Below are 1,081,787 nucleotides of genomic sequence, written 5' to 3' on the forward strand. Positions count from 1 at the left end.
CACAAGTGAACTGCGCCGTCGGGAACTCGGCCCACCAGAGGTGAAGAATCACGGAGGCCCCGGAGAATACCGGATGGGGCCCGCTAATGATATGCAAATGGTGTCTACTGTACATGCGTTCCGGAACGCATTGGCATTGCTGCCGAGGGGATGGAGAATTGCGATTTGGTGTCAAATCGGCACCTGCCGCCATTTTGGCATCAAAAATGATTCTCCTCAGTCGGCCAATGGAGAATCCCATGCATGATTCCCCACTATTTTTGATATGTTTTTGGATCTTCTACTGTGAAGACAGAAAATATTTCATTCATGTCGTCCCCCATTATAATTTCTCCTGTCTCCACTTCTAAGTGACCATGTTCACTTTCACTACTCTCTTCCTTTTAACATACCTGGAGAAGTTCTTCCAATCTGTCTTTATATTTTCTGTTTGTGGTAGCACAGTGGTTAGCAGTGTTGTTTCACAGCGCCAGTGTCCCAGGTTTGATTCCTGATTTGGGTCACTGTCTGTGTGGAGTCTGCACGTCTGTGTCTGCGTGGGTTTCCTCCGGGTACTCCGGATTCCTCCCACAAGTTCCGAAAGACATGCTGTTAGGTGATTTGGATATTCTGAATTCTCCCTCTGTGTACCCGAACAAGCGCCGGAGTGTGGCGACTCGGGGATTTTCACGGTCATTTCATTGCAGTGTTAATGTAAAGCTACTTGTGACAATAATAAAAGATAATTGCCACTTGTGAACTGCAGCCGGTGTAGGTCAGAACATAGAAAATAGGAGCAGGAATTGGACCTTTGAGCCTCCTCTCCCATTTAGTAATATTATGGCTAGTCTAATTGTGGCCTTACTCCATGTTCCTGCCTGCCCCCCATATGCCTTTACTCCGCCCTTGTTGATCAAAAATCTGCAAATCTCAGCCTTAAATATATTCAATGACCCAGCCTTCACTGCTCTGTGGAAGGGAATTCCTTAGACAAACAAACTCTCATTCCTCCTCATCTCCATCTTTCTCCCTTCTTCTGAAACAGTGTCCCTTTGTTCGAGATTGCCCAATGAGAGAAGCACTCTCTCAGCACCTAACCTATTAAGCCCTCTCAGAATCTTATGTTTCAATAAAAGCACCTCTCATTTTTCTAACCTCCGATGAGTATAGGCCCAACCTGCTAAACTTTTTTTCATAAGACACCTTCATACCAGGAATCAGCCTAGTGAACCTTCTCTGAACCGTTTCCATTGCTAGTATATCCTTCCCAAAGGGAAACAAAAGTTACACAAAAAAACAACATTGCATTTACCTTCCTAATTACTTGCATGGTAACTTTTTGTGATTCAGGCAAGTACAAGCTAGTGAGTGGGACAGTGCATGATGGAGGACATGGGCAGCAGAGTTTTGGTTGAAACAGAAATGATCGAAAACTTTGGCACAGTGAAGTCTAAAGCTGAGAAAGGCATGTAACAGGATGGAGTTGGATGATGTTATGGAGGTGGAAATAGATGACTTTTGGCGACAGAGACAACCGACATGAGGTTGGTAACTGAGCTCGGATTTAAGCTGAGTAATCAGAGAGACCAGATTCAACACTCAAATTTCAATGAAGTCTTATAACCCCCACAGCAGCAAATGTGGGTGGCACGGTAGCACAGTGGTTAGGGTTGTTGTCGCACAGCTCCAGGGTCCCAGGTTCGATTCCCAGCTTGGGTCACTGTCTGTGCGGAGTCTGCACATTCTCCCCATGTCTGCGTGGGTTTCCTCCGGATGCTCCGGTTTCCTCCCACAGTCCAAAGATGTGCAGGTTAGGTGGATTGCCTATGTTAAATTGCCCTTAGTGTCCAAACAGGTTAGGTGGGATTGCGGGGATAGGTTGGAGACACGGGCTTAAAAAGAATGCTCTTTGCAAGAGCTGGTGCAGACTCGATGGGCCAAACAGCCTCCTTCTGCACTGTAAATTCCCATGATTCCCATGGAAATGACTGCCTGATGAAGTTAGATGCACCACTCACAATTCTCACTTGCTAAACTTGGCAGACCATAATTCAGTTTACCCCCTCAGCACAAAAAATGGGGATTATTTTAGAACAGGTATAATAAAGATATATTATTGCTGCAGTTGTCAGATAGGGTAACTGTGCAGAGTCTGCACATTCTCCCCGTGTGTGCGTGGGTTTCCTCCGGGTGCTGCGGTTTCGTCCCACAGTCCAAAGATGTGCACGTTAGGTGGATTGGCCGTGATAAATTACCCCTCAGGACGGGGGATTTGGCCGAGGTAGTTTGGTCGTTGAGAAGGTCGGTGCAGACTCGATGGGCTGAATGGTCTCCCTCTGACTGGGACAGGCCGGGCTCGGTGTGCGCGCATGCGCGCTGCTCCTTGCCACGTCCAGACGGAGGGGCGGGATTTCCCGTTTGAGGGAAACAGTCCGAGGGACAGGCACCGAGCTCGCTGCAAACCTCCTGCCACAGGTCTGTACTCAGACATTTGTGCGTATCTGTGTTAGTTTTGAAAAGCCACCAGGCCACCGAAGTCGCTGACTGGGGTATGAGCCGGGCGGCCAGTTACAGAGCGAGGAGCGGGCTCCGGGCCTACTCCATCCCCGGGCCGGCGCCTGTCACTCGCTTCACACTCAGTCAGGGAGCCTTCCGCTCACCCTGCGCCATTCAGTCCCCTCTCCGGGGAGCTCCGATTCAGTACACCGGTTTGGGGTTTTATTTTGAACCGGGTAATTAACTAGCAGGAAATAAATCTGCGCCAGTGCGCAGGCGTGTTACCGATTTGCGGGCGCAGGGGGATTTGCGGGTGGGGGGGGTGAGGGCAGGGGGATTTGCGGGTGGGGGGTGAGGACAGGGGGATTTGCGGGTGGGGGGGGTGAGGGCAGGGGGATTTGCGGGTGAGGGCAGGGGGATTTGCGGGTGGGGGGGGTGAGGGCAGGGGATTTGCGGGTGGGGGGGGTGAGGGCAGGGGATTTGCGGGTGGGGGGGGTGAGGGCAGGGGGATTTGCGGGTGGGGGGGGTGAGGGCAGGGGATTTGCGGGTGGGGGGGGTGAGGGCAGGGGGATTTGCGGGTGGGGGGGTGAGGGCAGGGGGATTTGCGGGTGGTGGGGTGAGGACAAGGGGATTTGCGGGTGGGGGGGGTGAGGGCAGGGGGATTTGCGGGTGGGGGGGGTGAGGGCAGGGGGATTTGCGGGTGGGGGGGGTGAGGGCAGGGGGATTTGCGGGTGGGGGGGTGAGGGCAGGGGGATTTGCGGGTGGGGGGGTGAGGGCAGGGGATTTGCGGGTGGGGGGGTGAGGGCAGGGGGATTTGCGGGTGGGGGGGGTGAGGGCAGGGGGATTTGCGGGTGGTGGGGTGAGGGCAGGGGATTTGCGGGTGGGGGGGTGAGGGCAGGGGGATTTGCGGGTGGTGGGGTGAGGGCAGGGGATTTGCGGGTGGGGGGGTGAGGGCAGGGGGATTTGCGGGTGGGGGGGTGAGGGCAGGGGGATTTGCGGGTGGGGGGGTGAGGGCAGGGGGATTTGCGGGTGGGGGGGGGTGAGGGCAGGGGGATTTGCGGGTGGGGGGGTGAGGGCAGGGGGATTTGCGGATGGGGGGGTGAGGGCAGGGGGATTTGCGGGTGGGGGGGTGAGGGCAGGGGGATTTGCGGGTGGGGGGGTGAGGGCAGGGGGATTTGCGGGTGGGGGGGGTGAGGGCAGGGGGATTTGCGGGTGGTGGGGTGAGGGCAGGGGATTTGCGGGTGGGGGTGGTGAGGGCAGGGGGATTTGCGGTTGGGGGGGTGAGGGCAGGGGGATTTGCGGGTGGGGGGTGTAAGAGCAGGGTGATTTGCGGGTGGGGGGGGTGTAAGGGCAGGGGGATTTGCGGGTGGGGGGTGTAGGGGCAGGGGGATTTGCGGGTGGGAGTGAGGGCAGGGGGATTTGCGGGTGGGAGTGTAAGGGCGAGGATTTGCGTGTGGGGGGTGTGAGGGCAGGGGGACTTACGGGTGGGAATGTGAGGGCAGGTGGATTTGTGGGTGTGGGGTGTGAAGGCAGGGGATTTGCGGGTGTGAGGGCAGGGGGAGTTGCGGGTGGGGGGTGTGAGGGCAAGGAGAATTGCGGGTGAGGGCAGAGTGTGTTGCGGTGGGGGCTGTTGAGGGCACGGTGATTTGTGGGTGAGGGCAGGGGGATTTGCGGGTGGGGGTGAGGGCAGGGGGATTTGCGGGTTGGGGTGAGGGCAGGGGGATTTGCGGGTTGGGGTGAGTGCAGGGGGAATTGCGGGGGTGAGGGCAGGGGGATTTGCAGGAGGGGGGTAAGGGCAGGTGGTTTGCAGATGGGCGGCGAGGGCAGGGGTATTTGCAGGTGGGGAGTGAGGGCAGGTAGATGTACGGTGTGGGGGGTGAGGGCAGGGGGATTTGGGGGGTGAGGGCAGGGGGAATTGCGGGTGGGGGGTTGGGGAGGGGATTTGCGGGTGAGGGCTTGGGGATTCGTTATTGGGAAGTTTGTGACGGGGAATTTGTGGCTGGGCGCTGTGGAGGTAGGGGGATTTGCGGGTAGCGGCAGAGGGATTTGCGGGTGGGGGCTGTGAGGGCAAGGGCATTTGCGGGAAAGGGCTGGGGGATTTGCGGGTGGGGGCGAGGGCAGGGGTATTTGCAGATGGAGGGTGAGGGCAGAGGGATCTGTGGGTGGGGGGTAAAGGCAGGGGGATTTGGGGGCAGGGTGATTTGCCGGTGTGGGGTTTGCGGGTGGGGGTTGAGGGTGTGGTGATTAGCGGGTGGGCGGTGATGGTGGAGGCATGGGATTTGTGGGGGATGGGGCTTTGCGGGGGTGTTGGGGCAGGGGATTTGCAGTTTGGAGCAGTGTTTAATAGAAATGGCTCAAAATCAGTGATTCAAAACTCTCCTTAGCAAGAGTTAGAAAATAGTTTGTATGTTGCTTTCCACAATATTGCATTTCACTTTATTGGTTAAACTATTTTTGAAGTGCTGAATGCAATTAAATATGAATGCCTGACCAACTGACAATTCTGGATATTTGATGACGTTGGGTAAGATGAATCAAAAGTATATTTGAGGTGTCAGTTGCAGTTTGATTTTTTATCTCATTTAAACCTATATTCTTGCTGCTTAGACTTCCAGGGGTGCCTTTGAATTAATGTGAGCCTTGTTCTTTGAGATGGTCTAAACATGTTTATTAACTGCCCTTGAACAGAATATCAAATATTCCAGACTTTTCAATTCTATACTGTCTTTTCCCAAATTGCCAACCTGCACATGACTCAGATAAGCATAGTGATATGATGGTAATTCTATATGTGGGCATATAGAGAGATTTATTTTCTTTGGGAATGGCAGCTAGAGAAACTTAAGAATTTTGACACTGGCGCATTTTTCAAAATTTTGGGGCATATTTTTCATTTGTATTTTTTTGATAGAATATAATCTGGCTTGCATGTGCCTGCAGATCCATATATCATATATATCCCTTTATGACTCTTGGATCTTTGTGTAGCACCACTATAAACCTACAATTATCTATTGGTAATATTGTTGGCACATACCCCCAACTATTTTGACACTGTTGTTAACTCATTTATTATAAACGATTGACACCTTTGTTAAAATTGTGGACAAAGGAGTGGAACATTAATGTATTAAGCATTTCTCCGCAAGTATTCTTTATGCCTGCGTCTCACCATGAATCAACAGTATTGACAAAATAGCTGTTGGTTACATACAGTAACTGTCACAGAGTCTTATGTTTCATCAGATAATGGTTGACTATGTTGCCTTGACTTTGAGTTATTTGCTGAGTTGTGTTCTTACAACTAGGATCTGAAGCTTTCCTGCAGATGTGCATAGTATTTGATCATAATGGATATCAGCGATAGATAAACGAACATAAGTGTTTGTATGTACGTGACACATACAATATAAAGAACTGAACATGTTGGCATATTTAGTCTGTACTTGAGCCTCCAAGAGACTGAGTATGTTCAGTACATATCAAAAACTTTTCAATCTGTTAGTCATATCCAAATTTTTGGACCATGTTTCATGAAATCTCAGGGTCCACATATCATAGAATCATAGAATGTACAATGCAGAAGGAGGCCATTCAGCCCATCAAGTCTAAACCAGACCCTGAAAGAACACCCTACCTAAGCCCACACCTCCACCCTATCCCTGTAACTCAGCAACCTCACCGATCGTTTGGACACTACGGAGCAATTTAGCGTGACCAATCCACGTAACCGGCACATCTTTGAACTGTGGGAGGAACTGGAGCACTCGGAGGAAGACCACATAGACACGGGGAGAATGTGCAGACTCCGCACAGACAGTGACCCAAGCCGGGAATCAAACCTGGGTCCCTGGCGCTGAGAAGCAGCAGTGTGCTACAATGCTGCCCCATCTTGTTTAAATCCATGTTCCTATTAGTTTTACATATACGTCAAGTTGTTGATAATAGATTGTCATAAAGAACAAAGAAAAATACAGCACAGGAACAGGCCCTTCGGCCCTCCAAGCCTGTGCCGACCATGCTGCCTGTCTAAACTAAAATCTTCTACACATACTTTAAGGGGTGATGGTAGTGTACTGGTAGTGTTGCCGGTCTAGTAATCCAGAGGCCCAGGCAAATGCTGTGGAGACATGGGTTCAAATACCACATGGCAACTGTGAAATCTAAACCCTTCTGGATTGTAAAGCTAGTCTACCATTGAATGATGTTAAAAAAACCTATCTGGTTCATCTCTTTTCAGGAAGGAAATTTGCCATCCTAACTGCTCTGGCCTACATGTGACTCCAGATGCACAGCAATGTGGTTTATTTTTAACTGCCCTGAGATGGCCTCGCAAGCCCCTTCAAGGACAATTTGGAATGGGAAACAATGCTGCCTTGCCAGTGGCACTGCATCCTGTGAATGAATAAAGAGAAAAAGAATTTTGGGATTTAATCCCCAGTGAAACAACATGAGTCTTTTCAATACTGTAGGATATGCAAAATTAAAACATATCAGCAAATGATCACAAATTGGAGTGAGTTGCACTCCAGCCTAACTTTACCCTCTTGCATCCCTGGACAGCCTTCCTATGCCCTAGCCAAACTTCAAAGCTGTCTTTATGACATCAACCATTAAGATGTTGCCATTGTGTTTCTGCAGACTGAAGATTATAGTTGAAGTTGAAACTAGGAAGATAATTTGAATTTCTTCTCTTTTTTCTGTTGTATTGACTGTACCTCAGGACAGAAAATGCAAACTGCAAAGTTCCCATGTTTGATATCAATGCTGTTTTGCAGTAGGATGAACACCTTGGACTGCGGTGATGGGAGTCATGATTTCCAGCCTTCTTGTTTTAAGATGTCACAAGGTTGTCAGGAATTTCAGTGGCTGTTATTTTTTCATATTTTGGAAAGTTTGTTCCTTGAGAAGGAACAAACGTCCTTCTAATATAGTTTTTCATGCCCTTAATATACAAAGCATTTCACAACTGAAGGATCACTGCTATGCATTAACCATGGCTCAATTGGTAGCGCTCTTGCCTCTTAGTCGGCAGTCAAACTCCCACTCCAGGACTTGGTGTAGAAATCAAGGCTGTCGTTCCAGTGCAATACTAATGGAATACTGCATCATCAGAGGTGTAGTCATTTGGGTGAGATGTTGAACTGAGGACCTGTCTACCCTTGCAAATGTATGTAAAAAATTCCATGGCACCATTTTGAAGAAGAGCAGGTGCCCTGGCCAAAATGTATCCCTCGATCAAGATCACAAAATCAGAATGACGTTTGTGGGAACTTGCTAGTTCCAAATTGGCTGCCCAATTTGCTACATTGCAACAATGACTACATTTCAAAAAGCACTTAATTAATTGTAAAATGCTTTAGGATATTTTGTGGCCGTGCTATACGAATGCAAACATTTCCATATTACAGCTGCTTAGGCATAGAAGTATTCAACTTTTTGAAGCATTTTTATTGCATAAATCCCGAGGGGCGATTTTCAAAAAATTCATTTACAGGATGTGGGCATCACTGGTTAAGCCAGCATTTATTGCCCATCCCTAGTTTCCCTTCAGAAGGTGGTGGTGAGCTGCCTTCTTGAACTGCTGCAGTCCCTGAGGTGTAGGTACACCCACTGTGCTATTAGCGATGGAGTTCCAGAATTTTGACCCAGCGACCGTGAAGGAATGGCGGTCTACTTACAAGTCTGGGTGGTGAGTGACTTGGACGGGAACCTCCAGTTGGTGGGGTTCCCAGGTATCTGCTGCTCTAGGCCTTCTAGATAGTAATGGTCATGGGTTTGGAAGGTGCTGCCTAAGGAACTTTGGTGAGTTACTGCAGTGCATCCTGTCGATGGTACACACAGCGGCCACTGTTTGTCGGTGGAGAAGGGATTGAATGTTTGTGGAAGGGATAGCAATCAAACAAGCTACTTTGCCCTGGATTTCTCAAGTGTAACCACAACAGTTTGATACTTTAGGCATCATAATAAGCTGATAAACCTTGTTTACAGGCAAAGCAGTTGTTTGCAATTTGGGCGAGGGGGAAAATCAAGTCAGTTTGTGTTGTGAGAAATGGCGTTACCCCAACATGATTATGTTTTGATTAATATTTCATTGCCTTGATCATTACAATTTAATAGCAGATAGTAATATTGAATAATGGAAAAATAGATTTAGATTTATTGTCACGTTTACTGAGGTACAGTGAAAAGTATTGTTCTGCGTAGAGTCAGGGCAAATCATTCCATACATGAAAACATAGAACATAGGATAAATACATGAGAATACATAATGAAAATATATAAACATAGACAGTGGGTGAAGTATACGGTATATAGTGCTACAACTGTAGAGAAGATGCGTAGAAAGATCCGTTCAGTCCATAAGATCAGTTCAGACAAGAGGGCCATTCAGGAGTCTGGTAACAGCGGGGAAGAAACTGTTTTTGAATACATTGGTACGTGTTCTCAAACTTTTGTATCTTCTGCCTGATGGAAGAGAGAATAGCCCAGGTGGGAGGCGTCTTGGGTTTGAGTATGGTAAAATCTGATAAAGGAAGATGAAAGAAGCTAAGTAAAACACTCCTGAATTGGATCCACATGGCATTTATTTTGTTTATTTTCTCATTGAACTGTTTCCCACCATTTGGAGTTAAGGATAAATTTCAAACAATACCTGGCAGTTAGCTGTCAACTGGTGCATTCTCCATTGCAATACCTGCAGCAGTCAGCATCATCTTCTCATACAATATAACGTTGTTGGTTCCCCTGTATTCTTGTGATTGTCCTGATGAGTGCAAGATGATTTGCTTTGACAATGGAAAAGGAAGAATAAATAATCAAGGTTCTTCATACCTTGTCCAATTCTGACACATAAATGGAGTGTTTGAAGTACTGCCGTATCAGACTAGTTATGGAATCATAAATTGATAAAGCAGAGAGGGAGACTATCGAGCCCATCATGCCTGCATTGGCTCTTTAAAAACAGTCTCCAGTTAGTCTCATTCCCTTGGCTTGCCCCATGGCTCTGCAATTTTTTCCTCTTCAAATAATTTTCTTTTGAAAGTTATCTTTGAACCCTTGTTTGCTTAAATGTTAGGAAGTGGACCGAGTGAACAATGTAAGAAAAGTGCTTTTTCAGCATTAGTATGACATGATGGTAATAGAGACAGAGTGCAACAACTACTTGCATTTGTATTTAATCTTGGAAAATGCCCAAAACACTTCACCATTGAAATCCAGTCAGACCATGAAATGGAAAGACCCATAATGCAGGGCATCACCAAGACTGAAAAGAAATTGAACAATTTAGGAGTGGTGATTAAAAGTGCTAAATGCTTGAACTTTCAAGGATTATTGAAGAAAGGGAAGAGTTAGAAAGATAAGATCCTGGTCAGTTTTGAAATTCTCAGAAAAGAACAAAGACCAATATGGCCCACCAGCACTTGTACCTGTCATGATATCACTCTTGGCCAAAACCTTCAGCACTTCCTAGTCCCGTATCCCTCTATACCCATCCTACTCATGTATGTGTCGAGATGCCTTTTGAACGGCGTTAATGTATCTGCGTGGATTGGATTTGTTTATTTTCACGTGTACTGGGGTGCAGTGAAAAGTATTGTTCTGCATGCAGCTCAGACAGATCATTCCGTATCTGTCTTTATATTTCCTGCTTGTGGTAGCACAGTGGTTAGCACTGTTGCTTATCAGCTCCAGGGTCCACATGCTGCTGTGCAGAGGGACCTGGGTGTGCTAGTGCATGAGTTGCAAAAAGTTGGTTTTCAGGTGCAACAGGCGATTAAGAAGGAAAATGGAGTTTTGTCCTTCATTGCTAGAGGGATGGAGTTTAAGACTAGGGAGGTTATGCTGCAATTGTATAAGGTGTTAGTGAGGCCACACCTGGAGTATTGTGTTCAGTTTTGGTCTCCTTACCTGAGAAAGGATGTACTGGCATTGGACGGTGTGCAGAGGAGATTCACTAGGGTAATCCCAGAGTTGAAGGGGTTGGATTACGAGGAGAGGCTGAGTAGACTAAAAACTGTACTCGTTGGAATTTGGAAGGATGCGGGGGAATCTTATAGAAACATATAAAATTATGAAGGGAATAGACAGGATAGATGCGGGCAGGTTGTTTCCACTGGCGGGTGAAAGTAGAACTAGTGAGCATAGCCTCAAAATAAGGGGGAGTAGATTTAGGACTGAGTTTAGGAGGAACTTCTTCACCCAAAGGGTTGTGAATCTATGGAATTCCTTGCCCAGTGAAGCAGTTGAGGCTCCTTCATTAAATGTTTTTAAGATAAGGAAAGATAGTTTTTTGAAGAATAAAGGGATTAAGGGTTATGGTGTTCGGGCCGGAAAGTGGAGCTGAGTCACAGAAGATCAGCCATGATCTCACTGAATGGTGGAGCAGGCTCGAGGGGCGAGATGGCCTACTCCTGCTCCTCGTTCTTATGTTCTTATGTTTGATTCCTGGCTTGGGTCACTGTCTGTCTGGAATCTACACGTTCTCCCTGTGTCTGTGTGGGTTTCCTCCGGGTGCTTGGTTTTCTCCCACATGTCCCGAAAGACGTGCTGTTACGTAATGTGGACGTATGAATTCTCCCTCCGTGTACCCGAAGAGGTCCCGGATGTGGCGACTAGGGGCTTTTCACAGTAATTTTGTTGGAGTGTTAATGTAAGCCTACTTGTGACAATAAAGATTATTTAAAAAAAAACATCCTTCTGGTAGTGTGGCGACCAGAATTGTGCGCAATATTCCAAGAGCACCTGTACCAAGGTTCTCTATAACTGTAGCATGACTTGCCAGTTTTTATACTCTGCCCCGTCCAATGAAGGCAAGCTTTCCATATACTTTCTTGACTACCTTGTCCATTTGTGTTGCCACTTTCAAAGATCTGTGGACCTGTACGCCCAGGTCTCTTTGAATTTCTATATTCCTAAGAGATTTGCCATTTACTGTATATTTCTCCTGTGTTAGACCTATCAAAATGCATTACCTCACATTTGTCCGGATTAAACCCTATTTGCCATTTCTCTGTCCAAGTCTCCAACCTATCTATGTCCTGCTGAGTAAGAAACACTGGTTGATTTGAATCTAGTGGATGCAAATTAGGAGCAGGAGTAGGCCCCTTGAGCCTGCTGAACTGATTGTAACCTCGATTCCATGTTCCCTACCTCCGGATAACCTTTCACCCCATGGTTATCAAGAAAGTGAGTAGAATGATAGGTACATTTTGAGTGTTAGAGATATGTGGAGAGACCAGAAGATTACTGACGTTGCATTTTTGATACAAATAACCAGTTTGTGGTAATTAATTTACTTAAATGTTTCTCACAACTCAAATTGTGACTCAATTTTTCTCCTCATGAACTGTAAAATTGTAGCAGAGATCAAAGTTGCAGGGTGGAATGTTAGATGTTTAGCTGCTGTAGTATGAAGAATTAAAGGTTCTGCTGCTTTTCCACAAAACACCTTTAATTAGGGGCTGTTTAGCACAGGGCTAAATCGCTGGCTTTGAAAGCAGACCAAGGCAGGCCAGCAGCACGGTTCAATTCCCGTAACAGCCTCCCCGAACAGGCGCCGGATTGTGGCGATTAGGGGCTTTTCACAGTAACTTCATTGAAGCCTACTTGTGACAATAAGCAATTTCCATTTCCCTTCAACAGACTTTGCACAAAACTCCAACATCACATCATCTGACACAAGGGCCACCTGAAGCCCCTTTAACTTATCAGTGTCAATTATTGGATGCTCAACATAAATGAGACAACGAATTGGAATGTCTCTTTTAAAAAAAAAAAAAATGTTTATTCAAATTTTTCCAACAAAACTTTTTCACAAACAAACCCCCCCCCCCATAACAAAAAGAAGAAAGAACACAAACACCACAATCAAAAATAATAAACTACTTATACATTGGGTTTCTCCCGCATATATTAACCCCCCCATATGACATTCAAAAGTACCCTTGGGGAACCCCCCGCTACCCGCCGAAATACCCCCCGACAGAGACAACTCCCCCCCCCCCCCCCTCTGGGTTGCTGCTGACCTCCTCCTAGCGCTCCGCGAGATAGTCTAGGAACGGTTGCCACCGCCTGAAGAACCCCTGCACAGACCCTCTCAAGGCAAACTTTATCCTCTCCAGCTTAATGAACCCTGCCATGTCATTTATCCAGGCTTCCACACTGGGGGGCTTCGCGTCTTTCCATAATAGCAAGATCCTCCGCTGGGCTACCAGGGACGCAAAGGCCAGAATACCGGCCTCTTTCGTTTCCTGCACTCCCGGTTCGTCCGTTACCCCAAATAATGCCAACCCCCAGCTCGGCTTGACCTGGACTTTCACCACCTTGGACATAGTCCTCGTGAAACCCCTCCAGAACCCATCCAGTGCCGGGCACGACCAGAACATGTGGACGTGATTCGCCGTGCTTCCCGAGCACCTCCCACACCTGTCCTCCATCCCAAAGAACCTACTCAACCTCGCCCCTGTCATATGCGCTCTGTGAGTAACCTTAAATTGTATTAAGCTGAGCCTGGCGCAAGAGGAAGAGGAGTTAACCCTACTCAGGGCATCAGCCCACAGACCCTCATCAATCTCCTCCCCAAGCTCCTCCTCCCACTTGCCCTTTAGCTCCTCTACCGAAACCACCTCCTCTTCCTTCATCTCTTGATAGATCGCCGAAACCTTGCCTTCTCTGACCCATACACCCGAAATCACCCTGTCCTGAATCCTCTGTGCCGGGAGCAACGGGAATTCCCTCACCTGTCGCCTCACAAACGCCCTCACTTCCATATACCTGAACGCATTTCCCGGGGGTAGCCCAAACTTCTCCTCCAGCGCCCCATGGCTTGCAAACATCCCATCTATAAACCGGTCCCCCATTCTTCTGATCCCTGCCCGATGCCAGCTCCGAAATCCCCCATCCATCCCTCCCGGGACGAACCGATGGTTCTCCCGAATCGGGGACCAAACCGAGGCTCCCAACTCGCCTCTATGCCGTCTTCTCCACTGCCCCCAGATCTTCAACGTTGCCGCCACCACCGGACTCGTGGTGTACCGTATCGGCGAGAGTGGCAGCGGTGCTGTCACCAGCGCCCTCAGGCTCGTACCCCTGCAGGACGCCACCTCCAACCTCTTCCACGCGGCCCCCTCTCCCTCTTATTACCCACTTACGGATCATCGCTACGTTGGCTGCCCAATAGTGGCCGCACAGATTCGGCAGCGCCAGCCCTCCCTGTCCCTGCTACGCTCCAGAAACACCCTCTTTACCCTCTGGTCTTATTTGCCCACACGAAACCCATGATACTCCTACCTACCCATTTGAAAAAGGCCTTGGGAATCATAATGGGAAGGCACTGGAACACAAAGAGAAACCTCGGGAGGACCATCATTTTAACCGACTGTACCCTGCCCGCAAGCGAGAGTGGCAGCACATCCCATCTTTTGAAATCCTCCTCCATCTGCTCCACCAACCGCGTCAAATTAAGCTTGTGCAGGGCCCCCGAGCTCCCAGCCACCTGGATCCCCAAGTACCGAAAGTTCCTTTCCACCCTCTTCAATGGTAGGTCGTCTATCCCCCTTCCCTGGTCCCCTGGATGCACCACAAAGAGCTCACTTTTCCCTACGTTGAGCTTATAGCCCGAGAAGTCCCCAAACTCGCTTAGGATCCGCATGACCTCCACCATCCCCTCCACTTGATCTGCCACATACAGCAACAGGCAGTCCGCATACAGCGACACCCGATGTTCCTCTCCCCCTCGGACCAACCCCCTCCATTTCCTGGACTCCCTTTGTGCCATGGCCAAAGACATGCCAATGCAAACAACAAGGGGGACAGGGGGCACCCCTGCCTTGTCCCTCGGTACAGCCGAACGTACTCCGACCTCTGCCGATTCGTAGCCACACTCGCCACCGGGGCTCTATATAGGAGCCTGACCCAACTGATAAACCCCTCCCCGAACCCAAACCTCCGCAACACTTCCCACAGATACTCCCACCACCCGGTCGAAGGCCTTCTCCGCGTCCATAGCTGCCACTACCTCCGCCTCTCCCTCCACCGATGGCATCATAATCACGCTGAGGAGCCTCCCCACATTAGTGTTTAGCTGCCTGCCCTTTACAAATCCCGTCTGGTCCTTGTGAATCACCCCCGGGACACAGTCCTCTATTCTCGTAGCCAGCACTTTTGCCAGCAACTTAGCATCCACATTAAGGAGCGAGATCGGTCTATACGGCCCACATTGCAGTGGGTCCTTCTCCCGCTTCAGAATCAGCGGGATCAGCGCCCAGAACATTGTCGGGGGCAGGGTCCCCCTCTCCCTTGCCTCATTGAAAGTCCTCACTAACACCGGGCCTAGCAGGTCCACATATTTCCTATAAAACCCGACCGGGAACCGATCTGGCCCCGGGGCCTTCCCCGCCTGCATGTTCCCCAATCCTTTAACCAGCTCCTCCACCCCAATTGGCACCCCTAAACCAGCCACCTCCTACTCCTCCACCCTCGGGAAGCTCAGTTGATCCAAAAATCGTCGCATCCCCTCTTCCCCCGCTAGGGGCTCAGATCTGTACAGCTCCTCATAGAAGTCCTTAAATACCTCATTTACCCTCACCGCACTCCACACCGTATTCCCCCTGCTATCCTTAACTCCACCTATCTCCCTCGCTGCCACCCTCTTACGGAGCTGGTGTGCCAGCATCTGGCTCGCCTTCTCCCCATACTCGTACGTCGCCCCCTGTGCTTTCCTCCACTGTGCCTCTGCTTTCCCTGTGGTCAACATGTCAAACTCCATCTGGAGGCTTCGCCGCTCCCTAAGTAGTCCCTCCTCGGGGGCCTCTGCATATCTCCTGTCCACCTTTACGATCTCCCCCACCAACCTCTCCCTCTCCCTGCCCTCTCCTGTCTCCCTGTGGGCCCTAATGGAGATTAACTCTCCCCTGACCACCGCCTTCAACGCCTCCCAGACTACCCCCACCTGCACCTCTCCGTTGTCATTGGCCTCCAAGTATCTCTCAATGCACCCTCCCGCACACCACCTCATCCGCCAGTAATCCCACATCAAGACGCCACAGCGGGCGCTGGTCCCTCTCCTCTCCTACGGCCGAATACTCCGTTCCTTCCACTTTCGGGATTAGCGCCCTTCTCAAAATAAAAAAATCTATCCCGGAGTAGGCTCTATGTACATGGGAAAAGAATGAGAATTCCCTGGCCAGGGGCCTAGCAAACCTCCACGGATCCACTCCCCCCAACTGGTCCATAAACCCCCTAAGCACCTTGGCCGCAGCCGGCCTCTTCCCCGTCTTGGATCTGGAGCGATCTAATGCTGGATCCAGCACCGTGTTGAAATCCCCCCCCCCTATTATCAAGCTTCCTGCCTCCAGGTCCGGAATCCGACCCAGCATGCTCTTCATAAATCCGGCATCAACCCAGTTCGGGGCGTATACGTTTACCAGTACCACCCACACCCCCTGCAACCTACCGCTCACCATCACGTATCGACCGCCATTATCCACTACAATATTCTTGGCCTCAAACGACTTCCCCACCAGTATTGCAACCCCTCTGTTCTTCGCATCCAGCCCCGAATGGAATACCTGTCCTACCCATCCCTTTCTCAACCTGACCTGGTCTGCCACCTTCAAATGTGTCTCCTGAAGCATGAACACGTCTGCCTTCAGTCCCTTTAAGTGCGTGAACACTCGGGCACTCTTAACCGTCCCATTCAGGCCCCTCACATTCCAAGTTATCTGCCGGATCTGGGTGCTTCTCACCCCGCCCCCGCCGACTAGCCATCTCCTTTTCTAGGCTAGTCACGTGCCCGCGCCTCCCGAACCCTCCAGTCCCCCAGACGGCGGACCCCCGCCCCGACCACCTCTCCTATTTCCAGTTCCCCATTGGCCAATGCAGCAGCAACCCTATACCCCCCCCGCTAGATCCATATCTAGCTCTTTTGCTCCCCCATAACACTCCCGTAAGTCTGCTGACCCCGGCCTCTCCCGCATTCCCATCGAATCCCTCAGTGTGGGAATCCCCCCTCCCCCTCCTCCCTAGCAGTCAGTGTGCGCGCTCCTCCGACCCCCACCGCCGTCCTTCCCTAGCACGGGAAAAAGCCTGCGCTTTCTTAAGCCGGCCCCGCCCCCTCTGACGCAGCTCCTTTCCCGGCCTCATCCCAATTCCCCCATCCCCGGGCCTCCCCTCCCTCCAACACCGGCGCCCACACACTCCCACAGTCTCCCCATCAAATCCCTTCACCCATCCCCATCCAGCACCCAACCAAGGGAACATTCCCTACACGTAGTTAAAACCATATATACAGCAGACATCCCCCCACAACCACAGACCCTCAATTTGAGTCCAACTTTTCAGTCCATATAAAGCTCCAAGCCTCCTCGGGCGTTTCAAAATAGTGGTGCCGATCTTGGAATGTGACCCACAATCGCGCTGGCTGCAGCATACCGAACTTCACCCCCTTCCGATGGAGCACCGCCTTGGCCCGATTAAAGCCAGCTCTCTTCTTGGCCACCTCTGCACTCCAGTCCTGGTAGATTCGGATCTCCGTGTTCTCCCACCTGCTGCTCCGCTCTTTCTTGGCCCATCTCAAGACACACTCTCTATCCATAAAGCGGTGAAACCTCACCACTACAGCCCTTGGCGGCTCGTTGGCCTTGGGTCTCCTTGCCAGGACCCGATGGGCCCCATCTTGGGAAGGCTCCCGCACCCATCAGCGAATTGAGCATCGTGCTCACGTATGCCCCGGTATCGGGCCCCTCAACTCCTTCAGGGAGACCCAGAATCCGAAGATTCTTCCTCCTCAACCTATTTTCCAGGTCCTCAAATCTTTCCACCCACCTCTTGTGTAGCGCCTTGTGTGCCTCCACCTTCACCGCCAGGTCCAAGATCTCATCCTCGTTCTCCGAGGCTTTCTGCCGCACCTCCCGGATCGCCGCCCCCCCTGGGCCCTCTGGGTCTCCACTAGCTTCTCAATCGTCGCCTTCATTGGCGCCATAAAGATGCCAGAAAGATTTCCTTTATAGTGCCAGTAAAACATTGCCGGATCTGCTTTCAACTGGCACCAGCCTAACTTTAACAAAACTGACCTTACTGAAAAGTACTAGACTCTAGATGCATCATTCATTCCATATACACATTTGTTCAACTTCCAGAGTACCCCTTCTGTGTTCGCTGCCTCTTTCGGAGGATGGAGAAAAATGTCTCTTTGGAGCTGATGCCCCTGCAAAAAGGCAGCTTTTATATCTATAGATTTGTATTCCCATGCCTTTGTGGCTAATAGAGCCAAGAAGATCTTTAAAATAACCTTTCCTGCCGTAGGTGAATCTACCCTTAAATCCCGATTTTCTAAGTTTTCTTCAAATCCCCTTGCCACAAGCCTGGCCTTATAATCCGCAAGAACCTTTTCCGTACAAATCCATCTGTGGGATAGAGCTCTTTGCCCCCTATCCGGCATTTCCGTGTATACCCCAAATTCACTCCAACTGTGCAGTTCTTGCTGTTTGGCATCTTTGATAACTTTTTCATCTAATTTATTGGAAGCCACCAAAATCTCACGTGCATGTGGGCTTCTACTATTTGTATTCGTAGTCTTACTCATGTTCCGAGATCTTGATAAACTACGTCCCCTCTCCTGCCTGGTATCTCGTTCTGTACTGCTACTGCTTGATCTTTCCCTTCTGCTGTGGGATGTCCTTTCAATAGTTCTCGACCTTTTCCTGCGGACCTGTTCACTATCCGATGTACTATCAGAACTGGCACTGCGTTTCTGTGCCCTCCATTTTTGAACTTCGTTTTTCCAATCCATTGTCTTGACTCCCTCCCCTGAATGCTGTACATTCAACCAATGTTTATACTTTCCAGTGGCCTTCCCTGCTCTACTAATAACAGTTGCATCCTTCCATTGACTAGACCCTTCAGGTAAGTCTGTCACTTTTAGACCAACTTTTGGCATTTGCCCTTTTGGCAAAATGGCCTGTTCTAATTCATCAGAAGTGTTGTGTTCCTCTACAGAAACCCTGTCTATATCAGTTAACTTATCCTCATAGTTCTGCAACATGTGCGTACCAGATGACTCTGGTTCCTCGTCATGTCTGTCTGCTCTGTCTAAATTTGAAAATTTGTAATCTGTACCCATTATCCTTGATGAATGTACCCTAACAGTTTAATTACCATGTTGCAAAATAATTGTTTTGCCATCTATGCCTATGATCTTCCCTGGGCCTTTCCATTCATTAGAATTGTCTCCCTTATAGTATACCATGTCTCCTTGGTGAAAAACGGTATCTGATGGCCGTACATTATGTCTTAAAGCTCTGCGAATTCTTTCAGAGACTTCTGCTTCCAGAAAGGCTTTTCTACTGCTATGTAATGTGTTTAAATGCTCAGCAAAAGCAGAGCTAATTGTAGTTCCTTCCCAAGCTGGAGGCTGGTCATCTAAGATGGACTAATTGATAGGGACTATAGCCCCAACCATCTGCAATGAATTCTTTGCATGTACCGCCCATGCTAAAGCTGAATTTAACTTGCAGTTTGGTCTATCTGCCAAAATTTTCCAGAGCATGTCATCTATTACCGCGTGGTTTCTTTCACACACACCATTACCAAAATGGGCTTTCCGCAGCTGTATTCATAACTGTGATATTCACATTTTCACACACATCCCTAAACTCATCATTCGCAAATTCTCCCCCATTGTCCGTAAGGAATTTTGCCGGTGGGCCCATTCCTGTCCCTAGCCATTTTTCCATGATTTGATCCAGAATTACGCTCTTTTCTTTACTTTGTACAATCGTTGATTGACTAAATCTGGTTGCTAAATCTACAAAATGCAAAATAAATATATTATTGGCTTTATCCCAGATCTTAAGGTCCATGGTCACAATGTCGTTAAAATCCTTGGCCAAAGGTAAGGTTACTATCGGTCGTGCTGGTGTCCTGTACTTCCTACAAACTTCACAGCGATCACTAACCTGATCTATCAGTTTAGTATAGTCTTCATCCCTTACCCCTGCATCCTTTAATACATTTTTCAGCCTCCGAGGAGACGGATGCGCAAATTGCCTAAGCAGTTTTAATACAACAAGCTTTTTACCAGCTAAAGTCCCATTTTCAACTGCCATTAACACATCCTTAACAACTGTACGTGAAATATTTGTCAGTAATGGAATACAATAGTGTCCCGACTGTGTAAATTGTAAGTCCACCGTCTTTCCAAAAACTGTTGCCTTATCCTGTTCCATATCCAGTTTCATGTGTGCTTTCTTCGTTGACGGTCTGCTCAGAAGCAAAGGTATCTCACTTGATACAACATCCAGGCTACTGAAATGATTCACTTCGGCTATATTGCAAGGGATCACCACTCTTTTCAGCGACTTCAGAGTATTATCATCCCCAAACCTGAAACTTGTGGAACTTTCAAATTTCTTAACCTTGTTACGATTTCAGCATTCAAGGAGTCCAGGTAACATTTAAAAAAAAATATATATTTTTTTTTATTCTACATTTTCCTTCAAAAATTTACATCCCACCAACAAACAGTAAATGGTAACAAATACAAAATAAATCCCCTTAACAATACCAATGATCCCATCCTCCCACCACCCCAAACAACAGCCCACCTGTCAATATATGCATCCAATAAACCAAAACCTCCCACGGTGGAAACAAAAAACAGAGGAGAAAAAGGAGTCCGGGACCGCCCATGGTCACCATTGACCTAAATAGTCCACTCCCCATCCTCCCCTACACTCAACGCCATCCAGCCTCTGAAAGAGTACCGTACATGATACCCAAGAGTTGTACCCCCCCCCCCCCCCCCCCTTCCAAGTCTCCAACTCCTCCCGTCCACTGCCTCTTGTAAAACTCCTCCTCCCAACCTCGGTTCCTTCCCCCCAACTTTCCACCCCGGCTAGACCACTCGGACCCTGTTCTGCCAAGCTCCGATGGCCACAGCCCCTCCCCCCACCTCACTCCCGTTCACTGGCCGGCTTAAACCGGCCAGCAGGAGGCCCCCGCCCGGGTCCCTTTTCCCCTTGCCTGGCCCTAGGAAAGCCCAGAGATCCCCTTTTAGCACACACACCCTGCATATCCACCTACACCCCAAAGAGCCCTCATTTTGAGTGAAAGTCCCATCCCTTCCCTTGTCCAAATATGTACAACATTGGCTTCTTTAACCCCTACACCCACACACACTGAAACAAAAAAGAAGAAAATACAGTCATGAGGTTACATCGGCACATGGCCATTTCTCAATTTGTCAGTTCTGCACAGTCCTTCTGCCTTCGCAAACTCCTCCGCTGCTTCCGCCGTTCGAAAATAAAAGTCCCTGAGCTTATAAGTCACCCTCAGCTTCGCTGGATATACAATGCCGCACTGCACCTTGCTAATGTACAGTGCCCTCTTCACCCGGTTGAAGGCTCCTCGCCAACTCCACCGTAAAGTCCTGGTATACGCGTACACCAGCTCCAGCCCACTGCACCACCCGCTTCTGCTTGGCCCAGCTCAAGACCTTCTCCTTCACACTGTACCTACGGAAGCACAGAGTCACTGCCCTTGGCGGCTCACTCGCCTTTGGTACAGGCCTCCATGACCGATGAGCCCGATCCAGTTCATATCGGGAGGGATCGTCCCCCTCCCCCAGTAGTTTTGCCAGCATCGCGGCAAAATACTCAGTCGGCTTCGGTCCTTCAACTTCTTCGGGCAGCCCCACAGTCCTCAAATTCTGTCGCCTGGATCTGTTTTCCAGGTCTTACACTTTTCCTCGCAGATCCTTGTTAATGTCCATCACCTTCCGCATCTCCTTCACCATCGAGGCAAGTTGATCACCGTGCTGCAATAACGTCTCCTCCACTTCCTTCAGCGCCTCCCCTTGCTCTCGCACCTCCGCCACTGCGCTTGCCACCGCCGTCATCACCGGGGAAACCACCTCCTCCACCAGCGCACTCAAAACCTCCCTCATCTCCTTCCTCACCGTCTCCATGCATTTTGCAAACTGCCTTTCGAATTCCGCAGCCATCACCTTAGTTATTTCTTCAGCCGTAAGCAATGCGGCCTCCCCTGGTGCTCCAGCCTCCATTTTCTTTACTGACCCCGCGGTGACCTTTCCACTCCCCGACGGACTTTCAGCCACTTTTTTCACGGCCGTTTTTTTTGATAGTCTTCGACATTCCCCTCCTCTGTGCTGTCTCCCGACTTTTACTGCCTTCGCTGTCCCGAGGACCGGACGTTAACCCCCGACAATGCCGTTCCCGAACGGGAGCCCTCCCAACGTGCGGCTGTCTCCCGCTCGCCTTCACCGGAAGTCAGTCCAGGTAACATTTTAACCAGTCAATTCCACACACACTAGATGTGCAGCCACTGTCCAATACAGCACAATTGAACGATTCTGCAACCAACACCCTCATTACCGTGTAAAACTGCTTGTTAATAGGACAATGCCTTTTTTCAGGTCACTATCTTTTTCCTCTTCTGACTCCTCCGTGTCATGTGTCGCTTCAAACACTATTATAACGTGTTGGGCAGTTGAAAGCATAATGGTATTGAGAGTCGCATTGAAAACATCGATTTATCATACCCCGGATATTTCTGGGGTTCATCTTCCTATTGTATGTTCTAACTGGGTTTCTGTCTTCATACTTTTCGGGCCCCGATCTCCCTCTATAGTCTTGGAACCTGATTGTAGTTGTGCGATTTCGCCAACCTGTTAATAGTGTGTCTTCTATATTCTGCTTTATTGCAGGCTGACCTATTTGGGTCATCAGAGCCATCGGAATCGAATGTTCCCCCAGAAACTTTTTTAAAGCTTCTGTCATCTGATCGAATAAGGTATCCTTATCCGCAAACTGATCTCCTGTCAAAACCAGGAGCCTATCCATGTTGCTGACTCTAGCACAGTCAAGTAATTTAAAGGCCAACACAGACTGTGGAAATTCCAGGTTGTGTTTCTGCAGCCTTTTATATAGTCTGCCAAATTCCATTATATAGTCCTCCATGGAGAATTCCTCTATTTTCCAGAGCCTATCAAAATCCGACCATGCTTCATACGCACTTAACAAGTCATCCTTTTTATAAATCTTATCCATGTAACGTAATGGAATCTCCAGACCTCCTTCTCTAGTCTAACTCTTCCAATTCCAGCTCAGAAATCACTTTGCTTCAGATTTTACTGTCATAAGGTAAAGAAAGAGCCAATGCCATACCTTGTTTTCTCTTTCCCAAGGCAGTTATCTTAGTCCACATAACTACTGCACTTCTCCATTGAGCGTACAATCCCCTTTCAGAAAATAAGGGGGGTAGTCATATCTAGCCATCTTTATCCTCGGTTCAGCCATATTTTTGTTTTGTTTTTTCGGTGTAGATTCTCAGTAAATTAGTTTGTTATACTTTTAATATCTTTAACATAACTGATTTTAAAATAGTGTTGTTCGAATTCATGTTCTTTGATTTAAAACGTAAACCTTGTGGTTTCATTCTTTTAGAATCCAAAACCCCAGATATTTACTAAAAAATAACTTTACATGTTACCAGTCTCCACTGAGATCATAGCACTGAGTGTTACTTTGGATTTGGAGAGAAGGGAGTTGTCCTGGACAGTGATTGTCACAGTGTTCAATATGGTGGACCCCTCTCTGAAATTCCATAAAGGTGTAAGCTACTCAAAGGAAAACTGCTTTTGTTACAGAAAAAGATTTGAAACTGGTACAAAACTAAAACAACTTGTTATTAAATAATCAAACAAACAACAGATAATTGAAATACAGTACACTGAAGAGTTTATGTTTGCACCCAGAACATTGCATACTCAGCCGAAATGTGCTAAAGAATTGATGACCCTTTAGAACCGAGAGCAACTCTCAATTTCATGCTATTTTTTTTCTTTATATTGCTGACATTCTAATTTTGCTCTTTTTTCAGTCTCTTGTTTTACTTGGGTTTTCTTAATTTTCTCCCCATTTCTTGTTCCTGTACTCACTTTCCAATTTTTACTCTCCCATGCTGACATGCTTTCTGCTGTTTTCTCAATCCGTTCCCGTCACCCTCCATTTCATTGTTTGTACCACAGATCCTTTGGTTTTGTTGTTAGATGCAGGAAGATAGACTGAACACATGCAATTTTGGACAGTTGAGAATTGTCAGCATCTCTCAGTTGACAGAACTTTCTTCTGGCTCGGGAATTTTAGGTTTCTCTGGAGAATTGTTTCAGTTGAGACAAGACCATTTGTGTTTGACCCGATAAATCAGTTTCTTATGCAATTGGTTTATTTTCAAGCTGGGACCCAATTTCATGGAGGCACTGTCAACTTTGAGACAGAAGATTGTGGATTCAAGTGCCACATCATTAAACTGCTCCACAAATTCCCAGTTGATTACCAGTAATATGATCAAAAACCAGGTCCAAGAGAAAGATGGTGCATTTCTATTACTCCTTTTACATCCTCTAAAGAGTGTTTTGCAGTCAATGTAGCACTTTTCAAGTGCAGCCATTGTTGTACTGTTGTAATTTGTACACCACAAAGAGTTATATGGTCAGGAAATCAGTATTGGATATTGGTGAGGGTAAATATTGGTCAGGCCACTGGGAAAACACTTCTGCCTTTCTTTGAATACTATCATGGGAACCTTTACATCCACCTGAGAGGATAAATAAGGCCTTGGTTTAACGTCTCATCTGAAAGAAGGTTCCCTGCAGTCCTTAACTAAAAGAGAGGTTCAACTGATTGTAGAAGACGTTAACCATTAAAAAAAACATTTAATAAAATGCAAGCTGCACTTCAGTTCAATATTATTACTTTAAAATTGAGAAATATAATGTATCAATGGGTTCCAGTTTGAAAATCTATGATTTGAAACTAATGGAAAATCCAGAGTTGCTTGATACAAATTTACGTCAGTCCGTCTCCACTGAATCCTAACCCAGATTCTGGGTGGCAAAACAACTTGTCCTTGACTGATGTCATGGGCCAGGGTTTAGAGGACCCCCAAAGTGTATCATGGAATTCAGCTGACCCACAACTTTTAATAGATTGTGATATGTGGAGCACACGGCCCACTCTACAGGTGTGGTTGCAGCAGAAATGGAAAAGTATATTTTAAAGCAAAACAATGTTTATTCTATAAACTCAAGTTAACCTTTTTAAAACATACAGTGAACATCTTAGCAACCATTAATTCAAATACAACCCCCAAAGAATACACCAAGTACTCCTTAAGCTGTCCTTTTAACATCCATAAGACTTAAAAAAGAACTTTTAACAGAAGCACATCAGGTTAAAGTCACTACTGAGAGCAGTTATTAGGTTTAAATCACCAAAGGATCGATTTACAGTTTTTAAGATTACAGAGAGACTAATACCCCTTCTGGCTGTGACTGCAGCTATGCAGCTCTGATAACGAAACTACAACACACTCCGCAGCAAACTGCCTAAAACGAAAGTAAAAAGCTGACAGACAGCCCAGCTCCACCCACTCTCTGACATCACTGCAGTAATAAACACCCATTTCTTAAAGGTACTCTCACTACAGATATTTATATACACACCCATTTATAAACACCCATTTCTTAAAGGTACTCTCGCATGACACTGATCACATTACTGGCAATAAGCTGGGAATTTGTGGAGCAGTTTCATGGTGTGGTACTTGAATCCACAATCTTCTGGCTCAGAGGTGACAGTGCCATGGCTAATGCTGTATAAATTCGTTATGTAGCCTAAATGCTGCCTTTTATTCAAACATATCTTACAATTAACCAGTTTGGAGAGTTGCTGCATCGGTGTAGTGACATGCCAAGTAATTATCCTCTTTGTGTCTGTCGTTTCCTGCGCTGAGAGTGGTTGGATCAATCCTTGACCCTATCTGATGCAGCTTGATGTAGTCTGCCCGACCTGACATGGCCCTAACCATCAGGATGAAACAGCCTTTCAACGATCTTTCACAATGAATGTGAGCCACATGAATTGTTAGCCCTTTCTCTACACCTTCATCATATAGATGGGGGCCGGTTTAGCTCAGTTGGCTGGATGGCTGGTTTGTGTTGCAGCACGAGGACAACAGTGCGGGGTTAGTTCTCGTACCGGCTGAGGTTATTCATGAAGGCCCCGCCATCTCAACCTTGCCCCTCACCTGACGCGTGATGATTCTCGGGTTAAATCGCCACCAGTCAGCTCTCCCCCCTCAAAGAGGAAAGCAGCCTAAGGTCATCAGGGACGATGGCAACTTTATCTTTTTTTTACATCAAACAGATCTCCAGTCAAAACTAAGAGTCATGAGTGACCTGCACAAATCAATCTGACTCACCAGATTTCCAGTCTACTAGCTGATTCTTTGAGATCCGATCTCACAACTTGTGAAGTAGGCTGCTGATGGCGAGGTATTGGTGATTTTGCATTATACATTAATAACACTCTAGGAATACAGGGCAAATGGAATTTAAAAGTTAGATTACTACTTCTGTAATCAAAGTGATGCACGTAACTACAAAAAACTAGCCCTCAATGCCAGCAAAACTAAAGATCTGGTCATTGACTTCAGAAAGCAAAGTACTGTATCCACCCCTGTCAGCATCAACGGGGCTGAGGTGGAAATGGTTATCAGTTTCAAATTCCTAGGGGTACATATCTCCAAAAATCTGTCCTGGTCACCCATGTCGACGCTTCCACCAAGAAAGCACAACAGCGCCTATACTTCCTCAGGAAACTCGGGAAATTTGGCATGTCCACATTAACTCTTACCAACTTTTACAGATGCACTATAGAAAGCATCCTATCTGGCTGTATCACAGCCTGGTATGGCAACTGCGCGGCCCAAGACCGCAAGAAACTTCAGAGAGCCGTGAACACAGCCCAGTCCATCACACAAACCTGCCTCCCATCCATTGACTCCATCTACACCTCCCGCTGCCTGGGAAAATAATCAAAGACCCCTCCCACCTGGCTTACTCACTCTTACAACTTCTTCCATCGGGCAGGAGATACAAAAGTCTGAGAACACGCACCTCATCGACCGGTTTATAATCTGTTGATACTTCCCCAGTGTCCATTGACTCCCTCAATCGTTCAGTTGTTAGCATTTCTCCTCTCTATCCTTTCTTAACACACACTGCCACAAATGCAATTTCTTTCTCACCTCTCAAAACGATTATTTATTACATGACCTATTATGGAAATAGAAAATACAGGAGAAACTGAGCAGGTCTGGCAGCATCTCTGGACAGAGAAAAACCGAGTTTCCGAACTAGAGTCATATTGGACTCAACATTAACTCTGTTCTCTCTCTGTCTCTCTCTCTCTCTCTCCCATTCAGCTGTTGTCTGCTTTGCTGTTTTTTCATCATTTTCTGTTACTTCAGATTTCCAACGTCTATTGTATTTTGTTTTTATCGGATTACCTATTAGTGATTTGTGCATTCTAGGTTGAGAGGAAATGACCATGAATGGGCAACTGGATCTAAGTGGGAAGCTCATCATTAAAGCTCAATTAGGTGATGATATTCGCCGGATCCCGATTCACAATGAGGATATCACCTATGATGAACTAGTACTGATGATGCAGCGGGTGTTCCGTGGGAAACTTCAGAGCAATGATGAGGTCACAATCAAATACAAGGATGAAGGTGGGTGATGGATTTTTATCAAAAATATTAAGTGTTTGGAATTTCAAATGGGACCAAGCGGCCAGCTCGCTTTGGGTTATTTGGATTCCCTAACAGTAATATAACATTGCCCAGCTGGATTTTTAGGTTAGAAATGGTATACTAAGATGGCATTTAATGCAAGAAGGAAGAATAGACAATAGAACATTACAGCGCAGCACAGGCCCTTCGGCCCTCGATATTGCGCCGACCTGTGAAACCAATCTAAAGCCCATCTACACTATTCCATTATCATCCATATGTTTATCCAATGGCCATTTAAATGCCCTTAATGTTGGCAAGTCTACTCCTGTTGCAGGCAGGGCATTCCACGCCCTTACTACTCTCTGAGTAAAGAACCTACCTCTGACATCTGTCCTATATCTATCTCCCCTCAATTTAAAGCTATGTCCCATCACCATCTGAGGAAAAAGGCTCTCACTGTCCACCCTATCTAATCCTCTGATCATTTTGTATGCCTCTATTAAGTCACCTCTTAACCTTCTTCTCTCTAACGAAAACAGCCTCAAGTCCCTCAGCCTTTCCTCATAAGATCTTCCCTCCATACCAGGCAACATCCTGGTAAATCTCCTCTGCACCCATTCCAATGCTTCCACATCCTTCCTATAATGTGGCGACCAGAACTGCACGCAATACTCCAAATGCGGCCACACTAGAGTTTTGTACAGCTGCAACATGACCTCATGGCTCCGAAACTCAATCCCTCTACCAATAAAAGCTAACACACCGTATGCCTTCTTAACAACCCTATCAACCTGGGTGGCAACTTTCAGGGATCTATGTACATGGACACCGAGATCTCATCCACACTACCAAGAATCTTACCATTAGCCCAGTAATCTGTATTCCTGTTACTCCTTCCAAAATGAATCCCCTCACACTTTTCTGCATTAAATTCCATTTGCCATTTTTCAGCCCAGCTCTGCAGCTTATCTATGTCCCTTTGTAACCTGCAACATCCTTCCGCACTGTGCACAACTCCACCGACTTTAGTGTCATCTGCAATTTTACTCACCCATCCTTCTACGCCCTCCTCCAGGTCATTTATAAAAATAACAAACAGCAGTAGCCCAAAACAGATCCTTGTGGTACACCACTAGTAACTGAACTCCAGGCTAAACATTTCCCATCAACCACCACCCTCCGTCTTCTTCCAGCTAGCCAATTTCTGATCCAAACCGCTAAATCACCCTCAATCCCATGCCTCCGTATTTTCTGCAATAACCTACCGTGGGGAACCTTATCAACGCTTTACTGAAATCCATATGCACCACATCAACTGCTTTACCCTTGTCCACCTGTTTGGTCACCTTATCAAAGAACTCAATAAGAACCGTAATATGTTTACCCTTGGGTTGAGTGCTTCAGATTTGGTGCGTGGGTAGGAACAGGAGGGTGCGTCGATGAGGCAAGTATAGGGTTCCAGAAGATAGCACTGCAGGAACCTCAGCCCTTGTGTTTGCCTAACAGGGTACGAGTTTCTTGCGCCTTTGTGGATGAGAGCAGGCAATGCACTCACTGGAAGGGGGGTGAGCAAACTTACTATAACACTGGTGCCCAGCGGGCCTTTCAAGTTGGGGTAGTAAAAATGATGTTGGAATAGGCACAATGTAGTTAGTGGAAAGATGCTATTCTCTGCAGCCAATATTGAGAGTCCTGAAGGCTGTTTTGACTGCCCTATGTCAGGGTTAAGGATATCTCCTTGGGGCTGGAGAGGAATGTGGAGGTGGAGGAATATTATCTATTTGTTATGGTTCATGTGGGTACCAATGACCCAGATAAGGCAAAGAAAGAGGTTCTGCTGTTGGAGTATGAGCAATGAAGGATAATAAAGTAATAGACTCTGGATTACTACCTGAGCCACAAACAATTTGGCATAGGATAAATAAGATCAGACAGTTGAATGCATGGTTCAAAAATTGGTTGGGGAGAAATGGGTTTGAATTCATAGTGCATGGGTACCAGTACTAGGAAAGCGGGAGCTTTCCCTTGGGAAAGGCTTCACTTGAACTATACTGGAACCAACTGAATCTAGAGAGAGCTTCAAACTAAACAGTGGGGACAAAGTTCAGGAGTGGGGGAATTTAGACAATTAAAGAAAAAGGACGAGGCAATAGTGCATGTAGAGACATAGGAAATGATAACCTGTTTATGACAGGAAGACACAGATTGTACAAAAATAAGAGTGCTACAGCAATTAAAGATCTTTATCTGAATGCATGAGGCATTAATTACACGATATATTAATTGACTGCACGTATAGAAATGAATTGATATTGTACAATATCCATTATAGAGATGTGGTTGCAAAGTCACCAAGGCTGAGAACTAAATGGTAAAAGGTCTCTAACATTTGGGGAAGTGTTGCGACATCCTGCTCTAGTGCATGGTCAATTCCAGTCCCACGTAACCTGGAGTCGCAACACAATTGAATTAACCAACAATTCTAAGAAGAATTTGGCCCTTGGCTGCCTAATAATTATGTTTTTTACGTTTAAACACAATTACTGTTTATAACAAGACCTACAATGAAATTAGGCAGCACGGTAGCACAAGTGATTAGCACTGTGGTTTCACAGCGCCAGGATTCCAGGTTCGATTCCGGCTTGGGTCACTGTCTGCGGAGTCTGCATGTTCTCCCCGTGTCTGCGTGGGTTTCCTTCGGGTGCTCCGGTTTCCTCCCATAGTCCAAAGACGTGCAGGTTAGGTGGATTGGCCATGATAAATTGCCCTTAGTGACTAAAAACGGAGGGGTTAGGAGGGGTTATTGGGTTACGGGGATAGGGTGGAAATGAGGGCTTAAGTGCGTCGGTGCAGACTCGATTGGCCGAATGGCCTCCTTCTGCACTGTATGTTCTAGGTTCTATGTTCACATTAGAAATATGCCGTAAATACAACTGGTTAACTGTTATCTAATTCCTAATACCCCTTTAACTCCCTCCCCCCACCTTCTATCTATACTATAGATACACGACAGACAAACACAGAGGGGAAGTAAGGGGTAAAAAACTTAAGTAAAAGAAAACACAGAGTCTTTGTTTTTCAGCACATTAGCCCTCTTCAAACGTTGTTTTCAATTCGAGGCTTTACTGTAAATTCCATCAAGTCTCTGTGGTTTCAGAAATACAGCACTCACAGCCTTTCTTGAGCAAGAGAGAGAAAGAGAAGCAGGTCCTTCCTCTGAGTGTCCAGGGTTCAAAACTGAGCTCCTTGGGTCTCTGAAAATCATTCCACTCAGGCAGGATTCAATCATCACCTATTACCAGGCAGAATACTGCCTTTTGGCCAATTCATTGGCCACCAGCCAATCAAATAAATCTGAGTCTATACTCGATGGAGTTTAGAAGGATAAGGGGGAAACGTACAGAATACTGAGAGGCCTAGATAGAGTGAACATGGAGAGGATGTTTCCACTAGTAGGAGAACCCAGGACACAGCCTCAAACTGAAGGGACGATCCTTTAAAACAGATGAGGAGGAATTTCTTCAGCAAGAGGGTGGTGAATCTGTGGAACTCATTGCTGCAGAAGGCTGTGGAGTTCAAGTCACTGAGTGTCTTAAGACAGAGATAGGTTCTTGATTAATAAGGGGATCACTGGTTTTGGGGAGAATGCAGGAAAATGAGGATGAGAAACATATCAGCCATGATTGAATGGCGGAGCAGACTCAATGGGCCAATTGGCTTAATTCTGCTCTTGTCTCATGGTCTTATGGAGTCAGACCGAGCACTAAGAAAGATGGTTGTGGTGTTGGAGGTCAATCATCTCAGACCCAGGGCATCACTTCAGGAGTTCCTCAGCATAGTGTCCTGGGCCCAACCATCTTCAGCTGCTTCATCCAAGACCTTCCATTATAAAAAATGGGTATGTTCCCTGATGACTACACAATGTTCATCACCATTCTCGACGACTCATACTGAAGCTGTCCATGTCTCTGCGCAGCAAGACCTGAACACTATCCAGGCTTGGACTGATAACTGGCAAGTAGCATTTGTGTCACACAAGAGCCAGGCAATAACCATTGCCAAGTGGAGAGAATCTAACTATCGCTCCATGACATTCAATGGCATTGCCATATCAAGAGGGTTACCATTCGCCAGCTATGTAAATACTGTGGTTACAAGAGCAAAACAGAGACTGAGAATTCTGTGACGATCAGCTCACTTCTCGAGTTCCCAAAGCTTGATGGCCATCAAAAAGGCTCAAGTCAAGAATACTCTCTATTTGCATGGATCAGTGCAGCTCCAACAACACTTGTTAAGCTCAACACCATCCTGGACCAAGCAGTCCACTTAATTGACACCCAATTCACCACTTTAAACATTCACTCCTTCCACCATCACCGCACAATGGTAGTAGTGTGTACCATCTATAAGCTGCCCTGCAGCAACTTACCAAGGCTCCTTTGACAGCATCTTCCAAACTTGCGACCTCTACTACCTAGAATAACAAGGGCATCAGATGCACGGGAACATCAAAGCTGCAGTAAATCCTCACTTGGAACTCGCTGTTCCTTCAATGTTGCTATGTCAAAGTATTGGAGCTTCCTTCCTAATAGCACATGAACTGCAAAGGTTCAAGAAGCTAGCTCACCACCACCACCTCAAACGCAATTAGGAATGGGCGGTAAATGCTCTCATCCCTGCTTTAAATCTGCTACCCCTTATCCTAAAACTGTGACCTTTCATTCTAGATTGTCCCACATCAGAAAGCATCCACCCATACCTCTACATTGTCAATACCTTTTATCATGTATACCTCCATTAGATCTCCTCTCATTCTTCTAAACTCGAGAGAGTATAGCCCTCAACTGCTCAATCTGTCTTCATAAGACAAACCGCTCAACTCTGGAATCATAGAATCATAGAAGAATCATAGAAGTTTACAGCATGGAAACAGGCCCTTCGGCCCAACCAGTCCATGCCGCCCAGTTTTTACCATTAAGCTAGTCCCAGTTGCCCGCACTTGGCCCATAACCCTCTATACCCATCTTACCCATGTAACCATCTAAATGCTTTTTGAAAGACACAATTGTACCCGCCTCTACTACTACCTCTGGCAGCCCATTCCAGACACTCACTACCCTCTGAGTGAAGAAATTGCCCCTCTGGGCCCTTCTGAATCTCTCCCCTCTCACCTTAAACCTATGCCCTCTAGTTTTAGACTCCCCTACCTTTGGGAAAAGATGTTGACTATCTACCTTATCTATGCCCCTCATTATTTTATAGACCTCTATAAGATCACCCCTAAGCCTCCTATGCTCCAGGGAAAAAAGTCCCAGTCTATCCAGCCTCTCCTTATAACTCAAACCATCAAGTCCCGGCAACATCCTAGTAAATCTTTTCTGCACTCTTTCTAGTTTAATAATATCCTTTCTATAATAGGGTGACCAGAACTGCACACAGTATTCCAAGTGTGGCCGTACCAATGTCTTGTACAACTTCAACAAGACGTCCCAACTCCTATATTCAATGTTCTGACCAATGAAACCAAGCATGCCGAATGCCTTCTTCACCACCCTGTCCACCTGCGACTCCACCTTCAAGGAGCTATGAACCTGTACTCCTAGATCTTTGTTCTATAACTCTCCCCAACGCCATACCATTAACTGAGTAGGTCCTGGCCTGATTCGATCTGCCAAAATGCATCACCTCACATTTATCTAAATTAAACTCCATCTGCCATTCGTCGGCCCACTGGCCTAATTGATCAAGATCCCGTTGCAATCCTAGATAACCTTCTTCACTATCCACTGTGCCACCAATCTTGGTGTCATCTGCAAACTTACTAACCATGCCTCCTAAATTCTCATCCAAATCATTAATATAAATCACAAATAACAGTGGACCCAGCACCGATCCCTGAGGCACACCACTGGTCACAGGCCTCCAGTTTGAAAAACAACCCTCTACAACCACCCTCTGCCTTCTGTCGTCCAGCCAATTTTGAATCCAATTGGCAACCTCACCCTGGATCCCGTGAGCTTTAACCTTCTGCAACAACCTACCATGCGGTACCTTGTCAAAGGCTTTGCTAAAGTCCATGTAGACAACGTCTACTGCACTGCCCTCATCTACCTTCTTGGTCACTCCCTCAAAAAACTCAATCAAATTTGTGAGACATGATTTTCCACGCACAAAGCCATGCTGACTGCCCCGAATCAGTCCTTGCCTCTCTAAATGCTTGTAGATCCTGTCTCTCAGAATACCTTCTAGCAACTTACCTACTACAGACGTTAGGCTCACCGGTCTGTAGTTCCCAGGCTTTTCCCTGCTGCCCTTCTTAAACAAGGGCACAACATTCGCCACTCTCCAATTTTCAGGCACCTCACCTGTGGCTGCCGATGATTCAAATATCTCGGTTAGGGGACCCGCAATTTCCTCCCTAGCCTCCCACAACATCCTGGGATACATTTCATCAGGTCCCGGGGATTTATCTACCTTGATGCGCTTTAAGACTTCCAGCACCTCCTCCTCTGTAATATGCACACTTCTCAAGACATCACTATTTATTTCCCTTAGTTTCCTAACATCCATGCCTTTCTCCACCGTGAATACCGATGAGAAATATTCATTCAGGATCTCACCCAACTCTTGTGGCTCTGCACATAGATGCCCTTGTTGATCCTTAAGAGGCCCTACTCTGTCCCTAGTTACTCTTTTCCCCTTTATGTATCTGTAGAATCTCTTTGGATTCACCCTTGCATTATTTGCCAAAGCAATTTCATGTCCCCTTTTTGCCCTCCTGATTTCCCTCTTAACTCTATTTCGACAATCTCTATACTCTTCAAGGGATCTACTTGATCCCAGTTGCTTATGTACGTCATATGCCTCCTTCTTCTTTTTGACCAGAGTCTCAATATCTCGAGTCATCCAGGGTTCCCTACTTCTACCAGCCTTGCCCTTCACTCTAAAGGGAATGTGCTTACCCTGCACCCTGGTTAACACATTTTTAAAAGCCTCCCATTTACCAGCCGTCCCTTTGTCTGCCAATAGTCTCCCCCAATCTACCTCTGCAAGTTCCTGTCTGATACCATCAAAATTGGCCTTGCCCCAATTAAGAATTTTAACTCTTGGGCCAGACCTATCATTCTCCATAGCTATCTTAAAACTAATGGAATTATGGTCACTTGTCCCAAAGTGATCCCTCACTAGCACTTCTATCACTTGCCCTTCCTTATTTCCCAAGACGAGGTCAAGTTTTGCCCCCTCTCTAGTCGGTCCATCCACATACTGAATGAGAAATTCCTCCTGAATACACTCAACAAATTTCCCTCCATCCAAACCCCTAATGCTATGGCTGTCCCAGTCAATGTTGGGAAAGTTAAAGTCCCCTACTACTACCACCCTATTATTCTTGCAGCTATCTGTAATCTCCTTACATATTTGCTCCTCAATTTCCCGCTGACTATTTGGGGGCCTGTAGTACAGTCCTACCAAGGTGATCTCTCCCTTCTTATTTTTCAGTTCCACCCATATAGACTCAGTGGGCGAACCCTCGGATATATCCCCTCTAAGTACTGCTGTGATGTTCTCCCTAATCAAAAACGCCACTCCCCCTCCTCTCTTACCTCCTGTTCTATCCTTTCTATAGCATCTGTACCCCGGAACATTGAGCTGCCAGTCCTGCCCCTCCCTTAGCCATGTTTCAGTCATAGCTATAATATCCCAGTCCCATGTGCCCGTCCATGCCCTGAGTTCATCCGCTTTGCCCGTCAGGCCCCTTGCATTGAAATAAATGCAGTTTAATGTAGACCTTCCTTGCTCTCTGCCCTGCTTTCTCTGGTCATGCTTTACACACTCTCCCTTCCTGCCTTTTGTTTCTGTCCCCACTGACTTCCTACATCGGTTCCCATCCCCCTGGCACATTAGTTTAAACCCTCCCCAACTGCACTAGCAAACACCCCCCCGAGAACATTGGTTCCGGTCCCACCCAGATGCAGACCGTCCGATTTGTACAGGTCCCACCTCCCCCAGAATCAGTCCCAATGTCCCAGGAATTTGAAACCCTCCCTCTTGCACCATCTCTCAAGCCACGTATTCATCCTAGCTATCCTGTCATTCCTACTCTGACTATCACGTGGCACTGGTAGCAATCCTGAGATTACTACCTTTGAGGTCCTACTTTTTAGTTTAACTCCTAACTCCCTAAATTCAGCTTGTAGGACCTCATCCCGTTTTTTACCTATATCGTTGGTGCCTATATGCACCACGACAGCTGGCTGTTCACCCTCCCCCTCCAGAATGCCCTGCAGCCGCTCCGAGACATCCTTGACCCTTGCACCAGGGAGGCAACATACCAACCTGGATTCTCGTTTGCGTCCGCAGAAACGCCTGTCTATTCCCCTTACAATTGAATCCCCTATCACTATAGCTCTGCCACTCTTTTTCCCACCCTTCTGTGCAGCAGAGCCAGCCACGGTGCCATGAACCTGGCTGCTGCCAGGTTCAATCGAGTGAACCTCTTCTGAACTCTCTAATGGAACTACAGATTAGTCAAACATGATTTACCCGTCATAAAACCACACTGATTCTGATGGATTGCGTTTTGACTTTCAAAATGTCCTGTTTTTACTTCCTTAATAATGGATTCTAACATTGACTTTCCAAATGTCCTGTTTTTACTTCCTTAATAATGGATTCTAACGATTTCCCAATGACGGATGTTAAACTAACTGGTCTATAGTTTCCTACTTTCCGTCTCCCTTCCTTTTTTGAATAATAGTGTTACATTAGTATTTTTCCAATCCACTGGAACGTTTCCCGCATCCAGGGAATTTTGGAATATTACAACCAATGGATCCACTATCTCCATTGCCTCTTCCTTTAAGACCATAGGAAGTAGGCCCTCAGGCCCGGGGAACCTGTCAGCCTTCAATCTCAACGCTTTGATCAGTACCGTTTCCCTATTGATAAGTGTTGAATGTTCTAAGTTCCTCTCTTTCTATCACTTCTGCATTACCTGTTATCATTGGGATGGCACTTTAAAAACAAGGGCAAAATACTGATTTAGAGTCTCTGCCATTTCTGTGTTCTCCTCTATTAACTCCTAGGTCTGATCCTCCAAGGGACTAACATTCACTTTAGCTATTCTTTTCCCTTTTATATACTTGTGGAAGCTTTTGCCCTCATTTTTTATATTTTGCTCTAGTTTTCTTAATTGGCTGTTGTTCTATTAATAAATGTTTTAGTAACCCCTTGTTGATCATTAAACATTTTCCAATCTTCCAGCCTGCACTGACTTTTGCAATATGGTATGCTTTAGTTTTTGTCCTTGTGCTATATTTAACTGCTTTGCTTAGTCATGGATGTTTTTCCCCTCTTGCAATCTTTCTTCCTCTCTCGAATATATTTTAGTTAAAATGAATTAAATATCTCCCAAATAAATTGGGTGTGAGATTCCATGGCAATGAGAGGAGGATTCTATTGTTCTTGCAACTACTGATGGTAGATTGCAGAATAAAGGGTAAACCCTGTTGTCATGTGACTTGTATCAGCCATCATTTTTGGTTCAGCAGAAAGTCAACTTAAGAAAAGAAAAAATAAGTAAGTTTTTATACATTTTTGGATTTCTTTTCATATATAATAATAATAATCGCTTATTGTCACAAGTAGGCTTCAATGAAGTTACTGTGAAAATCGCCCAGTTGCAACTTTCCGGCGCCTGTTTGGGGAGGCCTGTACGGGAATTGAACCAGCACTGCTGGCATTGTTCTGCATTGCAAACCAGCTATTTAGCCCACTGTGCTAAACCAGCCACAGTCATATATTGACATAACATGAGTAAAATTAATTAGACAAGTAGGTAAAATAATAGGGCTTCATGGTGCATTATATCATAAACAACTGGGATCAAGTGGATCCCTTGAAGAGTATAGAGATTGTCGAAATAGAGTTAAGAGGGAAATCAGGAGGGCAAAAAGGGGACATGAAATTGCTTTGGCAAAAATGCAAAGGAGAATCCAAAGAGCTTCTACAGATACATAAAGGGAAAAAGAGTAACTAGGGACAGAGTAGGGCCTCTCAAGGATCAACAAGGACATCTATGTGCAGAGCCACAAGAGTTGGGTGAGATCCTGAATGAATATTTCTCATCGGTATTCACGGTGGAGAAAGGCATGGATGTTAGGAAACTAAGGGAAATAAATAGTGATGTCTTGAGAAGTGTGCATATTACAGAGGAGGAGGTGCTGGAAGTCTTAAAGCGCATCAAGGTAGATAAATCCCTGGGACCTGATGAAATGTATCCCAGGATGTTGTGGGAGGCTAGGGAGGAAATTGCGGGTCCCCTAACAGAGATATTTGAATCATCGGCAGCCACAGGTGAGGTGCCTGAAGATTGGAGAGTAGCGAATGTTGTGCCCTTGTTTAAGAAGGGCAGCAGGGAAAAGCCTGGGAACTACAGACCGGTGAGCCTAACGTCTAGTAGGTAAGTTGCTAGAAGGTATTCTGAGAGACAGGATCTACAAGCATTTATAGAGGCAAGGACTGATTCGGGGCAGTCAGCATGGCTTTGTGCGTGGAAAATCATGTCTCACAAATTTGATTGAGTTTTTTGAGGGGGTGACCAAGAAGGAAGATGAGGGCAGTGCAGTAGACATTGTCTACATGGACTTTAGCAAAGCCTTTGACAAGGTACTGCATGGTAGGTTGTTGCAGAAGGTTAAAGCTCACGGGATCCAGGGTGAGGTTGCCAATTGGATTCAAAATTGGCTGGACGACAGAAGACAGAGGGTGGTTGTAGAGGGTTGTTTTTCAAACTGGAGGCCTGTGACCAGTGGTGTGCCTCAGGGATCGGTGCTGGGTCCACTGTTATTTGTGATTTATATTAATGATTTGGATGAGAATTTAGGAGGCATGGTTAGTAAGTTTGCAGATGACACCAAGATTGGTGGCACAGTGGATAGTGAAGAAGGTTATCTAGGATTGCAACGGGATCTTGATCAATTAGGCCAGTGGGCCGACGAATGGCAGATGGAGTTTAATTTAGATAAATGTGAGATGATGCATTTTGGCAGATCGAATCAGGCCAGGACCTACTCAGTTAATGGTATGGCGTTGGGGAGAGTTATAGAACAAAGAGATCTAGGAGTACAGGTTCATAGCTCCTTGAAGGTGGAGTCGCAGGTGGACAGGGTGGTGAAGAAGGCATTCGGCATGCTTGGTTTCATTGGTCAGAACATTGAATACAGGAGTTGGGACGTCTTGTTGAAGTTGTACAAGACATTGGTACGGCCATACTTGGAATACTGTGTGCAGTTCTGGTCACCCTATTATAAAAAGGATATTATTAAACTAGAAAGAGTGCAGAAAAGATTTACTAGGATGTTACCGGGACTTGATGGTTTGAGTTATAAGGAGAGGCTGGATAGACTGGGACTTTTTTCCCTTGAGCGTAGGAGGCTTAGGGGTGATCTTATAGAGGTCTATAAAATAATGAGGGGCATAGATAAGGTAGATAGTCAACATCTTTTCCCAAAGGTAGGGGAGTCTAAAACTAGAGGGCATAAGTTTAAGGTGAGAGGGGAGAGATTCAGAAGGGCCCAGAGGGGCAATTTCTTCACTCAGAGGGTAGTGAGTGTCTGGAATGGGCTGCCAGAGGTAGTAGTAGAGGCGGGTACAATTGTGTCTTTTAAAAAGCATTTAGATAGTTACATGGGTAAGATGGGTATAGAGGGTTATGGGCCAAGTGCGGGCAACTGGGACTAGCTTAATGGTAAAAACTGGGCGGCATGGACTGGTTGGGCCGAAGGGCCTGTTTCCATGCTGTGAACTTCTATGATACCCCTCTGTGATTTTAATTATTATACATCCGTGAAGTATTTGGATAATTAGTTCATTACATATGCATACTGGTAAGGATGTTCAAATCATGAAACATTGTATCTACATTTGTATTCAAAAACAGTTCGAGTTCTCGATCTAATTTGATGTCGCCTTGAGCACATGATTTTAAAACATTTGGATCCTGCATCTTGGTTGTACATTTTGATATCTTCCATCTTGCTAAACAAAGACTAGGTGAAAGGTTACTGAATACGTTTGATTGAGAGGAAAAAACAGTATGGGAGGCCCCTGGACCCCAATATGAGGAACGTGTTAGATTTTCAAACATTTTAAAACATGAAGTGGCTTTTTGTATTGATTTGTTTTCTAAATATTAAGTTCAATTAAAATGGGTAATGGTGGGCAAACTATTCCAAATACACATTGATTTGCTAGAATTGACTTGTGAATTTAACTTTTTATAATCTTTATTAGTGTCACAAGTAGGCTTACATTAACACTGCAATGATGTTACTGTGAAAATATCCAAGTCGCCACGCCCCGGTGCCTGTTCGGGTATTCCGAGGGAGAATTCAGCATTTCCAATTCACCTAACAAACACGTCTTTCGGGACTTGTGGGAAGAAACCGGAGCGCCCCGAGGAAACTCACGCAGACTTCTGTTGTTCATTTGTTTCATTCTCTGCATACCTTCTGAAAGTCTCATTTATTTCCTTAAATAATTGTAGGGGATGTTCAGTTGAACATATACTTTGCTGATCTTGGCTTGAAACTACACTCTAGAGATTTGAGCACATAATCTTGGCGGACACTAAATCATCCACTCCCTCAATGCTGCATTGTTTGAGATGTCATCTTTTGGATCAGACCTTAAACCATGAATGGCCTCTTCTGCCTACTCAGAAGCAAGATGCCATGGTGCTATTTGAAGGCAAGCATGGGGGGCCTCCCTGTCTTGTACTGCTAATGTGGTCCCACTCTTCCTGTTCTTTTACCTTTTAAGAATGTGTTTTGTACTTTGTTTGCTGCATTCCAATGCCGTTAGAGAGGAAGTTCCAGGATTTTGACCCAGCGACAGTGAAGGAACCGTGATATATTTCCAAGTCAGGATAGTGAGAGACTTGGAGGGGAACCACCAGGTGGCGGTGTTTCCAGGTATCTGCTGTTCTTATCCATCTAGATGGTAGTGATTATGGGTGTGGAAGGTGCTGCCTAAGGAACCTTGACGAGTTCCTGCAGTGCATTTTGTAGATGGTGCACAGGGCTGTCATTGTTGGAGGAATTGGATGTTTGTGGAAGGGGTAGCAAGCAAATGGGCTGCTTTGTCCTGGATGGTTCAAGTTTCTTGAGTGTTGTTGGAGATGGTCATTGTCTGGCACATATGTGGCAGAATGTTACTTGCCATTTGTCAACCCAAGCCTGAATATTGTCCAAGTGTTGATGCATTTGGGCATGGGCTGCTTCAGTATCTGAGGAATCACGAATGGTGCTGAATATTGTGCAGTCATCAGCGAACATTCCCACTTCTGACCTTATGATGGAGGGAAGGTCATTGATGAAGCAGCTGAAGATGGTTGGGACTAGGACACTACACTGAGGAACTTCTACATTGATGCCCTGGAGTTGACCTCCAACCACCACAACTCTCTTCCTTTGTGCCAGGCACGACTGCAACAAGTGGAGAGTTTCCCCCTCATTCCATTTATTCAGTTTTGTTCGGGCTCTTTGATGTCATACTCGATCAAATGCTGCCTTGATATAAAAGGCAGTCACTTTCGCCTCACCTCTGCCATTTGGTTCTTTTGTCCATGCTTGAACTAAGGCTGTAATGAGGCCAGAGCTAAGTGACTCTGGCGGAACCCAGACTGAGCGTCTGCTGAGTAAGTATCCTTTGATACACCTGTTGATGAACCATTCTTCTACCCCATTCCAGACCTTTTTGTTCTTGATCCAATCTCCCCAATTTCACTTACTTAAAACCTATTACATGCCTGACTTTTGCCAGTTCAGATGAAGGTTTTTGACCTGAAATATTCTTTCTCCACAGATTCTTCCTGACCCTCTTGAGTATTTCTAGTGTTTCCTCTTTTCATTTCAGATTTCCAGCATCAGCATTTTCCTGTTTTATCTATTTCTTTTCTTGCTTCGTGCCAAAATAATCTCAAGATTTTATCTAATTCCAGCAGTCTTTCTGGCATTTTCTATGTTACAACAGGAGATACGGCACCTGTCGCTGTGCTTCCTCTCCTACCACTGTCCAGAGACATTAACTTTCTCATGCGATATGACAATTTAGTATACTATTTCTAATCTAATGTACTATATTTGTCACCCACGATGCAGTCTGTTCTTTTCTGGGGATATATCAATTTACTGGTTAGGCAACTGCTTTGCTGAACATCTGTTCTGTCACATTTTGCTTCGAACTTATGGAGGCTTTCTATTTCCTCCTCCTAATTCTGCTTTGATGTTTCCACCTTTGGTATCCTACACTTCTCAAAACAGGTTCAACACGGGCTTCAGGAACAGTGTCTCATCTTTCTACGGGGCACTTTGCATTGGTCATGAACATTTGTGACTTTCAGACTTTAGCTTGTCATTCCTTTTGTATTGGCATCAGCAAAATGTATTTTCTGTTTTAATTTCTGATCTCTTTCATTTGCACTTTTTCTTTTACCAACCTCGTGTGTGTTCGTTTCAACCTCTCCCAGGTCTTTTCAGCCTCTTAATTTGCACGAGGTTTGTTTTGATATCGTTCCTTCACCCTCATGGATGATCTTTTTATATCATCTAGCAGTTTCTGTTAGGCAGTTTGGAGGCCATTCAATTAATCCATTTCCTCACTATGAATTGGAACATCTGTTGCTGTCTTCAGTTTTCCTCTTTTCCCAACTTTGCTAAAATTGCTTGAAATGTGGAAGGTATATATACACCTAAACTGTTAACCCATCTTTCTTTTTGTTTTTAAACATATACTAACTGACACATTCATGTCTAGAAATTTCTGGGGTTTTTTATTCTAAAAAGTGTGCTGTTTCATTCATTTAGTCTTTTCTGTTTTCCTTTTTGCAGATGGCGATCTTATAACCATATTCGATAGCTCGGATCTCTCCTTTGCTATCCAATGTAGTAGGATACTTAAACTTACATTATTTGGTGAGTAGGGGTATATCTTGGTAAGTTATTGCATGTTGTTCCTGTTAAAGCATTCTTTTTAATATACAGAAACTTTGAATACACAATATTCCAGAAACGTAAATGATCGGGATAGTTGTGTGTCTTAACGAGAGCACGACAAATAAAGCAAAAGTTTTAACAACCGCCCCCCCCCCCCCCCCCCCGATAATTATAATTATTTTCTGAAGGTAGTGATGGAGAACCTGGTGCTGGATATCCACTTGATGGAATGACATCAGGACTTCATGGCATCCTGGAAATATTGATGTGTTGCAAAGATAAAGTCATAGAATACTAATGTGCTGTGCTTGCGTGTACAATTTCCCTTTTTAAGAGCCCTCTATCAGACAGCCAACTATGGAGAAAATAAATGTTGCTCAAAACATTGACCGTGTTGGCATTTTGTTTTTGTCAGAAGATATGGCTGATGCATTCATTTTCAAAGTTTTGTGCATGTTTGAATATTTTCTTCGAAGGAGTATTTGTTATTTGATGCACAATAAAATCACTTCAATATAAATTTTCATGGATGAATTGCGAATCTTTCAAACATTTATTCAATTATTTCAGTTACCTGACCCTGTATGACTTAGCTACTAACTAGTTAAATATATTAAGTTATTTGGAGGCCTGTTTTAATAGCTTAGTATAGGGAACACTGATATTGACTTTCTAAACCACAAAGCAACAAATAAGGTGAAGCAAAGATCCCACTCTATTCTGATTTTGGTGTCACCTGGGATGCTTGTTTGCCCAAAAATGTATAGATGAAAAAGAATGTTTGTTGAACAGTTTCTCACTTTACTACAACCACAGGCTATCAAGTATTAGATTTAAGTACAGCATAAAATAGATTTGGGTAAGATGATACATACTCCCCATCATTTCAGTGTGGTATTTCTGTTTCCCATTCTAATCTCTTGTGAGTGAATCTTTAGGATTGAATTTCCTGCTTTGAAGTAATGGATATATTTTGGGGGTTTGTGGTGTGGGGAGGAGCAAAAAGTCTAAATCAGGACCCCAGAATTAACCTTCAGTTTAAAAACTCAGCAGGCCAAAATTTCAATGAGGTTAAAAAAAATTCCTAATGAGTGGAAATGCCAGCAAAGGCCATTGTAACCAGTGACCAGGGTACTTGTCACCCTGGCAGTTTTAGTTGGATTTGAACTCTGATTCTAGAAGTGGAAGGGCTATAATATAAATTCTAACCAATTCCTTGTCCATTTTTGAAGTTCATTCATGTGGTTATTTCGGTATAAGTAAGAAGCCTGCTTAACTAATGACCAATATAGTGGAAGCTGACTTTTCATTTGCTTTTACCTACTTTCCACTTTATGTATTTTCTAAACCTTCATTTTCCTTTTCTGCACTCTTCCTAAGCATGACATTTGCTGAATATTGTTTTGTTTCCCTCAAGTTACAACTCCATTTCCAACCTTGCATTCCTCCTCAAAGTTCTTGAGCATATTGCTACTTCCGTAAATGCATACCAATGTTTCCCATCACCCATAATACAGTAATTCAAATCAAGTTCCTACCGCTGCCACATTGAAAATGGATTCAAATTAGAGTCCGAAATAGCACCCTTTGACTGCAACCATTATGCACCATCTCTCCTCACCCACTTCAAATCCCCAGTGGTGGAATTTTAAGCTCATCTCTGGCTGCTGGAGCATGCTGAATTTAGTTCCGCCTGACTAACTGGCTAAGGAGGTGAACATGCCAATGGCAAAGTATCAAAGTTTTTGGCAGAGTTCAAAAACTCTGCCTATTTTCTGACTGTAAAATGGAGGAGCGTGTTTCAAAATGTTTCAGGATTTTCTTTTAGGCGAAAGGATTGTCAGTTTATTACAGCAAGAATTTGTGAACATCAAAAGAGATAAATGTCCTGGTAATCTGTTCTTGCTGGTGCTGCTTGAGGGCTGAGCGTTGGCCAGGACACCGGCAGAGCTCCCTTCCTCTCTTCAAAAAGTATTATGGGGTAATTTTTGTCTTATTGTCTTGACTGAAAGTTGGCAATAGCAATGCAGCATTCCTTCAATACAGTTCTGTAGTACGGCAGTAGGCTCGAAGGCCTGTATTGAGTTTTTAACCCGTGACTTTCTCGTTTGGAAATGACAACTATCATCTTGACTGAGATTAGATTATAGTATTTGTACTCGGTATAATTTTATATTCTGTTTGATGTGGATTTTTAGTGAACTTGCTTGAATATGCTGTTAAATTCACATGCAGGTTATGAATGTGACATCTTTATTGCAGTATTGAGAAAACAATAGTTCTAATCCTTTAATGTGGCTTTGAGATGGGGTAAAAGTTTGGGTTTATTTAAAGGAAGGATGACTTAATTTTTATTTTTTATAATTTTTTTAATCGCCTCCTTTTTCACATTTTCTCCCACATTTACATCCATCAACAATAAACAATAGTCAGCAAGATATGTCAATCCCCATAATAACAACGATCCCATCTACCCCCGACCCCCAAACCTCAACCCGCATGTTTACATAAACAAATGACAAAAAGGAATCAGGAATTACCCGTAGCCACCCTTAATCTTACGCAGCTTCCCCCCCCACCCCAAGTCTCCAGCTCCTCCCGTCCACTGCCTCTTGTAAAACTCCTCCTCCCAACCTCTGTTCCTTCCCCCCAACTTTCCACCCTGGCTAGACCACTCGGACCCTGTTCTGCCAGGCTCCGATGGCCGCAGCCCCTCCCCACACCTCACTCCCTTCACTGGCCAAAGCTGGCCAGCATGGAGGCCCCCGCCTGGGTCCCTTTCCCGCCTTGCCCGGCCCTAAGAAAACCCAAAGATCCCCTTTTAGCACACCAACCCCGCATATCCACCTACACCTCAAAGAGCCCTCATTTCGAGTGAAAGTCCCGTCCCTTCCCTTGTCCAAATATATACAACATTGGCTCCTTTAGCCTCTACACCGTGCGCAGTGATACAAAAAAGAAGAAAATACAGTCATGAGGTTACATCGGCACATGGCCATTCCTCAATTTGTCAGTTCTGCCACAGTCCTTCTGCTTTCGCAAACGCCTCCGCTGCTTCCGCCGTTCCAAAATAAAAGTCCCTGAGCTTGAAAATCACCTTCAGCTTCGCTGGATATACAATGCCGCACCGCACCTTGCTAATGTACAGTGCCCTCTTCACCAGGTTGAAGGCAGCCCGCCTCCTCGCCAGCTCCACCGTAAAGTCCTGGTATACACGTATACCAGCTCCAGCCCACTGCACCACCCGCTTCTGCTTGGCCCAGCTCAGGACCTTCTCCTTCACACTGTGCCTGCGGAAGCACAGAGTCACTGCCCTTGGCGGCTCACTCGCCTTTGGTACAGGCCTCCATGACCGATGAGCCCGATCCAGTTCATATCGGGAGGGATCCTCCCCCAATAGTTTTGCCAGCATCGCGGCAAAATACTCAGCCGGCTTCGGTCCTTCAACTCCTTCGGGCAGCCCCACAATCCTGCAATTCTGTCGCCTGGATCTGTTTTCCAGGTCTTCCATTTTTCCTCGCAGATCCTTGTTAGTGCCCATCACCTTCCGCATCTCCTTCCCCATCGAGGCAAGTTGATCACCGTGCTGCAATAACGTCTCCTCCACTTCCTTCAGCGCCTCCCCTTGCTCTCGCACCTCCGCCACTGCACTCGCCCCCTCCGTCCTCACCGGGGAAACCGCCTCCTCCACCAGCACACTCAAAAGCTCCCTCATCTCCTTCCTCACCGTCTCCATGCATTTCGCAATCTGCGCCAACTGCTTTTCGAATTCCGCCGCCATCACCTTAGTTAGTTCTTCAGCCGTAAGCAATGCGGCCTCCCCTGGTGCTCCAGCCTCCATTTTCCTTGGTGACCCCGCGGTGACCTTTCCACTCCCCGACAGACCTTCAGCTGTTTTTTTAACGGCCGTTTTTTTGCTCACCCTCGACATTTTTCTTTTTCTTTCCTGTGCCTTCACTGTGCCTCCTCCGTGCCTTCTCCCTGCTTCTGGCGCCTCCGTGGACCCTGGGACCGGGCTTAAAGCCCCGAAAATGCCGTTCCCGAACGGGAGCCCTCCATTGTCACCGGAAGTCGGAAGGATGTCTTTATGTTGACACATGTACATACATCCTCTCTTGATATAAAACAAAAACATGAAATGCTGGAAAATCTCAATGGGTCTGACAGCATCTGTGGAGAGAGCCATCATCCAGACTCTAAACGTTAGTTCTGTTCCTCCACAGATGCTGTAAGACCTGCTGAAAATTTCCGGCATTTTATGTTTTTCTTTCAGATTCCAGAATCTGCAATAATTTGCTTTTATCCTCTCTTGATATAGAACAAAGAACAAAGAAAATTACAGCACAGGAACAGGCCCTTCGGCCCTCCCAGCCTGCGCCGATCCAAACCCTTTATCTAAAGCTGTCACCTATTTTCCAAGGATCTACTTTCCTCTGTTCCCCGCCCGTTCATATATCTGTCTAGGTGCATCTTAAATGATGCTATTGTGCCCGCCTCTACCACCTCCGCTGGCAAAGCATTCCAGGCACCCACCACCCTCTGCGTAAAAGACTTTCCACGCATATCTCCCTTAAACTTTCCCCCTCTCATCTTGAAATCGTGACCCCTTGTAATTGACACCCCCACTCTTGGAAAAAGCTTGCTTTCAATTAGATAATTAAAATACTGATAAATGCCCTCGGTTATGCTACACGTTTCCTCATTTATGCTTGTATATTAGTATTCTAAAACATTAAAACATACATTCATTGGATGCATAATCAACAGTAGAAGATAAAATGCATTTTTTCTATAATGAAGTAATGTGTGAGAGAATGTTTGTAAAACAAACTTTTTTTTTCTTTTCTATTTCGGGCCGTTGTATTTGTTAAACAATTGTTAAGAGTTTTGCACTCCCCTATAACCATTTTTGTTAACAGGAACAAAAATAATAAGAATTCCAGTTATGTGGAGCCATTCACAACCTTATTGCTTTCGGCCAATGAAATACTTTAGAAGTGTTGTCACTCTTGTAGTCTAGAATGTTGCAACAAACGTGCACACCATATCCTACACATATTTTAAAGTGTTGATGAAGGGGTAAATGTTGTCGATGATACTAGGTGAACTTTCCTGTTCTCGTTCACATAATACATGAGAATCTTTTATGTCCATCTGAGGGGACAGATTGGACTTCTGTTTAGCGTCTTATTGGGTTGAAGGCCCCTCCCAACAGTCTAGCATTCCTTAGTACTATCCTGAAGTAGATTGTGCTCCAGTTTTTAGAGAGATTTTCAGACTCCGCAGTGAGAGTGCTGCCAGCTGAGACAGGTTTAATACTTGACTGGCTCTTATTAAATTTATTAAGACTTGAAAATGTAATATATTGTGTTAACATTGAAACATCTTCTTCCGTACAAACCAAGCCACAAAGAAACATTTTCTGATACTAGCTCAGATTTTCTGAATTTCAATATCAATATAACGTGACCAGAATAGTATTAAGACTAAGGTTAGCTGACAACTATATTCTACAGTATTATCTGATTTATAAAGTCCTCCCTTGGAATGTTTTCAAACACTACCATGGGGTTACCAGTAGATACTGCCAGAACTTATCGGATACTTGAGAAGAATTGAATAATTGAATAAACAATTTTGGAAATAAATATAAAAACCATTCAGCCTGAGGCTGAACAGGATGTTAGTTTTAAACTATTGAGCAAAGAGCAATTAAAATGACATCCTCAAGATTGCTTCATTTAATCTCGCTACTGAGCAGAACGATTTGCAAAGTCATACAGTGCAGAAGAAGCCCTTCGACCCATCGGTTCTGCACCGACAAACTACACTAAATCTCCCCTAACCCCACTTTCCAGCACTTGGCCCAGGTCTTGAATGCTATGACGTTTCAAGTGCTCATCACTGTACTTTTTGCCGGTTGTGCGGGTTCCCTCCTCTACTACTCTTCCAGGCGGTGCATTCCAGACTCCCAACACACTGGATGAATTATATTTCCTTCAAATCCCCTCTACACCCCCTGCCCCCCACCTTTAAATTATGTCCCCTCATTATTGACCCTTCAACTAAGGGGAACAGCCATTTCCTATCGATCCTGACCATATCCCTCTTAGTCTTATACAGCTCAAACACCTCATGCAATGAATTATTTTCCTGCACACAAATAGAAGCCCTTGCTATCCTTCAGGCGAGATGTTCAAATGATGGGAACTTATCTTCGTGTCCTGATTAACATTCTGCCCTCGACCAATAATTAGCACCAGAGATGCAAGTTATTCACCTGCTTTTGAAAGTATCTTGACAAAGAATTTTTATAGTACTTGCATCTATATAGTATTGTTTTTTAAAATTAAGCAATTCTAATGTTTTCATGGAATCGTAGAATTCCTACAGTGCAGAAAGAGGCCTATCAACTCTGCACCAACCCCCTGAAAGAGCACCCTACCTAGGCCCACTCCCCCGCCCTATCCCAATAACACTGTAACCCTACCTAACCATTAAATACTAATTTAGCATGGCCAATCCACCTAACCTGCACATCTTTTTGTCACTTGGCTTTAAAAAAAATAAGAATGAGAAACATAAAAGTTCCATGTTCTGTGAACTTTAGTAATCTGGTTATTTATCGGAAACCTGGGCTCCACGTACCTGAAGGAGCTGGATCTTTCACTATTAAAACTGCCGAGTAGAACTGAGTTGGCTTGTTTATTCTTTTGTCGCAGTCAACTTAAAAATGAAAAACTAAAGTTGCATCCAAGTGCAGGTGATGGACCTCTTGAAATGTAGATGACCTACATTGTTGTTTCCTGGAGTTCCACCAAATGACACTAGAACATAGAACATAGAACGATACAGCGCAGTACAGGCCCTTCGGCCCACGATGTTGCACCGAAACAAAAGCCACCTAACCTACACTATGCCACTATTATCCATATGTTTATCCAATAAACTTTTAAATGCCCTCAATGTTGGCGAGTTCACTACTGTTGCAGGTAGGGCATTCCACGGCCTCACTACTCTTTGCGTAAAGAACCCACCTCTGACCTCTGTCCTATATCTATTACCCCTCAGTTTAAAGCTATGTCCCCTCGTGCCAGCCATTTCCATCCGCGGGAGAAGGCTCTCACTGTCCACCCTATCTAACCCCCTGATCATTTTGTATTCCTCTATTAAGTCTCCTCTTAACCTTCTCTCCAACGAAAACAACCTCACGTCCATCAGCCTTTCCTCATAAAATTTTCCCTCCATACCAGGCAACATCCTGGTAAATCTCTGCACCCGCTCCAAAGCCTCCACGTCCTTCCTATAATGCGGTGACCAGAACTGTACGCACTACTCCAAATGCGGCCGTACCAGAGTTTTGTACAGCTGCAGCATGACCTCCTGACTCCGGAACTCAATCCCTCTACCAATAAAGGCCAACACTCCATAGGCCTTCTTCACAACCCTATCAACCTGGGTGGCAACTTTCAGGGATCTATGTACATGGACACCTAGATCCCTCTGCTCATCCACACTTCCAAGAACTTTACCATTAGCCAAATATTCCGCATTCCTGTTATTCCTTCCAAAGTGAATCACCTCACACTTCTCTACATTAAACTCCATTTGCCACCTCTCAGCCCAGCTCTGCAGCTTATCTATATCCCTCTGTAACCTGCTACATCCTTCCACACTGTCGACAACACCACCGACTTTAGTGTCGTCTGCAAATTTACTCACCCACCCTTCTGCGCCTTCCTCTAGGTCATTGATAAAAATGACAAACAGCAACGGCCCCAGAACAGATCCTTGTGGTACGCCACTTGTAACTGAACTCCATTCTGAACATTTCCCATCAACCACCACCCTCTGTCTACTTTCAGCTAGCCAATTCCTGATCCACATCTCTAAATCACCCTCAATCCCCAGCCTCCGTATTTTCTTCAATAGCCTACCGTGGGGAACCTTATCAAACGCTTTACTGAAATCCATATACACCACATCAACTGCTCTACCCTCGTCTACCTGTTCAGTCACCTTCTCAAAGAACTCGATAAGGTTTGTGAGGCATGACCTACCCTTCACAAAGCCATGCTGACTATCCCTGATCATATTATTCCTATCTAGATGATTATAAATCCTGTCTCTTATAATCCCCTCCAAGACGTTACCCACTACAGACGTGAGGCTCACCGGTCTATAGTTGCCGGGGTTGTCTCTGCTCCCCTTTTTGAACAAAGGGACCACATTTGCTATCCTCCAGTCCTCTGGCACTATTCCTGTAGCCAATGATGACATAAAAATCAAAGCCAAAGGTCCAGCAATCTCTTCCCTGGCCTCCCAGAGAATCCTAGTATAAATCCCATCAGGCCCCGGGGACGTATCTATTTTCAGCCTGTCCAGAATTGCCAACACCTCTTCCCTACGTACCTCAATGCCACCTATTCTAATAGCCTGGGTCTCAGCAGTCTCCTCCACAACATATCTTTTTCCTGAGTGAATACTGACGAAAAATATTCATTTAGTATCTCGCCTATCTCTTCAGACTCCACACACAACTTCCCATCCCTGTCCTTGACTGGTCCTACTCTTTCCCTAGTCATTCGCTTATTCCTGACATACCTATAGAAAGCTTTTGGGTTTTCCTTGATCCTACCTGCCAAATACTTCTCATGTCCCCTCCTTGCTCGTCTTAGCTCTCTCTTTAGATCCTTCCTCGCTACCTTGTAACTATCCATCGCCCCAACTGAAACTTCACACCTCATCTTCACATAGGCCTCCTTCTTCCTCTTAACAAGAGATTCCACTTCTTTGGTAAACCACGGTTTCCTCGCTCTACGCCTTCCTCCCTGCCTGACCGGTACATACTTATCAAGAACACGCAGTAGCTGATCCTTGAACAAGCTCCACTTATCCAGTGTGCCCAACACTTGCAGCCTACCTCTCCACCCTACCCCCCCCCCCCCCCAAGTCACGTCTAATGGCATCATAATTGCCCTTCCCCCAGCTATAACTCTTGCCCTGCGGTGTATACGTATCCCTTTCCATCATTAACGTAAACGTCACCGAATTGTGGTCACTGTCCCCAAAGTGCTCTCCTACCTCCAAATCCAACACCTGGCCTGGTTCATTACCCAAAACTAAATCCAACGTGGCCTCGCCCCTTGTTGGCCTGTCAGCATATTGTGTCAGGAAACCCTCCTGCACACACTGTACAAAAAACGACCCATCTAATGTACTCGAACTATATCTCTTCCAGTCAATATTTGGAAAGTTAAAGTCTCCCATAATAACTACCCTGTTACTTTCGCTCTTCTCCAGGATCATCCTCGCCATCCTTTCCTCTACATCCCTAGAACTATTTGGAGGCCTATAGAAAGCTCCCAACAGGGTGACCTCTCCTTTCCTGTTTCTAACCTCAGCCCATACTACCTCGGAAGATGAGTCCCCATCTAGCATCCTCTCCGCCACCGTAATACTGCTCTTCCTAAGTTCCTAAGACACTAAGTTGCTTTTTAATCTACCGCCCAATCCTGAAGTCATAGTCCTGAAGTGAAACACAATATGGAAATATTCAGATTTCGCAGCATCTGTGGAGAGAGAAAAAGAGTTAATATTTCAGATCACTGATAAAAGTCATGAACTGAAATATTGGCTTTCTGTTCCCTCTCCACAGATGCTGCCAGACCTGTTGAGTATTTCCAGTATTTTTTCTCTTATTTCAGGTTTGTAGAATCCCCAGTGTTTTGCTTTTGTAATAAATCCTGGGGTTTTCCTTGTCAGAAAATCTGATTAGCCCTGGAGCGGCAGGAGTTTTCTAAAATCTACTGGCTGTCTAAGGGTTAAAAACTAGATAAACTATATTAAATAGTCAGAAGTAGATTAAAAATGAACACGTGCAAAATATTGCTCTTTGTCCTGAGCAATGCCTACAGAATGTAACTTTAATATAGTGATTTGTATGTTGCTTCCAGATGAACCAGACTTTTCTTCCTGTCATAATCATTAGGATTTGGCATAAAACAGGATCATTAACGCCAACCACATGTTGGTACAGGAAAGCAGACTGGCAAGAAAGATGTGCGGCAGATGGAAGTTCTGGTCAGTCTTACATAGTTATGTCTTAGCTCTTGAGACAAAGCTTAAAAACGTTTGTTTATAATTTTGGACTTCTGAGGCTGTTTAAGGCTGTGGTCAGACCCCATTTGGAATATTCTGAGCAGTTTTGGTTCCTGAATCTAAGGAAGGATACAGGAAGGACGTGCTGGCCTTGGGAAGGGTCCAGATGGGTTTCACAAGAATGATCACTGGAATGAAGAACTTGTCATATGAGGAGTGGCTGAGGACTCTGGGTCTATACTTGTTCGAAGGATGAGGCAGGATCTTATTGAAACTTACAGGATACTGAGAGGCCTAGATAGAGTGGGCGTGGAGAGGATGTTTCCACCAGTAGGAAAAACTAGAATCTGAGGACGCGGCCTCAGACTGAAGGGATGATCCTTTAAAACTGAGATGAGGAGGAATTTCTTCAGCCAGAGCGTGGTGCATCTGTGGAATTCTTTACCGCAGAAGGCTGTGGAGGCCAAATCACGGAGTGTCAGAAGATGGATAGCTCCCCAATCTAATGCCAGATTTTCACGATATATATAAATGACCTGGATGAAGGAACCAAATGTAACATTTCCAAGTTTGCTGACGACACAAAACTGGATGGAGTTGTGAGGAGGATGCAAGGAGTCTTCAAGTGATTTAGACAAGTTGAGTGAGTGGATAAACATGGCAGATTCAGTACAACGCAGGCGAAATGTGAAAAACAGAAAGGAAGAGTATTATTTAAATGGTGATATATTGGGGAATGTGAATGTACAAAGGAATTTGGGTGTCGTTGTACACCAGCCAATGAAAGTAGAGAGGCAGGTGCAGAAAGCAATTAGGAAGGCAAATGATATATTGCCCTGGATTGAAAGACGATTTGAGTTCAGAAGCAGAGATGTCTTACTGCAGTTGTACAGGACCATAGTGAGGCCACACCTGAAGTATTGCATGCAGATTTGGGTCTCCCTACCTGATAAAGGATATACTTGCCATAGAGGGAGTGCAGTGGAGGTTCACTAGGCTGATACCAGGGTTGATAGGACTGTCCTATGAGGAAAGATTGATTTGACTGGGCCTCTATCTATTAGGAAGATGGGAGGAGATCTGATTGAAATGTGTAAAATTCTAATAGGGTTGGACAGACTAGATGCAGGAAGTTTTCCCTGTTTGGGGATTCGAGACCCGGGGACACAGTCTCAGGGTAGACCATTTAAGTCTGAGATGAGTAAAAATTTCTTCACTCAAAGGCGAGTGAACCTGTGGAATTCTCTGCCACAGAAGCCTGTGGAAGCCAAATCACTGAATATATTCAAGAAAGAGATTTTTAAAAGAATTTAATGATGTCAAGGGGAATGGGAAGAAAGTGGGAATATGGCATTGAAATTGAGGATCACCCATGGCCATATTGAATGGCGGGCAGGTTCAAAATGCCGAATAGCCTACTCCTACTCCTAGTTTCTATATTTCTAGTCTTTGTTTTCAATTGCTTCTTTATTCATTGTTTCTGCATAGATGCAGAAGAGAGTTGGTGATAAACAATACCCTTATTAAACTCCCCTTCCAATTACTCCCTGTTGGCTATTTTCACTGTTGCTGTTTGTCCCCTGTATAGATTTCTTGAGTTATCTATCTCTCCGGTCTTCCAGTGCCTTTCAAAACTGTCATGATTCTGTCAATCCTAGCTAATGCTTTTTCAAAAGCTACAAAACAAACATATACTTTGTGTGCAAACTTTGTTCACTCATTAATCGTATAATACTCCTCTTATCCCTGGCGCTCTCTGGAATCCAAACTGGTCATCTCCAATGTAGTTTTGGGCCTTCCTACTACCCACTTTCTTCATTACAATTCTCAGTGCAACCGTTGCAGTCAGATAAAATACCTGCAGAGTTCACTTAAAAACCAGGGAAATAACGTAACATCATTGCACAGCTTAGTAAACAAGGATGTTTACTCATCAGGAAAATGGCCAGAGGACCTCACTGAGACAATAATGATCACCTAAGATAGAAGCCAGTGGCATGTCGATGTTCTGATGTGTATATGCACAAGATTGTCGAAAGTGGCAGGGCAGGTTGCAAAAACAGTTAATCAGGAATCCTGGATCCTGGGATTTATAGATAAAAGCATTGAGTAAAAAAAGCAAGCAAGATGTAATGAATCTTTATAAAATACTGATTTGACTGTAATAGGCTGGGTGGTGCATTTTAGGAAGGATGCAAAAGCTTTTTAGAATGTGGTAGCATAAGGTTCCAGGTATGAGGGATTTCACGGACATGACTAGAGTTGTAGAGGTTTACAGCATGAAAACAGGCCCTTCAGCCCAACTTGTCCTTGCCGCCCAGTTTTTACCACTAGGCTAGCACCAATTGCCCGCATTTGGCCCTTATCCCTCTAAATACATAGATTTCCCATATAACTGTCTAAATGCTTTTTAAAAGGCAAAATTATATTCGCCTCTACTACTGCCCCTGGCAGTTCGTTCAGGCACTCTCCACCCTCTGTGTGAAAAAATTGTCCTTCTGGACCGTTTGTACCTCTTCCCTCTCACCTTAAACCTATGCCCTCTAGTTTTAGACTCCCCTATCTTTTGGAAAAGATGTTGACTATTTACCTTATCTATGCCCCTCATTATTTTATAGACCTCTATAAGATCACCCCAAAGCCTCCCATGCTCCAGGGAAAAAAGTCCCAGTCTATCCAACTTCTCCTTATAACTCAAACCATCAAGTCCCGGTAGCATCTTGGTAAATCTTTTCTACACTTTTTCTAGTTTAATAATATCCTTTCTATAATCGTGGAATTAGCTAAATTGTTGTTTCAGAGAGCCAGCATGGACACACAATGCCAAACGTCCTCCTGTGTTAGCCATTCTATGATTCTATGTAATTCAACATTTTATGTGAATATCATGTTGCTAATAAGGCTCTTGTACCACTAAGTTCCAGCCCTACCTTTCAGCAGGAAATGTAATGGTTACTGTGAATATGAAACAAGTTTTAAAAAAGAACAGGGAGGCTAAGGTGAGATGCCACTTGTGCGAAGCAAGTGGTGGAGCGGTGTAAATTGCCCTGCCAGTTGGAGAGTTGCAATTTTCACCATATCTCTTCATCCCTTGAATTTGCTGGCTGATTTGCACATTAATAGCAACATGAGTCTTTAATACTCATTATTCTTCAAGCAAGGTTTGACCCAAAATTGAAACCACTATCATCTTGAAATTCTGGGATTTTTTAGCTGCAGACATGTGCCAATGGATAAGAGCAAAGTAACGTTAAGATTATGAAATGAGTAAGTGAAAGATGCCAATCTATCTGTCCATTTAAATATTTTGAAGAAAAAGTGAAATCATGAGCGATTTCATTTTTGACATTCCAGTAAAATGCAGGGTATAGGTGATATGTTGGCTTAAAATGCTCAACTTGATTAGTTTGTTTTATTGAAGATCTAAAGCAGTTTTGTGAATACAGTTTTCAGATTAGTTTTGTGATCCGAAAGTTCTTGGCTAAATTAACATTTTGTGCCACTAGAAGGAAGCAGTGAGCTGTACGATGTATGATAGAAACTTAAAATAGATTTAATAGCAATACTGCTTCCTGATGAACAGCCATAACAGAAACTAACTCCTGCCTGGTTGTCATTTGCTGAGTAAGCATGTGAAATTAACCTCCACAGGCAGTATTTAAATCTTGCTTATAGTCAACCATATTTGCTTTATGTTTTGTACCATCAAAGCACGTTTAGCCATGGTATTGCTCATCTAATTAATGAATGGATCATTGGCAGATTGGCAAACTGTAACGATTGGAGTGCCACAGGGATTTGTGCTGGGACCCCAATTATTTACAATCTATTTAATGACTTGGATGAAGGGACAGACTGTATTGTGGGCAAATTTTAGCAGGAAAACAAATTTTGAGGGGGATACAAAGAGTCTGCAAAGGGAGAGATGGGTGAAGTGAGTGGACAAAAATTGGCACATGGAATATAATGTGGGAAACTGTTACGGTAGAACAAAGAAAGAACAAAGAAAAGTACAGCACAGGAACAGGCCGTTCGGCCTTCCAAGCCTGAGCTGACCATGCTGCCCGTCGCAACTAAACTCTTCTACACTTCCGGGGTCTGTATCCCTCTATTCCCATCCTATTCATGTATTTGTCAAGATGCCCTTAAATGTCATTATTGTCCCTGCTTCCACCACCTCCTCCGGCAGTGAGTTCCAGGCACCCACTACCCACTGTGTAAAAAAAAATCTTGCCTCGTACATCGCCTCGAAACCTTGCCCCTCGCATCTTAAACCTATGCCCCCTAGTAATTGACCCCGCTACCCTGGAAAAAAGCCTCTGACTATCCACTCTGTCTATGCCCCTCATAATTTTGTAGACCTCTATCAGGTCGCCCCTCAACCTCCTTCATTCCAGTGAGAACAAACCAAGGTTATTCAACTTCTCCTCATAGCTAATGCCCTCCATACCAGGCAACATCCTGGTAAATCTCTTCTGCACCCTCTCTAAAGCCTCCACATCCTTCTGGTAGTGTGGTGACCAGAATTGAACACTATACTCCAAGTGTGGCCTAACTAACGTTCTATACATCTGCAACATGACCTGCCAATTCTTATACCCGATGCCCCGGCCAATGAAGGCAAGCATGCCATAAGCCTTCTTGACTACCTTCTCCACCTATGTTGCCCCTTTCAGTGACCTGTGGACCTGTACACCTAGATCTCTCTGACTGTCAATACTCTTGAGGGTTCTACCATTCTCTGTATATTATCTACCTGTATTAGACCTTCCAAAATGCATTACCTCACATTTGTCAGGATTAAACTCCATCTGCCATCTCTCCGCCCAAGTCTCTAAACGATCTAAATCCTGCTGTATCCTCTGACAGTCCTCAACGCTCTCCGCAATTCCACCAACCTTTGTGTCATCCACAAACTTACTAATCAGACCAGTTACATTTTCCTCCAAATCATTTATATATACTACAAACAGCAAAGGTTCCAGCACTGAACCCTGCGGAACACCACTAGTCACAGCCCTCCAATTAGAAAAGCACCCTTCCATTGCTACTCTCTGCCTTCTATGACCGAGCCAGTTCTGTATCCATCTTGCCAGCTCACTTCTGATCCCATGTGACTTCACCTTTTGTACCAGTCTACCATGAGGGACCTTGTCAAAGGCCTTACTGAAGTCCATATAGACAGCATCCATTGCCCTACCTGCATCAATCATCTTTGTGACCTCCTCGAAAAACTCTATCAAGTTAGTGAGACACGACCTCCCATTCACAAAACCATGCTGCCTCTCGCTAATACGTCCACTTGCTTCCAAATGGGAGTAGATCCTGTCTCGAAGAATTCGCTCCAGTAATTTCGCTACCACTGACGTAAGGCTCACCGGCCTGTAGTTCCTGGATTATCCTTGTTACCCTTCTTGAACAAAGGAACAACATTGGCTATTCTCCAGTCCTCTGGGACATCACCTGAAGACAGTGAGGATCCAAGGCCTCAGCAATTTCCTCTCTTGCCTCCTTCAGTATTCCGGGGTAAATCCCATCAGGTCCTGGGGACTTATCAACCTTAATATTTTTCAAGACGCCCAACACCTTGTCTTTGTGGATCTCAATTTGACCCAGGCTATCTACATACTCTTCTCCAGACTCAACATCCACCAATTCCTTCTCTTTGGTGAATACTGATGCATAGAACATATAGTGCAGAAGTAGACCATTCGGCCCATCGAGTCTGCACCGACCCACTTAAGCTCTCACTTCCACCCTATCCCCATAACCCAATAACTCCTCCTAACCTTTTTTTTTTTGGACACAAAGGGCAATTTAGCATGGCCAATCCACCTAACCTGCATGTCTTTGGACTGTGGGAGGAAACCGGAGCACCCGGAGGAAACCCACGCAGACATGGGGAACGGTGCAGACTCCGCACAGACAGTGACCCAGCAGGGAATTGAACCTGGGACCCTGGCGCTGTGAAGCCACAGTGCTAACCACGTGTGCTACTGTGCTGAGTATTCATTTAGTACCTCGCCCATTCCCTCTAGCTCCGCACATAGATTCCCTCCCCTGTCCTTCAGTGGGCCAATCCTTTCCCTGGCTACCCTCTTGCTTTTTATGTACGTGTAAAAAGCCTTGGGATTTTCCTTAACCCTATTTGCCAATGACTTTTCGTGAACCCTTTTAGCCCTCCTTGTTCAAATTCCTTCCTACTTTCCTTATATTCCACACAGGCTTTGTCTGTTCCCAGCCTTCTAGCCCTGACAAATGCCTACTTTTTCTTTTTGACGAGGCCTACAATATCTCTTGTTATCCAAGGTTCCCGAAATTTGCCATATATATCCTTCCTCACACAAACATGCCGGTCCTGAATTCCTTTCAACTGACACTTGAAAGCCTCCCACATGTCAGATGTTGATTTACCCTCAAACATCCCCCCCCCCCCCCCCCCCCCCCCCAATCTAGGTTCTTCAGTTCCCGCCTAATATGGTTATAATTAGCCTTCCCCCAATTTAGCACATTCACCCTAGGCCCACTCTTATCCTTGACCACCAGCACTTTAAAACTTACTGAATTGTGGTCTCTGTTCCCGAAATGCTCCCCTACTGAAAATTCTACCACGTGCTCATTCCCCAATATCAGGCCCAGTACAGCCCCTTCCCTAGTTGGACTATCTAAATATTGTTTTAAGAGGCCCTTCTGGATGCTCCTTCCAAACTCTGCCCGTCCAAGCCCCTAGCACTAAGTGAGTCAATATTGGGGAATTTAAAGTCTCCCATCACAACAACCCTGTTGCTTTTACTCCTTTCCAAAATTTGTCTACCTATCTCTCCCTCTACCTCCCGCTGGCAGTTGGGATGCCTGTAGGAAACCCCCAATATTGTGACTGCACCCTTCTTATTCCTGATCTCTACCCATTTTATTATAGAAAGAATAAAAAGAGGCTAATAAATGGACGACGGGGAATGCCGAATACTGCAGTACAGTGAGATCTCTGTGTCCTTGCACATGAATCACAAAATGTTGGTTTGCAGGTCCAGCTAGTGATTAGGAAGGCAAACAATGTTGGGCTTTATTGCAAAAGGAGTGGGGTATAAAAGTAAGAATGCAAGGAGTTGGATTGGCAACTTTGGTCTTCCAGACACAGATTATGGAGCAAAATCTTGAGACTCCACCTTCCATCAACATTGACAACCTCACACTGGAGGTTGTGGTTGACTGGCAGCTTCACACACCTTGGATCGGCAATTATCAGCAACTTGTCCCTTGATGCCGAAATCAGCACCAGGGATTGCCAAGGCTGCAGCTGTCATATTGAAGTTGTGTGGCTCAATAACAAACTGACTGAAAAAAACAAAGATCTGTGTGTATCAAGTTTGTGTTTTTGCCACTCTACAGTCGTGAGACATGGACAACTTATGCAAGCCAAGAAAAGCAGTTGAACAGCTCCCATCTCTGATGCCTCAGATGAATATGAGCATCTCCTGGCAAGACAGAGTGCTGAATATGGAGGCACACCAGTGTGCAGGGATCCCCAGCACATTTATCCACTTGAGTCAGCAGCAGCTCCATTGGCTGGGTCATGTGAACTAAATTGATATTGGCCACATCCCCAAACACATGTTGTATGATGAGCTTGCTCATGGCATGCGACCAACAGGTTGCCCACGTTCGTGTGTAAGGATGTCTGCAAGCGTGCATTTAAGTTGACCGAGATTGGATCAATATGTGGGAAGTCCTCACTGCTGACAAATTGCCTGAAGACAAGCAGGAAGGGCATGAAAGATACAGAAGACAAAAGAACTGTCCAGGAGGTGGAAAAGAGGCCACTGGAAGGAAAAAAAAAACATTGGTTGACCTCAGGCCAATGCTATTTACCTGTGCCAGGGACTGCCATTCACAAATCGACCTCTACAGCCACAACAGCCAGCCTTACAGAGTTACATATACCCTCGGTACAGTCCATCATCTCTGGAGGTGATAGATGCCAATAATAACCTGACTTTGCTACAACTGCACAGTGCAGTGGTGAGACCACACCTAGAGTACTGTGCAGTTTAGGACTCCTTACTTGCGTTGGAAACCATTCTGAGAAAGTTCACCGAGGTTGATTCCTGGTACTCGAGGTGTCTTTGAGGAATCGTAGAGCAGGTTAGGCCTGATCTCATCGGTATTTGAAAGAATGAGATGTGATCTTATTGAAACATACAAAATTCTGAGGGGGCTTGAAAGGGTAGATGCTGCCAGGATGCTTCCTTTGTGGTGGAATCTGGAACTAGGGGCACAGTTTCAAAATAAGGGGTATATTAAGATGGAGATGAGGAGGAATTTATTTTTTCAGAGTCATTAGTCTTTGGAATTCTCTTTTCTAGAAAGCAGTGGAAGCTGAGTCATTAAGTATACTCGAGGCTGAATTGGTGAGAATTTGAGTAGTTGAGACATGAATGAGGTGGCGGCGAAGGCCGGGTGACGTTAGGTGATGTTACAAGTGAGAGTAGTGATCTAAGGTTCAAGGTTTGTAAACTCTTGACTAGATCAAGTTGCCATAGTTTTATCCTGCTGTCATTTAACAGCAGTGCTATTCCCAATTGGAGACGGTACAGAAAGTAAATGTACATTCTACCCTGTAAGCATATTTCAGAAGTATAACGGCGATAATGCTTATTAAACTTGGCAAATGTTGTGCTCATTCATGGACAGGAAATGAAAAACATACAGCGTTGACGCCGTATCTTGGTCATGTTTATAGAACTGAAAATTGTATGTATATTTGTAACATTTAAGATTTCACCTTGTAAGGGCGGCACGGTGGCACAGTGGTTAGCACTGCTGCCTCACGACGCCAAGGTCCCAGGTTCGATCCCGGCCCTGGGTCACTGTCGGTGTGGAGGTTGCACATTCTCACTCTGCGTGGGTATTGCCCCCACAACCCAAAGATGCGCAAGGTAGGTGGATTGGCCATATCCTTTTATTAAAACAGTAAAAATATATATATACAAGGCCAAACAGTGCAAACACTAATTTTGTGTTGAAGAAACAGGGCACCCTTCCCTCAGTACCAATGTACGCGGGGGGCGGGGAGGGGGGGGGGGGGTGGGGGGGGGGGGGGGGGGGGGCGGGCGGGCGGGGATGATACTCTGATTATTAAAACTGTTCACAACATATTTCTGCAAAAATCAAATCGTACAAGCACTAAACTTTCCACACTAAATTGTCCCTTAATTGGAAAAGAAATTGGATACTCTAAATTAAAAAAATGTCACCTTGCTTGTGCTTTGCTTCAATGTAGATGATTTCTCGAGCTCTGTAATTGCAAGGAAAAACTCCCTAAGCTAAACAAATAGGGCCCCATTCAAAATAGAATTTAGCTATGCCTGTCCAGCTGAGTGATAAATTTTAACTGTGGGGTTCTTTATATATGTGGCTTTTGTACTAAAAATGGATACTGAGGTATGCGCATGCCTCTACATCGAGGCGACTTATTATTTGGTGCATTTGGGCTAACATTTCGAGTTGATTTTTTAAAATCTCTTTATAATTGGAAGAAACTAACTTTCATATTACCAATTTGTTATGGATAGGCATATTAATATGACAGTTAAATTAAATGTTAGGCCTTACACAGATTCCATTTCAGAATTTTTGTCGTCATAATCAAGTTCACCCGACATTGCACCAACTAAAATGTGTTTGTCTGATTAATATCCAGAGTAAGAATTGACCCTCGAGTATCTTGCTGTTGAGGCGATCTGTTACAACATATGGGAATTCAGCACGATCTGTGATTTATTATCTGTACAAAATTGTAATCAGAATAATTTGGTTGTTTTAAGTTGATTTGACCAAGTAAACAGACAAATTCAGCAAAAAATAAATACATCTTGGAACAATATTTTATTTGAACTGCAAGTGCATACTGCAGCTTTGTGTACCGAGACGATTAGTTAATTGTACATCATGTCTAGTATCACTAGAGGGTAGTATTGCATAATAAAAAAACCTGAAACTTTGAATTATTGATATGTACACAAAAAATGTACCCTCCGAATATGAAAAGTGCATAGCTTTTTAAAAAAAAACTTAAGTAAGAATATAAATGTTGAGTTTTAATAGCTTTCACCAGAAAGATGATCTTTGGGCCATCTCGTTTGTCATTTACCGTCTTGATAGTCTCGTGTTGCAATTATGATGGAGGTGTTGACTAATATCAGTTAGTTTAAAACAGACCCCGAGATGAGTGAGGGAAAAACCCTCTCCAGGCATGTTACAGCTACTGTATATCATTTCTCAAATTGCTGAAACAGAAACAGAAAATATTGGACAATCTCAGCAGGTCTGATAGCATCTGTAAGGAGAAAAGGGAGCTAACGTTTCGAGTTTGGATGGCTCTTTGTCAATGCTCTAACAAAGAGTCATCCAGACTCTGAACATTTGCTCCCTTTTCTCTCCACAGATGCTGTCAGACCTGCTGAGATTGTCCAATATTTTCTGTTTTTTCAGATTCCAGCATCCGCAGTAATTTGCTTTTATTTCATGTATCCTAAAATGTTATTTTATGGAAGTAATCTATTTACATTACATTTGAATGAAGCTGGTTCCACTGTCCTCCCTTGTCTGCTCGACAGGTTTACCACTTGCTCACTGAAATAATGTGTCCACAGATTTGAGTTTATTTCCGCTCTTAAGTGTAGTCCATGTTACCTACACTTGCTCACTGAAATAATATGTCCACAGATTTGGGTTTATCTCCGCTGCAAGCGTAGGCCATGATGCTTGGTTTGACTGTCCTAAACAGGATAAGACAGTGTGTTATCTAGGTCCTTTAGAATTCTAGAAGCGGCACTTGTGGGAGTACGCTCAGTTTACAAAATTCATCATAATTCAATCCTTCCATCGACTCACCCGTTCTGGTTGCTCTCCTCCATATCCTTTCAGTACCTTAAAATATCCCTTTTGCACTCTGGTAACCGGACTGTGCACTGATGATTTATGAAGTGACAAGATTACCTTGCTATTTGGTACAATCCCAACATCTGATTTGCTTTACTCACTGCCACTGAGCATTGCTATGATACTCTAAATTTGTCAGTCAGGACCGTTTGTTCTTTTCCACCGTTATTTTATTTCCATTGCTTCAATAGTCCCTTACTGGATTTCTTGTCCCTGGGTGAAGTACTTTACATTTCAGGACATTGAATTTCATCTGCCACTTCCCTGCCTAATTCCCAAGTCCCTCCTGTAGCTTGTTCTGTACAACTTATTAATTTCCCATCTTCCTTACCTTTGTATTATCAACAAACTTGACCACTGCACTTGTGACTCTGTACGTCAGGTATGAAGTTACAACTTCCGGTTGTGGCGATGCACTGCTAAGCCGCATGTTTCGGCAGCTCCCGTTCTAACGGACTTTTAGGCTCTTTTTGGGAGCCCCAACGGAAATTTTTTCAGACCAAACCCAGTGTGGGGTGACGAAGGAAGGTGCCCCCCCGGGTATGTATGGAAAAGACCAGTGGCAGTGGCCAGATTGCAAAGGATCCTTTGGAGCAGCGGCAGAGAAGAGAAGGAAGAAGCAAGATGGCGGCGGATGGAGTCCAGGCGACATGGGGCCCGGACCAGCAGGAATTCCTCCAACGGTGTGTGGAGGAACTAAAGAAGGAGGCGCTGGCGCCGATGTTATTGGCAATCGATGGGCTGAAGGAAACACAAAAGGTCCAGGCGATAGAGCTCCGTGGAGTGAAGGCAAAGGCAGCCGAAAACGAGAATGAGATACAGGGCCTGGTGGTAAAATCGGAGACGCATGAGGCGCTACATAAGAGATGTATCGAAAGGCTCAAAGCCCTGGAGAACAGCTCGAGGAGGAAGAACCTCCGGATTCTAGGTCTCCCCTAAGGAACGGAGGGAGCTGACGTTGGGGCTTATGTGAGCACGATGCTCCATACGCTAATGGGAGCTGAGGCCCCATCGGGCCCCCTGGGGGTGGAAGGGGCTCACTGGGTCCTTGTGAGAAGACCAAAGGCGGGAGAACTACCAAGGGTGATAGTGGTGAGATTTCACCGCTTCACGGACAGAGAGGCTGTTTTGAGCTGGGCCAAGAAGGTACGGAGTAGCAGGTGGGAGAATGCGGTGATACGAGTGTATCCGGACTGGAGCGCGGAGGTGGCGAGAAGGAGGGCGAGCTTCAATCGGGCCAAGGCGGTGCTTCACAGGAAGAAAATAAAATTTGGGATGCTGCAGCCGGCGCGATTGTGGGTCACGCATCAGGGCAAGCACTACTACTTCGAAACGGCGGATGAGGCATGGATCTTCATCCAAGAAGAGAAACTGGACTAGAACTTAGAGACTGAAGTTGGGTGGGAAACAACGAGGTTATGGTACAGAAGTGTAAATTGGGGAATGGGAGGTTTATAATATTGAAACGATAGATGGGGAATTTCTCTCCTCTAGATGGGGGGACACGGAGAAATGTGGGTGCCGGTGGAAAAAGGGACTGATAGGGGGGATGGGGAATGAGGGAGCTGCGCCATAGGGGCTGGGGCTGATAGGAAAGCGCGGTTTTTTTCCCGCGCTACGGAGATGATGAAGATGCATGGCATTGAGGGTAAAGTGGTAGCATGGGTAGAGGATTGGTTAACTAACAGAAAGCAGAGAGTGGGGATAAATGGGTGTTTCTCTGGTTGGCAACCTGTAACTAGTGGGGTCCCTCAAGGATCAGTGTTGGGCCCGCAGTTGTTCACAATTTACATAGACGATTTGGAGTTGGGGACCAAGTGCAATGTGTCAAAGTTTGCAGACGACACTAAGATGAGTGGTAAAGCAAAAAGGGCAGAGGATACCGGAAGTCTGCAGAAGGATTTGGATAGGTTAGGTGAATGGGCTAGGGTCTGGCAGATGGAATTCAATGTTGCCAAGTGTGAGGCTATCCATTTTGGGAGGAATAACAGCAGAATGGATTATTATTTAAACGGTAAGATGTTAAAACATGCTGCTGTGCAGAGGGACCTGGGTGTGCTGGTGCACGAGTCGCAAAAAGTTGGTGTGCAGGTGCAACAGGTGATTAAGAAGGCTAATCGAGTTTTGTCTTTCATTGCTAGAGGGATGGAGTTCAAGACTAGGGAGGTTATGCTGCAATTGTATAGGGTGTTGGTGAGGCTGCATCTGGAGTATTGTGTTCAGTTTTGGTCTCCTTACCTGAGAAAGGACATATTGGCACTGAGGGAGTGCAGAGGAGATTCACTAGGTTGATCCCAGAGTTGAGGGGTTTAGATTATGACGAGAGGTTGAGTAGACTGGGACTGTACTCATTGGAGTTTAGAAGGATGCGGGGGGGATCTTATTGAGACATATAAAATTATGAAGGGAATAGATAGGATAGATGCGGGCAGGTTGTTTCCACTGGTCGGGGAAAGCAGAACTAGGGGGCATAGCCTCAAAATAAGGGGAGGTAGATTTAGGACAGAGTGTAGGAGGAACTTCTTCACCCAAAGGGTTGTGAATCTCTGGAATTCCTTGCCCAGTGAAGCAGTTGAGGCTCCTTCTTTAAACGTTTTTAAGAAAAAGATAGATGCCTTTCTAAAGAATAAAGGGATTCGGGGATATGGTGTACGGGCCGGAGAGTGGAGCTGAGTCCACAAAGATCAGCCATGATCTCATTAAATGGCGGAGCAGGCTCGAGGGGCCAGATGGCCTACTCCTGTTCCTAGTTCTTATGTTCTTATGGCGGGAAGATAGGCGCAGGAAGGAAGAGAGTTCCACATGCACGGGGTCAAAGAGAGAACGGGGGAAGCCGGGGTCAGTTAGAGTTAGCTGACTTTCGGAAGCATCATGGGGGGGAGTAACCATGCTAGATGGGGATCTAGCGGTGGGGGGGGGGGACTAACTGGGTTGCTGCTGCTGAGTGCAATGGGGAGCTGGCAAGAGAAGAGGTGGTCGGGACGGGAAGGCGCCGCCTGGGGGATGGGTGGGTGCGCGGGACCCGGACGGGGGGCTGGCCCAGAATAGGGGATGGCTAGTTGGCAAGGGGGGGGTCCCCGATCCGACTGATCACGTGGAATGCGAGAGGCCTGAATGGGCCGATTTAAGAGGGCCCGGGTGTTCGCGCACTTAAAAAGACTGAAGGCGGACGTAGTCATGCTTCAGGAGATGCATCTGAAGGTGGCGGGTTAGGTTAAGGAAAGGATGGGTGGGACAGGTGTTCCACTCAGGGTTGGACGCAAAAAATAGGGGGGTGGCGATACTGGTGGGGAAACGGGTGTCGTTCGAGGCTAGGAATATAAGTGGTGGATGACGGGGGTTGATAGGTGATGGTGAGTGGTAGATTGCAGGGAAAGTAGGTCGTGCTGGTAAATGTATATGCCCCGAACTGGGATGACGCGGGATCTATGAAGCGGATACTGGGACGTATCCTGGACCTGGAGGTGGGAAGCCTGGTAATGGGGCGGGGGGGGGGGGACTTCAATACTGTGCTGGATCCAGGGCTAGACCGGTCTAGATCCAGGACCGGAAGAAGGCCGGCAGCGGCCAAAGTGCTTAGGGGGTTCATGGAACAAATGGGGGGAGTGGATCCGTGGAGATTTGCTAGGCCGTTGGCCAAAGAGCTCTCCTTTATCTCCCATGTCCACAAGGTATACTCCCGAATAGATTTCTTTGTTCTGAGTAGGGCACTGATCTCGAAGGTGGCAGGAACGGAGTACTCGGCCATAGCCGTTTCAGACCATGCCCCGCACTGGGTGGATCTGGAATTAGGAGAGGAGAGGGAACAGCGCCCACTCTGGCAACTGGATGTGGGACTATTGGCGGATGAGGGGGTCTGTGGAAGGGTGCGGGGATGTATTGAGAGATACCTGGAGGTCAATGACGATGGCGAGGTCCAGATGGGGGTAGTATGGGAAGCGCTGAAGGCGGTGGTTAGGGGAGAGTTGATCTCCATTAGAGCTCACAAGGAGAAACAAGAGGGCCAAGAAAGGGAGAGATTAGTGGGGGAGATTTTGAGGGTGAATAAAAGATATGCGGAGGCCCCGGACGAAGGACTATATAGAGAAAGGCGACGACTTCAGACGGAGTTTGACCTGCTGACCACAGGAAAGGCAGAGGCACAGTGGAGGAAGGCACAGGGGCTGAGATATGAGTATGGGGAAAAGGCGAGCCGGCTGCTGGCCCACCAACTTCGCAAGAGGATAGCGGCAAGGGAGATTGGGGGAGTTAGGGATGAAACGGGAACTACGGAGCGGAGAGCAGGGAAGGTAAACTAGGTGTTTAAGACCTTTTATGAGAGGCTATACAAGTCCCAACCCCCGGAGGGAAAAGAGGGAATGCAACAGTTTCTGGACCAACTAAGGTTCCCGAGGGTGGAGGAGCAGGAGGTGGCAGGTCTGGGGGCGCCAATTGAGGTGGATGAGGTGACTAAAGGACTGGGGAACATGCAAGGAGGGAAGGCCCCGGGACCAGACTGGTTCCCGGTGGAATTCTACAGGAAATATGTGGACCTGTTGGCCCCGCTGCTGGCGAGAGCCTTTAACGAGGCCAGAGAAGGGGGGATACTACCCCCGACAATGTCGGAGGCGACAATATCACTAATCCTGAAGCGGGATAAAGATCCGCTGCAATACGGGTCATATAGGCCTATCCCACTCCTAAATGTAGACGGCAAGCTGCTGGCAAAAGTGCTGGCGACGAGGATACAGGATTGTGTCCCGGGGGTGGTGCATGAAGACCAGACAGGGTTTGTAAAGGGGAGACAACTGAATGTCAACGTTCGACGGCTGCTGGGGGTGATAATGATGCCCCCAGCGGAGGGGGAGGCAGAGATAGTGGCGGCGATGGATGCGGAGAAGGCATTCGATAGGGTAGAGTGGGAGTATTTATGGGAGGTGTTGAGGAGGTTCGGGGAGGGGTTTGTCAGATGGGTCAGACAGGGACCCCAGTGGCAAGTGTAGTCACAAACCGGCAAAGATCGGAGTATTTTCGGCTACACAGGGGAACAAGGCAGGGGTGTCCCCTGTCCCCATTACTGTTCGCGTTGGCAATTGAACCACTGGCCATAGTGTTGAGAGACTCTAAGAAATGGAGGGGGGTGGTTAGAGGGGGAGAGGAGCATCGAGTGTCACTCTACGCAGATGACTTACTGCTAAATGTTGCGGACCCTGTAGAGGGGATGACCGAGGTTATGCAGATATTGAGGGAGTTTGGAGATTTTTCGGGATACAGGCTAAATATGGGGAAGAGCGAGCTTTTTGTAATACACCCCGGGGACCAGGGAAGGGGAATAGACGCCCTGCCGTTAAGGAGAGTGGAAAGGAGCTTCCGATATTTGGGGATCCAGGTAGCTAGGAGCTGGGGAACTCTACACAGACTTAATCTGACGCAGCTGGTGGAGCAGATGGAGGAGGATTTCAAGAGGTGGGATATGCTGCCGCTCTCATTGGCGGGCAGAGTGCAGGCGGTAAAAATGATGGTTCTCCAGAGGTTTCTTTTCATGTTTCAATGTCTCCCCATTCTGATCACAAAGGCCTTTTTCAAGAAAATAGACAGGAGCATTATGAGCTTTGTGTGGACAGGGAAGACCCCGAGGGTAAGGAGGGGGTTCCTGCGGTGTAGCAGGGACAGAGGGGGACTGGCGTTGCCGAGCCTGGACGACTACTATTGGGCCGCCAATGTGGTGATGGTTTGTAAGTGGATGAGTGAGGGCGAGGGGGCGGCGTGGAAGAGGCTGGAGATGGCGTCCTGTAAAGGAACGAGCCTAAAGGCGCTGGTGACGGCGCCGCTGCCGCTCTCCCCGAAAAGGTATACCACAAACCCAGTGGTGGTGGCAACCTTAAGGATCTGGGGGCAGTGGAGGCGATACAGGGGGGTGACGGGTGCCTCGGTGTGGTCCCCGATCAGGAATAACCACAGGTGTGTCCCAGGAAAGATGGACGGAGGGTTGCAGAGCTGGCAACGAGCAGGAATTAGGAGACTGAGAGATTTGTTTATAGACGGGACGTTTGCGAGCCTGGGAGCGCTGGAGGAAAAGTATGAGTTGCCCCCGGGGAACAATTTCAGATACATGCAAGTGAGGGCGTTTACGAGGCAACAGGGAGGGAATTTCCGCTGCTCCCGACACAGGGGATCCAAGATAGAGTGATTTCCGGGGTATGGGTCGGGGAGGGCAAAGTGTCCAAAATATATCAGGAGATGAGACACGAGGGGGAGGCGATGGTAGAGGAGCTGAAGGGAAAATGGGAAGAAGAGCTGGAAGAGATTGAGGAGGGTCTGTGGGCTGATGCCCTAAGCAGGGTAAACTCCTCGTCTTCGTGTGCCAGGCTTAGCCTGATTCAATTTAAGGTTCTACATAGAGCACATATGACAGGAGCAAGACTGAGCAGGTTCTTCGGAATGGAGGACAAGTGCGGGAGGTGCTTGGGAAGCCCGGCGAACCGCGCACACATGTTCTGGTCGTGTCCGGCACTGGATGAGTACTGGAGGGGAGTGGCAAAGGTGTTCTCAAAGGTGGTGAAGGTCCGGGTCAAGCCAGGCTGGGGGTTAGCGATATTTGGGGTAGCGGAAGAGCCGGGAGTGCAGGAGGCGAAAGAGGCCGATATTTTGGCCTTTGCGTCCCTGATAGCCCGGCGAAGGATCTTACTCATGTGGAAGGAAGCGAAACTCCCCGGCGTGGAGGCCTGGATAAACAATATGGCAGGGTTTATAAAACTAGAACGAATAAAATTTGCGCTGAGAGGATTGGCTCAGGGGTTCTCCAGGCGGTGGCAACCGTTCCTTGACTATCTCGCGGAACGTTGAGGGAAAATAGATCGTCAGCAGCCCGGGGGGGGGGGGGGGGAGCACTATTTTTTTGTTACTTTGTTAGTTCACTATATTATTTAAATAATGTTATTTATCAGTTACTGTACTATTTTTATGTTGATTTGTAAAATGGAAAAATTCTGTTTGAAAACTTTAATAAAATATATGTTTTTAAAAAGGTATGAAGTTACGAAGCAAAGTGATTCAGCCAACCAAGTACATTCTATGTAAAATATTTTCACTGATTGCTGTTTTCAATACCAGCCTTTCCAGAGAAACTGTATCAGTGGCTTTACAGAAGAACGCATACACCATATCCACCTCCCCTATCAAGCTCTTTTGTCACCTTCAAAGAAAACATTTAAATAGGTTAACAGCGGCTGCCCACGTGAGCCCATTTGGCTGTCTTTTATTATTTTTCTTCTATTTCGAGTCCCTGTGATTTTATCTTTAAGAATTTCCAGAAGTTCATCCTCCATGAATGTCAAACTCCGTACCCACAGACCACGAGGCACACAATTTTAGAGAAACTATTGCACGCGGGCAATCTGGGAGGGGGGAACTGCGGGGAGCAGTATGGACAACTATTGGAAAGGCACTGTCACCACTGAACGAAACACGGGAAAAGTGGGAGGAAGAACTAGGGTTAGAAATAGGGTGGGGGACTCGAGTGAAGCACTGAAGAGGGTCAACTCCACCTCCACTTGCGCAAGACGAAGCCTCATGCAATTGAAAGTGGTATACAGAGCGCACCTAACAAGAACCCAAATGAACTGGTCCTTCCTGGCGGTGGAGGACAAATGTGAACGGTGCCAGGGATGTTCGGCCAACCACACCCACATGCTCTGGGCATGACCTGGACTTGTCGGGTTCTGGACAACTTCCTTTGAGCAATGTCCATCGCTGTGAGGGTGACGGAGCCAAGCCCGAAAGTGGCAGTCTTCGGGTTATGAGACCAGCCCTTGGCTTTGCTTCCCGAATTGCCCGTCGAAGAATCCTGCTCGACTAGCAATCAGCAGCACCACCCAAAGCTGCAGACTGGTCGGAATTTCTCCACCTGGAGAAAATCAAATTCGGCATCCGAGGGTCAGAGAGGGCTTCCACAAAACGTGGAGACCATTTACCAATTTGTTCAAGGACCTGTTTGAAGCTCACAGCCAGTAGAGCGAGGAGAGGTGGAGGGCCCCACAGGGGCCAACAAGACACCGGGGAACACAAAGAGGGAGGAAAGGAGGGCAAGGAGATCGGAAGGGGGGTTGGGAACAGCCAGATTAGACAACGGGGCCAAGAACAAGGCCTCAAAGACGGGGCCCTCTGACGAAGGGCCCCAGGACAAAATGAGAGCCAGCCTTGCCTGCAATTTCCTCCTCTAGCCTGTTCAGGATCCTCAGGCGCATCTTATTTCATTGACGTTTGCACAGCTGTTCGGTTACTATGCTGGTAGTAATGTAAATTGTGTCTCAACCTACCTCCGAAACATCCTGTAGTGTCCTTTGCAGGTCAGGTACCTGTCTCTCCTTTCGTAAAACGGAGACAAAGAATATACTTGGCTCTTTTGCAGCCTGTGCAGCATCAATTGTCATGCACTCAACTGATCCCATTTTGCGGCCCCGCTCTAGCCCATGTTTGCTTTTTCTCTGAATGTAACCTAATTATCCATCGCATATTTCTATAGACGATTAGAAGTTTTTTGTTTAGTCTGAACCTTTTATGTACTGCTGTAATGCCTTTTGATATTGAAAGTATCTTGATTCTGTTCCATTTCACCGATGTAAATCTTTTTTTTTCTTCAGTGAGTTGCTGAGTAGTCTTGCCCAGTCAAGCAGAGAGTGCCTTTAAGCTTTGACACCTTTGCTTTGCATCATCACAATGCATTCAGAAACATCTTGTTGGAGTTCCATATTTACTCCATTCTTCATCATTCAAGCTTGCCAAGCATACTCTGTTGACAAGTTGCCTTGTTTATAAAATTGATCCTTGCTAAAATTTGCTTTTAATTGGGTTATTACAACCTCTCCAATTCTTGTAATGTCAAACATGGTCACATTATGATCACCTAGCACATAAAGCATCATCCACGTTTGAATTGGAAATTTGGTAATTCATCTTACCTATAATCAAATCCAAGGTTTTTTTTAGTCCTTTTTTTTAGTTCTTGTACAAACTGAGTCAAAAACAGAAATCCCTTGCCTCTTATTGTTGAAATATCATCCTAGTCAATTTCAGGTAAAGTGAAATCTCCAAAGAATCTCGTTGGCTCCTTTGTCGTTGCCTTTTCACAGTTCCAGATCCAGGCTTTAATGTGGGTCTGTACATACCTCCGGTATTGGCTTACCTTTGTTATCATCTGTTAGTTCTTCCTAAGGTGTCTGTCTTTTTTGCTATGATATTCTCTTTCGGTGTCTCAGTTTTGGATCTTGTATATACTATCTCCTTTTCTCCTGCTAAGGTCTCTACTAAGCAACTTGTATCCTTCTCGATAAGTATTCCGGTGTCTCTTGATACTGCTAATAAAAAATAAATAAAACAGACGTGTCTGTCAAGTGGCTCTTGCTCCTATGTCTTGACAGAACATCAATATTCTATGCAATTGTTGGGGATTGCATCCTATTCTCACCCATCACCCATTATGGACACACTTGCATGCCCAGAGGTACATGCAATAGCATTCAATTGTAAGAACCATGGTAAATTTCCTTATTTCTAACCCAACGCTACTGAGATTGATTATAAGCCCCAGTAGTGTGGATCTCAACAAAGATCTTTTCTAATCTGTACAGCATAACTATTCATTGGATAACTTCACTGAGCCTTGGGGATCCTCTACAAGAGTTGATACTCATAAAAATTGAGTTAGCTTGTGTGCATATAGGTTCTATTTCCAGTGGCTAACTTCAGATGTGAAAGAGAGATGTGTGTGAAAGGACCTTGTTGCTTGTGCGTTCACAGCTCGCGTGAACACGTACCTTTCTCCTGGCCAGGTATATCACCATTTTGTTAGTCTGGTGTGGTTAATGTCTCTGCACAAGTGTACACGAGCTGGGAGCCTTGTCTAACTTGCCTGATGTGTCTACAAAATGCTTCCACATTGACTGAATATGAGTTCATATTTGCTTGATTTTGTTAACAATGACGCCTCATCAATTTTCTAATTTCCTGCCAAAAATAGGATATAATAAATATTCTTGCAGTATGGTCAGCAATAGTAAGAGTTTTGGTGGGAGGAGGGAGACTTGTGGTAAAAAAGCTTTGGATCATTGATACTACCTTTTAAAAATTATCATGTTGTTTCATATGAAAATTGGCTAGAAATACTATTTATTTAAATGTGCCTTTGCATCAATATAAATATTTTCACCATATATAAAAATCTAGATATATAATCCATATATAAAATCTATAAAGGCAGTTTGTTTATTTTCGCTGAGTGACCATGTTAAGTCAGTAATAGGTGTTGCTTCAGAATTGAGAATTCATCAATTTTGTAAACCGTGAATTTCATCTGATGCTTATTAAAATCATGCTGATTCCAATTTTAAGTAGGCTGATCTATGAGCTGTGTAATTGTCAACAAGTTAGATAATGGATTATTTTCTCAGCTAGCTGGCATGTGGGTGGTAAAGTACAGACAGCACACGCAGGAACCGTGGTAGGTTCTTAATGTTACAAATATGAAGTTAAAATTGAAATAAAGCATATTGAGCGTTCAAACTGAGAGAAATATTGGATTAACGAGATTGCCTCCGAAACATCTATTAATCTAAGAAACTTCCTTTTTAAAAAAAAAAAAAGTTTTATTATATGACGAAGTTGTGAGCAAACCACTTTTTTCCATAAAAATTGTATTAGTGACTTGGCTGCCATCTGTACAGCATTTGAATACCAAGACCTGCTTTTGTTCAGTGGGGGGCATTTATTGGAAACCATTGCCGAATAAGCACAAACTGGATTCTCTGTATAACCTATGGTACTTGCCAAATTTTTGTTTGATACCTGTTTTATTCGTTTAAATGATGTGCTGTATGTTCTGTCTGCGTTTGTATATATTACAGCTGAGAAATGTGTTCTGTTGCTGTCTAAACCTCTGACAAGAAATAATATCTTATTGGTTAAGCCGACACCATAAAATTGATTTGTGGAATAATAGAACTATCTTTTGACATGTGAATTAATTGTGAATTATCCTCGTGATGCTGCTGGACTGCGTAATGCATACAAAACGAGCTTTTTATTCACAGAATATACTGCGTCGAAACAGATTAATCAGCCCAAGTATTCTGTTGATGGTTTGTATACCCCATGATTCTGCTTTTATTCCCTTGTTATTATCTCTGACTTTGAGCATATCTTTCTGTTCCTTTTTTCTTTGGGTGGCACGGTGTTTAGCATTGCTACCTCACAGCTCCAGGATCCTGGGTTCAATTCCAGCCTTGGCTGACTGTGTGGAATTTGTAATTTCTCTCCGTGTCTGCGTGAGTTTTCTCCGGGTGCTCCGGTTTCCTCCCACAGCCTAAAGATGTTCAGGTTAGGTGGATTGGCCACGCTAAATTGCTCCTTTGTTATGGGCCAGGGTTTAGAGAACCCCAAAGTGTATCATGGAGTTCACCTGACCCATAACATTTAATAGATTGTGGTAAGGGGAGCACACGGCCCACTCTACAGATGTGGTACAGCAGAAATGGAAAAGTGTTTTTTAAAAGCAAAACAATGTTGTTTCTATGAACTCAAGTTAACCTTTTTAAAACATACAGTGAACATCTTAGCAACCATTAATTCAAATACAACCCCCAAAGACTACAACACTAAGTAATCCTTTAAGCTTTCCTTTTAACATCCATAACACTTAAAAAACAAAACCTTTAACAGAAGTACATCAGGTTGAAGTCACTACTGAGAGCAGTTATTAGTTTCAAATCACCAAAGGATCGATTTACAGTTTTTAAATTACTGAGCGAGAGACTCATACACCTTCTGGCTGTGACTGCAGCTATCCAGCTCTGAACACAAAACTAAAACACACCCTGCAGCAAATAGCCTAAACTAAAAGTAAAAAGCTGACAGACAGCCCAGCTCCATCCACTCTCTGACATTACTGCAGTAGTAAACACCCATTTCTTAAAGTACACTTACTACAGATATTTATATACACACCCATTTATAAACACCCATTTCTTAAAGGTACTCTCACATGACACCTCCCCCCAAGAAAAATAAAATAAACCATCAACTTCAAAATGGGTTCATTTTTCACCTTTTCACTATCCTTTAAGAAATGCACACAGTAAATATACTTTTTTGTTTAAAAAAAACAACACCACACGCAAACAGGTACAACTATATAGTCCATTTTTTTGTTTTTCCTTCAACTGGAATCCTTCTCGATTGACAGTCTCTTTGAACAAGAAGGCCTTTGCACGATCCATCCATTTTTCTGCGCCTCGGCATTTCTCTTTAAAGTCAGATACTTTAGTTCAATCTGATCACAGAGTCCCTTGTAATTCTCCAACACAGGAGCATTAGTTATCACAGCTTTCAGGCAGTCAAATGCCTGTTGAAAGTCCGCTGTCCACTGAAATTTTCGACGTTTCTTCAAGTCTATCAGTGGAGCAACCTCGCTACAAAACCTTTTCCCAAATGTTCGATCAAATCCACTCATGCCAAGAAATCGCATTCTGTCCCTTTGTGTTGAGGGTATCGTAAACTCCTCAAGGAAAGTGACTTGGGCTTTTCCAAATTCACTTTTGGCTAGGTTTATCACCAAACCCGCCTCCTGAAGTCGACCGAATAACTCCATCAGATGTTTTAAATGTTCTTTCCATGTCTGGCTGAAAATTACCAGATCGTCGATGTATACCGCACAATTGGGTAATCCTGAAACAACTTTGTTAGTTAACCGTTGAAATGTGGCTGGGGCGTTTTTCATGCCAAATGGCATAACTTTGAATTGATACATGCCATCTGGAGTCACAAAAGCTGAAATTCCCTTCACCCTTTCGGATAAAGGTACTTGCCAGTAACTTTTTAAGTAAATCCAGTTTGGAAATAAAAGATTCTCAATGCAATCCTCCAAACGTGGGATAGGATAAGAGTCCGTTCTTGTAACTGCATTAACCTTTCTACAGTCCACACACAACCGTTGGGTACCGTCTAGTTTAGGCACCATCACTATGGGTGAGCTCCATTGGCTGCAACCCACTTCAATTATGCCATTTTTAAGCATACTCTCAATCTCTTTGTAAACCTGTGCCAATTTTAAAGGGTTAAGTCTATATGGATGTTGTTTGATTGGAACAGCATTTCCCATATCTACATAATGTACAACCATTTTAGTACTTCCCAATTTATCTCTACAAACTTGCCCAAACTTGCCCATGTGATATCAATAACTCTTTCAGGTGAGTTAGTTTTTCCTCTGGAAGTTAACTCAACAATTTATCCCAATTTTTAAGAACATCCTCATTTTCCAATTTAATTTGAGGTATGTCAAATTCACAGTCATCTGGATTTGGTTCGTCACTTTGAGTTAGAATCATTAAAACCTCCTCCTTTTCCTCTCCCCTTTCAAAGTACCTTTTAAGCATATTCACATGACACACTCGGTGAGTCTTCCTTCTCTCTGGTGTTTTTACCACATAATTTACCTCATTCAATTTCCTTTCAATCTGATAAGGTCCACAAAACCTTGCTTTTAAAGGCTCTCCTACCACTGGTAACAATACTAAAACTTTATCTCCACTGGCAAAACTACGAACTTTGGATTTCTTGTCCGCTACCCATTTCATCACATTTTGTGCAACTGTTGTTGCTAACTTTAGCCTTAGTTTAATTGCTCTGTTCTATCACCTTTGCTCTTGAGTCGCCAGGTATCCTTCTGATACCGCTACGTGGTTCAAGTCCGAGTAATGATCAATAATCCAATACACCGCTTAGTAAGAGTTAAATCAAAGCACATTTATTATATACAGTAATCAATACTCATGCATAAATTCTACGTCTAAGCTACTTCCTACAACCAACAGGCCAATACTTAACTTGGAAATGGCCCACCAGGTCAGGGAAACGAATGGCCTTTTGTTCGGGTTCTGAGCCTGCGGGATTCGAAGCTGGTACAGATTGATAGCTAGGAGCACCTATCTCGTTGCGAGCGTTGAAGTAAGACTTACGGGATGTTTCGCGATGGCTGGTTCCGGTCACTGTCAAGGGTTGGTCTGTGTTGCTGAGTGACCCAGTCAGAAGAAGAAGCAGAAGGGTGCAGGAGGATGCAGAAGGTGTGCAGAAGGGTCGATTTGAACTTGGACTCTATTCTTATAGTCCCCAGGGGCTTCCCGCCTTTCGGGGCGGACCCTGTACCTGGTTCCAAGTGATTGGACATTGTCCCAATCACTTGGTTCGATATTCTCCAATGCTGGAGCGATTCCTTGATAGATGGGCGGCCTTGAGGTGATCGTTCACCTCCCTTTGTGTAGGCTTCTGTTGGCCCCGAAAGGTCTGGGTTGGCTTTGTGTGTCTAAATTGTTCCACATTGTTCCCGGGAATTGCTCATTAGTATGCAGATAGCTGGTGTTTTGTTGTGCTGATGGTTCCTGGTATCGATCTTGTCTGACCTCCCCAGAGGTGAATACACAGTCTACCTGTAGCTGCTTGTTTTAGTCCTGTTGGCTGATTTTCCCATCAGCCTTTGCCGTTCGCCATTTTAAATCGGGGTTAGCCATTCTAAATCGGGAATTAGCCATTTTAACGGGCTACACAACTTTCAAATGTTGACTAGCCAATTGACCTGCTCTATTTAATCGTTCCCTAAAATTTGACACATAATCCAATAATATAATTTCCGATTTCTCACTCACCAATTTTTCCTCAATCAATTTAAATGGTCCTCTTACCTCATGACCAAAAATTTGTTCAAAAGGACTGAATCTGGTTGACTCATTAGGTACATCCCTAATTGCAAACAGTACGAATGGAATTCCTTTATCCCAATCCTCTGGATAATCTTGACAATAAGCCGTCAACATTGTCTTTAATGTCTGATGCCACCTTTCTAATGCTCCCTGCGATTCTGGATGGTATGCAGTTGATTTAAATTGTTTTATTCCAAAGCTATCCATAACTTCTTTGAATAACGTTGAGGTAAAATTTGATCCTTGTTCCGATTGTATTTCTGTGGGTAGTCCATATCTTGTAAAGAATTTAAGTAACTCCTCCACAATCTTTTTAGCTGTAATATTACGTACTGAAATGGCCTCTGGAAACCTAGTACACACACCCATTATAGTCAAAAGATATTGATTCCCACTTTCTGTTTTAGGAAGCGGTCCTACGCAATCAATTAGGACTCTTGTAAAAGGTTCCTCAAATGCTGGAATGGGTATTAGGGGCGCTGGTTTTATCACCGCTTGAGGTTTCCCTATCACTTGACATGTGTGACATGATCGACAAAATTTAACTACATCTTTATGTAGTCCAGGCCAATAAAAATGTTTTTGGATTTTAGCTTGAGTTTTCCTTATTCCCAAATGACCTCCCACTGGTACCTCGTGCAACTCGCAACACCTCCTTTCTATACCCTACCGGCAATACTACTTGATGAACCTCTGCCCACTTTTCAGCTGTGCATATGTAACGGTCTCCATTTTCTCATCAAGACATTACTTTTACGGTAATAACACTCTAGTATATTGAATTCATTCCAAGAATTCCATGAGGGAGATGCTTTGTTCCCAATGTAATTTTTATAATTACAGTCGATCATCCCCATCTACTAATGGAGGCAGCACAGTGGTTAGCACAGTTGCTTCACAGTGCCAGGGTCCCAGGTTAAATTCCCGACTTGGGCCACCGTCTGTGCGGAGTTTGCACGTTCTCCCCAGTGCCTACATGGGTTTCCTCCGGGTGCTCCGGTTTCCCCCCACAGTCCAAAGATGTGCAGGGTAGGTGGATTGGCCATGATAAATTGCCCTTTGTGTCCAAAAGTTTAGGTGGGGTTGCTGGGTTACGGCGATCGGGTGGAGGCTTAGGCTTAAGTAGGGTGCTCTTTCCAAGGGCCGGTACAGACGCGATGGGCCAAATGGCCTCCTGCACTCTAAATGCTATGATTCTATGAATATCCATGTGCATTTCAGAGACCCCTGAAGACCATGGTAGAAGTCTTGCATTTTTGGTTTTGTGATTCCATTTGATAGTGATGCATTTCTGACAAAGTCAATAGCCAATTTTGGTTTCCTCAGGATTTGAGATGCAGGCTAAAGGTGGTAAAATTACCACTAAGATGGCAAAAATAATGATTAATATGGCTGTTAAGTAAAAAGAAATGAGATATTTAATGCACAAGTGCTTTTCTAGTATGGCTGCCAACATCCTCAACTTCCATTTGTGAATATTGTTTGTGAGAACAATGAGGAGCTGTATTGACATTAATGGTCATTGCGGTTGATGCTTAATTATGTTGTTATTATGTAAACTGTGTTTTGTAACAACAAAAGAGAGAGTTTGAATACTTTGCTCAGTTTTGAGGTGGAGAAAATGCAATGTTTTCCCCTAAGCCCCTATGCCTTCAAAAGGAGTCAAGCACTCCATTAACTATTGTTTTGTGAAGCTAAGAATGCATGTTATTTTTGTAAATCCATAATGAAGTAATAATAAATGCATATGAGAGAGTTGCCTTGTACATGTTTTTAATGTGTGGCCACGAGCCTGATGGTGGGAGTGCAAGATCATCAGTTTTCTGTCCATCTAAAGTTGGACATACTGTATTTGAGCATTATAGCCCATGTTCTGTAGTTGAGTTGCTAGCATGTTATTTCTATTCCAATTTTAAAATATATATTTTTTGTGGGAGGGACGGGAGGAAAGAGAATTTTCAGCTCTGCGAATATGGTTTCCCATTGGATAGTTTTATGTAAATTAGGAGAGTTTGCTGTTTGACATTCCAGAATAAAGAGCAAATTACAATGCAGTACATTTAATCATGCTCCCACTGCTTGGCACCAAGGATGCATGTGCAGATTATAAATGGTAATCCTGAGAAATTTATTACGATATGAAATGTATCATCATGTTCAAATCACAACGGCTGTGCTATTAGCAGACATATATTTAACCTATACCAAATATGCCTTTTCTTTGATCACAAATGATGTTATGGTATTGTTGATAATTTAGTGAGGTTTTTTTCTATTTTTGTAATAGTAAATGGGCAACCACGACCGTTGGAGTCTAATCAAGTTAAATATCTTCGCCGGGAACTCATAGAACTTCGGAATAAGGTGAATCGACTGCTGGATAGCTTGGAGCCACCCACCGAACCAGGTCTTTCTGCCAACATCCCAGAAAATGGTACGTAAGATTCCTGGCCTTGCTTTTGTGCTCCTCTCAAACATCTGTTGTGTCAATGTCTATAGCCTACAATCCATGTGTTTTGTAAAATAAGTACTTCGTTCATTTTCTTTTCACTGAGTACATTAACACAAGCTTTATGGAAATCTGAAGGATTTCATAGTTGTGCACATTTGTACTGTAATTCCCAGATGTACAATAGGTACATAATGACTTTAGCATTGTGTAAAATCACAATTGTAGGAGAGAATTTTGGTGCCCTGGGAGGTATCCAGATTCATCAAAAATAAAGCTTGCCAATCCACTTCATTCACTGTTCCTTGCTGTTCTGATTTCTTCACCTGATAAAATAATAAAGTCGGAACTTTTGGATGCACAATTAAGTTTTAAAGTAGACTGTTATGGAGGTGCGGTATTTTTGATTTTCAATAGTATGCATGTTCAGGATACGCTCCAGCATATACGGTGGCCGATTTTTATAATGATTATATCTCTCCTCCCAATCACAGCAAACGGGTACTGTTACTTTTACCAAATCCGAACAAATCTTCAGACAGGTGTTTTGAAAAATATGCCTCAGCAGTAATATTTTTGTTGGAATGAAATGTCATCTGAAATCACCACGATTAAACTGAGGAATTGTTTTTGTTGTAGCCAGCACTAGTCATCCTTTCGGAACAATGCTCTTCTACCTCAAAGTATTTTGGTTTCACCAGCTGCATTGTAAAACCTAAAAACTATTACTTTGTCTACGTTTTAAGCAGTGGAGGTAAAACCTCTTTGCAGCACTGTATTTTTACCAGCCCGAGCATTGGAATCCAACCAAAATGTGCAGTGTGCAATTTTGTATTATTTTAAGCTTAAATCTAATCAGTTTTATTTCTTTATTTTCAACTTTTTCCACTTCCAGTTGTTATGAAACTGTAATTAAATAACCAAAAAGCAATTCGCTTAAAATAAGTTAAATGAAATCTGATCAACTTCTGTGACTGTGAAAATGACATTGCAAGTATGCTGTAGAACAGGGTTTCCAAAATGTTTCCAAAATTTTGCGGTACCCATCGTCCATCAGCAAGTGCATCAGCGAACCCCAAGCATTCCCATGATGTTGACGCCTGTTGCTTTGCTGCAAAATAGCTGCGAACACAGAAATCAAAGAGGAGTGGGTAATCTAAATTTTCTCATTAAAATAAATTGAAGTCTTATATGTTTCGTTTTTAATGGGAGTGAAGATGGAAAGTTGATAATCATATTGGGCATGCACGTTTCCCCACATATACACACGTCTTCTCATACACTAACGTGTGTCCCCCCCAATCACACAAGTCTCCCCTTCTCTCACACAGATACACAGGTTTCCCCCCTCACACACAGGCACGTGTCTCCCCCCACACACATTCCTCTCCCCCACCCCCAACACACGTCTTCTCCCCTCACACACGTCACCCCCTTCACACACTCATCGCCCCCTCCTCTCCAACATAGGTTCCCCCCCAACATGCATGTCTCCCCGCCCCCTCACACACCTCTTCCCGCCTCCTCTCACACACCTCTCCCTCTCACTCACATGCGCACACCTCTCCCGCCCCTACACACATGTCTCCTGCCCCCAAAACAGACATCTCCCCTCCACACACATGCATGTCTACCCACCCTCACAGACATTTCCGCGCCCCTCTCTCACACGCGCGTCTCCCCCCCTCACGCGTCTCCCCGTCTCTGGCACGCGTCTCCCCGTCTCTGGCACGCGTCTCCCCGTCTCTGGCACGCGTCTCCCCGTCTCTGGCACGCGTCTCCCCGTCTCTGGCGCGCGTCTCCCCGTCTCTGGCGCGCGTCTCCCCGTCTCTGGCGCGCGTCTCCCCGTCTCTGGCGCGCGTCTCCCCGTCTCTGGCGCGCGTCTCCCCGTCTCTGGCGCGCCGCTCCCCGTCTCTGGCGCGCCGCTCCCCGTCTCTGGCGCGCCGCTCCCCGTCTCTGGCGCGCCGCTCCCCGTCTCTGGCGCGCCGCTCCCCGTCTCTGGCGCGCCGCTCCCCGTCTCTGGCGCGCCGCTCCCCGTCTCTGGCGCGCCGCTCCCCGTCTCTGGCGCGCCGCTCCCCGTCTCTGGCGCGCCGCTCCCCGTCTCTGGCGCGCCGCTCCCCGTCTCTGGCGCGCCGCTCCCCGTCTCTGGCGCGCCGCTCCCCGTCTCTGGCGCGCCGCTCCCCGTCTCTGGCGCGCCGCTCCCCGTCTCTGGCGCGCCGCTCCCCGTCTCTGGCGCGCCGCTCCCCGTCTCTGGCGCGCCGCTCCCCGTCTCTGGCGCGCCGCTCCCCGTCTCTGGCGCGCCGCTCCCCGGCTCGCCCCGCCCCTCGCCCGCCCCTCGCCCGCCCCTCGCCCGCCCCGCGCCCTGCCCCGCCCCTCGCCCCCGCCTCACCCCTCGCCCGTCTCGCCCCGCCCCTCGCCCGCCTCGCCCCGCCCCTCGCCCGCCTCGCCCCGCCCCTCGCCCGCCTCGCCCGCCTCGCCCCGCCCTCGCCCGCCTCACCCCGCCCCTTGCCCGCCTCGCCACGCCCCTCGCCCGCCTCACCCGCCCCTCACCCACCCCGCCCCTCGCCCGCCCCGCCCCTCGCGCGCCTCGCCCCGCCCCTCGCGCGCCTCGCCCCGCCCCTCGCGCGCCTCGCCCGCCCCTCGCGCGCCTCGCCCCGCGCCTCGCCGTGCCCCGCCCCTCGCGCGCCTCGCCCCGCTCCTCGCGCGCCTCGCCCCGCCCCTCGCGAGCCTCGCCCCGCCCCTCGCGCGCCTCGCCCCGCCCCTCGCGCGCCTCGCCCCGCCCCTCGCGCGCCTCGCCCCGCCCCTCGCGCGCCTCGCCCCGTCCCTCGCGCGCCTCGCCCCGTCCCTCGCGCGCCTCGCCCCGCCCCTCGCGCGCCTCGCCCCGCCCCTCGCGCGCCTCGCCCCGCCCCTCGCGCGCCTCGCCCCGCGCCTCGCCCCGCCCCTCGCGCGCCTCTGCCCCGTCCCTCGCGCGCCTCGCCCTGTGCCTCCATTTTACAGGTTGTCCATTCAGTTTTGGAATTACCCAGAACCAATGCGATTCACCTTGTACGGATACTGTATTCAACTTCAGTTCTTCAGCAGAACAATGTGCTCTATTTTCATTGTTGTTATTCTTATTTTTTTCCACATTGTGGATTTTCTTAGTTGAATTAGTTTTATTTCTTCGTTTTGTCACTGGGTTTCTCAGGTTGGACCAAACATGAGTAAGATTGTACTAAAAAAAAATCATGGAACGGAATATCTTCTGAAGTTTTATTGGTTAGGATATAATAATTGAATCTCTGCATATGATTTCTAGTTTTGAGTCTTCCTCAAATGGATCAATCGCACCATAAGTTCCCTGAAATTTTTTTGCGATATCGGAATGCTCTCACAACTTCCCTTATATCATTTTGAATATGTATGAATGAATCAATTGTACCAGATAGCGATGCCCGTCCATTTTTTTTCCCCCCTCCACCTCTGAATATCTGCAGCTTGAACACCTCGGGTTGCCAGTTTAAATTTGGAATGGACCTTTTTATTTACGCCCAAAACCTCACTGGTTCCGATGCTGGGTGCGATGTGTGAAGTGCGATCGTTTACTCACTATTGATCTGCCTCAACGTCGGCCATCAACAACTTCAATTTTCTTTTCACTTCGAAAAGTATTTTTTTTTCTGAGCTGTTGCTTGTCGCCATTTTAATTTTTCCTGTTGTGTAATGTACTTGCAGGATAAAAGAGAGCAATTGCTGAAGCACATGGGTTGAACACAATGAGTAAGAGGTTTATTGGATGGTTGGTAACTGTACAAAGACTAGGTCTAGACTGACTCTAAGCTCACGAAGTAGCGGATGACTATCACGTGACTCAACTCTTAAAGGGGCCATGCAACAGCACAATAGGATATATAAATAACATTAAGTGTTCTCTGAATGGTACCTGAATAGAAAAGGGAAAAAACTTAATCATGATTCAGTAATTTTAGCAGCTTAATCTATATGGCCCACACCTATTGGGGTTTTGAAGAATGAGAGATGATTTTATTAAAGCACATAAGATCCTGAGTAGTGTAGATACCAGGGGGATGTTTCCACTTGTAGGAGAGACTGGGTTTTGAAGAATGAGAGATGATTTTATTAAAGCACAAAAGATCCTGAGTAGTGTAGATACCAGGGGGATGTTTCCACTTGTAGGAGAGACTAGAACTATGGGATATAGTTTAAAAATAAATGGTCTACTTTTTAAGATGGGGATGAATTTTTTTTTTCTCCGAGGGTTGAAATTATGTGGAATTCTCTTGCCCAGAAAGCAGTGGAGGCTGAATCATTGTATTTATTCAAGGCAGAGTTACAGAATTTTGATCAGCAATGGAGTTGAGGGTTATGCAGGGCTGCGGCTATATGAAGTTGAGACCACAACCAGTTCAGCCATGACCATTTGTTCCAGTCACTGTGAGGCACAATTCAGCAAACCGTATCAAATGCTGAACTATATTCCGAAGACAGTATGTTACAAATTCAGCGTTGAATTTTAATTGCTGGTGGTTACATGTTTACTAGTGTATCCAATTTGTGGTTACTCCAGACAAATAAAAAACATTGAAAGCCAGCTGCTGATTCCAGATAATTGGCTTCTGATGGATCCCTTATATAATTTTTAATTAAGGCCCCTGTTACCTGGGTGGGTGTCTAGCAACCACGAGCAGATATTTCTAAATGAGGAGGAAGAGAACGACACAGCATGTGAGGGAAGCCAAAGGTTCGACAAATATGGAGTGGATTTGTTAAGCTACTGAAGGCAAAATATTGATGATTTAATAATATAATGGTTTAATAGCTTGACATCAAGAAATGGCTGACGGGTTCCGGCGGCGGCCATGACCTGCTAGGTCGCGCGTTCACGGCAGCTCCCGCCGAGGTCGGTATTTCGGGCCACTAAACGGGGCGGCGGCGGCATTTGGAGGCTGAGACGGGTGCAGGAAAGGTTCCCCCGGGGCTGCATGGAGAGAACGAGGAGTAAAGAGCGGCAGACGTACAAACGCGGGGGAGAAGGTCCGGGAAAACAAAATGGCGGCCGGAGAAGATCGGGAGTGTGGGCCCAGTGGGCCAAAGAACAACAAGAATTCTTAAAAAGTTGCTTTGTGGAGCTTAAAACGGAGATGTTGGCCTCCATGAAGAAGATTGTGGTTGCCCAGAAGGCGCAGGAGAAGGAGATTAAAGAGGTGAGGAGGAAGGTGGCTGAGAATGAGGACGGGATCCTGGGCCTGGCGGTGAAGTGGAGGCGCTACATAAGAGATGGCAAGAGAGGCTAGATGACCTTGAGTACAGGTCTCGGAGCCATAATCTGCGGATCCTGGGCCTTCCCGAAGGAGCGGAGGGGGCGGACACGAACACGTACGTGACCACTATGTTGGGGACGGTGATGGACACGGGGGCCTTCCCGCGGTCCTTGGAGCTGGATGGGACGCACAGGGTCCTCGCCAGAAGGCCGAGGGTGAACGAGCCACCGAGGGCGATGGTGATACGGTTTCATCATTTGACAGACCGGGAACGAATCCTGTGGTGGGCGAAGAAAGTGCGGCGCAGTAAGTGGGAGAACGGCGAGATCCACGTCTACCAGGACTTGGGAGCTGAGTTGGGGAGGGGGCTTGCGGGGTTCAACCGGGCTAAGACGATCCTCCACAGCAAAGGGGTGAAGTTTGGGCTCCTTTATCCGGCGAGACTCTGGGTAACATACCAGGACAGGCACCATTACTTTGATACGCCGGATGAGGCGTGGTCGTTCATCAGGCACGAGAAGCTGGACCTGAACTAAGGGACAGTTGTATGGGGGTGAAATGTGCGGGTGGGGGTGGACCGGGGGTAAGATGGCGGGTAAAGCATAAGATTATTTGCTTGTCTGCTCCAGTTTGGTCGGTTGTTTAGTTGTTTGTTTTGTTTTTCAGTGGTTTGGTTTTAGGGGGCGGGAAACACCCGGGGTGGGCTGTCCAGCGCAAGGGAAGGTCCCGGTAGGCGCTTGCCCCTCCACCCTGTGGGGGAAGGGGGGGGTTGGGTGGCCTGAAGAAGGCAACATGTTTGGGGTCGGCATATAGGGGCGGGAGCGGCCGGGGTCAGCATGGGTGAGCTGACTCACGGAAGTATAGTGGGGGGGGAAATCTTTAAAGGAGTAGAAGGCGGACGAGGCCATGTTGCAAGAGACGCACTTAAAGCTCGCGGACCAGAGGAGGCTGAGGAAAGGATGGGTGGGACAGGTGTTTCACTCCGGGTTAGACTCAAAAGACCAGAGAAGTGGCAATTTTGTTCGTAAATGAGTGGCGTTTGAGGCGGGGAGTATCGTGGCAGACAAGGGGGGCAGGTACATAATGGTGAGTGGCAAGCTACAGGGGGCCCGGGTGGTGCTGGTGTATTGTATGCCCCAAACTGGGACGATGCGGACTTCATGAGGCGGGTGTTGGGTAGCATCCTGGACTTGGAGTCAAGTAACCTGATCATGGGAGGGGACTTTAATACGGTCTTGGACCCGATTTTGGACCGTTCCAAGTCCAGGTCGGGAAAGAGGCCGGTGGCAGCCAGGGCCCTGTGGGAGTTCATGGGCCAGATGGGGAGTGTGGACCCGTGGACGTTTGCGCGGCCAAGGGCGAAGGAGTTCTCCTTTTTCTCCCACGTTCATGAAGTCTATTCGCGGATAGACTTCTTTGTGTTGAGTAGGGCGCTGATCCCGAGGGTGGAGGGGGTTGAATACTCTGCCATTGCGGTCTGGGACTATGCCCCGCACTGGGTGGACCTGCGGCTGGGGCGGAGCGGGGTCAGCGCCCTCTCTGGAGACTGGATGTGGGGCTGCTGGCAGATGAAGAGGTGTGTGGGCAGATAGGGAGGAGCATTGAAGGAGCGAATGACAGGGGAGGTAACGGTGGCAGTGATGTGGAAGGCTTTGAAGGCGGTCATTAGGGGAGAGTTAATCTCTATCAGGTCCCACAGAGAGAAGAGGGAGAGGCTGGTGGGAGAGATACTCCGGGTAGACAGGAGATTCGCGGAGGCCCCAGAAAGGTGGGGGGGGGGGCTGCTGAACGAAGCCGGAAACTGCAGGCGGAGTTTGATTTGCTGACCACGGGGAAGGTGGAGGTGCAGTTAAGGAAAGTGAAAGGGGCAGTCTACGAGTATGGGGAGAAGGCGAGTAGGATGCTGGCGCACCAACTGTGCAAGAGGGAGGCGGCTAGAGAGATTGGGGGAGTGTGGGATAAGGAGGGCAACATGGTGCTGAGCCCAGAGAGGGTCAATGAAGTCTTCAGGGAGTTCTACGGGAAGTTATACGAGTCTGAACCCCCTGGGGAGGGGGAAGGGATGAGGCAGTTCATGGATCGGTTGAGGTTCCCGAGGGTGGAAGTGGAGCGGGTGGAGGGATTGGGGGCCCCAATTGACCCGCTCCTGCTAAGAACCTTCAATGAGGCAAAGGAGAGAGGGACCCTCACCCCGACGATGTTGCAGGCATTGATGTCGCTTGAAGAAGGAGAAGGATCCGCTTCAGTGTGGGTCCTACAGGCCGATATTGCTCCTGAACGCAGATGCCAAACTGTTGGCAACAATTCTGGCCACCAGAATAGAGGACTGTGTCCCGGGAGTGATTGGGGAGGACCAGACGGGTTTTGTTAAGGGCAGGCAGCTGAACACGAATGTGAGGAGGCTCCTGAATATTATCATGATGCCCTCGGAGGGGGGGGGGAGATGCGGAAGTGGTGGCTGCAATGGACGTGGAGAAGGCCTTTGACAGGGTAGAGTGGGAGTATTTGTGGGAGGCGTTGGCAGGTTTGGATTCGGGGAGGGATTCATAGGGTGGGTCAAGCTGCTGTACCAGGCCCCTGTAGCGAGTGTGTCCACGAACCAGCTAAGGCGGAGTATTTCACGCTGCACCGGGGGACGAGGCAGGGGTCTCCCCTGTCCCCGTTGCTGTTTGCCCAGGCAATTAAGCCATTGGCCATTGCGCTCAGGACTTCAAGGGATTGGAGGGGACTGGTGCGCGGGGGGGAGGAACACCGGGTCTCCCTCTACGCGGATGACCTGTTGTTGTACATTTTGGACCCGCTAGAGGGGATGGGGGAGGTCATGAGGATCCTGAGGGACTTTGGGAGCTTCTCGGGGTATAAATTGAACGTGGGGAAGAGTGCGCTGTTCGTGGTCCACGCTAGGGGCCAGGAGGAGAGACTGAGGGAGCTCCCACTCAAGATAGTGGAGAGGAGCTTTCGGTACTTGGGGATACAAGTGGCCAGGAACTGGGATGCCCTGCACAGGCTCAACTTAACCCGGCTCATGGAGCAGATGGAGGGAGAGTTTAAAAGGTGGGATATGCTCCCGCTTTCCCTGGCGGGGCGGGTGCAGACTGTGAAGATGACGGTTCTACCCAGGTTCTTCTTCGTCTTTCAGTGCCTCCCCATTTTCATCCCCAAGTCCTTTTTTAAGCGGGTGAATAGGATTGTTACGGGGTTTGTGCGAATAAAACCCCGCGAGTTAAAAGGGCATTCTCGGAGCGTAGCCAGCGGGGGGGGGGGGGGCTGGCTCTGCCGAACTTCGATTATTGGGCGGCCAATGTGGCCATGTTTAGGAAGTGGATGATGGAGATGGGGCGGCTGGAGGCGGCGTCATGCAAAGGCACCAGCCTAGGGGCACTAGTCACGGCTCCGCTGGCATTCTCACCGGCGCGATACACCTCAAGTCCGGTGGTGGCGGCGGCACTGAGGATTTGGGGGCAGTGGAGGAGTCACAGGCAGGAGGAGGGGGCCTCTGTGTGGACCCCGATACGGAATAACCATAGATTTGCTCCAGGTAGGATGGATGGGGGGGTTCCAAGGCTGGTATAGGGCAAGTATTAAGGGGATGGGGGACATGTTTATAAACGGGACTTTCCCTAGCATGCAGGCACTGGAGGAGAGGTTCGGCCTGCCCCCGGGGAATGTGTTCAGGTACTTCCAGGTTCGGGACTTTCTTAGAAAACAGGTGGGGACATTTCCGCTGCTGCCCCCGCGTAGGATCCAGGACAGGGTGGTGTCTGGCATCTGGGTATGGGAGGGGAAGGTGTTGGACATATATCAGGAGCTGCAGGAGGTGGAGGAAGCCTCAGTGGAGGAGTTGAAGGGCAAGTGGGAGGAGGAGCTGGATGAGGGCCTGTGGGCCGATGCCCTGGGCAGGGTGAACAACTCCTCATCATGTGCCAGACTCAGCTTAATTCAGTTTAAGGTGGTGCATCGGGCGCACATAACGGCGGCAAGGATGAGTACGTTTTTTGAGGGGTGGAGGACAGGTGCCCGAGATGTGCTTGGAGTCCAGCGAAACATGCCCATATGTTTTGTGGGGGGGGGGACGACGACTCTTGATATAATGTAGGTTTTATAGGAAGACAACACCCGCCTTGTTTTGTTTAATAATCCTTGTTTATTTTTATTATTACTTGTACTTTTATTTTTGTTATGTAAAGAACGTTGGTTGGAAAAGCTTTAATAAAACATTTATTTTTTAAAAAGTGACATGGCTGAAGAGAGGGGCGGCACAGTGGCTGGCACTGCAGTATCACGGCACCGAGGACCCAGGTTCGATCCTGGCTCCGGGTCACTGTCCGTGTGGGTCTGTGTGGAGTTTGCACATTCTTCCCGTATCTGTGTGGGTCTCACCCATTCTCCCTGTATCTGTTTGGGTCTCACCCCCACAACCCAAAAAGATGTGCAGGGTAGGTGGATTGGCCACGTTAAATTGTCCCTTAATTGGGAAAGAAAGAATTGGTTCCACAAAATTTAAAAAAAAGAAATGGCAGAAGGCACTTGATAGAGCAAACATTCTGCGCCCAAGGAACATCCTGGCAATACTACTGGAAACTTGTGCTCCGGCACTATTCATACCTGTTGCCAAGCTGTTACAGTACAGCTACAACACTGGCATTTACCCAACAATGTGGAAAATTGTCCAGGAATGTGCTGTCCACAAAAATCAGGGCAAATTCAATCCCACCTAACAGTCTCATATTGATCATCTGCAAAGAAACATCATCCTGGCTTTGAACTATATCACCAAACCTTCACTGTTACTGCATCAAAATCATGGACAGCACTGCGGGTGTATCTGCACCACATGGAGTTTTGTGGTTCAACAAGGTGGCTCACCACCATCTTCTCGCGGGTAATAAGATTTGGGCAACAAATAGTGACCTTGCCGGTGACACCAACATCTCATGGAAGAATTTTTTTTTAAAGCAGCTTCCTTTTGGGATGCATGAGCAAAGTTAGAGCAAATGGTCTTAATCTGAATCTACTGTGTTTAAACAATTAACTCAGGCAAAACTTAAAATATGCCTTTTTTTTGACTTGTCTAAAACATCTATTTTAATGTGAATTTTAGTTTCCAGGTAGAGTTTTTTCATTAGTTTTGGTCAAACTAATCAACTTTATGGCAACCTTCCTCTTGTCTTTCATAGGCTTCATTACTCTCCGCAATGAAACATTGGGACATGAAGCACTCTGCGTGGGGAAAAGTTCCAGTTTAAAATTATATGCCAACTCCATAGGACCATAAGACATAGGAGCGGAAGTAAGGCCATTCGGCCCATCGAGTCCACTCCACCATTCAGTCATGGCTGATTTCAACTCCATTTACCCGCACTCTCTCCATAGCCCTTAATTCCTCGAGAAATGAAGAATTTATCAACTTCTGCCTTAAAGACACTCAACGTCCCGGCCTCCACCGGCCTCTGTGGCAATGAATTCCACAGACCCACCACTCTTGCTGCAGAAATTTCTCCTCATCTCTGTTCTAAAGTGACTCCCTTTTATTCTAAGGCTGTGCCCCCGGGTCCTAGTCTCCCCTGCTAATGGAAACAACTTCCCTACGTCCACCCTATCTAAGCCATTCATTATCTTGTAAGTTTCTATTAGATCTCCCCTCAACCTCCTAAACTCCAATGAATATAATTCCAGGATCCTCAGACGTCATCGTATGTTAGGCCTACCATTCCTGGGATCATCCGTGTGAATCTCCGCTGGACCCGTCTCCAGTGCCAGTATGTCCTTTCTGAGGTGTGGGGCCCAAAATTGCTCACAGTATTCTAAATGGGGCCTGACTAATGCTTTATAAAGCTTCAGAAATACATCCCTGCTTTTATATTCCAAGCCTCTTGAGATAAATGACAACATTGCATTTGCTTTCTTAATTACGGACTCAACCTGCAAGTTTACCTTTAGAGAATCCTGGACTAGGACTCCCAAATCCCTTTGCACTTCAGCATTATGAATTTTGTCACCGTTTAGAAAACAGTCCATGCCTCTATTCTTTTTTCCAAAGTGCAAGACCTCGCACTTGCCCACGTTGAATTTCATCAGCCATTTCTTGGACCACTCTCCTAAACTGTCTAAATCTTTCTGCAGCCTCCCCACCTCCTCAATACTACCTGCCCCTCCACCTATCTTTGTATCATCGGCAAACTTAGGCAGAATGCCCCCAGTCCCGTCATCTAGATCGTTAATATATAAAGAGAACAGCTGTGGCCCCAACACTGAACCCTGCGGGACACCACTCGTCACCGGTTGCCATTCCGAAAAATAACCTTTTATCCCAACACTCTGCCTTCTGCCTGACAGCCAATCGTCAATCCATGTTAGTACCTTGCCTCGAATACTATGGGCCCTTATTTTACTCAGCAGCTCCCGTGAGGCACCTTATCAAAGGCCTTTTGGACGACTAGATAGATAACATCCATTGGCTCTCCTTGGTCTAAACTATTTGTTATCTCTTCAAAGAACTCTCCTAACAGGTTTGTCAGGCACGACCTCCCCTTACTAAATCCATGCTGACTTGTCCTAATCCAACCCTGCACTTCCAAGAATTTAGAAATCTCATCCTTAACGATGGATTCTAGAATCTTGCCAACAACCGAGGTTAGGCTAATTGGCCTATAATTTTCCATCTTTTTTCTTGTTCCCTTCTTTAACAGGGGGGTTTCAACAGCGATTTTCCAATCCTCTGAGACTTTCCCTGACTCCAGTGACTTTTGAAAGATCATAATTAACGCCTCCACTATTTCTTCAGCTATCTCCTTTAGAACTCTAGGATGTAGCCCATCTGGGCCTGGAGATTTATCAATTTTTAGATCTCTTAGTTTCTCTAGCACTTTCTCCTTTTTGATGGCTACCATATTCAGCTCTGCCCCCTGACTCTCCTGAATTGTTGGGATATTACTCATGTCTTCTACTGTGAAAACTGACGCAAAGTACTTATTTAGTTCCTCAGATATTTCCTTGTCTCCCATCACTAGATTACCAGCGTCATTTTGGAGCGGCCCAATGTCTACTTTTGCCTCCCGTTTGTTTTTAATGTATTTAAAGAAACTTTTACTATCATTCCTAATGTTACTGGCTAGCCTACCTTCATATTTGATCCTCTCTTTCCTTATTTCTCTCTTTGTTATCCTCTGTTTGTTTTTGTAGCCTCCCCAATCTTCTGATTTCCCACTGCTCTTTGCTACATTATAGGCTTTCTCTTTTGCTTTGATGCATTCCCTAACTTTCTTTGTTAGCCATGGCTGCCTAATCCCCCCTCTGATAACCTTTCTTTTCTTTGGGATGAACCTCTGTACTGTGTCCTGAATTACTCCCAGAAACTCCTGCCACTGCTGTTCTACTGTCTTTCCCACAAGGCTCTGCTCCCAGTCGATTTTCGTCAGTTCCTCCCTCATGCCCCTATAGTTACCTATATTTAACTGCAACACCTTTACATCTGATTCTACCTTCTTTCTTTCAAATTGCAGATTGAATTCTACTATATTATGATCACTGCCTCCTAAGTGTTCCCTTACTTTAAGATCTTTAATCAAGTCTGGCTCATCACATAACACTAAGTCCAGAATGGCCTGTTCCCTCGTGGGCTCCATCACAAGCTGTTCCAAAAAGCCCTCCTGTAAACATTCAATGAATTCCCTTTCCTTGGGTCCACTGGCAGCATTATTTACCCAGTACACCTGCATATTGAAGTCCCCCATGATCACTGTGACCGTGCCTTTCTGACATGCACTTTCTATTTTGTGGTGCATCTTGTGCCCCTGTTAGGAGGCCTGTACATAACTCCCATTATGGTTTTTTTGCCTTTGTGGTTCCTCAACTCTACCCACACAGACTCCACATCATCTGACCCTATGTCGTTTAGTGCTATTGATTTAATTTCATTCCTAATTAACACGGCAACCCCGCCCCCTCTGCCCACCTCTCTGTCTTTTCGATAGGTTGTGAATCCCTGGATGTTTGAATGCCAGTCCTGAACCCCCTGCAACCACGTCTCTGTGATGCCTACCACATCATACCTGCCAGTCACAATCTGGGCCACAAGCTCATCTACCTTGTTCCGTACACTGCGCGCATTTAAATATAGCACCTTTAATTCTCTATTGACCGTCCCTTTTTGTTTTCTTCGTGTGGTGGACCTTGGTTTACTGAGCCTTTCCATACACTTAATGGCACAACACGTGTGACATTCTGACAATATTCTTTTGTTGTTTTTGTAAAAAAAAATGTTTTATACCTGCAATATCTTCTGTATTCTGTTTGGTATCTGTTCTATTGGATTCTTACAAAAATGTATTAACCTCACATAGATAAATCTTTATCTGTTCAACTTTAGAATGCATGCTGAATACTTATTGTCGGGAGGTTCGCTTTGCAAGAAGTAAATTATCATGCAGTTAAAACTGCTAGATTCTGAAGCAGCTGGAGTTAATACAAAATAATTTACAATTGGTGTTCTCAATGTTTTATGAGGTTAGCAACTGCACAGATCAGTACCATGATGTCATCAACGTTCATTCACGATATCAAAAATTCAAAGTAAAACCTTGGGAGGGAATCCCTTGAATTTTTCCTGAGACGATTAAACTGCCCCATCAAAATAAACTAGAAAGCCAACTATTGCACATGCATGTCAGCTGAAAGCTGAAATTGGAGATACGCTATCTCATTCATAAAATATTGCTCACCATTGAGGGCGCAATGCCCTGACATGAAGACACTTTAGATATTTTTCTGAATAATTGTTGCATCCACTTCTTGCTTTGCTTAAGGAATGCTACAGGTTAGAAAATGGGCCCACTGATCTATGATAAATGTGACAGTTAAAAGATGGTGGCAATAAAGGATACAAACTGCAAAGGTGTCCAAAAGCGTTTTGTTATGAAACAAATTCATCAGATGTCATTTTGTATCTCCTTCTTTTGTCATCTGTTTTTGTCTGATTACGCATCCATGAAGTCCCATAGTCTTATTTTGCTGTGTTAAAGGCATTATAGAAATGCAAATTGTTGAGTATTTCTGTTCTGCGAAAGAGATTAAGGATATTAGAAGATTTAAATTTTTAAGGAAGCAATGGCTGGGAAGTTTGCAATGGTGATTCCCACCCTTCAGGATTGGTATTGGGCTCTTTGATGTACATCAGTGGGTACAAAAAAGGTGTAATTTCAAGGTTTTCAGAAGCTGCAGCGATTGGAGCAGGTCTTGTGGTGAGAGGTAGAATCCCTACCTGCCGGCCGTGTTCAAGTCCCACTTCAGGATTTTATGGTGATATGTCTGTGAATAGTATGTACGCAGTTAGCGATGCAACCTCCAACCTGCTGGTGGTGTCAGACTTTGGTCATGTGATGTGGGAGACTCATCAGTTGGTAGTAAAGCGTATAATAGGACAGTCACACATCGGGTAGTTCCAGAACAACCTAGTCTGTATCATACTGTATGTTATCCTTCCACGTGTTCATCAATAAATCATCATTCTAGTTAAGTCACCAGCAGTTCTGTGAGCATCATTGCAACGACAAGACAACAGAACACATGGTACAGAGTGTTGAACATTTAAAGGTAACAGCAGAAAAGACGAAGTACAACTGGCCGAAGGATTAAAAAAAGGGAAGATTCTTCAACCGAGCTGATAAACTATGGCCTGTGGTGACACAACGCAATAAATAACCAGTGAAGATCAAGATGGAAGGTTTAAAGGCACCCCACCAGCTTCAAGTATCGGGTAACGTAGACAAAAACTGGCACGTTTTTAAACAGCAGTTTAAGCTCTATGTTTCAGCCCTTGGCGTGCAGACACAGGCTGACGAGAAGCGCGTTGCGTTGCTGCTCACGGTGGCAGGTCCACAAGCAATCTAAATCTACGATACTTTCGCTTTTGATAGGGAAGAGGATAGCAAGACATTCGATTAAGAGTACTTCGATCGGCATTGCTCTCTGAAAAAAATGTGACCTTTGAAAGATACATATTTCGTTATCGCACCCAGAAACCAGGCAAATCTTTTGACAGTTTTGTCACTAATTTAAGGCTGAAGGCCCAGTCCTGCAATTTCAGTAATCTAAAATCTTTGATGATCCGTGACCAAATAGTATTTGGCATATCAAATGACAAGCTCTGAGAGAGATTGTAGCGGGAAGAAGATCTGATATTGGAAAATGCAATTAAGATTTGCCATGCGACTGAGTTGGTTGCACAGCAAATCAGTACGCTCAGCTCAAAACATTTTGGTGCCAGCATAGAAGAAGATGCCAGTGTCATCAGCACTTTGGCACAGTTCAATAAAAAATATGGTCTCAGTGCGGGCGGCCATTTTAAGCGGCCGACCGGGTCCACTATTTTATGCCAGAAATGTGGCAACCGACATGGCCCATGGCAATGTCCAGCATATGGAAAAGTATGTTAGAGGTGTGGCCGTATGAATCACTTTGCGAAACAATGTTTTTCCCATCCTTCAGTGGACCAAATCAGAGCAATTAACGCAGTGGAAGAGATGAACCTAGAAGAGCAGTTCATCATTAATCTAATTTCAGAAAAGGACCAGAGCAGTCCAACCGAAAAAAGTGAAGAAGTCCTCCTGAATAGTCGTGAGCAGCTGTTCGGTCCAGACAGGGAGTGGCCAGACTGTTACTATGGCGCTCAACAAGATATGCTGGTGCACTGACTCGATGAGAAACAAGGTCCAGGTGAAAGGTGACAAATCCGATGAGGCGCTGGAAGAGCCAAAGGAATTCCAGACTTCTGGTTAACAGTCTTTAAGAATGTGTATATACTCAGTGGTATGACACAGGAACATAATGAACCTATATTAAAACATCTACAAGATGTGAACGTTAAATATTCAGAGCGTACACAGCCAATGAGCTTTCCTCTGGAGTTTAAATTTGAGCCAAATGAGTATTTTACAAGTGACGTAATGACAAAAGCAAAGCAGCTGGAATTGCGGCCTGACGAGCGTGAATTCTCATTCTGTGACTAACCAGAAATCACGAGATGCACAGGGTGCCAGATCGATGGGAAGAAAGGAAAAAATGTCACATTGAAAATTATTAAAATGAAGCTGAAATATAATGGTTGGAGCACTCTCAAAGCAGTTATTAAAACTGTTCCAAATGATTCATTCTTTAATTTCTTCGCCCTCCAGAAACCCCGCAGCATGGAATGTTAAAGAAACGTTCTGCAACAAGACTCGCTGCTGACTTTGAAATTGGACACCTGTGTGAACACGTTTCCATGTGCAATGTCGTACTTTACAGAAGTCTTTGCTGAGGATACTGATTCCGAGGATGAGTACCTTGATGATATTTACGAAGACGATGAAGAAAGCAAAGATTTGGAGAATGATCCAAAGCAGGACGAATATGAAACGCTAGTAAGGTTGTTTCGCGAGAGAGATGGCAACCTCAGTGAGGGAGCCTGTGCAGCGCTACGTCGGTGTTTTGATGGAAATGACGAGGTGATCACAAGGGACACCCAGCCTGAGCTGGACACCGGGGCGGGCGAACGCTCTGAGATGGTGCACGTAGAGATGGAAAATTAGATTGCAATAGCAGATACCTCGGAGAAAAACCATGTAGCTCCGAACAAACTAAACATCGAAGACATAGTACCCATTCTGGAGAAACCAGCTCCTGAAGCATAGGGGAATCATCGCAGCCCTATGAAAAAGTTTAGATAGTGGACTCCCCGACACTCGAGGCCACTCCACTAAAGGATGAGTTAAGAGGAGCAAATGTCAGCATCCGTATGCAGCTCCACGGCGATGGATTCTACGTACATAATAGTTCATGACAAGGATGAGCCAGTATCTGTATGCAGCTCCATGAAGACAGTTGATACTGCTTCTGGATGCAGTTCCACGGCATTGGATGATACGTATATACTGTCACAAGTTGAGGATCACTCACTACCTGGTCTCTCTGGAAAAGATGATTTGTGCATATTAATTTCAAATGACGAGGAGCCATCACTTAGGGTTCAAGCACAAGATGTAGGGACAGCGCCCAACACTGGGGATGCTAATCCAACCCAGATACCAGAGTGTGAGGCTCTACAGCTGGTCGTTGAAGGTGCTGACTTAACCACCAACGCACAGTCCCTTGGAAGTACGCCAACACGAAACGGCTCTGCAGACGACCCATAAACAACCGCTTCCATGGTGCAGGCAAGATGGGTGCTACCAGAACCAAATGATAAAAGAGAAGTAGTCACAAAATCACTTGCCGGAAAGAAAGGAGCGGAAATAGAATCAGTCCCAAAATCGCATTCAAAACAAAAAAGAGGAAGAGAAGGAGAGTGGGGGTACAGTGAGTCCCACCGAGGACACCAAGCAAGAAGACATCGGTAACGTGGCCGACATGCCGGAGACCACACAACGCAGCAGCAAAGGGCATTGTGAAAGCACACAATGCAGCAGCAAAGAGCATCGTGAGACCACACAACGCAGCAGCAAAGAGCATCGTGAGAGCACACAACAACGCAGCATCAAAGAGCAACGTGAGAGCACAACAATGCAGCAGCAAAGAGCATCGTGAGACCACAACTACGCAGCAGTAAAATGTAATGCATAAAGTAATGGAAGAAGCTGAAGATGTAAGGATTATTTTTTTTAAAATTTAGAGTACCCAGTTAATTTTTTCCAATTAAGGGACAATTTAACGTGGCCAATCCACCCACCCTGCACATCTTTGGGTTGTCAGGGCGAAACCCACGCAAACACGGGGAGAATGTGCAAACTCCACACGGACAGTGACCCAGAGTCGGGATCGAATCTGGTACCTTGGTGCCGTGAGGCAGCAATGATAACCACTGCGCTTCAAGGATGGCCCACAAGAATACCGGGCTTCAAGGCACATCACCTCAAAAGGCTAAGGCACAAAAGACTGGCACGGAAACCAGTCTTCCAGAAAGCTGACAAGACCTCAGACAATCAGCGGGGTGATCCTGTCAGAGGTTTATAATGAGCTGTGCACAAGGGACATATTTGGTCGGCATATTATGCAAATTAAAGCTCAATTAAATCTGTACATACACATGCCACATGTGTTAAAAGATAATAAAAATAATGTTTCTGTGTATGATAAAAAATGTTTCTATATATAAATATTAACATTTCTAAAGGAAGGGGGATGTGGTGATATGTCTGTGAATAGTATTGTACGCAGTTAGCAATGCGATCTCCACCCAGCTGGTGGTTTCAGACCTTGGTCACGTGACGTGGGAGACTCATCAGTTGGTAGTGAGACATACAACAGGACAGTCACACATTGGGTAGTTCCAGAGCAACCTAGTCTGTTTAGTATTCTGTATGTTATCCTTCCACATGTTCATCAATAAATCATCATTCTAGTTAAGTCACCAGCAATTCTGTGAGCATCATTGCAACGGCAAGACAACAGAATATAACCGATTTGTTGGCCACGGAAGGTTCGTTCATAACATGGCCAAGTAGACTTCCGGTGACGGCGGGCGGGAGGCAGCCGCACATTGGAGGGCTCCCGTTCGGGAACGGCATTTTCGGGGAGTAACGCCCGGTCCTAGGGCCAGCGACGGCAGTAAAAGTCGAGAGATAGCGCAAGGAGAAGAAGGATGTCGAAAAACACCAAAAAAAACGGCCGGGAAAAAAGCGGCTGAAAGTCCGTTGGAGAGGGGAAAGGTCACCGCGGGGTCAATAAAGAAAATGGAGGCTGGAAAACCAGGGGAGGCCGCAGTGCTTACGGCTGAAGAACTAACTAAGGTGATGGCTGCGGAATTCCAAAAGCAGTTGGCGCAGATTTAGAAATGTATGGAGATGGTGAGGAAGGCGATGAGGGAGGTTTTGAATGTGCTGGTGGAGGAGGCGGTTTCCCCGGTGAGGACGGAGGTGGCGAGTGCAGTGGCGGAGGTGCGAGAGCAAGGGAGGCGCTGAAGGAAGTGGAGGCGACGGTATTGCAGCACGATGATCAACTTGCCTCGATGGGGAAGGAGATGCGGAAGGTGATGGACACGAACAAGAATCTGCGAGGAAAAATGGAAGATCTGGAAAACAGACCCAGGCGACAGAATTTGAGGGGCGTGGGGCTGCCCGAAGGAGTTGAAGGACCAAAGCCAACTGAGTATTTTGCCGCGATGCTGGCAAAACTACTGGGGGAGGGGGAGGACCCCTCCCGATATGAACTGGATCGGGCTCATCGGTCGTGGGGGCCTGTACCAAAGGCGAGTGAGCCGCCAAGAGCAGTGACTCTGTGCTTCCGTAGGTACAGTATGAAGGAGAAGGTCCTGAGCTGGGCCAAGCAGAAGCGGGTGGTGCAGTGGGCTGGAGCTGGTATACGTGTATACCAGGACTTTACGGTGGAGCTGGCGAGGAGGCGGGCTGCCTTCAACCGGGTGAAGAGGGCACTGTACATTAGCAAGGTGCAGTGCGGCATTGTATATCCAGCGAAGCTGAGGGTGACTTACAAGCTCAGGGACTTTTATTTTGGAACGGCGGAAGCAGCGGAGGAGTTTGCGAACGCAGAAGGACTGTGGCAGAACTGACAAATTGAGGAATGGCCATGTGCCGATGTAACCTCATGACTGTATTTTCTTCTTTTTTTTTGTATCACTGCGCGCGGGTGTAGAGGCTAAAGGAGCCAATGTTGCATATATTTGGACAAGGGAAGGGACGGGACTTTCATTTGAAAGGAGGACTCTTTGGGGTGTAGGTGGATATGCGGGGTTTGTGTGCTAAAAGGGGATCTTTGGGCTTTCCTAGGGCCGGGAAAGGGACCCGGGCGGGGGCCTAAACCGGCCAGCGAACGGGAGTGAGGTGGGGGAGGGGCTGCGGCCATCGGGGGTGGGGGGTGCGGGGTGCGGGGGTGGGGTCGGGGTGGGTGGGTGGGTGGGGGGGGTGGAGAGCCGTGTAGATTAAGGGTGACTATGGGTAATCCCTGATTCCTGTTTGTCATTTGTTTATGTAAACATGTGGGTTGAGGTTTGGGGGTTGGTGGGCGGATGGGATCGTTGTTATTATGGGGATTGACATATCTTGTTCATTATTGTTTATTGTTGATGGGTGTAAATGTGGGAGAAAACGTGAAAAAGGAGGAGAATAAAAAAATAAAAAATTTAATCAAACAAAAACAAAAAACATGGCCAAGTAGATTAATTATTAGCTGTAAATCCTTCCAGAACATCTGATGTACTTGTGGGTAAGTTCAGCGTGTCGGCGGCATTTGTGTTGAGTGCAAACAACTAGACTTCCTGCATTAGACTTCCTCCACTGGTGTGGTTGACAAGGTTTATGTCAGCTCAGGATTGTGTCGGTTCGGGTCAGGTGAGGTTTTAAAAAAAGTGCAGATTTATGATTTACACATAAAGGATACTCGCCTTGTATTATACTGGTGCCAGATTTATCAAGGTCGCCTTGTTTCATGTGGATCATATTAAGCAAACCACTAAATTCCTACAACACTTTACAATTTGTTGATCTCGAGGCTGGATATAATGTGTAGCGTTGGGCGTATTGCAAACACAAGCTCAGTTTCTACACCCCTGCTGGCATACTCCGACTAAAAGATAAGCACAAATACCAGTTCTCTTGAGGAATAGGTTGAGGGGATGCTGGATGCTGTCCAGGATTGGCAGTAGGTGCAGTCTAGAAGTTGGCTCAACTGCCCATGTTATTGGTGCCCACTTTCTGAAGAAAGATAGAGTTTATTTTGATTGCTTGCATTTTAGTTCAGATAATAATAATAACCTTTTATTGTCACAAGTATGAAGTTACTGTGAAAAGCCCCTAGTCGCCACATTCCGGCGCCTGTCCGGGTAAGCTGGTGCGGGAATTGAACCTGTGCTGCTGACTTTGTTCTGCATCACAAACCAGCTGTCTAGCCCATTGAGCTAAACCAGATGTATTAGACTATGATTGAAGAGAATACTATTAAAGTCACTCACATCGGCATGGCACCAGTTCCCTCCCTGCCCTCTGTACCAGTGGGACCAATGTGGACATCTGCGATTTTCAAGATGTTTGGACCCACAAAGTTTTTTATTTAAATGTTTTGCAGAACTCCCAGGTGGCTCAGTAAAATGGTTTCCTCAGGATGGTGGAAGGCTGGATTTGGCACAACTGCCCACAGATCTTTGATTTGACAGTGTTGTACTAATGACCATTGGCTAATGATTTTTGTCATTATGTAGTGAATGCTTTGCCGTCTTTTCTCTAGTTTTGTTATCCAGTTTAACAATTTATGGGAGAGGATTTCCAATGTTACGTGTAATAAAATTTCAAACCTGTTAAAGATTTCATTTTAGCCATATCAGAAAAGCCTGAAAACTCAGTTTAAAGTTGGGACCCAGTGTCCAGCAATATATAAAATACTAATGGAAGGTTAATAGTACATGTGTAACATCGTGTCCATGGTATTTTATTTTCAAGTACGTGTCCATGCCTCCCTTTTTCCTCTCCCACCAACCCTTTAAATTTTTCTTAGTTTTACCCAAAGTTGCATATTTTTAAATAGGCTGCTGGAAAAACTGGCTATGGCCCTGCTGTGATTAAGTGACTCTCTAAGTAGCCAAGACATTCTTTTAGTTTTGTGCTTTGTTACAGATGCAGTTGAAGGAAGAGATGGAAAGCCTTTGGCACCGGATTCCACAATTAAGCAGCCAGTTCCTGTTAGTGCGGCCAGCATGTCTGCCTTTGATCCTTTAAAAAATCAAGATGAAATCAACAAGAATGTAATGTCATCATTTGGTCTGACTGAAGACCAGGTTTCGGGTAGGTGTATTGAATTAGACTTGCGTGAGTAATTTAAAAAAAAATCTTTCATTAAAATTTCATAGTTCCAGTTTTGCTGATACACATGACCAGCTAAAGAAAATGATTAAAACTACACTGTAAAATAATGTTCAAACTTAGCTTTTAGAGAAAATTGGATATTTAAAATCTGTATCTTTGTACAAATACCTATTTATCCTTCATGTTTTTTAAAAAATAAACTAATTAAATTAGCCCTGTACCTCATTATCACTTCGTATTATTTGGGGGCGGCCACTCTGAGAATCATTTGCGTGTCCATGTCTCCCAGCAAAATATATTCTCTAAGTAATTGGAACCGTCTCTTTGTTCATATGTTTAGTTACCATGCAGAGATCAAATAAACAATCCAAAGCATCTTGTCATGGTAAGAATCACGAACTGTGAACATTTTTATTGACTGAACATATGGAGAGATTATGCTGGCGAAGTCCGGATGGTCCTCCAATTTATACTGCTGGAATTTTTATTTCTGTTGCAATAAAACTCATGTTTTACTATTTAAATGGCTAGTTGATCTTGTGGCCTCAAATTCTCCTCAGAGAAACATGCTTCAATTGGAGTTAAAGATCACTTATTCGCACCCTCGTTTCTTCTTTGCCTTTGTATCATTGTTATTGGATTTGCTAGCTAAGCACTAAGAACTGTTGGAGACGGACCTGCGGCTGGCCCTGGAGTCGGACCAGGCAGAGGTTTAGCTGAGTACAATCTGGAAACTCGTTGTACTTGTTTGCCATGGAAAATGATCTGTGGGAGAATCTGATTCATCGAATCACACAGCTGACCAGAATTATTTGAATATAGTTGTGTATATTTTTCTCAGGTAGCTATAACAAGTGTGGGTGTAAGACAACATCCAGCAGCCTCCTCTCTTCAGTGTGCGACTCGTGAAAAGGGTCTCACTGCTGTGTACTAGCAAATTATCTAAAAGTATTGTTCCAAGTTCTTGCCTTTTAAGTCGCATCTGAGAACGCTGAACATTTAAAAAAGTTTTTTTGGGGAATTCGTGATGCCATTTTGCCAGCACTTGTTTCGTTATGTGTTCGAATTGATTTTCACCAAAGTTAAATTTGTGACTTTGAATATTTGAGCTTTAAATATAACCCTGAGGACAGTACAACATGATAGAATTCAACATAGCAAAATACTCCAAATGCTAGAAATCTGAAATAAAAATAGAAAATGCTGCGAGTATTCCGCAAGTCTGACAGAATCTGTAGGGAGAGAAATAGTTTTACTTGTGATCGAGTCGGAGCTGTTTAATACACTCGAGATGTACACATTAGGATTTTGAGATATATATTCAACTAAGTGCCTCGAATTAGAAAATAAGGTGGCAGGAGGGATATTGGCAATATGGGTTACCCCTCTGGCACTTTCACTTTTGATCACCTTAGCGTAGTCCACTCCTTGTTTCCTCTTAAAATTCCCATTTGACCACATGATGCAGGAGCGGGCTCTGGAGCTACTTGCTTATAGTCCACCAAATATCCTTATTACCTGGAACACATCTGCCTAATCCTCGAATTAGAAATATATAGTATGTCCCTGGAAGACTCCTGGTTGAGTATTGGCAGAAAATATGCCGAAAAATGTTAAGTCATCTGGCGTTAAAGCGGCACAGATGGATTCAGCGGGGTTGGAGGCGGCCTTTCAATATTGCGGCCTGATCCCCGAGAGCGGTCTCAGCCCAACGCATTCGGAGGCGGTGAAAATGATGACTGCCGACATTACTGTAATTTATCAGAGGCTTGGTGTGCTGACTCTGAACTTCTGTACTCGTGAAGCCAAGTTGCAGAATACTAATAAGAGGCTTGATGATACAGAGGCAAGAATCCTGAACGTCAGACATGTTGCTTCCTTGGCAGAGGTTCAAATCTAATCCTTGGAAAACCAGCTACGTGGTATCTCAGAAGTACTGGAAGATTTGGAGAACTGTGGTTGGAAAAAGAGTATCTGTTGCTGGTCTGCCTGACGAAGTGGAGGACAAGCTCCTATTAAGTTCTTTGAAAACTGGCTCCCAAGTTTTCTTAAGCTAAAGCAAAGCTTTAATCCAGACTCTTTCCCTATCATTGTGTTGTTTGTCTAAATTTATAGTCTCTTTTTCTGTTTAAGGGAGATGCTAATATTTGAGCACTATGGAATATCATCTTCTTCCCCTTGACTGTTAAGGGACTCTTCTCAGTTTAGTCATGGTAGATGTGCCATGTGTTCATTATTCATCATTCTTTCTCATCATCTATGTCTTAATCATGGCAGAATTGAGTGATGCCATTACCGAAGGGAGCGTGGTGGATGCAAGTCTTCAACTGTGGGCTTAGAATGCGGGCGATGCATTTGATTTCCATTCCGTTGTTGGCATTTTTTCTCTCCTACTTGTTGAGTTTCATCCTGGTGGTAATGATAGCATGGCCATGGGGTTAATCCTGCCTGATTGTGGTGTGAAAATTCAGCCTTATTCTTCTTCTGCTTCCTGAGTTGGTGGGCCATCATCCTACTCTGTACTCTCCCTGTACTCATACACTGCCCTACTGCCGTTCCCGTGGACACCAAGCCGAACTCCATCTGGAGCTTCTGCCTCCTTCAACAATCCCGCTTCTGGGGCCTCCCAATACATTCTGTTCACCTGCAGAATCGCGCACGCCAACCTTGTCATCTCTGCTTGTTCCACCTTTTCCGTATGCCCCCGGATCGTTATGAACTCTTACTATCAGGAACCTCCCTCCTGAATCTCACCCCCTTAAAAAGGGCAGCCTTCACCTGGTTGAACGCGGCTTCCTCTTCGCCAGATCTGCACCCAGGTCCTGGTACACCCGGTGCTCATTGCCTTCCCAAGGGCACCTCCTCGTCTGCCTTGCCCACTTCAATATCTTCTCCTTATCGAGCAATCGGTGGAGCCGCACCACCATCGCCCTCTGCTCATTCTCCAGCGGCTTCCTTATCAACGCCCTGTGTGCCCAGTCAACCTCCAGGGGCCGGCCGAAGGACCCCTCCCCCATCAGCTTCGCCAGCATCTTAGCTACGTACGAGCCAGCGTCCGCACACTTGATGCCTTCAGGCATCCCCATGATTCTTAAGTTTTGACTCCGGGAGCGATTCTCCGGGTCCTCCGCCTTCTCCTTTAGCTGCTTTTGGGTCTCGAGCATCATTCCAATCTCGGCCACCAATGAGGTAAGATACTCTTCGTGCTCCACCACCGCCTCCTCCACTTTCTGAATGGCTTGGCCCTGGGACTCCAGTCTCTGTTGCACATGATCAATTCTCGCTTTTAATGGTTCCACCGCCTTGGCTCGGGCTTCCTGGGCATCCTTCCTCTGCCGGCTGAACTTCTCGTTTAAGAAGTCCATCAGCTGCTCCGTTGACCACTGGGCAGGCAGGGCTGGCCCTTTACCCTCTGCTATCTTCACCTGTGGCGCACAAAGATTCTCATGCTCCAGCTGCTCCCTTCTTCTTGACCTACCTCTGGTCTATGGATCCATCCACCAGCCCCACCAGTGAAATTTAACTTTCTTCAGTCACCTCTTCACCTTTTTTCACCAAAGCATCCGCCCAGCAAACTGGGAACAGGACCAAAATCGCCACCTCGAGCGGGAGCTGCCAAATGAGCGACCATTCACTCCATGGCCGCCACCGCAAATATGAAATTTCCATTTGTCATTTAGTATTTAAAAGTAATCCATTTATTACATTGCTGTTTCATTTTGCAATCTGGATTAGTGCTGAGATTTGATTTTGTAACATTTTGCCCATTTGAAAATTCAGTTTACTATTGGTATTTTCTTTGTGGGATCAATGATGACTTGCTTCCACTCTGATTCGATGGGTTCTGAGATGGCTAATTTAAATTCAATGTGTGATCTGCAGGGTCTTCCACATGTGGAGCTTAATGGGCTCTTTGGTGGTTTGTGAGCTCGCCCTGACTTACCCATAAAGTATTTCCGATGTTCTCCTGGGACATTCCTGCAGCGAATGAGTTCCAAGTAGAGCAGTTGCTTCGGGAGCCTGGTGTTAGGCATACACACATGCCCCGTCTAGCAAAGCTGGTGTTCAGTGATTAGCACCTCGATGCATGGCCTGGTAGAGGATGCCACTTAAGGATGAATTTTGATAGGAATAGTAATTTGTCTGCTGCCAAAGAAAAACCTTTGCTATAGCCTTGTGAAAACGTTTTTTTTAAATCCCAGGGCATTAAATTTGATTTCCAATACATATAAAGTGTGAAATGAAAACAGTATTATGCATTTTTAAGAGTAGTGAATATACAGAACTGATATAGTGAGTTTTGACATTTTCTGCAGAAATCATCTTTTAGAAATTATTCGGGCCAAATTGATGGGCCCTTCTAGGTCGATTTTAGTCTGATGTTCTGAGCAGGCAGGGAGAAAACTAATGGGTTTCTTCTGTAAATATGCAGATTGGGTTCCCAATCATATCATCAGGCCCAACAGCTATTTTCACAATTGGTCAGTTGGCAAAGCTGTTTGGGCTTTTTTGACAGACCAGCCTCGTGTCAAGTGGAAGCACAGCCAGAAGAGGCCCAAAGCGTCAACTCTTTTTAAATGTTCTCTTGTTTCCATGTCATGTCAAAAGGAGGATAACTGCTCCTCTGGACCCTACAAGGAAAGTTTAGGCTCACACTGCACCACCGCCTTATATTGATCATGAAGGTTTCCTTAAATCTCCTCCATGCAACTGAGTGATGGGGTGTGTTCCTTTAGCCTAAGGTAGCAATCTCTTACTGCCTGACATTGCACGCCTGCCTGTTGACCAATTGTTGCTGTCTGATGATATTAAGAGGGCAGTGGACAACGAGCATGCAATTGTGGTCTGGGAGTTAAAATTTCCTGGGTTCCTCATTGCTGAGGTCAGATTGGTTTCCTAACCAATTTGACCCAAGCTTTTGCATTCCTACACATAGTTAAAATTTGGGCTCTGAAGTTTTCCCCTGTCCATATGGTAGAAAACTTATGCACAATAAATATGTTGTTGACCCCAATACCTTTTTAGCACAGCCAAGGAATGCATGTTTTTGAAAAATGGGACTTTGCCACAAAATCTGTTTTTGAGGCTGAGAGGAAATGGTATGGGGATGGTCACTGTAGGGAAAGGGCACAAGCAAAAATACATAATTGATTGTAGAGAAATTTGGATTCTCGAGAAATTGGGTTTGTAGTAATATAAATAAAATTAAAACTAGATGTAACCCTGCATTATTATCGCTTTAGCATGAGTATCGCTTTTGCTTAAATGATTACTATGCTCTACATTGATGTGCAGCATAATTAATAAATTGTAAATAAGTGTTTCGAGATATCTTGATGTGCACACCAATGAAGATCAACCGTGATATGCAAATTTGTAATTTCCTCACGCTGCCATCAAGTGATTTAACTTTGGTCAGATATTAAATGTACATGTTTACGCATGAATATTTGTCGTTGAAGGTAGAGGTATGGACATGCAACTGCACTTCAGTGAAACAAATGAAGAGGGCACGCAATCGAGCTCATTGCTGAGCCACGCTGTGTTTACTCTATGTTATTACACTTATGCAGTCCTTCCTTGAGATTTTTCCCTGCCTGGTTGGTGCTTTGTATCTACAGGCTGAAAAAAATAAATTATTTTATTAAAAGAGCTTCCCTCTCACTAAAGTACTTCAAGTCAATCCACATCTGACAACCTGCTCTGAAAAGTCTGCTCACATTCTGACAGCTGTAATAAATCCCCCCATTGCAGCTGAGACAATCCACAGCATTGTTGGAAACAAATGACAATTTGCCCTATCTCGCAATGCTAACGGAACCTTTAAAAATAATTCTGGAATCAGGATCTGCATCTTCGCTAAAAACAATCAGTTCTTCCTTGGTTCATAGCCCTACCAGTGTGCCAAATGCCATTGAAATCCACCCATTAGTTTTGGAGTATATTGTTTACAGGCATCCAGACTAACAAATGGTCAAAAAGATTATCTCTGCCCACCTTCAGTGATGGAGGCAACAAGGGAGTGATGGGAGGAGATTGGAAAAGAAAAAAATAATCATTTTGCAATGGCAGCTTTCTGCAGTCCTTGTTGGCAAAGAAATTTAAACAACGTTTTGCCTGACTTTCTCTTGACCTAAATTTTATTTGCAGTGGTGGCTCAAGGGACCCGAGGTAAATTGGTCGCGATACAGAGCTTCAGCTGTGTATAAACAAAAGCAACAAAAAAATGTTTGCAGATGTTGAAAATCAGAAATAATAACGCTACATTCCGGAAGCAGCAGGACAGGCAGCATCTGTGGAGAGAACATTGGGATTAGGCTTGCACATTAAACATTCATTCCTCTATTCTCTTCACAGATGCTGCCTGACCCAACAATGGTTTCCAACATTTTCTGTTTTTGCTTCAGCTCTGTGTTGACTTCTGTTGTTTTGTTTTATTTATTTCAACCGTTTGTGGATTTAAGGCATTGTGACAGTGGCAAGATGAAATATTTTTTTTTTCCATTCTTAGCTGACAATTTTTTATTCAAAACTGTGAGGAGTGTTGATGCCAGAGGAAAGCTCATTTCTACTTTTATGGATGTCCAGATGTACAGTAGTGTTTCCTGTGCTCCATTCTAACCTTCAGCAACTTACATTCTATCCCCTTCATTTATTGCCCTCTTTTTCCCATGCTGATTACTCTTATGGCTGTTCTGAACAAAGTTGGATAGTTATCTGCTGCGACATGTTAAAGAGATCTGGTACATTTAGAACAATGAAGGGAAATCCATTATGTCATTCAATAAATAAGGCAAGGAAAATGTTTTAAAAAAGGAAATTAAACTTTGATTTGGGAATTAAGCTGTAATTTGCGATATATAGGTTTGGCGTCTTGAATTGGAGAATTGTCAAAGAGACGCAGCAAATTGAAAAGCCATTCAGGAAATGGCCCCACCTTAGTACAATTAGGGTTGCAAGGACTGTGTGAGTGCTGCTACTTCTGAACAATACTAGGGCAGCAACGCTGATCATGTTGAGTCCTCAACATCAAGTGTGTGTGTGGGAAGGGGTGCTCATGATATTCAGAGCAGCACCGATCATTAGGCTTACTTAATTCAGTCAGTGTAACTTGTATAATAAAATACGCACTGCATTTTCTCACATCAATGGTTTGTCTTGCTTGATGTAAACAAAGTAATTGCTAAGTATCTTCTTTTATTTCCCTTCTGAGTCTAGCCAAAGCTAGTCCCTGTAACTTTCTGTTCCCTCAAATCCTTGCTGGACCTGAACTTCTGTTGTTTTAAAGAAAATGTTTTTTTATTAATTTACCGGATGTGGGCTTTGCTGGTTAAGCCAGGATTTATTGCCCATCCCTAGTTGCCATTCAGAAAGTGGTGGTGGGTTGTCCCTGTGGTGTAGGTACACTCACTGTGCTGTTAGGGAGTTCCAGGATTTTGCCCCAGCAACAGTGAAGGAACGGCGATATATAATTCCAAGTCAGGGCGGTGAGTGACTTGGAGGGGAGCCTCCAGGTAGTGGTGTTCCCAGGTATCTGCTGCTCTTGTCCTTCTAGGTGCTGGTGGTCATGTGTTTGGAAGGTGCTGTTTAAGGAACCTTGCCGAATTACTGCAGTGCATCTTTTAGATGGTACGCGTGATTGCCACTGTTCGTCGGTGGAGGAGGGTTTGAATGTTTGTGGAGCAATCAAGCGGGCTGCTTTGTCCTGGATGGTGTCGGGCTTCTTGAGTGTTGTTGGGGCTGCACTCATCCAGGCAAGTGGAGAGTGTTCCATTACACTCCTAACTTGTGCCTTGTAGATGGTGGACAGGCTTTTGGAGATCAGGAGGTGAGTTACTCGCTGTAGGATTCCTAGCCTTTGACCTGCCCTGGTAGCCATAGTATTAATATGGCTAGTTCAGTTCAGTTTCTGATCAATGGTAACACCCCAGGATGTTGATTGTGGGGGATTTAGCGATGGTAGTGCCATTGAATGCCAAGGGGCAATGGTTGGATCCTCTTTTTTTAATAAACGTTTTATTGAGGTATTGATGGTTTTATAATAACAGAAGAAACAATGTACAGTTAGATCCTCTCTTGTAGGAGATGGTCATTGTCTGGCACTTGTGTGGTGTGAATGTAACTTGCCACTTGTCAGCCTACGCCTGGATATTGTCCAGGTCTTGTTGCGTTTGGACATGGACTGCTTCAATATCTGAGGAGTTGCGAATGGTGCTGAACATTATGCAGTCATCCGCAAACATCCCCACTTCTGACCTTCTGATGGAAGGGAGATATTGATGAAGCAGCTGAAGATGGTTGGGCCAAGGACAGTACCCTGAGAAACTCCTGCAGTGATGTGCTGGAGCTGAGATGATTCACTTTGTATCACCACAACCATCTTCCTTTGTGTCAGGTATGACTCCAACCAATGGAGAGTTTCCCCCCTGATTCCCATTGACTCCAGTTTAGCTAGAGCTCCTTGATGCCATTCTCTCTCTCTCTCTCTCTCTCTCTCTCTTCACAACTGGAAAGGTGGATCTGTTGGATGAACCCAAAAATAAGAGGGCCCAGGAACTGAGACCTCTCATCATAATGGGTGAGGTGTTTATTGAGATACGCAAATACTTTCCTTATTGTTTACGTCATACTTGTTCCATCAACATGGATTGGATTTAAATCCAATGAAATGGCCTTGCTCCAATCTGGTAAAGAACCAGCTTCATTGAAGGGTTTAAAAAATACATTTGAATGTTTAGATTAGCACAACTGAGAGAGCAACTTTGATTTACTGACTTAAATGACATTTACTCATGAATATGAGATTGATACATCTAGAAGCAAGCTGAGATTGAAATTGAGATTTGCTAAATGTATTTTAACTAAAACCTAATATTGTTCTGCTAGAATGAACCCTCATGCTTTCAAAATCAGTACTGGCATACTTTATGGATCGTCTGAAATATTGAACTTATACTGGGTAAAATGGTTAATGTGCGTTTTACTGATTATATTACCCTGGGTAATGGTAGTAATTTTAATCACTGGAATAGTTGGTGAATTGCTCACTGTAATAACGCGCACGGGACCCAAAGGGTGGGAATGCTTATCTTCCCTGTGCTCCTTACAAAATACGAGCTCCCATGCAAGGGGCGGTATCTCAATTAACCAATGTATAATAGTCTCAATTTGTTCTCACTGTACCATGACTCAATTGTTGAATTGCTTATTTACCATGGTTCACCATCAGATTTTTAAATTTAGCTAAAACAGCATAAAATTAACCGTAGTAATTTGCAATGCTGTTAACAACTGGAATTGCAAGCTAATTAGCCAAGCACAAAATTATGATGCGTGTACACAATAAGACTTCAATTTTATTCACCTGCATTCATTTGTTTTGGCACAAAGCTAATCCGTTTGTGTTGCCCGTGAAGAAATGCATACTTTTATGCTTAAAAAGAGAACCTGAAATTTGAGCTAGCCTGATGTTTCAAAGATTGTTTTAACCATATCAATATGGAGAACCCTTCAAAAGAATAGTGCCCTATTGGTGCATTTAGAGCAATTTTATTTATAGATCTGGACAAAAAAGTAGCAGTTCAAACAAAGTTGTTAATGAACCTTGCATTATTTAAAGTCTGTAATAATTTGGTTGTTCTATCCAATAGATTTAATATTTGTTAGTTTTGGATTTGAGCCTCGGTGGCTTATGGAATGGGATGCAGTCTGTTTAGACACATCTATTTTGGACCAAATAACTGTCAGAATAAGTTTAATAAGACCATAGAAATTCAATGCTCTAGAATTATAAAGCCAGAAGTATACTGAATATGGTGCACAGCTGGTAACACATCACATGGAAAGGTCCTTGTAATAGCAATCGCAATCTTTAAAGTCCAACCTTTCATTTGACCTTATTAAAATAGTCACTGAAAAAGAATGATGCACAGCATGACTTTTTCCTTTCAAAATAATGAGTTTAATTTAATTGGTGGCATGCTTGCATCTCTGCGTTTAATCTAAAGTTATTGTTGAGTATTTGTGGAAACTGCAGGGATTTATATCACGTGATCAGAAGGATCTTTATTATATTGACAATGTTACTTCTAATGATTTGTTCAGTTGGATGTTTAGATCATGAAATATTCTGCAAATATAATAAAGGGGAGGTGGTGATGTAATGATAGCGTCATTGGACTAGAAGACACGGGGTTTGAATCTCTCAATGGCAGATGGTGGAATTTGAATTCAATAAAAATTAGGAATTGAAAGTCTAATGATGACAGTGAAATAATTGTTGACTGTTGTAAAAACCCATCTGGTTCAATAATGTTCTTTTAGGGAAGGAAATTTACCTGGTCTGGCCTACATGTGACATCAGGCCCATAGCAATATGTTTTACTCTGAAATGCCCTAGCAAGCCAGTCAGTTGCATCAAACTGCGTCAAAGCCATTCAAAAGGAATGAGACAGGAATGACCACCCAGCATTGACCTAGGCACCGGAAACAATAACTGCAAACCCAGCCCTGTCAGCTCTGCAAAGTCCTTCTCACTAATCTCTTGGGGCTTGTGCCAAAATTGGGAGCACAGCCTGACATCGTCATACTCACAGAATCATACCTTACAAACAATGTGCCAGACAGCAACATTACACCCCTGTGTATGCCCTGTCCCACAGGTAGGGCAGATTCAGCAGAGGTGGCGGCACAGTGGTGTAAAGTCAGACAGAACTGTCCTGTAAGTCCTCTGGACTCCACAAAGTTTAATGGCAACAGATCCAGTATGGGTAAGGAAACCTCTTGATTACCATGTAACCCCCCCTCCCCACACCTCCGTGGATGAATCAGTACTCCTCCATGCTGAGTACGCCTTGGGAGAAGCATTGAGGGTGTCCAGGACACCAAAATGTACTCTGTGTGGGGGACTTTAATATCCATCACCAAGTGTGGCTCGGTAACACCACAAATTAGCTGGCCGAATCCAAAAGGACATAACTGCGAGAATGGGAATGCGGCAGGTGGTGAAGGAACCAACAGTAGGGGAAAGAATACGTGAGCTCATCCTTGCTGCAGTTGCATCTGTTCTTGGCAATGTTGGTAGGAGTGACCACCATACAGTCCTTGTGGAGGCAAAGTTCCATATACATAATAAGGATATCCTCCATCGTGTTGTATTCACTATCACGGTGAACAGATCTAGCAACTCATGGTGTGGCATCCATGAGGCGCTGTGGACCATCAGTACCAGCAGAATTGCAATCAACCACAATCGATAACTTTGCAAACCCGGCATATTCCCCACTCTACCATTAACACCAAGTCACTGGATCAGCCATGGTTCAATGTAGAGTGCTGGAGGGGATGCCAGAGGTAACACCAGGCATACCTAAAAATGAGGTGTCAACCTAGTGAAGCATGTCAAAGTCAATATTTTCCCGCTTCTGTAGTAGAAAGATTCAACACACTCGTTAAGACAGAATAACAAGCTTTATTTTCAAAAACAACTGCATGCAGTAATGGCTGAAACTTGAAGTCAGAGAGCAGTCAACAAAACTGCTGAGTCTTTCACAAGTTCTGCGCTTTCGCGGAGAATTAGCTCAATATTTATACATTATCAGTATCAAGATTGTGTGACAACAGTATAGTAAGGAATTTGATCGGAAATACAAACGGAAGCATAGACCAGACCATGTTTGGTCATATCACTCATACCATTATTTAGTCTCTGCAATATGAAAGGGGAGGGATTGGAGAGGTATTCCGTCCCTCAAATGGACGGGGATGTGGGTACAACCCAACACTTGCTTACGTTCAATTTTTCGGCATAAAGATATGACATATATAAATAGGTATTGGAAGGCAGGTCTCGTTTAGGTTGTTTTTTTACTACCGAGTGGCCATTAAGGCTAAATAGTCCAAAGAGTCCAAAAATTATAATGAAGATCTTCATCCTGTGTTCTCGTCTGGGTTGGAGACTATCTTCTTGCAATCAGAGAGATGTATCCAACTTGAACTTCCTTCAAGCTTGACGGAAGTCGGTGTAGTCAGCAGTACGAGGAACGGTCCGCTCCAGCGTTGTCCTAGTTTCTTTCTGTCCCAGTTTTTCACCAACACGTGGTCTCCGAGTTTGATCATTGGATATTGAGGGATGGCTGTTCCTGCCATTACTGGGAGATGTGCCTGTTTTACCCATGAGTGGAGAAACTTCAGAGAAAGTGTTAATTGCTTCAAATAGTTCTGCATTTGTTCCCCCATCACATGGAGGTCTACTCCCTCTAGGGGTTTTTCATGGGCATCCCAGGGAGTCCTCATTGGCCGACCATAGACTATCTCTGCAGCTGACAGTCCGGTCCGCGAATGGGGAGTCACTCGTGTGTGAAACAGTGCCAAGGGTAATACTTTTAGCCAATTTAAACCAGTTTCTTCAGTTAATTTAGATAATTTTTCTTTTAAAGTCCCGTTGGCTCTTTCCACAATTCCTGCTGCCTGCGGGTGATATGCGCAGTGCAGTTGCTGTTTAATTACGAGTGCTTCGCACAATTCAGTATTGATCCGAGCTACAAAATGTGGTCCATTGTCTGAGCTCACCATTTTGGGTACCCCAAAACGAGGAATGACTTCCGTTAACAACAAGTTCACCACTGTATGTGCTGTACAATTAGTGGTGGGGAAGGCTTCAATCCATTTACTAAACACATCGATTATTACTAAACAATATTTATAGCACTGTGCTTTTGGCAATTCGATAAAATCAAGCTGTATACAGGCAAAAGGGCCATCTGGCAAGGGAGTGGTTCCTGGAGGGCATTTAATGCCTTTACCCTTATTATGTTTCACGCAAATAACGCATCGATCCAGCCGCGTTTGCGCTGCTTTATTCAAATCTGGATGCCACCAAGTTTTTAGGAGTAGCTGTACCATTCCCTCCTTGCCAAGATGGGTACAAGAATGCAAATAATCAATAAGTACCGGCAATAAAGAATTCGGAATACAAATTTGACCAACGGGAGTAAGCCAGAGGCCTTGTGTCAAGGAGTGTGAACACACCATTGACTTCCATAGTGTGCGCTCGGAATCAGAGGCGTCCCTCTGTAAATTTTGAACCTCAGTTATCTCTGGCTTGCCCTTTGTTCCTAATGCAGGTACCTGGTTTAGAGCCTGATTAGCCCCACTGGGAACAATCAGAGAGGCTGATATAGCCGCTGCCTTAGCAGCTAAATCAGCATGGGAATTTCATAATTGAACAGGAGTGTCCCCCCTTTGTGTGCGCAGCACATTTAATAATTGCCAATTGATGGGGAAGCTGAATAGCATCGAGGAGATTTTTATCCCAAAGAGTATTTTGAATGGGAGCTCCCGCAGAGGTGAGAAAGCCTCGCTGTTGCCAGAGGCGACAGAAATTGTGGGTCATGCCAAAGGCATACCTAGAATCAGTGTAAACATTCATACTTTTATCTGTGGCCAAAATACATGCTCGAGTAAGGGCAAATAGCTCGGCTTTTTGTGCGGAGACGGGGGTCTCGAAGGCTGCTGCTTCCTGCACGTCAGTGTCGGTTACCACGGCATATCCCGACTGTGGGATGCCAGTGAGAGAAATGGAGGAACTACCATCAACATAAAAAATTAGATCTGGATTATCAATAGGCCGGTCCGTTAAATCCGGGCGAGGCGCTGTGAGGAAGTGATTCCGAAGCAAAGAATCGTGTGGCGGGTCCGCAAGGTTATCGGGGGGCTGTTCGAGGAACACAGCAGGATTTAAGGTAGAACAGTAATGAAAAGAGAGGTAGGGGTTTTGCAATAGTGAAACCTCATAGCGGCTCACGCGTGCTTGAGTCAGATGCTGGGTTTGATGAGACGTTAGGAGAGCCACAATAGAGTGCGAGGTATGCACTTGTACTGGCTGGTGAAGGGTCAGATTAGAGGCTGCCTGTGCTAACAAATGGACAGCCGTAAGAATTTGGGTGCAGGGAGGTAGACCGCAAGCTACAGGATCCAATTTCGTAGAATAGTAGGCAACCGGGCGACGCCGGTCACCGTGTTCTTGTGTTCGAACACCAGTGGCACATTCATCAAGAACATTAACGTACAACTGAAAGGGTCTGTCATGCATAGGTCGTCCTAGCGCTGGGGCGGTAGCCAGGGCGTTTTTGAGAGTAACAAAAGATTGTTTTGCTGAATCAGGAAGTTCAAACTTAAGAGGAGCATTTTGAGAGGAGTATGGAGTTAAATTTTTAGTATGGACAGTAACATTCAGAATCCATTGTCTGCAAAAGTTCACCAATCCTAAAAAGGCTCGCACCTGCTTGGGCGATGTAGGAAATGGGATCTGCAGTATAGGAGTAATGCGTTCCTGAGTAAGGGAGCGATCCGTACCACTAATTAGGACACCCAAAGATTTGACCTCCCGTTGGCCTTTATGAACTTTAGCGGGCGGGATCACATATCCCCATGAATGGAGACGGATGAGCAGGTAAATGGTGTCAAGCTGGTTAGCGTTAAAGTGAGGGCTGGCAAGAAGTAAATCATCAACATATTGGATGATTGTGGAGCCACCAGGAGGTGATAATGTCGCTAACTGGGCGTGCAATGCTTGTGAGAAAAGGGTTGGAGTACGAATGAAGCCCTGTGGGAGCCTAGTCCAAGTGTATTGGTTGCCCTTAAATGAAAAGGCAAACAAATACTGTGATTCATGGGCGCGGGGTATTGCAAAAAAGGCATGTTGTAAATCAACAAGGGTGAAAACAGTCGCTTCCGGTGGGACATTACTAAGGATTGTCGCCGGTTTTGGGACAATAGGATGTAAGGGTTCCACTATCTGATTAATACATCAGAGATCTTGGACCAAACACCATTCGGATGGTCTTCCTATCTTAGGAACTGGAAGAATCGGGCTGTTACAGGGCGATTGGCATGGTACCACAATTCCGTGTTGAAGGAACAATTGAATCATGACCGAGACTCCTTCTTCAGCCTCGGGGCGCAAAGGGTACTGTGAAATCGAGGGCAAGGGCATGTCAGGTTTAACTTTAATAACAACGGGAGGGACATTAGTGAGACCAACTTCGTGTTTGGAGGCCGCCCATAAATCTGCGGGTAGTTAAGAAGTCATTGATTGGACTGAACGATGGTGGTGCAGTGTGCCAATGAGGACAAATGGGCGTTGAAAATATTCTAAAGTGCCTGCGGGTAGGATCTGACTTCCATTAAAGAAAGGATCAGCTTGTCCTCGTAGTGCAGCTGCCAGAAATCCCAAGGACTTGGCACTGTAGCCTTCGTTCACAGAAAGGGTCACATGGGGTGACACAAGTCCCGACTGACGCCAGAGGTCGTGGGGTAAATTGACAAGAAAGGCAGACCCTTCTTTTCCCTTAGCGAGGCCAACAAAGGAAACGGATTGTAGAGAACCGAGGGCGTCTTGGTAAATGCTCTCCAAATCAGGCGAGCATCCTGTATGATCGTAGCAAAGAGTGACATGTGGATTGGGAATATCTAAGGGAGATGAAACATGTAAGGGATCAAAATCAACCAACCACCACTGTGGAGTAGTGAAAAGGGGAAAATTTCGAAGCTGGGCCTGCGGGATAGCTGATATAGTAATGCCGTTATCAAGGCAAACAATTTCCACCTGCAAGGGGCACAGCAAGTCACGTCCGGCCAGGTTGACACCGAGGACGCGGGTAACCGTGAAAGGATGCAACATTCCCGGCCCTCAAATTGAACAGAGAGCGGCTTCGTAAGCGGATAAACAGCACCTTCCCCCATGAAACCAGCAAGTTCCACATGCTTATCAGGAAGGGGAAAGCAATGTTTCTGAATTAATGTCCAGTCTAGCGTAGAATGAGTTGCGCCGGTGTCAATCAGGAAGGGGATAGGCACGTCCTCTCTGTAAATCGTAGCGGTGGGCTCGTCAGAGTGGTCTGTTGAGAGGACCGGAAAATTCGATCTGGCTAGTCAGTTGGGGTTAGAGGTAGTGAAGGGTGTCTGCCGACGGGGTTGAAATCTACCTTGTCGTCGGGGTGGTGGACAATCTCTAGCGCAGTGGCCTGTACGTTGACAGTTGAAGCAAGTGACATTATATTTGGCAGGAGGACGACGCGGAGGAGCGCTGTCGAAATCCTCCATGTGTGGAGTGAAGGAGTAAGGAGCCTGTGAGCGGTAACCAAATTCAGGAGGGTCCGTGCAATCTGGGCGATAGTAACGTGAATCTGTCTGAGAGTTCTGACCTTTAGGAGCTCTTCTTTGAGAGGGACGTTGGATGAATTCGGATTTAATTTTGGGCGAAGTGTCTTTGTAACAGGTCTCACGGTTGCGGCCATTGCTCCAATAATAAGACACAGCACGTTTCATTTGAGGTTTAGAATTGTCAGACCAGTCCATATTATTAGTTTTAATACTGGATGCTACACTGTCAGGCAAAACCTGCATTAATAATGCATTAAATTGGGGAGACTGTGTGCCTGCATTGAAAGCAATGTCCCCGGAGTAAAGAGTGTACACGCCACAAAAGCGGTCAAAAAATTCTGGACTATCTTCCTTAGAAGTGGGGGTTTGGTCCAAGATCTCTGATGTATTCTAGGAGTTTGGCGATGTCAACGGGTTTACGGAGAGCCCGCTTTAGTGCAGGGAACATTAAAGTACGCTGATTGTCCTCCGTTTGATGTGCGGCGCTGAAGGCTGTCCACGTGTCCCCGTGAAGTCCTAATTCATTTTTCCATCTTTCCCCTAATTCTGGGGGAAGGGATGAATAAATCAGTGAATATTGATCATGTGCGGTAGCACAGTACATGGTCGCAGTTCTCCTCAAAACTTAGTGAACCCCTCTGGGTCATCTTTACAGGAGGGACATTGGGCCATAGCTCATGGGGTTTAAAAGCCTGCCACACCTCAATGAATGGGTCGTCATTATCACCAGCGTGGGGGTTAATAACACACCTAATGGGATAATTTGCCGGGGGGGGGGGGGGGGGAAAGTTTCCTCCTCCTTGGGTTGGAGTGATAAATCAAGAAAAGCCTGATTAACAGAGGTGAGTGAAGGGTTGTTCCATATTAACGGCTTGCGTATGTGACTGAGTGCGTGTTGCTACGGGGGATGCGTTAGCAGGAGTTTTCTTGGCAGTGGGACCATAAGGGGGAGTCTGGACTTGGGACGGTGGAATTGTAGGATCGGGGTGTGCAGGATGAGGGTGGGGTACAGGGGTTAAATCCTCCTCCTCTTCCGTATTGCCTGAATAGGGAAACATCGGCATGCCAGAGCAACTGGGAGGATCCTCCTTTCGTTTAATTTGATGGGCTAGCCCTCCCTGCCTATTGGTTGGAGATTTTTTATTTTCGCCTTGTTTATGCTTTCTATCCCAAAGTTCACATTCCAATTTTAAAGTCTCCCAATTTTTTGCTTTACCATCCACACAATCATCAATCCCTTTTCTACGGGCGTTATCTCTCCAACTCATTAATAATGATTGTTCGTGGCGATTAGTGGAAGCTGGCGTTTCTCGGCCAAATACTTTTCTCAGCAGAAATGCAATTATCGTAGTTCCAAGTGCCCCCTAGTAGCCAAATATCGTTACTCAATTTATTGTTCAGCACTGCAGATAATCTCCGTAAATTAGTTTCTTGAGACGGGTTTTCAGAGCACATGAAAAATAGAGGGGAATTGCCCTCTGTTTTGTCTAAACTCTGTCCCATAATGTCAATAAAATATGCCCCTGGCAATCAAAAAATGATCAAAAAAAATCCCTGGTACCAAATCAAATTGCAGGGTCCCTGACCCAAACTTAAACCTGTAAAACAAGAGGTCCCTGACCTAAGGCTAGCCACAATTGGGGTCCCTGACCCTAAGTACTCTACTAACAGTACAATTTAGATTCGAGCACCGCCACCTGTTTAGTTACTTCCATCAGGGATGAGTGGTCGAACCACCAATCCGAGAGAGAGAGAGAGACCAAGGTTAATCTTACCTTGTGCCGGGGTCCGTCTCTTTCCTCCGGGCCTGGCTCGATCACTTCTTCAGCCCCCCACAGAATTCACTCAGGATATTGGTAACTGCTCGCTTGCGCCAAAATGTCAAAGTCAATATTTTCCCGCATCTGTGGTAGAAAGAATCAACACACTCATTAAGACAGAATAACAAGCTTTATTTTCGAAAACAACTGCATGCAGTAATGGCTGAAATTTGAAGTCGGAGAGCAGTCAACACAACTGCTGAGTTTTTCACAAGTTCCGTGCTTTCGCAGAGAATTAGCTCAATATTTATACATTATCATTATCAAGATTGTGTGACAACAGTCTCGTCAAGAGTTTGATCGGAAATACAAACGGAAGCATAGACCAGACCATGTTTGGTCATATCACTCATACCATTATTTCGTCCTTGGAGGGAACATTGAAAGGTTGGAATAGACTTGTTTCTCCCTGAACTTACCTTGTTTTAAATTCCTACGGCCCTGGGTTATGACGAGTTAGTTTTATCAGGAGTTGCTGAGGTCCGGTGTTTTGGAATGGCTCGACCGTTGCTGATCTTTTCAGACTTCAAGTTATGCAGAGTTGGCCTTATCAGTCTTACAGTCTGAAATGGTTAGGGCAGCATTCTTTACATGGGTCTGGTGAGCTGGAATGAGTAGTTTCAGCCTTTCTTACATTGTATCAAACCTTTTGACCAGTCTTCCCATTGACCAGTTTTCCCATCATGCCATTACTTAATTCGTACCATATCACACCTTGTGGAGGCAAAGTTCCATATGCATAATAAGGATATCCTCCATTGTGTTGTGTTCACTATCACGGTGAACAGATCTAGCCACTCATGGTGTGGCATCCATGAGGCGCTGTGGACCATCAGTACAGCAGAATTGCAATCAACCACAATCGATAACTTAAAGAACCCGGCATATTCCCCACTCTACCATTAACACCAAGTCACGGGATCAGCCATGGTTCAATGTAGAGTGCTGGAGGGGATGCCAGAGGTAACACCAGGCATACCTAAAAATGAGGTGTCAACCTAGTGAAGCTACAACACAAGACTTACCTGCGTACCAGACAGCATAAGCAGCAGGTAATAGAACTAAACAATTCCACATCCAGTGGATCAGATCTCAGCTCTGCAGTTCTGCTACATCCTATAGTGAATGGTGGTGGACAATTAAACAACTCTCTGGAGGAGGAGGCTGCACAAGTATCCCCATCCTCAATGATGGAGGAGACCAGCACATCAGTGCAAAGAATAAGGCTTAAGCATTCACAACAATTTTAGGTCAGAGGTGCCGAGTGGATGATCCATCTAGGTCTCCTCTGGGGGTCCCCAGCATCACAGGTGCCAATCTTTGGCAAATTCAATTCACACCACATGACATCAGGAAATGGCAGAAGACACTGGATACTGCAATGGCTACAGGCCCTGACAATAATTTTGAAAACCTGCGCTCCAAAGCCTGCCATGCTCCAAGCCAAGCTGTTCCATTACAGCTACAACACCGACTATTCGGCAGTGTGGAAAATTGCCCAAGTATGCCCTGTAGACAACAATCAGGACTAATCCAACACGGCCAATTACCGCTCCATCAATCTATTCCCGATCATAAGTAAAATGATGGAAGGGGTAAATCAATAGCACTATCAAGCGGCTTAGTAATAACCTGATGCTTTGTTTGGGTTCCACCAAGGTCACTCAGCTGCTGACCTGATTACAGACTTGGTTCAAAAATGGGCAAAAGATCTGAATTCCAGAGGTGAGGTGAGAGTGACTGCCCTTGACATCAAGGCAGTAGTTGATGGAGTATGATATCAAGGAGCCCTGGCAAAACTCAACTCCGTAGATATTGGGGAAAGTCATACCTGACACAAAGAAAGATGGTTGTAGTGGTTGCAGGTCAGTCATCTCAGCCCCACAACATCATTGTAGGAGTTCCTCAGGGTAGTGCTCGAGGCCCAACCATCTTCAGCTGCTTCATCAATGAACTTCCTTCCATCATAAGGTCAGAAGTGTGGATGTGCAATTATCAGTGAACAATGTCCAGCATAATTCACTCCTCAGTTACTGAAGCTGTCCTATCTCCAAATGCAGAAAGACATGAACAATGTCCAGGCTTGGGCTGCCAAGTGGCAAGGAGCATTTGTGCCACACAAGTGCTGGGCAATGGCCATCTCCAACAAGAGAGAATCCAACCATCGCCCCATGACATTCGATGGCATTATAATCACTGTATCACCTACTATCAACATCCTGGGAGTTATCATTGACCAGAAACTAACCATATAAAAATTGTGGCTACAAGAGCAGATAAGAGGCAAGGAATCCTACGTTGAGTAACTCACCACCTAACTCCTCAAAGTCTGTCTACGGCCTACAGGGCACGAGTCGGGAGTGTGATGGGATACTCTCCACTTGCCTGGATAAATGCAGCTCCAACAGCACTGAAGCTCGACACAATCCAGGACAAAGCAACCCACTTGATTGGCACACCTTCCACGACCCTTCTCTCCCTCCAGCACCGAACAGTGGCAGCAACATGTATCATCTACATGATGCACTGCAGAACTCGCCAAGGCTCCTAAGGCAGCACCTTAGGTGGGTTGCTGCTGTTGGTGCCAGTGGGGAGACGGTCCAGCCAGGTAGGGGTAGAGTTGGCACAATGAGGCCCGGACACAATGGAAAGAAGCTAGACATAGCAACCAGGGACAGGCAGTGAGGCCGCCTGTACCACGAAGGCGGCCCAGCTTCCCCCAGCAGCAGGAGGCCGGGCCGGGGGAGCCAGGAACGGGGAGTAAACCCCTGGAGATGTCCAGCAGTGGCTGGAGGATCAGAGGAGGAGAAACATGAGAAAGGAGAAGCCAAAGGCAGTGATGCAGGACGAAGATCAAAAAAGGAGGGGAAAGAAAACAACAGGCTGTAGCTGGGTTTAAAATTGAATTTTGTTTCCTCCCAAGATGGCGTTGCAGTCTGCCGACTTCCTGCGAGCTCTCCCCTACAGATCCTCTTCCTAACTGTTATTTATAGTTATGTTCTATGTTTTCATGTGTGGAGCGATCTGCCTGGACTATAAGCAGAACAATACTTTACACTGTCCCTCGGTACACGTGACAATAAATAACTCAAATCAAATCACCTTCCAGACCCATGACCGTTACTATCCAGATCAGTGGTGGGTACCCTGCATCCTGGGGGCCACATGCGGCCCATCTGGGTTCTGACTGTAGCCCACAAGACATTTTGTTGGCTGTTGCCCATGCGCAGGGTTGCCATTTTCTGCTAATTTCCGTCTGCTGAGATTTTGTTCCTACCAGTATGACTGAAATGATATGCACGTGATGTGAGGTGCATGCTCATTGCACACAGCATTGACTGAGAGCTGTGTGCTCTCTGCATCCAAAGTGCAAATCTTTCTTTTGTTTTTACCATTTGAAGCTGAGAGTTCTATTAATATATAAATGATTAAGCATTTTCTATAACTCGTTATGAAATATATAGCATGTATTAAAAGTATTTAATCTTAATCTAGGGGTCATGGTTAATGAACATGCCCGATTTCAACCTTGCGGCCCACTGGGATGAAGGAGGGTCCTTTATGAGGCCCACTCACTTGCCTAGTTGCCCATCACTGATCTAGAAGGACAAGGGCAGCAGATACATGGGAACACCACCACCAGTAAGTTCTCCTCTAAGCCACTCACCATCCTGATTTGGTACTATATTTCTGTTCCTTCACTGTTGCTGGATCAAAATTCTGAAATAACCTCCTTAACAGCACTGTGGGTGTAACTCAGTACTGTGAGCAGTTCTGGGCATCACACCTTTAAGAAGGATAATTTGGACTTGGAGGGTGTGCAACTTAGGTTTACAAAAATGATACCTGGATTGCAGGGGTTAAGTTACAAGGAGAGATTAATCAAATTAGACCTGTTTTCGCTAGAATTTAGACATTTAAGGCGTGATCTGATCGAAGTATTCAAGAAAAACCGGGTCAATAAAGACTATTTCCACTGGTTGGAGAATTCTAAAACTAGGAGGCATAGTCTAAAAATTACAGCTAGATCGTTCAGGAGAGATGTTAAAAAGAACTTCGTAGAGGTTTGGAACTTTCTCCCACAAACAGCAGCTGAAGCTAGATTAGTTCATTTAAAATCTGAGATAGATAGATTTTCGTTAAGCAAAAATATTAAGGGATATGGGCCAAAGGCAGGTATATGGAGTAAGGTTGCAGATTAGCCATGATCTCATTGAATGTTGGGACAGGCTCGAGGGCTGAATGGCCTACTCCTGTTCCTATGTACCTACACCACAGGAACTGCACCAATTCAAGAAGGCAACTCACCATCACCTCAAGCAATTAGGGATAAGCATGGAGGCACAATAGTTACCACTGCTGCTTCATAGTGCCAGGGTCCTGGATTTGATTCCATACTGTGGTGACTCTGTAGGGTTTGCATGTCTTCCCTGTGTCTGCGTGGGTATCCTCCAGGTGCTCCAGTTTCCTCCCACAGCCCAAAGATGTGCAGGTTAGGTGCATTGGCCATGTTAAATTGTCCCTTAGTGCTCAAAGATGTGCAGGTTAGGTGCATTGGCCATGTTAAATTGTCCCTTAGTGCTCAAAGATGTGCAGGTTTTATGGGGATAGGGCAAGGGAGTGGGCCTAGGTAGGGTGATCCCTGACAGGGTCGGTGGTTCTTGATGGGCAGAATGGCCTGCACTGTAGGGGTTCTATGGACTAAATGCTGTCCTAGTCCACATCCATTTAATAAATAAAAATAATTTGAATAAGAACATTGTGCAGCAGCAGTACATATTATAGAAGATCATGATATTTTAAATGATAATTAAATAAATCAAATGCATTCAAAGAAAACCACACAATTTGAGGGAAATACTTGGAACTGTGCAGCCTTAGTTACACAGTAAAGTACTGTTGCTTATAGATCTGTCAGTGGTTGGAAAATATTTATGCAATGAATAGAGATGGCAGCTGAAGAAGTATGCGAACAACATTAAATGTACTGACTGAAGTCTAACTTTCTTATAATCACTATTACTACAATGCTAAATATGCTGAAGGACAACACTATGCCACCCTTTTCTAAAGAGACTTCTACCACTAAACAACACCACCACTCACTCACCACACATACATCGTGCAGACTCATTTTTCTCACATCAGAAAATTAATGTGACTTTTAAATTAATTCTGATTGGATAGCTGGATGAAAGAAAATGGCAGAAGGGATATGGCAACAGGGTAGGTATCTGTGATTGAAACTATTTGTTCGCTTGGGAGGGGGCGAACACCACACAGACTGGTTGGACTCAATAACTTGTTTCCAAGTTGTAACTTTTATGTATTTCTGATGTGGATTGTGTTTTGCAGAATTTTGGAGAGAATATTTGCAATATAAATCCTGCCTTTGCCACTGATCAATGCATTTTTGCTCATTAATTTATCTCCTGTGTTTCAGGCCCTCCAAGTGCTCCAGTAGATGAACGATCAGGAACACCTGACAGTATTGCTTCTTCATCATCTGTAGCTCATCAGTCTGGTGCTCCCCAGCAGCAGCAACCCTACACAACAGTTCAGCCTCAAGCTGGCCAGATGGAAGGTAAAGAGTCCACTGCCTTGCTATCAAACCTCAATTAATACCAAAGTGACCCACAAACACTCTTGTGGATTTTAAATTGCAAACAAAGTATATTTTGATTTCAGTTACACTTGCATACAGTTGTCATCAAACCCCTAAGACATTTCAGAGGAAATATTGACACTGAACAGTAATAAAAGAGTCATAAAATGATCCTTAAGCATGGTTAGGAAGGCAGATTTTAAGGAGACCCTTAAAGTCAGGAAAGAAGTAATAGGATGATGTAGTTGAAAAAGAGTTCAAAGGATCAAGTTCTATGAAGGCTGCATATATTGGTTGAGTGGGGAAAAGTGAGGATATACGGGTAGCCCGAAACAGAGGGCCCGATTTACCGGCTGCGTCCCGCAGGAATCAGGACGGGAGATCCCGAGAGAGGCCAGCCTTGGGATTCTCGACGGCCGTTACGCCTTGCGAGATCTACTCAAATCCCGCGAGATGTCGCGGTGGGCGGGACCCAGTCTTCTACAGTTAAGTGAATTAAAAAACCCACTTAGCCGTGTCGCAGCTGGATCGAACCTTACCCGCCATTGAGCGGCTTCGCTGAGGAGATCTCAGCCGAGTGCCGATTAGTACTGGTCCCACCGAACGGGAACCAAGTGTATCAGCACTTGAGGGTCTCCCAGGCAATCGAAAGCCCCTGGGTGGTCAGCCTCTGACCAGGCAGGCACCTTGGCATGGTTGGTGCCATCCGGGTACCTTGGCACTGCCACCCTGGTAATGCCCCGGTGCGCAGGTGTCATTGACGGGGGCAGTGGCAGACTGGCATTTTGCCCACACTGGGGATCAGACATGGTGGTGCCCTATCCGTGTGAGGGGGAGGGGTGGCCCAAAATAGTAACCGGGTGCTGTTGGATCGCGGGGTCGTTTTGGTGCTTGTAGCGCTATTCCCGCCCAGAACTGACTTTTTAAAGAACAAAGAAAAGTGCAGCACAGGGACAGGTCCTTCAACCCTCCAAGCCTGTGCCGATCATGATGCCCTAACTAAAAAAAAACCTTCTACCCGTACTCAGTCCGTATCCCTCTATTTCCTCCCTATTCATGTATCTATCTAGATTCCTCTTAAATGTTGTTAATGTGCCTGCTTCTACCGCATCCTCTGGTAGCGCATTCCAGGCACCTACCACTCTTTGCGTGAAAAGCTTACTCCTTACATTTTCCTTAAACTTTCCCCCTTTCACCTTGAACCTGTGTTCCCTTGTAATTGACACCCTTGGAAAAAGCCTCTGACTGTCCACCCTGTCTATGCCCCTCATAATTTTATAGACCTCTATCAGGTTTCCCCTCAGCCTCCATCTTTCCAGTGAAAACAATCCGAGTTTATTCAAACTTTCCTCACAACCAACACCCTCGAGATCAGGCAACACCCTGGTGTACCTTCTTAACACTATCTCCAAATCATCCATGTCCTTCTGATAATGTGACCAGAACTACACGCAATACTACAAAAGCGACCAAACCAAGGTTTTATATAGCTGCAACATGATTTCCCAACTCTTGTACTCAATGCTCCGGCTGATGAATGCAAGCATGCCATATGCCTTCTTAATCACCTTGGCCCCCGTGTTGCCACTTTTAAGAACTGTGGATCTGCATGCCCAGGTGCCTCTGTATTTCAATGTTCCCAAGGGTTCTGCCATTTACAGTATAATTCATACCTCGATTTAATCCTCCAAAATGCATCACCTTGCATTTGACTGGATTAAACTCCATCTGCCATTTCTGTGCCCAAGTCTCCAATCTACCTATATCCAGTTGTATCCTCTGGCAATCCTCAGCACAATCAACAACTCCGCCAATCTCCGTGTCATCCGCAAACTTACTAATCAGATCACCCACGTTTTTCTCCAGATCATTTATATATACTACAAACAACAGAGGCCTCAGCACTGATCCCTGCAGAACACCACTAGCTACAGATCTCCATTCATAAAAGCACCCTTCCACAGCTACTCTGTCTTCTATAATCAAGCCAGTTCTGTATCCATCTAGCCAGCCCACTCCAAATCCCATGTGATTTTAGTTTTTGTACCAGTCTGCCATGTGGGACCTTGTCAAACGTCTTACTAAAGTCCATATAAACTACATCCACAGCCCTTCCCACATCAATTTTCTTTGTCACCTCTTCAAAAAACTCAATCAAGTTGGTGAGACATGGGCAGCACGGTGGTGCAGTGGGTTAGCACTGCAGCCACACGGCGCCGAGGTCCCAGGTTCGATCCTGGCTCTGGGTCACTGTCCGTATGGAGTTTGCACATTCTCCCCGTGTTTGCGTGGGTTTCGCCCCCACAACCCAAAAATGTGCAGGCTAGGTGGATTGGCCACACTAAATTGCCCCTTAATCGGGAAAAAAATGAATTGGGTACTCTAAATTTTTAAAAGAAAAAAAAAGTTGGTGAGACATGACCTTCCCCATACAAAATCACACTGTCTGTCCATGTGCATACATCCTGTTCCTCAATATCTTTTCCAATAGCTTCCCCACCAATGATGTCAGGCTCACCGGCCTATAATTTGCTGGATTGTCCCTGTTTCTTTTCTTAAACAAAGGAATAACATTGGCTATTCTCCAGTCCTCTGGAACCTGGCCTGTGTTCAAAGAGGATGTGAAGATATCTGTTAAGGACCCAGCTAATTCTCCCCTTGCCTCCTGTAGTGAGCTGGGGTAGACCCCATCCGTCCCCGGAGACTTGTCTACCGTAATGCAATTTAGGATGCTCAACACTTCCTCATTTGATATATTGACATTTTCAAGAGAGATCACACTCTTATCCCTGATCTCAATATCCATCATGTCCTTCTCACTAGTGAATACCGATACAAAGTACTCATTAAGGATTTCACCCACTTCCTGTGGTTCCATGCATAACTTCCCTCCATTGTCTTTAAGTGGGCCTACTCTTTCTCTTGCTCCCCTCTTGCTCCTAATATATGCATAAAAAGCCTTGGGATTCTCCTTGACCATGTTTGCTAAAGTCATTTCATTGCCCTTTTTAGCCCTCCCAATTCCACATTTAAGTTCCTTCCTATTTTCACTGTACTCCTCAGGGCCTTTGTCAGTTTTTAGATACCTAGACCTGTCGTATGATTCCTTTTTCTTTTTGACTAAGCTTACAATTTCCCTTGTCATCCATGGTTCCCGAATCCTGCCATTTCTATCCTTCATTTTTGCAGGGACATGTCTTTCCTGCACTTCAATCAACTGGCCTTTAAAAGCGTCCCACATGTCAGAAGTGGATTTGCCCTCAAATAGACGCTCCCAATCCACATTCCCCAGTTCCTGACTATTTGGATGTAATTGGCGCTCGCCCAATTAAGCACCCTCACCCTTGGGCCACTCTTGTCTTTATCCATGACTACTCAAAATCTTATGGAATTATGGTCACTAAGACCAAAATGCTCCCCCACTGAATCATCACCTGGCCTGGCTCATTCCACAAGTCCAAGTATAGTATGGCCCCCTCCCTGGTTGGATTGTCAACACACTGTATCAAAAAACCCTCCTGAACATATCAAACAAATTGCTCTCCATCCGAAGCCCCTGATTGTAAGGGATTCTCAGTCAATATGGGGAAGTTAAAGTCGTCCATCTCAACTACCCTGCTTTTTTCACACCTTTTCAGTATCTGACTACACAATGGATGGGAGGTGGGTTCGAGCGACTCTCTGTAGTTTCTTAAGGTCTTAGGCCGAGCAGTTGCCATACCAAGCTGTGATGCAGCCAGATAGGATGCTTTCTATAGTGCATCTGTAAAAATTGTTAAGAGTTAATGTGGACATGCCGAATTTCCTTCGTTTCCTGAGGAAGTATAGGCGCTGTTGTGCTTTGTTGGTTGTAGCTCACGCCCCACTTCACAAACTTGACATTGTATTCTAAACTGGCACTGCCACTGCAGTACTGAGGGACTGTTGTACTGTCTGAGGTGCCAAGTATTAAATCCAAGTATTTAATGATGGTTGTTGGATTTTGCTGTGCTTGAATTGATTTCTTACATCACACCAGTTACAGATAGATCCAATTTAAAATGGCTGGCATGTGAGAAGATATTTGGAATCCAGAAGTGAAATCCAACACACGGAGCATATGTGCAGCCAACTTCAGGAGTGAAACTCCACACAAAGCACAATAGAGCTGATTCTAGGAGAGAACAAGTTTGCAGCTGACTTCTGGGGTGTAACTTTGCACAGGTAGCACATGTGCCACTGACTCCTGAAGTGAAATCACACCAAGGGCTTGTTGGATTTGAGGCCAAGATTTGATCAGGGACAGTCGTCATGATTTTGTCAGAGGGAGGTCATGCCTAACAAATTTGATTGAACTTTTTGAGCATGTAACCAAGTGCGTAGATGAGGGTAGTGCAGTTGATGTAGCTTACATTGATTTCAGCAAAGCCTTTGACAAGGTCCCACATGGGATACTTATTAAGAAGGCAAATGTACATGGGATACAGGGTGATTTGATAAGGTGGATTCATAATTGGCTTTGCGGTAGGAGACAGAGGGTGATGATAGACAGCTGCTTTAGTGACTGGAAGCCAGTGTCCAGTGGTGTACCACAGGGATCTGTGCTGGGCCCCCTATTGTTTGACATTTATATAAATTACATCGCTGACTCTGTGGGGGGTAGGACTAGTAAGCTTGGGGAAGACACAAAGATTGGCCGAGGTGAGGTTGAGTGCCTTGGGTTCCAGGAAGATGTAGACGAGATGGTCAAATGGGCAGATAGGTGGCAGATGGAATTTAACGCTGAAAAGCGTGAGGTGGTACACTTTGGAAGGAGTAATTTGACAAGGAAGTATTCAGTAAATGGCCTGACACCGTGAAGTTCCAGGGAACAAAGGAACCGTGGCGTGTTTGTCCATAGATCTCTGAAGGCAGAAGGGCAGGTTAATGGGGTGGTGAAAAAGGCACATGGGACACTCACTTTTGTCATTCGGGGCATAGATTGCAAAAGCAGGTAGGTCATGCTGGAGCTGTATAGAACTTTGGTGAGGCCGCAGCTGGAGTACTGTGTGCACTTCTGGTCGCCACATTATAGGAAGTATGTGATTGCACTGGAAGGAGTGCAGAGGCGATTCACCAGGTTGTTGCCTGGGATGGAACATTTTAAGTTATGAAGAGAGGTTGGATAGGCTTGGGTTGTTTTCTCTGGAGCAGAGAAGACAGGGGTGTCCTGATTAATGAGTACAAGATTATGAGGGGCATGGACAGGGTGGATAGGGAGCAACTGTTCCCCTTAGTTGAAGGGTCAGTTACGAGGGAACACAAGTTCAAAGTGAGGGGTGGGAGGGCATTTGAGGAAAAACGTTTTTACCCAGATAATGGTAAAGGTCTGGAATGCACTGCCTGGGAGGGTGGTCGAGGCAGTATGCCTCAGATCCTTTAAAAAGTACCTGGATGAATACATGGCACATCATGACATTCAAGGCTATGGGCCAAGTGCTGGAAAGTGGGAGTAAGTGGGCAGGTCAGCAGGACCTTTCATGTGTTGGTGCAGACTCGATGGACTGAACGGCCACTTCTGCACTGTAATGTTCTGTGATTCTGTGAAGAAGAAAATGTTTAGATGGAAGAGATTCAAACAGAGAATTGAGAGAATAGAAGGAGAGTGCATTAGTGTAGGACAAGATGGGTAAGTGGCCAGGAGCCAAATCTGGGTTTTTCCAACATTTCCTGTTCTTATTGACAATTGAGAAAGTTAAGCCTGGGGTTTGGTGGCGACTGTAGAAATATTCAGTTTATTACAATTGTTCTGAATGACCATGTGCACAGTCCCCACCACTTAAAATGTATTTATATTGCTCAAAATGCAACAATCAATAGTATTTGTGATAATGTCAATTTCAAAGTTACCTGTTAGTGTCCATTTACTTTGAGCAGCAGCAGCTGTACTTACCTGACATACTGTTTTAGTGAAATACAGGTGGGAAACTGATACCTTTTTAAAAATTGGTACTTAACAAAAATAACAATGCATTATAATCCCAACCCCTGTACCATTGCTCTGCTTAAATGGATCAAATGTTGAAATGGTTATACTTCTTCAATTTCCTGATGACTGTATCCAGGTGAAATTAGAGCAGTAGTACTCAGTCTAGGGGCCAGCAGTCAGGAGGTTCATTGAGGTAGTGGTTCAGGGAGCTGTAGGTGATGAGCAACAACAACATTCTTTTAACACTACCATTCAATGATTTGTGCACCCTCTTCTCTATCACCAACAACACCCAATCATACTCAGAAATCAGTAATAACTGCCAACTCTACACTGCACTTACACTGTAGGCAGATAAAGGAGAGAAGCTGACTGGTTGGCTGATGGGTTTCAGCAGTAGTCCCTGAGGTTGCAGGCATTGGATCAATAGCATGATTTACAAACTACATATGGCTTCTAGTGGCCATCACATTAAGTGGCAAACCTCGATCACACATATATGCCCACTGGTAACTGGGGACCAAACCTACAAACTATGAACATAGCTTTATAAATTGTAGAACATTGCCATCATTGGATGTATCTCAAGTACAAGCTGGAGTAAATATGTAATCGTTTCAGTATGTGGTAAATGTATAATTTTTGCTTCACTAGAACTACATTAAATTTGCACTATCCCCTACAAGGGGAAAAAAAGTTTGGCTAGTATAGTTTCTTGTTTTATCTAGATTGTGGGTTTGAATTCAACCTAGAATGATGGAAAAGAAATAACAAACTTGTAATTACATAATGACTTTCATAACCTCAGGATGTCCCAGAGGGTTTGCAGCCAAGGAAGTGCTTCTGAGGTATTGTAACCATTGTAGTGTCGGAAACAAAACCGGCAGTTTGCTGCTTGTGGGAGCTGCTGAACGCATTATGTTAATGGCCACATAATCTCAATGATATTGATGGCGTTTTATTCAAGAGACATGTTTCAGTGCAAAGGCTGATTTGGAGTTGATGTAAATGAAGTGCATCTAAAAATCATAAACAGACTAAGTGATCAAGTTTAAAAACCTGGAAATGCATAATCATGTAACAACAAAATTAGACAAATTCAGCAGGTAACGCAATTTGTGGGCAGAATATTAAAAGAAGGAATATTAAGGGAAAATTATATTCAAATTAAAATTCCATTCATGAGTACAGAAATGAAGTGTTGCTATAAAATGTCAGATAACATTTGAACAGACTTTTCTTGGAGACAGAAGAATAAAATTCTTGAAAGCGTTGTATTTTCCCCATTCTTCTCCATGCTTACTATTAATTGTCCACATGGTATTACTTATTTTTACAAGAGGTTCAACTTGAAGGGGCAGTTTTTTGTTATGAGCTGATGTGCATCGTGATCCTTTTCTCCACCCATGAGAATTTCACAGCAACCATCTGTAAAGAACTTTGTTGTTTCAGACTGAGCTACATTGCAGCTAAATTCCCAAAGATGAAAGAACAGTAGAACTTGCTGTACCGCAGGGTGAAAACACTTGAAGTATTTTGCGCTTGCTAACAGTTTGCTCAATAAATGACCAATACTCTTTCTATAAGTGGGACCAATGATTTTCAAGTCTATTCAATTGAGTTAAACTTTCATTTAAGTAACATTCAATTTTTTAATGTTTGCTCTCTTTTATCATTTCATGGAATGTGAGCATCGGTAACAAGGCCAATATTTGTTGCCCACCCCTAATTGCCTCTGAGAAGGTAGCGGTCAGCTGTCTTATGAACCTTAGCACTCCATGTGGTGTAGGTGCAACCACACTGCTGTTAGGTTGGAGTTCCAAATTTTTGACCCAGTGATAGTGAAGGAACAGCGATATACTTCCAAGTCAGGATGGTGTGTGGCTAGGAGGGAAACTTGCAGATAGCGGTGTTCCCATGCATCTGTTGCCCTTGTTCTTCTAGTGGTAGAGGTTGTGAATTCTTAAAGTTCTGTCGAAGGAGGCTTGGCAAGTGGATGCTGAGCATTTTGTAGATGATGCATATTTCTACAGCTATGTGCCACCGATGGTGGTGGAAGACATTAATGTTTAAGATGGTGAATGGGGGTACCAATCAAGCAAAACTGCCTTGTCCTGGATGGTGTCAAGATCCTGAATATTGTTGCAACTGCAGTCGTTCAGGAAAGCGGAGAGTATTCCATCACACTCTTGACTTCTGCCATGTGAATGTTATCCAAGCTTTGGGTAGTCAGGTGAGTTGCTCAATGCCAAATTCCCAGCCTCTGATCTACTTGTGTAACAATGGTGTTTATATCCTTTGAACCTGTTAAGTTTCTGGTCGGTTGTAACTCCTAGGATGTTGTTAGTAGGAAAATTAATTCATGGTAATGCCATTGAACATCAAAGGGGGAGATGGTTAGATTCTTTTTTGTGGGAGATAGTTGTTGCCTGGCACTTGTTTGTGAAAATATTGCTTTTTGAGTATCAGTCTAAGCCTGAATATTGTCCAGGTCTTACTGCAACCAGGCATGGACTGTTTCAGTATCCGAAGATTCGTGAATGGTACTGAACATTGAGTAATTGCCACTGGGCATCCATATTACATCTGATGGCAGGAAGGTCATGTTTGAAGCAGCTAAAGATGATTGGGCCCAGGATACAACCTGAAGAACTCGTACAGCAATATCCTAGGGCTGAGATGGTTGATTCCAGCAATCACAACCAACTTCCTTTGTATGAGTATGACTCTAATCAGTGAAGTGTTTTCCCTGTAAGTCCCATTGACTTCAATTTTGCTAGGACTCTTTAATATTTGACTCTGTCAAATGCCACCTTATCTCATGAATTCAACTCTTTTGTCCATGTTTAGACCAAGGCTGTAATGAGGTCTGGAGCTGAATGCTCCTTGCGGAACTCAAACTAAGCATCAGCAAGCAGGTTATTGTTGAGTAAGTGTCACTTGAAAGCTAAATGACACCTTATATCACTTTACTCAATATTGAGAGTTGGCTGGCGGAGCGGTAATTGGCTGAAATAGATTTGTCCTGCACTTTGTGTTTAAGTTGTACCTGGGCAGTTTTCCACATTGTTGAGTAGGAACTAGATTTAAGACTGTGCTGAAACAACTTATTTTTTAATGCAAAAGAGTGTTAAGTTTCTTAAATTGTATCATGTGAGAGTCCTTTTAAGACATGGATGTTTAAGCACTGTACCTTTAAGAAAACAGTGATGTCTGAGAGTGGGTGGGGCTGAGGTCAGGTCAGCCATTTTGCAGGTTTTTAGTTGCATTCTAAAAAGCATTGTGTGTGTCTGTGTATTTCCAGAGAGCTGCAAGTTTTGCAGTTTAGTTTTGCAGTTGGAGAAAGCAGGTTGTGTGTGTCTTGTGTGTGTCCAGAGAGCTGCAGGAAAAAAACAAGGTGCTGGAGCTGAAATCAACCAAGCTAATATATCTCTGCCATTCTACAGAAAATATATATATCCTTTAATCTGATGTGATACTGTTTAAAGGTGTTACGTCTCTTGGAAGTTTGAAGGAACATTTAAGGAATTATTTACTGTTGCAATATTTTCTGAGTTATCTTTGAAGTAAAGGGTGTTGAGCGATCCAATGTTTATTTAAAATGTTAAGTTGGACTTCCGGGTGCGGCGATGACCAGCTGAGTCGCACGTTTCGGCAGCTCCCTGTGAAACGGACTTTTGGGCTCTTGATAGGAGCCCCAACGGCAATTTTAACGGCTGAAAACACCGTGCGGTAAACCAGAAGGGTGTTCCCCCTGGACACGGATGGAAAAAGGAGAGGAAAGTGGCCGGATTGCAGCGGATCCTTTGGAACAACGGCAAGGAAGGCAAGCAGAAACCAAGATGGCGTCGGAAGGTGGCAGTTTCATATGGGGCCCTGAACAACAAGAGTTTTTGAAACGCTGCGTGGAGGAGATCAAAAAGGAAATGAAGAAAGAGTTGTTGGCCCCGATATTACAGGCGATTGAAGGGCTGAAAGAGGAACAAAAGACCCAGGAGCAGGAGCTTCGGGTCGTGACGGCGAAAGCAGCAGAGAATGAAAACGACATACAGGGCCTGGTGGTGAAGTCGGAGATACAGGAGGCACACCAGAAACGATGTGTGGAGAGGTTGGAGGCACTGGAAAATAACGCAAGGAGGAACAACTTGAGGATTCTTGGCCTTCCCGAAGGTGTGGAGGGGGCGGACGTCGGGGCATATGTGAGCACGATGCTGCACTCGTTAATGGGAGTGGAGGCCCCGACGGGTCCGTTGGAGGTGGAGGGAGCATACCGAGTTATGGTGCGAGGACCGAGAGCAGGAGAAGCTCCCAGAGCCATAGTGGTGAGATTTCTCCGTTTTAAGGATAGAGAAATGGTCCTTAGATGGGCGAAGAAAACTCGGTGTAGTAAATGGGAGAACGCGGTGATCCGCGTCTATCAAGATTGGAGTGCGGAGGTGGCGAGAAGGAGGGCGAGCTTTAATCGGGCCAAAGCGGTACTTCACAAAAAAAAGATAAAGTTTGGAATGCTGCAACCGGCAAGACTGTGGGTCACATATCAAGGGAGGCACCACTACTTTGAGACGGCGGATGAAGCGTGGACTTTTATTGTAGAAGAAAAATTGGAATGATTGGACTACGAAAATGAACGTTTGGACAAAGTGGTGGGACGAGTGGGGGGGTGGGGGGGGCGAAGAGGGATTGTATGATTAATCCTGCGGTATGGTAACTTTTCTTTCTCCCACAGGTGGTGATGGGGGGAGGTGGGGAGGGAGAGGAGATGGGGCGTTGGCCATGGGAGGCGGGGCCGAGGGAGAGGCGTGGGCTTGGTTCCCGCGCTATGATAATTATGGCGGGAATAGAGAAGCAGGAAGGAGGGGGCGCCGCACGGGGCGAGCCGTGATCACGGGGGGGAAGCCGAGGTCAGCCAGAGTTTGCTGACTTCTGGGAGCAACATGGGGGGAGTAATTACGCTAGCGGGGGGTCTAGCGGGGGGGGGGGGAGGGGGGAATTACTGGGTTGCTGCTGCTGGGGAAAGGGGGGAGTGGGTGCGGGAAAGGATGGGCGGGGGGGCACCGTCTGGGAGAAATACAGCCGCGTGGGAACTGGGCGAGAAGCTGGAAAAAGATGATGGCTAACCGGCAAGGGGGGGGGGTGGGAAGCCCCCCAACTCGGCTGATCACGTGGAACGTGAGGGGGCTTAACGGGCCGATAAAGAGGGCACGAGTACTCGCACACCTTAAGAAACTTAAAGCAGATGTGGTCATGTTACAGGAAACGCACCTGAAACTGATAGATCAGGTTAGGTTGCGCAAAGGATGGGTAGGGCAGGTGTTCCATTCGGGGCTGGATGCGAAAAACAGGGGGGTGGCTATATTAGTGGGGAAGCGGGTAATGTTCGAGGCAAAGACTATAGTGGCGGATAACGGGGGCAGATACGTGATGGTGAGTGGCAAATTACAGGGAGAGATGGTGGTGTTGGTAAACGTGTATGCCCCGAATTGGGACGATGCCAATTTTATGAGGCGAATGCTAGGAAGCATCCCAGACCTAGAGACCGGAAAGCTGATAATGGGGGGAGACTTTAACACGGTGTTGGAACCAAGGCTGGATAGGTCGAAGTCCAGGACTGGTAGGAGGCCGGCAGCAGCCAAGGTGCTTAAGGATTTTATGGAGCAGATGGGAGGGGTGGACCCGTGGAGATTCAGTAGACCTAGGAGTAAGGAGTTCTCGTTTTTCTCCTATGTCCATAAAGTCTATTCACGCATAGACTTTTTTGTGTTGGGTAGGGCATTGATCCCGAGGGTGAGGGGAACGGAATATACGGCTATAGCCATTTCGGATCATGCCCCACACTGGGTAGACTTGGAGATAGGGGAGGAAACAAGAGGGCGTCCACCCTGGAGAATGGATATGGGACTAATGGCGGATGAGGGGGTGTGCTTAAGGGTGAGGGGATGCATTGAAAAGTACTTGGAACTCAATGACAATGGGGAGGTTCAGGTGGGAGTGGTCTGGGAGGCGTTGAAGGCGGTGGTTAGGGGGGAGCTGATATCAATAAGGACACATAAAGGGAAGCAGGAGAGTAAGGAACGGGAGCGGTTGTTGCAAGAACTTTTGAGGGTGGACAGACAGTATGCGGAAGCACCGGAGGAGGGACTGTATAGGGAAAGGCAAAGGCTGCATGTGGAATTTGACTTGCTGACCACAGGCACTGCAGAGGCACAATGGAGGAAGGCGCAGGGTGTACAGTATGAATATGGAGAGAAGGCGAGCAGATTGCTGGCACACCAATTGAGGAAAAGGGGAGCAGCGAGGGAAATAGGGGGGGTGAGAGACGAAGATGGAGAGACGGAGCGGGGAGCGGAGAGAGTGAATGAAGTGTTTAAGACATTTTATAAAAAATTGTATGAAGCTCAACCCCCGGATGGGAGGGAGAGAATGATGGAGATTTTGGATCGGCTGGAAATTCCCAAGGTGGAAGAGCAGGAAAGGATGGGATTGGGAGCACAGATCACGGTAGAAGAAGTGGTGAAAGGAATTAGGAACATGCAGACGGGAAAGGCCCCGGGACCGGACGGATTCCCAGTTGAATTTTACAGAAAATATTTGGACTTGCTCGCCCCGCTACTGACGAGGACCTTCAACGAGGCAAAGGAAAGGGGACAACTGCCCCCGACTATGTCAGAAGCAACGATATCGCTTCTTTTAAAGAAGGAAAAGGATCCGCCAAAATGCGGGTCCTACAGACCAATCTCCCTCCTCAATGTAGATGCCAAGGTCTTGGCCAAGGTAATGGCAATGAGAATAGAGGAATGTGTCCCGGGGGTGGTTCATGAGGACCAAACTGGGTTTGTGAAGGGGAGACAGCTGAACACGAACATACGGAGGTTGTTAGGGGTAATGATGATGGCCCCACCAGAGGGTGAAACGGAGATAGTAGTGGCGATGGATGCCGAGAAAGCATTTGATAGAGTGGAGTGGGATTATCTGTGGGAGGTGTTGAGGAGATTTGGGTTCGGAGAGGGGTATGTTAGATGGGTGCAGCTGTTGTATAGGGCCCCAGTGGCGAGTGTGGTCACAAATGGACGGGGATCGGCATATTTTCGGCTCCATAGAGGGACAAGGCAGGGATGTCCTCTGTCCCCATTACTGTTTGCACTGGCGATTGAGCCCCTGGCGATAGCGCTGAGAGGTTCCAAGGGATGGAGGGGAATACTTAGGGGAGGAGAAGAACACCGGGTATCTTTATATGCGGATGATCTGCTACTATATGTGGCGGATCCAGCGGAGGGGATGCCAGAAATAATGCGGATACTTGGGGAGTTTGGGGATTTTTCAGGGTATAAATTGAACATGGGAAAGAGTGAGCTGTTTGTGGTGCATCCAGGGGAGCAGAGTAGAGAAATAGAAGACCTACCGTTGAGGAAGGTAACAAGAGACTTTCGTTACCTGGGGATCCAGATAGCTAAGAATTGGGGCACATTGCACAGGCTAAATTTGACGCGGTTGGTGGAACAGATGGAGGAAGATTTCAAGAGATGGGATATGGTAGCATTGTCAATGGCAGGGAGGGTGCAGGCGGTTAAGATGGTGGTCCTCCCGAGATTCCTTTTTGTGTTTCAGTGTCTCCCGGTGGTGATCACGAAGGCTTTTTTCAAAAGGATAGAAAAGAGTATCATGGGTTTTGTTTGGGCCGGGAAGTCTCCGAGAGTGAGGAAGGGATTCTTACAGCGTAGTAGGGATAGGGGGGGGCTGGCACTACCGAGCCTAAGTGAGTATTATTGGGCCGCTAATATTTCAATGGTGAGTAAGTGGATGGGAGAGGAGGAAGGAGCGGCGTGGAAGAGATTAGAGAGGGCGTCCTGTAGGGGGACCAGCCTGCAGGCTATGGTGACAGCCCCATTGCCGTTCTCACCAAGGAACTATACCACGAGTCCGGTGGTGGTAGCTACACTGAAGATTTGGGGACAGTGGAGACGACATAGGGGAAAGACCGGAGCACTGGGGGGGTCCCCAATAAGAAACAACCATAGGTTTGCCCCGGGGGGAATGGATGGGGGATATGGAATGTGGCAAAGAGCAGGTATAACGCAATTGAAAGATCTATTTGTGGATGGGAAGTTTGCGAGTCTGGGAGCGCTGACCGAGAAATATGGGTTGCCCCAAGGGAATGCATTCAGGTACATGCAATTGAGGGCTTTTGCGAGGCAGCAGGTGAGGGAATTCCCGCAGCTCCCGACACAAGAGGTGCAGGACAGAGTCATCTCAAAGAAATGGGTGGGGGACGGTAAGGTGTCGGATATATATAGGGAAATGAGAGACGAAGGGGAGACTATGATGGACGAACTAAAAGGGAAATGGGAAGAAGAGTTAGGGGAGGAGATTGAGGAGGGGATGTGGGCAGATGCCCTAAACAGGGTAAACTCGTCGTCCTCGTGCGCCAGGCTAAGCCTGATTCAGTTTAAGGTATTACACAGGGCACATATGACTGGAACACGGCTCAGTAAATTTTTTGGGGTGGAGGATAGGTGTGCGAGGTGCTCGAGAAGCCCAGCGAATCATACCCATATGTTTTGGTCATGCCCGGCACTACAGGGGTTTTGGATGGGGGTGACAAAGGTGCTTTCGAAAGTAGTAGGAGTCCGGGTCGAACCAAGCTGGGGGTTGGCTATATTTGGGGTTGCACAAGAGCCGGGAGTGCAGGAGGCGAAAGAGGCCGATGTTTTGGCCTTTGCGTCCCTAGTAGCCCGGCGCAGAATATTGCTAATGTGGAAAGAAGCCAAGCCCCCGGGGGTGGAGACCTGGATAAATGATATGGCGGGGTTCATAAAGTTAGAGCGGATTAAGTTCGTCCTAAGGGGGTCGGCTCAAGGGTTTACTAGGCGGTGGCAACCGTTCGTCGAATATCTTGCGGAAAGATAGATAGGGGAGAACAAAGAAGGCAGCAGCAGCGGCCCAGGACTTGGGGGGGGGGGGGGGGGGTGGCCTGAGACAAGGCAGTTGCCAATTAGGGCTAGTTTTTATTTTTTTGTTATTTAATATTTATTTATTTGTTGTTGTTTTTGTTTAAATTTAAAAAAGGTCATTATTATCTGTATTGTTACAATGTTGTGTAAAGGATGCACAATGTACTGTGTTGGTTGACCAAACATTTTCAATAAAATATTATTTAAAAAAAAAAAAAAAAAATGTTAAGTTGAGTTCATGGAATAAACAGTGTTTTGTGTTTAAAAACCCACGTGTCCATAATTGTAAGCCCACACCTAGGGAAAAAAGCCGTGAGCTAGGAAAAGCAACAAATCCATTAAAGGGAGAGGTTGGTTAAATTCAATGATACATTTTGGGGTTCTGAAACTGCCTCGGCCATAACAATTGGGAGCTCGAGGGGGATAAAAGTCTATCTATTGGATTGGCTTTTGTGAACTTTAAGACAGTGAAGTGTTGTTGCTTTTCCGTTGTATTTTAGTTTAAGTGGGGAGAGTGTTGTGAACAATGGCTCTTTCAGAGGCTCAAAAGTTTTTGGGGGTGGAGAATGTTACACGTAGTACCTTACGGACAGAAACGAAAAGCTGACTGTTAGATTTGGCAAGAACATTGCAGTTATCATTACCTGACAAAATGCGAAAAGATGAGGTAATTATGGCGGTGGTTAAGCATTTAAAGTTGCCTGAGATAGAGTTTGACTCATTGGAAATGGCAAAAACGCAGTTGCAAATTAAACAAATGGAACATGAGAAAGAATTAAAGCGGCTGGCATACGAGAGTTGAGAGAGAGGAAAGAGAGAGAGAGAGGAAAAGGAAAGAGAAAGAGAGAGAGGAAAAAGAAAAGGAAAGAGATGAAAGGAGAAAAGAAAGAATAGTCCGAGCAGAATAAAAAGAAAAAGAAAGGGAGATACAGATCAGGGAAAAAGATAAAGAGAGGGAGTTTGAACTTCAGAAAATGGCCATGAAACATGACAATCCGTTAAAATTGGCAGACGTAAAGGGAAACGTACAGTTGGATGATAGTGATGAGGATAGTGAGAAAGAGCGTCATAGTCGAAGGCTTGGTGGGAATCTATTTAAATATGTCCAAGCATTGCCAAGGTTTGACGAGAAGGAGGTGGAACCCTTTTTCATTTCATTTGAGAAGGTAGCTAAACAAATGAAATGGCCATAGGACATGTGGGTGTTACTGATTCAAACAAAGCTGGTCGGTAGGGCTAGTGAAGTGTTTGCATCACTACCAGAGGAGGTATCTGGAACGTATGAGGAGGTGAAGAAATCCATCTTAAGTGCATATGAGCTTGTGCCTGAAGCTTACAGACAAAGGTTTAGAAATTTAAGGAAAGAATTTGGTCAAACATACATGGAGTTTGAAAGGCTCAAACAGAGGAATTTTGATAGGTGGATAAGGGCTTTGAAAATAGACCAAACGTATGAAGCTCTCCGAGAAATTATACTTTTGAAGGAGTTTAAAAATTCAATTCCTGATGTAGTGAGAACTCATGTGGAAGAACAGAGGGTTAAAACTGCGAGATTAGCAGCGGAAATGGCAGATGATTATGAAATAGTTCATAAATCAAAGATTGGTTTCCGACATCAGTTTCAGCCAGTGAGGGATAGAAACTGAGGACATGAGAAATACTCAAGTGATAATGGTAAAGGTGATCTGATGGGAGACAATAAAGAGAGTGTACCTCAGATTAAAAAAGAAATCCAGGAGGGTGAAAAAGAAATGAAAAGTTTCAGATGTTTTCACTGTAATAAACTAGGCCATGTAAAGTCACAGTGTTGGTGGTTGAAGAAAAGCACTGGGAAGGCTGATGTGGTAAAACAGGATAAGACAGTGGAGTTTGTTAGAGTGGTGAAGAAAAGCCCAAGGGAAGCGAAGGAGGTGCAAACAATTGTACAGCCTGTTCAAGAAGTAATTGTTAAGAAGGTGCCAGATGTCTTGAAAGAATTTACTTGTGTGGGTAAAGTTTACTCGTGTCTCAGGAGGAGCAGGTAATGAAGTCACAATTTTAAGAGATACAGGGGCTAGTCAATCTTTAATGGTAAGAGATGAGGAATTATGTAATTTGGGAAGAATGTTGCCAGAAAAGGTGGTGATATGTGGAATGCGGGGTGAGAGGAGTAGCGTTCCATTATATAAGGTAAGTACAGTGAAGAGTGGTGAAGTGGTAGTAGGAGTAATAGATGAACTATCTTGTCCAGGAATACAGTTTATCTTAGGTAATGATATAGCTGAATCGCAGGTGGGAGTGATGCCTACTGTGGTTGATAAGCCAGTGGAAAATCAGTCAACTGAAGTGTTGAAGGACAAATATCCTGGGATTTTTCCGGATTGTATAGTAACAATGTCGCAAAGTCACAGGTTAAGACAAGAGGAGAAATCAAAGAGTGACGTTGAAGTGCAATTAGCAGGAACGATTTTTGATCAGATGGTTGAAAAAGAACAAGAACAGGTGGAGGATCAGGCGGATATTTTTAGTTCAGGACAATGGGCGGAGTTACAACGGAAAGATGTAGAAATAAAACGGATATATAAGAAAGCATATACGGAAGAGGAATCTGAGAGTATACCAGAGTGTTATTACCGTACAAAATCATGTCTTGATGAGAAAATGGAGACCTGTACATATGCAGGCGGATGAAAAGTGGGCAGAAGTTCAAGTAGTATTGCCGATAGGGTATAGAAAGGAGGTGTTGCGAGTTACACATGAGGTACCAGTGGGAGGTCATTTGGGAATAAGGAAAACTCAAGCTAAAATCCAGAAACATTTTTATCGGCCTGGACTACATAAAGATGTAGTTAAATTTTGTCAATCATGTCACACATGTCAAGTGATAGGGAAACCTCAGGCAGTGATAAAACCAGCGCCCTTAATACCCATTCCAGCATTTGAGGAACCTTTTACAAGGGTCCTAATCAATGGTGTAGGGCCGCTTCCTAAAACAAAAAGTGGGAATCCATATCTTTTGACTGTAATGGATGTGTCTACTATGTTTCCAGAGGCCATTCCAGTACGTAATATTACAGCTAAAAGGATTGTGGAGGAGTTACTTAAATTCTTTACTAGATATGGACTACCCACAGAAATTCAATCGGATCAAGAAACTAATTTTACTTCAAAGTTATTCAAAGAGGTTTATGGATAGTTTAGGAATAAAACAATTTAAATCAACTGCGTACCATCCAGAATCGCAGGGAGCGTTAGAAAGGTGGCATCAGACATTAATGTTGAGGGCGTATTGTCAAGGTTATCCAGAGGATTGGGATAAAGGAATCCCATTTGTATTGTTTGCAATTAGGGATGCACCTAATGAGTCTCCCAAATTTAGTCCTTTTGAACTAATTTTTGTTCATGAGGTAAGAGGACCACTTAAATTGGTTAAGGAAAAATTGGTGGGTGAGAAATCGGAAATTGCACTATTGGATTAAATGTCAAATTTTAGGGAACGATTAAATAGGGCAGGTCAATTGGCTAGACAACATTTGAAAGTTGCACAAAATGTGATGAAACGGGTAGCGGACAAGAAATCGAAAGTTCGTAGTTTTGCCAGTGGGGATAAAGTTTTAGTGTTGTTACCAGTGGTAGGGGAGCCTTTAAAAGCTAGGTTTTGTGGACCGTATCAGATTGAAAGGAAATTAAGTGAGGTGAATTATGTGGTAAAAACACCAGAAAGAAGGAAGACTCACCAAGTGTGTCATGTGAATATGCTTAAAAGGTACTTTGAAAAGGAAGGAGAGAAAAAGGAGGTTTTAATGATTCTAACTCAAATTGTTAAGTTACCTTCCAGAGGAAAAACAAACTGACCTGAAAGAGTTATTGATGGGCAAGTTTGTAGAGTTAATTGGGAAGTACTAAAATGGCTATACATGATGTAGATGTGGGAAATGCTGTTCCTATCAAACAACGTCCATATAGACTTAATCCTTTAAAATTGGCACAGGTTAAGAGAGGGATTGAGAGTATGCTGAAGAATGGCATAATTGAAGTGGGTTGCAGCCAATGGAGCTCACCCATAGTGATGGTACCTAGACCAGATGGTACCCAACGGTTGTGTGTGGACTATAGAAAGGTGAATGCAATTACAAGAACGGACTCTTATCCTGTCCCACCATTGAAGGATTGCATGGCGAAAGTGGGACAATCTGCTTTTATTTCCAACTTCCAGACATGGAAAGAAGATTTAAAACATCGTATGGAGGTCTTCGAGCGACTTCAGGAGGCAGGTTTGGTGATGAACCTAGCCGAAAGTGAATTTGGAGAAGCCCAAATCACTTTGCTTGCGGAGTTTCCGTTATCCTCAAGACAAAGGGAAATAATGCGATTTCTTAGCCTGAATGGCTTTGATCGAACAGTTGTGCATAAGTTTTGTGCGTGATTACTCCACTGATGCAATTGCTGAAGAAACGTAAAAAGATTCAATGGACAGCGGACTTTCAACAGGCATTTGACTGCCTGAAAGCTGTGATCACCAATGTTCCTGTATTGGAGAATTGCAAGGGACTCTGTGGTCAGATTGAACTAAAGTATCTGATTCTAAAGAGAAATGCCGAGGAGTAGAGGAATGGATGGATCGTGCAGAGACTTTGTTCAAAGAGACTGTCAATCGAGAAGGATTTCGGTTGGAGGAAGAAGAACAAAGAAAAATGGGCTATATTATTATACCTGTTTGAGTGTGTTTTCTTTAAATGAAAATGTATATTTATTGTGTACATTTCTTAGTGGATGGTGAAAAATGAAACCATCTTGAAGTTGATGGTTTATTGTTTTTTCTTGGGGGGAGGCGTCATGTGAGAGTGCTTTTAAGACATGGATGTTTAAGCAATGTACCTTTAAGAAAAAAGTGATGTCAGAGAGTGGGTGGGGCTGAGGTCAGGTCAGGTCAGCCATTTTGCAGGTTTATAGTTGCAGTTTAAAAAGCATTGTGTGTGTCTGTGTATTTCCAGAGAGCTGCAAGTTTTGCAGTTTAGTTTTGCAGTTGGAGAAAGCCGGTTGTGTGTGTCTGTGTGTGTCCAGAGAGCTGCAGGAAAAAAACAAGGTTGTGGAGCTGAAATCAACCAAGCTAATATATCCTCTGCCATTCTACAGAAAATATATATGTCCTTTAACCTGATGTGATACTGTTTAAAGGTGTTAAGTCTCTTGGAAGTTTGAAGGAACATTTTAAGGAATTATTTACTGTTGCAATATTTTCTGAGTTATCTTTGAATATCCAATGTTTATTTAAGATGTTAAGTTGAGTTCATGGAATAAACAGTGTTTTGTGTTTAAAAACCCATAATTGCAATCCCACACCTCGGGAAAAAGCCGTGTGCTCGGAAAAGCAACAAATCCATTAAAGGGAGAGGTTGGTTGAACTTCATGAGACATTTTGGGGTTCTGAAAATGCCTTGCCCATAACAATTGTTATAGCAATCAATGGATAATAGCAAATGAAAGTACTACACAAATGTGTAAGGTAGTACTTGAAATTGCTCCGCAATTCAAATGAATAAAGATAGCTGCAGATGAAAATCAAATGGCAAAGGAAGGCCAGAAGCTAGAACAGCATTATTATGGAAAAATTCAATGGCAACAGTAGTTATTCTTGAATCTTCAGCATACTTCTAAATTTGTCAAGAAATAGCAGAAATGTATTCATTATTTGCAAATTGCTGAATGGCTGATGGCGCTGCTATTCTGGAGCACAGGTCTTCAGTACTACAGTCAAGATGTTGTCACGGTCCATAGCCTTATCTGTGCCCGGTGCCTTCAGCTGTTTATCATGTGGAATGAATCAAATTTGCTGAAGATTGGCTTCTGTGCCTCAGGTCCTCAGGAGGAGACCAAGATGCATCATGCACATGGCATTTCTGGCATAAAATGGTTGCGAGATACCTCCACATTATCTTTTGCACTGACCGCTGGACTCTGCTAAAGTTGAGGATGGCGTGTTTTTGAGCAACCGTCTTCAGTTACTTGTATAATATTCCACCACCATTCGTGACTGGACATGGCAGGGAGATTTGATCTGATCTACTGTGGGATTGCTTAACCCTGTCTATGGTGTACTACTTCCACTCTTTAACATATATGTGTTCTTGTGTTGTAACTTTACCAGGTTTACTCCTCGTTTTTATGTATGTCTGTTGCGGCTCCTGGCAAGTTCTCCTATACCAGTGTTGATCCCCTGGCTTGATGCTAATGAGGAATATGCAGGGCCATAAATTTACCGATTGTGGTTGAATACAATTCCAATGTCCAGGATTGCCTCATGGATGCAATTTTCAGCTGCTAGATCTGTTCTAAATCAACCCATTTAGCATGATAGTAATGCTACACAACACAATGGTGGTAACCTTTGTGTGAAGGTGGGACTTCCATCTCCACAAGGCCTGTGCGGTAGTCATTCCTACCAATACTGTCATGGACAGATACCTCTGCGGCAGGTAGATTGGTGAGGAAGAGATTAAGTAGGTATTTCGTTCCCTCACCATCTGCCACAGGCCCAGTCTGGCAAGTACATCCTGGAGGAGTTGGCCAGCTCGGTCAGTAGTGGTGCTACCAAGCCGCTCTTGGTGATGGATGCTGAAGACACTAGAATGTACTCTCGTGCATTATCTTCCTTTCCTGCCTTTAGTGCATTTTCTACATGGTGTTCTCTTGGATTCAACAGCTGGGGCAAGGCAGTAGGAGGTTATCAGCCCATGTTTGACCTGATGCCATGTGACTTCATGGAGCCTGGAGTCAATGTTGAGGACTCACAGGGCCACTCCTTCCCAACTGTATAGCACCATCCCCAGTGGGTCTGTCCTGCAGGTGGAATAGCGCACATCCAGGGATGTTTGGAGAGATGTCAGGCTTTGCTTTTAAGGTATGATTTAGTGAGGCTGTTGTTTGACAAGTCTGTGCTGGGCTGCTTTCCCTAATTTGACACCAGGTGTTAAAGAGGAGGACTTTGCAGGGTTGACTGGGTGAGGTGTGCCTTTGTCATTTCCCACGCCTAGGTCAGTGGTGTGTCCTTTTTTTAAAAACATTTTGTTTTTAACTTTACGTTTGCGGTTTGACTCAACTAATGTTTTTTCCCCCAGATAATTTCAGCGGACAGTTAAGAGTTAATGACGTTTTTTGTTGGCCTGAAGGCACATGTAAGCCAAACTGGGTCAGGACGGCAGATTACCTTCGCTGCAGGATATTAGTGAACCAGATGAGTTTTTGTGACAGTCTAGTAATTTCATGACTAGCTATTTTATTCAAAAATTATTAATTGAATTTAAATTTCCCCACTGCCATGGTGAGAGTTTTACTTGTGCCTCTGGAGTATTACTCTGTGCCTCTAGATTACACATCCAGTACCGTTACCACTTAGCTAATGTCCCCTGTTTAATACTGGACAAATGAAGATTATGTTGCATCAAATTCCAATGGACACAAGTTCTGTTTCTTTGTGATGGTATTGTGATTTAAATGTAGGGCAGTGATTCTTGGATAGCTGTATCAGAGTTTACTGTACGCGCAACTCACTCCCTACCACCCTTCTCAATCCATCTACTACCTGTGTGCCAATTGTATGCTTGTTTAATGTCCAAATTTGGGGAGGTCCAATTTCCTAGGTTTAATATTGAGAAAGCCAAAGCTTTCATCTTTGGCTGCACTACAATCTTCATCACCCATTCTCCTAGATTGGAGTCAACTTTTTGCCATTTATCACTTATTGCCATTTTGGTGGATTGCTTTTTATGCTGGATTCTATTCCTGCAATTTGAGATTTTGCAATATTCTGGTTTAAAGGACAAAAATGAAGATAATTGTCCAACTAGCGTTTTGGGTAAATGTTTCCAATAGCTCAATTTTTAAAATTTTATATTTTAAAAACATTTAATCTAGTTATGGTACAGGAAATACTTTTGCAGCCTGTGGAAATATGTAGTTTGTTTCACCTGAACTTCCTGGCCTGAAACTGGCTCCATAATTAATACAATGTTCCATTAGTGATAGCAAATTAGTGGTACCAAACACGAGGTTAAAACGTGTTTTTGATGAGAACTGTCAGTCAGTAAAAAAAAAAACAGGGCAGCTTCAGATGTTGGAAAATTGCCGTGGCCCAAACAAAGTTTTGTTGTTTAAAGAAGGCAAGTTTCATTGTATATTGATGATGCCATATTTTAAGCCCCTCTTTGGTTAACATTTAATTGTTTATTTTAATCCATGGAAAGTATTTAATGTTACAAATTTTGAACCGGCTTCTTACATGTACTGTTTTGCCTGTTGATTGGAACATCTGTACCGACTACATGTTTCCAGGAACATGCTGGCTGTTTCATAATTATATTGACTTTGGATTCTGTGATGTGCAGTATATAGTCTTCGTTATACAGGCCATGCCTGCATATTTATAATAAAATTATTATTGAAGCAATTTATTTGAACAGATTGATCTGTCTCTTGCTTTTTGACCTGAAAATGGAAAAGTCAGTATTCTTTATGGGGGGTTGATGATCGCTTCATTCAGGGATATTGTATCAAAAGTGCTGTAGATTGCTTTACTCCTACTGTCATGTTTCAGGATTGTTTGACCATTTTGTCACCTAAGAATTTGACTCTGGATCCCATGAGGTCTCTGGTATCAGATCAAATATGGGCACTGTAACCTGCTGAATATTGCGTACTGCTCCCCACCCCAGCTGTCAAACCTGTACTCTTCCATGTTGAGCACCATTGTATTGAGAGTGACAAGGGCACAGAATGTGGATGGGGGGACGTCAGTATTCATCAGCAAGACTTGTTTGGTAGCACCACTACTGACTGAGGTGGCAGAGTCGCAAAGGATGTAGTTGCTAGACTGGTCCTGCGGCAGGTAATAAGGCAGCCAATAACAGTGGAAAATCTCCTTGACCTTGTCTTCTGCAATCTACTTGTCGCAGATGCATCTGGTAGGAGCGACCACTGCATAGTCCTTGTGGAGGCGAAGTCCCATCTTCACAATGAGGATGCCCTCCATCATGTGTGGCATTACCACCATGCTAAACGGGATAGATTTTGAATAGATCAATCAACTCAGAACTGGGCATCCATGAGGTGGTGTGGCCCATCAGCAGCAGCAGAATTCGAATGGTGCTGAGACCTGGCCGAATGGCCAAGGCTTGTTTACATGCAGTTGTTGACTTTTCAACCAAAATGGTTGGGAGCTTAGTTGCCTGGTTGTTAATACAGCTTTCTAAGTCATAATCTAGACTACTAAAGTTTACAAAATTACCAGGATGGTATCAATTGTTATGATTTTTTTCCTGAAACCTTCACTTGCATCTTCAGTCTCAGAGATCTTTTACCCATTTCTCATTTATGGAAATTCCCTGACGTCCGTGGTGATGGCAACTTATTAACCCCAAATCATAATCAGTTCATCAAGGTTTGGAAAAGGATGTACATCTAGAACCAATTGTAAAATCACATGGTCAATTTTCAGGCTTCAGAATTTCCTAAGACACTTGAAGACCGGTTTTTGAATTTAAAAATGTTACTTTCGGGTGTAAGCAAGGGAGACTAGAATAGACACATTTCTGAAAGGCAGTGAAATAGCTGATGTGTGCTGGGATTGCCTTTCAGTAAATTGGCCATATTCTTGAAAAAGTGAGAATTGCCAGTCTACTGTAAATCATTCTGATGAGAACTGGCAAGATTGATCCTGCACAAGAGAGAGTTTTATTTGCAACGTCTAATTGCCAGGTTGTTACTTGTATGGGGCTTTTCTCCATGTTTTAGCTTGTATTTATAACTGCTTTCTGATCTGAAACTTGTACTCTTGTCCATGGCCGAGATAGCAATAGTTTGGAATTACACACTGGAGGTCATGTGGGATGTTCCCCTGACTCTTGCAAGGCAGAAAATGGCACACATTGATGGTGTAAAACCGAGAAATAAATTTATTGGTGGGCTAATACGTAGAAGCAACTCAACAAAGTAAGATCCTAAACACAAAATATGGAAACAAAAGAAAATAATTTGTCTGTAAGATTGGATTGGATTTGTTTATTGTCACGTGTATCGAGTACAGTGAAAAGTATTCTTCTGTGTGCAGCTCAAACAGATCACTTAGTACAAGAAAAGAAAATACGTAAAAGGGCAAGACAAGGTACACAATGTAAATACATAGACACCGGCATCGGGTGAAGCATACAGCAGTGTAGTATTAATCAGATCAGTCCATAAGTGGGTCGTTTAGGAGTCTGGTAATAGCGGTCAGAAGCTGTTTTTGAATCTGTTTGTGCGTATTCTCAGACTTTTGTATCTCTTGCCCGATGGAGGAAGTTGGAAGAGTGAGTAAGCTGGGTGGAAGGGGTCTTTGATTCTACTGTCCCCTTTCCCAAGGCAGCAGGAGATGTAGATAGAGTGAATGGATGGGAGACGGGTTTGTGTGATGGACTAGGCGGTGTTCACGACTCTCTGAAATTTCTTGCCGTCTTGGGCCGAGCAATTGCCATACCAGGCTGGGATGTAACCAGATAAGAGTTAAAATACCACCTCTGGAATGTATTACTTGCACAGATTGATTAGCGGGAGGATTGTAGAATTAGTGTTTTGTACATTTCCATGATTGGTGTATATTTCCATTCCACTGAGTTTAGATCTCTATATGGAAATCAGCCCATTTGGGAGTGAAAGGATGTTGTGAAAATAGGCATTTCCTCATGTATACCTGAAGCCATATCTTGGAAATAGTACATTTATGCCCAATATTTATGGCTCCATGTTGGAATTGACAGAAGGAGAAAGGTGCATTTTAATTAAGGGTGGTTAAATGTGCTAAACAGGAGATGCCCCTGTCATGACTCAGAATTCACTATTTGTAATCTACCAATATTTGTGCTGGCTAAAACTCTATTTTGCTCATTGGAAATAAGCACAATCTGTTTTTCTGAACACACCACATTTACTTTACGTAGTAACTAACAGTTACTAACAAAATAATAAAGTCAGTACAACTTTATTTCACAGCAAGTGCTACTAACTATAAATATACACTCTGTTAAAGGGGCAGATGTCTTGTAAAATAGCATGTGCTAGCATCACACCTTATTGAAAAGTGATTTCCAGACTGAAAAGCTCCATTTTCTACTGAGCCAGCCTTGGTGAATGTACCATTAGGCTTTTTAATCGATTTATATTGACTTCACATCAGTTTTCTAGGTGCTGTACATGGAAGTTCATGGGTCTTTTGGTATAAGAAATTAATTTTACTGAGAAAATTAATAACTACACCTCTCTAATTTGAATCCAGTTCAGACACGTGGGCTGGTTTTGTTTTCTGCCTCAGTTACATCATGTGCTAAATGAAATGAGTGTGGGAAGTCTGAATCCAATAAATGTTCACAATATGGAACTGCCCGTAACTTAGCATTGAGTTTGCAGCCCACCCACAGAGATTAGAATTTGCACTTCATCTCGATTTCTGTTGGAAATGCAACTCAGTTGCAAAACAGGGCATTCTGCTGACACTATGATGAAGGTATCTTGTTAGTGAGATTTTGTAGTATCAGAGTTGCTCAGTGTCTGATTTGGGCGTGCTTGATGGTGATGTGTGATGTAGATCACTCAGCATAAAAGTTGCTACGGCAACATGTACTTTTACATGCATATTGTAGTTTGGAGCTATGGATAGCGATGGTCAAGGCTCCAACTTTCTTTCCATCCCATGGCTGACCAGGGATCTCACACACACTGCCTGCCATTGGCATGTATTGGATTTGCAGGTTAATAATTAACCTGTTTGGCGATGTTATGAACGCACCTTCCTTAGCCATCAATTTCCGGGGTGGGATTCTCTAACCCGGATCTTGCTATCTACTCCATCACAAGACCTCTAATTGATGGTGATAGTGGGTGTTAAAAGAAAAAACAGTTCCCCAAATATCTTCCTCTTGAGAACTGAATATCTATGCAAAAAAAGAGAAACTATCTGGAATTGCTATATGTGACTGAATTTGTGGCTCTGTATATATTTGATTCCCTGTTCACCTGATTTACCATTTCATCTTTTCCAGGTATTCTAAATTAACTTCAACTGTGATAAGTTAGCGATGTTGTAATAGTTGATGCACAAGATTTGCCTATCGACAAATAAGTGGTGCATCTCGGTGGAAAAACAAACAGTTGAGCCCCAAGTATCTGCTTTAATTTCTGAAACCATCTGAAAAGGTTTCGGTTTATGTTATGCCTCCAGTGATTCACAAGAGACGCAGGGAAAGATAAGTCTGAGGCTGACCATGCTTATATTGATAATATAGAGAAAACAACCTTGCTTTGAGTCTTGATCTATTGTAATCTGGTATCAATTATTGATTAGTGGTAAGCATGTTTGGGTTTCATGAACAGAAGAGCTGAAGTTTTTAAAAAAATGATTTAACATTTTCAATTTTATACATAACAATAGAGAGTAACAAACAACCCAAAACCATCTCTCCCATCATCCCCAACAGAAAGATCCCCCCCTCCCAAACTGCTTCCTCCCCCTCTCTCCTTTCCCCAGCAGCTAACTGGTGACCAGCCCTTTAAAGTACAGAATAAACGGCTGCCATCTCTGGTAGAACCCCTCAATTATCCCCCTCATGTTGTACTTGACATTCTCGAGGTATAAAAACTCCATAAGATCCCCTGAAATATGGCCCCCAAGGGACAGGGATTCAGTTCAATTTACAGAATTGCTGACATGGTGCAAAAGAAGGGGACCAGAACCTCACGCGCTTAGGACACGACCAGAGCATGTGCACATGGTTAGCCGGACCCCTCCCACAATGCTCACACTTGTCCTCCACTCCTGCAACCATCCTACTTACCCTAGGCCAAGACAAATGAGCCATATGCACAACCTTCAACTGCTATTAACCCTAATCTTGCTCGCAAAGACCCTCCCCAGAGCCTCGCATCACGCCTCCAACTCCAACCCCTCCTCCCACTTTACCTGAACCCCCCTCCACTGATGTGGAGGCGTCCTCCGCATATCCTTCTATAAGTCCCTGTGATACTCCCCTCCTCCATCCCTGCAAGAGACAAAACCTGCTCCATTAACGAAGATGGCAGCACCACAGGAAATGTTGGAAAGACCTTGTTCGTGAAATTGCGAACCTGTACATACCAAATGTGTCCACTGCGCAAGCCCAAATTTATCCAACAACTAATAAGATAAGAACTAGGAGCAGGAATAGGCCATCTGGCCCCTCGAGCCTGCTCCGCCATTCAATGAGATCATGGCTGATATTTTGTGGACTCAGCTCCACTTTCTGACCCGAACACCATAACCCTTAATCCCTTTATTCTTCAAAAAACTATCTATCTTTATCTTAAAAACATTTAATGAAGGAACCTAAACTGCTTCACTGGGCAAGGAATTCCATAGATTCACAACCCTTTGGGTGAAGAAGTTCCTCCTAAACTCAGTCCTAAATCTACTTTCCCATATTTTGAGGCGATGCCCCCTAGTTCTGCTTTCTCCCGCCTGTGGAAACAACCTGTCCGCATCTATCCTATCTATTCCCTTCATAATTTTATATGTTTCTATAAGATCACCCCTCATCCTTCTAAATTCCAAAGAGTACAGTCCCAGTCTACTCAACCTCTCCTCGTAATCCAACCCCTTCTGCTCTGGGATTAAACTAGTGAATCTCCTCTGCACACCCTCCAGCGCCAGAACGTCCTTTCTCAGGTAAGGAGACCAAAACTGAACACAATACTCCAGGTGTGGCCTCACTAACACCTTATACAATTGCAGCATAACCTCCCTAGTCTTAAACTCCATCCCTCTAGCAATGAAGGGCAAAATTCCATTTGCCTTCTTAATCACCTGTAAACCAACATTTTGCGACTCATGCACTAGCACACCCAGGTCTCTCTGCACTGCAGCATGTTTTAATATTTTATCATTTAAATAATAATCCATTTTGCTGTTATCCTACCAAAATGGATAACCTCACATTTGTTAACATTGTATTCCATCTGCCAGACCCTGGCCCATTCACTTAACCTATCCAAATCCCTCTGCAGACTTCCAGTATCCTCTGCACTTTTTGCTTTACCACTCATCTTGGTGTCGTCTGCAAACGTAGACACATTGCCCTTGGTCCCCAACTCCAAATCATCTATGTAAATTGTGAACAATTGTGGGCCCAGCACTGATCCCTGAGGGACACCACTAGCTACTGATTGCCAACCAGAGAAACACCCATTAATCCCCATTCTTTGCTTTCTATTAATTAACCAATCCTCTATCCATGCTACTACTTTACCCTTAATGCCATGCATCTTTATCTTATGCAGCAACCTTTTCTGTGGCACCTTGTCAAAGGCTTTCTGGAAATCCAGATATACTGCATCCATTACGGGCAGCATGGTAGCATAGTGGTTAGCACAATTGCTTCACAGCTCCAGGGTCCCAGGTTCGATTCCCGGCTTGAGTCACTGTCTGTGCGGAGTCTGCACGTTCTCCCCGTGTGTGCGTGGGTTTCCTCCGGGTGCTCCGGTTTCCTCCCACAGTACAAAGAAGCGCAGGTTAGGTGGATTGATCATGCTAAATAGCCCTTAATGTCCAAAATTGCCTTTAGTGTTGGCTGGGGTTACTGGGTTATGGGGGTATGGGCTTGGGTAGGGTGCTCAGCTGGTGCAGACTCGATGGGCCGAACGGCCTCCTTCTGCACTGTAAATTCTATGAAATTGGCTCCCCGTTATCTTACCACACTGGTAATGTCCTCAACAAATTCCACTAAATTAGTTAGGCACGGCCTGCCCTTTGTGAACCCATGCTGTGTGTGCCCAATGGGACAATTTCCATCCAGATGCCTCGCTATTTCTTCCTTGATGATAGATTCCAGCATCTTCCCTACTACCGAAGTTAAGCTCACTGGCCTATAATTACCCGCTTTCTGCCTACCTCCTTTTTTAAACAGTGGTGTCACGTTTGCTAATTTCCAATCTGCCGGGACCACCCCAGAGTTTAGTGAATTTTGGTAAATTATCACTGGTGCATTTGCAATTTTCCTAGCCATCTCTTTTAGCACTCTGGGATGCATTCCATCAGGGCCAGGAGACTTGTCTACCTTTAGCCCCATTAGCTTGCCCATCACTACCTCCTGAGTGATAACAATCATCTCAAGGTCCTCACCTGTCATAGCCTCATTTCCATCAGTCACTGGCATGTTATTTGTGTCTTCCACTGAAGACCGACCCAAAAAACCTGTTCAGTTCCTCAGCCATTTCCTCATCTCCCATTATTAAATCTCCCTTCTCATCCTCTAAAGGACCAATAGAGATAGTCAACACGGTTTTGTGAAGGATAGGTCGTGCCTCACAAACCTTATTAAGTTCTTTGAGAAGGTGACCAAACAGGTGGATGAGGGTAAAGCAGTTGATGTGGTGTATATGGATTTCAGTAAAGCGTTTGATAAGGTTCCCCATGGTAGGCTACTGCAGAAAATACAGAGGCATGGGATTCAGGGAGATTTAGCAGTTTTGATCAGAAATTGGCTAGCTGGAAGAAGACAAAGGGTGGTGATTGATGGGAAGTGTTCAGACTGGAGCCCAGTTACTAGTGGTGTACCGCAAGGATCTGTTTTCGGGACACTGCTGTTTGTCATTTTTATAAATGACCTGGAGGAGGGCGTAGAAGGATGGGTGAGTAAATTTGCAGATGACACTAAAGTCGGTGGAGTTGTGGAAAGTGAGATGGATGTTACAAGTTGCAGAGGGACATAGATAAGCTGCAGTGCTGGGCTGAGAGGTGGCAAATGGAGTTTAATGCAGAAAAGTGTGGGGTGATTCATTGTGGAAAGAACAGGAAGACAGAGTACTGGGCTAATGGCAAGATTCTTGGTAGTGTGGATGAGCAGAGAGATCTCGGTGTCCATATACATAGATCCCTGAAAGTTGCCACCCAGGTTGAGAGGGTTGTTAAGAAGGCGTACGGTGTGTTAGCTTTTATTGGTAGAGGAATTGAGTTTCGGAGCCATGAGGTCATGTTGCAGCTGTACAAAACTCTGGTGCGGCCGCATTTGGAGTGCAATTCTGGTCGCCGCATTATAGGAAGGATGTGGAAGCATTGGAAAGGGTGCAGAGGAGATTTACCAGAATGTTGCCTGGTATGGAGGGAAGATCTTATGAGGAAAGGCTGAGGGACTTGAGGCTGTTTTCGTTAGAGAGAAGAAGGTTAAGAGGTGACTTAATTGAGGCATACAAGATGATCAAAGGGTTGGATAGGGTGGATAGTGAGAGCCTTTTTCCTCGGATGGTGATGTCTAGCACGAGGGGACATAGCTTTAAATTGAGGGGAGATAGATATAGGACGGATGTCAGAGGTAGGTTCTTTACTCAGAGAGTAGTAAGGGCGTGGAATGCCCTGCCTGCAACAATAGTGGACTCGCCAACACTAAGGGCATTCAAATGGTCATTGGATAGACATATGGATGATAAGGGAATAGTGTAGATGGGCTTTAGAGTGGTTTCACAGGTCGGCACAACATCGATGGCCGAAGGGCCTGTACTGCGCTCTTATGTTCTAATATTTACCTTAGCCACTCTTCCAAGCTCGCAAATTGCCCCTCCGTAAACAAATTCCTTCCACCCCCCTTCTCCTCCCAGCCCCTAAATCTGACGTCAAACATCTGGAAGTGCTGCCGAAATTGCCTCCAATGTGGAGACCACCACCGGTTTTGCTGAATATTTCCCTCGAAAAAAACAGAAGCGAGGCTGTCACGAATGCCCTCAACTCTGATCCCATACTCGTACACTACACCAAAATGGATGTCACTCTTATAAAACGCTAACTTTGCCCTGCTAAACGCCGCACGCGTCCTTGTTAATTCTGCCATATTATTCTGAAATATACGAATGCTGCTGCCTTCCCACCAGAGTTCCCAATTCTCCTTGGTCGACTTCAGGACCCTGTCCTTCATCCGATAGCTATAAAAACATACTGTCACCGCTCGTGGTGGCTTATTCGCCCATGGTTGGTTTCGCCCGGAGCAACCAGTGGGCCCTGTCCAGCTTGATGGGGGGGACCTGATCCTCCTCTCCACCAACTTGGTAAACATCGGCGCAAACTACTCAGTCGCCTTAGGTCCTCCACCGCCTCGAGCAACCGCACAGTCCTAAGGTTTTGCCTCCTCGACTTATTCTCCAGGTCATGGAATCATAGAATTTTCAGTGCAGAAGGAGGCCATTTGGCCAATCGAGTTTGCACCGGGCCTTTGAAAGAGCACCCTCCTTAAGCCCACACCACCACCCTATTACCGTAACCCAGTAACCCCACCTCACCTTTTTGGACACTAAGGGCAATTTAGTCCTCGACCTTCGTCCTCAGGCTCTTGTTCCTGTCCTTCACCCTCTGCATCCAGTGAGACGAACTGTTCACTGTGTCACGATAGTGTCTCCACCACCCCCTTCAGCACATTACCATGCTCCCACACTGTCTCCGAAGTCTTTCCAAATGCCGCCTTTATCGTGACCAATGTGTCCTCCACCAACCTTTTGAGGGTCTCTAGTTTCTCCCTCCTTTGCCTTTCAAAATGCTTGCCGAATTGCCTTTCAAATTCAACTGCCAATACTACCATCAACTTATTCACCGTAAAGGGTGTGGCCCCACCCGACAAGCTTGCCTCCGCCATCTTTGATTCCACTGGACTCCACAACTTGCTGAGCTCCTTAGGTTGGCTACTGTTCACACCTTTCTTCCCAGTATTCCAACTTGCGTATTTGACACCTTGTTACATATGGCTTTCAAATGGGATGGGCCTGTGCACCAATCCCCCCCCCCCCCTCTCCCCCGGAACCGGGTGAAAAGGGCCAAAAACCAAGGACTCTAGTGGAAGCTACCTTATGAATGACCTCCTTCTACACGTTGCAACCAGAGGTCACGAGCTGAACTTGCATCATTTCACTCACATGGCTTGTAAAGTGAAGTTGCATATTTCACTCATGACTTGAAAAGTGAATGTGTAGCGTTTAGAAAATTAAGAATAAAAAGAGCTGGCTAAATGTTAAGCATTGGATTCTTGCCAATAAACAAGGGGAAATTGTTTCCAGGAAATTAAGCTGTTTGCTAATAGAACATAGAACATTACAGCGCAGTACAGGCCCTTCGGCCCTCGATGTTGCGCCGACCTGTTAAACCACTCTAAAGCCCATCTACACTATTCCCTTATCGTCCATATGTCTATCCAATGACCATTTGAATGCCCTTAGTGTTGACGAGTCCACTACTGTTGCTGGCAGGGCATTCCACGCCCTTACTACTCTCTGAGTAAAGAACCTACCTCTGACATCTGTCCTATATCTATCTCCCCTCAATTTAAAGTTATTTCCCCTCGTGCTAGACATCACCATCCGAGGATAAAGGCTCTTACTGTCCACCCTAACCAATCCTCTGATCATCTTGTATGCCTCAATTAAGTCACCTCTTAACCTTCTCTCTAACGAAAACAGCCTCAAGTCCCTCCGCCTTCCCTCATAAGATCTTCCCTCCATACCAGGCAACATCCTGGTAAATCTCCTCTTTCCAAATGCGGCCGCACCAGAGTTTTGTACAGCTGCAACATGACCTCATGGCTCCGAAACTCAATCCCTCTACCAATAAAAGCTAACACACCGTACGCCTTCTTAACAACCCTCTCAACCTGGGTGGCAACTTTCAGGGATCTATGTATATGGACAGCGAGATCTCTCTGCTCATCCACACTACCAAGAATCTTGCCATTAGCCCAGTACTCTGTCTTCCTGTTCTTTCCACAATGAATCACCCCATACCTTTCTGCATTAAACTCCATTTGCCACCTCTCAGCCCAGCACTGCAGCTTATCTATATCCCTCTGTAACTTGTAACATCCATCTCACTTTCCACAACTCCACCGACTTTAGTGTCATCTGCAAATTTACTCACCCATCCTTCTACGCCCTCCTCCAGGTCATTTATAAAAATAACAAACAGCAGTGGCCCCAAAACACACCCTTGTGGTACACCACTAGTAACTGGACATTTCCCATCAACCACCACCCTTTGTCTTCTTCCAGTTAGCCAATTTCTGATCCAAACTGCTAAATCACCCTGAATCCCATGCCTCCGTATTTTCTGCAGTAGCCTACCATGGGGAACCTTATCAAACGCTTTACTGAAATCCATATGCACCACATCAACTGCTTTACCCTCATCCACCTGTTTGTCACCTTCACAAAGATCTCAATAAGGCACGACCTACCCTTCACAAAACCGTGCTCGCTATCTCTAATCAAATTATTCCTTTCCAGATGATTATACATCCTATCTCTTATAAACCTTTCCAAGACTTTGCCCACAACTGTAGTAAGGCTCACTGGACTATAGTTACCGGGGTTGTCTCTACTCCCCTTCTTGAACAAGGGGACAACATTTGCTATCCTCCAGTCTTCTGGCACTATTCCTGTAGACAATGATGGCATAAAGATCAAAGCTAAGGGAGATTTATTTTATTCCCCTTCTTTATCGTGAGTTGTGAACCATTTTGATTAGATGGATTATCTGCTCTAATCACATTGCTCTTTCTAACATTCCCCATGGCAGGTTTTCTCATGGAGGAGGTTTGTGAGATCTTAATTTCTGTTGAACTCCATGGCCATTCATGTTGTTCACCAGCTATGCCATGGAGGTTGCTTTTGCCGGGATCTTCCGGGACCGCTGGCAGGAAGGGTCAGAAAATCCGGCAGTTTTATTTGGTTTGCTTTCTTTGATTTTTAAACTGTTTATATAGATCAATTCAACTTTTAAAAAGTCACCAATCATTTGCTCAGATTTGCTGATGGTACTGGTATTTTTATTTTTGTAGCTTAAAAGTCTTGAGCATAGAACAGATGTTCTGTATGTGTCTCACGGTTTCTTTACTGCCATCAACCTGGTTAAGGTTTCAAGCCCCCGCCAGACGCACATGGCAGACTGATGCATAGATCGTGGCATTGCTGATGTTGTCACCTCTAGGATGAGATAATAATCTGAGACTTTGTCTACCCTTGCAGGTAAAAGATCTCAATCAACCATTAAAAAGGTTGCTAGACAATTCTTCTGGTGTGTTTTTTAAAAAAAATATATTTTATTGAAATTTTTTTTCCCTGAGCAACATTTTTCCCGCTTACAAAACAAGCGAAACGATAACAGTAACAAAACAGAAATTTTTAAACTTTTTAACAATAATAATAATAATATACAAGTAATAAAACCTCGTACTCTATTGACCTATACTCAACTGCCCCCCCCCCCGGGTTGCTGCTGCTGGTCACCTGTCTTCCCTCTAACGTTCCCCTAGGTAGTCGAGAAATGGCTGCCACCGCCTGGTGAACCCTTGAGCCGATCCTCTCAGGGCAAACTTTATCTGCTCCAGTTTAATAAACCCCGCCATATCGTTTACCCAGGCCTCCAGTCCGGGGGGTTTCGCCTCCTTCCACATGAGTAGGATCCTGCGCCGGGCTACGAGGGACGCAAAGGCCACGACATCGGCCTCTTTCGCCTCCTGCACTCCCGGCTCTTCCGCAACTCCAAATAGAGCTAACCCCCAGCCTGGTTTGACCCGGGCCTTCACCACCTGCGAAATCACTCCCGTCACTCCCTTCCAATACCCTTCCAGTGCCGGGCACGCCCAAAACATATGTGCGTGGTTTGCCGGGCTCCCGCCACACCTCCCGCATTTGTCCTCCACTCCAAAGAACCTGCTCAATCTTGCCCCCGTTATGTGTGCTCTATGTAGCACCTTAAATTGAATCAGGCTAAGCCTGGCGCATGAGGAAGAGGAATTTACCCTGCTTAGGGCATCAGCCCACATACCCTCCTCTATCTCCTCCCCTAATTCTTCTTCCCACTTTCTTTTTAGTTTGCCCACCGACTCCTCCCCCTCTTCCCTCATCTCTCTATAAATCTCTGACACCTTGCCCTCTCCGACCCACACCCCTGAAAGCACCCTGTCCTGTATCCCCTGTGTCGGGAGCCGCGGAAATTCCCTCACCTGTTGTCTAGTAAACGCCCTCACCTGCATATATCTCAAGAAATTCCCCCGGGGTAACTTATACTTTTCCTCCAGTGCTCCCAAGCGCGCGAAAGTCCCATCTATGAATAAATCTCCCACCTTCCTAATTCCCAACTGGTACCAGCTCTGAAATCCTCCATCCATTCTTCCTGGGGCGAACCTATGGTTGTTCCTGATAGTGGGCCCCACCAGGGCTCCCCGCACCCCTCTCTGTCGCCTCCACTATCCCCATATGTTCAGTGTTGCCGCCACCACCGGGTTCGTGGTGTACTTTTTCGGTGAGAACGGTAGCGGCGCCGTCACCAGCGCCTCTAGACTCGTCCCTTTACAGGACCTTCTCTCCAGCCTTTTCCACGCCGCTCCCTCACCCTCCATCATCCATCTACGTATCATTGCCACATTGGCGGCCCAATAATAATCTCCCAAGTTCAGTAGTGCCAGTCCTCCTCTGTCCCTACTGCGCTGAAGGAACCCCCTCCTTACTCTCGGAACTTTCCCTGCCCACACAAAGCTCGTAATGCTCCTATCAATTTTATTAAAAAAGGTCCTGGTGATTAAAATAGGGAGACATTGAAATACAAATAAGAACCTCGGGAGGACCATCATCTTAATTGCTTGCACCCTGCCCGCCAGCGATAAAGGCTGCATGTCCCACCTCTTAAAGTCCTCCTCCATTTGTTCTACCAGCCGTGTCAGATTAAGTCTGTGCAAGGTTCCCCAGCTCCTAGCGATCTGAATCCCCAAGTATCGGAAGTTTCTTTCCACTTTCTTTAGCGGTAAGCCTCCTATCTCTCTACTCTGGTCCCTGGATGTATCACATATAATTCACTCTTCCCCATGTTTAACCTATACCCCGAAAATTCCCCGAACCTCCTCAAGATTCGCATAACCTCTATCATCCCCCCCCGCTGGGTCCGACACGTATAGCAATAGGTCATCCGCGTATAACGAAACTCGGTGTTCTTCTCCCCCTCTAGTCACCCCTCTCCATTTCCTAGAGTCTCTCAGCGCCATGGCCAGAGGTTCAATTGCCAGCGCAAACAACAATGGAGACAGCGGGCATCCCTGTCTTGTTCCCCTATATAATCGGAAATACTCCGATCTATGTCGACCTGTAACTACGCTTGCCGTCGGTGCCCCATAAAGTAGTCTAACCCAGCGAATAAATCCGTTCCCAAACCCAAACCTCCTTAACACTTCCCATAAATACTCCCACTCCACCCTATCAAATGCCTTCTCTGCGTCCATTGCCACCACTATCTCTGCCTCCCCCTCCACTGAGGGCATCATTATCACCCCTAATAGCCGTCGCACGTTAACATTCAATTGTCTCCCTTTTACGAACCCTGTCTGGTCTTCGTGCACCACCCCTGGGACACAGTCGTCTATCCTCGATGCCAGCACCTTTGCTAGCAGTTTGGCGTCCACGTTCAATAGTGAAATAGGTCTATAGGACCCACACTGCATCGGATCTTTGTCCCTCTTCAAAATTAGCGATATCGTCGCCTCCGACATTGTCGGGGGTAGTGTCCCCCCTTCCCTGGCCTCATTGAACGTCCTCGCCAACAACGGGGCCAACAAGTCCACATATTTTCTGTAGAATTCGACCGGGAACCTGTCTGGCCCCGGGGCCTTCCCTGCTTGCATGCTTCCCAGTCCCTTAATAACCTCGTCCACCTCAATCGGCGCCCCCAGGCCTGCCACCGCCTGCTCCTCCACTTTCGGGAACCTCAACTGGTCCAGGAACTGCCGCATCCCCTCCTATCCCTCTGGGGGCTGAGACCTATACAGTTCTTCATAAAAGGTCTTAAACACCTCATTTATCTTTCCTGCCCTTCGCACGGTGTCTCCCCTTTCATCCCTAATTCCTCCTATCTCCCTCGCTGCTGCCCTCTTTCGCAGTTGGTGCGCCAACAGGCGACTAGCCTTTTCCCCATATTCATACCTTCTCCCCTGTGCCTTCCTCCACAGTACCTCCGCCTTTCTGGTGGTCAGAAGGTCAAACTCGGTCTGGAGTCGTCTCCTATCCCTGTACAGCTCCTCCTCCGGGGTCTCTGCAAATTCCCTGTCCAGCCTTAAAATCTCCCCCAGTAATCTATCCCTTTCCTTGGCCTCTGTTTTCCTTTTGTGGGCCCCAATAGAAATCAGCTCTCCTCTGACCACCGCTTTTAGTGCTTCCCAGACCACTCCCACAGGGACCTCGCCGTCGTCATTGACCTCCAGGTATCTCTCGATACACCCCCTCACTCTTGCACACACTCCCTCATCCGCCATCAGTCCCACATCTAATCGCCAGAGTGTTCTCTGCTCCCTGTCCTCTCCTACTTCCAGGTCCACCCAATGTGGGGCATGATCCGAAACTGCTATGGCTGAGTATTCAGCTTCTTCCACCCTAGAGATCAACGACCTTCCTAAAACAAAAAAATCTATCCGGGAGTACACTTTATGGACGTGGGAGAAGAAGGAATACTCCCTAGCCCTGGGTCTAAGAAATCGCCATGGATCCACTCCCCCCATTTGGTCCATAAACCCCTTAAGTACCTTGGCCGCTGCCGGCCTTCTTCCAGTCCTTGAGCTGGATCTATCTAGCCCCGGGACCAGCACCGTATTGAAGTCCCCTCCTAAAATCAAATTTCCTGCCTCCAGGTCCGGAATACGCCCCAGCATCCGTCTCATGAACCCCGCATCGTCCCAATTTGGGGCATACACATTAACCAACACGACCTCCATTCCCTCCAGCCTACCACTCACCATTACATATCTACCTCCACTATCTGCTACGATATTCTTTGCTTCAAATGCTACCCGTTTCCCCACCAAAATGGCCACCCCTCTGTTATTTGCGTCCAGTCCTGAGTGGAACACCTGTCCCATCCATCCTTTCCTTAGCCTAACTTGGTCCGCCACCTTTAGGTGCGTCTCTTGGAGCATAACCACGTCTGCCCTTAGTCCTTTCAAATGCGCGAGCGCTCGGGCCCTTTTTATCGGCCCATTCAGGCCTCTCACGTTCCACGTGATCAGCCTCACTGGGGGGCTACCTGCCCCCCTCCCGTGCCGACTAGCCATTACCTTCTCTAGGTAATTACCATTACCATATCCCGCCTTCGCGCTCCCGCTCGCTCCCCCAGCGTCGCATTCCGCCCCGACCACCCTCTCTTTAGCCATTTCCTTTTGGATTTCCGCAGCAGCAACCCAGTCTCCCCCCCCTCCCCCCCCCCCCCCCCCCCCCCCGCCAGATCCCTATCTAGCTTGATTGCTCCCCCCATATCACTTCCGTAAGTCAGCTGACTTCAACTGACCCCGGCTACTCCTGCTCGCTCCTCGGCCTCCCCGGTGTGAGGGAACTCCCATCCGCCTTGCGCCTGTTTTCCCGCCTTATTCTTTCTGGCGCGGGAACATCCCTTTACCTGTCCCGCCTCTTAAGGCGCAGCTCCCTTTCCCCTCCCCCTCTGTCTTCTTCTGGTGTGTTAGCCAACATTTATCCCTGAACTAACATCACACAAAAACTGATTGAGACATCCTGAGAACACGAAAGGTGCTAAGGAAATATAAATTCATTCTTTAATTCACCATCGCACTTTGTTCATAACACCCAAAATGTTATAAAATAATATTTTCTCAACTCGCTCGGAGTCACGAGCGATGTAAACTAACATTATAAAGTGGGAACAATTGTTCTTGGGGAAATGCACAACAGTAATGTGGGGGTTTTAAAGAGCACTTGCTGCGAGTGCTGGATAGTTTTGACCCACTGAGACGAGGAAGGAATGGTAAGGTGAAAGAGCCTTGGATGACAAGAGAAGTGGAGCTTCTAGTCAAGAGGAAGAAGGAAGCTTACGTAAGGTTGAGGAAACAAGGATCTGACTCGGCTCTAGAGGGTTAAAAGGTAGCCAGGAAGGAACTCTAAAATGGACTGAGGCGAGCTAGAGGAGGGCATGAAAAAGCCCTGGCGGGAAGGATTAGGGAAAACCCCAAAGAGTTCTACACTTATGTGAGAAATAAGAGGATGATCAGAGTGAGAGTAAGGCCGATCAGGGATAGTGGAGGGAACTTGTGCCTAGAGTCTGAGGAGATGGGCCAGGCCCTAAATGAATATTTTGCTTCAGTATTCACTAGAGAGAGGGACTATGTTGCTCATGAGAACAGTTCCCTTCACTATCTGGAATTACACCTATCTTAAGCGTCATTTGCAAACTTGCTAATCAGACCATTTACGTTTTCCTCCGGATGACAGTGGGCCCAGCACTGATCCCTGTAAAACACCACTAGTTACAGATCTCCATTCTGAAAAACTCCCTTCCACTCCCACTCTAGTTCTTTATCCATCTAGCAAGCACATCCCGAATCCCATGAGACTTTACCTTTTGTACCAGTCTGCCATGAGGACAACATCTGGATGAAAAATTAAAACCAAATCCTGAGGAAAGATTAGGGAGATATTGCGGTCTGAAATTGTTTAACTTTTGTTTAGGGTCTGTAGAGTACATAATCGAAAGATGAGGTGCTGTTCTTTGACCTTGCATGACGTTCCTTGAAACACTGGAGGAGGCTGAGGACAGGGATGTTGGTGGGAGAGCAAATTGCAGAATTCTAATGACAGGTGACCAGGAGGTCCAGATCATGCTGACCAATTAAACAGAGGTGATGCTCAATATAAAGTTGGCCTCCCCACATTGTAGAGCAGGCCACATTGTGAGCAGTGAACATTGCATTCTAAATTTAAAGAAATGCACAAATAGCTGTTTCAACTTTGGGACCTTGGATGGTGAGGCGAGAGGAAGCAAAAGAGCAGATGTTGCAGCCTTTTCCCCTTACATGGGAAGGGGGAAATCTGTTCAGGATGATTGAAGACCAAGGTGACATGGATGGAATGGTCTCTTCAGAATGCTGAAAAGGGAGGGGAAGATGTGTTTGGTGGTGGCATCACAATGGACTTGGTGTAAAGTGGAGGGTGACCCATTGAATATGGAGATTGGAGGTATGGAAGGGGAATCCTATCATGGTTCTGGGAGAGGAGAATGCAGAAAAGGGAACAGACATGATTGCGGGCCCTGTCAACTATGTTCTGGGGGAGGGGTAGTGAGTGCGGAGTTGAGGATAAAGGAAAATACAACAGCAGCACTCTCATAGAAGATGCCATCGTCAGAACAGATGTGTCTAAAAGATTGGGAGAATGGAATGAAGCCTTTGCAGGAAGCAGGCTGTAAGAAAGTGTAGTCAGGGTAGTTGTGGAAGTTAGTGAACTATAGTAAATATTTATTGATAGCTTAGCTACTGAAATGGCAGAAAAGTTGAGGAAGGGAAAGGTTGAAGGTGGATAATGTGAAGTGAGAGAACGGTAGAAATAGTAACGTTTATTAAAATAAATAAAAAATATTTCTTTATTCTCCTCTTTCGCATTTTCTCCCAAATTTACACCACCAACAATAAACAATAATCAGTAATAAACAATAATCAGTAACAAATATGTCAATCCCCATATCGATAACAACGATCCCATCCTCCCATCAAACCCAAAACATTCGCCCACATGTTCACATAAACAACTGACAAAAAGGGATCAGGAATCACCCATAGCCACCATTAATACTCACTGCCCCCTCCCCTCCCAACCCCCCCCCCCCCCCCCCCAAACTAATGTTCGATGTTATCCAGTTCTTGAAAGTGCACAATGAATAATGCCCATGAATTGTAGAACCCCTCCATCCTTCCCCTCAGTTCAAACTTAACCTTCTTAAGAGTCAAGAATTCCAACAGATCCCCCCCGCCACGCCAGGGCACAAGGTGGAGAGGCTGCCCTCCAACCCATCAGGATCCGCCTTTGGGCGATCAACGAGGCGAAGGCTGCAACATCTGCCTCTGCACCCGTTTTCAACCCTGGCTGGTCCGACACCACGAATATGGCCTCTCGGGGGCCCGGGTCCAGTTTCACATGCACCACTTTAGAAATTATCCTAAAAACCTCCTTCCAGTAATCCTCTAACTTTGGACAGGACCAAAACATATGAACGTGGTTAGCGGGCCCGGCCCCCCCCACCGGAACGTCCGCACACATCTTCTACTCCAAAGAATCGGCTCACCCTCGCCCTCGTGAGGTGTGCTCTGTATACCACCTTCAGCTGTATCAGCCCCAACCTCGCGCACGAGGTGGAGGCATTCACTCTCCGGAGCACCTCACAGCAGAACCACCCCTCCATAACCTCTCCCAACTCTTCCTCCCACTTTGCTTTGATCTCTTCCAGCGGTACCTTCTCCAAAATAGCTCCGTAGACCGCTGACATTACCCCCTTCTCCAGTCCCCCTGTCGTCAGCACCTCCTCCAGCAATGTGGAAGCTGGCTCCTTCGGGAAGTTCTGTATCTCCTTTCTGGCAAAATCTCAAACCTGCATGTATCAACATTTCCCCCTGCTCCAGCCCATACTTTGCTTCCAGCTCCTTCAATCTTGCAAACCGACCTCATAGAAACAAATCCTTCAGTGTCTTAATCCCATTCTCCTCCCATTTCCGAAAATTTCCATTCCACCTCCCTGGCTCAAATCTGTGGTTCCCCCGAATCGGCATTTCCCTTGACCCTGCCCCCAACCCGAAGTGTTGGCGAAACTGCCTCCAAATACTCAATGAAGCTGTTATTACCGGACGCCCTGAGTACTTCCCCGGGGCTATCGGGAGCGGCGCTGTTGCCAGTGCTTTCAATCCCGACCCCCTGCACAAACTCTCCTCCATTCTGACCCACTGGGAATCAACCCCTCTGACCCAGCTCCGCACCTTCTCCACATTCGCCGCCCAGTAGTAATACATCAGTTTCGGAAGACCCAAGCCCCCTGCCTGCCTTCCCCTCTGTAGCAGCATCTTTCTAACTCTGGCCACCTTCCCTCCTCATATGAACAACGTAAACCTTCCCTCAATCTCTCTGAAAAAAGCCTTTGGCAGGACAATCGATTGGCATTGAAAAATAAACCGAAATCGTGGCAACACGTTAATTTTAATCGCCTGTACCCAACCCGCCAGTGACAAAGGGAGACCATCCCACCTTGCCAGATCAGCTTTCACTCTCCCCACCAAACAGAAATGTTGTACTGGTGGAGCCCCCCCGCCCCCCCCACTCCCGGGCAACCTACACCCCCAGGTACCTAAAGTGAGTCCCTGCCCTACGGGATGACAGCCCCCCCCCCTGCCCGCACACCCGGCCGAGATACCACAAAATACTCACTCTTGTCTAGATTCAGCTTGAACCCCGAGAAAGACCCAAACACTCGAAGCAGCTCCAATATTCCCCCTATCGACACACACTGTTCCGACATGTACAACAGCAAGTCATCGGCATATAAGGACACCCTATGCTCTTACCCCCCACCCCGCACTATTCCTTTCCATACCCCCGAACTTCTTAATGTGAAGGGCAACGGCTCAATCGCGAGTGCAAACAGCAGGGGGGACATTGGACATCCCAGCCTAGTTCCACGGTGGAGAGAAAAGTATCTCGAGCTGATGTTGTTTGTGCGGACACTCGCCCTCGGCTCCTTATATAGTAGCTTTACCCAATTCACAAATCTTGGTCCAATCCCAAACCGCTCCAGAACTGCCATCAAGTACCCCCATTCTACCCGGTCGAAAGCCTTCTCAGCGTCCAATGCCACAACCACCTCGGTTTCCTTCCCCTCTGCCGGTGCCATAACGACGTTCAATACACTTCTAACGTTTGAAAAGAACTGCCTCCCTTTCACGAACCCCGTCTGATCTTCACCTATCACCTTCGGGAGGCACTCCTCCAGCCTACCCGCCAGTACCTTCGCCAATACTTTTGCGTCCACATTCAGAAGTGATATGTGCCTAAACGACCCATACTCCGTCGAATCCTTATCTTTTTTTAGCAACAGGGAAATCGATGCCTGCCCCAAGGTTGTGGCAACATCCCCTTCCCTATCGCCTCTTCAAACATCCCCACCATCAGGGGTGCCAGCTTATCCTTGAATTTTTTATTATATTCCACCGGAAACCATCCGGCCCTGCCTCCTTCCCCGACTGCATTCTCCCAATCGCATCCTTTATCTCCTGCTCCACTATCGCTCCTTGTAATGTAGCCCTGTCCCCCTCCCCTAACTTTGGGTACTCCAACCCATCTAGAAATTCCTGCATCTCACGATCTCCCCCAGGTGGCTCTGACCTGTACAACCTCTCATAAAATTCCTCAAAAACCTTGTTAATCAGATCCGGCGCCACCACCAACTTCCCTGCCCTATCCCTCACCTGCACAATTTCCCTTGCCGCTGCTTCCCTCCGGAGCTGACCTGCTAACATCTCCATGTTTGTAAACTGCACCCCTTGCTCGTCCCAGTTGGCGCACCGCCTTCCTGGTAGATAGTCGGTCAAAGCTCGCCTGTAGTTCCTTCCTCTTTTCCAGCTTTGCTGGGTCCCCATCCTCTGCATAACTCCTATTTACCTCCAACATTTCATCGATTACCCTCTGCCGCTCCAACCTCTCCTCGTTGTCCACCCTGGCCTTAAACAAGATCACCTCCCCCTCACCTCCACCTTTAGAGCCTCCCAGACGACCACCTTTGACATCTCACCCGTACAGTTGAAACCTACATATTCCTTAATTACCGTTTCAATTTTGTCACAGAACACTTGGTCCCCCAAAAGTCTCACATCTAACTTCCACCCCGGCCTCTGCGCTACCCCCTTCTCCAGCACCATATCCACCCAATGCGGAGCATGATCTGACACTGCAATTGCCGAATATTCCGACCCCTTAACCCCAGCCAACAAAGCCTTCCCCACCACAAAGAAGTCGATCTGCGAATGTACCTTATGGGCAGCTGAGAAAAACGAGTACACCCGCTCCCTCGGGTGCAGAAACCTCCAAGGGTCCATCCCCCCCCAGAAATAGTAAAGTTAATGAAACTTCCCAGTTTTGGGCGGGAGCAACAAAAGACACTGATACAGTCATCAATGTGCTGGAAGAAGAAGTGATTGCTGGCGTATGACTAGGACTGGAACAAGTAATTTACCACATAGCCCACAAAATGACAGGTATAGCTGAGACCACAGCATCCTTTATTTGGAGAAAATGAGTGCAGTTAGAAGAGAAATTGTTCAAGTTGAGAGCAAGTTCAATCAGAAAGAGGAAGGTGGTGGATGAAGATTGGTTGAACCTCCACTGAAAGAAGAAGCGAGAGCCCACAGAACATCCTGATGGTGGATTGAGGTGTGGAAAGATTTGATGTCTCTTCACCATTGATTGGAGGCCCAACCAGTCTGAAATGTAGAAACATTATTGCTGCTTGAAACTTTGTCAGAGATTCAAATAGGAATATAATGTCGGATAGTTTAGATGGGTCTCAATTGGAGAAAACAGAATCTGGATGGAAGCATTTTCCATCGAAGCACATGTTCGAATCGGAGCTTGCATATTTCTCCCGGCAGCAAGTAAAACTCTCAGAGCAGAGAGATGGTGATGTGATGATGGTTTCGGAGTTTTGCCTATCTTGTGCTTCTTTGCTAATTGGCTGGTTTCAAAGTAATTTTGGTGGAACTCCAGTTAATGTTTACAGTGGCGCTGAGTAACCGTCCTTGGGCGAGGGTTGAAGTAGAGGAAAGCGACTGCAGCATCATTCTCTTTATTTATGTCTCATTATAGTATTCCTGTCAATATTTGGGTTGTATGCCTGATGCCAGTTGTGACAGGGAATAACTACCTGTCCCAGACGCACCCAAAATCAAATGGAAAAGGGGAGAAATGTCTGCTGAAACATCTCTCCAGTGATGACGGAATTGCATGTTTTCACTTCAATGAATCAAGATTCCTGTTGTCCTTTAATCCATAAGCAATCTTTTGTATACGTAGAGGTCTGTGATTGGTCATCTTTGGAAATCTGTAAGTCTACTAAAACAAATTCTTTGTTTTTACATCCTCCTTTCCGAACATTTGCCCTGCACAGCTAAACAAGGTTAGTAAGCCAGAATACCTCGATTCCTTCAATTGCAAGTAACTGGAATTCCATGCACCTGTTTAAAACAACAAATGCATGTTTGAATATCAACAAGAAAGATCAACTTTTATTTCTGCAGCATCTGTAATGTAAAACATCCAAGGCACTTTAGAGGAACTTATAAAGCAAAATTTGATATCAAGTCACTTCAGGAGATATTGCAACAGATTACCAAAATCTTGGTCAAAGAATGTTTTTTAGGAGCTTAAAGAGGAGGAGAGAGGTTTAACGAGGGAATTCTAGAGCTGAGGGCCTTGGAAGCAGGTGGTACAGATATTAGTGGTAGAGCAATCAAAATTGAGGATGCTTACAAGATCAGAATTAGAAGAGCACTGACATCTGAGTGCATTATGACTGGAGGAGATTACTGCGAGAGGAAGGGATTTGGCCATGAAAGGGTTTGAAAATAAGGATTAAAATGTTAAAACCAAGGCATTGCTTAATCGGAAACCAATGCAGGGAAGTGAGCTTGGGGACGATGGGCGAACAGGACTTGATACAAGAAAGGGGATGGGCAGCAGACTTTTGGATGACCTCAACTTTAGGGAATGTGGGAGGTCAACCTGGGATGCCTTGGGAGTGTCAAGTGTATTTGGGACAAAAGCATGGATCAGAGTTTCAACAGTGGATGGCACAGATGAGGAAGCTCAACTTGGGGTCAGATATGACAGTAACATTGCATCTGATGTGGTTCGACCCCATTGCCAAAAAGAGCGATAGGGTTGGTGACTAGGGAAAGGAATCTGGAGCAGGGACAAAAGATAACGGCTTTGGTTTTCCCAACGTTTGATTGAAGGAAATTCCAGTTTACTCAGTGCTGGATGTCGGACAAGCAGTCTTGACAATTTAAAGCCACTGGAAAAGATAGAAAGAAAGGTGGTGGTGAAGTAGACCATACCTGTGAAAACTGATTGTGTTTTGGGGTGAGATCACAAGGGGCAGCATGTAAACAAGAAATGGGATGGGGCCAGATAGATTGTGTGACGGACACCAGAGGCGACGGTGCAGGAAGAGAAACCTTTGCAGCTGATTCCCTGACTACAATTAGATAGGTAAGAATGGAACCAGACTAGGAACTTTGGAGGAGGGTAGTGTGATCAACCATGTAAAAGGCAGCAGATATATCAAGAAGGATGAGAGATAGTTTACCTTTGTCACAGCCACATAGGATGACCAGTTGTAGGAAAATGCATCTGAAAATCTACTTTGAATTTCAATTGATATTAACATTTATAAATTAACAGTAACTGCAGACAGCACGCTGGTTCAGTGGTTAGCACTGCTGCCTCATGGCGCGAGGACCCGGGTTCAATCCCGGCCCCAGGTCACTGGCCCTGTGGAGTTTGCACATTCTCCCCATGTCTGCATGGGTGTCATCCCCAAACCCAAAAAGATGTGCAGGGTAGGTGAAATGGCCACGCTAAATAGCGCCCTTAATTGGAGAAAAAAAAAATTGGGTATTCAATTTTTTAAAAACGAAAAACCTACTGATAATCCTCTACAACCTCGTGTATGGGTCCCAGTGTGATCAGAGTAGAAAATTGTTTTTTTTGTCTGTCACAAATAAAACCCTCCCCAAATCAAATATACATTTCCTTTCCATTTCTAGCATAATACCGTTTCATAAAATAATTATTTTGTGTGTATGTGTCACATTGAAAATACTACACAAATTCAATCATGTAATAAAAGTAAACAATCATGCTGGAACATGAATATATTAAGTTTCTCGTAGTTTTTCAAATTTTTGATTCATGTGCTCTCTTTCATTTCTGAATTGTTGTAGCCTGTTTTAGAGCAGCCTGCCCTCTTTGGCTTTGCACTGTTGCTGATGATTCACATGTGCTGCTCAGCTGTTGAGTGTTGAAGTGGGAGTAGAGTTCAATTCAAGCAAGGCATTGTCGGTTACAGTGGGAGCGTTGTAGGCCATCAATCACTCCGGCAGGAGCTACTGCTGCATGCTTCTTCCTGCGATGGTATTTTCTGTGGCAATCTGAAGACTTCGTTTTTTCAAATTTCTATGCTACAGCATGGAGACTTCAGCACCAAATGTCTCAGTCACGTGCAGACTGTTCCCAGTTGTTGAAGTCAGTCTGGCATGAATTATTGCACTTGCATGAATCTTTGTAGTTTAGCTTTGGCTACTCAGCACATCTCCTCGAGTCATCAAACTTTCCATACAATGCATCTTCTGGTAGGTGACCATCGTCCATCTGATGATTTGGCTTGGCCACGTAGTCAACATCGCTTGGGCGTTGCCATTATACCTTCCGAGTTAGAAAGCTGCAATACCTCTCTGTTGGAAACATAATTGTGCCACTGGAGTCTGGTGCTTGGGGCAAAAAATGGATGTTGTGTTGGTCAGTGAGTCACAATCAATCAGAAACAAAGTTGATAATATTGCCTCCATTTATAACAGTGTTGCAAATATGAATTTGTTCATTGAGGAAAAAACAAAAAATGCTGAAAAAATTCAACGGGCCTGGCAGTATTTGTTTATTGAGGTTGTCTTCTGACTTAAAAATCTTGAACCTAAAATATACAACCATAGAATTGTGTATGAGAGAGAATGTTCAGGAACTTCTTTGTGGAAGTATAGTCTGTAAATATGCATCACAACTAATGAATACATTTTTATTATTTTTTTTTTACAGGATGTGGGCTTCCCTGGCTAGGCCAGCATTTGTTACCCATACCTAATTGCCCCTGAGAAGGTGGCACTGAGCTACCTTCTTGAACTGCTGCAGTTCCTGTAGTATAGGTACATCCACTGTGCTGTTAGGGAGGGTGTTCCAGAATTTTGACCCAGTGACAGGAAAGGAATGATTATATATTTCCAAGTCAGGATGGTGAGTGACTTGGAGTGGAACATCCAGGTGGTGGTGTTCCCAGGTATCTGCTGCTATTGTCCGTATAGATGGTATTGGTCGTGGGTTTGGAAGGTGCTCCCGAAGGAGTCTTGGTGAGTTTCTGCCAGTGCATCTTCTCGATGATGTGCCCTGCAAATGGGAATGGTAAATGGGAATGCCATTTACTCCCTCCATCCCTCCACCCTCCGTGGTGGAGGGATGGAGGGAGTAAATGGCATTCCCAACCAGGCAGACTTGTATGTCCTGGATGATGTTGAGCTTTTTGAGTCGTGTTGGAGCAGCACTCATCCAGGCAAATGGAGAGTATTCCATCACACTCTTGACTTATTATCAGTGACCCAGAGCCAGGATCGAACCTAGGACCTCGGCGCCGTGAGGCAGCAGGGCTAACCCTCTGCGCCACCGTGCTGCCCTGGTTTCTGTTTCTTAGGATCAAATCTCAACTTGTACTTTTTTGAATTACTATAGAGCACGTGTTCTTCAGAATGAATCAAATTCACAAAATAACTTTCCATGGTCTAAGCTGTAAACGGTTCATTTAATGTAACCCCTACATCGTTGGTTTTGGTTGACTGCCAGTGCAACATCCAGTTTCTGGCTTAAAAGTTTGCTTCAAGTGCCAGGGACTTTTCCATGACATCAGTCTTCTCTCTCTCTCTCTCTTTCATTAGTGGCAGTTTGATGTCTTTTCAAAATGTAAAAACTGCTCTACAATCTACACATCAACTTAGCACAATTGACTTATTTATTGGAAACTTGAATGTCAAAACGTAATACATTTTGCCAGCGGGTATTTCAAGGTGCAATTTGGCATTTCGTTACCCCTAGGTAACAGAGAAACCTACAAAATAAGAGCAGGAGGAGGCCATTCATTATGATCATGGCTGATCATCCAACTCAACAGCCTAATCCCGTTTTTCCTTCCATATCCTTTGATCCCCTTCGCCGCAAGTGCTATATCTAACTGCTTCTTGAAAACACACCATGTTTTGACTTCAACTACTTCCTGTGGTAATGAATCCCACAGCTCACTACTCTCTAGGTGAAGAAATTTCTCCTCATCTCTGTCCTAAATGATCTACCCCATATCCTCAGACTGTATCCCTGGTTCTAGACACATCCACCATCGAGAACATCCTTCCTGCATCTACCCTGTCTAGTTCTATTAGAATTTTGTAAGTTTCTATGAGGCCCCCCACCTCATTCTTCTGAACTCCAGTAAATACAATCCTAACCAATTCAATTTCTCATACGTTAGTCCCGCCATCCCAGGAATCAGTCTGGCAAACCTTTGCTGCACTCCCTCTAGAGCAAGAACATCCTTCAGATAAGACCAAAACTACACACACTATTCCAGGTGTGGCTTTACCAAGGCCCTGTATAATTGCAGCAAGACATTCCTGCTCCTGCATTTCTAATCCTCTCGCAATGAAGGCCAGCATACCATTAGCCTTCTTTACCGCCTGCTGCTCCTGCATGCTTACCTTCACTGACTGAGAGAACACCCAGGTCTCGTTGCATATTCTCCTCTCCTAATTTATGTCCATTCTGATAATAGTCTGCTGTCTCATCTTTGCTACCAAAGTGGATATCCTCGCATTTACCCAAATGTTACTGCATCTGCCATTCATTTGCCCACTCACTCAACTTATCCATGTCACACGGAAGGATCTCTGCATCCTCCTCTTAGCTCACCCTCCCACCCAACTTGATGTCATCTGCAAATTTGGAGACATTACATTTTGTTCCCTCATCTAAATCATTAATATATATTGTGAATAGCTGGGGTCCTAGCACCGATCCCACTAGTCACTGCCTGCCAATTTGAAAAAAATACTGTTAATTCCAACTCTTTGTTTTCTGTCTGCCAACCAGTTTTCTATCCATATCAATATACTACCCTTAATTCCATGCACTTTAATTTTACACGTTAATCTCTCGTGCGACTTTGCGAAAAACATTCTGAAAGTCCAAATATACCACATCCTCTGGCTTCCCTCGTCAACTCTCATAGTTACATCCTCGAAGAATTCCAGTAGATTTGTCAAGTATGGTTCCCCATTCATAAATCTATGATGACTCTCTCCGATCCTACCACTGTTTTCTAAGTGCTCAGCTATAGAATCTTTGAAAATGTTTTCTAGGATTTCCCCACTACTGATCTCAGGCTTACTGGTCTATAATTCCCTGTATTCTCTCTACCTTCCCTTTTAAATGCTCTCTTCAGTCTGCAGAAACTTTTCCAGAGTCCATCGAATACTGGAAGATGACCACCGATATATCCACTATTTCTAGAGTAACTTCCTTAAATACTCTGGGATGTAGATTATCAGGCCTTCAATAAACCGTGGGGCTGGTTTAGCACAGTGGGCTAAACAGCTGGCTTGTAATGCAAAACAAGGTAGCAGCGCGGGTTCAATTCCCGTACCGGCCTCCCGAACAGGCGCCGGAATGTGGCGACTAGGGGCTTTTCACAGTAACTTCATTGAAGCCTACTTGTGACAATAAGTTGTTGTGATTGTTTATTATTATTATTATTATTATTATTATCCTTCTATCCCATCAATTTCCTCAACATCATTTCTCCACTAATATAGATCTCCTTCAATTCCTCCTTCTCACTAAACACTGCATTCCCCAACATTTCTGGTATCTAATTTCTGCCCTCATTTGTGAAGACAGAACCAAAGTATGCATTTAGTTGTTCAGCCATTTCTTTGTCCACTATTATACATTCCCCCATTTCTGACTTGTCAGGGACCTACATTTGTCTTCACCAATCTTATTCTCTTCACAGACCTTTACAGTCAGTTTTTATGTTCCTGCAAGCTTACTCTCGTACTCTATTTTCCCCTTCTTCATCAATCCCTTAGTCTTTCTTTGCTGAATTATAAACTGCTCCCAATCCTCAGCCCTGTTGTTTTTCTTGGTCAATTTGTACGCTTCTTCTTTGAATCAAATACTATTTAATTTCCCTTTTAAGCCATGGATTGGCCACAGTTTCCATTTTACTTTTGTGCCAGACAGGAATAAACAATTGTTGCAGTTACCCCATGCGCTCCTTGAATGCTTGCATTGCCTATCCACTGTCATCCCTTTAAGTAACATTCCCCAATGATCAAAGCCAACTCGCTCCTCATGCCATCGTAGTTTCTTTATTAAGATTCAGGACCCTCATCTCAGAATCAATTATTTCAATCTCCATCTTGATAAAAGCTTCTATCATATTATGGTTGTATGAGATAGTAAAGTGTGTGTAAGAAACAATATCCAAAAAATTGCACCCATAAAGATGCATCCTTTTTTGTCATCCCACAAGCGCAAAGAGAAAGCAGCAAGTAGTGTCTGATTATATTTCAGCCTCTTTTAAAATCGATCATGAGCTAATTCAACCTTGGGGGCTCCCTTTGGCCCAGAATTTGCACCCAGATCACTGGTGCTCTGACAGTATGGTCACCTCCACTATTGCCTGGCAATCCCTGAAACAGTCACTGTAACTTTAGAACAGTTGCCAGAACTGTTCAGTTTTTAGATTTTGTGCCTCAACAAACAGGTTCAGGCTGAAAAAGAAAAATGACCCATCAACACCAACATTCTTGTTGGAGAAAGCAATGTTTTCTGTAACTGTGTACTACTTTAGTTCCCAGGCATTAAAAGCATGTCTCAAAATGTAGTTCGTTTTGTTAAAATACCCGATGCTTTAAAACATTGTCCCATAATTCAGTGTTAGTTTAGTCAGGAATCTGTTCAAAGCAGTATTATCATTTGAATGCAATGTGTCCTTATGGCAACTCAAAAGACACTTGCCATTTTACTTATGCGGACCGATTTCCTGCCTCCATTGGGGAAGGGGCAGGACAGGGGGAGTGAAGGTACAGAGCAAAGACTTCTACAAGAATTGCTTCAGGCCTTGACAGAAGCCTGCCGACAGAGCACATTTATTTAATTGAGTGTTATGTCAACTTTCCATATTTAAAAAGGATCCCATTGACTTTGGACGAGTGGTCTTGCCGCCTGCGATATAGAATTACAGTCAGCCAGCAAAAACAAAATGGGTGAATCCCCTGTTCTGTTTTAGCTGAAAGCAATTGCAGCTCATTAATTATTTCATTATCATCTCATTGACTAGAGAGAGACAGGAGGTGGGAACACATTGATTTGCCAGGCTGGCAGGATTCCCAGTTGTACAGGATACCATCCACTTCAGAGACATGTGGCTCTGCAGACTCGGCATTTTTTTAAAAAGTATTTTTATTAAACTTTTAACATTTTATACCCAAAGAATACAAAAAAATTACAAACCACTGCAAGCCAAATAACAAGAACAATAACCTAGTAACCCCTCCCCCCTCCCTTACTCCCTCCTGCCCAAGAGCTAAAAGTGACCAGTTCCTTAAAGTACAATATGAACGGTTGCCTTCTATGGGAGAACCCTTCAATTGACCTTGTCATGGTATATTTGACCCGCTTGGGGTGCAAAATCTCCATTAAGTCACCTAGCCACGCCAAGACACTAGGTGGCATCACCAACTCCAACTCAGGAGGATTTGCCTCTGAGCAATCAGATAGGTGAATGCCAGGGATATCTATCCCCGCACCCGTCTGCAGCTCTGGCAGGGCAGATACCTTGAATGTAGCCACTAAAGGACAGAGCTCCAGGTCAATATTCAGGATTGCCGATATGATGCTGAAAAAAAGAATCCACAAGCTTGGACCCCCCCAAATGTGGCATCCATCTTTGCCGGTTCGAACAAGTGGTTCATACAAATTGGAGCCCACCTTAATGCTGACTCTGGCTTGAAATGCTGATGGAGTGGCCTCCATAATTTGACTCTGTATGTTAATGGAGATAATTTCCATAACCACAGGGGCTGCCATTCTGTGGGGTGCGACCATGCCCAGTAGGCCCTATCAGTGAATGCCTGCTATCGTGGCAGCACCGAAGATATTTTTAACCTGTACCAGTCAGCCATACCCATCATCTCTGATACACCACAGAGAACCACTGATTGGATGCTGCACGATGAGGGACACGTGCTTTACACCTTGCTAATGACTCCCCTCTGCCACCTGACCACGGGAGAACATAAATGCCAATAATGAGAACCATGCAACCACCAGGAAGGTCATGAAGTTAAAACCCCTGCTTGGACCACTCGGGAGAGCCCTGCAGTTCTGAATGGGGCATGTCACCAAGAATATGGTGGTCTGCTACATCCTTAACCTTGCTATCATGATGCACTCCTTATCACCAGCTGTTTGGAGGTCACCTTGGGAGCAAGCATCTTTAATCTCTTCACTCATGATAAGCTGTTTGAGAGCAGATACACAGACTTTGGTTCACCTGAGATGTCATCCACATATCCCCACTTCACAGTTCAATGGTACCTAGTGCTGAAGCCTGGCAGTAAAAGGTTGATGAATCTGGGGGATTCTACAAATAACTTTGCAGGATGACTTCAACTCTGGGCTGGTTGACTGAGAGGCAGTGGTGACGAAGGACAGTGGATGCAATAGCTTTTGTAATAGCTGGCCCATGAAGCTAAACATTGTCTCTTTCAGAGGACCCAGCCAATACAGAAGTGTCCATCTCCTGCTGGTTCTCTACAGCTATGGGCAACTCCTGTCCTGCAAGAGATGGGGAAAGAAAGTCACTGGTGTGCTGCAGTGTCTTTGGGGGCTTGTTCCTATTCTTTCATGGGATATGCTATACCTCAGTAGCTGGAGGTATTTGGAAGCTGACCGATGCATGTAAAGCTGGCAGCATTGGTACGCATGTAAGGGTAAAATGGAATAAGGCATGAGACCTGATTACTGAGGGGTCAGTGGTGAGCGTGTGTTATGTTGATAGCGTTGCCAACCCTCCAGGATTGGCCTGGAATACCCTGGAATTGAAGATCAAGACATTGCTGCGTGCACACATGGCGAAAAATCATCGAGGCATTCAAATAATTTGTCAATTTTAAAACATTTTTTGTTACCATATTTAAAAATATTGAAAATGGTGGGGGGAAAGAAGGCTGTTTCACTGATGCTCTATCTTCATCAAATTGGGTTATGTCTTTTTGCTTACCAATTCACATAGGAAGGCAGTTCGTCACAAAGATGGATGTGTTGGGCGACAAATAGCTGGAATATGGGGGGAAAGTCGTGTGACGAAACCTATAGGAATATATTTAATCTCAGTTGGCAACCCTATGTATTGAGCAGTGTTAGGGGTTAGTGCATCGGAGGATAGGAGATGTCATATGAAGATACTTTCTCTGACCTTTGTAGCTTTGGTTACAATCGGATAATTAAGATTGTAACCAGGTGAGGGTTGTTTCACTCATTGTGCTGAGAAATGGAGGGGGATGGTGTGACTGATGCTGTCAGGGGTTGCTGAGTGGTCAAGAAGAACAATAAGGAACAATAATACAGCAATCACAAAGAATGTAGTTTGAAATTTGATTAACACTGTTTTGGTTCTGAGATACGGATAGAATGACCTGGAGTTGCAAGAAATGGGGGGGCCTGGGGGGGGGGGGGGGGGGGGGGGGGGGCGGTGATGGCAGATTTGAAAGTGGAAGGGACAGTTCCAATAGAGGAAGTGATTTACAACATCAGCTAGCACGGGACCTTGGAAGGAAATTGGGTTCTCGGTTGTTTCATGGGAAAGGAGTTAATGGAGCAATAGGTACATCCGATGCTGAAGATAACCTACAAGATGACATGGTGGGGAAAAAACCTGAAGAGAGATACTGGCTCGGGGCTCTGGAGGAAAGTTTGGAGGTGCTATGGCTTAACAGGCAATAGAAAGTGGCGGAGAAAAATAAGGCAGCTGAATGGCTGATTTCAGAAAGATGGTTGATAGTGATAATAAGAAGCCGGGGTTAAGACCATAAGACATAGGAGCGGAAGTAAGGCCATTCGGCCCATCGAGTCCACTCCACCATTCAATCATGGCTGATTTCAACTCCATTTACCCGCTCTCCATAGCCCTTAATTCCTCGAGAAATCAAGAATTTATCAACTTCTGTCTTAAAGACACTCAACGTCCCGGCCTCCACCGCCCTCTGTGGCAATGAATTCCACAGACCCACCACTCTCTGGCTGAAGAAATTTCTCCTCATCTCGGTTCTAAAGTGACTCCCTTTTATTCTAAGGCTGTGCCCCCGGGTCCTAGCCTCCCCTGCTAATGGAAACAGCTTCCCTACGTCCACCCTATCTAAGCCATTCATTATCTTGTAAGTTTCTATTAGATCTCCCCTCAACCTCCTAAACTCCAATGAGTATAATCCCAGGATCCTCAGACGTTCATCGTATGTTAGGCCTATCATTCCTGGGATCATCCGTGTGAATCTCCGCTGGACCCGCTCCAGTGTCAGTATGTCCTTTCTGCGGTGTGGGTCCCAAAATTGCTCACAGTATTCTAAATGGGGCCTCACTAATGCTTTATAAAGCTTCAGAAGTACAACCCTGCTTTTATATTCCAAGCCTCTTGAGATGAATGACAACATTGCATTTGCTTTCTTAATTATGGACTCAACCTGCAAGTTTACCTTTAGAGAATCCTGGACCAGGACTCCCAAGTCCCTATGCACTTCAGCATTATGAATTTTGTCACCCTTTAGAAAGTAGTCCATGCCTCTATTCTTTTTTCCAAAGTGCAAGACCTCGCACTTGCCCACGTTGAATTTCATCAGCCATTTCTCCTAAACTGTCTAAATCTTTCTGCAGCCTCCCCACCTCCTCAATACTAACTGCCCCTCCACCTATCTTTGTATCATCGGCAAACTTAGCCAGAATGCCCCCAGTCCCGTCATCTAGATCGTTAATATATAAAGAGAACAGCTGTGGCCCCAACACTGAACCCTGCGGGACACCACTCGTCACCGGTTGCCATTCCGAAAAAGAACCTTTTATCCCAACTCTCTGCCTTCTGCCTGACAGCCAACCGTCAATCCATGTTAGTACCTTGCCTCGAATACCATGGGCCCTTATTTTACTCAGCAGTCTCCCGTGAGGCATCTTATCAAAGGTTATCTTGGATATCCTGTGATATCTGAATTCCTGTGTGAATGATGCCTCCGTGAAATATTGATACGAGACATGATTGATTTTCCATCTGAATGTGGACTATATCGAAGGCAACTGTGCAGGGTTCGTGCCCAGCAGGGTGGAGGAAGATTGTCCTTTATTTCTAATAATTTCAAGGATCTTGCAGCCCACATTGGCCTAACATCGGACACACACCAAAGAAGATGAGGGGGAGGCGGTGAATCATATATTATCATCTCTCAAAGGATTATGGGGGAAATATAAAGAAATGTAGCCTACCAAATATTTTGTTATCCACCTGGGATTCATACCTGTCATAATACATAACTGGAACAGTGCTACAGCAATTGACTTCATATACGAATTGGTATGATACTTCATTTTATTCATGTGTGCTCTGCCGAGGTCCTTTGTTTGTTGTCTACTGATACTTCATTCTGAGCCATTTTCATGGCAGCTTTTTTGTCGGAGGCGGTTTGACATTGCCCCTCATTCTCAGAGGAAGGTCCCAAGTCTGCCTCAGCCGGAATAGGAATCAGACCACACTGTTGGTGCTATTCTGAGAACTACATGCTAGCCATCAAGCCGGCTGAGTTAACCAGCTCCCATGCTTAAACTATGACTTGTAAAATGATCTCCCTTCAACTTGAGAGTCTTAAACCCCCAAAGGAGCTAAAGACCAACATTGTATTTTTTAATGCTGATCTAATAAAGCTGCATGCACAGTGCCCATAGTTATAAGTTCCAGCTGTGTGGTCACAATGTTTATAAAGTGTTGCGAAGGGATAGATGAACCAAGAAGTGTAAATTCAATCCAGATGAATACATTGGACCAACTTTACTTTGAATAAGGATTTCAGTGTTCAATATTGCATTTATATACTGCAGGAATTCTGTTGAACATGAAGTTCAATTTGGAAAAATTTGATGACTGATGTCTCGGCCAGTATTTATTCCTCAACATCACTAAAAAACAATTTGCCTTGCTGATATTTGTAGGGTCTTGTGTGCACATTTTGATTGCAGCATTTCCCTACATTACAATAATCCGTAACCACTTCAGAAACACCTTTGCATTTGCAAAACACTTTGGGTTGTTTGAGAACATGAAGAGTCCTATATAAGTTCAAGTTCTTTCTACTGTCTTTTTAGGTTTAAATCTACAAATGATTATCCTCTCTATTTGGATATAGTCTAGTGTGCTCTGGAATTTTTTTGGGAAACATCATACCATTCATATCATGTGGGTTGATCCGGAAAGGCTGGACCCCAAGTTCCCATCACTGAAATTTAAATCTTTTTATTGTTTGGCAGGAAAATAATGCTTTATTATCTTCTAACAGCATGACATTGCTCTCACAGGAGCCATTTTACACCAGATCTACTTTCAATCAATGCTGGACTCAGTGGCCCAACTTTCTTGGGCCAACCTACATGATTTTCAATCCCAACATTCAAAATATGATGCAAATTCTGTACAATTTATTTTAATCTTAAGAATAAGTAGATAACGGTGGAAGCCTTTTCTATAAATAAGGTGAATCTCAGTAAGCATTTAAATTCCTATCCTTTCTCCTATTCTCATAATCTTCTGCCTTCAGAAACCTCATTCCCGCTGGGGAAAGGTTTCGGCTGCCGGAGCCACAAGAACAGAAGCAGTGGATAGAGATAACGCTGGGCATGGTGAGGGGAGGGATCTTGGGGTAGATAGGGGGATTGGGGAGTACGAAGAGGAAACGGAGGAGAAGGGTAGATCAGGGAGGATATAGAGGGAAAAGGGTGATGTAGAAGAGCTGGGGGAAAGAGAGGGGAATGGTTGATAGAGGGGGGTGCAGGGGAGGTAAAGGGGAATATAGAGGGGGAGGGGGTATATAGGTCATTGGAGGGGAACAAGGATGTGGAGGGGGGTATAGAGGGGGAGTGTTGGGAAAGAAGAGCATAAAGAGGAAGGTGGACAAGGGGAGGAAATTAGAGGGAAAGGGAGGATGGGGAGGGGAGATATGCGGAGGGGATATCGAGGGCAAAGGGGATGTGACGGGGATGGACAATATAGAGGGGGAGAAGGGGGTATAGAGGGGAGAGGGTAAGGTGTATGCAGAGGAATGGTGGGTAGGAGGAAGTGGCTGGGAAAGAGGGCTGCGGAGAGTGGACTGGGAAGAAGGGATGCGGAGAGATTTGTTGGGAATGAGTGCCGTGGAGGGAGAGCTTGGGATGGAGGAGAGAGGTTGGGAAGGAAGGCCGCAGAGGGAAGAATTTGGAAGGAAGGCTGCAGAGGGAGGGATTGGGAAGGATGGCCGTAGAGGGAGTAGGCTCGCTGTGGAGGGAAGAGATGGGAGGCAAGGTGTGGTGAGGGAAATGTGGAGGGGACGTACATGAGTGGGAGGGGGGGCAGCACGGTGGTGCAGTGGGTTAGCCCTGTAGTCTCACGGCACCGAGGTCCCAGGTTCAATCCCGGCTCTGGGTCACTGTCCGTGTGGAGTTTGCACATTCTCCCCGTGTTTGCGTGGGTTTCGTCCCTACAACCCAAAGATGTGCAGGGTAGGTGGATTGGCCATGCTAAATTGCCCCTTAATTGGAAAAAATGAATTGGGTACACTAAAAAAAATTTTTTTAAATGAGTGGGAGGAGGTAGTGGGGGAAAGAAGCAGGGCAGCAGTGTGCAGAGGGGTGGATGATAGGGACAGGTGGGTAAGGGTGACCAACAGTTCCATATTTTATGGGATTGTCCCACATCCTGTGACCAGTAGAAAATCTCCCTGGGGCTCCATTTGTCCCCTGTGTCTATTTTTGCCACACAGACTGGTGTTGCTGACACACTGAAATGTACTGGTGTTCAGCGCAACAATGTAGGAGTCTCCTATTGCAGCTACCTTGGGTATTTTGTCACTCGGGAGCAGACACATTGGGCTCGGGGCTTCTGCCAGGAGGAGAAGGAAAATGAATGGAGACAGCTTGATTGAACCTGCACGGGGAGAATGGGGTCCAGCCAGGTAATAGTGGCAGCAAGATCAGGAGGGGCTGAAAGACGATGATGGTGGGCCAAAGGGGGAGCAAGTTCTGATGACACCGGGGGATTCCTAACCAATTTAAAATGTCTGTTACATGCTGTTTGTCCTCAGCCATTTTGGGCATTTAGTTGAGTATCAGAACACTAAAGAAGTAGAAGACGATACTGTAACTGCTGCTTTCACCCGACAAGGCTTTGAGCATCTTGCATGTTTTGGACCACTGTAGTCTCCTCCTGCTGTCTCCCCCATTGGTGGCAAGTGGAATACAAGTTACCCAAATCCACAATCAGCCTCCAGGGGCAAGCCCTGTGCAGAAATAGCTACCTTTGGATCAAATTCAAAATGGCCTCTCCATCAAGATATCCTGATTCTCGGCCTTCCTTCCCCTCGGCCATCCGCCCCACCAAAAAAATGTTAAAAGACCATGAGCATTTAGTGTGGAATCACTTCAGGATTGGGATTATAACTTGTAGCTGCAGTCCTACGCTGGAGAAGCATGAAGCATATTGCACTAAAAACTGATGGGACAAAAAAAAAGGGTCAAGATTTGGGGCAGCATGGTAGCACAAGTGGCTAGCACTGTGGCTTCGCAGCACCAGGGTCCCAGGTTTGATTCCCCGCTGGGTCACTGTCTGTGCGGAGTCTGCACATTCTCCCTGTGGCTGCGTGGGTTTCCTCCGTTTCCTCCCACAGTCCAAAGACGTGCAGGTTAGGTCGATTGGCCATAATAAATTGCCCTAAGTGACCAAAAAGGTTAGGAGGGGTTATTGGGTTACGGGAATAGGGTGGAAGTGAGGGCTTAAGTGGGTCGGTGCAGACTCGATGGGCCGAATGGCCTCCTTCTGCACTGTATGTTCTATGTAAGATGGAAGAGAAAGGTCACAGTCTAAAGCTGTTTGACACAATGTTGAATCCTGAAGGCTGTTGTGCCTAATTGGGCGATAAAGTGTACTTTTAGTTTGTTTTGGACTTCATTGCAGCAGGCAAAGGATAGATATGTGGGCATGAGAACAAGCTGCTGAATGAAATGGCAAGCGACAGGAAGGTCGGGGGTCATGCTTGTGGATGGAGCAACGGTATTCATGTTCACCTGATCGCAAAGCAGTCAACCAGTCTGCATTTAGTCTCCCCAATGTCGCGGAGACCACATTGGAAGCAGCGGATACTGTGGAGCAAATTGAACGAGGAACAAGTGAAATGCTGCTTAACTTGAAAGGAATGTTTGGGGCCTTTGACAGTAACGATAGAGGAGGTAAAAGGGCAGGTGTTGTACCTTCTGTGAATGCAGGAGAAGGTACCGTGGGAAGGGGATGGGGCGGTGGGGATGATAGAGGAGTGTACCAGAGTGTCACAGAGGGAACGGTCCCTGTGGAGTGCTGACTGGGGTGAGAGGAAGATGGTGGAGGCATCATACTGGAGTTGACGGAGATGACAGAGGACGATCCTTTCAATGTGGATGCTGCTGGAGTGAAAAGTGAGGACAAGAAGGACCCTATCATGGTCATGGTTGGTGGGATGAGGATGTACTTAATTTGTGTATATAGCACACTACCAAAGGTGCCCAAACTGCTAGACTTTCCTGAACATTATTTTAATCTGCTGAGGCCATGGAAGGATTAGACTGCAAAAAGTGTCAGCTGATAAAAAACAATGCCTATTTTGAGATTTCTCACTCTACATGCGCATGATGATCTTCTGGAAAGAAACCAAAGCTTTTCAAAGCTGGTTGCTTGATTCACGTTGTCAACAATGCATTCAGCGCAATGCTGTGAGAGTTAGATCTTTGCTGTGGTGATGACATTTGGTCAATTCTCTGCATCGGCAGTGTGAAGTGAAAATCTCAATTCATAGAGTTTGTTGACCTGGAGTGGGTTCAGCTGATCAAACATGCAGTTTGACGTGGTTATCATTAGAAAAAGCTGTAAATTGTATTTTGAGAGTGTGGCCTGATTTGTTCTCATACTTCATCACAGATTGTTCAAAGCATTCCTGTGATAGATAAAGAGCAACATGCCCGTACAAATGTCACTCTCTACCTCATGCTCTACGCTAACTTGTTGCTCGTGTTTGAAGAATCCAACCTAAATCGACAGCCAATGGAAACATCTGTACCTAAGCTGGATGATGTCATTCAGCAACGTAGTAGGTTCTGCAGAAGATCAACAGTTCAGTTTAGCGGATAAACATGGCTCAACTTCCTGAACTCCAAAGGGAAGAAATAACAAGCAGCCTCATCATTTGCAACTGGACAACAAGCTCGTATCTTTAAAAACCATTTGGCCTGACCACTCATTTTTACCGAGCTGCCTGAGCTTGAATAACGAAGATCTCACGTTTGACTCCCGAGCTAAGTGAATGGAAGGTTTCCTGCTTCAAGGCACACTGTCAGTTGATGGTGTATATGATATTCTATTGTATTCTCATATCACTGGTAAGGATGTTATTCAGGACAAATCCCATCCAGAGAAACGGAATCAGATGCTTAGAGCATGCAAGGATTTGAGAAACCTGTACACACTGGCATCATCTGCAAATTATGACAATCAAATATGTAATAAGTCTAACCAAATACAAAAGGACACAATAAAGAAACATTTACTGCTACTGCAAGATTTAAAAAAAAGAAACTTCATTCCTTTCTCCCTCTGCTATATAATAATAATCTTTATTATTGTCACAAGTAAGCTTACATTAACAGTGCAATGAAGTTACTGTGAAAATTCCCTAGTCGCCACACTGCGGCGCATGTTGGGGATCACTGAGGGACAATTCAGAATGTCCAATTCACCTAACAAGCACATCTTTCGGGACTTATGGGAGGAAACTGGAGCAGCCGGAGTGCAAAGATGTGCAGGTTAGGTGGATGGGCCATGCTAAATTGCCCCTTGGTGTCCAAAAGGTTAGGTTGGGTTATTGTGTTACAGGATAGGGTGGAGTTGTGGGCTTAGGTAGGGTGCTCTTTCCAGAGGCTGGTGCAGACTCGATGGGCCGAATGGCCACCTCCTGCACTGGAAATTCTATGAAGCCCACGCAGACACGGTATGAACGTGCAGACTCCGCATAGATAGTGACCCAAGCTGGGAATCGAACCTAGGTCCCTGGCGCTGTGAAGCAGCAGTGCTAACCATTGTGTTACCTATCAATTATTTGCATAAAAGTATGCAAAAGCCTGCTTCAACCACTGCACGTGGCAGTGAGATCCTCATATTGATCACTGTTTAAAGCATTTCTCCCAAATTCTTCATTTAATTTATTAATGGCTCTTTGGATCAGTCCAAAATAATGGTAATATATACAAGTTAAGAAATCTTTCCCAGCCACAACTTAGTCAATCTTTCCTGAGAGTTTCATCATCTCGCTGCAGCAGTGTAAATATTTTATACATTTTCCCCAAAGCTTCAATATCCTCCTTGTGGTATGAAGATCGGAAGTGTCCACCTCATTTCTTTCGAAATGAATACTGTTATGATCAAGTGAGATGGGGTAGAATGGCTTCCCTCTTTTCCACCTCCGCTTTGACTGCAATAGTTTATTTTTAAAACAGATATACTTGCAAATTCCTTGTTTAACTGGTTATGTGCCGGGATCATAAAATACACGATCAGAAAAGTTTTCTTGAGTCTTGTAGAAGAAAAGAGGACTAAGTTTAATAGTACTTAACATGATCTAAATAAAATAATACAAATGCTCTGACTTACACATACACATAATATTCACATACACAAATAGATTACAGAGTGGAGAGGATAGATTAAGTGATTTAGAGTCCAGTAAAATTAAAAGGGGATTACGGCTCTTGAAGGTTAGTGGCTCAGCTGGCTTCAGGCTGATCTTTGTAGTCCACTGCTTCCACTCCGTCGTCCCCTTGCTTCTGGCGCTGAAGCAGTTTAAAGCTGAAGACTGATGAGTTATCTGTTCATCTGGAGCCTGCAGCATTCTATTGAATTCTTTTCATAAATCTCTTGACAGCTGCATAGTCAAAATCAGCAGGCGGGGTTCAACTTGTTGTATCGAGAGAGAGAGAGAGAGAAAAAATGTCTCTCGGTCTCGTTTCTTCTGAATCTCAATTACTTGTGTAGTCCTGCAGAGAAAGCAGATGCTTAAACACAAAAGGTTGGCTCCTCTCTCCAACCAGCCAGAGACTCAATTATGGTCATGGTTAGTGTATCTCAGTCATCTTGCTTAATCGTGGCTGGGGATTCCTCTTGCAGTTAGGACCCTAGTGCCCAAATGATTATGTCTAATGGTTTGTCTCCACCCCAGTCGAGGAGCCCAGGCAATTGTCTGGACTCTTTTCCAATGGGATAGGAAATGCTCCCTCCACCACATCTATTTCTTGACAGCTTTGCAGACAGACCACCTCGACTTCAAAAGTTTTCAAATGTGGAAGGTATAGTGATGCAAATGTGCAGCCATGTTTGACTATGATGCCAAGTCACAGAATGTGGCTTTTAGCCATTTAAAAAATCAGTTGGGAGTTTATTTACTGGTTTCAACCAGTAAAATCAAAAAATCTTTTTTTTGATATAAAACATGATTCCACAATAACACCAAAATTTGGCTCCTGAGTGTCAAAGGAATAGAGCTCAAAGGAACCTAGCCCATCCCAGATGGCCCCTTTCTCCGTCCAGGACCATGTCATCTTTCACCCCCTGCCATGACGCAACAGCCGCTTCCCTCCCCAGCCTCCCCTCTCAGCCTTCTCCCCCACCACCTCACTTCCTTTCACCAGCATATCCTGCTAGCACAGCAACCCCTGCCCAAAGGCACTTACCAATGACCCGCCCCTCCACTCTTCGGCTCAAGGAGGAAGGCTCCCTGTTGACCTTGCCCTCCCCCGCCCAAACAAAGAGATCTCCTGAACTCCAGGCAGCCTTCTTCAAAAGCAAACAAACAATGTTAAACATAAACAGTCCCAGAAAACAGGAACGGGAGATGGGAACATCCATCCCCACATAAACTTTCCATCCCTCACAATCCCAATTGTATACAGCAACCCCCCCCCCCCCCCCCACAAAAAAAAAGATGAACATTCCCCAATCCCTACCTCCACTTCAAACATGCTCCCAACCATTACAAAGTGCCAGCACCCTGGTTCCCAAGCAATGTCCGCTCAGTTCTTCACCAGTTTATGCTCCTTAATGAAGTCTTTGGCCGCTTCTGGGCTCTCAAAATAATACTCCCGGCCTCCGAGCGTCACCCATAATTTTACCGGGTAGAGCACCCCAAATCTAGTCTGCCGCCAGTACAGCACTGCCTTAGTCTTGTTGGAGCTTGCCCGTCGGTTTGCCAACTCGGCTCCAATGTCCTGAAAAATGTCAGACCCTATTCCCCTCCCAGTCGCAGGTACGCTTCTCCCTGGCCCATCGCAGAATCTTCTCTTTCTCTTCAAATTTGTGGAGCCTCACGATCACTGCCCACGGCGGCTCCCCAGCTCTAGCCTTCTGCCTCAGGGTCCTATGCGCTCACTCCACTTCAGGCAATTTATCTAGCAACCCCTTCTGCCACCAGCCCCGCCAGTATCTCCGCGACGTACCTCGTGGCACTCGCACCTTCCACTCCTTTAAACTTGGTGTTTTAATTACCTTGCGTAAAACAAGTAGAAATAATGGTGGTATCTCTTTTTCCTTCTGATTTTGTTTTGCTGCCTTTACAAACATTTCTATAATTTTGCTTAAACCTGTAATTTTGTAATGACAGTTAAAAATTAGCCAATGTTTTCAAATTCTTGCAGCTCAAATATGTAAGATTGTAGATAACTACTTATTGAAGCATTTTGTTACCAGTCCCCATATGTTGTCAGAAATCTCATGACTCGTTTTCCACCTACTGCAAGATTCAGACTTAAAGATGAATGAGAAATAAATGAGAGGAAAAGCTTGGTAATGCTTGGTACTTATTTTCTTTTTGGAAAGATTTATGTGCTGAGTGTATGGAAACACCGGACTATTTCAGTAAGGAAGCTTGGAAATTTGAATGGAACTAGTGAACACTTGATGACAGATGGATGACTGTTTCTTGTTAGGAAAGATTTTGGATGCTGTTGAAGCACCTTTGTTCTGGCAATGCTGGAAATATTTTCTGCTTCGTAGTCCCTGACCTATGTGTGTAAATTTTGTACCTTTATGGCAGTGCTGTCCATTATAAATTACTGACTAACCACAAATGAGGCTACAACAGCCCCATTAACCACGTTCAATAGTTTTAATAGAACAATTTCTTGCATGCATTCACATAATACAAGTAAAAGTACTTCATGCCTAGATTTACTTAAACATCTGCTAGCTTCTGGTAATATAAATCATGAGGGCGGCATGGTGGCAAGCACTGCTGCCTCATAGTGCCAGGACGCGGGTTCGATTCTGACCTTGGGTAACTGTCTGTGTGGCGTTTGCACATTCTCCCTGTGTCTGTGGGTTTCCTCCAAGTGCTCTGGTTTCCTCCTACAGTCCAAGGATGTGTAGGTTAGATGGATTGGCCATGCTAAATTGTCCCTTAGGATGGTGCTGCAGGAATAGGACAGGGGATTGTGCCTAGGGAGTGTGGTTATTCAAAGGGTGTGTGCAGACTTGATGGGCTAAATGGACTCCTTCTGCACTGTAGGGATTCTGTGATTCTATGTTTATGGTACCACTGTGTGACGAGATCAATGGACTGTGAGACATGGCAGTCAGAAAATCTGAACAAATTAAGCTAACTACCAGCAGTGGAGGATGGAATTTAATATGGCTAAATGTGTGAAGGACGAATGCATCTGCAACAGCAAGATTGGTTAGGACAAGTTCAAGAAGGTTTTCCCCATGCATTGGTTCTCTAACCCACCTGCTGCAGGCCCTCCCTGTCAATTGGATCCAGCTGAAATGTTATGTTTTAGTACTTTGTGGCATGAAAGGGAAATTCAACACTTTCAGAAAACTGACAAGATTTTGATGAATCTAGGACAAAGCTGGTCAAAGATGGGGCTGGTTTAGCACAGGGCTAAAGAGCTGGCTTTTAAAGCAGACCAAGGCAGGCCAGCAGCATGATTCAATTCCCATACCAGCCTCCCCGAACAGGCGCCGGAATGTGGCGACTAGGGGCTTTTCACAGTAACTTCATTGAAGCCTACTCGTGACAATAAGCAATTTTCATTCACAGGGGCTGGTTTAGCACACTGGGTTAAATCGCTGGCTTTTAAAGCAGACCAAGGCAGGCCAGCAGCACGGTTCAATTCCCGTACCAGCCTCCCCGAACAGGCGCCGGAATGTGGCGACTAGGGGCTTTTCACAATAACTTCATTTGAAGCCTACTTGTGACAATAAGCGATTTTCATTTCATTTCATCATCCTTTAATATGTGATAACTTCTACAGACCACTAAGCGGAAACTGTAATTAAACCACTTAATTTGAGATTTCTGAGTGATTCTACTCCTTCTGTTTGATAAATGAGCATTAGATTTTGTGAAGTTTTCAGTAAAAATCCAGGAACGACCTCGGTAGGTTTGGTTGTACATGGATATGAATGTGCAAAGCAAGTTTTTCTTATATTTTTAAGGGTAAATTTGCATCACTGATTTCGCACTGACAGCTGAGTTCAGGTTTCAGCCAAGCAGAACCCGATTGACATGACTTTCCTCTTGTCTGGCTGGAACCTGAACTCTGCGGTTTAAATGAAGAGATCTGTGCAGAGTTCTTTCCTCACTGTTGAAAAGGTAAATGTTTTGTGAGTGAAGAGTGTAAATTTTGGAGATGAGGTGAATTTAAAATGGCCACAGGGTTCAGGTAAATGTGAATTGGTCCACTTTGACAGGAAGAACAGAAAAGCAGTATAAAAAGAGAAAGATTGCAGAGTTAGGAGGTACAGCGGGAACTCTGGGTGCTGGTATATCAATCACAATATTAGTATGCAGGTGCAGAAAGTGATTCAGAAGGCAAATGGAGTTTCAACTCACAATCAAATGTATGTGAGGCCTCATCTTAATGCAACTAGAAACGCACCTGATAGTTTAAACAAAGAAAATAATATTTACCGCCCCAGGTATGGAGTATTTAAGGAAATAGGCTCATCAATTATTTTTAATTTCCCCTTTTGTGTTAGTTGATTGAAAAATCTTCACAGTTGTCAGGTTACATCTCAAGCTGTGGTGAAAAACCAAACCTATTAGCTTATCAGCTAGCATTTGAGGTGTTTTGTATGTACAGAGTTTGTCTTGGGTATATGAATGTGTCCAAGAGGGAATTTTACTTCTTTTGTAATTCATTGATTGAGGTGTTGTGCGATGATTTGGAGTTGGGGACCAAGTGTAATGTGTTGAAGTTCGCAGATGACACTAAGATAAGTGGTAAAATGTGCAGAGAACACAAAGTCTGCAGAGAGACATAGATAGTTTGAGCAAGTGGGCAAGGGTCTGGCAGATGGAGTACAATGTTGAAAAATGGTAGGAATAACAGCAAAATGGATTATTATTTAAATGGTTAAAAAATTGCAACATGCTGCTGTGCAGAGGGTCCTGGGTAGCCTTGTGCATGAATAACAAAAAGTTGATTTGCAGGTGCATCAGGTAACTAAGAAGGCAATTGGAATATTGTCCTTCATTGCTAGAGGGATGGAGTTTAAAAACAGGGAGCTTATGTTGCAGTTGTATTGGGTGCTGGTGAGGCCACACCTGGTCTCCTTATTTAAGAAAATATGTATTGGCATTGGAGGGGGTGCAGAAGGGATTCACTAGGTTGGCTCCAAGTGGAGAGGATTGGTTTTTGAGGAGAGACTAAGTAGACTGGGACGATACTCATTGGAATTTAGAAGAATGAGGGGGGATCTGATAGAAACATATTATGAAGGGAATAGTTAAATAGAAGCAGGGAGATTGTTTCCACTGCCGGGTGAAACTAGAACTCGGGGGCATAGTCTCAAAATAAGGGGGCACAGATTTAGGACTGAGTTGAAGGTGAACTTCTTCACCAAAGGGTTGTAAATCTGTGGAATTCCCTGCCCAGTGGAGCAATTGAGGCTAGCTCATTGGATGTTTTTAAGGCAAAGATGGATAAATTTTCGAACAGTAAAGGAATTAAGCGTTATGGTGAGCGTGCGGGTAAGTGGAGCTGAGTCCACAAAAAGATCAGCCATAATCTTATTGAATGGTTGTGCAGGCTTGAGGGGCCAGATGGCCTACTCCTGCTCCTAGTTCTTATGTTCTTGCGTAAAATGTTTTTTAGTTCTTGGCTAGAGAAGGCTGCATTTGAAATGAATGTCCTGTGGGATTGAATGATTTTAAATTGAAATGTTAAGTTTTCTTTCGCCTGAAGAAATCATATTCAGGACTATAACTTTTTGTGTGATAATTTTATAACAATATCTAAGTTTATAATGCTGATGTATAATTTCAGTCATTTTTATTGAATAGGTCAAATGTACCAGCAGTACCAACAACCGGGATATGCACCTCAGCAGCAACAACCACAAGCCCAGCCACAGTATGGACTGCAGTACTCAGGTGAGGGGCCAGCAATAAAAGGAGGAAGTCATTATCATTGCATTCAATTCTAGCTCTTCTGTATTCGGGCTTTTGCTAACTTTTTGCCAACTGGCGATGTTGAACATAAAAAAGTGCAGGGAACTCTAGCTAATTGCTCCTCCTTTAAGCAAATGAGAAGTTAATATGTGATGTAGCAATTAACATTTATGCTAACATTCACAAAAAAAGTTGAATGTGTGGCCAAATACAATGAAAGAAGGAGCAGTTGGCTAAAACGTGGCTTAACTGTATGAACATAAATCTCTTGCCACTTTGAACAGAATAACAGCAATGAACTCGGGGTTTTTTTTCCTGTCAGATAGATCTGTGTTTCAATGTTGACTTTGGTATTAAATAGTTTGAGTACTAGCAACAGTTATTGTGGACTGGCACCTTTTTGAATTGGCTGCCAATTAAAAAATATCAGTCATTTAAGCAGCTATTTCTTGTGTAAATATGGAGGCGGGGTGGAAGAGAGAAAGTTTCCACTTTGGGTGGGGGCGGGGAAGCGAGAGAGTTTCCACTTTGAGCGGAATCAGCAAATTGTACCCAAGCTGAATCTCAAATAGCGTTAAAATGTATTTCTGTAGGGCAGCACGGTGGTGCGGTGGGCTAGCCCTGCAGCCTCACGGCGCCGAGGTCCCAGCTTCAATCCTGGCTCTAGCTCACTGTCCGTGTGGAGTTTGCGTATTCTCCCCGTGTTTGCGTTGGTTTCGCCCCACAACCCAAAGATGTGCAGGGTAGGTGGATTGGCCACGCTAAATTGCCCCTTATTGGAAAAAATTAATTGGGTACATTAATTTTTATTTTAAAAAAAATTATTTCTGATAAAACTTTTTGCGAGCCAGTGCATTTGGGCATCGTAATTTGGACGTAATTGTTTCCTTTTCTCGTTATATCAAAAGGCCTTCCTTGGCATATTTCGAAGTGGTGTGGTGCAGTATCTTTTAACAAAGCTCAAAATAGGTTTATCACAAAACATCCTAAACACTGGGAGCATTTTATAAATAAAAAAATCTTTAAAATGAAATGAATGAAAATCGCTTATTGTCACAAGTAGGCTTCAAATGAAGTTACTGTGAAAAGCCCCAAGTCGCCACATTCCGGCGCCTGTTCGGGAGGCTGGTACGGGAATTGAACCGTGCTGCTGGCCTGCCTTGGTCTGCTTTCAAAGCCAGTGATCTAGCCCTGTGCTAAATCTTATTGTCACAAGTAGGCTTACATTAACACTGCAATGAAGTTACGATGAAAAGCCCTTAGTCGCCACATTCCAGCGCCTCGGGGTGTCCAGTCTTCCAAGTGACTAGCCTGATTTGAACATTACATTTTTTAAAAAGCTGCACTTAACCATTCAATAGTTTAATTGGTGTACAAAAGTCAGTCCCTCAGATTAAATATTTTATGATTTGAGAAGACTTGTAAGACTTGTAAAACAGACCTGTTGACGTAAGAAAATGAGTGCAATTTGAAGAACATTTTGCAGAGGACCATAAGGCGTAGGAACAGAAGTAGGCTGCTCAATCCATCAAGTCTGCTCCACCATTCAATAACATCATGGCTGATCTGATATCCCCAACTCCACTTTCCCACCTGATCCCCATAACCCTTCATTCCATTACTGATTAAAATTCTGTACCTTAGCCTTGAACGTACTTGACGATCCAGCACAGCCCTCTGTGTGAAGACTTTCACAGATTCAGTCTGAGAGAAGAAATTCCTCCTCATCCCTGCCTTGAACGGGCGACCCCTTACTCTTTGATTATGCCCTCTGTCCTAATCTCTCCCCCAAGAGGAAATATCCTCGCATCTACCCTGTCAAACCCCCTGACAATCCTATATGTCTCAATAAGGTCAGCTCTAATTCTTCTAAACTCCAATGAGTCCGGGCCCAATCTATTCAACCTCTTCTCTTCAGAAAATCCCTCCATACCCGGGATCAACCTAGTGTACCTTCTGTGGACTGCCTCCAATGCTAGTATATCTTTCCTTAAATAAGGGGACTAAACTGTTCACAATGTTGTCCGAAAGCGCTTCCACTCATTTTCCAGTGATCCTTTGCCTGGTTCAATATTCCGTTCGCCCACAACAGCCCCCGGCTACAAAACTAGTCCAACATCCAGATTGAATTTGAGAGATTCCATCAATTTGTCTGGAATATTGTAAACCATTTTAGCCCCCTTATCTTAAAAAAAAGATATACTGGCATCGGAGACAGTCCAGAGAAGGTTCACTAGGTTGATCCCAAGTATGGAGGGGTTTTCTTATGAGGAGAGGTTTTCTTATGAGGAGAGGTTGAGTAGATTGGGCCTGTACTCATTGCAGTTTAGAAAAATAACATGTGACCTTATTGAGACATGTAGAATTCTCAGGAGGTTTGACAGGGTAGAGCAAATTGAATATTGAACCACAGTAAAAGATCACAAGAAAATCAGTGGAAGCACTTGGACCACAAGACATAGGAGCAGAATTAAGCCATTCGGCCAACCGAGTCTGCTCTGCCATTCAATCATGGCTGATATATTTCTCATCCCCATTCTCCTGCCTTCTCCCCATAACCCTTGATCCCCTTATTAATAAAGAATCTATTTATCTCTTTCTTAAAGACACTCGATGACTTGGACTCCACAGCCTTCTGCGGAAATTAATTCCACAGATTCACCACCCTCTGGCTGAACAAATTCCTCCCCATCTCTGTTTTAAAGAATCGTCCCTTCAGTCTGAGGCTGTGCCCCCAGGTTCTTGTTTCTCCTACTAGTGGAAACATCCTCTCCATGTTCACTCTATCTAGGCCTCTCAGTATCCTGTAAGTTTCAATGAGATCCCCCTTCATCCTTCTAAACTCCATTGAGTACAGACCCAGAGTCCTCAACTGCTCCTCATATGATGAGTCCTTAATTCCTCTGAAACTCCTCTGGCCCTCTCCAAGGCCAGCACATCTACCCTGCTTTAGGGCATAATTGTTTAACACTGTCTGATCTTTTTGGACCAGTTTGGCAGATTCTGTCCGGATTGTGCTGCTATTGTAGCATAAACTCGACCCCAAGTAAGTTTGATGATTGTTTTTGTCACAGTTTGTTATGTGATAATTTTGCATCTCTTCATGTTGCAGAGAATGGGTGCCGTCATGGAGTAAGTCTCTTTTTTCAAGGCTTCCATACCTTCTAACAGCATTGAGAGTGAATCAATGCAGATCAAATTTAATATAGACATCTGAAAATGCACATGTTGAAAAAAGATTGAGGCATAATTATTCTGTGCTGTCTGAATAGCTGAGGGTGAAGTTGAAAAAGTTCTAGTTGATGAATTGCAAACTAGAAAGCAAAAAGCAAAGAAAATGCTGAACAATGTTGCTAAACAAGAGTTGGAGAATGTGCTTAAATTATGTAATGTTCTCAGACCAATTGTACGATTAATTCTGATCATTAAGACCCGAGAAACATATTCAGTTATGACATTGTAAGAGCCACATGACTGATCTCCAGAGTCCTGAAATTTGAGGAATCACTGAAGAAAATTGTTTTTTTCAGCCTTGAAAGGAGGCAACAGAAAGGGAATTTCTTAGACATGTGTAAGATTCTACATGATGCAACATTTAAAAAAAATAACTTTAGAGTACCTAATTCATTTTTCCAATTAAGGGATCTTTGGGTTGTGGGGGCGAAACCCACGCAAACACGGGGAGAATGTGTAAACTCCACACGGACAGTGACCCAGAGCCGGGATCGAACCTGGTATCGTGAGGCTGCATTGCTATCCATTGCGCCACCATGCTACCCTATGATACAACAGTTCTGAAGCAAGTTTTGACTTATTGAAACGTCCCAGGAGTGTAATCGGACAAAAATTGACATTACATGCACCAAGGAAGGAGATATTAGGATGGGTAATTGAAAGCTTTGATAAGTAGGTAGTTTAAGAATCATCTTCACAAAGGAAAAGAGTATTAAGAGGGGAATTCAGAAGCTTCAGACTTGGGTTGGAAATTTCCATGGCCATGGATTCTGAGGCAAAAGAAGTGGGGGATTCTCAAGAGGCCAGAGTTGACGGAAGAGAGAGTTCCTGTGGATTTGTAGATCTGGATATGGTCACAGAAGTTAGAAGAGACAAGGTAATGGAGAACTGTGAACAAAATAATGAATTTTGAAAGTATATTTTCCATTTTAACGAATAATGCAACAAAACCACAGGAATGGTACAGCGCAGCAAAAATGTCTTAACACACATAGAAACAGAGGACGACAGGAGAACAGCAATACAGTTGCTAGGTGAGGAAAACAGGGCGAGGAGGCAGAATCTGCGAATAGTTGGCCTGCCTGAAGGACTGGAATGTGTGAATGCCATGGGGCATGTTTCGAGGATGATGGTGGGATTGGTGGCGGAGGGGTGCTGGACCCTGAGGTGGACAGAGCGCACAGGTGTCGGAAGGAGAAGCCAAGAGCGGGGAAGCAGCCGCGGGCGGTAATCGTGAGATTCCGCTTGTGGAGAAAGAGAAGATATTGCAGTGGGTCAGGGAGAAGCGGCACTGCTAATGGGAGGCGAACAAGGTACAAATATACCAGGAGCTGAACTGGCAAAATGGTGTGCGGGGTTCAACAGGGCCAAGGCGGTGTTATATTGATGGCAGATCAGATTTGGGGTGCTCTACCTGGCGAAACTATGGGTGACTTATGAAGGCCAGGAATATTATTTTGAGACCCCAGAAGCGGCCAATGACTTTATCAAGGAGCTTAAACTGTGGGAGAACAGAACAATTTTGGGAGTCGGAGGTGCTGGCACTCTGGAGTAATGGAGAATACGGGTAGAGTGGAGGTTGGAGGGAGGTTAATTTTTTTTTCCCTCCGATGTGGAGGGGTTTTCATCTTTTTTCTAGTGACAAGGTGAGGTTGGAGAAGAAACATGATCAGGGGTGGCAAAAGGGGCCATCTTGGGTGGGCTAGGTAGAGAGTGAAATTAATGCGGGTAGAGCCAAAAAGGGAGGTAGGTAGTGGGGAATGCAGCTGGGCGGGTTTATGGAAAAGATGGATATGGTGAATGCATAGCGCTTCAAGAACCATGGGGAAAGAGAGTATTCCTTTTTCTCACATGTTTATCGGGTGTTTTCAAGAATCAACTTTTTTATGGTGAGCTGGGAGGTTTTGGTTGGGGTGGAGGGGGCAGAGTACGCAGGGATTGTAATCTCGGACCATGCTGGCTGGAGATGCGGCTCAGATCGGGACGGGAGCAGAGGCTGGGTTGTAGGCTCGATTCGGGATTGTTGGCAGATAGAGGGTTTTGCGATAAAGTGTGGGCTGTGATTAAAGATTTTGTAGAATTGAACCAAAATGGGGAGGTGTTGGTGGCTACATTTTGGGACGCACCAAAGTGGTGGTCCGGCGGGGGTATTATCTCGTTCAAGACCCATATGGATATGGAAAGGAAGGAGGAATATGAACGGCTAATGAACGAGATAGTTGAGGTTGATAGGGAGTACACGAGGGGGCTCATCATGGAGGGATTGACGAGGAGGAAACAATTGCAAGGGCAATTCGATAGGTTGATGACAGGGAGGGCAGTAGAACAATTGCGTAGAGCGGGGGGGGGGCGGGGGGGGGGAACAATACGAATACGGGGAGAAGGCAAGTTAACTGCAAGCATCAGCTACGAAGGCAGGCCGCGTCCAGGGAAATAGTAAAGATACGGACTGGGGCAGTGGATGTTTGTGTCGGAAAGTGGGGGGGGGGGGGCGGTGAAGAGGGGGGACATGGGATGCTTTTTAGACAAATTGGAGTTTCCACAGTTCAGAGACGAGGCAGGCGCTAGAGGAGCCCTTAGGGCTGAGGGAGGTATTGAACAGTTTAAGTGGTATGAAGTCAGGGAAGGCCCTGAGCCTGATGGTTACCTGGCAGAATTCTAGAAGGAGTTTGTGAAGGGCCTGGCACCACATCTCTTGGGGAGCGTTTAATGAGGCTTTGGAGAAGGGGGACCTGCCGGAGACGATGACCAAGGCAACAATCACATTAATACTAAAGAATGGGAGGGGACTTCCGGTGACAGCGAGCGGGAGGCAGCTGCGCATTGGAGGGCTCCCGTTCGGGAATGGCATTGTCGGGGGTTAACGCCTGGTCCTTGGGCCAGCGAAGGCAGTAAAAGTTGGGAGACAGCACAGAGAAGGGAAATGTTGAAGACCAGCAAGAAAACGGCCGTGAAAAAAGCAGCTGAAAGTCTGTCGGGGAGTGGAAAGGTCACCGCGGGGTCAGTAAAGAAAATGGAGGCTGGAGCACTCGGGGAGGCCTCATTGCTTACGGCTGAAGAAATAACTAAGGTGATGGCCGTAGAATTCGAAAGGCAGTTTACAAAACATATGGAGGCAATGTGGAAGGAAATGGGGGCGGTTTTGAAAGTGCTGGATGAGGAGGCGATTACCCCGGTGAGGATGGCGGTGGCGAGCGCAGTGGCGGAAGTACGGGAGCAAGGCGAGGCATTGAAGGAAGTGGAAGAGACATTACTGCAGCACGGTGATCAACTTACCTCGATGGGGAAGGAAATGCGGAAGGTGATAGAGATCAACAAGGATCTGCGAGGCAAAATGGAAGACCTGGAAAACAGATCCAGGCGACAGAATTTGAGGATTGTGGGACTGCCCGAAGGAGTGGAAGGACCGAGGCCGACTGAGTATTTTGCCACGATGTTGGCAAAACTATTGGAGGAGGGGGAGGATCCCTCCCGATATGAGCTGGATCGGGCACATCGGTCGTGGAGACCTGTACCAAAGGCGAGTGAGCCGCCAAGAGTAGTGATTCTGTGCTTCCGTAGGTACAGTGTAAAGGAGAAGGTCCTGTGCTGGGCTAAGCAGAAGCGGGTGGTGCAGTGGGCTGGAGCTGGTGTACGCTTCAACCGGGTGAAAGGGCACTGTACGTTAGCAGGGTGCAGTGCGGCATTGTATATCCAGCGAAGCTGAGGGTGACCTACCAGTTCAAGGACTTTTATTTTGGGACGGTGGATGCAGCGGAGGAGTTTGCGAAGGCAGAAGGACTGTGGCAGAATTGAGAAATGATCATGTAGCCTCATGACTGTATTTTTTCTTTTTTGTTTCACTGCGTGCTGGTATATGGCTATAGGAGCCAACGTTGTATATATTTGGACAAGGGAAGAAATGGGACTTTCAGTCGGAGTAAGGGTTCATTGGGGTGTGGGTGTGTATGCGGGGTTTGTGTGCTAAAGGGGACTTCTGGGTTTTTCCTGGGGCCGGGCAAGGGGGAAAGAGACCCGGGCGGGGGCCTCCACGCTGGCCGGTTTAAGCCGGCCAGTGAAGGGAGTGAGGTGTGGGGAGGGGCTGCGGCCATCGGAGCCTGGAAGAACAGGGTTCGAGGGGTCTAGCCGGGGTGGAAAGTTGGGGGGAAGGAACCGAGGTTGGGGGGAGGAGTTTTACAAGAGGAAGTGGAGGGGAGGAGTTTGGGGGGGGGGGGGTTTACAACTCTTGGGTGTCATTTACGGTACTCATTTGGAGGTTGGGTGGCATTGAGTGTCGTCGTTGGTGGGGGGGGGGGGGGGGGGGGGGGGGGGGGGGCACTCTATAGGTTAATGGTGGCCATGGGCAATTCCGGACTCCTTTCTCTTTTTCACCTTTGTTTTTTTTCCCCCGTGGGAGGGTTTGTTTTATTTGATGCATATATTGACAGCTGGGTGGAGTGGTGGGAGGATGGGATTGTTGTTGATGTTAAGGGTATTGACTTTGTATTTGTTATCGTTTGCTGCCTGTTGGTGGGGTGTAAATTTTGAAAGAAAATGTGAAAATGGAGAATAAAAACATTTATAAAAAAAAAAAATACTAAAGAATGGGAAAGTCTCGTTGAAATGAGGGTTATATCGACCCATATTGCTGTTAAATACGGATGTGAAAGTGCTGGCTGAGTTGGTGGCTGGAAGAATGTGTCCCAGAGGACCAGGCAGGTTCGTAAAGGGCAGGCAGATTTCTAGTAATATAAGGAGGCTGTTAAATATGGTCATGACCCTATCGAGAATACAGGTACCGGAAGTAGTGGTGTCCGTTGACGGGGGGAAGGCATTTGACTGGGTGGAGTGGCGGTACCTGTTTGAGGTCCTGGGAAGGTTGGGGTTTGGGCCGATGTTTGTGCCATGGGTGTTATATATAGCACCGAAGGCGAGTACGCGGACCAATGATTTGGATTCGCAAAACTTTGAACTGCACAGGGGAACAAGGCAGGGGTGCCTGCGGTCGCTGTTGTTGTTTGCGCTAACGATAGAGCCTCTGGCAATGGCTCTTAGCGGGTTGACAGAGTGGCAAGGGATTACGAGGGGATGAAGGGAGCTTTTGGTGTCGCTATACGTGGACGACCAACTATTATATGTTTCGGACCCGCTGGACAGCATGGAGAGGATCATGGGCCTGTTGGGGACGTTTGGAGTGTTTTCAGGATATAAGCTAAATATAGGGAAAAGTGAAGTGTTCCTGGTGAACGAGTTGGGTCAGCGAGCCAATCTAGGGGGGTTGCTATTTAAGGTGAGCAGAGACAGGTTTAGATACCTGGGGATTCAGGTGGCAACGGAATGGGCGATGCTACATAAATGGAATCTAACAAAGTTGGTGGATGAGTTTAGGGAGGATCTGAGGAGGTGGGACACATTGCACATGACTCTGGCAGGGAGGGTCTAAGTGGTGAAGATGAACATTCTGCTGAGGTTCCTGTGCATATTCCAGCCACTTCCGATATTTGGCCCGAAGGCCTTCTTTTGAAAACTGGATATGATTATCGCAGACTTTGTATGGGCTGGGAAGGTGCTACAGGTTAAGAGGACCCTGTTACAGAGACAGAGGCAGAAGGGAGGTTTGACGTTGCCAAACCTGCTACATTATTACTGGGCAGTGAACGTGGAGAAGATGAGGCAGTGGTGGGAAGGAGAGGGGGCAAAATGGGTTAAGATGGAGGAAGAATTCTGTAGGGTGTCTAGCTTGAGGGCTGTGGTGACGGCGGCATTGCCAATGGTACCAAGGAAATGCGCGGAGAGCCCGTTGGTGCAGTCCACAGTAAAGGTCTGGAACCAGCTGAGGAGGCATTTCAGGATAGAAGGGATGTTGGTGCTGCGACGCTGTGTGAAAACCGCTGTTTTGAGCCGGTGGGGATAGATGGTATGTATAGGAAGTGGAGAGAAGTGGGGCTGGTTATGGTGCGGGATCTGTACCTGGAAGAGGGGTTTGCCAGTCCAGAAGAACTGAAGGAGAGGGTAGAGCTCCCAAGAGGAAGCAAATTTAGGTACCTGCAGGTAAGGGACTTTGTTTGCAAGGTTTGGAAAGAGTTCCCCAGGTTGCCGAGGTACACTCTGTTGGAGCGACTGTTACTTCCGGATGTGGAAGGGGAGGGCAGGATCGGAGACATCTATGGGTGGCTGGGAGAGCAGGGAGGTGAACAGGTGGTGAAGATTAAGGAGAAGTGGGAGGGGAACCTGAGAGGGAGGGAGAGATAAAGTTTGGAGTGTGGCGCTAAGAAGAGTAAATGTGACTTCCTCGTGCGCAAGATAAGCCAGATACAGTTCATGGTGTAACACAGGATACATGTGACTCGGGCAAGAATGAGTGGGTTCTTGTAGAAAGTGGCAGACGAGTGTGAGAAGTGTGGGCGGGGGACAGCGAATCAAGCACATATGTTCTGGGACTGCGAAAAGTTGGAGAGATTCTGGGCGGGAGTGTCCGCGGCGCTAACAAGGATAGTCAGGGAGAAGGTAGAACCCGGACGCATTGGTGGCGATATTTAGGATATTGGAGAAGCCGGAGCTGATGGAGAGGAAGAAGGCCGACAGTGCAGCCTTCGCTTCTCTGATTGCCTGACGAAGAATTCTGTTGAGAGTGACGGTCAGCAACAGCGCTGGGCGTGGCGGCCTGACTGGGGGACTTGTATGCCTTTCTTCAGCTGGAAAAGATCAAGTACGAATTGAGGGGTTCAGCAGAGGGCTTTGAGATAACGTGGGGGAAGTTTATGGCTGTGTTTGAGGAGCTGCTCATCACAGCGAGATGGGAGGGGGGGTGAAAACAGGAAAAAATTGTATAAACTGTATAGTTGCGTGTTGGGGAGTTTGCTTCCCGAATTGTTTATGTTTTGTAACCTTATATATAAGTTTGGAATAAGAAACATTTAAAAAAAAAAAGATATGCGGTCTGTCTATTTGGTCAGAGATTAGGAGAAATTTCTTCATTCAGAGGGGTGTGAATCTTTGGAATTCACTTCTCCAGAGGGTTGTGATTACACTGTCATTGAGTAAATTCAAGGCCGAGATTGATAGATTTTTGGACTCTCGGGGCGTGAAAGAATCAAGGAATATGAGGGTCGGCAGAAGAGTGAAGTTGAGGTCCAATATTGGCCATAATCTGAGCCGTAGCAAGCTAATATCACTCATTCCTGTTCTTATTTCTCATTTAATTCAACTCACCATGCCCTTAGATATCTAGGCCATATCACTGGATTTCCCTTCTTAAACCATAGGTGCTCCAAAAACCTGCATCTTTGACCAAGCTGAAGTAGGCCTTTGACTCATCAGTTTTTGTCTGATTACACGTCTGAGAAGCACCCTGGGACATACTACACTGAAGACACATTGAAGTTGTTGCAAAATTGTTAGTAGGAATGCAGGCATGTTCTGCCAAGCATGTTACTGAAATTTTACATTCCTCCAGCCATACTTCCCCAATATCTGTCACATTTATGAAATAGAATTGCTATGTTTCAAACAGGATATCCAACTGTTTCAGACACAGCCAGCAAGTTATGTATGAAAGTTAAGTTGCAAGCTAAAGGCCTGAATGCTGTTTACCCTCTATAAGCATGATTTTGTGGGTCATATTGTAACTAAAGTAGTCACGAATATTTTCAGGTGTCAATCTTATGGAGTATGCACCATATTGAAGGAGAATTCTGCATACTTTATTCTGTGATAAATATTGGTTATTGCCAATGCAAATTTAATCCTCCTTCGGTGTACCAGTTTTAGGAACCATGAGAGTGGAACTGGACTTTTTAAAAAAAACTCTGTTGAAATATATTAAGATAAAAATGTTATCGCTATTAGCAAACAAAAAGTTGCTAATTTACTCCTTTTGAATACAGCATCGATGAATCCAGACCAGTTTAGGCACGTGTATTCCGAAAATGACACTGCTGCCTGGAGCTTATTTCAGTTCAAATATCTTTTTTTAAAATTAAGGGGCAATTTAACATGGCTAATCTACCGAGCCAGCACATCTTTTGGGTTTTGGGGGCGAAACCCACGCAAACACGGGGAGAATGTGCAAACTCCACACGGACAGTGACCCAGAGCCGGGATCAAACCTGGGACCTCAGCGCCGTGAGGCAGCAGGTCTACCACTGCACCACCGTGCTGCCCCTAGTTCAAATACCTTTAATGAAAAGGAGCAAAGCATATAATACGTGAAGGGGAAGGAGGGTGATACAAGGTAAGGGTGGAGCGAAGAGAGTTTTTTCAATTATAATAGACCAACCATATTGAACTTCTGGTGAAAAGATCTGCTTTGGTGTATTGCCTGTGACAAATTGCAGTTGAGCTGTAGTCAAATGTATTAGAACCTAAATAGATATTAAGAACTAAAGCAGAAACAATGACTATTATAACTCTAGTGCATTTCTTGTGCCCATTTTAATGATTGGATTTGTTAATGGAGGCTAGGTCCACGCATTGGTCCAAATTTCCCATCACATTTAGCAAAATAACAAAGTGTAATGATTTATGCACGGCCATTATATTTTACATTATGTCACTGTTCTGCTATGACCATGTGAAATATGTAATATTGCAATTGCATTACATTTGATATAGCTGTATAAAGACTTCCGGTTGCGGTGAGGATGAGCTAGCCGCACATTTCGGCGGCTCCAGCTCCGACGGACCTTCGGACTCTTTTAAGAGCCCCAACGGGGAATTTTTCGGCCGAGTAACCCGGTGTGTGGGAAGGGAGTCCCCCCCCGAACGACGGAAGAAAAAACCGGCGGCGGCGGCTGCAGCCTGAAGAATCTTCGACCATAAGGTCAGAGGGAGAGGAAGACAAAATGGCGGCGGAGAAATCGCAGGCGACATGGGGGCCTGAGCAGGACGAGGTCGTGAGAAGGTGCGTGGACCTGCTGAAGAAGGAGGTACTGACCCCGATGCTACAGGCAATTGAGGGGCTTAAGGAGACTTTAAAGACCCAGGAGACTGAGCTTCGCGTGGTGGAGCAGAAGGTGTCAGGTATTGAGGACGAGGTCCTGGGCCTGGCGGTTCAGACTCAGACGCACGAGGCACTTCATAAAAAGTGTGCTGAAAGGATCGAGGTCCTTGAAAATGGAGCGTGAAGGAAGAACCTTAGGATACTAGGTCTCCCTGAGGGTGTGGAAGGAGTGGACTGTGGAGCGTACGGAAGTAAGATGCTGAGCTCACTGATGGGTGCTGAGGCCCCTGCGGGCCCCAAGGAGGTGGAGTGGGCAGGTCGGATCCCGGCGAGAAGACCAAAAGCGGGAGAACCACCGAGGGCGATAATCGTGCGATTCTACCGCCTTAAGGTCAGAGAAGAGGTCCTGAGATGGGCTAAAAAGGTGCGGAGTAGCAGATGGGAGAATGCGGTGGTACGGATATACCAGGATTGGAGTGCGGAGGTGGCGAGAAGGAGGGCGAGCTTCAACCGAGCCAAAGAGGTTTTGCACAAAAAGGTGAAGTTTGGGATGCTGCAGCCGGCAAGACTATGGGTCACGTATCAGGAGAGACACTATTACTTCGAGACGGCGGAGGAAGCATGGACCTTTATTAATGAAGAGAAACTGGACCGGGACTGATGCTGCAGGGAATTGTTATTGTTATTGTTTTGTTAATGTTATGGTGAAAGTTAATCGAGAAGTAAACAGGGAAGGGGGGAGACACTGGGCAAATGTGGGCGCCGAAGAGGGGGGAAAGACTGGACATAGTCGGAGAATGGGGAAGGGGAGGGGGAGGGGAAAGGGAGCTGCGCCATAAGAGGCGGGTCAGGTAAAGGGATGTTCCCGCGCCAGAAAGAATAAGGCGGGAAAACAGGCGCAAGGCGGATGGGAGTTCCCTCACACCGGGGGGGGTCGAGGAGTGAGCAGGAGTAGCCGGGGTCAGTTGACGTCAGCTGACTTACGGAAGTGATATGGGGGGAGCAATCAAGCTAGATAGGGATCTAGCTAGGGATCTAGCGGTGGGGAGGGAGGGGGGGGAAGGGGACAACTGGGTTGCTGCTGCGGAAATCCAAAAGGGAATGGATAAAGAGTGGGTGGTCGGGGACGGTGTGCGACGCTGGGGGAGCGAGCGGGAGCGCGGAGGCGGGATATGGGACTGGCCTAGAGAAGGTAATGGCTAGTCGACATGGGAGGGGGGCAGGTAGCCCCCCAGTGAGGCTGATCACGTGGAACGTGAGAGGCCTGAATGGGCCGATAAAAAGGGCCCGAGCGCTCGCGCATTTGAAAGGACTAAGGGCAGACATGGCTATGCTCCAAGAGACGCACCTAAAGGTGGCAGACCAAGTCAAGCTAAGGAAAGGATGGGTGAGACAGTTGTTCCACTCAGGACTGGACGCAAAGAACAGAGGGGTGGCCATCTTGGTGGGGAAACGGGTAGCATTTGAAGCAAAGAACATCGTAGCAGATAGCGGAGGTAGATATGTAATGGTGAGTGGTAGGCTGGAGGGAATGGAGGTCGTGTTGGTTAATGTGTATGCCCCAAATTGGGACGATGCGGGATTCATGAGACGGATGCTGGGGCGTATACCGGACCTGGAGGCAGGAAATTTGATTTTAGGAGGGGACTTCAATACGGTGCTGGACCCGGGGCTAGATAGATCCAGCTCAAGGACCGGAAGAAGGCCGGCAGCGGCCAAGGTACTTAAGGGGTTTATGGACCAAATGGGGGGAGTGGATCCATGGCGATTTCTAAGACCTAGGGCTAGGGAGTATTCCTTCTTCTCCCATGTCCATAAAGTGTACTCCCGGATAGATTTTTTTGTTTTAGGAAGGTCGTTGATCTCTAGGGTGGAAGAAGCTGAATACTCAGCCATAGCGGTTTCGGATCATGCCCGGGAATTTCCGTTGCTCCCGACACAGGGGATACAGGACAGGGTGCTTTCAGGGGTGTGGGTCGGAGAGGGCAAGGTGTCAGAGATTTACAGAGAGATGAGGGAAGAGAGGGAGGAGTCGGTGGGAGAACTAAAGGTAAAGTGGGAAGAAGAATTAGGGGAGGAGATAGAAGAGGGTATGTGGGCTGATGCCCTAAGCAGGGTAAACTCCTCTTCCTCATGCGCCAGGCTTAGCCTGATTCAATTTAAGGTGCTACATAGAGCACACATAACGGGGGCAAGATTGAGCAGGTTCTTTGGAGTGGAGAACAGATGTGGGAGGTGTGGCGGGAGCCCGGCAAACCACGCACATATGTTTTGGGCGTGCCCGGCACTGGAAGGATATTGGAAGGGAGTGACGGGAGTGATCTCGCAGGTGGTGAATGCCCGGGTCAAACCAAGCTGGGGGTTAGTTCTATTTGGAGTTGCGGAAGAGCCATGAGTGCAGGAGGCGAAAGAGGCCGACGTTGTGGCCTTTGCGTCCCTAGTAGCCCGGCGCAGGATCCTACTCATGTGGAAGGAGGCGAAACCCCCCGGACTGGAGGCCTGGGTAAACGATATGGCGGGGTTTATTAAACTGGAGCAGATAAAGTTTGCCCTGAGAGGATCGGCTCAAGGGTTCACCAGGCGGTGGCAGCCATTTCTCGACTACCTAAGGGAACGTTAGAGGGAAGACAGATGACCAGCAGCAGCAACCCAGCGGGAAGGGAGGGGGAGGGGGGGGGGGGGGCGGGGGGTTAGTTTAGTATAGGTCAATAGATAATGGGGTTTTGTTACTTGTGTATTGTTAAAAATTTCTATTTTGTTATCGTTCCGTTTTGTAAGAGGGAAAAATGTTGTTCGGGAAATAATTTTCAATAAAATATATATTTTTTTAAAAAGATATAGCTGTATAAAAATGAAAACTGCCACAGTAGAATTGCTGAATCGTAATCAGCCCTGATTCTTTTAGCTACACCGATCTACTCATGGTTGTGATTTAGGATTTGAAAGTGTCTGTCCAGCTTTAACATAGCAGCCAATAACACTGTTATCAATAGCTGCAATTTGTACCTACCTATATGTACACCTCCAACTATTTTGGTTGGTGAATGATAAGATTTAATATATCGTGTTTGATTATAATCGTCACCCGCAAGGCTCGGTGACATTCTCGATGAGATAAGTGCATTAATTTGCAATCATGTAATCTGGTCAAAACAGTTGAAACAATGTTTAATGATGCTGTCCCTGTCATTCACTAGGAAAACTTTGACAGATATCAACTGGCAAATGGAGTAAGTTAGGGGCATATATTGCTGCGTTTTCTTTGAAAAAGGACTTGTGCTCATCACTCGTGCTATTGTGTTGCGTTTCTGTAGGTTCTTTTACTAATTATACACCCATAGATAGTAAACAATAGTCCGAATTGCTGTGTTTATACATTGTTTTATTTATGCCGGCACTAAAATATTGCTGTGGCCCTTATGATGCCATCGGTTTCTGGAACCCAACCTTGTTTATATTACTGAGTTCAGATGATGGAGTGAGGCCCTCACATCTGTGGTTGATTGCATTCTTTTAACCTAAAGGTCTTCATATAAATTTTAATTTAAAACTAAATTGTGTTAAATTCAAATAAATAAAAATGTTAATTTTGTAAATTAAATTTGAGGTACAAGAAGAAAAGACGCATATAATCACAACTCTTAAGACTGTAAACTTGAGCATGACAGTCACAATTGTTGCTTTTCCTTCTTAACTAGATCAAGCGCGCATGTAGTGGATTCTCATATTTGTCATGGCTATGCTTGTGTGTACATTATTTTTTTTCCCCTCCCTATTTCTTGGATGCCTCTTTGTTCAACGACAAAGATGGATGAGGGAAAATCATTGCTCGGAAATGAATGAGCACTTGTGGGGGCGGTGAAGGCTTTTTACTCTGTACTTGCTGGCTCACGAAATTGACTTAATATAAAGACAACATTTTTACAAGCCAGCAGTACTTGCATAAGATGCATTTGCTGTCTGGTTTCCTGCTAAACCTTCAGAGCCAGACCAGTCTTGCACCTATGCACTTCCTATTAGTTAAATCACATATGGAGGAGGTTACAGTGCAAGATATAATGCTTTGATGAATAAAAGCAGTGAAAGGTAAATATAAGGGAGTGTAGCCCACATATTGGAGCAGTACATTGGAAATGCTGGTGGAATCCAAAATCTTGACACTTTGTATCCTTAAGGATAGAATATAGGGCTAGAATACTTTTCATGGTATTTATTTTTTATTCTCTGTTGCAATGTGAGTATTGCTAGCATTTGCCCATCCCCAATTGCCTTTGATATGAATGGCTGGCTGGGCCATTTCAGAGGACAGTTAAGCGCATTTCTGTGGTTCTAGAGTCACGTGTAGACCAGATCAGGCAAGGATATTAGGGAACCAGATGGGTTTTTATGACAAACCAATTATATTTCATGGTCACAATTACTGAGACTAGATTTCAATTCCAGAAATTTAAATGCAATTTAAATCCCACCAGCTGCTGTGGGATTTGAATGCATGCATTAGCCTGGGTCTCTGGATCATTAGTCCAGTAATATTACCATATCACCGTTTTGGGTTATCTTGAGCTATCAATCAAATGTTCCTTCTATTAACCTTACTGAATTTCAAAGTAAAGTTATGAATGTTTTAACACAGAAAGGGGTCATTTGAACTGTTTTGCCTGTGCTGTCCAATTTAGATCCAGCTTTTCCCCATAGCCCAGCAAGTTGGTCCTCTAAGTGTATGTCCAAATGCCTTTTGAAAATTTCTATAGAATCATTTTCCGCCCTTTCAGCGAGTGCATTCCAGATCTTAAGCAACCTTTCTCATGAACAAAAAAAATCCTTATTTTTATTTTAAAACTGTCTTCTGGTCACTGACCAATTTGCCACTCCCCCCATATTTGCACAATTAAAGCTCCTCATTTCGAATACCTTAATTAGGTCCCCCCCTTCACCACCTCTGGCATAAGGGGTACCAGTCCCAGTTTTCAACCCTACACATCATAACAAACATCTTCTTTGATAAAGAGTCATCCTTTTCTCTCCACAGATGCTGTCAGACCTGCTGAAATTGTCCAGTATCTTCTGTTTTTGTTTCAAGCATCCTCTGTACCCTGTCCACACCCTTGGCATTTTTCCTAAAGTGTGGTAACCATAATTTTATACATTCATTGTGTTTGAAGAACTTTTGCGACATTACCAAGTTAGGACAGAGGACCTATAAGAATGCAGATCTTAACCTTTTTCCTGGTGGAGCTGGAATTTACTGCATCTGCAAGTATTTACTACTAAGGCCATCGAGATTTGGTACAGATTCAGAAGACAAACTGGGAAGATGAATTGACAAGGCAGAATTTACTGTAGCCAGTGAACGGATGGCATTTGCTGTTTCCTCCTTTCAATTTCCATGAGAAGTTGTGCTGGAGGTTGCTATATGTGGGAGACAGAGATAGTTTGTTTTGTTTCCTGCTTGGATTTCCATGAAAATACTTTAATGTGACTAGCTGCTCATACAGCCTGATGGCTTCACTCCAGCTACACACTAGCAATTCCCCAGTAAAGAATGTAACCAGTTGCAGTACCACTTATGGTGGTGGGGCTGAAATTCTCACCAGAGAGATTGCTGGATCTCTCAGCGAGACTATTAGAAATTCAAGACCAATAAAATTAATAATGTGCTTGAATTTTTTTCTATTTATTGGGAGTGTTTAGTTATGGTGAAGATTTCTCACTTTTATATTTCTCTTCCAGGTTATAACCAACAACCATCCTCCCAGCAGCAAGGTCAGCAATTCCAAGCTTACAATCAGCAAGCATCCCAAGCTCCTGCACCTGGATTCTCCTCTCAGGCCCAGCAATTGCCATCACAGCCTGCTCAGCAATACCAAGGGGGTTCCTATGCCCCACAAAATTATACGACACAACCTTCTCAGCCTGCTAACTACACAATGCCACCTGCCTCCCAGCCTGGTATAGGTCCAAATCAAACAGGGGCTTACCAACCAAGACCAGGTTTCACACCTTCCCCAGGAAGCAATGTGACACCGCCACCATCTGGGTCCAATCCGTATGCACGGAATCGTCCCCCATTCGCTCAGGGGTACACCCAGCCTGGCCCTGGCTATCGGTAAGGCTCTGTGGTTTTTGGGAAAGCTGCAAGGCTACTTACAGCTGCTAGGTAATTCCATCCATTCATGGAGAGTCCAAACCTTCTATGATCGAAATCGTTTTATAATCTAAAGCAGAGCAAGCCCTTCTAGTAGCTTCTGAATAATGGATTTTGTTCGCTGGGGAAAGAGACCAAATAGATTTGTCTTCTCCTATTTTCTGCTTTCAAACTTATCAGCATCATAGCATCAAAAACTTTTACTGAAGCACTACCTAAACATGTGTTAAGTGATTTTGAAATTGTAGACTGCCTTGGTGAAAGAACAAAGAAATTTAACTATAGTTTGGAAGTAGACCATGGATGTGATTCATTTGTATTGTTAAATGGATAATGCTATGTATTGAGTGAGATCCTGATTGAATTGAGATTAGAAGTTAATATGTACAAAGAAGTAACATTCTCCTAGAAAACTAATAAAGATGTTGGAAACTTACAATTGATTTTGTTTCAACTTATTTGTTTTCTGGGTTATAATTTACACACGGTTTAATTTTATTATAAATTTACTTTTTATTCATTTGTCTAGTTTTCAGGAAAAAGAACACGAATGACACTGAAGGAGGGTGGGCTTTCAGATATTCCTACTTTGGTCTTTGGCAGAGTGGGATCTTCCCCATCTCCTGACATCTGCCTCATTTTGGACAGACCCTCGATTCCCTATTTCTCTGTAAAGTCAGCAGATAATTTCCATGCCAAAAGATAAAGTTGTTGTTCATTGCTTCTTTGATACAAGGAACAGTATTTGATCAGATCCCAAAGTTGCTTCAGTCATTCTTTTCTCAGTATTTTCCTGTTGAATTTTTGTCAAACCGTCTCAAATTCTAAATTTAGATAGCATCTAATTGCCTGTGATACTTCACTCGTCCATCAAGCTGACAAAAACCTTTTGAAAATATATTAAAGCCACGAGCAAAGCATTTTCACTTTTTTGGTGTCAGCAGTTTAATTTCATTCTATTTAAGGTGGCCCATTTCTTCCCTTACATTTTTATGGGGAATGTGCTCAGATAACACCAAATTGGCATGGAGGATACTGCTGGAGCCAAGAACTGTAGCTCAATTCCACCATGGCTCCTGCCAGTAAAATGAAGTCACTGGATAGGTAATTTTGATCTCTGCATGTGTGCACTTACATCTTGTGCAGATAAAAATACAAACAGGGGAGATATTAATTTTCGACATAAACAATACTAAGTTGGCTGTGATGGGCTTTGGGACATGCTAATTTATGAGAAATGTTTTATTAATGCAAGTTCTTTCTTGTTTGTACATATGCATGTCCACATATATTTTTCTACAATATTAAGCAAGATTACTTTGTCACTTAAGGTTGCTATCTTGAATCTTCAATCAATCAGTGGTAGTAAAATGTTGTAGCCTTTGGTGAAGTTCCACGGAGGAGAACTTTCAACTGATCTGAAGTAATCCCATTTCAAAGAATTGAAATGATAAACTCCAAAATCATGAATAATCTTTAACTTATAACATCCCCAATTTTCAGTATTGGTCACCAATGGGATGCATGTTGACTAGATGATGGAATTGGGAAGTGAATGGAATTCAGCAAAAAGAGAAAATAAAATGGGTTTGCTAACAGCAATGGGCGTGGTGAGTAATAAGGTGGTTGAAAATGCAAGGTGTGACTTCCTGTTGCGGCGATGACCAGCTAAGCCGCACGTTTCGGCACCTCCCGTTTCAACAGACTTTTGGGCTCTTATCGGGAGCCCCAACGGAAATTTTTTACGGCCAAACCCAGTGTGAGGCGACAAAGGAAGGAGTCCCCCCCCCGGGTGTGGATGGAAAGAAGCGATAGTAGGTGGTCAGATTGCGGAGGATCCTCTGGAGCAGCGGCAGAGAAGGGAGAAGCAAGATGGCGGCTGAGGGAGCCCAGATGGTATGGGGCCCGGAACAGCAGGAGTTCCTCCTACGATGTGTGGAGGAGCTCAAGAAGGAGGTGCTGGCGCCAATGTTGCTGGCGATTGAGGGATTGAAGGAGACGCAAAAGACCCAGGCGATGGCGCTCCGTGGAATGAAGGCAAAGGCAGCCGAGAACGAAGACGAGATACAGGGCTTGGTGGTGAAGATGGAGACGCACGAGGCACTACATAAGAGGTGCATAGAAAGGCTGGAAGCCCTGGAAAATAGCTCAAGGAGGAAGAATCTAAGGATTTTGGGTCTTCCCGAAGGGACAGAGGGAGCTGATGTTGGGGCGTATGTGAGTACGGTGCTCTATACTTTAATGGGAGCAGAGGCCCCGACGGGCCCCCTGGAAGTGGAGGGAGCATACCGGGTCCTCGTGAGAAGACCAAAGGCAGGGGAAATACCGCGAGCAATAGTGGTGAGGTTCCACCGCTACAAGGACAGGGAGATGGTCCTGAGATGGGCTAAGAAGACAGAGTAGCAGGTGGGAGAACGCGGTGATCCGCGTGTATCAAGATTGGAGTGCGGAGGTGGCGAGGAGGGCGAGTTTCAATCGGGCCAAGGCGGTGCTCCACAGGAAGAAAGTAAAATTTGGAATGCTGCAGCCGGCAAGACTGTGGGTTACACACCAGGGCAAACGCCACTACTTCGAGACGGCAGAGGAGGCGTGGACATTTATTCAAGAAGAGAAGTTGGACTAGATTTGAGGAATTGATGTTTGGAAAGAAGTAGCGAGGTGGTGGCAGAGAAATGCAAAGGGGGGAGAGGAGGAGGGTTTATCTGTAAAAATGTTAGTCGGGAGAATTTTTCTCCCCTCTCCCCCCCCCCCCCCTCTGAGGGGACACACTCAAAGAAATGGTGGCACCGGTGGGGAAGGGGACAGGGAAGGGGAGAGGGAGCTGCGCCACTAGGGGCGGGGCCAAGAGGGAAGCGCGGTTTTTTTTCCCGCGCTATGGAAAGGGACACTACCCCTGACAATGTCGGAGGCGACAATATTGTTGATCCTGAAACGAGACAAAGACCCGCTGCAGTGCGGGTCATACAGGCCCATCTCCCTCCTAAATGTAGATGCCAAGTTACTGGCCAAAGTGATGGCGACAAGGATAGAGGACTGTGTCCCAGGGGTGGTACATGACGACCAGACAGGGTTTGTTAAAGGGAGGCAATTGAATGCCAATATACGAAGGTTGCTGGGGGTGATGATGATGCCCCCACCGGAGGGGGAGGCGGAGATAGTGGTGGCGATGGATGCAGAGAAGGCATTTGATAGAGTGGAGTGGGACTACCTGTGGGAGGTACTGAAGAGATTTGGATTTGGAGAGGGGTTCATCAGATGGGTTCAGCTCCTGAACGGGGCCCCGGTGGCAAGCGTGGTTACAAACGAGCAACGATCCGACTATTTCCGATTACATAGGGGCACAAGACAGGGGTGCCCCCTGTCCCCGTTACTGTTCGCGTTGGCAATCGAGCCATTGGCCATAGCGCTGAGGGGCTCTAAGAAGTGGAGGGGAGGAACATCGGGTGTCATTATATGCGGATGACTTGCTGCTATATGTGGCGGACCCAGTGGAGGGGATGCCAGAGATAATGCAGACACTCAGGGAGTTTGGAGAGTTCTCGGGATATAAATTGAATATGGGAAAGAGTGAACTTTTTGTGATGCACCCCGAGGAACAGGGCAGGGGGATAGACGATCTGCCGCTGAGGAGAGCAGCAAGGGATTTTCGATATCTTGGGATCCAGGTGGCCAGGAACTGGGGAACCTTGCATAAACTTAACTTGACGCGACTGGTAGAGCAGATGGAGGAGGACTTTAAGAGGTGGGATATGGTGCCCCTGTCATTGGCGGGCAGGGTGCAGGCGGTTAAAATGGTGGTCCTCCCGAGGTTTCTTTTCGTGTTTCAGTGCCTCCCCATACTGATTACAAAGGCCTTTTTCAAGAAAGTGGACAGGAGTATTATGAGCTTTGTGTGGGCTGGAAAGACCCCAAGGGTAAAGAGGGGGTTCCTGCAACGCAGTAGGGACCGAGGGGGACTGGCACTGCTGAGTCTGAGTGACTATGATTGGGCCGCCAACGTGTCTATGATATGCAAGTGGATGAGGGAAGAAGAAGGGGCGGCGTGGAAAAGGCTGGAGATGGCGTCCTGTAAGGGAACAAGTTTAAAAGCACTGGTGACGGCGCCGTTACCGTTCCCCCCCGAAAAAATACACCACAAACCCAGTAGTGGTGGTGACTTTGAAGATTTGGGGGCAGTGGAGACGACATAGGGGAGTGACGGGTGCCTCGGTGTGGTCCCCGATAAGGAACAATCACAGGTTCGTCCCGGGGAGGATAGATGGGGGATTCCAATCTTGGCAGCGAGCAGGAATTGGGAAGTTGAAGGACTTGTTCTTGGACGGGACGTTCGCGAGTTTGGGAGCATTGGTAGAAAAATACGGGTTGCCACCTGGGAATGCCTTCCGATATATGCAAGTGAGGGCATTTGCGAGGCAACAGGTGAGGGAATTTCCGCAGCTCCCGGCGCAAGGGATCCAGGACAGAGTGATTTTGGGGGCATGGGTCGGTGAAGGTAAAGTGTCCGATATATACAGGGAAATGGGAGACGATGGTAGAGGAGCTGAAGGGTAAATGGGAGGAGGAGCTGGGGGAAGAGATTGAGGAGGGGCTGTGGGCAGATGCCCTAAGTAGGGTAAATTCTTCGTCCTCGTGTGCCAGGCTTAGCCTGATCCAATTCAAGGTTCTACACAGGGCACATATGACGGGAGCAAGGCTGAGTAGATTTTTTGGAGTGGAGGATAGGTGCGGGAGGTGCGCGGGAAGCCCGGCGAACCACACCCACATGTTTTGGTCATGTCCGGTATTGCATAGGTTCTGGGTGGGTGTGGCAAGAGTGATCTCAAAGGTGGTGGGAGTCCGGGTCGAACCGAGCTGGGGGTTAGCTATATTTGGGGTTGCAGAAGAGCCGGGAGTGCAGGAGGCGAGAGAGGCTGATGTTTTGGCCTTTGTGTCCCTCGTAGCCCGGCGAAGGATTCTACTTATGTGGAAAGAAGCCAAACCCCCGGGCGTGAAGGCTTGGATAAATGACATGGCAGGGTTTATAAAATTGGAGCGAATAAAATACGCACTAAGAGGTTCGGCTCAAGGGTTCACCAGGCGGTGGCAACCGTTCCTTGACTATCTCGCAGAGCGATAAGGGAAAACAGGAAAGACAGCAGAAGCAACCCGGGGGGGTGGGGGGGTTGTATTCTCTGTTTGGGTTTTTTGTTCTTTTTCTTTCCATGCTAGTTGTTTATATTTATTTTTTCAGTATTATTATTTCCCTTTTCTTGTTCTTTTTCTGCACTTGTTGTTAGTTTAATATACTGTTTAAATAACGGTCAATGTACATTTTGTTACAAAGTTGTAAAAATGGAAAATTCTTTTTGATCGAAAAACTTTAATAAAATATATTTAAAAAAAAAAAGAAAATGCAAGGTGTAAATTAGGCATTGGAATCAAGTGATGGACTGAACATGAACATATTGGGCACTACAGTCTGCATTTTCTCTGCACCTTCCACTGCAGCCTCAGCAATTATTTTGCTCAACTTGCTTTATCCTTCACACAAAGAAAGATGAAAGAGAGCGAAGCAGCTGAGACGACAAATGGCAACATGCAGAATAGAGATTATTTAACTTGCCGTGCGCAAAGTCCAGAAGATTTACCAGCAAATGTTAATTTTGTATGTGATATATATGTAAATAGATGTGTGTGGGGGGATGTTAGTGTTACAACGATATACAATGACTTGCATTTCATGCCAAGGTGTTATCAAAACAAATTTGACACAATCACGTAAGGAGCCACTCAGGATTTAGTTAACGAGGTAGGTTTTAAGAAGAGTCTTCAAAGAGGAAAGGTTTTGTGGTCTATTGCCAATCAGTTACATTAAGATTGAATTGTGAATGTTGATGACCCCAGAACAAACAAGATAATAAAGGTTCGCATTAAATTTTATTTTAATTATGTCTTTATTCTCAAGAGTATGACAGCATAAATGACTGCTATAGGCAACCTTGCAAAATTTATCAAAAACTCTGCTCAAGTAAAGCTGCTGACAATCTAAATACTAACTTGCAGCCATGTTTTCAGAACTAAACTCATTAATAACAATGTCACATGGGAGAGAAGATTGTATACATTAGTATGTATTACGTAATCTATAATATCCATTTGTGGTAAGAATGAGGCAATAACCTCTACAAATACTGAATAAATTGCAAGACCATCAAAGCTAAATGTCTGCGAACGTTTGGTAGCTGAGCACCTCTTGTGTGGGTGGAGATTTGATTGCCTATTTCAGCCTCGGTGTTTTCAGCAACTCTGGTGTTAGCAGAAATTGGCAACTGAATACCAAAGAATGATGCTTTGAGTGTTCTTATCTGAGGACATGACAACAGGATAGTTGAGGACATCCATTTCTGGATGATGCTCACTGAGTTATTATGGGATTTCTGTATGGACCTGGATAATTGTTTGATAGCTGAGTGTTTCTGCAGAAGCTTAGATATGTAAGTCCAGCTTCTGTACGTAGGCATGGCCAATGTTCGGCTACGCGTATGCTGGCACAGGCAGGTGATGTTTTGTTCCTCTATCATTATGAACAGAGATTTGTTGATTATGTGTTTCCGTGGTGAAATTTTTGTATTCTGCCTTGTCTATCATGCGCAGTTTAGCCTCTTGTCGGATGAGCATCTATATACATACTTTGGTAACCAAACATCTTTGTGTGCACATGGACATATGACAAGGAAGTGCGCGGTAAGCATTTTAATCCCGGTATACAGCCATTTGGCAGACTAGCATCTCTGCTTGTGCTGAGACTGGTGGGTTACGTCTCCAATTTGGTGTATGGAAATCTGGGCATGCACAGATACTCGGTGGCTGATTGTCTCTGTGCAAACATGTGCAGAGAAGGGAGCCTTGTGAATGCGAAACTTATCAAAAATTGCTCCAGCAAAGCTGCTATCAAAATATTAACTAACCATGTATGTAGAACTGAACTCTTATTAGCAACATCGCTCAGGGGAAACTGTGTATATTAGTATTATTTAACTTCTATTCATTTGTGGTATGACTGAGGCAAGAAAATCTCCAGAAATACTGAATAAATCGCCCGTAGGCAAACGTGTGGATGTTTGTTAGTTGACCATCTCTTATGTGGGTACTATTGTTGATGGCTGTTTGTAGGGTATTTGTAGATGTATAGTCTGGTTGCTCACCATAACATGGATATTTACATGCACTAACCAAAAAGAAATTGATGTTTTACAAATTTTGAATGTGTTAAAATATCTTGGCTGTAAATATTTAGTTTTGTTCTGTACTGAATAAAGTAATGTATGATCAGCTTACAAGCAGAACCAAGAGATTTGTATCCATGGGTACCTCCCTGCCTTAAGTACACTTTGGAACAAAATCAAAGCATATGAAGTAGTTACTCTACACAATATTATTTTGGGTACAATTTGTAATATTACAGGCTGCTAAGGGTACCCAATAAGAGAAGCTTCTCCATTCTGTTGCTGAAGCTCATTTGTTCAGCAAATCTAAATAAAAAAACCCTGTGAATAGAAGTTACAATTTATGTTCTGTGTTTTTAAATACATTCCTGATAAATAACATTTAAACTATTATATTCAGAACTTAGGGCATAGGGAGCCAGCTTCCCAATATCAAAACCTGTTGTTTTCAAAAAAATTAGGATGTTTGTTTTGATAAATAAAACACATTTTATAGGACTTTTTGACCAGGGCCATGTCCAAAGACAAACTTGTTAGAAGATTACAAAATCCTGGGCAGTGCTATCATTTATTTACAGCACATTTGATGAGTTGTGAGCATTAATTTATTTTTTGTATATTTAGATGTTTACATCAATTTTCAAATGGCCACTACTGCTTCTCAAAGCAGCACTTTTTAAAAAAAAAAAGGTCTGATGACATGAATAAGTGAGAGCTGGTCAGAAGATTGCTGAATCGCTTTGTTAATATCGCTATTTACTGCCCAGTTTGGTGATCACGTTGATCGAAAGCCACTTAGGTTGTGGAATAATTACAATTATGTGCCTTGGAATGGATGAAATTCACCCTGTGCCACATTATATAAAGATATCTATATGGCTTCTTAAAAAATAACATTCTGTACATTACATGGTCTATTTGAATCTTACATTGAATATAAGGAACAATATTGATGGAATATTATAGATCAGTTCCTTTGGTTTTTGCTGCTGCTTCTTGGTTTCTTGTATGGTAGTTTTTGGATTCACCATTGTCCAGGTATGGCTATACCGCATTCGTACCAATGGACGTAATTGATATGTGTTCGTCCACCTATTGTACCAAACATAACCGGCTCCTGGCGAACACTTCGGTAAAAACCTAGAAGTTACAAGAAAACAGCCTTACTTAAAGCAACTTGATAGTATTGGTGCTTATAAATTAAACATTATCATTTTCTCCCTGACTCTGGGCAATTAGTAATTTAGACAATCCGTAATATACAAATATTAGAATAATGCTTGCTTTTTGAATGTACACTTCTTCCCCTTCAACAGTGTGGCAAACATTTTGTTTATAAACTGATGTTTTGAATGTCCAATTTAGCACTATCCTGGACATTATCAAATCTGATTTCCCTCCATACTGGGTTACCCAGGTGATGTCAACAATTTGTAATAGCTCCAGCACAAACACCAAGGAGTATTTGGCTGGCCGACACAGGGAAACCACAGTAAAGACAAACGTGAAATACAGTGGTTGCAGTCTAGACTTTTCCTTCAGTCTGGATTGTACTAAATGAAGGTTTCTCTAGGACTAAAAGCATTTTTTTTCTGGTTCGACAAAGGCTTGTTGAGCTTCCAGGTTTTAAGCCCTAAAGATAATCTTTATTAGTGTCACAAGTAGGCTTACATTAACACTGTAATGAAGTTACTGTGAAAAACCCCGAGTCGCTACATTCCAGCGTACACCGAGGGAGAATTCAGAATGTTCAATTCACCTAACAAGCACATCCTTTGGCACTTGTGGGAGGAAACCGGAGCACCCGGAGGAAACCCACGCAGGCATGGGGAGAACGTGCAGACTCTGCACAGACAGTGAACCAAGTCGGGAATCGAACCTGGGACCCTGGAGCTGTGAAGTAACGGTGCTAACCACTGTGCTACCGTGCCACCCATAAATTCCAGAGATCCTGAAAGCAGCTTTTATAGATTGAACAAAGGGAATAGAGTGGGGACGAAAGAAAAGAAGAAGCCAACATTTTCAATAATATCTGTAGCCTCCTTATAAACTACCAACTACCAAAGGTCATGTCAAAGATTACAATTTCTCCTTGTGAACATTATTCAGAACAGCATTGAGATTGATGCATTCCGAAGACAATGAACTGTAGAGTTTTTACGCAGAATACAATTTTAATTTTTGAAATAGTAACGTTGGGAGAAGGTGAACATAGGTTTGAATCACATTCTGTGGCTCTTAGCAGAAGTTGTAGCATCACACAGAACAAATGTAGCTTTAAGGGAGATTGTGTTACTGGGTTCAATCTGACTGATATAACCCAGTAAAGACTAGTGCAATGCTTTCATCTCTACTAGGTAATCACTTACTTGTATATTGCATAATATAGGACCAGCAGAAAACAAGATCAGGCGACTATAATTATGGAGATTTAACTTGCCTTGTCTGATTGGCAGTTGTTCAGGAAGGAGCTGTTCTCCTGTTCTACCATCCAGGAATGAGTCCACAAACTGACAGTGATCCTCCCCATATCCAGATAAATCTCCTATGTTGTAGAAAATTCCTAAAGAAGAGGTTCAGTAACAATCATCATTAAGATTTTCTCATGCACTGATTCTCACAATTGTTGATAATTGTTGTTTCAGTGGATAATCTGTTAGTAAAGGATTTGAATTGTGTGAAAATTACAGTGACTTGCATGCTTACAGTAATTGGATATTGGATTCACAATTTATAAGATAGTTAATGGAAAATTAAATTGCCATGAATTTCATTCAAGCATAAGGGATAAACATACATTTTAAACATTCAGAGTTCATTATTTATACCCTTCATTCTGAATTTGAACAATTGAATAATGTGACCTGATCAGTATTTTAATGTGGAAAGTGAAATGTACTCCATAAACCTCAAGCTCTCCACTGCTGTGGGCCCATAGTACACTTCCCAGTCATTATGTTCAGCTACTCAGCTGGATGGTGGCATTAGAATAATTTTTGAACTGATTACTGTTGGGTTGGGGAACTGAATTGAGATGAACCTGCCAATAAATTTAATGGAAACAGAATGAATGTGCCAGATTTTTTGTTTCCATGTACTTCAGCCGGAGGAATTTAATTGCCATGGTTAGTACTTCTCTGAGTTTATAGTGTTGCGTGTGACATCCAGCCCCACGCATCGCAAAGCCTTTTTCAAGCAAATATCCAAATAGGAAAGTGACTTATGCCATAATTTTTAACTGCTTGTTTGAGAACAACCTCCCAAGCAAAGTAGTTTGATGATAATCTGAAAATAGATGCCACTCTTGTGTTATTAAGTCATTTACAGGAACAATCCTTAACAGGTGTACTCAGTGGACCATTCGGTTGGATATTTGCATAGATTTAAGAGGGGTAACCCTATCGTACTGATAAATATCGGATGTGAATATTACTAGTTATTTGTGTACTTCCAACATGGCCTCCTAACGTTTTGCTGCACAGCACATTGAAATCACCAAAAATAATGGCAACACTACATTCAGATCAAGTGTCCAATATCCCTGCTGCAGCTTTTCTCTCTCACATTCATGCAGGCATGGATTGTCAGTAAGATTGGATTGGATCGGTTTATTGTCATGTGTACCGATGTACAGTGAATAGTATTCTGCGTGCAGCTCAAACAGATCATTCCGTACATGAAAAGAAAATACTTAATAGGGAAAACATAAAATACACAATGTAAATACACAGACACAGGCATTGGGTGAAGCACAAAGGCGTGTAGTACTACTCAGTAGAGATGTGTGAAAAGATCAGATCAGTCCATAAGAGGGTCGTTTAGGAGTCTGGTAACAGCAGAGAAGAACCTGTTTTTGAATCCGTGCGTGTTCTCAGACTTTTGTATCTCCTGCTTGATGAAAGAAGTTGGAAGAGTGAGTAAGCCGGGTATGAAGAGTCTTTGATTATGCTGCCCACATTACCAAGGCAGCGGGAGGTGTAGATAGAGTCAATGGATGGGAGGCAGGTTTGTGTGATGGACTGGGCGGTGTTGTCGATTCTCTCTAGTTTCTTGCGGTCATGAGCCAAGCAGTTGCCATCCCAGGCTGTGATAAATCACCCATGGGCCACAATCCCTCCATATGGTTCAAGGAGATTACTCAGCCCATGACAGTGACCACTGCATAATCCTTATGAAGGTGAAGTCCCGTCTTCACACTGAGGATGCCCTCCATAGAGTTGTGTGGCATTACCATTGTACTGATTGAGAGATTCCCACAATCAGTAAGAATAAACAACAACAACTCCTCCACGATAGTCATCAATATCGGGGCCCCGCAAGGCTGCGTACTTAGCCCCCTACTATACTCCCTATACACAACACGACTGCGTTTGCTACAAGTTGCTGACGACACGACCGTAGTAGGTCGGATCTCGAACAACGATGAGTCAGAATGCAGGAGGGAGACAGAGAACCTAGTGGAGTGGTGTAATGACAGCAATCTCTTCAAATTCCTAGGTGTGCACATCACCAAATATCTGTCCTGATCCACCCCCATTGACAATACGACCAAGAAAGCACAATAGTGCCTATACTTCCTCAGGAAACTAAGGAAATTCAGCATGTCCACATTGACTCTTACCAGCCTTTACAGGTGCACCACAGAAAGCATCCTAACTGGCTGCATCACAGCCTGGTATGACAACTGCTCAGCCCAAGACCACAAGAAACTACAGAGTCGTGAACACCGCCCAGTCCATCAAACAAACCCGCCTCCCATCCATTGACTCTATCTATACCTCCTGCTGCCTTGGGAATGTGGGTAGCATAATCAAAGACCCCTCCCACCTGGCTTACTCACTCTTCCAACTTCTTCTATTGGGCAGGAGATACAAAAGTCTGAGAACAGGCACAAACAGATCCAAAACAGCTTCTTCCCCGCTGTTACCAGACTCCTAAACGACCTTCCTATGGACTGATCTGATTAATACTACCATCCTGTATGCTTCACCCGATGCCGGTGTCTATGTATTTACATAATGTACCTTGTGTTGCCCTATTACATATTTTCTTTTCATGTACTAAAGGATCTGCTTGAGCTGCACACAGAAATATACTTTTCACTGCACCTCGGTACATGTGACAATAAACAAATCTAAAATCCAAAAAGATTCAGAACAGGTAGAAATTCACAAATGGACATTCATGAGATATCGTGGGTGGTCATCAGCAGCAGAATTATATTCTGCCATAATCTGTAACTTCAGCCCAGAAAACACTTCATGCTATCATTATGAATCCAGGAGCCAACGCTGGCTCGATGAGGGTGTACCTAAAAGTGTGATGCCAACCTGGTCAAGCTGCAACACAAGGCTATGCATGTGCAGAATGTAGGAATGAATTTAAGATATATTATATATATTTGGCGCAGTAAGGGTTAAAAGCCTGGTATAGTGTTTGACTGCTGGAGTCACGTTTTTAAAAAATCCTAGTTTGAAAGACAGCTAGGCTTTTTGGAGATGGAGGTGCAATTGAAGCATAATGGACTTTTGTTTATATTAAGAGGGTTCCCTGGGGAGTCGGTAATTAGAGACATTGTGCTTAGTCAATGGGAGGAGCCACAGGCTGAAGCAGTTTAAACAACTTTAGTTTTAGATTGGGATGTGTCCAGACAAGCAGCTACTCTCAATACAATGAGTTAGATCTGTCTGTAGACAGACTAGCAGTTTCTTTCCAAACAGTTCAGTTAAAGATTTGACTGGGGACAGACCAGACAGACAGTGAGTTAAAGATTTGCCTATGGGACTTCCGGTTGCGGCTATGCGGAGCTAAGCCGCACGATTCGGCAGCTCCCGCTACCACGGACTTTCGGGCTCGCTAGAGGAGCCCCAACGGAACTTTTTTTGACGCCAACCCGTGGGAAAGGGAAGAGAGAGGTCCCCCTCCAACTTCTATGAAAGGGACCAGGACTGTAACGGCCAAAAAATCGGCACTGGAGCAGCGGGAGAAGCGAGGGAAAGAAAACAAAATGGTGGCGGCCAGAGGCAAAGGGGAGCTGCAGGAGTTCATCAAGCGCTGCTTCGAGGAGATGCGCAAGGAGATGCTGGCGCCTATGCTTTCGGCAATTGAAGGACTCGGGATCACCCAGAAGGCCCACGAGGTTAAGATCCAGGAGGTAGAGAAAAGAGTCAGAACGAGGACGAGCTCTTGGGCCTGGCGGTGAGAGTGGAGCAGCATGAGGCGCTACACAAGAGGTGGGTGGGAAGACTCGAAGACCTGGAGAACAGGTCGAGGAGAAAGAACCTGCGGATCCTGGGTCTCCCTGTAGGATTGGAGGGGGCCGATGCCGGGGCATACACGAGCACGATGCTCGGGGCGATGATGGGCAATGAGGCCCCTTCGAGGCCGCTGGAGTTGGACGGGGCACACCGGGTGCTGGCGAGGAAGCCCCAGGCAAATGAGCCGCCAAGGGCGATGGTGGTGAGGTTTCACCGGTTCACGGACAGAGAGAGGGTCCTGAAATGGGCCAAGAAGGAGCGAAGCAGTAAGTGGGACAATGCAGAGATCCGAATATACCCGGACTGGAGCACGGAGGTTGCAAAGCGGAGAGTGGGTTTCAATCGGGCCAAAGCGGTGTTGCACCGAAAAGGAGTGAAATTCGGAATGCTGTAGCCAGCGCGACTGTGGGTCACATACAAGAGCCAACACTATTACTTCGAAACGCCTGAAGAGGCGTGGACCTTTATTCAAACCGAAAAGTTGGACTCTAACTGAGGGTTTGTGAGGGTGGGGGGGATGTTTGAGGTTTGATGTGTGATGGTTGGTGTATATAGGGGGTCAACCACGCGCAGGAAATGTTACATGGTCTGGGGGAGAGAGACAAGGCCGCTACAGGAGCTGCACCAGAGGGGGGGGAGTGGGCTGTGGAAAGCGCAGGGTTTTTCCTGCGCGCGGGAAGAAAGGCGGGAAGGGGAACGAAGGAACGCAGATAGATTGGGGGACTCCCACACGGGGAGGTCAATGGGACGGCGGGGGAAGCCGGTGTCAACTGACTTATGGGAGTGACGTGGGGGGAGCAAAAAAACTAGACAGGGGTCTAGCGGGGTTGGGAGGGGGCGGGGAGAAAGGGTTGCTGCTGCACTGGCCGAAAGGGAATGGGACACAGAAGAGGTGGTCGGGGCGGGGGTCCCCCGTCTGGGGGACTGGAGGGTGAGGGAGGTGTGGACACGGGATTGGCCCAGAAAAGGAGATGGCTAGTCAGTTGCTGGGGTGGGGGGTGTGAGAGCCCCTCCAATCCGGCTGATAACGTGGAACGTGAGGGGCCTGAATGGGCCGGTGAAGAGGGCTCGAGTGTTCGCGCACTTAAAGGGACTGAAGGCGGACGTGGTCATGCTCCAAGAGACACACCTGAAGGTGGCGGACCAGGTCAGGCTAAGAAAGGGATGGGTAGGACAGGTATTCCACTCGGGACTGGACGTGAAGAATAGAGGGGTGGCAATATTGGTGGGAAAGCGGGTTTCATTTGAGGCCAAGACTATTGTAGTGGACAATGGAGGGCGATATGTAATGGTGAGCGGTAGGCTGCAAGGGACGTGGGTGGTTTTGGTAAACGTATACGCCCCGAACTGGGATGATGCAGGATTCATGAAGCGCATGTTGGGGTGCATTCCAGACCTGGAGATAGGAGGCCTGATAATGGGAGGGGACTTCAATACAGTGTTGGATCCAGCACTGGACCGCTCCAAATCAAGGACTGGAAAGAGGCCGGCGGCGGCCAAGGTACTTAGGGGGTTTATGGATCAGATGGGGGGGTGGACCCATGGCGGTTTGCAAGGCCGCAGGCCAGGGAATTTTCTTTCTTCTCCCATGTACACAAAGCCTACTCCCGGATAGATTTTTTTGTTCTGGGCAGGGCGCTCATCCCGACGGTGGAGGGGACGGAGTATTTGGCCATAGCCCTTTCGGACCATGCCTCGCACTGGGTGGAACTGGAGCTGGGAGAGGAGAGGGACCAACGCCCGCTATGGCGGCTGGATGTGGGACTGCTGGCGGACGAGGTGGTGTGTGGGAAGGTGAGGGGGTGTATCGAAAGGTACTTGGAGGCCAACGACAACGGGAAGGTGCGGGTGGGGGTGGTATGGGATGCGTTGAAGGCAGTGATCAGGGGAGAGCTAATCTCCATTAGGGCCCATAGGGAGAAGGCAGAGGGCATGGAAAGGGAGAGGTTAGTGGGGGAGATTTTGAGAGTGGACAGGAGATATGCAGAGGCCCCGGAGGAAAGATTACTTGGGGAAAGACGAAGGCTCCAGACGGAGTTTGACCTGTTGACCACAGGGAAGGCGGAGGCACAGTGGAGGAAAGCGCAGGGGGCGACCTACGAGTATGGGGACAAGGCTAGTCGGATGCTGGCACACCAGCTCCGTAAGAGGATGGCAGCGAGGGAAATAGTGGGAGTCAAAGATGGAAGGGGTGCCACGGTTCGGAGTGCGCCGAAAATAAACGAGGTATTTAAGGCCTTCTATGAAGAGCTGTACAGATCCCAGCCCCCAGCGGGGGGAGAGGGGACGAGACGATTCCTAGACCGGCTGAGATTCCCGAGGGTGGAGGAGCAAGAGGTGGCTGGTTTGGTGGCACCAATTGGGTTGGAGGAGCTGAGCAAGGGTTTGGGGAGTATGCAGGCGGGGATGGATCGTAATATGCGCATGCTAAACAGCGGAAAAAGTATGCTGTAGATATAATGAAGTGATCCCATTACCAATGGGTCAGATCAAAACATTGAAATCCAGATGTGAAAGGTGGTGGACAAATAAATAACTAATCAGAGGAGGAAGCTCCACAAACATCCTCACCGTCAATGATCGCAGACCCCAGCACAAGATAGTCCGTAGGGATCGTTACCTCTGTGACACTCCGGTCCACTTCTCCATCAGCCCTGACACAAACAATCCCTTCGCATGGCACCTCCCCACATAATCGCTGAAGGTGTGAAACCTAACCCTTTACCTCGTCCCTCTTCACCAGGCCCCAATTACACCTTGCAGGTGAAGCAGCATTTTAGTTGCACTTCCATCAATTTAGTCTGCTGTTTTTGATGCTCTCAAGGCACCTTCTCTACATTGGGGAGACTAAATGATAACTGGGTGATCACTTTATGGAACACCTTCACTCAGTCCTAAAGCATGATCCTGACCTTCCTGTCACTTGCAATTTCAATTCTGCTGGCATGCCTACATTTTAGTCCTTAACCTGCTGCAGTGTTGCAGTGAAGTCTAACGCAAACTGGAGGAACAGAACCTCATCTTCCAATTAGGCACTTTACAGCCATTTGGACTTAACGTTGAGTTCAACAAAGTCAAACCATGAACTCCCTTCCATTTTCATTTTTTCCTTCAAGCTCCCCACTCACAGAGCCACCTGTAACTTGTTTTACTTTCACAATGTTGACCCTTATTCTGCTATTAACACATTCAGCTACTTTACCTTTACGCCATTATTAGCACCTCCTTTATCTTTAACACAACCAATAACATTCCCTTTCTCTCCTGTCCATGATTTATTTGTCAAATCTCCTGAGCTCCCACCTGTCTTTGACCTTCGGCACCTTCACCACCACCCTCCATCTGTATAATCACATTTCCAGCCCTTTTCAGCTCTGAAGAAGTCGTACGGACTTGAAATCTATTTCTCTCCACAGATGCTGCTAGACCTGAAACGTCCAGCATTTTCTGTTTTTTATTAAAGTGAAACAATGTTTTCATAGAATTTACAGTGCAGAAGGAGGCCATTCGGCCCATCGGGTTTACACCGGCCCCTGAAAGACCACCCTACCTAAGCCCACACCTCCGCCCTAACCCGTAACCCAGCAACTCTACCTAACATTTGGACACTACGGGGCAATTAATGTGACCAATCCACCTAACCTGCAGATCTTTGGACTGGGAGGAAACCAGAGCACTCGGAGGAAACCCACGCTGACACGGGGAGAACGTGCAGACTTTGCACAGTGACCCAAGTCGGGAATCAAACCCGGGTCCCTGTGAAGCAACAGTGCTAACCTAATGAGCCATCGTGCCAACCAAGACATCATCACTGCGCTGGCCGGGAATCAAACCTGGGTCAACTGCTTGGCAGGCAGTTATGCTTCCCACTACACCACCATCACTTTTGAGTCAATGATAAGTGAGCACTTACTATAAATGTCAGCTGTGCAGCTGGCACCCACAGCATAAATTAATTATCAAATTTCTCAGAGAAACCTTTATGAGCAGCAATTGCTCCATCCTTCTATTTTGTTGACCTACTTTTTGATTGCGCCCACTAGGAACTAATCTTGCTAGCCTCAGCCTGTTTATGCCCGCCCACCACTGTTCCCTTAGACTTTGCCAGCAGATTAACGATGGCCTCCTACTTTCCACATTTCCCATCTGTTCACTCAGGAGTGCGATCTTTTCCACCTACCACCATACCAACATCATAGATTTGGTTGAAATTTCTCTAATGGCGGCAAAACCGTACCCCTTACTGGAGCCACCCAGCGTAGGTTTGGAGGACAGAAAAACTAAGATATTCTTGAATATTTTTAATGACCTTATCAATAACTGCTTGCTTCATGTTTCTTTTTTGAATTTCAATTAACCCTCATCTTCAAATCCTTGGGAATGGAAAATCTCAACCAAATGTTTCCTTTGCATTTTATTCTTCAAATGCATTCTTCGCCGACCCCTACATATCTTGTAAATTTCAGAGGCAGTCTGTCTATCCCTGGAATCTAAACAATGATTAGAAGAATCAATTCAACGGTGGTGTTAGTTTTACTGTACCTCTGTTTTACCCCTCATGAGGGTTAATTGCTTTCTGTATCCTCTGCACTAATCTTAAAAAGATTTTCATTTTTCTTCTGTATTACTTTTTAAAACTCGCCACATCCATAGCGTTTTCAAACTTTATTTCCTGTTGATTTCCCAAAAGTACTCATCAACTGTTGCAAGTAACTTGTTTGTCTCCATCTCCATAGCCACTAACGAACACCAGATTGTGTTTCACATTCTGTCAATGTTAATTATACGATCAACATAATGAGTTCGTTTTTTTTTAATGAAGAACTCAATTTTTAGGACTTTGGATCTTATTTTCTGTTTTTATTCTGCTCTTCTACGGTTTTTAAAAAATAACTATTTCCCATTTTTTCCGCAATCATTATGTTCTCAATCAGAGTTGATCTCTGGCCAGCAGATCAGTACTTAAGATTTTAGTCGAGTAACAGATGCATTTTCAACTTCATAACCAAGAAGGTGCTTCAGGAAATCTTTACTGAAAGAAAACTCCGCCCTGGATTTTCTATAGCTTTTATTAAAGGGGCAATATTGCCTTGGGCAGCTTTGATATAACAAGGGGAACACTGATGCGGTTGGTGACACGATTCAATCATGTCAATCTCATTACCTGCAAATTTAACATGCCAACATTAGAAATTTCTTGCAGCTTCCAATATGGTGATGGATTACTGCGAAAAATATTTTAGAACGGAGTATACCCAAACAATCTTAATTTAGCAGCACAATCCTTTTTCCATTTGTTCGTGGATCCACATTGGCTTCAGGTTAATCAATGCTTTGATTTTAAAATTCTCATCTTTATTTCCCTCCATGGCCTCGCCTCTCCCTAGCTCAGTAATTTCCTCTAGCCCAAAACCCTCCAAGTTTGACTTTTTTATTTGTTCCATCATTCTTGACCATGTCTTCAACTGCAAAGGTCTTGAGCTCAGAAATTCCATTCCTTAACTTCTCCATCGCTTTATCTTTCTCTCTTCCTTGGAAAAACTCTGCTCAACATCTTCTCTACCATATCCTTATGTGGCTTCATGTCAAATTTTGTTTTGGTATGCTCCTGTGAAGCATCTTGGACAGCTTTATTTTGTTAAAAGCACGCTATGAGGGCAAGCTCTTGTTGCAGTTACAATACCTTTTTTTAAAAAAAAAAAATCATACCTGAGAGGGAATTACTGAGATAAATCTTATATCTCAGTGAGTTACACAGAATGATGCCAACAAATTTCCTGTACCGGGTTCGTTTGACAAACCGCTTGCCTTGACATTCTGAGTACGAATCAAATTTGAAGGAGTATTGAGTCCAGATGGCATCTTTCCCTGTTAAGTAAAGAGCAGGAAGTAAGAATAAAGGGTGTCCTGTTCTCTTCCAGTGCTACAATGGACTAGTTCATAACATGGTCACTATGATACCACTTATAATAATAATCTTTATTATTGTCACAAGTAGGCTTACTGTTAACACCGCAGTGAAGTTACTGTGAAAATCCCCTAGTCGCCCCATTCCAGCGCCTGTCCGGAACTGAGGGAGAATTCAGAATGTCCAAATTACCTAACAGCAATTCTTTCGGAGCACCCGGAGGAAACCCACGCAGACACGGGGAGAACGTGCAGACTCCACATAGACAATGACCCAAGCGGGAATCGTACCTGAGACCCTGGCGCTGTGAAGCAGCTGTGCAAACCACTGTGTTACCCATGCCACACAAGTACCATGCTACTTATTACAGCCGTTGGTTCATTTTGCACAAACACTTCAACAATAAACAGACCAGGTATATGTTTCCATGTTATTTGTCTGCATCAAAAAAAAACCTGTTGGCTTTCTAACAGCTATTTCTATAGGTACTGTCAATGCTATTTCATGATTGCTGGCCGGGGAGTATAAACATAGAAATGTTAATCTCTTTTGATCCACGGTTTTCTTTGTGTCCCCTTTTCTACCCCTTCTGCAATAGAAAGTTGTCACCCCAGAAAACAACACCTGGTCATCTAGCTGAGAACTCATGTGGTCAAGATAATTGGATTGAAGCGACAGGCCTAAACCTCTTTCTGGGGGTGAACCAAGTATTGAGCGCTAGACAAATTCACTAATTGGACACCTAATGGACAAATTCACTTATTAATTTGAAAAACTAACAAAGGGACATTGATTCCATAAAATAAAAGTTGTAGTTTGCCGAGAAAATGTCATGTGTGCTGATTTTCCATTTTTGCGGAAAACAAAAGTGCATTTGCAGAGGCTACTCCCCAAAAAAATCTAATAACTCAATGGGAACTGTGCTCTCAAAAGAATCATGAATCATTCGCTTTGATTGCAGGGAATAGCAGCCCATTTGTAAATTACATGATGGGCAAAGCTTCTGGATCTCTGTTTCCATGGAAAACAGAAAGAGAAATGTGGAAACTGAACACAGATTAAAAATGATAGAAATCGCATAATTAAGAAAAATCTATTGATTTAGTCAGTTGTTGTAAACCACTAATCCAATTTCCATTGTATGCTTCACATCATCACAATGAAATGCTGAACAAAATAAAGAACTGGACCATTAATGACAAAACAAAAAAGGATTGTACATCACATTTTCATGAAGATGATATCCCTTTAAATACCACAATTCTTTTCCCCCAATATACCAAAATCCCAAATTTATCTAAGTAATGTCAAAGGGGACAGTATTATTATGTTTAAGTTGATCGCTGACCGATAACAAACCGATAGTTGAGTAAAAGAGGCACGAGTGACTGATTCTGTACAAACCATCACTGCATTGAGTGTGATGTGTAAATATTGTTGAATTATAAAAATAACCTGCAACACAGACCAAAAAGCTCTCTTAGTGGGCTCCTAAGTATTAAATGTTCAGCATGAGTTAACCCACCTCATATTAAACTAAAATCATGCATGTCGTATATTTCATTGTATGCTTGGCTTCACCATTCAGCTGAGCCCAACCTTGGCAGATTTTAATGCTATTAATATTCATCTTCCACACTTTTTCATCAGAGAAATATGTCCTGACTGGAGCTTGCAGCACTCACCTGGTACATATTCACTTACGCTGGGGTCCGCTACAGGGTTGGGAGGTGGGGGAGAAGGGAAATAAACGTGGAAAATAAAGAAGGAGCATTAGAAAATGAAACTTTTACATTTTAAAAAAAAATCTTACAAACTAGAAATATTTCAAAAGGGGAAGATCTTGGAACGTACTGAGAAGTATGAGCACGTCACTCCAAGAATATTAATCAGAGTACTGATTTGAAAATGCAGTTTTTAACCATTATTGCTACTTTATAATCAAGATATGGAAATAAGACCTTGATCTAGCTTCCCATCATGAAAGCATAATAAACAGTGAAACATTACAGATTGGTCAGTTATCACCACTTAAAACTTTACAAATACTCACTGTTACAAGGCGTAGAAATTGGAGCTGCTTCTGCAATTTTACACAAGTAAATTGCTAGCCTTCTTTGCAAATATAATCTTCCCTCCAACTCTCTTCCATTCCAGGTAATTTCTCCCTATAAACCCCATCCCCCTTCCTCCAGTTCACTGAGGCTGGCTCCATTACTGCACTTGCCTAATTCCCAGACATTTTCTCCCTCCAACAATCCTCCATGTTCACAGAAATATCGAGATAGATATTTAACAAAGCTGACCCATAATAAGTTGGCTGATTTTCATTTCCTTTCCCCCCTCCAGCAAAGCCTGTTCTTGAGCTTTCCTCTTTCCTCCCAGGTTCTGGTTTTGGGCTTTGTCCCTCCCACCCTAAATGTCACTCTAAGAGTACCCCCTCAATACTGCTCCAGTCCACCTACTTCCTGTTGCTGCTCTGATTTTAAAGCTGCTGTTCCCTTTGACAATATGCCCAAGTTATTTTTGTAATATTCCCAACACTATATGTGGTGGCATTCACAGAACAAGAATCAAAGACGTGACTACAGGAATTGGGAGATTTCCAACAAAGCCAAGGAAGGCACCTAAAAATGACACCAGATGTCACCTGCAAATGCAACTCTGTAAAATCCTGATGGTGGGGATGCGTGATTAATACTGAAAAAAGGCATCACAAGCTTTCCCATAGGGCTATTGCCAAGGTCTTCTCAGTCATGAAGGTAAGGCATGATTTGTTAGACCGCTGCCTACTTCTACCCATATCTGTCTCAAGTTTCTTGTTTGATTTCTTTCGTTAGAATTAAGGGCGTTCAGAATTCCCAAATGGCACCCAATAGAAATACCAATCTGTCATTTTAGTCGTAAAATCGGACCCATTTGCTATATACCACTTATAAAATAAGCACAACTGCACATTTTCAAATTAGTTAGCAATTGTCTCACTCTTTTTGATCATAAATCTAACTCCTAATATTTCCTGACTATGGACAGATTTGGATGTCACTTCATTAGGTTGGTGATGAATGTTGCTTTTGCACAGCAGTTTTGGCATCCGTACAGCACCCTCTTGGTAGGAATCCAAAAGTAAGTATGCAAATACACAGTGCAAGAATGGAAGGAAGGAGCAAAATGGTGCTACAACCCTCCCTATAACAACATTGCAGCAAGAGACCATTTATTTTATCATTTGTAAGAACCACGTCTGGAACCATCCAAAATCATTATTTTTAAAAAGCTTAACTGCCTCATGTTTCTTTCAAGATTTTAAATACTCCCTAACTAAATGCCTTTTTGCACACCGGAACTTTTAGCTTTTAACTAAAAATTCCAGGGATTATGTACTTTAAAACTAAGCGTTAACCAAATTTAGAGAAAGTAAATTATTCCATACTACGTTCCAGATCCAATTTTAAACTTGCACACCTGACAGAAACCAAGTGTGTGGAAACCAGAGACAGGGTCAGATTCTGTTGCGATGCACCCAAAGCCTGCTGATAAATCCTTCTGTACCCATCACGCCCGCCCTAGCGTTGCAATATCTGTTAGCCCTGCCACCTTCCAAGAACTCTGCATTTCTCAACTCAGGCCTTTGTCAAAGCTCACTTGGATGAAGTAATGAAGAGCTACCAAGAACAGTTCATGAGTGGTATGGGGGGAATTGATTATACTTGCAGCTCAGTGTCAAATGCTAGCTATGTTTTGACAGAATTTACAGTACAGAATTTGCAGAATTTCAGTGCAGAAGAAGGCAATTTGGCCCATCGAGTCTGCACCAGCCCTTGGAAAGAGCTCCCCCACTTAAGCCCATGCCTCCCCCCTATCACCGTAACCCAGTAACCCCACCTAACCTGTTTGGACACTAAGGGCACTTTATCTTGGCCAATCCACCTAACCTGCTCATCTTTGGACTGAGGGAGGAAACCGGAGCACCCGGAGGAAACACACGCAGACACAGGGAGAACATGCAAACTCCGCACAGACAGTGACCCAAGCCAGGAATCAAACCTGGGACCCTGGAGCTGTGAAGCAACTGTGATAAACACTGTGCTACCGTGCTACCCACTGCAGGACAGAATATACAATTTTTTTTTGATTTTTTTCCCAGTATATACAAAATGTTGTTTGAAGTATGAAGCATCAAAACGAAGTACAGATATATATGTTGGAGTAGGAAAACGGACTTAAAGAGCAATCTTTTTTAATACTCTGCCAGTGTTCCATTTAATTGGTAACTTAAAAAACAGTTCCATTGCTGGGAAGCATTTAAAAGAAGTACTTGTAGTTGATTTTTAATTGTGAAAGGGAAAAGTTCTAGTATTACAGATGGTTTTAGTTTGGCTGCATTTTATCCCAGCTCCTCGAGAGATTCCCCCCTTCCTCCTTCCCCAAACTCCGTCCTGCTGTCCCCATAGTGTGTCTGTATACTTCTTGGTATGCTCGTGTAACTGGATTTGAGCATATTGTATAGAGATCAGCAAACGCTAGTGTACAGGTACAAAAAAATAATAATTTGAAAAACTAATGGAATGTTGGCCTTTCTCTCAAGAGGGCTAGAATACAAAGGAGCAGAAGATATGTTCCAGCTGTACAGAGCTCTGCTTACATCCCATCTGGTGTGCATTCAATTCTGGGCACCACCTTAGGAAGAACATTTGGGCCTAGGGGTGGGTTCAACAGGATGATACCTGGGCTATAAGTGTAAAAATGAGAAGCTTTATTTGACTGGGCCTGTATTCTCTAAAATGTAGAAGGTCATGGGATCACTCCCATGCAGAAGGAGGCCATTCGGCCCATCAGGTTCCTCTGAAAGAGCACCCCACCTAGGCCCAAACCCCGCCATATCCCGGTAATCCCACCTAACCATTGGACACTAAGGGGCAATTTAGCATGGCCAATCCACCGAACCTGCAGATCTTTGAACTGTGGGAGGGAACCGGAGCACTGGAGGAAACCCACGTAGACACAGGGAGAATTAAAAAAATTTATTTGGAGTACCCAATTATTTATTTCCAATTAAGGGACAATTTAGCATAGCCAATCCACCTACCCTGCACATCTTTGGGTTGTGGGGGTGAGAACCACCGCAGACAGGGGGAGAATGTGCAAACTCCACACGGCCAGTGACCCAGGGCCGGGAGCGAACTTGAGCCCTCAGCGCCGTGAGGCAGTAGTGCTAACCACTGTGCCACCATGCCACCTTAGACACTGAGAGAATGTGCAAAATCCACACAGATAGTCACCCGAGCTCGGAATCGAACCCGGGTCCCTAGCACTGTGAGGCAGCAGTGCTAATCACTGTGTCACCGTGCCGCCCTAAAGGTCAAAGGACGTTAAACCTGAGGGATCAGAGATGATTAAAGGAATTGATTGGGTAGATAGAAACTACTTCTACCTGTGCCAAAGTGTGGAACAAAGGCATTGTGAGCTTAAAATTACAGGTAGACCATTCAGGAATAAGAATGTCAGAAAAAAAACCTCTACCCACAGCAGCAGTGGAACACTCTCCCTGCGATCTCCAAAATTGTGTTTGAGATTGTTGCTAGGCTACGTATTAAGGATTCTCGCGCCAAGATGGGATTAAGATACAGATCAGCCATGATGTAACTAAATGGTGGGAAGGGCTGGAGAGACTGAATTCCCTGTCCAAGTTCCCATAGTCACATTCATGGTCCTTTGTGGGAGAAAAAAACAGAGAAACACACACCTACCTGATTCTGTAACAAAGGAAAGTTCGGTACTGGGTGGGCCTCTGCCATGAATGTTTGTGGGTGTCACTGAGAATGTGTAGCTGTTAAATACACAAGGTTAGCACATTTATTAACAAATAAATATTTTGCTTCTAAATGATTTTTTTTATTTAAGAGCAGCCCACTCTGCTCAACCCTTTGAAACACTGAGCACGTAAGCAGTATTTCAATTTGTATTTTGTGGAGAATTCTAACAAAGGTCACTTCTTTTATTCCAAAAAGCCATTCCATCCTGAGATCAGCCATCCCGGTTTGGACATTAGATGACTCAGCATACTGATATGGTTCATAGGGACATATTCGCTGGGGCTGCAAGATTAAACAGGACCAGTTTTCTTTGCAGTAATGCAGTGTCCTTTAGCTAAGTTAGGTGCCTCAGACACTATCCCAGGTCTCACTGCAGCATCATAAGAAGTATCAGTAATGACCATCTGAAATACAGAAGACAGCCCAGGCTGATGTCAATGGGTCACTTGGGTTCAGGTGATGCAGTTCCATCTATCAATGTCATATCCTTCACCAGTGTCAGAGTTTTGACGTCCACGTGTCTCTTTGCAAATGAGAAATAGGATTGTGATTGCCCATATCTCACGTTGTTAGTTGAATGATGCTTTGGTTGATAGGTTGTTAGTAGACTTTTGTTTTATTCCAACTTCTCTATTGCTGACTATGTTATTTTCAGATCCAGATTTTCTTTCCCTTTGAGAATACTCTGAAGTAGTGAACTGCCCACAGGCCGACAGACCGCAAGGTAAGTGCTCCTTTCATTGCTGCAACCAATCTTATACCAGCTAATTGGGTGGTTAGTTCACTGCGGCAGGTGGGCTTATGGGTTCCCATAAGGATGGGGCAGGGGAGGGGCAAATACATCCATGCAGCCGTGAATATCATGCTGAACATCAACACAGAATCCAGAGCTGAAACCCGTCAGGACTGTCCGGAAAGGGGTTCAAACCCAATACCTTCTGATTCAAAGCCAGAAATGCGACCACTGGGCCAAAGGGTCATTTGACTTCGTGATCACTAGTGTTCACCAATTAATCAACAGGAGAACTTCCTTATTGATGTTGTAGTATCTGATACTGCGAAAAAGCTGACATATCAGTAGCTGCTATCAGCTATTTTCACCAAACTAAACCCTTTGTTTACAACACTCTTTCTTTTGAAAAACATTTACGATTGGGGAATAGTGGTAATTTCACTGGACGAGTAATCCAGAAACCCAGGCTAATGCTCTCGGGGCATGGGTAAAAATCCCACCGCGGCAGCTGGTGGCATTTGAATTTAATTCATAATCTGGAATTGAAAAGTTAGTCTCAGTCATGGTGACCAGAAAACCATTGTCGTAAAAACCCATCTGGTTCACTAATGTCCTTTGGGGAAGGAAATCTGACGTCCTTACCTGGCCAGCCCTACCTGTGACTCCAGACCCACATTGATGTGGTTGGTTTGCAGAGGGCAGTTAAGAGTCAATAGGTTCAAGATAATTAGGGATGCCCAACAGATACTAACCTTGCCAGCGACAAGTGTAGTGGCGGGCAGTTCTGGTGGCGCCTGCCCCGCTAACCAGAATAGCAGGACCCCGTCCCAGATTCTGCGCTTGGAACCTCATTAATTATGCACAAATGAGAGCACCCTCTGACCTTCCTGGCAGACCAGCAGCTGATTCGTCTGGCCATGGTCAGCTGATGGGTTCAAAGGTCTTGGGCTCCATATTTAAATACCAGTCCAGCACATTAATATCACTCTCTCCAGCCCACCTACTTCTACTACTGATGAACAGCGAGATGTCAAATTTGAAACCCTTCAGCCAGTTGGCAGCCTCCTTATATGCACCATGGCTTGCACTTTGCCACAGGGGTGAGTCACAATGTCCCCAGTGGAAGAGATTTTTGCAGCAGGGTCTGACTCCAGTGCAGAATCTGTTCAGTTTGACCCAATAGCTGTGCGCGAGGTCAAAGCCTGGGATTTCCAACGTGGGATCATCAGCCAGGTGCTGATTTTGGGCTGTGTTGTTGGTGTTGTGTCACAGGTCCACGGCAGAATTGGCTAGCTCTGGCAGCTTGGTCCTGATTGGCCCTCTTGAGGTGAGGCGTCTGCTGGGTGGGTGGGTGATGTCTTCTGCCAATGGCAGATGCAGATTTTCTTTATGCTCTTTCCAGCAATCGTGCTGTGCTAAAGACACAACGGATTAGTGGTGGCGCCGTGTTGCAGAGCACAGGTAGCCAATTTGTGTTTGTTGACTGGATTACTCAAGAGGTGTTTCTCATGAGGATCATCTCCGGATGCCAGCAACCCAGAGGGAAAAGGCCTCACGAGGAAGTATGTTCCTCAATTCAGCCACCCTGCCCCCAAGCCCATGGCCTGCGAGGCGTCCGTGCCCCACATGGACCTCAAACCACGGGCTCTGGAGTCTCCCATTAACAAATCCCTTCCACCCTTGTTTGTGAGCTTTTCATGCGGGCTTATTGGGGCCTCGTTTCCCTCGGTCTTCTCTCTGCCTTCCATTGTTCGTCTTCTTCATCTGTCTTCTTGCACCACTGCATGCCATTATAAATCTCACACTCCTCCCCCCCCCCACCCACCCCCCCACCCCAACTCCCTGCCTAGCCTTCCTTTCACATTACCCCCCTCGCCTTCGTTCAGACACCCCCCATTCTTCACTTCCACGCCTCACCTCACACTCCACCCCAGTCAAACTTCAGACCTTTGCTGTGGTTGCTGCGTGAGCTCACAGCACAGTCCTGTCCAGATAAACAATGCTGTGTTGCACCAGGGGCAAGGTGAGCCCTGTGTCACCCAATCCCAGGCACAGTACTGATCCGACTCAGTAACACAGGAGTGTCCATGAAGATCCGTTCACAGATAGGCAAGAATTGGTCTGCCCTGGCAGAGGGTTGAGCAGTGCAGCACTATGGCAGAAAGTTGTAGCACTCAACCCAAAGTCTCTAGTGAACTGAGAACCGCCTTGTACGTGTCCCTCATTAGTGATCGGGTTTTTACGCCGATGTAACTTCCCACTGGTGTGATGTAAGATTGAACGGCCTGATGGGATGAAGGTGCAGCTGTTCTATTGAGCATTCATGCGATGCAAATGTAGTTTGCACCACCGGCCAGCAGGAAGCGCCATTCACCCATCGTTGGGCGAATTGTAACGGGATTTTACACTGGCGGGTTTCTGACTTTTTGGCTCCTGCCAGATTCACCACGTCTGCCCTCCACCAAGCCCACCACGGATTGATTGGGAGAATTCTGCCCTATGATTTTGCCCTATGTTTCTGTTTAAATGAGATTCTTTATCGCTTTACGCTGGGGAGATTTTCTTTTGTGTCCTATTTAGGTTAAAATTATAAGTGTGATTTTTTTTTTTTTAGAATTGTTGAATAATAAAAGAGGCCATTGAGTTGATCATGCTTATGTTGGCTCTTTGATAGAACTATCCAATTACTTTTCCCATAGCCCTGCAGAATTTTCATCAAGTATTTATCCAATTCCCTTTTGAAAGTTATTAATGAATCTGACTCAACCATCTTTCCAGGCAATGCATTCCCGAGTATAGCAACTTGCTGTGTTGTTTTCTCTCACATCGCTTCTCTTTCTTTTAACAGCTAAGCTAAATCTGTGTCCTCTGGTTCATGACCTTTCTGAAACTGGAAACAGCGCAATTAAGTAGGAACGATCAAAACCCTTCATGATTTTGAACACCTCTCTCAATTCCCCCTAAGTCTTTTATACAGAGGCAATCCGCCCTTGCTGTTTTTGCAACTACACAAAAGACACTTTGTTCTTATATGGGGCTTGTAGAGGGAATTTTTATTTCTATTGATAAGGGATGCCTGAAGTAAAGAAAACCAAAGTCTAATGTAAGCATTAATGCATGTTATAGTTTGTCGATACAGAAGGGTTCTAAGGAAACATCTGCTCCTCTGGTATTCTTGGAATGAATTAGGTCAATAGTGAAGCTTTGCACATCTATATTGTATATTTACTAACAGCTTTTAAATCACTCGTAGGGACTCGTACATTTACTGCTTTGAATTTCTTCACAACAGTAACATACCTGGTAGGGGCTGGTTTAGCACAGGGGGCTAAACAGCTGACTTGTAATGCAGAACAAGGCCAGCAGCGCGGGTTCAATTCCTGTACCAGCCTCCCCGAACAGGCGCCGGAATGTGGCGACTAGGGGCTTTTCACAGTAACTTCATTGAAGCCTACTTGTGACAATAAGCGATTATTATTATTATTATTACCTTCTGTAAAGTACAGATTTCAAATATTCTCATTTTTTTTCATTTCCATATGCTGCTTAACCAATGGTCTCTCCTGATTCCGATTAGTAAATCGGGGATATTTTCAGATGATATTAATACTGGCTAGAGTGTGCTGACTATTGCACAATGTATGATCTTGCCAGAGCTAAGAGAGAAAATGTCATTGGGACACTATCCATGTGCCACAATACCTTGCACGTGTTAACTGCAATAACTGCATTGTTGTGTGCTTTGGGACATCTTGATAATATGGAGACGCTACATAAATGAAAGTTCTATGTGACGAGAAACATTTTACAGTAGAATAGTTTGTAACACACAATGATGAACTTGAGTTACAGGAACAAAGATAATCAGAATATTCCACTGTTTTCTTTTTAAATGCAATGTGAAGATGAGATGGATTAATTGCATTCACATTATGAGAATATTGTCTAAAATGGCATTTCTTAAGCCACTGAAACCTTCAGACTAAATTCTCCTACTGGTTAGTGATAGGACTTGTTGGATCAACCATCAATTTAAGGGACTTTCCCTTTATAGAATATGTTTATTTCCAAACATTTTTACAAGTCATTTTGCATAATGGCAGCCATTTTTACTAATCCTTGCTGGACTAGAATGGGTGGCCTCGCTGCCTGAGGGAGATAAATGAGAAAACTTTCAACAAATTTCCTTTGAATAAGACGCAGAAACACAGCTGAAATGGTGTCCTTCTTTTGTTAGACCATAGGTAAGACATAGTCAAGAGAGTGGCCAGTCTACAACCTGGACAGTTACTCTACAAAGCAGGCAAATTAAAAGCTTTATTGCATGGCGGGATGGTGAACCTAACAACTTGATTTTCCTGCTTTTTTTTAAACCACAAAATGCTAGATAGAAACTAGCTTGAACCTCACCAGAGTAACTAGAGCCACTTGGTGGTTGGCGTAGTTTTGATTGCTTTCATCAGAGACCACATGTAGTAAGACTAGTCCTAATTGCTACCCATAGGAAAATGAAACCCAGCAGCTGTGTCAATGGAAATGTTGTCAACATAATTGTTTTAATATCAAGTCTGATCACAAAGCTTCTATTTAATTTTTCCAACACACTGCCAGGATTAAATTATTGTAATTTAAAAAGGATGCAAGTCATTACCCCAAAACCCAAACGGTGAGCTAAAGTGCTCTCTTGAGGCACCCCCATTTAGGAACAACCTCAGAACTGAAAGCCTTCATCGCAAATACCAGTGCAAATGATTGGTCGTAAGGCCAGTCACAAATTGGTCCAGAATACCACATATATTGTACAAACAAAAACAACTGATATTTCTATCCAGGCTAGATGATTCTGCCAAATGGTTGAGACGTACTTCTGCAGATTTCTGGGCCAACTTTGCTCAGGAAACCCACTAAAGCCACTAAGAAACCACACTTTTTCAAATAGACTTTGATTTATGGCTGGCACGATGTGCCTTTTCTTTCCATAAGAACTCTTATGTTTATACCAAACAGTCAGTTGTTTTCAACTCCATCCATATTTTGGGATTCCCTTGTGCTGGAGTGAGATATTAATAACACATTTATTGAAGTGGAATATTGGCATATGACCGTTTTTTGAAAAACAAAGTATGTATCAGCTTGCAAGGAGCAAATGAATACTTAATGGTGTTTAGTCAGCTAGAATATTGCTTGAGCAATTAATGTTAGAATTGAGGTGCTAAAAAGGGCAGTAGAGATAAAATTCAGTCTGTGATACGCATTTAATATATAGCAATATGGAAGGGATGATGGCTTGGATTTTAGGGGCAGTGGGGAAATGACAATGCCCAGCACTGACCTCAAAGAAAGCTGTCCACAAAGCCTTGCAAACTCTATGGCATGGACTTCACCTTTTTCAATGTGTTTTTCTCTTTTTTTTATACATTTAGAGTACCCAATTCTTTTTCCAATTAAGGGGCAATTTAGCGTCGCCAATCCACTTACCCTGCACATCTTTGATTTGAGGGGGCGAAACCCACACAAATAAGGGGAGAATGAGCAAACTCCACACAGACAGTGGGCCGGGATCGAACCCGGGTCCTCGTCGCCGTGAGACAGCTGTGCTAACCACTGCACCACCGTGCCACCCCACCTTTATCGATGTTAATTTAATTCTGAGGACAAATATTGGGGATCTCTGGTGTCCGACTGCAGTGATTTCAGTAAGCAGGTTAAGCAGGCAATCACACTGGAAACCAGGAAGTAACAAGCTCGTTGACCTCACTGTTTAAAAATAATTTTATGGAAAACCAAACAAAGATTGGGGCATATGCATGGATTGAAAGTAGAAGCTGAAATATTATAAACAATGAACAAGTTAAAAAATCTGTGGATTCTAATGGAATGGAAAAATATGACCTTCCACAAATATAAAATGAGATTTTCAGGCCAAGGGAGGACATTCAGCACTAATTATGACCTGGTACACAACTAAAAAACCCAGTTACACCTTATTCCACAAGGCAAAATTTATTCAAGGTTACTTAGATCATGAATGATATTATAAAAAGTGGATGTTCATGTTAATTCAGTTATTTTTAGACTTCAACAGCCCACCCTGTGGAGGGGTAGGATAGCACTGGCAGCAACTTCTGGACTTCCACGTCTAACTCACAGAGTAACAATGCTGATAGTGAAATAAAATGAATGAAATGAAAATCGCTTATTGTCACAAGTAGGCTTCAAATGAAGTTACTGCGAAAAGCCCCTAGTCGCCACATTCCGGCGCCTGTTCGGGTGGCTGGTACGGGAATGGTCACTATGACTACAGAATCTGGGCCTATAATCAGAATTCTTTCAGAAGGCCATAACACAATTAGGGTTATGTATAACCTGTAACATCTTATTCAAACACCTTTTGCTTATATTCTATCCACCTAAATGATTATGTTGATAGAAATTGGAATTTAGCAATGTCTCTGTGTCAGTAGCCAGCACTTATATAGACTTATTTTTTAGCTGTGTTAGTTTCTATGTAGCAGAAGTAAAAGCAAATAAAACTGAAAAGTAGCTTGATATCAGGAGTCAGTGAATGACTGAGAAGTAAATTTGACTGGGAATGTCTGCTTTAAATTTACATTCAATATAAAACATTACGGAAATCGCTGTGGATATCATTATCCCAGGCTGGAGGTTATATATGCCTAAAAATAATAACGTAAGCAATGTTTCATAATGTTTATGTAGAAATCAAATGAGTCTCAACATCCATGATTAATTTAATTGCAATGCTAAGAATCTGTGAGGAAAAATCTACATGTAGAATGCTTCACTGATGATATTGAGGTCTTTTATTTCTACAAACAAATTCTCAAACCAACTGTTTAAATAACATAATGTTCTGTAACTGCTAGTGATCCATGTGCAGTTTACTGGATTACTTTGGTTACTTTGCTCCTTTTCATGTTCAGATTCTAATGGAGAACTTCTGCCTAATCTGTATTTTATCTGATCACTAGGAAGTGAGGGAATTAATTCTTTGATATTTTATATAGATATCTCTTCTCAATTCTATTGAAATACATCTCACATCAACCAGGATTATACAGAAATGAAAATCTGATCATTACAGACCCCAAACCAGGATGAACAGGCCTTGCCAGATCCTGTGCAGAAAGAAATGAATAGATAGCAACTCGTTAAACTGGAGCCAAGAATCTGAACCAGCCTGGATTCATTCGACCCCGTTATGCTTTAAATTTCACAAGAACTTGTAAAATTGTTAATGCTAAATTAAATCCTTCAATGATTTTAAGGTAAGGGTCTGACTACATCTTCGTCCAAGCTCGATTATCAGAACTAAAGCATTTTTATTCACCCCGAGTGACAAACTCAATGGACGAGTCAGTATTTTTGCATGAATATGATGCATTCATTTTCTTCGACACAAATTTGACATATGTGGAAAACTCTCGTCAGTATATCTGGATTTCCTGCTCGGGAACGGATTTTTGGGTTGCCAGCTCCATTTGGATATATTCCAGGATATTTGATCACATGTGATACCTCCCTATGGTGTCAATTCTTGGTTCCATTTTTAACAGGTTGCTCATAGAGTGTGGGCATCACTGGCTAGGCCAGCATTTATTCCCATCCCTAATTGAAAAGGTGGTGGTGGTTAGCCAACATGCACAAATCCATCTTTCAATTTGGCCTATTGCATTCGCTGCTTCCAATGTGGTCTCCTCTATATCGGAGAGACCAAATGTAGACTGGGTGATCGCTTTACTGAGCACCTTCGGTCTGTGCGCATTGAGGTCCCTGACCTTCCCGTTGCTTGCCATTTTAACACAAGACCCTGCTCCCATGCCCACTGTCTTTGACCTGCTGTAATTTTCCAGTGAAGCTCAACGCAAACTGGAGCAACAGCAGCTCATCTTCCCGTTAGGCACGCTACAGCCTTCCGGTCACAACATCGAATTCAACAACTTCAGATGATTAGCTCTATCCACCTCAACCCCATTGTTTTAATTCCATTTCATTTTAACTGTCTTTTACATTTTATTTCTTTCTTGTCTTTCTTTATTTATATATATATATATATATATATATATATATATTTACTCCCCCTATCTTATTCCCCTCGCCTTACCTTTTCTCCACTTTGCCTCCCCTTCCCCCCCTACATCTGTCACAACTTACCCTCTGACCTTAGTTCCTCTGCTGTTTGGCCTTTCACACCTTTTATTCTCTCTGGGGACTACCATGAGCACTCTTTTCCCTTGGTTTCTGTGGCTATGACTCATCTTTCATTCTTTCTCCACAGTATAAATATCTCCCACTTTCAATGCCTTTTAGCTTTGACAAAGGGTCATCTGGACTTGAAACGTCAGCTCTTTTCTCTCCCTACAGATGCCACCAGACCTGTTGAGATTTTCCAGCAGTTCTAGATTCCTTATGAGTTGCTTGCATCCGTGGCCAGGCAATTAATCATTAATTCCTGTCAACTCCAAGAATTCTACCCCCCCCCCCCCCTCCACCCCCCATGCACATTTGGAGGCGGGGGGGTGTAAAATTGAATGGATCGGGTTTCCTCTGGGAAACTGACTGCCTACACCCAGACGCAACATCATGCTTGGGCGCGCATCCTGCCCTTTCACCTATTAAAACCCTTAAGTGGCCACTTACTGGCCAATTCAAGGCCTTAACCCACCCAGCTTCATTTTTTAGGCTGGTAGGAGTGGATGCTGGAGGGTGGGAAATGGACAAAAACACCTTTCCCCATCTCAGGCAGGAAGGGGGGGGGGTCTCACTCGGAAGGCCCCCTCCGGGACGATGGAGCTCTGGAACTACCCCCCCCCCCCTTCACATCCAGCAACCTACCCCCTGACACCGCCGTTGCCCCCTCCATGCCCTCCTAACCCTAGGGTGTCTTCCTTCTCTCCCACCCCTGGGACTCTCAGGACCAAAGGTGGGTTTACAATGAAACACACCATGCCTAGGCACAGGGTCCTAATGGACAATAATCAAATGAGCCTATCAACAAGCAATGTAGAGCGACATCAGACTCTGATGGTCGAGTTCCCTTAGAGTGGAAAAACCGACTGGTTCAAATGTTGAGGGGCGCATGAGGAAAGAGAGGCGACGAGGCGATAAAGGTGCAGCCAGCAGGTTTCTCAACCCAGGGCTGAGAGCAGACTAGCCAGCAACAGCGAGGCAAGGTGCCGGGCGAAAGTCCCAAGCCAAGGTGAGCCAGTCAGCCGGCAGCTGTCGAAGGGGAGCTGGTGAGGAGCGACTCAACCCCCAGTGCTGACGAAGGCAGAGCTGAGGAGGGCAGGCCAGCCCGTAAATCCTCCTCTGCACAGGACTTCCCTTTCCAATGGTCCCGGGACTTAGTTACAGGCAGAGTACTGAAGCACTGCTTCGAGCAGGTGCAGCGCTTTGCCTGGTCAGAATGGAGCTGTCGGCCAATCGACAGGCAGGACTTCACTCCAAGGACAGACACCCACTGCCAATCAATGCTCAAGTGGGATTTTGAGAGTCAATGGTAACGTGTTTTGCACCGACTCTTGGGATGGCGAGCGCTGATCGCTTGCCATCCTTAAAATCCTACCCCGTATTTTTAGACTTGTTATTATGCAGTCATTCATGTGGAAAGATGACCATTTATTTCGCTATGGTGCATCTGGTTTTGTGCTCTAACGAGCACTAGAAATTTGGCATAGCAAAGAGAGCCTGGTCCCTATTCTAGCATGCAACGATACCATTATCCCAGTTCAACCGTCCACATCATAAGGATGCAGGTGCTAACATTTCAAAATTTAATTATGCTCTGAGAATATGAACATCTAAAGGCTGACTGAGTATTACTGCAATAAATCCTCTTGAATCATTTTTAAACCAAAGGGGGCGTGATCCAACGGTCACGCTGTGGCGGAAAAGCAGCTCACGCGGCGCAGTGTGGCCGCTGAAAGCTGGTAAGCCTCAACCCCAGGATCCACCAAACTTGCAAAGTCTCACGGGATTCAGCGCAATCTCGCGAGACGTCGCAATGTAAATCCCGTCCACAATGGGCCGGATCACTTTTAATCAAATCTGCATAACAAAGCAAGGCAGTAAGTCCCACTCTAATGTGCATATTCCTAAGGTACCCGAGGCTTTAGAATTCAACCCTTCGCCTCAGAGACCTTGGGTGAGTGCCGTTCAGCACCGGTACGGCACTCAGCCTTGGCTAAGATCAAGTGTATTTTTGATCAAGGGAAGCTGAGGATTTCGATGTCGATCGTGGATTGGAGAACACGGAGGGATTGAAGTCGTCGAAGAGGAAACGTTTAGAGCTCTGCTGCTATTGGTGGATCTACATGCTGGTCTAAACCTCTGGTTTAGGCCTAATGCCTATACAGTTTAGACTCAGCATGTGAGTTATGGCTGCAGCTGCATCCCGCCCACCAGGCTGGGGAGTGCGAAACACTGTCCGAGTTACAGTGAAAAAGTCGGAAGGGGAGTCACCCGAGGACCGCAATTTCTTCGTGAAGCGGGTGCTGCTCGAGTGCTGCGGGTTTCAAGCAACAGACATCTTCTGCTTGCAAGACTTCCCCAACAATGGATATTTTGACGTCACCTTCAAGAGTGTCGCAGCTTGCATCAAATTCTTGAACGTGTTCAAAGAAAAAGGTAACCAGAGCCCCCTGTCTATCTTGACTGCGGAGCCTCTGTTTATGCTAACGTCGCAGCAAAACCGGGTTGTTACACTGCACACGTACAACCCCCACGTCCCTGTGTCTGATATGCTCACGTTCCTCGCCAGGTACGTCGAACTGAAAAGTAACAGCGTGCAACTGAAGGACACCTTTGGCATCTGGACAAGTGAGCACCAGATCAAGGTGACTCTGAGAACAGACGGCGACAGAACCATCCTGCATCCCCCCCTCCAGTTTCGCCATTGGAGGAAATTGTGGCTACCTCTACTACGTGGGACAGCCACGAGTATGCCGCACCTGTGGCAAAACGGGGCATGTTGCCGCCAACTGCAATGTCACCTTCTGCAAAAACTGCAGGCAGGAGGGACACATGACAAAGGACTGCAAGGAAGACGAGTGCTGCAACCTGTGTGGGGAGGCCGGCCATCTTTACAGAGCCTGCCCAAAACGCGGGGCAATGTACGCACAAATCATAAGCGGCGGAGTCAAAAAGGCAACCACAGAGGAGTTTCATGCACCCTCCATCGACAAAGACACCACAGCACAGAATGCTGAAAATCAACAGAAGGGCCCTCAACAAAAAGTGGAGGGCCCAGCTCAACCTGACAACTCAAACCCAACCTCACCCGACGAGGAACACTCAATGGAAGGGGATGGAACGAAAAATAAAGAGCCCTGGGAAACTGTGAACAGGGACAAACGAAAGAGGAAACAAAAAAATAAACTGAAGAAACCCCCGATGGGGAATGGCAAACAGCGGCACCCTTCAGCCAGCGGACTTAGCGCCGACACCTCATCCGATGAGGGAAAACAAGACAAGAATTGGCCTCAAATAAAGGGGCAAAGTACCAATATGGAACGGGATGCACAGACCCCCCAGACCACAGACAGGGAAGAAAATAAAACACGCCGAGATCATCAACCTCTGGTTGATGGGAACAGCAATACGACGAACGGACACCAAACGCCGGACATTGAAAACAAGGCCACAGACCAACTCCAGAAATTAACAAGCAGCAACAACCCAGGCGAAGACCGGCCTGCAACCCCAACACCCACTGACTGCCACGGCGGACGCCAGGGCTACACTACCCCCCCAATGCATCCCCGTCGAGTTCACGGACCCAGTGCGGACCAGGACAGCTTTCTCAGCCCTACAACTGTGCAACAGTTTGCGAGCACCACCGGCATGCTGGGGAACATTCAACAGCTGGAACATCCAACTGCATAGACTCTGGACTCTGAGATTGGTAAATCTACCTTTTTAAAATGGGGTTTAAAATTGCATCTATTAATGTGCGAAGCATTAAAGATACTTCGCGGTGTGTAGCCACACTCAGCTACTTAGCAAACGTGAAAGCCGACCTACTGTTCCTGCAGCGGTGCAGAATTCCGCACCTCAGCAACTACAGGCACTGGTTGACTGGTGGTCCCACGGGCCATCCATCTGGTCAGGAGGAAACGACTGTCGCTCCTCCGGCCTGGGTATTTTGCTGCGGGGAGGCAACTTCACCATCTCCGACGTTAAGGATGTGGTGGGCGGGCGCCTCCTCGTAGCAGACGTCAAATACAAAAACGCCCCTCTCAGACTTATTAATGTGTACGCCCCGGCCGTAAAAAGTGAGCAGCTGGCAGTCCTTCAGCAACTCCCAGTGCTGTTGGCCACCTCCAAGCCGGTCATTCTGGGCAGTGACTTCAACTGCATCATCAATGCGGCTGGATGATCCAGCAGAGCCAACAGCAAACTAGACACTGCGTCCAGGCTCCTGATGGAAACGGTAAAAGGTGCCAAGCTGCTCGACGTCTGCAGCAACCCTGTAGACGGGGCGCAGCATAGATACACATGGTCACGGCCTGACGGGTCCGTCCGCTCCAGGATAGACTTCTTCTTTGTGTCCCGTGCTTTCACGGTCAGGTCCACCGATGTTAAGCCGGTGTTCTTCTCTGACCACTGCCTCCTACTGGCCGACTGCCACCTGCAGGAAAACCAGGGGGTGGGCAGGGGGACATGGAAGCTGAATGTAAAACTGCTGACTCCTGAGAACCTCGAGGAACTCAAAAGGGATTACAAAGGTTGGAGAACCGTGAAAACCCTCTTTGAGTCTCCATATCTCTGGTGGGAAGCAATCAAGGGGAACATCAAAAGGTTTTTCATCCTCAAAGGTGTACAAAAGGTGAGAGAGAGACAAGGGGCCATGTCCAGGCTCCAGAAAAGTATGCAGAATTTGCTCCAGCTGCAGTTGAAGGGGTTTGATGTCAAGGAGGATCTCCAAGAGGTGAAGAGCCAGCAAGCCTCACTCTACACCTCGGAGGCCTCCAAGGTTATCTTCTGTTCCAGAGTCCGCTCCGTGGAGCAGGATGAAAAGTGCTCACGCTTCTTCTTCCAAAAGGTGCACAGAGAGACCGCTGTGATCAGCAGCCTGAAGGATGAAGATGGCTCTGTAAAGTCATCGCAGTCTGACATCCTGAGGATCAGTCAATCCTTTTATGCCGGACTGTATGATCTGAAGCCAACAGGTAGCACTGTTTCCCAGACCTTCCTGTCATCTATCACGGAGGTCTTAGGAAAACCTGGACAAACCGCTAACTCTGGAAGAGCTGACAAAGGCTGTCAGGTCCTTTGAGACGAGTAAAACTCCCGGAAGCGACGGCTTACCGGCTGAGTTGTATTCGGCTCTGTGGGACTGGATGGGCCCAGACCTGCTGGAAGTGTACGAGAGTATGCTTCTGGACGGCAGCATGTCAGTATCCATGAGGAAAGGCATCATCACCCTCATCTACAAGCAGAAGGGGGAAAGGGAAGAAATTCGAAATTGGCGACCCATTTCACTGTTGAATGTGGATTATAAAATTCTAGCCAAGCGCATCGCCAATCGGGTCAGGTCTGCTCTGGAGTCGGTGATCCACCCTGACCAGACCTGTGCTGTACCCGGCAGGAAGATGTCTGATAGCCTCGCGCTACTCAGGGATACGATCGCCTAAGTGCAGGACAGGAAGGTGGACACCTGCCTCATCAGCCTTGACCAGGAGAAGGCCTTTGACAGAATATCGCACACCTACATGATGGATGTGCTCTCCAAAATGGGGTGTGGGGAGGGAATTCGCAATTGGATCAAACTGCTCTACACAAAAATCTATAGCGCAGTCTCAATCAATGGGTGGGAATCAGAAAAGTTCCAGATCAAATCTAGAGTCAGGCAGGGCTGCCCTCTCTCCTCGGCCCTATTTGTGTGCTGCATAGAACCTTTTCATCATAGAATTTACAGTGCAGAAGGAGGCCATTCGGCCCATCGAGTCTGCACCGGCTCTTGGAAAGAGCACCCTACCCAAGGTCAACACTTCCACCCTATCCCCATAACCCAGTAACCCCACCCAACACTAAGGGCAATTTTGGACACTAAGGGCAATTTATCATGGCCAATCCACCTAACCTGCACATCTTTGGACTGTGGGAGGAAACCGGAGCAGCCGGAGGAAACCCACGCAGACACGGGGAGGATGTGCAGACTCCGCACAGACAGTGACCCAAGCCGGAATCAAACCTGGGACCCTGGAGCTGTGAAGCAATTGTGCTATCCACAATGCTACCGCTTTTGCCGAGTCCATTAGGAAGGATCCGGGTATAAGAGGAGTGACGATCCCAGGCAGCGGAGGTGTGCAAGTTAAGGCCTCCCTGTACATGGACGACGTTGCCGTCTTCTGCTCGGATCCTGCGTCTGTACGCAGGCTCTTGAATGCCTGCGACCAGCTTGAACTGGCCTCGGGAGCCAAGGTAAACCGTGGCAAGAGCGAGGCCATGTTCTTTGGGAACTGGGCCGACCGGTCCTTTGTTCCCTTCACTGTCAGGTCAGATTACCTGAAGATGCTGGGGACATGGTTCAGAGCGGCTGGGGCGTGCACCATAAACTGGGAGGAGCGCATTGCCAAGGTAAGACAGAAACTGGGCTGGTGGGAGCAACACTCCCTCTCCATTGCGAGCAAAACCCTGGTCATCAGGTGTGAGGCACTCTCAGTGTTACTGCACGTAGCGCAGGTCTGGCCCATTACCCGACCCTACGCCGCCCGACCCTACGCCGCAGCAGTCACCCGGGCCATATTCAAATTCATCTGGAGATCCAAGATGGACCGTGTCCGAAGGGACCCCATGTACAAACCTCTGGCTAAGGGAGGGAGAAATGTACCCAATGTCTCCCTCATCCTGATGGCCATCTTTGTGTGCAGCTGCATCAAGCTGTGTGTGGACCCCCGGTATGCAAACACCAAGTGTCACTACATACTGAGGTTCTACCTGTCCCCGGTGTTATGAAGGATGGGCCTGGCCTCATTGCCGCGGAACGCTCCAAGTAGTTGGACCGTGCCGTACCATCTGTCCCTCGTGGAAAAGCTTTTGAAGAAAAACACCTTTGACCACAAGACAATGAAGCAGTGGTCAGCACGTAATGTCCTCGAAAAGGAGACTGTGGAGGACGTTGGACGGTTACCTGAGCAGACGGTCAGAGTCACCTGGCAGAACGTCTCATCACCAGAACTTACAAACAAGCACCAAGACCTAGCTTGGCTGGTGGTGAGAAGGGCCCTCCCTGTCAGATTCTTCATGTACACCCGAAGGCTCTGCGCCGTTGCACGCTGCCCTCGGAGTGGCTGTGGGGAAAATGAGACGGTCACCCACCTCCTTGTGGAATGTGCCTTTGCAAAGAAGGTCTGGAGAGAGATGCAGTGGTATTTGTCAAGGTTCATCCCGAGCAGCTCTGTGACACAGGACTCTGTGTTCTACGGACTGTTTCCAGGGACACACACCGAGACAAATATCAACTGCTGCTGGAAGGTCATCAACTCGGTGAAAGACACTCTTTGGTCTGCCCGCAACTTGCTGATCTTCCAGTGCAAAGAGCTGACCTCGACCGAGTGTTGCAGATTGGCACATTCCAAGGTCCAGGACTACGTGCTGAGGGACGCTCAAGCTTGGGGCAGCTGCCGCCAAGTTGCAATGGGGAAAGACCACTGTGTAAGGTCTTACCAGCAAATGTACACTGAGGGGCGGGTAACAGTGTAAACCCCCCTCGGTCTGGGCCATTAACACTGCACTGTATAAAAAAAACATGACAATGTAAATGTTTAAGAAGGAATTGCAACGTAAAGAGCAATATGTGTGTAATGTTATCAAAATTGAATGGAAGAATGTCAAGGGAATGTGTAACTCTGATGGAAATGTACAGTCAAGACAATTTGAAATGTTCTGTAATGTTTATGATAGATTTTATGAATAAAGTATATTGTTTGAAAAAAAAAAACTGGTACGGCACTGATGGGGGTCTCCCAGGGGATTGGAGGCCCCCAGCAGCATGCTCTTTGTGCAGGGTAGTGCCCTGGCAGTGCCACCCAGGTGCCAGCCTGGCACTCCCAAGGTGCCCAGGTGACACGGGTGGAGGGTGCAGGGGGCGGGCCAAAGATCCTCTCGTATTGCGTTTTTGGGGGGGGGGGGGGGAGAGGAGAGGTCGGGGATTGTATCGGGGGCCTTGGAGATTGGGACGTCGTTTAAAAATGGTGTCCTGGCCTCTCACTACAATGGGGAGTTCCGGTGAGCAAAGCTCCCCACTGTAAAAAACGGGGCTGTCTGTGGTCTTGGTCGTGCGTTCCCCGTTCCGGCTCCTTATTCAAAGTGAATTGCGTTGAATAGCCACGTGTGTCTCGGCACTGCGAATGCTGGGAAACACGCGGCTAAACGCATTTGCTGGTGGACTTTGTTCCCTTTTGGGAGAATCGCGCCCATGCCATTTATTGACACACATTTAATTATAGATGTCTTGCAGCGGAAAATATAGGGGTAATTTTTCTAGGATCAAATTCCAGCATGAAGCCTGGTGAGAAACGAGGTTGGAGATAAAACCAATCTTTGAGATCCATGCTTGCTTTGTGACAGGAGCCTTGCCTCACAAAAATAGCCTCCCACTGCAAGATAAACAAGGTGTTATTCAAGTGAATAATAATATTCATGAATGCTCCACCTTCTCAACCTTGCCCGTTGCCTGAGGTGTGGTGACCCTCAGGTTAAACCACCACCTGTCAGCTCCCTCTTCCCCCCCCCCTCCCCCTCAAAAGGGAAAGCAGTTGATGGTCATCTGGGACTATGGTGACTTTACATTTTAACCTGGCATTGAAGCTTTCCCTTCATCCTACATCACTGGAAACGCTGCCTTACATTTCTTTCCGTGTCTGGGCCAATGTGTATGTTGCATCATATTCAGATGACTGATGTTATAAACTTAGGCAAAAGCAGGCTGGCCACCATAGTGAGTACTATGGGAGTCAAGTGCAGCTGTCCCATAACAACCACAGCAATTCTTCTTCCATATTCAAGGGTAATTAGGAAAGGGCAAGAAATCCTGGCCTAGTCAGACACTCCCACGTCCCACAAATGAATTTTAATAAAAAATGGACTCACAGGTCTGAACCACAGGTGTACCCTTCCATTTTCTGAATTCTTTAGTGGGATGTGTGGATATTGGTAAGGCCGGCATTTAATAGCTCCGTGTTCTAGCCTTTTCCGTGATGGACCCATCCCTCAGTCATCCATATTTATTTCATCTTCATATCTGCTGACTACATTGTTTCCATTTTTCAATATATTCTTCCAATTTATATTCCCTTGTAGCATTGAAAATATTTCTGTATCTCTTGCCGTTCATAAAGTACCACCAGATTTTCGAATTAAATCAATATTATATTTGTGTGTGCTTCAGAGACCAAGTAAGCGAAGCTCAGTAGAACACTAAACTATATCAGCACAGATTTATTTGGCTGGTTTAGCTTTGTCCCCTGTGTAGATTCGAAGGCAATGATCAGTCATGTACTCACAATTTGCAATAGGAGGGGCCAGAGTTCTGTTATTCTGAAATCTTGCAAACTAGCTCTTTCCTAAATCGCAGTTAAAGTAGGTTTCCAAAGACGAGTTGTGGAATTAACATCGAAACTGAAGAGATTTACAAGCATCAAACACTTAAGATGAAAGCTGGCAGAACAACCCACTGTCTCGTTAAGTTCAAAAAGCAAACAATCCCTAAGAAGACTGTGTAAATAGAAATCGGCTCACACAATAATGAAATGATCAATTCTGTCTCTTTTAAAGAAAGTGCAAGGTCTGGTTGGAGTGGTTTGATTGGCCTTATCATTATGCTCCTTAGGAATGAAATAATTTCTTTCGCTGGTGTCTGTGCCCAGAGAGACAATTGAAAAGCTGGTGGTGCAGTGCAATGGGTTCCATCATATCGGGGGAGCCTGGCTCCCACTTCCAGTGCAATAGAATAATTTGTATTTGGACACTCTTCAGCGGCCAGTGCACAATAACAGTGGTAGGAAAGAGGTCTCATCCAAGCTTTGTCATTTATAGACTACACATAATCTGACAAACAAGGAAGATTTGGTAAAGAACAGATCGAATGGCACTTTAAATGGCATTTCAGTTTCGGAAGCCGCAATTTGTTCTAGAAAAGCTACCTGATACTCTGAGCAGTGTGTAAACTGTACTAACTAAACAAAGAGGAATGTTGAAGTACAATATGGAGTAGAAGTAGAGTGGATTGGACCGTAGAAAGCTGAGAATATTGGAGGAGTGTCGGAGTGTTCTTTTTTTAATTGATCAGGGAGGTGGAGGGGGGGGGGGGGCGGGTAGCAGAGAGAAATATTCAGACATTGCTGAACTTTGGGAGATGGCGCTCTTTCTTGTTGATGCTGTTAGTTTGCATTGCCTATACAATTATTTTTATAAACCAGAGAACCGATGGGACTAAATGTCTCCTATATATCCCAAAATGTTGCAATCTGATTGAGGAAGATAACAAGATCAAACTTTGAGCTAGTACCCAAATTCAGAAGTTGACACCAGCAGGACCAATACATGCCCTGTGTTATTTTTCCACCCATTAATCTATCTGTAATTTCCTCCAATTGTGCGAATCCGATGAAAACTGCAAAACAATAGAAGGCTACAAATTCTGTTGATCAATGGTTAAACCTGGATTACTTAAAGACTGTGATGGGATTCGAGCCAGAACATTACCCTGGGTCTCTGGATTACCAGTCCAGTAACAATACCGCCATGTCACCCCAGTCTGTGAGCTACACTTGTGGTAATTAAGGCTGATTCCCTGATCAGCTATTCGCCAATGTTCAGTTACCTCCAACAGGGAACAATGGCTGAGACATTGTGGGCCCCCAGAATGTTGTTCGCCCAGTGAAGGGCTTGCGAGCCAGTGATTTCCTCACAAGCTGCCTGAGTGCACTGCTTTGCATTAGCCCGCACAATTGGGGTTTTGGCCCTTATAAATAACTCAGTGGGCAGCCAGCCAATGTAAAGGGCAATTGCCCTTTTAATTAGCTGTGAAAATAGGAGGCACTTCATCAGCTGATTTGGGATTGGGAAGACATGTATGATTTCTGAGCAAACTACAGTGGGATGGGCTTACATGGTTTAATGACCTGCTGCAAGAGGTCAAGGAGAAAATAAATATTTTTTGAGAAGAATACCACCATTTTAATCATCCCATCCTTGGCCAAAAGTGCTTGATGTATCAGACATCCTCAAATAACTACCTTCATGCTCTCAGACAGAGTTGAACCACCTGCAGGGCTCCACAATGCACAGTCCAAACAAGTGTGGAGAATCAAAGTCCTAGCAGGCTGTTGGTAAAATTCTGAAGCCAACAAGCAATGGAATTACTTAGAATAAATGGCATAAATGTTGCATTCCTGAAATAAGCAGGGAGAAGCAGCAGCATGCTAACTGAGTCTACCAATATTCGCACCTGGCAAAATAGAGGAAATAAATTTTGCTAAGCATTTGATTGTAAATGGTTGCAATATAGCAGCACAGCCACAAAGTGGTTAGTGACAGTATTTAGAAGAACTAAATATGAAAGTGTGGCAGAAGGTGGTTCATAAGCTGTTTCTTTAAGCAATTATTTAGCTAAAGCACTCCTTTTAAAGCAAGTGGAGATATTACCTAATTCTTGAATCCTCTTCCTCCATTGCAGGTTGATGCACTAAGCGTCAAGAACCACAAAGACATGTGAGACTTTAACCAGGGCTTTAATACACTACATAGGAAGCTTACCCGACACAGACGACCCCAGGCAAAATGGGTCAGGTCTCAGAAGCTGGGTCTTATACCTAACTCCCGGGGGAGTGGCCAAGGCGGAGCTCTCCGTGGCCAGGTCAGGTTACATACAGGTGACCAAACCTCTACAGAGCTACAGTACAATACACAGTACAATACACAGGATTACAGGGCCACGTTACACACAACTATTATATAACTATGTACAATGCTAGGGAAGTACAGTGGTGTATCACCACATTCACCCCTTGTTTAGAAGGAAGTCCGGGGTGAAAATATGGAGTAGCAAACACAGTGAACAAACAGGGAGTAACGAACAGAGTCCATCAGGAGGTTCCATGTCGTCAGAGGTCGAGACGAACGATGGGTTTGGTCGATCTCTTTGAACGTCGGAGCTGCGGCGCTGAGGTAGTGTCCGGCGGTATCCGTGCTGTCGGTGGTGCTGGGTCGCGAGGCGGCATGACGTCCCCCACCGCTTCGGCTGGCTTGAGGCGAAACTGCGGGGTGACAGCGGCTGGCACGGAGTAGTAACAGGCCGAGGGATCGACAGGAGGAGAGAGGGAGCGGGGTGGAGGTTGCGGGGCGGGGGCGGCAGGGGCCCCAGAGGGGGCCAGGTCCTTGATGGAGACGGTCTCCTCACGCCCGTCGGGGTACGCTATGTACGCGTACTGTGGGTTGGCGTGGAGGAGACGGACTCTCTCCACCAGGGGCTCCGCCTTAGAGGTGTACACGTGCTTGCAGAGCAGGACGTCTCCCGGGGACAGGAGCCAGGACGGAAGCGATGTCACGGATGCCGATCTCCCGGAGAAAGAAACATTCGCTCATGAGGGGTAGCATTCGTTGCAGGACACAAAAGGTACCGGATGGAGTGGAGTGCGGCAGGGAGGGCCTCCTGCCAACGGGAGACTGGTAGGCCTTTGGACTTGAGGGCTAGCAGCACGGCCTTCCAAAATGTCGCGTTCTCCCTCTCCACCTGTCCGTTCCCCCAGGGGTTGCAACTGGTCGTCCTGCTCGAGGCAACGCCCCTGGCGAGCAGGTACCGACGCAGCTCCTCACTCATGAAGGAGGAGCCCCGGTCACTGCGAATGTAATTGGGATAACCGAACAGCATGAAGAGGTCGTGCAACGCTTTGATGACGGTGGCGGAGGTCGTGTCGGGGCAGGGAATGGCGAAGGGGAACCACGAGTACGTCGATGACATTGAGGAAGTACGTGTTGCGGTTGTGGGTGGGGAGGGGCCCTTTGAAGTCAATGCTGAGACGTTCAAAGGGGCGGGTAGCCTTGATTAGGTGCGCCTTGTCTGGCTTGTAGAATTGCGGCTTGCACTCCGCACAGACTTGGCAGTCCCTAGTCATGGCCTTGACCTCCTCGACTGAGAAGGGCAGGTTGTGGCCTTGGTGTAGTGGTAGAACCGCCTGACGCCCGGGTGACAGAGGTCATTATGTAGTGCCCGCAGTCGGTCATCCTGTGCGTTGGCACAAGTACTACGGGACAGGGCATCAGGAGGATCATTGAGCTTACCTGGCCAGTATAAGATACTATAATTGTAGGTGGAGAGTTCGATCCTCCACCTTAATATCTTATCATTTTTGATTTTACCTCGTTGTTTGTTGTCGAACATGAACGCAACTGATCGTTGGTCAGTAACGAGGGTAAATGGTTTTCCGGCCAGGTAGTGCCTCCAGTGCAAGACGGCTTCCACTATGGCCTGTGCCTCCTTCTCAAGAGAGGAGTGGCGGATCTCGGGGCCTTGGAGTGTGCGGGGAAAGAATGCGATCGGCCTGCCCGCCTGGTTGAGGGTGGCACCCAGGGCAAAGTCGGAGGCATCGCTCTCGACTTGGAGTGGTGCAGACTCGTCTACCGCATGCATGGCGGCTTTGGCGATAGCGGTTTTTAGAAGGTGGAAGGCCTGGCAGGCCTCGGGCGGGAGGGGGAATGAGGGGGAACGGAGGAGGAGTCGGGCCTTGTCAGCGTACTCGGGCACCCACTGGGCATAGTAGGCAAAGAACCCGAGGCATCGCCTCAGTTCTTTGGGGCAGGTGGGAATGGGGAGTTCAAGAAGGGGGCGCAGACGGTCGGGATCGGGGCCGAGGACACCGTTCTCCACCACGTAGCCGAGTATGGCGAGGCGGGTGGTGCCGCAAACACATTTTGCCTCGTTGTACGTGAGATTGAGGCGTTTGGCAGTTTGGAGGAATTTAGTGAGGTTGATGTCATGGTCCTGCTGGTTGCGGCCGCAGATGGTGACGTTGTCCAGATACAGGAAGGTAGCCCGCAGTCTGTTCTGGTCCACCATTCGGTCCATCTCCCGTTGGACGACCGAGACTCCATTGGTGACGCCAAAGGGTACCCTAAGAAAGTGGTAGAGGCGGCTGTCTGCCTCGAAGGCCGTGAAGTTACGGTCCTCCGGGCGGATAGGGAGCTGGTGGTAGGTGGATTTCAAGTCTATGGTGGAGAACACCCGGTACTGTGCAATCCGGTTGACCGTATCAGATATGCGGGGGAGGGGATACGCATCAAGCAGCGTGTACCGGTTGATGGTCTGACTGTAGTCAATGACCATGCGGTGTTTCTCGCTAGACTTGACTACCACCACTTGGGCTCGCCAGGGGCTGGTGCTGTGAGCAATGATCTTTTCCGAGAGAAGGCGCTTAATCTCCGCTCGAATGAATTGGCGGTCCCCGAAACTGTAACGCCGACTTTTAATAGCCACGGGCTTGCAGTCGGGGGTGAGATTAGCAAACAGTGAAGGGGGGGGGATCCTGAGCGTGGAGAGACTACAGGTGGGACCCGGGGGGGGGATCAGGGAAGAACTGGGAGTTGGAGACCGTGAGGGGGGGGGAGGGGGCCGTTAAAATGCAAGGTGAGGCTGCGCAGGTGGCATTGGAAGTCCAGGCCGGGGATCGCGGCGGCGCAGAGGTGAGGGAGGACCATGAATTTGAAATCCTGGAACACCGCGCCGTTCACTGAGAGGGTGACAACGCAGTATCCCGAAACCTCGGCCGACTGGGAGTTGGAGGCCATGGAAATATGCCTGCGCGTGGGTAGTACCTTGAGGGAGCAGCGGCGCACGGTGTCCGGGTGGAGGAAGCTCTCCGTGCTGCCGCTGTCGAAGAGGCAGGTAACAGTGAAACTATTTACCTGAACCTCCATGGTGGATCTGGCGAGCTGATGCGGTCGGTCCTGGTCGAGGACGATGGATGCGATGGTGGAGCTGTTGGAGAAGGTTGCCGGATCCGGGGAGCGGCCTGCGGAAGAAGGTGGCGGCGCCCAGGCGTCGTAGGCTGCTGTTGGAGGCCAGGTTGCTGTCGTTGGCTGCATCTCAGTTGTTTGCAGCATTTCGGTCGAGTGCGCAGGACCGGAAGTGACGATCGGCGGTGGACCGGAAGTGACGTAAGTCGGGGTTCCGGGCGGCGCCCATGCAGACCGCGTGGAGGTGGGGCCAGAGGTCGAGTGCGCAGGTCCGAAAGTGACGATCGGCGGCGGGGCGGACCCGGAAGCGACGATCGGCGGCGGACCGGAAGTGACGTGCAGCGGACCGGAAGTGAAGGAAGCCGGGCCGGGGATAATCAAAGATGGCGGCGCCCATGCGTCGCACGTGTCAAATAGCGAGCCGGGAACGGAGGATGGCGGCACCCAGGAGTAGCAGGCCGCGGTGTTGGACCCCGAGGCAGCGGTGGAGCGGCAGACGTTTGCAAAATGGCCTTTCCTGCCACAGGCTGAACAGGTAGCATCTCTAGCAGGGCAGCGTTTCCTGGGGTGTTTTGCTTGGCCACAAAAGTAACACTGGGGCCCAGGCATTATTTTTACTGCTGGTGTGGCTGGGTGGGCCGTGACTTGCAGGGGTTGTTGCTGGGCGGGCGGCAGGGAGGTAGCGGCCATGTAGGGAACGTGGGCAGGCGCATAGGAAGTTTGGGCAGGCGTGTAGGATGCATTATTGTCATAGGCTGCCTGTTGGGCCTCTGCCATAGTGACTGCCGTGTCCAGAGTCAGGGTAGTTTGTGCCAGTAGGAGTTGGCAAATTGGGACGGAAGCGATGCCGGCTACAAAGTCATCGAGCGCCAGGGCCTCAGTGTTCTGCTCAGCGGAGACTGCTGGCGCGTTGCAGGTGAGCGCGAGGGCACGGAGGTCCCGAACGAACACGGATAGGGGTTCACCCGGCTGCTGGTGCCGGGAGGCGAGGCGGTGGCGGGCGTAAATAGAACTAACAGTTCGTGCATACCGGCTTTTGAGCTTCACGATGGCATCAGCGTAGGTCGTTGTTCCCGTGATAAGGTCGAAAAGCCCGCAGTCGAGCCGTGAGGACAGGAGGTTGAGTCGGTCAGCGTCCGTTTTGGCGAATACGGAGGATTCTTCCAGGCAGGCCTCGAAACACCGGAGCCAGCAGTTGAAAAGGTGATCCGCGCGTGGAGCGTGGGGGTCGAGCGAGAGCTTGTCGGGTTTCAGAGCAGCCTCCATTATAACTGTAGTGTATTAAATTGATGCACTAAGCGTCAAGAACCACAAAGACATGTGAGACTTTAACCAAGGCTTTAATACACTACATAGGAAGCTTACCCGACACAGACGACCCCAGACAAAATGGGTCAGGTCTCAGAAGCTGGGTCTTATACCTAACTCCCGGGGGAGTGGCCAAGGCGGAGCTCTCCGTGGCCAGGTCAGGTTACATACAGGTGACCGAACCTCTACAGAGCTACAGTACAATACACAGGATTACAGGGCCACGTTACACACAACTATTATATAACTATGTACAATGCTAGGGAAGTACAGTGGTGTATCACCACACAGGTAGTGCAGCTAATTCTTTTTTTTTTGCATGTTCAATGTCTTAAATGTCTGTGGTTTGGCCTGAGGACTATTTCACATCAAAATCATGTAGTGACAAGAATTATTATGGAATCTCTGAGGCAAGGTGTGAGTGAGCAATGATTGGGTTCTCAGATTGCTAAATATCAGTCCTGAGATAAAATGCTGTATCAAGATCCCAATGATATCGTGAACTATAATTTTGGTTATTCAGGTGTTCAGTTTCTGTCCGTTGCTGTATGGGTATCATTAGCTTTATTTCCACTCTACATTCGTCATCAAATTACGGTGGCACAGATGTTTGGCTTTAAATAAGAGCAATATAATTGTTAGCCTGGACCTAGGCATTGACCCTGTGTGATTTTATGCAAGCAATTACAAACGGTGTCCAAGTTATCTTTTGAGTCATATAAGGCCCAATACAATTGCATACAGGATCCAAATGGTAATATGGCTGCAGATCATAAAATTTGATAAATGACATGTAGAAGGAGGTCACACGTAAGGTAGCTCCCACTAGAGTCCTTGGATTTTGGTCCTTTTCACCCAGTTACCAGGGGAAAATGGTGGACAGATTCTCTTATGAGAGCCTTTTGTCAAAAGGCACAAAAAAAGAATATGGGGAAGAAATGTGTGAGCGGTAGCCCTCGTGAGGAACTAAGCAAGGTGTGGAGTCCTGCAGGTTTGAAGATGGCGGAGGCCAGCTCGTCAGGTGGGCCCACACCTATTTCAGTTGTCAAGCTGATGGAGGTAATGGCTGGTGAATTTGAAAGGCAATTTGGCACGCATTTTGAGAGGCAGAGGAAGAAGATGCTGGAGACCCTTAAAAGTCGGTGGATGACACATTGGTGTCGATAAAAGAGCCATTGGGAAGGCCTTGGAAACAGTACGGGAGCACGGTGAGGTGCTGAAGGGGGTGGAGGAGATACTGTTGAGACATAGCGATCAGTTGGCCTCGCTGCATGCTGAGCTGCGGAGGGTGGAGGAAAGTAACAAGGGCCTGAGAGCTAAGATCAAGGACGTGGAGAATAGATTGAGGTAGCAGAACTTCAGGAGAATGGGGTCGCCTGGGAGATGGTGGATCCAAGGCCGACTGAATATTTTGAGTCGACGTTTATGAAGTTGATGGGGGAGGAAGATCAGTTCGTCCCCGTTCCCCCCCCAATCGAGGTGGATCGGGCCTACCAGTCACTCCGGGCCACCACGAGCGGTGATAGCATGTTTTCACAGCTATTGGACAAAGGAGGGGATCTTGAAGTGAGCCAAGAAGAATCAGGAGGTTCGGTGAGGAGGCAGCAGTATTCAAATTTACCAAAATATCATGGCAGAACTGGCAAGGAGGCGGGTGGCCTTTAATAAGGCGAAGTCAGCGATTTTCAATAATGGTCTGTGATTTGGTGTGGTGTACCCGGCGGCTGAGGGTTACACACAATGGCAAGGATCATTTCTTCGAGATGGCGGAGGAAGCAGACGCTTTAATTAAAGCTCAAGGACTTGGGCTGAACTGAGTGGGTTTGAAAGGGACTTTGCTGGTGGTTGGGACATTGATGTAAAGATGAGTATTTTTTCTTATTTCTCCCATGTCCCCTTCTCCCCCTTTTTTTAAATTGAAATTGGTGTTTTTGTTTTTCTCTTTATTGTTGTGTTTTCCTCTTTTCTTTCGGTGGAAGTTTGTGGTTTGGAGGGAGTATTGGGCTGGCGGGAAGGGAGCGGATTCAGGGCTGAAGTGTGGAAGTTTTGGCTCTAGGGTGTGGTGGTTTGGGTTTTGGTTTCTTTCTGTGATTGTTTATTTGTATGGCGTGGGCTCTGGCTGGGGGGCTACCTCGATAGCAGGCCGAGGGTTGACTCGTGAACGGGAGAGAGCTGGAGAGAGGGGCTAAATGCTGGACCAGTTTCGGCAGGTTTTGATGAGCTTAGAGGGTGTGAATGGTGGGGGTGGGGGGGAAGGAGATAAAAACGTTGGTTCAAGAGAAAGTGGCTGGGGGATTTCTGGGATGGGGATGGGAGGGGGGGAGTAGCGTTCTGATGGTTCCTGGGATAGTTCCATCTGGTGGGTGGGGCTAGCTGCCATCTTGGGTGGGCTCTAATTTTAGAAACATGGGGCATGGAGAGGAGAACTCCTCATGGTGGAAATGGCTGACTTGAAAGGGAGGGGGGTGCGTGACCTCCGATTCGATTGGTTGCGTGGAATGTGCGGGGTTTTAGGAGGCCCAGTGAAGCATGCGAGAGTTATTTTCGCACTTGAAGAGCTTGAGGGCCGACGTATTGCTTTTGCAGGAGACCCACCTGCAGGTGAGGGACCAGATGAGGCTCTGTAAAGGATTAGGTGAGCCAGGTGTTCCACTTGGGCTTTGATAGCAGGGTCTGGGGGTTGGAGATACTAAATAATAAAAGAGGTGGGTTTTCGATGGAGAAGGTGGTAGCGGACTGGAGTGTTGGGTATGTCATAGTTACGAGGACATTGGAAGGTTAAGTCGGTGGTTTTTGCGAATGTGCACGCTGCAAACTGGGATGATGTAGCATCCATGAAGAGGATGCTGGCAGCCATACCAGACATGGATACGCAGCAGTTGATTTTGTGGGAGATTTGAATTGCATTCTGAACCTAAGTTGGATCAGTTTCAGCTGAAGTTGTTGGCCCCTTCCAGGGTAGCAACGATACCGGCAGCATTCATGAATTCGGGGGGGGGGGGGGGGGGCGTGGCAGCTTTTGCACCCGGGGGAGTCAGGGAACTCTCCTTTTTCTCTCCTGTGCATAATGTGTATTCGCGTTATCAACATTTTTGTGATGGGGAGGTCTCTGCTGCCAGGGCAATAGTGATTTCAGATCACGCCCCGCACCTGGTGGATATGGTTTTGGAGGTGGGGCTGGCTCAGCGACCGGCGTAGAGTTTGGGTGTTGGGCTGTTAGCGCATTTGGGATTTTGTGGCTAGGGTGATTGGTGAGTATGTGGAGTTTAACAAGAATGGAGAAGTGTCGCCCTCGGCGGTGAGAGGGGAGATAATCTCACATAAGACGCAGGTGGATAGCGAGGCAAGGGAAGAGCACCAACGGTTGGTGGATGAGATCTTGGCGATTGATGGAAAGTACTCGAGTGACCCCAGTCCTGATCTCCTGGCCAGTAGAAAAAAATTGCAAATGCAATTTGATCTATTGTCTACTGATAAGGGAGTGCATCATTGTGGTGCTCGACGGGGGTAATGTACAAATATGGGGAGAAGGCCAGTCGCCTCTTGGCTGGTCAGTTGAGGTGGAAGGCGGCCTCCCGAGAGATTGTTCAGATTCAGGAGGTGGACTAATGTCTGCACCAGACAAAGTTAATGTGGTGTTTGAGGCGTTTTTCAAATATTTCTATAGGTCAGAGCCGCCTGGGAAGGAGTCGAATATGTGGAATTTCTGGAGGGGCTGGAGTGTCCTAAGATGGAGGAAGGAGCTCAGGAAGGGTTGGAGGTGCCATTGGGAGTGGAGGAGATCCGGCCAGCTATATGGCGAATGCAGACTAGCAAGGCGCTAGATGGGTTCCCGATGGAATTTTATAAAACGTTTGCTGATCGACTGGTGCCGTTATGGTGGAGATGTTTGGGGATTCTATAGCTCCGGGGTCTCTTCTAGGTAAAATGGTGCAAGCATCCATCTCACTTCTGCTACAGAAGGATAAGGACCCAGTAGAGTTTGAGTCGTACTGCTTGATATCTTTATTAATCGTGGATGCTAAGATCTTGACCAAGGTTTTAGTGCTGGGGTTGGAGAATGTTTCCCTCAGGTTATTGGGAAGGATCAGACAGAGTTTGTGAAGGGTCGGCGGTTGTCATCTAATGTGAGGCGGCTTTTGAACGTGGTATTGTCCCCAGCAGACGGGAGAGAGCAGGAGGTTAGTGCGGCATTGGATGATGAGAAGGCTTTTGATAGGGTAGAATACGGGTATTTTCTGCAGTGTTGGAGCGGTTTGGGATAGGGCCTAAATTAATGTTGTGGGTTCGGTTGTTATACAAGGTACCCAAGGCCAGTGTCCTTACAAATAACGCAAGTTCAGGATACTTTCAGCTGCACAGGGGAACTATTCCCCTCTTGTTTGCATTGGCAATTGAGCCTTAGACCATTGCCCTGAGGGCCTCGGAAAGTAGAAAGGGATAATGGGCGGGCGGGGGTGGGGGTGGGGATGGGGGGGGGGGAGGTTGAACAGGGTGTCCTTGCACCCTGATTATCTTCTTTTGTATGTGAGGGATCCAAACCCCACAATGGGTGATATCATGGTGCTGTTGAAGCGTTTTGGGGATTTTTCAGGGTATAAGTTGAATTGGCAGAAACGAGAGTGTTTTCTGGTCACTCCTCCAGGGGAGGGGAGCTAATCTGGGGATGTTGCCATTCCACATAACGGGTTCCCATTTTAGATATCTGGAGACGCAGGTAGTTTAGGATTGGGTCTGGCTTTGGAAGTTGAATTTTACGAGCTTGGTGAGCAAGGTTAAGGCTGGCTTACAGAGGTGGGATAGTCTCCCTCCAATATTGGCGGGCAGGATTCAGTCAGTGAAGATGAACTTTTTGCCACGGTTTCTCTTTCTGTTCCAGTATGTGCCAGTTTTTCTGTCAAAATCCTCTTTGCGAGAGTGGAGAAATTGATTTTCCCCTTGATTTGGGCTGGTAAAGTAGCTCAGGTTCAGAAGCACATATTTGAGCCTGCGATAAGGGCGGCACAGTGGTACAGTGGTTAGCACTGTTGCCTCATGGCACCAAAGACCCGGGCACGATCCCAGCCCCGAGTCACTATCTATGTGGAGTTTGTACATTCTCCCCGTGTCTGTGTGGGTCTCACCCTCACAACCCAAAGATGTGCAGGGTAGGTGGATTGGCCACGCTAAATTGCCCCTTAATTGGAAAAAAAGAATTGGGTACACTAAATTTATTTTTAAAATGTTTGAGCTGGCGAGGTTGGTTGCTAGATTTAGGGGGTGGGCAGAGAAGAGGGTGGACGGGATGAGGGACTTGTTTTTGGAGGGGTCTTTCTGTTGCGGATATGTTTTGTGCGGGTGGGAGTCTGGGAGGTTTTGTTATTATTTTGCTGTTTATGTATAAAATTGAAAAAGTTGAATAAAAATATTTTTTAAAATAAAATTTGAGAAGACTAGCAGTTCTATTGAATTTTATTAGTCTATCAAGTTACACTGTTGGTCAGTAATGAAGTGATGATGTGATTGTCCCTTATCAATAGTGCATCCTGAATGACAGCAAACATTTTGGTGTACTTTTCACCGAGACAGGTCCAGGAAGGCAGCACATTACCCCACCCATGCCACTCACCTCAGTAGCCAAAATCCAGCCCTAGGTGAGGGATTGTTTAGTTTGCCTTGTGACCTTTTTTTCCCTCAATGGGCAAAAAACACTGAGTGTGATGCAAGTCGTTCGGCAAAGTTATTTCAACTTGTATGGTACTGCCGATGAATGGTCAACCCAGCTTGGGTTTTCAGACTATTTCCTCGGTCCTGCAAGTTAGATTATGCTCACCCTGAAACACTGATAGTTTGAAAGTTGGCTTTTGTCTCTGTGTGCAATGAGTGTACATTCATCCATCCCATGCCTTTTGCAGGCAGTCACAATTGGTTCTGTTCTGTTCTCCCTTTGAAAGTGGTCCACCTCTGTAAACATCTACAGTTAACTATCACCAGTAAGTGTTCTTTATCAATGATAATATGGTAAACTTTACAAGCCTCCATGCCTACCTTCAAGTCTTGCTGAACAAGAATGCAGATTGGATCATTTGTGTAAGTGGGTCAGTGGACCCTATCCACGGCATTCCTAATTTGGTGGTCATTAAAATGAAATGCAATATTTTCCCAACTAGGTTTCATATTCTAGGATGGACTGTACTGAAAATTCTTTGAATGCAAATGAACGGATAAAAGTGGCATGAGTTATGCTCCGCAAGACGGACCAGAATATGATGCATTACTTACAATTGTGATGAATAAAATAGAAATTTTCACCTTGTGTTTGGTTTCAGGTTTTCTACTGCAGTATGTGTTTGATTGGTGACAGTAACAAGTTCTTCCGTGCTGTTGTCTAATCCTGTCATTTTTGAAACAACTTCATACTCTGGAAGAAGGACATTAGAGGATATGATATAAATATTTCATATCATGGGTAAAACTCAAATGAAAAGTTCGAGTTAGATTCTGAAAACCTACCCTATGTGAATTTAATAGCACATTTACTACTTCCTGATATATATCTTCTACCCCAAAAACATTTTTCAGTTAGGAACATAGAACATACAGTGCAGATTCGGCCCATCGAGTCTGCACCGACCCACTTAAGCCCTCACTTCCACCCTATCCCCATAACCCAATAACCCCTCCTAACGTTTTTGGTCACTAAGGGCAATTTATCATGGCCAATCCACCTAACCTGCACGTCTTTGGACTGTGGGAGGAAACCGGAGCGCCCAGAGGAAACCCACGCAGACACGAGGAGAACGTGCAGACTCCGCACAGACAGTGACCCAGTGGGGAATCAAACCTGGGACCCTGGCGCTGTGAAGCCACAGTGCTAGCCACTTGTGCTACCGTGCTGCCCTAGGAGGGTGAAATAATTCAGGCCAACAGATTTTCATGACTGCCTCGGGACTAATCCTTGGTTCTAATACGTTCTTCTTCACGTAAAGAATGATTAGCATGGCAAATGGGTATCTGGCTAAATTTTGTAGAGAAAGAGCTTGAAACCCCAACCAGGTAGGATGGTGTGATAGGTACAGAGTTTGAAACAAAAATCCAATTTCCCCATCATTCTGCTCTGTTTGTTCAGGTTAGTGAGATTCTAATAGATTGAGAGGAAAGAGACCACTGGCCTTGCACATCAAAGCTGTGTGCCTAGAGGAATTAGCCCAGTTTGTCTTGATAATGACTCAAGCAAATTGTTTCCCCCAGCTGAAAGCTGGCATGAATTCCATTAAGACACCAAGTCTTACACAGACAAAGGTAACTAATCTTCCTCTGATACACCTTTCAGGGTGAACCAGAGAAAACAATATTAATGGTCCAGGATACGAATGTGTTTGGGCAAGAGAAACAGACTTCAAATGCACTGTCCCTGTGCAGAACAAGGGCAGATGAGGTCCAGGAAAATCAATTTCCGCTTGTTCCTGTCTGAGGTTTGTTAGTGGGGTGATTTCTGATCTGCAATGGTGGAGGGGCAGGTTCCTTGTCACGGGTGTGGAGTTGAAAAATATCTGCGTCCCGTTTACTTGACAAAACTCATAAAATAATGGAAAATCTTACTGTGGCAGCATTGCAAGAATTATCCCGTCAAAAGTTATTTTCGGCAGAAAGAAGCACAAATGCTGAGAATATTAGACGTGTAAGTATTACCATGAGCGGTGTCATTTTCATTCTTCTTCCAGTCTACTATGACAAAGGTAGGGCAGCCTTCAACAGTCACAACTGTCAGGTTTGAAGGTCCATATCGAGGAGCGGATAAGGCTTTTATATTTGTAATGTTTTCGTCAGGAAAATGTTTCAATGATTCAGTAATGGAGCAGGGCATGTCTGGCTTTGTCATATATTTCACGTAAGAACCTTGGAAAGGACAAAGAGAAGTTGGGTGATAAGTCAATATTCTCACCAATTTAATGATAATAGCTCTGTACTGCATTAATAAAAGATGGTCCCCTCTTGTTGATTGATGCACAATCAATTACTATTAAAGACAACGTAGTAACATAACTGAAGGCTTTAATGGACTAGATCTGTTCCCCAGCAGCTTCGGTACAGAATGAGGGCTGCTGGGACGGCACCGGTTATTATACCCCGCCTGTCAGGGCGGAGCTACATACCAAAGAGCCAATGGTAAACTCCTAGGTTTACCCAATGGTCTACAGCCTCTCGGGTACTGCAATACCTGATAATACCACATTCACCCCCTGTTAAAAAAAGAGTCCGGCGGGGGTGGTGGCCAGTGGTTACAATTGCATTTAACATGGTATGATCAGATATGGAGGTAACCTCCTTACAGGGTTGTCGAGAATATTTACAAGCATGGAAGATAGATACAGTCCGTGTTCATTTACAGTTACAGTTACAGTGAAGCAATCAGTCGGTCGGGTGGCCTGGTCGTCCCCCTGGATCGTCTGAGCCTCGGTGGTGATTCTGGTGGGGGACCGGGCGTCTGCGACTCCGGGAGCGTGGCTTCGGCCTCCAATGCAGCTTTGTCACCGCTAGACGGCGCTGGTGGGGCAAACGGTTGACACGAGAGGGAGGTGCCTGTAGGGGGCGGTGGGTGGGAAGGCCTAGGCAGGAGCGGCGGGAGGACTGACCCTCCTGTGAGGTGCTGTGGAGGGGGGGTGGGTAATGGTTCGGGTGCACGTGGGGTTCCGGCGGGCACCAGGTCCCGAAGGGAAACTGTATCTTGCCGGCCGTCAGGGAACGCCACGTAGGCGTACTGGGGGTTAGCGTGCAGCAGGTGGACCCTTTCGCCCAACGGGTCCGACTTGTGCGCCCGCACGTGCCTCCGGAGCAGGATGGGTCCGGGTGTTGCTAGCTAGGTTGGGAGCGAGGTCCCGGAGGACTTCCTGGGGAAGACAAGGAGACGTTCATGAGGTGTCTGGTTGGTAGTTGTACAGAGCAGTGACCGGATGGCATGGAGGGCCTCCGGGAGGACTTCTTGCCAGCGGGAGACTGGGAGATTCCTGGATCGTAGGGCCAGTAGAACGGTCTTCCAGACCGTTCCGTTCTCACTCTCTACCTGCCCATTTCCCCAGGGGTTGTAACTGGTTGTCCTGCTTGAGGCAATACCCCTGTTGAGCAGGAATTGACGCAGTTCATCACTCATAAAGGAGGAGCCCCTATCGCTGTGTATGTACGCGGGGAAACCGAACAGTGTAAAGATACCCTGGAGGGCCTTGATGACGGTGGTTGTGGTCAAGTCTGGGCAGGGGATGGCGAATGGGAACCGGGAGTACTCGTCAATCATGTTCAAGAAGTACAAGTTGCGGTCGGTTGAGGGGAGGGGGCCTTTGAAGTCCATGCTGAGGTGCTCAAAGGGACGGGAAGCCTTTATCAGGTGCGCCCTTTCTGGCCGGTAGAAGTGCGGTTTGCACTCCGCGTAGATTTGGCAGTCCTTGGTGGCTGTCCTGACCTCCTCGATGGAGTAGGGCAAGTTGCGGGTCTTAATGAAGTGGAAGGAACGAGTGTCCCCCAGGTGGCAGAGGTCCTAGTGGAGAGCTCGGAGGCGGTCCACTTGTGCGGTGGCACATGTGCCATGGGACAGGGCATCAGGAGGCTCGTTTAGCTTCCCGGGACGATACAAGATCTCGTAGTTGTAGGTGGAGAGTTCTATCCTCCACTGCAAGATCTTGTCGTTTTTTATCTTGCCCCGCTGTGCATTATCGAACATGAAGGCCACCGACCGTTGGTCAGTGAGGAGAGTGAATCTCCTGCCGGCCAGGTAATGCCTCCAATGTCGCACAGCTTCTACTAAGGCTTGTGCCTCTTTTTCGACCGAGGAATGGCGAATTTTGGAAGCATGGAGGGTACGGGAGATGAACGCCACGAGTCTGCCTGCTAGGTTGAGGGTGGCGGCCAGAGCTACGTCGGACGCATCGCTCTCGACCTGGAAGGGGAGGGACTCGTCGATGGCGCGCATCGTGGCCTTTGCAATGTCTGCTTTGATGCGGCTGAAGGCCTGGCGGGCCTCCATCGACAGGGGGAAGGTTGTGGACTGGATTAGGGGTCGGGCTTTGTCTGCGTAGTTAGGGACCCACTGGGCGTAATAACTGAAAAAGCCGAGGCAGCGCTTCAGGGCCTTGGGGCAGTGGGGGAGGGGGAACTCCATAAGGGGGCGCATGTGTTCAGGGTCGGTGCCTATAACTCCATTTCGCACGACGTAGCCTAGAATGGCTAGACGGTCGGTGCTAAATATGCATTTATCCTTATTTTACATTAGGTTAAGGATCTTTGCGGTCTGGAGGAATTTTCGGAGGTTGGTGTCGTGGTCCTGCTGGTCGTGGCCGCAGATGGTGACGTTATAAATATACGGGAACGTTGCGCGTAAGCCGTACTGGTCAACCATTCGGTCCATCTCGCATTGGAAGACCGAGACCCCGTTAGTGACACCAAAGGGAACCCTTAAAAAATGATAGAGCCACCCATCTGCTTCTAAGGCAGTGTATTTGCGGTCACTAGTACGGAGGGGTAGCTGATGGTAGGCGGACTTTAGATCCACCGTGGAGAAGACCTTATATTGCGCGATCCTGTTTACCAAGTCGGATATGCGGGGGAGAGGGTACGCATCCAGCTGCGTGAACCTGTTGATGGTCTGACTGTAGTCAATGACCATCCTATGTTTCTCCCTGGTCTTTACCACCACTACTTGAGCTCTCCAGGGAATGTTGCTAGCTTCAATGACCCCTTCCCTCAGTAGTCTTTGGACCTCTGACCTGATGAAGGTCCGGTCCTGGGCACTGTACTGTCTGCTCCTGGTGGCAACGGGTTTGCAATCCGGGGTGAGGTTTGCAAACAGGGAAGGCGAGTCGATCTTAAGGGTCGCGAGGCCGCAGACAGTAAGGGGGGGTATAGGGCCGCCGAATTTGAAGGTCAGGCTTTGCAAGTTACATTGGAAGTCCAACCCCAGGAGTGTAGCCGCGCAGAGGTGCGGCACGACATAAAGGCGGAACTTGTTGAATTTCCAGCCTTGGACAGTGAAGTCTGCTAGGGAGAACCCCTTTATCTCCACCGAGTGTGACCCGGAGGCCAGGGAAATTCTTTGGTTTACAGGGTGGGTAACAAGTGAACAGCGCCTTACCGTGTCGGGGTGTATAAAGCTTTCCGTGCTCCCAGAGTCGATCAGACAGGACGTCTCGTGGCCGTTGATAAACACCGTCGTCGTTGCTGTTGCGAGTGTCCGAGGTCGATTTTGGTCCAGAGTCACCGAGGCCAGATGAAGTAGTTTTGATCGGGCAGCGTGTATTCGGCCGTGCTGGGGTCCTGGGGCCCCATCCAAGATGGCGTCTCCCATGGGTCGCACATGGTGGTCGGGGATAGACAAAATGGCGGCGGGGTGGACAGAATGGCGGCGCCCATCCGTCCAGCGTGGTGTCCGAGGGGCAGGATGGCCACGCCAGTGGGTCGCACGTGGCCCCAGGATAGGGGGTGGCAGTGAGTGCTGGGCACCTGGGGCCCGAAGAGAAGGTTGCCGCGGCGGTCCAGAGTCGCTGGAGACCGCGGCCACGGCTCGTGCCTGGCAGACCCCCACAAAATGGCCTTTCTTGCCGCACCCTTTGCAGGTGGAGGTGCGGGCCGGGCAGCGCTGGTGGGGGTGCTTCGCCTGCCTGCAGAAGAAACAGCGGGTCCCAATGGAGTTCGCGGGCCATCTTACAGCGCAGGCCTGCGGGGACACGGGGAAGGTCTGTGGGGCTGCCGCTGCGGGATACCACGCAGCCCAGGGGGCCGCCGCACGGTCAGGCACGTAGGATTGCGCGTTTCTGGAGGCAACATCCATGGACCCTGCCAGGGCCCGTGCCTCTCTAATTCCCAGGGTGTCTTTTTCTAAGAGTCTTTGGCAGATCTCTGAGGAGCTCATACCTGCTACGAAGGCAACCCGGATTAGGAGTTCCGTGTGCTCGCTCCCCGAAACTTGCGGGCAGCCACAGTTTCTGCCCAGCACCAGTAGCGCACGGTAGAACTCCTCCAACGATTCCCCGGGGCTTTGCCGTCTAGTTGCAAGCAGGTGATGTGCGTACACCTGATTTACAGGGCGGATATAATGTCCTTTTAACAGTTCGATCGCAGCATCAAAGTCCTCCACCTCCTCGATGAGGGTGTAGATCCCAGGGCTTACCCTTGAGTGCAGGAGATACAGTTGCTGTTCTATGAAGGTGTGCCTCTGGCCGCCTCGAGATAGCCTTTAAAACACGCCAGCCAGTGCTTAAAGATCGCCGCCGAGTTCTCCGCGTGGGGGCTGAGTTTTAGACACTCCGGCTTGATTCGGAGATCCATCCTTACAGCTTAAGAGTAGTCTATTAAATTGATGCACGATCAATTACTATTAAAGACGAGGTAGTAACATAACTAAAGGCTTTAATAGACTAGATCTGTTCCCCAGAAGCTTCGGTACAGAATGAAGGCTGCTGGGACGGCATTGGTTCTTATACCCCGCCTGTCAGGGCGGAGCTACATACCAAACAGCTAATGGTAAACTCCTAGGTTTACCCAATGGTCTACAGCCTCTCGGGTACTGCAATACCTGATAATACCACATTGATTAAACAATTGGTTAGACATCCTAAATAATTCCCAATTCCCCACTTCATACACAAGAATAAGATTTCACTATCTCTCTCAATCATGTTCTTTAGAGTCTGGAGTAAGTAGAATTCAGGTGCTGCCTATTTTTACCCGTTCATTGAAGGTGCAAAATAAAACCCTCCATTTAAGAACACAAATGTGTAAAATGGAAGAGCCATTCAGCTCAAATGTATTTTTTCCCCCAAGGGCCATGTACAATTTTCTCACCTTGAATTCAGCTCAACTGCCTGAGGGAGGTATTTGAACAAATGTGAAATTTGTAAAACATCGAACTCACTGAAAGGTTACCCTAACTTCCAAAGTTAACTGATCAAAGCCATAACATCAATATAATATTATAATCTATGAACAATTTTGAGCATGCAACACTCACTTACTGCTCTGGGAGCAAAACCTCTCTTTAACTCTACTGTCACTTAATGTCTCTTGGATAGATGACCAAAATGCAAGTTATGGGAAGATGGTGGTGTAATGGGAATGTCGCTGGGCTAGTAATCCAGAGGCCCAAGCTGACTCCCGACGGACATGGGTTCAAATCCTACCACTGCTGCTGGTGAAATTTAAAATCAATTAATAAAATCTGGAATATAAAGTTAGGTGGTGACCTTTGAAAAACCCCATCTGCGTCACAAGGAAATCTACCATTTGTCCTTACCTGGTCTGGAGTGCTTGTGACTCCAGAACCACAGCAATGTGTTAACTGCCCACTGAAATGGCCCAGCCAGCCACTCAGCTCCAGGGCAATTGGGGTGTGCAACAAATGCTGGTCTTGCCTGTGGCGCTCACATGAAAGAATTTTTAAAAAGGAATCTTCTTGCGTCTGTTGTATTCTTCGCTTGCAGCATGTTGAGATCTGGAGCATATTCCAGCTGAGCCAATTCTTCAATGAAACACGTTGACTTTCCCAGAGTTCTTCACAACACTATGTTGGTGAAATTGGCCTTTCCTGACTAGAGTGTGGGTTTTGTTCAACCAATGCTGCAAAATTGGGTTATTTTAGTTACTTTTATTGATTGTATTTAAAAATAAACCCTATTAGGTGAGTCCCTCCACACAAATCTTTGTGGTACCATATTTAGATGGATTCAAGCTTCTCTTCCTCATTTGAGCCATAATTTGATGTCAAGCTGAGCTGCAATAATGGTTTACCTACTGTGCAGGTTTCCCTACTTCCAAGAAATCATGTTGCACGTGACGCAGGTCATTACTTACTCTGTGCCAAACTTTCTTCGGACTCTGAGCGTTGTTCGACCCTAAACTTTGCCCAAATATGGAGAGTTAAACTTCTATACCTCTGTATCCCATTGTGTACAGTGAGATTCAATTTGCTACATTAAAGTATCAAGTTGATTTGATCACCACTGACACTCACTGGTGACCTTGCAGTGATTTGAAGGATCCATCAGCAATTCAAGTTGATACTTTCAATTTAATGTTAAAAGTGATTACAGACATAAACATCCTCGGGTTGTTACTGAAGATTTAGAAACTGACTTGTTGGAATGTAAGGGAAGGTCATATGGGTGTAACTTTGACAGTTTACAAGGCAATAAAAAGTAGCGAAAGGGATGATGTATTTAGATTAGGGTATGTTGACTTCAGTGATTTGTTTCTTGGTAAGGCCAAGGTGAATTTTAAAAATGCTGCTGATCTAATTGTGTCTTTGACTAATCGCTTTTTCGACCTTGCCCTGTCTCCAAACCTGGCCTGCAAGCAAGCTGAACACTTGGACAGAATCACTGATGGGAAGCTTCATTATTTTGGGATCACTGGTGCAGAGATCGTCACCGCAATGGAGAGATGAACCTACTCGTACACCCCATGGAGCATCCACTTATCTTATGTCACAGAAGCAGCATCAGTAAGCTGCATGTTACTTTAACGCTTTCCCATAGTCAGGACACTGGAGCGACCCACGGCGCGGGTCCGCACATACGCAGTGGGACCGGCGCAACGTGCTGTAGGGCTACAGGAGCCGGCTCGGAGCAAAAGAGGCCTCCAGCCTGAGCGGCTGGCCCGCCGATCGGTAGACCCCAATCGCAGGCCAGGCCACAGCGGAGGCAGGCCCCGGGGTTGGATCCCCCGTCCACCCCAAATTCCTTTCGAGTCTTCCCGATTTCCTTTCTACTTTCGGACACGATACCTTGGTTAAAATTAGCCTTTTTTACATTATTAGAGTACCCAATTAATTTTTTCCAATTAAGGGGCAATTTAGCGTTTTCAATCTACCTACCTTACATATCTTCGAGTTGTGGGGGTAAAACGCACGCAAACACGGGGAGAATGTGCAAACTCCACACGGACAGTGACCCAGAGCCGGGATCGAACCTGGGACCTCAGCGCCGTGAGACTGCAGTGCTACCACTGCACCACCGTGCTGCCACTTTGTCATTCTGGTATGAAGGCTTTCAAAGCTAATTGTCTATGGTTTCAAGATCGTGGTAAATATTCTGGGGGCATGAAGAAAGTGCAGTAATATAAAACGATTTTAGCCATTTGGTTAGAATTTTTTTTATATTCAATGTCATTTTTATTCCTGTTGCAACTGAGATTCTCTAAGCCTTCATGCCAATGTGGTTACTGATTTAAGTTATTCCATCCGGTACTGTTACTGAAATCAATAGGTTTTTGAATAGGTTTTCCTCACTCTGATGTATATACAAGAACAGGAGCACTTACAGAGGCATGCAGGGCAGGTCAGGTTGCACACACAAAATGCTCAGACACCTGCATCTGCAGAAAAATGTACACTGAGAACAGATCTCACTTTGACTAATTATAAATGGAAGTGGAGACTTTTCTTCCCTAAAGGATGGTAGCCATGAGGTGGAGATGCCGACATTGGACTGGAGTGAGCACAGTAAAAGGTCTTACAGGTTAAAGTCCAACAGGTTTATTTGGAATCATTAGCTTTCGGAGAGTAGCTCCTACATCAGATGAGTGATGACAACCTGGTGTTGTAAGACTTCTTACTGTTCTCTAAAGGAATTATTGACTAATTGGTATTCATATTAGTTCTTTTGCTGTTCTTTGAGATATTCTAAGGTCAGGGAAAGCACAAGATAAATACACTCTCTTTCTTTGGAAGCAGCCCCAATATGGTGTATCGTAATCAATGTGGAATGTGAAAGGAGGTATGCCAGCTTGAACAAGAAACAGTTTTGGCTAATTAGTCATACCTGCCAAGACTTCACTAATCATTTCTGCAGACCTTGGAGTATATAGTTGCCGATGATCGCGATCTGTGCTAACAGAGAGGCAAATACAATGATATCCCATCCACTGCAAGGACACCTGCAGCTACCATGCAGCAAAGAGACAGTAATGATCAGCTGTGGCCTGAAGACTGGCTTTTTCTCCTTGCAGATATAATGTGATACTAATTTGTGAAGATGGTGGAAAGTAGAGGCAAAGACAAAGAATTCTGTTTGTAAGCACCCCACATGTATTATACCCTCCATATCACCAGTCACCAAATAAGAATAAGGTACAGGGCTACTTATTAACCTGCTTGCATCTTGGGTTTCCTTTTCCCTCAATTTTATCTGTTTCTTCTTAGTCCTTTAACCCTTGGTCTTTGTCAAGGATAGTAATTTCAAGGTTCTGCAATATATTTTAGAATTTATGTTCCCTGACACTACCTTTTGTTTTTTACCCCCATTTCTTTAAACTGTCTTTAAACTCCAGTTCATTACTTTTCTCCCTATATCCCTTAGTATTTGCATATGTATATTTGTTAATGAGCAGGCCAAGGAAAATTGGAATAGAAACATCAGACCTCCGTTCCAGTTGTCTACAGTCCACCAAAACCCCCTTTAGTTTAAATTACAACAATAAGAAGAAAAGGTATACTCCTGAATGATTTATTAGAAGTTGATTCTCTTTTTCTATTCTTTCCTTAAGTGAGACAAAGGCATTTGAACGTGTGTAGCAGGTGTCTCTGAAAACTCTCATGTCAGTCCAGCTTCTACAACAAACCTTGCTCCAGATTGTTTATGGAGAGTTTAACAAACAGAACCAATTCCTGGGGATTCTGACGCCATGTTAACTTTAAATTCAACTTTAAATTAGCGGATTCATTCCACGAGCCTCAATTAATTTTAATACCGTGTATTTTCTCAGAATTCCAGGAGATTTGTGAAGTCTGATCTATTGCACCCAAATTGATTGCACTTCTCTTTTAGATGAATTCTACTGACGTTCTATAATAGGCTTTCAAACAAGTTTGCCGTACTTCTGTTTTGAATACTCCATGAGGATAACAATTGTTATCCTTCAGTTTTCAGGTACAGTCCCTAAAATCCAAGAGGTTCCTAACAATATTAACCAGTCTCATCCATTTCCTGGCTGGCTTCTCGACGAGTCTAGGGTGTATCTTATCCAATGCAGGTGCCTTTCAGACAGTTAACTCCTTGAGTTTGTAATGTATACTTCATTGATCTTTACATGTCTTATAGATTCCAAGCCAAATAAGTGGATCAGGACTTTGTCCACACTCTTCATTTCTGAAGAGTGATGTGAAGAATACATTTAACATCTGCTATTTCCTGATTCTCTGTAATATTTCTACCCAATTTATCCCTCAAAGGACCAGCCTTTTATACTTTGCTTTTTACATAGCTCAAACAAATTCCTTGGATCCCTTTTGCTTCTGTCTGCAATCTGGTTTTCCACTTTGCTTGCTGGTAATATTCATTTTGGACATCCTCTACTTAGCTTTGTAACAATGCCAATTTTTTTGTCTCAAAATTACTCTTGGTGATGTTAGCGGATGAGTGCTTATGGATTCTGACACTCTGATTGGTGGAAACTAAATAGCAGATGTTAGAGGCATCAGTACATAAATCACAAATTCTGGAAATCTGCCTCCATTGATTTCTTCATGAAATTCTTTTAAAAATTTGATAATGTACATATTCCTTAGTTTCCACGTTACATATTGGGAATTATAGGATATTGAAGGATGAGTAAAATTCCTAGTTCAAAGTGACATAAAAGCAAACAATGAGAGGCTCTATATCCCAATTCAACCTCAGATTAGGATGGTACATGAACCAGAATACTGAAAGAATTGGGACAGATATTAACCATAATTCAACAACAGAATTGGGAATTATGTCAAAGAACTGTAGGGTGGAAAATATTGCAGTCTTGACAAGAAATGAGAAAGGAAATGATGGACTGAAGAAGCTTAATTTGTTTGTGAATAAGCTTCTACAGTTCATAATACATAATGATATTAGTGAACACTCCAGAGGGTTGATCTGAAGAGAGGAGAACCTTCTGTAATAAATTTAAAGGAAAGCAATTTTAAGAGAGTTGTGAGCTTATCAGGGAAAGTTGCCACGTATTTGGAAATGGCAGATACTGCTTGGTCAGTTACATTGTTTCGTTGAAAGATTTCCGGTGGGTACTGATAAATGAAATGATAATAGGTTTACTTATGAGGGGATTGGAAAAACTGAAGCCTTTTCATTTGAAAGGGAAAGTTTAAGAGATCGCAGCCTTTTTCAACATTTTGAAACAATTTGGGAGAATAAGCAGTGATCGATTGTTTCAACTGGCTTGCTGAATGAGTAACAAAGGGCCTGATGATTGTCACGAGAAGAATGTAGGAGGAATTAGAATATTCTTCTCATACTGGATTCTTAAAACAAGAAATACTTGTATCGCATTTGAACCGTTTGAGGAGGCAAAGACGGTAACATCACACTGCCTGAGTGTGTGTGGTGGAGGCAGAGTCAATAGTGGCTTTCAAAGTTTCAATTTGCAGGATTACACGGGAAAAGATGGGTTTTAATCTCTATGTCGGCTGCCAAGGGTAAATGTGCCAAGGGTGGGTGATGGTGACAGGTAGGCCACCTCAGTGCTGGTGCACACTTGCAGAATTTAGGTTTCATTAATTGGCAGCATCAAACACTCTGAAGTCAACCATAGCTCAAGCCAATGCTAAATAGCTCATCCTTTTATCCAGAGCGGCACCACTCTGAAATGTTTTCACACCAACCAATCTTATGGTTTCTCTTTGTACGTTTGTCAACCTAGTACAGTTTGGACAGATTAGGTACAATCCTGTAGCTCACTTGAGAAATGTTTTCAACCTGGTTCACATAATGCCTAGGAGAGAGGAGAGTTTCACCCCATTAACTTGCACCAGATTGAAAGTCGGGGCCTAGAGCAGAAACAGCAGTACTTCCCACTGTTTCACGTTGTCCCGGCCATTATTCAATTTAAACAGCTTCCCTGAAAAATGTATCCCAAATCCTACTTTTATCCTCCCATTTATCCAAAAGGAAACAAGATAGAACTAATATTTATATATGCCTTATCACATCTCTCAAACATCCTAAAAATACTTCCTAGAGAAATGGAAGTCACTGTTACAACGGCATTGGCAAACAGACAAAGCAGACATTTTGCACACGTGGACCTACAAAAAAATAATGCTGTGAATGACCAGCCAGACAATCGGATTGGTGGCGTTGATTGAGGGAGGAATGTTGGTTAGCACACAAGGAGAACACCCTGCTCTTCTTAGATAGTACCATGCTATTTTTAGTATTTACCAAAACCACTTTAAGCAGCAGACGGGGCATCATTTAATATTGAATCTGAAGGACTGCATCTCTGACAATGCACTCCCTCAGTACTGCACTAAAGTGTCAGCCTAGATTATGTTATCAAGTCCTGGGGTGGGGCTTGAACCCACAACCTTCCGACTCAGAGGCAAGGTTGCAACCAACTGAGCCAAGCTGACAGGAATACTGTACCTCTAAATCTTTCTTGCCCCTGGCCATCAATATTAGATACTGGGGTTGATCTGAAGACAGGCGAACTTTCTGTAATAAATTTAAAAGAAAGCAATTTTAAAAGTATGGAATTGACTTTTTGGTTTTGTGCACAAAGTACCTGAAAAAAAAAACATTGAAACTATGGCAAAAGAACAGAAACTGCTAGTGGTATACAGTAAGTCAATCAGAATCTGTTAAGAGAAAAAGCAAGCCAACCATTGGGTGCACACACTTCACCAGAACTTAAAAGCAAGAGATAACTAAGTACTTTAGTACTGATAGCTAATAAAAGAGGAATAGGGAAGGCAAAACTACTATCGCAAAATCTGGGCCATTATAATGATGAAACAGTCAGTGCCTGCCATGATTATTTCTCTGAAACTAACAGTAATTTCTAGAATCCACATGTATGCAATTAAATGCAGAAGTTGCCTATACTTCCCTGTGGGGTGCACTTCCAAGCTACAATCATGGAGAAATCACTGCACTGATGAGAACATGTCATTTTATGCTATTAGTCTTGCTGTAAAAACTCTTGAAAATATTACACCTGGAGACTTCCGGTGGCAGCCATGGAGTGAGTGGTCTCACATTTAGCGGCTCCCGCTCAAGTTGGATTTTTTTCGGCCCTTCCCCACCCGTAAGGGTGGTCTTTTGAAGGCAGAAGATGTGAGTGCTCAGGGAAGGTAATACTCCTCTGGTGAGGCTGGTGTTTGGATCAGCGGACAAAAAGTGCCACGAGAAAGAGAGAGCATCTGGAGCAAGAAGGTTTTTGTGGTGCTCCACAGGTGAAGATGGCGGAAGGCAAGGGGGCAGCGCTGCCCACTTAGTGGGCAACGGAGCAGCGGGTGGAGTTTTTGAACAACACATTCCAGCAGCAGAGGAAAGACGCCTTGGAGGATTTGGCCAAGGTGGTGGAGCCGGTCAGAGCTGCGATTGAGCAAGTGGAGCAAAAGCAGGAGGCTCAGGGCCCTGCGATCCAGAAGGTGGAGGAGATGGTGGGGCAGCATGAGGAGAGACTGGCCTCGCTAGAGACGGATTTGAGGATGGTGTTGGACAGCAAGAAGGGGCTAAGAGAGAAATTGGAAGACCTTGAGAATAACTCCAGGAGGCAGAATCTGAGGATCGGCGGGATGCCCGAGGACATTGAGAGAGCAGAGGTCGCCAAGTACGCGGCGCATGCTGGAAAAGTTGAAGGGGGGGGGGGCCTTTGTCCGGCCCCTCAAAGTGGATCGGGCACACAGGGCGCTGAGGAGGCTGCAGGTGGGGAGCTGCGGAGGGCGATGGTGGTGAGGCTTCATCATTGTTTGGACAAAAAACAAATTCTGCAATGGGCAAGGCAGACCAAGAAATGCACCTGGGAAGGAAGTGAGCTGCGGGTCTACCAGGGCCTGGGTGTGGAGCTGGTAAAGAGGAGGGCTGTGCTCAACCGGATAAAGGCTGCCCTCTTTACGAAGGGGGTGAAATTCGGGGTTTTGTACCCTGCCCACTGGAGGGTGATACATCAGAAGCAGGAGTTTTATTTTGACTCGCCAGAGGAGGTGATGGACTTTATTATGAGGGACCATGGACTGGGAGGAGTGTGAGGATGTTGAACTTTGGAGAGGAACTTCATTGTAAGGTGTGTGGGGTGGGCAGTTTGGGGTTGGTTTTGACGGGGGAGCGGCGATGGTGAGTGTATCTTTTGTTGCTCTTTGCTTGTGGGCGGTTGGGAGGACTGGGGGGGGGGGGGTGGACTGGAGGGATGAGGCCGGGGCCACCATGCTAGCTGGGACAGCCAGTTAACTGGAGTGAAGTGGGAGGAAGGCATGGGGTGGGGGGAGGGGGGTTGGTTCTTTGCTTGAGTGGGGAGGGGAGGAGGGTTGCTGAAATGGGTGGAGTTGGTGTGGCATAGTTGGGAAGGGACGAGGTCGGGCCTGGACGGTGCGTGACATGGACCGAGAGCTCCCTCAAAAAGGGGTATGGCTGATCGGCAGGGGAAGGGGGCGTGCAGCCCAGCTGATCAAGCTGGTCATGTGGAACATGTGAGGGTTAAATGGTCGCATGTGTTCACGTATTTGAGGAGTCTGAAGGCGGACGTGTTTTGCAGGAGACACACCTGAAGTTGGGGGATCAGACGAGGCTGAAGAAAGGATGGGTGGGGCAGGTGTTCCATTTGGGGCTGGATACGAAGACGAGGGAGGAGGCGGTGTTGGTTAATAAGAGAGTGGCATTTGAGGTGGGCGGCATTGTGGCTGATCCGGGGGAAGGGGGTCAGTGGGAAGTTGGAAGGGATGCCGCTAGTACTGGTAAGCATTTATGCCCCGAATTGGGGAAGATTCCAGACCTGGATACGCATCGGGAAATCTTGGGGGGGGGGGGGAAATTCAATATGGCCCTGGACCCGGGTCTGGACCGGTCGAGCTCTAAGTTGCCAGTGGCTCGGGATCTGAGGAGGTTAATGGAGCACATGGGGGGGTGCGGACCCATGGAGATTTGGGAAGCCGTGGACGAAGGAGTTTTCATACTTCTCCCACGTGCAACGAGTTTACTCCCGGATTGATTTTTCCGTAATGGACAAAGCGCTGCTGGTGGGGGAGGCCGACTCAGAGTATTTGGCGATTGTGTCTCGGACCATGCGCCGCATTGGTTGGATTTGCGGGTGGTTCAAGGGGAGGCCCAACGGCCGCAGTGGAGGCTGTAGGCAGGTGAGAGGATGTGAGGGCTGACATCTGGGCTACATGGACTTGAAGGACACAGGGAAGGTCACGCTGTGGGAGGCACTCAAGGCGGTAGTCAGGGGGGAATTTATTTTGATTTGGCGCACAGGGAGAGGGTGGAGTGGGAGAAGAGAGCTAGGCTGGTAGATGCGATTCTGAGGGTGGACCAGAGGTACTCAGACAAGGGGTTGTTAAGGGAGAGGCAGAGGCTCCAGATAAAGTTTGGATTGATCTGACTACTGAAATAATGTGTTGGCCTGGATCACATCCTGGGGTAGGGCTTCTGATATGTTTCTTTCCTTCCTCCTGATTTTCTTCTTCCCTATTTTTTCCCATTCTTATGAAGGATAGAGGCATACAGCGCAGAAAAGGCCCTTCGGCCCATCAAGTCCGCACCGACAACAACTACTCCTAATCTCACATTAATCCCACTTACCAGCACTTCTCCCATATCCTTGAACATGATGGTGTTCCACGCACTTTTTAAAGGTTGTGAGGTTTCCACCATCCACCACCTTCCCAGGCAATGTACTCCAGATTCTCACCACCCTCTTGAGTGAACATTGTTTTCTCTCAAATCCCTTCGGAATCTCCTGCCCCTCACCCTAAAACTATGCCCCCTTGTGATTGGCCCCTCAACCAAGGATGTTTGCTTAGTTTTCCGTTCTAATGAAGCACATGCAACAGAAATTGTACTAGCCTTTTCTTTTTATAGATGCTGATTGGCCTGCTGCATTTTTCTCTATCTTTACCTGTTTTTCATTTCAGATCTCCAGCACATACAGTTTTGTTTTTGTTCTTTGAATCGACAACTCGGTCTCAACTTATCTGAGCAAACAAAAATTTAGGATTTGATTGCTGTCAATTTATTTATAAATCCAGCTGGCTGAATCTGGTTCGCAACCGTAAACAGTTAAGCTACCTCACTTCACCCCATGACATTATTGTATTGCACTGGATTCTATCATGGACAGCTGAAAACTTCAGAACTTAGAAATTAATACCGGTGGCGCGGTGGGTTAGCCCTGCTGCCTCACGGCGCTGAGGTCCCAGGTTCGATCCCGGCTCTGGGTCACTGACCGTGTGGAGTTTGCACATTCTCCTCGTGTCTACGTGGGTTTCGCCCCACAACCCAAAGATGTGCAGGGTAGGTGGATTGACCACGTTAAATTGCCCCGTAATTGGAAAAAATAAATTGGGTATTCTAAAATTTATAAAAATAAAAAAAGAAATTAATACAATTTAAGCCCATGTTAATACTTTAGCCTGCAGCGTTAATTGATACATACCACTTTGATCATTATCATCTCTGCCAGAGGAAGTCATGGAACTATATCCAGAAAAACTGGGGGTTATTCTGCAGTGTTAGTACCAACATTATTTAGCATGAGTTACAATATTCAAAACTAATACAGACAGTAGCTTGTTTTGCTTTTTTTAAAAAAGGAAATAAAAATGATGATGCAAATGAAAGGCCAAAATTATGATTAAATTTTGGGCAAAATGCAGTCCAGTGACAATGCAATAACACATTACATAAGCACATGCTGCATAAGCTCCAAGTCAGGACTTTTAATCAAATAAGACAAATCATCCAGCCATACTAATTAAACTCAACATGTTATTCAGCACATTGACTCTTCAACACAGGCACAGAATTCTGGCGTTCAGTTTGGTATTCATGTACCAGATTCATCATTACCAGAGCACAAAAGTACTATTATCTATGCTGCCAATGAACTTTCCAAAATTACTATTTGTTTCTAATTTGCATCAAACTTTAACAGACTCTGTCCTTTTCTCTATGACAATACATAAAGTTGCTGTGGGTGAAGAGACACAAAGATTTCTCTCTTTCTTGTGTGCAAACCGGATTTTGTACAACAACTCTAATGTATTTAGACAGTAATGCACGGGAAGAAATTTCCCCTGTTCCATAACCGCACCTTTTCTTGCCACAGGACATATAACTAGTGTTGACATTCAGCAACTGTACATATTCCCCCAGTCACCAAATCAAGTGAAAAGCTCAGGGTAAGTCTAAAAGTGGAAAATCGCTACTATACTAACATTCAGTTCTTCAATCACATGAGTAACCAGAGGAAAATATGTCTTAAAGTAATTGTACATCAGGTCCTTTGGGTTAAAATACATGCAATAAGATGCAGACTCCAAGCAACTGCAGGCATGGATTTCAAAAAAAATTAAGTCGCGTATTTCATCACTTTTCAGCCGTACACTGTTTTCTGAATGCTTTGGGATGTCAAAAAAACCATGTTAGTAATTGGAGAAAACTGTTTATTCTCCTCAAGCTTATATCATGCAGGTCTTTTTTCAGCTCTAAACAGAATGGTATTGGCAGTTGTGAAGGTAGTTAGTGCCTCAGCAAAGAGCAACAAAATTCTGTGGGAACACTATGTGAAAACATTACGATAGAGAAATTATGAGGCATATGTTTTTGTTGATGCAGTGATGTTATTTTACTAGTCACCATCAAGGTTCAATTTAGCAGCAAATTCTTTTAGTCAAATGTACAATTGAAAGCCAGATTAAATGCTAATTCTATGTTAGAACAGGAGAATAACCTTGCTGCTCTGTAAAGTGGAAAATCAAAATTAAATTGAGACTACTGTGGTTACTTGGTCAATACAATACACGCATGGCGCAGTCAGCTCTGAAGGGCTCCATGATTGTTGATTCCTTAATATGAATCAGTAGCAATCGCGAAAGCAGTGAATATTGAATTCAACTGACATTTTGGGAACTGTTAGGTAATATTTGTTTGCATGCGTCTTAGCTTACTTTTATTTTTCTCTAATAATTAACAGTGGTCAAAGCCAGTCACAGTGCAGACCCCAGTGAATATGCATTGACAGCACAGTTTATGAATTCAGCAGGCAGTTGTCAATCCTGACAAGTTAAATTTGAAGAAATGGTAAATGTAGTCTTCAGCATTTGATAATAACGTGCATCCATAATGTAGCTACTGGGAACTTTGCGTTGGATGGAAGCCATTTCTACTTGACCTGGCAATGTTGATTGATGCAACATAGAAAAATTCTGAATTGCTCAGACCTGTCACCACTTACCTTGATAAGCTCATAATTTCAAAACTCATTAGTTGCTTCCTCTTATAGTTCTTCCAAGGCCGTGTAGTAACAAGCTACATTTGTTAGACATATCCTGAAAGTATTACATACCATGAGTACTGCCAGGAACAGTGGAGAATAATTGACTACCAGGTGACTGTGTCTCAGGTTCTGTTGGGGGCAAGAGAAAACACAAGGTTGTATGACAGTCATATCATTGACAGCATCTTTCTTTAGAAACCTCCCCAAATTATACCCTTATTTGTATCTGGATGTTCATTGTTGCGTATTTCTGATAGTGCTTGCTGCCCTCCAGAAAACGGAGACAGTTAACCAGTACAAAAGTGTCCATTGATCAGGTTTTATAAAGCATCGTGAAATTTCACACAGCTTTGCTCAGCCTATGGCACTAGAAAGGTTGATGACCATCAACACTGAGGATGCACTCCAAAGCATTTCCCAAAACTAATTGAGCCGATTTGGAAAATCCAAAAGATGGTGCTGTCCGGATGAATGAGATTCAAATGACCTTCTATCCAAGCCAGCTAACTTTTTCAACTTCCAGCAAGCCTTCTTGTTTATGGCACTGACTTTCTTTCAAGTTTAGAAATTGCAATGCCAATAAGATTTTCATGATCATCCAGAATGCTTATGATGCTCAATCTCCTGGCAGTTTGCAGCAGCTCTCTGGGAATCCCAGGCATTCCAACACAAATTTCTTCCATTGGTTAAATTGTTACGGCAGCGTGCCACACTGTGTTTCATTATAGAGTACACAATGTAAAAATGAAAGACTGCCACATCAATGATACCTGTTTTAAATTGAGGGGCGAAATTCTCCCGAAATGGCGCGATGTCCACCGACTGGCGCCCAAAACGGTGCCAATCAGACGGGCATCGCGCCGCCCCAAAGGTGCAGAATGCTCCGCATCTTTGGGGGCCGAGCCCCAACGTTGAGGGGCTAGGCCGACGCCGGAGGAATTCCAGCTGGCGGAAAGGGCCTTTGTTGCCCCGCCAGCTGGCGCGGAAATGACATCTCGGGGCGGTGCATGCGCGGGAGCGTCAGCGACCGCTGACAGTTTCCCGCGCATGCTAGTGGAGGGAGTCTCTTCCGCATCCGCCATGGTGGAGACCGTGGCGGAGGCGGAAGGGAAAGAGTGCCCCCACGGCACAGGCCCACCCGCGGATCGGTGGGCCCTGATCGCGGGCCAGGCCACCGTGGGGGCACCCCCGGGGCCAGATCGCCCCGCGCCCCCCCCCCCAGGACCCCGGAGCCCGCCCACGCCGCCTTGTCCCTCCGTTCAAAAGGTGGTTTAATCCACGCCGGCGGGACAGGCAATTTATCGGCGGGACTTCGGCCCATCCGGGCCGGAGGATCCAGCGGGGGGGGGTCGGAGAAAGACGCCCGAGGTCTGCCACAAGAAAAAGCAAAAAAATAATTTTGCATTGTCCAGTAAAACTAAAATAGGTTGAATTCATTCTAAACTAGGTTCAATTCCGGCCTCGAGTGACTGTCTGTGTGGAGTTGCACTTTATGCTCCGGTTTCCTCCCACAGTCCAAAGATGTGCAGGTTAGGCGGATTGGCCATGCTAAATTGACCCTTGGTGTCCAAAAAGGTTTGTTGGGTTACACGGATAGGGTGGAGGTGTGGGCTAAAATGCCAAAGCCTGCTAGTCTCAATAGACCATTTAATTGTTGGAATTCAACTAAGACCTGAAAATATACAGCAAATCTTCCTGGAGTTGGACATCACGCGGTATATGCCATTAGTTGGACTATTTCCTGGGCCTTTCAGAGTGAAATGGTTTGTACCATAACTTGCCAGAAGTGTGAGAAGACAAAGATGTTCAACCCATCGAGTCTCCACTCCCCAGCCTTATCCCCGTAACCCCACTTTACCAGCACATCCCTGAACACGAAGGGCCAATCCACCTAACCTACACATCTTTGGGATGATCCATGAAGCAGAACATCCGTGACTAATTCACCATGTTTGAGAATTAGTGCTGAGAATTATTTTCTATGAGCCTCTGTCTTCCTGTAACTGGCCACACATTTTCTGCCTCCCCAGTAGTTAGCATTGCATCCAGTTGGGGGAGGTAATGCAATGCGGATGCATCGGTCTAGTGAGCAGTAGTGACTCTAGTGGTTTTTCTTCAGCCTTCTCTTCATATATTTATGTATACATTTAACGTCAGTCATTTACAAAGAAAATTGTAAATGGCTACAAGCGTGTTTTTTAATGTTGATGTTATAATGCTTACAACAACCTGTTGCTGAAGAAATACAGTATTGTTCATGAATGTTGTAGGCAATAATGAGGTGTGACCGTCTTTTTCACAAACACCCCTTTGACTGGATAATTTGACTGATTTTGCTCAGTTGCGATGTAACATGGTTATGGAACACGGGAACTATTAAGGGATACTTCATGTAATCTAATTTTTAATGGATTTGCAATGTTACAGAACAGACTAATAGGAAGGAAAGACATCTGAAATAATTACTCTTGATTGCACTAATATAATCCAAATAAATTCCCCAGACATAATTTCTTACCATGGGAAGTTCGTGAGAAAGAAACCTTAATTCTCACATTCTTTTTGTACTATTACCCATCACCAAGGTTATCTATTTTCACCATTTCAACATTATTTGTTTCTACCCTTCCCCTCACTCTCCCAGCCACTCAAACCCTGAACCAAACCTTCATCACCCCCACGTTCAATCTCTCTAATGCCCTCTCACCCCCTCAAACTTCATCCTACATAAACTGCAATTCCTCTAAAATCCCACCGCTCACATCCTGCCATAAACTGACTCTCAATCTGTCCTCACCAACCTCTATTCTCCATGGTATTGAATCCAAAACTCTCAGCCTCACCTACAGTTCTCTTGCGTTCTTGCCCTACTCTCCCTCTCCAACCACCATCCATACACATCGGTGTGCACTCTTTGCCTTTCTAACTCGATAAGAAGTCTTACAACACCAGGTTAAAGTCCAACAGGTTTGTTTCAAACGCTAGCTTTCGGAGGACTGCTCCTTCATTCACCTGAGGAAGGAGCAGTGCTCCAAAAGCTAGTATTTGAAACAAACCTGTTGGACTTTAATCTGGTGTTGTAAGATTTCTTACTGTGCTCACCCCAGTCCAATGCCAGCATCTCCACATCATTTCTAACTCAAGTTAGCTGTGTCATTTCCTCACTCGCTTCACCAATTTAGTGGTAGAGCTTACATTATCAATGGGAATGAGGAGCCAAGTGAGATCATTAATTATTTGGGAAGGGTGGAAATTAGGGGCAGCACGGTGCGCAGGGTTAGCACTGCTGCCTCACAGCGCCAGAGACCTGGATTCAATTTGGACCTCGGGTGACTGTATGGAGTTTGCACATTCTTCCCGTGTCTGCGTGGGTTTCCTCTTGGTGGTCCGGTTTCCTCCCACAGTCCAAAGATGTGCAGGTTAGGTGGATTGACCATGCTAAATTGCCGCTAGGTAGGGTTATGGGGATAGGGTGGGGTATTGGGCCTAGGTAGGGCAGTCTTTCAGAGGATCGGTGCAGACTCGATGGGCTGAATGGTCTCATCCTGCACTGCAGGGATTCTATGCTTCTATTCTATGATTTTAACTTCATTTAAAAGCAGTAAAGCTTCCACCTCTAAATGCAGGTCTCCTGTCTTACTTTTCTAAACAGTGAAAGTACGTGCGTTCCTTGTAGTGGGCAGAGATCCAGCATTGTGGATTGATTCCCGTTTCATGTCCCTTCATTGGGAAATGTTTGTGAATTGTGTAACTGATGACCAATGACCGTGGTGAAAGTGAGATTGAGAAAAGGAAAGCAATAGAAAATGAAGGGGCGTGACTCCAGTCTTGACCTTTCGGACTTTCACCTCTGTGTTACATACCTTCAGTGATTCTAACACTAACAATTTGATATTGATAGAATGTTAACTGAATTGAATGGCAAAATACTACTTTGTGTCCATGTAAACATTTGGAAAACCAAAACTTCTGCAGCAGTCTGAAATCAGTCCTACTATAACATAATTGCTAGCCATACAAATTTGTATGCCTTGGCTTTTAGATATGATGAAGTAATGGAGGGAGTGGCAGGTTTTCAGAGTGTAATGGAAATAGCGAGGAAATGGCTAAATGACTCGATGTTACTGACCTGATTTATTTGGCTCTACATCATTTAAACCAACGAAGCCACATTCTCAATAACAGTAATATTGCTGCCTTATTATTTCAAACATTACTACAAAGCATTGTATCAAAGCAAAGGCCACACCAGGATTAAATATTTTCACATCTTAATCTAAATAGGTTTGTTATCTCACTTACCCCGGATGGAACAAATGGTCGCCCTTGCACGAGTAATCCTTAATGCTTCAGTTGCAAATTCAACAAAAAAAAATTGTGTATTTTTGTTTACTATCACTGTTAAAAGCAAGTTTCATATTTTGGGTGTTGTTTTCTTGTTGAACATCCATGGGAAATTAAACCCTGCCACTTTCAGCAACATAGTATAAGGTGTATTCAGGTTAAGTTTGTCAGATTGTGTCGTTGATGCAGTGTAAGTTCTCTCTGAACTGCCGAAACAGCCAGCCTCGAAAGAACAACTCATTACAGTGAAAGTGACCATTTTGTAGTTCTCATACCGGTCAATCTTAAGGCCTCTACAAGAGATTTTTTTTTTTTAATTTAGGATTTGTGCAGTGAACCACTGCCTGATTAAAACAGGCTGGTTAAGCGTACAGCGAAAGTAGTCACCATCAATTAGCAAGGTTCAGGATGTCAATACAGTCATCAAGGATGAGGATGGGAACTCTGAGAGCATCATTCATAATGCAGGTAATAATAATAATTGCTTATTGTCACAAGTAGGCGTCAATGAAGTTACTGTGGTAGGGTGCCTAGGTAGGGTGCTCTTTCAGTGAGTCGGTGCCGAATGGCTTCCTTCTGCACTGTAGTTTATGGCAGCTGGTGGAATTTTAATTCAATTAATGAATCAGTTATTAAAAGCTGGTGTCAGTAGTAGTCACCATGAAACCATTGTCAATTGCCGTAAAAAACAATCTGGTTCACTACTGCTTTAGAGAAGGAAATCTGCCATCCTTACCTGGTCTGGCCTACATGTGACTCCTAGTACACATAAATGTGGTAGTCTCTTAAATGCCCTCTCAAATGGCCTAGCAAGCCACTCAGTTGTATCAAACTGCTACAGAGTCTAAAATAAATGAAATCTGACATACCACCTGGTATCAACTTAGGTACCACGAACCATAACTGCACACCCAGTCCTATCGACTCTGCAAAGTTCTCCTTATTGACATCTGAGGACCCTGTGCCAAAATTGGCAGCTGTCCCACAGTCTAGTCAAGTAACAGCCTGACATAGTTATACTCACGGAACCATACATAACAGACAATGTCCAAGATGTCACCAGATATGATCTGTCCCACTGGCAGGACAAGCTGAGCAGAGGTGGTAACACAGTGGTACACAGCCTGGGAGTCCTCAACATTGGCTACAGACCCCATGATGCCTCATGGCTTCAGGTCAAATATGGGCATGGAAAACTCCTGCTGATTACCATCCACTACACTACCCCTTCAGCTGATAAATCGCTGCCCCTCCTGTTGAACACCAATTAGAAGAAACATTGAGGGTGGCAAAAATGTACTCTGGTGGGGAATTTCAATGCCCATCGCCAAGACTGGCTGAGTAGCCGAGCTGCCTGGGTCCTAAAGGACACAGCTGCTTAAATGGATCTGCGACAAATGTTGAGAGAATCAACATGAGGTAAAAACATGGAATCATAGAATTGCTACAGTGCCAAAGCAGGCCATTCAGCCCATCAAGTATGCACCTACCAGAGCACCACCTAGGCCCACTCCCCTGTCCTATCCCTGTAAGCCTGTATCCCCCATCTAACCTGCACATCTTTGGACTGCAGGAGGAAACCAAAGCACCCGGAGAGAACCCACGCACACACGCGGAGGATGTGCACACTCCGCACATACAGTCAGCCAAGGCCAGAATTAAAGATGGGTCCCTGGCGCTGTGAGGCAGCAGTGCTAACCACTGTGCCGCCATGCCACCCATTGTCCTCACTAATCTACCTGTCACAGATACCTCTGTCCTTGACCATGACCTCTACTACCTAGAAGGACAAAGGCAGCAGACACATTGGATCACCACCCACATCAAGCTTCCCTCCAAAGCACACATCATCTTGACATGGAAGTATATCGTCGTTCCTTCACTGTCGCTGGCTCAAAATCATGGCACACTCTTCCTAACAGAACTGTGGGTGTACCTACACCTCAGGGTCTGCAGCGCTTCAATAAGGCCACTCATCACCACCTTCTCAAGGGCACTCAATAAATGCTGGTCCAATCAGTGATGCCTGTAGCCCATGGGCAACTAAAAGAGGACAATCTGATGGAAGACTGGGGCAACAGCAGCAATAAGCAAAATGCAGTCAAAGGAATTGGTTGTTCACTTTGGCTGGATATATTTCTGGAAATGTCATGAGGTGACCACCACACTCCAACCTCCCTCCGCATGCACTTCCTCACAGGCTACCTGACAAATTCATTCTCACCGAGCACTGTCTTCCCACGCCAATTAGAAAGTTAACACTCTTCATTATGAGTATTAGATTGGATGGGTCTTCAGTTGAGGAGCTTTTTTCCCATAATTCCAAAGATTGTCACAACCAATCAACAAAAGTGGTGAACGGCAAGGATTTATTTTTAGACCCAATGATTTCTCTCCCAGTTTTTCCTCCCAGCACTTTGCTGGAGGCTAATGTATACTTTCTGTGGCCTTCAGGACAATTTGAAGGGGTGGTAACCACAAAATATTAAGTACTATTTAAATAATTACTTACTGAAATGCTATGTTCTTACTTTAAAAATACCTCCAGGGCTATGTAAAAATAATTTATGGTTTTGATTATGAATGGCATCAAGAGTGAGTGAAAAATAATTTATGATTTTTATTTAAGTAGCATCAGGGGTGCATAAAAATAATAATTTATAGTTGTTACAGCCAAAATGTTTCAAAGGTGGGCAATAATAAATCAGTGAGTATTAATTGAATAAACAGTAACTTAAAGAGATTCTTTGTTGGGCTAAATATATAGTTTTGGCAAAATTAGGGGCCCAATGAGTGTTCAGTCTGTTGATGTGGGCCTGCCTGGACTCATCGCCTGTTCAAGATGAATGCATGCAGTTTAGGTGTACAACATTTGCAATCTTTGAGCAGGAAGCTCCACAATCAATGCCATGTTGACACACTCTAAAATATTCAGGAGGGACAAATCTTGTTGGATCTGACCTGCCAGAAGGTGGCTGGCAGAAGACTGGTTAGCCATTAGCAACAGGGCGGGAAGCACCAGGTGAGGTTAGAAAGGGATTCGCCTGAGGAGCGAGATTTGTCGAACGATCCTGCTTGGGTACCAGTGATGTGGGTGGAAAGGGTGGCAGAGGAAGGGAAATTATGAATGAACACAAGGCACTGAGGAGCAAGTGGTTACCCATGGGAGAAACAGTACTGATAGTAAGAATAGGTGAGTTTGATTGTGGAGGATTTAATAGTCAGGGGCCAGATAGTTTCTTTTGTATACATCGAATCTCAAAAGCTATGTTGCTGTCTCGAGAGAGTTGATGGCAAGGAAAATAGTTATAATAATATAGTTATATTATATAGTCATCTTCAGCTATTTTATCAATAAGCTTCTCTCCATCATGAGGTCAGAAATAGGGTGTTAGCTAATGATCGCACAGTGTCCAGCTTCATTCACAATTCCTCAGATAGTGAAGCAGTCATTGTTCAGAAGTAACAAGACCTGGGGCGGGATTCTCCGATATCGGCGCGATGTCCGCCGATCGGCGGCAAAAACGGCGTGAATCAGTCCGGCATCGCGCCGCCACAAAGGTGCGGAAGTATCCGCATCTTGAGGGGCCGAGCCCTCACCTTGAGGGGCTAGGCCTGCGGCGGACTGATTTCCGCCCCGCCAGCTGGCGGGAAAGGCCTTTGGTGCCCCGCCAGCTGGCGCGGAAATTACTTTGCCGGGCGGCACATGCGCGGGAGCGTCAGCGGCCGCTCACGGCATCCCCGCGGGCATGCGCAGTGGAGGGTGTCCTCTTCCGCCTCCAAGGCGGAAGGAAAAGAGTACCCCCACGGCACAGGCCCGCCCGCAGATCGGTGGGCCCCGATCGCGGGCCAGGCCAACGTGAGGGCACCCCTCGGGCCCAGATCGCACCGCGCCCCCCCCCCAGGACCCCGGAGCCCGCCCGCGCTGCCGTGTCCCGCCGTCCCAAAGGTGGTTCAATCCACGCTGGCTGGCGTGGGTTGACAGCGGCAGGACTTCGGCCCATCGCGGACCGGAGAATCGCCGGGGGATTCCCGCCGACCGGCGCGATTCCCGCCCCCGCCGAATCTCCGGTGGCGGAGAATTCGCGACACGGCGGGGGGCGGTATTCACGCCGGCCCCGGCGATTCTGCGACCCGGTGGGGGGTCGGAGAATCGCGCCCCTGGATAGCATTCAGATTAGAACTGATTAGTGCCAAGAAACATTTGTACCACAAGTGCCAGCTGACAATCACCTAGGGGTGGTACGGTGGCACAGTGATTAGCACTGATACCTCACAGCTCCAGGGACTCAATTCCGGCCTTGGGTCACTGTCGGTGTGGAGTTTGCACTTCCTTCCAGTGTCTGCTTGGGTTTCCTGCGGGTGCTCTGGTTTCCTCCCGCAGTCCAACGAGGTGCTGGTTAGATGGATTGGCCATGCTAAATTGCCCCATTGTGCTCAGCGAGGTGTAGGTTATGTTAAGGGATTATTGGGATGGGGCAGAGAAGTGGGCTTGGGTGGAGTGCTCTTTCAGAGAGTTGGTGCAGATTCGATGTGCCGAATGGCCTCCTTCTGCATTGTAGGGATTCTATGGATTGTGATTCTGTGTGTGATCTCTAACGAGAAAGCCCCTAACAACCTCGGAGTCCTTCGCTATCAATATCCTGGGGTCATTGATAACTAGAAACTCAATGGGATGGTCACATAAATGCCATTGATGCTGGGGTGCCTATCAGAGACTGGGTACACTGCGGCAAGTGACTCACCTCTTGATTCCCCAAAGCCTTTCCCGTATCTATAAGACAGAAGTGTGATGGAATAATCTCCATTTGTCCGAATTGGTGGATAGTTGCAGCAACACTCAAGAAGTGACACTATTCAGGGAAAAGCAGTCTTCTTGATTAGTACTTCACAAAATAACCTACACATCCACCGGCACACTATTTACTATCTACAACAACTCATCAAGGTTTCTTTGAAAGCACCGCCCAAACACAAAACCTCCACCACCTAGATAGGCAAAGGAACACCAATACCTTCAAGATCTCCTCAAGTCACACAGCTCTGACTTGTACATCTATTGCCATTTGTTCATTGTCCTTCTACAAAATCCTGACACATCGGATCTAATACACGTGTGGCATACCTTCATCACAGGGCCTTCGCAATTCAAACTGAAGGTGCACCAACTTCTGAAGGGCGACTAGGAACGGACAATAGATGTTGGCCTTGCCTATGCCACCCATGTCATAACATTTTTATTGAGGAAGTAAGGGATTGTCTTTCCAACAGTTTCAAATACACCATTTTTATAATTCAGCGTCAGTGGTCTTGAGGCTTCATGTCAACTTATCCATATTTATAATCTTCCTTCAGATTCAAAAGTCTGAATTTCCAACTTAACCAAAATGCTGCAGGTGCCCCGAGTCTGCATGTCCCATCGACCTCACCACCATCCACTCCCCCCCCTCCCCCCGCCCCCCCACCCCCCCCCCCCCCCCCGCCCCCACCACCTCAAACCCAGTCTGTAAGCAGAAATGTGTAGCTGCTTCAAACAGGCGCAAATTGTGTTAGTCAGATATGCAAAACACAATTCATGGGCTTTCAACATTTGAGCAAAACTTCTAAAGCTGCCAGAATCATTTGGGATTGTTAAATGTAGACCTGAATGTGCATAAAAAGTGGACAAAGTCATTGCAACTGTCAAGCTGTTAAATCACTTACATTTTTGAATTAAGGCCTGTTGTGGCTGCTTGCAATTTCATTATGTCTGTTGACATAAGTCTGAAGGTTGTCATTAGAGGATTTGTGCAGCATGACTGATTCCACAACTTACCAGTATCACAGTGGGGGGGGGGGCTGTAAATTCAGTTTGGTTGGCAGCTTGAAGTGCTTATAAAATCTTTGATGTGAGGCTATGTGTGCAAATGATTGTTTTTATACTGGAAATAGTACTTGAAAGTAGTATTTTTGGTAATGATGGAGTAAGCAGTTTAAGAAATTTAAATGGTATTTTATCAATGAGTCTTTTTCAAAGAATGTAATCAATTGACACTTCGAACTTTGTTCAATTTAATTTCACCATGGTTCTGAGGTCTGCCCATGGTGGATACTGGGTGAGTTACCATGGAGAATGTAAGGGCAAAAGATGGTAAGTGAGGTGGTCATGGTTTGGCATTAAGTTGACATAGGTCTTTAAAAGGACCATGGGTTAAATAGTGAGGCACAGGTTGGCATGGAGGGTGAGGGGCCATTAGGCGTGGATGAGAACATGAGGTAGCATGAGTTGGAATGGAAAGGGCATAGGGTGAGGATAGAGGGCTGTTTTTGGTTTTGTTGCTTATTTAACAGCTGACCGCCAAGGTGACTCGCCTAAACAGCCCATCCTGGCACCAGGCAGCCACTGTGTCAGCCTCCACACTCTATCAGAGGCAACAGGCCCAACCCCAGTTATCACCTGTACCTGCCAGCCAATCCCGGAATGAAAATCTGGCTGTTCGGGGCATTTCCTCCTGACTGATTGGTTTCAAATACTGAATTATCAGTTCACTTTTGATTTGCAAAATTGGATACAAAATAAAAGAGTTTCTCAATAAAACAACTGCAGAGCTGGGACAAACTCTTCTGAAGATATTTAACTTCTTAAAGCCTTAGCAGAAAACCTATTTTTAGATTCAGGCTATCAAAATAACCGTGTTGTTCGTTCAAAATGGTAGATTTGTTATGAAAATATGAACTATCTAACCATATGGCCAGATTTTCACACATCTGCTTCGAAGCATTGTTTGCTCCAAGTCAGTGGGGAGCAAAAACTGAAAACAGATGTGTGCAACTGAAGCACTGGCTCTTGGTGTTCTCTCCTGACTTCCAATTCCCTATTGAGTACATCGGTTCATGTGCAAAACATGCTTGTTTAGTAGAGGCAGGTGAAGGTCACCAGTCTCTGAGGGAGCCCTCCATCCCACTCCAAACTGCAGGCCTCGAGGGATCACTGAGAAACGGGTGGCATTATCCCAGTCTTGTGCATTCATGAATCCACAACCGGTTCTAGCTTGTTCCGTTTACTGACTCACACTTCGAGTGTAACAGGATCAATTCTGACAAATAAAACACTCTGTCGTTTTTAAATTGAGTTGAGCATTTGGCTATTAGGCGCCTCCATGGAAAATTACTATATTTCCCCAAAACATTGAAAAGAACATCTGACTGTTTGAAATAACAACTTTTAGACATTTGCACTGCAGCTTGACCTCTCTATAAGGCACGACTCAGGCTAACAAAAACCTTAAAGATACCAGCTACCTACCTATGGTAAGTCACACACATTGGGCGTGATTTACCGGCTGTTCACGCCGACACAAAAGTCTGGTCCTATGCCGGTTCCCGGCGACGAGTGGTGCAGTCAACGGGAAAGCCATTGACAACGGCGGGACTGGTAGATCCCACTGGTGCGCCGCCTCCGAAAAACACGCGGAGGGTGGTGGGTAAATCCCGCCCACTGTTTGATAAGGACAGCAGTTTCATATCATACAGAGACCAATACCACAATGAGGGAAGTGTTTATGTTTGGATGGCACGTTCCCAATGCGTGCAAAGTGAGTGCGATGCTGACATGCCCTGTTGCCTTCAGGCGATAAAGATTAATGTCACCCAGAAATTAAGTATATCTTTCTCCTTTGTGTGAGTTGGTGCTCTAAATAAATGTATCTTGATATTAATCTGCACAAATTACTATTGCTGACAAAACCTTGCTCGTCATTCAGTCAGATCATGAGTGACATGTGTTCCATGTATCTGCCTTTGCTCCATAATCTCCTGATACAATGTGCAATAATGCTCCCTGATTTCACTCCTACATGGTCTAACTCTAATTTTAAGTTATGCCTTCTTGTTCCAGATTCCCTCATCAGAAGAAATTGGGTACGACTCTCCGGAAAGATTTCTAAATGCGGTAGAGAGCGGGAACTGCCGCGAGCTTCCCGGCGCTTGTGCTATTCAACGTTAATTGGTCCACTTAATGAGGCCCCACAGGCTTCTCGCCACAAATGAAGGCTCGCCATCCGATTCGCCGGGACCGCTTTCGCCATCCCCCCCCCCCCCCGCCCCCCCCCCCCCCAGCTAACAAGGTCAAGAAGGAGGGATGTCCTGTTCCCCCGAGGGTCCCAGAGGGTGGGCCACAGGGCAACCAGTGCCGCCTGGGACGAAGTGGCAGCGGCCGTCAGCCCAGGCAGCATGACCAGGATGCTGATCACGGTGGCGAGCCTGGTGCACAATGTCAGCAGCGTGAGTGAAGGTGTCGAAGGCTTTGCACAGTCGGTGGCGGCCATGGCTGAGGGCCTCGGTAGACTGTCCGACTCAATGGGGGATGTGACCCAGTACCAGGCTGACCTTGATGAGATCGGGATATGTCCCACTCTCAGATGGGAACAGCTGAAGCGCTGTGGAGCTTGTCCCAATTGCAGGTGGGCATTGCCCAATCACTGAGGAGCATCGTCGAGGGCGTCATCATCGCGCAGACAATGGGGAGCCACCAGGGCTGGCAAGCCAGATGATGCAGGGGCAGCCGGGGCTCAATCCAGATGCCCCTCCATCCCGAGGTGAACTCCAGGGCCCTATGGGCACTGACCGGGAGGAGGGGCCGCTGGGTGGCAACCCGGACCCATCCTATGGACTGGCGACAATGGCCACCAGCTCCCCCAAGTTCTACGTCTCTGATGAGGCCGCGTCTCACAACCAGCCCATGGGGCAGGGCGGCACGGCTGTGCATGTGCCGCCAACAAGTGTGCCGGGTCCTTCAGCCCCAGAGCCCCCAGAGGACGCCCACTAGGGGCATTGAAGGCCCAGGACGTGGTAATGTGCATCCTGTGGATACACCTAGAAGTAGCAGCAGAGCAAGGAATGCCAGGCACATCGAGGATCACTGAGGGCACTTGGGGAGGGGGGGGGGGGGGGGGGGGGGGGGGGGGGGGGGGAGGAAGGGGGGGGGGGATACTGGGGTGCCACCATCAGGATAGTGGGGCAGTAGTGTACACTTGTACAAGGAACATTAAAATACCCGCACCACAATCCCACCCAAGACACCTTGCTCACCCACATCCAGCTGTGGACATGTGCCCAGGGCTGGAGCCCATCCACTGGGTGATCGAAGTTCGGCCGCTGCGTCTGTGGTGCTGCCTCTCACAGTGTTCAAGCAAAGTGTCCATGCATGAAGGTGTGATTGGGATGCGAGGCAATGAGCCCCAGATACTACATGGCCTGCCCACAAACTGGGATCCACTTCGGATGTGTGAAGTGCTCACTTAATTACAATTGCCAATTTCCCTGTTAGCAATAGCCTTCGCCGCACAGTGAGCGGCCTCTGCGGTCAGTGGGAGTTATGGGTGGTCGGTGGGGCAGACAGGCAGGGGCTAGGGTTGCCCACCGTATGGGAACACATGGTTCAGGGGTTGACATGGCGGACCGGCACATGCAGCACAAATCTTTTTCATATCCCTCAAGTGGCAGGCTATTTAAATAACCACAAGTAATCCCCGCCCAGCTAGCATTAAAACCAACACAGACTGAGCTCAGGATTTGACAAACCTGGCCACTCTCTTTTTGTCCCATAATTGTATTTTATCCGAAGGTGTGATCACCAAAGCAATCAGGATAACATAAGAGGCCAATAAATTACATCATTGGTTATTATTTAAGGAGAATGGGATTTTTGGTATGTACTCTTGCAGTTAGCAGTCTGCCATCTGCCCAGATGTCTTCAATTTTACCTCCAATACATTAACACATACATTTAGGCCAAAAATATGAAGCTGAAATGTCACTGAATGAGTAACAATAAAGAATGATGAGAAAAGTTATTCTTTCTATGATTTGTTGCCAATAATGAGATTTGGAAATCCATAACTCTCATTTCAGATGATGAATGCCAGGCGCAAAACTGCAGGGAGGCATAATATATACCTGCATTTATGTTACTTGATTTTTTAAATTTCCTCAAATGAGTATGACCATATCACTCAGAGACAATGCTCAGGCATTGACAGGTTTTGAACTAACAGACATTAATTTGTGATTCTGTTTTAATGCTCTAGCCTAGATTTTTGGCACAGCTGCCAGTATAGGTATGCTAGGGCAGCACCTCTGCCCCCTTAACCCAACAAGCAAATAGCCTAAAGTTAGATTAATTTGAATATTCTGGGTAGGCTCCTGGCTTTGTCAATGTATCCAGATACGCATTTAGAACTATAGAATCCCTACAGTGCAGAAGGAGGCTATTCAGCCCATTGAGTCTGCACCGACCCTCTCCCACTCCCCCGCCCCATCCCCATAACCCCACCTAACTTGCACAGCTTTGGAGACTAAGGCGCAATTTAACATCTTTCAACTGTGGGAGGAAACCAGAGCACCCGGAGGAAACCCACGCAGACATGGGGAGAACGTGTAGACTTCACACAGTCGCCCAAGGCCGGAATTGAACCCGGGTTGCTGACTGTGAGGTAGCAGATCTAAGTACTTAATACCACTTAATAAACAACCACTTAATTACCACTTACCCAAATAACCACTTAATAAATAATCACTTAATATATTCAAAAGCAGGAAGTAGTGGCTGCAGCAAAGGATGTTAAACACTGCATTACAGGTTTGTTTATCGGAAATAGAATTGTGGATCTTTATAAAATAGTCAGCTGCAGGATATAGAAGACGAACATTTTCGGGAATGGCAGGGCAAGTACTGCTGTGTTGAATGAGAGAACGATAGCTGGAAAGTTCAACTTGAGATTGAATGGAGATGGCTTTCAAAAGATACTGTCCAGATGCAATGGAAGGAGGTGGCCAGGTTACCTGGTGGCAATGCACAATCCCAACGCGATAGCTTTTGACCACAAAAAGTTTAACATCTTACTAGGTCAAGCAATGCAATAGGAGGTATCATACCTTCCAAAATGCACAGAATTAATGTCCTGAAGTACATCAGGCAGCTTTTTACAGCCTCAGCCTTCACTAGCAAGGGCTCCTCACTTTCAGCCTGAGCTGTAGCCATACCACTAATAGCCTCAGTTGTGAGGTAATTGCTTGTTGAATGTTATCACCGACATTAAAGTCCTCACGCTGACTCTAAGGTTAAACTTCACTTTCCTCGTTCTTAAAGATGAAGACAGCCCATAATACCACAATCTCTGCTGTCACATCTCCTATATACAGGCTGTAAAAGCTGACAGGGGGCTGCATGGCAGGTAGTGTTAGAGAGTTGGAAGCATACAGTCTTCGTGGTCGAGGGTATATAGAACCAGCAGCTCAGTTCTGGTTGACTAGGATGGCAATGCTGTATACAGTTTGGTTTAACCGCAGAGAACAGGAGGGAAGGAAGGTGGAACTGGTGCCAAGGTACTGAGTTTGTGTAGGGGACTGTGGATGGTAGCTTCAGTCTTTCCAGTGTATAACTGGAGAAAATGGTGGTTCATCCCCGATATCATGAAGGATCTCTTGCCTGAAAATACAGGTAAGGGTTGTGAGAGGTTGAGGTGGGGGAGAGGTTGAGGTGTTGAAAAGGCTGAGGTGGTGGAGAGGTTGAGGTGGTGGAGAGGTGGTGGTGGGGGAGAGGTTGAGGTGGGGGAGAGGTTGAGGTGGTGGAGAGGTTGAGGTGGTGGAGAGGTTGAGGTGGTGGAGAGGTTGAGGTGGTGGAGAGGTTGAGGTGGGGGAGTGGTTGAGGTGGTGGAGAGGTTGAGGTGGGGGAAGAGGTTGAGGTGGGGGAGAGGTTGAGGTGGTGGAGAGGTTGAAGTGGTGGAGAGGTTGAGGTGGGGAAGAGGTTGAGGTGTTGAAAAGGTTGAGGTGGTGGAGAGGTTGAGGTGGGGAGAGGTTGAGGTGGGGGAGAGGTTGAGGTGCTGGAGAGGTTTTGGTGCAACATCGTGGGCCGAAGGGCCTGTACTGCGCTGTATTGTTCTATGTTGAGCTGCGTGTTATCAGTGTACATAGGGAAACTGACATCTTTAAATAACATTCCCAAAGGACATTATGTGGATGAGCAAGAGTGAGCCAAGGTTAAATCATTGACGGCCTCCAGATTTTATAAAAATGTTGGCATGGAAAGAACAGCCATTCCTGGAAATACTCTGGTGACAACTGGAAAAGGAGGAAAGCAGAGGTCCCACAGAGCTGAGAAATGGAGAGGAAATGTTGGGGAAATGTTTAGTATTGTTATGGTATGGTTAACCATGTCATAAGCTGATGAGGAGAAGTATTGCACCCTGGTCATAATCACATGCGATATCATTCTGACTTTGATTGGGACTGTTTCAGTGAAGTGTTAGAGGTGAACATGGATGTGGGCATCAGTGCCCAAGCTGGCATTTGTTGTGTATCTCTAGCCGCAACGTTGGGAAGTGCTGCTGGATAAACCTTGGCTGCATTCTGTAGATAGTACACATTGTACGCACAATGGGTAGATCTTCAGGCTCAAGGATACCCTTGTGATATTAAGCTTCATGATTATTTTTGCAGCTGGACCCCAAGCAAATTAATGTTTCATTACACTTCTGTGATGGAGAATTTATAGGAAGGGAGGCATTTAGGGAAGGCTGATGGTTGAGGAACGATGGCAAGGAGAGTTGAAATGTAGATCTGAAATGATGAAGACTGCCATGTTACCAGTGTTTAACATTGGTCAAAGGGATTACTTTACGGAAACTTCTTGAAAAAGGAAAATCACTGATCTTGGACAGTCACAGGGCAGAATTCTCCCAACCAGCCCGTAGCGGGTTTGGTGGCACAGTGAAATTGGTGGGAGCAAAAAAGTGGGAAAACCGATGACGTAAAATCCTGCTACAATTCTCCCATTGGCGGGCTAATGATGGGTCGCTCTTCCTGCTGGAAGGTAGCGCAAACACCATTTGCATTCATTTGCATCTCATGAATGCTCATTAAAACAGCTGCAGCCACCACAAGTCCAAATTTCACCCGGGGTTGGAGTGTAAGGTAAGGCATGGGGGTGGGAGGGTGGTCTAACCAGGACAAGGGTTTGAATGTCAGAGGTAGTGGTTGGGGCGTGGAACGCACTCCCAGCTATGGTAGTGGAGTCGGACACTTTAGGAACTTTCAAACAGTTACTGGATAGGCATATGGGACGGAATTCTCCGTAATCGGCACGATGTCCGCCGACCGGCGCCAAAAACGGCGCAAATCAGTCCGGCATCGCGCCGCCCCAAAGGTGCGGAATCCTCCGCCCCTTGAGCGGCCGAGCCCTAACCTTGAGGGGCTAGGCCGGCGCTGGACTGATTTCCGCCCCGCCAGCTGGCGGGAAAGGACTTTGGTGCCCCATCAGCTGGCGCGGAAATGACATTGCCGGGCGGCGCATTCGCGGGAGCGTCAGTGGCCGCTCACGGCATCCCCGCGCATGCGCAGTGGAGGGAGTCTCTTCCGCCTCCGCCATGGTGGAGACCGTGGCGACGGCGGAAGAAAAAGAGTGCGCCCACGGCACAGGCCCGCCCACGGATCAGTGGGCCCCGATCGCGGGTCAGGCCACCGTGGGGGCACCCCCCGGGGCCAGATCGCCCCGCGCCCCCCTCAGGACCCCGGAGCCCGCCCGCGCCGCCTTGTCCCGCCAGTAAGAGAGGTGGTTTAATCCACGCCAGCGGGACAGGCATTCCAGCAGTGGGACTTCGGTCCATCCAGGCCGGAGAATCGCCGGGGGGGGGGCCCGCCAACCGGTGCGGCGCGATTCCCGCCCCCGCTGAATATCCGGTGCCGGAGAATTCGGCAACCGGCGGGGGCGAGATTCACGCCAGCCCCCGGCGATTCTCCGACCCGGCGGGGGGTCGGAGAATCTCGCCCCACGGAATGCACTAGAATGATTGGGAGTAGGTTGATTTGATCTTAGTTTCAGACTAGTTGGGCACAACATCGTGGGCCGAAGGGCCTGTACTGTGCTGTACAGTTCTATGTTCTATTAGGGGGGCAACTGTGGAAGGAGGACTGTGGAAGGAGGGCTGTGTACGGAATGACCGGGAAAGGGCGTGGGCTCACAATTGTAAGCAGAGGGATATGGAGGTGGATGAAGAAGATATACATAAGAAGGCAGAGGGAAGACCGAGGGGAGGGAAGCCGGACCCTAAGAAGGCTGCATGAAAAGTTCACAAACACAGAGGTCAAAGGTATACCACATCGTTTTTCTGCAAGGGGATTGATGAAGACTCCAGAGCTGGTAGGTAGAGGTCCAAGTGGGACATGGGTGCCTCACAGATGATGGACTTTGGGGGTGGGTGGGGGGAGTGGTTGAATCAAGTAACAGACTTCCTCTTGAGGCGGCTAGCCTTTTCTCTCTGCATTGCTGACATTCTGGTGCTGTCAGGTAGGCTGGAGAGAGTGATAAGAGTGTATTTGACTGGTGTTCAAATATGACGCCAAGACGTTCGAACCTGCCAGCTGAGGGCAACGGGACCACCAGGAGAGTTAGAGGGGAACTTGCTTGTGTATAATTAATGACCTTCCAAGTGCAGAATCTGGTGCAGGATCCCGCTATTCTGGTCGGTGGGACAGGCGTTGCTGCAGCTGCCCGCACTGCACTTCATCTCAAAATGGGAGAATCCTGCCAATTATCTTTGCTGATATATGAATTAATCCTTGGAACACTGTCATCAATTATGGAACACAGGGAACAGGATTAAACTGATGGGCCGCCTCCAGCATTCAATCAGGTCATGACAGTTCAAATTCCCCTTTGCTCCACATCCCCGGTACCCTTAGCTAACAAAAGTTTTATCACTCTCAGGCTTAAAAATTCCAATTGTCCCAGTGCGGAAAAGGCCGAGGGAAAAAGTGGAAGCAAAATAAAAGCGAAATCACAGGTTAAGTGGGAAATTTCCACTTGATAGTAATTAACATTCATTCTTTACATTACTGTGGTTAAGTTAGATTCCTTGTGACCACAGCTGGCCATCGAATTAATCATTTACAAACAGTATATTTTAATCATCCTTTGTCCTTTATATCGGCGTGCCTTACAAAGCAGTCAACAGCAATCTAATTTCACCATGGATGAGAAAATAATTTTTGAAACTGTGAGAATTAAAAGAATATCTAAAGACTGTTTGGTTAAGATGTTGTAAATTTACTATCAGCAATAACACTGTTCCATTTATACAGCAATAGATCCTCAAAGGGTCATGGGTCCAAAAGCTAGCCTTTACTCACAGTGAAATGTATTGCTGATATTTTGTGGAATGGGTCTATGCTACTTCCCGACCTGAAAAGATAGTTTGCACTAGCTCACCAGACACTCAATATATACAAAGCAGGGCAGTAAGTAAGTAATACGAGTTCAGAGTCTCTCACTCTCCAGTGAAAATAGATTCTCAATTTGCATACTGGTTCCAGTGTTTAAGCTTTGGATTTGAATGGTTGAGTATTTGACCTCAGAATATAGTTGAACATTGAGCCAAAATTAATTTTGTGTTTATACATATGGTTCCTTTCTGGATTCCATTGCCATCACGTTCCTTGCTTTAGCCAAGAGTTTGGAATGGTTCAAACTGGAAAATTCAATGCAATCCATGTAAGTAAAACCTACATCGGAGTGCAGACAAAACTCTGGAGAGTATATTGGCCAAGCAGTATGCTTTTCCAAGTGTACTGATTAAACTGCACTAGCGAGACAGAGCTCTTGCTAGAGACCAGTCCATAAGCAAACACACCGACATTGATTTTGCAGTAGTGACTACAAAAGGTGCTCACCAGCCTAAGTTTCAGGCCCCATGGTACTTTTAAACCCTGGGCCTCAATTAACTGCTGCTAGTAGAATTAAATGCTCTCCCCGCTGTGGCAGGTTTTGTGGCAAGCGGCCGGGTTTTAAGGTTTTAATCGGACGGGAGTGTGACGAGTGGGGATTAAGCCACCTTCCTGCCTCTGCCCCAATTAAGTCCATGGCAGGAAGGCTCGTGAATTGCCTTCCTGCCCTGCCGACAATTGGGCCAGTTAAATGTCCACTTAATGGGCCTCAGCTCACTACCACTGGCACTTACCCAGTGACAGACGGGAGGCTCGCCATGTGGGAAACCCAAAAAGCAAACCTTGTCATCTTGCTTGTGGGTTTCTAGAATGGTCATGTGTAGGCAAGCACTCAGTGCTTGATTGAGGAACCTGGCATTTGGACTCAGTGCTTGATTGAGGAACCTGGCATTTGACTCAGTGCTTGATTGAGGAACCTGGCATTTGGACTCAGTGCTTGATTGAGGAACCTGGCATTTGGACTCAGTGCTTGATTGAGGAACCTGGCATTTGGACTCAGTGCTTGACTGAGGAACCTGGCATTTGGACTCAGTGCTTGATTGAGGAACCTGGCATTTGGACTCAGTGCTTGATTGAGGAAACTGGCATTTGGACTCAATGCTTGACTGAGGAACCTGGCATTTGGAAGGGGGGACGTGTAGAGAACCCGCCTGCCCCACGCCACCCAAATATCTGATCCATTGCTGTTTATGAGAGGTAGCTGCCAGCACATTGGCATTTCTTACATTACAAAAGTGACTACACCTCAAAAGTACTTTTTTGACTATAAAAGCGCTTTTGGAAATGGGCGGATTCTGAGCCAGAGGAAAGGGACAGACTCTGAGCCAGAGGAAACGGGCAGAGTCTGAGCCAGGGGAAAGGGACAATCTCTGAGACAGAGGAAAGGGACAGGCTCTGAGCCAGGGGAAAGGGACAGACGCTGAGGCAGAGGAAAGGGACAGACTCTGAGCCAGAGGAAAGGGACAGACTATGAGCCAGAGGAAAGGGACAGACTCTGAGCCAGAGGAAAGGGACAGACTCTGAGCCAGAGGAAAGGGACAGACTATGAGCCAGAGGAAAGGGACAGACTCTGAGCCAGAGGAAAGGGACAGACATCGAACCAGAGGAAAGGGACAGACTCTGAGCCAGAGGAGGGGGACAGGCTCTGAACCAGAGGAAAGGGACAGACGCTGAGCCAGAGGAAAGGGACAGACGCTGAGCCAGGAGAAAGGGACAGAGGACATTCTCGGAGCCAAGGGAAGGGCGGATTCTGAGCCAGAGTAAAGGGACAGTCTCTGAGCCAGAGGAAAGGGACAGACTCTGAGCCAGAGGAAACGGGCAGACTCTGAGCCAGGGGAAAGGGACAAACTCTGAGCCAGAGGAAAGGGGCAGACTCTGAGCCAGAGGAAAGGGACAGACTCTGAGACAGAGGAAAGGCACAGACACTGAGCCAGAGGAAAGGGACAGACTCTGAGCCAGAGGAAAGGGACAGATACTGAGCCAGAGGAAAGGGACAGACACTGAACCAGAGGAAAGGGACAGACTCTGAGACAGGGGAAAGGGCCCGACTCTGAGCCAGAGGAAAGGGACAGACTCTGAGCCAGAGGAGGGGGACAGACTCTGAACCAGAGGAAAGGGACAGACTCTGAGCCAGGGGAAAGGGACAGAGACTCTGAGCCAGAGGAAAGGGACAGACTCTGAGCGGGCGGAAAGGGACAGACTCGGAGCCAGAGGAAAGGGACAGCCTCTGAGCCAGAGGATAGGGACAGACTCTGAGCCAGAGGAAAGGGTCAGACTCTGAGCGAGAGGAAAGGGACAGACTCTGAGCCAGAGAAAAAGGACAGGCTCTCAGCCAGGGGAAAGGGACAGACTCTGAGCCAGAGGAACGGGACAGACTCTGAGCCAGAGGATAGGGACAGACTCTGAGCCAGAGAAAAGGGACAGGCTCTCAGCCAGGGGAAAGGGACAGAGACTCTGAGCCAGAGGAAAGGGACATACTCTGAGCCAGAGGAAAGGGACAGACTGTGTGCCAGAGGAAAGGGACAGACTCTGAGCCGAAGGAAAGGGACAGACTCTGAGCCAGAGGAAAGGGACAGACTCTGAGCCAGAGGAAAGTGACAGAGACTCTGAGCGAGAGGAAAGGGTCAGACTCTGAGCGAGAGGAAAGGGACAGACTCTGAGCCAGAGGAAAGGGACAGACTCTGAGCCAGAGAAAAGGGACAGGCTCTCAGCCAGGGGAAAGGGACAGAGACTCTGAGCCAGAGGAAAGGGACAGACTGTGAGCCAGAGGAAAGGGACAGACTCTGAGCCGAAGGAAAGGGACAGACTCTGAGCCAGAGGAAAGGGACAGAGTCTGAGCCACAGGAAAGGGACAGACTCTGAGCTCGGGGAAAGGGACAGACTCTGAGCCAGAGGAAAGGGACAGACTCTGAGCCAGAAGAAAGGGTCAGACTCTGAGCCAGAGGAAAGGGACAGACTCGGAGCCAGAGGAAAGGGACAGACTCTGAGCCAGCGGAAAGGGACAGAGACGCTGAGCCAGGGAGACAGACACTGAGCCAGAAGAAAGGGACAGAGGACATACTCGGAGCCTGGGGAAGGGCGGATTCTGAGCCAGAGAAAAGGGACAGTCTCTGAGCCAGAGGAAAGAGACATGCTCTGAGCCAGAGGAAAGGGACAGACTCTGAGCCAGAGGAAAGGGACAGACTCTGAGCCAGAGGAAAGGGACAGGCTCTGAGCCAGGGGAAAGGGGAAGACTCTGAGCCAGAGGAAAGGGACAGACTCTGAGCCAGAGGAAAGGGCCAGCCTCTGAGACAGAGGAAAGGGACAGACTCTGAGCCAGAGGAAAGGGACAGACTCTGAGCCAGAGGAAAGGGACAGACGCTGAGCCAGAGGAAACGGACAGACTCTGAGCCAGAGGAAAGAGACAGACTCTGAGCCAGGGAGACAGACACTGAGCCAGGGAGACCAACACTGAGACAGAGGAAAGGGACAGACTCTGAGCCAGAGGAAAGAGACAGGCTCTGAGCCAGGGGAAAGGGGAAGACACTGAGCCAGAGGAAAGGGACAGACTCTGAGCCAGAGGAAAGGGACAGACTCTGAGCCAGAGGAAAGGGACAGACTCTGAGCCAGAGGAAAGGGACAGACTATGAGCTAGAGGAAAGGGACAGACTCTGAGACAGGGGAAATGGACAGGCTCTGAGCCAGGGGAAAGGGACAGACTCTGAGCCAGAGGAAAGGCACAGACTCTGAGCCAGAGGAAAGGGACAGACACTGAGCCAGAGGAAAGGGACAGACACTGAGCCAGAGGAAAGGGACAGACACTGAACCAGAGGAAAGGCACAGACGCTGAGCCAGGGGAAAGGGCCTGACTCTGAGCCAGAGGAAAGGGACAGACTGTGAGGGAGAGGAAAGGGACAGACTCTGAGCCAGAGGAAAGTGACAGAGACTCTGAGCAGGAGGAAAGGGACAGACTCTGAGCGAGGGGAACGGGAAAGACTCTGAGCCAGAGGAAAGGGACAGACTCTGAGCCAGGGAGACAGACACTGAGCCAGAGGAAAGGGACAGAGGACATACTCGGAGCCTGGGAAAGGGCGGATTCTGAGCCTGAGAAAAGGGACAGTCTCTGAGCCAGAGGAAAGGGACAGGCTCTGAGCCAGAGGAAAGGGACAGACTCTGAGCCAGAAGAAAGCGACAGACTCTGAGCCAGAGGAAAGGGACAGAGACTCTGAGCCTGAGGAAAGGGACTGACTCTGAACCAGATGAAAGGGTCAGACTCTGAGCCAGAGGAAAGGGACAGGCTCTGAGCCATGGGAAAGGGGAAGACTCTGAGCCAGAGGAAAGGGACAGACTCTGAGCCAGAGGAAAGTGCCAGCCTCTGAGACAGAGGAAAGGGACAGACTCTGAGCCAGAGGAAAGGGACAGACTCTGAGCCAGAGGAAACGGACAGACTCTGAGCCAGAGGAAAGGGACAGACTCTGAGCCAGAGGAAAGGGACAGACTCTGAGCCAGGGAGACAGACACTCAGCCAGGGAGACCGACACTGAGACAGAGGAAAGGGACAGAGTCTGAGACAGAGGAAAGGGACAGGCTCTGAGCCAGGGGAAAGGGGAAGACTCTGAGCCAGAGGAAAGGGACAGACTCTGAGCCAGAGGAAAGGGACAGACTCTGAGCCAGAGGAAAGGACCAGCCTCTGAGACAGAGGAAAGGGACAGACTCTGAGCCAGGGAGACAGACACTGAGCCAGGGAGACCGACACTGAGACAGAGGAAAGGGACAGACTCTGAGCCAGAGGAAAGGGACAGGCTCTGCGCCAGGGGAAAGGGGAAGACTCCGAGCCAGAGGAAAGGGACAGACTCTGAGCCAGAGGAAAGGGACAGCCTCTGAGCCAGAGGAAAGGGACAGACTCTGAGCCAGAGGAAAGGGACAGACTATGAGCTAGAGGAAAGGGACAGACTCTGAGACAGGGGAAATGGACAGGCTCTGAGCCAGGGGAAAGGGACAATCTCTGAGACAGAGGAAAGGGACAGGCTCTGAGCCAGGGGAAAGGGACAGACGCTGAGGCAGAGGAAAGGGACAGACTCTGAGCCAGAGGAAAGGGACAGACTATGAGCCAGAGGAAAGGGACAGACTCTGAGCCAGAGGAAAGGGACAGACTCTGAGCCAGAGGAAAGGGACAGACTATGAGCCAGAGGAAAGGGACAGACTCTGAGCCAGAGGAAAGGGACAGACATCGAACCAGAGGAAAGGGACAGACTCTGAGCCAGAGGAGGGGGACAGGCTCTGAACCAGAGGAAAGGGACAGACGCTGAGCCAGAGGAAAGGGACAGACGCTGAGCCAGGAGAAAGGGACAGAGGACATTCTCGGAGCCAAGGGAAGGGCGGATTCTGAGCCAGAGTAAAGGGACAGTCTCTGAGCCAGAGGAAAGGGACAGACTCTGAGCCAGAGGAAACGGGCAGACTCTGAGCCAGGGGAAAGGGACAAACTCTGAGCCAGAGGAAAGGGGCAGACTCTGAGCCAGAGGAAAGGGACAGACTCTGAGACAGAGGAAAGGCACAGACACTGAGCCAGAGGAAAGGGACAGACTCTGAGCCAGAGGAAAGGGACAGACTCTGAGCCAGAAGAAAGGGTCAGACTCTGAGCCAGACGAAAGGGACAGGCTCTGAGCCAGGGGAAAGGGGAAGACTCTGAGCCAGAGGAAAGGGACAGACACTGAGCCAGAGGAAAGGGACAGATACTGAGCCAGAGGAAAGGGACAGACACTGAACCAGAGGAAAGGGACAGACGCTGAGCCAGGGGAAAGGGACAGAGACTCTGAGCCAGAGGAAAGGGACATACTCTGAGCCAGAGGAAAGGGACAGACTGTGAGCCAGAGGAAAGGGACAGACTCTGAGCCAGAGGAAAGGGACAGACTCTGAGCCAGAGGAAAGGGACAGACTATGAGCTAGAGGAAAGGGACAGACTCTGAGACAGGGGAAATGGACAGGCTCTGAGCCAGGGGAAAGGGACAGACTCTGAGCCAGAGGAAAGGCACAGACTCTGAGCCAGAGGAAAGGGACAGACACTGAGCCAGAGGAAAGGGACAGACACTGAGCCAGAGGAAAGGGACAGACACTGAACCAGAGGAAAGGCACAGACGCTGAGCCAGGGGAAAGGGCCTGACTCTGAGCCAGAGGAAAGGGACAGACTGTGAGGGAGAGGAAAGGGACAGACTCTGAGCCAGAGGAAAGTGACAGAGACTCTGAGCAGGAGGAAAGGGACAGACTCTGAGCGAGGGGAACGGGAAAGACTCTGAGCCAGAGGAAAGGGACAGACTCTGAGCCAGGGAGACAGACACTGAGCCAGAGGAAAGGGACAGAGGACATACTCGGAGCCTGGGAAAGGGCGGATTCTGAGCCTGAGAAAAGGGACAGTCTCTGAGCCAGAGGAAAGGGACAGGCTCTGAGCCAGAGGAAAGGGACAGACTCTGAGCCAGAAGAAAGCGACAGACTCTGAGCCAGAGGAAAGGGACAGAGACTCTGAGCCTGAGGAAAGGGACTGACTCTGAACCAGATGAAAGGGTCAGACTCTGAGCCAGAGGAAAGGGACAGGCTCTGAGCCATGGGAAAGGGGAAGACTCTGAGCCAGAGGAAAGGGACAGACTCTGAGCCAGAGGAAAGTGCCAGCCTCTGAGACAGAGGAAAGGGACAGACTCTGAGCCAGAGGAAAGGGACAGACTCTGAGCCAGAGGAAACGGACAGACTCTGAGCCAGAGGAAAGGGACAGACTCTGAGCCAGAGGAAAGGGACAGACTCTGAGCCAGGGAGACAGACACTCAGCCAGGGAGACCGACACTGAGACAGAGGAAAGGGACAGAGTCTGAGACAGAGGAAAGGGACAGGCTCTGAGCCAGGGGAAAGGGGAAGACTCTGAGCCAGAGGAAAGGGACAGACTCTGAGCCAGAGGAAAGGGACAGACTCTGAGCCAGAGGAAAGGACCAGCCTCTGAGACAGAGGAAAGGGACAGACTCTGAGCCAGGGAGACAGACACTGAGCCAGGGAGACCGACACTGAGACAGAGGAAAGGGACAGACTCTGAGCCAGAGGAAAGGGACAGGCTCTGCGCCAGGGGAAAGGGGAAGACTCCGAGCCAGAGGAAAGGGACAGACTCTGAGCCAGAGGAAAGGGACAGCCTCTGAGCCAGAGGAAAGGGACAGCCTCTGAGCCAGAGGAAAGGGACAGACTCTGAGCCAGAGGAAAGGGACAGACTATGAGCTAGAGGAAAGGGACAGACTCTGAGACAGGGGAAATGGACAGGCTCTGAGCCAGGGGAAAGGGACAGACTCTGAGCCAGAGGAAAGCCACAGACTCTGAGCCAGAGGAAAGGGACAGACACTGAGCCAGAGGAAAGGGACAGATACTGAGCCAGAGGAAAGGGACAGACACTGAACCAGAGGAAAGGGACAGACGCTGAGTCAGGGGAAAGGGCCTGACTCTGAGCCAGAGGAAAGGGACAGACTCTGAGCCAGAGGAAACGGGCAGAGTCTGAGCCAGGGGAAAGGGACAATCTCTGAGACAGAGGAAAGGGACAGGCTCTGAGCCAGGGGAAAGGGACAGACGCTGAGGCAGAGGAAAGGGACAGACTCTGAGCCAGAGGAAAGGGACAGACTATGAGCCAGAGGAAAGGGACAGACTCTGAGCCAGAGGAAAGGGACAGACTCTGAGCCAGAGGAAAGGGACAGACTATGAGCCAGAGGAAAGGGACAGACTCTGAGCCAGAGGAAAGGGACAGACATCGAACCAGAGGAAAGGGACAGACTCTGAGCCAGAGGAGGGGGACAGGCTCTGAACCAGAGGAAAGGGACAGACGCTGAGCCAGAGGAAAGGGACAGACGCTGAGCCAGGAGAAAGGGACAGAGGACATTCTCGGAGCCAAGGGAAGGGCGGATTCTGAGCCAGAGTAAAGGGACAGTCTCTGAGCCAGAGGAAAGGGACAGACTCTGAGCCAGAGGAAACGGGCAGACTCTGAGCCAGGGGAAAGGGACAAACTCTGAGCCAGAGGAAAGGGGCAGACTCTGAGCCAGAGGAAAGGGACAGACTCTGAGACAGAGGAAAGGCACAGACACTGAGCCAGAGGAAAGGGACAGACTCTGAGCCAGAGGAAAGGGACAGATACTGAGCCAGAGGAAAGGGACAGACACTGAACCAGAGGAAAGGGACAGACTCTGAGACAGGGGAAAGGGCCCGACTCTGAGCCAGAGGAAAGGGACAGACTCTGAGCCAGAGGAGGGGGACAGACTCTGAACCAGAGGAAAGGGACAGACTCTGAGCCAGGGGAAAGGGACAGAGACTCTGAGCCAGAGGAAAGGGACAGACTCTGAGCGGGCGGAAAGGGACAGACTCGGAGCCAGAGGAAAGGGACAGCCTCTGAGCCAGAGGATAGGGACAGACTCTGAGCCAGAGGAAAGGGTCAGACTCTGAGCGAGAGGAAAGGGACAGACTCTGAGCCAGAGAAAAAGGACAGGCTCTCAGCCAGGGGAAAGGGACAGACTCTGAGCCAGAGGAACGGGACAGACTCTGAGCCAGAGGATAGGGACAGACTCTGAGCCAGAGAAAAGGGACAGGCTCTCAGCCAGGGGAAAGGGACAGAGACTCTGAGCCAGAGGAAAGGGACATACTCTGAGCCAGAGGAAAGGGGCAGACTGTGTGCCAGAGGAAAGGGACAGACTCTGAGCCGAAGGAAAGGGACAGACTCTGAGCCAGAGGAAAGGGACAGACTCTGAGCCAGAGGAAAGTGACAGAGACTCTGAGCGAGAGGAAAGGGTCAGACTCTGAGCGAGAGGAAAGGGACAGACTCTGAGCCAGAGGAAAGGGACAGACTCTGAGCCAGAGAAAAGGGACAGGCTCTCAGCCAGGGGAAAGGGACAGAGACTCTGAGCCAGAGGAAAGGGACAGACTGTGAGCCAGAGGAAAGGGACAGACTCTGAGCCGAAGGAAAGGGACAGACTCTGAGCCAGAGGAAAGGGACAGAGTCTGAGCCACAGGAAAGGGACAGACTCTGAGCTCGGGGAAAGGGACAGACTCTGAGCCAGAGGAAAGGGACAGACTCTGAGCCAGAAGAAAGGGTCAGACTCTGAGCCAGAGGAAAGGGACAGACTCGGAGCCAGAGGAAAGGGACAGACTCTGAGCCAGCGGAAAGGGACAGAGACGCTGAGCCAGGGAGACAGACACTGAGCCAGAAGAAAGGGACAGAGGACATACTCGGAGCCTGGGGAAGGGCGGATTCTGAGCCAGAGAAAAGGGACAGTCTCTGAGCCAGAGGAAAGAGACATGCTCTGAGCCAGAGGAAAGGGACAGACTCTGAGCCAGAGGAAAGGGACAGACTCTGAGCCAGAGGAAAGGGACAGGCTCTGAGCCAGGGGAAAGGGGAAGACTCTGAGCCAGAGGAAAGGGACAGACTCTGAGCCAGAGGAAAGGGCCAGCCTCTGAGACAGAGGAAAGGGACAGACTCTGAGCCAGAGGAAAGGGACAGACTCTGAGCCAGAGGAAAGGGACAGATGCTGAGCCAGAGGAAACGGACAGACTCTGAGCCAGAGGAAAGAGACAGACTCTGAGCCAGGGAGACAGACACTGAGCCAGGGAGACCGACACTGAGACAGAGGAAAGGGACAGACTCTGAGCCAGAGGAAAGGGACAGGCTCTGAGCCAGGGGAAAGGGGAAGACACTGAGCCAGAGGAAAGGGACAGACTCTGAGCCAGAGAAAAGGGACAGGCTCTCAGCCAGGGGAAAGGGACAGAGACTCTGAGCCAGAGGAAAGGGACAGACTGTGAGCCAGAGGAAAGGGACAGACTCTGAGCCGAAGGAAAGGGACAGACTCTGAGCCAGAGGAAAGGGACAGAGTCTGAGCCACAGGAAAGGGACAGACTCTGAGCTCGGGGAAAGGGACAGACTCTGAGCCAGAGGAAAGGGACAGACTCTGAGCCAGAAGAAAGGGTCAGACTCTGAGCCAGAGGAAAGGGACAGACTCGGAGCCTGAGGAAAGGGACAGACTCTGAGCCAGCGGAAAGGGACAGAGACGCTGAGCCAGGGAGACAGACACTGAGCCAGAAGAAAGGGACAGAGGACATACTCGGAGCCTGGGGAAGGGCGGATTCTGAGCCAGAGAAAAGGGACAGTCTCTGAGCCAGAGGAAAGAGACATGCTCTGAGCCAGAGGAAAGGGACAGACTCTGAGCCAGAGGAAAGGGACAGACTCTGAGCCAGAGGAAAGGGACAGGCTCTGAGCCAGGGGAAAGGGGAAGACTCTGAGCCAGAGGAAAGGGACAGACTCTGAGCCAGAGGAAAGGGCCAGCCTCTGAGACAGAGGAAAGGGACAGACTCTGAGCCAGAGGAAAGGGACAGACTCTGAGCCAGAGGAAAGGGACAGATGCTGAGCCAGAGGAAACGGACAGACTCTGAGCCAGAGGAAAGAGACAGACTCTGAGCCAGGGAGACAGACACTGAGCCAGGGAGACCGACACTGAGACAGAGGAAAGGGACAGACTCTGAGCCAGAGGAAAGGGACAGGCTCTGAGCCAGGGGAAAGGGGAAGACACTGAGCCAGAGGAAAGGGACAGACTCTGAGCCAGAGGAAAGGGACAGACTCTGAGCCAGAGGAAAGGGACAGACTCTGAGCCAGAGGAAAGGGACAGACTATGAGCTAGAGGAAAGGGACAGACTCTGAGACAGGGGAAATGGACAGGCTCTGAGCCAGGGGAAAGGGACAGACTCTGAGCCAGAGGAAAGGCACAGACTCTGAGCCAGAGGAAAGGGACAGACACTGAGCCAGAGGAAAGGGACAGACACTGAGCCAGAGGAAAGGGACAGACACTGAACCAGAGGAAAGGCACAGACGCTGAGCCAGGGGAAAGGGCCTGACTCTGAGCCAGAGGAAAGGGACAGACTGTGAGGGAGAGGAAAGGGACAGACTCTGAGCCAGAGGAAAGTGACAGAGACTCTGAGCAGGAGGAAAGGGACAGACTCTGAGCGAGGGGAACGGGAAAGACTCTGAGCCAGAGGAAAGGGACAGACTCTGAGCCAGGGAGACAGACACTGAGCCAGAGGAAAGGGACAGAGGACATACTCGGAGCCTGGGAAAGGGCGGATTCTGAGCCTGAGAAAAGGGACAGTCTCTGAGCCAGAGGAAAGGGACAGGCTCTGAGCCAGAGGAAAGGGACAGACTCTGAGCCAGAAGAAAGCGACAGACTCTGAGCCAGAGGAAAGGGACAGAGACTCTGAGCCTGAGGAAAGGGACTGACTCTGAACCAGATGAAAGGGTCAGACTCTGAGCCAGAGGAAAGGGACAGGCTCTGAGCCATGGGAAAGGGGAAGACTCTGAGCCAGAGGAAAGGGACAGACTCTGAGCCAAAGGAAAGTGCCAGCCTCTGAGACAGAGGAAAAGGACAGACTCTGAGCCAGAGGAAAGGGACAGACTCTGAGCCAGAGGAAACGGACAGACTCTGAGCCAGAGGAAAGGGACAGACTCTGAGCCAGAGGAAAGGGACAGACTCTGAGCCAGGGAGACAGACACTCAGCCAGGGAGACCGACACTGAGACAGAGGAAAGGGACAGAGTCTGAGACAGAGGAAAGGGACAGGCTCTGAGCCAGGGGAAAGGGGAAGACTCTGAGCCAGAGGAAAGGGACAGACTCTGAGCCAGAGGAAAGGGACAGACTCTGAGCCAGAGGAAAGGACCAGCCTCTGAGACAGAGGAAAGGGACAGACTCTGAGCCAGGGAGACAGACACTGAGCCAGGGAGACCGACACTGAGACAGAGGAAAGGGACAGACTCTGAGCCAGAGGAAAGGGACAGGCTCTGCGCCAGGGGAAAGGGGAAGACTCCGAGCCAGAGGAAAGGGACAGACTCTGAGCCAGAGGAAAGGGACAGCCTCTGAGCCAGAGGAAAGGGACAGACTCTGAGCCAGAGGAAAGGGACAGACTATGAGCTAGAGGAAAGGGACAGACTCTGAGACAGGGGAAATGGACAGGCTCTGAGCCAGGGGAAAGGGACAGACTCTGAGCCAGAGGAAAGCCACAGACTCTGAGCCAGAGGAAAGGGACAGACACTGAGCCAGAGGAAAGGGACAGATACTGAGCCAGAGGAAAGGGACAGACACTGAACCAGAGGAAAGGGACAGACGCTGAGCCAGAGGAAAGGGACAGACTCTGAGCCAGGGGAAAGGGGAAGACTCTGAGCCAGAGGAAAGGGACAGACTCTGAGCCAGAGGAAAGGGACAGCCTCTGAGCCAGAGGAAAGGGACAGACACTGAGCCAGAGGAAAGTGACAGACTCTGAGCCAGAGGAAACGGGCAGACTCTGAGACAGAGGAAAGGGACAGGCTCTGTGCTAGAGGAAACGGGCAGACTCTGAGCCAGAGGAAAGGGACAGACTCTGAGCCAGAGGAAACGGGCAGACTCTGAGCCAGAGGAAAGGGACAGAGACTCTGAGCCAGGGAGACAGGCACTGAGCTAGGGAGACCGACACAGAGACAGAGGAAAGGGACAGACTCTAAGCCAGAGGAAAGGGACAGACTCTGAGCCAGAGGAAATGGGCAGATTCTGAGCCAGAGGAAAGGGACAGGCTCTGAGCTAGAGGTAACGGGCAGACTCTGAGCCAGAGGAAAGGGACAGACTCTGAGCCAGAGGAAACGGGCAGACTCTGAGCCAGAGGAAAGGGACAGAGACTCTGAGCCAGAGGAAAGGGACAGACTCTGAGCCAGAGGAAAGGGACAGACTCTGAGCCAGAGGAACGGGACAGAGTCGGAGCCAGAGGAAACGGGCAGACTTTGAGCCAGAGGAAAGGGACAGATGCTGAGCCAGAGGAAAGGAACATACTCTGAGCCAGGGGAAAGGGACAGAGACTCTGAGCAAGGGGAAAGGGACAGAGACTCTGAGCAAGGGGAAAGGGACAGAGACTCTGAGGCAGAGGAAAGGGACAGACTCTGAGCCAGAGGAAAGGGTCAGACTGTGAGCCAGAGGAAAGGGACAGACTCTGAGCCAGGGGAAAGGGACAGATACTCTGAGCCAGAGGAAAGGGACAGACTCTGAGCCAGAGGAAAGGGACAGACTCTGAGCCCGGGGAAAGGGACAGACTCTGAGCAGGAGGAAAGGCACAGACACTGAGCCAGAGGAAAGGGCCCGACTCTGAGCCAGTGGAAAGGGACATACTCTGAGCCAGAGGAGGGGGACAGATTCTGAACCAGAGGAAAGGGACAGACTCTGAGCCAGGGGAAAGGGACAGAGACTCTGAGCCAGAGGAAAGGGACAGACTCTGAGCGAGAGGAAAGGGACAGACTCTGAGCCAGAGGAAAGGGACAGACTCTGAGCCAGAGGATAGGGACAGACTCTGAGCCAGAGGAAAGGGACAGACTCTGAGCCAGAGGAACGGGACAGACTCTGAGCCAGAGGATAGGGACAGACGCTGAGCGGGCGGAAAGGGACAGACTCTGAGCCAGAGGAAAGGGACAGGCTCTGAGCCATGGGAAAGGGGAAGACTCTGAGCCAGAGGAAAGGGACAGACTCTGAGCCAGAGGAAAGTGCCAGCCTCTGAGCCAGAGGAAAGGGACAGACTCTAGCCAGAGGAAAGGGACAGAGTCTCTGAGCCAGAGGAAAGGGACATACTCTGAGCCAGAGGAAAGGGACAGACTCTGAGCCAGAGGAAAGGGACAGACTCTGAGCCCGGGGAAAGGGACAGACTCTGAGCAGGAGGAAAGGCACAGACACTGAGCCAGAGGAAAGGGCCCGACTCTGAGCCAGTGGAAAGGGACATACTCTGAGCCAGAGGAGGAGGACAGATTCTGAACCAGAGGAAAGGGACAGACTCTGAGCCAGGGGAAAGGGACAGAGACTCTGAGCCAGAGGAAAGGGACAGACTCTGAGCCAGAGGATAGGGACAGACTCTGAGCCAGAGGAAAGGGTCAGACTCTGAGCGAGAGGAAAGGGACAGACTCTGAGCCAGAGGAAAGGGACAGACTCTGAGCCAGAGGAAAGGGTCAGACTCTGAGCGAGAGGAAAGGGACAGACTCTGAGCCAGAGGAAAGGGACAGTCTCTGAGCCAGAGGAAAGAGACATGCTCTGAGCCAGAGGAAAGGGACAGACTCTGAGCCAGAGGAAAGGGACAGACTCTGAGCCAGAGGAAAGGGACAGGCTCTGAGCCAGGGGAAAGGGGAAGACTCTGAGCCAGAGGAAAGGGACAGACTCTGAGCCAGAGGAAAGGGCCAGCCTCTGAGACAGAGGAAAGGGACAGACTCTGAGCCAGAGGAAAGGGACAGACTCTGAGCCAGAGGAAAGGGACAGACGCTGAGCCAGAGGAAACGGACAGACTCTGAGCCAGAGGAAAGAGACAGACTCTGAGCCAGGGAGACAGACACTGAGCCAGGGAGACCGACACTGAGACAGAGGAAAGGGACAGACTCTGAGCCAGAGGAAAGGGACAGGCTCTGAGCCAGGGGAAAGGGGAAGACACTGAGCCAGAGGAAAGGGACAGACTCTGAGCCAGAGGAAAGGGACAGACTCTGAGCCAGAGGAAAGGGACAGACTCTGAGCCAGAGGAAAGGGACAGACTATGAGCTAGAGGAAAGGGACAGACTCTGAGACAGGGGAAATGGACAGGCTCTGAGCCAGGGGAAAGGGACAGACTCTGAGCCAGAGGAAAGGCACAGACTCTGAGCCAGAGGAAAGGGACAGACACTGAGCCAGAGGAAAGGGACAGACACTGAGCCAGAGGAAAGGGACAGACACTGAACCAGAGGAAAGGCACAGACGCTGAGCCAGGGGAAAGGGCCTGACTCTGAGCCAGAGGAAAGGGACAGACTGTGAGGGAGAGGAAAGGGACAGACTCTGAGCCAGAGGAAAGTGACAGAGACTCTGAGCAGGAGGAAAGGGACAGACTCTGAGCGAGGGGAACGGGAAAGACTCTGAGCCAGAGGAAAGGGACAGACTCTGAGCCAGGGAGACAGACACTGAGCCAGAGGAAAGGGACAGAGGACATACTCGGAGCCTGGGAAAGGGCGGATTCTGAGCCTGAGAAAAGGGACAGTCTCTGAGCCAGAGGAAAGGGACAGGCTCTGAGCCAGAGGAAAGGGACAGACTCTGAGCCAGAAGAAAGCGACAGACTCTGAGCCAGAGGAAAGGGACAGAGACTCTGAGCCTGAGGAAAGGGACTGACTCTGAACCAGATGAAAGGGTCAGACTCTGAGCCAGAGGAAAGGGACAGGCTCTGAGCCATGGGAAAGGGGAAGACTCTGAGCCAGAGGAAAGGGACAGACTCTGAGCCAGAGGAAAGTGCCAGCCTCTGAGACAGTGGAAAGGGACAGACTCTGAGCCAGAGGAAAGGGACAGACTCTGTGCCAGAGGAAACGGACAGACTCTGAGCCAGAGGAAAGGGACAGACTCTGAGCCAGAGGAAAGGGACAGACTCTGAGCCAGGGAGACAGACACTCAGCCAGGGAGACCGACACTGAGACAGAGGAAAGGGACAGAGTCTGAGACAGAGGAAAGGGACAGGCTCTGAGCCAGGGGAAAGGGGAAGACTCTGAGCCAGAGGAAAGGGACAGACTCTGAGCCAGAGGAAAGGGACAGACTCTGAGCCAGAGGAAAGGACCAGCCTCTGAGACAGAGGAAAGGGACAGACTCTGAGCCAGGGAGACAGACACTGAGCCAGGGAGACCGACACTGAGACAGAGGAAAGGGACAGACTCTGAGCCAGAGGAAAGGGACAGGCTCTGCGCCAGGGGAAAGGGGAAGACTCCGAGCCAGAGGAAAGGGACAGACTCTGAGCCAGAGGAAAGGGACAGCCTCTGAGCCAGAGGAAAGGGACAGACTCTGAGCCAGAGGAAAGGGACAGACTATGAGCTAGAGGAAAGGGACAGACTCTGAGACAGGGGAAATGGACAGGCTCTGAGCCAGGGGAAAGGGACAGACTCTGAGCCAGAGGAAAGCCACAGACTCTGAGCCAGAGGAAAGGGACAGACACTGAGCCAGAGGAAAGGGACAGATACTGAGCCAGAGGAAAGGGACAGACACTGAACCAGAGGAAAGGGACAGACGCTGAGTCAGGGGAAAGGGCCTGACTCTGAGCCAGAGGAAAGGGACAGACTCTGAGCCAGAGGAAAGGGACAGACTCTGAGCGAGGGGAAAGGGGAAGACTCTGAGCCAGAGGAAAGGGACAGACTCTGAGCCAGAGGAAACGGGCAGACTCTGAGCCAGAGGAAAGGGACAGAGACTCTGAGCCAGGGAGACAGGCACTGAGCTACGGAGACCGACACAGAGACAGAGGAAAGGGACAGACTCTAAGCCAGAGGAAAGGGACAGACTCTTAGCCAGAGGAAATGGGCAGATTCTGAGCCAGAGGAAAGGGACAGGCTCTGAGCTAGAGGAAACGGGCAGACTCTGAGCCAGAGGAAAGGGACAGGCTCTGAGCCAGAGGAAACGGGCAGACTCTGAGCCAGAGGAAAGGGACAGAGACTCTGAGCCAGAGGAAAGGGACAGACTCTGAGCCAGAGGAAAGGGACAGACTCTGAGCCAGAGGAACGGGACAGAGTCGGAGCCAGAGGGAACGGGCAGACTTTGAGCCAGAGGAAAGGGACAGATGCTGAGCCAGAGGAAAGGGACATACTCTGAGCCAGGGGAAAGGGACAGAGACTCTGAGCAAGGGGAAAGGGACAGAGACTCTGAGCAAGGGGAAAGGGACAGAGACTCTGAGGCAGAGGAAAGGGACAGACTCTGAGCCAGAGGAAAGGGTCAGACTGTGAGCCAGAGGAAAGGGACAGACTCTGAGCCAGGGGAAAGGGACAGATACTCTGAGCCAGAGGAAAGGGACAGACTCTGAGCCAGAGGAAAGGGACAGACTCTGAGCCCGGGGAAAGGGACAGACTCTGAGCAGGAGGAAAGGCACAGACACTGAGCCAGAGGAAAGGGCCCGACTCTGAGCCAGTGGAAAGGGACATACTCTGAGCCAGAGGAGGGGGACAGATTCTGAACCAGAGGAAAGGGACAGACTCTGAGCCAGGGGAAAGGGACAGAGACTCTGAGCCAGAGGAAAGGGACAGACTCTGAGCGAGAGGAAAGGGACAGACTCTGAGCCAGAGGAAAGGGACAGACTCTGAGCCAGAGGATAGGGACAGACTCTGAGCCAGAGGAAAGGGACAGACTCTGAGCCAGAGGAACGGGACAGACTCTGAGCCAGAGGATAGGGACAGACTCTGAGCCAGAGGAAAGGGACAGGCTCTGAGCCATGGGAAAGGGGAAGACTCTGAGCCAGAGGAAAGGGACAGACTCTGAGCCAGAGGAAAGTGCCAGCCTCTGAGCCAGAGGATAGGGACAGACTCTGAGCCAGAGGAAAGGGACAGACTCTGAGCCAGAGGAACGGGACAGACTCTGAGCCAGAGGATAGGGACAGACGCTGAGCGGGCGGAAAGGGACAGACTCTGAGCCAGAGGAAAGGGACAGGCTCTGAGCCATGGGAAAGGGGAAGACTCTGAGCCAGAGGAAAGGGACAGACTCTGAGCCAGAGGAAAGTGCCAGCCTCTGAGCCAGAGGAAAGGGACAGACTCTGAGCCAGAGGAAAGGGACAGAGACTCTGAGCCAGAGGAAAGGGACATACTCTGAGCCAGAGGAAAGGGACAGACTCTGAGCCAGAGGAAAGGGACAGACTCTGAGCCCGGGGAAAGGGACAGACTCTGAGCAGGAGGAAAGGCACAGACACTGAGCCAGAGGAAAGGGCCCGACTCTGAGCCAGTGGAAAGGGACATACTCTGAGCCAGAGGAGGAGGACAGATTCTGAACCAGAGGAAAGGGACAGACTCTGAGCCAGGGGAAAGGGACAGAGACTCTGAGCCAGAGGAAAGGGACAGACTCTGAGCCAGAGGATAGGGACAGACTCTGAGCCAGAGGAAAGGGTCAGACTCTGAGCGAGAGGAAAGGGACAGACTCTGAGCCAGAGGAAAGGGACAGACTCTGAGCCAGAGGAAAGGGACAGACTCTGAGCCAGAGAAAAGGGACAGGCTCTCAGCCAGGGGAAAGGGACAGACTCTGAGCCAGAGGAACGGGACAGACTCTGAGCCAGAGGAACGGGACAGACTCTGAGCCAGAGGATAGGGACAGACGCTGAGCGGGCGGAAAGGGACAGACTCTGAGCCAGAGGAAAGGGACAGGCTCTGAGCCATGGGAAAGGGGAAGACTCTGAGCCAGAGGAAAGGGACAGACTCTGAGCCAGAGGAAAGTGCCAGCCTCTGAGCCAGAGGAAAGGGACAGACTCTGAGCCAGAGGAAAGGGACAGAGACTCTGAGCCAGAGGAAAGGGACATACTCTGAGCCAGAGGTAAGGGACAGACTGTGAGCCAGAGGAAAGGGACAGACTCTGAGCCGAAGGAAAGGGACAGACTCTGAGCCAGAGGAAAGGGACAGACTCTGAGCCACAGGAAAGGGACAGACTCTGAGCTCGGGGAAAGGGACAGACTCTGAGCCAGAGGAAAGGGACAGACTCTGAGCCAGAGGAAAGGGACAGACTCTGAGCCAGAGGAAAGGGACAGACTCTGAGCCAAGGGAAAGGGACAGAGACGCTGAGCCAGGAGAAAGGGACAGAGGACATACTCGGAGCCTGGGGAAGGGCGGATTCTGAGCCAGAGAAAAGGGACAGTCTCTGAGCCAGAGGAAAGAGACAGGCTCTGAGCCAGAGGAAAGGGACAGACTCTGAGCCAGAGGAAAGGGACAGACTCTGAGCCAGAGGAAAGGGACAGGCTCTGAGCCAGGGGAAAGGGCAAGACTCTGAGCCAGAGGAAAGGGACAGACTCTGAGCCAGAGGAAAGGGCCAGCCTCTGAGACAGAGGAAAGGGACAGACTCTGAGCCAGAGGAAAGGGACAGACGCTGAGCCAGAGGAAACGGACAGACTCTGAGCCAGAGGAAAGAGACAGACTCTGAGCCAGGGAGACAGACACTGAGCCAGAGGAAACGGACAGACTCTGAGCCAGAGGAAAGGGACAGGCTCTGAGCCAGGGGAAAGGGGAAGACTCTGAGCCAGAGGAAAGGGACAGACTCTGAGCCAGAGGAAAGGGACAGACTATGAGCTAGAGGAAAGGGACAGACTCTGAGACAGGGCAAATGGACAGGCTCTGAGCCAGGGGAAAGGGACAGACTCTGAGCCAGAGGAAAGCCACAGACTCTGAGCCAGAGGAAAGGGACAGACACTGAGCCAGAGGAAAGGGACAGATACTGAGCCAGAGGAAAGGGACAGACACTGAACCAGAGGAAAGGGACAGACGCTGAGTCAGGGGAAAGGGCCTGACTCTGAGCCAGAGGAAAGGGACAGACTGTGAGGCAGAGGAAAGGGACAGACTCTGAGCCAGAGGAAAGTGACAGAGACTCTGAGCAGGAGGAAAGGGACAGACTCTGAGCGAGGGGAAAGGGTCAGACTCTGAGCCAGAGGAAAGGGACAGACTCTGAGCCAGAGGAAAGGGACAGACTCTGAGCCAGGGGAAAGGGACAGAGACTCTGAGCCAGGGAGACAGACACTGCGCCAGAGGAAAGGGACAGAGGACATACTCGGAGCCTGGGGAAGGGCGGATTCTGAGCCTGAGAAAAGGGACAGTCTCTGAGCCAGAGGAAAGGGACAGGCTCTGAGCCAGAGGAAAGGGACAGACTCTGAGCCAGAAGAAAGCGACAGACTCTGAGCCAGAGGAAAGGGACAGAGACTCTGAGCCTGAGGAAAGGGACAGACTCTGAGCCAGAGGAAAGGGACAGGCTCTGAGCCATGGGAAAGGGGAAGACTCTGAGCCAGAGGAAAGGGACAGACTCTGAGCCAGAGGAAAGGGACAGGCTCTGAGCCATGGGAAAGGGGAAGACTCTGAGCCAGAGGAAAGGGACAGACTCTGAGCCAGAGGAAATGCCAGCCTCTGAGACATAGGAAAGGGACAGACTCTGAGCCAGAGGAAAGGGACAGACTCTGAGCCAGAGGAAAGGGACAGGCTCTGAGCCATGGGAAAGGGGAAGACTCTGAGCCAGAGGAAAGGGACAGACTCTGAGCCAGAGGAAATGCCAGCCTCTGAGACATAGGAAAGGGACAGACTCTGAGCCAGAGGAAAGGGACAGACTCTGAGCCAGGGAGACAGACACTGAGCCAGGGAGACAGACACTGAGACAGAGGAAAGGGACAGAGGACATACTCGGAGCGTGGGGAAGGGCGGATTCTGAGCCAGAAAAAAGGGACAGTCTCTGAGCCAGAGGAAAGAGACAGGCTCTGAGCCAGAGGAAAGGGACAGACTCTGAGCCAGAGGAAAGGGACAGGCTCTGAGCCAGGGGAAAGGGGAAGACTCTGAGCCAGAGGAAAGGGACAGACTCTGAGCCAGAGGAAAGGGACAGACTCTGAGCCAGAGGAAAGGACCAGCCTCTGAGACACAGGAAAGGGACAGACTCTGAGCCAGAGGAAAGGGACAGACGCTGAGCCAGAGGAAAGGGACAGACGCTGAGCCAGAGGAAACGGACAGACTCTGAGACAGGGCAAATGGACAGGCTCTGAGCCAGGGGAAAGGGACAGACTCTGAGCCAGAGGAAAGCCACAGACTCTGAGCCAGAGGAAAGGGACAGACACTGAGCCAGAGGAAAGGGACAGATACTGAGCCAGAGGAAATGGACAGACACGGAACCAGAGGAAAGGGACAGACGCTGAGTCAGGGGAAAGGGCCTGACTCTGAGCCAGAGGAAAGGGACAGACTGTGAGGCAGAGGAAAGGGACAGACTCTGAGCCAGGGGAAAGGGACAGACTCTGAGCCAGGGGAAAGGGACAGAGACTCTGAGCCAGGGAGACAGACACTGCGCCAGAGGAAAGGGACAGAGGACATACTCGGAGCCTGGGGAAGGGCGGATTCTGAGCCTGAGAAAAGGGACAGTCTCTGAGCCAGAGGAAAGGGACAGGCTCTGAGCCTGAGGAAAGGGACTGACTCTGAGCCAGAAGAAAGCGACAGACTCTGAGCCAGAGGAAAGGGACAGAGACTCTGAGCCTGAGGAAAGGGACTGACTCTGAGCCAGAGGAAAGGGTCAGACTCTGAGCCAGAGGAAAGGGACAGGCTCTGAGCCATGGGAAAGGGGAAGACTCTGAGCCAGAGGAAAGGGACAGACTCTGAGCCAGAGGAAATGCCAGCCTCTGAGACAGAGGAAAGGGACAGACTCTGAGCCAGAGGAAAGGGACAGACTCTGAGCCAGAGGAAACGGACAGACTCTGAGCCAGGGAGACAGACACTGAGCCAGGGAGACAGACACTGAGACAGAGGAAAGGGACAGAGGACATACTCGGAGCGTGGGGAAGAGCGGATTCTGAGCCAGAGAAAAGGGACAGTCTCTGAGCCAGGGGAAAGAGACAGGCTCTGAGCCAGAGGAAAGGGACAGACTCTGAGCCAGAGGAAAGGGACAGGCTCTGAGCCAGGGGAAAGTGGAAGACTCTGAGCCAGAGGAAAGGGACAGACTCTGAGCCAGAGGAAAGGGACAGACTCTGAGCCAGAGGAAAGGACCAGCCTCTGAGACAGAGGAAAGGGACAGACTCTGAGCCAGAGGAAAGGGACAGACGCTGAGCCAGAGGAAACGGACAGACTCTGAGCCAGAGGAAAGAGACAGACTCTGAGCCAGGGAGACAGACACTGAGCCAGGGAGACCGACACTGAGACAGAGGAAAGGGACAGACTCTGAGCCAGAGGAAAGGGACAGGCTCTGAGCCAGGGGAAAGGGGAAGACTCTGAGCCAGAGGAAAGGGACAGACTCTGAGCCAGAGGAAAGGGACAGCCTCTGAGCCAGAGGAAAGGGACAGACTCTGAGCCAGAGGAAAGGGACAGACTATGAGCTAGAGGAAAGGGACAGACTCTGAGACAGGGGAAATGGACAGGCTCTGAGCCAGGGGAAAGGGACAGACTCTGAGCCACAGGAAAGGGACAGACTCTGAGCTCGGGGAAAGGGACAGACTCTGAGCCAGAGGAAAGGGACAGACTCTGAGCCAGAGGAAAGGGACAGACTCTGAGCCAGAGGAAAGGGACAGACTCTGAGCCAGAGGAAAGGGACAGAGACGCTGAGCCAGGGAGACAGACACTGAGCCAGAAGAAAGGGACAGAGGACATACTCGGAGCCTGGGGAAGGGCGGATTCTGAGCCAGAGAAAAGGGACAGTCTCTGAGCCAGAGGAAAGAGACAGGCTCTGAGCCAGAGGAAAGGGACAGACTCTGAGCCAGAGGAAATGGACAGACTCTGAGCCAGAGGAAAGGGACAGACTCTGAGCCAGAGGAAAGGGACAGACTCTGAGCCAGAGGAAAGGGCCAGCCTCTGAGACAGAGGAAAGGGACAGACTCTGAGCCAGAGGAAAGGGACAGACGCTGAGCCAGAGGAAACGGACAGACTCTGAGCCAGAGGAAAGAGACAGACTCTGAGCCAGGGAGACAGACACTGAGCCAGGGAGACCGACACTGAGACAGAGGAAAGGGACAGACTCTGAGCCAGAGGAAAGGGACAGGCTCTGAGCCAGGGGAAAGGGGAAGACTCTGAGCCAGAGGAAAGGGACAGACTCTGAGCCAGAGGAAAGGGACAGACTCTGAGCCAGAGGAAAGGGACAGACTATGAGCTAGAGGAAAGGGACAGACTCTGAGACAGGGCAAATGGACAGGCTCTGAGCCAGGGGAAAGGGACAGACTCTGAGCCAGAGGAAAGCCACAGACTCTGAGCCAGAGGAAAGGGACAGACACTGAGCCAGAGGAAAGGGACAGATACTGAGCCAGAGGAAAGGGACAGACACTGAACCAGAGGAAAGGGACAGACGCTGAGTCAGGGGAAAGGGCCTGACTCTGAGCCAGAGGAAAGGGACAGACTGTGAGGCAGAGGAAAGGGACAGACTCTGAGCCAGAGGAAAGTGACAGAGACTCTGAGCAGGAGGAAAGGGACAGACTCTGAACGAGGGGAAAGGGACAGACTCTGAGCCAGAGGAAAGGGACAGCCTCTGAGCCAGAGGAAAGGGACAGACTCTGAGCCAGGGGAAAGGGACAGAGACTCTGAGCCAGGGAGACAGACACTGCGCCAGAGGAAAGGGACAGAGGACATACTCGGAGCCTGGGGAAGGGCGGATTCTGAGCCTGAGAAAAGGGACAGTCTCTGAGCCAGAGGAAAGGGACAGGCTCTGAGCCAGAGGAAAGGGACAGACTCTGAGCCAGAAGAAAGCGACAGACTCTGAGCCAGAGGAAAGGGACAGAGACTCTGAGCCTGAGGAAAGGGACTGACTCTGAGCCAGAGGAAATGCCAGCCTCTGAGACAGAGGAAAGGGACAGACTCTGAGCCAGAGGAAAGGGACAGACTCTGAGCCAGAGGAAACGGACAGACTCTGAGCCAGAGGAAACGGACAGTCTCTGAGCCAGAGGAAAGGGACAGACTCTGAGCCAGGGAGACAGACACTGAGCCAGGGAGACCGACACTGAGACAGAGGAAAGGGACAGAGTCTGAGACAGAGGAAAGGGACAGGCTCTGAGCCAGGGGAAAGGGGAAGATTCTGAGCCAGAGGAAAGGGACAGACTCTGAGCCAGAGGAAAGGGACAGCCTCTGAGCCAGAGGAAAGGGACAGACTCTGAGCCAGAGGAAAGTGACAGACTCTGAGCCAGAGGAAACGGGCAGACACTGAGACAGAGGAAAGGGACAGACTCTGAGCCAGGAGACAGACACTGAGCTAGGGAGACCGACACAGAGACAGAGGAAAGGGACAGACTCTAAGCCAGAGGAAAGGGACAGACTCTGAGCCAGAGGAAATGGGCAGATTCTGAGCCAGAGGAAAGGGACAGGCTCTGAGCTAGAGGAAACGGGCAGACTCTGAGCCAGAGGAAAGGGACAGACTCTGAGCCAGAGGAAACGGACAGACTCTGAGCCAGAGGAAATGGACAGAGACTCTGAGCCAGAGGAAAGGGACAGACTCTGAGCCAGAGGAAAGGGACAGACTCTGAGCCAGAGGAAAGGGACAGAGACTATGAGCCAGAGGAAAGGGACATACTCTGAGCCAGAGGAAAGGGACAGACTGTGAGCCAGAGGAAAGGGACAGACTCTGAGCCGAAGGAAAGGGACAGACTCTGAGCCAGAGGAAAGGGACAGACTCTGAGCCACAGGAAAGGGACAGGCTCTGAGCTCGGGGAAAGGGACAGACTCTGAGCCAGAGGAAAGGGACAGACTCTGAGCCAGAGGAAAGGGACAGACTCTGAGCCAGAGGAAAGGGACAGACTCTGAGCCAGGGGAAAGGGACAGAGACGCTGAGCCAGGGAGACAGACACTGAGCCAGAAGAAAGGGACAGAGGAGATACTCGGAGCCAGGGGAAGGGCGGATTCTGAGCCAGAGAAAAGGGACAGTCTCTGAGCCAGAGGAAAGGGACAGGCTCTGAGCCAGAGGAAAGGGACAGACTCTGAGCCAGAAGAAAGCGACAGACTCTGAGCCAGAGGAAAGGGACAGAGACTCTGAGCCTGAGGAAAGGGACTGACTCTGAGCCAGAGGAAAGGGTCAGACTCTGAGCCAGAGGAAAGGGACAGGCTCTGAGCCATGGGAAAGGGGAAGACTCTGAGCCAGAGGAAAGGGACAGACTCTGAGCCAGAGGAAATGCCAGCCTCTGAGACATAGGAAAGGGACAGACTCTGAGCCAGAGGAAAGGGACAGACTCTGAGCCAGGGAGACAGACACTGAGCCAGGGAGACAGACACTGAGACAGAGGAAAGGGACAGAGGACATACTCGGAGCGTGGGGAAGGGCGGATTCTGAGCCAGAAAAAAGGGACAGTCTCTGAGCCAGAGGAAAGAGACAGGCTCTGAGCCAGAGGAAAGGGACAGACTCTGAGCCAGAGGAAAGGGACAGGCTCTGAGCCAGGGGAAAGGGGAAGACTCTGAGCCAGAGGAAAGGGACAGACTCTGAGCCAGAGGAAAGGGACAGACTCTGAGCCAGTGGAAAGGACCAGCCTCTGAGACACAGGAAAGGGACAGACTCTGAGCCAGAGGAAAGGGACAGACGCTGAGCCAGAGGAAAGGGACAGACTCTGAGACAGGGCAAATGGACAGGCTCTGAGCCAGGGGAAAGGGACAGACTCTGAGCCAGAGGAAAGCCACAGACTCTGAGCCAGAGGAAAGGGACAGACACTGAGCCAGAGGAAAGGGACAGATACTGAGCCAGAGGAAATGGACAGACACGGAACCAGAGGAAAGGGACAGACGCTGAGTCAGGGGAAAGGGCCTGACTCTGAGCCAGAGGAAAGGGACAGACTGTGAGGCAGAGGAAAGGGACAGACTCTGAGCGAGGGGAAAGGGACAGACTCTGAGCCAGAGGAAAGGGACAGACTCTGAGCCAGAGGAAAGGGACAGACTCTGAGCCAGGGGAAAGGGACAGAGACTCTGAGCCAGGGAGACAGACACTGCGCCAGAGGAAAGGGACAGAGGACATACTCGGAGCCTGGGGAAGGGCGGATTCTGAGCCTGAGAAAAGGGACAGTCTCTGAGCCAGAGGAAAGGGACAGGCTCTGAGCCAGAGGAAAGGGACAGACTCTGAGCCAGAAGAAAGCGACAGACTCTGAGCCAGAGGAAAGGGACAGAGACTCTGAGCCTGAGGAAAGGGACTGACTCTGAGCCAGAGGAAAGGGTCAGACTCTGAGCCAGAGGAAAGGGACAGGCTCTGAGCCATGGGAAAGGGGAAGACTCTGAGCCAGAGGAAAGGGACAGACTCTGAGCCAGAGGAAATGCCAGCCGCTGAGACAGAGGAAAGGGACAGACTCTGAGCCAGAGGAAAGGGACAGACACTGAGCCAGGGAGACAGACACTGAGACAGAGGAAAGGGACAGAGGACATACTCGGAGCGTGGGGAAGGGCGGATTCTGAGCCAGAGAAAAGGGACAGTCTCTGAGCCAGAGGAAAGAGACAGGCTCTGAGCCAGAGGAAAGGGACAGACTCTGAGCCAGAGGAAAGGGACAGGCTCTGAGCCAGGGGAAAGTGGAAGACTCTGAGCCAGAGGAAAGGGACAGACTCTGAGCCAGAGGAAAGGGACAGACTCTGAGCCAGAGGAAAGGACCAGCCTCTGAGACAGAGGAAAGGGACAGACTCTGAGCCAGAGGAAAGGGACAGACGCTGAGCCAGAGGAAACGGACAGACTCTGAGCCAGAGGAAAGAGACAGACTCTGAGCCAGGGAGACAGACACTGAGCCAGGGAGACCGACACTGAGACAGAGGAAAGGGACAGACTCTGAGCCAGAGGAAAGGGACAGGCTCTGAGCCAGGGGAAAGGGGAAGACTCTGAGCCAGAGGAAAGGGACAGACTCTGAGCCAGAGGAAAGGGACAGCCTCTGAGCCAGAGGAAAGGGACAGACTCTGAGCCAGAGGAAAGGGACAGACTATGAGCTAGAGGAAAGGGACAGACTCTGAGACAGGGGAAAGGGACAGACTCTGAGCCACAGGAAAGGGACAGACTCTGAGCTTGGGGAAAGGGACAGACTCTGAGCCAGAGGAAAGGGACAGACTCTGAGCCAGAGGAAAGGGACAGACTCTGAGCCAGAGGAAAGGGACAGACTCTGAGCCAGAGGAAAGGGACAGAGACGCTGAGCCAGGGAGACAGACACTGAGCCAGAAGAAAGGGACAGAGGACATACTCGGAGCCTGGGGAAGGGCGGATTCTGAGCCAGAGAAAAGGGACAGTCTCTGAGCCAGAGGAAAGAGACAGGCTCTGAGCCAGAGGAAAGGGACAGACTCTGAGCCAGAGGAAATGGACAGACTCTGAGCCAGAGGAAAGGGACAGACTCTGAGCCAGAGGAAAGGGACAGACTCTGAGCCAGAGGAAAGGGCCAGCCTCTGAGACAGAGGAAAGGGACAGACTCTGAGCCAGAGGAAAGGGACAGACGCTGAGCCTGAGGAAACGGACAGACTCTGAGCCAGAGGAAAGAGACAGACTCTGAGCCAGGGAGACAGACACTGAGCCAGGGAGACCGACACTGAGACAGAGGAAAGGGACAGACTCTGAGCCAGAGGAAAGGGACAGGCTCTGAGCCAGGGGAAAAAGGGGAAGACTCTGAGCCAGAGGAAAGGGACAGACTCTGAGCCAGAGGAAAGGGACAGACTCTGAGCCAGAGGAAAGGGACAGACTATGAGCTAGAGGAAAGGGACAGACTCTGAGACAGGGCAAATGGACAGGCTCTGAGCCAGGGGAAAGGGACAGACTCTGAGCCAGAGGAAAGCCACAGACTCTGAGCCAGAGGAAAGGGACAGACACTGAGCCAGAGGAAAGGGACAGATACTGAGCCAGAGGAAAGGGACAGACACTGAGTCAGGGGAAAGGGCCTGACTCTGAGCCAGAGGAAAGGGACAGACTGTGAGGCAGAGGAAAGGGACAGACTCTGAGCCAGAGGAAAGTGACAGAGACTCTGAGCAGGAGGAAAGGGACAGACTCTGAACGAGGGGAAAGGGACAGACTCTGAGCCAGAGGAAAGGGACAGACTCTGAGCCAGAGGAAAGGGACAGACTCTGAGCCAGGGGAAAGGGACAGAGACTCTGAGCCAGGGAGACAGACACTGCGCCAGAGGAAAGGGACAGAGGACATACTCGGAGCCTGGGGAAGGGCGGATTCTGAGCCTGAGAAAAGGGACAGTCTCTGAGCCAGAGGAAAGGGACAGGCTCTGAGCCAGAGGAAAGGGACAGACTCTGAGCCAGAAGAAAGCGACAGACTCTGAGCCAGAGGAAAGGGACAGAGACTCTGAGCCTGAGGAAACGGACTGACTCTGAGCCAGAGGAAATGCCAGCCTCTGAGACAGAGGAAAGGGACAGACTCTGAGCCAGAGGAAAGGGACAGACTCTGAGCCAGAGGAAACGGACAGTCTCTGAGCCAGAGGAAAGGGACAGACTCTGAGCCAGGGAGACAGACACTGAGCCAGGGAGACCGACACTGCGACAGAGGAAAGGGACAGAGTCTGAGACAGAGGAAAGGGACAGGCTCTGAGCCAAGGGAAAGGGGAAGATTCTGAGCCAGAGGAAAGGGACAGACTCTGAGCCAGAGGAAAGGGACAGCCTCTGAGCCAGAGGAAAGGGACAGACTCTGAGCCAGAGGAAAGTGACAGACTCGGAGCCAGAGGAAACGGGCAGACACTGAGACAGAGGAAAGGGACAGACTCTGAGCCAGGAGACTGACACTGAGCTAGGGAGACCGACACAGAGACAGAGGAAAGGGACAGACTCTAAGCCAGAGGAAAGGGACAGACTCTGAGCCAGAGGAAATGGGCAGATTCTGAGCCAGAGGAAAGGGACAGGCTCTGAGCTAGAGGAAACGGGCAGACTCTGAGCCAGAGGAAAGGGACAGACTCTGAGCCAGAGGAAAGGGACAGACTCTGAGCCAGAGGAAAGGGACAGAGACTATGAGCCAGAGGAAAGGGACATACTCTGAGCCAGAGGAAAGGGACAGACTGTGAGCCAGAGGAAAGGGACAGACTCTGAGCCGAAGGAAAGGGACAGACTCTGAGCCAGAGGAAAGGGACAGACTCTGAGCCACAGGAAAGGGACAGGCTCTGAGCTCGGGGAAAGGGACAGACTCTGAGCCAGAGGAAAGGGACAGACTCTGAGCCAGAGGAAAGGGACAGACTCTGAGCCAGAGGAAAGGGACAGACTCTGAGCCAGGGGAAAGGGACAGAGACGCTGAGCCAGGGAGACAGACACTGAGCCAGAAGAAAGGGACAGAGGACATACTCGGAGCCTGGGGAAGGGCGGATTCTGAGCCAGAGAAAAGGGACAGTCTCTGAGCCAGAGGAAAGGGACAGACTCTGAGCCAGAGGAAAGGGACAGGCTCTGAGCCAGGGGAAAGGGGAAGACTCTGAGCCAGAGGAAAGGGACAGACTCTGAGCCAGAGGAAAGTGCCAGCCTCTGAGACAGAGGAAAGGGACAGACTCTGAGCCAGAGGAAAGGGACAGACGCTGAGCCAGAGGAAACGGACAGACTCTGAGCCAGAGGAAAGGGACAGACTCTGAGCCAGGGAGACAGACACTGAGCCAGGGAGACCGACACTGAGACAGAGGAAAGGGACAGACTCTGAGCCAGAGGAAAGGGACAGGCTCTGAGCCAGGGGAAAGGGGAAGACTCTGAGCCAGAGGAAAGGGACAGACTCTGAGCCAGAGGAAAGGGACAGCCTCTGAGCCAGAGGAAAGGGACAGACTCTGAGCCAGAGGAAAGGGACAGACTCTGAGACAGGGGAAATGGACAGGCTCTGAGCCAGGGGAAAGGGACAGACTCTGAGCCAGAGGAAAGGCACAGACTCTGAGCCAGAGGAAAGGGACAGACACTGAGTCAGAGGAAAGGGACAGCCACTGAGCCAGGGGAAAGGGCCTGACTCTGAGCCAGAGGAAAGGGACAGACTGTGAGGCAGAGGAAAGGGACAGACTCTGAGCCAGAGGAAAGTGACAGAGACTCTGAGCAGGAGGAAAGGGACAGACTCTGAGCGAGGGGAAAGGGACAGACTCTGAGCCAGAGGAAAGGGACAGACTCTGAGCCAGAGGAAAGGGACAGACTCTGAGCCAGCGGAAAGGGACAGAGACTCTGAGCAAGGGAGACAGACACTGAGCCAGAGGAAAGGGACAGAGGACATACTCGGAGCCTGGGGAAGGGCGGATTCTGAGCCTGAGAAAAGGGACAGTCTCTGAGCCAGAGGAAAGGGACAGACTCTGAGCCAGAGGAAAGGGACAGAGACTCTGAGCCTGAGGAAAGGGGCTGACTCTGAGCCAGAGGAAAGGGTCAGACTCTGAGCCAGAGGAAAGGGACAGGCTCTGTGACATGGGAAAGGGGAAGACTCTGAGCCAGAGGAAAGGGAGCGACTCTGAGCCAGAGGAAAGTGCCAGCCTCTGAGACAGAGGAAAGGGACAGACTCTGAGCCAGTGGAAAGGGACAGACTCTGAGCCAGAGGAAAAGGACAGTCTCTGAGCCAGAGGAAAGGGACAGACTCTGAGCCAGGGAGACAGACACTGAGCCAGGGAGACCGACACTGAGACAGAGGAAAGGGACAGAGTCTGAGACAGAGGAAAGGGACAGGCTCTGAGCCAGGGGAAAGGGGAAGACTCTGAACCAGAGGAAAGGGACAGACTCTGAGCCAGAGGAAAGGGACAGCCTCTGAGCCAGAGGAAAGGGACAGACTCTGAGCCAGAGGAAAGTGACAGACTCTGAGCCAGAGGAAACGGGCAGACTCTGAGACAGAGGAAAGGGACAGACTCTGAGCCAGGGAGACAGACACCGAGCTAGGGAGACCGACACAGAGACAGAGGAAAGAGACAGACTCTAAGCCAGAGGAAACGGACAGACTCTGAGACAGAGGAAAGGGACAGACTCTGAGCCAGAGGAAACGGGCAGACTCTGAGCCAGAGGAAAGGGACAGAGACTCTGAGCCAAAGGAAAGGGACAGACTCTGAGCCAGAGGAAAGGGACATACTCTGAGCCAGAGGAATGGGACAGAGTCGGAGCCAGAGGAAACGGGCAGACTTTGAGCCAGAGGAAAGGGACAGACGCTGAGCCAGAGGAAAGGGACAGACTCTGAGCCAGGGGAAAGGGACAGAGACTCTGAGCAAGGGGAAAGGGACAGAGACTCTGAGCCAGAGGAAAGGGACAGACTCTGAGCCAGAGGAAAGGGTCAGACTGTGAGCCAGGGGAAAGGGACAGATACTCTGAGCCAGAGGAAAGGGACAGACTCTGAGCCAGAGGAAAGGGAAAGATACTGAGCCAGAGGAAAGGGACAGACACTGAACCAGAGGGAAGGGACAGACTCTGAGACAGGGGAAAGGGCCTGACTCTGAGCCAGAGGAAAGGGACATACTCTGAGCCAGAGGAGGGGGACAGACTCTAAACCAGAGGAAAGGGACAGACTCTGAGCCAGGGGAAAGGGACAGAGACTCTGAGCCAGAGGAAAGGGACAGACTCTATGCGGGCGGAAAGGGACAGACTCTGAGCCAGAGGAAAGGGACAGACTCTGAGCCAGAGAAAAGGGACAGGCTCTCAGCCAGGGGAAAGGGACAGAGACTCTGAGCCAGAGGCAAGGGACATACTCTGAGCCAGAGGAAAGGGACAGACTGTGAGCAAGAGGAAAGGGACAGACTCTGAGCCGAAGGAAAGGGACAGACTCTGAGCCAGAGGAAAGGGACAGACTCTGAGCCAGAGGAAAGGGTCAGACTCTGAGCCAGAGGAAAGGGACAGACTCGGAGCCAGAGGAAAGGGACAGACTCTGAGCCAGGGGAAAGGGACAGAGACGCTGAGCCAGGGAGACAGACACTGAGCCAGAAGAAAGGGACAGAGGACATACTCGGAGCCTGGGGAAGGGCGGATTTTGAGCCAGAGAAAAGGGACAGTCTCTGAGCCAGAGGAAAGAGACAGGCTCTGAGCCAGAGGAAAGGGACAGACTCTGAGCCAGAGGAAAGGGACAGACTCTGAGCCAGAGGAAAGGGACAGGCTCTGAGCCAGAGGAAAGGGACAGGCTCTGAGCCAGGAGAAAGGGGAAGACTCTGAGCCAGAGGAAAGGGACAGACTCTGAGCCAGAGGAAAGGGCCAGCCTCTGAGCCCGAGGAAAGGGACAGACTCTGAGCCAGAGGAAAGGGACAGACGCTGAGCCAGAGGAAACGGACAGACTCTGAGCCAGAGGAAAGAGACAGACTCTGAGCCAGGGAGACAGACACTGAGCCAGGGCGACCGACACTGAGACAGAGGAAAGGGACAGACTCTGAGCCAGAGGAAAGGGACAGGCTCTGAGCCAGGGGAAAGGGGAAGACTCTGAGGCAGAGGAAAGGGACAGACTCTGAGCCAGAGGAAAGGGACAGCCTCTGAGCCAGAGGAAAGGGACAGACTCTGAGCCAGAGGAAAGGGACAGACTATGAGCTAGAGGAAAGGGACAGACTCTGAGACAGGGGAAATGGACAGGCTCTGAGCCAGGGGAAAGGGACAGACTCTGAGCCAGTGGAAAGGCACAGACTCTGAGCCAGAGGAAAGGGACAGGCACTGAGCCAGAGGAAAGGGACAGATACTGAGCCTGAGGAAAGGGACAGACACTGAACCAGAGGCAAGGGACAGACGCTGAGCCAGGGGAAAGGGACAGACGCTGAGCCAGGGGAAAGGGCCTGACTCTGAGCCAGAGGAAAGGGACAGACTGTGAGGCAGAGGAAAGGGACAGACTGTGAGGCAGAGGAAAGGGACAGACTCTGAGCCAGAGGAAAGTGACAGAGACTCTGAGCAGGAGGAAAGGGACAGACTCTGAGCGAGGGGAAAGGGACAGACTCTGAGCCAGAGGAAAGGGACAGACTCTGAGCCAGAGGAAAGGGACAGACTCTGAGCCAGGGGAAAGGGACAGAGACTCTGAGCCAGGGAGACAGACACTGAGCCAGAGGAAAGGGACAGAGGACATACTCGGAGCCTGGGGAAGGGCGGATTCTGAGCCTGAGAAAAGGGACAGTCTCTGAGCCAGAGGAAAGGGACAGGCTCTGAGCCAGAGGAAAGGACAGACTCTGAGCCAGAAGAAAGCGACAGACTCTGAGCCAGAGGAAAGGGACAGAGACTCTGAGCCTGAGGAAAGGGACTGACTCTGAGCCAGAGGAAAGGGTCAGACTCTGAGCCAGAGGAAAGGGTCAGACTCTGAGCCAGAGGAAAGGGACAGGCTCTGAGCCATGGGAAAGGGGAAGACTCTGAGCCAGAGGAAAGGGGAAGACTCTGAGCCAGAGGAAAGGGACAGACTCTGAGCCAGAGGAAAGTGCCAGCCTCTGAGACAGAGGAAAGGGACAGACTCTGAGCCAGAGGAAAGGGACAGACTCTGAGCCAGAGGAAACGGACAGACTCTGAGCCAGAGGAAAGGGACAGACTCTGAGCCCGGGGACAGACACTGAGCCAGGGAGACCGACACTGAGACAGAGGAAAGGGACAGAGTCTGAGACAGAGGAAAGGGACAGGCTCTGAGCCAGGGGAAAGGGGAAGACTCTGAGCCAGAGGAAAGGGACAGACTCTGAGCCAGAGGAAAGGGACAGCCTCTGAGCCAGAGGAAAGGGACAGACTCTGAGCCAGAGGAAAGTGACAGACTCTGAGCCAGAGGAAACGGGCAGACTCTGACACAGAGGAAATTGACAGACTCTGAGCCAGGGAGACAGACACTGAGCTAGGGAGACCGACACAGAGACAGAGGAAAGGGACAGACTCTGAGCCAGAGGAAATGGGCAGATTCTCAGCCAGAGGAAAGGGACAGACTCTGAGCCAGAGGAAACGGGCAGACTCTGAGCCAGAGGAAAGGGACAGACTCTGAGCCAGAGGAAACGGGCAGACTCTGAGCCAGAGGAAAGGGACAGAGACTCTGAGCCAGAGGAAAGGGACAGACTCTGAGCCAGAGGAAAGGGACAGATTCGGAGCCAGAGGAAACGGGCAATCTTTGAGCCAGAGGAAAGGGACAGACGCTGAGCCAGAGAAAAGGGACAGACTCTGAGCCAGGGGAAAGGGACAGAGTCTCTGAGCAAGGGGAAAGGGACAGAGACTCTGAGCCAGAGGAAACGGGCAGACTCTGAGACAGAGGAAAGGGACAGACTCTGAGCCAGGGAGACAGACACTGAGCTAGGGAGACCGACACAGAGACAGAGGAGGAAAGGGACAGACTCTAAGCCAGAGGAAAGGGATAGACTCTGAGCCAGAGGAAATGGGCAGACTCTGACCCAGAGGAAAGGGACAGACTCCGAGCCAGAGGACACGGGCAGACTCTGAGCCAGAGGAAAGGGACAGAGACTCTGAGCCAGAGGAAAGGGACAGACTCTGAGCCAGAGGAAAGGGACAGACTCTGAGCCAGAGGAAAGGGACAGACTCTGAGCCAGAGGAAACAGGCAGACTTTGAGCCAGAGGAAAGGGACAGACGCTGAGCCAGAGGAAAGGGACAGACTCTGAGCCAGGGGAAAGGGACAGAGACTCTGAGCAAGGGGAAAGGGACAGAGACTCAGAGCCAGAGGAAAGGGACAGACTCTGAGCCAGAGGAAAGGGTCAGACTGTGAGCCAGAGGAAAGGGACTGACTCTGAGCCAGGGGAAAGGGACAGGGACTCTGAGCCAGGGAGACAGACACTGAGCCAGAAGAAAGGGACAGAGGACATACTCTGAGCCTGGGGAAGGGCGGATTCTGAGCCAGAGAAAAGGGACAGTCTCTGAGCCAGAGGAAAGGGACAGGCTCTGAGCCAGAGGAAAGGGACAGACTCTGAGCCAGAAGAAAGGGTCAGACTCTGAGCCAGGCGAAAGGGACAGGCTCTGAGCCAGGGGAAAGGGGAAGACTCTGAGCCAGAGGAAAGGGACAGAGACTCTGAGCCAGAGGAAAGGGACATACTCTGAGCCAGAGGAAAGGGACTGACTCTGAGCCAGAGGAAAGGGCCAGCCTCTGAGACAGAGGAAAGGGACAGACTCTGAGCCAGAGGAAAGGGACAGACTCTGAGCCAGAGGAAACGGACAGACTCTGAGCCAGAGGAAAGAGACAGACTCTGAGCCAGGGAGACAGACACTGAGCCAGGGAGACCGACACTGAGACAGAGGAAAGGGACAGACTCTGAGCCAGAGGAAAGGGACAGGCTCTGAGCCAGGGGAAAGGGGAAGACTTGGAGCTAGAGGAAAGGGACAGACTCTGAGCCAGAGGAATGGGACTGCCTCTGAGCCAGAGGAAAGTGACAGACTCTGAGCCAGAGGAAAGGGACAGACTCTGAGCCAGAGGAAAGGGACAGACTCTGAGACAGGGGAAATGGAAAGGCTCTGAGCCAGGGGAAAGGGACAGACTCTGAGCCAGAGGAAAGGCACAGACTCTGAGCCAGTGGAAAGGGATAGACACTGAGCCAGAGGAAAGGGACAGATACTGAGCCAAAGGAAAGGGACAGACACTGAACCAGAGGAAAGGGACAGACGCTGAGCCAGGGGAAAGGGCCTGACTCTGAGCCAGAGGAAAGTGACAGAGACTCTGAGCACGAGGAAAGGGACAGACTCTGAGCCAGGGGAAAGGGACAGACTCTGAGCGAGAGGAAAGGGACAGACTCTGAGCGAGAGGAAAGGGACAGACTCTGAGCCAGAGGAAAGGGACAGACTCTGAGCCAGAGAAAAGGGACAGGCTCTCAGCCAGGGGAAAGGGACAGAGACTCTGAGCCAGAGGAAAGGGACATACTCTGAGCCAGAGGAAAGGGACAGACTGTGAGCCAGAGGAAAGGGACAGACTCTGAGCCGAAGGAAAGGGACAGACTCTGAGCCAGAGGAAAGGGACAGACTCTGAGCCACAGGAAAAGGACAGACTCTGAGCCCGGGGAAAGGGACAGACTCTGAGCCAGAGGAAAGGGACAGACTCTGAGCCAGAGGAAAGGGACAGACTCTGAGCCAGGGGAAAGGGACAGAGACTCTGAGACAGAGGAAAGGGACAGACTCTGAGCCAGAGGAAAGGGACAGCCTCTGAGACAGAGGAAAGGGACAGACTCTGAGCCAGAGGAAAGGGACAGACTCTGAGCCAGAGGAAACGGACAGACTCTGAGCCAGAGGAACGAGACAGACTCTGAGCCAGGGAGACAGACACTGAGCCAGGGAGACCGACACTGAGACAGAGGAAAGGGACAGACTCTGAGCCAGAGGAAAGGGACAGGCTCTGAGCCAGGGGAAAGGGGAAGACTTGGAGCTAGAGGAAAGGGACAGACTCTGAGCCAGAGGAATGGGACTGACTCTGAGCCAGAGGAAAGGGTCAGACTCTGAGCCAGAGGAAAGTGCCAGCCTCTGAGACAGAGGAAAGGGACAGACTCTGAGCCAGAGGAAAGGGACAGCCTCTGAGACAGAGGAAAGGGACAGACTCTGAGCCAGAGGAAAGGGACAGACTCTGAGCCAGAGGAAACGGACAGACTCTGAGCCAGAGGAACGAGACAGACTCTGAGCCAGGGAGACAGACACTGAGCCAGGGAGACCGACACTGAGACAGAGGAAAGGGACAGACTCTGAGCCAGAGGAAAGGGACAGGCTCTGAGCCAGGGGAAAGGGGAAGACTTGGAGCTAGAGGAAAGGGACAGACTCTGAGCCAGAGGAATGGGACTGCCTCTGAGCCAGAGGAAAGTGACAGACTCTGAGCCAGAGGAAAGGGACAGACTCTGAGCCAGAGGAAAGGGACAGACTCTGAGACAGGGGAAATGGAAAGGCTCTGAGCCAGGGGAAAGGGACAGATTCTGAGCCAGAGGAAAGGCACAGACTCTGAGCCAGTGGAAAGGGATAGACACTGAGCCAGAGGAAAGGGACAGATACTGAGCCAAAGGAAAGGGACAGACACTGAACCAGAGGAAAGGGACAGACGCTGAGCCAGGGGAAAGGGCCTGACTCTGAGCCAGAGGAAAGTGACAGAGACTCTGAGCACGAGGAAAGGGACAGACTCTGAGCCAGGGGAAAGGGACAGACTCTGAGCGAGAGGAAAGGGACAGACTCTGAGCGAGAGGAAAGGGACAGACTCTGAGCCAGAGGAAAGGGACAGACTCTGAGCCAGAGAAAAAGGACAGGCTCTCAGCCAGGGGAAAGGGACAGAGACTCTGAGCCAGAGGAAAGGGACATACTCTGAGCCAGAGGAAAGGGACAGACTGTGAGCCAGAGGAAAGGGACAGACTCTGAGCCGAAGGAAAGGGACAGACTCTGAGCCAGAGGAAAGGGACAGACTCTGAGCCACAGGAAAAGGACAGACTCTGAGCCCGGGGAAAGGGACAGACTCTGAGCCAGAGGAAAGGGACAGACTCTGAGCCAGAGGAAAGGGACAGACTCTGAGCCAGGCGAAAGGGACAGAGACTCTGAGCCAGGGAGACAGACACTGAGCCAGAGGAAAGGGACTGACTCTGAGCCAGAGGAAAGGGTCAGACTCTGAGCCAGAGGAAAGTGCCAGCCTCTGAGACAGAGGAAAGGGACAGACTCTGAGCCAGAGGAAAGGGACAGACTCTGAGCCAGAGGAAACGGACAGACTCTGAGCCAGAGGAAAGGGACAGACTCTGAGCCAGGGAGACAAACACTGAGCCAGGGAGACCGACACTGAGACAGAGGAAAGGGACAGAGTCTGAGCCAGAGGAAAGGGACAGGCTGTGAGCCAGGGGAAAGGGGAAGACTCTGAGCCAGAGGAAAGGGACAGACTCTGAGCCATAGGAAAGGGACAGCCTCTGAGCCAGAGGAAAGGGACAGACTCTGAGCCAGAGGAAAGTGACAGACTCTGAGCCAGAGGAAACTGGCAGACTCTGAGCCAGAGGAAAGGGACAAACTCTGAGCCAGGGAGACAGACACTGAGCTAGGGAGACCGACACAGAGACAGAGGAAAGGGACAGACTCTAAGCCAGAGGAAAGGGACAGACTCTGAGCCAGAGGAAATGGGCAGATTCTGAGCCAGAGGAAAGGGACAGACTCTGAGCCAGAGGAAACGGGCAGACTCTGAGCCAGAGGAAAGGGACAGAGACTCTGAGCCAGAGGAAAGGGACAGACTCTGAGCCAGAGGAATGGGACAGACTCTGAGCCAGAGGTAAGGGACAGAGTCTGAACCAGAGGAAACGGGCAGACTTTGAGCCAGAGGAAAGGGACAGACGCTGAGCCAGAGTAAAGGGACAGACTCTGAGCCAGGGGAAAGGGACAGAGGCTCTGAGCAACGGGAAAGTGACAGAGACTCTGAGCCAGAGGAAAGGGACAGACTCTGAGCCAGAGGAAAGTGTCAGACTGTGAGCCAGAGGAAAGGGACAGACTCTGAGCCAGGGGAAAGGGACAGATACTCTGAGCCAGAGGAAAGGGACAGACTCTGAGCCAGAGGAAAGGGACAGACTCTGAGCCACAGGAAAGGGACAGACTCTGAGCCAGAGGAAAGGGTCAGACTCTGAGCCAGAGGAAAGGGACAGGCTCTGAGCCAGGGGAAAGCGGAAGACTCTGAGCCAGAGGAAAGGGACAGACTCTGAGCCAGTGGAAAGGAACAAACTCTGAGCAAGAGGAAAGGGACAGAGTCTGAGCCAGAGGAAACGGGCATACTTTGAGCCAGAGGAAAGCGACAGACGCTGAACCAGAGGAAAGGGACAGATACTGAGCCAGAGGAAAGGGACAGACACTGAACCAGAGGAAAGGGACAGACTCTGAGACAGGGGAAAGGGCCCGACTCTGAGCCAGAGGAAAGGGACATACTCTGAGCCAGAGGAGGGGGACAGACTCTGAACCAGAGGAAAGGGACAGACTCTGAGCCAGGGGAAAGGGACAGACTCTATGCGGGCGGAAAGGGACAGACTCTGAGCCAGAGGAAAGGGACAGACTCTGAGCCATAGAAAAGGGACAGGCTCTCAGCCAGGGGAAAGGGACAGAGACTCGGAGCCAGAGGCAAGGGACATACTCTGAGCCAGAGGAAAGGGACAGACTGTGAGCAAGAGGAAAGGGACAGACTCTGAGCCGAAGGAAAGGGACAGACTCTGAGCCAGAGGAAAGGGACAGACTCTGAGCCAGAGGAAAGGGTCAGACTGTGAGCCAGAGGAAAGGGACAGACTCGGAGCCAGAGGAAAGGGACAGACTCTGAGCCAGGGGAAAGGGACAGAGACGCTGAGCCAGGGAGACAGACACTGAGCCAGAAGAAAGGGACAGAGGACATACTCGGAGCCTGGGGAAGGGCGGATTTTGAGCCAGAGAAAAGGGACAGTCTCTGAGCCAGAGGAAAGAGACAGGCTCTGAGCCAGAGGAAAGGGACAGACTCTGAGCCAGAGGAAAGGGACAGACTCTGAGCCAGAGGAAAGGGACAGGCTCTGAGCCAGGGGAAAGGGGAAGACTCTGAGCCAGAGGAAAGGGACAGACTCTGAGTCAGAGGAAAGGGCCAGCCTCTGAGACAGAGGAAAGGGACAGACTCTGAGCCAGAGGAAAGGGACAGACGCTGAGCCAGAGGAAACGGACAGACTCTGAGCCAGAGGAAAGAGACAGACTCTGAGCCAGGGAGACAGACACTGAGCCAGGGCGACCGACACTGAGACAGAGGAAAGGGACAGACTCTGAGCCAGAGGAAAGGGACAGGCTCTGAGCCAGGGGAAAGGGGAAGACTCTGAGGCAGAGGAAAGGGACAGACTCTGAGCCAGAGGAAAGGGACAGCCTCTGAGCCAGAGGAAAGGGACAGACTCTGAGCCAGAGGAAAGGGACAGACTATGAGCTAGAGGAAAGGGACAGACTCTGAGACAGGGGAAATGGACAGGCTCTGAGCCAGGGGAAAGGGACAGACTCTGAGCCAGAGGAAAGGCACAGACTCTGAGCCAGAGGAAAGGGACAGGCACTGAGCCAGAGGAAAGGGACAGATACTGAGCCAGAGGAAAGGGACAGACACTGAACCAGAGGCAAGGGACCGACGCTGAGCCAGGGGAAAGGGACAGACGCTGAGCCAGGGGAAAGGGCCTGACTCTGAGCCAGAGGAAAGGGACAGACTGTGAGGCAGAGGAAAGGGACAGACTCTGAGCCAGAGGAAAGCGACAGAGACTCTGAGCAGGAGGAAAGGGACAGACTCTGAGCGAGGGGAAAGGGACAGACTCTGAGCCAGAGGAAAGGGACAGACTCTGAGCCAGAGGAAAGGGACAGACTCTGAGCCAGGGGAAAGGGACAGAGACTCTGAGCCAGGGAGACAGACACTGAGCCAGAGGAAAGGGACAGAGGACATACTCGGAGCCTGGGGAAGGGCGGATTCTGAGCCTGAGAAAAGGGACAGTCTCTGAGCCAGAGGAAAGGGACAGGCTCTGAGCCAGAGGAAAGGACAGACTCTGAGCCAGAAGAAAGCGACAGACTCTGAGCCAGAGGAAAGGGACAGAGACTCTGAGCCTGAGGAAAGGGACTGACTCTGAGCCAGAGGAAAGAGTCAGACTCTGAGCCAGAGGAAAGGGACAGGCTCTGAGCCATGGGAAAGGGGAAGACTCTGAGCCAGAGGAAAGGGACAGACTCTGAGCCAGAGGAAAGTGCCAGCCTCTGAGACAGAGGAAAGGGACAGACTCTGAGCCAGAGGAAAGGGACAGACTCTGAGCCAGAGGAAACGGACAGACTCTGAGCCAGAGGAAAGGGACAGACTCTGAGCCCGGGGACAGACACTGAGCCAGGGAGACCGACACTGAGACAGAGGAAAGGGACAGAGTCTGAGACAGAGGAAAGGGACAGGCTCTGAGCCAGGGGAAAGGGGAAGACTCTGAGCCAGAGGAAAGGGACAGACTCTGAGCCAGAGGAAAGGGACAGCCTCTGAGCCAGAGGAAAGGGACAGACTCTGAGCCAGAGGAAAGGGACAGACTCTGAGCCAGAGGAAAGTGACAGACTCTGAGCCAGAGGAAACGGGCAGACTCTGAGACAGAGGAAATTGACAGACTCTGAGCCAGGGAGACAGACACTGAGCTAGGGAGACCGACACAGAGACAGAGGAAAGGGACAGACTCTGAGCCAGAGGAAATGGGCAGATTCTCAGCCAGAGGAAAGGGACAGACTCTGAGCCAGAGGAAACGGGCAGACTCTGAGCCAGAGGAAAGGGACAGACTCTGAGCCAGAGGAAACGGGCAGACTCTGAGCCAGAGGAAAGGGACAGAGACTCTGAGCCAGAGGAAAGGGACAGACTCTGAGCCAGGGGAAAGGGACAGAGACTCTGAGCAAGGGGAAAGGGACAGAGACTCTGAGCCAGAGGAAACGGGCAGACTCTGAGACAGAGGAAAGGGACAGACTCTGAGCCAGAGGAAAGGGACAGACTCTGAGCGAGGGAGACAGACACTGAGCTAGGGAGACCGACACAGAGACAGAGGAGGAAAGGGACAGACTCTAAGCCAGAGGAAAGGGACAGACTCTGAGCCAGAGGAAATGGGCAGACTCTGACCCAGAGGAAAGGGACAGACTCCGAGCCAGAGGAAACGGGCAGACTCTGAGCCAGAGGAAAGGGACAGAGACTCTGAGCCAGAGGAAAGGGACAGACTCTGAGCCAGAGGAAAGGGACAGACTCTGAGCCAGGGGAAAGGGACAGACTCTGAGCCAGAGGAAACTGGCAGACTTTGAGCCAGAGGAAAGGGACAGACGCTGAGCCAGAGGAAAGGGACAGACTCTGAGCCAGGGGAAAGGGACAGAGACTCTGAGCAAGGGGAAAGGGACAGAGAATCAGAGCCAGAGGAAAGGGACAGACTCTGAGCCAGAGGAAAGGGTCAGACTGTGAGCCAGAGGAAAGGGACAGACTCTGAGCCAGGGGAAAGGGACAGGGACTCTGAGCCAGGGAGACAGACACTGAGCCAGAAGAAAGGGACAGAGGACATACTCTGAGCCTGGGGAAGGGCGGATTCTGAGCCAGAGAAAAGGGACAGTCTCTGAGCCAGAGGAAAGGGACAGGCTCTGAGCCAGAGGAAAGGGACAGACTCTGAGCCAGAAGAAAGGGTCAGACTCTGAGCCAGACGAAAGGGACAGGCTCTGAGCCAGGGGAAAGGGGAAGACTCTGAGCCAGAGGAAAGGGACAGACACTGAGCCAGAGGAAAGGGACAGATACTGAGCCAGAGGAAAGGGACAGACACTGAACCAGAGGAAAGGGACAGACGCTGAGCCAGGGGAAAGGGACAGAGACTCTGAGCCAGAGGAAAGGGACATACTCTGAGCCAGAGGAAAGGGACAGACTGTGAGCCAGAGGAAAGGGACAGACTTTGAGCCGAAGGAAAGGGACAGACTCTGAGCCAGAGGAAAGTGACAGACTCTGAGCCACAGGAAAGGGGCAGACTCTGAGACGGGGAAAGGGACAGACTCTGAGCCAGAGGAAAGGGACAGACTCTGAGCCAGAGGAAAGTGACAGACTCTGAGCCAGAGGAAAGGGACAGACTCTGAGCCAGGGGAAAGGGACAGGGACTCTGAGCCAGGGAGACAGACACTGAGCCAGAAGAAAGGGACAGAGGACATACTCTGAGCCTGGGGAAGGGCGGATTCTGAGCCAGAGAAAAGGGACAGTCTCTGAGCCAGAGGAAAGGGACAGGCTCTGAGCCAGAGGAAAGGGACAGACTCTGAGCCAGAAGAAAGGGTCAGACTCTGAGCCAGACGAAAGGGACAGGCTCTGAGCCAGGGGAAAGGGGAAGACTCTGAGCCAGAGGAAAGGGACAGACACTGAGCCAGAGGAAAGGGACAGATACTGAGCCAGAGGAAAGGGACAGACACTGAACCAGAGGAAAGGGACAGACGCTGAGCCAGGGGAAAGGGACAGAGACTCTGAGCCAGAGGAAAGGGACATACTCTGAGCCAGAGGAAAGGGACAGACTGTGAGCCAGAGGAAAGGGACAGACTTTGAGCCGAAGGAAAGGGACAGACTCTGAGCCAGAGGAAAGTGACAGACTCTGAGCCACAGGAAAGGGGCAGACTCTGAGACGGGGAAAGGGACAGACTCTGAGCCAGAGGAAAGGGACAGACTCTGAGCCAGAGGAAAGTGACAGACTCTGAGCCAGAGGAAAGGGACAGACTCTGAGACAGGGGAAAGGGACAGAGACGCTGAGCCAAGGGAGACAGACACTAAGCCAGAAGAAAGGGACAGAGGACATACTCGGAGCGTGGGGAAGGGCGGATTCTGAGCCAGAGAAAAGGGACAGTCTCTGAGCCAGAGGAAAGGGACAGGCTCTGAGCCAGAGGAAAGGGACAGACTCTGAGCCAGAAGAAAGGGACAGACTCTGAGCCAGAGGAAAGGGACAGGCTCTGAGCCAGGGGAAAGGGGAAGACTGAGCCAGAGGAAAGGGACAGACTCTGAGCCAGAGGAAAGGGCCAGCCTCTGAGACAGAGGAAAGGGACAGACTCTGAGCCAGAGGAAAGGGACAGACTCTGAGCCAGAGGAAAGGGCCAGCCTCTGAGACAGAGGAAAGGGACAGACTCTGAGCCAGAGGAAAGGGACAGACTCTGAGCCAGAGGAAACGGACAGACTCTGAGCCAGAGGAAAGAGAGAGACTCTGAGCCAGGGAGACAGACACTGAGCCAGGGAGACCGACACTGAGACAGAGGAAAGGGACAGACTCTGAGCCAGAGGAAAGGGACAGGCTCTGAGCCAGGGGAAAGGGGAAGACTTGGAGCTAGAGGAAAGGGACAGACTCTGAGCCAGAGGAATGGGACTGCCTCTGAGCCAGAGGAAAGTGACAGACTCTGAGCCAGAGGAAAGGGACAGACTCTGAGCCAGAGGAAAGGGACAGACTCTGAGACAGGGGAAATGGAAAGGCTCTGAGCCAGGGGAAAGGGACAGACTCTGAGCCAGAGGAAAGGCACAGACTCTGAGCCAGTGGAAAGGGATAGACACTGAGCCAGAGGAAAGGGACAGATACTGAGCCAGAGGAAAGGGACAGATACTGAGCCAAAGGAAAGGGACAGACACTGAACCAGAGGAAAGGGACAGACGCTGAGCCAGGGGAAAGGGCCTGACTCTGAGCCAGAGGAAAGTGACAGAGACTCTGAGCACGAGGAAAGGGACAGACTCTGAGCCAGGGGAAAGGGACAGACTCTGAGCAAGAGGAAAGGGACAGACTCTGAGCGAGAGGAAAGGGACAGACTCTGAGCCAGAGGAAAGGGACAGACTCTGAGCCAGAGAAAAGGGACAGGCTCTCAGCCAGGGGAAAGGGACAGAGACTCTGAGCCAGAGGAAAGGGACATACTCTGAGCCAGAGGAAAGGGACAGACTGTGAGCCAGAGGAAAGGGACAGACTCTGAGCCGAAGGAAAGGGACAGACTCTGAGCCAGAGGAAAGGGACAGACTCTGAGCCACAGGAAAAGGACAGACTCTGAGCCCGGGGAAAGGGACAGACTCTGAGCCAGAGGAAAGGGACAGACTCTGAGCCAGAGGAAAGGGACAGACTCTGAGCCAGGGGAAAGGGACAGAGACTCTGAGCCAGGGAGACAGACACTGAGCCAGAGGAAAGGGACTGACTCTGAGCCAGAGGAAAGGGTCAGACTCTGAGCCAGAGGAAAGGGACAGGCTCTGAGCCATGGGAAAGGGGAAGACTCTGAGCCAGAGGAAAGGGACAGACTCTGAGCCAGCCTCTGAGACAGAGGAAAGGGACAGACTCTGAGCCAGAGGAAAGGGACAGACTCTGAGCCAGAGGAAACGGACAGACTCTGAGCCAGAGGAAAGGGACAGACTCTGAGCCAGGGAGACAGACACTGAGCTAGGGAGACCGACACAGAGACAGAGGAAAGGGACAGACTCTAAGCCAGAGGAAAGGGACAGACTCTGAGCCAGAGGAAATGGGCAGATTCTGAGCCAGAGGAAAGGGACAGACTCTGAGCCAGAGGAAACGGGCAGACTCTGAGCCAGAGGAAAGGGACAGAGACTCTGAGCCAGAGGAAAGGGACAGACTCTGAGCCAGAGGAAAGGGACAGACTCTGAGCCAGAGGTAAGGGACAGAGTCTGAACCAGAGGAAACGGGCAGACTGTGAGCCAGAGGAAAGGGACAGACTCTGAGCCAGGGGAAAGGGACAGATACTCTGAGCCAGAGGAAAGGGACAGACTCTGAGCCAGAGGAAAGGGACAGACTCTGAGCCACAGGAAAGGGACAGACTCTGAGCCAGAGGAAAGGGTCAGACTCTGAGCCAGAGGAAAGGGACAGGCTCTGAGCCAGGGGAAAGCGGAAGACTCTGAGCCAGAGGAAAGGGACAGACTCTGAGCCAGTGGAAAGGAACAAACTCTGAGCAAGAGGAAAGGGACAGAGTCTGAGCCAGAGGAAACGGGCATACTTTGAGCCAGAGGAAAGGGACAGACGCTGAACCAGAAGGGACAGACTCTGAGCCAGAGGAAAGGAACAAACTCTGAGCAAGAGGAAAGGGACTGACGCTGAGCCAGGGGAAAGGGACAGACTCTGAGCCAAAGGAAAGGGACAGACTCTGAGCCAGAGGATCGTGTTTTCCGGGTCCTTAGGGGGGAGGGGGAGCAGCCCCAAGTCGTGGTCCACATTGGCACCAACGACATAGGTAGGAAAGGGGACAAGGATGTCAGGCAGGCTTTCAGGGAGCTAGGATGGAAGCTCAGAACTAGAACAAACAGAGTTGTTATCTCTGGGTTGTTGCCCGTGCCACGTGATAGTGAGATGAGGAATAGGGAGAGAGAGCATTTAAACACGTGGCTACAGGGATGGTGCAGGCGGGAGGGTTTCAGATTTTTGGATAACTGGGGCTCTTTCTGGGGAAGGTGGGACCTCTACAGACAGGATGGTCTACATCTGAACCTGAGGGGCACAAATATCCTGGGGGGGAGATTTGTTAGTGCTCTTTGGGGGGGTTTAAACTAATGCAGCAGGGGCATGGGAACCTGGATTGTAGTTTTAGGGTAAGGGAGAATGAGAGTATAGAGGTCAGGAGCACAGATTTGACGTCGCAGGAGGGGGCCAGCGTTCAGGTAGGTGGTTTGAAGTGTGTCTACTTCAATGCCAGGAGTATACGAAACAAGGTAGGGGAACTGGCAGCGTGGGTTGGTACCTGGGACTTCGATGTTGTGGCCATTTCGGAGACATGGATAGAGCAGGGACAGGAATGGATGTTGCAGGTTCCGGGGTTTAGGTGTTTTAGTAAGCTCAGAGAAGAAGGCAAAAGAGGGGGAGGTGTGGCGCTGCTAGTCAAGAGCAGTATTACGGTGGCGGAGAGGATGCTAGATGGGGACTCTTCTTCCGAGGTAGTATTGGCTGAAGTTAGAAACAGGAAAGGAGAGGTCACCCTGTTGGGAGTTTTTTATAGGCCTCCTAATAGTTCTAGGGATGTAGAGCAAAGGATGGCGAAGATGATTCTGGATATGAGCGAAAGTAACAGGGTAGTTATTATGGGAGACTTTAACTTTCCAAATATTGACTGGAAAATATATAGTTCGAGTACAATAGATGGGTCGTTTTTTGTACAGTGTGTGCAGGAGGGTTTCCTGAAACAATATGTTGACAGGCCAACAAGAGGCGAGGCCACGTTGGATTTGGTTTTGGGCAATGAACCAGGCCAGGTGTTGGATTTGGAGGTAGGAGAGCACTTTGGGGACAGTGACCACAATTCGGTGACGTTTACGTTAATGATGGAAAGGGATAAGTATACACCGCAGGGCAAGAGTTATAGCTGGGGGAAGGTCAATTATGATGCCATTAGACGTGACTTGGGGGGGATAAGGTGGAGAAGTAGGCTGCAAGTGTTGGGCACACTGGATAAGTGGGGCTTGTTCAAGGATCAGCTACTGCGTGTTCTTGATAAGTATGTACCGGTCAGACAGGGAGGAAGGCGTCGAGCGAGGGAACCGTGGTTTACCAAGGAAGTGGAATCTCTTGTTAAGAGGAAGAAGCAGGCCTATGTGAAGATGAAGTGTGAAGTTTCGGTTGGGGCGATGGATAGTTACAAGGTAGCGAGGAAGGATCTAAAGAGAGAGCTAAGACGAGCAAGGAGGGGACATGAGAAGTATTTGGCAGGAAGGATCAAGGAAAACCCAAAAGCTTTCTATAGGTATGTCAGGAATAAGCGAATGACTAGGGAAAGAGTAGGACCAGTCAAGGACAGGGATGGGAAATTGTGTGTGGAGTCTGAAGAGATAGGCGAGATACTAAATGAATATTTTTCGTCAGTATTCACTCAGGAAAAAGATAATGTTGTGGAGGAGAATGCTGAGCCCCAGGCTAATAGAATAGATGGCATTGAGGTACGGAGGGAAGAGGTGTTGGCAATTCTGGACAGGCTGAAAATAGATAAGTCCCCGGGACCTGATGGGATTTATCCTAGGATTCTATGGGAGGCCAGGGAAGAGATTGCTGGACCTTTGGCTTTGATTTTTATGTCATCATTGGCTACAGGAATAGTGCCAGAGGACTGGAGGACAGCAAATGTGGTACCTTTGTTCAAAAAGGGGAGCAGAGACAACCCCGGCAACTATAGACCGGTGAGCCTCACGTCTGTAGTGGGTAAAGTCTTGGAGGGGATTATAAGGGACAAGATTTATAATCATCTAGATAGGAATAATATGATCAGGGCTAGTCAGCATGGCTTTGTGAAGGGTAGGTCATGCCTCACAAACCTTATTGAGTTCTTTGAGAAGGTGACTGAACAGGTAGACGAGGGTAGAGCAGTTGATGTGGTGTATATGGATTTCAGCAAAGCGTTTGATAAGGTTCCCCACGGTAGGCTATTGCAAAAAATACGGAGGCTGGGGATTGAGGGTGATTTAGAGATGTGGATCAGAAATTGGCTAGCTGAAAGAAGACAGAGGGTGGTGGTTGATGGGAAATGTTCAGAATGGAGTACAGTCACAAGTGGAGTACCACAAGGATCTGTTCTGGGGCCGTTGCTGTTTGTCATTTTTATCAATGACCTAGAGGAAGGCGCAGAAGGGTGGGTGAGTAAATTTGCAGACGATACTAAAGTCGGTGGTGTTGTCGACAGTGTGGAAGGATGTAGCAGGTTACAGAGGGATATAGATCAGCTGCAGAGCTGGGCTGAGAGGTGGCAAATGGAGTTTAATGTAGAGAAGTGTGAGGTGATTCACTTTGGAAGGAATAACAGGAATGCGGAATATTTGGCTAATGGTAAAGTTCTTGAAAGTGTGGATGAGCAGAGGGATCTAGGTGTCCATGTACATAGATCCCTGAAAGTTGCCACCCAGGTTGATAGGGTTGTGAAGAAGGCCTATGGAGTGTTGGCCTTTATTGGTAGAGGGATTGAGTTCCGGAGTCGGGAGGTCATGTTGCAGCTGTACAGAACTCTGGTCCTGCCGCATTTGGAGTATTGCGTACAGTTCTGGTCACCGCATTATAGGAAGGACGTGGAGGCTTTGGAGCGGGTGCAGAGGAGATTTACCAGGATGTTGCCTGGTATGGAGGGAAAATCTTATGAGGAAAGGCTGACGGACTTGAGGTTGTTTTCGTTGGAGAGAAGAAGGTTAAGAGGAGACTTAATAGAGGCATACAAAATGATCAGGGGGTTGGATAGGGTGGACAGCGAGAGCCTTCTCCCGCGGATGGATATGGCTGGCACGAGGGGACATAACTTTAAACTAAGGGGTAATAGATATAGGACAGAGGTCAGAGGTAGGTTCTTTACGCAAAGAGTAGTGAGGCCGTGGAATGCCCTACCTGCTACAGTAGTGAACGTGCCAACATTGAGGGCATTTAAAAGTTTATTGGATAAACATATGGATGATAATGGCATAGTGTAGGTTAGATGGCTTTTGTTTCGGTGCAACATCGTGGGCCGAAGGGCCTGTACTGCGCTGTATTGTTCTATGTTCTATGAAAGGGACAGACTCTGAGCCAGAGGAAAGGGACAGACTCTGAGCCAGAGGAAAGGGACAGACTCTGAGCCTGAGGAAAGGGACAGACTCTGAGCCTGAGGAAAGGGACAGACTCTGAGTCAGGGGAAAGGGACAGACTCTGAGCCAGAGGAAAGGGACAGACTCTGAGCCAGAGGAAAGGGACAGTCTCTGAGACAGAGGAAAGGGACAGACTCTGAGCCAGAGGAAAGGGATAGACTCTGAGCCAGAGGAAAGTGGCAGACTCTGAGCCAGGGAGACAGACACTGAGCCAGAGGAAAGGGGCAGACTCTGAGCCAGGGGAAGGAGACAGACTCTGACCCAGGGGTAGGGGACATGTAGGCTGCAACTTTTGTTGTGATTCCTGGGAGACACTTGCCTTTTCTGACTCCAGAATGGAAAGTTTTACTTTCATCTTTTCAACCTTCCCACTAGTTGCCACGGTGCTTCAGCCTCAGCCTGGCAGAAACAATTGGGGTTCTACTGATTCAATAAGAGCTGTGCAATTAAAATCGGAATTGCTGGGAAAGGACTGAGTTTCAAACAGGTACAAAATGCTGCTTGATTTAAATGTTCCTGATTTAGACCTGCCCCTAAACATCTAGACAAGTATATTCATCTCAGTATATTAAATTGTCATAACTGAAATAATGGTCAGAACTTAAGGTTGTTTTTTTACCATAGAATTTACAGTGCAGAAGGAGGCCATTCGGCCCATCAAGTCTGCACCGGCTCTTGGAAAGAGCAGCCTACCCAAGGTCAACACCTCCACCCTATCCCCATAACCCAGTAACCCCACCCAACACTACGGGCAATAAGCAATAAGCTCTCGCCCTGTTGCTGGAGAAATAGCAGGAGACTCATATTGCCTCAGTTGGGAGGTTCCATTGGAGTAAACCATCCATCAGGCACTTTAATGGCCAGCATCGGGCATTCCCCAGGATTTAGGAACTCGGGGTCAGAAATCCCACTCACCGAGAGCTGCCAGCCAGAGTCCACCAACTCTCCATTGCTCGTCAGAGGCACGGGCAGCATTGGCTACTGCTAGTAAGGCCTCCACCAGTGACTGAGGATCAACGAGGAACCCAGGCCACCAGATGAGTGAGGGAGAGATGGGTGTCACGGAGAGAGGGTCACTGGCTTCTCCACCACTTCCACCAAATGTATTGAGCAGATGCTGTAGATATATTTATTCCACAAGACATAGGAGCAGAATTAGACCACTTGGCCCATCAAGTCTGCTCCGCCATTCAATCATGGCTGATATTTCCTCACCCCCATTCTACTGCCTTCTCCCCATAACCCCTGATCCCCTTATTAAAAAAGAATCTCTCTGTCTTAAAGAAACTCAGTGATGTGTACTCCACAGCCTTCTGCGGCAAAGTTCCACAGATTTACCACCCTCTGGCTGAAGAGATTCCTCCTCATCTAAGTTTTAAAGGATCGTCCCTTTAGTCTGAAATTGTGTCCTCTGCTTCTAGCTTTTCCTACAAGTGGAAACATCCTCTGCACGTCCACTCTATCCAGGCCTCGTAGTATCCTGTAAGTTTGAATAAGACCCCCATCATCCTTCTAAAGTCCAACGGCTACAGACCCAGATTTTAATTTGTGTGATTCCAGTGGCAACTTTGAATCCCAGTAACCATAGTTGCCATTCAAATTTACTAATTACAGACCTTTCAGCCAGGTAGCTATAGCAGAAATGCCTTACAAACAGAAAAAAAAATCCCTATCAACATAAGCATGTAAAAATATTGGATTTGTTCAAGGAGCCCTTTATCTAACCATTTATTAGATAAGTAGATGGATGAGACATAGAGACGAACAATTATATTTGAGCTGTGTGTAACATTAGTCACCAATACCTGTAAGCCTCTGCTTGGTATCAGGTTTACGCACTGGTTTTGAGGTGATGATGGAGGGACTATCTGATGGAGGATCAGATTCTGTAAAAGAGAACAAACAAAAACAAAAATGTCACAGTCAAAAATGTATTTCACGAGCATATTTAAATTCATTGTGACACACAAAAGGAGCAAAATGTTAGGATCATATTTCAATTGGGAAAAACTGTAAATATGGGGCGTGAATTCTCCGGGGACTTGGCAGGGGCGGGAATCGCGCTGCGCCCGTCAGCGGCCGAATGCAGCGGCCCCCCGGCGATTCTCCAGCCCGCGATGGGCCGAGTGGCCATCCGTTTTCGGCCGGTCCCGCCAGCGTAAATTAGAGTAGGTACTTACCGGCGGGACCTGGCTGCGCTGGCGGCCTCCGGGGTCCACGGATCTGGCCCTAGGAGGTGCCCCCACGGTGGCCTGGCCCGCGATCGGGGCCCACCGATCCGCGGGTGGGCCTGTGCCGTGGGGCATTCTATTCCTCCGCGCCGGCTGGTGTAACGGTCCGCGATGGCCGACGCGGAGATGAACCCCCCCTGTGCATGCGCTGGGATGACGCCAGCGTGTCCCGCGCATGCGGCATCTCGCGCCGGCCGGTGGAGGCCCTTCGGCGCTGGTTGGTGTGGCGCCAAGCCCCTTCCACGCCGGGGCGGGGCGCAAACCACTCCGGCGCTGGCCTAGCCCCTGAAGGTGCGGAGGATTCCGCACCTTGGGGGCGTCCCGATGCCGGAGTGGTTCACACCACACCTTCGCGCCGGAGTTGTCCGCTCCGCCGATTCACAGAGAATCCCGCCCCTGTTTGTATACATGCAACAGCAATGCTTGAAGACATTGCAATACATTTAATAACCAGGAAAGTTTGTACTTAAGGCACGATGCAATGCATTGATCAGGTAGTGCATTTTGTGTAAGTAATGATTTAAAGTTCATTAGAGAGGCACACTTCGACGAATCAGCAATGGTTAAATTCCACAAAACATGCAAAGTATTGTCCATGCAATATATTGGCAAAGTGCTTAAAACATTAAATACACACTGCATTGATCACTTGATACACTCCAAGTGTTAATTAAAAGTGAGTATTGAATTCCGAGCAAAACAGAGTGCATTGACGACTAAACGTATTTGATATCAATGCAAAGGGAAGCAATGCACTGTATGTAATTATGAATAGCAGAGCAATAGAGCCTTTATATCCATGCACACAGGCTGACATCACTTCAGCTAATGTTTAAAAATTGCACTGGAATCCTTTTACAGACTGTTACCTTTCGCAAATAGAATTAAACTCAACTAGAAACGGTTTTGTGTAACATTACACCATTTTACAAATCAAAATGTAGTGCCACAAAACATCCAAAATCTTGAGCCTATTTTTTCCAACATCTCACCTTTTATTGCAGAAACATTCTTTTTACATTTTCTCTCAACAATGAATAGTTATATATTTTTTTCTAATAATGCAGGAGGTAAATAAATGAATTATATTAGTGCTATGCAAAACGCGAACACACATTATCAAACCTGTGATCAGTGGATGATTAATGGATGGTTATAAAGTGCTCTGCATAATATTGCACGGCAATAGTCAAACCCATGCTGGTATTTTTAGAAATACCTGTGAGGTCCTTCTTCCCAGTGCTACCAAATTGAGGTTGAACAGGGGTTGGACTGCGCACATGTGGGGTGTCAGAGGTTGGAAACTCGTAGTCTGTGAACGATAAAAAATAACGCAAGCTTCTATCATCTCTCATCAAAATGCGAGTGGTGCTGAGTTTAGTATCTACGTATTTTTTATGCATCAACACGAATCGTCAATGGTGGAATTTGTTTACTGTTGCAACTGATGAAAGCACTGCCCCTATTCCATTCCAGTCACAATCTGCTGACGATATGATTTACTTCATAGAATTAAAAGCTTCATGCAAGATGGTGAGCTGAATAGCCAATTCAGTATCATTCAACATCCCTCATTATGATTTGACGAGAGCTATTCAGGCCATAGCAACCCCACGGAAGACCCAACACTGGCCAAGTGATACATTTCACAAGAAGTACATGACTTTGATTCGCCGTTCATTCACGCCAGCTGGAATCTCCGGTCCCGCTGTAGTGAATGGAAATGTGGCCGAGCGCCAAATTCTCAGTCCTCGCTGGCAGCAGGAGCAATCTGGACTCGCAATGGATAATCCTGCCCAAAATCACCAAGCCCAGAGATAGACATAATTTATTAAGCAACCAGCCTACCTCAGCCAGAGTGTATAAAATAAAATGGATGGTGCATTGACCTTCTAACAGATTTCATGCAAAAGCAACAAAAGACTCCATGCAAGACACTGTGCAATGGTGGCACCATAAATGCAACGCAGAATGCAATAAATCAAGTGAACATGTCACGGTATACACGGTATACTCAGTGATGCCATGGCAACATGCATCAATCTTCATAATATTGATCAGGAAATATATTTTTGCTCTTTTACCTCGAAGTTCATAAGGTATATTGTGCACTGACCAGTGATCGTAGGAATAAGCAAAGCAGTGAAAAGCTGGACAACATGATGCAAACTGGTCACTTCATATATTTCAAATAACGGCAATGAATAAACTTCATGCACGGTAACGTGCATAGTTTGCCCAGTCCTGCCCAGTCCATCTTGAATTTCTATTCATTACTCGAAGAAACCAGAGGTTACTAGTTATAAGTGAAAACATAGCTTAACATTTATGACACAAGAATTGCATATCCATGACTTAAAATTTCACATTTAAATATCCGTTTCGGTCTCAATTTGGGTCAATATTACAGCTTGGTAACACTGTTAATGTTAAACAGAGACCTTAATCACCAGGATCATCTGTATCACCTTAAATCTACAGTTATGCTTAATGTTCTAGTTCTTATATTTCTTTCAAAAACTACAAACAGCACTAAAGAAAACAGTTTAAAGATGAAACTATTTTTAAAAAATAATTTAGTTATTTAATAAATGTATAATAGAAGGCAGTTTCACATAATGTTACAACAGCATCAGGCCTCGCGTCAGGGACATTGAATACAATTACCTGTCAAATACTTGTCCTTTATGTTATCAAACGCAGGTTGTTGGAATGAAGTTCATGGCAGGGTCAGACTTCCCAATATTTAGTTACAGGGAATTTCTGCTCATCCAGCACTGGATACGGGGACAGAGGAGAGCTAAGAGAGGTGGCGGTGAGACAGAGGCGGGTATATCTAGCATACATTGGCGGTGAGGCAGAGCTGGGTATATCTAGCATACATTGGCGGTGAGGCAGAGCTGGGTATATCTAGCATACATGCAGAAGCTGACACTCTGTTCTCAGATGGTGTCATCGAGGGTCAGGACATATATATATAAAGATTGATCCTCGGGGGCTGCAGAGGTAACAGTGTGGGAGTGGGAAGTGAAGATATCGCAGGGGATTGCAGATAATTGCTTGCCTAGCAATATGCTCTATGGCAAATAATTAAAAACTAAACAAAATCTTTGTTCATCTTGTTTATAATGATGTGGAGATGCCAGCGTTGGATTGGGGTGGACACAGTAAGAAGTCTTACAACACCAGGTTAAGGCTTACAAACCAACAGGTTTGTTTCAAATCACTAGCTTTCGGAGCACTGGTCCTTCCTCAGGTGAATTAAGAGGTAGGTTCCAGAAACATATATATAGACGAAGTGATTTGAACCAAACCTGTTGGACTTTAACCTGGTGTTGTAAGACTTCTTAAGAGAAATGCTGTATTTGACCACTGATCAAAATTGCAAGGCAACATGAAAGATGGAGCAATATATTGAACTGTATTCCTTACAATAACGTAAGCACAGAATACATTTTTATGTAAGGCATTACACAAGTAAATAGTTTTCCCAATGTTACATGACAGCATTGACTCTTAGGCATTTACCTGTGAACTCCTCATCTTCTTTGTTACCGAGTTCAGATATTGAACCTAAACTGAACTTTGGCGGCTTGTGAGCTGGAAAGAAACCAAATAGAAACCTTTGTATCTTTGACAAAAATGGCACTGGAGTTGATAAATTGCCATCTCTATCATTCTTTTATTAGTCAATTCAATATACTTCATACAAGCATTCAAAAAAATGGCCTAATGATTTATCTGTAGCCAGCACTGTCTTATGAATTGTGTGTTTTACAATTTCTTTTTTTTGTTAAATTTAGAGTACCCAGTCTTTTTTTTCCAATTAAGAGGCAATTTAGCGTGGCCAATCCACCAACTCTGCACATGGGTGAGACTCACGCAGACACGGGGAGAATGTGCAAACTCCACACGGACAGTGACCCAGGGCCAGGATTGACCTCGGGTCCTCGGCGTCATGAGGCAGCAGTGCTAACCACTGCGTCCCTGTGCTACCCTTTTTACGACTTCTCAATCAGCGGAGCACTGATGGTCAGTGTTCTGAAAAATGTAAGGGAGTTTGATGGTGACATTCTGATGCAGAAGGCTCAGCCCCTATTACATCATGCCTCTGTACAATTATAAAAGGCTGAGCTGCAGTTATGTATTTGCATTTTCCGGCTTCTTTTTACTGTGTCTCATTATGTGTTAATTTCTCATCTGCACTTTCGTTAAGATGGGTGAATAATGAGCGTGTGTGTGTGTCTGCCAATGTTGCCAGAGGTTGAAAACACTTAGTTGTCTTTGCTGGTGTAGACGCTCCTACTCCTAACCAGCTGGTCACAGTTTAAGCCTCAATTGGTCACCTCTGCTTCCTCATCACAGACTGTTTAATGTTGGAATGTCTTTGGCATTATCGGTGATCTTCTTCACGAAAATGCATTATGTCCATTGCTGTTCTGATGAAAGGTCATCAACCTGAAACGTTAACTTTGGGCAAAATTTTCCCTTTTCGAGGCGGAGTGTCACAGCGGGTGGGAAAAGCGGCATTGAAGCCGTCGGCCCCAATGGCAACTTTCGCCGCTGTATTATTAGCAACTTAGAAAAGAAAAGTCCAAGGGCGAGTTCCACAGCAGCATGGCAAGATGGCACTGAATGAGCCCACCAGCAACTTAGTTTTCAAAGACTGGAACGCCATTTTTACAGACAGCACAGGTACACAAAAGTAGAAATAGAACACACCTCCCCCTCCCGCACCCACACAGCATCCACCCAGGCATTGCACCTGCATTGCCCAGACAGTGCCAGGAGCATTGCCTGGGCTTGACCCTCACCCCCCCTGAGCGATGCACTCACCTGAGCTTCTCTGGTGAGTTTGCCCCCTAGGTGCATGCCGTAGGAGCCTAGTCGTAATTCACATCAACATACCTTCAGGCTGTGGGGCGCAGGAAATCACAATGGTACTTCTTACCAATGTTTCAAGCGATTTGGGCCTCTCATGAGATTTTGTGCTCCTGTCATCATTCATGCCCAATGTGAACAGGAGCACAAAACCCCGGCAAGAGGTTTCTCTCCACAGACGCTGGATGACCTGCTGAGCATTTCCAGCTTTATTTGTATATGTTTCAGATTTCCTGAATCCTCAGTGTATTAGAGGTTTGCGAATACTCCGTGCAGCTATTTGGGCTTCCAAGGATGCACGGTATAGGTATGCATGGGTGCAGAGGGACAATTCCCGATGCTATTAGTTGGAGCGGTGCACACAGATTTGTTGCATTGCAAGCTTCCATTCTGCCCCTTCTGGTAGGATCACTGACTTCTTTGCAACACTGCAGCAACTGTCTTGACAACCAGATGTTTGTTATGCAAAAAGAGGAAGTACTTCCTGTGCTGTACTTGCTGCAGCAAGATTTTTTATCACCTCGCCATCAAAGCTGGAGGCCCTTCTTCTCCCCAAACGACTGCCAGGTATTTCTTCAGCTGAATAGCCTAGTCATGTCTCAACCAGCAATTTTTACAGGAATTGTTTTCTTTCTGCTCAGCACACACCCATCTCAAAGGAATGAGATGTAACTGGTGCATGCCCAGAACATGAAAAGCACCCAAACCTGGAAATGCAGGTGGATTTATATACGTCTCATTTAGTTTGTTTCAGCTGCGCGCCACCTGACTTACGCATGGGGAGGCGGTCATTTGTGACTAAGAATTTCCTCTCCAGCCCCAATCACTGAAAGTGAGATTGACAGGCAGGCGTAGCATTCATCCAATTGACTCACTGCTGGCTGTGGCGAGGTACAAGACTCCGTTTATGTAGAGTTGTTTGGCTCCTGGACTTGGGAGCTCGCCACCTGGTGAATATGATTGCCAAATCATTCTAAATGTTCCACTTAGTCTAGCATTGCTAGACACCTGTGATGTAATGCTATTCCTAGCATTCAGCATTGCTAGGGCAAACACAATGAAAAATTTGATTTATGACATTTCTCCATTAGTAATATATTTACCTAAAGTGGGAGTGCACTATCACTTCAGGTATAATGTACTTTGGCCCATTTTCTGTCTGCTCCATCTTGCCACGAGGAAAACAACGAAGAAAGATCATGATTCCTCCTGCATCTTGCTGAGCAGATTTTATGCTTCACTTGTGGTTAAAGATGCCAACCAGGATAGAAACATTTGGTCTCATAGGCTTTTCAGCTCAGAAATAAAAAACAAGCTTATTTAAATATTAGCTGTAACCTTGAGTAGCCTCAGCTATATCTAGTTCCACTCCCACAGGCCGACCCCTTCTGGGCCTGAAGCTCTTGGTGGATTTTAGTTATAGGAAATCCTACAAAGGCGGCCCCTTGTGATGCCAATGAGTGGAAAGATCATTGCAAACTGTCACTTCAGCCCTTGAACTACGGGCGAGATTCTTTGAAAACTGGCGGGGCGGGCAACTCCGGAGGGAAGGAGTGGCGTGAACCACTCCGGTGTCGGGCCGCCCCGAAGGTGCGGAATCCTCCGCACCTTCAGGGGCTAGGCCGGCGCCAGAGTGGTTTGTGACGTGCCGGCCGGCGAGGAAGGGGCTTGGCGCCACGCCAACTGGCGCCGAACAGCCTCTGCTGGCCGGCGCGAGTTGGCGCATGCGCGGGAGTGTCAGCGTGTGCTGGCGTCATCCCAGCGCAGGGGGGTTCATCTCCGCGCCGGCCATCGCGGACTGTTACAACGGCCGACGTGGAGGAATAGGGTGCCCCCATGGCACAGGCCCGTCCGCGGATCGGTGGGCTCCAATCACCGGCCAGGCCACCATGGGAGCACCCTGTGGGGCAAGATCCCCCCCGCGCCCCCCTCCCGAGAACCCCGATGGCCGCCCGCGGAGCCACGTCGCGCCGATAAGTACCTGTCGCAACATACGCCGGCGGGTGGTCACTCGGCCCATCGTGGGCTGGAGAATCACCGGGGGGGGGGGGCTGCTGCCAGCAGCCGCCGACCGGCGCGGTGCGATTCCCTGCCCCCGCCAAATCCCCGGCGCCAGTGAATTCGGTAGCCGGCGGGGGCGGGATTCACCCCGCCCCCCGGCGATTCTCCGACCCGGCGGAGGGGGGTCGGAGAATCCCGTCCTACAGCTCTCAGCTCTATAATTTATTGGTTAGGCAATATCAAAAACAAAACGTCCTGAAAGGCGCAGCACAGCAACTATCCAACACAATTCACACAAGCATAGCCATGATAAGGTAACACTGGATGCAACAACGATGTTTAAACATTGAGATGTACGCAACATTTGCCAGGTAATAGATTTATTGAATCGGAGAGTGCCTAAACACCATGTGGTACACCGTTGACCGGTGGTCTTAAGTTACTAAGAAAAGCATAGCCCTCACAATTCATGAACAGCATGACGTTGCTCAAGAAATATATTTCGCAGAACAGGAATCAAAACTTCATGCAGAATACAGTGTGTTGACTGCCAAATAGACTTTTCTTAAAAGTAAACCAGAGATTATTTAGTGTAGTATCAAGGGCGCGATTCTCCAAAATTGAGACTAAGTGCTCGCGCCGTAGTGAACTCCGTCGCGTTTCACGGCGGCGCGAACAGGGCCCGGGCTCGACCTATTCTGGCCCCCATAGGGGCCCAGCACGGCGCTGGAGCGGTTCACGCTGCTCCACCGTCCTTACACGGCGCCAAATGGGCCCCGCGCCAACCCCGCATGCGCAGTTGGGGCAGCCCAATCCTACGCATGCGCAGTTGGGGCACACCATCCTCCGCATGCGCGGAAAACGTCTTACGCGCGACGGCCCCTCACCAACATGGCGCCAGTGTTCTGGGGCCATCCGCGAAAGGAGGTAGGCCCGGGGGGGGGGGGGGGAGAGGCCGGCCCGCCGATCGGTGGGCCCCGATCGCAGGCCAGGCCCCATCGGAGGCCCCCCCCCCCAGTGAAGGAGCACCCCCCCCCCCACAGGTCGCCCCCCCCCAGCTTGCCTGCAGAGTTCCCGCCGCCAGCGACCAGGGGTGTCGTATCGTAGCGGCCGCTCGGCCCATCCGGGCCGGAGAATAGCGGGGGCCTGTGTGAAGCGCCTTGATTGCCCTCTCGGCGGATTCTCCGACGTGCGCGGCACAGACCACGATGAAGCCGTTCCCGCCGGTTGGGAGAATGGCGGGATGGCGTCGGACCCGGGTCGCGCGGGAAAATGGCGTAAACATCGATTCTCCGCTATGGCACGGCATGGGAGAATCGCGCCCATAGCAATTATGCTGAAGGACTTCAATGCTATGCCACAGATTGGTAACACTCAGCCATGCATGAAAAATACACAAATATTTCCAGAGTCTCAAAATAGTTGATATAAAAAGACAATCACTGATCTAGCAACGTCTTCTACACTGAATATTCATAAAACCAAACAACATCACTGCTTTTTTCCATTTCTAATAGGCTAGGTTTTTGCAAGCCTCAAAATGAGCCCACACATTAAGTAGAGAGTTGAAACGTTAAACTGTAATTCCTTCAGATAAATGTAGAATTAAAGAAAAATATTAGGTTTTATTATATCAATCATTTCTGCATAATATTATATATTGACATTACTGACAACAAGTTACCACAAGTACCTGTGATTTTCTTGTCCTCCATATGGTCAAGCTCAGATACAAAGGTTGGAACGAACACATGTGAAATGTCAGAGATTGGATGCTTACGACCTGTAAAGGACGACAAAAGAACCAGATCCAAACCTTTGTGTCTTTCACAACATTGGTGCCAATAACCGCCAATAACCGCCTTCGCTGTATCTTCAGTGACATTTACATCCATATTTAGCTTGATGTGCTTCAGGTAAATACAACTGGTGACTTGATAAGAATCAACAATGTCCAACAAAACATGTAATGGATTAGTCAGGCAAGGCAACGTGTGCAAAGGAACTCCAATGAATCATGCAAGGCTTAATAACCATCCAGCAAACTACACACAAGCACAGGAACGGTAAGATGGCAGACAATACTTAAGTTCCATGAAAAACAGGATTATTCATGAGGCAAAGATTTTACATAACTCCACGACATACACAAATTTTTGGGCTTCCAACGAAATTCAGACAAGCACTCCCTTAATCCTGCTGACAAACGTTGTTTCAAAACACGAGGTCGCTCATTTAGGAGAGAGGAGGAGAATCTTTTTCTCTCAGAGGGTTGTGAGACTTTGGAATTCTCTTCCTCAAAAGGTAGGTAAGGCCAAACACTTGACTATCTTTAAGGTGGATGGAGATAGATTCTTGACAAGCAAGGGGAAGAAAGGTTAACGGAGGCAGGTGGGAAAGTGAAGTGGAGGTTAAAATCAGAGCAGCCATGATGTTATTGTATGGCGAGCAGTTCGAAGAGCCGAGTGGTCAACTCCTAATTCGTATGTCCATATTGATGGATTATCCATCAAATAAATATCGCAGAACAGCAAACACAAGGTCTATGCAACACACTTTAATATGTAGAGGGAATCACAGCGGTGTTGACTGAAGTGACTGACAACCATCACCACCCTGTCCTTGGCAGAATGGCGCCAGGCAAATTTCGCTCCCAGGCCTGCTCTCTCGGCCACTCGCCTGTCCCAAACTAATGGGAGGAGATGTACTTTTGGCCAGCAGGACTCTGAGGTGGAAAGAATGGCATTGATGAAAATCGTGGGGAAGTGGTTCAAAGGAGACCTCAACCTTTTCTTGTAGTGTTTTGAGTAGTTTGCTCCCCCCCGCATACCAGAAATTAAGTAAAATAACTGCTTTGTGGATTTGTTCATCTTGGCTCCTCTTTCTCCTGGTTTCACCTGGCAGAAAGTTCACAATGGCCATACCTGCTCAGGCCACCAACTAAAGACTGAACAGAAAATTTAAAGATGGATGTGCCAACTTTAGATGGTTGACCATATGCCCGTTCAGAAAAGCAGTTTGGAATCTACGATTTCTGTCAAGCAGGTAAGGCTGAAATTTCCCTAAGTGTGTACTGGCTAACACTCTTAATTATAATGCTAAACGCTAGTTCACCAAATGTAACAGAATGTATGTGGCATCACTTCCAGAATATGCTTTAAATTTACATCACCAGTTGATGATTCTTACGCTTATACCTTAAAATTGAGAAAGCCTAAGTGAAATTCCTAGTTGGACTTTAACCTGGTGTTGTAAGACTTGGTACTAGTAGCTTGCATATATGAATACTTACAAATCTGGATTGTTAGTGAGCTGATTTCTTGTACCAGTTTTCAAAGACTCTGACTGAGTCAAACTGGCCTTTCGTATACAATACATTTTTTTGTAAGGCGCAATGTTAAGGTTTTCTTTCACATTATCTCATGCACACCAGCTTTGTGTGAAATACTCTGTTATAGCAGTCATCAGTTTAAGTTAATGTGGATAGATAGTACAGAAACAAACACTGAACAAACAGTAGAGGTCATTACATTTTTTAAAAATTAAAATGTCAGACAGCGGATAGAAAACTAAACATGCAAAATGGTGACTAATGTAAGCTTTGGCACTTCTAAAATTATTTGCACAGTCATGTGATATTATTTAGAAACATGCCACAGGTAGTTTTGGGAATACCTGTTAATTCTTTCCCTCTTGTCTCATATACAGGGGTTGGACTTGACATCATTGCAATGTCAGATGTTGAGAACTCATAGTCTGTAAGAGATAACAAATTAAACCAAGTGAAATTGTTTCCTTTTTCAAGAACAATGCTCACATTGCTGTACATGTTACTTATATATATTAGTGGTTAACCCAAGAGAATAACGTTCCTGGTATAACTCTCATTATGCCAGGGCATGAATTTGGTTGAGTTCTAGGTACTGAAAGAGATTAGGGGAAAAAACAAGTCATGTAACTTTTGCAAAATGCAGAAGATTGTGTAAGCAGATGGTGGGCAAGTTGCTCACTGTAAAAGACATTGGTTTTTGATTTTGATTTAAAGCAAGGACTATCATCAGCTAATAGAAGAGGTATAATTGGTTGGCCATGTTACAGGAACAAAACATTATTTTTATCACTGGTCATCTGCTTTGCAGAATTGGATGTATTATTTCATTGTAGTGACAAACAACAGCTTCCAACGTAATCACAATGGTCCACCCAAAATTAAGTACATTTCATTCAATATGAAACCATTTGCAGCATAACGTGTTGATGAATTAACTCAATATTATTCAAATAATTTATCTGCCAAGAATGATACTGACATTCCATTCAGTAACATTGTTTGAACCACAGAAAAGGTAGTTGTATTATCCAATAAACCTCACAACAATATAGCCATGAATGGCTGACAGACAGCTGACAGCCAATGCAGCTTCCAAACTTCACAAGATTAGCATGCTGACCAAATAATCCAACCAATAAGCAAAATGAATTCCACGAGATGTGCAGTGGATTGCTCATTTCATTTACTTTGTGCAACAAGAATAAATGGGTTTCATGCAAGACAGTGTGTTGACTATCAAATACATTTCATTACACATATAAACGGAACATTCATTTATCTGCAAAGCTGTGGCATAGCATCTCCCCAGCATGTGTTCTAAGATCCTGTCACTTCAACACTAATCCCAATATACTCAGAAGTATTTACTCTTTTTCTGAGTTCACGCTCAACGCACATTGTTAAAAATGACTGCAACTTCTTTCTCTCCTATCTTAGCAAGTTCAGGCTCTCGAATTGGACTGAACATATTTACGGTATCAAGATACTGGCAATTCAATCTGAGGTTAAACTGAACATGGCAGTAATGTCAGATACTGGTACATGCTATGAAAAGGAAGCTGGATAGAAAATTCTTAATTGCTTATGGAATGAACAGCTATTGTCGAATGCAATTGTACTATTGGACATCATTAGAATGTAGCACTTTACACATTTCGCCTCAATTTTTATTATAATAACATTAAATGGATTCTAATGTGGCCACAAATGATGCAACTAATAATACTTTTCATACAATATTAAACCATAGAGATCTACTGGCTAATACAATACCATTCAAAAAGATTCATACAAGTGTGATATGACAACAACATTCCATGCAGCAGCATTGCTTCTACTGGGTAAAAGTTAATTGTCACCCATTAACTTTTGTAACATATAGCTGTGAGAGGTTGTCAGACACTTAAAGCCAAGCAGTCTCTAAATTTCATGAAATAAGAATGTTGGTCAAATAATCCAACAGAGACAGGCAGAAGGCATAAATTACAGGAGATATGCAGTGAATTGCTCATTTTATATCTGTGCCACATTGAATGAATTGCATGCAAAACAGTGCTTTGACTATCAAGTATGTTTTACACACAAGTAAACTAAATAAATGGTCATTTAATATAAAAATGTTGATAGCACATACAGCAAGTGTTTACATTTCCTTTGGCTTTAGCACAAACCTCCACATGCACTTAATATCATTCACTGTATTACTGAGTTCACACCCAAGGCAGAAATATTGTCAGAGGTACCTGTACCTTCTTTCGCTCCTATTTTAGCAGGTTTGGATTCTGGGATTGGATTGAATACATTATAGGTTTCAGTGACCGGCAGCTGATATTCTGAGGTTGAACTGAACACATTAGGAGTGTCAGAGGTTGGCACCTCATGGTCTGCTAGGATAAGAAGGAATCCAGATACAAAATTCTTAACCTCTCATGAATATAGCTCCAGAGTTGCATTAATGAATACATATGATTTCCTGGAGATCATTACAATGCAGCACTGTTGCAGAGTTGGTCTTATTCTCCATTTTTATAACTTAAATAGATTCCAGTGCAACTACACATTGTGCTCGAATAATACATTTCATGCAATAATAAACTTTACATAATGCATTCTTGGTTGAAACAATCAAAGGTAGAAAGAGCAGTGACATGAGTCACGATCTTTCAATTCTCATTGGGTACAGGAAAAGTCCCGGAGGATTGCATGGCTACTTGTGCAACAGCATTATTGAAGACGAAAGAGAAAATGCTGGAAAATCTCAGCAGGTCTGGCAGTATCTGTAGGGAGAGAAAAGAGGTAATGTTTCTTTTTCTCTCCCTACAGATGCTGCCAGACCTGCTGAGATTTTCTAGCATTTTCTCTTTTGTTTCAGATTCCAGCATCTGCAGTAATTTGCATTTATCCAGCATTATTGAAGAAAAAGGATAGGGATAAACCATCTAACATCTGCTGTGGGGGACAAAATATACTTTCCATTTTGAAGGCATGGGTGAATAGAGGGTCAATTAGGGCAAATTGTGTCTGAATAATCTGATTGAATTATTTGATGAAGTAACAGAGAAGATGGATCAAGGTAATGTAACAGATGTCTGTTTATTTGGACTTTCAGAAGGCATTAAACATTGTGCCACAAGGGAGACACCTTAGCCAAGGAGGCTATGGAATTAATGTGAACTGGGAATATGATACAAAATTGGTTCAGTAACAGGAAGTAGAGGGTGGTGCTCGTAGATGGATGTTTTTCTGACTGGTCTGTAGGAGTGTTCGCCAAGGGTCAGTTTTGGGTCCACCAGTCTTTTCAATTTTATAAACAATCTAGGTTCATGGGCGAGGTTCAGCTTTATAAAGTCTGCTGGTAATTTGAAATTGGCAAACTAGAAGATGATGATGAAGATAAAGGCTACAAAATGACATAAACAGGCTGGTGAAATGGAAAGAAGCATTGCAGATGGACTTGAATGTGCAGCAGTGTGAAGTGATGCAATTTGGGAGGATTAATATGGGAAGACAGTTATATTACAAATGGCAAGACCTTGAAAGATGATCACAGATACCTTAGCGTCCTGATACAAAGCTCCATTAAAGTCGGTGGCACATTCCCTCCCAGCTGCTGGAGGCCACACAACAATCAGGAATGTGCTGCAGAGAACAAGTAAACTGTGCACAAGCATTAATCCCTTTAAGATGTGCCTATGTGTGGCCGATTTTCAATCTTCAAGGACCACACAATGCAACAAGCTGGCCACACACAACAAACAGATAATAGGGGGCATTGGTGGCAGGGCGAGTTGATAAGATTGTGAAAAAAGCATTTGGATTTATAGATAAATAGAACATTAAAGCAAAAGCGATCATTCTGAAATATTATAAATCATCAGTTGGGCCTCAGCTGAAAAATTGTGAACAATTCTGGACACGTCACTTCTGGAAAGGTAAAGAAATAGAAAAGTTTTACCAGGACATTACCAGGACAGAGGACTTTATTTATGAGGGGAGATTGGAAAAGTTAAGACTTTGTGTGTGGAACAGTGATGGTTAACAGTTGAGGTTTTGGAGATGATGAACAATTTTGATAAAATAAATAGAGTAAAATTATTTCTTCTGTTGCGTGGGTCAATGACTAGAGTTCTTAGTTCAAAATCATTAATAAAATATCTGTAAGAAAGATGAGAATTTCTTCACTCAGAGAATCATTGGAATCTAGAATGCTCTGCCTGAAAAAGTAGGAAGCTGACTCCCTAAATAATTGTAAATGGGAGCTGGATGAATCCTTGAGGATAAGGAAATCATAGGGTTATGGACAAAAGGATGTGTAATTGAACACAACTTGCTCCGTGAATGAGCCTGCAAATGCCTCCTTCTGTGCTCTAAGTTTCAATGATTGTATTGGTTCTAACAGATGCATTGACTAATTAATTCAATATTATTAAAAAGTTTAATAGAAGAGTAAAATAAGGTGGCAACATTCTTTCCACTGCATGAAAAATATATTTAACTAATAAGCATCATGATATTATAATCATACTAAGTTCAGAGTCACTTGACTTAATCATGAAAGTTTACAGCACGGAGACGGCTAGTTCATCCCATCAGACCGGTGTCAGATCTTTGGAAATTTCTCACAGTTGCCAGAATTTTCTGCACGGTCCTGCCCATTTTTTGTTACAATATTTACCCAACTCCTTTTTGAGAGTTACTATTGAAACTGCATTCACCACCCTTCAGGCAGTTGAATTCCAGATCGTAACAACTCAACTGTGTGGAAGAAAATTCTTCTCGTATTGACTCTGATTCTTTGTACATGCCAGTGGAAACCATTTCTCCCAACTTACTCTGTCTAAACCCCATCCCGCTGAGAATTTTGAACACAGATATTCAATTTCCCCATAACCTTCATTGCTCTAAGGAAAGCCAACCCAGCTTCAAGAAGTTCTCATTCTTGTCTAGAATTCAAAAGTATTCATTCTTCATTCCTTCCAAGACCTTCATAAAGTTCATGACATGTGATGTTCAAACTTCATGAAATAAGCACACTGACCAAAATATCCAATAACTCAACTGGTCAATTTCAGGATACATGGGGTAGACTAATTTCATACACTTTGTGCAACAAGTGATTTCTATGTCTGTCCATTCATGGGCTTCCAAAATGCTTTATGCACAACTGAAACACTTCTTTATTATTGCTGAAAAAAGAGACATGCTGTTGAAGTTTTTTGTCTTGCACTCATCAGGACAAATTTGCAAGAATACCAATCCAAAAGGAAACAACAATTTATACTGCATGAGATGAGAGTGCTGACTGGTTGGCAAGTGGACTCTGATTGATAGAGGCACTGCCATGGTGAATGCACCTCAAAACATATTTGTTGAATTCGTACCCTTCTGCTCCCAGCTATCGCGCAAAAGCCAGCATCCGATGAAGACACAGAGTTCTTGAAAACATGCCCAGCTGATCTAGCGCACGCATATTGTGATGACCTGGCTGATTTTCACATGTTTGAGAGGGTTGTGGAATCTCAGGCCAACCCAGACATACATATCTGCAAACCTGACAAAGGAACTGGAATAGTCATCCTTAACAAGTGTCATGGGTCCAAATCTGTACCCATTAGATCCACTTGACCACACATGACCACACAGCCCTGCTCAAAAGCAAGTTTTAAAGTGCTTGTTGGACTTATGTAAGAGTAACAGGCTGCCTGGTGGTGCATACAATAGGATTTGTCCTCATGGCACACTGAGTCCATGCGTGCATGGGCTACCGAAGACACTAAAAAGTGATGTCCCTTTATGCCCTATCTTATCTGGTGCCGCACAATATGAATTGGCCGGAATGAGTTGCTACGACCAGTTCTTAGCAAGTTCACCTTTGTGAATACCATACAGGACTTGCATATTAAAGCAATACTGTGTCCATGTGCTCATGTCTATTCTCTGATGTACCGCTCAAGGAAGTCATAGACATTTACTCCACATCACTACATCCTGGCAATTTCGACACACCGCCATTGTCCGAATCTATACTAATTGAACTTATGAACTCAGCTACTCACCAAATTGAGTTCAGTTTTAGCACGCCATGTATACCTGAATAGATGGTGTTGCCATGGGATCTCCTCTAGGCCCAGCTCTCGCAAACATCTTTGTTGGTTTCTACGAGAAATGGGTCTTTGATGAAGTTACATCTAATCTTCTACTCTGCATATTTCCTGCATATAAATTATACATTTGCTATATCTGAATCCACAACTGCTCATAGGAATTTCCTTACACACCTTAATGGACCCAAATTCACATTTCTAATGGAGCAAATGAGCTCCCTTTCCTCGACGCGCTAGTTGAGAAATCAGCCAATGGGTTCTCTACTACTGTCTGCTGAAAGCCTATGTTCAGTGGCCAATGTATATGTTGGAATTCCTACAATTCCACATGCGGTAAGTTGGCCTCATCAGCAACGTCGTAAATAGGGCCCAAGCCATTTGCTCACTGTGCAAGCTTGATCCTGAAATAGATCGCTTCAAAACCATCCTGCAGCAGGATAATGGCTACCCTGATCAAGTCACTATTTGCTGTGTATTGCAGAAACTCATTAATGGGCCTAAGGCTGTCCTGAAAGTGCTTAGTCCACCTCAGATTACTCTGGAAGGGTAAGGTGTCTCACAATTTGAGCAACAGGTAAAGCTAGCAGTTACACGCTGTAACTATGCAGTAGCAACAAAAGTGGCATTCTCCACTAACAGGATGCTGTTGTCAAGCCAATAAGATGCTCTGTCTATCACACAAATGAGTAATGTTGTATATGAATGTCAGTGCTGATGTGGTGACAGGTGTGTCGGCGATATGTCCTAACGATTCGTGAATTGCATCAAACAACCTGCCCCTTCGGCTATTCACAGTAGCAAAGTGCTGACAGTATCCAACCAGCCAGTGTTTGCAAAGCTCAAAACATAGGCCAGAATTTTTTTTAAAAAGTTGATGAAAATTTTTTCGGCATAAACAATACAAACCGGAACAAAATAATACAAAAGAGAGAAAAAAAACATAGTCAAATATAAAGGTAAAACAAAAATATACAACCCATAATTAACTTAAATACGAAACTTAACCTAACCCACTAATCGGGATCAATAATCAACAACAGTATTTTTTGACTGTTGGCAGCCCAGTAAACGAACAATAAATTGGGGAGGACCAAGCCCCCCGACTGTCTGTCCCTTTGTAGCAGAAGGCTGCGGATTCTAGGATTCACACCCGGCCAAATAAAAGAGGATATCAATTTATTGACCTTGATTAAAAAAAAGGACTTGGGGAGAAAAATGGGAAGACACAAAGAAAAAGAAAAACCTTGGATGCATGTTCATTTTAACAGTCTGAACCCTACCCACCAAGGAAAAAGGAAGGTATTCCAACTCTGCAAATCTCTTTTGATACTATTAACCAGACTTTTGTAAGTCTGGTTAATAGAACTTCACAAATTCAACTTATGAAGTGCAGCCCAGTTGTGGGCCACCGGGACTACCAGATAGCGAAAATATGTCTTAAAGAGCGGAAAAGGCAATGTTCCCAACTGGGCTCACCTCCGGGGGGGGGGAGGGACGGGGGGGGGGGGTGGGGGGTTAACTGGTAAACATTTACTCCAACCGCAGCACCAACACCTCAGCGAGTAACTTGACGTACAAATTCAAGAGCAATATAGGGTGGTACGAACCACACTCTGTCAGATCTTTGTCTTTCTTAAGAAGCAGGGAAATGGATGCTTGAGTGAGGGTCAGAGGCAGCGACTCCCGGGAAAGGGAATCATTAAACATGTCCAATAACAATGGCACAAGCTGTTCCGAGAACTGGAAAGATCGCAGTAAAGCGTTTTAAAAACCACACGGACTTGGGGAGGGGTCGAAACGAGGTTGCTGTCCAAGTTAAGTGTGAGTAATCTCCCGGGAGCCATCTGTCGTTACGGTTGGTGAGCCAGAAGACAACTGCAGCGGGATTCTCCGTCGGCGGGATCCTCCACTTCGCCGGCAGCGCACCCAGGCCCGTGGGTTCTCCGCGACGTGGGGTGGCCACAATGGGAAACCCACTTGGCCGGCTGCAGGAACAGAGGATCCTGCTACCGGCAGGGGCGCGCCGCGCCAGAAATCGGGGCTGGTGGGATGGAGAATCCCACCCCTGGGGCGTCATTCTCCGACCTCCCACCGGGTTGGAGAATCGCCGGGGGCTGCCGTGAATCCCACCCCCGCCGGTTGCCGAAGTCTCCGGCACCGGATATTCGGCGGGGGCGGGAATCGGGCCGCGCCGGTTGGCGGGCCCCCCCGCTGGATTCTGCGGCCCGGATGGGCCGAAGTCCCACCGATAAATTGCCTGTCCCGCCGGCGTGGATTAAACCACCTTTTGAACGGCGGGGCAAGGCGGCGTGGGCGGGCTCCGGGGTCCTGGGGGGGCGTGGGGCGATCTGGCCCCGGGGGGTGCCCCCACGGTGGCCTGGCCCGCAATCGGGGCCCACCGATCCGCGGGCGGGCCTGTGCCGTGGGGGCACTCTTTCCCTTCCGCCTCCGCCACGGTCTCCACCATGGCGGAGGCGGAAGAGACTCCCTCCACTGCGCATGCGTGGGAAACTGTCAGCGGCCGCTGACGCTCCCGCGCATGCGCCGCCCCGAGATGTCATTTCCGCGCCAGCTGGTGGGGCAACAAAGGCCGTTTCCGCCAGCTGGCGGGGCGGAAATTCCTCCGGCGCCGGCCTAGCCCCTCAATGTTGGGGCTCGGCCCCCAAAGATGCGGAGCATTCCGACCTTTGGGGCGGCGCGATGCCCGTCTGATTGGCGCCGTTTTGGGCGCCAGTCGGCGGACATCGCGCCGTTTCAGGAGCATTTCGCCCCAGATCTTTTCCCGTACTCATAGAACATGGGCGGGATTCTCCCCTACCCAGTGGGGCGGGTAGTCCCGGCGGCGAGGAGTGGCGTGAACCACTCCGGCGTCGGGCTGCCCGGAAGGTGCGGAATCCTCCGCACCTTCAGGGGCTAGGCCGGCACCGGCGGGATTGGCACCGCGCCGACCAGCGCGGTAGGGGGTTGGCGCCATGCCAACTGGTGCTGAAGGGCCTCTGCTGACCGGCGCGAGTTGGCGCACGCGCGGGATCGCCAGCGTTTGCTGGCGTCATCCCAGCGCATGCGCAGCGGGATTTGTCTCCGCTCCGGCCATGGTGGTGGTCGACAGCAGCCGGTGCGGAGGGAAAGAGCGCCCCCACAGCACTGGCCCGCCCGTGGATCGGTGAGCTCCAATCGCGGGCCAGGCAACTGTGAGGGCGCCCCCCAGGGCCAGATCCCCCCGCACCCCCCCAAGGCCGCCCGCAGAGCCAGGTCCCGGCACTAAGTACCAGGTCTAATTTACGTCAGCGGGACCGGCCTAAAACAGCCCATTACGAGCCGGAGAATTGCCGAGAGGGCCGCTGCCAGTGGCCGCCGACCGCCGCCGCGCGATTCCCGCCCCCACCAAAACCCCGGCGCCAGAGAATTCGGCAGCCGGCGGGGACGGGATTCACACCACCCCACGGCGATTCTCCGGCCCGGTGGGGGGGGGGGTGTCGGAGAATCCCGCCCCATGTCTCTGGAGCGTTGTAACTGCCGTATAGCCCTGCTTAAACTGGGTCTCTAATTTTTTCCTATTTACTAATAGCTCCAGAGTAGGATCAAGTGAGTTCTGGTGATCCACCTCTGGAATTGAATCCACCAGTCTCTGCTGTTCCAATGTAGCTGTCTTCAACACATACATCCTTTAATACGTGGGCAGCACGGTAGCATGGTGGTTAGCACAATTGCTTCACAGCTCCAGGAGTCCAGGTTCGATTCCCGGCTTGGGTCACTGTCTGTGCGGAATCTGCACGTTCTCCCCGTGTCTGCGTGGGTTTCCTCCGGGTGCTCCGGTTTCCTCCCACAGTCCAATGATGTGCAGGTCAGGTGGATTGGCCGTGCTAAATTGCCCTTAGTGTCCAAAATTGCCCTTAGTGTTGGGTGGGGTAACTGGGTTATGGGGATAGGGTGGAGGTGTGGGCTTGGGTAAGGTGCTCTTTCAAAGAGCCGGTGCAGACCCATGGGCCGAATGGCCTCCTTCTGCACTGTAAATTCTATGATTCTTTTTTAAAAATATTTTTTTTAATTCTACATTTTCACATTTTCGTTCAAAAATTTACACCCCACACACAAACAGTAAATGGTAACAAATACAAAATCAATCCCCTTAACAATACCAATGATCCCATCCTCCCACCACCCCAAACAACAGCCAACCTGTCAATATATGCATCCAATAAATCAAACCCTCCCACGGTGGAAACAAAAAACAAAGGAGAAAAAGAAAAAGGAGTCCGAGACCGCCCATGGTCACCATTGACCTATAGAGTCCACTCCCCCATCCCCCCCCTATACTCAACGCCATCCAGCCTCTGAAAGAGTACCGTACATGATACCCAAGAGTTGTACACGCCCCCCGCCCCCCCAAAGTCTCCAGCTCCTCCCATCCACTGCCTCTTGTAAAACTCCTCCTCCCAGCCTCGGTTCTTTCCCCCCAACTATCCACCCCGGCTAGACCACTCGGACCCTGTTCTGCCAGGCTCCGATGGCCGCAGCCCCTCCCCCCACCTCACTCCCGTTCACTGGTCGGCTTAATCCGGCCAGCGTGGAGGCCCCTGCCCGGGTCCCTTTCCCCCTAGCCCGGTCCTAGGAAAGCCCTGAGATACCCTTTTAGCTCACACTTCCCGCATATCCACCTACACCCCAAAGAGCCCTCATTTCGAGTGAAAGTCCCATCCCTTCCCTTGTCCAAATATGTACAACATTGGCTTCTTTAACCCCTACACCCACACACAGTGAAACAAAAAAGAAGAAAATACGGTCATGAGGTTACATCGGCACATGGCCATTTCTCAATTTGTCAGTTCTGCCACAGTCCTTCTGCCTTCGCAAACTCCTCCGCTGCTTCCGCCGTTCCAAAATAAAAGTCCCTGAGCTTATAAGTCACCCTCAGCTTCGCTGGATATACAATGCCGCACTGCACCTTGCTAATGTACAGTGCCCTTTCACCCGGTTGAAGGCAGCCCGCCTCCTCGCCAGCTCCACCGTAAAGTCCTGGTATACACGTATACCAGCTCCAGCCCACTGCACCACCCGCTTCTGCTTGGCCCAGCTCAGGACCTTCTCCTTCACACTGTACCTACGGAAGCACAGAGTCACTGCCCTTGGCGGCTCACTCGCATTTGGTACCGGCCTCCACGACCGATGAGCCCGATCCAGTTCATATCGGGAGGGATCCTCTCCCTCCCTCAATAGTTTTACCAGCATCGCGGAAAAATACTCAGTCGGCTTCGGTCCTTCAACTCCTTCGGGCAGCCCCACAATCCTCAAATTCTGTCGCCTGGATCTATTTTCCAGGTCTTCCATTTTTCCTCGCAGATCCTTGTTAATGTCCATCACCTTCCGCATCTCCTTCCCCATCAAGGTAAGTTGATCACCGTGCTGCAATAACGTCTCCTCCACTTCCTTCAGCACCTCCCCTTGCTCTCGCACCTCCGCCACTGCGCTTGCCACCGTCGTCCTCACCGGGGAAACCGCCTCCTCCACCAGCGCACTCAAAACCGCCCTCATCTCCTTCCTCACCGACTCCATGCATTTTGCAAACTGCCTTTAGAATTCCGCAGCCATCCCCTTAGTTATTTCTTCAGCCATAAGCAATGCGGCCTCTCCTGGTGCTCCAGCCTCCATTTTCTTTACTGACCCCACGGTGACCTTTCCACTCCCCGACGGACTTTCAGCCATTTTTTACGTGGCCGTTTTTTTGCTGGTCTTCGACATTCCCCTCCTCTGTGCTGTCTCCCGACTTTTACTGCCTTCGCTGGCCCTAGGACCGGGCGTTAACCCCCGACAATGCCGTTCTCGAGCGGGAGCCCTCCAACGCGCAGCTGCCTCCCGCCCGCCGTCACCGGAAGTTCGATTCTATGATTCTTAAGAGATAACTTCTTTCCTGAAGAACGCCCTAAGAGCCTCCCACAACCTGGAAGGTGAAACTGAATTGGACCTATTAGATTTTATATAATCGTCTATGACCATGGGCATATGTTCACAATTTTTTTATTAGCTAAGTGTGTAGTTTCTAACCTCCAGGGTGGCTGCTGGGTGAGGACAGCCTCTAACAACAAATTAATAACGTGCAGAGCATGGTCCGAATTGAAGATTGTGAGTTCTCAGCTGCCATCACTGAGGAAAGAAGAACCCTAAAACAAAGAAATCAATCCGGGAATATAACTGGTGGACGTGTGAAAAAAAATCAAGAAGTTCCTATCGTTTGGTGCAGAAAGCGCCAAGGATCCAACCCCCATCTGAGTCATAAAATACAAAACCCTGGCCATCCCCCAAAACCCTGGCCAGCCCCGATGGAACCAGGGGTTTGTGTTTGGAACGATTCAATCGAGGGTCCAAAACACAATTCAGGCCCCCACCTAAAATAAGTCAATCTGAGTCTAGATTAGGGAGTGAGGCCAGCAAGGTGTTAATAAAATTTGCATCATTATGGGGGCGTAAGTGTTTACCATAACAACCGGGGTGCTCAACAGGGAACCACAAACAGTAACGTAACGCCATTGGGGTCAGCTAGAATCTTAGAGGAGGCGCGCTGAACTCTTTTGCTAATTCAAATCGCTGTACCCCTACCCCTGGTTCTGCCATCAAAACCATAATGAAAAGCCTGCCCCACCCACCCCTTGCACAGCCTGATCTGGTCCCTGACCCGCAAGTGGGTCTCTTGCAAAAAAAACACATAAGATTTTAAACTCTTGAGACGGGCAAATGCTCTACATCTTTTCACTGGGCCACTAAATCACTAATGTTCCAGGTGACCAAGCAGATTGGAAGTCTCCCCGCCCCTCCCTTAATCTAGAGTCAGCCATTTCCACTAAGCAAGATTAACCAAGGGACACTGAAAAGGTAAAGCAAAAAGACCCACCCAAGATGGCCACCAAACCAAGTCAGAAGACTGGACAAAGAAAAAACACCAGAAACTATCAGCAAACTACACCCACCCCTAGCCCCCTCCTGCAACAACGCCATCGCCATTGAATGTGACCACACCCAAAAGGAAAAGAGAGTAAAGCAAATAAAGCCCCTGCCCTCCAACCAAAACCTACACTTAACAAAGCCAAACAAAACAAAAACTCTAAGTTCATTTTTTAAAAAACATTACAATGAGCAGCAGCGAACCCTCCAAAACCACTCCCGTTAGCAAACTAACTCTCTAGTTAGCAGGGAGACTCCCACTGGAGAAAAAGGAAAGAGAAATAAAATAAAAGACCACCAAAACATCATTTACCGTGCGAACCCACCCATGCCTAAATGCCGCACCAAACAAACAACTTTTCTTTCTTCTCTTTCCTTTTTAAAATAAGGAATGGAAACCACGGGCGCGATCCAATGGCATCCGAATCCCCTCGCATAATGAAAAATAGTCTCTTTCCTCGAATGACGGGCTGGATACACCATCCCGAACCTGACTCCACTCTTATACAGGGTGGCCTTCACTCCGTTGAACATGGCTCTTTCTTTTTGCCAGCTCTACACCCATGTCCACATTTAACCTAATGGAGTGGCCTTCCCATTTGAAATCGCAGTGTACCTTTGCTCATCGCAGAACCCTCTCTTTTGCCTTATAATTGTGAAATCCCAGAATCAAGGCATACAGTGGATCTTCAGACCGAGACCTCGGCTGGAGTGAGCGATGGGTCCAGTCCAATTCAGGTGGAGGTTGCCATCTCCACCTGAATATGTCTGAGAAGTATTCCATGGGGATATGGCCCTCACCCGTTCCAGGAACCCGACAGTTCTACCTCCTGGACTTGTTTTCCAGGTCATTTAACTTGACTTTCAGCAATTTGTTCATATCAGCTACTGAAATCAGATCGGACTACCGCAAAGTAATCCAATCACTATGGGCTGATAAAACCACCTCCATATCCTTGATTGTGGCTCCCTGGACTTTGACAATCTCGTTAGTTTTTCCCCAGAGTCGCATGAATAGGGGCCAAGGCTTCATCGATTGATCTTCTGAGCTCCCCAGACATGATTGGGCCGGCAAGGTAGCACAGTGGTTAGCACAGTTGCTCCACAGCTCCAGGGTCCCAGGTTCGATTCCCGGCTTGGGCCACTGTCTGTGCGGAGTCTGTATGTCCTCCCCGTGTCTGCGTGGTTTCCTCCGGGTGCTCCGGTTTCCTCCTGCAGTCCAAAGAGGTGTGGGTTAGGTGGATTGGCCATGCTAAATTGCCCTTAGTGTCCAAGAAGGTTGGGTGGGGTTTCTGGGTTACGGGGATAGGGTGTGGGCTTGGGTAGAGTGCTCTTTCCAAGGGCCGGTGCAGACTCGATGGGTTGAATGGCCTCCTTCTGCACTGCAAAAAAATTCTATGATTCGTCGGTTCTCAAACTCTTTTGCCAAGATATTGGTGAGGACCTCATCCATTAGTGGCATGGTCGGGGAGCGAGAATCTGACTCCGCCATCTTATTTGCCACTGAGCCCCAAGAAGCTTCAGAGTCTGCCGGCAAGTTTCTCCTCAAAGCTTTTTTATCCTTGTTCTTTCTGGCCATTTCAGCAAAGAGGGAACTCCACCCCAAAGCGAACATAGGTTTCCCAGGCATAAAGAACCTGTGGCGCCCAGAAATTGGCGGAAAGTTCAGTTCTCCAGCAGGAGCCACCTCATGCACATCCTCCCCCTACATTACGCAGCGGATGTCTACCATAGGCCAGAGGTTTGAGCACTCTGAGCAGGCACACGGTAGATATGAATAGTCACAAAATAGGGCATCCCAATGTCATCACAATGCCTTGTGATATTTTGCTCGCAGGTGCAAATGGAAGTCAGAACCATGCCCACCCACAGTTAAAGGGCCAATTAAACACATTTAAAGACCAATTCACAGCAATTTTGACTGGTCGTGCACTTTTATCCTCAGTGCATGGGCCAATTACCTTCACATTTTCTATTTGTTCTACATCCAGGGTGGGACAAAAGGCCTAGAAGATGTTTGTAAGGTGAGGAGTCAGGAGTTTTGCTGCAAGTTTAGAGATCATGTCTGGCATTTTTGTGGTGTTTTGCAGAACTCTCTGGTTTTTAAGCATTTGCAGAGGCTTTCTGCAGAAGATGTGGAAATGCCGGCGTTGGACTGAGGTGAGCACAGTAAGAAGCCTTACAACACCAGGTTAAAGTCCAACAGGTTTGTTTCGAATCACTAGCTTTCGGAGCACAGCTCCTTCCTCAGGTGAATCAACCTGAGGAAGGAGATGTCCTCCGAAAGCTAGTGATTCGAAACAAACCTGTTGGACTTTAACCTGGTGTTGTAAGACTTCTTTCTGCAGAAGAGCCTTGCAATGTGGAAACCTATGTACCCACCTTGGCTCTATATGAATCATACTGAGACCAGTGTCCTGCAAAATCAAATAACTAGGGCTGTAGATAGGGCTTCAAAGTAAATAGTAGAGGTGTGGGTTGGGGGAGGGTTCAGTTCCATAGAAATTTAACAAAAATAAAAGTGTAAGGAGAAGGTAGGAGTACAGGTTAATGATGAGGCTAATTGTTACCAGATAATGAAAGGAAGGGACAGAGCATGTTGCTACAATCCCAGTTGATATTATAATTGAACAGGAAGATCCCAGAATTAAACCCTGGCTCAAAAGACTGTAAGTTTTACTTTCTTTTAGCCAAACATAGAGTGACAGAGTCACAGCTAATTCGTTTTAACAACAAGAAAAAAACATTTATTAAACATGAAAAAATTGGAATTAGGATTTGACTGTTGCACACAGGTGTTAGAATTAACATGGATCGCAAAGTACATCTTAAGCCACAATGGTCTCATTAACACAAAGTCCATTTTAAGCACACAAGATGACTGTGGTCAAATACATGCACTCAGCTCTGAACCCAAGTTAGTATCTGCGGATTTCTCCTCAGAATCCTCCCAGATGATGATCACATGAATGTTTCCAAATTCCACTCCCAAAAACACGCTTTAAAATCTTCTCTCATAATTATGCCTTTCCATAGCAGTTTGCCTTCCAAAATCCAGTCCAGGTTTTAAAAACGACTCTTTTAGCCCAAGCTTCCGTCCATTTTTGACAACAAATCCTGTCCAGGGCTCTGCACCACCCCATGAATGTTTCCTTTGTCTTAACTGTTTTTACACAAGTCACATTCCACAGGTTGTAGTAAAATCTCACAAACCTCAAAAACACTCCAGATATCTTTCTAGCCTCTCACGATCCAAAGCCTTTCCAACTCTCTGTGACTTCACTGAAAGTTCTCTGTACAAGTACATTTAACCTCAGACTTCTTGGAAACTTAACCGCATTTCTCCAATTTCCTTAACTAGCTGGACCTTAGATTTCCAGCATCTATTTTCTTAATTATTACTCCATATAATGGGCAAAATTCTCCCCCAATGGCGGGATGTCCGCCGACTGGCGCCAAAGCCGGCGCCAATCAGACGGGCACCGCGCCGGCCCAAAGGTGTGGAAGGCTCCGCATCTTTGGCTGCTTAGCCCCAACATTGAGGGGCTAGGCCGACGCTGGAGGGATTTCCGCCCCGCCAGCTGGCGGAAATGGCGTTTGTTTCCCCGCCAGCTGGCGCGGAAATGCAGCGCATGCGCGGGAGCGTCAGCGGCCGCTGTCAGTTTCCCGCGCATGCGCAGTGGGGAGAGTCTCTTCCGCCTCCGCCATGGTGGAGGCCGTAGCGGAGGCGGAAGGGAAAGAGTGCCCCCACGGCACAGGCCCGCCCGCGGATCGGTGGGCCCCGATCGCGGGCCAGGCCACCGTGGGGGCACCCCCCGGGGTCAGATCGCCCCGCGCCCCCCCCCCCCCAGGACCCCGGAGCCCGCCCACGCCGCCTGGTCCCGCCGGTAAATACCAGGTTTGATTTACGTCGGCGGGACAGGCAATTCCTGGGCGGGACTTTGGCCCATCCGGGCCTGAGAATCCAGCGGGGGGTCCCGCCAACCGGCGCGGCCGGATTCCCGCCCCCCGCCCAATCTCTGGGAGCGGAGACTTCGGCGGGGGTGGGGGCGGGATTCACGGCGGCCAACGGCCATTCTCCGACCCAGCGGGGGGGTCGGAGAATGACGCCCAATGTTTTTTCTTCTAGAAAGGCTGAAAGAGATGTTCCCTCTTTAGCTTTCTAAAACTAACTGCTTCTAGCAGAGCTGTGGCAGCTGACTTCTCTCTCAATATCTATCTCTAACTGCAATCAAATTAGCCAAACTAAAACTTACAAGCTTCTCTAAACTTACAAGGGCCCAGTTGCTAAGCAATGACTTAGCCTTCTCTCAGCTTTTATTTACCCTTCACGCTGCAACCTTCTCTAAGCACAATAAAATCACAGTTGGAAATTAACCAACTCCGAAACATACAAACTTCTTTGTCCAGCATTAATTCAACTACAGGTTTTAGCCTTCTAGGCACAGGAATATTAAATTAAACCCACTTAAAATTATACCTTCTTTTTAAAATTTTTTTTTTAAAAAATATTTTTTATTAAGGTTTTTTAACAACAAAACTTTTTTCCCCTTACAAACAATCACCCCCCCCCCCCCCCCCCCGTAACAAAATAGCGCAAATTCTCCCTGAGCAAGATATATGCATGGCAAGATGGTATATTTACATAGCTTTATACACTGGCTCTTGGCCGTGCGTACCGTTTCCCCCCACCCTCCATGCTATCTCCCGCTCGTCCATCCTCTCAAACAGTCTCTCGTTCCCCCCCTCCCCCCCCCCCAAGGGTTGCTGCTGCTGCTGAACGACCTTCTTCTAATGCTCCGCGAGATATTCTAGGAACAGTTGCCACTGCCTGTAGAACCCCTGTGCAGACCCTCTCAAAGCGAACTTAATTCTCTCCAATTTTATGAACCCCGCCATGTCGTTAATCCAGGCCTCCACGCTGGAGGGCTTCGCCTCCTTCCACAACAGCAAGACTCTTCGCCGGGCTACGAGGGACGCAAAGGCCAGAATTCCGGCCTCTTTCGCCTCCTGCACTCCCGGCTCATCCACCACTCCAAATATTGCTAGCCCCCAGCTTGGCTTGACCCGGACTTTCACCACCTGGGATATTACTCCCACCACTCCTCTCCAGAACCCCTCCAATGCCGGGCGTGACCAAAACATATGGACATGGTTCGCCGGGCTCCCTGAACATCTTTCACATCTATCCTCTACCCCAAAGAACCTACTCAGCCTCGCCCTCGTCAGATGCGCTCTGTGAACCACCTTAAATTGTATCAGACTGAGCCTGGCACATGAGGAGGAGGTATTAACCCTACCCAGGGCGTCGGCCCATAGCTCTTCCTCAATCTCCTCCCCCAGCTCCTCCTCCCATTTACCTTTCAGTTCTTCTACTAGCGCTTCCCCCTCTTCTTTCATCTCTTGGTATATTTCCGACACCTTGCCCTCCCCGACCCATACCCCCGAGATCACCCTATCTTGAACTTCTTGTGCCGGGAGCAACGGAAATTCCCTCACCTGTCGCCTCACAAAAGCCCTCACCTGCATATATCTAAATGCATTTCCCGGGGGTAACTCAAATTTCTCCTCCAGTGCCCCCAGGCTCGCAAATGTCCCGTCAATGAACAGGTCCCCCATTCTTCTTATCCCCGCCCGATGCCAGCCTTGGAACCCCCCGTCCATCTTCCCCGGGACAAACCGGTGGTTACCCCTGATCGGGGACCACACCGATGCTCCCATTGCACCCCTGTGTCTTCTCCACTGGCCCCAGATCTTTAGTGTTGCTGCCACCACCGGGCTTGTGGTGTATTTTGTCGGCGAGAGCGGCAATGGTGCCGTTACCAACGCCCCCAGGTTCGTTTCTTTACAGGACACCATCTCCATCCTCTTCCATGCCGCCCCCTCTCCCTCCATAACCCACTTACGGACCATCGCCACATTTGCTGCCCAGTAGTAACTCTCTAGGTTTGGCAAAGCCAACCCTCCTCGGCCCCTGTTGCGTTCCAAGAACCCTCTCCTAACCCTCGGGGTCTTATTTGCCCACACATACCCCATGATACTCCTACCTACTCTCTTGAAAAAGCCCTTGGTGATCACGATGGGGAGGCACTGAAACACGAACAAAAACCTCGGAAGGACCACCATTTTGACCGACTGCACCCTACCCGCCAACGAGAGCGGGAGCACGTCCCATCTTTTAACATCCTCCTCCATTTGCTCCACCACCCTCGTCAAATTCAGTTTATGTAGGGCCCCCCAACTTCTGGCTATCTGGATCCCCAGATACCGAAAACTCCTCTCCGCCCTCCTCAGCGGTAGGTCCCCTATCCCTCTTTCTTGGTTCCCTGCCTGTAATACAAAAAGCTCACTCTTCTCTACATTAAGCTTGTAGCCCGAGAACTCTCCAACTTCCTTCAGAGTCTACATGACCTCCACCATCCCCTCCATTGGGTCCGCCACGTATAGCAGCAGGTCATCCGCATATAGCGATACCCGATGCTCCTCTCCCCCGCGGACTATCCCCCTCCATTTCTGAGATTCCCTAAGTGATATGGCCAAGGGTTCAATCGCCAATGCAAACAAGAGGGGGGACAGGGGGCACCCCTGTCTCGTCCCTCGGTACAGCCGAAAGTACTCCGACCTCCGCCGGTTTGTCACTACGCTCGCCACCGGGGCGCTGTAAAGGAGCTTAACCCATCTAATAAACCCTCCCCCGAACCCAAACCTGCGGAATACCTCCCAGAGGTACTCCCACTCTACTCAGTCAAAGGCTTTTTCCGCGTCCATAGCTGCCACTATCTCCGCCTCTCCCTCCTCCGATGTCATCGTTATCACGTTTAAGAGCCGCCGCACATTGGTATTTAACTGCCTGCCCTTTACGAATCCCGTTTGGTCTTCGTGAATCACCCCCGGGACACAGTCCTCAATCCTAGTGGCCAGTACCTTCGCCAATAGTTTAGCATCCACATTGAGGAGCGAAATCGGCCTGTACGATCCACTTTGCTGTGGATCCTTGTCTCGCTTTAGAATCAGGGAGATTGTCGCCTCCGACATTGTCTGGGGCAGGGTTCCCTCCTCTCTTGCCTCGTTGAAGGTCCTCACTAGTAGTGGGGCCAGCAGGTCCACATATTTTCTATAGAATTCCACCGGGAACCCGTCCGGCCCCGGGTCTTCCCTGCCTGCATGCTCCCCAAACCCTTACTCAACTCCTCCAACCCAATTGGTGCCCCCAAACCAACCGCCTCCTGCTCCTCCACCCTCGGGAACCCCAGCTGGTCCAGGAATCACCTCATCCCCCCTTCCCCCCCTGGGGGCTGGGATCTGTACAACTCTTCATAGAAGTCCTTAAATACCTTATTTATTTCCCTTGCCCCTCGAACCGTGGCTCCCCTTCCATCTTTGATTCCCCCTATTTCCCTCGCTGCCGCTCTCTTACGGAGCTGGTGCGCCAGCATCCGACTAGCCTTTTCCCCGTACTCGTAAGTCGCCCCTTACGCCTTCCTCCACTGTGCCTCCGCCTTGCCCGTGGTCAGCAGGTCAAACTCCGTCTGGAGCCATCGCCTTTCCCCAAGTAATCTTTCCTCCGGGGCCTCTGCGTATCTCCTGACCACCCGCAAGATCTCCCCCACTAGCCTCTCCCTTTCCATCCCCTCTATCTTCTCCCTATGAGCCCTGATGGAGATCAGCTCTCCCCTGATCACCGCCTTCAACGCCTCCCATACCACCCCCACTCGCACCTCCCCGTTGTTGTTGGCCTCCAAGTACCTTTCAATACACCCCCTCACCTTCCCACACACCACCTCATCGGCCAACAGTCCCACATCCAGCCGCCACAGCGGGCGTTGGTCCCTCTCCTCTCCCAGCTCCAGTTCCACCCAGTGCGGGGCGTGGTCCGAAATGGCTATGGCCGAATACTCCGTCCCCCCCACTCTTGGGATGAGCGCCCTGCCCAGAACAAAGAAATCTATCCGGGAGTAAGCCTTATGCACGTGGGAGAAAAAAGAAAATTCCCTGGCATGCAGTCTTGCAAACCTCCATGGGTCCACTCCCCCCATCTGATCCATAAACCCCCTGAGCACCTTGGCCGCCGCCGGCCTCTTTCCCGTCCTTGATCTGGAGCGGTCCAGTGCTGGGTCCAGCACCGTATTGAAATCCCCTCCCATTATTAGTCCTCCTACCTCCAGGTCCGGAATGCGCCGCAACATGCGCTTCATGAATCCAGCATCATCCCAGTTTGGGGCGTATACATTTACCAACACCACCCACGTCCCTTGCAACCTACCACTCACCATCACATATCTCCCTCCATTATCTGCTACGATAGTCTTGGCCTCAAATGACACATGCTTCCCATCAGAATTGCCACCCCTCTATTTTTTGCGTCCAATCCCGAGGGAAATACCTGTCCTACCCATCCCTTTCTTAACCTGACCTGGTCCGCCACCTTCAGGTGTGTCTCTTGGAGCATAGCCACATCTGCCTTCAGTCCCTTCAAGTGCGCGAACACTCGAGCCCGCTTCACCGGCCCATTCAGGCCCCTCACGTTCCACGTTATCAGCCGGATTGGAGGGACTCTCACCCCCCCTCCCCTCTGCCGACTAGCCATCTCCTTTTCTGGGTCCCTTGTCCGCGTCTCCCTCACTCTCCAGTCCCCCAGCTGGGGGACCCCCGCCCCAGCCACCTCTTCTGTGTCCCGTTCTCTTTCAGCCAGTGCAGCAGCAACCCTTTCCCCCCCCCCTTTCCCCCTCCCTCCTCTCCCCTCCCTCCCCCCCCCCCCCCCCCCCGCTAGATCCCCGCCTAGCTTTTTTGCTCCCCCCATATCCCTCCCGTAAGTCAGCTGACACCTGCTGACCCCGGCTTCCCCCGCCATCCCTTTAACCCCCCCGTGTGCGAATTATACCTTCTTTCTAATGTCTACCAAAATAAATATAAATCCCTTAAAACTATCTTTCATAGAATCATAGATTATCATAGAATTTACAGTGCAGAGGTTTTCCTAACACTGTGTATGTTACATTACAACAGGGAATCGTACAAGAGTAGGAAAAATTAATGATAGGACAAATGTTAATGCTTTCTGTCTGAATGCATGTAGCATTTGGAATCAGTAATATTTCTAGGATATTGTCAAAGACCATGGGCGGGATTCTCCACTCCCACGCCGAAGTGGCCGCGCCGTCGTGAACGCCGTCGAGGTTCACGACGGCGCGGAACGGCCCCGGTCCCGACCGATTCAGGCCCTGACAATGGGCCAGTATCGGGGCCGTGTCATCTACCCGCGCCAGGCCTTGTCGCCCGCGTAAAAGCGCCGCCGCATAGCTGATGCGGCCGGCGCTGCATAACGGACGTCATCCGCGCATGCGTGGTTGCCGTCCTGTCCAAATCCGCCCCGCAAGAAGACGGGGGACGGATCTTGCGGGGCCGCGGAAGGAAGGAGGTCCTCCTTCAGAGAGGACGGCCCGACGATCGGTGGGCACCGATTGCGGGCCACCCCACATTGCAGGTGAAGCCCGGTGCAGGATCCCCCCTCGCCCCCCAACAGGCCGCCCCCCCAGCGTTCACGCACCGCCCACGACTGCAGCGACCAGGTGTGGACGGCGCCGGGGGGAACCCGCCGTTTTGGCCTGGCCGCTCGGCCCATCCGGGCCTCAGAATCGCGGGGGTGCCGGAGAATCGCCATTTTGGGTGTCTCCGGCGATTCTCCGGCCTGCGAAACTCGACCGGGCCGTTCCCACCGCTTGGGAGAATCGCGGGAGGGCGTTGGACCGGTGTCCCCGGAAATTTTGGCGGCCCAGGCGATTCTCCCAACCGGCGTGGGAGTGGAGAATCGCGCCCCATAGCTTTTGTAGTATCCAGTGCCTTCAGCCTTCTCTTGACACCATATAGAGTGAATCGAATTGGTTGAAGACTGACATCTGTGTTACTGGAGACCTTCGAAGGAGGCCGAGATGGATCATCCACTCGGCACTTCTGGCTGAAGATTATTGCGAATGCTTCAGCCTTGTCTTGCATGGGTCAGAGTCTGTGTGGAGACTACGTTCTCCCCGTGTCTGCGTGTGTTTCCTCCAGATGCTCTGGTTTCTTCCCACAAGTCACAAAAGACGTGCTTGTGAGGCGAGTTGGACTTTCTGAATTCTCCCTCAGTGTACCCAAACAGGCGTTGGAGTGTGGCGACTAGGGGATTTTCACAGTAAATTCATTGCAGTGTTAATGTAAGCCTACTTGTGACACTATTAAAGATTATTATTATGTGGAGGAAGTTGTGCATTCTGAGATTTGGGTCAATGAAATGCTCACACTCCACATGGACCTCTCCAACAGAGGGACGATGGCATGCAGAGCCTCAGGGACCTCAGATAGATCTTCAAGCGCATTCCGCTGAACATCCAGCATCTGCCGCCTGCTGGACAACTCTAGAGCTCATCATCTGCCTCAGGTTCAGCAATCCTCTGACAACCAGAGCCCTGTGGACTCTCTGCCTCTACCAGCTCCTCAGGTGAGCATGATCTGCCTTCATCACTGTGCACTGCCATCTGCTCTGATACGCACATGTCCAACTTGTGCCTGTATCTGTACTGGGTGCATGATGCAGAGAGAGGATGTGACACGTGTTCACCTGGCTGCTGGTCATCCGCAGAGGTCAAGGGAGGGTCCTTGGGATCCGTCTGGGTTTGTGATGATATCCCATCTGAGGGAGGAAGAAAAAATGTCAGTCTCAAAACAGCATTGCAAATTCAGAGTGCATGTAGTCCACTTTCTGGATTCTCATCCGGCTGAACAAAGATTTCTGAACAGTCAAAACAACAGGGATAAGTTGATTTTACATGTCAGCCTTACACCCAATGTCCTACATCTCTCATACCCTCCCTGAATCTCTTTCCTGTCCACTGGACTCTTACCTTCCTCCTCCAAGACCCCTGTCTCTCCACGGCCAGTGGACCTGGCTCCACGTTCGCAGCCCGTCTTCAGTACTTGACTTAAGAGAAAGTGGTTTGGGACTACCACATGCTGCACCTTACCCTTGCATACATGCCAGCCATTGTCTATCCAGGCAGAGGATTATGTGCCACTTTACACTCTGCATTTTACACCTATGGGCACCAACAATTGCTGCCACCCACAAAGGACTCTCTCCAAGATCACAACTGGATTCAGTACTCGCCCTGGCAGAGTGTAGAGGTCTTTGAACATTTTCCTGCACTGGATCCAGGTCTTATGCACACCATCATGTCTGCTGGACAGACCTGCCACTTCTCTCCTGGTCTTTTTCATCATGTGAGGTGGCCTCCTCTTACTGTCTCACAGCACCAAGATGTCACGTCGGCCACTAACTGCCAGCAGAAAAACCTGCAGGCACCCGTCGGAGTAGCGGGGTGCAGACTGGCTCCCAGCATTCCTATCCTGCCTGACAGGGGCTCCGGGTGCGGAGGACAAACTGCAGACCATAACAACACAATAACTGAAGTAATGAGTCAAATCATTTGATTTTCAAATCAGCTCGAAAGGTTAGTAATGGCACAAATCAACTCCAGCCTCCTGAATTGCCTTGATCCACTACAGTTCGACTACCGCTGCAACTGGTCCACAGCAGACGCCATCTCCATGGCCCTGCACTCCACCCTGGACCACCTAGATAACAAAGACACCTATGTCAGACTCCTATTTATCGACTACAGCTCAGCCTTCAACACCATCATTCCTACGAAACTCATCTCCAAACTCCATGGCCTTGGCCTCGGCTCCTCCCTCTGCGATTGGATCCAGAACTTTCTAACCCACAGGCCACAATCAGTAAAGATAGGCAACAACACCTCCTCCACGATCATCCTCAACACCGGTGCCCCAAAAGGCTGTGTCCTCAGCCCCTACTATACTCCTTATACACCTATGGCTGTGTGGCCAAATTCCCCACCAACTCGATTTTCAAATTTGCTGATGACACCACCGTAGTGGGTCGGATTTCAAACAATGACAAGACAGAGTACAGGAATGAGATAGAGAATCTGGTGAACTGGTGTGACGACAATAATCTCTCCCTCAATGTCAACAAAATGAAGGAGACTGTCATCGACTTCAGGAAGCGTAGTGGAGAACATGCCCCTGTTTACATCAATGGGAACGAAGTAGAAAGGGTTGAGAGCTTCAGGTCTTTAGGTATACAGATCACCAACAGCCTGTCCTGGTCCCCCCATGCTGACACTATAGTTAAGAAAGCCCAACAACGACTCTACTTTCTCAGAAGACTAAGGAAATTTGGCATGTCAGCTACGACCCTCACCAACTTCTACAGCTGCACCATAGAAAGCATTCTTTCTGGTGGTATCACAGCTTGGTATGGAGCCTGCTCTGCCCAAGACCGCAGGAAACTACAAAAGGTCGAGAATGTAGCCCAGTCCATCACACAAACCAGCCTCCCATCCATTGACTCTATCTATAATTCCCGCTGCCTCAGAAAGGCAGCCAGCATAATTAAGGAGCCCACGCACCCCGGACATACTCTCTTCCACCTTCTTCCGTCAGGAAAAAGATACCAAAGTTTGAGGTCACGTACCAACCGACTCAAGAACAGCTTCTTTCCTACTGCCATCAGACTTTTGAATGGACCTACCTTGTATTAAGTTGATCTTTTCTCTACACCTTGCTGTATACATATACACATATAACTGTAAGATTATATTCTGCAGTCTCTCCTTCCTTCCCTATACAAAGAACAAAGAACAAAGAAAATTACAGCACAGGAACAGGCCCTTCGGCCCTCCCAGCCTGCGCCGATCCAGATCCTTTATCTAAACCTGTCTTCTATTTTCCAAGGATCTACTTCCCTCTGTTCCCCGCCCGTTCATATATCTGTCTCGATGCATCTTAAATGGTGCTATCGTGCCCGCCTCTACCACCTCTGCTGGCATAGCGTTCCAGGCACCCACCACCCTCTGCGTAAAAAACTTTCCACGCACATCTCCCTTAAACTTTCCCCCTCTCACCTTGAAATCGTGATCCCCTGTAATTGACACCCCCACTCTTGGAAAAAGCTTGTTGCTATCCACCCTGTCCATACCTCTCATAATTTCGTAGACCTGAGTCAGGTCCCCCCTCAACCTCCGTCTTTCCAACGAAAGCTATCCTAATCTACTCAACCTTTCTTCATAGCTAGCACCCTCCATACCAGGCAACATCCTGGTGACCCTCCTCTGCACCCTCTCTAAAGCATCCACATCCTTCTGGTAATGTGGCGACCAGAACTACACGCAGTATTCCAAATGTGGCCTAACCAAAGTCCTCTACAACTGTAACTGTATGTACGGTATGCATTGTTTGTACAGCATGCAAGAAACAATACTTTTCACTGTATACTAATACATGTGACAATAATAAATCAAATCAAATCAAAAATCAGCTCATGAGGCTCTTGAACAGACTGCCAGCCTTCAGAGTGCTCCATTTAAATCCCTGCTTGCACCCTTACTGGCCCTGGTGGTGTCTTCCTGCCCCCTTCGTGCTGAGTCTGTCTCAGCACGCATTTCACAATGCCCAGTAGTTAATCAGCCAGCGTGAAATTGATGTCGGGAGCTGATCACGGGTGGGAGAGGATTTGACATCCGCTTCCTGTCCCGCCGATGGTACTTGCCCGATGAATGAAAAACTCAGAACAGTGTTCAACATTAGATGTGGTTCTGCGATTGGGCAGAACTTGCTAAACAATCCTGATTGTGCTAAGAATTGCATGATAACCAATTTAAGATTATCAGTCAGGTTACCCTTCTAGAAAGTGCATATATTCACACACAGGGCCCTGTCTTTTGTAAAACAGAAAGGGCATTGAACGTGCATTGCACCTTTTTCAAATAAAGCTTGGGAGTCAGCCATTCCCTGGTCTTTCCCCAAGGCAATGCCTTGACCAATCAGAGGCAATCTGCCTGGTTTGAATTTGAACAAAAGCTTGGCGTTAACTGTTCGGTGTATTCTCCAAGGCTATGCCTCTAACAATCAGAGTCCACTTGCCAACCAATCAGTACTCTCTTTTCATGCATTATAAATTGTTATTCAGTTAGGCTTGGTATTCTCACAAGTCTGTTCTGATGACTGAAAGATGAAAAGCTTTGGCAGCCTGTCACCTTTCTCAGCAATACTCATGTTCTTTCCTACCAAGTGACTATTTCAACACTTAATTAAGTGTAAATGTGTGACATCTACAGCAGGTATCCAAACTAACTGTCATTGTATTACAAAGCTTATCACATATTTATTATTATTTGCGGACTTCACATCTAAGGCACAAACATTGTCAGAAGTACCTGTAGCTTCATTTTTTTCTATTTTAGCAGGTTCAGATTCTGAGACTGAACTGAACAGATATGGAGAGCCAGTGACCGGCAGCATGTGGTCTGAGATTAAACTGAACACGCTAGGAATGTCAGAGGTTGGCACCTCATGGTCTGCTGCTGGGGATAAGATGGAAGCCAAATACAAAAATTTTAATCTCTCATGAAATAATCCCTTGCAGAATTGATCTTATGCTTCCATTACAATAAAATAAATTGATTCCAATGTAACTAATCATACCACACATAATACATTTCAGATAATAATAAATTATAGAGTGTGTAAATTAATTATTATTCAACATGATTCAGATAAGACTACAGACACTTCATGCAGCACCATTGACCAGAATATTTCAAGCATAGAGACATAGAAAATAACCGTGGGTCAGGATAATTTCTGGGTCCTGACCCTGCAAGGACCTGAGGTGTAGCGACACGGTGAATGGCACAGAGGTGGTCAGTGATGCGCCCACCTCTGAACTTGCATCTCATTAAGAACAGCTGTGGATTCAAGCGGCGGGCGTGCAGGACATCAAACACATCCCAATGGAGTTCGGAACCTCCCAATATGAAACCAGTGGGAACACTCCAGGGGGCCAGGTTGATGGGGCAACAGGGAGCTACTGCAGCCATCCTGAGCAATTGTGGAATGGATGAAAAGCTCACTACTTATGACCATCAGAGCCATAACTCTCCACGATTCCATCACCCAATCACAAAACTGTGATATGGGCAGATAGCAGCTTTGCCACTTGTTCTTAAATAGTGTTAAAGTCTGACTTCCTGCTGTAAATTGGCCTCTTCTCACCTGCCAGAGAGCAGGCACAGCAAGGAACCCGTGCACTGTTCGTAAGATCCCATTGCAAAGGATAAATACTGAATAATTACCCTTTTAATCACTCTCTAGGGAGATAGTGATCTAGAGATAATATAGTTAGACTAGTAATCTAGAGGCCCAGGCTAAGGCTCTGTGGGCCACAGGTTCAAATCCCACCATGGCAGCTGGAGAAATTTAAATTCAATTCATAAAATCAGGGATATAAAGCAAGTCTCAGTAACGGTGACCATGACCACCAATTGTTGTAAAAAGCCATCTGGTTCACTAATATACTTTAGGAAAGGAAATCTGCCATTCTCACCTGGTCTGTTCGACATGTAAAAGCAGACTTGCGTCTATGAGGTTGACTCTTAACTGTAGCAAGCCACTCAGTTCATGGAAGTTAGACATAAGGAACAAATGTTGGCCTTGCCAGTGACATCCATGTTCCAAGAAATAATTTTATTTTTAAATCGTGCTGCCGCGTGGATCGCCTACCTGGGATAGATTTGCCTGGGAGCCACCCTCTGGCAAAATGCACGGAAGCAGGATGGTGTTAGAAAGCGGGACAGCTGACCTCCAGCACAGATGCAGTATCTAAATTTGCCCAAACCCCCACCCTACCTCTACAATCACAGGGCCTGGACAATTCCTGTCATTTTTCTTCCAATAAGCTTCACAATCATGCAATAATGATGACTAGACAGACACCTGCCAGTCAAGGACAGACACTAAACATCACAAAACAAGCATGTTGACCAAAGAATAGAACAGAGAGAGAAGCAACATGCTTAACCTCCAGGAGATATGCAACAGATTGCTCATTTCAAATACCTTGTGCAACAGGAATGAATGGATTCCATGCAAGACAGCTGACCAACTATTAAATACACTTTACACATAAGCAAACTGAACATTAATTTAACTGTAAAATAGTGGCATAGCAGCTACAGTATGTCACCTCTGTCACATAACATCATGTCACATCAGCACTCTTCATTACATGCACAAAGTACTCATTCTACTCCTGAGCTCACACTCAAGGCACAGATATTGTCAGAAGTACCTGTAACTCCATTCTCTCCTATCTTAGTAGGTTCAGATTCTGGGATCGGACTGAACACATTAGGGATGGCAGTGACTGGTAGCTCAAAGCCTGAGATTAAACTGAACATATTACGAGTGTCAGAGGTGTGCACCTCATGATCTGCAAGAATAAGAAGGAAGCCAGACACAAAATTCTTAATTGCTCGTGGAAAATAACATCTAAGTTTCATTGATGAATGCAGTAATATTACTAGTCACTATTATAATGTAGAAATGTGGCACATTGATATATTCTCCCATTATAATATCAAATGGAAATATGGATTGTGAGAGAAATAACACTAATATTAAATGACAATATTGAATGATACACAACTTAATATATTGACTAATTAAATTATATTGACGTCATGTCAGCGAGTGGAGAATTCCTATTGTGAGGTGACTATACAGCAGAGAAGCATACTAATTATATTTAAATGTATGGAAATCAGGGGCGAAATTCTCCCGAAACAGGTCTCTGACCTTCCTGGGCAGGAACATCATTCCATCATTGGTAGGGGGACAAGGAAAATGTGGAAACGAGATCTTGCCGGCGAGGTTCTCATTTTCCAGCTCTCATGGAATTCTGCACCCATGTCACCATTTGCATTCATGGCAATTGCGGGAGCACAGTCCTCTCTCCCCCCCCCCCCCCCCTCCCCCATAACACAGGTGGTAATTCAGCCCATCAACCTGGTGTTGTTTCTTTGAAAGAGTAATCCAGTAAGTCTCATTCCCCTCGTTCTTTCCCTATAGCTCTGCACATTTTAGCATACAGAAAATATTTATCCAGATACATTTTGAAAATTATTATGGAAACTCCGTTCTCTATCCTCTCATGCTGTACATTCTGAATCATATCATCGAAAACCTCTTCTCAAATCACCTCTGGTTCTTTTCTGAATTACCTCATGCGCCTGTTCTTTGCCTTCTGATCATTTTGCATGTGGAAAGATCTCCCTATTTACTTCATCCGTACCCTTCAGGATTTTGAACACAAATATTCAATCTCCCCTTAACCTTATTTGCTCTGAGGAACACAATCCTGGACTCTCCCGTCTCCACAACATTAATATGTCACACTCCATGTAGTAACATTTCTTCCATCAATAAACTTCGCTACAATATGGCCATGATAGACATTCCTACAACCAATCTAACAAATCTATTCTCCACTCTCTCCAAGGCCTGAATAGCCAACAGACCTCAAGAAGGTTAAGCTTTATGAAATAAGCACACTGACCAAATAACTGAACAGAGATGTATTCCAGGGAATATACAACAAATTGCTCACTTCATGGCCTTGCATTAAAACCATGTATAGATATTGTACAGTACATGTTATTGCCTATCACATATAGGAAACACACAACTAAAACAAACACTTAGTAAATTGTAATGCGGCGGCATGGAATCTATAGCCGGTGTCCTAAATATCTGTCATTATAGCACAAACTTCAACAGGTACTTAGTTGCACCATGCTGGAGTTTATACCAAATACACAATTGTTGTCAAAATTACCTGTAACTTTATCCTTTCCTATCTTAGCGGGTTCAGAGTCTGGGGTTGGTTTGAACACATATGGAGGGTAAGTGATTGGCAGCTCATTGTCTGAGATTGAACTGAACAAGTTAGGAATGTCAGAGGATGGCACCTCACGGTCTGCTGTTGGAGATAAGAAGGAATCCAGATACAGAATTCTTAATTTTTGTGAAACAATCCCTGTATTGCTTTGATGAATAAAGTTACATTACTGGTCATTCATGTAGCATTGTTATCTTATTCTTTCATTATAACAGAAACAGCATGATTCGACGCTAATCAAATATGGCACAACATAATAATACATTTCATAAAATACTGAATTATACTCGGTGTGCAAATTAATTCAGTATCATTCAAAAATATTCATACAAAAAGTAATATGACATGAGGTGGCCCATGCAATAACATTGCTTCCACCAATACGTTTCACAACAATATAGCCATGATAGTTGGACAGACACTTGACAGCCAAGCACAGTCTCTAAAGTTCACAAGATTAACGCACTGACCAAACAAAACCAACAGAGTGGAGCAGAAATGCTTAAAATCCGTGGAATATGCCGTGGATTTCTCATTTCATGATCGGTGTGCAACAATGAATGGGCTCCATGCAAGGCAGTCTAGTGACCATTAAATGCACTTTACACACAGGACAACTGAGCATGATGAAAGTGTGGCATAGCATTTACACATGTGTCGTAACATTTAGCACAAACCTCAACATGCATACAAGTATTTAATCCATTCCTGAGTTCACACTCAAGACATAAATATTGTCAGAAGTACCTGTAACTTCTTTCTTTCCCATGTTAGCAGGTTCAGATTCTGGGATTGGATTGAACACATTAAGGGTGTCAGTGACAGGCACCACATGGTCTGAGGGGAGAAGAAGGAAGCCAGACACAGCATTCTTAATCTTTCATGTAAGTAATCCCTGTGTTATATTGCTAAGTACATTTGTATTAATGGAATTCATTACAATGGAACACCACAAGACAATTGGCTTTTCTCTTTCTCTGCAATAACTTTAAATAGATACCAAATGTAACCATGAATTGTGCTACTCATAATACTTTTGTACAATATAAACTTGACACATGATGTATTGACTAATTAATTTAATAATATTCAAAATGTTTCACGCAATACTTATATAGCACACTCCATGTGGCAACACTGTTTCGACGACGTAAAATATAGTTATCATCCAATAAGCTTCACCGCAGTATAATTATGATAGGTTGATAGACACTTTACAGCCAAGTGCAAAGCCGAAATAATGAAGTTGTACAGCACAGAAGACGATCATTTAATCCATCATACCTATGCCAGCTATTTGACAGAGCTATGCTATTAAACTCATTCCCCTGCTCTTTCCCCATTGTCCTGTAATTTATTTTCCTTCACAAAATAGTCCAATTCCCTTTCATGATTACTATTGAAACTAACCTACCACCCTATCAGGCAGTTTTCCAGATCAGAGCAACTCGCTGTTACAAAAGATTCACATGTCGCCATCTCTGTTCTTTTGCAAATTACCTCACATCTATGTCCATTGGTTGACCCGAAAGCAAGTGGAAACAGCTTCTTCCTATTCACTCTATTTAAACCCATCAAAATATTGAAATATATTCTTAACTTGTGTTGCTCCAGGATAAACCATCCCAGCTTCTCTACTCTTAACAAACATGAAGTTGTCATCTCTACTTCCAGTCTAACAAAGCAGCTTTACACTCCCTCTAGTGATTCGACAACCTTGAGTTATGGTACCCAATCTTTTTGACCAACCAATCCAGCAGAGATAAACAAAATACACAAATTGCAGGAGATATGCAGCAGAGTGCCTACTTCATGTACTTAGAGCAATCACTATGCATAACTACCAGGCGCAGCCATGCATTGACAATTGAATACGCTATTCACACAATTAAAACATACAGTTAACTGTAAAGGTGTAGATAGAATTTAAAGAATGTGCCCTAACTATTTGTCACTTTAGCACAAGCCTCAACATGCATTTATTAAATTGTCAAAAGTACCTGTAACTTCATCCTTTCCTATTTTAGAAGGTTCAGTTTCTGGGATTGGACTGAAAACATATGCAGAGTCAGTGACCAGCACCTCATAGTCTGAGAGTAAAGTGGGCACATTAGGAATGTCAGAGGTTGGCACCTCATGGTCTGCTGCAGCTAAGAAGGAATGCAGATACAAAATTCTTAATCTCTTGTGAAAGTAATCCCAGTGTTGTTTTGATGAATATATTGGCATTTCTGGATGTCAATACAACACTGTTGTAAAAATTATCTTCTTTCATTAGAATAACTCTAAAGTGATTCTAATATAATCAAATATTGTAAATTTAATAATACATTTCATACAATGCTAAATTAGATTCCGTACTCAGTAATTAATTCAATATTGTTCAAAATTTATAATAATATGACAAAAGATATTCCATGCACCAACATTGTTAAAAACAAATGAAAGTTAATTATGATCCAATAAACCTCAAAATAATAAGGTCAGAAATGGTTGACAGACACTTTGCAGCCGGGCACAGACTCAAAACTTTATGAGGCAAGCGTGGTAACCAAGTAATCCAACTAAGAGAAGCAAAATGCATTACCTCCAGGAGAAATTCTATGCAATGCTTATCTCATTTACTTTGTACAACAGAAATGAATGGGTTCCATGCAATGCAATGTACTAGCTACCAAACAGATATTATGCAGAAGCTACAATTATTTAACTGTAACAGTGCGGCATAGCAGCTACAGCATGTGTTCTAACATTCTGTCACTTTAGCACTAATCACATACTGCACACGATGATTCACTTTGCTTTGGAACTCACACTTAAGGCACAAATGTTATTGGAAGCACTGAATGACTGAGTTCCATGTGTGACAGATTAAAGACAGTCAAATATGTTTTGCACACAAGTAGCTTGAACATTTATTAAACTGCAAAAGTATGGCATGATATCGACAGCATGTGTCCCAACTATCTGTCAGTTTAGCACAAATCCCAACATTCATATGAATATTTAATCCATTCCTCAGTTCACACCCAAGAAATATTGTCGGAAGTACCTGCAACTTCTTTCTCTCCTATCTTTGTAGATTCAGATTCTGGGATTGAATTGAACACATTAGGGGGGTCAGAGACCAGCAGCTCATATTCTGAGATTAAACTGAACACATTAGGAGTGCCAGGAGTTGGCATCTCATCGTCTGTTGGGATAAGAAGGAAGCCAAAATTTTCAATCTCTCTTGAAAAAAACACCTGAACTGTATTAATGAATACATTTGATTTACTAGACATCATTACTCTTTAGCACTGTAGCACGATTAGTTTTATATATTCATTATTATCACATTAAATGGATTCCAGTTTAACCACATGTTTTATGCATGTTGATTGCATTTCATACAATCCAAAATTCTATATAATGCATCAGAGGTTGCTGAAAGAAGCAAAGAAATAGCAGAGGCATTGGTCACAATCTTTCGATTCTCATTGGACATAGAGGACTAGATGGTTACTAAAGTTATACACAATGCAAGAAAGGGGGAAGGGTAAACCAGGAAACTATAGTCAGTCAGCCTAACATCGGTGGCGTGGAAGTTACTGGAAACCATCATTCAGGAAGAAATATACTTTTGTTTGGAAAGGCAAGGGTGAATCACGAAGATTTTACTGAAAGCTAATTGTGTCTTCTGGAGGAGCGGGTCTCCCTTTCAAAGGAGCACAGTGCCCGATTGAGGAGCCTGGCATCTGGCAGGGGTGTGGCCACCTCAAGTCAGCCCGGCCCTTGCCTCTGAAGCCCCCTGCCTCCCTCGCCTGCAACTCCCATCCCACCCTCACTCACCTCTTGCCTGGACAATCCCAGATCTCTCCTTGGATGCAATATCAGCAGCAGCCAGTGGTATGGCTGCGAATGAACAGCTTCCGGACTCTGATTGGCTTGCAGAACTTTGCATGTTGGATTTCAGCCCCTGGGGTCCTGAATCCCCAGGAAGGCCCACCATTGGCCAATTAAAATCCTGACAGGTACTCAACCTTTAATTAGGGCCTTCCCCTCAGAAGCAATGTGGATTTCTCACATGTTCTCCAACCAGTGGACCAAGTCCGCGTCGGTTACATTAAATTCCGCCCATAGCCTCTACAGTATTTGTCACAATCATCTGTCACTGTAGCACAAACCTCAATGTGCACATATTATTATTTAAGCCAATGTCCTGACTTCACACTAAAGACACAAATATTGTCAGAAGTACCTGTAACGTCTTTCTCTCCCATGTGTTCAGATTGAGAATCTGGGTTAAGACTGAACACATTAGGCATGCCAGTGACCGGCAGCTCATTGTCTGAGATTGAACTGAACACATTACCAGTGTCAGACATTGGCACCTCATGTTCTGCTGGTGATAAGAAGGAAAGCCAGATACAAAATTCAGAATCTCTTCTGCAAATTATCCTTGTGTTGTTTTCGCAAATATATTTGTATTTCTGGTCATCAATGTAGCATTATTGAATAATATATTTAAATCAATTCCAATGTAGCCAACTACAATCATCCATTTCATACAATACTAATTATACTAATAGTATATAAATTAATTAATGCAATATTAGTTCAAATGATTCATTGATGACTGATTTTCCAACAGGCTCTTCATGCAGCAACATCGTTTCCACATTGTAAAATGATTTATCAGCAAATAAGCTTCACAACGATATAGGTTGACAAGCACTGTATAGCCAAGGACAGTTTCCAAATTTCAACAAATTAATATCCTGACCAAAAGATCCAACAGAGATCAGCAAAATGTACAAATTCCTGAAGATGTGTGGAAGATCGTTACTCAACAAAAATGAATGGCTTCCATACAAGGCCGATCGTTAGTAGTCTAATTTCCCTGCTTTTTGCATACTATCCTGCATTTGCATTGACCATCAAATACACTATAGATAAGGTATATTCAGCAGCAAAAGTGTGGCGTAGCACCTCCGACATTTGTTCCAACGATCTGTCACTTTAGTACTAATCTCAACATGCACTGAATTATTTAATCTATCCTGAAGTTTTCACACACAAGACAAAATTGTTGTCGGAAATACCTGCAATCTCAGTCTCTTTTATCTTAGACGGTTCAGATTCTGGGATTGGATTGAACACATGTGGAGATTCAGTGAGTGGTAGCTCAGAGTCTGAGATTAAACTGAACACATTGCGAATTTCAGGGGTAGGCACCTCACGGTCTGTGGGGGCTAAGAAGGAAACCAGACGCAAAATTCTTAACCTCTCGTGTGGATAAAAGCACCTCAGTTATACTGATGTACATATTTGTATTACTGGACAACAGTACAAAGTCGCATGATTGATCCCATTCTTTCAATATAATAGCTCTCAATGGATTCAAATGCAGCCATAGATTGTGCAACAAACTATACTTTCCATACAATATTAAACTCAATGTGAGATAATAGGTTGAATAATTAATTTAATAATATTCAAACATTTTCATGCAAAAGTGATAAAGCTGACATTCCATTCATAGAATCGTAGAATTTACAGTGCAGAAGGAGACCATTCGGCCCATCAAGCCCTCACCGGCACATGGAAAGAGCACCCTACCTAAGCCCATACCTCCACCCGATACCCACACGCCACCCTATCCCCGTAACCCCAATTAACCTCTTTTGGACGCTAAGGGCAATTTAGCATAGCTAATTCACCTAACCTGCACATTTTAGGACTGTGGGAAGAAATCGGAGCACCCGGAGAAAACCCACGCCGACACGGGGAGAACGTGCAGACTCCGCACAGCCAGTGACCCAAGCCGGGAATCGAATCTGGGACCCTGGAGCTGTGAAGCAACTGTGCTAACCATTGTGCTACCATGCTACCGTTCGGAAGTATTGTTTCCACTTATATATAAAAGATATTTATCACCCAACAAACGTCGCAACAGTAGAGCCATGAGAGATGACAGCAAAGCAGTGCCATGGAATCAGATAGCATAGAGGGCGGCCACTTAGCATATCATGTCTGTCCTAGTTCTTTGAAGAGCAATGAATTACTAATTCCCTGTGCTTTTTACCCATTGTCCCGATTTTTCCTTTTCAAGTATTTATCTAAAGCCTTTTTGAAAGAACATCCACTGCCTTTTCATTTAGTGCATTCCAGCTCCCAACGACTCACTGCATAACCAATATGGGGCGTGTTATTGAAAATATGGAAAGATGTGTCATTTGAAACATGGACGTTTGGCAATATCTGGTCTGAGAGAAACATGAGAGGATACAGGGAAAGATCCCACAAAGGGTTAACTGCAGCTGCAAAGAGCAGGATTGTAAAATGCAGATATCCTTAGTCAAGCAGGCATAGCAAACACACAGGATTTTGTTTGAAGGTAAAAACAATGGTTCACACCTTCATTGAAATTAACTATCTTAGTAAGCAGCTGGAAAGGAAGGATGAGGTTCAGTTGAATTTGGTGACAATTCTAGGTGTGAAACTTTGCTAATACCAGGTAAATTAAAGAAAACTGGAGACTATCAATCTACGAGAAACATAATTCTAAGCCAAAATCAAAGTCAAAATTATAAGCTGAGGACACAATTGGAAAATAAAACTATAGAAATGACAGGAACCAAAGCAAAATTCACACCTCTTGAAACCAAAGCATTTTTGAATATCACAACGGAACTTTGAACATCACAAAGGAAACAATGTAAATCAGATATATGAGATGAAGTTATGTCAAAATGAATACTTAGTTGTATTAGAATGTTTAGATCAAAGATACATTTTACAATCAAAGTGATGAGTTACTTTACAAAATAAAGTCATAAAAACTAGAAAACTGTTAGAAAAATATATAAACCCGAAGAAAGGGGACAGCAGGCAGAACCAGAACTCAGAGGGAGAGAGAGAAAGGCGGAGAAGCAGAGAAGGAACAAGCAGCTCAGAGTCAAATTACAGTCAGCTCGGCCATGGGAAAGGGACAGGGCAAAGCAGCCGAGCTAAAATAGTTAATATATCTAAGGAAGACTAGAATTTAAAGAGGAGGCAGAATCAGCTCAGAGTCAGCTCAGAGATAGCCAGCAGAGCCAGCTCTCACAGCTCGGTACATGGGAAAGATAGGACACAGCAACCTAGCTCATTAGCGAATGCATATAAAGAAGACCAGATTTTAAAAAGAAGATTAATTGTGAAGTTGGGCCTGAAGGTCCCTTCAACCAACCAGAAGGATCCAGAAGCAAGATCTTTTTACCTTTCTGTAAAGCCAGTAATTGCAGCTTTTAAAAGAAAAAAATAAAATAATAAAATAACTTAATTTAACCTGAAATAGTGGTTATTCCAAAGTCTACTTTACATATGCAGCAATGCGGGACTCAGGATCGATGTTACTAAGTAGTAAATAGATTAAATCTTCGGTGAAGGTATGGGTTATACCGGGGGATAACTTGAAAATATATTTTGACCTGAATAGCACCTACCGAAGCCTGCATCGGTGGCGTGGAAGTTACTGGAAACCATCATTAAGGAAGAAATATACTTTTGTTTGGAAAGGCAAGGGTGAATCACGAAGATTTTACTGAAAGCTAATTGTGGCTTTCCAATCGCGGGCCAGGCCACCGTCGGGGCACTTCCCGGGGCCAGATCCCCCCGCGCCCCCCCGAGGCCGCCCGCGCAGCCAGGCAAATACCTGGTGTAATATACGCCGACGGGACTGGCCAAAAACGGGCGGCCACTTGGCCCATCGCGGGCCGGAGAACCGCCGGGGGGGCCGCTGCCAGCGGCCGCCGACCGGCACAGCGCGATTCCCGCCCTGCCAAATCCCTGGCGCCGGAGAATTCGGCAGCCGGCGGGGGCGGGATTCACGCCACCCCTCGGCGATTCTCCAACCCCACGTCCTTATGTCCTTATGTCACTTCTGATTCTTTTACAAAGTCTTCACATCTGTGTCCTTTGGTTACTGACGTTCATGCAAATTGCAGCTGTTTCTCCATATTTACATTATCTAAACCACTTGTTATTCAGTTTTCCCTTAACCTTCTTTGCTCCGAGAAGGATCCCAACTACTCTAGTTCCCATCTCGACCAGCATGTCAGCAAATCTCCAAACTTCCCAATGTTTTGGTGCCTTTATTGATGTGTGCTATTCAAATTTCATGAAATAGCATATAGCCAAATAATCAGCAGAGATAAGTGAAATGGCTCAATTCCATCAGGTATAGAATGGACTGCGCATTTCAGACATATCATACAACAATAAAAGGGTTCCTTGCAAGGCCATAAATTGACTATCAATTACACGGAACATGCAACTAAACCAAATAGTCATTTAACAGTAATAGCAGAGTACTGTTTCTTTAGTGTAACCAAATTAATTGTCACTGCAGCACCAACTTCAACATACACATATTATTCTTGACTCCATTACTCATTTCACACCAAAGACACAAATATTGTCAGATGTACCTGTAAATTCATTCTTTCCTATCTTAGCAGGTTCAGATTCTGGGGTTGGTTTGAACAGATATGGAAAGTCAGTGACTGGCAGCTCATAGTCTGAGATTGAACTGAACACATGACGAGGATCAGAGGTTCGCACATCACGGCCAGCTGGGGATAAGAAGGAACCCAGATAGAAAATTCTTAATGTCAAGTGAAAATAATCCCGGTGTTTTATCTTTCTTATAAATTTAAAGAGCCCAATTCGTTTTTTTTCCAATTCAGGGGCAATTTAGCATGGCCCTTCACATCTTTGGGTTGTGGGGGTGAGACCCACGCAGACACGGGGAGCATGAGCAAACTCCACATGGACAGTGACCTGGGGCAGGGATCGAACCCACGTCCTCGGCACCGTGAGGCAGCAGTGATAAACATTGAGCCACCATGCTGCCAATCAAAGTGTTATTTTCATAAATACAGTTGTATCTCTAGACATTAATGTAGCACAGGCATAGTATGCTGTCATATTAAAAATAATTAAATGCATCCCAAGTAACCAAAAACAGCATATAATTATACATTCCATTCAATACTAAGTTACACTAAATGTAAAAATTATTCAATTCAATATTATTCATAACGATTTATATAATTGTGATATGACAACAGAGACTCAATGCAGCAACATTACTTCCAATATGTAAAAGTTAATTATACTACCCAATAAACTTCACAATAACATCATGTCAGGTTGACAGACACTTTATAGCCAAGGACAGTGTCTAAAATTTACAAAATAAGCATGCTGAGCAAATAATCAACAGTGATAACAAAAATGCTTCATATCCATGAAATGTGCATTAGTGGGCTCATTTTATATGCTTTGTGCAAGGACAATAAATGCCTTCCAAGAAGTTCATAAGAGAGTGGTATGATAGCAGATATTCCATGCAGTAACATTGCTTCCACCACATAAAGCGAATTATCAACAATAAACTTCACAACAGCACAGCCTTAATAGGTTGAGACATTCTAGCCAAGCACAGCCACAGAGCTCCATGAAATAGAAATATTATTGACCAAAGAATCCAAGTAAGAAGCAAAATGCATACATTTTAGGATATATGCAGTGTATAATATAATTCATATAATTTGTGCCACAACACTGAATGAGTTGCATGCAAGGCAGTGAACTGACTATCACATTTAATTGCATTGTAAAGGTGTGGCATAGCACCTACAGCATGTGTCTGATCTTCCCTTGCTTTAGCACAGATCTCAACATGCACTTTTTATCATTTACTCCATTCCTGAGTACATGATCGAGTCAGAAATATTGTCAGAAGTACCTGCAACTTTTTTCTCTCCTATCTTTGCAGGTTCAGATTCTGGGATTGAACTGAACACATTAGGGGTGTCAGTGACCGGAAACTCATATTCTGAGATGAAACTGAACACGTTGCGAGTGCCAGGAGTTCGCACCTCATCGTCTGCAGGGGATAAGGAGGAAGCAGGATACAAAATTCTTATTCTCTCTTGAAAATGACTCCTGGGTTTTATTGATGAATGTATTCGATTTACCAGGCAGTATTATATTGAAAGACAATTGGTATTGTAATTTCACACTGTGCATCAAATAACACATTTCATACTGACAAGAAATGGTAATATTCATCTTTGGCAATATTCCTATCATATTTTTTAAACTGTTGAGGACGAGGGAATAGTAATTAAAGCAAGGGACAGCGGGACTGAGTTTTAAATGGTAAGGAGCTCAGAAATGCTTCATAGAATCATAGAATCCCTACAGTGCAGAAGGAGGCCATTTGGCCCATCAAATCTGCATCGACCCTCTGAAAAAGCACCCCAGCTCGGCCCAGCACCCCAACATATCCTCGTAATGCAGTAACCCCACTTAACCGCATGTCATTGGACAATAAATGGCAATTTAGCATGGATAATCCACCTATCCTGCACATCTTTGGTCTGTGAGAGGAAAGCGGAGATCTCAGAGGAAACCCCCGCAGACATGGGGAGAATGTGCAAAATCCACAGAGCCAGCCTCCCAAGGCCGGTTCCCTGGTGCTGTGAGGCAGCAGTGCTAACCACTGTGCCACCATGATGCCCTCAGGCTGATGTTTCCATCCTCAACTGTACTGATAAAGTGGGATGCCAGAGCTCCAGGAGAATCAGGGGGCAGAGGTGAGTGCAGTGACCATCACTAAGGAGAAGGCTCTGGGGAAACTGAAAGATGTGAAAGTGGATAAATCACCTGGACCAGATGGACTACACCTCAGGGTTCGAAAGGAGATAGCTGAGGAGATTGTGGAGGCACTGGTGGTGATCTTTCAGGAATCACTGGAGGCAGGGAAGGTCCCAGAGGACTGGAAAGTGGCTAGTGTAACACCGCTGTTTAAGAAGGGAGGCAGAAGACGGGGATTTATAAGCCGGTTAGCCTGACTTCGGTCATTGGTCAGATTTTAGAATCCATTATTAAAGATGAAATCGCGGAGTACTTGGAGGTGCATGATAAAATAGGACTGAGACAGCATGGCATCGCCAAGGGGAGGTCATGTCTGACAAATCTGTTAGAGTTCTTTGAGGGAGTAACAAGGAAGTTAGACAAAGGAGAACCAGTGGACATGATTTATTTAGATTTCCAGAAGGCCTTTGACAAGGTGCCGCATAGGAGACTGTTAAATAAGTTAAGAGCCCATGGTGTTAAGGTAAGATCCTGGCACGGATCCTGGCTGACTGGCTGAATGCAGAGAGTGGGGATAAAGGTTTTTTTTTCAGTATAGCAGCCGGTGACTAATGGTGTGCCTCAGGGGTCTGTGCTGGGGTGACAACATTTCACAATGTACATTAATAATCTGGAAGAAGGAACTGAAGGCACTGTTGCTAAGTTTGCAGATGATACAAAGATCTGTAGAGGGACCTGCAGTATTGAGGAAGCAGGCGGGCTGCAGAAGGACTTGGACAGGCTAGGAGAGAGGGCAAAGAAGTGGCAGATGGAATATAATGTGGAGAAATGTGAGGTTATGCACTTTGGAAGGAGAAATGGAGGCAAAGACTATTTTCTAAATGGGGAAATACTTAGGAAATCAGAAACACAAAGGGACTTGGGAGTCCTTGTTCACGATTCTCTTAAGGTTAACGTGCAGGTTCAGTCGGCAGTTAAGACGGCAAATGCAATGTTAGCATTCATGTCGAGAGGGATGAGGGGGGGATCTTATTGAAACTTACAGGATACTGCGAGGCCTGGATAGAGTGGACATGGAGAGGATGTTTCCACTTGTAAGATAGACTAGAAGCAGAGGACATCATCTCAGCCTAAAGGGGCGATCCTTTAAAACAGAGATGAGGAGGAATTTCTTCAGCCAGAGGATGGTGAATCTGTGGAACTCATTGCTGCAGAAGGCTGTGGAGTCCAAGTCACTGAGTGTATTTAAGACAGAGATAGATAGATTCTTGCTTAATAAGGGGATCAGGGGTAATGGGGAGAAGGCAGGAGAATGGGGATGAGAAAAATATCAGCCATGATTGAATGGCGGAGCAGACTTGATGGGCCGAGTGGCCTAATTCTGCTCCTATGTCGTATGGTCTTATGGTAAAGACATTTTCACTGCTGGACACCATTGTAATGCAGAAGAATTACTCTCATTTTGTTTACTTTGCAGCAATATTAATTCCACAAAACCATGCATTGACTAATTAATTCAACAATATTCAAAAAGTTTCGTACAAAGTGATGAACAAGAAATTCCAAGTAGCAACACTATTTTTAGAACAAAGAACAAAGAAAAGTACAGCACAGGAATAGGCCCTTCGGCCCTCCAAGCCTGTGCCGACCATGCTGCCCATCTTAACTAAACTCTCCTGCACTTCCGGGGTCTGTATCCCTCTATTCCCATCCTATTCATGTATTTGTCAAGATGTCCCTTAAACATCACTATCGTCCCTGCTTCTACCACCTCCTCCGGCAGCGAGTTCCAGGCACCTACTACCCTCTGTGTAAAAAAAACTTGCCTCGTACATCTCCTCTAAACCTTGCCCCTTGCACCTTAAACCTATGCCCCCTAATAATTGACCCCTCTACCCTGGGAAAAAGCCTCTGACTATCCACTCTGTGTATGCCCCTCATAATTTTGTAGACCTCCATCAGGTCGCCCCTCAACCTCTGTCGTTCCAGTGAGAACAAACCAAGTTTATTCAACCTCTCCTCATAGCTAATGCCCTCCATACCAGGTAACATCCTGGTAAATATACATACTGTGTAAAATATATTTATCTTACAATAAGCATCATATTAGTGAAGCCATTATAAATTGAAAGACTCCTTACAGCCGAGCAATTTCTAAAACATAAATTATGGAATTATACAGCCCAGAAAGTGACCATTCGGCACTTCATTTCTCTGCCAGTACTTGGAAAGAGCTATCTTATTTGTTTCATTTTCATGCTTTTTCCCCATACCCAACATTTTACATCTTCAAGTACATTTCACTTTTGAAAGTTACCATTGAAACTACCAGTCAGCCTATCGGGCAGTGTTTTCAAGATCACTCACTGTGTGCAAAAACTCTTCATATGTCACTTCTAGTGCTTTTGTACATTACCTCACACCTGTGTCCTTTGGCTACTGCCCCTCATGCCAGTGAAAAGGTTTTTTCCCTATTTACTCCATCTAACCCTCTCAGAACTTTAAACGTGTCTATTCAATCTCCCATCCGGGTTCGTTGCTCTAGAGCAGAACACCTCAGCTTCTCTAGTATCTCCGCAGAGACAGCAGTCCTCATCTCTACTAATCAATGTTAGCAGACCAATCCACAATGCCCCCTCACAATTCCTTAATATCCTTCCCTCGTGAAAATAATCCCTGTGTTATTCTGCTAAATTAATTTGTATTCTGGACATTAATGTAACACAGGTGTAGTCGTCAGTTATTTTACAAATAACTAAATTATTATGTGCCAGGGTTTAGAGAACACCAAAGTATATCATGGAGTTCACCTGACCCACAACTTTGAATAGATTTTGATTTTGGGGCCCACTTTACAGGTGTGCTGCAACAAAGATCTAAAGTATTTTTTAAACACAAACAATTTTTATTCTATGAATCCAGTTAACATTTTATAAACAACAGTAAACATCTTAGCAACTACCAACACTGATTCCCCTCCCCCTCCAAAGATACAGTACGCTATAGGTAACCCTTAGTAACTGTCCTAACAACATCCATAAGTCAAAGACCCTTTTCAACAAAGACAGTATGTTTGCATTCCTTACAGAAACAGGTATTACTCTGAAATCATCAAGTGATCTGGAGACATTCTTTAGCATGCAGAGAGAAAGACTAAAATACACCTCCTTGGTTTGAATGCAACCCTCCAACTGAAAACGAAACTAAATCTCAGAACCAAAAACAGCTTCCAGCTCAAAACTAAAGTAAAAAGCAGAGCCAGAGCCCAGCACCACCCACACACTAACATCACTGCAGCCACTTGAGAAGACAAACATTTCTTAAAGTGACATTCCCATGACACCTCCCCCCAAGAAAAAAAATAAACCACCCGCTTTAAGATGTGGTTTTAGGATTTTTCACCTTTTCACTTTTTTTTAAGCAAAATTGACAATAAATACACCTTTTTGTAAACAAAACAAAACATGCAAACATTTATAATAACATAGTCCATTGTAGTTCTTCTTCCTCCACCGAACCTGCTTCTCTTCATCATATTCGTGACAAAGCATCGGCTATCACGTTTTCTCGTCCTGCCACATGTATTATTTTTTAATGAAATTGCTTCAACAATCAATTCCATCGAAACAGTCTTGCATTGTTATTCCGGAATCGCTCCAAAAACATCACTGGATTATGATCAGTACATATAATTGTTTCAGACGAATTGCTGGTAATATAAATTTGAAAACGTTGTAAAGCCAGCACCAAGCTCAAAGTATCCTTCTCAATCGTTGAATACTTCGTTGAAACCGGAGAGACATAAATATCCTGGCCGCGAGGTTTGCTAGTGTCACACGGGAGGGTTTAAACTAGTATGGCGGGGGGTGGGCACGGGAGCAATAGGTCAGAAGGTGAGAGCATTGAGGGACAACTAGGGAATAGGGACAGTGGGGCTCTGAGGCAGAGCAGACAGGGAGAAGTTGCTGAACACAGCAGGTCTGGTGGCCTGAAGTGCATATGTTTTAATGCAAGAAGTATTATGGGTAAGGCAGATGAACTTAGAGCTTGGATTAGTACTTGGAACTATGATGTTGTTGCCATTACAGAGACCTGGTTGAGGGAAGGGCAGGATTGGCAGCTAAACGTTCCAGGATTTAGATGTTTCAGGCGGGATAGAGGGGGATGTAAAAGGGGAGGCGGAGTTGCGCTACTGGTTAGGGCGAATATCACAGCTGCACTGCGGGAGGACACCTCAGAGGGCAGTGAGGCTATATGGGTAGAGATCAGGAATAAGAAGGGTGCAGCCACAATGTTGGGGGTTTACTACAGGCCCCCCAACAGCCAGATAGAGGAGCAGATAGGTAGACAGATTTTGGAAAAGAGTAAAAACAACAGGGTTGTGGTGATGGGAGACTTCAACTTCCCTAATATTGACTGGGACTCACTTAGTGCCGGGGCTTAGACGGGGCGGAGTTTGTAAGGAGCATCCAGGAGGGCTTCTTAAAACAATATGTAGACAGTCCAACTAGGGAAGGGGCGGTACTGCACCTGGTATTGGGGAATGAGCCTGGCCAGATGGTAGATGTTTCAGTAGGGGAGCGTTTCGGTAACAGTGACCACCACAATTCAGTAAGTTTTAAAGTACTGGTGGACAAGGATAAGAGTGGTCCTGGGATGAATGTGCTAAATTGGGGGAAGGCTAATTATAACAATATTAGGCGGGAACTGAAGAACATAGATTGGGGGCAGATGTTTGAGGGCAAATCAACATCTGACATGTGGGAGGCGTTCAAGTGTCAGTTGAAAGGAATTCAGGACCGGCATGTTCCTGTGAGGAAGAAGGATAAATACGGCAATTTTCGGGAACCTTGGATAACGAGAGATATTGTAGGCCTCGTCAAAAAGAAAAAGGAGGCATTTGTCAGGGCTAAAAGGCTGGGAACAGACGAAGCCTGCGTGGAATATAAGGAAAGTAGGAAGGAACTTAAGCAAAGAGTCAGGAAGGCTAGAAGGGGTCACGAAAAGTCATTGGCAAATAGGGTTAAGGAAAATCCCAAGGCTTTTTAGACGTACATAAAAAGCAAGAGGATAGCCAGGGAAAGGGTTGGCCCACTGAAGGATAGGCAAGGGAATCTATGTGTGGAGCCAGAGGAAATGGGCGAGGAACTAAATGAATACTTTGCATCAGTATTCACCAAAGAGAAGAAATTGGTAGATGTTGAGTCTGGAGAAGGGTGTGTAGATAGCCTGGGTCACATTGAGGTGTTGGGTGTCTTAAAAAATATTAAGGTAGATAAGTCCCCAGGGCCTGATGGGATCTACCCCAGAATACTGAAGGGGGCTGGAGAGGAAATTGCTGAGGCCTTGACAGAAATCTTTGGATCCTCACTGTCTTCAGGGGATGTCCCGGAGGACTGGAGAATAGCCAATGTTGTTCCTCTGTTTATGAAGGGTAGCAAGGATAATCCAGGGAACTACAGGCCGGTGAGCCTTACTTCAGTGGTAGGGAAATTACTGGAGAGAATTCTTCGAGACAGGATCTACTCCCATTTGGAAGCAAATGGACGTATTAGTGAGAGGCAGCATGGTTCTGTGAAGGGGAGGTCGTGTCTCACTAACTTGATAGAGTTTTTCGAGGAGGTCACTAAGATGATTGATGCAGGTAGGGCAGTGGATGTTGTCATTATGGACTTTGGTAAGGCCTTTGACAAGGTCCCTCGTGGTAGACTAGTACAAAAGGTGAAGTCACACGGGATCAGGGGTGAGCTGGCAAGGTGGATACAGAACTGGCTAGGTCATAGAATGCAGAGAGTAGCAATGGAAGGATGCTTTTCTAATTGGAGGGCTGTGACCAGTGGTGTTCCACAGGGATCAGTGCTGGGACCTTTGCTGTTTGTAGTATATATAAATGATTTGAAGGAAAATGTAACTGGTCTGATTAGTAAGTTTGCAGACGACACAAAGGTTGGTAGAATTGCGGATAGCGATGAGGATACAGCAGGCTTTAGATTGTTTGGAGACTTGGGCGGAGAGATAGCAGATGGAGTTTAATCCGGACAAATGTGAGGTAATGCATTTTGGAAGGTCTAATGCAGGTAGGGAATATACAGTGAATGGTAGAACCCTCAAGAGTATTGAAAGTCAAAGAGATCTAGGAGTACAGGTCCACAGGTCACTGAAAGGGGCAACACAGGTGGAGAAGGTAGTCAAGAAGGCATACGGCATGCTTGCCTTCATTGGCCAGGGCATTGAGTATAAGAATTGGCAAGTCATGTTGCAGCTGTATAGAACCTTAGTTAGGCCACACTTGGAGTATAGTGTTCAATTCTGGTCGCCACACTACCAGAAGGATGTGGAGGCTTTAGAGAGGGTGCAGAAGAGATTTACCAGAATGTTGCCTGGTATGGAGGGCATTAGCTATGAGGAGCAGTTGAATAAACTCGGTTTATTCTCACTGGAACGAAGGAGGTTGAGGGGCGACCTGATAGAGGTCTACAAAATTATGAGGGGCATAGACAGAGTGGATAGTCAGAGGCTTTTCCCCGGGGTAGAGGGGTCAATTACTAGGGGGCATATGTTTAAGGTGAGAGGGGCAAGGTTTAGAGGAGATGTACGAGGCAAGTTTTTTACGCAGACGGTAGTGGGTGCCTGGAACTCGCTACCGGAGGAGGTGGTGGAAGCAGGGACGATAGTGACATTTAAGGGGCATCTTGACAAATACATGAATAGGATGAGAATAGAGGGATACGGACCCAGGAAGTGTAGAAGATTGTAGTTTAGTCGGGCAGCATGGTTGGCACGGGCTTGGAGGGCCGAAGGGCCTGTTCCTGTATTGTACATTTCTTTGTTCTTTGTTCTTCTGGTGCTTATTTAATTTCTTCGAAAAATAACCAATAGGCCACTCTAGTCCTTCATCGTCTTCTTGTAAAAGCACCGCACTGTGAATGGTTTTGTATAATTTGGGACGGCCAACACAAGAGCAGTGGTTAACCCAGCCTTCAGGCAGTCAAATGTCTTTTGATACTCCGCTGTCAACTGAAATTTGCTACGCTTCTTTAGCATGTCTGTCAGTGCAGCGACCACACTGCTATAATTCGGCAAAATTTCCAGTAAAATCCACTCATGCCAAGAAATCACATTATTTCCCTTTGTGTCGAGGGTATTGGAAACTCCCCAATAACTTTTGTTTTCACATCCCGTGGGACCAGTCGACCCTGTCCGATTGTATGGCCAAGGAAAGTGACTTGGGCTTTTATAAATTCACTTTTCGCTAGGTTTACCACCAAACCCGTCTCCTGAAGTCGATCGAATAACTCCATCAGATGCTTCAAATGTTCTTTCCATGTCTGACTAAAAATTACCAGATCGTTGATGTATACCGCACAATTGGGTAATCCTGAAACAACTTGGTTAGTTGAAATGTGGCTGGGGTGTTTTTCATGCCAAATGGCATAACTTTGAATTGGTATATACCATCTAGAGTCGCAAAAGCTGAAATCTCCAACGCCCTTTCGGATAAAGGTACCTGCCAGTAACCTTTAAGTAAATCCAGTTTGGAAATAAAAGCTGATTGTCCCACCTTCTCAATGCAATCCTCCAAACATGGGATAGGATAAGAATCCATTCTTGTAACTGCATTAAACGTTCTATAGTCCACACACAACCATTTGGTACGTAAAACCGGTTTCGGTTCCATCACTATGGGTGAGCTCCATTGGCTGCAACCCACTTCAATTATGCCATTTTTAAGCATACTTTCAATTTCCTTGTTAACCTGTGCCAATTTTAAAAGGTTATGTCTATATGGATGTTGTTTAATTGGAACAGCATTTCCCACATCTACATCATGTATAGCCATTTTAGTACTTCCCAACTTATCTCCACAAACTTGCCCATGTGATATCAATAACTCTTTCAGATCAGTCCGTTTTTCCTCTGGAAGGTAACTCAACAATTTATCCCAATTTTTATGAACATCCTCGTTTTCCAATTTAATTTGAGGGGTGTCAAATTCAAAGTCATCTGGATTTGGGTCTACACTTTGAGTTAGAATCATTAAAACCTCCTCCTTTAGCTCTCCTTCCCTTTTAAAGTACCCTTTAAGCATATTCACATGACACGCTTGGTGTGTTTTCCTTCTATCTGGTGTTCTTACCACATAAATCACCTCACTTAATTTCCTTTCAATCTGATAAGGTCCACAAAACCTTGCTTTTAAAGGTTCACCTACCACTGGTAATAATACTAAAACTTTATCTCCACTGGCAAAACTACAAACCTTTGCTTTCTTGACCGCTACCCGTTTCATCACATGTTGTGCAACTTTTAAATGTTGTCTGGCCAATTCCCCTGCTCTATTTAATCGTTCCCTAAAATTGGACACATAATCCAATAATGTAAGTTCCGACTACTCACTCATCAATTTTTCCTTAATCAATTTAAGTGGTCCTCTTACCTCACGGACCAAAAATTAGTTCAAAAGGACTGAATTTGGTTGATTCATTAGGTGCATCCCTAATTGCAAACAGTACGAAAGGAATTCCTTTATCCCAATCCTCTGAATAATCATGACAATAAGCCCTCAACGTTGTCTTTAATGTCTGATACCAGTTTCTAAGGCTCCCTGCGATTCTGGATGGTACACAGTTGATTTAAATTGTTTTATTCCTAAACTATCCATAACTTCTTTGAATAACCTTGAGGTAAAATTTGATCCTTGATCCAATTGTATTTCTGTGGGTAGCCCATATATAGTAAAACATTTAAGTAACTCCTCCACAATCTTTCTAGCTGTAATATTGCGTACTGGAATGGCGTCTGGAAACCTAGTAGACACATCCATTATAGTCAAAAGAAATTGATTCCCACTTTACGTTTTAGGAAGCCGTCCTACACAATCAATTAAGACCCTTGAAAAAGGTTCCTCAAATACTGGAATGGGTATTAAGGGCGCTGGTTTTATCACTGCTTGACGTTTCCCTATCATTTAACATGTGTGACTTATCATAGATTATCATGGAATTTACAGTGCAGAAGGAGGCCATTCGGCCCATCGAGTCTGCTCCAGCTCTTGGAAAGAGCACCCTACCCAAGGTCCACAGCTCCACCCTATCCCCATAACCCAGTAACCCCACCCAACACTAAGTGCAATTTTGGACACTAAGGGCAATTTAGCATGGCCACTCCACTTAACCTGCACATCTTTGGACTGTGGGAGAAAACCGGAGCACCCGGAGGAAACCGACGCACACACGGGGAGGATGTGCAGACTCCACGCAGACAGTGACCCAAGCCGGAATCAAACCTGAGACCCTGGAGTTGTGAAGCAATTGTACCATGCTGCCCCCGACTTGCTCGACAAAATTTTACTACATCTTTATGTAGTCCAGGCCAATTAAAATATTTTTGGATTTTAGCTTGAGTTTTCCTTATTCCCAAATGACCTCACGCTGGTACCTCATGTGCTACTTGCAACATCTCCTTTCTATACCCTACCGGCAATACCACTTAATGAAATCTGCCCACTTTTCATCCACCTGAATATGTAAAGGTCTCCATTTTCTCATTAAGACATTTTTACGGTAATAATATTCTGGAATACATTCAGATTCCTCTTCCGTGTATGCTTTCTGATACATCCGTTTTATTTCTACATCTTTCTGTTGTAACTCCGCAATTTTCCTGAACTAAAAATACCCGTCTCATCCTCCCCCTGTTCTTTTCCAACCATCTGATCAAAAATCGTTTCTGATAATTGAACTTCAACTTTACTTTCACTCTTTGATTTCTCCTCTTGTCTTAACCTGTGACTTTGCGACCTTGTTACTACACAATCCGGAAAAATCCCAGGATATTCATCCTTCAACACTTCAGTTGTCTGATTTTCCACTGGCTTATCAACCACAGTAGGCATCACTCCCACTTGAGATCCAGCTATATCATTACCCAAGATAAACTATATTGTCCAGGAATACAGTTTATCTATTACTCCTACTACCACTTCACCACTCTTCACTGGACTTTCCAACCTTACCTTATATAATGGAACACTACTCTTCTCACCCTGAAATCCATATATTACCACCTTTTCTGGCAATATTCCTCCCAAACTACATAACTCCTCATCTCTTACCATCAAAGATTGACTAGCTCCCGTATCTCTTAAAATTGTGACTTCTTTACCTACTCCTCCTGGTACACCTGAGTAAACTTTACCCACACAAGTAAATTCTTTAAAGAGATCTGGCGTGTCCTTATCAATCACCTCTTGATCAGGCTGTACAATCTTTTGCACCTCCTTCGCTTCACTTGGGCTTTCCTTTACCACTTTAACAAACCCCACTGACTTATCCTGTTTTACCACATCAGCCTTCCCAGTGCTTTTCTTCAACCACCAACACGGTGACTTTACATGGCCTAGTTTATTACAGTGAAAATATTTGAAACTTTTCATTTCTCTTCCAACCTCCTGGATTTCTTTTTTAATCTGAGGTACACACTCCGTATTATCTCCCATCAGATCACCTTTACCTCTACCACTTGAGTATTTCTCTTTTCCCCAGTTACTATCCCTCACAGACTGAAACTGATGTCGGAAACCGAGCTTTGATTTATGAACTAATTCAGAATCATCTGGCATTTCTGCTGCTAATCTCGCAGTTTTAACCCTCTGCTCTTCCACATGAGTTCTCACAACATCAGGAATTGAATTTTTAAACTCCTCCAAAAGTATAATTTCTCTGAGAGCTTCATACGTTTGGTCTATTTTCAAAGCCCTTATCCACCGAGCAAAATTACTCTGTTTGAACCTTTCAAACTCCATGTATGTTTGACCAGTTCTTTCCTTAAATTTCCAAAACTTTGTCTGTAGGCTGCAGGCAAAGTTCACAGGCACCTGCGATGGATTTTTTCACCTCCTCATACATCCCAGATACCTCCTCTGATAGTGATGCAAACACTTCACTAGCTCTACCTACCAACTTTGTTTGAATCAGTAATACCCACAAGTCCTGTGGCCATTTCATTTGTTTACTTCCTTCTCATCAAACCTTGGCAACGCCTGGACATACTTAAATAGATCCCCACCAAGCCTTTGACTATGGCGCTCTTTCTCTTTATCCTCATCACTCTCCTCAAACTGTACCTTTCCCTTTACATCGGCCAATTTTAACTGACTGTCATGTTTAATGGCCATTTTCTGATGGTCATACTCTCTCTCTTTTTCCCTTTCCTCTGTCTCTTTTCCTTTTCCCCTGATCTGTACCTTCCTTTCTCTTTCTTCTTCTTCTGCTAGGGCTACTCTTTCTTTTTCCCTCAATGTGTATTCAAGCTGCTTTAATTCTTTTTCATGTTCAAGTTGTTTAATCTGTAATTGAATTTTTGCCATTTCTAATGTGTCAGTCTGTATCTCTGGCAATTTTAAATGTTCAGCTACCGCCGTAAGTACGTCTTCTTTTCGTATGCTGTCAGGTAACATGAACTGCAATGTTTTTACCAAATCTAAAAGCCTTTTTTTAGTCTCTGTTCGTAAGGTGCTGCCTGTGAATTTCTCCACCCCCAAAAAACTTCCGAGCTTCTGAAAGAGCCATTGTCCACAACCGACTCCCTACTTAAACTGGAATACCACACCTGAAAAGCAAACACAAATATGCTCACCCCTCACTGTCTTTAAGTTCACAAAGCCAACCCAATCACGAAAGATAGACGTTTATCCCGGACAAGCCCCTGATTTATTATGGGTCAGGGTTTAGAGAACACCAAAGTATATCATGGAGTTCACCTGACCCACAACTTTGAATAGATTTTGGTTATGGGGAGCACAAGGGCCCACTTTACAGGTGTGATGCAACAGAGATCTAAAGTATTTTTTAAACAAAAACAATGTTTATTCTATGAATCCAGTTAACATTTTATAAACAAACAGTAAACATCTTATCAATTACCAACACTGATACTCCCACCCCCCCAAAGATACAGTACTCTATAGGTAACCCTTAGTAACTTTCCTAACGACATTCATAAGTCAAAGACCCTTTTTAACAAAGACAGTGGGCGCGATTCTCCGATCTGGAGACTAAGTGCCGACGCCGGAGTGAAAACCGGAGTGTTTTACTCTGGCGTAGGAGGCCGTTCCCAGACCCCGATTCACACTCCCCCGGGGGGCTAAGAGCGGTGCCGCGTTATTTACGTGTGCCAGGCTTTGGCGCCGCATAAAAGTGGTGCCGCATTAATGACAGGGCCAGCGCCGCGTAAATGACGTCAACCGCGCATGCGCGGGATAACCGGCGCCAACCCGTGCATGCGCGGTTGATGTCCTCCCCGCGGCCGCCCCGCAAGATGATGGCGGATCGATCTTGCAGGGCAGCGGAGGAAAGGAGGTCCTCCTTCAGAGAGGCCGGCGCGCCGATCGGTGGGCACCAGACCCCCTTTTGAGCACTCCCCCCCCAGTGCAGGAACCCCCCTCGCCCCCCTCACAGGCCACCCCCCCCCCCACAGCGTTACCGCGGTGTTCACACCGGCAGCGACCAGGTGTGGATGGCGCCGGCGTGAAGCCGTCCTTTTCGGCAGGCCGCTCGGCCCATCCGGGCCAGAGAATATCGGGAGAGCGGAGAATCGCCATTTTGGGGGTCCCGGGCGATTCTCTGGCCTGCGCCGCGCAGAGCTCGATGGGGCCGTTCTCGCCGTTGGGGTGAATCGCGGGAGGGCATCGGACCGGCGTCGCAGGTAAAAATGGCGCCCCAGGCAATTCTCTGAAACGGCGCGGGAGCAGAGAATCGCGCCCAGAAGATTTGCATTCCTTACAGAAACAGGCATTACTTTGAAATCATCAAGTGATCTGGAGACATTCTTTAGCATGCAGAGAGAAAGTTATGCACCTCCTTAGTTTGAATCCAACTGAAAACGAAACTAAAACTCAGAGCCAAAAACAGCTTCCAGCTCAAAACAAAAGTAAAAAGCAGAGCCAGAGCCCCGTTCCACCCAGAAACTGACATCACTGCAACCACTTGAGATGACAAACATTTCTTAAAGTGACATTCCCGTGACAAAATGCATTCCCAAGTTACCAAACAGCATATAATAATACATTACATTCAATGCTAAGTTACACTAAATATGAAAGTTAATCAATTAAATATTATTCATAATGATAATGCAGTTGTGATAGGACAGTACAGACTCAATGCAACAACATTACTTCCAATATGCAAATGTTAATTATACGGTCTAATAAACTTCACAATAACATCACAACAGGTTGACAGACACTTTATAGCCAAGGATAGTCTCTAAAATTTACAAAATACGCATGCTGAGCAAATAATCAACAGTGATAAAGAAAAAGCTGAACAGTGATGAAATGTGAAGTAGTGTGCTCATTTTATATGCTTTGTGCAATGACAATAAATGCCTTCCAAATTGATCGTAGGAGAATGGTATGATAACAGATACTCCATGCAGTAACATTGCTTCCACCGCACAAAGGTAATTATCAACAATAAACTTTACAACAGCACAGCCTTAATAGGATGACAGACGTCTTTCTAGCCAAGCTCAGGCACAAAGCTCCATGAAATAAGGATGTTGTTGACCAGACGCCAAGAAAGTAGCAAAATGCTTACATTTCTGGAGCTATGCAGTGGATAATATAATTCACATAATTTGTGCCTCAACACTGAATGAGTTGCATGCAAGACAATGAACTGACTATCAAACTTAATTGCATTGTAAAGGTGTGGCATAGCACCTACAGCTCGTGTCTGATCTTCCGTTGCTGTAGCACAAACCTCAACATGCACTGTTTATCATTTACTCCATTCCTGAGTTTATGTCCCAGGCAGAAATATTGCTGGAAAAGTACCTGCAGCCTCTTTCACTCCTTTCTTTGGAGGTTCTGCTTCTGAGATTGATCTGAACACATTAGGGGTGTCAGTGACCGGAATTTCATATTCTGAGATTAAACTGAAAAGATTACGAGTGTCAGGAGTTCGCACCTCATCGTCTGCGGGGAATAAGGAGGAAGCCAGTTACAAAATTCTTAGTCTTTCTTGAAAATAACTCCAGAGTTCTATTGATGAAATGTTTGATTTATTAAATAGCATTATATTGAAAGATTTTTGGTGTTATACTTCAATCCTCACTTCAAATTGATTATATTGCAATCTCACATTGTGCATCTGACAATATTCATATTGTCAAGAAAATCCAAGGAATGATGACATTGATCTTTGATAATATTCCTGCCTTTTTTGAACTGTTGGGGATGTGCGAATGGTAATTAAAGCAAGGGACAGCGTGACTGTGTGAATTTGAACTGTGGGTTTTATATGGTAAGGAGCTTAGAAATACTTAATAGAATCATAGAATCACTACAATACAGAAGGAGGTATTTCGACCCATCGAGTCTGCACCGACCCTCCGAAAGAGTACCCTACACAGGACTTCCCTGCCTGCCTATCCCCATAACTCCACCTAAGCTGCACATCGTTAGACAATTTAGGTAAACTAATCCACCGAAACCTGCACATCTTTGGGTTGTGGGAGGAAATCAGAGCACCCGGAGCAAACGCCCACAGGTACGGGGAGAATGTGCAAACTCTACACAGGCAGCCACCTAACACCGGAACCCTGGTACTGTGAGGCAGCAGTGCTAACCACTGTCCCCCACGTGCCACCCTCAAACAGACATTGTCAATTGTACTGATAAACACATGTTCACTGCTGGACACATTTAAAATGCAGAAGAATTACTCGCATGTTGTTTTACAAGAACTTTAAATTGATTGATAAACAAACATGGATTGTGAGACTAATATTACTTTGCATGCAACGTTAAACTCAACAAAACACGCATTGATAAATTACTTCAATAATATCCAAAACATTTCATACCAAGTGATTATTAAGAACCTCCAGGCAGAAACATTATTTTTACTGGATGAAATATATTTATCGTACAATAAGCATCATATTAGTGTAGCAATTATGAATTGATAGACTATATACAGCGAAGCCAGTTCTAAAGTTTAAATTACAGAATCGTACAGCACAGAAAGTTGCCATTCAGAACATAATTTCTGTGCGAGTATTCCTTCTGTCACTTCTAGTGCTTTTCTAAATGACCTCACACCTGTGTCCTTTGGCTACTGACCCTCATGCCAGTGAATACTGATTTTCCTTATTTACTCCATCTAACCCTCTCCGAACTTAAAACACGTCTACTCAATCTTACATGGGTGTTTGTTGCTCTAGAACAGAACACCTCAGCTTCTCTAGTCTCTCCACAGAGACAGAAGTCCTCATCTCTACAACATGCTGGCAGACCAATCCACTGCCCCTTCACATTGCCTTAATATCTTTCTCGATGTGCACTGCCCAAACATCATCAAATAAACATGTTGATGAAATAATTTGAGTTAAAATGTAGATATTCCTGCGGATTGTATATTTCATGTACATTGTGCAAGAACTATGTATGGCTTTCATGGAAGATTGTGTTTTGACTATCGAAAGCACGATACACAAAACTAAAACAAATACTCATTAATTGTAATACTGTGACAGAGAACTTGTACCGTGTGCCTAAATAAACTGTCACTGTGCAGTGAACTGTGACTGTATTTATATCATTTACTCCACTCCTGTATTCACACCAAAGACACACATATTGTCAGAAGTACCTGCAGATTCATCCTTTCCTATCTTAGCAGGTTCAGATTCTGGGATTGGTTGGAACAGATATGGAAAGTCAGTGACTGGCAGCTCATAGTCTGAGATTGAACTGAACACATTACGAGGGTCAAAGGTTGGCACCTCACGGTCTGCTGGGGATAAGAAGGAATCCATAAAGAAAATACTTAATCTCTAGTGAAGAAAATCCACGTGTTATTCTGATAAATACAGTTGTATTTCTGGATATTAATGTAGCACAGGTATGGTATGCTGTCATTTTAAAAATAATTAAATGCGTCCCCAAGTAACCAAATACAGCATATAATAATACATTCCATTCAATACTAAGTTACACTAAATGTGAAAATTAATCAATTCAATATTATAATGATTTATATTATCGTGATATGACAATAGATACTCATTGCAGCAACAATAAGTAAAAGTTAATTATACTATTCAATGAGCTTCACCATAACGTCAATGACAGGTTGACAGACACTTTATAGCCAAGGACAGTGTCTAAAATTTACAAAATAAGCATGCTGAGCAAATAATCAACAGTGACAACCAAACTGCTTAATGTCGATGAAATGTGAAGTAGTGTGCTCATTTTATATGCTTTGTGAAAGGACAATAATCCCATCCAAAAGGTTCATAGGAGAGTGGCACGATAGCAGACATTCCATGCAGTAACATTGCTTCCACCACATAAAACTAATTATCAACAATAAACTTCACAACAGCACAGCCTTAATAGGATGACAGACGTCTTTCTAGACAAGCTCAGGCACAAAGCTCCATGAAATAAGGATGTTGTTGACCAAAGACTCCAAGAAAGTAGCAAAATGCTTACATTTCTGGAGCTATGCAGTGGATAATATAATTCACATAATTTGTGCCTCAACACTGAATGAGTTGCATGCAAGACAATGAACTGACTATCAAACTTAATTGCATTGTAAAGGTGTGGCATAGCACCTACAGCTCGTGTCTGATCTTCCGTTGCTGTAGCACAAACCTCAACATGCACTGTTTATCATTTACTCCATTCCTGAGTTTATGTCCCAGGCAGAAATATTGCTGGAAAAGTACCTGCAGCCTCTTTCACTCCTTTCTTTGGAGGTTCTGCTTCTGAGATTGATCTGAACACATTAGGGGTGTCAGTGACCGGAATTTCATATTCTGAGATTAAACTGAAAAGATTACGAGTGTCAGGAGTTCGCACCTCATCGTCTGCAGGGAATAAGGAGGAAGCCAGTTACAAAATTCTTAGTCTTTCTTGAAAATGACTCCAGAGTTCTATTGATGAAATGTTTGATTTATTAAATAGCATTATATTGAAAGACAATTGGTGTTATACTTCAATCCTCACTTCAAATTGATTATATTGCAACCACACACTATGCATCTAATAATACATTTCAAAAGAACAAAGAACAAAGAAATGTACAGCACAGGAACAGGCCCTTCGGCCCTCCAAGCCCGTGCCGACCATACTGCCCGACTAAACTACAATCTTCTACACTTCCTGGGTCCGTATCCTTCTATTCCCATCCTATTCATATATTTGTCAAGATGCCCCTTAAATGTCCCTATCGTCCCTGCCTCCACTACCTCCTCCGGTAGTGAGTTCCAGGCACCCACTACCCTCTGCGTAAAAAACTTGCCTCGTACATCTACTCTAAACTTTGCCCCTCTCACCTTAAACCTATGCCCCCTAGTAATTGACCCCTCTACCCTGGGGAAAAGCCTCTGACTATCCACTCTGTCTATGCCCCTCATAATTTTGTATACCTCTATCAGGTCGCCCCTCAACCTCCTTCGTTCCAGTGAGAACAAACCGAGTTTATTCAATCGCTCCTCATAGCTTATGCCCTCCATACCAGGCAACATTCTGGTAAATCTCTTCTGCACCCTCTCTAAAGCCTCCACATCCTTCTGGTAGTGTGGCGACCAGAATTGAACACTATACTCCAAGTGTGGCCTAACTAAGGTTCTATACAGCTGCAACATGACTTGCCAATTCTTATACTCAATGCCCCGGCCAATGAAGGCAAGCATGCCGTATGCCTTCTTGACTACCTTCTCCACCTGTGTAGCCCCTTTCAGTGATCTGTGGACCTGTACTCCTAGATCTCTTTGACTTTCAATACTCCTGAGGGTTCTACCATTCACTGTATATTCCCTACCTGCATTAGCCCTTCCAAAATGCATTACCTCACATTTGTCCAGGTTAAACTCCATCTGCCATCTCTCCGCCCAAGTCTCCAGACAATCTAAATCCTGCTGTATCCTCAGACAGTCCTCATCGCTATCCGCAATTCCACCAACCTTTGTGTCGTCTGCAAACTTACTAATCAGACCAGTTACATTTTCCTCCAAATCATTTATATATACTACAAAGAGCAAAGGTCCCAGCACTGATCCCTGTGGAACACCACTGGTCACAGCCCTCCAATTAGAAAAGCATCCCTCCATTGCTACCCTCTGCCTTCTATGGCCTAGCCAGTTCTGTATCCACCTTGCCAGTTCACCCCTGATCCCGTGTGACTTCACCTTTTGTACTAGTCTACCATGAGGGACCTTGTCAAAGGCCTTACTGAAGTCCATATAGACAACATCTACTGCCCTACCTGCATCAATCATCTTAGTGACCTCCTCGAAAAACTCTATCAAGTTAGTGAGACACGACCTCCCCTTCACAAAACCGTGCTGCCTCTCACTAATACGTCCATTTGCTTCCAAATGGGAGTAGATCCTGTCTCGAAGAATTCTCTCCAGTAATTTCCCTACCACTGAAGTAAGGCTCACCGGCCTGTAGTTCCCGGGATTATCCCTGCCACCCTTCTTAAACAGAGGAACAACATTGGCTATTCTCCAGTCCTCCGGGACATCCCCTGAAGACAGCGAGGATCCAAAGATTTCTGTCAAGGCCTCAGCAATTTCCTCTCCAGCCTCCTTCAGTATTCTGGGGTAGATCCCATCCGGCCCTGGGGACTTATCTACCTTAATATTTTTTAAGACACCCAACACCTCGTCTTTTTGGATCACAATGTGACCCAGGCTATCTACACCCCCTTCTCCAGACTCAACATCTACCAATTCCTTCTCTTTGGTGAATACCGATGCAAAGTATTCATTTAGTACCTCGCCCATTTCCTCTGGCTCCACACATAGATTCCCTTGCCTATCCTTCAGTGGGCCAACCCTTTCCCTGGCTACCCTCTTGCTTTTTATGTAAGTGTAAAAAGCCTTGGGATTTTCCTTAACCCTATTTGCCAATGACTTTTCATGACCCCTTCTAGCCCTCCTGACTCCTTGCTTAAGTTCCTTCCTACTTTCCTTATATGCCACACAGGCTTCGTCTGTTCCCAGCCTTTTAGCCCTGACAAATGCCTCCTTTTTCTTTTTGACGAGGCCTACAATATCATTCGTCATCCAAGGTTCCCGAAAATTGCCGTATTTATCTTTCTTCCTCACAGGAACATGCCTGTCCTGTATTCCTTTCAACTGACACTTGAAAGCCTCCCACATGTCAGATGTTGATTTGCCCTCAAACATCCGCCCCCAATCTATGTTCTTCAGGTCCCGCCTAATATTGTTATAATTAGCCTTCCCCCAATTTAGCACATCCATCCTCGGACCACTCTTATCCTTGTCCACCAGTACTTTAAAACTTACTGAATTGTGGTCACTGTTACCGAAATGCTCCCCTACTGAAACATCTACCACCTGGCCGGGCTCATTCCCCAATACCAGGTCCAGTACCGCCCCTTCCCTAGTTGGACTGTTTACATATTGTTTTAAGAAGCCCTCCTGGATGCTCCTTACAAACTCTGCCCCGTCTAAGCCCCTGGCACTAAGTGAGTCCCAGTCAATATTGGGGAAGTTGAAGTCTCCCATCACCACAACCCTGTTGTTTTTACTCTTTTCCAAAATCTGTCTACCTATCTGCTCCTCTATCTCCCGCTGGCTGTTGGGAGGCCTGTAGTATACCCCCAACATTGTGACTGCACCCTTCTTATTCCTGATCTCTACCCATATAGCCTCACTGCCCTCTGAGGTGTCCTCTCGCTGTATAGCTGTGATACTCTCCTGAACAAGTAGCGCAACTCCGCCTCCCCTTTTACATCCCCCTCTATCCCGCCTGAAACATCTAAATCCTGGAACGTTTAGCTGCCAATCCTGCCCTTCCCTCAACCAGGTCTCTGTAATGGCAACAACATCATAGTTCCAAGTACTAATCCAAGCTCTAAGTTCATCTGCCTTACCCGTAATGCTCCTTGCATTAAAACATATGCACTTCAGGCCACCAGACCCGCTGTGTTCAGCAACTTCTCCCCGTCTGCTCTGCCTCAGAGCCACACTGTCCATATTCCCTAGTTCTCCCTCAACGCTCTCACCTTCTGACCTATTGCTCCCGTGCCCACCCCCCTGCCATACTAGTTTATTATTTCATATTGTCAAGAAAATCCAAGGAATGATGACACTGATCATTGGCAATATTCCTGTCTTTTTTAAACTGTTGGGGATGTGCGAATGGTAATTAAAGCAAGGGACAGCGTGACTGTGTGAATTTGAACTGTTGGTTTTATATGGTAAGGAGCTTAGAAATACTTAATAGAATCATAGAATCACTACAATACAGAAGGAGGTATTTCGACCCATCGAGTCTGCACCGACCCTCCGAAAGAGTATCCGACACAGGACTTCTCTGCCTGCCTATCCCCATAACTCCACCTAAGCTGCACATCGTTTGACAATTTAGATCAACCAATCCACCTAACCTGCACATCTTTGGGTTGTGGGAGGAAATCAGAGCACCCGGAGCAAACGCCCACAGATACGGGGAGAATGCACAAACTCCACACAGACAGCCACCTAACACCGGAACCCTGGTACTGTGAGGCAGCAGTGCTAACCACTGTCCCCCACATACCACCCTCAAACAGACATTGTCAATTGTACTGATAAACACATGTTCACTGCTGGACACATTTACAATGCAGAAGAATTACTCGCATGTTGTTTTACAAGAACTTTAAATTGATTGATAAACAAACATGGATTGTGAGACTAATATTACTTTGCATGCAACGTTAAGCTCAACAAAACACGCATTGATAAATTACATCAATAATACCCAAAACATTTCATACCAAGTGATTATTAAGAACCTCCAGGCAGAAACATTATTTTTACTGGATGAAATATATTTATCGTACAATAAGCATCATATTAGTGTTGCAATTATGAATTGATAGACTATATACAGCGAAGCCAGTTCTAAAGTTTAAATTACAGAATCGTACAGCACAGAAAGTTGCCATTCAGAACATAATTTCTGTGCGAGTATTCCTTCTGTCACTTCTAGTGCTTTTCTAAATGACCTCACACCTGTGTCCTTTGGCTACTGACCCTCATGCCAGTGAAAATTGATTTTCCTTATTTACTCCATCTAACCCTCTCCGAACTTAAAACACGTCTACTCAATCTTACATGGGTGTTTCTTGCTCTAGAACAGAACACCTCAGCTTCTCTAGTCTCTCCACAGAGACAGAAGTCCTCATCTCTACAACATGCTGGCAGACCAATCCACTGCCCCTTCACATTGCCTTAATATCTTTCTCGATGTGCACTGCCCAAACATCATCAAATAAACATGTTGATGAAATAATTTGAGTTAAAATGTAGATATTCCTGCGGATTGTATATTTCATGTACATTGTGCAAGAACTATGTATGGCTTTCATGGAAGATTGTGTTTTGACTATCGAAAGCACGATACACAAAACTAAAACAAATACTCATTAATTGTAATACTGTGACAGAGAACTTGTACCGTGTGCTTAAATAAACCGTCACTGTGCAGTGAACTGTGACTGTATTTATATCATTTACTCCACTACTGTATTCACACCAAAGACACTCATATTGTCAGAAGTACCTGCAGATTCATCCTTTCCTATCTTAGCAGGTTCAGATTCTGGGGTTGGTTGGAACAGATATGGAAAGTCAGTGACTGGCAGCTCATAGTCTGAGATTGAACTGAACACATTACGAGGGTTAAAGGTTGGCACCTCACGGTCTGCTGGGGATAAGAAGGAATCCATAAAGAAAATACTTAATCTCTAGTGAAGAAAATCCACGTGTTATTCTGATAAATACAGTTGTATTTCTGGACATTAATGTAGCACAGGTATGGTATGCTGTCATTTTTAAAATAATTAAATGCGTCCCCAAGTAACCAAATACAGCATATAATAATACATTCCATTCAATACTAAGTTACACTAAATGTGAAAATTAATCAATTCAATATTATAATGATTTATATTATCGTGATATGACAATAGATACTCATTGCAGCAACAATAAGTAAAAGTTAATTATACTATTCAATGAGCTTCACCATAACGTCAATGACAGGTTGACAGACACTTTATAGCCAAGGACAGTGTCTAAAATTTACAAAATAAGCATGCTGAGCAAATAATCAACAGTGACAACCAAACTGCTTAATGTCGACGAAATGTGAAGTAGTGTGCTCATTTTATATGCTTTGTGAAAGGACAATAATCCCATCCAAAAGGTTCATAGGAGAGTGGCATGATAGCAGACATTCCATGCAGTAACATTGCTTCCACCACATAAAACTAATTATCAACAATAAACTTCACAACAGCACAGCCTTAATAGGATGACAGACGTCTTTCTAGACAAGCTCAGGCACAAAGCTCCATGAAATAAGGATGTTGTTGACCAAAGACTCCAAGAAAGTAGCAAAATGCTTACATTTCTGGAGCTATGCAGTGGATAATATAATTCACATAATTTGTGCCTCAACACTGAATGAGTTGCATGCAAGACAATGAACTGACTATCAAACTTAATTGCATTGTAAAGGTGTGGCATAGCACCTACAGCTCGTGTCTGATCTTCCGTTGCTTTAGCACAAACCTCAACATGCACTGTTTATCATTTACTCCATTCCTGAGTTTATGTCCCAGGCAGAAATATTGCTGGAAAAGTACCTGCAGCCTCTTTCACTCCTTTCTTTGGAGGTTCTGCTTCTGAGATTGATCTGAACACATTAGGGGTGTCAGTGACCGGAATTTCATATTTTGAGATTAAACTGAAAAGATTACGAGTGTCAGGAGTTCGCACCTCATCGTCTGCGGGGAATAAGGAGGAAGCCAGTTACATAATTCTTAGTCTTTCTTGAAAATGACTCCAGAGTTCTATTGATGAAATGTTTGATTTATTAAATAGCATTATATTGAAAGACAATTGGTGTTATACTTCAATCCTCACTTCAAATTGATTATATTGCAATCTCACACTATGCATCTAATAATACATTTCATATTGTCAAGAAAATCCAAGGAATGATGACATTGATCTTTGGCAATATTCCTGTCTTTTTTAAACTGTTGGGGATGTGCGAATGGTAATTAAAGCAAGGGACAGCGTGACTGTGTGAATTTGAACTGTTGGTTTTATATGGTAAGGAGCTTAGAAATACTTAATAGAATCATAGAATCACTACAATACAGAAGGAGGTATTTCGACCCATCGAGTCTGCACCGACCCTCCGAAAGAGTATCCTACACAGGACTTCTCTGCCTGCCTATCCGCATAACTCCACCTAAGCTGCACATCGTTTGAAATTTAGATCAACCAATCCACCTAACCTGCACATCTTTGGGTTGTGGGAGGAAATCAGAGCACCCGGAGCAAACGCCCACAGATACGGGGAGAATGCACAAACTCCACACAGACAGCCACCTAACCGGTACCGGAACCCTGGTACTGTGAGGCAGCAGTGCTAACCACTGTCCCCCACGTGCCACCCTCAAACAGACGGTTACATTGTCAATTGTACTGATAAAGACATGTCTCTGCTAGATACATTTACAATGCAGAAGAATTACTCTCATTTTGTTTTACAAGAACTTTAAATTGATTGATAAACAAACATGGATTGTGTGACTAATATTACTTTCCATGCAACATTAAACTCAACAAAACCACGCATTGATAAATTACTTCAATAATATCCAAAACATTTTATACCAAGTGATGATTAAGAACCTCCAGGCAGAAACATTATTTTTACTGGATGAAATATATTTATCATACAATAAGCATCATATTAGTGTCGCAATTATGAATTGATAGACTATATACAGCGAAGCCAGTTCTAAAGTTTAAATTATAGAATCGTAGAGCACAGAAAGTTGCCATTCAGAACATAATTTCTGTGCGAGTATTCCTTCTGTCACTTTGAGTGCTTTTATAAATTACCTCACACCTGTGTCCTTTGGCTACTGACCCTCATGCCAGTGAATACTGATTTTCCTTATTTACTCCATCTAACCCTCTCCGAACTTAAAACACGTCTACTCAATCTCACATTAGTGTTTGTTGCTCTAGAACAGAACACCTCAGCTTCTCTAGTCTCTCCACAGAGACAGAAGTCCTCATCTCTACAACATGCTGGCAGACCAATCCACTGCCCCTTCACATTGCCTTAATATCTTTCTCGATGTGCACTGCCCAAACATCATCAAATAAACATGTTGATGAAATAATTTGAGTTAAAATGTAGATATTCCTGCGGATTGTATATTTCATGTACATTGTGCAAGAACTATGTATGGCTTTCATGAAAGATTGTGTTTTGACTATCGAAAGCACGATACACAAAACTAAAACAAATACTCATTAATTGTAATACTGTGACAGAGAACTTGTTTGTACCGTGTGCCTAAATAAACTGTCACTGTGCAGTGAACTGTGACTGTATTTATATCATTTACTCCACTCCTGTATTCACACCAAAGACACACATATTGTCAGAAGTACCTGCAGATTCATCCTTTCCTATCTTAGCAGGTTCAAATTCTGGGGTTGGTTGGAACAGATATGGAAAGTCAGTGACTGGCAGCTCATAGTCTGAGATTGAACTGAACACATTACGAGGGTTAAAGGTTGGCACCTCACGGTCTGCTGGGGATAAGAAGGAATCCAGAAAGAAAATACTTAATCTCTAGTGAAGAAAATCCACGTGTTATTCTGATAAATACAGTTGTATTTCTGGACATTAATGTAGCACAGGCATGGTATGCTGTCATTTTTAAAATAATTAAATGTGTCCCCAAGTAACCAAATACAGCACATAATAATACATTCCATTCAATACTAAGTTACACTAAATGTGAAAATTAATCAATTCAATATTATAATGATTTATATTATCGTGATATGACAATAGATTCTCAATGCAGCAACAATAAGTAAAAGTTAATTATACTATTCAATGAGCTTCACCATAACGTCAATGACAGGTTGACAGACACTTTATAGCCAAGGACAGTGTCTAAAATTTACAAAATAAGCATGCTGAGCAAATAATCAACAGTGACAACCAAACTGCTTAATGTCGATGAAATGTGCATTAGTGTGCTCATTTTATATGCTTTGTGAAAGGACAATAATGCCTTCCAAAAGGTTCATAGGAGAGTGGTTTGATAGCAGACATTTCATGGAGTCACATTGCTTCCACCACATAAAGCTAATTATCAACAATAAACTTCACAACAGCACAGCCTTAATAGGATGACAGACGTCTTTCTAGACAAGCACAGGCACAAAGCTCCATGAAATAAGGATGTTGTTGACCAAAGACTCCAAGAAAGTAGCAAAATGTTTCCATTTCTGGAGCTATACAGTGGATAATATAATTCACATAATTTGTGCCTCAACACTGAATGAGTTGCATGCAAGACAATGAACTGACTATCAAACTTAATTGCATTGTAAAGGTGTGGCATAGCACCTACAGCTCGTGTCTGATCTTCCGTTGCTTTAGCACAAACCTCAACATGCACTGTTTATCATTTACTCCACTCCTGAGTTTATGTCCCAGGCAGAAATATTGCCGGAAAAGTACCTGCAGCCTCTTTCACTCCTTTCTTTGGAGGTTCTGCTTCTGAGATTGATCTGAACACATTAGGGGTGTCAGTGACCGGAATTTCATATTTTGAGATTAAACTGAAAAGATTACGAGTGTCAGGAGTTCGCACCTCATCGTCTGCGGGGAATAAGGAGGAAGCCAGTTACAAAATTCTTAGTCTTTCTTGAAAATGACTCCAGAGTTCTATTGATGAAATGTTTGATTTATTAAATAGCATTATATTGAAAGACAATTGGTGTTATACTTCAATCCTCACTTCAAATTGATTATATTGCAATCTCACACTATGCATCTAATAATACGTTTCATATTATCAAGAAAATCCAAGGAATGATGACATTGATCTTTGGCAATATTCCTGTCTTTTTTAAACTGTTGGGGATGTGCGAATGGTAATTAAAGCAAGGGACAGCGTGACTGTGTGAATTTGAACTGTGGGTTTTATATGGTAAGGAGCTTAGAAATACTTAATAGAATCATAGAATCACTATAATACAGAAGGAGGTATTTCGACCCATCGAGTCTGCACCAATCCTCCGAAAGAGTATCCTACACAGGACTTCCCTGCCAGCCTATCCCCATAACTCCACCTAAGCTGCACGTCGTTGGACAATTTAGATCAACCAATCCACCTAACCTGCACACCTTTGGGTTGTGGGAGGAAATCAGAGCACCCGGAGCAAACGCCCACAGATACGGGGAGAATGTACAAACTCCACACAGACAGCCACCTAACACCGGAACCCTGGTACTGTGAGGCAGCAGTGCTAACCACTGTCCCCCACGTGCCAACCTCAAACAGACATTGTCAATTGTCCTGATAAAGACATGTTCACTGCTGGACACATTTACAATGCAGAAGAATTACTCGCATGTTGTTTTACAAGAGCTTTAAATTGATTGATAAACAAACATTGTGTGACTAATATTATTTTGCATGCAACATTAAACTCAACAAAACCACGCATTGATAAATTACTTCAATAATATCCAAAACATTTCCTACCAAGTGATTATTAAGAACCTCTAGGCAGAAACATTATTTTTACTGGATGAAATATATTTATCGTACAATAAGCTTCATATTAGTGTAGCAATTATGAATTGATAGACTATATACAGCGAAGCCAGTTCTAAAGTTTAAATTATAGAATCGTAGAGCACAGAAAGTTGCCATTCAGAACATAATTCCTGTGCTAATAATCCTTCTGTCACTTCTAGTGCTTTTATAAATTACCTCCCACCTGTGTCCTTTGGCTACTGACCCTCATGCCAGTGAATACTGATTTTCCTTATTTACTCCGTCTAACCCTCTCCGAACTTAAAACACGTCTGCTCAATCTCACATTAGTGTTTGTTGCTCTAGAACAGAAAACCTCAGCTTCTCTAGTCTCTCCACAGAGACAGAAGTCCTCATCTCTACAACATGCTGGCAGACCAATCCACTGCCCCTTCACATTGCCTTAATATCTTTCTCGATGTGCCATGCCCAAGCATCATCAAATAAACATGTTGATGAAATAATCTGAGTTAAAATGTAGATATTCCTGCGGATTGTATATTTCATGTACATTGTGCAAGAACTATGTATGGCTTTCATGAAAGACTGTTTTGACTATCGATAGCACGATACACAAAACTAAAACAAATACTCATTAATTGTAACACTGTGACACAGAACATGGACCGTGCGCCTAAATAAACTGTCAGTGTGCAGTGAACTGTGACTGTATTTATATCATTTACTCCACTCCTGTATTCACACCAAAGACACACATATTGTCAGAAGTACCTGCAGATTCATCCTTTCCTATCTTAGCAGGTTCAAATTCTGGGGTTGGTTGGAACAGATATGGAAAGTCAGTTACTGGCAGCTCATAGTCTGAGATTGAACTGAACACATTACGAGGGTCAAAGGTTGGCACCTCACGGTCTGCTGGGGGTAAGAAGGAATCCAGAAAGAAAATACTTAATCTCAAGTTAAGAAAATCCACCTGTTATTCTGATAAATACAGTTGTATTTCTGGACATTAATGTAGCACAGGCATGGTATGCTGTCATTTAAAAAATAATTAAATACGTCCCAAGTAACCAAATACAGCATATAATACTATACATTCCATTCAATACTAAGTTACACTAAATGTGAAAATTAATCAATTCAATATTATAATGATTTATATTATCGTGATATGACAATAGATACTCAATGCAGCAACAATATGTAAAAGTTAATTATACTATTCAATGAGCTTCACCATAACGTCAATGACAGGTTGACAGACACTTTATAGCCAAGGACAGTGTCTAGAATTTACAAAATAAGCATGCTGAGCAAATAATCAACAGTGACAACCAAACTGCTTAATGTCGGTGAAATGTGAAGTAGTGTGCTCATTTTATATGCTTTGTGAAAGGACAATAATGCCTTCCAAAAAGTTCATAGGAGAGTGGTATGATAGCAGACATTCCATGCTGTAACATTGCTTCCACCACATAAAGCTAATTATCAACAATAAACTTCACAACAGCACAGCCTTAATAGGATGACAGACGTCTTTCTAGACAAGCACAGGCAGAAAGCTCCATGAAATAAGGATGTTGTTGACCAAAGACTCCAAGAAAGTAGCAAAATGCTTACATTTCTGGAGCTATGCAGTGGATAATATAATTCACATAATTTGTGCCTCAACACTGAATGAGTTGCATGCAAGACAGTGAACTGACAATCAAACTTAATTGCATAGCACCTACAGCTCGTGTCTGATCTTCCGTTGCTTTAGCACAAACCTCAACATGCACTGTTTATCATTTACTCCACTCCTGAGTTCATGTCCCAGGCAGAAATATTGCCGGAAAAGTACCTGCAGCCTCTTTCACTCCTTTCTTTGGAGGTTCTGCTTCTGAGATTGATCTGAACACATTAGGGGTGTCAGTGACCGGAATTTCATATTCTGAGATTAAACTGAAAAGATTACGAGTGTCAGGAGTTCGCACCTCATCGTCTGCGGGGAATAAGGAGGAAGCCAGTTACAAAATTCTTAGTCTTTCTTGAAAATGACTCCAGAGTTCTATTGATGAAATGTTTGATTTATTAAATAGCATTATATTGAAAGACAATTGGTGTTATACTTCAATCCTCATTTCAAATTGATTATATTGCAACCTCGCACTATGCATCTAATAATACATTTCATATTGTCAAGAAAATCCAAGGAATGATGACATTGATCTTTGATAATATTCCTGCCTTTTTTAAACTGTTGGGGATGTGCGAATGGTAATTAAAGCAAGGGACAGCGTGACTGTGTGAATTTGAACTGTGGGTTTTATATGGTAAGGAGCTTAGAAATACTTAATAGAATCATAGAATCACTACAATACAGGAGATATTTCGACCCATCGAGTCTGCACCGACCCTCAGAAAGAGTACCCTACACAGGACTTCCCTGCCTGCCTATCCCCATAACTCCACCTAAGCTGCACATCGTTGGACAATTTAGATCAACCAATCCACCTAACCTGCACACCTTTGGGTTGTGGGAGGAAATCAGAGCACCCGGAGCAAACGCCCACAGATACGGGGAGAATGTACAAACTCCACACAGACAGCCACCTAACACCGGAACCCTGGTACTGTGAGGCAGCAGTGCTAACCACTGTCCCCCACGTGCCACCCTCAAACAGACATTGTCAATTGTCCTGATAAAGACATGTTCACTGCTGGACACATTTACAATGCAGAAGAATTACTCGCATGTTGTTTTACAAGAGCTTTAAATTGATTGATAAACAAACATTGTGTGACTAATATTATTTTGCATGCAACATTAAACTCAACAAAACCACGCATTGATAAATTACTTCAATAATATCCAAAACATTTCCTACCAAGTGATTATTAAGAACCTCTAGGCAGAAACATTATTTTTACTGGATGAAATATATTTATCGTACAATAAGCTTCATATTAGTGTAGCAATTATGAATTGATAGACTATATACAGCGAAGCCAGTTCTAAAGTTTAAATTATAGAATCGTAGAGCACAGAAAGTTGCCATTCAGAACATAATTCCTGTGCTAATAATCCTTCTGTCACTTCTAGTGCTTTTATAAATTACCTCCCACCTGTGTCCTTTGGCAACTGACCCTCATGCCAGTGAATACTGATTTTCCTTATTTACTCCGTCTAACCCTCTCCGAACTTAAAACACGTCTGCTCAATCTCACATTAGTGTTTGTTGCTCTAGAACAGAAAACCTCAGCTTCTCTAGTCTCTCCACAGAGACAGAAGTCCTCATCTCTACAACATGCTGGCAGACCAATCCACTGCCCCTTCACATTGCCTTAATATCTTTCTCGATGTGCCATGCCCAAGCATCATCAAATAAACATGTTGATGAAATAATCTGAGTTAAAATGTAGATATTCCTGCGGATTGTATATTTCATGTACATTGTGCAAGAACTATGTATGGCTTTCATGAAAGACTGTTTTGACTATCGATAGCACGATACACAAAACTAAAACAAATACTCATTAATTGTAACACTGTGACACAGAACATGGACCGTGCGCCTAAATAAACTGTCAGTGTGCAGTGAACTGTGACTGTATTTATATCATTTACTCCACTCCTGTATTCACACCAAAGACACACATATTGTCAGAAGTACCTGCAGATTCATCCTTTCCTATCTTAGCAGGTTCAAATTCTGGGGTTGGTTGGAACAGATATGGAAAGTCAGTTACTGGCAGCTCATAGTCTGAGATTGAACTGAACACATTACGAGGGTCAAAGGTTGGCACCTCACGGTCTGCTGGGGATAAGAAGGAATCCAGAAAGAAAATACTTAATCTCAAGTTAAGAAAATCCACCTGTTATTCTGATAAATACAGTTGTATTTCTGGACATTAATGTAGCACAGGCATGGTATGCTGTCATTTAAAAAATAATTAAATACGTCCCCAAGTAACCAAATACAGCATATAATACTATACATTCCATTCAATACTAAGTTACACTAAATGTGAAAATTAATCAATTCAATATTATAATGATTTATATTATCGTGATATGACAATAGATACTCAATGCAGCAACAATATGTAAAAGTTAATTATACTATTCAATGAGCTTCACCATAACGTCAATGACAGGTTGACAGACACTTTATAGCCAAGGACAGTGTCTAGAATTTACAAAATAAGCATGCTGAGCAAATAATCAACAGTGACAACCAAACTGCTTAATGTCGGTGAAATGTGAAGTAGTGTGCTCATTTTATATGCTTTGTGAAAGGACAATAATGCCTTCCAAAAAGTTCATAGGAGAGTGGTATGATAGCAGACATTCCATGCTGTAACATTGCTTCCACCACATAAAGCTAATTATCAACAATAAACTTCACAACAGCACAGCCTTAATAGGATGACAGACGTCTTTCTAGACAAGCACAGGCAGAAAGCTCCATGAAATAAGGATGTTGTTGACCAAAGACTCCAAGAAAGTAGCAAAATGCTTACATTTCTGGAGCTATGCAGTGGATAATATAATTCACATAATTTGTGCCTCAACACTGAATGAGTTGCATGCAAGACAGTGAACTGACAATCAAACTTAATTGCATAGCACCTACAGCTCGTGTCTGATCTTCCGTTGCTTTAGCACAAACCTCAACATGCACTGTTTATCATTTACTCCACTCCTGAGTTCATGTCCCAGGCAGAAATATTGCCGGAAAAGTACCTGCAGCCTCTTTCACTCCTTTCTTTGGAGGTTCTGCTTCTGAGATTGATCTGAACACATTAGGGGTGTCAGTGACCGGAATTTCATATTCTGAGATTAAACTGAAAAGATTACGAGTGTCAGGAGTTCGCACCTCATCGTCTGCGGGGAATAAGGAGGAAGCCAGTTACAAAATTCTTAGTCTTTCTTGAAAATGACTCCAGAGTTCTATTGATGAAATGTTTGATTTATTAAATAGCATTATATTGAAAGACAATTGGTGTTATACTTCAATCCTCATTTCAAATTGATTATATTGCAACCTCGCACTATGCATCTAATAATACATTTCATATTGTCAAGAAAATCCAAGGAATGATGACATTGATCTTTGATAATATTCCTGCCTTTTTTAAACTGTTGGGGATGTGCGAATGGTAATTAAAGCAAGGGACAGCGTGACTGTGTGAATTTGAACTGTGGGTTTTATATGGTAAGGAGCTTAGAAATACTTAATAGAATCATAGAATCACTACAATACAGGAGATATTTCGACCCATCGAGTCTGCACCGACCCTCAGAAAGAGTACCCTACACAGGACTTCACTGCCTGCCTATCCCCATAACTCCACCTAAGCTGCACATCGTTGGACAATTTAGATCAACCAATCCACCTAAACCTGCACATCTTTGGGTTGTGGGAGGAAATCAGAGCACCCGGAGCAAACGCCCACAGATACGTCGAGAATGTGCAAACTCCACACAGACAGCCACCATCACCGGAACCTTGGTACTGTGAGGCAGCAGTGCTAACCACTGTCCCCCACGTGCCACCCTCAAACAGACGGTTACATTGTCAATTGTACTGATAAAGACATGTCTCTGCTGGATACATTTACAATGCAGAACAATTACTCTCATTTTGTTTGACAAGAACTTTAAATTGATTGATAAACAAACATGGAGTGTGTGACTAATATTACTTTGCATGCAACATTAACTCAACAAAACCACGCATTAATAAACTACTTCAATAATATCCAAAACATTTCATACTAAGTGATAATTAAGAACCTCCAGGCAGAAACATTATTTTTACTGGATGAAATACATTTATCGTACAATAAGCATCATATTAGTGTAGCAATTATGAATTGATAGACTTTATACAGCGAAGCTAGTTTTAAAGTTTAAATTATAGAATCGTACAGCACAGAAAGCTGGCATTCAGAACATAATTCCTGTGCTAATAATCCTTCTGTCACTTCTAGTGCTTTTATAAATTACCTCACACCTGTGTCCTTTGGCTACTGACCCTCATGCCAGTGAATACTGATTTTCCTTATTTACTCCGTCTAACCCTCTCCGAACTTAAAACACGTCTGCTCAATCTCACATTAGTGTTTGTTGCTCTAGAACAGAAAACCTCAGCTTCTCTAGTCTCTCCACAGAGACAGAAGTCCTCATCTCTATAACATGCTGGCAGACCAATCCACTGCCCCTTCACAATGCCTTAATATCTTTCCCGATGTGCCATGCCCAAACATCATCAAATAAACATGTTGATGAAATAATCTGAGTTAAAATGTAGATATTCCTGCGGATTGTATATTTCATGTACATTGTGCAAGAACTATGTATGGCTTTCATGAAAGACTGTGTTTTGACTATCGAAAGCACGATACACAAATACTCATTAATTGTAACACTGTGACAGAGAACTTGTACTGTGTGCCTAAATAAACTGTCACACTGTGCAGTGAACTGTGACTGTGTTTATATCATTTACTCCACTCCTGTATTCACACCAAAGACACACATATTGTCAGAAGTACCTGCAGATTCATCCTTTCCTATTTTAGCAGGTTCAGATTCTGGGGTTGGTTTGAACAGATATGGAAAGTCAGTGGCTGGCAGCTCATAGTCTGAGATTGAACTGAACACATTACGAGGGTCAAAGGTTGGCACCTCACGGTCTGCTGGGGATAAGAAGGAATCCAGATTGAAAATTCTTAATCTCTAGTGAAGAAAATCCACGTGTTATTCTGATGAGTACAGTTGTATTTCTGGACATTAATGTAGCACAGGCATAGTATGCTGTCATTTAAAAAATAATTAAATGCATCCCCAAGTAACCAAATACAGCGTATAATACATTCCATTCAATACTAAGTTGCGCTAAATGTGAAAATTAATCAATTCAATATTATTCATAATGATTTATATTATCGTGATATGACAATAGAGACTCAATGCAGCAACAATAAGTAAAAGTTAATTATACTATTCAATGAACTTCACAATAACTTCAATGACAGGTTGACAGACACTTGATAGCCAAGGACAGTGTCTAAAATTTACAAAATAAGCATGCTGAGCAAATAATCAACAGTGATAACCAAACTGCTTAAGGTCGATGAAATGTGCATTAGTGTGCTCATTTTATATGCTTTGTGAAAGAACAATAATGCCTTCCAAAAGGTTCATAGAAGAGTGGTATGATAGCAGATATTCCATGCAGTAACATTGCTTCCACCACATAAAGCTAATTATCAACAATAAACTTCACAACTGCACAGCCTTAATGGGATGACAGACTTCGTTCTAGACAAGCACAGCCACAGAGCTCCATGAAATAAGGATGTTGTTGACCAAAAAATCCAAGAAAGAAGCAAAATGCATACATTTCAGGAGATATGCAGTGGATAACATAATTTGTGCCACAACACTGAATGAATGAGTTGCATGCAAGACAGTGAACTGACTATCAAACTTAATTGCATTGTAAAGGTGTGGCATAGCACCTACAGCTTGTGTCTGATCTTCCGTTGCTTTAGCACAAACCTCAACATGCACTTTTTGCATATACTCCATTCCTGAGTGCATGTTCGAGGCAGAAATATTGTCAGAAGTACCTGCATCCTCTTTCTCTCTTATCTTTGCAGGTTCAGATTCTGGGATTGAACTGAACACATTAGGGGTGTCAGTGACCGTCAGCTCATTTTCTGAGATTAAACTGAACACAGTATGAATGTCAGGGGTTCGCACCTCATGGTCTGCAGGGAATAAGGAGGAAGCCAGATACAAAATTCTTAGTCTCACTTGAAAATGACTCCTGGGTTTTATTGATAAATATATTTGATTTACCAAACAGCATTATATTGATAGACAGTTGGTGTTATACTTCCATCATCACTTCAAATGGATTCTATTGTAATCAAACATTGTGCATTTAATAATACATTTCATATTGCCAAGAAACCCAAGGAATGTTAACATTGATCTTTCTTAATATTTCTGTCTTTTTTAAACTGTTGGGAATGTGTGAATGGTAATTAAAGCAAGGGACCACGTTTCTGTGTGAATTTAAACAGTCGGTTTTATATGGTTAAGGAGCTTTGAAATGCTGCATAGAATAATTGAATCCCTACAGTGCAGAAGGAGGCAATTCGATCCATCAAGTCTGCATGGACCTTTGAAGAGAGCACCCTACGTAGGAGTTCCCCGCCAGCATTGCCCCACAACCGCATCTAACCTGCACATCATTGGACAATAAGTGGCAATTTAGAATGGTCAATCCACCTAACCTGCACATCATTGGACTGCGGGAGGAAACCGGGGCACCCGCAGCAAACCCCCGCAGACACGGGGAGAATGTGCAAACTCCACACAGTCACACAAGGCCGGATCCCTGGTGCTGTGAGGCATCAGTGCTCACCATTGTGCCCCCGTGCCACCCTCAAACAGATGTTTACATCCTCAGTTGTACTCATTTTTTTTTCTAATAAATTTAGAGTACCCAATTCACTTTTTCCAATTAAGGGGCAATTTAGCATGGCCAATCCACCATCTTTGGGATGTGGGGGCGAAACCCACGCAAACACGGGGAGAATGTTCAAATTCCACACGGACAGTGACCCAGAGCTGGGATCGAACCCGGGACCTTGGCGCCGTGAGGCAACAGTGCTAACCACTGTGCCGCCGTGCTGACCTTTCAGTTGCACTCATAAAGGCATTTTCACTGCTGGACACTATTACAATGCAGAACAATTACTCGCTTTTTGTTTTGCAATAACTGTAATTTGATTGATAAACAAACATGGATTGGAGGACAGCACGGTGGCGCAGTGGTTAGCACTGCTGCCTCATGGCGCTGAGGACCCAGGTTCATTCCCGGACCTGGGTCACAGTCCATGTGAAGTTCGCACATTCTCCCTGTGTCTGCATGGGTTGCACCCCCCAAACCAAAAAGATGTGCAAGGTAGGTGAATTGGCCACACTAAATTGCCCCTTAATTGGGAAAAAAAGAATTGGGTACTCTAAATTAAAAAGAAACAACCATGGATTGTGCGACTAATATATTTATCTTACAATAAATATCATATTAGTGTAGCCATTATAAACTGACCGACTCGGGGCCAAGTGGGGGAGAGAGGCCGATGTCCTGGCCTTCTCCTCCCTGGTGGCCCGGGGAATGATTTTGCTGGGATGGAGGGACTCGGAGCCCCCGAAGACAGGAGTACGGGTCAGCGATATGGCAGGGTTTCTCAGTCTGGGAAAAATCATGCTCGCATTGAGAGGATCAACTCAGGGATTCGCCCGGAGATGGCAACCGTTCATCGATTTCTTCAAGGAAAATTGAACGTCAGCAGTAAGGGGGTAAGGGGAAAGGGGGGGGGGGGAAACAGGAGGCATGGCAATGTTAGATAAGGTCAGGGAACTTAGTAAACGGGTAATTAAGGAATAGGGCGGGGTAGTAGGGGACGTTGTTTTCTGTTTTTTTGTTCTTTTAGGTGTGTCAGCCCACATGGTTGTTTAAGAAATGTTAATGTATTAAACTGTGAAAATTACAAATGCTTCAATAAAATATTTCTAAAAAACAATAAGCTGAGACTCCTTCCAGCCGAGCAATTTCTAAAACGTAAATTATGGAATTATACAGCCCAGAAAATAGTCATTCGGCACCTCATTCCTCTGCCAGTACTCTTCATCTCCACTACAATGCTTGCGGACCTATCCCCTGCCCCCTCACAAAGCCTTAATATCCCTCTTGATGTACCATGCACAAACATCATCTAATAAGCACATTGACTAAATAATCTAACCGAGTTAAAATGCATAAATCCCTGTGGATTGTTTATTTTGTTTACATTGTGCAACAGCTATGTACAGCTTCCTAAGCCGGGTTTCCCAATGTGGCCACGCCGTTGTGAAACCCACAGGAGTGGCAGCGCTGCCAGCAAAGTGGAAGATGCCGCCGATGAGAATCCCGCAGTGTGTATTGACTATCGACAGAAGGATACGCAAAACTAAACCAAAACTCATTAATTGTAACACTGCAGCATAGAACATGTACTATGTGCCTAAATTAACAGCCACTGTGCAGTGAACTGTGACGTGCATTTATATAGTTACTCCACTCCTGTATTCACACCAAAGACACACATATTGTCAGAAGTACCTGTAAATGCATCCTTTCCTATCTTAGCAGGTTCAGTTTCTGGGGTTGGGTTGAACAAATATGGAAAATCAGTGACTGGCAGCTCATAGTCTGAGATTGAACTGAACACATTACGAGGTTCAGAGGTTGGCACCTCACGGTTTGCTGGGGATAAGAAGGAATCCAGATAGAACATTCTTAATCTCAAGTGAAAATAATCCCCATGTTATTCTGATAAATACATTTGTATCTCTGGACATTAATGTAGCACAGGTGCAGTATTTTGTCATTATAAAAATAATTACATGCATTTAATTATAAGTTTCATACAAAGTGAAGAATAAGAAACACCAGCAGAAACATTGTTTTTAACTGTATAAAATATATTAATCGTACAATAAGCATCATATTAGTGTAACCATTTGTAAGGTTTTCGGGCAATTCGGCCCTTTTTGGAGAAACTCAGAGACTGTAAACCGACTTTCCAGCCAAGGGAACAGAACCAGTTTTCCCAGCAGGCTTGGCCCGCTGAGCTGAGTAGGGACATAAGTACATAAACATTTACAAACACCCCCCTAGGAGCTACAAGGAAGAAGGAGCCAGACAAACAAGATAACATCAAGACACAGACAAAGGGGCACGGGAATACACAGGAGGCTTGCATGCAAGCAGGACAATGGGATGGTCATAGCCCCATGCAAATGTAAATGACCTGGCCTCCACCAGAGCAGAATCCAATTAGCACCCCATCAACATAGCGAGGTGAGAACAGCAGCCATCTCCGGAGCAGCTGGAAGACACTGAAATTCTCCACAGAAGAGCCTAACCTCATTAAACTAGAAATCAGACTGTCTGAGTCCAGCATATTGCGCTGGAAAAGCCCCTAGAAAATCAGCGGTAGAGAAAACCCAAGTTGGAGGCGGACCTGGGGGAGGTACTCCAATCTTGACAGGAGCTACCGGCAGAAACTCACTGGGAGAAGGGGGGCGGAGCCAGCGCCAAATTCAAATCGCGCAGGTCTGAAAAAAACCAAGTTGGAGGCGGACCTGGGGGAGGTACTCCAAGCTTGACAGAAGCTGCCGGCAGAAAAACCAAGTTGGAGGCGGACCTGGGGGAGGTACTCCAAGCTTGACAGAAGCTGCCGGCAGAAACTCACTGAAGGAAGGGGGCGGAGCCAGCGCCAAATTCAAATCGCGCAGGTCTGCCTAGCTGGAAGAAGCGGACCTGCAAGGAATACCCGGAAACATACAGCTCTGACCGGCAAAGGGGGCGGGACCAGCGGGAACTTTAAAAACTTACCTTTTCAATGCAAAAGGGGCTGGCCGATCACAGAACAAAGCCAGGTATAACTATATAAAAGGGGCTGTGTTTTCGAGAGGGCGCTGTTCGTTCTTGGCTCGACCTCTGCACCCCTGACTTGACCTCTGCAGCCTGTGACCGTAAGTAACCCGCAGCAGCTTGCGAAACTCCCTTGATTTTAATAGTGGTTGAGGCTTTGGGGAAGGGAACTTGTTTTGTACCTTGTAATATTGCTAAAACCTGTGTAAGCATAAGAATTTTCGTTGTGTCCGCTATATTACTTTTGAATAGACATAGTGTATTTTAGAGCATAAGATTTTATTGTGTTTCTCCTGTTGGTGATTTTGACCTGGGTTTTACAATAAATCTTGATTTGATGCTAATTGGAGTCGTTTAAATTCTTCAATCCTTCACCAGCGATCTCTGACCAAGTCATTGTTAAAATACTCCTCACCTTAATTCCGGGTTCAGGAATCGAGGGTCATCTTGAGCGATTCACTCAGGACAGACTGCTGGTTAGGAAATAAACAGCAGTGTCCTATTCTCTCTCTTGGGAAAGCTACTCTAGTGGAGTAGGAACCGGGTGGGTGTTGTACCACCGGCAGGAGAGAGAATCACCTGGGTATTGGTAGGGGTCTGGAGATCTGTGTGATATAAGGCTCAGGCTGTCGGTTAGGAATAAACGGCAGGCTTGAATCAGTGCTCTCTTCAGTGGAAGTGTCCCAGTGCGACATCCCCTGGCCTCTGAAGTTTCAGTGCCAGCTGGAGAGAGACACACACAGATATTCAAACCCCAGATATCGGCCCAGTAGTGGAGTAGCGGAGATGGCACCCTCTACACATTATAAATCGACAAGTTTCCTTACAGTAAAGCCAGTTCTAAAGTTTAAATTATGGAATCGTACAGCACAGAAAGGGGCCATTCGGCACATCATTCCTGTGCTAGTATTCCTTCTGTCACTTCCAGTGCTTTTGTAAATTACCTCACACCTGTGTCCTTTGGCTACTGACTCTCATGCCAGTGAAAACTGATTTTCCCTATTTACCCTATCTAATCCTCTCAGAACTTTAAACACGTCTATTCAGTCTCCCATTAGCGCTCGTTGCTCTTGCACCGTGTGCAGTGAACTGTGACATGTATTTTAGTTACTCCACTCCTGTATTTATACCAAAGACACACATATTGTCAGAAATACCTGCAAATTCATCCTTTCCTATCTGAGCAGGTTCAGATTCTGGGGTTGGTTTGAACAGATATGGAAAGTCAGTGACTGGCAGCTCATAGTCTGAGATTGAACTGATCACATTACGAGGATCAGAGGTTGGCACCTCACGGTCTGCTGGGGATAAGAAGGAATCCAGATAGAAAATTCTTAATTGCTAGAGAAGATAATCCACATGATATCCTGATAAGTACATTTGTATTTCTGGACATGAATGTAGCAGAGGTGCAGTATTCTATCATTTTAAAAATAATTAAATGCATTCCCTAGTAACTAAATACAGCAAATAATAATCCATTTGATTCAATACTAAAGTATACTCAGTGTGAAAATTAATCAATTCAATATTATTCATAATGATTTATATAATTGTGATGTGACAATAGAGACTCAATACAGCAACATTACTTCCAATATGTAAACGTTAATTGTACTATCCAATAAACATCACAATAACGTCATGTCAGGTTGACAGACACTTTATAGCCAAGGACAGATTCTAAAATTTAGCATGCTGACCAAATAATCAACAGTGATAACCGAACTGCTTACGTTGTGTGAAATGTGCATTTTATATGCTTTGTGCAATGGCAACAATTGCCTTCTGAAAGGTTCATAGGAGTGGTGTGATAGCAGACGCTCCATGCAGTAACATTGCTACCACCATATAAAGCTAATTATCAACAATAAACTTCACAATAGTACAGCCTTAATTGGTTGACAAACTTCTTTCTAGACAGGTACGGCCACATAGTTCCATGAAATAAGAATGTTGTTGACCATAGACTCTAAGAAAGAAGCAAGATGCATACATTTCAGGAGATATGCTGTGGATAATATAATTTGTGCCACAACACTGAATGAGTTGCATGCAAGACAGTGAACTGAGTATCAAACTTAATTGCATGTCAAGGTGTAGCATAGCAACTACAGCATGTGTCTGAACATCTTAGCGTTAGCGCAAACCTCAACGTGCACTTTTTGCATTTACTCCATTCCTGAGTACATGATTGAGACAGAAATATTGTCAGAAGTACCTGCATCTTCTTTCTCTCTTATGTTTGTAGGTTCAGATTCTGGGATTGATCCGAACACATTAGGGGTGTCAGTAACTGGAAGCTCATATTCTGAGATTAAACTGAACACATTATGAGTGTCAAGGGTTCGCACCTCATGGTCTGCAAGGGATAAGGAGGAAGCCAGACACAAAATTCTTAGTCTCTCCTGAAAATGACACTAGAGTTTTATTGATGAATATGTTTGATTTACCAAACAGCCATTATATTGAAAGATAATTGGTGTTATAATTTCATTATCACTTCAAGTGGATTGTATTGCAATTTCACACTGTGCATCTCATGATACATTTAACATTGTCAAGAAAACCCAAGGAATGGTAACATTGATCTTCGGTAATATTGCTGTCTTTTTTTAAACTGTTGGGACGTGTGAATGGTAATTAAAGCAAGGGACAGCATGACTGTGTGAATTTGAACTGTGGATTTTATATGGTAATGAGCTTTGAAATATTTCATAGAACTGTAGAATCTGTACAGTGCAGATGGAAGATATTTGGCCCATCGGGTCTGCACCGACCTTCCAAAAGTGCACACTATCGAAGCACACTCCCCCACTCTATTTCCATAATCCCCCTAACCTGCATATCATTTAACAATAAATGGCAATTTTAGCATGGACAATCCACCTAACCTGCACATCGTTGGACTGTGGGAGGAAACCAGAGCACCCGGAGCAACGCCCGGAAACACGGGGAGAATGTGCAAACTCCACACAGACAGCCACCCATGGCCTGATCCCTGGTGCTGTGAGGCAGCAGTGCTAACCACTGTGCCCCCATGCCACCCTCACACAGATGTTTACATCCTCAATTGCATTGATAAAAGACATGTTCACTGCTGGACACCATTATAATGCAAAATAATTACTCTCTTTTTGTTTTACAATAACTTGTAATTGATTGATAAACAAACATGGATTGTGTGCCTAATATTACTTTCCATGCATGGTTGATGGTTTGCGTTGTAAGGAGAGGCTGGATAGACTCGTACTTTTTTTCCTGGAGCATAGAGGCTTATGGGTGATCTGAGAGAGGTCTATAAAATAATGAGGGGGATAGATAAGATAATAACATCTTTTCCCAAAGCTAGGGGAGTCTAAAACTAGAGGGCATAGGCTTAAGGTGAGGGGGAGAGATATAAAAGGGTTCAGAGGGGCTATTTTCTCAATCAGAGTGTGGTGAGTGCCTGGAACGAATGTCAGAGGCAGTAGTAGAAGCGGGTACAATTTTGTCTTTGAAAAAGTGTTTCATCAGTTATACGAGAAAGGTGGGTATAGAGGGATATGTGCCAAATGAGGGCAATTGGGACTAGCTTAGTGGTACAAACAGGGCAGAATGGACAAGTTGGGCCGAAGGGCCTGCTTTCATGCTGTAAACCACAATGTCTCTAATACTGAACTTTACAAAAACATGCACTGAGAAATTCATTGAATAGTATTAAAAAAGTTTCATACGAAGTGATGAATAAAAACTCCAGAAGCAGCAATGATTTTACTGTGTAAACTATATTTATCACACAATAAGCATCATATTAGTGTAGCTATTATAAATTGACAAGACTCCTTACAGCGAATCCAGTTCTAAAGTTAAAATTATGGAATCATGCAGCACAGAAAGTGGCCATTTGGCACATCATTCCTGTGCTAGTACTCCTTCTGTCACTTTTAGTACTTCTGTAAATTACCTCACACCTGTGTCCTTTGGCTATGGACTCTCACGCCAGTAAAAACTGATTTTCCTTATTTACTCCATCTAACCCTCTCCGAACTTTAAACACGACTATTCAATCTCACATTAGTGTTTGTTGCTCTAGAACAGAACACCTCAGCTTGTCTCGTCTCTCCACAGAGACAGAGGTCCTCATCTCTACTACCATGCTGGCAGACCAATCCACTGCCCCTTCACAATGCCTTAATCTCCTTCTCGATGTGCCGTGCTCAAACATCATCAAATAAACACGTTAATGAAATAATCTAACAGAGTTAAAATGCATAAATCCCTGCGGATTGTTTACTTTATGCACATTGTGCAACAACTATGTACAGCTTCCATGAAAGATTGTGTTTTGACTATCAAAAGCACGATACACCCAACGAATCCAAATACTCATTAATTGTAACACTGTGACATAGAACATGAGCTTTGACAAAAGGTCATCTCGACTCGAAATATTAGCTCTTTTCTCTCCCTCCAGATGCTGCCAGAGCTGCTGAGATTTTCCAGCATTTTCTCTTTGGACATAGAACATGTACCGTGTGCCCAAATTAACAGCCACTGTGCAGTGAACTGTGACATGTATTTATATCGTTATCCCACTCCTGTATTCACACCAAAGACACAAATATTGTCAGAAGTACCTGTAAATTCATCCTTTCCTATTTTAGCAGGTTCAGATTCTGGGGTTGGTTTGAACAGATATGGAAAGTCAGTGACTGGCAGCTCATAGTCTGAGATTGAACTGAACACATTACGAGGATCAGAGGTTCGCACATCACGCCCTGCTGGGGATAAGATGGAATCCAGATAGAAAATTCTTAATCTCTAGTGAAAATAATTCCTGTGTTCTTCTGATAAGTACATTTGTATTTCTGGACATTAATGTAACAAGGGTGTAGTATTTTGTTATTATAAAAATAATTACATGCATTTAATTATAAGTTTCATACAAAGTGAAGAATAAGAAACTCCAGCAGAAACATTGTTTTTAACTGTATAAAATATATTCATCATACAATAAGCATCATATTAGTATAACCATTATAAATTGACAAGAATCCTTACAGCGAAGCCAGTTCTAAAGTTTAAATTATGGAATCATACAGCACATCATTCCTATGCTAGTAATCTTTCTGTCACTTCTAGTGCTTTTGTAAATTACCTCACACCTGTGTCCTTTGACTACTGACCCTCATGCCAGTGAAAACGTTTTTTTCCTGTTTACTCCATCTAACCCTCTCCGAACTTTAAACACGTCTATTCAACCCCCCATTAGCGTTCGTTGCTCCGGAGCAGAACGCCTCAGCTTTACGAGTCTCTCCACAGAGACAGAAGTCCTCATCTCTACTACCATGCTGGCAGCCCAATACCCTGCCCCTTCACAATGCCTTAATCTCCTTCTCGATGTGCCGTGCTCAAACATCATCAAATAAACACGTTGATGAAATAATCTAACTGGCACCAAATGCATGCATCCCTGTGGATTATTTATTACATGTACATTGTGCAACAACTATGTACAGCTTCCATGAAAGATATTTTGACAATTGAAAGCACGATACACAAAACTAAACCAAATACTGATTAATTATAACACTGCAGAATAGAACTTGCACATGTGCCCAAATTAAGTGTCGCTCTGCAGTGAACTGTGATGTGTATTTTAGTTATCCCACTCCTGTATTCAGACCAAAGACACACATTGTCAGAAGTACCTGTAAATACATCCTTTCCTATCTCAGCCGGTTCAGATTGTAGGATTGGTTTGAACAGATACGGAAAGTCAGTGACTGGCAGCTCATAGTCTGAGATTGAACTGAACACATTACGAGGTTCAGGGGTTGGCACCTCACGGTCTGCTGGGGATAAGAAGGAACCAATGTAGAAAAACCTTAAATAATCAACATGTTATTCTGATAAGTAGATTTATATTTTTGGACATTAATGCGTAGTATTCTGTCATTTTAAAAATCACCAAATACAGCATATAGTAATACATTACATTCGATACTAAGTTACGCTAAATGTGAAAACTAATCAATTCAATATTATTCAAAATGATTTATAAAATTGCAATATGACAATGGAGACCCAATGCAGCAACATATGCAAAAGTTAATTACACGATGCATGTACGTCATGTCAGGTTGACAGACACTTTATAGCCAAGGACAGTGTCTAGAATTTACAAAATAAGCATGCTGAGCAAATGACCAACAGTGACAACCAAACTGCTTAATGTCGATGAAATGTGCATTAGTGTGCTCATTTTATATGCTTTGTGCAATGACAATAAATGCCTTCCAAAAGGTTCATAGAGAGTGGTATGATAGCAGATACTCCATGCAGTAACATCGCTTCCACCACATAAAGCTAATTATCAACAATAAACTTCACATCAGTCCAGCCTTAATAGGTTTTAACTTCTTCTAGCCAAGCACAGCCACAGCGCTCCATAAGGATATTGTTGTCCAAAGAATCCAAGTGAGATACAAATGCATACATTTCAGGAGATAGGCAGTGGGTAATATAGTTTGGGACACAACACTGAATGAGTTGCATGCAAGACGACAGGCCTATCAAACTTAATTTCATTGAAAACATGTGGCCTAGCACCTACAGCATGTGTCTGGATCTTCTCTTGCTTTAGCATAAACCTCAACATGCACTTTTTATCATTTATTCCATTCCTTTCTTCATGATCGAGTCAGAAATATTGTCAGAAGTACCTGCAACCTCTTTCTCTCCTATCTTTGGAGGTTCAGATTCTGGGATCAAACTGAACACATTAGGGGTGTCAGTGATCTGCAGCTCATGTCCTGAGATTAAACTGAACACATTACGAGTGTCAGGAGTTCGCACCTCATCGTCTGCAGGGGATAAGGAGGAAGCAGGATACAAAATTCTTAGTCTCTCTTGAAAATTACTCCAGAGTCTTATTGATGAATGTATTTGATTTACCACACAGCCATTATATTGAAAGATAATGGGCGGGATTCTCCGACCCCCCACCGGGCCAGAGAATCGCCGGGGGGTGGCGTTAATCCCGCCCCACCGCTGGATTCTCCGCCGCTGGTTTTTCGGCGGGGGCGGGAATCGCGTCGCTCCGGTCGGGATGTTGGCAGCGCACCCCCCCCGGCAAATCTCCGACCCTCAATGGGCCGAGTGGCCGCCCATTTTCGGCCAGTCCCGCCGGCGTAAATCAAACCAGGTCCCAACCAGCTGGACCTGGCTCTGCGGACGGCCTGCGGAGTCCTTGGGGAGGGGGGGTGCGCAGAAGGGATCTGGCCCCTGGGGTCCCCCATGGTGGCCTGGCCCGCTATCGGGGCCCACCGATCAGCGGGCGGGCCTGTGGCATGGGGGCACTCTTTTCCTCCGTGTCGGCTACTGTAACGGTCCGCCATGGCCAGCGCGGAGAAGAACTCCCCTGCGCATGCGCTGGGATGACGCCAGTACACGCTGGCGCTCCCGCACTTACCCCAACTCGCGCCGGCCAGCGGAAGCCCTTCGGCGCTGGTTGGCGCGGCGCCAAGCCCTTCAGCGCCGGCCTAGCCCCCGAAGGTGCGGAATCTCCGCACCTTCCGGGCGGTTCGATGCCAGAGTGGTACACGCCACTCCTTGGCGCCTGTACGGCCCACCCCGCTGGTTAGGGGAGAATCCCGCCCTACAGGTGTTATACTTTCATTATCACTTCAAATGGTTTCTATTGCAATCTCACACTGTGCTTCTAATAATACATTTCATACTGCCAAGAAACCCAAGGAATGGTAACATTGGCCTTTGGTAATATTCCTGTCATATTTTTAAACTGTTGGGGATGAGTGAATTGTAATTAAAGCATGGGACAGCGTGACTGTGTGAATTTGAATTGTGGGTTTATTCTGGTAAGGAGCTTAGAAGTAGAATCATAGAATCTGTACAGTGCAGATGGAGGCCATTTGGCCCATTGGGTCTGCACCGACACTCCGAAAGAGCACCTTACCGCAGCACACTCCTCCACTCTATCCCCATTACCCTATCTTACCTTCACTTCATTATAAGTGGCAATTTAGCATGACCAATTCACCTAACCTGCACATCTTTAGACTGTGGGGGGGAAACAGGAGCACCAAAGGAAACCAACGCAGACATGGAGAGAATGTACAAACTCCACACAAACAGCCTGATCCCTGGTGCTGTGAGGCACCAGTGCTAGCTACTGTGCCACCATGCCTCCCTCAAACAGATGTTTACATCCTCAGTTGTACTGATAAAGACATGTTCACTACTGGATACCATTACAATGCAGAATAATTACTCTCTTCGTGTTTTACAGCAACTTGTAATTGATTGATAAACAAACATGGATTATGTGACTTATATTACTTTGCATGCAATACTGAACTCTACAAAAACATGCATTGACTAATTCATTGAATAATATTTAAAACATTCTGTTCAAAGTGATGAATAAGAAACTCCATGATACAGCATTGAATTTACTGTGTAAAAACATATTCATCATCCAATAAGCATTATATTAATGTAGCCATTATAAATTGACAAGACTCCTGACAGTGAAGCCAGTTCTAAAGTTTAAGTTATGGAATCATACAGCACAGAAAGGGGCCATTCGGCACATCATTCCTGTGCCAGTACTCCTTCTGTCACTTCTAGTGCTTTTGTAAATTACAGTAAGAAATCTTACACCAGGTTAAAGTCCAACAGGTGTTTTTGGAATCACTAGCTTTCGGAGCGCAGCTCCTTCATCAGGTGAATGAAGAAGTAAGTTACTCAAACACAGCATATAAAGACAAAGCCAATGATGCAAGATGATAGTTTGAATGCAAATCTTTGCACGTAATTAAATCTTTACAGGTCCAGATGGTGTGACTGGAGAGAGGGATAATCACAGGTTAAAGAGGTGTGAATTTTCTCGAGCCAGGACAGTTGGTAGGTTTTGCAAGCCCAGGCCAGATGGTGGGGGTTAAATGTAGTGAGATATGAATCCCAGGTCCCGGTTGAGGCCGCACTCATGTGTGCAGAACTTGGCAATCAGTTTCTGCTCGGCAATTCTGCGTTGTCGTGCATCCTGAAGGCCGCCTTGGAGAACGCTTATCCGAAGATCAGAAGCTGTATGCCCTTGACCGCTGAAGAGTTCCCCGACCGGAAGGGAACATTCCTGCCTGGTGATTGTTGCGCGAAGTTCATTCATCCGTTGTCGCAGCATCTGCCAGGCCTCACATCTCGGGACATCCTTTCCTGCAGCGTATGAGGTAGACAACGGTGGCCGAGTCGCACAAGTATGTACCATGTACCATGTTGATCATCTGGTACATCTTGCAGAGGTTGCCATGGCAGGGTTGTGTGGTGTTGTGGTTCCTGTTCTCCTGAAGGCTGGGTAGTTTGCTGCAAACAATGGTTTGTTTGAGGTTGTGCGGTTGTTTGAAGGCAAGTAGTGGGGATGTGGGGATGACCTTGGCAAGATGTTCATCTTCATCGATGACGTGTTGAAGGCTCCGAAGAAGATGTCATAGTTTCTCCGCTCCGGGGAAATACTGGATGACGAAGGGTACTCTGTCGGTTGCGTTCATTGTTTCTCTTCTGAGGAGGTAGGTGCGGTTGTTTACTGTGGCACGTTGGAACAGTCGATGAGACGAGTGTCATATCCTGTTCTTGTGAGGTTATCTGTAGGTTTGCGGTAAAGCCAAGTGCTGAGCTGACCGTCCTTGATGGAGATATGTGTGTCCAAGCTACTGATTTCAAACAAACCTGTTGCACTTTAACATGGTGTTGTACGACCTCTTACTGTGCCCACCCCAGTCCAGCGCTGGCATCTCCACATCATTTGTAAATTACCTCACACTTATGTCCTTTTGCTGCTGGCCCTCATGCCAGTGAAAACTGATTTTCCTTATTTATTCCATCAAACCCTCTCAGATCTTTAAACGCGTCTATACAATCTCCCATTAGCGTCCCTTGCTCCAGACCAGAACACCTCAGCTTCTCTAGTCTCTCCACAGAGACAGAGGTCCTCATCTCTGCTACCATGTTGGCAGACCAATCCATTGCCCCCTCAAAATGCCTTAATATCCTTCTCGATGTGCACTGTCTAAAGCTCACCAAATATACAAATTGATGAAATAATCGGAGTTAAAATGCATAAATTCCTGAGGATTATTTATTTCACGTGCATTGCGCAACAACATAGAACCTATATCGTGTGCCCAAATTAACTGTCACTGTGCAGTCAACTGTGACATGTATTTATATAGTTATTCCACTCCAGCATTCACACCAAAGACACAAATATTGTCAGTACAGTACCTGTAGATTCATCCTTTCCTGTCTTAGCAGGTTCAGATTCTGGGGTTGGTTGGAACAGATATGGAAAGTCAGTGACTGGCACCTCATAGTCTGAGATTGAACTGAACACATTATGAGGGTCAAAGGTTGGCACCTCACGGTCTGCTGGGGATAAGAAGGAATCCAGATAGAAAATTCTTAATCTCTTGTGAAAATAATCCATGTGTTATTCTGATAAATAGATTTGTATTTTTGGACATTAATGCACACTGGGATAGTACACTAAATGTGAAAATTAATCAATTCAATATTATTCAAAGTGATTTATATAATTGTGATATGACAATAGAGACTCAATGTAGCAACATTACTTCCAATATGTAAATGTTACTTAGATTATGCAATAAACTTCACAATAACGTCATGTCAGATTGACAGATACTTTATAGCCAAGGACAGTGTCTAAAATTTACAAAATAAGCATGCTGAGCAAACAATCAACCTTGAAAACAAAAATGCTTAAGTTCTGTGCATTTTATATACTTTGTGCAGTAACTTCATAGGAGCGTGATATGATAACAGATATTCCACCACATAAAGCTAATTATCAACAACTTCACAACAGCACAGACTTCTTTCTAGCCAAGCACAGCCACAGAGCTTCCTTGAAATAAAAATGTTGTTGACCAAAAACTCCAAGTAAGAAGCAAAATGCATACATTTCAGGATATATGCAGTGTATAATATAATTCATATAATTTGTGCCACAACACTGAATGAGTTGCATGCAAGGCAGTGAACTGACTATCAAACATAATTGCATTGTAAAGGTGTGGCATAGCACCTACAGCATGTGTCTGATCTTCCCTTGCTCTTGCACAAACCTCAACATGCACTTTTTATCATTTACTCCATTCCTGAGTTCATGATCGAGGCAGAAATATTGTTAGAAGTACCTGCAACTTCCTTCTTTCCTATCTTTGAAGGTTCAGATTCTGGGATTGAACTGTACAAATTAGGGGTGTCAGTGACCGGAAGCACATATTCTGAGATTAAACTGTACACATTGCGAGTGTCAGGAGTTCGCACCTCATCGTCTGCAGGGTTAAGAAGGAAGCCAGACACAAAATTCTTACTCACTTTTGAAAATAACTCCAGAATTTTATTGATGAATATATTTGATTTACCAGACAGCACTAGATTGAAAGACAACTGCTGTTATACTTCCACAGCACAGTGGGCTAAACAGCTGGCTTGTAATTCAGAACAATGCCAGCAGCGCGGGTTCAATTCCCGTATCGGCCTCCCCGAACAGGCGCCGGAATGTGGCGACTAGGGGCTTTTCACAGTAACTTCATTGAAGCCTACTTCTGACAATAAGCTATTATTATTATCACTTCAAATGGATTCTGTTGCAATCTCACCTTGTGGATAGAATCCATAGAATCCCCACAGTGCAGAAGGAAGCCATTTGGCCCATCTTGTCTGAACCGACATTCCAAAAGAGCGCCCCACTCCGGGCCCACCCCCATAGACCCACGTAATCTACACATTTTCTGACACAAAACGGCAATTTAGCATGGCCAATCCACCTAAACTGCACATCTTTGGACTGTGAGATGAAATCGGAGCACCTGGAGAAACCCACGCAGGCACAGGAAGAGTATGTAAACTCCACACAGACTATCACCCAAGGTCAGAATCAAACCCTGGTATGTGGTGCTGCGAGGCAGCAGTGCTAACCACTTTACCACCTGATGTGAATTGGGCAAAATCAAAGGGCAAAGATTTATGTGCATCCAGAGGTGCCTCCCAGATTCTTTAGGGCAAGACTGTACTCTATGCATTACTAGAGAAAGTGGAACTGAGTTAAACAGCTTGGAGGAACTAGGCATTAATAAGTCAGTTTGGTTCTCAGAATGGGCAACACCTATAGTTCCCATATTGAAACCGGGCAAGACCATCTGCACTTGCAGCGATCATAAGCTGACAATTAATCAGGCCACCGATCTATATAAATATCCAATTCCAAGAACTGAAGACCTGTACCCAAAGCTGTCAAGAGGTCAATCTTGTACAAAGCTGGATATGAGTCATGCGTATCAGCAACCCAGTTTATTGTGACATACCCACGGGTATGTCACAATAAACACAAAGGCCTGTTCCAGTTTACACGCCTGCCGTTTGGCATGTCTTCGGTATGTGCAATATTCCAAAGGATACTGGAGAGTCCGCTACAAAGCTACCACAGGTTGTAGTATACCTTGATGTGTCCTTATAACTGGATCGACAAAGGCTGAGTATCTAGCAAATTTAGAGATGTAAAAGAGATTTCAGGAGGGTGGAGTTCGCTTCAAGAAACATAAGTTCACCTTTCAATCCATTGAGGTGACCTCTTGGGTATCCTTGTAGATGCGCAAGGATACATAAGACCATAAAATTTAGGAGCAGGATTAGGCCACCCGACCCTTCGAGTCTGCTCCACCATTCAATCATGACTGATATTTTTCTCATCCTCATTCTCCTGCCTTCTCCCCATGACCTCTGAATATTATTCAAGAACCTATCTATCTCAGTCTTAAAGACACTCAGTGATTTGGCATCCACAACCTCCGTGACAAAGAGTTCACAGATTCACCACCCTCTGGCTGGAAAATCCTGCTCATCTCTGTTTTAAAGGATCGTCCCTTTAGTCTGAGATTGTGTCCTCTACTTCTAGTTATTCCTACAAGTGGAAACATCCACTCTATTCAGGCTTTGCAGTATCCTGTAAGCTCAAAACTGCTCACAATACTCCAAATGGAGACTGACCAGAGCCTTATATAGCCTCAGAAGTACATCCCTGCTCTTGTATTCTAGCCCTCTCGACATGAATGCTAACATTGCATTTGCCTTCCTATCTGCCGACTGAACCTGCACATTAATCTTAAGAGAATCATGAACAAGGACTCCCAAGTCCCTTTGTGCTTCTGATTTCCTAAGTATTTCTCCATTTAGAAAATAGTCTATGCCTCCATTTCTCCTTCCAAAGTGCATAACCTCACACTTTTCCACATTGTATTCCATCTGCCACTTCTTTGCCCACTCTCCTAGTCTGTCCAAGTCCTTCTGCAGCCCGCCTGCTTCCTCAATACTGCAGGTCCCTCTACAGATCTTTGTATCATCTGCAAACTTAGCAGCAGTGCCTTCAGTTCCTTCTTCCAGATTATTAATGTATATTATGAAAGGTTGTGGTCCCAGCACCGACCACTGAGGCACCCGGCCTTGTAATTGTCTCTGTTGTAACTGTTGGACAATAAAAAAATAGGACTACTGAGGCACACCACTAGTCACCGGCTGGCATTCTGAAAATGACCCATTTTCCCCACTCTCTGCCTTATGTCAGTCAGCCAATCCTTCATCCATAGAAGACAAGGTCAAGGAAAAAAATGAGGCACCTGCTCCCTCAAACCCAATTACATTCAAATAATTTTTGGGGATGGTTAGCTACTATGACATTTTTTACCAAACTTATCGAAGGTATTGGTCCCCTTGCATATCCCGCTAAAGAAACGCCTTTGTTGATCTTGGAAGGCTCCCCAGGAGGAGGTTTCAACAGAGTAAAGCAATTGCTTCATTCCTCAAACATGTTAGTACACTTCGACCTATCTAAAGAACTGGTGATCTGCGATGCCTCTCCATTTGGTATTGGCGTGGTGTTTTCCCATGAGATGGATGACGGCTCTGGAAGGCCGATAGGGTATGTGTCAAGAACCCTCTGAGTGGCCGAAAAAGGCTACTCACAAATTGAGAGGGAAGGACTATCAATAATCTTTTGCGTCAAGCAATTCTACCAGTACTTATCTGTTCGACACCTTGGTCGGGATTCTCCAGTCGAGCCTGCCCTGCGACCAGAGAATCCCTCTCGAGATTAATGGACTTTTCCATTGTCCGCGGTGATCTTGCGGTGGGCAGGGCGGATGAATCTAGCCCCTTATCATTGTTTCTGACTCCAAACGCTCATGTGTCTCTTAGAGGTCAAAGCTATCGCACCAAACGCCTCGGCAAGATTTCAACAATGGGCGTTAATTCTGTCCGCCTATGAATATGAATACTTTCACGCACCACCCAGGAACATACATAGTGAATGTGGATGCTCTTAGCTGCCTATCCTTGCAAGGAAGTATTCCAATACCACGATAAATCACCATGGCATTAAATCCTTTCGACACATTGCCAGTCTCGGCGAAGCAGAACAGGAATTGGACCAATCGAGATCTGTTTCTGTCCAAAGTGAGACAATAAATGCTTATAATATGGGCAAATGGGCCAGTTTCCATGGAAATGAAACCATCTAACATTTCTATACTCTCAAGAATTTGAAATATTTTTCTGTTGGTATCATTCTTGTTGTATTTTTTAAACTGTCGGGATATATGAATGGCAGTAAAAGTAAGGGACAGAGTGACTGTGCGCATTTGAACTGTAGGTTTCATATGATGATGAGCTTAGAAATACTTCAGACAGATGTTTACATGAGGGAATTTAGTAAGGATATTTACAGAACAGGAGTGGATTTGAAAGCGTTGTTGTGTCCAAAAGAGAAGATGAAAGAAAGGTGTCATTGGTAAAGTATGGATAGAGTGCGTTTACTTTCTTTTAAATTCTAAAAGTTAATGTAAAGAAATGAAGTTTACCAATTCTGGGAAAGAGCATTTCTAAAGAGACTGGTTGAGACAATGAAGGAATCAAAGGGAAACAATGTATTTAAGGAGGTACTGAAGCCTATGGGTGAGCAGGGTGTAGCTATTTATGATCATAGAATTGTTACGGGGCAGCAGGAGGCCATTCGGCCTATTGTGTGTGCACCGGGTCTCCAAATGAGCATTATGACCTAGTGCCATTCCCCTACCTTTTCCATGTACCTCAGCAGGCAGCAAGAATCACTGGTCAACTCCGAGCAAGCAGTGTGAACAAAGCCAGATATGAAAAGCCACAGAAGACACCCCAAGAGAAATTAAAGGCGCCGCGTGGTAGAGATTACTGGACTTTTATAGACTTTAGAACATAGAACATAGAACAATACAGCGCAGTACAGGCCCTTCGGCCCACGATGTTGCACCGAAACAAAAGCCATCTAACCTACACTATACCATTATATATATGTGTTTGCTGACATACATGGGGCAGGTTAGCTTTAAAGGTAGTTAAATTAAGATTGGGTGGCACTATCTTAATGTATTGGTACTGTGTGAAGCCATTGTGGTGTTTAAGTGTAATTCTATTTTTTTTTAAAAAACATTTACTTTGCTATAAAATCATCACAAGTCGTTGGGGACAGAAAACCTCTCCTCGTACTGTCTAAAGTCCAAAAATCATACATGAGATAATTGTTTCAAGTTTCCCTTCGGGGAGTTGAGCAGCTCGGCATTTACCATCAGCTGTGCCTTCACAAAATTAAATTAAACTCTACATAATGCATCAAAGATTGCTGAAAGTAGCAGAAATAGCAGAGACACCGCTCACAGTCTTTCAACCCTCACTGGATAGATTTGATTTGATTTGATTTATTATTGCCACATGTATTAGTATACAGTGAAAAGTATTGTTTCTTGCATGCTATACAGACAATGCATACCGTACATCGGGAAAGGAGTGATTGCAGAATGTAATGTTACAGTCATAGCTAGGGTGTAGAGAAAAGATCAACTTAATACGAGGTAGGTCCACAGAGGAGAAGGGCTGGAAGGTTGTTAATGTTATATTCCAGAAAGGGTTAGGAATAAACTAGGAAATTATGGACCAGTTAGCCCAACATCAGTAATGGGTAAATTAATGGAAAGCATTAAGGGTAAAATGATCCCTCATTTAGAAAGGCAGGGCTGAAGAGTGAGACAGCAAAGTGTGAGTTTGGGAATTTGAATCTAGGTGGGAATTGAATTTGAATGTAGGTGGGAATTGAATTTGAATCTAGGTGGGAATTGAATTTGAATCTAGGTGGGAATTGAATTTGAATCTAGGTGGGAATTGAGTCCAATCCAATCGGTAAGGCAGTTCCTTTTAAATTTCAGGAGTTTCAATTAATTTAAATTAATATAGAATTGTGCAGTGTAGGTTAACAAGGGCTGCCCCACCCACTCACATAACTGGTTGGCAGTTAAGTGTCAGTCACTTTAATTTACTTTGAACTAAAAGCAGGTGGGGGAGGGGAGTTAACTCAGGCCAATGTAAAAAAAGCAACTTGTAATTCAGTCCCAGTGAGTTCTCCCAGTGAGCCAGAGAAGACACAGCCAGAGTGAGACAGCAAAGAGTGAGTTTGGGAATTTGAATTTAGGTGGGAATTTGAAGCTGGGTGGGGTGGAGGTGCTTTTCATCCCTGGTAAGTGACTGGTAAGTAGTTTTTCTTTTCCTTGTCTAATTTATTTATTTATTCTTTTGTTTTTTGGAATTGTCGTTGTATAAGTTTACCTAAGGTTTAAGACATGGCAGGAGATCCCAGACCTGTGCCAAAATCATCGTGTGCGATGTGGGAGCTCAGGGACATGTCCACTGTCCCTGGCTCCTTCACGTGCAAGAAGTGTGTCCAGTTGCAGCTCCTGTTAGACCGCTTGATGGCTCTGGAGCTGCAGATGGACTCACTTTGGAGCATATGCGATGCTGAGGACGTCGTGGATAGCACGTTTAGCGAGTTGGTCACATCACAGGTTAAAGTTACTGATGGAGATGGAAAATGGGTGACCAAAAGACAGAGCAAGAGTAGGAAGGCAGTGCAGGTGTCCCCTGCGGTCATCTCCCTGCAAAACAGATATACCGCTTTGGATACTGTTGAGGGAGATGGCTCACCAGGGGAAGGCAGCAGCAGCCAGGTTCATGGCACCGTGGCTGGCTCTGCTGCGCAGCTGGGCAGGAAGAAGAATGGCAGGGCTATAGTGATAGGGGACTCAATCGTAAGGGGAATAGGCAGGCGGTTCTGCGGACGCAATCGAGACTCCCGGATGGTATGATGCCTCCCTGCTGCAAGGGTCAAGGATGTCTCGGAGCGGCTGCAGGACATTCTGGGGAGCTGGGGGGGGGGGGGGGGGGGGGGAGGGTGAACAGCCAGCTGTCGTGGTGCACATAGGCACCAACGATATAGGTAAAAAACGGGACGAGGTCCTACAAGCTGAATTCAGGGAGTTAGGAGTTAAACTAAAAAGTAGGACCGCAAAGATAGTAATCTCAGGATTGCTACCAGTGCCACGAGCTAGTCAGAGTAGGAATGTCAGGATAGATAGGATGAATGTGTGGCTCGAGAAATGGTGCAAGAGGGAGGGATTCAAATTCCTGGGTCAATGGAACCGGTTCTGGGGAGGTGGGACCAGTACAAACCAGATGGTCTGCACCTGGGCAGGACTGGAACCAATGTCCGAGGGGGGGTGTTTGCTAGAGCTGTTGGGGAGGGTTTAAACTAATGTAGCAGGGGGATGGGAACTGATGCAGGAAGTTGGAAGGTAGTAACACAGGGACAGAAACAAAAGGCAGTAAGGGGGAAAGTGTAAGGCAGAGAAGCCATAGTCAAAAATCAAAAAGGGCGACAGTACAAGGTACAGTGACTGTGGGGAGCTCAGTGAATAGGACCAGTAATACTAAAAGGAATAAAATGGGAAGTAAAAACATTAATGGTAAGCGACGCGGCAGGTTGTTACATGAAGATATGGGTTCAACGACAAGGAAAATTAGGAGAAAAGTTAAGAGGAAATATAACTTAGGAGAGGTTACTGATCGAGGCATTAAGATTCAAAACAGAGGTAAAAAAGCCAACATAAGTGTACTTTACCTAAATGCTCGTAGTATTTGGAATAAGATAAATGAGTTGATGGCACAAATCATCGTGAATTACTATGATTTAGTGGCCATTATTGAAACATGGTTCAAGGGTGGTCACGACTGGGAGTTAAATATCCAAGGGTATCAAACTATTCAGAAGGACAGAGTGGATGGTAAGGGAGGTGGTGTAGCTCTGTTAATTAATGATGACATCCGGGCAATAGTAAGGGATGACATCGATGCTATGGAGGATAAGGTTGAATCCATTTGGGTGGAAATCAGGAATAGTAAGGCGAAAAAGTCACTGATAGGAGTAGTCTATAGGCCACCAAATAGTAATATTATGGTGGGGCAGGCAATAAATAAAGAAATAATTGATGCATGTAGAAATGGTACAGCAGTTATCATGGGGGATTTTAATCTACATGTCGATTGGTTTAACCAGGTCGGTCAAGGCAGCCTTGAGGAGGAGTTTATAGAATGTATCCGCGATAGTTTCCTAGAACAGTATGTGATGGAACCTACGAGGGAACAAGCTGTCCTAGATCTGGTCCTGTGTAATGAGACAGGATTGATTCATGATCTCATAGTTAGGGATCCTCTCGGAAGGAGCGATCACAATATGGTGGAATTTAAAATACAGATGGAGGGTGAGAAGGTAAAATCAAACACTAGTGTTTTATGCTTAAACAAAGGAGATTACAATGGGATGAGAGAAGAACTATCTAAGGTAGACTGGGAGCAAAGACTTTATGGTGGAACAGGTGAGGAGCAGTGGAGAACCTTCCAAGCGATTCTTCACAGTGCTCAGCAAAGGTTTATACCAACAAAGGTTTATACCTCTTTCTACCGTCAAGTAGAAAGAGGAAAAATCAACCGTGGATATCTAACGAAATAAGGGAGAGTATCAAATTGAAGGAAAAAGCATACAAAGTGGCAAAGATTAGTGGGAGACTAGAGGACTGGGAAATCTTTAGGTGGCAACAGAAAGCTACTAAAAAAGATATAAAGAAGAGTAAGATAGATTATGAGAGTAAACTTGCTCAGAATATAAAAACAGATAGTAAAAGTTTCTACAAATATATAAAACAAAAAAGAGTGGCTAAGGTAAATATTGGTCCTTTCATAGAATTTACAGTGCAGAAGGAGGCCATTCGGCCATCGAGTCTGCACTGGCTCTTGGAAAGAGCACCCTACCCAAGGTCGACACCTCCACCCTATCCCCATAACCCAGCAACCCCACCCAACACTAAGGGCAATTTTGGACACTGAGGGAATGTTGGCCAATCCACCTAACCTTTAGAGGATGAGAAGGGAGATTTAATAATGGGAGATGAGGAAATGGCTGAGGAACTGAACAGGTTTTTTGGGTCGGTCTTCACAGTGGAAGACACAAATAACATGCCAGTGTAAATTGTGAACAATTGTGGGCCCAACACTGATCCCTGAGGGACATCACTAGCTACTGATTGCCAACCAGAGAAACACCCATTAATCCCCACTCTTTGGTTTCTATTAATTAACCAATGTGAGGACCTTGAGAGGATTGTTATCACTAAGGAGGTAGTGATGGGCAAGCTCATGGGGCTAAAGGTAGACAAGTCTCCTGGCCCTGATGGAATGCATCCCAGAGTGCTAAAAGAGATGGCTAGGGAAATTGCAAATGCACTAGTGATAATTTACCAAAATTCACTAGACTCTGGGGTGGTCCCGGCAGATTCGAAATTAGCAAATGTGACACCACTGTTTAAAAATGGAGGTAGGTAGAAAGTGGGTAATTATAGGCCAGTGAGCTTAACTTCGGTAGTAGGGAAGATGATGGAATCTATCATCAAGGAAGAAATAGCGAGGCACCTGGATGAAAATTGTCCCATTGGGCAGACGCAGCATGGGTTCATAAAGGGCAGGTCGTGCCTAACTAATTTAGTGGAATTGTTTGAGGACATGACCAGTGCGGTAGATAATGGAGAGCCAATGGATGTGGTATATCTGGATTTCCAGAAAGCCTTTGACAAGGCGCCACACAAAGGTTGCTGCATAAGATAAAGATGGATGGCATTAAGGGTAAAGTAGTAGCATGGATAGAGGATTCTATTGATTAATTAATAGAAAGCAAAGGGTGTGGATTAATGGGTGTTTCTCTGGTTGGCAATCAGTAGCTAGTGGTGTCCCTCAGGGATCAGTGTTGGGCCCACAATTGTTCACAATTTACATAGATGATTTGGAGTTGGGGACCAAGGGCAATGTGTCCAAGTTTGCAGACGACACTGAGATGAGTGGTAAAGCAAAAGGTGCAGAGGATACTGGAAGTCTGCAGAGGGATTTGGATAGGCTAAGTGAATGGGCTAGGGTCTGGCAGATGGAATACAATGTTGACAAATGTGAGGTTATCCATTTTGGTAGGAATAACAGCAAAAGGGATTATTATTTAAATGATATTAAAACATGCTGCTGTGCAGAGACCGGGGTGTGCTAGTGCATGAGTCGCAAAAAGTTGGTTTACAGGTGCAACAGGTGATTAAGAAGGCGAAAGGAATTTTGTCCTTCATTGCTAGAGGGATGGAGTTTAAGACTAGGGAGGTTATGCTGCAATTGTATAAGGTGTTGGTGAGGCCACACCTGGAGTATTGTGTTCAGTTTTGGTCTCCTTACTTGAGAAAGGACGTACTGGCACTGGAGGGTGTGCAGAGGAGATTCACTAGGTTAATCCCAGAGCTGAAGGGGTTGGATTACGAGGCGAGGCTGAGTAGACTGGGATTGTACTCGTTGGAATTTAGAAGGATGAGGGGGGATCTTATAGAAACATATAAAATTATGAAGGGAATAGATAGGATAGATGCGGGCAGGTTGTTTCCACTGGCGGGTGAAAACAGAACTAGGGGGCATAGCCTCAAAATAAGGGGAAGTAGATTTAGGACTGAGTTTAGGAAGAAATTTTTCACACAAAGGGTTGTGAATCTATGGAATTCCTTGCCCAGTGAAACAGTCGAGGCTCCTTCATTAAATGTTTTTAAGATAAAGATAGATAGTTTTTTGAAGAATAAAGGGATTAAGGTTTATGATGTTCGGGCCGGAAAGTGGAGCTGAGTCCACAAAAGATCAGCCATGATTTCATTGAATGGCGGAGCAGGCTCGAGGGGCCAGATGGCCTACTCCTGCTCCTAGTTCTTATGAATCAAGAAGATCCAGCGTGATTTTGCTGAAGGCTAAATGTATCTGACTAACTATTGGGCAGCACGGTGGCACAGTGGCTAGCACTGCTGCATCACAGCACTAGGGACACGGGTCCAATTCCAGCTTTGAGTGAATGCCTGTCTGGAGTTTGCATATCCCCACGTGTCTGCGTGGGTTTCCTCCAGGTGCTCCGGTTTCCTCCCATAGTCCAAAGATGTGCAGATTAGATGGATTGGCCATGATCAATGTGCAGGGTCACAGGGATAGAGCAGGGGATTGGGCCTAGGTGGAGACTTAATGGGCCTAATGGCCTCCTTCTGCACTCTAGGATTCATTGATGCAATAGCAAAGAAGACTGGCCAAGGTTGTGCAGTAGCTATACGTCTGGACTTTCAGAAGGCATTTGACAAAGTGCCACACCAGAAGCCTGTTAAAATGGAGGCCATTGGAATTACAAAGAAAGTGGTGATATGCAGGCAAAAGTGATACAAAGCAGAGAGTGATGGTGAAACGGCTTTCACAAATTGGGAGGTCTTTTACAGTGGTATTGGCCAAAGGTCAGATTTGGGTCTACTATTTCCAATTTTTATAAATGATCTTGACTCAGCTATAGGGAGCAACATTATAAAGTTTACCGGTGACACAAAACTTGTAAGAGACAATGTAATTTTCTAAATAGAGAGAAACTTCAGAGTGCTTCGATGCAGAGGGATCTGGCTATCCGCGTGCAATAATCGCAGAAAGCTAGTATGTAGGTACAGCAGGTATTAAGGAGGCAAATGGAATGTTAGCTTTTATAGCTAAAGGAATAGAGTATAAAAGTAGCGAAGCATTGCTGCAACGGTACAAGGCATTAGTGAGACCGCACCTGGAGTATTGTGCTCAGTTTTTGTCCACTTATTTATGGACGGATGTATATGCATTAGAGGAAGTTCAGAGGAACTTCACGAGAATGAATGCAGAGATAAGGGGTTTGTCTTTTGAAGAGAGATGGAACAGTTTAGGCCTATACTCTCTCGAGTTTAGAAGAATGAGATGAGACCTAATTGAGGTATAGAAGATGATAAAAGGTATTGACAAAGTAGACGTGGAGCAGATGCTTCCTCTTGTGGGACAATCTAGAATGAGAGGTCATAGTTTTAGGATAAGGGGTTTCATATTTAAAACAGAGATGAGGAGAAATTACTTCTCTCAAAGAGTTGTGAATCTGTGGCATTTGCTACCCCAGAATGCAGTGAATGCCACGACATTGAGTAAATTTAAGGAGGAGGTAGACAGATTTTTCATTAGTAATGGGTTGAAGGGCAACCGGGCAGGAAAGTGTAGTTGAGGCCGAGAGAAAATCAGCCATGATCACATTGACTGGCGGAGAGGGTTAGGGGGGCTTAATTGCCTACTCCTGCTCTGAGTTCTCATGTTCTTCTTATGTAATAGATCAGAATGAGGACTGTTATGGAAGCTGAAGATCACAGAGTGGTGAAATGGGCAATGCATTGCTGACACGGAGAGGTGTGAAACGATGAAAGACATTATACTATAAATAGTGTAATTTTGAAAAGTGTAGATGAGCAGAAGGCCCTGCCATCTCAATATATAAATCCTTAAATCTGGAAGCCATTTGACAAACTAGTTAAAAAAGCATATGGATTGCGCGGGTACATACATAGAATAGAAATGCAGAGAAACTGCTAGAACTGTATAAATCATTGGTTAGTCCTGTGGATAATCATGGCATGATTACTTAAGATGTTAGGGTCCAGAGGAGATATACCAATATACTAGGATGAGAAACTTCAGTTATATGGGGAAGTTAGTAAAGTTAAGGCTGTTTTCTTTGGAACAGAGAAGGCAATGAAGTGACCTAATAACAGTCTTCAAGATGATGAGTGGCTCTAAAGCAGTGGAGAGAAAAATGGTTTCCAAGGACAGTGGGGGGAACCTATGTGTTGAGTCAGAGGAAATGGTGAGGTACTAAATGAGTACTTTGCATCAGTGTTCACCAAAGAAAGGGACTTTCTGGAAGATGATTCTTGGGTAGGGTGTGTGGACAGTCTGGATCATGTTAACATCGAAAAGGAGGAAGTATTGGGTCTTTTAAAAGACATTAAGGTCAATAAGTCTCCTGGGCCGGATGGGATTTACCCCAGAATACTGAGGGAAACAAGGGAGGAAATTGCTGGGGCCTAGACTGACATCTTTGTATCCTCATTGGATACGGGAGAGATCCCAGAGGACTGGAGAATAGCTAAAGTGATACCGCTGTTTAAGAAAGGTAGCAGGGATCATCCTGAAAACTATAGGCCGGTGAGCCTTACATCGGTAGTAGGTAAATTATTGGAGAGAATTCTCAGGGACAGGGTTAATACCCATTTGGAAACAAATAGACTCATAAGCGATAGACAGCATGGTTTTGTGAAGGGGAGTTCATGCCTCACTAACTTGATCGGGTTTTGTGAGGAGGTGACAAAGATGATTGACGAGGGGTGGGCGATGGATGTTGTTTACATGGACTTCAGTAAAGCCTTTGACAAGGTGCCTCATGGCAGACTGGTACAAAAGGTGAAGTCACACGGGATCAGTGGTGAGGTGGTAAAATGGATACAGAACGGCGTCAGTCACAGAAGGCAAAGGGTAGCAGTAGAGGGGTGTTTTTCTGAATGGAAGGTTGTGACTAGTGGTGTTCCACATGGATCTGTGGTTGGGCCTCTGTTGTTTGTAGCGTACATATACGATTTGGAGGAAAATGTAGCCGATCTGATTGGTAAGTTCACGGACGACACCAAGGTTGGTGGAGTGGCAGATAGTGTTGACGATTACCAGAAGATACAACAGGACATAGATAGGGTGGAGATTTGGGCAGAAAAATGGCAAATGGAGTTTAATCTGGACAAATGTGAGGGAATACCTTTTGGTAAGTCTAACATAGAGGGGAATATACCATAAATGACAAAACACTTAGGAATATAGAAAGTCAGAGAGATCTGGGCGTACAGGTCAACAGATCTTTGAAGTGGCTACACAAGTGGGCAAGATAGTCAAGAAAGCATACGGAATGCTTGCCTTCATTGGACGGGGCATCGAGTATAAAACTGGCAAGTCATGCTACCGTTGTATAGAACCTTGGTAAGGCCGCACTTGGAATATTGCGCACAATTCTGGTCTCCACAGTACCAGAAGCTGTGGAGGCTTCGGAGAGGGTGCAGAGGAGGTTCACCAGGATGTTGCCTGGTCTGGAGGGTGTTAGCTATGTGGAGAGGATGAATAGACTCAGACCGTTTTCATTAGAAAGACAGAGGTTGAGGGGTGACCTGATAGAGGTCTACAAGATTATGAGGGGCATGGACAGTGTGGATGGGCAGGCACTCTTTCCCAGGGTGAAGGGGTCAGTCACCAGGGGGCATAGATTTAAGGTCCGTGGGGCAAAATTTAGAGATGTTTTTTACGCAGAGGGTGGTGAGTGGTTGCCAGGGGAGTTTGTGGAAGCAGATACATTAGCGGCGTTCCAAAGGCATCATGACAAACACATGGATAGGATGGGCATAGAGGGTTACGGCACAAGGAAGTGTTGAGGGTTTTGGCAGAGGTTGGTACCGTGGCTGGTACAGGCTTGGAGGGCCGAAAGGCCTGTTCCTGTGCTGTAGTGTTCTTTGTTCTGGTATGTGGTTAATAAGTAATGGTCACGACTTCCGGGTGCGACGATGACCAGCTGAGTCGCACGTTTCGGCAGCTCCCTGTGAAACGGACTTTTGGGCTCTTGATAGGAGCCCCAACGGCAATTTTAACGGCTGAAAACACCGTGCGGTAAACCAGAAGGGTGTTCCCCCTGGACACGGATGGAAAAAGGAGAGGAAAGTGGCCGGATTGCAGCGGATCCTTTGGAACAACGGCAAGGAAGGCAAGCAGAAACCAAGATGGCGTCGGAAGGTGGCAGTTTCATATGGGGCCCTGAACAACAAGAGTTTTTGAAACGCTGCGTGGAGGAGATAAAAAAGGAAATGAAGAAAGAGTTGTTGGCCCCGATATTACAGGCGATTGAAGGGCTGAAAGAGGAACAAAAGACCCAGGAGCAGGAGCTTCGGGTCATGAAGGCGAAAGCAGCAGAGAATGAAAACGACATACAGGGCCTGGTGGTGAAGTCGGAGATACAGGAGGCACACCAGAAACGATCTGTGGAGAGGTTGGAGGCACTGGAAAATAACGCAAGGAGGAACAACTTGAGGATTCTTGGCCTTCCTGAAGGTGTGGAGGGGGTGGACGTCGGGGCATATGTGAGCACGATGCTGCACTCGTTAATGGGAGTGGAGGCCCCGACGGGTCCGTTGGAGGTGGAGGGAGCATACCGAGTTATGGTGCGAGGACCGAGAGCAGGAGAAGCTCCCAGAGCCATAGTGGTGAGATTTCTCCGTTTTAAGGATAGAGAAATGGTCCTTAGATGGGCGAAGAAAACTCGGTGTAGTAAATGGGAGAACGCGGTGATCCGCGTCTATCAAGATTGGAGTGCGGAGGTGGCGAGAAGGAGGGCGAGCTTTAATCGGGCCAAAGCGGTACTTCACAAAAAAAAGATAAAGTTTGTAATGCTGCAACCGGCAAGACTGTGGGTCACATATCAAGGGAGGCACCACTACTTTGAGACGGCGGATGAAGCGTGGACTTTTATTGTAGAAGAAAAATTGGAATGATTGGACTACGAAAATGAACGTTTGGACAAAGTGGTGGGACGAGTGGGGGGGGGGCGGCGAAGAGGGATTGTATGATTAATCCTGCGGTTTGGTAACTTTTCTTTCTCCCACAGGTGGTGATGGGGGGAGGTGGGGAGGGAGAGGAGATGGGGCGTTGGCCATGGGAGGCGGGGCCGAGGGAGAGGCGCGGGCTTGGTTCCCGCGCTATGATAATTATGGCGGGAATAGAGAAGCAGGAAGGAGGGGGCGCCGCACGGGGCGAGCCGTGATCACGGGGGGAAGCCGAGGTCAGCCAGAGTTTGCTGACTTCTGGGAGCAACATGGGGGGAGTAATTACGCTAGCGGGGGGTCTAGCGGGGGGGGGGGGAGGGGGGAATTACTGGGTTGCTGCTGCTGGGGAAAGGGGGGAGTGGGTGCGGGAAAGGATGGGCGGGGGGGCACCGTCTGGGAGAAATACAGCCGCGTGGGAACTGGGCGAGAAGCTGGAAAAAGATGATGGCTAACCGGCAAGGGGGGGGGGGGGGTGGGAAGCCCCCCAACTCGGCTGATCACGTGGAACGTGAGGGGGCTTAACGGGCCGATAAAGAGGGCACGAGTACTCGCACACCTTAAGAAACTTAAAGCAGATGTGGTCATGTTACAGGAAACGCACCTGAAACTGATAGATCAGGTTAGGTTGCGCAAAGGATGGGTAGGGCAGGTGTTCCATTCGGGGCTGGATGCGAAAAACAGGGGGGTGGCTATATTAGTGGGGAAGCGGGTAATGTTCGAGGCAAAGACTATAGTGGCGGATAACGGGGGCAGATACGTGATGGTGAGTGGCAAATTACAGGGAGAGATGGTGGTGTTGGTAAACGTGTATGCCCCGAATTGGGACGATGCCAATTTTATGAGGCGAATGCTAGGACGCATCCCAGACCTAGAGACCGGAAAGCTGATAATGGGGGGAGACTTTAACACGGTGTTGGAACCAAGGCTGGATAGGTCGAAGTCCAGGACTGGTAGGAGGCCGGCAGCAGCCAAGGTGCTTAAGGATTTTATGGAGCAGATGGGAGGGGTGGACCCGTGGAGATTCAGTAGACCTAGGAGTAAGGAGTTCTCGTTTTTCTCCTATGTCCATAAAGTCTATTCACGCATAGACTTTTTTGTGTTGGGTAGGGCATTGATCCCGAGGGTGAGGGGAACGGAATATACGGCTATAGCCATTTCGGATCATGCCCCACACTGGGTAGACTTGGAGATAGGGGAGGAAACAAGAGGGCGTCCACCCTGGAGAATGGATATGGGACTAATGGCGGATGAGGGGGTGTGCTTAAGGGTGAGGGGATGCATTGAAAAGTACTTGGAACTCAATGACAATGGGGAGGTTCAGGTGGGAGTGGTCTGGGAGGCGTTGAAGGCGGTGGTTAGGGGGGAGCTGATATCAATAAGGACACATAAAGGGAAGCAGGAGAGTAAGGAACGGGAGCGGTTGTTGCAAGAACTTTTGAGGGTGGACAGACAGTATGCGGAAGCACCGGAGGAGGGACTGTATAGGGAAAGGCAAAGGCTGCATGTGGAATTTGACTTGCTGACCACAGGCACTGCAGAGGCACAATGGAGGAAGGCGCAGGGTGTACAGTATGAATATGGAGAGAAGGCGAGCAGATTGCTGGCACACCAATTGAGGAAAAGGGGAGCAGCGAGGGAAATAGGGGGGGTGAGAGACGAAGATGGAGAGACGGAGCGGGGAGCGGAGAGAGTGAATGAAGTGTTTAAGACATTTTATAAAAAATTGTATGAAGCTCAACCCCCGGATGGGAGGGAGAGAATGATGGAGTTTTTGGATCGGCTGGAAATTCCCAAGGTGGAAGAGCAGGAAAGGATGGGATTGGGAGCACAGATCACGGTAGAAGAAGTGGTGAAAGGAATTAGGAACATGCAGACGGGAAAGGCCCCGGGACCGGACGGATTCCCAGTTGAATTTTACAGAAAATATTTGGACTTGCTCGCCCCGCTACTGACGAGGACCTTCAACGAGGCAAAGGAAAGGGGACAACTGCCCCCGACTATGTCAGAAGCAACGATATCGCTTCTTTTAAAGAAGGAAAAGGATCCGCTACAATGCGGGTCCTACAGACCAATCTCCCTCCTCAATGTAGATGCCAAGGTCTTGGCCAAGGTAATGGCAATGAGAATAGAGGAATGTGTCCCGGGGGTGGTTCATGAGGACCAAACTGGGTTTGTGAAGGGGAGACAGCTGAACACGAACATACGGAGGTTGTTAGGGGTAATGATGATGGCCCCACCAGAGGGTGAAACGGAGATAGTAGTGGCGATGGATGCCGAGAAAGCATTTGATAGAGTGGAGTGGGATTATCTGTGGGAGGTGTTGAGGAGATTTGGGTTCGGAGAGGGGTATGTTAGATGGGTGCAGCTGTTGTATAGGGCCCCAGTGGCGAGTGTGGTCACGAATGGACGGGGATCGGCATATTTTCGGCTCCATAGAGGGACAAGGCAGGGATGTCCTCTGTCCCCATTACTGTTTGCACTGGCGATTGAGCCCCTGGCGATAGCGCTGAGAGGTTCCAAGGGATGGAGGGGAATACTTAGGGGAGGAGAAGAACACCGGGTATCTTTATATGCGGATGATCTGCTACTATATGTGGCGGATCCAGCGGAGGGGATGCCAGAAATAATGCGGATACTTGGGGAGTTTGGGGATTTTTCAGGGTATAAATTGAACATGGGAAAGAGTGAGCTGTTTGTGGTGCATCCAGGGGAGCAGAGTAGAGAAATAGAAGACCTACCGTTGAGGAAGGTAACAAGAGACTTTCGTTACCTGGGGATCCAGATAGCTAAGAATTGGGGCACATTGCACAGGCTAAATTTGACGCGGTTGGTGGAACAGATGGAGGAAGATTTCAAGAGATGGGATATGGTAGCATTGTCAATGGCAGGGAGGCTGCAGGCAGTTAAGATGGTGGTCCTCCCGAGATTCCTTTTTGTGTTTCAGTGTCTCCCGGTGGTGATCACGAAGGCTTTTTTCAAAAGGATAGAAAAGAGTATCATGGGTTTTGTTTGGGCCGGGAAGACTCCGAGAGTGAGGAAGGGATTCTTACAGCGTAGTAGGGATAGGGGGGGGCTGGCACTACCGAGCCTAAGTGAGTATTATTGGGCCGCTAATATTTCAATGGTGAGTAAGTGGATGGGAGAGGAGGAAGGAGCGGCGTGGAAGAGATTAGAGAGGGCGTCCTGTAGGGGGACCAGCCTGCAGGCTATGGTGACAGCCCCATTGCCGTTCTCACCAAGGAACTATACCACGAGTCCGGTGGTGGTAGCTACACTGAAGATTTGGGGACAGTGGAGACGACATAGGGGAAAGACCGGAGCATTGGGGGGGTCCCCGATAAGAAACAACCATAGGTTTGCCCCGGGGGGAATGGATGGGGGATATGGAATGTGGCAAAGAGCAGGTATAACGCAATTGAAAGATCTATTTGTGGATGGGAAGTTTGCGAGTCTGGGAGCGCTGACCGAGAAATATGGGTTGCCCCAAGGGAATGCATTCAGGTACATGCAATTGAGGGCTTTTGCGAGGCAGCAGGTGAGGGAATTCCCGCAGCTCCCGACACAAGAGGTGCAGGACAGAGTCATCTCAAAGAAATGGGTGGGGGACGGTAAGGTGTCGGATATATATAGGGAAATGAGAGACGAAGGGGAGACTATGATGGACGAACTAAAAGGGAAATGGGAAGAAGAGCTAGGGGAGGAGATTGAGGAGGGGATGTGGGCAGATGCCCTAAACAGGGTAAACTCGTCGTCCTCGTGCGCCAGGCTAAGCCTGATTCAGTTTAAGGTATTACACAGGGCACATATGACTGGAACACGGCTCAGTAAATTTTTTGGGGTGGAGGATAGGTGTGCGAGGTGCTCGAGAAGCCCAGCGAATCATACCCATATGTTTTGGTCATGCCCGGCACTACAGGGGTTTTGGATGGGGGTGACAAAGGTGCTTTCGAAAGTAGTAGGAGTCCGGGTCGAACCAAGCTGGGGGTTGGCTATATTTGGGGTTGCACAAGAGCCGGGAGTGCAGGAGGCGAAAGAGGCCGATGTTTTGGCCTTTGCGTCCCTAGTAGCCCGGCGCAGAATATTGCTAATGTGGAAAGAAGCCAAGCCCCCGGGGGTGGAGACCTGGATAAATGATATGGCGGGGTTCATAAAGTTAGAGCGGATTAAGTTCGTCCTAAGGGGGTCGGCTCAAGGGTTTACTAGGCGGTGGCAACCGTTCGTCGAATATCTTGCGGAAAGATAGATAGGGGAGAACAAAGAAGGCAGCAGCAGCGGCCCAGGACTTGGGGGGGGGGGGGGAGGGATGGGGGGGGATGGGGGGGGGGGGTGGCCTGAGACAAGGCAGTTGCCAATTAGGGCTAGTTTTTATTTTTTGTTATTTAATATTTATTTATTTGTTGTTGTTTTTGTTTAAATTTTAAAAAGGTCATTATTATCTGTATTGTTACAATGTTGTGTAAAGGATGCACAATGTACTGTGTTGGTTGACCAAAAATTTTCAATAAAATATTATTTAAAAAAAAAAATAAGTAATGGTCACAGATTCAAAATAATTAGCAAAAGATCTAGAGAGAGATGAGGAGGATATTTTCCCCTCAGAGAGTTGTCTGCGATGCTCTATCTGAAAAGCTGTGAAATCTATTTCTCTCAGTGATTTTAAACTTAAGTTGGTTCTAGCAGCATTGCTGGCCAGAAGAACAAGTTTTGTGATAATAATTGTCTTTGCGCTATCTATGATTCTTTTGCAAAATACTTCACAGTCCTTTGGTTACTGAACCTCGTGCCAGAGTGAAAGGTTTTTCATCATTTCAACAATCAGAACTTTGAACGCGGGTATCCAATTCCCCATTAACATTTTTTATTTTAAGGAAACTCATCCGAGCTTCTCTCATCTCTCAAAAATAAATGATATTTTCACTCCTGCTACCATTCTAGTGACTCTGTTCTCCACTCACTCCAAAGGCCTTGGTACTATGGGATGCCCAAACTTCAGGAAGTGAGCATGCTGATCCAATAATCCAAAAGACAGTCAAACTTTATAAAATCCAGTAGAAAAGCAGCAGATTGCTACTTTCATATACTTTATGCAGCGACGATGAATGGGTTTCATACATAACTAAACCAAACACTCATTTGACTTTAAAATTGTGGCAATAGAATTTACAGATTTCCCCCTGGCTATCACTTACTGTAGCGCAAACCTCAACGTGCATTCATTGTTTACCCCATTCCTCCTATGTTCAGGTCAAAAACACAACGACAGACAGAAATACCTGTGAATTCACCCTTTTCTATCTTAGCTGGTTCAGGTCCTGGGATTGGATTGAACGGATATGGAAAGTCAGTGACTGGCAGCTCATAGTCTGAGATTGAACTGAACACATTACGAGTGTCAGAGATTCGCACCTCATGGTCTGCTGGGGATAAGAAGGGAGCCAGATAAAACAATTCTTAATCTCTCATGAAAATAATCTCTGTGCTTCTTGTGATGAACATACCTGTATTCCCGGACATCAATGTGGCACTGTTGTAGTATTCTTTTGTTATAATAATAATTCAATGCATTACAAAGTAATGGAATGTAAGTGCGCAAATGAATTAGTTCAGCATTATCAAAAAGATTCATATAATAGTGATATGATAGACATTCTGTGTGGCAACATTGCTTCCATATGTTACATCATCAGAAGGTGACTGACATCTTATAGTCAAACACAGTCTCTAAGCTTAATGATACAAGCTTGCTGACTAAATGACAACAGATTGAAGCAAAATTCTATGAGAAGTAGAATGGATCGCTCATTTCATCTCTGTGCAGCAAGTGTGCATGAATTCCATGCAACATAGTGAAATAACCACCAAATACACATTGGACACAATTAAACTGAACACTTCTTTAACTGTAAACTGTGGCACAGAATCTGCAGTATGTGTCCTAACACATGCAGCTCTAATCTCAAAGTGTACACATTATTTATTCTATTCCTGAGTACACTTCCAAGGTACAGATATTGTAATAAGTACCTGTAACTTCTTTTTCTCCTGCTCTGGCAGGTTCAGATACTGGAATTGGACTGAACACATATGGAGAGTCAGTGACTGGCAGCTCATAGTCTGAGACAGAACTGAACACAGTAGGAGTATCAGAGGTTGGCACCTCACGGTCTGCTGGGGATAAGAAGGAACCCAGATACAAAATTCTTAATTTCATGAAAATTATACCTCTATTGTACTGGTAAAGACATTTGCACTGCTGGACACCATTACAATGCAGAACATTAACACTCATATTGGTTTTACAATAACTTTTAAATTGATTTCTAATCAAACTAATATTACTTTGCATGCAATATTAAACACTACAAAACCACGCATTCACTAACTAATGAAATAATATTCAAAAGGTTTCATACAAAGTGATGAATAAGAAACTCCAAGCAGCAACATTGTTTTTACTGTTTTTAATGTGTAGCCATGATAAACTGACAGACTCCTTACAGCCGAGCAATTTCTAAAACTTAAATTATGGAATTATACAGCACAGAAAGTGGCCATTCGTCACCTCATTCGTGCCAGTACTTTGCAAGGAATATCCCATTTGTTTCATTTTCCTGCTCTTTCCACATACCCCTCAGTTTTTTACAACTTCAAGTACTTTTCACTTTTGACAGTTACCATTGAAATCATCCGTCAGTCTATCGGGCAGTGTTTACTAGATCACTCGCTGTGTACAAAAATTCTCCTTGTGTCACTTCCAGTGCTTTTATAAATTACCTCACTCTTGCATTCCTTTGCTATGGACACTCATGCCAGTGAAAACAGTTTTTCCTTATTTACTCCATCTAACTCTCTCAGAACTTTAAATACATCTATTCACTCTCCCATTAGCATTCGTTGCTCTAGAGCAGAACACCTCAGCTTCTCTAGTCTCACCACAGAGACAGAAGTCTTCATCTCGGAAAATGAAAGTCTCCATAGTCTGCTCTCCCATTTTGGAAGAGCTGACTGTTGGTGATTTAACCTGAAGGTCATCCCACCTCGGGTGAGAGGCAAGGTTGAGAAGGCGGGGTCTTCATGAATAACCTCAGCCAGTTCGGCAATTGAACACACACTGGATCATCACGAACCAACTGATCTAAATCAGCCCCTTAAGGCTTCATCTCTACTACCATGCTAGCAGATCTACCCCCTGTCCACTCACAATGCCTTGAAATCCTTCTCGTTGGGCGGTGCCAAATAAACATGTTGCCAAAGTAACCTAACCATATTAAAAGTATCCTTATTACACTTTTAGTGCTTTTATAAATTACCTCACACCTGTGTCCTTTGGCTACTGACCCTCATGCCAGTGAAAATGATTTTTCCTTATTTACTCCATCTAACCCTCTCAGAACTTCAAACATGTTTACTCAATCTCCCATTAGTGTTTGTTGCTCTAGAACAGAACACCTCAGCTTCTCTAGTCTCTCCACAGAGTCAGACGTCCTCATCTCTACTACCATGCTGGCAGAACAATCCACCGCACACTCACAATGCCGTAATATCCTTCTCCATGTGCACTGCCCAAATATCATCAAATAAACATGTTGATGAAATAGTCTAACAGAGTTAAAATGCAGATATTCCTGTGGATTGTATATTTCATGTACATTGTGCAAGAACTATGTATGGCTTCCATGAAAGGTTGTGTTTTAACTATCAAAAGCACGATACACAAAACTAAACCAAATACTCATTAATTATAACACTGTGACACAAAGCATGTATCGTGTGCCCAAATAAACTGTCAGTGTGCAGTGAACTATGAGGTGCATTTATTTTACTTACTCCACTCATGTATTCACACCAAAGACACAAATATTGTCAGAAGTACCTGTAATTTCATTCTTTCCTATCTTAGCAGGTTCAGTTTCTGGGGTTGGGTTGAACAGATATGGAAAGTCAGTGACTGGCAGCTCATTGTCTGAGATTGAACTGAACACATTACGAGGGTCAAAGGTTCGCACCTCACGGTTTGCTGGGGATAAGAAGGAATCCAGATAGAACATTCTTAATCTCAAGTGAAAATAATCCCCACGTTATTTTGATAAGTACATTTGTATTTCTGGATGTTAATGGAGCACAGGGATAGTATGCTGCCATTTAAAAAATAATTAAATGCATTCCCAAGTAACTAAATACAGAATATAATAATACATTCCATTCAATACTAAATTACACTCAGTGTGAAAATTAATCAATTCAATATTATTTATAACGATTTATATAATTGTGATATGACAATAGAGACTCAATGCCACAACATTATTTCCAATATGTAAAAATAAATTATATATCCAATAAACTTCACAATAACGTCATGTCAGGTTGACAGACACTTTATAGCCAAGGACAATGTCTAAAATTTACAAAATAAGCATGCTGTGCAAATAATCAACAGTGATAACCAAAATGCTTAAGTTCTGTGAAATGTGCATTTATATGCTTTGTGAAGTGACAATAAATGACTTCCAAAAGGTTCATAGGAGAGTGGTATGATAACAGATATTCCATGCAGTAACATTGCTTCCACCACATAAAGCTAATTATCAACAATAAACTTCACAACAGCACAGCCTTAATAGGTTGACAGACTTCCTTCTAGCCAAGCACAGCCACTGAGCTTCATGAAATAAGGATGTTGTTCACCCAAGCTACCAAGAAAGAAGCAAAATGCATATACAGGATATATGCTATGGATAATATAATTCATATAATTTGTGCCACAACACTGAATGAGTTGCATGCAAGAGCGTGAACTGACAAATTTCATTCAAAACATGTGATGGCATAGCACCCACAGCATGTGTCTGATCTTCCCTTGCTTTAGCACAAACCTCAACATGCACTTTTTATCATTCACTTCATTCCCGAGTTCATGTTCGAGGCAGAAATATTGTCGGAAGTACCTGCAACTTCTTTCTTTCCTATATCTGCAGGTTCAGATTCTGGGATCGAATTGAACACATTAGGGGTGTCAGTGACCGGAAACTCATATTCTGAGATTAAACTGAACACATTACGAGTGTCAGGAGTTGGCACTTCATGGTCTGCAGAGGATAAGAAGGAAGCCAAATAGAACATTCTTCATTTCCCATGACAATAATCCTTGTGTTATGTTGATCAACATATTTGTAAGCCGGGACATAAATGTCGCACTGCTGTAGAATTGATCTATTGTTTTGTTGTAATTTTGTTAATGATTGCAATATAGCTATGTAATGCACATATAATACTCCACAGAAAACTAAACTATGCATAAGATACTGTCTATTTCAAGTAAACCAAACACTCACTGAAGTTTAAAAGGATGGCACTGAATCTACAGCATGTGTTCTAACCATTTGTTACTGTATCACAGAGCTTAAAATGCACTAATAATTATTTCCTCGATTTTTAAGTTGATACCGATGGCACAAATATTGTTGGAAATACCTGGAACCTCTTTCTCTGCTACCTTAGAAGGTTCAGAAGCTGGGATTGGTTTGAACACATGTGGAGGAACTGGCAGCTCATAGTCTGAGATTGAACTGAACACATTGCGAGGGACAGAGGTTGGCACCTCATAGTCTGCTGGGGATAAGAAGGAATCCAGATAGAAAATTCTTAATATCTCATGGAAATGACACCCGAGTTGTTGTATGTTTTTATATTATTGGACAACATAATACCTTTATGTAATACCTTTTCAGAATCTGTCTTATTCTTTCATTACATTAAATGGGTATTCTCCAGCCAAACAGAATGCCTAACCTTCATGATTGAAGCACGCTGATCAAATAATCTAAGAAATGTACCCTGATTGCATACAACCCAGAAGACATTAAGTGGTTTTTGTTTTCACAATGAATGGATTCCATGCAAGACAGTGTGCTGACCATCAAATATGTTACATACTCAAGCAAACCAAATATTAATTTAACAGGAAAAATGTGATATAGCATCGACAGAATGTGCCCTGATATTCTGTCACCATGCAAACCTTTTTTTTGAAAAAATAATTTTTATTAAAGGTTTTCATAAAATATCAATAACAAAATGAGAAAGAAAAAAGAACCCAACTGGAATCCTTCTCAATTGACATCTCTTTGAACACGAAGGTCTTTGCACGATCCATCCATTTCTCTACGCCTCAGTATTTCCCTTTAAAGTCAGATACTTTAGTCCAATCTGATCACAGAATCCCTTGTAATTCTCCAACACAGGAGCATTGGTTATCACAGCTTTCAGGCAGTCAAATGCCTGTTGAAAGTCCGCTGTCCACTGAAATTTTTGACGTTTCTTCAGCACGTCTATCAGTGGAGCAGCCACACTACAAATATTTTCACAAATGTTCGATCAAATCCACTTATGCCAAGAAATTGCTTTAGTTCCCTTTGTGATGAGGGCATTGGAAACTCCTCAATATCTGTCGGTTTCACATCCCTTGAGACTATTCGACCCTGTCCGATTGTATGGCCAAGGAAAATGACTTGAGCTTTTCCAAATTCACTTTTGGCTAGGTTGATCACCAAACCCGCCTCTTGATGTTGATCGAATAACTCCATCAGATGTTTCAAATGTTCTTTCCATGTCTGGCTGAAAATTATCACGACGTGGAGATGCCGGCGTTGGACTGGGGTGAGCACAGTAAGAGGTCTTACAACACCAGGTTACAGTCCAACAGGTTTGTTTCGATGTCACTAGCTTTCGGAGCGCTGCTCCTTCCTCAGGTGAATGAAGAGGTATGTTCCAGAAACATATATATAGACAGATTCAAAGATGCCAGACAATGCTTGGAATGCAAGCATTAGCAGGTGATTAAATCTTTACAGATCCAGAGATGGGGTTACCCCAGGTTAAAGAGGTGTGAATTGTGTCGAGCCAGGACAGTTCCGCACACATGAGTGCGGCCTCAACCGGGACCTGGGATTCATGTTGCATTACATTCATCCCCCACCATCTGGCCTGCGAAATCCTACCAACTGTCCAGGCGTTTTCAGAACCCCAAAATGTATCATGGAGTTCAACCGACCTCTCCCTTTCATGGATTTGTTGCTTTTCCTAGCACACAACTTTTTCCCTCGGTGTGGGATTACAATTATGGACACGTGGGTTTTTAAACACAAAACACTGTTTATTCCATGAACTCAACTTAACATCTTAAATAAACATTGGATCTCTTAACACCCCTTACTTCAAAGTTAACTCAGAAAATATTGCAACAGTAAATAACTCCTTAAAATGTTCCTTCAAACTTCCAAGAGACTTAACACCTTTAAACAGTATCACATCAGGTTAAATGATATATATATTTTCTGTAGAATGGCAGAGATATATTAGCTTGGGAGACTTCAGCTCCAGCACCTTGCTTTCTTCCTGCAAACATTCTGAAAACACACAGACATACCCAATTGCTGTCTCAAAATGGCTTTCTACTTTTTAAACTGCTCTCAGCAAAACCAGCCAGGCACTTTTTAGCTGCTCTCAGAAAAAACAGCCAGGCACTTTTCAAACTCCAAAACCCAACTGCAAAATGGCTTAACTGACCTCAGCCCCACCCACTCTCTGACATCACTGTCTTCTTCAAGGTACATTGCTTAAACATCCAGGTGTTAAAGGTACCCTCACACGACACACTGGTAGCAATACTAAAACTTTATCTCCACTGGCAAAACTTTGGATTTCTTGTCCACGACCCGTTTCATCACATTTTGTGCAACTTTTAAATGTTGTCTAGCCAATTCACCTGCTCTATTTAATCGTTCCCTAAAATTTGACACATAATCCAATCATGTAAGTTCTGGTTTCTCACTCACCAATTTTTCCTTAATCAATTTAAGTGGTCCTCTTCCCTCATGACCAAAAATTAGTTCAAAAGGACTGAATTTGGATGACTCATTAGGTGCATCCCTAATTGCAAACAGTACAAATGGAATTCCTTTTTTCCCAATCCTCTGGATAATCGTGACAATAAGCCCTCAACATTGTCTTTAATGTCTGATGCCACCTTTCTAACGCTCCCTGCGATTCTGGATGGTACACAGTTGATTTAAATTGTTTTATTCCTAAGCTATCCATAACTTCTTTGAATAATCTTGAGGTAAAATTTGATCTTTGATCCGATTGTATTTCTGTGGGTAGTTCATATCGAGTAAAGAATTTAAGTAACTCCTCCACAATCCTTTTAGCTGTAATATTACGTACTGGAATGGCCTCTGGAAACCTCGTAGACACATTCATTATAGTCGAAAGATATTGATTCCCACTTTTTGTTTTAGGAAGCGGTCCTACGCAATCAATTAGGACCCTTGTAAAAGGTTCCTCAAATGCTGGAATGGGTATTCCGGGCACTAGTTTTATCACTGCTTGAGGTTTCCCTATCACTTGACATGTGTGACATGATTGACAAAATTTAACTACATCATTATGTAGTCCAAGCCAATAAAAATGTTTCTGGATTTTAGCTGAGTTTTCCTTATTCCCAAATGACCTCCCACTGGTACCTCATGTGCAACTCGCAAAACCTCCTTTCTCTACCCTACCGACAATACTACTTGATGAACTTCTGCCCACTTTTCATCCGCCTGCCTATGTAAAGGTCTCCATTTTCTCATCAAGACATTACTTTTACGGTAATAACACTCTTGTATACACTCAGATTCCTCTTCCGTATATGCGTTCTGATACATTCGTTTTATTTCTACATCTTTCTGTTGTAGCTCCGCCAATTTTCCTGAACTAAAAATATCCGCCTCATCCTCCACCTGGTCTTGTTCTTTTTCAACCATCTGATCAAAAATTGTTTCTGATAATTGCACTTCAACTTCATCTTCACTCTTTGATTTCTCCTCTTGCCTTAACCTGTAACTTTGCGACCTTGTTACGACACAATCTGGAAAAATCCCAGGATATTCGTCCTTCAACATTTCAGTTGTCTGATTTTGCACTGGCTTATCAACCACAGTAGGCATCACTCCCACCTGCGATCCAGCTATATCATTACCCAAGATAAACTGCATTCCTGGACAAGATAGTTTCTCTATTACTCATATTACCACTTCACCACTCTCACTGAACTTTCCAACCTTACCTTATATAATGGAACACTACTCCTCTCACCCTGAATTCAACATATTACCACCTTCTCTGGCAACATTCTTCCCAAACTACATAACTCCTCATCTCTTACCATTAAAGATTGACCATCTCCCATATCTCTTAAATTTGTGACTTCTTTACCTGCTCCTCCTGATACACATGAGGAAACTTTACCCACACAAGTAAATTCTTTAAAGAGATCTGGCACCTTCTTATCAATCACCTCTTGATTAGGCTGTACAATCTTTTGCACCTCCTTCGCTTCACTTGGGCTTTCATTTACAACTTTAACAAACCCCACTGTCTTATCCTGTTTTACCACATCAGCCTTCCCAGTGCTTTTCTTCAACCACCAACACTGTGACTTTACATGGCCCAGTTTATTACAGTGAAAACATTTGAAACTTTTCTTTTCTTTTCCAGCCTCCTGGATTACTTTTCTAATCTGAGGTACACTCTCTCATTATCTCCCATCAGATCACCTTTATCTTTACCACTTGATTATTTCTCATGTCCCCGGTTTCTATCCCTCAGAGGCTGAAACTGATGTCGGAAGCCAAACATTGATTTATGAACTAATTCATAATCATCTGCCATTTCTGCTGCTAACCTCACAGTTTTAACCCTCTGCTCTTCTACGGGAGTTCTCACTACATCAGGAATTGAATTTTTAAACTCCTCCAAAAGTATAATTTCTCTGAGAGCTTCAGTGAAAATAGGCAAGTCCCCTGGGCCGGATGGGATTTATCCTAGGATTCTCTGGGAAGCTAGGGAGGAGATTGCAGAGCCTTTGGCTTTGATCTTTATGTCGTCATTGTCTACAGGAATAGTGCCAGAAGACTGGGGGATAGCAAATGTTGTCCCCTTGTTCAAGAAGGGGAGTAGAGACAACCCGGTAACTATAGACCAGTGAGCCTTACTTCTGTTGTGGGCAAAGTCTTGGAAAGGATTATAAGAGATAGGATTTATAATCATCTAGAAAGGAATAATTTGATTAGGGATAGTCAACACGGTTTTGTGAAGGGTAGGTCATGCCTCACAAACCTTATTGAGTTCTTTGAGAAGGTGACCAAACAGGTGGACGAGGGTAAAGCAGTTGATGTGTTGTATATGGATTTCAGTTAAGCGTTTGATAAGGTTCTCCACGGTAGGCTAGTGCAGAAAATACGGAGGCACGGGATTGAGGGTGATTTAGTGGTTTGGATCAGAAATTGGCTAGCTGTAAGAAGACAGAGGGTGATTGCTGATGGGAAATGTTCAGCTTGGAGTTCAGTTACTAGTGGTGTACCACAAGGATCTGTTTTGGGGCCACTGCTGTTTGTTATTTTTATAAATGAATGAAAATGAAATGAAAATCGCTTATTGTCACAAGTAGGCTACAATGAAGTTACTGTGAAAAGCCCCTAGTCGCCACATTCTGGCGCCTGTTCGGGGAGGCTGGAACGGGAATTGAACCGTGCTGCTGGCCTGCCTTGGTCTGCTTTAAAAGCCAGCTATTTAACCCAGTGTGCTAAACTGGGTTTAGCCAGGTCGTCGCATTATAGGAAGGATGCGGAAGCATTGGAAAGGGTGCAGAGGAGATTTACGAGGATGCTGCCTGGGATGGAGGGAAGATCTTATGAGGAAAGGCTGAGGGACTTGAGGCTGTTTTCGTTAGAGAGAAGAAGGTTAAGAGGTGACTTAATAGAGGCATACAAGATGATCAGAGGATTAGATAGGTTGGACAGTGAGAGCATTTTTCCTCGGATGGTGATGGCTAGCACGAGGAGACATAGCTTTAAATTGAGGGGAGATAGATATAGGAAAAATGTCAGAGGTAGGTTCCTTATTCAGAGAGTAGTAGGGGTGTGGAATGCCCTGCCTGCAACAGTAGTGGACTCTCCAACATTAAGGGCATTTGAATGGTCATTGGATAAACATATGGATGATAATGGAATAGTGTAGATGGGCTTTAGATTGGTTTCACAGGTTGGCGCAACATCGAGGGCCGAAGGGCCTGCACTGCACTGTAATGTTCTATTGTCTATTCCATACGTTTGGTCTATATTCAAAGCCCTTATCCATCTATCAAAATTACTCTGTGTATGTTTGACCAAATTCTTTCCTTCAATTTCTAAACCTTTGTCTGTAGGCTTCAGGCACTAGTTCATATGCACCTCAGATCGATTTTTTCACCTCCTCATACGTCCCAGATACCTCCTCCGGTAGTGATGCAAACACATCACTAGCCCTACCTATCAGCTTTGTTTGAATCAGTAATACCCACATGTCCTGTGGCCATTTCATTTGTTTAGCTACCTTCTCAAATGAAATGAAAAGGGCTTCTATCTCTTTCTCATCAAACCTTGGCAATGCTTGGACATATTTAAATAGATTTCCACCAAGCCTTCGACTTTGACGCTCTTTCTCACTATCCTCATCACTATCATCCAACTGTACATTTCCCTTCACGTCTTCCAATTTTAACTGACTGTCATGTTTCATGGCCATTTTCTGAAGTTCAAACTCTCTCTCTTTATCTTTTTCCCTGATCTGTATCTCCCTTTCTCTTTATTTTTGTTCTGCTAGGGCTATTCTTTCTTTTCTCCTTTCTTCTCTCTCCTTTTCTTTTTCCTCTCTCTCTCTTTCCCTTTCTCTTTCCGCTCCATCTCTTTCTCTTTCTTTTTCCTCTCTTTCGTATTCAAGCTGCTTTAATTCTTTCGCATGTTCCATTTGTCTAATTTGTGACTGCATTTTTGCCATTTCCAATGAGTCAAACTGTAATCTCAGGCAACTTTAAATGCTTAGCCACCTCCATAATTACCTCATCTTGTTGCATTTTGTCAGGTAATGTTAACTGCAATGTTTTTGCCAAATCTATCAGTCTGTTTTTAGTCTCTGTCCGTAAGGTACTGTGTGTGATCGTCTCCACCCCCAAAAACTTCTGAGCCTCTGAAAGAGCCATTGTCCACAACACACTCCCTACTTAAACTAGAATACCATACCTGAAAAGCAACCACAATATGCTCACCCCTCACTGTCTTTAAGTTCACTAAGCCAATCCGATAGATAGACTTTTATCCTCCTCGAGCCCCCAATTTGTTATGGGCCAGGGTTTAGAGAACCCCAAAGTGTATCATGGAATTCACCTGACCCACAACTTTAATAGATTGTGGTATGGGGAGCACACAGCCCACTCTACAGGTATGGTACAGCAGAAATGGAAAAGTAATTTTTAAAAACAAAACAATGTTTATTCTATGAACTCAAGTTAACCTTTTTAAAACATACAGTGAACATCTTAGCAACCATTAATTCAAATACAACCCCCAAGAATACAACACTAAGTAATCCTGAAGCTGTCCTTTTAACATCCAAAAGACTTAAAAAAAGAACTTTTAACAGAAGTACATCAGGTTAAAGTCACTACTGAGAGCAGTTATTAGTTTTAAATCACCAAAGAATCGAGTTACAGTTTTTAGATTACACAGAGAGAGACTAATACACCTTCTGGCTGTGACTGCAGCTATCCAGCTCTGAAAACGAAACTAAAACCCACTCTGCAGCAAACAGCCTAAAACGAAAGTAAAAAGATGACAGACAGCCCAGCTCCACCCACACTCTGACATCACTGATAACACCCTTCTTAAAGGTACATTTCTTAAACACCCATTTCTTAAAGGTACTCTCACATGACACTTTCGAGACACAATGGCTCTACAAAGCATCTGCAATTATAAACTTAATAAAAAACAGTAAATAGAATACCACGCTCATTAACTTTGAATATACTTCACACAGGTTAGAAGTATTTGATCAGTGTTTCTTCGACAAAAATTAATGTTCAACAACAGTCCTAGTAACATATTTCACATAAACTGTGGCTAAACTTTGTCATATTCCCAATTTAGAAGCCAACCAACATAGCTTTAGTGATATAATCAAATCCGTAAGGTCTACGATATATTGACTAGTTTGTTTCATGCTTTAGCGACAAAAAGGCAACATGCAGTGTGCTCATCACATATGTGCAAAATATAAATACTGTGCAAAATACAAATGATGTACAAAATAGTCTGCTGTTGTAACAAATGCTTTCTGATTTCAGGCTTTATCTCTTTACTACAACCATTATCACTCTCTTTTGTTCCACCATATTCTTGTCATTTTATCTCTCCCGCCCTTTCCCCTGTCCCAGACCTTGCCTTTTGTTCATCCTCCCCCTCCCCCACTTTCAATGGCAGAAAAAACACAAAAAATGTCTACCCTCTTTCAATTCTGAAGAAGTCATATTGGACTTGAAATGTTAATTCTTGTTTTTCTCTTGCCACAGATGCAGCCTGAGTATTTTCAGCATGTTCAGATTTCTAGCATCCGCAGTATTTTACTTTTACTCTATATTATCAAATTTAGACACTGGAGCTATACTGAACACACACATCGTTGACAGCGACAATAGTTTTACACTATTTTGGTGCATCATTTGTATGCGGTGTTCCAACAAAGGGGTAGATATTTGTTTATTTAGACTAACATGACATTCTTTACTTGCAAATTAAATCTCCACTTAAATAACTCCCTCCAAGGTTTTCTTCTCTTTCTGGCCTGATATGGCTTGGGACTATTCTATTAATGACTTTATGTTGTTTCTGTGCTGGATGTAGAGTACAGGAGTAAAGGTGTCTTCCTTCATTTGTATAGAGCCTTGCTGAGACCACACTCAGAGTATTGTGTGCAGTTTTGGTCCCCTTCCCCAAGGCAGGATATATTTGCTATAAAGAGAGTGCAGCTGAGGTTAACCAGACTAATGCCTGGGATGGCAGGACTGCCCTCTGAGAAGAGATTGAGGAGACTGAACCTCAATTCTCTGGGGTTTAGAAGAATGAGAGGTAATCTTGTTGATGCTCACATCATTTGTAAGGTGCTAGACAGGGTGTATACAGAAAGAATGTTTCCCCGAGCTCATGGTCTAGATCCAGGGTACACAGTCTCAGAATAAGTGGCAGGCCAACTAAAATTGAGATGAGGAGGAATTTCTTCACTCAGAGTGTAGCGAATCTTTGGAATTCTCTACCTAACTGGCATTGCCAACATCTTCTTTTTCATTGAAGCAATATGCTAGATAAACAGGTAATACCTCAAATGCTATTTGCCCCTGTAAAAAGATTTATTTTTTTGTTCCTAATCAGACCCACCCTTCTTTTGACTTCACTTTTAGTATTTACGGACTGGGGTTTATGGGATGCCATGATACCCACACCAACCGCAACCCCCTAACTAAAGATTCAGTGAGGATCCCGCACACGGGAAGATCGGCTGCCTTGCTGTTAATTTAAAGCCGTACCGTTAGTAGGCCGAGGTGGGAATTCCACCCCTCAGGGACAGAAGGTTCCACATCAGAGAGCTGCTAGCTAACCAGATGGCCGGTGGTTCTGTGGTCCCAGCAGTGCCAGGTGGGCGCAGTGGGACTACAAGCAGCGCCCAATGGAGATCATCACTGGAGTCAGACACCAAGGTATATAGATATGGAAAGGGTACTTATGTGTATTAGCACACATATGAGTGCTGTCTGCTACATTCCATGTGAGAAAGGGAAGCGTTGATTCTTGGAAGGTAGTTCCTCACGTAAAATCACACTATAACATCCAGCCTTTGGGACAGATATTGTTGGGCGTAACTCTGACGTCTTTCTCTTTTATATTCATCATTTCATCAACTGGGGTTGGACTAACCACATCTGGAGTGTCAGTGCTTGGAAGCACATGGTCTGGAAGATATAGCAAAGAAACCAAATACAAAACCTCTGTAGTCATTCACCAAAACAATGGAATAATTGATAGTAGATAATTAAAAAGCTAAATGCCAAAAGTCTGAAATAATAAGCAGAAAATGTTCGGGCCTCACATCAGGCCCAACCATATATAAAAATGGAAATGGCTATTAGTGTTTGAGTGCGCTCCTTCCATGAGAACAGAAAACTCGGTGACAGCAGACTTTTTTTTTTAAGGGGCAATTTAGCGTGGCCAATCACTTAGAACAAACAAAGAACAAAGAAAAGTACAGCACAGGAACAGGCCCTTCGGCCCTCCAAGCCCGTGTCGACCATGCTGCCCGACTAAACTACAATCTTCTACACTTCCTGGGTCTGTATCCCTCTATTCCCATCCTATTCATGTATTTGTCAAGATGCCCCTTAAATGTCACTATCGTCCCTGCTTCCACCACCTCCTCCGGTAGCGAGTTCCAGGCACCCACTACCCTCTGTGTAAAAAACTTGCCTCGTACATCTACTCTAAACCTTGCCCCTCGCACCTTAAACCTATGCCCCCTAGTAATTGACCCCTCTACCCTGGGGAAAAGCCTCTGACTATCCACTCTGTCTATGCCCCTCATAATTTTGTAGACCTCTATCAGGTCGCCCCTCAACATCCGTCGTTCCAGTGAAAACAAACCGAGTTTATTCAACCGCTCCTCATAGCTAATGCCCTCCATACCAGGCAACATTCTGGTAAATCTCTTCTGCACCCTCTCTAAAGCCTCCACATCCTTCTAGTAGTGTGGTGACCAGAATTGAAAACTATACTCCAAGTGTGGCACTAAGGTTCTATACAGCTGCAACATGACTTGCCAATTCTTATACTCAATGCCCCGGCCAATGAAGGCAAGCATGCCGTATGCCTTCTTGACTACCTTCTCCACCTGTGTTGCCCCTTTCAGTGACCTGTGGACCTGTACACCTAGATCTCTCTGACTTTCAATACTCTTGAGGGTTCTACCATTCACTGTATATTCCCTACCTGCATTAGACCTTCCAAAATGCATTACCTCACATTTGTCCGATTAAACTCCATCTGCTCTCTCTCCGCCCAATAGGAGTAGATCCTGTCTCGAGGAATTCTCTCCAGTAATTTCCCTACCAATGACGTAAGGCTCACCGGCCTGTAGTTCCCTGGATTATCCTTGCTACGCTTCTTAAACCGAGGAACAACATTGGCTATTCTCCAGTCCTCCGTTGGCTATTCTCCGAAGACAGTGAGGATCCAAAGATTTCTGTCAAGGCCTCAGCAATTTCCTCTCTAGCCTCCTTCAGTATTCTGGGGTAGATCCCATCAGGCCCTCTGGACTTATCTACCTTAATATTTTTCAAGACGCCCAACACCTCGTCTTTTTGGATCTCAATGTGACCCAGGCTATCTACACACCCTTCTCCAGACTCAACATCTACCAATTCCTTCTCTTTGGTGAATATTGATGCAAAGTATTCATTTAGTACCTTGCCCATTTAGAACATAGAACATAGAACAATACAGCGCAGTACAGGCCCTTTGGCCCACGATGTTGCACCGAAACAAAAGCCATCTAACCTACACTATACCATTATCATCCATATGTTTATCCAATAAACTTTTAAATGCCCTCAATGTTGGCGAGTTCACTACTGTAGAAGGTAGGGCATTCCACGGCCTCACTACTCTTTGCGTAAAGAACCTACCCCTGACCTCTGTCCTATATCTATTACCCCTCAGTTTAAGGCTATGTCCCCTCGTGCTAGCCATTTCCATCCGCGGGAGAAGGCTCTCACTGTCCACCCTATCCAACCCCCTGATCATTTTGTATGCCTCTATTAAGTCTCCTCTTAACCTTCTTCTCTCCAACGAAAACAACCTCAAGTCCATCAGCCTTTCCTCATAAGATTTTCCCTCCATACCAGGCAACATCCTGGTAAATCTCCTCTGCACCCGCTCCAAAGCCTCCACGTCCTTCCTATAATGCGGTGACCAGAACTGTACGCAATACTCCAAATGCGGCCGTACCAGAGTTCTGTACAGTTGCAACATGACCTCCTGACTCCGGAACTCAATCCCTCTACCAATAAAGGCCAACACTCCATAGGGCTTCTTCACCACCCTATCAACCTGGGTGGCAACTTTCAGGGATCTATGTACATGGACACCTAGATCCCTCTGCTCATCCACACTTTCAAGAACTTTTCCATTAGCCAAATATTCCACATTCCTGTTTTTCCTTCCAAAGTGAATCACCTCACACTTCTCTACATTAAACTCCATTTGCCACCTCTCAGCCCAGCACTGCAGCTTATCTAGATCCCTCTGTAACCTGCTACTTCCTTCCACACTATCGACAACACCACCGACTTTAGTATCGTCTGCAAATTTACTCACCCACCCTTCTGCGCCTTCCTCTAGGTCATTGATAAAAATGACAAACAGCAACGGCCCCAGAACAGATCCTTGTGGTACTCCACTTGTGACAGAACTCCATTCTGAACATTTCCCATCAACCACCACCCTCTGTCTTCTTTCAGCTAGCCAATTTCTGATCCACATCTCTAAATCACCCTCAATCCCCAGCCTCCGTATTTTCTGCAATAGCCTACCGTGGGGAACCTTATCAAACGCTTTGCTGAAATCCATATACACCACATCAACTGCTCTACCCTCGTCTACCTGTTCAGTCACCTTCTCAAAGAACTCGATAAGGTTTGTGAGGCATGACCTACCCTTCACAAAGCCATGCTGACTATCCCTGATCATATTATTCCTATCTAGATGATTATAAATCTTGTCTCTTATAATCCCCTCCAAGACTTTACCCACTACAGACGTGAGGCTCACCGGTCTATAGTTGCCGGGGTTGTCTCTGCTCCCCTTTTTGAACAAAGGGACCACATTTGCTATCCTCCAGTCCTCTGGCACTATTCCTGTATCCAATGATGACATAAAAATCAAAGCCAATGGTCCAGCAATCTCTTCCCTGGCCTCCCAGAGAATCCTAGGATAAATCCCATCAGGTCCCGGGGACTTATCTATTTTCAGCCTGTCCAGAATTGCCAACACCTCTTCCCTACGTACCTGAATGCCATCTAATCTATTTACCTGGAGCTCAGCATTCTCCTCCACAACATTATCTTTTTCCTGAGTGAATACTGACGAAAAATATTCATTTAGTATCTCGCCTATCTCTTCAGACTCTACACACAACTTCCCATCCCTGTCCTTGACTGGTCCTACTCTGTCCCTAGTCATTCGCTTATTCCTGACATACCTATAGAAAGCTTTTGGGTTTTCCTTGATCCTTCCTGCCAAATACTTCTCATGTCCCCTCCTTGCTCGTCTTAGCTCTCTCTTTAGATCCTTCCTCGCTACCTTGTAACTATCCATCGCCCCAACTGAAACTTCACTCCTCATCTTCACATAGGCCTCCTTCTTCCTCTTAACAAGAGATTCCACTTCTTTGGTAAACCACGGTTCCCTCGCTCGGCACCTTCCTCCCTGCCTGACCGGTACATACTTATCAAGAACACGCAGTAGCTGATCCTTGAACAAGCTCCACTTATTCAGTGTGTCCAAAACTTGCAGCCTACTTCTCCACCTTATCCCCCCCAAGTCACGTCTAATGGCATCATAATTTCCCTTCCCCCAGCTATAACTCTTGCCCTGCGGTGTATACTTATCCCTTTCCATCCTTAACGTAAATGTCACCGAATTGTGGTCACTGTCCCCAAAGTGCTCACCTACCTCCAAATCCAACACCTGGCCTGGTTCATTACCCAAAACCAAATCCAATGTGGCCTCGCCTCTTGTTGGCCTGTCAACAAACTGTGTCAGGAAACCCTCCTGCACACACTGTACAAAAAACGACCCATCTAATGTACTCGAACTATATCTTTTCCAGTCAATATTTGGAAAGTTAAAGTCTCCCATAATAACTACCCTATTACTTTCGCTCTTATCCAGGATCATCCTCGCCATCCTTTCCTCTACATCCCTAGAACTATTTGGAGGCCTATAGAAAACTCCCAACAGGGTGACCTCTCCTTTCCTATTTCTAACCTCAGCCCATACTACCTCGGAAGATGAGTCCCCATCTAGCATCCTCTCCGCCACCGTAATACTGCTCTTGACTAGCAGCGCCACACCTCCCCCTCTTTTGCCTCCTTCTCTGAGCTTACTAAAACACCTAAACCCCGGAACCTGCAACATCCATTCCTGTCCCTGCTCTATCCACGTCTCCGAAATGGCCACAACATCGAAGTCCCAGGTACCAACCCATGCTGCCAGTTCCCCTACCTTATTTCGTATACTCCTGGCATTGAAGTAGACACACTTCAAACCACCTACCTGAACACTGGCCCCCTCCTGCGACGTCAAATCTGAGCTCCTGACCTCTATACTCTCATTCTCCCTTACCCTAAAACTACAATCCAGGTTCCCATGCCCCTGCTGCATTAGTTTAAACCCCCCCAAAGAGCACTAACAAATCTCCCCCCCAGGATATTTGTGCCCCGCAGGTTCAGATGTAGACCATCCTGTCTGTAGAGGTCCCACCTTCCCCAGAAAGAGCCCCAGTTATCCAGAAATCTGAATCCCTCCCGCCTGCACCATCCCTGTAGCCACGTGTTTAATTGCTCTCTCTCCCTATTCCTCATCTCACTATCACGTGGCACAGGCAACAACCCAGAGATAGCAACTCTGTTTGTTCTAGTTCTGAGCTTCCATCCTAGCTCCCTGAAAGCCTGCCTGACATCCTTATCCCCTTTCCTACCTATGTCGTTAGTGCCAATGTGGACCACGACTTGGGGCTGCTCCCCCTCCCCCTTAAGGACACGGAAAACACGATCCGAGACATCACGTACCCTTGCACCTGGGAGGCAACATACCAAACGTACCAAATTTCCTCTGGCTCCACACATAGATTCCCTTGCCTATACTTCAGTGGGCCAACCCTTTCCCTGGCTACCCTCTTGCTTTTTATGTACGTGTAAAAAGCCTTGGGATTTTCCTTGGGGCTTACCCTGCACATTTTTGGGTTGTGGGGATGAGACCCCCGCAGACACAGGATGAATGTGCAAACTCCACCCGTACAGTGACCCGGGGCCAGGATCGAACCCAGATCCTTGGCGTCGTGAGGTAGCAGTGCTAACCACTGAGCCACCGTGCCGCTCTTAGCAAACCTTTTAAAAGACGTAATGAGATTAAATAAAAACCAAGGCAGGAGCTCCAATCCCTGTCACAGGCTGGTTTTTGAACAGCCGGAAATTAGGCACTAATTAATCCACCTACAATAGTAAACCACCCACAATATAATCCATTGATCACTTAATAAAATTCACACAAGGGTGACAATGACAACAGAAGGTCCATGCAGTATCATTGTGTAAACGTTGTTAAAAATTAATTGCATTGATAATCTAATAAACATCACACAAACATAACCATGACAAATTACCAAATACTTTACAGATAACTGCAGTGTCTAATGTTCTTGAAATGTGCAGCACATTGAACAGGTTCACAAGGGTGAAAAAGTGCTTAAGGTCCATGAGATATGCAGTGCATTGGGCATTTCACATAGTTTATGCTAGCGCAATTAGTGGTCGTGCAGGACAAGATGTGTTGACTGTCAAATTCACTTTACATACAAGACAAAAAGTGTTAGTGCTGAAGTGTGGCATATCATTAAACACATGTATCCTAACTATATTTGTCACTTCAATTAAAATTGAATAGAGCTCAGTGACGTTTAACAGCATGCACTTAATAGTATTTCCTCCATTTGTGGAGTCATACCCAACACTGATATTCTTGGGTATACCTGTGAATTCCTTTATTCCCGTTATAGGAAATTCAGATACTGGAAACGGACTGAGCACATAAGGAATGTCAGAGACGGGTAGCACATAGTCTACAGGGTATAACAAAGAATGAATTAGAAACTTCTGTCATCGTTCATGGCTCATAAAATAAATTTCTATGTCGTATATTTGATGTACTTATCTATACCATAAGAATACAGCTAAAACACTGCAGACACATACACTACACATTATAAACTTCTTACAAGCACTCTATTGAATTTCAATACAGTTAAATATACTCCACAGGAGAATGGACTACTTCTGTACTGTAAATTTTACTGTTTCAAAACAGGTTTTTTTTTGTAATAATGGAACGGTTCAATGATATCAGAACACTGGGTTATAAGTGCCTCGGAGTGGCAATTAGCATTGGATTGCCACTCCATACCCAATTACCTGCGTCAAATTTCTTCCCCTACCTTCCTGACTCAGGCCGGGTGAGATCCAGGCAACACAGAGATCTCCGGGGCCCTGCGTCAAAGTCTAACAGAGTGCAATTGAAGGAGGACATGCCCTCATTTTTACTGCAGTAGCTGCCATAAAACAGATTAGTTTAAAGGTCTGATTGAATCAGACAGACCATAAAGAAGGTACGCCTCGAAGAAAGTGGATAGGATTCGGGAGTGGTCGGACATCGGAGGAAAGTTGGAGTGTTCCATGTGGGGATCGGTCTGGGTATTTAAATAGTTACCAGAAGTTAGAAGTGGTTTTATTTGAGACTTCCGGGTGCGGCGGTGACCAGCTGAGTCGCACGTTTCGGCAGCTCCCGGTGGAACGGACTTTTGGGCTCTTAATAAGAGCCCCAACGGCAATTTTAACGGCTAAAAGTACTGTGCGGTGAACCAGAAGGGAAGCCCCCTGGATACGGATGAAAAAAGGAGAGGAAGGTGGCCGGATTGCGGTGGATCCTTTAGAGCAGCGGCAAGGAAGGCAAGCAAAAACCAAGATGGCGTCGGAAGGTGGCAGTTTAATATGGGGCCCTGAACAACACGAGTTTTTGAAACGCTGCGTGGAAGAACTCAAAAAGGAAATGAAGAAGGAGCTGTTGGCCCCGATATTACAGGCGATCGAAGGGCTAAAGGAGGAGCAAAAGACCCAGGAGCGGGAGCTTCGGGTTGTGAAGGCAAAGGCTGCCGAGAATGAGGACGACATACAGGGCCTGGTGGTGAAGACGGAGATGCACGAGGCACACCATAAACGATGTGTGGAAAGGCTGGAGGCGCTGGAGAACAACGCGAGGAGGAACAACCTAAGGATTCTTGGTCTTCCAGAAGGTGCGGAGGGAGCGGACGTCGGGGCATATGTGAGCACGATGCTGCACTCGTTAATGGGAGCGGAGGCCCCGGCGGGTCCGCTGGAGGTGGAGGGAGCATACCGAGTGATGGCGCGAGGACTGAGAGCAGGAGAAATTCCTAGAGCCATAGTGGTGAGATTCCTCCGTTTTAAGGATAGAGAGATGGTCCTTAGATGGGCAAAGAAAACTCGGAGCAGTAAGTGGGAGAACGCGGTGATCCGCGTATACCAAGACTGGAGTGCGGAGGTGGCGAGAAGGAGGGCGAGCTTTAATCGGGCCAAGGCGGTGCTTCACAAAAAGAAGATAAAATTCGGAATGCTGCAACCGGCAAGACTGTGGGTCACATATCAAGGGAGGCACCGCTACTTTGAGACGGCGGATGAGGCGTGGACTTTTATCGTGGAAGAAAAATTGGAATGAGCGGGTTATTAAAAAAAAGAACGTTTGAAACAAAGTGGTGGGGCGAGTATGGGGGGCGAAGAGGGGGGTAAAAAGGGGGGAAAGAGGAGTTTTATGTTATTAATCCTGCGATGTGGTAACTTTTCTTTCTTCCACAGGAGGTGGTGGGGGGAGGAAAGGAGGTGGAGGAGATGGGGCGTTGGCCATTGGGGGCGGGGCCAAGGGGGAAGCGCGGGCTCGGTTCCCGCGCTATGATAATCATGGCGGGAATAGGGAAGCAGGAAGGAGGGGGCGTCGCACGGTGCGAGCCGAGGTCACGGGGGGAAGCCGAGGTCGGCCAGAGTTTGCGGACTTCTGGGAGCAACATGGGGGGTGTAACTACGCTAGTGGGGGATCTAGCGGGGGGGGGTGGGAGGGGGGAATTATTGGGCTGCTGCTGCTGGGGAGAGGGGGGAGCTGGCATGGGGTGGGATGGGCGGGGGGGCACCGCCTGGGGGGGAACACAGCTGCGTGGGAACCGGGTGAGGAGCTGGAAAAAGGGGCTGGCTAATCGACAAGGGGGGGGGGGGGTAAAAAGCCCCCCAACCCGGCTGATCACCTGGAACGTGAGAGGGCTGAATGGGCCGATAAAGAGGGCACGGGTACGCGCACACCTTAAGAAACTTAAGGCAGACGTGGTTATGTTACAGGAAACGCACTTGAAACTGATAGACCAGGTGAGACTACGCAAAGGTTGGGTGGGGCAGGTGTTCCATTCGGGGCTAGATGCGAAAAACAGGGGGGTGGCTATATTAGTGGGGAAGCGGGTAATGTTTGAGGCAAAGACTATAGTGGCGGATAGCGGGGGCAGATACGTGATGGTGAGTGGCAAACTACAGGGGGAGACGGTGGTTTTGGTAAACGTATATGCCCCGAACTGAGATGATGCCAATTTTATGAGGCGTATGCTAGGACGCATCCCGGACCTAGAGGTGGGAAAGTTGGTAATGGGGGGAGATTTCAATACGGTGTTGGAACCAGGGCTGGACAGGTCGAGGTCCAGGACTGGAAGGAGGCCGGCAGCAGCCAAGGTGCTTAAAGATTTTATGGAGCAGATGGGAGGAGTAGACCTGTGGAGATTTAGCAGACCTAGGAGTAAGGAGTTTTCGTTTTTCTCCTATGTCCACAAAGTCTATTCGCGAATAGACTTTTTTGTTTTGGGAAGGGCGTTGATCCCGAAGGTGAGGGGAACGGAGTATACGGCTATAGCCATTTCGGATCACGCTCCACATTGGGTGGACTTGGAGATAGGGGAGGAAACAGAAGGGCGCCCACCCTGGAGAATGGACATGGGACTAATGGCAGATGAGGGGGTGTGTCTAAGGGTGAGGGGGTGTATTGAAAAGTACTTGGAACTCAATGATAATGGGGAGGTCCAGGTGGGAGTGGTCTGGGAGGCGCTGAAGGCAGTGGTTAGAGGGGAGCTGATATCAATAAGGGCACATAAAGGAAAGCAGGAGAGTAGGGAACGGGAGCGGTTGCTGCAAGAAATTCTGAGGGTGGACAGGCAATATGCGGAGGCACCGGAGGAGGGACTGTACAGGGAAAGGCAAAGGCTACACGTAGAATTTGACTTGCTGACAACGGGTACTGCAGAGGCACAGTGGAGGAAGGCACAGGGTGTACAGTACGAATATGGGGAGAAGGCGAGCAGGTTGCTGGCCCACCAATTGAGGAAAAGGGGAGCAGCGAGGGAAATAGGGGGAGTGAGGGATGAGGAAGGAGAGATGGAGCGGGGAGCGGAGAGAGTGAATGGAGTGTTCAAGGCATTTTATAAAAAATTATACGAAGCTCAACCCCCGGATGGGAGGGAGAGAATGATGGGCTTTCTGGACCGGCTGGAATTTCCCAAGGTGGAGGAGCAGGAAAGGGTGGGACTGGGAGCACAGATTGAAATAGAAGAAGTAGTGAAAGGAATTAGGAGCATGCAGGCGGGGAAGGCTCCGGGACCGGATGGATTCCCAGTTGAATTTTACAGGAAATATGTGGACTTGCTCGCCCCGCTATTGATGAGGACCTTTAATGAGGCCAGGGAAAGGGGACAGCTGCCCCCGACTATGTCAGAGGCAACGATATCGCTTCTCCTAAAGAAGGAAAAGGACCCGCTGCAACGCGGGTCCTATAGACCTATTTCCCTCCTAAATGTAGACGCTAAGATTCTGGCCAAGGTAATGGCAATGAGGATAGAGGATTGTGTCCCGAGGGTGGTCCATGAGGACCAAACTGGGTTTGTGAAGGGGAGACAGCTGAATAAGAATATACGGAGGCTGCTAGGGGTAATGATGATGCCCCCACCAGAGGGGGAAGCGGAGATAGTGGTGGCGATGGATGCCGAGAAAGCATTTGATAGAGTGGAGTGGGATTATCTGTGGGAGGTGCTGAGGAGATTTGGTTTTGGAGATGAGTATGTTGGATGGGTGCAGCTGTTGTATAGGGCCCCAGTGGCGAGTGTGGTCACGAATGGACGGGGATCTGCATACTTTCGGCTCCATAGAGGGACAAGGCAGGGATGCCCTCTGTCCCCATTATTGTTTGCACTGGCGATTGAGCCCCTGGCAATAGCATTGAGGGGTTCCAAGAAGTGGAGGGGAGTACTTAGAGGAGGAGAAGAACACCGGGTATCTCTATATGCGGATGATTTGTTGTTATATGTAGCGGACCCGACGGAGGGGATGCCAGAGATAATGCGGACACTTCGGGAGTTTGGAGAATTCTCAGGATATAAACTGAACATGGGGAAAAGTGAGTTGTTTGTGGTGCATCCAGGGGAGCAGAGCAGAGAAATAGAGGACTTTCCGCTGAGGAAGGTAACAAGAGACTTTCGTTACTTGGGGATCCAGATAGCCAAGAATTGGGGTACATTGCATAGGTTAAATTTAACGCGATTGGTGGAACAAATGGAGGAGGACTTCAAGAGATGGGATATGGTATCCCTGTCACTGGCAGGGAGGGTGCAGGCGGTTAAAATGGTAGTCCTCCCGAGATTCCTCTTTGTGTTTCAGTGCCTCTCGGTGGTGATCACGAAGGCTTTTTTCAAAAGGATCGAAAAGAGTATCATGAGTTTTGTGTGGGCCGGGAAGACCCCGAGAGTGAGGAAGGGATTCTTACAGCGTAGTAGGGATAGGGGGGGGCTGGCATTACCGAGCCTAAGTGAGTACTACTGGGCCGCCAATATCTCAATGGTGAGTAAGTGGATGGGAGAAGAGGAGGGAGCGGCATGGAAGAGATTGGAGAGGGCGTCCTGTAGGGGGACTAGCCTACAAGCTATGGTGACGGCCCCATTGCGGTTCTCACCGAAGAAATACACCACAAGCCCGGTGGTGGTGGCGACTTTGAAAATTTGGGGACAGTGGAGACGGCATAGGGGAAAGACGGGAGCCTTGGTGGGGTCCCCGATAAGAAATAACCATAGGTTTGCCCCGGGGAGAATGGATGGGGGATTTGGAATATGGCAAAGAGCAGGAGTAACGCAACTGAAAGATCTGTTTGTGGATGGGAAGTTCGCAAGTCTGGGAGCGCTGACCGAGAAATATGGGTTGCCCCAAGGGAATGCATTCCGGTATATGCAACTGAGGGCTTTTGCGAGGCAACAGGTGAGGGAATTCCCGCAGCTCCCGAACCATGAGGTGCAGGACAGAGTGATCTCAAAGACATGGGTGGGGGACGGTAAGGTGTCAGCTATATATAGGGAAATGAGGGACGAGGGGGAGATCATGGTAGATGAGCTGAAAGGGAAATGGGAAGAAGAGCTGGGGGAGGAGATTGAGGAGGGGCTGTGGGCGGATACCCTAAGTAGGGTAAACTCATCGTCCTCGTGTGCCAGGCTAAGCCTGATTCAATTTAAGGTGTTACACAGGGCGCATATGACTGGAGCACGGCTCAGTAAATTTTTTGGGGTAGAGGATAGGTGTGCGAGATGCTCGAGAAGCCCAGCGAATCACACCCACATGTTCTGGTCATGTCCGGCACTACAGGGGTTCTGGATGGGGGTGACAAAGGTGCTTTCGAAAGTAGTGGGGGTCCAGGTCGAACCAAGCTGGGGGTTGGCTATATTTGGGGTTGCACAAGAGCCGGGAGTACAGGAGGCGAGAGAGGCCGATGTTTTGGCCTTTGCGTCCCTAGTAGCCCGGCGCAGGATACTGTTGATGTGGAAGGAAGCCAAGCCCCCGGGGGTGGAGACCTGGATAAATGACATGGCAGGGTTTATAAAGCTGGAACGGATTAAGTTCGTCCTAAGGGGATCGGCTCAAGGGTTCACCAGGCGGTGGCAACCGTTCGTCGAATACCTCACAGAAAGATAGAGGGAATGGAAAAGATGAAGGTAGCAGCAGCAGCCCAGGGGGGCGGGGGGGGGGGAGTGGGGAGGAACCAGAAGGGCTCTCAGGGTTGTTAATACATACGTATAATATGTATAGGTCGTTGCTATAAATAATTGTATATTGGACTGTTAAATCATATTTTTGGAGAGTGTTTATCTGAGACAAGGCAGTTGCCATTTAGTTTTAGTTTTCGTTTTTGTTATATATTATTTATTCTTTGTTTATAAAACAGGTCATTGTTATTTATACTGTTATATTATTGTGTAAAGGATACACAATGTACTGTGATGGTTGACCAAAAATTTTCAATAAAATATATTTTTTTAAAAAGTGGTTTTATTTCTTTTAACTTTTTATGCACGTTCTCCCCGTGTCTGTGGGTTTTCTCCGGGTGCTCCGGTTTCCTCCCACAGTCCAAAGATGTGCATGTTAGGTGGATTGGCCATGCTAAATTGCCCTTAGTGTCCAAAAAGGTTAGATAGGGTTACTGGGTTATGGGTATAGGGCGGAGATGTGGGCTTAGGTAGGATGATCTTTCCATGGGCCGGTGCAGACTTGATGGGCCAAACGGCCTCCTTCTGCACTGTAAATTCTATGATCTATGATAATGCTTCTGGACAAATGCTGTGCAAATGCTTACCTGAGAAGCTCCAACAGGGGTTCACCAGTGCATTTTTGGGGGTACCCCCCCCCCCCATCCCCACCACCCCCCGCTGAAGAAGATGTTAGGGCTTGTCCATTCCAGTCTAATGGCGTGATAAACCTTAGTTACTGGCAAAGAACCTCTCTTGCACTGAAAATAAACATTTAGAAACATTGAGTCTCATTTCTTCAGATTTTAATTGTCGTTGGAGATTCAACAAACTGAAACATTGACATTTTAAAAAACTTTCTGTCTTTTACATCCCTCTCTTAATCCAGTCTTTCTCTTACGCCCTTTAGTTTGTTTTCTGCAACTGATTTGGCATTGAATTGGTGATTTTATCTGATACTTCCTGGCTCAGACTCTACGTTGCTCAATAATGATTCTTCAATCTGATTGTTTAGGCCCCAAATTTCCCGATAGAGGGTACATTATTTGGATTGTTGGCTGACATGAGCTTCCAGTGCAAAAGTAGATGGAAAGTCTAGTGTAGCAGGTTAATTGCAAAATCCAGCCCTTAATATAGAAGCAGGGTAACTAAACTCGATGAGGTATGCTACTCACTGGCCAACAAAAATAACTCAGGCTAGTATAATGCACTAACTATTTAATACAATTCATGCAAAGGGTTGAAAGCTCACAAAGGAATATAGATAAACAATACTAATTACCTAATACGCTTCACATTTGTGTATATAAGAGTGCATTCCACGTAAATGAGCAAAAATGGCACAGCACCTATGGCAATTCCTCTATTCATTAATGTCACAAATTAGACATAACAATGATCCTGCAGTATATTTATACAGGCTAGCTGCTAAGCTTCCCCAGGTAAAATGTAAGTAACGCCACAGTCCCAGGCTGCTCTCCCCTTTGAAAGCTGACTGGTGGTGATTTCACCTGAGGGTCACCAGCTTCAGCCAAGGGGCACGCTGAGAAGCACTCATGAATTCATGAACAACCTCAGCCAATTCAGGAATTGAACCCATGCTGTTGGCATCACTCCACATCACAAACCAGCTGTACAGCTAACTGAGCTAACCGGTATAAAGTACATTGACAAAATAATCCACCAAAAGGCACAGGAAAATCATTGTATATTATAGTTTATGCAAAAGCAATAAAAAGACTCCAGACAACAGATAAAAGTTCTGATTGAAATCTTGTGCAATTGGATGCATTTGGATGAGTTAAATCATGACCCAAGGCCCAGAATTTCCTGCCCGGGCCTCATGTCATACCCATCCACGCCCTCCCCTGCATCCTCACTGGTCGAGGCCTGGTGTTCATCCTCCTCCTCCAGCATGTCGTCCCTCTGCTGCGCGATGTTGTGGAGGTCACAGCAGGCCACCACGACTTGGGAGACTCTCCTAGTGCTATACTGGAGGGCCCCTCCGGAGCGGTCCAGGCACCTGAACTGCATCTTCAGGATGCTCGATCACGCTTCTGGTCGCTGCATGGGCGTCATTGAGCGGGTCTCCATGTCGGTCTGTGGTATCCGGATATGCGTCATCAGCCATGACCGCAGCGGATAACCCGTCACCCAGGAACCAACCCCTCAGCCGGGTGTGCCCCTCAAAGTGGTCAGGAACCATTGAGTGTGCCAGGATGAAGGCTTTGTGCACACTGCCCGGATATTGAGCGCAGACGTGCATGATGTGCACCTGATGGTCACACACCAGCTGCACATTCATCGAGTGGAACTCCTTTCGGTTTGTGAAGTTGGGGTGATTGCAGAGATAACTTTGGGAGTTGGGGTGATTGCAGAGTGTTAAAAACAGATCGGCCTTTTGTGGGCCATTGCTCGTAGGGCAACATGCATCCTGTCGATCAACCCCTGAACCCCGTTGCCCACGCATCCTGGTGGGCTCAGTGCACATTGAATATGATATATTGTGCCAACTGGGCATTTAGGGCCTCCGTGACAGTGCGGTTGCACCTGTGCAGCAAGTTCAATGAGATTCCGGCCAGGTCCCCACTCGGCTCCTGGAAGGACCCCATGGCGTAAATGTTCAGGGCGACCATCACCTTGACCACCACCAGGAGGGCGTGTCCTCCTCCATATCCCTGCGGTGCCAGGTGCACCATGATCTGACAATAAGCGATTTTCATTTCATTTTCAGTAATGTTGCACTGTCCCCCTGCTCAGCCAGAGTCTTCGACGTTATACCCGGTCCAGCCAGTCCTCTAATGACAGGCGCTGCCGGTACACACAAGGCCTGATGCGGCGCTTCCTTCCCACCTCCTCCTCGGCTTGTTGGGCAGCAAACTCGCCAACCTCACTGGCTGCCTCCTGGGGCAGGCGCCATTGCTGCAGGGTCTTCCTCGAGCAATTGCAGCTCATACAGCCCCAGTGCATTCCCAGGGCTGCGGCAACTAGGATGAAGGTCACCATTCCTGTTTGAATTCTTAAGTTAATTGCCTGCAGGGGATGAAAGTCTCACATGTTAGCATGGTGCATATCCCTGTACCTGACCAGTCCATGGTAGCCCCACTCTGCACTGTAGACCCTGACCCTGCATGTCCCCCTCCTCCTTCCCTCCCCTATCCACACACTCACACTCGGCTTGATCCCCCTGGCACTCTGCCTTCCACACCCCTGGGGGGGGGCCTCGGGCCCTGTCGCCCATCCCTGTTGCTAGGGGTACTGTTGGCTGGTGCTACCCATGTCAGCAGTACACTCTGCGGCCCCTGTCCGGTGCCCTCCTCTACAGGATACTGTGGACGATGCACGTGGGTGGACTGTGCGCTGCCCCAACGGCGAGTGGCAGCTGGTTGGGGTGGGGGTGTGGGTGAGGAGGGGGTTGGTGGGATGGAGGGTAAGGGATGGGGTACAGGGTGGTGGCGGGTGGGCCGGTGTCACTCTGCCCAACTATGGGCCACGGTGGACTGTCAGTGGAGCGCGCAGCAAGATGGCTGCCTTGCAGGCCGCAGCAATGGAGGTTAGTGCCTGGGCACCCCGGTCCAGCGGGGTGGTCACCCATCCCCGGTCACCCTTCATCACCACCCCTGATGACAACCCCGAGCCTGTCACAGAGCCCCCACACCCCAGCCAACCCTGCCAGCAGCAGGACCAGCAGCTCACATTCATGCCTCTGCATGCCCTACTTCCTCTCTCTCCCCCTCATCAGCCACGCGCCTGTTTCCCGACGTTTAAAACCACAAATATAACTCGCAAGTTCGTCTGGCGCCCGCCACGACTTTGGTTTCACGACCGATTCTCCATCCAATCGTGTTTCGCGATTCCGGCGTCGGCCGGTGGATAATTCCTCCTCTTATCTGAATGACTAATTCATTGGAATAAATCAGGAGTTACTTGTATTTTAAACACACCGCTACTTCACTGTGAAAAAAAATCTTTCCCAACTCTCCAGAAGGTGAAGGAGGAATGTTGGCTGCAATTTATAATATACATTTCACTTTTAAGCACCGATATGTTTTTTACAAATATGTCAGATGTGTTGAAAACAAAGTCGAAGCGATTCTCATCTGGAGACATAGCATGACTGACATTCGGTTCATAATACTATAAAACATCTACCTATAAAAGAGGATATAGAAATTGAATTTCAATCCATCAATAGTGATTGATTTTCATTATTTTTGAGGTCAAACTGTGCATACTATGTCCTCTCACAACCTATCTTTCTACCTTTGACTTATTTAAAGGCATTTATCTTCAACGTCCTCATTGTTTTGGGCTATACAAAAGCCTTGACAGCAGCTCCAAGGTACGGCATATTTTCACACCTTTATTTCCTGCCTGTAAATCAGTGAATCTTGTTTTATGCCAATCATATTCGCCCAGATTCTGACCTTAGTTCGAGATTTGAATATCATTTTCGGATGATTCCCAGGGCAGGTCGACTGTCCGAAGGAATTTAGAAATTCCAAGACAATCCCCGTTTAATCCTTAGCTGAGAACCTCCTGGGGGCAAGTGCGGCTCTCCAGTGCATATTTGGGTTACCCTCCCAGATACACTGCTCGTAAGGGATGGCCCTATATTTCTTTTAATATTACTTTAATAAATATTAGCTTAAAAGAGTAGCACCATCTGTCTATTCCCTTAATTGTGTTTCGGAGTGTCTCCATTCCAGGCTGAAAAACACATAATTCTCTTGTAGTTTCCCATAAATCAGACTCAACAATAGGTAGGTATCAACTGCATAGTTCACTACAATTTGATCACAAGTTTCTCTCACTTGTATTCAACTGTTATATAGTTACCTTTCCACTGTTTAACAGTTCACTATTTTATTGGCCCTGTTGATTGCCGCTATTTTGTGCTTGGAGTGTGGGCTGAGCCTCTCAGTGATGACACAGTCATGCACTACATTTACCAACAGTCACTCTACACCACTTAGATTTTGCCAGTTTATATTCTGTTGATTAAAGTTTCTGAAGCATAAACTTTCCTGTCCTTAGCCTTATTATTTTGTTGCAGAACAAACGGTCCTGGTTCCGGTGTTAGCCTATGGCCTTGCAGCAGGTCTCTTACGTTAGCTCAGAATTTCCTTTTTGCATTTGAGATGTCTAAACAAAATAGTTCACTACATAGCTTATTTCCTCCCACAGAACCAACATCTGTGACCTCCTAGTTGTTGTCCCTTACAAAGATGACTAAACTGCTTGCTTTATTGACCATTTTCTCCATTATGAACACTCCACACTCCCATTTTAAACATTTATTTAATCACTGCAATTAGAAATGTGACTGCTATTCCCATGATATTTTAACGCCTTACTATCAGCACCACCTTCAAATCTTGCATCTTATTTTTAATCCTCCTGGTGTTTATATAAAAATATATTGTTGCAAACCGTCTTCTCATGGTCTCCAGCATCTGCTTTCATTCTGGTCTGCAGTGCTCGTGTGTTTTACTGACGTTCTATGCACCATGGCCACCTGTTAACTACTTTGGACAGAAGTAGGTCAACCAATGTCAGGCATTAAACAAAGAAGCCAAGCATTCTAACATGATCCGAGTATCCAATGTGGATACCAATATTTGAAAAACAGCTAACATAAGACTAGATAAACTGAAAGGTTTACGGTTTTCCCCAAATCCTCAAGGCACATTCACAAATTGCATTATCAAATAAAAGCCAAATGTAATATGCTGGTATTGATTGTGGAAATTACCTGTGAATTGCTGCTGGCCCTTGACATCAGCATCGGCAATTGGAGTTGGAGTGATGAAATGCTTACAGGTGGTGGAGGGTGATGCCTCATGTTCTAACATGTACATTGAAAATAGAAAAATATTTCCTTCAGTGAGAAAATTAGCTAACGTTGTGATAGTAACAAAGGGAACACGTAGGGTGTTGCACAGCCGAATGAGTTTCACTATTCAGAACAAGTTTCAAGGAAAAAAGTGAGCATTTATTATGTATTGTTTAAGTAGCAAAAATAAAAGATGACTGTACCATCCTAAGCTTGCTGGGGCTATTAAGCCAGTGACTGACTAAAATGAGAATTTCTTCCAATAAACTTATATGCTAACTGCCACTAAATATAATAATGGCATGTAAATATACCATATGGTCAAATAATCATGTCCCCTATCCAATAAATCAACTCCATTAAAACGACTGGTATTCTATCTTTACTCAGGGAATGCCTTCAAATTCTTTTTATTGCAGTTGTTCGATGTTCCAAGTTCTAGAATGGCTGGTCTAGATTTTAATCTGATGAACATTTTCCTACCTAGGTTAATGTTCAAGGTTTTCTTTAGCTGATCATCCAAGGTTTTGGATATTTTGGGAAGTTTACACTTCTAGATGTTCTCCTAGATCAGACTTGCCCCCATGAGCCAGATGTGGCCTGTGGCGCAATTTTATCAGCTCCATCACGCCGTTGTCACGTAGGCAACAATTCAACTCCAAATGCACAGCGCCTGCTCACCCAATCACAGTTTGGATTTTTTAAATGCGCAGGGCCTGCTCATCCAATCACAGTTTGGATTTTTTAAATGCACAGGGCCTACTCATCCAATCACAGGCTATTATGTCCATGCACCACTCGCTGATAGTCAGCCACCGGTGAGCCAATCAGCAGTCAATGCGTGGAGAAACCAGCCTGTGATTGGACGAGCTTTACGTCATCCGTTGCCGGGTATGTTTTTTTTAATATCCAGGCTTCTGGCCGAAGAAATCAGAGTGGATAGATAAAGTTCACTGGGGGAGGGTGGGTTGGAGCTGGCAGGCTGGGAGAGGGGAGTGCTGACATCGGAGTCAGCGAGGGGTGGAGGAACCTCGATTTTGGGCCCAGGCATGATTGCAGTTTCAGTGGGTCTGGGGAGAGCAAAGTCCAAAGAGATCAGGGGAGAGCCAATTGTAGGCAGGTTTGGGGAGGGTGGAGTGAGTGAGTGACTGACGGGGATTGGGGGGAGGGTGAGTGCATCTGCATGTGTGTGTTTGTTTGTGACTAAATGTGTGGAAGTGAATGAGTGTGTGTCAGGGTGAATGCGAGAGTCTGAGTGAGTGTGTCAAGGGTGAGTGCGAGAGATTGAATGAGTGTGCATGGGTGAGTGAGTAAGGGCGAGTATGAGTCTGCCTTATGCCCAGTCTCAGGTTTCTCACCCATTATAACCACAACTCAACAGCTTATATACACACCCGCTCACATTCATCCAACTACTGACCTCACATTCTGGATGTTTTTATTTCTTACTCTTTTTTAATTTAATAATTCATTGGGTTGATTTTGTTGTACGTTTGATCAGTAATTATTTCTTTCCCCAAAACCCCAATTTTAAAAAAAAATTCAGTTTATTGTTGCGTCGAACATTATCTTTCTGAAATTTGCCCATCAGTCCTTTATGTAATGAGGAGGGATTACTGAATGACCTCATAGTTAAGTATGTTCTCTGGAAAAGTGATCATAGCATGATAGAATTTCAAACTCAGACTGAGGCCAAGAAGCTGGAGTCCCACACTAACGTTCTGGAGTTAAACAAAGGTAATTACTTAGGTGTGAGGACAGATTTGGCCCAAGTGGACTGGGTAGGATGACTGAAAGGTAGCGCAGTAAATGAGCAGTGGAAATTGTTTAAGGGAATATTCCATTCCTCCCAACTAAAATATAGTCCAGAGAGGAAGAAAATTGTAAGGGGGGGAGAAACATCATGACTAAGCAAGGCAGTTAAAGGTAACATAAAGACAAAAACTAAGGCATACCATATTGCAAAGGCCAGTGGCAGGCTGGAAGATTGGGAAACTTTTAAAGATTGACAAAGGGTTACTAACAAAATAATAAAAAGAGTAACAGTAAATTATGGAAAAAAAACTTGCACAAAATACAAAATAGGATAACAAAAGCTCCTATAAGTATATAAAAGGGAAGAGAGTAGCTAAAGTGAATGTTGGTCCCTTGGAGGATGAGACTGGGGGGTTAATAGTAGACAACTATTTAAAAAATGGCAAAGGCATTAAATCAATATTTTGCCTCAGTTTTCACAGTGGACGACACTAGTACCATCCCAATGATAACAGGTAATGCAGAGGTTGAAAGGGAGGAACATAGAACAATCATCATTAATAGAGAAAAAGTACGAAGCAAACTATTGAGATTGAAGGCAGACAAGTTCCCAGGCCTAATCCCTACATTCTAGGCTCTGAAAGGAAGAAGCAGTGGAGATAGAAGTTTGCAAGCCTGATTCCTACATCTCAGGCTCTTAAAAGAAATGGCAGTGGAGATAGTGGATCCATTGGTTATAAAATCCCCTGGATGCGGGAAAGTTTCCAGTGGTTTGGAAAGATGCTTATGTAACGCCCTTATTCAAGAAGGGAGGGAGGCAGAAAATCGGAAACTGTAGACCAATTAGTTAAACATCTGTCGTTGGGAAATAATAAGAAACCATTATTAAAGAAGTAAAAACAGGACATTTGGAAAATCAAAACGCAATCAATCAGAGTCAGCTTCATTTTATGAAGAGTAAATCATTTTAACTAATTTGCTAGAGTTCTTTGAAGATGTAACAAGACAAGTGGATAATGGTGAACCTGTAGATGTAGTATAGCTGGACTTCCAGAAGGCATTTTTGGAGGGTGCTACACAAAAGGTTAATACACAAGGTAAGATCACATGGGGTTAGGGATACTGTATTAGCTTGGATAGAATACAGGTTAACCGACAGAATGGCAGAGTCAGGATAAATGAGTATTTTTCTAATTGTCAAGATGTAATTAGTGGGTTCGGTCCAAGGGTCCCAACTATTTACAATATATCTTAACGACTTGGAAGTAGGGTTAGAAAATACTATAGCCAAATTTGCAGGTGACACTGAAATAGGTGGGATAGTAAGTTGCAATGAGGAAATAAGAAATCAACTTTTTTTTAAATTCCAATTAAGGGGCAATTTAATGTGGCCAATCCACCTACCCTGCACATCTTTGGGTTGTGGGGGCGAAACCCACGCAGATACAGGGAGAATGTGCAAACTCCACTCAGACAGTGACCCGGGGTCGGGGTCAAACGCGGGTCCCCAGCGCGTGAGGCAGCAGTAATAAGAAATTTACAAATGGATATAGATGGGTTATGTGAGTGGGCCAAAATTAGGCAAATGGAGTTTAATATGGATAAGTGTGAGGTTATCCATTTTGGTTGGAAAAATAGAAAGGCAACTTATTATCTAAATGGAGAGAAACTTTGGTGTGCTTCAGTGCAGAGGAAGCTGGGTGTCCTCATGCATGAATGGCAGAAAACTGGCATGCAGGTACAACAGGTAATAAGGAAGGCAAATGGAATTTTGGCCTTTATAGGTAAAGAAATAGAGAATAGAAGTCGGGAAGTGTTGCTGCCACTGTATAAGGGATTGCTGAGGCCGCACCTGGAGTAGTGTGTAGAGTTTTGGACCCCTTATTTGAGGAGGGATGTAGTTGCATTAGAGGCAATACAGAGGAGGTTCACCAGATTGATTCCAGAGATGAGGGGTTTGCCTTATAAAGCAAGATCAAGCAGTTTAAGCCTATTCTCTCTGGCGTTTAGAAGAATGAGAGGAGATCTAATTGAAGTATATAAGATGATAAAAGTTATTGGCAAAGTAGACATAGAGGGGATGCTTCCTCTTGTGGGGCAATCTAGAACAAGAGGTCATAGTTTTAGGATAAGGGGTATCAGATTTAAAACAGAGATGAGGAGAAATTACTTCACTCAAAGGGTCGTGAATTTGTGGAATTTACTACCCCAGAGTGCGGTGGATGCTAGATCATTGAGTAAATTTAAGGAGGAGATAGACAGATTTTTAATTAGTAATGGGTTGAATAGTTATGGAGAACGGTCAGGAAAATTGTGGCCAAGAAGAGATCATCCATGATCATATTGAATGGCAGAGAGGGCTCGAGGGGCTGAATTGTCTAATCCTGCTCCTAGTTCTTATGCAAATGCTCAATGGTTAATCCAACCCACTAGGCGACAGCAAATCTGCATTTCCCAATCTCTACAATGTGTTTCAACTACAGGGAAAGATTATTTCCCAACAAGTCCTGTACAACCACAACTCTCTACTTTCCTCAATGGTCACTTCAAATCCAAGCCCATGCTAATATTTTCCAAGATTAAATTTTATGAAAAAGAAATCCATGACCACTTTTGAACTAAAATATTTGAAGATTGTATTCTTGCTGAAATAAAATTGCTCACTCAAATAATTCTAAGGTGAGAAAAAATTTCAGAGATGCATCCAAAAGAAAAATGCCTCTTCGTCTTTACTGTAAAGATAGCAGCAATTGGAGTTTGAAAATTTGGAATTTAATCTGTCCCATTAAGAAAATGGCAATACACATGTGAACTGGTTACTGCGGCCATTCTGTACAATGCTGTTTTTAAATGTACAGTCCCCACATTTTAGTCACTTCTATTCAGCCAGCTTTCTGGTTTCAAAATTCAAAGGGACAGAGTGAGTGTTGGGCTCTAATAAATATGCGGCGCTGTAACATACTGATTACTAACTGCTGCAGTTGGGAGTTAATCAAGCAATGTACTCCCTGCAAACAAATAATACTTTTCACAGCAAGAATGCAGCTTTTGACCACTCAAATACCATGATTAAAAGAAAAGGATGCCCGATATGTTCAGTAAAGAAAGGAACAGCAACTTGTTAAAGCTTTTCAAACACATCTTTAATTTTGATATGGTGTCAAAGTGAAATTAACTGTGATTGTCATGCAATGTGGTTCTTGCAGGTGGTCAACTGGACATAATTTATGAATCAAGCAATTGGCTGTGCAAGAGCATCTGGAATCACATCTCTCATGAAGTAGTGGCCAGCAAGTACAATTTCATTCATTGTGTAGCATTATATTTGTCAGAATGTAAAAGCCTTGTGTAATGAGTGATATGGATGACAAGTGAATATGTGCATTATGAATAAAGTGTACAGGATGACTAGAATGAACAATTGCATGTCATGCTTTAGCTATTGTTAAAACTACCTATGAATTTCAGCTTGTCCACAGCATTAAGTTCAGAAGTGAAGATAAATGAACTTTTGGAAGAAGGTATCTCAAACTCTGCAATGTATCAAATAACAAATAAAGCTCTGTGATTGAAATTATTCATTAACTATTGCACCTGTGGTAGAGCCCAACATTCTGGACACTTATGTTCAACAACTCAAAGAGAACTCATCAAGGATATTGGGACAACGACTATCTTTTGACTGAATAATATATTTTACATCATGCCAAAGTGATTTCTCCATTGTAGCTTGTGTCCAATCCATGCACTTGAAGCAGTGCACTGAAAAGTGTTGTGAAAGTTCAACAGAATTAAAATAGTGCCATTCACTGTAACAAGTTCAAAACACTTTTTTGATGAAGACATTACAAATCGCAATAATTTTATCAATGTAGCATGACATATTGACTTAGACCCAATGGCTGAAGCAATGACGGATCATTCCCTTTGTCATGAATCAAAATGTGGAACCACAATTAATCTCTAAGCTTCTGATCAAGCAACGATTTTCAGTCAAAATACATTTTCAAATAGATTAAAGGAAGTTAAAAGAAGTATGCAGCTGACAATGTTGGACAAAAAAAAACAAGAACTTGGAAAAAGAATGAAGATCTGCATAATATAAACTGGCCAGAGAAACAGAATTGTTGAATGCACCTGAGTAATAGTGAGGGCACCTTAATGGCTACTGTGATTTAGCCCTTCAGACTTTCTGGTTATTATGCTTCATGCTTTCCCCAACTGTTCTTTTCTCCTTAAAGACCTTCAACTGTTTGTTTCTTTTAACCATCTACCATGATCAGCTTTCTATAAGCACATTCAATAGTCAGAAGCCAAAATATTTTGTGCTAACCATTCAAAACAATGCTTCAAAATATACTTATTCACAGCAAGCAATGTTTTCATATAACATGGCAACATATGAAAATAAAGGACAGGAAACGATCAACTGGTCCATTGGGCCTTTTCTGTAAGTCATGTTGTAACTCTGTACCCTCCCCCCCCCACTCCCCCCCCCCCCCCCCACCCCTCCCCTCCCCAACTACTCACTGGCCCTGCAGAGTATTAACCTTGTAATCTATCCGCTCACGTACTCAAAGATGGTTTGTTGTAAGCTGCCAGTCAGGAAACAAGTTTCACAAAAGATCTTAATGCACTTCGATCCAAAATATATTCTATTGATCAGGAATCCAGTTCATATAAATCCATCAATTAAATTAACTGCTCAACATGAGATACTCTGAGGGTGAGGATGCTAATTTCTGACTAGGCAATTTTCCTATTAAGGCATTCTATTCTATTGACCTGTAATTCAAGCCAAGAAAATGAGAACTGATAATAATGATAGCAGTCACATATATTAAAATGTCTCTTATTGTGAATACCTTTAGATTGCTTTGGGTCCATGACATGAGATTTCGCTGTTTTTAAAGTGCTAACAGGTGAACTGCTGGAGAATGGTACCTCAAAATCTGGAACTTATTCAGAAAATACAAATGAAACATTTAAGCAATCAACTGGGGCTACTCTACACAGTCGCACTTAAGATAGAAGACAAGCATCATAGCTTACAGCTTACATCTCAGCCTTGAAAATGGATGAAATGGAGTGGCCAAACAATTTGGAGTATATTTACCAAGCCAAGCAGTCCCCTGAAGTGACCCACCTACAGCAGTTTGATAAAAGCCTTCTAATTTTACTTCCATGCAAGTTTGATATATTTGTTAATATGGCGCATGCAAATATCAGCATTGAATATTGTGCAAGGGTTTATTCTTCCAGAAATTCCAAAACAACACAACTGATTGTTTTTCAACATATCTTTAAGCGATGTGTATTTACAAATTCTCCTAATCTATTACTCTGTATTACTGTATGTTGACTGACTTTGTACTTGCCCACATACATGACAATTCTGTCTTTCAAGGCATGAAAGAGTGCCAAACAAATTATACCAACAAAGTGCCTGTGTTGCATTCCGGTGATGCGCATGTCATTTGTGAATAAAGTGCACATCCATGCTATACCATTTCTATGTACTACTACCTGAAATCTGTTTTCTTTGCGTCAAATCAAATTCATCAATTTTATTTGATGTGGTAAGAAATGAATCGACAGTGGGCTGAACCTCAGGGCCTGTAATTTAGTCAGAGAAAATGAAAAGCAAATTTTGTCATCAGAACATTAAAAAGAAAACAGGAGCAGGAGTAGACCATCTGGCCGCTCGAGTCTGTTCCTCCTTTCGATCAGATCACAGCTGAATGTCTCCTCAAAGTCACTTTGCTGCCCCATCCCCTTAGCCCTTGATTCATTTGGTCTCCAAAAAGTCAATTGATTGCAGTCTTGAATTTACTTAATGACTTAGCATTATCAACCCTCTGGGATACAGAATTACCAAGTCTCACTACTCTCTGAGGCTAGAGCTTTCTCCTTAGTTCAGTCCTAAATGACAGAGCTCTTATATGCTCACTAAATCCATCACTTCAATTCATTCACACATCAGCTGAGGCATTGATGATAAAGCTGCAGGCAATGTTGACTTGCTAATGGCTTCATCCAGAGGAGGAGGAGGGCTCCGAGCCGTTTGGCACAGGACCATGAGGAATTAGGGCCTGTGCGGCAAGAGACAGTGGGGCCTCTATATGGTCCACAGGCTTGTGAACATGGATCACTGCAGTAGTGCTCTTGTCTAGAGGTAAGCAAAAGACAATGATGGAGGCACCCTTGTATATCCTGGGACGTGCGAGCTTCTCGAGAACGAGCTGTGGCTGCTAGGGCTCTGGAGGAGTAGTGTGAAGCTCCTGGCCTACACGAATGAATGTCTTTCTAGGTTCCCTTTAAATATGATGCCAGGACCTTCGACCTCATGAGAATACAGCGGGGCAGTCAACGTCCTGCCCACCCCGCCACATAATTTGCCGAGCTCCTCGTCACGCATTGGAAAGTAGAAGGTCACATGTGTTCACCCCCACTACCACCCTAATAGGAATCACGCTCACTTCCTCACCTGCCACAGCACCTAGTCTCCAGACTGGAAGATTCTGCCCGTTTTTTTTTCCATTGCACATAGCAACTGCAATTTAGGAAAAGGAGCCACCTCGTGCCAATGCTTTCTCTATACTTAAGAGAAAACTAAATATATTTTAATGGGCCATTTTGTTAAAAAGTATGTTACATTAATTTACAGTATGCCAAGTAAACTTTATAGCTAAGTTGAGCTCAGCTACTAAATTAAAGAAACTTAATTCCTCCAATTGTTCATAATTGGGCCGCACATTACAAAATTAAACTCTCACCACACAAACATCTTCCTCGCTCAATATAATCCAAACAAATAAATTGATTCAAGCAGGAGATGAAAGAAACTGGCACACAAAAGGATCTAAAGAAGGTATAAATTTACAAAACAATCACCCACTTGAAAGACAGATCACATGTTAACTTCAAGAAGATCAAGTAAATACAAGCAATATAAAAGCAAGAGGAAGACGGGAAATACTTTTATTGGCTAAGGTGTATACTTCATGAAACATGCTGAATAACTGAATAAAAGAAATGTAATTACAAAAATGGAAGAGCTGACGAAAATAAAATGAGGAAAATAAGAAATGAGTGAACAAACTGGATGGGCACCTTCGAAGTTCAGGCATTCAACCTTAGCTGTGATACAGAAACCACAAAGGAGCATATTGACCCAGCAAAACAACTCATCTATCTATGTAAATTATGTTTTCGCCTGGAGATCTCACAACTATGTTATCCCTATAACTACAACCAGCTGTGAATTCTTGCTTAACATGGCATGATGTTCAGAATCATCGAAGAATTGAATCATAGAATCCCGTGCAGAAGGAGGGCATTAGGTCCATTGAGCATGCACCAACCCTCTGAAAGAGCACCCCTCCTAGTCCCAAACCCCACACTATACCCATAACCCCACCTAGGGCCAATTTAGCATAGCTAATCCACCTAACCTGCACATCTTTGGACTGAAGGAGGAAACTGGAGCACTGGGGGAAGCCCACGCAGACACAGGGAGAATGTGCAAACTCCAGACAGTCACCCGAGGGCGGAATCGAGCCCAGGTCTCTGGTACTGTGAGGCAGCAGTGCTAACCACTGTGCTACCGTGCTGCCCAAAGTTGTTTGTAAAGCGATAATATTTGAGATTATGGAGGCCAGTACCCCATATTCTGCAATGTATTTTGGAAAATGAAATAAATTTTGACCAGGTGGTGACATTAGCTATAGTAAAACACATTTATTCTGCCCACTTACAACAAATCTGATTATTTTTTCTGAATTGGAAGCAGATGCAGTGTAATAACTACAGAACAGAGTCTATAAACACTTGTCTATCATGAAATCTAACTAGTGGACATCTTTGACAAAACCATCACGATTTGGCTTCAAAAGGTTACTGACGGGCTTTTTGTAGATGTCTACAAATTAAATTCAAAACAGGATCTGATCCTGCTAAGTTTTGAAACCATTACATCAAATTTGCTTTTAATTGTCATGTGAGTGTCCCTTCAAGAAAGGTTTTTGTCTTATCACATGGCTTCAGTGATGTCAGTGTGTGGGTGGAGCTGGGCTGTGGGCTCTGGGAAGTTTTTTCTTTGGTTTCGCTTTCACATTTGGCTGCAGTGGACTCAGACAGAGAACAGAAGTGTTTGGCCTGTTTCTCTATCTTCATTTTAAAAGCTGTTTCCAGACTGCTTTATAACTTAAAAGAGATAATTGCTTTCTGGAAAGAATTCAAATCTGCTGTTTCAGAAGGGGAGCAGAGTGTCAATAACAACAGTCTTGTACCGATGAGAGTGCCGTGTGCTGGGCCACGCCTTTGAAAAGTGGTTTCTGGCTTTACTTGGATTTTGGTATTGAATTGGAACAGTTAAGGGGGAATTCATTAAGGGTTATACATAGATTACTGTAGCTGTGGGGGTCTTTGTGTTTGTAATTGATAAAATACAAAAAAGAAGAGAAAGAAGTTTTAAAGAAACTTAGTGAAAGTTTTTAAAATCTTTTTTTGGAAGGAAGAATTTTTTGTTTTTATATAAAATTTTTAAAAAGATTGAAGAAGGAAAGAAGGGTGACAAAAAAAAAAGTCGTTAAAGGATGCGAAAAGCAGCGTCGAGGAAGGGAGGAAATGCGGGCTCGCCGTTGAATGAGAGAACCAGCAAAAGCGCTGACAAGATGGCGGATGCCGGACCGTATAGTGGGGCCGCACTGCTTACGGTGAAGAAGATGACCGAGGTGATGGCTATGGAGCTGGAAAAGCAGTTTGCGAGGCACATGGAGGCTTTGAGGAAGGAGATGGCGGTCGCATTGAAGTCATTGGTGGAGGTGGCAATCGTCCCGGTGAGGGTAGCTGTGGCAAAGACATCGGCCGAGGTGAGAGAGCAGGGCGAGAAGATGAATGAAGTGGAGGAGGCCGTGTCGCAGCACAGCGACCAGTTCACCTCGATGGGGGACGAGCTGCGGAAGGTGGTGGAGGTCAACAGAGGACTCCGAGCAAAGCGCGAGGACTTGGAGAACCGCTCGAGGCGGCACAATCTGAGAATTGTGGGCTTGCCTGAAGGGACAGAGGGGCCAAGGCCAACAGAGTACTTCGCTAAGAAGTTGGCGGAGTTGATGGGGGAGGGTGAGAACCCCTCCCGGTACGAGCTGGACCGAGCTCATCGGTCATTAAGGCCGAAGCCCAGAGTGAATGAGCCGCCAAGAGCAGTAATTATCTGCTTCCATAAGTACTGCAAGAAGGAGAAGGTGTTAAGCTGGACGAAGCAGAAGCGTGGGGTGCAGTGGGATGGTGCTAGAGTTCGGATTTACCAGGACTTGACGGTGGAGTTGGCAAAAAGACAAGCGGCGTTCGGGCGAGTGAAGGCAGCACTGCACAAAAAGGGGGTGAGATTTAGTATGGTATACCCGGCGAAGCTGAGGGTGACTTATGATGCCAAAGACTTTTATTTCGAGACAGCGGAGGCGGCTGAGGCATTCGTGAGGGCAGAAGGCTTGGGATAGACGTGAGGAGCGGAGCTGGAAGAGAGACTGTGGACTGTGATTGGGGAGCTGGAAAATGTATAAATGCTATAACTTTCTTTTTACTGACGTGTATTGTAATTTACTTCTCTTCACATTGTAACAGAGTTCAAGTTATGGGTTGGGTTAATTGGCATTCTGTGTTGCGACGGTTATATCTTATTTTAGTGAATTGGTTGGGTTGGATTGTTGTTTTTGTTTTTCCTTTCTCTGGGACTGGGTGGGAGGGGACGGTATATCTTTGGTGGGGAGAGTGAAAGCTGATCTGGCAAGGTGGGATGGTCTCCCTCTGTCACTGGCGGGCCGGGTACAGGCGGTTAAAATTAACATGTTGCCGCGGTTTCTGTTTATTTTTCAATGCCTGCCGATTTTCCTGCCAAAGGCTTTTTTCAGAGAGATTGAGGGAAGGATTACTCCGTTCATATGGGAATGGAAGGTGGCCAGAGTTAGAAAGGTGCTGCTACAGAGGGGAAGGCAGGCAGGGGGTTTGGGTCTTCCAAACCTGATGTATTATTACTGGGCGGCGAATGTGGAGAAGGTGCGGAGCTGGGTCAGTGTGGTAGTCACCACTGTTGTATTATATTGTATATACTGCACTGCATACGAGGGTATTACGGTAAGGCCCCTGTATTACTGGTACGAGGGTAGATCCCTGCCTGCTGGCTCCACCCAGTAGGCGGAGTATAAATGTGTGTGCTCTCCGAACTGCAGCCATTTTGGCAGCAGCTATAGGAGGCCACACATCTCTGTGTAATAAAGCCTCGATTACTCTCGACTCTCGTCTCGTCGTAATTGATAGTGCATCAGTCAGAGGGGTTGATTCCCAGTGGGTCAGAATGGAGGAGAGTTTGTGCAGGGGGTCGGGATTGAAAGCACTAGCAACAGCGCCGCTCCCGATAGCCCCGGGGAAATACTCAGGGAGTCCGGTAATAATAGCTTCATTGAGAATATGGAGGCAGTTTCGCCAACACTTCAGGTTGGGGGCAGGGTCAAGGGAAATGCCGGTTCGGGGGAACCACAGATTTGAGCCAGGGAGGTGGGATGGAAATTTTCGGAAATGGGAAGAGAAGGGGATTAAGACACTAAAAGATTTGTTTCTTAGGGGTCAGTTTGCAGGGCTGAAGGAGCTGGAAGCGAAGTATGGGCTGGAGCAGGGGGAAATGTTTAGATACATGCAGGGTCGAGATTTTTTTTTCAGTCTCACTCACCTAATTTTATTAAAAGCACAGAAGCAGCACAAGGCTACAAAATCCACATAATCAATACACGAAAAACCAAAATAATCACTGAATTCAGAACAAAATGTGTTCTGATTTTTCCACTTAAACTGAAACAAAATTATTTTTTTGCCCAAGTTAGACATAAACTTCAAGAATTTCCTCATGAAAGTTAAGGAAAGGGCTTACTACCACAACCATGATTCCTGTTTGTAACTCACCACCGAGCCATTCAAGCTGCAGGGTGAAAAACCACATCCATGAATCAAGAAGGGGAACAGCCTAGATCAGAAAGCCTGTGGAAGTTCAATCCAATCTAAATTGGATCTCGGCCTCTCAGAGTCAATGCAATAAATCCAGATGTAAACTGGATGAACAGAACTAAAAAGTAGAACTGTTTACCAATCTGTGCTTGTTGAGAATTGTTGGATGTACTGTTGGAGCTTCAGTAAATTATCAGTTTGCTGAAAAGTTTCACTGAGTTTCAGCAAGGGCCCCTTCACTCCGGACTGATCTTTGAAAACTCCTAACTCCCTGAAGGTCCAGGTTCGAGATTTTGCCAGAAAGGAGATACAGAGCTTCCTGGTGGAGCCGGCCTCCGCATTGCTGGAGGAGGTGCTGATGACAGGGGGACTGGAGAAGGGGGTAGTGTCAGCGGTTTACGGAGCTATTTTGGAAGAGGAGAAGGCACCACTGGAAGGGATCAAAGCAAAGTGGGAGGAAGAGTTGGGAGAGGATATGGAGGAGGGGTTCTGGTGTGAGGTGCTCCGAAGAGTGAATGCCTCCACCTTGTGCGCAAGTTTGGGGCTGATACAGCTGAAGGTGGTATACAGAGCACACCTCACGAGGGCGAGGATGAGCCGATTCTTTGAAGGAGTAGAAGATGTGTGTGAACGTTGCAAAGGGGGGGGGGGGGGGGGCTAATCATGTTCATATGTTTTGGTCCTGTCCAAAGCTGGAGGATTACTGGAAGGAGGCTTTTAGGGTAATTTCTAAAGTGGTGCATGTGAAACTGGACCTGGGTCGCCGAGAGGCCATATTCCGGGTGTCGGACCAGCCAGGGTTGGAAACAGGTGCGGAGGCAGATCTTGTAGCCTTCGCCTCGTTGATCGCCCGAAGACGGGTCTTGCTAGGTTGGAGAGCAACCTCTCCACCCTGTGCGCTGGCGTGGCGGGGGGACCTGTGGTGATATGCATCATTGTATATACACAAGGGGTTAATGTAAATACACTACAACTAAGGAAACACTTTCCTTAGGGAGCACCGGAGATGTCATGATATGCAGACACACAGCTAATGAACACTGAGAATAGGACACGACCAATGGGCAGTCAAGACACCCAGAGGTGACACTACCACAAGGGGACAACCCATATAAAAGGACAGGGCACACATGCTCTGTCTTTTGGCATCAGGCCGCAGCAGAATCCTGTACTCATGGGTTGGAATGTTGTCTATGCTGGACTGAGGATCCTGAAATCCGAAGAACACATCCATGACTGTGTCGGATTTGGTCCTGAGGTCGCCACGTCCAATGGTGAAATCATCGTCTGAGTCGTAGTCTTCAAGGACTAAATCATCTCTTAGGGCGGTGCTAACTGCTTGTTGCAGGGTTCTGCGGAGGTTATTTTCACCTACTGGTCGAAGTTCAGGCATTGTTCTGTGTTTCCAGGTGAAATAATTGTGTTTTGTGCCTTTAAAACTGTTTTTTAAACTATTTTTGGACATTTCCCCTTTAGGTGGACGTGGTCCAGGGCCTCTGATGTCATAACGCTTGTGACGTAGAGCATAGGAATGGATTGCACATGTGCAGATCGCTTTTCCTTTACTGTGCGCTCTTTGCGCAACTACGCATGCGCAAAACTCTGTTTTGCCGGTTTGCGTCTTCTGGGGAACTGCGCATGTGCGGCTCCTTGCGCAAGATGGCTGCCCATCAAAACTGCCGTTTGCCTCTGCTGCAAGCCTACCTTTGCCTCATGGTGAGTAGAGGCTCCAGTTTTACCGATTTTTTTTGTGTTCACCTCGCAGTAGTTTTCAAACTTGTCCAGGACTGTCTGGAAGTCTCTCTTGTCCTGCCCTTTGGAGTATTTGAAGGAGTTGATGATTTCTGTTGCACTTTCACCCGCAATGGTGAGTAGAAGATCTATCTTCCCAGCATCGGCCACTCCATCTAGGTCAGATGCTACCATGTAGATCTCAAATCTCTGCTTGAATGCACGCCAGTTGGCACTGAGATTGCCGTGGTACCTGAGCTGCTGAGGAATCGCGATCATCTTGCCTGGGTGCTGTTGCTGGTAGTCACAGATCTTGCTGAGTTGAACTATATATATTTAACAGGCACTACTGGTACCATGTTGTGTTATGTACTCTGGGAAAACACAGGCTGCAACTCGATGCAGCTTTGACCAAAAGAAAAAATTCTTCCTGTGTGTGTTTATACAAATGTTAACTACATTCTTAGAATAAAGCTTGTTTTTTTGATTAAAAGCGCCTGAGAAGTCTGTTGAATAACACCTGAAAGACAGGCTCTTCTGCTCATCTCGCCAAATTCAACATAAAGGTTGTAGGTCATGTGGACCTATAATATACTTTGGGATTGTTAACCCCTGGCCCAGAACATAATATAAATATAATTTAAACATAAGGGGCAGGTTTCACCATTTGGGAGACTATGGGTGGGATTCTGCATTCCCCAACGCCAATTTCGTAATCAGCGACCGGGCGGAGAATCCTTTTTGACCCCGAAATCGGGGGCGGCGCTTGTTTGGCGCAGGTTTCGTATGCTCCACCCCCTCTGAAACAGTGTCACCACGGCGGTGCCGCCCAGAGGACCGGAGAATCACGGGACATGGAGAAAATGATGCCTGGCCTGGTAACAAGATGCAAATGGGTCTTAATGATCCATTTGTACCCTCCCTCTGACACAGGGCATGAACCTCAATCCCAATGCCAGCAGGGCACAGGAGCACTGGCTTGAACTTTGCAGCTTCTATTGAAACTAAGTCTGTTACAACCAGCACAGGAGTAGCGGGGAGCTCTTCAAAAATAACTGAATGAATGACAGAGAATGAAAACTGTCTGCACTGCGGGGACAAAAGGAAAGTCAGACAAACAGGGAATTACACCTTTAAATCTCAAAGCGGTAGAAAAGTTTCCAAACCCGCTATTTTCAGAGAGTAAATTTAGATCCTGTTAAATAAAATGAGTTGAGAAGATAAACGAAGAGATACAAATTTATGGGATGGATGCATCAGCAAGAATGTATTAGAAGAGGAAGAGTAAAGAGAATGGGGGAAAGAGAAAGTAAGAGAAAACCCTGTTGTGGGGCAGCAGGACTGGTCATGGGTGAGCGGGCTTTTGGAGTGTGGTATTTGGCTCTACCGGGGACCAGGTGGGAACAGTTTCTGCAATGGATTAGTAGGCCTGTCTGATTCAATGCCATGAAAGATCAATAGACATTATAGGAAGGACGTGGAGGCTTTGGAGCGGGTGCAGAGGAGATTTACCAGGATGTTGCCTGGTATGGAGGGAAAATCTTATGAGGAAAGGCTGATGGACTTGAGGTTGTTTTCGTTGGAGAGAAGAAGGTTGAGAGGAGACTTAATAGAGGCATACAAAATGATCAGGGGGTTGGATAGGGTGGACAGTGAGAGCCTTCTCCCGCGGATGGAAATGGCTGGCACGAGGGGACATAACTTTAAACTGAGGGGTAATAGATATAGGACAGAGGTCAGAGGTAGGTTCTTTACGCAAAGAGTAGTGAGGCCGTGGAATGCCCTACCTGCTACAGTAGTGAACTCGCCAACATTGAGGGCATTTAAAAGTTTATTGGATAAACATATGGATGATAATGGCATAGTGTAGGTTAGATGGCGTTTGTTTCGGTGCAACATCGTGAGCCGAAGGGCCTGTACTGCGCTGTATTGTTCTATGTTCTATTATATAATTGTGTATAACTGTAATGTAATAAGTTACACTCTTTGAACTGGAACAATAAGTAATAATGGTCACATACTCAATAAGCAAATATATCTTTCATATATTTCAAAAAAGTGACCTTTTTGTGCAGCACAATGCATTTATCATGGAATAGTAATCATGGAAATGCAGTCCAATAATTAAAGTTAAGGTAAGACACTACATAATGATCCACCAAATATTTATCATATCAGTTTATTGATGAAGCAGCAAATCCAGCCTACTGAGTAAAACATGGCCAGAAAATCCCTTGGAAATGATCACGTTACTCTGTCGGAGGTGCAGTGAGTTTCAATCACACTTCTGGCAATGCTGTTGGAGCCGAAACGGCTCAGAGAAATGTACTTGCCAATAAGGAGAGAAGCAAGGGAGGTGATAGTGGACTGATAATGTCACTGAATTAGTAAACTAGAGGCCCAGGCTACGGTGTTTGAGGACAGGGGTTCAGATCCGCCTCCCCCATGGTAGCCGGTAGAATTTAAATTCAATAAAAAATCTGGGGCGCGTTTCTCCGACCTGCTCGACCCGTTTTCTGGCGTGGTGCGCCCCCGCCGGCAGTGGGATCCTCCGTCCCAGCACCGACCAATGGGGTTTCCCATTATGGGCGCTCCCACGCGTCGAGAAACCCGCGGGCGTGAGTGCGCTGCCGGCGAAGTGGAGGATCCCGCCGATGGAGATTCCCGCCCCTGGAATTTTTAAATCAGTAAAGGGGACCATAACACTGTCAATTGCCGTAAAAACCTATCTGGTCATTTAGGGAAGGAAATCTGCTACTCTTACCCAGCCTGTACTACATTATTCCAGACCCACAGCAATGTGGTTAACTCTTAGCTGCCCTCTGAAAAGGCCGAGCAAGCCACATGGTTGAAGGGCAATTAGGGATGGGCAATAAATGCTGACTTTGCCAGCAATACCCACATCCCATGAAGGAAAAAACAAAGTTTCATGTCATGTACCAAAATAACAATACAATAGCCACATTTATCTTGATTTAAATCCACTGATATGGAAGAATAAATATGGAATGAGAGAAAAGAACAATCTGTAAGACTCACTGTGCTATCCGAGCAAAAAAACTATTTAAAACGCAATAATAAACTTCTTGATGAAAACTACCTGAGATGGAGTTCACTGACAAAGAGAGTTAAGGAATTATGACTGCAACATATAGTACTTCTATATATATTGCACTGTGATACAATACTGTGATGATATATCTATTTCATATCCATTAATGCAACTACCTGTAAATTGTCGGTTATCCATAATATCAGGTTCAGAAGTTGTGTGCGAAAGTAAGTCTTTGGAGGATGATTCCTCACGCTCTGCTTTTTTTTCCAGATAGAAACAGACCATATAACACAGCTGAAAACATTTCTTCAACGAGGGGACAATGCAGTATACTCAACATCCATAGAAAAGCTTCATGTGGTCAAAGGAGCACACTTCATGCAAACAGCAGGCAGACCAAATCTCAGGTAAGGAACGGTGTAGCAGCTGCACCAATATACTTCATTATGCAACAGTGCATAAAACCATGCTGCAACAGAAATTAAAATATTTTTGCATAATTTCCATGATCAAAGCAGATGGTGTGGAAATAGATGGTACACAAAATAATCTGCATGATGCAGCCAATTAAGACACAGCATGGGCAAACAACATGGTCCTTCTGAGCAATGATTCATCTCTCATTTCGATAATGTGTAGTGCCCATGCAAGATAGGTTTTCTTTATCAATGAATACATATGCTTCTGAATGCTCTAATTGCATGCATTTTGATCACCAGTCAGTGTCTTTTGAAACAACATCCTGATTTACCATCACATTAATGAAAGCCACTGACATGCTCATATGTGACAAATGAATGTATCTTTCAGCAGTGAATAAGCCATAGAGCATATTGTGTTGATTATGCTCATTTCTGTATTCACGGTGATATTGCTTTCCATGCGGTATCTGTTCAACTACCTGTGAACTGCTCCTTGTCCGTGACGTCAGGTTTGGAAGCCAAGTTTGAACTGAGCGAAAATGAACTAGCAGCGGAAGAAACCTCAAGTTCTGCAATGTTGTTTACAGAAACAATAGAAAATGTCTGTGATTGCTGATATTATTTGATATCAAAGCAATTGTGATGAAAACTGAACATACAGGCAATGACAAACAGGAAAAGACCCCCTGGTCCATTCAGCCTGTTCCTCAAAACTAGTCTCGGAACTCCCGGGAACCCTGAGGATCTTGCCATAGTTACCTTTCGTAAGAGGTGACCTCTAAACCAGCCAGAAACAAATGACAGAAGTCACTCCCCAAAGTTCACCAAATTCATAACAGATTCTTATTTGGATCACTCAATGTTAATTGAGAATATTTCATTTGGCTAAGTTATGGCAAAATCTATGACAAATTAAGTTTACTTTTGAGATAATGTGTTTTAATTATGTACAAAGACTTCAGATTAAGGGGGGGGGGGGGAAAGAGATTAAAAATGGCCCCTAAGAGATGGGTTATTCTGAGCTCCACTCGATTTCAAAATTCACCAAAGCACAACCTCAGATAATACATTTTAAATACTTTTCAGACAAAGGCATATACTTAAACTGTGCATTAATTTTTGGATCCATTATCTTCTATTGTCTAACGACCATCATAACCCATCCAAAGAGGCAAATTGAATTAAAGGGAACAAGAGGGGAAAAATAAGGGGGAGGGGGGATTTGTCACCCCCCCTTTGCGGTATGTTTCTCGGCTGGCGGTGGGATCTTCAGGTCACGCTTCTGTCGATGGGAGTTCCTATTGAATCCACCCCCCCGATGCCAGGAGTCCTATGGCAGGGGCTCACCGTTGGCAGGACCGAATGGTCCCGCTGGCGAGAATGGTCGGAAATTCCACCTGCACCGGTCCCCGCAAGATATACAAATGAAACAATACACACTCAAGAGTATACTTATTATTTCCTAATTAAGATCCAAGAAAGAAATCAACATACACGACCCAGAAATACAACCTATTCAAAACCACCAACAATAAACAGGAGCTTTTAACCTATCGATTAGGATGCACCCCGCTAATAGGAAATGAAAATTCTTCCAATGTGCAGTAACTGCTTTTTCATTGCAGTGGAGTGGCTAAGCAATCCTCTTGCTCAGAATAACTAACCTGGATTTAATTTGGTGTCCAGGCAGCGTTAGAAAGTTATTCTGAATACTGGTATGATATTTGACATTCGCCAAGAGTTGCATTTCTGGTAAATGCCCTATTAAAGTTGGTACAACATCAATGTTCCTTTAAAGTTTTACTGGCCATAAAAGGGCATCTTCACTTGTTTCATATTATACTGTATACCAACCTGCAATGCATTTGAAGCCAATTCTTTTAAAAGTTCCACATATCATTCACTATGAAAAAGGCAGGCCAATGAAACAATTATCAAACTACCTGTGAATATTTGCTTGCCAGTGGCTACATGTTCAGGAATTGGATTGGCAGGTGAGATGCTGAAGGATCGTACCTCAGGTTCTGTAATTCATTTTAGAGAAAGCAAATGAAGCTGGCATTATGCACACTGTGGTAAAAACCAAATGCAATATTTCTAGGTAACCAGGATATGCTTCACAGTGACATAACGGATTGAAGCACAAACAAACTATGCAACAAGAGTGATAGAAAGCAGGTATCAGGCAGTGATGCCACATAATGAAGCACAGATGCCAGCCTAACAATCTAGGAAATAAGCTAAGGAATTAATTATTTCCCAATAATGGAGAAAAGAAAACAAAGACACAGATAACAATGAACACTCAAACACCTCAAGTGCCTTACATGCCAATTGGAAACCTAACTAAGGCTGACCAACAGCTCCAAATTGTAACATAGAACTTCAAATGAGGTAACAACTCAAATGTAGCTATAAATATAGACCTATAAAATATAGTTATATTGAAAGTTCAGTGGAGCTTGGACGATCCAGAACCAAGTCATAACTTAATGGTGCACGATTCAATACAAAACACATCAATTCAAAACAGAAAATGTATATGTACATTCAAAATTGGGTAATGTTGGGTATACCTGCAGCTCAAGCTAAGACTCAATGTCAACTATGCTTTAATTGTAAAGAGGTAAATGGCTGTTGCTGAACCTTCATTCCTCTAACTGATAGAATTATTATTAAATGGGATATGTTGGGTGCTGGTGCTATGAATGCACTCACATTTGCTTATGAGTTGTGCTTGCATTGTTGTTAAGGAGCTGCTTGTACATCTGTTCATCAAGAAAGGTGCCAAACCTGCATTTGTCAATTTTCTTTAGATTAATTAGACTCCTGGGAGAAGGAGATAACTGGAATCTTTAAGATTGAGGTGGTTCCAATAGGACATGCCTGACTATAGAAAGTTGGGGCCAAGTGAATTCTCCATAGCAATTCTAGATATGTAAAATGTGAAAAACGATAGGCACTTGAATATATCCTTATGAGGAGAGATTGTGTACTCTAAACTGGGTAAACAGAAAACCCACAGGAGGAAGTAGACTTCTCAGTAGTTTGACAGCTCAAGTATTTGGATAGGTTTCTGCATGTTCCAGTCTCCCCATTCACCAAAAGGAAGCCACTTGAAAAACGCTGTTGTGGTGATTATCCTGAATATCTTGAGAAATTGTTTTTAAAATGATTTTTTTGTTGCTGTACTGACCTGCAGGCATTCTTCTTTCATTTCCACCCATAATAGAAGCATTCTTCTCCACCTCAAAACCTGGCCCAGACTATTGCCTCTCAGAACCCCCAATGTAGCATTTAACCAGGTAATTCTGTGCTGCCACTTCATCACTATACTGGGGGAATGATGTTGTGTTGCAGGCTCCAACTCTTACAGCAAAAGATTAATCAAAGGCTTCACTTCAATAGTTCAGATCAGCATTAAAGGTTCCACAGCTGTATTTGAAGAATGAGTGTCTTCACCAATATTCGTCTCTCAACCAACACTGCCAAAATATATTAACTGTTTGTTTAACTCATTATTGTGTGTGGAATCTTGTTTGCTGGATTTGCCTGCAAAGTGAGCATGACTGTATTTCAGTGTAATCAACTGTATGTGTAGCACTTTGAGACATAATAAACCGCTGTTAGCTCTTTCTTTCTCGTCGTTCATTTTGCACTGACCGCTCTGTGCCCTTGTGCCCAACCTATGCTGAGCCTTCCTCCCTTGGATTCAAGCTGGCATGAGCTCGTCAGTGCAGGAAATGAGTTAAGTGCCAAACAAAACGACAATGTCTATTAGATAGCAGGGTTATTCTCGGCGCTGCAGGCACTGAGAAACTCCCCGCTATATGTGCCCCAAAACGGGGCTCTGTTTTTTTCGCATTACATCGCACCCTATATTTCAAGAAGAATAACGAGCTGCGGCCTAAAGACCAGAAGCAGAGCTTGCACTGAAACAAAGCAATGTACCGCACTTCATGCTGGATTGGATTTACTTTACAAAATTATTTCCACTTGTGCTACATTTTACTGATAAGCCAACAGATTTCAAGCACGAGTGCATACAAATTATTTGCGAGGCTGATTATTTAATGATAGATGACCACAAATTAAATTTGTAAAAGCATTGTCATCTAGACCACACAGTACGACTGATTAATTAGGAAATACTCTTCCGGCTGCATTACACGGTCCCTGATAATGAAATGTTTTAAACGCAGGAAAACAAACATTCAAAAAGCGTCATTATAGACATGCATTTTGTATTATCACACATACATCTGCAATATGATGGAAATGCATGCATCACATTAAAAAGAGACATTTGCGACTGAATTGAGAACAATGGTGATGGTTCAGGGCCGATAATTTACAATGCAAACACTTTTAAATGGTCACAAGTGGGACCATAGCAATTGACTTGGAAATGCAACACACTGGTACAATGCATTGATGCAGCAATACACCGTACAAACAACAAACCGTACAAACAACAAAACCCATGATTCCCATGCAGTGCAGTGCCAATTTCACATGGTAAAGAGTGAAATAGAGCAAGAGTTCCTTTTCCCAGGCAAGTAAAATCAGCCCATTTTTCTTCTGTCTTTCCAAGGAACCTGTTTAAAATTATCCACAGGCAAATGCCAGAGAACAAGTCACTTGTCTACATATTTTCTGAAGGAATAAAACATATTTTGGTGATAAATAAAGAAGGGAATTAAAATTAGTTTTGAAAAAGGGAATGAAAATACAAGTGGTTTATATTTTGGGAGTTAAAAAAAAGATGCTGTGAAGTACAGAAATGTATCAAACATGCAATTCAATTTTTCAATATTCTGCAATCCAAACAATGTTTCAGGAACAGTCAATTGTGAAAAAGAGATCTTGACTTATTTCCTTGCAGTATATATCATAGAACTATTGTTGGCCAAATACTTCAAATGCAAGTTCTCCACCAGAGTCGCTTTGCATATTATATCATATTGTGTAGGCTTCAGGCTAACATTGAAATCTATATCACTTAATGCAATGGAACGTGTTGAAAATGTTAATAATGGCATGTGCCATACGATGCACACTGTACATTGAAATACATGCATTAGTCACATTTTAAAACATAACCTAAATATTTATGCATCACTGCGCTACCTGTGAATTCCTGATTATCCACGACATCAGGTTCAGAAGTTGGATGGAAAGGTCCTCTGCTGGAAGGTGATATCTCAGGTTCTGCAATTTTATTTCAGAGAAAGCAAATAAAACACTCTGTGCTCATGCACATTAACTGACGCATGACAATTATAGTAGCATCAAATAGAGTAGCATTGCGTGATTTGGCAATGCAGAGCACATTGGGTGCAGTGAATTGGTGCAACACAAGCAGTCTTATTTGGACTATAAACAAAGAACAGGTTATCACATGTACAAGACTAACATGCACTGAATTAGATTAGGGAAGGAATTTTTAATTTCCACAGAGCAGTGGATACGTGAAATGGACTTCCAGTGCAACCAGCCTTACTGGTTACAAATGAGATGCATAGACATAGACATAGAACATACAGTGCAGAAGGAGACCATTGGGCCCATCGAGTCTGCACCGACCCACTTAAGCCCTCACTTCCACCCTATCCCCGTAACCCAATAATCCCTCCTCACCTTTTTTTAGTCACTAAGGGCAATTTATCATGGCCAATCCACCTAACCTGCACGTCTTTGGACTGTGGGAGGAAACCAGAGCACCCAGAGGAAACCCACGCAGACACGGGGAGAACGTGCAGACTCCGCACAGACAGTGACCCAGCAGGGAATCGAACCTGGGACCCTGGCGCTGTGAAGACACAGTGCCATCCACTTGTGCTACCGTGCTGCCCCGTTCGTTGTAACAAAGATAGGTACAGACAGCAATAGGGAATATGATAATCCATGCACTGCCACACAAAATGAAAGCTTCTCGATGGAACACCATCGACCAGGGGTGGATGGTAGGGATGGTGAGGTGGATAGGAAAACCCACATGTTCTGTTCATTACAATCTGGGGTCAGGAAGAACATTTCCAGAATCTTTGTTTCATTTATGTATTGTCTAAGAAGATTCCTGCAGTAAATCGTTCACCTATCATTTGTAGGAAACACAACTAATAAGGTATGACAAAGGTGCAGGTGTTATTGTGCTCAGATCACCGAAGGAGCTTGACCAATGTAGAGATGCAATAGTTAAAGGAGTGTTGGGATGGATTGATAAAACATTAATTATAAGTGAAAGGACACAATTCCAGCACTATACAGGTCACTGGTCAGACAGCATCTGTGTCTAGTCTTAGTCCCCCAACATCTTGGGTGACATAGTGACCTTGGAAAAAGCTCCAGAGGAGACCAACAAAAAGGATTCTTAGCTTAAAGACCCTCAGCTGCTGATGTAGGCTTAAGGATGTTGGTTTATTTACTGCAGAGCAGTGGTGATTTCTTCATTGGGCCAATTTTCAACTTGTACATCTTTGGGTACATGGGGCAGGATGTTCCATGAGGTAATGCAATCTAGAGTGCAAGATTCACTTCCTTTTCTTTCCTACTCTTTCGTCGCACTGCCTCACCATTAAGGCAATGGAGTTAAAGTGTGACACAGCTTGATGGACAAGTTGTCACCATTCTGAGTGATTGGTGGAAAGCTTTTCCCAATCATGATGGTCAACATTGCCCCACTTCAAGGAGAGCCTCAGAATGTCTTTCAAACATTTTCTTTCTCTTTCCCTGGAATGTGGGCCATTTGAGAGTGAGAGAACAGGACTGAGTGGGGGAGATGATTTTCAGCCATGTGGATACAGTGGCCGGTCCACCAAAAGTAGATTCTTTTTGGCGTTTTGACTGAATGCTTGTGGACATAGTTCCAAGAAGTTGCTACTGTTTGTTGACACTCCTCCCATTGAATCCAGAAGACGTGGCAGTGACATTGCTGATGGAATATCTGTAGTACTCTTATGTGTGATACGCAATCCAAATCTTTCTGCAATACAGGAGCATGTTGACAATAACGGCTCTGTACACAAAGACTTCTGTTGACTTGTGAAGGTCTTTGTTTTCAAATACAAGCTGCTGCAGTTTGTAGAAGGCTGAACTGGCACAGCAGATCCAGTATCGGATGTCCAACTTCAATGGTGGCCTTTCGAGAGAGGTGACTGCTGAGGTATGGGAAGTGTCTAAAATATTCCAGGGTCTCTCCTTGAACATATACGGAACGTGGAATATTTGGCTGATCAGCTGTGAGTTGATATGAATTTTGTTTTGGAATTATGCAAGGACAGGCTGAGTTTCTTATATGCAGAATTGAAGAGATTGAAAGTGGCTGGCAAATCTGGTGCAGAGTGGATAACAACACTGCAGTAATCAACTAACTGCAGATCATGTACACCTATGGTAGTCAGCTTAGTTTTGGTACATAGGCAATTGAGGACAGTATTTAATACTGACACCAGTTGATCTTCGAGGAGGTGAAAACCAACTTCAGGTAGATTGTGAATAGTTATTACACTGTGTTGCTTGACTCCAGTCTGGATTTTAAACGTGCATGTTTCAGAACCTCCACTGAAGATAGTGGCAGTCATATCACCGTGAAGAAATTGTAGGGTTGTAATGATGGACATCCAAATCTCTGGAGCACAATCCACAAAGCCTCGCTATTTACTGAGCTTTGCTTGTCTTGCTCCCTGCATGGTGGGTCCCCTATGCGCCAATGGGTTCATACCAGCTGCAGCAATGACATGCCGCTGTTAAGTGAGCATTATTTGCTAATCAGGGTGGAAGCAGGAAGAGGGTAGAGTCCCCAAGGAGCTCCCTTCCAGTTGAATAAATGCCCCTGTGCAATCAAACTTGATGCAGGGGATAATATTAAATTCTACCCTGTGTCTCTGAGGATTAGCCACAGGAAGTAGGTGATTCAGAAGAACGTGTGCAAGGTTTTCACTGCTATTAAAAGAGGGACATACCTCGATAGTTTCCATGGCATGATTTATCTGCATTTTCCTCAAAATCTTTACAGTGCAGCAGGAGGCCACTTGGCTCATTAAGTCTGTGCTGGCTCTATAGAAGAGCACTCCACTCCGCTACTGTAACCCAGCACATTCTTTCTTTTCTTGAAGGTTACAATTGTAGCATTCCTTAAGTCAGGGTGGGGAGAGTTCCTTTTCCTCCAAATCCATAGGATGAGCGAATGGGGTGTTGATTTGAGAAAACATTCATCAGCTTTGAAGACCTCAGCTGGAATATCATCAAGGTTGCAGGCTTTGTGGTTTTTCATCTGTTTGATTGCCTGTTGCAGATCCCCCATCGAGGGTAGCCAGCATTCATTGCTCATCCTTAATTGCCCTAAAGAAGTGGGTGGCAAGGTATCTTCTGGAACTGCCACAGTTCGCGTGGTATAGTGCTGTTAGGAAGGGAGCTCTAGGAATTTGACGCAGCTACAATGAAAGAACGAGGATATAGTTCTATATCAGGGTGGTGTGTTACTTGGAGGGTAACTTGCAAGTGGTGCTGTTCCCAAGCACCTGATGCCCTTCGCCCTCCGGGGAGAGGTCCTGGGCTTGGAAGGTGCAGTCAAAGGAGCAGAAGTGAGTTGTTGCAGTGTACCTGATAGATGGTACACACTCCTGCTATCACTGTCCGTTGATGGTGGGGGGATTGAATGTTCAAGGTCCCGATCAAGTGGAATGTTTTGTCAGGATGGCGCCAATTTTCTTTGTATTGTTGGAATTGCACTTATCCACACACGTCCATCACACTTCTCACTTGTGCCTTGTCGATGGTGTTTTGGGGGAATCAGAAGATGAGATACTCCCAGCAGAATTCCCAACTTCTGATCTGTTCTTGTAGCCACAGTAATTATGTTAATTCCAGTTAAGTTTCAGGTCAATGGTAATCAGCAGGATATTGATGTAGGGAAATTTAGCAATGGCATTGCCGCTATATGTCAAAGGCAGGTGGTTAGAGTCTGTCTTGTTGGAGATGTTCATTGTCTGGCACTTGTATGGCATGAATGTTACTTGCCACTTCTCAGGCTCAAGCCTGAATGTTGTCCATGTCTTGTTTCAAGCAGACATGGACTGCTTCATTATTGTGGAATTGTGAATACCAGTAACATAGCAGATTCAACAGCAAACGTCCCCATTTCTAACTGCGCTGAAAAAAAGCCATTGATGAAGCAGCTGAAAATGGTTTGGCCTAGAACACTACTCCGAGGAACTTCTGCAGGACTGAGATTATTGACCTCCAACAACCACAACCTTTGTGATAAGTTTGATGCCAACCACTGGAGAGTTTTCCCCCTGATTCTCATTGACTTCAATTTTCTAGCGTTCTTTGACGGCAGTTTAACAGATTGTAAAGGACCAGAGGACATGAGTTTAAAATATCTAGGAGTAGGAGTAGACTGAATGCTAGGTGGTCCTTTCCCCAGATGTAATACGTTTCTGGAATATATTACTGGCTGGTGTAGTGAGTGTTGACTCTCTGCTACATTGAAGATGAAATGAAATGAAAATCGCTTATTGTCACAAGTAGGCTTCAATGAAGTTACTGTGAAAAGCCCCTAGTCACCACATTCCGGCGCCTGTTCAGGGAGGCTGTTACGGGAATTGAACCGTGCTGCTGGCCTGCCTTGGTCTGCTTTCAAAGACAGCGATTTAGCCCTGTGCTAAACAGCTGTAAAATGAAAATCGTTTATTGTCACAAGTAGGCTTCAATGAAGTTACTGTGAAAAGCCCCTAGTCGCCACATTCCGGCGCCTGTTCGGAGAGGCTGTTACTGGAATTGAACCGTGCTGCTGGCCTGCCTTGGTCTGCTTTCAAAGCCAGCGATTTAGCCCTGTGCTAAACAGCTGCATCTGCAATGGCTCCTGACAGAGGCAGAGATTACATCATGTAGAAGTTAAATGTCTATACAGATAATGCTTGGTCTATGAAATTCCCTAGACTGACTTACAGAGAAGAATTTTCCAGACCTTTTCTCTTTTCAGCCATGGGATTTTCTCTAGCTTTTATCCTCGCCCAAGAGATTACATAGCGGTGGGGTGGGAGAGAGTGGAAGTTCCTAGGCTGGATATTCAAACCATCACAAGTGTGGAACAAGCTTGAAGGACCAGCTGGTCTTTTCTTCCTGTCAAGTTTCTACGTTTGTTCATGATTAACTATCCTGGGCCATATCACTATCCAAACCAAGTGATCGAAAGCAGATTTACACTATGAACCCTGCCATAGTAATACTTGATCTGTATTATCAGGAGAAAAAGACAATAGAGAAGAGTACCTTTATCATGGGGAAGATTGAAATCAAAGGACAGGCTAACATTGACCATTTTTATACCTTCTACTGATCTATTCAAGCATCACTGATTGTAGTTTGGCTACAAGTCACATTGGAGAGATCTACAAAAGCACATGATTAGCTAAAAATGGGAGGGATAGATTTATATCTTGGGAGTGAATTTGTGTCAAGCATTACAATATTTTGAAATACTCCACAAAATTTGTTGATTGTGACTCACTTGCATGCAATATTTTAGTGACCATGTAATATATTTCATGCATGTGCAGTGATTAAATAACGTGAGACAATAATATTATTTATTGGTTCCAAAACATTGCAATCAATTAATTCTTAACACAGCAAATTACAATGACAAGTTAGCTTGCTTGTGAAGCATATTTTCTATATTGTGTACTGGACATGCAGAGCATGTGGTGCCAAAACACTCAAGTGCGTGATATCCCAAGCCTTAAAAGCTGTGAAAGCATTGGAACTGACAACTGATGATATGTAAACAAATATATAACATGCAACTTGCTGCAATTTTCCAAGAAAAATCTCACATCCATGTTAGGTCTTGTTACTACTACCTGAGAGCTTCTGGGCTTCCAAGGGATCTAAAGCAGATGTTGTGCCTGAAGTGAACAAAAATGAATTGTTGGAGGATAATACCTCAATTTCTGTATGATATATAGGCAAAAGCAAACATCGTCCATAATTATTTAAATAATCTAGCACGACAAATTCACTACAGGGAAAACATTATAATCAACGTAGCCAACAGAGATCATGGACGGGATTTTCCGTCCCTTTTTCTGGCGTGGCGCGCCCCTGCCGGCAGCGGGATCTTCCGTCCCAGGAGCCGGTCAATGGGGTTTCCTATTGTGGCCACCCCACGCCATTGGGAAAGCCCTGGGCGTGAGTGTGTTGCTGGTGAAGTGGAGGATCTCACCGATGAAGAATCCCGCCCCCTGTTAATCAAAACAAGGCTGGCTGGATATAACTTCAAATAATGAACTTGGTGAATGGACATTAAATTTTACTTTTGATATGATTAATTCGCCACACATTGAGTAAGTGCATTGATTCAAATAGAAAAACAATCCAGAACAGTAAGTCTAAAAATGTAAATACATTTTTCAATCATCATTTTGCACACATCAGAAGCCAAAGAGCGACACGTGACATTCAAAGTGATAACACGAGTTCGGCCCCTGGCCACTGCGAAAGGCAAGCACTATGCTTGCATCATTTTATTGCTTCACAGCTCCAGTATTTGTCAATAACTGCATTGTTCAATTTTTAGATTTCCAAACTTGCTACAAGATTATCAACTCATGTTTGTCACAAAACAGATCGAGAAAATAAACATTTTAAAGTGAGGGGCTTGACAAAATTAAGGCATTTCAAAGTTATCAGCCTCTCCAACTGATTGAATGGTTGCATCAACTCTTGCCAAGGGCTTTGAAAAAACAGTGCCAAAGACCACTAAATTCGCAAAGGTGAACAGGTAAAACTGTTGTATCAAATCATAGTTTCACATGTTGAAAAAAATGAAACTGCACGCACGATGCAGTAAACTGATTTGAGATAAATTTTCAAAAAATATAATCCAAATATTAAACTGTAGGTAAGTATAGATAGCCCAATGAATGTTATCTAACGATGCTAGCGAAACGCCTACACAATAACTAGAGGGGAATGAATAATTAATGAGGCTCGGACAGAATATCCCCAAAATGAGAAAAGCATTCTTTACAAGCAATGGAAATGGTGATGACAACCGGCCAAGCAAAATGCTTTTTCCATCTGTACTGAATAAACTCCACACCTTGAAGTGTGAAACTAATGTTAGCCAAGAAATGCTCTGTATACAAATGCAATGGGAAAAGGTCAAATGAAACACTCAGTGGCATAGAATTTTTTCCCTGGAATATAGTTCATTAGATACCAAATGTTAGAACCTTGCCGTGTTTTGATAGATAAATTGAGTTAACTAACCAAAGGAGGCACAATACGTGGGTTAAGGAAGATAATTTTTCCAAGTATGTGTGGGCAAAGATCGGGCAAAATGCATCAAGTGGGAAAATGTGAAATGGGCCATTTCCTGGTCCAATGGCAAGAAGAATAAAGAAGAAGCATATTATCTAAATGATGAGAGATTGCAGAACTCTGAGATTCAGAGGGATCTGGGTGTCCTAGTGCATGAATCACAAAAGGATAATATACAGGTACAGCAAGCAAATTAGGAAATCTAATAGAATGTTATTGTTTATTATGAGGGGAATTGAATAGAAAATTAGAGAGGTTATGCTTCAGTTGTACAAGACACTGGTGATACCACAGTATTTATTTAGGGTATAAATATATTAGCAGCAGTTCAAAGAAGGTTTCCTCGAATAATACCTGGCATTGTTCAGCTGTCTTATGAGGAAAGGTTGGGCAGTTAGGATTGCAGTCATTGGAGTTTTGAAGAGAAAGACTTGATTGAAACCTGAGGGGTTTTGGCAGGCTGGATGCAGGGAGGATATTTCCTTTGTGGGAGAATCTAGAACTCGGGGTCACTGTCACTTACTTAAGACAGCGATGGTAGGGGAGCACAATGGTGCAGTAGTTAGCACTGCTGCCTCACAGCGCTGAGGACCCGGGTTCGAACCCAGCCCGCGGTCACTGTCCGTGCAGAGTTTGCACATTCACCCTGTGTCTGCGTGGGTCTCACCCCCACAACCCAAAAAGATGTGCAGGGTAGGTGGATTCACCATGCTAAATTACCCCTTAATTGGAAAAAAATAATAATTTGGTACTCTAAATTTATTTTTTAAGAAGATAGCGCTAAAATTATTTTTTAAGAAGATAGTGATGAGGGGAAATCTTTTCTCTCAGTAGATCGTGAGTCTTTGGAAGTCTTTTTCTCAAAATATGATGGAAGCAGAATCATTTCATGTTTTTAAGGCAGAGCCAGATACATTCTCGATGAATAAGGAGGGGGGGGGGGGGGGGGGGGGTTCTTCGAGCCCTACTCCCGCTCCTAATTCATATGTCCGTATGTAAAAGTATGATTACAATGTACGTGAGATAAAGCACAGCAAACAAACAAGCTATAGTGCATTGAATAAATACATGGGGCGAGATTCTCCATTGCCTGAAGCCAATATCACAATCGGCGATCGGGTAGAGAATCCTTTCCGACGCCTAAATTGGGGGCTGCGCCAGTTTGACGCCGGTTTAACGGCACACTTGAAACCGCGTCATTGCGTTGTGCGGTGCACGCCTTTGGAATGGCGTTGGCGTGCCATAGGAAGGCCCTCTCCCGAAGCTCAGCCCCCGATGGGCCGAGTTCCCGACCGAACAGTTAACGTGTGGTCTGAGCGGTTGGGAATACGGTGTTGTGGCCACGGACTGTGCCCAGTGCCGCCACAGTCAGCCGGGAGCCATGCTGCTGGCCGGGGGCATTCCACAAAGGCTGGGGGGACTGGTGGGGGATGGCCAGTGGTTGTCCTGTGGGACCGTATTTGGCAGGTCGGGTCCGTGCACGGCCGGCGCCATGTTGTACGGCGCGACCGCTGCAGGTCGTCGCCGAGCGCATGCACAGGCACGGACACAGCCATTTTCCGGCCGTTTTTGCTGCGGGAGACGGGGGTTTTCCGTGCACGGCTGCTAGCCCCTCACCAGTCCCGGAATCGGTAAGGGTTTGGCGCCGATTTTGGAACCGTAAAATGCCACAGTTTCCACGCGGGCGTTGGCAATTAGCCGTAGAATCGGACAATCCAGCCCATGCTTTTGAAACTAATACGTAATCACTGTGGTGAATGTATTATGCCAATAATCCACCATTGTATTTGTATCTGTGCTATGCTGTTGCCCTTGTGGGCTCCTCCTATGGGCCATTGTATGGCATTATCCATAGGGGAACATGTTGGGGCCTGTATGGGCTCCGCCCATGGCTCCTCCCCTTGAAGGGAGGTATAAAGAGCAGTCGACCTGTAGGTGGTTCTCAGTATTGGATCAGTCGCAGACAAGCACTGTTCTAAGTTGATTAAAGCCACAGTTTACTTCTACTCCCGTCTCGAGTGAATTGATGGTCGCATCAATTTAATCAACTTAAACGCAACTATGGAATCGACCCTCAAACCTGACCGACTGAAAGTCGATCCGCAGGCCGCGGAGGCGAAAGAAATGTTTTCGCACTGGCTCCGCTGCTTTGAGGCCTATCTCGCAGCCTCCTCCACGCCTTCCGTCACTGACGAACAGAAGCTGAACCTCCTCCACGCACGGGTGAGCCATCGAATCTCTGTTCAACCCGACGAGGCCTCCTCCTACGCAGATGCCCTCGCGATGCTCAAACGCATCTATGTACTGCCCGTGAACGAGGTCTACGCGCGACACATCCTCACCACTTGCCGCCAGCGCCCCGGGGAATCGCTAGAAGACTACCTACGCGACCTCAAAGCACTCGCATGCAGCTGCAACTACCAGGCCGTTACGGCCACTCAACATATGGAACTCGCCGCCCGAGACGCCTACGTGGCGGGAGTCCGGTCCAACTACATGAGACAGCGCCTACTCGAAAAGGGGGCCCTGGACCTGGATCAGACGGTAAAGTTAGCCTCCTCGCTGGAAGTAGCATTCCAGAGCCTTAACGCGTTCCCGGCTGACCAAGCGACCCCCTTGTGGAACCCCGACCAAAGACTACCCCAGGCCTGTGCCGCGCGGCCGCCCGCCCACTATGGGGGGCTACCCTGCTCTTTCTGCGGCCAGTCCCAACACCCCCGGCAGCACTGCCCGGCCCGGAATGCGAACTGCAGCAGCTGCAGGAGAAAAGGACATTTCGCCAAAGTTTGCCTGGCCAGGTCCAAGATCTCTAACTCACAGGCCCGATCCTCAGACTCACAGGCCCACAGACCCCGCAGTGTGGCAGCGTGTCTGCCGACTCCGCCCCCAGTAGACGCGTCATCAGCCTCGTGCTATCCGTGGGGGCAGCCATCTTCCAGCCCTCACAGCACGTGCGACTCACGGGGGCCGCCATCTTGGCCACCCTCCCCCACGTGGCCAGCCACGTGCGATCCATGGGAGCCGCCATCTTGGACACCACCTTCCTCACCATCCGCCACGCTCGACCAATGGGGGCCGCCATCTTGGCTGCCCTCTGCTACGCCGCTCGACGCGTACAATCAACAAGGGCAGCCATCGCGGAACCGCCCCAGCACCTCCGACCACGTCGGCTACCCGCAACTCAGCGCGGTCACCCTGGACCAGTCGCGACCCAAGCACCTCCGGAGCTCCATAATGACCGTCCGGGTAAACGGGCACGAGACGCCTTGCCTTTTCAACTCCGGGAGCACAGAGAACTTCATTCACCCGGACGTGGTAAGACGCTGCTCGCTCCCAATTTTCCCGGTGCACCAAACCATCTCCCTCGCCTCTGGGTCGCAGTCGGTGCAAATCCGAGGGTGCACTACCACAACCCTAGCAATACAGGGCGCCGAGTACGGCAATTTTAGGTTATATGTGCTCCCAGACCTCTGCGCTCCTCTCCTATTGGGACTAGATTTCCAATGCAACCTCAGGAGCCTAACCCTGAAGTATGGGGGGCGCCTACCCCCACTCACCATATGCAGCCTCGCGACCCTAAAAGTCGACCCTCCCCCACTCTTCGCAAACCTCACCGTCGACTGCAAACCAGTCGCCACCAGAAGCAGGCGGTATAGCATACAGAACAGGACTTTTATCAGGTCCGAGGTCCAGCGACTCTGGAGGGAGGGAGTCATCGAGGCCAGCAAATAGCCCCTGGAGAGCTCAGGTGGTGGTCGTCAAGACCGGGGAAAAGAACCGGATGGTTGTAGATTACAGCCAAACCATAAACCGATACATGCAACTCGATGCGTACCCCCTTCCCGGGATTGCAGACATGGTAAACCAGATCGCACACTACCGGGTGTTCTCCATGGTGGATCTGAGGTCTGCATACCACCAGCTCCCAATCCGCCCGGAGGATCGCCACTACACGGCTTTTGAGGCAGCCGGCCGCCTTTTCCACTTTCTCCGGGTCCCCGTTGGCGTCATGAGTGGGGTTTCGGTGTTTTAAAGAACAATGGACTGAATGGTGGACCGGTACTGGCTGCGGGCCACATTTCCGTACTTGGACAATGTCACCATCTGCGGCCATGATCAGCAGGACCACGACGCCATCCTCCACAGATTTCTCCAAACCGCCCAAACCCTAAACCTCACGTATAACAAGGAGAAATACGTTTTCCACACAACCAGACTAGCCATCCTCGGCTACGTTGTGGAAAACGGGGATCTAGGACACGACCCTGACCGTATGCGCCCCCACCTGCAACTCCCCCTCCCCCACTGCCCCAAGGCCCTGAAGAGGTGCCTCGGGTTCTTTTCATATTATGCCCAGTGGGTCCCCAACTATGCGGACAAAGCCCGCCCACTAATCAAGGCCACCATCTTCCCACTGGCGACTGAGGCCCGCCAGGCCTTCAGCTGCATCAAGGCGGACATCGCCAAAGCCGTAATGCGCGCGGTGGATGAGTCCGTCCCCTTCCAGGTGGAGAGCGACGCATCAGAGGTCGCTCTCGCCACTACCCTCAATCAAGCAGGCAGACCGGTAGTGATTTTTTCGTGCAACCTCACCACCTCCAAAATTCGGCACTCCTCAGTCGAAAAAGAGGCCCAAGCCATTGTGGAATCCGTACGGCACTGGAAGCACTATCTCGCTGGTAGGAGGTTTACCCTCGTCACCGACCAAGGATCGGTAGCCTTCATGCTCGATAGTATGCAGTGGGGCAATATCAAGAACGATAAGATCTTGAGGTGGAGGATCGAACTCTCCACCTATAATTACGATATAGTATATCGTCCTGGGAAGCTCAACGAGCCCCCAGATGCCCTGTCCCGTGGCACATGTGCCAGCGGGCAAGATGACCGACTACAGGCTATCCACGATGACCTCTGCCACCCGGGGGTCACCCGGCTTATCCACTATATCAAGGCCTGCAACCTGCCCTACTCCACCGAGGAGGTCAGAGCTATGACCAGAGACTGCCAGATCTGTGCGGAGTGTAAACCGCACTTCTATCGACCAGATAAGGCCCACCTGGTGAAGGCATCCCGGCAGTTCGAGCGCCTCAGTATCGATTTCAAAGGGCCCCTCCCCCCCAATAACCACAATACATATTTCCTTAACATTAAGTTCTCCCGCTTCCACTTTGCAATCCCTTGCCCCGACATGACCACGTCCACCATCATTAAAGCCCTACATAGTGTCGTCACCCTGTTTGGTTTCCCAATTATGTCCACAGTGACCGGGGCTCGTCGTTCATGAGCGACGAACTGCGTCAGTACCTGCTCAGTAAGGGCATCGCCTCGAGCAGGACTACCAGTTATAACCCCAGGGGAAACAGACAGGTGGAGAGGGAGAACGTGACAGGCTGGAAGAACGTCCCACTAACCCTGCGGTCCAGGAATCTCCCAGTTTCTCACTGGCAGGAGGTCCTCCCCGATGCGCGCCACTCTGTTAGGTCCCTACTTTGCACAGCCACAAACGAGACCCCTCATGACCGCCTATTGGTTTTCCCCAGGAGATCCACCTCAGGGGCCTCACTTCCATCCTGGCTGAAGACACCGGGGCCCGTCCTGCTCCGCAAACACGTCAGGAGCCACAAGTCCGACCCCCTGATACAGAGGGTCCAGCTCCTACACTCCAACCCCCAGTACGCTTATATCGAATACCCCGATGGCTGACAGGATACGGTCTCCCTCCGGGACCTGGCGCCCGCCGGTTCCACCACCACCGCCACCACCGCCCCCCCACCATATCCCGCCCAACCTACCATGACCAGCGCCCCCGCCCTTACATGGCTCCCGCGCTCCCTCCCGCCCGCCAGCCCCCTTTACCGATCTACAGGAATGAAGCTCCAGAAGAGACGCTCCCGGAGTCCACGTCTGTACCCGCACCGGCGCCCTCACTACCGATGCCAGCATGGATGAGCTCGACACCCGGGCCAGCAACAACGCCAGAGCTTCGGCAATCACAGCGCACAATCCGTACGCCAGACTGGCTGAACTTCATTTTGTAACAGGGGGTGAATGTGGGAAATGTATTATGCCAATAATCCACCATTGTATTTGTATCTGTGCTATGCTGTTGCCCTTGTGGGCTCCTCCTATGGGCCATTGTATGGCATTATCCATCGGGGAACACGTTGGGGCCTGTCTGGGCTCCGCCCATGGCTCCTCCCCTTGAAGGGAGGTATAAAGAGCAGTCGATCTGTAGGTGGTTCTCAGTATTGGATCAGTCGCAGGCAGGCACTGTTCTAAGTTGATTAAAGCCACAGTTTACTTCTATTCCCATCTCGAGTGAATTGATGGTCGCATTAATCACAACATTCTATCACTTGGTAATGCCTTCCTTCAAGGAAACCCATTCATTTTGTTATATTCTAGTAAGACACCAAGAGGCAATTTATGGGCAACCAATTCTATTAAGCAGGATGCAGGTGGCACCTGCCTTTACAGTGAGCTCATGTACCAAGATTTATGGGCCCGAACTTTTTTGTACAATCTGTAAGTGTTTTGCGAGCGACCTACAGTAGTCCCGTTAAGGACCGCTGGTTAAGCCACTTAGTGCCTGACTCAGTCAGCCATTGGATGAGTGATCTTTTTGTTAAATCACCGGCAACTCTTTTTGTAATATTTTGCCTTAATTAGATGAAATTTCATAACCAAAGAACATGCCTCACCGATGCACATTTGCTTACTAGGTAGAACGTTATAAACCCGAGGACCTATTTTAAAAATACTAAATACATAGGTGAACAATTTTTCAATATTATTTATCCTTTTATAACCAATTAATTTGCTTTGAATAAGCACCCTAACCTAATCAAGCATGTATTACATTAGACTGATCAGGCTTCATATTTCAAAGCATTGTACTCATAAGCAAGAGCATTATGGCATATTAATCATTAGGAATTATCAAACTAAATACCCATACATATGATACAGGTCACAAATAATTTGGCACCACACACAAACCCGTCTATCCTATAATGTTATTATTGGAACTACCTGGTAGATGCTGCTTGTCCACAACAGTATGGTCAGAGGTTGTACTTAATATAATGAGTGGCAACATGGTAGAAGGTGGTTTCGCAGCTTCTGTAATGCATTTCAGAGAAAATAAATTGAAACATTCTGCTGACCTAGCACAGAAGCCGATATCATTGGAAACAGGATACATCATTGCTTCCGCTTCCAGTTAACTTAATTTGCTTTTCAACATACAAACATCATGTCTTGAGAAGTTAATAATAGCACATTGGTCAAGCTGTACAGTATTTGGCTGTTTACTAATCAGACTATGTGCTGAACAAAGACATTTAGAGTTTAAGTCCATGCACAGTATCGTGATCTGCAAGTCGTAATGCAGTTCATGTAAATGAACAACTAGAATTTAATGGACAGGATCCCAGTCCTTATGATGTTAACGCTTTAAAGCATCAGACGCTGGGATGTGAGTTCATATGTGTGAACCTCCATACTGCCGGGTTTCCGATCCTCATTGAGTTCCGAGGGAATAATAAGTGTGGGCCAGGCATAAACCCACACGGGGAGGAGAAACTGAGGATAAAGAATCCACACTGGATCATTCTCTCACACCTCCCCGCAATCGATTCTAAACAGCATCAGTGGAAATCTTGATACAAGTTACTCCATCCATGCTCTCAGCCACAGGCCGCACCATGGCTTGAAAAAAAAGGACAGGTTGTGTCCTCACATAATAGTTAAAAGCTATCACATCTAATTAAAATGTATGATTTACTGAACCGGAAATGTCGCTTGCAAACGTGAAGTTCATATTGAAATAAGTACTAAGCAATAAAATTTACACTTCCAAATTCAGTGTCAGATCTCAAGCCTTCATCCATGCAAGAGGATGTTGGTATTGATGCATTTATAGACGTAATGCTTGATGACAATGCACATCACCTTTAATGACACACACCTATGCTATTCCAATTATTGAGTCTACCTGTGGGTTGCTGCTTATCCATGGTATCAAACTCAGGAGATGCGCTTGAAGTGAGGAAAACTGGTATCTGAATGTCTGTAATGTTTTATCAAAAAAAGGGTAGACAGTTATGTGACACACCAACAACTTAAAATTAAGCAGGATTGTTTAAAATTCTGGTGCATCCTCCACACGTGTGATAACTTAAGCTTGACAGTAACAAATGCATATTCTCATTGCTTGGCCATAACAAGTTAGGCAGAACTTCTGGTTATTATCAAAGAAATTTTGGCAATTGAGTCACAAAACACAAGGCTGACGAAAATAAATCCATATTGCAAACACACCATGTCACTGTATAAAGCCATGCAACGATACACAGGGAGATACAGATCACTGCAAGGTGGCACTACCTGTTTGTTTTTCCTTGATGACTGGGGAAGGTTATAATCAAATGACATACCAAAAGTTTGCTGATGATTGATAGAAAACAAACTTCATGCAAACATCATTGAATAGGTTTCCAAAAGAAAGTACCACAAAGCACATTGGAAAATTAATCCACAGAGGAACAGTTAGGGAACGTTTCCTTTGTTAGCTATTGGTGGTGACATCGGAAAGACAAAAACAGAAACGGTTTCACAATTAAGAAACAGAAAATATTATCTGCCAAGTAGTGTTGGGTGTTGGCTGTACAATACACTTCATGCAAGCATCAGATTGCCATGTGTTTAATATCTCAAAAAGATGCAGCCAAACCATTCTTGCTTTTAACATTCACAGTCAATGTGTCAAGTGACATCAGTTCACTTAACTAATACCATAAATTCTAATGCTCTGGCAAGTTAATAGACTTCAGATAGAGGATGATTTATCTCTTTCAGCAGCTCCAAATGTAACCGCATGATCATCTGCATGAACTCCATGCTACACAGCCGAAGGTTAAAAGAGGATCTAAAGCTTTGCACTGCACATATTAAAGAGTTCAAATAAGTTGTACAATTCCACATGAGAACTATTGAAAAGAAGCAAATGAGAAAAAATAATGGTTATGTTGCATAGGTTTGTGCTCACAAATAAATATGTTTCTGTAAATTTTCGGAACTTTTATCCGTGAGGAAAACATTGAAACTTCTTTTCACCCAGCAGTTTAATATTCCAAAGTCATAAAAGTCAAGTTGCTTCAAAGTAAAATGCCTATATTATGATTTGAAGCAATTCCAATTATATGGAAGAAACCCTTAGGAATTTTATTTGCGTCAATGTCCATATATGCATGTATATATATATATATATATTGGCCAACAGTACCTGCACTTTGATTCTCTCGATGGAAATATTCACAGCTGTGTTAACTATTTAAAACATTTCTTATGAACTTGCCTGCTGGATCAGACTTAGACACTGGTTTTGATGGGAAGGATGGACTGACTGCGGATGGCAGCTTGGATTCTGGAATTTATAACAGATCACATTATTAAAAATATAGCTATAATTCTACTCACTCAAAATTAAGTTGGTCTAGAAATTTGTGGAGGCTTGTCCTGATGTCCTATTCTGACAGAATAACAGCCGCACAGCCCTGCCCACACTCCTCGCCGCCCCCACTCCCGCCCCCTCTCCCAAGGTGGAAACCTGTCATTGGGGTTTTGATCAGTCCATTCATTGCATTACAAGGGACTAGAACAACATCCACCAAATTTCAGGACCAATATACAGGTGGCTTGTAAGAGTAAAATGCCTTAATAGCAAGAAGTTTTTTCAGTAAGTACAATACTGTCACAAAAACCTCATGGCAGCACAATAAATTCCAAAACTAATCTATCAGCTAAATGACATATGTTTCACAAAATATCATTGAATTCCATGCAATAGATTTTCTATTGACACGATAATTGGAATTTTATTAGAAGCCAGATTATACCTAATCACCCACATTACACTTCATGAAAGTATAAATACATCACTACGTACTGATAGAACACTTTGTTCAGAAGAAGAGTTAATGCAGTTTATACAAGCTGCACTATGTGAACTAATCAAATTAATAAACAGAAACGTATTGAGTAAATTCAAGTATTAATGTAATATGTATGTAGATATCAACACACCTCATAGAGACAACAATCTGATTAGATAACCTTTCTCTTCCACCCCCCACCCCCCACCCCCACCCCCCTTCCCGGCCCAGGCATAGTGCCCAGTTATCTTGGGCAGCAGCACAGCCTGGATATGTTGGGCAGTGGTGACCCCTCACAGCAGCTTGTTGAGTTCCTCATTATTGAGGGTGGTGAGTTGCAGGTGGCGGGGGATTATGGGGGTCTTCTTGTTCCCCCATGCCATGTTGCCGGCCAGCTCGGGGATCTCAGTGGTCAGGTGCTCAAGCACAGCAGCCTGGTAGATGTCGTCCCGGCACCCACCCACGCGACATAGTGGCCCTTATCCAGCAGTCAGTGAATGTGACCGACGGGGAACTGGAGACCAGGGCTGAAGTAACGGGTCTTGGCCTTGGCAGATGCTTTGCCTCCGATTTTACCGCGACCAGACTTGTTGTTACTGTTGAAAACCCATTGCTATTCTTCAGCAAGGGTACAATGAGCACGAATCTTTGGGACCAACATCCCACACCCAAAATATAATTAAATAATGTCTGAGCCAATATTGAGTAATGCAATGTCTCATGACTCCCAAGCATCCACCTAACACAAGTATTCAGACCCGTGCAAATGTAAATGAGTAACAACTGCTTAAGGCCCCTTGCCAAAATTGGGTAGTGATAACTGGAGGGAGCTGTGTTTGCTAAATTGGCTAAATTAGGTCCCCATGAAGGTCCTAGATTTAATCCCTAGCCTGAGCTGAATGTCTTCCTCTCAGCTAGAATGGTGGTATGATTACTACAAGTAGCATTAGCTAACCTGGATTAGGAAGAGGAAAATTGATGAGCGATCCAATTCCTGGTTGGTATCTAACAACCTCCTAATAGATATGTATATGTCTGGGACAGAATATCTCCCGTGACTGATTGGCCTCACAATACAGATGATGCCTAATGTTCACTTGGGGGCATCAACACTGTACAAATAGTATCTGTCGAACCACATGCTGGAAAAGATTTAAAGCCTTCAGGAAAATAGTGGGAGGGAGCTGGTAGATAAACTTGGCAAGAAAATTGAAAATAATTTCTCTCAAAGTTTAACAATACAGCGTAACTATTATAACGCATCAACACTTTGCTTTGGAAACTGTTTGCAATCACATTCAATATTAGCCCCAAAATGGGGTAGCACGGTGACTCAGTGGTTAGCACTGTTGTCTCACGGTGCCAAGGACCCGGGTTCAATCCCGGCCCCGGGTCACTGTTTGTGTGGAGTTTGCACATTCTCCCCGTGTCTGAGTGGGTCTCACTCCCAGAACCCAAAGGTGTGCAGGGTAGGTGGATTGGCCATGCTCAATTACCCCTTAATTGAAAAAAACAATTAATATTAGCCCCAAAATGAATCCAGAACTGAAAATGAAGCCTCTATTCAATTCAGCAGTATGTATATTATACAAAATTAGAGGTACATATAACAAGGTAAAATAGTAAACACGGGATATTTTATTCTTCATATAGACTGGGCAAACCAAATTTGCAGTATAGTGTGGAGGGAAAGTTAATGGAAAAAGATAGTTCTCCAGATCATTATGCCAAGGAACCAAGCAGGGAACATGCAATTTCGATCTAGTATTGTGCAATCAGGAAAGATTAAATAATAGTCTTCCAGTAGAGGGGCTTCTTTGGAAGAACGACGATGGGTGGGATTTATCGACCAATCCGCCGCGTGTTTTTAGGCTGTGGAGGAGGCCGCAGGCGGGAGTTACTGATCCTGCCGTTGTCAACGTGATTTCCTTGTCGCAGGGAAACCCGTGCGCTGGCGTGGGATCAGGATATCCAGGCGGCGTGAACAGCCGGTGGATCGCGACCATTTAATGTGATGGAATTTTATATTGAAGTTGAAAATGATTTTGTTAAGTCTAAAACTAAAGACTTAAATCTAAACAAGCAATCTGCGTAGAATGAGAGACAAAACAGCTGAGATAGAAAATGAACTGACGCGACTTTGATTAGACCACATTTGGAGTGCTGTGAACAGTTCCAGTCTCCACATTATAAAACTAATGCAGCAATACTGTGGCAGGAGCAAAACGTATTTATAGTCAGAAGTGAGAGAATACATGTACTTGGATAGATTGCGCAGGCTAGGGTTCTTTTCTCTAAAAAAGCTGTGACCTAACAGAGATATTCAGGATTATGAAAGGGGCTGATTGGGTACAGGTACAGATTATTCCTTCACTTAGGGGAGACAAAATTAAGGGCCTTGAAAATAAGATAGTTACTGTGGGAAATTCACAACAAAATGCTTTAACTGAAGAGTGGTTAGAATCTGGAACTTGCTACTGGGCTGAATTTTCCGAAAGAAGGATTAGGTACCTCTGACCAAATGTGGGAGCAGCCCCCATTCTGACAGGCAGTGGTACCCTGAGGCGACATTTTGGCAGCAGTGGCCAAGTAACAGAGGACCAACAGGTCCGGATTGCCACCCACGAGCAGCTGCCACTGTTGAGGCCACAGCACAAACGAAAAGGGTAGCCCAATGTCAAGGCAGCCTGTTAGACAGCTGAGTCTGAAAAAAAGAGCCAGGCCCTGGCTATTAGGGGTGGGAAGGGTTATTCAAGCAGCACCATAGGCACAGGGAAAGCCATTTTTACCTGGGGGTCTTCTGTGGGCCAAGGTGTGCCCATCCAGGAGGGCAGCCCTGGAACTGCTGGGAAACTACCAGGGTTACCTGGCAGATTCCCCAAGCGGCAGCAGCCACCACCTGTGACACCGGGAAAATGGGAGTGGGACCCTTAGTTAATTGCCTCAATTGGCCACACGTGCCACTGAACTTCCCACTGCTGACATTATGCCATAGTGGCCACAAGTTGTTGGGCTCACCTCGCTGCCGTAGTGCCAGCTGTCTAACCTCCCTGCCTTTTTTCAAAGGGCCGAGATAATTCAGCACACAGTGTGCAATAGTTGAGGTGGGTGGTATTGATGCATTTAAGGGGAAGCTAGACAAAGGCATGAGGAAAAAGGAAATGGAAGGTGATGTCGATAGGGTTAGTAGGGTGAAAGGAACCTCATGTAGATCACAAACAATAGCATGTGCAGCTTGTGGGCCAATTGGCCTATTTCGGTGCTGTAAATTCTATGTAATGCTATGCAACTTGAAGGCGTTGGCTTTCCCTAAACTCTGGACAGTTCACCTGATATTTGGAATCGGGACATTACTGGGCCCTTCTTCTTCTCTCTCTGTTGTGTGGCTTTAGGAGCAGAAGCTGTTTTCTCAGTTTTGACGTTAAGTTCCCTGACCAGTCGAATGCACTACTGGAGAGCAAGTGTAATGCCAGGATGTCACCCTCGGACTCGAGTCGTGGGCCAAATGTTATGATCTGCTCCGTGTTTTGATCTGGGTTTCCGCAGTCACAGCTAGGCAAAGGTTTTGAGATGGCACTTGTCCATCTGCTGGCCACATAGGTCATGTCCAGTCCATATTCTATTGAGGATTGTCCATAAAAAAGTGTTGTTTAAAATAATACCCCTTAACAACTTACAGGAGCAGGAGGTTTACTGACTCAATTGTAAGGGATGAGTTAATTCTGTTCACGGTCAGGATACTTAAAGCGCCAGATGTTCAAACTCAGGCGTTCTCATGCCACGTTATGCTTGTTTAATACTTCATTTATCCAACTATTTGCAACAATTTGCTGACTTTCCCAACTGCTTATCTATTTGTCTTATTTACTTCACTGTATAAATATCAGGCCCTTTTGTTCGTTCATTGGACTTCACCTTGGACTAGAGTTGCGACAAGTGCCAGGAGCCGAATCTTGAAGCCGCCGTCAACCCGGGAATCCCCGACAAGCAGAAGGGTGTGAGATTCTTATTTTATATTCTTATTTTATATTCTTATTTGTATTATTTTTGCGAATAAAGTAGAGCAGACAAACTTCTGTCGTTGTTCTCTTTATTATATTGTGTCCAAATCATAAAGAACCCTTGGTGTAATCAAAGACAACAATGTAAAGAGGGAAGCTCCAAAGTGGAGTGCTATCGCTCCATTAAACAGTTCTCCTGAATTGAATTATACCCAAGCCAATTTTTAGAAAGCAGCACATGATTTATAATCAATCATTTTTTCCTACTTCCTGCTGCATTCAGAGTACCGCGATCGACGTCAGAATATTACCTTTTGTTGTTAATGGCTTCATCTCTGATTTCTGTTTTGGTTTTCTTATCTTGACATTTTTAAACGATGATTTGGTGACAGTATTTGAAATCTCTGTAAAGTAGCGCAGAAATAAGATGAGAAATGACAAAAGCAGCACTGTTAGTTTAGTATTCATTAGTAAGCAGTGGCAGGAACCAACTGACATCAGAAAATTGCATCGTTTTGAATGGTTGATATCCACAATTACATCAACTGGTCCCAGTGCTCATCATTCAAGTTGAAATTGTCCCCCGAGATTCAAAACTAAAGGACAAAATCCTAAAAACACGCGTCAATTATCAGGACAATTTTCTTCATTTCTTTATCTTTAAGTAATTCGCATGAACATTCCTGTTAAAAGTTTTAATGAACCTTTTCTTGTATTGCTGACAGATGAACTGCACAATGGTACATTCCATTTCTGCTCAAAATGGACAACATTACGTACTTTTAAAATATTATTTATAATTGAAATCAGAACTATTTATTTCCCCTTGGCTAAGTCCTAGCATTACAACTTCACCTTTGCTCTGCAAGGCTGGTTTCATTTCAATTTCTGAAACTGTCAATGCTCTCAGGCTTGGAGTGAGGTGTGAATGGTAATTTTAGTATTGCGCAGGTATTATTGAAAATCTGGACTTATTATCCCCCTCATATCTTTTGGTCCATTTATATTAATTAATATAACATTGCACGGACCTCACGGCCAATTCCCAATTTACTCATTAAATGTGTGGTCTGGGAGCTGGAGGACGGTATTCAGGCAGAAGCCCTGAGCAGAGTAAACACGACCGCAACATGTGCCAGGCTCAGCCTGATCCAGCTTAAGGTCGTGCACCGGGCCCACATGACGGTGGCCCGGATGAATAAATTCTTCGGGCTGGAGGACAAGTGTGCTAGATGCGCCGGAGGGCCGGCTAACCATGTACACATGTTCTGGTTGTGCCCTAAACCCGGGGAACTGGCAGGGATTCGCAGATGTCATGTCCCGGGTGTTGAAAACTGGGGTGGTAATGAGCCCTGAGGTGGCAATCTTTGGGGTTTCTGAGGACCCGGGAGTCCAGGAAGAGAGAGAGGCCGACGTTCTGGCCTTTGCTTCCCTGGTAGCCCGGCGACGAATACTGTTAACATGGAGGGAGTCAAAGCCCCCGAGGGCTGAGGTATGGCTATCGGACATGGCGAGCTTTCTTGGCCTAGAGAAAGTCAAGTTCGCCTTGAGAGGTTCGCTATTAGGGTTCGCCCGAAGGTGGCAGCCATTTATTGACTTCTTCGCGGAGGAGTCAGCATTAGCGGGGGGGGGGGGGCCTAGGGTCGAGTAGAGTAGGGGGTATTGAGGCATGAACAGAGCCATGGTTTGCAGTATGTTTAATGAGGAATTTGTGTCTTGACTTCTTTTTTGTACAATGTCATTTTTTCTATATGCCTAAAATACCTCAATAAAACTGTTTGTTAAATGTATGGTCTGGCTGCTAATTCCAGCGGCAAATGGACTGTGCTACAAACTACTTTCTCCATTCCACTTACCTTTATCTTTGAATTTATTTCTGTCTCCCTTGGCACGGAACTGATCAGGAGTTTGTTCTGTGGTAAACAACATAAAAGTAAAGAATAATGTGAATTAACCTGTGAAGGATTGTTTTAAGAGATTACCGGAAGGAAATATTTGTCCCATTATTATGGGGAAGCAGGGAAAGAGTGGGCGGAAATCCTGGTCATTGGGAAAATTAAGAGTAATAATGCAATGCAAACACATTTAACGGTAGCACGGTAGCATTGTGCATAGCACAATTGCTTCACAGCTTCAGGGTCCCAGGTTCGATTCCGGCTTGGGTCACTGGCTGTGCGGAGTCTGCACATCCTCCCCGTGTGTGCGTGGGTTTCCTCCGGGTGCTCCGGTTTCATCTCACAGTCCAAAGATGTGCAGGTTAGGTGGATTGGCCATGATAAATTGCCCTTAGTGTCCAGAATTGACCTTAGTGTTGGGTGGGGTTACTGGGTTATGGGGATAAAGGGGGATAGGGTGGAGGTGTTGACCTTGGGTAGGGTGCTCTTTCCAAGAGCCGGTGCAGACTCGATGGGCCGAATGGCCTCCTTCTGCACTGTAAATTCTATGATGAACTGGAGGACCTTCACTGTAAAGGATTTCTCTATAGCCCGCAACCAGCCAGCCAGATCGAGGCGTTCAGCTAGTAGGCCTCAATTGGGATGAGTGAGGAGACATGTTTGGCTGGAATAGATAGGTGAATGCTAGGTTAGAGGTGTGATCATGGATGCAAGGTCAAAATAAACCACCGGCTAGGGGTCGAGGGTAGGGTATTAGGCAGCTTAGATCGGTGGAGAAGATCAGCCAATCACCATTGGGTGGGGTGAATCTTGGGTAGGGATGCATGAGGAACTATGGGGAAGCATTCTGCTTCTCTTGGCTCACCAGTAGTCCAATAAAAACATTCACCTGCTGGACCCAGCCTCTCTTTAGCTGCCAGGGTCAGAATTTAATGCATTCCCCCGCGATGGGTTTGGTGGCAGGGATTATTTAATCGGGTAGGAGGGTGGTGGATAAGGATCCTACCACCTTCATGCCTCTGCCCCGATTGCGTCCTGGACGGGAAGGTTCATGGGCTGCCTTCCTGCCATACTACCAATTGAGACCCTGAAGTGGCCCACTCAAGGTCCACTTGAGGGCCTGATCCTACCTCCTCTGCTATTCAATCAGGAGCAGCAGAAAGCCAGTTGCTACTTGGGAAGCCCGAAATACAAATCTGTTGCATTTGCTTGCAAGCTCCCAAGGATGGGGTTCATGGGGTCCCTCAGTCAAAGGCACTCATTACCTAACTTGTCAAGGGATTCAGCATTAGGAAAGGTGTGGGGCCTCTGCTGGCCACTCTCCCTGACACTGCCTGCAATGGATAGATGCCGTCCTCGCATTGGCACAGCAGCTCTCAGGGGCAGGATTTCCTGAGTTGTCCTTGATCCTAGGGAAGTCCTGCCACTGGTCATTTAAGGGCCTGGTAGTGAGCAGTCCCTGAAGATGGTAATGCGGGACTTTCGATGGGTTTCCTTCCAGCACGTGACACAACCTTGTATTCAATTAAATATTGCCCGGGTGTTCTGAGGCCTGGGAAACCCAGTCCACAGTCAATACATTTAAAAGAGTGATAACATTTGAGGCAAGTAAAATATTAATATTCTGGACCCACTTCTCGAGAGCAGGTTAGTTGCCCACCATATCACCACCATCTTCCCCACTCCCTGCCACCCAACCCACCTCTGTTGAAACTACAAATGGACATGCTGGGTTTCTGATTTCCTATATTTTAAGCACCCCTCCATACAGCAATGTCCCACTCATTGTTGTCCAATTTTAACTCCCATTGAACCTAACACCAAAAAAAAATCTGGATTAAAAGGCTGTTGGCATCCTGTAAACTGTCTTGTTAGTAGATTTACTGTGTTAAATGACAGAGAAGAGTGAAACCAAACATTATCTAAAAAAGTGACAATGTCCCCCCTTCATAGTCCAAATTAAATGTTTTATATTTTGAATGCACATTTGAACTTTCACAGGCAAAATTATGTTGTACTGTGAATTATTCCACCGAATAATATAGTAAATTCAATGGAAACTGTGAGAAGTCTGTCAGAAATTTCACCCATGACTTTAGGAGAGCAATTATCTGCAATCAGGAACGGTACCATACACGTACTAAAGCATGAAGGATATTTATTCAGTGAGCTAATATTTTCATCGCAACCATTTTAATAAGAGACTTTCTATGCTGGATTTTGAGAACAGTAAGAGGTCTTACAACACCAGGTTAAAGTCCAACAGGTTTGTTTGGAATTATTAGCTTTCAGAGCGCAGCTCTTTCATCAGGTGAGATTTTTTAGAAGTTGGTGCCGCTAATACAGGTTCCATATTTGTTGCTAATAAGCTTGGCATGTGGTATTGACTTAAGCTGCAGGTAACATCAAAGTGCTTTTATTTGTGTCATGTGAATGTCCCTTTAAGAAAAGTGTGCTTTATCAAATGGCTGAAGTGATGTCATTGTGTGGGTGGAGCTGGAAGCTCTTTTTGGCTCTGTGTTTAGTTTTGCTTTCAGTTGAAGAGCTGCATTCAAACCGAGTAGATGTGTATTGATCTCTCTCTGCAAACTAAAGATTGTCTCCAGATTACTTGATGATTTCAAAGTAATACCCGTTTCTGTAAGGAATGCAAACCTACTGCCTTTGTTAAAAAGGGTTTTTTGACTTATTAATGTTGTTTGGAAAGTTATTAAGGATTATCTATGGGGTATCTGTGGGGATTATTTGTGTTGGTTGTTGATAAACTGTTCACTGTGTGTTTATAAAATTGTTAACTGGATTCATAGAATACACATTGTTTTTGTTTAGAAATACTTTTAGTTCTCTGTTGCATCACACCTGTAAAGTGGGCCCATGTGCTCCCCATAACCAAAACCTATTAAAAGTTGTGGGTCAGGTGAACTCCATGATACTTTGGTGCTCTCTAAACCATGGCCCATAATATTTGTGTCTGCAAAGGTGTGTTACCAATGACAGTTCTTGTAAAGCTAGGAGCAGGAATGTAAAGAAACTTCACTGAACATCAATATTATCACTGCTGCCTCATATGGGAAAGGGGGGAAGGAGAAGGGATTGGTAGAGGACATATTTCTTTCAGAAAGACTAAGCTCAATAGTTTTTAATGAGGTAAACAGTCAGAAGGATTTCTCTGAATTACAAGGCCTTGCTTTATTTCACGTTTTCTGTTTTGTTCGATCTACAAGCGGAGCATCCTTCTAGTTAAATAGGGGATGTAAAGTTTTTGAGTCTATTAAGTGTTATGGGCCAGGGTTTAGAGAACACCAAAGTATATCATGGAGTTCACCTGACCTACAACTTTTAATAGATTTTGGTTATGAGTAGCACAAGGGCCCACTTTCCAGGTGTGATGCAACAGAGATCTTGGGTGGGATTCTCCAACCCACCGCCGGGTCGTAGAATTGCTGGGGGGCGGCATGAATCCTGCCCCCGCCAGCCGCCGAATTCTCCGGCACCGAAAATTCGGCGGGGGTGGGAATCGCGCCGCGCCGGTCAGCGGGCCCCTCCCCGGCGATTCTCCGGCCCGCGATGGACCGAAGTCCCGCTGCTGTCATGCCAGTCCCGCCGGCGTGAATCAAACCACCTACCTTACCGGCGGGACTGGCGGCGCGGGCGGGCTCCGGGGTCCGGGGGGGGTTGCGGGGCGATCTGGCCCCGGGGGGTGCCCCCACGGTGGCCTGGCCCGCGATCGGGGCCCACCAACCCGCGGGCGGGCCTGTGCCGTGGGGGCACTCTTTTCCTTCCGCCTCGGCCATTGCCTCCGCGATGACCGATGCAGAAGTGACCCCCCCCTCCCGCGCAAGCGCGGGGTTGACGTCAGCAGCCGCTGACGCTCCCGCGCCTCCCGAGCTGGCGTGGCACCAAAGGCCTTTCCCGCCAGCCGGCGGTGCACCAACCACTACGGCGCGGGGCTAGCCCCTCAAGGTGAGGGCTTGGACCCTTAAGGTAAAGGAAATCCGCACCTTTGGGGCGGCCCGACGCCGGAGTGGTTCTCGCCACTCCATCCCGCCGGGACCCCCCGCCCCGCCGGGTAGGGGAGAATCCCGCCCCTTAAGTATTTTTAAACAAAACTATGTTTATCCTATAAATCCAGTTAACATTTTATAAGCACACAGTAAACATCTTTTCAACTACCAACACAAATACCCCCCAAAGATACAGTACTCCCCCCTCCCCACCACACCGGGGAGGAAAATCGCCGGGACGGCGCGCGAATCGCGCCACACCGCCCCGACCCCCGCACGCGATTCTCCCACCCCCCGGAAACCAGCGGCGCGCGGCTCGCACCGGGCCGCTCGGAGAACCAGCGAGCGACGATTCTCCGGCCCAGATGGGCCGAGCGGCCGCTACGACACGACAGGTTCCCACCGGCGCCATCCACCCCTGGTCGCTGCCGGCGGGAACTCTGCGGGAATGCTGTGGGGGCGGCCTGTGGGGCGGGGCGGGGGGGGCTCCTTCACCGGGGTGGCCTCTGATGGGGTCTGGCCCGCGATCAGGGCCCACTGATCGGCAGGCTGGACTCTCCCGCCCCGGGCCTACCTCCTTCCGCGCATGGCCCCAGAACACCAGCGGCATATTGGTGAGAGGCCGGCATGCATAAGACGTTCTCCGCGCATGTGCAGGATGGCACGGCCCAACTGCGCATGCGCAGGATTGGCGTGGCGCCCATTTGGCGCTGCATAATGACGCTGGAGTGGCGTGAACCACTCCAGCGCCGTGCTGGCCCCCTGTGGGGGTCAGAATAGGTCATGCCCGGGCCCTGTTCGCGCCGTCGTGAAATGCGACGGCGTTCACGATGGCGTGGGCACATGGTCCGTGCTGCGGAGAATCGCCCCCAGTAGGTTTCAATTCCTTACAGAAAACATGTATTACTTTGAAGTTATCAAGTGGCCTGGAGACATTCTTTAGCATGCAGAGAGAGAGACCAAAAATACACCTACTTTGTTTGAATGCAGCTCCCAACTGAAAACAAAACCAAAAAACTCAGAGCCACAAAGCAGCTTCCAGCTCAAAACGAAAGTAAACGACAGAATCACAACCCAGCTCCACTCACACAGTGACATCACTACAGCCATTTGATAAAACACACTTTTCTTAAAGGGACCCTCACATGACATAAGGTAAAAAAAAAGGTTAGTATTATTTATGCAATATTTTTTGCTGCATTCTCCTTTCTGGTAGATTGCTTGGACAGGCCAACATTCTCCCGGTATTTTCTATTTCTTCCCTTGAGATTGGCTTCCATTCAAATAAATCTCAGAATAAAAATAGTTTTAAGAAGTTTCATAAATTACAAAACTCGTCATAAAATATGGAAAATTCAGTAACTCCAATAATTACACTAAGAAGTTGAAGTTATTCATCATGGAGAGCTTTAATCCCCAAGAATTATAGAGTTACCCAAATTGTTTCATTAATCTTGTGAGCTGATAAATTTCTAAGCTCGTACAAATATTGTTTGGATAACTGGGAGTATAGTAAAATCCATGGTTTTAGGAATCCTGGTGAAGCACTGGGCTGGATTCTCCGGTCCCCCAGTCGCGTGTTCCTCAGCAGCGTGCCATTCGCTGCGGGCAGGATTCTATCTTCCCACCGCTTGTCAATGGGATTTCCCTTTGTGACCAACCCACACCACCAGGAAACCCATGGGGCAGGGTTGCGTTGCAGTGGGAAAAGTGAATCGCAACGACCAGAGAATTCCAACTTGTTTCCAACACTATACCTGATTTAATTGGAATGAGAGGTTTTGGTGATGAACTGGTTCCAGAATGGACATCCGCACTATCGGAAACTGACTGACCACCTGAAACAGTTATTGAGAAACCAGATCAGAAATTTTACTCAGCTTATGTACCATACAAAAATAAATCATTCTACGAAGTTCAGTGAAAGCTAATCAATCATGTTTTTAAAATTCTTTCATGTGATGTGGGAATTAATGGCAAGCCAGCATCGGTAACCCATCCCTAATTGCCCTTGAACCGGGTGATTTGCTCGGCAAGCTCGTTCAGAGAGCAGTTAAGAGTCAAACAAACATTGGTGTGGGCCTAGAGTCACATGTAGGCCAGATAAGGGTGGCAGATTTCTTTCACCATTACTGAGACTAGTTTTATAGTCCAGGTACATTAACTGAACTTAGTACTCAATTGAAATCTCGTGGCAGATTTGAACCCATTACCCCAAAGCATTAGCCTGGATCTCGGGGACTAGTAGTCCAATGACATTACGCCACCATCTCTGAAATCAGCAACAACTTGCATTTATATTTTGCTTCTAATACAGTAAAATGTCCCAATGCATTTCACAGAAGCAATTATCAAACAAAGTTGGACGCGGAGCCACTTGAAGGATCAGCAACCAAAAGCTTGATCAAAGGGGTTTAAGGAACTTCTGACAAGGAAGAGTGAGAGCGAGGAAGACAGGTTTAGGGCTGGAATGACGGGCCTCGGAATCTAAAGACATGGTGGAATAAAGCAACTTTGATTTGCACAAGCAACCAGAATTGAAGAATCATAGAGATTTTGATGGGTTCTTAGGCCGGAAAGGTTTCAGACATAGGGAGGGACAAGTCATGTAGTGATAGGAAATCAAGAAGGGGAATTTTAAAATCAAGGTGTTGGTGGACCAGAGACCAATGTAGAGTAGGGAACACAGGAATAATTAGTGAACAGGATTTGGTGCAAGTTAAGACAAGGCACCAGAGTTTTCAATGAAGGGTCAATGATGGTGGCTCAGCTAGAAGAGCACGGGGTAAAGTTCATTGACCTGAAACATCAACCCTGTTTCTCTCTCCAAAGATGTTGCAGATTTCCAGCATTTTCTGTTTCTTTTTTAGATATCAGCACCTTGCTTTTGTCGAGCATTAGAATGATTGAGTGTCGAGGTAACAAAGGCAGGGATGAGGGTTTCAGCAACACGTGAGCTGATCACTGGTAGAGACCGGTTAGGTAACAGATTCAATGTAGGCAGTCTCAGTGATGGAGAGGGTAAGGTGTCAGAAACTCAGCTGAAAGGTCAACAAAGGCACCAGGGCGCAAACAGTCTGGTTTAGCCTTAGAAAGTGGTCAAGGTGAGGGGCAGAGTCAATGGTTATGAAACAGTTAGCGGGGGGGTGATTAAAAACAGTGGTTTCAATTTTCCTAATATTGAATTGAATTGAAATTTCTGCCCATCCCCCATCATGGATGTCAAAACAATCAGCGTGTTTCAGTCAATTTGTCTTAGAATATTCCCCTTCTTCTACCTTAGTACTTGTCTTCGTATATAATAGGTGGCAATTAGGTGGGTGAATTTCCTGCTGACATTGTAACTCTGGATGTTTGCCATACAGCTAGTTGGAGAACCTCAACAAGGCACTCATGGGCTGAATGCTTTGCAACAAAATGTGTTGAAATTATTAGTAAATATATTTCCACTAACCAGTTAAACAAATCAGGAATGCATGTTTTGAATAATGGATCCAATAGGTCTTTTACATCTTTAGGTTATTGAACTATATGAATATATTACAGAGGATATTACAAATTTATATTCAGCAACATTTGAGACTCTGTACTGGGCCAATTTAATACCCCCATTGGCAGAGGCTGAGAAGCAGAGTGGGCAATATAATCAGGTGGGAAGGGACCTTTACCAACTTCCCCTGTTTACGTCAGTGGCTGGGAAAGATCAGGACAGCCTTCCCATCCCAATAGCCAATTGAAGTCCTTAAGGGCAATTAAGGTCACTTAAGGATATAGCTGGAACAGTAGAAATATCCGTAAATTGGAAATCCCACTCTTGAACTCTGCGCTTCCTGTTTTTGTGGTGGTGAGGACGGGAGCAGGCGTTTGGTCTGCAATACGCGGTTTACAGAGGCAACTGGCCATTTAGATCGCCAGCAAGCTCCCCTGAAGTGGAATTTTATTAAGCCAAGACTGTGAAACCCAACGTGTGTAGATTATACTAGAGCAGATTAGAGCATATCTGAACTTGGTGGATTCATTTAGTTGGCAGGGTACCCCTTTGGAGAGGTAGGGTACCCTTAGATCTGGACCCGGGGCACCTTGAGGTGGGCCAGGTGCCCTGATTTACTGTATGTAATGTGTACATTTATACACACCGGCAAGGACTCTGAACCACAAATTTAACAGAATAATACATTTATATTTTCAATTGGCCCAGTACAAAGTCTCAAATGTTGCTGAATATAAATTTGTCATATCCTCTGTAATATATTCATATAGTTCAATAACCTAAAGATGTAAATGACCTACTGGATCCACTATTCAAAACATGCATTCCTGATTTGTTTACCTGGTTAATGGAAATATGATTACTCATAATTTCAATACATTTTGTTGCAAAGCATTCAGCCCATGAGTGTGTTGTGCAGGTTCTCCAACTAGCAAACATCCTACTGTGCATAGATTACAAAGAGGCTGATTGTTTTGACTTGTAACATACCTGAGACCACTTCTGTATTAACGTTAGGCTTTTTGGGGAAAATGTGTATCCGATTTGTTCCATTGCGTGCTAGGAATTAAATATATCACAATTTTAAAACATTAATATATACATTGGCTGAGACTTTGCATTCCCATTTGCATCAAGTGTGAATGGTGATGAGAGCGCAACATCTTGTGAGAGGCCCAAACAGCAGGAAGTCCTGCCTCAATAGTCTGGGTCACTATCCGTGTGGAGTTTGCTCATTCTCCCCGTGTTTGCGTGGGTTTCGCCCCCACAACCCAAAAGATGTGCAGGCTAGCTGGATTGGCCGTGCTAAATTGCCCCTTAATTGGAAAAAATTAATTGGGTAATTTATTTTAAAAGGCCACACTTGGAATACTCTGTACAGTTCTGTTCACTCTATTATAGAAAGGATATTATTAAACAAGAAAGAGTGCAGAAAAGATTTACTAGGATGCTACCAGGACTTGATGATTTGAGTTATAAGGAGAGGCTGGATAGACTGGGACTTTTTTTCCTAGAGTGTAGGAGGCTTTGGGATGATCTTGTAGAGATCTATAAAATATTGAGGTGCATAGATAAGGTACATAGTCAACATCGTTTCCCAAAGGTAGGGAGTCTAAAACTAGAGGGCATAGATTTAAGGTGAGAGGGGAGAGATATAAAAGGGTCCAGAGGGGCAGACGTTTCACACAGAGGGTGCTGAGTATCTGGAATGAGCTGCCAGAGGCAGTAGTAGAGACAGGTATGTAATGACTTAGACCAGGCCTTTGACATTGGCCAATTGGAATACGAGTTCTAAGATTAGTGGGCCAATCAGGGAACCTCTTCTTTGTATATAACAGGGAGTGTCAGATCCATTGCATTCCCAGTGTAGACAGCAAGCTGAATGCACATGGCTGTACGACTGTTGGTTTTGTTAATAAAAGGGATTCTGGTGAAGGGACCTCTGCCTCCATGGATTTATTACAGGGTGCAATTTTGTCGTTTAAAAAACATTTAGACAGTTGTATGGGTACAGAGGGATATTGGCCAAATCAGGGCAATTGGGATTAATTTAGTGGTAAAAGCTGGACAGCATGGACAAATTGGGACGAAGGGCCTGTTTTCATGCTGTAAACCTTTAGGACTCATGATCAGAATTAAATATGGAACTCAAGCCTCAATCCAGTCACTGTTGAATATTTGAACAGAATAGAATTGAATGTGATTAACCCAACAAAGCATTGTAGCAAGGAGTGCGACATAAGACCGTAAGACATAGGAGCAGAATTAGGCCACTCGGCCCATCGAGTCTGCTCCGCCATTCAATCATGGCTGATATTTTCTCATCCCCATTCACCTGCCTTCTCCCCACAACCCCTGATCACATTATTAATCAAGCTGTTGGACTTTAACCCGGTGTTGTAACACCTCTTTCCCAGATCAGACCCTGTACTGCAGACCGGTGCACCCCCTACCCCCCACCTCCCCCACCCCCAACACACAGAACAATTCAGCAGCGAGCGATGTGGCTCATGGACACCCAACACATTCAAACACAAACATATATTTCCTAATTCATGTTGGAATAATATAACACTCTGCCCTTCCCTTCTCCACCCCCCGACCCTCCCCACTCCCCCTCACCCACCCTACCGCCCTGCCCACCCTCCTCCACCATCCCTCCCACCCCCCCACCCCCAAACCCCACCACCCTCCACGACCACCCCCCCCCCACTCTCCACCACCACCCCCCACTCTCCACCACCACCCACCCCACCCTCCACCACCACCCCCCCACTCTCCACCACCACCCCCCCACCCTCCACCACCACCCCCCCACTCTCCACCACCACCCCCCCTACTCTCCACCACCACCCCCCCCACTCTCCACCACCACCCCCCCCCACCCTCCACCACCACCACCCCACCTCACCCCCCCACCTTCCATCACCCCACCCTCCACCTCACCCCTCCACCCCCCCACCCACCCACCCCTACCCTCCACCACCACCCCCCACCCTCCACCACCCTCCCCACCACCACCCCCCCACCCTCCTCCACCACCCCCCCCACCCTCCTCCACCACCCCACCACCCTCCTCCACCTCCCCACCCTCCTCTGCCACCCCCCCCACCCTCCACCGCCACCCCCCCCACCCTCCACCAACACCCCCCCACCCTCCACCACCTCCAACCCACCAGCAACACCCCCCCCACCCTCCACCCCCCCAACCTCCTCCACCACCCGCCCACCCTCCACCTCCACCACCCCACCCTCCCCACCCTCCACCACCACCCTCCCACCCTCCACCACCACCCTCCCCACCCTCCACCACTACCCTCCCACCCTCCACCAACACCACCCCCCCTCCTCCACCACCACCCCCCCTCCTCCACCACCACCCACCCTCCTCCACCACCACCCCCCCTCCTCCACCACCACCACCCACCCTCCACCACCACCCCCACCCTCCCTACCCCCCCCACCCTCCACCACTCCCCCCATCCTCCAGCACCTCCACCCTCCACCACCCCCCTCCACCCCCTCCAGCCTCCACCACCTCCTCCTCCACCCTCCCCCACCACCCCCTCCAGCCTCCACCACCGCCCCCTCCACCACCACCGCCTCCACCACCACCCCCTCCACCCTCCACCATCACCCCCTCCATCCTCCACTACCACCCCCTCCAGCCTCCACCACCACCCCCTCCACCGCGACCCCCTCCACCCTCCACCACCACCCCCTCCACCACCACCACCCACCCTCCACCACCACCCCACCCCCCCCCACCCTCCACCACTCCCCCCATCCTCCAGCACCTCCACCCTCCACCACTCCCCCCACCCTCCACCTCTCCCCCCACCCTCCACCACCAACCCCCCACCCCCCACCACTCGCCCCACCCTCCACCCCCTCCAGCCTCCACCCAGCACACTCCCCACCCTCCACCCCCTCCACCCCCCCCCCACTGTCCACCAGCACCACCCACCCACCACCCCATCCAGCCTCCACCCACCACCCCTCCACCCTCCACCCTCCACCACCACCCCCTCCACCCTCCACCATCACCCCCTCCACCTCTCCACCCTCCACCCACCACCCCCTCCACCCTCCAACCACCACCCCCTCCACCCTCCACCACCACCCCCTCCACCACCCCCCCTCCACCCCCTCCAGCCTCCACCACCTCCTCCTCCACCCTCCCCCACCACCCCCTCCAGCCTCCACCACCGCCCCCTCCACCACCACCGCCTCCACCACCACACCCTCCACCCCCCTCCAGCCTCCACCGCGACCCCCTCCACCCTCCACCACCACCCCCTCCACCACCACCTCCTCCACCCGCCACCACCACCCCCTCCACCACCACCCGCTCCACTCCCACCCCCTCCAGCCTCCACCACCACCCCCTCTGCCCTCCACCATGCACCACCACCCCCTCCACCCTGCCCCTCCATCCCCTCCACCCCGCCCTTCCACCACCTCCACCCCGCCCCTCCACCCCGCCCCTCCACCCCGCCCCTCCACCCCCTCCATCCTCCACCCCCTCCATCACCACCCCCTCCACCCTGCACCACCACCCCCTGCACCCTGCCCCTCCACTCTGCCCCTCCACCCCCTCCACCCTGCCCCTCCACCCCCTCCACCCTGTCCCTCCACCCCTCCACCCTGCCCCTCCACCCACTCCACCCTGCCCCTCCACCCTGCCCCTCCACCCCGCCCTTCCACCCCGCCCTCCCCCTCCACCCTGCCCTTCCACCCCACCCCTCCACCCCGCCCTTCCACCCCCTCCACCCCGCCCCTCCACCCCACCCCTACACCCCCTCCACCCCACCCCTACACCCCGTCCACCCCGCCCCTACACCCCGCCCGTACACCCCGCCCCTCCACCATATAATGTATATTTATATATTTATATAAAAGATCCCTTTTAACATTTACTGCTTGATGGGTAGACTACAGACTGATGTTGTTTGGCTGTGAAACTGCTGCTTAAGGCAAATCTTCTAAATGGGCTATTGCAGCTAATTCTAATATTGTAAATAGCTATCAATCAGAGGGAGCTTGTAACTACTTGAAGCAGCTGGTGGATTAATTCTTTAAAATAACAGCCATGTTTGGACTGTGGAGAATATATTTGACTGGTTGCTTCGGAGCGATTTGGGGTTTCCAGTCTGCACAGCTACCTTATCAAGATGAACAATGATAAAATGGTCACAATGCCAAGCCATGATGTTTTTCTAGATTCACCACAAATTGAAAATTAAACATACTTTTTAATAATCAGGGTAACAGGAGTGTTGAATCAACTCTTGTAGGAACTTGACCCAAGCAAAAGTGTTCCGACAGGAACAATGTCAGCCAGAAAATATGCCGCAGCATGTCTTAAAGTTAAACCATGCAGTTAGCTGAAACATTAGACAAAGGGGAATAATGTCCTCTTTCAGTTTTGTTTTACAATTTGAAAATTTAGCTTTGTGAAGTTGGTAAGTTGGTGCGTTTATTACGTTAATTATGCATATCTCTATTACTGGAAAGCCCAATACAAGTATAATTTTACACAGTAAATAGACTGTATTGAAAAGGCTTACCTGGCTTGGGTGTAGCTAAACCTTTTTTGCCCTTTATTCCTATAATATTCGTTTTTCCTGGTGGCTGAAAGAAATACAATCTTTATGAGCAGTCTTCATCAATTTTCAGTTCTTGTGATCCATTTTAATCAACATTTCCAAATGATATAAAGAATACACTGAAGAAATTCAATTGCATTATACCAGCAAAGTTCCAACTTTAAATTTGGGGCATTATACATTTTGTGTAAGGGGAGATGAAGAAAGCAGTTACAACAATGAAGTAAAAGACTTTAAAAGTTAGAAAATAGGAACGATAGGTCAGAGTTGGTGAAAGGGAGAAGATTAAAATATAAAGGGGCAGAAAGAGGAAAGTTAAAAATAGAGAATCATGTGAGAAAATGGGATGAAAGAAAGCATCTGGTTTATTTTTGCAAAGTTACTTTTCACAGAGTAAAGGATTTACATGTGGGGCACCAGTTATTGATGCAACTACTGTGTAACGATGATGCAATGTCCCATGACTGAGGCTGAGACCTGGTGAGAAGCAGTACAAACACCTGTAGAGTAGGGAGAGGTATATAGATCTATAAATAAGAATACTTTTTTCATAATGGTCCATGGTAGAATTCTTAGGACAACTCTGAAGAAACCCCATCAAGACCCTGAATTCAAGACAAAACATGGTGGCAGCGGCCAGAGCAGTAAGATCCAGAAAAACAACACGAGAAGACTGCAGACTGAAAGACTTGCAAATACTTGGGAAAAGGACAAAAAGGGAAACGATTTAAGACTCACCTGGGAATGGTGCATCATGGGTGCTGCAGATGGAAGCAGCACACAGACCTGGAGTCCTGCCAGCAGTGCATACAGATCACAATCTACAAGCTAAACTATTTGATGCACTATCAATTACTACAAAGGCGAGAGTAGTGGAATAATCGAGGCTTTATTGAGCAAAGATGTTGTGCCTCCTGTAGCTGGAACCAGAATGGCTGCAGCACCGGCGAGCACACACATTTTTACGCAAGCAGGCAGGGATTTACCCATGTACCTCTACTATACAGGCAGTGCCGTAATACATATAATACTGCTAGTGGTGACTACCATACTACTGAAGCAGAAAAGATCCAAAGCTTAGGCCAAGCATAGACTCTACATTGCCACTCCCTGAACCGTTCCACAGCAGTAAAGGCTCACAACAGGCTCAACATTGACACATTTTGAGGAAGAGGTTCTCCAGATAATAAAAATAAGGAAGAACAAAGGGATCAGGTCAGTACTTCACTCTGTGCGGTAGAGGCTATTGCAGACAACGTAACAGCAAGACAAGGAATCAGTGAGGCTTCAAACTCATATAATGAGGCATTCGATGCAAACTTCAGTGTTCAAGAATCTTGATCATTAAGCAATAGTAAGAGGAAACAAAAACCGGGTGTATGTTTGGGCTCGTTCATAAATGACCTGTACAGACTCATGGAGAATTGCAACTACAGGATTCTGAGAGATCAATTAATACATGACCATGTAGTAGTTGGGGTCTTAGATGAAATCTTATCAGATCTCTTGCTCATGAGAGAACATTTACCTCTCCCAATGGCAGCACGATAGACCAAGTTTAGTAAACAAAACAGAGCAGTTCTTAATGGGGAAAGTGACCTTCCTTGGAACAAAAGGCATGAAGCCATTCTGTGGGCGGGATTCTCCATTGCCTGACGCTTATATCGTAATCGGCGATCGGGCAGAGAATTCCAAATCGGGGGGGGGGGCTGTTTTCGGATGTTCCGCCCCCCTCATCAAGGAGTAGGCTGCACGCCGTTGGGCCGGCCTCAGGACATTACCTGAAGGCCCTCCCCCATGCTGTGTCCCAGGTGGGCCGAGTTCCCGATGGCACATGTGCTCTCAATTTTCGTGAGCCTGACGTGGTGGCTGCGGACTGTGTCCAGTATCCAGCACCGCCATAGTCAGGGGGAGCCATGCTGCTGGCCGGGGGGGGGGGGGGCTTCAGCAAGGTCTGGGGGACTGGTGGGGGCAGCCCGGGAGTGGCGAGGGGGTGTCTAGAGGGGCACAATCTGGCAGCTCGGGTCTGTGCGCGGCCGGTACCATGTTATACGGTGCGACTGCTGCAGGTCGTCGCTGTGTGCATGCGTGGCCATGGACCCGGCAATTTTCCAGGCGTTTGTATCGGGAAGGCCGTGCATTTTTCCTGGTGCGGCTGCTAGCACCTCACTGGTCGGAGCATCAGTGCGGGGGCGGCACCAACTGTTTCATCGTAAAACGAGACACTTCCTCTGGACATTGCCTCAAAATCGGAGAATCCAGCCCCATATGTCCGATAGAAAAGCAAAAGCCTGGAAGCCAACCATCATTTTGAAATGCTCTCATTGTGGTGGGAAAACCCTGCACAAATGTGAAGAATGCCCAGCAGGGGCAGCAGAGTGCCACAACTGTCGAACATTAGGACACTTAAAAAAAAGTCTGCCAATCTAAAATACAAGTACCTCACAAGAAGAAAGAAAAAATAACAAGGTCAAATCAAATACAAGAAGTGGAAGTGACACAGAAAAAACAAATAACCTTCCCAGCAGGAGTTAATAAAACAGAAAATAATTATTGGAGAATCAAATTAAAATTTGATGGTCACTCCATAAAATTCAAGCTCGATACTGGTGCAGGTGTTTGTGATATCATGAGGGCAGATACTAAGTTAATATGACTTTTCAGAGCGAGAAAGGCCCCTCACTCACACTTAGATAAAGTCAACAGCAAAATTGAACACATGCTCGAAAAAAGGGTTATCTCTCCAGTAACCATACCGATGATTGGTGTTCTGGAATGGTCACAGCATCAAAACCTAATGCTTCAATGAGAATCTCCATAAACATGTCAGTGGAGTGTGAGATCCACCCGATGACATCCGTGGATAAAAGTCTCACCAAATTAGCAAAAAGCAGCCGCTTCACAAGTAGCTTTTGGTCTCTGGACAAAGAATCCAGGTTGCTGACTACTGTTGCTTGTTATTGTTTTAACAGGTTACCATTTAGAATTACATCTGTGCCTAAGATATTCCCCCAAAAAAGTGGGCGCGATTTCACTAAATGGGAATAAAGTCCCACAGCGAGCCATGTGTTTCCCACCATTCGCAGCGGCGAGAATCACAACACTATCGAATGGCACTTGGTGTGACATTAAACGCCAAATGTGATTATGCAAAGCCTGCAATGAACCCTCAGTGCACATTGTGTAAACTTTGGGAATTACTGCTGACCCTGCAGAAAACCAAGTAGTTAAAGAGTTCCCACAGCCCAGAACAATCACAGAATTATATAAATTCCTTGAGATGGTCAACCAAGTAGGCAACTTCCTACCAAATCTGGCGGAGATCAACAAGCTGTTACAACAGCTGTGCAGGCAAGATCAACAATGGTGCGAAAATGTGGACCAACTACATGCTTTTGACAAGATCAAAAATCTCCAAATTTAACCAGATATTCAAGCACACTGCAATTCAAAATATCCCACAATATTCAGTAACAGCGGACACATCATCTACAGGCTTAGGGACGGTGTATTTTTAAGTTCAAAATGATGGGAAAAGTTGACCAGCTTATTATGTCTCAAGATCTCTCACAGACACAGAGAAAAAATATGTAACCATTGAGAAAGAAGCAAGAGAAGCCACTTGGGTCAGCGGGAAATTTGCTAATTATGTCATGGGATTAAGGTTTAAAATTGAAACCGACCACAAACCTTTCATTACTCTTCTTAATCTAAAGGAAATTGCGAAGTATTGCCTATTATTCAACATATTAGACTGAGACTCATGAGCTGTGATTCAGTTACTGAGTACGTTCAAAGGAAGTACCAGACTTCCACAAATACAATATCAAGAATATCAGTGGAAGGAGTGAGACAGTAAGAGTTAAGTTCTCTTGAGGAAGTGGAAGCATATACTTCACCTATTACTAAACACTTATCAGGCACAGAGAAGAGATTACAAAGAAATTCAGCAGGCACAACAGCAGGATGACGGGCGCATTAAAATAAAAGAGTATTGCTGGACGACCATATCATACATGTGACAACTCAGTGCTTCATCAATACTTCGAACAGGGAAAACATCTCACAATTATAGATGATTTCTTAGTTTTTAATGACAGACGAGTCATCCCCGAAACACTTCAATGCAACATTCTACACAAAAGTCCATCAAGGTCATTTGGGTATATTGAAGTGCCAAGCAAGAAGTCAGCAGTCAGTCCGATGGTCAGGCATCAGTCACAGCTTTGAAGAATCCATTAAAAATTGCTTTATGTGTGCAGTGAATAGCCAATAGCAGCACAAACCACTGGCACGGGCATGATCTGGATCTCACCCTCACTGGGCAAGATCCAGATCTGAATATTTAAATTAGCCTTAAATACCTGGACACCGGATTCACCCAGCACCCAGGTCTCACCGGCCATGCCTGGAAGACCTCGCCATGCATCCTTTCGTAATGGTCCATACAAACGTGAATCAGGCGTAATGATATCTAGGTGGTGAGTCTCCCAGGCCATTGGAGACCCCCGGGTTGTCGGGAACAGGGCAGGGTGGCAACCTGGCACTCCCTGTGGCATCTGGGCACTGCCATCCTGGCACCCTGGCAGCGCCACCTTGGCACTACCAGGGGCACCACCAGCGCGCCAGGCTGGAACTTCCAGAGGTCGGGCCCAGGGGACTTTGTCAAGTAGAGTGGGGTGAGAGGGAGTTCCTGGGGGCCTCCCCAATGTAAAGGAAGATCGGGCTTCTGGAAAAAATGGCTCCCTGAGCTACAAACAGCCTATTCTGCTTGCGGGATCAGCTCACCAGCAGGAAATCCCTCTAAATGCTGCCTCGGTGGAGAGAGGCCAAAAACACCCGACAAAATGCTGTTGTATGGCTGCAGCCGCCGAGAAACAATCCGCTAAACACGCTGTTATACGGACTTTAACCTCAGTCTGTTTCACTCCATAGAGTAAAGGATCAACATCCGGAGCATCCGATACTAATACAACTACTGATGTAACTGTGATACAATGTCACATCTCTAGGTAACTGATGTCTGGCGGAAAGCACAAGTAGAACCTCAGGTAGAGTGCTGAGATGTACACAGACCTGTAAATAAACAAGAATGAATGACAGTCTAAGGTAGCATTCTTAGGGCAATAGGCAAACCCTAAAGAAACCCCAACAAGACCCTGAATTCAAGATGGAACACTTTCCATGCTTATGCAAGTTTCTTACTATCACATTGATGGTGTCAGTGGGATAAAAAGCAATCCTGAGCCTGCATTTGCTGACAACAGGCAGCCTTCTAGTTGGCTGCCCATGGGCCCACCATCCAACTGAAGACACCGTGGGCTCCTGGTGCTGCCTGCCCAATCACACTGTTGGCAGATCTAAAACCTCAATAGCGCCACCGGGAAAGGTGGTTGCGGCTGAGGAATGCAGGGACCTCGAGAGCTAGGCAGAAAAGTAAATAAAAATCTCACTGGGCTGAGAGTCGGAGGGGAAACCCCTCTGGGGTGTTCATGGGGCTATGGATGCTGCTTTCTCTGCCAGTGGTCCCTTCTTTAGTAAAGTACCCCCCTCTCCATTTACCTGGGCTTCCCCACATAGTGGGTGTGTTGCCCTGCCTACGGAAATGTAAAATGGGCCCTAATTGGGCCTTTAATTCTATAAACTGCCTCAGGCTGTGCATAGCCACTTTTCATCCAGTCCCATCACTGGTAAAATGCCCCACCAGCAGGAGTGCGTTGTGGAGCAAAGCTGACCATGATCCCTACAGTGTTATTGGTCCCTGCACCTCCCTCCCTGCCTCCCAGAAGTTGGTGAAACCCTGGCCAATAGAATTAGCTCACTTAGGATTGGGCAGTTTTGTGAAATTGCTGGTAGTGTAAAGGTTAAATCTGAAGAAAGATATTTCAGTGATATGGGCTCATATCCAGTGGGATGTTACTCATGCTTCCTGTCATCTTATTTTCCACGTATTCTCTACTCTTCCTCGTTCTTTTGCTAATGGGAGATTAGCTTCATTAACTTTGCTGGACTGATACTGTCTTAATTCTGTGCAGTTCTGTCTTTAAGAAGGAGCATCGCCATGCTATTTTACTACTTCTGCCTCTTTCAAACTCTACACTAAATGGTATCTCCCTGGATTTGACCAAAGAAATTTGGAATCAGCTGGAACATGTCTATATTGCTGAATTCTCTGCTTAAAACATACCTTTGTACAAGTTAATTCCTATCCTAGTTTTATTCTTGTTATAGGGTATTTGTTAAGGGGATTTATATGAAGTCTGCTTTGCTATTTAAGTTTAGAGTGTTATTTTAAGAGCATTCATAAAAATGAAAGACTCTGGTCATGAAAGTCAACGAGTCTCAGAAACCGGCACAGAGGTCACAATTAACTAGCACCAATTCGCTGTAATGCAGGCAGCAAAACACATTTTGTGCTGCCTGCATATTTATATAATTGCAGCGTGCAGCCAGTACCAAGCATGCTGTGAGTGCATAGAACATAGAACATTACAGCGCAGTACAGGCCCTTCGGCCCTCGATGTTGCGCCGACCTGTGAAACCACTCTAAAGCCCATCTACACTATTCCTTATCGTCCATATGTCTATCCAATGACCATTTGAATGCCCTTAGTGTTGGCGCATCCACGACTGTTGCAGGCAGGGCATTCCACGCCCTTACTACTCTCTCAGTAAAGAACCTACCTCTGCCATCTGTCTTATATCTATCTCCCCTCAATTTAAAGCTATGTCCCCTCGTGCCAGACATCACCATCCGAGGAAAAAGGCTCTCACTGTCCACCCTATCCAATCCTCTGATCATCTTGTATGCCTCAATTAAGTCACCTCTTAACCTTCTTCTCTCTAACGAAAACAGCCTCAAGTCCCTCAGCCTTTCCTCATAAGATCTTCCCTCCATACCAGGCAACATTCTGGTAAATCTCCTCTGCACCTTTCCAATGCTTCCACATCCTTCCTATAATGCGGCGACCAGAATTGCACGCAATACTCCAAATGCGGCCGCACCAGAGTTTTGTACAGCTGCAACATGACCTCATGGCTCCGAAACTCAATCCCTCTACCAATAAAAGCTAACACACCGTACGCCTTCTTAACAACCCTCTCAACCTGGGTGGCAACTTTCAGGGATCGATGTACATGGACACCAAGATCTTTCTGCTCATCCACACAGCCAAGAATCTTACCATTAGCCCAGTACTCTGTCTTCCTGTTATTCCTTCCAAAATGAATCACCTCACACTTTTTTGCATTAAACTCCATTTGCCACCTCTCAGCCCAGCGCTGCATCTTATCTATGTCCCTCTGTAACTTGTAACATCCTTCCGCACTGTCCACAACTCCACCGACTTTAGAGCATCTGCAAATTTACTCACCCATCCTTCTACGTCCTCCTCCAGGTCATTTATAAAAATGACAAACAGCAGTGGCCCCAAAACAGATCCTTGTGGTACACCACTAGTAACTGGACTCCAGTCTGAACATTTCCCATCAACCACCACCCTTTGCCTTCTTTCAGCTAGCCAATTTCTGATCCAAACTGCTAAATCACCCTGAATCCTATGCCTCCGTATTTTCTGCAGTAGCCTACCATGGGGAACCTTATCAAACGCTTTACTGAAATCCATATACACCACATCAACTGCTTTACCCTCATCCACCTGTTTGGTCACCTTCTCAAAGAACTCAATAAGGTTTGTGAGGCACGACCTACCCTTCACAAAACCGTGTTGACTATCTCTAATCAAATTATTCCTTTCCAGATGATTATACATCCTATCTCTTATAAACCTTTCCAAGAGTTTGCCCACAACAGAAGTAAGGCTCACTGGTCTATAGTTACTAGGGTTGTCTCTATTCCCCTTCTTGAACAAGGGGACAACATTTGCTATCCTCCAGTCTTCTGGCACTATTCCTGTAGACAAAGATGACTTAAAGATCAAGGCCAAAGGCTCAGCAATCTCCTCCCTAGCTTCCCAGAGAATCCTAGGATACATCCCATCCGGCCCAGGGGATTTATCTATTTTCACACTTTCCAGAATTGCTAACACCTCCTCCTTATGAACCTCAAGCCCTTCTAATCTAGTAGCCTGAATCTCAGTATTCTCCTCGACAACATTGTCTTTTTCCTGTGTGAATACTGATGACAAATATTCATTTAGCACCTCTCCTATCTCCTCGGACTCCAAGCACAACTTCCCACTACTGTCCTTGACTGGCCCTACTCTTACCCAAGTCATTTGTTTATTCCTGACATATCTATAGAAAGCTTTAGGGTTATCCTTGATCCTACCTGCCAAAGACTTCTCATGTCCCCTTCTGGCTCTTCTTAGCTCTCTCTTTAGGTCCTTCCTAGCTAACTTGTAACTCTCGAGTGCCCTAACTGAACCTTCATGTCTCATCTTTACATAAGACTCCTTCTTCCTCTTGACAAGTGTTTCGACTGCTTTAGTAAACCACGGTTCCCTTGCTCGACCACTTCCTCCCTGCCTGACAGGTACATACTTATCAAGGACATGCAGTAGCGGTTCCTTGAACAAGCTCCACATTTCCATTGTGCCCATCCCCTGCAGTTTTCCTCTCCATCTGATGCATCCTAAGTCATGCCTCATCGCATCATAATTGCCTTTCCCCCAGATATAACTCTTGCCTTGCAGTATATACCTATCCCTTTCCATCACTAAAGTAAACGTAATCAAATTGTGGTCACTATCACCAAAGTGCTCACCTACCTCCAAATCTAACACCTGTCCTGGTTCATTACCCAGTACCAAACCCAATATGGCCTCGTCTCTCGTTGGCCTATCTACATACTGTGTCAGGAAACCCTCCTGCACACATTGGACAAAAACAGACCCATATAAAGTACTCGAACTATAGCATTTCCAGTCAATATCTGGAAAGTTAAAGTCCCCCATAACAACTACCCTGTTGCTTTCGCTCCTATCCAGAATCATCTTTGCAATCCTTTCCTCTACATCTCTGGAACTTTTCGGAGGCCTATAGAAAACCCCTAACAGGGTGACCTCTCCTTTCCTGTTTCTAACCTCAGCCCATACTACCTCAGTAGACGAGTCCTCATCAAACGTCCTTTCTGCCACCGTAATACTGTCCTTTTATTTAAAAAATAATTTTTGTTAAAGGTTTTCATAAAATATCAATAACAAAATGAGAAAGAAAAAAGAACCCAACAGGGGTAAGTACAAAACACAATCTAAAAAAGCAACCCCCCAAACCCCTCCCCCCCGTACCTAAATAATAAATTAACATTAACACCCCGACTTAAGACAACAGGTGTATACACCCCCTCAGACCCTTCCAGTGTAAATAACATAAACAAAAATAAAGTAAACCCCCCCCCCCCCACCCCCCGAGCTGCTGCTGCCATTGACCAATGTCTAGCGTTCTGCCAGAAAGTCTAAGAACGGTTGCCACCGCCTAAAGAACCCTTGTACCGACCCTCTCAAGGCGAATTTCACCCTCTCCAATTTAATGAACCCTGCCATATCGCTGATCCAGGATTCCACACTTGGGGGCCTCGTATCTTTCCACTGAAGGAGAATCCGCCGCCGGGCTACCAAGGACGCAAAGGCCAGAATTCCAGCCTCTTTCGCCTCCTGCACTCCCGGCTCCTTTGCCACCCCAAATATTGCGAGCCCCCAGCCCGGTTTGACCCTGGATCCTACCACCCTCGACACCGTCCTCGCTACGCCCTTCCAAAATTCCTCCAGCGCTGGGCATGCCCAGAACATATGGGTGTGATTTGCTGGGCTCCCTGAGCACCTAACACACCTGTCCTCACCCCCAAAGAACCTGCTCATCCTTGTCCCGGTCATGTGTGCCCTGTGCAGCACCTTAAACTGTATGAGGCTGAGCATCGCGCATGAAGAGGAAGAGTTCACCCTCCCTAGGGCATCTGCCCACATCCCCTCTTCGATCTCCTCTCCCAACTCCTCCTCCCACTTACCTTTCAACTCCGCCACCGAGGCCTCCTCCTCCTCCTGCATCACCTGGTAAGTTTCCGAGATCTTCCCCAATCCCACCCACCCCCCGAGAGCACCCTGTCCTGTACTGTGTGTGGCAGTAACCGTGGGAATTCCACCACCTGCCGTCTGGCAAACGCCCTTACGTGTAAGTACCTGAAGGTGTTCCCCGGGGGGAGCCCGTACTTCTCCTCCAGCTCACCCAAGCTCGCGAACTTCCCGTCCACAAACAGGTCCCCTAACTTTCGTATGCCTGCCCTGTGCCACCCCGAAAACCCTCCACCTGTTCTTCCTGGGGCGAACCGGTGGTTCCCCGTAATAGGGTCCACGCCGAGACCCTAACTTCCCCCCTATGCCGCCTCCACTGCCCCAAATTTTGAGGGCCGCCACCACCACCGGGCTTGTGGTATACCTCCTTGGAGGGAGCGGCAGCGGTGCCGTTGCCAGCATCCCCAGACTCGTACCCACACAGGACGCCGTCTCCAGCCTCTTCCATGCAGCCCCCTCCCCCTCCATCACCCACTTGCGCACCATTGTCGCATTGGCGGCCCAGTAGTACCCACAGAGGTTGGGCAGCGCCAGCCCCCCCCTATCTCTACTCCGCTCCAGGAACACCCTTCTCACCCTCGCGCCCACACAAACCCCATCATACTCCTGTTAACCCGCCTGAAAAAAGCCTTTGGGATAAACACGGGGAGGCACTGGAACAGGAACAAAAACCTTGGGAGCACCGTCATTTTGATCGACTGCACCCTACCCGCCAGGGACAGCGGCAACGCGTCCCACCTCTTGAACTCCTCCTCCATTTGCTCCACCAGCCTTGTAAAGTTAAGCCTATGCAGGGCCCCCGTAATACTGTCCTTGACTAACAATGCCACCCCTCCCCTCTTTTACCACCTTCCCTGAGCTTACTGAAATATCTAAACCCCGGCACCTGCAACAACCATTCCTGTCCCTGCTCTATCCATGTCTCCGAAATGGCCACAACATCGAAGTCCCAGGTACCAACCCATGCCGCAAGTTCACCCACCTTACTCCGGATGCTCCTGGCATCGAAGAAGACACACTTTAAACCACCTTCCTGCCTGCCGGTACACTCATGCAACTTTGAAACCTTACTCATGACCTCACTACTCTTTACTCATGTACATTTGAGAAGGAGACGGAGTTAGCCTGTACTACTTAAAGCCAGCCTACATCACTCAAAGGGGAGGGGCACATTCAGGGGAGCAGGAGTTGGAAGTGACTTGCAAGGAGAGTGACTATGGTGCCAAATGGCAGAGAGGGCACCAAGATTATCCAACTTAGCACTGAAAGGCTTTGTGTGAGAATTGGACAGAAGGAAAAAGATCCACAAGGGCTGGGAAGCCCTCCGAACACTGCGTAGGTAATGGGAGCAGATAGTCACCATAGTCAGTGCCAGCAGTCCAGCTCCAAGAATCTCGATGCAGTATGGCAAGCAGTTCAATGACCTTACATGAGTGGTCAAGGTCAGCGAATGCATCTTCAAAATGCCATATCCCACCACAAGCTTCAAAAACTGCACTGAGCACCACATCCCCATCACTGACCTACCAACAATCTGTATCAATCACAACTTCGATATTCATGAGTCATCTTCATGCTTTACCTCATGTTCACGTGTAGCACTACTGCAAATCTCACACCCGCATCTCAGGGCTAACACAACTATTCAAACTTGACAGCCACGTCATCCAAGCACATTGCATCACAACTCACTGACATACTTCACTCTCACTTGCAGGACAGGATAGCGGGAAGGTGGTGGCGTATTGGTATTGTCACTGGACTAGTAAACCAGAGACACAGAATAATGTTCTGGGGACACAGGCTCAAATCCCGCCGCTGCAGATGGCAAAATTTGAATTCAAGAAAAATAAATCTTGAATTAAAATAGTATAATGATCCGGAAACCATTGTTGTAAAAATCCATCTGGTTCACTAACATCCTTTAGGGGAGGAAATCTGCCATCCTTACCTGGTCTGGCCTACATGTGACTCCAGACCCACAGCAATGTTGTTGACTCTTAGCTGCCCCCTCAAGGGTAATTAGGGATGGGCAATAAATGCTGGCACAGCCCACGTCGCATCAATGGATTAAAAAAAAAAAGTCAGAGGCATAGGAGCTAACTGGTGGGCTGCATGTTCTCACCCCATTCGGGGAGACAATGGTCAGCGTCATTGGAGTGACCATAACTTGTGTGCCAGTTTGCTGGAGGCTGAGGTCACATGCGTGTTCTACTCCAGAGGTTTCAGATGATAACTTTAATGGGGTGGCGTACAGGAAAAGGCCAATATGCATGCACAGAGAATTCCTTGGTGCATTGGTAGACCAACCAGAAAGCTTGTGGTCACAGTCAAAGAAGCATGGAGGAGTCTGGCATCAACCTTGCACGTGGCTTTGCAAAGAGCTTGTGGCCCATCCTTTCCAGTGTGGAACTGGTGACTCAGTCCAACACCACATGTGTGGACCCAGCCATGGTGCAGTGATTGATGGCTGATGTCAATGCAACATAAGCAGACGTCACCCAGCATCTGGGTGCTGCAATGGAAGCTCAGACTGAATGTCTGCAAGTACAGCTTGCTGGAAGAAATGCTTGACTGCTGCCATCATGAAACTGCTTCCTGAAATCCCTGGAAATGTCCTCTGGCTGAGGACCTATCATCTTCTCCTCCACCTCCTCTTTCAGCAGATTGTCCTCCTCTGTGTTGCTCTGTTCCTTCTCCCTGTGTGGTAGTCATCCTATATTGTATATATAGGATGTTGACATAGGTGCTTTGGGGTAAGGCCCCTGTACTACAGGTACGGGGGTAGATCCCTGCCTGCTGGTTCCGCCCAGTATGCGGAGTATAAATATGTGTGCTCCCAGTACAGCAGCCATTTTGTCAGCTGCTGTAGGAGGCCACACATCTCAGTGTAATAAAGCCTCGATTACATCCTGCCTTCGTCTTTGTGTAATTGATCGTGCATCAATTTATTACACTGAACTTTTCAGAAGATGGACCTCCGCATCAAGCCGGATCGCCTGCAGCTGCATCCGCAAGAAGACAACGCCGAAAAGGACTTTGAACATTGGCTAGCCTGTTTTGAAGCGTACATCGGATCTGCGCCAGACAAAATTCCAGAAGCACAGAAGCTCCAGATCCTTTACACGTGGCTGAGCTCCAACGTCTTTCCACTTGTCCAGGACGCGCCGACCTACGCAGAGGCCATGGCGCTACTGAAGGAAAACTACGCTCAGCAGACTAACACACTATACGCCAGGCACCTCCTCTCCACGCGGCGTCAACTTCCCGATGAGTCGGTGGAAGATTCCTGGCGCGCCCTCTCCCCCCAGTTAGAGACTGTGACTGTCAGGCCTTTTCTGCCACGGAACACTCGAATTTGCCAATGAGAGACGCATTTGTTACGGCATAGGGTCTGACTACATCCGCCAGCGCCTCTTAGAGGGGGCCACGTTCGACCTCGCGACGACCAAAAAGCTAGCGCTTTCATTTACGGTCGCATCACGCAACATTCAGGCCTGTGCCCCCTACCGCGCGGCCCACCCCCCATGTGCATCATGGACTCCGCAGACGGCCGCCCCATCGTGGACCCCGTCAGCGGCCGCCCTCAGCCAATCCCACGCCTGTGCCGCACGGCAGCCAACCAACCCCGGGGGGCCCAAATGCTACTTCTGTGGGCAGTCAAAACACCCCCCGACAGCGTTGCCCGACGCGGAGCGCCCTCTGCAAGGCCTGTGGCAAGAAGGGACATTTTGCTGCAGTGTGCCAGGCCCGCTCAATCGCCGCTATTGCCCCGGCACCCCTCACGTGCAGCCAGTGGGTGCCGCCATCGTCCCCTCCTAGGATCACGTGTGGCCAATGGGCGCCGCCATCTTGTTCCTCCCAGGACCAACGGGCGCCGCCATCTTGCTTCCCCCACGACACGTGCGGCCCGTGGGCGCCGCCATCTTACCCAACCCAGGACCCATGCCCGTCGATCACCTCATCCGGCCGCTCATCACCTGCAACTGCCAACGACCAGCCGCGTCCCGCCTCGGTCACGATTGACCAGTTTCGACCACACAACCTCGCGACTGCTCCAAGTAAAGTGAAGGCCAACAGGCACGAGATCTCCTGCCTGCTGGACTCCGGGAGCACTGAGAGCTTCATTCACCCCGATACAGTAAGGCGCTGCTCCCTCGCGGTACACCCCGCTAATCAGAGAATCTCCCTGGCCTCCGGGTCCCACTCCGTGGCGATCCGGGGGTACTGCATCGCCACTCTCACTGTCCAGGGTGTGGAGTTCAGCAGCTTCCAGCTCTATGTCCTCCCCAACCACTGCGCTGCCTTGCTACTCGGCCTGGACCTCCAGTGCAATCACCAGAGCCTAGCCCTGAAATTCGGCGGGCCCCGACCACCCCTTACTGTGTGCGGCCTCGTGACCCTTCAGGTCGACCCACCTTCCCTTTTTGCAAGCCTAACACCGGATTGCAAACCCATCGCCACCAGGAGCAGATGGTACAGCGCCCAGGACAGGGCGTTCATCAGGTCTGACGTCCAGCGGCTGCTTTGGGAAGGCATCATCGAGGCCAGCAACAGCCCCTGGAGAGGCCAAGTTTTAGTGGTCAAAACTGGGGAGAAAAATAGGATGGTCGTGGACTACAGCCAGACCATCAATCGGTACACGCAGCTCGACGCGTACCCCCTCCCACGCATATCTGACATGGTCAATCAGATTGCGCAGTACCGGGCCTTCTCCACAGTGGACTTGAAATCCGCCTACTATCAGCTCCCCATCCGTAAGGCGGACCGCCCATACACTGCGTTCGAGGCAGACGGCCGCCGTTACCACTTTCTTAGGGTTCCCTTCAGCGTCACCAACGGGGTCTCAGTCTTCCAACGGGAGATGGACCAAATGGATGACCGGTACGGGCTGCGGGCCACTTTCCCGTACCTGGATAACGTCACCATCTGCGGCCACGACCAGCAGGACCATGATGCCAACCTTGCCAAATTTCTCCACACAGCAACTCTCCTCAACCTCACGTATAACAAGGAGAAGTGCGTGTTCAGCACAAACCGCTTAGCCAGCCTCGGCTATGTGGTCCAGAACGAAGTTCTGGAGCCTGACCCCGATCGTATGCGGCCCCTCATGGAACTCCCCCTCCCCCACTGCCCCAAGGCCCTCAAACGTTGCCTGGGGTTCTTTTCGTATTACGCCCAGTGGGCCCCAAACTATGCGGGCAACGCCCGCCCACTCATTCAATACACTGTTTTTCCTCTGACGGCCGAGGCTCACCAGGCCTTTAACCGTATCAAGGCTGACATTGTCAAGGCCGCGATGCACGCGGTCGACGAGACGCTTCCCTGCCAAGTCGAGAGCGATGCATCAGACGTCAATCTGGCTGCCACCCTCAACCAGGCAGGCCCGTGGCATTCTTTTCCCGCATCCTCCATGCCGCCCCCGAAATTTGGCACTCCTCCATCGAAAAAGAGGCCCAAGCCATCGTTGAAGCTGTGCGGCATTGGAGGCATTACCTGACCAGCAGGAGATTCACTCTCCTCACTGACCAATGGTCAGTTGCCTTCATGTTTAATAACACATAGCGGGGCAAGATCAAAAATGATAAAATCTTGAGGTGGAGGATCAAGCTCTCCACCTACAATTATGAGATTTTGTATCGCTCCGGTAAGCTCAACGAGCCCCCCGATGCCCTATCCCAAGGTACATGTGCCAGCGCACAAGTGGACCGACTCCGGACCCTGGACGACAACCTCGGTCACCCCAGGGTCACACGTTTTAACCATTTCATCAAGGCCCGCAACCTGTCCTACTCCATTGAGGAAGTCAGGGCGATCACCAGAGACTGCCAGGTTTGCGCGGAGAGTAAACCGCACGTCTACCGGCCAGACCGTGTGCGCCTGGTGAAGGCCCCCGCCCCTTCGAACGCTTCAGCGTGGACTTCAAAGGGCCCCTCCCCTCCACCGACCGCAACACGTACTTTCTCAGTATGGTCGATGAACATTCCCGATTCCCCTTTGCCGTCCCATGCCCCGACATGACGCCTGCCACCGTCATCAAAGCCCTCAACACCATCTTCACTCTGTTCGGCTTCCACGCCTACGGCCACAGTGACCGGGGATCCTCATTCATGAGCGATGAGCTGTGCCAGTACCTGTTCAACAGGGGCATTGCCTCGAGCAGGACGACCAGCTACAGCCCCAGGGGAAACAGGCAGGTGGAGAGGGAGAATAGGACCATCTGGAGGGCCGTCCAGCCGGCCCTATGGTCCAGAAATCTCCTGGCCTCCCGCTGGCAGGAGATCCTCCCCGACGCACTTCACTCCATTCGGTCGCTCCTGTGCATCGCGACTAATGAAACCCCCCATGAACGTCTCTTTGCCTTCCCTAGGAAGTCCACCTCCGGGGATTCGCTCCCGACATGGCTGGCAGCTCCAGGACCCGTTCTCCTCCGTAGACACGTTCGACTCCATAAGGCGGACCTGTTAGTTGAGAGGGTACAGCTACTTCACGCTAACCCGCAGTATGCCTACATAGCGTACCCAGACGGCCGCCAAGACACAGTCTCCCTCAGGGACCTGGCACCATCTGGTTCCACAAACACCTCCACCTCCCCCGGCACACCCCACCGCAGCCCCCGCTCCAGGACAATCCGTCCTCCCCTTGCTCACACCCGGGGATGGAGAGGATTTCGACACGCTCCCGGAGTCACCGAAGACCAAGCTGCCGGAGTCGCCACCAGCACTGCGGCTCTCTCATTGACAGATCGAGTCACCGGACCGCCTGAATTTGTAATTTTATCTGTACTTTTAAACACAACTTTCTGTATATAGTTCTCCACCACCCCCACCGGACTCATTATTTTTAACAGGGGGTGAATGTGGTAGTCACCACTGATGTATATATTGTATATATAGGATGTTGATATAGGTGCTTTACAGTAAGGCCCCTGTACTACAGGTACGGGGGTGGATCCCTGCCTGCTGTTTCCGCCCAGTAGGTGGAGTATAAATATGTGTGCTCCCAGTACAGCAGCCATTTTGTCAGCTGCTGTCGGAGGCCACACATCTCAGTGTAATAAAGCCTCGATTACATCCTACTCTCGTCTTTGTGTAATTGATCGTGCATCACCCTGTCAATATGCAGGTCAAGAGGGATGGAAAATACAGCACCAATTACTGGGAGCAAGTGGCGGGAGCAGAATCTTAAAAGTAAAAATTAAGGCCTTCACCGTGTGCCACAGCACTCCCGGTATACCACACTAATTGCATGTAACTGTGCAAAGTTCCAAACACTTTTACTAACTCAGCAACAAAAGTAGAAATTAATCAGCAACGGACTTTAATATGGTTAATGACCTCTTTAAATAGCACTGTGCGGGATTAAGAGATGGATTAGCTGAAGCATTGAAGTTGAAAAAGCATTGCTAAATTCAATTCAATGTTACACATTGGCTGATGTTATGCCTACTGTGTACACTCCCTGCGCAGACTCTCAAGCCCTGTGCCAATGACCTCACCAAAAATAGAGTCTGGCGTGTCCAGCACTGGGATAGATGTACACAGCCATTTTAAATCTGAAATGGCACTCATAGTTCCAAAAATAAAGGTCACATCAAACTGAATTTTGTCGTCTTTATCGATGATTAAAGTGGAAATTCCCCAAGAGCTTCCAGCTAATCACAGGCTGGCAGTTCCTCATGCTGCCAATGCCAGCACGAGAGGTGGCTGCTGGTGGCAATGCACGCACCCAAGGCTCAGGATCAACATGGACTCCCAGGTCACAGGTGAGTGATGGTGGGGTGGGAATTGTGGGGTGGCGGTGCAGAGGGGTCAGAGGCAAGGGCAGGGGGTTGGTTTTCAGCAGCCTCCCCCCCTCCCCCAACCACAACCTAATGCCAGATCACTCAATCAGGCACAGAGTGTCTGGCAGTGAGGGACCCAACCCCACTTTGACATCGGGAGGTTATCTGGGTGGGTTTCCAAGGGCACAGAAAGGCCACATAGCCTCCATTTAATCCCTGAGCCACCACTAAATTGAAATGGGTTCAGGATTATTGGAATGGGTCAAATTCCCAGCAGCCGGCTGGGAATCCTGCGCCAGCACATTCCGTCCTCCCATTTAATTGGTGGATGTTTATCCATCACTGACAGGCTGACAGGGGAGCCTCTGCCATGATTAAATGGGCCCAGCAGTCATGTTTCCAGCCACAGTGTGGGCGACATTAAATCCAGCTCTAGGTGTAAAAGGTCCACAAATATTTAATTCTTGATCATTGCCTTGCCTTCTATAGTTAAACTTATTGTCAGTGAATTGTTGAGGTGGAGCCTACATGGGTTCACTGAGGTACAGACGTTTCAATCATATGCATAAAGAATGTAATTGTAAACCATTTCCCTATTAACTTCCAGACCAGTGGAAGGAAATATTTGATGTGCAGCCAAGAGTAAGAGCAGTGAACATGATAAATGGTGTGAAATATATTACAGCAATGGTTCATATATCGGAACAAGTAAAAGAGTCTGTGTTGTGACTTAAGGAACTATCCTGAAAAATGTACGACTGCAAAGTTGGTCTGCTTCCTGTAGCTCAGTTTCTTTCTGAGAGATTCCCCAGCGTCCCAGCTCTGGCTTCGTAAAGAGGGAAAAAAGAGGTTATGCTGGAAACATAACAGCAGTTAGAGTGTAGAAAAAAGAGAGAGATTGACTGAATGCTGACGCTGACTGGCCCCTCATTTTAGGGAAGAAAGACTACCTCGGGCATACTTCTCCACCTCCCGCACACCACCACCACCATCATTCCCCCCTCCATTTTGAATGTCCAAGACGTAATGCAGCTGGTGTGCCCATCGCCAGGCAGTGAGATGCAGCAACAGCTGTGGGAGACATTCGGAGACAATCTTCAGTGAGGCAAGAGTTACACAGCTGTTGGTAATCACAATGATTGCAGGTGTGGAGATGACAACGCTGCGTATTCCGATGTGTAATCTGATATGTAACTCGACTGCAAGTGAAACAGTTTCAGCAGTTTGCAGCTATGCTCCAGACTCAATTACAAAAAGAATTTTAAAAATAAAAATCATCTGGTGTTAATACAGACCATTATACAATCCACAAAGATAAAAAATATATACTTAAATTGCAAGTAAGAATTAATCCAGTGTAGAACTAGAATTCTAGAACACTACTGCGATTGGTAGCAGTATTGGAAAAGCTACTCAAAAGTTATTTGCCATCAGAGATGGGGAAACATTTGAATTTCAGGCGAGGAAGGTTTCCATAATTACTCCGCCTATTCTCAAAGTGCAGAGCATGTCAAAGTGCACATTTGGAGGGACTCCAGCTTTGTGAGGTGTGCAAATAGTGTGTAGTTTTCTGCAGCCTTCAATAATGTTGGAAGCAGTGCATGCACCAGCACCGCTGATGAAGTCATGCTAAGGCGATACAGTGACCTATTCATACAAATATAGTTTCCTCTCATGTGGAAGGCAAATCCAACAAACAGGAAAAGTTGGAGATTGGAAAAACATCTGGTCCTGATACAGCATCGGGAAGATGTGTACAAATTTGACTACGAGGGCCCATTGACTTTATAGGTACAGACTTTCAGTTTGTGAAAGAAGAAACCATACATATGTAAGCAATAAATTTAAAGGCCATTTCTCTCTTGTCAGGAAGATCTTGGCTAGATTGCTCATCAATAGTTTTCTCTGTATTGTTACAGACAGGGAGGTTTTTGAAGGCTGCTGCCCGGCAGAAATGGCTGTGAAATAAATGACTAGAAAATTTGTTTTAATGACACTGGTTAGGACGAATGTTGGCCAGGGCTTCGCGGGAACTCAATGACCCTTCTTTGAATACTGTCATAGGATATTTTACATCTGTAGAAAGGACAGATGAGGTCTTGGTTTAGCTTCTCGTCTGGAAGACGGCACTGCTGAAAATGTAGCACTCACTCTTTATTACACTCAAGGGTCAGCCCAGGTTACCGTTTCAAATCTCTCTGACTGTTACAGCGGAGTCAAGGCTGACAATAGCAGTGACTGATGTTATAAAACAGGGAAGAATAGGCACGGGCGTCAGCTTTGCCATTTGACAGACCTTCACCTTGTGCAAACTGCACACTTCAATGAGATAATCAGAGAATGTTGGAAATAATCAGGAGGTCAGGTAACATCTGTGCAGAGAGAAGCAGGGTTAATCTTTCTGGCTGATGTCTTTGGTCAGAACAGTTCTGAGCAGTGCTCATTGACCTAAAAGATTAATTCTGTTTTCCAGTCTGTAAATGTTGCCTGACCTGCTGAGTGTTTCTAGTATTCTCTGGTTTTATTCCAGATTTCCAGTACCTGCACTATTTTGTTTTCCCTATCCTTCAGCTTAAGACTTGTGAGTAACCCATTCACAACCTAATTTGCTGATGACTGTGCATTTGGTGCACAGACATAAGAGAATTTACGCCGAGTTTGTCACAAAGTACAGGCATGGCCATCAGCTTCTTCTGGAACAAAAGACTGCAGTAGGTCGCTGCTGAGGTTAGAAGTCTCCTGTTTCGTGAGGGTGGCCAGGAGCTGATGTGCCTTCGCACCCAGATAGCGACCTTCCACCTTCAGCCCCTGCAGTGATACCCTTACATTGAGCCCGCTCCTTATTGGTATGCACTGGCAATGTATTAATTTCCCCAATTAAGGAGCAACTTATAGTGGCCAATCCACCTAGCCTGCACATCTTTGGGTTGTGGGGGTGAGACCCACGCAAGCACGGGGTGAATGTGCAAACTCCACATGGACAGTGACTCGGGACCGGGATCGAACCCAGGTCCTCGGCGCCGTGAGGCAGCACTGCGCCACCGTGCCGCCCTGGCAACGTATTTCTTCCCGCCAGGTGCATGGCCTGAACTGTAGCATGAAGCTCCTGTTTATAGACCTGAGGGGTCATTGTAACTCCCTACTGGCATTGCCTGTCTTTTACCAGGACCTGATCAATGTCTGGAGCACGGTTGCCTCGCACTTCAGTTCTCCCCCGTCAGAAGTAGCTGCTGTCATCAGGGAGCCACTGCTCAAGAATCGGCACTTCCACTGCTCTCACTTTAGATGGCTGGTGGAGGTCAGGGCTGCGGCTAACCGGGTGACCAGAATCGGAGATGTGCTAGGAGGCAGAGGAGTGGTCTGGATCGCCCTTTGAACTGGTGCGTTGGACCTCGGTGGGCGTCCAGCCCGCAGCAAGGTGCCATCCAACACCTTAAAACAATGGTGCTTAGCCTGAATGGTATACAAGGTCTTGAGGATGCTCAAGTGTGTGGTGGACTCCCCTCCGTGCATACGCCTGCTTGGATGGAATTTCACAATGGTCCCAAGTCCCGACCCCTTCCTCAGGTGCCGATGCCCCACAATCTGAGTCACCTCATGGAAATGCCCTCCATGCCCTTCAGTAGGGCACAGAGGGCTTTCCTTTTTGGGCTGCTGATGCACATCTTTCACCTCGTCGTCTTCACACGTCATCTGGGCACGCCCTTGTGTGCCTTGTGGTTGATTCTTAAATGCCTCTGAAATGGCCTAGCAAGCCACTCCGTTATATTCAACTGCTCCAAAAACACAAAAAAGTAATGAAACCGGATGGACCACCCAGCATCGAACCAGGCACCGGAAACAACAATGGCAAACCCAGTCCTGTCGGCCCTTCCTGACATCTGGGGGATGTGTCAAAGTTGGGAGAGCTGTCTCACAGGCCAGTCAAGGAACAGCCTGACATAGTCATTCTCACAAAATCATACCTTACAGACAATGTCCCAGACACCACTATTCATCAGGTTAAACAGGGGCAAGAAAACCTCCTGCTGATTACCACGTACCGGCCACCATCAGCTGATAAATCAGTACTCCTCCATGTTGAACACAACTTGGATGAAGCACTGAGGGTGGCAAGAATGCAAAATATGCTCTGGGTGGGGGACTTCAATGGTCATCACCAAGAGCGGCTAGGTAGTACCACCACAGACTGAGCTGGCTGGGTCCTAAAGGACATAGCTGCTGGACTGGGACTGCAGAAGGTGGTGAGGGAACCAACAAGATGGAAAAACATACTTGATCCCATCCTCACCAACCTGCCTGCTGCAGATGCATCTGTCCATGACAGTGTGGGTAGAAGTGACCACCGCACAGCCCTTGTGGAGACAAAGTCCCATCTTCACATTGAGGATATCCTCCATCGTGTTGTGTAGCACTACCACCGTGCTAAAATGAGATAGACTTCAAACAGATCTAGCAACCCAAGACTGGGCATTCATGAGCCGCTGTGGGCCATCAGCAGCAGGATTGTACTCAATGACAATCTGCAATCTCATGGCCCGGCATACCCCCATCTACCATTACCACCAAACCAGGGAATCAACCCTTGTTCAATGAAAAGTGCAGGAGGGCATGCCAGAGCAACATCGAAAAATGAGGTGTCAACCTGGTGACGCTACAACGCAGGACTACTTGCGTGCCAAACAGCATAAGCAGCAAATAATAGGCAGAGCTAAGCAATTCCACAACCAATGCATAAGATCGAAGCTCCGCAGTCCTGCCACATCCAGCTGTGAATGTGGTAGACAATTTAAAAAACTCACTGGAGGAGGAGGTTCCACAAATATCCCCATCCTCAATGATGGAGGAGCCCAGCACATCTGTGCAAAAGACAAGGCTGAGGCATTTGCAACAACCTTCAGCCAGAAGTGCCGAGTAGATGATCCATCTCGGTCTCCTCCAGAGGTCCCCAGCATCACAGATGTCAGTCTTCAGCCAATACGATTCACTCCACATGATATCAAGAAATGGCTGAAGGCACTGGGTACTGCAAAGGCTATGTACCCTGAAAATATCCCGGCAATAGTGCTGAAGACTTGTGCTCCAGAACTTGCCGCACCCCTAACCAAGCTATTCCAGTACAGCTTCAACACTGGCATCTATCCAGCAATGTGGAAAATTGCTCAGGTGTATCCTGTAAACAAAAAACAGGACAAATCCAACCCAGCCATTCATTGCCCTATCAGTCTACTCTCCATCATCAGCAAAGTGGTGGGAGGAGTCATCACCAGTGCAATCAAGCGGCACTTACTCAGCAATAATGTGCTCATGGATGCTCAGTTTGGTTCCACCAGGGTCACTCAGCTCCTGACCTCATTACAGCCTTGGTTCAAACATGGACAAAATAGCTGAATGGCAGAGGTGAAATGTGACTAATAGCTCTAGACATCAAGGCAGAATTATACTGAGTGTGGCATCAAGGAGCCCTAGCCAAACTGAAATCAAAGGGAATCAGGGAGAAAACTCCCTGCTGGTTAGAGGTTAATCATCTCAGCTCCAGGACACTACGCTGTAGGAGTTCCTCAGTGTAATGTCCTTGGCCCAACCATCTTCAGCAGTTTCATTAATGACCTCCCTTCCATCAGAAGTAGGGATGTTCGTCGATGACTGCACAATGTTCAGCACTATTCGCAACTTATCAGGTAATGAAGCAGTCCATGTCCAAATGCAGCAAGACCTGGACAATATCCAGGTTTGGGCTGACAAGTGGCAAGTTACATTCGCGCCACACAAGTGAGAGGCAATGACCATCTCCTACAAGAGAGGATCTAACCATCGCCCCTTGACATTCAATGGCATTACCATTACTGAATCCCCCACAATCAACATCCTGGGGCCTTACCATTGATCAGAAACTGAACTGGACTAGCCATATTATTAATGTGGCTACCAGAGCATGTCAAAGGCTAGGATTCCTAATTTACCTCCTGAACCCCCAAAGTCTGACCATCATCTACACGGTACAAGTCAGGAGCGCAATGGAATACTCTAAACTTGCCAGGATGAGTGCAGCTCCAACAATACTCAAGAAGCTCGACACCATCACAAAGCAGCTCGCTTGATTGCTATTCCTTCCACAAACATTCAAACCCTCCACCACCAATAAACTGTGTGTACCGTGTGTACCATCTACAAGATGCACTGCAGGGAGTTGCCAAAGTTCCTTAGACAGCACCTTCCAAACTCACGACCACTACCATTTAGAAGGACAAGAGCAGCAGATACCTGGGAACCCCATCACCTGGAAGCTCCCTTCCAAGTCACACCACCCTGACTTGGAAATATATTGCAGTTCCTTCACTGTCGCTGGGTCAAAATCCTGTTACTCCCTCCCAAATAGCACAGTAGCTGTATCTACACCACATGGACAGCAGCGGTTTAAGAAGACAGCTCACCACCAACTTCTGAAGGACAATTGCGGATGGGCAATAAATGCTGGCCTAACCAGCGACACCCACATCCCATAAATTAATTTTTAAAAAATAGAATAAGTGGTCGCTGAAATTGATGGAGGCAACAATTTCTTGTTATATTTTTTAAAATTGTTGACTTATGATATAATTAAAGGTCAGCTGCAGTTCCTGATTAGCCAACTCATAATAGCAATGATATGTGTTCCAATAACCTTTGGAAAACCGAATGGTAATAAAACTAGGAATATGTCACGTGTTAACCATATTTACAGGTGATGGTCTTCCCAAGCTTCTGTTGCCCTTGTCCTTCTAGGTGGTAGAGGTTATAGGTTTTGGAAAGTGTTGTTGAAGGACCCTTGGTAATTTGCTGCTAATTTGTTTAAGGTACACACTGCTGCTGCTGTCGATTGGTGGTGGAGGGAACGAATGGTGGTGGATGGGGTGCCAATCAAGCGGGCTGCTTTGTCCTGGATAGCATCAAGCTTCTGGAGTGTTGGAACTGCACTTATCCGGGCAAGTGGAGACTATTCCATTGCACTCCTGACTTGTCCAACATAAACGGTGGACAGACTTTAGGGAGTCAGTAGGTGAGTTACGCGCCATAGAAAAGAGTATAAGTTAGAGTGAGTGAATTCATGCCAAATCGGGAACAAAAAAAGAAATAAGGAGAGAGAAAGAAATTGTGGTAGTACCAGGTATTGCGGTATTCCCACTTTCCATCACCTGGCCTGTACTCTTTCTGGTTACAGAACTTCAGATGCACATCCAGGTACTTTTCAAATGAGTTGAGCTTTTCAGCGTCAGCCACCAACTTAGGCAATGAATTCCAGATGCCCACCACACGCTGGTGAAAATGCTTTTCCTCATATCCCCTCTAATCCTGCTATCAATCAGCTTAAACCTACGCCTCTAGTAATTGACCCCTCAGCTAAGGGAAACAGATCCTTCTTGTCTACCGTATCTAGGTCCCTCATAATTTTGTACACCTCAATTAGTTTGCCCCATAGTCTCCTCTGTTCGAAGGAAAAAAAGTCGTAGCCTTGCCAATCTCTCCTCATAGCTGCAATTTTCAAGCCCTGGCCATATTCTTGTAAATCTCCTCTGCACGCTCTCCAGAGCAATTATATCCTTCCTGTAATGTGGTGACCAGAACTGTACACAAAACTCCATAATTAATTAATATTCAGCAACTCATTAAAAAGAATACTGAACTGGAATGTACATCTCTACCAAATAAATATAGCAACTTCATGTCATTTCGATGCATTTCAGTGGTCGAGGCAGAGATGTCACCCATCAGCCCCTAGGGGCTTTTCACAGTAATTTCATTTGAAGCCTACTTGTGACAATAAGCGATTTTCATTTTCATTCATCCGCCTCTTGCCTGTAGCTGCTCTACTATTTATACACCAACAGCAGCAGCACAACTAGCCTCACCATTATTTTGACAGGCAAGTTTGCGACATAATTCAAGCTAATATTCCAGTGTAGCAATAAGGAAGTTAAATATTACTAGAGGGTCAGAATATCCTGTAGTAGGACTCCTAGCGATGTCTGCTGTCAGATTTGCTGCTGAACCCTTGAGTTCAAGATTATTTTATGCACAAATTTTGTTAAAAGTGCAAGCTGGTACAGAGGTACACAAGGCAACCAACGGGGTATCTTCTTAACCATTGAGATTCAAGATTGGTTAAATAAAGAGATGGAGGACTGATGAGGGTGAATTGAAAAGGAGTGAATATAACACTAAATCAGGTATACAAAGAGAAATACCGTGAGGAAAGTAATAATTGGATTCAGGGAGAGCGAAAAGGAGGCAGAAAGGAGAAGTTTAAAAAAATGTCATTTAGGATTTGACATTTTAAAAATCTCCTGAAATCACTCAAATCCTGAAAGAATATGACCCACGTGTAAAATAGAGGTTGATTGGCAATCATTCACACTTAACACATTGTTAATGATGTACTCACACTTGAAGTGACAAGCCTTAACTTTTGTGGCATGTTTAATGGGTAATTAATGAGAAAGTATAGCAAGTTCTTAAAAAACACAGGGAGGCTAAAAGTGAGATGCTGTCATGCCATTGTCATGATGGTAACGATGGAACAAACCACTCAAACGACGTTTGGATATTTGCATTTAATCGCACATCGATTGCTCACCTAAGATTGATGTACTGTTCACCCATAAGTAACATAATAACAGTAAGCGCCATTACCCTTGCTGTTACTTTGACAGTAAATTCAGGCCCAGTGCCTTTTTTTATATCACTACTCATTTCTGTGGAACTTTCAGAATGAAAAACAAGACAAAGATTTCTCCATAACTTTAATATTCGCGCGTAGACTCATAAAAATACCACTGCTGGGAATTCTCTCTCAGGCAACAAGTTGTTCATGTCAGCCTTACCTCAGGCCAACAAAGCTATCTGATGCCTTCAAGATGTGTTAAATGCATGACTTACTCTACAGGGATTACGGTGGTAAATCCAAGTCAGATGGCCCGATATAAACTCTCCTTTCATTGCTGAGAGTGATATATCATCTTCTGATCAGTGTAATTATGTAAATTTACACCAAAACATTAACCAACAATTCACGATATCAAACTATAATTGTTACAGCATTCAATCCTGGTTTCATTCACTTTCACCCGAGATGCACAAGTTGTTATTCTATGATATTTTGCTCACAACCCCATCTTCACACCATCCTATTTTCCTTGTGGTCTCTTCAAAGCTTCTTCCACTTCTTCTTCGCCAATTATGTGTTTCCGCCACTGTCTCCTGATTTCTTCTTCCAGCTAGATGTTCATCCAGCTCCCTTCCAGAAATCCCTACTTTCAGGCCCAGTTTCATTTCAGTCCCAGTTCCTCCTGCTTGCCTTTCTGGCCAACCATTGTTTCCATTGTGGCTCCTACACTTGTTCTCAGAAAGAGGACTGATTAAGTCTGTGCTCGGGCTTTCCATGTGCACTTGCCAGGGAGTGATTTTCCCTCATTAATTTTAATGGGCAGGAAAGTTTGCAGGCTGGCAAGCACAAAAGGCAGTAAAATCCAGACCATGGGATAGATACACTTTGTGATCTCAATCACTGCTATCCATCTAAGTCTATCTTCATGTAACTGTGTATTTGTGGAAGCATCACTTTGGAAGTCAGCTCATCTAATTGGAAAGTTTCAAATTGAAGGAAATGGCATGAAAAGAAGTAGCAATTCATAGGATCAAGAGTTCAGAATGCAGAGTGCTTTACACAGTTGAAGCGATTTGGCCACCGCTTTCTGGGGTCTCTGCAAAGTTGTGTGGCATGGGCTTTATACTTCTGAAGTGCCTTTGTTCGGGCAGATCATTAATATGGTCAAAGGAACCTTCCCTTATGGCTGACTGTGTCCTATTTCCAAGATTAATGTGGCCTTGGCGATGGGGTTCCTTGAATAATAGACTCCATCTGGCACATTACTACAATCAAAACATTCTCCATGTTACTTATTCTAAGGTCCAATATGATTCCATTGCAAAGCTTGCTGTATTTATTCCACAGCGGACTACTGTGCTGCCATGCGTTCGTCCACCACAACACAATGAGCCAAAGGAAATGGAGAACATGTAGTCATCTCCCAAATCCGTGCCCATCTTTCCTGGAACTCGATGTTTGAATTTCTGCAATCGGTTTTCTGTGCCAATGTGACTCTGACAAAGATAAATTTTCCCTCCTTCTGAACCTGTGTGCAGCCATTGACATGGTTAACCATACCATCCTCCTCCGCTGTTGTGCAGCTGGTTGGAACTGCTCTCACCTGTTTACATTCTCGTCTATCTAATCACAGTAAGATTATCACTTGCAATGGCTTCCCTTCCTGGCTTTACACCGTTACCTCTGATGTCCTCCATGAGTCTACCCTTGGCTTCCTCCTATTTCTCATCTACCTACTGCCACTTGGCGACATCAACTGGAAGCACACCGTCCATTTTCACATGCATCCAGTCCACACCCAGCTCTACCTCACCGACACCTCTTTCTACTCCTCCAGTGTTGCTAAATTATCAGACTGCTTAACCAAGATCCACAACTGGATGGGAAGTGTGGTGGTATGTATTAGGGGTAATACGGTACACCACTTGTCGACAGGCTATTGGTGGAGGGATACCAGGTCCTGATAGGATCTGCCACCTACTGGACTCCACCCAGAAATGCCGGTATAAGAACCCAGTTTTTCCCTCCATTTCCCTCAGCAGCTGCATTCTGTAACCACGCTGCTGGGGATAAAGTTCTGCTTAATAAAGCCTTCAATTGACATTACCTCAACCTGCCTCGCGTCATATTGACGGTGCTACAATTTATTAAGCAGAATTTAAATTGAAGAAAACGACGTGGGAACATGGAGCTCCGAATCACCCCGGAGTGCCTGCGCATCGCACCCCAAGCAGCTAACTCGGCCTCTATCTTCAAGCACTGGATGGCATGCTTTGAGGGCTACCTCCGAACGGCCCCAGGCACACCGACAGACGAACAAAACATGCAGGTCCTCTATTCCAGGGTGAGTCCTGATGTCTACTCCCTTATCGAGGACGAGGACGGTTTCACCGGTGCCATCGCCGCGCTGAAGGATATCTACATCCGGCCCGGCAACCAGGTTTTTGCTCGCTACCAGCTCGCGACACAACGGCAATTTCCGGGGGAATCGCTGGACGAGTTTTATAACGCCCTGCAGATCCTGGGTCAAAACTGCAACTGCCCGGCAGTAACAGCGAGCGAACACACAGAGCTCCTGGTCCGCGATGCGTATGTGGCAGGTTTGGCCTCTTCCCAGATCCGCCAGAGGCTTCTGGAGAAAGAATCTCTGGGACTTACAGGAGCTCGGGCCCTGGCGGCATCCCTCGATGTGGCCTCGCGTAACGCCCGCGCCTACGCCCCCGACCGCACAACAGCCCCTTGGGCTCCGTGGACCCCCGCTGCGGTCGACTCTCCGACAGCCCCCCTCACCCCCGCAAACCTGCGCGGCCAAAACACCAGACCAACCGGGGGCGCCCCGCTGCTATTTTTGCGGCCAGCCGAAACATCCTCGGCAGCGATGCCCGGCCCGCGCGGCTACCTGCAAAAGCTGCGGGAAGAAGGGCCACTACACGACGGTGTGCAAGACCCGCGGGGTCGCCGCTATCTCCGGGGAAGAAACGGGACCACAGACCCAGCCGCCCCCAGCGATCCACGTGTGACAAACGGACGCCGCCATTTTGGACCCCGGATGCCACGAGGGAGAGATGGGCGCCGCCATTTTGTCCACCCCCGACCGCGCTCGATCCGTGGACGCCGCCATCTTGGCTGAAGGACCCCGATACAGACGGCCACATACTGCCTGATTACGATGCTCAACTTCAACAACCACGTCTGGCTTCGATGACCCTCGACCAGTCGCGACCCCGGACGCTCCAGACTGCAACCACTACAGTCCTAGTGAATGGCTACGAGACGCCGTGTCTTATCGACTCTGGGAGCAGGGAGAGCTTCATTCATCCGGACACGGTAAGGCGCTGTTCCCTCGTAATTCGGCCAAGCACCCAGAAAATGTTCCTGGCGGCGGGATCCCACTCCGTTCAGATCACAGGGTTCTGCATCGCTAACCTAACGTTGCAGGGGAGGGAGTTCCGAAATTACCGGCTGTATGTCCTCCCCCATCTTTGTGCGCCCACACTGCTAGGGTTGGACTTCCAATGCAACCTCCAGAGTTTAACATTTAAATTTGGCGGCCCTATACCCCCACTGACTGTCTGCGGCCTCGCGACCCTCAAGGTTGAACCGCCTTCCTTGTTTGTGAACCTCACCCCGGATTGCAAACCCGTCGCCACAAGGAGCAGACGGTACAGCGCCCAGGACCGAGCATTTATCCGGTCCGAAGTCCAGAGGCTGCTGAAGGAAGGCATCATCCAGGCTAGCAACAGTCCCTGGAGAGCCCAGGTGGTAGTTGTTAAGACTGGGGAGAAACAGAGGATGGTCATCGACTATAGTCAGATCATCAACAGGTACACTCAGCTAGATGTGTACCCTCTCCCCGCAGATCCGACATGGTCAATCGGATTGCACAGTACAAGGTCTTTTCCACCGTGGACCTCAAGTCCGCCTACCACCAGCTCCCCATCCGTCCCGGTGACCGCAACTATACTGCCTTCGAAGCAGACGGGCGGTTATACCACTTTTTAAGGGTTCCATCGGCGTCACGCACGGAGTCTCGGTCTTCCAACGAGAGATGGACCGAATGGTTGACCAGCACGGTTTACAGGCCATGTTCCCGTATCTAGACAATGTCACCATCTGCGGCCACGACCAGCAGGACCACGACGCCGATCTCCAAAAATTCCTCCAGACCGCTCACGCCCTGAACCTCACTTACAACAAAGTAAAATGCGTGTTCCGCACCGATCGTCTAGCCATCCTGGGCTACGTAGTGCGTAATGGAGTGATAGGCCCCGACCCTGAACGCATGCGCCCCCTCATGGAGTTCCCTCTCCCCCACTGTGCCAAAGCCCTGAAACGTTGCCTGGGCTTCTTTTCTTATTACGCCCAGTGGGTCCCCCAGTACGCAGACAAGGCCCGTGCACTAATCCAGTCCACTACTTTTCCCCTGACGACAGAGGCATGCCAGGCCTTTAGCCGCATCAATGCGGATATCGCAAAGGCCACAATGCGTGCCATCGACGAGTCCCTCCCCTTCCAGGTCGAGAGCGACGCATCGGATGTAGCTCTGGCGGCCACCCTCAACCAAGCAGGCAGACCCGTGGCCTTCTTCTCCCGAACCCTCCACGCTTCAGAAATCCGCCACTCCTCAGTGAAAAAGGAGGCACAAGCAATAGTGGAAGCTGTGCTACACTGGAGGCATTACCTGGCCGGTAGGAGATTCACTCTCCTCACTGACCAACGGTCAGTTGCCTTCATGTTCGATAATGCACAGCAGGGCAAGATCAAGAACGACAAGATCTTGCGGTGGAGGATGGAACTCTCCACCTTCAATTATGAGATCTTGTATCGTCCCAGAAAGCTGAACGAGCCATCCGATGCCCTATCTCGCGGCACATGTGCCAATGTACAAATGGAACATCTACAAGCCCTCCACGAGGACCTCTGCCACCCGGGGGTCACTCGTTTCTACCACTTCATAAAGGCCCGCATCCTCCCTTACTCCGTCGAGGACGTCCGAACAGTCACCAGAAACTGCCAGATCTGCGCTGAGTGCAAACCGCACTTTTTCAGGCCAGATAGAGCGCACCTGGTTAAGGCCTCTCGACCCTTTGAACGCCTCAGTTTGGATTTCAAAGGCCCCCTCCCCTCCACCGATCGCAACGCGTACTTCCTGAACGCGTTGACGAATACTCCCGTTTCCCTTTCGCCATCCCCTGCCCCGACATGACAGCGTCCACGGTCATTAAAGCCCTTGGTACCATTTTTACACTGTTCGGTTTCCCCGACTATATCCATAGCGACAGGGGGTCCTCCTTTATAAGTGACGAACTGCGTCAATTCCTGCTCAGCAGGGGCATAGCCTCGAGCAGGACGACCAGTTACAACCCCCGGGGGAACGGGCAGGTAGAAAGGGAGAATGGAACGGTCTGGAAGGCCGTCCTGCTGCCCCTCCCGTCGAGGAGCCTCCCAATTTCCCGCTGGCAGGAAGTCCTCCCATATGCCCTTCACTCTATCCGGTCCCTGCTGTGCACCACCACGAATCAAACGCCTCACGAGCGCCTCCTCCTCTTTCCTAGGAAGTCCTCCTCTGGAACGCCACTTCCGACCTGGCTAGCAGCTCCGGGACCCATTCTGCTCCGGAAACATGTGCGGGCGCACAAGTCAGATCCGTTGGTGGAACGGGTGCATCTCCTTCACGCCAACCCGCAATACGCCTATGTGGAGTACCCCGATGGCCGACAGGACATGGTCTCCCTGCGAGATCTGGCGCCCGCCGGAGCTACCCACACCCCGCCAACGCCAATCACCACCTCCTCACTCCCGCCGGTTCATCCCGCAGCCACCCCCTTCCCGGGGGGTTCGGTTCTCCTCCCAGACCCGCCCAGGAGTAAGGACACAGGGGACAGCGCTACGCTCCCAGAGTCGACGGGACTCGAGCCAGCGCCATCACCACCACGCCCGAGACGATCGGAAAGGACGACCAGGGCGCCCATCCGACTCATCGAATCACTTTAACTCTCAACGTTTTCAGTTATTGTGTCTTGTTATAGTTATGGCATCATGCCGACCCTGTTTGGCCCGTTGGCCCAGTTTTCAGTTATTGTGTCTTGTTATAGTTATGGCATCATGCCAACCCTGTTTGGCCCATTGGCCCAGTTGAAGCGATAATTTTGTGTTTTGTTCAAAGTTACGGCACAGTACCGACTCTGTAAACCCCTACCACCATGCGAACCACCATCCCGCCGGGTTTTTTTTTCAACAGGGGGTGAATGTGGTGGTATGTATTAGGGGTAATACGGTACACCACGTGTCGACAGGCTATTGGTGGAGGGATGCCAGGTCCAAGTGTCTTTAGCTAAAATGTTGGAGTGGAAGATGCTATCTAGCTTCCTCCCAAGATCTCCCCCCATTCTACAAGTCAGTTGGGATTACTTAATACAATATTAAGTCACTGGGTGGAATCATCTGTTGGTGAAGAGGGTGTCGCCTGCTGGTGCTGCCTCTTCTTTGGAAGGCCCACTGGATCTCATGTCAATCAGGCAGATCCAGGGAGACCAGTCGGCCTTCTTCCAGAATCAGGACCCTGGAGATGGAAGTCCTCCCAGGGCAAGAGTTGCCAATCAATCGATTGACAGCGCCACAGAGGAGGCTGTGGCTGCTGACAAAACAGCTCCCCATGTCCCCCCCCCGCCACCCACCCACCCTGGTGTAGCATGACTCAGGAGAAAGTTACTTAATATGGGTTTGGTGTTTCTCGGGGTGAAGGCCATGGAAAGGGGGGGGGGGCGCAGGGCCTTTGGAAGCAAGGGCAGGGATGTGATTGTCAGAGAGAACCCAATGCCCATGTCCTCAACCAACTAAGTGCCTTTGCTCGACGGACTCCCTTCACCAGAGGAAAGGCTTTTACCAGTCGTACAGGCTGCGTAGAACTGGTTTAATCCCAGAAGTGGTGAACAGAAACCTTAAGTGGTTATTAATTAATTGGCCACTTAATGTTTTAGTTGGTGGCAGGGTGGAAAGGTGCCCAGAGCATTACCCTGGGTCTCTGGATTCCTAGTCCAGTGATAATATCACTATGCCACTGCCTCCCCTTATGCAGCTCCAACTCCAGATCAAAGAACAGTACAGCACAGGAACAGACCCCTCAGCCCTCCAAGCTTGCATCAATAATGAAGCCTATCTGAACTAAAACCTTCTGCACTTCCGGGATCCGTATCTCTCTATTCTCATGCTATTAATGTATTCATCAAGATGCCTCTAAAATGTCGCTATTGTATCTTCTTTCACAACCTCCCCTGGCAGCGGGTTCCAGGCACTCACCACCCTCTGTGTAAAAACATTGCCCCCCACACCGCCTCTAAAATTCCCCCCATGCACCTTAAATCTATGTCCCCAAGTATTTGACTATTCCACCCTGAGAAAAAATGTCTTGACTATCCATGTCACTCATAATTTTGTAAACCTCTATCAGGTCACCCCTCACCCTCCATCATTCCAGTGAAATCTGAGTTTATTCAACCTCTCCTCATAGTTAATAACCCCCCCTCCCCACCCCCAGACTAGGCAACATCATGGTAAGCCTCTTCTGTACCCTTTCCAAAGCATCCACATCCTTCTGGTAGTGTGGCCACCCGAAGAAGAAGCTCAATACCATTCAAGACAAAGCATTTTACTTGACTGGTGATCCTACTACTGGACTCAATCGTTTCACAAACAGCCACCCCAGTACATGTTATCCAGAGGATGTACAATGACAACTCACCAAAATTATTTTGACTGCCTCCTTCCCCTGTAACTCCATTACTAAGAAAAGCAAAAGCAGCAATGTCACGAGAACACCATCTTACCTTGACACATCTCACCATTCCTCCATTAGTATTGGGTCATTATCCTGGAATTCCCAATAACACCATTCTTTAAAGGCTTCAGCAAGTAAAGCTTTACACTATGACCCCTTCAGAGTAACTAGGATTCTGACTTTCCCACATCAACTGCATCCGAAAAACGAGAAAGAGAAATTGCATGCTCCCTGCTCCTTTAGAAGAGCTATGTTACCAGATTTACATTGACACTAAAGTAAATGCACCTCTGTGCAAAACTGTGCACCACCCAAGGAAAATAGCACAGGGATTAACAGCACTGCACAGGGAAACATGCACGTTCACAATATGACTCCAATCTACATAATTTCTGCCAGTGTAATTATGTACACCCACAGGAATCTTAACGTTTCTAGAACAATACTTACCAACAAAAGGGTTTCAAAAAAGCTTCATTGTCTTACAAGTGCTTTCCAGCTTAAATAAGACTCCACTGTATTCATCATAAAGTTCAGAGTTCTACATAATTGTTCTCTGTGGCAGTGATATACGGAGGTAGGCCTTCCAAACTTCAAAAATTTAATTATTACACCAGATCCAGAATCCACTATAATCTGTAACCTCATGGTATAGCATCATCCTTACTCCATCATTACTATCAGGACAAATCCTGCTTCAATCCTGGTTCAGTGTAGGAGCACATTCCAGGAGCAGCACCAGGGATATTTAAAAATAAGATGTCAATCTGTTGAAGCTACAACAGAGGACTACACGTATGTTCAAAAAGTGGAAGCATTATGCAATAGACAGAACCAAGCAACCCAAGCTAGAGTCACAGACAGACTCTCGGTGGTTGTGGCAAGAACTAAACAACATAACGGGCTACAAAGCGAAGCCGAGCGGTATCTCCAGCAGCAGCGCACGCCTCTCCGATGAACTCAATGCATTCTATGCTCGGTTCGAGCTGGTAACCAACAATCCGCTGTCGAGTGCCCCAGCAGCCAATAATTCACCCATACCCACCATCACAGCTTCCAAAGTCAGATTGGCCTTCCTGAAAATGAACCCTCGGAAGGCGACGGGCCCAGACGGGATCGCTGGTCGTGCACTCAGAGCCTGCGCAGACCAGCTGGCAGAGGTGTTTGCGGACATCTTTAACCTGTCCCTACTCCACTCCGAGGTCCTCACCTGCTTCAAGAAGACCACCATCATACCGGTGCCAAAGAAGAATCAGGCAATGTGCCTCAATGACTACCGTCCGGTGGCCCTGACTTCAGTCGTAATGAAGTGCTTCGAGAGGTTGATCATGAAGCGCATCACTTCCATACTCCCAGAATGCCTTGATCCACTGCAATTCGCATACCGCTGCAACCGGTGCACAGCAGACACCATTTCCCTGGCCCTACACTCATCCCTAGAGCATCTTGACAACAAGGACTCCTACATCAGACTCCTATTTAGTGACTACAGCTCCACCTTCAACACCATAATCCCAGCCAAGGTCATATCAGAGCTCCAAAAGCTAGGACTTGGCTCCCCACTCTGCAACTGGATCCTCGATTTTCTGACCAACAGACCACAATCAGTAAGAATGAACAACAACACCTCCTCCACAATATTCCTCAATACCAGGACCCCGCAAGGCTGCGTACTTAGCCCCCTACTCTACTCCCTGTACACACACAACTGGGTGGCAAAATGTGGTTCCAACTCCATCTACAAGTTTGCTGACGATACGACCATAGTGGGCCGGATCTCGAATAACGACGAGTCCGAATACAGGCGGGAGATAGAGAACTTAGTGGAGTGGTGTAGCGACAACAATCTCTCCCTCAATGCCAGCAAAACTAAAGAGCTGGTCATTGACTTCAGGAAGCAAAGTACTGTACACACCCCTGTCAGCATCAATGGGGCCGAGGTGGAGATGGTTAGCAGTTTCAAATTCCTAGGGGTGCACATCTCCAAAAATCAGTCCTGGTCCACCCACGTCGACGCTACCACCAAGAAAGCACAACACGCCTAGACTTCCTCAGGAAACTAAGGAAATTCAGCATGTCCACATTAACCCTCACCAACTTTCACCTGAGGAAGGAGCAGCGCTCCGAAAGCTAGTGATATCGAAACAAACCTGTTGGACTTTAACCTGGTGTTGTAAGGCTTCTTACTGTGCTCACCCCAGTCCAACACCGGCATCTCCACATCACAACTTTTACAGATGCACCATAGAAAACATCCTATCGGGCTGCATCACAGCCTGGTATGGCAACTGCTCGGCCCAGGACCGCAAGAAACGTCAGAGAGTCGTGAACACCGCCCAGTCCATCTCACGAACCTGCCTCCCATCCATTGAGTCCATCTACAGCTCCCGCTGCCTGGGAAAAGCGGGCAGCATAATCAAAGATCCCTCCCACCCGGCTTACTCACTCTTCCAACTTCTTCCATCGGGCAGGAGATACAAAAGCCTGAGAACACGCACGAACAGACTCAAAAACAGCTTCTTCCCCACTGTCACCAGACTCCTAAATGACCCTCTTATGGACTGACCTCATTAACACTACACCCTGTATGCTTCATCCGATGCCGGTGCTTATGTAGTTACATTGTATAGCTTGTGTTGCCCTATCGCCTATTATGTATTTTGTTTTATTCCCTTTTCTTCCCATGTACTTAATGATCTGTTGAGCTGCTCGCAGAAAAATACTTTTCACTGTACCTCGGTACAAGTGACAATAAACAAATCCATGAACAGATGGGGCGGGGGGGGGGGGGGGAGTGGGGGGGGGGGGGGGGGATCTCCATGATAGTCCCTATATGTAATGATGGTGCAGTCCAGTTCATGGGAGCAAACTACAGGGCTGAAGTATTTGCAACTGTCTTCAAGCAGACATGCCAAGTGGAAGATCCATATTGAGCTCCTCCTGAGGCCTTCACCTGTGCTAAGGTGAGCATGGCTGCCTTTAACATCAGGGCGGCATTTAATTGAATACGGCAACAAGCAGAGTAATGTCAAATTGACGTCATTGGGGATTAGGGAAAACTCTTCACCAGCTAGAGTCATACTGAGCGCAAAGAAAAATGTTGTGGCTTTTTGACACCAACCATCTCAGTTCCAGGAGTTCCTGAGGGTCGTGTCCTAGGCCCAACCATATTCAGCTGCTTCATCAATGATCTTCCCTCTATCATGAGGTCATAAATATGATGGTCGCTGATGATTGCCCAATGTTCCATTCCAATCACAGCCCCTCACATAATGAAGCAATGTATCTTGCCTGCAGCAGGACCTGGACAACCTCCAAGTTTAGGTTGGTAAGGAATAAGTAATATTCACTCCACACAAGTGCTAGGCAATGACCACCTCCAACAGGAATTAATCTACTTACGACCCCCATTCTGACATTCAATTACATTAAGAAGTATTGCTGAAAATAAGAGACATGCTGTTGAAGCTTTTTGTCTGGCACTCATCAGGACTGATGCAAGAATGTCAAATTTCAAAGGCAGCAACAATTTATACTACGGTTCTTTCATCGTTGCTGTGACAAAATATTGGAATTCTGCCTCTTAAATCTTTGCAGGAGTGGCCCCCGGATCACAGACTGCAACAGTTTATGAAAATGGACAATCACTTCCCGTTCCGGGAACAATTAGGAATGGGCAATAGATGCTGGCCTTGCCAACAATGTCCACATCCTCCTGAATGAATTTAAAAAATCAATGGACCAAGTATCTGTATGGCTCAATTTTCATTCTGTAAAATGTTATTTCCTGTTAATAAGAATGAGCAAATGCCATGCAAATCAATCTTAATTTCTCATAAACCTCTGCACACAGACCAACTGGAAGAAAAGATTCAATTTTCAGAAGTAGTTTTACAGTATAATTTACTAGACCTCACAACATGGTGCAAAAGGTACAATAGCCAACTTTCTCTGCCCCTCATGTGTAATAATCTATTTGAAATATAATCGCTTCCCCTTCTCTTTCTGCCATGCTCCAGTGAATGTACCCAAACACTAATATGTGGAAGGTATGAACCCAAATGAAAAATATGGCCGTACTAGCCAAAGTAATCAACCAGGCAATGAAAAGGAAAGTTCTATGAAGTATTACAAAGAAACTGGCTTAAACAGTAAAGGCCAAAGCTCTGATACATTTGCATAATTTACAACGCCATCGGGGACAGAGCCATTACAGAATTGTTTCATAGGTGAATCCAAAAGCTATTCCTTCATTTTTATCTAATTGTTATAAAATGTCCTCAAGAACTTGACAGTGGCTTGGTGTGCTCAAACCGAAATAATATTCTCTTGTGGGTGTTAATAAGCTAGTAGGAGTGGAGAAATTTCCTCACGGCCTGGCTGAATTACCAGTGTTTTAACCAAAGTATGAATCTTTCAAATCAACAAACTTCTATCTGTACGTTTTAAAGCTTCCTTCACTTGCACAGCCACATAGCTCCAATTTGAAGTGACTGGACTTTATTCTTGCGATGATATCATTTTTGGATCATAACAGCCATAAAACCAAACAGATGATTTCCATAACAGATCTTATTTTTAAAAATCTGCTTTCTTTGATGAAATACGATATATTTTGGAAGATATTTCCAGATTCACCACTATATGCCAATGAAACTAAGGAATATACCTCAGATTTCCTTGAATTCTTGTGATTTCCTTTGCTGAAGTTTACGGAAACTTTCTTTGACATCTTTTGACGGTGGTCATTTTCGGTGCTCGTCGGTGAAGCTAAACAAAATAAAATCATACATTACACTGCTGGTACATTGAACAATTGCTATAAGTCAATTAATTAATCTCTCTCTCTCCATCTTTCAGTATTAAAGATTTTTGAGGTGTTTGGTTGCACATTTCTCTCATTGAGCTGAATTTAATGCAGGTAGCAGTGGCCCCAGTGATCAAACGGAAATCGGGAGGCTTGTCATGTGTTCTCTAGAGTCTAGAAGATTGAGAGACGATCTCATTGAAACGAGCAAAATTCTGAAGAGCTGGACAGGGTCGATGCAGAAAGGATGTTTCCCCTGGCTGGTGAGTCTAGAACCAGGTGGCACAGTCTCAGAATAAGAGACAGACCACTTAGGGATGAGAGGAGGAAGAATTTCTTCACTCAGAGGATAATGCATCTTTGGAATTCTTTATTTGAAAGCTGTGGAAGCACAGTCACTGGGCTGAATTCCCTGCCGTCGGGATGCTCCGTTTTGCTGGCAGCCTGGGGTTTAACGACGGCGTGGGGCTGCCCCACAGTGGGAAGCCCTATTGACCAGTCGGCAAAACGGAGCAACCTGCCGGCGTGCTAAACCAGAAATCTGGCACGGGGGGACGGAGAATCCAGCCCACTGTGTGTGTCCAGGACAGAGATTAATGGATTTCTAGATACCAATGACACCAAGGAATATGGGAGTGCAGGAGAATAGTGTTGAGTTAGACAATCAGCCATGATCTAGTTGAACAGCGGAGCAGGCTCAATGGCCTACTCCTGTTCTTATGTATCTAATGCCGGGGCAATCCTGCTTCAACGGGGTTTTGTTCCTGCCTACTGTCAATGCTCCCATCCCTTAAAGGGGCTGCCGATTAGAAGGTCGGCATCTCTTCATCTCCAACAGTGCCGTGGGGATCAGTGGTCACTGTTGAGATTGCGTGCTGCCAAGAGCAGCACCGTGGATACCTCCCTGAGTGGAATTGGACATGATGGGGGGTGGGGGGTGGGGGGTGGAGGGGGGGGGGGGGGGGCACCCACACACACACACTCAGGCAGGCCATCAGCTTTTGCAGGGTGACGACCCCATGTGGCAAAGGCGGGATTTAGGCCATGAACATCTTCAGGAGCAGTGGTGGGATTTGGTCCCTCAGATCTTCAAATGGCCTCTGGGTGGGAAGGTCATCCTCAACCTTCCCTTTCGCTGAGTGAGTCACGTGCTGTGATTTCAAGGAGCACTCCACCCCCTCCTTCCTTTCCAGTTCTGTGGCTTGCATCTCACAACCAGCTCCTGTGGGCCAGATTCAATACTCCCCATTAAGTGGCACTGCCCATTATTTATCACAGTAATATACATATTGTGTCTGCTCTTTCTGATTGGCTGATAGGATTTGGTGGGCGGAACCTGGTGCATGCAGAGAATTGGAGTACATGACACACGTGTGTCTGCCAACAGTTTGTGGTGGTGACAGTGGGGTTGGGGGGAGGCGGTTGGTTGGAAAAGAAAACACCAGAAAGTAAGGGTAGCCCAACAACAAAGTTACCATAAATTTGAGAGGATTGTCAGATCTTAGCCAACCCACAACAAAGTTACCCTGCCTGGAGAGATTGTGGAGGATGGATAGATGGCTTGGAGGGGAGGGGACACAGCATGGGATGGGGAAAATGGTATTGGCATGGGAGATGTCATGGGATGATGGGGTGGCTTCAGGGTGGCAAGGGAAAGGTGGAATGGGTAGGATAATACAGCATGGAATGGTGATTGCATGGGAGGAAGGGAACAGCTGGGAGTGGTGACATGGAAGAATAAAAGACTGAAAGGCAAGGGGCAGCACGGTGGGGCAGTGGGTTAGCACTGCGGTCTCACGGCGCCGAGGTCCCGGGTTCGATCCTGGCTCTGGATCACTGTCCGTGTGGAGTTTGCACATTCTCCCCGTGTTTGCGTGGGTTTCGCCCCCACAACCCAAAAAAAATGTGCAAGCCAGTGAAATCGTTTTCTACCCATCGACAGCATCATTTTGAGTACCTCTACCAAATCTTTCCTAACCTTCCCTGCTTTCAGAACATCTCCGCAATAAATGAAGTCCCTTTCTGTACACGGGGATCTAGGAATAGGTCCTATCTGAGCTCAATTTTTATAATTTCTTCGGTCAGAAAGTGAATCAATATGAACTATTATTAATATTGGATTATTTTACCCTTGCAACTGGATGCAATAGTTTGCATGAAATATTCTGTGGAGCAGAATGCTTGACATTAAAATTGACTCCATTCAATGGCTCGCACATTCAGTCAAAAAGAAGGATATTGGGCAAGATATGGAGACTTTTCATTCTAGTGGCAGCACCGCTATGGCAATCATTGACTGGCAAATTTCTGACGATCTTGTCAAACCTATGACTAGAAAATTCAAGTATCAGGTCATCCTTTGAACTTGATTCTGGAAAATGGTGGTTAAGAAGAATGCAGACACCTTAATTTACACCACCAAATTAAATCAGGGGATTTTAAAATAATATTTATGATGAAATTTACATGATGAGATAAGAGAAAGAATGCTGAACTAATATAATAATACACCTGCAGCTTTACTATAACAAAACTGGTAGCTTACAAGTCACAGTGGTGACGTAGTTGGTGGGCTCACTCCAGACTCCCTCTTCCTTTGCTTTGGTAACTCGCACTCCAAATTCATAAACGGTATTGGGTTTAAGATTATCTATCATTGTTTCACTCGTTGGGCAGCATTGGTACAGCCAATTCTTGGTTCTTTCTTTTTCTCTGTACCGAACAGTAAAATGCCTAAAGGAAAAATTGAAAGCATAACAAGTTGGTCAGGTAGATTTTTTTCATTTGTTCTTGTAAGGCGAGTCTCACTGACAAGGCCAGCGTTTATTGTTTATGTCTAGAGGTTGATTGCGTACATTATAACCATCTATTATCAATTTGTACTGTAATATTGTTCAGCTTCACAAAATAATACTGAATTTATAGAAGCCAGGTGTCCAATAAAACTACAGTCCCGTTATGTTTGTTTCACAGCAAGTTAAATAGATATTTTAGAAAGCTTTCCTCGCTGTGTGCTGTTCATGCTGAACTTTACTAATTCATTTGATCAGAGCTGAAAAGTTATTGAGATTTCTTCCAGAGAGCAAAGTGAACGGCAACAGAAAGAAGGGCCAGCCTAGGTGTAGTTTGATGATGGATGTCACCGGGCTGATGAACACAGGCTTCAGTGGATATGCAAGGATGGCTCATGACAAACGACCTCGACATATGACAGCAGATCTCCTGATAGGGGTAGACAGAGGCAACAACAGTAGCAGAGGCCCCATCCTCCCAATTTCTCACGAAAAGCAGGAAAAAAGCATGGATTCCAACAAAATCAATTGACCTCTGATGAAATCACAAGGACACATGAGGTGTAATTCTCCAATTCCCTGTCAGTGGGATCAATGGGGGATGGGGGGGGGGAACCATCCAAGAGGTGGATCTTTCAGTGTCAGTGTCTTCGAGGATTTCCATCTTCCAGCATCAAAATGTTCTTGGAAACCCACTCCTTTTTCAGGAAGTCCATCTCCTTTCTTCAACAATGGGTCAGTGATGTAGGTCACTTTTTGAATATGCACCCGGATAGAACGGATGGACGTGCAAAATCAAGCCCACCCTGCCATGAAAGATGGCGCAAAACCCTCAGATGTATAATTTATTGTACCCAGAATGAGAAGGTATTGTGTTGTTTCCTGCCGGCCTCCATAGCAGGAAGCACTCCCTGTCCCTGCTAATTCCCCCCATAACCTTCAAATGCTTGTGTATAATGCAATTCTCGCTGTATTAAAAGTAGCAGAAAGTCACAATGCACTCCGATAATTATCTGCTAAAACCCCTCAAAAAGATGTGATCATCCAGAGAACATAATTGTTGGGAGAAAATATCTGAATGCCAGCAGATATAAAGCTGATTTCCAAACAATGTGCTATAAATATTGGTGATGACAACAATGAGGCAATAATAGAACATTGTTAACATGCAGACCGTCTTTTAGAATTCAAAGAGGCACAACAACACACTACATGTCGGATCACTGCTATTTCTGCATCTGGGGAATCTGTTGCAGGATATAGATGAAAGGAGATCATAGAGCGAGGAGATGAATATTACTACAAATCAGTAGAAATTTGGCTTATTGTAAGTTGCAAGAGGCCATAATATCCAGAAAGCCATGAAAATGTGATGAGACAGAAGAAAATAAAGATTCTTATTGAAAATATCCTGTTGAATACCCTGCATTCTTCCATTCATGTCCTTGGAATTCACAATAGCTTTTCAGAGAATGAGGAGGAAGCTGTTTAACCCCTTGAGCCGATTCCACTATCCCGTCATATCGTAGCTCGTCTGTACCTCCATTTGTCTCCTGTATCAACTGTGGCTTAGTGAAAATACATTCATCTCTGAGGAGGATGTGGATTCAAATCACTCCAGCGACTTAGGGCCGGATTCTTCTGCCCCACGGGAGAAGGCCACTCAGCCCCTTGAGCGTGCTCTGCCATTCAATAAGACCACAGCTAATCTGATTGTAACTAATAAACTTTCACCCCCCTTGTTAATTAAGACTCTATCAAACTCTGCCTTTAAAATAGTCAAAGACTGCTTCTACTGCATTTGAGGAAGAGAGTTCCGGAGACTCACGGCCCTCTGAGAGAAAAAGGCTCTCCTCATCTTTGTCTTAAATAAACAACCCCTTATTTTTAAACAGTGACCTCTAGTCATAGACATGAATTTACAGTGCAGAAGGAGGCCATTTGGCCCATCGGGTCTGCACAGCCCTTGTAAAGAGCACCCCACTTAAGCCCACAGCTCTGCCCCATACCCGTAGCACAGCAGCCCCACCCAACCTCTTTGGACACTAAGGGCAATTTATCATGGCCAATCCACCTAACCTGCACATCTATGGACTGTGGGAGGAAACCAGAGCTCCCGGAGGAAACCCACGCAGACACGGGGAGAACATGCAGACTCCGCACAGACTGTGACCCAAGCCGGGAATCGAACATGGAACCCTGGAGCTGTGAAACGACAGTGCTAACCACTGTGCTACCATGCCACCCCTACATTCTAGATTCTCTGACAAGAGTAAACATCTTCTCCACATCCACCCTGTCAATAACCCACAGGAGGTTAAAGGTTTTGATCAAGTTCACAAAATCACAGAATAGTACAGTGTAGAAGAGGCCCTTCGGCTGATTGAGTCTGCACCAAGTCCTTTGGTCCATCGAGTCTGCATCAAGTCTGCCTCTTACTCTTCTGAACTCCAATTGATACAAACCTAACCTCTCCAATCCTTCCTCAACCCACCCATTCCTGGTATTAGTTTATTAATCCTTATCTGAATTGCTTCTAATACATTTACTTATTTCCTTAAATAAGGAGACCAACAATACTCAAATGTGGTCTCACCAATGCCCTGTACAACTGAAGCATAACCTCCCTAATTTTGCAATCAATTCCTCTCACAATAAATTATAACATTCTATTAGCTTTCCTAATCACTTGTTGTCCCTGTACACCAGACTTTTGTGATTCATGCTCGAGGACACTCAGATCCCTCTGTGTCTCAGGGATCTGCAGTCTCACACCATTTAGATAATAAGCTTTTTTATTCTTCCTACAAAAATGGACAATTTCACATCTCCCCACATTATACCCCATTTGAAAGATGTTTACCCACTTAATAAACCTATCCATGTCCTTATGTAGCCTCCTTACGTCCTCTTCACACTTTACTTTCCTACCTAACTTTGAGTCGTCAGCAAATTTAGCAACCTATACTTCAGTCCCTTTATCCAAGTCATTTATATAAATTGTAAGAAGTTGAGGGCCCAGCATTGATCCCTGTGGTACACCACTCGTCACATCCTGTCAAATAGAAAAAGCTTCATTGATGCCAACTCTCGGTTTCATGCTAGCTAGCTAATCTTCAATCCATGCAAATATGTTAGCCTCTACACCATGAGCTTTTATTTTCCACAATAACCTTTGATGTGGTACTTTATCAAATGTCTTCTGGAAATCTAAGTACAGTACATCAACCGGTTCTCCTTTATCCACAGCACATGTGATTTATTCAAAGAAGGTGAGGTTCTCAATGAATATTTCTCCTCCGTATTTAGCATAAGACCATAAGACATAGGAGCGGAAGTAAGGCCATTCGGCCCATCGAGTCCACTCCACCATTCAATCATGGCTGATTTCAACTCCATTTACCCGCTCTCTCTCCACAGCCCTTAAATCCTCGAGAAATCAAGAATTTATCAACTTCTGTCTTAAAGACACTCAACGTCCCGGCCTCCACCGCCCTCTGTGGCAATGAATTCCACAGACCCACCACTCTCTGGCTGAAGAAATTTCTCCTCATCTCTGTTCTAAAGTGACTCCCTTTTATTCTAAGGCTGTGCCCCCGGGTCCTAGTCTCCCCTGCTAATGGAAACAACTTCCCTACGTCCACCCTATCTAAGCCATTCATTATCTTGTAAGTTTCTATTAGATCTCCCCTCAACCTCCTAAACTCCAATGAATATAATCCCAGGATCCTCAGACGTTCATCGTATGTTAGGCCTACCATTCCTGGGATCATCCGTGTGAATCTCCGCTGGACCCGCTCCAGTGCCAATATGTCCTTCCTGAGATGTGGGGCCCAAAATTGCTCACAGTATTCTAAATGGGGTCTAACTAGTGCTTTATAATGCTTCAGAAGTACATCCCTGCTTTTATATTCCAAGCCTCTTGAGATAAATGACAACATTGCATTTGCTTTCTTAATTACGGACTCAACCTGCAAGTTTACCTTTAGAGAATCCTGGACCAGGACTCCCAAGTCCCTATGCACTTCAGCATTATGAATTTTGTCACCCTTTAGAAAGTAGTCCATGCCTCTATTCTTTTTTCCAAAGTGCAAGACCTCGCACTTGCCCACGTTGAATTTCATCAGCCATTTCTTGGACCACTCTCCTAAACTGTCTAAATCTTTCTGCAGCCTCCCCACCTCCTCAATACTACCTGCCCCTCCACCTATCTTTGTATCATCGGCAAACTTAGCCCGAATGCCCCCAGTCCTGTCATCTAGATCGTTTATGTATAAAGAGAACAGCTGTGGCCCCAACACTGAACCCTGCGGGACACCACTCGTCACCGGTTGCCATTCCGAAAAAGAACCTTTTATCCCAACTCTCTGCCTACTGCCTGACAGCCAATCGTCAATCCATGTTAGTACCTTGCCTCGAATACCATGGGCCCTCATTTTACTCAGCAGTCTCCCATGAGGCACCTTATCAAAGGCCTTTTGGAAGTCAAGATAGATAACATCCATTGGCTCTCCTTGGTCTAACTTATTTGTTATCTCTTCAAAGAACTCTAACAGGTTTGTCAGGCACGACCTCCCCTTACTAAATCCATGCTGACTTGTCCTAATCTGACCCTGCACTTCCAAGAATTTAGAAATCTCATCCTTAACGATGGATTCTAGAATCTTGCCAACAACCGAGATTAGGCTAATAATTAGCCTATAATTTTCCATCTTTTTTCTTGTCCCTTCTTGAACAGGGGGGTTACAACAGTGATTTTCCAATCCTCTGGGACTTTCCCTGACTCCAGTGACTTTTGAAAGATCATAACTAACGCCTTCACTATTTCTTCAGCTATCTCCTTTAGAACTCTAGGATGTAGCCCATCTGGGCCCGGAGATGTATCAATTTTTAGACCTCTTAGTTTCTCTAGCACTTTCTCCTTTGTGATGGCTACCATATTCAACTCTGCCCCCTGACTCTTCTGAATTGTTGGGATATTACTCATGTCTTCCACTGTGAAGACTGACTCAAAGCACTTATTTAGTTCCTCAGCTATTTCCTTGTCTCCCATCACTAGATTACCAGCGTCATTTTAGAGCGGCCCAAAGTCTACTTTTGCCTCCCGCTTGTTTTTAATGTATTTAAAGAAACTTTTACTATCATTCCTAATGTTACTGGCTAGCCTACCTTCATATTTGATCCTCTCTTTCCTTATTTCTCTCTTTCTTATCCTCTGTTTGTTTTTGTAGCCTCTCCAATCTTCTGACTTCCCACTACTCTTTGCCACATTATAGGCTTTCTCTTTTGCTTTGATGCATTCCCTGACTTCCTTTGTCAGCCATGGCTGCCTAATCCCCCCTCTGATAACCTTTCTTTTCTTTTCATGGAGAACGACATGAAGACTTGGGTACCTGCGAAGGTTAGTGATGATGTATTGCGGACAGTTCGCATTACAGTAGAGGAGGTGATGATATATTAAAATGTATGAAGGTGGATAAATCTCCTGGCAGAACACTGTGTGAGGCTAGAGAAGGAATTGCGGGAGCCCTGGCTGAGATATTTGCATCATCGTTGAGGTACCAGAAGACTGGAGGGTAGCAAATGCTGTGCCCTTATTTAAGAAGGGCTGTAAAGAAAAACCTGGGAATTATAAGGTAATTATTAGGTAAGCCTAACATCTGTGGTGGGTAAGTTACTGGAGAGGATTCTGAGGGATAAGATATAGAGGCATTTGGAAAAACAGGGTTTGATTAGGAGTAGTCAGCATGGCTTTGTGCATCGGAGTTCATGCCTTACAAATTTGTTAGAGTTCTTTGATGGAAGTGACCAGGAAGGTTGATGAGGGCAGGGCGGTAGATGGGATCTATATAGACTTCAGTAAGGCCTTTGATAAAGTTCCACATGGTAGGTTGCTCTGGAAGGTTAGATCAGACGGAATCCACAGAGAGCTGGCAAATTGGATATACAATTGGCTTGATGGTAGGAAGCAGAGGGTAATGGTGGAAGGATGCTTGTCAGACTGGAGGCCTGTGACTAGTGGTGCGCCTCAGGTATCAGTGCTGTTTATTATCTAGATCAATGATTTGGATGAGAATGTACAAGACATCATCAGTAAGTTTGCAGATGACACTAAAATAGGTGGTATTGTAGACAGTGAGGAAGGTTATCAAAAATTGCAGCAGGGTCTTGATCAACTGGGGAAGTGGGCCAAGAAAGGGCAAATGGAGTTCAATACAGATAAGTGTGAGGTGTTGCATTTTGGAAAGTTAAATGAAGGTGAGACGTTCACGGTGAATGGTAGGACCTTAGGGTGTATCATGAACAGAGGGGCCTTGGAGTTCAGGTGCACGGTTCTCTAAAGATGGAGTCACTGGTAGATAGGGCAGTGACCTTCATCAGCCATGGCATTGAATATAGAAGTTGCAAAGTTATGTTGGAGTTGTAGAGGACATTGGTGAGGTCATACCTGGAGTGTTGTGTTCAGTTTTGGTTGCTTTGCTATAGGAAAGATATTATTAAACCTGAGAGAGTGCAGAAGAGATTTACAAGGATGTTGCCAGGACTCAAGGGATTGAGTTGTGAGGAGAGATTGGGGAGACAAGGACTTTTTTCTTTGGTGGGTAGGAGACTGAGGGGTGATTTTATAGAGGTGTATAAGATCATGAGAGGCATAGATAGGGTGAATGCGCTCAGTCTTCTTCCCAGGGCTAGGGAATCGAGAACTAGAGTGCATAGGTTTAAGTTAAGAGGGGAAAAAATTAATGGGAACCTGATGGGGCAACCTTTTTTACACAGAGGGTGGTACGTGAGTGGAATGAGCTGGCAGAGGAAATGGTTAAGGCAGGGACATTGACAACATTTAAAAGGCATTTACATGGTTAGGAAAGGTATGGAAGGACATGGGCCAAATGCAGGCAAAAGAGTTTCGTTCAATGGGCTTTTTGGATGGCATGGGCCAGTTTGGGCCGAAGGACCTGTCTCCGTGCCGTAGATTCTATGATTCTATGAACTCCAGTAAACTGGTTAAACATGTTTTCCATTTCACAAAACCATGTTGATTCTGCCTGATTACCTTGAATTTTCCAAGTGGCCTGCTAAGACAGCTTTAATAATGCCTTCAAACATTTTCCCTTTGAAGATGTTAGGCTAACTGGTCTGTCGTTTCCTGCTTGTCTCCCTCCCTTTTTCAATAAACAACATTTGTTGTTTTCCAGTCTTATGGATCTTTCCCCAAATTTAAGGAATTTTGAAAAATTAAAAACAGTGCATCACCTATCTCATTAGCTACTTCTTTCAAGACCTTAGTGTGAGGTCCATCTGGACCAGGGGATTTGTCAGCCTGCAGACCCAACAATGTTCTCAATACTTCTTCCCTGGTGGTTGTAATTTCTCTGAGCTCCTCCCTCCCTTCCATTTCCTGATTTATACCTATTTCTTCAATGTTACCTGTGTCCTCTGTAGTGAAGACAGAATCGGGGCAGGCGCCAGTTTGACGCCGGTCTGCCATGCTCTGACCCCTCCAAACCGGCATCATCGGGACGCATGCCGCACGCTGTTTCATTACCGTTGGTGTGTCATCGGCTGGCCCACCCGCGATGCTCTGCCCCCGATGGGCTGAGTTCCCGACGACTCAGGCTGCGTATGGTCCCAGCGGTTGGGAACCCGGTGTGCCAGCTGCGGACAGTGTCCAGCGCTGTCACACTCGTCCGGGTTCCGTGCCACTGGCTTCTACTAGGGCTGGGGTAAGTGGTGGGGGATGGACAAAGGGTGGGCTGTGGGGTCGCAGTTGGCGGGTTAGGGTTCGAGCACGGCCGGTGCCATGTTTTCCAGCGCAACTGGTGCAGGTCATCAGCTCTGCGCATGCGCAGCCCGGGACCCAGCGATTCTCTGGCCGTTTTCCGTGCGGTCCGCAGGCGTTTCACACGGCGCCGGTGCTAGCCCCTCACCAGTACTGGAATCAGTGAGGGATTTGCACCGATTTTCCTGTCGTGAAACTATCGAGGATTATCCGTTCACGCCAGCACATAGCCTAAGGAATGGAGAATCCAGCCCGAGCTTTTTCTTTCAGTTTAATGCTGTCTTCAATTATTTTAGTTAACCACAGATAATGGGCTCTCCCTTGAACATTTTCTGTGTCAGTGGATTGTGTCTATTCTGCATATTTTGAATTGTCCCTTTAAATGTCTGCCACTATCACTATGATCTATCACTTAAGCATATTTGCCAGTTCCCTTTGCTTTCATTCCCTTATAGTTGCCCTTATTTAAGTTTGAAATACTGGTCTTGGTTACACTCTTCTCCCCCTCAAACTGAATGCTTACTCCTGCATTTCTTACAATTCCAACAGTTACTCCACTTCACAAGTACTTAGCTGGTTGTAAAGAACGTTGGATCCTTCTGAGTTAGTGAAAGGTGCCATATGAATGCAAGTTGTTACTTTTCTCTCTATTTCATTGCCTTTGCTCCATATCCCTTGAAGCCCTTAATTTGCAAAAAAAATCTACTGTCTTCCAAACTACAACTGATCCAACGCTATGGATCTCAAAGTATGAAAAGCAGATTCAACCCATTACAGGTCCTGGGGCGAAATTCTCCCGAAACGGCGCGATGTCTGCCGACTGGCGCCCAAAACGGCGCCAATCAGATGGGCATCGCGCCGCCCCAAAGGTGCGGAACGGCCTTTGTTGCCCCGCCAGCTGGCGCGGAAATGACATCCCCGGGCGGCGCATGCGCGGGAGCGTCAGCGGCCGCTGACAGTTTCCCATGCGTGCGCAGTGGAGGGAGTCTCTTCCGCCTCCGCCATGGTGGAGACCGTGGCGGAGGCGGAAGGGAAAGAGTGCCCCCACGGCACAGGCCCGCCCGCGGATCGGTGGGCCCCGATCGCGGGCCAGGCCACCGTGGGGGCACTCCCCGAGGCCAGATCGCTCCGCCCCCCCCACCCAGGACCCCGGAGTCCGCCCACGCCGCCTTGTCCCGCCGTTCAAAAGTGGTTTAATCCACGTCGGCGGGACAGGCAATTTATCGGCGGGACTTCGGCCCATCCGGGCCGGAGAATCCAGCGGGGGGGCCCGCCAACCGGCGCGGTCCGATTCCCGCCCCCGCCGAATATCCGGTGCGCGGAGACTTCGGCAACCGGCGGGGGCAGGATTCACGGCAGCCCCCGGCGATTCTCCAACCCGGCGGGGGGGTCGGAGAATGACGCCCCTGATCCTTCAGTATGTGCACAAAGCAGTGGGCCATCTCTCTAAGACCTCCTAGTAAATAAAACTTGGAATAAAATTTTAACTTTGAGCAAAAACAGAATATGTTGGAAAAACTCAGTAGGTCTGACAGCATCTGAGGAGGAATAAGAGGGCGGGTGACTCTTTGTCAGAGCCAGAGAGAACTGGAAATAGGGTCAAATTTATATTGTATTGGGGGACGGGGGGACAGAATGGTGGAGCAATAAGGGGTGGTTAGAGGGCAGCAATAGTTGGAGGCTAGGGAGAGATTGATAAAAGTGTTGTCGGAAAAAGGTAACTGGTGGTGAACATGGCTAAGAAGAGTGCTGATGGTGCCTCATTAAGAGATCAGAATGTGTGAATGGCAGAAAAAAGGTAAGCAATGTGTCAAAGGGCAACCCGGAACAGGGGCCAAGTAGTCCTAATGGAGTGGGAGAATAGGAGACAGGGATAAGGGAAAAACTAGATGGAAAGTGGGAAGAAAAGGGGGATGGAAAAGTGAATCAATGGAAAAAATTTAAATAATTTTGCTTCAGATTCCAGCATCTGCATTAATTTGTTTTTAACAAAACAAATTTGTTAAGGGTGGGGAGAAGGTGAAAGGAAGGGTACATTTACTCAATTCTTTTTATTTAAATGTATTTTATTACAGATATGTATCAAAACAGGTTACAACCCATAAACACCCCGGGAAGCATACTTCCCAGCAATCAGCTATACAATCTGAACAAATGTTTTCCCCTTTTCCGCATTCTCACCCGAGTCATGTGCACCCTGTGCACCACCTTAAACTGTATCAGGCTCATCCTTGCACAAGAGGAGGTCCCGTTTACCGTATGCAGTGCCTCACTCCACACTCCCCAATTGAAATCCCCTCCCAACTCCCCTCCCCATTTCTCCTTGATCTTCACCACCCGCACGCCTCCCTATCCCCCCCAGCCACTTGTATATATCCCCAATTCCACATCCAGAAGCAGCAGTCGCTCCTGCAGGGTGTATCCCAGCAACCAAGGCAACCGGCTCCAAACCTTTTGCGCAAAGTCCCTAACCTGCAGATACCTGAACTCGCTCCCCCTCGGTAGCTCTATCCTCTCCCTTACTGCCCCAGACTGGCGAACCCTTCCTCTAAATACAAATCCCTTACCTTCCCTCTACCTACATTTACTCAATTCTAATATGTCACTTGGTGATTGATTATTTTTTCCTTATACTATACAACTTTTTCCTTCCAGTCGCAATAATTTGGTATGAGAAAGATTTTAATTATTTTTCGAATATTCCGGATAAAGAAGCAAAAATGAAACCCATGGCAAATTAGAAATGCTTCTCAGGAATGAGCAAGGTAAAAGAAATGGAAAAGATGTGGGGGGGATTTAACAAAAGAATGAGTTCTATTTTGGGTGCGAATAGTCGGGTGTTTCCAAGGGCCCGAAGTGCCAAGAACGACCCTGGTATTAAACGGGACTTTGGAGGTTTTTTTGGCATTGGTTGGGAATACCCTGCCAAGGCCACACTTACCTCACTTCCTGCACTGATCAGCTCAGCTTTCCAGCGCAGGAAGAGATCGGGATGCCATTTTTAAATGTCCCCGATCTCTGGACCCCCCATTGCGGCCTCAGGACCCTGGAACCCCCCAACCTACCTCTTTGCAGGTCCCGGCCTTGCCTCCCCCACCCACCCAACCTCTTAAGGACAGGGCACCCCTGGGCCCGTTCCCTGGCACGGGCAACCTGGCACCTTGGAGTGCGACTCGGGCACATTGGCAAAGACTGAGCCTGACCACCCGGGGGCGTCCGATGGCCTGGGATGGCCCCCTCCAGGTGCCTTTACGCCTGATCCACGTTTGTGTGGACCAGTGCTAAACGGCGCCTGGTCAAGGCCTCACTGGGGAGGCCGTTAATTCCCAGGCATGAGAGCGAGGTCCAGTTCACGACATCTCGCAAGATCTACCGGCCTCGTATCTTCACTGAGTCGGGCACGTCAAGGTCATTTGATCGTGCCTGCGTGCTACACATTCTGAAATGGATTTGCCATGAATTCATCAGAGGAATAAAGAAATTCTATTGATCCATTAAAGGAAATTAAGTTTTCAGCATGCCATGTGAGTCAATCTAGCAAGATATGACTGAGCTCCCTGGGTGGCACCTCTATCCCTTCCAGTTTAAACTATTTTGAGGGTCACACTTACAGCTTAGGGACACGCTCGGATAGGGACGTGTTAAAATCATGGGCCAACAGTCAATATACCCTGCCGTCCATGTGTCCAGATTTCCCAGGAGAATAACTCTCTGCATAATTTCCAGTCTGTCCATTTTTACAATTGCCACTAAATCGCTGGCAGAGTCAATAGAACCTGAAACCAAACTAACCTGCTGTTGCCTGTCTGGGATAAACCAACGCTGCCACTTGAAGTGAAAAATATCCACAAATGTGACATAAGGGTATTCCAAAATATCATTACAGACAAAACCGAAGAAATCCACCACATCTGGCAAGGAGACTTTAAGAAATTTGGGACTTGGGTATGGACGTCATGTCTGCCTGCAATCTACCATTATATGCACCATTTAGATAAAAGCACATCATGAGCCAATAAAAACACATAAAAGCCAAGTACTTTGTTTAATAAACATATTTTGGGCTTGAAACACCAAGTGAACAGCAGGATATTATTTGTTAGATCTATCTAACTCCGTTGAACTCATTCAAAATTAACCAGCTGGTTTTTGATGATGACACAAGCTCTTCTTAAAGCAGATCCCAGGGTTGACCTTATAGAGCGGAAATTCTAACCTGTAAGATTGACTCTCTGTGAAAAAACAATAGTGCGTGCTATTTAATTCCAGAAAATTTTTTTCCAGCAAAATAGCATTGGAACACTTTCCAAAATTTAGGGCTGGATTCTCCAGTCCCCAGCCGTGTGTTTCTCGGTGACAGGGGACAGCACACCATTTGCTGGTGGTGGGAGTTTCTGCTCCCGCCACTGTCACCGGGCGCAATCTTCCCAAAAGGGAAAAAAGCCCCCTAGCGAGCGCGTTTATCCGTGTGTTTCCCGGTACTCACAGTGACGAGAAACACATGAGTATTCAACACTACTCGTGGTGAATAAGGGGCCTGAACGGGGAACGCAAAGCCGAGGCTGCACATAGCCCCGTTTTTACAACGGGGAGCTCTGCTCGCCAGAACTCCCCGTTGTAGCGGGAGATCGGGATGCCATTTCTAAATGGCGCCATGATCTCCGAGGCCCACAAATAAAATCACCAACCTCCCCTCAGCTCGAACGCAAAATGGGAGGGCCCCCCAGCCAGCACCCCGCACCCCCCCCCCCACCCCCTCCCCCCCCACCCCCTGCAACACCCACAGTGGGCAACCCCGGCCCAATCACGCACGCACTAAAAATGACAGCTTGGCACCATGGCAGTACCAGGATGGCACCCAGGTGGCACTGCCAAGATGCCAGGTTAGCATTGCCAGGGTAGAGCAGCATGGTGGCGCAGTGGGTTAGCATTGCGGCCTAACAGCGCCGAGGTCCCAGGTTCGATCCCGGCTCTGGGTCACTGTCCGTGTGGAGTTTGCACATTCTCCCAGTGTCTGCGTGGGTTTCGCTCCCACAACCCAAATGATGTGCAGGTTAGGTGGATTGGCCAAACTAAATTGCCCCTTAATTGAAAAAATAATTAATTTGGGACTCTAAATTAAAAGAAAAGCATTGCCAAGGTGCCAGGTGGCACCAGCAGTGCCAGGGAACCACCCTGTCCCAAAGGCATGCAGCTGGGGGCCTCTGATCCCCTTGGAGACCCCCACAAGTGCCATTCTGTCTAATCCCTGTTTGTGGGGATCAGTGTTGAATGGCGCTCGCCCAAGGTCTCCGAGACAAAGGGATTGAATCCCAAAGCCTCAGATACTTTGGAAATCTGCACATTAGAGGAAGGCTTGATGCCTCACTCTAATGTGCAGATTTGGCAAAAAGTGAACGCACCCATTGTGGGCGGGATTCTCCTTGCAACATCTCGCGAGATTGCGTGAATTTCACGAGGCGTTGCAAGCCGGATGGAGCCCGAGACCGGGGTCACCCGGCTTTCATCGGCCACACTGCATCGCAGCGAGCTGCTTTTCTGCCGCAGCGTGGCCGGAAGATCGTGCCCATTGGGATTTCCCATTGAATACCTCCCACGCCGCCCGGAAACCCTTCCGGCAGGACCAGAGAATTCCGGCCGTAATCTTGGGTGGCTCTTTGAAATGATACTGAAATGCAACTAGTCCTAAGGTTTATACAGACCCATTAACTGTAATATCAGTGAATGAAATGATGGTTCCATGCAATCACTTTTAGCATACAGGACGGACATTCCCTTGTTAAAACAAATTGCCCATTTAAATGTGTTCTGTACCTGTCAATATCAAGTTTGTACATCCAAGATGTTTACCTCTTAAAGAACAGGAATAAACTAATTAAACAAATACATTGTCTACATCAGGCTTTTAATAAAGTGCAGGTCACTTTGAACAATAACAGAAGTGGAGGCTAGAAATACTCTTTAGTGACATAGCGTCCCAAATCTGAGACCTTCGTCCCGCAGAATGATAATGGCGGCAGGTGCCTGGTAATTTGGAGATTGCCCTCTAAATCTCACGTTTATGCCTAACACTACTTTTGGAATGGGGGCAGGAAGGATAATGTTTTGAGCATTGAAACAGGAAGGTAGGAGGTTCTGCATTTATAAAAAGTCTTAATTTGTAATTCTTTCCTAACCTGTAATGAGTTTTCTGATATCTGAAAGTGCAGTCTTTCAACCTTCACCAAAAAAATGCTCCTTTGGTGTCTCACAATTGCTAGGGATGTGGAAATACACCAATCTCCTCATGTTTTATTTGATTACCGTTGGAAGTCATGAGGAAAATTTGCAAAACTTTCCCTACGGAGTTTAACTTTGAATCCATCGTGGAGTAGTGTTTCTGACTCTTCCTTCATAGACGTTTTTGCACGAATAATAACATGGGGCGGGATTCTCTGATCCTGAGGCTAAGTGTCGACGCCTTTTACGACGGCGTCAACAGGCCCCCAGGAGCAGCGCTCCTGCGCCCGAAAGGGGGCCAGCACGGCACTGGAGCGACTCACGCAGCTCCAGCTGCCGATACCAGCATCAAACGGGGGGAGGGGGGGAGCGGATTAAAGCGGCCCCTGTCTGGCGCCGCGCCGACCGGAGAATCGGCGGACCGGCGTCACGTGAATCGCGCCACCCCCCGGAGATTCTCCAACGCGGCCCGGGGTCAGAGAATCCCGCCCATAAGGTTAATATACTAGGAACTACTGCAGAGTGATTATGAACAGGAAAACTGGAAGATTTTGTTTCTGTCCCTTGCCTGCGGCATGAAAATGTTAGTGTCCCAAAAACTGCCTTGACTCAGGATAGTCTGGCAAAAGAACATGGCGTGGGTCTCGAAGGTCGGCCAGTTGGCAAAAGTGGGTCCCGGGAAAAAAAGTTTGGAAAACACTGGTTTGAATGCTGTGCATTGCAGAATGTGTCTGTTAAAGAAGTCTTCACAGTCTTCTGTATGTTCACAAGTCTTAGTTAACTACTTGTGGCTATGTACAAATCTCTAAAGGGTACTGGCAAGGAGCTAGCTCCATCCTAGGTCTTAACATGCCTCTGGCCAACACCACACTGACCCAAGGCCTGGGTCCTGTGCCTTCTTGCATCATTGTGTGGGCGGTACTGTACTCACTCCCACATTAACCCTGGACGTGCCAGACCCTTGTATTACACATTTAATAAGGCTTTGCAAACTTTCACATCTTGCCTTTGCCACGTTTATTTGAAAGGTAATTTGTATCCTCGTATTCATTTTTGAAGTACCCTTCAATGGATGACGCAGTTAAAATTAAAACAAGATTGCGACTTAGACATTCATTTCCATTCTGTTTTTCTTTCAATTTGTCCTTCTTGCTTCATTTCAATCTCATAATTTCTTCCTTGGCTTTTTTTCAATGTTCTCTCACAATGTTTTTCTATTCAATAGGTTAGAAATAGATGACTGGCCTATCTCCTATCCCCACATTCTCTTTAATTTCTCCATTCAGTATGTAATTTTTCTCGATCCTTTTTCTGTTCTCTTTTATATCCTGCAGACATGCTGGTCTAATTTGTTAAAATTTATTTCCCCCAAGCAGTTTTATAATCCCAGCATTAGAAACAGCTTTCCTTTCCATCCTAACCCCAGCATTAGAAGCTGGGACATAAAAATTGGATAAAACTTGAAGATGGGAATTGTGATATGCAATTAGGTTACTCATAAGAACATGAGAAATAGGGCAGCAGTGGACTATGTAGCCCATCATGCCTGCTCTGTCATTAGGTACTGTACCAATCATGGCTGATCATAGACCTCAGCCCCATTCTCACCACTCCCCATGTACTTGATTCCCCGGGACCAAGGGGGTTATCTACCCGAATGGGAACAGAGGCCCATAATGAGCACCTTTAGCCGGGGGTTTCCTGATGCTCGGAGCGCCGAGAAACTCCACACTATCGAACGGGACTCTGTTCCCATTCGGTTAGATTCGGGGCCTCAGCGAGGAACTCACCGACGAGGCCGCACTTTGTCCAATTTTCTGCACTGAGGACCTCCGCTCACCAGAGCTCTTCAGTGCGGAAGGATAAAGGAATGACATTTCAGAATGGCGTCCTGATCTCCTGACCCCCCCCCCCCACCCCCAACGCGACCTTCGAACCCCTCCAAAGCCCAAACTCAACCATAAGGTGGTCCTCAGGCATCCTGCACCCCCTCCACCCACAGAGGACCCTACTTGGCCCGATCCCTGTGGTGGAAAAAATGCCAGCTTGGCACTTTGGCATGCCAGCCTGGCATTGCCACCTGTCAACCATGGCAGTGCCAGGCTGGCACCCAGGTGGCAGTGCCAGGATGCCAAACTGGCAGTACCAGGGTTCCAGCAGTGCCAGGGTGCCACCCTGTCCAGAGGGCAAGCCACTAGAGGCGCCCAATTCCCTGGGAGAACACCATGAGTCCCCATTTGTGGGGACCAGCACTGAACAGCGCGCATCTGAGATCGCCAAGATGAAGGAGGTAGATCCAAATGCCTTGGTTCGATCATCGGAGTGCATATTAGACTGAGACTAGCTGCCTCGCTCTAATGCGCAGGCTTGCTAAAAAGTGATTTGCCCACAATGGCCGCTAACTCAAAAGATCTAATGCGATTTGGCGAGGTGTGACGAGACGGGTGGATCCCATAAGAGGAACCTCCTGGCATCCACCAGCCACATTGTGCCAATCCATGCTGCCTTTCGGGTGTAACACAACCAGAAGGTCGCGCTCAAATATCTTCAGCTGGGATTTTCAGCCGCCCCCCCTTCGCTACTTGGGGAGTTTTCTGGGAGCGAGGTGGCCCGCCATTGGCCGGTGGCAGGACCTTCTGGTCTTACTGCTGAAGGCAATGGCATTCTCCAACAGTGCCAGGGTGCCACCCTGTCCAGAGGGCATGTCGGTCACACAGCCGGGTAACCCCTCAGCCAATGGCGGACTGAGGCACGATCAATGGAACAAAGACTTGAGTTGGATATAACTGAGGCTTTATTGCTCTAAGATGTGTGGCCTCCCACAGCAGCTGAAAAATGGCTGCTGAATTGAGGACATATGTATACTCCGCCTAATGGGCAGAACCAGCAGGCAGGGACTACCGGCGAACCTGTACTACAGGTCCTACCTTACATCACCTAATATAGGTGCAACAGTGGTTTACCACATTCACCCCCTGTTAAAATTGAGTCCGGCGGGGGTGGTGGAGAACCATACACAGCAATGAATCTATGTTTACAGTATTTGAGCAGAAATAAAATGTCTTTTGAAGTCCGGCAGACCAGTTAGAGGTTTAACCGGTCCGCTGCCTTGATGTTCCGCTGGGAGCGACGTAGTGGTGGCAGCGATGTCGATGCTGGCCCGATGTTCCATGATTCCGGGAATGTGACAAAATCCTCTTCCTCATCGGGCATGGGCAGGGGAAGGACGGATGGTCCTGGTAGGGTTAATGCTGGGAACGCCGGGGGAGGGGAGGGTGGCACCGGGCCGGAGGGGTGTGTGTGTGTGGAATCTGCTGGTGCCAGGTCCCTGAGGGAGACAGTATCCTGGCGGCCGTCGGGGTATGCCATGTAGGCATACTGGGGGTTTGCATGGAGCAATTGCACCCTCTCCACCAACGGGTCCGCCTTGTGGAGTCGGACATGCCTACGGAGCAGGACTGGTCCTGGAGCGGTGAGACAAGTCGGGAGCGACACCCCGGATGTGGACTTCCTGGGGAAGGAAAAAAGACGTTCATGGGGTGTGTTGTTAGTGGGGGTGCACAGCAGTGACCGAATGGAGTGGAGTGCATCAAGGAGGACCTCCTGCCAGCGAGAGGCTAGGAGGTTCCTGGACCGTAGGGCCAGTTGGACGGCCCTCCATACTGTCCCGTTCTCCCTCTCTACCTGCCCGTTTCCCTGGGGGTTATAGCTGGTCATCCTGCTGGAGGCGATACCCTTGCTGAGCAGGAACTGACGCAGCTCATCGCTCATGAAGGAGGATCCCCTGTCACTGTGGATGTAGGCGGGGAAACCGAACAGAACGAAGATAGGGTTTAGGGCTTTGATGACGGTGGCAGACCTTATATCAAGGCATGGGATGGCGAAGGGGAATCTGGAGTACTCATCGACCACACTGAGAATATACGTGTTTCCATCGGTGTAGGGGAGGGGCCCTTTGAAATCCATGCTGAGGTGTTCAAAGGGGCGGGAGGCCTTCACCAGGCTCGCACAGTCCGGCCGATAGAAGTGCGGCTTGCACTCGGCACAGACCTGGCAGTCCCTGGTGATTGTCCGTCCTTCCTTGATGGAGTAGGGCAGATTGCGGAGCCTTGACAAAATGGTACAACCGAGTGACAAAGGCTGTCTTGCAGGGCCCGGAGTCGGTCTACTTGTGCGCTGGCACATGTACCTCGGGATAGGGAGTCTGGGAGCTCGTTGAGTTTGCCGGGGCGATACAAAATCTCGTAATTATAGGTGGAGAGCTCGATCCTCCACCTCAAGGCTTTATTGTTTTTGATCTTGCTCCGCTGTGCGTTATTGAATATGAAGGCTACCGACCGTTGGTCAATGAGGAGAGTGAATTTCCTGCCGGCCAGGTAATGCCTCCAATGCCACACAGCCTCAACAATAGCTTGGGTCTCTTTTTTGACGGATGAATGCCGAATTTCTGAGGCATGAAGTGTACGGGAGAAGAATGCCACGGGTCTGCCTGCCTGATTGAGGGTGGCGGCTCGGGCGACGTTCAATGCGTCACTCTCTACTTGAAAGGGCAGTGTCTCGTCTACTGCGTGCATCCCGGCCTTGGTGATGTCGGCTCTGATACGGACGAAGGCCTGTTGTGCTTCGGCCGCCAGGGGAAAGTGTGTGGACTGTATGAGTGGGCGAGCCTTGTCCGCATAGTTTGGGATCCACTGGGCATAGTATGAGAAGAACCCCAGGCAGCGTTTGAGGGCCTTTGGGCAGTGGGGAAAGGGGAGCTCCATGAGGGGGCGCATGCGGTCGGGATCGGGCCCCAGAACTCCGTTCTGGACCACATAGCCAAGTATGGCTAAGCGGGTCATGCTAAACACGCACTTCTTGTTGCAGGTGAGGTTGAGGAGAGTGGCGGTGTGACGGAGCCGTGCACGCGGGTGGAATGAACACTGCCGAGAGAGAGAGAGCTGTGTGCACAGCGACAGTAACAGCTGAAGCGGCACATTGCTGCGATTAGAATTCTAAACCTAGACTTCCGGGTGCGGCGATGACCAGCTGAGTCGCACGTTTCGGCAGCTCCCTGTGAAACGGACTTTTGGGCTCTTGATAGGAGCCCCAACGGCAATTTTGACGGCTAAAAACACTGTGCGGTAAACCAGAAGGGAATCCCCCCTGGATACGGATGGAAAAAGGAGGAGAGAGTGGCCAGATTGCAGTGGATCCTTTAGAACAGCGGCAAGGAAGGCAAGCAAAAACCAAGATGGCGTCGGAAGGTGGCAGTTTAACATGGGGCCCTGAACAACAAGAGTTCTTGAAATGCTGTGTGGAAGAGATCAAAAAGGAAATGAAGAAAGAGCTGTTGGCCCCGATACTACAGGCGATCGAAGGGCTAAAGGAGGAACAAAAGACCCAGGAGCGGGAGCTTCGGGTCGTGAAGGCAAAGGCAGCCGAGAATGAGGACGATATACAGGGCCTGGTGGTGAAGACGGAGACGCAGGAGGCACATCAGAAACGATGTGTGGAAAGGTTGGAGGCACTGGAAAACAACGCAAGGAGGAACAACCTGAGGATTCTTGGTCTTCCTGAAGGTGTGGAGGGAGCGGACGTCGGGGCATATGTGAGCACGATGCTGCACTCGTTAATGGGAGCGGAGGCCCCGGCGGGTCCGTTGGGGGTGGAGGGAGCATACCGAGTGATGGCGCGAGGACCGACAGCAGGAGAAATTCCCAGAGCCATAGTGGTGAGATTCCTCCGTTTTAAGGATAGAGAAATGGTCCTTAGATGGGCGAAGAAAACTCGGAGCAGTAAATGGGAGAACGCGGTGATCCGCGTTTATCAAGACTGGAGTGCGGAGGTGGCGAGAAGGAGGGCGAGCTTTAATCGGGCCAAGGCGGTGCTTCATAAAAAGAAGATAAAATTTGGAATGCTGCAACCGGCAAGACTGTGGGTCACATATCGAGGGAGGCACCACTACTTTGAGACGGCGGATGAAGCGTGGACTTTTATTGTGGAAGAAAAACTGGAATGAGCGGGTTATTAAAAAGAACGTTCGAACAAAGTGGTGGGGCGAATGTGGGGGGCAAAGAGGGGTTTTATGTACTAATCCTGCGATGTGGTAACTTTTCTCTCTCCCACAGGTGGTGATGGGGGGAGGAGGGGAGGTGGAGGAGATGGGGCGTTGGCCATTGGGGGCGGGGCCAAGGGAGAAACGCGGGCTTGGTTCCCGCGCTATGATAATCATGGCGGGAATAGAGAAGCAGGAAGGAGGGGGTGTCGCACGGTGCGAGCCGAGGTCACGGGGGGAAGCCGAGGTCAGCCAGAGTTTGCTGACTTCTGGGAGCAACATGGGGGGAGTAATTACGCTAGCGGGGGATCTAGCGGGGGGGGGGGGGGTGGGAGGAGGGAATTACTGGGTTGCTGCTGGGGAGAGGGGAGAGCTGGTATGGGAGAGGATGGGCGGGGGTGCACCGCCTGGGGGAGATACAGCTGCGTGGGAACCGGGTGAGGAGCTGGAAAAAGGTGATGGCTAATCGACAAGGGGGAGGGGGGTAGGAAGCCCCCCAACTCGGCTGATCACGTGGAACGTGAGAGGGCTGACCGGGCCGATAAAGAGGGCACGGATACTCGCACACCTTAAGAAACTTAAGGCAGATGTGGTTATGTTACAGGAAACGCACCTGAAACTGATAGACCAGGTTAGGCTACGCAAAGGATGGGTGGGGCAGGTGTTCCATTCGGGGCTAGATGCGAAAAACAGGGGGGTGGCTATATTAGTGGGGATGCGGGTAATGTTCGAGGCAAAGACTATAGTGGCGGATAACGGGGGCAGATACGTGATGGTGAGTGGCAAACTACAGGGGGAGACGGTGGTTTTGGTAAACATATATGCCCCGAACTGGGATGATGCCAATTTTATGAGGCGGATGCTAGGACGCATTCCGGACCTAGAGATGGGAAAGCTGATAATGGGGGGAGATTTTAATACGGTGTTGGAACCAGGGCTGGATAGGTTGAAGTCCAGGACTGGAAGGAGGCCGGCAGCAGCCAAGGTACTTAAAGATTTTATGGAGCAGATGGGAGGTGTAGACCCGTGGAGATTTAGCAGACCTAGGAGTAAGGAGTTCTCGTTTTTCTCCTATGTCCATAAAGTCTACTCGCGAATAGACTTTTTTGTGCTGGGTAGGGCATTGATCCCGAAGGTGAGGGGAACGGAGTATACGGCTATAGCCATTTCGGATCACGCTCCACACTGGGTGGACTTGGAGAGAGGGGAGGAAACAGGAGGGCGCCCACCCTGGAGAATGGAAATGGGACTAATGGCAGATGAGGGGGTGTGTCTAAGGGTGAGGGGGTGCATTGAAAAGTATTTGGAACTCAATGATAATGGGGAGGTCCAGGTGGGAGTGGTCTGGGAGGCGTTGAAGGCGGTGGTTAGAGGGGAGCTGATATCAATAAGGGCACATAAAGGGAAGCAGGAGAGTAAGGAACGGGAGCGGTTGCTGCAAGAACTTTTGAGGGTGGACAGACAATATGCGGAAGCACCGGAGGAGGGACTGTACAGGGAAAGGCAAAGGCTACATGTAGAATTTGACTTGCTGACTACAGGCACTGCAGAGGCACAATGGAGGAAGGCACAGGGTGTACAGTATGAATATGGGGAGAAGGCGAGCAGGTTGCTGGCACACCAATTGAGGAAAAGGGGAGCAGCGAGGGAAATAGGGGGAGTGAGGGATGAGGAAGGAGAGATGGAGCGGGGAGCGGAGAGAGCGAATGGAGTGTTCAAGACATTTTATAAAAAATTATATGAAGCTCAACCCCCGGATGGGAGGGAGAGAATGATGGGCTTCTTGGATCGGCTGGAATTTCCCAAGGTGGAAGAGCAGGAAAGGGTGGGACTGGGAGCACAGATCGAGGTAGAAGAAGTGGTGAAAGGAATTAGGAGCATGCAGGTGGGAAAGGCCCCGGGACCGGATGGATTCCCAGTCGAATTCTATAGAAAATATGTGGACTTGCTCGCCCCGGTACTGACGAGGACCTTTAATGAGGCAAAGGAAAGGGGACAACTGCCCCCGACTATGTCTGAAGCAACGATATCGCTTCTCTTAAAGAAGGTAAAGGACCCGCTACAATGCGGGTCCTATAGACCTATTTCCCTCCTAAATGTAGATGCCAAGGTCCTGGCCAAGGTAATGGCAATGAGAATAGAGGAATGTGTCCCGGGGGTGGTCCACGAGGACCAAACTGGGTTTGTGAAGGGGAGACAGCTGAATACGAATATACGGAGGTTGTTCGGGGTAATGATGATGGCCCCACCAGAGGGGGAAACGGAGATAGTAGTGGCGATGGACGCCGAGAAAGCATTTGATAGAGTGGAGTGGGATTATTTGTGGGAGGTGTTGAGGAGATTTGGTTTTGGAGAGGGGTATGTTAGATGGGTGCAGCTGTTGTATAGGGCCCCAGTGGCGAGCGTGGTCACGAATGGACGGGGATCTGCATATTTTCGGCTCCATAGAGGGACAAGGCAGGGATGCCCTCTGTCCCCATTATTGTTTGCACTGGCGATTGAGCCCCTGGCGATAGCGTTGAGGGGTTCCAAGAAGTGGAGGGGAGTACTTAGGGGAGGAGAAGAGCACCGGGTATCTTTGTATGCGGACGATTTGCTACTATACGTGGCGGACCCGGCGGAGGGGATGCCAGAAATAATGCGGATACTTGGGGAGTTTGGGGATTTTTCAGGGTATAAATTGAACATGGGGAAAAGTGAGTTGTTTGTGGTGCATCCAGGGGAGCAGAGTAGAGAAATAGAGGACCTACCGTTGAGGAAGGTAACAAGGGACTTTCGTTACCTGGGGATCCAGATAGCTAAGAATTGGGGCACATTGCAAAGGTTAAATTTAACGCGGTTGGTGGAACAGATGGAGGAGGATTTCAAGAGATGGGATATGGTATCCCTGTCAATGGCAGGGAGGGTGCAGGCGGTTAAGATGGTGGTCCTCCGAGATTCCTCTTTGTGTTTCAGTGCCTCCCGGTGGTGATCACGAAGGCTTTTTTTAAAAGGATTGAAAAGAGCATCATGGGTTTTGTGTGGGCCGGGAAGACCCCGAGAGTGAGGAAGGGATTCTTACAGCGTAGCAGGGATAGGGGGGGGCTGGCACTACCGAGCCTAAGTGAGTATTATTGGGCCGCTAATATTTCAATGGTGAGTAAGTGGATGGGAGAGGAGGAGGGAGCGGCGTGGAAGAGATTAGAGAGGGCGTCCTGTAGGGGGACTAGCCCAGAGGCTATGGTGACAGCCCCATTGCCGTTCTCACCGAGGAACTACACCACAAGCCCGGTGGTGGTGGCTACACTGAAGATTTGGGGACAGTGGAGACGGCATAGGGGAAAGACTGGAGCCTTGGGGGGGTCCCCGATAAGAAACAACCATAGGTTTGCCCCGGGGGGAATGGATGGGGGATATGGAATGTGGCAAAGAGCAGGAATAACGCAACTGAAAGATCTGTTTGTGGATGGGAAGTTTGTGAGTCTGGGAGCGCTGACCGAGAAATATGGGTTGCCCCAAGGGAATGCATTCAGGTATATGCAACTGAGGGCTTTTGCGAGGCAACAGGTGAGGGAATTCCCGCAGCTCCCGACACAAGAGGTGCAGGACAGAGTGATCTCAAAGACATGGGTGGGGGATGGTAAGGTGTCAGATATATATAGGGAAATGAGGGACAAAGGGGAGACTATGGTAGATGAACTAAAAGGGAAATGGGAAGAAGAGCTGGGGGAGGAGATCGAGGAGGGGCTGTGGGCAGATGCCCGAAGCAGGGTAAACTCGTCGTCCTCGTGTGCCAGGCTAAGCCTGAATCAGTGTAAGGTATTACACAGGGCACATATGACTGGAGCACGGCTCAGTAAATTTTTGGGGGTGGAGGATAGGTGTGCGAGGTGCTCGAGAAGCCCAGCGAATCATACCCATATGTTTTGGTCATGCCCGACACTACAGGGGTTTTGGATGGGGGTGACAAAGGTGCTTTCAAAAGTAGTAGGAGTCCGGGTCGAACCAAGCTGGGGGTTGGCTATATTTGGGGTTGCACAAGAGCCGGGAGTGCAGGAGGCGAGAGAGGCCGATGTTTTGGCCTTTGCGTCCCTAGTAGCCCGGCGCAGGATATTGCTAATGTGGAAAGACGCCAAGCCCCCGGGGGTGGAGACCTGGATAAATGACATGGCGGGGTTTATAAAGCTAGAGCGGATTAAGTTCATCCTGAGGGGGTCGGCTCAAGGGTTCACCAGGCGGTGGCAACCGTTCGTCGAATACCTCGCAGAAAGATAGACGGAATGGGAAAAAGAAGGCAGCAGCAGCAGCCCAGGATGGGGGGGGGGGGGGGTGGGGGACCAGAAGGACTCTCAGGGTTGTTAATATATACTGTATAGTATGTATAGGTCGTTGCTACAGATAATTATATATTGGACTGTTAAATTATATTTTTGGAGAGTGTTACTTGTGACAAGGCAGTTGCCAATTAGGGCTAGTTTTCATTTTTGTTATTTATTATTTATTCATTTTTTGTTTATAAAATAGGTCATTGTTATTTGTGTTGTTATAATATTGTGTAAAGGATGCACAATGTACTGTGTTGGTTGACCAAAAATTTTCAATAAAATATTTAATAAAAAAAAAGGAGAGTGGCGGTGTGGAGACATTTGGCAAGGTTGGCATCGTGGTCCTGCTGGTCATGGCCGCAGATGGTAGCGTTGTCCAGGTACGGGAAGGTGGCCCGCAAACCGTATCGGTCGACCATTCGGTCCATCTCCCTTTGGAAGATCGAGACCCCGTTAGTGACGCCGAAGGCAACCCTGAGGAAGTGATAGAGACGACCGTCCGCCTCGAAGGCCGTGTATGGACGGTCCGATTTACGAATGGGGAGCTGGTGGTAAGTGGATTTGAGGTCTACCGTTGAGCAGACCCGGTACTGTGCAATCTGATTGACCATATCAGATATGGGTGGGAGGGGGTACGCGTCGAGCTGCGTGTACCGATTGATGGTCTGGCTGTGGTCCACGACCATTCTGTGTTTCTCCCCAGTTTTAACGACTACCACTTGAGCTCTCCAGGGGCTGTTGCTGGCCTCGATGATGCATTCTCGAAGCAGCCGCTGGACCTCGGACCTGATGAAGGTCCTGTCCTGGGTGCTGTACCGTCTGCTCCTGGTGGCGACGGGTTTGCAATCCGGGGTTAGATTTGAAAAGAGAGAAGGCGGATCGACCTTTAGGGTCGCGAGGCCGCACACAGTGAGGGATGGTAGGGGCCTGCCGATTTTGAGGGTTAGGCTCTGGAGATTGCACTGGAAGCCCAGGCCTAGTGGTAGAGCAGCGCAGAGGTTAGGGAGGACGTAGAAGCGGAAGCCACTGAATTCTGTGCCCTGGACCGTGAGTGTGACCGTACAGTACCCTCGGATCATGATGGAATGGGATCCGGAGGCCAGGGAGATTCTTTGGTTGGTGGGGTGTACCGCGAGGAAGCAGCGCCTTACCGTATCCGGGTGGATGAAGCTTTTGGTGCTGCCGGAGTCCAGCAGGCAAGAGGTCATGTGGCCGTTGATTTTCACGCTGGTCGATGCGGTGGCCAGTTTGTGCGGACTAGACTGGTCGATCGTCACTGAGGTGAGTCGTGGTCGGTCGTCGCTGGCGTCGGATGATGGGGAGCCTAGGGGGCCCAGGTCCTGGTGCCTATGCCCCGTGGGGGAGACAAGATGGCGGCGCCTGAAGATCCTGCGGGGGACAAAATTGAGGCGGCCATGGGCCGCACGTTTCGGGGGTTGGACAAGATGGCGACGCCTGACGATCTTGCGGGGGACAAAATGGCGGAGCCCATGGGCCGCACGTTGCGGGGGTTGGACAAAATGGAGGCGCCCATGGCTGCACGTGGACTGAGGGGGAGAAGATGGCGGTGCCCACTGGCCGCGTGTGGTTCGGGGAGATGAAGATGGCGGCGCCCATTGTGTGTAGACTGGGGGGGTGGGGACGATAGCGGCGACTGCGCGGGCCTGGCACACCACGGCAAAGTGGCCCTTCTTGCCACAAACCTTGCAAAGGGCCGTGCGGGCCGGGCAGTGTTGGCGAGGGTGTTTCTGCTGGCTGCAGAAGTAACATCGGGAACCCCCGGGGTGCACGGGCTGGCGCGTGGCGCAGGTATAATGGCTGGCTAAGGCCCCCGCTGGGGCGGACGTCTGTGGGGTCCCCGATGCGTAGGAGGGGTGGGCCGCACGGGTGGGGAGATAAGTCTGACTGTTGCACGAGGCGACCGTCATAGAGAGCGCTAGCTTCTTTGTCTCAGCTAGATCGAGCGTGGCCCCTTCTAACAGTCTTTGGCGTATGAGGTCCGACCCAATCCCCGAAACGAATGCGTCCCGCATAAGGAGGTTTGAATGTTCAGTGGCCGTAACGGCCTGACCGCCTCAATCGCGGACGAGTGGGATTAGGGCCCACCGGAAGTCTTCTACGGACTCACCAGGGAGTTGAGAGCGAGTGGCGAGTATGTGCCTGGCGAAGAGTGTGTTCGTCTTCTGTGCGTAGTTTTCTTTGAGAAGCGCCATGGCATCGGCGTAGTTCGAGGTGTCCTGGATCAGCGGAAAGACGCTGGAGCTGAACCTTGAGTCCAGGATCTGTATCTTCTGAGCCTCCGGAACAGAGGTGGCCGCTGAGTTGATATACGCCTCGAAGCAAGCTAGCCAGTGATTAAAGTCCCTTTTGGCGTCGCTTGATTGCGGATCCAGCTGCAGGCGATCTGGCTTGATATGGAGGTCCATCTTTTAGAAAATCTTAGAGCAATAAATTGAGGCACGATCAATTGAACAAAGACTAGAGCTGGATACAACTGAGGCTTTATTGCTCTAAGCTGTGTGGCCTCCCACAGCAGCTGGCAAAATGGCTGCTGAATGGAGGACACGCATATTTATACTCCGCCTACTGGGTGGAGCCAGCAGGCAGGGACTACCGGTGAACCTGTCGTACAGGTCCTACCTTGCAGCACCTAATATAGGTGCAACAGTGGTTTACCACATGGACCACGTCCACTGCTAGAAAGCCTGTGGTGGGAGGAGGCAGGAGCTGTGTTTTCATTATGGTAAAGTTGTGCAGAGTGCAGCAGAGTACCGCAAATGGTGACACACGCACTGGTGGGTACTGAAAGCTCCTCCAGAGAAATCAACCAAGAATAGAATCATAGAATTTCCAGTGCAGAAGGAGACCATTCGACCCATCGAGTCTGCAGTGGAGCTTGGAAAGAGCACCCTACTTAAGCCCACGCCCCCACCCTATCCCCGTAACCCAATAACCCCACTTAACCTTTTGAACACTAAGGGGCAATTTAGCTAATCCACCTAACCTGCACACCTTTGGACTGTGGGAGGAAACCGGAGCACCCGGAGGAAACCCACCAGACACATGGAAAAGTGCAAACTCCACGCAGACAGTCACCCCCACGCTGGCATTGAATCTGACACCCTGGAGCTGCGATGCGGCAGTGCCAACCACTGTGCCACCATGCTGCCGTATAGTGGAAAAAGTGTTCAAGCACCCCACTGGTCCGCTTAATAACATTTCATGCGGGAGCATATCTCTTCTTATATGCCCACCTGCGGCTGGCCTCTGTACCAAAGTAGCAGGCAATAAACCCTTTAAATACTGCTGGAGAAACCAACTGGCAGTCATCGTTTATTGGCTGTTGAAGAAATTGTTGGTAGCAACATGTAAAGTGACAAAAAGGGCTCAGTGGCTTAATTTGATCCCAATTTACATATATTGGGCGGGATTCTCCGCAATCGGCGCGATGTCTGCCGACCAAAAACCGCGCGAATCAGTCCGGCATCGCGCCGCCCCAAAGGTGCGGAATTCTCCGCATCTTGAGGGGCCGAGCCCTCACCTTGAGGGGCGAGGCCCGTGCCGGATTGATTTCCGCCCCGCCGGCTGGCAGGAAAGGCCTTTGGTGCCCCGCCAGCTGGCGCGGAAATGACTTTGCCAGGCGGCGCATGCGCGGGAGCGTCAGCGGCCACTCACGGCATCCCCGTGCATGCGCAGTGGACGGGGTCTCTTCCGCCTCCGCCATAGTGGAGACCATGGCGAAGGCGGAAGGAAAAGTGTGCCCCCACGGCACAGGCCCGCCCGCGGATCGGTGGTCCCCGATCGCGGGTCAGGCCACCGTGGGGGCACCCCCCGGGGCCAGATCGCCCTGCGCCCCCCCCCCCCAGGACCCCAGAGCCCGCCCGCGCCGCCGGTAAGAGAGGTGGTTTGATTCTCGCCGGCGGGACAGGCATTCCAGCAGCGGGACTTCGGCCCATCACGGGCCGGAGAATCGCCGGGGGGGGGGCCACCAACCGGTGCGATTCCCACCCCCGCCGAATATCCGGTGCCAGAGAATTCGGCAACCGGCGGGGGCGGGATTCACGCCAGCCCCCGGCGATTCTCCGACCCGGCGGGGGGTCGGAGAATCCCGCCCAAGATCTCTAATCTCTATGTTGCCTCACTTACGCCCACTGTTTCTTCCAGTATCCCTAACAGCGCTTATATTTCACAGGATGTCCTCAGTGTGTATGCAATGGGTTACCTCCAGTTCTACACACGTAACGCATGTACTCTTATCAATCTGAAGGCCCAAGAATGTTGGATTTATATTAGTGAGTAGCCTGTCCAGAGATCATTGACATTGGCCCAGAATTTGTCGGACATCTCTTGGCAAAATTTACTAGACTAGTAAGACATTTTCCCTCACCGCTTAACTAGTGAAGTAGAAAGGGCTTTGAACTAAATAGAGGGAGGATCGATTCTACAGAGGGGATATGTAGGGTTACAGAGCAAAAGGATATGAGAGCATTAAAAGGCAGCTATTCGAAGAGGAATACAGGGAAAGAAAGATTGGATTAAGAAAGGAAAAGTAAGAAAATTAATATTCGGAAATCAAATTTTAAAAACCTGCCGGAATGAAACTCCGCCATTTAAATTGGTCCCTTTCTTTGCCAGAGATTGATTGGCATTATGTAAACATACATTTCCTCATTAAAGGTTACCTATTCTGATACAACTCAGCCCTAAGGCAATTAATTTTAAAATGTGGTAACTTCATGAAACTCACAGGGCATGGGTTGGGGGTAGCTGCCATTTATTGCTAGGCTAATTGCAGACTAGCACAAAATGCCCAGTATTGTCTAGACTATTGTCCAGGATTGTTCAGACTACAATAAATTACCCACAGTGGCACAATGGGTAGCACTACTGTTTCACAGTGCCAGGGATCTGGGTTCAGTTCCGCCCTCGGGTGACTGTCTGTGTGGAGTTTGCACGTTCACCCCATGTCTGCGTGGGTTTCTTCCCACAGCCCAAAGATGTGCAGGTTAGGTGGATTGGCCTTGATTAATGCATGTGGGGTTAAGGGGATGCGGCGGGGGAGTGAGCCTGGGTAGGGTGCTCTTTCAGAGCATTGATGCAGACTCAATAGGCCGAATGGCCTCCTTCTGCACTCTAGGGATTCTATGGTTGCGACAATTTGCAGTTCTCTTCCCTGCCCTGCTGTATAATCTGCATATTAATAACTGCGAGCAACATAAAACACTTTAACAGCAAATCTTGGCTGAATATGTGAGCTCCAGCTGCTACATTACAGCCTTATTTCTCAAAGGCTTGGCAGGAAGCTCAACAGTGACTCAAATTCCAAAGTAATCATTGTATCCTGGTGTTATATTCTCAATTTCATGCCAGATTTATACTGATACCATCATAAATCTAGCCGTAAATTCATACCTTCAGATTCAAAATTGTTTTAAGAGTAACACCTTCATTTCTGAATAATTATCTGAACTTTTAATGCACAGATATATATCTCATTCCCTCAGTTTGGAAGTTCTATGAATTAGGAATGTGATGCAGAGCGTTATTGGAGAAATATATTTTGTTCAATGTAAATAATGTGTATAACAACAAAGGTTTTGGTAGTTTTCCCAATAATTGAATATCCCCCAATACGATGGCAGCATTAACCCCCTTTAGTAATAACAGTGGAAGCACTTACTTGTGTTTTGATAATGTGCTCTCGAGATTGTATAATAACACAATTCCCATTCAGGCTTTGTAGAGCAATATATGATGCGTCAAATGTTATTTTTGAAATAAATTATAAAACAAAGATATTACAATTTTCCAACTTACAAATCGCTTAGCTATCAATCCAGACTAATGGAATGAAAACCAGTTCTCTCTCTCACAGCTCCAAGAGTCATCCATGAATTGAGCGTTGGCACACTCAACTCTACTTTATTGCAAGCATGAGTCCACATTATAAAACGCAAATTCAACACCCACTGGCACTGAACCGCTGGCCTTACACAGCGAGTTCACACGTGTGCTATACTTGACCTGTGAGTGATTGATGTTGCTACTTGAGGCCAAAAATATAAAATGTTTCCACTGATATCCACCATCATATGAATACAAAAGAACATTTTTTTTTTTAAAAAATGAGCATTATCCATTTTCCATGTAATCACAGAACACTTCCATTATTGCAATGCCTTCCGCATCACCTAGAAAAACAGGAAGTAATAAATAGCGCATATATTTTACAACCTATTTTATAAATTGACTCCCTTTACAAAGATCAATGTGCGAATGTGCTAAGGGACAGTATGTACATAAAGCAAATGCAGCAATGCTTCACTATCTGATACATTTACAATTTAAAAAGATTAATAGAGATTAGAAATTAATCACTTGTAGTTGCTGAGGTAAAGAACCAAAGTGTCATGTACTTTTGCTCCATGATTGAAGCATTCAAATTCTCAGATTTCTGATACATATTCACTCCAATGAGAAGTAAATGATCGGCAGATTCACACAGTGGCATCCCTAGTTCGTGCATAGCTTCAGGACTGTCAAAATTAATTAGTGAATAAAATAAGGCAGCAGACAGATTAGGAGCACTTTTGTGTTTCTTATTTAATTTTCATTGAACTCATTCAATTCATTGGGGTAGATTTGACTGTGGGTGTGTTTTGGTCAGTGGAGCAGTCCACAAGAGCGGGTCCATTAGAATAGGGAAGGGGCTCTGGGGGGAAAAACAAAGCCCAACACCAAACTGCCACAATACTGACAGCCAACCTCTGCTCTGGGCCTGAAGAAAGAAGTGGGGATTGAGGCGGGGGTGAGGTGGGGTTGAAGTTTGATTTCAGGACAAGGGCTCAGTGGGGCAGAGGCTGATTTTCTGTCGAGCTCAGAGAAGAGCTCTGCTCCTCCAAATCCCACTTTTTAAAAAATCCGCTGGGTTTCTTTCTGGTTGGACAGTCAGCTGATATTGTAGCAGGCATGGACAGTGCACACTCCATCCAGTACCAGGTTGAAATGACAACCATGATCCCATGGAAGCCATATTCTAAAAAGGCCTATCGCGTGACTCAGGTTGGTGATCCAGTCCCCAACATTTAACTCTGGGGATAGTAGTTACAATCATATAGTTTGTGGGAGCTAAAAGGTAAATTATCCCATTTTGGGGGTGCCATAGCCTTCTTTCCTCAAAACTCCCCCCAGTATGTTGAACATGTCAGTAAACCATGTGGTAAAATCTGTTCTTGAGAGCATTCTATAATTGGCATTTTGAAAAACAATCAGAGTTAAAAATCTGCATTTAAGGAAGTGCGTCTTCATGGACTAGGAATGTACAAAAGGTTTCTTCATCCTTTTCAACAATAATATTTAAACAGTTGAAATTTAATTACCTTTCATCTGCGCATTCCTTGCCAACGTGCGGATAAACTTTCCCTGTAAAGCTGTTCGTCCATGTGAGAAACACAGATGTAGGGGTTCGAGTAGCTATCATTATCTGCGGAGGCTTCTGGAGATCTAGTTTCCCTGAAATGAAGACGTAAAGTAGATGCCATCACTGCCTGTCGGACAGGATATAATGTACCCTTCATAAAAGTAGCATTTGAAATAACCTTTTGGCTTTTACAGCATTTTTAAAAAGAGCATTTTTATGTTTTGACTTTTAACAAAAGCAAGAGCCAATCATGCAACATGAGCAAAAGGTACAGCAGCAAACTTGCTGCTAGATATAATCATGGGCATTGACAAGGATATTCTATTTATATGTGTGCTTCTAGTTTGCAATGGGTACAAGGGTATAAAACATGTGGTTAAAGGAACCTGGGACCAGGTGCCGATGGGGTGGAGAGCCAAGAGCACAAAGTTTATGGATTTAGACCAAAGGCAACAGGTGACATTCAAATAAGCCAATCCATGCAGCCATCACGGGTCAGAATAATTTTCTGACAAGTGCAAGTGAAAGGCTGATCAAGCCATGTAGTGATGAGGATAATCCAGACTGGCAGGCAGAGAGAGATAGAACATTCTATCACGCAGCACGGTAGCACAAGTGATTAGCACTGTGGCTTCACAGTGTCAGGGTCCCAGGTTCGATTCCCTGCTGAGTCACTGGCTGTGCAGAGTCTGCACGTTCTCCCCGTGTCTGCGTGGGTTTCCTCCGGGTGCTCCGGTTTCCTCCCACAGTCCAAAGACGTGCAGGTTAGGTAGATTGGCCATGATAAATTGCCCTAAGTGACCAAAAAAGGTCAGGAGGGGTTATTGGGTTACGGGGTTAGGGTGGAAGTGAGGGCTTAAGTGGGCCGGTGCAGACTTGATGGGCCAAATGGCCTCCTTCTGCACTGTATGTTCTATGTTATATTCCAAGGAAAAGGAACACTGTGGAACCTAGAACACTCCAAAAGAATATATTGATCAGTGGTGGGACTATTTTCAGCCGATATGTTATTTATCAGTTAGAAATTGTTGTTGTGGGTATTCCAGACTCCCCTTTGCTCTGCTCATCTTCCGTGGAATGTCTTTTAGGCAAAGAGGGAATATTGATGTTGTCCAGGGCTTGCTGCATATAGCCATGGACTGCTTCAGTTCCTGGGGAGTTGCTAATGGAATGAACATTGTACATTCATTGTGCATTCATCAACAAACATCCCCACTTCTGACCTTATGATGGAGAGAAGGTCATTGATGAAGCAACTGAAGATGGTTGGGCCTGGACACTACCTGGAGGAACTCCTGCAGAAGCTTGGCCTCCGACCTAGGCTACACATTATTTGTCATCTAAGGGAGGGCAGTGGGTGATAATCAGCACAAGGTTTCTCCATGGAATCCACTATCAATGGTGGATGGCCACTGTCTCCTGCTTGTACACCTGTCTCTGAGAGACAGGGCATACCCAGGGATGTTGATGGAGGAGCCTTGGACATTGGCTACAAAAAGGTATGATTTTGGAAGCTGTTCAGTCAGACTATTGTTTTACTAGTCAGTGAGACAGCTCTCCCAATTTTGACACATGTCCCTCGATGATAGTGAGGAGGACTTTGAAGGACTGACTAGGCTGATTGTGGTTTTGCAATATCTGGTGCCTAGATTGATGCTGGGAGGTCCATTAGGTTTTCTCTTGTTAGACTTTTTGGTTGCAGTTTTATATGATTGCAAATCTTGCTGTGCCAATAGAGGGCATTGCTGTGGGTCTAAGGTCACATTTGGGCTGATTGGATATAGATGACAGACTTCCTTCCCGAAAAGACAATAATTAATGATCTGTGTCAATTTGATAGTTCCACTATCACCATTACTGACACTAATTTGTGACCCAGATTTATTTGATTAACAACTGCTGTTGTGGGACTTAAACCTCCTTGGGCGAGATTCTCCGACTCCCCGCCGGATCGGAGAATCACCGGGGGCTGGCTTGAATCCCGCCCCCGCCGGTTGCCGAATTCTCCACCACCGGATATTCGGCGGGGGCGGGAATCGCGCCGCGCCGGTTGGTGGCCCCCCCCCCCCGCGATTCTCCGGCCCGGATAGGCCGAAGTCCCGCCGCTAAAATGCCTGTCCCGCCGGCGTAGATTAAACCACCTCTCTTACTGGCGGGACAAGGTGGCACGGGCGGGCTCCGGGGTCCTGGAGGGGGCGCGGGGCGATCTGGCCCCGGGGACTGCCCCCAGGGTGGCCTGGCCCGCGATCGGGGCCCACCGATCCGCGGGCGGGCCTATGCCGTGGGGGCACTCTTTCCCTTCCACCTTCGCCACGGTCTCCACCATGGCGGAGGCGGAAGGGACTCTCTCCACTGACGGGAATGCCGTCAGCGGCCGCTAACGCTCCCGTGCATGCGCCGACCAGAGATGTCATTTCCGCGCCAGCTGGCGGGACACCAAAGGCCTTTTCCGCCAGCTGGCGGGGCAGAAATTCGTCCGGCGCTAACCTAGCCCCTTAAGGTTGGGGCTCGGCCCCCAAAGATGCGGAGCATTCCGCACCTTTGGGGCGGCGCGATGCCCGACTGATTTGCGCCGTTTTGGGCGCCAGTCGGCGGACATCGCGCCGTTTCCGGAGAATTTTGCCCCTTGTCTCCAAATCCAATTGGGTAGCAGCTCTTGAAGGGGGGTTAAAGTCTTGCCTCAGGGCAATTAATAGCCCAACAGATGTTAAATTGCTGCAGGACTGTGACTCTGGATGGGAATGGAGGTTACGCCCCCTGCTGCAACTGCCACTGGCTCTCCACGCTGGACACAAAATTCAACCCAAACATTTTGCAAATGCAAAGGCTACTAATATAGGGAGAATAGCCATTGTCTAACAGCTTTCACCTTTATTTGAAGGCGCATGATGGAGACCGACAGTGAACATAGAATGTCAGGACACACCAAAATTGTGGCCCAGAACTTCTGATCTGCAGGAGGTACTCCAGAGGATATGTTGCTGCAACCCACGAGATTCCCAGGCAAGGACTGCACAATAAATGCCCGGTAAGTTTAAACTTCCATTGGGCAATTACTCTGCACTGGGCACCATCCAATGCTCCAATTTCAATTGGAACTTCCAATTGTTCCAACTCTCCTAACAGAGTTGCTACTCACGAAAGGTTAGAAGGATTAAAACCACTTCTGACTCCCGGATAACTATGGTACTGACACCGTCACATCCTCACTGGATCCCCCAGCTACATGTCTGATCCCCTGACTACTGTGCCCAGCCCACAATTACCCTCCCCACCCAGGGCGACCCTGTAGCCACCTCCCTCTCCCCTTACCCCCTCAACTGCTGTCTTACCCATACGATCCCCCCCCCATGAGCTCCACCCCCTCCCAGAATAACACCCCACAGGTTATTACCCTCCTGAACCTCTCCCTGGCTGCCCTACTGACCTTCAATTAGCACCCAATTTCCCTCCAACCCTCCCAACATCTCAACTACCCTCCCATGCCTAACAGCCCTTGCCTCCCCGACTCCCCAACTACCCGTCCAGCACCCTGACCACTCCTCCAACCCCTGACAACCTCCACAACCTGTGACTACCCTCCCGTCTCATGCCCACATTTGGCCCCTGACTGACCAACTGACATCCCCCGGCCCATCCTACCTGCCTGATCCTTCCTAGCCCCCCCTTCAATCCAGCCTACCCCCAACCCATCCTACCTCCACCCCGCCCATGTTATCCATTTACCTTCTTCCTGGCTTCTCAAAGCGGCTGGGGCCACTTACTGCTTTACGGCAGCCATTGCTGTAAAAGGGGGTAAGGTTTCACCTCCCCCCACATAGCTGCCCTGCACTGGAAGGAGTCTGGAACTAGGTATGCTGCACATTTCTTACCAGGCCTGGGTCAGAAGAGCGGGCAATAAATGTGCAGCTCCCGACCTGGTTAGTTGAAAGGAGTGGAGTGGCATTCCCTCTGTGATTGCCACTCCTCAGAAGTTCTGGCCCAATTAAAATGCACTGACTTAAATAAATGTAACAATCTTTTCAGTAAACTAACATGAAGAGCTTTGGACACCATTTCAAATCTCGATTGGTCACATAATATTGGCAAGTTGGTCGCAAAAAACAAATTAAATTTAATATCAAAGCAACACAAATGTCATTGAAAGCCAAGGAAACTGGATTCTTTGAGCGTTGAACCGTATTTGGCTCTGATTTTATATAAATCACAAACTAGCGTGATTACAAATTGTGGACATTCGTCTCTGTCAGCATTATCTGGAATATTTTGTGCATGTGTGCAAGCTTGTGTGGATGGAGCAAAGAAGGAAAGTAAGCACTGAGCAGAACCAACAGAATTTGGAACAAGTTGAATCTGAAACATAATTAAGAGATAAAATTCTGAAACCTTTGCATTTCTTCTTCAAGGTCGCTTTGCTCTGCTCAGCCACGGGGTGAATTGCGATGAGATATTTGGGGTTGAATTCTGAAAACAAAGAAAATAAATGAAGGCAAGTCAGCACCAGAGTGTCATAGCTGCAGCTAAATGATCAGTTGAATGCGTGGTTTACCAATAATGCAAGAAGCTAGGGGATCTTTCTCATGTTCGATTAAAATTACATCTGAATGTCACAATTGAAACTCCTATAGAGCTGAATAGCTAAAATGCACCCAATAATGCAGAATAATGCACTGCAAGGGGGAGAATATCCGTCTTGAAGCTTTCTGTGCCTACCTCCAAACAGATCATAGAATCCCGACAGTGCAGGAGGAAGCTGTTCGGCCCATCGAGTCTGCACCGACCCTTGGAAAGAGCACCTTACCTAGGCTCACACCGCCACCCTCCCTCCCTCCCCACAACCCAGTAACCCCACCGAACCTTTGGGACACTATGGGGCAATTTAGCATGGCCAATCCACCAAGCCTGCACATCTTTGGACTGTACCACATTTAAAGCAGAGATTAGGAGAAATTACTTCTCTCAAAGGGTCGTGAATCTTTGGCCTGTGGTGGATCTCAGGACATTGAGTAAATTTATGCAGGGATACACAGATTTTTAATTCATAATGGGTTGAGGGTTATGGAAAACGAGGAGGAAAGTGGAGTTGAGGCTGAGATGAGATCAGCCATGATCATAGTGAATGGCGGTGCAGGTTCGAGGGGCTGAAATGCATGCTCCTGGTTCTTATCTTCTGAAAATGAAGGACAACCTTACAAATCTTCCATCTGTCCATCATGTTTTTACTACTACAAACAGGGGGCGTCATTCTCCGACTCCCCAGAGGGTCGGAGAATGGCCGTTGGCCGCCGTGAATCCCGCCCTCGACGGTTGCCGAAGTCTCCGAAGGGAGAAAAGTCGGCGGGGTGTTAATGTCGCCGCTGACGTCGGAGAATGTCACGGGTCTGCGCAAGGCAGCCGATTTTCGGCCTGCCGATATTCTCCCTTCTGGGTGGGCCGAAGTCCCGTCGACGTGATGACTGTTCACGTCGACGTAAATTAAACCTCCTTTTCATCGGCGTGACCCTGTGCTCCAGGTTCACGCCGACCAGTCTGAATGTGTGAGGAGAGGTGTGTCTCGGGTTGTGTGTGTGTGTGTGTGTTTGCGGCGGGGGGGGGGGGGGGGGGGGGGGGGGTGGTTAGAGTAGGCTGGGCTCCGGGGGAGTGCCAGGAGGGGGTCCGTGCCAGGGAGGGGGGGGTCCATGCCGGGGAGGGGGATGGGGGGGTCCGTGCCGGGGAGGGGCATGGGGGGTCTGTGCCTGGGTGGAGGTTGGGGGGCTGTCCCTGCCGGGGTGGAGGTTGGGGGGGTCCGTGCCGGGGTGGAGGTTGGGGGGGGTCCGTGCCGGGGTGGAGGTGGGGGGGAGGTCCGTGCCGGGGTGGAGGTTGGGGGGGGGGGGTCCGTGCCGGGGAGGGGGATGGGGGGGTGGGTCCGTGCCGGGGAGGGGGATGGGGGGTCCGTGCCGGGGTGGAGGTTGGGTGGGGTCCGTGCCGGGGAGTGGGATGGGGGGTCCGTGCCGGGGAGGGGGATGGGGGGGGGGTCCGTGCCGGGGAGGGGGATGGGGGGTCCGTGCCGGGGAGGGGGATAGAGGGGGTCCGTGCCGGGGAGGGGGATGGGGGGTCCGTGCCGGGGAGGGGGATGCGAGGGCAAGTGAGTTGGTCCACCTGGCCAGGTGCCAGCCTCCAACAGTTGGACCCATGCGGTCCATGCCACCTGGCTGGGGGGAGGAGGGGATATGGGCAATGATGACATGTCGTCATTCCCCTCCCCCCCACCAGGCCGTCATGTTTTCCGATCATCCAGCGATGTTGGCCGCCGTGGCGGCAGCCGCTCATGTCTATGTTGCCCTGGATGAGGAGGAGGAGGAGGAGGAGGAGCGTGCCAGAGAGGCGGCGCAGGCTGCCGCAGAGGGACAGGCGGCAGCCGCCCAGGCTGGAGGGACACCTGACCGACAGGACGAGGAGGGGGAGGAGGACGCCGCGGCCCCACGGCAACAGAGGCACCCGAGGGCGCCCCGTGTGTACCGGCCCCGGCAGTCATACCAGGACCTCACGGACCGGGAATGCAGGAGGAGACTCCGGATGAGGCGGGAAACCGTGGCACACATCTGCCACCTGCTGGCACACCTGTCACCGCGTGGCACTGGCGGGGGACACCCTCTCCTCGTGTCCGTCAAGGTTACGGTGGCCCTGAACTTTTATGCAACGGGGTCATTCCAGGCACCGAGTGGGGACCTGTCCGGCATATCGCAGACATCGGTGCATCGGTGCATCCGGGCAGTGACAGATGCCCTATATGCCATGGCGCACCGCTACATCCGCTTCCCCGTGGACCGGGCCAGCCAAGATGCCCGGGCCGTGGGCTTCTCTGCCGTGGCTGGGTTCCCCATGGTCCAGGGCACGATCGATGGGATGCACGCCGCCGTGCGGCCACCTGCAGATAACAGGGCCGTGTTCACCAACAGGAAGAGGACCTATTCGATGAACAGACAGGTGGTCTGCGACCACCACATGATGATCCTGCACGTCTGCGCCCGTTACCCAGGTAGTGTACACGACTCATATGTGTTGTCGCGGTCATCCATCCCCGGCATGTACGAGGGACGCCATCCCCGGCTGAGGGGCTGGTTGCTGGGTGACAGGGGCTACCCATTGCGATCGTAGCTGATGACGCCTATACGGAGGCCACGCAATGAGGCGGAGAACCGCTACAATGATGCCCATGTAGCGACAAGGGGAGTGATAGAGAGGTGCTTTGGCGTGCTGAAGATGCGTTTCAGGTGCCTGGACCTCTCTGGGGGCGCCCTCCAGTATCGGTCAGATAGGGTCGGCCGCATCATTGTGGTGTGCTGCGTCCTGCACAACATAGCCCAGCAGAGGGGCGATGTGCCGCAGGCAGAGGAGGGCGGAGTGGAGGAGCAGCAGGAAGAGGCGCAGTCCTCCCCAGATGAGGGGGATGGGGGTAATGGTCAGGGCAGACGGGGTAGACACAGGCGGGTGGCTGTCCACCGTTACCGGCTGGCCCAGCGGGCACGGGACAGACTGATAGCCGCCCGCTTCACTGACTAGATGGGCGTGGGAATCGGGTAGTATGGCCACAGACCGCACACCATGGCAACAGCCGACCACTCACACCCCCCACCCATCCACCCACCCAGCACCCTCACCCCCCTCCCCAACCCCACCCACCCCACCCGCATGCACACCCCCCCCCCATTGCCGATCCACCTGCGGCACAACGGGCCGGGCTCACACAGTTGCTGGTGGACGCGTGTCTATTGCAGGCCATGGAGGATGATGACAACCCGCCCTGCGGTGAGCTCCTGGCTCTACATCGTTGGACTATGTCTGACCCATCGCCACAGTACCACCATCCACCCGGACCATCCCTGCATGCGGCTGTGACACTGCAGCGCAGGGTCCCGTCCTCTGCCCGGGGGATGTTGATGGCGGCCCAGGGGGAAGGGGGCAGACTCACCTGGGGCTGAGGTAACACCACCCCTCACACACACACTTGCGCTCAACGTACATGACACCCCCGCACGCTTTGGACAGAGCACAAAGGCAGCTTCTGTAGGTGTAACATTGACTTTAATAACCAAAGGAGTTCATGCACGTGCCCTAGCCCCTAAAACTCATCTGTGCCCTGCACCCGTGCCAACTTACTCAGTGTCTAATTGTTTGGCCTTACGGGCCCTTTGACTACGTCTACGTGGTTCCCCAGACGGTACAGCAGAACTGGAGGTGGACTCCTGTGATTCCTGCCCTCTGACACTGGATCCCTTTGGCGGCCGTTTCCTGGGGCGTCCTGGCCTAGATGGGCCAGGCTGCAGCCCGGGCGACTTGGATGGTGAGCTTCCAGCCTGTCCTGCCCGTTGCCCACCCGATGCACCTGGGACGGAAGGGGGGGAGTCCGAGGTGTCGCGGTGTACCGGGACCTCCCCTACAGGGGGAGCCGGGACGGACCACACCACCTCCTCCTCCCTCGGGGTGCCTGATGGCCCCCAGGCCTCTACATGGGTGGGGGATGCGAACGGACTGGCCATCCGACGCCCCCCCAACATCTGGCGCTGCCAGTCCTGGAGGCCCGTGCTGGTATCGACAGGGGTCTGCAGGTTTGCAGCCATGGAGCCCAGGGGGTTGGCAAACCCTGTCTCTGACAGTGCGACGCCGGCTCGCACATGGCCACTGGCGCCGATGCCCTCAGCGATGGCCTGCAGAGACTGGGCCATGGCCTGCTGAGACTGGGCCATGGCCTGCAGAGACTGGACTATGGCGTGGAGTGCCTCTGCCATCTGGCGCTGGCACTGGCTCATGGCCTCCTGTGAGAGGGCAGCCATGTCCTGGGCCACAGACGCCGCCTGCACGGAAGGCCCCAGGCCTCGCAAACCGTTCCCCATGTCTGACACCGTCGCACCCATTGCCTCCACCGCGGACGCAACCCGTGCGGTGTCAGCCTGGGTGGCACGCATGACCGGCACCACTCCCAGCTCCTGGACGCGGGTGGACTCCTCCACCTGCGACCGCAGCCGCCGCAAGCCGCCCGTCACCCTCTTCGCTCGTCTCCGGGTCGGTGGTTGCATCGGATCTATGTGTGGGTGTGGTAACTCCAGGAACCCGGGATCCATCTGAGCGGCAGATGTTCGCTTGGGCTGGGCTGCCCTCCGACCGCCCGGCTCCTCTGCTGCTCCTACCTCCACCTGCTGTACCGGGACGGCTGTGTTGTGCGCACCAGTGAGTGTACCAGACGACTCATCACTAAAGTGCCCAACTGAGGTGAGTGTTTCTGCGATGGTGGAGGGTGTTGGTGACAGCAGTGGCGTTGTGTCGTGCTCTTCGTCCCACTCTGTGTCCATGGCACTTTGGGGTGGGGGTTCGTCTCCACCCATCCACTCTGAGTCACTGTCCGGTATTTCGTCTTCCTGGGTAGTGCTGTCCCGGGTAGGGGTGTCCTGGGCAGTGCTGTCCCTTGTAGTGGTGTCCCGGGTAGTGGTGGCCCGGGTAGTGGTGTCCCGGGTAGTGCTGTCCCGGGTAGGGGTGTCCTGGGCAGTGCTGTCCCTTGTAGTGGTGTCCCGGGTAGTGGTGTCCCGGGTAGTGGTGTCCCGGGTAGTGGTGTCCCGGGTAGTGGTGTCCCGGGTAGTGCTGTCCCGGGTAGTGCTGTCCCGGGTAGTGCTGTCCCGGGTAGTGCTGTCCTGGGCAGTGCTGTCCCTTGTAGTGGTGCCCCGGGTAGTGGTGTCCTGGGTAGTGGTGTCCTGGGTAGTGGTGTCCTGGCTCGGATGTGACGGGGGCCTGTGGCTGCCCCCCTCGTCGCTGGGTGGTCGCTCCCGCACGTGACGGGGGTGTCGTCTCCCTGTTGCTCCAGGTCTCTCCGTCTCCCGTGGTGTGCGAGGGGCATCCTGCGGGCGTCGCATGCTGGAGGGTCCGGGTCTCTCCGTCTCCCGTGGCCTCCGAGGGGCATCCTGCGGGCGTCGCATGCTGGAGGGTCCGTGTCTCTCCGTCCCCGTGGTGTGCGGGGATATGGGAAGGGGGGGATATGGGGAGGGGGGATATGGGGGAGGGGGGATATGGGGGAGGGGGGATATGGGGGAGGGGGGATATGGGGAGGGGGGATATGGGGGATATGGGGAGGGGGATATGGGGAGGGGGGATATGGTGGATATGGGGGAGGGGGGTATGGGGGAGGGGGGATATGGGGGAAGGGGGGATATGGGGGAGGGGGGATATGGGGAGGGGGGATATGGGGGAGGAGGGATATGGGGGAGGGGGGATATGGGGGAAGGGGAGATATGGGGAAGGGGGGATATGGGGGAAGGGGGGATATGGGGGAGGGGGATATGGGGGAGGGGGGATATGGGGGAGGGGGGATATGGGGGAGGGGGGATATGGGGGAGGGGGGATATGGGGGAGGGGGGATATGGGGGAGGGGGGATATGGGGAGGGGGATATGGGGAGGGGGATATGGGGAGGGGGGATATGGGGGAAGGGGGATATGGGGGAGGGGGGATATGGGGGAAGGGGGGATATGGGGGAGAGGGGGATATGGGGGAAGGGGGGATATGGGGAGGGGGGGGATATGGGGAGGCTCACCCTGGCTGCTCTGACGAGGTTGTTCACCTTCTTGTGGCACTGGGTGCCTGTCCGTGGTGTCAGGGCCGCAGCGGTGACGGCCTCTGCCACCTCCCTCCACAGACGCTGGCTGTGGCGTGGGGCAACTCTGCGGCCGTGCCCGGGATACAGGGCGTCCCTCCTCTGCTCCACCGCGTCCAGGAGCGCCTCCACATCGCGTGACTGGAACCTCGGGGCTGAGCGGCGGCCAGCCATCCAGTCGGGTGTTCCGGTCGGCTGTTCCGGTCGGGTGGGGGGGAGCAGCGCGGCCTTATGAGCCGTCACGCCGTGCGGCGCGTATGACGCTGCACGGCGTGAACCACTGCGCAAGCGCGGATCCCGTTACGTCGCTGCTAGCCCATTTCGGGCCGGAGACATTCGACCCATTTTTCCGACGTGATGCAAGTCGGATTTGCGCCGTTTTTTGCCGATAACGGACAATTTCGCCCCGGAAAACTAACATTACTTCTGTTCAACATTCCATAAAATACTCTATTGAACAACACAGAATGAGCCATGAAACGTAGGTGGCATGGTGGCACAGTGGTTGACAGGGATCCGGGTTTAATTCTGGCCATGGGTGACTGACTGCACGGAGTTTGTACATTCTTCCTGTGTCAGCGTGGGTTTGCTCTGGGTGCTTTGGGTTCTCCCACAATCTAACGATGTGCAGGTTAGGTAGATTGACCATGATCAATATGTGGGATTATGTGGATAGGGTGGGTGAGTGGGCCGATAGAGAGTGCCCTTCTGGAGTGCAGACTCAATGGGCCAAATGTAACGATTCTATGGATTTCTAACAGTTTTATTGAACAAGGTCAAAATTAGCTGCAGAAGATTTTTAAAATTTCTTTAGAAAATACATTTTTCTCTTAGGAGTGGATTGACAAAGGCCTGTTGGCACTTGGACTCTGAAAACACTGCATACTCAGCACATCACCAGACTTGAATCATTATCTATTGCAAGTAGTTGAGCCAAAGTTTTAAAAAAATAAATATTTTATTGAGGTATTTCTTTGGCATTGTAACAGCAACAAAATCAAACAATGTGCATACCAAGGAAAATATAAAATAATGCAAATACCGCCTCCCTTTCCCACAGGTCCCACATTGCTTACCCCCCTAACCTATGCTAACCTAACCCCCCCCCCCCACCCCTTCTGCTGACAATTAATTCTCTGCGAGGAAGTCGACGAATGGTTGCCACCTCCGGGCGAACCCCGACAGAGACCCTCTGATGGCGAACTTCTTGGGCGAGATTCTCCGACCCCCCGCCGGGCCGGAGAATCGCTGGGGACTGGCGTGAATCCCGCCCCCGCCGGTTGCCGAATTCTCCGGCACCGGAGAATCGCCGGGGGCAGGGAATCGCGCCGTGCCGGTTGGCGGGCCCCCCCCCCCGGCGATTCTCCGGCCCGGATGGGCCGAACTCCCGCAGCTGGAATGCCTGTCCCGCCGGCGTGGATTAAACCACCTCTCTTACCGGCGGGACAAGGCGGCGCGGGCGAGCTCTGGGGTCCTGGGGGGGGCGCGGGGCGATCTGGCCCCGGGTGGTGCCCCCACGGTGGCCTGGCCTGCGATCGGGGCCCACCGATCCGCGGGCGGGCCTGTGCTGTGGGGGCACACTTTTCCTTCCGCCTTCGCCACGGTCTCCACCATGGCGGAGACGGAAGAGACCCCCTCCACTGCGCATGCGTGGGGATGCCGTGAGCGGCCGCTAACGCTCCCGCGCATGCGCCGCCCGGCAATGACAGTTTTGCGCAGCTGGCAGGGCACCAAAGGCCTTTCCCGCCAGCTGGCAGGGTGGAAATCAGTCCGGCGCGGGCCTAGCCCTTCAAGGTTAGGGCTCGGCCCCTCAAGATGCGGAGGATTCCGCACCTTTGGGGCGGCGCGATGCCGGACTGATTTGCGCCGTTTTTGGCGCCTGTCGGCGGACATCGCGCCAATTACAGAGAATTTCGCCCCTGGTTTAGAAAAACATTGGCCCAGAAACTGTTGTCAAAGTAACAGCAGTGCTAAGATCTCTCACCACTATTTATATACAAATGCTACAGCAACTTCAGGAAAGGGCAGATGTGAAAATCAAAAGCGCTGGATGAATTACGAGTTCTGCCATTAGCTTCACAAAATCTGTGTCTGGCTCACCATTAAAATGCACATAACGGAATGATGCTTCTGTACTAAGCTTATAATATAAATCTTTATTGGCACAATTAGGCTTACATTAACAGTGCAATGAAGTTACTGTGAAAAGCCCCTAGTCACCACATTCCGGCGCCTTTGAGTACAGAGAGGGAGAATTCAGAATGTCCAACTTACCTAACAGCACGTCTTTCGGGGCTTGTGGGAGGAAACCGGAGCACCCGGAGGAAACCCACGCAGACACGGGGAGAACGTGCATTCCACACAGACAGTGACTCAAGCCGGCAATTGAACCTGGGACCCTGGAGTTGTGGAGCAACAGTGCTACCCACTGTGTTACCATGCTGCCTACGCTTGTCAATCAAAGTTAGAGTCTGTGTCAAGAGGCGCATGGAAATTGTCTTGCAGCCAGTTAAGGGCCATGATTTTTGAGTTAAGCCTGAATTAGCCATGGGGATTCTTTTAACCATGCGTTAAATGTTAATTATAGCCAAGGAGTCACTCTGGCACTGAAAATTAACTATTACCAATGTGGAGACTCAATCCCTCAAGTTTTAATTATTGTTGGATACATTAAAAACGGAGCATTTAAAATTGAAACTTTCCTTCTGTCTCTTCCCTTCTGTCTCTCTTAATCTATCTTTTACTTTCCCTCTCCTTGGACGCAATTCTCCCATCGGGAGACTAAGTCCCGACGCCTGAGTGAAAACCGGAATGTTTCACTCTGGCGTCGGTGGCCGTTCCCAGCCCCCTATTCTCCCGCCCCCGGGGGGCTCGGAGCGGCACATGTCATTTACGCGCGCCGGGCCTTGGCGCTGCGTAAAAGCGGCGCCGCGTAAATGACGCGACTGGCGCCGCGTAAATGACGTCACCCGTGCATGCCGTCCTCCCTGCGGCCGCCCCGCAAGAAGATGGTGGATCGATCTTGCGGGGCAGCGGAGGAAAGGATGTCCTCCTTCAGAGAGGCCGGCCCGCCGATCGGTGGGCACCGATCGGTGTGCACCGATCGCGGGTCAGACCCCTTTTGAGCCCCCCCCCCCGGTGCAGGAACCCCCCTCGCCTCCCCACAGGCTGCCCCCCCAGGGTTCCCGCGCTGTTCCCGCCGGCAGCGACCAGGTGTGGATGGCGCCGGCGGGAACCTGTCGTGTTGGGCAGGCCGCTCGGCCCATGAGAACCGCCGCTCGCCCATTACCAACGGCAAGCGGCGATTCTCCCAGCGGCCAGCCGTGATTCGCACCGCGCAGGTTTGGGGGGGTGGGAGAATCGCGTGCGGGCGTCGGGACGGCATGGCGGGACTCGCGCGGCGCCCGGGTGATTCTCCCACCCGGCGTGGGGGGGGGGGGGGAATTCTGCCCCTTATTTCTCTTTTTGTATCTAATTTGCAAATTTGGTACATTACCATTAGTTTCACGGGAGTGTTTTCTTGGAAGCCATTCACGTAAAAGATATCAAATCGAAGAAAAACTGGCATTAAACACCAAGGTGAATTTCCTTAGCTGAGAATAATGGCAAGTAAAGAACCTGCAGAATCTAAGTTCAAAACTTAACATTGTTTTATTTTATGCAGATTTGAGTCAGTTAAAACACAAAGGAAACATTTGTCACTTTCTTTATGAGTTTCCCACATAGCAACTTGATCCTCATCAATCAAGTGACAAACCCAAGTAACATTTTAACATATTGTCCGAATGGTGCCAAAAGGAAGGGAAATGTGATGGTATAATGGGAGAGGTGATGAGCACACATTTCTTTTGTAAAATGTCATTGTACTGCTACACGTATGGTTTTAATTTTCCATGCTTTAAGTGGAAACATATGACTTGGAGTTCTTACCAACATCAACCTCAAATGGATCTCCGTTGTCAGGCAATGTGATGTTCTGCTTGGAGAATCGACCGCCGTATCCAAGAATGTAACCTTGAAGTTTGATGGCAGGGCTGGGGCTAAGGTACTGCAATACAATGCTGTCTTCCTTGGCAGTAATCCGCACCTTTAAGCTTTGCCTTTTAACTGGGGATAGATCAGAAAGGAAACAAAGAAAATATATTGAATCCTGAAAAATAAAAAGGCATAACTAACTTACTGAGCCAGTACAACAGAGCAATGAATGCAGGCAAGAGCACCCAGCACGTTAAATAAATAAATAAACCAGGGGCTGGATTCTCCGTTTTTGGGACTAGGTCTCCACGCCGTCTTGAAAACTGTGGTCTTTTACGGCAGGAAAACTGGCATCAAAAGGCCACAGATTCACCGTCATGCAGGGGGCTAGCTGTCAGCTGTCATGGAGCTCGCAGCTCCAGTTGCTGATATGGTTCCCCGTACTTCCGGGTCAGAGGCCGATCATGTGCACGGCGGCGGCTTATAGCGGCCATGCCATGCTCCATGGCGGACCTGGACCAGCGAAATAGTGCCCCACATCGACTGCTCGCCCGACCCAGACCGCCCGCACACATAGCCCCCAGTCCCAAATGAGGCCCCCCGCCCTCTGATTGGCCCTCCCCCGACTGTGGGGGCCACGGACTGAGTCCGCAGCCACCTCGCGAGTTTCCTGAATGGCAGGACCAGATTAGAACCATGCCCTCAGGGGTTCGGCCGGTCGGAGACGGAGAGTAGTGGGGCAGGCCCCAGGCAATGGCCTGAGGGGGTGGATACTCGGCGCAGCGTTCTCCCCGAGTATGCCGCTTTTCAGGGGGCGGAGAATAGTGGAACCAGCGTCGGTCCCGATTTTGTGCGGGAAAACGGATTCTCCGCCCCCACGCTGAACGGGATTGCGGCGTCGGGGTGGGGGAATCCAGCCCCAGATCCGTGTGTACGTGGGCCTCACTCCCACAACCCAAAGATGCGCAGAGTAGGTGGAATGGCTTTGCTAAACTGCCCTCAGTTGGAAAAAATAAATAAATAATTCAAATATAAATGATTGCACTTATCTAGTTAATCATGGGAAATATTTACGGTACTGTTGCCTGAAGTCTGCAACAAACGACATAGGCAGCATATTATCCCAGTTTTCTAAAGACTGCAGTCGCCTTTAAATTAATTCTGGCTGGGTTATAAAAGTCCAGAAGGACTCTTTAAATCTAATAGACATTATGCTTGAATCATACTCGTGCGCTGTCAAACTCAGGTGATGCAAGACTGCCTTCTCCTGGGGACTTGCACCACTCCCCTTTGGAGTTAGGAAGCTATCGAAGCCTAGAATTTATACAATCATTGCACCTCTATAAAATTTATCAGGGAAGCAACTTCCATCTATCTGGCTGTTGTCCTTCACCTGACTGCTGAGATCTTGCTGGATGAGGGCAACACTGCACGTGGCAACAGTGGGGTTGAGCTCCGGCGATCCTTGTGCAGGAACAGTGCCCTGCACACAAATGGTGAGACCCAAGGAGCCCAGGATATTGAGCCTCAGGTTTCATTAGCATGGTAGCATAGTGGTTAGCAAGGGCAGCACGGTAGCATAGTGGTTAGCACAGTTGCTTCACAGCACCAGGGTTGATTCCCGGCTATGTCACTGTCTGTACGGAGTCTGCACGTGCTCTCCGTGTCTGGTGGATTGGCCATGCTAAAATTGCCCTTAGTGTCCAACAAATGTTAAGTGGTGGTTACTGGGATAGGGTAGATACTTGGGCTTCAGTAGGGCGCTCTTTGTAAGGGCCGGTGCAGACTCGATGGGCTGAATGGCCTCCTTCTGCACTGTAAATTCTATGATTATATAGATGGTGGCACTGAGATAAAAGTTCACACATGTAGTGATCAGGTCAGATCATGGGGTCAAAGAGACATTGGGGGTCCCGAAAGGTGTCACCAGAGGCAATCCAAAGTTGCAAGCATTAGATTCCTTATTTAAATATGCAGATAACCTAACTGGTTCGGGTAGGGGAAAGCATGCCTCTTGTTTCTCTTTGGTGAACCTTCCCTTGGTCAGGAACATGCAGAAGCTGCTGCCATTCTGGGGTCCTAGGTGTAGTGTAGAAAAACAAGCTAACTTAACCCTCAAGGAGTCCAGGATCAAAGAACAAAGAACAATACAGCACAGGAAGAGGCCCGTCGGCCCTCCAAGCCTGTACCGGTCATGATACCATCCTTGGCCAAAACCCTCAGCACTTCCTAGTGCCGTATCCCGCTATACCCATCCTATCCATGTATTTGTTGAGATGCCTTTTGAACGCCGTTAATGTATCTGCTTCCACAGCCTCCCCTGGCAACACGTTCCAGGCACTCACCACCCTCTGTGGAAAAGACCTGCCTCGCACATCTCCTCTAAACTTTGCCCCACGGACCTCAAAACTATGCCCCCTAGTAACTGACCCCTCCATCCTGGAAAGGAGTGCCTGCCCATCCATTCTATCCATGCCCCTCATAATCTTGTAGACCTCTATTAGGTCGCCCCTCAACCTCCGCCATTCTAATGAAAACAGTCTGAATCTACACAGCCTCTCTGCATAGCTAACACCCTCCAGACAAGGCAACATCCTGGTAAACCTTCGCTGCACCCTCTCCAAAGCCTCCACATCCTTCTGGTAGTGCGCCAACCAGAATTGTGCGCAATATTCCAAGTGCGGCAGTACCAACGTTCTATACCACTGTCGCATGACTTGCCAGTTTTTATACTCGATGTCCTGCCCAATGAAGGCACGTATTCCATCTGCTTTCTTGACCATTTGTGTTGCCACTTTTAAAGATCTGTGAAACTGTACGCCCAGATCTCTCTGACTTTCTGTATTCCTAAGAGGTTTACCATTTACGGTATATTTTCCCTCTATGTTAGATCTACCAAAATGCATTACCTCACATTTGTCCGGATTAAACTCCATTTGCCGTTTCTCTGCCCAAGTCTCCAACCTATCTGTGTCCTGCTGAATCTTCTGACAATCCTCATCACTATCTGCCACTCCACCAACCTTGGTGTCATCCGCGAACTTACTAATCATTTCCTCCAAATTGTTTTTATGTATACTACAAACAACAGAGACCGCAGCACCGATCCCTGTGGAACACCTCTAGTCACAACCTTCCATTCAGCAAAACATCCTTCTACTACTACCCTCTGCCTTCTGTGACCAAGCCAGTTCTGTATCCATCTTGCCACCTCACCTCTGATCCCGTGTGACTTCACCTTTTGTACCAGTCTTCGGTAGTAGGTAAATTATTGGAGAGAATTCTCAGGGACAGGGTTTATACCCATTTGGAAACAAATGGACTCATAAGCGATAGACAGCATGGTTTTGTGAAGGGGAGGTCATGCCTCACTAACTTGATCGGGTTTTGTGAGGAGGTGACAAAGATGATTGATATGGGGTGGGCGATGGATGCTGTTTACATGGACTTCAGTAAAGCCTTTGACAAGGTGCCTCATGGCAGACTGGTACAAAAGGTGAGGTCACACGGGATCAGAGGTGAGGTGGCAAGATGGATACAGAACTGGCTCGCACAGGAGAATCCCGCCTCATAAGTCAATGTTTACTCAGTTTTAGATTTATTCACAAAGTGAGACATTACAATTGTACAGCCCCTGACCCTACTACCCTACCACCACTGTCAAGTTTCTCTTTATACACTTTTCAGCTATCGAATAAACCATTAAACAAATGAACAACCCCTTAAAGGGGAACTTTCAGGTTATTCTGGCAAAACAAAAACTACAAAGGAAACTTATCAAATTAAAATAACATTCCTGGTGTTGATGATAGACTCCAGCTCGTCAGGCTTAGGAGTCGAGGAAAGGCTCAAACGCATCAGTGGACACCACATTGTGTCTCTTTATATGTGAACACGCAATTATCCAATGGGTGTCTGCCACCTGTTGATTTCCATCGCAATAAACACCATTCCCTCCATTCCAATTCTAATTCTCTTCCTGTACCATTCCCTCTATGCACTGATTATAGATATATGTTGTGACCCACTCACGCAGCCGTTAGATGCCGGGAAAGGCCTCCCCTGGGCTTCCCGACTGCCATTACGCCTTGCGAGCTCTCACGATCTGTGGACAACATCATGTCTCACAAAGTGAAGTTGGTTTAGAAACTGACTTACCTCTGCCTTCGCGGATCAAACTGCCACCCAGCGTCTACCGGCCTCACCAAATAGACCCCAGCCGGGTGCCGTTCAGTACGTGGAATGGTACCTGGGGGTCTCCCAGGGGATTGGAGTCCCCCAGGTGGTCGGCCTCCAGGCAGGATGGCACCCTGGCACTGTTGGTGCTACCCAGGCACCTTGGTACGGTGCCAGCCTGGCACTTCAAAGGTGTCCAGGTGGCACTGCCAGGCCAGAGTGTCAGTCTGGAAGTGCCAAGGTGCCAAAGTGGCATTGTGCCCGTGCCAAGAAATGGGCTCAGGGGTGCCCTGCCCTTATGTGCTGGGGTATGGGGGAATCGTGAGACCCTGGTGCCATTTAAAAATAATAATAATCTTTACTATTGTCACAAGTCCATTAACACTGCAATGAAGTTACTGTGAAAATCCTCTCGTCGCCACAATCTGGCGCCTGTTCAGGTACACAGAGGGAAAATTCAGAATGCCCAATTCACCTAACAGCACGTCTTTCGGAACTTGTGGGAGGAAACCGGAGTACCCGGAGGAAACCCACGCAGACACGGGGAGAACGTGCAGACTCCGCTCAGACAGTGACCCAAGCCGGGAATAAAACCTGAGACCCTGTGCTGTGAAGCAACAGTGCTAACCACTGTGCTACCACGCCGCCTGGTACATCAATGACATCCCGATCACTTCCTGCACTGAGCAGCTCTGCTCGTCGGAGCTCTTCAGTGCAGGAAATGTGCTAAATGCGGCCTCAGCAGCGCGTTCCCGCCGAGGCACAAAACCAAGGCAGAGTGCTGATAGATAGTGTAGTCATACCTGGTGTTTCAGAATGGCACTCGTTTTATTTTGGCTAGATCGCGACCGAACTGCATTTTGGGCGGGTTTCGGGGGGTAACTCCCGTCGGGTGATCCGGCACGATTCCCATCGCTGGGTGGCACGGTGGGGCAGTGGTTAGCACTGCTGCCTATGGCGCTGAAGACCGGGGTTCGATCCAGGCCCGGGGTCTCTGTCCGTGTGGAGTTTGCACATTCTCCCCGTGTCTGCGTGAGTACTCTAAATTTATTTTTTTTAAACGATTTCCATCGCTATTCAGCGACACTTTGTGTCATTTTCTTGGAGCTTTGGGAGATTCTCACTGAATCATCCCTCACTTAGGGCGCGATTCAATGGCCACATTGTGCCCGAAAAGCTGCCAAGATGCAGCATGGTCACCAAAAGTCGGAAGACCCCGTTCGCTACGCCTCACGAAATTTAACCCGATCTTGCGATGTAAATCCCACCCACTCTTTTCAGCAAATCTGCATATCCTCAGCACCGCTTCAGTGCTAACCACTGCCCCACCGGGCCACCCAGCGATGGGAATCGTGCCGGAACACCCAACGGGAATTACCCCCCGAAACCCGCTCAAAATACAGCTCGGGCGCGATCTAACCAAAATAAAACAGAGCGCCATTCTGAAGCACCAGGTGCGACTAAACTACCTATCGGCACTCTGCCTTGTTTTCGAGTCTCGGCGGGAACGGGCTGCTGAACGAGACAGCTAGATTTTGATTTATTGTCATGTGTATTTATTTTGGTTAGATCGCGACCGAAGGTACAGTGAAAAGTATTATTCTGCGTATAGTCCAGGCAGATCGTTCCGTACATGAAAAACAGAGCACATACGATAATAATCAGTTTCCTGAGGTACCCGAGGTGTGGGCTAAATCCCCTTTGCCTCAGACACCCCGGCAAATGGGGACCAGACGGAAAGGCACTCAATGGATTCTGCCAGGGGACCAGGGCACCCAGATCTCAAAGTTCTGTTGAGGGTCGCACCCACGTACATCACGACCCCTCCTGCAAACATGAACAAAACACTCAACCCTCGACCCCGGCGGGGTAACCTCCTCCCCATCACTAAAAGTCCCTGTGAGCCCCCATCCACCCAGGCATGGGCGTGACTTGGCCCCACTCCATTCTGTCGGCAAAAGGGTGTCGGCACAGGGTATTGCCCCCCCCCAACTGAGCATACCCCGCTATGTGGTCACTGAGGGCTCCCCAACTCTGAGACCCTCACCCCTTTAATCTCCCTCCCCCCCTTGCGCCCACTTATGGCCTACCCCCATTACCTCCATGCGCCCATATCAAACCCCCTTCATCCCCCCACTTATCATACCCCCTTCACCCCCCCAGCCATCGAACCCCCTTCATCCCCCCACCTCTCATACCCCTTTCACCTCCCCTTTCGCCCCCCCCACCATTATAACCCTCCTTCATCACCCACACTTCAAACGCCCTTCACACCCCACTCTTCATAACCACCTTCACCCCCCTCACCCTAAAACTCCCCCCCTTCAGTCCCCACCTTTCATAGCCCCCACTTCACGTTGGCACTGGCAGGGTGCCAGGGATCTGCCCTGACCACCTATTGTTTTACAACTTAAATTGCTTAAGAGTTGTATTCAGCAGCTCTGTTTGAAGAGATAGCTAAAAGTGATTTGTTCTTAGAATGACACCTATATTTAAGCAAACCAAGCACCGCTTTAATCGATCGGCATCAGGATGTTCTTAATGGTTTTAGTATTGATGGGAATCGGTTAAAACATGGTGACAAGAGAATGTGACTTTAAATGCGGCTGGTACACCTGGAAAAAACGTATTATTTGTTTGCACTGGAATGTAACTCCTGAGGGGCCCAAGGAAGCAAGGAATGAATACTGTCTTTAGTCTATGTGGCCTTAATTCCAGAGGCGGGTGCCACAAGATAACTCGCATCCTAAGGCATAGGAAGAGGTGAATTTTGACTATTTCCAAATAAGGGATCCTGGAATAATGATAAGTGGGGAATCAAATTTGTAAAGTTGTTGGCTTGGATTCTCTGCTTGGGAGACTATGGACGAGTTCTCGGTTGGCTGACCCCAAAATCGGGAAACGCAATTGGGCGGAGGACAGGTTCCCACGTTGTAATCACGGCAGGCACCAATCTGACATCAAACCGCGATTCTCCATCACCTCGACAGCAGCGTCACTGCTGTCCGGAACGCACGTACAGTAAACACCGTTTGCTTATCGCTAGCGGGCCTGACCCGGTATTCTCCGGGGGCTTCGCGATGCTACGCCTCCAATGGGCCGCGTTCCCAATGGCGCAGTTCACTTGTGCCTTTAAAAACCGTGAAACCAGCGTCGTGGCTTCTGAGGGAGAGAGAGGGGTTACGGAAAGTGGCCAACTTCACCATAGTTTGCTGACACTTGTGCCGCTGGCCGGGGGCTTTAGCCAGGGCCGGAGGGAGTAGTGGGGGGTGGTCAGGAGGTGGGCTGTGGGGTCGGGGTGGTTGGGCACGGAGCGTCATTGTCACAGCCGGAAAGGCAGCCATGCCGCTGCACATGCCGCTGACTGCTCACTGTGAACCTAGGGCCAAGGGTCCGCTAGGCCGTCCCCCTAGGTGCCCTCTGACCCAGCCGACCCATCAGCTGTATGGGTGCGCCCCAGCACCACCAGTGGCATCGTGTTGACTGGGATGAGTGTGCGTGAGGAGTGAATCGTGCATGTACGGCTGCAGCTTGTCAGCTACCGAGTGTTAATCATGGACCCGGCGAATCCCGCACCGTTTTTCATTGGAATCGATTGTGCTCCACATGGTGCCTGTGCTAGCCCCTCCATAGTCCTGAATCGGTCCAGGTTCAACGCTAGTTTTGCTGCCGTGAAAGTCCACGGATACTGCCCCGGCGTCAACACTTAGCCTCAGCAAGCGAGAATCCAGACCCATGTTCTCCCACCGGAGCTGAATTGCACTAGTTTTACAATCACCTTGCGGCCGTAAAGTGGGGTGTCATTCAGTTTTCCACGCCGTGCAAATTTATGCATGGGATGGAATACGAGGGATTCCAAAGGGTCACCATCTTGATGGGCGGCCCAATAGTGAAGTTCCGCAACGGGCCCCACCCTCTCCGCACCACAAATTGATCCGACCCCCCCGTAAATAGGCCCTGACCCCCCCCCCCCCCCCACCCCCCATCCACCACCACCACCAGCACCACACAGAAGCTCCTCACCCCCAGATTACCTGAGTGCCCTCTCCTACCCCAAAGTAGGGAAGTGGCCCAATCTGCCCTCTCCCCCAGTACCCCTGTAAGGGGGAGCCCCCACAGGGAACCCTGTAATAGGGAAACCCCCACAGGGACACCCTGACTAAAGGAACCCCCTCCAATGATGCCCCACATACACAGACCACCCACCCCCACAGAAAAGGAACCCCTGCCTTTAAGCTAGAAAGCAGTCCAGACAGGGGCAGTGGGAGGTATTCTAGCTGTAATACATACTTTGCAGCTCCACATGTCCATTCCTCAAAGGAGAACAGCTGTACCTGCACCTGGTTCCCACAGAACCACTATCTGCAGGCCATTCATAGCTTTCACATTGTGGTCTGTGATTGCCAGCTTGTAAAAGCCATCTGCAGCTTTGATCCATTCATATACTTTCATGCCTCAGCGGTCTCAGTGGTGAGACACCAATGTTTGTAAACATTGACCACATCAAAGAGAGGTAAGTGCAGTGAAATCACATGCTTTAGTGATTGCACTGCACCTACATCTATTTGATGTAAGCTTCCAGAGGTCACTTTTCTGCAGGGGGAGTTGAGTTGGAGGAGATGGGGGTGAGGTCTGTGTGGGGGGATGTGGACGGGTTCCTTGAGGCAGGGGGGTCCCTGTGGGGGTTCTCCCTGTTATAGCGGTCCCTCGGGGGGGGGTCCTCCTATTACAGGTGTCCCTATGTTGGGGGGGGTCTGCGGAGGGATTCCTTTAGGCAAAGGGACCCTGTGGAGGGTCCCCCTACTGCATTACAGGGGTCCCTGTGGGGGTGGGGGTGGGGGGGTGGGGGGGGAGGTCTGATAGAGGTGTGGGCAGGCACTGTGGGAGGGGGTGGGGGTGGTCCTCTGATGGTCCCTACCAGCGTGACCCTGGCATGATGGACCTCACAGTGAGCCAAGGGGGCAAAACCATTGACCCCTTGGCCCACTGCAAGGTCCACCACGTCAGGTTCACGATTGCTGAGCCCACAAATGATCCGCGGCCACGTGAATCCTCGCTGCAGGGACCAGAGAATCGCGGAATGCCCGAGCATAGGGGGCCAGGCCCACTAAATGGATGCAAATGGGTCATTAAGACCAACTTGCTGATTTGTTATGTTCTCGGTGTAACATAAGCGGCTTCCTTGTGGTGCACTTGACAAAGGAAGGTTCAGACGTGGAGATAACTTCAACACGTTTATTAAACTATTTACACTTCTATTACTCGGGTTCGACACTACTGCTAATCCTACTATAGCTACCCAGACTGACTAACCAGTTGCTGCAATCCACGTGGTGGGAGTGATATTGAATCAACCATGTGTCTCTACTCACTAGCTGTCTCCACTGGAAAGAGGCAGATCATGTGTGTGGTGTCCTTTATATATGGGTTGGTGTAATGCCCCCCTGTTGTCGTGTCACCTCCGTGTGTATCGTGAATGTCCTTTGGTCGTGTCCTATCTACCTGATCTATTGGTTGAGTGTGTGTGTGTGATGTCACTGGTGCTCCCTCTAGTGTCTAGCTAGCCTACATGCATTTACATTGATGCACATCACCACACTTGCATCTATTTACATCCCCCCGTTGACCTGCATCGTGGACCCCATTCAGGCCTCCAGCGGTGGGGGGGCAGAGTATCGCGTTGGCTGCCGATCTCGATTTTCTCCCGACGCCCGATTCTCCAACCCTTCAAGGAATGGTGAATGACTTGGAAGGAAACGTCCAGGTGGTGAGGTTCCCAGGTATCTGCTGCTCTTGACCTTCTGGATGGTTGTGGGTTTGGAAGGTGCTGCCTTAGGTGCCTCGGTGAGTTCCTACAATGCATCTTGTAGATGGTACACACTCCTACTACTGTGCATCGGTGGTGGAGGGTGTGAATGTTTGTGGAAGGGATGCCAATCAAGTGGGTTGCTTTGTCCTGGATGGTGTTAAGCTCCTCGTGTTGTTGGAGCTACACTCATCCAGACAATGGGAGAGTATTCCTTCACACTCCTGACTTGTGCCTTGCAGATTGTGGACAGGTTTTGGGGCGTCAGGAGGTGAGTTACCCAACACAGGATTTCTAGCTTCTGACCTGCTCTTGTAGCCACAGTATTTATGCGGCTAGTCCAGTTGAGTTTCTGGTTAATGGTAAGCCCCTGGATGGTGATTGTGGTAATCAATGTCAAGGTGCAATTCTAGATTCTCTCTTGTCGGAGATGGTCATTGTCTGGCACTTGTGGGGCGTGAATGTTGTATTTGGACATGGAACTGATTCATTACCTGAGAAGTCGAGAATGGTGCTGAACATTGTGCAGTCATCAGCAAACATACCTGAGGTAACTTGACCAAAACAAAGTGGTCAGAAACACATTATAAGTTCATCTTCTTCAATATATAAAAATAACAAAGTTTAAAATACAGTATGGACTCAAAAACTTGAGCAGCTAGCTAAACATCGAAATTTCAGTGACGGAATAGAATCAGAACGGCAGTTAAACACGAATATACACAGATAACAACAAAAACTAATGACATCTCAGCACTTACTGATGACATCAGAAATGGATTTAAATAAGAAGATGCATAATAATAACACTCTGTAACAATCCCCACTTCTGGGGCGGCATTCTCCGACCCCCCGCCGGGTCGGAGAATCGCCAGGGGCTGGCGTGAATCCCGCCCCCGCCGGTTGCCGAAGTCTCCGGCACCGGAGATTCGGCAGGGGCGGGAATCGTGCCGCGCCGGTTGGCGGGCCCCCCCGCTCGATTCCCCGGCCCGGATGGGCCGAAGTCCTGCCGATAAATTGCCTGCCCCGCCGGCGTGGATTAAACCACCTTTTGAACGGCGGGACAAGGCGGCGTGGGCGGGCTCCGGGGTCCTGGGGGGTGCGTGGGGCGATCTGGCCCCGGGGGGTGCCCCCACGGTGGCCTGGCCTGTGATCGGGGCCCACCGATCCGCGGGCGGGCCTGTGCCGTGGGGGCACTCTTTCCCTTCCGCCTCCACCACGGTCTCCACCATGGCGGAGGCAGAAGAGACTTCCTCCACTGCGCATGCATGGGAAACTGTCAGCGGCCACTGACGCTCCCGCGCATGCACCGCCCCGAGATGTCATTTCCGCACCAGCTGGCGGGGCAACAAAGGCCGTTTCCGCTAGCTGGCGGGGCGGAAATTCCTCCGGCGTCGGCGTAGCCCCTCAATGTTGGGGCTCGGCCCCCAAAGATGCGGAGCATTCCGCACCTTTGGGGCGGCGCGATGCCCCTCTGATTGGCGCCACTTTGGGCGCCAGTCGGCGGACATCGCGCCGTTTCGGGAGAATTTCGCCCCTGATCTTATGATGTAAGGAAGGTCATTGATGAAACAGCCGAAAGTGGTTGGGCCTAGGTTTACTCCAGCTACATTTACTTTCATTGATGTTTCACTGAAATTACTTTTTATGCCATCTGTCAGCTTTCTATTAAGCAGGTTACCCAACAGGTCTATGTCGATGTTTATGCCTTACAATAGCCTCCATCCACCTTTCTTCATGTATAAACCCATCAGCAGATTCCTTTCTCCCTTATGTGCTGACCTGGATTCCCCTTCAATGCATCCATGTTTAATTCTGAAAGAGTAAGATTTATGTTTTCACCCCCGAATAAAGAAAATCTTGGAAGATTTTTTTTTCTCCAACTTCAAACTCCACAATTGTCAAATTAGGAGTGTTTCCCTCCTATAAACTCCATAAACTTGCAGATGACCAAGGGGTTTTACAGTGCTTCGGAAAATGGCGGATGCTAGTCACATAAAAATGTGTTAAGAAAACAAAGTTACTCAAGAGTTATACCATTTTGAAACCTTGTTGTCTCTGGAATATTTACTGTGGTAGGCTATATTAGGGGTATCGTGGTACCTAGGTGGGATGTACCTTATACTGTAGTATGAGTGGTGGAACCTGCCTGCTGGTTCCGCCCAGCAGGCGGAGCATAAGAGTCTGTGTTTCACCCACAGCAGTCATTCTGTACCGGAGTTGCTGGGGTAACTACTTGTTCATTGAAGCCTTCAATTGGACTACAATCTCGCTTCAGTAGTGATTGATAGTGCATCATTTACTTTATTCAACAACTGCAGCTCTCATAAGGGTGTGCTTTGCTTTCGACGTCAGTGTTAAGTTATGTGCAATCGTCCTGTACAGTAGATTTTGGTTACCAAAGCCTTCCTAAGTCATTGTCAATGTCTAAAAATCTATTTAACATTACTACTTTATTAGTAAGACGAGTGAAAATAAAGTATATACTTTCCCAATGTTCTAGCCAGCAGTTCTAACCACTGAACTGTATCTCACTGACATTCATTTATTTTACTTGCATACTAATTCTTGTATACTAACGTTGAGGACAACTGCAGAGGCAGGCAGTCAATGGACGGAAATCTGCCAATAAACACCTTCCTGATCTCAGCTAGCCCCACTGTTGAAGGGCCACACGGTTTCGATCACAAGCATCCCAGTAGCAAAGACGACTGGAATGTTTTCAAAACTGCAATTGAAGGGATATATCGTTTTAGACCAGAATAACAAAGTAGCTACAGGCTTCATAAAATCACAAGTCAAGCACTGAGTTTTATCATTTTGATCGCATTTTGTTAAAGTTTAATGGTCATTGTGAGCTTTAATGGTCTGTCCAATTTGCATCAGTAGTTTCACTAATGCCAGTAATGAGGTTATTATTGCTGATAATGAATAGTCAATGACTTGTGCAATTCCATTATGGTTAAAGGGGAATGGTCTTCTTGAACAAGGTTTTAGTGAGACAGTTTTATTCAGTGAAGGGAAATGGGAAGAACACAAACAAATAACACAATTGGGCGTTTCCCCATCATTTACAGAATTGGAATTTACAAATGAAAACAGAGTTGTCAAATCGATCTTTTGGAATAACCATCAGCTGCACTGCTGACATTTTGAAAGCTGAGCAACTCTTCGATTTAGAAAAAAACGAATGTGTTTCAAACCACGGTGGAAATTATTTTGAAGAAACTTCAAGTAATTAGAAATGATAGAACTGAAAGAATCAAATGAGAGAAAATAGTGAGGCGTGTGTACATTATTTCTTTGCTGGAACAATACCACATTACCTCTACCAGCTCAGGTGACGGTAGCACAAAATGTATAATCTTCTGATCAATTATGCAGTTGCTACTTGACCAGAAAGTCACAGATTCAAGCATAGAGCTTAATAGTAATAAGTTCTAATGTTTTTTTCTCAGTGCATTTGAGGTAACATTTTGTAGAAGTGAAGCATTCTATCCAACATTGGCGGCGGGTGTTCCTTGATTCGAGGATGACCACTGCTCAGGATCACGGGTTTCTGCCATGGGACTTCATGTGACTGAAGTCATCTTATTGAAACATACAAGATCCTGAGGGGGCTAGATAGGGTGGATACCAGGAGCGTGTTTCCTCTTGTGGGGGAGGCTAGAACGAGGGAACACAATTTAAGAATAAGATGGAGATGAACGGAATTTTTTTCTCTCAGATGGTCCCTGGTCTGTGGAACTCACTTCCCCAGAATGCAGTGGAGGCGGGGTCATTGAACGTATTCAAGTTTGGTAAATATGGGAGTCAAAGGTTATGGGGGGCAGACAGGAAGGTGAAGTTGAAAGCACAATCAGTTCAGTCATAACCTTATCGAATGGCACAGCTGGCTCAAGGGGATGAATGGCACACACCTGCCTGCTCCTAAGTGCTATGTTTCAATGAAGAGACTGATTCTAGACCTGCATGCTTTTGGACACACGGGGCAGGATAACCCATGAGGTAGTGGGATAGGAAGTGCAGGATTTGCATTCCATCTTTTTCCTTCCCTGCAGCTGTCCTGCCTGAGCATTAAGACGTTGTGATTCAAAGCATGCTGCAGCTTGATGCACAGGTTGTCACCATTTTGAACAATTGTTAACAAGCTCCTTCCAGTCGCTAATTTCAATGCGCCTCCACGTCCAAGGAGAGTTTCAGGAAGTGCACAGTGAAAGGACAATGACAAAAATAAATCAATAGTATCAAGACCTTGCCATTTGTATTACACAGTCTGGTAACCACTTTTGGGTCACTCAAAGACGTCTAGAATATAAAGCATTCCATTCTCTAGTCTAATATTAAGCATTATAGAGAAATTACTTTCAAAGGCAGTTTCAAGTGGAAAAAACACAATAAATCTTAGAAAATGACTAAATAAACTGAGAAACACAAAATAAAGAATTAAGTTCCTTTTATTTGCAATTTGTCCCTTAGTGATTTAATAACATTTTATGATTGTATATCACTTAGCTTTGAAAGCAGAAACTGCAGCCTAACATGCACATTTGTTCTAAATGAAAATGTAATTGTAAACATATGACCTGGTCTTCACACCGCAAACTTAATGGAATATTCAAGCAATGTCTACATTGATCTCAGCAAAGCTTTTTGTTAAATTCCTAACTTTTAAAGACTCTTCCCCCCCCCCACCCCCCATTGTTAAGCATCATGCTTGTTTCATGATAAATCCTTGTAAGAACCAATAACATGAGTCACAAGCAAATTGTCTGAAAGTTATTAAACTTTAAATATTAATAGCATCAGTATTTACTTTGATATTGCAGAATGACCTGCAGACATTCAGTGAAAATAAACTGAACAATCAAGGTAAAATGCAGAAGTGCCCGGCCAAAAATGGAACTTGGACAGAAATGGAACAATGGAACAGAAGGGAATGTACATTACTTTTAACAAACAAACCTGCATTTATATAGCATATTGAACAGAGGTGGATCTTAAGAGAGTAATCAACTAAAAATAGTCACAGAGACAAAGGAAAATATTAGCAAATAAAACCGAGAGCTTGTGAAGGAAGTAGGTTTTAAGAAATGAGAAGGGTGGAAACATTTAAGAAATAAAGACTTGTATTTGCATAGCATCTTGCACATCCTCAATGTCCCAAAACACTCTTCAGCCAATTAAGTAGCTTCAATATTCTTCTTCTCCTTAGGCAGTCCCTCAGAGTCAGGGATGACTTACTCCTGCACTGAAAATGAGTTCTCAGGTGACTGAGGAGTCCATTGCCTGACCTACACTCTCTGTCACAGGTGGGGCAGATGGTGGGTGGAGGAGCGGTTGGGTGGAGTGCCCGTGTTGCCATGCGTTCCTTTCACTAGACTTCAGTTTGCTCTCAGCGATGAAATCCGAGGCGTTCGACTCCTTTAGACGCTTTTTCCCCCACTTCGGGCGGTCTTGGGCCAGGAATTTCCAGATGTCGGTGGAGCTGTTGCACTTTTTCCAAAGGGTCTTCGAGGATGTCGTTGAAATGTTCCCTCTGCCCTCCTGGTCTCACTTACTGTGTCAAAGCTGCGAGTAAAGTCTCGTGTCAGGCACGTGAATGATGTGGCCTGCCCTGCCAAGCTGATAGAGTGCATGGTCAATGCTTTGATGCTGAGAATGTTGGCCTGAGTGAGATCATTGACATTGGTGCGCCTATCCTGCCAATGGATTTTCAGGATCTTGCGGGGACAGCGCTGGGGGGACTGTCCAGAGTTTTGAGGTGACTGCTGTATATAGTTCACATCTCTAAGTTATGTAGGAGGGTGGTTATCACCACTGCTCTGTAGACTATGAGTTTGATATGGGGTCTGAAGTCCTTGTCTTCAAACACTCTCTCCCTCAGGCACACTGAAGGTGGTGTTGAACCTCATCGCCACCTGTTATCGACAGTAGGGTCCTTAGGAATGGAAAGTGGTCCACGTTATCCAAGGCCGTGTTGTGGATTTTGATAACCAGAGGGGCAGGGCTGTGTAGCGGTGACAGGTTATTAGAGGATCTTTGACTTATGGCTGCTTAGTGTAAGGCCCCTGCTCTCATACACCTTGGTGAAGGTGCTTGGCATCATAGTGCACGCAGATGCAACTATCATTTGCATACTGCAGCTCAATGACAAAGGATGAGATGACCGTGGATCTGGCCTGCAGGTGGCAGTGGTTGAATAGATTCCCATTTGTTCCACTCTAGCAGGGAGCTTGCTGAGGGTGAGATGGACTGTTACAGCAAGGAAGATTGAGAAGAGTATTGGTGTGATGACGGAGCCTTCTTGACCCCAGTCCAAATGTGAATCGGGTCTGTGGTGGATCTGTTGGTCAGGATCATCGCCACCCTAAACGAGACCCGGTGGGCAGTGGAAGGTCAGCTCAAGGAATAAGGTGGCGGTCAAACCTTCTTATGGAAAGGTAAACCAGAAGAAGATCAGCCCCTCCACAGGGTTTGTTTCGCCATTAAAATCGATCAATTTGGCCATCCCAGAAACCCGTCTTGCGGAATAAATGAATGCCTCATGGCCCTTCAGTTCACCCTGTCCCAGAACCTGTGCGCCACAGTCCTCATCGCGCATGCCCCAACACTGGAAGCTACAGCCAAGTCCAAAGTGGAATTTTACTCCAGCCTCAAGCAATCCTTGGCCTGAGTCCCAACGGGTGACAGGTTAATTCTCCTTGGCTACTTCATCGCTAGTGAAATGAAAATCGCTTATGTTCACAAGTAGGCTTCAATGAAGCTACTGTGAAAAGCCCCTAGTCGCCACATTCTGGCGCCTGTTCGGGGAGGCTGGTACGGCAGTTTTGGAAAGCACACAGACCTCTGGGGAGGTGTGATCTGCAGAGAGGGGAGGGAAAACCAATACCATCAGTACCCTGCTTCTGACAAAATGCTTATAACATCGCCTTATCTTAGCCAACACCTTGTTCTATCAGGGAGTCAAGTACAATACACCATGGCAACATCCTTGCTCCAAGCACTGGCATCTGCTCGACTACATCAGTGTCTGAATGAGGGACCACAAGGCTGTGCGTATCACCCGTACCATGACAGGAACCAACAACTGTCTAATCTGCTCTGTGATCAACATCAATGTAGCCCCAATGTAGCAATGGCAACGGACACAATGCCACAGGAAAATGAATGCAAAGACAATCAAAGACCCTGATAAAAGAGCCCAATTCAGCCAGTGCCTCACTGCCAACTTGACAACGCCAGTGACCCAGAGATGCAGAGTCTCCACAGCACCTGGTCTTCCCTCAAGCCCTCCATAATCAGCACCAACGAAGAGGCACTTGGTCACTCGACCAAGAAACACCAAGACTGGTTCGATGAGAATGACCAGGAACTGATAAGCCACAAAGCACAAGATTTTTCTGAACCTGAAACAGCAACCCACCTAAAGACCAAGAAAGCAACTCCACAGACAGCTGAAGACAGAGGTCCAACCTACGACCTAAAGAACAGAGGCTGGGTGGAGAAATCGCAGGAGACCCAGCAGTTAGCCAACAACCATGACAAGCGAAGTTTCTTTTGTTTCTCTTGTTTCAAGACCACCTACGGCCCAAGCACCCAAGGCCCACCCCACTGTTGGTTATGAATGGAGAGGTGGTGATCAAGAACAGAATGGCAGTCAGTGCTTGTGAGATGGCGCACTTCGAAGGCCTCCTTAACGGAGACTCTCTCTTCAATACGAGTGTCCTCGACTCCATCCTACAACATGCTATCCACTACCTTCGCAGCATAACCCCAAACAAAGTAGAAGAGACCATCCAATAGCTAAAGACAACAAGGTATCAGGAGCAGATGGAATCCCGATGAAGCACCAAAATACGGCGACAAAGCACTATTGCTGTGAATAAATTACCTAATTTCCCTTATCCGGAAGGAGGAGTACATGCCAGGAGATCTCAGAGACGCCGTAATCATGACCATCTTCAAGAAAGGTGACAAGTCCAACTGCGGTAACTACAGAGGAATTTCCCTGCTGTCGGCCGCAGGGAAAGTCAGCACAAAGCAGTAGGCAGCAGAGCAGAGAGAGAGCTGCTTTCACCTTGAGGGTCCAGTGGCTTCTTTGTAAATTCACAGCAAAAGCAAACAGCCAACATTTTAGAAAAAGCGAGGGTGAGAGAGAGAAGAGAGAGACAGAAAATACAGGAGATAAGGAGAAAAGAGAGGAGAGAAAAGAAAGAGGAGCGAGAGAAAAGAGAGAGGGAGAGAGGGAGAAGAGAGAGAGAAAGATTGAAGAGAGGAGAAAGAGTGAAAAAGAGGGGAGAAAGAGAAATAGAGAGAAAAGAGAGAGAGAGAATGGGAGAGAGAGAAAAGAGAGGAGAAACAGAGGAGAGAGAAAAAGAGAGAGAGTGAAAAGGGAGGAGAGAGAAGAGAGGAAAGAGAGGAGAGAATACTTTCGGGAAATTTGATTCCAGCCCTGTCGTGGCGGGACCCACCATGGGAGATTCGATGGCCCAGCCAAAGGTCCATTGGGTTTCGACAGGACTGGGGTGGCTGGAAAATGCTGCCCAGTGTGTCTGCCATTGTTTGATATTTTACTTGCGCATACTCTGTGATCGTGCCATATCTCCGCACTCTTAATCTGACCACTGGATTCTGGGTGGTATTTTCATAATTTCTTTCATGTGTTACTAGTGGTTTATGGTTTGTTTCACTTTTGAACCACAATCCCATAACAGCCTGTGTTTTGCTACCTGTGTGGTAGGTAACATGTGCTACTCAAACCTTGGTTAGTGATGAGGTCTTCTGAATCTCGGTGAAGAAGATTCAAACTCGTCCAGTAGTAACAAAAGGTTTACTGAGTAACTATAACAATAATTGTATGAGTTCTTTACTTTAACTAGTGATAAGGCTAACAAGATCTAACTACGGTAACTATACGTAACTCCACTAGCCATCTGAACTTGTCTGCAATTGCCCTGGTCACAGTGCACCCAAGAGACAGCGAGAGACCCAATGTGGTTGCTTTTTATACCCCTTTTGGTCCGGCCCTCTAGTGATCATGTGGTGCTACTGATTACACATTAGCCCCTTGTGTACATGCACATATAGCGATCACTACATCCCCTTTTTTTTTTGTGTTACATATTTTCTGTATGTTGTAAAGAAAATTGAACAAACATAATGGATGCAGTTTGCAAATGCATTACATAAAATCAATGAGTTAGTCTGTCAAATGTGAATACATTTAGTCTCTTAGGTTTTTTTTGCTTGCGTGAAATAGGTAGACAAATGATGTTATGTACAAGCTGTGATGATCTTGATGATTTTACAAAGCCAATTAATATTTCTGAGTCCAATCTTAATTTAAAAAAATTTGTGAGTCCAAACTTTATGAATTTGTTCGGTTGAGTTGCTTTCTTCTTCTGTTGTTGAAATGGTGATGTTGATGTCGTTATTTCTTTGTGAACGTCGAGAGTGTTCTTGTGTTTAAGTGACCATCAAGTCATCGTGAGGTGTTCGAATGGTCGAATCACTTTGTTGTCTGATTTAGATTTTCTTTTTTTACTGTACTTGTAGCGATTCTGTGTTACACCATTGTCTGACCTGGACTTTTTCCTGTGCTTACGGTATTGATTCTGTATGTCATCTTTGTCATCTGACCTGGACATTGCCCTGTGCTTGTGGTATTGATCTAGTGTGTCACCTGCCTTGTTTGCTTGTTCTGGAGCAGATGTGAATTTGTGAGATTCTTTGTCATGCCTTGGCATGTTTGTAGTCTTGTCATTGTTTTGCAGTGTGCTGTGGCATTGTCCTTCATGTGCAGAGTTGTACCATGTTGTACAGGTCGTTGTTTCATTGTTGTTGTTTCTGGCGTGTCTGTCTTTGTTGTTTTTGTTGTTGTTTTTGTCGTTTCTGTCTTGGTCGTTTTCGTTGTCATCGTTCTTGTTGTTGTTTTTGTCGTGCTTGTTGTTTCTGCTTTTGTTATGCTTCTTGTTGGTTTTGTTGTTGTTCTTGTAGTTTTTGTTGTTGTGCTTGTAGTTTTTGATGTTGCTGTCATTGTTCTTGTTTCTGCAGCACTTCTTGTTCTTGTTGCTCTTGTTGCACTGCATGTTGTTTTTGTTGTTGCTGTTGCTGTTCTTGTTTCTGCTGTGCTTCTTGCGGTTTTTGTTGTTCCTGTTGCGCTCAATGAGTGTTCCGTGTGGATGATGTGAGTCATTGTCACAGTTAATGGTGACAGTGTCCTTTGTGGTATCTGTTACATTGAGCGTTTCTTCTTGAGAATTGTGAGAATGTTCTGATGTTGCATTGATGTTGGTGACATCAGTCATTTGTGGTGGATTTGATTCCTCTTCTTTGCTTCCTTAGTACTCCTCTTCTAGAGTCATTTCTGGTTCACTTGAATCATCTGTGATCTCTTTGTGCTCCTCTTCTGGAGTTATTTCTGGTTCATTTGAATCACCTTTGGTTTCTTGGTGCTCCTCTTCTGTCAAAATCTTCAAGATTTCTATTGATGTGGTCTCTCTGGACTCTTGGTGCTCCTCTTCCGGAGTCAAAATCTTCACGATTTCATTTGACGTGGTCTCTCTGGACACATGAGTAGCCCTCCTCTGATTGTTGAGTGCTTCTGTGCAGACGAGTTGAGATCTGTCAGTCTCGCTGTGATCCTGCATATCCTGTATGGGAATTGTGATTTCTTCGTCACTTGTCTCACATACAGTGGGTAGACATTCAGTGTCTTCTTGTTGGTTAAATGAGCTGGGTAGACTTTCATAGTCTTCTTCTCGTGGCTCAAATAAGCTGGGTAGACTGTCATAGTCTTTTTGTTGTTCACGTGAGCTTGGTAGACTTTCATAATCTTGTTCATGCATGGCGTTCGCTATGGAGGGTTTGCTTGCTTCCATTTTTGAGTCTGTCACCAAGCCGTCTGTGGAGGCTTGCGTTGCGTCGCTCTCTTTGTGGAGGCTTGTGTCGCTCTCTCTGTGGAGTCTTTCATCACTCTCTCTGTGGAGTCTTTCATCGCTCGCTCTGTGGAGTCTGTCATCGCTCTCTCTGTGGCGTCGTGCAGAGTTCCTGCTGTGGAGTCGATCTGTGCTCTCTGTGTGGCGTCGTCGTCTTCTTGGGTATTGCTGTCATCCAATGTATCGACGAACTGCCATGGCATCATGGTATTGGAATCATCTACCATGAGTAGAGTCGTGTTGAGTTTTGCAACCGTGTTGCTGATGCTGTGATCAGCATATCCGAATAACTCAGCCATGGCTGAGTAGTATTGTGTGTATTGTTCGGTAGACAAATCATCTCTTTTTGTTTCGGATTTGTTATCGTTCTCTTCATGTTCAATGAACAAATCATCTTCTTGGATTTCGGATTTGTCTTTGTGCTCTTCACTTTGGGTGGCACAGACTGCTTGTTCCAGGGTGTTGTGAAAATTATTTTCAACTGCTGGTGTAAGTTTGGGTATTGTTCTGTCTTTTTAGGTAAGAAAATTGGGTTTTGCAGCTTTACATTTCTTTTTGTTCATTTCCGTGCATTTCCCTATTAAGTGGGCATGGTCAAGGTCCTCTGACGTCATGTGTAGGACTCGATTGCGCATGCGCACTCCAAGTTTCCTTTACTGTGCGCTCTTTCTGCAACTGCGCATGCGTGGCTTCTTGCGCATGCGCAGAACACTGTTTCGCCGGTTTGCGCCTTTTAGGGAAGTGCGCATGTGCGGACTGGTCAGACTGCACATGCGCAAGATGGCTGCCACTCAGAACTTCTGCCTTCTTAAATTTCAACCTTGCCTCTGCCTCGTGGTGAGTATTCGCGCCATTTTTACCGATTTTGTTTTCTCGATACTGATTCTGTGTTTGTAAAGACTCACAGTATTGAATTTGTTTTTGTTCATAAGCAAGGCATTTTTGTATAACAGTTTCTTGAGATAAATATCTATCTTGTGAAAGTTTTTCCTTCAAATTTTTGTCAGATAGTCCATAAATTAATTGATCCATTATCATAGTGTCTCTGAAATCAGCATAATCGCAGCCTTGTGGTATTAACTTGAGATTTGTAATAAAATCAGTGATGGGCCCTCCGTTTCTCTGGCATTTATGACAAGGGTTAAATCTTTCCAGCATCTCACCAGACTGATTCTTACAGTGTTCACCAAATTTTTTGAGTATTACTTCTAATTTGGTGTTGTCTTCACCTTCCAAGTAATTAAAGCAATTATAGATTTCTCTAGCTTTATGCCCTCCTATTGAGAGTAGTAGTGCTATTTTTGTTGCATCAGAGACCGTGCTTAAATCATTAGCTGCGATAAATATTTGGAATATCTTTTCAAATCTTCTCCAGTCATAACTTAAATTACCGGTTGTTTCCAGCTGCCCTAGAGGTCCAATGAGTCCCATAGTTAGTTGTCGAGGATCCATTTGCTGCAAAGTCGTCCACAGTCGAATATCCAGCCTGAATTTTCTTCTCTTTTTGTCTAACCTAATCTAACTAGTTCTGTTCAAGCCAACACGCCTGGTACCATGTTTTGTTCCCTGTGTGGTGGGTAACATGTGCCACTCAAACCTTGGTTAGTGATGAGGTCTTCTGAACCTCGATGGAGAAGACTCAAACTCGTCCAGTATTAACAAAAGGTTTAATGAGTAACTATAACAATAATTGCATGAGTTATTTACTTAAACATTGATATTAGTAATAAGGTTAACAAGATCTAACTACGGTAACTATACGTAACTCCACTAGCCATTTGAACTAGTCTGCTATTGCCCTGGTCACAGTGCACCCAAGAGAGAGCGAGAGACCCAATGTGGTTGCTTTTTATACCCCTGTTGGTCCGGCCCTCTAGTGATCATGTGGCGCTACTGATTACACATCAACCCCTTGTGTACATGCACATATAGAGATCACTACAGTCTGAATAAGTTCTGCACACCCACATGGCGAACAATGCTGCTTTTTCTGTCATGCCGTTTCATTGTTTTGTTTCTGTTAGTCACCAGAGACATAATAGACTGATATACTTGAAATTAAACTGCCTCCAGACATGTAGAGAATGTATCTGCTGCTTCTACGGTCATTAGTTCTGAGTCGCAATGTGCTAAGATTTTAGAAGAGATTAAAAGTTGTTTAATCCTTTTGAAATCATTTTGCTGGTCCACATTCCAGCACCACATTTGACCCTGTCTCAATAGTTGTCTCAAGGGCTTCTTGACCTCTACTAAATTTGATAGGAACTTGCTGAATGTGTTAACCAGACCATGGGATCTTTGTTACTGGAAGGTGAAAACTTATTTTTTGTGGATCAACTGTGATTCCAATGGCTTGTACAGTGTGACCTAGAAAATTTAATCATGGATTTGGCAAACTCACAATTTTTATTCAACACGAGGCCTGCATCTCGTAAGACTCTCGGGACTGCATTGACTCGGCAATCATGTTCTTCTCTTGTGGAGCCACGTATCAGTATGTCATCCATTTGGCATATTACTCATTTCATGCCTTTTGGAGTGCGAGACATTTTTCTCTGGAAAATCTCTGGAGTGAATGCTATTCCAAAGGGCAATCTATCGAATTGTATAAGGTGTTGGTGAGGCCACATCTGGAGTATTGTGTTCAGTTTTGGTCTCCTTACCTGAGAAAGGACATATTGGCACTGGAGGGAGTGCAGAGGAGAATCACTAGGTTGATCCCAGAGTTGAGGGGATTAGATTATGACGAGAGGTTGAGTAGACTGGGACTGTACTCATTGGAGTTTAGAAGGATGCGGGGGGGGATCTTATTGAAACATATAAAATTATGAAGGGAATAGATAGGATAGATGCGGGCAGGTTGTTTCCACTGGTCGGGGAAAGCAGAACTAGGGGGCATAGCCTCAAAATAAGGGGAAGTAGATTTAGGACCTAGTTTAGGAGGCACTTCTTCACCCAAAGGGTTGTGAATCTCTGGAATTCCTTGCCCAGTGATGCAGTTGAGGCTCCTTCTTTAAATGTTTTTAAGAAAAAGATAGATACCTTTCTAAAGAATAAAGGGATTCGGGGATATGGTGTACGGGCCGGAGAGCGGAGCTGAGTCCACAAAGATCAGCCATGATCTCATTGAATGGCGGAGGAGGCTCGAGGGGCCAGATGGCCTACTCCTGCTCCTAGTTCTTACGTTCTTATGTTCTTATGAAACAATAACGACCGAATGGTGTTATGAATGTGGTCAGCACACTGGATTCTTTGTCCAGAGATATTGGCCAAAACTCACTGTTCACATCCACTTGGTAAATAAAGTGCTCTTGGCTGGTTTGGGGCCTGAACGATTCCTGAAACCCATTTTGTTGGCATGGTGACCAGTCAGATAGCCCCTTCCTGCTGCATATTTTCACTTTCACCCTTGACTTTATCCAAGAGTAGGTGAGGGACTTTTCTCAGTATAAAGAGGCAAATTGGTTTAGCATCAGCTTGGAGTGTGATATGGTACTCAGTCTTTAACCTCCCTAGCTTTGTAAACAACTCTGGAAATTAATTTCAATATGTATCACTGTAGTTCTCATCAGGAACACCATCCATTTCATAGATTAATTTCTGTTTTAGACATACTTTTCTGCTTATTGAAGAGCACTCTTGATATTAAATGACTCAGATTCAAGGGTTATTTTGGTCTTTATATCAGCTTTGCCATGAGTTGGCCTTTCACTTTTAAAGTTGTCCCACCTGTAATTTGATAGATTTGCAATATAATCTGTTTGAGCCATTTAACTTCATCTGAAAAAATAGAATCCCCTGCTCCTGTGTCTAGTTTAAACTCTGTGGGGTGTCAATCAATATGGCAATATTTTAAAACAATGGACAGTTTTGAAATGGCCATTTTGGCCAGTCTGCAGCCCTTCGCCCCCGCCATGCAGTTTTTTCCCGCCACACCAAGAACATTTAAAAATGGAGGTTCACAACCTTTCCCCATTTTGACGAGCCAAGGCTTTGCCATGCTTTCTCTCTTATGGCCGATAAACTGAATTGTCTCACTCAATCTTCTTCCCTGTGAACATTCGCCAGATTCTGTACCCCAAGTTCCGTTTGCCTCATAATCTGAACTGCTTTTTCCAGTGTTAAATCCTCTCTTGTCTGTAAAAAAAATCTAATAATGCTTCATATAGGACACCGACTATGGTTCTGTTGTGAATCAGCTGCACCGTAATCCCAGTTTCCTGCCAGCAGATGGAGATTGCTGATAAACGAATCCATGCTTTCATTTATGAAGTTTAGCCTGTTCTATAATTAAATTTCAACTGATGCTGAAATAAGAATTGAAAGCTTGCAGGGCTTCTTCATGTGAAGTTGATGACTCATTAACCCCCGACCTTGCTTTCACATCATCAGTGATAGATCCACTGACAACCCCCTGTCCTTGCCTCTGATCCCCCCACCCCCACAGTCTGCCTACCAATCCCCACAGCCCCCTGATCTTCAGAGTTGCTTGATTATGTTGTTAAAGATTCACAGGTGACGGGCATTGTTTAATTAAGGACTGAGAGCATTTGTAAAGAGAGTCAGTCATGGGAAGATAGTGGCATAGTGGTCATGTCACTGGACTAATAACCCAGGGGACCGATTAACATCCTGGGGACATGGAATCAAATCGCTCCACAGGAGCATGTGGAATTGTTTTTTTATTCTGCAACCTTAATGTTCAGCCCCCCACTCCTAGATTGTGGGCCCTAACAACGTATTGTTTTCCGCCAGGTACAAAGTCTGGATTATGACGTGCAACTCCTGTTCACAGACCTGCGGGTCCTTCATGGCCCCTTGCAGGCATTGCCCGTCTTTTACCAGGATGTGATCAAGGTCTGGAACATGGTCACCTTGTGCTGCAGCTGTACCCCATCTGCAACAGTGGCAGTCGTCAGGGACCTGCTGCTCAAAATCCGCACCTCCACCAATACCATCAATGGTGGCTGGCTGAGAGAAACATAGAAATGAGAAGCAGGAGTAGGTTAGTCGGCCCTTCAAGCCTCCTCCATAATTCTCTATGATCACGGCTGATCATCTAACTCAGTAAACTGTTCCCACTTTCCCCCCGTATCCTTTGTTATGCTTTGCCCCAAGTGCTATATCCAACGCCTTCTTGGAATGGACTATGTTTTGGCCTCAACTACTTTCTGTGGTAGAGAGTTATGCAGGCTAACAACTCTCTGCTGAAGAAATGACTCCTAATCTCAGTACTAAATGGTCTACCGTGTATCCTCAGGCTGTGACCCCTGGTCTGGACTCCCCCACCATCGGGAACATCCTCCCTGCATCCAACCTGTCTAGTCCTGTTAGAATTTTATAGGTTTCAAAGAGATTCCCCCCCCCCCCCCATTCTTCTAAGCTTCAGCATATAATCCTAACCGCAATGCTCTTACTGCCTTTTGGCACGGCATGCAGGCTTTTCTTGTATGAGATGTTGCTGCACACCCTTCACCTTCTTGTTCTCACCCGCCAGATGGACATGCCATCTTGCTGTCCATTGGCAAAGGTCTGTAGTGGCAGACTCTCTGTGAGGGAGTCTCTCTTACCATTAAGGACCTGGGGTGTGCCTGAGGCAGTCCCATATAGTTGCAGGATGTGTCGGTTCATGGTCTCCCAAAATGCCTGCGCTTTTTGTGCACTTGTGGAGTCTGGGGACCAAGTATATGTTAATGGTTATAGGCTGCAGCCCCTTTTTAGTTTCCTGAAAAATGTTTTACTAGTGTTTTATCCACACTTCAATCCCAAGCACCTATTCTTTTGACATCCAGTCGGGCAGGTAGGAAGGAGGATCTCCTCAGCAATCTGCAGCTCAGCTTGGCCAAGTTGGCCATCACCAGGTCCAGGCAGCAGGCGGGCAAGGGAGGTCCTCTGGCCCAACTGTCTGCCCCTCCTCCATGACTATGTTGGTGGCCGGGTGTCCTTGGAGAGGGAGCACGTGGTGTCCCCCGCTCGAACAAGGCTTCACATGCCCAGTAGGCAATGTGGGGACTTTAAAAAAAATTAATTTACAGGATGTGGCCATCCCTCATCGCCCTTCCCTATTCGCCCTTCAGAAGGCGGTGGTGAGCTGCCATCTTGAACGGCTGCAGTCCCTGTGGTGTAGGTACACCCACTGTGCTGTTAGGGAGGGAGCTCCAGGATGTTGCCCCAGTGACAGTGAAAGAATGGTGATATATTTCCAAGTCAGTGACTTGGAGGGGAATCTACAGTTGGTGGAGTTCCCAGGTATCTGCTGCTCCTATCCTTCGAGATGGTAGTGGTCGTGGGTTTGGAAGGTGCTGCCTAAGGAACCTTGTAGATGGTACACATGGCTGCCTCTGTTCAGGGTGGGTGGGGGGGGGGGGGCTGCTTTATCAACTCCTTTAATTATCTTTTATTTCAACATTTCAAATTTCCTTTTTTTGTTTGATGCAGTATCCATTTCAGGGGCTGCCATTTACTTTGTCTCTCAATTTGTTTGATTTAATTTTAATTGCTTTATCCAAGATAGTATAAAGAGAGCCAGCTGCTGTCATAATATACACATCAGTATATGATGGTGCAGAGACACACATTGACTGACACACTGCAAGACCAATCAGCACACACAACACAGCAGCCAATCACTAGTTAGGGCACGGTCACTATAAAGACAGAGGGCACTAGTTTTCCCGCTCATTCGGGATGCAGCCTCTGAGACAGACAGAGCCCGTGATCAGTAACACGAACATCTACCATGTGCTAGCAGTATAGGCTGGTCAGGTTAGGCATAGGTCTTCAGTCAATCTAACATAGTGTCGACCCACAGTGCAAGTATGTTTAACAGCTCTTAGTTAAATAAAATAGTTATACTATTACAAGTGTTGGTAGCCTGTCTATGTTACTGCTAAGGTAAACGCAGTCTCCACAGATCCAGAGTACCCAACACATCAGCTGCGATACTGGATGTGTCGTTCGTAGGCAGAGATCTGTAATACTGCATCTTTTGAATAAGCCTACTAACAAGAGATCTATGTCTTGTTTCATATGTAATCTGACTGGGATCCATTTAACACCCCATACCACCCCTGTGTGCAAGGATCCAGCTATAATTCCTCATAGCATTATTGGTGGCACCAAGTGACACTGTCGGCAATGGTGACCTGTTGGCCTCTGATGGAGTGACACTCCTTCTAGGGTCCTAAAAGGAGGCTCGATGGTGGCCAGTTAAATGCATGACAGGTACTGGGAGGGAGGAAGGCTAAAATCCCATTGCCCACATTAAATTCTGGGCTATGTCTTTATTGCATATCCTATTAAGAATTGCAAAACGTCACTAAGTCCATCAGACACTTTGGCATTGTGATAGCTTTCTGGTTCCTTCAAGTAAAATCATTTCTAAATGTAAAAATCTGGTCATTTGCTTCATCCATTATGGTTGTCAGTTTACAACATTTATGTTAACATTTATTTTTAAGTTTTAATAGCATTGTGAAAAAGGCAATGTGGAACCTGGTATCAATCACCAGCAAAACTGAAACCCGGATTACAATTTAAGCCCTTGTTGTATTGTTGAATAGGAATCACTTAGAATTATATCATGAATGCAAAATTGTGTAAATATTTTCACTCTGGATTCAATTCAAAGCAAATTTATACTTGTAATTGCTGCAAATACTGTTCTGCATTCTATCTTCATCCGCAGACAGCTGAATGAACTTGTCATGCATAACCGGGAAGGAAGTGTGGAGCTGGTTCCTGGGAGTGGGATGTGGCAGGAAAGTCATACAAAACTCTAATTCCATATAATAATGGAAATATGGCAATTCCAGGTTCTCCACTGGGAACGGATTTGAAAGAATGTTTTCAGGAAGCAGTGTACTTGCGTCCTCTTCATTCTGCTTCTTTTACATTGCTGTATATAGAGCAGGAACCATACTTTTATATAAAGGTGGTCAAGCCAGGATATTACACCAGGAACAGTGGTGCGTATCACTGTAATATCTCCTCCATGTTTCTGAATTGGTTTATATTTTCCATGGCTCGTTCTGAGTGATCACAGTCGCACAGAGGAGAGTTTTCAATTTTCCATTTGTGCATCAGGTATCCGCCCTGGTTTGTACTGATGCGGTTTAGGGATGCTTGTGAGCTTTGTGGGAATTAGGGACCTTGTGTGACGGGTCTTTCATGAGATGTTTGTTTGTGACTTCTTATGATGACCATTCACTTCTCCAAGCTTCTTCAGGGTTGAAATCACATTGTCTGAGGTTGTGTACGGGATTCCAAAAGGGCTTACATCATTTCAAGTAGAGGTGAGGGACATTGATGAGGTCCTGATGAATGGCAAAGCATTTGTTTTCCTCGATTTGTTGAGCTTCACAGAGGGCTGCTGCATCACAGCTAATGTGTGTGAGGGCAATCTGGACCAGCACTGGTAGCCAGGGTATTGGGGTCGACTTGAGGATTCCAATGATGCACCTCATTGCAGTATTCAGTTGAACATCAACCCATTGAGTATGGCTACTGCTGGTCCATGCCAATGCACAGTACGCAGCTACAGAGTACATGAGGGTCATTGCTGATGTCCATCACACTGGTGCTGAGGTTCCTCAACTAGTATCTGCCAGTTTCTGGATCAAGTTCACTCTTTACTTTGTCTTAGTGGCTACCTTCTTCAGGTGGTCGTTGAAGGTTAGCATGCGCTGTAGCTTCACTCCAACGAAAATCGGACTGGAATTGTGTCATATAATGTTGCTGCAGAAGATCACATTCCATGTACGTTGAGTGAAGAAATTCCTTCCCAATTCAGCCTCAAGTGCCCTGTCCCTTATTCTGAGACTTGCCCTAGGCACCAGGCAGGGGAAATATCCTATCCACGTCAACCCTGCCACGCCCTATAACATTTTTATAAGTTTCAATGAGATCACATCATTCTTCGAAACTCTAAAGAATACAGGCCAGTATCCTCATTCGCCACACAAGGCAAGCCCACCATTCCAGAGCTTAGTCTGGTGAACCTCCGTTGCACTTACTCTATTGTAAGTATATCCTTCCTTAGATATGGAGGCCAAAATATACATAATACTCCAGGTCTCACCAAGGCTCTATACGGCTGCAACAAGACATCTTTATTCCTGTAATCAAAACCCATGCAATGAAGGTCAACATACCATTCATCTTCCTAATTGCTTGCTGCACCTGCATGTTAGATTTTAGTGACTGATGAACAAGGACACCTTGAACATTAACACTTCCCAAGCTCTCACCATTTAAGATATACACTGGGCGGGATTCTCCGACCCCGCAGAGGGGAGAATCGGCGCCATTGGGGCTGGCGTGGTCGGCGCGGTGCCAGTCGGGTCCGCTCTACGGGGCACCCCCACAATTTGCCAGCCCGGTGGCTGTAAAAAAAAAAAGACCCGCCGCCGCCGTTCTAACCTCGGCGTTAAAGGGTCGGGTGGCGGCCTGTTGGGGGGGGGGGGGGGAGGTTCGGGCGGTCCGACCCCAGAGGGGGTCTCTGATGTGGCCTGGCCAGCGATCGGGGCCCACTGATCGGCGGGCCGGCCTCTCTGGTTGGGAACCTCCTTTCCTACGCACCGGCCCCTGTAGCCCTGCACAATGTTGCGTCGGGGCCGGCGCGCTGAAGGAGGCCACTGCGCATGCGTGTGTTTGTACCGGTGCCACTGCGCATGCGTGGACCCCGCGGCGCACAGTTCGCACCGGGATCGGCAGCTGGATCGGCACGAACCGCTCCAGTGCCGTGCTGCCCCCTGTAGGGGCCAGAATTACTCCTGGCAGTTGCCCATTCACACCGTCGTAAAATGCGACGGTGTTTACAATGGCATGGACACTCTGTCATGGGATGGGAGAGTCAACTGTCCTTTTTTTCCCACCGATATGAATAACTTACTCACTTATTCATATTATATTCCATCTGCCATGTCCTTCCCCATTCGTTTAGCCTTTCCAAATCTCCTCCTTACAGCCTCCTCATAACTCACATTCCCACCTAGTTTTGTATCATCAGCAAGTTTGGAAGTATTACAATTGATCCCCATAACCAAATCATTTATATAGAGTCATAAATAGGCTTACATTAGAACGGGGGCATTGCGCGGCCAGTAGATGGCGGGAGAGGCCTCCCCCTGGCTTTGTGAGAGCTGTTATGCCTCTCGAGATTTAATCAGATTCTGCGAGACGTCGCAATCTGGATCTTGCCCACAATGGGCGTGATCCAGTCTCGCAGAATGAAATCGGCTTCGAAGCTGACTTCTTTCTGCCTTCGCAAGATCAAATGGCCACCCGGCATCTACCGAGGAGACCCCAGCTGCGTCCGTTCAGTACTGGTCCCCACAAAAGGGGACCAGGCGGAATATAACCTGTGGGAGTCTCCCAGGCGATCGGAGGCCCTGGGTGGTCGGCCGCTGGCCAGGCTGGCACCTTGACACTGCTGGTGCTACCTGGGCACCTTGGCACTGCCAGCCTAGCACCCTGGCAGTGCCATCTGGACACCCTGACAATGCCATCTAGGTGCCAGACTGGCACTGCCAGGGTGCTCAGTTGGCACTGCCAGGCTGGCAGGGGCACTGCCAGGGTCCAGTATGGCAGTACCAAGGTGCTGCATTATGCTGGCATTGTGCCCGTGCCAGGGATTAGGCCCGGGGGTGCCCTGTCCATATGTGGTGGGGTGCGGGGCGGGGGGCCTGGGGATCATTTGGGGGGTTGCGTGTGGGGGGGGCAGCGTGACATCAGGACACCATTTAAAAATGACATCCTGATCCCTTCCTGCACTATGGATCTCCGAGGAAATGTGGCTAAGTTCGGCGTAGGGGGGGGTATTCCCCGCCAGGGCTTGAAAACAAGTCAGAGTGACATTCTGTTTTATTAAGGTTAGATCGTGCCCATAGATTGTGAACAGCTATGGCCCTAACATGGGATCCTTCTGTACTGCACAACTGTTTTCTGCCTGTTAATGTAATACCCCCAATCCTGTGTTTTCTATTTTGCTCACTAACCTCCCTGTGTGGGAATTAGTAAAAGACGTCTGAAAATCTAAATACACCACATCCACTGGTTCTCCTTTATATATTCTTCCAAAAACTCCTACAGGATTGTCAAGCATGATTTCCCTTTAACTAATCCATGTTAACTCTGTCGAATCATATCATTATTTTCTAAGTGTCTATCTATCACATCCTTTAAATTAGATTCCAACATTTTCCCTACTACTGATATCAAACTAACAGATCTGTAGTTCTCCATTTCCTCTCTTACTCCATTCTTAAATTGCTGCTTTTAAGTCGGTAGGAACCGTGCCAGGATCCACAGAAATTTTAAAGATAAACACCAATGCATCTATTGGGCGAAATTCTCCTACCCGCCCCGCCACATTTCTGCCCCGACCGGCCGGCGGGAGTCTCCGTAACACCGGCCGGTCAATGGGGTTTCCCATTGTGGGGCAGCCCCACGCCGTCGGGAAACCCTCGGGCGCCGGCAGAACGGAGACTCCCGCCGGCGGAGAATGATGCCCATTATCTCTATAGCCACTTCCTTCAACACTCTGGTATGTAGTTCATCAGATCCAGGGGATTTATCAAGCTTCAATTCAAGAAATTTTTTGAGTACTACCTCTTTATTAATACAAATTTCTTTCAGTTCCTCATTTCCACAAACCCCTTGTTTCCATAGTATTTCTGAGAGAATTTCTGTATCTTTCTTCGTGAAGGCAGACAAAAAGTAATTGGATTTTCAGGCTTCCCAGCCGCTTCTCTCTGCAGTTTGCTGGAATTAGGTCAGTTTCGATGAAAATTAAGGCTGAAGTCACAATTGATCAGGAACAACTTTGACATTAACTTGACATCACAAAAAACGCTACCTGAACAAAGACGTTTGCAACCTCTGATTATTGTCCCATTGTTATTAATGGTAGCACAGTAGCGCAGTGGTTAGCACTGTTGCTTCACAGCTCCAGAGTCCCAGGTTCGATTCCAGGCTTGGGTCATTGTCTGTGGGGAGTCTGCACGTTCTCCCTGTGTCTGCATGGGTTTCCTCTGGCTGTTCTGGTTTCCTTCCACAAGTCCCGAAAGACGTGCTGTTAGGTAATTTGGACGTTCTGCATTCTCCCTCTGTGTACCCAAACAGGCGCCAGAATGTGGCAACTAGGGGCTTTTCACATTAACTTCATTGCAGTGTTAATGTAAGCCTATTTGTGACAATAAAAAAGATTTTTTATTGTACAAAGAGAGATTAAATTGCCATATTATTGTGTTTGGTGCAGGTGAAGGAAAGGGTGATTCTATCACTTAATAGACAAAAAGACAAGAACAGGCCCATTCATTCAAAGCAATGAAGTGCCCCCCCTAACCAACCCCATAACCACATAATCACTTTATGGTGATCAACAAGGGGAGGGGGGGTGAGAGAAAAACTGGCAACTGGGGAAGAGTTCTGGGAAATTTCTCTTCCTCCTCCCCAAGGCAACCAACAAAGTTTAAAGTGACCGTTATTCTCCAATTCCCAGATAATTAGCAGATCCCTTTCCAGAACTGGAAATACTCTCAGTCAGAAATACATGGTCGGAAACCAATCTGACACCGGTTTAAATGTTTTATAGTCAATCCCCTCACCTCCCAAGAACTGGTAAGGTTTTGCTTGTTAACTCTGCTTCACCCTTCACAGATGCTGCCTGATCTGCTGAGCATTTCTATCATGGTCTGCTTTAATATCACCCTGCAAAGCTGTTTCCGTTCCCTATAATCACCATGCACTTACTTTTCGATTCATAATCTTGAACAAGTATCCCTCAGTGCAAACATCTCTAGAAATTATCAACACCAAAGGGAAGATGGTGTACATGTCGAAGACCATCTCCTATGTAGACCCATTCCTCAAAATCAGCCATCAGCATTTCAGTATGGCATCAATTCAAGTATACAGTTTGTTTAAAATATCCTCAACTCTTTTATACAGTACATTACTTTGTGAACAAATAAAAAGACTGTCAAGAATTTAACATTTTTGCAAACTGCAATATAAGGCAAGGCACAGCTTGCCAAACAAGATATTATCAGCTATGTTATTTAAAGACCTTTGTTCAAAGTGTCTTGCTTTTGCATAGATATTTTCATGTTTAGCCTGTGTCCTCCAGCTCTGTACTCACACCCAAAAGCTGTTTGATTAATATTTCTCACGTCTCTAAACATATTAAGACATGTATCAGAGCTGCTGCCTTAAGCTTATTATCCCTTAACCAGTTTTGGCAGTGTCTCTTTGTGGTTTAGAGTGCTAAATCACAAATTTATTTTGGTCAAGGCTTCACTTTGCACTCTGAAACATTCACAGCCTTTTCAGGTTATATTGTGAACTATTTATTCATGGTAAACTTTTTAGCATATTTGTTTATTAAGCAAAATAAATCCATAGTGTGATTTTTCCATTAGCAACATTTCTTTCAATTGCCAAGACAACAACTTACATTTATATAGTGCCTTTAATGTAGCAAAATGAATCAAGGGGCTGGATTTTACTGGGCACCATGGTCCCCGTTCCCCACTGATCCCCGCGGGCTAAATGATCGGGGTTGGCGGGGTGGTGGACCGCCTATCCATGATCCCGACCGTTGCCCCACCGCCAGTTAATTGGAAGCAGCATCAATTGCTTTAACGTGAGACTTATGGGGCGAAATTCTCCTACCCGCCCTGCCACATTTCTGCCCCGACCGGCCGGCGGGAGTCTCCGTAACACCGGCTGGTCAATGGGGTTTCCCATTGTGGGGCAGCCCCACGCCGTCGGGAAACCCCCGGGCGCCGGCAAAACGGAGACTCCCGCCGGCGGAGAATGACGCCCCTGCTTCTTTCTCAGGAGGAAGTCTCACCTTAGAGAGCTGCTGGTCAAGCTCTGTAGTCCCAGCAAGCACCCTGCGAACCATTGCTGGGAGTACAAGCAGGTCCCTGATATGTTTCTGTGGTGCGAGTGGGGGGCTGTGTTCCAGATACCAAGGGGAGGGTTGAGGGGAGGAGAGGGGGGAGACAGGGAAACAACCTGGTGGGTGGGATGCCCTCAATGGCAAAGGGGGGGCCTCCAAAGATGATGACCCCTTGCTTAACACCAAGTCGCAAAACTAAAGCTGCTGGACTTTCCACATGCCATGGTTAAAATACCAGCGAGAGCAGGATGAGGCCTTCAAGCGGACTTATCAATCAATTCTCTTCTTCTCCTATCCCCTTAAAATGTCAGACAGGTCGGAGCGGGTGGGCAAGTAGTGGAGGGAAGACCACCCGCTGGGTTTTACGTACCTGCTCCCACCCTTCAATCCTTCTGGTGGGGTAGCATAAAATCCAGCCAAGGCATTTCGTAGGAACTCTATCGGCAAAAAGCTGACAACAATCAAAATACAGTTCAAGATCAAAATGAGTGAGATTCATTGTTGGAACGCCTGGGGATCTATTTTTTTCTCAATGCATTTGTTAAAATTTCACAAAATGTTGAGCTCCCAAAATCATGGGAAACCATTTCTTGAAAACCTGAATAAAGAGGTGGCACAGTGGTTAGCACTGCTGCCTCGCAGCACCAGGGACCCGGATTCAATTCCAGCCTTGGGTCATTGTCTGTGTGGAGTTTGTACGATCTCCCCGTGTCTGCGTGGGTTTCAGCTGGGTGCTCCGGTCTCCTCCCTCAGTCCAAAGATGTGCAAGTTAGGTGGAGTTATGGGGATAGGCCGGGAAGTGGGCCTAGGCAGGGTGCTCTTTCAGAGGGTTGGTGCAGACTCAATGGCCTGAATAGCCTCCTCCTTGCGTATTGTAGTGATTCTATGGAGTCTAAGTCTGCCGCTATACTCGGCATGGGTTTATGTATGTGTTCCAAAAGCATCCCAGTGCACTCTCCATAGACAGTTATCCAACCCCACCAGGGCTAACAGGCAGCTCCTCCAACCAGCAAATCTCATTCCTTCCAAATTTGAAGGTTGTGCAAGCAGCTTTTTGAAAAGCTGGCAGCATTTCTCACAGTAACAGGCTTCTAGTCCCAATGGTTACAGAATTCTGCACTGTAAATTCTATGATTCTATGAATCTGTTTCCATATTGCTTTCTCTTGACAGAGCACTTTATACAATGGCTGTGTCGGGTTATGTGTGCATCCAGTTAACATAAACCCAAAAGCATGCATTAGTCTAACATGAGTGTAAACATGGAATAACTCCAAGGGCTGTACATGGGTGGTTCACACTCCACCTGGTGGACAGATGATTATGGCTTCCCTTGGCTTAACCAATTTTACTAATTTGTGTCATTTGCATTGAGTACATGGACAATTTTGCAGCATCAACTTTGAGAAAATAAATAAGGAAGTTCTGTTATCAGTTGGTATGTCCCCTTCTCCCTCTAAATTTTCTTTTGCTTCTGTTTGGAGAGGATGAAAAAGTTAGGCAGCATGGAAAGATTTGCAAATCTACGGTGATAAATCAAGGGGGTGGGACCAACTGGAGAGCTCTCCAAAGAACTAGAAGAGTCATAATGCGCAGATTACTACTGGAGGGCAGAAGCTGGGAGTTCTCTGGTACTAACGGGAGCGGTGTCCAGTACTGTGACTACAGGCAAGCGCCAATGCTGAGGAGCCACATCAGTGATCTCAGTGAGGAATCTGAGTTTGGGTGGGGGGGGGGCTTCCATGGGCTTCCCTCCGCCTCGAATTAAATACTGGGGCCAAAAGGGTGAGGCCTTTATGTGGCCAGTTAAGAGTTTCAGTCAGGCAATGGCAGGCAGGCTGCCCAGTGCCTGCACCAGGGACCCAGATAGGTTGGGGCGGGCACGTAAGCAGTGGGATGACCAACCACTGGATTTTACTTGCCCCTATCTTCTGCCCTTCAGGCAGGTGGAGCTGAAAATCCAGCCCATTGATTTTATAACAAAAGCGGTAGGTATATCCAACATTCCACAATTTACATGGAGAAACAAAGAAACAAATGGCACAAAAGCCTAAAGCAACAATTTGAATGTTTAAAGAAAAAAATGGCATTGCGTTTCCAGGGGATCCAATTTAGAAATGTTTTAATTTTAACAACAGGAAATGAAAGATGATATTTGTTCCTTCAAAAGCCCACGCCAACACAAAGGGCGCGATCGAGCGGCCACGCTGCGCGTGAAAGGCATTGCGCCTTGGTGCAATGTGACCAATAGACACCGGGAGACTGCGCACCTGGGATATACCCGGCTCGCAATGCCTCGCCAGATCTAACGCGATCTCGCGAGACGCTGCATTAGCAAATCTGCATATTAGAGAGAGACAGCCAACCTCACTTTAATATGCAGTATCCCGAAGTACCCAAGGTGTTGGGAGCTATCCCCTTTGCCTTGGGTGAGCGCGATTCAGTACTGGTCTCCACAAATGGGGACCCGGCTGAACGACACTTGTGGGGGTCTGCCAGGGGATCGGAGACCCCCAGGCACACACCCTTTGGACATTGTGGTATTCTGGCACTGCTGGTGCCACCTGGGCACCTTGCACTGCCAGTCTGGCACTCTGACAGTACCACCTGGGTGATAGCCTGGCACTACCAAGATGCCCAGGTGGCACTGGCAGGGGCACTGCAAGGGAACGAGGTTGGCGGTGCCAAGCTGGCATTTTTTGTGCTGTGGTGACTGGGCCATGGGTGCCCTGCACGGGTGTTGGGGCATGCAGGTGGGGCCTGGGGAACCCCTCATAGTGATTTGGGACTGGGAGGGCCCGGGGGTCGCGTCGGGGGCTCCAGAGATCAGGACGCCATTTAAAAACAGCATCCCTATCTCTCGCTACACTGAGGAGTTCTGCTCCTCAGTGCAGAGAAGGGAGCTATGTGTAGCCCTGGCCGCGCATTCCCCAATGATTGACCCGAGTGCCGTTCAATAGCGTTGTGTTTCTCGGAGCTGCGAGCACAGTTAAACATGCTCATTGTGGGACTCTGTTCCCATTTCATTAAATTGCACCCAATCAATCTTCCATGTACAAACACAAGACAGAAGCATTCTACCCTCTCCTAACCTAATTCCCAAAGACACCATACTCCATTGTTTTATTGGCACTCCCTCCGTCTCATACATTTTAAATTCATACACTCTGGTCCACCGTAATTCTCAATTCAACCAGCAACTTGGTTGAAGCTGGTACTGTTCTCCATCACCCCTCATCTTTCTTCTTGTGCCTCCCCTCAGTTAATGTTATCAGTAATTTCCCCTCTTTTAGTTCATGTTGAAGGTCTTCCATCCTTAACTAACATCTTCCATGCACTGGTTTTCACTTCACTCCACCCACCATTGATGCCAGTTACCTCCCGTCAGGTAACGTCAGCACTCTTCACACACTTCCCACCTTTACACAATTATTGACATCCAAATTATTAAGCACAGAAAGAGGCCATTCAGCCCAAGGTACCTGTGCCAGCTCATTGAAAACGATATCCAAATAGCCTCACTTCCCTGCTCTTTCCCAATAACCCAGCAAATGTTTCCATTTTGGGTATATGTCCAATCCCTTTTGAAAGTTATTGTTCAAAGCTGACACTCCCTCACTACCTGCCACCCCTTCCATTGTTGGCATTTTCACCAGCTTACAGTTAACACTACCACTTCACCTTACCCATCCCAAAACATCACTCCTAATTTCTGATCTTTTGCCCTTTATTGACTCATACCATAGAATCCCTTCAGTGCAGAAGGAACCCATTTGGCTAATTGAAACAGCACCAACTCACTGAAAGAGCACCCTACCTAGGCCCACTTGCCTGCCCTATCCCCGTAACCTCACCTGACCAGCACATCTTTGGACGGTGGGAGGAAACCGGAGCACCGAGAGGAAACCCACACAGACACAGGGAGAAAATGCAAATTCCACACAGTCATCCAAGGCCGGGATTTAACCTGGGACCCTAGTGCTTTGAGGCAGCAGAGCTAACCACTCTTTCACTGTGTCGCCCTAAATTTTATTTTCCTTATCGCCCTTATTTTGCATCCTCCTCTCAATTACGCTTACAATTGAATTCTGCTAAGACTTGGAAGTGCTGTTCCATATCATGGGCGAAATTCTCCCCAAACGGCGCGATGTCCGCCAACTGGCACCCAAAACGGCGCCAATCAGACGGGCATCGCGCTGCCCCAAAGGTGCGGAATGCTCCGCATCTTTGGGGGCCGAGCCCCAACATTGAGGGGCTAGGCTGGCGCCGGAGAGATTTCCACCCCGCCAGCTGGCGGAAACGGCCTTTGTTGCCCCGCCAGCTGGCGCGGAAATCACATGTCAGGGCGGCACATGCGCGGGAGCGTCAGCGGCCGCTGACAGTTTCCCGCGCATGTGCAGTGGGGAGAGTCTCTTCCGCCTCCGCCATGGTGGAGACCGTTGCGGAGGCGGAAGGGAAAGAGTGCCCCCAGGGCACAGGCCCGCCCGCGGATCGGTGGGCCACGATCGCGGGTCAGGCCACCGTGGGGGCACCCCCCGGGGTCAGATCGCCCGGCCCCAGGACCCCGGAGCCCGCCCACGCCGCCTTGTCCCGCCAGTAAATAGGTATTCTAATTTACGCCGGCGGGACAGGCAATTTATCGGCGGGACTTCGGCCCATCTGGGTCGGAGAATCCAACGGGGGGGCTCACCAACCGGCGCGGCCCGATTCCCGCCCCCGCCGAATATCCGGTACCGGAGACTTCGGCAACCGGCGGGGGCGGGATTCACGGCGGCCAATGGCCATTCTCCGACCCGCTGGGGGGTCGGAGAATGACGCCCAATAGATCAGGGGTGAAATTCTCCCCCAACGGCGCGATGTCAGCCGACTGGCGCCAAAAACGGCGCCAATAAGACGGGCATCGCGCCGGCCCAAAGGTGCGGAATGCTCCGCATCTTTGGCAGCCTAGCCCCTCAATGTCGGGGCTAGGCCGACGCCGGAGGGATTTCCGCCCCGCCAGCTGGCTGAAATAGCGTTTGTTGCCCCGCCAGCTGGCGCGGAAATGCGGCGCATGCGCGGGAGCGTCAGCGGCCACTGTCAGTTTCCCGGCGCATGCGCGGGAGCGTCAGCGGCCGCTGTCAGTTTCCCGCGCATGCGCAGTGGGGAGAGTCTCTTCCGCCTCCGCCATGGTGGAGGCCGTGGCGGAGGCGGAAGGGAAAGAGTGCCCCCACGGCACAGGCCCGCCCGCGGATCGGTGGGCCCCGATCGCAGGCCAGGCCACCGTGGGGGCACCCCCCGGGGTCAGATCGCCCCGCGCCCCCTCCAGGACCCGCCCACGCCGCCTGGTCCCGCCAGTAAATACCAGGTTTGATTTACGCTGGCGGGACAGGCAATTTCTGGGCGGGACTTCGGCCCATCCGGGCCGGAGAATTGAGTGGGGGGTCCCGCCAACCGGCGCGGCCCCATTCCCGCCCCCTCCCAATCTCCGGTACCGGAGACTTCGGCGGGGGCGGGATTCACGGCGGCCAACGGCCATTCTCCGACCCGGCGGGGGGTCGGAGAATGACGCCCCAGAGGTCTATGAGAATTCAGGTCGAGAACCAATTCTATCAGTGGTAGAAGTGACATTGAGGGAATAGGTACTTGTTCCCTTCTGTTTTTGTCAGGTTGGCACCAAAAATGGTGATAGTTGCAATGCAAGTAGATTTTCTGCTTATGTCTTATGACAGCATTATTTGCAAATGTGCTCGTGTACTGCCTAAGAGCAGATGAAACATAACTCTGCTTCTTTATTTGTCTATTTAGCTATTTTTTTTTAATGAAGCTTGTGCTGAACTAAGTAATGGGCATTAGTGTTTGGGGATGAAAGACTTTCCACTTTCAATCTCAGTGTAAAGCAGTCTCTAATAACATGATTAGATGCAGAGCAACATATCCCCGCTCACTGGGCTTCAGTAGTACACTTCAGCCTTAATCTCTGAAGAGCATCCCATATTGCACCATTTTTCCATTTACCCACCAGTTATTATGTGGCCTCTTTGACTAAGACTATCAATTTAGTGCCAAATTAGGAGCAGCATTTTCTGGGAGCTCAGATCATTGTTGACTGACTATCATGTGATTTATGTTAAAACTATCATAGCTTCATGTAGTAGTCTGCTGAAAATACCAAGCAACCTAACGTTTGTGAAAACGATTGTACTGTTTTGCGAAAATAAAGTATGGTTTAATACTGACTGGAGCCAAATTAAACTGTTTTCTCACTGGAACATGTCAACATAATTTGATGTTACAAGGCAAATGATCTCACTAATAATGATCTTAAAGGTCCTCACTACAACGGTTTCCATAGAGACATAGCAGCTGCAAAACAGCTATTGAAGCAATGTGTAGAACATTAGTTCTCTCACTGACCCAGTCGACATAGCATCTTGTAGAACAGGCTATACAATCTATCACCCTTATCCTAAGTGTATACTTAACTGGAAAAGAATATTTATTGAAAACCAGCTACACACTGTTAAGCTATTAGGTTTTGTTTTGCTGTGTATGTCTCGCATTTTGAAATCAATATAATTTTACCCGAATGATGGTGTTACTATTTATTTAACTTTCATTAGCTGTACATGCACATTGTTCATAGAAAGTGGAACTGTGTGAAATATGGAATTAGAAAATCAAACAGCCACAGCAGCAGTCAATCGCAAGACAGGTCTGAATGAATGAAGAACGGTTCCCTGTAAGACATCTCCTTCTAAGGCTGATAAGCCTAGATTATAACTTCTGCTTCTAACAATAAAGAGCAGCCTCATTGCTACCTTGACACAGTCTCCAGGATGTGGAGCTAAGTTGATCCTAACATCACTGTGATCAAACCTTACCCAGGTAATTGACCTGTCAGGGACATCACACCACCACAGCATTCGTATTGAGCGTTTGAATTCACTGTTTTAGGAATGTCAAATTCTGGATACATTTTCAGACCTAAAATAATGGCAGCGATGCATATGTTTTGGTAAACTGTAAGCCTAAAGCTAAGAGATGTGGTCAAAAGCAGGTTACATTAATTAAATAGAAGGCACTTTTAGTTATTTATTTTTGCAACCTATGAGGCAATAATTTAACTAAAAACTTAAAAGTTACACTCAGTATTTGTTTCAATTTGCCCTTTAACTGAAAGTATTTTCCAAAATTGAGTGCGGTTTATCTTCCATTCCGATAATCATTTTCACAGACGATACCCTGTCCTTTGTGATGTCTGTGAAAACGAGTCTCTTTTCTATTGCCCATGGTTCAATTGCACAGATGACCACTTCCAGCTGACAACAATTAGCAAACAATAGCAAACTATTTTCTAACATTTCTCTCGTCACACTCAGCATTGACAAGATGTTAAAATGAGATTTTAAAATTGCAACAGAATGTATTGATAAAAAAAGTGTGTATGTTAATTTCTCTTCCCCTTCAGCTACTCAAAGTAATTTACTTGTTTACAGTTTACATTTATGATACATAATTGTTAAAAACGTATTTCTTCACAGAATGTGGACATCGCTAGTTGACCAGCATTTACGGGTCATCCCTAATTTCCCTTGAGAAGGTAGTGATGAGCTGCTTTCTTGAACCCCTACAGCCCACGTGGTGCAGGTACATCCACAGTGCCGTTAGGGAGGAAGTTCCATATTTTGACCCAGTGACAGTGAAGGAATGGTGATATATTTCCAAGACAGAATGTTGTGTGGCTTGGAGAGGAACTTGCAGGTGGTGGTGTTCCCATGCATCTGCTGCCCTTGTCCTTCTAGATACTGGAGGTGGTCGGTTTGGAGGCTCGATCTAAGTGAGTTCCTGTAGTGCATCTTGTAGATGGTACACACGGCTGCTCCTGTGTGTCGGTGGTGGAGGGAGTGAATGTTTTAAGGCGGTGGATGGCTGCCAATCAAGCGGACTGTTTTGCCCTGGATAGTGTGAAGCTTCTTGAGTGTTGTTGGAGCTGCATTCATCCAGGCAAGCGGAGAATATTCCTTACTCTCCTGACTTGTGCTGTGGGCAGCCTTTGGGGAGTCAGGAGGTGAGTTACTAGCCGCAGAGATCCCAGCCTAGACCTGCTTTATTAGCTACTGTATTTATATAGCGGGTCCAGTTCGCTTTCTGGTCAATGATAACCCCCAGCATGTTTCCTGTAACTGTCTCTGTGGTGATATGTGTAGACATATAAATGTATATGGTTGTATAGATGTATAAAGTTGCACGTCAGTACATGTAATCGTAGTTATGACCTACGGCCAGCGAGTGGTGCCAGTCATGCATCACATGACTGGAGTGACCAGGCAGTTGGTAATAGGACGTACAACAGGATAGTCGCCCTCAGTGTAGCTCCCTAGGAATTCAAGTAACTTTGTTTTGATATTAATCTGTTGTTATCTTTCCACATGTCTGACAATAAATCATCATTCTAGTTGAACATATATATGTTCCGTGTGTATCTTCATCATCGGTGGAACCACAGAACACAATAGTTAGTCTCCTTCTGGAGTAAGACTCAGTGATACATTCTGATCTGGCCTGGTCAAAGCAATGTAAACTCCTGCAGGAACATAGGCTGGGATTTTCCGGCCCTGTGGATCTGCTGCCAGACCAGCCAAAAGTCGATTGACTTTCTGCAGGATTGGAACATCACACTGGCTGGCAGGGCCATAAAGTCCCGGCCTAAATTTTCAAATAGAACTCATTTACCAGGTTGTTTTTACATTTATACATGAACAAAGACTTATTTACATTAACATGAGATCAGTTTTTGTAAATTCACTTATTTTCTTTATAGAGGCATTAAAGAACTGCCTTGTTTGCAAGGTTCCTCACAACAGGACATGCCTTACTAAGAGGCCAATTATGGCCATGGTAACTGTCGTAATATACAGGAGTACATTATGGTGCAGACACACACACACACTGATGGACATGCAGTAAGACCAACCAGCATACATAACACCGCAGCCAATCACCAGTGAGAGCACTAGCACTATAAAGACAGGGGACAGGAGAGTTCCCGCTCATTCCAGCAGCAGCCAGCTCGGAGCACAGAGCTCACAGCCTGCATCACAGACATTTGCCATGTGCTGAGTGCCTCACCATAGCTAGTGATAGGACAGGGTCCACAGTTAAGCTGGTATTGCTTATACCCACATTTACAGTATGTTAGCATAGTTGAACAGTTAATAAAATAGCGTTACACCACTTCCAGCTTTGTTGGCTTGTTTGTGAACCAGAACACCCAACACAACATGGTACAAGGAGTGGCCGCAATCTCGCACTTGTGAGACCTACCTGCAACTTCTCAGCACTCCGGCATCCTCCACCATGGAGAACATCAACCCGCCACCACCGCTCCGCATCGCTGGCAATCTCGGGGCAAATTGGAAGATATTTAAACAGAGCTTCCAGCTCTTCCTCGAGGCCACGGACAGGGAGAATGCATCGGACACCAGGAAGATATCCCTTCTTCTCTCCACGGCTGGGCAACATGCCATCCACATCTTTAACTCCCTGACATTCGCGGACGACGAGGACAAGACCAAGTACAAGACGGTGCTCCTCAAATTCGACACACACTTCAGTGTTGAAGTCAACAAAAGCTTCGAAAGGTACCTATTCCAGCAGCGCTTGCAGGGTAAGGACGAGCCTTTCCAATCCTATTTAACACATCTCCGCATCCTCACGCAATCCTGCGGCAACGGGCCATCCTCCGACTCCATGATACGCGACCAGATTGATTTTGGGGTCATGTCGGACACCCTGCGTCAGCAGCTCCTTAAAGTTAAGCAACTAACCCTAGCGACTGCCATCGAGACCTGTGTCCTGCAGGAGAATGCCACCAGCCGGTACTCACACATACAGGCAGCTGAAACGGCGCGGCAAGGGCCCCATGAGGCGGAACGGGTCCAAATGATCAAACATCTCCCGGGCCGCAGTCTGGAGGAGGGCGGCCATTTTGTGTGCTTTCTGAGGCCTCCCGCGATTGTATGTGCCAAACAAGGGGACGGTGACTGGAGGAACGCGATGCGCAGGCCCGCGCCACGCAAGACCGTACCACGCATGCGCGGTGGCGCAACGAACGTACTGACGTCACGATGTGCGGCAACTGTGGCTCCACCCACTTAAAGCAGCAATGCCCTGCAAAATCGCGACAGTGCCTACGCTGTGGCAGGCTTGGCCACTATGCTGCCTGCTGTCGAGCAGCCCAGCCTGCCAACTCACAATGATTTAACCAGCCTCGCAGGAATGTTCGGGCAATCCAACCCACCTTCACCGAGTCCGACCCTGACTTCATGCAGACCAGTGACACCGAGGACAGGGAGCCTTTTCGAGTCGCTGTCATAACCAAGAACAAGCCGACCCGGAATCGAAAGCACCAGCCGCTGTCGGTGCACAGCATTGATCCGGACGACGAGTGGTGTGCCACCCCAACGGTCAACCGATCCCAGATCAGATTCCGTCTGGACACTGGTGCTTCCGCCAATCTCCTCGCCTGGTCAGCATTTCAAACCCTGGGGGCCAAACCAACAATTCTTCCATCCAATTGCCAACTGGTCGACTATAATGGTAACGTCATCCCTGCCACCGGGTCATGCCAACTCGAGGTGACGCACAACTCGCAAAAAGTCACCCTACCCTTCGAGATCGTGGGCTCCTCAAAGGACTCTCTGCTAGGCGCACAGGCGTGCAAGCTCCTCAACCTCGTGTAGCGCGTACATTCACTCTCTCCAGAGGACACATCTGACTTCCAAGATGCGGACTTCAGGGCGCAACTAAGTGCCATCATCACTCAACATCGAGATGTCTTCGAAGGCATGGGCACACTTCCCTACACATACAAAATCCTGCTCAAACAGGACGCCACGCCTGTGGTTCATGCACCTCGCAGAGTCCCAGCACCCCTCAAGGACCGCCTCAAGCAGCAGCTGCAGGACCTCCAGGACCAAGGAGTGCTTTCCAGAGTGACGGAACCAACCGACTGGGTCAGTTCCATGGTGTGCGTCAAGAAGCCTTCCGGCGAGCTCCGGATCTGTATCGACCCGAAGGATTTAAATCGTAACATCATGCGGGAGCATTACATTATCCCCACGCGTGAGGAGATCACGTGCGAGATGGCTCAAGCCAACATATTCACCAAGCTGGATGCATCAAAGGGCTTCTGGCAGATTCAATTGGACAAGTCCAGCAGAAAGCTGTGTACTTTCAACACCCCATTTGGCAGGTACTGCTACAATAGAATGCCATTTGGAATCATATCAGCATCTGAACAGTTCCACTGCATCATGGAGCAGATGATGGAGGGCATCGAGGGTGTGCGCGTCTATGTGGACGACATCATCATCTGGTCCACCGATGATGATGTCGTCTCCAACGCGTTTTTAAGTGAATACGGGATCAAGGACTGCGCCTCAACAGAGCCAAATGTTCTTTCGGCCAGACCGAACACAAGTTTTTAGGAGACCACATCTCCCAGTTGGGTGTGCGGCAGGATGCGGTCAAGGTGGCAGCCATCACGGCCATGCAGAAGCCGGCAGATAAGAAGGCGGTGCTCCGGTTCTTAGGAATGGTCAACTTCCTAGGAAAGTTCATCCCTAACCTCGCTTCCCACACCACGGCTCTCCGCACCCTAGTTAGGAAGACGACGTACTTCCAGTGGCTTCCCGCCCACCAGCGTGAATGGGAGGAGCTCAAGGTCAAGCTGACCACCGCCCGGTATTGGCGTTTTTCGATCCTGCAAGGGAGACGAAAATATCAACGGACGCCAGCCAATCCGGCACTGGGGCAGTCCTCGTGCAATGAGATGACGCCTCGTCATGGGCCCATGTTGCCTATGCGTCACGGGCCATGACCCCCATAGAGCAGCGCTATGCGCAAATCGAGAAGGAGTGCCTAGGCCTGTTGACCGGTGTCGATAAGTTCCATGACTACGTGTATGGCCTTCCCCAGTTCACTGTGGAGACCGACCATCGACCGCTGGTCGGCATCATCCAAAAAGACCTCAATGACATGACCCCTCGCCTACAACGCATTCTGCTCAAGCTCCGGAGATACGATTTCCAGCTCGTGTACACACCGGGTAAGGACCTGATCATAGCCGACGCTCTGTCCAGGGCAGTCACCACTCCATCCGACCCAGAGGGGTTCGTTTGCCAAGTCGACGCCCATGTGGCCTTCACGGCCGCCAATCTGCCGGCCACGGATGAACGCCTAACCCATATTCGCCGTGAGACTGCGGCTGACCCCCTACTGCAACGTGTGATGCGCCACATGACTGATGGATGGCTCAAGGGACAATGCCCGCAGTTCTATAATATTCAAGACGATCTGGCAGTCGTTGATGGCGTCCTCCTGAAGCTGGACTGCATCGTGATCCCACACAGCATGCATCACCTGGTTTTAGAGCAGCTGCACGAGGGCCTTCTCGGCGTAGAGAAGTGCCGACGGAGGGCCCGAGACGCTGTCTACTGGCCTGGCATAAATGAGGACATTGCCAACACTGTGCTCAATTGCCCCACCTGTCAGCGGTTCCAGCGGCCCAACCACGGGAGACCTTTCAGCCCCATGAGTTGGTCACGTCCCCTTGGTCTAAGGTAGGCGCGGACCTGTTCAATGCGCTTGGCAGGGACTATGTTCTCATAGTTGATTATTTTTCCAGCTATCCCGAGGTTGTACGCCTGCACGACATCACGTCATCGGCTGTTATCCGTGCCTGCAAAGAGACCTTTGCTCGTCATGGCATCCCACTCACGGTGATGTCGGACAATGGCCCCTGCTTCGCGAGCCAGGAATGGTCTAACTTCGCCAGCAGGTACAACTTTGTACACGGGACGTCCAGTCCCCTGCACCCCCAGTCAAATGGCAAAGCAGAAAAGGGCATCCACATCGTAAAGAGGCTCCTCTGCAATGCTGCTGATGCAGGATCCGACTTCTGCCTCGCCTTGCTGGCCTGTTGCTCAGCTCCACTGTCCACGGGCCTGTCACCAGCCCAGCTGCTGATGGGTCGAACCCTCAGGACCACTGTACCGTCCATTCACGTCCCAGACCTCGACCATGCTCCGCTCCTGCAGCGGATGCAACAGTCTCGCGCGCAGCACAAGGCTGCTGGGAGGGTGGCTGGTCTGCGACTGCTGTGGTTCTTCGGCTGGTGGCTCCCCGCTCATTCCTGGTTCATCTGCCTGATGGCTCCATTCGCCACCGCAATCGGCGTGCCCTTCGTCTGGTTCCACGCTCGCTACGTGATCATCCACCGGTGCCACGCCCTCCTGTTGTCCCCGACCTGGACTTTGTAGAGCTTCCGGATACTCCGTATCCTCCTCACTTGGCCGTGGCCCGGCCCAATCCTCAGCCGGTGGCTCCTGACCCGCCCTTGAGGCGGTCAAACCGAATTCGTTGCCCACATCAGAGACTTGATTTATGAGCCTTACAATGTTGGACTCAATGCTTTGTTCTTTCATCCTGTTTCAACATTTCACCAGTTTGTTCATAGCATTCGTTATTAGTTTTGTTGTTGGTGTAACACCTTGGGCGAAATTCTCCGTTATCGGGGGAAAGTCCGCCGATCGGCGCAAAAAACGGCGCAAATCCCACTTGCATCACGTCATAAAAATGGGCCGATAGTCTCCGGCCCGAAATGGGCTAGCAGCGACGTAACGGGATCCGCGCTTGCGCAGTGGTTCACGTCGTGCAGCGTCATACGTGCTGCACGGCGTGACGGCTCATAAGGCCGCGCAGCTCCCCCCCACCCGACCAGAACACCCGACCGCAACACCCGACTGGATGGCTGGCCGTCGCTCAGCCCCGAGGTTCGAGTCACGCGATGTGGAGGCGCTCCTGGACGCGGTGGAGCAGAGGAGGGACGCCCTGTATCCCGGGCACGGCCGCAGAGTTGCCCCACGCCACAGCCGGCATCTGTGGAGGGAAGTGGCAGAGGCCGTCACCGCTGTGGCCCTGACACCACGGACAGGCACCCAGTGCCACAAGAAGGTGAACGACCTCGTCAGAGCAGGCAGGGTGAGCCTCCCCCATATCCCCCCTCCCCCATATCCCCCCTCCCCCATATCCCCCATATTCCCCCTCCCCCATATCCCCCCTCCCCATATCCCCCCTTCCCCATATCCCCCATATCCCCCCTCCCCCATATCCCCCATATCCCCCCTCCCCCATATCCCCCATATCCCCCCTCCCCATATCCCCCCTCCCCCATATCCCCCATATCCCCCCTCCCCCACAGGAGAAGCGCGCACACAACAATAGGGAGCATGTGAGGACTGGAGGAGGGCCCGCTGATGAGAGGCCACTGACCGTACACGAGGAAAGGGCCCTGGAACTGGCTGGCAGACCTGAGGACCGGGAGGTTGCTGATGCAGAGGTCGGGGGCCCACGAGCAAGTGAGCCACCAACAGCCCGTCCCCATATCCCCCCTCCCCTATATCCCCCTCCCCCGTATCACCTGATCACTGCCTGATGTCTAACCATGCATGCTTCATTGTGTATCGCAGGACCAAACGTCCAGGCACCCATCCCCGCAGATGCACACTGCCCGCAGGATGCCCCTCGGAGACCACAGGAGACGGAGAGACCCGCACCCTCCAGCATGCGACGCCCGCAGGATGCCCCTCGGAGACCACGGGAGACGGAGAGGCCCGGACCCTCCAGCATGCGACGCCCACAGGATGCCCCTCGGAGACCACGGGAGACGGAGAGTCCCGGACCCTCCAGCATGCGACGCCCGCAGGATGCCCCTCGCACACCACGGGAGACGGAGAGACCTGGAGCAACAGGGAGACGACACCCCCGTCACGTGCGGGAGCGACCACCCAGCGATGAGGGGGGCAGCCACAGGCCCCTGTCACATCCGAGCCAGGACACCACTATCCAGGACACCACTATCCAGGACACCCCTACCCGGGACACCACTACCCAGGACACCACTACCCAGGACACCCCTACCCGGGACAGCACTACCCGGGACAGCACTACCCAGGACACCCCTACCCGGGAAGACGAAATACCGGACAGTGACTCAGAGTGGATGGGTGGAGACGAATCCCCACCCCAAAGTGCCATGGAGTCAGAGTGGGACGAAGAGCACGACACAACGCCACTGCTGTCACCAACACCCTCCACCATCGCAGAAACACTCACCACGGTTGGGCACTTTAGTGATGAGGCGTCTGGTACACTCACTGGTGCGCACAACACAGCCGTCCCGGTACAGCAGGTGGAGGTAGGAGCAGCAGAGGGACCGGGCGGTCGGAGGGCAGCCCAGGACAAGCGAACATCTGCCGCCCAGATGGATCCCGGGTTCCTGCAGTTACCACACCCACACATAGATCCGATGCAACCACCGACACGGAGACGAGCGAATAGGGTGACGGGTGGCTTGCGACGGCTGCGGTCGCAGGTGGAGGAGTCCACCCGCGTCCAGGAGCTAGGAGTGGTCCCGGTCATGCGTGCCACCCAGGCTGACACCGCACGGGTGGCGTCCGCGGTGGAAGCAATGGGTGCGACGGTGTCAGACATGGGGAACGGTTTGCGAGGCCTGGGGCCTTCCGTGCAGGCGGCGTCTGTGGCCCAGGAAATGGCTGCCCTCTCACAGGAGGCCATGAGCCAGTGCCAGCACCAGATGGCAGAGGCGCTCAACGCCATAGCCCAGTCTCAGCAGGCCATGGCCCAGTCTCAGCAGGCCATAGCCCAGTCTCTGCAGGCCATGGCCCAGTCTCAGCAGGCCATGGCCCAGTCTCAGCAGGCCATGGCCCAGTCTCAGCAGGCCATCGCTGAGGGCATCGGCGCCAGTGGCCATGTGCGAGCCGGCGTCGCACTGTCACAGACAGGGTTTGACAACCCCCTGGGCTCCATGGCTGCAAACCTGCAGACCCCTGTCGATACCAGCACGGGCCTCCAGGACTGGCAGCGCCAGATGTCGGGGGCGCGTCGGATGGCCAGTCCGTTCGCATCCCCCACCCATGTAGAGGCCTGGGGGTCATCGGGCACCCCGAGGGAGGAGGAGGTGGTGTGGTCCGTCCCGGCTCCCCCTGTAGGGGAGGTCCCGGTACACCGCGACACCTCGGACTCCCCCCCTTCCGTCCCAGGTGCATCGGGTGGGCAACGGGCAGGACAGGCTGGCAGCTCGCCATCCCAGTCGCCCGGGCCGCAGCCTGGCCCATCTAGGCCAGGACGCCCCAGGAAACGGCCGCCAAAGGGATCCAGTGTCAGAGGGCAGGAATCACAGGAGTCCACCTCCAGTTCTGCTGTACCGTCTGGGGAACCACGTAGACGTAGTCAAAGGGCCCGTAAGGCCAAACAATTAGACACTGAGTAAGTTGGCACGGGTGCAGGGCACAGATGAGTTTTAGGGGCTAGGGCACGTGCATGAACTCCTTTGGTTATTAAAGTCAATGTTACACCTACCGAAGCTGCCTTTGTGCTCTGTCCAAAGTGTGCGGGCGTGTCATGTACGTTGAGCGCAAGTGTGTGTGTGACGGGTGGTCTTACCTCAGCCCCAGGTGAGTCTGCCCCCTTCCCCCTGGGCCGCCATCAACATCCCCCGGGAAGAGGACGGGACCGTGCGCTGCAGTGTCACAGCCGCATGCAGGGATGGTCCGGGTGGATGGTGGTACTGTGGCCATGGGTCAGACATAGTCCAACGATGTAGAGCCAGGAGCTCATCGCAGGGCGGGTTGTCATCATCCTCCATGGCCTGCGATAGACACGCGTCCACCCGCAACTGGGGTTGCGGCCCAGTTGTGCCGCCGGTGGATCGGCAATTGGGGGGGGGGGGGGTGGTGTGCATGCGGGTGAGGTGTGTGGGGTTGGGGAGGGGGGTGAGGGAGCTGGGTGGGTGGATGGGTGTGGGGTGTGGGTGGTCGGCTGTTGCCATGGTGTGCGGTCTGTGGCCATACTACCCGATTCCCACGCCCATCTAGTCAGTGAAGCGGGCGGCTATCAGTCTGTCCCGTGCCCGCTGGGCCAGCCGGTAACGGTGGACAGCCACCCGCCTGTGTCTACCCCATCTGACCTGACCATTGCCCCCATCCCCCTCATCTGGGGAGGACTGCGCCTCTTCCTGCTGCTCCTCCACTCCGCCCTCCTCTGCCTGCGGCACATCGCCCCTCTGCTGGGCTATGTTGTGCAGGACGCAGCACACCACAATGATGCGGCCGACCCTATCTGACTGGAGGGCGCCCCCAGAGAGGTCCAGGCACCTGAAACGCATCTTCAGCACGCCAAAGCACCTCTCGATCACTCCCCTTGTCGCTACATGGGCATCATTGTAGCGGTTCTTCGCCTCATTGCGTGGCCTCCGTATAGGCGTCATCAGCCACGATCGCAATGGGTAGCCCCTGTCGCCCAGCAACCAGCCCCTCAGCCGGGGATGGCGTCCCTCGTACATGCCGGGGATGGATGACTGCGACAACACGAATGAGTCGTGTACACTGCCTGGGTGACGGGCGCAGACGTGCAGGATCATCATGCGGTGGTCGCAGACCACCTGTACGTTCATCGAATAGGTCCCCTTTCTATTAGTGAACACGGCCCTGTTATCTGCAGGTGGCCGCACGGCGACGTGCATCCCATCGATCGCGCCCTGGACCATGGGGAACCCGGCAACGGCAGAGAAGCCCACGGCCCGGGCATCTTGGCTGGCCCGGTCCACGGGGAAGCGGATGTAGCGGTGCGCCATGGCATAAAGGGCATCTGTCACTGCCCGGATGCACCGGTGCACCGATGTCTGCGATATGCCCGACAGGTCCCCACTCGGTGCCTGGAATGACCCCGTTGCATAAAAGTTCAGGGCCACCGTAACCTTGACGGACACGGGGAGAGGGCGTCCCCCGCCAGTGCCACGCGGTGACAGGTGTGCCAGCAGGTGGCAGATGTGTGCCACGGTTTCCCGGCTCATCCGGAGTCTCCTCCTGCATTCCCGGTCCGTGAGGTCCTGGTATGACTGCCGGGGCCGGTACACACGGGGCGCCCTCGGGTGCCTCCGTTGCCGTGGGGCCGCGACGTCCTCCTCCCCCCCCTCGTCCTGTCGGTCAGGTGTCCCTCCAGCCAGGCGGCTGCCGCCTGCCCCTCTGCGGCAGCCTGCGCCGCCTCTCTGGCACGCTCCTCCTCCTCCTCCTCATCCAGGGCAACATAGACATGAGCGGCTGCCATCACGGCGGCCAACATCGCTGGATGGTCTGAAAACATGACGGCCTGGTGGGGGGGGAAGGAGAACGACGACATGTCATCATTGCCCATATCCCCTCCTCCCCCCAGCCAGGTGGCATGGACCGCATGGGTCCAACTGTTGGAGGCTGGCACCTGGCCAGGTGGACCAACTCATTTGCCCTCCCATCACCCTCCTCGGCACGGATCCCCTCCCCAACCTCCACCCCGGCACGGACCCCCCCCAACCCCCAACCTCCACCCCGGCACCGACCCCCCCCCCCAACCTCCACCCCAGCACGGACCCCCTCCCCAACCTCCACCCCAGCACGGACCCCCCCCCAACCCCCAACCTCCACCCCAGCACGGACCCTCTCCCCAACCTCCACCCCGGCACGGACCCCCTCCCCAACCCCCAACCTCCACCACGGGACGGACCCCCCCCAACCTCCACCCCAGCACGGACCCCCTCCCCAACCTCCACCCCAGCACGGACCCCCCCCAACCCCCAACCTCCACCCCAGCACGGACCCCCTCCCCAACCTCCACCCCAGCACGGACCCCCCCAACCCCCAACGTCCACCCCAGCACGGACCCCCCCCCCAACCTCCACCCCGGCACGGACCCCCTCCCCAACCCCCAACCTCCACCCCGGCACGTATCCCCTCCCCAACCTCCACCCCAGCACGGACCCCCCCAACCCCCAACCTCCACCCCAGCACGGACCCCCTCCCCAACCTCCACCCCGGCACGGACCCCCTCCCGGCACTCCCCCGGAGCCCAGCCTACTCTAACCACACCCCCCCCGCCGCACACACACACACACAAGCTGAGACACACCTCTCCTCACGCAATCAGTCTGCGGCCACGCCATTTCCTGCCCAGAGCCAACCCCGCAGGCCGTCACTCACCTCCTCGCTGGTCGGCGTGAGCCTGGAGCACCGGGTCACGCCGATGAAAAGGAGGTTTGATTTACGTCGACGTGAACGGTCATCACGTCGACGGGACTTCGGCCCATCCGGAAGGGAGAATATCGGCAGGCCAAAAATCGGCTGCCTTGCGCAGACCCATGACATTCTCCGCGGCAGCGGCGCCATTAACGCCCCGCCGACTTTTCTCCCTTCGGAGACTTCGGCGGCGGCGGGGGCGGGATTCATGGCGGCCAACGGCCATTCTCCGACTCGGCGGGGGGTCGGAGAATGACGCCCCTTGTTTTTCTCTTCTCTGCACCAGGCACCTTCCCGTGTATATAGACTAGCCTCATGTACATAGTTATGTAAATACACTCATTACACATTATTTATTCTCACATAGGCACATGTTCTTTGTAAAAAGGGGGATGTCATAATATATATCAGTACATTATGGTGCAATCACATACACACAGAGATGGACATGCAGTAGGACCAACCAGCATACATAACACAACAGCCAATCACCAGTGAGAAGAGCACACGCACTATAAAGACAGGGGACAGGAGAGTTCCCGCTCATTCTAGCAGCAGCCAGCTCGGAGCACAGAGCTCACAGCCTGCATCACAGACATTTGCCATGTGGTGAGTGCCTCACCATAGCTAGCGATAGGAAAGGGTCCACAGTTAAGCTGGTATTGCTTATACCCACGTTTACAGTATGTTAGCATAGTTGAACAGTTAATAAAATAGCGTTACACCACTTCCAGCATTGTTGGCTTGTTTGTAAACCAGAACACCCAACACGACAGTAACCTACCATGGTTATCAATGAAACTATTACATATCGCTATCCATGCTTCATCTATAAGTAGGTTAGGGGGTGTCAAAGTGACTTCAACCGCATATTATTTACTATTTGAAGTCAATTCAGTAAGATTCGATTGCACTAAGGTGCTTTGCAGATGCATCTAGAGCAAGCATTATTGTCTCGCACATATGGAAATGATGCGTTTAATGTCTATTTTAGGTCCCCTGGTAGAAACGTGCTTCAAAGTCTGTTCCGTTCAGGATTCTGAAATGAGTTTTTTTTTAAGTCAGGAATGCTCCCTGACTCTACAATATCCCAAACACTAACACCCATCCCCTGAGACATACCTGTGGATTGCTGCTGGTAAGACAATCAGACGGGGGGTCACTTTATTTGAATGAACTGCCCGTGGGACCTCACCCAATTATCATTAAGAAGTCCGGAGACTCAATTTCCGATCAGCCTGACCGGGATGGCTGCTCTGTGCACAGAGCCCACATCAGTTCTGAAAAGAAGCCTGAAGGAATGTCAAGCTTAGAAATTGATTTAGAAATTACATTCATCTGTATAACTTTACCCCAATAACAAGAGTCTGAAAATTAGTACTGTTTTATGGAAATAAAGAGTGCCAGACTGCAAGTTTGCCAGAACAAAAGGCTATTTTTTTAATTTTGGTAATCGTCCCACAGAAACCCTTTCAAGAAAACAAATTATACCCATGTGTGAAGTACTGGATACCTTGTAGTTCAGTTTAGTTCTCTCCAGACTGCTTACAGCTAAGTTATCAGTTTCATCAGCGTCAATTCTGTCTCCATAATCCCAATTTCAAAACAGGCTAACATCCCCCACATGTACAAAGGGAAAGATTGGAAACAACATTTCTGTAACAAAAGGTTCAATATCAACATTTTTGGCTTTGAACAAATGATCATAAGTTTGATAGTTTTGTAGCTCTCTCTGAAAAATTGAAGTTGTTCACTTAATTGATGTTAATATCAATCAATTTTATAATGATTACAAGGAGTCAGTAGTCACACGAGATCAACACTTTGCTGGGGAGTGGGGAGGAGAGGATTCAGTCTGACACAGGTTTTGCAGAGCAGAATGTATAGGAGTGTGCCAGGTGATAATTCAATTTGGTAAATGCCTGGAACGGGCAATCCTCATGATTTGGGGATCAACCACAACACTGAAATGAAAGTCTGCATTAATGCAGATTTCCTGTATATTTTCAAGCAAGATCATGCTAACATTTATTATACTTTTCAATTCCAGTATAAATATAATTCATAAACTGAGAATGCAACCAATATTTTGCTTCACTTCTGTTTGAGTCACACAGATCAAACAAAAATGCATCTTAAATTGGTGCGTGTGCAATGCCTACCAGGCATGACAAAAATGGAGACCATTAAGTGACAATTGTGCTGGACTTGTGCCCAAGTGCACAAATTGCATTGTAATCAAGATTTTGGATTTAGCCCGGATCAACTTTTTTAAAAGTATATTTTTTTATTCTCCATTTTCACATTTTCCTTCAAAATGTACACCCCACCCAAAAACAGTAAAAGGTAACAAATACAAAATCAATCCCCTTAACAATACCAACGATCCCATCCTCCCACCACCCCAAACAACGGCCTACCTGTCAATATATGCATCCCATAAAACAAACCCTCCCACGGTGGAAACAAAAAACAAAAGAGAAAAAGACAAAGGAGTCCGGGACCACCCATGGTCACCATTGATCTATAGAGTCCACACCCCTCCCCCCCTACACTCAACGCCATCCAACCTCTGAAAGAGTACCGTACATGATACCCAAGAGTTGTACACCTCCGCCCCCCCCCCCCCCACCCCACCCCAGTCTCCAACTCCTCCCGTCCACTGCCTCTTGTAAAACCCCTCCCCCAACCTCGGTTCCTTCCCCCCAACTATCCACCCCGGCTAGACCACTCGGACCCGGTTCTGCCAGGCTCTGATGGCCGCAGCCCCTCCCCCCACCTCACTCGCGTTCACTGGCCGGCTTAAACCGGCCAGCGTGGAGGCCCCCGCCCGGGTCCCTTGCCCCCTTGCCCGGCCCTAGGATCCCCTTTTAGCACACAAACCCCGCATATCCACCTACACTCCAAAGAGCCCTCATTTCGAGTGAAAGTCCCATCACTTCCCTTGTCCAAATATATACAACATTGGCTCCTTTAGCCCATACACCCGCACGCAGTGAAACAAAAAAAAGAAGCAAAATACAGTCAGTCATGAGGTCACATCGGCACATGGCCATTTCTCAATTTCTCAGTTCTGCCGCAGTCCTTCTGCCTTCGCAAACTCCTCCGCTGCTTCCGCCGTTCCAAAATAAAAGTCCCTGAGCTTGTAAGTCACCCACAGCTTCGCTGGATATACAATGCCGCACTGCACCTTGCTATTGTACAGTGCCCTCTTCACCCGGTTGAAGGCAGCCCGCCTCCTCGCCAGCTCCACCGTAAAGTCCTGGTATACACGTATGCCAGCTCCAGCCCACTGCACCACCCGCTTCTACTTGGCCCAGCTCAGGACCTTCTCCTTCACACTGTACCTCCGGAAGCACAGAGTCGCTACCCTTGGCCGCTCACTCGCCATTGGTACAGGCCTCCACGACCGATGAGCCCGATCCAGTTCATATCGGGAGGGATCCTCCCCCTCCCCCAATAGTTTCGCCAGCATCGCGGCAAAATACTCAGTCGGCCTCGGTCCTTCAACTCCTTCGGGCAGCCCCACAATCCTCAAATTCTGTCGCCTGGATCTGTTTTCCAGGTCTTCCATTTTTCCTCGCAGATCCTTGTTAATGTCCATCACCTTCCGCATCTCCTTCCCCATCGAGGCAAGTTGATCACCGTGCTGCAATAATGTCTCCTCCACTTCCTTCAGCGCCTCCCCTTGCTCTCGCACCTCCGCCACTGCGCTCGCCACCTCCGTCCTCACCGGGGAAATCGCCACATCCATCAGCGCACTCAAAACCTCCCTCATTTCCTTCCTCACCGTCTCCATGTATCTTGTAAACTGCCTTTCAAATTCCGCAGCCGTCACCTTAGTTATTTCTTCAGCCGTGAGCAATGCGGCCTCCCCTGGTGCTCCAGCCTCCACTCCCCAACAGACCTTCAGCTGTTTTCTTTACGGGTGATTTTTTGCTTACCCTCGACATTTTTCTTCACTGTGCCTTCACTGTTTCTTCCTGCTTTTGCCGCCTCTGTGGACCCTGGGACCAGGCTTAAAGCCCCGAAAATGCCGTTCCCGAATGGGAGCCCGCCATTGTGCGGCAGCATCCCGCCCGCCATCACCGGAAGTCCCAGCCCGGATCGACTTTAACAATTAAATATGAGGGCTGGATTTTCGTCTCCCGGTGCAGGTGGAAGCTAAAATCTTGAAGTTTTTCACTGGACAAATGAATTCTTGAGCTCTTGCCAAACCTGCACTATTTATGCATGGCCTTTTCGTAGGTCAGGAAAGTATTGGGTTATGATCCCACATGCACATTTTCTGATGTTGGGCTCGCCCTTGTGATGAATGTAGGAATTTCACCCAAAGGGTTGTGAATCTATGGAATTCCTTGCCCAGTGAAGCAGTAGAGGCTCCTTCATTAAATGTTTTTAAGATAAAGCTAGATAGTTTTTTGAAGAATAAAGGGATTAAGGGTTATGGTGTTCGGGCCGGAAAGTGGAGCTGAGTCCACAAAAGATCAGCCATGATCTCATTGAATGGTGGAGCAGGCTCGAGGGGCCAGGTGGCCTACTCCTGCTCCTAGTTCTTATGTTCTTATGTTCAGATATATTGTATTATATCTATATGGTGTAGTCAGGATTAAAAGCCTGGGTTAGTGTGTGTATGACTGCTGCAGGAGTGCTTTTGAAAATCCTGGTTTGCAAAACAGATAGGCTTTCTGGGAGCCAGAGGTGCAATTAAAGTGTCGTAAACGTTTAGGCTAATTTTTTTTATATTAACAGGGTTTCCTGCGGACTAGTTAATTAGAGATAAGAGCAAATTAATTAGAGACATTGGCCGGGATTCCTCGACCCCCCACCGGGTCTGAGAATCACCGGGGGGGGGGCGTGAATCCCGCCCCCCCACTCCGACGCCGGATGCCGAATTCACCGGTGCCGGTTTTCGGGCACGGGTGGGGATCACGCCGCGCCAGTCGGGGGCCGTTGGCAGCGGCCCCCCCGGCAATTCTCCAGGCCCCGATGGGCCGAGCAGTTGCCCATTTTCAGCCAGTCCCGCCGGCTTGAAATAGACATGGTTCATCTCGGCAGGACCTGGCTTGGAGGGCACCTAGCGGGGTCCTCGGGGCGCGGGGGGGATCCGGCCCCAGGGGGGGGGGGGGCGCCCCACGGGGGCCTGGGCCACGATCGGGGGCCTGGGCCATGATCGGGGCCCACTGATCTGCGGGCGGGCCTGTGCCGTGGGGACACTCTTTCCTTCCGCACCAGCCTCTGTAAGGCTCCGACATGGCCGGCGCGGAGAAGAACCCCCCTGCACACGCGCAGGAAACATGCCGGCGGATGTGCACATATGCCAACTCCCACCGGCCCATGGTGGCCCTTCGGCACCAACCACACCTCTGCCGGCCTAGCCCCCGGAATTGCGGAGGATTCCGCAACTCACGGGCAGCCTGACGCCAGAGTGGTTCACACCGCTCTTGGCACCGGTGTTGGGCCGTCCCGCCAATTGCGGGAGAATCCCGGCCATTGTGTCCAGCTGAGCAAGATGATGTAGTTAATGGGAGGATCAAAGGGTTGAAGCAGTCAAGTGTTGAGGTTCAGTTTTAGTTTGTGGCTGGAAGGCAAGCTGAGAAGGTTTTCTGAAGAAATACACCCAGCGAATCTATATTATTCTTAGAGGGGGTCAGGCCTCTTTCTTTAAAGAAATCTCAAAGAAAATCTTTCTCACAGTGGTATATTGAAGACACCTCTGTACAGCAAGTATTCCTGAGTGCTAACTGTATTTAAAGGTAGATTGAGATCTCAGGTGGTTTTGTTGTTTGAGTGGAAATAAAGATAGCAGTTAAGGGTTATTGTGTCACTGTCTTGATTGGCAATTGTAAGCTATTGTTTGTGCAATGTTGAAGATATGTGTTAGCAATGATGTTTGTTATACCATACCGTATCCCTTTTTTGCAGGAATCACACATGGAGCAAGGTATCCTTTCCTCACAGTCTTCCAAAATTAAAATAAAATATTGTGGTTTCTGTCCAGTATCCTAGCTACTGTTGGGATCTGGTTTGGGACCGTAATACCCAATGGGAAATGAAATTTCTTACCCCACAATCCCCTGCCCCACTCCACCGCCACCCCCATCCCCTACAGCTAGTTTCTTCTACTGGTTTTTATAAGTATAAAAGTATACTGACTCTTTGGCGAGTTTGTGATCACTGGAAAGGTCTGTTGAGGAGTCAGGAACATTGTAAAATGTAAGTGTTAAATATTTTAACAACTGAAAATGTCACTATTAGATGCTATATTGTTCAACAAATATGTTTTAAATGCAGTGACTCATCATATGGTATGGTTCTGAAAAGCTAAGATGACTATTACATTCACCAGTATTACTCTGGTGTTGCGATGCATTGCGATGTGGGCAGCACGGTAGCACAGTGGTTTGCGCAGTTGCTTCACAGCTCCAGGGTCCCAGGTTTGATTCCCGGCTTGGGTCACTGTCTGTGCGGAGTCTGCACGTTCACCCTGTGTCTGCATGGGTTTCCTCTGGGTGCTCCGGTTTCCTCCCACAGTCCAAAGATGTGCAGGTTAGGTGGATTGGTCATGCTAAATTGCCCTTAGTGTCCAAAATAGGTTATGTGGGGCTATGGGGATAGGGTGGAGGTGTGGGGATGGTGTGGGATTGGGTGGGATGCTCTTTCCGGGGCAGACTCGACGGGCCGAGTGGCTTTCTTCTGCACTGTAAATTCTATTTTATGATTCTATGATTAGAATATTTTCGCATTAAGAAAAGGGATCTTATGCATTCAAAACTGAAGGCAACACTGCTTGTGATCTCTAATGGAATATTATGATGTGATTTAAATGCCCAGAGCAATTCAAATTGAAAATAATTGTCAGCAGTTGTTTGATAGATAAAAACAGCCACTTGCTCCTGGATTGCTTTAATTAATATGACATCTGGGGCAGCTTAGGGGAAAACTGTCAACTTGTTTGTCAGTTTGAACAGACTCCACTGTTTATATTTTCAGCGTTTCTAGTTACAGCTGAGCCCATTATGAATGCCTGGCTGTTTCAAAAGCTGTGAAACCACCTTTCTCAGCAGGGGGCTGTAGTTATATTTTGATTGACAGTTTTAAGAAGTTATTAAAGAGTTATCTTTCTTTGATATGGCAAGTGAAAAATGTGTTTCTTTTTACAACATATTGGGCACATGTAGAGAGTTTATTTTTACATGGCTTTTGTGAATGAGAGTTTTTTTCAGTTGGACGTGTGTTTGAATAGTATCTCCACTAGATTTTTTTTAAAATTCCTGTCAAAGACACCCTGATGTATCCCCGTTGCGGATACTGGATGAGTGGCTATGGGGGATACATCGAAGCATGAAGGGGGCGTGGGGGATATGATGGTGTGTGAATGGGGCATGTAGGGTAGAAAGCAGCATATGAAATATAAGGGGGAAAAGCAAGAAAAATGACCCAACAGACTTTGTTTAGCAGCCATGATAAAGTAATCACCAATCTGAAAGGTATATTTGTAAATACCTTCTGCCTGTGACATAATGCATAGTTTCCGCCTGCAGTCCATCCACCAGCAGTGCATGAATACGAGGCCCAAGGAACAGAAATTAGTGAACAAGATTTGCCAAAGTGGAGACTAAATGAGTCAGAGGTCTATTCTGGCCAAAACACAAGGAAAGACAAATTGAAAATATGCAATTTAAGATAAACTGAAAACTCTAAAATAGAAATTTGATAATAACCACACTGAGACTTACAATCGCTTCCATTAATGTTGAACATTTGTAAATGTGTTAAAGGCTAACTGTGGAGTACCTCATTTAGAAGCATTTTTTTCTTAATAATATGGACCATGCAATATATTCTATGTTTCACTCTGTATAACATTGCTATATTTCCAATATCCTATATAATATGGACTTGTATTCCCATAATATTCTGCTAACATGAGCTGAGGGAAAGTTAGTAATTGCCAATACTTGTCAGTCTTTTTTCCTCTCTGATTCAAAGCCAAGAGTATTGGCTTGAAAATTAATTTGCTTTCCCTGGCTCAATTATTGGTACTACAGAATAGGAAAAGTGGGGGAGAGAGTGGGAAGAGATAATAAAATAAGTTTCTTTCATGCTGCACTGATCATTTCAATTTTAAATCACATTGCTACGTCAAGTAATTTAATTGATTTCGATAGCCACACATCGCGATTTACCAGCTGCAGTGACAACGGATTTTAATGAAGCTAATTTAAACACCTCCCATCCATAGTGTGGCAGGGCACACGCAGCAAGAGCTATAATTCAAATCCATTCAACTGTCAGTGAGATCAGATCAGTTCAACCACAGTTTAAACTGATGGCCCTTGCACAAATGATGAATATTTGTCCAGCTTTTCCATCTCATACCCTGTGACCATGTTTTTCAGTGTGCTGATTCCCCTCAAATCTGTTCTGCTGTGCACTTTGCATGAACTAACTGTTCACAATAGTCACTCTCACCTCAGTCCAAAAACAGTCTGAGAGGCAAGACGTTTCCATATTTAGCTCATGTCTGAATCCAACTGTTTGATTTAAATCTTATCTCCTCACAGCTCATTTTAAGAGATGGCAGTGAAGGGGACGTTAACTTGAATCAGATTAGAACAGCTAAAATACTGAAGGACTAGATGCACATCAGTGCATGACATCTTTCAGAGGAGACGCTACACTCAGCTCCTTCCGCCCTCACCGAAGGTCAGAAAAGATCTCTTGATGTTATTCTGAGGAAAAGAGCTCTTCCCAGTGACTTGGTCATTAGTTATCCTTCAACCAGCATCACTAAAAAGGATTAACTGGTCAAGATCTAATTTCTCTTCATGGATTCTTGTCTTGTGGAACATTGGTTGCAACGTTTCCTATAATACAAAGTGACTACATTTCAAAGGTAAATTAATTGGTTGTAAAGTGCTTCGGGATGTCTGGGGGTTGTGAAACGCAGGCATTTCTTTTCCTACCATGTGTGGCAATTTTGAACCAGGTTAACTGATGGGATAATTTATAATTCCTCGTGTAAATAATAATAATCTTTATTATTATTGTCACAAGTAGGCTTACATTAACACTGCAATGACATTGTAGAGACTGACAGCAGGATTGTATCTCAGATCTATCTGAGTCGTCACTAGAATTTCACCTCTACATATCCAAGGAAAAAAAGACATGATGATTTGGCATTTGTATTACATAGATTACATTTTCAGTCCAGATCCATAATATTGAAAAGCAGAATACTGTGAATGCTGGAAATCTGAACTAAAAGTAGAACATTTTGGAAGGACTGTGCAGTCAGGCAGCATCTGTGGAAAGACTCAGTTCCCTCTCCACAGATGCTGCCAGGTCTGCTAAGTAATTTCCAGCATTTTCTGTTTTTAGTTCTGTAATCAGTTGGATATCACGTCCTCAGAAGAGGAAGATAAGAACATTTCAATTCATCAAGGAACTTTGATAGTATTGTGAGCCACAAAGTAACGCTTAAATTGTAATTGAATATCAGCAGCATCTAGAGATGGAATTAGTCTTCAAATTTCCTCAATGCCTGTTATTTTATATAATATAGCATAACATGCTGCATTGTAGGAAGTGGCATCTTTCGGTTGCGACATTAATACGTTTGCCTGTCAGATAGGCAAGAACGATTTTGAAAATGTGTAACGTTATACAATATAATTATATAAAAGTATGCACTGGCTGTACATATGGAGATTTCCTTAACAAAAGAGAATTATGGCAGTTGTTCTCCAGGCTGAAACAACCCCAATCAGCACTCATGCTGGTCTTTCCACCATGTGGCAGAATGTTTGGGAACCGTCATCGGGGGAGAGACATCATTTCTCCCACAGGTATATGAATCCTAGTAGAACTTCAGAAACAGCTAATGATATTTCTGTAGCATTGCATGTTGCTATTCAAAATTAACTCTTACTTGGCCTGTTCATTTTCACATGATTTTTCAAATAATTTAAAATAGTCATCCAGTGTGTATTATGTGAAGATTATTCAAGGTAAGGAATAATTTTCGCTGTGAATTCTGTTTTGCCATGGCAAGACTTCACTTCATTATCGCTATTGCTGATTGCTTAGGCACTAATAGTTTATTGCATGGAGTAAGTGATCAGCTTAGCATGAAATTGTAAATTCTCAACAACGATTTGAAGAGTAATTAAAAGAATCTAAAGGAAAATGCTGTCAAATATGTTCTCCACAGGCCACATTTGGATATCTGGGATTTTGTTATTCATCTGGAGTTTAGAAGAATGAGAGGGGATCTGATCAAGGTATATAAAATACGAAGAGGGATTGATAAAGTAAACATAGACCAAATGTTTTCCCTTGTGGGGCAATCTAGAATGAGAGGTCACAGATATTGGCAGCACGGTAGCACAGTGGTTTGCACAGTTGCGTCACAGCTCCAGGGTCCCAGGTTCGATTCCCGGCTTGAGTCACTGTCTGTGCAGAGTCTGCATGGTCTCCCCGTGTCTGCGTGGGTTTCCTCCGGGTGCTCCGGTTTCCTCCCACAGTCCAAAGATGTGCAGGTTAGGTGCATTGGCCATGATAAATTGCCCTTGGGTTAGGTGGGGTTACTGGGTTACGAGGATGGGGTGGAGGTGTGGGCTTAAGTGGGTGCTCTTTCCAGTGGCCAGTGCAGATTCGATGAGCCGAATGGCCTCCTTCTGCACTGTAAATTCTATGATTCTATGGGTTAAAGGGATATGGGGAACAGGCAGAGAGGTGGATTTGAGATCAGCCATGATCTGATTGAATGGTGGAGCAGGCTCGAAGGGCTGAATTGCCTACTTCTGCTCCTAATACCTATGTACTAATCTACAGGATATAATTGTCACTGATAAGGCTGCCATTTATTACCCCCACCACCACCAATTGCCCTTGAAAATATGGTGATGAGCTGGATTTTTGAATAAAGATAAATAACTTGCTGGGCCATTTCATAGGACAGTCCAGAGTGCCACATTGCTATGGATCTGAGGGTCGGTCACATATGGCCCAGACCAATTAAAGTTAACAGATTTCCTTCACTAAAGGACATTAGTAAACCAGATGGATTTTTATAACGATCTGGTAGTTGCATGGTAACCATTATTAATACTAGATTTTCTTTAAATTCCAGATTTATTTAATTAATTATATTTATGTTCTTCAGCTGCCATGATGGAATTTGAACTCATCTCAAGACCTCGAGATTACTTGTTCATTGACATAACCATAATGCTAGCATACCCTGTGTAATCCCGATGTGGCCAATTACATTTCTAATTATTGGATAATTAGCACTGTCATTTGGCACGCAAACTCAACACTCATGCCCGGACAGAGCATGCAATTGTATTTTAACTTTTCTGCGTGTTTTATGGTAAAATGGTAAGACAAAGAGAAGTGTGTGAATGGTTTTTGTTCATAGTGAGTGCTTTATTTCCTTGAGCATTGAATGGTGCCAGATATTTGTTAAGTAAATAGACACATGTCAAATACTTTTACCTGCTGGTTCTGAACTGAGAGAACTTCAATTTTTTTCCAAAAGATTATTGCACATTGCTAAAACAGTATCGCCGTATCCGTGCTTTGCGGCTAGTCAGCACTTTCTCTTAAGCAACACAGCAGTGGAGTAAATCAATCAATGCTGCAGTCCCTGCAGGAAGCCACATTCAAAGCCACAGAATTGTAAACCAATTCTCTGACCCGCGCTCATTCTAGCAAGGCTCCCTGCTGCGAGGTACAGGGATGATGAATTTGTCAAAAAAAAGGGAAACATTGCAGCTGATGGCTTTCTGAAACAAAAACAGATAATGCCAGCAATGCTCAGTAATTCAGGCAGCAATTATATAGAAAGGAAAAACGTTAAACATTTCAGGCCTGCCTCTATGTTGGAACTGGAAGACATTCAGTTCTGATGACTGTATGAAATGGGAACATGTTTCGTTTCTTCACAGCATTTAGTATACAGAGGGAAAAAGGTAGATATTTTATGAATTTGACAAGTGGTTGCATGAATCGAAGAGAAACTATGTATAAATACAAGAATAATACTTTGATAATTGATAAATGTATGATTATAAACAGAGGGCTATTATTTACAGTTGCAAAGAATGGTTGAATGGTATGTCTCTTAACTGCACTGGTTGTAACAGAACATTACAGCAATAAATTGGGCATTCATCCCACAGCACTGCTAATGCTGGGATGGCAAAACAGCAATTTTTTATGCAGCTAAAGTAATAGAAGCGGAGCTACCAATATAATTTAGGTGTTACTGTTACTTACAATGTCACCACAGTCCCATAGGCTGCTCTCCCCTTTGAGAGAGAGCTGACTGGTGGTGTTTTAACCTGAGGGTCACCACACCTCAGACGAGGGGCAAGGTTGAGATGGCAAAGCCTTCACGGATAACCTCAACCGGTACAAGAATTGATCCCACGCTGTTGACAGCGCTCCACATTACAACCCAGACATCCAGCCAACTGAGCTAACCGACCTTTGATTGTTACTTATAGGTGTTACCGATAACTATGGCAACAGAAAGGTGTGACAAACAGGATCCACAAAAAGACATTTTTACAAGCAGGTGTATATTTGGTTGAACTTGCCTCTCACGAATTGATCACTTCAATTATCAGCCAAAGTGCACTGGATGGAACTACCCCATCCCCAATGCATTTGATTTTCAGCATGTCCATCATCTTACAGAGATGAAAGGATACCAATGCCGAGGAATGCAAATAAAATGCAGTTTAAATAGAGCAGAATTTGGGATCTGAAGTTAACGTCTGTATATTAACAAGTCCCATGCAGACTGGGTGCAGAAAGATTTGGCACGTCCCTTTCACATCTGAATGCAGCCCAGACTGAATGGGATGAAAATTTAATTTCCCTGTTGGTTGCAGAGGCCATGAATCCAGCCCAATTTTGGCAGTCTGTAACTCATGGCATGTGCCCACAATACAATATTGCACATGATTTGGCAACAGTTAGCACTAAATTGTTAATCTTGCTCAAAGACTCCACAACGATTTAAGCTGATGCAGTATTTTTAGTCCACCTCTACATCATGTTATACCTGAGCGAGGAGTGTTGATGTTGAGCATGAGATTTCAGCAATGGAAAAGGAGATGGATTTAACATAACTGCTATGCTTCAAGTCCAGAAGCACTCCGTCCAGTGTACCACCTCCAAGTGAAAGATAGAACTCTAAATTCATCAGTCCCTGATATTTGATTAAGTTATCACAGACTTTAATAATTTGCCTTCAGTTTTACAACAATCCGGAATTCAATAGGATCCCACCATGTAATCAGTTTGAATGCTAATCCCATATTTTTCAGGATCCAAGCATTCTGAATTTCTTCAAATAAATTTGAGGCAGATGGGGGTGCAATGAGGAAGGCGTATAACTAATAATCTCTAACAATTATGCTCCTGGACAATGCAAATTGGAAGTAAAATATAATTATCACAACCTCACCTTAAATTACCCTGATGTGGAGATGCCGGCGTTGGACTGGGGTGGGCACAGTAAGGAGTCTTACAACACCAGGTTAAAGTCCAACAGGTTTGTTTCGAATCACTAGCTTTTGGAGCGCAGCTCTGAAAGCTAGTGATTCGAAACGAATCTGTTGGACTTGAACCTGGTGTTGTAAGATATCAGATTAAATTACCCCGTGCAGGGGTTGCAATTTACGGTATTAACTTTAATTAGTGAAACATATTTTAAAATAAATGTAAAGTGCTGGTAAGTGTTTGAACAGTTTTTCAAGAACAGGATGCTGAATATTTTTCCAGGTATTCAAAATATATACAATGCCGGTCTCTCCCCCGCCCACCATCAATTGTTTAGCAAGTGAGCCACACAAGATTGGCAAGATCCCAGTTTGAGTTCACATCACATTCTGTGTTTAGTTGATCTCCAACTGTAACAACGGCAGGGAAAACCAGCATCCTGGATTACAGAGGTAAAAAATCAACTAGGGTTCACCCGTCTGATTCCATTGGCCTACAGGATGGAAATGTTTGTGCAGGAGGGGGATAGTAAAGTCCAGTGAGGACAGTACGGTGCAAGAGTGATGTCTCTGGCAGGCAAATTATCTGCCAATATTTAGTATCAAGATGAATTCTGGAACTGCACCCCACCAAAGTTGCAGAAAGGGAGAGACAATTAAATGGAGAAAAAATAACCAAATTGAACATTGGCATTAATTTTCGAGTTGTGGGGCGGGGGGGGGGGGGGGGGTGGTAAAAAGGTATTTTTTTTACCAATTCAAGTTTACACCAATGCACTGGAACGGGCACGTTGCTTACCTCTTGGGAAAATCCTTGCATTATCCACCAAGGTTAAAACAATCCCACCGAAGATAACGAAAAGAAATTTGACAGACATCTCGCGGCGGAGGAGCCGGATTAAGTTGAAGCTTTCTTTTAGAGATCTGGGGCAGCAATGAGACTGAAACTTAAAAGTGAGGCACCATCGAGTGGTGGGAGGAGAGCCCAGCGTCACACACACACACAGCGGCGGATAGGACCTGGCACCCTTTCCAAAGTCCTCAGAGTTGCTGTTGCCAACCCCCCTGCTGTAATAGGTTTTGATAACTCCGGCTGGGCTGACCGAGAGAGAATCATTCGCTTTGAAGTCCAGCAAAATCGATCGAAATCTTGCGCTGGGACAAAATAAAACTCCTCCTCGGAGCAACCCAGAAACTCTCCCTTCCACCTACACTGGAATTAGGTTTGATCTGTATTGAGCCAAAAGCGAAGGAATTGTTTTTGACTTGCCCAGTGGCGATATGACCATTGATTCTGGGTTACACAATCGCTGCCCTCCCATGACATTTTGAGGAGGAGTGAGAAATTGATGTCGGTGTGCAATTTCTTGTCTTTATTATTCAGCCGAAACCCCTCCATGGTTTTTACTGTTTGGCTGCAGTTGCTAGCTTAAGAGACAATTTGTATTCAGCTGTGTAGCAGCTGCGGGCCATCTCTTAAGTGATCGAGTTGTTAAAAATGCATTTAAATCAAATGTATTTTTTTGTGGGGCGGGGGGCGGAACGCAACTTGTTGCAAATTTGAATGAGATTCATTCACACTGCTTCCACCTGGCCTGAATCTGATACATTCCGAGAAATTGCTGATGCATGATATTAGCCACCCCACTTTGCCCACGATTTGCAGTTCGGGGCTTTAATTGACAGCACATGGGGCGGGATTCTCCGTTAGTCGACGGGAAATTGGGAAAGGCGATTGGGTGGAGAATCCGTTCAGACGCCAAAATCAGGGTGGGCGCTGATTTGACGCCAAATCGCAGTGCTGCAGACCTTGACAGTGGCGTGAATGCCTTCCAGAACGCACGTACAGTCGACATCATTTGCATATCATTAGTGGGCCTGACCCACGATTCTCCGCTTCTGATGGGCCGAATTCCCAACAGCGCGGTTCACTTGCACTTTTAAATATCGTGAAACTGGTGTGGCGGCTGCTGAGAGAGAGAGGGGGGTATGGAAAGTGTCCAACATCGCCATAGTTTGCTGGCAGGGCTGGGGGAGGGGGGGTGGGGGGGAGGGCTCTGCCAGGGCTGGGGGAATAGCGGGGTGTGGCCAGGACGTGGGCTGTAGGGTCGGGGTTGACGGACACAGAACACGATTGCCGAAGCTGGCAAAGCAGCTATGTAGCTACGCACACAGCTAACAGTCCACTTTGAACTTAGTGCCACGGGTTGTATCGGTGTCCTATCAGGGCACCCTTCCCTTTAGCCCCAGTCGGCCCATCAGCTGTATGGGCACGCTCCAGCACAACCAGTGCCATCTTGTTGGCTGGGATGAGTATGTGTGGGCAGTGTAATGTGTATGTGCGGCTGCAGCTTGACATCCCCCTAAGTGTCATGCGCCATTTTTCATTGGAATTGATTGTGTTACATACTGCACCAGTGCTAGCCCCTTAATAATGGCAGAATCGGTCCAGGTGTGGCGCCAGTTTTTCTGTCGTGAAAATCCACAAATTATGCGATGGCGTCAACACTTAGGGCTCAATTCTCCAATTTTGGGGCTACGTCTGGAGGAAGTGTCTAGTTTTACGATGGAAAAGTCAGCGCGCCCAAGCACCCGGTGGGGGACTAGCAGCTGCGCCACGTAAAACTCCTGGCGTCCCGACAGAAATGGCCGGAGAACTGCTGGGTCCATGGGCGCACATGCACACAGCGACAAGCTGCAGCGGTCGTGCCGTACAACATGGCGCCAGCTGCGCGCGGATCCGGCCTGTTAGATAGTGCTCCTCTGTAATCCCCTCGCCACCCCCGGACCACCCCCCCAACCAAACCCCCAGTTCCCACCGAAGCCCCCTCCCCAGCAGCCGAACGCCCCCCCCCCCCCCCGCCTCCCCGACTGTGGTACCGCTGGACATGTGAGGTTGACAAAAATGCAGAGCACAAGTGATCCACTCTGTCAGGGAGTCGGCCCATCGGGGCGGAACATCTGGGGGGGGCCTTCAGGTGACACCCTGAGGCCGAACCAACGGTGTGCGGCATATTCACCGATGATGCCATTTTGGAGGGGGTGGAGCATCCAAAAACAGGCGCCGCCCCTGATTTCAGCGTCAAAAGGGATTCTCTGCCCGATTGCCGAATACGATTTCGGCGTCAGCAAGTGGAGAATTCCGCCCTTAGTCTCAGAAACGAAGAATCCCGCCCATGGTATTTTTGCTGTGTGTACGTCCAGGGTGCACAAACAGCAAGTGTCACTAGGTAGAGAGCTTCTTCCTGTCCCTGGTGTTGCAAAGGATGGGTCTGGCCCAATTGTTCTAAAAGTCTTCACAGAAGAGGAAATCTTTATTTTTGCCTTTATTTTTCTTTAAGTTGCTTTTATTGGATTTTAAAATGAGCTAAATGCAAATAAATTGCAGTAATACCTATGAAAATGTTAAATATTAAACTAAAACATTTATTAACAAAATAAAAGAAAACTTAAACACACAAGATTACATTTGCACAGTTAAACGTAGGCTAACAGGATATTTCCCCCAAAGAGTCTTACTTGATTAGATTCACAAACATCCCTTTAGGCAACAGTCCTTACAGATACTTAGGCTGAAATTCTCTGGTCATTGTAATTCACTTTTCCTGCCGCAGCGAACCCACACCCGTGGGTTTCCTTGCGGCATGGGATGGTCCCAATGGGAAATCCCATTGACAAGTGGTGGGAAGATAGAATCCCACCGACAGCGAACAGCACACGGCTGAAAAACACACGGCTGGGTGAACCAGAGAAACCATCCCTCAGTCTATTAAATTCCAATAATACTACCACAAGGCACAACTTACTGTTGCTGTAGGTGATGTATTTCCCCTTCTTCACAGTTCTGTCTCAGGACAGAGCACTCTCTTCTGGCGATCTTACATGGCCACCCCTAACACAGCTTCCAATCTCTCTTTAAATATTTGTTTCTCTTAAATATGGCCATTCCTGCCTATGTATTGCATTTGCTGAATGTCTGTATAATTTATTGTACATTTGTATTTGTACATTTATGATATTTCTGCTGTGTGTACATCGTCAATATGCAAACACCAAGTGCCATACATACTGAGGTTCCATCTGTCCACGTTGACAAAAAAATGAAAATCGCTTATTGTCCCAAGTAGGCTTCAGTGAAGTTACTGTGAAAAGCCCCTAGTCACCACATTCCGGCGCCTTTTCGGGGAGGCTGTTACAGGAATTGAACCGTGCTGCTGGCCTGCCTTGGTCTGCTTTCAAAGCCAGCGATTTAGCCCTGTGCTAAACAGCCCCAACTAAAATGAAAATCGCTTATTGTCACGAGTAGGCTTCAATGAAGTGACTGTGAAAAGCCACTAGTCGCCACATTCCGGCGCCTGTTCGGGGAGGCTGGTAGGGGAATTGAACCGTGCTGCTGGCCTGCATGGGTCTGCTTTAAAAGCCAGCGGTTTATCCCAGTGTGCTAAACCAGCCCCTGGAACATTGCACGTGGAACACTCCAGTAGTTAGACTGCGCTGTATCACCCAAAACAATGTGTTCAGAAAAACACATTTGACCACACCTCCATCAAACAGAGGTCTGAATGTAATGTCTTCAAGCCCCTGAGGGAAATGCAGATGGTGAATCCTGTCGAACAATTCCCTGAGTAGATTGTCAAAATGGCTCATCACCATAACTTTTAAACATTCACCAAGACCTAGCTTGGCTGGTGATGAGAAGGGCACTCACCATCAGATCCTTCATGCACGTCTGATGACTCTGTGCCACCACACGCTGCCATCAAAGCAGCTGCGGGAGGGAAGAAATGGCCGCACACCTCCTCATAGAATGGGCCTTTGCAATGACAGTCTGGAGAGAGATTCAGTGGTATTTGTCAAGGTTCATCCTGAGCAGCTCTGTGACGCAGGACTCTGTGCTGTATAGGCTGTTCCCAGGCACGCACATCGAGACAAACATCAACTGCAGCTGGAGGATTATCAAGACGATGGAATACGCTCTTTGATCTGCCTGAAACCAGTTGATCTTCCAATGGAAAGAGTTGTCCTTGACCGAGTGTTGCAGACTGGCACATTCTAAAGTCCAGGACTACATGCTGAGGGACACACACAAGCTTGGGGCAGCCACTGCCAAGGGACAATGGGAAAAGGCAACTGTCTAAGACCTTCCAGCAAATGTACTCCAAGGGGCTGAAAACCGTGTAAAACCACTTGGACTGTGTGCTTAACCCTAACTGTATGTAACTGTATTGAAGCACCACAGAGTGCAATATGGCCGATGCACATAGTTTTGAGCCGAATTGTACTCCCTGTAATAAAAATATTAAATGTTTGTAATGTTCTCATTACTGAATTGAAGTACCTCAGACTGCAACTTGATCTCTGGGGGAAAATGTGAATATCATTGTACTTTCTAGTTATGACAATGTGAAATATTTTGTCATTTTTCTTTCAGATACTTTATGAATAAAGTATATTTTTGGCAAAAAAAATTCTGCAAGTGTTTTGGGGGATTTTTAAAACTAGTTAAGGATCAATGTGATAAAGTTCCTGGGACCGACAAAATGATTGATCATTAATTGATGCATGAAAATACCTTTAACTGGAAGTATCAGGTTTGGTGGGACTGTCAGCACATAGTTCATCTATCATATTGTTTTGTCCCTGGCCCTGGCTAATTTTACATAATGTGGTCAACAATGAAGAAATGGCATTCCCCAGGAAGCAAGCTCACCACAAACATTTGGTAATCTCTGTGGCGTGGATTTTCTCTTTTCTGGTGTTCTCCAGGCATCATCAGGGAGAATAAGAGGCCAATTGCATTGAAATAGACAATTGGTGCTGTCATTGCATTGCTACTGTGATGTGCGCTGATGCACACAACACATCAGAAAGTAAAATGCATTGATTATTCTTTACTTTTCATGAAATTTTACAGAGAGTGGAATAAATGATTGGGAGATACACACAGATTCGAAGTTGAAATGCTATAAACAAAACTTTAAAAAGCAAAATGTGAGATTCGTTTCACAATGCAGGAATTATGAACTTAGTATTGTTATGATCCAGCAGGTGGTAAGTGCCGTGCGAGCCAAATCCCCAAAAGGGAAACGTGACAAGCGATCACAGCTTTTTTCTATTTACATTTTACCATGAAAAAATTTGGTTACTGAAGTTAGGGCCACAAATCGTAGTAGCATTTTGGGGATGTTTAATATTAAAACTAAAACATTTATTAATACAATAAAAGAAAACTTAAACACACAAGATTACACTCACACAGTTAAACTTAGTCGAACATAACATTTTCCCAAAAGGTTCTTATTTGGTTAGACTCACAGGTAAACACCCCTTTAGGCAACAGTCCTTACTGGTACTTAATCTATTAAATTCCAATAATATTACCACAAGGCACAACTCACTGTTGCTGTGGGTGATGTATTTCCCCATTCTTCACACTTTTGCCTCAGCACAGAGCACTCTCTTCTGGAGATATTACATGGCCACCCCTAGCACAGCTTCCAGACTCTCATTATTTTTTTTCATCTTGTCCCAGTGTTCTTATCCTTCTTTGAAATATCCCTATCCTAAGATATAAAATATGTTATGTTCTCCTTATGGCCACCACTTTCAGGTAAAATAAAATTTAATAACTTTGCCCTGTTTATTTATGTCTTTTTCTAAGTTGTAAACTCTTTCTTACCTTCCTTTGAAATTCAACAGCTAAGATCCAATCCTCACTTATCGCCCAAAGCACATTTCTACCCATGTTGTGTTAACTTGTAGAACTTGACATATTTACTACAAATGCCTGCCTTTCACAACTAGCCCCATTGATATCCTCAACTTTGGAGACATTTAGTCCCCAGCTTAATTAACTTAGTGACAGACAAATACAGACATACATACAAATGTACACTTTCCCCGCAATCCTGCTTTACAGAATACCACAGTAGACCCAAACAATATTTTAAAAATAATATTTCCTTCACAGTATGCCATTAAAAACTATAGGTCAGGACTCATTGAAGCCACCCCACACTGCCTGTAAACCCAAGGGTGGGGGTGCAATGCCAGTGGTACCAGAGAATCCCACCATCAGCAAACGGCTGTAGAATTCCGGCCATAACCTTTTTTCAAGGGTTTATACAACAAGGTAAAAGGACAATAAAGGACAAATGACAATCTTGTCAATAAAAGTGTTTTTTTATTGATTACAGTCTATGACTGTAACCCATAGAAAAACATAGACTCATTGAAAGTAACCTCTCCATTTCCATGTTTAATGCTCATGTGTGGACTCCAGAATTTGCTGTCAGTTTCAGAGGAGTAATGGCAGTGAATATTGACAGTGTATCGGTCATAACCACTGCAAGGTTTGGGCCAATTGACTATCTAACATTGTCAGCTGGCTCCCAGAGAGACTCACCTCGGTGTGCAAGCTCCCTTGGAAGGGGAAGGGGCAAAAACTGCTGCAGATGTTTGCCAAAGTTCTGTCTAGGATTTGTCAAAAGATGTTAATTCTTTAAAAATATGGGGCGAGATTCTACGACCCCCGCTGGGTCGGAGGATCGGCGGGGGCTGGCGTGAATCCCGCCCCCGCCGGTTGCCGAATTCTCCACCACCGGATATTCGGCGGGGGCGGGAATCGCGCCGTGCCGGTTGGCGGCCCCCCCGCGATTCTCCGGCCCGGATGGGCCGAAGTCCCGCCGCTAAAATGCCTGTTCCGCCGGCGTAGATTAAACCACCTACCTTACCGGCGGGACAAGGCGGCACGGGCGGGCTCCGGGGTCCTGGGCGGGTGCGGGGCGATCTGGCCCCGGGGGGGTGCCCCCACGGTGGCCTGGCCCGCGATCGGGGCCCACCGATCCGCGGGCGGGCCTGTGCCGTGGGGGCACTCTTTCCCTTCCGCCTTCGCCACGATCTCCACCATGGCGGAGGCAGAAGAGACTCTCTCCACTGCGCATGCACGGGAATGCCGTCAGCGGCCGCTGACACTCCCGCGCATGCGCCGCCCGAAGATGTCATTTCCGCACCAGCTGGCGGGGCACCAAAGGCCTTTTCCGCCAGCTGGCGGGGCGGAAATTCGTCCGGCGCGGGCCTAGCCCCTTAAGGTTGGGGCTCGGCCCCCAAAGATGCGTAGCATTCCGCAGCTTTGGGGCGGCGCGATGCCCGACTGATTTGCGCCGTTTTGGGCGCCAGTTGGCGAACATCGCGCCGTTTCCGGAGAATTCCGCCCATGAACTTCGCCTAGCAATTAATTGCAGAGTCTAGGGCGGTTCTTAAATCTTGAAATACTTTCACTGTCACCATAGCAACATTGGATGTCAGTGGAAAATCCTGTCTTCGTTTTTCAAATTGTTGTGCATTTTAGCCAACGTCGAATATAAGTGGAGTTTTGTTAAATTTTTGTCCTGTATAATGTTTCCTCCCATCTTGTGTGTGGATCATGGATTTTGTCAGATATTTGGCTGGAGTGTTGAAGGAAATCACCTTATTTGTGAGCAGATACAGTGATATCAAATCACAGCAATCTATTTTCTTGGTGCTGATATATCTTTTGATTGCTACAAGATGTTATAGTACCTTTTGAACTATTTTCCACTAGAGTATTTATGAAGATTAAATTGTCATTTATGTGATCATGTTTATGGTCTGATTTTAGTTCAGTTGTGGCGGTGACATTTGACTCTACGAATGTGCAAAGCTTTAGATTCCTTGCCTTTATTTGTTGCAAATGAGATATTCTTCTAACATGGTGCCAGTGAACTTTAACATTTTTTTTTTTGTTTTTTATGTTACTCATTTGTTGCATCATCCAAAACCCCCCAAATTTCTTAAAATGGGAAGTTCTGGATTAATGTTTACAATGAAAAGCACAAAATCTGAATTCCTTTGAAAAACAACGGCACATTAAATTGTTGCCGCCAATTGATAACTCTCTGAGTTCATTAACAATCTTGTCGAGAGGCTTGGCTGTGAGGGTTTTGGAATTTTCCAGCTTTTTTCAACCAAGCCCAAACAGCCTTTGCACAACTGCCAGGTTTACTGTGAGGCTCAGGCAATTTTCTCTGCAGTTGTTTTGAGGTGAAATCTGATAGTTAATTGGTATCCATTCTTTTACTCATTTCTCTTTGACATTCACTATGGGCGCGATTCTCCGCCCCCCCCCCCCCCCCCCCTCGCCACGCCGGGTGGGAGAATCGCCGGGGCACTGCGCGAATCGCGCCTCACCGCCCCGACCCCCGCACGCGATTCTCCTACCCCCTCGGAAATCAGCAGCGCGCGATTCGCACCAGGCCGCTCGGAGAACCGGCGATTCTCCGGCTCGGATGGGCTGAGCGGCCGCTACGACACGACAGGTTCCCGCCGGCGCCATCCACCCCTGCTCACTGCCGGCGGGAACTCTGCGGGAACGCTGGGGGGCGGCTTATGGGGGAGGGAGGGGGGCTCCTTCACTGGGGGGGGCCTCCGATGGGGCCTGGCCTGCGATCGGGGCCCACCGATCGGCGGGCCGGCCTCTCCCCCCCCCGGGCCTACCTCCTTCCGCGCGCGGCCCCAGAACACCGGCTCCATGTTGGTGAGGGGCCGGCGTGCGTAAGACGTTCCCCGCACATGCGCAGGATGGCGCGACCCAACTGCGCATGCACAGGTTGGCGCGGCGCCCATTTGGCGTGAACCACTCCAGTGCCGTGCTGGCCCCATGTGGGGGCCAGAATAGGTCATGTCTGGGCCCTGTTTGCGCCGTCGTGAAACACAATGGCGCGAACACTTGGCCTCAATATCGGAGAATCGCCCCCTATATATCAGTATGGAAATTTGTCGAGACTCAATTTTCTGCACCTACATTGCCTAATCTATCCAATAAGCACAATCATTTCTCTCTCAAATCTCTGAGGTCACATCAATTTTGACCAATTTCCTACCATTTTCTTTCTTTTCTGTTCCCCTGTTTCCCTACCTTTGTTAATCATTCACTCCCTTAATCTGCATCTCTCATTCTTCGCCAGCTCAGAGGTTACGGCCTGCTGGAAGCTCATCAACCTATTTCTCTCTCAGCAGTTGCTGTCAGAACAGCAGAGTATTTTCAGCATTCTCTGCTTTTAAGCCGAGAATTAGGACTGCTCCCATAGCGCACGCCACTAGGGCCAGTCCGCGCTACATGATCCTTCAAAGGCCAACAGCAGGACTACAGCAAATTATGGCACCAGCCTCATCTGTAAATGGCAGACTCTATGCCATGGGTCCAATGGAAGCGGGGGATCATGGGTGGGCAGGCCGATGACGCATGGCGCATAGCGCGCATTCCGATGATGCCGATTGGAGGGGAGGAGCACGGCGGACTGGCGTCAAACCGGTTCCTGCCCCAATTCCAGCGTCGGAATTCATTCTCCACCCGATCTCCGATCCCGATCCCGATGTCGGCGTCGGGCTACGGAACTCCAGCCCATTGTGTTTAAACTTAGGTAATTAGGTCATGGGATTTGAGTGGGATAAAGATGACGTAGTAATGGAAGGTGTCCCGTCTGTACCAGGTCTCTAGCAGTCAGTTTAGATTTGGCTGTGAACAGAACAGCAACTTTTACAAAAGACGGTCAGGTAGAACAGTGGTCTGGCACAGGCAAGTGTCTGCAGGCTCATTGAAATTCTCATTGAATCTTCCAGAATACTGAGGGGCCTCAATAGAGTGGATGTGGAGAAGATGTTTCCACTAACAGAAGAGACTAGAACCTGGGGGCACAGCCTCAGGCTAAAGGGACGATCCTTTAAAACAGAGATGAGATGGTATGTCTTCAGCCAGGGCAGTGAATCTGTGGAGCTCATTGTTGCAGAAGGCTGTGGAGGCCATGTCACTCAGTGTCTTTAAGACAGCGATAGATAGGTTCTTGATTAATAAGCGAATCAGGGGTTACGGGGAGAAGGCAGGATAATGGGGATGAGAAACATATCAGCCATGATCGAATGGCAGAACAGATCCGAGGGACCGAATATCCTAATTCTGCCCCTATATTTTATGGTCTTATGGCTGTTTCCTGACAAGACTTCTCTCTCTCTCTCTATCCAAGCAGTCTTTGAAAGAAATTCTTTAGCCATATCCTGGAAAGTACACCTGTGTTTGCTTACTTTATTTAAAAGTGGGTTATGACCTGTGATGGGTTTTGCTTGATTGGAGATAAGGAAGGTAGCCGTTAGTAGTTACAGTGTTTCATTTTATTGTTAAGGATTGTTTAACTGGTAATTGTAAGCTATATTTCTATGCTGTTAAAGTTGATGCTGTGTTAATAATAACGAGGTTTGTTTTAATATACCATATCAGTATTTGTGCATCAATTTACTTCTGGAATGAAGTATCCTTACAAATTAAAAAACATTGGGGTTTTCAGGCAAATGTTGGGGTCTGGTCAGGGATTGTAATATGCTCCAGTAGAAATAATCAACCACGACCCGTTCTGCCCGTCTCAGATGGATATTAAAGATCCCAAGGCAATAGTCAAAGGTGAACACAAGAGTTGTCCCCAGTATCATGGCTAATGTTTATCCCTCAAACAACAGCAACAACACTAAATCAGATTATTTGGTCATAACTTCATTGCTTTTTTTTAGAGCCTTGTTTTGAGCAAGTTGGCTGCCAATTCTCCTGCATTACTACAGAGAATGCATTTCAAATATTGTTCAATGGTTGTGGAGTTTTTTGGGACACCTTGGGTGGGATTCTCCACTCCCACGCCGAAGTGGCCGCGCCATCGTGAACGCCGTCGAGGTTCACGACGGCGCGGAACGGCCCCGGTCCCGACCGATTCAGGCCCTGACAATGGGCCAGGATCGGGGCCGCATCATCTACATGCGCCAGGCCTTGTTGCCCGCGTAAAAGCGGCGCCGCATAGATGACGCAGCCGGCGCCGCATAACGAGCGTCATCCGCGCATGCGCAGGTTGGCCGGCGCCAACCCGCGCATGCGTGGTTGCCGTCCTCTCTAGGTCCGCCGCGCAAGAAGATGGGGGACGGATCTTGCGGGGCCGCGGAAGGAAGGAGGTCCTCCTTCAGAGAGGACAGCCCGACGATCGGTGGGCACCGATCGCGGGCCACCCCACATTCCAGGTAAAGCCCGGTGCAGGATCCCCCCTTGCCCCCCCACAGGCCGTCCCCCCAGCGTTCAAGCTCTGCCCACGACTGCAGCGACCAGGTGTGGACGACGCCAGGGGGAACCCGCCGTTTTGGCCTGGCCGTCTCGGACAATCCGGGCCTCAGAATAGCGGGGGTGCCGGAGAATCGCCATTTTGGGTGTCTCCGGCGATTGTCCGGCCTTCGGCCCGCGAAACCCGACCGGGCCGTTCCCGCCGCTTGGGAGAATCGCGGGAGGGCGTCGGACCGGCGTCCCCGGAAATATTGGCGGCCCAGGCGATTCTCCCAACCGGCGCGGGAGTGGGGAATCGCGCCCCTTGGGTGGGATTCTCCCTTTTGGGGACTAAGTCCCCACGCCCGCCGGAAAATGGACGGGAATCACTCCAGACTTTTTCCTCAAAAGCCCGGGGTGATTCTCCATTTTCCAGGGGGCTAGCAGGGCCCGGGCATTCGTCCCATGGCTCTGGCTGCTGGCGGGGCCCTGCTGTACAGATCGCCGGCCGCGCATGCGCACGGCGGCCGACCTCAGCGCGGGTGGCACCGACATGACGGAGCCACACAGCGGGCCCGTGCGGAGTAAGGTAGGTCCCTCCCAGATCGCGATGGCCTGCCGATCGGTGGCCCCCAATCATGGCCTGGCCACCACTGAGGCCCCCCCAGAGTCAGATTTTCCCCATCCCCCACCAGGACCGCCACCGCGGCCGCGGGTCCCAGCTCCCACCAGGTGGTACCACATGTAAACCATGCCGGCGGGCGTTCGGCCGGCCGATCACCGAGAATCACAGCGGGGGCCTGTTCCAACGGCCCCTCGACCGGCGCCGCGTCGATCGTGCGGGACTAGCGGGTCCGCGGAGAATCGCGGAAGCGCCGTCGCGCCGGATTTCCATCCCGCTCCGGGCGCGATTCCGGCGCGGAGGGTCGGAGAATCCCGCCCCTTAAATCTATGGAAGGCACTATATAAATGTTAACTTATTTATTTTCTTGTTTTGTCCCTTTAGAACCCACTGGCCTGCCTAATTTGGCCTCAAATGAAAACTTAACTCATTTGTATTTTTTTGACAGGTATCTTGCTGATGAAAATCCCAGTCCTTGAAGCTGTGTCCTCAGTAACCTCTCCCACCCAACATAATTAGTCCAACTATTTGTCAGATATTCTTGCCTTTCAGCCAGTTGCTTGTCCATTCAAGTCTTATCCAGTACTTGATATTAACTAGGAGACTCTTGTCTGGAACGTTACCAAATGGCCTTGGGAAGAACAAATAAATCGTAGGAGAATCCAGCCCAATCTACTTGTCATAGCATTCGGTTATAACAAGATGATTGGTTGAGTAGTGTCTTCCCAATCTGCAACTTGGTTGGCTGCAGTTCACTGGATACAATGAATCCTCAACTTTACTCCTGATTGCAAATGTCACTACTATGCCAACATTAATTTATGACAAGTTGGTCCGTAGTCTTTGGGTTATGACAACAACTCGTATTTGTATAATGCCTTAACAGAGTAAAATATCCCAAGGAGCTTATTGGTCTGTTGTCAATCTACTTTGACTCACCTGAAGGTACAACATGGCTCAAGAAAACTTAATGATAGATAAAATAAAATAAATGCTGGAAGTGCAACCACAATAATCTAAATTAATGCGTTCCTTCTCAAAGCACAAATTCCACACTAATTTAGTTAGAATACAGGCACGGAAGCACCTACATATCACCGATGTACATTTTGGTGCATAGTATGTAAGCTTACAAGTGTTTATAAAACTCACATTACCCAGATGGACTCAAAAGGAAAATGGTAACAAACGTACAGAAAAATAAAATATCTGTTAAAACATCTGGATCAGCACAGTAGCATAGTGGTTAGCACAATTGCTTCACAACTCCAGGGTCCCAGGTGCGATTCCCGGCTTGGGTCACTGTCTGAGCAGAGTCTGCACGTTCTCCCCGTGTATGCATGGGTTTCCTCCGGGTGCTCCGGTTTCCTCCCATAGTCCAAAGATGTGCAGGTTAGGTGAATTGGCCATGCTAAATTGCCCTTAGTGTCCAAAAAAGGTTAGGTGGAGTTACGGGGATAGAGTGGAGCTGTGGGCTTAAGCGCTATTTCCAAGGGCTGGTGCAGACTCGATGGACCGAATGTCCTCCTTCTGCACTGTAAATTCTATGATTCTATGATTCTCTCCATGAAATGTTGCACTCTGACGTTTAGTTTTGAACATCACATTAACAGGCCACGTATTTCAAAGTGGTCAACTACAGGGAAAGATTGTGGCGTAAGATTTATGATTGACAAGAATAAGACAGATTGTATGGCTTTTTAAATATACCGAATTGCATATTGTTAAAAGTGACATTAATAAAGTGAAGTCAAATATTAAATGCAATGAATTATTGTTACTCAAGATTTCCTGAATATATGCTGAAAATCACAACACAAAGGGCAATGTTTTCATTCATTCAAAACCCACCCAATTGCACGGGTTTCAAATCAGGTTCAAACTTCTCACCTTCACATAGACAGTTAGGTGCAGACATTACACATACATATCCAGACTTACAGATATACATTTTTAATCCAGGATACATTAATAGCTGATTATGGACATGGGCCTCTTCCAGAATCATACAGCACAGAACCAATTGCTGAGCTGTAAAATGTGGAGATTCCAGCAAAATAATGTAATTCAAAATATAGTCTGATCTTCCCAGTTTTTTATGAACATGGATGAAATTAAAAAAGCTCCCTCTGCTGAATCTTGAAGCTACTACAAGTTTTTCATTTCATTATTTCTTTTTTTAAAGTTTATAGAAATTCAACACTTGTTTGAGACACGTTCAGTTTTCTTTGGAGGCTCAGTGAAGTTTCAATTTGAATCTATTAAAGTTGGTGTAAAGTGTGTGAGTTCATCAGGTTAATGGTGCTGGGGGCTTTTGCAACCTTCCCTACCACCCATTGGGAGAATGGAACAATGCAGCGCTCTCAGGTCGAGAATAACATAGGGCTTGATTTAACACGCAAAAAACAGAGTCCCGTTTTGGACACGTATAGCGGGGTCGCAGGTGCCGAGAACGACCCTGCTGTCGTGTTGGGTGTTCTGCTGCACAAATGATCCAACACGGCTGTAGATGGTACAACTCTGTTTTATTATCTTAACACCGGTTACAACTAACTGCTGGCTTGGGTTCGTGCTTCACCAGCTAACCTGTGGACCCAGCCCTATCACTATCTTAGTGAGGCACTCAGCACATGGACTATGTCTGAGTGGCACGCTGTGAGCTCTGTGCTCTGAGCTATCTCCTGGGAGAATGAGCGGGAACTGTGGTGCTCCCTATTTTATAGTGCGTGTGCTCTCACTGGTGATTGGCTGCGATGTTATGTGTGTGTTGGTTGGTCCAACTGCCTGTCCATCAGTGTGTGTGTGATTGCACCATGATATGCGGATGTGGATATCATGACACCTGCTATCTAACTGGACTCTGCCGTTTTTATGGCCTTGGTCAGGAATGCCCCGCCAAGCCACACTTACCTCACTTCCTGCACTGACAGGCTCAGCTTGTCAGTGCAGGAAGAGATCGGGTGCCATTTTTAAATGCCGCCCTGATCTTTCGACCCCCCTCAGAATTTCCATTGCAACGTTCGGATTGATCCCTGGGATGGGCAATCTGGCACCCGAGCACCTTGGCATTGCCAGCCTAACACCTTGGCAGTGCCCCTGCCAACCTGACAGTACCACCTAGGCACCCTGGCAGTGCTCTCTGAGATACTGACAACATCCACATAACAATATACATCAATGATCTCGATGTTCAAAACCACAACAGTTTAATACAGTAAGAAGTCTTACAACACCAGGTTAAAGTCCAACAGATTTGTTTCAAATCACTAGCTTTCGGAGCGCTGCTCCTTCCTCAGGTGAATGAAGAAGTATGTTCCAGAAACATATATATAGACAAAGTCAAAGATGCAAGACGATACTTTGAATGCGAGCATTTGCAGGTAATTAAGTCTTTACAGATCCAGAGATAGGGGTAACCCCAGGTTAAAGAGGTGTGAATTGTCTCAAGCCAGGAGAGTTGGTAGGATTTCGCAAGCCCAGGCCAGATGGTGGGGGATGAATGTAATGCAACATGAATCCAAGGTCCCGGTTGAGGCTGACAGTTTAACAACAGTTTAAGACCACTGGTAACTCTCACCCCTATTTAAAACACCATTCTCCCCCCTTCTCTTTCTTTTAAAGAAATCTACCATTTCTGCAGCAAAATTTGGTCTACTTTTTTTATTATTGCCATTAATTCCAAATTTGAATTAGTGCTGCGGAGTAGCACACAGGGTGTCAAGTTTTATTATGTCTTGACCCTTGCTTACACTTTAATGTTCACCTCTGTTCTTCCATTTGCCCGTCGGTAATAAGCCGAATGACAAAAATGAGTGACACAATCGGGCTACAACAGATAGACATCTATCTTCACTTTCTGCCATTCTGACATTTCTTTCTTTCTTTCGATTTTATCGCAAGCATTTATTCCGTTCTACATCTCCCCACTAAAGTATGGTCATTAGGCCCGTGTTCCATTGACTTCAGTTACCATTCATGTTGAGTTGCCTGCCTGCTTTTTTAAAAATATATATATTTTATTAAATTAAAATTTTTCAAACAAAACTTTTTCCATTTTTACAACTCAACAAGGGATTATACATTAACTGGTAAATAGCATTATTTAAATAATATAGTGAACTAACAACAAAAACTAAAAAAGAAAAACAAATAGCAAAAACACAGAATAGTCCTCCCCCCCTCCCCCCATCCTCCCCCCCTCCCCCCATCCTCCCCCCCCCCTCCCCCCACCCCCCCCCCCTCCCCCCTGGGTTGCTGCTGCTGTCATTTCTATCTTTTCATTATCATTCCGCGAGATAGTCAAGGAACGGTTGCCACCTCCTGGAGAGCCCCTGAGCCGATCCTCTCAACGCAAATTTTATTTGTTCCAATCTTATGAACCCTGCCATGTCGTTTATCCAGGCCTCCACGCCCGGGGGTTTTGCTTCCTTCCCCATGAGTAGAATCCTACGCCGGGCTGCCAGGGACGCAAAGGCCACAATATCGGCCTCTTTCGCCTCCTGCACTCCCGGCTCTTCTGCAACCCCAAATATAGCTAACCCCCAGCCTGGCTTGACCCGGACCTTCACCACCTTTGAAATTACCCTTGCCACGCCCCCCCCCAGAACTCATGCAGTGCCGGACACGACCAGAACATGTGTGTGTGGTTCGCCGAGCTTCCTGAGCACCTCCCACACCTGTCCTCGATCCCGAAAAACCTGCTCAGTCTTGCTCCCGTCATATGTGCTCTATGTAGAACCTTAAATTGAATCAGGCTAAGCCTGGCACACGAGGACGAGGAATTTACCCTACTTAGGGCATCCACCCATAGCCCCTCCTCAATCTCTTCCCCCAGCTCTTCTTCCCATTTTCCCTTCAGCTCCTCTATCATCGCCTCCCCCTCGTCCCTCATCTCCCGGTATATTCCGGACACTTTGCCCTCTCCAACCCATGCCCCTGAAATCACTCTATCTTGGATCCCCTGCGTCGGGAGCTGTGGAAATTCCCTCACCTGTTGCCTCGTAAATGCCCTCACTTGCATATATCGGAAGGCGTTCCCTGGGGGCAACTTATATTTTTCTTCTAGCGCTCCCAGACTTGCAAACGTCCCGTCTATGAACAGGTCCCTCAGCTTCCTAATCCCTGCTCGTTGCCAACACTGGAGCCCCCCCCATCGATCCTCCCTGGGACAAACCTGTGGTTATTCCTTATCGGGGACCACACCGAGGCACCCGTCACTCCCCTGTGTCGCCTCCACTGCCCCCAGATCCTCAAGGTTGCCACCACCACTGGGTTTGTGGTGTACCTTTTCGGGGAGAACGGCAGCGGCGCCGTCACCAGCGCTTTTAGGCTCGTTCCCTTACAGGACGCCATCTCCAGCTTCTTCCACGCTGCTCCCTCTTCCTCCCTCATCCACTTACAGACCATCGACACATTGGCGGCCCAATAGTAGTCGCTCAAACTCGGCAGCGCCAGTCCCCCTCTGTCCCTACTGCGCTGCAGGAATCCCCTCTTTACTCTCGGGGTCTTTCCTGCCCACACAAAGCTCGTAATGCTCCTATCTATTTTTTTTAAAAAGGCCTTTGTGATCAGAATGGGGAGGCACTGAAACACGAAAAGAAACCTCGGGAGGACCACCATTTTAACTGCCTGCACTCTGCCCGCCAGCGACAGCGGCACCATATCCCACCTCTTAAAGTCCTCCTCCATCTGCTCCACCAGTCGCATCAGGTTAAGTCTATGCAGGGTTCCCCAGTTCCTGGCCACCTGGATCCCCAGGTATCGGAAGTTCCTTTCCACTCTCCTCAGCGGCAGAGCATCTATCCCCCTTCCTTGTTCCCCGGGGTGCATTACAAAAAGCTCGCTCTTCCCCATATTTAGTTTGTATCCCGAGAACTCTCCAAACTCCCTAAGTATCTGCATTACTTCTGGCATCCCCTCTACCGGTTCCGCAACATATAGCAGTAGATCATCTGCGTAGAGCGACACTCGGTGCTCCTCTCCCCCTCTAAGCACCCCCCTCCACTTCTTAGAATCCCTCAGCGCTATGGCCAGTGGTTCAATTGCCAACGCGAACAGTAACGGGGACAGGGGACACCCTTGTCTTGTACCCCTATGTAGCCGAAAATACCCCGATCTTTGCCGGTTTGTGACTACGCTTGCCACCAGGGCCCCATATAAGAGTCTGACCCATCTAATAAACCCCTCCCCGAACCCAAACCTCTTCAGCACCTCCCACAGATAGTCCCACTCCACCCTATCAAATGCCTTCTCTGCATCCATCGCCGCCACTATCTCTGCCTCCCCCTCCGGTGGGGGCGTCATCGTCACCCCCAGCAACCTTCGTACATTAACATTCAGTTGTCTCCCCTTTACAAACCCTGTCTGATCGTCATGCACCACCCCTGGGACGCAATCCTCTATCCTTGTCGCCATCACTTTTGCCAGCAGTTTGGCATCTACATTTAGGAGTGAGATAGGCCTGTATGACTAGCATTGCAGCCGGTCTTTATCTCGTTTCAGGATTAGCGATATCGTCGCCTCCGACATTGTCGGGGGTAGCATCCCCCTTTCCTTAGCCTCATTAAAGGTTCTCGCCAAAAGCGGGGCCAACAGATCCATATACTTCCTGTAGAAGTCCACCGGAAACCCGTCTGGTCCCGGGGCCTTCCCTGCCTGCATGTTCCCCAGTCCTTTAATCACCTCACCCACCTCAATTGGCGCCCCCAGACCTGCCACCTCCTGCTCCTTCACCTTCGGGAACCTTAGCTGGTCCAGAAAGTGTAGCATTCCTTCTTTTCCCCCCGGGGGTTGGGACTTATATAGCCTCTCATAAAAGGTCTTGAACACTTCGTTCACTTTCCCTGCTCTCTGCTCCATATTCCCCGTTTCGTCCCTAACTCCCCCGATCTCTCTCGCCGCCATCCTCTTCCGAAGTTGGTGGGCCAACTGCCGGCTCGCCTTTTCCCCATACTCATATTGCATCCCCTGTGCCTTCCTCCACTGTGCCTCTGCCTTTCCCGTGGTCAGCAGGTCAAACTCCGTCTGTAGTCTTCGTCTTTCTCTGTATAGCCCTTCGTCTGGGGCCTCTGCATATTTTTTATCCACCCTCAAAATTTCCCCCACTAATCGCTCTCTTTCTTTGCCCTCTTGTTTCCCCTTGTGGGCTCTGATGGAGATAAGCTCTCCTCTAACCACTGCCTTCAGCGCTTCCCATACTACCCCCACCTGAACCTCCCCATCGTCGTTGACCTCCAGGTATCGCTCAATACACCCCCTCACCCTTCCGCAGACCCCCTCGTCCTCCAGTAGTCCCATATCTAGTCGCCTGAGTGGGCGCTGCTCCCTTTCCTCTCCTAGTTCCAAATCCACCCAATGCGGGGCGTGGTCTGAAACGGCTATGGCCGAGTACTCCGTTCCTGCCACTTTCAGGATCAGTGCCCTTCCCAAAACGAAAAAGTCTATCCGGGAGTATACCTTATGGACGTGGGAGAAGAAAGAGAACTCTTTAGCCATCGGCCTGGCGAATCTCCACGGATCCACTCCCCCCATTTATTCCATAAATCCCTTAAGCACCTTGGCCGCTGCCGGCCTTTTCCCGGTCCTGGATCTGGACCGGTCTAGCCCTGGATCCAGCACTGTGTTAAAATCCCCCCCCCCCCCCATTACCAAATTTCCCACCTCAAGGTCCGGGATACGTCCCAGCATTCGGTTCATGAATCCCGCGTCATCCCAGTTCGGGGCATATACATTCACCAGCTTGTCCGCCTCTCCCTGCAGTCTGCCACTCACCATCTGCCCCCACTGTCCACCACTATATTCTTAGCCTCGAATGATACACATTTCCCCACCAATATTGCCACCCCTCTGTTTTTCGCATCCAACCCTGAGTGGAATACCTGTCCCACCCATCCTTTTCTTAGTCTAACCTGATCCGCCACCCTCAGGTGCGTCTCCTGGAGCATGACTACATCCGCCCTCAGTCTCTTTAAGTGCGCAAGCACCCGTGCCCTCTTAATCGGCCCATATAAGCCTCTCACATTCCACGTGATCAGCCGGATTGGGGGGCCATTCACCCCCCCCCCCCCCTCGTCGACTAGCCATCCCCTTTTTTAGGCCATCTCCTCATCCGGGTCCCGCGCACCCGTCTGTCCCCCAGGTAGCGCCTTCCCGCCCCTGTCACCTCATCTCTTACCAGCTCCCCCTTGCACTCAGCAGCAGCAACCCAGTTAATCCCCCCCCCCCCCGCTAGATCTCCCTCTAGCTTGGTTACTCCCCCATATTGCTTCCGGAAGTCAGCTAACTCTGGCTGACCTCGGCTTCCCCCGTTCACTCTTTGACCTCCCTGCGTGTGGGGCTCCCTTCCTCCCTGCGCCCGTTTTCCCGCTATAATTTCCATCGCGCGGGAAAATACCCGCGCTTTCCTCTCGGCCCCGCCCCCTATGGCGCAGTTCCCTCATTCCCCTTCCCTATCCCTTTTCCACCGGCGCCCACATTTCTTCGTGTCCCCCCCATCGGGGGGAGAGAAATTCCCCGTCCAACATTGCTGTACAATTGCCCTCCCCTTGCCCCACTTTACATTTCTGTACCACCACCTCGCTGCTTCTCTCCAAACATCAAACTCTCAAATCTAGTCCAGTTTCTCTTCTTGGATGAATGTCCATGCCTCCTCCGCCGTCTCGAAGTAGTAGTGCTTGCCCTGATGCGTGACCCACAGTCGCGCCGGCTGCAGCATCCCAAATTTTATTTTCTTCCTATGGAGCACCGCCTTGGCCCGGTTAAAGCTCGCCCTCCTTCTCGCCACCTCCGCACTCCAGTCCTGATGCACACGTATCACCGCATTCTCCCATTTGCTACTCCGTGCCTTCTTGGCCCAGCTCAGGACCATCTCTCTGTCCCTGTAGCGATGGAACTTCACCACTATTGCTCTTGGTGTTTCACCTGCCTTTGGTCTTCTCACGAGGACCCGGTACGCTCCCTCCACTTCCAGGGGGCCCATTGGGGCCTCAGCTCCCATTAGCGTGTGGAGCATCGTGCTCACATAAACCCAACATCAGCTCCCTCTGCTCCTTCGGGGAGACCTAGAATCCGTAGGTTTTTCCTCCTCGAGCTGTTCTCCAGGGCTTCTAGCCTTTCTATGCACCTCTTGTGTCGTGCCTCGTGTGTCTCCATTTTTACCACAAGGCCCTGTATCTCATCTTCATTCTCGGCTGCCTTTGCCTTCACTCCACGGAGCTCCATCGCCTGGACCTTTCGTGTTTCCTTCAGTCCCTCGATTGCCAGTAGCATCGGCGCCAGCACCTCTTTCTTGAGCTCCTCCACACATCGTCGAAGAAACTCCTGCTGGTCCGGGCCCCATAACATCTGGGCTCCATCTGCCGCCATCTTGCTTCTCCCTTCTCTTCTCTGCCGCTGCTCCAAAGGATCCTTCGCAATCTGGCCACTACCGCCGCTCCTTTCCATACACACCCGGGGGGGGGGACTCCTTCCTTCGTCACCCCACACTGGGTTAGGTCGAAAAAAAAGTCCATTTGGGCTCCCGATAAGAGCCCGAAAGTCCGTTAGAACGGGAGCTGCCGAAACGTGCGGCTTAGCAGTGCCTCACCGCAACCTGAAGTCAGTTGCCTGCCTGCTTAAACACCACAACTCACACCCACAGATTTCTTGAAAAGGCTCAGAATTAAAGTCAAATTTCAGGACGTGAAATGCAATTTAACAGGGAAATTAAGGATTCCAGCAGAGGAAACATAGAGGCAGGTTACGAAGGGTCAATATATTACGGGAATGGTGAGTCAAAGCAAGGACAATCAGCAGATGATCAGAAACTGTGAATTGGAGAGAACGCCAAAGTTTACTGGAGCCCTGTGGCAAACGAGAGGATTAGAAGAGATTGCATCAGACCAGGGGAGGTAACAGGATTAGTTTCAAAATGCTTGAGGAAAGTACCAGCATTCCTTAATAAGAATGAAACAAATATAACCAAATCTAAAAACGATTTTCAAACTCAGAAATCTAAGGCACAAAATCATGTAAAGCTTGCATTTTGGACAGGTTAAAAATAGCATGTTTAGTTAGCGAAAGAGAGAGCACAAGCAAATGGACAGCAGACTCGTTATGACTTGCTAACCATGTGCAACTCTGAAATTAGTTTTATATTTCGAGTAACAAACTTTCAGTCCAAAAAATAAAAATCATGAGAATGGGATCTGTTTTTTTTTAAACGTTAGGTCCATAGGAACGAACCGAGACTTTCCGGCCACTCTGCGGTGGGTTTTCCCACAGCGGATGCGGAAATTCGTTTAAATCCCGGTTAAATTAGATGGGACTGGAAATTTCTGCCTGGGGGAGGGGCGTGAGAATCCCACCCCACTGGAAGAGGAGAAGGCCCCTTAAGCCTGTTCTACCATTTAATGAGATCATAATTGATCCGTATCTGAATTTCATTTCTCTACCTTGGCATTGTTAGAGGTGAAAATATTCACACGTAGGCCTGTTTGAGTAAGTAAAGAAGCAGTTTATTATTTCAGATCTGGGAGAAAGGTTTGGAGACTACGCGGTCTCGCAATCCTCTTTCTCACTTGAGCTAAGGTTCGCATTGGGTTAATATACAGATTCAAGGGGCGGAATTAGTTGTATTCTCATTTACATACAATCAATCAACTATATTCGTGTCACAATCTATTACATGCAGTCAATCAATTTTCTTAGCATCCCAGTTATCACATATATGGTGAAAGTGGGTGTTGTCTTACCCGCCCCAACTTCATACAGAAGTCATTCAAAACTAACACAAGGATATGTCCTGTCGCAGCGGGGGACCTTGAGCTTATACATTGCATTCCTTGTTCTGTGAAGCTGTTATCAGCAGCTGTTGAGATACTCCCTAGGTTCTCATGAGGTAGTTTACACAGTTTGTAACTTATTGTTCAGCAAAGTGGCTAGTTCAGCCATTTTGTGTCTTTAGTATTGCTTTAATAGCATCCAGCCATTTTGTGTCCTTTCTGATATTAACAAGCATTGTGTATACACTATCTATTTCTACAAATTGCCTCTTCTAAACAGGCATCTACGCCAATGAGTGTCATGATATGCAGACATGCAGATAATGATATATGGACAGGCACAGACAGGCAGCTAATGAACTCAGAGAACAGGACATGACCAATGAGCAGGCAGGACACTCAGGGGTGGTATCTCACTATAAAAGGCACGAGGCACTCCGTCTCTTTCCACCGATGAACATCTACAGAGTGAGTCAGGGTGTATTTACAGTATCACACCTCCAGCACGTGGCTAAGAGCTAGTCTGGTTCAGTCAGACAGAGTAACCACACTTAGGTTAGCAGAGAGTCGAAATCATAGAGAACTGTGCTAACTGTGCTATTGGTTCAATAAATCAGATTGAACTAACTTCAAGGTCTGGAGTATCTTTTGGTTAATGCTGCATCCAGTTGCAGTCTGTGTTATCCCAGAGTACATAACACGACATGCTACCAGGAGACTGCTTAATCTAGGTGGTTTACCTCAGTTCGTTCCCTGACGACCAGCGAATGTATCCCGGCACCATGGAGAAGATTCACGCTCCTCACCAGCTCAGGACCTCCGGCAATCTCAGTGCCAACGGGCGGACATTCAAGCAAACATTTCTGCTGTACATCAAAGCTTCAGACCTCGTGGGTGCGTCTGCTGCAAGGAAGATCACGCTTCTCCTCTCAACAGCGGGTGATCAAACCATCAAACTCTTCAACTCTTTTCACTTCACCGAAGGCCAAGACAAGACAAAGTTTCAGACCATCCTGGACAAGTTTGACAGTCACTGTCAAGTGGACACCAATGAAATCTTCGAGTGCTACATATTCAAACAGCATTTACAAGGTAAAGATGAATCTTTCAACTCCTTCTTAACTAACCTCCGCCTGCTAGCGCTGACCTGCAACTTTGGTGATATTGCTCACTCCATGATCAGAGACCAAATCGATTTTGGAGTTCACTCTGATCCTCTGAGAGAGCAGCTACTGAAAATCAAGCATATGACCCTGCCAGTTGTGACTGAAACATGCACAGTGCATGAGCACGCCAAAAATCGCTATGCCCAGTACAAATCGGCTGAAAATAAGAAACTTGCCTCCCACGAGGCAGAAAGTGTGCAGGCCATCTCCCGGATGCAGCGCCTCAGCATTGATGAAAGTGGCCATTTCAGGCGCTTTTCCCGGGGCCCCACGCATGCGTGATGCGAACAGGATATCGAAGTGACCGACACTCGTACTGCGCATGTGCGACGACGCGCGGAGCGTCAGGACGCCGACATCATGATGTGCTCGAACTGCGGCAACGCCCACTCAAAGAAATACTGCCCTGCAAGAGGCTGGCTATGTTTAAACTGCAGGAAGCCTGGACATTATGCAGCCTTGTGCAGGTCTGCACCACCAGTCAGGAACCAGCGCTCCCAATTCCGACGACGGCGCGTTCAGAGTATGCAACAACGATTACAGAATTCTGATCCTGGCAGCACAATGGATCCAGAGGAAGAATGCCTGGACTCCGCCTACTGTGTGGGCATCATTACCAAATGTAAATATGCCACATCCAACTCATCACAAATTCAATCCATCCTCGCTGTGGATTCTGCGGACGAATGGCGTGCGGTGATGCAGGTCAACCACTGCTCCATCCAGTTTAAACTGGACACAGCTGCTTCTGACAACCTCCTCTCACAGGCAGATTTCAAATGCATCAAGAAGCCCCCCAAGGTCCTTCCAGCAGCCTGCAGGCTCCTGGACTACAACGGAAATGCCATCATGGCACTGGGATCCTGCCATCTACTCGCCACCAACCGGAGCACCCATGCACGGTTACGTTTTGAAATTGTCAAGCCAGACAGGGCATCCCTACTTGGCGCGCATGCCTGCAAGCAGCTGAACCTCGTGCAGCGGGTTTACACAATGACATCCTCCAATGTGGATCTTCAGGCCGGCATTGACGACATTCTCGCTCAGGATCCAGATGTGTTCGACGGGATGGGCACGTTGCCATATCGATACAAGATTCTGCTACGACCTGATGCCAAGCCAGTGGTCCACGCACCACGCCGGGTCCCGGCTCCGCTGAGGGAGCGCCTGAAGGCACAGCTCAAGGATCTCCAGCAACAGGGCATCATTTCCAAGGTAACCGAACCGACTGACTGGGTCAGCTCGATGGTATGTGTTAGAAAGCCTTCGGGAGACCTGCGCATCTGCATTGATCCCAAAGATCTCAATAAGAATATAATGCGTGAACACTACCCCATCCCGAAGTGGGAGGAACTCACCAGTGAGATGGCACACGCACGTTTTTTCACCAAGTCAGATGCGTCACATGGAATTTGGCAAATCCAGCTGGATGAGTCCAGCAGAAGGCTCTGCACCTTCAACACACTGTTTGGCAGAATCGCATGCCGTTTGACATTGTCTCGGCATCGGAGATCTTCCATCGCATCATGGAGCAGATGATGGAGGGCATTGAAGGGGTTCGTGTGTAGGTGGACGACATCAGCATATGGTCCATTACCCCTGAAGAGCATGTTTCCCATCTCTAGCAAGTATTCCGCCATGTCCATGCCAATGGCCTGAAGCTGAACAGGTCCAAATGTTGCTTTGGCATGTCGACACTCAAGTTCCTAGGTGGCCAGATCTCTCAGCAGGGCGTGCGCCCAGACACAGACAAGGTCAAGGCCATCAAAGCCATGAAGGTCCCTGAAGACAAGAAGGCTGTGTTGCGCTTCCTGGGCATGGTCAATTTTCTGGGCAAGTTCATCCCAAACCTGGCATCACACACCACGGCCCTACGAAACCTGGTGAAAAAGTCCACTGCCTTTGAGTGGAAGGCAGCACATCAGGCAGAGTGGCTGGAGCTGAAAGCCAAGCTCACCACTGCACCCATCTTGGCATTTTTCGACCCCGACAGGGAGACAAAGATCTCGACAGATGCGAGCCAGTTTGTCATCGGTGCGGTGCTGCTTCAACGCGATGACACTTCATCCTGGGCACCGGTAGCCTACGCATCGAGGGCCATGACGCCCACCGAAACAAGGTATGCGCGAAGACGGAAGGAATGCGTGAGTCTTCTCACTGGCATTCTCAAGTTTCACGACTATGTCTACGGCCTGCCGACATTCACTGTCGAGACGGATCATAGGCCTCTGGTCCACATTATCCACAAGGACCTGAACGACATGACACCTCGGTTGCAGCGCATCTTCCTTAAACTGAGAAGGTACGACTTTGACTTAGTGTACATGCCTGGCAAGGAGCTCATCATCGCTGATGCATTGTCCCGCTCCATCACATTGCCTAGTGAACCGCTGGAAATCATCCGGCAGATTGAATCACAGGTGCAGCTGTGTACTAGCACCCTCCCGGCGTCTGATGAGAAGGTGGTTCGTATCCGCGAGGAGACAGCCAAAGACCCCCTCATGCAGCGTGTCATGCACCACCTCGCCAATGGCTGGCAGAAAGGGCAGTGCCCTCAATTTTTCAATGTAAAGGATGACCGGACGGTGATTGATGGTATCCTCCTCAAGCTGGACCAGATTGTCATTCCACTCAATCTCCAGAGCTTGGTGCTCTGCCAAATCCATGAGGGACACCTGGGCATCGAGAAGTGCAGACGCAGAGCCTGGCAGGCTATCTACTGGCCCGGTATTAGCCAGGACATCTCGAACATGGTCCTCAACTGTGCGACCTGTCAACGCTTCCAGCCAGCGCAGAGCAAGGAGACACTCCAGCAGCACGAAATCGAGACCTCCCCGTGGTCCAAGGTTGGCATCGACCTCTTTCGTGCGAATGGTCGTGACTACGTGTTGATTATTGACTATTTCTCCAATTACCCTGAAGTCGTGAAGCTCTCAGACCTCACATCTTGGACCATCATCAAGGCCTGTAAGGAAACGTTCTCCAGGCATGGTATCCCCCTCACTGTCATGAGTGACAATGGCCCGTGCTTCAGCAGCCACGAGTGGTCTCTGTTTGCCAAGTCATACCATTTCAAACATGTCACTTCCAGCCCACACTATCCGCAGTCCAATGGGAAGGTGGAAAAAGGGGTGCACATTGAGAAACAGCTCATCTGCAAGGCCGCGGATTCTGCTTCTGACATTCACCTTGCGCTACTTGTGTACAGGACGACCCCACTGTTCACTGGCATGTCGCCGGCTCAACTCCTGATGAACAGGGATCTGCGGATGACACTTCCAGCCATACACTTGCCCAACCTGGATCACCTCCCGGTGCTGCAGAAGGTGCAGCAGCTCCGAAACCAGCAAAAGCAGGGCTTTGATGCCTATGCCACCAATTTGCCCGTGTTATCCTTGGCAGATACTGTCAGGATCAAGATACCGGATGGTCTGCTCCTGCTGTCGTTGTTCGACAGGATGAGCCCTGCTCGTATGTTGTACGTATGGCTGATGGTTCTGTTGTGCGAAGAAGCAGACGGGCACTACGCAAAGTTGCCTGCCTGGAACCGCTTTCTTCTCCGTTTCCGTCCGTTGTTTTGCCACCTCCTGATACCTCGAACTACGAGGCCACCAGTCAGGCTTCGATCCCGCCTGTCAAGGCGCCGTCGTCCCCACCACCACCTCTCCGGCGGTCGACAAGGATCAGACGCAAGCCCCAGAGACTAGACTTATGAACATTTGTTTTGTTTGCTATGTTCTATTTTCTCACATTAGACAGCTGTCTCAACATGCAAATACGTTCACATATGCCACTGCTTGTAAATATGTCAACATATGTCACCACATGTAAATACTTTCCCATATGCCAACAAAACATAGAAAAAAAAGGGGGATGTCATGATATGCAGACATGCAGATAATGATATTCAGACAGGCACAGACAGGCAGCTAATGAACACAGAGAACAGGACATGACCAATGAGCAGGCAGGACACTCAGGGGTGGTATCTCACTATAAAAGGCACGAGGCACTCACACTCCATCTCTTTCCACTGATGAACATCTACAGAGTGAGTCAGGGTGTATTTACAGTATCATACCTCCAGCACATGGCTAAGAGCTAGTCTGGTTCAGTCAGACAGAGTAACCACACTTAGGTTAGCAGAGAGTCAAACTCATACAGAACTGTGCTAACTGGTTCAATAAATCAGATTGAACTAACTTCGAGGTCTGGAGTATCTTTTGGTTAAAGCTGCATTCAGTTGCAGCCTGCGTTATCCCAGAGTACATAACACGACAATGAGTACCTTTTGTGTCAGCAGAACTATTCAAAAGTAATATAGGAGCAAAAATGTAGTTACAGAGCCACCTATAGTTTATATCATAGTCCAGTATCAGCAAATGTCCCCCAACAGCATAATGGCTTCTAAGTTTGATTGGCAGTCGAGTGCCATTCACACCGAATGTCATTTCAGTGAGGGCATTAGTACAGACATATGGAGCACCCACGACAAGAATGGCAGAGTAGGCAGATTGAGATGTCAATCAGCTCTTAACACTGATATGTTACTCGCATTGTCATTTTGCCATTTCAACACTCTTGCTAATTCCATGGGCGGGATTCTCCAATCCCGTAGCAGAGTGTCCATGCCGTCATAAACGCCGTCGCGTTTTACAATGGCGTGAACGGGCCGCTCGGAAGTCTAATACTGGCCCCTACAGGGGTCCAGCACGGCGCTGGAGTGGTTCGCGCTGCTCCAACTGCAGATTCCGGCGTGAACTGGGCGCCGCAGGATCCGCGCATGCGCAGTTGTGCCGGCGCCAACGAGGACATGTGCAGTGGCGCTGGCCCCGCCGCAACATGGCATAGGGCTACAGGGGCCGGTGCGTAAGAATGGAGGCCCCCAGCCACAGCGGCCGGCCCGCCAATCAGTGGGTCCCGATCGTGGGCCAGGCTACATCGGAGGCTCCCCCCCCCCCCGGGTTCGGACCCCCCCTTCCCCCCCCCCCCCGCACAGGCCGCCACCTGACCCTTACACGCCGAGGTCCCGCCTGCCCAGAGCACATTAGAATGGCACCGGCAGGACTCGGCTACTTTCCTACGGCCACTCGGTCTATCCGGGCCGGAGAATTGGTGGGTCGGCTGCGTAGAGTGGCCCGCGACCGGCGCCACGCCAACCACGCCGGCGCCAATTCTCCGCACTGCGGAGAATCACGTGCCAGCGTCGGGGCGGCGTGGCCCGTTCGCGGGGATTCTCCGGCCTGGCGCGGGCTGGGAGAATCCCGCCCCATGTCGTAAACACAATATAACTAAACACAGCTGGACAGGCAAATGCATGTGGATGACAGGCAGTAATGGAGTACACAAATGTGATTAGTTGGCTTTTGTATGTAGTATATTTGGTTTGAAATGTTTGTTTTGTGGTGAATTTTATTATGGCATTTTAAGGCTGGTTGGGCTAGACAGCTGGTTTGTGATGCAGAACAAGGCCAGCAGCGCGTGTTCAATTCCCGTACCAGCTTACCAGAACAGGCGCCGGAACGTGGAGACTAGGGGCTTTTCACAGTAACTTCATACTTGTTACAATAAAAGGTTATTATTATTATTATTAAATCAGCAAATGTTGGTCAGTGACATTAAGGTAAGGATTAACAATTAAAAGTCTCAATCTAAAGGAACAGTTCTCAAATCACCAGAAGTATGGAAGCCTCTGGTCAGGACATTTACAATGTTCTTATACTACCTTTTTAGTAAAAATATATTTTATTCAAGATTTTTGGCCAAACATAACAATACGTAGTTTTTCTTTTACACAACAATAAAGCAATACAAATAACCGTGGCCAGTTTTAAACAAATAAATAAGTAATATATAAACAAAAACAAAAAACAAAACTAAATGGCAACTGCCTTGTCCAAAATAAATACTCTCCAAAAATACAATCCAACAATCCAATATACAATTACATATACCAAATACCTATACATATACAATAACATCCCTGAGAGTCCGTCTGATTCCTCCCCCCCCCCCCGCCCTACCCCCCCCACCCCTCCCCTCTGGGTTGCTGCTGTTGTCTACTTCTTTTCCATTCCCTCGATCTTTCTGTGAGGTAGTCGACGAACGGTTGCCACCGCCTGTTGAACCCCTGAGCCGAACCCCTTAACACGAACTTAATCCGTTCTAACTTTATAAACCCTGCCATATCGTTTATCCAGGTCTCCACACTCGGGGGTTTGGCTTCCTTCCACATTAACAATATCCTGCGCCGGGCTACAAGGGACGCAAAGGCCAACACGTCAGCCTCTCTCGCCTCCTGCACTCCCGGCTCTTCTGCAACCCCAAATATAGCCAACCCCCAGCTTGGTTCGACCCGGACCCCCACCACCTTCGAAAGCACCTTTGCCACCCCCACCCAGAACCCCTGTAGTGCCGGGCATGACCAGAACATGTGGGTGTGATTCGCTGGGCCTCTCGAGCATCTCGCACACCTATCCTCTACCCCAAAAAATTTACTAAGCCGTGCTCCAGTCATATGCGCCCTGTGTAGCACCTTAAATTGTATCAGGCTTAGCCTGGCACACGAGGACGATGAGTTTACCCTACGTAGGGCATCAGCCCACAGCCCCTCCTCAATCTCCTCCCCCAGTTCTTCTTCCCATTTCCCTTTCAGCTCATCTACCATGATCTCCCCCTCGTCCCTCATCTCCCTGTATATGTCCGCCACCTTACCGTCCCCCACCCATGTCTCTGAGATCACTCTATCCTGCACTTCCTGCGTCGGGAGCTGCGGGAATTCCCTCACCTGTTGCCTCGCAAAAGCCCTCAATTGCATATACCGAAATGCATTCCCTTGGGGCAACCCATATTCCTCCGTCAGCGCTCCCAGATTCGCAAACGTCCCATCTACAAATAGATCTCTTAGTTGTACTACCCCAGCTCTTTGCCATGCTCCAAATCCCCCATCCATTCTCCCCGGAACGAACCTATGATTGTTTCTTATCGGGGACCGCACCGAAGCTCCCGTCCCTCCCCTATGCCGTCTCCAGTGCCCCCAAATTTTCAATGTAGCCACCACCACCGGGCTTGTGGTGTATTTCTTTGGTGAGAACGGCAACGGCGCTGTCACCATTGCTTGCAGGCTAGTCCCCCTGCAGGACGCCCTCGCCAATCTCTTCCATGCCGCTCCCTCCCCTTCTCCCATCCACTTACACACCATTGAAACATTGGCGGCCCAGTAGTACTCACTTAGGCTAAGTAGTGCCAGCCCCCCCTGTCCCTACTACGCTGCAAGAATCCCCGCCTCACTCTCGGGGTCTTCCCAGCCCACACAAAACTCATAATGCTCTTCTCAATTCTTTTGAAAAAAGCCTTCGTGATCACCACTGGGAGGCACTGGAACACAAAAAGGAATCTCGGGAGGACCACCATTTTAACCGCCTGCACTCTACCTGCCAATGACAGGGACACCATGTCCCATCTCTTGAAATCCTCCTCCATCTGTTCCACCAACCGTGTTAAATTAAGCCTATGTAATGTACCCCAGTTCTTGGCTATCTGGATCCCCAGGTACCGGAAGTCCCTTGTTACCTTCCTCAACGGTAAATCCTCTATCTCTCTGCTCTGCTCCCCCGGATGCACCACAAGTAACTCACTTTTCCCCATGTTCAGTATATACCCTGAAAAATCCCCAAACTCCCCAAGTATCCGCATTATCTCTGGCATCCCCTCCGCCGGGTCCGCCACATATAGCAGCAAATCTTCCGCATACAGAGATACCCGGTGTTCTTCTCCCCCCCTAAGTACTCCCCTCCACTTCCTGGAACCCCTCAGTGCTATGGCCAGGGGTTCAATCGCCAATGCAAACAATAACGGGGACAGAGGACATCCCTGCCTCGTCCCTCTATGGAGCCGAAAATAGTCAGACCCCCGTCCATTCGTGACCACGCTCGCCATCGGGGCCCTATACAGAAACCGTACCCACCTGATATACCCGTCCCCAAAGCCAAATCTCCTCAAGACCTCCCACAAATAATCCCACTCCACTCTATCAAATGCTTTCTCGGCATCCATCGCCACCACTATCTCCGCTTCCCCCTCTGGTGGGGGCATCATCATTACCCCTAGCAACCTCCGTATATTTGTATTTAGCTGCCTCCCCTTCACAAACCCAGTTTGGTCCTCATGAACCACCCCCGGGACACAATCCTCTATCCTCATTGCCATTACCTTGGCCAGAATTTTAGCATCCACATTCAGGAGGGAAATGGGCCTGTATGACCCGCATTGCAGCGGGTCTTTTTCCTTCTTTAGGAGGAGCGATATCGTTGCCTCTGACATAGTCGGGGGCAGCTGCCCCCTTTCCCTCGCCTCATTAAAGGTTCTCATCAGTAGCGGGGCCAGCAAGTCCATATATTTCCTATTGAATTCAACTGGGAATCCGTCTGGTCCCGGGGCCTTCCCCGCCTGCATGCTCCCAATCCCTTTCACTACTTCCTCCGTCTCAATCTGTGCTCCCAGCCCCACTCTCTCCTGCTCCTCCACCTTAGGAAATTCCAGCTGATCCAGAAAGCACATCATTCTCTCCTTCCCGTCCGGGGGCTGCGCTTCATATAATCTTTCATAAAATGCCTTGAACACTCCATTCACTCTCTCCGCTCCCCGCTCCATCTCTCCCTCCTCATCTCTCACCCCCCTATCTCCCTCGCTGCTCCCCTTTTCCTCAGTTGGGGGGCCAACAACCTACTCGCCTTCTCCCCATATTCGTACTGTACACCCTGTGCCTTCCTCCATTGTGCCTTTGCATTACCCGTAGTCAACAAGTCAAATTCTACATGTAGCCTTTGCCTTTCCCTGTACAGTCCCTCCTCCGGTGCCTCCGCGTATTGTCTGTCCACCCTCAGAAGTTCTTTCAACAACCGCTCCCTTTCCCTCCCCTCCTGCTTTCCTTTATGTGCCCTAATAGATATCAGCTCCCCTCTAACCACTGCCTTCAGTGCCTCCCAGACCACTCCCACCTGTACCTCCCCATTATCATTAAGTTCCAAGTACCTTTCAATACATCCCCTCACCCTTAAACACACCCCCTCATCTGCCAATAATCCCATGTCCATTCTCCAGGGTGGAAGCTGTTGTTTTTCTTCCCCTATCTCCAGGTCCACCCAGTGTGGAGCATGATCCGAGATGGCTATAGCCGTGTACTCCGTCCCCGTCACCTTTGGGATCAGTGCCCTTCCCAAAACAAAAAAATCTATTCGTGAAAATACTTTGTGTACATAGGAGAAAAACGAAAACTCCTTACTCCTAGGTCTACTAAATCTCCAGGGATCTACTCCTCCCATCTGCTCCATAAAATCCTTAAGCACCCTAGCTGCAGCCGGCCTCCTTCCGGTCCTGGACCTCGATCTGTCCAGCCCTGGGTCCAGCACCGTATTAAAGTCTCCACCCATTACCAACTTCCCCACTTCTAGGTCCGGGATTCGTCCTAACACACGCCTCATAAAATTGGCATCATCCCAGTTCGGGGCATACACGTTCACTAATACCACCGCCTCCCCTTGCAGTTTGCCACTCACCATCACGTATCTGCCCCCACTATCCGCCACTATAGTCTTTGCCTGAAACATTACCCCCTTCCCCACTAGTATGGCCACCCCCCCTGTTTTTTGCATCTAGCCCCGAATGAAACACCTGCCCCACCCATCCTTTGCGAAGTCTAACCTGATCTATCAGCTTCAGATGCGTCTCCTGAAGCATAACCACATCTGCCTTAAGTTTCTTTAGGTGTGCGAGTACCCGTGCCCTCTTAATCGGCCCGTTCAGCCCGCTCACATTCCACGTGATCAACCGGGTTGGGGAGCTCTTTACCCCCCCCCCCCCCCCCCCACCGCTTGACGACTAGCCATTTTTCAATCCAGCTCCTCACCCGGTTCCCACGTAGCTGTATCCCCCCCAGGCAGCGCCCCCCCGCCCTGACCCCCCCTCCCATACCAGCTCCCCCTTCTCCCAAGCAGCAGCAACCCAGTTAACCCCCCCCTGCCGCTAGATCCCAAGCTAGCGTAATTGCACCCCCCATGTTGCTCCCAGAAGTCAGCAAACTCTGGCCGACCTCGGCTTCCCCCCGTGACCTCGGCTCACACTGTGCGAGGCCCCCTCCTTCCTGCTTCCCTGATCCCGCCATGATTAGCATAGCGCGGGAACAAAGCCCGCGCTTCCCTTTTGGCCCCACCCCCAATGGCCGGCGCACTCAGCTCCTCATCCTCCCTCACCCCCTCCCCCACGACATGGGGAAGAGAGAGAAGTTACAGGGTCGCAGGTTTAACAACTTGGGAAGTCCTCTCTTCCCCCTTTTCCCCCCTTCATCCCACAAATTCACCCCCCACTTTTGTCCCAAATGTTCTTTTTCCGGCCCGCTCACTCCAGCTTCTCCTCGACAATAAATGTCCACGCCTCATCTGCATTTTCGAAGTAGTGGTGTTTCCCTAGATGTGTGACCCACAGTCTTGCCGGTTGCAGCATTCCGAATTTGACCTTCCTTTTATGCAACACCGCCTTGGCCCGATTAAAGCTTGCCCTCCTTCTCGCCACCTCCGCACTCCAATCTTGATATACGCGGATCACCGCATTCTCCCACCTACTGCTCCGAGTTTTCTTTGCCCATCTGAGGACCATCTCTCTGTCCTTATATCGGAGAAATCTCACCACTATTGCTTGAGGAATTTCTCCAGCCCTCGGTCTTGGCGCCATAACCCGATAGGCTCCCTCCACCTCCGCCCCTTCTGCACCTTCGGGAAGACCAAGAATCCTTAGGTTCTTCCTCCTCGCATTATTCTCCAGCACCTCCAGCCTTTCCACACATCTTTTGTGTTGTGCCTCGTGGATCTCCGTTTTCACCACCGGGCCCTGTATGTCGTCCTCATTTTCAGCAGCCTTTGCCTTCACGACCCGAAGCTCCTGTTTCTGGGTCTTTTGCTCCTCCTTTAGCCCCTCAATCGCTTGTAATATCGGGGCCATCAGCTCCTTCTTCATCTCCTTTTTGAGTTCATCTACGCAACGCCGCAGGAACTCTTGTTGGTCAGGGCCCCATATTAAACTGCCTCCTTCCGACGCCATCTTGCTTTGTGCCTGCCTTCCTGGCCGCTGCTCTAGAGGATCCACCGCAATCCGGCAACTTTCCTTTCTTTTTTCCATCCGTGTCCAGGGGGGTTCCCTTCTGGATTATTTGCCGTTAAAATTGCCGATGGGGCTCCTATTAAGAGCCCAAAAGTCTGCTCCACCGGGAGCTGCCGAAACGTGCGAATCAGCTGGTCATTGCCGCACCCGGAAGTCCTCTTATACTACTTTTAACACCCTGGGATAGAAACCATCTGCTCCTGGGAGTTTATCACTTTTTAATGCAATATTTTAATTTTACTTACATTAAATTTGGCAAGTTCCTGTTCCAGGATGGTGTGGGAAGAGGAGTGAAAGTATGGGACACAGAGTGGAGAAAGGGATAGTGCAAGAGGCAGAGTGGGCAAAGGAATAGTGCAGGAGGCAGAGTGGGGAAAGGAATAGTGCAGCAGGCAGAGTGGGGAAAGGAATAGTGCAGGAGGCAGAGTGCGGAAAGGAATAGTGCAGGAGGCAGAGTGGAGAAAGGAATAGTGCAGGAGGCAGAGTGGGCAAAGGAATAGTGCAGGAGGCAGAGTGGGAAAGGAATAGTGCAGGAGGCAGAGTGCGGAAAGGGAATAGTGCAGGAGGCAGAGTGGGAAAGGAATAGTGCAGGAGGCAGAGTGGGGAAAGGAATAGTGCAGGAGGCAGAGTGCGAAAGGAATAGTGCAGGACGCAGAGTGCGGAAAGGGAATAGTGCAGGAGGCAGAGTGCGAAAGGAATAGTGCAGGAGGCAGAGTGCGGAAAGGGAATAGTGCAGGAGGCACAGTGGGAATGGAATAGTGCAGGAGGCAGAGTGGGAAAGGAATAGTGCAGGAGGCAGAGTGGGGAAAGGAATAGTGCAGGAGGCAGAGTGGGGAAAGGAAACGTGCAGGCGGCAGAGAGGGAAAGGGATAGTGGAGTAGGCAGAGTGGGGAAAGGAATAGTGCAGGAGGCAGAGTGGGGAAAGGAATAGTGCAGGAGGCAGAGTGCGGAAAGAGATAGTGCAGGAGGCAGAGTGGGGAAAGGAATAGTGCAGGAGGCAGAGTGGGGAAAGGAATAGTGCAGGAGGCAGAGTGGGGAAAGGAATAGTGCAGTAGGCAGAGTGGGCAAAGGAATAGTGCAGGAGGCAGAGTGGGAAAGGAATAGTGCAGGAGGCAGAGTGCGGAAAGGGAATAGTGCAGGAGGCAGAGTGGGAAAGGAATAGTGCAGGAGGCAGAGTGGGGAAAGGAATAGTGCAGGAGGCAGAGTGCGAAAGGAATAGTGCAGGACGCAGAGTGCGGAAAGGGAATAGTGCAGGAGGCAGAGTGCGAAAGGAATAGTGCAGGAGGCAGAGTGCGGAAAGGGAATAGTGCAGGAGGCACAGTGGGAATGGAATAGTGCAGGAGGCAGAGTGGGAAAGGAATAGTGCAGGAGGCAGAGTGGGGAAAGGAATAGTGCAGGAGGCAGAGTGGGGAAAGGAAACGTGCAGGCGGCAGAGAGGGAAAGGGATAGTGGAGTAGGCAGAGTGGGGAAAGGAATAGTGCAGGAGGCAGAGTGGGGAAAGGAATAGTGCAGGAGGCAGAGTGCGGAAAGAGATAGTGCAGGAGGCAGAGTGGGGAAAGGAATAGTGCAGGAGGCAGAGTGGGGAAAGGAATAGTGCAGGAGGCAGAGTGGGGAAAGGAATAGTGCAGGAGGCAGAGTGGGGAAAGGAATAGTGCAGGAGGCAGAGTGCGGAAAGGAATAGTGCAGGAGGGAGAGTACGGAAAGGGAATGGTGCAGGAGGCAGAGTGCGGAAAGGGAATAGTGCAGGAGGCAGAGTGGGGAAAGGAATAGTGCAGGAGGCAGAGTGGGGAAAGGGAATAGTGCAGCAGGAGGCAGAGTGCGGAAAGGGAATAGTGCAGGAGGCAGAGTGCGGAAAGGGAATAGTGCAGGAGGCAGAGTGGGGAAAGGAATAGTGCAGGAGGCAGAGTGGGGAAAGGAATAGTGCAGGAGGCAGAGTGCGGAAACGGAATAGTGCCGGAGGCAGAGGGGGAAAGGAATAGTGCAGGAGGCAGAGTGGGGAATGGAATAGTGCAGGAGGCGGAGTATGGAAAGGAATAGTGCAAGAGGCAGAGTGGGGAAAGGAATAGTGCAGGAGGCAGAGTGGGGAAAGGAATAGCGCAGGAGGCAGAATGGGAAAAGGAATAGTGCAGAAGGCAGAGTGGGGTTGGAATAGTGAAGGAGGGAGAGTGGGAAAGGAATAGTGCAGGAGGCAGCGTGCGGAAAGGGAATAGTTCAGGAGGCAGAGTGGAGAAAGGAATAGTGCAGGAGGCAGAGTGGTAAAACGAATAGTGCAGGAGGCAGAGTGCGGAAAGGAATAGTGCAGGAGGCAGAGTGCGGAAAGGTAATAGTGCAGGAGGCAGAGTGGGGAAACTGAATAGTCCAGGGGCAGAGTGGGGAAAGGGGTAGTGCAGGAGGCAGAGTGCGGAAAGGTAATAGTGCAGGAGGCAGAGTGGGTAAAGGTAATAGTGCAGGAGGCAGAGTGGGGAAAGGGGTAGTGCAGGAGGCAGAGTGGGTAAAGGAATAGTGCAGGAGGCAGGTGGGGAAAGGGGTAGTGCAGGAGGCAGAGTTGGGAAAGCAATAGTGCAGGAGGCAGAGTGGGGAAAGGAATAGTGCAGGAGGCAGAGTGGGGTTGGAATAGTGAAGGAGGCAGAGTGGGGAAAGGAATAGTGCGGGAGGCAGAGTGGGGAAAGGAATAGTTCAGGACGCAGAGTGGGAAAGGAATAGTGCAGGAGGCAGAGTGGGGAAAGGAATAGTGCGGGAGGCAGAGTGGGAAAAGGAATAGTTCAGGACGCCGAGTGGGAAAGGAATAGTGCAGGAGGCAGATGGGGAAAGAGATAGTGCAGGAGGCAGCGTGCGGAAAGGGAATAGTGCAGGAGGCAGAGTGCGGAAAGGAATAGTGCAGGAGGCTGAGTGGGGAAAGGTAATAGTGCAGGAGGCAGAGTGGGGAAACTGAATAGTGCAGGAGGCAGAGTGGGGAAACTGAATAGTGCAGGAGGCAGAGTGGGGAAAGGTAATAGTGCAGGAGGCAGATTTGGAAAAAGAATAGCGCAGGAGGCAGGGTTGGAAAAGGAACAGTGCAGGAGGCAAGTGGGGAAAGGGGTAGTGCAGGAGGCAGAGTGCAGTAAGGGATAGTGCAGAAGGCAGAGTTGGTAAAGGAATAGTGCAGGAGGCAGAGTTGGGAAAGCAATAGCGCAGGAGGCAGCCTGGGGAAAGGAATAGTGCAGGAGGCAGAGTGCAGTAAGGGATAGTGCAGAAGGCAGAGTGGGTAAAGGAATAGTGCAGGAGGCAGAGTTGGGAAAGCAATAGTGCAGGAGGCAGACTGGAAAAGGGATAGTGCAGGAGGCACAGTGCAGTATGGGTTAGTGCAGGAGGCAGAGTGGAGAAAGGAATAGTGCAGGAGGTAGAGTGGTGTAACTGAATAGTGCAGGAGGCAGAGTGGGAAAGGAATAGTGCAGGAGGGAGAGTGGGTAAAGGAAATGTGCAGGAGGCAGAGTGGGGAAAGGAAACGTGCAGGAGGCAGAGTGGGAAAGGAATAGTGCAGGAGGCAGAGTGCGGAAAGGAATAGTGCAGGAGGTAGAGTGGTGTAACTGAATAGTGCAGGAGGCAGAGTGGGGAAAGCGGTAGTGCAGGAGGCAGAGTGGGAAAGGTAATAGTGCAGGAGGCAGAGTTGGAAAAAGAATAGCGCAGGAGGCAGAGTTGGAAAAGGAACAGTGCAGGAGGCAGGTGGGGAATGGGGTAGTGCAAGAGGCAGAGTTGGAAAAGCAATAGTGCAGGAGGCAGAGTGGGTAAAGGAATAGTGCAGGAGGCAGCCTTGGGAAAGGAACAGTGCAGGAGGCAGAGTGCAGTAAGGGATAGTGCAGAAGGCAGAGTGGGTAAAGGAATAGTGCAGGAGGCAGAGTTGGGAAAGCAATAGTGCAGGAGGCAGAGTGGGTAAAGGGATAGTGCAGGAGGCAGAGTTGGGAAAGCAATAGTGCAGGAGGCAGAGTGCGGAAAGGAATAGTGCAGGAGGGAGAGTACGGAAAGGGAATGGTGCAGGAGGCAGAGTGCGGAAAGGGAATAGTGCAGGAGGCAGAGTGGGGAAAGGAATAGTGCAGGAGGCAGAGTGGGGAAAGGGAATAGTGCAGCAGGAGGCAGAGTGCGGAAAGAGAATAGTGCAGGAGGCAGAGTGGGGAAAGGAATAGTGCAGGAGGCAGAGTGGGGAAAGGAATAGTGCAGGAGGCAGAGTGCGGAAACGGAATAGTGCCGGAGGCAGAGGGGGAAAGGAATAGTGCAGGAGGCAGAGTGGGGAATGGAATAGTGCAGGAGGCGGAGTATGGAAAGGAATAGTGCAGGAGGCAGAGTGGGGAAAGGAATAGTGCAGGAGGCAGAGTGGGGAAAGGAATAGCGCAGGAGGCAGAATGGGAAAAGGAATAGTGCAGAAGGCAGAGTGGGGTTGGAATAGTGAAGGAGGGAGAGTGGGAAAGGAATAGTGCAGGAGGCAGCGTGCGGAAAGGGAATAGTTCAGGAGGCAGAGTGGAGAAAGGAATAGTGCAGGAGGCAGAGTGGTAAAACGAATAGTGCAGGAGGCAGAGTGCGGAAAGGAATAGTGCAGGAGGCAGAGTGCGGAAAGGTAATAGTGCAGGAGGCAGAGTGGGGAAACTGAATAGTCCAGGGGCAGAGTGGGGAAAGGGGTAGTGCAGGAGGCAGAGTGCGGAAAGGTAATAGTGCAGGAGGCAGAGTGGGTAAAGGTAATAGTGCAGGAGGCAGAGTGGGGAAAGGGGTAGTGCAGGAGGCAGAGTGGGTAAAGGAATAGTGCAGGAGGCAGGTGGGGAAAGGGGTAGTGCAGGAGGCAGAGTTGGGAAAGCAATAGTGCAGGAGGCAGAGTGGGGAAAGGAATAGTGCAGGAGGCAGAGTGGGGTTGGAATAGTGAAGGAGGCAGAGTGGGGAAAGGAATAGTGCGGGAGGCAGAGTGGGGAAAGGAATAGTTCAGGACGCAGAGTGGGAAAGGAATAGTGCAGGAGGCAGAGTGGGGAAAGGGAATAGTGCAGCAGGAGGCAGAGTGCGGAAAGGGAATAGTGCAGGAGGCAGAGTGCGGAAAGGGAATAGTGCAGGAGGCAGAGTGGGGAAAGGAATAGTGCAGGAGGCAGAGTGGGGAAAGGAATAGTGCAGGAGGCAGAGTGCGGAAACGGAATAGTGCCGGAGGCAGAGGGGGAAAGGAATAGTGCAGGAGGCAGAGTGGGGAATGGAATAGTGCAGGAGGCGGAGTATGGAAAGGAATAGTGCAGGAGGCAGAGTGGGGAAAGGAATAGTGCAGGAGGCAGAGTGGGGAAAGGAATAGCGCAGGAGGCAGAATGGGAAAAGGAATAGTGCAGAAGGCAGAGTGGGGTTGGAATAGTGAAGGAGGGAGAGTGGGAAAGGAATAGTGCAGGAGGCAGCGTGCGGAAAGGGAATAGTTCAGGAGGCAGAGTGGAGAAAGGAATAGTGCAGGAGGCAGAGTGGTAAAACGAATAGTGCAGGAGGCAGAGTGCGGAAAGGAATAGTGCAGGAGGCAGAGTGCGGAAAGGTAATAGTGCAGGAGGCAGAGTGGGGAAACTGAATAGTCCAGGGGCAGAGTGGGGAAAGGGGTAGTGCAGGAGGCAGAGTGCGGAAAGGTAATAGTGCAGGAGGCAGAGTGGGTAAAGGTAATAGTGCAGGAGGCAGAGTGGGGAAAGGGGTAGTGCAGGAGGCAGAGTGGGTAAAGGAATAGTGCAGGAGACAGGTGGGGAAAGGGGTAGTGCAGGAGGCAGAGTTGGGAAAGCAATAGTGCAGGAGGCAGAGTGGGGAAAGGAATAGTGCAGGAGGCAGAGTGGGGTTGGAATAGTGAAGGAGGCAGAGTGGGGAAAGGAATAGTGCGGGAGGCAGAGTGGGGAAAGGAATAGTTCAGGACGCAGAGTGGGAAAGGAATAGTGCAGGAGGCAGAGTGGGGAAAGGAATAGTGCGGGAGGCAGAGTGGGAAAAGGAATAGTTCAGGACGCCGAGTGGGAAAGGAATAGTGCAGGAGGCAGATGGGGAAAGAGATAGTGCAGGAGGCAGCGTGCGGAAAGGGAATAGTGCAGGAGGCAGAGTGCGGAAAGGAATAGTGCAGGAGGCTGAGTGGGGAAAGGTAATAGTGAAGGAGGCAGAGTGGGGAAACTGAATAGTGCAGGAGGCAGAGTGGGGAAACTGAATAGTGCAGGAGGCAGAGTGGGGAAAGGTAATAGTGCAGGAGGCAGATTTGGAAAAAGAATAGCGCAGGAGGCAGGGTTGGAAAAGGAACAGTGCAGGAGGCAAGTGGGGAAAGGGGTAGTGCAGGAGGCAGAGTGCAGTAAGGGATAGTGCAGAAGGCAGAGTTGGTAAAGGAATAGTGCAGGAGGCAGAGTTGGGAAAGCAATAGCGCAGGAGGCAGCCTGGGGAAAGGAATAGTGCAGGAGGCAGAGTGCAGTAAGGGATAGTGCAGAAGGCAGAGTGGGTAAAGGAATAGTGCAGGAGGCAGAGTTGGGAAAGCAATAGTGCAGGAGGCAGACTGGAAAAGGGATAGTGCAGGAGGCACAGTGCAGTATGGGTTAGTGCATGAGGCAGAGTGGAGAAAGGAATAGTGCAGGAGGTAGAGTGGTGTAACTGAATAGTGCAGGAGGCAGAGTGGGAAAGGAATAGTGCAGGAGGGAGAGTGGGTAAAGGAAATGTGCAGGAGGCAGAGTGGGGAAAGGAAACGTGCAGGAGGCAGAGTGGGAAAGGAATAGTGCAGGAGGCAGAGTGGGGAAAGGAATAGTGCAGGAGGCAGAGTGCGGAAAGGAATAGTGCAGGAGGTAGAGTGGTGTAACTGAATAGTGCAGGAGGCAGAGTGGGGAAAGCGGTAGTGCAGGAGGCAGAGTGGGAAAGGTAATAGTGCAGGAGGCAGAGTTGGAAAAAGAATAGCGCAGGAGGCAGAGTTGGAAAAGGAACAGTGCAGGAGGCAGGTGGGGAATGGGGTAGTGCAAGAGGCAGAGTTGGAAAAGCAATAGTGCAGGAGGCAGAGTGGGTAAAGGAATAGTGCAGGAGGCAGCCTTGGGAAAGGAACAGTGCAGGAGGCAGAGTGCAGTAAGGGATAGTGCAGAAGGCAGAGTGGGTAAAGGAATAGTGCAGGAGGCAGAGTTGGGAAAGCAATAGTGCAGGAGGCAGAGTGGGTAAAGGGATAGTGCAGGAGGCAGAGTTGGGAAAGCAATAGTGCAGGAGGCAGAGTGCGGAAAGGAATAGTGCAGGAGGGAGAGTACGGAAAGGGAATGGTGCAGGAGGCAGAGTGCGGAAAGGGAATAGTGCAGGAGGCAGAGTGGGGAAAGGAATAGTGCAGGAGGCAGAGTGGGGAAAGGGAATAGTGCAGCAGGAGGCAGAGTGCGGAAAGGGAATAGTGCAGGAGGCAGAGTGGGGAAAGGAATAGTGCAGGAGGCAGAGTGGGGAAAGGAATAGTGCAGGAGGCAGAGTGCGGAAACGGAATAGTGCCGGAGGCAGAGGGGGAAAGGAATAGTGCAGGAGGCAGAGTGGGGAATGGAATAGTGCAGGAGGCGGAGTATGGAAAGGAATAGTGCAGGAGGCAGAGTGGGGAAAGGAATAGTGCAGGAGGCAGAGTGGGGAAAGGAATAGCGCAGGAGGCAGAATGGGAAAAGGAATAGTGCAGAAGGCAGAGTGGGGTTGGAATAGTGAAGGAGGGAGAGTGGGAAAGGAATAGTGCAGGAGGCAGCGTGCGGAAAGGGAATAGTTCAGGAGGCAGAGTGGAGAAAGGAATAGTGCAGGAGGCAGAGTGGTAAAACAAATAGTGCAGGAGGCAGAGTGCGGAAAGGAATAGTGCAGGAGGCAGAGTGCGGAAAGGTAATAGTGCAGGAGGCAGAGTGGGGAAACTGAATAGTCCAGGGGCAGAGTGGGGAAAGGGGTAGTGCAGGAGGCAGAGTGCAGAAAGGTAATAGTGCAGGAGGCAGAGTGGGTAAAGGTAATAGTGCAGGAGGCAGAGTGGGGAAAGGGGTAGTGCAGGAGGCAGAGTGGGTAAAGGAATAGTGCAGGAGGCAGGTGGGGAAAGGGGTAGTGCAGGAGGCAGAGTTGGGAAAGCAATAGTGCAGGAGGCAGAGTGGGGAAAGGAATAGTGCAGGAGGCAGAGTGGGGTTGGAATAGTGAAGGAGGCAGAGTGGGGAAAGGAATAGTGCGGGAGGCAGAGTGGGGAAAGGAATAGTTCAGGACGCAGAGTGGGAAAGGAATAGTGCAGGAGGCAGAGTGGGGAAAGGAATAGTGCGGGAGGCAGAGTGGGAAAAGGAATAGTTCAGGACGCCGAGTGGGAAAGGAATAGTGCAGGAGGCAGATGGGGAAAGAGATAGTGCAGGAGGCAGCGTGCGGAAAGGGAATAGTGCAGGAGGCAGAGTGCGGAAAGGAATAGTGCAGGAGGCTGAGTGGGGAAAGGTAATAGTGCAGGAGGCAGAGTGGGGAAACTGAATAGTGCAGGAGGCAGAGTGGGGAAACTGAATAGTGCAGGAGGCAGAGTGGGGAAAGGTAATAGTGCAGGAGGCAGATTTGGAAAAAGAATAGCGCAGGAGGCAGGGTTGGAAAAGGAACAGTGCAGGAGGCAAGTGGGGAAAGGGGTAGTGCAGGAGGCAGAGTGCAGTAAGGGATAGTGCAGAAGGCAGAGTTGGTAAAGGAATAGTGCAGGAGGCAGAGTTGGGAAAGCAATAGCGCAGGAGGCAGCCTGGGGAAAGGAATAGTGCAGGAGGCAGAGTGCAGTAAGGGATAGTGCAGAAGGCAGAGTGGGTAAAGGAATAGTGCAGGAGGCAGAGTTGGGAAAGCAATAGTGCAGGAGGCAGACTGGAAAAGGGATAGTGCAGGAGGCACAGTGCAGTATGGGTTAGTGCAGGAGGCAGAGTGGAGAAAGGAATAGTGCAGGAGGGAGAGTGGGGAATGGAATAGTGCAGGAGGCAGAGTGGGGAAAGGAATAGTGCAGGAGGCAGAGTGCGGAAAGGAATAGTGCAGGAGGTAGAGTGGTGTAACTGAATAGTGCAGGAGGCAGAGTGGGAAAGGAATTGTGCAGGAGGGAGAGTGGGTAAAGGAAATGTGCAGGAGGCAGAGTGGGGAAAGGAAACGTGCAGGAGGCAGAGTGGGAAAGGAATAGTGCAGGAGGCAGAGTGGGGAAAGGAATAGTGCAGGAGGCAGAGTGCGGAAAGGAATAGTGCAGGAGGTAGAGTGGTGTAACTGAATAGTGCAGGAGGCAGAGTGGGGAAAGCGGTAGTGCAGGAGGCAGAGTGGGAAAGGTAATAGTGCAGGAGGCAGAGTTGGAAAAAGAATAGCGCAGGAGGCAGAGTTGGAAAAGGAACAGTGCAGGAGGCAGGTGGGGAATGGGGTAGTGCAAGAGGCAGAGTTGGAAAAGCAATAGTGCAGGAGGCAGAGTGGGTAAAGGAATAGTGCAGGAGGCAGCCTTGGGAAAGGAACAGTGCAGGAGGCAGAGTGCAGTAAGGGATAGTGCAGAAGGCAGAGTGGGTAAAGGAATAGTGCAGGAGGCAGAGTTGGGAAAGCAATAGTGCAGGAGGCAGAGTGGGTAAAGGGATAGTGCAGGAGGCAGAGTTGGGAAAGCAATAGTGCAGGAGGCAGAGTGGGGAAAGGAATAGTGCAGGAGGCAGAGTGGGAAAGGAATAGTGCAGGAGGCAGAGTGGGGAAAGGAATAGCGCAGGAGGCAGTGTGGTGAAAGGAATAGTGCAGAAGGCAGAGTGGGGTTGGAATAGTGAAGGAGGCAGAGTGGGGAAAGAAATAGTGCAGGAGGCAGAGTGCGGAAAGGAATAGTGCAGGCGGCAGCGTGAGGCAAGGAATAGTGCAGCAGGCAGAGTGGGGAAAGGGATAGCGCAGGCGGCAGTGTGGTGAAAGGAATAGTGCAGAAGGCAGAGTGGGGAAACTGAATAGTGCAGGGGGCAGCGTGGGGAAAGGAATGGTGCAGGAGGCAGAGTGGGTAAAGGATTGGGCAGAAGGCAGCCTGGGGAAAGGAATAGTGCAGGAGGCAGAGTGGGGAAAGGAATAGTGCAGGAGGCAGTGTTTTAAAAGGAATAGTGCAGAAGGCAGAGTGGGGTTGGAATAGTGAAGGAGGCAGAGTGGAGAATGGAATAGTGCGGGAGGCAGAGTGGGAAAAGGAATAGTTCAGGACGCAGAGTGGGAAAGGAATAGTGCAGGAGGCAGATGGGGAAAGAGATAGTGCAGGAGGCAGCGTGCGGAAAGGGAATAGTGCAGGAGGCAGAGTGGTAAAACGAATAGTGCAGGAGGCAGAGTGCGGAAAGGAATAGTGCAGGAGGCTGAGTGGGGAAAGGTAATAGTGCAGGAGGCAGATTTGGAAAAAGAATAGCGCAGGAGGCAGAGTTGGAAAAGGAACAGTGCAGGATGCCGGTGGGGAAAGGGGTAGTGCAGGAGGCAGAGTTGGGAAAGCAATAGTGCAGGAGACAGAGTGGGTAAAGGAATAGTGCATGAGGCAGCCTGGGGAAAGGAATAGTGCAGGAGGCAGAGTGCAGTAAGGGATAGTGCAGAAGGCAGAGTTGGTAAAGGAATAGTGCAGGAGGCAGAGTTGGGAAAGCAATAGTGCAGGAGGCAGCCTGGGGAAAGGAATAGTGCAGGAGGCAGAGTGCAGTAAGGGATAGTGCAGAAGGCAGAGTGGGTAAAGGAATAGTGCAGGAGGCAGAGTTGGGAAAGCAATGGTGCAAGAGTCAGAGTGGGTAAAGGAATAGTGCAGGAGGCAGCCTGGGGAAAGGAATAGTGCAGGAGGCAGAGTGCAGTAAGGGATAGTGCAGAAGGCAGAGTGGGTAAAGGAATAGTGCAGGAGGCAGATTGGGAAAGCAATAGTGCAGGAGGCAGACTGGAAAAGGGATAGTGCAGGAAGCAGAGTTGGGAAAGCAATAGTGCAGGAGGCAGAGTGGGGAAAGGAATAGTGCAGGAGGCACAGTGCAGTAAGGGTTAGTGCAGGAGGCAGAATGGAGAAAGGAATAGTGCAGGAGGCAGAGTTGGGAAAGCAATAGTGCAGGAGGCAGCCTGGGGAAAGGAATAGTGCAGGAGGCAGAGTGCAGTAAGGGATAGTGCAGAAGGCAGAGTGGGTAAAGGAATAGTGCAGGAGGCAGAGTTGGGAAAGCAATGGTGCAGGAGGCAGAGTGGGTAAAGGAATAGTGCAGGAGGCAGCCTGGGGAAAGGAATAGTGCAGGAGGCAGAGTGCAGTAAGGGATAGTGCAGAAGGCAGAGTGGGTAAAGGAATAGTGCAGGAGGCACAGTGCAGTAAGGGTTAGTGCAGAAGGCAGAGTGGGTAAAGGAATAGTGCAGGAGGCAGAGTTGGGAAAGCAATGGTGCAGGAGGCAGAGTTGGGAAAGCAATAGTGCAGGAGGCAGACTGGAAAAGGGATAGTGCAGGAAGCAGAGGTGGGAAAGCAATAGTGCAGGAGGCAGAGTGGGTAAAGGAATAGTGCAGGAGGCACAGTGCAGTAAGGGTTAGTGCAGGAGGCAGAATGGAGAAAGGAATAGTGCAGGAGGGAGAGTGGGGAATGGAATAGTGCAGGAGGCAGAGTGGGGAAAGGAAACGTGCAGGAGGCAGAGTGGGGAAAGGAATAGTGCAGGAGGCAGAGTGAGGAAAGGAATAGTGCAGGAGGCAGAGTGCAGAAAGGGATAGTGCAGGAGGCAGAGTGGGAAAGGAATAGTGCAGGAGGCAGAGTGGGGAAAGGAATAGTGCAGGAGGCAGAGTGCGGAAAGGAATAGTGCAGGAGGTAGAGTGGGGAAAGGAATAGTGCAGGTGGCAGAGTGGGGAATGGGGTAGTGCAGGAGGCAGAGTGGAGAAAGGAATAGTGCAGGAGGCAGAGTGGGGAAACTGAATAGTGCAGGAGGCAGAGTGGGGAAAGGGGTAGTGCAGGAGGCAGAGTGGAGAAAGGAATAGTGCAGGAGGCAGAGTTGGAAAAAGAATAGCGCAGGAAGCAGAGTTGGAAAAGGAACAGTGCAGGAGGCAGGTGGGGAATGGGGTAGTGCAAGAGGCAGAGTTGGAAAAGCAATAGTGCAGGAGACAGAGTGGGTAAAGGAATAGTGCAGGAGGCAGCCTGGGGAAAGGAACAGTGCAGGAGGCAGAGTGCAGTAAGGGATAGTGCAGAAGGCAGAGTGGGGAAAGGAATAGTGCAGGAGGCAGAGTTGGGAAAGCAATAGTGCAGGAGGCAGAGTGGGTAAAGGGATAGTGCAGGAGGCAGAGTTGGGAAAGCAATAGTGCAGGAGGCAGAGTGGGGAAAGGAATAGTGCAGGAGGCAGAGTGGGAAAGGAATAGTGCAGGAGGCAGAATGGGGAAAGGAATAGCGCAGGAGGCAGTGTGGTGAAAGGAATAGTGCAGAAGGCAGAGTGGGGTTGGAATAGTGAAGGAGGCAGAGTGGCGAAAGAAATAGTGCAGGAGGCAGAGTTCAGAAAGGAATAGTGCAGGCGGCAGCGTGAGGCAAGGAATAGTGCAGGAGGCAGCCTGGGGAAAGGAATAGTGCAGGAGGCAGAGTGCAGTAAGGGATAGTGCAGAAGGCAGAGTGGGTAAAGGAATAGTGCAGGAGGCAGAGTTGGGAAAGCAATAGTGCAGGAGGCAGACTGGAAAAGGGATAGTGCAGGAAGCAGAGTTGGGAAAGCAATAGTGCAGGAGGCAGAGTGGGGAAAGGAATAGTGCAGGAGGCACAGTGCAGTAAGGGTTAGTGCAGGAGGCAGAGTGGAGAAAGGAATAGTGCAGGAGGGAGAGTGGGGAATGGAATAGTGCAGGAGGCAGAGTGGGGAAAGGAAACGTGCAGGAGGCAGAGTGGGGAAAGGAATAGTGCAGGAGGCAGAGTGGGGAAAGGAATAGTGCAGGAGGCAGAGTGCAGAAAGGGATAGTGCAGGAGGCAGAGTGGGAAAGGAATAGTGCAGGAGGCAGAGTGGGGAAAGGAATAGTGCAGGAGGCAGAGTGCGGAATGGAATAGTGCAGGAGGTAGAGTGGGGAAAGGAATAGTGCAGGTGGCAGAGTGGGGAATGGGGTAGTGCAGGAGGCAGAGTGGAGAAAGGAATAGTGCAGGAGGCAGAGTGGGGAAACTGAATAGTGCAGGAGGCAGAGTGGGAAAGGAATAGTGCAGGAGGCAGAATGGGGAAAGGAATAGCGCAGGAGGCAGTGTGGTGAAAGGAATAGTGCAGAAGGCAGAGTGGGGTTGGAATAGTGAAGGAGGCAGAGTGGCGAAAGCAATAGTGCAGGAGGCAGAGTGCAGAAAGGAATAGTGCAGGCGGCAGCGTGAGGCAAGGAATAGTGCAGGAGGCAGAGTTGGGAAAGGGATAGCGCAGGCGGCAGTGTTGTGAAAGGAATAGTGCAGAAGGCAGATTTGGAAAAAGAATAGTGCAGGAGGCAGAGTTGGAAAAGGAACAGTGCAGGAGGCCGGTGGGGAAAGCGGTAGTGCAGGAGGCAGAGTTAGGAAAGCAATAGTGCAGGAGGCAGAGTGGGTAAAGGAATAGTGCAGGAGGCAGAGTGGGGAAAGGGATAACGCAGGAGGTAGTGTGGTGAAAGGAATAGTGCAGAAGGCAGATTTGGAAAAGGAATACTGCAGGAGGCAGAGTGCAGTAAGGGATAGTGCAGAAGGCAGAGTGGGTAAAGGAATCGTGCAGGAGGAAGAGTTGGGAAAGCAATAGTGCAGGAGGCAGAGTGGGTAAAGGAATAGTGCAGGAGGCAGAGTTGGGAAAGCAATGGTGCAGGAGGCAGAGTGGGTAAAGGAATAGTGCAGGAGGCAGCCTGGGGAAAGGAACAATGCAGGAGGCAGAGTGCAGTAAGGGATAGTGCAGAAGGCAGAGTGGGCAAAGGAATAGTGCAGGAGGCAGAGTTGGGAAAGCAATAGTGCATGAGGCAGAGTGGGGAAAGGAAATGTGCAGGAGGTAGAGTGGGGAAAGGAATAGTGCAGGAGGCAGAGTGGGAAAGGAATAGTGCAGGAGGCAGAGTGGGTAAAGGAATAGTGCAGGAGGCAGAGTGCGGAAAGGAATAGTGCAGGAGGCAGAGTGGGGAAAGGGGTAGTGCAGGAGGCAGAGTGGAGAAAGGAATAGTGCAGGAGGCAGAGTGGGGAAAGGGATAGCGCAGGCGGCATTGTGGTGAAAGGAATAGTGCAGAAGGCAGATTTGGAAAAAGAATAGTGCAGGAGGCAGAGTTGGAAAAGGAACAGTGCAGGAGGCAGGTGGGGAAAGCGGTAGTGCAGGAGGCAGAGTTAGGAAAGCAATAGTGCAGGAGGCAGAGTGGGTAAAGGAATATGCAGGAGGCAGAGTGGGGAAAGGGATAACGCAGGAGGTAGTGTGGTGAAAGGAATAGTGCAGAAGGCAGATTTGGTAAAGGAATAGTGCAGGAGGCAGAGTGCAGTAAGGGATAGTGCAGAAGGCAGAGTGGGTAAAGGAATAGTGCAGGAGGAAGAGTTGGGAAAGCAATAGTGCAGGAGGCAGAGTGGGTAAAGGAATAGTGCAGGAGGCAGAGTTGGGAAAGCAATGGTGCAGGAGGCAGAGTGGGTAAAGGAATAGTGCAGGAGGCAGCCTGGGGAAAGGAACAATGCAGGAGGCAGAGTGCAGTAAGGAATAGTGCAGAAGGCAGGGTGGGCAAAGGAATAGTGCAGGAGGCAGAGTTGGGAAAGCAATAGTGCAGGAGGCAGAGTGGGGAAAGGAAATGTGCAGGAGGCAGAGTTGGGAAAGCAATGGTGCAGGAGGCAGAGTGGGTAAAGGAATAGTGCAGGAGGCAGCCTGGGGAAAGGAACAATGCAGGAGGCAGAGTGCAGTAAGGGATAGTGCAGAAGGCAGAGTGGGCAAAGGAATAGTGCAGGAGGCAGAGTTGGGAAAGCAATAGTGCAGGAGGCAGAGTGGGGAAAGGAAATGTGCAGGAGGCAGAGTGGGAAAAGGAATAGTGCAGGAGGCAGAGTGGGAAAGGAATAGTGCAGGAGGCAGAGTGGGTAAAGGAATAGTGCAGGAGGCAGAGTGCGGAAAGGAATAGTGCAGGAGGCAGAGTGGGGAAAGGGGTAGTGCAGGAGGCAGAGTGGAGAAAGGAATAGTGCAGGAGGCAGAGTGGGGAAAGGGATAGCGCAGGCGGCAGTGTGGTGAAAGGAATAGTGCAGAAGGCAGATTTGGAAAAAGAATAGTGCAGGAGGCAGAGTTGGAAAAGGAACAGTGCAGGAGGCAGGTGGGGAAAGCGGTAGTGCAGGAGGCAGAGTTAGGAAAGCAATAGTGCAGGAGGCAGAGTGGGTAAAGGAATATGCAGGAGGCAGAGTGGGGAAAGGGATAACGCAGGAGGTAGTGTGGTGAAAGGAATAGTGCAGAAGGCAGATTTGGAAAAGGAATAGTGCAGGAGGCAGAGTGCAGTAAGGGATAGTGCAGAAGGCAGAGTGGGTAAAGGAATAGTGCAGGAGGAAGAGTTGGGAAAGCAATAGTGCAGGAGGCAGAGTGGGTAAAGGAATAGTGCAGGAGGCAGAGTTGGGAAAGCAATGGTGCAGGAGGCAGAGTGGGTAAAGGAATAGTGCAGGAGGCAGCCTGGGGAAAGGAACAATGCAGGAGGCAGAGTGCAGTAAGGGATAGTGCAGAAGGCAGGGTGGGCAAAGGAATAGTGCAGGAGGCAGAGTTGGGAAAGCAATAGTGCAGGAGGCAGAGTGGGGAAAGGAAATGTGCAGGAGGCAGAGTGGGGAAAGGAATAGTGCAGGAGGCAGAGTGGGAAAGGAATAGTGCAGGAGGCAGAGTGGGTAAAGGAATAGTGCAGGAGGCAGAGTGCGGAAAGGAATAGTGCAGGAGGCAGAGTGGGGAAAGGGATAGTGCAGGAGGCAGAGTGGAGAAAGGAATAGTGCAGGAGGCAGAGTGGGGAAACTGAATAGTGCAGGAGGCAGAGTGGGGAAAGGGGTAGTGCAGGATGCAGAGTGGGGAAAGGTAATAGTGCAGGAGGCAGAGTTGGAAAAAGAATAGTGCAGGAGGCAGAGTGGGGAAAGGAATAGTGCAGGAGGCAGAGTCGGGAAAGGAATAGTGCAGGAGGCAGAGTGCAGAAAGAGGTAGTGCAGGAGGCAGAGGGGGAAAGGAATAGTGCAGGAGGCAGAGTGGGGAAAGGAATAGTGCAGGAGGCAGAGTGTGGAAAGGAATAGTGCAGGAGGCAGAGTGGGGAAAGGGGTAGTGCAGGAGGCAGAGTGGGGAAAGGAATAGTGCAGGAGGCAGAGTGGGGAAAGGAATAGCGCAGGAGGCAGTGTGGTGAAAGGAATAGTGCAGGAGGCAGTGTGGTGAAAGGAGCAGTGCAGAAGGCTGAATGGGGATGGAATAGTGAAGGAGGCAGAGTGGGGAAAGAAATAGTGCAGGCGGCAGAGTGCAGAAAGGAATAGTGCAGGCGGCAGCATGAGGCAAGGAATAGTGCAGGAGGCAGAGTGGGGAAAGGGAATATTGCAGGAGGCAGAGTGGAGAAAGGAATATTGCAGGAGGCAGAGTGGGGAAAGGAATAGTGCAGGAGGCAGAGTGCAGTAAGGGTTAGTGCAGGAGGCAGAGTGGGGAAAGGAATAGTGCAGGAGGCAGAGTGGGGAATGGAATAGTGCAGGAGGCAGAGTGGGGAAAGGAAACATGCAGGAGGCAGAGTGGGGAAAGGAATAGTGCAGGAGGCAGAGTGTGGAAAGGAATAGTGCAGGAGGCAGAGTACAGAAAGGGATAGTGCAGGAGGCAGAGTGGGAAAGGAATAATGCAGGAGGCAGAGTGCGGAAAGGAATAGTGCAGGAGGCAGAGTGGGGAAAGGAATAGTGCAGGAGGCAGAGTGCGGAAACTGAATAGTGCAGGAGGCAGAGTGGGGAAAGGGGTAGTGCAGGAGGCAGAGTGGGGAAAGGTAATAGTGCAGGAGGCAGAGTTGGAAAAAGAATAGTGCAGGAGGCAGAGTTGGAAAAGGAACAGTGCAGGATGCCGGTGGGGAAAGGGGTAGTGCAGGAGGCAGAGTTGGGAAAGCAATAGTGCAGGAGGCAGAGTGGGTAAAGGAATAGTGCAGGAGGCAGACATGTGAAAGGAATAGTGCAGGAGGCAGAGTGCAGTAAGGGATAGTGCAGAAGGCAGAGTGGGTAAAGGAATAGTGCAGGAGGCAGTGTTGGGAAAGCAATAGTGCAGGAGGCAGAGTGGGTAAAGGAATAGTGCAGGAGGCAGTGTTGGGAAAGCAATCGTGCAGGAGGCAGAGTGGGTAAAGGAATAGTGCAGGAGGCAGAGTGGGTAAAGGAATAGTGCAGGAGGCAGCCTGGGGAAAGGAATAGTGCAGGCGGCAGAGTGCAGTAAGTGTTAGTGGAGGAGGCAGAGTGGAGAAAGGAATAGTGCAGGAGGCAGAGTGGGGAAAGGAATAGTGCAGGAGGCAGAGTGCGGAAAGGAATAGTGCAGGAGGCAGAGTGGGGAAAGGGGTAGTGCAGGAGGCAGAGTGGAGAAAGGAATAGTGCAGGAGGCAGAGTGGGAAAGGAATAGTGCAGGAGGCAGAGTGCGGAAAGGGAATAGTGCAGGAGGCAGAGTGTGGAAAAGGAATAGTGCAGGAGGCAGAGTGGGTAAAGGAATAGTGCAGGAGGCAGAGTGCAGAAAGGGAATAGTGCAGGAGTCAGAGTGGGAAAGGAATAGGGCAGGAGGCAGAGTGGGGAAAGGAATAATGCAGGAGGCAGAGTGGGGAAAGGAATAGTGCAGGAGGCAGAGTTGGGAAACGAATAGTGCAGGAGGCAGAGTGGGGAAAGGGAATAGTGCAAGAGGCAGAGTGGGGAAAGTGAATCGTGCTGGAGGCAGCATGGGGAATGGAATAGTGCAGGAGGCAGAGTGGGGAATGGAATAGTGCAGGAGGCAGAGTGGGGAAAGGAAACATGCAGTAGGCAGAGTGGGGAAAGGAATAGTGCAGGAGGCAGAGTGTGGAAAGGAATAGTGCAGGAGGCAGAGTGCAGAAAGGGATAGTGCAGGAGGCAGAGTGGGAAAGGAATAGTGCAGGAGGCAGAGTGGGTAAAGGAATAGTGCAGGAGGCAGCCTGGGGAAAGGAACAATGCAGGAGGCAGAGTGCAGTAAGGGATAGTGCAGAAGGCAGGGTGGGCAAAGGAAAAGTGCAGGAGGCAGAGTTGGGAAAGCAATAGTGCAGGAGGCAGAGTGGGGAAAGGAAATGTGCAGGAGGCAGAGTGGGGAAAGGAATAGTGCAGGAGGCAGAGTGGGAAAGGAATAGTGCAGGAGGCAGAGTGGGTAAAGGAATAGTGCAGGAGGCAGAGTGCGGAAAGGAATAGTGCAGGAGGCAGAGTGGGGAAAGGGGTAGTGCAGGAGGCAGAGTGGAGAAAGGAATAGTGCAGGAGGCAGAGTGGGGAAACTGAATAGTGCAGGAGGCAGAGTGGGGAAAGGGGTAGTGCAGGATGCAGAGTGGGGAAAGGTAATAGTGCAGGAGGCAGAGTTGGAAAAAGAATAGTGCAGGAGGCAGAGTGGGGAAGGAATAGTGCAGGAGGCAGAGTCGGGAAAGGAACAGTGCAGGAGGCAGAGTGCAGAAAGAGGTAGTGCAGGAGGCAGAGTGGGAAAGGAATAGTGCAGGAGGCAGAGTGGGGAAAGGAATAGTGCAGGAGGCAGAGTGGGGAAAGGGGTAGTGCAGGAGGCAGAGTGGGGAAAGGTAATAGTGCAGGAGGCAGAGTTGGAAAAAGAATAGTGCAGGAGGCAGAGTTGGAAAAGGAACAGTGCAGGATGCCGGTGGGGAAAGGGGTAGTGCAGGAGGCAGAGTTGGGAAAGCAATAGTGCAGGAGGAAGAGTGGGTCAAGGAATAGTGCAGGAGGCAGCCATGTGAAAGGAATAGTGCAGGAGGCAGAGTGCAGTAAGGGATAGTGCAGAAGGCAGAGTGGGTAAAGGAATAGTGCAGGAGGCAGTGTTGGGAAAGCAATAGTGCAGGAGGCAGAGTGGGTAAAGGAATAGTGCAGGAGGCAGTGTTGGGAAAGCAATCGTGCAGGAGGCAGAGTGGGTAAAGGAATAGTGCAGGAGGCAGAGTGGGTAAAGGAATAGTGCAGGAGGCAGCCTGGGGAAAGGAATAGTGCAGGAGGCAGAGTGCAGTAAGTGTTAGTGGAGGAGGCAGAGTGGAGAAAGGAATAGTGCAGGAGGCAGAGTGGGGAAAGGAATAGTGCAGGAGGCAGAGTGCGGAAAGGAATAGTGCAGGAGGCAGAGTGGGGAAAGGGGTAGTGCAGGAGGCAGAGTGGAGAAAGGAATAGTGCAGGAGGCAGAGTGGGAAAGGAATAGTGCAGGAGGCAGAGTGCGGAAAGGGAATAGTGCAGGAGGCAGAGTGTGGAAAAGGAATAGTGCAGGAGGCAGAGTGGGTAAAGGAATAGTGCAGGAGGCAGAGTGCAGAAAGGGAATAGTGCAGGAGTCAGAGTGGGAAAGGAATAGGGCAGGAGGCAGAGTGGGGAAAGGAATAATGCAGAAGGCAGCGTGCGGAAAGGAATAGTGCAGGAGGCAGAGATGGGAAACGAACAGTGCAGCAGGCAGAGTGGGGAAAGGGAATAGTGCAAGAGGCAGAGTGGGGAAAGTGAATCGTGCTGGAGGCAGCATGGGGAATGGAATAGTGCAGGAGGCAGAGTGGGGAATGGAATAGTGCAGGAAGCAGAGTGGGTAAAGGAAACATGCAGGAGGCAGAGTGGGGAAAGGAATAGTGCAGGAGGCAGAGTGTGGAAAGGAATAGTGCAGGAGGCAGAGTGCAGAAAGGGATAGTGCAGGAGGCAGAGTGGGAAAGGAATAGTGCAGGAGGCAGAGTGCGGAAAGGAATAGTGCAGGAGGCAGAGTGGGGAAAGGGGTAGTGCAGGAGGCAGAGTGGAGAAAGGAATAGTGCAGGAGGCAGAATGGGGAAAGGGGTAGTGCAGGATGCAGAGTGGGGAAAGGTAATAGTGCAGGAGGCAGAGTGCAGTAAGGGATAGTGCAGGAGGCAGAGTGGGGAAAGGGGTAGTGCAGGAGGCAGAGTGGAGAAAGGAATAGTGCAGGAGGCAGAGTGGGGAAACTGAATAGTGCAGGATGCAGAGTGGGGAAAGGTAATAGTGCAGGAGGCAGAGTTGGAAAAAGAATAGTGCAGGAGGCAGAGTGGGGAAAGGAATAGTGCAGGAGGCAGAGTGGGGAAAGGTAATAGTGCAGGAGGCAGAGTTGGAAAAAGAATAGTGCAGGAGGCAGAGTTGGAAAAGGAACAGTGCAGGATGCCGGCGGGGAAAGGGGTAGTGCAGGAGGCAGAGTTGGGAAAGCAATAGTGCAGGAGGCAGGTGGGGAAAGGAAATGTGCAGGAGGCAGAGTGGGTAAAGGAATAGTGCAGGAGGCAGGTGGGGAAAGGAAATGTGCAGGAGGCAGAGTGGGTAAAGGAATAGTGCAGGAGGCAGCCTGGGGAAAGCAATCGTGCAGGAGGCAGAGTGGGTAAAGGAATAGTGCAGGAGGCAGAGTGGGTAAAGGAATAGTGCAGGAGGCAGCCTGGGGAAAGGAATAGTGCAGGAGGCAGAGTGCAGTAAGTGTTAGTGGAGGAGGCAGAGTGGAGAAAGGAATAGTGCAGGAGGCAGAGTGGGGAAAGGAATAGTGCAGGAGGCAGAGTGCGGAAAGGAATAGTGCAGGAGGCAGAGTGGGGAAAGGAATAGTGCAGGAGGCAGAGTGGGAAAGGAATAGTGCAGGAGGCAGAGTGCGGAAAGGGAATAGTGCAGGAGGCAGAGTGTGGAAAGGGAATAGTGCAGGAGGCAGAGTGGGTAAAGGAATAGTGCAGGAAGCAGAGTGCAGAAAGGGAATAGTGCAGGAGTCAGAGTGGGAAAGGAATAGGGCAGGAGGCAGAGTGGGGAAAGGAATAATGCAGGAGGCAGAGTGGGGAAAGGGAATAGTGCAAGAGGCAGAGTTTGGAAAGTGAATCGTGCTGGAGGCAGCATGGGGAATGGAATAGTGCAGGAGGCAGAGTGCGGAAAGGAATAGTGCAGGAGGCAGAGGGCAGAAAGGAATAGTGCGGGAGGCAGAGTGGTAAAAGGAATAGTGGAGGAGGCAGATGGGGAAATAGATACTGCAGGAGGCAGAGTGCGGAAAGAGATAGTGCAGGAGGCAAAGTGCGGAAAGGGAATAGTGCAGGAGGCAGAGTTGGGAAAGCAATAGTGCAGGAGGCAGAGTGGGTCAAGGAATAATGCAGGAGGCAGCCTGGTGAAAGGAATAGTGCAGCAGGCAGAGTGCAGAAAGGGATAGTGCAGAAGGCAGAGTGGGTAAAGGAATAGTGCAGGAGGCAGTGTTGGGAAAGCAATAGCGCAGGAGGCAGAGTGGGTAAAGGAATAGTGCAGGAGGCAGTGTTGGGAAAGCAATCGTGCAGGAGGCAGAGTGGGTAAAGGAATAGTGCAGGAGGCAGCCTGGGGAAAGGAATAGTGTAGGAGGCAGAGTGCAGTAATTGTTAGTGGAGGAGGCAGAGTGGAGAAAGGAATAGTGCAGGAGGCAGAGTGGGGAAAGGAATAGTGCAGGAGGCAGAGTGCGGAAAGGAATAGTGCAGGAGGCAGCGTGGGGAAAGGGGTAGTGCAGGAGGCAGAGTGGAGAAAGGAATAGTGCAGGAGGCAGAGTGGGAAAGGAATAGTGCAGGAGGCAGAGTGCGGAAAGGGAATAGTGCAGGAGGCAGAGTGTGGAAAGGGAATAGTGCAGGAGGCCGAGTGGGGAAAGGAATAGTGCAGGAGGCAGAGTGCAGAAAGGGAATAGTGCAGAAATCAGAGTGGGAAAGGAATAAGGCAGGAGGCAGAGTGGGGAAAGGAATAATGCAGGAGGCAGCGTGCGGAAAGGAATAGTGCAGGAGGCAGAGTTGGGAAACGAATAGTGCAGGAGGCAGAGTGGGGAAAGGGAATAGTGCTAGAGGCAGAGTGGGGAACGTGAATCGTGCTGGAGGCAGCATGGAGAAAGGAATAGTGCAGGAGGCAGAGTGGGGAAAGGAATAGTGCAGGAGGCAGAGTGCAGAAAGGAATAGTGCGGGAGGTAGAGCGGGAAAAGGAATATTGCAGGAGGCAGATAGGGAAATAGATACTGCAGGAGGCAGAGTTCGGAAAGTGATAGTGCAGGAGGCAGATTGCGGAAAGGTAATAGTGCAGGAGGCAGAGTGGCAAATGTGAATAGTGCAGGAGGCAGAGTGGGGAAAGGAATAGTGCAGGAGGCAGAGTGCGGAAAGGGATAGTGCAGGAGGCAGAGTGCGGAATGGGAATCGTGCAGGAGGCAGAGTGCGGAAAGGGATAGTGCAGGAGGCAGAGTGGGAAAGGAATAGTGCAGGAGGCAGAGTGGGGAAAGGAATAATGCAGGAGGCAGAGTGGGGAAAGGAATAGTGCAGGAGGCAGTGTTGGGAAAGCAATCGTGCAGTAGGCAGAGTGGGTAAAGGAATAGTGCAGGAGGCAGCCTGGGGAAAGGAATAGTGTAGGAGGCAGAGTGCAGTAATTGTTAGTGGAGGAGGCAGAGTGGAGAAAGGAATAGTGCAGGAGGCAGAGTGGGGAAAGGAATAGTGCAGGAGGCAGAGTGCGGAAAGGAATAGTGCAGGAGGCAGCGTGGGGAAAGGGGTAGTGCAGGAGGCAGAGTGGAGAAAGGAATAGTGCAGGAGGCAGAGTGGGAAAGGAATAGTGCAGGAGGCAGAGTGCGGAAAGGGAATAGTGCAGGAGGCAGAGTGTGGAAAGGGAATAGTGCAGGAGGCCGAGTGGGGAAAGGAATAGTGCAGGAGGCAGAGTGCAGAAAGGGAATAGTGCAGAAGTCAGAGTGGGAAAGGAATAAGGCAGGAGGCAGAGTGGGGAAAGGAATAATGCAGGAGGCAGCGTGCGGAAAGGAATAGTGCAGGAGGCAGAGTTGGGAAACGAATAGTGCAGGAGGCAGAGTGGGGAAAGGGAATAGTGCAAGAGGCAGAGTGGGGAACGTGAATCGTGCTGGAGGCAGCATGGGGAAAGAAATAGTGCAGGAGGCAGAGTGGGGAAAGGAATAGTGCAGGAGGCAGAGTGCAGAAAGGGATAGTGCGGGAGGCAGAGTGCAGAAAGGAATAGTGCGGGAGGCAGAGTGGGAAAAGGAATATTGCAGGAGGCAGATAGGGAAATAGATACTGCAGGAGGCAGAGTTCGGAAAGTGATAGTGCAGGAGGCAGATTGCGGAAAGGTAATAGTGCAGGAGGCAGAGTGGCATATGTGAATAGTGCAGGAGGCAGAGTGGGGAAAGGAATAGTGCAGGAGGCAGAGTGCGGAAAGGGATAGTGCAGGAGGCAGAGTGCGGAAAGGGAATCGTGCAGGAGGCAGAGTGCGGAAAGGGATAGTGCAGGAGGCAGAGTGGGTAAAGGAATAGTGCAGGAGGCAGCCTGGGGAAAGGAATAGTGTAGGAGGCAGAGTGCAGTAATTGTTAGTGGAGGAGGCAGAGTGGAGAAAGGAATAGTGCAGGAGGCAGAGTGGGGAAAGGAATAGTGCAGGAGGCAGAGTGCGGAAAGGAATAGTGCAGGAGGCAGCGTGGGGAAAGGGGTAGTGCAGGAGGCAGAGTGGAGAAAGGAATAGTGCAGGAGGCAGAGTGGGAAAGGAATAGTGCAGGAGGCAGAGTGCGGAAAGGGAATAGTGCAGGAGGCAGAGTGTGGAAAGGGAATAGTGCAGGAGGCCGAGTGGGGAAAGGAATAGTGCAGGAGGCAGAGTGCAGAAAGGGAATAGTGCAGAAATCAGAGTGGGAAAGGAATAAGGCAGGAGGCAGAGTGGGGAAAGGAATAATGCAGGAGGCAGCGTGCGGAAAGGAATAGTGCAGGAGGCAGAGTTGGGAAACGAATAGTGCAGGAGGCAGAGTGGGGAAAGGGAATAGTGCTAGAGGCAGAGTGGGGAACGTGAATCGTGCTGGAGGCAGCATGGAGAAAGGAATAGTGCAGGAGGCAGAGTGGGGAAAGGAATAGTGCAGGAGGCAGAGTGCAGAAAGGAATAGTGCGGGAGGTAGAGTGGGAAAAGGAATATTGCAGGAGGCAGATAGGGAAATAGATACTGCAGGAGGCAGAGTTCGGAAAGTGATAGTGCAGGAGGCAGATTGCGGAAAGGTAATAGTGCAGGAGGCAGAGTGGCAAATGTGAATAGTGCAGGAGGCAGAGTGGGGAAAGGAATAGTGCAGGAGGCAGAGTGCGGAAAGGGATAGTGCAGGAGGCAGAGTGCGGAATGGGAATCGTGCAGGAGGCAGAGTGCGGAAAGGGATAGTGCAGGAGGCAGAGTGGGAAAGGAATAGTGCAGGAGGCAGAGTGGGGAAAGGAATAATGCAGGAGGCAGAGTGGGGAAAGGAATAGTGCAGGAGGCAGTGTTGGGAAAGCAATCGTGCAGTAGGCAGAGTGGGTAAAGGAATAGTGCAGGAGGCAGCCTGGGGAAAGGAATAGTGTAGGAGGCAGAGTGCAGTAATTGTTAGTGGAGGAGGCAGAGTGGAGAAAGGAATAGTGCAGGAGGCAGAGTGGGGAAAGGAATAGTGCAGGAGGCAGAGTGCGGAAAGGAATAGTGCAGGAGGCAGCGTGGGGAAAGGGGTAGTGCAGGAGGCAGAGTGGAGAAAGGAATAGTGCAGGAGGCAGAGTGGGAAAGGAATAGTGCAGGAGGCAGAGTGCGGAAAGGGAATAGTGCAGGAGGCAGAGTGTGGAAAGGGAATAGTGCAGGAGGCCGAGTGGGGAAAGGAATAGTGCAGGAGGCAGAGTGCAGAAAGGGAATAGTGCAGAAGTCAGAGTGGGAAAGGAATAAGGCAGGAGGCAGAGTGGGGAAAGGAATAATGCAGGAGGCAGCGTGCGGAAAGGAATAGTGCAGGAGGCAGAGTTGGGAAACGAATAGTGCAGGAGGCAGAGTGGGGAAAGGGAATAGTGCAAGAGGCAGAGTGGGGAAAGTGAATCGTGCTGGAGGCAGCATGGGGAATGGAATAGTGCAGGAGGCAGAGTGGGGAATGGAATAGTGCAGGAGGCAGAGTGGGGAAAGGAAACATGCAGTAGGCAGAGTGGGGAAAGGAATAGTGCAGGAGGCAGAGTGTGGAAAGGAATAGTGCAGGAGGCAGAGTGCAGAAAGGGATAGTGCAGGAGGCAGAGTGGGAAAGGAATAGTGCAGGAGGCAGAGTGGGTAAAGGAATAGTGCAGGAGGCAGCCTGGGGAAAGGAACAATGCAGGAGGCAGAGTGCAGTAAGGGATAGTGCAGAAGGCAGGGTGGGCAAAGGTAAAGTGCAGGAGGCAGAGTTGGGAAAGCAATAGTGCAGGAGGCAGAGTGGGGAAAGGAAATGTGCAGGAGGCAGAGTGGGGAAAGGAATAGTGCAGGAGGCAGAGTGGGAAAGGAATAGTGCAGGAGGCAGAGTGGGTAAAGGAATAGTGCAGGAGGCAGAGTGCGGAAAGGAATAGTGCAGGAGGCAGAGTGGGGAAAGGGGTAGTGCAGGAGGCAGAGTGGAGAAAGGAATAGTGCAGGAGGCAGAGTGGGGAAACTGAATAGTGCAGGAGGCAGAGTGGGGAAAGGGGTAGTGCAGGATGCAGAGTGGGGAAAGGTAATAGTGCAGGAGGCAGAGTTGGAAAAAGAATAGTGCAGGAGGCAGAGTGGGGAAGGAATAGTGCAGGAGGCAGAGTCGGGATAGGAACAGTGCAGGAGGCAGAGTGCAGAAAGAGGTAGTGCAGGAGGCAGAGTGGGAAAGGAATAGTGCAGGAGGCAGAGTGGGGAAAGGAATAGTGCAGGAGGCAGAGTGGGGAAAGGGGTAGTGCAGGAGGCAGAGTGGGGAAAGGTAATAGTGCAGGAGGCAGAGTTGGAAAAAGAATAGTGCAGGAGGCAGAGTTGGAAAAGGAACAGTGCAGGATGCCGGTGGGGAAAGGGGTAGTGCAGGAGGCAGAGTTGGGAAAGCAATAGTGCAGGAGGAAGAGTGGGTCAAGGAATAGTGCAGGAGGCAGCCATGTGAAAGGAATAGTGCAGGAGGCAGAGTGCAGAAAGGGATAGTGCAGAAGGCAGAGTGGGTAAAGGAATAGTGCAGGAGGCAGTGTTGGGAAAGCAATAGTGCAGGAGGCAGAGTGGGTAAAGGAATAGTGCAGGAGGCAGTGTTGGGAAAGCAATCGTGCAGGAGGCAGAGTGGGTAAAGGAATAGTGCAGGAGGCAGAGTGGGTAAAGGAATAGTGCAGGAGGCAGCCTGGGGAAAGGAATAGTGCAGGAGGCAGAGTGCAGTAAGTGTTAGTGGAGGAGGCAGAGTGGAGAAAGGAATAGTGCAGGAGGCAGAGTGGGGAAAGGAATAGTGCAGGAGGCAGAGTGCGGAAAGGAATAGTGCAGGAGGCAGAGTGGGGAAAGGGGTAGTGCAGGAGGCAGAGTGGAGAAAGGAATAGTGCAGGAGGCAGAGTGGGAAAGGAATAGTGCAGGAGGCAGAGTGCGGAAAGGGAATAGTGCAGGAGGCAGAGTGTGGAAAAGGAATAGTGCAGGAGGCAGAGTGGGTAAAGGAATAGTGCAGGAGGCAGAGTGCAGAAAGGGAATAGTGCAGGAGTCAGAGTGGGAAAGGAATAGGGCAGGAGGCAGAGTGGGGAAAGGAATAATGCAGAAGGCAGCGTGCGGAAAGGAATAGTGCAGGAGGCAGAGTTGGGAAACGAACAGTGCAGCAGGCAGAGTGGGGAAAGGGAATAGTGCAAGAGGCAGAGTGGGGAAAGTGAATCGTGCTGGAGGCAGCATGGGGAATGGAATAGTGCAGGAGGCAGAGTGGGGAATGGAATAGTGCAGGAAGCAGAGTGGGTAAAGGAAACATGCAGGAGGCAGAGTGGGGAAAGGAATAGTGCAGGAGGCAGAGTGTGGAAAGGAATAGTGCAGGAGGCAGAGTGCAGAAAGGGATAGTGCAGGAGGCAGAGTGGGAAAGGAATAGTGCAGGAGGCAGAGTGCGGAAAGGAATAGTGCAGGAGGCAGAGTGGGGAAAGGGGTAGTGCAGGAGGCAGAGTGGAGAAAGGAATAGTGCAGGAGGCAGAATGGGGAAAGGGGTAGTGCAGGATGCAGAGTGGGGAAAGGTAATAGTGCAGGAGGCAGAGTGCAGTAAGGGATAGTGCAGGAGGCAGAGTGGGGAAAGGGGTAGTGCAGGAGGCAGAGTGGAGAAAGGAATAGTGCAGGAGGCAGAGTGGGGAAACTGAATAGTGCAGGATGCAGAGTGGGGAAAGGTAATAGTGCAGGAGGCAGAGTTGGAAAAAGAATAGTGCAGGAGTCAGAGTGGGAAAGGAATAGGGCAGGAGGCAGAGTGGGGAAAGGAATAATGCAGAAGGCAGCGTGCGGAAAGGAATAGTGCAGGAGGCAGAGTTGGGAAACGAACAGTGCAGCAGGCAGAGTGGGGAAAGGGAATAGTGCAAGAGGCAGAGTGGGGAAAGTGAATCGTGCTGGAGGCAGCATGGGGAATGGAATAGTGCAGGAGGCAGAGTGGGGAATGGAATAGTGCAGGAAGCAGAGTGGGTAAAGGAAACATGCAGGAGGCAGAGTGGGGAAAGGAATAGTGCAGGAGGCAGAGTGTGGAAAGGAATAGTGCAGGAGGCAGAGTGCAGAAAGGGATAGTGCAGGAGGCAGAGTGGGAAAGGAATAGTGCAGGAGGCAGAGTGCGGAAAGGAATAGTGCAGGAGGCAGAGTGGGGAAAGGGGTAGTGCAGGAGGCAGAGTGGAGAAAGGAATAGTGCAGGAGGCAGAATGGGGAAAGGGGTAGTGCAGGATGCAGAGTGGGGAAAGGTAATAGTGCAGGAGGCAGAGTGCAGTAAGGGATAGTGCAGGAGGCAGAGTGGGGAAAGGGGTAGTGCAGGAGGCAGAGTGGAGAAAGGAATAGTGCAGGAGGCAGAGTGGGGAAACTGAATAGTGCAGGATGCAGAGTGGGGAAAGGTAATAGTGCAGGAGGCAGAGTTGGAAAAAGAATAGTGCAGGAGGCAGAGTGGGGAAAGGAATAGTGCAGGAGGCAGAGTGGGGAAAGGTAATAGTGCAGGAGGCAGAGTTGGAAAAAGAATAGTGCAGGAGGCAGAGTTGGAAAAGGAACAGTGCAGGATGCCGGCGGGGAAAGGGGTAGTGCAGGAGGCAGAGTTGGGAAAGCAATAGTGCAGGAGGCAGGTGGGGAAAGGAAATGTGCAGGAGGCAGAGTGGGTAAAGGAATAGTGCAGGAGGCAGGTGGGGAAAGGAAATGTGCAGGAGGCAGAGTGGGTAAAGGAATAGTGCAGGAGGCAGCCTGGGGAAAGCAATCGTGCAGGAGGCAGAGTGGGTAAAGGAATAGTGCAGGAGGCAGAGTGGGTAAAGGAATAGTGCAGGAGGCAGCCTGGGGAAAGGAATAGTGCAGGAGGCAGAGTGCAGTAAGTGTTAGTGGAGGAGGCAGAGTGGAGAAAGGAATAGTGCAGGAGGCAGAGTGGGGAAAGGAATAGTGCAGGAGGCAGAGTGCGGAAAGGAATAGTGCAGGAGGCAGAGTGGGGAAAGGAATAGTGCAGGAGGCAGAGTGGGAAAGGAATAGTGCAGGAGGCAGAGTGCGGAAAGGGAATAGTGCAGGAGGCAGAGTGTGGAAAGGGAATAGTGCAGGAGGCAGAGTGGGTAAAGGAATAGTGCAGGAAGCAGAGTGCAGAAAGGGAATAGTGCAGGAGTCAGAGTGGGAAAGGAATAGGGCAGGAGGCAGAGTGGGGAAAGGAATAATGCAGGAGGCAGAGTGGGGAAAGGGAATAGTGCAAGAGGCAGAGTTTGGAAAGTGAATCGTGCTGGAGGCAGCATGGGGAATGGAATAGTGCAGGAGGCAGAGTGCGGAAAGGAATAGTGCAGGAGGCAGAGGGCAGAAAGGAATAGTGCGGGAGGCAGAGTGGTAAAAGGAATAGTGGAGGAGGCAGATGGGGAAATAGATACTGCAGGAGGCAGAGTGCGGAAAGAGATAGTGCAGGAGGCAAAGTGCGGAAAGGGAATAGTGCAGGAGGCAGAGTTGGGAAAGCAATAGTGCAGGAGGCAGAGTGGGTCAAGGAATAATGCAGGAGGCAGCCTGGTGAAACGAATAGTGCAGCAGGCAGAGTGCAGAAAGGGATAGTGCAGAAGGCAGAGTGGGTAAAGGAATAGTGCAGGAGGCAGTGTTGGGAAAGCAATAGCGCAGGAGGCAGAGTGGGTAAAGGAATAGTGCAGGAGGCAGTGTTGGGAAAGCAATCGTGCAGGAGGCAGAGTGGGTAAAGGAATAGTGCAGGAGGCAGCCTGGGGAAAGGAATAGTGTAGGAGGCAGAGTGCAGTAATTGTTAGTGGAGGAGGCAGAGTGGAGAAAGGAATAGTGCAGGAGGCAGAGTGGGGAAAGGAATAGTGCAGGAGGCAGAGTGCGGAAAGGAATAGTGCAGGAGGCAGCGTGGGGAAAGGGGTAGTGCAGGAGGCAGAGTGGAGAAAGGAATAGTGCAGGAGGCAGAGTGGGAAAGGAATAGTGCAGGAGGCAGAGTGCGGAAAGGGAATAGTGCAGGAGGCAGAGTGTGGAAAGGGAATAGTGCAGGAGGCCGAGTGGGGAAAGGAATAGTGCAGGAGGCAGAGTGCAGAAAGGGAATAGTGCAGAAATCAGAGTGGGAAAGGAATAAGGCAGGAGGCAGAGTGGGGAAAGGAATAATGCAGGAGGCAGCGTGCGGAAAGGAATAGTGCAGGAGGCAGAGTTGGGAAACGAATAGTGCAGGAGGCAGAGTGGGGAAAGGGAATAGTGCTAGAGGCAGAGTGGGGAACGTGAATCGTGCTGGAGGCAGCATGGAGAAAGGAATAGTGCAGGAGGCAGAGTGGGGAAAGGAATAGTGCAGGAGGCAGAGTGCAGAAAGGAATAGTGCGGGAGGTAGAGTGGGAAAAGGAATATTGCAGGAGGCAGATAGGGAAATAGATACTGCAGGAGGCAGAGTTCGGAAAGTGATAGTGCAGGAGGCAGATTGCGGAAAGGTAATAGTGCAGGAGGCAGAGTGGCAAATGTGAATAGTGCAGGAGGCAGAGTGGGGAAAGGAATAGTGCAGGAGGCAGAGTGCGGAAAGGGATAGTGCAGGAGGCAGAGTGCGGAATGGGAATCGTGCAGGAGGCAGAGTGCGGAAAGGGATAGTGCAGGAGGCAGAGTGGGAAAGGAATAGTGCAGGAGGCAGAGTGGGGAAAGGAATAATGCAGGAGGCAGAGTGGGGAAAGGAATAGTGCAGGAGGCAGTGTTGGGAAAGCAATCGTGCAGTAGGCAGAGTGGGTAAAGGAATAGTGCAGGAGGCAGCCTGGGGAAAGGAATAGTGTAGGAGGCAGAGTGCCGTAATTGTTAGTGGAGGAGGCAGAGTGGAGAAAGGAATAGTGCAGGAGGCAGAGTGGGGAAAGGAATAGTGCAGGAGGCAGAGTGCGGAAAGGAATAGTGCAGGAGGCAGCGTGGGGAAAGGGGTAGTGCAGGAGGCAGAGTGGAGAAAGGAATAGTGCAGGAGGCAGAGTGGGAAAGGAATAGTGCAGGAGGCAGAGTGCGGAAAGGGAATAGTGCAGGAGGCAGAGTGTGGAAAGGGAATAGTGCAGGAGGCCGAGTGGGGAAAGGAATAGTGCAGGAGGCAGAGTGCAGAAAGGGAATAGTGCAGAAGTCAGAGTGGGAAAGGAATAAGGCAGGAGGCAGAGTGGGGAAAGGAATAATGCAGGAGGCAGCGTGCGGAAAGGAATAGTGCAGGAGGCAGAGTTGGGAAACGAATAGTGCAGGAGGCAGAGTGGGGAAAGGGAATAGTGCAAGAGGCAGAGTGGGGAACGTGAATCGTGCTGGAGGCAGCATGGGGAAAGAAATAGTGCAGGAGGCAGAGTGGGGAAAGGAATAGTGCAGGAGGCAGAGTGCAGAAAGGGATAGTGCGGGAGGCAGAGTGCAGAAAGGAATAGTGCGGGAGGCAGAGTGGGAAAAGGAATATTGCAGGAGGCAGATAGGGAAATAGATACTGCAGGAGGCAGAGTTCGGAAAGTGATAGTGCAGGAGGCAGATTGCGGAAAGGTAATAGTGCAGGAGGCAGAGTGGCATATGTGAATAGTGCAGGAGGCAGAGTGGGGAAAGGAATAGTGCAGGAGGCAGAGTGCGGAAAGGGATAGTGCAGGAGGCAGAGTGCGGAAAGGGAATCGTGCAGGAGGCAGAGTGCGGAAAGGGATAGTGCAGGAGGCAGAGTGGGAAAGGAATAGTGCAGGAGGCAGAGTGGGGAAAGGAATAATGCAGGAGGCAGAGTGGGGAAAGGAATAGTGCAGGAGGCAGAGTGCGGAAACGGAATAGTGCAGGAGGCAGAGTGGGAAAGAAATAGTGCAGGAGGCAGAGTGCGGAATTGGAATAGTGCAGGAGGCAGAGTGGGAAAGGAATAGTGCAGGTGGCAGAGTGGGGAATGGAATAGTGCAGGAGGCAGAGTGGGGAAAGGACACGTGCAGGAGGCAGAGTGGGGAAAGGAATAGTGCAGGAGGAAGATTGGGGAAAGGAATAGTGCAGGAGGCAGAGTGCAGAAAGGGATAGTGCAGGAGGCAGAGTGGGAAAGGAATAGTGCAGGAGGCAGAGTATGGAAAGGAATAGTGCAGGAGGCAGAGTGCGGAAAGGAATAGTGCAGGAGGCAGAGTGGGTAAAGGGGTAGTGCAGGAGGCAGAGTGGAGAAAGGAATAGTGCAGGAGGCAGAGTGGGAAAGGAATAGTGCAGGAGGCAGAGTGCGGAAAGGGAATAGTGCAGGAGGCAGAGTGCGGAAAGGCAATAGTGCAGGAGGCAGAGTGGGGAAAGGAATAGTGCAGGATGCAGAGTGGGGAAAGGAATAGTGCAGGAGGCAGAGTGCAGAAAGGGAATAGTGCAGGAGTCAGAGTGGGAAAGGAATAGGGCAGGAGGCAGAGTGGGGAAAGGAATAATGCAGGAGGCAGCGTGCGGAAAGGAATAGTGCAGGAGGCAGAGTTGGGAAACGAAATGTGCAGGAGGCAGAGTGGGGAAAGGGAATCGTGCTGGAGGCAGCATGGGGAAAGGAATAGTGCAGGAGGCAGAGTGGGGAAAGGAATAATGCAGGAAGCAGCATGCGGAAAGGGAATAGTGCAGGAGGCAGATTGCGGAAAGGTAATAGTGCAGGAGGCAGAGTGGCAAAAGTGAATAGTGCAGGAGGCAGAGTGGGGAAAGGAATAGTGCAGGAGGCCGAGTGCGGAAAGGGATAGTGCAGGAGGCAGAGTGCGGAAAGGGAATAGTGCAGGAAGCAGAGTGCGGAAAGGGATAGTGCAGAAGACAGAGTGTGGAAAGGGAATAGTGCAGGAGGCAGAGTGGGAAAGGAATAGTGCAGGAGGCAGAGTGGGGAAAGGAATAATGCAGGCGGCAGAGTGGGGAAAGGAATAGTGCAGGAGGCAGAGTGCGGAAAGGGAATAGTGCAGGAGGCAGAGTGGGAAAGGAATAGTGCAGGAGGCAGAGTGCGGAAAGGGAATAGTGCAGGAGGCAGAGTGGGAAAGGAATAGTGCAGGAAGCAGACTGGGGAAAGGAATAATGCAGGAGGCAGCGTGCGGAAAGGAATAGTGCAGGAGGCAGAGTGGGTAAAGGAATAGTGCAGGAGGCAGAGATGGGAAAGGAACAGTGCAGGAGGCAGAGTGGGGGAAAGGAAACGTGCAGGAGGCAGAGTGGGGAAAGGAATAGTGCAGGAGGCAGAGTGGGGAAAGGAATAGTTCAGGAGGCAGAGTGCAGAAAGGGATAGTGCAGGAGGCAGAGTTGGAAAGGAATAGTGCAGGAGGCAGATTGCGGAAAGGAATAGTGCAGGAGGCAAAGTGGGGAAAGGGGTAGTGAAGGAGGCAGAGTGGAGAAAGGAATAGTGCAGGAGGCAGAGTGGGAAATGAATAGTGCAGGAGGCAGAGTGGGAAAGGGATAGTGCAGGAGGCAGAGTGCGGAAAGGGAATAGTGCAGGAGGCAGAGTGCGGAAAGGAATAGTGCAGGAGGCAGAGTTGGGAAACGAATAGTGCAGGAGGCAGGGTGGGGAAAGGGGTAGTGCAGGAGGCAGAGTGCGGAAAGGAATAGTGCAGGAGGCAGAGTTGGGAAACGAATAGTGCAGGAGGCAGAGTGGGGAAAGGGGTAGTGCAGGAGGCAGAGTGGGGAAACTGAATAGTGCAGGAGGCAGAGTGGGGAAAGGGGTAGTGCAGGATGCAGAGTGGGGAAAGGTAATAGTGCAGGAGGCAGAGTTGGAAAAAGAATAGTGCAGGAGGCAGAGTGGGGAAAGGAATAGTGCAGGAGGCAGAGTCGGGAAAGGAATAGTGCAGGAGGCAGAGTGCAGAAAGAGGTAGTGCAGGAGGCAGAGGGGGAAAGGAATAGTGCAGGAGGCAGAGTGGGGAAAGGAATAGTGCAGGAGGCAGAGTGTGGAAAGGAATAGTGCAGGAGGCAGAGTGGGGAAAGGGGTAGTGCAGGAGGCAGAGTGGGGAAAGGAATAGTGCAGGAGGCAGAGTGGGGAAAGGAATAGCGCAGGAGGCAGTGTGGTGAAAGGAATAGTGCAGGAGGCAGTGTGGTGAAAGGAGCAGTGCAGAAGGCTGAATGGGGATGGAATAGTGAAGGAGGCAGAGTGGGGAAAGAAATAGTGCAGGCGGCAGAGTGCAGAAAGGAATAGTGCAGGCGGCAGCATGAGGCAAGGAATAGTGCAGGAGGCAGAGTGGGGAAAGGGAATAGTGCAGGAGGCAGAGTGGAGAAAGGAATAGTGCAGGAGGCAGAGTGGGGAAAGGAATAGTGCAGGAGGCAGAGTGCAGTAAGGGTTAGTGCAGGAGGCAGAGTGGGGAAAGGAATAGTGCAGGAGGCAGAGTGGGGAATGGAATAGTGCAGGAGGCAGAGTGGGGAAAGGAAACATGCAGGAGGCAGAGTGGGGAAAGGAATAGTGCAGGAGGCAGAGTGTGGAAAGGAATAGTGCAGGAGGCAGAGTGCAGAAAGGGATAGTGCAGGAGGCAGAGTGGGAAAGGAATAATGCAGGAGGCAGAGTGCGGAAAGGAATAGTGCAGGAGGCAGAGTGGGGAAAGGAATAGTGCAGGAGGCAGAGTGCGGAAACTGAATAGTGCAGGAGGCAGAGTGGGGAAAGGGGTAGTGCAGGAGGCAGAGTGGGGAAAGGTAATAGTGCAGGAGGCAGAGTTGGAAAAAGAATAGTGCAGGAGGCAGAGTTGGAAAAGGAACAGTGCAGGATGCCGGTGGGGAAAGGGGTAGTGCAGGAGGCAGAGTTGGGAAAGCAATAGTGCAGGAGGCAGAGTGGGTAAAGGAATAGTGCAGGAGGCAGACATGTGAAAGGAATAGTGCAGGAGGCAGAGTGCAGTAAGGGATAGTGCAGAAGGCAGAGTGGGTAAAGGAATAGTGCAGGAGGCAGTGTTGGGAAAGCAATAGTGCAGGAGGCAGAGTGGGTAAAGGAATAGTGCAGGAGGCAGTGTTGGGAAAGCAATCGTGCAGGAGGCAGAGTGGGTAAAGGAATAGTGCAGGAGGCAGAGTGGGTAAAGGAATAGTGCAGGAGGCAGCCTGGGGAAAGGAATAGTGCAGGAGGCAGAGTGCAGTAAGTGTTAGTGGAGGAGGCAGAGTGGAGAAAGGAATAGTGCAGGAGGCAGAGTGGGGAAAGGAATAGTGCAGGAGGCAGAGTGCGGAAAGGAATAGTGCAGGAGGCAGAGTGGGGAAAGGGGTAGTGATGGAGGCAGAGTGGAGAAAGGAATAGTGCAGGAGGCAGAGTGGGAAAGGAATAGTGCAGGAGGCAGAGTGCGGAAAGGGAACAGTGCAGGAGGCAGAGTGTGGAAAAGGAATAGTGCAGGAGGCAGAGTGGGTAAAGGAATAGTGCAGGAGGCAGAGTGCAGAAAGGGAATAGTGCAGGAGTCAGAGTGGGAAAGGAATAGGGCAGGAGGCAGAGTGGGGAAAGGAATAATGCAGGAGGCAGAGTGGGGAAAGGAATAGTGCAGGAGGCAGAGTTGGGAAACGAATAGTGCAGGAGGCAGAGTGGGGAAAGGGAATAGTGCAAGAGGCAGAGTGGGGAAAGTGAATCGTGCTGGAGGCAGCATGGGGAATGGAATAGTGCAGGAGGCAGAGTGGGGAATGGAATAGTGCAGGAGGCAGAGTGGGGAAAGGAAACATGCAGTAGGCAGAGTGGGGAAAGGAATAGTGCAGGAGGCAGAGTGTGGAAAGGAATAGTGCAGGAGGCAGAGTGCAGAAAGGGATAGTGCAGGAGGCAGAGTGGGAAAGGAATAGTGCAGGAGGCAGAGTGGGTAAAGGAATAGTGCAGGAGGCAGCCTGGGGAAAGGAACAATGCAGGAGGCAGAGTGCAGTAAGGGATAGTGCAGAAGGCAGGGTGGGCAAAGGAAAAATGCAGGAGGCAGAGTTGGGAAAGCAATAGTGCAGGAGGCAGAGTGGGGAAAGGAAATGTGCAGGAGGCAGAGTGGGGAAAGGAATAGTGCAGGAGGCAGAGTGGGAAAGGAATAGTGCAGGAGGCAGAGTGGGTAAAGGAATAGTGCAGGAGGCAGAGTGCGGAAAGGAATAGTGCAGGAGGCAGAGTGGGGAAAGGGGTAGTGCAGGAGGCAGAGTGGAGAAAGGAATAGTGCAGGAGGCAGAGTGGGGAAACTGAATAGTGCAGGAGGCAGAGTGGGGAAAGGGGTAGTGCAGGATGCAGAGTGGGGAAAGGTAATAGTGCAGGAGGCAGAGTTGGAAAAAGAATAGTGCAGGAGGCAGAGTGGGGAAAGGAATAGTGCAGGAGGCAGAGTCGGGAAAGGAATAGTGCAGGAGGCAGAGTGCAGAAAGAGGTAGTGCAGGAGGCAGAGTGGGAAAGGAATAGTGCAGGAGGCAGAGTGGGTAAAGGAATAGTGCAGGAGGCAGAGTGCGGAAAGGAATAGTGCAGGAGGCAGAGTGGGGAAAGGGGTAGTGCAGGAGGCAGAGTGGAGAAAGGAATAGTGCAGGAGGCAGAGTGGGGAAAGGGATAGCGCAGGCGGCAGTGTGGTGAAAGGAATAGTGCAGAAGGCAGATTTGGAAAAAGAATAGTGCAGGAGGCAGAGTTGGAAAAGGAACAGTGCAGGAGGCAGGTGGGGAAAGCGGTAGTGCAGGAGGCAGAGTTAGGAAAGCAATAGTGCAGAAGGCAGAGTGGGTAAAGGAATATGCAGGAGGCAGAGTGGGGAAAGGGATAACGCAGGAGGTAGTGTGGTGAAAGGAATAGTGCAGAAGGCAGATTTGGAAAAGGAATAGTGCAGGAGGCAGAGTGCAGTAAGGGATAGTGCAGAAGGCAGAGTGGGTAAAGGAATAGTGCAGGAGGCAGAGTTGGGAAAGCAATGGTGCAGGAGGCAGAGTGGGTAAAGGAATAGTGCAGGAGGCAGCCTGGGGAAAGGAACAATGCAGGAGGCAGAGTGCAGTAAGGGATAGTGCAGAAGGCAGGGTGGGCAAAGGAATAGTGCAGGAGGCAGAGTTGGGAAAGCAATAGTGCAGGAGGCAGAGTGGGGAAAGGAAATGTGCAGGAGGCAGAGTGGGGAAAGGAATAGTGCAGGAGGCAGAGTGGGAAAGGAATAGTGCAGGAGGCAGAGTGGGTAAAGGAATAGTGCAGGAGGCAGAGTGCGGAAAGGAATAGTGCAGGAGGCAGAGTGGGGAAAGGGGTAGTGCAGGAGGCAGAGTGCAGAAAGGAATAGTGCAGGAGGCAGAGTGGGGAAACTGAATAGTGCAGGAGGCAGAGTGGGGAAAGGAATAGTGCAGGAGGCAGAGTGGGGAAACTGAATAGTGCAGGAGGCAGAGTGGGGAAAGGGGTAGTGCAGGATGCAGAGTGGGGAAAGGTAATAGTGCAGGAGGCAGAGTTGGAAAAAGAATAGTGCAGGAGGCAGAGTGGGGAAAGGAATAGTGCAGGAGGCAGAGTCGGGAAAGGAATAGTGCAGGAGGCAGAGTGCAGAAAGAGGTAGTGCAGGAGGCAGAGGGGGAAAGGAATAGTGCAGGAGGCAGAGTGGGGAAAGGAATAGTGCAGGAGGCAGAGTGTGGAAAGGAATAGTGCAGGAGGCAGAGTGGGGAAAGGGGTAGTGCAGGAGGCAGAGTGGGGAAAGGAATAGTGCAGGAGGCAGAGTGGGGAAAGGAATAGCGCAGGAGGCAGTGTGGTGAAAGGAATAGTGCAGGAGGCAGTGTGGTGAAAGGAGCAGTGCAGAAGGCTGAATGGGGATGGAATAGTGAAGGAGGCAGAGTGGGGAAAGAAATAGTGCAGGCGGCAGAGTGCAGAAAGGAATAGTGCAGGCGGCAGCGTAAGGCAATGAATAGTGCAGGAGGCAGAGTGGGGAAAGGGAATAGTGCAGGAGGCAGAGTGGAGAAAGGAATAGTGCAGGAGGCAGAGTGGGGAAAGGAATAGTGCAGGAGGCAGAGTGCAGTAAGGGTTAGTGCAGGAGGCAGAGTGGGGAAAGGAATAGTGCAGGAGGCAGAGTGGGGAAAGGAAATGTGCAGGAGGCAGAGTGGGGAAAGGAATAGTGCAGGAGGCAGAGTGGGAAAGGAATAGTGCAGGAGGCAGAGTGGGTAAAGGAATAGTGCAGGAGGCAGAGTGCGGAAAGGAATAGTGCAGGAGGCAGAGTGGGGAAAGGGGTAGTGCAGGAGGCAGAGTGGAGAAAGGAATAGTGCAGGAGGCAGAGTGGGGAAACTGAATAGTGCAGGAGGCAGAGTGGGGAAAGGGGTAGTGCAGGATGCAGAGTGGGGAAAGGTAATAGTGCAGGAGGCAGAGTTGGAAAAAGAATAGTGCAGGAGGCAGAGTGGGGAAAGGAATAGTGCAGGAGGCAGAGTCGGGAAAGGAATAGTGCAGGAGGCAGAGTGCAGAAAGAGGTAGTGCAGGAGGCAGAGTGGGAAAGGAATAGTGCAGGAGGCAGAGTGGGTAAAGGAATAGTGCAGGAGGCAGAGTGCGGAAAGGAATAGTGCAGGAGGCAGAGTGGGGAAAGGGGTAGTGCAGGAGGCAGAGTGGAGAAAGGAATAGTGCAGGAGGCAGAGTGGGGAAAGGGATAGCGCAGGCGGCAGTGTGGTGAAAGGAATAGTGCAGAAGGCAGATTTGGAAAAAGAATAGTGCAGGAGGCAGAGTTGGAAAAGGAACAGTGCAGGAGGCAGGTGGGGAAAGCGGTAGTGCAGGAGGCAGAGTTAGGAAAGCAATAGTGCAGGAGGCAGAGTGGGTAAAGGAATATGCAGGAGGCAGAGTGGGGAAAGGGATAACGCAGGAGGTAGTGTGGTGAAAGGAATAGTGCAGAAGGCAGATTTGGAAAAGGAATAGTGCAGGAGGCAGAGTGGGGAAAGGGGTAGTGCAGGAGGCAGAGTGGAGAAAGGAATAGTGCAGGAGGCAGAGTGGGGAAACTGAATAGTGCAGGAGGCAGAGTGGGGAAAGGGGTAGTGCAGGATGCAGAGTGGGGAAAGGTAATAGTGCAGGAGGCAGAGTTGGAAAAAGAATAGTGCAGGAGGCAGAGTGGGGAAAGGAATAGTGCAGGAGGCAGAGTCGGGAAAGGAATAGTGCAGGAGGCAGAGTGCAGAAAGAGGTAGTGCAGGAGGCAGAGTGGGAAAGGAATAGTGCAGGAGGCAGAGTGGGGAAAGGAATAGTGCAGGAGGCAGAGTGTGGAAAGGAATAGTGCAGGAGGCAGAGTGGGGAAAGGGGTAGTGCAGGAGGCAGAGTGGGGAAAGGAATAGTGCAGGAGGCAGAGTGGGGAAAGGAATAGCGCAGGAGGCAGTGTGGTGAAAGGAATAGTGCAGGAGGCAGTGTGGTGAAAGGAGCAGTGCAGAAGGCTGAATGGGGATGGAATAGTGAAGGAGGCAGAGTGGGGAAAGAAATAGTGCAGGCGGCAGAGTGCAGAAAGGAATAGTGCAGGAGGCAGAGTGCAGTAAGGGTTAGTGCAGGAGGCAGAGTGGGGAAAGGAATAGTGCAGGAGGCAGAGTGGGGAATGGAATAGTGCAGGAGGCAGAGTGGGGAAAGGAAACATGCAGGAGGCAGAGTGGGGAAAGGAATAGTGCAGGAGGCAGAGTGTGGAAAGGAATAGTGCAGGAGGCAGAGTGCAGAAAGGGATAGTGCAGGAGGCAGAGTGGGAAAGGAATAATGCAGGAGGCAGAGTGCGGAAAGGAATAGTGCAGGAGGCAGAGTGGGGAAAGGAATAGTGCAGGAGGCAGAGTGCGGAAACTGAATAGTGCAGGAGGCAGAGTGGGGAAAGGGGTAGTGCAGGAGGCAGAGTGGGGAAAGGTAATAGTGCAGGAGGCAGAGTTGGAAAAAGAATAGTGCAGGAGGCAGAGTTGGAAAAGGAACAGTGCAGGATGCCGGTGGGGAAAGGGGTAGTGCAGGAGGCAGAGTTGGGAAAGCAATAGTGCAGGAGGAAGAGTGGGTAAAGGAATAGTGCAGGAGGCAGACATGTGAAAGGAATAGTGCAGGAGGCAGAGTGCAGTAAGGGATAGTGCAGAAGGCAGAGTGGGTAAAGGAATAGTGCAGGAGGCAGTGTTGGGAAAGCAATAGTGCAGGAGGCAGAGTGGGTAAAGGAATAGTGCAGGAGGCAGTGTTGGGAAAGCAATCGTGCAGGAGGCAGAGTGGGTAAAGGAATAGTGCAGGAGGCAGAGTGGGTAAAGGAATAGTGCAGGAGGCAGCCTGGGGAAAGGAATAGTGCAGGAGGCAGAGTGCAGTAAGTGTTAGTGGAGGAGGCAGAGTGGAGAAAGGAATAGTGCAGGAGGCAGAGTGGGGAAAGGAATAGTGCAGGAGGCAGAGTGCGGAAAGGAATAGTGCAGGAGGCAGCGTGGGGAAAGGGGTAGTGCAGGAGGCAGAGTGGAGAAAGGAATAGTGCAGGAGGCAGAGTGGGAAAGGAATAGTGCAGGAGGCAGAGTGCGGAAAGGGAATAGTGCAGGAGGCAGAGTGTGGAAAGGAAATAGTGCAGGAGGCCGAGTGGGGAAAGGAATAGTGCAGGAGGCAGAGTGCAGAAAGGGAATAGTGCAGAAGTCAGAGTGGGAAAGGAATAAGGCAGGAGGCAGAGTGGGGAAAGGAATAATGCAGGAGGCAGCGTGCGGAAAGGAATAGTGCAGGAGGCAGAGTTGGGAAACGAATAGTGCAGGAGGCAGAGTGGGGAAAGGGAATAGTGCAAGAGGCAGAGTGGGGAACGTGAATCGTGCTGGAGGCAGCATGGGGAAAGAAATAGTGCAGGAGGCAGAGTGGGGAAAGGAATAGTGCAGGAGGCAGAGTGCAGAAAGGGATAGTGCGGGAGGCAGAGTGCAGAAAGGAATAGTGCGGGAGGCAGAGTGGGAAAAGGAATATTGCAGGAGGCAGATAGGGAAATAGATACTGCAGGAGGCAGAGTTCGGAAAGTGATAGTGCAGGAGGCAGATTGCGGAAAGGTAATAGTGCAGGAGGCAGAGTGGCAAATGTGAATAGTGCAGGAGGCAGAGTGGGGAAAGGAATAGTGCAGGAGGCAGAGTGCGGAAAGGGATAGTGCAGGAGGCAGAGTGCGGAAAGGGAATCGTGCAGGAGGCAGAGTGCGGAAAGGGATAGTGCAGGAGGCAGAGTGGGAAAGGAATAGTGCAGGAGGCAGAGTGGGGAAAGGAATAATGCAGGAGGCAGAGTGGGGAAAGGAATAGTGCAGGAGGCAGAGTGCGGAAACGGAATAGTGCAGGAGGCAGAGTGGGAAAGAAATAGTGCAGGAGGCAGAGTGCGGAATTGGAATAGTGCAGGAGGCAGAGTGGGAAAGGAATAGTGCAGGTGGCAGAGTGGGGAATGGAATAGTGCAGGAGGCAGAGTGGGGAAAGGACACGTGCAGGAGGCAGAGTGGGGAAAGGAATAGTGCAGGAGGAAGATTGGGGAAAGGAATAGTGCAGGAGGCAGAGTGCAGAAAGGGATAGTGCAGGAGGCAGAGTGGGAAAGGAATAGTGCAGGAGGCAGAGTATGGAAAGGAATAGTGCAGGAGGCAGAGTGCGGAAAGGAATAGTGCAGGAGGCAGAGTGGGTAAAGGGGTAGTGCAGGAGGCAGAGTGGAGAAAGGAATAGTGCAGGAGGCAGAGTGGGAAAGGAATAGTGCAGGAGGCAGAGTGCGGAAAGGGAATAGTGCAGGAGGCAGAGTGCGGAAAGGGAATAGTGCAGGAGGCAGAGTGGGGAAAGGAATAGTGCAGGATGCAGAGTGGGGAAAGGAATAGTGCAGGAGGCAGAGTGCAGAAAGGGAATAGTGCAGGAGTCAGAGTGGGAAAGGAATAGGGCAGGAGGCAGAGTGGGGAAAGGAATAATGCAGGAGGCAGCGTGCGGAAAGGAATAGTGCAGGAGGCAGAGTTGGGAAACGAAATGTGCAGGAGGCAGAGTGGGGAAAGGGAATCGTGCTGGAGGCAGCATGGGGAAAGGAATAGTGCAGGAGGCAGAGTGGGGAAAGGAATAATGCAGGAAGCAGCATGCGGAAAGGGAATAGTGCAGGAGGCAGATTGCGGAAAGGTAATAGTGCAGGAGGCAGAGTGGCAAAAGTGAATAGTGCAGGAGGCAGAGTGGGGAAAGGAATAGTGCAGGAGGCCGAGTGCGGAAAGGGATAGTGCAGGAGGCAGAGTGCGGAAAGGGAATAGTGCAGGAAGCAGAGTGCGGAAAGGGATAGTGCAGAAGACAGAGTGCGGAAAGGGAATAGTGCAGGAGGCAGAGTGGGAAAGGAATAGTGCAGGAGGCAGAGTGGGGAAAGGAATAATGCAGGAGGCAGAGTGGGGAAAGGAATAGTGCAGGAGGCAGAGTGCGGAAAGGGAATAGTGCAGGAGGCAGAGTGGGAAAGGAATAGTGCAGGAGGCAGAGTGCGGAAAGGGAATAGTGCAGGAGGCAGAGTGGGAAAGGAATAGTGCAGGAAGCAGACTGGGGAAAGGAATAATGCAGGAGGCAGCGTGCGGAAAGGAATAGTGCAGGAGGCAGAGTGGGTAAAGGAATAGTGCAGGAGGCAGAGATGGGAAAGGAATAGTGCAGGAGGCAGAGTGGGGGAAAGGAAACGTGCAGGAGGCAGAATGGGGAAAGGAATAGTGCAGGAGGCAGAGTGGGGAAAGGAATAGTTCAGGAGGCAGAGTGCAGAAAGGGATAGTGCAGGAGGCAGAGTTGGAAAGGAATAGTGCAGGAGGCAGATTGCGGAAAGGAATAGTGCAGGAGGCCGAGTGCGGAAAGGGATAGTGCAGGAGGCAGAGTGCGGAAAGGGGATAGTGCAGGAAGCAGAGTGCGGAAAGGGATAGTGCAGAAGACAGAGTGCGGAAAGGGAATAGTGCAGGAGGCAGAGTGGGAAAGGAATAGTGCAGGAGGCAGAGTGGGGAAAGGAATAATGCAGGAGGCAGAGTGGGGAAAGGAATAGTGCAGGAGGCAGAGTGCGGAAAGGGAATAGTGCAGGAGGCAGAGTGGGAAAGGAATAGTGCAGGAGGCAGAGTGCGGAAAGGGAATAGTGCAGGAGGCAGAGTGGGAAAGGAATAGTGCAGGAAGCAGACTGGGGAAAGGAATAATGCAGGAGGCAGCGTGCGGAAAGGAATAGTGCAGGAGGCAGAGTGGGTAAAGGAATAGTGCAGGAGGCAGAGATGGGAAAGGAATAGTGCAGGAGGCAGAGTGGGGGAAAGGAAACGTGCAGGAGGCAGAATGGGGAAAGGAATAGTGCAGGAGGCAGAGTGGGGAAAGGAATAGTTCAGGAGGCAGAGTGCAGAAAGGGATAGTGCAGGAGGCAGAGTTGGAAAGGAATAGTGCAGGAGGCAGATTGCGGAAAGGAATAGTGCAGGAGGCAAAGTGGGGAAAGGGGTAGTGAAGGAGGCAGAGTGGAGAAAGGAATAGTGCAGGAGGCAGAGTGGGAAATGAATAGTGCAGGAGGCAGAGTGGGAAAGGGATAGTGCAGGAGGCAGAGTGCGGAAAGGGAATAGTGCAGGAGGCAGAGTGCGGAAAGGAATAGTGCAGGAGGCAGAGTTGGGAAACGAATAGTGCAGGAGGCAGGGTGGGGAAAGGGGTAGTGCAGGAGGCAGAGTGCGGAAAGGAATAGTGCAGGAGGCAGAGTTGGGAAACGAATAGTGCAGGAGGCAGAGTGGGGAAAGGGGTAGTGCAGGAGGCAGAGTGGGGAAACTGAATAGTGCAGGAGGCAGAGTGGGGAAAGGGGTAGTGCAGGATGCAGAGTGGGGAAAGGTAATAGTGCAGGAGGCAGAGTTGGAAAAAGAATAGTGCAGGAGGCAGAGTGGGGAAAGGAATAGTGCAGGAGGCAGAGTCGGGAAAGGAATAGTGCAGGAGGCAGAGTGCAGAAAGAGGTAGTGCAGGAGGCAGAGGGGGAAAGGAATAGTGCAGGAGGCAGAGTGGGGAAAGGAATAGTGCAGGAGGCAGAGTGTGGAAAGGAATAGTGCAGGAGGCAGAGTGGGGAAAGGGGTAGTGCAGGAGGCAGAGTGGGGAAAGGAATAGTGCAGGAGGCAGAGTGGGGAAAGGAATAGCGCAGGAGGCAGTGTGGTGAAAGGAATAGTGCAGGAGGCAGTGTGGTGAAAGGAGCAGTGCAGAAGGCTGAATGGGGATGGAATAGTGAAGGAGGCAGAGTGGGGAAAGAAATAGTGCAGGCGGCAGATTGCAGAAAGGAATAGTGCAGGCGGCAGCATGAGGCAAGGAATAGTGCAGGAGGCAGAGTGGGGAAAGGGAATAGTGCAGGAGGCAGAGTGGAGAAAGGAATAGTGCAGGAGGCAGAGTGGGGAAAGGAATAGTGCAGGAGGCAGAGTGCAGTAAGGGTTAGTGCAGGAGGCAGAGTGGGGAAAGGAATAGTGCAGGAGGCAGAGTGGGGAATGGAATAGTGCAGGAGGCAGAGTGGGGAAAGGAAACATGCAGGAGGCAGAGTGGGGAAAGGAATAGTGCAGGAGGCAGAGTGTGGAAAGGAATAGTGCAGGAGGCAGAGTGCAGAAAGGGATAGTGCAGGAGGCAGAGTGGGAAAGGAATAATGCAGGAGGCAGAGTGCGGAAAGGAATAGTGCAGGAGGCAGAGTGGGGAAAGGAATAGTGCAGGAGGCAGAGTGCGGAAACTGAATAGTGCAGGAGGCAGAGTGGGGAAAGGGGTAGTGCAGGAGGCAGAGTGGGGAAAGGTAATAGTGCAGGAGGCAGAGTTGGAAAAAGAATAGTGCAGGAGGCAGAGTTGGAAAAGGAACAGTGCAGGATGCCGGTGGGGAAAGGGGTAGTGCAGGAGGCAGAGTTGGGAAAGCAATAGTGCAGGAGGCAGAGTGGGTAAAGGAATAGTGCAGGAGGCAGACATGTGAAAGGAATAGTGCAGGAGGCAGAGTGCAGTAAGGGATAGTGCAGAAGGCAGAGTGGGTAAAGGAATAGTGCAGGAGGCAGTGTTGGGAAAGCAATAGTGCAGGAGGCAGAGTGGGTAAAGGAATAGTGCAGGAGGCAGTGTTGGGAAAGCAATCGTGCAGGAGGCAGAGTGGGTAAAGGAATAGTGCAGGAGGCAGAGTGGGTAAAGGAATAGTGCAGGAGGCAGCCTGGGGAAAGGAATAGTGCAGGAGGCAGAGTGCAGTAAGTGTTAGTGGAGGAGGCAGAGTGGAGAAAGGAATAGTGCAGGAGGCAGAGTGGGGAAAGGAATAGTGCAGGAGGCAGAGTGCGGAAAGGAATAGTGCAGGAGGCAGAGTGGGGAAAGGGGTAGTGCAGGAGGCAGAGTGGAGAAAGGAATAGTGCAGGAGGCAGAGTGGGAAAGGAATAGTGCAGGAGGCAGAGTGCGGAAAGGGAACAGTGCAGGAGGCAGAGTGTGGAAAAGGAATAGTGCAGGAGGCAGAGTGGGTAAAGGAATAGTGCAGGAGGCAGAGTGCAGAAAGGGAATAGTGCAGGAGTCAGAGTGGGAAAGGAATAGGGCAGGAGGCAGAGTGGGGAAAGGAATAATGCAGGAGGCAGAGTGGGGAAAGGAATAGTGCAGGAGGCAGAGTTGGGAAACGAATAGTGCAGGAGGCAGAGTGGGGAAAGGGAATAGTGCAAGAGGCAGAGTGGGGAAAGTGAATCGTGCTGGAGGCAGCATGGGGAATGGAATAGTGCAGGAGGCAGAGTGGGGAATGGAATAGTGCAGGAGGCAGAGTGGGGAAAGGAAACATGCAGTAGGCAGAGTGGGGAAAGGAATAGTGCAGGAGGCAGAGTGTGGAAAGGAATAGTGCAGGAGGCAGAGTGCAGAAAGGGATAGTGCAGGAGGCAGAGTGGGAAAGGAATAGTGCAGGAGGCAGAGTGGGTAAAGGAATAGTGCAGGAGGCAGCCTGGGGAAAGGAACAATGCAGGAGGCAGAGTGCAGTAAGGGATAGTGCAGAAGGCAGGGTGGGCAAAGGAAAAATGCAGGAGGCAGAGTTGGGAAAGCAATAGTGCAGGAGGCAGAGTGGGGAAAGGAAATGTGCAGGAGGCAGAGTGGGGAAAGGAATAGTGCAGGAGGCAGAGTGGGAAAGGAATAGTGCAGGAGGCAGAGTGGGTAAAGGAATAGTGCAGGAGGCAGAGTGCGGAAAGGAATAGTGCAGGAGGCAGAGTGGGGAAAGGGGTAGTGCAGGAGGCAGAGTGGAGAAAGGAATAGTGCAGGAGGCAGAGTGGGGAACCTGAATAGTGCAGGAGGCAGAGTGGGGAAAGGGGTAGTGCAGGATGCAGAGTGGGGAAAGGTAATAGTGCAGGAGGCAGAGTTGGAAAAAGAATAGTGCAGGAGGCAGAGTGGGGAAAGGAATAGTGCAGGAGGCAGAGTCGGGAAAGGAATAGTGCAGGAGGCAGAGTGCAGAAAGAGGTAGTGCAGGAGGCAGAGTGGGAAAGGAATAGTGCAGGAGGCAGAGTGGGTAAAGGAATAGTGCAGGAGGCAGAGTGCGGAAAGGAATAGTGCAGGAGGCAGAGTGGGGAAAGGGGTAGTGCAGGAGGCAGAGTGGAGAAAGGAATAGTGCAGGAGGCAGAGTGGGGAAAGGGATAGCGCAGGCGGCAGTGTGGTGAAAGGAATAGTGCAGAAGGCAGATTTGGAAAAAGAATAGTGCAGGAGGCAGAGTTGGAAAAGGAACAGTGCAGGAGGCAGGTGGGGAAAGCGGTAGTGCAGGAGGCAGAGTTAGGAAAGCAATAGTGCAGGAGGCAGAGTGGGTAAAGGAATATGCAGGAGGCAGAGTGGGGAAAGGGATAACGCAGGAGGTAGTGTGGTGAAAGGAATAGTGCAGAAGGCAGATTTGGAAAAGGAATAGTGCAGGAGGCAGAGTGCAGTAAGGGATAGTGCAGAAGGCAGAGTGGGTAAAGGAATAGTGCAGGAGGCAGAGTTGGGAAAGCAATGGTGCAGGAGGCAGAGTGGGTAAAGGAATAGTGCAGGAGGCAGCCTGGGGAAAGGAACAATGCAGGAGGCAGAGTGCAGTAAGGGATAGTGCAGAAGGCAGGGTGGGCAAAGGAATAGTGCAGGAGGCAGAGTTGGGAAAGCAATAGTGCAGGAGGCAGAGTGGGGAAAGGAAATGTGCAGGAGGCAGAGTGGGGAAAGGAATAGTGCAGGAGGCAGAGTGGGAAAGGAATAGTGCAGGAGGCAGAGTGGGTAAAGGAATAGTGCAGGAGGCAGAGTGCGGAAAGGAATAGTGCAGGAGGCAGAGTGGGGAAAGGGGTAGTGCAGGAGGCAGAGTGGAGAAAGGAATAGTGCAGGAGGCAGAGTGGGGAAACTGAATAGTGCAGGAGGCAGAGTGGGGAAAGGGGTAGTGCAGGATGCAGAGTGGGGAAAGGTAATAGTGCAGGAGGCAGAGTTGGAAAAAGAATAGTGCAGGAGGCAGAGTGGGGAAAGGAATAGTGCAGGAGGCAGAGTCGGGAAAGGAATAGTGCAGGAGGCAGAGTGCAGAAAGAGGTAGTGCAGGAGGCAGAGTGGGGAAAGGGGTAGTGCAGGAGGCAGAGTGGGGAAAGGAATAGTGCAGGAGGCAGAGTGGGGAAAGGAATAGCGCAGGAGGCAGTGTGGTGAAAGGAATAGTGCAGGAGGCAGTGTGGTGAAAGGAGCAGTGCAGAAGGCTGAATGGGGATGGAATAGTGAAGGAGGCAGAGTGGGGAAAGAAATAGTGCAGGCGGCAGAGTGCAGAAAGGAATAGTGCAGGCGGCAGCGTGAGGCAATGAATAGTGCAGGAGGCAGAGTGGGGAAAGGGAATAGTGCAGGAGGCAGAGTGGAGAAAGGAATAGTGCAGGAGGCAGAGTGGGGAAAGGAATAGTGCAGGAGGCAGAGTGCAGTAAGGGTTAGTGCAGGAGGCAGAGTGGGGAAAGGAATAGTGCAGGAGGCAGAGTGGGGAATGGAATAGTGCAGGAGGCAGAGTGGGGAAAGGAAACATGCAGGAGGCAGAGTGGGGAAAGGAATAGTGCAGGAGGCAGAGTGTGGAAAGGAATAGTGCAGGAGGCAGAGTGCAGAAAGGGATAGTGCAGGAGGCAGAGTGGGAAAGGAATAATGCAGGAGGCAGAGTGCGGAAAGGAATAGTGCAGGACGCAGAGTGGGGAAAGGAATAGTGCAGGAGGCAGAGTGCGGAAACTGAATAGTGCAGGAGGCAGAGTGGGGAAAGGGGTAGTGCAGGAGGCAGAGTGGGGAAAGGTAATAGTGCAGGAGGCAGAGTTGGAAAAAGAATAGTGCAGGAGGCAGAGTTGGAAAAGGAACAGTGCAGGATGCCGGTGGGGAAAGGGGTAGTGCAGGAGGCAGAGTTGGGAAAGCAATAGTGCAGGAGGCAGAGTGGGTAAAGGAATAGTGCAGGAGGCAGACATGTGAAAGGAATAGTGCAGGAGGCAGAGTGCAGTAAGGGATAGTGCAGAAGGCAGAGTGGGTAAAGGAATAGTGCAGGAGGCAGTGTTGGGAAAGCAATAGTGCAGGAGGCAGAGTGGGTAAAGGAATAGTGCAGGAGGCAGTGTTGGGAAAGCAATCGTGCAGGAGGCAGAGTGGGTAAAGGAATAGTGCAGGAGGCAGAGTGGGTAAAGGAATAGTGCAGGAGGCAGCCTGGGGAAAGGAATAGTGCAGGAGGCAGAGTGCAGTAAGTGTTAGTGGAGGAGGCAGAGTGGAGAAAGGAATAGTGCAGGAGGCAGAGTGGGGAAAGGAATAGTGCAGGAGGCAGAGTGCGGAAAGGAATAGTGCAGGAGGCAGAGTGGGGAAAGGGGTAGTGCAGGAGGCAGAGTGGAGAAAGGAATAGTGCAGGAGGCAGAGTGGGAAAGGAATAGTGCAGGAGGCAGAGTGCGGAAAGGGAATAGTGCAGGAGGCAGAGTGTGGAAAAGGAATAGTGCAGGAGGCAGAGTGGGTAAAGGAATAGTGCAGGAGGCAGAGTGCAGAAAGGGAATAGTGCAGGAGTCAGAGTGGGAAAGGAATAGGGCAGGAGGCAGAGTGGGGAAAGGAATAATGCAGGAGGCAGAGTGGGGAAAGGAATAGTGCAGGAGGCAGAGTTGGGAAACGAATAGTGCAGGAGGCAGAGTGGGGAAAGGGAATAGTGCAAGAGGCAGAGTGGGGAAAGTGAATCGTGCTGGAGGCAGCATGGGGAATGGAATAGTGCAGGAGGCAGAGTGGGGAATGGAATAGTGCAGGAGGCAGAGTGGGGAAAGGAAACATGCAGTAGGCAGAGTGGGGAAAGGAATAGTGCAGGAGGCAGAGTGTGGAAAGGAATAGTGCAGGAGGCAGAGTGCAGAAAGGGATAGTGCAGGAGGCAGAGTGGGAAAGGAATAGTGCAGGAGGCAGAGTGGGTAAAGGAATAGTGCAGGAGGCAGAGTGCAGAAAGGGAATAGTGCAGAAGTCAGAGTGGGAAAGGAATAAGGCAGGAGGCAGAGTGGGGAAAGGAATAATGCAGGAGGCAGCGTGCGGAAAGGAATAGTGCAGGAGGCAGAGTTGGGAAACGAATAGTGCAGGAGGCAGAGTGGGGAAAGGGAATAGTGCAAGAGGCAGAGTGGGGAACGTGAATCGTGCTGGAGGCAGCATGGGGAAAGAAATAGTGCAGGAGGCAGAGTGGGGAAAGGAATAGTGCAGGAGGCAGAGTGCAGAAAGGGATAGTGCGGGAGGCAGAGTGCAGAAAGGAATAGTGCGGGAGGCAGAGTGGGAAAAGGAATATTGCAGGAGGCAGATAGGGAAATAGATACTGCAGGAGGCAGAGTTCGGAAAGTGATAGTGCAGGAGGCAGATTGCGGAAAGGTAATAGTGCAGGAGGCAGAGTGGCAAATGTGAATAGTGCAGGAGGCAGAGTGGGGAAAGGAATAGTGCAGGAGGCAGAGTGCGGAAAGGGATAGTGCAGGAGGCAGAGTGCGGAAAGGGAATCGTGCAGGAGGCAGAGTGCGGAAAGGGATAGTGCAGGAGGCAGAGTGGGAAAGGAATAGTGCAGGAGGCAGAGTGGGGAAAGGAATAATGCAGGAGGCAGAGTGGGGAAAGGAATAGTGCAGGAGGCAGAGTGCGGAAACGGAATAGTGCAGGAGGCAGAGTGGGAAAGAAATAGTGCAGGAGGCAGAGTGCGGAATTGGAATAGTGCAGGAGGCAGAGTGGGAAAGGAATAGTGCAGGTGGCAGAGTGGGGAATGGAATAGTGCAGGAGGCAGAGTGGGGAAAGGACACGTGCAGGAGGCAGAGTGGGGAAAGGAATAGTGCAGGAGGAAGATTGGGGAAAGGAATAGTGCAGGAGGCAGAGTGCAGAAAGGGATAGTGCAGGAGGCAGAGTGGGAAAGGAATAGTGCAGGAGGCAGAGTATGGAAAGGAATAGTGCAGGAGGCAGAGTGCGGAAAGGAATAGTGCAGGAGGCAGAGTGGGTAAAGGGGTAGTGCAGGAGGCAGAGTGGAGAAAGGAATAGTGCAGGAGGCAGAGTGGGAAAGGAATAGTGCAGGTTGCAGAGTGCGGAAAGGGAATAGTGCAGGAGGCAGAGTGCGGAAAGGGAATAGTGCAGGAGGCAGAGTGGGGAAAGGAATAGTGCAGGATGCAGAGTGGGGAAAGGAATAGTGCAGGAGGCAGAGTGCAGAAAGGGAATAGTGCAGGAGTCAGAGTGGGAAAGGAATAGGGCAGGAGGCAGAGTGGGGAAAGGAATAATGCAGGAGGCAGCGTGCGGAAAGGAATAGTGCAGGAGGCAGAGTTGGGAAACGAAATGTGCAGGAGGCAGAGTGGGGAAAGGGAATCGTGCTGGAGGCAGCATGGGGAAAGGAATAGTGCAGGAGGCAGAGTGGGGAAAGGAATAATGCAGGAAGCAGCATGCGGAAAGGGAATAGTGCAGGAGGCAGATTGCGGAAAGGTAATAGTGCAGGAGGCAGAGTGGCAAAAGTGAATAGTGCAGGAGGCAGAGTGGGGAAAGGAATAGTGCAGGAGGCCGAGTGCGGAAAGGGATAGTGCAGGAGGCAGAGTGCGGAAAGGGAATAGTGCAGGAAGCAGAGTGCGGAAAGGGATAGTGCAGAAGACAGAGTGCGGAAAGGGAATAGTGCAGGAGGCAGAGTGGGAAAGGAATAGTGCAGGAGGCAGAGTGGGGAAAGGAATAATGCAGGAGGCAGAGTGGGGAAAGGAATAGTGCAGGAGGCAGAGTGCGGAAAGGGAATAGTGCAGGAGGCAGAGTGGGAAAGGAATAGTGCAGGAGGCAGAGTGCGGAAAGGGAATAGTGCAGGAGGCAGAGTGGGAAAGGAATAGTGCAGGAAGCAGACTGGGGAAAGGAATAATGCAGGAGGCAGCGTGCGGAAAGGAATAGTGCAGGAGGCAGAGTGGGTAAAGGAATAGTGCAGGAGGCAGAGATGGGAAAGGAATAGTGCAGGAGGCAGAGTGGGGGAAAGGAAACGTGCAGGAGGCAGAGTGGGGAAAGGAATAGTGCAGGAGGCAGAGTGGGGAAAGGAATAGTTCAGGAGGCAGAGTGCAGAAAGGGATAGTGCAGGAGGCAGAGTTGGAAAGGAATAGTGCAGGAGGCAGATTGCGGAAAGGAATAGTGCAGGAGGCAAAGTGGGGAAAGGGGTAGTGAAGGAGGCAGAGTGGAGAAAGGAATAGTGCAGGAGGCAGAGTGGGAAATGAATAGTGCAGGAGGCAGAGTGGGAAAGGGATAGTGCAGGAGGCAGAGTGCGGAAAGGGAATAGTGCAGGAGGCAGAGTGCGGAAAGGAATAGTGCAGGAGGCAGAGTTGGGAAACGAATAGTGCAGGAGGCAGGGTGGGGAAAGGGGTAGTGCAGGAGGCAGAGTGCGGAAAGGAATAGTGCAGGAGGCAGAGTTGGGAAACGAATAGTGCAGGAGGCAGAATGGGGAAAGGGGTAGTGCAGGAGGCAGAGTGGGGAAACTGAATAGTGCAGGAGGCAGAGTGGGGAAAGGGGTAGTGCAGGATGCAGAGTGGGGAAAGGTAATAGTGCAGGAGGCAGAGTTGGAAAAAGAATAGTGCAGGAGGCAGAGTGGGGAAAGGAATAGTGCAGGAGGCAGAGTCGGGAAAGGAATAGTGCAGGAGGCAGAGTGCAGAAAGAGGTAGTGCAGGAGGCAGAGTGGGAAAGGAATAGTGCAGGAGGCAGAGTGGGGAAAGGAATAGTGCCGGAGGCAGAGTGTGGAAAGGAATAGTGCAGGAGGCAGAGTGGGGAAAGGGGTAGTGCAGGAGGCAGAGTGGGGAAAGGAATAGTGCAGGAGGCAGAGTGGGGAAAGGAATAGCGCAGGAGGCAGTGTGGTGAAAGGAATAGTGCAGGAGGCAGTGTGGTGAAAGGAGCAGTGCAGAAGGCTGAATGGGGATGGAATAGTGAAGGAGGCAGAGTGGGGAAAGAAATAGTGCAGGCGGCAGAGTGCAGAAAGGAATAGTGCAGGCGGCAGCATGAGGCAAGGAATAGTGCAGGAGGCAGAGTGGGGAAAGGGAATAGTGCAGGAGGCAGAGTGGAGAAAGGAATAGTGCAGGAGGCAGAGTGGGGAAAGGAATAGTGCAGGAGGCAGAGTGCAGTAAGGGTTAGTGCAGGAGGCAGAGTGGGGAAAGGAATAGTGCAGGAGGCAGAGTGGGGAATGGAATAGTGCAGGAGGCAGAGTGGGGAAAGGAAACATGCAGGAGGCAGAGTGGGGAAAGGAATAGTGCAGGAGGCAGAGTGTGGAAAGGAATAGTGCAGGAGGCAGAGTGCAGAAAGGGATAGTGCAGGAGGCAGAGTGGGAAAGGAATAATGCAGGAGGCAGAGTGCGGAAAGGAATAGTGCAGGAGGCAGAGTGGGGAAAGGAATAGTGCAGGAGGCAGAGTGCGGAAACTGAATAGTGCAGGAGGCAGAGTGGGGAAAGGGGTAGTGCAGGAGGCAGAGTGGGGAAAGGTAATAGTGCAGGAGGCAGAGTTGGAAAAAGAATAGTGCAGGAGGCAGAGTTGGAAAAGGAACAGTGCAGGATGCCGGTGGGGAAAGGGGTAGTGCAGGAGGCAGAGTTGGGAAAGCAATAGTGCAGGAGGCAGAGTGGGTAAAGGAATAGTGCAGGAGGCAGACATGTGAAAGGAATAGTGCAGGAGGCAGAGTGCAGTAAGTGTTAGTGGAGGAGGCAGAGTGGAGAAAGGAATAGTGCAGGAGGCAGAGTGGGGAAAGGAATAGTGCAGGAGGCAGAGTGCGGAAAGGAATAGTGCAGGAGGCAGAGTGGGGAAAGGGGTAGTGCAGGAGGCAGAGTGGAGAAAGGAATAGTGCAGGAGGCAGAGTGGGAAAGGAATAGTGCAGGAGGCAGAGTGCGGAAAGGGAACAGTGCAGGAGGCAGAGTGTGGAAAAGGAATAGTGCAGGAGGCAGAGTGGGTAAAGGAATAGTGCAGGAGGCAGAGTGCAGAAAGGGAATAGTGCAGGAGTCAGAGTGGGAAAGGAATAGGGCAGGAGGCAGAGTGGGGAAAGGAATAATGCAGGAGGCAGAGTGGGGAAAGGAATAGTGCAGGAGGCAGAGTTGGGAAACGAATAGTGCAGGAGGCAGAGTGGGGAAAGGGAATAGTGCAAGAGGCAGAGTGGGGAAAGTGAATCGTGCTGGAGGCAGCATGGGGAATGGAATAGTGCAGGAGGCAGAGTGGGGAATGGAATAGTGCAGGAGGCAGAGTGGGGAAAGGAAACATGCAGTAGGCAGAGTGGGGAAAGGAATAGTGCAGGAGGCAGAGTGTGGAAAGGAATAGTGCAGGAGGCAGAGTGCAGAAAGGGATAGTGCAGGAGGCAGAGTGGGAAAGGAATAGTGCAGGAGGCAGAGTGGGTAAAGGAATAGTGCAGGAGGCAGCCTGGGGAAAGGAACAATGCAGGAGGCAGAGTGCAGTAAGGGATAGTGCAGAAGGCAGGGTGGGCAAAGGAAAAATGCAGGAGGCAGAGTTGGGAAAGCAATAGTGCAGGAGGCAGAGTGGGGAAAGGAAATGTGCAGGAGGCAGAGTGGGGAAAGGAATAGTGCAGGAGGCAGAGTGGGAAAGGAATAGTGCAGGAGGCAGAGTGGGGAAAGGGGTAGTGCAGGAGGCAGAGTGGGGAAAGGAATAGTGCAGGAGGCAGAGTGGGGAAAGGAATAGCGCAGGAGGCAGTGTGGTGAAAGGAATAGTGCAGGAGGCAGTGTGGTGAAAGGAGCAGTGCAGAAGGCTGAATGGGGATGGAATAGTGAAGGAGGCAGAGTGGGGAAAGAAATAGTGCAGGCGCAGAGTGCAGAAAGGAATAGTGCAGGCGGCAGCATGAGGCAAGGAATAGTGCAGGAGGCAGAGTGGGGAAAGGGAATAGTGCAGGAGGCAGAGTGGAGAAAGGAATAGTGCAGGAGGCAGAGTGGGGAAAGGAATAGTGCAGGAGGCAGAGTGCAGTAAGGGTTAGTGCAGGAGGCAGAGTGGGGAAAGGAATAGTGCAGGAGGCAGAGTGGGGAATGGAATAGTGCAGGAGGCAGAGTGGGGAAAGGAAACATGCAGGAGGCAGAGTGGGGAAAGGAATAGTGCAGGAGGCAGAGTGTGGAAAGGAATAGTGCAGGAGGCAGAGTGCAGAAAGGGATAGTGCAGGAGGCAGAGTGGGAAAGGAATAATGCAGGAGGCAGAGTGCGGAAAGGAATAGTGCAGGAGGCAGAGTGGGGAAAGGAATAGTGCAGGAGGCAGAGTGCGGAAACTGAATAGTGCAGGAGGCAGAGTGGGGAAAGGGGTAGTGCAGGAGGCAGAGTGGGGAAAGGTAATAGTGCAGGAGGCAGAGTTGGAAAAAGAATAGTGCAGGAGGCAGAGTTGGAAAAGGAACAGTGCAGGATGCCGGTGGGGAAAGGGGTAGTGCAGGAGGCAGAGTTGGGAAAGCAATAGTGCAGGAGGCAGAGTGGGTAAAGGAATAGTGCAGGAGGCAGACATGTGAAAGGAATAGTGCAGGAGGCAGAGTGCAGTAAGGGATAGTGCAGAAGGCAGAGTGGGTAAAGGAATAGTGCAGGAGGCAGTGTTGGGAAAGCAATAGTGCAGGAGGCAGAGTGGGTAAAGGAATAGTGCAGGAGGCAGTGTTGGGAAAGCAATCGTGCAGGAGGCAGAGTGGGTAAAGGAATAGTGCAGGAGGCAGAGTGGGTAAAGGAATAGTGCAGGAGGCAGCCTGGGGAAAGGAATAGTGCAGGAGGCAGAGTGCAGTAAGTGTTAGTGGAGGAGGCAGAGTGGAGAAAGGAATAGTGCAGGAGGCAGAGTGGGGAAAGGAATAGTGCAGGAGGCAGAGTGCGGAAAGGAATAGTGCAGGAGGCAGAGTGGGGAAAGGGGTAGTGCAGGAGGCAGAGTGGAGAAAGGAATAGTGCAGGAGGCAGAGTGGGAAAGGAATAGTGCAGGAGGCAGAGTGCGGAAAGGGAACAGTGCAGGAGGCAGAGTGTGGAAAAGGAATAGTGCAGGAGGCAGAGTGGGTAAAGGAATAGTGCAGGAGGCAGAGTGCAGAAAGGGAATAGTGCAGGAGTCAGAGTGGGAAAGGAATAGGGCAGGAGGCAGAGTGGGGAAAGGAATAATGCAGGAGGCAGAGTGGGGAAAGGAATAGTGCAGGAGGCAGAGTTGGGAAACGAATAGTGCAGGAGGCAGAGTGGGGAAAGGGAATAGTGCAAGAGGCAGAGTGGGGAAAGTGAATCGTGCTGGAGGCAGCATGGGGAATGGAATAGTGCAGGAGGCAGAGTGGGGAATGGAATAGTGCAGGAGGCAGAGTGGGGAAAGGAAACATGCAGTAGGCAGAGTGGGGAAAGGAATAGTGCAGGAGGCAGAGTGTGGAAAGGAATAGTGCAGGAGGCAGAGTGCAGAAAGGGATAGTGCAGGAGGCAGAGTGGGAAAGGAATAGTGCAGGAGGCAGAGTGGGTAAAGGAATAGTGCAGGAGGCAGCCTGGGGAAAGGAACAATGCAGGAGGCAGAGTGCAGTAAGGGATAGTGCAGAAGGCAGGGTGGGCAAAGGAAAAATGCAGGAGGCAGAGTTGGGAAAGCAATAGTGCAGGAGGCAGAGTGGGGAAAGGAAATGTGCAGGAGGCAGAGTGGGGAAAGGAATAGTGCAGGAGGCAGAGTGGGAAAGGAATAGTGCAGGAGGCAGAGTGGGTAAAGGAATAGTGCAGGAGGCAGAGTGCGGAAAGGAATAGTGCAGGAGGCAGAGTGGGGAAAGGGGTAGTGCAGGAGGCAGAGTGGAGAAAGGAATAGTGCAGGAGGCAGAGTGGGGAAACTGAATAGTGCAGGAGGCAGAGTGGGGAAAGGGGTAGTGCAGGATGCAGAGTGGGGAAAGGTAATAGTGCAGGAGGCAGAGTTGGAAAAAGAATAGTGCAGGAGGCAGAGTGGGGAAAGTAATAGTGCAGGAGGCAGAGTCGGGAAAGGAAAAGTGCAGGAGGCAGAGTGCAGAAAGAGGTAGTGCAGGAGGCAGAGTGGGAAAGGAATAGTGCAGGAGGCAGAGTGGGTAAAGGAATAGTGCAGGAGGCAGAGTGCGGAAAGGAATAGTGCAGGAGGCAGAGTGGGGAAAGGGGTAGTGCAGGAGGCAGAGTGGAGAAAGGAATAGTGCAGGAGGCAGAGTGGGGAAAGGGATAGCGCAGGCGGCAGTGTGGTGAAAGGAATAGTGCAGAAGGCAGATTTGGAAAAAGAATAGTGCAGGAGGCAGAGTTGGAAAAGGAACAGTGCAGGAGGCAGGTGGGGAAAGCGGTAGTGCAGGAGGCAGAGTTAGGAAAGCAATAGTGCAGGAGGCAGAGTGGGTAAAGGAATATGCAGGAGGCAGAGTGGGGAAAGGGATAACGCAGGAGGTAGTGTGGTGAAAGGAATAGTGCAGAAGGCAGATTTGGAAAAGGAATAGTGCAGGAGGCAGAGTGCAGTAAGGGATAGTGCAGAAGGCAGAGTGGGTAAAGGAATAGTGCAGGAGGCAGAGTTGGGAAAGCAATGGTGCAGGAGGCAGAGTGGGTAAAGGAATAGTGCAGGAGGCAGCCAGGGGAAAGGAACAATGCAGGAGGCAGAGTGCAGTAAGGGATAGTGCAGAAGGCAGGGTGGGCAAAGGAATAGTGCAGGAGGCAGAGTTGGGAAAGCAATAGTGCAGGAGGCAGAGTGGGGAAAGGAAATGTGCAGGAGGCAGAGTGGGGAAAGGAATAGTGCAGGAGGCAGAGTGGGAAAGGAATAGTGCAGGAGGCAGAGTGGGTAAAGGAATAGTGCAGGAGGCAGAGTGCGGAAAGGAATAGTGCAGGAGGCAGAGTGGGGAAAGGGGTAGTGCAGGAGGCAGAGTGGAGAAAGGAATAGTGCAGGAGGCAGAGTTGGAAAAAGAATAGTGCAGGAGGCAGAGTGGGGAAAGGAATAGTGCAGGAGGCAGAGTCGGGAAAGGAATAGTGCAGGAGGCAGAGTGCAGAAAGAGGTAGTGCAGGAGGCAGAGGGGGAAAGGAATAGTGCAGGAGGCAGAGTGGGGAAAGGAATAGTGCAGGAGGCAGAGTGTGGAAAGGAATAGTGCAGGAGGCAGAGTGGGGAAAGGGGTAGTGCAGGAGGCAGAGTGGGGAAAGGAATAGTGCAGGATGCAGAGTGGGGAAAGGAATAGCGCAGGAGGCAGTGTGGTGAAAGGAATAGTGCAGGAGGCAGTGTGGTGAAAGGAGCAGTGCAGAAGGCTGAATGGGGATGGAATAGTGAAGGAGGCAGAGTGGGGAAAGAAATAGTGCAGGCGGCAGAGTGCAGAAAGGAATAGTGCAGGCGGCAGCGTGAGGCAATGAATAGTGCAGGAGGCAGAGTGGGGAAAGGGAATAGTGCAGGAGGCAGAGTGGAGAAAGGAATAGTGCAGGAGGCAGAGTGGGGAAAGGAATAGTGCAGGAGGCAGAGTGCAGTAAGGGTTAGTGCAGGAGGCAGAGTGGGGAAAGGAATAGTGCAGGAGGCAGAGTGGGGAATGGAATAGTGCAGGAGGCAGAGTGGGGAAAGGAAACATGCAGGAGGCAGAGTGGGGAAAGGAATAGTGCAGGAGGCAGAGTGTGGAAAGGAATAGTGCAGGAGGCAGAGTGCAGAAAGGGATAGTGCAGGAGGCAGAGTGGGAAAGGAATAATGCAGGAGGCAGAGTGCGGAAAGGAATAGTGCAGGACGCAGAGTGGGGAAAGGAATAGTGCAGGAGGCAGAGTGCGGAAACTGAATAGTGCAGGAGGCAGAGTGGGGAAAGGGGTAGTGCAGGAGGCAGAGTGGGGAAAGGTAATAGTGCAGGAGGCAGAGTTGGAAAAAGAATAGTGCAGGAGGCAGAGTTGGAAAAGGAACAGTGCAGGATGCCGGTGGGGAAAGGGGTAGTGCAGGAGGCAGAGTTGGGAAAGCAATAGTGCAGGAGGCAGAGTGGGTAAAGGAATAGTGCAGGAGGCAGACATGTGAAAGGAATAGTGCAGGAGGCAGAGTGCAGTAAGGGATAGTGCAGAAGGCAGAGTGGGTAAAGGAATAGTGCAGGAGGCAGTGTTGGGAAAGCAATAGTGCAGGAGGCAGAGTGGGTAAAGGAATAGTGCAGGAGGCAGTGTTGGGAAAGCAATCGTGCAGGAGGCAGAGTGGGTAAAGGAATAGTGCAGGAGGCAGAGTGGGTAAAGGAATAGTGCAGGAGGCAGCCTGGGGAAAGGAATAGTGCAGGAGGCAGAGTGCAGTAAGTGTTAGTGGAGGAGGCAGAGTGGAGAAAGGAATAGTGCAGGAGGCAGAGTGGGGAAAGGAATAGTGCAGGAGGCAGAGTGCGGAAAGGAATAGTGCAGGAGGCAGAGTGGGGAAAGGGGTAGTGCAGGAGGCAGAGTGGAGAAAGGAATAGTGCAGGAGGCAGAGTGGGAAAGGAATAGTGCAGGAGGCAGAGTGCGGAAAGGGAATAGTGCAGGAGGCAGAGTGTGGAAAAGGAATAGTGCAGGAGGCAGAGTGGGTAAAGGAATAGTGCAGGAGGCAGAGTGCAGAAAGGGAATAGTGCAGGAGTCAGAGTGGGAAAGGAATAGGGCAGGAGGCAGAGTGGGGAAAGGAATAATGCAGGAGGCAGAGTGGGGAAAGGAATAGTGCAGGAGGCAGAGTTGGGAAACGAATAGTGCAGGAGGCAGAGTGGGGAAAGGGAATAGTGCAAGAGGCAGAGTGGGGAAAGTGAATCGTGCTGGAGGCAGCATGGGGAATGGAATAGTGCAGGAGGCAGAGTGGGGAATGGAATAGTGCAGGAGGCAGAGTGGGGAAAGGAAACATGCAGTAGGCAGAGTGGGGAAAGGAATAGTGCAGGAGGCAGAGTGTGGAAAGGAATAGTGCAGGAGGCAGAGTGCAGAAAGGGATAGTGCAGGAGGCAGAGTGGGAAAGGAATAGTGCAGGAGGCAGAGTGGGTAAAGGAATAGTGCAGGAGGCAGCCTGGGGAAAGGAACAATGCAGGAGGCAGAGTGCAGTAAGGGATAGTGCAGAAGGCAGGGTGGGCAAAGGAAAAGTGCAGGAGGCAGAGTTGGGAAAGCAATAGTGCAGGAGGCAGAGTGGGGAAAGGAAATGTGCAGGAGGCAGAGTGGGGAAAGGAATAGTGCAGGAGGCAGAGTGGGAAAGGAATAGTGCAGGAGGCAGAGTGGGTAAAGGAATAGTGCAGGAGGCAGAGTGCGGAAAGGAATAGTGCAGGAGGCAGAGTGGGGAAAGGGGTAGTGCAGGAGGCAGAGTGGAGAAAGGAATAGTGCAGGAGGCAGAGTGGGGAAACTGAATAGTGCAGGAGGCAGAGTGGGGAAAGGGGTAGTGCAGGATGCAGAGTGGGGAAAGGTAATAGTGCAGGAGGCAGAGTTGGAAAAAGAATAGTGCAGGAGGCAGAGTGGGGAAAGGAATAGTGCAGGAGGCAGAGTCGGGAAAGGAATAGTGCAGGAGGCAGAGTGCAGAAAGAGGTAGTGCAGGAGGCAGAGTGGGAAAGGAATAGTGCAGGAGGCAGAGTGGGGAAAGGAATAGTGCAGGAGGCAGAGTGTGGAAAGGAATAGTGCAGGAGGCAGAGTGGGGAAAGGGGTAGTGCAGGAGGCAGAGTGGGGAAAGGAATAGTGCAGGAGGCAGAGTGGGGAAAGGAATAGCGCAGGAGGCAGAGTGCGGAAACTGAATAGTGCAGGAGGCAGAGTGGGGAAAGGGGTAGTGCAGGAGGCAGAGTGGGGAAAGGTAATAGTGCAGGAGGCAGAGTTGGAAAAAGAATACTGCAGGAGGCAGAGTTGGAAAAGGAACAGTGCAGGATGCCGGTGGGGAAAGGGGTAGTGCAGGAGGCAGAGTTGGGAAAGCAATAGTGCAGGAGGAAGAGTGGGTCAAGGAATAGTGCAGGAGGCAGCCATGTGAAAGGAATAGTGCAGGAGGCAGAGTGCAGTAAGGGATAGTGCAGAAGGCAGAGTGGGTAAAGGAATAGTGCAGGAGGCAGTGTTGGGAAAGCAATAGTGCAGGAGGCAGAGTGGGTAAAGGAATAGTGCAGGAGGCAGTGTTGGGAAAGCAATCGTGCAGGAGGCAGAGTGGGTAAAGGAATAGTGCAGGAGGCAGAGTGGGTAAAGGAATAGTGCAGGAGGCAGCCTGGGGAAAGGAATAGTGCAGGAGGCAGAGTGCAGTAAGTGTTAGTGGAGGAGGCAGAGTGGAGAAAGGAATAGTGCAGGAGGCAGAGTGGGGAAAGGAATAGTGCAGGAGGCAGAGTGCGGAAAGGAATAGTGCAGGAGGCAGAGTGGGGAAAGGGGTAGTGCAGGAGGCAGAGTGGAGAAAGGAATAGTGCAGGAGGCAGAGTGGGAAAGGAATAGTGCAGGAGGCAGAGTTCGGAAAGGGAATAGTGCAGGAGGCAGAGTGTGGAAAAGGAATAGTGCAGGAGGCAGAGTGGGTAAAGGAATAGTGCAGGAGGCAGAGTGCAGAAAGGGAATAGTGCAGGAGTCAGAGTGGGAAAGGAATAGGGCAGGAGGCAGAGTGGGGAAAGGAATAGTGCAGGAGGCAGAGTGCGGAAAGGAATAGTGCAGGAGGCAGAGTGGGGAAAGGGGTAGTGCAGGAGGCAGAGTGGAGAAAGGAATAGTGCAGGAGGCAGAGTGGGAAAGGAATAGTGCAGGAGGCAGAGTGCGGAAAGGGAACAGTGCAGGAGGCAGAGTGTGGAAAAGGAATAGTGCAGGAGGCAGAGTGGGTAAAGGAATAGTGCAGGAGGCAGAGTGCAGAAAGGGAATAGTGCAGGAGTCAGAGTGGGAAAGGAATAGGGCAGGAGGCAGAGTGGGGAAAGGAATAATGCAGGAGGCAGAGTGGGGAAAGGAATAGTGCAGGAGGCAGAGTTGGGAAACGAATAGTGCAGGAGGCAGAGTGGGGAAAGGGAATAGTGCAAGAGGCAGAGTGGGGAAAGTGAATCGTGCTGGAGGCAGCATGGGGAATGGAATAGTGCAGGAGGCAGAGTGGGGAATGGAATAGTGCAGGAGGCAGAGTGGGGAAAGGAAACATGCAGTAGGCAGAGTGGGGAAAGGAATAGTGCAGGAGGCAGAGTGTGGAAAGGAATAGTGCAGGAGGCAGAGTGCAGAAAGGGATAGTGCAGGAGGCAGAGTGGGAAAGGAATAGTGCAGGAGGCAGAGTGGGTAAAGGAATAGTGCAGGAGGCAGCCTGGGGAAAGGAACAATGCAGGAGGCAGAGTGCAGTAAGGGATAGTGCAGAAGGCAGGGTGGGCAAAGGAAAAATGCAGGAGGCAGAGTTGGGAAAGCAATAGTGCAGGAGGCAGAGTGGGGAAAGGAAATGTGCAGGAGGCAGAGTGGGGAAAGGAATAGTGCAGGAGGCAGAGTGGGAAAGGAATAGTGCAGGAGGCAGAGTGGGTAAAGGAATAGTGCAGGAGGCAGAGTGCGGAAAGGAATAGTGCAGGAGGCAGAGTGGGGAAAGGGGTAGTGCAGGAGGCAGAGTGGAGAAAGGAATAGTGCAGGAGGCAGAGTGGGGAAACTGAATAGTGCAGGAGGCAGAGTGGGGAAAGGGGTAGTGCAGGATGCAGAGTGGGGAAAGGTAATAGTGCAGGAGGCAGAGTTGGAAAAAGAATAGTGCAGGAGGCAGAGTGGGGAAAGGAATAGTGCAGGAGGCAGAGTCGGGAAAGGAATAGTGCAGGAGGCAGAGTGCAGAAAGAGGTAGTGCAGGAGGCAGAGTGGGAAAGGAATAGTGCAGGAGGCAGAGTGGGTAAAGGAATAGTGCAGGAGGCAGAGTGCGGAAAGGAATAGTGCAGGAGGCAGAGTGGGGAAAGGGGTAGTGCAGGAGGCAGAGTGGAGAAAGGAATAGTGCAGGAGGCAGAGTGGGGAAAGGGATAGCGCAGGCGGCAGTGTGGTGAAAGGAATAGTGCAGAAGGCAGATTTGGAAAAAGAATAGTGCAGGAGGCAGAGTTGGAAAAGGAACAGTGCAGGAGGCAGGTGGGGAAAGCGGTAGTGCAGGAGGCAGAGTTAGGAAAGCAATAGTGCAGGAGGCAGAGTGGGTAAAGGAATATGCAGGAGGCAGAGTGGGGAAAGGGATAACGCAGGAGGTAGTGTGGTGAAAGGAATAGTGCAGAAGGCAGATTTGGAAAAGGAATAGTGCAGGAGGCAGAGTGCAGTAAGGGATAGTGCAGAAGGCAGAGTGGGTAAAGGAATAGTGCAGGAGGCAGAGTTGGGAAAGCAATGGTGCAGGAGGCAGAGTGGGTAAAGGAATAGTGCAGGAGGCAGCCAGGGGAAAGGAACAATGCAGGAGGCAGAGTGCAGTAAGGGATAGTGCAGAAGGCAGGGTGGGCAAAGGAATAGTGCAGGAGGCAGAGTTGGGAAAGCAATAGTGCAGGAGGCAGAGTGGGGAAAGGAAATGTGCAGGAGGCAGAGTGGGGAAAGGAATAGTGCAGGAGGCAGAGTGGGAAAGGAATAGTGCAGGAGGCAGAGTGGGTAAAGGAATAGTGCAGGAGGCAGAGTGCGGAAAGGAATAGTGCAGGAGGCAGAGTGGGGAAAGGGGTAGTGCAGGAGGCAGAGTGGAGAAAGGAATAGTGCAGGAGGCAGAGTTGGAAAAAGAATAGTGCAGGAGGCAGAGTGGGGAAAGGAATAGTGCAGGAGGCAGAGTCGGGAAAGGAATAGTGCAGGAGGCAGAGTGCAGAAAGAGGTAGTGCAGGAGGCAGAGGGGGAAAGGAATAGTGCAGGAGGCAGAGTGGGGAAAGGAATAGTGCAGGAGGCAGAGTGTGGAAAGGAATAGTGCAGGAGGCAGAGTGGGGAAAGGGGTAGTGCAGGAGGCAGAGTGGGGAAAGGAATAGTGCAGGAGGCAGAGTGGGGAAAGGAATAGCGCAGGAGGCAGTGTGGTGAAAGGAATAGTGCAGGAGGCAGTGTGGTGAAAGGAGCAGTGCAGAAGGCTGAATGGGGATGGAATAGTGAAGGAGGCAGAGTGGGGAAAGAAATAGTGCAGGCGGCAGAGTGCAGAAAGGAATAGTGCAGGCGGCAGCGTGAGGCAATGAATAGTGCAGGAGGCAGAGTGGGGAAAGGGAATAGTGCAGGAGGCAGAGTGGAGAAAGGAATAGTGCAGGAGGCAGAGTGGGGAAAGGAATAGTGCAGGAGGCAGAGTGCAGTAAGGGTTAGTGCAGGAGGCAGAGTGGGGAAAGGAATAGTGCAGGAGGCAGAGTGGGGAATGGAATAGTGCAGTAGGCAGAGTGGGGAAAGGAAACATGCAGGAGGCAGAGTGGGGAAAGGAATAGTGCAGGAGGCAGAGTGTGGAAAGGAATAGTGCAGGAGGCAGAGTGCAGAAAGGGATAGTGCAGGAGGCAGAGTGGGAAAGGAATAATGCAGGAGGCAGAGTGCGGAAAGGAATAGTGCAGGACGCAGAGTGGGGAAAGGAATAGTGCAGGAGGCAGAGTGCGGAAACTGAATAGTGCAGGAGGCAGAGTGGGGAAAGGGGTAGTGCAGGAGGCAGAGTGGGGAAAGGTAATAGTGCAGGAGGCAGAGTTGGAAAAAGAATAGTGCAGGAGGCAGAGTTGGAAAAGGAACAGTGCAGGATGCCGGTGGGGAAAGGGGTAGTGCAGGAGGCAGAGTTGGGAAAGCAATAGTGCAGGAGGCAGAGTGGGTAAAGGAATAGTGCAGGAGGCAGACATGTGAAAGGAATAGTGCAGGAGGCAGAGTGCAGTAAGGGATAGTGCAGAAGGCAGAGTGGGTAAAGGAATAGTGCAGGAGGCAGTGTTGGGAAAGCAATAGTGCAGGAGGCAGAGTGGGTAAAGGAATAGTGCAGGAGGCAGTGTTGGGAAAGCAATCGTGCAGGAGGCAGAGTGGGTAAAGGAATAGTGCAGGAGGCAGAGTGGGTAAAGGAATAGTGCAGGAGGCAGCCTGGGGAAAGGAATAGTGCAGGAGGCAGAGTGCAGTAAGTGTTAGTGGAGGAGGCAGAGTGGAGAAAGGAATAGTGCAGGAGGCAGAGTGGGGAAAGGAATAGTGCAGGAGGCAGAGTGCGGAAAGGAATAGTGCAGGAGGCAGAGTGGGGAAAGGGGTAGTGCAGGAGGCAGAGTGGAGAAAGGAATAGTGCAGGAGGCAGAGTGGGAAAGGAATAGTGCAGGAGGCAGAGTGCGGAAAGGGAATAGTGCAGGAGGCAGAGTGTGGAAAAGGAATAGTGCAGGAGGCAGAGTGGGTAAAGGAATAGTGCAGGAGGCAGAGTGCAGAAAGGGAATAGTGCAGGAGTCAGAGTGGGAAAGGAATAGGGCAGGAGGCAGAGTGGGGAAAGGAATAATGCAGGAGGCAGAGTGGGGAAAGGAATAGTGCAGGAGGCAGAGTTGGGAAACGAATAGTGCAGGAGGCAGAGTGGGGAAAGGGAATAGTGCAAGAGGCAGAGTGGGGAAAGTGAATCGTGCTGGAGGCAGCATGGGGAATGGAATAGTGCAGGAGGCAGAGTGGGGAATGGAATAGTGCAGGAGGCAGAGTGGGGAAAGGAAACATGCAGTAGGCAGAGTGGGGAAAGGAATAGTGCAGGAGGCAGAGTGTGGAAAGGAATAGTGCAGGAGGCAGAGTGCAGAAAGGGATAGTGCAGGAGGCAGAGTGGGAAAGGAATAGTGCAGGAGGCAGAGTGGGTAAAGGAATAGTGCAGGAGGCAGCCTGGGGAAAGGAACAATGCAGGAGGCAGAGTGCAGTAAGGGATAGTGCAGAAGGCAGGGTGGGCAAAGGAAAAGTGCAGGAGGCAGAGTTGGGAAAGCAATAGTGCAGGAGGCAGAGTGGGGAAAGGAAATGTGCAGGAGGCAGAGTGGGGAAAGGAATAGTGCAGGAGGCAGAGTGGGAAAGGAATAGTGCAGGAGGCAGAGTGGGTAAAGGAATAGTGCAGGAGGCAGAGTGCGGAAAGGAATAGTGCAGGAGGCAGAGTGGGGAAAGGGGTAGTGCAGGAGGCAGAGTGGAGAAAGGAATAGTGCAGGAGGCAGAGTGGGGAAACTGAATAGTGCAGGAGGCAGAGTGGGGAAAGGGGTAGTGCAGGATGCAGAGTGGGGAAAGGTAATAGTGCAGGAGGCAGAGTTGGAAAAAGAATAGTGCAGGAGGCAGAGTGGGGAAAGGAATAGTGCAGGAGGCAGAGTCGGGAAAGGAATAGTGCAGGAGGCAGAGTGCAGAAAGAGGTAGTGCAGGAGGCAGAGTGGGAAAGGAATAGTGCAGGAGGCAGAGTGGGGAAAGGAATAGTGCAGGAGGCAGAGTGTGGAAAGGAATAGTGCAGGAGGCAGAGTGGGGAAAGGGGTAGTGCAGGAGGCAGAGTGGGGAAAGGAATAGTGCAGGAGGCAGAGTGGGGAAAGGAATAGCGCAGGAGGCAGAGTGCGGAAACTGAATAGTGCAGGAGGCAGAGTGGGGAAAGGGGTAGTGCAGGAGGCAGAGTGGGGAAAGGTAATAGTGCAGGAGGCAGAGTTGGAAAAAGAATACTGCAGGAGGCAGAGTTGGAAAAGGAACAGTGCAGGATGCCGGTGGGGAAAGGGGTAGTGCAGGAGGCAGAGTTGGGAAAGCAATAGTGCAGGAGGAAGAGTGGGTCAAGGAATAGTGCAGGAGGCAGCCATGTGAAAGGAATAGTGCAGGAGGCAGAGTGCAGTAAGGGATAGTGCAGAAGGCAGAGTGGGTAAAGGAATAGTGCAGGAGGCAGTGTTGGGAAAGCAATAGTGCAGGAGGCAGAGTGGGTAAAGGAATAGTGCAGGAGGCAGTGTTGGGAAAGCAATCGTGCAGGAGGCAGAGTGGGTAAAGGAATAGTGCAGGAGGCAGAGTGGGTAAAGGAATAGTGCAGGAGGCAGCCTGGGGAAAGGAATAGTGCAGGAGGCAGAGTGCAGTAAGTGTTAGTGGAGGAGGCAGAGTGGAGAAAGGAATAGTGCAGGAGGCAGAGTGGGGAAAGGAATAGTGCAGGAGGCAGAGTGCGGAAAGGAATAGTGCAGGAGGCAGAGTGGGGAAAGGGGTAGTGCAGGAGGCAGAGTGGAGAAAGGAATAGTGCAGGAGGCAGAGTGGGAAAGGAATAGTGCAGGAGGCAGAGTTCGGAAAGGGAATAGTGCAGGAGGCAGAGTGTGGAAAAGGAATAGTGCAGGAGGCAGAGTGGGTAAAGGAATAGTGCAGGAGGCAGAGTGCAGAAAGGGAATAGTGCAGGAGTCAGAGTGGGAAAGGAATAGGGCAGGAGGCAGAGTGGGGAAAGGAATAATGCAGGAGGCAGCGTGAGGAAAGGAATAGTGCAGGAGGCAGAGTTGGGAAACGAACAGTGCAGCAGGCAGAGTGGGGAAAGGGAATAGTGCAAGAGGCAGAGTGGGGAAAGTGAATCGTGCTGGAGGCAGCATGGGGAATGGAATAGTGCAGGAGGCAGAGTGGGGAATGGAATAGTGCAGGAAGCAGAGTGGGTAAAGGAAACATGCAGGAGGCAGAGTGGGGAAAGGAATAGTGCAGGAGGCAGAGTGTGGAAAGGAATAGTGCAGGAGGCAGAGTGCAGAAAGGGATAGTGCAGGAGGCAGAGTGGGAAAGGAATAGTGCAGGAGGCAGAGTGCGGAAAGGAATAGTGCAGGAGGCAGAGTGGGGAAAGGGGTAGTGCAGGAGGCAGAGTGGAGAAAGGAATAGTGCAGGAGGCAGAATGGGGAAAGGGGTAGTGCAGGATGCAGAGTGGGGAAAGGTAATAGTGCAGGAGGCAGAGTGCAGTAAGGGATAGTGCAGGAGGCAGAGTGGGGAAAGGGGTAGTGCAGGAGGCAGAGTGGAGAAAGGAATAGTGCAGGAGGCAGAGTGGGGAAACTGAATAGTGCAGGATGCAGAGTGGGGAAAGGTAATAGTGCAGGAGGCAGAGTTGGAAAAAGAATAGTGCAGGAGGCAGAGTGGGGAAAGGAATAGTGCAGGAGGCAGAGTGGGGAAAGGTAATAGTGCAGGAGGCAGAGTTGGAAAAAGAATAGTGCAGGAGGCAGAGTTGGAAAAGGAACAGTGCAGGATGCCGGCGGGGAAAGGGGTAGTGCAGGAGGCAGAGTTGGGAAAGCAATAGTGCAGGAGGCAGGTGGGGAAAGGAAATGTGCAGGAGGCAGAGTGGGTAAAGGAATAGTGCAGGAGGCAGGTGGGGAAAGGAAATGTGCAGGAGGCAGAGTGGGTAAAGGAATAGTGCAGGACGCAGCCTGGGGAAAGCAATCGTGCAGGAGGCAGAGTGGGTAAAGGAATAGTGCAGGAGGCAGAGTGGGTAAAGGAATAGTGCAGGAGGCAGCCTGGGGAAAGGAATAGTGCAGGAGGCAGAGTGCAATAAGTGTTAGTGGAGGAGGCAGAGTGGAGAAAGGAATAGTGCAGGAGGCAGAGTGGGGAAAGGAATAGTGCAGGAGGCAGAGTGCGGAAAGGAATAGTGCAGGAGGCAGAGTGGGGAAAGGAATAGTGCAGGAGGCAGAGTGGAGAAAGGAATAGTGCAGGAGGCAGAGTGGGAAAGGAATAGTGCAGGAGGCAGAGTGCGGAAAGGGAATAGTGCAGGAGGCAGAGTGTGGAAAGGGAATAGTGCAGGAGGCAGAGTGGGTAAAGGAATAGTGCAGGAGGCAGAGTGCAGAAAGGGAATAGTGCAGGAGTCAGAGTGGGAAAGGAATAGGGCAGGAGGCAGAGTGGGGAAAGGAATAATGCAGGAGGCAGAGTGGGGAAAGGGAATAGTGCAAGAGGCAGAGTTTGGAAAGTGAATCGTGCTGGAGGCAGCATGGGGAATGGAATAGTGCAGGAGGCAGAGTGCGGAAAGGAATAGTGCAGGAGGCAGAGGGCAGAAAGGAATAGTGCGGGAGGCAGAGTGGTAAAAGGAATAGTGGAGGAGGCAGATGGGGAAATAGATACTGCAGGAGGCAGAGTGCGGAAAGAGATAGTGCAGGAGGCAAAGTGCGGAAAGGGAATAGTGCAGGTGGCAGAGTTGGGAAAGCAATAGTGCAGGAGGCAGAGTGGGTCAAGGAATAATGCAGGAGGCAGCCTGGTGAAAGGAATAGTGCAGCAGGCAGAGTGCAGAAAGGGATAGTGCAGAAGGCAGAGTGGGTAAAGGAATAGTGCAGGAGGCAGTGTTGGGAAAGCAATAGCGCAGGAGGCAGAGTGGGTAAAGGAATAGTGCAGGAGGCAGTGTTGGGAAAGCAATCGTGCAGGAGGCAGAGTGGGTAAAGGAATAGTGCAGGAGGCAGCCTGGGGAAAGGAATAGTGTAGGAGGCAGAGTGCAGTAATTGTTAGTGGAGGAGGCAGAGTGGAGAAAGGAATAGTGCAGGAGGCAGAGTGGGGAAAGGAATAGTGCAGGAGGCAGAGTGCGGAAAGGAATAGTGCAGGAGGCAGCGTGGGGAAAGGGGTAGTGCAGGAGGCAGAGTGGAGAAAGGAATAGTGCAGGAGGCAGAGTGGGAAAGGAATAGTGCAGGAGGCAGAGTGCGGAAAGGGAATAGTGCAGGAGGCAGAGTGTGGAAAGGGAATAGTGCAGGAGGCCGAGTGGGGAAAGGAATAGTGCAGGAGGCAGAGTGCAGAAAGGGAATAGTGCAGAAATCAGAGTGGGAAAGGAATAAGGCAGGAGGCAGAGTGGGGAAAGGAATAATGCAGGAGGCAGCGTGCGGAAAGGAATAGTGCAGGAGGCAGAGTTGGGAAACGAATAGTGCAGGAGGCAGAGTGGGGAAAGGGAATAGTGCAAGAGGCAGAGTGGGGAACGTGAATCGTGCTGGAGGCAGCATGGAGAAAGGAATAGTGCAGGAGGCAGAGTGGGGAAAGGAATAGTGCAGGAGGCAGAGTGCAGAAAGGAATAGTGCGGGAGGTAGAGTGGGAAAAGGAATATTGCAGGAGGCAGATAGGGAAATAGATACTGCAGGAGGCAGAGTTCGGAAAGTGATAGTGCAGGAGGCAGATTGCGGAAAGGTAATAGTGCAGGAAGCAGAGTGGCAAATGTGAATAGTGCAGGAGGCAGAGTGGGGAAAGTGAATCGTGCTGGAGGCAGCATGGGGAATGGAATAGTGCAGGAGGCAGAGTGGGGAATGGAATAGTGCAGGAGGCAGAGTGGGGAAAGGAAACATGCAGTAGGCAGAGTGGGGAAAGGAATAGTGCAGGAGGCAGAGTGTGGAAAGGAATAGTGCAGGAGGCAGAGTGCAGAAAGGGATAGTGCAGGAGGCAGAGTGGGAAAGGAATAGTGCAGGAGGCAGAGTGGGTAAAGGAATAGTGCAGGAGGCAGCCTGGGGAAAGGAACAATGCAGGAGGCAGAGTGCAGTAAGGGATAGTGCAGAAGGCAGGGTGGGCAAAGGAAAAGTGCAGGAGGCAGAGTTGGGAAAGCAATAGTGCAGGAGGCAGAGTGGGGAAAGGAAATGTGCAGGAGGCAGAGTGGGGAAAGGAATAGTGCAGGAGGCAGAGTGGGAAAGGAATAGTGCAGGAGGCAGAGTGGGTAAAGGAATAGTGCAGGAGGCAGAGTGCGGAAAGGAATAGTGCAGGAGGCAGAGTGGGGAAAGGGGTAGTGCAGGAGGCAGAGTGGAGAAAGGAATAGTGCAGGAGGCAGAGTGGGGAAACTGAATAGTGCAGGAGGCAGAGTGGGGAAAGGGGTAGTGCAGGATGCAGAGTGGGGAAAGGTAATAGTGCAGGAGGCAGAGTTGGAAAAAGAATAGTGCAGGAGGCAGAGTGGGGAAAGGAATAGTGCAGGAGGCAGAGTCGGGAAAGGAATAGTGCAGGAGGCAGAGTGCAGAAAGAGGTAGTGCAGGAGGCAGAGTGGGAAAGGAATAGTGCAGGAGGCAGAGTGGGGAAAGGAATAGTGCAGGAGGCAGAGTGTGGAAAGGAATAGTGCAGGAGGCAGAGTGGGGAAAGGGGTAGTGCAGGAGGCAGAGTGGGGAAAGGAATAGTGCAGGAGGCAGAGTGGGGAAAGGAATAGCGCAGGAGGCAGAGTGCGGAAACTGAATAGTGCAGGAGGCAGAGTGGGGAAAGGGGTAGTGCAGGAGGCAGAGTGGGGAAAGGTAATAGTGCAGGAGGCAGAGTTGGAAAAAGAATACTGCAGGAGGCAGAGTTGGAAAAGGAACAGTGCAGGATGCCGGTGGGGAAAGGGGTAGTGCAGGAGGCAGAGTTGGGAAAGCAATAGTGCAGGAGGAAGAGTGGGTCAAGGAATAGTGCAGGAGGCAGCCATGTGAAAGGAATAGTGCAGGAGGCAGAGTGCAGTAAGGGATAGTGCAGAAGGCAGAGTGGGTAAAGGAATAGTGCAGGAGGCAGTGTTGGGAAAGCAATAGTGCAGGAGGCAGAGTGGGTAAAGGAATAGTGCAGGAGGCAGTGTTGGGAAAGCAATCGTGCAGGAGGCAGAGTGGGTAAAGGAATAGTGCAGGAGGCAGAGTGGGTAAAGGAATAGTGCAGGAGGCAGCCTGGGGAAAGGAATAGTGCAGGAGGCAGAGTGCAGTAAGTGTTAGTGGAGGAGGCAGAGTGGAGAAAGGAATAGTGCAGGAGGCAGAGTGGGGAAAGGAATAGTGCAGGAGGCAGAGTGCGGAAAGGAATAGTGCAGGAGGCAGAGTGGGGAAAGGGGTAGTGCAGGAGGCAGAGTGGAGAAAGGAATAGTGCAGGAGGCAGAGTGGGAAAGGAATAGTGCAGGAGGCAGAGTTCGGAAAGGGAATAGTGCAGGAGGCAGAGTGTGGAAAAGGAATAGTGCAGGAGGCAGAGTGGGTAAAGGAATAGTGCAGGAGGCAGAGTGCAGAAAGGGAATAGTGCAGGAGTCAGAGTGGGAAAGGAATAGGGCAGGAGGCAGAGTGGGGAAAGGAATAATGCAGGAGGCAGCGTGCGGAAAGGAATAGTGCAGGAGGCAGAGTTGGGAAACGAACAGTGCAGCAGGCAGAGTGGGGAAAGGGAATAGTGCAAGAGGCAGAGTGGGGAAAGTGAATCGTGCTGGAGGCAGCATGGGGAATGGAATAGTGCAGGAGGCAGAGTGGGGAATGGAATAGTGCAGGAAGCAGAGTGGGTAAAGGAAACATGCAGGAGGCAGAGTGGGGAAAGGAATAGTGCAGGAGGCAGAGTGTGGAAAGGAATAGTGCAGGAGGCAGAGTGCAGAAAGGGATAGTGCAGGAGGCAGAGTGGGAAAGGAATAGTGCAGGAGGCAGAGTGCGGAAAGGAATAGTGCAGGAGGCAGAGTGGGGAAAGGGGTAGTGCAGGAGGCAGAGTGGAGAAAGGAATAGTGCAGGAGGCAGAATGGGGAAAGGGGTAGTGCAGGATGCAGAGTGGGGAAAGGTAATAGTGCAGGAGGCAGAGTGCAGTAAGGGATAGTGCAGGAGGCAGAGTGGGGAAAGGGGTAGTGCAGGAGGCAGAGTGGAGAAAGGAATAGTGCAGGAGGCAGAGTGGGGAAACTGAATAGTGCAGGATGCAGAGTGGGGAAAGGTAATAGTGCAGGAGGCAGAGTTGGAAAAAGAATAGTGCAGGAGGCAGAGTGGGGAAAGGAATAGTGCAGGAGGCAGAGTGGGGAAAGGTAATAGTGCAGGAGGCAGAGTTGGAAAAAGAATAGTGCAGGAGGCAGAGTTGGAAAAGGAACAGTGCAGGATGCCGGCGGGGAAAGGGGTAGTGCAGGAGGCAGAGTTGGGAAAGCAATAGTGCAGGAGGCAGGTGGGGAAAGGAAATGTGCAGGAGGCAGAGTGGGTAAAGGAATAGTGCAGGAGGCAGGTGGGGAAAGGAAATGTGCAGGAGGCAGAGTGGGTAAAGGAATAGTGCAGGAGGCAGCCTGGGGAAAGCAATCGTGCAGGAGGCAGAGTGGGTAAAGGAATAGTGCAGGAGGCAGAGTGGGTAAAGGAATAGTGCAGGAGGCAGCCTGGGGAAAGGAATAGTGCAGGAGGCAGAGTGCAGTAAGTGTTAGTGGAGGAGGCAGAGTGGAGAAAGGAATAGTGCAGGAGGCAGAGTGGGGAAAGGAATAGTGCAGGAGGCAGAGTGCGTAAAGGAATAGTGCAGGAGGCAGAGTGGGGAAAGGAATAGTGCAGGAGGCAGAGTGGAGAAAGGAATAGTGCAGGAGGCAGAGTGGGAAAGGAATAGTGCAGGAGGCAGAGTGCGGAAAGGGAATAGTGCAGGAGGCAGAGTGTGGAAAGGGAATAGTGCAGGAGGCAGAGTGGGTAAAGGAATAGTGCAGGAGGCAGAGTGCAGAAAGGGAATAGTGCAGGAGTCAGAGTGGGAAAGGAATAGGGCAGGAGGCAGAGTGGGGAAAGGAATAATGCAGGAGGCAGAGTGGGGAAAGGGAATAGTGCAAGAGGCAGAGTTTGGAAAGTGAATCGTGCTGGAGGCAGCATGGGGAATGGAATAGTGCAGGAGGCAGAGTGCGGAAAGGAATAGTGCAGGAGGCAGAGGGCAGAAAGGAATAGTGCGGGAGGCAGAGTGGTAAAAGGAATAGTGGAGGAGGCAGATGGGGAAATAGATACTGCAGGAGGCAGAGTGCGGAAAGAGATAGTGCAGGAGGCAAAGTGCGGAAAGGGAATAGTGCAGGTGGCAGAGTTGGGAAAGCAATAGTGCAGGAGGCAGAGTGGGTCAAGGAATAATGCAGGAGGCAGCCTGGTGAAAGGAATAGTGCAGGAGGCAGAGTGCGGAAAGGAATAGTGCAGGAGGCAGAGTGGGGAAAGGGGTAGTGCAGGAGGCAGAGTGGAGAAAGGAATAGTGCAGGAGGCAGAGTTGGAAAAAGAATAGTGCAGGAGGCAGAGTGGGGAAAGGAATAGTGCAGGAGGCAGAGTCGGGAAAGGAATAGTGCAGGAGGCAGAGTGCAGAAAGAGGTAGTGCAGGAGGCAGAGGGGGAAAGGAATAGTGCAGGAGGCAGAGTGGGGAAAGGAATAGTGCAGGAGGCAGAGTGTGGAAAGGAATAGTGCAGGAGGCAGAGTGGGGAAAGGGGTAGTGCAGGAGGCAGAGTGGGGAAAGGAATAGTGCAGGAGGCAGAGTGGGGAAAGGAATAGCGCAGGAGGCAGTGTGGTGAAAGGAATAGTGCAGGAGGCAGTGTGGTGAAAGGAGCAGTGCAGAAGGCTGAATGGGGATGGAATAGTGAAGGAGGCAGAGTGGGGAAAGAAATAGTGCAGGCGGCAGAGTGCAGAAAGGAATAGTGCAGGCGGCAGCGTGAGGCAATGAATAGTGCAGGAGGCAGAGTGGGGAAAGGGAATAGTGCAGGAGGCAGAGTGGGGAAAGGAATAGTGCAGGAGGCAGAGTGCAGTAAGGGTTAGTGCAGGAGGCAGAGTGGGGAAAGGAATAGTGCAGGAGGCAGAGTGGGGAATGGAATAGTGCAGGAGGCAGAGTGGGGAAAGGAAACATGCAGGAGGCAGAGTGGGGAAAGGAATAGTGCAGGAGGCAGAGTGTGGAAAGGAATAGTGCAGGAGGCAGAGTGCAGAAAGGGATAGTGCAGGAGGCAGAGTGGGAAAGGAATAATGCAGGAGGCAGAGTGCGGAAAGGAATAGTGCAGGATGCAGAGTGGGGAAAGGAATAGTGCAGGAGGCAGAGTGCGGAAACTGAATAGTGCAGGAGGCAGAGTGGGGAAAGGGGTAGTGCAGGAGGCAGAGTGGGGAAAGGTAATAGTGCAGGAGGCAGAGTTGGAAAAAGAATAGTGCAGGAGGCAGAGTTGGAAAAGGAACAGTGCAGGATGCCGGTGGGGAAAGGGGTAGTGCAGGAGGCAGAGTTGGGAAAGCAATAGTGCAGGAGGCAGAGTGGGTAAAGGAATAGTGCAGGAGGCAGACATGTGAAAGGAATAGTGCAGGAGGCAGAGTGCAGTAAGGGATAGTGCAGAAAGCAGAGTGGGTAAAGGAATAGTGCAGGAGGCAGTGTTGGGAAAGCAATAGTGCAGGAGGCAGAGTGGGTAAAGGAATAGTGCAGGAGGCAGTGTTGGGAAAGCAATCGTGCAGGAGGCAGAGTGGGTAAAGGAATAGTGCAGGAGGCAGAGTGGGTAAAGGAATAGTGCAGGAGGCAGCCTGGGGAAAGGAATAGTGCAGGAGGCAGAGTGCAGTAAGTGTTAGTGGAGGAGGCAGAGTGGAGAAAGGAATAGTGCAGGAGGCAGAGTGGGGAAAGGAATAGTGCAGGAGGCAGAGTGCGGAAAGGAATAGTGCAGGAGGCAGAGTGGGGAAAGGGGTAGTGCAGGAGGCAGAGTGGAGAAAGGAATAGTGCAGGAGGCAGAGTGGGAAAGGAATAGTGCAGGAGGCAGAGTGCGGAAAGGGAATAGTGCAGGAGGCAGAGTGTGGAAAAGGAATAGTGCAGGAGGCAGAGTGGGTAAAGGAATAGTGCAGGAGGCAGAGTGCAGAAAGGGAATAGTGCAGGAGTCAGAGTGGGAAAGGAATAGGGCAGGAGGCAGAGTGGGGAAAGGAATAATGCAGGAGGCAGAGTGGGGAAAGGAATAGTGCAGGAGGCAGAGTTGGGAAACGAATAGTGCAGGAGGCAGAGTGGGGAAAGGGAATAGTGCAAGAGGCAGAGTGGGGAAAGTGAATCGTGCTGGAGGCAGCATGGGGAATGGAATAGTGCAGGAGGCAGAGTGGGGAATGGAATAGTGCAGGAGGCAGAGTGGGGAAAGGAAACATGCAGTAGGCAGAGTGGGGAAAGGAATAGTGCAGGAGGCAGAGTGTGGAAAGGAATAGTGCAGGAGGCAGAGTGCAGAAAGGGATAGTGCAGGAGGCAGAGTGGGAAAGGAATAGTGCAGGAGGCAGAGTGGGTAAAGGAATAGTGCAGGAGGCAGCCTGGGGAAAGGAACAATGCAGGAGGCAGAGTGCAGTAAGGGATAGTGCAGAAGGCAGGGTGGGCAAAGGAAAAGTGCAGGAGGCAGAGTTGGGAAAGCAATAGTGCAGGAGGCAGAGTGGGGAAAGGAAATGTGCAGGAGGCAGAGTGGGGAAAGGAATAGTGCAGGAGGCAGAGTGGGAAAGGAATAGTGCAGGAGGCAGAGTGGGTAAAGGAATAGTGCAGGAGGCAGAGTGCGGAAAGGAATAGTGCAGGAGGCAGAGTGGGGAAAGGGGTAGTGCAGGAGGCAGAGTGGAGAAAGGAATAGTGCAGGAGGCAGAGTGGGGAAACTGAATAGTGCAGGAGGCAGAGTGGGGAAAGGGGTAGTGCAGGATGCAGAGTGGGGAAAGGTAATAGTGCAGGAGGCAGAGTTGGAAAAAGAATAGTGCAGGAGGCAGAGTGGGGAAAGGAATAGTGCAGGAGGCAGAGTCGGGAAAGGAATAGTGCAGGAGGCAGAGTGCAGAAAGAGGTAGTGCAGGAGGCAGAGTGGGAAAGGAATAGTGCAGGAGGCAGAGTGGGGAAAGGAATAGTGCAGGAGGCAGAGTGTGGAAAGGAATAGTGCAGGAGGCAGAGTGGGGAAAGGGGTAGTGCAGGAGGCAGAGTGGGGAAAGGAATAGTGCAGGAGGCAGAGTGGGGAAAGGAATAGCGCAGGAGGCAGAGTGCGGAAACTGAATAGTGCAGGAGGCAGAGTGGGGAAAGGGGTAGTGCAGGAGGCAGAGTGGGGAAAGGTAATAGTGCAGGAGGCAGAGTTGGAAAAAGAATACTGCAGGAGGCAGAGTTGGAAAAGGAACAGTGCAGGATGCCGGTGGGGAAAGGGGTAGTGCAGGAGGCAGAGTTGGGAAAGCAATAGTGCAGGAGGAAGAGTGGGTCAAGGAATAGTGCAGGAGGCAGCCATGTAAAAGGAATAGTGCAGGAGGCAGAGTGCAGTAAGGGATAGTGCAGAAGGCAGAGTGGGTAAAGGAATAGTGCAGGAGGCAGTGTTGGGAAAGCAATAGTGCAGGAGGCAGAGTGGGTAAAGGAATAGTGCAGGAGGCAGTGTTGGGAAAGCAATCGTGCAGGAGGCAGAGTGGGTAAAGGAATAGTGCAGGAGGCAGAGTGGGTAAAGGAATAGTGCAGGAGGCAGCCTGGGGAAAGGAATAGTGCAGGAGGCAGAGTGCAGTAAGTGTTAGTGGAGGAGGCAGAGTGGAGAAAGGAATAGTGCAGGAGGCAGAGTGGGGAAAGGAATAGTGCAGGAGGCAGAGTGCGGAAAGGAATAGTGCAGGAGGCAGAGTGGGGAAAGGGGTAGTGCAGGAGGCAGAGTGGAGAAAGGAATAGTGCAGGAGGCAGAGTGGGAAAGGAATAGTGCAGGAGGCAGAGTTCGGAAAGGGAATAGTGCAGGAGGCAGAGTGTGGAAAAGGAATAGTGCAGGAGGCAGAGTGGGTAAAGGAATAGTGCAGGAGGCAGAGTGCAGAAAGGGAATAGTGCAGGAGTCAGAGTGGGAAAGGAATAGGGCAGGAGGCAGAGTGGGGAAAGGAATAATGCAGGAGGCAGCGTGAGGAAAGGAATAGTGCAGGAGGCAGAGTTGGGAAACGAACAGTGCAGCAGGCAGAGTGGGGAAAGGGAATAGTGCAAGAGGCAGAGTGGGGAAAGTGAATCGTGCTGGAGGCAGCATGGGGAATGGAATAGTGCAGGAGGCAGAGTGGGGAATGGAATAGTGCAGGAAGCAGAGTGGGTAAAGGAAACATGCAGGAGGCAGAGTGGGGAAAGGAATAGTGCAGGAGGCAGAGTGTGGAAAGGAATAGTGCAGGAGGCAGAGTGCAGAAAGGGATAGTGCAGGAGGCAGAGTGGGAAAGGAATAGTGCAGGAGGCAGAGTGCGGAAAGGAATAGTGCAGGAGGCAGAGTGGGGAAAGGGGTAGTGCAGGAGGCAGAGTGGAGAAAGGAATAGTGCAGGAGGCAGAATGGGGAAAGGGGTAGTGCAGGATGCAGAGTGGGGAAAGGTAATAGTGCAGGAGGCAGAGTGCAGTAAGGGATAGTGCAGGAGGCAGAGTGGGGAAAGGGGTAGTGCAGGAGGCAGAGTGGAGAAAGGAATAGTGCAGGAGGCAGAGTGGGGAAACTGAATAGTGCAGGATGCAGAGTGGGGAAAGGTAATAGTGCAGGAGGCAGAGTTGGAAAAAGAATAGTGCAGGAGGCAGAGTGGGGAAAGGAATAGTGCAGGAGGCAGAGTGGGGAAAGGTAATAGTGCAGGAGGCAGAGTTGGAAAAAGAATAGTGCAGGAGGCAGAGTTGGAAAAGGAACAGTGCAGGATGCCGGCGGGGAAAGGGGTAGTGCAGGAGGCAGAGTTGGGAAAGCAATAGTGCAGGAGGCAGGTGGGGAAAGGAAATGTGCAGGAGGCAGAGTGGGTAAAGGAATAGTGCAGGAGGCAGGTGGGGAAAGGAAATGTGCAGGAGGCAGAGTGGGTAAAGGAATAGTGCAGGACGCAGCCTGGGGAAAGCAATCGTGCAGGAGGCAGAGTGGGTAAAGGAATAGTGCAGGAGGCAGAGTGGGTAAAGGAATAGTGCAGGAGGCAGCCTGGGGAAAGGAATAGTGCAGGAGGCAGAGTGCAATAAGTGTTAGTGGAGGAGGCAGAGTGGAGAAAGGAATAGTGCAGGAGGCAGAGTGGGGAAAGGAATAGTGCAGGAGGCAGAGTGCGGAAAGGAATAGTGCAGGAGGCAGAGTGGGGAAAGGAATAGTGCAGGAGGCAGAGTGGAGAAAGGAATAGTGCAGGAGGCAGAGTGGGAAAGGAATAGTGCAGGAGGCAGAGTGCGGAAAGGGAATAGTGCAGGAGGCAGAGTGTGGAAAGGGAATAGTGCAGGAGGCAGAGTGGGTAAAGGAATAGTGCAGGAGGCAGAGTGCAGAAAGGGAATAGTGCAGGAGTCAGAGTGGGAAAGGAATAGGGCAGGAGGCAGAGTGGGGAAAGGAATAATGCAGGAGGCAGAGTGGGGAAAGGGAATAGTGCAAGAGGCAGAGTTTGGAAAGTGAATCGTGCTGGAGGCAGCATGGGGAATGGAATAGTGCAGGAGGCAGAGTGCGGAAAGGAATAGTGCAGGAGGCAGAGGGCAGAAAGGAATAGTGCGGGAGGCAGAGTGGTAAAAGGAATAGTGGAGGAGGCAGATGGGGAAATAGATACTGCAGGAGGCAGAGTGCGGAAAGAGATAGTGCAGGAGGCAAAGTGCGGAAAGGGAATAGTGCAGGTGGCAGAGTTGGGAAAGCAATAGTGCAGGAGGCAGAGTGGGTCAAGGAATAATGCAGGAGGCAGCCTGGTGAAAGGAATAGTGCAGCAGGCAGAGTGCAGAAAGGGATAGTGCAGAAGGCAGAGTGGGTAAAGGAATAGTGCAGGAGGCAGTGTTGGGAAAGCAATAGCGCAGGAGGCAGAGTGGGTAAAGGAATAGTGCAGGAGGCAGTGTTGGGAAAGCAATCGTGCAGGAGGCAGAGTGGGTAAAGGAATAGTGCAGGAGGCAGCCTGGGGAAAGGAATAGTGTAGGAGGCAGAGTGCAGTAATTGTTAGTGGAGGAGGCAGAGTGGAGAAAGGAATAGTGCAGGAGGCAGAGTGGGGAAAGGAATAGTGCAGGAGGCAGAGTGCGGAAAGGAATAGTGCAGGAGGCAGCGTGGGGAAAGGGGTAGTGCAGGAGGCAGAGTGGAGAAAGGAATAGTGCAGGAGGCAGAGTGGGAAAGGAATAGTGCAGGAGGCAGAGTGCGGAAAGGGAATAGTGCAGGAGGCAGAGTGTGGAAAGGGAATAGTGCAGGAGGCCGAGTGGGGAAAGGAATAGTGCAGGAGGCAGAGTGCAGAAAGGGAATAGTGCAGAAATCAGAGTGGGAAAGGAATAAGGCAGGAGGCAGAGTGGGGAAAGGAATAATGCAGGAGGCAGCGTGCGGAAAGGAATAGTGCAGGAGGCAGAGTTGGGAAACGAATAGTGCAGGAGGCAGAGTGGGGAAAGGGAATAGTGCAAGAGGCAGAGTGGGGAACGTGAATCGTGCTGGAGGCAGCATGGAGAAAGGAATAGTGCAGGAGGCAGAGTGGGGAAAGGAATAGTGCAGGAGGCAGAGTGCAGAAAGGAATAGTGCGGGAGGTAGAGTGGGAAAAGGAATATTGCAGGAGGCAGATAGGGAAATAGATACTGCAGGAGGCAGAGTTCGGAAAGGGAATAGTGCAGGAGGCAGAGTGTGGAAAGGGAATAGTGCAGGAGGCCGAGTGGGGAAAGGAATAGTGCAGGAGGCAGAGTGCAGAAAGGGAATAGTGCAGAAATCAGAGTGGGAAAGGAATAGGGCAGGAGGCAGAGTGGGGAAAGGAATAATGCAGGAGGCAGCGTGCGGAAAGGAATAGTGCAGGAGGCAGAGTTGGGAAACGAACAGTGCAGCAGGCAGAGTGGGGAAAGGGAATAGTGCAAGAGGCAGAGTGGGGAAAGTGAATCGTGCTGGAGGCAGCATGGGGAATGGAATAGTGCAGGAGGCAGAGTGGGGAATGGAATAGTGCAGGAAGCAGAGTGGGTAAAGGAAACATGCAGGAGGCAGAGTGGGGAAAGGAATAGTGCAGGAGGCAGAGTGTGGAAAGGAATAGTGCAGGAGGCAGAGTGCAGAAAGGGATAGTGCAGGAGGCAGAGTGGGAAAGGAATAGTGCAGGAGGCAGAGTGCGGAAAGGAATAGTGCAGGAGGCAGAGTGGGGAAAGGGGTAGTGCAGGAGGCAGAGTGGAGAAAGGAATAGTGCAGGAGGCAGAATGGGGAAAGGGGTAGTGCAGGATGCAGAGTGGGGAAAGGTAATAGTGCAGGAGGCAGAGTGCAGTAAGGGATAGTGCAGGAGGCAGAGTGGGGAAAGGGGTAGTGCAGGAGGCAGAGTGGAGAAAGGAATAGTGCAGGAGGCAGAGTGGGGAAACTGAATAGTGCAGGATGCAGAGTGGGGAAAGGTAATAGTGCAGGAGGTAGAGTTGGAAAAAGAATAGTGCAGGAGGCAGAGTGGGGAAAGGAATAGTGCAGGAGGCAGAGTGGGGAAAGGTAATAGTGCAGGAGGCAGAGTTGGAAAAAGAATAGTGCAGGAGGCAGAGTTGGAAAAGGAACAGTGCAGGATGCCGGCGGGGAAAGGGGTAGTGCAGGAGGCAGAGTTGGGAAAGCAATAGTGCAGGAGGCAGGTGGGGAAAGGAAATGTGCAGGAGGCAGAGTGGGTAAAGGAATAGTGCAGGAGGCAGGTGGGGAAAGGAAATGTGCAGGAGGCAGAGTGGGTAAAGGAATAGTGCAGGAGGCAGCCTGGGGAAAGCAATCGTGCAGGAGGCAGAGTGGGTAAAGGAATAGTGCAGGAGGCAGAGTGGGTAAAGGAATAGTGCAGGAGGCAGCCTGGGGAAAGGAATAGTGCAGGAGGCAGAGTGCAGTAAGTGTTAGTGGAGGAGGCAGAGTGGAGAAAGGAATAGTGCAGGAGGCAGAGTGGGGAAAGGAATAGTGCAGGAGGCAGAGTGCGGAAAGGAATAGTGCAGGAGGCAGAGTGGGGAAAGGAATAGTGCAGGAGGCAGAGTGGAGAAAGGAATAGTGCAGGAGGCAGAGTGGGAAAGGAATAGTGCAGGAGGCAGAGTGCGGAAAGGGAATAGTGCAGGAGGCAGAGTGTGGAAAGGGAATAGTGCAGGAGGCAGAGTGGGTAAAGGAATAGTGCAGGAGGCAGAGTGCAGAAAGGGAATAGTGCAGGAGTCAGAGTGGGAAAGGAATAGGGCAGGAGGCAGAGTGGGGAAAGGAATAATGCAGGAGGCAGAGTGGGGAAAGGGAATAGTGCAAGAGGCAGAGTTTGGAAAGTGAATCGTGCTGGAGGCAGCATGGGGAATGGAATAGTGCAGGAGGCAGAGTGCGGAAAGGAATAGTGCAGGAGGCAGAGGGCAGAAAGGAATAGTGCGGGAGGCAGAGTGGTAAAAGGAATAGTGGAGGAGGCAGATGGGGAAATAGATACTGCAGGAGGCAGAGTGCGGAAAGAGATAGTGCAGGAGGCAAAGTGCGGAAAGGGATAGTGCAGAAGGCAGAGTGGGTAAAGGAATAGTGCAGGAGGCAGTGTTGGGAAAGCAATAGCGCAGGAGGCAGAGTGGGTAAAGGAATAGTGCAGGAGGCAGTGTTGGGAAAGCAATCGTGCAGGAGGCAGAGTGGGTAAAGGAATAGTGCAGGAGGCAGCCTGGGGAAAGGAATAGTGTAGGAGGCAGAGTGCAGTAATTGTTAGTGGAGGAGGCAGAGTGGAGAAAGGAATAGTGCAGGAGGCAGAGTGGGGAAAGGAATAGTGCAGGAGGCAGAGTGCGGAAAGGAATAGTGCAGGAGGCAGCGTGGGGAAAGGGGTAGTGCAGGAGGCAGAGTGGAGAAAGGAATAGTGCAGGAGGCAGAGTGGGAAAGGAATAGTGCAGGAGGCAGAGTGCGGAAAGGGAATAGTGCAGGAGGCAGAGTGTGGAAAGGGAATAGTGCAGGAGGCCGAGTGGGGAAAGGAATAGTGCAGGAGGCAGAGTGCAGAAAGGGAATAGTGCAGAAATCAGAGTGGGAAAGGAATAAGGCAGGAGGCAGAGTGGGGAAAGGAATAATGCAGGAGGCAGCGTGCGGAAAGGAATAGTGCAGGAGGCAGAGTTGGGAAACGAATAGTGCAGGAGGCAGAGTGGGGAAAGGGAATAGTGCAAGAGGCAGAGTGGGGAACGTGAATCGTGCTGGAGGCAGCATGGAGAAAGGAATAGTGCAGGAGGCAGAGTGGGGAAAGGAATGGTGCAGGAGGCAGAGTGCAGAAAGGAATAGTGCGGGAGGTAGAGTGGGAAAAGGAATATTGCAGGAGGCAGATAGGGAAATAGATACTGCAGGAGGCAGAGTTCGGAAAGTGATAGTGCAGGAGGCAGATTGCGGAAAGGTAATAGTGCAGGAGGCAGAGTGGCAAATGTGAATAGTGCAGGAGGCAGAGTGGGGAAAGGAATAGTGCAGGAGGCAGAGTGCGGAAAGGGATAGTGCAGGAGGCAGAGTGCGGAATGGGAATCGTGCAGGAGGCAGAGTGCGGAAAGGGATAGTGCAGGAGGCAGAATGGGAAAGGAATAGTGCAGGAGGCAGAGTGGGGAAAGGAATAATGCAGGAGGCAGAGTGGGGAAAGGAATAGTGCAGGAGGCAGTGTTGGGAAAGCAATCGTGCAGTAGGCAGAGTGGGTAAAGGAATAGTGCAGGAGGCAGCCTGGGGAAAGGAATAGTGTAGGAGGCAGAGTGCAGTAATTGTTAGTGGAGGAGGCAGAGTGGAGAAAGGAATAGTGCAGGAGGCAGAGTGGGGAAAGGAATAGTGCAGGAGGCAGAGTGCGGAAAGGAATAGTGCAGGAGGCAGCGTGGGGAAAGGGGTAGTGCAGGAGGCAGAGTGGAGAAAGGAATAGTGCAGGAGGCAGAGTGGGAAAGGAATAGTGCAGGAGGCAGAGTGCGGAAAGGGAATAGTGCAGGAGGCAGAGTGTGGAAAGGGAATAGTGCAGGAGGCCGAGTGGGGAAAGGAATAGTGCAGGAGGCAGAGTGCAGAAAGGGAATAGTGCAGAAGTCAGAGTGGGAAAGGAATAAGGCAGGAGGCAGAGTGGGGAAAGGAATAATGCAGGAGGCAGCGTGCGGAAAGGAATAGTGCAGGAGGCAGAGTTGGGAAACGAATAGTGCAGGAGGCAGAGTGGGGAAAGGGAATAGTGCAAGAGGCAGAGTGGGGAACGTGAATCGTGCTGGAGGCAGCATGGGGAAAGAAATAGTGCAGGAGGCAGAGTGGGGAAAGGAATAGTGCAGGAGGCAGAGTGCAGAAAGGGATAGTGCGGGAGGCAGAGTGCAGAAAGGAATAGTGCGGGAGGCAGAGTGGGAAAAGGAATATTGCAGGAGGCAGATAGGGAAATAGATACTGCAGGAGGCAGAGTTCGGAAAGTGATAGTGCAGGAGGCAGAGTGCGGAAAGGAATAGTGCAGGAGGCAGAGTTGGGAAACGAATAGTGCAGGAGGCAGAGTGGGGAAAGGGGTAGTGCAAGAGGCAGAGTGGGGAAAGTGAATCGTGCTGGAGGCAGCATGGGGCAAGGAAGAGTGCAGGTGGCAGAGTGGGGAAAGGAATAGTGCAGGAGGCAAAGTGGGGAAAGGGGTAGTGCAGGAGGCAGAGTGGAGAAAGGAATAGTGCAGGAGGCAGAGTGGGAAATGAATAGTGCAGGAGGCAGAGTGGGAAAGGGATAGTGCAGGAGGCAGAGTGCGGAAAGGGAATAGTGCAGGAGGCAGAGTGCGGAAAGGAATAGTGCAGGAGGCAGAGTTGGGAAACGAATAGTGCAGGAGGCAGAGTGGGGAAAGGGGTAGTGCAGGAGGCAGAGTGCGGAAAGGAATAGTGCAGGAGGCAGAGTTGGGAAACGAATAGTGCAGGAGGCAGAGTGGGGAAAGGGGTAGTGCAAGAGGCAGAGTGGGGAAAGTGAATCGTGCTGGAGGCAGCATGGGGCAAGGAAGAGTGCAGGTGGCAGAGTGGGGAAAGGAATAGTGCAGGAGGCAGAGTGCAGAAAGGAATAGTGCAGGAGGCAGAGTGGAAAAGGAATAGTGCAGGAGGCAGAGTGGGGAAAGGAATAGTGCAGGAGGCCGAGTGCGGAAAGGGATAGTGCAGGAGGCAGAGTGCGGAAAGGGAATAGTGCAGGAAGCAGAGTGCGGAAAGGGATAGTGCAGAAGACAGAGTGCGGAAAGGGAATAGTGCAGGAGGCAGAGTGGGAAAGGAATAGTGCAGGAGGCAGAGTGGGGAAAGGAATAATGCAGGAGGCAGAGTGGGGAAAGGAATAGTGCAGGAGGCAGAGTGCGGAAAGGGAATAGTGCAGGAGGCAGAGTGGGAAAGGAATAGTGCAGGAGGCAGAGTGCGGAAAGGGAATAGTGCAGGAGGCAGAGTGGGAAAGGAATAGTGCAGGAAGCAGACTGGGGAAAGGAATAATGCAGGAGGCAGCGTGCGGAAAGGAATAGTGCAGGAGGCAGAGTGGGTAAAGGAATAGTGCAGGAGGCAGAGATGGGAAAGGAATAGTGCAGGAGGCAGAGTGGGGGAAAGGAAACGTGCAGGAGGCAGAGTGGGGAAAGGAATAGTACAGGAGGCAGAGTGGGGAAAGGAATAGTTCAGGAGGCAGAGTGCAGAAAGGGATAGTGCAGGAGGCAGAGTTGGAAAGGAATAGTGCAGGAGGCAGAGTATGGAAAGGAATAGTGCAGGAGGCAGATTGCGGAAAGGAATAGTCCAGGAGGCAAAGTGGGGAAAGGGGTAGTGCAGGAGGCAGAGTGGAGAAAGGAATAGTGCAGGAGGCAGAGTGGGAAATGAATAGTGCAGGAGGCAGAGTGGGAAAGGGATAGTGCAGGAGGCAGAGTGCGGAAAGGGAATAGTGCAGGAGGCAGAGTGGGTAAAGGAATAGTGCAGGAGGCAGAGTTGGGAAACGAATAGTGCAGGAGGCAGAGTGGGGAAAGGGGTAGTGCAGGAGGCAGAGTGCGGAAAGGAATAGTGCAGGAGGCAGAGTTGGGAAACGAATAGTGCAGGAGGCAGAGTGGGGAAAGGGGTAGTGCAAGAGGCAGAGTGGGGAAAGTGAATCGTGCTGGAGGCAGCATGGGGCAAGGAAGAGTGCAGGTGGCAGCGTGGGGAAAGGGGTAGTGCAGGAGGCAGAGTGGAGAAAGGAATAGTGCAGGAGGCAGAGTGGGAAAGGAATAGTGCAGGAGGCAGAGTGCGGAAAGGGAATAGTGCAGGAGGCAGAGTGTGGAAAGGGAATAGTGCAGAAATCAGAGTGGGAAAGGAATAAGGCAGGAGGCAGAGTGGGGAAAGGAATAATGCAGGAGGCAGCGTGCGGAAAGGAATAGTGCAGGAGGCAGAGTTGGGAAACGAATAGTGCAGGAGGCAGAGTGGGGAAAGGGAATAGTGCAAGAGGCAGAGTGGGGAACGTGAATCGTGCTGGAGGCAGCATGGAGAAAGGAATAGTGCAGGAGGCAGAGTGGGGAAAGGAATAGTGCAGGAGGCAGAGTGCAGAAAGGAATAGTGCGGGAGGTAGAGTGGGAAAAGGAATATTGCAGGAGGCAGATAGGGAAATAGATACTGCAGGAGGCAGAGTTCGGAAAGTGATAGTGCAGGAGGCAGATTGCGGAAAGGTAATAGTGCAGGAGGCAGAGTGGCAAATGTGAATAGTGCAGGAGGCAGAGTGGGGAAAGGAATAGTGCAGGAGGCAGAGTGCGGAAAGGGATAGTGCAGGAGGCAGAGTGCGGAATGGGAATCGTGCAGGAGGCAGAGTGCGGAAAGGGATAGTGCAGGAGGCAGAGTGGGAAAGGAATAGTGCAGGAGGCAGAGTGGGGAAAGGAATAATGCAGGAGGCAGAGTGGGGAAAGGAATAGTGCAGGAGGCAGTTTTGGGAAAGCAATCGTGCAGTAGGCAGAGTGGGTAAAGGAATAGTGCAGGAGGCAGCCTGGGGAAAGGAATAGTGTAGGAGGCAGAGTGCAGTAATTGTTAGTGGAGGAGGCAGAGTGGAGAAAGGAATAGTGCAGGAGGCAGAGTGGGGAAAGGAATAGTGCAGGAGGCAGAGTGCGGAAAGGAATAGTGCAGGAGGCAGCGTGGGGAAAGGGGTAGTGCAGGAGGCAGAGTGGAGAAAGGAATAGTGCAGGAGGCAGAGTGGGAAAGGAATAGTGCAGGAGGCAGAGTGCGGAAAGGGAATAGTGCAGGAGGCAGAGTGTGGAAAGGGAATAGTGCAGGAGGCCGAGTGGGGAAAGGAATAGTGCAGGAGGCAGAGTGCAGAAAGGGAATAGTGCAGAAGTCAGAGTGGGAAAGGAATAAGGCAGGAGGCAGAGTGGGGAAAGGAATAATGCAGGAGGCAGCGTGCGGAAAGGAATAGTGCAGGAGGCAGAGTTGGGAAACGAATAGTGCAGGAGGCAGAGTGGGGAAAGGGAATAGTGCAAGAGGCAGAGTGGGGAACGTGAATCGTGCTGGAGGCAGCATGGGGAAAGAAATAGTGCAGGAGGCAGAGTGGGGAAAGGAATAGTGCAGGAGGCAGAGTGCAGAAAGGGATAGTGCGGGAGGCAGAGTGCAGAAAGGAATAGTGCGGGAGGCAGAGTGGGAAAAGGAATATTGCAGGAGGCAGATAGGGAAATAGATACTGCAGGAGGCAGAGTTCGGAAAGTGATAGTGCAGGAGGCAGATTGCGGAAAGGTAATAGTGCAGGAGGCAGAGTGGCAAATGTGAATAGTGCAGGAGGCAGAGTGGGCAAAGGAATAGTGCAGGAGGCAGAGTGCGGAAAGGGATAGTGCAGGAGGCAGAGTGCGGAAAGGGAATCGTGCAGGAGGCAGAGTGCGGAAAGGGATAGTGCAGGAGGCAGAGTGGGAAAGGAATAGTGCAGGAGGCAGAGTGGGGAAAGGAATAATGCAGGAGGCAGAGTGGGGAAAGGAATAGTGCAGGAGGCAGAGTGCGGAAACGGAATAGTGCAGGAGGCAGAGTGGGAAAGAAATAGTGCAGGAGGCAGAGTGCGGAATTGGAATAGTGCAGGAGGCAGAGTGGGAAAGGAATAGTGCAGGTGGCAGAGTGGGGAATGGAATAGTGCAGGAGGCAGAGTGGGGAAAGGACACGTGCAGGAGGCAGAGTGGGGAAAGGAATAGTGCAGGAGGAAGATTGGGGAAAGGAATAGTGCAGGAGGCAGAGTGCAGAAAGGGATAGTGCAGGAGGCAGAGTGGGAAAGGAATAGTGCAGGAGGCAGAGTATGGAAAGGAATAGTGCAGGAGGCAGAGTGCGGAAAGGAATAGTGCAGGAGGCAGAGTGGGGAAAGGGGTAGTGCAGGAGGCAGAGTGGAGAAAGGAATAGTGCAGGAGGCAGAGCGGGAAAGGAATAGTGCAGGAGGCAGAGTGCGGAAAGGGAATAGTGCAGGAGGCAGAGTGCGGAAAGGGAATAGTGCAGGAGGCAGAGTGGGGAAAGGAATAGTGCAGGATGCAGAGTGGGGAAAGGAATAGTGCAGGAGGCAGAGTGCAGAAAGGGAATAGTGCAGGAGTCAGAGTGGGAAAGGAATAGGGCAGGAGGCAGAGTGGGGAAAGGAATAATGCAGGAGGCAGCGTGCGGAAAGGAATAGTGCAGGAGGCAGAGTTGGGAAACGAAATGTGCAGGAGGCAGAGTGGGGAAAGGGAATCGTGCTGGAGGCAGCATGGGGAAAGGAATAGTGCAGGAGGCAGAGTGGGGAAAGGAATAATGCAGGAAGCAGCATGCGGAAAGGGAATAGTGCAGGAGGCAGATTGCGGAAAGGTAATAGTGCAGGAGGCAGAGTGGCAAAAGTGAATAGTGCAGGAGGCAGAGTGGGGAAAGGAATAGTGCAGGAGGCCGAGTGCGGAAAGGGATAGTGCAGGAGGCAGAGTGCGGAAAGGGAATAGTGCAGGAAGCAGAGTGCGGAAAGGGATAGTGCAGAAGACAGAGTGCGGAAAGGGAATAGTGCAGGAGGCAGAGTGGGAAAGGAATAGTGCAGGAGGCAGAGTGGGGAAAGGAATAATGCAGGAGGCAGAGTGGGGAAAGGAATAGTGCAGGAGGCAGAGTGCAGAAAGGGAATAGTGCAGGAGGCAGAGTGGGAAAGGAATAGTGCAGGAGGCAGAGAGCGGAAAGGGAATAGTGCAGGAGGCAGAGTGGGAAAGGAATAGTGCAGGAAGCAGACTGGGGAAAGGAATAATGCAGGAGGCAGCGTGCGGAAAGGAATAGTGCAGGAGGCAGAGTGGGTAAAGGAATAGTGCAGGAGGCAGAGATGGGAAAGGAATAGTGCAGGAGGCAGAGTGGGGGAAAGGAAACGTGCAGGAGGCAGAGTGGGGAAAGGAATAGTTCAGGAGGCAGAGTGCAGAAAGGGATAGTGCAGGAGGCAGAGTTGGAAAGGAATAGTGCAGGAGGCAGAGTATGGAAAGGAATAGTGCAGGAGGCAGATTGCGGAAAGGAATAGTGCAGGAGGCAAAGTGGGGAAAGGGGTAGTGAAGGAGGCAGAGTGGAGAAAGGAATAGTGCAGGAGGCAGAGTGGGAAATGAATAGTGCAGGAGGCAGAGTGGGAAAGGGATAGTGCAGGAGGCAGAGTGGGGAAAGGGGTAGTGCAGGAGGCAGAGTGCGGAAAGGAATAGTGCAGGAGGCAGAGTTGGGAAACGAATAGTGCAGGAGGCAGAGTGGGGAAAGGGGTAGTGCAAGAGGCAGAGTGGGGAAAGTGAATCGTGCTGGAGGCAGCATGGGGCAAGGAAGAGTGCAGGTGGCAGAGTGGGGAAAGGAATAGTGCAGGAGGCAAAGTGGGGAAAGGGGTAGTGCAGGAGGCAGAGTGGAGAAAGGAATAGTGCAGGAGGCAGAGTGGGAAATGAATAGTGCAGGAGGCAGAGTGGGAAAGGGATAGTGCAGGAGGCAGAGTGCGGAAAGGGAATAGTGCAGGAGGCAGAGTGCGGAAAGGAATAGTGCAGGAGGCAGAGTTGGGAAACGAATAGTGCAGGAGGCAGAGTGGGGAAAGGGGTAGTGCAGGAGGCAGAGTGCGGAAAGGAATAGTGCAGGAGGCAGAGTTGGGAAACGAATAGTGCAGGAGGCAGAGTGGGGAAAGGGGTAGTGCAAGAGGCAGAGTGGGGAAAGTGAATCGTGCTGGAGGCAGCATGGGGCAAGGAAGAGTGCAGGTGGCAGAGTGGGGAAAGGAATAGTGCAGGAGGCAGAGTGCAGAAAGGAATAGTGCAGGAGGCAGAGTGGAAAAGGAATAGTGCAGGAGGCAGAGTGGGGAAAGGAATAGTGCAGGAGGCCGAGTGCGGAAAGGGATAGTGCAGGAGGCAGAGTGCGGAAAGGTAATAGTGCAGGAAGCAGAGTGCGGAAAGGGATAGTGCAGAAGACAGAGTGCGGAAAGGGAATAGTGCAGGAGGCAGAGTGGGAAAGGAATAGTGCAGGAGGCAGAGTGGGGAAAGGAATAATGCAGGAGGCAGAGTGGGGAAAGGAATAGTGCAGGAGGCAGAGTGCGGAAAGGGAATAGTGCAGGAGGCAGAGTGGGAAAGGAATAGTGCAGGAAGCAGACTGGGGAAATGAATAATGCAGGAGGCAGCGTGCGGAAAGGAATAGTGCAGGAGGCAGAGTGGGTAAAGGAATAGTGCAGGAGGCAGAGATGGGAAAGGAATAGTGCAGGAGGCAGAGTGGGGGAAAGGAAACGTGCAGGAGGCAGAGTGGGGAAAGGAATAGTACAGGAGGCAGAGTGGGGAAAGGAATAGTTCAGGAGGCAGAGTGCAGAAAGGGATAGTGCAGGAGGCAGAGTTGGAAAGGAATAGTGCAGGAGGCAGAGTATGGAAAGGAATAGTGCAGGAGGCAGATTGCGGAAAGGAATAGTCCAGGAGGCAAAGTGGGGAAAGGGGTAGTGCAGGAGGCAGAGTGGAGAAAGGAATAGTGCAGGAGGCAGAGTGGGAAATGAATAGTGCAGGAGGCAGAGTGGGAAAGGGATAGTGCAGGAGGCAGAGTGCGGAAAGGGAATAGTGCAGGAGGCAGAGTGCGGAAAGGAATAGTGCAGGAGGCAGAGTTGGGAAACGAATAGTGCAGGAGGCAGAGTGGGGAAAGGGGTAGTGCAGGAGGCAGAGTGCGGAAAGGAATAGTGCAGGAGGCAGAGTTGGGAAACGAACAGTGCAGGAGGCAGAGTGGGGAAAGGGGTAGTGCAAGAGGCAGAGTGGGGAAAGTGAATCGTGCTGGAGGCAGCATGGGGCAAGGAAGAGTGCAGGTGGCAGAGTGGGGAAAGGAATAGTGCAGGAGGCAAAGTGGGGAAAGGGGTAGTGCAGGAGGCAGAGTGGAGAAAGGAATAGTGCAGGAGGCAGAGTGGGAAATGAATAGTGCAGGAGGCAGAGTGGGAAAGGGAATAGTGCAGGAGGCAGAGTGCGGAAAGGAATAGTGCAGGAGGCAGAGTTGGGAAACGAATAGTGCAGGAGGCAGAGTGGGGAAAGGGGTAGTGCAGGAGGCAGAGTGCGGAAAGGAATAGTGCAGGAGGCAGAGTTGGGAAACGAATAGTGCAGGAGGCAGAGTGGGGAAAGGGGTAGTGCAAGAGGCAGAGTGGGGAAAGTGAATCGTGCTGGAGGCAGCATGGGGCAAGGAAGAGTGCAGGTGGCAGAGTGGGGAAAGGAATAGTGCAGGAGGCAGAGTGCAGAAAGGAATAGTGCAGGAGGCAGAGTGGAAAAGGAATATTGCAGGAGGCAGAGTGGGGAAAGGAATAGTGCAGGAGGCAGAGTGCGGAAAGGGAATAGTGCAGGAGGCAGAGTGGGAAAGGAATAGTGCAGGAGGCAGAGTGCGGAAAGGGAATAGTGCAGGAGGCAGAGTGGGAAAGGAATAGTGCAGGAAGCAGAGTGGGGAAAGGAATAATGCAGGAGGCAGCGTGCGGAAAGGAATAGTGCAGGAGGCAGAGTGGGTCAAGGAATAGTGCAGGAGGCAGAGTTCGGAAAGGAATAGTGCAGGAGGCAGAGTGGGGAAAAGGAAACGTGCAGGAGGCAGAGTGGGGAAAGGAATAGTGCAGGAGGCAGAGTGGGGAAAGGAATAGTGCAGGAGGCAGAGTTGGAAAGCGATAGTGCAGGAGGCAGAGTTGGAAAGGAATAGTGCAGGAGGCAGCGTATGGAAAGGAATAGTGCAGGAGGCAGAGTGCGGAAAGGAATAGTGCAGGAGGCAAAGTGGGGAAAGGGGTAGTGCAGGAGGCAGAGTGGGAAAGGAATAGTGCAGGAGGCAGAGTGCGGAAAGGGAATAGTGCAGGAGGCAGAGTGCGGAAAGGAATAGTGCAGGAGGCAGAGTTGGGAAACGAATAGTGCAGGAGGCAGAGTGGGGAAAGGGGTAGTGCAGGAGGCAGAGTGCGGAAAGGAATAGTGCAGGAGGCAGAGTTGGGAAACGAATAGTGCAGGAGGCAGAGTTGGGAAATGGGTAGTGCAAGAGGCAGAGTGGGGAAAGTGAATCGTGCTGGAGGCAGAGTGGGGAAAGGAATAGTGCAGGAGGCAGAGTGCAGAAAGGAATAGTGCAGGAGGCAGAGTGGAAAAGGAATAGTGCAGGAGGCAGATGGGGAAATAGATACTGCAGGAGGCAGAGTGCGGAAAGGGATAGTGCAGGAGGCAGATTGCGGAAAGGTAATAGTGCAGGAGGCAGAGTGGCAAAAGTGAATAGTGCAGGAGACACAGTGGGAAAGGAATAATGCAGGAGGCAGAGTATGGAAAGGAATAGTGCAGGAGGCAGAGTGGGAAAGGAATAGTGCAGGAGGCAGAGTGCGGAAAGGGAATAGTGCAGGAGGCAGAATGCGGAAAGGAATAGTGCAGGAGGCAGAGTGGGAAAGGAATAGTGCAGGAGGCAGAGTGGGAAAGGAATAGTGCAGGAGGCAGAGTGCGGAAAGGGAATAGTGCAGGAGGCAGAATGCGGAAAGGAATAGTGCAGGAGGCAGAGTTGGGAATCGAATAGTGCAAGAGGCAGAGTGGGGAAAGTGAATCGTGCTGGAGGCAGCATGGGGAAAGGAATAGTGCAGGAGGCAGAGTGGGGAAAGGAATAGTGCAGGAGGCAGAGTGCAGAAAGGAATAGTGCAGGAGGCAGATGGGGAAATAGATACTGCAGGAGGTAGAGTGCGGAAAGGGATAGTGCAGGAGGCAGATTGAGGAAAGGTAATAGTGCAGGAGGCAGAGTGGCTAAAGTGAATAGTGCAGGAGGCAGGGTGGGGAAAGGAATAGTGCAGGAGGCAGGGTGCGGAAAGGGATAGTGCAGGAGACAGAGTGCGGAAAGGGAATAGTGCAGGAGGCAGAGTTGGAAAGGAATAGTGCAGGAGGCAGAGTGGGGAAAGGAATAATGCAGGAGGCAGAGTGGAGAAAGGAATAGTGCAGGAGGCAGAGTGCGGAAAGGGAATAGTGCAGGAGGCAGATTGGGAAAGGAATAGTGCAGGAGGCAGAGTGCGGAAAGGGAACAGTGCAGGAGGCAGAGAGGGAAAGGAATAGTGCAGGAGGCAGAGTGGGGAAGGGAATAATGCAGGAGGCAGCGTGCGGAAAGCAATAGTGCAGGAGGCAGAGTGGGTAAAGGAATAGTGCAGGAGGCAGAGTTGGGAAAGGGATAGTGCAGGAGGCAGAGTGGGGAAAAGGAATAGTGCAGGAGGCAGAGTGCGGAAAAGGAATTGTGCAGGAGGCAGAGTGCGGAAAGGGATAGTGCAGGAGGCAGAGTGGGGAAAGGGGTAGTGCAGGAGGTAGAGTGGGGAAAGTGGTAGTGCAGGAGGCAGAGTGGGGAAAGGAATAGTGCAGGAGGCAGAGTATGGAAAGGAATAGTGCAGGAGGCAGAGTGTGAAAAGGGAATAGTTCAAGAGGCAGAGTGGGGAAAGTGAATAGTGCTGGAGGCAGCATGGGGAAAGGAATAGTGCAGGAGGCAGAGTGGGGAAAGGAATAGTGCAGGCAGCAGCGTGAGGCATGGAATAGTGCAGGAGGCAGAGTGGGGAAAGGAATAATTCAGGACGCAGAGTGGGAAAGGAACAGTGCAGGAGGCAGAGTGGAAAAAGGAATAGTGCAGGAGGCAGATGGGGAAATAGATACTGCAGGAGGCAGAGTGCGGAAAGGGATAGTGCAGGAGGCAGAGTGGGGAAAGAAATAGTGCAGGAGGCAGAGTGGGAAAAGGAATAGTGCAGGTGGCAGAGTGCGGAAAGGGAATAGTGCAGGAGGCAGAGCGGGAAAAGGAGTAGTGCAGGAGGCAGATGGGGAAAGAGATAGTGCAGGAGGCAGAGTGCGGAAAGGAATAGTGCAGGACGCAGAGTGCGGAAAGGTAATAGTGCAGGAGGCACAGTGGGGAAAGGTAATAGTGCAGGAGGCAGAGTGGGGAAAGGAATAGTGCAGGAGGCAGAGTTGGGAAAGGAATAGTGCAGGAGGCAGAGTTGGGAATGGAATAGTGCAGGAGGCAGAGTGCGGAAAGGGATAGTGCAGGACGCAGAGTGGGGAAAAGGAATAGTGCAGGAGACAGAGTGCGGAAAGAGATAGTGCAGGAGGCAGAGTGGGGAAAGGGATAGTGCAGGAGGCAAAGTGGGGAAAGGGGTAGTGCAGGAGGCAGAGTGGGGAAAGTGAATAGTGCAGGAGGCAGAGTGGGGAAAGGAATAATGCAGGAGGCAGAGTGGGGAAAGGAATAGTGCAGGAGGCAGAGTGCGGAAAGGGAATAGTGCAGGAGGCAGAGTGGGAAAGGAATAGTGCAGGAGGCAGAGTGCGGAAAGGGAATAGTGCAGGAGGCAGAGTGGGAAAGGAATAGTGCAGGAAGCAGACTGGGGAAAGGAATAATGCAGGAGGCAGCGTGCGGAAAGGAATAGTGCAGGAGGCAGAGTGGGTAAAGGAATAGTGCAGGAGGCAGAGATGGGAAAGGAATAGTGCAGGAGGCAGAGTGGGGGAAAGGAAACGTGCAGGAGGCAGAGTGGGGAAAGGAATAGTACAGGAGGCAGAGTGGGGAAAGGAATAGTTCAGGAGGCAGAGTGCAGAAAGGGATAGTGCAGGAGGCAGAGTTGGAAAGGAATAGTGCAGGAGGCAGAGTATGGAAAGGAATAGTGCAGGAGGCAGATTGCGGAAAGGAATAGTCCAGGAGGCAAAGTGGGGAAAGGGGTAGTGCAGGAGGCAGAGTGGAGAAAGGAATAGTGCAGGAGGCAGAGTGAGAAATGAATAGTGCAGGAGGCAGAGTGGGAAAGGGATAGTGCAGGAGGCAGAGTGCGGAAAGGGAATAGTGCAGGAGGCAGAGTGGGTAAAGGAATAGTGCAGGAGGCAGAGTTGGGAAACGAATAGTGCAGGAGGCAGAGTGGGGAAAGGGGTAGTGCAGGAGGCAGAGTGCGGAAAGGAATAGTGCAGGAGGCAGAGTTGGGAAACGAATAGTGCAGGAGGCAGAGTGGGGAAAGGGGTAGTGCAAGAGGCAGAGTGGGGAAAGTGAATCGTGCTGGAGGCAGCATGGGGCAAGGAAGAGTGCAGGTGGCAGCGTGGGGAAAGGGGTAGTGCAGGAGGCAGAGTGGAGAAAGGAATAGTGCAGGAGGCAGAGTGGGAAAGGAATAGTGCAGGAGGCAGAGTGCGGAAAGGGAATAGTGCAGGAGGCAGAGTGTGGAAAGGGAATAGTGCAGAAATCAGAGTGGGAAAGGAATAAGGCAGGAGGCAGAGTGGGGAAAGGAATAATGCAGGAGGCAGCGTGCGGAAAGGAATAGTGCAGGAGGCAGAGTTGGGAAACGAATAGTGCAGGAGGCAGAGTGGGGAAAGGGAATAGTGCAAGAGGCAGAGTGGGGAACGTGAATCGTGCTGGAGGCAGCATGGAGAAAGGAATAGTGCAGGAGGCAGAGTGGGGAAAGGAATAGTGCAGGAGGCAGAGTGCAGAAAGGAATAGTGCGGGAGGTAGAGTGGGAAAAGGAATATTGCAGGAGGCAGATAGGGAAATAGATACTGCAGGAGGCAGAGTTCGGAAAGTGATAGTGCAGGAGGCAGATTGCGGAAAGGTAATAGTGCAGGAGGCAGAGTGGCAAATGTGAATAGTGCAGGAGGCAGAGTGGGGAAAGGAATAGTGCAGGAGGCAGAGTGCGGAAAGGGATAGTGCAGGAGGCAGAGTGCGGAATGGGAATCGTGCAGGAGGCAGAGTGCGGAAAGGGATAGTGCAGGAGGCAGAGTGGGAAAGGAATAGTGCAGGAGGCAGAGTGGGGAAAGGAATAATGCAGGAGGCAGAGTGGGGAAAGGAATAGTGCAGGAGGCAGTGTTGGGAAAGCAATCGTGCAGTAGGCAGAGTGGGTAAAGGAATAGTGCAGGAGGCAGCCTGGGGAAAGGAATAGTGTAGGAGGCAGAGTGCAGTAATTGTTAGTGGAGGAGGCAGAGTGGAGAAAGGAATAGTGCAGGAGGCAGAGTGGGGAAAGGAATAGTGCAGGAGGCAGAGTGCGGAAAGGAATAGTGCAGGAGGCAGCGTGGGGAAAGGGGTAGTGCAGGAGGCAGAGTGGAGAAAGGAATAGTGCAGGAGGCAGAGTGGGAAAGGAATAGTGCAGGAGGCAGAGTGCGGAAAGGGAATATTGCAGGAGGCAGAGTGTGGAAAGGGAATAGTGCAGGAGGCCGAGTGGGGAAAGGAATAGTGCAGGAGGCAGAGTGCAGAAAGGGAATAGTGCAGAAGTCAGAGTGGGAAAGGAATAAGGCAGGAGGCAGAGTGGGGAAAGGAATAATGCAGGAGGCAGCGTGCGGAAAGGAATAGTGCAGGAGGCAGAGTTGGGAAACGAATAGTGCAGGAGGCAGAGTGGGGAAAGGGAATAGTGCAAGAGGCAGAGTGGGGAACGTGAATCGTGCTGGAGGCAGCATGGGGAAAGAAATAGTGCAGGAGGCAGAGTGGGGAAAGGAATAGTGCAGGAGGCAGAGTGCAGAAAGGGATAGTGCGGGAGGCAGAGTGCAGAAAGGAATAGTGCGGGAGGCAGAGTGGGAAAAGGAATATTGCAGGAGGCAGATAGGGAAATAGATACTGCAGGAGGCAGAGTTCGGAAAGTGATAGTGCAGGAGGCAGATTGCGGAAAGGTAATAGTGCAGGAGGCAGAGTGGCAAATGTGAATAGTGCAGGAGGCAGAGTGGGCAAAGGAATAGTGCAGGAGGCAGAGTGCGGAAAGGGATAGTGCAGGAGGCAGAGTGCGGAAAGGGAATCGTGCAGGAGGCAGAGTGCGGAAAGGGATAGTGCAGGAGGCAGAGTGGGAAAGGAATAGTGCAGGAGGCAGAGTGGGGAAAGGAATAATGCAGGAGGCAGAGTGGGGAAAGGAATAGTGCAGGAGGCAGAGTGCGGAAACGGAATAGTGCAGGAGGCAGAGTGGGAAAGAAATAGTGCAGGAGGCAGAGTGCGGAATTGGAATAGTGCAGGAGGCAGAGTGGGAAAGGAATAGTGCAGGTGGCAGAGTGGGGAATGGAATAGTGCAGGAGGCAGAGTGGGGAAAGGACACGTGCAGGAGGCAGAGTGGGGAAAGGAATAGTGCAGGAGGAAGATTGGGGAAAGGAATAGTGCAGGAGGCAGAGTGCAGAAAGGGATAGTGCAGGAGGCAGAGTGGGAAAGGAATAGTGCAGGAGGCAGAGTATGGAAAGGAATAGTGCAGGAGGCAGAGTGCGGAAAGGAATAGTGCAGGAGGCAGAGTGGGGAAAGGGGTAGTGCAGGAGGCAGAGTGGAGAAAGGAATAGTGCAGGAGGCAGAGCGGGAAAGGAATAGTGCAGGAGGCAGAGTGCGGAAAGGGAATAGTGCAGGAGGCAGAGTGCGGAAAGGGAATAGTGCAGGAGGCAGAGTGGGGAAAGGAATAGTGCAGGATGCAGAGTGGGGAAAGGAATAGTGCAGGAGGCAGAGTGCAGAAAGGGAATAGTGCAGGAGTCAGAGTGGGAAAGGAATAGGGCAGGAGGCAGAGTGGGGAAAGGAATAATGCAGGAGGCAGCGTGCGGAAAGGAATAGTGCAGGAGGCAGAGTTGGGAAACGAAATGTGCAGGAGGCAGAGTGGGGAAAGGGAATCGTGCTGGAGGCAGCATGGGGAAAGGAATAGTGCAGGAGGCAGAGTGGGGAAAGGAATAATGCAGGAAGCAGCATGCGGAAAGGGAATAGTGCAGGAGGCAGATTGCGGAAAGGTAATAGTGCAGGAGGCAGAGTGGCAAAAGTGAATAGTGCAGGAGGCAGAGTGGGGAAAGGAATAGTGCAGGAGGCCGAGTGCGGAAAGGGATAGTGCAGGAGGCAGAGTGCGGAAAGGGAATAGTGCAGGAAGCAGAGTGCGGAAAGGGATAGTGCAGAAGACAGAGTGCGGAAAGGGAATAGTGCAGGAGGCAGAGTGGGAAAGGAATAGTGCAGGAGGCAGAGTGGGGAAAGGAATAATGCAGGAGGCAGAGTGGGGAAAGGAATAGTGCAGGAGGCAGAGTGCAGAAAGGGAATAGTGCAGGAGGCAGAGTGGGAAAGGAATAGTGCAGGAGGCAGAGAGCGGAAAGGGAATAGTGCAGGAGGCAGAGTGGGAAAGGAATAGTGCAGGAAGCAGACTGGGGAAAGGAATAATGCAGGAGGCAGCGTGCGGAAAGGAATAGTGCAGGAGGCAGAGTGGGTAAAGGAATAGTGCAGGAGGCAGAGATGGGAAAGGAATAGTGCAGGAGGCAGAGTGGGGGAAAGGAAACGTGCAGGAGGCAGAGTGGGGAAAGGAATAGTTCAGGAGGCAGAGTGCAGAAAGGGATAGTGCAGGAGGCAGAGTTGGAAAGGAATAGTGCAGGAGGCAGAGTATGGAAAGGAATAGTGCAGGAGGCAGATTGCGGAAAGGAATAGTGCAGGAGGCAAAGTGGGGAAAGGGGTAGTGAAGGAGGCAGAGTGGAGAAAGGAATAGTGCAGGAGGCAGAGTGGGAAATGAATAGTGCAGGAGGCAGAGTGGGAAAGGGATAGTGCAGGAGGCAGAGTGCGGAAAGGGAATAGTGCAGGAGGCAGAGTGCGGAAAGGAATAGTGCAGGAGGCAGAGTTGGGAAACGAATAGTGCAGGAGGCAGAGTGGGGAAAGGGGTAGTGCAGGAGGCAGAGTGCGGAAAGGAATAGTGCAGGAGGCAGAGTTGGGAAACGAATAGTGCAGGAGGCAGAGTGGGGAAAGGGGTAGTGCAAGAGGCAGAGTGGGGAAAGTGAATCGTGCTGGAGGCAGCATGGGGCAAGGAAGAGTGCAGGTGGCAGAGTGGGGAAAGGAATAGTGCAGGAGGCAAAGTGGGGAAAGGGGTAGTGCAGGAGGCAGAGTGGAGAAAGGAATAGTGCAGGAGGCAGAGTGGGAAATGAATAGTGCAGGAGGCAGAGTGGGAAAGGGATAGTGCAGGAGGCAGAGTGCGGAAAGGGAATAGTGCAGGAGGCAGAGTGCGGAAAGGAATAGTGCAGGAGGCAGAGTTGGGAAACGAATAGTGCAGGAGGCAGAGTGGGGAAAGGGGTAGTGCAGGAGGCAGAGTGCGGAAAGGAATAGTGCAGGAGGCAGAGTTGGGAAACGAATAGTGCAGGAGGCAGAGTGGGGAAAGGGGTAGTGCAAGAGGCAGAGTGGGGAAAGTGAATCGTGCTGGAGGCAGCATGGGGCAAGGAAGAGTGCAGGTGGCAGAGTGGGGAAAGGAATAGTGCAGGAGGCAGAGTGCAGAAAGGAATAGTGCAGGAGGCAGAGTGGAAAAGGAATAGTGCAGGAGGCAGAGTGGGGAAAGGAATAGTGCAGGAGGCCGAGTGCGGAAAGGGATAGTGCAGGAGGCAGAGTGCGGAAAGGTAATAGTGCAGGAAGCAGAGTGCGGAAAGGGATAGTGCAGAAGACAGAGTGCGGAAAGGGAATAGTGCAGGAGGCAGAGTGGGAAAGGAATAGTGCAGGAGGCAGAGTGGGGAAAGGAATAATGCAGGAGGCAGAGTGGGGAAAGGAATAGTGCAGGAGGCAGAGTGCGGAAAGGGAATAGTGCAGGAGGCAGAGTGGGAAAGGAATAGTGCAGGAAGCAGACTGGGGAAATGAATAATGCAGGAGGCAGCGTGCGGAAAGGAATAGTGCAGGAGGCAGAGTGGGTAAAGGAATAGTGCAGGAGGCAGAGATGGGAAAGGAATAGTGCAGGAGGCAGAGTGGGGGAAAGGAAACGTGCAGGAGGCAGAGTGGGGAAAGGAATAGTACAGGAGGCAGAGTGGGGAAAGGAATAGTTCAGGAGGCAGAGTGCAGAAAGGGATAGTGCAGGAGGCAGAGTTGGAAAGGAATAGTGCAGGAGGCAGAGTATGGAAAGGAATAGTGCAGGAGGCAGATTGCGGAAAGGAATAGTCCAGGAGGCAAAGTGGGGAAAGGGGTAGTGCAGGAGGCAGAGTGGAGAAAGGAATAGTGCAGGAGGCAGAGTGGGAAATGAATAGTGCAGGAGGCAGAGTGGGAAAGGGATAGTGCAGGAGGCAGAGTGCGGAAAGGGAATAGTGCAGGAGGCAGAGTGCGGAAAGGAATAGTGCAGGAGGCAGAGTTGGGAAACGAATAGTGCAGGAGGCAGAGTGGGGAAAGGGGTAGTGCAGGAGGCAGAGTGCGGAAAGGAATAGTGCAGGAGGCAGAGTTGGGAAACGAATAGTGCAGGAGGCAGAGTGGGGAAAGGGGTAGTGCAAGAGGCAGAGTGGGGAAAGTGAATCGTGCTGGAGGCAGCATGGGGCAAGGAAGAGTGCAGGTGGCAGAGTGGGGAAAGGAATAGTGCAGGAGGCAAAGTGGGGAAAGGGGTAGTGCAGGAGGCAGAGTGGAGAAAGGAATAGTGCAGGAAGCAGAGTGGGAAATGAATAGTGCAGGAGGCAGAGTGGGAAAGGGAATAGTGCAGGAGGCAGAGTGCGGAAAGGAATAGTGCAGGAGGCAGAGTTGGGAAACGAATAGTGCAGGAGGCAGAGTGGGGAAAGGGGTAGTGCAGGAGGCAGAGTGCGGAAAGGAATAGTGCAGGAGGCAGAGTTGGGAAACGAATAGTGCAGGAGGCAGAGTGGGGAAAGGGGTAGTGCAAGAGGCAGAGTGGGGAAAGTGAATCGTGCTGGAGGCAGCATGGGGCAAGGAAGAGTGCAGGTGGCAGAGTGGGGAAAGGAATAGTGCAGGAGGCAGAGTGCAGAAAGGAATAGTGCAGGAGGCAGAGTGGAAAAGGAATATTGCAGGAGGCAGAGTGGGGAAAGGAATAGTGCAGGAGGCAGAGTGCGGAAAGGGAATAGTGCAGGAGGCAGAGTGGGAAAGGAATAGTGCAGGAGGCAGAGTGCGGAAAGGGAATAGTGCAGGAGGCAGAGTGGGAAAGGAATAGTGCAGGAAGCAGAGTGGGGAAAGGAATAATGCAGGAGGCAGCGTGCGGAAAGGAATAGTGCAGGAGGCAGAGTGGGTCAAGGAATAGTGCAGGAGGCAGAGTTCGGAAAGGAATAGTGCAGGAGGCAGAGTGGGGAAAAGGAAACGTGCAGGAGGCAGAGTGGGGAAAGGAATAGTGCAGGAGGCAGAGTGGGGAAAGGAATAGTGCAGGAGGCAGAGTTGGAAAGCGATAGTGCAGGAGGCAGAGTTGGAAAGGAATAGTGCAGGAGGCAGCGTATGGAAAGGAATAGTGCAGGAGGCAGAGTGCGGAAAGGAATAGTGCAGGAGGCAAAGTGGGGAAAGGGGTAGTGCAGGAGGCAGAGTGGGAAAGGAATAGTGCAGGAGGCAGAGTGCGGAAAGGGAATAGTGCAGGAGGCAGAGTGCGGAAAGGAATAGTGCAGGAGGCAGAGTTGGGAAACGAATAGTGCAGGAGGCAGAGTGGGGAAAGGGGTAGTGCAGGAGGCAGAGTGCGGAAAGGAATAGTGCAGGAGGCAGAGTTGGGAAACGAATAGTGCAGGAGGCAGAGTTGGGAAATGGGTAGTGCAAGAGGCAGAGTGGGGAAAGTGAATCGTGCTGGAGGCAGAGTGGAGAAAGGAATAGTGCAGGAGGCAGAGTGCAGAAAGGAATAGTGCAGGAGGCAGAGTGGAAAAGGAATAGTGCAGGAGGCAGATGGGGAAATAGATACTGCAGGAGGCAGAGTGCGGAAAGGGATAGTGCAGGAGGCAGATTGCGGAAAGGTAATAGTGCAGGAGGCAGAGTGGCAAAAGTGAATAGTGCAGGAGACACAGTGGGAAAGGAATAATGCAGGAGGCAGAGTATGGAAAGGAATAGTGCAGGAGGCAGAGTGGGAAAGGAATAGTGCAGGAGGCAGAGTGCGGAAAGGGAATAGTGCAGGAGGCAGAATGCGGAAAGGAATAGTGCAGGAGGCAGAGTGGGAAAGGAATAGTGCAGGAGGCAGAGTGGGAAAGGAATAGTGCAGGAGGCAGAGTGCGGAAAGGGAATAGTGCAGGAGGCAGAATGCGGAAAGGAATAGTGCAGGAGGCAGAGTTGGGAATCGAATAGTGCAAGAGGCAGAGTGGGGAAAGTGAATCGTGCTGGAGGCAGCATGGGGAAAGGAATAGTGCAGGAGGCAGAGTGGGGAAAGGAATAGTGCAGGAGGCAGAGTGCAGAAAGGAATAGTGCAGGAGGCAGATGGGGAAATAGATACTGCAGGAGGTAGAGTGCGGAAAGGGATAGTGCAGGAGGCAGATTGAGGAAAGGTAATAGTGCAGGAGGCAGAGTGGCTAAAGTGAATAGTGCAGGAGGCAGGGTGGGGAAAGGAATAGTGCAGGAGGCAGGGTGCGGAAAGGGATAGTGCAGGAGACAGAGTGCGGAAAGGGAATAGTGCAGGAGGCAGAGTTGGAAAGGAATAGTGCAGGAGGCAGAGTGGGGAAAGGAATAATGCAGGAGGCAGAGTGGAGAAAGGAATAGTGCAGGAGGCAGAGTGCGGAAAGGGAATAGTGCAGGAGGCAGATTGGGAAAGGAATAGTGCAGGAGGCAGAGTGCGGAAAGGGAACAGTGCAGGAGGCAGAGAGGGAAAGGAATAGTGCAGGAGGCAGAGTGGGGAAGGGAATAATGCAGGAGGCAGCGTGCGGAAAGCAATAGTGCAGGAGGCAGAGTGGGTAAAGGAATAGTGCAGGAGGCAGAGTTGGGAAAGGGATAGTGCAGGAGGCAGAGTGGGGAAAAGGAATAGTGCAGGAGGCAGAGTGCGGAAAAGGAATTGTGCAGGAGGCAGAGTGCGGAAAGGGATAGTGCAGGAGGCAGAGTGGGGAAAGGGGTAGTGCAGGAGGTAGAGTGGGGAAAGTGGTAGTGCAGGAGGCAGAGTGGGGAAAGGAATAGTGCAGGAGGCAGAGTATGGAAAGGAATAGTGCAGGAGGCAGAGTGTGAAAAGGGAATAGTTCAAGAGGCAGAGTGGGGAAAGTGAATAGTGCTGGAGGCAGCATGGGGAAAGGAATAGTGCAGGAGGCAGAGTGGGGAAAGGAATAGTGCAGGCAGCAGCGTGAGGCATGGAATAGTGCAGGAGGCAGAGTGGGGAAAGGAATAATTCAGGACGCAGAGTGGGAAAGGAACAGTGCAGGAGGCAGAGTGGAAAAAGGAATAGTGCAGGAGGCAGATGGGGAAATAGATACTGCAGGAGGCAGAGTGCGGAAAGGGATAGTGCAGGAGGCAGAGTGGGGAAAGAAATAGTGCAGGAGGCAGAGTGGGAAAAGGAATAGTGCAGGTGGCAGAGTGCGGAAAGGGAATAGTGCAGGAGGCAGAGCGGGAAAAGGAGTAGTGCAGGAGGCAGATGGGGAAAGAGATAGTGCAGGAGGCAGAGTGCGGAAAGGAATAGTGCAGGACGCAGAGTGCGGAAAGGTAATAGTGCAGGAGGCACAGTGGGGAAAGGTAATAGTGCAGGAGGCAGAGTGGGGAAAGGAATAGTGCAGGAGGCAGAGTTGGGAAAGGAATAGTGCAGGAGGCAGAGTTGGGAATGGAATAGTGCAGGAGGCAGAGTGCGGAAAGGGATAGTGCAGGACGCAGAGTGGGGAAAAGGAATAGTGCAGGAGACAGAGTGCGGAAAGAGATAGTGCAGGAGGCAGAGTGGGGAAAGGGATAGTGCAGGAGGCAAAGTGGGGAAAGGGGTAGTGCAGGAGGCAGAGTGGGGAAAGTGAATAGTGCTGGAGGCAGCATGGGGAAAGGAATAGTGCAGGACGCAGACTGGGGAAAGTGCAGGCGGCAGCGTGAGACAAGGAATAGTGCAGGAGGCAGAGTGGGGAAAGGAATAGTGCAGGAGGCAGAGAGGGGTTGGAATAGTGAAGGAGGCAGAGTGGAGAAAGGGATAGTGCAGGACGCAGAGTGGGAAAGGAACAGTGCAGGAGGCAGAGTGTGGAAAGGAACAGTGCAGGAGGCAGAGTGGGAAAAGGAATAGTGCAGGAGGCAGATGGGGAAATTGATAGTCCAGGAGGCAGAGTGGGAAAGGAATAGTGCAGGAGGCAGAGTGCGGAAAGGGAATAGTGCAGGAGGCAGAGTGGGAAAGGAATAGTGCAGGAGGCAGAGTGGGGAAAGGAATAATGCAGGAGGCAGAGTGGGAAAGGAATAGTGCAGGAGGCAGAGTGGGGAAAGGAATAATGCAGGAGGCAGCGTGCGGAAAGGAATAGTGCAGGAGGCAGAGTGGGTAAAGGAATAGTGCAGGAGGCAGAGTTGGGAAAGGAATAGTGCAGGAGGCAGAGTGGGTAAAGGAATAGTGCAGGAGGCAGAGTGGGGAAAAGGAATAGTGCAGGAGGCAGAGTTGGGAATAGGAATAGTGCAGGAGGCAGAGTGCGGAAAGGGAATAGTGCAGGAGGCAGACTGGGGAAAAGGATAGTGCAAGAGGCAGAGTGGCGAAAGGGGTAGTGCAATCGGCAGAGTGGGGGAAGGAATAGTGCAGGAGGCAGAGTGGGGAAAGGAATAGTGCAGGAGGCAGATTTGGGAAAGGAACAGTGCAGGAGGCAGAGTTGGGAAAGGAATGGTGCAGGAGGCAGAGTGCGGAAAGGGATAGTGCAGGAGGCAGAGTGGGGAAAAGGAATTGTGCAGGAGGCAGAGGGGGAAAAGGAATAGTGCAGGAGGCAGAGTGGGGAAAGGGATAGTGCAGGAGGCAGTGTATGGAAAGGAATTGTGCAGGAGGTAGAGTGTGAAAAGGGAATAGTGCAAGAGGCAGAGTGGGGAAAGAGAATAGTGCTGGAGGCAGCATGGGGAAAGGAATAGTGCAGGACGCAGAGTGGGGAAAGGAATAGTGCAGGAGGCAGTGTGGTGAAAGGAATAGTGCAGAAGGCAGAGAGGGGTTGGAATAGTGCAGGAGGCAGAGTGCGAAAGGAATAGTGCAGGAGGCAGAGTGGGAAAGGAATAGTGCAGGAGGCAGAGTGCGGAAAGGGAATAGTGCAGAAGGCAGAGTGGGAAAGGAATAGTGCAGGAGGCAGAGTGCGGAAAGGGTATAGTGCAGGAGGCAGAGTGGGAAAGGAATAGTGCTGGAGGCAGCATGGGGAAAGGAATAGTGCAGGAGGCAGCGTAGGGAAAGGAATAGTGCAGGAGGCAGAGTGCGGAAAGGAATAGTGCAGGAGGCTGCGTGGGGAATGGAATAGTGAAGGAGGCAGAGTGGAGAAAGGAATAGTGCACGAGAGAGAGTGGGGAAAGGAATAGCGCAGGAGGCAGCGTGGGGAAAGAGATAGTGAGGTCAAGGATAGTGCGGGAGGCAGAGTGGGGAAAAGGATTGTGCGAGAGAGAATTGGAGAAGAGATAGTCCAGGCAAGGGCACCAACAAATTTTGCTGCAACTGAGTCAGATGAAGACATCAAATTCCATGGCGATTGGAAAAGGCTAATTAATGGGTGTTCAGCACCAATAGCTGAGGACTCTTGAAAGTCTCTACACAGCATCAAGGAACCTCTGCTTGGCACAGGCTTTGTGCAGTTCTTGGAGCAGATCCTATCCAGCGTTGGACAGGTAGCTTTCTTCGTCAGTGTACCTGTCGAAGCCCCTATGATGCAGTGTCTGATTGGCAATGTCACTGCTTCTCTGAATCTTTCACTGAGCTCAACCTGCTGCCTTGCGAGGTCTGACTGCCGATAGCTCTGGACACCTCTGTTCAAAGGAGTTTCCTGGCTGTCACTTCAGTCCAATAATTTATTCTCCAACAGGTCAATGAGGATTACTGAAACACCAACCCCAGAGTAATGCACTGATTGAAAAGACGGTCAAAGCAGATCCAATAATAACTTGCAATGGGGAATTAGATAAGTATTTGGAGGAAAATAAATCACAGAGATATTGGGTTAAGAGCCAAGGGTATGGAAATAATTGGATAGCTTCAAAATGAGTTGTGTTTCATCCTTCTATTATTCTGTGCTCTGTAACATATGTACAAACTTGTTGGCAAGCTACCCGGAAAACTTAGCATTTCTTGATGTATGTCTATCCGTCTTCTTCTCAGATAGAAACAAAAAATGCTGGATACGCTCAGCAAATCTGGCAGTATCTGTGAAGACAGAAACTGTTTCTATTTCAGACTTCCAGCACCTGCAGTATTTTGCTTTAATTTTGCTTTGGCTTAACTGAATGCACAAAGTCAGCCACTGAGTCCTTTGCATCAGTGCTAGTCTGCAACCTGGGTCTCCAGCAAGCTGGCAAATGCAGAGTCCTATCTCTCTGTCCTAGAACTTGTGCACTTGTGCCATGTTGTGTCACTTTCTCTAGCCTTGCCTGTAAATTATGTGTGATGCCAATATTCGAGCTGGTGCTTGCAATGGTAAGACTGAGAGACAGTGCACCTTCCTGATGGTTCACCTCTCTTCCTGCGCAGGGGCTTCCACATCTGAAATGAAAGAGAGGGGCAAGTGTTAAACTTTTGTTGCAAAAGTGCTGGCTCAAACGGAGTATCTGCGGGAGGTTCACGTGAGAAAAATCGGCGAGAACCCCTCACCGATTTTGGGACCGGTGAGGGGCTAGCACCGGTACCGACTGAAACTCCTGCCTCCCGCACCGAAAACGGCCTGAGACTGGCCGGGTCCCAGGCTGCACATGCGCACAGCTGATGACCTGCAGTGGCCGTGCCAGACAACCCAAACCGTTACCCGCGACCTCACTGGGCATGATCCAAATAACTATACTTAAACGAGCCATTCGACTCATCTATAAATAGGCATGGCCGGGTTCAGGCTGCATTCTCACGGTTCCCGCTAGTCACCAGCCACACCGGTGAGGCCTCACCCGGGTACCCTTTAGTACAGGTCTCCACAAGCGGAGTCCCGGCACGATGGCCACTCCAGTGGCGCGATTCTCCACCCCCACGCCGAAGTGGCCGCGCCGTCGTGAACGCCGTCGAGGCTCACGACGGCGCGGAACGGCCCCGGTCGCAACCGATTCAGGCCCTGACAATGGGCCAGTATCGGGGCCGCGTCATCTACACGGGCGAGGCCTTGTCGCCCGCGTAAAAGCGGCGCCGATTAGATGACGCGGCCGGCGACGCATAACGGACGTCATCCGCGCATGCGTGGTTGCAGTCCTGTCCACATCCGCCCCGCAAGAAGATGGGGGAGGGATCTTGCGGGGCGGCGGAAGGAAGGAGGTCCTCCTTCAGAGAGGACGGCCCGACGATCGGTGGGCACCGATCGCGGGCCACCCCACATTTAAGGTACCCCCCGGTGCAGGAACCTCCCTCGCCCCCCACAGGCTGCCCCCCCCAGCATTCACGCACCGCCCACGACTGTAGCGACCAGGTGTGGGCAGCGCTGGGGGGAACCCGCCGTTTTGGCCTGGCCGCTCGGCCCATCCGGGCCTCAGAATCGCGGGGGTGCCGGAGAATCGCCATTTTGGGTATCTCCGGCGATTCTCCGGCCTGCGGCCCGCGAAACTCGACTGGCCCATTCCCGCCGCTCGGGAGAATCGCGGGAGGGCGTCGGACCGGCGGCCCCGGAAATTGCGGCGGCCCAGGCGATTCTCCCAACCGGCGTGGGAGTGGAGAATCGCGCCCCTGGAGTCTCGGAGGCCCCCAGCAGTGCCAACCTGGTCCGCCTGCAGCCAGCTTCTAGAATCTCCTTGTTGTGTGCAGTCAGAATTAACCTTTCACGTTGAATATGACATATTAACCTCGACATTAGTGCTGCAAGACCTACGGAGTATTCTCAGCACTCTGTTTTTATTTCAAAATTTCAAGCATCCAGGGTACTTTGCTTTTATTAAATCTTTGGAACAGCCGAGTCAGGGGATAACAAAGACATGTCGGAGTATTGCAGGAACAGATGGGCTGAGGCAGGAGCAGAGACGGGCATGAAGTCAAGTGCGTTGAAGTACGTGCCTAGACTCCTGTCTGCCCGCTTGGAGGTCCAATCGAATTCCTGGCCAGGGCCAATGTGATTTGCAGCAATATGAATGTCTGAAACTGGATTCAGTTTTTAATTTCTTCTTGATCTGGATGTTCTAATGAAGGATAATGAATCCTATAATATGCTGCCCACATAACGGGGTCCTGGGATGTACGTATTGTGCAGAATCATAATCCTCAGACATTTCTAGAAGCCAAAACATTTCCAACTGAGCTAATAGATCCCATATCTGCAGCACTGTAAGTTGACCATTTTTTTTGGCATCTGCACTTTCAGCGGTATTATTATTTGACAAACAAGCATACCCATGCTATTTCTATTAGAGATTTATTGTCCTAAATAAAATGAAAAGGTCCTGTTTTGGCAGCTTTTAGTCTCAATTATGCTTAGCTGTGCATTCTTTTCAATCCTCAGAGGTGAATATTGTTGCCTCCGCCAGAAGTCTGCACATAGCAGATCTACAGAGGGTCCCAAATTACTTCCAACTTGTTCAAGGTCATATTCTGTAGATGCTCAAATTGCTCCTCACTTCATTTATTATAAGACTTCAAAGATCCTGCAAATATGACTGTGATTCAGATTAAAGCTGACATCTTCAGGAAGTTTATATCTGCCATCATAGATTCCATATAGCCAGATGTTCCCCTTGGTTCTTTGCTTTCTCCAGACTTAACTTTTCACCAACCGCAGTTGAAAGATTCAAAGTAGCTGCTTACCATTTGCAATTACTGGCTTCTTGGACATTTTTGACTGGATGATCTTGTCTGTACTTACACAAGATAAAGGCACTCCACACCCTTTTCTGCTTCTGATAAGGGGTCTCCAAATGAACCTTCAATTCTGTTTTTTTTATTTGCAAAATAATGGCCCAGCTGCTGGTTTCCGCCACTTCCTGTTTTTACTTTAGATTTCCAGGATGCACAGCTCCGTTTTTATCTTTGCAAATGACACTGGGCTGATAACCCTCAACCCGTCCATTTCTGCAGCTCTCTCACCACAGGCGCTGCAGAGGCTAGGCAGAACTAGGAAGAACTAGTCCAGATACGCTCAACTCCCCCGAAAGTCCCAAACAAGGGCAATGCCAGGGTGTGTCTGGGGGGAGGAAACTCTCAGGCAGCAGGTCTCCTAGCTGCCACGTAGTGAGAGCAAGTCCATCGTCTCAATGTCTGACAGTAGTGGGCCCAAGCTGAAGTCGTGTTTGGAACCCTGAATATTTTCAACATTTTAATCAGTCCTTCTCGGCCCCTCTTGTAAGGGTAACTGGTGGCACACTAATAGTTTCTTTTAAAGGGTGCCCCACATAATATCCCCCCTTTGGAACTGACACCATGGGCGGGATTCTCCGACCCCACCGCCGGGCCGGAGAATCGCCGGTGGGGCGGCGTGAATCCCGCCCCACCACCCCGACGCCGGCTGACGGATTCTCCGCCGACGGTTTTTCGGCGGGGGCGGGAATCGCGTTGCGCCGATCGGGGGCCATTGGCTGTGGCCCCCCCCCCCCCCCATCCGGTGATTCTCTGCTCCGCGATGGGCTGAGTGGCCGCCCGTTTTTCAACCAGTCCCACTGGTGTAAATCAAACAAGGTCCTTACTGGCGGGACCTGGCTCTCTGCGGAGTCCTCGGGGGGCGTGATTTATTTAGATTTCCAGAAAGCCTTTGACAAGGTGCCGGATAGGAAATTATTAAATAAGTTAAGAGCCCATGGTGTTAAGGGTAAGATATCGGCATGGATAGAGGACTGGTTGACTGGCAGAAGGCAGAGAGTGGGGAAAAATGGGTCTTTATCAGGATGGCAGCCGGTAACTAGTGGTGTGCCTCAGGACCACAGCCTTTCACAATATACATTAACGATCTGGAAGAAGGAACTGAAGACACTGTTGCTAAGTTTGCAGATGATACAAAGATATGTAGAGAGACAGGTAGTATTGAGGAAGCAGGCGGGCTGGAGAAGGACTTGAACTGGTTAGGAGAGTGGGCAAAGAAGTGGCAGATGGAATACAATGTGGAAAAGTGTGAGGTTATGCATTTTGGAAGAAGGAATGGAGGCATAGACTATTTTCTCAATGGGGAAATGCTTAGGAAATCAGAAGCACAAAGGGACTTGGGATTCCTTGTTCACGATTCTCTTAAGGTTAACATGCAGGTTCATTCGGCAGTGAAGAAGCCAAATGAAATGTTAGCATTCATGTTGAGAGGGCTGTATACAAGAGAAGGGATGTGCTTCTGAGGCTGTATAAGGCTCTGGTCAGACCCCATTTGGAGTATTGTGAGCAGTTTTGGGCCCCGTATCTAAGGAAGGATGTGCTGGCTTGGAAAGGTTCCAGAGGAGGTTCACAAGAATGATCCCTGGAATGAAGAGCTTGTCGTATGAGGAAAGGTTGAGGACTCTGGGTCTGTACACGTTGGAGTTTAGAATAATGAGGGGGGAATCTTATTGAAACTTACAGGATACTGTGAGTCCTGGATAGAGTGGACGTGGAGAGGATGTTTCCACTTGTAAGCAAACTATAATCAGAGGACACAATCTCATACTAAAGGAACGATCCTTAAAACTGAGATGAGGAGGAATTTCTTCAGCCAGAAGGTGGTGAATCTGTGGAACTCATTGCCGCAGAAGGCTGTGGAGGCCAAATCACTGAGTGTCTTTAAGACAGAGATAGATAGGTTCTTGATTAATAAGGGGATCAGGGATTATGGGTAGAAGGCAGGAGAATGGGGATAAGAAAAATATCAGCCATGATTGAATGGCGGAGCAGACTCGCTGGGCCGAGTGGTCTAATTCTGCTCCTATGTTTTATGATCTTATGGATTCCTCTCCCGGAGGGTTAGAGGTGTTATTGCTGAAAATGTTTAAGAAATCAATAGATTTCTGGATAAGTAGGGTACTAGGAATCTAGAGATAGGGTGGGAAAGGGGAATGGATGTGAAGCATCAGCCGTGATCTTATTGAATGGTGGAGCAAACAGTTCAGACCAGTATTTTTATTTCTCCATTTTACTGGTGTTCCATTTTAAAGTATACAACACCGGTTCGGAGCAGTATTCCTATTTATCGTTTTACTGGGGTTTTTTCCTTCTTTTTTTTCTCCCGCCTCTGCACCTACTCCTTATGTTCTTTGAAATCTGCCTGCATTATTTGAAATAGATGCTCTCCGCCCTGATCTTGTATACATTTTGTGAGGTCAATGCCAGAAGGCACCAACAGGCAGGGCTCACCATCAACAAAAACAGATTGGCTTCAATCTACCTGTCAAAATAACGGTGAGACTAATACCACTCATTGTTATTTATGCGCAAATGCTCTAGTAGGTCCAGCTGAGAGGCAGATGTGTGTTCAAATTCAAAACTCTAAAGGTTGCTGCTCGAATTGCATATCTCAAATGTTAACTTTGCTAAAATGGCACCTTGCCGTATGTATCAACCTTTAAATGCATTGACTGATATGAAGTCGCTATACCTAGATTGATAGAAACTAAATTTGCCACAGAAAGTGAAATCTTTTACATTTTAAACTAATGCAATATTATTTTCCTTTCCATTAGAAAAATGTGACACACCCTTTGTTCAGAAAAATGCATGTTGCTATATTCTATCTTTCAATATGCATATTAGTCCAATAAGGAACTGGAATGTTAGAAACTGAACTGACTGTTCTTGTAACTAGGGGATCATTAGTTTCTGAGTCATGAGGGAAGAATACATAAACAACTGATTGAGATCTGCATCAAATTAAGTCAAAGTTTATTTGGATAGGATCAGTATTCCTTACGATTATACGTAGGAATACATAGAAGTTACATCATGGAAACAGGCAATGCGAGCCAGTTAGTCCATGCCCACACTTACCCTTGAGACAATCCTAATCACATTTATATGCTTTGTTCCCCTTTCATTTCATCCATATTTTTAAAAATTTATTTATGGGACGTGGGCATCGCTGGTTAGGCCAGCGTTTATTGCCCATCCCTAGTTGCCCTTTAGAAGGTGATGGTGAATTGACTTCTTGAACTGCTGCAGTCCCTGAGGTGTAGGTACACCCACTGTGCTGTTCGGGAGGGAGTTTCGGGATTTTGACCCAGCGACGGTGAAGGAACGGCGATATATTCCCAAGTCAGTGTGATGAGTGACTTGGAGGGGAAACCAGGTATCTGCTACTCTTGTCCTTCTAGAAGGGAGTGGGTTTGGAAGGTGCTGTTTCTTCTTTTATCTTAGTTGCTGTCTACTCATGGTTTATAAAATACATGGCAGTGTGATTTTAGTTGAGCAAAACATGATACATTCTTTTTAATAGCATCCTACCATTTTGTGACATTATAGAGCTTGGTTTTCCACCTTCCCTGCAGCATTCCCTGTTACAGATCAGGAAGGAATGAAAGGGCCGCCTCAATACCCAGGTCATATGGTGGTCAGTAGTGCTTGGCAGCTATTCTAAAGTGGAATGAAATGCATCTGGAACCCAGCACTGTGTTCCCATCAACCCTGCTGAAAGAAATTTTACTGAAAACCGCCTCACCTGCAATTGTGGAGCGTCCCTTTAATTTACACAATCAGATCCCCTCTTGCAGGTACTTGTCTAACCAATCTCTAAAAACAAGGTGCTGTTCCTGAAGCTTGATTTCAACAATGCAGAAAACCAAAGATAGAAAGATTAGAGTTGGGGCGGGAGGGAGAATTGAACTGAGGAGCAGCAGGGCATTTGGGCTTTTGCATCTGCCTAAAATGGAGATTCTGGGGAAAGCTTTCACCTAAACTGCATTTGGACTCCCAACTTAAAGGAGGCTGCACCTTGAGCATCAAAAACATGGCACTAGGCCAAAGGCCAATACACATTCTTAGCTGTCTCACACACAAGAAACATTTGGGGACCTGGACAGTAGTGTGACAGAAGGTCAATGGAGAGGGTTTGCATCTCTTACACTTGCACAGATAGGTGCCAGGAATGGGAGCAGCCAGTAGGTGTGATGGAAGAGTAAACCAGAGTGCAGAGAGAAGAGGAAGAGAAAGATTTATTTGGTGATGGGTGGCACAAACAATGGGAACTAATATGTCAAATGCATGTTGGTGGGGTGGAAGGTTAAGGCAAAGCAGACTTTGTTTTAGTTATGAGAGGGAGAGGATGCAATAATGGCAAGAGTACAGAAATAGTTGGACCTCATTGAAGGTCCCACTACCACAATCAGATTGTCAACAGAATGAAAGGAAGGGCATTTCACGAACTCTGACGTGGAAGGTGGCACATTCAGAGCACAAATGATAGAATTAGAGGAATTGGGAGAACAGGAAATCACGTTCATGGTAGGCAGCATGGGAAGAGGTGTACCTATTGTAATGGTAGTTCATTAATTCATTAAAGATACCAACCAAAAACCCTTTTCCATAGGTAGAGAGAGAAATCAGGAAATAAAAATAAGAGATCTGTACATAAAGACCTGGTTAAAAGTTGAAGTGTATGAATTCTCTAGATCAGAGCAAAAGCAGGAAATAGACCCCGACTCTCAGCAATGTAATAAAAAAAAGGTCAGGTGGGACACCTGAGTAGGACTGGAACAAATGGCATTCAACAAATACTATAAAATGACAAACATAAGGAGAATCCTTATAAGATACATAGCAACACCTTTTATTTGGAGGGAATGACGGCAGTGTAAAAATAAATTGTTGAAGGTAAAAACAAGCTGAACCATTTGGAGGGAGATGATGGGACTGGTTGAGGCATCACTCAAGGAAGAAACAGTAGGATAGTGAGGAATAGAGACATATATTTGAAACAAATGTACTGTATATACTCATGTAAAAGTTGATTTCAAACAATAGTCAACCCCATGAATGTTGGCCTAAGAAAACAGAAATTTTCATATACCTGGTGTAAATGTCAACCTTAGATTTTCAGGGATCAAAGTGTATTGTGGATATAAATTACTTACGAGTAATTACTACATATCATTATTTTAAAAGCACATGTGGGAACCTTTAGTTTTTTCCCTCTGTCAATTCTAGTGTCACTCTCCCAGCTAATCAATAAGACTAAATATACCACATGATCTATCATGAGGGCTTTGAGAAAGAACAAATCCCTGACTCAATTTAAAATGAAAGTTGAAGCATTCGGCAAGGAGACTAATAATTGTGAAGCGACCAGAGAGTTTAAAGTTACCAAGAAAATAATTGGAGACTGGAAAAATATATTCAATAAACTGGAAAATGTGCCAAAGAATACAAATGGCAGCAGAGGAAGACTGAGCAAATGCCTCACCTGGAGGAAAAAGGGGCAGAATGGGTTGGCGAGCATCAGCAAAATGGTCATATCACCATCACGGAGCCACCTGACCCAGCACCTTCAAAGAAGCGAAGAAAGTTGGTATTTCAGAATTCAAGGCCAATGCCCGATGGTGCACAAGATTCATGTAATGGCACCATACAGTCCTCCATCAAAAAATAAAAATTTCGCAATGTCTGCCTCCTGAACCTGATAATAAAATCCTCAAATTCCACCATTTTGTCATCTGACATTGAGAGAGGCTTTGGAAATATGGATGGAAGATCAATGAACTCCTACATGTCAGCAAACAAGATTGCTACCAATATCGGTGAAAAGAAAAGCGTTCTGGTAGACGACTGGCCTTGAGGTGAAGCAGTTCACAGTGGTTCCATCTTGGATGGGAATTGGCAAAAAATTAAAGGTGGTGATAATATTCAAGCTCAAAACCCTCCCCCGGGGGGTGATTTCAGTAAGGTGGGGTCATCCATGTCCACAGGAAAGGGTGGCATTTGCAAGAAAAGGATCAAAGAAATGTGGAATATGAGACCAGGAGCACAACGCAAAGAAAAAGGGTTACTCACCTGAGACATGTTCAAATCCTCCATCTTTGCAATGATGCATTCTGTGAAATGTGGTCAACTAATATCACAGTTGATCCCGGCGCACTTAAAGGGGTTCAAACCTTGGATGCGTGTATAAATAAATCTATCAAGGATGGTATCAGAAAGATGTGGAACACATGAATATTGGAAAATGGGAAAACATTCATTAAGATGGAAATATTGTACCATTAGTTCATAGGGAGTACAGAGAACCAGAGGAATCTTGGGGTGAGTGTCCAAAGATCCCTGAAGTCAGCAGCACAGGTAGTTAAGGTGGTTAAGAAGGATATGGGTGCTTGCCTTAATTAGCCGAGGCATGGAATATAAGAGCAGAAAGGCTATGATGGAGCTGTATAAAACACTTGTTAGGTCATAGCTAGAGTATTGTGTGCAGTTCTGGTTGCCGCACTATAGGAAGGATATGATTGCACTAGAAAGGGTGCCAAGGATATTCACCAGGATGTTGACTGGGCTGGAGTGTTTCAGCTATGAAGAGAGGCTGATTAAGCTGGGGCTGTTCTCATTAGTGCCAACTGAGAGAAAGTGGAGGGGGCACCTGATTTAGGTGTACAGGATTATGAGGGACCTAAATATGATAGACGGAAATAAACTTTTCCCCTTAGTATTCAGGGGACATTGATTTAAGGGAAGGAAATTTGGAGGGTATATGAGGAAAATCTTTTTCACCCAGAGGGTGGTGGGAATCTGGAACTCACTTCCTGAAAGAGTGGCAGAGACAGGAACCCTCACAACGTTTAAGAAGCATTTAGATGAATACTTGAAATGCCATAGCATACAAAACTTCGGGCAAAGTGCTGGACAATGGGATTAAAATGGCTCGGTGCTTGATGGCTGATGGAGACTCAATGGGCTGAAGAGGTTCTTTCTGGGCTGTATAACTCTATGACTCTGTGAGAGACATATGGAAGAACTAGATACCAATAGAGTCAAACATATTAGGCGAAATTCTCCGTAATGGGCGCGATGTCCGCTGACCGGCGCCAAAAACGGCGCAAATCAGTCCGGCATCGCGCCGCCCCAAAGGTGCGGAATCCTCCGCATCTTGACCGGCCGAGCCCTAACCTTGAGGGGCTAGGCCCGCGCCGGACTGATTTCCGCCCCGCCAGCTGGCGGGAAAGGCCTTTGGTGCCCCGCCAGCTGGCGCGGAAATGACATTGCCGGGCGGCGCGTGCGCGGGAGTGTTAGCGGCCGCTCATGGCATCACCGCGCATGCGCAGTGGAGGGGGTCTCTTCCGCCTCCGCTATGGTGGAGACCATGGTGAAGGCGGAAGGAAAAGAGTGCCCCCACGGCACAGGCCCGCCCACGGATCGGTGGGCCCTGATCGCGGGCCAGGCGACCGTGGGGGCACCCCCCGGGGCCAGATTGCCTCGCGCACCCCCCCCAGGACCCCGGAGCCCGCCCGCGACGCCTTTCCCCACCGGTAAGAGAGGTGGTTTAATCCACACCGGCGGGACGGGCATTCCAGCAGCGGGACTTCGGCCCATCCGGGCCGGAGAATCGCCGGGGGGGGGGCACCGCTAACCGGCGTGGCACGATTCCCGCCCCCGCCGAATCTTCGGTGCCGGGGAATTCGGCAACCGGCGGGGGGTCGGAGAATCCCGCCCTACATTTCTAAAATGTGGAATATAGAATGCGCCAGGTGACATCAAGGACAATTACTTGTGGATTGATGATGCCAAAGTTACTCCTGGCTAGAAGCTAGAATAAACTGAAGATTGAAGCATTGGATAAAAGCTGCACTAAAGGCTTTGATATGCCTGGTACCAGGATAAACGGATCTTTACCTAAGTGAAGTGGAGAACAATAGGGAATAAAGTTTCAGGAGTTAAAGATTCAGAGTATAGGAGGTCAAAAGGATGAAATAAGAATGAATGTCGCAGTTACATGCTGAAAGGGGGAAGTTCATGTAAGAAATGTTAGTAAGAGAGACTTCTAAGAGAAATTGTTCAGATAAGACAAAATCAAATGAATAAACAGTACATCAGTGGCAGGGTTGATCCTGAAGGACCAATGGGTGAAAAAGATCACAGCCTCACCCAGCTGGAAGCTGAATCTCTCCCAAAAACAAACTTTTCATAGAGTCCCTACAGTTCAGAAGGAGGCCATTTGGCTCATCGAGCCTGCACTGACTCTCTGGAAGATCATCCTACCTAGGCCCAATTCCCCATCCTATCTCCATAACCCCACATAACCTGTTGGACACTAAGGGGTAATTTATCATAGAATCATAGAATTTGCAGTGCAGAAGGAGGCCATTTGGCCCATCGAGTCTGCACCGGCCCTTGGATGGGGCACCCAATTAAGCCCACACCTCTACCCTATCCCCATAATTCAGTAACCCCACCTAATTTAGCATGCCCAATCCACCTAGCCTGCACATCTTTGGATGGTGGGAGCACCCAAAGGAAACCCATGCAGGGAGAACATGAAAACTCCACACTGACAGTCACCCCAGATTGGGATCAAACCCGTGTCCTTGGCACTGTGGGGAAGCAGTGTTAACCACTGTGCCACTGTGCTACCCTGGAGGTTGGAGACTTAGAATCATAGAGTCATAGAAGTTTACAGCATGGAAACAGGCCCTTCGGCCCAACCAGTCCATGCCGCCCAGTTTTTACCATTAAGCTAGTCCATAGAATCATAGACTTTTTCTGGAGATTTCTGTTTAAACCCGAGGTGTTTGCTATGTTACGATCCAGCTGATGGTTATTACTGGACAGGAACATCTCAGAATAGAACCCTGGCTCAAAGATCGGAACTGTGACCATTTTAAAATAAAAAATAGAAGAACAGAGTCACAGGGCTGCCAATTAGTTCTAACAACCAAATAAAGATCATTAAACATGAAAAGTTGGATTATTAAACAATACTCCTTTACCTTAGTTTAACAAGTACACACAGGCTTCAGGATTAACATGGATTGCAAAGTACATCTTAATCTACAATGGCCTCATTGAGACAAAGGGCGGAATTCTCCACGAACCGGCGGGGCGTGCCACTCCGGCGCCGAGGAGTGGTCTGAACCACTGTGGCAACGTGCCGCCCCGAAGTTGCGGAATCCTCCGCACCTTCAGGGGCTAGGCCAGCGGCGGAGTGTTTGGCGCTGCGCCAGCTGGCGCGGAAGGGCCTCCGCCGGCCGGCGCATGCGCGGGAGTGCCAGCGTGTGCTGGCGTCATCCGGCGCATGCGCAGGGGGGTTCTTCTCTGCACCAGCCATGGCGGAGGTAGACAGCGGCTGCTGCGGAAGGAAAGAGTGCCCCCATGGCACAGGCCCGCCCACGGATCGGTGGGCACTGATTGCAGGCCAGGCCACCGTGGGGGCACCCCCCGGGCCAGATCCCCCCCCCCCGAGGACTCTGCAGGCCGCCCGTGGAGCCAGGTCCCGATAAGAACCTGTTGTGATTTATGCCGGCGGGACCCGGCGAAAACGGGCGGCCACTCGGCCCAACACAGTCCGGAGAATTGCTGGGGGGGCCGCTGCCAGCAGCCGCCAACCGTCGCGTCGTGATTCCCCCCCCCCCCCGCCAAAACCCCGGTGCCGGAGAATTCAGCAGCCGGCGTCTGGGCGGCGGGGTGGGATTCACCCCTACCCCCCCCCCCGCCGGCGATTCTCCGACCCGATGGGGGGTCGGAGAATCCCGCCCAAAGTCCCTTTTTATCACACAAGATGGCTGTGGGAAAATGCACTCTCCACTCTGAACCCAAAGTGAATGTTTGTGGATATCGTCTCAGAATCCCCCCGGATGATTGTCATGTGAGAGTTTCCAACCTCCACTCCCAAAACCACACTTTAAAATCTTCTCTCGTAAGTATGCTTTCCCTTCGCGGTTTACATTCTGAAATGCAGTCCAGCTTTTACAAATGACACTTTTAAACAAAGCTTCCGCTCCACTTTTAACAATGGATCCAGTCCAGGATTTTACACCAACCCGTTTAGCATTTCTTTTGTCTTAACTGATTTACGCAAACTTAGTTATTTCAACTCACATTCCACAGGCTTTAGTAAGGTCTCACGAACCTGAAAATAACTTCAGATATCTTTCTGCTGTCTTAGCCTTCTTCTCAGCTCTGTCTGTCTTTACTGAACAGTGCTCTGTTCTAGTACAGTGAGAAGTCTTACAACACTTCAAGGAGTCTTCAAGGAGCTGTGCTTTGAAAGCTAGTGATTCGAAACAAATCTGTTGGACTTCAACCTGGGGTAGTAAGACTTCTTAGTGCCCACCCCAGTTCAACGCCGGCATCTCCACATCTGTTCTAGTACCTTTAACCTCAGACTTTTTGGAAACTTCTCTTCATTTCTCTAGTTTCCTTAAATTCAAATCTCTGCACTATTTTTCTTAACCATTACTCTATGGTTTGGCTTTTTTCCTCGCAAAGCTGAGAGAGATATTCCCTCTCTAGCTTTCTAGACCAACTGCTTCTAGCAGAGATGAGGGGCGTGATTCTCCGCGAACCGGAGGCGTGGGCCACTCCGGCGCCGAGGAGTTGTGTGAACCACTCCGGCATCGGGCCACCCTGAAGGTGCGAAGTCCTCCGCACCTTCAGGGGCTAGGCCGGCGGCGGAGTGTTTGGCGCCATGCCAGCTGGCACGGAAGGGCTTGGCGCCACGCCAACCGGTACCGAAGGGCCTCCGCCAGCCATGGCGGAGGTTGACAGCGGCCAGTGCGGAGGGAAAGAGTGCCCCCACGGCACAGGCCCACCTGCGGATCAGTGGGCCCCGATCGCGGGCCAGGCCACCATGGGGGCACCTCGCGGGGCCAGATTCCCCCGCGCCCCCCTCGAGGACTCTGCAGGCCACCCGTGGAGCCAGGTCCCGCCGGTAAGGATCTGTTGTGATTTACAGTAGCGGGACCCGTCGAAAACGGGCGGCCACTCAGCCCATCGCGGGCCAGAGTATCGCCGGGGTGGCCGCTGCCAGCAACCGCCGACCGGTGCGCTGCGATTCCCACCCCCGCCAATACCCCGGCGCCGGAGAATTCGGCAGCGGGCGGGGGCGGGATTCACACCCCCCTCCGGCAATTCTCCGACCCGGCGGGGGGTCGGAGAATCCTACATGTGAGAGCTGCCTTCCCTCTCACTGCCTATCTGCAACTGAAATTAAATTAGCTAACTAAAATTTAAATGCTTCTCTACCTTATGAGGCACCAGTTGCTGAGCAACACCTACATGCTTATGCCTTTATATTTATTCTTTACATGGCAGCCTTCTCTAAGTACAATAGAAGCACAGTTGGAACTTAACCAACCCCCACACATACAAACACCTTTGTCCAGCCTGAATCAAACTATTTCCAGGCACGGAAACATTAAATTAAACCCACATAAAACTACACCTTATTTCTAATGTTTATTAATACAAATATTCATCCCTTAAAACCAGTCATTTTCAAACTCAGGGTCGCGGCCCGAGGGTGGGTTGCGGGCAGGTATCAGGAGCGATCATTTGCAGCATTCCCGATCGTGGGTGAAGTGCCCAACGGACGAGACCTTATTTTAAAACTGCCGACCGCAACTGGCTTTCAGGTATGCCAGCCATCCCGCGTGCTCCCTCAGCCGGATGTAGCAGCAGGGCAGACCACCTCCTCCGGATGTCAGCGTGCTGTCCCAGAAGCAGATTTTTTTTTTTTATCCATGGAGTCTTCTCACCAGAAGCTGTTCCAGAGAGCAGGACACGCACCCCGTAAATTGACGTCCCGTGCTCTTGGTGCGATATTACTGAGGAGAGATTCCTCCATTTTGTAGCGGCCAGCGAGCAAGCAGCAGGGCTGTGTGAAGAACTGAAGATGAATCATTTTGGAATAAGGAAGAGAGATACAGAGACAAACAGGCCAGGATCTCACAACTGAACCTGCTGAAGAGAAATTCGCAGGAGAGTCCACGGCAGGTCAAAGCAGTGCTGGTGTAAGCTCCAGGGCCTCTGGTGAACAATCCATGAAGACGAAGCTGAAATCAGGAACACAACAGTATGAAGACGATTTCTTGAGGCATGGCTTTATTAATGGTGCCAATGCAAATCAGGACGCAAAGCCCATGGGCGGGATTCTCTGTAAGCCAACGTCAAATTCGAGAGAGTAGCTTCCAACGCCAAAGTCGCGGCTGGCGCCGATTTGACGCCAAGTCGCGATTCTCCATCAACTCGAAAACAGCATCAATGCGTTTCACTCCGCACATACAATAGACACCGTTTGCATATCATTAGCGGGTCCGACCTGGTACCTGGTATTCTCCAGGGCCCCCGCAATTCTCCGCCTCCGATGGGTGAGTTCCCGACGGTGCGGTTCACTTGTGCTGCTGAAGGAGAGAGAGAGGGTACGGAAAGTGTCCAACATGACCATAGTGTGCTGACGGTTGTGCCGCCGGCCTGGGGGGCTTCTGCCAGGGCTAGGGGGAGTAGTGGGGAGGTGGCCACGAGGAGGGCTGTGTGGACAGGGTGGTCGGACATGGAACACCATTGCCGTAGCCGGCAAGGCAGCCATGCAGCTGCACACACCACTAACAGCCCACTTTGAATCTGGTGCAATGGGTCATATAGATGTCCCTCCCAGGGCACCCCCTGAGTGCCCTCTGGCCCCAGATGACCCATCAGCTGTATGAGCACACTCCAGCACAACCAGCACTTTCTTTGTGGCTATAAGTGTATGTGGGGAGTGTAATGTGTATGTACGGCTGCAGCTTTGGGCTGGTTTAGCACAGTGGGCTAAATCGCTGGCTTGTAATACAGAACAATGCCAGCAGAACGGGTTCAATTCCCGTGCCAGCCTCCCCAAACAGGCGCCGGAATGTGGCGACTAGGGGCTTTTCACAGTAACTTCATTGAAGCCTACATGTGACAATAAGTGATTATTATTATTATTAGCTTGTCAGCCTCCCAAGTGTCGATCACAAACCCTGAGTACCCCGCACCATTTTTCAGTGGAATGGAGTGTGTTCCACATGGCACCGGTGATAGCCTCTCGACGGTAGCTGAATTGGTCCAGGTGCACCGACGGTTTTTCTGCCGTAAAAGCCCACGGATTCTCCGTTGGCATCAACACTTAGTCTCCGAAACGGAGAATCCAGCCTCATGTGTGTAATATGCAGGGATGGACTTGGAAATGCATTTTTTTAAGCCAGTTGCAGCCATTGAACACGTTCGGGAACGCCATGAGCGATCGCTCCGCGGCCCTGTCGCCATCCGCCCATGACTCACCCACGGGTTATGACCCTGACTTTGAAAATGACTGATCTCCAATATAACAAAAAGGCTTGTTATTTTTATGTGTTTGCAGCTGAGACCATCAGCTGCAAAGAAGCCGCAGATGAGTCAATGAGAAATCAATGTACTCATAATTAAGTGTGAGGGAGAATTGTAAATAAACATGTTAGTTATTTTCTATCTGTGCAATCCGGTCTGTGTTTAATGGCTGCTGTTCAAGTTGAATAAGTCAGTGAAGCATGAAGTTATGCTAAATTTAACGATCAGTTTAATACAAGCGAATAACTAAATCTTTAAGTGTGCACTTTCACTGAGGGCAAGTGTACAGAAAAGATTCAATGCTTCCAGATCCCAGGTTCACTTATAGGAGCAGCTGTTAAAACTGAGGATGATGGAGTAAGATGCCAATGATGGTAACTGAGGAGTAAGATGCCAATGATGGCACCTGGCCATCTTGGGACACAATGGACTGTGTCACTTCTGGATTGGCCATTGTCTGTTCTGGTTGTGGAGAGTGGCAGTCCAGTCCACATCTGGCATGGGTGAATAGCATTGGCCTGAGATCAGCTGGTGTTATTGTTTCCTCTGGCAAGCTCTCTTCTCTACCATCTGGTCATTTCTTTTGTCCTCTATTTTTTCCACACCCTTCCTGACTGCTTGTCTCCAGGCGTTCAGTCAGCAGTGAGGACTTCCCATGCATTGTATCCGATCCAAATCAACCTTAAGTCTCGCTCGCAGACATCCTTGCATCGCGTGCGTGGGCGAACTGTTGGTCACATGCCATTAGCAAGCTCGTCATACAACACGCGTTTGGGAATGTGGCCATCGTCCATTCGACTAACCTGACCCAGCCAATAAAGTTATTGCTGTGGTATTTTTAAAGTATAGGTTTGCAGACCATGAAAATGCAAACAAACAAACTTTATTGGAAAGGTGTTTAGTCTACATGCTGTTAGGATAAACAGCCTGTTTGCCTGTGCAAACAGCCTATGACGCCATCAATTTGTCACATGATCAGACTCTTAAAGTGACCTTGTTCCACCTAGGAACCAACATGAATACACATTTACATTAGAGGTTTCTGCAATAAAGCACAATATAATGTTCACAATCAAAATTTACAAATGAACATTTAAAAATATATATTTTTATTAAGAAAAGATTTTCCAATATAACACCATCACAACCATATTCATCGGCAATTACAATACTTCAACCCCCACCTTCCTTCCCCCAAAACCAAACCCAAAACGATCAGAAACACAACCCCTAAATCCCCCACAACATCTGACAGTGACCAGCTCCTTGAATTGGAAATGGACAACTGCCAGTTCAGGTAGAACCCTTCCGTCGACCCTCCCAAGATATATTTGATATTTTTAAATGTAAGTACTCCATCAGTACACTTAGCCATGGCGCAGCATTGGATGGGACCAAAGACTTCCATCCAAGGAGAACTCGCCTTCAGGGTGTAATCGAGGCGAAGGCAAGGGAATCTGCCTTCGTCTCTGCCTGCAGCTCCGGTAAATCTGAAACCCCAAAGATAATCACCAACGGGCCAGGTTTCAACATAGCCCCAAGAATTCCTGACATGGTACTGAAGAAGGAGGCCTGAAAGATCATAAGCATAGAACAAGACCAGAACATGTGTTTCTGATGTGCCAGACCCCTAGAACATCAATTGCACCGATCATCTCCTTCAAAGAACCCTTCATCTGTACCCTTGTCAGATGTACCCTGTGAACCACCTTAAACTGAATCAGGCTTTGCCTAGTGCACAAAGAGATAGAGTTGACTCAGGTAGAACCTCACTCCACCCCCACCCCTCCCCACACGCCCCCCCCCCCAATCCCCAAACACCTGGCCCAGCTTCCTCTCACACATCCTCTTGACCTCATCCAGCGGAACCTGTTCCATCGGCACAAGCCGACTGTAAATGTTCTACATCGTCCCTTCCCCTATATCAACAACGGAAACAACTCTATCCATCGATCAAGACAAAGGTACCGAGGGGAAGGAAGAAATCTCTTTACGTACAAAGGCACATACCTGTTAATGTTGAAACAGGTTAGTTCTCGGAAGCCGGTACATGCCTAACCACTCCTCAAAATCAGCGAACTTTCCATCAATCAATAAGTCCCCGAACTGCTCCAGCACCTCCTCCCTCCATGTCCCAAATGATGAGTTCAAGGCCACCGGTACAAAACAATGATTTTCACAGATTGGGGCCAACAATGATACAGTACCCAGCTTAAAATCCTGCCTAAGCTGTCTCCATATTCTCAAGGTGGCCACCACCATCGGACTGGAAGTCCATTTTGCCGGGAAGAATGGAAGGGGAGCCGTAGCCAAGACTCTCAAACTGGAGCATATATGGGCACTTCTCTTCATCTGCCCCCACACAGACTCCATCCCTCTGTACCAACCCCACATACTCTCAATATTACAAGTTACATTTGTGCCACACAAGTGCCAGGCAATGACCATCTCCTACAAGAGAGGATTTAATCATCGCCCTTGACATTCAATGGCATTACGAGCACTGAATCCCCACAATCAACATCCTGAATCTCCCACAATCAACATTCTGATCCATTGATCAGAAACTGAACTGGACTAGCCATATTAATACTGTGATTACCAGGACAGGTCAAAGGCTAGGAATCCTACGGTGAGTAACTCACCTCCTGACCCCTCCAAAGCCTGTCCACCATCTACAAGGCACAAGTCAGGAGTGTAATGGAATACTCTCCATTTGCCTGGATGAGTGCAGCTCCAACAACACTCAAGAAGCTCGACACCATCCAGGACAAAGCAGTCCACTTGATTGCTCCCCCTTCTACAAACATTCAAGCCCTTCACCACCGACAAACAGTGGCAGCCATGTGTACCATCTACAAGATGCACTGCAGTAACTCAGTAAGGTTCCTTAGACAGCACCTTCCAAACCCACGACCACGACCATCTAGAGGGATAAGAGCATTAGATACCTGGGAACCCCACCACCTGGAGGTTCCCCCCCAAGTCACTCACCACCTCGACTTTGAAATATGCCGCCGCTCCTTTACTGTCGCTGGGGCAAAATCCTGGAACTCCTTCCCTAACAGCATAGTAAGTGTACCTACACCTGAAGGACTGCAGCTGTTCAAGAAGGCAACTCACCATCACCTTCTGAAGGGCATCTAGGGATGTGCAATAAATGCTGGCCTAACCAGCGACGCCCACATCCCATAAATGAATACATAAAAAATATTTGCTGCCCAATAATAAAATAATAGATCGACAAAGCCAGGCCCCTGACTGATTATCCCTTGGCAAAAGTACCCTGCAAATTTGTGGGGTTTTGCCCACCCAAATAAAAGAAGATACTATTTTACTGACTTTCACAAAGAAAGATTTGGGTAGAAAGACTGGAAGGCACTGAAACAAAAATAGAAACCTTGCAAGGATATTCATCTTTACTGACTGAACCTTACCCGCCAAGGTCAGTGGGAGATTATCCCACCTACTCAGAACCGCCTTTACCACATTGCGCAGGTCAAGGACACACAGCCTGAGTGAGAGAGATACAGACCGAGTGAGAATTTGGTACTTTGGTGCAGTGAGGTAACCAGGAAAGGTAAGTGGTTCATCTAATTTTGCTGTTTTTCAGTTAAAAGTGCAGTGTAGATTAGTGTCTGATTGGCTGAAGCTGCCCCCGCCCTAATTGCTGAGAGGCAGTTATCTGGCAGTCACCTGAGGCCTGTTAAGGGGCACAAAGGTACACGTTGTTTTCTTCTCTTTGAAGTTTTAGTGTGAGTCATCCTAAAGTCTGTATAAAAGACAGACAGAAAGCGCACATTAGTAAGCATTGCGCAGGTCAAGGACACACAGCCTGAGTGAGAGAGATACAGACCGAGTGATAATTTGGTACTTTGGTGCAGTGAGGTAATTCGGTGAAGAGTGGGAGAAGGTGCTTTTTCCCTACTGTTTTGTTCTCTCTCTTTCTTCGGGCCTAATTTCGGGAGCCGTTCGGAGGAGGAGGAGCAGTCTCTGTGAGTATAAAAACCTAACGGAAACTTCCTGTTTTCCAGTTTTTTTCCCAAAAGTGACGTCAGAGGGAAGCTGTGATCTGAGTGGTTGATAGCAAATCTGCCCCAAATTTAAAAAAAAACACAGCTAAACTCATAAACTTAAATTAAACTAATTAATTAATTAGTGATGGCTGGTCAGGTGATGTGCTTGAGCTGCTTGATGTGGGAGCTGGCAGATCCCATTGCGAGCTGCAGCGACCACACCTGCAGTAAGTGTTGGCTGCTCGAAGAGCTCTGGCTCAGAGTTGATGAGCTGGAGTCTGAGCTTCAAACACTGAGGCACATCCGGGAGGGGGAGACTTACCTAGACACTGTGTTTCAGGAGGCAGTCACACCTGTCAGAGTAAGTAGTTTAAATCCTGCCAGTGGCCAGGGACAGCAGGGTGTGACTGCAAGTCAGGCAGGTAAAGGGAACCAGCAGTCAGGAACTCAGGAGCCTCAGCCCTTGACTCTGTCCAACAGGTATGAGGCACTTGCTCCCTGTGTGGATGGCGAACAGGACTGCAGGAAGGATGAGTCAGCTGACCAAGGCACCATGGTTCAGCAGGCCATTCAAGGAGAGGGAGTAAATAGGCAAGTTGTAGTTGTAGGGGATTCTATTATCAGGGGGATAGATAGTATCCTTTGTGAGCAGGATAAAGAGTCCCGCATGGTATGTTGCCTGCCCGGTGCTAGGGTGCGGGACATCTCTGGCCGGCTTGAAAGGATACTGGAGAGGGAGGGGGAGGATCCAGTTGTTGTGGTCCATGTCGGTACCAACAACATAGGCAAGTCTAGGAAAGAGGACCTGTTTAGAGATTATAAAGAGCTAGGATTCAAATTAAAAAACAGGTCCTCAAGGGTCATAATCTCCGGATTACTGCCCGAGCCACGTGCAAATTGGCATAGGGAGGCAAGAATCAGGGAAGTTAACACGTGGCTGAAAGAGTGGTGTGGGAAAGAGGGGTTCCTTTTCATGGGACACTGGCATCAGTTTTGGGACAGGGGGGGACCTATACCGTTGAGATGGTCTCCACCTGAACCGAGCTGGGACCAGTGTTCTGGCGAAAAGAATAAATAGGGTGGTCAATCGGACTTTAAACTAAAGATTGGGGGGGGGAAGGGAAAGTCAGGGAACCAAGAGGTGAAGTAATCAGTGGGAAGCGTAGCTGCTTAGGAATACAAAATAGCACGAAAAGACAAAACTCAGGAGAGGTTACGATAGTCCCCATCCCACAAAATATGACACAGTGTATGGAAAGGCTCAGTAAACCAAGGTCCACCACACTAAGAAAACAAAAAGGGACGGTCAATAGAGAATTAAAGGTGCTATATTTAAATGCGCGCAGTGTACAGAACAAGGTAGATGAGCTTGTGGCCCAGATTGTGACTGGCAGGTATGATGTGGTAGGCATCACAGAGACATGTTTGCAGGGGGTTCAGGACTGGCATTTAAATATCCAGGGATTCACAACCTATCGAAAAGACAGGGAGGTGGGCAGAGGGGGCGGGGTTGCCTTGTTAATTAGGAATGAAATTAAATCAATAGCACTAAATGACATAGGGTCAGATGATGTGGAGTCTGTGTGGGTAGAGTTGAGGAACCACAAAGGCAAAAAAACCATAATGGGAGTTCTGTGCAGGCCTCCTAACAGTGGTCAGGACCGGGGGCACAAAATGCACCACAAAATAGAAAGTGCATGTCAGAAAGGCAAGGTCACAGTGATCATGGGGGACTTCAATATGCAGGTGGACTGGGTAAATAATGCTGCCAGTGGACCCAAGGAAAGGGAATTCATTGAATGTTTACAGGAGGGCTTTTTGGATCAGCTTGTGATGGAGCCCACGAGGGAACAGGCCATTCTGGACTTAGTGTTATGTAATGAGCCAGACTTGATTAAAGATCTTAAAGTAAGGGAGCACTTAGGAGGCAGTGATCATAATATGGTAGAATTCAATCTCCAATTTGAAAGAAAGAAGGTAGAATCAGATGTAAAGGTGTTACAGTTAAATAAAGGTAACTACAGGGGCATGAGGGAGGAACTGATGAAAATCGGCTGGGAGCAGAGCCTATTGGGAAAGACAGTAGAACAGCAATGGCAGGAGTTTCTAGGAGTAATTGAGGACACAGTGCAGAGGTTCATCCCAAAGAAAAGAAAGGTTATCAGAGGGGGGATTAGGCAGCCATGGCTGACAAAGGAAGTTAGGGAATGCATCAAAGCAAAAGAGAAAGCCTATAATGTGGCAAAGAGTAGTGGGAAGTCAGAAGATTGGGAAGGCTACAAAAACAAACAGAGGATAACAAAGAGAGAAATAAGGAAAGAGAGGATCAAATATGAAGGTAGGCTAGCCAGTAACATTAGGAATGATAGTAAAAGTTTCTTTAAATACATTAAAAACAAACGGGAGGCAAAAGTTGACATTGGGCCGCTCCAAAATGACGCTGGTAATTTTGTGATGGGAGACAAGGAAATCGCTGAGGAACTAAATAAGTACTTTGCGTCAGTCTTCACAGTAGAAGACATGAGTAATATCCCACCAATTCCGGAGAGTCAGGGGGCAGAGTTGAATATGGTAGCCATCACAAAGGAGAAAGTGCTAGAGAAACTAAGAGGTCTAAAAATTGATAAATCTCCGGGCCCAGATGGGCTACATCCTAGAGTTCTAAAGGAGATAGCTGAAGAAATAGTGGAGGCGTTAGTTATGATCTTTCAAAAGTCACTGGAGTCAGGGAAAGTCCCAGAGGATTGGAAAATCGCTGTTGTAACCCCCCTGTTCAAGAAGGGAAAAGGAAAAAGATGGAAAATTATAGGCCAATTAGCCTAACCTCGGTTGTTGGCAAGATTCTAGAATCCATTGTTAAGGATGAGATTTCTAAATTCTTGGAAGTGCAGGGTCAGATTAGGACAAGTCAGCATGGATTTAGTAAGGGGAGGTCGTGCCTGATAAACCTGTTAGAGTTCTTTGAAGAGATAACAAATAGGTTCGACCAAGGAGAGCCAATGGATGTTATCTATCTTGACTTCCAAAAGGCCTTTGATAAGGTGCCTCACGGGAGACTGCTGAGTAAAATAAGGGCCCATGGTATTCGAGGCAAGGTACTAACATGGATTGACGATTGGCTGTCAGGCAGAAGGCAGAGAGTTGGGATAAAAGGTTCTTTTTCGGAATGGCAACCGGTGACGAGTGGTGTCCCGCAGGGTTCAGTGTTAGGGCCACAGCTGTTCTCTTTGTATATTAACGATCTAGATGACGGGACTGGGGGCATTCTGGCTAAGTTTGCCGATGATACAAAGATAGGTGGAGGGGCAGGTAGTATGGAGGAGGTGGGGAGGCTGCAGAAAGATCTAGACAGTTTAGGAGAGTGGTCCAAGAAATGGCTGATGAAATTCAACGTGGGCAAGTGCGAGGTCTTGCACTTTGGAAAAAAGAATAGAGGCATGGACTATTTTCTAAACGGTGACAACATTCATAATGCTGACGTGCAAAGGGACTTGGGAGTCCTAGTCCAGGATTCTCTAAAGGTAAACTTGCAGGTTGAGTCCGTAATTAAGAAAGCAAATACAAAGTTGTCATTTATCTCAAGAGGCTTGGAATATAAAAGCAGGGATATACTTCTGAAGCGTTATAAAGCACTAGTTAGGCCCCATTTAGAATACTGTTTTGGGCCCCACATCTCAGGAAGGACATATTGGCACTGGGGCGGGTCCAGCGGAGATTCACATGGATGATCCCAGGAATGGTAGGCCTAACATACGATGAACGTCTGAGGATCCTGGGATTATATTCATTGGAGTTTCGGAGGTTGAGGGGAGATCTAATAGAAACTTACAAGATAATGAATGGCTTAGATAGGGTGGACGTAGGGAAGTTGTTTCCATTAGCAGGGGAGACTAGGACCCGGGGGCACAGCCTTAGAATAAAAGGGAGTCACTTTAGAACAGAGATGAGGAGAAATTTCTTCAGCCAGAGAGAGGTGGGTCTGTGGAATTCATTGCCACAGAGGGCGGTGGAGGCCGGGACGTTGAGTGTCTTTAAGACAGAAGTTGATAAATTCTTGATTTCTCGAGGAATTAAGGGCTATGGAGAGAGAGCGGGTAAATGGAGTTGAAATCAGCCATGATTGAATGGCGGAGTGGACTCGATGGGCCGAATGGCCTTACTTCCGCTCCTATGTCTTATGGTCTTATGGTCTTATTAACCAGATTCCCAAAATTTAGTTTCTGGAGTGCAGACCAATCATGGGTCACCTGAATTCCCAGATAACAGAAGCCAGACCTGGCCAGACAAAAGGGCAGCCTCCCCAAATTGGCTCCCTATAGTTAAATCCCGAATGAAGCCCCTTCCAAACCCCTTCTCATCCAGGTGTAAAAACCTCCATGGGTCTGCCCCCACATCTGCTCCATAAAGGCAAATAGTACCTTTGCCACCCCCTAAGGCATCACAACCTTAGGCCTTAACCTATCCAATTGAGGATTCAACACAGTTAAAGTCCCCTCCCAGGTGCGAGTCCAGATTGGGGATCAAGGACAGTAACTTTTTGACAAAAGCTCTGCCATCCCAATTTGGGGCATCTACATTGACCAGCACCACCAGGGTACCCGCCAACAATCCAACAACCATAATATATCTCCCATCCAGACTGTCAAAATTTTAGCCGCCAAAAAAGCTACCTTCTTGTTAATCAAGATCGCTATACCCCCGTGCCCTACAGTTAAATCCCAAATGAAACACTTGCCCCACCCAACCCTTCTGGACAGTTAACTGGTCTTTAACCCACAGATGGTCTGTGGCAACAGCACCACATCAGCCTTCAAACCCTGAAGGTGCGCAAACACCCTAGATCTCTTTAGCGGGCCATTCAACCCCCTCATGTTCTATTTGACCAATGGAATGGAGGATAAACTACTTCCCTCCCATATCAGAGACAGCCATTCCCACCCTGTGGGCAGTCCAGCAGCCTCTCAAGGAGAACCAACACCAGGTCCACCCAAGATGGCCGCCAAATCCCCAACCACCATCAGAAAACTCCCTCGCTCCCACTTCCCACCAACACTCCACCCAACCTGTCCCACAAGCAACACCCAGGCAACCAAAGGCTCCCCCTTCCCCCAAATCCCAGACAACATGTAAACAAAACCCCTGAGCTCATACTCAAAAGTTTGCCCCATCGAATGAGCTGCAGATATCCCCATTCTTTCCCTCCAGTCAACTAACTATTTTGGCCAAGGGGGTGGCCCCCACGCGGAATACTTTGCAGAACACCAAAATTCCCAAATCCAATTTAGTTAGCTCAAAAATAGAGAGAGGTACACTACATCCTGAGTTCGAATGGGGTCGGAGCCCGATCCTGTCTGTGTTAAGGTGGTGTTGGATATCCACTTCTCGCTGGTGGTAAAGTTTCTTGCCATACTTCCTGAACATTTTTTAAAACACAGCGTTTAATCCTGTCCTCACATCGCAAAATCTGGCTTTGCTGTTTCCGCTCAACAATTTCTCTTAGGGTAGCATGGTGGCACATTGGTTAGCACTGGGACTGCGGCGCTGAGGACCCGGGTTCAAATCCCCGCCCTGGGTCACTGTCCGTGTGGAGTTTGCACATTCTCCCCATGTCTGCGTGGGTTTCACCCCCCCAACCCAAAAGGTGTGCAGGTTAGGTGGATTGGCCATGTTAAATTGCCCCTTAATTGGGTACTCTAAATTTAAGGCAGCTTCAGCAAATCCAACCCTGTGAGAACTGCTATTTTACCATGAGTAATGTCGGAGAATGTTAGGTTTTCAAATTTGTTGTGTTCCTGTATGTAATTAGGAATGAGCTTAGTTGTTTAGACAATGACCCTTGCTCACGAGTTACCTTCAATGGATGATTAATTGTCTGAACAAACCTTTCAGCCAGTCCATTTGTGACCGGATGATAACAAACATATCGGATGTGTGGGATTCTGTTCTCCTTTAAAAAAGTTGTGAATTCTTGCAAATTAACTGTGACCCATTGTCACTAACAACTTATTCCGGGTAACCAAATCTTCCAAAAATCGCACCCAGCCTTTCCATTGTCCTCCACAAGGACGTAGTCTTCATAATGGCAATTTCAGGTCATTTCGAATTTACCACAATGAAAAACATTCATCTTTCGAATGGTCTGGCACAATCTACATGATCTCTTTGCCAAGGCCCTCTGGCCATTCCCACATGTATAATGACACTCGTGGCAGCAGGTTTCAAACCTTTGCATGAGCCAAACATATGCTCACTTCTCCTTGATTTCGCTAGCGAGCCCTGGCCACTAGAAATAGCTTCTGGCTATCTCCTTCATTCCTACTGCCCCACAATGACCGTCATGAAGTTGGTTTAGGACACGTTTCCATGGCAATGCTGGAATGATGACCCTCATTCTCCAGAGGAGACAACTAGCTTGTACGAACAGTTCGAGTCTTTGGGTAACACATGGCTTCAACTCCAGGTTTGCTTCTGGGGTCTTGCTATAAAGTACTGCGTCCATAACCTCTGACAGGAGTGGATTGCTTCTGGACTACTTCTTGCCCTTCGGTTACATACGTGTTAACGACTCCTTCGAAATAGAAAATACTGCTATTTGAACTATTCATTGACGACACGTTTGGTAAAGGTAATCTGGAGAGCCCATCAGAGTTCCTATGGAGATTTGATTGACCATATTTTATCGTGTACATATTTGCTGACAATAGCAATGCCCATTTCTGCATCCGGCTCGTTACTAGAGATGGAATCCCGATGTGCAGCCCAGGTATCATTGTCAGTAGTTGATGATCTATTCGTAAAGTAATTTTCCTTCTTTATAGGTTATTGGTAAAAATGTTTGATCCCAAAATTGATATCTAGAGCTTCCTTCTCTATCTGTCCATAGTTCATTCTGCTTTGTTCTAGGATCTTGATGCAAATGCTCTTTCTTGGCTTCTCTTTACCATTGAGAATTATGTGAGAAATCACTGCTTCCACCCCATAAGGTGATGTGTCACACGTCAGTTGCAAGGATAACTCTTAATCAAGGGGTATCAGGACTTCTGGCTTTAGTAGTACCACTCTAGCCTGTACGACGACCTTCTCAGATTGAACCACCCATTTCCATTTCCTGTTTTGACACAATAAGTTGTGTAAAGGCTTGAGAATAATTGCTAGATTAGTGACAAACCTTCCAAAGCAGGTTAATAAACCCAAAAATGTTAGAAATTGATTTATGTTGTGAGGTGCAGGTGCCTCAGTTATGGCTTTTACTTTTGAAGATGATTTATGCAGTTCTTTTGCATCGATGATATGCCCCTGGTATTCAATAGAAGATTCGAAGAATTCTCATTCTCATTTATCTTTCCGTACTCGTAGTTTGTAATCTTCTAATCTCTGGATTGTAACATTTGAATTTTGAAGATGCTCTTCTTCATTCTTTCCAGTAACTGAGAAATCTTCTGAGTAGCATTGGACTCCTTCTCGTCCGCTTAGAATTTGATCCATGGCACGTTGGAACAGCAGAGGTACAAATGTGATGCCAAATGGAAGTCTTTTATATCTGAGTAGCCTTTTGCGTGTCACGATTGTCTAATATAGTTGTGAATCTAGATCCACATTCACCTGGAGATAAGCTTGACTAAGGTCAAATTTACTGAAATGCTGGCCTCCAGCCAACACAGCAAATAAAAAATCAATTAAGGGCAGGTGATATGACTCTGGATACAGAACCAGATTGATAGTGACTTTAAATTGCCACATATGTGTGCTGAGGCATCTTTCTTCGTCACGGGTACTATCAGTGTGGCCCAATCACTTACATTAATGGATTTGAGGACCCTCATCTTGACCAGCATCTCTAATTCTGCCTCGGCTTTAGGCCTGAATATAAGAACATAAGAACGAGGAGCAGGAGTAGGCCACCTGGCCCTTCGAGCCTGCTCCACCATTCAATGAGATCATGGCTGGTCTTCTGTGCACTCAGCTCCACTTTCCCGCCCGAATACCATGACCCTTTATTCCTTTTATTCTTCAGAAAACTATCTATCTTTATCTCAAAAACATTCAATGAAGGAGCCTCAACTGCTTCACTGGACAGGGAATTCCATAGATTCACAACTCTTTGTTCCTCCTGAGCTCAGTTCTAAATCTAATTACCCTTATTTTGAGGCTATGCCTCCTAGTTCTGCTTTCACCCGCCAGTGGAAACAACCTCTCTGCATCTATCCTATCTATTCCCTTCATAATTTCATGTTTCTATAAGATCCCCACCCCCACCCCCTCCACATCCTTCTAAATTCCAAAGAGTACAGTCCCAGTCTACTCAACCTCTCTCCGTAATCCAACCCCCTCAACTCTGGGATTAACCTAGTGAATCTCCTCTGCACACCCTCCAGCATCAGTACATCCTGGCTGATGGCGTACGGCACTGATATCGCCTTTAAATATCTTACTTGGCTTTCATCCTTAATCCTTAGCTTGACTGAGATCTCTTTCCTGCTTCTCATCTCTCCATTAAAGACAATGGCCTGTTTCTTCAGAATCTGTGGTGGACCTGCTTCGGACACTGACATGAGGTTCATCTTGGCCCAGTTTAGCTTGATTCTCTCTAGCCAGGTTCTCCCCATTAGGGCTGGGTAGTTCCCTTTAACGACGTGCAGGGGCAAATCTGTTCAGCTGAACATTTACATTGATTCCTGTGCCTCAACGGAACAGCTTCCCCAGTATAGATTTTTAGTATTATCTTTGAGGATTTTAAGGCGATATATCGTAGTTTCTCTTGGTGAACAGTTTCTGATACCAATGAAACTGCTGCTCCAGTGTCCACTTCCATTTTCACTGGTTGGCCGTCCAGTAAAGGAGTTGTCATAATATACACATCAGTATATGATGGTGCAGAGACACACACTGACTGACACACTGCAAGACCAATCAACACACACAACACAGCAGCCAATCACCAGTTAGGGCACGGTCACTATAAAGACAGAGGGCACTAGTTTTCCTGCTCATTCGGGATGCAGCCTCTGAGACAGACAGAGCCCGCAGTCAGTAGCACAAACATCCACCATGTGCTAGCAGTATAGGCTGGTCAGGTTAGGCATAGGTCTTCAGTCAATCTAACATAGTGTCGACCCACAGTGTAAGCATGTTCAACAGCTCTTAGTTAAATAAAATAAAGTTGTACTATTACAAGTGTTGGTAGCCTGTCTATGTTACTGCTAAGGTAAACGCAGTCTCCACAGATCCAGAATACCCAACACATCATGGTACCAGTATGTGATGTTAGAGTTTAATAGACCTACCTTCAAGTGCTCTGCCTTCGACCAGCAATCAGCCATCCGGGAGTATGGACAGCGTCCGCCCTCCCCCGCTGTTCCGCATCACCGGCAACCTCGGTGCGAACTGGAAAATCTTGAAACAACGATTCCAGCTATACCTCGAAGCTACAGACCTGGAAGCTGCCTCAGACGCCAGGAAGATTGCTCTCTTCCTTTCCACGGCCGGGGACCACGCCATCCATATCTTCAACTCTCTCACTTTCGCTGAAGGTGAAGACAAGTCCAAGTTCAAGACAGTCCTGCTCAAATTCGACAGTCACTGTGACATCGAGGTAAATGAAAGTTTTGAGCGCTATGTCTTTCAACAGCGTCTGCAGGATAAGGATGAACCTTTTAAATCTTTCCTCACCCACCTTCGCATCCTCGTGCAGTCCTGTAATTACTGCTCCACCTCCGACTCGATGATCCGTGACCAGATCGTTTTCGGTGTGCAATCGGACCCCCTACGCCAGCAGCTCCTCAAGGTTAAACAGCTCACCCTTGCGATAGCCATTGAGACCTGCGTTCTGCATGAACACGCCACTAACCGATACTCGCACATTCAAGCGGCTGAAACGGCGTGGCAAGGTCCCCACGAGACAGAGCGGGTGCAAGCCATCAAAGAACTCCAGAGCCTAAGCCTGGATGAGGGCGGCCATTTTGCACGCTTTTCACGGGTTCCTGCGCATGCACGCACTGACCGAGGGGACCGCGAGGCCGAAGACCGCACTGCACAGGCGCGCACTACGTACGACCGCACCGCACATGCGTGGTGGCGTACTGAACATTCTGACATCACGACATGCGGCAACTGTGGCTCCGCCCACTTAAAGCAGCAATGTCCTGCAAAATCCCGACGCTGTCTCCAATGTGACAAGCTTGGCCACTATGCAGCTCTATGTAGGTCTGCTCAACCTACTACCTCTTGTCGCTCCAACCAGCCACGCAGGGATGTCCGAACTATCCAGCTTCCTGTCACCGATTCCAACTCCGACTTGATTCCGGACCTTGACACCGAGGACTCTAAAGCACCATTTTGGGTGGGCATCATCACCAAACACAAGATGCTCCAGAAGACAAAAGCCAAGTCTCTCCCAATATTCATCATTGATCCGGACGATGAGTGGTGTGCCACCCTCACGGTCAACCGATCCCGCATTCGATTCCGCCTGGACACCGGCGCTTCAGCCAACCTCATTATGCGGTCTGACCTCGAAAGCCTCCATGTCAAGCCTACCATCCTGCCATCCGCCTGCCAGCATCTGGACTATGATGGTAATGCCATTGCTGCCAGTGGCCCTTGCCAGCTTGAAGTGTCGCACCGGTCATTAAAGGCTAACCTGCCATTCGAAATAGTGGGATCCACTAAAGCCCCCCTGCTTGGTGCTCAGGCGTGCAAACTCTCAACCTTGTCCAAAGGGTTCACTCCCTGTCACCCGCTGACGCTTCCGCATCTCAGGACGCTGACTTTCGGACACAGCTGAACGCCATCATCACCCGATAACACGGTGTATTTGAGGGCATGGGCACACTCCCATGCACTTATAAAATCTTGTTAAAACCAAATGCCATGCCTGTGGTCCACGCACCTCGCAGGGTACCAGCACCCCTCAAGGACTGCCTCAAGCAGCAGTTGCAAGACCTCCAGGACCAGGGCGTAATTTCGAAAATTACAGAACTGACTGACTGGGTCAGCTCTATGGTGTGCGTGAAAAAAACCATCTGGCGAATTACGCATATGTATTGATCCCAAGGACGTCAATCGCAATATTATGAGAGAATACTATCCCATTCCAAAGCGCGATGAACTCACCTGCAAGATGGCTCGCGCCAAATTTTTCACCAAGCTAGACGCATCCAAGGGGTTCTGGCAGATCCAACTCGATGCATCCAGTCGGGAGCTCTGCACCTTTAACACCCCATTTGGCCGGTAATTGCTTCAACCGGATGCCGTTTGGCATCATCTCTGCATCGGAAGTGTTCCACAGAATAATGGAGCAGATGATGGACGGTATCGAAGGGGTTCGCGTATATGTGGACGGCATCATCGTCTGGTCTACCCCCCCCCGCAGGAGCACATTGATCGCCTCCAACGCGTCTTCCGACGAATCCATGAGCATGGCCTCCGCCTCAACAGGGCCAAATGCTCCTTTGGTCAAACAGAACTTAAATTCCTTGGAGACCACATTTCACAGTTTGGCATGCAGCCGGATGCTGACAAGGTATCTGCCATTAAGGCCATGAAGATACCGGAGGACAACAAGGTGGTCCTCCGTTTCCTGGGCATGGTCAATTTCCTGGGGAAATTCATACCTAACCTCGCCTCCCACACCACGGCTCTCAGGAACCTGGTTAAGAAGATGACCGAGTTCCAATGGCTCCCTGCCCACAAACAAGAATGGTGGGAACTCAGGGCGAAGCTGACCAAGGCCCCGGTGTTGGCATTTTTCGATCCGGCCAAAGAAACAAAGATCTCCACGGATGCCAGTCAGTCCGGCATTGGAGCAGTGCTCCTTCAACGTGACGACGCCTCCTCATGAGCTCCTGTTGCATACGCGTCATGTGCAATGACGGTCACCGAACAGCGCTAAGCGCAAATTTAAAAAGAGTGCCTGGGCCTTCTTACCGGAGTCGTCAAATTCCATGACTATGTCTATGGACTCCCAAAGTTCACAGTCGAGACAGACCACAGGCCACTGGTCAATATCATTCAAAAAGACCTTAACGACATGACGCCGCGCCTGCAGCGCATTCTCCTTAAACTCAGGCGGTACGACTTCGAACTCGTCTACACCCCGGGTAAGGAGCTCATCGTCGCCGATGCACTCTCCCGATCTGTCACCCACACCCTGTGACCCAGCAGGCTTTGTGTGCCAAATTGATGCTCAGGTGGCATTCGCTGCATCCAATCTGCCCGCCACGAACGAACGACTCATCCATATTCGTCGTGAGACGGCCAACGATCCCCTGCTCCAACGTGTCATGCGCCACCTGACAGACGGGTGGCTCAAGGGCCAATGCCCTCAATTCTATAACATTAAAGTTATAGACTTGGCGGTGGTAGATGGAATTCTACTAAAGCTGGACAGGATCGTCATTCCGTTCAGCATGCGGAACCTCGTCCTTGAACAGCTCCATGAGGGCCACCTGGGAGTGGAGAAATGCCGCCGACGGGCCCGTGAGGCAGTGTACTGGCCTGGAATCAACGCGGGCATTGCCAACGCCGTTCTTAACTGCCCAACATGCCAGCATTTCCAGCCTGCTCAGCTAAGGGAGACCTTGCAACCCCATGAGTTGGTCACGTCCCCCTGGACCAAAGTGGCCATGCACTTGGCCGGGACTATGTCCTAGTGGCGCACAAAGACTCCGTGAGACGAATAGAGTGAAGTCGATGAGGCTTTATTAAGCGTGTCTGTTCCCCAGCAGCCCGATAGTAAACTGGCCTGCGGGGGAAGGCACCGGCTTCTTATACTTCGCCTTCAGGGCGGAGTATGAGGTCAACGGCCAACCAGGACCCGGGATCTGTCAGCCAATGACATTAGGGCGTCCAGTCCCACATGACCCCCAATACATACTACCACAGTCCTCATAGTGGACTATTTCTCAAACTACCCGGAGGTAGTTAGGCTACACGACCTCACCTCAACTGCGGTCATTCGTCCGTGCAAGGAAACCTTCACTCGCCATGGCATCCCGCTCACGGTCATGTCCGACAATGGCCCGTGTTTTGCCAGTCAGGAGTGGTCCAATTTTGCCAAACGATACAACTTGACGCATGTCACGTCCAGTCCCCATGACCCCCAATCCAATGGCAAAGTTGAAAAGGGGGTGCACATTGTCAAACGACTCCTGTGCAAGGCGGCCGATGCAGGATCCGATTTTTACCTCTCCCTGCTTGCTTACAGGTCAGCTCCATTGTCCACGGCCTGTCACTGGCTCAATTGTTGATGAATCGCACGCTGCGGACGACGGTGCCAGCTATTCATGTCCCGGACTTGGACAACCTTCCGGTCCTTCGTCGAATGCTGTTGTCTCGGGCCCAACACAAATCGGCGTATGACGCCCACGCCACGGATCTCCCTGCTCTGGCTCCTGATGACGAGGTCCGTGTCCAACTTCCCGATGGTGGGTGGTCCGCCACCACTGTGGTGCTCAGACAAATGGCCCCTAGGTCATTTTTAGTTCGTCTACAAGACGGCTTTCTTCTTCGCCGAAATAGGCGGGCACTACGACTCCTTCCTCGCTCGCCACCAGATCATAATGTCCTGCCCCGCCGTCACGACGAACCCGTCACGGACTTAGCAGATCTCCCTTTCGCTCTGCCACCCTCTGAGTCTGACATAGTACCGCCCATTCCAGAACAGTCGGCCCCTGACCCACCCTTGAGGCGGTCAACCAGAATTCGTCGCCCACCTCAGAGACTGAGTTTATGAACTGCCTGAATTCATGGACTCTTTGAACTGATTGTTTCATTACCCTGTTTGATTAACTCACTGGTTTGTACATACTGTTGTTCTAGTTATATTTTGTGTTACATACTGTCCATCTGCACTCGACACCTTCCAACGTAAATATATATATTTTTTTAAATATATATTTATTAAAGTTTTTTACCAACACAATTTTTTCCCCTTACAAACAATAACCCTCCCCCCGTAATAAAATAACACAAAATCGCACTGAGCAAGATATATACATGGCAAAATGGTATATTTACATAGCTTTATACACTGGCTCTCTCCCGCACGTGCCAGTTTCCCCCACCTTTCATGTTATCTCCTGCTCATCCATCCCCCCAAGCAATCCCCCATCCCCCCCACCCCCCGGTTTGTTGCTGCTGCTGACCGACCTTCCTCTAACGCTCCGTGAGATAGTCTAGGAACGGTTGACACCGCCTGTAGAACCCCTGCGCAGACCCTCTCAAGGCAAACTTAATCCTCTCCAGCTTTATGAACCCTGCCATGTCGTTTATCCAGGCCTCCAGGCTGGGGGGCTTCGCCTCCTTCCACATTAGCAAGATCCTTCGCCGGGCTACTAGAGATGCAAAGGCCAGAATGCCGGCCTCTTTCGCCTCCTGCACTCCTGGCTCATCCACTACTCCAAATAGCGCTAGCCCCCAGCTTGGTTTGACCCGGACTTTCACCACCTGAGATATTGCTCCCGCCACTCCTCTCCAGAACCCCTCCAGTGCCGGGCATGACCAAAACATATGGACATGGTTCGCCGGACTCCCTGAACACCTTCCTCTACCCCAAAAAACCTACTCAACCTCACCCCCGTCAAGTGCGCTCTGTGAACCACCTTAAATTGCATCAGGCTGGAGCCTGGCACATGAGGAGGAGGAATTAACCCTACCCAGGGCATCAGCCCACAAACCTTCCTCGATCTCCTCCCCCAGCTCCTCCTCCCATTTACCCTTCAACTCTTCTGCTAGCGATTCCCCCTCTTCTTTCATCTCTTGGTGTATTGCTGAAACCTTGCCCTCCCCGACCCATACACCCAAGATCACCCTGTCTTGAATTTCTTGTGCCGGGAGCAACGGGAATTCCCTGACCTGTCGCCTCACAAAAGCCCTCACCTGCATATATCCAAATGTATTTCCCGGGGGTAACTCAAACTTCTCCTCCAGTGCCCCTAGGCTCGCAAATGTCCCGTCAATGAACAGGTCCCCCATTCTTCTAATCCCTGCCCAATACCAGCCCTGGAACGCCCCGTCCATCTTCCCCGGGACAAACCGGTGGTTACCCCTGATCGGGGACCACACCGAGGCTCCCACCGCACCCCTGTGCCGTCTCCACTGGCCCCAGATCCTTAACGTTGCTGCCACCACCGGGCTCGTTCCTTTACAGGACACCATCTCCATCCTCTTCCATGCCGCCCCCTCTCCCTCCATAACCCACTTGCGGATCATCGCCGCATTTGCTGCCTAGTAGTAGCTCCCTAGGTTTGGCAGCGCCAACCCTCCTCGGTCCCTACTGCGTTCCAGGAACCCTCTCCTTACCCTCGGGGTCTTATTCGCCCACACAAACCCCATAATACCCATCAAGATGGGAAGGCACTGAAACACAAACAAAAACCTCGGAAGGACCACCATTTTGACCGACTGCACTCTACCCGTCAGCGAGAGCGGTAACATGTCCCATCTTTTGAAGTCCTCCTCCATTTGGTCCACCAACCTCGTCAGATTCAGTTTATGTAGGGCCCCCCAACTCCTGGCTATCTGGATCCCCAGATACCGAAGACTCCCCACCGCCCTCCTCAGCGGTAGGTCCCCTATCCCTCTTTCTTGGTCCCCTGCCTGTAATACAAAAAGCTCACTCGTCCCTACATTGAGCTTATAGCCCGAGAACTCCCCAAACTCCCTCAGAGTCTGCATGACCTCCACCATCCCCTCCATTGGGTCCGCCAAGTACAGCAACAGGTCATCCGCGTATAGCGACACCCGATGCTCTTCTCCCCCTCGGACCACCCCCCTCCATTTATTAGACTCCCTCAGTGATACGGCCAAGGGTTCGATCGCCAATGGAAACAACAGGGGGGACAGGAGGCACCCATGCCTCGTTCCTCGGTAGAGCCGAAAGTACTCCGACCTCCGCCGGTTCGTCACTACACTCGCCACCGGGGCTCTGTAAAGGAGCTTAACCCAGCTGATAAACCCTCCCCCGAACCCAAACCTATGCAGCACCTCCCAGAGGTACTCCCACTCTACTCGGTCAAAGGCCTCTTCCGCGTCCATAGCTGCCACTATCTCCGCCTCCTCCGATGGCATCATTATCACGTTTAAGAGCCGCCGCACATTAGTGTTTAATTGCCTGCCCTTTACGAATCCCGTCTGGTCCTCATGAATCACCCCCGGGACACAATCCTCAATCCTCGTGGCCAGCACTTTTGCCAATAACTTAGCGTCCACATTGAGGAGCGAGATCGGCCTGTACGATCCACATTGCAGTGGGTCCTTGTCTCGCTTTAGAATCAAGGAAATTGTCGCCTCCGACATTGTCGGGGGCAGGGTCCCCTCCTCTCTTGCCTCGTTAAAGGTCCTCACTAGTAGCGGGGCCAACAGGTCTACGTACTTTCCGTAGAACTCCACCAGGAAGCCGTCCGACCCCGGGGCCTTCCCCGCCTGCATACTCCCCAAACCCTTGCTCAGCTCCTCCAACCCGATTGGTGCCCCAAACCAGCCACCTCTTGCTCCTCCACCCTCGGGAACCTCAGTTGGTCTAGGAATCGTCTCATCCCTTCTTCCCCCCCTGGGGGCTGGGATCTGTACAGCTCTTCATAGAAGGCCTTGAATACCTTGTTTATTTTCGTTACACTCCGAACCGTGGCTCCCCTTCCATCTTTGATTCCCCCTATTTCCCTCGCTGCCGTCCTCTTATGGAGCTGGTGCGCCAGCATCCGACTAGCCTTTTCCCCGTACTCGTAGGTCGCCCCCTGCGCCTTCCTCCACTGTGCCTCCGCCTTCCCCGTGGTCAACAGGTCAAACTCCGTTTGGAGCCGTCGTCTTTCCCCAAGTAATCTTTCCTCCGGGGCCTCTGCGTATCTCCTGTCCACTCTCAAAATCTCCCCCACTAACCCCTCCCTTTCCATGCCCTCTGTCTTCTCCCTATGAGCCCTGATGGAGATTAGCTCTCCCCTGATCACCGCCTTCAACGCCTCCCATACCACCCCACTCGCACCTCCCCGTAGTCGTTGGCCTCCAAGTACCTTTCAATACACCCCCTCACCTTCCCACACACAACCTCATCTGCCAGCAGTCCCACATCCAGCCGCCACAGCGGGCGTTGGTCCCTCTCCTCTCCCAGCCCCATTTCCACCCAGTGCGGGGCGTGGTCCGAAACGGCTATGGCCAAATACTCCGTCCCCTCCAACCTCGGGATGAGCGCCCTGCCCAGAACAAAGAAATCTATCCGGGAGTAGGCTTTGTGCACGTGGGAGAAGAAAGAAAATTCCCTGGCCTGCGGTCTTGCAAACCTCCATGGGTCCACTCCCCCCATCTGATCCATAAACCCCCTGAGCACCTTGGCCACCGCCAGCCTCTTTCCCATCCTTGATCTGGAGCGGTCCAGTGCTGGGTCCAGCACTGTATTGAAGTCCCCTCCCATTATCAGGCCTCCTACCTCCAGGTCCGGAATGCGCCCCAACATGCGCTTCATGAATCCAGCATCATCCCAGTTCGGGGCGTATACATTTACCAACACCAGCCACGTCCCTTGCAACCTACCACTCACCATCACATATCCCCCTCCATTATCCACTACGATAGTCTTGGCCTCAAATGACACATGCTTTCCCACCAAAATTGCCACCCCCTCTATTTTTCGCGTCCAGTCCCGAGTGAAGTACCTGTCCTACCCATCCCCTTCTTAACCTGACCTGGTCCGCCACCTTCAGGTGTGTCTCTTTTACCAACACCAGCCACGTCTGCCTTCAGTCCCTTCAAGTGCGCGAACACTCGAGCCCTCTTCACCGGCCCATTCAGGCCCCTCACGTTCCACGTTATCAGCCGGATTGGAGGGGCTCTCAACCCCCCCCCCCGCTGACTACCGACTAGCCATCTCCTATTCTGGGCCAGACCCATGGCCGTGTCTCCCTCGCCGTCCCGTCCCTCCGTCCCGACCACCTCTTCTGTGGCCTATTCCCTTTCGGCCAGTGCAGCAGCAACTCTTTCCCCCCCCCCCCCTTCCCCCCCTCCCCCCCTTCCTCCACTCCCCTCCCCACCGCTAGACCCCTGTCTAGCTTTTTTGCTCCCCCCATATCACTCCCGTAAGTCAGCTGACACCTGCTGACCCCGGCTTCCCCCGCCGTCACTTTGACCCCCCTGTGTGGGAGTCTCCCAATCAATCCTTCGTTCCCCTTCCCGCCTTTCTTCCCGAGTGCGGGAAAAAAAAACAACCCGCACTTTCCAAAGCCTGCCCCGCCCCCCCCGGCGCAGCTCCTGTCGCGGCCTAGTCTCTCTCCCCCAGCCCATATAACATTTCCTGCGCGTAATTGACCCCCTATATACAACAACCATCATACTTCAACCCTTAAACACCCCCCACCCTCACAAACCCTCAGTTAGAGTCCAACGTTTCAGTTTGTATAAAGGTCCACGCCTCTTCAGGCGTTTCGAAGTAGTAGTGTTGGTCCTTGTATGTAACCCACAATCGCGCTGGCTGCAGCATTCCAAATTTCACTCCTTTCCGATGCAGCACCGCTTTGGCCCGGTTGAAACCCGCTCTCCGCTTGGCAACCTCCGTGCTCCAGTCCGGGTATATTCGGATCTCTGCATTGTCCCACTTGCTGCTCCGCTCCTTCTTGGCCCATTTCAGGACCCTCTCTCTGTCCGTAAACCGGTGAAATCTCACCACCATCGCCCTTGGCGGCTCAGTTGCCTTGGGCTTCCTCGCCAGCTCCAGCGCCCTCGAAGTGGCCTCTGCACCCATCATCGCCCCGATCATTGTGCCCGCGTATGCCGCAGCATCGGGCCCCTCCACTCCTTCTGGGAGACCCAGGATCCTCAGATTATTTCTCCTCGACCTGTTCTCCAGGTCTTCGAGTCTTCCCGCCCACTTCTTGTGTAGCGCCTCGTGCCGCTCCACTCTCACCGCCAGGCCCAAGAGCTCGTCCTCATTCTCACTCACTCTTTTCTGGACCTCCTGGATCTTCACCTCATGGGCCTTCTGGGTTATCCCTAGTCCTTCAATTACCGCCAGCATAGGCACCAGAATCTCCTTACGCAGCTCCTCGAAGAAATGCTTGATGAATTCCTGCATCTCCTCTTTGTCCCCGGCCACTGCCATTTTGCTTTTTTCCCCTCGCTTCTCCCGCTGCTCCAATGCCGCTTTTTTGGCCGTTGCACTTCGGGTCCGGTCCATAAAAGTTGGTAGGGGAGCTCTCTCTTCTCTCCCCCACGGGTTGTCTGTAAAAAAAATTCCGTTGGGGCTCCTCTAGCGAGCCCGAAAGTCCGTAGTCACGGGAGCTGCCGAATCGTGCGGCTTAGCTCCGCATAGCCGCAACTGGAAGTCCCAACATAAATATCTTAGAGTTTCTGTACATAGTCCTGTAAATATGCTCGCATGTGCCACACATAGTTAGGAACATTCGCATACTACATTATTTATTGCCACAAACACACCTTTTGTTTAGGAAAGGGGGGATGTCATAATATACACATCAGTATATGATGGTGCAGAGACACACACTGACTGACACACTGTAAGACTAATCAACACACACAACACAGCAGCCAATCACCAGTTAGGGCACAGTCACTATAAAGACAGAGGGCACTAGTTTTCCCACTCATTCGGGGTGCAGCCTCTGAGACAGACAGAGCCCGTTGTCAGTAGCACAAACATCCACCATGTGCTAGCAGTATAGGCTAATCAGGTTAGGCATAGGTCTTCAGTCAATCCAACATAATGTCGACCCACAGTGCAAGTATGTTTAACAGCTCTTAGTTAAATAAAATAGAGTTGTACTATTACAAGTGTTGGTAGCATGTCTATGTTACTGCTAAGGTAAACGCAGTCTCCACAGATCCAGAGTACCCAACACATCAGGAGTGACCAGTAACTGTTTGTTGTGTACATTCAACGACAGTTCATCATCTGGCTTTGACTCTGGTCCTTTCTCACACCCTTTTTGTATCTCATGGATCCTTTTCCCTCCATTTGGTTATCCATTTGAATCTTTGGTTGTTGCTTTTTATTGTTCATGTCTTTAACAAGTTTCTTTCTCCAACATGCAGGTTTGACATGCCCCCTTTTACCACAATTCCTGCATTTTACATTTTTGCACCAGCAGTCTGTTATTGCATGTCCAATTTTTGCACATCAGTGGCAATTTCAAACCTATGTCTGTGTTCAGGTCGCAGCCGACATTTTATGGATTCTAGTACTCAAACTTAATTATTGGGTTTCCTTAGCTACTAATTCCATATAAATTTCTGCTTCTGAAGCCTTCTTCAGGTTTAAGGTGCTTTCTGTTAATAGTTTTCTTTTGGATAGCTTTTCTTCTTAACCCACACACCAGTCTGTCTCTAACGGTATCATTCAGCACATCTCCAAATTCCCAGCATTCAGCTAATTTCTTCAAAGTAGCTACGAACTGTGTGATTGATTCACCTCCTTGTTGGTTATGTTTATGGAACTTGAACCTCTCGGCGATGACCAAAGGTTTGGTGAGAAGTGGCCCTGCAATATCTCCACAATCTCACCATAGGTTTTCGAGCCTGGGTTTTCTGGCCGCACCAGACTTCGCAGGAGGTTCAATCTCTTTCCCATTGTTGTACTCAGAAACGCTGGGACTACAATATCTGCCGCAATTTAATTTGTTTGGACAAAATAGTCAAATCTTTCAGTATGTGAGCTCCATCGCTCGGTGTTCTCATCATGCAGTCCCATGGCACCAAAAGTCCCCCACATTTTTACTATGGAAAGGCCTTGCGCATGCAGATTGCCATGACATTTTTATCACTACCTCGCTTCTTTTTTCAAACAAGGTACCCCTGAGCTCAGCCAGTTTCCTTCCGAATTTTGGGACCCGCAGCTCTAAACCATTGTTTCAGAGTACTTGCTACTCACAGTGCTCCCTGTCCTGTTCCAGATCTTTCCGGGCAGAGCATGTGGCGACCTTTCCAATATTTGGCATCCCTCCGTCGGCAGCTTTGGTGCAGCAAAGTTTTTAGCTTCTTAATCTTTTTCGGATGTCTGCGCGTGGATTTATGATTTTTCTATTTTTTTACTTCTCCGGAGTCTGACAGTTTTCTTTGTGGTATTTTGAAAGATAGGCTTGCAGATCACGAAGGAACAAACATACAAGAGCTTTATTGGAAAGGTGTTTTCTCTACAGGCCAATGATGTCATCAATGTATCACATGGTCAGACTCTTAAAGTGACCTTTTTCCAACTAGGGACAAATATGAATGCACAATATGTTCTGACTCATGAGGACAAACATGCTGGGATCCCTGCACGCTAGTGTACCTCAATATTCGGCACTCTGCCATGGCCAGGAGATGCCCAATATTCACCTGATGTAACAGAGAAGGAAGTTCCTCACCCGCTTTTCTGGGCTTGCACTGGTGCTTGCCTCACTAATGTAAAGGATGGTGCTGGGAACACAAGCCTGATTTACACAAAGCTTAGGATCTTCGATTAATTTGCTGTTGGCCCACAATCAACTTCTCAACTTTGACATGACAGCTGTAGCCTTGGTAATTCTAGCGGTTATTTCAGCATCAAGGGACAGATTGCTGGTAATAGTTGGTCCAAGCTATGTGAAGCTCTCAACGGACTCTTTCGTGAGGTTGGTAATGTTGGTGGAAGGGGGAGTCTCTATGTTCTGGCATAACTTTGGTCTTTCTGATTGTCCAGACTCCTGCAGGCCAGGTGAACCCATCTACAAATCGCTGCAAGTTCATTGTGGGATGTCAGCGAAGCATCGTCAGCAAACTGCAACTAACGGATGAGGACATTACCTAATTTGGCCTTGGCATGCAGTCTTTTTTTTAAAAATATTTTTATTCTCCTTTTTCACATTTTCTCCCGAATTTACACCCACCAACAATAAACAATAATCAGCAACAAATATGTCAATCCCCATAACAATAACAACGATCCCAACTTCCCACCAACCCCCAAACATCAGCCCGCATGTTTACATAAACAAATGCAAAAAAGGAATCAGGGATTACCCATAGTCACTCTTAATACACATAGCCCCCCTCCCCCCAACCCTCCCACCCATCCCCCCCAACTAATGTTCGATGTTATCCAGATATTGAAAGTGCATAATGAATAATGCCCATGAATTGTATAACCCCTCCATCCTTCCCCTCAGTTCAAACTTAACCTTCTCAAGAGTCAGGAATTCCAACAGATCCCCCCGCCACGCCAGGGCACAGGGTGTTCTCCATCCCACCAGGATCCGCCATCGGGCGATCAACGAGGCAAAGGCTACAACATCTGCCTCCGCACCCGTTTCCAACCCTGGCTGGTCCGACACCCCGAATATGGCCTCCCGGGGACCCGGGTCCAGTTTCACATGCACCACTTTGGATATTACCCTAAAAACCTCCTTCCAGTAATCCTCTAGCTTTGGACAGGACCAAACATATGAACGTGATTAGCGCCCCCCCCCCCCCACCCCCACCCCCGCAACACTCACACACATCTCCTACTCCTTCAAAGAATCGGCTCATCCTCGCCCTCGTGAGGTGCGCTCTGTACACCATCTTCAGCTGTATCAGCCCCAACCTCGCACATGAGGTGGAGGCGTTCACTCTCCGGAGCACCACACACCAGAACCCCTCCTCCATATCCTCTCCCAACTCTTCCTCCCACTTTGCTTTGATCCCTTCCAGTGGTGCCTTATCCTCTTCTAAAATAGCTCCGTAAACCGCTGACACTACCCCCTTCTCCAGTCTCCTTGTCGTCAGCACCTCCTCCAGCAATGTGGAGGCCGGTTCCTCAGGGAAGCTCTGTATATCCTTTCTGGCAAAATCTCAAACCTGCATGTATCTAAACATTTCCCCCTGCTCCAGCCCATACTTTGCTTCCAGCTCCCTCAATCCTGCAAACCCACCCCTAAGAAACAAATCTTTTAGCGTCTTAATCCCCTTCTCTTCCCATTTCCGAAAATTTCCATCCCACCTCCCTGGCTCAAATCTGTGGTTCCCCCGAATCGGCATTTCCCTTGACCCTGCCCCCAACCTGAAGCTTGGCATGCAGCCTTGCCAAGTTGACAGCTTGCCATCATTTCTGGCATGGAAGTAGACACTCTCATTTGAGTCACCAAAAACGTACACTAGCAACATGGAGAAGAATATACCAAAAAGAGTTGGTGGCAGGACGCAGCCCTGCGTTGCCCCACTGCCGATCATTAAAGCCTCTCGTGATGCCCCACTGCAACTGACGAAACTCCATTTTCTGGTCCAAAGAAGAAATTACGGCAGGAGTCCAGAGGAAATTACGCCAGGAGTCTGTTTTCTACAGCAGAGTCAGTCTCTGCTGACATCGTTGAAAGACTTGGTGAGCTCTATGAAAGCAATGTAGAGTGGCCTGTGCTGTGAACAGTACTTCTCCTGTAGCTGCCAATGTGAGGAAATCATGTCGACTGTTGATCTGCTATCTCTGAAATTGTGCTGAGGCATAGGGTCGATGTATGATGCCAGAGTCTGTATCCGGTCAGAGTTAATGTGAGCAAAGACATTCTCACAATATTTAACAAGGAGAATCCTTGGGAGTTGTTGCAGTCACTGCGATTCCCTTTGTTTTTGTACAAGGTGTTGGTTTTTGCGTCACGTATGTCTTAAGACACAACTCTCTCTTTCTGCTGGAGGCTCAGGTCCATGGAGATGCTGCAATTGGTTTTCACCTTTTGATGATTTCAGGTGGAAAGGCATCATTTTCTGGGGCTTTACCACTGGCAAGATGGTCAATGATCTTGTTGAGCTATGCTTTGCTATGATGGGCTCGCTGTTCAGCTCCTACTTGACAGGCAAGACTGGAATGAAATGAAATGAAAATCGCTTATTGTCACAAGTAGGCTTCAAATGAAGTTACTGTGAAAAGCCCCTAGTCGCCACATTCCGGCGCCTATTCGGGGAGGCTGGTACGGGAATTGAACCGTGCTGCTGGCCTGCCTGGGTCTGCTTTAAAAGCCAGCTCTTCAACCCTGTGCTAAACCAGCCCCTTAATGACGCTGAGAGTGTCTTCAGTGACAACATTCTCTGTTGTGTAGAGTTTGAGATAGTACTCCACCCACCTTTCCGTCTGCTTGCTAGGTTCAGTGATGATCATCATTCTCTTTGTCTTCAAGGGGACTGATTTGGTTGCTGCTGGGCCTGTTGCTTTCTTGAACTTTTCAAACATCTCTCGAGACTCCCAGGATTCAGCAGAAGATTGTATGCTGTTGCAGAATTCCAACCAGTGTTGATTGGCACAGTACCTAGCCAGCAGTCTGCTCAGGCTTGATTCTGGCAGCTCTGAGAGCATCCAGATTTTATTTGCTGGGAACTTGCTTGTAGTTCCGAAGAGATTTCTGCTTGGTTGCAGAAACTGGCTCCATTTCAGGCGAAAAAGATTCAAACCAATCTGCATTCCTTTGATCTACAGACTTGTAGATGGTGTTACACGGATGGTGTTCCCACTTTGACACCACACTCTGGCCTTGGGCTTTGTTGTCCTTGTTGACCTGAGGATCACCTATTTTCTTGTATGGTATAGTTTCCTTGCTACACACAACAGAATGGTCAGACAGTGTAATGAGAGCCACATGTGATGAAGGCACTGAGGATGGGAGGTATGGTGATGATGAGGTCTATCTGGTGGCAGTCGCATGATCTTGGATGTCTCCAGGAGATCTGTGGCACAGCTTGGTTTGGAAGTAGCCATTCATCATACAGAGTCCATGGTAATAGCATTGTCCCAGCAACCTCGGCCCATTTTCATTCATCTTTTCAATTTCCTGGTGTCCTATACATATTGGCCAAGCTGTCTAGCCAGAACCCACCCTTGTGTTGAAGCCCCCTAGAAAACACAGTCCCTTAGTGCTGGAAATTCTGTTGATGGCAGCATCAGGTACCACATAGAAATGACCTTTGATATGTGGGGTGGAGGTGGATGTCGGGGCATAGATGCACATGAGGTTAACTGGGCCGGCTCTTGCTCTGTGGGGGGGGTTCAATCGTTGTGAATAGGGTGGTTTTTTTTACTGCAAAACCCACTCGATGATTATATGTTGCCACATGAGTTTTCCTTGCCAGAAGAACATTTAGTACGTAGGGTAAGCTGAGTTTCTTGCAGCACAGCAATGTCCAAATTGAGCCTTTTGCGTTCTTTGTCCATCATGTCTACCTTGAGCGTGTTATCAACCTGCAGAAATTCATCGGTAAGGCTTGGACACATGGAGCTGGATTCTCCGCCCCGTCGCGCCACTTTTCAGCCTCGAACCGCCGGCGGGATTCTCCGTTACGCCGGCCAGTCAATGGGATTTCCCATTGTGGGGCAGCCCCATGCCGTCGGGAAACTGTCGGCAAAACGGAGAATCCCGCCGGCGGAGAATCCGGCCCAGGGTTCTTTCCAGATCGCAATCCGAAAGACCGGGGTCTTCTTTGTTGAGTCGGAAAGAAAGCAGCTCCAACACACTCAAGAAGTTCAATTAACACCCCATCCACCGCCTTCAATATTCACTCCTCCACCATCAAAGCCCCGTGGCAGCCGTGTGTACCATTTACAAAATGCACTGCAGCAACTCACCAAGGATCCTCAATAGCACCTTCCGGCAATGTCTACCACCTAGAAGTAGAAGAACAGCAGATACATGGGAACACCACCACCTACAAGTTCCCCTCCAAGCCACATGCCATCCTAACTTGGGAACATATAACCCTTGCTTCACTGTTGCTGGGTCAAAATCTTCAAACCCCCTAACAGCATTGTGGATGTACCTACACCACATGGACTGCAGCAGTTCAAGAAGGTGGCTCGTCACCCCCTTCTCGAGGGCAATTAAGGATGAGGATCAAATGCTGGCCCAGACAACAATGCTCAGATCCATTTACAGAATAAAACAAATTTAAACAGTAATGAGTATGTACAACAGGGAGCAGGAGATGGTTAAGAATAATGACACTATCTCATGACATACGGAACTCATAAGTACTTGGGATTGGGCCAAGAAACCAAAGCATGCCTGCACAGGCCAGACCAGCACAAGATGGGATTTATTTTCTGTAGACTGTCATTACTAGAACAAGGCTATTTATACTACAAGTAGTATATCCTATTCGCAAAATGTTGAAGTTGTTTATCTTTACTGCCCTATTTGTAGTTTCTCGGCAGGCCGACCTGGGCGTTTTTGAAGGAAACAAATAAAATTGGCAGCAGTTATGATATTGTATTGTTATAATGTCACAGGCATTACAGTAATACCATGGAAAATAAACCACTTGTATGCCCTCCACCCTTGTTGGATAGACTTTTGACAAATGGCCAAAGCAAATCTTTTGGAGCCAGACCTCATCATTCACTTGCACCTGATGTCCAACACTACCAGGTGGCTTCTTTTATGGTGAACCACAGAGAGTCCATTGTATATTCTCCCAATGATATAATTAATAAAATATCTGCCCTACTGGTGAGAAGACTGCTGAGGAATAATTTTCCGATCGTTGGATTTGCCACCCAATTCTATTTAGCTCCACACAACTGTAATCCCTAATAACCTACATCAGAAACTTCACCATTTAGTTTGACACCTTTGATTCTCAGAAAACGTATCAATTAATAACGGTACACCCTTTCGCTTTTGTGTACCTTATATAAACACGCGAGCTACTTGAATTCCCTTTGGTTCTGGAAATTGTAGCACATAACAAATGATAACATGAGGATACTCTTTCTCTCAAACCCGTACCTCCCTTGACCCCAGCTACACTTATAAAGCTACTCCCATTTCTTTTGACTGCCGATGTCCCCTCTCCTCCACTGTAAAGTTTTCATGACCATGTTTGTGACAGACATAATTGAGAATTGCACATAAGTAAAGATGGAAGCACATTCCCTGCATTACGCAAATTAATTGGCAGCCAGATAAATTGATATATGAAACCACTATGTATGAACAAAATGAAATGAAATGAAAATCGCTTATTGTCACAAGTCGGCTTCAATGAAGTTACTGTGAAAAGCCCCTAGTCGCCACATTCCGGCGCCTGTTCGTGAGGCTGGTATGGGAATTGAACCGTGCGGCTGGCCTGCCTTGGTCTGGCTTTAAAAGCCAGCTATTTAGCCCAGTGTGTTCAAGAGTAACTAAAAAGTAAATTCACCATAGACCCAAATGACCAGAGGCTGCTTTCCCCTTGGAGTGGGAGAGCTGACTGGTGGCGATTGAACCTGAGGATCACCGTACCTCAGGCGAGGGGCAAGGTTGAGAAGGTGGGGCCTTCATTAATAAACTCAGCTGGTATGGGAATTGAACCCGCGCGGTTGGCCTCACTCTGCATCATGAACCAGCCATCCAACCCAAATTAATTAAGGATTTTCTGTAATCTACTGTTTCCATACATTATTTCATATTCCACCCTCTCTTCATCTAGGCCAGTGAGTACCAAACATTGATACAGCTTCCAGTTAACCACATACAGACTGAAGGAAAGCCAAGTCCAGGAATAAGTAGAAGAATTTCAACTTTAGAGTTTGCAAAGGCAAGAATTCACATTATGAATAATAACAAACACCTGGAATGAAGTTACAGGCAGAAATCCAACCTCAGAGGTCTGGATAATGCTCATAAACTATGAGTGCGTGACACCACCAGAATGTCCTGTTTGAATTACTGCCTCACAATTGCATTCCAAGTATCCATCTCTTCCACTCATTTGCCTACCTACTGCACATTTACGCAATGCTGCGTGATGCCAAATACAAACATTTTAGTCTAGCCTGGTTTTCATAAGAGGTTCTTCCCTAATTATCATTGTTGGAACAGATAAAAAAATATACAGTGCCTGCACTTTATATACTGTATTTACAGTTTCACTTGAAATGGATTTATGAAATCCAGATTGCATTGCTTACAATCATTATTACAATCATATTTGTCAAATTATCCACATGTTTGGAAATTGTTTAAAAGGACAGTTTCCTTTTCTCTTAACTTGACAGAATAACAATTCAGAATTCTCAAATACCATCACATGTAATATTTATAGATTTTTGAGGTCTCACATGATGCTGTACAAGTGAAGTCAAACTGCACTGCATAAGTGACCAATACGTCTCATAGTTTTGTTTTGTTTTGACGTATCTCCCTACATCACAACTACATTGTTTCAAAAGGATAGGTTAGAACCAACGTTTACATCCTGCGTAAACTCAATTTAATTTATCTCCACTTCACAAGCATTGGGTTTGAAGTAATAGTGGTAGTTCCAAATGGAAAATTGGGAAGGCCCAGGAAGCCTGAGGTTTTCAATGGATCGGAACAGTATTATTCAGTTTGGATGCCTCAAGCGATTGGATTTGGAAGCATTCTGTTAGAAGAGTGTTTCCAAAATATGGTTCTGGTTATTAAGTCTGAAATACTAGTTTTTTGTTCTTGAGGTAAGCGCTTGTGTCTGTATGGACAAGTTCTCTATTGTGCTTCTTCTGCATGTTCCTCCAGGCTTTCATTGCAAAATTATTAATAGTTGGCATGTGTGGATTTAAAAGATAATGTAAGGGTTCTTCCTGTTATTTCCCTCTTTGTTCCTTTGTTGCCCCTTTTTTTTTACTGTTGAATTTTTGATCTATGGATGATTAATGGACATGCCACTTTAAGACAAGAAACCTTACCTTTAAATTAAATAGAAGAATCCGAAAGGTTGAGCTAGTTTAAACTGGTAATTGTAGGCTGGCCGATATCGGTGAGGTCTCGGTTTGATTGATTGGCTGGTGGTCAATGAATTGGCCAAAACGGCTGTGCTGTGCCTGGTAACAGGTGGTGATTGGATCTGATCCCACTGGTATGTTTTTCAGAGTCCCAAGGCTTGAGTTTGGTTTCGTCTTTGGTTCTGGTAGATGAAGAGATCGAACTAATGATCTTCAAAAAGATGCAGATAATTGTCTCCAAAAGGCCACAGTGAGGGCTGACCTTGTCTCCAGCAAGCCTCTGGGTGTTGTTCTCTCCGGAAAGACAGAGGCCTGAATGCAAAGCTCGAGCTGAAGGCCCAGCTTGAAGCGTCTTTCCAGAAGGCCTGCTGCCTGTGAGTACTGCGTTTTCTAAACTGCAGGGACCCTGAATGAATGACTCAACAAAGAAGACCATTACCAGCTGAAAACCAAAGATTCCAGCCTGCAAACGTGCTGTGAAGAACGTGTGATAAAAGAATCACCATCTGAAGCAAAGACTCTTATCTTTTGACTTTCAACCTTATTATCTTTTTACCCCTTCCCCCTCTGTGTGTGTCTGTCATGCGTGTGGTTAGAGGTTGGGACAGTTAAGTAGTAGATACTATCTTGTCATTAACCAGTTATATTTACTGCATATTTCTTGATAGTCCTTGTTATAAATAAACAGTAATTGTGTTTAAACTTACAAACCTGGTGACGGTAATTATTGGGAAGCCAAGGGCCAAAGATTTTGAGTATTTTTCGAAGAATTATTGGTCAATTCACTTTATAATGATAATCTTTATTGTCACAAGTAGGCTTACATTAACACTGCAATGAAGTTACTGTGAAAAGCCCCTAGTCGCCACACTCCGGCACCTGTTCGGGTACGCGGAGGAAGAGTTCAGAATGTCCAAATTACCTAACAGTACGTCTTTCGGGGCTTGTGGAAGGAAACCGGATCACCCGAAGGAAGCCCACGCAGACACAGAGAGAACATGCATACTCCGCACAGACAGTGACCCAAGCCGTGAATCGAACCTGGGACCCTGGTGCTGCGAAGCAACAGTGCTAACCACTGTGCTACCGTGCTGCCCATACTTGTATTGTGACTCTGGGTCACGTGGGGCTGGGATTGACTGCACACTAGCCCAAGGTGCCGTAATAATACGTTAGGGGTGTGGTGGTGGCTGACAGGGCAATGGCAAGAGAAAGCAGGCAGAGACTTTATTCGAGAGGGGAGGGATCAATGAATAAATATAATCAGCTTCACACTTTATTGTTTTAACCCCATTATAAGATGCCATGGCAATTTGGATAAGGAAGAAAAGTGATCAATAACAACTTGTATTTAAATATATCATTAGCATAGAAACTTGTCCAAGGTGCCTCATGGAGATGTATTGCAAATATGAAGACTGAACCAAAGATGGAAATATCAGGAGAAGTAACCAAAAGCCCAGTCAGAGAGAGAAACGCTAAGGATGTTTTGAAGAGTTGAAAGGGATGTAGAGACGCAAAGGGGTTCAGAGGGCGAATTCGAGAATAAAGGCTGAAGCAGCAAGGTCCTGCAGCAATGGAGGCCAAAGGCAAGGGTGACATACAAGAGGCCAGAGCAGGAGGAACAGGGGATGGAAGTGGTTGAGGTTACAGGAATGGTGAGGACAAAGTCATGAAGGGATTTAAAAATGAAGATGAAAATGTCAAATTGCAGCAGTTAATCACCAAAGACAAGGATAATAACTGAATACGGTTTGATGTGGGATAAGAACAGGTTTGGATGAGCTCAAGATTTCAGAAGATTGAAAATGGGAGGTGAGCCAGGAGATTATTGGAATAGTTGAATCTGGAGATGACAAACATTTGATAAATGTTTTCGCAACAGATAGGCTGAGGTGGTGGTAGGGAAAGCAATGTTACACAGATGGAGGCAGGTGGTCTTGGTGATGCAGAGAATACACGGTCAGCAAAATGGTGGTCCTTCCGAGGTTTCTGTTTGTGTTTCAGTGCCTTCCCATCGTGATCACTAAGGCCTTTTTTAAGAGAGTAGGCAGGAGTATTATGGGGTTTGTGTGGGCGAATAAGACCCCGAGAGTAAGGAGAGGGTTCCTGGAACGCAGTAGGGCGGAAATACACCAGGAGTTGGAAGAAGAGGGGGAAGCGCTGGTAGAAGAGTTGAAGGGTAAATGGGAGGAGGAGCTGGGGGAGGAGATCGAGGAAGGTCTGTGGGCTGATGCCCTAGGTAGGGTTAATTCCTCCTCCTCGTGTGCCAGGCTCAGCCTGATACAATTTAAGGTGGTCCACAGAGCGCACTTGACGGGGGCGAGGTTGAGTAGGTTCTTTGGGGTAGAGGACAGATGTGGAAGGTGCTCAGGGAGCCCGGCGAACCATGCCCATATGTTTTGGCCATGCCCAGCACTGGAGGGGTTCTGGAGAGGAGTGGCGGGAGCAATATCTCAGGTGGTGAAAGTCCGGGTCAAGCCAAGCTGGGGGCTAGCAATATTTGGAGTAGTGGACGAACCGGGACTGCAGGAGGCGAAAGAGGCCGGCATTCTGGCCTTTGCATCCCTAGTAGCCCGGCGAAGGATCTTGCTAATGTGGAAGGAGGCGAAGCCCCCCAGCCTGGAGGCCTGGATAAATGATATGGCTGGGTTCATAAAGTTGGAGAGGATTAAGTTCGCCTTGAGAGGGTCTGCGCAGGGGTTCTACAGGTGGTGGCAACCGTTCCTAGACTATCTCGCGGAGCGTTAGAGGAAGGTCGGCCAGCAGCAGCAGCAACCTTGGGGGGGTGGGGGTGGAGGGGACGTCCTGGGAGGGGGGGGGAGGGGGGGGGAAGGGGGGACTGCCTGGGAGGGTGGATGAGCAAGAGATAACATGAAGGGTTGGGGAAACTGGCACGTACGGGTGAGGGCCAGTGTACAAAGCTGTGTAAATATATCATTTTGCCATGTATATATCATGCTCTGCGCGATTTCTCTTTTTTTTTGTTACGAGGGGTGGGGGGGTTATTGTTTGTAAGGGAGAAAAATTGTGTTAAAAAACTTTAATAAATATATATTTTTTTAAAAGAGAATACACGGTCAGAAGGTGAGCTCCAGATCAAATAGAAAACAACGTTGTGAACAAACAAAGATAATGGTCAGGGAAGGAAATGAAAGATGAAGCTGTGCAGGTTTGTGTTGGGGCTGTTGACTGGAATTCCATCTTTCAGTGTTGCATTGGATAAAATTGCAACCGATCTGAAGCAGAATGTTGAGCGAGCAGTCTGACAGCAAAGAGTCAATATTAATCATAATAATCGCTTATTGTCACAAGTAGGCTTCAATGAAGTTACTGTGAAAAGCTCCTAGTCACCACATTCCGGCGCCTGTTCGGGGAGGCTGGTACGGGAATTGAACCCACGCTGCTAGCATTGTTCCGCATTGCAAGCCAGCTATTTAGCCCACTGTGGTAAACCAGCCCCTATGTGCAACAGTGGAGAGGGAGGACCGAATGCTGCTAACATACACTGAGAAACGCTCTCCAGTTTGCCAACATGGAGAAGAAGTATGTTAAAGATGTGCTTTCAAAGGAAAGATCCCTTGGAGTTTCCAGAGATAATGATGCAGGAATGAGAAGAGAAGTTATTGCCCCAAATCATAGAATCATAGAATCCCTACAGTGTACAAGGAGGCCATTTGGCCCATTAAGTCTGCACCGACCCTCTGAAAGACCAACCCACCTAGGCCCGATTCCCCACTCTATTCGTGCAACCCCACCCTAAATGGCAATTTAGCATGGCCAATCCACATAACCTGCACACCTTTGGATTGTGGGAGGAAACCAGAGCACTCGGAGGAAATCCACGCAGACATGGGGAGAACGTGTAAACTCTGCCAGACAGTTGCCTGAGGTCAGAATCAAACCCAGGTCCTTGGAGCTGTGAGGCAGCAGCACTAACTACTGTACCAGTGTGCCGCTGAAAGATGCTCCGGCTATGATCAAATAGATAAAAGGGTAACACGCAAGGACAGTGCCTCTGTGCAGAATAGAGAGCAGAGCGTTGTGTGATTAACCATGCCAAAGATGAGGAAGATGCTGAAGACGATGAGAAGGAAAAATACGGCCCAGTCAGAAGATACCTGTTGTGTATCTTGTTAACGCCATTTTGGTGCTGTGATCGGGACAGAAACCTGATGGGTGAGGTTGAAACTGAGAAATGCAAGAACTATGGAAATGGAAAGAGAGAAGGGAGAATTTACCAGGACATAATGTGTATTTTTGAGGAGGGGGTGATGCGAGTTGTTTTGAAAGAGATGGAGATAATACTTGAGAAGAGGGAAGCATACTGAAGACTTCTGCTCCAGAATTTACCGTGCCCCTGGCTCAGCCACCACTGCGGAAAGTTTCCCAGGTATGTAGTGTACACAAATAAACAGGACAGTTTCAACCCAGCCAATTACTGCCCATCCTTGTACCATCAAGTAATTTGATGGAAGGAGTCACCAGCAGTGCTATCAAGAGGCATTTGCTTAACAATATTCTGCTCACTGACTGTGGTGATCCACTGTAATAGGAGATGTTAGGTAGGACCTGCACTACAGGTTCGCCGGTAGCTCCTGCCGGCTGGCTCCGCCCACGGAGAACTGTATAAATATGCATGACCTCCAGTGCCCTGCCATTTCGCCAGCTGCAGCAGGAGGCCACGCATCTGACTGTAATAAAGCCACAGTTGTACCCAACTTTAGTCTTTGTGCAATTGATCGTGCATCAATTTATTACAGTCAGATTTTCCACAGAATGGATATCAGAATGAAACCCGATCGCCTGCAGCTGGATCCGCACTCGCCCGATGCCAGGAAAGACTTTACTCACTGGCTAGCATGTTTCGAGGCTTACATCAACGCGGCGGACCCCGAGCCAACGGAGGCTCAGAAGATAAACGTCCTGTACTCCAGACTGAGCTCTAGCGTATTCCCGTTGATCCAAGACGCCACAAATTACACAAAAGCAATGGAACTCCTTAAGGAACACTACGCGCAGAAGGCGAACACGCTCTTCGCCAGGCATGTACTCGCCACCCGCTCGCAACTACCTGGTGAGTCCATCGATGACTTCTGGCGGGCCCTAATTCCACTCGTCCGGGACTGTGACTGTCAGGCCGTTACGGACGCCGAACACGCGAATCCCCTCATGCGCGATGCCTTCGTGACGGGCATTTCATCGGACCGCATCCGAGAACCATTACTGGAAGGGGCCATGCTCGAACTGGCAGAGACGAAAACCTTGGCGCTCTCTATGACGGTCGCATCCGGTAACGTACAATCGTACCCCTCCCGCCGCACTGCCCACCTTTCTACTCCTTCCTACCCCTCCTGGACTCCGCCAACGACCTCCTCAGCCGGGGCCCTGCCTTCCCAATACGCCTGCGCCGCACGCCGATCCGTGCACCCCGGGGGTCCCCGCTGCTACTTCTGCGGTCAGCAGAAGCACCACCGCCAACACTGCCCGGCCCGCACTGCAGTTTGTAAAGTTTGCAGTAAAAAGGGTCACTTCACGGCTGTGTGCCAGGCCCGCGCAGTCGCTGCGATCGCGCCCGCTATCGCCCCCTCCCCTACCCCAGACGCACAATGGGAGCCGCCATCTTCTCCTCACGGGTCCATGTGTGACCAATGGGCGCCGCCATCTTGTCCCCCTTTGGCCATGTGTGTCCCATGGGCGCCGCCATCTTGTCCCGACCCCGCAATGTGCGCACCAGGGGCGCCGCCACCTTGCCCCCAAAGGGTTTCCAGACATCCCGACATCGGAAACGCACACGCTCGCCACCTGAAGCATCCGATGGCTACCCGCAGCTCGCTTCGATGACGCTGGACCAATCTCGCCCGCACAACCTGGCCACCGCGTCAACGACGGTTAAAATCAACGGCCACGCGACCTCCTGCCTGCTGGACTCCGGGAGCACCGAAAGCTTCGTTCACCCAGATACGGTAAGGCGCTGCTCCCTCGCGGTCAACCCTGCCAGTCAAAGGATCTCCCTAGCACCCGGATCCCACTCCGTCCTGATCCGAGGTTTTTGTACAGTCACCCTCACAGTCCAGGGCGTAGAACTGAGTAACTTCCGCCTCCATCCTTCCTAATCTCTGCGCTGCACTCCTGTTGGGCCTGGACATCCAGTGCAACCTCCAGAACCTCACCCCCAAATTCGGCGGGCCCTTACCCCCACTTACCGTTTGCGGCCTCGCGACCCTCAAGGTCGATCCCCCCTCCCTTTTTGCCAATATAACTACGGATTGCAAGCCCGTTGCCACTAGGAGCAGACGGTACAGCACCCAGGACAAGACCTTCATCAGGTCCGAAGTCCAGCGGCTGCTTAAGGAGGGTATTATCGAGGCCAGCAACAGCCCCTGGAGAGCCCAAGTGGTAGTGGTTAAAACTGGGGAGAAACACAGGATGGTCGTGGACTACAGCCAGACCATCAATCGGTACACGCAACTTCGACGCGTACACCCTCCTACGCATATCTGATATGGTCAATCAGATTGCACAGTACCGGGTCTTCTCAACAATTGACCTGAAATCCGCCTACCACCAGCTCCCCATCTGGAAGTCGGACCGGCCATACACGGCCTTCGAGGCGGACGGTCGCCTTTACCACTTCCTTGGGGTCCCTTTCGGTGTCACAAATGGGGTCTCGGTCTTCCAAAGAGAGATGGACCGAATGGTCGACCAGTACGGTTTGCGGGCCACCTTTCCATACTTAGATAATGTCACCATCTGCGGCCATGACCAGCAGCATCACGATGCCAACCTCGATAAATTCCTCCGCACTGCCACTCTTCTCAACCTGACCTACAACAAAGCACAGTACGAAGTCTTACAACACCAGGTTAAAGTCCAACAGGTTTGTTTCGATGTCACTAGCTTTCGGAGCGCTGCTCCTTCCTCAGGTGAATGAAGAGGTATGTTCCAGAAACACATATATAGACAAATTCAAAGATGCCAAACAATGCTAGGAATGCGAGCATTAGCAGGTGATTAAATCTTTACAGATCCAGAGATGGGGTAACCCCAGGTTAAAGAGGTGTAAATTGTATCAAGCCAGGACAGTTGGTAGGATTTTGCAGGCCAGATGGTGGGGGATGAATGTAATGCGACATGAATCCCAGGTCCCGGTTGAGGCCGCACTCATGTGTGCGGAACTTGGCTATAAGTTTCTGCTCGGCGATTCTGCGTTGTCGCGGGTCCTGAAGGCCGCCTTGGAGAACGCTTACCCGGAGATCAGAGGCTGAATGCCCTTGACTGCTGAAGTGTTCCCCGACTGGAAGGGAACATTCCTGCCTGGTGATTGTTGCGCGATGTCCGTTCATTCGTTGTCGCAGCGTCTGCATGGTCTCGCCAATGTACCACGCTTCGGGACATCCTTTCCTGCAGCGTATGAGGTAGACAACGTTGGCCGAGTCGCACGAGTATGTACCGCGTACCTGGTGGGTGGTGTTCTCACGTGTAATAGTGGTATCCATGTCAATGATCTGGCACGTCTTGCAGAGATTGCCATGACAGGGCTGTGTGGTGTCGTGGTCACTGTTCTGAAGACTGGGTAGTTTGCTGCAAACAATGATTCGTTTGAGGTTGCGCGGTTGTTTGAAGGCAAGTAGTGGGGGTGTGGGGATGACCTTGGCAAGATGTTCATCGTCATCAATGATCCAGATCTTCAGAGCACCCTACGTGCTCTCATCTCACGTACTCCCCGCATTGGAGATCTCTACTGCCTCCCGAAAATACATAAGGCCAACACACCAGGCCGCCCTATCGTTTCAGGCAATGGGACCCTGTGTGAGAACCTCTCTGGCTACATCGAGGGCATCTTGAAACCCATCGTACAAGGTACACTCAGCTTCTGTCGCGACACGACGGACTTCCTACAGAAACTCAGCACCCATGGACCAGTTGAACCAGGAACATTCCTCGTCACAATGGATGTCTCGGCACTCTACACCAGCATCCCCCATGACGACGGCATTGCTGCAACAGCCTCAGTACTCAACACCGACAACTGCCAATCTCCAGACGCAATTCTGCAACTCATCCGCTTCATTCTGGATCACAAAGTCTTCACCTTCGACAACAAGTTCTTCATCCAGACGCACGGAACAGCCATGGGGACCAAATTCGCACCCCAATACGCCAACATCTTCATGCACAAGTTTGAACAGGACCTACTCACCGCACAGGACCTTCAACCGACGTTATGCACCAGATACATCGATGACATTTTTTTCCTTTGGACCCACGGCGAAGAATCACTGAAACGACTACACGATGACATTAATAAGTTCCATCCAACCATCAGACTCACCATGGACTACTCTCCAAAATCAGTTGCATTCTTGGACACACTCGTCTCCATCAAGGACGGTCACCTCAGCACGTCGCTTTACCGCAAACCCACGGATAACCTCATGATGCTCCACTTCTCCAGCTTCCACCCTAAACACATTAAAGAAGCCATCCCCTATGGACAAGCGCTCCGTATACACAGGATCTGCTCAGACGAGGAGGAGCGTAACAGACATCTACAGACGTTGAAAGATGCCCTCGTACAAACGGGATATGGCACTCGACTCATTGATCGACAGTTCCAACGCGCCACAGCGAAAAACCGGACCGACCTCCTCAGAAGACAAACATGGGACACAACCGACAGAATACCCTTCGTCGTCCAGTACTTCCCCGGAGCGGAGAAACTACGTCATCTTCTTCACAGCCTTCAACACGTCATTGATGACGATGAACATCTTGCCAAGGTCATCCCCACACCCCCACTACTTGCCTTCAAACAACCGCGCAACCTCAAACGAACCATTGTTTGCAGCAAACTACCCAGTCTTCAGAACAGTGACCACGACACCACACAACCCTGTCATGGCAATCTCTGCAAGACGTGCCAGATCATCGACATGGATACCACTATTACACGTGAGAACACCACCCACCAGGTACGCGGTACATACTCGTGCGACTCGGCCAACGTTGTCTACCTCATACGCTGCAGGAAAGGATGTCCCGAAGCGTGGTACATTGGCGAGACCATGCAGACGCTGCGACAACGAATGAACGGACATCGCGCAACAATCACCAGGCAGGAATGTTCCCTTCCAGTCGGGGAACACTTCAGCAGTCAAGGGCATTCAGCCTCTGATCTCCGGGTAAGCGTTCTCCAAGGCGGCCTTCAGGACCCGCGACAACGCAGAATCGCCGAGCAGAAACTTACAGCCAAGTTCCGCACACATGAGTGCGGCCTCAACCGGGACCTGGGATTCATGTCGCATTACATTCATCCCCCACCATCTGGCCTGCAAAATCCTACCAACTGTCCTGGCTTGATACAATTTACACCTCTTTAACCTGGGGTTACCCCATCTCTGGATCTGTAAAGATTTAATCACCTGCTAATGCTCGCATTCCTAGCATTGTTTGGCATCTTTGAATTTGTCTATATATGTGTTTCTGGAACAGACCTCTGCATTCACCTGAGGAAGGAGCAGCGCTCCGAAAGCTAGTGACATCGAAACAAACCTGTTGGACTTTAACCTGGTGTTGTAAGACTTCGTACTGTGCTCACCCCAGTCCAACGCCGGCATCTCCACATCATACAACAAAGAAGTGTGTGGTCAGCACGACCCGGTTAGCCATTCTCGGCTATATAGTCCAAAACTGACTTCTCGGGCCCGATCCCGACCGCATGCGCCCCCTCATGGAACCTCCCCTCCCCCACTGTCTCAAGGCCCTCAAACGCTGCCTGGGGTTCTTTTCCTACTACGCTCAGTGGGTCCCAAACTATGCGGACAAGGCCCGTCTACTCATTCAGTCCACCCAATTCTCCCTCGCGGCCGAGGCACAACACGCTTTCGCCCGCATCAGCGCAGACATCGCCAAGGCCGGGATGCACGCAGTGGACGAGTCACTGCCTTTCCAAGTAGAAAGCGACGCTTCAGACGTCGCCCTTGCCGCCACTCTAAACCAGGCAGGCAGACCCGTGGCATTCTTTTCCTGCACCCTTCATGCCTCTGAAATTCGACACTCATCCGTTGAAAAGGTGGCCCAAGCTATCGTTGAAGCTGTGCGGCATTGGAGGCATTACTTGGCCGGTAAGAGATTCACTCTCCTTGCGGACCAACGGTCGGTAGCCTTCATGTTCAATAACACACAGCGGGGCAAGAACAAAAATGATAAAATCTTGCGGTGGAGAATCGAGCTCTCCACCTATAATTATGAGATCCTGTATCGCCCCGGTAAACTCAACGAGACGCCCTCTCACGAGGTACATGTGCCAGCGCACAAGTGGACCAACTCCGGGCCCTACACGACAGCCTTTGTCACCTGGGGGTCACTCGATTGTACCATCTGGTCAAAGCTCGCAGTCTGCCCTACTCCATCGAGGAAGTAAGGACATTCACCAGGGACTGCCAGGTCTGTGCGGAGTGCAAGCCGCACTTCTACCAGCCGGACCGTGCGCGCCTGGTGAAGGCTTCCCGCCCCTTTGAACGTCTCAGCATGGATTTCAAAGGGCCCCTCCCGTCCACCGACCGTAACACGTATATTCTCAGTGTGGTCGATGAGTACTCCAGATTCCCCTTCGCCATTCCATGCCCCGATATGATGTCTGCCACCATCATCAAGGCCCTCAGCACCATCTTCGCTCTGTTCGGTTTCCCCGCCTACATCCACAGTGACAGGGGATCCTCATTCATGAGCGATGAGCTGCGTCAGTTCCTGCTCAGCAGGGGTATAGCCTCCAGCAGGACGACCAGCTTCAACCCCCGGGGAAACGGGCAAGTAGAACGAGTGAATGGGACGGTTTTGAGGGCCGTCCAGCTCGCCCTATGGTGCAGGAACCTCCCAGCCTCTCGCTGGCAGGGGGTCCTCCCTGACGCTCTACAGTCCATTCGGTCACGATTGTGCACCGCCACTAATAACACACCCCATGAATGTGTTTTTACCTTCCCCAGGAAGTCCACATCCGGGGTGTCGCTCCCGACTTGGCTCGCTGCTCCTGGACCGGTCCTTCTCCGTAGGCACGTCAGACTCCACAAGGCGGACCCCCTGGTGGACAGGGTTAACCTGCTCCACGCCAACCCTCAATATGCCTACGTTGAGTTCCCCGACGGCCGCCAAAAAACTGTCTCACTCAGGGACCTGGCACCATCAGGTTCCACCCCAACACCCCCCCCCCCCCACCAATGCGCCCCCCCCCCACCTCCCACCGCGCCGCCAATATTGACTCCACCAGAGCACACACCCCCCCCTCCCCTTTTCCGCACAAGAGGACGAAGAGGACTTCTGCATTCTCCCGGTGTTCCCAGGTGACTGGCCAGCATCAGCACCGCCACCACCGCCATCGGTGCCACCTCCACCACCGCCAGCACCGACTTTGCCGCCACCGTTACGCCGCTCCCAACGAAGCACCAAAGCACTGGACCGGCTGAACCTTTGACGGACTCCGGACTGTCAACATGGACTTTTCTTTCCCTACCACTGTACATAATTGCACTAATTGTATATAGTTTCACGTCACCCCCGCCTGACTCATTTTTAACAGGGGGTGAATGTGGTGAACCACTGTAACAGGAGATGTAAGGTAGGACCTGCACTACAGGTTCGCCGGTAGCTCCTGCTGGCTAGCTCCGCCCACGGAGAACTTTATAAATATGTATGACCTCCAGTGCCCTGCCATTTTGCCAGCTGCAGCAGGAGGCCACGCATCTGACTGTAATAAAGCCACAGTTGTACCCAACTTTAGTCTTTGTGCAATTGATCGTGCATCACTGACGCTCAGTTTTGAATTCCACCAGGGTCACTCAGCGCCTGACACCAAATTAGGGTTAGGTTCAATTGGGTTCAATTTGGGTACAAACATGGACAAACGAGCTGAACTCCAGAGGTGAGGTGAGAATGACTGCCGTTGACATCAAGGCAGCATTTGACTGAGTGTGGGAGCCTGAGTAAACCTGAAGTCAATGGGAATCCTGAGGAGCCTCTCCACTGGTTAGGATCATATCTAACCCAAAGGAAGATGGTTGTTGTTGATGGAGATCAATTATCTCAGTTCCAGGATATCACTGCAGGTATTCCTAAGATGCTGTCCTAGGTCCAACCATCTGCAGCTACTTCATGAATGAACTTCCTTCTGTCATAAGACCAAAGGTGGGGATGTTTGCTGATGATTGCAAATGTTCAGCACCATTCACGGCTCCTCAGATACTGAAGCAGTCCATGTTCACATGTAGCAAGACCTGGACAATATCCAGGCTTGGGCTGGCAAGTGGCAAGTAACATTCGTGCCACACAAGGCAAAGACTATCTCCAATGACAAAGAATCTAGCCATCACCTCTTGACATTCAATGGCATTGCCATTACTGAATTCCCCAATACCAACAACCTGGGGGTTACCATTCACCGCAAAGTGAACTGGACTAGATAAATAAATACTGTGGCTACAAGAGCAGGTCAGAGGCAATGAATCCTGTGGCAATTAACTCACCTCCTGACTCCCCAAAACCTGTCCATCACTTCTTAGGCACAAGTCAGGAATGTGATGGAATACTCTCCACTTGCCTGGGTGAGTACAGCTCCAACAACACTCAATAAGCTTGACACCATTCAGGGCAGAGCAGCCCACTTGATTGGCAACTCATTGTCAATCACTCCCTCCATCACCGACGCACAGTGGCAGCCGTGTGCACCATCTTCAAGATGCACTGCAGGAACTCACCAAGGCTCCTTAGGCAGCACCTTCCATCCCCACAACTGCTACCATGCAGAAGGACAAGGGCACCAGATGCATGGGAACACCACCACCTGGGAGTATCCCTCCAAGTCACTCACCATCCTGACTTGGAAATATATCACTGTTCCTTCACTGTTTCGAGAACAAAGTCCTGGAACTTCCTCCCTAACAGCACTGTGGGTATACCTACACCACATGCACCGAAGAGGTTCAAGAAAGCAGCTCATCACCATGTTTTCGAGGGCAATTAGGGATGGGCAGTAAACACTGCCAGTGACACCCACAACCCATTAATTAATATTTTTAATTACACTGTTAGATAGCATAGTGGCCAGAAGAGGAAATGCAACACTCAGCTGAATGGATAATCTCAGTTTTACTCTTCAAAATGTCTACTAAATATCTAAATGGTACATGGTGTACAGCAAAAGACCGATACACAGGGTTTCTTGGAGAGAAAGTCGATAATACTCACACCTCATGCCTCACACCAGATCTTGTGTACAGTTCTTCCAAAAGCCGATGGAAATTCAAATTTGAAGAAAAAAAATGAGTGGACAGTCAACTGCTTTTCTATCGTCAAACATTTAAAGTCAGTACAACAGTGTGCCTGAGTATATGTAAATGTAATGCTTTATGTTTAAAAATTCATCTCCACAGGATTCTCATTACAGGCCGCTCATCCTTCTAAACTCCAGTCAGTATAAACCCAAATCTCCCCTCATACGTCAGCACTTTCATCCCCAGAATCAGTCTGGTGAATCTCCTCAGAACTGCCTCCAATACCTGAACTGCCTCCAGTACCTGAACTGCCTCCAATGACAGAACTGCCTCCAATGCCAGAACTGCCTCCAATACCTGAACTGCCTCCAATGCCAGAACTGCCTCCAATGCCAGAACTGCCTCCAATACCTGAACTGCCTCCAATGCCAGAACTGCCTCCAATGACAGAACTGCCTCCAATGCCAGAACTGCCTCCAATGCCAGAACTGCCTCCAATACCTGAACTGCCTCCAATGCCAGAACTGCCTCCAATGCCAGAACTGCCTCCAATACCTGAACTGCCTCCAATACCTGAACTGCCTCCAATGCCAGAACTGCCTCCAATGCCAGAACTGCCTCCAATGCCAGAACTGCCTCCAATACCTGAACTGCCTCCAATACCTGAACTGCCTCCAATGCCAGAACTGCCTCCAATGCCAGAACTGCCTCCAATACCTGAACTGCCTCCAATGCCAGAACTGCCTCCAATACCTGAACTGCCTCCAATGCCAGAACTGCCTCCAATGCCAGAACTGCCTCCAATACCTGAACTGCCTCCAATACCTGAACTGCCTCCAATACCTGAACTGCCTCCAATGCCAGAACTGCCTCCAATACCTGAACTGCCTCCAATACCTGAACTGCCTCCAATACCTGAACTGCCTCCAATGCCAGAACTGCCTCCAATGCCAGAACTGCCTCCAATACCTGAACTGCCTCCTGTCATGATATTCAAACACACACATCATGATGGACACACTAACAGGCAAATCAGAGTACACAACACCACAACCAATCACAGACAAGAACACCAACCACATAAAAAGCACGAGCACGACACCTGGAGGTCAGTAGGTCTGGGGAGAAGGAAGCATGAAAGAGCTGTTGAAACACCACAAGCAGGGAGCCCCCCACGTGCAGAGTGCAAAGACCAAGTTGTAAATAGTGAGTTTAAATAAACAAGTGTTGTACCATATGCAACTGTGTTGGCTCTTCTGTGTGTTAGAACACCCAACACCACATGGTACAGGAGTGGATCGATACCTGCCTACCAACCTGCCATTCTGGACATGGACCACACCGGCAAACCGCAGCCGATGCAAGTCACGGGGAACCTAGGCACCAACTGGAAGCTCTACAGGCAGCGATTTGACCTGTACATCCGTGCCACCGAAAAACAGAATGTCTCGGATGATTCGAAGATTGCAATGCTCCTCTTCTACGCAGGCCCCCACCCAAATGATGTCTTTAATTCACTGGTGTTCGAGGAAGGCGAAAACCAGGCCAAATATGACACGGTCATCCTCAAAATGGACCAGCACTTTCAAACTGAAGTAAACGAAACTTTCGAAAGATACATCTTTCAGCAACGCCTGCAAGGTAAGGAGGAGCTTTTTCAACCCTTTTTGACGCACCTCCGGATTCTAGCGCAGTCCTGCGGTTACGGCACCACCACAGAGTCCATGATCAGGGACCAGATTGTTTTTGGCGTTGCCTCCAGTGGCCTACGCCAGCAGCTTCTTAAAATAAAGAGCCTCACCTTAGCGTCTGCTGTGGAAGCCTGTGTCCTCCATGAAAATGCGACCTGCCGTTTTGCCCGATTCCAGGCGTCCGAGTTGGCACGGAGGGGGTCCCCAGCCGTCGAATCGGCAAGCCAGGCCGCCCACGACGTTGAACGCATCCAGGCCGTCGATTTCTTCCCGCCCCACGGCCCGGACGACAGCGGCCGCTTCCCGCGCTTTTCGCGGTCTCCCGCGCAGGTGCGCGCCAAGAATAACGGCCACAACGAGGGACGCACTGCGCAGGCGCGCCCACCGCAAGATCGCACTGCGCATGCGCAGTGGCGCAACGAACGCCGTGACGTCATGACGTGCAGCAAGTGTGGAGGTCTACACTTAAAAGGGCAATGTCCTGCAAAATACCAACAGTGCAACAGATGTGCCATGATAGGCCACTACGCAGCCCGCTGTCGTGCGGCTCAACCCATGGATCCGGCGCATCCTCGACAACCTCGCACACGAGTCAGGACCGTCCAGCCCACGCATCAAGACTTCCAGTTAAGTGATGCAGATGACCAGGATGACTTCAGAGTTGCCGTCATTGATGTCAACAAGGTCAATGCCATCAATCCAGACGATGAGTGGTGTGCCACCCTGACGGTCAACCGATCGCGCGTCGCCTTCCGTCTGGACACCGGCGCATCCGCCAACCTGATTGCTTACTCTGCAGTCCAGGCCATGAAGGTCAAACCACTCATCACACCATCCCGGCTTAAGATGGTTGACTATAACGGGAACGTTATCCCGTCCGTAGGATCTTGCCAGCTACAGGTGACTCACAAGGGGTACACGGCCACACTCCCCTTCGAAGTTGTGGGCTCATCAAAGGACTCGTTACTGGGCGCACAAGCGTGTAAGGTCCTTCACCTGGTACAGCGCATCATGTCTCTCTCTCCAGATGAGATATCCGACTTCCCGGATGCTGAGTTCCACGCGAATCTCCATTCCCTCCTCGCTCACAACCAGGAGGTTTTTGAAGGCATGGGGACATTGCCACACACGTACAAGATTCGACTCAGACCGGACGCCATCCCTGTCGTTCACGCACCTCGCAGGGTTCCTGCGCCTCTCAAAGACCGCCTCAAGGCACAACTGCAGATTCTTCAGGACCAAGGGGTCCTATCCAAGGTCACGGAGCCCACGCCATGGGTCAGCTCCATGGTCTGTGTAAAGAAGCCCTCTGGCGAGCTCCGTATATGTATAGATCCAAAAGATCTGAACAACAACATCATGCGGGAACACTATCCCATCCCAAAACGAGAAGACCTCACCAGCGAGATGGCGCGAGCCAACATATTCACTAAATTGGATGCGTCCAAAGGATTCTGGCAGATCCAACTGGACCCGGCCAGCCGAAGACTATGCACATTCAACACCCCTTTTGGCAGATTCTGCTACAACCGGATGCCATTCGGCATCATTTCGGCATCTGAAGTATTCCACCGCATTATGGAGCAGATGATGGAAGGCATCGAAGGGGTACGTGTATATGTGGACGATATCATCATTTGGTCCACCACTCCGCAGGAACACATGCATCGTCTTCGACGTGTCTTCACCCGCATACGGCAAAATGGCCTGCGTCTCAACCGTGCGAAGTGTGCTTTCGGCCAGACGGAGCTGAAATTCCTCGGGGACCACATCTCAAGGTCCGGGGTCCGTCCCGATGCAGACAAGGTTAGCGCCATCACAGCCATGCCACGACCGGCTGACAAGAAGGCTGTCTTAAGATTCCTGGGCATGGTCAACTTCCTTGGGAAGTTCATTCCCAACCTGGCTTCTCATACAACAAACATGCGCCATCTCGTAAAAAAATCGACGGAATTCAACTGGCACCAGTCGCATCAGCAGGAATGGGAGGAGCTCAAGCACAAACTGGTCACGGCACCAGTGCTGGCCTTCTTTGACGCGACTCGCCCTACAAAGATCTCAACAGACGCCAGCCAATCTGGTATTGGAGCGGTACTCCTGCAAAAAGACAGCACGTCATCATGGGCCCCGGTTGCGTATGCCTCACGAGCCATGACCCCTACCGAACAGCGCTACGCGCAAATCGAAAAAGAATGCCTGGGCTTGTTAACTGGACTGGACAAGTTCCACGACTATGTGTATGGCCTGCCACGATTCACGGTCGAAACTGACCACCGCCCCCTGGTCAACATCATTAACAAAGACCTGAACGACATGACTCCTCGCCTCCAGCGCATCTTACTCAAACTCAGGAGGTACGATTTTGAACTGATCTACACTCCGGGGAAGGAACTCATAGTGGCGGACACTCTTTCCCGAGCAGTGAGCACACCACCAGATGCGGAGGGGTTCGTGCGTCAAATTGAGGCACACGTGACTCTGACAGCAGCAAATATGCCAGCTGATGATCCTTGTCTGGCCCACATACGCGCAGAGACGGCGACTGACCCTCTGCTGCAGCGAGTGATGCGCCACATGACGGAAGGGTGGCTAAAAGGGCAGTGCCCCCAGTTTTACAATGTGCGAGATGATCTCACCAATATAGACGGGGTCCTTATGAAATCGCATAGGATCGTCATTCCACACAGTGTGCGCCAGATGATTCTTCGTCAACTACACGAAGGCCACTTGGGTGTCGAAAAATGCAGACGAAGGGCCCGGGCGGCGGTATATTGGCCGGGTATTAATGAAGACATAGCCAACATGGTGCTCAACTGCACAACCTGTCAGAGGTTTCAGCCGGCGCAACCTCCGGAAACACTTCTACCACACGAGATGGTGACGTCCCCCTGGGCGAAGGTGGGTGTTGACCTATTTCACGCGCTCGGCAGAGATTACATTGTTATTATAGACTACTTCTCAAACTACCCGGAAGTCATGCCTCTCCATGATCTGACGTCGTCCGCAGTCATTGGGGCCTGCAAGGAAACGTTTGCTCGCCATGGCATTCCAAGGACTGTCATGTCAGACAATGGACCTTGTTTTGCCAGCCGTGAATGGTCGTCCTTTGCCGCAGCATATGGTTTCACTCATGTGACATCCAGCCCTCTGCATCCACAATCGAACGGGAAGGCTGAAAAGGGTGTCCACATCGCAAAGCGGCTCCTGTGCAAGGCGGCTGATGCCGGATCGGACTTTAACCTTGCCTTGCTGGCCTATCGATCGGCCCCGTTATCCACGGGCCTCTCGCCAGCGCAGCTACTAATGGGTCGCTCCCTCAGGACGACGGTACCTTCCGTCCTGGCACCGACAACAGACCATGAGGCGGTTCTTCGGGACATGCAACTGCAGCGTGATCGCCAGAAAGGTCGGTACGACACACGAGCGACGGACCTGCCCCCCCTGTCCTCCGGAGACAAAGTACGCGTCCATCAACCGTATGGTGGCTGGTCAGCACCGGCCGAAGTCCTCCGACAAGTGGCTCCCCGCTCGTTCCTGGTTCGCATGCCGGATGGTTCCGTGCGTCGCCGCAATCGGCGCGCCCTTCGCCGACTTCCACGTTCACAGCCACACAACACGCCAGATCCTCAACAGGCTTCCGAGGATGACTTTGTGGAGCTGCCGCACATCACGCCCTTTCCATCGCCACCCATGGCCATGCCTGCACAGCAGCCGGTGGTTCTTGATCCACCCTTAAGGCGGTCAACCCGAATTCGTCGCAAACCCATTAGAATGGACTTATAATACAGTTCATATGTTTAATAAGTTGGACAATTTTACATGATAACCTGTTGTTGTTTATCGTTCCAGATGTCGTCTGACTGGACAACTGTTCAAAATTTTTTTTCTTCTTCTCTCGTTCGCATTTCTGTTATGTTATGGTACAACTGGATTCATGTGACGCACTCGACATCGCCCCATGTACATAGTTCCGTCATAGACACATGCTGCACACGACACACACACACTCTTAGATGCACTCACGTCACGATCATATTTATTACCACGTAGGCACATATCTTTGTAAAAAGGGGGGATGTCATGATATTCAAACACACACATCATGATGGACACACTAACAGGCAAATCAGAGTACACAACACCACAACCAATCACAGACAAGAACACCAACCACATAAAAAGCACGAGCACGACACCTGGAGGTCAGTAGGTCTGGGGAGAAGGAAGCATGAAAGAGCTGTTGAAACACCACAAGCAGGGAGCCCCCCACGTGCAGAGTGCAAAGACCAAGTTGTAAATAGTGAGTTTAAATAAACAAGTGTTGTACCATATGCAACTGTGTTGGCTCTTCTGTGTGTTAGAACACCCAACACCACACCTCCAATACCTGAACTGCCTCCAGTACCTGAACTGCCTCCAATGCCAGAACTGCCTCCAATACCTGAACTGCCTCCAATACCTGAACTGCCTCCAATACCTGAACTGCCTCCAATACCTGAACTGCCTCCAGTACCTGAACTGCCTCCAATACCTGAACTGCCTCCAATACCTGAACTGCCTCCAATACCTGAACTGCCTCCAATGCCAGAACTGCCTCCAGTACCTGAACTGCCTCCAATATCTGAACTGCCTCCAATGCCAGAACTGCCTCCAATGCCAGAACTGCCTCCAATACCTGAACTGCCTCCAATGCCAGAACTGCCTCCAATACCTGAACTGCCTCCAATGCCAGAACTGCCTCCAATACCTGAACTGCCTCCAATGCCAGAACTGCCTCCAATACCTGAACTGCCTCCAATACCTGAACTGCCTCCAATGCCACCACATCCTTCCTCAAATAAGGACACCAAAACTGGACACAATACTCCAGATGTGGTCTCACCAACACCCTATACAATTGCAGCATCACATCTCTACTTGTATACTTCAGTCCTTTTGCAATAAACGCTAAAATTCCATTTGCCATTTAATTAAATGTTGTACCTGCATACCGACTTTCTGAGATTCTTGAGCAAAGAAACCCAAAGGGCAGCATGGTGGCACAGTGGTTATCACAGCTGCCTCATGGCACCAAGGACCCAGGTTTGATCCCGACCCTGGGCCACTGTCCGTGTGAAGTTTACATATTCTCCTTGTGCCTGCGTGGATCTCACCCCCCGCAATCCAAAACAAGACGTGCAGGGTAGTTGGATTGGCCATGCTCAATTGCACCTTAATCGGAAAAAAATAATTGGGCACTCGAAAAAAAAATTTTTAATGAACAAAGACATCCAAATCTCTCTGCCCAGATGTATTTGAATCTGTTTTTCATTTTGATAATAACTTGTCTTTCTATTTTTTCTGCCAAAATGGATAACCTCACACTTATCCACATTAAACTCCATCTGCCAAATTTTGGCCCAATCTCCCAGCCTATCTATATCAGTCTGTAAAATCTTTATCTCCTCTTCACTGCCTGCATTCCCAGCTATTTTAATATGACCCCCAAATTTTGCTATGTCATACTCTGTCCCTGCTTGCAGATCATTTATATACATTGTGAACAGGAGACTGACCTCTGCGGCACCCCGTTAGTTACAGTTCGCCAGCCAGAGAAGGACCCATTTATCCCGACCCTCTGATATCTGCCAGTCAGCCAATTCTCACAGTTGATTATTCTCTTTGTCTACTATGTACGTACCGTGTACGTTGTGGTAAACCACTGTTGCACCTGTAGTAAGGTGATGTACGGTAGGACCTGTACTACAGGTTCGCCGGTAGTCCCTGCCTGCTGGCTCCGCCCAGGAGGCGGGGAATAAATGTGTGTGTCCTCCAGCCAGCAGCCATTTTGCCAGCTGTTGTGGGAGGCCACACATCTGATAGCAATAAAGCCTCAGCTGGATTCAATTATCGTCTTTGTCCAATTGATTGTGCCTCATACGTTCCCTCGGCCGCAGAAAAATACTTTCCACTGTACTGTACGCTGTACAGAAACGGTGCTGGGAAAATTGATGGGATTGAAGGCGGATAAATCCCCAGGGCCTGAGAACCTGCATCCCAGAGTGCTTAAGGAGGTGGCTCTGGAAATAGTGGATGCATTGGTGGTCATCTTCCGGGATTCTATAGACTCTGGAACAGTCCCTGCAGATTGGAGGGTAGCTCACGTCACTCCAATATTCAAAAAGGGAGGTGGAGAGAAAGCAGGGAATTATAGACCAGTAAACTTAACATCGGTAGTTGGGAAAATGCTTGAATCCGTTATCAAGGACTTTATAGCGGAACATTTAGAAAGCAGTGGCAGGATCAGTCAGAGTCAGCATGGATTTATGAAGGGAAAATCATGCTTGACAAATCTGTTGGAATTCTTTTAAGAGGTAACCAGTACAGTCGACAAGGGGGAGCCAGTCGATGTGGGATATTTCGTCTTTCAGAAGGCATTTGACAAAGTCCCGCTGAAGAGATTATTGTGCAAAATTAAAGCACATGGGATTGGGGAAATGTATTGAGGTGGATAGAAAACTGGCTGGCAGAGAGGAAACGAAGCGGAGGGATTAATGGGTCCTTTTCAAATTGGCAGGCAGTATCTAGTGGGGTACCACAGGAATCGGTGCTGGGACCCCAGCTATTCACAATATATATTAATGATTTGGATGAGGGAACAAAATGTAACATCTCAAAGTTTGCAGCTGATACCAAATTAGGTGGGAGGGTGAATTGTGAAGAGTGTAGGATCTTGCAGGGATCCTACAGCAAGATCTGGACAGGTTGGGCGAGTGGGAAAATCAATGGCAGATGCAGTATTATTTGGATAAGTGTGCAGTTATTCACTTTGGAAGCAAAAACAGGAAGGCAGATTACTACCTGAATAGTTGTAAATTGGGAGAGGGAAGTGTGCAGCGGGACCTGGGTGTCCTTGTTCACCATTCGCTGAAGGTAAGCATGCAGGTGCAGCAGGCGTAAAGAAGGCTAATGGTATGTTGGCCTTCATTGCGAGAGGTTTCGAGTATAACAGCAGGGATGTGTTGCTGCAATTGTACAAGGCCTTGGTGAGGCTACACTTGGAGTATTGTGTGCAGTTTTGGTCTCCTTCTCTGAGGAAAGATGTTCTTGCTTTCGAGGGAGTGCAGCGAAGGTTTACCAGACTGATTCCAGGGATGGCGGGACTGACATATGAGGAGAGATTGACTAGGTTGGGATTTTCTCGCTGGAGTTCAGAAGAATGAGGGGGTATCTCATAGAGACTTATAAAATTTTAACGGGACTAGACAGGGAGATGCAGGGAAGATGTTACCAATGATGGGTATGTCCAGAACCAGGGGTCACAGTCTGAGGATTTAGGGTAAACAATTTCGGACAGAGAAAAGGAGACATTTCTTCACACAAAGAGTGGTGAGCCTGTGGAATTCATTACCACAGGAAGTAGTTGATGCTAAAGCTTTGAATATATTCAAGAGGCGGCTGGATATAGCACTTGGGGAGAATGGGATCAAAGGCTATGGGGAGAAAGCAGGATTAGGCTATTGAGTTAGATAATTAACCATGATCGTGATGAATGGCGGAGCAGGCTCGAAGGGCCAAAAGGCCTCCTCCTGCTCCTATCTTCTATGTTTCTATGTAACAATAAATCAAATCAAATCAAACTTTCAATCAATCAATCCAATCTAGTACTCTACCCCCAATGCACTGCGATCTCACCTTCTGGATCAGTCTTTTAATGCGGCACTTTGTCAAACGCCTTCTGGAAGTCTAGATATGCCACATCCACAGGCTCCCCATTATCCACCTTGTTGGTTATGTCCTCAAAGAACTCAAGCAAGTTTGTCAAGCATGACTTACCCTTTATAAAACCATGCTGACAATGGTGGATTGAGCATTGTCTTTCCAAGTGTTCAGTCATATCCTCCTTCATGATTGATTCCAGCAACTTCCCCACCACAGAGGTCAAGCTAACTAGTCTATAGTTTCTTACTTTTTGCCTCTCTCCCATTTTGGATAGGGGTGTCACATTAGTGTGCTTCCAAATCTACGGGGACCAGGGAATTCTGAAATATCATAATCAATGTATCCAATATCTCTGCTGTCATCGGAGTGTCCCTTTAAGAAATGTATTTGTCTTATCACATGGCTTCAGTGATGTCATTGTGTGGGTGGAGCTGGGCTGTGGCTCAGTGTGATTTTACTTTCGTTTTGAGTTTTGGAGCTGGTTTGTGGCTCAGATTTGTCGCTTTCACATTTGGCTGCTGTAGACCCAGACAGAGAAGTATTTTGACCTGTCCCTCTATTTTCAATTTTAAAGAGTTATTCCAAGGACGAAACCCAATGATTATACTTACCTGCTGTTTTGCGTAAAAAGGGGTTTTTGGTTTATAAGACCATAAGAACATAAGACATAGGAGTGGAAATAAGGCCATTCGGCCCATCGAGTCCACTCCACCATTCAATCATGGCTGATTTCAACTCCATTTACCCGCTCTCTCTCCATAGCCCTTAATTCCTCGAGAAATCAAGAATTTATCAACTTCTGTCTTAAAGACACTCAACGTCCCGGCCTCCACCGCCCTCTGTGGCAATGAATTCCACAGACCCACCACTCTCTGGCTGAAGACATTTCTCCTCATCTCTGTTCTAAAGTGACTCCCTTTTATTCTAAGGCCGTGCCCCCGGGTCCTAGTCTCCCCTGATGATGGAAACAACTTCCCTACGTCCACCCTATCTAAGCCACTCATTATCTTGTAAGTTTCTATTAGATCTCCCCTCAACCTCCTAAACTCCAATGAATATAATCCCAGAATCCTCAGATGTTCATCATATGTTAGGCCTATCATTCCTGGGATCATCCGTGTGAATCTCCGCTGGACCCGCTCCAGTGCCAGTATGTCCTTTCTGCGGTGTGGGTCCCAAAATTGCTCACAGTATTCTAAATGGGGCCTCACTAATGCTTTATAAAGCTTCAGAAGTACAACCCTGCTTTTATATTCCAAGCCTCTTGAGATAAATGACAACATTGCATTTGCTTTCTTAATTACGGACTCAACCTGCAAGTTTACCTTTAGAGAATCCTCGACTAGGACTCCCAAGTCCCTTTGCACTTCAGCATTATGGATTTTGTCACCGTTTAGAATATAGTCCATGCCTCTATTCTTTTTTCCAAAGTACAAGACCTCGCACTTGGCCACGTTGAATTTCATCAGCCATTTCTTGGACCACTCTCCTAAACTGTCTAAATCTTTCTGCAGCCTCCCCACCTGCTCAATACTACCTGCTCCTCCACCTATCTTTATATCGTCGGCAAACTTAGCCAGAATGCCTCCAGTCCCTTCATCTAGACCGTTAATATATAAAGAGAACAGCTGTGGCCCCAACACTGAACCCTGCGGGACACCACTCGTCACCGGTTGCCATTCCGAAAAAGAATCTTTTATCCCAACTCTCTGCCTTCTGCCTGGCAGCCAATCGTCAATCCATGTTAGTACCTTGCCTCGAATACCATGGGCCCTTATTTTACTCAGCAGTTTCCGTGAGGCACCGTATCAAAGGCCTTTTGGAAGTCAAGATAGATAACATCCATTGGCTCTCCTTGGTCGAACCTATTTGTTATCTCTTCAAAGAACTCTAACAGGTTTGTCAGGCATGACCTCCCCTTACTAAATCCATGCTGACTTGTCCTAATCCAACCCTGCACTTCCAAGAATTTAGAAATCTCATCCTTAACGATGGATTCTAGAATCTTGCCAACAACCGAGGTTAGGCTAATTTGCCTATAATTTTCCATCTTTTTCCTTGTTCCCTTCTTGAACAGGGGGGTTACAACAGCGATTTTCCAATCCTCTGGGACTTTCCCTGACTCCAGTGACTTTTGAAAGATCATAACTAACGCCTCCACTATTTCTTCAGCTATCTCCTTTAGAACTCTAGGATGTAGCCCATCTGGGCCCGGGGATTTATCAATTTTTAGACCTCTTAGTTTCTCTAGCACTTTCTCCTTTGTGATGGCTGCCATATTCAACTCTGCCCCCTGACTCTCCTGAATTGTTGGGATATTACTCATATCTTCTACTGTGAAGACTGACACAAAGTACTTATTTAGTTCCTCAGCTATTTCCTTGTCTTCCATCGCTAGATTACCAGCGTCATTTTGGAGCGGCCCAATGTCTACTTTTGCCTCCCGTTTGTTTTTAATGTATTTAAAGAAACTTTTGCTATCATTCCTAATGTTACTGGCTAGCCTACCTTCATATTTGATCCTCTCTTTCCTTATTTCTCTCTTTGTTATCCTGTTTGTTTTTGTAGCCTTCCCAATCTTCTGACTTCCCACTACTCTTTGCCACATTATAGGCTTTCTCTTTTGCTTTGATGCATTCCCTGACTTCCTTTGTCAGCCATGGCTGCCTAATCCCCCCTCTGAAAACCTTTCTTTTCTTTGGGATGAACCTCTGCACTGTGTCCTCAATTACTCCTAGAAACTCCTGCCATTGCTGTTCTACTGTCTTTCCCACTAGGCTCTGCTCCCAGCCGATTTTCATCAGTTCCTCCCTCATGCCCCTGTAGTTATCTTTATTTAACTGTAACACCTTTACATCTGATTCTACCTTCTTTCTTTCAAATTGGATTTATGGGATCTTGTTATTGAATTGGAACAGTTAAAGGGGAAATTCATTAAGGGTTATACATAGATTACTGTAGCTGTGTGGGGGCTTTATGTTTGTAGTTGATAATAATTCTTACTGTGTGTGTTTATACAGATGCTAACCAAATTCGTAGAATAAAATTTGTTTTTTGATTAAAAGCATCTAAGAACTCTGTTGAATATCTGAAAGGCAGGCTCTTGTGCTCATTGTAACCAAAATCAATAAACAGTTATAGGTCAGTGAACTGCATAATATACTTTGGTGTTTTCTAAACCCTGGCCCATAACACTGCTGTCACCTCCCTTTAACCCTAGTGTGCAGGCCATCAGGTCCTGGAGACTTATCTGCCTTTAATTTCATTAGTTTATTTAATACCGCCTGGAGCAACAAGTTGAATGGAGCAGCAGCAACACCCCTGGTGAATTGCAAACGGCTGATTCCCGGCTTTCTAGACCCTGTGTGGTGTGATAGGAATTTGCGAAGCAGCTCCCACCTCATATCTGTTTTGAATATATTCAAGAGGCGGTTAGATATAGCACTTGGGGAGAATGGGATCAAAGGCTATGGGGAGAAAGCAGGATTAGGCTAGGGAGTTTACTTTTTTAACATCCCATGACATTTTCAAAAAATAAGAAGTATTTTAATGTATTTAAAAAGCACAGTGGCTTAATGGCACAGCTGCTTCACAGCGTCAGCGACTCGGGTTCAATTCCAGCCTCGGGTGACTGTGTGGAGTTTGCACGTTCTCCCTTAATCTGCGTGGGTTTCCTCCGGGTGCTCCAGTTTCCTCCCACAGTCCAAAGATGTGCAGGTTAGGGGGATTGACCATGCTAAACTGCCTCCGAGTGTGCAAATATGTGCAGGCTAGGTAGGGTTATGGGGTTATGGAGATAGGGCAGGTGGGTGGGTCTTGGTAGGGTGCTCTTTCAGGTGGTCAGTGCAGACTCGATGGGCCAAATGGCCTCTTTCTGCACTGTAGGAATTCTATCCTAAAAAATTGTGTGTTTTCAGTTAAATCAGTGAGACATCTATATAATTAACTTATAGTTGAAGACAGTTTCCTTCAATGTCGGATTATAAAAAATATAAAAATCTACTTTGCGTTACATGCAGTGTTTATTTTAAATGTTAAGCCTAAATTATAGATGTTAGTTTTGGGCTCACATGGATGTATATTGCCTTAAACCCCTGAACCGTAAGCGTGACCATAACTCCCCCAAGCCATCTTTATTTATTCTATATATGTGGTAATGAGGACAAGGAAATTTGATGCCGTTATTTTGACTCCGCTGTAGTTGTCTATGCACAGAACCCACTGCAGTCAAACAGTGGCACTATTATATCACACCTTCTTCCTGCCAGCATTAGTTCCAAAATTAACAGCAGAGAAGCATAAGAAAAACAACTGAGAATTTTGGTGGTGTTATTTTGTCACCCATAAGTTGATATCTCCAGAGATATTTTCCATCTCTTGGATGTCCATTTTGTAAAGAAAGGTTTGAGCTTTACACTCCATGAAGTCCAAGAAACAGCAGGTATACACGAATAGCGTGACTGAGATATGAAGAACATTTTTATTGTTCAAAAGTTAATGACGTACATCAGCAAATCTTTCACAGCATTAATCATGGAAAATCGTAGTCCCAGAGTGGGAGAAGCATTAATCATGAAACACACAACAGCTTCCTTTGTTCAGCAATGTCAGGGTAAAAACGTCCCGGTGGCTTCTTAAACTGGCGGCATGAAGTTCTCTGTACCCCACACACTCTCATTTCAGCCGAGAGGATGCCACCCTGGAGAGTGGCCTCGAGATTCATGGATGCATAACAGGAAAAATTTCTGGATGCTATGGAGGAGAGGCGGTCACACTGTTCCCGGGTTGAGAGGAGACTGCCACCTGCCGACGTCAACCGGGCATGGACACAGGGGGCGGAGGCCGTGAGCGTCATGGATCCCACTATGAGGACAGGGCAGCAGTGCCGAAAGAAACTGCACAACATCCTCAGAGCAGCCAGGATGAGTCACCACCTCCGTGCCCCTGACAGCACCCCTGTCCCACACAACCCACCTCTCACCTCCCACCTCCCCCACCCACATGCAACCGGTGGCAGTGCTGGGTCAGAATGGGCAATGGCCCTGGCTAGACATGGTGAGTCACCACCTGCATGCCTCGGCACCACCCCCGTTCCATACACCTCCACCCCCCCCCTCCCCACAGGGTCCGGCCGCAACCCATCCGCAGGCAGCCCCCTCGCAATCCACTGTGCACCACATGCCAGCACCCATACCGCCAAGACTGGGTGCCTGCACACAGAGGCCACCAGCTGTGGACCCCCTGCATCCGCGTGTCTCACACTGTGCAGTATCTGTCCCCCAGGAGAAGGCAGCCCACAAGCGCAGGGAGAGAGAAAAGACAAGAGGGGCCTGTCGGACCTGTGGCCCGTCACCGTCGTGGAGCAGAGGGCGTTGAACCTAGTCAGCGGGGTGGGAGTGCGGGCAGGTTGGCATGGGACAACCAAGTGAGCCCCAAATGTGTTGTCCTGTCTCTCTGGCACATGAGTCACCCCTCCCCCCCTCCCACCACCCACAATTGATCTGACATTGTGTCTCGTCTTGTGTCTTGGAGGGTCACCACCAATGAGGAACCGGCTGACGTCCCCCCTCCCTCCCCAGCCGCATCCCCACGGCTCACCTGGTGACGAGATGGGACCATCCGACTTCCCACAGCCCGCACTGCAACGCCGTAGCACCCCGGAGCACGTGGCTGGCGGCGACATTGACTTCTCGGTATTGCTTTCACCTACACCCTCCACCATCTCAGAGGCACTTCCCTCAGTTGAGTATTTTGGTGGAGAGGCTCCTGGGACACTACCTGGTGCGCGTGCAGTGGTACTTCAGGTAGAGGAAGCCCTGAAGGGGAGGGCGGTCGGAGGGCGGCCCGATCCCGGGGATTGTCTGCCGTCCAGGCAGGTCTTGCGCTTCTGGAAAGGGCGGTCTCATCGATGCTGGAGATGTGGGCGAGGTGCCCAACCACCTGCAGGAGCTTGAGGCAGTGCCAATCATACGTGTTACCCAAACCAACATTGCACAGTGGAAGCCTTGGGTGTGAAGGTTTCGGCCATGGGCCAGGATGTCCAAGGCCCGGGACACAGTATGCGGGCCGTGGCTGAGGCACAGAACAGGGCAGCCATGTCACAGGCTGCCATGTACCAGAGCTACCTGGACATTGGTGCAGCACTCCAGAGCGTGGCCCAGTCACAACAGATCATGTCTGCGGGCATTGAGCGCATTGGCCTGGCGCTGGCTGACCTGGACTAGACACAGAGGGACCTGTGACAGCCATGAGTTACGTGGTCCAGTCCCAGAGTGACATGGCACAGTCCTTGTGCTCCACGGCCCCGAGCATGGAGACCCTGGTCGTGACAAGAGCGGGCCTCCAGGATTGGCAGCGGCAGGTGATTGTAGAGCTCACTCCGTACACACCCCAGTGCCAAGGACTAGTCCGAGGGCTATCGGGCACCCCGAGGGAGGAGGAGCTGATCGGGCCTGTACAGGTGACACCTGCAGGGGGGGCTGCCGGAACATTGCAGCACCTCTGAACTCCCTCCACCTGTCCCTGGCACATCAGATGGGCAGCAGGCAGAACTGGATGGCACCACACCACTTGTGACACCCGTAAGACTGCCTGGCCCTTTTGGACCCAGTCGCTTCAGAGGAAGGCTGCCAAAAGGGGACCCAGGTTATGCAGCAGGCCGCTTCCAGTTCTGATGTACCGCCTGGGGGACCACGTAGAAGGAGCATTAGGACATGTAAGGTTAGAAAGTTAGACATCAGTTAAGTTGGCATGGGTACAGCAGATAGGATAGCATTAGGGGCTAGGGCACAGTTATTATACTAAGCACTGTCACCAGTAAACACATGTTCACCGATGTTCTGACCTGCCTCAGTTCTCTTCTGCAGGGTGGGAAGGATGGATTGGGCTGGGCTGGGGTGTGCTGTTTGGCTGTGGGCGTAAGGGGGGGATGTTATGGGAGGCTGCTGATGTGGGGTTGGAGACCGGCACGTGCCACGCAGTCGGGGGCACCCCTAGTAGCGGCCATTGGAGGCGGCAGGGGCTGGGGCCAGAGATGCGGGTGTGCTGTGTGGCAGGGCCAACCAGTGTGTGACCACTCACCGCTTTTCACCCCCTCCACCCCGGTCCCACCTTGGACCCCAGTCCCACCCCCAGAAGGACTGTGGACCCATGTGATGGAATGGCTAGCATGCATGCAGGGATCACTCGAACGGACAGTGGAATGCGACCCCAGGGTGGCAGTCAGACGTTGTCAGACATTGCTGAGCACCAGAGCTCATCACGGAGCCAATCGTCATCATCCTCCGCCACATGGACCAGACCTGCTAATGCTGCCGACCCAGGGCCAACACACTGTGATGCAGCTGGTGGGAAGCTTGGAGGGGGGGGGGGGTGTGGATGCTGGGGTGGGGGAGAATGGGGTGTAGGGAGGGAGGGGGTTGTGGGGATGGGATAGGACGGTTGAGCTGCCGGTGGCCAGGCCCCCTAGTTGGCGGGCCTAGACTCGATTAGGTTGTCCTGTGTTCAGCTGCCCTGGTGCACATGCTGTGCAGCCTCCTGTGCCTGGCCAGGCCTCATGTCCTGCCCATCTTGGCCCTCCTCCATATCCTCCTCATCAGACGACGCATGCCATCCCTCCAACTCCTCCTCCAGCAACAAGCAATATTGTGGAGGACACAGCAAGCCACCAAGATGCAGGAGACCCTCCCAGAGCTGTATTGGAAGTACCCAACAGAGCGGTCTAGGCACCTGAACTGTGTCTTCAGCACCCCAATGCACCACTCGATGACACTCCTGGTTGCTGCATGGGCGTTATTAGATCAAAGAGAGGTAAGTGCAGTGAAACCACACCTTGAGTGATTGGAATGCACTTACCTCTCTTTGATGTGGTCAATGTTTGGAAATCATGGGGTTTCGTCACTTAGGCTGCTGAACTGTGAACGGAGAAGAATGAATCAAAGCTGCAGATGGTTTTTAGAAACTGTCAATCACAAGCCACTACTGGACAGCAATGAATGGCTTGCAGTGAAAGGATCTGTGGGAATCAGAAACAGGTCACAGCTGCCTCTCTTTCCAGAAATGGACATGTGGAGCTGCAAGGTAAGTATTACAGCTATAATGTTTCCCACTACCCCTGTCTGGACTGCTCTTTAGCTTCCAGATTGGGAGGGGTCTGTGTGTGGGAGGGGTTCCTTTCGGCAGGGGGTCCTTGTGTGGGTTCCCATCATAGGGGTCCCTGTGGGAGGGTCTCCCTATTACAGGGGTCTCTGTGGGAGAGTCCCCCTATTACAGGGGTCCCTGTGGTAGGGTCTCCCTATTACAGGGGTTCTTGTGGGGGGGGGGCTCCCTATTACAGGGGTTCATAGATTATCATAGAATTTACAGTGCAGAAGGAGGCCATTCGGCCCATCGAGTCTGCACCGGCTCCTGGAAAGAGCACCCCACCCAAGGTCAACACCTCCACCCCATCCCCACAACCCAGCAACCCCACCCAACACCAAGGGAAATTTTGGACACTAAGGGCAATTTATCATGGCCAATCTACCTACCCTGCATATCTTTGGACTGTGGGAGGAAACCGGAGCACCCGGAGGAAACCCACGTACACACGGGGAGGATGTGCAGACTCCGCACAGACACTGACCCAAGCCGGAATCGAACCTGGGACCCTGGAGCTGTGAAGCAATTGTGCTATCCACAATGCTACCGTGCTGCCCTGTGGTTCTTGTGGTTGGGGGCAGGAGGGCGTGAGGGGGTCAAAAAGAGGAGGCATGGGCAGGCTTTGTTGGGGGGTTGGCCCTCCATCTTCTCCACTTCATGGTAGTTGGGGTGCAGCTCTTCTTCAGGCACTTCCATGTCTTGGCTTATGCCCTCCCCCCTCAGACTGAAACATATACGCTGCCTCCTGCCCCTACAGGTGAGGCAGTCTTTGGCCGGCATGGCTATCACAAGCACGGCCAATGAAAGGACAAAGGGCACATACAGTTCCCGTGCGTGTGTGTATCCTTCCAGTTGACAGCACGAGTTTGTTGCACTGGTAGAATTGAACCCGGTGCCTGATTCTCAGTCTGGACGGAAGCCACAATGCCCCCATCAGACACAGCAGCAACCAGCGACTCCGAGCAGTGTCCCAGGGTCTTTGCAGCTCCAAAACACTACAGATGTCCTTTGCCGTGATCACATGTCAGAGCAGAGGAACAAACAGCCTGTCTCCCGCTCAGCTGAAACCACAGGGTCGCATCGTGTGGAAGCAACATAGAATCATAGAATCATAGAAGTTTACAGCATGGAAACAGGCCCTTCGGCCCAACCAGTCCATGCCGCCCAGTTTTTACCATTAAGCTAGTCCCAGTTGCCCGCACTTGGCCCATAACCCTCTATACCCATCTGACCCATGTAACCATCTAAATGCTTTTTGAAAGACACAATTTTACCCGCCTCTACTACTACCTCTGGCAGCCCATTCCAGACACTCACTACCCTCTGAGTGAAGAAATTGCCCCTCTGGGCCCTTCTGAATCTCTCCCCTCTCACCTTAAACCTATGCCCTCTAGTTTTAGACTCCCCTACCTTTGGGAAAAGATGTTGACTATCTACCTTATCTATGCCCCTCATTATTTTATAGACCTCTATAAGATCACCCCTAAGCCTCCTACGCTCCAGGGAAAAAAGTCCCAGTCTATCCAGCCTCTCCTTATAACTCAAACCATCAAGTCCCGGCAACATATTACTGCCAGGTGAGAAACGATAGAATGGCTCCCCTCTTTTTCCACTCCTTGGGCGGAATTCGCCAGCCCCCCAATGGCGGTCTTTCCCGTGGCAGAGGCAGCTCACCGGCAGCTGTCAGCGGGATCCTCCAGCCCTGTCAAAGTCGATGGTGATTTACATTTCTCGCCCATGTTACTGTTGGGGAACCCACGGAATGGGGGTGGAACTGTAAGATTCCGTCGGTGGGAAATCTGCCCGTTGTTTGACCACCATCTTTCAGAGGGTCGGTGCAGGCTCGATGGGCCGAATGACCTCCTTCTGCACTGTGAGTATTCTATATTCAATGTTCTATATATTCAATGTCCTGTAACAGGATTTTTAAAAGAAGATGCTTGCCATTGCAATGAGTGTGACTGCAAAAGATACACTCAGACAGGTTTGCTTGTAACCTTTCAAAATAAAATAGTGCGCATTCGACTTAACTACTGGTCTAAATAAAAATAATTAAAACGGTTTGATCCCCACACACACACACCCACATGTACACTCCAGTAAGTTACAAAGTGGGAGCTTAGGTTAAGTAGTTTAAAAGTCCAAAAATGTCAGTTGCATATGGATTCGGTACATTGATGCCTCGGATGGTTTCAGACTGGGCTTAAATCGACTTTCCTAATTCTGCAATGGGATAATTTAAAGATGGTGAAAGACAATTTCAATTTGGACTCTTGGAGTCAGCAGCTCCTGGGTTCATTCTCGAAACACTGCCTTTGGCGTGTGGATGGTCAAACAACAGGTGGGGCTCAAATTTGCAGCTTGGATGGAAAGAGAGAGAATATCCACTCAGAATCCTCCTTCTTCTGCATCTCATCTTCTGTTCTGATTGGCTTGGAGAAAAACAGTTTCTTAAAAACAAAAAGATGGCTAGTGAGCTCAACACGCGATCTCCTCTCACCAACTGACTGGTAAGACAAACATAGTCATCGCAAGATGATTCCAGCTCCATAGTTTAAGAGTGATTCTATTAAGGCTGGAGGAGTTCCCTTCTCGTGACTTGCTTCCATATAGATGCTCATTACATTGTTCCCCCTTCTATTGGTGCTTTTATTCAAATGAAATAATGAGTTAATTTGAACTAATCATTGTTATGGCCCCTGATTTGCGACATCCCTCCAACTGCTCCCCGCCCTCCACCCTCCTCCACCAATCCTGGTCAATTCCATCTCAGTGAGTGGAGTGAACCATCTTGATGAGGAGGAAAGGTTGTGAATGGGATAGTGGCTGGGTGTTTGTAGGAAGGAGGTTTGGGGGGGTGGGGTGGGGGGGCGGAGTTTGTTGCACATGGGTCCCAATGCTCCAAGCACAATTTTAAAGCAAAGTGTGCCTGAGCGAGGGCACTACAGCATTCACTGGCATTTAGGTCTGCTCCTGAGGGTATCAAGACTGCATCAAGATGCTCCTCCTCCTCTTTATCCTCCCCTTCCTCCAAAGCTGCAGGGCAATCTCTACCTCCATCTTCCGCCTGCTCCAATCTTCTCTGCAGTGCCATGTTGTGAAGGGCATAACAAACCTCGGAACTCTTGCTGGGAAGACAAAAGGACCGCGAAAAACCTTTCACCAGGACAGTTTATAATTTCATTCTTAATTGAAGAATCCAGAATTATTGTTACCACAGAGTTAACTGGCCTATATTTACCTGGATCAGCTAAGTCTCCCTTCAGCATGCACTGAACCTTCTTCAGCTGCCTGCTCGAAGGCAGCTCCTTGATTCACCAAACCACAACTAAGTACTATGATTTATTTTAGTAGGCTAAGGAGGCAGCTCCGGCTTCTACGTATGGGCATCAACTCCCAAGGCGAAGCCGGTCAGGATCACTGCAGTGAGGGAGAAATAAAATCAAATGTGAAATCAATGGACGACCATGAGTTGATTGGCTGTCAAATAACTGGCGAGAGAGTTGGGAGCAAGAGCAGTGGACCTGGAAAAATCGGGAACACAGGGAAGAAGATAAATTACGTGGGGCTTAGCACTTACGTGGGACATGCTGCAATTCTGGGAAAACAAATGCAGAGAAAGAAAGCAGTGACATAGCTGGAGAGCAGTAAGTTAACTGATTGGTGGGTACTACTGCTGTCTTCTCTTTCTCCCAAGTTATAGGACGAGTCCAAATAGTTGGAAGATTTAAAATGTTAAAAAATTAAGTAACGCATTCAATTAGCTTCTCTACATTTAAATTACACCAGAGAAAAGAAGTGGTTAGCTTGTAAGTCTTCACTTTTATTTAAACTAGTACGGTTTATTGTATCATTAAAGTTTATTATCAGTAGTAGAAGGTTTATTAATAGTAAGATTTATTAGTACCAACACTGTTTATTATAGATAGAGGAATGGCACTGTTGCTCCAACCTCTAGAGTGCACATCTTGCATGATGTGGGAACTCCAGGCATTTCACATGCATGCAGGAATGTTGAAGCAGCTCAAGCTCCATGTTTTGGAAATGAACAGCAACTGACATCACTGCGGTGCATCCATGAGGCTGAAAGCTTTGTGTCAGCACATTTACAGATGGGGTCGCCCTGCAGCTTAATCATTTGCAGGGATGGGTGGCCTCTGGGACAGTCAAGAAGAAAAGGTAGGAAGCGCAGGACTCCTCTGAGTGCATGTCATTCTTCAACCAGTATTCAGTTCTGAAGTGATGGTTCATCTAAGGGCATGCAGTCAGAGCCAAGCCAATGGTACCACAGATGACTTAGCTGTACAGGAGCTGGGCTCAAAGAAGAGCAGAATATCAGAAGTGATAGGAGATTCTAAAGTTAGGGGAATAAACAGATGTCACTGAATGGCTACAGAGCACCCTGAGGGGGGAACTGAACAGGCAGCAGTCATAGACAATATTAGGACCAACAATATGGGTAGATAGATTGATTTGTCCCTGCAGTCAAAATTTAGAGAATTAGGTAGGAAACTAGCAAGCAAAAGTAGTAAATCTCTGGATTCCTCCCTGTGCCACATGCAAGTGACTATAGAGATAGAAGGATAAGGCAGATGAATCAAAGGCTGGAAAGATGGTGCAGGAGGGCTTTAGATTCCTGGGACATTGGGACCAGCTTGGTGGGAGCTGGGGCTTGTATTGGCTAGAGGGCTTGCACCTGAGCAGAGCCGGGAACAATTTCCTTGCCTGACAATTTGCTAGTGCTATTGAGGAGGATTCAAACTAACTGAGCAGGGATGGGAGAAAGCAGGATATACCAAGGTGCACAAAATACTGGGAGAACTTTGTAGCTCAAGAGTAAGGAATAGCAACACACTAGGTGGATTCAGAGTAAAAGGAAAAAGTAATAAAGTCTAAATTAGGGTTACTGAGCATATATGGGAATGTGCACAATGTGGTTTAAAAGATAAGATTGGTGAGCTACAGATGCAGATTGCCATGTGGAAATATGATGTTGTGGCTATGCCTGAGACCTGGCTCAAAGGGCAGGGCTAGGCATTAATTATTCCTGAATACGAGGCATTCAGAAACGATACGAAAAGGAAGAAAGGTGGCAGTAATGATTAAGGAGAAGATTGCAGTGCTGGAGAGAGAGGATGTCCCAGAGGGGCCTATTTGGCTACAGCTGAGGAATAAAAATGTTGTAATCACATTACTTGGTGTAGTATAAAGGCCACCAACTAGTGGGAAAGATGTAGATGAACAAATCTACAAGGAAATTACAGCAAGGATTATAGTGTAGTTTTAACAGTTCAATTCAATTCCAGGTTCAATTCTGGCCTTGGGTAACTCAGTGGATGCGTGGGCTTGAGTAGGGTGCTCTTTCCAAAGACCGGTGCAGACTTGATGGGCCGAATGGCCTCCTTCTGCACTGTAAATTCTATGAATCTATGAAACAGGAGACTTTAATTATCGGAATATAGACTGGGATAATAGTGGTATAAAGGGAAGAGAGGAACAAAGTTCCTAGTGTGTTTTAAGGAATTTTTTCTACAGCAGCATGTTTCCAATCCAATGGGATAGGAGGCATTGCTGGACCTGATTCCTGAGAATGAGGTGGGTCAAGTGGATTAAGTGTCAGTTGGGGAATGTTTAGAGGACTGTGATCATTGTCTCATTGGATTTAGGTTGGCTATGGTAAAGGACAAGGAGCAATCCTGAGTAAGAATAATTAACTGAAGGGCAGCACTGTGACACAGTGGTAGCACTGTTGCCTCACGGCGCCGAGGTCCCAGGTTCGATCCGGGCTCTGGGTCACTGTCCATGTAGAGTTTGCACATTCTCCCCGAGTTTGTGCGGGTTTCGCCCCCACAACCCAAAGATGTGCAGAATAGGTGGATTGGCCATGCTAAATTGCCCCTTAATTGGAAAAAATGAATTGAGCACCTTAAATTTAAAAAACTAATAATGAACTGGGTGAAAGCCAACTTCAGTGGCGTAAGAATAGAGCTGGGCCAATTGGAATCAAAGGTTGGCAGGCAAAATTGTAACTGAACAATGGCCTGATATATTCCCTTGAAGGGGTAAGATAGGACAAACAAATCCAGAGCTCACTGGATGGCAAAAGATTTAGAGATTAAGATGAAGAAAAATGGGCGGAATTCTCCGACCCCCCGCCGGATCGGAGAATCGTCGGCAGGTCGCGCGAATTGCGCCACGCTGCCCTGATGCCGGGACGCCACTCTCCGCAGTGCAGAGAATCGGCGCCACTGGGGCCGATGTGGTTGGCGCGGCGCCGGTCGGGGTATTCGCCGACTCTCCAGCCCGGGCCAGCGCGCCGATTCTCCAGCCCGGATGGGCCGAGGGGCTGTCACCAAAAAGCCGAGTCCCGCCGACGCCATTCTAACATGTTCTGAGCTGGCGGTACCTTGGCGATGAAGGGTCAAGGGTGGCCTGTGGGAGGGGAGGGGTGGTCCGACCCTGGGGGGGGGGGGGGCCTCCATAGTGGCCTAGCCCGCGATCGGGGCCCACCGATTGGCAGGCCGACCTCTCTGCCCCCTCGCCTCCTTTCCTCCGCGCTGGCGCCCGTAGCCCTGTGCCTTTTGGCGTTGGGGCTGGTGCAGGGAAGAAGGCCACTGCACATGCGCTAGTTGGCACCAGCCCAACTGCGCATGCGCGGACCCCGCAGCGCAGGGTTCAGGCCGGGATCGGCAGCTGGAGTGGTGTGGGCCGCTCCAGCACCATGCTACCCCATTGTGGGCCGCAGAATGGGGTCCCGGAATGGGCGCCGACGCCGGAATAAAACACTCCCGTTTTTACACCGGCGTCGGTACGTAGCCACACGATGGGAGAATCCCACTCAACAAGTGTGCTTACGACAGATGTCAGATGGTTAATGCAACAATGAACTAGGCTGAATATGGAAGGTTCAGGAGAAGTTAAAAAAACAAGAAGAACAAAGACAGAGTATGAAGAGAGACTGGCAGCTAACATAAAAAGGAATCCCAAAATCTTCTATAGTCATGTAAATAGGAGGTAAAAGGAGGAGTGGGACAGATTAGGGACCAAAAAAGGGATGGAAGCGGAGGCAGAAGGCGTGGCTGAGGTACTAAATAAATATTTTGCACCTGTTTTTACCAAGGAAGAAGATGCTTTGCAGGTCATTGTGAGGGAGGAAGTAATTTAGACACTTGAAAGGTTTAAAATTGATAAGGAGGTGGCATTGAATAGATTACCCGTACTTAAAGTTGAAAAGGTGCCAAGACTGGAAGAGCTGCACCAAAGGAGACTGAGGGAGGTGAACGTGGAAACTGGGGAGACACTGGTCATAGTTTTCTTAGAATAGAAACAATAATTTGGGACAAAGTAATCACTAGGTCTAGTGGAGGTTAATTAACGAAAGCCAGCATGGCTTTTGTAAAAATATGTTTTGAAAAAATAGTTTTTAACTAACCTATGATAAGACTAATATACTGTTGATGTCGTGTGCATGGATTTCCAAAAGGCACTTGATAAAGTACCGCACAACGGACCTTTGAGCAAAGTTATTGCTCATGGAGTAAAAGCGATAGTAGCGACAGGGAGTCAAAATTAGTTGAGTGACAGGAAACAGAGACTAGTGGTTAATGGGTGTTTGTCAGACTGCACAAAGCTTTGTAATGGAGTTTCCCAGAAGTCAGTGTTAGAACCCTTGCTCTTCCTGATATACAATAATCTAGACCTTGGCGTACAGGGCAGAATTTAAACATTTACAGATTATATGGAACTTGGGAGCATTGTGCGTCGTGAGGAGGACAGTGTAATACTTCAAAAGGATATCGCCAGGTTGGTGGAAAGGGCATCCAAGAGGCAGATTTAATGCAGAGAAGCGTAGAAAGTGTAGAAATGTAGGAAGAACATGAAGAGACAATAGAAAACAAAGAACACAATTTAAATGGGCACAGGAGCAGAGGGATCTTGATGTGTATGTACATAAGTTATTGAAGTTGGAAGTACAGGTTGGGAACACAGTTAATAAAGCATACATCATCTTATGCTTTATTAATAGGGGTAGAGCGTACAAAAGCGACAGGTTTACATTAAACTTGCATAGGCCATTGGTTCAACCTCAACTGGAGTATTGTCTCCAGTTCTGAGTATCACACGTTATGAGAAATTGGAAGGCATTAGAGAGAGAGTGCAGAAAAGATTCACAAAAAGGTTCTAGGGATGAGGAAGCTCAGCTATGTAGATAGATTGGAGAGTTTGGGATTGTTTTTCTTGGAGAGGAGATGGGGGACAGGAGATTTGATAGAAATACCAAATTCATGAAGGGTCTGGATGGAGGAGAGAGGGAAAAACAGTTCCCATTGGCAGAAGGATGGAGAAGAAGGTGGCACAAGTTGAAGGTAATTTGCAAAAGAGGCAATGGAAACATGAGGAAAATCTTCCTTGTGCAGTGAGTGGCTGGGATCTGGAAGGCACTGCCTGAGTGTGTGGTGGAGGCAGGTTCAATTGAGACATTTAATAGGGAATTGAATTATTGTGTGAAAAGGAAAAATTTGCAGGGCTACGGGGATGAGACAGGGGCATAGCAAATGGACAAATTGCTTCTTTGGAAAGCCAGTGAAGATGTGATGGGTCGAATGGCCTCCTTTGGTGCTATAACCATTGTATGCCACTGTTAGTGTTATCTAATCTACACACTAGCTGTCTACACAATTGTGCAAATCCGCCCCTCAAAGTCTCAATGTGACCTGGAAAATGGAGCTTTTAAAAAAACAGTGAAAGTCACGTGAATGGTCATTCAAGGTGTTGTCTGCTCATTCAAAGAGATGTTGGCAACAATAAAGAAGTCTGCAATTGGGTGTAGCAGCAAGGACAGGGACAGAGGCATGGAGAAAATTAGAACAGAATGGTTTCTATCTTCTTTGTTCCTATATTTCTCTTCTTCTCTCGAAAACAAGCACAAATTGCCTATAAATTGTCTTTCTTTTATACGTTTCAGCCATCTGAGATGAATGTCAGAAATTGTCATATTTTATATTTTTTTGCAGTAATGGTATTAAAACCTGGGTTAGGATGCATACAGTCAGTATGTCTGCTAAAGCTGAGATTAAGGGGTTGTAAAAGTGAGATAAACATTGATTTTGCAGGTAAAGTGCTCTGCTAATGGAATATTGTTTACATTTAAAGGACAACAGGTTTGTAAATAATTTATGAGGGGTAATGTGTTTGGTCCTGGATAAACAGGACATGGGACATCTTGTGCGAGGAGACAGAAGAATACTTTATGCTTTTGGTACAGATTATGTGATTAAGGGGAGGAGCCAGGTCTGTCTGAAAAGTTAGTTCTTCCTAGTATTTTAATCTGAACAGAGTATTTCAGTTTTAGTCCCGAATCGTTCTCTCTCCAAAGCACCTGCACAGAGAAAAGCAAATAAAAAACCGAGTTGTTAACTTTATTCATGAGTGGTATTTGAATTGTATTGGTTTGCTTAATTGGAATACAGAGGAAGGTTCAGGAAGTAAAGTGGAGTCATGGGTTTCTACAGAGCAGAAAAGGCATTTTGGCCCATCATATGTGCACCGATAAAAAACAACCACCTAACTATTCTAATCCCATTCTCCAGCACTTGGCCCATAGCCTTGTATGTCTTGGCATTGCAAGTGTGCATCTAAATACTTCTTAAATATCACAAAGGTTTCTGCGTCTATCACCCTTTCAGGCAGTGAGTTCCACACTCCAAGCACCCTCTGGGTGAAAAGGTTTTTCCTCACATCCCCTCTAAACCTCCTGCCACTTACCTTAAATCTATGCCCTCTGGTCATTGATCCCTCACCAAGGGGAAAAGTTTTTTTCTGTCAACGCTACCTATGCCCCTCATACTTTTATACATCTCAATCATGTCTCCCCTCAGTCTCCTCTGGCCCAGGGAAAGCAATCCCAGTCCATCCAATCTCTCTTCATATCCAAAACTCACCAACCTAGGCAACATCCTGGTAAATCTCCTTTGTTCCTTCCCAGTGCTGTCACATCCCTCCTATAATATGGATTCCAGAACTGCACACAATAATCGAGCCATGGCCTAATTAATATTTCATATAGTTCCTTTTATTGAATAACTAATAATTATTAATTGTAAAGCTATTTCCTCTATTGTCAATGTGGTTATTTCTGTGTTAAAATTAAAGTATATTTAAATATATACAGGACCTATATGTCAGTGTTGTCACTCCTCTGGTGCAGCAAAATATCCTTACAATTTTACAAATTGCAAATAGTTGGGTTCTCGTCTGGATTCCCAACACATCTAACAATGAGGTATATTTCCATCTGATTAATATAACAAGCGGCTGCAAAGCCATTGAGCAATGAATGGCCACAGGCTCTGCTCTTGGTGGATGGGCCTATCCCCGTAGTCATTAAATTTCACCTGATGTTCCCACTTTTCCAATCCTGTGCTTGAGGACAGCCTATTAGGGAATTGGGATGACTTTGTTGGCGCACTATTTGTGACTTGTCTTCTTTTCAACCAGAACTCCACACAGGGAGAACATGATTATTAATATAGTCAATGGTCTTGAAAATTAAATGGCAACCAAAAGTTGTCTTAAAGGTTTTTGAGCTATTTAATTATCCATTGTGGAGTTATTGTTTTGAAACAAGATGAGCAATTTAAATGCTTTGTTTTGATTTCAAACTTGAAACGATCCTGATAGCTCATTACTGATTGGCAACTTTCACTTCTTGCTGACTGAGAGAACTGTCTTTGGCTGTTTCACATTTAGTCGATTCGTTATTTGAGCCAATCACAAGCATTTTTTCCAATAAACATGTGGGGCGAAACTCTCCGGTATCGGCGCGATGTCCGCCGACCGGCGCCAAAAACGGCGCAAATCAGTCGGGCATCGCACCGCCCCAAAGGTGCGGAATCCTCCGCATCTTGGGGGGCCCAGCCCTAACCTTGAGGGGCTAGGCCTGCGCCGGACTGATTTCCGCCCCGCCAGCTGGCGGAAAAGGCCTTTGGTGGCCCGCCAGCTGGCGCGGAAATGACATTGCCGGGCAGCACATGCGCGGGGGCGTCAGCGGCCGCTCACGGCATCCCCGCGCATGCGCTGTGGAGGGAGTCTCTTCCGCCTCCGCCATGGTGGAGACCGTGGCGAAGGCGGAAGGAAAAGAGTGCCCCCACGGCACAGGCCCGCCCGTGGATCGGTGGGCCCCGATCACGGGCCAGGCCACCGTGGGGGCACCTCCCGGGGCAAGATCGCCCCGCGCCTCCCGCAGGACCCCGGAGCCCGCCCGCCCGCGCCGCCTTGTCCCGCCGGTAAGATAGGTGGTTCAATCCACGCCGGCGGGACAGGATCCTAGCAGCGGGACTTCGGCCCATCCGGGCCGGAGAATCGCGGGGGGGGGGCCCGCCAACCGGCGCGATTCCCGGCCCCGCCGAATCTCCGGTGCCGGAGAATTCGGCAACCAGCGGGGGCGGGATTCACGTCAGCCCCCGGCGATTCTCCTACCCGGCGGGGGGTCCGAGAATCTCGCCCGTGATGTTTTTTGAGTTATTGCACCTTTGAGGAAAAATTACATTGGAAAAATATCTGGATTTTTGCTGTTAGAATAATGGTGAGGCTATCACTATGCATTGTTACTATTGTCAACTTGTAGTATCTGCACATGAGCAGTTAAACACGGGCATCAGAAATTGCTGTCTTATTTTCCCACCACACCATACCTTGTTCATTGACTCAGCATGTGTGGTGGTATGTATTAGGGGTAATACGGTACACCATGAATGCCGAGGAGCTATTGGAGGACAGATGCTGGGTCCCGATTGGATCTGCCGCCTACTGGGCTCCACCCAGATAGGCGGGGTATAAGAACCCGGTTTACTCCCCGCAGCTGCATTCTGTGACTGAGCTGCTGGGGAACAAGTCTGAACAAGTCTGCTCAATACAGCCTCGATTGAAGTTCTCTACGTTTCGCCTCGTGTGTGATCGATGGTGCTACAGCATGAAAGGCTTGTGCTACTTATCCACTAACCACCCACTAAACATGACAGAAAAAGTGAGACCTTGGCCATTCCAGCATAACATGTCTTAATTACTACCAAAAAACATCACTGAACTGAAAATTTACTTTTACACATATACTAATAATCTTTATCAGTGTCACAAGTAGGTGTACATTAATGCTGCAATGAAGTTACTGTGAAAAGCCCCTAGTCGCCACATTCCGGCACCTCTTCGGGTACACAGAGGGAGAATTCAGAATGTCCAATTCATCTAACAAGCACGTCTTTCGGGACTTGGGGAAGGAAATCGGAGCACCCGGAGGAAACCCACGCAGACAGAGGGAAAACGTGCAGACTCTACACAGGCAGTGACCCAAGCCAGGAATCGAACCTGGGACCCTGACGCTGTGAAGCAACAGTGCTAACCACTGTGCTACTGTGCCGCCCTGTGTCCCATTCCTTCAGATTGTAATTATTGTTGGATATTTTAAAACTTTAAAAACCTTTTCTTTTTGGCTCTTATAAATCTCTCTTAATCCCACTTTTTATTTCCTTCGCTTTCTCTCCATGATTTAAAGTTGAATTTAATATTCTATCAACACTTTCTGATTTAGACTCTGTATGGCTCGGTAAAGATTCTTCATTTTGATTGCTTGAAGGACATGGGACGGGTTCCTCCACTTCGCCGGCAGCACACTCACACTTGCAGATTTCCCGGCAGCGTGGAGGTGGCTACAATGGGAACCCATTGGCCGGCTGCCAGGAAACGGGTCTGGCGGTACGGAGAATCGTGGCCATGCTGTTTCTTCCCCTGCTCGCAAGGACCACAGGTCCTCAGTAGAGGGCACCGTACTGCATTGGACTTCTGCTGGCTACAAATTGCCACACACAAGTCCACAAAAATTCTGTGGGTAGCTGCAATTTTAATGAATTGCAAGCACCATTCGTCCAGCACTTACTGCAAATCTGGGCAATTAGTTCTGTTCCATTCATTTTCTCTTGCTTTTCACTTATTCACTTATAAAAAATTATTTCTTATTTATTCTATTTATTAAATGTGCCTTTTATCTACTAACTTAATGACATGCTCTCTTTCATTGGAGTCCAGCTTTCTTTATTGTCTTCTTTAAAATGTTTTTATTGAAATTCTTACATGTCACACACTGTACGTTCGGTAAGGATAACTGTGCCAGTTACAATGTACACGTCATTTTCCTCTGAGCCAATTCCGCCCCCCCCCCCCCCCCTCCACATTGTTCGACAACGTCTGACTCCTGCCCAGGGTAGGATTTCCCATCGTCCGTTTGGTGATCCCTGTTGTGTTGGGTGTTCTGGTCCACAAACAGGTCAACACGGCTGGAGATGGTGTAACTCTATTTTATTAACAACTCAACTGTAATAACATACTGTAAATTTGGGTACGTGCATTACCAGGTTATCTGTCTGTGGACTCTGTCCTATCACTATCTAGGTGAGGCACTCAGCACATGGTGAATGTCTGTGTTGCAGGCTGTGAGCTCTGTGTTCTGAGCTGGCTGCTGCTAGAATGAGCGGGAACTCTGGTGTCCCCTGTCTTTATAGTGCGTGTGCTCTCACTGGTGATTGACTGTGATGTTGTGTATGCTGGTTGGTCCTACTGTATGTCCATCAGTGTGTGTGTGATTGCACCATGATATGCTGATGTATATCATGACAATCCCTGCATGAGAACTGGCCATTCCATCACACAGTCCCATCGAAACCCTGGAGTGGCAGAGATGGGGATGATGGGGTAGAGGGTAGGGGGTGGGACACTGGAGCGGTGAGTGCTGACTGAACTGTGGTCCCCGAGTCCAGCATCCACCCATTCCACCCCACCCTGCAGTGTATCATAGGGTGAGAGTGCGAGGGGGAGCTATCCCCCTCGCAGCCATGGAGCAAAGGGAATGGACCATCACCGTCATGGACTGTGCCACATCATACTGTGACTGTGCCACCACCCTCTGGGTTTGTGTCACAGCCAGTGACTGCGCCATCTCTCTCTGGGACTGGGACACCTCCCTCTGCGCCATGCCGGCCAGCGCCTGGGCAATACCGCCGACATTCCCAGCCATGGCCTGCTGTGACTGGGTCACGCTCAGGAACACTGCTGAAATTTCCAGATGCCTCTGGGACATGGTCTCCTGTGAGGCGGCAAACCTGTCTTGGGCTTGGGCCACTGCCTGCACAGATTGCCCCAGGCCTTGGGCATGCTGATTTATAGTCAAAACCGAGATGCAGAGGGGACCATTTAAAAGGTCGCTGTCTGTGGTGACGTGAGTACAGATTAACTTGCTTACCTTGCAGGTCAGCTGTTGAGTTCAGGAGTGAGAGCTGGGACCTTAGAATCAGCGCGGGAATTTTGAAAAAGCGCGGGGGCTGCGAGGCAGAGGGGACCATTTAAAAGGTCGCTGTCTGTGGTGAGGTGAGTACAGATTAACAACTTACTTACCTTGCAGGCCAAGTCGATTTCAGCAGGAGCAGAGCAGGCTAGTCCATTTCAGCGGGGGCAGTGCGGAAGTGATTTCTGGGAGGTAAGTTTCTCCTTTAAATTTTTTTTTAAAATTCTAGTGTTTAAGGTGGGAACAGGAAGTCGACCCGCGGACTTCTGGGAAGACCCTCACCAATAAATTCTGGTGGAGAGGAAACCCGAGACACTACACGTGTAGTGTCTCCCACCCGCCCTCCTCCTCTAACCTAATAATAAAACCCTTTGGTGTGAGGTAAGTACCATATTTTATTATTGTTATTAATAAAAAAAATTTTTATATATATAAAAATTTAATTTAGTTGTTCGCCAGATCTTGGTAGAAAGTTAGAGGAATGGCAGGGAAGGGAGTGCAATGTTCCTCCTGCAGGATGTTTGAGGTGAGGGATGCTGTTAGTGTCCCTGCTGATTTTACCTGCAGGAAGTGCTGCCATCTCCAGCTCCTCCAAGACCGAGTTAGGGAACTGGAGCTGGAGTTGGAAGAACTTCGGATCATTCGGGAGGCAGAGGGGGTCATAGATAGCAGCTTCAGGGAATTAGTTACACCAAAGATTGGAGATAGATGGGTAACTGTAAGAGGGACGGGGAAAAAACAGTCAGTGCAGGGATCCCCTGCGGTCGTTCCCCTGAGAAACAAGTATACCGCTTTGGATACTTGTGGGGGGGGGGACTTACCAGGGGTAAGCCATGGGGTACGGGCCTCTGGCACAGAGTCTGTCCCTGTTGCTCAGAAGGGAAGGGGGGAGAGGAGCAGAGCATTAGTAATTGGGGACTCTATAGTCAGGGGCACAGATAGGAGATTTTGTGGGAGCGTGAGAGACTCACATTTGGTATGTTGCCTCCCAGGTGCAAGGGTACGTGATGTCTCGGATCGTGTTTTCCGGGTCCTTAAGGGGGAGGGGAGCAGCCCCAAGTCGTGGTCCACATTGGCACTAACGACATAGGTAGGAAAGGGGATAAGGATGTCAGGCAGGCTTTCAGGGAGCTAGGATGGAAGCTCAGAACTAGAACAAACAGAGTTGTTATCTCTGGGTTGTTGCCCGTGCCACGTGATAGTGAGATGAGGAATAGGGAGAGAGAGCAATTAAACACGTGGCTACAGGGATGGTGCAGGCGGGAGGGATTCAGATTTCTGGATAACTGGGGCTCTTTCTGGGGAAGGTGGGACCTCTACAGACAGGATGGTCTACATCTGAACCTGCGGGGCACAAATATCCTGGGGGGGAGATTTGTTAGTGCTCTTTGGGGGGGTTTAAACTAATGCAGCAGGGGCATGGGAACCTGGATTGTAGTTTTAGGGTAAGGGAGAATGAGAGTATAGAGGTCAGGAGCTCAGATTTGACGTCGCAGGAGGGGGCCAGTGTTCAGGTAGGTGGTTTGAAGTGTGTCTACTTCAATGCCAGGAGTATACGAAATAAGGTAGGGGAACTGGCAGCATGGGTTGGTACCTGGGACTTCGATGTTGTGGCCATTTCGGAGACATGGATAGAGCAGGGCCAGGAATGGATGTTGCAGGTTCCGGGGTTTAGGTGTTTTAGTAAGCTCAGAGAAGGAGGCAAAAGAGGGGGAGGTGTGGCGCTGCTAGTCAAGAGCAGTATTACGGTGGCGGAGAGGATGCTAGATGGGGACTCATCTTCCGAGGTAGTATGGGCTGAGGTTAGAAACAGGAAAGGAGAGGTCACCCTGTTGGGAGTTTTCTATAGGCCTCCAAATAGTTCTAGGGATGTAGAGGAAAGGATGGCGAGGATGATCCTGGATAAGAGCGAAAGTAATAGGGTAGTTATTATGGGAGACTTTAACTTTCCAAATATTGACTGGAAAAGATATAGTTCGAGTACATTAGATGGGTCGTTTTTTGTACAGTGTGTGCAGGAGGGTTTCCTGACACAGTTTGTTGACAGGCCAACAAGAGGCGAGGCCACATTGGATTTGGTTTTGGGTAATGAACCAGGCCAGGTGTTGGATTTGGAGGTAGGTGAGCACTTTGGGGACAGTGACCACAATTCGGTGACGTTTACGTTAATGATGGAAAGGGATAAGTATACACCGCAGGGCAAGAGTTATAGCTGGGGGAAGGGAAATTATGATGCCATTAGACCTGACTTGGGGGGGATAAGGTGGAGAAGTAGGCTGCAAGTGTTGGACACACTGGATAAGTGGAGCTTGTTCAAGGATCAGCTACTGCGTGTTCTTGATAAGTATGTACCGGTCAGGCAGGGAGGAAGGTGCCGAGCGAGGGAACCGTGGTTTACCAAAGAAGTGGAATCTCTTGTTAAGAGGAAGAAGGAGGCCTATGTGAAGATGAGGTGTGAAGTTTCAGTTGGGGCGATGGATAGTTACAAGGTAGCGAGGAAGGATCTAAAGAGAGAGCTAAGACGAGCAAGGAGGGGACATGAGAAGTATTTGGCAGGAAGGATCAAGGAAAACCCAAAAGCTTTCTATAGGTATGTTAGGAATAAGCGAATGACTAGGGACAGAGTAGGACCAGTCAAGGACAGGGATGGGAAGTTGTGTGTAGAGTCTGAAGAGATAGGCGAGATACTAAATGAATATTTTTCGTCAGTATTTACTCAGGAAAAAGATAATGTTGTGGAGGAGAATGCTGAGCTCCAGGTAAATAGGTTAGATGGCATTGTGGTACGTAGGGAAGAGGTGTTGGCAATTCTGGACAGGCTGAAAATAGATAAGTCCCCGGGACCTGATGGGATTTATCCTAGGATTCTCTGGGAGGCCAGGGAAGAGATTGCTGGACCATTGGCTTTGATTTTTATGTCATCATTGGATACAGGAATAGTGCCAGAGGACTGGAGGATAGCAAATGTGGTCCCTTTGTTCAAAAAGGGGAGCAGAGACAACCCCGGCAACTATAGACCGGTGAGCCTCACGTCTGTAGTGGGTAAAGTCTTGGAGGGGATTATAAGAGACAAGATTTATAATCATCTAGATAGGAATAATATGATCAGGGATAGTCAGCATGGCTTTGTGAAGGGTAGGTCATGCCTCACAAACCTTATCGAGTTCTTTGAGAAGGTGACTGAACAGGTAGACGAGGGTAGAGCAGTTGATGTGGTGTATATGGATTTCAGCAAACCGTTTGATAAGGTTCCCCACGGTAGGCTATTGCAGAAAATACGGAGGCTGGGGATTGAGGGTGATTTAGAGATGTGGATCAGAAATTGGCTAGCTGAAAGAAGACAGAGGGTGGTGGTTGATGGGAAATGTTCAGAATGGAGTTCTGTCACAAGTGGAGTACCACAAGGATCTGTTCTGGGGCCGTTGCTGTTTGTCATTTTTATCAATGACCTAGAGGAAGGCGCAGAAGGGTGGGTGAGTAAATTTGCAGACGATACTAAAGTCGGTGGTGTTGTCGATAGTGTGGAAGGAAGTAGCAGGTTACAGAGGGATATAGATAAGCTGCAGTGCTGGGCTGAGAGGTGGCAAACGGAGTTTAATGTAGAGAAGTGTGAGGTGATTCACTTTGGAAGGAAAAACAGGAATGTGGAATATTTGGCTAATGGAAAAGTTCTTGAAAGTGTGGATGAGCAGAGGGATCTAGGTGTCCATGTACATAGATCCCTGAAAGTTGCCACCCAGGTTGATAGGGTAGTGAAGAAGGCCTATGGAGTGTTGGCCTTTATTGGTAGAGGGATTGAGTTCCGGAGTCAGGAGGTCATGTTGCAGCTGTACAGAACTCTGGTACGGCCGCATTTGGAGTATTGCGTACAGTTCTGGTCACCGCATTATAGGAAGGACGTGGAGGCTTTGGAACGGGTGCAGAGGAGATTTACCAGGATGTTGCCTGGTATGGAGGGAAAATCTTATGAGGAAAGGCTGATGGACTTGAGGTTGTTTTCGTTAGAGAGAAGAAGGTTAAGAGGAGACTTAATAGAGGCATACAAAATGGTCAGAGGGTTAGATAGGGTGGACAGTGAGAGCCTTCTCCCGCGGATGGAAATGGCTAGCACGAGGGGACATAGCCTTAAACTGAGGGGTAATAGATATAGGACAGAGGTCAGGGGTAGGTTCTTTACGCAAAGAGTAGTGAGGCCGTGGAATGCCCTACCTGCTACAGTGGTGAACTCGCCAACATTGAGGGCATTTAAAAGTTTATTGGATAAACATATGGATGATAATGGTATAGTGTAGGTTAGATGGCTTTTGTTTCGGTGCAACATCGTGGGCCGAAGGGCCTGTACTGCGCTGTATTGTTCTATGTTCTATGTTCTATGTGTGTCTCTGGGATGGTGGGGGGTGTGGGAGACAGCTGTGACACAAAATCTTTTTTTTTAAATCTTTTTAGTACCCAATTCTTTCCCCCCCCCCCCCCCCCCTAATGAAGGGGCAATTTAGCATGGGCAATTCACCTACCCTACACATCTTGGGGTTGTGGGGGTGAGACCGATGCAGACACTGGGAGAATGTGCAAACTCCACACAGACAGTGACCCGAGGCCAGGAACGAACCCGAATCCTCGGCACTGTGAAGCAGCTGTGCCAGCCACTGCGCCACCATGCCAACCTCTGTGATGGGAAATCTGTCTCAACATCGTATTTGAATTCCGCTGTGTCCTGGGTCTCAGACAAATGGCTCCCCTCAGTGTCGGGGTCATCATCGCTGCTTGGCACGTGGGGGCAGGGGTGTTCTGGCTGTGGCTGGGGTGGAGGGCACCAGAAGGGTCTGCCCCATCACCAGCAGCTCCTGCAAGAGAACACGCATAATTAGACCACAGGCCGGTGGGTGGTGGGGTGGTGTGAGGATGGTGTGGGGGTGAGGTGTATGAGGGTGAGGGTGGCGTGAAGGTGGTTTTGGGGTGAGGGTGATGTTGGGGGGGGGTTGACTCACGACACAGGGAACAGCAACTAAACGGGGTCTCTCTTTCTCTTCCTCGGCCGATCTCTACCCCTACGACGTCCCTTTCCTCGGGCCCACCGACCATGTCCAGGGCTCGCTGCTCTGCCACGGTGAGGGGCTGGAGGGCCGGCAGTCTCCCTCCAGTCTTTTGCCGCTCCCTTCGGCTAGGAGTGTTTTTTCCTGGGGGGAGGGGGGGGAGCAGAAAATGCGCAGTGTTAGACAGTCTGATGTATGCAGTTCAGGGGGTGGGTAGCTGGTGGCTTCAGTGGCCAAGGCACCCGGCCATGGCGGTCAGTATGGGTGCCGGCATATGGTGCAGGGTACGTGTTCGGCCGGCTCCTGTTTGGGGGGAGGGGGGCGTAAAGGGCAATGGGTGTGTGGGATGGGGGTTGGAGCCAGGGGCACAGTGCTGCCCACTCACCCTGGCCGCCCTGAGGAGGCTGTGCAGTTTTTTATAGCACTGCAGGCCGGTCCGGATGGTGTTACTGCTGCCGCTGACAGCCTCTGCCACCTGCGCCCAGGCACGGCGAATGGCAGTGGCATCCTTCCTGGGGCGGGGCACAAGGTGGCTCACCTCTCCTCCATGGCGTCCAGGAAGGGGCTCGAGCTCAGCTTCCGCAAATCTCCGGGCCGCACTCTTTGCTGCCATCTTGTTGGTTGGAATGGATGTGTGTGGGGAATGAAGTGTGTATATACGGCAGCTCAGTGAATAGCACAGTTGCCCAAACAAAGGGCAGCACGGTAGCATTGTGGAGAGCTCAATTGCTTCACAGCTCCAGGGTCCCAGGTTCGATTTCTGGCTTGGGTCACTGTCGCGGGGTCTGCAAGTTCTCCCCGTGTCTGCGTGGGTTTCCTCCGGATGATCCGGTTTCCTCCCACAGTCCAAAGATGTGCAGGTTAGTTGGATTGGCCATGCTAAATTGCCCTTAGTGTCCAAAGAAGGTTAGTTGGGGTTACGGGGATAGGGTGGAGGTGTGGGGATAGAGTTGGGGTGTGGGAATAGGGTAGAGGTGTGGGCTTGGGTAGGGTGCTCTTTCCAAGGGCCGGTGCAGACTCAATGGGCCGAATGCCCTATGATATGCAGCTGCAGCTTGTCAGCTTCCTGAGTGTCAATTGCGAATCAATTGGAGTCTCATTAGAATCGATTGTGTTCCACGTGACGCCGGTGCTAGCCCCTTAACAGCTGAATCGGTTCAGGAGCGGCGCCAGGTTTGCTCTCATGGAAGTCCACAAATCCTGCCAGGTGTCAACACTTAGGGCGGGATTCTCCAGCCATGTCCGCCTGGCGACCGGAGAATCCCGCCAGAGGTCAATGGGCTTCTCCCTTATCCGCCTCTTGCCAATGGCATTCTTGCGGCAGACGGGCGGAAGAACCCAGCCCTTAGTCTGAGGAACGGAGACTCCTCCGACTATGTCTAAAACTGTAACACCAGGGGCTGTATTCTCCGGTCGCCGATGCCGAAATCGTAGAGCACCCGGCTCTATCTGCTGATATGGCCCGGAGAATTGCCGGGTGCGTGGCCACGCGTGCACATAACGGTGGCCGCGCGTGGACCAGACCCGCAAAATAGTGCTCTTCCTTTGACTGGCCCGTGCGTCCCGCACCTCCCCCCCACAGTGCCCCCAGACCCAGATAAAGGAGGCTGGCCGAGTCTCCGATGGCGTGGTTACGTGTGGCCCCATCCTGTCGGGAACTCAGTGTGGCGGCTGCGGACTCAGTCCAGTGCCTCCACAATCGGGGGAGGGCCAATCCGCGGGCGGGGGGGGGGACTTTATCTGGGTCGAGGGGCACTGCGAAGGGAAGATGCGGGACGACGGGCTGGCACACGACGCGTGGCGATCTTTGGTGTGTCGGAAGAACCGAGAGCCCAGGGAGTGGGCGAGGCCTCTCACTCTTTGGTCTTTGCCTCCCTGGTGACCCGGAGATGGATCTTACTAGGATGGAGGGACTCGGAGCCCCCGAAGTTGGGGGTATGGGTTAGTGACATGGTGGGATTTCTCAGACTCGAGAAAATTAAATTTGCCTTGAGGGGATCGCTGCAGGGGTTTGCCCGGAGGTGGCAGCCGTTCATCGACTTCTTCAAGAAAAATGAAGCTGTCGGCAGGGGGAGGATAAAAGGAGGCATGAGGGGCGAGTAAGGGCAGGAGAACCAGTGGAGACAGCGCAGGGGAAGGTGGTCCTGTTTGTGTACGCCATGTTGGCTGGGTTTGTTACTGGGGGGAGGGTTGGTTCTGTTGTTTTGTTCTTGTTGAAACCTGGGGCGAAATTCTCCTACCCGCCCCGCCACATTTCTGCCCCGACCGGCCGGCGGGAGTCTCCGTAACACCGGCCGGTCAATGGGGTTTCCCATTGTGGGGCAGCCCCACGCCGTCGGGAAACCCCCGGGCGCCGGCAAAACGGAGACTCCCGCCGGCGGAGAATGACGCCCCAGATGTTTAAAATTGTTAAAATTATAAATGCCTCAAAAATATTTTCTAAAAAAAATATAACTCATAAAAATGCATCCTCATATAAGCACTAAGAAAGACAATTCTTTGCATACCATTTCTTATGAAGACCCACATTTTTTTAGAGATCTGCCTCACAAAATAAATTTTGAAATGTACCTATTCAGGCCTAAACCTATGAACCTGGATCTTCTTCTGTGAGTTCGTCACCTGACAGATTTTAACCACCGGATTTTGTCTGGACAGATAGGGTCAAAATATTGTCACCTTCATTCATTTCTCAAGTCCCAGCTGGTCGCAGAGTAAAACAGTTTAGTCTCTGGCCTTGCAATGCATCTTATCCCAACCACAGGACGGCATGTTAGTACACAATACACGCGTGTGCCAGGTTCTCAACTTTCACCCCAGTTTCTGGCCCCAAACCAATTCACGGAATGCCTGCCTTTTACCAACCCTTTGTCTATTGTACGACAGAGAATAGCATCTGGGCCTATAGTTTACGGATGCGTCAGAACTTTTAAATCAGCTATTAATACAGTCATTGTCGCATTGCCAAACTTAGGCATGTGAGTTTATCTCAAGCAGAGTGGAGCCATCGTGTGAGAAATGATCTAAAGGAAAATTTATCTGAGAAACTGCTGGATTACATTCTATTATTAGTTTCTGAAATCTGGCACTGACATTCCATGTGAACGCAAGAGCAGACACAAAGTAGTAAAGTTAAAAGTAAAATTTAAAGTTCTAGCTTAGGTTTTAATAAATATCAAGGGCTCCTTTGTGAGTATTTTGAATGATTACTAGGTTTTCATCCACGTAACAGACCCCATGGCGAGTGTGCTGTCTAATGAATTAGAATACATGCCAATCCTCAAAACTTTTATAAGATGCATTAAGGACATGGAAACCCAGCTCCAATCCAAACATTTGGATCTTTGTCCATTTTTGTTCAAAACATTTATTTTGGCTAATATTTGGTCTGTAAATAATAATCAGATTTTCTTTCTACAAAGGAAACACAGCCCAGTAAAGCTGATACTTGTGTGTGCATCTGTTATTTGTGCAGCTTCTTTATTGGGAGAAACCTGCAATGAGAGACACGGACACCAAGGTGCCCAGATATCACATGCTCAGTGATGTTCCTCACACACTGAGCACGTCTGCAACATATGAATACATTATACTTTCCCCTTTTAAAAATATTTTTCTTTTATAAACTATTTACAGTTGCACTAAGTATATGACTTTGAGATCAAAAGACTCTGAAATAAATCTCTGACAATATCCACACTTGGCAAAGTAACAACTGACTGTATCTATTAATCAAGTCTAACAACAGGTTTGTGAAGTCTTCGTGATCGTCTCACGGGTTTTGGAGTCTGATTTTAGACTGTCTGGTTCCAGCTCAGAACTCACAGAAGATTGTTCTCTTTTTGCAATGGTACGTCAGACACCGAGGTCGAAACTGGTTCACATGCAGGCATTAAACCCATTGTCAAGTAGGCCATGTTAACATTTAGGCTTCATCTCTCCCTGGGGCAATGTGATCTCCGTGAACATGTCTCACTCTTCCACCAATTTCAACTATGTATTGACTCGAACCACAAACCTCTATGACATTACCCACATCCCACCGGTATGACTTGAGGGGAGGGGGACTCAGCACCTGATACTATGTTCCTTTCTGTTTGCGTGGTGATGACGTTTTCGACTGAACCCTTTGATCAACTTTAGCAGTCAAAATTGATAGAACTAAACTCAGAAGCTTTCTTAGACTTTGCTTCACTGTTGTGGGAGTTGTTCTATACTTCAGTGGAAAATGGGCTAATCTCTAAACCATGCTGAAACTCAAAAACAAGTGCAGTGAGGACATTTGCATGCTTCCTTGACTATACTCAGATCATTCACCTGCTCTGTTTAATGCCAGATAATATGAAGGTGTGAGGGCATGTTTGATACCATTTTTCTCTTTGAAATTCTGGAACAGAGCAGGATGAAATTGAAGACCATTATCTAAGACAAGCTCCTCTTTTTTTTTTGTGAAATAAAAACTTACTTTATTTTACAAAGACTATTATATACAATTCCAGTAGTTCCCCACTGGGTCTTCTCTAGTTGGTGCCTTACTGGCCAACTCTATTTATACATAGCCAGACATTGTTTTTTTTTTTAATATATTTTATTCAAAATTTTTGGCCAACCATCACAGTACATTGTGTATCTTTTACACAGTAATATAACAATATAAATAACAATGGCCAGTTTTTTAAACAAGAAATAAATAATATATAAACAACATCAAAATTAAAAAACAAAACTAAATGGCAACTGCCTTGTCCCAAATAAATACTCTCCAAAAATACAATTCAGCAGTCCAGTATACAATTACCTATAACAACAACCTATACATATTATACTTATACACTAACATCCCTGAGAGTCCTTCTGGTTCCTCCCCCCCCCCCTCCCCACCCCCCCACCCCACCCCCCCCCCCCCCCTCCCCCCCGGGTTGCTGCTGCTGTCTTCTTCTTTTCCCATTCCCTCTATCTTTCTGTGAGGTATTCGACGAACGGTTGCCACCGCCTGGTGAACCCTTGAGCCGATCCCCTTAGGACGAACTTAATCCGTTCCAGCTTTATAAACCCTGCCATGTCATTTACCCAGGTCTCCACACCCGGGGCTTGGCTTCCTTCCACATCAACAGTATCCTGCGCCGGGCTACTAGGGACGCAAAGGCCAAAACATCAGCCTCTTTCGGCTCCTGCACTCCCGGCTCTTCTGCAACCCCGAATATAGCCAACCCCCAGCTTGGTTCGACCTGGACCCCCACCACCTTCGAAAGCACCTTTGTCACCCCCACTCAAAACCCCTGTAGTGCCGGACATGACCAGAACATGTGGGTGTGATTCGCTGGGCTACTCGAGCATCTCGCACACCTATCCTCTACTCCAAAAAATTTACTGAGCCGTGCTCCAGTCATATGCACCCTGTGTAACACCTTAAATTGTATCAGGCTTAGCCTGGCACACGAGGACGATGAGTTTACCCTACTTAGGGCATCAGCCCACAGCCCCTCCTCAATCTCCTCCCCCAGCTCTTCTTCCCATTTCCCTTTCAGCTCATCTACCATAATCTCCCCCTCGTCCCTCATTTCCCTATATATGTCTGATACCTTACCGTCCCCCACCCATGTCTTTGAGATCACTCTGTCCTGCACCTCCTGCGTCGGGAGCTGCGGGAATTCCCTCACCTGTTGCCTCGCAAAAGCCCTCAGTTGCATATACCGGAATGCATTCCCTTGGGGCAACCCATATTTTTCGGTCAGCGCTCCCAGACTTGCAAACGTCCCATCTACAAACAGATCTCTCAATTGTGTTACTCCTGCTCTTTGCCATGTTCCAAATCCACCATCCATTCTCCCCGGAGCAAACCTATGGTTATTTCTTATCGGGGACCACACCGAGGCTCCCGTCTTTCCCCTATGCCGTCTCCACTGCCCCCAAATTTTCAGCGTAGCCACCACCCCCGGGCTTGTGGTGTATTTCTTCGGTGAGAACGGCAACGGCGCCGTCACCATAGCTTGTAGGCTAGTCCCCCTGCAGGACGCCCTCTCCAATCTCTTCCACGCCGCTCCCTCCTCTTCTCCCATCCACTTACATACCATTGAGATATTGGCAGCCCAGTAGTACTCACTTAGGCTCGGTAGTGCCTGCCCCCCCCTATCCCTACTACGCTGCAAAAATCCCTTCCTCACTCTCGGGGTCTTCCCGGCCCACACAAAACTCATGATACTCTTCTCAATCCTTTTGAAAAAAGCCTTCGTGATCACCACCGGGAGGCACTGAAACACAAAGAGGAATCTCGGGAGGACCACCATTTTAACCGCCTGCACCCTCCCTGCCAGTGACAGGGATACCATGTCCCATCTCTTGAAGTCCTCCTCCATCTGTTCCACCAACCGCGTTAAATTTAACCTATGCAATGAACCCCAATTCTTGGCTATCTGGATCCCCAAGTAGCGAAAGTCCCTTGTTACCTTCCTCAGCGGTAAGTCCTCTATTTCTCTGCTCTGTTCCCCTGGATGCACCACAAACAACTCACTTTTCCCCATGTTCAGTTTATATCCTGAAAATTCTCCAAACTCCCCAAGTATCCGCATTATCTCTGGCATCCCCTCCGCCGGGTCCGCCAGATACAACAACAAATCATCCGCATACAGAGATACCCGGTGTTCTTCTCCTCCCGTGAGTACTCCCCTCCACTTCCTGGAACCCCTCAATGCTATTGCCAGGGGCTCAATCGCCAGTGCAAACAATAATGGGGACAGAGGACATCCCTGCCTCGTCCCTCTATGGAGCCGAAAATACGCAGACCCCCATCCATTCGTGACCACGCTCGCCAATTGGGCCCTATACAGCAGCTGTACCCATCTAATATACTCATCTCCAAAGCCAAATCTCCTCAACACCTCCCACAAATAATCCCACTCCACTCTATCAAATGCTTTCTCGGCATCCATCACCACCACTATCTCCGCTTCCCCCTCTGGTGGGGGCATCATCGTTACCCCTAGCAGCCTCCGTATATTCGTATTCAGCTGTCTCCCCTTCACAAACCCAGTTTGGTCCTCATGGACCACCCCCGGGACACAATCCTCTATCCTCATTGCCATTACCTTGGCCAGAATCTTAGCGTCTACGTTCAGGAGGGAAATAGGCCAAAAGGACCCGCATTGCAGCGGGTCTTTTTCCTTCTTTAGGAGAAGCGATATCGTTGCCTCTGACATAGTCGGGGGCAGCTGTCCCCTGTCCCTCGCCTCATTAAAGGTTCTCATCAGTAGCGGGGTGAGCAAGTCCACATATTTCCTGTAAAATTCAACTGGGAATCCATCCGGTCCCGGGGCCTTCCCCGCCTGCATGCTCCTAATTCCTTCCACTACTTCCTCCAATTCGATCTGTGCTCCCAGTCCCACCCTCTCCTGCTCCTCCACCTTAGGAAATTCCAGCTGGTCCAGAAAACACATCATTCTCTCCTTCCCATCCGGGGGCTGAGCTTCATATAATCTTTCATAGAATGCCTTGAACACTCCATTCACTCTCTCCGCTCCCCGCTCCATCTCTCCCTCCTCATCCCTCACTCCCCCTATTTCCCTCGCTGCTCCCCTTTTCCTCAATTGGTGGGCCAGCAACCTGCTCGCCTTCTCCCCATATTCGTACTGTACACCCTGTGCCTTCCTCCACTGTGCCTCTGCAGTACCCGTTGTCAGCAAATCAAATTCTACGTGTAGCCTTTGCCTTTCCCTGTACAGTCCCTCCTCCGGTGCCTCCGCATATTGCCTGTCCACCCTCAGAAGTTCTTGCAGCAACCGCTCCCGTTCCCTACTCTCCTGCTTTCCTTTATGTGCCCTGATTGATATCAGCTCCCCTCTAACCACAGCCTTCAGCGCCTCCCAGACCACTCCCACCTGGACCTCCCCATTATCATTGAGTTCCAAGTACTTTTCAATACACCCCCTCACCCTTAGACACACACCCTCATCCGCCATTAGTCCCATGTCCATTCTCCAGGGTGGACGCCGTTCTTTTTCCTTCCCTATCTCCAAGTCCACCCAGTGTGGAGCGTGATCCGAAATAGCTATAGCCGTATACTCCGTTCCCCTCACCTTCGGGATCAACGCCCTTCCCAAAACAAAAAAGTCTATTCGCGAATAAACTTTGTGGACATAGGAGAAAAACGAAAACTCCTTACTCCTAGGTCTGCTAAATCTCCATGGGTCTACTCCTCCCATCTGCTCCATAAAGTCTTTAAGCACCTTGGCTGCTGCCGGCCTCCTTCCAGTCCTGGACCTCGATCTGTCCAGCCCTGGTTCCAGCACTGTGTTAAAATCTTCCCCCATTACCAACTTCCCCACCTCAAGACAAGCTCCTCTGATGAACCATGACAAACAAACATGGATATTAACTCATCATTGTTCTTTCAGCATTGGGGTTTTGACCCATGCGCCTTACTTCCATTCACTTAGTGATTGTCACATGGGACTGGAGAATTGCACTGCCCACAATATGTAGAGCGTCACATGGTAGTAGGCTCAGATAGAACCTTCTGCATTGGAGAAGCAGCTCCATGCATGACAATAACCTGGAATCTGTAAATGGTTAAAGATGAACAATAAATGATGCAAGTACAAGCACAAGGCGAAATTCTCCCCCAACGGTGCGATGTCCGCCGACTGGCGCCCAAAACGGCGCCAATCAGACGGGCATAACGCCGGCCCAAAGGTGCGGAATGCTCCGCATCTTTGGGGGCCGAGCCCCAACATTGAGGGGCTAGGCCGGCGCCGGAGGGATTTCCGCCCCGCCAGCTGGCGGAAATGGAATTTGTTGCCCCGCCAGCTGGCGGAAATGGCGTTTGGTGCCCCGACAGCTGGCGCGGAAATGCGGCGCATGCGCGGGAGCGTCAGCGGACACCGACAGTTTCCCGCGCATGCGCAGTGGGGAGAGTCTCTTCTGCCTCCGCCATGGTGGAGACCGTGGAGGAGGCGGAAGGGAAAGAGTGCCCCCACGGCACAGGCCCGCCCGCGGATCGGTGGGCCCCGATCGCGGGCCAGGCCACCGTGGGGGCACCCCCGGGGTCAGATCGCCCCGCGCCCCCCCCCAGGACCCCGGAGCCTGCCCACGCCGCCTGGTCCCGCCGGTAAATACCAGGTTTGATTTACGCCGGCGGGACAGGCAATTTCTGGGCGGGACTTCGGCCCATCCGGGCCGGAGAATTGAGCGGGGGGTCCCGCCAACCGGCGGGGCCCTATTCCCGCCCCCGCCCAATCTCCGGTACCGGAGACTTTGGCGGGGGCGGGGGCGGGATTCACGGCGGCCAACGGCCATTCTCCGACCCGGCGGGGGGTCGGCGAATGACGCCCCAGATCTCATCATTGAGACATCTAAAGAATCCATATTAGAACAATAAGTACCAATTAAGTGTCAACTTTCTTTTTGCAAAAGTCCGTATGCACTCTTTGAAATTATTGCGTCAGCCATAGTCATCAAATAATTTTAGGCAGCTTACTTTTGCAGTTTTGACAATCCTACATTATAGAATCATACATTTTCTAATCAATGATTCCAGATCACTGTCTAGACCAGGCCAATAAACAAATCCTCCAGCTGTGTATTTCATACTAACCATTCCCATGTGTTCGCTATGTAGTTCTGCCAGAATTGTGGGTGAGATTTTTCGCCCATTCACGCCGATGGGATTTTCTGATTCTCCTGACAACATGCCCCCGCCATGGGTATCCCGGCAGTGAGGGGTGCATTAATGGTAAACCCGGTTGAGCACGGCGGGACCAGTCACCGTGAAATATACAGCAGGTTGCTCCATAAATCCCATCCCTTATCTCTTAAAGAGCGAGGTACTCCCACTCTGTGACCCCACTTGGTGCAGCTGTATTCACATAACAACTCATTACATCAATTATGGAAACGTTTAAAGTCCTCGTCTGCACCTATCAGACTCTGTCCAACCATCAAAGTCAGTTCATAGACTCTTTGTAAAATTCAGTCTTTCTTCGTTTCAGCTGCAATTTCAGTTGCAGTGATTGGAAAGCAGTGCTATTGTGAATCTTACGCCTCCACACCTTACTTCTGTATCTCGTGGGGAAAACGTGATAGTGCGCCAAAGAATTCTCCTCTGAACTATGACACTAAATGTTGGAGTCATTCTGTGAGAGAAGTTCAGCCCCAAGTTCCTGATGCTGCCATTGTTGGTATTGCAGACGTTGGACCCAGAATAGCTACTGGAGGTTTAACTAGTGCAACATTCCTGTCCAACAAAACTGGACGTTTTTGAATCCAAAGATGATTCCGAGCGATGATTCTATCTATGCATAGTTGCATTCACTCTTGGTCAGTGTACATGATACAAGTGAGCTTCTCATGACCATTATCCATGACATGACTGGTGTTCCCAGACCATCTCACTGCAACTCTGATCGTGAGGAGACCGTGCTCAAACTACTGCACTTACTCCATAATTTGAAACATCACACTCGAGCTTCAGGTTGCAATTTGTGTCATGACAAACAGATGGTGCATTATTAGTCGAGCTTCTCATACATGCGTCATAAACATCTTTTTGTGCTTTTGACTATTCCCATTTCGCATCCTTCTTCAAGAACTTAGGTAGTGAAGCTAACATTCTAGCTCTGGTAGAAATCGTGAGTAATGATAAATAATGCCTTGAAAACATCTAAGCTTAGATGAGTCTTTTGGTTTGAAATATTGACCTTCATTACCTCTTGAATAATGTATTATCTCTCTCTCTCTACAGTCCTGCCACATCCAGTTATGAATGGTGGTAGACAATTAAACAACTAACTGGAGGAGGGGGCTCTATAAATGTCCCCATCCTCAATGCTCGGGGAGCCCAGAGCATCAGTGCAAAAGACAAGGCTGAAACATTTGCCACCATCTTCAGACTGAAGTGCCAAGTGGAGGACACAGCCTGATATCCTCCCGGCTATTGGATGGGGCTATTGGAGGGGAGGAGAGGCTATTGAGCAGGAAGGGGCTATTGGAGGGGAGGAGGGGCTAATGGACAGGGCTTTTGGGGGAGGAGGGGCTATTGGACAGGAGGAGGGGCTATTGGACTGGACTATTGGAGGGGAGGAGGGGCGACTGGAGGGGGACTATTTCAGGGGAGGGGGCCATTGGAGGGGATATTGGAGGGGAGGAGGGGTGATTGGAGGGGGACTATTTTATGGGGAGGGATATTGGAGGGGAGGAGTGGGTATTGGAGGGGGCACTATTTTGGGAGAGGTGTATGGGAGTGGAAGGGGGAGGGTAGGGGATGGAGAGGCAGGTTTAGAACACCCAGAGATGCTCTATTTCAAAGGGGGCATTGATTTGGGTGCACTTTCCTGAGGTAAATGCCTTTCCTTCCAGTTTGCGATGTATATATCAAGCAATGGTAGCATTCTGGATAACACAATTGCTTCATAGCTCCAGGGTCCCAGGTTCGATTCTGGCTTGGGTCACTGTCTGTGCGGAGTCTGCACATCCTCCCCGTGTGTGCGTGGGTTTCCTCCGGGTGCTCCGGTTTCCTCCCACAGTCCAAAGATGTGCAGGTTAGGTGGATTGGCCGTGATAAATTGCCCTTAGTGTCTAAAATTGCCCTTAGTGTTGGGTGGGGTTACTGGGTTATGTGGATAGGGTGGAGGTGTTGACCTTGGGTCGGGTGCTCTTTCCAAGAGCTGGTGGAGTCTCGATGGGCCGAATGGCCTCCTTCTAAACTGTAAATTCTATGATAATCTATGATAATCACAGATGCCAATATTCAGTCAAATCGAAACTGGCCAGTTACTGCCACATCAGTCTACTTGTGACCATCAGCAAAGTGCTGGAAGATGTCATCAACAGGGCCATAAAATGGCATTTACGCAGCGATAACCTACTCATTGACACTTAGTTTGACTTGTACCAGGGCTACTCAACGCCTGACTCATTGCAGTCTTGGACCAAACATGGACAAAGAACTCAAGAGGGGAAGTGCAAGTGACTACCCTTGACATCAAGGTAACATTTAACTGAGCCTGGCATCAAGAATTCAATAGGAACTGATTGAGGGGGGGGGGGCGGGCACGCTCCACTGATTGGAGTCACAGCTAACACAAACGAAGATGCCACTGGCTGTTGGAAGTCAATCGTCTCAGTCCCAGCAGATCACTGTGGAAGTTCCTCAGGGTAGTGTCCTAGGCCCAACAATCTTCATCAATGACCTTCCCTCGATAACAAGGTCTGAATGGGGATATTCGCTAATGACTGCAAATTCTGCAGTGAGTAATTTCCTTCCTTACTCGCCAAAGCCTGACTACCAAGTATGAAACACACGTCACGAGTGTGATTGAATACTCTTCACTTGCATGGAAGAGTGCGACTCCAACAAAACTCAAGAAGCTTGACACCATCCAGGACAATGCAGCCCATTTGATTGGTACCCCTTCCATCACCTTAAACATTTGCTCCCTCCATCATCACTGACGCACGGTGAGTACCATCTACAAGTTGCACTGCAGCAACTCACCAAGGCTCCACCAAAAGCACCTTCCAAACCTGTGACCGTTACTACCTAGAGAGACAAGGACAGTAGATACCTGGGAAACCCACCACCTGGATGTTCCCCTCCAAGTCACTCACCACCCGACTTGGAAATATATCGCCGTTCGTCCCCTGTTTCTGGGTCAAAATTCTGGAACTTCCTCCCTAACTGCACTGCGGGTGTACCTACACCACATGGACTCCAGCGGCTCAAGAAGGTAGCTCTCCACCACCTTCTCAAGGGCAACTAGGGATGGACAATAAATGCTCACCGAACCAATGATGGCCACATTCATAATAATGACTGTAATCCATTTTCATTGAGTTTCAGACCAAGGTACATTGCCTTGTACAAAATAACATTTGCTCCTTTTCAACTTCACATTGTTATCATTGAGCCTTTCGTTATTTCATCCAACACTTGAAGATTTTCTTCCTCTGTTACGAAAATGATCAACATATCAACCCGATTGCATCAATCGTGCAGCAATCCCTGCAAAGTCTTAAAGATTGAAGTTTGGAGGATTTGGGGAGAAGACTTCACAGCACAGGACAGTTTCCTGTAGGATTGTAACCCTATGGGCAGGATCTTTCACATAACAGTGATTCCTCCCCCACTGTCCAAAGTGTCGGTGGGGAATGCATACCCAGGAAACACAGCAGCCCAGCTGCCATTTAAACCTCAGAGGAGTATGGGGCTTGCCCCCCACTTGAGTGAAGTGCTGCCTCAGAGTGGTCCCGGCCAATCTGATTAGCCAAAAGCTTTGTAGTCCCAGCAGCACCAGTCTCCGTGTCGTAAGTCCTGGAATCCAGGACCAGGTAAGTACCAGGTGGGACTCAAGCTGCCCAGGAAGGGGAAGCCCAGGGTGGGTGGGGAGAGGGTGTTGGTAGTATTATGATGGACATGCCAGGGGGTGGAGGAGCACCCAAGGTACAGGGAAGTCTGATGTGGAAAAGGAACATCCCTTCACTTGCCACCCGAGGCCTCAATGGCCCATAAAGCTATGGCCTACGTGGGTGTTTATTATAAGACTCTCTCAACCTATATTGAGCTGTGCATAAACATGGGGCAAATCCAATTTTGTGAATATCTTGGATTCCCCTCACTCTGCATCTCAAGAGAGCAATCTTGCATCCTGCTCATCATCAGCTGTTCAATTAATTGTAACTTTGTAGTCTCTGCCTGGTGTTATGAATGTAGGCCGGAATTCTCCGACTGTTTGGATTCTCTGTTCCCGCCGGCAGTGCGCCCCCGCCATGGGTTTCCCAATGGTGTGGGGTGGCTTCAATGGGAAATCCCATTGACAGCAGAGAATCCTGCTGCCAGCGAGCCGTACGCTGCTGAGAAATATGTGGCTGGGGACTGGAGAATCCAGCCTAGAGTCTTTCAGAAGATGTTTATGTTTTAAACGGTCCTTTTAAGTTAAGGTAGTGTGGAGTAATGATGAGTGTCATGTGACCTGTATCCATTTCATCAACAAACTTGGGCAACTGGTTACCAAACGGAACCGGGGGGGCTGGTTTAGCACACGGGGCTAAATCGCTGGCTTTTAAAGCAGACCAAGGCAGGCCAGCAGCACGGTTCAATTCCCGTACCAGCCTCCCCAAACAGGCTCCGGAATGTGGCGACTAGGGACTTTTCACAGTAACTTCATTGAAGCCTACTTGTGACAATAAGCGATTTTCATTTCATTTCATTTCAGATTGAGTATTATTGAGATGCATGTGCCAGTTATAATACCTGAACACAAAAGGAAAGACAGATGTTGTGCTTTTGCAGGCGCACTGTCTCAGAGACAGAAGAGAACAGAAAGAGAAATAGAGAGAAACACAGGGACCAGCAGCTACAGTTGGGGGAAGGGAAAAGACTGTTTTCACTGTTGGCTTCCGGACAGAATGCTAGCAGGACAACGTTTCCCAGTTGAAGAGATGGAATTTTAAGGACTCTGAAGGATTTGTCCTAAGGGTGCCGGGGGAAGAAATGATCAGAGGGATCTGTGCTCCTGGAGAGCTAATCAGGATTTCTCAGAAGACAGAGGAAAAGGGCCTTCAACAGTCACTGGACATTGCAACTTGGCGAAAACGAGAGTAGTAACTTTGGATTGGGCCCTGTAAAAATCTCTTAGAAAGCATACTGAAATCTGTAAATGCAGAATGAGGTTATCAATCATGCTAAGAAATTAATAAGGGATCATAGAATCATAGAATTTACAGTGCAGAAGGAGGCCTTTCGGCCCATCGAGTCTGCACCGGCTCTTGGAAAGAGCATCCTACCCAAGGTCAACACCTCCACCCTATCCCCATAACCCAGTAACCCCACCCAACGCTAAGGACAATTTTTGGACACTAAGGGCAATTTATCATGGCCAATCCACCTAACCTGCACATCTTTGGACTGTGGGAGGAAACCGGAGCACCCGGAGGAAACCCACGCACACACGGGGAGGATGTGCAGACTCCGCACAGACAGTGACCCAAGCTGGAATCGAGCCTGGGACCCTGGAGCTGTGAAGCAATTGTGCTATCCACAATGCTACCGTGCTGCCCCTATATGTCTTTAGTGTATTTGGATTTGTTATTTATTCATGGGATGTGGGCATCACTGACAGGGCCAGCATTTATTGGCTATCCCTAAAGGTCCTTTCAGAGGGCATTTAAGAGTCAACCACATTGCTGTGGCTCTGGAGAGACATGTCAGGCAGACCAGGTAAGTTCCCCTTGCCTAAAATACATTAGTGAACCAGTTGAGCTTTTATGACGATTGCTTCATGGTTGTAGAGATCTCTGTATATGTAAATACATGATTGGTTAATGTGCAGTCAGTACAGTTAGATGATCACTAGAGGGCAACACTAACAGGAGTATGTATGCAAGCTCAAGCTGTTTTCCCGCTCTCTTTGTGTGTGAGGGCAGCACGGTGGCACAAATGGCTAGCACTGTGGCATCACAGCGCCAGGGTCCCAGGTTTGATTCCCCGCTGAGTCACTGTCTGTGCGGAGTCTGCACGTTCTCCTTGTGTCTGTGTGGGTTTCCTCCGGGTGCTCCGGTTTCTTCCCACAGTCCAAAGATGTGCAGGTTAGGTGGATTGGCCATGCTAAATTGCCCTTAGTGTCCAAAAAAGGTTAGGAGGGATTATTGGGTTACGGGGATAGGGTGGAAGTGAGGGCTTAAGTGGGTCGGTGCAGACTCGATGGGCCGAATGGCCTCCTTCTGCACTGTATGTTCTATGTTCTATGCAGAGTACAGAAGTGTAGCAAGCTCAGAGTGTAGAATATTGTATTCATTGTTAATTTAATTCAATCTTAGTTAATTCGACTACTAGTAAAAGTATTAAAGAAAATAACTCACATGTATATTAATTTGTTACTCAAAGAACAAAGAACAAAGAAACGTACAGCACAGGAACAGGCCCTTCGGCCCTCCAAGCCCGTGCCGACCATGCTGCCCGACTAAACTACAATCTTCTACACTTCCTGGGTCCGTATCCCTCTATTCCCATCCTATTCATGTATTTGTCAAGATGCCCCTTAAATGTCACTATCGTCCCTGCTTCCACCACCTCCTCTGGTAGCGAGCTCCAGGCACCCACTACCCTCTGTGTAAAAAACTTGCCTCGTATCTACTCTAAACCTTGCCCCTCCCACCTTAAACCTATGCCCCCTAGTAATTGACCCCTCTACCCTGGGGAATATCCACTCTGTCTATGCCCCTCATAATTTTGTAGACCTCTATCAGGTCGCCCCTCAACCTCCGTTGTTCCAGTGAGAACAAACCGAGTTTATTCAACCGCTCCTCATAGCTAATGCCCTCCATACCAGGCAACATTCTGGTAAATCTCTTCTGCACCCTCTCTAAAGCCTCCACATCCTTCTGGTAGTGTGGCGACCAGAATTGAACACTATACTCCAAGTGTGGCCTAACTAAGGTTCTATGCAGCTGCAATATGACTTGCCAATTCTTATACTCAATGCCCCGGCCAATGAAGGCAAGCATGCCATATGCCTTCTTGACTACCTTCTCCACCTGTGTTGCCCCTTTCAGTGACCTGTGGACCTGTACACCCAAATCTCTCTGACTTTCAATACTCTTGGGGGTTCTACCATTCACTGTATATTCCCTACCTGCATTAGACCTTCCAAAATGCATTACCTCACATTTGTCCGGATTAAACTCATCTGCCATCTCTCCGCCCAAGTCTCCAAACAATCTGTATCCTGCTGTATCCTCTGACAGTCCTTATCGCTATCCGCAATTCCACCAACCTTTGTGTCGTCTGCAAACTTACTAATCAGGCCAGTTACATTTTCCTCCAAATCATTTATATATACTACGAACAGCAAAGGTCCCAGCACTGATCCCTGTGGAACTCAATAAATAATTTGTCATCACTGGAAGACTTTGAGTATTCATCATCAAAGTTAAGTTTAACTCGGCATAACAAATGAGTAACATATATTATTCCAAAGTAATATAACAATGGTCATCTTAGACTTTTAATTCCAATTTTTCTTTATTAATCAAATCCAAATGTCACCCTCTGCCATGGTGAAACCTGTACCCTGGTCCACAGGGCATTACCTTGAGTCTCTGGATTACTAGCCCAGTGAGAATATCATGACATCACCACCTCCTAAGTAATGTTTAGTCAATGTTGCTTTTACAGTAAAAGTGCTAAACCTTGAAATCTTGTTGAGCAATTCATTTATGTTGATCAGTGGGAATTCAAATACCTTTTTAAAATTACTTGTCTTCTGAGGGATCTTAACAAAAGTCACACAGTTTTGTCTGACCAGTATGATCAATGCTGTCCAATCAATTTTCACTAGCACACCACTTCTAACTTCTTTTATTCCTCCTAAACCTAGGGTTTGAGAGCATACAGCTTAACCTGACAATATAATGGTCTCGAGACTGGTCTGATACAAATGTATGTTTTCGTACCAATGATACCTTCAAAACTGTCAGCAGAAAAATTGCTATTGAATGACTGATCAAACTTCTTGATCATCTCTACTTGAAAACCAGGCTTCCGGTCTAACTTCAGCTTACACAGCCATTTTTTGATCCTTAATGTTGTATTGAGAAACTTGCCTTTATATTTGACATTGCACACCATAGATGGAGTTTAATGCTCCATGGTGAGTTTGAAGGCATTTAATCGGGCAGAAGAGTGCAGGATGCGGATCCTGCTGCCTTCCTGCTTCTACCCAAATCAGACCGGGTGGGAAGGCTCCTAGATGGCCTTGCTGTCTGGAAGCTAACTGTTTTCAACCAGCAGCAGGTGAGGAGGTCACCACACAGGAAGGATAGTGGGGGGTGGAGCTTTCCTTGGGCCTACCCCTTGGTATCACGCTTGGAGGGCCAAAGGGCCTGTTCCTATGCTGTATTGTTCTTAGTTTCTCCTCATCAGAAAAAAAATGAATATACTCTAAGATGAAATATTGCTATACAAAGTAACTTTTAAATTTAAAAATATAAACTTTGCAAAACTAACTCTTTCCATTTAACGCCTGCTCACTGCCTCTCCCACAGGCCGACTGTCCCCCTGTCACCCAGCCTCTCGGTCTCTTTCCCAACCCTCCCTCTCTTCCCTGCCTGACTCTCCTCACCCATTTCCTCCCTCTTACCAACCCTCTCATGAGCCTTGGTTTGACCGCAGAGGTTCGTGAGGGGAACAGTGAGCAGGAGGGCTGGGTAAGGAAGAAGAATTGTTGGGCAGTGAAGGAGCAAGCGGGAGGCTTAGGTAGGAAAGCGGTGAGTGGGAGATTGGGCCTGGGATCGGAGAGCTGGTATAGTCATTCATAAATAATTTCAGATTCTTGTTACGCCTCACACAGATTCTTTGTAATTATTTGGGTGTAAAATTCTTGAAGTAAAGGATTTTTATTATCCCTGATGTTAGGAGTATAATTTTATGTCATGATGAGTACAATCCCTGGTCCTATTTGAAGTTATGATTCTATGAACAAAAACCATTGCCATTATATTTCTTGGTCATTCGGTACCATAGACTATTTTCTAAAGGGGAACATAGAACATAGAACATAGAAAATACAGCACAGAACAGGCCCTTCGGCCCACGATGTTGTGCCGAACCTTTGTCCTAGATTAATCATAGATTATCATTGAATTTACAGTGCAGAAGGAGGCCATTCGGCCCTTTGAGTCTGCACCAGCTCTTGGAAAGAGCACCCTACCCAAACTCAACACCTCCACACAACACCAAGGGCAATTTTGGACATTAAGGGCAATTTATCATTGGCCAATTCACCTAACCTGCACATCTTTGGACTGTGGGAGGAAACCGGAGCACCCGGAGGAAACCCACGCAGACACGGGGAGGACGTGCAGACTCTGCACAGACAGTGACCCAAGCCGGAATCGAACCTGGGACCCTGGAGCTGTGAAGCAATTGTGCTATCCACAATGCTACCGTGCTGCCCTTAAGAACAACTAAATCTACACAATATAATTTTACCGTAATCCATGTACCTATCCAATAGCTGCTTGAAGGTCCCTAATGTTTCCGACTCAACTACTTCCACAGGCAGTGCATTCCATGCCCCCACTACTCTCTGGGTAAAGAACCTACCTCTGATATCCCTCCTATATCTTCCACCTTTCACCTTAAATTTATGTCCCCTTGTAATGGTTTGTTCCACCCGGGGAAAAAGTCTATGACTGTCTACTCTATCTATTCCCCTGATCATCTTATAAACCTCTATCAAGTCGCCCCTCATCCTTCTCCGTTCTAATGAGAAAAGGCCTAGCACCCTCAACCTTTCCTCGTAAGACCTACTCTCCATTCCAGGCAACATCCTGGTAAATCTTCTTTGCACCTTTTCCAAAGCTTCCACATCCTTCCTAAAATGAGGCGACCAGAACTGTACACAGTACTCCAAATGTGGCCTTACCAAAGTTTTGTACAGCTGCATCATCACCTCACGGCTCTTAAATTCAATCCCTCTGTTAATGAACGCGAGCACACCATAGGCCTTCTTCACAGCTCTATCCACTTGAGTGGCAACTTTCAAAGATGTATGAACATAGACCCCAAGATCTCTCTGCTCCTCCACATTGCCAAGAACTCTACCGTTAACCCTGTATTCCGCATTCATATTTGTCCTTCCAAAATGGACAACCTGACACTTTTCAGGGTTAAACTCCATCTGCCACTTCTCAGCCCAGCTCTGCATCCTATCTATGTCTCTTTGCAGCTGACAACAGCCCTCCTTACTATCCACAACTCCACCAATCTTCGTATCGTCTGCAAATTTACTGACCCACCCTTCAACTCCCTCATCCAAGTCATTAATGAAAATCACAAACAGCAGAGGACCCAGAACTGATCCCTGTGGTACGCCACTGGTAACTGGGATCCAGGCTGAATATTTGCCATCCACCACCACTCTCTGACTTCTATCGGTTAGCCAGTTCGTCATCCAACTGGCCAAATTTCCCACTATCCCATGCCTCCTTACTTTCTGCATAAGCCTACCATGGGGAACCTTATCAAATGCCTTACTAAAATCCATGTACACTACATCCACTGCTTTACCTTCATCCACATGCTTGGTCACCTCCTCAAAGAATTCAATAAGACTTGTAAGGCATGCTTAGTAAATGCTTAGGAAATCAGAAGCACAAAGGGACTTGGGAGTCCTTGTTCACGATTCTCTCAAGGTTAACGTGCAGGTTCAGTCGGCAGTTAGGAAGGCAAATGCAATGTTAGCATTCATGTCGCGAGACTAGAATACAAGACCAGGGATGTACTTCTTGTCGTGTTGGGTGTTCCGATACACAAATGAACCAACACGGTTGTAGATGGTACAACTCTGTTTTATTGTCTTGAACAATAGTAACTAATAACTGCTGGCTGAGGTTCGTGCTTCACCAGCTAACCTGTGGACCCAGCCCTTTCACTATCTTGGTGAGGCACTCAGCACATGGTGTATGTCTGAGTGGCACGCTGTGAGATCTGTGCTTTAAGTTATCTCCTGGTAGACTGAGCGGGAAGTGTGGTGTTCCCTGTTTTATAGTGTGTGTGCTCTCACTGGTGATTGGCCACGGTGTTATGTGTGTGTGTTGGTTGGTCCAACTACCTGTCCATCAGTGTGTGTGTGATTGCACCATGATATGCTGATGTGGATATCATGACATCCCCCCTTTTCACAAGGATATGTGCCTACATGGTAATAAATATTAGTGTGTACTGAGTGCATCTGAGTATGTGTGTGCAATATTTACAACATGTACATGAGGCTAGACTATATACAGAGGAAGGTGTCGGGTGCAACAGAGCAACGAGGTTGTACCACAAACAAAACAAATGCAATCAGCAAACGACGAGAGAGAACTTCTGGAACGTCAAGAAAGAAACACGTTAACAGTGCTGTAAAACAATTCAGTGAGCCCAATGTGCTAACAGGCTCATAAGTCAAGTCTATCAGGTGGGCGACGAATTCGGGTTGACCGCCTCAAGGGTGGGTCAGGATCCACTGGCTGAGGAATGGGCCAGGCCCCGGGCGAGAGAGGAATAGGCAGAGTGGCAGGAAGCTCAACGAAGTCGACATCAGGGACAACAGGAGGGCGTGGCACCGGTGCATGATTTCATAGCGAGCGCGGAATCAGCCGAAGGGCCCGCCGATTATGTCGGCGAATGGAGCCATCAGGCATGCGAACCAGGAACGAGCGGGGAGCCACGCGGCGGAGAACCTCGGCGGTTGCCGACCAGCCACCCTCCGGTAGGTGTATGCGGACGTTGTCTCCAGGCGCCAGGGCAGGAAGATCAGTTGCCCGAGCGTCATGTGCCACCTTCTGCTGAGCACGCTGTTGTTGCATCCTTCGTAGTACTGGAGCATGGTCGGGTTCAGGAACATGAATGGACGGCACAGTGGTCCTGAGCGTGCGACCCATCAACAGCTGGGCTGGCGAGAGGCCAGTGGACAGTGGGGCCGAGCGATAGTCCAGCAGGGCTAAACAGAAGTCAGATCCGGCATCAGCAGCCTTGCAGAGGAGCCGCTTCACGATGTGGATGCCCTTTTCCGCCTTGCCATTCGACTGGGGATGCAAAGGACTGGACGTGTGTGAAGTTGTATGAAGTGGCAAAAGAAGACCATTCTTGGCTCGCAAAAAAGTGCCCGTTGTCAGAAATGACGGTGAGTGGAATTCCATGGCGCGCGAAGGTTTCTTTGCATGCCCGGATGACAGCTGATGATGTCATGTCGTGCAGGCCTCCGGATAATTTGAAAAATAGTCAATCAGAATGACGTAGTCCCTGCCGAGCGCATGAAAGTGGTCCACACCCACCTTTGCCCAGGGGACGTGACCAACTCATGGGGCTGAAGTTTCTCAGAGGGTTGCGCCGGGTGAAACCTTTGGCAGGTGGGGCAGTTGAGCACTATGTTAGCGATGTCGTCGCTGATGCCCGGCCAGTACACAGCTTCTCGGGCCCTCCGCCTGCACTTTTCAACTCCGAGATGGCCTTCGTGCAGTTGTTCAAGGACAAGCCGGTGCATGCTGTGTGGGATCACAATCCGGTCCAACTTCAGGAGGACACAGCAATGACGGCCAAGTCATCCCGGACATTGTAGAATTGTGGGCACTGCCCCTTGAGCCACCCTTCCATCATGTGGCGCATTACACGCTGTAGAAGGGGGTCAGCCGCAGTCTCACGGCGAAGTAGCTGGCAGATTGGCCGATGTGAAGGCTACTTGTGCGTCGACCTGACAAACGAACCCCTCCGATTCGGGCGGTGTGTTCACCGCCCTGGACAGAGCATCTGCGATGATGAGATCCTTCCCCGGGGGAAGACAAATTGGAAGTCGTACCTCCGGAGCTTGAGCAGAATGCGCTGGAGGAGAGAGGTCATATCGTTGAGGTCCTTCTGAATGATGCCGACCAGGGGGCGATGGTCGGTCTCCACGGTAAAGTGAGGAAGACCATACACATAATCGTGGAATTTGGCGATGCTGGTCAACAAGCCTAGGCACTCCTTTTCAATCTGCGCATAGCGCTGTTCTGTGGGGGTCATGGCCCGCGAGGCATAGGCGACCGGGGCCCATGATGCGGTGTCGTCCCGTTGCAGGAGTACCGCCCCAATGCCGGACTGGCTGGCGTCAGTCGAGATCTTTGTATCCTGAGTGGTATCGAAAAACGCCAGTACCAGGGCGGTGGTGAGCTTGACCTTGAGCTCCTCCCATTCACTCTGGTGTGCGGGCAGCCACTGGAACTCCGTGGTCTTCTTGACCAGGTGGCGAAGAGCCTTTGTGTGTGAGGCAAGGTTGGGAATAAACTTCCCCAGGAAGTTGACCATCTCGAGAAAGCGCAGCACTGCCTTCTTGTCTGCCGGCTGCGGCATGGCTGCGATAGCTGCCACTTTGTCGACATCCGGCCGCACCCCTGACCGGGATATGTGGTCCCCCAAAAACTTTAGCTCAGTCTGGCCAAAAGAGCACTTGGCTCGGTTGAGGCGCAGGCCCTGATCTTGTATCCGTGCAAAGACACGCTGGAGACGACTGATGTGCTCCTGTGGTGTGGTGGACCAGATGATAACATCGTCTACACAGACGCGTACCCCTTCGATGCCCTCCATCATCTGTTCCATGATGCGATGGAACACCTCGGATGCCGAGATGATGCCGAATGGCATCCTATTGTAGCAGTATCTGCCAAATGGAGTGTTGAAAGTGCACAGCTTCCTGCTGGACTGATCCAGTTGAATCTGCCAAAAACCCTTTGAGGCATTAGGCTTGGTGAATATTTTTGCCCGAGCCATTTGGCTCGTGATTTCTTCTCGTTTGGGTATGGGGTAGTGTTCCCTCATAATGTTGTTGTTCAGATCTTTCGGGTCGATGCAGATCCAGAGTTCGCCGGAGGGCTTCTTGACGCACACCATGGAGCTGACCCATGGCGTTGGCTCCGTGACCCGGGAAAGCACTCCTTGGTCCTGCAGGTCCTGCAGCTGCTGCTTGAGGCGGTCCTTGAGTGGTGCTGGGACTCTACGAGGTGCGTGAATGACCCGGGTGGCGTCCGATTTGAGCCGCATTCTGTATGTGTAGGGCAGTGTGCCCATGCCCTCGAAAACCTCCTGGTTGTGCGCGAGGAGTGAGTGGAGCTGCGCCCTAAAGTCTGCATCCGGGAAGTCGGTCGTGCCTTCTGGAGACAGAGTGTGTACCCGCTGAACGAGGTGGAGGACCTTGCACGCCTGTGCGCCTAACAGAGCCCTTCAAGGATCCAACTATTTCAAAAGGCAATGTGGCTTTATGTGAGTTGTGTGTAACCTCGAGATGGCAGGACCCCGTGGCCGGGATAACGTTTCCGTTATGGTCAACCAGCTGACAGTGGGATGGCAGAATCGGTGGTTTAACCTTCAAGGTGTGGAAGGCTGACCATGCAAGGAGATTGGCGGAGGCACCAGTGTCCAAGCGAAATGTGATCGGTGATCAGTTGACCGTTAGGGTGGCACACCACTCATCGCCCGGATCAATGCTGTGCACTGGCATCGGCTGGTGGTTTCGACTTGGGGACATCCGGTTCTTGTTTATTACTGCAACGCGGAAGGGTTCCCGGTCGTCGGTATCACAGGTCTGCATGTTGTCAGGATATGACTCAGTGTATGGGGGCTGAATGGCCCGCACGTCCCTGCGAGGCTGGCGGAATTGTTGAGAGTTGGCAGGTTGAGCTGCTCGTCAGCAGCCAGCGTAGTGGCCCATCTGCCACAGCGGAGGCATTGTCGCACTTTGGCCGGACATTGCCGCTTTAAGTGTGCGAAGCCACAGGTGCCGCACGTCGTGACGTCATGGCGTTCGTTGCGCCACCGCGCATGCGCGGTGCGGTCCTGCATAGAGCGCGCCTGCGCATCCCGTCCCTCTGCGTCGACGTCCCTTCTTTTGGCGCGTACAAGCGCGGAAGACCTCGGAAAGCCCGCAAAATGGGCGTCCTCGTCTGGGCCGCGGGCCGGGAGGAACTCGATCGACTGGACCCGCTCTGCCTCATAGGACCCCTGCCGTGCCAATTCAGCCACCTGGATTTGGGAGTACAGGCTGGTCGCGCTTTCGTGGAGGACGCAGGTCTCGATGGCAGTCGCTAGGGTGAGGTGCTTTATTTTGAGGAGCTGCTGGCGTAAGGTGTCCGAGGTGACCCCAAAAACTATCTGATCCCGAATCATGGAGTCGGAGGTGGCCTCATAGCCGCAGGACTGTGCGATGATACGGAGATGTGTGAAATAAGATTGAAAAGGCTCATCCTTACCCTGCAGGCGCTGCTGGAAGAGGTACCTCTCGAAGCTCTCATTAACTTCCACACTGAAGTGTTCCTCGAACTTTAGAAGCACCGTCTTGTATTTCGTCTTGTCCTCGCCTTCCTCGAATGCCAGGGAGCTGTAGATGTGGATGGCGTGTTACCCCGCCGTGGAGAGGAGGAGGGCGATCTTCCTGGTGTCCGATGCATTCTCCCTGTCTGTGGCTTCTAGGAAGAGCTGGAAGCGCTGTTTAAACAGCTTCCAGTTAACGCCAAGATTTCCAGCGATTCGGAGCGGCTGCGGCGGGCTGATATTTTCCATGGAGCAGGATGGCGGATTTCTGAAGACGTGCAGGTAGGTCTCACAGTCGCTGGCTAGTTTCCAGTCCTGGTATCATGTCGTGTTGGGTGTTCCGATACACAAATGAACCAACACGGTTGTAGATGGTACAACTCTGTTTTATTGTCTTGAACAATAGTAACTAATAACTGCTGGCTGAGGTTCGTGCTTCACCGGCTAACCTGTGGACCCAGCCCTTTCACTATCTTGGTGAGGCACTCAGCACATGGTGTATGTCTGAGTGGCACGCTGTGAGCTCTGTGCTCTGAGCTATCTCCTGGTAGAATGAGCGGGAAATGTGGTGTTCCCTGTTTTATAGTGCGTGTGCTCTCACTGGTGATTGGCTACGATGTTATGTGTGTGTTGGTTGGTCCAACTACCTGTCCATCAGTGTGTGTGTGTGATTGCACTATGATATGCTAATGTGGATATCATGACACTTCTGAGGCTGTATAAGGCTCTGGTCAGATCCCATTTGGAGTATTGTGAGCAGTTTTGGGCCCCGTATTTAAGGAACCTGTGCTGGCCTTGGAAAGGGTCAAGAGGAGGTTCAGAAGAATGATCCCTGGAATGAAGAACTTGTCGTATGAGGACTCAGGGTCTGTACTCGTTGGAGTTTAGAAGGATGAGGGGGGATCTTATTGAAACTTACAGGATACTGCAAGGCCCGGATAGAGTGGATGTGGAGAGGATGTTTCCACTTGTAGGAAAAGGTAGAACCAGAGGACACAATCTCAGACTAAAAGGACGATCCTTTAAAACAGAGATGAGGAGGAATTTGTTCAGCCAGAGGGTGATGAATCTGTGGAACTCTTTGCCACAGAAGGCTGTGGACGCCAAATCACTGAGTGTCTTTAAGACAGAGATAGATAGGTTCTTGATTAATAATGGGATGAGGGGTTATGGGTAGAAGGCAGGAGAATGGGGATGAGAAAAATATCAGCCATGATTGAATAGCGGAGCAGACTCGATGGGCCAAGTGACCTAATTCTGCTCCTATGTCTTCTGGTTAAGAAAAAGACACTTGCACCAGCTTTTCAGCTTGATTCCAGGCTGTGTTTGCCAAAGCAATAGATTCCACATGCCAATGGATAATTGGGCCTGCAGAGGCTACTTCGTGACCTCACCCTCTCACCACACCTCTTCCTCAATTGACTGCCCCTCCAATTGGAATTCCCATCAAGGTTTTGAGGTGGGAGAAAGTGCCTCATGGGAACTTAGAGTCGGTCCCACGATGGAGCCTCCTGTCCACAGCAGCCATTATGGTTTTGGACGTTGCGGTCCCCAAATGTTGCCCCGTGACCCATGGTTTGGGAAGCCCTGTCCTAGATCCCTGGTGAGTTGCAGTACCAGCAGCAACCACTGAACTCAGTGGTGCTGGCAGGCAATGGAGAGCCGCTGGCTTCTGTTTGGTCAGCAGCTCTTGGAATTGGGTTTTCCACATCCCGGGTCTAAATCCCTAGGCTGGCCAGCTAAGTAACCGATGAACACCTAATTCTGAAGTGCCATCCCCATTGGAGCAAAGCCAAGCTCCTGCCCAGCTGGCGGGCAAGAACCCTGCTGCCACCATTAAATCAGCCTCATTTGTCCATTTGTTTTTAATACCTCACCAGAAAGGGTGATTCAATCATGTTCTCATTTAAAGAGACGTCACTGAATTTGGCTCTTGCATGCGTCTCTACTCAATAGAATAACCTGAAGCTGTGTCGATGGGCATGCTGACATACTGCTGACCAACACCTTGTACAAAAGTCTTTGCCATTTAACTGATTTCTAGTGGCATAAATATCGTACATCCTGAACTCCTCTTCGCTTAAACACTCTGGATTCATTTCAAGATCGTGAACCCGACCGTTATGAAGAAGCATTATTGCTGAAATTAGTTCTCTTTCCTGCTTTGGCCTTCACTTGGTAGGCAGGTTGTAATATGTCCTGTCTTGTGGCAATGTAAGCATTTTTATTTGGGCATTTTTGTGTGGTTGCCAATACAATGATAAAAAGTCAGTTGGATTCTCTCAACAGTACACGGCGTTCAGTTCTCTCCACTTTAGACTTGGCAGAAGCTGTGTTAGTCACTTGTTTAGGACAAAATTCCCGAGAATTCCTTGTCGCCATCTCAACGGTACAAGCAATCTTCCACACAAGCTCCAATGTAAGATTTTGGGTCTTTAGTACCTTCAATCAGATTCTTTCGTCCACCAATGCACACATGAATAGGTCTCATGACTTCCGGGTGTGGCGATGACCAGCTAAGTCGCACGTTTCGGCAGCTTCCGGTGGAACGGACTTTTGGGCTCTTAATAGGAGCCCCAGCAGCAATTTTAACTGCTCAAAACACTGTGCGGTAAACCAGAAGGGAATCCCCCCGGACTATGGAAAAGGGAGAGGATAGCGGCCGGATTGCGGAGGATCCTCCAGAGCAGCGGCAAGGAAGGCAAGCTCAAAGCAAGATGGCGTCGGAAGGTGGCCGTTTGGTATGGGGCCCGGACCAACAAGAGTTCCTGCGGCGCTGTGTGGAAGAACTGAAGAAGGAGCTGCTGGCCCCGATATTACAGGCGATTGAAGGGCTAAAGGAGGAGCTAAAGACCCAGGAGCAGAAGCTTCGGGTCGTGAAGGCAAAGGCTGCTGAAAATGAAGACGAAATACAGGGCCTGGTGGTGAAGACAGAGATGCACGAGGCACAGCACAAAAGGTGTGTGGAAAGGCTGGAGGTGCTGGAGAATAATTTGAGGAGGAAGAATTTAAGGGTTCTGGGTCTTCCCGAAGGCGCAGAAGGGGCGGACGTCGGGGCATATGTGAGCACGATGCTTCACTCGCTAATGGGATCGGAGGCCACGGCGGGCCCTTTGGAGGTGGAGGGAGCTTATCGAGTTATGGCGCGAAGACCGAGGGCTGGAGAAATACCTCGAGCTATAATGGTGTGGTTTCTAGCTATAATGACAGAGAGATGGTCCTCAGATGGGCAAAGAAAACTCGGAGCTGTAGGTGGGAGAACGCGGTGATCCGCGTATACCAGGATTGGAGTGAGGAGGTGGCGAGAAGGAGGGCAAGTTTTAATCGGGCTTAGGCGGTGCTTCACAAAAAGAAGGTTAAATTCGGAATGTTGCAGCCGGCAAGACTGTGGGTCACACACCAAGGGAAGCACCACTACTTTGAGACGGCAGAAGAGGCGTGGACATTTATTGTGGACGAGAAGCTGGAATAGGCGGGCGAGAAAAAGAACGTTTGGGACAAAGTGGTGGGGTGATTATGTGGGGTGAGGGGGGGAAAAAGGGGGAGGGGATGATTTTTCAAGTTGTTAATCTTGCGACCCTGTAACTTTTCTCTCTTCCCCATGTCGTGGGGGGGAGGGGGGGGGGAAATATGAGGAACTGTGGGCGCCGGTCATTAGGGGCGGGGCCAAGTGGGAAACGTGGGCTTTGTTCCCGCGCTATGGTAATTATGGCGGAAACAGGGGCACAGGAAGGAGGGGGCCTCGCACAGTGGGGGCCGAGGGCAAGGGGGGAAGCCGAGGTCAGCCAGAGTTCGCTGACTTCTGGGAGCAACATGGGGGGTGCAACTATGCTAGAAAGGGATCAAGCCAAGGGGGGGGGGGTGGTTAACTGGGTTGCTGCTGCTAAGGAGAAGGGGGAGCTGGTATGGGGTGGGGTGGTCGAGGCGGGAGGGCGCCGTCGGGAGGATATACGGGTACGTGGGAACCGGGTGAGGAGCTGGGTTAAAAAAGGGGATGGCTAGTCGACAAGGGGGGGGGGTAAAGAGCCCCCCAACCTGGCTGATCACGTGGAACGTGAGAGGGCTGAACGGGCCGATTAAAAGGGCACGGGTGCTCGCACACCTAAAGAAATTAAAGGCAGATGTGGTTATGTTGCAGGAGACGCACCAGAAACTGATAGACCAGGTCAGACTACGTAAAGGATGGATGGGGCAGGTGTTTCATTCGGGTTTAGATGCGAAGAACAGGGGGGTGGCTATCTTAGTGGGGAAACGGGTACTGTTTGAGGCAAAGACCATAGTGGTGGATAGTGGGGGTAGATACGTGATGGTGAGTGGCAGATTGCAAGGGGAGGCTGTGGTTCTGGTGAACGTATATGCCCCGAACTGGGATGATGCAAATTTTATGAGGCGTATGTTGGGACGTATCCCGGACCTGGAGGCGGGAAAGTTGGTAATGGGGGGAGACTTCAATACGGTGCTGGACCCAGGGCTGGACAGATCGAGGTCCAGGACCGGGAGGAGGCCGGCAGCGGCTAGGGTGCTCAAGGACTTCATGGAGCAGATGGGAGGAGTAGACCCCTGGAGATTTAGTAGGCCTAGGGGTAAGGAGTTCTCGTTTTTCTCCTATGTCCACAAAGTATACTCACGGATAGACTTTTTTGTTTTGGGAAGGGCACTGATTCCGAGGGTGACAGAGACGGAATATACGGCCATAGCTATCTCGGACCACGCTCCACATTGGGTGGACCTGGAGGTAGGAGAGGAAAAAGAACAGCACCCGCTCTGGAGAATGGATATGGGATTATTGGCGGATGAGGGGGTATGTTTAAGGGTGAGGGGGTGTATTGAAAGGTACTTGGAGCTTAATGACAATGGGGAGGTTCAGGTGGGAGTGGTCTGGGAAGGCAGTGGTTAGAGGGGAACTGATATCCATCAGGGCACATAAAGGAAAGCAGGAGGGTACGGAAAGGGAGCGGTTGCTGAAAGAACTTTTGAGGGTGGACAGGCAATATGCGGAGGCACCGGAGGAGGGACTGTACAGGGAAAGACAAAGGCTACATGTAGAATTTGACCTGTTGACCACGGGTAATGCAGAGGCACAATGGAGGAGGGCACAGGGTGTACAGTATGAGTATGGAGAGAAGGCGAGTCGGTTACTGGCCCACCAACTGAGGAAGAGGGGAGCAGCGAGGGAGATAGGGGGGGTGAGAGATGAGGAGGGAGAGATGGAACGGGGAGCGGAGAGAGTGAACGGGGTGTTCAAGGCATTCTACGAAAGGTTATATAAGGCTCAGCCCCTGGAAGGGAAGGAGAGAATGATGTGTTTCTTGGATCATCTGGAATTCCCTAAGGTGGAGGAGCAGGAGAGGGCGGGACTGGGAGCACAGATTGAGATGGGGGAGGTAGTGAAAGGGATTGGGAGCATACAGGCGGGGAAGGCCCCGGGACCAGACGGATTCCCGGTGGAATTTTATAGGAAGTATATGGACTTGCTGGCCCCGCTTTTGACGAGAACCTTTAATGAGGCTAGGGAAAGGGGGCAGCTGCCCCCGACTATGTCGGAGGCAACGATATCGCTCCTTTTAAAGAAGGAAAAAGACCCGCTGCAATGCGGGTCCTACAGGCCCATTTCCCTTTTAAATGTAGATGCTAAGATTCTGGCCAAGGTGATGGCGACGAGGATAGAGGACTGTGTCCCGGGGGTGGTCCACGAGGACCAAACCGGGTTCGTGAAGGGGAGACAGCTGAACACCAACATACGGAGGTTGCTAGGGGCAATGGTGATGCCTCCGCCAGAGGGGGAGGCGGAGATAGTGGTGGCGATGGATGCCGAGAAAACATTCGACAGAGTGGAGTGGGATTATCTGTGTGAGGTGTTGAGGAGATTTGGTTTTGAGAAGGGTATATCGGATGGGTACAGCTGCTTTATAGGGCCCCGGTGGCAAGTGTGGTCACGAATAGACAGAGGTCTGATTACTTCCGTCTTCATAGAGGGACGAGGCAGGGGTGTCCCCTGTCTCCGTTACTGTTTGCATTGGCGATTGAGCCTCTGGCCATAGCACTGAGGGGCTCCAGGAAGTGGAGGGGAGTGCTTAGGGGAGGAGAACACCGGGTATCTTTGTATGCAGATGATTTATTGCTGTATGTTGCAGACCCAGTGGAGGGGATGCCAGAGATAATGCAGATACTTAGGGAGTTTGGGGATTTTTCGGGGTACAAATTGAACATGGAGAAAAGTGAGTTGTTTGTGGTGCATCCGAGGGAGCAGAGCAGGGGAATAGATGATTTACCGCTGAGGAAGGTAACAAGAGATTTCCGGTACTTAGGGATTCAGATAGCCAGGAATTGGGGAACCTTACACCGGCTTAATTTAACACGATTGGTGGAACAGATGGAGGAGGATTTTAAGAGATGGGACATGGTGTCCCTGTCACTGGCAGGTAGGGTGCAGGCGGTTAAAATGGTAGTCCTCCCGAGATTCCTCTTTGTGTTTCAGTGCCTCCCGGTGATGGTCACAAAGGCTTTTTTCAAGAAAATTGAGAAAGGTGTTATGAGTTTTGTGTGGGCCGGGAAGACCCTGAGAGTGAGGAGGGGGTTCTTGCAGCGTAGTAGGGATAGGGGGGGGCTGGCACTACCGAGCCTAAGTGATTATTACTGGGCCGCCAATATCTCAATGGTGTGTAAGTGGATGGGAGAAGGGGAGGGAGCGGCGTGGAAGAGATTGGAGAGGGCGTCCTGCAAGGGGACCAGCCTACAAGCAATGGTGACGGCGCCGTTGCCGTTCTCCCCGAAGAAATACACCACAAGCCCAGTGGTGGTGGCAGCATTAAAAATTTGGGGGCAGTGGAGACGGCATAGGGGAAGGACGGGAGCCTCGGTGTGGTCCCCGATAAGAAATAACCATAGGTTTGTCCCGGGGAGAATGGATGGGGGATTTGGAGCATGGCAAAGAGCTGGGGATCTGTTCGTAGATGGGACGTTTGCGAGTCTGGGGCGCTGACGGAAAAATATGGGTTGCCCCAAGGGAATGCATTTCGGTACATGCAACTGAGGGCTTTTGCGACGCAACAGGTGAGGGAATTCCCGCAGCTCCCGACGCAGGAGGTGCAGGATAGAGTGATCTAAGGGACATGCGTGGGGGATGGTAGGGTGTCGGATATATACAGGGAAATGAGGGACGAGGGGGAGATCATGGCAGATGAGCTGAAAGGGAAATGGGAAGAAGAGCTGGGGGAAGAGATTGAGGAGGGGCTGTGGGCTGATGCCCTACGTAGGGTAAACTCGTCGTCCTTGTGTGCCAGGCTAAGCCTGATACAATTCAAGGTTCTACACAGGGCGCATATGACTGGAGCACAGCTCAGTAAATTTTTCGGGGTAGAGGATAGGTGTGGGAGATGCTCAAGAAGCCCAGCGAACCACACCCACATGTTCTGGTCATGTCCGGCACTACAGGGGTTCTGGGTGGGGGTGGCGAAGGTGCTTTCGAAGGTGGTGGGGGTCCGGGTCGAGCCAAGCTGGGGGTTGGCTATATTCGGGGTTGCAGAAGAGCCGGGAGTGCAGGAGGCGAAAGAGGCTGATGTTTTGGCCTTTGCGTCCCTAGTAGCCCGGCGAAGGATATTGATTATGTGGAAGGAAGCCAAACCCCCGGGCGTGGAGACCTGGATAAATGACATGGTAGGGTTTATAAAACTAGAACGGGTAAAGTTTGCATTAAGGGGTTCAGCTCAAGGGTTCACCAGGCGGTGGCAACCGTTCATTGACTACCTGACAGAACGATAGAGGGAATGGGAAGGCAACAGCAGCAACCCAGGGGGGAGGGAGGGGGAGGGGGGGGGGGGTGGGGGAGGACCCGGGCGGCTTCTCAGGGAAGTCTCTGTATATGTATAGATATTTGTATTAGGTAATGCATATTGGACTGTTGGATTGTATTTTTGGAGAGTTATTATTTTTGATAAGGCAGTTGCCACTTCATTTTTTGTTTATATATTATTTATTTATTTGTTAATACCTGGCCACTGTTATTTATATTGCTTTATTGTTGTTAAAAAGGAAAAACTTTGTATTGTTATGTTTGGCCAAAAAAATTTGAATAAAATATTTTTTTTTTTTAAATGAATAAGTCTCATAAAATGGTAAATTCTTCAGTGCCACACTCACCAATTTTGCTACTTTTCTGGTTTCAGGATCCAAGTTTGTAACTTTATGCTATCTCTATTGTCCTAAGATTAAAATGTCCCTCCATTAGAACATGGCCAGTAAATTATGGACTCAATTTTAACATACATCTTAACACCAGTGGTTGGAAAAATTATGGAATTCTTATGACAGGAGAGAAAACAGAACCATGTAGAAATTAGAAATATAATAATTAATAATCAGCATGAATTTCGAAGGAGAAAATCTTGCTTGACCCATCTTATTGAATCTGTTGAGAAGGCCTTTGATAAGGTGTCCTTACTAATGGATAAGATTAGAGAGTGTGGAGTCAGGGAACAAGTGGCAGAAGGACATGTTCATATTATATGAATGCATTAGAACGCAAGTGAGAATAAATTGTTGCTGTACTCAGTTGAGCCAGTGGTCAAATGAATGCCGACTTCACCATCAACCCCCAATCCTCAGTTCATCATCTGCCATGGTAGGCTCACAAATCACCCAATTTTAGCTTATGCAGTTGTTTAAGAGTTCCATCCCAAAACTCAACAAATTGTCATCTTTGTCTGCAAACTAGACATTTCCATTCCATTCACTAGAGATGTTTTGTTTCCCATCATTCTAAGTGAAGTGGTGAACGCAAGTGTCTTTCACTTTGCTTTTTATGCTCTTTCGATTTGTTTCAAGTTATGAAAGACTTTTGTGACATTTTAAAGTTACAGGATGCCTTTAACTTCTGGTGTTAGCTTAGTTTCTGCATTTTCAAATGAACCACGGGGCTCCCTCCCCAGGTGAAAAGCAAATCCAGGACCAGAGGAATAGCAGATTTCTGGACAGGTACTGATTGGGATGGAGGAAATCTTCAAAGACCCTGCTTCACAAGCAAACAGTGCCACATAAAAATTTTAAAAACACTTCATATGTTAGTGATGTCTTCTAGGCATTCCAAAAGTGGGTTTTCTAGACCTGGCCATCAACAAGCTTCAAGAAGCAGCCTTAATCAAAATTATGGATTGAGAAAGCCTGAAAATAAACATCTGCTCACTCAGGCAGCATTGGGAGAAACACTCCACAATTTGTTTCTCAATTTGGAACTATTGCCAATGGCTGGGTGGCACTCCCATAACATGTCCTACCCGACGGCCGCCAAGACACAGTCCCCCTCAGGGACCTGGCACCAGCTAGGTTCCCACACACTGCCCCGGCGCCACCCTCCCTCCCCCCAGCGCACCCCACCGCAGCCCCTGCTCCAGGTCAACCCGTCCTCCCCATGCTCCCACCCGGGGATGAAGAGGATTTTGACATGCTCCCGGAGTCACTGAAGACCAAGCCGATGCCTGAGTCGCCACCAGCACTGCGGCGCTCTCAACGACAGATCAAGGCGCCCAATTTGTAACTTTCTCTGTAATTTTAAAACCAATCTGTCTGTATATAGTTTTCCACCACCCCCGCTGGACTCATTTTTAACAGGGGGTGAATTGTATATATGGGTATTATGGTAAGGCCCCTGTACTACAGGTACGGGGGTAGATCCCTGCCTGCTGGCTCCACCCAGTAGGCGGAGTATAAATGTGTGTGCTGTCCGAACAACAGCCATTTCGTCAGCTGCAGTAGGAGGCCACACATCTCTGCGCAATAAAGCCTCGATTGCATTCTACTCTCGTCTCGTCGTAATTGATAGTGCATCACTATGCACGCAGTCAGTGGAGATGAGTACATTAAACAATCATTTCAATATATTCAAATACTAGCACTGCTTGCGAGAACCAGCGCCCAATGCTTTTCATAAGTCACAGCATGAGGTTCACTTCCCTGCCAGACTGTCATATGTGTTGTACCATTTACACAGTATACCCTGAAAACAATGTATGACATGTGCTAATGGAAGGAGATTGCACTAAATGTGAAAATTTAAAAACCAGAGGATCCACAACTATCAATTTTAGAAGTATGTGTTTTGGGAGCACTCAACTGACACACTCCTGAAGCCACCAAAATTAATATTTCCACTCACAAAACCTTTCATCCAAACAACACTGTTCTCGATCATGTGATATTAATTGACTGCGAAATTAAAAACAAATTTGTGTTAAATAGGCTGTGGTTTCCAAATTTCCTAGTAGACTATTCCCGTCTTTAAACTATTTGCAGAGGTTGGCGGTGATGTGGTCAGAATTAATGTAAACATTTCCAGTTAAAACATTTCACATCCTTGAGAAGACTTGCAAAATATTTTTACAACTGAACTTTTCAAAGTTTTACAAATTTTCCCCCCTCTGATGGAAAGTGAAGTCACTGGATATTTTTGCACTTATTCTCCTTTTTATTTCCTCATTTGCTGTTCTACGATTGAGCTCAAAAGTGCTGTGATATTGTATGGACAATTCCACGGCCATACGCATGATTCAAATAGGCCGAGATTTTTCCTTTCATGAGCTAAGACTCCAGAAGGAAACTTGTAGCCTGGGAATACCAACGGTGGGGCCATAAGTTGAGGACAACCCCACTTCGGCCATTGTTGGATCAAGTCCACATTTTTCAGCTGCCCCTTTAAAGAATGGCTACCCATTCCCCAAGGACTACTGGCCCTTCAATATCAGTCTCGACAGGACTGACAAGACGTCTGCCACTGCTCCATGGGACAACACCTCGAGAACACAGGCCGCTTTGGGAGCAGGCCTTGCTCCTAATCAAGTAAGAGATGGCTGGGGAGGTCAGAGCCAGTAGGGCAGTGCCCAGATAAGGAAGTTGTGGGTGGGGGTGGGATTTGCTGCAGGGGTAACCATTGCCACTGGGCGAGGGCCTCATTTAGGTCCAATGAGTGTCCCCCTCGGGATCGGGGTGCCCTGGCTCTGACCCCCATTGATGAATAAGATCATTCAATCCCACCCGTTAGCTGCAACTTACAAGCTCCTGGCTGTTCACACTGATGACTGATCACTGTCGTGTTGGGTGTTCTGGTTTACAAACAAGCCAACAATGCTGGACGTGGTGTAACGCTATTTTATTAACTGTTCAACTATGCTAACATACTGTAAACGTGGGTATAGGCAATACCAGCTTAACTGTGGACCCTTTCCTATCACTAGCTATGGTGAGGCACTCAGCACATAGTGAATGTCTGAGATGCAGGCTGTGAGCTCTGTGCTCTGAGCTGGCTGCTGCTAGAATGAGCGGGAACTCTCCTGTCTCCTTTATAGTGCTTGTGCTCTCACTGGTGATTGGCTGCGGTTTATGTATACTGGTTGGTCCTACTGCATGTCCATCAGTGTGTGTATGTGATTGCACCATAATGTACTGATGTATATTATGACATCCCCTTTTTTACAAAGAACATGTGCCTATGTGAGAATCAATAACGTGTAATGAGTGTATCTGACCATGTGTGTGCAGTATTTACATAACTATGTACATGAGGCTGGTCTATATACACGGGAAGGTGCCTGGTGCAGAGAGAAGAAAAACAAAGTGTTACACCAACAACAAAACTAATAACGAATACTATAAACAAACTAGTGAAATGCTGAAACAGGATGAAAGAACAAAGCATTGAGTCCAACATTGTAAGGCTCATAAATCAAGTCTCTGAGGTGGGCGGCGAATTTGGGTTGACCGCCTCAAGGGTGGGTCAGGAGCCACCGGCTGAGGATTGGGCCGGGCCACGGCCAAGTGAGGCGGATGCAGAGTATCCGGAAGCTCTACAAAGTCCAGGTCGGGGACAACAGGAGGGCGTGGCACTGGTGGAGGATCGCGTAGCGAGTGTGGAACCAGACGAAGGGCACGCCGATTGCGGCGGCGAATGGAGCCATCAGGCAGACGAACCAGGAATGAGCGGGGGAGCCACCAGCCGAAGAATCACAGCAGTCGCAGACCAGCCACCCTCCGGAAGATGGATTCAGACGTTGCCACCTGGCACCAGAGCAGGAAGATCAGTCGCCCGAGCGTCATGCGCCGCCTTGTGCTGCGCGCGAGACTGTTGCATCCGCTGAAGGACCGGAGCATGGTCGAGGTCTGGGACGTGAATGGACGGTACAGTGGTCCTGAGGGTGCGACACATCAGCAGCTGGGCTGGTGACAGGCCCGTGGACAGTGGAGCTGAGCAACAGGCCAGCAAGGCGAGGCAGAAGTCGGATCCTGCATCAGCAGCCTTGCAGAGGAGCCTCTTTACGATGTGGACGCCCTTTTCTGCTTTGCCATTTGACTGGGGGTGCAGGGGACTGGACGTCCCGTGTACAAAGTTGTACCTGCTGGCGAAGTTAGACCATTCCTGGCTCGCGAAGCAGGGGCCATTGTCCGACATCACCGTGAGTGGGATGCCGTGACGAGCAAAGGTCTCTTTGCAGGCACGGATAACAGCCGATGACGTGATGTCGTGCAGGCGTACAACCTCGGGATAGCTGGAAAAATAATCAACTATGAGAACATAGTCCCTGCCAAGCGCATTGAACAGGTCCACGCCTACCTTAGACCAAGGGGACGTGACCAACTCATGGGGCTGAAAGGTCTCCCGTGGTTGGGCCGGCTGGAACCGCTGACAGGTGGGGTAATTGAGCACAGTGTTGGCAATGTCCTCATTTATGCCAGGCCAGTAGACAGCCTCTCGGGCCCTCCATCAGCACTTCTCTACGCCGAGAGGGCCCTCGTGCAGCTGCTCTAAAACCAGGTGATGCATGCTGTGTGGGATCATGATGCGGTCCAGCTTCGGAGGACGCCATCAACGACCGCCAGATCGTCTTGAATATTATAGAACTGCGAGCATTGTCCCTTCAGCCATCCATCAGTCATGTGGTGCATCACACGTTGCAGCAGGGGGTCAGCCGCAGTCTCACGGCGAATGTGGGTTAGGCGTTCATCCGTAGCCGGCAGATTGGTGGCCATAAAGGCCACATGGGCGTCACCTTGGTAAACGAACCCCTCTGGGTCGGGCGGAGTGGTGACTGCCCTGGAAAGAGCATTGGCTATGATCAGACCCTTACCCGGTGTGTACACGAGCTGGAAATCGTATCTCCGGAGCTTGAGCAGAATGCGTTGTAGGCGAGGGGTCATGTCATTGAGGTCTTTTTGGATGATGCCGACCAGCGGGCGATGGGCGGTCTCCACAGTGAACTGGGGAAGGCCATACACGTAGTCATGGAACTTGTCGACACCGGTCAACAGGCCTAGGCACTCCTTCTCGATTTGCGCATAGCGCTGCTCTATGGGGGTCATGGGCCGTGACGCATAGGCAACATGGGCCCATGACGAGGCGTCATCTCGTTGCAGGAGGACTGCCCCAGTGCCGGATTGGCTAACGTCCGTTGATATTTTTGTCTCCCTTGCAGGATCGAAAAACGGCAATACCGGGGCGGTGGTCAGCTTGACCTTGAGCTCCTCCCATTCACGCTGGTGGGCGGGAAGCCACTGGAAGTCCGTCGTCTTCCTAACGAGGTTGTGGAGAGCCGTGGTGTGGGAAGCGAGGTTAGGGATGAACCTTCCTAGGAAGTTGGCTATTCCTAAGAACCGGAGCACCGCCTTCTTATCCGCCGGCTTCTGCATGGCCGTGATGGCTGCCACCTTGTCCGCATCCAGCCACACACCCAACCGGGAGATGTGGTCTCCTAAAAACGAGTTCGGTCTGGCCGAAAGAACATTTGGCTCTGTTGAGGCGCAGGCCTTGGTCTCGTATTCGCTTAAAAATGCGTTGGAGGCGACTGATATGCTCCTGCGGGGTAGTGGACCAGATGATGATGTCGTCCACATAGACGCGCACACCCTCAATGCCCTCCATCATCTGCTCCATGATGCGGTGGAACACTTCAGTTGCTGATATGATTCCAAATGGCATTCTATTGTAGCAGTACCTGCTAAATGGGGTGTTGAAAGTACACAGCTTTCCGCTGGACCTGTCCAATTGAATCTGCCAGAAGCCCTTTGATGCATCCAGCTTGGTGAATATGTTGGCTCGAGCCATCTCGCACGTGATCTCCTCACGCTAGGGGATAGGGTAATGCTCCCGCATGATGTTACGATTTAAATCCTTCGGGTCGATACAGATCCGGAGCTCGCCGGAAGGCTTCTTGACGCACACCATGGAACTGACCCAGTCGGTTGGTTCCGTCACTCTGGAAAGCACTCCTTGGTCCTGGAGGTCCTGCAGCTGCTGCATGAGGCGGTCCTTGAGGGGTGCTGGGACTCTGCGAGGTGCATAAACCACAGGCGTGGCGACCTGTTTGAGCAGGATTTTGAATGTGTAGGGAAGTGTGCCCATGCCTTCGAAGACATCTCGGTGTTGAGTGATGATGGCACTTAGTTGCGCCCTGAAGTCCGCATCTTGGAAGTCAGACGTGTCCTTTGGAGAAAGGGAATGTACGCGTTGCACGAGGTTGAGGAGCTTGCATGCCTGTGCGCCTAGCAGGGAGTCCTTTGAGGATTCCACGATCTCGAAGGGTAGGTGACTTTTCGCGAGTTGTGCGTCACCTCGAGTTGGCATGACCCGGTGGCGGGGATGACGTTACCATTATAGTCGACCAGTTGGTAATTGGATGGAAGAATTGTTGGTTTGACCCCCAGGGTTTGAAATGCTGACCAGGCGAGGAGATTGGTGGAAGCACCAGTGTCCAGACGGAATCTGATCTGGGATCGGTTGACCGTCGGGGTGGCACACCACTCGTCGTCCGGATCAATGCTGTGCACCGACAGCAGCTGGTGCTTTCGATTCCGGGACAGCCTGTTCTTGGTTATGACAGCGACTCGAAAAGGCTCCCTGTCCTCGGTGTCACTGGTCTGCATGAAGTCAGGGTCGGACTCGGTGAAGGTGGGTTGGATTGCCCGAACATTCCTGCGAGGCTGGTTAAATCGTTGCGAGTTGGCAGGCTGGGCTGCTCGACAGCAGGCAGCATAGTGGCCAAGCCTGCCACAGCGTAGGCACTGTCGCGATTTTGCAGGGCATTGATGCTTTAAGTGGGCGGAGCCACAGTTGCCGCTCGTCGCGGAGTCAGTGCGTTCGTTGCGCGGTACGGTCTTGCATGGTGCGGGCCTGCGCATCGCATTCCTCCACATCACCGTCCCCTCGTTTGGCGTGTACAAGCGCGGGAGGCCTCGGAAAGCGCGCAAAATTGCCGCCCTCCTCCAGACTGCGGCCCGGGAGGTGTTCGATTGTTTGGACCCGTTCCGCCTCATGGGGCCCTTGCCGCGCCGTTTCAGCTGCCTGTATGTAGGAGTACCGGCTGGTGGCATTCTCATGCAGGGCACAGGTCTCGATGGCAGTCGCTAGGGTTAGTTGCTTAACTTTAAGGAGCTGCTGACGCAGGGTGTACGACATGACCCCAAAATCAATCTGGTCGCGTATCGTGGAGTCGGAGGTGGGCCCGTAGCCGCAGGATTGCGCGAGGATGCGGAGGTGTGTTAAATAGGATTGGAAAGGCTCGTCCTTACCCTGCAAGTGCTGCTGGAACAGGTACCTTTCGAAGCTTTTGTTAACTTCAACACTGAAGAGTGTGTCGAATTTGAGGAGCACCGTCTTGTACTTGGTCTTGTCCTCGTCGTCCGTGAATGTCAGGGAGTTAAAGATGTGGATGGCATGTTGCCCAGCCGTGGAGAGAAGAAGGGCTATCTTCCTGGTGTCCGGTGCATTCTCCCTGTCCGTGGCCTCGAGGAAGAGCTGGAAGCGCTGTTTAAAAATCTTCCAATTTACCCTGAGATTGCCAGCGATGCGAAGCAGCGGCGGCGGGTTGATGTTCTCCATGGTGTAGGATGCCGGAATGCTGAAAGGTTGCAGGTAGGTCTCACAAGTGCTAGATTGCGGCCACTCCTTGTACCATGTTGTGTTGGGTGTTCTGGTTTACAAACAAACCAACAATGCTGGAAGTGGTGTAATGCTATTTTATTAACTGTTCAACTATGCTAACATACTGTAAACGTGGGTAGAAGCAATACCAGCTTTACTGTGGACCCTTTCCTATCACTAGCTATGGTGAGGCACTCAGCACATGAAATGAAATGAAATGAGATGAAAATCGCTTATTGTCACAAGTAGGCTTCAAATGAAGTTACTGTGAAAAGCCCCTAGTCACCACATTCCGGCGCCTGTTCGGGGAGGCTGTTACGGGAATCGAACCGTGCTGCGGGCCTGCTTTGGTCTGCTTTCAAAGCCATCGATTTTGCCCTGTGCTAAACAGCCCCTTTCTGTGCTAAACAGCCCCTTTAACAGCTGGTTTTTCATCAGCCCACATGGTGAATGTCTGTGATGCAGGCTGTGAGCTTTGTGCTCTGAGCTGGCTGCTGCTAGAATGAGCGGGAACTCTCCTGTCCCCTGTTGGTGGAGAGGGTGCAGTTGCTCCATGCGAACCCCCAGTATGCCTACGTGGCGTACCTCGACGGCCGCCAGGATACTGTCTCCCTCAGGGACCTGGCACCAGCAGGTCACACGCATACACAATCCCCCGCTCAGCACCACACTCCCCACCCCCGGTCTTCCAACAGCAACCCCCCCGGGACCATCCGTCCTCCCCCTGCCCAAGCCCGAGAATGAAGAGGATTCCGGCACGCTCCCGGAGGCTCCGGACATCAGACCAGCATCGACATCACCACCACCACTACGTCGCTTCCAGCGGCACATCAAGGCCCCAGACCAGTTGAACCTCTAGCTGGTCCACTGGACTTCAAAAGACATTTTTTTTTCTCTCTATCAAATGTAAATGTAAATGTAAATGTAAAAAGGAAACCATTTGTTGTATATAGTTCTCCGCCACCCCCGCCGGACTCAATTTTAACAGGAGGTGAATGTGGTAAACCACTGTTGCACCTATATTAGGTGATGTATGGTAGGACCTGTACTACAGGTACGTTGGTAGTCCCTGCCTGCTGGCTCTGCCCAGTAGGCGGAGTATAAATATGTGTGTCCTCCATGCTGCAGCCATTTTGACAGCTGCTGTGGGAGGCCACACATCTTAGAGCAATAAAGCCTCAGTTGTACCCAACTCAAGTCTTTGTGCAATTGATCATGCATCAGCATCCTCTCCAGTAATACTGAAATCTGGGGCGAAATTCTCCCCCAACGGCGCGATGTCTGCCGACTGGCGCTAAAGACGGCGCCAATCAGACGGGCATCGCGCCGGCCCAAAGGTGTGGAATGCTCCGCATCTTTGGTGGCCTAGCCCCTCAATGTCGGGGCTAGGCCGACGCCGGAGGGATTTCCGCCCCGCCAGCTGGCGGAAATGGCGTTTGTTGCCCCGCCAGCTGGCACGGAAATGCGGCGCATGCGCGGGAGCATCAGCGGCCGCTGTCAGTTTCCCGGCGCATGCGCGGGACGGCCGCTGTCAGTTTCCCGCGCATGCGCAGTGGAGGGAGTCTCTTCCGCCTCCGCCATGGTGGAGGCCGTGGCGGAGGCGGAAGGGAAAGAGTGCCCCCACGGCACAGGCCCGCCCGCGGATCGGTGGGCCCCGCTCGCGGGCCAGGCCACCGTGGGGGCACCCCCGGGGTCAGATTGCCCCGCGCCCCCCCCCCAGGACCCCGGAGCTCGCCCACGCCGCCTGGTCCCGCCGGTAAATACCAGGTTTCATTTACGCCGGCGGGACAGGCAATTTCTGGGCGGGACTTCGGCCCATCCGGGCCGGAGAATCCAGCGGGGGGTCCCGCCAACCGGCGCGGCCCGATTCCCGCCCCCGCCCAATCTCCGGTACCGGAGACTTCGGCGGGGGCGAGGGCGGGATTCACGGCGGCCAACGGCCATTCTCCGACCCAGCGGGGGGTCGGAGAATGACGCCCCCGGTCTCCCAACCCAGTCCTCGGACTGGGAACAGTAACGCATTAACAAGTGACAGTCGGTTCCAGACATAAATCAATGAACAGGCAAAAGTCAATAAACAAAATATTCCAATGAAGATATCAGCAAACTGCAAGGGCAAACCCTTCTCCATCTTCAGTCCAGCAGTAGGGCAGTCAAAATCCTCCTTGGCCTCACTCCAGGTCACAAAAAAGCAGAAAGGCAGCTGCAAAGAGAAACACAGTCCCAGGCATAGCAGTAACAGGCAGGCCTTCCTCCCCTCTCTCCCCCTCTGGCAGCTTCCACCAACTCAAAACATAGCAGGGGAGTGTGGAAACACCTGTTCCCCTTCTTCAGACTAGTAATAGGCTTGTTCACAACTTTCCTTTGCCTCATTCCTGGCTTTGGAAGCAGAAAAGACAGCAGCAAGCAAAACACTATGGGCGGGATTCTCCCATCTGACGGCAGAGTGTTGACATTATCGTAAAAACTGGAGAGTTTAACGACGGCATCATCGGACCACTAAGTGTAGCGATCCTCTGGCCGACAACGGGCCGGCACATCACTGGAGCGACGCACGCCGCTCCAGCTGCTGATCTCGGCATCAAATGGGCGCTGCAGGCCTGCGCATGCGCAGCAGCCTCCTTCTCCGCATCAGCCCCGACGCAACATGGCGTAGGGCTATAGGGGCCGGCGCGGAGCAAAAGAGGCCCCTACCAGGAGAGGTCAGCCCGTCGATCGGTAGGCCCCGTTAGCGGGCCAGGCCAGGTGGAGGGCCCCCCGGAGTTGGACCTCCCCTCCCCCCTCACCAGGCCGCCCCCGTCAGGATGGACGCTGCGGACCCGCCGGGTAAGATCAGATGTGAACAGTGCTGGCGGGACTCGGGCGGCCACTCAGCCCATCCCGGGTGAAGAAACGCCGGAGGGGCCGCGTAGAGCGGCCCCCAACCGCACCGGCGCCAATGGCGCTGATTCTCCGGTGTCGGGGCGGCATCGCGCGAATCGCACCCTACCCGATTCTCCGAACCGGCGTGGGCTGAGAGAATCCCGCCCTATATCTTCAAGCAGTTCTGGAGGAGCATAGAGTACATACAACCTGCAGCGACTGGAGTATATTTTAGTTTAATAGCAATTCACATATCACAATAACCATAAGAGTACAAAGAAACGGCACAGTGCTGTCCACCCAGGCACCCATGCATAAGAAAACCTCAGTACAGCGCAAAACCCTAACAGTGTAATTACACAAAAAAAAACAAATACACATCAAACAAGAAAGAAACAACAGTACAAAGTATGTACCAGCATCCGAATCAACCCACCCCTCCCTCCCCCTCCCGCAGCTCCCAGCAGCAGACCAGCCAGAAAGTCATACAGATGCAGAGCAAGGCTGGGGCAGCACAGCAGCACAGTGGTTAGCACTGTTGCTTCACAGCTCCACGGTCCCAGGTTCGATTCCCACCTTGGGTCACTGCCTGTGTGGAGTCTGCACGTTCTCCCCGTGTCTGCGTGGGTTTCCCCCGGGCGCTCTGGTTTCCTCCATCAAGACGTGCTGTTAGGTCATTTGGCTCTCGGTCACCTTACTCCCTACCTTTTCTTACTCCAGGCCTCAGAAGCAAAAAGGGGACTGCAGCAAACAAGCTCTGGGCATTAAACAAGAAACAGCAGCAATACAGTAGCAAGCCTACGACCTCCGAACACCAGACAACAATATGCAATAGCGCAAAAGACACCAGAAATTTTTCAAGGCCTCCAAACTTGAAACACAAAACAGTCACCATCACACTAAAGCTGCCAACATCCTTCAAAGGTGCATCTTCACGAACTTCAACGCATCCAGTTGAGATGAGCTGCCTCCCACCTCCTCCTGCAGTCCCGGCACCTGGTCACCTGCTTCACCCAGTCCTTGGTCCAGGCCGAGAAGCAGGAGAGGCTAGAACAACACATGGCTTCTAGACATAAAACATTGAACAGTCAGCAGTTCAAATAAAAGCATTAGCAAGTGGCAAAAGCAGTCCTTCAAACTTCCAGCAAGTCACGCAGTCGATTCGAGCCGCCACCCTTCCGTCCAAAGCACCGGCAGCAGGGCACCTGACGTCCTGCCTTTCCATGCCCGAGGCCACAGAGAAAGAGGCAGTGACAGCACCGTACGGCTTCCAGACATGAAACATTGAATAGGCAGCAGGACAGATAAAGCACCAGCAAGCTGCAAAGCAGACTGCAGACCTTTAGCAAGTCACTCAGGTGGAACAGCTGCCACCTTTCCCCTTCCTTCCTCCCGCACTTCAGGCAACAGAGGTAAAGAGGTGGCAGCAAGCAGATTCACAGCATTCAAGTGGCAGCAACAGTAGTCATCCAAGCAAGCAGGCAGGCCGTTTTAAAATCCGGCCTCAGCTGAAGCCCAGGCCAGGGCCTTACCTGCAGAATATCCTGTCCCTCTCGCTCCTGCCGATCTCTGAAGAAGTCTCTCAGCAATGGAATTGAGAGTAAGGAGAGAGATACAACTCCCATTCCCCTTCTCCTTGTTCAAAAACAGGCAGCAGCAAATCTCTACTTTCTTCTCCATCTGTTTTCTAGGTTGTAGAAAACAGCAGCCTTACAAACAAACAATTTGCAACCCTCAGGCAGGAGCAGTCAACAGACACACCCTACGCAGACACTTGGGGTCTGTGAGATGCTCATATAACTAACAATGCCAATTCCCTATTGGCAATAGCCTTCCGCTGTGCAGCCAGAGGCTGCCACGGTCAGAGGGGGTTGCAGTAACATTCACTGTATTACGATGGACAGGGCTCTGCCCTGGGAGTGTTCGGTGGGATAGGCAGACAGCACCTGATTTTGCCCTGTTATGGATATGCACAATCCGGGTGCAGTGGTGAGACCTGTTGAACCTGAATGCGCTGAGACCCTCACTCTTCAGTCCAGGGGTGACCCCCCCCCCCCCCCACCAATAGGGCCCAACCCCCACAACCAGACCCTCCGCCCCCGCTGCCCACCCCACCTCACCCTGAGCATTGGGGCAGCAGCTCCAGTGCCCCCAAGCTGATTGCCCGATATCGAGGACGGCTATTCATCTTCTCCGAACCCCTCAGCAGCCATTGTGCTAGTTTCACGTTTTTAAACAGGTGTGCTAAAGGGTGACCACTCACTGGGGAGCTTGTTAGACCAGTCATTTTCAAACTCAGGGTCGTGACCCCAGGTGTCGGGAGGGTGATGGAGCAATCAGTCATGGTGTTCGCGATTGCGGGAAGAAGTGCCCAATGGCCACAAACAGAGCGGAGAATCGGCGCCATTGGCGCCGGCGTGTTTGGCGTGGTGCCGGTCGCGGGCTGCTCTACGTGGCCGATCCTCGGCCCGGGATGGACCGAGCAGCCGCAGTTAAAACGCTAAGTCCTGCCGCCGCTGTCCACACTTGCTCGCAGCCGGCAGGAACTCCGCATACAAGGGTCGGATAGCAGCCTGTGGGGGGGGGGGGGTGCTCCGACCCCGGGGAGGGCCTCCGATGCGGCCTGGCCCGCGATCGGGGCTTACCGATCGGCAGGCCGGCCTCTCTAGCTGGCGGCCTCCTTTCTTCCACAGTTCGCGCCGGGATCAGCAGCTGGAGCGGCATGAACCGCTGCGGAGCCGTGGTGGCCCCCTGGGGGGGGCAGAATTACTCCTGGCAGCAGCCCGTTCATGCCGTCGTAAAACGCGATGGCGTTTACGTCGGCGTGGACACTCTGCCGCGGGATGGGAAAATCCCGCCGCACGTGCTCTGGGCGTGGAATTATTGGGGAGAGCTTCCTCCATTTTGTAGCTGCCAGCAAGCGAGCAACAGGACTGCGTGAAGAACTGAAGATTGGTCGTTTTGGAATAAGGGAGGGCTCGAGATACAAACAACTGAATCTGCTGGAGAGAGCTTACCAGGAGAGTCCACGACAGGACAAAGCAGTGGTGGTGTGAGCTCCAGGGCCTCTGATGGACAACCCATCCAGAAATGTAACATTGAGGGGCAGCACAGTGGCGCAGTGGTTCGCACGGCCGCATGGCGCCAAGGACCCGGATTCGATCCTGGCCTCGGGTCACTGTCCATTCTCCCTGTGTCTGCATGGGTCTCACCCCAAAACGCAAAAAGATGTGCAGGGTAGGTTAATTGACCATGCTAATTTGCCCCTTAATTGGAAAGAAAATATTGATACTCTAAATGTCTAAAAAAAAATGGAACATTGAATGACAAAGCAAGTAAGATCGTGAGGACCAAGCAATGGCTCCCCGGAAAAAAAGTTTGTAAAACACTGAGTTAGGTCATAGGAGGCCTTTAGATAGGGGGACCGTCCAGTTAACAATATGGAAATTGGCCTTAATTGGTGATTATTGGTTTCACGCTACGTATAAACGGGATCCAGATCCTGCTCATGGGAGAGTGCTGGGTCGATAAGAAATCAATCAGCACCAGGCGTAGATCCCGAATTCGGCCTCTCCCGCGATTTAACCAGCTCGCAAGGATCTGCACCGGGTGCAACTAGAACCTGAGGGCACAGCCTCAGACTAAAGCGACGATCCTTAAAAACTGAAATGAGGATGAATTTCTTCAGCCAGAGGGTGGTGAATCTGTGGAACTCTTTGCCGCAGAAGGCTGTGGAGGCCAAATCACTGAACGTCTTTAAGAGAGAGATAGATAGGTTCTTGATTAATAAGGGGATCAGAGGTTACAGGGGAAGACAGGAGAATGGGGATGAGAAACATGGGTGGGATTCTCCGAGCCCCTGTGCCGAAATCGCGCTCGGCGCGGGGGTGGAGAATAGGGCGTCAGACCCATGATCGGGTCCGATGCCTTCCTCCGATTCTCTGCAGACCAGAGAATCGCCGCCAGTCGCATGCGCACGGTCGACGCGTTGCCGATCGAGGGCTATAGAAAGAGGCCCCCGCGGCGATTCTCCACTGGCAGCTGGCCGAGTTCCCGCCAGCGTGGTTCCCTCATGGTTCCACCCGGCGGGAGCTCGGAGTGGCTCGGGACAGAATTCCTCCCCATATCAGCCAGGATCGAATGGCGAGCAAACCCAATGGGTCAAATGCCTTAATTCCATGGGGACGATTCTCCAATATTGAGCCCAAGTGTTCACGACTGCGCGAACGGCTTCGTGATTCACGACGGCGCGTACCGGGCCCGGGTACGACTGATTCTTGCCCCCACGGGGGGCCTGCACGGCGCTGGAGCAGTTCACGCGGCTCCAGCCTCCTTATGCGCCGCCATTTGGGCGCCGCGCCAACCTGCACGTTTACAGTTGGGCCGCGGCAACCTGCGCATGCGCGGGGGACCAACATGGGGTCGTGTTCAGGGGCCGGCCACGGCAGAAAGTAGCCCCGTGGGGGGAGAGGCCGGCCTGCCGATCGGTGGGCCCCGATCACGGGCCAGACCCCATCGGAGTCCCCCCTGGTGAAGAAGCCCCCCCCCACAGGTCGCCTGCCGACCGTTCCCGCAGAGTTCCCGTTGGCAGCGACCAGGGGTGAACGGCACCGGCGGGACTCTGTCGTATCGGGCCTCGGAGAATCGCGTCGGGGTGTCGTGGCGCGGTTGCGGCGGTTCTCCGGCCCGGCGCAGGGCTCGGAGATTCGCCCCCGTATTTTGGGGTCTTACTTAATAATGTAACCAATTATTACGCAGAATGTATGGCCGCAATTTAACGGCCGCGTTGTGCCCGGCGGGATCCAGGCTCACCGGTTAAATAGCGGGAGAGACCAAAATCGGGATTTGCGCCAGGCGCGAATTGGTTTGCTATCTAACTGGCCCGCTCCCGGCGCCGTGCTCCGGATCCTGCCCAAACGTAACAAGATCATTGACACCAATTAACACCTCATTAGCAATATCTCACGTGCCAGTGAGATCGTAGCCCATATCTAATGGCACTTTGTGCCGAAAATGAGCCCCCACTAGCTTCACGCTGGTATCAGATGTCCTGCCAGCTGATTCGCCAGACTCGTGCCCGGCAACTCCCTCCATGCCAGTATTTATGCTGCAAATGAGTCTCCTCTAACCTGACCACATCTAACCCTGAATTCTGGGACTCAATCCTATAAATTAATTACATGTCAAAAACATAATTCATTCACCTGCCAGGACTCCGGCATCACTTAATTTTGTTTTTACTGTTTTCTAATAGCTGTAATATGACAGACCTAAACAAGCCAATCACAAATAAAACTCAAATTCTGATAGTTGGCTTTGCGCTACAGCAGTGTTGCCCAACATCTGACACACAAGCTAAATTAGGCCCACTCAATCATTTCATCTGGCCCTTGATGCTCTTTCCAGTTATTAAGGAAAGCCAGCCCGAGGCCAACAAGCAGATGTAAAGTTCTACCAGATGTGACCCATACAAAACTGACGTGGCAAGTTCTCATTCTCAGAAAACTGTTTAGGTTACTGATGTGTTAAGTAAGTTGGTTGAACGTTGACTGCAACTGGATGCAGTGAAACTAGAAACAGGCTTCTGACACAGGAGATGGTCCAACACTGTTTTATTGAACTTGCTGATTGCTGTACATAGTCTGCTGTGAGTTGACACTCTATCAATCTAACTGATAACCTCCTACTGGCTTGACCAGACTAACTCTCTACCTCATGGTGATAGTGCTCACTGGCTTGTGCACTCTTACTATCTCAGTAGCTGTGTCCTGTAGAGAGAGGGAGAGAGTCTTAATGCCCTGTGTGCTTTATAGTGGTGGTGTCCTGTCTGGTGATTGGTTGTTATGTGTCCTGTGTGTTCATTGGTTATCCTGTGTGTCAATCACTGCCTGTCTGCATCTCATTATATACATGAGTGGATATTATGACATCTCCCCTTTTTGAAGTAAATTTTGGAACGTGGCGATATGAAGCTGTACAAAACCCTGGTGCGGCCGCATTTGGAGTATTGCGTGCAACTCTGGTCGCCGCATTATAGGAAGGATGTGGAAGCATTGGAAAGGGTGCAGAGGAGATTTACCAGAATGTTGCCTGGTGTGGAGGGAAGATCTTATGAGGAAAGGCTGAGGGACTTGAGGCTGTTTTCGTTAGAGAGAAGAAGGTTAAGAGGTGACTTAATTAAGGCATACAAGATGATCAGAGGATTGGAAAGGGTGGACAGTGAGAGCCTTTTTCCTCGGATGGTGATGTCTAGCACGAGGGGACATAGCTTTAAATTGAGGGGAGATAGATATAAGACAGATGTGAGAGGTAGGTTCTTTACTCCGAGAGTAGTAAGGGCGTGGAATGCCCTGCCTGCAACAGTAGTGGACTCGCCAACGCTAAGGGCATTCAAATGGTCATTGGATAGACATATGGGCGATAAGGGAATAGTGTAGATGGGCTTTAGAGTGGTTTCACAGGTCGGAGCGACATCGAGGGCCTAAGGGCCTGTACTGCGCTGTAATGTTCTATGTTCTATGATTATATACAAGTGGTGAGTGAATGAACATATGTACATGGGAAGGTGTCTATCGTGCAGATACAGAGCAAACTGAACAAAATTTACAAGATTTAAGTCTGTAGATTCAGTCTTTGTGGCGGGCGAAGAATTCTTGTTGATCGCCTCAGAGGTGGAGGGGGGACGCCAGCACTTGGACAGGCGGGATTGCTGCCATGTCGGTGGCCTCATGGAGAGGCGGGATCGCTGCCAGATCGGTGGCCTCGTGGAGCGAGATGTCCGGAGGAGGCATGGTGACATGCGGAGAAGTGCGGCCAGGCGGTGGGCAGGGAACGTTCCGTAGCGTCCTCCTGTTGCGCCGTAGAATGGAGCCATCAGCCATTTGGACAACGAAGGACCTGGGGGCAGCCTGCCTGACGACAATAGCTGGGGCTGACCAACCTCTCTCAGGCAACTGGACACGAACAACATCGTCTGGAGCCAGCGAAGGTAGATCCTTGGCATGAGCATCATACGTGACCTTCTGCCGGTCCCTGGATTGCTGCATTTCCTGCAGCACCGTGAGGCGGTCAAGGCCGGGAACATGGATGGTTGGAACAGTCGTCCTCAGGTTGCGGTTCATGAGCAGTTGCGCCGGAGCCAAACCAGTCGACAGAGGGGTTGCCCTGTATGCCAACAGCGCCAGGTTGAAGTCCGAGGCTGAGTCTGCAGCCTTGCACAGCAACCGCTTGACAATATGGACCCCTTTTTCGGCCTTCCCGTTTGATTGCGGGTAATGGGGACTGGATGTGATGTGACTGAAGTGGTAGGATCGTGCAAAGTCGAACCACTCTTGGCTCTAGAAACATGGGCCATTGTCACTCATTACTGTGAGTGGTATGCCATGCCTGGAAAACGTCTCTTTGCAGGCTTTAATCACTGACTTGGACGTGAGGTCCGACAGTTTCACCACCTCCGCGTAGCTGGAGAAGTAGTCGACCAAGAGCACGTAATCACGCCCATTTGCGTGAAAGAGGTCTATCCCCACCTTGGACCAGGGAGAAGTCACGATTTTGTGCTGTTGCAGTGTTTCCTTGGGCTGAGCTGGTTGAAACTTCTGGCATGTTGTGCAGTTGAGGACCGTGTTGGTAATGTCCTGGCTGATGCCAGGCCAGTAGACTGCCTGCCGAGCTCCGCGTCGACATTTTTCGACCCCAAGGTGACCCTCATGGATCTGTCTGAGCACCATGGCTTGCATGCTTTGGGGAATGACGATTCTATCTAGTTTAAGAAAGATCCCCTCGACCACCGTTAACTCGTCCTTAGCGTTGAAGAACTGGGGGCACTGCCCCTTTTGCCAACCATGGGCAAGGTGTTGCATCATGTGGTGGTATGTATTAGGGGTATTAAGGTACCCTGTAATGCCGAGAGGCTATTGGTGGATAGACACTGGGTCCCGATTGGATCAGCCGCCTGCTGGCTCCACCCAGTAAGGTGGAGTATAAGAGCCCGGGTTCTCCCAGCAGCCGCATTCTGTAACTGTGCTGCTGGGGAACAAGTCTGTGTAATAAAGCCATCGTTCGACTCCTTCTCATCTCGTCTCGTGAGTGATTGATTGTGCTACACATCATCTGCTGCAGTAGAGGATCTTTGGCAGTTTCTTCGCGTATCTGGACAACTCGTTCATCAGTGGCTGGGAGTTTGCTGGCACACAATTGCACCTATGCCTCGATGTGGCGAATGAAGTCGCCAGGTTCACACGGCATGGGGATGGATCGGGATAGGACATCCGCGCCGATCAGCTCCTTGCCCGGTGCGTAGACAAGTTCAAAGTCATATCGGCGGAGACGAAGAAGAATTCGCTGCAGCCGAGGTGTCATGTCATTTAAATCCTTCTGGATTATGTGGACTAAAGGCCTGTGGTCTGTTTCCACCATGAACTTCGGCAGACCATATACGTAGTCATGAAACTTGACTATCCCTGTCAGGAGACCCAGACACTCCTTTTCGATCTGGGCAAAACATTGTTCGGTCGGACTCATGGCTGGTGTGTTGGGTACTCTGGATCTGTGGAGACTGCGTTTACCTTAGCAGTAACATAGACAGGCTACCAACACTTGTAATAGTACAACTCTATTTTATTTAACTAAGAGCTGTTAAACATACTTGCAATGTGGGTCGACACTATGTTAGATTGACTGAAGACCTATGCCTAACCTGACCAACCTATGCTGCTAGCACATGGTGGATGTTTGTGCTACTGACTGCAGGCTCTGTGAGTCTCAGAGGCTGCATCCCGAATGAGCGGGAAAACTAGTGCCCTCTGTCTTTATAGTGACCGTGCCCTAACTGGTGATTGGCTGCTGTGTTGTGTGTGTTGATTGGTCTTGCAGTGTGTCAGTCAGTGTGTGTCCCTGCACCATCATATACTGATGTGTATATTATGACAAAAGCCCTGGAGCCATATGCCACTGGAGCCCAGGACAAGGAATCGTCTCGCTGGAGGAGCACCGCCCCAATGCCATCCTGGCTTGTGTCTGTGGATATTTTGGTATCCTTGGTTGGGTCAAAGAACACCAGTACTGGGGCTGTGGTGAGCTTTGCCTTCAGCTCAAGCCACTCCGCTTGATGTGCGGGAAGCCACTGGAACACTGTCGACATTTTAACGAGATGCCGGAGGGCCGTGGTGTGGGATGCCATGTTGGGAATGAGTTTTCCGAGAAAATTTACCATCCCGAGGAAGCGGAGGACCGCCTTTTTGTCCTCTGGTGTCTTCATGGCATTGATTGCCAGCACCTTGTCGGCGTCAGGTTGCACACCTTGCTGTGAAATGTGGTCACCTAAAAACTTGATAGCGGACCGCCCAAACCAGCATTTGGCCCTGTTGAGCTGGAGGCCATTTTCATGAATCCTCTGGAAAACCTGTTTGAGGCGAGCAATGTGATCCTCGGGAGCTGTGGACCAGATGATCACGTCGTCCACATAGGCTCGCACCCCCTCGATGCCCTCCATCATTTGCTCCATTATGCGATGAAATACTTCAGAAGCTGAGATGATACCAAAAGGCATGCGGTTGTAGCAATACCTGCCGAACCGAGTGTTAAAAGTGCACAGCTTCCGACTGGACCTGTCCAGCTGAATTTGCCTGAAGCCACGGGAGGCGTCCAGCTTGGTAAAGAATTTGGCGTGAGCCATCTCATAGGTCAATTCTTCACGCTTCCGGATCGGGTAATGCTCTCGCATGATGTTGCGATTCAGGTCTTTGGGATCAATGCAAATGCGGAGTTCGCCAGAGGGTTTCTTGACGCAGACCATGGAGCTGACCCAGTCTGTGGGTTCCGTGACCTTTGAGATGATGCCCTGGTCTTGGAGCTCTCGTAGCTGCGTTTTCAGACGATCCTTGAGAGGAGCCGGCACCCGGCATGGTGCATGGATGACTGGGGTGGCATTCGCCTTGAGTAATATCTTGTAGCGAAATGGGTGCGTGCCCATCCCATCAAACACACTGTGGTATTGTGTGAGAATGTTGTCTATCTCAGCCTGGAGATTCGCATTGGGCGTGGCCGTCGCCGGTGTCGAGGACATGGCATGAACTCGCTGTACCAGATTTAGGAGTTTGCATACACGAACACCGAGCAGGGATGCCTTGTCAGGCCGGACGATCTCGAATCTCAACGTCGCCTTGATTGCCTAGTGAGAGACACCTAGCTGACACGACCCACTGGCAGCTATGCCATTACCATTGTAGTGAAGGAGCTGGTAGGCTAGTGGAAGAATGTTAGGTTGGTGACGGATGCAGTCGAGGTCCGACTGTGATATGAGGTTCGCAGCCGTGCCAGTATCCAATTTAGATTGGATGCGAGACTGGTTGACCGTGATAACGGCACACCACTCGTCGCCATGATCCACACTGAGGACAGAAAGGCGGTTGGCAGCCCGGTAGAGACCAACTTGCGTGTAGTTATGATGCCCACCCGATATGGAGACTCGAGGCAGTCAGCATCGGGGTACGTTGGGCTGTCTGGATCAGAATCCTGCATGCCTTGTTGTATGCAGCGGACACGTCTGCGCTGCAGCTGGGATCGCTGACTGTTGTTCGGTGGAGCGGACCTGCAGAAGGCCGCGTAGTGGCCAGGCTTTCCACACTGTAGACATCGCCTGCCTTTGGCTGGACATTGCCACTTTAAATGGGCGCAGCCACAATTCGGACACGTCATGACGCTGACGTCAGCACGTTCTGTGCTCCATCGCGCATGTGCAGTGCAGTCGGCCAACATTCGCGCATGCGCCTCAGGGTCTTCGGCCTCATCGTCCACCCGGTCGTGGCGCGCCTGCGTGGGGACCCGAGAAAAGCGTGCAAAACGGCCACTCTCCTCGATGCTCAGACCTTGCATTTTCGCTGTGGCCTGCACTCTTTCTGCCTCGTGGGAGGCCAGTTTTGCAGATTCTGCCGCCCTGATGCAGGAGTAGCGTGTTCTGGCATGATCATGGACAACGCACGTTTCGATGGCGACGGAGAAGGTCAACTGTTTGATTTTGAGGAGCTGCTCCCACAGGGAGTTGGACTAGACCCCGAAAACGATCTGATCCCGGATCATGGAATCAGTCGTCGAGTCCTTATTACATGACTGCGCTAGGATGCGGACATGGGTCAAGAAGCACTGAAAAGGTTCATCCTTACCCTGAAGCCTCTGTTGGAAGATGTACCGTTCAAAGCTCTCATTCACCTCAATGTCGCAGTGGCTGTCGAATTTCAGCAGAACTGTCTTGAACTTTGTCTTGTCTTCGCCATCGGCAAACGTAAGCGAGTTATAGATGTGGATGGCGTGATCCCCCGCAGTCGACAGGAACAGCGCGATCTTTCTGGCATCCGATGCTGCCTCGAGGTCAGAGGCCTCGAGGTACAGGAGGAACTTTTGTTTGAAGACTTTTCAGTTGGCGCCGAGGTTGCTGGAGATACGGAGTTGCGAAGGAGGCTGGATCTTCTCCATGCCGCTGGATGGCTGCTTGCTGGTCGTTGCAGATGCACTCAAGGTAGGTTCGTTAGGATTAATAGCACTCTGGTACCATGATGTGTTAAGTAAGTTGGTTCAACGTTGACTGCAACTGGATGCAGTGAAACTAGAAACAGGCTTCTGACACAGGAGATGGTCCAACACTGTTTTATTGAACTTCCTGATTGCTGTACATAGTCTGCTGTGAGTTGACACTCTATCAATCTAACTGATAACCTCCTACTGGCTTGACCAGACTAACTCGCTACCTCATGGTGGTAGTGCTCACTGGCTTGTGCACTCTTACTATCTCAGTAGCTGTGTCCTGTAGAGAGAGGGAGAGTCTTAATGCCCTGTGTGCTTTATAGTGGTGGTGTCCTGTCTGGTGATTGGTTGTTATGTGTCGTGTGTGTTCATTGGTTATCCTGTGTGTCAATCACTGCCTGTCTGCATCTCATTATATGCATGAGTGGATATTATGACACTTCTAAAATAGTTATACAAAGCAAATAAATGATTTACGTCCAATTCAGAATGAATGGCTATAATTTGCTATAGGGTCAGTTGATATGATTTAATGTACAAGTGGTTTAGAATCATATATATATATACACAATTCTCCTGTAAAACCATCACTCTTTGCCAGCCTGGCTGTTCTCCTCACATTCACTGCCTTAGGTTCAAGAGATACAGATTTGAGTACTTCATAGAATCCCTCCAGTGCAGAAGGAGGCCATTCGGGCCATCAAGTCTTTGAAAGTTCCTCCTGTACATCGAGGCCTCTGACCTCGAGGCAGCATCGGATGCCAGAAAGATCGCGCGGTTCCTGTCGACTGCGGGGGATCACGCCATCCACATCTATAACTCACTTACGTTTGCCAATGGCGAAGACAAGACAAAGTTCAAGACAGTTCTGCTGAAATTCGACAGCCACTGCGACATTGAGCTGAATGAGAGCTTTGAACGGTACATCTTCCAACAGAGGCTTCAGGGTAAGGATGAACCTTTTCAGTCCTTCTTGACCCATCTCCGCATCCTAGCGCAGTCATGTAATTATGACTTTACGACTGATTCCATGATCCGGGATCAGATCGTTTTCGGGGTCCAGTCCGACTCCCTGCGGGAGCAGCTCCTCAAAATCAAACAGTTGACCTTCTCCGTCGCCATCGAAACGTGCGTTGTCCATGAGCATGCCAGAACACGCTACTCCTGCATCAGGGCGGCAGAAACTGCAAAACTGGCCTCCCACGAGACAGAAAGGGTGCAGGCCATAGCGAAAATGCAAGGTCTGAGCATCGAGGAGAGTGGCCGTTTTGCACGCTTTTCTCGGGTCCTCACGCATGCGTGCCACGACCGGGTGGACGATGCGGCCGAAGATCCTGAGGCGCATGCGCGAATGTCGGCTGACTGCACTGCACATGCGCGATGGCGCACAGAACGTGCTGACGTCAGCGTCATGACATGTCCGAATTGTGGCTCCGCCCATTTAAAGTGGCAATGTCCAGCCAAAGGCAGGCGATGTCTACAGTGTGGAAAGCCTGGCCACTACGCGGCCTTCTGCAGGTCCGCTCCACCGAACAACAGCCAGCGATCTCAGCTGCAGCGCAGACATGTCCGCTGCGTACAACAAGGCATGCAGGATTCTGATCCAGACAGCCCAACGGACCCCGATGCTGACTGTCTCGAGTCTCCATATCTGGTGGGCATCATCACCACACGCGAGCTGGTCTCCACCGCGCCTGCAAACTGTCTTTCAATCCTGAGTGTGGATCCTGATGACGAGTGGTGTGCCGTCATCACGGTCAACCAGTCTCGCGTCCGATTTAAATTGGACACTGGCACGTCTGCGAACCTCATATCACAGTCGGACCTCGACAGCATCCGACACCAACCTAGCATTCTTCCACCAGCCTGCCAGCTCCTTGACTACAATGGTAATGCCATAGCTGCCAGTGGGTCGTGTCAGCTAGGTGTCACTCACAAGGCAATCAAGGCGACGTTGAGGTTCGAGATCGTCCGGCCTAACAAGGCATCCCTGCTCGGTGTTCGTGTATGCAAACTGCTAAATCTGGTACAGCGAGTTCATGCCATGTCCTCGACACCGGCGACGGCCTCGCCCAATGCGAATCTCCAGGCTGAGATAGACGACATTCTCACACAATAACACAGTGTGTTTGATGGGATGGGCATGCTCCCATATCGCTACAAGATATTGCTCAAGCCGAATGCCACCCCAGACATCCATGCACCACGCCGGGTGCCGGCTCCTCTCAAGGATCGTCTCAAAACGCAGCTATGAGAGCTCCAAGACCAGGGCATCACCTCAAAGGTCACGGAACCCACAGACTGGGTCAGCTCCATGGTCTGCATCAAGAAACCCTCTGGCGAACTCCGCATTTGCATTGATCCCAAAGACCTGAATCGCAACATCATGCGAGAGCATTACCCGATCCGGAAACGTGAAGAATTGACCTATGAGATGGCTCACGCCAAATTCTTTACCAAGCTGGACGCCTCCCGTGGCTTCAGGCAAATTCAGCTGGACAGGTCCAGTCGGAAGCTGTGCACTTTTAACACACGGTTCGGCAGGTATTGCTACAACCGCATGCCTTTTGGTATCATCTCAGCTTCTGAAGTATTTCATCGCATAATGGAGCAAATGATGGAGGGTATCGAGGGGGTGCGAGTCTATGTGGACGACGTGATCATCTGGTCCACGACGCCCAAGGATCACATTGCTCGCCTCAAACAGGTTTTCCAGAGGATTCATGAAAATGGCCTCCAGCTCAACAGGGCCAAATGCTGGTTTGGGCGGTCCGCTATCAAGTTTTTAGGTGACCACATTTCACAGCAAGGTGTGCAACCTGATGCCGACAAGGTGCTGGCAATCAATGCCATGAAGACACCAGAGGACAAAAAGGCGGTCCTCCGCTTCCTCGGGATGGTAAATTTTCTCGGAAAACTCATTCCCAACATGGCATCCCACACCACGGCCCTCTGACATCTCGTTAAAAAGTCGACAGTGTTCCAGTGGCTTCCCGCACATCAAGCGGAGTGGCTTGAGCTGAAGGTGAAGCTCACCACAGCCCCAGTGCTGGCGTTCTTTGACCCAACCAAGGATACCAAGATATCCACATTCGCAAGCCAGGCCGGCATTGGGGCGGTGCTCCTCCAGCGAGACGATTCCTCGTCCTGGGCTCCAGTGGCATATGCCTCCAGGGCCATGACTTCGACCGAACAATGTTTTGCCCAGATCGAAAAGGAGTGTCTGGGTCTCCTGACAGGAATAGTCAAGTTTCATGACTACGTAGAGGTCTGCCGAAGTTCACGGTGGAAACAGACCACAGGCCTTTAGACCACATAATCCAGAAGGATTTAAATGACATGACACCTCGGCTGCAGCGAATTCTTCTTCGTCTCCGCCGATATGACTTTGAACTTGTCTACGCACCGGGCAAGGAGCTGATCAGCGCGGATGTCCTATCCCGATCCATCCCCATGCCGTGTGAACCAGGCGACTTCATTCGCCACATCGAGGCATAGGTGCAATTGTGTGCCAGCAACCTCCCAGCCACTGATGAACGAGTTGTCCAGATAGGTGAAGAAACTGCCAAAGATCCTCTACTGCAGCACGTGATGCAACACCTTGCCCATGGCTGGCAAAAAGGGCAGTGCCCCCAGTTCTTCAAAGTTAAGGACGAGTTAACGGTTGTCGAGGGGATCCTTCTTAAACTAGATAGAATCATCATTCCCCAAAGCATGCAAGCCATGGTGCTCTGACAGATCCATAAGGGTCACCTTGGGGTCGAAAAATTTTGACGCGGAGCTCGGCAGGCAGTCTACTGGCCTGGCATCAGCCAGGACATTGCCAACGCGGTCCTCAACTGCACAACATGTCAGAAGTTTCAACCAGCTCAGCCCAAGAAAACACTGCAACAGCACGAGATTGTGACTTCTCCGTGGTCCAAGGTGGGGATAGACCTCTTTCACGCAAATGGGCGTGATTACGTGCTCTTGGTCGACTACTTCTCCAGCTACCCGGAAGTGGTGAAACTGTCGGACCTCACGTCCAAGTCAGTGATTAAAGCCTGCAAAGAGATGTTTGCCAGGCACGGCATACCACTCACAGTAATGAGTGACAATGGCCCATGTTTCTAGAGCCAACAGTGGTTCGACTTTGCACGATCCTACCACTTAAGGCATATCACAGCCAGTCCCCATTACCCGCAATCAAACGGGATGGCCGAAAAAGGGGTCCATATTTTCAAGCGGTTGCTGTGCAAGGCTGCAGACTCAGCCTCGGACTTCAACCTGGCGCTGTTGGCATACAGGGCAACCCCTCTGTCGACTGGTTTGGCTCCGGTGCAGCTGCTCATGAACCGCAACCTGAAGGCGACTGTTCCAGTCATCCATGTTCCAGACCTTGACAGCCTCACGGTGCTGCAGAAAGTGCAGCGATCCAGGGACCAGCAGAAGGTCACGTATGATGCTCATGCCAAGGATCTACCTGCGCTGGCTCCAGACGATGTTGTTCGTGTCCAGTTTCCTGAGAGAGGTTGGTCAGCCCCAGCTATTGTCGTCAGGCAGGCTGCCCCCAGGTCCTTCGTTGTCCAAATGGCTGATGGCTCCATTCTATGGCGCAACAGGAGGGCACTACGAAAGGTTCCCTGCCCACTGCCTGGCCGCACTTCTCCGCATGTCATCATGCCTCGTCCGGACATCTCGCTCCACGAGGCCACCGATCTGGCAGCGATCCCGCCTCTCCATGAGGCCACCGACATGGCAGCAATCCCGCCTGTCCAAGTGCTGGCGTCCCCCCTCCACCTCTGAGGCGATCGACAAGAATTTGTCGCCCGCCACAAAGACTGAATCTATAGACTTAAATCTTGTAAATTTTGTTCAGTTTGCTCTGTATCTGCACGATAGACACCTTCCCATGTACACATGTTCATTCACTCACCACTTGTATATAATCATGCATGTATATATATCGCCACGTTCCAAAATTTATTTCAAAAAGGGGAGATGTCATAATATCCACTCATGTATATAATGAGATGCAGACAGGCAATGATTGACACATAGGATAACCAATGAACACACACGACACATAACAACCAATCACCAGACAGAACACCACCACTATAAAGCACACAGGGCATTAAGACTCTCCCTCTCTCTACAGGACACAGCTACAGAGACAGTAAGAGTGCACAAGCCAGTGAGCACTATCACCATGAGGTAGAGAGTTAGTCTGGTCAAGACAGTAGGAGGTTATCAGTTAGATTGATAGAGTGTCAACTCACAGCAGACTGTGTACAGCAATCAGCAAGTTCAATAAAACAGTGTTGGACCATCTCCTGTGTCAGAAGCCTGTTTCTAGTTTCACTGCATCCAGTTGCAGTCAACGTTGAACCAACTTACTTCACACATCAAGAAGGACAATCTCAGGTTACAATTGTTAGTAGCCAAGAAAATATAACTGACCACACACCACTTCTGTCACTTAAAAAGTTATGGCTGCTCAAGGACAGAGTTCAGGGATTAAGAGAATATACACGAGATGATCATCAGTGATGTGTTTAAATGTGGGTTAATCTCGTTTAAGAACACTAAACAGATGCTATTATTGTCTTCCCAGCCATTTTCAACAGTTTCAACACATTACAGCAGCAATGCCCATTAATTTTCCCTTTTATTTTCATACAGCATTTATATTTGTGCATAAATTGAATATCTCCATTAGGTTACAATGGCCTCACCAAATTGGTCCCTGCAGGAGATATGTTAGGCATGAAAAGAGCAGCTAAGTCTCAAGCCTTGGGTCTGCAAATGTCCAAACAAGCAAGTGGTCCAACGATTAAGCAAAATTATCGCTGGTCCAGTTTAATCACACAATGGCTCAGAGTGCCGTTATATTGAAAACACATGACTGTGTAGCATAGTAAATTCTTGTGAATTGGCTTGTGAAATAGCCTTTACTCATTCACTTGTTTATTATATGCTCAAGTCCATTCACTCTTGGATCTTGGATGTCAATTCTTTTCTGAAAAGCTATTAAAAGTTTGAAAAGAAACAAGGTCAGACAGATCCTAATTAGAGCTGATTAAATGCACATCCACATGACAAAATGGTCCATAATTCAATGAGCCCAATAAATGCGTGGAGAAGATTGATGATACGGTGGAGAGGTGGGGTACTCTTTTCTGCTGCAAGAATTTTAGAGACACACTAAACTCTACTCCATTCAAAGCACAAGAAAAAAACAAATAGATTCTGGTACTGAATTAGTGGGAGAGAAATACTACATTGTATGATATTCATATCCAGGTTCATGTGTACAGAAATTATCAAAATAGTTTAGTGTGAATGAAGGAAAAGGAAAGTACAGGTTTTACTCAAGAAATATTTATTCTATCAGGTTTTTTGATGGTTGTAATTAATTAGAGGTAATTGTTTTCTCTTTAAGAGCGTATGTAGAGTGACATGATGATTGGCAGCCTGCCTTTTAGCCACTTACATCTGAGAGGAATCTGTCAATTATTTAAGACCACTAGTTACTGAACAATTTGAGCTTTTTATTGTTTCTGAGCCTCGAGATGGCGCATCTGTCTATTCTACATAATAATCTCACATATCCTGGGATTGATCTGCACTGATTGGAATTGGCAGCAGTTGAACTTCGTGACCTGAAGCAACATCTTAGTGTCCCGAGAACTGGCTTTGTGTTAGTAAATGCTGGGAGAATGAGCTGGAGAGGGTGCCATTTTGTTTGGTTGCCGCCATCTTTCACCCTTTCTTTCAGCAGCACACATCCCCCCACCCCTAGTTTTCGACACCCCCTCCTCAATATCAGGAATGCCCCCGGGACCACTCTCTCACCTCCCTCCACCTGGTAAGGCCTCACAGGCACGATCCCTGGCAGTGTCAGCCTGGCACCCAAGAACCACCACCCTGGCAGTGCCCCGGCACCCTGGCAATGCCATGCTGGCACTTCCAAGGTGCCCATATGACACTGTCAGGGGGCCAGGTTGGCAGTGCCAAGGTGCCTGGGTGCCAGAGGGAGTGCCAGGGTGCCACCCTACCCCTGACTACGCGGGGTTTCTAATGACCGGGGAGAACCCACGGTGCCATCACGCCTGGTCTACGTTTGTGGAAATCAGTACTAAACAGTGCTCTGACATAGCTGTTGGGTCCCGGTGCCGCGAGAATTCTGCAAACACATATGTTAATGAGCCCAGTGAGGGCAAGATCCAGATTGCAATGTCTCACAAGACTCCATTAAATCTGGCGTTTCTACCATCACAAATCTCACGAGAGGCCTCTCACGAAATTCAACGGCTTTGCACTGACACCAAGTCGGGCGCGATGAGGCCGGTAAATCATGCCCTAAAACCCTGCTTCTATTAATTCTTCAGCACCCAACACCAGGCACTACGAAAGCAGCTACTACAAAAGAACTTCATTGGTTGTAAAATGCTGTGCAAGGTACTGGGATCATGAAATGCACAATATTTTCCTTTTTTTTAATATTTAGAGTACCCAATTCATTTTTTCCAATTGAGGGTCAATTTAGAGTGGCTAATCCACCTACCCTGCACATCTTTGGGTTGTGGGAGTGAAACCCACGCAAACACGGGGAGAATGTGCAAACTCCACTCGGACAGTGACCCAGAGCCGGGATCGAACCCGGGATCTCGGCGCCGTGAGGCAGCAGGGCTAGCCCACTGCGCCACCGTGCTGCCCACAAAATGCACAATATTAATGCAAGTCATGGAATCATTTACAGCACAAAGGAAGTCATTTGGTCCATTGAGTCTGTACCGACTCCCCGTAGCCCTGCAAGTTTATTTCCTTCACATGTCCATCCAATTTCCTTTCAAAATCATTGATTGTTTCTGCTCCCAATGCTCTTCTGGACAGTGAGGTCATGGTCATTACCACTCACTGTGTAATAAAGTCCATCCTCACTGAAGTAAACGACAAAGGGAGTCCGAAGAGTTCATAAGAAAGAAGTTTATTTAGCATAACAGCAGTATTTACACAGGACCTAGTTACACATCTCAGGGTCCTCACTGCTTTCTGTCAGCTGCTATGGCAGCTGACCGGTTAGACTAGTGCTCACATCCCAATCAGCACTAGGGAACAATCATCCTTGGGGATGAGTCCCATGCACGGTTATAAAAACCCACCCCCGCCACCTCAAAGTCTGAAAACTCACAAAAACGACCATGGAGGAGAGGGCAAAAAAAAATTGAAGAGAACAAGGAGGACAACAAAACCACAATGACCCCGCAATGGTCAAACGACAACAACAATAAAAAAAGCTTGTCAGGCCCAACAAGGGGCCACAAAAACAGGGAAACAGGACAGACCGGCATACACCCTGCCAAACATTACGTCTGGCCCAACGCCCCCACTAACCACACAAACGGCGAAGCCACTAACAGCCACCCTGGGGGAGTGCACACCATAGCATCTGATCCATCAACCCAAGGATGTACTAGCACTGCGTAACTTTCAACCACAAGGGGACCAGGTTGCGGGGGGGGGAAGGATCATCAGACAACGCCCAACACTCCACCCCGTATACCCCCAATAATGCTCACCACAGCATCAGTGTACAAAAAAGGAGAATTAACCTAACTCACCGAATGGTCAAGGGGCTGTTGCCCCAGAATTTATACAGTATCCATTCAGGCACATGACAAAAAGAAACACGTGGTCCGTGCACTCCAACAGTGTCTGTAGGCACAAAACTTTCACAAAACCAGCGTCTCTGAAGGAGGACCTCCTTTCCTCCGCGTCCCGCAAGATCCATCCGACATCTTCTTGCGGGGCGGCCTCGGGGAGGACGGCAACCACGCATGCGGGGGTTGGCGCGTGTGATGCCAGTTAGGCGTCAGATGACGCGGCGCCACTTTTATGCAGCGCCAATGCCCGGCTCGCGCTGACGACGCTGCTTTAGCGACACGCCCCCCGAGTTTCTCGCGGACCCGATCCTAGCCCATTGTCGGGGCCTGAATCGGTCGAGACCGGGGCCGTTTCACGCCGTCGCGAACCTCAACGGCGTTCATGACGGCGTGGGCACTTAGTCGCGGGAGCGGAAAATCGCGCCTCCTGTGTGAGTTGGTCTCTTATTTTTGTTTAGTGCCTTTCCTTTTTCAGGCCCAGGCAGGAAGAGTGTTATCCTGCTGAGGACTGGGACTCGTGTGGTTCCTCTTTAGGAACGAGTCAGTCATTTCTCCTGGTATGGGTCTCCCTCTTTGACATCTGGGTGTGATGGTAATCCTTGGAGTTTTTATTTGGTTACAAACAAGGATGATTACTGGAAGATTAAGGGGGTACGAACGTTAGAATAATAGTTTTCACAGCGGACTGATAGCACATGAAATGCTTTATAAAACATGGCTACTGAGGCAGGGATTTTACCAACATTCCACAGGGAATTGACAACGTGTTTGAAAAGGAAAAGTAAAGGGACACAATAAAAGGAAAGGCAATGAAGTTAGAGTGAATACCGAAAAGCCAGCAATGACACAATAAGCTGACTAACGTCGTTCTTTGCTGACTTTACTATGGTCAGAATTTTACATTTGCCAACACCCCCCCCCCCCCCAGGGTGTTTTTAGGTGGGGTATAGGTGGGGTATAGGTGGGGTATAGGTGGGGTATAGGTGGGGTATAGGTGGGGTATAGGTGGGGTATAGGTGGGGTATAGGTGGGGTATAGGTGGGGTATAGGTGGGGTATAGGTGGGGTATAGGTGGGGGTGCTGGTTGGGGCTTGTGGAATTGCAGGGATGGGTTTCTTTCTGGCTTTCTGCCCACACCGACCTTGCAACGACTTTACACAGGGGACCTTCCTCAAACATAGCGAGGACAGAACTAACATCAGTCCTCACCCCAATTGAGGCCCTTAATTGACCAATTAATTGCCACTTAAGAACCGTTTTACACTCAGCCTCAATTGTTAGACTGGCGTGCAGATTGAAGCTCTGTGGGAGAAACTCAAAAACAAAGCGTGTGATTTAGCAGAATCGAGATCTCGCTTGACGTTGCAATCTGGATCACGTCCACAATGGATGGACCCAGACTTGCAGCGTCAACTCTGCCGATGCCAGATCGAACCACCGGGATCTACTGACCTCAGCGAGGAGACCCCATCCGGGTGCCGCTTATCATTGATCCCCACAAAAGGGGGCCAGGTGGATTGACACTTGGTGGGGGTATCGCATAATCTGTGGCTCCAGGTGGTTGGTATCTGGGCAGGGGTGGCATCTTGGCACTGCTGATGCCACCTGGGTGCCTTGGACTGCCTGCCTGAAACTCTGGCAGTGCCACCTGGGTGCCAGACTGGCCCAAGGGGCACTGCCTGGCTGGAAGGGGCACTGCCAGAGTGCCAGGCTGGCAGTGCCAAGGTGCCCAAGTAGTATTTTGCCCACGCCAGGGATCGGGCCCAGGGGTCCCCTTCCCATATGTGGTCGGGTGTGGGGGCTTGAGGACCCCCCAACAGGTGAGTTGGAGTTTTGGGAGGGTCAGGGGTAACGTTAGTATGTTGAGCACCCTCTATGTACGTGCTTTTGGCCCCAAATCACGGAGGAGATTTTTCCATTTTGTAGCTGCTAGCAAGCAAGGCAAGAAAACCGTGAAGGTATCAAGTAAGAGATGGCCAGAGACACAAATACACAGATCTGCACAGTGCTGCCTACTCACCTTGGCTGCCCTGAGGAGGTTGGGCAGTTTCTTCCTGCACTGATGGCCAGTCCAGATGCTGCTGCTGGTTTGCGCTGACCGTCTCTGGTACCTGCGCCCAGGCAGGGAGAACAGCAGCAGCTGGCATCCTCTTTCCCGGGTCAGTGTACAGGAGGGTCTCGAGCTCGGCGTCTGTAAATCTTGGCACCACGCATCTTGCTGCCACCTTGTTGGCTGGGACGGTGTGTATGGGGAGTGAAGTGTGTACATGTGGCTGCAACTTGTCAGCCTCCTGAGTGTCAATTGCAAAACAGGTGAATCTCACACCGTTTCTCATTGGAAACAAGTGTGTTCCATGTGGCGTCAGTGCTAGCTCCTTGACAATCCTGAATCGGTCCAGGTGCAGCGCCAGTGCATGAATCTGCCCCCGCTGTCAACACTTATCCTCAGGAATGGAGAATGCAGCAGAAGCTATCTAGTAGAGGTATGTTTCATTATTTAAGTTACTATCGGTCAATGTTTTAGGTATTCTCCACCATAAGTTACAATGATGCAACACTACACAAAGCTCAGAGGATGAATAATCACTTCATTTAAAATTAGCCCTCTTCCAATTTAGAAGTTCCATATTAAGTGGTTCCATGCTATTCCTACGTTTCTCAGTATTCCTGATTTCAAGCAAGTGCTCACAGAAAAAAGTATTTGTAAATGGAAGAAAAACTCCAATACCAATGTAAACCTGGCTACAGTGATCATTCTTACCCAATTGTTTCCCACAGACACTTGGTGCACTTCATTTCCCAGCACTAAATCCAGCAATGCCCCCGTCCTAGTTGGGCCGAGAATGTACCGGTCAGGGAAATTCTCCTGAACACATTCAGGAATTCCTCCCCCTCCTTGCCCTTGACTCTGATATTATTCCAATCGATATTTGGGTAATTCAAGACGCCAGTACCTCGACTTTATAGTTCTTGCACATCTCTGGGATTACCCTGCATACATGTACCTCAGAGCATGACTCAATCATTGTGTTGCGCCTGGCGCTGATCCAGATGTGCTGGGTGAATAGCGAGATTGGCCAAAATTGAGATTCGTGCCAGGCATGAACCATTTTGCGATTCACCCTATCCGCTCCCGATGGTGAATTCTGGATCACGCCCATAAAGGGTGAGAATATTGGCCCGTAACTTCCTGTAAGATTCGCGACTTACGTCGCTGGTGTGCTGCACATGGGCAGCGTGACGACCCGGAAGTGCAAACGTAATGGCATGCCGCTTGAAGCACATGGTGTGTAAATTCCCGATCATTTTCTTTTGACGGCTTGAAGCCCTGCCCTATGCCAGAGCTGCTGAATGAAAAGTCCAGCTATTGCGCTAACCTGGACCACTTGCCCAGATTTTAAGTGAGTTTTTACATTTTTCTATTTGCGCTTTTATTATTCAGTCCAGCAGAGGCAGGAGACATCATTGGATGTTTTTTTTGGTAGGCTCATATTTTATATCATTAGTGTTTAGCGTTTATAAATATGTTCAAAATGCAAATAAAGTGAAAAGAAGATATATTTTTATTTTTTTAAACTGATTTGTCATGAGGCTTTTAATTCCATTAAAAGGATACTTTACTGTATAAAGTGAGTTTGAAGTCACAGAAGGTGAAAGAATGGTTTGTTTTTAAACTTTGTTTTGTCACAAGGACGTTATTCTATTCAAGGAATAATAATGGATAGAATGCAATGATCACTCACTAACGAGTATGATTGTCCACCTAAGATATTCCATGTTACTGGTCACGAAAACTGTGGGTCCTTGTGTGGCTGATGAGCCCGATCCGAGAGTCACAGTTTCTTTTTTTCTATAAATTTAGATTACCCAATTAGTTTTTTCCAATTAAGGGGCACTTTCTGGCCAATCTGCACATCTTTGGGTTGTGGGGGTGAAACCCACACAGACACAGGAAGAATATGCAAACTCCACACAGACAGTGACCCGGGGCCGGGTTCAAACCCGGGTCCTCAGCGCTGTAGGCAGCAGTGCTAACCACTGCGTCATGGTGCCACCCGAAGCCACAGCTTCAATCACTCACTTGGCAGGAGTTTCCAAAAGGTGGTATCAGTCCTCGGTACCTGCGCCCAGGTCACAGGTATTCCTTTCTCTGTCTCCTTTTCCATGCTTCCTCTTGCAGCCCGGTAATCACGAAGAATTGTGTCCCTTCAATCAGGAGGTTCCTCCAAGTAGGTCACTTCTGAGCAAAGGTCTCCCACGCATTGACGTCTATGTTTCATTTTTTGAGATGAGCCGTCATGGCGTCTTTGAAGAGCTTCCTTTGTCCTCCTCTTGTTAGGATCCTTCCTTGAGCTAGGACACAAGCCTCCTGTAAACTACTGTGAACTATCTCCGTGACAGGTATTGCAGCAAATCATTTACCCACCCCCAACAGTGTACTGACAAAGGGCATCCAGAAATGATGTCGGAGGAGATGTGTGCCAGGACACAACACTTCACCAGCTACTGCTTTCGGACATTGAGGTTGTATCATTAACAATTGATGTGTCCAAACCCTCCCCTCTTCCCTCCCTCTCCTCTCCCTTCCCTTCCTCTCTCCTCTTTACAAATATTTTATTGAGCGTTGTATTTAAGTGAAGAAATATATTTTATTGCAAGAAATTTGTAACAGCTGAGCTAGTTTTATGTCATTGTTTAGCTGATAAAGTTAAGATAAATGTTAACTGGTTTAAAAATTTGGTATTTATAAACAAAAGCAGAAAATACTGAGGAATCTCAGCAGATCTGACAGCATCAGTGGAAGAAAAAGTCACCTAAAATAAATACAGATGCTGCCAGACCTGCTGACATTCTTCAGTAATTTCTGTTTTCCTTTCAGATTCCAGCATCCACAGTAATTTGCTTTTATCTGTGTATTTATAAATTATTTTTGTTAATAAATGTTTTACATTAAACATTACAAGTTTCTACAAATGTCTTACTGAAACACCAAAACACAACATTTAATTATGAGATAATTATAAATGAATAAGATAATTAAGGTAAACAAGACAGAAGCATATATTACACGGACAACAGGGACACACGAGTTAGGACTGCTACGTCACAACACCAGGGACCCGTGTTCAATTCAGACCTTGGGTGACTGTGGTGTTTGCACATTCTCCCCGTGTCTGCATGGGTTTCCTAGAACCATTGAATAGAACCATCGCATCCTGCAGTGCAGAAGGAGGCCTTTCGGCCCATCAAATCCTGCACCAACTCTCTGAAAGAGCACCCTACCTAGATCCCTGGAACATAACCTGTACATCCCTGGACACTTAGCATGACAAATCCACCTAACCTGCACATCTTTGGATATGGGAGGAAACTGGAGCAACCAGAGGAAACTCACGCAGACAAGGGAAGAACGTACATAGTCCACACAGACAGCCACCCAGGTAGGAATTGAAATCGGGTCCCTGTGAGGCAGCAGTGCGAACCACTGTGCCACCGTTCCGCCATTGTTTCCTCCAGGTGCTTTGGTTTGCTCCCACAGTCCAAAGTTGTGCAGGTTAGGTGGATTAACCTTGCTAAATTGCCCCTTAGTGTCCAAGCGTTAGGTGAGGTTATGGGGATAGGGCGGTGGCGTGGGCCTGGGTAGCGTGCTCTTTCGGAGTGACAGTGCAGATGGGCCGAATAGCCTCCTGCCCTGCAGTGATTGTATAAACACATCAGAAAACATCAGCGTTTACAAGGACAGTGACAGCAAAAAGCCCTGGGTCGCTTTTAAAATCTTATGACATAATCTAAATTAAAACATATGAACATTTTTTAGCATGCCACATATAAAGTCATCTAATAATATAGTGCAAATTGAAACAGTTTCACAGATTTAAAACAAATGACCAAACCAATGTTCACTTATAAATAATCATCTATAATCATTAAAAAAATTACTTGAAAAGAATCAACATGAACAGTAATGCCCGTTTAAAAGAAAGGGCCAAATAAACTCTTTTAAAAATTTCTACATATTTTTCAAACACTTGTTAAAATACTTGCTTGTTGTTTTCTATCTGAACCTACTGTTTAAATGCCTGCTCTCAATGGGTGTTCCCAGGCTGGCCGTGTCATAAGTGGGCGGGGCTGGACTCCTGCGCTGCACTGGAGCCTGCGCAGTCCGAGGTGCTGGAGGTTGCAGCAGGGAAAGGAAGCTTGGACACGTCGTCTGAGCGCAGGTAAGTGCGCACATTTCCCTATTAAAATTGGCGGCCCATGGCTTCCCGCTGCTAGCCGGAAGTTATGGGCCAACATTTAATTAGGAGATAGTTACAAATGAATAAAATAATTGAAGTAAACGTGGCAGAAACATATTTAACAAGGGTAACATGGTGGCACACTAGTTATCACTGCTGCCTCACAACACCAGGCACCGGAACCTGCCCTGTACATCCCTGGACGCTAAGGGGCAATTTAGCATGGCCAATCCACCCAACCTGCACATCTTTAGACTGTGGGAGGAAACCAGAGCACCCGGAGGAAAACCACACAGACACAGGGAGAATGTACATAGCCCACACCGACTGTAACCCAAGGCTGGAATTGAATCCGGGTCCCTGGTGCTGTGAGGCAGCACTGCTAACCACTGTGCCACCATGCCACCGCCGTTTTCTCTGGGTGCTTGAGTTTCCTCCCATAGTTTAAAGATGTGCACGTTAGGTGGATTAGCCTTGTTAAATTGCCCCTTAGTATTGTAAGTAACCTCTTTTAAATCCTTGTCTGATCCTTAAGTCCCTTTTAATTACCGTCTTGTTGGCTGCTGCAACATTGCAGATTTTAGGTTTAAACTACTCACTTTAGAATCACACCCACCCCCCGCCCCCGCTGCAAGTTGCTAGTTGAACTGGCCCAAGGGGATTCCCTTTGGTGTAGCGTGCCATGTGGCAGGGTGACATGATGTCATTTTGATGGACTTGGCCAGCAGCCAATCAGCTGTTCTGGAATTCCGGGTCTTGTTCTATTCACGGTTGTGATTGGTAGAGCCCTTCAGATGCTCGCGGAATATTTCTGGAAAAGAAGGCAGGTTCCATTTTGGCTTTCAGTTTCTGCTTAGATCTGGACAGCAGTCGGAGCTGAATTAAACACTCTCACCAACAGCTAAGGCCGTCGATTTAAAAACACTCCCCAGGCAGACCTGTGAAGCTAACTTCTGATTGAATGGCATGTGAATGTTTAATCCTCTGTTTGAAAGGCTGAGAAAAGCCCAGTTTAATATATCCCCTGAGAATTCTAAAAGGTCCTAAAGACCAGGCCCTTCTCCCTTCTCTCTATACCACAACCGGTAACCCTGCACAAAGATCAGACAAGCAGCTGAAAGGCAGAGTGAACAGTGCCTGCTGTAACCTTTCAGGTAGAGAATTCTAATATATCTCAGTGAGACTGAGAGTGTATCTGGTGGAGACCTGTACAAGTGAAGATGGCTCTCCAGAGGAATTCTTGCAGCCCGCAGGGTTTATGTGAAGTTAAGTAACTTTAGAAGATCAACCAATGGTTTTCAACACCTCACATTCTGAGAACATCACTGCCTACAAAGACCGCTCCCTCAGCAAAGATTCTCCTCTCCCGTCCCATTGAATCCCCATTATTTTAATTCTTCCCCTGCCACACTGTGGGCGTCATTCACTGTCCCGCCGGCGTGGATTAACCGACCTTTTGAACGGCAGGACAAAAGCGGCGCGGGCGGGCTCCGGGGTCCTGGGGGGGGGGGGGGATCTGGCCCGGGGGGGTGCCCCCACGGTGGCCTGGCCCGCGATCGGGGCCCACCGATCCGCAGGCGGGCCTGTGCCGTGGGGGCACTCTTTCCCTTCCGCCTACGCCACGGTCTCCACCATGGCGGAGGCGGAAGAGACTCCCTCCACTGCGCATGCGCGGGAAACTGTCAGCGGCCGCTGACGCTCCCGTGCATGCGCCGCCCGGAGATGTCATTTCCGCGCCAGCTGGCGGGGCACCAAAGGCCTTTTCCGCCAGCTGGCGGGACAGGCATTTTAGCGGTGGGACTTCGGCCCATCCGGGCCGGAGAATCGAGCGGGGGGGCCCGCCAACCGGCGCGATTCCCGCCCCCGCCGAATCTCTGGTGCCGGAGACTTCGGCAACCGGCGGAGGCGGGATTCACGCCAGCCCATGGCGATTCTCCGACCCGGCGGGGGGGGGGGTCGGAGAATCTCGCCCAGTATGTTCAGTTTACAAATTGATTATGTATGTTAGAGAGATTTTGATATTTGAAATTCTTATCATATTGCCTGATATATAAAACAGGCGGATAATAAATTAACTCAACTTTATTCTTCAGTAATTCATAACAAGAGGCTCTTTAAATGTTATTTTCTTTGTCTTGCTTTTGCTACTGATGATCATTAATCTTCACCCCCACCAGCGGCTAGGCCCTTTACTCTTCAGGAACAATCTGCAAATAATTCACTGCGGACTGCTTTACAACCTGCAAGCATGAAAACAGTTCTGATTTAATGGAAAATCTGAACTGAATAAAGTCAGTGGAAACATTTTGGGCAAGAGTCAGACACTATTATATATGTGTGATGTTATTGCAGGTAAAAGCCCGAACTGTATAAACAAGCATTATAATTGCTTTTACAAATTATGGTTAGTTATAGCAAGGACTGAGGAGTGTTTTGCCTGTTTATGATCCCATCTGTTGTGAAAGATGACATTGTTGGCAAAATTATATAAGGGCAGTTGGCAGTGATTTTAATGGAAATTGATGGCTGCAGCTAGAATATTCTGCTGTTAACACCCAACTTAATTTGACAGTGGTCACCGCAGGCAAATACATATTTATAGTCTGATTTCACTATCACCTTTGTGTGGTTGCCGAGTGTACCTGACACTGGGGAGGGCCTGCTGTTCTCTGTGTATGAGCTGACTTGGCAACTATATCCACGCTGTTCACACAAACATGTCTCATGAATTTGAGCCTGTTGAAAGCTGGGAGCTCAGGCAAAGTGTGGCTCAAAGATTCTCCTGAGCCGTGCTCCAGAAATCCTGATTCATCAAGTGGCAGCTAATGCTGCCTGTAACCCTTCACAAACTGAAACGGCTATTTGGTAAACATAAAAATAAATATTGAAAATGTTACGCTCACTTGGGGGGCCCATTATGGACAGGATTTCACGTGCCCCCCAAAGGGCATGATTTTCGCGATGGTGGTGGTTGGGGAGACCCCACAAAAAAAGGCAAATTCCTGCCCCAGCACCTTCCCACCAACCCCCGAGCCCACCCCAGTAACACAACAGTTGGGCGGGTGCCAAAATCGGCAGCCCGGCTGCCATATTTGCGTTGTCACTGGTCTAGTAAACCAGAGACCAAGGTTAAAGCTCTGAGGAGCCAAGTTCAAATCCCACCACTGCAGATGGTGAAATTTGAATTCAATAAAAATCTGGAATTAAAAGTCTAATGATGACCATGAAACCATTACCAATTGTCATAAAAACCCATCTGGTCCACTAAATTCCTTTAGGGAAGGAAATCTGTCGTCCTAACCTGGTCTGGCCTACATGTGACTCCAGACCCATAGCAACAAGGTTGAATCTCAACTGCCCCCTCAAGGGCAATTAGGGATGGGCAATAAATGCTGGCACAGCCAGCGACACCCACGTCCCATGAATGATTTTTTTAAAAAGTCAGGCCGGAATGAGCAGATTGTTTTTGTCAAAATGTTTTTTAAAGGGTAGGAATGAAGGGGGTACCATCTTTGGGAGGTGCGCTTTGTACATCGGTTGGGGGGGGGGGGAGCCCCCGAAGATGCTACCCCCATACCACCTGCCTGCTTTCCAAAACCCCCTCTTTCTCTAAGCTTCCCGAAGCCACCCTGCCCAATTCCCTGAACTACCCTGACTCTGGGAGCCATTGAGTCTTCTTCTTGATGCTGGTTGCTATGCCAGCAGCGCCCAATGAGATCTTGGTACTGTGGGAGCTGCCAGTTAGTCTGATTGGCTGGCTGGCTGCTGCTAAAGGTGGTCCTCTCCAGTGAGGGGTGGACTGGCATAGAAAGAGTCAGTTTCATAACAGCTTTCCTTCCATGAGGGGAACAAGAAGACCCTCCCCAGTGAAGACTTGATGCAGCGGCAATGGAGAAGAATCGACGGCGGTCAGAGAACAGACGGAAGAGGCGTGTGAGACCCACCTTCGCAGACGAGGGCCCTGAGAAGACTGAGGGTCAGAGTATTAAACCCACAGTTCGATCAAGTTCATTGGCACAGGGAGGATTAGAATCTTGGGCAGACTATATTAGGGTTAATTGAGGAGAATAACTGTTTTGTTGAGTTTGTAAATAAATTTGGGTTGAATCATGACCATGGGCGAAATTCTCCGGAAACGGCGCGATGTCCGCCGACTGGCGCCCAAAACGGCACAAATCAGACGGGCATCGCGCCGCCCCAAAGGTGCGGAATGCTCCACATCTTTGGGGGCCGAGCCCCATCCTTAAGGGGCTAGGTCGGCGCCGGACGAATTTCCGCCCCGCCAGCTGGCGGAAAAGGCCTTTGGTGCCCCGCCAGCTGGCGCGGAAATGACATCTCCGGGCGGCGCATGCGCGGGAGCGATAGCGGCCGCTGACGGCATTCCCACGCATGCGCAGTGGAGGGAGTCTCTTCCGCCTCCGCCATGGTGGAGACCGTGGCGGAGGCGGAAGGGAAAGAGTACCCCCACGGCACAGGACCGCCCGCGGATCGGTGGGCCCCGATCGCGGGCCAGGCCACCGTGGGGGCACCCCCCCGGGCCAGATCGCCCCGCGCCCCCCCAGGACCCCGGAGCCCGCCCGCGCCCCCTTGTCCCGCCGGTAAGGTAGGTGGTTTAATTTACGCCAGCGGGGCAGGCATTTTAGCGGCGGGACTTCGGCCCATCCGGGCCAGAGAATCGCGCGGGGGGGGGGGCCCGCCAACCAGCGCGGCGCGATTCCCGCCCCCGCCGAATATCCATTGGTGGAGAATTCGGCAACCGGCGGGGGCGGGATTCACGCCAGCCCCCGGCTATTCTCCAACCCGGCAGGGGGTCGGAGAATCTCACCCCCTGTGTTTGTCCTTTGTTCATCTCGCAAATAAGGGCACCTGGGTAAATGTTTTAATATTAAACTGGTTGAAGTGTCTGATAATTTACAGACAACAGTGTCCCGTAGCTCTAGTCTCTACTGTAAGGATAAATATCCTGTCGGCATCCACCCAGTCAGGTTCCTTCTGTATCTTATGGGCTGGATTTTCCGATCTCACTCGTGGCGGGACCCGTTGCGAGCGAGAATGGAAAATTTGGCGTTCCAGCCAAAACTCCATTCACTTTCTGCGGCACCGTAAAATCCCAGGCACGAGCGGGGAAGGACAATTTCTGCCTATGTCCTATAAGATCAGCTCTCATTCTTCCAAATCTAATGGATACAAGTCCATCCTGTCCAACCTTTCCTCATTAGATAACCCCTTCATCCCAGGAATCAGTCACATCAACCCTCTCTGAACTGCTTCTCACGCAACCACATCCCTTTCAATTTGCCCAGATGTCCGCTGCTGCAGAGAGGAATCCTGAAATGAAGCTAACCCCAGAAACTGGGATCAGCAGCAGGATATTTGAGCAGAAACAGAGCCTGTTCCACCGGGTTTACATCCAGCTTTGGCCAAAGGAGAAATCCTTGAATCACAATTTTTTTTCAATAAATGACTATTGGCACAGCAGGTTTAAACATGAGACAGAGACTTCACATTGAAGGGAGTGTCAGTGAATTCAATTACATGGTTCATTAGATTGGGATACCATAGTGTGTTTAATTTTGAATGGGCTTTCGCTGTATCCAAATTCAAAATAAACAAACATCATTTGAATATTTTGTGTCCTGTTTCGAATCTTTGTTTGCCATATTTATTCAAATTCAGACTGGGGGCTTATTCTATGGCTGGGCCTTTTTGTACAAGTATTAGAATAATGAATGAGGTTGGACTGGGTCCCACAGCCACTTCTCCCTTTTATCTATTTTATCTGGGTGAGCCCCATATCAGCTCTTGGTCAACCCACTTCATGGAGTTTGGCATCAAATCAAGGTGTTACACCTTGGGCGGAGAGGAGGAAAAAAGATTAGCACTGCACAGGATGTGACACAATTTCCCATCTGAAATATTTAACCTCTGTTGTGCCTACTTCAAACAATCCACTAGAAAACCTAATTGAAGGTACAGCCTGGACATTGGTGTGAGCGATACTCATGGATGAATATATAATGCTTTCTGGCATCTTTCTGTCTCCTGATAGAGTCAATATGGATTCATGATCAGAATTACGAAAGCCAGGTTTTGGAAAAAACACTCTATTTGTGACCTTATCTGGTAGAGATTGGAAATAATGAGGAGGGACAGAAGTGTATTTTCATCTACAAGATAAAGAAAACTGGAGCACTCGGAGGAAACCCATGCCGACACTGGGAGAATGTGCAGACGCCACACAGACAGTGACCCAAGCCGGGAATCGAACCTGGGACCCTGGAGCTGTGAAGCAACAGTGCTACCCATTGTGTTACCGTGCCGCCCATAAATGCAGCAATGTTACAATCTTAGAGGATGCCATCGGTGCTTTCATTAGGGCTATTCAATGCCATGGCAAGAAACGACACCGGATTCAAAAGCTAAATACTGCGGATGCTGGAACTCTTCAGTTTTACTTGAGCCGGGTCTCGGTGCGGCCTCATTTCTTTCATGAGGTGCCTGGAGCCGGCTTCCACATCCTGTTGATCGAGATGTGCAGCTGGGGATGGCGGGCACCGCGAACGGGACATGGAATGTGATTGTCTGGATAGTTGCACCTTTCCATTGATGGTATTTATCTTGTAGATACAAATACACTTCTGTATCCATACTGACTGTCCCGCCTGGGGCTCTGGTAATTCCTTTAACTCGTTGATTATAATTTTGGGTATCATTTGCATGATACTCATCCTCCCTTACTCTCTCCCTATCTGCTGCTTTAGGACATAGCATATGCATGTGTGGAAGAACAGGAAGTTGAGTCCATAGTTGTCATCCCGTCAGAAGTTCACATGGAGTCAGACCACTCTGGAGTGGTGTGCAATGGTATCTCAGCAGTGCCAAGCTGATACTGCCATTTTTCTTCAACAAAGTGGTTACCGTCCTCCCTACTCCTCGTTTGGCCTCTCCATTAGCTTGTGGATATTTAGATCAACCAGTCATGTGGTCAAATCCATAAGCTTCTGTGAGCTGCCTAAAACATTTGTTTGGAAACTGTGGACGATTGTCTGAAATGACTAAGATCTGGAACGCCATGTGTGGCAAATATTTCTTTCAGTACCTTAATGACAGCTTCTAAGGTGGAACCATATAGACATTTAACCTCCATCAAGTTGGAGTGAACAAACGGGAGGAATGTCTTCCCCTTGAGCTCAAAAAGATCCTTTCCAAGACCCTGGGCTCCCTTTATCCAGGAGAATCTTCGAGCGCCACTGCTTAAGATGGCGGAGGGTGTAGGGGCGGCACTGATGACCCAATGGTTGATGGACCAACTGGTGGACTTCTCAAATGAGAAGTTTAGCCAGCAGAGAAGAGAGGCCCATGAGGAAATAGCCAACGTGGTAGACTTGTTGATGTCAGGGATTGATCGAGTGGAGCAGAGGCTGGAGTCCCAGGGTCAGGCCATCCGGAAAGTGGAGGAGGCGATGGGGGAGCAAGAGGAGTAGTTGGCTTCGCTGGCGGCAGAGGTGGGAGTAATGCGAGATAACCAAAGGCGGCTTCAGGAGAAGGTGGAGAACCTTGAGAACCACTCCCAGAGGCCGAACGTTAGGATTGTAGGTGATGCCGGAAGGCATCGAGGGCGCGGACACTGCACGTACATGGCTGGAATGTTGGAGAAGCTGATGTGAGAGGGGGCCTTTTGCCGGCACCTGGAGGTCGACCGAGCGCACAAGACACTAATGAGGAGGCCACAGGGTAACGAGCCGCCGAGGGTAATGGTGATTTTGAGATGGGTGAGGCAGGCGAGGAGATGCACCTGGGAGGGGTGTGAGCTGCGAGTATACCAGGACTTGGGCCTTAACCTGGCGAAGAGGAGGGTTGGGTTAATCGGATGAAGGCTGCTCTCTTTAAAAAGGGGGGAAGTTCGGGATGTTGTACCCGGCTCGCCTCTGGGTGACCTTTAGCAATAAAGAACATTATTTTGGAGCACCAGAGGTGGCGACGGAATGTTTGAGAGACAATGGACTGGCAGGTGAAGAAGGACATTGAACTGTGGAGGAGGTGTGTGGAGAGGAATGTGGTTTCTTTTTTCCTGTTCTTTTTGGTAGTTCTTGTATTTTTGTCCGGTTTGGTGGTTGGTTGGGGAACTCTTCTCCTTCGAGATGTTTCGAGGTGATGAGGGGGAAAGTGCACCTTTTAGACTGTTGGGAGGGCGGCGTTGCTTTTCTTTTGTTGATTATTGTTGCACTGTTGTAAGGGGAGCAAGCGGGGGGGAGGGGAATCAGTGGGAGGTAAGAGGTGGTGCACCTTGGGCATGGACAGTCCAAGCTAGCTGGGCGGGCTAGTTAACGGGAGCACAGTGGGGGGTGATCAGGTGGGTAGTGTAGCAGTGGGAGATGGGGTTGTTGTTTTGTGGGCAGCACAGTAGCACAGTGGTTAGCACAATTGCTTCAGATCTCCAGGGTCCCAGGTTCGATTCCCGGCTTGGGTCACTGTCTGTGCGGAATCTGCATGTTCTCCCCGTGTGTGCGTGGGTTTCCTCCGGGTGCTCCGGTTTCCTCCCACAGTCCAAAGATGTGCAGGTTAGATGGATTGGCCATGCTAAATTGCCCTTAGTGTCCAAAATTGCCCTTAGTGTTGGGTGGGGTTACTGAGTTATGGGGATAGAGTGGAGGTGTGTGCTTGGGTAGGGTGCTCTTTCCAAGAGCCAGTGCAGACTCGATGGGCCGAATGGCCTCCTTCTGCACTGTAAATTCTATGAAGATAGAAGAAATTCCCCCTTATCTCTGTCTTAAATGGGCGACCCCTTACTCTGAGATTATGCCGTCTGGTCCTAGACTCTCCTACAAGGGAAAACATCCTCTCAGCATCTACCCTGTCAAGCTCCTGAGAATCCTATATGTCTCAATAAGGTCACCTCACATTCTTATAAACTCTAATGAGTACAGGACAACCTACTCAGCCTCTCCTCATAAGAAAATTCCTCCATTCTCGGGATCAACCCAGTAAATCTTCTCGGGATTCCTCCAATGCCAGTCTATCTTTTCTTAAATAAGGGGATCAAAACTGTTCACAGTATTCCAGCTGGTCTGACTGGTGCCTTGTATAGTTTTAGCTGGACTTCCCTATTTTTATACTCCATTCCCTTTGAAATAATGGTCAATATTCCATTTGCCTTCCCTATTACCTGTGAACTTGCAGGCTAGTGTTTTGTGATTTATGCACGAGGACCCTCAAATTCCTCTATGCTGCAGTTTTCTGCAGTCCTTCTCCATTTCAGTAATATTCAGCTCCTTTATTCTTCCTACTAAAGTGCATAACTTTACATTTTTCTGCATCTGCCAGGATTTTTGCCCATTCACCTAACCTGTCTATATCCCTCTGCAGACTCTTTGTGTCATCCTCACCACTTGTCTTTCCATCTATTTTTGTGTCATCCGCAAACTTGGCAGTATTGCATCCACTTCCCTCACCCAAGTCATTCATATATTTTTCTTTCCACGTTGTCTTTGTCTCGGTGCTTTATCCATTGTGTTTTTTGCTGTCACCATCTATTATCACCATCGTGGGTCATAGATGTGGTTGTGCTTAGTCAAGATTGATAGAGACTGCTGGAGTCAAGGCCTTTGGTAAATATTATCTTTTATTGAACGTTCTACTAACTATGTACAAATGCAGGGCTGGCTCAGCACAAGGCCTCACATAGAACTACCTCTCAGCAAACTTGCCATATTAATTTACACCACTGATGATGTAAACTATCTATTTAGATATTTAACATTAACCCTATACACTATACCCACTACTGGATGAGCAGAAATATTCTACAACAAAATATCAGGAAGGCTAAACAATTGTCTTCAGTTCCCACCACAAACCTCATTCCCTCACCACCAAATCTACTTATTTTCCTGGCAACAAGACGTTTTGCAGCCTCGGTGCCATAATCCCAAATGAGTTTTGGTCTACATATCCTCACCACCACTGAGATGGCGTATTAATAATCCCTCTAAATTTTCTTCCCTGTGTGCAGTCTGTTTATTTCAACATGCAATACCTTTGAATTCTTTTGTGCAGCCGTGCATTCTCAATATATTAAATGAGACAGATTGTGAGCAGCCTGCATATCTTTACAATGACTGTGCAGTCACTCCTTGTGACTTAGAAAGGATATTGCTGCCTATGACCACCTCCATAATACCATCCAACTGTGTGCCTATATCAACTCATCTCTTACTGAAACTCCCATTCATATCTTCTCAACTTGATTCTTCCCATGCATTCCTGGTTGATCTCTTATGTTCTACCCTCTGTAAATCTGAGGTCATCAAAACCTCTGCTACCTTTATCTGAACTCGCACATTCTCCTTCCACCCATCACCTCTGTGCTCGCTGACATACATTGGCTGCCAGTTAAGCAACACCTTGAATTTAAAATTCTCATCATTAGTTTCAAATTCTTCCATTCCTGGGCCCTCCCTATTTCTGTAGCCTCCTCCAGTATAAAATACCTGAGCTGCTTTAATTCCGTCTTTTTGAGCATCCCTTATTTTAATCACTCCATCATTGGTAGTCATGCCATCATCTGCCAAGTCTCTAAGCTCTGGAATTTCAGCCTCTCTACCTCTCTTTCTTCGTTTAAGATGCTCCTTAAAACCTAATCCCTTGATGGGTGGCGGCACAGTGGCAGAGTGGTTAGCACTGCTGCCTCACAGTGCCAGCGGCCCGGGTTCAATCCCAGCCTTGGGTGACTGTCTGTATGGAGTTTGAACTTTCTCCCTGTGTCTGCGTAGGTTTCCTCCGGGTGCTTCAATTTCTTCCCAGAGTCCAAAGATGTTCAGTGAAGTGGATTGGCCATGATAAAATTGCCCCTTAGTGTCCAGGGATGTGCAGATTAGATGGGGTTAGGACATTGTGCTCTTTCGGAAGGTTGGTGCAAACTGGATTGGCTAAATGGCCTCCTTCTGCACTGTAGGAATTCTATGTCGGGATTATAAGCTTTTCATCATTTCTTTAATGCCCTCTTATGTGGCACTGTGTCACATTTTGTTTGATTATGCTTTAGTGGAGCACTTTGGGAAATCTCACCTTACCAAAGGCTCTTGTGATGACCTTTGTACTTGGCAAAAAGCTTGGGCTTTTGGCTTTGTTGCTTCCCAGTGCCAGGACCCAGGTTCGATTCCCGGCTTGGGTCACTGTTTCTGCAGAGTCGGCACGTTCTCCGTGTCTGCGTGGGTTTCCTTCTGGTGCTCCGTTTTCCTCCCACAAGTCCCGAAAGACGTGCTGTTACGTTATTCGGACATTCTGAATTCTCCCTCTGTGTACCTGAACAGGCGCCGGAATGTGGCTACTAGGGGCTTTTCACAGTAACTTCATTGCAGTGTTAATGTAAGCAGACTTGTGACAACGAAGGTTATCATTTAATTAAAATTAAAGTTTGTATTGGTGCGATTTCCCTTTAAATCCAAAGTGAATCTAAGATCATTCTGAAAAGGAGGGTAATTAGATTTCCAGGGAATTATATCACTTCTGAGAAGTTAAACTCTGGTCGTGGTTGTTATGGCGATGAAAGCTACAAAAGGGCTAATTCAAGCTAATTTGGTGGTATCATGTTTCAGTCTGTTCTAATAATAATCCATTGAGTGGTGAAAGGTGAAAGACTATGGGCTGGATTCTCCGTTCCTGAGGCTAGGTGCCGATGCCAAAGGAGGATCCATGGCGTTTCACGAAGGGAAAATCAGCGCGAAGCCCTAACTGATTCCACTATTTATATACCACCTTTAACATAATAAAACATGCAAGGTGCTTCATTGAGCATGATCAAACAATATATAGCAATAAGCCACGTAAGTATATATTAGCTCAAATGTCCAAAAACCTGGTCAAAGAGGTAAGTTTTAAAGTATCTTAAAGGAAGGAAAGGAAGAGTAGAAGCAGAGTGGTGTAGGAAAACAAATTCAAAGATTAGGGGCTAGACAACTGTGTGATCACCATTGCTGAAGTAATTAAAATTGGATATGTGCAAGAGGCCAGAATTAGGGCAATTTTGCATGGCCAATCTAACCTGCACATCTTTGGACTGTAGGAGGAAACCTGAGCACCCAGAGAAAACCCACACAGACATGGGGAGAACGTGCAGACTCCACACAGCCAGTCACCCAAGCTGGGAATCGAACCTGGGACCCTGGAGCAACAGTGCTAACCACTGTGCTATCATGCCACCCAATGGTGGAAATGGCTGACTCCGGGGACTCGAGGGGAGATGGGAAGTTCCCAATTCAGTTGGTCACCTGGAATGTACCCTTAGGTAGCAGAGATCATAATATGATTGAATTTTACATTCAATACGAGGGAGAGAAAAGTGTGTTGAAGACAAGCATTTTAAACTTAAATAAGTTTACGAGGGAATGAACGCAGAGTTAGCTAAAGTAAACTAGCAAATAAGATTAAGCGATAGGTCAATAGAGATTCAATGGCAAACATTTTTGAAAATAAATTTAGAGTACCCAATTCTTTTTATTCCATTAAGGGGCAATTTTGAAAAAATAATCTTTATTGTCACAAGTAGGCTTACATTAACACTGCAATGAAGTTACTGTGAAAAACTCCTAGTCGTCACATTCCGGCGCCTGTTCGGGTCCACAGAGGGAGAATTCAGAATGTCCAAATTACCTAATAGTACGTCTTTTGGGACTTGTGGGAGGAAACTGCGGCACGCAGAGGAAGCCGTGTCTGCAAATCACGGGGAGAACTTGCAGACTCCACACAGACAGTGACCCAAGCCAGGAATCGAACCTGGGGCCTTGGCGCTGTGAAGCCATAGTGGTAACCGTTATGTTACCGTGCTGCCCTAGCGTGGCCAATTCACCTACTCTGCACGTCTTTTTGGGTTGTGGGGGGCGAGACCAACGCACACGGGGAGAGTGTGCAACCACATGGACAGTGACCCAGGGCCGGGATCGAATCCGGGACCTCGGCGCTGTGAGGTAGCAAGGCTAACCACTGCGCCACATGCTGGCAGACATTTAATGGGATATTGCAGAACATACATAATAGATACATTCGACTGAGAAAGAATAATCATCCGTGGTTAACTAAAAACATTGAAGACAGTGTCAAACTTAAAGAAAAAGCATATAAGTGCAAAAAGATGGGTGGCAGGTCAGGAGATTGGACAGAATATAAACAGCAAAGAATGACAAAAAGATTAATAAGAGAACGAGAGAAAGCTAGCTAGAAATATAAAGACGGATAGTAAGAGTTTTTATAGATAATTAAATTTTAAAAGAGTTAACAAAGTGAACATTGATTCTGTAAAAGGTGCATCTGAGAACTGATATTGGACAGTAGGGAGATGGTGGGTGAATTGGAAAGTTATTTTGCATCAGTCTTCACTATGGAGGATTCATGTAACACCCACAAATAGCTGTGAATCAGGAAATGGAAGGCAGAGAGTGTTGCACGTTTCTTTTACTTTGTCTTTTCTGTGGCTCTGTTCCAATTATGGCAATCAGTGAGTTTGCCCTTCTTTCTGTGTTATCTATGTCTTAATGCTTAGAATGGCCAGGTATCAAGTGATACCACCACAAGTTTCAACCGGCTATTGATCAAAGAGCCAAACACCAGTTAGTTAGTTCAAGGTCAAGGGTACTTTATTTACACACAATTAGTCATGCAACATAAACACTACTAGTTAACTACACCTATCGACTAAGACAACCTGTACTTAACTTCGGGCACCCGGCTTAGGTCAGAAAACAGTGGCCGACGTTCGCTTCTGGATCTATCGGGTTCGAAGGAGTAACTGCTGCTCAGCTGGGCTCATCCGTCTGGTAGCGAGCGTTGAACTTGGACTCGCTTCTGGTGTTGCTGCACTTGGCGATGGTCGTAACCGGGACACCAAGAACAAGAGAGAGCGAACATCTTCTTATACTTGGGGGGTTTTCGCGCTCTTTTGGGCGGTCCTTCAATTTGGGCCTTACTAATTGGGTGATCCCTGATCGCTCTGTCTGATTCCTTAGCCAATAAGTGGGTGGGGATCTGGATGGCTGGGTGTGTCCCAAGCGGTCACTGACCCTGTTGTTTGCATTTCCCTTGAACAGGGAGTGGCGCTGAAATGTCTGGGACTGTCCCTGTTGCTTGGGTACCAGTCCTTTGTTTTGGTGGAGATGGGCCATCAAATGCTAATCGGCCCCATTACAATGCTAATTGGACGGAGTTTCGATACCGTCTGGACTTCTGGCTTACGAATGTGCATTTCAGGATCTGATCCTGCCTGAGTCTTGACTTGTCCATTTTACCCGCCAGGTTTTGCGAGGTTCTCTGTACCTTGTTGTAAGTGGCCATCCCAAATGGCTACACTCCGTCCTCTTGATCCTCAACACTAAGAGTGAAGGATCATGATACTGGGTCTTCTTTGTTCTCTGAAATGCCGGGTACCCTTAACCAAGGACAGGTTCTACTCTACTCTGTCCTATGGGTCAAAAACATTTACCTAATTGTCCCTGAACAACACATATCTAAGACTATCTAAGGGGCCATTTAACATTCAGTAAAAGGGGAACCTCTAACTGTCTCTAACTAGACTACACTCTTGCTGCTATTTAACAATCAAAGAACTTATCTTACAAGACAAAAAAAATCCGATAGCAGGATCACATTTCTTCCTATTACCAACATTCACATACAGAAAAATAAACTTTATTAACAAAACAACAATCATGGAATTTATTAAAGAGGAAGGTTCAGAAGGAGTGTGGGGTTTGCTGGAGTCCGAGGAAAGGGGCTCTAAATGTGTATACTGGAGGGCGGGAGGCTCTCCTCCTCCATTTTTGCAATCTAATTGTCTGAACGATACTGTACAATATGGCTACCATTAGTAAGGCTTCCACTGTGTAGGACAGTGAATATCACTTAACGAGATTCTCACACATGTGGGGTATTGGTGGCTGTGTGTGTGTGTGTGTGTGTGTGGTGTAGTGTCCGGGCTGGGGGTGTTGTGTTGGGTAGTCGTGTTCGGGGCCTGTATGGTGAGGGGGGTAGAGGTGGGTAACGCGCGCAACTGTTCTGTTCCAGCGACGATCATGATGCCGATCATCAGGGTCGTCTTCATTTTGTTCAGGTTTTCCTTCGCCTTCGAGTATCTTCGTATCTTTCTAAGGGAACAAGCATAGTATCTGTTATAATCGTGTTGTTTAACATCTCATATGTCTGTCTCTCCTTAACGTCAATGTCCCATTAGAATCGTCACCATATGTGACTCCCTCATTTTTTTTTAACCAACCATTTGTGGAGACAAGACATCCGAAAAAATTCTGTGTCACAGTGCGAGCACTCTCGCAACCTGTGGTCGATGGGCTGAGTGGGCGGACAATTTCTCCATCCTCTGCAAACTTGTTTTTCTAACCAAGTGTTTCTGACATGTAAATAGTATGTGGGGGATAGCAACCGAAGGGTTGCCGGAAAGGGCAAAAGTTGTGGCAAAAAGCATTCTTTAAACCACATGGAAGAAAAAGAACAGCAAAAGAGTTTTGAAAAAAAGTATCCGAATGGGGTAGTGCGTATGATCCGCGGCAGGGCAAGAATGGGTGGGATCCCCGGGTAGGGCGGTTATCAGTGCCGTTGCTCCACTACCCGAGCTTGGCTGACCAAATGTATAGGGGGTCCTCAGGCAGGGGGGGATAAGTGCCGTTACTCCACTGCCTGAGTGACCTTCCAAGAACGGTAAGAATTTGTAACTATATGGGCTCCAGACAAACTTGTTTCACTAACTGCCATGTGGCGTCGGAAGAGTAGTTATGACTGCATGAAGACAGTGTCCGTGAGGGCGACACACAAAATCGTACAAGAAAGGACGAACAACATTTAAACACAAACTAAACATAAAAGCGGGCAGGTTCCATCAGAGTACAGGACACCGTAAATCTCAATCGGTTCCTGACTCTCATCATCTGGACACCTCAAGGTTCCATTCCGAAAAGATTTCGAAGGGTTTACCATGGTGGGAGTCAGACTCGGAGTTGTTGCCATCTCCCGGGTGCCAAACTCGCTCATGGAGATTGCGTGCTAACGCGGCGTGTGCCGATGTGGGGTCCATTTCATCATTCCTAGTCAGACGACAGGAATTGTCACGGTGCCAGTGCTTCATGTTCCGTAGGGAAGTTGCAAGGGGGCTGTCGCTATCGTCAGGTGGCAGGTCAGATCCTGGTGTGGGCAAATAAATTGTTTCAAAGAGGCTGAGTGTATCGTGGTCAGGGTCTCTGGGCCTGTAGTGACTGGGGCCTGGTTCGTGGGAGCTTTGTTCGAGTCTCTCAGGGGCTTCAGTGGTGCTGTCGCTGTCGCTGTCGCTGTCACTGTTGCTGGCAGCCGAATCAAGCGTCAGGGTGAAATTTGATTCTGGGGGTGTGGTCAAGGTCGTGTCTGTGGCCGTGCTGCTGCTGCTGGGGGAGGGAGAAATTGGGTTGTCAATGGGCGGGTCCTCATTGTCTGCCATTGCCAATGAGAGGTGGTGCGAGTGGCTGCACTGTGTTCCATAAACCTTTGGCTGATTTACATGGAACCATCCTGATTTTCCGTTCGGATACGTGATTTTATAAACTGAGGGGCTTACTTTGTCCAAGATTGAATCGGGACCTGCAAATTTAGGGGAGAGGAAGGAGCTGGGGTTGTATAAGGTGTTCATTACTTGCTGTCCGACTGTATACACTGTCGGGTGTACTGTCTTATCAAAGCAGGCCTTACTCTGCTTTTGTTTAGCGCCTAGTCGAACTGCTGCAGCGAGCTGTGCTGCCTTAATATTCTCTACCATGTGCTGGACTGCTTTCTCATGGGTCAGGGTGGTGACTGCGGGCTGGCCAAATCAAGTCCGAACAAGTATTCGGTACCCTTCATGAGTCGTCCGGTCAAGAGGGTATGGGGGGTATATCCTGTAGAGCTCGACACTGTGTTCCTAATAGACATCAGTGCAAATGGGAGCACTGTGTCCCATGTTGTGTTGTGCTGCTGCACCATCTTTCTAAGTGTGGCCTTTAGTGTCCGATTCATGCGCTCCACAATGCCACTGGACTGCGGGTGATAGGCAATGTGGAACTTTTGTTTAATCCCAAATATCGTCATCACATTTTTCATGACCCTTCCCGTAAAGTGTGAACATTGGTCCGACTCAACACAACGGGGGAATCCCCATCTCGTAAAAATTTGCTCTGTTAAGATCATTGCCGTGGACTTGGCTGTGTTTGTTCTCGAGGAGAACGATTCGACCCATTTTGTAAATGCGTCTATCACCACTAACACATAATTGTATCCATTTCTGCAGGGGGGAAGGGGGTCAATATAATCCAATTGAAGGTTTGTCCATAGGCCATTTACAGGGCGGGTGTGTTGTAGCTGGGCTTTTTTCGCATACCTATCGGGGTTGTTTTGAGCACAAATTAAACAGTTTTCAATGTAATGGGACATGTCGGTTTTCAAATCAGGCCACCAGCAGAGGGGTCTGAGGTGGGCAAGGGTGGATTCAATCCCTTGGTGTCCATATCCATCATGGAACTTACAAATTATCTCATTCCTGTCCTGGGTGGCGACTCCATAAATTTTATCTTTTAAAACGATTCCCTCATGGACCATCAAAGAATTCCTAAACTTTTCATAGGGAGCTGGGAAGTTTCCTTTTAAAATTCCTTTTAATGCCTCGTCTTCCTTTTGTGCCTGGGCGAGGTCTTGGATGTTGGTCTGTGAGACCTCAACTGCGTGTACTGGGGCACTCTCGGGGGGTTGCCAAGAGTGGCCATGTCGTGAGCCTGCCTTCGCTAGGGCGTCAGCTTTCACGTTATCGGGTGGGGAGGAACGATGGTGACTTCTTCCTTTAAAAATGCCATATTTCCTACCTTTAGCTGTCTGGAGGATATGTTCGAGCAGTGGGGCTGAGGGTAGAGGTTTTCCATTGGCGGAAATAAATCCTCTTGATTCCCACAGGGGTAGGAATTCTGTTAGGCTTTTGCAGATGTATAAACTGTCCGAATATATGTCTGCAGGGGTCGGGAATGAATCGGGGTGCTGGACAATGAAAGCAATGGCTGCTAACTCGGCTCCCTGCGAACGTAAGTGTCCAGGCAACTTTAAAGCTATCTCTTCTGATGCACGTCCTTGCGCGTCCTCTACATAAATACCACAGCCTGTTATCCTTTTTCCTTCAAGGACTGTGGAGGAGCCATCCACATAAATTCTCAGTGCTTTGTCTGTGGGCTGGGGTCCGATACCTGTCTTTCTTGGTACCGACTTGGGAACAAAGGGGACTGTGCTGTGCTTGGGGGCTATGATCTCGCACTCATGTGGGGTTCCTGCATAATGTAAATTATCGGCCAGAAACGTGTGTGTTTTTGTCTGTTTTACAGTGATGTCGCGTCCCTGTAGGAGTAGGGTCCATCGCGCTGCTCGAATTTGGCTTATTGTGCCGCCTTTTAGTCTGCCGTCCAATAAAAGCTGTGTCGGGGTGTGCTCGGTCAGAATGGTTACTGGGTTGAGTCCGGTTATGTACGAGAAGTACTGTACCGCCCAGAAAACTGCTAACAGGTGCCTCTCGCAGGCTGAAAATCCCTGTTCCACCGGATCTAAGACTCATGAGGCATAGGCTATGGGTCCAAGACGATCGTGCCTTTCCTGCAGGAGTACGGCCGAAAGGGTTCGGTCTGTGGTCGCTACCTCTATTGCATATGGGGAGTGTGGATCTGGGGCTTGCAAAGCGGGGGCTGTGCTCAGCGCGTGTTAAATGCATCCACGGCATCCATGTGCTGTGGAAGCCATTTCCATGGGGCCTGGTTCTTTAGGAGCTGAGAAAGTGGGGCTGCTTTTGTGGCGAATCCATCTATATGGTTCCTACAATATCCAACCAGTCCTAAAAATGGCCGGAGCGCTGTAACGTTTTGGGGCAAGGGCAAATTTACAATGGAATCAATGCGTTTGAGTTCTATCTCATGCTTCCCATGTGTGATGACCGAACCTAAATATGTGACTTTTTCCTGAAGGATTTGGGCTTTCTTGGGGTTAATTTTGCATCCAATCGAAGTGAGCAGTTCTGGTAATTCAGAAAGAAGCGAGATGTGCTCTTCCTTGGTGTCAGTCTGTAGGAGCAAGTCGTGCACATACTGAACGAGGCATTCAGGGCGGGAACATTTAGATAATCCGTTTGCCAATTGTCTTTGAAAAATGGAGGGGGAGTTGTGGAAGCCTTGTGGAAGGCACGTCCACGTGTACTGCTGGCCCTGGAAGGTGAACGCAAATTTATACTGGCATGCTTTGTCCAGTGGTATGAGCCAAAAGCCATTACTGATATCTAACACCATAAAAAATTTTGACTGGAGTCCCTGTCTCAACATGGTCTCGGGACTCGTGGCAACGGTGGGGGCTGCTAGGGGAGTCACTTTGTTCAATTCTCTGTAGTCGATGATCAGTCGCCATGATCCATTGGGTTTTCTTGCTGGCCAAATCGGGGCATTATTTGTCGATGCAACGGGACGAATCACGCCTTATTTGAATAAGCTTTGAATTACCTTGGCTATCTCTCCCTCGGCTTGCTGGGGAAAGCCGTACTGTTTCTGGGGCTTGGTATCGGGACCTGTAATGTTTACTACACCTGGGATTTTGCCTCAGTCATGCTTGTTCTGGGCAAATGCTGCCTTATGTCCTTTCAAGACCTCTCTAACCGCTTTGTCTGTGGTAATGGTTTGTGGTTCAAACCAGTACTCTCCTACTGAGCTGATTCTATGGGCATAATATCCTACTGTGAGCATGGCGGGGGCTCGCGCTGCTCTAGCCATTTTCCATATACATCAGTTGACTGGGTTGAATGAAAGGTTGTGTGCGCTCATGAAATCGATGCCTAGGATGTGTTCTGCTGCCTGGGGCAAGTCTACTAAAACAACTGAATATTTTGTCCTGATATTACCGAGCTGTACGTCCACAGGGGCTGTGATGTGTCCCTGCTGGAGGTGACCTGTAAAGCCACTAAGGGTAATGGTGTCCGTAATGGGTCATATCTCTTTCTGGTACATGATGGAGGAGTTTAATGTGGTTCGGAACCCTCCTGTGTCGCAAAGGAACTCTATAGGGTGTCCCCGGACTGTGCCTGCAATGACCGGTCTTCTGGACTTATCCCAAAGGCTATCGCAGACCCAAGTTGGGGAGCCCGAACACCGTCAGTCAGTGCCATTCATGGCCAAATTATCTGGTCGGGCGCGAACGCTGTGAATGGGTCGGGTATTGTTTGGGTGCTGATTCCTTTGCTGCTTCGGGGGGGGCATTGCATTCTCGTGCGTAATGTCCGTCGTGTCCACAATTATAGCATTCCTGTGTCTTGGGGTGCTGCGCTGTACCTCTGCCTTCATTTACCCATGCGGGATCTTGGTGTGCCCTTACTGGATTCATTGTGGTGTCTACGCTCTCATGCTCTGTCTTTTTCTGTGCAGGCTGTTCCCAAGCTCTGGACAATCGTTTCAGAACCCACACTTCATTGTGTGCTGGATCTGAGGAGTCGTAACTGGCGCAAGCCTTCTGTCCTGCCTCTGTGGCATGGGATATAACGTACGGGTCCATTTGGCCGTATTGTCTGCTGATAAATTGGCGCGAGATAACTCACCAAATACAGCAGTAAAATGGATCCAAAGGCGTCCAGTAAACGCTGTTGGATGTCTCCCTTTTTCTGCCTGCACCGGTTGAGTCCGTCCGTCTACCGGATCTCCTCTGTTATATCCTATGCCGTCTAAAATGGCCGTTTTCATTTCTTGGAGGCTAACTCCTCCTACATTTTGTGGGTCGGGAAGGGCTGAACTAACTGAGGGGTCTAAGCAAATAACTATGAGCTTTACTTGCTCCGGCTCGCCTAAACCATACATGAGGGTTTGTTGTTTTACTAACTCGAAAAAGTGATGTGAATCCGATGTGGGGTGGAAAGTATCTATCTTCTCGCAGGCATCTCGTAACTGGGTGATTGTTAATGGGGTGGTGTACACAAAATCGGGTTGGCCTTCCGTGGTAACCCTGCGCTGTGTGGTAATCGGGTTCATTGGGTTGGGTGCTGCCTGTGCAGTCGGTGGTGCGGATGCTTTTCTTTTCGGGGCCTGGGGGGGCTCTATTTTGATTCTCGGTCTCGCTTACGTACCTTTGGGTCGTTTCATTGAGTTCCTGCCAATCGGGGCCGTCTTCCTGGTCTAGCTGTGGGTCAAAGGTGTCTCGAAACCCATTTTGAACAGACAGCAGGGATTGCAACCTTGCAATTTGCTGCCTACATTTGGCATGATCCACCGAACTCTGCCTCTGTTTCGTGGTGGAACTGTGGAGTGCTCGGAGGGCTGCCTTTAGATCATCGCACTGTTTCTTTAACTGTTGTACCTGATTCTCTGACTCTTCTCTTACCATTACAGCACGTTGTGTGTCCTGGTAGGCCTTATCGTACTGTATTTGGAAGCTGCTGAGGTGGGCGAGACAGGATTGATGTGCCCTCTTGACATCATCCATCTCCTTGTCCTTCGCCGCTAACTGCTCCCAGAACTGCACATTTAATCTCTCGCTTTCACTGATATCTCCCTCTCTACATCTCTCTTTCTCCTCAAGCTGCTTGCGGAGTGTCCTCACGACCTCCTCTGTGCTTCGCAATTGTGCCAGACAGGACACGATTGTCATCGGTTTACAAACCTTAGTCAAACTCTTCTTATGGATCTCGGTCAGGCTGTCCCACCAAGTCTGTCCTAAGCTGTCAGGGCCTGTCTCTTCATTCGCGCAAAACTCAGACCATAGGGGCCATCCTTTCCCCTTTAGGTATCTCCTAATCTCTTCTTCCCAAACGGGACACTGTTCTGATCTATTGGTCGCTGCGACCTCGGGCTCTTGTGGATGCATAAGGCGTTCCATTGCTTTCATGGCCATCCCTACAAATACTTCTGTCTCCCGGAAATTTGGGACAAGGGGAATAAAGCGGTGGTGCAAACACGGGTACGGCTTAAGCTATTTTCCGGTTTACGCAACTCCCGAAAGTTTCACGCAACAAAGTCTATCGCGTTTACCTTATATCCCTTTGTTAGTACGCATGCAAATTACACTTCCGAATTCTGGAGGTTTGATCGATACTGGTTTCGCTTGTGGTTTCTTTTACTTTGCCAATTTGGATTCTAATTCAAATGCTTTTGTGGGTTCTCTCGGAGTGACACGGTCACTTCTGGGTCGAGTCCTGGTGGAGTCGCCAATAACTGTTGCGCGTTTCTTTTACTCTGTCTTTTCAGTGGCTCTGTTCCAATTATAGCAATCAGTGAGTTTGCCCTTCTTTCTGTGTTATCTATGTCTTAATGCTTAGAGTGGCCAGGTATCAAATGATACCACCACAAGTTTCAACCGGCTATCGATCAAAGAGCCAAACACCAGTTAGTTAATTCAAGGTCAAGGGTACTTTATTTGCACACAATTAGTCATGCAACATAAACACTACTAGTTAACTACACCTATCGACTAAGACAACCTGTACTTAACTTCGGGCACCCGGCTTAGGTCAGAAAATAGCGGCCGCTGTTCGCTTCTGGATCTATCGGGTTCGAAGGAGTAACTGTTGCTCAGCTAGGCTCATCCATCTGGTAGCGAGCGTTGAACTTGGACTTGCTTCTGGTGTTGCTGCACTTGGCGATGGCCGTGACGGTGGTACCAAGACCAAGAGAGAGCGAACATATGACGAAGTCTTCTTCTTATACTCGGGGGTTTTCGCGTTCTTTTGGGCGGTCCTTCGATTTGGGCCTTACTAATTGGATGATTCCTGATCGCTCTGTCTGATTCCTTAGCCAATAAGTGGGCGGGGATCTGGATGGCTGGGTGTGTCCCAAGTGGTCACTGACCCTGTTGTTTGCATTTCCCTTGAACAGGGAGTGGCGCCGAAATGTCTGGGACTGTCCCGGTTGCTTTGGTACCAGTCCTTTGTTTTGGTGGAGATGGGCCATCAAATGCTAATCGGCCCCATTACAATGCTAATTGGACGGAGTTTCGATACCGTCTGGACTTCTGGCTTACGAATGTGCATTTCAGGCTCTGAGCCTGCCTGAGTCTTGACTTGTCCATTTTACCCGCTAGGCTTTGCGAGTTTCTCTGTACCTCGTTGGAAGTGGCCATCCCAGATGGCTGCAAGAGTAACTCAGGAAAACTACAGTTACTAAGGAAGTCGTAGTAAGCAAATAGTTGGGGTTGGGGACTGAGAAATCCTCGGATCCGGATGGACTTCATCCTGGAGTCTTGAAAGAAATGGCTCATGAGATAGTCAATGCATTAGTTTTCATTTTCCAAAATTCCCTAGATTCGTGGAAGGTACCATTAGATTGGAAAATGTAACTCATTTATTCAAAAAGGAAAGGAGCTGGAAAGCAGGAAACTACAGGACAGTTAGCCTAACATCTGTCATGGGGAAAATGTTGGAAGCTATTATTAAAGATGTTATAACAGGACTCTTAGATAAATTCTGGGAAATGAGGCAGAGATTGTTTTGTGAAAGGGAGGTTTTATTTAACTAATTTATCGGAGTGCTTTGATGGAACCACATGTGCCGTGGATAAATGGGAACTAGAGGTTGCACTGTACGGAGATTTCCAGAAGCTTTGGATAAGGTGCCACATCGAAGGTTAATACAGAAAATAAAAGCTTAAAGTGTAGGGGGTAATATATTGGCACGGGTTGAAGATTGGCTAGCTAAAACGAAACAGAGAGTTGGCATAAAGGGTCTTCTTCTGGTAACAAGTGGTGTGCCACAGGGATCAGAGCTGGGCCCTCAACGTTTACAATTTATATAAATGACTTGACAACGACACAATGATAGGTAGGAAAGTAAATTGTGAAGAGGACACAAGAAGGCTACAAATGGATATAGGTAGGTTAAGTCAGTGGGTAAATGGAGTCTCATGTGAGAAAATGTAAAATGGTCCATTTTGGCAGTAAGAATATAAACAAATGTATTATCTAAATGGGGAAAGATTGCAGAGATCTGGGGCTGGATTCTCCCAAAAGGGGACTCTGTCCCCACGCCGGCGTAAATGCACTGACGTTTCACTCTGGAGTTTCCTTAATAAAAAGATCAGCCAATGCACTCACCTGCAGGGTGCCAACAGGGACCCAGAGTGATTCTCGTGGCTTTAGCTGCGGATACGGGCCCCCGCACTTCCGGTTTTGAGTCTGCGCATGCGCACAGCGGCAGCCCCCAGCGGCCAGGCTGAGCGCCAGGGCGGACTCGGGCCGCGAAGGCAGATAAAGAATGTAGGCCCTCCCTGATCGGCTGTGCGCCCGAAGATCCGACCGCCCCAATCTGTTCCCCGGCTGTCCATAAGGCCCCCCCCCGCGCCCCCCCCCTCCCCCCCCCCCCCCCACCGATGTCCAATCCCCCGCCCTCCACCAGGGTGGCCGCGGACTGAGTCGCTGGGTGGGCGTCTTGCAATGGTCCCCCAGCCGCATGGAGTAGTCTGCGAACTTGCTGATTCCCGGGTCCCAGAAAATCGCCGGACCCGCGGTGGACCCAATTTCGGCGTGAAATTGGATTCTCCGCCCCCACCCCAAACACGATTTTGGTGCGGGGCTGCGGAGAATCTAGCCCCTGATATTCAGAAGAATCCTAGTGTATGAATCATAAAAGGCTGGTGTACAGCAAGTAATTAGGAAAGCTAAGAATGTTATCATTTATTGTGAGGGGAAGTGAATAGAAAAGTAAGGAGATTATGCTTCAGTTGTACAGAGCACTAATGAGACCACATCTGGAGTATTGTGTACCGTTTCTGCCTCCTTATTTAAGGAAAGATGTAAGTGTGTTAGAAAGAGTTCAGAGAAGATTTACTAGACAAATACCTGTAATGGGCAGGTTGTCTTTAGAGGAAAGAAGAAAAGTTGGAGAGGTTATGTTTGTATTCACTGGAGTTTAGAATTGATTGAAATCTTTAAGATCCTGAGGGATCTTGACAGAGTGGATGTGGAGAGAATGTTTCTCCTTGTGGGGAGATCTGGGACTACGGGGTCACTGTTCAAAAATAGAGGTCGCTCACTTACGACAGAGACAAGAAGAATCTTTATCTCACTGGGCTGTGAGGACTATTATGTCTGGAATGTTCGTATAATTATTCCTCAAAAGGTGGTGGAAGCAGAATCTTCAGTTTGAGCAGCGCGACCTGGATGAGCACCGTGCAATGTCAGAAGAAGATCAATGACCTCCGCCAGGCCGCAAGGGTAAGGTAAGAGCGGATCCCTGGCATCAATCCCACCTGCCACCCCTCCCCCCCCAATCTCCACAATTCCCCCCCCCCCAAAAACAATTCAACAGCTAGCACCTCACAACTCCCCCCCCCACCCCCCACAGCCTACCACCTCATTTGTGCCCCAGCACATCCTGGCACCCACTAGCACAACCCCTCCATGCCCAAGAGCAGTGCCCACACATACCACCTGCCACAGACACCACCTGATGCATCAAGCATGTGGCTTACAATGCCCGCTCTCTGACCCGCAGGAGATGTTGGCCCATAACAGGCGGGAAATGGCTCTGATGAGTGGGTGAGGATCCATACATAAGAGTCCTCATCCCCTATGAGGAACGGGCCCTGGACATCGCGGGGTTGCCGAGGAGAGAGCAATCACTGACAGAGAGGCTGGCCTGCACCACAGACATGAGAATCCATTTTTCCTTCACCCAGATGACCTATTTCAAGTGAGTTGTTGATTGACATCCAGCCGGATGTCTGCCGGGTCCCAGACTCAGCTGAATCCCAGTCAGATGCCAATCCTCTGGGCAAGGTTATCCCAGAGCTAATGTAGTTGCTAGGACACGGCCATGACATTCAGGAGGGGATGTCAGCGAGACTCCGGCAAGTGCATAGCCGATTGAAGGTGTCCCAAAAGCTACGGGCACAGGACATGATGCCAACAATGCGTGGCACCAAGGTTAACACCACTAGGGTGGAGACTGTAGCGGAAACCCTGGAGCACGATGTCCGCATCATGAGTGGTGGTGTCCAAGATGTGGCTCAACCTGTGACGCTCATGGCTGAGGACGTGGACATCATGTCCCAGTCGATGGGGGCATGTCCCAGACACAGGTGGACTTTGCTGAGGCAATGCAGAGAATGGTACCATCACCGAGGAGCATCGCTGAGGGCGTCAACACCAAGGTGCAGACAACAGGGAGAGGCCAGAGCTGGATGATGCAGAGGCCCCTGGAGCTCATTCCAGCTGCTCCTCCATCCCATGGAGTCCCCCAGGGCCTTACTGCACCATCCGGGAGGAGGAGGGAGCGCTGGAGGCCGATCCAGTGCCTGCCATCAGGGAAATGGTGACCGTCTCCTCCTCACGCAAATCCTCTGCTCCTGACATTGGCACGTCTCAAGGTCAGTGGGCAGAACAGGGTGACATGGTGATGCCAGTGACACCGGTAAGTTGGCCAGGGCCCTCCGGCTCAAGGCCCCCCCAGAGGATGCCCGCCAACTCTATCTCCACCTCTAATGTGCATTCTAGGTAAGCCCAGTGGTTAGCATTGCTGTCTCACTGCACCAGGGACCCGGGTTCAATTCCAGCCTTGGGTGACTGTGTGGAATTTGCACGTTCTCCCCGTGTCTGCGTGGGTTTCCTCCGGGTGTTTCTGTTTCCTCCCACAGTCCAAAGATGTGCAGGTTAGGTGGATTGGCCATGATAAACTGCCACTTAGTGTCCAGAGATGTGCAGATTAGTTGATGGGGTAACGGGGCTAGAACAGAGGAGTGGACATGGGTAGAATGCTCTTTCGAAGGGCCGGTGCAGACTGGATGGGCCAAATAGCCTCCTTCTACACTGTAGGGATTCTATGGTACACCTAGATGCAGCAGCAGAGCACAGAGGATGAAGAAGATTGAGGATCAGTGAGTGGACACTGCAGGCTTGGGGGAGCACCAGCCATTGCTAGGGACAATGGGGGTTTTGAATGTTCACTCTGTAATGTTAATCTTAGCGGCAGCCCTGCCTGAACCCCCATCTCCTGTTGCCCTCCGCTCCCCCCACCCTCTGTCTCCAGGGCACAGTGGTCCTACAGCGAGAGTCCACGAAGCAGACCCCCTGCTGATGATGGATATAAGCGAGCTGTCAGCAGGAAAACAGGAGTCATGGCAGGATGGTGGCGCAGTAGTTAGCTTTGCTGCCTCACAGCGCCGAGGTCCCAGGTTCGATCTCGGTCCTGGGTTACTGTCCTTGTGGAGTTTGCACATTGTTTGCGTGGGTTTCGTCCCCACAACCCAAAGATGTGCAAGGTAAGTGGATTAGCCATGCTAAATTGCCCCTTAATTGGAAAAAATTAATTGGGCACTTTAAATTTATTTTTTAAAAAGAAAACAGGAGTCAGACTTTGGCACTGACTGAGGAGCACCAGAGCCTACCTCACAGTGGGTTATCAGCACGCTCCTGCCTTGTATATTGACTTGCTGACAGTGCCGACACAGGCCCATCACTCTGGGATGATGTTGCACAGACCCTTGGAGGGTGGAACAGGGTAGTGTGGGAGGGGATGTGTGTGTGAAGGTCGGGGAATGGCGGGGGCTGGGGGGGGGCGCTGAATGGGTGTGGAGGTGGGCAATGGGGGAGGGGGTGACTGAGGGAATTGGGGTGGAAAAGGGTGAGCTGACGGACAAAGCCTCATCCTTTGAGAAGCAGGCGAGGATAAGGGCCTCCCTGGCCTTCCGGGCATGACGGACCCTCGCCAACGTCTGTCCTCCTTTCTCCAGCTGCTCCCACGGGTCCTCCACGGGCTCGTCCTCCATGCCCTGATGGAGCCGCATGTCCCTCCTCCTCCAGTATGTCGCCATGCTGCTGTGCTAGGTTGTGGAGGGTGCAGCGGACCACCATAAAGCGGGAGACCCTCTGGGGGTGTACTGTAGTGCACCACCAGAGCGGATCAGGCATTGGAACATCATTGTTAACAGCCCATTGCACCACTCAATGACAACGTAAGTGGCAACATGGGCCTAGTTATATCGGGCCACTGCATCGGTCTCCGGCCTCTGCACAGGCGCATCAGTCAGGACCTCAGCATCTACATTCTGATCAATTGTATATATTTTAACACATTTTCAAAGTTTCTCTGAAGTATCCAAAAGGAAAAAATTTAAAATAATTGTTTGACATACAAATGTGCCCAAAGCTTTGACAAAGAGTCATTGGACTCGAAACGTTAGCTCTTTTCTCTCCCTACAGATGCCGCCAGACCTGCTGAGATTTTCCAGCATTTTCTCTATCATCTACTCCTTGCGGGTCAAAGACTGTTCCGAATACCCTTTTATTTACTATTGAACTCAATTCTCACTTCTAATCTGGATTAATGTATATGCAAGTGTCTTACCATTTTTCTCCTTCCTTTTTTAGCAGCTAATAAACTTATTCTATCTTTAACTCAGGAAAGCTTGGTTAAACTGGGTTCTTTGTAAACATAACTCAATGGGCCTAAAGAAGGTACCCAAGGGAAAGGAAACCTTGTTTGACTAAACCTTGTTGCTACCAGCAGAGGGAGTTGAATAAAGACGGAGCCAGTTCATCCACCCTCACCTGGGTTTGTAACCATTTGGCGGGAGGGGGGGTCCCCTGGACGGTGATGAATCGAGGGGTCCCGCCCAGGTCAGCAACTTTTGGGAAACCTCACCTGGTATTTTTCAAATGGAGTGCCAGCATGCTATCCAAGTTACGGCTGGATTCTCCGTTTCAGGGACTTTGGGCTGGATTCTCTGCCCACCGACGCCAAAATCGCGTTCGGCGCCGGGGCGGAAACCCAGTTTCACGCATGGAATCAGGACTGGCAGCGTTCGTCGATTCTCCGCCCCCCCGAAAAGCGGCGTGCACACATTATCCACCACCGGAGGCCATTGCCAGCGGCCCGCCCAGCTATTCTCCGCCCCCGACCAGCCGAATTCCCGACGGCATGGATCTAATCTGATCCATGGCCGGGGGCGGGCCGATCGGTGAGCAGTGGGGAGCCTCATACGGGACTGGACCTTCATTGTGCAGGTGGTCCTGGTCGGGCACGCGGTCGATCGGGAGCACTATTTCCGCGACCCAGGTCCGCAGTCTGAGTCCGCCATGGAGCACGGCGCGGCCGCTGGAGGCCGCCGCCGTGCGCATGTGCGGCCTCTGACCCGGGAGTGCGGGGGGGGGGGGCGCATCGGCAGCTGGAGCTGCGAGCTCCACGACAGCTGCCTGCTAGCCCCTGCAGGACTGTGAATCTGTGGCCTTTTGACGCCAATTTTTCCACTGTTTTCAGGACGGCGTGGGGACATAGTCCCTGAAACGGAGAATCCAGCCCTACGTCCCCACGCCGTCGTGAAAACTGTGGGCTTTTACGGCAGACAAACTGGCGTCACAAGGCCACAGATTCATTGCCTTGCAGGGGGCTAGCAGGCAGCTGTCGTGGAGCTCGCAGCTCCAGCTGCCGATCTGGCCCACGTACTTCCGGGTCAGAGGCCGAGCCTGCACATGGCGGCGGCCTCCAGCAGCTGCGCTGGCTCCACTGCGGACTCAGACCGCGGACCTGGACTGCACAAATAGTGCCCCGATCGGCTGCGCGCCCGACCCGGACCGCCCGCTAAAAAATACCCCAGTCCTGAATGAGGCCCCCCCGCCCTCCGATCGGCCCCCGACTGTGGCAGCCGTGGACTGAGGCCGCAGCCGCCTAGCAAGTATCCCGAACGGCAGGAGCATGAGTGGTCCATGCTATCGGGAATTTGGCCAATCGGGGGCGGAGAATAGCGGGGTGGGCCTCAGGCAATGGCCTCAGGTGGAGGATAATTGGCGCGGCCTACTCCCTGAGTAGGCCGCTTTTCGGGGGGTGGGGGGGAGAATCGCTGAACCGGCGAGGTCCCGATTTCATGCGGGAAACTGGATTCTCCGCCCTGCCTCCGAACGCGATTTTGGCGTCGGGGTGCGGAGAATCCAGCCCAGGATTCATTATGACCTGGATTGCCTGATTAAGAAGCAGAGTTCTGCTCTCTGCTATTTTAGCTGAAGTTTTGACTTGGTTAACACCTCTGCTAAAATAGCAGACAGATGCCAGTCTTCAGGAGTGTAATTTCAAGGTCTATAATGTGTTTGAAATGTTACGTTCTTATTTAAAATGTTGAATTATTTTAATCATAAATGATCAATAAACCTGCTCCTGACAACCTGAGTAACTTGTTTAACACAATATTAATCTTTAACGGGAAAACGCAGAACAATCCAGCCAATTACTAGGTATAGGATTACAGATCACTAATATGGCATTGGAGTGAACATAAGTTTAGCATCAGTTTAAGCAACTCTCCCTTGAAGGGCAATGCAAAATCCCACTGCTAATCTCCTTTATCTAATCACCTTGCTACAGTTCTCGCATACTCAGTCCAACATTATACAGCTGTCAAATTTCACGGGGAAAAAACTATTAATCTACAGTCTGCTGAAATAAGATATCCGTATTTTATGGAAACAACCCATATTTGAATATAACCTGCACAGAAACTGCTCATTTATTAGGGTTTATTTTGCACTTTGAATCAGTTCCATCGCAAATAATACCATCCTCTGGAACTGTTTTGGATGACACTTAAGTCTCTGGGCTGAATGATCGTCTTGATGCCTCCTCACTTGTGCTCAAAGGTGCACTATCCTCATTGTGAACAACCATTATTTAGAGGGGCAAGAGGTTTTCCCTGTGGATACTAAAATTGGGATTAAGGAATTGGGTTCACAATGCTTTAGCTCAGTGTTCTCTCCTATTCTCTACAGCATTGCTATCACCTCTAACTGCGGGATTTAAGTTAGCTCAGAATCAAGGAGACTTACATCAGGCTGTGGTAAATAGCTTAGTGCAAATCTCCTGTCATTTCCCACTGCAAAGAAAAGATGAGTAAATGTGTCAAAGGCCAATAGTTTACCACGCGCGTTAGCTAAATTGAAGAAAAGCCTTAAGTAAACACACAGCAAGAGCACATTTAGTGCCAATCTTTCTGGTTAGAGTCCTGAACTAAATATAATCTGACAATGTAAACAAGGCTTAATAGCTCGAGATTTGGCAGCTTCACCAGAGGCCCTGGTCCAAACAGTTATCGCCTGTTTGATATAATTCTGAAATTCTTTTCATAAAAGGTCAAGAGGGAAATCTGAGCCTGGAAGTTGCTGGATTTGCATTTATCCGTGGTGTTTGGGAGAATGATCGCTTGCCTGTTAACATTGTTTTCCCATCGTGAGTGGATCGTGGGATGGACAGTACAAATTCTGCATTTGCTGTGGAACAACTTTTAAATGGTTTGGCTGGCCAATTAAGCCACTGCGTTCACATGGGGGTGGGGGTGCAAGAACAGGGTTGAGCAAAATTCTTGGAAAATGAAGGCAATTGAAGCACAAAACATTTGCTGAGATAATGCATCACTAAAGCAGCTGACACAAAAGTGTCGAAGGGAGACATTAGTCACAAAAGCAATTGGTATTGTCAATGTGTGCTTTGTAAGCTAGCACCCATGGAGATTGCAACATTCAGAGCACAGATTGGTCCAAAAATATTAACATGTGATCTTGCCTAGTAACAAGGGCAGGGCCCTCTTGAAGTGTTTTGCTAGGTCATCCAGATCGGGTCGAGAGTCAATGAAGAGCACTTCACAGGTCAGTCAGTCAATTAGTCAGAGGCAGGAGTCCCAGAACAGGGGGCAGGGTAATATTACAGGGAGAGGTCCCAAAAAAGGAACCCAGAGAGGAAGCCCAGGGAGAAATCACAGAGATAGAAAGAGCTGGGGAACAAAGAGACCACCAGTGAGAACCATCATGAAGAGAAGGAAAGGGGGATGCTCTGTCTGCTAAAAGTGTGATTGGCAGTCTTCACGTAACGAGGACCCAGGGGAATCCCTGGTGATCTGAGAAGGCAGGGGAAGGTTAGTGATTCCATGCTGCAGTTCACTGGGGCAAAGGTAAGTCTTTGGAGCGATGGTGTTCTGCTCAGCATGGCTGAAACTGGAATTTTGTCTCATGAGTTGATACTGAATTGCAGACTTGGGAATCCAGGGAAACATAGTTTAGGGAGACAAGATTGAAACCCTGGGAGATGAGCAGTCATTGAGGCACTTTGAGTGACTTTTGGAGGGAATGCAGAGGCTAGAACTTCGAAAGGGAATATTATTTATCTCACAGTGGATACTGACATCTGCATAGGTTGCTGAGAAATCCATGGGATCTGTCTTGGTCACATATGCCATTTATTGTGCAGTGTAGTGTGGCTGATCACAATTTATCTATTAATTCGCATGTGCATTACATTAATTCCGAATGTTCGGGTATGAGATGGATATCAGAAATTGTTTTCATCTTCTGACTGTATATAGTAGAGCTCATTTTGTTTGTTCAAATTCAGTGGAATCTTGTGGCTTTATTCTCTTGGCAAATGCTTGGGATTGCAAACTTTTTCTGCTTTAAACAAAGAAGTTACTGGTTCCTCGTCAGATTATAACATGAACTTGGCTAAAACCAGAAAATGTTGGAAAACCTGAGCAGGCCTAACAGCATCTGTGGAGAGCGAAACAGAGACCGTATGGTTCTTCATTGTAAATTTCAGGGTCTGGTTCAGGGTCATAACAGTATAGAAACGGGTAGCAGGTAGCTCACAGGGGAATGTTGTCCCTAAGATCCAGGGTAGAGGTAACACGGCTGACCCGAAGGCAACTGTTATGTAACAGGCGGTTTAATATGCCGAGTACCTATCTTTAAGTGCACATGCCACAAAATGCATCCTCATAACCGGTAACCCATCTTTCCTTCTCAAATCAAGTATTCAGACTAGGCTATCTTGTGTTATGCTGGCAGGAGTGCTATGCTTACCATACATTTCCATAACACAGCATAGCACAAAAAATAAACATCAAACTATGTAAAATTGCAAAAGGCTTGAAAGCAGTTTGAAAATGGCTGACTAACATCTATTTACATGGTCAATTTGCGATCACACAAGAAGGATGGGCAGATGTAAATAACTGCATGCGTATGTGAAACAGGCAAAATCTGAAGACTACTGCTTGTAGGTCAAGGTGCACAGAGAATGGAATGGGCCAGAAATTGAGGGGGTCCCAGGAATTGGCTGCAGTTGACATCATGCAGCACCAACAAAGTAGAGGAGGATGAGATACAGCCCTCTCCCAAGATAAGATCAAAACCACACTATCCTAATCTTGTTTCATTTTGTTCCCTTGCTCACTCACACTTAGTTTTTAAAAAGTGACGTGCATTCTTCAAAGATGCTTCTGGGAATCAAACTGTTTTGTAGGCCCAGAAGAAGAGCACTGCCAGTTTCCAGTTATCCAGAAGCTCACATTGTGCTGCATCTCTGCCACAAACACTAACAAACACCCACACAGCTGCATACACCCTGAAGAATATAGATAATGATCTTGGGAAGAAAGCATTGGATGAGTCAGAGCACACAGGCCAGGAAGAGCAAGTGGTAATAGCAGATGAGGAGGGTAAAGATGAGGCCTGAAGGTTTTTGCTTAACTGCAATATCTAGTGATTCTAACCTGATGGATTGTGTTTATAAAAACAGACTGCTGTTCTAATAGAATTAATCTACAGGATCGCTTGTGTCTTTATAAAATACCTTGAAAGGTCTGATTAATGATCTGCTCATGATAAATAATTGTCTTATCTACATGCTCTACAATGCAACATGTTTAGAATTCGGGGGAACATGGCCCACAGGCACATGTCCTGGCCCAGTTGGGGTGTTGCTTATGAATACTCATGTTGATGCGATAGAGATCTGGGTCTCCAATTAAAAAATAAAGCCTGTCTTATCCACTTCTAGCATGCTGTGGGTCAGATTGAGTTAGGAATTCACACAGGGTTCATTTCTACTTCTACATAGTTCAGGGGATATTTTTGGGAAGTGGCCAGCAGGAGTAGGTACAGAAGGTTGTGTGGATTATAATGCCCATTCAGGAATCTTGTACAAATGGCAATGCTAGTGTCAGAAAGTAGGAAGGACCAGCCAATCCCACAGCATACGGGAATGTGGTTGAATCAGTGGCAAGCACATATCTTGAACTGGATAGAGAATCACCTAAATCCTGCCCCGCTCTCACTCAAAGCCTGCGTACAGCCAGCATACAATCAGGGGATTCTCCCTAACAGCACTGTGGATGTACCTAAGGCACGTGGAACGCAGCAGTTCAAGAAGGCAGCTCACCGCCAACTTCTCAAGGGCAATTAGGGATGGGCAACAAATGCTGGCTTCGGCAGCGACACCAATATTACATAAAAAATGGATACAAAAAAAAGTTTTGACAGGCTTTTCGTTCCCACAACCCAGTTCCACAGTAGGGATGAAATGCAGGTCAGGAACCCACAAATAGTGAAGGTAGGACCCAGAGGTGATGTTGGAGAGGGCGATAAAACGAAGTGGTCATCACTGGGTTGTTGTTGTTTCTCCTCTTCACATCTAGTGGTGCATAAGGCAGTCATTCACCTGCTCCCATAGCGAGGTTTTTCCTGGAACAGGTGGCTAAGCCTGTTGCCAGAGAGCTTGATGGGAGCCACTCTGCATCAAGCATGGCTGACCAGGAGTCTCGCCCACGCCAGACATTGGTGCGATGGACAGATTTTGTAGGTTGACGCTCAACCTGTTTAGCTGCATTCCGAACATGTCTTCCCTGGCCATCAAGTCCAGGAGTGGGAATTGATCTTCTGACTCAGAGGTCAGGACGCTATCCACTGCCCCACAAGACCTCCTCCACTTCTGGGTACTCTGTCCAATTAAGGAAGGTGGAAAGGCTCCCAAGTCTGGAGGGCCAATAGGAAGCCATGCAGCGCTGGAAGATTGGCAGCCCCGCTTTCGGAGATGGGCACGGCCAATTAAGTCAGGAGAACAGGTCAGTGCCTCAAGGTGGAAGTGCCCTCTGAAGACTTCTCGATATTGAAAAATAAGCGTCTCTAGGGTGGCCGGTGGTCTCGCAGCTGTGGCCCTCCCTCTGGCAATTGCTGTTGGTGGTGAGGTACAGTGGAATTGAAGGAGATATCCCTGGACCGCCCAACCTCCAAACTGCTGCCTCCATCCATTGACCAGTATCCGTCCTCAGTTGAGGTTATGTCTGATAAAAATTCCAGACGGTATCATGCCCTCAACAGACACTGTAATTGGCACCTCTACAAAAATGCAGCCTTTTGTTTCTGATTATGGACAGTAAGATAGCAACACGGCAAACAATGGCCGTTGATGGTAGTGCAGGGAATAGAATTGCAAAAGGTGTTTTGAGGCACTTTCTTGAATACTAAAGTTCTTTAAAACAATACCTTAAACACTGGGCTGAATGGAGATTTTGAATGGGCGTCTGAGTCCTAACCACACACCTGTTTCTACAGCGATATGCTCCTAGCTGGTGTTCTGCTCAAAGCTCAATTCTAAATTGGCTCGCCCCTCTATCTTTAGGGTTATTTCATTGCTTGCAGGCGGCAGCGATCTTGAAGGCCCTGGGGCACCTGAAGATAATGAAGCATATGTCATAATATACACCAGTATATCATGGTGCAGACACACACACACACTGATGGACATGCAGTGGGGCCAATCAGCATACACAACACCGTAGCCAATCACCAGTGAGAGCACACACACTATAAAGACAGGGGACGGGAGAGTTCCCGCTCTTTATAGTATCAGCCAGCTCGGAGCACAGAGCTCACAGCCTGCAACACAAACATTCACCATGTGCTGAGTGCATCACCTAGTTAGGAATAGGCAAGGGTAGTGAAAGCTGGTATTGCATTTACCCACAGTTCAAGTATGTTAATATAGTTAACCTTATAACAAAATAGAGTTGCACCACTTCCAGTGTTGGTGACCTGTTTGTGATCCAGAACACCCAACACATCAGCATATCCACATTAAAACCAGTGGGGCCACAGGCAGCCTGTGTATCCTGTAATTTCAGCCCGTGAAGCCAAGGCAATTCAACCATATTTGGGCATTTTTTAAATTTTAAGTCTCAGGTGCCTTTACAAAATCATGTGACAACAGAGCACTGACTGTAATGTTTAAAGATGCCTACATTTAAAAACTGATTAGTAAACAGCACTTCATTTCCCACTCTTGACTTTGAAAAACATGCCTGAATTGAGTCTATATTTAATCCTTGGCACCATTCACATGATGCATGAAGACAACAATGTTGTGGGCCCCTATAATTTCTCAATTTGCATGACCGGTAATGCTGAATAGACTGCCTGCCTAAAAGCATGGCAACAGTTTAATGATGGATGTCCAGGGAATGGAAAATGAATCAGCACTGAGACCTCCAGAGTTTCTGACCGGAATCTTAGTTTGTCATTGTTACAACACTTTATAATGGTAGAAATGTCTTGATTCCGATCTCTAAGCCTTGGTGTACAAATAATTACCAGTGAAATACTAACTAAATCACAACCACAAAAAACAATTACACATGTTAGAACAATCTGTTCCACGTTGAAAGGAAAGTCGACTGACCCCATTTAAGTTACTGCCTTCCACCAGACACTTCAGTCTAGACTTTCTGATCAGTGCTTTTTGTAACCCCAGGATTAGCACCAATATTAAAATAACACTAATTGGAAAATCCCGTCTTTATCTGCAGCCAATAAACTGAACTGTGTGGGCAGGTGGTCATGCAAGGACCGGAACTCAATCCCATGAAGTTTAGTTGGAATTATCACACAGGAGCTGGCATTAGTTCAATTAGTTTCCACCTGTAACTTACTTCATCCCAGTTGGTTCTTCACCCCGTCTTGAAAGAACTTTTCCTGCTGTAGTATGTGGTTTTTTTCATTCCCACAGCAGCCGTCTAATGTTCCATTAAAGTCAATACTCCATCGACTAGGTGCCATATTAAACCAGCCCAGTTCAATTCATGCTGATAGCAGCAGGAGAAGGAAACTTTGATCTTATCATTCAAGTCTGGAATCGAATCCAAAGGGGTCACTTGAAACTACCCCACCTGTGGGAAATCGATGGGATCAGATCGGCTGGCCTTTTCAGACCCTCCATGATTTTACTTTCGACTGGAGTCAATAGCAAGTAAAGTGGGAAGCCAATCTAATCCATGAGTTTCTCATTGGACGGATTAGATTAGAAATACCCCAAGTATCAGAAATGAAAGTACCACACATAACTCACCATGTTATTAACTTCTACATCAACAATAATGATAAAATCTACAATTACTTCCTCCAAGAAGATAGACAATTACAGGCGCGATCGAACCAAATGGCAGCTATGTCCCATAGCGAGCGTATTTAACGTACTTCCCAGCGGTCGCAGCGCCACGGAGCACAATGCTATCTATCGTGACACTAGTTAGATACGGGGCATCAGCAGGGAACGCACGGCCGACTCCACACTTAGTCCCATTTCCTGCACTGAGGAGTCCCACTCGCCGAAACTCCTCAGTACAGCGAGAATTTGTGACGCCATTTTTCAATGACGCCCCAATCTCTTGACCACCGCACAAACAGAATTAATGGACATGTATGTTTCAGTCAAGCAGCAGAATTCATAGTTTACAGGGAGAATACTAATTCCTGGTGGTTTGAACAGGAGGCCTCAGACTTGTCGGCACCTGGGAGAGATATGGGCTGGCCCAAAAGGCTGTACTCTGCCCGGTAACAGGTGATGATTGGATCCTATCAAGGTGGAATGTTTCTCAGAAATGTGAGGGTTTCAGTTTAACACCTGCCAGCTCAGAGGCAAGATCATACTCTCTTCCCTCCATGTTTCTACAGAAATGCTGTACTCCTGGGGCTGCAGAGAACCTGAATGAATGAATCTACAGGAAAACCATTACAGGTTGCAGGCAAAGGCAAGGCCTTCTGTCTATCTCGAAAAAAGGCTGTGGCTGCTGTTTTTCTTAAACAACAGGGACCCGAACAAACTTACAGTAAAAACCTCAAGCTGAAAGCAAAATTTGAAGAGGAGCAGGAGAATGGAAACACTGTCACATGCAGGGGATATTAGGAAGGCAAGGAATTTAATGGTTAAACAGATTGAGGGGAAACAAACACCTGCTAGCACAGAGTTAGAGGAATACTCCCACACCTGGCCGGGTTACATTGTCGCAGTCAGATTTAAACTCATTCGTGGGAATACACAGGATGCCCCCCAGATCTATTGTTCTTCGCGACACTCCTGTCTGACCAGCTATTAGCCCATTACAGAGTCTGTCCTTGCATAAACAGGAGTAGGCAATCAAACAGCCAAGATAACGTTGATGGGTTCAAGCCTGGAAACCGCAGCAGAGAACCTTTGTTTGAGGGGCATAGCTGACACAGAGAGAGGGGGAGAGAGAGAGAGGGGGGGGGGGGGGGGGGAGGGAGAGAGAGAGAGGAAGAGAATGCTTTTCTGAACAGTTACCAAGAAGGCAGCTTTGGAAATCAACCAAGAGTGGTAAAGAAAGTTGCCAGGAAGAAAGTTTGGGAAATCGACTGAGAAGTCATGAAAGTTGCCACCGAGGTAGGCCTTGGAAAAGGGGTTATGAACAAATGTCCCTAACAGAAGAAAAATTGCTTAGGTTATGCAACTATTGCCTTTGACTGTTTTGTATAAGTGAAACAAGAGCTACATATTCAGGTAAAATGTTATTTAATGGGAACCAGTGTGTTAAGGTTAAGAACCTGCATGTGATCTGTTATTGTTGAGGTTGAAGTTTAAAAGTTTAAATATTGTTTTATTTTCTTTAATAAAGTTTATTTATAAAATTGCCGAGCCCTATTTCTATTATATTATCACTCAGAGAGTGAATTGATCTTTCTGCACCGTCTTAAAACTTCAAAAAGTTATGGCATCTGGTCCAGTCTTTTAATTACCGTTGAGAGCTGACCAGGCATCCGTAACTCACTCATCTGAAACAAAGACTCCTTTTCTCTTTTACTTACATTTTTTTTAATAAACATTTTATTGAGGTATCTTTGGTATTGAAACAAAATAAACAATGTACATGAAACTATAAACATAGTGCAAAAGTCATCTCCCTTCCTTCCCAGTCCCATCTTTATTATGCCCCTACTCCAAGCTAAACTAACCCCCCCCCCCCCCACAACCTTCTGGTGACGATTAATTTTCCGTGAAGAAGTCGACGAACGGTTGCCACCTCCGGGCGAACCCTAACAGTGACCCTCTCAAGGCGAACTTGATTTTCTCCAAACAGAGAAAGCTAGCCATGCCAAATAGCCAGGTCTCCGACTTTGGGGGCTTTGTGTCCCTCCAAGCTAATAGTATCTGTCTCCGGGCTACCAGGGAAGCAAAGGCCAGAATGTCTGCCTCTTTCTCCTCCTGGATTCCCGGGTCTTCCGACACCCCAAAAATCGCCACCTCGGGACTCAGTGCCACCCTTGTTTTTAACACCGTGGACATGACATCTGCAAACCCCTGACAAAATCCCCTAAGCTTCGGACATGTCCAAAACATGTGGACATGGTTCACTGGTCATCCCGCACATTTTGCACACCTGTCTTCCACCCCAAAGAATCTGCTCATCCAGGCCACTGTCATGTGAGCCTGATGAACGACCTTGAATTGTATCAGGCTGAGCCTGGCACATGTTGCGGACGCGTTGACTCCACTCAACGCGTCCGCCCATAGACCACCCTCTATCTCTCCTCCCAGCTCCTCCTCCCAGTTGCGCTTCAGCTCCTCAGTCTGCGTCTCCTCTGACCTCATAAGTTCCTTGTAAATGTCAGAGATGCCCCCTTCTCCTACCCACAATCTGGAAACTACCCTGTCCTGAATCCCCCTAAGCGGTAGGAGCGGGAAGGTTGACACCTGTTTACGTAGGAAGTCTCACAGATACCTGAATTTGTTTCCCTTTGCCAACCCAAACTTCTCCTCCAGCACCCTCATGCTCGGAAAGCTCCCCTCTATAAACATAGCCCCGATCCTCTCAATCCCTGCTCTCTGCCATATCCGGAACCCCCCATCCATACTTCACGGGGCAAACCAGTGATTATTACAGATTGGGGACCAGACCGATGCTCCTTCTGCTCCCACATGTCTCCTCCATTGCCCCCAGACTCTCAGGGCCGCCACCGCCATGGGGCTGGTGGAGTACCGTGCCGGCGGGAATGGCAGAGGCACAGTTACCAACACCCCCAGACTGGTGCCCTTGCATGAAGACACCTCCATACGCTCCCATGCCATCTCCTCCGCCACCACCCACTTCCTGATCATGGCTATATTCGCCGCCCAGTAATAGTTATTAAAATTTTGAAGCGCCAAGGAATTCTCCCCGACTCCGCTCAAGCATTACCTTCCTTACCCGCGGGGTCATGACCGCCCAAACAAAGCCAGAGATCACTTTGTTGACCTGTTTAAAAAAGGACCGCGGAATAAAGATGGGGAGACACTGAAATACAAACAGGAATCTCAGGAGGACCGTCATCTTCACCGTCTGCACCATCCCAGCTAGTGACAACGGAAGTGCGTCCCATCTCCGAAATTCGTCCTTCATTTGGTCTACTAGCCGGGCCAGATTTAATTTATGCAGCCGGTCCCATTCCCGCGCCACTTGAATGCCTAGGTGCCTAAAGCTTCCCCCTACTAATCTAAACGGCAACTCCCCCAATCGCCTCTCCTGTCCCCTCACCTGGACCGCAAACATCTCACTTTTCCGCATATTTAGCTTATACCCCGAAAACCGGCCAAATTCTCTTAGTATCCTCATGATTTCTTCTTCCGTCCCCTCTATTGGGTCCGATACATACAGAAGTAGGTCGTCTGCATAGAGCGAGACTCTGTGCTCCGCCCCCCACTCCCCCTCGCGGACCAGCCGATTCCAGCCCCTTGAGGCTCTCAGAGCAATTGCCAACGGCTCTATAGCTAGCGCGAACAACAGTGGGGAGGGGAGGCATCCCTGTCTCGTCCCCCGGTGCAGTCAAAAATAGTCCGATGTTGTCCTATTCATCCGTACGCTTGCCACAGGAGCCTGATACAGCAACCTGACCCAGTCAATAAAGCCCCGCCCAAATCCGAACCATACCAGTACCTCCTACAGATAATCCCATTCTACCCGATCAAAAGCCTTTTCTGCATCCATTGCGATCACTACCTCCACCTCCCTACCTTCCGGGGGCATCATGATCACATTAAACAACCTTCTTACATTGGCCACCAACTGCCTACCCTGAACAAACCCCGTCTGGTCCTCCCCAATACCGTCCAGAACACAATCCTCAATCCTGGAGGACAAACTTTTGGCCAGCAATTTAGCATCCACATTCAACAGGGATATCGGCCTGTGGGACCCACACAGCTCCGGGTTCTTGTCCCGCTTCAGAATCAGCGAAATCGTGGCCTGTGACATCGTCGGGGCAACACCCCTCTTTCCCTTGCCTCATTGAACATCCTCATCAACACCGGCCCCGATATCCCAGAGAACATTTTATAAAGCTCCACTGGGTACCCGAGCGGACCCGGGGCTTTACCCGGCTGTATGGCCTTCAGACCCTCCACTATCTCTGCAAACCCGATCGGGGCCCCCAGCCCTACTACCAGCTCCCCGTCCACCTTCAGGAAATTCTGCCACTTCAAGAAGTGCCTCATCCTCTCCGGCCTCATAGGGTGTTCCGACCTACTGTAGAAATCCCTAAACGCCTTATTCACCCCTGCTGAATCTCCAACCAGGTTCCCATCTCCGTCATTTACTTTCCCTATCTCCCTGGCTGCCTCTCTTTTTCTGAGCTGCCCTGCAAGCATTCTGCTGGCCTTCTCTCCATACCCATAGATCACCCCCCTCGCCTTTCTCAGCTGCTCCACCGCCCTCCCTGTGGTTAACAAGCCGAACTCCACCTGTAGCCTCCGCCGTTCCCTTAAAAGCCCTGCCTCTGGGGTCTCCGCATTCCTCCTATCGATCTGTAGTATCTCCTTTGCCAGTTGGTCCGTCTCTGCCCTGTCCACCTTCTCCCTATGGGCCCGTATCGAGATCAGCTCCCCTCTGACTTCCCAGACCACCGCTGCTGAAATTTCCCCTGTGTCGTTGACCTTCAGGTAGTTATGAATACATTTCCTCAGCCACTCGCACACCTCTTCGTCAGCCAAAAGTCCCACATCTAACCTCCATTGCGGGCGCTGGTTACTGTCTTTACTAACCTGCAGGTCAACCAAGTGCGGAGCATGGTCTGAGATTGTAATCGCCAAGTACCCCGTGTCCACCACCCCTGAAAGTAAGGCCCTGCTCAAAATAAATAAATCAATCCGGGAGTACACTTTATGCACGGGTGAGTAGAAGGAGAACTCCTTCACCCTCGGCTGCCCAAATCTCCATGGATCCACCCCCCACCCCCCCCCCCCCCCCCCACCCCCTCCCCCATCTGATCCATGAACCCTTTTAGTTCCTTTGTCATTGCTGGCATCCTGCCCGTTTTTGAGCTTGACCGGTCCAAGCCAGGGTCAATAACTGTGTTGAAGTCCCCTCCCATGACCAACCTGTGCGAGTCCAGGTCCGGTATACTTACATATTTAACCCCTTTCCTCTTCTTTGTGTTTGTCTGTCTTGTGTATGTATGTAGAGGGCGGAGAAAAAAACTAAAGTGAGGAGTTAGGAATTAGTTAATAGTTAACCAGTTGTATTTTCTGCATGTTTCATTATAGTTCATGTTATAAATAAACAGTAATTGTGTTTACATTGTCATGCGAGAGTACCTTTAAGACATGGATGTTTAAGCAATGTACCTTTAAGAAAAGAGTGATGTCAGAGTGGGTGGGGCTGAGCTCAAGTCAGCCATTTTGCAGGTCTTTAGTTTCAGTTTAAAAACAGCTTTGTGTGTGTCTGTGTTTTGCAGTGAGCTGGATCTCTCCCATAAAAGACTATCTCTGGATCATTTGGGTGATTTAAACTTATAATAGTGAAGCCTTTAACCTGATGTGATACTGTTTAAAGGTGTTAAGTCTCTTGGAAATGTGAAGGAACATTTTTTTTTTTTTTTTAATTTTATTCTCCTTTTTCACATTTTCTCCCACATTTACACCCATCAACAATAAACAATAATCAGCAAGATATGTCAATCCCCATAATAACAACGATCCCATCCGCCCACCAACCCCCACACCTCAGCCCACATGTTTACATAAACAAATGACAAAAAGGAATCAGGGATTACCCATAGTCACCCTTAATCTACACAGCCCATCTCCCCCCCACCCCAACTAATGTTCGATGTTATCCAGTTCTTGAAAGTGCATAATAAATAGTGCCCATGACTTGTAGAACCCCTCCGAGCTTCCCCTCAATTCAAACTTAACCTTCTCAAGGGTCAAGTATTCCAACAGGCCCCCCCGCCACGCCAGGGCACTGGGTGGAGAGGCTGCTCTCCATCCCAGCAGGATCCGCCTTCGGGCGATCAACGAGGCGAAGGCTATGATATCTGCCTCCGCTCCCGTTTCCAACCCTGGCTGGTCCGACACCCCGAATATGGCCTCCTGGGGACCCGGGTCCAGTTTCACACACACCACCTTGGAAATTACCCTAAACACCTCCTTCCAGTACTCCCCTAGCTTTGGACGGGACCAAAACATATGAACGTGATTCGCGGCCCCCCCCCCCCACAACGCTCACACACATCCTCTACTCCTTCAAAAAATCGGCTCATCCTCGCCCTTGTGATATTTACCCAAGCTCTATATACCTTCAGCTGTATCAGCCCCAACCTCGCACATGAGGTGGAGGCATTCACTCTCCGGAGCACCTCACACCAGACCCCCTCCTCTATAACCTCTCCCAGCTCTTCCTCCCACTTTACTTTGATCCCTTCCAGTGGTGCCTTATCCTCTTCCAAAATGGCTCCGTACACCGCTGACACTGCTCCTTCTCCAGTCCCCTTGTCGTCAGAAGGAACATTTTAAGGAATTATTTACTGTTGCAATATTTTCTGAGTTATCTTTGAAGTAAGGGGTGTTAAGAGATCCAATGTTTATTTAAGATGTTAAGTTGAGTTCATGGAATAAACAGTGTTTTGTGTTTAAAAACCCACGTGTCCATAATTGTAATCCCACACCTAGGGAAAAAGCCGTGTGCTCGGAAAAGCAACAAATCCATTAAAGAGAGAGGTTGGTTGAACTCCATGATACATTTTAGGGGTTCTGAAAACGCCGCTCCTATAACAACATTTACAAACCTGGTGACTGTATTTGTTGGGCAGCCGACGTGCAAAGACTTGGGGCTGGAGTTGATCATGCACTAGTCCAGGGTGTCATAACAGTGTCCTTAGTTACAATTAAGTAAGGGAAATGCATCATCTATTTGAATTTGTTTATCATAACAACGTTCAGTGGAAGATACACTCATTACTTTCAGATGCCTTTTAAAATTGCATATATTTAGAGTTGATTAAACAATTCCATATTTCCAACCTTCATACTTATTGTAGCCAACTCTGCGGAACCCACCAAAATATGCAAATTATCCTGCAGAAAAGGGGCCAGTGTTGAGGCAGATCCTTGTGATATGGCAGCAAAAAATCCAGGCCATGGTTTCTTCTAACCTTGAGATTTTGAAGGGAACTCTGCTGGAATAGGTGCCATTTGTGGGCCAGGCTCACTTCATGTACAAGGAGTCCGGACCCAATGGCTTGAATACCTTGGTGCAGATGATGTTTATAAGAAAGCCAGAATACCACAGATTTAGTTATCCACCGCTGTAAAAATTAAAGTTTTATGTTAATAAGACAAGAAGCAGGTATCAGGATTTTATTTAACAAAAATAGATGCTGTGCACCAAATGTACAAAAAGCACTGTGAAACATACAGTTAAGGACAATTACATATTTCAGTAGAACTGGATGCTATATGACTACAGAAATGATCCATTCAGCATTATTCATGTCGGAACCATCATATTTTTAGTCTATTGTCAGATCTGATATATTGCATCACTTCATTTGAGTACATATGGAATATAGTTGGAAATGGGAATGGTAGGAAATGGATTACAGGGCTGGTAATCCAGATGCCTTGATTTATGATCCAGAGGTAGGAGTTCAACTCCTGGGGAATTTAAATTCATTTAATTAAATAAACCTGGAATAGAAAGTTAGCATCAGTAATGGTGACCAGGTAACTTCTGGGCTGTCGTAAGACTTCACCTGACTCACTAATGTCTTTTAGGGAAGGAAATCTGCCATCATGGCCCACCCTGGTCTATATGTGAGTTCACCATGCTCGACTCTTAATTGCCCTTTGTAATGGGACTAGCAAGTGACTCGGTTGTCAGGAAATTGGTGCACCGTCATCTCAAGGGCAATTGAGGATGGGCAATAAGTGTTAGACGTGCCAGTAATGCTCACACCCTGTGAATTCTGAAAGTTCATCTGATGCAATGTTATTTTACACCCACTCGTAAAACATATTTGTGACAACAATAAAAATAATTTTATTGTCTCTGCTAACAAAAATATAAACCCCCAAAAACCTCTGTTTTGCTTCCTTTAGTGAGGTAAAAAAATTCTCATGTGGAAGTTAGAATTCTTACAGTCGGGTTCTTTTAAAAGCTCTTGACTATTGTCAGTAAATTACATTTCAGATTTTAATCTCTCCAACAATCATGGCTGTGCCATTAATTGCCAAGCTCCATAATTCCTTCTCTAGACCTTTCCACTCTCTTCCATCCACTAAAACACTCCTAATAACCTATCTCTTTGACCAAGCTTTTCATAGAATCACAGAATTTACAATGCAGAAGGAGGCCATTCGGCCCATCGAGTCTGCACCGGCCCTTGGAAAGAGCACCCTACCCAAGCCCACACCTCCACCCTATTCCCGTATCCCTGCAAACTCAGCCCACCTTTTTGGACACTAAGGGCAATTTAGCATGGCCAATCCACCTAACCTGCACATCTTTGGACTGTGGGAGGAAACCGGAGCACCCGGAGGAAACCCACGCAGGCACGGGGAGAACGTGCAGACTCCGCACAGACAGTGACCCAAGCCGGGATTCGAACCTGGGACCCTGGAGCTGTGAAGCAACTGTGCTAACCACTGTGCTACCGTGCTGTCTTTTGGTCATCAGTAAATGTAAATTGTGGCAGTTGTTGGGTAGGGTGTTGACTGTTTTTTACAAAGAGATTACTGTATTCCATGAAACAAATAAGTTGCACCTCAGAAGAAAAACTATTTGCCTTGATAAAGCACCTTATCAAGCCATTAAAACATCAGAAAGCATTTCACACACTTAACTTTAGTGTGCAGTGACTGCTGCCTTGGTAGTGAATGGTTGTAATCCAATAATTAGACGCAAAACTGAAAAATTTTAAATCAATACATTTCTCTTGGAAAGATATATTATGACTAAATCTTACTTACTTTTAGTCCAATTAACTACATCTATTTCATATGAAGTATATTAAATTTATAATTCTTAAATTATCCACTGAAAATAATTAGGCTTTAACATAAAGCTAGTGGCAATTTATTGTGGATACAAAATAATTCTGTTGTAGTCATGCTGACTACTTTAAACCATCATTGCTTTTCCATCAATTCGCACTTCTGCTGTTTCTCTTTTGTCCGAGAGTGCATCAATATTCTTGTCTATCAATACCCTGAGTAGTGACATGTATAATTCAAGCACACAAGTAATTTGTACCAGTTTACAAGACAGCTTTAGGCAGTCAGTTCTCATGGAGGGGAGGAGTAGTTTACAAAAGGTTGCCGTATAGGTCAATATTCACCTCCTTGTTATCCATACAGCTTCTCATCTTTATTTTTAAAAGCAAGGCAGTAAATTGCATCGATTAGGTTTAAATATCTCCTATAGTTTGCCCATGATAAAGTTTTGTTTTTAGAATAAGCATATGAAAAATGAAAATCGCTTATTGTCTCAAGTAGGCTTCAAATGAAGTTACTGTGAAAAGCCCCTAGTTGCCACATTCCGGCACCTGTTCGGGGAGGCTGGTACAGGAATCGAACCGTGCTGCTGGCCTGCCTTGGTCTGCTTTAAAAGCCAGCGATTTAGCCCAGTGTGCTAAACCAGCCCCATATTGTGTATTCTAGAGGTGTGTATGGACTGGAATATATATGTGACACGATGCAAGCACTTCATAATTACATGTAATAACCATAGATGCTAAAGTATATTATTAAAATATATAAAGCATCCT

The 1,081,787-nt window shown here is 48.1% G+C and overlaps 2 protein-coding genes across 23 annotated transcripts; one reads left to right on the forward strand and one right to left on the reverse strand.

Moving 5' to 3' along the window:
• Positions 1 to 2,347: 2,347 nt before the first annotated feature.
• tfg (trafficking from ER to golgi regulator) lies at positions 2,348 to 213,995 on the forward strand. Of its 5 annotated transcripts, XM_072513550.1 has the most exons (10): positions 2,348 to 2,454; positions 22,202 to 22,287; positions 26,872 to 27,072; positions 41,967 to 42,050; positions 80,130 to 80,276; positions 102,151 to 102,318; positions 102,680 to 102,724; positions 125,767 to 125,907; positions 195,150 to 195,239; positions 213,142 to 213,995. In XM_072513550.1, the coding sequence occupies exons 3-10, from the start codon at positions 26,883 to 26,885 to the stop codon at positions 213,519 to 213,521; spliced, it is 1,245 nt and encodes a 414-aa protein (XP_072369651.1). In that variant the 5' UTR covers positions 2,348 to 2,454; positions 22,202 to 22,287; positions 26,872 to 26,882; the 3' UTR covers positions 213,522 to 213,995. The 5 variants fall into 5 exon arrangements, with proteins under 5 accessions (XP_072369651.1, XP_072369650.1, XP_072369653.1 ...); XM_072513549.1 differs by lacking the exon at positions 22,202 to 22,287 and having other exon boundaries at positions 2,353 to 2,454; XM_072513551.1 differs by lacking the exons at positions 2,348 to 2,454; positions 22,202 to 22,287 and adding an exon at positions 25,813 to 25,831.
• A 5,475-nt stretch (positions 213,996 to 219,470) lies between these two features.
• LOC140427828 (uncharacterized) lies at positions 219,471 to 727,385 on the reverse strand. 18 transcript variants are annotated; one of them, XM_072513555.1, is made up of 69 exons: positions 727,185 to 727,385; positions 658,882 to 659,058; positions 648,718 to 648,795; positions 644,291 to 644,423; positions 612,325 to 612,512; positions 609,642 to 609,742; positions 570,702 to 570,765; positions 566,122 to 566,190; positions 563,399 to 563,479; positions 557,599 to 557,655; positions 556,054 to 556,146; positions 551,165 to 551,233; positions 549,803 to 549,877; positions 548,839 to 548,928; positions 540,345 to 540,389; positions 534,607 to 534,687; positions 531,420 to 531,500; positions 529,956 to 530,045; positions 529,228 to 529,311; positions 511,435 to 511,527; positions 483,788 to 483,928; positions 482,713 to 482,856; positions 480,864 to 481,007; positions 480,113 to 480,256; positions 460,107 to 460,247; positions 459,172 to 459,315; positions 455,595 to 455,735; positions 454,581 to 454,721; positions 453,507 to 453,650; positions 451,109 to 451,249; positions 450,045 to 450,188; positions 447,571 to 447,714; positions 445,025 to 445,165; positions 443,945 to 444,088; positions 442,131 to 442,271; positions 441,058 to 441,201; positions 439,245 to 439,385; positions 438,173 to 438,316; positions 436,357 to 436,497; positions 435,270 to 435,413; positions 433,436 to 433,576; positions 432,349 to 432,492; positions 427,494 to 427,634; positions 426,407 to 426,550; positions 424,588 to 424,728; positions 409,894 to 410,034; positions 408,572 to 408,715; positions 404,359 to 404,502; positions 403,171 to 403,311; positions 402,119 to 402,268; positions 400,866 to 400,955; positions 400,056 to 400,199; positions 398,511 to 398,651; positions 396,598 to 396,744; positions 371,534 to 371,671; positions 369,629 to 369,709; positions 367,647 to 367,736; positions 362,600 to 362,671; positions 360,291 to 360,383; positions 358,646 to 358,726; positions 289,054 to 289,113; positions 283,134 to 283,202; positions 271,432 to 271,638; positions 270,052 to 270,160; positions 238,677 to 238,756; positions 234,612 to 234,641; positions 232,728 to 232,886; positions 223,202 to 223,324; positions 219,471 to 221,901 (listed from the first exon to the last, which is right to left on the reverse strand). In XM_072513555.1, exons 1-69 carry the CDS (start codon positions 727,261 to 727,263, stop codon positions 221,786 to 221,788), a joined length of 8,142 nt encoding a protein of 2,713 aa, XP_072369656.1. In that variant the 5' UTR covers positions 727,264 to 727,385; the 3' UTR covers positions 219,471 to 221,785. The 18 variants fall into 18 exon arrangements, with proteins under 18 accessions (XP_072369656.1, XP_072369657.1, XP_072369658.1 ...); XM_072513556.1 differs by having other exon boundaries at positions 529,228 to 529,308; positions 540,342 to 540,389; XM_072513557.1 differs by having other exon boundaries at positions 435,270 to 435,410; positions 540,342 to 540,389.
• Between the last annotated feature and the right edge of the window lie 354,402 nt (positions 727,386 to 1,081,787).

Source organism: Scyliorhinus torazame, chromosome 8 (assembly GCF_047496885.1).
Source record: "Scyliorhinus torazame isolate Kashiwa2021f chromosome 8, sScyTor2.1, whole genome shotgun sequence".
Lineage (NCBI taxonomy): Eukaryota > Metazoa > Chordata > Chondrichthyes > Carcharhiniformes > Scyliorhinidae > Scyliorhinus > Scyliorhinus torazame.

What these genes read in the sequence shown, in the direction of transcription:
- LOC140427828 (XM_072513554.1), bottom strand. Translation starts at nt 727,263, where the DNA reads ATGTCTGTCAAATTTCTTTTCGTTATCTTCGGTGGGATTGTTTTAACC. An exon ending in CTTGAAGAAGAAATGCAAAG is followed by an intron (nt 644,424 to 648,717) that starts GTTTCAGAATTT and finishes TCTTCATTTCAG; the next exon opens with GGAAACTAGATCTCCAGAAG. An exon ending in TGAAAATGACACCGCTCATG is followed by an intron (nt 270,161 to 271,431) that starts GTAATACTTACA and finishes TCCTTCTTCCAG; the next exon opens with AGTATGAAGTTGTTTCAAAA.
- tfg (XM_072513550.1), top strand. Translation starts at nt 26,883, where the DNA reads ATGACCATGAATGGGCAACTGGATCTAAGTGGGAAGCTCATCATTAAA. An exon ending in ACTTAAACTTACATTATTTG is followed by an intron (nt 42,051 to 80,129) that starts GTGAGTAGGGGT and finishes TTTTTGTAATAG; the next exon opens with TAAATGGGCAACCACGACCG. An exon ending in TGCCAACATCCCAGAAAATG is followed by an intron (nt 80,277 to 102,150) that starts GTACGTAAGATT and finishes GCTTTGTTACAG; the next exon opens with ATGCAGTTGAAGGAAGAGAT.